The following is a 1153433-nucleotide window of genomic DNA, read 5'->3' on the forward strand; positions in this document are numbered from 1 at the left end:
TGAAGGGGAGAGAGATCTGAATTGCTATCCCATTAATCATAGCAATTTTTCTACTTCAGCTTCATCTATCAATAAAATGAAGCTTAAGACTAAACTCTACATTCCTTTCAGAAAACTAAATAACCCTCAAGGGGAGATGGGAAGCAAACTCATTTCATAACTGGGGAGGCTGAGTTACCCTTCAGCCAAGAAGCTATGTAGAATATATTAATAGTTTCCATCTCTTTTTTTAGGGAGAAATTAACAGGCCTGGCTCTTTAGAGCATGAATAACTAAGAAGGTTTTGAATTTCTGGGCTTTTTGGAGGATTGGGTCTGATAAGTTAAATATTGACTAAATAAAGGCCAAAAGTTAAGGAGTTACTAACAGGCTAATTTAAGACTTCATGGTTTACTAAAGAAGTTTCATTTTGCCCAGTGAAATTTAGACATATATTTTAAAATATGAGAAGTATCTAATACTAGTACTTTAACTTTTTTTTCTCTCTCTCTTTTTTAATTTAAAAGATGTAATTACAAAAGTCATCCAGAATATATTCACACTGTGAAAAAAATCTAAAGATAAAGATTGGGACTTCCCTGGCAATCCAGAGGCTAAGACTGTACTCCCAGTGCAAGGGGGCCTGGGTTTGGTACCACATGCAGCAACTAAGAGTTCGCATTCTTCAACTAAAGATCCTGTATGGCAGAAACAAGACTGAAGATCCCATGCACCACAACTAAGACCTGGTGCAGTCATATAAATAAAGATTATTTATTTATTTATTTATTTATTTATTTTATTAGTTGGAAGCTAATTACTTTACAATATTGTAGTGGTTTTTGTCATACATTGACATGAATCAGCCATGGATATACATGTATTCCCCATCCCGATCCCCCCTCCCACCTCCCTTTCCACCGATCCCTCTGGGTCTTCCCAGTGCACCAGGCCTGAGCACTTGTCTCATGCATCCAACCTGGGCTGGTGATCTGTTTCACCCTAGATAATATACATGTTTCGATGCTGTTCTCTTGAAACATCCCACCCTCGCCTTCTCCCACAGAGTCCAAAAGTCTGTTCTATACGTCTGAGTCTCTTTTTCTGTTTTGCATATAGGGTTATCATTACCATCTTTCTAAATTCCATATATATGTGTTAGTATACTGTAATGGTCTTTATCTTTCTGGCTTACTTCACTCTGTATAATGGGCTCCAGTTTCATCCATCTCATTAAAACTGATTCAAATGAATTCTTTCTAATGGCTGAGTAATATTCCATGGTGTATATGTACCACAGCTTCCTATCCATTCGTCTGCTGATGGGCATCTAGGTTGCTTCCATGTCCTGGCTATTATAAACAGTGCTGCGATGAACATTGGGGTGCATGTGTCTCTTTCAGATCTGGTTTCCTCGGTGTGTATGCCCAGAAGTGGGATTGCTGGGTCATATGGCAGTTCTATTTCCAGTTTTCTAAGAAACCTCCACACTGTTTTCCATAGTGGCTGTACTAATTTGCATTCCCACCAACAGTGTAAGAGGGTTCCCTTTTCTCCACACCTCTCCAGCATTTATTGCTTGTAGACTTTTGGATAGCAGCCATCCTGACTGGCACCAGGATGAGGTGATGGCACCTCATTGTGGTTTTGATTTGCATTTCTCTGATAATGAGTGATGTTGAGCATCTTTTCATGTGTTTTTTAGCCATATGTATGTCTTCCTTGGAGAAATGATTGGGTCATTTATTTTTCTGGAATTGAGCTGCAGGAATTGCTTGCATATTTTTGAGATTAATCCTTTGTCTGTTGCTTCATTTGCTATTATTTTCTCCCAATCTGAGGGCTGTCTTTTCACCTTGCTTATAGTTTCCTTTGTTGTGCAAAAGCTTTTAAGTTTCATTAGGTCCCATTTGTTTATTTTTGCTTTTATTTCCAATATTCTGGGAGGTGGGTCATAGAGGATCCTGCTGTGATTTATGTCGGAGAGTGTTTTGCCTATGTTCTCCTCTAGGAGTTTTATAGTTTCTGGTCTTACGTTTAGGTCTTTAATTCATTTGAGTTTATTTTTGTGTATGGTGTTAGAAAGTGTTCTAGTTTCATTCTTTTATAAGTGGTTGACCAGTTTTCCCAGCACCACTTGTTAAAGAGGTTGTCTTTTTTCCATTGTATATCCTTGCCTCCTTTGTCGAAGATTTGGTGACCATAGGTTCGTGGATTTATCTATGGGCTTTCTATTCTGTTCCATTGATCTATATTTCTGTCTTTGTGCCAATACCATACTGTCTTGATGACTGTGGCTTTGTAGTATAGTCTGAAGTCAGGCAGGTTGATTCCTCCAGTTCCATTCTTCTTTCTCAGGATTACTTTGGCTATTCGAGGTTTTTTGTATTTCCATACAAATTGTGAAATTATTTGTTCTAGTTCTGTGAAAAATACTGTTGGTAGCTTGATAGGGATTGCATTGAATCTATAGATTGCTTTGGGTAGTATAGCCATTTTGACAATATTGATTCTTCCAATCCATGAACACGGTATATTTCTCCATCTGTTTGTGTCCTCTTTGATTTCTTTAATCAGTGATTTATAGTTTTCTATGTATAAGTCTTTTGTTTCTTTAGGTAGATATACTCCTAAGTATTTTATTCTTTTTGTTGCAATGGTGAATGGTATTGTTTCCTTAATTTCTGTTTCTTTTTTCTCATTGTTAGTGTATAGGAATGCAAGAGATTTCTGTGTGTTAATTTTATATCCTGCAACTTTACTATATTCATTGATTAGCTCTAGTAATTTTCTGGTAGAGTCTTTAGGGTTTTCTATGTAGAGGATCATGTCATCTGCAAACAGCAAGAGTTTCACTTCTTCTTTTCCTATCTGGATTCCTTTTACTTCTTTTTCTGCCCTGATTGCTGTGGCCAACACTTCCAAGACTATGTTGAATAGGAGTGGTGAGAGTGGGCACCCTTGTCTTGTTCCTGATTTCAGGGGAAATGCTTTCAATTTTTCCCCATTGAGGGTAATGTTTGCTGTGGGTTTGTCATATATAGCTTTTATTATGTTGAGGTATGTTCCTTCTATTCCTGCTTTCTGGAGAGTTTTAATCATAAATGGATGTTGAATTTTGTCAAAGGCTTTTTCTGCATCTATTGAGATAATCATATGGTTTTTATCTTTCAATTTGTTAATGTGGTATATCACATTGATTGATTTGTGGATATTAAAGAATCCTTGCATTCCTGGGATAAAGCCCACTTGGTCATGGTGTATGATTTTTTTAATATGTTGTTGGATTCTGTTTGCTAGAATTTTGTTAAGGATTTTTGCATCTATGTTCATCAGTGATATTGGCCTGCAGTTTTCCTTTTTTGTGGCATCTTTATCTGGTTTTGGAATTAGGGTGATGGTGGCCTCATAGAATGAGTTTGGGAGTTTACCTTCTTCTGCAATTTTCTGGAAGAGTTTGAGTAAGATAGGTGTTAGCTCTTCTCTAAATTTTTGGTAGAATTCAGCTGTGAAGCCATCTGGTAAAGATGTAGAGGTCATCTTCTCAACCTCACTTCAACAATTGAGTCAGGTTTGTAGAGGCTAACACTGTTGCCATTCTAGATTGCCTGATGCATTTTGAAATATGTTTGTAATTATGAGTGCATTGTTTATATTTATACAATTTTACTTAAATTTATACATCTATACAAATATATACCTAAGTCTGTTTTGTTTAGTCTCAGTATTGATGATATTGAACTGGATGCACTGTTATCCAACACACTTGCAACCTTTGACAATGTACTGTGAATTTATTTTTGTCCCTGTACATAGATTTCTCCAATTCCTTTAAACTATGTATAGTTTTTTATAATGTGGTTATATTATAGTTTTTATTTATGTTACTAGTTTTATCTGAAAAATAAGTATATGAACATGATACAATAAATTCAAACAGTACAAAAAGTAAGTTGCAGAAAATGAGTCTTCCTGTCACTCAAGACCCCAATTGCTTTAGTCTTCATATCATATTTCTGTATAGACATTCAAAGGCATCCTATGAATATATAATAATATAAATACACACACATAAACATATATATATATAAATGTAGGGAAATGACATGCTTATATATAGCATTTATCCATGTATACCTCCTTTTGTGTTAAAAATATTTGTGTGTGTATATGTATGTATAGTGTGTAGGGTATCATTTATATTATATATAATATATAGTTTACTGTGTAACTATAGCAAAGATTATATATAATCCTTCTGAAAACCAGAGTATACACTATTTCTCTGAACTTTGCCTTCACTAGCAATGTGTCTTGCAATTTGTTCAATATTAGCACACATGGCTACTTCTTTCATTCATTCTTCATTCAATGAATGAAGAATGAATGAATTCAAATTTTTTCATACAACTATATAATATTTTCATACAGAGATATCAACATTTATTCTCTTCCAATGAATGGACATATATGGTATTTCCCATATTCTAGAACATGTAATGTTCCAGTGATTTTTTTAAAATAAAAATTCCTGAAGGGGCCATAATTCATGCACCAATTCTCCTACTGACATTTAGTTAATTCCAATATTTTATTATTAAAGTGCTCCAACACTTCTCCCTCCACATAGTTCTTAGTGCACTATTGGATGAGATTGCCAGGAGAAACACCAATAACCTCAGATATGCAGATGACACCACCCTTATGGCAGAAAACAAAGACGAACTAAAGAGCTTCTTGTTGAAGGTGAAAGAAGAGAGTGGAAAAGCTGGCTTAAAGCTCAACATTCAAAAACCTAAGATCATGGCATCTGGTCCCATCACTTCATGGCAAATAGATGGGGAAACAATGGAAACAGTGACAGACCTTATTTTCTTGGACTCCAGAAACCACTGCAGATGGTGACTGCAGCCATGAAATTAAAAGACTCTTGTTCCCTGGAAGAAAAGCTATGACCAACCTAGATGGCATATTAAAAGCAGAAACAGTACTTTGCCAACAAAGGGCCATCTAATCAAAGCTATGGTTTTTCCAGTAGTCATGTATGGATGTGAGAGTTGGACCATAAAGAAAGCTAAGCGCTGAAGAGTTGATGCTTTTGAACTGTGGAGTTGGAGAAAGCTCTTGAGAGTCCCTTGGACTGCAAGAAGATCAAACCAGTCAATCCTAAAGGAAATCAGTCCTGAATATTCACTGGAATGACTGATGCTAAAGCTGAAGCTATAATACTTTGGCCACCTGATGCAAAGAACTGACTCATTAGAAAAGACCCTGATTCTGGGAAAGCTTGAAGGCAGGAGGAGAAGGGGACAAGAAAGGATGAAATGGTTGGATGGCATCACTGACTTGATGGACATGAATTTGAGCAAGTTCTGGGAGTTGGTGATAGACAGGGAAGCCTGGCATGCTGCAGTCCACGGGGTCACAAATAGTCAGACATGACTGAGTGACTGAACTGAACTGATGACTATTGCTTTAGGGAAAATATCAGAGTTGGAGTTGTGGAAGGTTTATTAACATTTAACTTAAATAGATACTTTCAACTTGTCTCCAAAAAAAACCTCTATTGTTTCCACCAATAGGAAATGGACAGATTTATCCATACACTTACCATCACATAAATATTTTGTTAGCAACTTGGTGAATGGAAAAAAATGGTTTTTAATGATAGTTTCATATAATCTTCCTGACTCCTGATGAGTTTGAACATGTTTTCATGTGGTTATGTTATTTAAAATTTTATTTTCTGTAAGTCATTTGTTCCTGTACTTAGACTAAGTTTTACTGAATTGTTTGCTTTTTATTGTTTCATAGAAATCCTTCACATATTTCACTCTGTATTCTATATACATTGCAAATTTATTCTCCAAGCCTTGCTATGATTTCTTTTAAAACAGAGGTTTTAAAATTTTGATTTAGTTAAATTCACTCATTTTTCCTCTATAGATTTTATATTTTATGTCTTGTTTAAGAATGTCTTCTGTGCATACTCCTCTTTTATTTATTTCTAACACTTTTTAACCATTACACTTTAATGCATCTATAACTTATTTTTGTGGGTCATGTGAAGTTGTGATTTAACTTTTTATTTTTAAAATGGATAGTTAATCTTCCAACTCACTTTCCACATTGACCTAAAATCCTACCACTGTTACATATTTCCATACATACATGTGTCTGTTTCTCAATTCTCTCTGCTATCTCATTGATCTACATTTTCCTGAACCAATACCATGTTTTGGTTTTAATTACTTGTTTTAATTACTAAGCTTTAAAAAAAATTCTTAAATAGGCTGCATTTCTTTACACTAATGAGATATCAGAAAGGGAATATTAAAAAAAAAACCCAATACCTTTAAAAGTATACCTCTCAAAATAAAATACTTAGGAATAAACCTGACCAAGGAGGTGAAAGATTTCTATACTGAGAATTATAATATGTTAATAAAAGAAATTGATGATTCAAAGAACGGGAAAGATATCCCATGCTTTTAGATTGGAAGAATTAATATTATTAAAATGGTCATACTAACCAAAGCAATCTACAGATTTAGTGTGATCCCTATCAAATTACCCATGACATTTTTCACAGAACTAGAACAGATAATCCTATAATTTATATGGAACCATAAAGGACCCAGCACTGCCAAAGCAATCCAGAGGAAAAAGACCAAAGCAGGAGGAATAACCCTCTCATACTTCAGACAATATTACAAAGCTACAGTAATCAAAATGGCATGGTATTTGCAAAAGAAAAAAAGAAAGAAAACAGACAAATAGATCAATGGAAAAGAATAGAAATCCCAGAAATAAACCCATACAACTATGGTCAATTAATTTTGAGGCAAGAATATACAATGGGAAAAGAGTCTCTTCAGCAAGTGGTGTTGGGAAAGTTGGACAGTCACATGTAAATCAACGTCATTAGAACACAACCTCTCACAGTACACAAAAAATAAACTCAAAATGGTTTGAAGACTTTAAACATAAGACATGACTCCTAGAAGAGATCATAGGCAAAACATTCTCGGACATAAATCATATGGTTTTCTTAGGTCAGTCTCTCAAGACAATAGAAATAAAAACAAAGATTAACAAATAGGACCTATCAAACTTACAAGCTTTTACACAGAAAAGGAAACCCTAAACAAAATGAAAAGACAACCTACAGAATTGGAGAAAATATTTGCAAACAATGTGACTGACAAGGGCTTAATTTTCAAAATATACAAACAGCTCATACAATTCAACAACAACAAAAACCAAACAACCCAATTGAAAAATGGGCAAAATATCTAAACAGACATTTCTGCAAAGAGGAAATACAGATGGCCAAGAAGCACATGAAAATATAATCAGGTCTAAACCTCTATTCTTCATTTGTACTCCATCTTTCAACACAGATCTATGTGTTTCTCAGCCATGGTATCTGCTGAGTAGGAATCAATTATACTGCAACTTTACCTTCAATCAGAAATGAGTCCAGGAAAACAGGTATTTGTAACTATCAGTTCAACACTGGTTTACTTTTCCTTGTTGCACCAATGCTTAACAAAATACCTGCATTACCAGTTTACTGGGAGTTGAACTCATAGCCATGTTTTCCCAGCCTTGTATGGGAAAAACAAATTAATCTAGACTTCACTGTTTTAGGACTTGGTGGTAATTCAGCTGCAGCTGGACAAAGGATTCACTTTTGCCCTACTTAAGAAGAAATGTTTACTTAGCAAATTAATAGTATAAATAGGCATTGAGCATGTTTAAGCTACTTTGAACACTATTTTTAAGGGCTTTAGCAAATTAATTTTATGCAAATTGTGTTGCTAATGCTATTGCTGCTAATCTGTTCATTAAAGCCAGAGGGAGCCAACTTTATTTTGGTAATTAGTTGAAGTTACTCTATGTATTAAAAAGCACTAAACTGCATTTCTTTTAAAGTGTACTATAAATTTAGACCCTTCACGATTTTAGACCTTCTCCCATGACATAGTATGAAATGATGAGCTCAGAGTTTTGTCTTTGGTGGCTGGGGGGAGGTTGCATGGCTGGGAACTGTTAACATGAAATATTACAAGTCCTTTGACTTCAGGAAAAATGCATTTGGTCAGCTCATATCTGTAATTCAAAGACTCACCTGGTGGGATGAGTATTTCTGTCCCTCTGACTGAGAGAAGCAGGGAGACTACACTGGTCTTTCAAAGACAGAGAAGAATTGCCACGACTTAATCGGACAATGATGTGCCCTGATCCATTATCAAATGTCAGACGGTTGCAGTCAACTTCTTTCCGTGCTCCAGAAACGCCATGTTGTCTGATAGTGTTTGGAACGAGAGACATAGCAGGTGGCAAATATCGATGTGACCTTTCGGGTTATCTACAGGACACTGAGTGCATTTAAAGGGATAAAGTTGACATTTGTGGTTATGATCATTCATAGTCTCGTCATCTGTCCATTGATCTAAGACACTGGTCACATCAATGTCTAGAAGCCCAGTGACAAATGTGACATCTGACTGATCGGCCAAAGCTCCAGTGAATTTTGCCATTTATTATTATAATTATTGTTGAGTCAATTTTCCTTTCCCCAATTACGGGGGTGTAGTGAGCTGTCAAAAGGAAGGATACAGCTGCTTAAAGTTACGGTAAGCTATGGGCAATATTTTGACATAGATAAAGGTTGTTTCTCAATACCCATATCTGCTTCTTTTCCTCTTTCCTCCATAACATAATATTTCAAATGATTAAACTTATGATAATTTTGGTGGGAAGGTCATATTGTGCCAGATGCTTTATATATATAACACCATATGGAAACACCCAAACAGACTTTTTGGCCAACCCTGTAATTCATCTTTTTAGTAACTGTTACCTATTGCCATGTGACAAATTAGCCCAGTTTAGTGGCTTGCAATACAAGAGACACAGGAAACTTGAGTTTGATCCCTGGGTCAGGAAGATCCCCTGGAGAAGGAAATGGCAACTCACTCCAATATACTTGCTGGAAAAATCCCATGGACAAAGGAGCCTAGAGGGCTACAGTCCAAAGGGTTGCAAAGAGTCAGATACTACCAAGCAACTGAACACAGCACAGCACACAGAGAGGCCTTAAACAACAAACACTTATTATTAACCAGGGTCTGTGGTCAGGGATCCCGATGCAGCTTACTGGGCACTACTGCCCTGGACTGCTGAAAAGAGTGCCATCGAGATGTCAGCCCAGAAGTTCTCACAAGGCTCTACTCCAGGAGACAGATTGGGGCAGATCTGCTTCCAAGCTCACCCGTGCAGCTGCTGGCAGCCTCAGCTCCTTCCTGGCTGCTCCTGGAGACACTGGCTCCTCACTGCATGGGCCTCTCCACAGGGCAGCTCACAACGTGACAGCTGGTTTCCTCCAGAACAGTGAGCTAGCGAGAGGCTGAGAGTTCAAGCTGGGAGGGCAACCACAGTCTCCATCACCTAATCTCAGAAGTGACAATCCCTAGCTTTGCTAGAAGTGGATCACTAGGTCTGGTCCACACGTAAGAGGAGGGATCGTGTGAAGCTGAATACCATGAGGCAAGGATCATTTGGGACCATTTTAGAGGCTGCCTTCAGTGCTAGGGTACATGGATAAGGTAGGGATCACATGGGTTTCCCAGGTGGCATTGGTGGTAAAGAATCTGCCTGTCGATGCAGGAGACGCAGGTTCCATCCCTGGGTCAGGAAGATCCCCAGGAGAAGGAAATGGTAACCCACTCCAGTATTCGTGCCTGGAGAAGCCCATGGATGGAGGAGCCTGGCGGGCTACAGTCACATGGGGACACAACTGAGTGGCTAAGCACAGCACAGCTCACAAATCACATACTATATTTAAAAGATAGGGCAACTGAGATTTACAGCCACTTGTGTAAGAACACACAGCTAATATTCTGGAACAGAGACTTGAATCAGACTGTTCTGCTGCTCTCCATGCCTTTAGCCTCTCCATAACACCGTCTTTGCAGACTAGGGCATACCACTTAGCTTTAGGTGTGGCAGAAAACACGTCCTGCTTGTCTCAGGAAAAGGTAGAGTAAACATATTCTGGCTGCTAAGACTTACTCCCAGGACCAAAGTACTACAGCTTTTAAATCAAGCCTTTGGGAGTTTGGGATTAACACATACACACTACTATACATAAAATAAATAAAAAGGACCTACTATATAGCACAAGGAACTCTACTCAATACTCAATAACCTATATGGGTAAAGCTGGAGAAGGAAATGGCAACCCACTCCAGTATTCTTGCCTGGAAAATTCCGTGGACAGAGGAGCCTGGCAGGCCATGGTCTATAAGGTCACAGAGAGTCGGACACGACTGAAGAGACTAAGCAAGCATACGGGTAAAGAATCTGAAAAAAGAATATATATGTATAAATGAATCACCTTACTGTTTACCTGAAACTAACAAAACATTGTAAATCAACTATAATCTAATCTAAAATAAAAATTAAAATTAAAAATTAAAAAGCAAACCATCACAGTCTGACTTAACTGACTTTGCTCCACTACTGTCTTTAGCACTTACTAGCTCTGTGATTTTATTCAAGATTCTAAATATCGCTCATCTTCATTTTTTTCTAATTTATCACACTAAAGTAAAATCACCTAATTCTTAGAACTCTGTAAGATCAAAGGAGATAATATGTGTAATGATACCTAACCTAAAATGTATGGGCTTCCCAGGTGGCACTGGTGGTAAAGAAACTGCCTGCAAATGCAGGAAACATAAGGGACAAGGGCTTGATCCCCAGGTCAGGAAGATCTCCTGAAGGAGGATGTGGCAACCACCCCAAGATTCTTGCCTGGAGAACGCCCGTGGACAGAGAAGCCTGGCAGGCTACAGTCCATGAGGTCGCAAAGAGTTGGACACAGCTAAAGCAAATGAGCATACCTAATGTATGGAAGTGAAAGTCGCTCGGCTGTGTCTGACTCTGTGACCCCATGGACTACACCATCCATGGAATTCTCCAGGCCAGAATACTGGAGTGAGTAGCCGTTCCCTTCTCCAGGGGATCTTCTCAACCGAGGGATTGAACCCAGGTCTCCTGCATTGCAGGTGGATTCTTTACCAGCTGAGCTACCAGTACAATGTTGCTCAAGTCGTTTCCTTGTTCGCCATACTGCACCCAACTATAATCATTCAGCAGACAGAAACAGTATTTTCTCTAAGAAAAGGAGCTTTTCTTGAGCTATAAAAACTGCTTAGGCGGCTACCACTGTCTATCAAATCTTACCATCAAATCTTCAAAGATATTCACTTCCCCTGGTGAGAATTTTAAACTTCTTTACCAAAACTTTCACTCACAGAGATATATGCTAAAGTAATTAGCCTCCAATTAATAAAAATAAATGGAAAAAAAAAGAGATACATGCTAAGGTATCAGGTTGAGAGAGGGTTGAAGACTATACTAGAATCAGCTGAGTCATATGTAAGGGCTGATGCCAGTGCAGGAAAAAAACACTTTGGACAAGGAATTAATTTTAGTGTAGCTTTTGTCTCCCTCTCCCCCAGGTATATTTTTTAATTGAATACCATGAACCGAATACCCCTGCCATTAAGACAGAAACACATGTCCCATCCTATCCCATACTTTTCTCATCTGTACTTTGAAAGTGAGTTAGTTTCTCAGTTGTGTCTGACTCTTGTTCGGCTCCATAGATGTAGCCCACTAGGCTCCTCTGTCCATGGGATTTCCCAGGCAAGAATATGGGAGTGGGTTGCCACTTCCTTCTCCAGGGGATCTTCCCGACCCAGGGATCGAACCCAGGTTTCCTGCATTAAAGTCAGATTCTTTACCATCTGAGCCACCAGGGAAGCCCTTAGTCTATCTTAGCCTACTGTTATCCTGAATTCTGCTGATTCTGACTGAACCCATAAAATCCAGCTTTTTCTAATACAATTTTGCTGTTACCAATGTCGCAAATCATTCCAAAGGCCATACTCACAAAACACCGAAAAGAGTGGAAGTGAATGGATATAAGAGGGGCAATTTCTGTATCCTCTCTGTGTATAGCTTTTTTATGACCACAGACATTTCTTGGAGATATTTCCTTACAGAAGAATTTCAGCTGAACATTTGATAAAATGTGTTTCATTCTGCAGCTTATCTAAAAATGAGAATGTTGTTGGTGCTGGATGGTTTCACACACCTAAGTGTTAAGAGATTAGCTACAATGTATCCTTGGGCAGCTTATGATCATTGATTTTTTTCTTAAGCTGGTTTCTCAGGAGACATGGTGGTTGGCTCCATTGTGCCCACAGACTTATGGACAACGGACATCCTGTACGTTTTAAAATGGGACTTGAGTATTAACTCGTGTCTTCTTCAAACTGTCATGAATGCAACACTAATTCAATCAGATTAACTGATATTTATAGAGCAACTACTATGTGAAAAACACCAGGCTAAATGTTTTCATCTGCATTGTTTAACATGCATATCAACCCTACAACTTATTATTATTATCCTTTTTTAAATTCAGAGCATAAGTTTAAGGAGATTACATGATTTTTCCAAGGTTACACGGATAGTAGTTTACAGAGCCAATATTAGAACTTAAAAATCTTCTGACTCCAAGTAAAAAATGTAAAATGTTCTTTCTATTCTATGTCAAACTTGGAAAGTGTGGCCACATTTTTTATTAAGTTTCCTGCTAAGTACATAAGATAAATTGTATGACACTAATTCATCACACATATTCCAAGGAAGTCCTTTCAGGGGTCTTAGTATTCTTCAGGGAGCAATAGGAACTTCTATTTTAAATTTCTAATACTCTGACAATTTCCTTACCCAAATTGCCTGCCATTAGAACCACAAGATTAGCATTCAAGGATGAGGTGTTCTCTAGGATTGGAACCAGTCATGACTGGGAAAAAGAAAACACAGCCAACTCTTGACTAAGATAATGGAAGATAGGAATTATGTGTATAACTGAGGTCTGTAGTGAATTGTAATCTTTTTAAATTTTAGTTACTAGTTTCAAGCATTTTTTTAAAAAAATCATTTTAATTGTTTTCTCAGTTCTACTAAGTAGAAGCAAAATTAAATACTGTATCAGTTAAAATAAGGTTGGTATAGTGAAGAGTACTCCCGAAGAAGTGAGAGTTCATTTCTCTCTTATATAAAATCCATCTGGAGAGGGCCAGCCCAACATCAAGGCGGTGGCGCCAGGTCCCCAGGACTCAGGCTTCCTTTAGAAGCTGTGTTGCAGCATCCCTAGGTGTGGCCTTTGTACTCTTGTCTAAGACGGCTGTGGGCAGCAGCCATGACAGACAAGTGTCAAGCAGCAGGATGGAAGACAGGAGGGATAGAAGGTGGCCTTCCTTTTAAAGAGTCTTCCCAGAAATCTCACAGAACACTGCCCCCTATAGCAAGGTGAGCAGCATTAACCCCATGGGAAGCTGCCAAATGTAGTTTTAAGTAAAGGTGCCAGTATGTCGGATTGAAAATTAAAGTCCCATTCATTTGAGACAGAGACTCAGAATATCTCATTGGTCATTGGCAATGCAGAAAATCTACCTTAAGAATTCAACTACTTTTAATTTCTAGAGATACACAAAAATAATGATGTCTGATGAAGTGATCAAAAAGCTGGCAATTAGAAAGGGAGGTCTCAAACACAATGTGTGCATCATTTCTTGAATAACCAAAAACAGAATGCAAGCTCTTCATATTTAATAATAGCTTTCATATTTAATAGCTCTCTTGGAAAGTATGGAGACAACATTTTGCACAGAATAAGAACAGCAAAACAGCCAAACCTAAGATCTGCTAGACTTTAACTATGGCAATAAGAGATCTACGTAAATGAGAGGGGTTATTTCTCTGATGAAAACCTCAAGTCTGTCCCCAGACATCTCAGCTTTCAGTACAAGCCTATATGGCCCACACATGCACTAACTTATTGAAGCTAGGTTTGAATCTACTCAATCTTCAATCTATCTTTTGGTGTAATGAAATTTTTTTATCTGCTGTATAAATTAGTACTTGCTTTAGTTGTCCAAAATTTATCTCTAGTCATCTTGGGGCCCTAAATTTACTATATTCTCTACACTGCTCAAGAAGGAAAAGAAATTATTCCATGGTTGGACTTGTACATAGTCAATTCTCAAAGAGCTAAACCAGGAAAGTATAATGGCGTGGATAAATATGAAATGTTGTTGTTTAGTTATTGGCTCTTTTGCACCCCGTAGACTGTAGCCTGCTAGGTTCCTCTGTCCATGGGATTTCCCAGGCAAGAATATCGGAGTGAGTTGACAATTGCTGCTCCAGGGGATCTTTCTGACCCAGGGATTGAACCTGCATCTCCTGCACTGGCAGGCAGATATTTTACCACTGAGCCACCAGAGAACCCCAAAAACAGAATACAGTGACTTAAAAATCACTCATATTTAAATTCAGTAGCATTTTGCACTTTGTAGAGCATCTATTTCTGCATAATTCTGTATTCTTCTGTCCAAAAATTACACATCTGCATATTCTGATGCATCCAGAAAAGAAGCCAAGGTGGAAGAAACCAACCAAGAAATGGTGTTGTTAATTATCATGTGGATAATTGAGAATGTAATTTTATCTACCATATTCTATCAGAAAGGACTCAAAGCAGTTGACAAAACTATGTATGACACCATGTATTAGAGAACTTATCTTATCCTGTTCAAACAAAACCTCATGCCAGGGCAAGTGGCACTTTCAGTGAGGTGTATTTCTTTGGGAAGTCTGCAACTAGTCAAGATGGACTCTGGGCATGTACAAAACTTTTAGAAATAAGGATAATAACAGCTCCCCTGCTGTACCAATAAATCACCACGGTTCCTATGTGAGGGACTGACAGCAGCTGTCAGATCAGAGTTTCTTTGAAATGCCTTATAAATACGATCTAAAGAGCCAGATTGTTCTTTAACAGCCTTGTTATCCTAATGAAATCACTCTGCTTCCTAATCTTTGCTCCAGACACCACCAAGGTTGGGCCAAGGAAGCCCCATCTCCCCAAATGACTCTAAACACCAAGTTTGGATGACAGATTCATGATTGGATCTGCCTCCCCATTAATTTATTTGCAGGAGACACCTGTGCCAGTAACCTCGTTAGGGCTTGGAGCTTGTCCCTAGAAAGGCATGCCTTTCCTCTCACTGAACCCGCTTCCCATAATTCTTAATTATTCTCTATTGCCTGGTGGGGAAAAGGCACATGACATGGAAAATTTTATAGGGTCTAATCATTAACCAGCTCTGTTCTTGAGTGGAGTTTGAGTATTAGAGAAAATCGCCTGTCTCAATCCCCCTAGCTACTTTCAAAATCATTGGCCAAAGGAATTTTCCACGTGTATTTTCTGCTTGAGAGCCGTTCCCTCAAAGATAAGAGCAGATGCTTTCAGAGCACTTAACTTTGTGTCAGGTGCTACTCTAAGCCCCGTTAAGGAGAATTCATTTGATTCCTCACCACCTGCAGGCAATTATTGCTATTATTCTAATTTTACAGATAAGAAAATCGAGTCACAGGCACATGGCATTTACCTAGGTGGTACAGAGAGGATGCAAAGATTCAAGGTGTCTGACTCTTATAATCACGCCCTTCTTCCTCTAGAAAAGGGACTTGATGAAAGAGAAAAACAACTCGTGAACTTAACCTTTTTGGTTTTTGAATATTTCTCCAAACTGTGATGAGGGTAAATGGAGCTCTGAAATATCCCTCCAGCAGCACAAAAGGAAGTTGATCAACAGCAGAGTAAATATTCCAACTGAATTCTAGGAGCTGGAAGTCCCTTTTAGGTATTGAGTTGGCCAAAAAGTTCATTCAAGTTTTTCTATTAGATGTTACTGAAAAACCTGAAAAAACTTTTTGACCAACTGTATTTAGCTCTTGGGCTTCCAAGGTGGCAAAGAATCTGCCTGCCAATACAGGAGATGCAGGAGACTCAGGTTCAATTCCTGCGTTGGGAAGATCCCCAGGAGGAAGAAATGGAAACCCACTCCAGTATTCTTGCCTGGGAAATCCCATGGACAGAGGAGCCTGGTGGACTACAGTTCATGGGGTCAGAAAGAGTCAGACACAACTGAGCAAGCGTGTGTGCGCACACACACACACACACACATACACATTAGCTTTTGCCTTCCAGTCCTGTGATTCCCAACCTTGGTTGCACAGTGGAATCACCTGGAAAGCTTTAAAAAATCCTGAATCCTAGCTCCACTCTTCCACCCTCCCTTCTATCTGTTCTTATCTCTATTTTTCTCTCTCTATCACCTATCTGTAGCTCTGTGTCTATTATCCATCTATCTCTATGCATCATTCATCTATCTGTCCACCTATCTATTATCTATCATAACACACCACCAAACCATGGTAATGCTATGAACAAAGCTAGAAACAGGAATAAAAATAGGGGTTGATGGAGGGAGGTGTTATGTTAGTTAAAGAGGATGTCACTTCTGAGGGGATGACATTTGAGCAGAACATTGACTGAAGTGAAGGAGCAAGCCTTATGTCTGGAAGAGTTACTGTTCCAGGCAGAAGAGAGTGCACGTGCAAAGACCTTGAGATGGGATGCTACAAGCATATACCAAGGAAAGCAAGGAGCTCAGGGAGCCTGGAGGGTGCTTGAGCGAGGTGGAGATGGATGCTTGATGGGACTGAAGATGTAGCCGGGCACCAGATCATGGTGAGGAGCCTGGCTTTCATTCTGAGTGTAGAGGAACCCTGGGCAGAGGAGCCTGGCAGGGTACAGTTCATGGGGTCACAAAGAGTCAGACGTGACTTAGTGACTTAACAACAAAGAGGAACACTTGGAGCAGGAGAATAGTATGACCTTACTTACATTTTAGAGAGATCGCTCTGGCCACACATATGGAAAATGAACTGGGAGGAGCAGACAGAGAAGATGGTGACTAGTGAGGTGGTGGTCCAGAAGAAAGAGATGGATGACTTAGGCAGGGGAGGGGGCATGGGCTATGGAGGAAGGAGAAAGGATACAGGACTTATTGATAGACTAGATGTGAGGTGAAAGGGAAGATGGGAAGTTACAGATAGTTCCTAGGGCTTATGCCTGGAAAACTGGATAATGTTATTTACAGAGGTTTAAAAAAAAAAAAAAAAAAAAGACCAGAGAGTAGAATGATTATGGAGTGGGACCAGGAATCAAGAGTTCTGTTTAAGACATACTAAGTTTGTTTTTCCTTTTAAACATCCAAGTGGGACTGTCAAGTGGAGAGTTTGATAATCAAGTCTGGAGCTCATAAAAGAAGTCACACATGGAGACAGAAATCTAGAATTCATCAGCATACAAATAGGTGATTTCTGCATGCTTTACAAGCCTCCTAAATCACATTTAAAAAAATATTTTCACTGCTGAACTATTTTACTAATGTATGTGTCTAGGTGCTTTAATCAAACGTCAGTTCAGTTCAGTTCAGTCGTTCGGTCGTGTCCAACTCTTTGTGACCCCATGAATCGCAACACACCAGGCCTCCCTGCCCATCACCAACTCCTGGAGTTTACTCAAACTCATGTCAATCGAGTCAGTGATGCCATCCAGCCATCTCATCCTCTATCAACTTATATGTGACCCAAAACACAACGAATCATTTGTAGGCACTTAGATTCTCCCAGTTCCATCCCAACTTTGAGGTAAATATATTTCCCATTCAAGTTCCAACGTGTCTTTTCTACATCAACATAAATTCTTTCCTTATCTCCTCTTATCTTCACTAGATCATTCCCACCCCTTCCAAGTGGGTGGAATGATTTCAGAAGGGGACTTTCTTTTACAAAGACACTAAAATCCTTCAGTGTGAGTTGAGCTATGAATGCTTAGGGATCAGGGTGGTTCAGCGAACTAATAACTGCCTTCTCACCTCTGGGATCCACGTTCTAATACAGCCTTTGATTCAAGTGGCTGTAAATCATCTGGATTATCATTGCCCTTATTACAAAGTGTACACCACTCTAATTTGTGTCGAGATACTTTAAGAAGTTTTTTATCATTCATGCAACTGCCCGCTCATGAAACACTCGTTACATTTGCTCCCTTACATCTTCTCTGTCTGAGTGCATACGTGTGAACGGTCTGATGAGAGAGAGGGATTTGGCCGACATTTGTGTAACATAAGGCCCGCAAATGGAAATGCGCCTGCTCCTCAAAATAGTCAAGGACAATCTCATGCTATCTTGCACCCTCCCTCTCTGCAGTATGTCTTTTCCTTTTCCTCCACATTGGCACAATGGAAAATTCCAATATATTGACCCAATGTCAAAATCAGCTAGAAGATAGTATAAGTGGTATCATGACTTTGGAACATGACAATGTAACATGAAAGCAGTTTTCCAGGACAGAAAATAAAGCACAAAGTAATATAGACAATTGGTACCATTTTGTAGCAGTTTCTATGCCTAAAATACCCCTATACCCTAGATTCCCAGATAACCTCAACTTCCACACTCTAAGCTTCTCTTTCAAGCCAAACTCCAGCTTTAATTTCTCTATTTGCCCACTTTTTTGAATTTCCAAGCTTCCTGGTATCTGTTCCCTTCAGAAAAGAATCCTATTCAGTTCAGTTCAGTCGCTCAGTTGTGTCTGACTGTGACCTCACGGACTGCAGCACACCAGGCCTCCCTGTCCATCACTAACTCCCGGAGTTTGCTCAAACTCATGTCCGTTGAGTCAGTGATGCCATCCAACCATCTCATCCTCTGCTGCCCCCCTTCTCTTCCTGCCTTCAATCTTTCCCAGCATCAGGGTCTTTTCCAATGAGTCAGTTCTTCGCATTCTGTAGGGTTTATCATTGTTTTAGCTCAAGATTCCTTGATCCAGGAGGAAGTGCACAGCACTTTTCAGAATCAGAAAGATTTCCTCACCATCCACCATACCCACCATGTTTATTTCCGCTTCTGTACTCTGTAATTTTCTCCTTTCTGCAAATCCAAATGTCACCCATATTTTATGATTCAACTCAAACTACATTTTCCTCATGGGATTCTCCTGGACATCTCCAGAATGTGCTAATCTCTCCTGTCTCTGAACTATAATATTTATATTCTATTCCTGCCATCAACTCAATGGACCTGAGTTTGAGCAAACTCCGGGAGGTAGTGAAGGACAGGGAAGCCTGGCATACTGCAGTCTATGGGGTCGCAAAGAGTTGAACATGACTGAGCAACTGAATAACAGTAACAATTTGTAGCTTCATCCAACTCCTTTTTTAAATATTATCTAAAAGAGTTGGCCTCTGAAAACATAGGCTATATTATATTGGCATTTTCCAGTGTTTTGACCTGGATTGCACACAGCGTATTTCCTCAGGAAATGCATGCTTGTTGATTTCATGTAAGATTAAGTGCATCAATCTCGTTATGCTGAAAAAGCATCTTGACATTTAGATTTTTCTTTTGATAATTTCTACATGAAGAGAACAAAAATCCAACTTCCTGAATTACACACTACCTCAGAGAGCTCTGTGTGTGTGTGTGTGACTGTGTGTGCGTGTTTGTGTTTATATGTGCTGTGGCTATGCCCAGACTCCCCTGCCTTCCAGAAAGTTCTATGTCCAATTCTGACTCATCTCCCTTCTCACCACAGGGCTCACTCTCACCCAGGGGTGCAGAAGATGATGAAGTCCAGCTTGTCAGGATTTGTTATTTGCTAGCTAAATATTCACACCTTTGACAGAGCTGTCAGATTACTGTCTCCAAACCAAATGAGCACACAAACTGATTTTCCTCTCTCCAGACTGGAGGGCAGTCCACTAAGTCAACTCTCAGAAATAGCTCAAGTAAGTGGCTACGTACCAACCAAAGCCAAAAGAGGGTAGCTCTTCATCTAGTGTTCATCAGACTCCTGACAAAGGTTGCACCACATTTTTCTTCTTTAAATTTTTGACCATGCTTCAAGCATGTGAGACTTTAGTTCCTTGACTAGGGATCAGACCAGCAACCTCTGCATTGGAAGGCAGAGTCTTAACCACTGGACCAAAGGGGAAGTGCCCTTACATAAAAAAAAAAAAAAAAAATTCATGTCCTTCCCTAGAAGGGGGCAATGCAAGTGGTAAAGGGAGGCCGGAGGTCAGACCATGTGAATGCTTAATGCCTTGACAAATGACATGGAATCAGTCAAGTCTGTGTTTCTACAATGAATGAAGAAGCTAGGTTAAAGATACCCTCGGCGGGGGGGCAGAAAAAATACCCTCAGAGACTTAGAGAGACCAATTTGTAAAAGAACAAATAAGAAAATATTGCTAGTAATTAATATTTTAAAGTTAAAATATACTCTAAATAGGAAAATGTGAGTTGGAAATACAAACAGTACAAGATCTACCAAAGTAAGGCAGACAAAAGTGGATTTCCAAGTAAATGCAGGCTCAGATCATTTTTTAACATTAGATTTAAAAGTCAGATAATTTTTAAAACATCATATAAAACATTACTTGTAATGATTTTTATTTCTAATAGCTACAAGGTAAATATTAACAGGAAAAATTTATTTAAGAAAAACTTTTATACAGTACTGTTCTCCAGGAGTCTGTTGTAGCTTGCCATTTAGATTGATGGTAGAATATTTGCTGTTACATTTTCAGGAGCCAGGGGGCAACGTACCATAGACTATTTTATATAAATGTTAAAAGTCAAAATTCAAGCTGACGTGTTGCTAAGAGGTGGGTATTCTCTTTCTCTCTCTGAATTGAAGTGCATAAATATTTGAGTTTAAATATTTTACAGGTCTTTAAATTTTGCTTCCACTCAGAGTATTTTTTTAATAAATAATTTTATAAAATAAAAATATCCAACGAGTAAACTATTAAAAAAGAAAGATTTTAGGTGGATAATTCTGGGAATAAACAGAAGCCTCAATATGTCGGCCCTCTGGAGCCACCTTCAAGCGAAAAAGACATCACTCTTGAGCTGGAAGCTCTTGGTGTTCCTAGACCAGTAGGGCCTGGAGGTTAGAGACAGCAGGTGTAAGACTTTTCTCCTGGTTAACGTTCGGCCTGTAGAACATGAATTGGAGAGAAAAGCAATGCTGAGCTGCAAGAGCTTTCTTATAAGAGACACTGAGGACTTCTGAACAAGTAGACTGAGTCCTATTAACTCTCACAGCTTGGACAACACACACTTGAAACTGAAGAACGGGAAAACTATGTCTTAACAAATACAGGAGTATGTATTTGATTACATTGGTTAGGATTGAAAAGTGGAATTATAAAACCTGAAAATAATAGAACTTCTAAATTTAAAAAGGTGGAAAGAGGAATGAATAGCAATTTGGTCAAACCAGAGAAAAAGGAAGATAAAGGGATAAAAGAAACAACGAACTGAATAAATATCAAATAGAAATATGATAGTATGAGTGATATCAAGACTATCAGTTGTAAAACTAAAGATAAATCAGTTGAATTATTCTAGTGAGAGAATGTTGAGCCATGATGTGTTAAAAAGAAAAACTTAGTCATATCATTTATAAGAAACACCTTTTCAAAAAGTGATTTTAAAAATCTCAAAGGCAACAGGATAGACAATGAACTATCTAGTACATATAAAAGAAGAAGGAGGAGAAGAAGAAGAGAGAGAGGAGAGGGAGAAAGTAGAAGTGATGTGAAAGTCAGACAAGGAGAAAAATAAAATCCAAAGAACTAAGCAGAATAAAGAGAGAGAGTACCTACAATAATAATAAAAGGCAACTTGCAAAGAAGATATAAAAGTAATAAACATGTGTGTATCAAACAGTAGAGCAGCTAAATATAGAGTGAAATATCTAAAAAAATAACAGCTAAACATATTCATTGTGAGTAATTTAAATATGCATCTTTTATAATTGGATAACTATAGACAAAAATAACTAAGGACATACATCAAAGAACTTGAAATTACAACCAATAAATTTAATATACTATGAATAAAGAACATATTTTGCTTTTATATTTCCATAAAGTGTTAACAAAAACTGGTGTGTCTTTGAGCAAAAAGTGACTTTAAAGTTCACATCCTCTAATTATAGCCCAACACAACTGTAAATAAATAATAAAAAGATGATCCCCCCCAATACTCACTTTACAAAATACTCTTTAGGTTTGAAGAAGAATATTTAGAAAGCAATGAAAAGATGTATTTCACAGAGGACAACTGTAAATCTAGGACAGTTTATGACTTTAATAACATTTATTATAAAAATTCAAAGAGTGGAAATCAATTGACTTAGTCATTTTAAGAGATATTTTTAAAAATCTGTCAAAGTAAAACAGCAGCAACAAAGAGGGAGAAGATAAAAGTTGCAAGAAATGAAATAGAAAATAATTAGTAGAATTAAAAAAATTTAAATCCTGACTATTTTAAAAAATTAAAAAGAGAACTGATCAAATATATAAATGCCTGGGAACTCAAGGAAAAAGAGAAAAAGCAAAAATAATCAAAATTAGTACAAGAAAGGAGTCATAACCACAGAAACAGAAGAGACTGGACATAAAGTTTAACACTAGATTAAATCTATTGAGAATAAAGACAAAAGAAAATGTAGAAAAATAAATGGTTTCTTAGCAAAAAATAAATAAATAATAAAAATGATTCCAAGGAGTAGAAAGTCTGAAGTAGCAAAGAAAATGTTAAAAGGTTATTATTAATGATTTACCCTCAAGGAAGGCACCAGATTTTTTTTAAAGATGCAAATATAAACATTTCATATTTTTATATGAAAAAACTTAACATTAAACAGATTCTAATTTTTCCAAAACTAATCTGTAAATTTATCACAATCTTAATTAAAATTAAAGTGCAAAAGAAAGTTATATTTTTGAGGAACTCAAAAAATGCATTCTAAATTTGAATCAATAATTTAAAAATTATAGAAGGAAAAAGTAAACTTTAAAAATTAACTAAGCTCTGAAAGATATGAGTGAAAAGGGGAGACAAATTACAGGAAATAAAGATTTGCTAAAACAAAAAAAAACCATGGTACAACTCAATAATGGACAAACAGTTCAATGGGCAGAATAGAATTTTTCAGTCCAAACCCATAAAAGCTTAGTTTTTGATAAAACGGTACCACAAATTTGTGTTGAAAGAGCAGACAATATAGAGATGGAGTTGACTCACTCTACAGAGAAAAATAAAATATGATCTCTATTTAACCTCAAATACAATGACAGACTCAAAATGAATCAGAGAAATAAATGTAGAAGATAAGATTATCAAGTTAACAGAAGACAATGTAACAGAAAAATTTTTGTTATTTAGAGGTAAACCTTAAATAAATCGGGAACAACAGAGGGTGTATGCCACTGCCATTCTTATTCACCATTGCTTTTAAGGTTTCACTGTATACAAAAAGAAATAAAATGATCAGTATAAATTTTTGAAAAGAAAAAACATATTTTCTTTCATCATTACACAACCCAAGCTGCTGCAGAGACACACCCTGAAATTTCAGAAAACTTGAGAGATTCAAAATTTTTAAAAAGCTGCTAGAGTTAATATTGGAATTCTAGGTAAGGTGGCTTGGTGAAAGAAAAATACTTTTAAAGTCAGTAATTTTTCTTTATTCTAGAAATGACTAGATAAAAATAAAAGTGAGAAAAAAATGTTTCACTTGTTAATTGACAGACAATTAACAAATAATTAAAATTATTAAGAAAGCTACAAAACATCTACTAGAAAAACAAATTTATTCGAAGGACATAAAAGAAGATTGAAACAATAGAAAGCTATAGTATTAGTTTGGGTAGTGCTATAGACTGTTTGGGGCTCCCCTGGTGTCTCAGATGGCAAAGAATCTGCCTGCAGTGCAGGAGACCTGGGTTTGATCCCTGGGTGGGGAAGATCCCCTGGAGCAGGGAATGGCAGCCCACTCCAGTACTCTTGCCTGGAGCATTCCATGGACAGAGGAGCCTGGAGCGCTACAGTCCATGGACTCACAAAGAATTGGACACTACTGAGCAACTCACACACACACGTACACAGACTGTTTGTGTCCCTTCAAAATTCACATCTTGAAACCTAACCCCCAGTGTGATGATACTTGGAGGCAGAGCCTTTGGGAGGTGATAGGGTCATGACAGTGTATCCCTCATGAATGGGATCAATACTCTTATGAAAGAGACACAGAAGGCTCCCTTGCCTCTTCCTGCGTGTGAGGAAATACTTAAAGGATGGCCATCTGTGAGCCAGAAGGCAAGTCCTCACCAGATTGACTGCTGTCACCTTGGTACTGGGCATCCCAGTCTATAAGAACTCTGAAAATCAATTTCAGTTGTTTGTAAGCCACTCAGTTTATATTTCATTATAGTAATTGTAACAGACTAAGACAGGTAGGAAGACATAAAATATTAAAATATCAACTTAAAAATCTAATATAGATGTAATTAATGAAGATCTACTTAGAATCCCAACAGAAACTTTCCTTGGTTGTCTTTTAAACCAGCAATATTCCAAAGACAAAAAATTAGGCTAGAAGAGCCAAGACAAATACGAGAGAAAAGTGGCAATGAAAAATTGTTATAATTTTTTAATCAAAACAATATGAATTGGAAGAGGATTAGCCAAATGGACCAGTGGACAAAATATAAAGTTCAGAAATAATTCCTGGGAAATAATGAAATTTATTTACAATCAATTTTGATTCATCCTGATTTTTAAAAAGGAAAACAAATTTTCAAGTAAATTTAGGAGACTACATAAATAACCTGGAGAACGTAGGCAGAAAGAAAACTGAGAAGTTAGAAACATTTATGACATAAATACTTATTTAATTTAGTATGGCAAAATATATCATAAAGGAAGTAACGCTAATGTCATCCAATCTGTTCTTGAGTATTTGACATGACAAGCACTGTTCAAATGTTGCTGATTCATATCATATTAATGATAGTTATCACAGGATTGTGAAATTTCAGGTGATTTTGACTTTCTTTTATTGATTGGTTGGCTTTAAATTTTTTTTTTAATGAACAGGTGTTGTTTATATAAATCAGAAAGAAGTGAAACTAGTTGTATTGTGGAGAAAAGATAAATTTCCTTCATGGTATAAGTTTCCTTGCTCCCATCCTTCATTTTGGGGTCTTGCTGATAAAATAGCTAAGGATACTGACAGAGTTCATGTCAAATTGCCAATCAACAAAAACTCTAACCCTGCCATGGATTATTTAATTTTCAGTACATAAACTTATTTCTAGTTTTCTGTTCTGTAATATGTGCTTGGAGCTGGGAGTTAATACTATTCATTGAATATTTACTGTACGTCAGATCTCTTAGGCCCATGATCTCAACTCTTTCTCAGGTACGAATAATTATCTTCATTGTTTAAGATGAGAAAATTAACACACAAGTTAAAATAAATTAAAATGAAAAGAAAATGAACACAGAAGTAAACAGCTAGTTAGTATCACAGTCTTCAATCTAGTCCTGACTAATTTCAGAGGTTGTACCCTTAATCACTGTGCTCTGTCACTAAGTTTACAAAAATAAATAGATACAAATCCTTGCCCTTGCATGCCTGCAGTCTGTCTATTTATCTGCAGAGGAAGCTCATAAGTAGACATCAGCTCATTTAATCCTCAGAGCATCCCCATGAGGTAGAAATGTCTATTTTTAGAGATGAAGCAATTAAAACCCAGAGAGAAGTTAAGCTCTTCCCAACACTTCATGGGCAGAAGACAAGTGATGGACCTTCGGTGGAAAATTGTTCCTATGCATCATTTTATCCTGCCTGGAACTTATGTGTTTTGAGGTTTCTTTTACAGATTTATGCCTTAAAACAATTTCTCCAGGGGTCTACAACTCTAGAGAACTTTGCAACTCATCCCACACTAAAAATGAATAATTAGGCTGCAAAAGGACTGATGAATTCCTTCCAAATTATCAGTGCCACTCTAGACTTCATAAACCATCTTTTTTCTCAAGTGCTTGGGGGCTTTCCTTGTCATCGGAATAAACAAAAACACGATTTTGCCTCTTGTGCAGACAGAAAGAAATTTAAAAGTACTGAGTCGACCATAAATGTGCTTTGCTGTTCGAGTGCAGTTGACATTTCTCCATCCAGAGTCAAGCCCGTGCTGAAATAGAATGGACCAAACAGGAGAGTCCCACGTGGCCAGTGGATATACCTCGGGTCACAGATGTCCTACCCATCTGAATAGGGTGTCCTAGATTTATTTTCGCTCAAGGAAAACAAATCTACGGGATACTTGGGGAAAGGAAGTAAGGATGGAAGCTGGTTACCACGTTTTTATTTCTAACGACCTCTGTTTAGCTGTGGGTTATTTGCGTAGGGGCCACTCTGTGTCCATGAGGAGTTGCTCCAGCCCTCACCAGCCCCCAGCCCCCAGCCCCTCCACCAGCTCTGGCCCAGGCCCCTCTTGCAGGGTCTGAGGACTGTGTTCATCACCTGGAGTGAAGGCTGACAGCAATGAGTGCAGGCAGGGAGCAGCCAGACCCGCACGCATTGTCATGCATGACTGGCCAGCAGCCATCAACCGCAATTAAGCACGGATGGCGCGGGATCTTTTTCGACAGGTTCAAGTTCCCTGGCACTGCTGTGATTAGATGTTCTGCACTGTTTCCCTGTAGTCAGGATGTGACATATCCCCTCCCTCTTGCTCTTTTTTCATCTCTTTTGTGTTGTCCTGGTGCGGCCCCATCACCCAACACAGACATTTCGATAACTTCATTTCCACGGGAGTAGGGTTGAAGCAGATAGAAGAATAAACACGTCAGAAGTGGTTCTTATTTCAGGGAAATCAGTTTTTTTTTTTTTATGTTATATTATTTTCCAGATGCGTGAATTTTAGCTTAGTGGGTATCACCTGGCAAGGGAGAATTCCGGCCGCTATTTCCTTTTCTTTGTGGTAATTTGCATCCTGAATTGGATTCTGCAATTTGGCGTCTATAGAACGCTGCTGTTTTTAAGGGAACTGAGAGAATTGCTAAGTTGTGCTTTTTAAGTGTCTTTGGTCACTTAATTCTCAGATTGAAATAGTCAGGTTGCTATGGTTCTTAAGATGACTGTGTTACCCACCATGACTCTTCACCTCCTTAATCAATGGAAACTGGTCAGGGGCCAGGTGAGAAATTCAGACAGGGCTTTGCTGGGACTCCAGCTGCAGCATGAGGGAGCAGAAGCAGGGAACAGGTTCTGTTGCTTGTTCCTGGCAGGGTCAAGACAGGGTGAGCTGGTCCCTTAAACAGGGTCCGAGTAGGGGGTCAGGTCCAGGGCTCAGGCCAAAGAGGGGCAGTCTGTGGGGAGGGGTCATGCTCAGTCCCCTGCTTTTGCTCCAGACACCTCAGAAGTGGCAGTTGCTTTTGGTCTTTTTTGTACCTTGTTCATAATTTGCTCCAACTATTCATATACACAGTTATTTTTAGTCCCTTATAGTTTCTTTGTGTTCTATTGCTCAAGAAGACTTTTGTCCAGGTGCAAGCCTGCACCAAAGGGTCCCAGGTCCCACATGCCAGCTTCCCAGCCTGTTTCAGCTGATATGTAAGTTAGCAGACTTACATTTATGAAGTCGGAAAAAGAAACTGGCTTATTTTAACAAGGTTGTGTGTATGTGCATGCACTCAGTTGTGTCCAACTCTATGCAACCCATAGACTGTAGCCTGCCAGGCTCCTCTTTCTGTGGGATTTTCCAGGCAAGAATACTAGAGTGGGGTGCCATGCCCTCCTCCAAGGGATCTTCCTGACCCAGGAATCGAACCTGCATCTCTGTCTCTCCTTTAGTGGCAGGTGAATTCTTTACCAACTGTGCCACCTGGAAAGCATCAACTTTGGAATATTAGGGCAAAAAAATTGATGAAAGAAAGGAACCCTGCCTCTACAAAGATAAATAAAAATAGAGGAAGGGAACTGTCATTGGTCTCCTGCCTTTAAGAGCCGCTTGCAGTCATGATGAACCTTCCTTACCTTGATCATTACCATTGTTCCTCTATTAATTCATTCACATTATTTAGAGAATGTCTGTATGTGTAAAGTAGAAAGTGTGTGGAGTAGGGATACAAAAAGGTATAATACAGTGTGACACTGTAAGCCCCCGCATGTGTCAAGAACTGCCTTAGCCACTGGGATACAATGAAAACTAAAGTCAAGTGCCAGTGGAGGAGGGGACTCCAGAAGATCTACACGTGAGTGCAAACACGAGGACCTGGGAAGTGGGGCTCCAGGAAGTGAGATGATAAAATCACAAAATCATAAAGGCCCCTGGCGCAGTGGGTAAGAATCCTTCTACCAATGCAGGGGGCACGGGTTCAATCCCTGGTCTGGGGAGAGTCCAGATGCCGTGGAGCAACTAAGCCACAACTACTGAGCCTGTGTGCCTAGAGCCTGTGCTCCACAAGAAGAGAAGCGACCACAAGGAGAAGCCCCAATTCCACAACGAGGAGCAGCCCCCACTTGCTGCAACTAGAGAAAGCCCACGAGCAGCAACAAAGACCCAGTGCAACCAAAAAAAAAAAAAAAAAACCTTAAAGGTCTCTGGATATGGAGCAGATAGAGAACAAATATTTGGTTGGCCAAAAAGTTCATTCGAAGTTTTCTGTAAGATGGCATGCAAAAACCCAAACAAACTTTTTGGCCAACTCCAGTATCTGTCAGATGCAATGAAGTGAACTGAGTTTATAAGGCCATAACTGAGGGGGAAGGGCGATACTACATGGAACTAGCGGGTATGAGATGATCAATTAAGTAAAATTAAAAGCACAGTGTTCAGTTTTACTACTTTTGAGAAGTGTGAAATGTCACTAACAGAGATACATGTCCTGTGTATTGGTCTCTTATTGGGAGCATAAAATGTATTTATAAAAGCTGTTTCTAGCTTCAAGGCTAACCTCTCTAAGTTTCTAAATACTGAGCCCTCCTTTGAGGATTTTTTAAAGGCATTTAATTCAGAAATTGGGGAAGGTCCTATTGTATTTTATCTGGCTCTGTGTTAGAAAAAAAAAATGCATCCGGTTCATGGCTTAACGTATTCCCTTCTGCCTCCTCAAAACTCAGGTTGAAAACCAAATGCTGCAGACAAATAGGAGGCTTTTCTAGGGGTATTCCAAGGATAACAGACTCAAGCTGTTTGAAAGTGAAATCGCTTACATGTTGATACATGACAGAGACTGCTTTCGTGCTAAGGAACAGTCCCCGCAGGTATTCTTGGATGTGGGGTTCATGATCTGCATCCTTAATATGTGGAAGGAAACAGGAATTGCGTTGCAGTCGATCCAAGGGAGAAAAACGCTAGATGAGAAAGCTCGTCAGCTCACCCTGGCTCGAATTTCAGTTCTCTGCCTGAGTAGCTATGTGGGTTAGGACTAGTTTCTTAACTTCTCCAGGCGTTAGTCACTCAGTCGCAGCCAACTCTTTGTGAGCCCATGGATTGTGGCCTCTGTCCATGAAATTCTCCAGGCAAGAATACTGGAGAATACTGAACCCTTCTCCAGGTTATCTTTTCAACCCAGGGATCAAACCCAGACCTCCCACATTGCCGGCAGATGTTTAGTTTCTGAGCCACCAGAGAAGCTCTGCTTTATTAGGTAAGTATACCTGTTAGTAGAGTTATGGCAGCAGCAGAGATATGGATGTGAATAATGCCTAACATTTAGAGATGATCAATAAATACTATCAATAACTATTGTGATGATTATTGTGTGGTAGTTCTAATAACTGCAGTCTTGTAACAGTCTACATTTTTTTGGTGTAAGTTGATAGCTGCTGGTTAGAAAATATGAGGGAAACGAATGAAATTGGAATCTGGCTTTATTAATTTTGTAAGCCCTATTTAAGCTCAGGCTTACAGCTTTGAAGTCCAGCTTTCAGGAACTGTCTGCACATCCTTAGCTTCCTAATTCCTTCCTAAACATTTTTAGTGGTTGTTCCCTTGAAAAATGTCTACGGAGGATTGATCTCTAATGCATGGGATCTAAAGAATTAAGCCTGTCAGGGCATCAATACTAGAAAAGCCTGTTGGCATTGATCTTTCCTCTCTGTGAAATGGGGATAAATGGGTCATCCACTAATGAAGTGCATCTGTGAAGCAGCAAATACGCCTAGAAAGCAACGTAGGAAGCATCGTGAGTATGTAAGGTGGGTTTTTGCTGTGAAACAAAACATCCCAGAACTTAGTGATTTAAAACAACAGTCATGACATTCCCTGGTGGTCCAGGGGTAAAGACGCCACCTTCCAATGGAGGGGCTTCCAGTTCCATCCCTGGTCAGGGAGCTAAGTCCCACATGTCTTAGAGCCAAAAACCCCAAACATAAAACAAACAGAAGCAATACTGTAACAAATGCAATAAAGATTTAAACTAAAACATCACAAATGTGTTTAAAAATCTTTAAAAAAAAAATAGAGCAGTCATTTGTTAGCTCACAATTCTGTGGGTGGGCAATTTGGGCCAGGTTTATTTGGGCAATTCTTTTAAAGTTCTCACCTGAGCTCACTCATAGGTCTGCAGTTATTTGGCAGACAGACTGAGAGCTGGGGGCTTAGGGTGGCTCCACTCACGTGTCTGGCAGTTGGGAGGCAACCAGTTAAGGTGCTCAGGTTTTTCTTTAGGTAGCCTTTCCAGAAGGCTAGAGTATGCCTTTCATATGGTGGTCTCAGGATTTCAACTGCAACAAGAGAAAGCAAGCCATAACACCACCAGTAATTTTTGAGCCTCTGTTTGAAAAATGTTTGTCAGTATCCCATTGGCCAAAGCAAGTCAGATGGCTAAGCCCAGATTTAAGAAACAGACGTATATGTATGGCTGAGTCCATTTGCTGTCCATCTGAAACTATCACAACATTGTTTAACTGGCTATACTCTAATATAAAATAAAAAATTTTAAAAAAGAAATAGAATCCAATGGCGAACTGGATTCTACCTCTTTATGGAAGGAGCTGCAAAATACTATGGCCCTATTTACCAATCAACCTCAGTTAGGAAATGTCAATGAAAAAATTAGCGCCAGATTTATCAACCAGGCAGGAAAGCAGAAGTAGAAAGAGCGTGACAATTAACAGAGAGCTTGATAAGACTAGAGTTGATTGGGATTACAAAAGTAAAACTTGACAAAGAAAAGATTTTTTGAGCAGAACTTCGCTGGATGGGGTGAATGAGGAGAGAGTCTGCTTTGTAGAGACAGCGAGGATTTGCTATTGCTGTTGTCAACAAACAAGCTGTGTGTTGTTGGTTTGGTTTGCTGGAGTGGAGCATTCAAACACAATTATGGGGAAGCTGGACAACCAAGTTTATAAGTGCCAGTGGGAACAGGCTCACTGATTGATGCTTACTCCTCTGGAAGTCAAAAGGCTTAACTTCTACTCCTGGCTTTACCAATCATTAAAAAATGAAACCTTGTACAAACTATGTCACTTCTTTGAACACTTACCTACAAAATGAAAATTATGGAACAAATAATCTCAATTTTATTTGTGCTCTGAGAATGGATTTTCCCTTTCATACAAGTTCACTCAGTTAATGTATTTAGACTCTGCCTCTTAGAGCATACAGAATAATATAGAAATAGTCCATTCATTCCTCCAGTGCATATTTATTGCATGGACCCTGTGCTAGGAACTGGGAAACATCAGTGAACAAGATGGACAAGATCCAAGGTGTAGTGGGTAGATGTGGGACTGCAGAGGGGGGGTTCAGAAGGAGAAAGAACATATGGGGAAGCAAACCAGTCAACAGGTCAAGTACCAACCATGCTAAGTACCATGAGAGTAATAAATAGCATGATGAGATCAAGTGTGTGAGTAGGTGGATGGGCACATATATATCAAAGGCTACGTTAATTATTATAACCACGAAGGTCCTTTCTGAGGATATAGTATTAAAACAAAGACACAGACATGAGAAAGAGCCTGATATGTAAAGAATAGATATAAAAGAAAGTTCTAGGCAGGGAGATCAGAAAGTTTAAAAGTCTTAAGTGATAAGCAAGTAGTAAAAAACAGGGAATTATGGTGGGGGAAGTTCAGTACACTCCTATGAACTTTTGTAATATCAAAGAAGCACACCTCAAGCATAGAAAGAGATTTTCTCCGTGAGCCAAGCTCTTAAGCACCTAATAGTCCTGTGAACAAAGACTAAAAGAAATCCTAAAAGACACTCAAGGCAGTTGAGAGCCAGTATGAGATTAAATTCTACCTTAATTACATGCAATGCCAATTACCAAAAGATATTGGGAGATTAGATTACAGAAACCAATATAACTGACTAGATAAAACTCTGATGAACTCAAATATAAAACTGCAAAAAGATAGGCCTAGAAAGACTGAGCCCAACAGTGGGTCAATTATGACCCAGTCATGAAACTGGAGAGAACAATAAAAGAAAAATCTAACTATATTTGGAGCCAGCAGGACAAAGAAAAAAGATGCATATTTGAGGATGTTTGGCGTAATATTTAGTGGGTAGTTATAGAAAGCAACCCAAGTTATTCAACTCCCATTTGAGTTCTATCTTTTACATCAAGTAGAATGATACTCAAAAACTAAACCTGTAGAACAAGAGTGTTGAAAAAGACATTGAGGGACCTCCCTGGTGGCCAATGGTTAAGAATCTGCCTTCTAACATAAGGGAGTCAGGTTTGATGCCTGGCCAGAGAACTAAGATCCCACATGCCACAACTAAGAGTTTAAGTGCTACAACTAAAAATCTCACATGCTGCAAGGAAAATGGAAGACCAGATCCCGCTCACTGAAACTAAGCCCTGGCACAAATACATAAATAAATAATCTATCCATTTCTACCACCATTTATCACAAAGTTTAGTCATTTTCTTTCAAGACGGACTAAGGTACTTGCTTTGAGCTAATAACTTATCATCATCACCATCATCACCACCACCATCTTAAAATTCCATGGATGGTATACTGCTCTGGCATATTTTATGTGAGCTTTACATCTATTGTACGAGGCAGGCAGGGTGGGTATGATTCTACCCCCTTTTGCAGGTAAGAAAGAAAAGGCTCAAGAAGTGTGAGCAATACATCCTGATAGCAGAGCTCGTGTAAACTCACATAAATTCAAAATTAAATGTTCACATTCCATGTCCAGTGATCTTTCTACTTTCCCATTTTATGTTAATTAACATAAATGCATCTCACTCCTCCCTCCAAAAATGTGGAATAAAGAATTCACAAGTTTTAACTTATGAATGCATTATCTGTGTTCAGAGGATTGGTCTAGGTTACGTGTGAATTGCAACGTAAAGAAACTAATGTCCCTGATTTTTCTCATTCTCGTGCTCTGAACCTATATGCGGCTCCTCTGATGAAGATATTAATATTTCTCAGGTCTGGTTTTGCCTCAAAGATGAAAGGTTCACTGGGATCCAACCCAGAGTTATTAAGATCCTGCGACCATGTGCTTTGCGATGCTATGTGGTTGGGAGAATTGATGCAGTCAGTGTCTATGGGCGCCTGCTCACAGGGCTAGAGCTAGGAAGATAAGCATCTTAATAGAACAGGTCTGTCAGATCTCTGTTATCACTCCAGGGGACCCAATTCCTGGGTAATCCTCTGCTTTTGCCTCATCTCACCAAATCTCTCTCTAAAACACAACACTGTTCTCATACGACCAGATAATCTGTAGGGGGAAACGTAAAATTGAAAAGGGAAATGGAGGAGAGCCTGGCATTTCTTGTTAATTTGCTAGTTCTGTCTTAAACAAACAACTCACAAGCAGTTGAAATGAGTTATTTATTTTGTCTCACAACAAAAGCAAATGTACTATTAATTCTCATTTGCAACACTAGTTTGCTTCTGATTTCCATCTCAATTTACTTTTATGCTTTGTGGTGGAGTGGATGTGTATTTAGGATCAGGAGATGTTACCATACAAAGATTGGATTGTATGAAAACAAAAGTTTTAGGAGGCTTTTTGCTTTGTTTTTATATTCTACCTGTCTTTTGGTAAGTTTCCCACAATCTATAATATATCACTAATTTGGTGATACCCTTTGAAAAGTAACTCCCCCCTCAACTCTTCTCTTTTTTTTAAAGAACCTCTGAGTATTCCATTAACTGCTAGATTGGTTCCACAATGTCTTTGTAATGGCTTTTTGCCTCTTGGGAGATTTCTCTCTATCTTATATCCTTAATTAATAAGTTCTTTACCAATTGCCACACAATAATAGAGTATTCTTTTAAGTTTAGCAAATGTGTTGGTGCTTGTTAACTCATTCTAGGTCTCTATCCTGGAAAGACTATGTTGATACCGTGGATGGAATTTCTGTGCACACAATAGTCAGTGTTCTGATCCTAAGAGAAAAGGATGACACAATTGATTCCCCAGCCTCCAGATGAGCTTGGGAAGGTAACCACTTACGGAGGAGAAAGGCCAAGAAGCAAATGACGGCCGTAGCTGTAGGAGAACAAAGGTTTAGAAAAACATTTCGCTTAAGAGTTCTCAAGGAAAGAAAAACACAAAGGATGCTGTTAACCAGTTTCTTGTCATAAAGCCTCTGACCAGAACTTCCCAATGGCCAAAAAGCTACAGTCCAAGGGATGTCTCCCCATCCTCAAAGCATTTACTCATTCATTCATTTGTCCCTCATAGTTGTGTGAGCTATGTCAAGCTTGCATTGGCAAGAGGAGTAAGACACAATTCTTACTCATAAGGAAAAAAAAAATCTATGTCAGGGGTCTCCCTAGAAGACCCAATGAATAAGAGAAAAGTAGAGGGAAGACATCGCCAGTTGAATATCTTCAGATGGCATAAGGAACACGACTCCACCCTGTACCCTAAGGGATCTATACACTAAACCTGAATGAATGTTAGCCTGAAATTCTCCAAAGAATTAAGGGAGTCCAAAGTAGGAAACTGAAGTGTCACTACCAACTGAGGGGGAGGAGGAGTGGGGAAATGACGGAGAGAGACCTTTCTCATGTAGTGAGAATTTGCTAAGATTAGAGAATCCTAAAATACTAGGAATGAATGGCACTGAAAGGATAGTTAAGGTCATTTATTCTGTAGAGGTGGAAACAGATGGAGAGGTTAAGTACTCTGGGCTTCCCTGGTAGCTCAGATGGTAAATAATCTGCCTGCAATGCAGGAGACCTGGGTTCGATCCTTGGGTCAGGAAGATCCCTTGGAGAAGGGAATGGCAACCCACTCCAGTATTCTTGCCTGGAGAAACCCATGGACAGAGGACCCTGGTGCACTACAGTCCATGGGGTTGCAAAGAGTTGGACACAACTGAGCAACTAACACTTTCTCCACTAAGGTGGAATAGCTCATCAGTAATGACATGCTTGCCTTGCCTTTTTCAACTCACTCCAGCAATGTTCTATCAAATATTTCTTCATGTCTTTTCTTAACATTCCCCTTCCTATTGGGTTGGCCAAAAAGTTCATTTGTATTTGAACATTCTTGCCAACCCAGTATTTCAATCCCTCACTGTCTGCCATCCTGACAGTACAGAGAGTCACCTTTTTTATTTTCTTCTCCTAGTATTTTTCTCTGTCCTTTACACAGCCCCCACCCAGAACTGTCTTTCTTATTAAGAGCTTCCAATCCAAAACAATCCATGCCCTAGTGAATAAAGACCAATTTGGGACAGCATTCAAAAGCATCCTAGATTTACCTCCAGCCTTTCTTGATTCTTTCTACGTTTTCTTATGAATCCTGCACCCAGTGGCCCCAGTCACGCCTTTTATAGACCAGCTCTAAGTGTTTCCCTTTTGCTGCTATTCAGCTAATATCTGCAAAGTACCATCCTAGGTGTTGGGGGTATAAAGCTGACCACATTAGCCAAAGTCTCTGTTCTCTTGGGGAGCATGTTCTTACATAGAACCTTTGACCAATGTCCTGTGTAAATATCATTATTTTCTTCATGTCCTATGATCCAATAAAAATTGGGAAATACTGAAACATTGTTTCAGTAAGTGATTTTAAGGGCCTTTCACTTCTTTCCTGATCTATCAAGATCATATCCATTCCTAAGACTGAATTCAATCATTGAATTCAACCAGAGAATTCAAAGATCAGATGCAAACCTCTGTATGAAGCTGTCCTCAGTTCTCCTCATTGGCTATTTACCTTCCATACGTTTGTGCTTAAGTCCTTTATACATTCAATAATCCTAATAACAAGCATTTATTGGCCTCCCACTGTAAATGCCAGGCGTGGATCTAGGTATTAGGACGACAGCATTGAAGAAGAACATATGGCTCTGGGACTTCCCTGGCGGCCCAGTATAAGAATCCATCTTGCAGTGCAGAGGATGTGGATTCAATCTCTGGTCAGGGAACCAAGATCCCACAGGCCATGGAGCGACTAAACCCATGTGCCGGGACTACCGAGCCTGAGCACAGCTAGAGAGTCCTTGCACCACAATGAAAGGTCCACCATGATGCAACTAAGACCTCACCTGGCCAAATAAATTAATTTGAAAAAAACTACGTTAAAAAATTAAGAGAAAAGGACATTTGACTCCTTCATAGTCACAAGTGTACTGAGGGCAGGACCATTGCTTAGTTACCTTGGTATCCTCATTTTATTTGAGAGAGATTTTGAGTATTTCATTACCTTCTTAGAAGATCAATTCCATAATATATATGTTTGCTTATTATTTAGTGTTTTATAATAAAATAATAACTTGTAATAACAGTAGTAGTAGTGACTTTCCATGCACTCCCAATAAATCATCAAAACAATCTTATGAAGTAGCTATTCTTATAATCCTCAAGCTACAAATAAGAAAACCAAACCACGAAACTGTTAGCTAACTTCCTCAAGGTGACTTAGATGAAAGGGAAGGGGACACAGTCATTCAATAAATGCTTCATGGGTTGGAGTGTATCACATAATTGATCACAGTTTGATGATCTGGTGATATTTAAAATATAATTACTGAGAAATTGCTGGCATGTTTAAGAGATTTTTGGATCCAAATAACCAAAAACGTCTACAGTGCCTTCGTCCCAAAGCAAAATCCAGATCATAGCTCTGGGAAACCAAAAACAGACTGTCAATCAAACACAAGCAACAGGCTGGGCCGGCAACACCCAAGCCGTAGGGATCCCATTTAAGGATACATTTGAATCATTTGCCCAAAGAGTAATAAAACCGGCTGTTTCACTGCAGAGGGTCATGGAGACTTTATACCAAGAAGTCAGAGGTTTGATCACACACCTCCCTGAGGGAGGGGGTCTCATGAGGGCATCTCCAGAGGCCTCTCGTTCTCCAGGGTTCTGCTCTGCTCAGCATGGCTCCATCACCTTTATTTCACCCCTGCAATTCTTCTGAAGATAATACACAGAGCCAGTGGGCCCACCCTCTCTGCCCTCTTGCGGAAAGGCAAAATCTCTTCAGAAAACTGCCACATCAAGAGCAAAACACCACAAAAACTAAAAAAAAAAGAAAAAAGTTAAAAAAAATAAAAATCACAAGAAGACCTATGAAAGGACTAAATTTGCCAGGGGGATTTGGGTAAGGGAGAATGTAATTACCTGAGTTGGAATTTAGCCAGCATACAAAGGATTAATGCAGAGACAGGAAAGCTTCCATTTGTGAGACAGTCCAAGCAAGCTTTTGGGACCAGAGGTGGTCAGGGCCTGTGTTTTCTGTTTCACGTGATTTCTGCCGTCTCTGGGAGCGCATCTCTGGCCCTTTGCTGAAACATTCCTTCCACACTGACTGGAGGAATAGCAGTGCTCACTGAAGCACCAGCATTCTCAATTACTCGGGACAGTCTAGGCAGCAAAAGGGATTTAAGTGTTGGCAGGATTATGAAAGGCAGCCCAGGGTGTGAGAAGGAGAGAGGACAGATTGTGCTTAGAAACTCCCTAGTGGCGCTCCAATCTTCCTTTCCCTTCCCAAATCCACCAACAGTTTGAGCTTTTTGCCTGGTATTTTTGCCTGGATTGTGGCTACACAAGCACTGAACTCCAGGGGGAGCTCACGCTTCCCCCGTGGGTCCTGCGCTCTAGGCTGGGAGGAGAAACGTGTTTGTTTGTTATTTATATTGGAGTATAGTTGATTTGGGCTTCCCTGGGGGCTCAGATGGTAAAGAATCTGCCTGCAATGTGGGAGACCTCGGTTAGATCCCTGGGTTGGGAAGCTCCCCTGGAGGACGTGGCAACCCACTCCAGAATTCTTGCCTGGAGAATCCCCACAGACAGAGGAGCCAGGTGGGCTACGGTCCACGGGGTCACAGAGTCGGACACGACTGAGCGACTAAGCACAGCACACAGTTGACTGTTGCTGCCCTGGTGGCTCAGATGGTAAAGAATCTGCCCACAGTGCAGGAGACCCAGGTTCAAACCTCGGTTCGGGAAGATCCCCTGGAGAAGGGAATGGCTGTCCACGCCAGGATTTTTGCATGAGAATCCCATAGAGAGAGGAGTCTGGAGGCCTACAGTCCATGGGGTCGCAGAGTTGGACACGACTGAGGGACTAAGCGTGCATGGTTTAAGTGTTGTGTTAGTTTCAGGTAGGTGTACAGAAAAGTGAATCAGTTATACATATATCCATTATTATTATTATTTTAGATTCTGTTCCCATACAGACCATTACAGAGTATTAAGGAGCGTTCCCTGTGCTATATAGTAGGTTCTCACTAGTTACTTATTCTATGTGTAGAGTGTATACATCAGTCCCAATCTCCTAACTATTTCACCCACCCCATCTCCTGGTAACTATAAGTTTGTTTTCAATACCTGTGACTCTACTTCTGTTTTGTAAATAGGTTCATTTGTATCCTTTTATTTTAGATTCCACAGATAAGTGATATCATGTATTTGTCTCTCTGTGTCTGACTTACTTGGCTCAGTATGACAAACTTGAGGTCCATCCATGTCCCTGCAAACAGCATTACATCATCCTTTCTTGTGGCTGAGTAGTATTCCATTGTCTAAATGTACCACGCCTTCTCTATATCCATTCCTCTGTTGATGGACATTGACATGGCTTCCAAGTCTTTGCTATTGTAAATAGTGCTGCAGTGAACATCGGGGTGCATGAGACTTTTTGAATTATGAATTATAAGTCTCATTAACTTTGCATTTTGAAGTCACATCTGAGAGAAATGAGCCTCATGGCAAGAACGAAAAAACTGATGGCTGTCCCTCTGTCCGGAGTTGTCTGTTGGATAGTCTATTGCATGCTGTTGGAAAATCAGCCTGAGGCTTATACATGAAAGGCAAAAACAATTCAATGACCTCAAACAAACAAAGGCAGGTGATCAGGGGTGGGGGCAGAAGTTACTGTTTCATGGGCTCAGAGTTACAGGCTGGGTTGATGGCTGAGATTTGGAGATGGACAGTGGTGAAGGTTGCACGACAATGAAAATGTACTTGATGCCATTAAGGGTACTCTCAGACACAGTTAAGATAGTAAGTTTTAGGTTATGTGTATTTTACCGCAATTAAAACTGCATTTTGTCATAGGTTCGGTTGAATTCAAAGATTTCAAGTTCTGGTGTACTGTCCTGTTGGCCCATTTAAATAAAGCTTTAAATAAAGCTAAGATCTCACTCTTTAAAACAAATAGACAGATGCATTGGAAGCATACGTAGCTTTTCAAGTGAAGCACCCTCCAAACTCATCCTCTTCATGGGATACATGCATGGAATACACTGAGACTGGAGACCACCCTCTCGTCTTGCAGAGGAGGAAACCGGGACTAAGCAATTGCTCTAAACCTCAGTCTTCTATCCCAGAGTCCTGAAATCTTCATCCACATGCAGATGCTCTTCTCCATCTCCATACTTGGCTGAGGATGCTCTCTAGACTCTCACCTCCTAGTGCCCTGTGTGGCTACTTTATCCCTTCAAGGCTCAACTCGGGTGTCACCTTTCCTAACAAGATGCAGTGGACACCTCTTCTCCATGCTTACCTGTGATACTGCCTTTCTCACTAAATTAAACAGTAAGCATCTACAGTGTAAGGGCTGTCCTTATATCCCCAGTACATAAGGCAGTATATGACACATAGTAGACACCCTCAAATATCTGTCAAGTTCATATCAAATGAATCCCCTAAACAAACCTCATTTCCCAGTCCCCACAAAGACATCAGAATGACTGAGCTTAGAGGATGACCCACCCTATACAAGGAGAACTCAGATTCCTGCAAGGAGATCTCTGGAGAAACACACAGGCGAGAGAACCAGGGTGTGGGGTGGAACCAAACACCGAATCCTAAGGATAACTCTGAACAGGAAGCCTGCTTCACAGAAAGGCAATCCTTTACCACGGACTAGTTCATGTGACTGTTTCATTTACTCCTTCATCCACTTGATGTCACTCTCACTGTCCTGTAGAACTCTGTCAAAAGCCTTGGTTCACAGGGTTTTTCCATTAGTAACCTTTGTAGGAGCATGGCTGAACCAGGTTTGGGAGCAGGCGGGGTTCCCCGATGACAGGGAACTTCCTGCAATGCATCATCCTGCCTGGACTCTCTCCTCTTTCTCCAAGATCTCCTCTCCCCGTTTGGTTTCCAGGTTCTTTGTCCTGAAGACAATCCAGACAGAGATCCAGTACTCTTGGGGCTTGGCACTGAGCCAGGCAAGTCAGGGCAAATGCCACTGCTTGTCTGAGCCAGTAATGTGGGTTAGGGACTGAATTCAGGAGCTTTTTCTTTCTGTTTTCTATAGGGACTTCTTTTACTGCTGCAAACTCTCCAGTTTATGAATTGACCAAGTCAGTCTTTCCCCGAGAGAGAAGTTTACTGCAGGCTAATTTGTTATTTTTCAAAAATGCAAAAGTAAAATAAGAAACCTAGCCTGGTCCATTACGGAAGGTAAAAGAGTTGGACTGTCCGGGTTCTCTTCCTGGCCCTGGTACTCACTTGCTAGGTGACCTTGAATGTGTCACTTAAGCAGGCTGTGTTTTTTAAACCAGATAGCTACGTGGATCATCCCAGGGTCACAGTGAGCAAAATGTGACAATCCTTCTAGAGAACGCTAAGGAACACGCACAGTAGAAAGCCTGGCTGGAATTCCATTCTGAACCTGATCAGTAATTTATAACTTTGGAAATTCACAGCCATACGTGGGTGGGAGCTGAAATCACCAATGAAACTTCCCTTCTCTCTTTCACCGTGTGTGTGTATGTGTGTCTGTGTGTGTGCGCGCATGCGTGCACTCAGCCGTGTCCAGCGCTTTGCGATCTCAGGGACTGTAGCCCTCTTGGCTCCTCTGTCTATGGAATTTTCCAGGCAAGAATACTGGAGTGGGGTGCCATCTCCTCCTCCAGGGCTTTCATCCTGTCTCATCAAAGCCACGAGACCGAGGATGATGCCCTTAGCTTCTTTAAGCCTGGATGCAAACAACCGCTCACAGCGAAACCCAGCTCTCCCTGGTGAGCCATTCGTTGCCACCCCACCAGCGAGGATGGAGTACTCTGGGGACAGCTGTCCACCGCTCTGAGCTGTGACCCTCTCGCTGCTGCCTGCTTGTAGCCGGAACAGCTAACACTGGCCTGTTCACAGTTATCTCTCCATGTCGGGGTCCAATCAGATCTGACACTGCTGCAGAATCGTGTTTCTTGTTCCCCTCCAGCCTAGGGGCGACTGCGTTCTTTTTCTTCGCTGCTCCTTCCTGATCATCAGGGCTGTTGGGCTCTCAGATGCCTCAGAAGAGGGTCTAAGAAGCCCTAGGATAAACAGCTGGATGACTCAGCAATGCCTGCTGTTCTCTTGGGCCAGTGGCTCTCCAAGATACCCAGACAGCTGTTATCCAGACATGCTCAGCTGAAAAGACGCAGTTTCCAGGGAACTGTATTCAACTGCCCCGTGATAAACCATAATGGAAAAGAATATGAAGAAGAAAATATATGTAGACTTCCCAGGTAAAGAACCCACCTGTCAATGCAGGAGAAATGAGGGACGCAGGTTCACTCCCTACATAGGGATAATCCCTTGGAGGTGGGCATGGCAACCCACTCCAGTATTCTTGCCTGGAGAATCCCATGGACAGAGGAGCCTGGTGGGCTACAGTTCGTAGGGTCACAAAGAGTTGGACACAACTGAAGTGACTTAGCATGCATATACATGCACAAGTGAATCACTTTGCGTACAGCAGAAATTAACACAATGTTGTAAATCAACTATATTTCAATAAAATAAATGTAAACAAAAAGGAGCCTGGTGGGCTACAGTCCATGGGGTCACCAAGAGTTGGACATACTAAGTGACTAACACAGATGTTTCAAAAAATAAATAAATAAAACACTTTTTAAAAGATGCAGTTTTGTTAACCACAATGGTAAATCAAGAGAATCACAGACAAGTTCAAGCTGCTTGAGAAATGAAAAGTTCTCCAAAAACTTTTCCTTCAAAAGCAGTTACCCTCGGTAATCTGTAATTATGTATTTTGTTTGTTTAAAACTGTTTCCCAGGCAGCTGATGAATTCCACAAGAACAAGGACCACACATATTTCGTCCTCCTCTAACTCCAGGGCCAAGGATGTTCATGGGCTGCTATCACAGGGGAAAAAAAAAATCAAGAAATCTTCAAAAATCTTTCTTCTTTTACCTTGTAAAGGAGTCAAAACTGGCAAGAAAGCTTTATTGATTACCTTCTTCAACTTCCCTCTTTCACAGACCAAGAAATTGAGTCCAAAAGAGTGAAGTGACTTACCTAAGATCGCAAAATACGTTGATAGCAGAGGAATCTGATTCTGGAAGTTCATTGCCTTGGAATCTGTTGTATTCCCTCTGCCTCTCCAGGGCTCAGATAGTCCCTAGTCTGTGGTAGGTGTCCAGATGTGGTCCCAGGGAATGCAGTTTGAGATCTGCCAGTCTCACACCATCGCACTTCTTGTGTTTAGCTGAGACGTCATATATTTCCCCAAAACATCTGGGGCTTGCTCTGCCTTCATCCTTCCACGCCATTTCTGGTCTCAGGATCACCAATGTATACTTGTAGTAGCAGTAGTGTTGGTTGCTCAGTCGTGTCCGCCTCTTTGCAACCCCACGAACTGTAGCCTGCCAGTTCTTCTGTCCATGGGATTGCCATTCCCTTCTCCAGAGGATCTTCCTGACCCAGGGGTTGAACCCAGGTCTCTTGCATTGCAGGCAGATTCTTTACCATCAGAGCTGCAGGGTATACACATACATGGCAGCATTTATCATATTAGAATGAGACCCACTCTGCTTGCCAGTCTGCTCCAGCTCACTCCTTTCTGCAAGCTCCTCCAGGAAAGTCACCTTAGTCCTGACCCCACGGTCAGCATAGCCCCATCCCTGGGACCTAACACCTAAGGGGAGCTCCACTGATATGCATCAGAGGGAAAAGAACTGGAGACAGTCGTGACCAATCATGGAGAAGGCAATGGCACCCCACTCCAGTACTCTTGCCTGGAAAATCCCATGGATGGAGGAGCCTGGTAGGCTGCAGTCCATGGGGTCGCGAAGAGTCGGCCATGACTGAGGGACTTCACTTTCACTTTTCACTTTTATGCATTGGAGAAGGAAATGGCAACCCACTCCAGTGTTCTTGCCTGGAAAATCCCAGGGATGGGGTCGCACAGAGTCGGACACGACTGAAGTGACTTAGCAGCAGCAGTGACCAATCACTGCACACATTCATTCAGACACCTGTACCAAAGGTGTAGCTTCTCCCCCTGGTCTTTCCAACGCCGCAGACACCAGAGAACAGTCTAAGATCATTAACACTTCGGGGAACATCTGCCAAGGCACTTGTACCCTGACACCCAAAACACACATCCTGTGTGTTCAACGAGGGAAGGAATAGGGTGTGAAAGTGCCGGAGGAACAGGAGATGCGTGTGCGAAGGAGAAAGGATTAAGATAAATGAGGTGATTTCCTGGCCTGGAGACCTACTCTCCTGCGTGCTGTTGGTGTTGTTTACTGTGAATAGTGAATCCTTCAGGCCCATTAGCCAACTTTCAAAATAAGTAATTTACAATGGTGATTCCACTCTGGCTTAAACTGCAGCACCGAAATCCTGGCAAACAGGTAGAGGAATCATACCCCAGCCTCTGGGGTGGGGCTGGTGCGTGCCTAACCTCTGAACAAGACTGTGAATATTCCAGACATCAGGAGTGCTGGCCAGGGCAGGGATTTGATGTCAGAGCCCACTTCAAATCACACCCACCTCTGCTATTTTCGGACTATGTGACCACAGCAAGTTGCTTACCCTTTGAGCTTTAGTTCCTTCATCAGTGAAATGGAGCTAAAATCGTGGCCAGAGGATCAGGTGAAGTAATGGAGACAAAGAGCCCCACACTGGGCAAGACAGGTGGTAGATACTGAATAAATGGCAGTTACTCTTATTCCACAGATAATTCCAGAATCCTCTGTATAATTATATAATCACAGGGATTTTTTTACATACATTAAATGGATTGTCTTAATATATATACATATATATAATTTATTTTTAATTGAAGGATAATTGCTTTACAGTATTGTATTGGCTTCTGCCAAACATCAGCATGAATCATCCACAGGTCGACCCATGTCCCCTCTCTTATCCTGATGTTTTTAACAAAAAAAAATTAGAAGGACCTCAATCAAATAATGAAAACACAATGCTAGGCCTAGCTGGGAGGGGAGTTTGGAGGAGAATAGATACACATGTATATGTATGACTGAGTCCCTTCCCTGGTCACCTGAAACTACCACAGCACTGTTTGTTAATCTGCTATACACCCCAATACAAAATAAAAAGTTAAAAAAAAATCCACACTGCCACCTTCCCATGGTGGGAACACCACCATCAATCCTCAAGGAAAGCTCCAGTACATTTATTTGGATGACGTCATTATTTTGTCAATATGAGAGTGAAAATTGTCCCTCAAGATAAATCCAAAGTTGAAGTAGAAAATGACCATGTTATTATTAACAACTCTCACTCAATGAGTGCCTAATAGGTAGCAAACACTGAGCTAAGAGCTGTTTAATCATAATATCCATGAGCTTTTCCTGAGAATTATGAGGGACTTACTCTTATTATGAGGTTGGTTCTTTGAAGTAGGTATTGTTAGTATTCTATGCAGTAGGAATCATGACCTCCCTCCCTTTAGAGATGAAGAAGGTGAGACTTGGAGACAAGAAGTTCAGATGAACCCAGAGATGAACACATGTGACAACAGCAACTCACCAAGGTCACTGGCAAAGAGTGCCTGGGGCCAGGACTCAATCCCCGGTAAGCCTGACTCATAAACTCACAGCCTTCCGCGGCAGCAATCCCCAACCATTTTTGCACTGGGGACCAGTTTTACAGAAGACAATTTTTTCACAGACATGGGGGTTGTGGTATGCTTTGGGGATGATTCAAATGCATTACATGTATTATGCCGCTGCTGATCTGACAGGAGGTGAAGCTGAGGTTGTACCGTGAGTGACTGTGGGGGGCGGGGGTTGCTGTAAATACAGAGGAAGCTTTGCTTGCTCACCACCGCTCACCCCCTGCTGTGCGGCCCAGTTCCTAACAGGCCCTTGGCCCGGGGTTGGGGACCCCAGTTACGGCTTCCCCATGGAGTGGAATAATTCCATTATACCTAAAGTCATTAGTCCTAAGTTTCTTAAGTCCCTTAGCTTTGCTGATTTCATTTCAGGAACACTGAATGGAATGGTACTTTGTCTAAAGCTCTGTGCTTGCTGCAGTGGAGAACTTAATGATGGCAGGTCCTAATTTCATCTTCAAAGCAATTGACAAATGACAAAACATATAATAAGAAAGCAAAATCCGGTACAAAGTTAGGTGTGGGCAAGGAGCAGACGTGCTGTGTAAGGGGCGTCCCTGGTGGCTCAGTGGTAAAGAATCTGCCTGCCAATGCCGGAGACTCCGGTTGGATCCCTGGGTCGGGGAGCTGCCTTGGAGCAGCTAAGCCCGTGTGCACAACTACTGTGCCTGCGCGCGAGAGCCCAGGGACCACGACGACTGAAGCCCACTCGCCCTACAGACTGTGCTCCACAAGTGAAGCCACTGCGATGACAAGCCCAAGCACTGCAACTAGACCTGATCGCCACAGCTAGAGAAAAGCCCGTGTGCAGCAGTGAAGACCCAGCGCAGCCATAAATAAACAAATAATAAATCCTAAAAAAAAAAAGTAAGTGCTGAGTAAGAAGGAGCAGCTTCTAGCTTCCAAATTGGAAATTTTGCTCTAGCCTGGGCTTCTTTTAACTCCCCATCTGAGTGGCACAGTTCAAGACAGGCTTTTACTGAAGTCTGGGGGAAGACGGGCTGGAGGGACTGCTTTTAAATCCACAAACTCCCCCACGTCTAGCCCATCAATCCAGAATGTTGTTTCTTCCCAAGATAACTCAGGCACAGCTATCTTGGCAACGATGCTGCATATCTGAGTTGAAATCATAGGTTCAACTCTGGCGCTATCTTCCTGGTAAGTTGGTTTCTCACCTTTCCCCCTCTCTGTCTTTTAAAAATGTCAGCCTCTCATCTTGACTGTTAACAGAGTGTCTTAGGAAACTCTTCTCACACTGTGTACACTTCCTCGGGGTTTCTGACTTCAAGGCACCCGGGCTAAGGCTGGCTGGTTAGAAGTGAGCCTAGATACGGCTGATTTGCAAAGTTCCTTCAATGCATTAACACACCTGCTGTGTATGTAAGGACTGAACTCACTAATTTTATGTGGCTGCTCTCATAAATGCAGAGAAGGCAATGGCACCCCACTCCAGTACTCTTGCCTGGAAAATCCCATGGACAGAGGAACCTGGTGGGCTGCAGTCCACGGGGTCGCTAAGAGTCGGACACGACTGAGCGACTTCACTTTCACTTTTCACTTTCATGCATTGGGGAAGGAAATGGCAACCCACTCCAGTGTTCTTGCCTGGAGAATCCCAGGGACGGGGGAGCCTGGTGGGCTGCCGTCTATGGGGTCGCACAGAGTCGGACACGACTGAAGCGACTTAGCAGCAGCAGCTCTCAGAAATGAGTGTGTGATTGACTTCTTTGTGTCTGGCTTTATTTTTATTCAAACACTGGTTTCGGTTAGAAGTGAAGGCAAAAACTTCACTTCAGTGAAATGAATAAAGGTAATGATACATATATATGGGCTTCCCAGGTGGGCCAGTGTTAAGAAACCTGCCTGCCCATACAGGAGACATAAGAGATGTGAGTTCATTCCCTGGGTTGGAAAGATCCCCTGGAGGAGGGAATGACAACCCACTCCAGTATTCTTGACAGGAGGGTCCCCATGGACAGAGGAGGCTGGAGGGCTACGTCCACAGGGTTGCAAAGAGTTGGACACGACTGAAGTGTCTTAGCATGTATGCAAACGGTAATGTATGTATCACAAGGTCTTGATATAAATATGCAGAGAATATCACAGCATATCTTTTGCCCAATAACTGGGGTCCATGAGTGTGGAACAGTGGGAAATACAGGAAGCAAACCTACAAGGATAAGAAACTTGCAAGGGAAGTTTCTGTGTTCTTGAGGGGACCTGGACAATATCAAGACAAGATGGTAATAAGACTGCTTTTGGAGGCCAGTGAAATAACACTGGAAGCAAAGGAGTGAAAAAGAAACAGACCCACCTGGACAGGAGAGGGAAATAATGCTTGGGAGCAGGAGGATGTAAGGGACAAATTCCTGTTTTCTTAGGTAAAGAGGTATTATAGTAGCAACAACAGCCACACACCACCAGCATCATCATAATCACCACAACCACCACCAATATCATAATTACCATCAGTATCATCACCATCATAATTACCACCACTAAACTACTGGAGGTGATGGAATTCCAGTTGGGTTATTTCAAATCCTAAAAGATGACGCTGTGAAAGTGCCGCACTCAATATGTCAGCAAATTTGGAAAACTCAGCAGTGGTCACAGGACTGGAAAAGGTCAGTTTTCATTTCAATCCCAAAGAAAGGCAATGCCAAAGAATGCTCAAACTACCACACAGTTGCACTCATCTCACACGCTAGTAAAGTAATGCTCAAAATTCTCTAAGCCAGGCTTCAGCAAGACGTGAATCGTGAACTTCCAGATGTTCAAGCTGGTTTTAGAAAAGGCAGAGGAACCAGAGATCAAATTGCCAACATCCGCTGGGTCATCAAAAAAGCAAGAGAGTTCCAGAAAAACATCTATTTCTGCTTTATTGACTATGCCAAAGCCTTTGACTGTGTGGATCACAATAAACTGTAGAAAATTCTGAAACAGATGGGAATACCAGACCACCTGATCTGCCTCTTGGGAAACCTGTATGCAGGTCAGGAAGCAACAGTTAGAACTGCACATGAAACAACAGACTGGTTCCAAATAGGAAAAGGAGTACATCAAGGCTGTATATTGTCACCCTGCTTATTTAACTTATATGCAGAGTACATCATGAGAAATGCTGGGCTGGAGAAAGCAAAAGCTAGAATCAAGACTGCCAGGAGAAATATCAGCAGATGACCCCACCTTTATGGCAGAAAGTGAAGAAGAACTAAAGAGCTTCTTGATGAAAGTGAAAGAGGAGAGTGAAAAAGTTGGCTTAAAGCTCAACATTCAGAAAACTGAGATCATGGCCTTCGGTCCCATCACTTCATGGCAAATAGGTGGGGAAATAGTGGAAACAGTGTCAGACTTTATTTTGGGGGGCTCCAAAATCACTGCAGGTGATGATTGCAGCCAAGAAATTAAAAGACACTTAATCCTTGGAAGGAAAGTTATGATCAACCCAGACAGCATATTAAAAAGCAGAGACATTACTTTGCCAACAAAGGTCTGTCAAGTCAAGGCTATGGTTTTTCCAATAGTCATGTATGGATGTGAGAGTTGGACTATAAAGAAAACTGAGTGCAGAATTGATGCTTTTGAACTGTGGTGTTGGAGAAGACTCTTGAGAGTCCCTTGCAAGAGTTGCAAGGAGATCCAACGAGTCCATCCTAAAGGAGATTAGTCCCGGGTGTTCATTGGAAGGACTGATGTTGAAGCTGAAACTCCAATACTCTGGCCACCTGATGCAAAGAGCTGACTCATTGGAAAAGACCCTGATGCTGGGAAAGATTGAGGGCAGGAGGAGAAGGGAATGACAGAGGATGAGATGGCTGGATGGCATCACTGACTCAATGGACATGGGTTTGGGTGGACTCCAGGAGTTGGTGATGGACAGGGAGGCCTGGCATGCTGTGGTCCATGGGGTTGCAAAGAATCTGACACGACTGAGTGACTGAATTGAAATGAACCATCCTCATCACCATCATCATAGTCACCACCGTAATCAGCACTTCCTTGATTCCTTATAACCACCCTACACTGTAAATAAAAACTATATTCCCCTGCAGAAACTGAGGCCCAGAGCCAAAATTCAAACCCAACTCTCTATGAACTCAACATACTCACGAGACACTTTGAGAGCCAGGGGAGGGAGTAGGCAGCATCTGGTGTGCAGCTGGTGGTGAGGTGGTGAGGGCAGGGACCATCGCCCCTTTAGACCCACTCACCATGCAATACACAGAGCCCAGCACAGAGGACCATGGCGCTGGAAGGGGCTGTGAGGGTCTGCTGGTCCTCCAGTTTCATCCTTGTTGACTCAGAGAGATGAAGGACTCAGGTTTCCAGACTGCTGGTCCCAAGCTTTTATTTATTAATACTTCTCTAGAATTGTTTTCCTCTCCAATAGTTACAGTTTATTGAGCATTTATTAATCCACTAAGTTATACAATTTATTTCACTGAATCTTCACAACATTTATTAGTATTCATATTTTACCAACTAAGAAACTGAGGCTTGGGGGAAACCTCCTCTTTGATGATAAAAAAGAATCAAAATAAAAACTTAAAAAATTCTCTATAAAATCTTCAGAATTTTCTTGCCTCCTCCAACAAAACTCAGTCCTTGATTATAATCCTCTTTGGCGTGCAGGCCTCTACTATTTTATGCTATGTGGGTCCTGTTGCCATTTTTTCATTTATTGCCTTTGTTTTACTTAATTTTGCATGAATGGCCCTTACTTATCACTGACTATATGCTTCTTTAGCCTATACCACATCACATGGTGCATGAAGTTACAAAGGCAGTAAGTGTTCAATAAATATTTTAATTTAGTGTTTACTATGAACCTACTATGTACCAAACTTTATATACAGGGACCCTGCCCCTTCTAGACCCTACTCACAATGTACTACACAGTACACAGTTTGGCACCTTACTTATGCTGTTTCACTTACTTCTCACAGCAATATTATGAGACAATGTTATTTCCATTTGGTAAATAAGGAAATCCAGATTCAGAATGGTGAAATAGCCAGCCAAAGCTTGTCTGATGCGAGTCAGGTCTGAAAAAAGAGAGGACTGGTAAATGAGACTGCCAGTAAAAACCAAGAACCCCACAAAAGAAATCTGTGTCTCTCACGTTAGATAAGGGCCTTCTGTCATCCTAGTGTTTAAATCAATCAGAAATCTTCATTGGCTAGGAAAATACAGATTCTTCTTCAACCCAGAGATCAAACCCAGGTCTCCCGCATTGCAGGTGGATTCTTTACCAGCTGAGCCACAAGGGAAGCCCAAGAATACTGGAGTGGGTAGCCTATCCCTTCTCCAGGGGATCTTCCCCACCCAGGAATCAAATAAGGGTCTCCTGTATTGCAGGCGTATTCTTTACCAACTGAGCTATCAGGGAAGCCCTAGTTAAATGTAAAACAATGGCCAAATATTATAAAACAATTATCAAAAATTCAGATCACATCTAGAGTAAAGATTACAATACATGCTTCAATATACTCTCAGGCCAGGCTGTTACACCCTGTTCTCGCTAGAAGGGACATTCATTAAGGTTATTATATTCTCAGTTGTGTGATTACCATCCCTTTTGTACTGGTCAGCCAAAATGAAAGAAAAACTTAATTTATGCTATCTAAAATGAGATCAGTGGGTACTCTCTGCATCTTTAAGGGAAGAACTTGGGTAAGAGAATAAAAACTAGATACCCTAGGTGTCCATGAACCAAAGTTTCAGATCTATCCACACTGGAGTACTGACTTTCAGAGGATAAAAAGCTCCTGTTTCTGCCTCTACTGGGCATGTTGAACTTTATACAGTTTTTAAACAAATGAGTGTGTAGGTCCCAGAGGAAGTCTTGGGGGTTAACTTGGTCAGTCTGTCACCACGACTGAGAAAAGTTCTTGCCAGTAATTTAGTTGGCACTGCTGCTTTGTAGATGAAGGACAGAACAGATGCAAAGCCAAACCTCACTCATTTGAATTTCATTTGAGCATCAGACACTGTTGAGAAAAACTACTCGGTCTTAGACAATGAGCCAGGAAGTCCCTGGATGGATGAAGATGAATGAGCAAGGTTCTAGACTTCAAACAGCTCAAGGTCTAGTCAGAGAGGACTACTCTGCATCGGTGAAAAACTATGAATTAAAAATTAGTTTTTAAAGTCTTGATTTCCTTTCAGAAAAGGAAAAGCAGCCAACCTGAATGGCTCAGTTAGAGACGTACATTCTTGAGTCCCACCAACTGAATCAGAAATTCTGCAGGGCCCAGAAATCTGCTTTTTTACCAGCTCTCCGGATATTTCTGGTGCAGCTAAAGTTTGAGAACTGTCTTCAGAACACATGACACAAGGGCTGCAGAAGATAAGCAGATGTCGCCAGGTGGCATAGCCTGGAGACACTTGGGTGACATGTAAGGAAATCTGGCAAAGAGATGACACCGAGAAGTCTTTAAGCTAGAGTAGCATGGTCCTGTTTGTGTGTTAGAGACGGCAAGGAAAGAAATGCACTGATGTTTTCCCCACTTTAGTGATACCCACTTGTGGATATTCCCTTTATGGCTGGCCTGGCAGAAGCTCAGAAGGAACCCAAGCAAAGCTGAAAGGCAACAATGGGGACTTCTTTGGGCTCTAGGGTAATCCCCCAGGTGTAATTTAGAAGTTTAGCCATTTAGAGACTCAGAAGATTACTTGTTATTTCATCAATGCAGCAACCGTCTCAGAGCATGTTTAAGTCAAGTGGTGGCCGAACCCCTTCTAAAGTGTCTGCAAGATATTCCACTACAGATGTCATCCCGGAAGCCCTTTATGTATATTTGACTCATCTATTTCTCACAATGACCTTATGAAGTGCTTTTATCATTTAATGATAGGGAAACTGAGGAACAGAGGGATCAAGTAACTTGCTCAGACACACAGCACAGAAGGATGAAATGACTTGCTCTGAGGTCACACAGCCACTTTACAACAGAGCTGGGGTTTGAACCCAGACCAGAGCCTAACTTTTCACCATTGCACCAAACATACCTTTCTGGTTTCTACTCTTTGTGCATGAGAATCAGTATGCTTATGTCTTGTGTTGGGGCAGGGACGGGGGAAGAACAGGAATCCTGGAGGCACCTAGGCGTTTGCTAGAAGGTGAGTGTGATTTATTCACACTATGTTTGAAAGCTTGCTGAGGCCCACAGAGAGCAGGCAGGGACAACATCTCTAAGAAATGTTGTCCAATGGCTCATGATCTTAGCTTATTCACCTACACTGGGAATCCCTACCAGCCTGTGACAGGTGCCTCACTAAAGGTGCCAGAGAACTGAATTCCTTCTGCTCTGAATAATTTCTAACATGCCCCAGGTAAGAGCCACAGTTTCTTTTTTAAATTTGGGGGTTCTTGCCTGGAGAACACCCTTCCCTGACAGAGAAGCTTGGCAGGCCACAGTCTACAAGGTCACAGAGTCGGACACAACTGAAGTGACCCTGCGCACATAGGCGCAAGACTCTTTACCTGCGGCAGCTCTGTCCCAGAGAGAGTTGAGCGTGAAGGTGGCGCAGCTGCTTGGCTTGTGGGGACCCTGGCGGCACCAACTGTGCGGGAATACGGACTGCCTCCGCAGCAGGAGTCGTGGCCCTGGTAGAGTCTTTTCCCAGGCCCCTTTGGCTAGTCTTTCTCCGTAGCTTGGCCCATTCAGGCACTTCGAGGGCTCCCTTGTCTGGGGTCCTTGTCTGTTGTTTGGCACGTCAGGCACATAGAGGGGGGCCCCTGACTGGGGTCCTTCTCTGTAGATGGGCGCATCAGGCACTTAAAGGGGCAGCCTGGGTGGGGTCCTACTCTGTAGATGGGCACGTCAGGCACTTAAAGGGGGTAGGACCCTGGCCGGGGTCCTACTCTGTAGATGGGCACGTCAGGCACTTAAAAGGGGCAGCCTGGGTGGGGTCGTACTCTGTATTTCAGTGTATCAGGCATTCGATGGGCCAGCCTCCCTATTGTTCAGCCGCCAATGCTGGCTGTGGAGGGAGAGAGGCTACGGTGATGGCTCCACCCCCTCGCGTGACTCAGCAGTATCTCGCCTTGCTTCCATGGCTGCCTGGCTTTCCTCCACAGGCATTTCCCACCACAGTCTCTTCCCTCACATCCCCTCGATAGGTCTCTCCGCAGTCAACAGCAGTCCTCGCCCCAGGATCATTCCATAATCCCTAAACTCCAGCTCCCAGCCACCGCACCTTCCAGCAGATTTGCATCCCTGTCCAGGGAATGTGTGGCTGCAGCAAGGACTGTCTGATCCTCATTCCATTTAGGCTGCCACAGATCAGCTGTTTCACTCTCAGCCTTAAATGTTTCTCCTCTGACTCAGACAATTGCCGATGTGGGAATTGGACCCCGGCTTCAGTTCCCCCACCCTCTGAGGGCAGATCCAGTCCTACTAACACTCATTTTTTTCCCCCTCTAGTTCCTTCATCCTACCGAGTTTTGTGTGAGTCTATATATTCTTTTCCACTGGTCAGGTACTCCTGTCCACTCTCAGCTGGTGTTCTGCACGCACTTCTGGGTCTGAAGGTGTATTCCTGATGAGAGAGGAACTCCACATCCACCTACTCCTCCACCATCTTGTTCTCCACAGCCTCTTCTGCACAGAGTTTCCTCTGCATAAATAGACCATGGGGCCTATGAAAGGGGCCCAGTATCCCTAAGGACTTATTATTACCCATTCCTTATGCTAAGCATTTTAAACAACATTTTATGCAATAATCACAACAATCAGATAGAGATAAAAATCACTCTCTCTATATTACCTGAGAACCTGAGGCTAGCTGACTTGCAGCAGATAATAAATAATAGACTGAGATTTGGAATTTAATCCCATCTAAAATAAACTAAGGGTTGCAAAGAGTCTAACACAGTGGAGCAGCTGAGCATGCAAGAGCACACAAAATAGACTACTTGGGATTTCCCGGTGGTTCAGTAGTTGGAACTTCACTTTCTATGCAGGGGTTGAGGGTTCAATCCCTGGTCGGGGAACTAAGATCCCACATGCTTTGTGGCCAAAGGGTCAAAACATAAAACAGAAGCAATACTGTAACGGGTTCATTAAAGACTTTGAAGATGATCCACATTTAAAAAAAATCTTTTTAAAAAAGCATAAAATAGACTGTTTGCTCATTCAAGTTACTGTATTTGACAGACACATTTACTTGTCTACCCAGAGCACTCCTATCCCCCATCCCTGCTGACAGAATCTAGTTATGTTCAGGGTCAGCAAAACTCTGGGTTAATTTGATCACAGTCAATCATGATGACCCTAATCCTGGATTTCACAGCCTCCCTTGCAGCTGGAGGTGGTCATGTGATGCATCCTGAAGTCTGCTGGGAAATATTTCTGGGAAAGTTTTTGTTTCCTGCATAAAAGGAGATAGATGTGACTGACATGGATCCTTCTTCCTAGCTGCCTTCCTCCTACCTTGGATGGTGATACATAGCTGGGTGCAAAGAAGCCATCCTAGAATATCAGGGAAAAGCCAAGGGAACTGGAGCCATGCGAGCGCCAACATGGTTGAACTGCTGAATGGGTACCAGAAATCATTTACTTTTTGACCTTCCTTTTAAAAATTTCCTTTTTAAAAAATTGAGATATAATTGATTTACAATGTCTTGTTAATTTCAAGTGTATAGCAATCTTCTAGTTTTATATATATATATATATATTTTTTTCAGATCCTTTCCTATTATAGGTTATTACAAGATAACGCATATTTATGCTATACAATAGGTCCTTGTTTTTTTATCTATATTATATGCAGCAGTGTGTATCTGTAGATTTCTTTTTATTGGAGTCTAACTGTCATACAGGGCTTTCCAGGTGGCTCGGTGGTAGAGAATCCACCTGCTAATGCAGGGGACAAGGGTTCAATCCCAGGGTCTGGAATATGCCAGATACTAGAGTGGGTTGCCACTCGGCAACCCACTCTAGTATCCTTGCCTGGGAAATCCCATGGACAGAGGAGGTTGGTGGGCTACAGATCATGGGGTCAAAAAGAGTCAGACATGACTTAACAACTAAAAACAAAATTGCCATACAACAATTGCCATAAAATGTTGTAAGATGTATAACATGTTGATTTGGTACATACATATTGCAATATGATTACCATCATAGTTAGCTTTTCTATCACCTTACATAATTACAATTTCTTTTTTTGTGGTGGAAATAACTTAAGATCTAGTCTCTTAGTAACTTTGAAGCTTGTAATACAGTATTGTTGGCTACAAGCAGGATGCAGTGAATAATCTTCAGGACTTAGGACTTATCAACTTGGTTTCGAGTTAATACCCTTAAGCAACATCTCCCCAATTTCTTCTGCCCCAGCCCCTGGTAACCATCATTCGACTCAGTTTTTACAAGTTTGGTTTCCTTTTGATTTCACACGTAAGTGACATCATTCAGTATTTTTCTTTCACTTACTTTTTATTCCAGAAAAATATACTACCATAAATCAGGGTTTCAGGGTTTCTTTGCTTCCAGTCAAACACAATTTGCACATACTAAGCACTATTCTACCACTGAGATCTCTCTCCCCAAAATCACATGTTCACTGAACTGTGATCACATATGACTCCTTTGGTCCCCAACATAAAGAAGAAGTATTATCTATGGACAGGACAACACTATGCCTCACAGACAATGAAGAGGTAAAGACCTTGCCCTTTTGGGCCCAAATCTGGCTCCACAAAGATACTGTGGTTTATCAAAAGCCTAGCTTTTCATTCTGTAAAACATAAGGAAATGCCAGGCATCCACTTTACCATTAGAATCTCCTTTTTCCCCTTAATTCTAGATAGAATGTGCTTCAGTGCAACCAAGTAAAATCAAGTTTTTGAAAGCAGAAGCAACTGGATGATATGCAGAGGTATTTGGACTCGCAGCTCTACTCCCCTGCTGCCATTTATGAGGGACTGGTGGGGCCTTCCATTATGCTCCATCTAGATCTGTGCTCTGTGGTCCTAAACTCAAGGCAGGCCAGTACATCCCCAGTTCTCACATTAAGGGTGGTGTCTTCACAGAAAAAAGAAAACTCCTTTTTCAGTTTGTAGAATTCTTTATAAAGGACATTTTCTTTCTTAAAAATTGTAAAATGTGGATTTGAGAACAGGCTTGGGAGTCATTTGGTTCAATCTCTGATATCAGATAAATCAAAATGAAAATCAGATTATAAAAAAAGTTCCTTAAGGAGACAGATAACACAGTCATCTTTGGCAGTAAAGGTATTTCTTCCTTTGGCTTAATTGCATGTTTTTTCTTCAATTAAAAATGAAAAAAAAAGAGAGAGAGAGAGAGAAACCAGAATGTTATTTATTCTCAAAATAGTATTTTATAGATTGCAAATAAGTAATAATGTGCCTGTCCTTCTTTCTTTACCTGGATGGAATAAGTCCAAAAGAATCCTATTAGAATCTTTCCATTTCCTCCACTATTAAAAAGAATCACATAGGAGGAGAACAAGATGGCAGAGCAGTAGGTGGACGTGGAGTACATCTCTCCCCACGGATGCATCAGGAATGCACCTTCAGACACAGAAGTGCATGCAGAACACCAGCTGAGCGCAGACAGGAGTACCTGACCAGCAGAAAAGAATATGGAGACCCACACAAAACTCGGTAGGACGAAGGAACTAGGGGGGGAAATGGGAGTGTTAGTAGGACTGGACCTGCCCTCAGAGGGTGGGGGAACTGAAGCGGGGGTCCGATCCCCACATAGGGGCAATTGCCTGAGTCAGAGGAGAAACATTTAAGGCTGAGAGTGAAACAGCTGATCTGTGGCAGCCTAAATGGAATGAGGATCAGACAGTCCTTGCTGCAGCCACACATTCCCTGGACAGGGATGCAAGTCTGCTGGAAGGTGCAGTGGCTGGGAGCTGGAGTTTAGGGATTGTGGAATGATCCTGGGGCGAGGGCTGCTGTTGACTCGAGAGAGATGAATCTGGGAGATGTGAGGGAGGAGATTGTGATAGGAAATGCCTGTGGAGGAAAGCCAGGCAGCCATGGAAACAAGGCGATACTGCTGAGTCACACGAGGCGGGTGGAGCCATCACCATAGCCTCTCTTCCCCACCACACGCCAGCATCAGGCAACTGAACAATAGAGAGGCTGGCCCGTCAAATGCCTGACGCACTGAACTGCAGGGTAGGACCCCACCCAAGGGTGGGTGCCCGTTTAAGTGCCTGACATGCAGATCCACAGAGTAGGACCCCACGCAGGCTGCCCCTTTAAGTGCCTGACACGCAGATCCACAGAGTAGGACCCCAGGCAGGGGGGCCCTCTATGTGCCTGAGGGGGCAAACAACATAGAAGGACCCCAGGCAAGAAAGCCCTCTAAGTGCCTGCGTGGGAGCAGCTACGGAGAAGAACTGGCCAAAGAGGCCTCCTGATGGCCAGCTACAAGAGGCTCGAAAAAAGACTGTGATCGAGTCAACTTCTGCTACGGAGGCAGCCCGTGTCCCTGCATACTTGGCGCAGCCAAGGTCTGTGCAAGCCAAGCAGCTGCACCACCTTCATGCTTCACTCTCTCTGGGGCAGAGTTGCTACAGGCAAATAAAAGCCTTGCGTCTATGCACACAGGGTCACGTTGGTCCTGTCCAACTCTTTGCAACCCTGTAGACTGTGGCCTGCCAAGCTTCTCTGTCGGGGTGGAGGTGGGGGTTCTCCAGGCAAGGATACTTGAGCGTATTGGCCAATACTGGTTGCTATACCCTTCTAGAGCACTGTATTTCCTGCTGCCCTAGACCCCAACTCCCCTGAGTACCTGGTGCTGCCAGAACCCCTGCGACCCAAGCAGCTGCACCACCTCCACACCTGGCCTCACAGGGGCAAACCCGAGTCCTCCAGGGCAGCCTCAGGAGCAAACCCCAGTGGATGACCCACATGCAGAGGTAGAAATAAAAACCCAGTTGAAACCCAGGGGCAGTGTGTGTAAGGAAGAAGACCCAAAAACCATCCCACCAGCTGCACAAGCTGCAGATTAAATCCACACGATCAACTAGGCAGACTCTGTGTCTGTGGAATATATAAAAGGACATTGAGAGCTCCCACAAAAGAAAAGGCGCTAGTTCTGATAGCTATGGACGCTGGAGGCAAGAACACACAAGAGTAGGACCAGGTTAGAGTCTGATCTGCCCCCACAGCAGGTCCAGAGACCAGCACAGTGTTGGAGGGCGTCCTAGGGAGGTGAGGTGGACTGTGACTCCCAGCGAGGGAAAGGACTCTGACAGCAGCGACTCAAGAAAAACATTTATTGTTCTTATGTCTTGACTTGTTCTGTAGATTCTTTTGGATTTTTTTATTTTTTCCCCCATTTTCCCCCCTCTGTTTTAGTTGTCGATTTTATTGGCACTATGGAATCTAATTAAGATTTTGAGCTTGTTTTTTCCAGTCACATTTTTTACTGTTGTCATAAACTTCTGCCTCTACACTGGGCTTTTGCAGTTCTGTGGAGTTTTCCTTTTTTTCCTCTTTTTTTAATTTTAATTTTTAATATTTTAAACTTACTATTTTTTCTACATTTATTCTTTTGTTTGCTTTTCCTACCGTTCTTTTCACCTTTCAGTTAATTTTTAATGTATATAAATCTCATCTACCTCTATTTAATTCTGCATATCTATTTTCTTTCTTTCCTTTTCCCTCAACATATTTGTTAGTTTTATTTTCATTGCCTTATTCCCTAATTGGCATCCTGCTTTAGTTTTGTTTTCCAGTTTGTGCTTTACTTAGTTTTGTTCTTAACTGGTAGATATAATTTTTTGTTTTGTTTGCCAGGTAAATCTATTTTTTTTCCCATTTATTTTTATTAGTTGGAGGCTAATTACTTTACATCATTGCAGTGGTTTTTGTCATACATTGAAATGAATTAGCCATGGGAATCTATTGTATTTTATTTTTGTCAAACTGTTTTGATTTTGCTGATGAGTGTATATGTATATGTGTATTTTCAGTCACACTTTTTATTGTTGTTGTAAACTTCTGCCTCTACATTGGGGTTTTGCAGTTCTGTGGAGTTTTCCTTTTCTCCCCCCTTTTTTCTCTCTTCTTCTTTTTTTTTTTCACCTTTTTTTATAATTTCCATTTTTAATTTTTTTCTACATTTATTCCTTTGCTTTCCTTCCCTATTGTTTTTTTTCCCTGAGCAGCTAATCTTTAAAGTATATAAATCTTCTTCACCTACCTCTATTTAACTTTGTATATCTATTCTTTCTTCTTTTCTTTCCTCTCAACATATTTGTTAGTTTCATTTTCATTGCTTTTTTGCCAGTTGGCACCTTGCTCTAGTTTTGTTTTCCAGTTTGGGCTTTAGTTAGTTTTGTTCTTAACTGGTAAATATAATTTCTGTTTTCCTTTGTTCACCAGGTAAATCTACTGTACTTTAACTTTTCTTGGAATGTTTTGACTTTGCCCACTAGTATTATATGTATATGTGTATATTCCATTATTTTAATTATTATTTGCCTGATTTTGTAATTGCCATTTGTCTGAAGCTCATCTTTGGTTTCTCATTTTTGGATTTTTTAAAAAAAAATCTCACTCAATGCTCTAACAAACCACTTGTGAAATCTTTGTTCCTATCACAGATCAAGCCCTGAGCCTTTAGAATGGGAGCACTGACTCCAAGACCCTAGGCTACCAAAGAACTAACCCTAGGGAGTATTAAATAGTGAGAACTCACACAAAGGGAACCACTTGAATATGAGACCGGGCATCACCTAACCACCAGTGGCACCCTATGCAGGATGCCTCATCTAAACAACAAACAAAACAAAAATACAAATCCTATCATCAGCAGACAGGATTACCACCTCACTCAGCCTTGCCCATCAGAGGAAAAACAAACTAACAAACAAAAACTCAGCACTAATCTCACCCTATAGGAAGCTTACACAAACCACTGGATCAACCTTAGGAGGGCAGGAACCAAAAGGAAGAAAGAATTCAACCTTGAAGCCTGGGAAAAGGAGACCTCAAACACAATAAGTTAAAATAAAAAAATAATGAAAAGACAGAGAAATATTACACAAATGAAGGAACAAACTAGAAACACAGAAGTCCAAATAAATGAAGAGGAAAAAGGCAAACTACCTGAAAAAGAATTCAGAATAATGATACTAAAGATTATCAAAAACCTTGAAAACAAAATGGAGAAAATGCAAGAATCAATTAACAAAGAACTAGAAGACTTAATAAACAGACAGATACAAACAACACAGTTACTGAAATTAAAAATACTCTAGATGGAATCAATCACAGAATATCTGAAGCAGAAGAACAAATCAGTGAGCTGGAAGATAAAATGGTGAGAATAACTTCTGAAGAGCAGAATAAAGTAAAAAGAATGAAAAGAACTGAGGATAGTCTCAGAGACCACTGGGGCAATATCAAGTGCACCAACACTGAATTATAGGGGTCCCAGAAGAAGAGAAAAAGAAAGGGTATGAGAAAATTTTTGAAGAGATTATAGTTGAAAATTTCCCCAACATGGAAAAGGAAATAGTCAAGCAAGTCCAAGAGGCACAAAGAGTCCCAAACAGGATAAACCCAAGGAGAAACACACCAAGACACATACTAATAAACTAACAAAGATGAAACACAAAGAAAGAATATTAAAAGCAGCAAGGGAGAAGTAACAAGTAAGATACAAGGAAAACCCCATACACTTAACAGCTGATCTTTCAGCAGAAACTCTGCAGGCCAGAAGCGAAAGGCAGGATATATTTAAAGTACTGAAATGGAAAAATCTACAACCAAGATTACTGTACCCAGCAAGGATCTCATTAAAAATTGATGGAAAAATATAAAGCTTTCCAGACAAGCAAAAGTTAAGAGAATTCAGTACCACCAAACCAGCTTTACAACAAATGTTAAACGGACTTAAACAGTCAAGAAATACAAGAAAAAAGATCTACAAAATCAACCCCAAATAATTAAGAAAATGGCAATAGGAACATATATATCAATAATCACTGTAAATGTAAATGGACTAAATACTCCAACCAAAAGATACAGACTGGCTTAATTGAAACAAAAACAAGACCCATAAATATGCTGTCTACAAGAAACCCACTTCAGACCTAAAGACACATATAGACTGAAAGTGAGAGTATAGAAAAATATATTCCATACCAATGGGAAGCAAAAGAAGGCTGGAGTAGCAATCCTCATATCAGACAAAATAGACCTTAAAATAAAGATGATTACAAGAGATAAGGAAGGACACTACATAATGATCAAGGGATCAATCCAATAGGAAGATATAACAGTTGTAAATATCTATGCACCCAACATAGGAACACCTCAATACATAAGACAAACACTAACACATAAAAGGATAAATGGACAGTAACACAATCATAGCAAGATACTTTAACACCCCACTCATACCAATGGAAAGATCATCAAAACAGAAAATTAATAAAGAAACACAAGTCTTAAATGATACATTAGATGAGATGGATCTCATTGATATCTTCAGAACATTCCATCCAAATGCAGAAGAATACACCTTCTTCTCAAGTGCACATGGAACATTCTTCAGGATAGACCACATTTTAGGTCACAAATCAAACCTCAGTAAATTTAAGAATATTGAAATCATATCAAGGATCTTTTCTGACCACAACGCTATGAGACTAGCTATCAATTACAAGAAAAAAACTCTAAGAAACACAAACACATGGAGATTAAACAACATGTTTCTAAATAACCAACAGGTTACTGAAGAAATCAAAAGGGAAATCAAAACATTTCTAGAAACAAATGACAATGAAAACAGGACAACTTAAAACCTGTGGGATACAGCAAAAGCAGTCCTAATAGGGAAGTTTATAGCAATACAAACCAACATCAAGAAACAAGAAAAACACTGAACAGACAAACTAACTTTACACCTAAAACAACTGGAAAAAGAACAAAAACCCAAAAAATTAGTAGAAGGAAAGAAATCATAAACATCCGAGCAGAAATAAATGAAAAAGAAATGAGAGAAACAATAGTAAAGATTAATAAAACTAAAAGCTGGTTCTTTGAGAAGATAAAATTGACAAACCTTTAGCCAGACTCGTCAAGAAAAAAAGAGAGAAGCATCAAATCAACAGAATTAGAAATGAAAAAAGAAGAGATTACAACACACAATGCAGAAATACAAAGGATTATAAGACTATTATGAGCAACTATATGGCAATAAAATGGATAACCTGGAAGAAATAGACAGATTCTTAGAAAAGTTCAATCTTCCAAGACTGAACCAGGAAGAAATAGAAAATTATGACTAACCCAATTACAAGCACTGAAATTGAAGCTGTGATCAAAAATCTCCCAAAAAACAAAAGCCCAGGACAAGATGACTTCACAGGAGAATTCTATCAAACATTTAGAGAAGAGCTAATGCCTATCCTTCTAAAACTCTTTCAAAAAATTGCAGATGAAGGAATACTTTGAAACTCATTCTATTAGGCCATCACCCTGATACCAAAACCAGACAAAGACAACACAAAAAAGGAAAACTACAGGCCAATATCACTGATGAACATAGATGCAAAAATCCTCAACAAAATTTTAGCAAACAGAATTCAGCAACACATTAAAAAGTTCATTCACTTAATCAAGTTGGATTTATTCCAGGAATGCAAGGATTCTTCAATATATGCAAATCAGTCAATGTGATATGCCATATTAACAAATTGAAAGATTAAAACCATATGATCATCTCAATAGATGCAGAAAAAGCCTTTGACAAAATTCAGCACCCATTTATGATGAAAAGTCTTCAAAAATTGGGCATGGTAAGAACCAACCTCAACATAGTAAAGGCCAGAAATGATAAGCCTACAGCAAACATTATTCTCAATGATGAAAAACTGAAAGCATTCCCCCTAAGATCAGGAACAAGACAAGAGGGTCCACTTTCACCACTATTATTCAACATAGTTCTGGAAGTCCTAGCTACAGCAATCAGAGAAGAAACAGAAATAAAAGGAATCCAGATTGGAAAAGAAGAAGTAAAGCTTTCACTGTTTGCAGATGACATGATACTGTACATAGAAAACCCTAAAGATAGTGTCAGAAAATTACTAGAGCTAATCAGTGAATTTAGCAAACTGCAGGATACAAAATCATTACACAGAAATCACTTGCATTTTTATATGCTAACAATGAAACATCAGAAAGAGAAATTAAGGAATCAATCCCACTCACCACTGCAACAAAAAGAATTAAATATCTAGGAATAAACTTACCTAAGGAGACAAAAGAACTGTACACTGAAAATTATAAGACACTGATGAAAGAAATCAAAGATGACATAAACAGATGGAGAGATATTCCATGTTCCTGGGCAGGAAGAATCCATATTGTGAAAATGACTATACTACCAAATGTGGTCTGCAGATTCAAGGTGATCCCTATCAAATTACCAACAGCATTTTTCGTAGAACTAGAACAAAAAATTTCACAGTTCATATGGAAACACAAAAGACCCCGAATAGCCAAAGCAGTCTTGAGAAAGAAGAATGGAGCTGGAGGAATCAACCTTCCTGACTTCAGATTATACTACAAAGCTACAGTCATCAACACAGTATGGTGCTGGCACAAAAGCAGAAATATAGACCAATGGAACAAGATAGAAAGCCAGAAATAAACCCACTCACCTATGGGTACCTTATTTTTTACAAAGTAGGCAAGAATGTACAATGGGGCAAAGACAGCCTCTCCAAAAAATGGTGCTGGGAAAACTGGACAGCTACATGAAAAAGAATGAAGTTAGAACACTTCCTAACCCCACACACAAAGATAAACTCAAAATGGAGCAAAGACCTAAATGTAAGACCAGTTACAATAAAACTCTTAGAGGAAAACATAGGCAGAACATTTGATGACATAAATCAAGGCAAGATCTCTATGACCCTCTTCCTAGAGTAACAGAGATAAAAACAAAATAAAAAAGTGGGACCTGATTAAACCCAAAAGCTTTTGCACAGCAAAGGAAACTATAAGCAAGGTGAAAAGACAACCCTCAGAATGGGAGAAAATAACAGCAAATGAAACAACTGACAAAAGATTAATTTCCAAAATATACAAGCAGCTCATACAACTCAATGCCAGAAAAACAAACAACCCTATCAAAAAGTGGGGAAAAGACCTAAACAGACATTTCTCCAAAGAAGACATACAGATGGCTAATAAACGTATGAAAGATGCTCAACATCACTCATAATTAGAGAAATGCAAATCAAAACCACAATGAGACATCACCTCACACTGGTCAGAATGGCCATCATCAAAAAGTCTACAAACAGTAAATGCTGGCGAGGGTGTGGAGAAAAGGGAATGCTCTTGCACTGTTGGTGCAAGATACAGCCACTATGGAATATGGTATGGAGATTCCTTAGAAACTAGGAATAAAACCACCATATGACCCAGCAATCCCAATCCTAGACATACACCCTGAGGAAACCAAAATTGAAAAAGACACATGTATGCCATTGTTCACTGCAGCACTATTTACAATAGCTAGAATATGGAAGCCACCTAGATGTCCATTGACAGATGAATGGGTAAAAGGTGTGGTACATATACACAATGGAATATTACTCAGCCAAAAAAGGAACACATTTGAGTCAGTTCTGATGAGGTGGATGAACCTAGAACCTATTATAGAGTGAAGTGAGTCAGAAAGAGAAAGATAAACATTATATTGTAATGCACATATATGGAATCTAGAAAAATGGTACTGAAGGATATATTTACAGGGCAGCAATGGAGAAATAGACATAGAGAATAGACTTATGGACATGGGGAGAGGGGAGCAGAGGGTGAGATGTATGGAAAGAGTAACAGGGAAACTTACATTACCATATGTAAAATAGATAGCCAACGGGAATTAGCTGTATGGCTCAGGAAACTCAAACTGGGACTCTGTATCAACCTAGAGGGGTGGGATGGGGAGGGAGATAGGAGGGAGTTTCTAAAGGGAGGAGATATATGTGTACCTATGGCTGATTCATGCTGAGATTTGACAGAAAACAACAAAATCCTCTAAAGCAATTATCCTTCAATAAAAAATTTAATTTAATTTTAAAAAAAGAATGAAATAATGCCATTTGCAGCAAATGGATGGACGGAGAGATTACCATACTAAGTGAAGTAAGTTAGAAACAGACAAAAACTATATGATATCACTTACAGGTTGAACTCAAAATATGACATAAATGAATGTATCTACGGAAAGGAAACAGGCTCACAGACATGGAGAACAGATTTGTGATGGCCAAGGAGGAGAAGGGGTGGAGGATAGATAGAGCAGGAGTTTGGGATGTGAACTATTATACACAGAGTGCATCAACAAGGTCCTACTGTATAGCACAGTGAACTATAATCAATATCTTGTGATAAACCATACTAGAAAAAATATGAAAAAGAACATGTATGTGTGTGTTAAGTCACGTCAGTCGTGTCCGACTCTTTGCGACCCTAGCCCGTGAGGCTCCTCTGTCAATGCGATTCTCCAGGCAAGAATACTGGAGTGGATTGCCGTGCCCTCCTCCAGGGGATCTTCCCCACCAAGGGCCCAAACCTGTATTTCCTGCAGTTCTTGCATGGCAGGTGGATACTTTGCCGCTGAGTATGTATGTACTCAGGGATGTGTGTAACTGAGTCACTTTGCTATACAGCAGAAACTGACACAACGTTGTAAATCAACTCTACTTTGATAATTTTGTAAAAAAAATAAATAATCCTTCTATTTCCCTCTTTCAGAATTAGGTTCAGGTAATGTAAAATCGGGGTGGGAGGTCCACACAGCCATACTCCACTCACCTCCCAACTCACTTTCCACACCTCTGTCTCCTGTTTTGCAGCCCTCATCCTTCCTTCACCCTGAGCACACACAGACACACATCTCCCATGTTCTGGGGGATCCCCGGCTCCCTGTGTATCTGAATAGAAAGTGAACGTGCTTCCCTGAGACCCTCCAAATATTCCCCACAGGCCTCCGCACACTCAGCCTTCAACTAGTTTGGCTGTTTTCCTTTGACACTTTCCTTTGCTCATCTGCTCATGGCCTCCATGATAACCAGAAAGATCGCTATTTTATTTTATTTTTTAACATAGCCATTCAAACCAGACAGGTTTGAAGCCAAAGGACATCTATCCAAAGGATAGAAGCCTGGTAACTTCCTGCCTTTCCCCTGCTGGTCTCTATCCCCTTTTTCAGTATGAGAAAATGCATTTGACCACTGACCCAGGTGGCCCCATCCATCAGGCTCAGTACTGTCAGGGAAGGAGAAAGAGTCTACACATAGGGCTCATGTCAGAACTAAGAGCAGGCTGAGTCAGTATTATCGACAGCAACTCTCTCCCTCATAATTGGTCTGCAGACACCCTCAGAGACTTAGAAGGCCTCAGGCTTTCAAGAGGAGCCACGAGGTAAGGCCGTGTCCTGGCCCAGCTAGCTGTCACTCTGAGCAGTGGGTGGGCCTTGACAGTCGTCTGTCAGCACTGTCATTGCTGCCACCCCCAGAGACCAAAGCAAGTACAAAAGCTAAGTAAATCAAGAACTCATTGTATGGCAGAAACTAACATAGCAGTGTAAATCAATTATACTCCAATTAAAAAAAAGAAGAGAAAATTATTTTTAATTAAAAATAAGCAAATGGACATTATCAGACATGTTCAGGGTGGTGTGCGTGTGTGTATGTGTGTGCGTGCTCAGTTGTATCTGACTCTTTGTGACCCCCATGGACTGTAGCCCGCCAGGCTCCTCTGTCCATGGGATTTCCCCAGCTAGAATACTGGAATGGGTTGACATTTCCTTCTCCGGGGGATCTTCCCAACCCAGGGATCAAACCCATGTCTCTTTCATCTCCAACATTGGCAGGTGGATTCTTTACCGCTGAGCCGCCTGGGAAGCCTCAAGGTGATATGGTCACAGGCAAATACTCATATGTGGAATTTAACTTGTTTTTAAAAATGAAACAAGTGAACTTATTTTGGGGACAGACTTACAGATATTGAAAACAAAGGGGAAACATAGAGGAGGATAAATCAGGAGCCTGGAATGAATATACATACACTACTCTACATAAGATGGGCTTCCCTGGCGGCTCAGATCTTAAAGAATTCGCCTGCAATGCGGGAGACCTGGGTTCTATCCCTGGATTGGGAAGATCCCTCGGAGGAGGGCATAGCAACCCACTCCAGTATTCTTGCCTGGAGAACTGCCATGGACAGAGGAGCCTGGTGGGCTACAGTCCATGGGGTCACAAAGAGTCAGACATGACTGAGCGAATAAGCAGAACATAGCTCTATGCATAAGATAACCAACAAGGACCTACTATGGAGCACAGGGAACTCTACTTAATATTCTAGGATAACCTGTATGGAAAAAGAATCTAAAAAAGAATGAATATATGAATAACTGTATCACTTGGCTATACACCTGAAATTAACACAACACTGTAAATCAACTCTACACCAATACAAAAAAAAAAAAGGCAAATGTATTCACTCTCAAGGTGTCGTAGTACATTCCTTCTTGGAATGTGGCTGATTTTCCTTTGCATCTCAGCCTACAAGAGAAGGGCCCAACAGTCTGTCTCTGAAGACAGAGTGTTTCTAATGTTACACACTCCCAAACCTGTCTTTTCCCTGGGGTAAACATTTCTCTTCTCTTTATTTACCTTTTCCCCAAGCAGAAAACTTACAGGGAACTGCAGTAAAGACCACGACATACATCTCTGCTTTTTATTGTCTGTGTCTTTCCCCCTTCTCTGGTGCTACTTTATCACAGTATCCGTGAGTATTCTCACAATCTTATTAATATTTAACATTTATTGTTAGTCTCTTGAGCCACCACAGAGACATATATTATCTCTTTGCAAGATTTAATGTCACCCTTTGTGATTCATATTCTCCATGGTATGCTTTCTACTTAGGGGGAAAAAAATCTTCTTCGTCTCCAAATTAAAGCATTCTGTGCCCAGCCGCAGTTCCAACGCTTGGGCAGAAGGAACGGGTGATAGGAAATTAGGTTATTTATACTTTGTCCACCAGGGATCAAAAGTTTTTTTACAGAAACTTTTGGGATTATTCAGCTCACATCCTGTATTTGTATATCCTTTGAAGTACCTTAAAATATAGACTTTAATTAAATTAAAAACTTAAAGAAGACAGACTTATTTAACTTTGCACTGTCTTACAGGCAAAGTTTGCTCAGCAAGCAAATGCATGCTATAAACTCAGTGTCATGGGACTCATTTACCTATCAATGGGAACAAATTATTTTTAATATTTTAGCAGAAGAATGTACCATAGCATATAATTAGAAGGAACATTGACAATACATTCATGAGAAGTTTTGAAGAATGAGTTTATATTGGTGTTTTTCTACCTTCTGAATTTGCTTCCTTTTTTTAAAGATTTTTTTTTTGTTTTTTATGTGGACCATTTTTAAAGTCATGATTGAATTTGTTACAGTACCGCTTCTGTTTTTGTTTTGTTTTTTTTTTTTTGTCCATGAGGCATGTGGGATCTTAGCTTCCTGGCCAGGGATCAAAACAACACCCCCTGAATTGGAAGATGAAGTTTTAACCACTGGACTGCCATGGAAGTTCCCTGAATTTGGTTCTTAAATAAGCAACATATGAGAAAATTAAATGTATAAGGTCTCCTAATTATGAGCCCTGCATGAGAATTGAAAAGTACATGTAAACAAAATAGGTAAAAAATCAGTATGTTCTGTGTTTTTACATGTCAAAGTTTATGCAGAGTTACTTTGGTTATAACATAGTGATCATAAATGATGAAATTTAATAAACATTTTCTCCAACATTACAAAAACACTATATACCAACAATTAATATGCTTAAATGAAAATGATTCTTCTTTGTTGACAGATCTCATTTGGAAATCAGTTGTTGGCTTACTTTGAGTAATGGGAATTCCAAAGACATAAGTCTGCCTTTTTTGTGTGCTTTTTTTTTTTGTTTTGCCAACACCATTCGGCATGTGGAACCTTAGTTCCCTGACCAGGGCTCAAACTTCCATCGCTTGCATTGGAAGCTCAGCGTCTTAACCACTGGACTGCCAGGGAAGTCCAATCTGACTTTTTTTAAAAAATATTTTCTAGTGCTGATTCCTATATTCCAAATTAGTCAAATTTCCTATATTTCCATAGGAATATAGGAATTAGTCACAATTCCTATATTCCAAATTTGCTTCACTAGTGTTTTTGGCTTCAACCCCACAATAAGAATGTGAATTTACTCTATAGTATATGCAATTCGAAACGTCCAGATTTAGATGGCAGGCAGGGCTTGTTCTAATAGTGACATAATATTTTACTTGTTGTATGACCTATATAACAAACATTTAATCTTTTAAAAATATTAATTAGCATAATTCCAAGATAACAACTGGCCTTATAGAGTTATAACTATGTTTTAGTAACTTTCAGTGGTGTGTCAGTCAGTCACTCCTGAGGGATGGGGAATGAGTCAGGAAACCTTGGCCACATCCCTGAGGCCTTCACAAAGCCACACTCTGACCCCACACTGCAGCAGTCTCCCCCGCCTCTTGAAGACCAGATGCAAAGCTTGATGTATTTAATAAAGGACTGATGTTTCTCGTGATCCAAGGTAAGTGTTTTGTTGCTTTAGGTAGTAAAGTCATTTTCACTGGTTTTCAAGAGAACTATAATGAGATATCACCTCACACATTCAGAATGGCCACGGTTAAAGTCTACAAGTAATAAATACTGGAGAGGGTGTAGACAAAAGGGCATCCTCTTACACTGTTGGCAGGAATGTAAATTGATGCTGTGTTACTATGGAAAACAATATAGAGGTTCCTTAAAAAAAATACAGGTAACATATGACCCTGCAATCCTACTCCTGGGCATATATCTGGAGAAAACTCTATTTCTAGAAGGTACATGCATCCCAATGTTCATAGCAGCACTATTTATAATAGCCAAGACATGAAAGCAAACTAAATGTCCATCAACACATGAATGGCTAAAGAAGATATGGTACACACACACAATGGAATATTACTCAGCCATAAAAAAGAATGCCATAATGCAATTTGCAGCAACATGGATGGCCCTAGAGATTCTCATACTAAGTCAGAGAAAGACAAATATGGTATCACTTATTTGTGGAATCTAAAAAAATGATACAAACAAGAGGGATAGTTGAGGGTCAGCAGGGAGAGATAAATTAGGAATTTCAAATTTATATATATCACTATTATATATAAAATAGGTTAAAAAAATGATCTACTGTATGACACAGTAAACTATACTCAAATATCTTACAGAAACCTATAATGAAAAATAATCTGGAAAATAATATATGTAAATGCATAACTGAATCACTGCTGTATACTTGAAACTAACACAACATTGCAAATTAACTATGGAAGTGAAAGTGAAAGTCACTCCAACTCTTTGCGACCCCATGGACCAAACAGTCCGTGGAATTCTCCAGGCCAGAATACTGGAGTGGGTAGCCTTTCCTTTCTCCAGGGGATCTTACCAACCTATGGATAGAACCCAGGTCTCATGCATTGCAGGTGGATTCTGTACCAGCTGAACCACCAGGGAAGTCCAAGAATACTTAAGTGGGTAGCCTAACCCTTCTCCAGCAGATCTTCCTGACCCAGGAATGGAACTGGGATCTCCTAAATTGCAGATGGATTCTTTACCGACTGAGCTATCAGGGAAACCCAAAATTAAGAAGCATCTTCTCTTTATGCAGATGATCTTAAAGAGGGAGAGCATTTCACCTCCAGCTATTCAGCCTGTGATTTAGGAGTATCTCTGTTATGTCTTCCTCTCCAGTCACTTAGGATTCCCCTTTCATCTGGTAGAATTGGCTGTGGCATTTGTTTTTCTTTCAGATCTTTAAGATAAACTGCCCTAACCCCGAGAATTAGCCAGACAGATATCAGGAGTTTGAACAGAAAGAAAGGGGGCATAAGAGAACAATCTACTTTTCTGGATGTTCTCTTTCTTTTCATAGAGATTGAATTATTTGTCCAAGCTTACAGAGCTTACAAGGGACAGAGCCAAGATTCACCCAGGACACATTACCTCTTGAGCTGGAGTTTGTAAATTTTAGCCCATCTTGCCTCCTTCTCTAATTAAGAAAAACCTCACTTTAGCTCCTTTTGTTTTATTTTCTCACTTGAGATTCTATATCCTCCTCTCCGGTATACCCCATGGGGACAAATTAGCATGTTCCTACCAGTCTTTCCCACTTTTTTTTCTTGATAAGCATTAGTTAGGGTTTTCTCAGTATAGGTTACTCATAAATCGCCAGGGAACTGTACTTCCTCCAAACAGCTCCTTCATGGAATCATCCAAACTCTGGGTTTGTGGGGGAGGACTACATAAATAACACACTTCTTGCTTTTCCAAGTTCATAACCAATTGTGATATGGATACAGGAGACAGACAGACATGTATGCTAGTTGAGGTGTTTGTTTTTCTTGTTGAGATTTATGAGCACTTTGTAATTTGGGATACCAGTTATTTATCAGATGTTCATTTTACAAGTATTTTCTCCCAGTCTGTGGCTTGTCGTCTCATTTTTTTAAATAGCCTTTTTTTTTTTTTTTTTTGGCAGGGCAGCAATTTTTAATTTTAATGAAGCCAAATTTGTCAGTATTTTTCTTTCATGGATCATGTTTTTGATGTTGTACCAAAAAAGTCATTACCAAATCCCAGGTCACCTAGATTTTCTCCTGTGTTATCTTCTAGGAGTTCCATAGTTTTGCATTTTACATTTAGGTCTATGATCCAGTTTGAGCTAATTTTTGTGAAAAGTGTAAGGTCTGGGTCTAGATTCTATTCTTTTCTTTGCATGTGGAGGATCAATTCAGTGGTTCCAGCAACATTTGTTGGAGTCACTGTCTGTGCTCTGTTTTTCTGCCTTTGCTCCTCTGCCAGAGATTCATTGACTGTATTTAAGTAGGTATATTTCTGGGCTCCCTGTTCTATTCAATTGATCTGTTTGTCTATTCCTTCTCCAATATCACAATCTTTTGATGACTAACTTTATAGTCAGTTTTGAAGTCAGGTAGTGTCAGTTCTCTGACTTTGTTCTTCTCCTTCAATATCGTGCTGACTATTCTGGGTCTTTTGCCTTTCTGTATAAACTTTAAAATCAGTTTGTCAATATCCACAAAATAACTTGCTGAGAATTTGATTGGGATTGTAGTGAATCTATAGATCAAGTTGGGAAGGACTGACATCTTGACAATACTGAGTCTTCTTATATACATAGGTGGCATATCTCTCCATTTATTCAGATCTTCTTTATTTTTTTTATCAGAATTTTATATTCCTTTTCATATAGATCTCATCCATATTTTATTACATTTACACCTAATGCATATTTTTGTCTTTCGTGAACATACTAATGATGTGTTTTTAATTTCGAATTCCAATTGTTTACTGGTGGCATATAAAAAGAAATGACTATTGTATATTAGAAATATATGCTAAAGATCAGCTTTGTTGCTCAGCAAAGCTGGATAGGGCTTCCCAGGTGGTGCTAGTGGTAAGGAACCCACCTGTTTCAATGCAGGAGGCATAAGAGATGCAGGTTTAATCCCTGGGTTGGCATGGCAGGAGGGTATGCAACCCCTGGAGGAGGGCATGGCAACCCACTCCAGTATCCTTGTCTGGAGACTCCCGTGGACAGAGAAGCCTGGCAGGTTACAATCCATAGGATTGCAGAGAGTCAGACACAACTGAAGTGACTTAGCATGCAAGCACACACACAAAGCTGGATATGATGATACGGACACAACTGAGACTTTAAACCTGTGTAGTGGATTAGATCATCCTGTCTCTCCACTTTGGACACAGTTCAACAGCCCCAGGTAATCACCAGATTGGCCCAGGTAACCACCAGGGAGATGCCTACAGGGAGGAGATGAGAATGCATCCCAGCGACAGGCCTTGGCGTGAAGAGAGAGGAAACAGGAGGGGCAGAGTCAGCCTTACTATCAGATAAGTCTCAGAGTCAGGAGTGGACTAGGGATTAAGAGAACCAAGAGCAAGACTTTATTTATTTACTTTTGGCCACGCTGGGTCTTCGTTGCTGTGCAGGTTTTCCCCAAGTTGCAACCAGAGGGGGCTGCTCTCTAGTTGGGATGCACACACTTTTCATTGAGGTGGTTTCTCTTGTTGCAGAATGGGCTCTAGGGCGTGCGGGCTTCAGTGGTTGTAGCTTCCGGGCTCTAGAGCACAGGCTCAATAGTTCGGGCGCATGGGCTTAGTTGTCCTGCAGCATGCAAGATCTTCCCGGACCAGGGATCAGACCTGTATCTCCTGCACCAGAAGGCAGGATTATTTGCCACTGAGCCACCAGCAAGCCCAGGAACATGACTTTAGTAGGAGCTGCCCATCAAGGGAACATGAGACTGCAGACTAGAAATTCCTCCAAAATTCCACACGAGCCCCTCCCATTTGAAAAGGTTTTTAAAAATCAAGACAGAGACCCAAAGCTAAGTCACCTCAAAATGTAATTTGCTGTGTGTTTCTGTGTGTGCTTGTATGTGTGTACATCCCGTATATCATGTACATCAAACATCCGTAGAAGGAATCCTATTTAAAATACAGTCTCCAAAGATATGAGCTTCCACATACATGGTATCTCACTAGAAGTTCTGCTTTTTTTCTCTTTTTAAGCAATGTGCTACTTAATAATATATTATTAACCTCAACATGTAGACCCAAAGCACAAATACAAATTAAAAAACTACTTGTATTACCTGCCACTCAGAGTTCAAAATTTTCTTCTATGCAGATATATATATAACATATATATATATATATAATATATTTTTAAAAGAAGATTGTAATAGATGAAGGTGAAAGTCCCTCAGTTGTGTCTGACTCTTTGCAACCCCAAGGACTATACAGTCCAGTCCATGGAATTCTCTAGGCCAGAATACTGGAGTGGGTAGCCTTTTCCTTCTCCAGGGGATCTTCCCAACCCAGGGATTGAACCCAGGTCTTCCGCATTACAGGTGAATTCTTTACCAGCTGAGCCACAAGGAAAACCCTATTGTAATAGATATGTATTCTTAAAACCTGCTTTTTAAACCTCATATATTTTGAAAATACCTACATCATTAAACAGTCTTCTACAAGATGACTTTAGTGCCTGGGTAGTTTTCTTTTATATGGATATGGGAATGTACTATAATTTATTGTCAGCTCTACTGCTAGGCTATTAGATTGTTTATAGGTTTTTCTCTGTCTTAAACAATCCAAGATGACCATCTACATCCATAAATCTCTGCACAGTCGTCTAATTATTTCCTGAAGTTACAGTCCTAAAAATGAACTTCCTGTATCACTAGCCATGTCCATTTCTCAGTCTTTCAAAACATACTATCCAATTTTGCTCTCACCACTCTTCTCTCATTCTCTCAGTTCCCCAGTTCCTCAATTTGTAAATTTGCCATGTTTGGAAACTTTTTAGTCATTTGGGTCCTGTTTAGACCATGGAAACAAGGATTTATTCAAATCATGCTAGAAAAGTAATCGAATTACTGTAGATTCTAAATTTATTAAGGAGTTAAGATACAGAGCTAGCATGCTGAATACCATGGTGCATGCAAGTCTGTGCTTTTCTCCAACTTTCTAAACTTCTCAGAGGAATTGAGACTGCTTCTTTGGATAAAATGCTGTATGGAGAGAAACTCCTTAAGCTCTGAAATATCCTTTTACCTAGATCCTGATAGACAGCAAAATCTGTGGTGTGACAAATGGCATCTGACATCCAGGAAGGAACATATCCTGAAAAATAAATCCATATCTCTCATCCATCTCTAATTTCAGGGGACAGGCTCTCGTGCAAGATCCATATCTACCTCTGCCTTCCACAAACACTGCATTTTCCTTTCCTGGCCCTGTAATCAACTTGGCTGAAACACAGCTACCACCCAATCTGAGTTACACTTTGCTCCTGTGAGAGCCAAGATATAGTGCTTGTTGAAAACTGATTTCTAAAGAGAAAAATATAAGTAAGTCTTCATTTACAGAACACATATTTTTGCTGGGTTTTTAAAAAGGAGTTTAAAGAATCTTTATTTTTTTCTTTCATGTATATAGCCAATATTTATAAAAGACATTGGGTACCCAGGACTGCTCTTGTGAGCAATTCAAAGCACAGTTCTGTTAAAAAATAAATATATATTCATTCCATTTATAAAAATTATTGCCTTTCTATTGTGTGGGCTTCCTTGGTGGTTCGGATGGTAAAGAATCTGCACGCAATATGAGATACCCAGGTTCAATCCCTGGGTTGGAAAGATACCCTGGAAAAAGAAATGGCAACCCACTCCAGTATTCTTGCCTGGAGAATTCCATGGACAGTGGAGCCTGGCAGGCTACAGTCCATGGGGTTGCAGAGTCAGACACGACTGAGCGACCAACATTTTCACTTTCTAGTATGTGTCAGTGTGTATTGGATACTGGAGATAGTAAAATAAATAACATTTTTGGCCCAAACTTTAGAATCCCCTCCATCTAGGTGAAATAATGCTCAACATCATTAGTCATGAGGGACTCATGATGAGTTGGGGGACTCTTCATTAGGGAAAGCAGATCAAAATCACAGTAAGATAGCACTTCATCTTCACTAGGATTAGTATGGTAAAAAAGGATGGACCTTAGCAAGTGTTGCCAAGGGTGTAGTGAAATTAGAACCATCATGGTTTGTTGGTGGAATTTTAAAGTGGTACAACCACTTGGGACAACAGTTTGGCAGTTCCTCAAAATGTTAAGCACAGATTTATCATGTGACCGGGGTATATACTCAAGAGAACTGAAAACATATGTCTATACCAAATTTGTACATGACTGCTCATGGCAGTATCATTCATAATAGCCCCAAAGCAGAAAAAACCCAAATTATCATCAATTGATGAGTGAATAAAAAATGTGGGGGAATCTGTTCAGTGGAATATCATTTGGCAATGGAAAGGAATGATATACTATAATATGTTGTTGTTGTTTAGTTGCTAAGTCAAGTCTGACTCTTTGCAACACCATGGGCTGCAGCATGCCAGGCTTTCCTGTACTTCACTGTCTCCTGGAGTTTGCTCAAACACATGCTATCCATCTCATCCTCTGTCATCCCCTTCTCCTCCTGCCCTATGCTATAACATGGAGGAGCCTTAAAAACTTTATGCTTAAGTGAAAGAAGCCAGCAGCAAAAGACCACATATCATGATTCCATTGTATGAAATGTACAGAATAGGTACATCCACAGAGACAGAAAGGGATTTGGTGGTTGCCAGGAGTTGAGGAAAGGGGGAAGAGTGAGTGATAAAGGTTTGGAACTTGTTTTGGGGGGAAGTGGTGAAAATGGTCTGGAATTAGTGGTGATCAGTGCACAACCTTGTAAGTATATGAAATGCACAGAACTTTAACCCTACAAAGGATGAAATTTATGATATTGGATAGTATCTCAATAAAGATGTTATTAAAAAAAAATTCCAGGATAATGTGATTCATCCTACTACTGAGGTAGATTAAAAATAGGGTGGGGAGAGGCTTCATGAAGAAACTAATATCTGCCCTAACTATTCAAGGATGAGTAGGAATCAAGTTGATGGGGAACAGAAAAGGACATCTATAAAAAGGGATTATACAAGCACCTGTTCATGCGTCCTCAGTCCTGTCCAACTCTTTGCAACCTAACTCATGGACTGTAGCCTGCCAGTTTCCTCTGTCTATGGGATTTCACAGGCAGGAATATTGCTGTGGGTTGTCACCTTCTCCTCCAGGAGATCTTCCCCACCCAGGACCGAAACCACATCTCCTGTGTCTTCTGCATTGGCAGGTGGATTCTTTACCACTGCACCATCTTGGAAGACCGTACAAGAACCTAGTAGATACTAAATAAATGTGCTTTGAATGAATTCATGATTTAGAAGAATGACTTGATTTAAAAACGTCATGAAAGCCACCTCTCCAGCTGGCACAATATGAGGACATGCCAAACCACACAACCAAACACCATTCTTTGGCAGATTACACAATGACAAAGTTATGATCTTACTAGTTTCCTTTGATACAAAACACCTTTAAATTTTCCTCTGTGTCTCTTAATGGATGGACCATTGATGAGCTCTTAGGAGAGATTATTGCTATTGCTTTTTATTCTAGAGTGTGTCTATTGGTAGGACTTCCCAGGTGACTCAGTGATAAAGAATTCAGCTGCCAAACAGGAGATGAAGGTTCAATCCCTGGGTCAGGAAGGTCCCCTGGAGGAGGAAATGGCGATCCATTCCAGTGTTCTTGGTGGGAATATCCCCAAGACAGGGTGGTCTGGCAGGCCACAGTCCATGGGGTCAGAAAGAGTCAGACACAACTTAGCAGCTAAATAACAATAACAGCAGTGTCTGTCAGTATAAAGTCAGATGAAACATTAAGCAAAAGCTAATCATCTCACATCATATACACAGGCAGAAGTAAATTTAATATTTTCTAACTTCCAACCAGCTTCTCTTGAATAGACAACTGTAAACTCATGTCTATAAATTCTATGCATCTTCTTAATTTTGAGTAATGTTATAGACTCTACCACTAATCTCTTCTATTCCTAGATCTCAAGAACATTTAAATAAGTGAAATGTTTAAAATATATGAAAATGAAATTCAAAAAACACAATTTAAATATCAGAAAGTTTTCAGCTATGGAAAAAATAAAAAAAAAAGAAAAGAAACAGTGATGGTAGGAGATGGCAATTAAATGAAGTTGGGTGCTATATAATTTAAGAAAAATGTAATTAACCTGCATATCATTCTACACAATTGGTTATTTTTTAAGGAAGATTTGGGGCTGGGATGATAAGAAGAACCAACCTAGGTAAAGACATTTTACCTAGAAGAAACTGTCAGAGGTTTGCAAACATGAAGAGAAGAGAATAGATGTCTGAAAGGTGGGTTCGAAGGTAATAGGATTTTGCCCTACTATGGAAACTTAAGCTTCAGATTGGAAAGCTTTTATATGATATCGCCTTTTGAGTGACAACTGTCGATAGAAGTTGAACAGTGGTGAGGTCAGTATGGATTTTTTTTCCCAGGTCTCTCAGCTGCCATTACCTGTCATGACACATTGCATGCCATTTTCAAATCACTTACATACATTCAGCTATTTTCCTCTACCAGTATGTAGCAAAAACATTAGGGTAGTGATAACTATTTCAAACTTTTTTCATCTCAATGCATGTCAGGTTAGGAAATTCTCTGAATGCCAGTTAAAACCTCTTGCCTTAAAAATAGGTTAATAACCTGCAAGTAATTGTTTTTCAAAGATTTAGATAATTCAGCCTTAGAGTGTACTTGTGTTTCATTTAATGAACAGAAAATTACTTTTGTTTAAAAGACTTCCACTTACTCTATTGCATATTTTTCATCTGATGAAGAGAAAAATCAATTATTTTAAGAATTAAGTCCTTTCTGGCAGTTCATTTAAGTAAATCCTACTAAGTTAAACGACCATCAGTATTTTCCCCTTATTTATCAACTCCAAGAAAAGTGCTATAATGTACAGAAGTGGAATATAATTTGCTGTTGAGGAAATAGCATTGATTTTCCTGTCAGTTAAAGATTGCTAGTTGGAATGCAAGAATAATATGTTAACTTCTACTTGACAAAATTTACTTGATAAGAATTATTCTAGAATTGGAAAATGAGGTGGCTATTCCTAGATCTTGAATAACCAGCTTATGCATGATATAATAAATGCTCAGGTGAGAAGATGTGAGAATAAATGAACAGAGAAAGGATGTCAAGTTTGGAATGTGCTATGACCAAAATAATAGCTTACAATTTATATGTACATAATGATTTGAAATATTTAAAACATGTTTACATGCATGACATAATTACTAACACAGGAATTTTTTGTAGTCAGGTAACTGGAGGGCTAAAGGGAAAGACTACTTTCATACTGTAAATTAAATTACATAATACATTTTAGGGTTTATCTGCATTTGATCAAAACACATAGTAAACCTCTACCTGCGTCATTTCATGAGGTAAAAACATTTGATCAGATGTCCACAAAACTGTCAAAATATATAAACTATCAAAATATAAAAGCTAGCCAAACATTTAAACTTCTCAAGAGTGGAGAGCTTATCTTTTCATTTGCTGATTTTTCTTTACTCGTCCAGATATTGAAGTGACATGATCAGTACCTATTCTGTGTGCTACCCTTCTCCCCCTCCCAAAGGCATTCAGTCATGAGGACATATTTGTTGGAACTGTAGGGGGTTCCCGAAGAGCTGCCCTCTCTTCCAGCTGGATTCAGAGTCCATAGAAGGAGTTCTGGGAGAATGTGGTCAGTTGCGCGAGAACAATGGGCTTCCTGACTCCCTCACCCAGCCTCTGGGAAACCAAAGGCCTCGGGTCTGCTGAGGTAAAAACTGGCGCGGGAGCAGAGGTGAAAGACATTCGTAGTGGAATGAGTCAGGCTTTAAGTCCCGTTTTTCCTTCCAAACTCAGCAATTTGATGTTTCAGAGGTGTGAGCAAAGTGGCAGAGAGAAGCCCAAGGAACTCAAGTGGGCGTCCCACCACATCAAAGTCCCACCATTTGCAAGACTGAGGCAAGCACACTGTGGAAAATAGGATGGAGGGGCCTTAGAAAACTAAAAATACAGCTACCATGCTATCCAGCAATCACACCCCTGGGCATATATTCAGACAAAGCTATAGTTCAAAAAGATGCGTGCCCTCCTAGTTTATAACAGCACTATTCACAACAGCCAATAGACGCAAACAGCCTAAATATCCATTAACAGGGGAACGGGTAAAGATGTGGTGCATACATACAATGGACTATTATTCAGGCATAACAATAAGGATGAAATAATGCCATTTGCAGCAACATATATGGACCTAGAGAGTATCATACTAAGTGAAGTCAGTCAGAAAAAGACAAATACCACATGACATCACTTATGTGCGGAATCTGAACCATGACACAAATGAACTTACCTATGAAACAGAAACAGACTCACACAGAGAACAGACATAGAGGCTTGTGATTGCCAAGGAGGAGAGGAGTGGGGGAGGGGTGACTGGGAGTTTATGATTAGCAGATGCAAACGATCATACACGCAAGGTCCTACTGTAGAGTACTTTGCCACCTGATGTGAAGAACTGACTCATTAGAAAAGACCCTGATGCTGGGAAAGATCTGAGGCAGGAGGAGAAGGGGACGACAGAGGATGAGATGGTTGGATGGCAACACAGACTCGATGGACATGAGTTTGAGCAAGCTCCGGGAGTTGGTGATGGACAGAGAAGCCTGGCATGCTGCAGTCCATGGGGTCACAAAGAATCAGACATGACTGAGTGACTGAAATGAACTGAACTGTATAGTACAGTGAACTATAGTCAATATCTTATGATAAGCAGTAATGGAAAGGAATATGAAAAAGAATGTGTATATATATATATATATTATAGCTGAATTACTTTGCTATACACCTGATACTAAAAAAATATTGTAAATCAACTATACTTCAATAAAATAAATTTTAAAAAACCCTGAGGCATGCATATGAGAAAGTTAGTTAAGTCACTCAGTCGTGTCCGACTCTTTGCAACCCCATGGACTGTAGCCCACCAGGCTCCTCCGTCCATGGGATTCTCTAGGCAAGAATACTGGAGTGGGTTGCCATTTCCTTCTCCAATGCATATAAGAGGGCACCCCTAATTACTATCATTAATGTTGTTGTTGCTATTTAGTTGCTAAGTCATGTTAGACTCTTTCGCAACCCAACTGATTGTAACCCTCTAGGCTCCTCTGTCCATGGGATTTCCCAGGCAAGAATACTGCAGTGGGTTGCAATTTCCTTCTCCAGGGGATCTTCCCAACCCAGGGATCAAACCCATGTCTCCTGCACTGACTGGCGGATTCTTTACCACTAAACCTACAGAGAAGCCCAGCTAACTAAAATATACGTGTTAAATAAAGGCCATGACATTGAGATCCTTAAAGACATGAGACTTTGGAGTTTATTTCTGTAATGTCTTCTGAGATATGCTTTAGATCAAGCTTTCCTGGAACCAGTTCCTACCCCTTAAGGTAGTCTTTGAATTTTATTTGGAAATGAAACCAGAAACTCACACTGATCACTGGTGACTGCCATCTGAAGACCAGACATGAATTAGAACCAACTCCCATCAAGCCACTGGTAATGTGTGGCCACGGTGTCTATCCTTTATCCTCTTTGGATAGTTAAGTGCTGGAGTTGAAGGGACCCTAGAGATTAGATAGCTCAGAGATTCCCCTTCACCATCAGAATATCAGAACCTCTTGAGAGATTTTTAAACACACATGTCCTTGGCCCTAGAACAGATGAACCAGTGGGAGAAGCAGATACTAATTTCTAGACTTGAAATTCTGGAAGAGAGTTGGGTGACTGATTATACTGCATAAAAAACAAATCCTGTGCAGAAATTTTTAGCCTGTTTATACTCGCTAGTGGGCTTGAAAAATTCTTCCATTAGGGTTGGGTATGCTGGTTTTCCCTGCTCTTTCTAGGATGTTCCATCTCCTCCTCCCCAATATTAATGCTCCTCTAACTCACTTCATTGTAGCAAGATGAATCTCAGTGCCCAAGTGTGCAAAAAAGACAGGTGACTTTCTCTACAACTGAATTTAATCTTTATTTCAAGCTACCATTCCATCAGGGCATGGAAATCCAGTCTCAGGCAACTAAGAAATTCTAAGTGCTTCAGGGGCCTTTTGACATCAAAAGGGGGTGAGACATCATAGTAGGGGTGAGAAAAGTATCCTGACTTCACAGCATCTACCCTGTTGGCCTTCTTTATTCCTGTGGTCTATGGGTACCCCCACTTCTGCTCGCCACTGGCCATTTTTCAGCTTTTGGTTAAGGTCATCAATGCCCTCCTTATTACTAAATTCAAGAGACATTTTTTCAGTCTCATCATACTTAGACACTCATCAGCTTTTGACTAGTTGGCCATTTCTCCTTAAACCACTTCTTTCCCTTGGCTTGCACACACCATTGCCACCTTGTTTTCCTCTGATCTTTCTTGCCATATTTTTAAAAGCCTATCTCCATATCCTTCAGGAGTGCTTCTGTTCTGCAAGTCTCCTCTCTCTCCATTCTCTCCCTAGATGATGTTTTTTATTTCCATTGCTTCAAATACAAATTAATTCTGATGACTTGGAATTTACATCTTCAGGCCAACGAGAGCATCTCAACTTTAGCCCTGTATATTCAATGACCAACATTACATCTGTGCTTAGATGTCACAAAGACATTTCTGGAAACAAATCAAAAAGTAAACTCAGGGTCACTGAATCCATAAAACATGTTCCTCTTCCAGTTTTTCCAAGCAAATATTTTTTTGACATCTGCCCATTTCACTCCTTCCTCTAGACATGAAGTCCTATGCCTTCTTTCCCTCAAATGTATCTTAAATCCATTCACACCTCTAACTCCACTACCATGATCTTGACTCTAGGACACCCTATTTCTTTTCTGAACCACTGCAGTGGCCTTCTACATGATGACCAACACTCATTCTTACCTTCCTTCAACTCCTTGTCTACAGAACAACTAGACTAATCTTTTAAAAATGACTTGAATCACAAGACAAGTCAATCACAATACAATCCCAATCACAATACAACACCCTTTTAAAAATTCTTCACAACACTTGTGATTGCACTTAGAATAATGTCTGATATTTGACAAAAACCTACAAGGACCTGTATGATGTCATCCCTGACTGCATCTCCAGGATTACCTTGTGTCACTGATTGACCTTTGGTCGATCTGGGTCGATCCCTGACCCAGACACACTTTCCCAACCAAGCTCCTCTATATCTCAGAGTGCTGAAATTTTCCTTAAAGTTTTTGGCTTTCTTCTATTGCAATGGTCTTCATTACCTTCCCTATTTACCTGGACAACTGCACATAGCTGACTACCCTACCCATTGCTTGCTTCATTTGTGGCTAAGTCTTTCTCAAACCCTCAAGCTACACCACTTAGCTTATACTTTCACAGCATTATAAGTACTGCTTTTGTTTAATGTCTCTCTTATGTATTATGATTTACCTAGTAATGGGCTAGGTATTACTAGGGACATACCTAGCATGGGTTTCCCAGGTAACTCAGCAGTAATGAATCCGCCTGCCAGTGCAGGAGAAGCAGGTTTGATCTCTGGGTTGGGAAGCTCTCCTAGAGAAGGGAATGGCAACCCACTCCAATATTCTTGCCTGGGAAATCTCATGGACCAAAGGAGCCTGGTGGGCTACAGTCCATGGGGTCACAAAACAGTTGGACACAACTTAGCCACTAAACAACAAAAACAAGTATCTATCATAGTACTCGGCAAATAGGGAGCAACTAGTAAATAATTATTTGGATACACAAATATGCAACCTGTAGAGTCTCTTGTGGGTGTCATAATAAATGACCAGAAATTTGGTAGCTTAAAACAGAAGAAATGTATCCTCTTGATTCTGGAAGCTAGAAGTTTGAAATCACAGGGTCAGCAAGAACATGCTCCCTTTGAAGTCTCTAAGGAAGAACCCTTTCAGGCCTCTTCCAATTCTGGTGACCCCAGACATCCTTGGCTTGTGGCTGCATCACTCCAATCTCTGCCTCTCTCACATGGCTGTCTTCTCCTGTGTCTCTCTGTGTCTTCTCTTCTTCTCCATTAAAAAAAAAATTATTTATTTGGCTGTACTAGGTCTTAGCTGCAGCACATAGGATCTTTGATTTTCATTGCAGCATGTGGAAGCATTAATTGTGGCATGCATATGCTTAGTTGCAGTGTGGGGGATCTTATTCCCTGACCAGGGATTGAAACCTGGGCCCCTGCATTGGAGCATGGAGTCTTAGCCACTAGACCCCTGAGAAGTGTCCTTTCCTCTTCTTCGAAGGTATCAGTTACTGGATTTAAGTGTTGTTGTTTAGTCGCTAAGTCCTCTCCAACTCTTTTGCCACCCTCTGAACTGTGGACTGCCAGGCTTCTTTGTCCACTGGATTTCCCAGGCAACAATAGAGGAGTGGGTTGCCCTTTCCTCCCCCAGGGGATCTTCCTGATCCAGGAACCAAACCTGTGTCTCTTGCACTGCAGGTGTCTTCTTTACCGCTGAGCCATCAGTTAGTCCCATTGATTTTAGGTCCCAGAGTAAATCCAGATAATTTCATCCTTGATTAATTACACCTAAAAAGGCCTTATTTCTAAATAAGCTTATATTCTAAGGGTCCAGATAAGCATGAACTTGGAGGTCACTATTCTTGGAGGTCACTAATTGCTCAGTCCACCCCCAACATGTCTTGCTGTTCTTCTCTTTCTCCTGGCCCCTCATCAGCTGGAATTCATTAGAAAAGCTGGCTCCATCATTAACATTTACAGCAAGATCTTTCTCAGCTGCTCAATTAGAGCTTAATTCCTGAAATCAAAATAACACCTTAGGGGGGAAAAGTCCCCTGTGATTATTCTCATTGGTGAAACAGGGAATATCTTTAGAAAATAGATATACTCTGGAGAAGGGAGAGAATTACTTAGCTTTCTAAGAGGCTGAGCATGCAAATGCCACATGATACTCTGATTTTATGTATCTCATTTCCAAGCAAGAAGTGAACTTAAATATAGTACGGATTTCGGTTGCATGTGTGAATGTGAAAGAAGTGTACACTTTTTGAAATCCATAGCCATGTAATCAGCTGTGAATAATGAAGGGAAGAAAAACTCTCAGTCCAAAACCAAGTAATAGTACAGCTAATTTTCCACTTTGCGAATGTGTCTTGGGATAAACACTCTATGACAAAGATCTTCCCATTCATAAAGATATCTCGTCAGAAGCACTCAGGGTACCAAATTCATTAAGGACCCCTAACTCTCTCTCCCCAAAGGTGCCATTGATGGTCCACCATTCCACCATTGATGGTCATGTGTAACTATCACAAGATACTAATGACCAAGGCAGGCAAGCAGACGGTGAAGTTCTTCCATTCTTTTGTTTCGCTGGCAGTAAAAATCATTTTTAAAGTGATTTCAGGATATATCTTTTAAAAAAATAAAATTAATGGTTTATCCTTCCAAACTGAAGAGATTTAGAAACATTTAGACAGTATATTAAGAAGCAGAGACATTAATTTGCCAACAATGGTCCATCTGGTCAAGGTTATGGTTTTTCCAATAGTCATGTATGGACGTGAGAGTTGGACTATAAGGAAAGCTGAGTGCTGAAGAATTGATGCTTTTGAACTGTGGAGTTGGAGAAGACTCTTGAGAGTCCCTTGGACTGCAAGGAGATCCAACCAGTCCATGCTAAAGGAAATCAGTCCTGAATATTCATTGGAAGGACTGATGCTGAAGCTGAAACTCCAATACTTTGGCCACCTGATGTGAAGAGCTGACTCATTGGAAAAGACCCTGATGCTGGGAAAGATTGAAGGTGGGAGGAGAAGGGGACGACAGAGGATGAGATGGTTGGATGGCATCACCAGTTCGATGGACATGAGTTTGAATAGGCTCAAGAAGTTGGGATGGACAGGGAGGCCTGGCATGCTGCAGTCCATGGGGTCGCAAAGAGTTGGACACAACTGAACTGAACTGAGAAACATTTACTGCATATGAACCAGGCTTGGTGGTAGGCAGGAGGTGGACAGAGGTTAATGAGGACTGGCTTCTGACTTCAAGGAGCTCCAGTTCCATAGGGGCGACAGACATGTAAGTAATTATAACAGAGAAGTGAAGTGAAAGTTGCTCAGTCATGTCCAGCTCTTTGCAACCCCCATGGACTATACAGTCCATGGAATTCTCCAGGCCAGAATACTGGAGTGGGTAACCTTTCCCTTCTCCAGGGGATCCTCCCAAGTATCAAATCTAGGTCTCCCACATTGCAGGCAGATTCTTTACCAGCTGAACCACAAGGGAAGCCTTTATAACACAGAGGAAAAGGTTAAATAATATAACTCTGCCCTGGCTCAGAGATGCTACCAAATACAACAACAGCAACTCAAAACAACAAAGAAGGAATATGCTGAATCTGTGTGCAAAGCAGAGAAAGCTTCTCAGGGGAGGTATCTGAACAGTTTTAAAGGATGAATGATTTTTCCAGACAGGTAATCTGGCAGAGGAAAAGGAAAGAAAGCAGTGATTTGGGGAAAGGGTATTCCATTTGCAAAAGCAGGAAATGGAACTAACAGGAATTGTCCTGGGAACTGTGAATAACCTGATAATCCTGGGACATAAACTTGAATTTGGTGATAAGGATTGTCGTCAGAAGTAGACAAGGCTGGGTATGAAGTCTTGCGCATCATGCAAGGACCATGGACTTGGACCAATGAGGATTTATTGATGAGATTTAAGGGTGTGTGTGTGTGTTTGGTTTGTGTGTGGTGGTGATGGTGATCGGTGGTTAGAGAGTGAGATGGTCATATTTATAACTCATTAATATCATTCCTGTACTACCAAAAAATCTCTAAAAAGGTAAAAAGTTCTTTATTCATAATAATATAATGGTAGTCCAAAACAAAAAGAGAGTATTAAATTCTTACAAATCAAACTAAGGAAATACTATGTTACAGTTGAAACATAAGATTTTATAGCTAAATGGCAAAAATTACATATTCTCAAGCATGTCTTATTATAAATAAAATGAGCTGCAGTACTCACAAACTGTGAAGTTATTCTTTCATCTAATTCCTTGATTTTCTATTGAATTTCAGATCTGTATATAAATGTCTTAGTAAACAAAAAATGTTTTATAGACGATGTTCATGGATACCATTTGTTAATAGCATTTTTTTTAAATATAAAATTCACTTTTTAAAAGAAAATTCTCAACTGTTATCATATTCTCATCTATCCCAAACATATTCAAATGTCTCTCGCTGTTGGTTCCAATGAATGATTATTGTCTGCTAAGTAACTGACTACACATATACGCCCCAGAGAAATAAGTGAATGTAAATCACAATGTTCAATTCCTTTCATTTGTATATTGCTTTGAAATTTGTAAAAAAAAAAAAAAAAAAAAAAAAGCTTTAACATACTTTTTTTTTTTTTTGCCTTGCTATGCAGATTTAGAATCATGGTTCCCTGATTAGGGATCGAATCCCTGAAAGCATGGAGTCTAACCACTGGACTACCAGGAGATTCCCAACACATTACATTATTAAAGCATGTGTCTAAGGCACAAGTATTTACATGAGTGAACTGCTTATTAAACAAGTTTAGTCCTTGCCTGGGAAATTAAGACTGTTTGATTATTCAAGAACAGAACTGAGTTTGTCTGGGTTCCACCTTCAAACCAGTCTGAGTGCTGAGGCTACTGCTCCTTCAGCCCTTCTCAAAGGAATATGCAGTGTCTGAATTCTCCACGAAAGAACCACTATATATCCCACCCTCCTGTATGGCTGAAATGAAGCAGGACCCAGTGGGTCTCCTGGGCACTAAAGCTTTTCTATGTTCCCCATTTCTTGATTACAGGAAGTAGGCTCCATACAGCCTCCAAGACCTTCCCTGGGACCCAAAGGGCAGGTTCAAACAGTTGCTAATCAGTGAAGGGAGGGGATGCAGAGACAAGGGAGGAGCAGTAAGAAACGATAGTACAGCCTTGGGACCGGGTTCTGGTTTCCCTTCAAGTGATACACATAACAATATCTTTGGGTTATTTTGCAGATACTGAACCCCCCCCGCCCAGTTGGAAGAAGTTAACTGCATGCTGTCTACAAGCACATGGACCCCAAGCCATTTGGAGCCAGAAGGTTGATGATCCTGACTCCAGATTACCTCACCACCAACGAATCAGAAAAATGTCCTTGAGCTGATCTCACTCTCCACTTTGAACTATTACTATAAAACTCCTCACTACTTTTTTCAGGTCAGGACACACAGTTTTGAGGGCATTAGCCCAGGTGGCTTAGATGGTAAAGTATCTCCTTGCAATGAAGGAGACCCAGGTTCTATCCCAGCAGCAACCTGGTCCAGTTTTCTTGCCCAGAGAATTCCATGAACAGAGCAACGAACAGTCGGACACTACTGAGTGACTAATACACAGCCCTCTCTAGTCCCTTCTGCCTGGCAAAGCAAAAAGACTATTCTTTTCTATTTCATCCAAAACTCTTTCTCTGAGATTTAATTTGGTACCACGGTGCCGAGACTGAATTTCGCTACATAGCCTCTCAGGAGAGCGGATACTCACACTGCCAGGAAAAGTCTCACATTGTGATGGACTTGGGTTTTGAATAGCAGTTCAAGTGAGTCAACTATAATGAGAAGGTCTACTAAGGTATTTAAATATCTATGATTAGCTTATTCATTCTTTCTGGGAATTTATTGGCTACCTAGTAACACCCAGCATCATGTCTGGAGCTAGATGGAAATCAAAAGAGATGTATAAAATTTCATAAATTTACCAAAATTTTCAAATGGTACACATACCATAGGTGAATTTCATGGGATGTAAATTACAATTCAATAGAGCTATTGAAGAAGGAGAGGAAGGGAAGGGCAGAGGGTGGGAGACAGGTGACTCCAATTACCCAGTTGTTGCAGAGGGCATTCCAAAAGGAAGAGAGAAGTGTGGAATACAGTCATTTTAACCAAATTTTAATCATTCATTGGTAACTTTCTAATATTCACCTTATCATTTAATATCTGTATTTTAATTTATTGAATAGTTCTCTATTTGGGGCTATTATCTTTTAAAAATATATACCATCTTTATTGTTAGTATTTCTTTCTAAGCCAGATTATCTTTTTCTTACCTAAACTGGTTAATTTTAGAAGGAAAAGGAAAAAGAGATGATTTTGCCCTCTAAGAGCTGACAATGTAGCTAGTGGAGATAACATATGTAAATATGCATCCAGGTAAAGTAAATTGTATAACAAATCAATGGTTTCCCTGGTGGTTCAGCAGTGATAAATCCACCTGCCAGTGCAGGAGATGCAGTTTTGATCCCTGGGTCAGGAAGATCCCTAGGAGAAGGAAATGGCAACCCACTCCAGTATTCTTGCCAGGGAAATCTCATGGACAGAGGAATCTTGTGAGCTCACATCCATGGGGTCGCAAAAAATTTGGACACAACTTAGCGACTAAGCAACAACAATTTAGGTTCTTCCTAATTGTTGCTGTTAAAACTCTGAGATTTAAAAAACAACAACAACAACAACAACTCTGAGATACATATCTTCAATTTGAAATGGTTTTGCACATCTTTGTTTCCTTAGGGGAAAACTCCTGGATATGTAATCTCTGGGTTAAAGAAAATGAAATATTTCTAAGACTCTCCATTCATATTTCAGAAGTAAGCCTGGAAAAGATTGTATTAGTTTAAACCCCAACTGTCTTTGAGTGCTACTTTTTCACATCAATTCTAAACCATATTTCTCACAAACCATGGATACCATCATTTATGTGTGTATACATACTTGTCAACTTCTTATACAAAGAAATGGTATTTCATTCATTTCATTGAAATCAGGTTGACATTTTATATTTCTTGATCACTTATATTTCCTCTTTTATAAATTACTTTTAAAAATAACTTTTACAAATTGGTAATAACACTTCCTATTGGGATATTTGCTATTTTTCTCATTGACTTATTAGAATTCTCCCTTTGTAGTGATAAAAAATTCCATCATATATGTTGTGAATATTTTCCTTAATTTTCATGGATACTTTAATATGTTTCAAGATTTTGCCATAATGTAATCTATAAACTTTTATCATATTGCCTCTTATATTTATGTTAGAAATGCCCATCAAAGCAGATAATTTTTATATTTAAAGGTTTATTATTTTATTTTGATATATGATATGAGACAAACAAATGATTTTTTAAATTCATTTATTTTAATTGGAGGCTAATTACAATATTGTGGAGGTTTTGGCCATACATCAACATGAATCATCCATGGGTGTACATGTGTCCCCCATCCTGAAACCCCCTCCCACTCCCTCCCCATCCCATCCCTCTGGGTTGTCCCAGAGTACTGACTTTGAGTGCCCTGCTGCATGCATTGAACTTGCACTGGTTATCTATTTTACATATGGTAATATACATGTTTCAATGCTATTCTCTCAAATTATCCCACCCTTGCCTTCTCCCACAGAATCTTAAAAGTCTGTTCTTTACATCTGTGTCTCTTTTGCTATCTTGCATATAGGGTCGTCGTTACCATCTTTCTAAACTCTGCATATATGCATTAATATACTGCATTGGTGTTTCTCTTTCTGACTTACTTCATTCTGTGTAATAGGCTCCAGTTTCACCCACCTCATTAGAACTGATGTAAATGCATTCTTTTTTTTTTATAGCTGAGTAATATTCCTTTGTGTATATGTACCACAACTTCCTTATCCATTCATCTGCCAGTGTACATCTAGGTTGCTTCCATGTCCTAGATTTTGTAAACAGTGCTGCAATGAACATTGAGGTACACGTGTCTCTTTCAGATCTGGTTTCCTCAGTGTGTATGCCCAGCAGTGGGATTGCTGGGTCATATGGCAATTCTATTCCCAGTTTTTTAAGGAATCTCCACACTGTTTTCCATAGCAGCTGTACTAGTTTGCATTCCCATCAACAGTGTAAGAGGGTTCCCTTTTCTCAACACCCTCTCCAGCATTTATTGTTTGTAGATTTTTGATGGCAGGCATTCTGACCAGCATGAGATAGTACCTCCTTGTGGTTTTGATTTGCATATCTCTGACAATGATACAAATGATTTTATAAGTTAAATTGCCCAAGTTGAAGTAGTAAGTGGCAAAGCTACTATCAAACCTGAGGAAGAGTGATTATGGAGCACAGTCTCTTAAACCCTTAATGTTTCATCATAAATATCATTTTGACACTTAGTTTGAGATAGATACTTCCATTAAAGGAAACAACTTTCTATTTCTAATCTAAGTCACTTTTAAAAATTGTAAATTTATAGTGAATTTTATTTAATCTCCTTTTATCATCAATTAAGCTATCTTTTTGTCATCTATTGAGCCATCCTTGCATTCCTAGAATAAATTTGTCTGACCATAACATATTATTTTTTTAATATACTGATGATATGATTCACCTAAATTATTTTACAAATAGGCTATATCTTCCTTATTTTTTTCTGCTTCTCCTATAAAAGTAAGAGAGAGATGTTGAAATTTCTTAAATGTAATGAAGATTTAAAAAACGTATACCTCAATTTCTATCAATATTTGCCTTTTACATTTTTAGGCTATTTTAATGGGGATGAAGTGAAAGTGAAGTTAAGTGTTAGTTTACTCAGTCGAGTCTGACTCTTTGTTACCCCCATGGGCTGACTGTAGCCTGCCAAGCCACTCTGTCCATGGGATTTCCCAGGTAAGAATACTGGAGTGGGTAGCCTTTCCCTTCTCTAGGGCATCTTCACAACCCAGCAACTGAACCCACGTCTCTTGTGTCTCTGGCATTGGCGGGCAGATTCTTTACCACCTGAGCCACCAAGGAAGCCGATTTTAATGGGGATGCACAAATTTAAAACTCTTGTCTCCCTGGCAAATTAAGCCTTTTGTAATTAAGTACTAGACCTTTAATAATACTTTTTGTCTCAAAGTCGGTTTTGTCTGGCAATGATATAGTTAAATTAGCTTTTATTTTTTGAAAGATAAATTTCTCCTTTCTTTTTCTTTCTATACTTTTTAAATGTTCTTTTATTTTTGGTGTGTCCATTGTAAATGTAATATACAGGATATTTTTGTCTACCATGATAATATATTTTAATGAGCTTGATCTCTTTAAGTGTATTAAGAGTAATCATATAGCTGAATATTGTTAAAATTTTTCTCCCATCTATTCTCTGATTTCTATTTTACCTTTGTTTTTGTTTCTTCATTTTGTCCTCCATTCTTGTTATTGATTTATTTGTTACTTTTGTTTATTGTTTTCTCTTAACCATTATTTTCCTATGTTAGTTTAGAAACTTTATACTTTGTCTTTTTTTTAATGTTTATTCTACAAAATATATCTTCATACTATCTTGCTTCATACAACCTTAGCTCCATCCTCTCCCTTTGAATTATGACTTTTGTAGTACAGTATTTTGATTCTGCTCTTAATTCTTCTAAATATTAAGCTTATTATCGTATGCAGATGATGTTTTTTCAGTTACATGTTTTGATTACTATTTTATATACTCATTGTTTCCTTTTGTATGTCAGATGACATTTTTGTAAATAATTACTTAATTCTCAAAGTGTATTCTTAAAAGCTCCAGCAGCACAGGCTTAGTGGTGGGAAATATTTTCATTATAAAATTGTAAAGTAAAATCCTTTCATTATAAAATAAAATGTCTTTATTTTACTCTTGTTTTTGAAGGGTCATTTTTCTGAATACTCAATTATAATCTGATAGTCATTTTCTATCAGCACCCTGAAATTATTATTCCCCAAATTTTGGCTTCTTTGTTGCTGCTGAGAGGTCTGTTGTCACTGTAATTGTCATTTTTTTCTAGGTGACCTTACTTTTCTCTGCAATTACTTTTAAAAAAGCAATCTTTGTCTTTGGTGTTCTGCAGAGTCACTATGCTGTGTCTAGGTATGGATTTCTTTTTATTTATTCTGCTTGAGAAGTGTTAAATTTCCTGAATGTATATTTATGTTTATATTAGTTATGGAAAAATCCTCAGTAATTATGACTTCAAATTATTTTTATGACCTTCTTTTGGAACTCAGATTGCTTATATATTAGAATTCATTATCTCTCTTAATTTCTATTCCATGTTTTATACCTTCCTGTTAGTTTGTGCTGCATTCTTATTTTTTCAGATGTATCTTTTGGGGAACTATTTGTCTCTTTAATTGTATTTAATCTTCTGTTTAATCCATTTGTTGAGGGATTTGTTTGACAATTATATTCTCACTTCTGAACCTCCATTTTTTTTCCTTTTTAGATCTATGTAGTCATTTGGAGATCACTGATAGCTTGCTTATTTTTTTGTGATTCCACCCTTCAGTTCTTCATGCATTTCATACATGACTGCTCAATATGCCGTTTATGATGATTCAAGTATACGAAGACGAGGTAATCTAAATCTGTTGTTTTTAAATCCCCCTGCCTCTATTTTTTCCCCAATGGAATCTTATTCTCTTTTGTGATCAATGATCTTTGTGAACTCCAAATTGTCCAATCTTTATCTGTGGAGATTTTATAGGGTTAAATTAGAGATATTTTCTTTCAGGTAAAATATGTATTTATCTCTGCTATGAGCAGATGTTGCCATCAATCAGTCCACCCTGTAGCTCCTTTCCAGGGTTCTGTCTTCATGAAAAGGTGTCCAGTTCCACTCCTACACTTTGCTATTGACTCAAAGCACTGCATCTTATTTGTAGGGTTGTAGGACTGTCATTGGTATTGCTGTCAGTATAGCACTGATCCTCTGCCCACTCACTGTACCTAGCAGTGAGTCCAGGGTTTGGCTCTGATTCATTCCCCCTCTTCTAAAGTAGCATTGTGGGAAGAGACTTGGAAATTGTTCCTTTTTCCTCTAAGCCCAGCAATCACAAGTATGTTTTGCAGTAGGAAGTTCCCTCAGAATTTCTGATGTGCCAAACTTCTTTTTTTTTTTTTTTTTGTGCCAAACTTCTGAATGTGGAAAATGCTCATTTGATTTTCAGTAGGGAAATTATATACCTTGAATATAAAAATAAGAATAAAAGTTATCATTGGTATTGTATGAAATACAAATAAGGTCCTGTTGTAACATAGTTTGAAATACAGTACAAATAATTTGACTCTGCCTGAATTATAAAACTTACTTGGTGTGATTAAAAAGCACCTCTACTTATAAACAGTTTAGATGTTGAAAGGCTTGTCCTAATTCCGTTTGTTGGCAATCGAATGTGACACATTTCAATTGGCTGGAGCATGCATGCCTGCCAAGTCGCTTCAGTCATGTCTGACTCTTTGTGACCCCATGGACTGTTGCCTGCCAGGCCTCGCTGTCCATGGGATTCTCCAGGCAAGAATACTGGAGTGGGTTGTCATGCTTTTCTGCAGGGGATCTTCCTGACCCAGGGTTTGAACCCATATCTCTTATGTCTCCTTACCTCTAGCACCACCTGGGAAGTCCTGATTGGAGCATCGTACCTTGCTGTTTCACTTCTATTTCTATCATGATTGCTTATGTCTTCCAATCCTTTCACATTTTTTAACATTTCTGTTTGTCTCAATAACTCCCCAATATGTACAAAGGCAGTGGATATGCTGTAGACCAACACCTGGCTCAATGGCTAAAACTATACAGTGTCTCCTTGACAATCCTTTGTGAGGACAGAGAAGGCAGTGCTCTGGCCATAGCTTTGTTCCAGCTACAACCCTCTTCACTTCTCATAGCCTCAAAACCAGACTTTTTAATTCTTAATGTACAAATAGATGGAGACATAATAGCCACTGGAGAAGGAAGGTGGGTACAAGCCAAGCTGAGTTTGGTCAGAGCACATGTACTGATACACCCTTTAATTACATGTAATACATGCTAAATACTATACTACATAATTACACTGACAATCTCTTTGGAAACAGGAAGTATGCAATATAAATCAGAATATACGAAGTATGTATAAGAACTACAAAGAAAAGATTAAAATATTAATTTTTTCCAGAATAAGGTATTTATAACCCCTACAGACTAACAGTGTATGAATTTTGGAAGCACACAGGAGGCGATATTCATTTTGGGAAGAAAATCAAGGTCTAGAATGGAAATCTAAACTGAGCTGGGTTGACAAGAAATTATCAGTAGTTTTGTACCAGTTCATACTGTGAAAAAGGGAACATTTTCCACTCAATGTTTCCATCACTGCCAGTGAAACAAGATACTATAACTCCTGGTTCTTCTTCAAACCTCTACTCACTTTTAGGGAGGTGGAGTAACCACCAATAAAATTCGTTTCCCATAGACAGAAGATGCTCCACTAGGCCCCTCCTTTATCGTGGGAGCAAGCTGCTCACAGGGAATGTGCGTTCTCTTGGGCTCCAGCAGAGTGGTTCTTCTCTCATCATGTGAAGGTTGGTGGCAAGACATGAGGTCGTCATCATTCAGCCCTGCCTGAGATCTGGCAAGTAAGAGTACCTGTTTCATTGGTTCAGTCAACAGGGCAGTTTGGCTCAAAACACTGTATGTTCTGCATTGCCAAACAACCTTTTTCAGTAAGAGAAGTGATATTTTTTGCTTCGATCTGTGGTCTCTTGTCTTCTTCTTCAACTGGCTCAGAGTTATAGATGCAAGAGGAGTGCTTTTCTTTTTTTCATCAGTAGCAGAACATAGCCATTTTTTTTTGGTATTGTTTTGCTTTTTTACTTTTCTCCTGTGCAATCATAACCAAAGTGCCATTTGTAAAATACTCTAAGAAATGTGCTGCGGGATCACAATGTCAGCAGGACTCACTTGCACAGTCGGCCCTTAGTCTCCGATAGCCAGCATGTGCTTCTTAGTTCAGTTCATTGTCTACGCACTTCCAGCACTGTCCACGTGGTTGCTTTTGTGCGGCCTATTTGACGCATTCTATCACTCCAGGACAGATCCAAGTTTGCTTTCCACATTCACTCTGCAACAAGAGCTCTTCTTGTTGCATCTCTAACTGTAATGACTGTCAGAACATTTAGAGAGAGGCTGCACTGATCATTTTTCTTATCATAATTTGTGATAGTCTGCTAAATATATTCCCTCTTGAGACAGGGTTTAGAGAAAAGCAAAGAAAACAACTGAATTTTACAGTAATAAATATAGGAAAAAATCTATAAATATTCAGACCCCGAGAACATTTCTTCACTGCTCAGGATTTGCTGTTGGTGGTGTTAGTTGCTAAGTTGTGTCCAACTCTTTGTGACCCCATGGACTGTAGGCTTCCCTGTCCTTCACTGTCTCCCAGAGTTTGCTCAAATTCATATCCATTGAGTCAGTGATGCTATCTAATCATCTCATCCTCTGTCACTCCCTTCTTTTGCCTTCAATTTTTCCAAGCATCAGGGTCTTTTCCAATGAGTCAGTTCTTCACATCTGGTGGCCAAAGTATTGGAGCTTCAGCTTTAGCATTAGTCCTTCCAATGAATATTCAGGACTGTTCTCCTTTAGGATTGACTGGTTTGATCTCCTTGCAATCCAAGGGACTCTCAGAGTCTTCTCCAACATCAAAGTTTGAAAGCACAAATTCTTCAGCATTCAGCCTTCTTTATGGACTCTCACATCCATACATGACTACTGGAAAAACCACAGCTTTGACTATACAGACCTTTGTCAGCAAAGTGATGTCTCTACTTTTTAATATGCTGTCTAGGTTTGTCACAGCTTTTCTTCCAAGGAGCAAGCATCTTTTAATTTCATGACTGCAGTCAGGGGCCTGTGTAACTCATTGAAGCTATGAGCCATGCCGTGCTGGTCCACCCAAGATGGATGGGTCATAGTGAAGAGTTCTGACAAAAATGTGGTACACTGGAGAAGGGAATGGAACCCACTCCAGTATTCTTGACTGGAGAGCCCATGGACAATAAAGCAAGGGAATTCCAGGAAAATACCTACTGCTCAGGATAGTCTGTCTAGTTTTATGGCTGCAAATAACTACTTGAGAAAGAGAAATATTTTTCCCATGGCTAAAAATTCTGACTTTTTCTGATACTATTCAAATCAGGACTGTGAAACTCTTTCCATGTTTAGAAGCTGATTTCACCTTCAGCTGCATTTTGCTCTCTACTTCTTTTTCCAGTTCACTGGAATGTGATGCAGTGTTTCTGTTGTCTGTGGCAGAGAAGCTTCCTTTGGCTTGTTAATTATCATAAGTGGGGTCTAATGGATGCTTCATACAAGATATTAATTCAACTAGTTGATTTTAAAGTGGGATTACTGTAAAATTGACCCTATTTTGCAGGGTCAAATGAGTAAATAGCCACCATATTGCTGATGTTAAAGCTGACTCACCTTGACTCTATACACTTAGCTTAATAGTTCAGTTCCATAGACACTCACTGAGTTTTTATTACATGCCATACACAGTGCGAGGGCAGAAACAAATGTGCATCCCCCTCAGTGTCAATCAAGTAAACAGTTACTTTTAAGTCAGTTTGATTTGTTGGCATTCTAAAAAAATATATTTTTATCTGTTTAGAGATTTTCTTTTCTATTTCATGCAAACTGCAGCTAATTGCTCCTTGTTGTTTATCTGAAAGTTTTCCTATTATGCACTGGGTCAAGGTCAGTTCCTAGGGTTGCCAAGAGGGCTATGGATGGGCAATTCGGGGATTAAAATTTTTAGTTAGAAAACAATTTTTATTTTTTTGGCTGTACTGTGTAGCTTATGGAATCTTAATTCCCCAAGAGGGACTGAACCCAGTACCACTGTGGTGAAAGCAAGGAATCCTAACCGCTGGACCGCCAGAGAATTCCTTAGATGAAATTTACACTTTCTTTATTTCAAGCAAATTTGTGTGTGTTGTGTTAGTTTGTGTGTGTTTTAGTCGCTCAGTCACATCTGACTCTTTTTGACCCTGTGGATTGTAGCTTGCCAAGCTCCACTGTCCGTGGAATTCTTTAGGCAAGAATACTGGAGTAGGCTGTCATTTCCTTCTCCAGGGAATCTTCCTGACCCAGGTATCAAACCCAGGTCTTTTGCACTGTGGGCAGATTATTTGCAGTCTGAACTACTAGGGAAGACCTAGTTTAGCTTAAAATATAGGTTTCTCTGATTGTGTTTTATTTTCCATTGTGTTTCCAATCTGTGAAGTATATCTATACACAAGTGCAGCAAGAAGTGTGTATATACATACAAGTCTCAGTTAGAAACCCTGTCTAATGCAGTTGTATAGTGACCCAAGAAACCCTCCTGCTTTTGTGTTTTACAGACAAACACATACACACACACGGCCCCCCCAGAATAAGTATGAAGAAACTAAAGTATAATAAAGCTAAGAAACAAAAAACTAGTATTATAAGGGAAAAGATCAATAAATATTACTTTTTAAATAACCTTTTATGAGTCCAAAGACCACATAAACTTTCTCAAATGCCAGTGTTCAAATACAATACAATGATCTAATAAGAAATTCAAACCATATTACTCATCAGGTAATGAGCACTATTACTTTTTAACTGTTTTCTAGAAGAGGTGGAAATAATTTACCCATTCATTTACTTTTTCAACTTTTATTTAATATTTACTGTGTGCAAGATTTCATGAGAAATGTTGCAAATAGAAAGTAAAATCAGCTTCCTAGCTGCAGGGGTAGGGCCACTCAAGACGGGCAGGTCATGGTGGAGAGTTCTGACAAACGTGGTCCACTGGAGAAGGGAATTGCAAACCACTTCAGGATTCTTGCCTTGAGAACCCCATGAACAGAATGAAAAGGCAAAAAGATATGGCACTGAAAGATGAACTCCCCAGGTTGGTAGGTACCCAATATGCTCCTGGAGTAGAGAAATAACTCCAGAAAGAATGAAGAGACAGGACCAAAGAGAAAACAAAGCCCAGCTGTGGATGTGACTGGTGATGGAAGTAAAGTCCAATGCTGCAAAGAACAATATTGCATAGGAACCTGGAATGCTAGGTCCATGAATCAAGGCAAATTAAAAGTGGTCAAATGGGAGAAGGCAGGAGTGAACATCAACATTCTAAACTAAAATGGACTGGATGGGCAAATTTAATTCAGATGACCATTATATCTACTACTGTGGGCAAGAATCCCTTAGAAGAAATAGAGTAGCCCTCATAGTCAACAAAGGAGTCCGAAATGCTGTAGTTGGGTGCAATCTCAAAAAATGACAGAATCATCTCTGTTCATTTCCAAGGCAAACCACTCAATATCATGATAATCCAAGTCTATGCTCTGACCAGTAATGCTAAAGAAGCTGAAGTTGAACAGTTCTTTGAAGACCTACAAGACCTTCAACTAACACCCAAAAAAGATGTCTTTTTCATTATAGGGGACTGGAATGCAAAAGTAGGAAGTCAAGAAACACCTGGAGTAACAGGCAAATTTGGCTTTGGAGTACAAAATTAATCAGGGCAAAGGATAACAGAGTTTTGCCAAGAGAACACACTGCTGATAGCAAACACCCTCTTCCAACAACACAAGAGAAGACTCTACACATGGACATCACCAGCTGGTCAATAATGAAATCTGATTGATTATATCTTCTGCAGACAAAGATGGAGAAGCTCTATACAGTCAGCAAAAATAAGACTGGGAGCTGACTGTGGCTCAGATCATGAACTCCTTATTGCCAAATTCAGACTTAAATTGAAGAGGGAAAACCACTAGACCATTCAGGTATGACCTAAATCAAATCCCTTATGATTATACAGTGGAAGTGACAAATAGATTCAAAGGATTAGATCTGACAGACAGAGTGCCTAAAGAACTGTGGACAGAGGTTCGTGACATTGTACAGGAGGCAGTGATCAAGACCATCCCTAAGAAAAAGAAATGCAAAAAGGCAAAATGGTTGTCTGAAGAGGCCTTACAAATAGCTGAGAAAAGAAGAGAAGATAAAGGCAAAGGAGAAAAGGAAAGATGCACCCATTTGAATGTCCAATTCCAAAGAATAGCAAAGAGAGATGAGAAAGCCTTCCTCAGTGATCAGTGCAAAGAAATAGAGGGAAACAATTGAATGGGAAAGACTAGAGATCTCTTCAAGAAAATTAGAGATACCAAGGGAATATTTCATGCAAATATGGGCACAATAAAAGACAGAAATGGTATGGACCTAACAAAAGCAGAAGATATTAAGAAGAGGTGGCATAAATACACAGAAGAACTATACAAAAAAAGATCTTCATGACCCAGATAACCACAATGGTGTGATCACTCACCTAGAGCCAGACATCCTGGAATGTGAAGTCAAGGGGGCCTTAGGAAATGTCACTACAAACAAAGCTAGTGGAGGTGATGAAATCCCAGTTGAGCTATTTCAAATCCTAAAAGATGATGCTGTTAAAGTGCTGCACTCAATATGCCAGCAAATTTGGAAAACTCAGCAGTGGCCACAGGACTGGAAAAGATCAGTTTTCATTCCAATCCCAAAGAAAGGCAATGCCAAAGAATGTTCAAACTACCACACAAGTGCACTCACCTCACATGCTAGCAAAGAAATGCTGAAAATCTGCAAGCCAGGCTTCAGTAGTACATGAACCATGAACTTCCAGATGTTCAAGCTGGATTTACAAAAGGCAGAGGAGCCAGAGATCAAATTGCCAACATCTACTGGGTCATCGAAAAAGTAAGAGAGTTCCAGAAAAACATCTACTTCTGCTTTATTGACTACACCAAAGCCTTTGACTGTGTGGATCACAACAAACTGTGGAAAATTCTTCAAGAGATGGGAATACCAGACCCCCTGACCTGCCTCCTGAGAAATCTGTATTCAGGTCAAGAAGCAACACTTAAAACCAGACATGGAACAATGAACTGGCTTCAAATTGAGAAAGGAGTTGGTCAAGGCTGTATATTGTCACCCTGCTTATTTAACTTATATGCAGAGTATATCACGCAAAATGCTGAAGCACAAGCTGGAATCAAGATTGCTGGAAGAAATATCAATAGCCTCAGATACGCCACCCTTATGGCAGAAAGCGAAGACAAACTAAAGAGCCTCTTGATGAAAGTGAAAGAGGAGAGTGAAAAAGTTGGCTTAAAACTCAACATTCAGAAAACTAAGAACATGGCATCTGGTCTCATCACTTCATGGGCAAATAGATGGGAAAACAATGGAAACAGTGACAGATTTTATTTCCTTGGGCTCCAAAATCACTGCAGATGGTGACTGTAGCCATGAAATTAAAAGACACTTGCTCCTTAGAAGAAAAGCTATGACCAACCTAGACAACATATTAAAAAGCAGAGACTTTACTTTGCCAACAAAGTTCCATCCAGTCAAAGCTTTGGTTTCTCCAGTAGTCATGTATGGATGTGAGAGGGGGACTACAAAGAAAGCTGAGGGCCAAAGAATTGACGCTTTTGAATTGTGTTGGAGAAGACTCTTGATAGTCCCTTGGACTGCAAAGAGATCAAACCAGTCCATCCTAAAAGAGATCAGTCCTGAATATTCATCAGAAGGACTGATGTTGAAGCTGAAACTCCAATACTTTGGCCACCTGATGCGAAGAACTGACTCATTAGAAAAGACCCTGATGCTAGGAAAGATTGAAAGCAGGAGAAGAGGATGACAGGAGATGAGATGGTGCATGACATCACTGACTCGATGGACAGGAGTTTGAGCAAGCTCCGGGAGTTGGTGATGGACAGGGAAGCCTGCTGTGCTGCAGTCCATGGGCTCTCAAAGAGTCGGACACGACTGAGCAACTGAACTGCATTGAAAGGTCTGTTAGGAAGGATGTATGTGTTAGTTGCTCAGTTGTGTTTGACTGTTTGCAACCGCATGCACTGTAGGCCGCCAGGCCCCCCCGACCATGGCCTTCTCCTGGCAAGAATACCGGAGTGGGCAGTCATTCCCTTCTCCAGGGGAAATTTGTGACCCAGGGATTACACCCAGGTCTCCGGCACTGCAGGAAGATTCTTTACCATCTGTGCCACAAGGGAAGCCCCCATTTTGAAGGATAGACATCTAAGTTCACAAAAACAATTGTATGTAATTTGAGCGATAAATATGGCTACTGATTTGTAAGTCGCTCAGTCATGTCTAACTTTTTTCGACCCCATGGACTGTATCCCATCAGGCTCCTCTGTCCATGGGATTCTCTAGCCAAGAATACTGGAGTGGGTTGCCATTTCACTGATGATGGTTTAAATTTAATACATTGTATGCTTTGCTTTAAAATCATTGAAAACTCTGACTCAAAATAACCAGTCAGGAATGGAGAAACAGACATAGAGAATAGACCTATGGACATGGGGGAGGGGAAGAGGGTGAAGGTGAGATGGAAAAAAAAAACAGTCAGGAAAAGCTGATCATTACACACTTCCTTAATTCTAGGGGACTATGGAATTTTAATGGGGAGATTATTCTTCTTTAATTTTATAATCCCCCAAGGCTCCCTAAAATGATCAAAAATGTACAAATATCTTATTTATACCCCTGTATATGAGATCTTTGGGGAGCTGTGGCTTTCTAGAAAATTTCGAAGTTTATTTTGCACTTTCAACTACTACAACTAGCATATATTTATTGAGCAATTATTATGTGCAAGCTTCTATACACATAGAAGCTTAAATAAGATAGGCTTATTTAAACCTTATAACAACTCTATAAAGTAGGATTTTTACAGATGAGATGCCTGAAGCTTGAAGAGTTTGAGTAACTTTCCCAGGCTTCCACAACTAATAAATGCTGTCCTTAGTTGCTCTGTCATGGCCAACTCCTTGTTACCTTATGAACTGTAGCCCACAAGGCTCCTCTATCCATGGGGATTTGCCAGGCAAGAATACTGGAGTGGGTTACCATGTCCTTCTCCAGGGGATTTTCCCAACCCAGGGATAACACCCAGGTCTCCTGCATTGCAGGTGGGTTTTTTACCATCTGAGCTACTAGCAAATGGTGAAGCAAATAATTGAAACAATGCTTGCCTTAGTCTAAAGTCTGCTCTTAATCATTAGATTTATTTCCTCCCATTTTGTACAGTAGTTTCCATCAGCTTCTCTGCAGTTTTGAGAAATGAGTGGAAAAATGTAAATGAAAGGAATGAAGTACACAAGTTCCGTTGGTAATTTAATAAGTTAGAAGCTGTTTAAATTGCTGGGAACTACAAAAAGTACAAGTAAAGGGCTTCCATTCATATGTATCTTCATGGTAATTGATTGTTGTTTTATGGAAACACACATCTTTCTTCAGCCCAGTAAAGCAAGAATTAGACTAGTGTTTCCTCTTGACCTTTTAGAAATGTCTCTGCACCCTTGTTTTGAGGAATGTAGTGGGTGTGAAGGTTTTAAATAATGTTCATCCAGAGTGAGATGTCTGATGGGAGACTTCAGTTCTCTGGAACAGATTGTTTCTTGTAATATCCAAGACAGGGCACAGGATGCCCTTGGAGTGCTGCTTTAAGACCTGAGAATGAGTGTGGCTGGAGAGCCTATTTATAAAGTAAAGCTTTTGATAAAAATGTATCTTGCAGCACATCTGGTTTGATTTAGCAAAATCCACAGAAACACTGTATTTTCCTTAGAAGCCTGATCTCTAGAAGTTTTGGCATACTGAATTATCTATGAATGTTATCTGGACATGAATAATACAATATTCTTGCCTTTATTAGCTGCCTAAATCACTAGTCATGAGCATTTTTGTCAATGTTAGTCATAACATTTTGCTGCATCATGTTACTTTTCTGATGAGTCACATAACTTTATGGTGCTCTTTGGCAGGGAAGAATCATGTCATTTTGCTGAAATGAGTTACAGCTGGACACTGAAATATTCCATAAAATACAGAACCTATAATAGTTAGAAAACTCACTTGATCAATAGACCTAAAATATCAAACTGCAATGAAAAGTACAGGATGTTTACATTGTGAGAAAACAAATAGCCCTCATCCAGCACACTGTTCCCTCTGCAGTCCTTTCAAGGCCTGAAAAGGATGCCAAGTTTTCAGATTCTAATACTCCCTTTTAATAATTCACTCTATTTTTAAAATATTTTTTAATTGAGGTATAGTTAATTTTCAGTGATTCAAGTGTACAGCAAAGTGATTCAGTTACACATATATTCTTTTTCATATTCTTTTCCACTATAGGTTATTACCAGACCCTGAGTATAGTTCCCTGTGCTATATAGCGGGTCCTTGTTTATTTTATTTGTAGTAGTGTGAATCTGTTAATTCCAAATTCCCAATTTATTCTCCCCCCTTTCCCCTTTGGAAACTATAACTTTGTTTTCTACGTCTGCATCTCCCTGTACATAACTTTGTTTTCTACATCTGCATCTCCCTGTACTTTAAAACAATAAATTACCTCCCATTTCCCAAATGCCAAACAACATCTTAGATTAAAAAGAACCTAGTCTGGGGGCTTTCCTGGTGTCTCGGTGGTAAAAAAAAAAAAAAAAAAATCCACTTGCCAATGCAGGAGACAGGTTGGATCCCTGATTCAGGAGGATTCCACAGGGCATGGAGCAAATAAGCCCGTGGGCCACAACTATTGAGCCTGTGCTCTAGAGTCCAGGAGCCTCAACTACTGAAGCCCATGTGCCCTGGAGTCCGCACTGCACCATGGGAAGCCCCAGCACTGCGACCAGAGAGGAGCCCCTGCTCGCTGAGACTGGAGATGAGCCCGTGCAGTTAACAAGACCCAGCACAGCCAAAAACAGATAAGTTTTAAAATTATTTTAACAAACAAACTAATTTGGAGTAAAAAAAAACGAGGCTTCCAAATTCAGACAGGCCGTTTACTAGTTCTGATTTCAGCTTCTACATCCTTCTCTGTAAAACTCTGCAGAGCTATCCAAGTGTTTTGGAAGAGAGACTAGATGTAAAATGCCTAACACAATGTCTGGGGTGGTGATGAATAAGTGGGAGTGACTTTATACTTTCATAGATCGATAAGCAGGTATCTCTCGCCACGCTTTATATTTAGTCAATTCAATCAACATTTTATTTCTCTTTTTAGACTATCAATCACGAAATTGTGGGGAAAAGGGACGCAGGCCAAAAGCCATGAGTCAGAACTCCTCCTAATCATGTGTGTCCATGAATGAGTCATCTGCTCATCTGGAATTCCATTTTCTCTACAATATGTGGGAATTGGAGATTAAGTCTGAAAGTTCCTTCTAGCTCTGACTGGCTATAACTTTGTGATTTGAACTCTCGAAAGACTTAAAACCAGATCAAGGAACAGTTGGGTCCTGGTTACTCCTTAAAAACTAATATCAGCTGGTTAGTGTTCGGTTCGTGAAACAAGCCTATTTGATGAAAGATTCCCGTAGTCAGAGAAACTTATCAGATGGCACAGGGGCCAGGCCACAGCAAGGCTATAAGTGAGTGGGCAGAGACAAAGAAAACTATTCCAGATCTGTGACTTCTTGTCAGTACGGAAAATCTACGGGCATGTTGAAAAGGAAGATAAGATCTTTGGTGGACAAATTGAAGTCGTCTACAATGATGGTTCCCCTGGTGACTCAGAGGTAAAGAACCCACGTGCAATGCAGAAGATACAGCCGGAGCTGAGGGCTTGATCCCTGGGTTAGGAACATCCCCTGGAAAAGGAAATGACAACCTGCTCCAGTCTTCTTGCCTGGGAAATGCCATGGACAGTTCATGGGGTCGAAAGAGAGCTGGACATGACTTAGTGACTAAACAACAATAATGATGGCTAATTGATACTCATAACAAAAACTTGATATAATTGACAGGGAGTGCTAAAAATGAAGACTGATAATTAGGTTCTATTTTGAGGCTCTATTCTTTCATCATTAGAATCAACAATAATGCTAGGGACTTCCACTGGACCCTTCCACTGCTAGGGGCATGGGTTCAATCCCTGGTCAAGGAACTAAGATCCCACATGCCACATGGCATGGCCAAAAAAAAAAAAAGTGAATGTTATTATTTAAGAAATATCAGCAGTCTTCAACACTGAGCACATTTTCTAACTGGCATGTTCACCAAACAGTGTTTATTCTTTAAGATAGAGCATTTCACAGGGAAAGTGAACATGGGTACCCACTGGATGAAGACGGTATCTTTAAGAAGAATCACATTCTGAAACATTAATCTACACAGGACTGAGACCCATGAGGGAAAATATTACACTATTTTCCATCTGGGTGTAGGACTCTGAAATTCTGGAGAACTTTCTTCAGTGTCAACATTCCAGAGACATGACTCGCTAATGGGTAGTTACAGTCTTGGTAATAATGTACTTAGCAGCACATTGGAAGCCTACTTTTATCTGTAAAATAAGGGATAGTAAGAGGATCTACTTTACAGGATTGCTATGAGAATTAAATAAGATACAGCTTTACCCATAGGAAGCACTCAAGAAGTATAAGCTATTATTAGTAGTAAGATCATGTACTACTAAGGAGTACTTGGGAAATTTTCTAGAAATCAAAGTTTCCCAAAGATCTCATATTCAAGAATCTAAACAATATATTTTTAAGATTTGTAATTCCTCAATCACATTAGAATTTTGGGAGGTAGATCTTATAACAGCGGTCCCCAACCTTTTTGGCACTGGGGACCAGTTTTGTGGAAGACAATTTTTCCATGGACTGGAGGTGGGGGAGGATGGTTTCAGGATGATTCTTATTAGGAACAAACACAACCTAGCTCCCCGCCAGACACAGTTCACAGTAGGGGTCGTAGTTTATGAGAATCTATTGTCAGCACCACTGATCTGACAAGAGGGAGAATTCAGGCAGTAATTCCAGTGATGGGAAGCGGCTGTAAATACAGGTGAAGCTTCTTCACTTGTTTGCCTGGTGATCACCTCCTGCTCTATAGCCCAGTTCCTAACAGCCCATGGACAGGTTCTGGTGTTGGGGACCCCTGTCCAACCCTAAGGATATAGAGCAATAGGCCTCTTGAGCAGGTTCTGTGTGTACTCTAGAATTAAGAATACTCTTAATAAGTATAAATTCTGACAATTTTTTTTTGAGAATCTATAATTTGGAAAAGGGTGGAGTAAGGACAGAGTGTGGCACTTGAGCTTGTTGGAGAAGTAAATAACAGTAACATACAAAGTCTCTTAGGATCCTGTATAAATTGTAATGTAGGGAAGACCAGTCCTGGCTTCTGATTGGCCTTCTTAAATTTAGAGCACAAAGTTGAACCAAACTTTAAGGAAGCAGTTACCTAAAGCAGGGTAATCCCTAGCTTGTTTCTGTAATTCAGCTAAGGAAATAGCCCTACTAAGGAAAGGGGTATCCCTTTATGTTGCAGAAATGTCACTGACTGTGGGAGAGATCTGTATAATGAAAGCACTTTTTCCCTATATAAGTTTTCTGAACAGTTAATTTACTACACTGAATTTGCTTCTGGAAATTCAGGTAAAACTAATAATCTGTTAGGAAAATTTCAAGATGCATAATAAAAAGGTTGACTTACATCTGTCTTGAGAGCTGGGAAAACACAAGTGTAGGATGTCTGCTTCTTAAACAATTGCTTATAAAATTTCATATCATTTGATGATAACAGAGAGAAAACCATTACCACAGTTTGAATCAGAGATGATGAAACAGCAGAAAAGCACTAATATTTCCCTTGAGTGTCCATACATAGTGATGATTGAAGAAATAACTCCGTTTGAATCAACTCAAACAGGATTTGAATATAAGAGAGTAGTTTATTGAAGTGACCTTTTTTGTTTTTTGAAACACAAATTATATGGTTTCCTTATGTGCTCATTTTGTACTTGTAGAATTCTGGTTTTATTTTTTCTCATTTTTCTCCAGGATTGAATGAGAGATCTACAAGAGATTGGTAAAGGCACCCCAGAACACTTCACTGCTTTGCCTTACCTGGCTCTTTTTCTAGATCATCATCCTGATTGGTTCTTTTATGACTCCTCTGGGGCTTCCCTGATGCCTCAGACAGTAAAGAATCTGCTTGCAATGCAGGAGACCCTGATTCAATCCCTGTGCCAGAAAGACTCCCTGGAGAAGGGAATGGCTACCCACTCCAGTATTTTTCCCTGGAGAATTCCAAGGACAGAGGAGCCTAGTGGGCCAAAGTCCATGGTGTTGCAAAGAGTCGGACATGACTGGGTGACTAACACTTCACACCATGGCTCCTCTGAATATTACAAAACTTGGATTCACAGAAGCAAAGATAGTGTCCCCATTGCCCTTGCAGAGAGAGGGAGAAGTCCCTCTCTTCTTTCCAGGGCCCACCCAAACACCAGTTTCCACCAAGTGCCACGTGGAGACATATACTCTTTGAACCCTTTAAACATCAACAGACAAATGGATGTGTGCTATTAAATTTCACATGAGATTGGGACATTATCTTTTATAAACTCCGAATCTATCATAAGTATTATATCTTCGTGGAGTACAAGCTGGGGCCCTAGCAGTCAGTCACTGGGATTTTTAGGGATTGTTTTTCACTCTTTTGAAATGATTCAGTCATTTTCTAGGGAGTCAGAAACCCTAGACCAGAGCCTGTTGTTTCCCTGATAAGATCCTTAAGTAGAAAAAATAATCCTAAAAAACTACCTGATGTCTTTTTCAATTTCTGGTTGCTCTTAAAGTTTTCTCATTGGCCTATGCAGAGCTTTCCACCCACTAAATTATTATTATTCATAGCTTCAAAGAGGAGGCAGGGTTTCTGAGTTTTTCAAAGCCCATAACAGAGAGAATGGTCTGAAAGCTCAAAGCTTTGGTTTGAAAGTGTCAAGTTTATGAGAGAGATATGGAGACAAGTTTGTGTGGAGTCTAAAAACATGGTTTCCCTCATTTTATCTTAAAACTGAGTCTAGGAATCTTTGGCCTATGGGTTCTATGTTTTCTTTGTACTCATTAATTATTGAAGTGTATGGGCTGGGAAAGCCGGTGGCAGGAGGCAGAGGAGTGGTGTGTTGTTTCCTTTAGTGCGAAGCAGTAGACCATGAATATGGGTGAATGGAGGCCTTTAAAAGAAGATGAGGCTAAATAGGGAGGCAGAGGTCAGATGATGAAGTGTCCTTCATGCCATCCTAGGGAATTTGGATTTGATTCCAAAGAGTGATAGGAATCCATTGAAAGATTTAAAGCTAAAGAGTAACATGAGATTTTCTTTTAGCAGGACTTCTCTGGCAACAGTGAGGGTTAATTCACGGAGGGACGTGGGTGTTACTCAAGGCATTAGGAAGTGCAGTCATCCAGAGGGGGATGATTGGGGCCCAAATGAAGGCAATGGAACTGGAGGAGGAAGATGGTAAGACAGACTCTTTAGGCATAAAATCTGTGGGCCCCCATGACTGAGAATGTAGAGGGGGAAAAGGGAAAAGAATGACTGACTCCAGTATTTCCATCTCAACAACTGATTGTCCCATTCGTGGAACCATGGAATGGAGGGCAAAGAAGTTGGTGGGTGGTAGTTGGTTGAAGATGGCATGAATTTTGGACATCTTAGGTCTGAGCAGGCAGTTGAAAGGAGCTAAGAATTTAGATTTGGGAATCTAAATTTTGTGCCAGACAGCCAACCAGCTGGGTGAGATTTTTGACTATATACCCTCTCCTGCTCTGAGTCAATACTGCTTCTCTTTTTTCAGATAGGAAATCACCTTAATGTTTTCATCCAGTGTAGAGTGGCACACATTTGGTAAACTGCTTTGAATTTCCTCAGGACATAGGAATCAAGTAAATATCCCCATTATTTTCCAAAACAGTCTTTTTTATTATTATATCTGATTCATTCCAAGTCCTCCTAAGGTAGAAAAAAATGCATCTTCAGATATTTCAAGCACACAAACTATTTTTGCGTGCCCAAACTTCATTTCTATGTTCATTTTTTGGGTGGTTTTTTATTTGCTTGTTTGTTTCCTGGCCTTCATTTATTTATTTATTTATTTTAGTTTCTAAGAATGAGTTTTGAACTGGACCCAAAATCTTCTTAAATTCACTTTATAGGAGAGGAAATTCAGCCTTTACCTCAGTTCCCCTCAAGAAGGTCATCCTTCAGCCAGGACGTCTTATTTTCTCTTCTCTGCTCATCTATAGCTGAGCTATTTCCACTTACAGTTCTTAAAACATTACGCATCTTTTTAATCTATTTCTTTTTCTTCTCCCTCAATGCTTCTTCAAGCATTTTCTAGAACAAACTGTCCATCAATGAAAAATTAGATGATGATAATATGTGTCAATAATATTTGACATCTTTACAATGAAATGATGTTTCCTCTTCAAGTTATAATAAGTAAATACCTTACCTGCTATCCTTTAAAAATAAAAAAGAGCATTTTGAACCTACTATTTGTTATGACATAGCTCGATTTATGAATTCGTGTACATTGAAAGAGTCTGATGGGTGTTTTTATATCTACAACATGGTGTTGAAGTTGGGTCTGGATGATGTATAGTGGTACTGATATATTTTTTTATGCTTCATGTACTAAATTTTTTAGAAGTTACACCTGCAGATTTTTATCTGTGTTCCATCAGCATAAACGCTCCAGGATCAGCACTTTTCAGTCCTCCCATGAAAAGTGATGAGGTCTCGCCAGGGCTGGGGTCATATGATCTGTCTCAGTGCTGTCTTAAATGGTGCCAGAAGCTAGGGCATAAAGTGAATGCTATTTTGGCCACACTTTATTGAATTCCCTCTCCAGATGCTTCACATATTTCACAGCAGAATTAGCAACAGCAATCATTGTAGAAGATCATAAATGTCCCATCTTCTCTCTCAATCCCCAAACCAGTTCACAGCTATGACTAGCTGAAGATGATGACAAACTTATTCTATCTACCTGACGGTGCAAAAAAAACCATGTGCTGGAGGGCCGTGGGCTTCTAAGGGCGATAAGAGGAAGGTTACAGGGAATGTCATGGGAATGCAAGAAGTTTGGCTTTGAAGCCTGAGACTTTTCCTTGCTTGACATTCTATAGGTTTTATAGGGCCTAAGAGGGCAGCCAGTAACCCTCAACCAAGGTTCCTACTTGAGCCTCAAGCTGGACTTGTCATTTTCATCACAAATTCACATAATCCTCCCAGAAACCATTGCAACAAAATCCATTGTAGCAGGTAATTTGCATAGCCAAACATTTCTTGAAAACTCTCTCTGGGGTGAGCTTACCTGGGAATCTCTACGGTGTCATCAGAAATAAAGTGACCAGGATTTTAGATTTCATTTAAAACTGCAATCTAGCTCAGCAGTTCCGTCAAAGTGATGTTAATGCAGAGTAATATTCATAAGAACCTGCTGTCTTGTGGGAAGGTATATTTAGACGTTTTGCTTTCTGTGCAGCTATTTCAGTCTCCTTAGCATGGCATCCCCTCAAATATAGTAAAGGACTGTCAGCAAATACACACCAAAGTCAAACTAAATTTTCATTTTCATGCTATAAGATGGAAGCAAAGCGCACCTGCACTTCAGGACTCTGCAGCGGTCTTTATCATTGGTTGTCTGTGTGGCCAACACGACCTGCTGTGAGCCTTCAGATATGTTTCTCCAATATTTAATTTCCTGATCAAACTCTATGAAAACTCTGAGCACTTTCCATCTCCATGTCCATCAATAATTTTATGCCTTCAGAACCTAACTTGTCTCTAACATCTGCCCTCTGAAGAATCAGAAGTTCCAGAAGATTCACTGATAAGTATTTTAAAAACATCCTTTGTCTCTCTAATTAGTAGCATCTTGGTGTTAGACTTTTGGAGTCAGACTATAATTTTTGGCCAAAAAAAAGTCAGGTTCTCTCATTATTTTAAGAGGCATCCACTAATTTCCCCTAGCTATTTAGACTATTGACTATAGTGACCATCAAATCTTGGGTTATAACCCAGATGAAATTTGTCATGTGGAAAAAGTTTTGAGTTTAAACAAATTCAGATTACTGCCTGCTTGATTCAGTGGATTGAATCATTTAAGGTGCTGGAAGAAATGAATTGATGGAAAAATAGTCACTACAGTGGCATCGAGTCACATTGCTTTCCATCTGATTTTAATTTATTTGTTTACAAGTTCAAGTCATAGGTTTTATTAATTACAGAAGAAATATGTTTTCCGCCACCCTTAAATCTCTATGAGAGGACTTCCCTGGTGGTCCACTGGTTCAGAGTCTGCCTGCCAACGCAGGGGACATGGGTTTGCTCTCTGGTCCAGGAAGATCCCACGAGCCTTGGGGCAGCCACAGCTACTGAGGTGGCGTGTGCAACTGTTGACGCCCACGTGCCTAGAGGCGGTGCTCCAAAGCAAGAGAAGCCGCCCAAGAAGACCCCGCACCCCGATGGAGAGTAGCCCCGCGGGCCCCAACTAGGGAAAGCTCGCACACAGCAATGAAGACCCAGCACAGCCAAAAATGACTGACTAATTTTAAAAATAAGAACGTCATAGACTCTTTGATTTAGAAGTTATCTAAATGCTCAGCCCATAAACTGCCTCCATTAGAAACACATTTATATCAGATATGTATCTACCTGCTTTTATTTTAAGCCTCAAGAAAGGGCAGTTTCATAGCAGCATCCAATGCCCATTCCAAGCTTCCTTTTCTACATCCAGAAGGGCATATCTTCTTTACTTTAAGGCTTGTGCTTCCCATCACGTAAACACACACACACACACACACACACACACACACACACATACTCTGCTCCACACAGTTGTAGCCAATTTCCTGCATTTTCATCCTTTACAGAAACCTTTGTATATAACACTGAGTTTACAGCGGTTGAAAATACATCCTAGGTTTTGATACAGCCTTCTCCTTTGGCTGGGGTGGTGAGGATGTCAATAGTGAAAGCTGGGGGTGGAGTGAGGCCCCTGTTATCATGCAAGCAATTGCTAACCGCGGACCTCTGACTTTGTAATTTGTTCTTTATGGACTCGCCTGCAGCCAATAAGCAAAATCAATAGTCTTCACTGAAAAGTAAGCAAGTGCCAGCACGCTCTATGGCAGGTGAAGATACATGTGCTTACCAGGGGTCAGGGGGCCACATCAAATTTCTCTCTGACTTCTTTTTCAAAAAGCTCAATCCATTTAGGGAGTATTCGTCACTGGAAAATGTTGCAGCAGGGAATCAGAAAGGCGGCTGCTTTTCTTTTCTCATTTAACGATGTTTGTTTTCAACAGCCTGTTCAATAATGTCACTGAGAAGAAATTATGTGAGAAGAATAAAGTGCTTAGAGTCTATTTATTTATTCATTCATTCATTTCTGTAGAATAACACTAGCTGTTGCTTTCTCATGTATATTAATACGGCAGCAGTTGTCCAAACATTTGTTTGTTCTATTCCTTCTCAAGAAATAGGTAAGTCTCTTTCTATTGCCTTGCAATTGATTACCTGTACTTTAAGTCAGAGGGAAGGTTATATGAGCTTGATGGGAGACATACATATCTCTAAGCCAACATTATAGGAGAATGTAAATCTACTCAATAATTTGGCTTCTGATCAGATGCCAAGAACCTTTTCTGCTGTCTCCTCAGAACCATCAGACATCAGGCAATTTTGGAGAAGGATATAAAATAAAAGACTAATGAGATAAAGTGGATTCAAAAGAACGAAAATAAAATGGGCTTTTAATCTTGGATATTTTATCACTGCATTTCTCCATTTGGCTTCTCCCACTCCAACGTGTTCGAATGATCAGCTCAAAAAACAGGGTTTCACTCTGAGGCAGAATTTCTTTACCTGGTGTTAAACTGAGCCAAGTAATTGAACAGGGAACTTTCTCTTCTTTCTTATTCAGGAAATTTTTGCAGAAGTTACAAACAACCATAAACCTACAAATCTAGCAGTAACCAGGGACTTCCCCAGTAGTCCACTGGTTAAGACTTTACCTCCTGATGCAGGAGGTGCAGGTTCAACTCCTGATTGCTACATGCCAAAATCAAAATGTAAAACATAAGCAATGCTGTAACAAATTCAATAAAGACTTTAAAAATGGTCCACATTAAAAAAAAAATCTTAAAAGAAAAATCTAGCAGTAACCAGGTGAGGTTATAAAAGGAGAGAGAACTATGCAAAGGCCCTGTGGCCACCTGCTGGCAGGGTATGATAATATAGTTTGATGGGCATGTAGTCTGCTACTGTGACTCGGAAATTCTTCTAGAGGAAAAATTAAATTTAGGACATGTTTGTGTTCAAATATAGCTTGATTTTAGTGGCTTCTGTGGTTCATAGTAGTTAATTTGATTTTTTTCTTGTTTAATCATCATAATCTGTATTTTTGCAGTTGTGTCATTCCAAGGGCTAATGTATACGCTTTGTTAAGAATTGACATAAAACTAAGATAACAACCAGCAAGAACTGTTTTAGTGGTGTCATGAACTGCTTTGAAATCCTTTGAAAAATCAAAAACATCTATGGCATCAGAATTGGCACTCAATAAGAATACAAGTCATCTCATTACCTGAACTCGTTACAAGGAAAATTCTTACTGACCAACAGGACATGCAAAACCCAGCTAGTATCCTGCCTATTTCATGTTATATTTATGTTAGCAAAATTCCAGTGGGCCCAAGTATTTTGGGCAGTATCTTAGAGCTCACTGGGGCCCCATGCATTTCTCCCTAAGTTAACAGTGTAAATTCCTAGAGGAAAGGGATCATGTGTCTTCCATTTCTTTGTATCCCCTATATTTCAGCTACCAATTCAGTCTCACATGAGCAAAACCGGAATCTGAATTTGAGACTGACATTTGAATTTGAGACACACAAATGTGTCTGCTATACATAAAATATGTATATGAGATACTTAAAGCTATGTCAAAGTAAGATATTTTGTTTCTGAATTAGGTAAAGCTATATATACCAGCTTAACTTCCACTGACACATAATCATTCTTACTTTGTATGTATACTGATAATAACCATAATATTTGGAAATGGAAGAGAAATCTTAAGGGCATTCAGCACCCATTCCAGGAGGTTTACTCCTGGAATTACAAAGAAATAATGGAGGAATTATAGAGGAATAGATTCTCTTCTAATATAGAGATACATAAACTGCCAGAGAGACTATAAAGCTAGATTATCCAATGTAGCAGCCATATGTGGTCACTGAGCATTAGGAATGCGGTCAGTTAAAACTGACTGGAGTGGGAAAAACACACTTGAATTTGAAGACAGTATGAAAAACACAATGTTAAATAACTCATTCATTATTACTTTATTGTTTAGATGTTGACTTGACAGTATTTGGAATATGTTCCACTAAATATACTTTAACATTAATTTCACCTGTTTCTTTTAACTTTTTGAAATATGGCTGCTAGAAAATTCAAAGTAGACTATGTGACTTCACATTTCTACTGGACAGAACTGATAAAGAATGACTACCCAACTGAACACGGGTTGTCAAAACCAAATTGGGACAGCAGACCCACTTGACCGTTTATATAGATATCATTTCCTGTTCTTACAGACTCTAATTATAAGACTGTCACATTTTTGTACATAGTTTCCCTTCAAAAAAAGACATCAAAATGAACAACAACATGTGGTTAAGTATTTCATTCTTACGTATTTTCAATTTCATTAAGCTTTTCATTAAACTTGAATTTGTAAATCAAACCAAGAGTGTTACTTGGTGTTTGAGCTTCAAAGTACAAAAGTATAGATTCACCCTGGTTGTTCACAAACTTATTCACTGACAGCCAGAAATCATCTGTGGGTTTCCTAGGTGGCTCCATGGTAAAGAGTATGCCTGTCAATGTAGGAGACAGAGGTTCAATCCCTGGGTCTGGAAGATACCCTGGAGGAGGGCAACCCACTCCAGCATTCTTGCCTGGGAAATCCCAGGGACAGATGACCCTGGCAGACTACAATCCACGGGGTCACAAACAGTCGGACGAGTTAGCGACTACAACAACAGAAATCATCCGCAGGTTTTTCTCGTATCAATGGTATATTTTTACCCTCCTCTCCTCCTCTGACCTTCAAGTTGTTGCTTCATGGTTACCACTAACAACAATATACCCTCAGAATCACTCCAAATGCCCAAAAACAATGTTTCATGTTTGTACATTTTTACAACTCTAAAATCTGGTTGCAGTTTCTGATCTGTGCCTTCATAAGTACTACACACAGTACTTGTATACTATAGCATAGATTAATTGACAATCTCTCTTTCTTTCCTAGAGACAGGCAAATAATGTTCCTTTCTACAACTGACAGTGTTTTAGATTAGATCCAGTGTGGTAAGTCAAGCAGGGAAACTACTTGTGCTTGTAATCGGTCGCTAAGTCATGTCCGACTCTTTATGACCCCATGGGCTATAGCCCACCAGGCTCTTCTGTCCATGGAATTTCCAAGGTAAGAATACTGGAGTGGTCGCCATTTCCTTCTCCAGGGGATCTTCCAGATCCAGGGATCGAACCCACATCTCCTGTGTCTCCTGCATTGGCAGGTGGATTCTTCCACCTGGGAAGCCCCTACCTTATACACAAGGAGCCATAATATTTGTGGAGTGCAGCTTGGTAACCTGCTCTCATTAAATACTCTCTCTAGCACCAGCATCTCAGGGAACAACTATCAGTTCTTGTTTATCACAGTGTAGGCACCCTCACAGACAATGTCCATTTAATCCATCTGCAAAATAACCAGTTAACCAATAATTTTTACTTAGTCAAATAATTGTTAGGCACTGTGCAGGCCATAAGAAGGAGGTAAGACAGTCTTTTTTTTCAAGGAATTTATAATTTGCCTTTCACAGTGCAGTGGAGTTTTCCAGCATTTTCCTGAAGGTCAAATACTACATACCTCTGTCCATCTTGACTATCAAACAGAAACATTGTTCAGTGAAGAGTTGACTTCTGCCTTCATGATGGGACAAGACTGTCTGCTGATCAGTCAGGAGAGCAAAGCGCCTTTTGGTTAGAAGTGGAGACTGTAGGCCCAGGCATGTAGCAGTGATGTAATTTGAAAGCTAGAGCACAAGCTACGCAGGAGGTAATGAGTTCCCATTTTTTACTTAATTAAGGTTTTAATGGTTATAAGGACCAAAGTTTCTCCTTAATTCCATACCAACTGAGGACAGCAATTTCAGTCACTTTTATGATGTTGACCCAAGATAAAAAAACAGGGAAACAAGCCTGAAGTACTAAGGATCCCGCGATATCCAGGTCACTTTGAGCCCTTGGCCAGGAGAACACTGCTATCCCATTGCTTAACTGATCGCCTCACTCAACCCAGTGGCTGGATAGTGGACCCATCAAGCTGCCGAGGCCCTAGAGGGGCCATTTGGAAGGAGATGAGAGCTCACATTCACAGAAATGGAGCTGGAATCTGAAGCACTCTGGTAACGCAGGCAGCTACCATAGATATTCTTTTGAAAGTATTAGAAGGCCTGTTATGTGGCCTCCATTGAAGAATGTAAGTAAGGAACTTTACCTCCTTCCGAGGAGAAGTTTTCTCTTTGTCCCATCACAGATAGTTGACACTGTCCACTGGAGATTGCTTTGGGCTAAGATATTTTCTCCTCTGGCCTTCAAATGCACTCAGTATTAGACTATCATGTCACCTGTACCTTGAAGTGACATGCATTTGAATGAATACTTACTTATTCATTCAACCATTATTTATTGAGCCACAAGTACAGGTCACATTTGTGCTAAACATTGGGTAGATAATGTAAAGCAAAATCCAATTTGTTGTTGTTGTTCAATTGCTACGTTGTGTCCAACTTTTTGCAACCCCATGAACTGCAGAACTCCAGGCTTCCCCATCCTTCACCATCTCCCGGAATCTGTTCAAACACATGTCCACTGAGTGAGTGATGCCATCCAACCATCTTGTCCTCTGTCGTCCCCTTCTCCTCCTGTCTTCAATCTTTCCCGGCCTCAGAGTCTTTTCCATTGAGTTATCTTTTCACATCAGGTGGCCAAATTATAGCTCCTGATCTCACAAAGTCTATAGTCTAGTAGTAGGAGCAGATAGTAATAGAAAAAAATTGCTTCAATGAATGCAGAGGACAGGTAAACAAAAGAGAGCAACATCATCGTATGCACTAGTCACTAGTAAGTAGTAAAGGACTTGAAACCAGGAGGTCAAGAATGGAAAGCTTCTTTGAGAAAGGGTCCCCTGAACTCTATCTGAAATAAGAACAAAGATGTAGGAATCACCTAGGTAAAGAAAAACAGCAGTGTCTGAGCCTAACTAGAAGGGATTTCAGCCCTCTTAAAGACAGACTTTGTTTGATAGGATTTCTTACTGAAAAACCAAGGAGGATAGTATATGAAACATGAAAATATTTTTGTTGGAGAGATTATTTCTGGTGTTTTTGTGAATGAAACTCGGCATATATAGAAAACCTGAAAATTTAATTGTAGTTAATGAAAAGAATTTATTTAAGAGAGTAGAGACTAGATAAAGCCTAGACAACAGAAATCTACAGGCATTACATAATATTTATTTAAGAAAACACTTCATTCTCTGAACCAAAATTTTTTGGGAGCATATAAACATACTGTGTGTGTGCATGTGTGTGTATGTTTCATTTCTAGAACACAGCCTGCCGAAATAGGAAATGCCTGGTCAGGGAAGATACATCAGAGGATAAAAGCATGTAAGGATTTAGACCATCATTCTCAATGGTGGTGGAAGAAGTCAAAATTGAGAGAATAAGGGAAAATAGAAGTCCAAGTCACTACTGGTTGGATAGTATAAGACTTTCCAAATGATGGAAACTGATACTATTGAGTCATTAGTGCTCTGTACATCTTTCAAATAAGGTAGCATGCAGAAACTTGTTTTTTTTTTCCTGAATTGATCTGAATTATGTATAGCCAGTATGTTTCATCTTATATGCCAAGTCCTATAGATCAAAAGCATATGTATGGATGTGAGAGTTGGACTATAAAGAAAGCTGAGCGCTGAGTAATTGATGATTTTAAACTGTGGTGGAGAAGACTCTTGAGAGTCCCTTGGACTACAAGGAGATCCAACCAGTCCATCCAAAAGGAGATCAGTCCTGGGTGTTCATTAGAAGGACTGAGGCTAAAGCTGAAACTCCAATACTTTGGCCACCTGATGCGAAGAACTGACTCATTGTAAAAGACCCTGATGATGGGAAAGATTGAAGGCGGGAGGAGAAAGGGATGACAGAGGATGAGATGGTTGGATGGCATCACTGACTCGATGGACATGAGTTTGAGCAAGCTCCGAGAGTTGGTGATGGACAGGGAAGCCTGGTGTGCTGCAGTCCATGGGGTCACAGAGAGTCAGACATGACTAAGCGACTGAACTGAAGAAGTGAATTTTGGCTATAGAAACCATATCTGGGCTTAGCAGAAAAAAGCACCCAAACTGACTAGCAAAGCCTGTCATAGACAAGGGAATTTGCTATTCTTGCTCTAAATAAAATCATTCACCTGCATTTTACATGCTTTTCTCTTTCTTTGAGCCACCTAGAGAGATCCAAGTGATGAGGAAAAGGAAAACATTTTTTAGATTTTTAAAAATTTTTATTATTAAAGAACCAATATTAGCTCATCAGGATGGTTTTTCTTTTAATGGTTCTACGAAAGAAATAAAATCAGCAAACAACAAAGGCATTTTCCATAACAAAAAGTTGAAAGTTCTAAAGGAATTTGCATTTTCAGTGGTGGGAAGTGTCAGGTCCTTTTTGGACTCAAATCTCTTTATGTCACACCAGGGCATGAAGGGTAATGTTTATAACATCTGAATCTCTGAACCAGTGAATAAAAGATATCAGTGTTACTTAGTTGAGACGTGAATAAATATTCATAACAATGGCACATGCATAGCTAATTGAATGACTTTTGTTAATATTAAACTAGATATTCATGGACATGTGCCTTTTTCTATAATGAAAATACTGCCTTGGGCTACTTTTGTTTTTCTTGTCTAGAACAATTTATGGGCTTTCAGTGAAATGAATATAAACTCCTATTCTCATGACAAAAGAATTCACCATTAATTTGAGGAAAGAATTTCTTTATTCCCTTTGTGTATACTTTACTGAAAAAGCAAGCCCTAAATCTATCTTGCAATTTTTGTTCATGCATTATGTTTAATTTCAACAGCACATTTGATGTCTATAAATAGAGATTTCTAGAATTATTAGGACCAGATGTATTGTTATCAAGTACATAAGAGATTTCCTTATGATTAACTTAAAAAATAATAAAAACAAAGAGAAACAAAATAAAATTCATATGTGGCTCTTTATATGATGCTTAAACCTAGTATTTTCCCTGCTTCCTCAGTCTTGTTTCCCCACCTTTTTCGCTTTCTCCCCTTTATTTCCTTAGGTGTACGGCAATGGATATTTGTCATTCATCAGCTGCTTAGCTTTCATTCTCTCTCTGTAACAGGACTCTTCTGTTTTCTGCTTCCTTTGCCTCCAAGCTTCCTTCCTTGACCAGGCAGCCCTTTCTTATACCTCCAGCCCACTTGGTGAGCTCCCCAGTATCCTCCCCACAAACTCCTTTTTATCATAAAGTAGCCAATCTAAGAAACACTGATACATATTCATCCATTTCCTGCTCTGCTCCATTTCTATTACTTGATAGCATTCAGAGCTCAGCGTCAAGGTTATATAGTAGGTTCCTGAGAGATCCCATCCCTAATATTTGCCTGACATGGCCTGATGAAAAACTTCCATGACCTGACTAATGCACTGAACACAGAGGTGTATAAAATTCACAGTATGAACCAAGGGTTCCTCGAATTCAGTCACTCTGTAGTGATGGTAATTGAATTGAATTGAATTGAACTTGAAGCAGTTGAAGGAACTAGACATATCATGCCAGAGCCTCAATGTCACTCCTTTGTTGTTTTCAGGGCTTAGAACACCAAGAGATAATCTATAAAGGCCTGAAAATATACACAGGGATTGGTTGCCATATAACCTGCAGTTTGGGGCTTGCTCACAGGACTTATTCTAGGACAGTGATTTCCAAAATTGGCTGGTGATCAAAATTACCTAAGAGCTACTGTAAAAACTCAAATGGAAAATCCTGACTTGATTCGGGATATCCTGAGCCACTAGGTCAAAGGTGGAAGCACTATGAGCAAATGTGTGCAATCTAAAGAGAGGACTAGAGTAAGGGACCCAAGATGAGATGATTTTAGTATTTCAGAGGTGAAATTTTAAAGTTCCAAATGAAGGCAATAATAATAGGAGAGGAATAAAAGGGAATGAAGTATTTTTAAGAGGTAAAATAAGCCAGCTATGCATATGATTAATGTTGGAATAAACAGGGTCACGCATGAAGACTTTGGCTTATATAACTGGATAAATAGTGTCTAATTTTAAGACAGAAAATACTGGAGGGAGAGAAATTTAGAAAGAGGTATGTTTGGACTTGGTGGAAGTTTTTGTGTGATGTCCAGGGAAAATGTTTAGCATGGAAGCATGGCCTGAAGCTCAGGTAAAAGACAAGTTCTAGAGAAACAAATCTGAGCACCAACTGGATACAGGTGATGGTTATAATTTTAGGAAGGATAAGATCATTCCAGGAAGGTTTGGAAGAGGCAGAGTGCTGAGTCAGGATTAATCTTCAAGGAACACTCATATTTAAAGAGCATTAAGAGAAGAAACCTGGCAAGAGACCTGAGATGAAATGTCCAGAAGAAGTGAGAAAAAAGAAGCAAAACACAGACAAAAGGGAAGAGAAGGCTATGAAAGAGGAAGCAGTCACCAGTGTCAGCTACAGTGAAGGTCCATGAATATAATGACTGACAAATGCAGGTTGAATTGGCAGAAGAGCTCAGTATATTTTCGACTGAGATTTTCCAGTGAAATTTTGGGAATAAACTTTGGGTAGAAGAATCCCAGAGAAAGAGACTATACATGTAGGCAAGACCTTCAAGAATCATCATATATTTCATTCAGTTTAGAACTTCCATCCCATGTATCAGTTCAGTTGTTCAGTCGTGTCCGACTATTTGCGACCCCATGAATTGCAGCACACCAGGCCTCCCTGTCCATCACCAACTCCTGGAGTTTACTCAAACTCATGTCCATCAGGTCGGTGATGCCATCTAGCCATCTCATCCTCTGTCGTCCCCTTCTCCTCCTGCCCCCAATCCCTCCCAGCATCAGGGTCTTTTCCAATGAGTCAACTCTTCGCATGAGGTAGCCAAAGTATTGGAGTTTCAGCTTCAGCATCAGTCCTTCCAATGAATACCCAGGACTGATCTCCTTGAAGATGGACTGGTTGGATCTCCTTGCAGTCCAAGGGACTCTCAAGAGTCTTCTCCAACACCACAGTTCAAAAGCATTAATTTTTCAGCTTTCTTCACAGTCCAACTCTCACATTCATACATGACCACTGGAAAAACCATAGCCTTGACCAGACGGACCTTTGTTGGCAAAGTAATGTCTCTGCTTTTTAATATGCTATCTAGGTTGGTCATAACTTTCCTTCCCAGGAGTAAGCGTCTTTTAATTTCATCGCTGCAGTCACCATCTGCAGTGATTTTGGACCCCCCAAAAATAAAGTCTGACACTGTTTCCACTGTTTCCCCATCTATTTCCCATGAAGTGATGAGACCAGATGCTATGATCTTAGTTTTCTGAATGTTGAGCTTTAAGCCAACTTTTTCACTTTCCTCTTTCACTTTCATCAAGAGGCTTTTTAGTTTCTCTTCACTTTCTGCTATAAGGGTGGTGTCATCTGCATATCTGAGATTATTGATATTTCTCCCAGCAATCTTGATTCCAGCTTGTGCTTCTTCCAGCCCAGTGTTTCTCATGATGTACTCTGCATGTAAGTTAAATAAGCAGGGTGACAATATACAGCCTTGACATACTCCTTTTCCTATTTGGAACCAGTCTGTTGGTCCAATCCTGGGTTCACAAAATGTCAAATACCTAAATTCAAAGTTATTATTCAGTCAGATACTGTCCTACAGGGTTCAACTCTGCGGTGGAGATATTTAGCTGTTTACCCAAAATTCATACTCCCCCTTTCATGCTGTATCACTGTTCCTGGTTGGCAGCTGTGGCACTACAAACATATCCAGCAGCCTTTATATTTCAGTGTGGTCATAAGACTAGAATTCACCAATGTAATGTGAGTAGAAGTGATAGATGTCACTGTCTGAGGCTTTTAAGAGGCAGGATTCTCCACTTTCTTTTCTTTTCTGTCAGGTATATGCAGAGGATTCCAAGACCCAAGGTCATGGCAGACAGCAAGATGGAAAGAGTCTGTATCCAGATCATTCAAGGAGAAAGCCATGAGCTTCTCTGATGGCTCAGTGGTAAATAATCCACCTGCCAATGCAGGAGATATGGGTTCAATACCTGGCCCAGGAAGATCCCATATGCCACAGAGCAACGAAGCCCATGTGCCACAGCTATGAAGCCGGTGCCCTAGAGCCTGTGCTCCACAGCAAGAGAAGCCACCACAATGGGGACCCCATGAACCACAAAGGAGAGCAGCCCCTGCTTGCCACAACTACACAAAAGCCTGTGCAGCGTTGGAGACCCGGCATAGCCAAAAATAAACAACTCATTAAAAATTTATGTGTGTGTGTGTGTGTATGTGTGGTGGCTTCCCTGGCGGCTCAGACGGTAAAGAGTCTACCTGCACTGCGGGAGACCCAGCTTTGATCCCTGGGTTGGGAAGACCCCCCCCCCTTGGAGAAGGAAATGGCAACCCACTACAATATTCTTGCCTAGAAAATCCCATGGATGGAGGAACCTGGGAGGTTACAGTCCATGGAGTCAGAAAGCCATCAACCAACCAGAAACATCTGCACTGGGTTATTATGTGTTAAGTTCTGAAATGTTGGTGTATATTTGTTTTAATAACTCTAAACAAACTGTATCTGAGTATAATATGGACCAAACTTGTAGATAATTGATTCTGTCTCTAAATATACAAATAGATAGAAAGCTTATACCATTTATATTTATTAATATGAAATATCTATCGAGAGGTATCATAGAAACATAGACTACAACATTTATTTGATACAAATCTGAGATCCATCATCCAATTCATTGTTTACAAACTTTACTAATTTAAACTTTAGTGATTCTATTCAGAGGTAACAAATGGTGTTAATCATTAAATTAACTAATCAATTAATTCAATTCAGAAAGCAAATTAAGATTGCCTGGTAAATAAGATGCTACTCTTTCCATTAGATGCTTACATCTTAATGATCCACCAATTATTATTTTCCTTGTTACAATAAGATATCTTCAACTCATTATTTATATTGTTTGATAGTATGCTTATGTACTAAAAGAATAGAAATGAAGATGTGATGTTCTTTTTCCTTAAATGTTATATTAAAAAGTAATGCAAGTTTTTGCTCTCGAGTCAGGGCACCCATGTATAACTCTTCTCCATACAAGTGTGTGGTTGAGAGATGCATGCAGGCTAAAGTTCTCTCCTGCTCCACTTACAAAAGGACCCAGGCAGAGACTGCATCCTTGCAGGAAAGGGAATATCTTTTTCTAATTTGTACAAAAGCAATATGTGGGCTTGCAATGACCTTTGATAGAGACACTTTCTTTCCCCCTTAATCTTGGAACTCATTTTGCACAAATACATTGAAAGCCACAGTTTCATTCTTAATGGCTTCAATAAATTTGATTAATGGATATATTGAACTACTTTCAAATATTTGCTCTTATAGATAATATGCATTGAATAGCCTTGTACATATGTGTGAGGACTGCTCTAGAATAAATTCATTAAACTGGAATTGCTGCATCATAGAGTCAGTGCATTTGTACATCAAGTTACATTCTATGAATGCTGGGCTAATTTACAGTCCTTCCAGAAATACATAAAAGTGCCCGTATAGTCTCATCTCCAACAACTAATGTGCTACCTGACTTTTGATCTTTGCTAATTTTATGAGTGGACAGGCTCTGGTAGAGTAGTTTTATTTTGAATTACATTTATTATCAGGTTAGGGTCTCTTCATATGTTTGAAAATTAGCGTATCTCTTTTTCAGTGACTTTTTAACTTTGTGTGATAAGTTTTTGTTCATTCTTTCATTTTCAACCTTTCTAAGTCAGTGTGTTTTATGTGTAGGTTATTCTATATATCATATGTTTGGATTTTATATTTTGATACAATTTGAGAGTCTTTATCTTTCTACAGAAAAGGTTATATAATTTATAGCTGTTGATATAACTTTCAGTTCCATGTTACCTTTCTATTCTTCTTATTTTTGTTTTTTCCAATCTTTCATTGCGCTATTTCTTAATAATTTTACTTGCTATTGTTAAAGTTTCCTTCTGCATATGTGTATTTTATGTTCAATCCAGTGATAAAATTTATAATTAAAATTTATAAAAGATAATAAACACTGTTTCTTCAGACAGTATCTACTGTCTTCCTACTTCAACCAATGGTAAAACTAGTACATTTGTATTTCTTCCCACTGTTCATCCCTCCCCCCTTTACTTTTACCTAATCATATCATTGTTACTAGGTTTTCTAGAACCTTCTTGGGCTTCTGTAAATATGTTTAAATATATATTACTTAATTGGTCAGACTTTGATCTTTTGACATCCATTTCCCCTTCCTCTACTATAAAAGGTGAAAATATCAGTTTATATATATTGCCTTCCTCCTTCTTGTTGCTTTCTCAACTCACTATTATTCATTGTACTATATTGTTTTTGCTGGAGGGATTTGAAAGAGAAGAGAGAAAAGATATCTTTTTTCTCCTGTTTTATATATGGGGGTCTCAATTCATCTTTGTCTACTCCATTGTACGAGATGCATTGGTCTGCATGTAATAGTGACTCACTATATCTAAAAGATTGAGCTTGACTTATTCATGGTTGAATTGGCCTGGAAGAATGATTTAATCCATTTGAACATATACAGTCAATTACAGGCAACAATTAGAGTCCTTCCCCTACAAGGCAGAGAATTTACCCTGAGCTTATCATGTGGCCAAAGGCAGACCAGTACTGATACTCCCCACAGGCAGACAGATCCCAAATGTCACCCTCAACAGGGGCTGATCCCTGCAGTCCCAGTTCCTCCTCCAAAGTCATCGGCCACATAAAGGTAGGAGAAATGAGGCAGTATATTGGAGAGACCAAAAGTTTCTTCTGCTAGAGAAGAAGAAGGTAACATCAGGAGAAGCAAATGTGCCACATACACACTCCCCCCCCACCTTCCCTATCTTAGTATCTCACCTGCTTCCTATGGTTTTTGTAATACTTCCTAGCTAAACCAGGAAATAGCTAATGATTAATCACAATAAACAATTCTAGAAGGAAGGCAACATCCCTGTGTCTCCCGCATTGGCAGGGGGTTCTACACCACTGAGCCAGCAGGGAAGCCATATGAGGATGTAGTATCCCATAACGACTCCTCTTCTGGTCTTTGAGATTGCAATAGGCAGAATAATGACCCCCAAAGATTTCCACACTATGTCTTAATCCCTCAAACCTTGGACTATGTTACAGGAAAAGGGTCTTTGCAGATGTGATTGAGGTTACAGACCTTAAAACAGGAGATTATCCTGGACTATCTGGTGGGCTCAATCTAATCACTTGAGCTTTTAGAAGAGGAAGGCAGAATGGTCAGTGAGAGATGTGGCAGAAGGAGAGGTCACAGAAGAGAAGCAATTGTGTGGGAAAGGTTCAGTGCATTATTGCTGGCCCTGAGACACAGGGAACAACCTGTAGGAATTGCAGACAGGAAACCAGATGCTAAGGGCAGCCACTAGCAGATAGCCAGTATGGAGATTAGGCATCAGTCCTACAACCACATGGAGCTGAATTTTGCCGACAACCAGAAGGAGACCCACAGCCTTCAAAGAGAAACACAACACTACCCACACCTTCATTCCTGCTCCGTGATACCCTAAGGAAATCAGCCTGCTGTCCTCGGACTTCTGCCCTACTGAACTTTGAGATAATGAGGGTATGCTGTTTCAAATCAAGTTTGCAGCCATTTGTTACAGCAACAATAGAAAACTATTACAGGGATAATTCAGGCAAAATAACGATTCACTTTGGGTGAATCTACAAATGGTGGCCTACAATGGTTGTTCTCAAGATCCATGTAACTCAGCCTGTGATATGTAGGCACTTGATGGACAGAGAATTGCATAAAGAAACATGCAAGCAGGACTATACTCGAGGATCAGGAGCTTTAAAGTATCTCTGTACTCTTAGGAAACAACATAAATCAAACCAAGTGATAATTTCATCCACTCATTCAATTTCTTCAAACATCTTTTTTTTTAATTGTAGTAAAAGTCACATAATATAAAACATACTATTTAACCATGTTTAACCATACAGTTCAGCAGCATTCACATTGTTGTGCAATTCTCACCAGCATCCATCTCTGAATTTCTCACTTTCCTAAACTAGAACTCTGTCCCCATTAAATACTAAGTCTCCATCCCAAACCCATCCAAACCCACCCCCCACAGCCTCTGGCATCTACCAAGATACTTTCTGACTCTGAATTGGACAATTCTAGGTACCTTGTATAAGTGGAATCAAACAGTATTTGTCTGCAGTCAGTTGCAGGCTTGGTTTTCCTCGTTTATATGCAGATTTTAATTTCATAATATATAACTTTTGACAAGTCCCTCCTTCCCAAGCATCCCAACTGAGTCCTGAAAGTAAGCTCTGTGCATCAGAAGGAAGTTAAGGACCAGGAGCTGACCACATCATTTGTCCTCAGTTGATATCCTGCATTCCCCCAATAGTACTGCTAGCAGTGAAACTATACCTTTCTATCTGTAGGGTGAGTTGACTTGGTCTTGGAGAATAAACTAAATAGTAGATACTTTGTTCAGATGGCTAAATAATAGTGGCAATCTAAAAATAAGTAAGGAGGAAAAATCTTGCCTGCCAGCCTAATCTCTCATGCTAGTATTATTATTAATTATATTGCTGCATATAAAATTACCCAGATGCTTTGCTTTGAAGATACTGATTTCATTTCCATCTCCACAGTATTCCTGAATGAAGAGTACAGGTGAGTATGAAAGCTCAGAGAGGTTAAGAGCATTAACCAAAATACAGCAAGTTCCCAGCAACACTGGAACGGTATGTAGGTTTTCTTAATTCCACCTAGTGTTCTTTCCACTTTGACAGTATTTTTCCCCCAAATAAGTAAAACCCTTGGTATTCTTTAAAGGTTCAGTCAGATGGATGGCCCTAAAACCCATCCATTGCCTTTCATTATCATCCAATATTTTACCAGCCCATACTATAACAATTTCTCTATTTCTCACAGTATAACAACAACAACAACAAAATTTGTCTCAAAATTTGTTAATTGGTAGATGTTTTCCCTTAAACTGATAAATATTATTAATATTATTGCCTCCTTAAAGGGCTTCTCTGGTGGCTCAGTGGTAAAAAATTTGCCGGCCAATACAGGAGTCTCAGGTTCGATCCCTGGGTCGGGAAGATCCCCTGGAGATGGAAATGGCAACCCACTCCAGTACTCTTGCCTGGAGAATCCCATGGACAGAGCAGCCTGACAGACTACAGTCCATGGGGTCACGGAGGTGGACACGATTGGTCGACCGAATGGAAACAAACTGCTTCCATGAACAATGATGATTTGTCAAGAATATTCATTGGAAGGACTGATGCTGAAGCTGAAATGCCAATATTTTGGCCACCTGATGCGAAGAACTGACTCACTGGAAAAGACCCTGATGCTGGGAAAGATTAAAGGCGGGAGGAGAAGGGGGTGACAGAGGGTGAGATGGTTGGACAGCATCACCGACTCAATGGACATGAGTTTGAGTAAACTCCAGGAGTTGGTGATGGACAGGGAAGCCTGGTATGCTGCAGTCCACGGGGTCGCAAAGAGTCGGACATGACTGAGTGACTGAAATGAACTGAACTGATGTGGGGAATAAGGCCTCATTGTTAGTTTCCTTCCAGCATATTATGTAGCACTCAACAACTCCATAACTTTTAGTTTCTTTTTTGCTGATGGGATACCATCTTTGTCCTGGACTCCCATGCAGAAAAGAGTTGATTCCTTTAAATAAAAAGACAGAAGTGTAAAGAAGAATTCCATGTACACGAAACAGAAGATGTTTAGTGATTTTTGTACCACGTAAAATCTGTTCTCAGAGGATATTTCTGAAAGCATAAACATGAAGATGTTTCCTGTATACCTTCTGGAAAATTTGAATTTTGTACTATATGCAAACTATCACCCACTCTGCAAGTAAATGAAACTTGAAACTTTAAGAAGAAAAAATGAATAAAGATAAAACAAGTTATGCAAACAAACAGAAAGACAGTAAACGAACAAAAAGAGGAATATAACTCTAGCAGATACAGTGGTCTGCCCAGATTCCCGGGATCCCTTTCTATTTCTTCTGTGCCTCCCCCACCACATCCATGTTCTTCACACTTGCTCTTCCATGGACCAGTACCTGCAGCTCCGGCCTCCTGGCCCTTGGGCTGCTGGAGCCACTTTGTCCACACTGTACAGAGAAATGAAAGCATTGAGGGGTTTACATTCCAGCTGGACTTTGTCCAGAGACAAATGGGTGAACAAGTACCGTAGTCTAGCTCCTATCAGACTGGGATAGTGCTGAGCTGTCACTCAGAGTCCAGAGTTCCCCTCAAAGATCTGCCTTCTGAGAGCCTTCTGCCTGAGACCACACCAGTGCTGGGCTTTTTCCCTTTTCCTATTCTATTCACCACTCTATTACTGGTCTTCCTGGGATTATTTTTTTGGAAATTATTTGCAAATGAACCCTCATCTCAGGACCTGCTTCTTTAGAACCTCCTAAGGTAGCTGGTACCCTCAGTGGTCTTAGGAAGCTGACTCTAGGAACCAGATTTGGAGTTAGCTATTCAATGGCTATCTGAAAACGAAGGCCCCTTTATTGGTGCTGGGTGGGCTGCTGACTCTTCCTGGCATCAGCCCACAGTTACTAAGACTTTCACCTGTGCTAAGGTGGCATATGGATAGAAAGGATGCTGACACACAGAACACTGCGTGCATTTGAAAGATATGGGGCAAGCTGTAATTACAAAAGCTATGAACTGGTGAGTTGTTTCTGAGTGCTATTAGTGCATTAAATCGAGGAAAATACAAGCTTAGGTCAGTCAATTATCAACTTAAGGCACAGTAGGAAAGCCAGCAGGGCTTGAAGAGAGTCGGAGGAGACCCTCATAATATTGAGGCAGTGAAAGGCTATACTGAAGACCAGAGTTGGCTGTAAGGGTAACAGAACCTCAGAGAAGACCTAACCACAGCAAATCCCCTGTGCCCAAGTCAGGGCTCTACTAAGGAAGGAGGGGGACCCTGAGACTCAAGATAGATAATCTGAGCAGGTGGGCTGTAGACTATTGAATTCCTCGACTCAGCTGAATACTCTGAACCTGCTGGATTGACAAACTTTTTTTCCAAACAAAAGCAGTCCCCTATGTGCTTGGAGACTTTTCAGAAGCCTCTCCTAAGACAGACACATTAAAAGGCAGTATTTGCTCTCCTTATGATCGCCCCCTCCCACCTTTCTTTTTGACTTCTAGATGGAAAACTAGGGTCAAGCTTCAGCATGACTTAACTGGGGAAATTTTGGCCTTATTAAAGGATAAAGAAATTATTTGCCAAAAGATCCATAGGACTTGGGGAATGTGTACTTTCTGGTCCTGGGAGAGCAGGCCTGGAATTAAGTATTGAGGATGCCAAACCAGAGTGGTTGATAAGGGATATTTTATTAATATAAGGGCCACTGTCCTATGACTCAGTATTTAACACTCTGGCAAGAGCCCCTGGAGCTGGTCCTAATAAGACACTGGAATTGCTCCTGGAAACTTGTAACAAATAATGACCTGGCAGAGTATTGAGAAAAGAATCAAAAGATTTAGGGTTATAAGCATGCCTCTGTTCCTTATGAAGGCCCAGTGAAAGGTCCTTTATTAGGGCAATGAAGATAGTATCACTGTTATATTCAAGATGGTTGAGAGGGGACTTACCTGATGGTCCAGTGGCTAAGACTCCAAGATCGCAATGCCCGGGGCCTGGGTTCGATCCCCGGTCAAGGAACTAGATGTTCACATGCTCTAACCAAAATCCTGCATGAGGCAACGAAGATCCTGTTTGATGCAACTAAGACATGGTGCAGCTAAATAAATAAATAATAATAAGACTTTTATAAACAAATAACTTTTTAAAAAAGAAGAACAGTCGAGAGGAATCTAGAATGCGTGGCAGAAGAGGGAGATGAGGAAATGTAATCCCTTTAGGGCCAGGTGCAGCAGGAGAGACTGTAGGCTGTTCAATGACTCTCACATTTAATATACAATTTTTATAATACAATTTGCCCCAGAAATTTTGAGCAACCTTCAAGAAATTTTCAAAGAATGGAGTAAACCTGAAATGAAATGTGAGAGGGCCTGACCAACAGCAAAGGGTGGACTGTACCAGAAAATATTGGTGCTTTTTCCAGGTCCTCTCAGATTTCTTGTAATAGCTTCTGTATACCATCTATACTGCCTCTACCACTGACTTCTGTATATTAAAATCTGGAACGTGAGATTCTGCTTTGGAGCACTGCCCTCAGGCTATCAGAGCTGCTTTACTATACACTGGGAATCAAAACATGCATGCCTGGGGTTTGCCTCTTCCCTGGGCTGGCTCTTGAGAAATGACCATCAGACATCAGAATGTGAAAGCTCAGCTCCCTTGCCTCTGTTTGAAACAATTCTGAGGTTTATTTACTCTCTAGATTTCTCCTGAGGGACAAGGCTGAAACTTCAGCTCTGCAGTGTGAAAGCAGAGACATCACTTTGCAGACAAAAGTTAGTATAGTCAAAGCTATGGTTTTTCCAGTAGTCATGGACAGATGTGACAGTTGGACCATAAAGAAGGCTGAGTACCAAAGAATTGATGCTTTTGAATTGTGGTGCTGGAGAAGACTCTTGAGAGTCCCTTAGACTGCAAGGAGATCAAACCAGTCAATTCTAAAGGAAATCAACCCTGAATATTCATTGGAAGGACTGATGTTGAAGCTGAGGCTCCAATACTTTGGCTACCTAATGCCAAGAGCTGATTCATTGGAAAAGACCCTGATGATGGGAAAGATTGAGGGCAGGAGGACAAGGGGGTGACAGAGGATGAGATGGTTGGATGGCATCACTGACTCAATAGATATGAGTTTGAACAAACTCCAGGAATAGTGAAGGACAGGGAAGCCTGGTGTGCTATATATAGTCCATGGGGTCACAAAGAGTCAGGCATGATTGAGCAACTGATCAAGAACAACACTCTGCTTGGCTTCCTTCCTTTCCCTGTCCTGGTTCTCCAGTCCTTACCGGTCTCCCCAGGAAACACTTCCTGAATAAATCCCTTACACAGGATCTTCATATCAAGGTTTGCTTCTGGAGAACCCAATCTAGAACCTCAAACTTCAGTCTCATATATTCTTTTTTTTAGGCTCACATATTCTTTAAAATTTTTTTCAATAATTTATTTTTTAATCAATATGCAGTTGATTTACAATGCTGTGTTAATTTCTGCTATACAGCGAAGTGATTCTGTTACACATATATCTACATTCTTTGTTTTTATATTCTTTTCCATCATGGTTTATCATACAATATCAAATATACTTCCCTGTGCTATACAGTAGGACCTTGTTGTCTATCCATTCTATACATAAAAGCTTGCATCTGCTAATCACAAACTCCCACTCCATCCCTCTCCCAACTCACTCTACTTGGCACCCAGCAGTCTATTCTCTATGTCCATGATTCTGTTTCAGTTTCATAGATTGGTTCATATATGTCATATTTTAGATTCCATATAGTCTCATATATTCTTGACAAAAGTAAATTTCAGGTCATCTTTTTGGACAGTACTTTCACTTTGGCAATACTTCCAAAGACAGTCAACAGATTTTAAAAGATGTATCCAACTGTTCAACTATCCACCCCATAAAAATACATATGTAGTTAATTTTAATGTGATATGGTTTATAACAGCAAGGGAATAGAATGAAAACAATATAAATATATTTGTTGTTGTTGTTCAGTCAGTCATGTCCAACTCTTTGAGACCCCGTGAACTGCAGAACACCAGGCTTCCCTGTCTTTTACTATTTCCCAGAGTTTGCTCAACTCATGTCCATTGAGTTGGTGATGCTATCCAGTCATCTCATCCTCTGTTGTCCCCTTCTTCTGCCATCAATCCTTCCTAGCATCAAGGTCTTTTACAATGAGTCGGCTCTTCCCATCAGGTGGCCAAAGTATTGGAGCTTCAGCTTCAGCATAAGTCCTTCCAATGACTATTCAGGGTTGCTTTCCTTTAGGACTGACTAGTTTGATCTCCTTGCTGTCCAAGAGACTCTCAAGTCTTCTCCAGCACCACAATTCAAAAGCATCAATTCTCTGGTGCTCATAGTAATCAGCAATTTAGTAAGCCATGATACATTCATATTATGAAATATCAATGATTGAAAGTTGAATTCTTTAAGAAACAAGAAACAGATGAAATGCAAAACTTTTTCCTATTTGTTCAGGGTGGTCTTCACCATTCAACTTGCCTACCTTGTATGTTCAGTTATGTGTAAACTAGTTCATTTGTAAATCTCATGGCATATAAGGAGGCACTTTTAAATCATCTGGTTGTTAAGTGGGAACAAAACTGCACTTGATTGCCAAAATCTTCACTCATATCCCAGTAATTCTATTTACTGACTATATGAAGCCTTAAGCAAATCACTTTACCTCCATGGCTGTGAGAAAAATTAGTGTTTCTTCCATTATGTGGGTAATAAACAACTGGGGTTTATTATTTATCCATAAAAGGGTAGGCTGTCTTCATTGCAACAGGAGTTGGTAACCAAGGTGTATAGAAAATATTATCTTTGACTAACCAAATACTTTAAAAACATTATTTATTCAGGATGGCTTCCCCGGTGGCTGAGTAGTAAAGAATATGCCTGGCAATGAAAGAGATGCAGGTTTGAGCCCTGGGTTGGGAAGATCCCCTGCAGAACGAAATGGCAACCCGCTCTGTATCCTGGCCTGGGAAATCCCATGGACAGAGGAGCCTGGTGGGCTACAGTCCATGGGATCTCAAAGAATCAGACACATCTTAGTGACTAAACAACAAAGCAAGAACAATTCTATTTAGGAACATCCAAGACCATTTGAAGGTGTGGGTGTAGGAGACTGACTTTTTTCCCTTAATGGGCATTCTTTCTTCCTTGATAGTAATAGAACCTCTGATTTGGACAGAATTAAAAATAAAGACTACATTTCTCAGCTTCCTTTGTAGTTAAGGGTAGCTATGTGATTAAAGTCTTTCAATAGGATGCCGACAAACAGAATGTGTAATTTCTGGGTGATGTCTTAAAAGGAAGGGATGGTCCCTCTTCTTTTCTCCTCTTGTGGTTGCAATGTGGACACTGTTGTAAGCTATCTTGAACTATACAGGAGAAGATAATTTCTTATAAATATTTTTATTTATAAGTATCCAAAAATACTAGCTGTTAACACAAAGATTCTGGTGCCTGGCACGTGCTCAACAAATATTAGTTTATTTTTGTCTTTGTCTTCTTGGGTTGCCTTTACAGACTATAACAAGCTGGTGGCTTAACCAACAGAAATTTATTTTCTTACAGTTCTAGGAGCCAGAAGTCTCGGCCAGTTTGGTTCCTGGTGAGAGTGCTCTTCCCAGCTTATAGACAGCCGCCTTCTCCCTTTGTCCTCACATGGCCTTTCCTCTGTGCACAGAGAGAGAGAGCATCGTGTCTCTTCCTCTTTTCATAAGTATCCAGTTTTACCAAATTAGGATCCCACCTTATAACCTCACGTAACCTGAATTACCTCCTTACAGACCTTAACTCCAAATACACACACACACACACACACTTCCTGGACCCCACAGGTCCATCTGGTCCCATCCTCCATCTTTCTCCTTCCCTTGTAGTTACCTGTCTGATACCACAAGTGGTAAAGAATCCACCTGCAATGCAAGAGACTGGGGTTTGATTCCTGGGTCAGGAAGATTCCCCTGGAGAAGGAAACGGCAACCTACCCCAGTATTCTTGCCAAGAGAATCCCCATGGACAGAGGAGCCTGATGTGCTACAGTCCACGGGGGCACGAAGTGTCAGACACAACTGAGCATCTGAGCACCACCACGACAAGTTGGCATCTCCTTGACCTTCAATTTCAGCTCAGTTGTTGCGGGGGAATCTCTGACCTCCCATCAGTCAGATCCCCCTCCTCTGTGCTCTCATACCCTCACGCACCTCTTCTTTTTCAAGCTGAGACACAAGTGCAATTTCACATATTTGGCTGTGAAAATTTGATTAATATCTGTGACTCTACCAGACTGTGAGCTTCATTAAGGAAAAAGAGTATCTGCTTATTATTATTACTATTTTATTATTTTTACTATGTACAGAATGCTTGTGTCTCCCAAAACTTAAATGTCAAAGCCCTAGGGCCCATTGGAATGGCATTTGGAAGCAGGAAGAATGAGATTTAGATGAGGTCATGAGGGTGGAGCCTCCATGATGAAATTAGTGTCCTTATAAGAAGAGGAAGAGACCAGAACCCTCTCTCTGTCCATCAGTTGGGGATGCAGCAAGAAGGTGGCTGTCTACAAGCCAGAAAGCAATGCTTCACCAAGAACCACATCTGTCCACACCTTAATCTTGGACTTCTCAACCTCCAGAACTGTGAGAAAGAAATGTCTGTTGTTTAAGCCGCTTGGCCTATGGTATTTCATTGTGACAGCATAAGTTATAGCCACTTGACTAAAATAATTGCTATTAGCATTATTTCTAGCCCCTGGTACTTAAAAAGGGGGAAAACATGACATTAGGGGTAAGGAACTGTGAAAATATAGATAGTCTCCATACCTGAACGTCTCTGGAATGTTACATGAAAGCTATTATTTCAAATAATTAGACTTTTCAGTGTCTTGGCCTTCTCTGGCACTTTTTGAGGTGGGCACCCAAAATGACCCTAGCTTTCTCTTATTATAGTCCTGTAGCTCTTAGATTTGCCCCATGCCTGACTTGCTGTGAGCATGTCTCTATGCTGAATGTTGCCTGAGACAGCTTATTTTTCTCAATCATCAGATGAACTTTGTTCACTGCAGATGGACTTGAGTCTTACTGCTTTCCTCCACACAAGCTAGTCTGGATGCTCCTTCCATTTCTGGTTGAGAAGTCATTGTAGATCTGCTTAAGGCTGAACCTGGGCATTCTTTTGTATCATGAATCTCTTTTCTAGAGCTTGCTTAGCTGAACTGATTATGTATTTCTGGGTTTCTTACGAGCAAGTTGCCAGCCAGGCCAGGCTGCCTGCTGGGGGATTGGAGAAAAATGTTAACTGGGACTGAGTCTGAGCTTGCCAAGTTCACTAAACGCACCCTGACATTTAGCGGAGACATTCAGTGCCCTTATACGTCTCTGAGTGCCCCTGCTTCAGGGAGTATGATGATGAATTCCCTCCTTGCAGGGTACAGTTCACTGAACCAAAGTACAAGCTCACAGCCTACATCTGGCCAGGGGACAGATTTCCTCTGGACATATTTTCTAGAACCTGGGTGGTTGGTCTCATGGGACCTGAGACCTTCTTGAAGGTCAGATGTCTGAACTATCTGCCACAATATCTTTGCATGTTATCAATCCTCCTTTCAGAAAAATGCAGGGGCGCTTTGGAGTTTGCCATTAGGTGCCATGCCGCTCTGGTCTGCACTGTGGCTCAGTGCATATATAACCTCTGGTGAGAACAATTTAAATGCACCATTAATCCCTGGATGGTCACGAGTAGCTGTACCCTCTGGGGTTTCAGTGGCAGAGCAACTGGCACCCACTTTCTCATGATTTAGCAATGAAGTCAACAAGCTCTGGCTCTGCATCTTCTACACAGATTTATTCTTGATTCACTTTGTTTTTTTTCTTCCATGAGAACTTTCTTTGGCTTCACCTACTTGAGTGACAGTGCTTGGGCACACAGATAATATTGTTGCCTCCTCTAGATGGTGGGCATGTAAAAGGCCAGGGTCTTACGTTCCTCTATATTCCTTTCGTACACCACTTGGAAAATTGTAGATGATCAGTACCTATGTAGATTTGAACAAAATCCTTTCATGTCTTCTAAAATTAAGGCTATTCCCTACACTATTATATGGATTCCTTTAAGTAATCCAATCTTCTTCATTTCACAAAGGAGGAGACTGCTACCCAGACAAAATGACTGAAAATGTGGAATGACTTGTTTGAGGTTACACAGCTAGCTGGTGATAGAGCTATGCACAGAATACAGATTTCAGAAATTCAAAAGTTAATACAGTAAATCCTCTTCATATGCATGAGCTCCAGTTCAAGAGCAAGTTCATAAGTCCAACTTGTTCATAAGTCCAACAAAGTTAGCCTAGGTACCCAACTAACACAATTGGGTACATAGTACTATACGGTAATAGGCTTAAAATACTTTTCACATATTTAATACATAAAAGACAAACACAAAACATAAAGATAATATTTTTAAGCTTACAGTATAGTAGGAGCCTGGCAGGCTACAGTCCGTGGGGGTCACAAAGAGTTGGACACAACTGAGCACCCACGCATGCAACAGTACTTTGAAAACTACAGCAGTGCAGTCCAGCAGCCAGCATACAAGGGCTGGCATTGAGTGAGGAGGCAAGAAGAGTTACAGACTGGAGGCGGGAGAGGAGGGGAGAGATGGTAGAGCTGCAGGATTGTCTGCAATGGGAGACAGAGGGCAAGCGGCAGCTTCCCTCACACCTGATGTTGATGGAACACACATTCACATTTTTGAAAGTTCACAGCTTGAAGGTTCATCTGTAGGGCACATCCTATATGAGGAAAGTACCTAGAGGAGAACCGGACACAAGGAACATGTGGGCCTGGTGGTCCACATCCAAAATATGGGCCAAAATAATGGTCCACATCCACATTCCTAAAACCTGTAAATGTTACCTTTCGGACAAAGGGTCTTTGAAGTGCAATTAAGTTCAGGATCTTAACTGAGATGAGATCATCCCAGACTACCTGGGTGGGGCCTAAATCTAACAAGTATCTTCTAAGAGACAGATGAGAAGATACAGATGACAAGGGGGAGATCAGATGGACGCAACCACAAGGATGCCAAGAAGCACAGTAGCTGGAAGAGCCAAAGGACAGGCTCTTTCCATAAGCCTCCAGAGGAGGGGGGCCCTACTGACACCTTGATTTCAGACTTCTGGATTTCAGAATCAGGGACAATAATTTCTGATGTTTTGGGCCACCAAGTTTATGGTACTTTGTTATGATAACTACAAGAAATGGATACAGTGGTGTTACAGAAATAAGTCCTATTTGAAAATTCTGTTGCCCACTTCTTCGCTCTGTGCCAGGATGTTCACAGATCAGTTGTTATTTTAAGTAAAAGGCAGTTAGAGCTCCCGGACCCCTGCTCAGCACTATGGCCTCCCTGGGACCCAGGGTAATGTAGTGAAGCGAGAGACCAGTTTGGCTCATTGAATCTTAGGAAATTTTTATCGATCTCATGATGCTTACTGGCATCTTGGGAGCAGGCAACAAACTATCACAAGTCCAGTTTCCAAGAAGAAATTTTCATAATGATTTACATTATTTCTGCCCCTGTTCATGTCATATAATTTTCCCAATTCATCCCACCCCATAATAACAAGGCATACCCCCACGCTAGTTTGCAGATGATTTATCAGAAGATCTAGAAAAAATAAACGTGCAATTGTGATCTATGCTTCCAATTCAGAGAAGATTCGGAATTGAGATTCCATTCCTTGTTGATGCTTATGGGCACTTGGAATCAAGTGAAAAATGAACTAGTTCCCAAATAATGGAAAAGACACCAGGTAGCCGTGGGTACTCTCCATATGTGGACACACAGATACACATATCCTTCCCAGAGCCCAGCATCATCAACGGATAAGACAGGTACTCAAACGCAGAAATCATATGTGCCAAATAAGGGAGAAGAAAAGAGCACTATTTCTATGACAGAAGTTCTAAGACAAAAAGTAATACCAGTTACCACCAACATGGAGTTGTCAAATTGTAGAGAACACTATTATTCTGGGAGGACAGAGTGCAGAATAGTCCAAGGCAGGCTGACTGCAAAGTTTTTTTCCCTCATCTAGGCAGGGACAGCTCAATGGTTCTGAAAGCATGCATTCCCTTCCTTACTAATACCAACAATGATGGCAAGTGAAAGGGAGGGCTTCAGAAAAAATAGACAGGGATGCTGATGTCTGAGAGGTATGGAGGGCTGTCTGAATAATGACCTTGACACAGCTCTTGACCAAGGCTCACTTAGTGAGCCCCATGGGTGCCAATTCCATGAAACCAAGATATTCCTGAAAATAATGGTTGTTTTATATTTTCTTGGTGTTGCCTTGTAAGTGCAATTCTCTGTAAAACGACCCTAAGAAAGGACAGTCAAGCATTTCCAGTATTTCAGGAATGAATGAATAAATCTCATATTGTTCCTTTTTTGATCGTGCAATATTATTCTTTGTAGGGAGTATGTCCTAAGGTGAACTTAAGATACAAAGGCACAAGTAATGTGTCTGAGAGCAAGGCAAGTAATATATAGATGACTATTTCTGGTTCCCTCAACATTTAGGGGATATATTGGATAACAGACCCAGTTTTGAGAGAACTCTTGAATCTTTTGGTAAAGTATTCCAGGCACTTAAATTCCTCCCTAAATAAAAAGCTACCTAATAAATTGGCACAATTCAGTTTCAGGCTTTCCCAAAAGACTCTCATTCCCTGGTGGGCTCAACAAACTGCCGATGTTCATTAAATTAGGCTTACTATTTGGCTCTGGCAGACAAATGTGTTTCCTGGAGCAATGTTGCTTGTATTCAGAGTGTTATATTGCTTTGTTTTAAAAGACATGAGACTGTTTCTTGGTGTGTTACCAAGAGAGCAACATTAATCCTCATGGCCTCAAGTAAGAATGCTTTTCAGTAAATATAGCAGTGGGATTACATCATTCAGGGATATAGATCTACACATAATCCTGCCATAAATCTACATTTTCACAAGTTTTTATGCTTTAACCAACAAGTAACAAAATTCTCTAAGATTTGCTGCTTCATTCATTCATTTATTCAGATAAACTTTTTTTTTTAAACCCTCAGCACACAGTCCCTTCTTCTGAATGTCTTTTCTTCTTTCTTTAGTTCTGAGTACAAGTCCCCTGAAAATTTGATAGTAATAACCTGATTGGCTTCTCTTACATGAGTAACCTAAGTTTACCATGATTTTACCTTCTAGTCTTACTTGACTCATTACTTCTCTTAGAATTGCTCTTCTCATCATCAAACTTCTGAATATTGCTTGTTGAAGATGTTTAAAACAGTCTTCTAAGCCAAAATGAGAATGTTTCATTTTCCTCTCAGAATGCCTCACAGCTCAATAATTTCCAGAGTGGCCTTGATAAATATTTGTAGCAGCTGAATTTCTCTTCCTTTAATTTTTTTAAAGTAAGACTTTCAGTTTACTTACTTATTTTATGGCCACATGGCATGTGGGATCTTAGTTCCCCCTCCAGGGATTGAAGCTGTGCCGCTTGTATTGGAAGTGCAGAGTCTTAACCACTGGGCCATCAGAGAATTTGCTCTCTCCCTTTTCTTTAAGAAAAGGAAATGGGCATAAATTTCCTGCTGTGTGAGTTGATATTGTGCTAATGCCCTGCTCAGAGATACTAGTGCGTCAAATATTTATGGGCCAAGAAAAACTAGCTTTAGAAATAACGGGCCCTTCTAGTTTCTCCTGTTCTAAAGTCACTAAGAAAAATAATGTTCTTTCAGGAGCCACTGCTGAGGACTGATTCTGAAAGGAGGAAAGCAACTGCTGGCCTTACTCACATCAGTGAATCAGCTCAAGGGGAAAATAGACTGCATACCAGATGCCATCTATGAACTAAATCCTCCTTAAATCCTCAGGAACAGGCAGGCAAAGCTTTGGGGATAGGATGGTTAGATTTTTTGTTATTAGTTTTAAAAACCAAGATAAATAATTTTAGGGTGTATGAAATTTTTGGATTCAAAAAATTAAATTTAAAGTAAGAAAAATTTTTACCATCACTGAGAAGATAAGACAACACAAGGAAGAGATGAAACCAGGATATGTGTGTGTGTGTGTGTGTGCACGTGTGTGCATGCCTGTGCCCTCTCAGTCATGTCCAACTGTTTGCGACCCCATGGATTGCAGCCCGCCAGGCACCTCCATGGAATTTTCCAGGCAAGAATACTGAAGTGGGTTGACATTTCCTACTCCATGAAACCAGAATAAAAGAGTACAATTGATGAGGGCAATTTAAATGGGTTTTTATCAAATAGTCACATTGAAAAAATACTCGAATAAATCAACCAGCTTCATTTTTATGAGACGCTGACACTAAATGAGGACATTCGACTGGACATCAGTCAGTCCTTGACAAACAGAATCCATCTTGTTTTTTCCTTCCTAAAGTGGTACACAGACAAGGTTCAGCACATGAATTCAGTGTTCCTGAATTCACTTAAACCAATCAATATTTATTCGTCTCATTGCAACAGAGGTCAAAACATAACAGAGAGCTGTTTAAGTATTAAACTTGTATCTTACCCTTATACAGTCACCTGTAGAGATGACTTTTTTGCCTGCACTTGTGTCATGTTGACAAAGTAATTGGAAAAATGACCATTGAGGGGTTTTTAACGGGTTGTATGCTTGGATACCAACAAATTCAGCACTGGTAAGGCCATGGGAGGGGTACCAAAACAGTCCTCTCTTTATCCTTTACCCCCACATCCAACCCACACTCATGAGCACCATGAAAACCTACTTCTTCTGCAAATCTCCGGCTGCTCCAGTGCACTGTGCCCTGTACTCCCCTAACATGTGTCGAATGGAAGACTCCTCATCGATCTCACATGCATCACCTGCTACACTGCACTGGTTCAGGTGTTCTGTGTGCATTTGCCTTATCACTGCTGGCTGCCCAAAAGCTAGAATCAGGTCTTCCAGTTCCTGGTCTTCTCACCTGACACAGGGACAGACACACACGAGGTCATTCATTAATTAATTATCATCAATTCTTAAATATCCAATTATTTACTTATGTGTTGTGTTAGTCATTCAGTTTTGTCTGACTCTTTGCAATACCATGGACTGCGACCCACCAGGCTCCTCTGTCCATGGAATTCTCCAGGCAAGAATACTGGAGTGGGGTGCCATTTCCTTCTTCGGGGAATCTTCCTGACCCAGGGGTTGAATCTAAGTCTCCTGCATTACAGGCAGATTCTTTACCATCTTAGCTATCAGGGAAGCCCAAATAAGGATGTACCAGAACTGGGATTCAAACCCACACCTCCATTATTTAGAGACCAGAAGCCCCAGTGGGGGAAAGCAGAAGCTTGAGTTTGGTGCCTTAGACCACTCTGCCACCCTGACACATCTATAAACAATTAACGGTTAATGATAAGTGTTCATTTATTCTATAAATATTCATAAAGGATCTATGATGTGATTGACACTATTAATAAAAGTGCTGGAGTCTTATAACTGATACATCTCTGCTTCCATGGGGCCTGTATTCTAGTGAGGAAGACAAAAATGAAGCAAGTAGATAAAACAAAGCCAGATTGTAATAAGGTTTATGAAGAGGAATAAAGTGGGGTAAGTTAAGGGAGAGAAATGCACTCTTTTAGCTAAGAAAATCTCAGACAGCCTCTCTGAGAAGGTGACATTTGAGCTGCAACCTAATTGGAAAAGCCAAATGAATATCTGGGCAAAGAGAATCTACCAGGCACTAGGCAAAATGAGCTTGGCTTATTTAAAAGACAGGAAGAAAATCCTGGCTAGAGTAGAAAAGTGTAAAAGAAAATGGTGGGTTAATGTATATGGAATTATATATATATATATACACATAAATAAACATTACAGATACATACATTATATATATTATATATGTATTTATAATATATACTTATTCTATTTAAATTATATACATATATGTTTTGATATATTGGAAGAAAAATTCAGAAAACTGTTTTTCAAGGAGTTTCTCACAACTTCATTGTTTATGAAATATGCTTTTGCCCTCATCAATACTTTTTTTCCTCTCTTTTTTGGGGGGAGAGGGGCATGCCATGCAGCAATGAGGAACTTAAATCCCCTCACCAGGGATTGAACTCACACCCCCTGCAGTGGAAGCATGGAGTCTTAACCAACGGGCCATCGTGGAGTCCCATGCCCTCATCCATACCTCTGAGGTGTGATGGTTCTGATCTCCCAGCCCTTTGCCTCCTCCTACATTTAACTCTGTAGGCATTCTTAAACGCAGGCCAACCACCTCAACTAGAGAAAGAGAGAAGCCCAGAATCTCTGTCCTGCTGGACCATCTCTCAACTTATCCAAACCTGAATAAGCACCATCAATCATTTTCTTCACTCTTTTTCCCAAGTTGGCATAAAGTTGCTAGAGAAAGTCTCCATAGTGTGTACATGGATTCTACACCAACCTGTGAACAAAGATCTAGAATCCTTTCACTCAACTCCCTTTAACTCCTGTCCTAGTCTGAGGTTCCTAGTGAACAGAGCCTGAAACAAAGATTGCATGCTAATGATTTATTTGGGAAGTGATACACAAGGGCGATAGTAAAAGTACAGCGAAGCAGAGAAAGGTGAATAGAAATGTGAGGGATGCATTAGTTACGGTCACTGCCTCATGAAGGGACATAGAGAAACAGTGTTGGGAATGTCCATTTGGCTCAGCAGGGGTGAGTAAATATTTAACAACCAGCTCTCTAGGGAGGGGCTTCTCTCATAGTTCAGTTGGTAAAGAATCCACCTGCAATGCACAAGACCCCAGTTCGATTCCTGGGTCGGGAAGATCCGCTGGAGAAGGGATAAGATACCCACTCAAGTATTCTTGGACTTCCCTTGTGGCTCAGCTGGTAAAGAATCCACCTGCAATGCAGAAGATCTGGGTTTGATCCCTGGGTTGGGAAGGGAGAAGGGAAAAGCTATCCACTCCAGTATTCTGGCCTGGAGAATGCCATGGATTGTATAGTCCATGGGGCCACAAAGAGTTGGACACAACTGAGTGACTTTCACTTTCTTTCTCTGGGGAAGAAGAGGTCTGATTTCTAGCATCTGCCAGTTTCCCTAGTGTAAATACTCCTAACACAGTTGATTTTAAGCTACCAAGTGACATCATTGAATGCAGAGTTGGGAAGAGATGCATACAAACAGTTCTTACAAAACTGTAAGTCAGAGAAAGACAGATATCATATGAAATTACTCCTAGGTGGAATCTAAAAAAGCAATACAAAGAAGCTTATTTACAAAACAGAAATACTTTCGCAGATATATAAAACAAAGTTAAGATTACCAAAGAGGAAAGTGGGAAGAAGGGGCAAATTAGGTATTTGAGATTAACATATACACACTACTATATATAAAATAAATAACCAACGAAGGCCTACTATTTAGCATAGGGAACTTTACTCAATATTCTGTAATAACCTATATGGGAAAAGAATCTAGAAATGAGTGGATATATGTATATGTATAAATGAATCACTTTGCTGTACACACGAAACCAACACAACATTGTAAATCAACTATCCATGCCTGTGATTTCCCAGGCAAGAATATTGCAATGGGTTGCCATTTCCTCCTTCAGGGGATCTTGCCAACCCAGGGATCGAAACTTCAGCTCTTGCATTGTAGGCAGGTTCTTTACTGCTGAGCCATGGGCTGTTCCAATATAAAATGAAAAGCTAAAAAAACCCACAAAAAACTGTATGAGGTAGTGTCATTATACCACTGAGGAGGCTGCAGAGACTGGATTCCAATAGGCCATGGAGAAACTATGCTTACAGTAAATTCCTTATCTACTTGATGCCTTTTCATGTCCTTCTGCCATTGGTCAAATTTCACCCCATAAGGAGATAACCACCTTCCACTTCTGAGCAGAAAACTGGGCCCCTTTGGTAGCTGGAGAATCCAGATTCCCCATTCTGCGAGGCTGGCTGACATCCCTAGAACAGGTTATTCTGTCCACCTGATAGGGTAGTGAGAATCTTGATGAAAAAAGAAAGGTTTTCTGAATGAACATCAAACTGAGATACAAAAATCCTAACATTTGAAGACCACCTTCCTGGGTCCCATCACCCAGCTCTTTCATAGCCCTCCTTCTTACTGATTTCCAGTATTCCTCTGCACAGATCCCTGACCAACCAGGTAAACCATTTGCTCCTGCTTAGGAATCAATATGGCAAATCAGTTCAGTTCAGTCACTCAGTCATGTCTGATTCTTTGTGACCCTAAGAACTGCAGTACACCAGGCTTCCCTGTCTATCACCAACTCTCGGAGCTTGCTCAAACTCATGTCCATCAAGTCGGTAATGCTATCCAACCATCTCATCCTCTGTCACCCTCTTCTCATTCCACCTTCAATCATTCCCATTATCAGGGTCTTTTCAAATGAGTCAGTTCTTCACATCAGGTGGCCAAAGTATTGGAATTTCAGCTTCAGCATCAGACCTTCCAATGAATATTCAGGACTGATTTCCTTTAGGATGGACTGGTTGGATCTCCTTGCTGTCCAAGGGACTCTCAAGAGTTATCTCCAACACCACAATTCAAAAGCATCAATTCTTCGGCATTCAGCTTTCTTCCCAGTCCAACTCTCACATTCATACATGACCACTGGAAAAACCATAGCTTTGACTTGACAGACCTTCATTGGCAAAGTAATGCCTCTGCTTTTTAATATGCTGTCTAGATTGGTCATAGCTTTTCTTTCAAGGAGCAAGCGTCTTCTAATTTCATGACTGCAGTCACCATCTGCAGTGATTTTGGAGCCCCCCAAAATAAAGCCTGTCATTGTTTCTATTGTTTCCCCATCTATTTGCCATGAAGTGATGGGGCTAGATGCCATGATCTTAGTTTTCTGAATGTTGAGTTTTAAGCCAACTTTTTCACTCTCCTCTTTCACTTCCATCAAGAGGCTCTTTAGGTCCTCTTTGCTTTCTGCCATAAGGGTGGTGTCATCTGCATATCTGAGGTTATTTATATTTCTCCCAGGAATCTTGATTCCAGCTTGTGCTTCATCCAGTACAGCATTTCTCATGATGCACTCTGCATATGGCAAATAGAAGGGGAAAAACTGGAAGTGGTGACAGATTTTATTTTCTTGGGCTCCAAAACTACTGTGGATGGTGACTGCAGCCATGAAATTAAAAGACGCTTACTCCTTAGAAGGAAAATTATGACCAACCTAGTCAACATATTAAAAAGCAGAGACATCACTTTGCCGACAAAGGTATAGTCAAAGCTGTGGTTTTTCCAGTAGTCATGTACAGATGTGAGAGCTGGACCATAAAGAAGGCTGAGTGCCAAAGAATTGACGCTTTTGAATTGTGTTGCTAGAGGCTGGAGAAGACTCTTGAGAGTCTGTTAGACTGCAAGGAAATCAAATTAGTTGATCCTAAAGGAAATCAACCCTGAATATTCACTGGAAGGATGGATGCTGAAGCTCAAAGACCCTGATCTGGGGAAGACTGAAGGCAAAATGAGAAGAAGGCAGCAGATGATGAGATGGTTAGATAGCATCACTGACTCAACGGACATGAGTTTGAACAAACTCTGGGAGATGGTGAAGGACAGGCGTGCTGTAGTCCATGGGGTTGCAGAGTCATGCATGACTCAGTGACTGAACAGCAACAGGAATCAATACACATTTTGTATTTTGGAATTCAGACCACTTCTCTTCATACAAAGGGTACAACTAAGTGAACATCTCCAAGCTCCACCTACGAGGAAGATTCCCCTTGCCTGCTGCTCTCCAGGGCTCAATGCAAACCACTGGGGCTGTAATGCAAACCATGTCAATCACAGCCAACATTTTTTCAAGCCTATTAACTAGCCCTATGTCTTTTTTCTCTTCTGTTGGTTGATCATAAGTGAATCACCCTTCACTGCCCAACACACACACACATATCAGCAATGAGGGCATGGTATGGGTTGAAGGAAGCTCCATTGTGGAAAAGCACAGGTGGGTTATGAGGGAGTCTGGACGGTCTCTGCATGTAATTCATCTGTGCTTTCTGGATCTGCTTGAGCTGGTTCTGGATGCATCACTTCCATACCATAATGACCAGCTGCTGGGTCCATCCCAGTGTATAATTCAGTGAATCGAATAATGCTTAATTCATAATGGGTGGCTCCAAAGAGTCACTTGAGCCCAGGGGTCAGATGCTCTGTGTCCTTGATGACCAAGTAGTTAATCGGGAGCTGTTTTAAAAACACAGAATGGTACTTCACCACATGCAGTACAGCCTTATCCCAGTACCCTAGGGTTCTAACTTTGACTCTCCTCCAGGAGCTTGCTAGAAATGCCACAGAGCAATCTTATCTGTTACAGACAACTGGAACACCATAGGATTTGCTAGGATCAGGATTTGCCAGGCATCAGAGAAGGACACCCCACTGAACCACACAGAACTCCCTCTTGCTCTGTGCTTCATTCAAAACCAGAAAAAAAAATTGTAAATGGATCACAGCAGTATTCCCAAATTCAGTGTAATCTTGCTTCCAGAATTCAAAGGGATCTAACAATTACTTGGCTTGTTTCTTAATTGTACAGGTGGAAAGTAAAGTAGAAGTCACTCAGTTGTGTCTGACTCTTTGAGACCCCATGGACCATACAGTCCATGGAATTCTCCAGGCCAGAATACTGGGGTGGGTAGCCTATCCCTTCTCCAGCAGATCTTCCTGAACCAGGAATTGAACCAGGGTCTCCTGCATTGAAGGTGGATTTACCAACTGAGCTATCAGGGAAGCCCTCCTTATTGGCATAAGGAACAAAGTACTACAATCTTAGAGAGGATATGCCAGCATGCCCAGGGCCACTAAACTCCTAAAATTTTCCCCAGTTTGGTAGGTCCATGGATCTTCATGGTTTTCTCATATTCTGTGGCAGGCAGATGTCTTACCAAGACTATAACTATTTCCTACTTTCTCAAGGCCAGTTAGCATGATATCATCTACAGAGTTCTCTTTGTGATATTATATACAATGTAAAGATGATTAAGGTCCCCATGGATTATATTATGTTAAAAAAGCAGGATAAGTTAGATCAGGACAAAGATAATAAAGGTATACTCCTGTCCTTGTCATGTAAATGCAAACTGCTTTTAATTCTATTAGAGTTCTGAGAGAAAATAATTTGTCAGTTAATACATATGTACCAAGTACAAGGGGCTGTGTGGTTCATGTTCTTCAGTGATGATACCATATCCAGATAATGGTTGCAACTGAGTCTATCAACTAGTTTACAGAAGTTCACTATAATCTGCTAAGATCCATTAGGTTTTGCTGAGACCAAACAAGTGAACTAAACAGATAGATGAAATACCACCGTGGCTCTATCTTTCTAGTTTTTAATGAGATTACTCATCTCTGTTACTGCATCAGGAATATGATCTACTTCTGATTTACTATCTTGATTTGGGTGGGGAGTAGAGAGAGGCACTTTCAAGGAAGTGGTCATTTCTTGGTCATTTTCCTATACTTACAACCCTTATTTGCAGGTTAGGGAACAAATGGGTTATAGAACTCACTATATTGCTTTGCTAGAGCTACCATTGGAGAAGGAAATGGCAACCCACTCCAGCGTTCTTGCCTGGAGAATCCCAGGGACGGGGGATCCTGGTGGGCTGCCGTCTATGGGGTCGCACAGAGTTGGACACGACTGAAGCGACTTAGCAGCAGCAGCAGCAGAACTACCATAACCAAATACCATAGATGTAGTGGCTTAAACAAGGTAAATGGATTTTCTGGCAATTCTGGAGGCTAGAAGTCCAAAAGCAAGGTGTCAGCGGGTTTGATTTCCTTGGAGGCCTTTCCCCTTGACTTGAAGAAGGCTGCCTTCTTGTTGTGTTCCCTGTGCTGCATGCATCTGTGTCCAAACCTCTTCTTATAAGGACACCAGTCACTGAATTAGGGCCCACACTAATGAATTGGGGCCCACACTAATGAATTGGGCTCTGATGGCTTAGGTGGTTAAGAGTCTGCCTGCAATGCAGGAGACCCACGTTCAATCCCTGGGTTGGGAAGAACCCCTGGAGAAGGGAAAGGCCACCTATTCCAGTATTCTGGCCTGGAGAATTCTATGGACAGAGGAGCCTGGCGGGCTACAGTCCATGCGATTGCAAAGAGTCAAACACGACTGAGTGACTAACACGCTAACACTGGTGACCTTACTTAACTTAATTCCCACTTTAAAGACTTTAGTGCCAAATATGATTACTTTGTGAAATACTGAGGGGTTAGAGCTTCAAGAAATGAATTTTTTGCAGGGAGGACACAATTCAACTCATGCAAAGTCTTGGGTTGTCTTCTAAAATCCCATTATTATGAAATCACACTTTAAAATTCAATTTCAAAGAAAATTTTGAGCTAGTTCATTTATTTATTTTAGGGTTAGGTTGCTCCTGTTTCATTCAAAATCAGCTCATTCATAAATAGCCTAAGAATAAATTCTTAATTGGGCTCATGGCATGTATTTTTAAAAACACCAGATGGTGTACGCTGCCTAGTTCTCCCTCATACTCCCTGGCATTCTCTGGGTGTAGATTTATTAAAATGCAGCGAGCCTGGGTCAGTGTGTACAAATGGTTTTTCTAACATCTGGGTGCTGGAAAATTATTACTGAGGGAGCCAGCACATGATGGTCCCCAGGTGTTCCTGAAGAATGGAGTCTCGCGCAGTTCCCAGGAGAGCTAAGTCTCACTGCTGGTGTCCACACATTGAAAGCAAAGAGGAGCATTGAGTCTGAATAATTACAGCTTGAATGAGCCCATCTTTTCCTTATCTAAGGATTTTAGCAGAGTCTGAGGGCAGGGACTTAATATGAGAAGTCTGGGAAGCTGTCCCACTTCTTCATTTTGCTTCCGGTATTCACACAGTCTTGACAACAATGGTTCTTAACAGGGATGTTTCCTGCCCTCCCCTCCCACCCCCAGCCGGGGACATTTGGCAGGATCTGGAGACATTGTTGATTGTCACAACTTGAGAGAACTACTGGAATCCAGCAAATAGAAGCAATGAAGGCTGAAAACCAGCATACATACAATGCACAGGACAGTCTCCCACGATAAAAGAGTTCCAGTGCAAGACGTCCATACTGTCAACCATGTACTGTCTACAAATCTAGCTACAGTTCTGCTTTGTGACACCCAAACAGTTGAGTGGGAGCCCTAGGGGCAATTAATAGGGTTAGTTTGCTCTTTGCTGATATTTGCTGAAATTATAAAACACATGTACTCAATAAACAATGAAAAGAAAGGCAATCTTAATGTACTCCATCCATCCCAACTTACTTCAGTCGTGTCTGATTCTTCGCAACCCTATGGATAGTAGCCCACCAGGTTCCTTTGTCCATGGGATTTTCCAGGCAAGAACACTGGAGTGGGTTGTCATTTCCTTCTCCAGGGGATGGTCCCGATCCAGGATATACTGTATCTCACTAATTTGGACTAGAACAAGAGTCCCAGAATACATATAGGAAACTCCTTCAAAAATTGCAATTGTAAGTTTATTTTTAAGAAATGAATCACACATTTGAAATCGGAACATAATGCTATAGATATGAGCCATTTCTTGGGTCAAGTTTGGACAGATTTAAGTGTTTCTGCCCTATGCCTCGTTTGATATTATGTATCAGAATTCTATATTTTAAAAAATCTTAATCTCATAAAGCAACTATCATTTTAAAAAAACTACACGTTGTGTAGAAAAACAGTTAAGGGGACTGCATCCTTCAAACCAAGTGGGAAGTCCAGAAATTTTTCTGGGACATTAATTTTTCCTTAATGAAATGGGGGAAGTGACTTTACCTGTTGTTGTCATTCCTACCATAAGAAATTCAGCCATGTATTTATGAGAAACACAATAGCCAGTCCTAAGATTGTGTAGCCTCATGAAAGCGGAGAAATCCTACATCAAATAGTGTGGTTTGTGGGACTCACCTAGTGGACCAATGGTTAAGATTCTCTGCTTCCACTGCAGGTGGTGGGGTTAGATCCCTCGTCAGGAAACTGAGATCATACTTGCCTCACAGAGTGGCCTAAGAAACAAAGAAATATGATTTGTGATTCTTGCATCACATTCTCATTTCACATGTCATAGGAGAAAGCATCCCCTGGTACACAGGAAACCACAGGTTTGATTCATGTCTCTAGGGCTTCTAAATTTGTCAGATTATAAGGAACAATGGAGGTGCTTAGTCAAAACACATTTTCACAGAGACATGGTTATTGTAAAACAAGCTTTCCAGGTGATGCTTATGTTGCAACAATGTTGGGACTTACTGTCCTAGCACCAATGTTCGTAAATAAAATTTTATTGGGCCACATCACGTACACTAATTTACTTATTGTCTACCACTGCTTTCACATCATCAAAATACAGCTGAGTAGTTGCATATGCCCCGATAAACCCAAACTCTTTACTTTATGGCCCTTTACAGAAACTGTTTACTGATACCTGCTTTCCACAAGGGGTAAAGCAGGAAGTGACCGGAATGGGAAAAACTGACTCCTCTCTCCTAAGACTGCAAAAAAGTACTTGCTCTGAAAGAGTCATTTATTTAATTTCCTTGGGAGTTAAGCAACTTGAAGGGACTAAATTGCTACTTCAATTCATCAAGACTTCTTCTGAGTCCAGAAATGCATTCAGAAATATTTTATTTTATTTTTTTTTTTATTTATTTTTATTAGTTGGAGGCTAATTACTTTACAGAAATATTTTAAAATAGGAAGATCTCTGCCTTTGGAGAAATTGGCCAAATATCACAGAGAGAAGTTCCTTAAAGAAAAATTATGTGCTCAACTGTGTGCTATTTACTCGAAAAATCATGTAAAGAAGATAAGATTAGGTAAGGAAGGTATTGTGGTTAGATTTGAGATTATCCTGGGCATGGAAGGGGTAAGTAGTAAATACATGCTCAGTTGGTTGACTGCTTGATTAATTTATTGGTCAACACATGTCATGAGGGGCTTCCCTCGTGACTCATTGGTAAAGAATCTGCCTGCCAATGCAGGAGACGCAGGTTTGATCCCTGGTTTGGGAAGATCCCCTGAAGAAAGAAATGGCAACCCACTACAGTACTCTTGTCTGGGAAATTCCAGGGACAGAGGAGCCTGGAGGGCTACGGTCTATGGGGCTGCAAAAGAGCAGGACATGACTTAGTGACTGAACAACACATGTCAGGAGAGTTTGTATCTTGATGAGCAACAGGGAATAAGATTCCCAAACATAACCCCCAGTGAATCCTGCAAGTGGCTTAAAGCAACAAATGTTTATTATCTCACACATTTTCTAAAGGTAATGATTGGGAAAGTTTAGCCAACTGGTTCTAGTTCAGGGTCTTTCATGAGACTGAGGTCAAGATATGGCCAGAAGTTTCAGCTGAATGAAAGGGGGCTAAAGGGCCCACTTCCAAGATGACTCACTCACATGGCTCTAGGTGGGGAACCTCTCTCTCTACCTGGCAGTGTTGTAGCCATGCTTCCGGGAAACAAACTCACTCAAAAGGACAATGCAGATAGTGGAGTGCCATTGATTACACCAGCAGGCCCAAGGCAGAGTCTCCTCGTAGTCAAGCATCCCGACCAGTTTTTGTGAAAACCTTATATACCCTAAGTGTATGTGCCCAAACCCACCCCCCAAATTCCCTGAAACTAGTCTGAACAAAGGAAGAGAAACATACAGTCAAAGTTAACTTGTGATTCATATGCCTTAAGCCTAGGTAGTTAACAGTAGACAATTATCAATAGGCCTGTGATCATACCCCAATAAGCATAATAGAATTTATGATTCTATTCGGTTGCACAGATAATTAGGGCATTCTTTTAGGTGACAGAGAGTCTAGGTACAAGCCCTGGGGCTCTTAGGTCTGGGGGGGCTGGTTTTCCAGTTGATACGTCACTTCCACAGATACTAGCATATAGCTCAAATTCCACAGTCCGGCCCAAGACTGTGGAGTCCTGCTTTCAAGATGAAGCCTGTTCTGTCTGTTTCCTCCTTCAGCAGTAGGCAGAGGGCCTTTGTTTCTTAGCACAGGACCTCGTCACAGGGCTTCTGACGTGTTGTTATCAAATGGCCACTGGCTTCCAGCACGAGGTAGAAAGAGAAAGGAGAAAGAGAAATCAAGGAGGAAACTGGTATACCTTTAATGACCTAAAGTAGGTATACTATCATGTTTGTCATCTTCTATTTGTTAGAAGTAAGGCCAAGCCATATGCAAGAGGATGGGAATTGGGCTCCAACATTTAGAGGGACAGGCTTCCCTGGTGGCTGAGCAGTAAAGAATCTGCCTGCCAATGCAGGAGATGCAGGTTTGATCCCTGGGTTGGGAAGATGCCCTGGAGAAGGGAATGGCAACCCACTCCAGTATTCTTGCTGGAAAGTCCCATGGACAGAGAAGCCTGGTGGGCTACAGTACGTGGGGTTACAAAAGATTTGGACATTACCTAGCAACTAAACAACAACAAAAACATTTAGAAGGAGGTGTTGATGAACTTATGACCATATTGCAAAACCACCACACATACTGCCAGTAGACATGAGTCAAAAGCAAGAACCTGGGACTAGAATAAAGAATTGAAAATCTTATCAGCAGGGTCAGGAAGACGTGGTTTGTTTCCATTTGTAAATTCCAAAACTGCCAGCCATCATTAATCAACAGATTATCTTACTTGTGGATTTTTCAACTGGCCTCTTGTCATAAACCAGCACAAGGATGTTGTCTCTGGATTTAACAAGATAAAGAAAGGTCAGTCTTATGACTTTCTCTTTCTACATGTTCCTTCTCTGTTGCCAGAGAAAAATGGGAGGTGAGGAGGGAAATGCAATGTTTTTTCCCTATCATGGCTCCAGTGTGTATATTGTTAAATCATGCAGGAAAATTAGAAACTTAATGATAAAATATTATGAAGACAAAGGATAAAGTCTTGGAAGTCATTTACAGTAAGAGGTATGAAATCCTTATTTTTCACAGGCATTTCATAATAGACTTTACAAGTAAGTAATTAGTTGCATTTACGGTATTGAATTGGTATTTATACAGTCATATCTTTATTCTTAAAACTTTCAAAAGTGTCATCATCCATTAACATATATGTTTAATATTATAAGTCACTGGTGATGAATTACAGTCACAGCCCAACTTATTACCACATTTTAAAAGATGTTTCTAATAGTACCATTAACTAATTAATTTATTCAACAATTTCTCAAATCTGTTTTCCTGTCCTCTATCTGTGGTCTTGATCACACAGTACTTTCTCACCACTCTTTTGGGGAACTATTTCCTCAAATTCTTTCAGAAAAATCACTTCTGGCCAACACTTGAAGACTTGCTTGGGGTTGTTACCATCCTTAATTCAAGGGGTGAACTCAGATAGCCTTCAGTCAATCAGTGTATCCTACCCCTCCTGCTGCAGAGATAACAGTGAGCTCGGGACCCTAATCAGGTCAGTGAGAAACAGGATCTAGGCTCTTTTTCAATTATTGTGGGGGGGAAAAAAACTTAGCTCATTACCTTGGGAGGCATTTTGGTGTCATGTGGGAGTGCCTTGCTCTGAAATGAAGAATAAGGCTGAAGTTAACACACAATTATGGGCTTCCCTGGTAGCTCAGAAGGTAAAGCATCTGCCTGCAACGTGGGAGACCTGGGTTCGATCCCTGGGTCAGGAAGATCCCCTGGAAAAGGAAATGGCAACCCACTCCAGTACTCTTCCCTGGAGAATTCCATGGATGGAGGAGCCTGGTAGGCTACAGTCCATGGGATCGCAGAGTCGGACACAACTGAATGACTTCACGGCTTAACACACAGAAGAAGGAACAGAGGGACACAAAGAAGTGGATCGTAGTAACACCAGATGAGCCCCTGCATCAAGACTTAACTAAGGCCAGAGTTGAATCTCCTTCCACTTAAAAGATAACAAAATCCTAACTGATAAAATATTTGTTTCATTTAATTGGGCTCTTTTTTGTTTGTCCATATATTTGCTTTCAAAATCTTCATGTGAAGACAACACACATAATATGACTGGGCATTCCCTGGGCCATGTCTCAAAACTGGTTCAAGTAAATATTACTACAGTTGAGTTGTCTCATTTTTATGTGGACTTGGGATGGGAGAGTATGAATTTTTTTTAAGCATTGTCTCCCTGTGAGGCATGCTGTTTGAGGTTTGTGTTTGTCATGCTTATAGTGCATTCAAAAACACTCACTAAATTCAATCTTTGAATTAAGCTGTAACCAAGCTTGTATATTCATTAGAGAAGAAAAATTCTCCTTGAAGAAGTTCAAATTGTTTATTGATTTTCATTTCTGTGTTCAAAGGAAGCCAGGGTAAGTCTGTCTCAGCACAGTCCCCATGGGACTAAAGAGCCAACAAGTGCATCACATTGAAACCCAACTGAGCAGCTACCAACCAAAATGGGAGGATTCTTCTAAAACTATATTAATAAATAGTAAAAGGATGAGATTTCCAGTTCAATAAAGTTTATTCTTAACAAGGAATAACACATTTGACACCATTGGCAGTAAATGACAATTTAAGAGAAAGCTTAGGGGGAAAAAATGAAAATGAGAGAAGTAGAAACCATCTGGACAGCTTCCTTTGCCTATGACTAGCAGAAAAAAGAGGAATTTTAAATAAATCACTTCTTTCTTGACTTTAATGATTTACCTACTGGTCATTACCTACTGGAGTTACCTACAGTAACTCCACTGCATCACCCATTGGGAAGGGGTATGAAGTGGTTCACAAAGGCAAGAATGTGACTGTCCCACTTGGTAACGATCACACATTTCTAAATGAATACCATCTAGGCATCTCTAAACATGAGATTTACTAGTGTATGAAAAAGAGTAGAAATATTTTTGGTATCTTAAGCAAACTCCAAAAATTAGCTTTTAAAACTGAACATGAAGGTTGTTGAATTTTTATGACTCCTTGATAGATGTTTACTATCAAAAAAAAAGTCAGCACACCCTGATACACAGATGATGCAAAATATTCTCCTTTTGCCTTAATTTCTTTTTAAAAATAAAATTAAACATGTCTCATTTTACTAAGTATAAAACTATGCCTAGAGAGATACATCTTCTCTACCAGATTCAAGATTGTAGCTAACAAGGTTTTGAAAAAAAAATATACATTTTGGTTTTTTCTTGATTCTGAAAGATTCAAGAAGATAATGGGCCAAAATTAGTTCTAAAAGCAAGCACATTTTGTATTAGAAAATTATATAAACCAAATGCTTGCCTCTGATATATAAAATAAGACAGGACCCTTACCTGTTCTATTTCTTGAAAAGTCAGTTTTTGAAGTCCGAGGTTTTTAGGCACGAGCTACCCATTTTTCTTCTTGGCCCTGCAACAAATTTTTCTCTTCTCCAAACAAATAAAAAAGGAAATAAAAAACAGAAATCTCAATTTTTAGCCCAGTTCTGCCAATACTACCTATAAGACTTGGAGAAAAACATTTCATCTCTGTAACTGTTTCCTCATCTGTAAACCAAGGGGAAAAGCACTATTTATGGCTCAAAGGGATGTTCTGATGATGAACTATGACAATGTTGGCAAAAATATTTTGTAAAAATAAAGGCATGCAGAACTATAAATTTCACTAGCAGGAAACAGGCCAGTGTTATACTGTTGTTGTTCAGTTGCTAAATTGTTTCTGACTCTTTATGACCCAATGGACTGCAGCACACCAGGCTTCCCCATTCTTCACCAGTTTCTGGAGATTGCTCAAACTCGTGTCAATTGAGTTGGTGAGGTCATCCAACCATCTTGTCCTCTGTCGTCCCCTTGTTCTCCTGCCTTCAATCTTTCCAAACATCAGGATATTTTCTAATGAGTCAGTTCTTTGCATCAGGTGGCCAAACTATTGGAATTTCAGCTTCAGCATCAGTCCTTCCAATGAATATTCAGCACTGATTTCCTTTAGGATTGACTGGTTTGATCTCTTTGCTGTCCAAGGGACTCTCAAGAGTCTTCTCCAACACCACAGTCCAAATTTGTGAATTCTTTGAAGCTCAGCCTTCTTTATGGTCCAACTCTCACATCCATACATGACTACTAGAAAAACCATGGCTTTGACTATAAAGAACTTTGTCAGCAAAATAACGTCTCTGCTTTTTAATATGTTGTCTAGGTTGGTCATAGCTTTTCTTCCAAGGAGCAAACATCATTTAATTTCATGGCTGCAGTCACCATCTGCAGTGATTTTGGATTCCAAGAAAATAAAGTCTGTCACTGTTTCCATTTTTTCCCCATCTATTTGCCATGAAGTGATGTGACTGCGTGCCATGACCTTAGTTTTATTAATGTTGAGTTTTAAGCCAGCTTTTTCAATCTCCTCTTTCACCTTCATCAAGAGGTTCTTTAGTTCCTCTTCACTTTCTACAGTAAGGGTGGTGTCATCTGCATATCAGAAGTTACTGATATAATCAGATTGATTATACTTTTCGCAGTCAAACATGGAGAAGCTCTATACAGTCAGCAAAAATAAGACCAGGAGCTGACATATTGCAAAATTCAGACTTAAGTTGAAGAAAGGAAGGAAAACCACTAGGCCATTCAGGTATGACCTAAATCAAATCCCTTACAGTGGAAGTGACAAATAGATTCAAGGGTTTAGATCTGATAGACAGAGTACCTGAAGAATGATGGAGGGATATCTGTAACATTGTACAGGAGGCAATGGGCAAAACCATCCCAAGAAAAAGAAATGCAAAAAGGCCAAATGGTTGTCTGAGGAGTCTTTACCAATAGCTGAGAAAAGAAAAGAAGTGTTTTATAGTTTTCTATGTATAGGTCTTTTGTTTCTTTAGGTATATTATCTAGGGTGAAACAGATCACCAGCCCAGGCTGAATGCATGAGACAAGTGCTCAGGCCTGGTGCACTGGGAAGACCCAGAGGGATCGGGTGGAGAGGGAGGTGGGAGAGGGGATCGGGATGGGGAATACATGTAAATCCAAGGCTGATTCATGTCAATGTATGACAAAAACCACTACAATATTATAAAGTAATTAGCCTCCAACTAATAAAAATAAATGGGGGAAAAAAAAAGAAGAGAAGTGAAAAGCAAAGGAGAAAAGGAAAGATATACCCATTTGAATGCAGAGTTCCAAAGAATAGCAAGGAGAGGTAAGAAAGTCTTCCTAAGTGAACAATGCAAAGAAATAAAGGAACACAATAGAATGGGAAAGACTAGAGATCTCTTCAAGAAAATTAGAGATGCCAAGGGAACGTTTCATGCAAAGATGGGCTCAATAAAGGACAGAAATGGTATGGCCCTAACAGAAGAAGAAGATAGTAAGAAGAGGCAGCAAGAATACATAGAAGAACTGTACAAAAAAGATCTTCATGACCCAGATAATCACGATGGTGTGATCACTCCCCTAGAGTCAAACATCCTGGAATGTGAAGTCAAGTGGGCCTTAGGAAGCATCACACAAACAAAGCTAGAGGAGGTGATAGAATTCCAGCTGACCTATTTCAAATCCTAAAAGATGATACTCTGAAAGTGCTACACTCAATATGCCAGCAAATTTGGCAGTGGCCACAGGACTGGGAAAGGTCAGTTTTCATTCCAATCCCAAAGAAAGGCAATGTCAAAGAATGTTCAAACTACTGCACAGTTGCAGTCATGTCACATGCTAGCAAAGTAATGCTCAAAATCCTTCAAGCTAGGCTTCACCAGTACATGAACTGAGAACTCCCAGATGTTCAAGGGGATTTAGAAAAAGCAGAGGAATCAAATTGCCAACATCCTCTGGATCATAGAGAAAGCAAGAGGATTTCAGAAAAACATCTACTTCTGCTTCATTGATTATGCTAAAGCCTTTGATTCTGTGGATCACAACAAACTGTGGAAAATTCTTAAAGAGATGGGAATACCAGACCACCTTGCCTGCCTCTTGCGAAACCTGTACGCAGGTCAAGAAGCAACAGTTAGAACCAGATATGGAACAGTGGACTGGTTCCAAATTGGAAAAGGAGTACATCAAGACTACATTTTCACCCTGTTTATTTAACTTATATGCCGAATACATCACGAGAAATGCCGGGCTGGATTAAGTTCAAGCTGGAATCAAGATTGCCGGGAGAAACATATGTGTATGTATATATATATATATATATAATTTTTTTCATATCCTTTTCCATTATGGTCTGTCACAGGACACTGACTGTGTTCCCTGTGCTATCCAGTACAGTCTATTTTCTTACTGGTACCAACCACCAAGAAGCTCTGTGATCTCTTCACTACTCCACCAGCCTCATCACCAGACACTGCTTTCCTCATCCTTCACGCTGGAGAGTATCAACTAGTTTACAGTTTTCTGCAGGCATCACACAAGGTACTTTAAGGTCTTTGAGCCTGGCTATGCTGTCTGAAGGCTTGGCCCAGGGATCCTCTTACCTAGTTTTCATCCCCCTGACACTTCTCCCCAGGCCCTTCCCAGACTGAGCTAAGGACCTCTGGCCCTGCACACACTGCTCTCCAGGCCATCAGAGTACTGACCACATGCTAGTGACAATACCTGCCAGCACTTCTTTCTCAGAAAGCTAAAAGTGCTCTTAAAAGAGAGAGACTGTTTTTTGATCCTTGATTCTCCAACAACTAACAGGATGGCTGGGATATTATAGATATTCAATAAATACTTCTTGCAATGAAATGAACTGAACTCCTGCCCTTCCTCCACCTTTAACTCTTGAAATTCTCCAATCTGAAGCCACTAAGCAAGCAGTCTTCTTTAAACCACAGAAACTCTTTATTCCCCCAGGAGGCAAACTCCATGAGGACTTGGCTGAATCCCCAGTGCCTAGAACATCCAAGCATATATTAAGTGTTTAAATATTTATGGAATTTCAATACTGCATCTAAATTTATGGTTTTCCAATATTAGGTGGGCTCAAGACATATCAAAAAAGTTTGTTTGGCACTTGAACAAGCTTTTCTCTTTCTTCTATCAGAGATTCTCCAAAACGTTCTCCATCCCTCAAGCTTTCTAACACACCTCCAACTGACACCCTGCTCTCCCCTTTCTTAGATAAAATGGAATGAGTATGTATTTCTCTAGTCTCCCCTAACATAATTTATTAGTGGTTCTACATCTATGTTGTTGTTGTTCAGTTGCTAAGCTGTGTCTGACTCTTTGCGACCCCATAGACTGCAGCACATCATGCTCCTCTGTCCTTCACTATCTCCCGGAGTTTGCTCAAACTCGTGTCCATTGAGTCAGTGATGCTATCTGGCCATCTCATTCTCTGTGACTGTAAAGCACTATGTGGTCAGAGGTACTCTACATCTCCATAAGATATGGTAAATTCATTTCATAAGAAAAACTTACTCTGCTAAGTACCAGTGTTTTCATCAATTTACTTATTGACTACCACTAGTATTTTAACTTCATGCCTTCAAACAAGTAATATAATTTTGTCTATTGAAAAGTTCATTTGCATTATTAAGAATTATTTCTTACTAACTCATAGTAATCAACAATCTCTATTTTACCATTGTTATCTGTTAATAACTCATATAATCTGCACACAAGGATGTCTGATCAAGTGACTTAATATAAAAAAATCTTGGGTGATCCCAAGGTGTGGAATTAGTATTTTCTATCAGGTGAGTCACTCTTAATCTATAAAAGAAGAAGCCTAGAGATTTCTAATCATTCAAGATTCTTCTCACTAAAGATCAGAAATTTTCCTTTAGGGTTAGGTTCCTGCTTCCCCGGTAGATTAGATGGTAAAAAAATCTGCAATTCAGGAGACCTGTGTTTGATCCCTGGGTTGGGACCCTAGAGAAGGGAATGTCAACCCACTCCAGTATTCTAGACTAGAAAATCTCACAGAGGAGCCAAGCGGACTACAGTCCATGGGTTGCAAAGAGTTGCACATGACTGAGGGACTAACACTTTCAGACACTGTATTAGGATGCCATGGGAGACAGCTGTGGTGTCAGCTAACTTTGGGGTTTCTCTGGTGGCTAAAATGCTAGAGTCTGCCTACAACGTGGGAGACTGGGGTTCAGTCCCTGGGTTGGGAAGATCCCCTGGAGAAGGGCATGGCAACTCGCTCCAGGATTCTCGCTTGGACAATCCCCATGGACAGAGGAGCCTGGCAGGCTGCAGTCCATGGGGTCGCAAAGAGTTGGACACGACTGAGCGACTAAGCACACTGACATTCATTAGGGTCCTAGAATCAGACTTATAACTCAAGATAATGATAGATCTCAAGAACAGTAATCAATCTAAAACATGTCCGGCATGCCTATCCACAAAACAAAATCTCAATAAAAGAAAGATTAAAGAGGCATTTAATCTACATAAATCACAAGTTCAATTATTTTATGTTTTAGATATTTGGTTTTACTCTATTATTTTCTAAATATGCACTATTCTTTTATCGCAAGAAGCATTCTTATTATAGCTCTCAGAAAAACTATAAATAAATACAGGCAAGCTACTTTTTCAAAATTCTTAAGGGATCAGTCAAACTTACCTTGTATTTGGATTCTGTTGCATTAAATATTATTTGGAATAAGGGAAAATTAGAATTAAAAGTCTCTGACTCAAGAGGGAGATTTCACTATAATGCATTGTGGTTTGTCGCAATGTAATTTAACTTGGATATAAGCCATAATCAAAAGAAAATGACTCATTTGTAAATTAAGAGACATGACCTATCAAAGTACAGAAGCTTTATTTATTGCTTAAAAACATAGAAGTTTTATTTATGACTTAAGAATGATGAAGTTAATTTTCCAAAAGTATTGCATTCAGAAATAATGAGTTTAAAAACAATTAAATTAATATCATTGATTTGAAACTAAATAAAAGCTTTTCTATTATTGTCATTATTTTTTAACTCACTATGTCAACTCAGTAAGTGTTTGTTAATTAAGTTAATTGTTTTGACTGAGGAAAAATAGACTTTTACATTAATGTCATCATTTATTTCAATCCCTGGATCAGATTTTTTTCTATACTTGGAAAGTTTTCTGCTGGTTTGCAAACTACTTGTCCAATTTTCAAACAAGCTGATTTCATTACAAGAACCATTACATACACTCAAGATCTAGAAGACTCTCAGAACAAACGGAAAAATCAAATGTGATTTATGCTGACAAATATGTACTTCCGAGACCAGAATATTTTTACTACCAGATATGAATATGGAGTAGAATTTTTAAAAGAATGTGAACTAGAATGTATTTCTGAAGGAGAAATAATATCCATAAAGTATAGGAACAGAAGCAAGAAAGGGGGAAAGGACTAGAAAATATGCTTGCCTGGGGTTAATAGACCTTACTGTAATCTTTCCTAAGAGAAAAGCATACTGGTAAGAACGCATTGTTAAAATTTTCATTTTTTATATTCAATTCCGTTCAGTTCAGTCACTCAGTTGTGTCTGACTCTTTGCAACCCCATGAATCGCAGCACGCTAGGCCTCCCTGTCCATCACTAACTCCCAGAGTTTACTCAAACTCATGTCCATCGAGTCGGTGATGCCATCCAACCATCTCATCCTCTGTCATCCCCTTCTCCTCCTGCCCCCAATCCCTCCCAGAATCAGGGTCTTTTCCAATGAGTCAACTCTTCGCATGAGGTGGCCAAAGTACTGGAGTTTCAGCTTCAGCATCAGTCCTTCCAATGAACACCCAGGACTGATCTCCTTGAGGATGGACTGGTTGGATCTCCTTGCAGTCCAAGGGACTCTCAAGAGTCTCCTCCAACACCACAGTTCAAAAGCATCAATTTTTCAGCACTCAGCTTTCTTCACAGTCCAACTCTCACATTCACATGACCACTGGAAAAACCATAGCCTTGACTAGATGTATTACGACCCTTTAAAAGACATCATTTAAAAAAAAAAAAAGACATCATTTCCTATCAGAAAAACCATCTCAGATAACCAGGTGACTATTTCAACATTTGTTTGTATTTCAACATTTATTCAAGTTAGGTTTCTAGGGGAAAATCATCCTTGAAAATATTCATAAAGTGATCATGGCTAGCCTGGTTTTGTATTGCCACCATACTGCTCTGAATCCTTGGGAATTTGCCAGATTTGGTCTGTGTCATTTGCTTATATTAATACAAAGGATAAGACTTGGTTGTCCTGGCTTCAGGACAAAGTGCTATTTCAGACATGACTTACAGTGATGCCAAACTACTCACAGAGAGCTACATATGTGGCCAAAGAAAAGGAAAAGAGTCTTTGGAGGAGAGCTATTGGTCTGTATCACACTAAGTGTGGGCCACTGTACCATCAAGTGAAAACACAAAGTTAGTTCCTGAAGAGTTTCATGGTCTGGGGCTCATTAGACCCAATTAGGGAGACAGACACATAAATAGGTAATTATAAAACAATATAAAAGGGCAAAGGTAGAGATGTGCCTTGATAATCCATATTCCACTGGGTCTTCTACTGCAGTTCAGTATAAAAAGCATTTATCACTTTTCAATTACAGCCTATCAAACAAACAGATTTAATAATCTTATGAACTTGGCCCAGTCATCTTGGCCACAGTTTTTATGGCCACTTTAGTGTATCTTTTTATATCTGTGGGACATGTTGGATCATGGGCAACCCAAGAGTTGATAGTTAAAAATGAGTCTGGTTTCTAGATGCCTGAGAAAATGAGTTCTTCTCTTTCAGGATCCTGTGCTGTTCAGAAACTCTCCCCAGAGTTCCTTGGTGTGTGCCCTGGTAACCGAATCACTTGCTACAAACTATGTAATTAAAATTTGAATTCCATTTTGGAACAATCTCAGAGTTTACAAGACAAAGCTTCTTCCCAAAGGCTCCGTTACAATAGCTGTTAGAAGATAGCCACTGTTGGTCCTTCCCTGGAGTCCTATGAAGACAAGCATTTGACTACTGCCTTTTAAGAATGGTGTTCGACGTGACCGGGTGACCCCTGGGTGTTCACATGCCAATAAACTACAGCCACTGTGCCCAACTCTGACTCTGGATCCCTGGGTCACTTGATGGAGTTTCTATACCAGTTTCGGGGCTGTGTTTCAGCTTCTTAATACTCCTCAGCAGATGGGTCTGGAGACCTGGTCCCCTGTCCAATTTCTGCTCCATTCTTCTCAATTGGAAAGTAGACCAATTGAGATCTGTCTTCTTTGAAATCTGTTTCCGTTTAATAAAAACTTCTTAGACCCATGCTTAGGGAGTTGCATTCTTCAGAGAATCCTGATGCTAACCCTTCTACCAGACTGGACTCTTCGGGTCGTGACCCTCTGAAAGAACTGTGTTTGCTATATTCTTTTGGAGGTGACCACAGCAGTGCTAGCCACCTCCTTAAGTTGACTCCTGAGGTCCAAGTTCTCCACTATCCCCATAAGAATGCACTCTTTCTATTGACTTGCATTAAGTTCTGAGATACTCTTGACATGAAGACCGTGATAAACATCTCTACTGAAACTGGAGCAAATTGTATTAATACTGCTCCCGGTCTTCTAAGACTAGTATAGAAAATAAAGAAAGGGAAGAAACTTCGTTACAGATGTCTGAAGTGACAGAAGTGGTTCAAATATTTCTGAGCCCCAAGAATGTTGCAAGCATGGTACCAGGCAGAAGGGGATCTCACAGCAAACCAGACAGAGAAATGGTCACAAAAGTATGTTTGGAAATTAGACAAATAAAATGGTAATGATGTTACAATGTGTATAAACTATCTTGAGTGCAAGAATAGGGTATTACGGGGACATAAGAGGGATTCCTAACCCAGTCTTAGGAGTTCAAGAAGATTCTTCATTGTAAATGACAACTACACTTTGATATTATTACGTATTAAAGCAATTACTGAGTAAGGTTGGAAGAAACAGAGAAAAGCTAAATGTTAGGGGAAAGGGAGATACAGACAACAAAGCACACAAAAGAAGGGGTGAGAGAAAATATGAAAATTTATAGAGTACCACAAATATTTCATTCTTACAGGATTATAATCATTAGACTCTAAAATCAATTGATAATACCCATCATCCATAAAATTCACCTCTAATTTCTCCATTGTAAGGCTGCTTGAAATATTTGTTCAGTTCAGTTCAGTCACTCAGATGTGTCCAACTCTTTGAGATCCCATGGACTGCGGCACGCCAGGCTTCCCCGTCCATCACCTACTCTCGGAGATTGCTCAAACTCATGTCCATTGAGTCAGTGATGCCATCCAACCATCTCATCCTCTGCTATTCCCTTCTCCTCCTGCCTTCAATCTTTCCCATCATAATGGTATTTTCAAGTGAGCCAGTTCTTTGTATTAGGTGGCCAAAGTATTGGAGTTTCAGCTTCAGCTTCAGTCCTTCCAATGAATATTCAGGACTGATTTCCTTTAGGATGGACTGGTTGGATCTCCTTGCAGTCCAAGGGACTCTCAAGAGTCTTCTCCAACACCACAGCTCAAGATCATCAATTCTTTGGCACTCAGCTTTCTTCATAGTCTAACTCTTACATCCATACATACATAACTACTGGAAAAACCATAGCTTTGACTAGATGGACCTTTGTGGGCAAAGTGATGTCTCTACTTTTTAATATACTGTCTAGGTTGATCATAGCTTTTCTTTCAAGGAGCAAGTGTCTTTTAATTTCATGGCTGTAGTCGCCACATGCAGTGATTTTGGAGCCCAAGAAAATAAAGTCTGTCACTGTTGCCACTATTTCCCCATCTATTTGCCATGAAGTGATGGGACCAGATGCCATGATCTTAGTTTTTTGAATGTTGAGTTTTAAGCCAACTTTTTCACTCTCCTCTTTTACTTTCATCAAGAGGCTCTTTAGTTCTTCTTCACTTTCTTCCATAAGGGTGGTATCACCTGCATATCTGAAAATACTGCTATTTCTCCCAGCAATCTTGATTCTAGCTTGTTCTTCATCTAGCCTGATATTTTGCATGATGTATTCGACTTATAGGTTAAATAAGCAGGGTGACAATATGCAGCCCTGCCATACTTCTTTCCCGATTTGGAACATCCATTGTTCCATATCCAGTTCTAACTGTTGCTTCTTGACCTCCATACAGATTTCTCAGAAGGCAGGTAAGTTGGTCTGGTATTCCCATCTCTTTAAGAATTTTCCACAGTTTGTTGTGATCCACACAGGCAAAGGCTTTGGCATATTCAATAAAGTAGAAGTAGATGTTTTTCTGGAACTCTCTCGCTTTTTCTATGATCCAGTGGACGTTGGCAATTTGATCTCTGGTTCCTCGGCCTTTTTGAAATCCAGCGTGAACATCTGGAAGTTCTCGGTTCACATACTGTTGAAGCCTGGCTTGGAGAATTTTGAGCATTACTTTGCTAATGTGTGAGACAAAGGCAACTGTGCGGTAGTTTGAACATTCTTTGGCATTGCCTTTTTTGGGGACTGGAATGAAAACTGATTTTTCCAGTCCTGTGGCCACTGCTGAGTTTTCCAAATTTGCTGGCATACTGAGTGCAGCACTTTCACAGCATCATCTTTTAGAAATATTTGTTACTCGATAAATATACCTAAACTCTTTTTCTTTCTTTCTTTTTTCTTTCATTTATTTTTATTAGTCAGAGGCTAATTACTTTACAATATTGTAGTGGTTTTTGCCATACATTGACATGAATCAGCCATGGATACATAAACTCTTTGACTTCTCTTTATCATTTGTCTTCATGTTCCAGTCTACCATCTGAAAAATCCATCCTGTCTTAGACTCAGCCATTTAGGTGGCCAAGAGCTCTGATGAAAGCATAAATGGAAATACAAAATGAAACAATGAAGCACAGCTTGGGTTGCTACAACACAACCCAACAGCCCTGATGGGTGTTTAATAAGTATAAACATGGGAGGGAGAAAAGGATGTGGGGTGGGATAACAGTGGTGGATGGTCGGCTGAGAAAGACCTGGGAATAATGCTTTCAGAATGACTGACAGATGAAGAGTAGAGGATTTACCATCATCTAGAACATTGTATGAGACTACAAGTATAGAATGCAGGGCTCGATCTTTGGCTAGGTTGCTTGGATGTCTCTGGCCAATTGCTACAGTCAGATCGCCTAGAATATTCAGAGCCAAAAAGGTGAAGTCATCTTCTGGGCTTTTAAAATTTCCACCATGAAACTGACATTAGGAAACCAATAATGGTTTTTTTCCTCTTCCTCTCTCCTCTACAGAAATTTCTCTCTCATATCCCTTAATCCCACTAAGGAACAAAGGCCTGATGTAAACTAATGCTGCCACGGGAATGAATGCTTGGCTCCTGAATTTATAGGCATTCATTGTCAGGTCAGAAATATTTCAGAGAGACACTGGTACTGTTCTGCTGCCCAGATGCCACATCAGTGGGTATACACCTACTCTGCCCCAATATGTATGCCTCTGAGAAAGCATTTATATTTTCCTTCAACAGGAAGACGACTGTATCTAAAGAGTATTATGTGGACACAGATGACAAGTCCTGGTCCAGGAAAACACCTAACCTAGGGAGAGTAAGACAGATAAAAGAGATCATCAGAAGGAGCAGGCTGAACTAAGGAAAGCAGAAAGGAAGATGGTAGCAGGGAAATCACTGGCAGTCAGTTCTCAGACACCAAACTGAATCTGAGGGGTAGGACTGAAGTCAGGAATAACCAGGTGCCCAATTATCTAATTAGCAGACAAAACGTCAGAGCCAGACTTGGCAGCAAGATTGATGATAGTGAATCTCAGACACTGTCTTTCTTGATCTTATAGTCCACCAAACATATCATCTGCCATGTGTCCATGGAAGTGATGAGGCAGCAGTTTAAAACCTCCTCAAGTCTTCTTGACATGCAAGCCCCACCAATGTCTATCTCCTGTATCTACACTTTATTTTCTGATAGCATTCCTCCCTATCTGCATTTCCATCCCCTATCCAAGGCTAGAGTTCCTTCACTGACTCTCTTTGTTTCTTTTCCACCTTGAATAGTGTTGCCATGGCCTGGCCACCATGAGCCAACCCCTGGTTTCTGCACAAGATCTAGAACACTACCTGACCTTTCCCACCTTTAGGGATGGGACACGGATTTTCCCAAGAGCTTGAGACAGGAATAAGCTTACAGGAGAAGGAATCCAACAGTCCATGCTCTAGGAAAAGGCTGGTGGCTCAGATGGTAAAGAATCTGCCTGTAGTGCGGGAGACCCGAGTTCAAAACCTGGCTTTAGAAGATGCCCTGGAGAAGGGCATAGCTACTCACTCCAGTATTCTTGCCTGGAGAATTCCATGGACAGAGGAATCTGGCGGGCTACATTCCTTGGGGTCTTAAAGAGTTGAACACAGCTGAGCTACTAACACTTTGACTTTTTCACTTCGTGACCAGTCTGGCAACTACTGTTGCTGTTGTTCAGTCGCTTAGTCATGTCCGACTCTTTGCGACCCCATGGACTGTAGGAAGCCAGGCTTCCCTGTCCTTCACCATCTCCTGGAGCTTGCTCAAACTCATGCCCATAGACTCAGTGATGCCATCCAACCATCTCATCCTCTGTTGTTCCCTTCTCCTCCCACCTTCAGTCTTTCCCAACATCAGGGTCTTTTCTAATGAGTCAGCTCTTGGAATTAGGGTGCCAAAGTATCTTAGAAAACATGCAGTGTTTAACAGTAAAAATAAAATATTTTAAATAAATTTATAAACACGGGTTTATACTCTGATGTGATCATCATAAAAAGTCATCAGCTCATTAGAAGTGACTGTAGTCCTTCTCTTTCCAGCCTGTATGGATAGTTTCCTCTCTGTGTGCTACCATTGTGCATGCATGGTGTGCTGTCACTAAGTCACATCTGACATTTGCAACCCTGTGGACCGTAGCCCACCAGGCTCCACTGCCCATGGGATTCTCTAGGCAAGAGCCCTGGAGTGGGTTGCCAGGCCTTCCTCATGCTGTCATTGTACTTGGCCTTAATTTTATGATTCTGAGATCTCAGTTCTCATACTATACTTGTCCATGATAATTGAATTGACTAGGATATATATGTGTGTGTGTGTGTGTGTGTGTGTGTATACATTTATATATAAATATACATATATATAGTTCAGGTCTCTTTCAGAATAAACTTAATATGATTAACCATACTGCAATCTAATTCAGACACCCTGAATTTTCAACTGCTACTTTTAACTATGTGTTAAGAACCTGTGTATTTTAAATTTTAATTGCTTTTCCATAATATCCAGGAGCATACTCCGTTCTCCAAGTCAATGATAAAAATCTTTAAAAGAGAAACAATGAGCCTGAAGCTCACTCCTCAAGCAGACCTCTTCTCCCTTACTCAGAGAGTCAGCTCACATTTGTATATTTCCATTAGTGAGAAATATCTCCACTGCATGAAGATTCTAATCAGAAAAGCTGTTTTTATAGTATGTCATTGGCAAGTCGACTTGCTGAAGAGCATTCTAATCAGTAACGTTGAAAGCCTTCCATAAACGAGATGACTGTCACCAATGTTCTTTTTTTCTTCTGTCCTGGGTGGCAATAAAAAAGAACAAATAAAAAGGGAAAGTATAATTGGTCTGATAATTGAGCCATGAAAATGTACTATAAAGAATGGAAACTGAAAGGAAAACCACAAAAATGGTGGCATTCCAAATAATTCAACTAGCATTTCAAATAAGTCACTGGTTGGTATACCTGAAAATAGGGTTTTTTTTTTTTACCTTTTTGACATTAAAATATTGTCGGCTACATTTTGGAAAGAAACAGGATTCACTTCAGGATTTCCTCACTTCACTAGTGGCATGTGAAGACATACCTGAAAGCGCTGTCATCTGATTCAGAGCTTCATTAATTTCACCCTTTGTCCTCACATCAGGAACATAAAGAAAAACTTTTTTATTAGAGCTGATGGAAATACGATAATCCAAAAATGTCCTTACATCTTTTGCCCCCCAATCTTTGGTTTCTACCTAATCCCTTATAAAATAAGATTTATTAACAATGTACACTATGGTATCATTCAGAAGTGATGACATATTCACATGTGTTTGTCTGTGCTCAGTTGTATCCGACTCTTTGTGACACCGTGGACTGTATGCTGCCAGGCTCCTCTGTCCGTGGGATTTTCAAGGCAAGAATACCAGAATGGGTTGCCATTTCCTGCTACAGGGCATCTTCCCAACCCAGGGATTGAATCTGCGTCTCTTGTGTCTCCTGCATTGGCAGATGGATTCTTTACCACTGTGCCACCTGGGAAGCCTGAAATATCCACATATAAACAGAATTTCTCTGCTGTACACTGCCAAAAAATAAAAAATGACAAAGTTCAGTTCAGTTCAGTCGCTCAGTTGTGTCCGACTCTTTGCAACCCCATGAATCGCAGCACGCCAGGCCTCCCTGTCATTCACCAACTCCCGGAGTTTACTCAAACTCATGTCCATCAAGTCAGTGATGCCATCCAACCATCTCATCCTCTGTCGTCCCCTTCTCCTCCTGCCCCCAATCCCTCCCAGCATCAGGGTCTTTTCCAATGAGTCAACTCTTCACATGAGGTGGCCAAAGTATTGGAGTTTCAGCTTCAACATCAGTCCTTCCAATGAACACCCAGGACTGATCTCCTTTAGGATGGACTGGTTGGATCTTCTTGCAGTCCAAGGGACTCTCAAGAGTTTTCTCCAACACCACAGTTGAAAGCATCAATTCTTCGGTGCTCAGCTTTCTTCACAGTCCAACTCTCACATCCATACATGACCACTGGAAAAACCATAGCCTTGACTAGATGGACCTTTGTTGACAAAGTAATGTCTCTACTTTTTAATATGCTATTTGGATTGGTCATAACTTCCCTTTCAAGGAATAAGTGTCTTTTAATTTCATGGCTGCAATCTCCATTTGCAGTGATTTTGGAGCCCAAAAATATAAAGTCTGTCACAGTTTCCACTGTTTCCCCATTGATTTCCCAAGAAGTGATGGTACCAGATACCATGATCTTAGTTTTCTGAATGTCAAGCTTTAAGCCAGCTTTTTCACTCTCCTCTTTCCCCTTCATCAAGAGGCTCTTTAGTTCCCCTTGGCTTTCTGCCATGAGGGTGGTGTCATCTGCATATCTGAGGTTATTGCTATTTCTCCCGGCAATCTTGATTCCAGCTTGTGCTTCTTCCAGCCCAGCATTTCTCATGATGTACTCTGCATATAAGTTAAATAAGCAGGGTGACAATATACAGCCTTGACATACCCCTTTCCCTATTTGGAACCAGTCTGTTGTTCCATGTCCAGTTCTAACTGTTGCTTCCTGACCTTCATACAGGTTTCTCAAGAGACAGGTCAGATGGTCTGGTATTCCCATCTCTTTAAGAATTTTCCACAGTTTATTGTGATCCACATAGTCAAAGGCTTTGGCATAGTCAATAAAGCAGAAACATGTTTTTCTGGAACTCTCTTGCTTTTTCGATGATCCAGCAGATGTTGGCAATTTGGTCTCTGGTTCCTCTGCCTTTTCTAAAACCAGCTTGAACATCCGGCAGTTCACGGTTCATGTACTGTTGAAGCCTGGCTTGGAGAATTTTGAGCATTACTTTACTAGTGTGTGAGATGAGTGCAATTGTGTGGTAGTTCGAGCTTTCTTTAGCATTACCTTTCTTTGGGATTGGAATGAAAACTGACCTTTTTCAGTCCTGTGGTTACTGTTGAGTTTTCCAAATTTGCTGGCATATTGAGTGCAACACTTTCACAGCACCATCTTTCAGGATTTGAAATAGCTCAACTGGAATTCCATCACCTCCACTAGCTTTGTTTGTAGAGATGCTTTCGAAGGCCCACTTGACTTCACATTCCAGGATGTTTGGCTCTAGGTGAGTGATCACACAATTGTGGTTATCTGAGTCCTAAAGATCTTTTTTGTACAGTTCTTCTGTGTATTCTTGCTACCTCTTCTTAATATCTTCTGTTAGGTCCATACCATTTCTGTTCTTTATTGAGCCCATCTTTGCATGAAATGTTCCCTTGGTATCTCTAAGTTTCTTGAAGAGATCTCTAGTCTTTCCCATTCTGTTGTTTTCCTCTATTTCTTCGCATTGATCGCTGAGGAAGGCATTCTTATCTCTCCCTGCTATTCTTTGGAACTCTTCATTCAGATGGGGATATCTTTCCTTTTCTCCTTTGCTTTTTGCTTCTCTTCTTTTCACAGCTATTTGTAAGCCCTCCTCAGACAGCCATTTTGCTTTTTTGCATTTCTTTTCCATGGTGATGGTCTTAATCCCTGTCTCCTGTACAATGTCACGAACCTCTGTCCATAGTTCATCAGGCTCTCTATCAGATCTAGTCCCTTAAATCTATTTCTCACTTCCACTGTGTAATCATAAGGGATTTGATTTATGTCATACCTGAGTGGTCTAGTGGTTTTCCCTACTTTCTTCAATTTAAGTCTGAATTTGGCAATAAGGAGTTCATGGTCTGAGCCACAGTCAGCTCCTGGTCTTGTTTTTGCTGACTGTATAGAGCTTCTCCATCTTTGGCTGCAAAGAATATAATTAATCTGATTTCGGTTTGACCATCTGGTGATGTCCATGTGTAGAATCTTCTCTTGTGTTGCTGGAAGAGGGTGTTTGCTATGACCAGTGCCTTCTCTTGGCAAAACTCTATTAGCCTTTGCCCTGCTTCATTCTGTACTCCAAGGCCAAATTTGCCTGTTACTCCAGGTGTTTCTTGACTTCCTACTTTTGCATTCAACTCCCCTATAATGAAAAGGAAATCTTTTTTGGTTGTTAGTTCTAAAAGGTCTTGTAGGTCTTCAAAGAACCGTTCAACTTCGGCTTCTTCAATGTTACTGGTTGGGGCATAGGCTTGGATTACCGTGATAGTGAAAACAAAACCAAAAAACCACACCAACCTGGATCATTGATACAGCACAGTTTTGAGAGCACTGGGCAGAAATGAGGACTACAATAGTTGGTAAAAGAAAATAATCTGGTTTCATTTCAAAACCTAAGCTGTCCTGGGGAAGGGTAATTTCTGAGCACAGTAAGTCATTATGGTTAGTAGAATTTCTTAATTCAACGTCTCTACCACTGTGCATCTCCTTCTGAATTAAAAGCTGTGGGTGTAAGCACACCGTCAAGACCTATCCCATGGGACACTCTAGCACCCAGGTGGAAAGGGGTAATCGTGCTGAAGGTTAACACTCAAGTGAATCTTCTTGTCTTGCTCCTGTTACTTCCTTCCCCTACCCCCACACAAGTGGAGGTGCTCGTGCTACAGAGCTGAGATATTATAACAAAAGTGCAAGGGGATGACCTAGCACAGTGGGAAACCACTCATTTTCAGTAAGCATACATATAGAAGCGACCACAGATTTTCCACTTTTCCCCTCCACCTTCTTATGGGTGCTGGGAAGTCAGGACTGGGTCTTTGTGTGAAGTGTTAGTTATAATGCTTGCAGTGGTGGTGAGGAGTATTATTCATGGCAAAAGTAAGTAAAGTTACTCAGTCGTGTCCGACTCTTTGTGACCCCATGGACGGTAGCCCACCAGGCTCCTCTGTCCATGAGATTCATGGCAAATCAGTCCACAAAACCAGTGAAAATGTTTACTGAGCACTACGGGACTGACTTCTAAGTTTTAAATATGGGCTTTCATATATTGTTTTCCCAAAATTCTTATGTTGGGTTTCCCAGGTGGTTCAGTGGTAAAGAAGCCGCTTCCCAATGCAGGAGACTCAGGTTCGATCCCTGGGTCAGGGAGATCTCTTGTGGGAGGAAAAGGCAACCCACTCCAGTGTTCTTGCCTGGAAAATCTCATGGACAGAGCAGCCTGGCGGACTATAGTCCATGGGGTTGCAAAGTTAGACACGACTGGGTGACTGAGCATGCATGCACACATTCCCCCAAGATTCATATGTTGAAGTGGGAACCTTGAGTACATTAGCATGTGATGATATTTGGAGGCAGGTTCTTTGAAGAGATAATAAGGTTAAATGAGGCCATGTGAGTAGAACCTAATCCAATGCTACAAGCAGAGGGAGAGACACTGGTGATGCCCATGCACAGAGAAAGGGTCATATGAGGGCAAAACAGGAAGGCAGCCATCTGAAAGTCAAAGAGAAAGGCCTCCAGAGCAGCCAAACCTGCCAACCTCTTGATCTTAGACCTCTAACCTCCAGAAGTATAAGAGAAGACATTTCTATTGTTTAAGCCTCTTTGTGTGTGGTATTTTGTCATGGCAGTCTTAATAAAGTGATACATACTTGTAACATTAATACAAGGATTTTTATGGCTGAGCTGTTCAAAGATAACTCAAAATTTATTATAATTTAATGCACAGCTATTGAGAATTGGTTATACAAAATCCAGTATTATTATGTAGTAGGATATTATGTAGCCGTCAACTATAAAATGTGACTATATGACTAAATGTATATGAAGAACATTTATGATATAACAGATGAAAAAATTTGAGGTAGGTTTTATAAGAAAAAATTATATATGTACATTTGACTCAAAGCTTATAGCAAATAAGGCCATATTTCTTTTAATAGTTAAGTTAAAGTTAAACCATATACCATTTTCTAGATTCTGTGTATATGCATTAATAAACGATATTTGTTTTTCTCTTTCTGACTTACTTCACTCTGTAAGACAGACTCTAGGTTATCCACATCACTACAAATAGCCCAATTTTGTTCCTTTTTACAGCTGAGTAATGTTCCATTGTGTATATGTATCATATCTGGTACTGATGAACCTATTTGCAGGGCAGAAATAGAGACACAGAGGTAGAGAACAGAGCTGTGGACAACAGGAGCAGGTAAGAAAAGGGTGGGATGAATTAAGAGGGTGGAACTAATATATACACACTATAGTGTGTGAAGCAGATTGCAGTGGGAGCCTGCTGTATAGTGCAGGGAGCTCAGCTTGGTGCTCTGTGATGAATCACTTCTTTGCTTTTAAACTTTACCAATGAAATGATAAAAAACTGATATTAGTTTAACTACAATCTTGTCACCAAATAATGTGCTAAACTTCTCCCTGGTCACTGAGGCTGGGGTAACCCTATCCGTGCAGAGTATTATATATAATTCAGTCACACTAGCTCACTGAAAAACACCTGCTCTAACAAACCATAAAATCCATTATTATGGGATCAAAAGGATAGCACAGAACAGAATATAACCATTTTAAAGAAAGATGACACTATCCACTCTATACAATGTATTATTTACTCTGTCCAGCAAATAATAATAATTACTATATTTTCAAAGAAGCAGGAAAAGGTGACCCATATTTAAGGAAAAAAAAAAAACAACAACACTGAAATTAAGCAGGTATTAGAATTAGCAGAAAAGATATATACAGAAAACCTTATAGGGAATTCCTTGGCAGTTCAGTGGTTAGGACTATACACTTCCACTGCAGGGGGCATGGATCTGATTTCTGGTCAGGGAACAAAATCCTGTGGTCTTCAGGTTGTGGTCAAAAAAACAAGAAAACATTATAATCAAGGACATAAAGGGAAGGGTCATAATAAGTAACAGATAAAAATCTAGGTAAAAAAAAAAAAGGAAACTACATAAAGAACCAAAGGGAAATTCTAGAATTGAAAGGAATAATAAAATTAAAGAAAACTATTGCATGGACCAAAAAACAAATTGAAAATTACAATATAAAGGATTACTGAAGTTGATGGTAGACCTAATCCAAAGAAAACAGTAAAAAGAGATTGAAAATGAGTTATCAATTATCAAACTTGATAAGTCATGAAGTATAAGAATGAGTTCTCCTCCATGTTCAGGGACCTATGGTCTCGTCACTCAGGCCATCATTTGGACATGGTGTATACACAGAATGGAATAGTGTGTGGGTTAGTTGCTTAGTTGGGTCCACCTCTTTGCACCTCATGGACTATAGCCTGCCAGGCTGCTCTGTCCATGGAAGTCTCCAGGCGAGAATACTGTAATGGGTTGTCATTCCCTTCTCCAGGGGATCTTCCCAACCCAGGGACCGAACAAAGGTCTCCCACATTGCAGGCAGTTTCTTTACCACTTGAGCCACCAGTGGAATATTATTCAGCCTTAAAAAGGAAGAAAATTTTGATGTATGCTATGACATGAATGAACCTTAAGAACATCATGCTAAGTGAAATGTCAGTCACAAAAAGTTAAACGCTGTATGATTCCACTTATGTGAGGTTCCCAGAGTAGTTAAATATATAGAGATGGAAAGTAGAATGATGGTTGCTAGACACTGAAGGAAACGGGGAAGGGGGAATTGTCCAATGAGTATAAAGTTTCAGTTTTGCAAGATGAAAAGAGTTTCAGTGATTGTCACACAAACATTCGGATATGCTTAACACTATGGAACTGCATACTTAAGAATGGTTGAGATAATCAATTTTACGTTACATGCATTTTACCACAATTTTTAAAACTAAAAATTAAGAGGATTCAGCTAAAAGAGTGATTTGAAGAAAATTTACAGCTTTCAATGCTTCTCATATAAAAGAAGAAAAATTTATAATTAATAAACTAACCTCCCACATTACAAAAGTAGGCCAAAAAAGAATAAATTAAAGCCATGGGAAATAAAGGAGATAAATAATAACCTTAATACAGGAAAAGATGAAATACTAAACAACCAAAGAAATCTAAAAAATTGGTTCATAAAAGACAATTAAAATTATAAACCCTTAGCAAGACTGATCAAGAATAAAAAATACAAATTTCAGTATGAGAAAAGAAATGATATATACATTTACAGATATTAAAATCATAAGAAGGCAAATACTATCAATAATTTAATGCCCATAAAATTTTACAACTTATATAAAATAGAAAAATTACTTGAAAAAACTATTAAAATTACTTGAAAAAGTCTATCCAAACTCTGAATAGAATACCAATGAAAGAAACTGAATCTGTGATAAATACTCTTCCGACAAATAAACAATCTAAGCTCAGATTGTTTCACTTGTGAATTCTATCTAACATTTAAGAAAAAAAAATAATACATTCTTACACAGATGTTTTGGGGAAACAGAGAAGGGAACATTTCCCAACACATTTTACCAGGTCAGGACAACCCTGGGATACAATTTGCCAGAGACATTATAAGAAAAGAAAATTACAGGCCAGTATCTCTCATGAAAATAAATAAAAAAGTCCTTAGCACATTACTAGCAAACTGAAACCAGAATTACATGAAAAAATTATACATAATAAGCAGCGGGGGTTTATTCCAGAAATTTAAAAACTTGGTTTAACATTTGGAAATCAGCTAGTGTAATTTAGACCATCAATAAGAAAGGGGATAACATGATTAATACAATAATCTCAACAGATGTAGAAAGAAACTGACAAAATTATACACCTATTCATGATTTAAGACAGGCCAAAAAAAAAAAAAAATCTTAGCAAGTTTAAAAATAGGAAGGAATTTTCTGTCTGATGAAGGGCATCAGTGAAAAATCCTTTGCAAACAATGTGCAATAGTGAAATATCAAACACTGTCCCCATAAAAACAGACACAAGGAAAGTATGTCATCACTGCTTTTCATCATCATATTGAAGTTCTAGCCAGTGCAACAAAGCAAGGAGGGAAAAAAAAGGAGGGACACATAAACTAAAACTGAAAAAGTAAAACTATCTTTATTCGCAAACAACATAATCACATCCATAGAAAGTCCTGAGGATTTGCCTTAAAAATCACATCTTATGAAACTAACAATGAATTCAGCAAGGTTGTAGTATACAAAATCAATATACAAAAAAAAAATGGTATTTTTATACACTAGCAGCAAATAACTAGAAAATGAAATTTAAAATTTCCATCTTTAGTAACATTAAAAAATGTATTTATTATGACAAAAACTACTGTAATGATGTAAAGTAATTAGCCTCCAACTAATAAAAATAAATGGAAAAAAAATGTATTTATAAATAATCTTTGAAAAGATACATGTAGTACTTCTCCAATTGAAGCTACACAACAAAACTGAGACAAATTAAGGCATTAGGAAGGCCTTAATAAGTAGAGCAACATACCATGTTCATAACTTGGAAGAATCAATATTATTGAAATATTAATTCTTGGCAAATTGATGTATGGATTCCATGCAATACCAATCAAAATCCCATCAGGCATTGGTTTTTTTTTTTTAGTAGAAATTGACAAGTTGATTCTAAAAGTTTAATGAGAATGCAAAGACTTGGAATTGTCAAATAATCTTGAAAAAGAACAAATTTGAAAGTTTCACTCTACCTATTTTCAAAATTTACTATAAAGTAACAGTAAACAAAATAGCACACACACACACACCTCTACATATATATGTATATATATACATAAAAAGTACATATACATTTACATGGGCTTTGCTAGTAGTTCAGCTGGTAAAGAATCTGCCTATAATGCAGGACACCTCGATTTGAGTCCTGGGTCTGGAAGATCCCCTGGAGAAGGGATAAGCTACCCACTCCAGTATTCATGGGCCTTCTGGTAGCTCAGACAATAAAGAATCTGCCTGCAGTGCACAAGACCTGAGTTTGATCCCTGGGTTGGGAAGATCCCCTGGAGAAGGGCATGGCAACCCACTCCAGTATTCTTGCCTGGAGAATCCCCATGGACAGAGGAGTCTGGCAGGCTACAGTCCCTGGAGTTGCAAAGAGATATAGATATAAAGATAAATGTAAAGGTATAAAGCTCTGGGCTTCCCTGGTGGCTCAGATAGCAAAGAATCTGCCTGCAATGAGGGAGACCCAGGAAGATCTGGAAAAGGGAACAGCTAACTACTCCAGTATTCTTGCCTGGAGAATTCTACAGACAGAGGAGCCTGGTGGACTATAGTCCACTGGGTCTCTAAAAGTCAGATTGAGTGACTAACACTTTCATTACTTTCAAAAAGCTTAACCTATACCATTTCTATTCCTTGATATATATTACTCAGAATTTCTGCTCTCTCTGTATATATACTAAAGGTAAATATGAACATATATCCACAAAAAGACTTCTACAAGAATATACATAGTAGCTTTCTACAACCACTATAAAGAAAGCAGTAATAGCACAAAGAATAAATAAACTGTATTATAGTCATATAATGCAATCCAATTTAGTCACAAGAAAGTATGAACTACGGATACACTCAATGAGGTAAATAAGTCTCTAAAGCACTGTGTTGAGCAAAAAGCGTCAGAAGCAAGAGCATATACTGTGAGGTAACATTTACATGAAGGTCAAGAACAGGCGAAAGCAATCTTAGTGTTAGAAACTATGAGTGGTTGCTGATGGTGCGGAAGAGTGGAAAGGAACACAAGGTGACTTTCTGGATTGATGGAAATGTTCTATATCTTGATCTGGCTACTGGTTACACAAGTCCAGGTCTTCCTGTGGGGTGCTAGTGGTAAGGAACCCACCTACTAATGCAGAAGATGTAAGAGACTCAGGTTCAGTCCCTGGGTTGGGAAGATTCCCTGGAGGAGAGCATAACAACCCACTCCAGTACTCTTGCCTAGAGATTCCCAAGGACAGAGGAGCCTGTGCGTTACCGTCCATAGGGTCACAAAGAGTTAGGCACGACTGAAGGGACCTAGCATGTATACAAGAGCATACATCTGTCATAAGTCATTGAGAGGTATTCTACACTTAAGATCTACACACTTCACATTTACGAATTTTATCTCAATTACTAAAAAGTTCCCTGACAGTCCAGTGGCTGGGACTCCATGCTTCCACTGCAGGGAGTACAGGTTCTATCCCTGGTCAGAGAACTAAGATCCTGTGTGCCCCTGGGCCAAAAAAAAAAAGAAGTTCAAGTATTAAAAGATAAACAAATACATTCATGATCAAATATTCCATGCAAATAACTCCTGTGGTGACTGTCAGTGCCAGAAAAAGGAGAGTGCATTAGGTAGGGTATATGCCCAAGTTCAGCCTGTTTTAAAATACATTAAACTAGAGAGGCTCTCTTTAGGACTCAGAATCTGATCTCATGCCTTCTAAGACAACAGTATAGTTAAACATTGAAGGTAAGAGGGCTGAAAATAGAATCTTCTAAATTTCCCTAGAAATAGACCTGCCTGTGAGGCGGCTGCAGCTGCCAGAGCCCGGAATGGATCTTTGTTCTCGTGGCCCCTCTGCCTGGCTTTGAAGACAGAAGTGGGTCATCTGGTCTCCATGGCTTTCACGGAGGCTGCCAATATGAGGGTTCGCCAGGTCACTGGCTTTCTGAGAAACATCCCTCAAGAAACACACTCGTATTGTCTGCTTCCTAACTGAAGCTGATGGAATGTGATTGTAAACATGAGGGGCTGATGTACCCCAAATTCAGCTGATAAATCACAACCAGGATGGTGGACCTTTGATCTCTGACCCCACAAGCCCAGTTCCCCAGCAGACTAACCGGAAATTGTGTGATGATTTGATGTGGAACTTAATGTAAGGATGTTTCCTCCCTGCTTTATGCCTTTGGCATCCAGTATATAGTAAGCAAGTTCTCTAGAAGTGGAATAAATTCCAGACTTGCCAAAATAAAAGTAGGGATTGGCTGGAATAGTTACAAGCTGTAGGTCTTTCCTTCCCCTATGTAAGGGCACAGTAGAAAACACATCCTTATATTATCCAGCTGTCACCCTAGATTCCACAGCATCTTAAATGATAGCCATTTGCACAAACAGGAGCCAAATGTACCCTAAATTTTAGTTTCATTATGAACCGTGAAAACAGACACATCAGATGGTCCTGGCAACACTGTCCTGTACCAGAGAGATAACTACTCTTGATGAGTGTCAGAAAATTTGATTATTTTCCTTTGACTGTGTCTTGTTCAGCTGCTAAGTTTTTTCCGACTCTTTGTGACCACGTGGACTGTAGCCTGGCAGGCTCCTCTGTCCATGGGATTCTCCAGACAAGAATACTGGAGTGGGTGGTCATTTCCTTGTCCAGGGGATCATCCCAACCCAGGGATCGAACCTGAGTCTGCTGCACTGGCAGACAGATTCTTTCCCACTGAGCCATCAGGTCTACAATGATAAAAATTTTGCAGAGTGAACTAATATCTGAGCATTTGTTTACCTGAATTCCACAATGTAAACTGCTCTTAGATGGCTATTTGGCCAGAAGGTGATCAGTTAAAGTACTAGATCCTAGATATATTTTAGTGACATTCATGGATGCGGTAAATGAAATCATTTGCAAATACTGGTACAGAGAATACGCCATTTTTTACTGATGTCATGAGTCCTGTTTATCACCTATTTTGTTACTTAGTCCACCTGTCACCCCAAAGCAAACTTGCCAAACCTACTGCCTGGTTTGTGAAAGGACACTTCGTGGAGACAGTTCACTGAGAGGGAGTTCCCCTTCAAACACACACATGCCATCATCCAACAAGATCCTCCGTCATGTCTTCACTATCCTATAAAAGGGACAAAGGGGAAGACAAACATTTATGGAGAGGAAGACTTTTCTCATAATGGCCCCAATAAATATGTTGGTTGTAGAGAAATAAATGTGGAGGGAAGACATGCAAGCCTGATGTTGAAGAAAGGCTTGTTCATGCTTAATACATTGGAGAAATTTCCAGGAGCTGTTCAACCATGTTAAAAAATATTACCCCTGTAATGGTGCCAAGGACAGGGAGACCTATGGTGACCAGTGAGTAAGTGTTGGCCGTTCAAGTTAAAGTGCCTGAGGGCAGAAATAATTTACGTACCCAATTTTTCCAGCATGTCAACAACTGAAATTTCAAGGAGGAACACATGTATCATGCGTATATGGGCTTCTTGTTTATATACACACACACGTGCACACACCTGTATATACAAACACAGCAGAGTCCCTAAAATTTGTCTTTTTTTCAGAAAGACAAAAACAGAGCAGAAGAAAATGTGTTGTCCACTTCCTATGACAAGAGCACCACAACTTTCCCCATATTCCAGGGTTATCCATGGGCTATGAAAATGATGCAAAAAACAATCCAAGGATGCAGCAGAACTCCAGGATAGGGGGTGAAAGGCAGTGTGCTTCAGCCCCAAATAAGAAAGAAAAGCCACATATCTCAAGCTGCTTCAAACTTGATCTTCCAAAGCAAATTACTGCAATTATTAAAGCCAGAAGACAGTCGTGTTTTTTTCTTCCAAATGATAACTATTCACCAGTAATAAGATAGTTAAAAAATCTGATTTCACAGTGGAATTGGGTTGGTACAAAATTCCTCTCTGCCTGTGGCAAAATTTATTGCAACTCTGAAAGCTCTCTGCCAATCACAATTATCATCACGAAACTGAACTAGTATTGCAGGTCATATAACCCAGTCTTCAAGGAGAGGATGACAAGATGGATAGGAATTTAATGGATTTATGGTATCAGACAATGAAGAAAAATACCTGTCTGGACTAATCATAAACTTTTCTTTAGCTGCAATTAACCTCATGTTGAAATACTATGTAGAGGCTATGTAAGTGATAGCACTTAAGGAAAGCGATGAACGTGTAATTGTCTGGAGCTTTTTAGAAAAAAAAAAAAAAGCTCTCGAAATGAACATTTTCACTAAATAATACAGCAAACTGCTTGTATTCAGAATGTGCTTATAAGACTATTTTAGAGCTTTAGTTTACAATGAAAAGTGCTTTAGCCCTAGCACCAAAGACAATGACCAAAACATATCTGTTGCTCCCAAAATTTTCACTAAAAATTAAATTGTTAAGAAGGGTACCGAGGCTATCCAATTAACGTAGCAGTGCTTGAAACGAATATAGCAACAGAAGGAAACCGAAAATGAAGAGCTAGGCTACAAACCTCTTAAGAGTAGTGATTGGACTTTTATTGTCACAATTATATTTTTTCCTCTTTTCCTCTCCATTTTACATCCAACACAATGCCTGGAACATAAAGGGTGTTCTAGCATTTGGTGAAAGTATACTTGATAAGAGAAAATTAATCCCAGATGCTCCCTCTGGTAAAAACAGTGTCTGGTCCCTGACCATACACTCCAAACCATGTCATCTGTCTTCACTTACATCCTCCAATATGTGGTTAGTCCTCTAACAACCAGGAACAGTCTTCTCCTAGGGTGGGAGGGACATAGTCAGTTAAACTTGAGCAGAATGCTTTTGTTCCTAGATTTTCCTTGATTTCCATGGAATTTCTACATTCTTGGTTCCTGAGTTTTATTGGATTGCTGACTTTGAGTGACCTGCTCATGCTGATGTGTTAAAGGTATCACCTCTTACCTGTGCCCCAGCCTTAGACCCATAATCTTTGAGCTGGGTATGTACCTTTGCTTTGACCCAGATAAGCATATGAATTTACTTCATCACTGCTCTCATTTTCTCTCTCTCTCTCAATCTTATTTTGATACCTAAGTATCTTTAGAACCCCAGATCACAGTGTAGCATTTCTGGTCTTGTACAACACAACAGGAGTTTAAGAATGGGTCTCCATTAATATTTATTTGCTGAGACACTCTCTGATTTCAAAATACATTACTTGATGATCTTAAATTGGGTTCACAGAAATACTCATTAGTAGTAGGCTTGTAATTTTTTATTTAAAAAAAAAACTGTATGGTTAAGTATGAGTAAAACTCACAGAATACATATGGAAGATGTATGGAATGGCCATTGAATCATCACTAGATAATTTGAATTGTTGCAACACACACTGGGTTTGAACTTACTAACAAATACCCTAAGTTGCTACATTGATGGGTGTGTTTGTCTGTGTGTGTGTGTGTGAACCTCTGTGTGTGTGTGTGTGTGTGTTAAGTTCTGCTGCAACTTGGAAAGTATTCTGCAATACATCCTAGAATGATCGTACTATTTATTGTAAAATCTGAAACACTTTTGAGAGTGAAAAGGTACATAATGAATTATTATACCAGAGATAAAAGGCATAAACTGAGACTTTCTAAAGAAAAATGGGATTTATGTTCATCCCCAAAGATGTGATGGGGACTACTTTTAATAAAACTGACAGATACCTGAAGGTAATCTGCATGGGACCCCTCAGCTAAGAAACTCCGGTCAGCAGGTGCCCACATGCAGCCAGACTGTGAGTCATCATTCTGGAAGAAACTGGGTTTCAGTTTGGACTTCAGTAGTGTTTTGTAATCTGCTTACTAGAGACTTGCCAAGTTCTGAGCTGAACACACGGACTCTCAGAAATCATCCATTTTGAATTGCGCGGGGCAAAAATAGATTTCAGAATTCTAGGGAAAATATTACAAGATTCTGATGAAGCAGATGCGAGGAATAGGAATATATACATACAGGAGTGGTAGGGTAAGGGGCAAATGGACGTGAGAAATACTGGCAAACAGGGGGAAAGATTTTTGAGAAGTAGTTAATAGCTTTAGATATGTCAATATGATATATAGATTAAATTGGAAAATATCATTTTTATCCTAGTCATTATCACATTTACAAACCACTGTTTAGTAGCTGAAACATGGATGCAACTATAGGCCATTATACTAATTGAAGTAAGTGAGAAAGAGAAAGACCAATAACATATGATATCACTTATATGTGGAACCTAAAATATGACGCAACCGAACCTATCTATGAAACAGAAATAGGACCACGGACATCTCAGACTGATGGGTGCCAAGACGGAGGGGCCTGGGGAAGGATGGAATGGGAGGCCGAGGTTAGCAGATGTAAGCCATTATATATGCAATGGATAAACAACAAGGTCCTACTGAATAGCACAGGGAACTATATTCAATAGCCTATGATAAATAATAATGGAAAAGAATATTTCAAAAATGCATTAATGTAGATGTATGTGTGACAATCACTTCGCTATACAGCAGAGATTAACAGAACAGTGTAAATCAGCTATGAAAGTGAGCCTTTCTGTTGTTTCCGACCCTTTGAGACCCCATGGACTGTAGCCCGCCAGGCTCCTCTGTCCATGGGATTCTCCAGGCAAGAACACTGGAGTAGGAAGCCATGCCCTTCTCCAGGGAATCTTCCCGACCCAGGGATCAAACCTGGATCTCCCACAACTTCAGGCAGATTCTTTAGCATCTGAGCCATAGGGATGCACAACTATACTTCAGTTACAAAATGAAAAAAGTAAAGTAAAACTTAGTGGCTGAAAATAACAACCATTTATCACTTCTCATGCTTCTGAGGGTTGACTGGGCTCAGCAGAGTAGTTCGTCTGAAGGCTTGACTAGGCTGGAACCCAAGAAAGCTGATTCATCTGGCTGGTTCTGCCTGTCTGGCAGATCATCTGGGGTTACCTTGATTCTCCTCCATCTGACTTGAACGTCTTATTATTCAGCATTTACAAGAGTAACATTTCAAGCTTAAGAAAGAAAAAGCTGTAGATCTCTTAGACCCAGCTTTATAAAAAATGACACAGTATTACTTCTACAGCATTCCAGTGGGCAAAAACAATTCACAGAACCAAAGGCTGGAGAAATAAACTGTCTCTTGATGGTTGGAGTGGTAAAGAATTTGCAGCCATCCTGAGCGACTAACATTCTAACCCAATGCAACCTGTGGGGAAGAAAATTTGACTGCACCTATAAAGACTATAAATGCACATATACTTTGACTCAGAAATTTACTCATTGTAGTATTTTTTTATAAAATATTGGGAAAAAGCTAAATGACCATCAATAAGTGAACCATTAAACATATTATGGTACATCCATAAAATGAAGTGAGGTTTCTCAGGTGGCTCAGTGGTAAAGAATCTGCCTGCCAATACAGGAAACACAGGAGACATGGGTTGGATCCCTAGGTCAAAAGGATCCCCTGGAGTAGGAACTGGTAGCCCACTCCAATATTCTTGCATGGAGAGCTGCATGGGCCAAGGAGCCTGGCAGGCTACATAATATACACATCAGTGTAAACACAGTTACTTAATTATTTGCTTCAATATGAAAAAAAATATCTTTCAAAGGACATATAAAAAAAATGATACTACTGGTTGATCCCTGGGAGGGAACTATGTGACTAGATAACAGACAGTGGAAGGTAAATAGCACTTTTCAGCATCTGGATTGTATACTGTAAGCTTGTATTTTTATTAAAAAACAATTGAATAAAATTTCTTTTTCCAAGTCCAGGTAGTATGACACAGCAATTACACTTCTCAGCATCTACTCCCAGAGAAATATAGATCCATGAATACAAAGAGACGTGTATAAGGGTGTTATTGAAGCACAAAAATGGAAATAACCTAACTATTCATCAGTAGTAGAATGGTTAATAAATCACAATATAGCTATATAATGGAATACTATGCAAAATTTTAAAACAAAATTAAGACATGGAAAGATCTTTAAGACAAATAGCTGAATATTAAAAGCTCAGCACTCGAGAAAAGAATATAAATCAGTAAAAAAACATTATTAAATACATATAAGTATATATATATACTTTTCCACGGGGATGGTCTTGATCCCTGTCTCCTGTACAATGTCACAAACCTCCGTCCATAGTCATCATAGTTCATCATAGTTCCCTCTTTAACACTCTGTCTATCAGATCTAGTCCCTTAAATCTATTTCTCACTTCCACTGTATAGTCATAAGGAATCTGATCTAGGTCATATACCTGAATGGTCTAGTGGTTTTCCCTACTCTCTTCAGTTTAAGTATGACGTTGGCAATAAGGAGTTGATGATCTGAGCCACAGTCAGCTCCCGGTCTTGTTTTTGCTGACTGTATAGAGCTTCTCCATCTTTGGCTGCAAAGAATATAATCAATCTGATTTCAGTGTTGACCATCTGGTGATGTCCATGCATAGAGTCTTCTCTTGTGTTGTTAGAAGAGGATGTTTGCTATGACAATTGTGTTCTCTTGGCAAAATTCTATTAGCCTTTGCCCTGCTTCATTCTGTACTCCAAGGCCAAATTTGCCTGTTACTCCAGGTGTTTCTTGACTTCCTAATTTTGCATTCCAGTCCCCTATAATGAAAAGGACATCTTTTTTGGGTGTTAGTTCTAAAAGGTCTTGTAGGTCTTCATGGAACCGTTCAACTTCGGCCTCTTCAGCGTTACTGGTTGGGGCATAGGCTTGGATTACTGTGATACTGAATGGTTTGCCTTGGAAACGAACAGAGATCATTCTGTCATTTTTGAGATTGCATCCAAGTACTGCATTTCGGACTCTTTTGTTGACTATGATGGCTACTCCATTTCTTCTAAGGGATTCCTGCCCACAGTAGTAGATATAGTGGTCACCTGAGTTAAATTCACCCATTCCAGTCCATTTTAGTTCACTGATTCCTAGAATGTCGACATTCACTCTTGCCATCTCCTATTTGACCACTTCCAATTTGCCTTGATTCATGGACCTAACATTCCAGGTTCCTATGCAATATTGCTCTTTACAGCACACACACAAAAATGCTAAAATATAGCACAGGAAAGGCTCTGGGAGATTTAGGGAGCTTTAGTCTCTGGCTGCTTTTATACAATGAACATTATTTTTTATTATTTGTAAAATTATATACTGATGAAATAAAAAAATCTCAAGATGGTGGATTAGGCACTTTCAAACAGTGGCTACTGTGTGTGTCTTCTCAGGATCACTTTCACCTTCTCCTTTCAGACCTCATCCCCCTTGACTAAAACACAAGACAGAAAGATACAAGAACAGCTAAAGCGAACAGGTGATAAGTAGAAAGAAGTAATAGTAACTGAAGGGAAGATTAGAGAATATGATTAAAAACCACACCATCACTGCCACAGCCAAGACACCACATAATTTGCTAAAAAAAATGCTGCAAAATAATTATTTTCTAGAATGTAAGATATGTAATTCAAATAAATGAAACATGAGCTCATTAGCTGTCCTTCATATATTCTTGGGAAAAAAATTAAAGCCCATTTTCCAATAAAAGTGAGATTGATAATGTGCTATAAACTGTCATATGGAATCCTTCCTGAGTTGAAATGGGTGTGAAAAAAAATGTATCTTATTCTACATTTACAGGAGCAGTAGAGTGAAGGTTTTCAATTTCCTCATTAATTCTATCAAAGGCAGGTCCTGATCCTTTCATGTGGGGTACACAGACTTTGCAGAGCCTGGTAGCAGACACGTACATTTAAACAAATTACAGCCAGAGAGGTATGGGAATATGGCTGCCAGACTACTCATATGGACTTGCTGGAAACATGAAGAACAATTAAAAGTTACTCCCAGCAATACTGTTGTTCACTGAGTCCAAGCTCTGACTGCTTGCCGCACGACAGGCCAATAATCTGGAGAGCAGGCAGCGGGTAGCGACCTTATAGGAAAGCCAAACCTCCAAGAAGATGGCAGACTAGAGTCCGAGAGTGCCATTTTATCAGGGTCTGGATGCCAGATTTTTTTTTTTTTTTTTTAGAACAGAGAAGGGGAGGAGATGAGGAAGTAAAGTAAAAAGGCCATAAGCCTTCCATAATTCTCCTGGCTTGGCCAGCAAAAGGGAAGGGATGTGTTAATTTCTCTTTCCTGTGGTCATTCACAGGTGGGCAGGGTCAGGATGCTGCCCTGTGAGCTGAATAAAGGCACCTTAGTTTAAGATTCAGGCAGAGGGGCAGGGTTCCCCAGGCTGGCTGTTAGGTAATGCACTGTGTGGCAAGCTTGACACATGTTTGCTCTTTAATTCCTTCTATATCCCTGTGACATAGATATCATTGTCATCCTGTTCTTTCTGGTGAGGATTCTGGTTAGAGACTTCAGTACTTCTTTGAGAGTCATATACCCAGTGAAATCATGGAGCCTGGATTCTAGCCCGTATCCATCTGGCCCACATGCTCTTAGCTTTTTTCAGGAATGATACAACATCACTGGCCTCAGATGTAAGCCTTTCGCTGATTTTTCATGGATTGGTAGACTGACATTATGCCAGTTTGGGGGAGGCATAAACAAAAGTAGTATTTTTGAAGATCTACAGTTGACTGAACTTGGCTGGAATTTGGAGTTGGTGAAGGAAAGTGGTGGGATGTGAGGCTGAACCAGAAATGGACTATATGCCAATAAAGGAACTTGAATTTTATCATACAACTATAGGGAGCTATTGAAATGTGAAGACATATAGGTTTATAATTTTAGCAGCACAGAAGGCAAGGTAGTCTAACAGTATTCCTGGAGTAAATACATCAGTTAGGAAGGTGTCTGAAGAGTCCAACCAAGACATAGCAATGGCTTGAACCAGTGGGAGTAGAGACAGTGTCCCTGTGAGAACTATTTAACCACTCAGACTCATTTGTTACTCTCATTCTGAGAGAAAAGTAATAGGCTTGTGCTGAATAAAACTTACATATCACGGCATCAAATGTACTGTTTTATTAACATTCATGATCCAACACTGTGGCTATAACTATGGTATCTTGCTATTTCCTACCTGGTTTGAATTCTTGGAGCATTGACCTCAGTTCCTGAGCAATTCCTTTATTAACCTAGGGCTGAGAGAATGTCAATTTGAGTTGTTAGGATTTCATAGCTCAGAAGAAGATGGAAAGATACAGTGCAAAGTTACCAGAGTTACCAGCGACTTACTGAAAGCAATTCATGGTCTTTCCTAAATATCATTCTGTTTGCTGATTTGCAAGGCCTTTGTGTTTCATATTTCCCAGAGTCTCAGGGTGAAATAAATTCTCAATAGTTCTTGAAGCAGGAAAAAGATAAAACTCAAGCAGGTTTATTTTGCTATTTGTCCACAGCCCTGGCAAAAGGGCTGATACACAAGGAGGTTGAAAATATTAGTGAAAATGAGATTTGGGATTTTTTTTTTCAATTATCCGATCACTGAGGAAAATCAAGAGTCATTTTTACTGTCAAGAATCCTGAAAAAAAAAAAAAAAAAGAATCCTGAGACTTCCCTGGCAGTTCAGTGGTTCAGACTCTGTGCTCCCAATACAGAGGGGGTGCAGGTTCAATTCTTGGTCGGGAAACTAACATCTTACATGCCACATGGCGTGGGCAAAAAAAAAAAAAAAAAAAAAAAAGAATCCTCCTGTGAATGAATCACATCTCGCTGAAATGAGTGCCATCATGGATTAATTTGGGCTACTTTTTCAAGTTGAAGGGTGTTGATACTGTCAATGGTCTGCTTTTAAACAGTACTGTAGCTACTACTTGGTATTCACTATTCATGTGAATACTTAGGAGCTTAAACAAATTTCAAAGGCTAATTATTTCTCTAAGGAAAACCATAGACTATAAATCAGTATGCCATCAGAGAAGAGAATGTAAATATTCTAAAATTCTTGAATGCTAATAACAACACATTGAAAAAAATTGCTTTAAGTCCCTCTATCACAAAGGAGGCAGGCTGCGCAAGGAACAACAGACTGGTTCCACATAGGAAAGGGAGTATGTCAAGGCTGTATATTGTCACCCTGCTTATTTAACTTATATGCAGAGTACATCATGAGAAACGCTGGGCTGGAAGAAGCACAAGCTGGAATCAAAATTGCCAAGAGAAACAACAATAATCTCAGATATGCAGATGATACCACCCTTATGGCAGAAAGTGAAGAGGAACTAAAGAGCCTCTGGATGAAAGTGAAAGAGGAGAGTGAAAAAGTTGACTTAAAACTCAACATTCAGAAAACTAAGATCATGGCATCTGGTTCCATCAATTCATGGCAAATAGATGGGGAAACAGTGGAAACAGTGACTGACTTTTTTTGGGGGGCTCCAAAATCACTGCAGATGATGACTGCACCCATGAAATTAAAAGATGTTTACTCCTTGGAAGCAAAGTTATGACCAACCTAGATAGCATATTAAAAAGCAGTGACATTACTTTGTCAACAAAGGTCTGTCTAGTCAAGGCTATGGTTTTTCCAATAGCTAGTATGGATCTGAGAGTTGAACTACAAAGAAAGCTGAGTATCAAAGAATTGATGCTTTTGAAATGTGGTGTTGGAGAAGACTCTTGAGAGTCCCTTGGACTGCAAAGAGATCCAACCAGTCCATCCTAAAGGAGATCAGTCCTGGGTGTTCATTGGAAGGACTGATATTGAAGCTGAAACTCCAATACTTTGGCCACCTGATGAAGAGAGCTGACTCATTTGAAAAGACCCTGATGCTTGGAAAGATTGCGGGCAGGAGGAGAAGGGGATGACAGAGGATGAGATGGTTGGATGGCATCACCGACTCAATGGACATGAGTTTGAGTAAACTCCGGGAGTTGGTGATGGACAGGGAGGCCTGGCGTACTGCGGTTCATGGGGTTTCAGAGAGTCAGACATGACTGAACTGAACTGTGCAAGGAATAACCATGTGGACTAGGAGCTGGGAGAGCAGGCTTCTTTCTCTGCGTGCATCCACCTGTTGTATCACCTAGTATTTAGGACTTCTATTTCTCCAGCTACACAGGGGAGGTAAAAATGACTTTCTTTATCCCTGACTGACTCCTGGGGAAGGTAAGCAACAGGGAAGCCCAAGCCAAGCACTTGCTGAAAAATTTCAGTTTATCAACTTTTTTAGTTTTTTGAGACCACAGTAACAAAGCAAGTATCTAACAGATTTTTCCATAGGACCTTTTGGCTAAGATCAAGGGTAGTGTGGGGACTTCCCAGAAAGCACAGTAGTAAAGAATCCACCTGCCAATACAGGAGATGCAAGAGACGCAGATTTGATCCCTGGGTCAGGAAGATCCCCTGGAAAAGGAAATGGCTACCCACTCCAGCATTCTTACCTGAAAAATTCCATGGACAGAGGAGCCTGGCGGGCTACGGTTGATGGGGTCACAAAGAGTTGGACATGACTGAGCGACTGAGTACAACTGACTTTTAGTTTTCACGGAATTGATGGAGTTGGTCAGCACTTTGGTCCAGACTGTCCCTTCTTCTTAGACTGATCCCCCATCCAATCAAGCCCACGACCTGCTGGTTTCACCTTCCAAACATTTCTCATGCCTGCCTCCTCTTTTCAGCACCCAGGCCATTTCTCCAGTTCAGGGACAGTCATCTTTCAGCAAATGTTGCGTAATTGCTCTAGTTTCTTAATTGACCTCCCCACCTCTGTTTTTGCTCTGTTGAGATCTCCCCCCAACCCCTTATTGTAGCCAGGCTGATGTTTTTTTTTTTCTAAATCTCTATCCAACCTGTCTGCAGCTTTATGCTTCCTGTAGGATAAAGTCCAGGCTTCTGAGCCCAACTTGAATGAATTGTTATGAATTGGGTTTCCTTTATGTCTAATTTTTGTTCCTCTTACTAACACCCTTGTGCTTCATGCGCTAGTCATAGCAAACCTCCTGCAGTGCCTTGCATCCAGGCTATTTCACCCCTCTGAGGCTTCCCTCCACCTGGAACACTGCTCCTTCCTTGTTTCACCCAGGTCTTATTTGTCACTATTTAAGGTTTCACTAGTCACTGTCTTCCCTAAAAGCCTTCCCTCAACTTTTCATTTGGGATGCACTGTCTTGTCTGATACCACAGCCCTCTGCTTGCTACCACCAGTATATGTTTTCTCAGGCTAACATGGCATTCATTCTCTCATGGGACTGTGAGTTTTTTAATATCAGGGACTGTGCTTTGGTCATCCGTCTCCAGATCCCAGGACCATAGATGGTTCATAGTAAACTTCAATAATGTCCTTTCCTCTGATTCTCTTCCTCTCGTCTTCGCTCATTCTTTTATTTCTTGTATAGAAATTTAACGCCGCAATTTGAAAGCCTGTGGTCCCATTCTTATAGGCTCCCCCTGGGTGGCTGAGTGGTAAAGAATCTGCTTTTCAATGCAGGAGATGTAAGAGACACAGGTTTGATTTCTGGGTTGTGAAGCTCCCCTGGAGAAGGAAATGGTAACCCACTCCCGGATTTTTGCCGGAAGACAGAGGAGCTTGGTGGGCTACAGTCCATGGGGTTGCAAATAGTCAGACCCATTCTTTACTCTGTCAATCCACACACAGAAGAGAAAACTGAGATCAGAGCTATGACCCTAAGATCACACAACCAAATAGTGGCAAAGACTGAGAGAACATCCAGTTCTCCAGAGAATAAGGGCAAGATATGACATAGAAGCAATGGTAAAGTTTTTGGTGGAATGCCTAGCACATAGTGGGCATTTCATAAGAGACAGACCAAGTTTCTTTTCAACCCAGTTGTCTTTCTATATTCTATTGCCTTTCTGCACGAGCAACTCTTTCAACTGCTTTGCTTTTATAACAGACCCTTGGGTAGATACAGTCACAGAGATCACAGTTTTGAAAGTACTCGAGAGGAACGGCATTTTATAAATCCAACACTGCTGACTGCTGATGGTATGCCATTAAAAATGTTAACTCGCCGGGACCAGAAACACCCCAATGAGGGTGCAGGGTTTTCCTGTTACATTTAATTAAAAGATCATTTTTATGACAACATCGTATTAGGGGGTGATAAAAGGATTGTAAATTGCTTCATGAGGTCACCAAGAAAGTTCCAATGCCCCATTAGTTTTCATCTTCCAGTCCCTAGATATCAACACTCACTTTTATCACAAAGTACATAAAACATATGACCTTTCTGGTTGCAGTACACAAACGTTCCCCAAAATCATATCAAGCTTGTTTCACATCTTATACTTATTACAGCCGAGGGCAGATATAAAATGTGACTAATAATATACATGTTGTAAAGTGAGGAAGTTCTGGAAAATTACAGATGAAAGTGCTTCGGTCTCTGAAACTTAACATGTCATTCTGGAATATCACAACTCTGATCTGTTTTTGATCATAGCATTGCAATCTAAAATATACAGTGGAAAATGGCATGTAAGCAAAAATAGTGGTAATCAGGGATGATAACGTTTAACTATTAAGCATGTAAATTTGTTGTTTAGAATGAATGGGGAAATTGTTTTAATTTTGTTACTTATAGGTGTGCGTGTATGCTCAGTTCCTCAGTTGTGTCCAACTCTTTGCGACCCCATGGACTGTAGCCCACCAGGCTTCTCTGTCCATGGAATTTCTCAGGCAAGAATACTGGAGTGGGTAGTCATTTGCTTCTCCAGGGGATCTTCCCTATCCATGGACTTAACCTGTGTCTCCTGTGTTTCGTGCACTGGCAGACAGATTCTTTACCACTGAGCCACCTGGAAAGCCTGTTTAGATGTTATTCTGCAAAGATGCATTTCATCATAGGCATTAAGAAGTGTTTTGATAAGTGTCAAAAACCGCTAAACCATTAACTATGATTTTATGTAGATGCCATCAATTTCCGCAGAAATGACTGAATCTTCTGTGTTACTTTGGTTGGACATGGCTGCTTAATAATATTTAAATAATCATAGTGTAAAGGAATTTCCAGAAGTTAGGTTCTCCAAAGTGGCTTTACAAAGCACTAATTTCTAAAGCCTTTATTATTTTATTAAGACATTCACTGAAAACCTTGATTATTTTTTGTCACCTGGTTTTCTCCTCTTTCCAAAGAAAGTGACCAGCCAAAACTGTCTGTATGCAACGAAAAGATAAAAATTTCAATTAGGCTCAGTACTGTCATCAGCAGCCCACATGAGAAAGTTTGAGATAATCCACATTACATATTGATGTCTATCAGCACCGAGACCACAGCCGTGTTTCATTCCAGGCCTCTTTTGTAGGTTTGGCAGCCACTGCACCCAATAAAGGCCTAATCATATTAATTTATGCCCCTATCAATTATACATTCAGATTCCCCAGATAGCTTGTCAGTTTTTATTCACTATTTTCTGAAAAATACGCCTGTTACAGTTACCGTGCAAATAGTAGGACTGTCAGAGATGGAGATTTAAAGAATATTACTTAAAAGAGGTGGGCTTCCTTAATTTATAAATGTTGTATTATATGTCATACATGTGCTAGTTTTAAAATCAGGTGTGGTGCGGAGATGGAAGTCACATGAAGGACTTTCGGGCTGGGAGAGGAACCTAACCTTCTCAATCCCTTTGATGGGCTTTATTAGTTCTCTAAGCTAAATGATCTTTGGCCTATCTCTGTAAAATATCTCAGAAATTCTTTTTTTTAAAAATTGGGATATAGTTGCCTTACAATGTTGTGCTACTTTCTGCTGTACAATGAAGCAAATCATCCCATGTATATGTTACATTCCCTCCCTCTTGGACGGCCCTCCCACTCCCCCCATCCTACCCCTCTAGGTTATCACGGAGCACGGATCTCAGCTCCCTGTGTTATACGGCAGCTTCCCACTAGCCATCTATCTCTCACACGGTAGTGTGTACACATCAATCCTAATCTCCCCATTCATCCCACACTCACCGTCCCCCTGGAGAAGGGAATGGCAACCCACTCCACGATTCTTGCTTGGAATAGCCCATCAACAGAGGATCCTGGCAGGTTACAGTCCATGGGGGTGGCCAAGAGTCAGACATGACTTAATGACTGAGCACTCCTTCTCCTACCTTGTCCACGTGTCTGTTTTCTATGTCTGCCTCTATGCAAATAGGTTTATCTGTATCACTTTTCTCGGTGCCACATCTATGTGTTACAGCATATTTATTTTTGTCTCTCCAACAAAAAGCATCAGGAAGACTCTGAAGGCACTATCTTCACACCCTCTTTCACTGTGTGGTGACAGTGATCTTCCACATACAGCGCATCCGAAATGAACACATGTGGGTCTGTGTCACCAGGAGCTACTGTGCATCATATGGATGTCTCCTAAATTGTACTCTCATAGCACAAAGGGGAGAATCTACTTTACTGCCCTTCAGCCAGACACCTATTCTTTTTTATTAGAATATAATTGCTTTACAATGTTCTGTTACTTTTTTCCATATAGTGAAGTGAATCAGCTGTATGTATACATATATCCTCTCCCTCTAAGAACTCCTTCCCACTCACCCCCATCCCTCTAGGTCATCACAGAGCAGCGAGCTCAGCTTCCTGTAAATTTAAGCAGGTTCCCACTAGTTAACCTATTTTACACATAGTAGTGTATATACAACAACGTTACTCTCTGAATTCATCCTCCCCTTCCTTCCCCCACCATGTCCACGTGTTCGTTCTCTACATCTGTGTCTCTATTCCCTGCCCTGAAAATAGGTTCATCTGTACCATTTTTCTAGATTCCACATACATGCGTTAATAGACAATTATGTGTTTTTCTCAGTGCTTTCATCTTGATGGATCACCCTGAGAGAATTCTGCTTCTCAATTGTATCAGCCTCTTTCCACCTTCTCCCACCCCCACTTTGGCCTCAAGCCTAAAAGTAGCCTTGAACAGAACTAGTCATCCTAGTAGTATGACCCCACTCAGACGCAAAGGAGGCAAGGGGAAGAAGGCTTCCTACTGCCCAGGAGGAAAACAAGAATAACAAGTAAACACAAGGCCTTGGCTCTGCACAGTGACCCTGGGCAATGGACAATTACGGTATTCCTGAATCCCAGGAATACTATTCTTCCACCACCTACCCCCACCCCATTTGACTTGCACTCATCTCTATTTGCTGGCTTCCCTGTGGGTTCAGACAGTAAAGAATATACGTGCAATGTAGGAAACCTGGGTTCAATTTCTGGGTTGCGAAGCTCCTCTATAGAAAGGAATGGCTACCCAGTCTAGCATTCTTGCCTAGAAAATCACATGGACAGAGGAGCCTGGCAGGGTACAGTTTACGGGGTCGCAAAGAGTTGGACATGACTGAGCAACTAACACATCTCTATTTGCACACTGACTTTCTGGGACCAGATCGAAACGACCCAGGGCAGTGCCTAAGAAGTGCTCTGCCTATTGCCAAGAGAATGGAATTTCCCTGGGGTGTATGGAGATGAAATTGATGGATTCTGGAGTAGAATAGAGGAGACAAGAGTTGTTTCAATTAAGCCAGGTGAAGGAAGCTGCAGCAGATAAATGAAACTGTTACAAGGAACTAATCAGGAAGCACAAATGAAACAAGCTACAAACAAGCTATATCCCCTGGAAAGTGGAATCACTAAATCTGGTTGATCCAGAAAAGGACTCAGTGAGAGTGAGAGAAAAAAAAAAAAAAAAAAAGGCATAAGAAAAGGAAAGGAGATGGCTTAGTTAACTGGGGCTGCCATAATACAACATCATTTAAACAACAGACATTTATTTCGCATAGTTCTGGAGTTTGGAAGTCCAAAATCAGGGTACTAGCATAGTTGGATCTTGATGAGAATTTTCTTCCTGGTTTAAACACAGTGGCCTTTTACCGTGTCCTTACCTGAAGTGAAGAAAAGCAGCTCTAGGGTCTCTTCATTTTTTCCCCTTCCTCTTCTTAAAAGAGCACTAATTCTATCAGGCGGGCTCCACCCTCATGACCTCATATAAACCTAACCTTCCAAAGGCCCCCATTTTCTAATACACCTTAGGGTATGTCTTAAGGGTTAGGGCTTGAGAGGCTTCCCTGGAGGTCCAGTGGTTAAGACTCCATGCTTTCACTGCAAGGGGCATGGGTTCAATCTCTGATCAGAGTAAGAGCTTGCATGCTGGGCAGTGGGGTCAAAATAAAAGCGGGGTGGGGGTGGGGGGTGCTAGGGCTTCAACATATGAAATTGGAACAGAAGGGGAGACACCAACATTCAGTACACTGACAAGGAGTCAGTTGAGAAATGAAATTGATTAATGAGTATCTCTCTGGAAAACAGGTCAGAAAATACAGGAAAAGTGTGCATTAAGGACTTCCCTGTTTATTATAGGATACCTGATTACTTGTTATTAACTAGAACAGAGAATTTCAGGATGAACAGCTGGCAGGACACTAATCCAGGGATCTAGGTACTACTTGTTACATCATACATCCCTGAGAAGTAAATCCTTTAAAAAGGAATTTGACATCCTAAGAGCCTTAAAAAGACAATACATATGACCCAAGCATCTAAAAGATAATTTATCTCATTTAAAAAAAATTTTATATTGCACTATCAGTTTAAATTATACACATTCCATTTTTATAAACGTTAGCTGAATAAGGGTCATTTTATTGTAGTCAGTTCTCTATTTTCCACTGCAGGAGAACATTCTTCATTTGGCCTTTGAGAACTTTCTTTAACCATTATATAAATATCCATCATATGCAAAATGCTGCTCTTGAAGTGAACAAAATAAAGTCCTTGCTTTCACAGAGCTTACATTCTTTGATGGGCAGGGATGTGTATGAGCAAGTAAATGAACTAGAAAAAGACCAGATGGTAATAACCCATGTGAATGGAACTAAACCAGAGAGTAAGACAGAGGGTGCTCTGGAAGTTGGAGGGAAGCCTCTCTCAGAAGAACACATTGAAATTGAGGTCGCAATGAAAGGAAGAGCCCTCCATGCCAAGATCATGGGAAAGAATATTTCAGACAGAGGGAGCAGTAGATTCTCTGAACCAAGAATAGGTTTGTTAAATCACATTACAGAAAAGGAACATTTTGGTTCAAGAGTTGATGTAAAAAAAGGAGCAGATGGCAGGGTATGTTGATAATGGGGAAGACTGTTCAAGTTTTGGGGGCAGAGGATATATGGGAAATCTTTGTATTTTCTGCTCAATTTTGCTGTAAATTGCTCTAAAAAGATGATGTCTACTCAAGAAGATAGAAAAAGAGAGAAAACTGAATGAGATAGTGTTGAAGAGGAGACAGGGGTCAGATCATGCAGAACTTCGTTTTTTTCTAATTAATTTTATTGGAGTATAGTTCTTTTCTAAGGGTTTTTTGAAAGTCGCTCAGTCGTGTTCGACTCTTTGCGACCCCATGGACTATACAGCCCATGGAATTCTCCAGGCCAGAATACTGGAGTGGGTAGTCTTTCCCTTCTCCAGGGGATCTTCCCAACCCAGGGATCGAACCCAGGTCTCCCGCATTGCAGGTGGATTCTTTATCAGCTGAGCCATGTTTTTCTACAATGTTGTGTTAGCTTCTTCTGTACAGTAAAGTGAATTAGCTATCTGTATACATATATGACCCTTTTTCTTGATTTCCTTCCCATTTAGGACATCACAAAGGACTGAGTACAGTTCCCTGTGCTCTCCAGTAGGTTTTCATAATTATCTATTTAATGCATAGTATCAATAGTGTATCCATGTAAATCTCAATTTCCCAATTCAGTCCACTCCTCCCCTCCTCAGTATCCATAGTGTGTTCTCTACATCTATGTCTCTATTTCTGCTTTGCAAATTAGTTCATCTGTATCATTTTTCTAGATTCCACATGTAAGTGTTAATATACAGTGTTCGATTTCTCTTTCTGACTTACTTCACATTGTATGAGTCTCTAGGCCTATCCACTTCTCTGCAAATGGCTCCTTGAAGTGAAAGAAGGTGAAAGTCGCTCAGTCGTGTCTGACTCTTTGCGACCCCATGGACTATACAGTCCATGGAATTCTACAGGCCAGAATACTGGAGTGGGTAGCCTTTCCCTTCTCCAGAGGGTCTTCCCAACCCAGGGATCGAACCCAGGTCTCCCACATTGCACCCGGATTCTTTACCAGCTGAACTACAAGGGAAGCCCAAATGGCTCCTTATTGGTCCTTAAATGTGCCAAGCATGCTCCTTTCTCAGGGTCTCTGCACTTGTTATTGCCTCCACCTGAAGAACACTCCCTCCAGACATTGGCATACCTCTCTTATCTAAAAACTAATAGATTCTACTGATCCAACTAGACAGGTATTCAATCAATATTTTCAATACTTCTGAGTCACATCCTCTCTCCTGGACCTCATTTCATTTTTCTTTAACCTACTGAGTGAGTTTGCCTTCTCCAAGAAACAGATGCCAAAATGGATTGTAATGGGCAAGAGATTAATTGGTGGAAATTCCTCAGAAGGATAAAGGGAAGAAGGAGGAGGAACAGGCAGGCACAGCCTTCAGGCTGCATTGCAGGTCTGACACTTGTGAAAGGAAAGAGGCAAGTGAGGAAGGCTAGGGAAGATGAGCAGGTGGTGAGGGCCTCAGACCACAGTGCTGCTCTGAGAAAGTCCTGGCCAGGCTGACGGGAGGCCCTGGAGGAAGGATGGCCTGTTAGAAGTTCAGAGATGACCGGGCTCTGGCACCTCTGCTTAGCCTCGGTTTGGATCAGCCTGGGAGAAAAGGCCTGAGTGTGGACACTGGAGGGAGCTGGGAGGTAGAACAGGTGGAGGCCTTCAGTTCCCTGTGCTCCCCATGGCTGGTTCTCTTAAGGAAAGGTCAGATGTGGTACATACATACAATGGAATACTACTCACCCATCAAAAATAACGAAATCATGCCATTTGCTGCGACATGCATGGACCAAGAGATTATCACACTAAGCCTAGTAAGTCACTAATAGAAAGACAAATGTCATGATACAGTTTATATGTAGAATCTAAAATATGACACAAATGAACATATCTATGAAACACAAACTGACTCACAGACGGAGAGAACAGACTTAGGGTGGCCAGGGGGGAAGGGTGTGGGAGGGGAGGATTGGGAGTCTGGGATTAGCAGATGCAAACGATATATATAGGATGGATAAACAGCAAGGTCCTACTGTATAGCAAAGAGAACTATCAATATCCTGTGATAAACTACAATGGAAAAGAATATGAAAAAGGATATATTATGTATAATGAGTCACTTTGCTTATAGTAGAAATTAACACAACACTGTATATCAACGGTATGTCAAAAAATTTACAAAATAAAGGAACTTCTGGGAACTAACATCCCACATGCTGTGCAGTGCAGCCAAAAAAAAACTAAGTTAAAAATAAAAAAAATTAAAAAAAAAAAACTATGCTTTTAAGGAATAACTATGTGACAAAACAATACTTATTTTTTTAAAAAAGAAAGATGGAAACTACTCACTTGCATAGTAACCACAGTAAGGTATGTGTCCTCATTTCTATCCCTCACCCCCTACCCGATTACAGTGCAGGCTTCCTCAGGCCGAGATCTCAGATCTGTTTACTGCTGTATCTCCAATACCCATTACATAGTAGCCAATCTGTAACATTTGTGAACAAATGATGAATAAAGGCTAATATGTTCTAGTGTTTGAGTGTTTACTATGCACTGGGGATTGTTCAAAGTCTTTATATTTGAACTTGATTAATTATCACAATTTCATGACAGAGGTGCTATATCCATTCACCCTATAGTCACTGAGAGAACTCGGGTAAGAGGACCCCTAAGCAAGGGCTAAGGGAAGCGGAGGCAGGGTTTGACCCCAGATCCAGGCTTTCAACCTCTGCTCCATACTCTTTCCTAGAGAGCATGAATGCACTCATACTTGGAAGTCTTGCATTTGTGCTTTGCAAATAGGTTCCTCTACCATTTTTCTAGATTAATGCATATTAATTACATAATATGCATTAATACATGATGTTGGGAAATTGAGACTGACACGTACACTCCTGATATTGTGTATAAAACAGATAACTAATGAGAACCCACCGTATAGCACAGGGGACTCTACTCAGGGCTCTGCGGTGACCTAAAGTGAAAGTGAAAGTCGCTCAGTCGGGTCCGACTCTTTGTGACCCCATGGACTTAGTCCATGGAATTCTCCAGGTCAGGATACTGGAGTGGGTAGCCTTTCCCTTCTCCAGGGGATCTTCCCAACCTAGGGATCAAACCTGATGTCATTTATGGTGACATAAATGGAAAGAAAATCCAGAAATGAGGGGATATATGTATACATGTAGCTGATTCATTATCTATGCAATTGAAACTAACACAATATTGTAAAGTAACTAGACTCCAATAAAATTTAAAAAGGAGACCTCAGGATTTGGCTATAAGTGGAATCAACAGAATTACCAATGAATTAATAAAAAAAGAAAAAGAAACAGACAAATCAAAGAGTTCCTCAATACTTGTCTTGAGCAATTTGGCAAGTAGTAGGTACTAAAATGAAAAAGCTTGGATTTTCTCTGATCGTCTGTCAGTTTGGAGGAAAAACTGTTTCAGCCAGCGTCATTTTGAGAAATGTATTAGACATCCATGAAGTCATAAAGTGGGATCTGAATTTTCAAAACTAGATCCTCAGGAGCTTGGAAATAAAGAGTCATCATTATGGAGTTGATTTTGAAAGCATAGGACCAGAGGAAATCACTTGGAGAAGTTATGGAGAGAAAGACATGAAGGGGACACAGGGCAGAACCTGGGATGGATCTTAAGGGCATTATATTGAGTGGGGAAAAAAAAAAAGCCAATCACAAAATGTAACATACTGTGTAATCCCATTTATGTACTATTCTTACAGTGACCAAATTATAGAGAACAGGTCAAAGGTTTCCAGAGGTTATTCTTGGGGAAGGGGGGAAGTGATGAGGTATGATCATAAAGTGATAACAGCTTCTTTGTGGTCATGGAAGAGCTCTGTGTTCAGACTGATGGTTGTACAAAACTAGACATGAGATAAAATTTCTAAGAACTATAAACAAACAGGTAAAGTGCTTGTAAAAACGGGTGAATCCCAAATAAGAATTGATCCGTAGTTGAGTTATTAGTATTGCAGGAAAGTCCATTTCGGAGTTTGGACAAATTCACCATGATAACATCTATTATGTCAGACATTATCTGGGGTGGGTGCAGAGTGAAGGGTACCCAGGACTCCTGTACCATTTTGATAACTTTTTGTGAGTCTTACACTCTTATAAAAAGTATTAAACAATATAAAGAGATTCTTTCTATAAAAGTAATATTGGGACACTTAGATTTATTTTATAATATTTTCTACAGCCAAAAAAAAAAAAAAAAGAAAGAAACAGATCCTGATTAAATTCTTTATGCTCCTAGAATGAAAGATTTTAATAAAAGAAACAGATTCGGGGGAAGAATAATTTAGAATACAGAGGACCACTTAACTCATTCAATTATTCAACTAAGGACTTCCCTGGAAATCCTGTGGTTAAGACTGTATGCTCCCAATGCAGCGGGCCAAGGTTTGATCCCTGGTTGGGAAACAGGATCCCACATGCCACAACTAAGACCTGGCACAGACAAATAAACAAATAAATATTTTAAAAAGTTATTCAGCTAAACCTGAGTATTCATGATGTGTTATGCAAAATGCTAACAGAAGGAGATGCACAGGTGAATGAATAGGGCATAGCCCCGGCCTCAGAGAGATCACATTCTAGGGTGAGACAAGCAACTAAACTAATAACTATGATGTGATACTTTACAGGTGATTTAAAGTCCTCATTGTGATCATCATGTTAAAGGAGACATGGAAAGGAAAGCAAGCACCAGTTTAAAACACTATAAATACTTACTTCTTTAAAAAAGGCAGAGACATTAACCTTGTATTAGTCTTCAAGGTCTGAGGACAAGATTATTTGGGTTTCCAATTTTACCAGACTTCAGCTCCTAATACTATTAAATCGTTTCCTAAGCAAGAAAAATGACTTGGGTCAATAATAATTAGGCTACGCTTCTACCGCTCAGACATTAGAAGTAAATAAACCAGTGGAAAGCCTGCCCAGTTTTGATGTACACTTATTTAAGTGGGAATAGTCAGGATGGAATCCCTGCTTCTGGTGGTCGGAGGAGAAGGGAAATGATAGAAGGGCTGACCCGTGATCCCAGGGAGGTGCTGCTGGATTGGTTTATTCTTATTGAGACTCAACTCCTTCCATTTTCTTCTAGAGGAATCCTTTGTAAGGACCCTGCAGAACCAAACTGTGATTCCAAAGGGAAAACCTTAGATAGTGAGTTGACCTGTCTTGGTACCAGGGGCAGAAAACTAGGGGTGACTGAAGATTAGGGTCACTTCCTCTTTTTGTCCACTATACCTGGTGAACTGTTTATGTTACCTTTTAAAAAATGGTTAGAATTTAACAGTGTGGAGGTTCCTTTAAAAAAAAAAAAGAAAGCTCCCATATGACCCAGCTGTCCCATTCCTGGGCATTTACTGGGAGAAAATCACAATTCCAAAAGACGCACACACTCTAATGTTTACTGCAGCACTATTCATAATAGTTGGCACATGGAAGTAACCTAAATATTCATCAACAGAGGAATGGATAAAGAAGATGTGGTACATATATACAATGGACTATTAGCCAGAAAAAAGGGATGCAATTGTGCCATTTGCAAAGATGTGGATGGACCTAGAGACTGTCATACATTGTGAATTAAGTCAGAAAAAGAAAAACAAATATCATATATTAACACACATATGTGCAATCTGGAAAAACAGTACAGATGAACATATTTGCAGAGCAGAAATAGAGACACAGATGTAGAGAACAAATATATGGACACAAAAGGGGGGAGTGGGAATGGGATGCATTGGGAGATTGGGATTGACATATATACATTATTGACACTATGTATAAAATAGACAACTAATGAGAACCTATTGGGTAGCTCAGGAAACCACTCAGTTCTTTGTGGTGACCTAAACGGGAAGGAAATCCAAGGAAGAGGGAATATACGTACATGTGCAGTTGGCCAACTGCTGTACAGAGAAACTAAGACAACACTGAAAAGCAACTATACTCCAAAAAAAAAAGGTTGGAATTGGATGAAGAACGGGCTATTCACTAAGTCTCAAAGCATATTCTACCAGTTATTTATAAATTTAAAGTAATACTTTTTAATAATAAAGATACTCAGCAGACACACCTTCTTGATAACCAGAGTTAACATCACCAATATCAGGGCAGGCTGACACCACTCAATGAGTCATTGAGAAGGACACAACATCACAGGTATTCCTGCCAAAAATGAAGACGCTAAATCTAATCAAACGGAAACATCAGATAAAGCCATATTACAGGGCATTCTATGAAATTACTGTCCCATACTCTTCAAAAAATGTCAAGGTCAAGACACAGAAAGATGGAGGAAGTGTTCCAGATTAAAGAAGGCTAAAGATATATAATAACCAATTGCAATGCATAATCTTGTATTGTCTTCTGTTCGGGGGAGGGGAGTGGGAAGAGCTATTAAGAATATGACTGATGCCATTGACAAAATATGAAAATGAACTGTGAACTAGGTGATAGTATTGTATCAGTGTTCAATTTTGATTATTGTGTTATAAGTATATAAGAGAATGTCCTTGTTCTTAGGAAATATACACTAAAGTATCTAGGGGCAAAAGGATAATCGTTCCAACTTGCAAGTAACAAAGGGAAAATTTTATATCTAGATTACATATAGATGTCAAATATACATTTTTATACGCTATATATGTATGTATGTATATACAGAGAGAGAGAGAGAATGATGATGCAAAATGGCAAAATGTTAACTGGTGAACCCGGGCCAAAAAAGGGAACATGGGAATTACTTATGTCATTCTGGCAAATTTTCTCTAAGTTTAAAATTAAGTCAAAACTAAAAAGCTAGGAAATATGTTTAGCACAGAGAGCTCAAGCTGATCAGCCCCCTTGTGTGCATTTGGTTGAATCATAGCGATTTTCCTCAGACCCAGTGCCCCTGGCTCACTCGGGGTCCATTCCAAGAGCAAGGCAGGGGCAAGAACAAAGGTATGCACAGAGGCTGTAAAAACACTTGACCCAGGCGGTGGGTAGCACCCTAGTACTGGTGACCCTTGAACTAAGTCTTAAAGGAAGAAGAGGGGTTACCCCGACAATGGGGGGCCTTCTGGGTGGCAGCAGTGTTTGCAAAGCTCTCGGATCTCAATTTGTCCCTACAGACTAGTCCCTACCCTTTTCCCCTCTGTGTCTGCGAGGCTGGCCTCCGTGGACTGTAACACTCGGGCTCCGCTGACCTGTCTTCCAGGGCTTTGACCCATTGGTCATTTGACCCATTTGACCCATTGACCCCAGTAGGTAGGCAGGCAGAGAGGCTATGGAGTGTGTTCTCTCTGTGGTTTTGAGGGTGCGGATGCAAAACCACGGCTGCTGTTACCTCACCCTTCATGGTTTCAGCACTCTCCAGCCTCCAATATCTCCACTTCTGCTCTTGTCTCTTCAGTCTGGGAGTAGTATTGGCTTCCAGTTACCACCGACTGCACCCCCCACCCCCCAGCCTTTGCTGATTCTTCGAACTGTCAACTTCTGTGAAAATAATTCCTCACTATATTGTTTTCAGTTAAATTCTTTGAAGCACACCATGTATTCCTGCTAGGTCCCTTCTTAACACATAAAGTGTGGCTGAAGCAGAGGGCATGTGGGAAAATGGTGGATGACGAGACGTACACAGGGCAGAGTCTAGGCCAGAACTTGGGCTTTTATCCCATGATCGTAACAACCCAGACATTACAGAAAAAGTGCGGTGTGGAGGAGAGACCCCTGCCGTCAGCTAGGCCTCAACTGAGTGACCTTGATGAGTGACTTAGTCTGCCTGAGCTGTTTCCTCATTTATGAAAAGAGATTAACCTTCCAGGGTTAATGTGAGGCATAGATGGGGAATACAGAGTTCATCTCACAGCCTGACTCCAGCGCCATCTCCTTCAGAAGACTTCTCCGGCTGTATCAGTCCCTAGCGACATTTTCCCTCTCAGAATGTCGGTTATCGCCATGACCCAGAATGTGTGCAACATCCTTTGTAATTCTTTCATATATATATATCTTTGTTTGCTGTAATTCTACAACTAGAGTTTAAGCTGTTGAAGCAGACAAAGGGCCATGTCTGACATGTCTGATTCTCCTAGCATTGGGCACAATGAGAGTTAGTAACTCTTGTGGCTGATAAATGGAGAGAAATGATTTTGAGGGTCATAGCATTTAAGAGAACGTTCCTAATCCTCTTTCATTGTTTCTGATCTCTCTACCTCAAAGCATAATACCATTCTAAAATCAGAATGAATGGAAGCTTTTCCTTCCTCCCTCCTTCTCTCCTTCCCTCCATCCTTTCCTCCTTTCCATACCTCCTTCCTTCCCCCCCCTTTCTTTTTCCAAGCATATCATTTAGCACCTACTCTATGTAAATAGCCACAGAAATTCTAGATCTGTTTCACTAACTATAATCATTTAGGAGAGGGGAATTTGAAATAGACACACAGTTCCAAAATTAAGTTATATTATAGTCATGTTCCCCAAAATATACAGAGAAGGTGGTATTAATACTTTAGCAGTGGGCATAATAGGGTCCCCTCTATGGTTATGTTGCTTTGCTATTACTTTTATTAAAGCGGTTTCAGTAACTGATTTTTCCCTCCATTCTCTATAGTACTAGGTGTTTCCATTTAACAATTTTTTCTTCACTTTGAGATAAAAGAGACTCTTAAAATAAGTAAAACTAGGGCTAACATGAAGCACTTGGTAATTTTCTCACATTGTCTCATTCACGCTCAGGGCACCTGCGAGGTCACTAAATCTGGTGATTATCACTTTTGGCCAAATTAAAATGCCGAGAAACAGAGAAGCTAGTTGGGCTCCCCACTCCCTCCAAACAAAGTTATTGTGGAAGCTTGTAAATGGAACTCATCTTAAGATGGTCTGGATTTTTGTTGTTTCTTACGTCTTGTTAAATGCCTTCTCTACAAAAAAATAAAGTGGACGGGATCCTAGATCAGAGACAACTCGAGTTGCTTTTTCTAGGTCTGAAGAATGTTCCTCCTTAGGTGATGAGGGAGAAATGACTCCTGCCTCCCACAGGAGGCAGCCTAAGAGAGCTCTGGCCTGCATCAGAAGACCGTCACCAATGGTGCTGGTCGCCAGGGTGGGCCCGGGGTCAGGCCAGTGGGGCTTTCACCGGTCTTCCCTCTCTTGTACTTCTTCCCAGGGACTCTGTGGGGTTCCCCACTGGTCCTACAGCCCTGGCCAGGAATGAGGGGGGAAAGAAGCTTCTGGGCTTTCTTTACATCAGTGCCGAGAATGCAACAGCGGCTCACCATCACCTACCAGGATCCTGGGCTGCCTCTGTGCCCTAATTCCCCCACATCCATGAGTGACAAAGCCCACGAGCTCAATGTCCATTGCTGCACCAACCTCAACGGGAGCCAGGCAGGTTGTAAATGAGAGGAAGGAGAGGAAGGAGCAAGGGGTAGGCGAATGTATGTCTGCATTCCTGAAGTGAGTGGGCAGGCCTGGAGTGCAGAGGCCTCTAAAGAGACCAGTCACCCCTCAGCACCAGTGGAGCCCCATGGGGGTAAACACAGCAACTTTTAAAGAGAAGGTGGAAATCTAGATTTATGTGGTCATATAATTTATGAATGTTAGTTAAAGTTTGCAAAAATTATTGTGCAAATAAAATGTGCTATTAAAGATGATCAGTTTATGGCCCTTTTGCTAAGCAGAGATAAGGTCTTCACGAATATGGGATTCAACTTAGATCAGGGACCCCAAAGCAGAACCTGAGACAGGCCTTGAGTGCAGGCAGTTTATTTGGAAGGTGATCCCAGGAATCACATATGAACAGGAGAAGGGAAAAATGTCAATTGCATGAACATGAAAGAGCAAGTTACTTCCATGGACCCCTGGGGCTCCACCCTCCTGTTCAAGATCAGGAGAACAGGAACTGTGGGCCGTGCATGCCTGAACTCCCATCCTGGACTTCCACGCCTGGGGCAGAGAAGAGAGATCAGGGGCAGGTGGGAAGCTTATGGTGTGGTGAGAACTGTGTCCTGTGCCTGCAGGGAAACCCGGGAGGGCTGACATGGGGCAAGGCAGCCGCAGCCTGCTCTGAACTTCCCTTGTAGGAAAGGAGCTTCCTTTCAGTTGCATGAGATTTGGTAACAGGCTAATGATCCAAGTGGGGAAAACAGGATTACACAACACTACCAGGACTGATCCCTTCCTGAGAGTGATTCTAGCTAGGAGATAGGAGGGCACTCTATAAATATTTGGGCTTTCCTGGTGGCTCAGATGGTAAAGAAACCTCCTGTAATGTGGGAGACCTGGGTTTGATCCCTGGGTTGGGAAGATCCCCTGGAGAAGAGCATGGCAACCCACTCCAGTATTCTTGCCTGGAGAATCCCCATGGACAGAGGTAGCCTGGCGGGCTACAGTCCATGGGGTCACAAAGAGTCGGAGACGACTGAGTGCCTAAGACAAGCCCATGTAAATATTCTGGTGCCAGTTAGAACTGAGATGGAAGATGTTGGAAGATAAGGAAAGGGTGCTAAGGAAGCAGCATTTTAAAAAATGTTATTAAGATAGGTAATTTCTGCAATAGTGAAAGGGTTAAACTTGTATGTTGCCCAGCCTGACATGAGACGCCTGAAGTTGTGTTCCAGTGTGGGAAGGTTAGTTTGTGGAATAGGAAAATAATGGACTTGCTCCTCAAAGATGATCAGCTTTGAAGTTAATTACAAAACAAATAAACTCATGGACATAGATATAGAAAACAAATATGGTTACAGAAGGGAATAGTAGAGGTGGGGGAGAGACATAAATTAGGAGTTTAGGATTAAAATATGCATACCACTATATATAAAATGGGTAAACCACAAAGGCCTTCTGTAGAGCACAGAGAACTATACTCAAATATTGAAATAATCTATAACATGGAAAAGAATCTGAAAAACCATACATACATACATACATATATATATGTATATGTATACACACGCACAAAGCTGAATCATTTTGCTATACATCTGAAACTGACACATTGTAAGTTAACTCTACTTCAATAAAAAAGCCAGGAGGAATTATTAAATGAAACATTACTTTGCGCTACACACCACACTGTTGTGTATGTGTGCGCTCAGTCGTGTCCAACTCTTTGGGACCCCATGGACTGTAGCTCACCAGGCTCCTCTGTCCATGGGCTTTCCCAGGCAAGAATACTGGAGTGGGTTGCCATTTCCTTCTCCAACACTGTTACTGAATCAGAATAAATAAAATGTCACGTGATTAGGGGGAAAAGACGATCCGTTTCATAGACACAAAAAGGCCCTGAGAGATCATCAATTCAGTTCAATAGGCTTTTATTGATCCTCAACATTAGCCCACTCCTCTGCTTCCTGCTGTGGCAGACAGATAAGTCTGTCAATGTTTTAAATAGTGCTTTTGAACTTCAGTGTGTTCAAGGATCAACTGGGGGGCTTTTAAAATGTAGATTTTGGAGGTTTGGGATCTTCATTGTAACAAGAGGTCTGCCCTATCCTGGTGTGTTGGTTTACATAACACTTTGGGCAACTGAGAATTTCACACCCAGTTCCCTATTGTATCTTCCTCTTAACATCTTACATCATTTTGCTGTCACTGAAGCCTGATTTCCTGTGAACTTGGAAAATTGATATGAATGAGTATTGGTTACAGCTGGGGAGAAATTAGCACATGTGTACTATAAAGTTTTCAAAATAAGGACAGCTGTTGAAATATCCTGAGTTTGGGGAGGCAAATCCTATAGGAGTGTGTGTGTGTGTGTGTGTGCGTGTGTGTGCACAATTCTGGAGCCTGGAAGTCTACAATCAAGGTGCTGCCAGGGCTGGTTTAAGGTGAAGCCTCCCTCTCTGGCTTGTAGACGGCCACCTCCTTACCACTATGTTTTCAGACAGCCTCTTCCCTCTGTGCTCACGGAGAGACAGTTCTCTGGCGTCTCTTCCTCTTCTTACAAGGACACTGGTCCTACGGGATTAAGGCCGAACCCTCATGACCTTGTTTAAACTTCATTACCTCTGGGCTTCCTTTGTGGCTCAGCTGGTAAAGAATCCACCTGCAATGCAGGAGACCTGGGTTCGATCTCTGGGTTGGGAAGATCCTCTGGAGAAGGAAAAGGCTACCCACTCCAGTATTCTGGCCTGGAGAATTTCATGGATTGTATAGTCCATGGGGTCACAAAGAGTTGGACACGACTGAGTGACTTGCACTTTCACTTTCACCTCTGGCTGCAGTCCATGGGGTCACAAAGATTTGGATACAACCTAGCGACTGAACACCTCCCTACAGATCATTTTCAAATATAGTCACAGTGGGCACTAGGGCTTCAACATACGGCTTTTGTAGGGACACAACTCAGTCCATAACAGTTACTATCAGAATTTCGATGTATAAATATTAATCAAAACAATTTTATATACATAGGAAAACAATTTCTCTAACAAAAATTATCTTCAATAGATGTAATCTGTTCTTATTTCTCTCTTATATGGCAATCCTCTATAATGTTTTTGCTAGTATTTTACATATAAATATCAGTAAGCAATGTGTATATCTATCTGATTATACATATACATCTATATGCATTATATAGATATATGCAGAGATTCATTAATATATGTTGTGTGTATCTAAATCTATTTTTACAGTACCTCTATAGTTGGATATATATACAATATATCTTTATATATCTACATATACAATGTGTATATCTATCTCTAGATCAACAGATTAATAAGTTATATAGAATGTACTTTATACTGAAACTTCAAGTTTCTTTTCCCATCATCCATCAAATTAAATATAAAGTATCAATATGTATTTTAAGGTGTCCCATCCTCAAACTATCAAATAACAGTCATTTTCTGAGACTTACTCTCTATCCTCACTAAATTTACTGGCTCATCATTTGCGTTCATTTGTTTTTCACTTGACAACCTTCCTCCTTTTGTGGATAAATAAAGCATGCTGCCTTTTCAACCTTCCATTAAGTCTTGTCCTCACTTTTCTCCTAAAGTCTAACCAAAAAATATTCTGTAAAAAGGAAAGAAAGAAAACGAAGAAATTTCCTTACAATGCCTGCTTCTCCCAGGAATGTCTCCCTTCAATTTGGCACCTGTGAACACCATTAATTTGTATTACTTGGATTTGTCCCTTAAATATGTGTTTGTATTTCCTCAAAACATACAGACTAAGACAGAAGTTAGAAAATACCAAACAACTCACCAACAAAACAAAAGTCTTTACTTAGCTGAATCAACTGTCTACTAGACAGAATGACTTCTGCTTCTGCCATTTCATTTGGATTTTCCTACAAGACAGTCTGTATTTGTTAGGTGCCCTAAAAGAATGCTGATGTAGGCTCTGTCTGTGCTGCAGAAAACTGGTTGAAAAGTGAAATTTGAAGTCTATAAAATTGTCCAAAAAAAAAAAAAAACAACAACATTTACTTAAAAAAAAAGAAACTTTAGCAAGTCATGTTTTGATATGAATTTTTAGACTTGATTGAATTACTGTTATGACATGACCATCTGATTATTTGGGGAGAGAGAATAGAGAAAATATTTTATCTCAAAATAGTTTATATATGTGTGTCTATATACACACACACACACACATATATGAGAAAATATAGGAAATATTATATTGGTCTAGCGAAATAACAGAATTTCTTCAGTACAGAGTATTTTTCTGTAATCAGCATATCTCAAATAGTATTATTGCCAAAGATCAACTCATATGGATATACACACACAAGCTAAAAGCCCCATATTCACTGATAGTAAACAAAATTTAAAGAAGATAAGATGCTGTGCTAACTAGTCCTCATATAAAATTCTGAAGTGACAAAGCCCTGAAAATCCATACTATAATATTTATCTTCTTTTTCTGCTTGAAAAAAAGTTAAAACTTTGAAAATTTCACAACTTTATATGAGTACTAGTTACCACAGCAATTTTGTTTTTACAAAAGAAGGCTAACTGCCTTTTTTGAACCCCCTAAATTGTGTTCCCATTTGGGTGTGTAGGTTTGGTCAGGATGATTTATACCCTCTGTAAAAATCAAACCAAACCAAACAACTGGTCAGCCAGGTCCTTTCACTGTGCAGAAAACAAAAAGAAAAAAGGAACACTCAGTGTGGTCCCTGCCTCCAGTCACCTGGAGCCAGGCAGCAAGAGGGATCAATGGACCTGGCTTTAATGATGCTTCTGCTGAAACCACTTGAAGCAATGTTTTATTCAAGTGTGGTCTGGGAAACACTTGCCAAGAGAGATGCTCCACAAGAAATGGATTCTATGGTCAAGCAGGTTTTGGAAATATGTTTCCCTGTAGGATATTCTTTAAAAAAAAAACAACTTTTTTAAAATAAAAAATTTATTGAAGTATAGTTGATTTACAATGACTCAGGTGTAAACAGCAAAGTGATTCAGTTTTATATATACACATAAATAAATATATTTATAGATGTTCTTTATCACATTTTTTCCATTATAGTTTATTAGAAGATACTGAATATAGTTCCCTGGGAACTATATTATAGTTCTGTGTGTTATAGAGCACATCCTTCTCATCTATTTCAAAAATAGTACTGTGTGTCTGTTAATCTCAAAGCTATTCTTAATGTACTTTTGCCTATCATAAATGCTGTAAACCCCCAGAAAAAAGCAGCCTATTTAACTTTATTGACAAGCGGCCTGTTTAACTTTATTTGTAAATAAAGTAAATAGGCTGTTTTACTCTGGGGGTTTGCAGCACTTAATATAATTATTTAATATAATTTTAATAAAATATAAGCACCACTTCTTATAATAAGAAGAGGTGACAAGAACAAACTGAACTATACAAAAAAGATCTTGACCTGGATAACCACGATGGTGTGATCACTCACCTAGAGCCAGACATCCTGGAATGTGAAGTCAAGTGGGCCTTAGGAGGCATCACTATGAACAAAGCTAGTGAAGGGTGATGAAATTCCAGTTGAGCTACTTCAAATCCTAAAAGATGATGCTATTGAAGTGCTATACTCAATATGTCAGCAAATTTGGAAAACTCAGCAGTGGCCACAGGACTGGAAAAAGTTGGTTTTCATTCCAATCCCAAAGAAAGGCAACACCAAAGAATGTTCAAACTACCACACAAATGCACTCATTTCACATGCTAGCAAAATCATGCTCAAAATCCTTCAAACTAGGCTTCAACAGTATGTGAACAGAGAACTTCCAGATGTACAACCTGGATCTAGAAATGGCACAGGAACCAGAGATCAAATTGCCAACATCCATCGGATCATAGAAAAAGCTAGAGATTTCCAGAAAAACATCTACTTCTGTTTCATTGACTATGCTAAAGCCTTTGACTGTATAGATCTCAACAAACTGTGGAAAATTCTTAAAGAGATGGGAATACCAGACCACCTGAACTTCCTCCTGAGAAATCTGTATGCAGGTCAAGAAGCAACAGTTAGAACTGAATATGGAACAACAGACCGGTTCCAAATTGGGAAAGGAGTATGTTAAGGCCATATATTGTCACCTTGCTTATTTAGCTTATATGTAGAGCACATCATGCAAAATGCTGGACTGGATGAAGCACAAGCTGGAATCAACACGGTGGGGAAAAATATCAGTAACCTCAAATACGCAGATGACACCACCCTTATGGCAGAAAATGAAGAAGAATTAGTGTCTCTTGATGAATGTGAAAGAGAAGAGTGAAAAAGCTGGCTTAAAACTCGACATTCAGAAAACTAAGATCATGGCATCTGGTCTCATCACTTCATGGAATATAGAAACAATGGAAACAGTGAGAGACTTCATCTTTTGGGGCTCCAAAATCACTACAGATGGTGACTGCAGCTATGAAATTAAAAGACGCTTGCTTCTTGGAAGAAAAGCGATCACAAACCGAGACAAATTACTAAAAAGAAGAGACATTACTTTGCCTACAAAGGTCCATATAGTCAAAGCTATAGTTTTTCCAGTAGTCATGTATGGATGTGAGAGTTGGGCAGTAAAAAAGGCTGAGTGCTGAAGAATTGATGCCTTCTAACTGTGGTGCTGGAGAAGACCCTTGAGAGTCCCTTGGACAGCAAGGAGATCAAACCAGTCAATCCTAAATGAAATCAACCCTGAATATTATTTAAAAGGACTGATGCTGAAGATCCAATACTTTTGCCATCTGATGTGAAGAGCCAACTCATCAGCTGGGAAAGATTGGAAACAGGAGGAGAAGGGGATGACAGAGGATGAGATGGTTGGACGGCATGACCGACTCCATAGATACGAGTTTGAGCAGGCTCTGGGAGATGGTGAGGGACAGGGAAGCCTGGCGTGCTGCAGTCCATGGGGTTGCAGAGTGGGACACGACTGAGCGACTGAACAACATTCCTACACAATGGTAAAGCATTAAATTGTCTTTTGTAGCATTCCTTTGGGCAATGTTAGTGTACAGAATTTTAGTGTGGTTTGGAACTGCTCTAACTTTTCAGTGATAGGAAAATATACAGGGTACTTTCCTTTGCATGATTAATATATAAGGTAAGGTAAGGAGTGTGGTTAGTCGTGTTCGACTCTTTGTGAACCCATGGACTGTAGCTCACCAGGTTCCTCTCTCCATGGAATTTCCCATGCAAAGAATACTAGAGTAGGTAGCCATTTCCTCCTCTAGCGGATCTTCCCAACCCAGGGATCAAACCCACGTCTCTTGCATCTCTGCTTTAGCAGGTGGATTCCTCACCATTAGTGCCACATAATTGTGAAGCCCATAATTAACATAAGGGAAAGCACAAAACTCTTCAAAAATCCCAAGGGAAAGTGATCATAACAAAGAACCCACTTTATTGCTCAAAACCATGCAATAAGTGACACAATACCACATATCTAGTATTACCTTATTTCTTCCCCCACTGCCATTAAACTGGAAGAAGGCAAAGGCACCCCACTCCAGTACTCTTGCCTGGAAAATCCCATGGACGAGGGAGCCTGGTGGGCTGCAGTCCATGGGGTTGCTAAGAGTCGGACACGACTGAGCGACTTCACTTCCACTTTTCACTTTCATGCATTGGAGAAGGAAATGGCAACCCACTCCAGTGTTCTTGCCTGGAGAATCCCAGGGACGGGGGAGCCTGGTGGGCTGCCGTCTATGGAGTGGCACAGAGTCGGACACGACTGAAGCGACTTAGCAGCAGCAGCAGCCATTAAACGGGTTTTTCAGCTAATTCAAACCTTGTGCGGTACCAGCTGACCCAGTGGGATCACCACAAGCAATTTCATATGAATTTATTAGATTAAAGTAGTGGAAAGTTTCCATTGTATACATTTACATACCAAGATTCTACACTGAGGACACATGTGTGCTATAGTATATCTAAGTAATAACCCTTTAGATGCTCTTATTTTGTGCCTTTTGGCTTTGGGGGTTGTGCTTATTGACAATACATCTTTGAGAAGATATTTGCCTGTGAAAATGGTGTGTATGTGTAAATATCTGATAGGAATACCATCTGACAAATATATGAAAAGCTAATGCATCAGGCCAGTGGTTCTTTCCAATTCTGTATTTTACCTGTACTTTGCTGTACTGAGACACAGTCGGATGAGTGTTTGTCCTGTCCTTTGCTTCCTTCTAGGTAGTATGTTTTCTTGGCTTAACTGTCACCCTGAGCCTTGTTTTGGAGGGCAGAAGAATGCTTAGGTCATGGTTAGTTTTTATAGCCTCATTTAATGGAAATGGATCCTCTGGGCCCAGTCTATGCCCATTGCCTAAATTTAAAGTTCCTTTTCTTGCAGGTGGCTTAATTTATATTTGTGGATGGCACAGTGAATGCAAATAACCACACAGGTGACCTTTAGGAGGCTCTGAGAGCCAAACCAGTTGTCTGAGTGACTTGAATTCAGAAACAGAAGTTGATGTATTTTTAGCATTTCTACAAATAAATTTTCTTGAGGAAGGAAAATGTTTAATTATCTAGTAGGCATTTTAGAAAGACACAGAGAGCTCATCTTGGAAAATGATCAGGTATTTCAATCCCATACTACCGCATGAGTGATATGGTAAAAGGAGAGGTGAATAGGATTATAGAAGCACTGGGCTGAGCTAGCTGTTCTATCCATTTTATCTCATTCCTGTATACCCTGCCAGGTCTACACCTATACCTAAAATGAGAGTATAATTAAGACTGAGTCATGACCTAATGTGAAGTAATATATGAAAGGAAGAAATTGTGTTTTCATGATATGAGAGCTCTTGTTCGAGAGATTCTGCCCAAAAATCTCTCCAAAACAACGCTTTGGCTGAGCTACTCAAGAAATCAGGTAAATAAAATACTTGCCTTTTGACCACAGATGAGCTCTCTGTGTGCTTCCAAAATACTTCCTAGGTGATCAAGCAGTTTCCTTGTTTAGGAAAAGGGTATTTGTTGAAATGGTAATAATGCAAGAGACCCCTTATCTAGAAGAAACAATGCAGAAGCTACTCAATCCTAAAATTTTACTGTATTTGATCAACAGAGTTAATCCCATACACCAATGTATTTGAAACTAATGAAACTTATTTAAACATCAACAATTTTGAAATGAGAAGAAAATGACTCTGATGAGGGAAAAGGACAAGTGAGGATGACTGAAACTTGGCACCCATGTTTTGTTCAGTCAAAATCTGTGACATTCATATCCTATTTACCCCCTGCTCCCCATAACAGAAGTCCCTTACCCAACCCACCACCAAGTCTACTATTTGAGGGACAGTCTTGACTCTAATCAAGAGCTTCATCCAATACCTTGCAGTCCCAAATTGACACTGGAGTCATGCTGATCACTGGCACCCCAGTCCTGAAGACACATATTCCTACTTATTCTACTGTACCCAATTTTCCATCTCAGAGTTTAAAGAACTTTGCCCAGTCTTAAAGAATGGGTGCTTTTTGCTTTTTGATCGGTTGTAGGTTAGAAGCTATCTTCCGGGGTTCAGCCTAGTTATCCAGCTATTGGACTGCCACATAGACTTGCTCTGCACATCTTAATACCTGTCACTTTGGAGGATCTGATCATCTTTGAATGATGATACTTTCGTCATACTCTGCATTGCGTGCAAAGCAATCTAATTAATTTAACCACGACAACAGTTTTAGATGTTCAACTCTGGTGCCTGATTGGTTGGAAACCAAAACAGAAAACTTTATTAAAGGAGAATAAGTAAAATTCCATATGATGAAGCCTATAAGAAATATCTTTGAAACCTATGAGATCAGAAAGTATACATTATATTGACCCAAAAACGAATGAACATTGAAACTTGGCTGGAGTTCCTGGAAGTCCTTATTTATACACTAGAACAAGGAAAAGAAATAAAAAGACATACATACTGGAAACAAAGTAATGAAATTATTTTCAGAAGCATGGTTGTCTCTGTAGAAAAATCCCAAGGAATCTATTTTTAAAATCTAGAACTTAGAAGCAAAGTTGGAGGACACAAAGTGAATGCTCATAAACATATTTCTATATACTAGTAATGAACAACAAGAAACTGAAAACAAAAATACTTAAAATAGTTTCCCAAAATGCTCAGGTATAAGTCTAATAAAACATATGAAGGCTCACTACGATAAAAACTACAAAAAGGTAATAAAAGAAATCAAAGAAAAATAAATGAAAAGATATATCATGTTCATGGATTTGAAGACTCAACATAGGAAAGATGTCAACTCCCTCCAAATAGATCTATAAATTTAATATACTTCCTATCAAAATACTAGCAAGCTTCTTTGTAGATACAATTTGTTTCTAAAAGTGTTTGGAAAGGAAAAGGTGCAGACCAGAGCAAGACCTTTGAAAAAAAACAAAGCTGAAACAATCACATCTCCTAATTTTTAAACTTATGATATAGCTACGGTAAACAAGACAGAGGGGTTCTGACAGAGACACAGGTACACAGATGAATGAAAGAGAACAGAAAATCCTGAAACAGACCCACTGAAAGAGGGCCAGCTGATTTTGACAACGATGCAAAGACAATTCAATGGAGGAAACACAGACCTTTCAACCAATGGCATTAGAACAACTGGATATCTACAGGCAGAAAAATGAGCCTCAGTCTAGATCTCATAACAAAGAGAAATTAACTCAACATGGATCATAGGTCTAAATGCATTTTTTTTAACTTTTAAAAATTGAGATATAGTTGATGTATGAAATTATATGTTACAGGTATACAACACAATGATTCATACTTTTTAATGGTTTTACTCCATTTATAGTTATTGTTAAAAAAAATTGGCTATATTCCTTGTGTTGTAGAGTATATCTTTGTACCTCATTTATTTTATACACAATAGTTTGTGCCCCTAAAATGTAAAAATAAAAAGCTTTTAGGAGAAAATCTTGGTGACCTGAGTTTCGACAAACTGTTCAAAACTGAATTAAACAAACACAAACAATCCAGTTAAAAAAACAGGTAAAAGATTTGAACAGATCTTTCATCAAAGAAGATATATATAAGCACATGAAAAAATGTTAACATCACTAGCCACCAGAGAAAAGCAAACCCACAATGAGATACCACTGCACATCTATTAGAATGGATAAAATAAAAGTATTGTTAAAACACCATTTGCTGGTGAGGATGTGGAGCAACTAGAATCCTCGCACTCTGAAGGTGAAAGTGTAGAGCCATTCTGGAAAACACTTTGGTAGTTCCTTATAAAGTTAGATATATACTATGTATTTGCTCTAATAATTCCACTCCTATGTATTTACCTTAGAGAAATGAAAACATGTGCACCCAAAAGCCCACATGTGGATGCTTACAGCAACTTTATTCCTAATTGCAAAAATATGGGAACTAACCCAACTATCCTGTAACAAATGAATGCATAAACAAATTGTGTATACCTGTTCAATGGAATATTGCTTAGCAATAAAAAGGAACAAACTACTTATACCTGCAAAAACTCAGATGAATCTCAAAGAATGAAAGAAGCTGACCTCTAAAAAGCTATAATGCTGTATGATTTTTGTGACATTCTCAAAAAGAAGAAGCTATAATGACAGGGACTAGATCAGTGACTATTTGACATTATAGATTGGGGTGGAGGGATATGTGGTTATGAAAAGGTAGCACATGGAAGTCTGGTGAGGTGACAGAACTGTTCTGTAACGAAAATGATAAACTCTTTCTCCCCAAAATGCACTGCGAATTACAAGATCACATCCAGACGGAAACTACAGAAATGTCTGTGTTAACATGTAGAGATGAGTTGTAGGTGACTCTGCCTTTAGAAACATATGGACTGGATTTTTTAATTCCTTATTCTGAAATAATTATAGACCCCAAATAAACTGCAAAAAAAAAAAATAACACAGTACAGAGTGGTCACATATACCCATCCTTCAGTTTCCCCTTAGGTAACCTCTGACATAACTGCAGTATATTATTAAAACCAAGTAATCTACATTGGCATATTTAACCAGACTACAGAAAGAAGCCCAAGGATAAACATTTGAGGAATGTCAGGATACAGTCATACAGAGAATTAAGGGGAACTTTTAGGGAATGAAAGGTAACTTTTGCTGCCTTATGTCCTGATTGTATTGGTGGTTACACAAATCAATATATTATGTAAAACTTCAAGGAGGCACCAGATAAACGGCATTTTTACTGTTTACCATAAAAAACTTAAAAAGCCATAGCACTGGAATTTCATGTTAAAAGAGGTATGTACATATTTGCCATTTAATATGCAGCAAATCCCTCCTACTGGAGGGGGAGTTTTCTAACTCCTATTTAAAATGTGAAATTGAGTAATCAATTTAGACTTGTGAATACAAAGTCATAACTTACCAATGTATTATTTTTGGAATATCTAAGAAAAATCTTAGTTCCCATACACATACACATCTCTTGGATGTGTAAAAGTTATTTAATCCTTGGGAAGGTTTTGTTTATTAGTTCAGATACAAATATATGAATGATTTTAAAATAAAACTCTAATAAGCACATTAATAATCTGTTTAATTGTTGAGGGTATTCAACTAAGTTTATAAAAAGGAGTAAACATTTTAAAAAAACTTCTAAGTTGTCAAAATCTGCAGATTTAAAAATGACAACAAAATATGTATAAGCTGATCTAATGAGCTCAAGAAAAAACTGGAATTTTGACTTAGTAATTTTGATATATTGAATATAAATTTTAAGACCCCAAATAAACTTTCTGGGAAAAAGGAAACTTCATTGATCAGGGAAATTGTTGAAAGACCATAGAGTCAGGACCAAAAGACAAACTAACAAGACTAAAAAGGGCCACTTAGGAAAAATCAGTGACTTGGTTTAAAAAAAAGGGAGGGGGGGAATTGAAAAAAATTCTCAAGATTCTCTTTGTAAACTAAGAAGTGTGGCTATAAAATTCTATCGAATAATTAAATAAAATATAGAAACACTTGATCTCTCAGTTAAACGGAGGTGAAGAATACCCGAGGTGGAGAAGATAGTCATGTTACCAGAAAGAGAGAACTGGAGAGACGGACCCAGAGAGCTTCACTTACAGAAAGAAAGTCAGAGTGATACATGAAGGAAAAAAGTTCATTAAGTATCATTCATGGGTCTGTCATTTTTCAGGACATTGTTATTATTTAAAGCACAGTTGACCCTTGAACGACCGGAACTTGAACTGCATGGGTCCACTTACACTTGAGTTTTTTCAATTAACACGTGGATTACTACACAATCCTCAGTTGAGTGAATCTGTGGATCCAAATTCTTGGATCTGAGGACCGACTATGGGACTCGAGGATCCCTGGATTTTGATACCCATGGAATCAAATCCTTGCAGACAGTGGATGGGGCAAGGTGGGGCTTTTTTTTTTTCCCCCAAACAATGATTAAAGCAAAGTAAAGAACTTTCATGGTTTTTGCTCTATAACCAGAGATAAATAAAGTCCAAACTAGATATTCTAATAATATCTAGTGAGTTAGAAAGATCACCTGACTAGGAACTTGAAAATACAGGTTCCAGGCTTAACCACTCCTAAAAAAAGTACACAGTCTTCTCAGATCTGCAGCCAGATTTAAATGGGAATAATAATCGCTCCTTTGTCTGTGTCACAGAATTTTATGAAGATCAAAGAGATAATAAATGTGAATTTTGAAGTGTAAATCACTATATACACAAGGTATTATTATCATATTTAACTGATGCAAATGAAGAGCTCCAAAGGAGTATTAAATCTATTTGAATACATTGCATTGTGAAAAGACAGGACTTTATATTTTCTGTGAGCATTCAAAGTATTTGTGCTTTTGATTATCTCCTTCCAGTCTAGCTCAAAAGCAAGCATTTTCTTATTCTTCTGCTTAACGTCTTTTTCTCTTCCATCCTCTCATGCTCTATCACCCTGTCCCCAAAAGCTTCTCTCCAAACGCAGTTAAAACTGCAAAAGTGAAGGTAACTCTCCCCCACCACCCTTTTCTGCCAAGTATCTAGTTGTGAGTTAGGGAGTTATGTCCAGACAGTGCAGAAATATTTGTATTAAATGGAAGTATGAGCTGCTAGCATTTTGGCTTGAATTTTTTAAGATCTGATTTAATTTAGAAACAATTATAGGCTCACAAGAAGTTGCAAGACCATAGAGAGAGGGCTCACATCCTGTCACCTAGCTTCCCCTCAAGTCACATTTTACATAATCATAGCCCACTCTCAAAACCAGGAACTTGACAGTGGAACAATTAACCAGACTACAGAGGAAAGTGAAAGTCACAAGTTGGAGGAATGTCACAATTAAAGGGAACTTTTAGAAAAAGAATGATAAAGACCAAGTCAATGGGTTTCAAAGTGCCCAGGTCAAGTGGAAGGAGTGGGAACATGGTTTGTTAGGAGAGACAAGTCAGAGTTCACAGACCAAGTGTGTAAAGAAGAACCCATGAGGTTGAGAAAGACACATCTCCTCCAAATTCTCAGGGTCTTAAGATGATATAAGAACCATCATTCATTAGCCTTACAGTAGAGGTTTTAAAGAAGAGTGAAGAAGAAAGAACAGTTAAGATGTAAGGGTTTCAACTGAACTGAACCCTACTGAGATGTTTCACCCATAACTTAGCAAATCTTCACAAGGTTGATTCTCCCAGGGGTGTCTACCCACCAGCTGAAGTGTCTGGACAATCATACCAGGAGCAAACACCCTGGTGGGCAGGGAATAGCATGACTGAAGAGGCAGGGGAAGAACCCTGACACAAAGGGCTTGGCCTTCAGAGGTGTGAATGGGCTTAATTCAGAGGTGTGAATGTGCTTAATTGCTAAGTCGTGGAGCAACTAAGTCACGGACCGGTCAGGCTCCTCTGTCCATGGGATTCTCCTGGCAAGAAGACAGGAGAGGGTTGCCGTTTTCTCCTCCAGGAGATCTTCCCAACCCAGGGATAGAACCTGTGTCTCCTGCATTGGCAGGCAGATTCTTTACCACTGAGCCACCAGGGAAGCCTCTATCCTTGATAGGAGAAAATCCTGATGCTTTTGGCAGGTGATGAAGTAAAGCCCATTTTCCCAAGTGTAACATTTTCTGTTTGCCAACAGCCAGGGGCGCATTTTCCTTATAACTCCAAATTCTTGAAGCAGCCTAGGTCACATTTTATTGCAAGAAGTCACTCACACCAAGATGTATGAAAAGCAAAAACACTTTCAGGGCTTCAGTACAATGAAGTGATTTAATTTTTATTTCTGTTATTCTCTCTGCTCTAGACAGAATCACTCATTCACTTGATAAATAACTTCAAAGTTCCTCTGCTGTCCTCAGAATCATTCTCCACGAGAGTTGTACAGAGTTGGAGAAAGCCTAACATATGTCTTTGATGCTCTTTATGTGATCTTTATATTTTGACCTTGTTTATATTTTCAGAAGCCATGCGTGGAATTGTGGAGTTAGTCAATAATATAATCCAATCATCAATATGATACAGACTTCTTGTTTATTAATACATGATTAAAAATGTATATGATAAAAAGATATCGACTGGAGCCGAGTGTGTGGATGACAAGAACAATTATGGTTCCGACTCCTAATCACTCTGTGAGCGGTGCACCCCTGCAAAAGTCAATAGACTGTTTAAAAGTCACAACACATCCTGTTCTTCTTCTTGTTTTTAAATGGAAAGTCCAGCAATGGGATTTGCTATCTTTTATTTTATATCTGGGTTTACATTTGTAACTTTAATTCACTGAAGAAATATTTATTATACAACCACCCTGGCTCTGGCCCAATAGTCGGCTCTGATGATACAGAAAAAATTCCTGCCCACAAGGGACCATGATAACTGGAGAGCATGTGAATCTCCAAACTAAAACAACATGTGTGAGACTAAGTGTATCTGTGTTTTACTGGTCTCATATGAAGATCAGTCAGCAGTAAGCATGAAGCCTGAGTTGTTTTACCAATGTGATATTGTTTTAATGATAGCAGCAACTCTTCTCTGATTTTTTTCTCCTGATAGACACATTTTCCAGAGGATGTGGAGATTAGGGGTTAGCTCTGTGGCCAGGGAACCCAATAGTAAGGGCTAACCATATGGGCACCACAGCTGAACCTCTGGCTCTATCAACCAATCAAGCTTCCCAGACAATGTGATTATGCTTTTTTAAATAAAGGTGTAAAGTTGGCTTAAAACTCAACATTTAAGAAACCAAGATCATGGCATCCAGTCCAATCACTTAATGGCAATTAGATGGGGAAACAATGGAAACAGCGACAGACTTGATTTTCTTGGGCTCCAAAACCACTGCAGACAGTGACTGCAGCGATGAAATGAAAAATTCCTGTCCATCACCAACTCCAGAAGCTTGTTCAAACTCATATCCATCAAAGCTCCAATACTTTGGCCACCTGATGTGAAGAACCGACTCATTGGAAAAGACCCTGATGCTGGGAAAGATTGAAGACAGGAGGAGAAGGGGATGACAGAGGATGAGATGGTTGAATGGCATCACCAACTCCATGGACATGAGTTTGAGTAAGCTTTGGGAGTTAGTGATGGACAGGAAGCCTGGCGTGCTGCAGTCCATGGGGTCACAAAGAGTTGGACATGACTGAGTGACTGAACTGAACTGAAATCATTCCTGTCTCTGTCATAAATCCTAAATCCAGTCATTTTCAAATAATCCTTTCATAGTCATGCTGAAGTTCTTTCTTGGTTTGAATAAAAGTATACAGAGAGATGCAGACTTCACTAGATAAGGTCAGGCAAATGCCCACTAAGAAACCTCCCTGTATCAGTCCTTCCAATGAATATTCAGGACTGATCTCCTTTAGGATTGACTGGTTTTATCTCCTTGCAGTCCAAAGGACTCTCAATAGACTTCTCCAATACCACATTTCAAAAGCATCAATTGGATTAAAGATTTACTGAGTATGGCCTCTCCTATCTTAATAAGACCCAGTTTCCCTCACAGTCAGTCTCCTATAAACATGGGCAGTGTTTATAGCCCATGGAGAATGCACCAGGTCCAGAATATGGTCCTTAAATTGAGAAACTTGATTTTGATATTATGTCAAGATTGTGTTTACTTCGGAGGGTTAGACTCATGTTACCACAACTAACAAAAGACTGATGTATAAAACCAAGATAATGCTTAAGAGTGTGGGCTTAGAGTTTGAATCCTGGATCTGCCAAATACTTAGCTGTATAATCTATGTAAGCTTTCCTTTCCTCACCCCACCTCCTGCAAAGTAGAGATAATAACTTGCTTTAAAGGCTTTTTGAAAAGATTTGGGAAATATATGTAAACTGCCTGTCATGCAGTAAGCACTTAATAAAGGATGACAGCAGAATCATGGCTTTACAATGAAGGACGCTTTGACTGTTCTAGGATCCAGGTCTTCTGTATAGATGTCCAGTTTCTGAACTACTAGCCCATGTTTACATCCCCTCATCCCCATGCAGCCCTTTGTTCAGAAGGCATCTTCTCAGAAAAAATATAACCTAATTAGACCTGTACATACTAAATGAAAAAGCACATTCAAGTCTTATATTTCCGGGATTATACTCATGTCATTTTGTCTGTGGCTGACCCCTAAATAGGCATATTTGCCAGCATCTCCTTAGTAGATGCTAACCACGCTTGATCACATTGTTACATTTTAGTCTCTAGCCAAAACTGTTTACTTTATTTCCAGATTGCTTAGGAAAATTTCACTCTGACCCTCAAGCCCTGTGGGTAGGACCCAGCTAACGACTCTTCCAGCTATGCTTGCAGATAGATACCTGGCTTAGATGGCCCAACCTGAGTGACACTTACTTTTGTTATAAACAGAGGGACAGACCAGAAGAACAGTCCAGATGGCTGCAATATATAAAGGCTCTTCCTTACCTAGTGTTCCAGATACATTTTTAGAAAATGAGAGGTATTATTCTCCTCTGCACACACACACACATCTGTTCTAAAACATCAAACTAAATGGTAACCACTTCTTAATGTAGACTGGCAGGTGTCCAAGAATAAGAACTTCCCAGTATCTCAGTTTCCCCACCAGTAAAACAGGGCTAACAGAGCCTACGTCAAAAGCTGTGTGGGAATTGACACGGGAGGTGTGTACAAAGCCCGAGTACAGTGTCTGGCACAGAGTGAGCACTTAGTGAATGACAGGGATGGTGGGTGGCAGTGAAGGAGACCATGATGATGGAGAAAAGCTAAACATTATCACTTTTCATTAAGGCCATCTATGCTTCATATCATTGCTTCCCTTGATGTAATCCTAAAATACTCCAGACTGTGTGTGTTGTCTGTTTTAGAAGCATTTCTTAGGATTGACTTTCTTGTACTTATTCATGCTATTTACAAGGTAATTTTTACATTTAGGGCCATATACACATTCTCACATTGTTAATGGATAGAAACACAAATATTTATGGAAAGATTCTGCAAAGCACCAAAACCTGGAGCTTAAGATCTGAGATATGCTACAAATAACATTAATAATATAGAAAATAATTTTATATTAATAAACTTTATTTTTATAGGGCAGTCTTAGGCTCACAGTAAAATCTACAAGCAGGAAGTATCGAGTTTATATGCCCCACCCCTCCTCCTGCATTCAGCCTCCTCCACTATCAACATCCCACCCCAGAGTGGTTTCTTTGTTACAACTAAAGAACCTACACATTATTATCACCAAAAGTCCATAGTCTACATTATGGTTTACTCTTGGTGTTGCATATTCTATGGGTTTTGACAAATGTATAACAGCATATATCCATGGTTGTGGTACCATATACAATATTTTCCCTGCTCTAAAAAATCCTCAGGGCTCCACCTATGCGGTTCTCCCTTTCCTCTAATTCCTGGCAACCACTGATCCTTCTACTGTACTGCCTTTTCCAGAATGTCATATAGTTGGAGTCATACAATATATAGACTTTTCAGATGGGCTTCTTTCACTTAATAATATGCATCTAAGATTCCTCTTACCTTTTTTTATAGCTTGAGCTCATTTCTTTTTAGTGTTGAACAGTATTCCATTGCCTGAATGTGCCACAGTTTATTTCTCCATGAATGATCTCTTGGTTGCTTCCAAATTTTAAGAATTATGAATGAAACCGCTATAAACATACACATGCAGGTATTTGTGTGGACAGAAGCTTTCAATTCATTTGAGTAAGTACCAAGGAGTGTAATTATTGGGTTGAGTGGAAGAATACACTTGGTTTTGTATCCAAGACAGTATTCCAAAGTGCCTGTACTATTTATGCCCACCAACAATGAATGGGGGCTCTTGCGGCTCCACATTCTCACCAGCATGTGTTGTCGTCAGCGCTTTGGATTTTTGGTCATTCTAGTAAATGTGTAGTTTTATTTCACTTTAACTAGTGATTCACTAATAATATGGTATTGAACATTTTTTCATGAGCTTACTTGTCATCTGTATTTCTTCTCTGTTGAGGTATCTGTTCACGTCTTTTACCCATTTTTAATTGGGCTGTTAATTTTCTTATTATTAAGATTTAAGTCTTCTTTGTATATTTTTCTAACAAACAGTCCTTTATCAGATGTGTGGTCTGTCTTCTCATACTCTTGGTATTGTCTTTCACAGACTAGAAATGTTAAAAATCAAGAACTCATGAATCATGGCTTTGGTGTCGTATGTAAATGACCACCACAGAGGTCATTTAGGTCTTTCTATGTTATCTTATAGGAGAATTCAGTGTTTTATATGTAGGTATATGATCCAGTTTGAGTTCCTTTGTGAGGAGTGTAAGGTCTGTGCTTAGATTCACCTTTTGTATGTGTATATTCATCTTTTGCATTCTTCTTGAACTGCTGTTCCAGTACCATTGGTTGGAAAGACAATTTTTGCTCCATTGCATTTTTTAAATCTTTTGTCAAAGATCAGCTGAGTGTATTTATGTGGGTTTATTTTTGAGCTCTCTATTTTGTTCCATTGGTCTGTTTGTCTGTTTTTTCACCAATACCACACTGACTTTATTACTGTGGCTATAATAAGTCATCACATCAGGTAGTGTCAATTCATTAACTTTATTCTTCTGCTTTAATATTCAGTTGGTTACTTCTGGGTCTTAGCCCTTTTCATATGAACTTAGAATCAGTTTGTTGATATCCACAAGATGACTTACTGAGATTTTGACTGGAATTGCATCAAATCTATAGGATCAAGTTGGGAAAATCTGACATCATCAGATTAAAAGAAAGATACAGTACTGAGCCTTTCTATCCATGAACACGGAATATCTCTTCAATTATTTTGTTTTTCTTTGATTATCAGTTTTATCTCATATAGATCTTGTACAAATATTCTCCTAGATTTATACCCAGTATTTCTCTTTTGTGCTGCTAGTGTAAATGTTACTGTTTTTTAATTTAACATTTGTTCTGTTCCCTGTTGATATATAGGAAATTTACTTTTGAATGTTAATCTGTATCCTACAACCTTGCTACAATCATTTAAGAGCTCCAGGACTTTTTAGTTGATTCTTTCAGACTTTCTACATAAATGATCATGCACAGAAATGATCATGAACAGAAATTTTATTTCCTCCTTTTCAATCAGTATCAGTTCAGTTCAGTCATTCAGCTGGGTCCTACTCTTTGTGACCCCATGGACTGCAGCATGCCAGGCTTCCTGTCCATCACTAACTCCCGGAGCATGCTCAAACTCATGTCCATCGAGTCAGTGATGCCATCCAACCATCTCATCCTCTGTTGTCCCCTTCTCCTCCTGCCTTCAATCTTTCCCAGCATCAGGATCTTTTCCAATGAGTCAGTTCTCAGTACTTTGAGACCAAAGTACTAGAGCTCCAGCTTCAGCCTCATTCCTTCCAATGAACATTCAGGACTGATTTCCTTTAGGATGGACTGGTTGGATCTCCTTGCAGTCCAAGGGACTCTCCAGAGTCTTCTCCAACACCACAGTTCAAAAGCATCAATTCCTTGGCACTCAGCTTTCTTTACAGTCCAACTCTCACATCCATACATGACTACTGGAAAAAACATAGCTTTGACTAGACGGACCTTTGTCCGCAAAGTAACATCTCTGCTTTTTAATATGCTATCTAGGTTGGTCATAGATTTTCTTCCAAGGAGCAAGTGTCTTTTAAAGTCATGGCTGCAGTCACCACCTGCAGAGATTTTGGAGACCAAAAAAATCAAGTCTGTCACTGTTTCCATTGTTTGGCCATCTATTTGCTGTGAAGTGATGGGACTGGGTGCCATGATATTAATTTTTTGAATGTTGAATTTTAAGCTTTTTTGTTGAATCCATACATATTAAGGATTGTTATATATTCTTAGAGTGTTGACCCATTTGTTATTAGGTAATGACCTTCTGGGGCTTCCCTGGTGACTCAGTGGTAAGGAATTCACCTGCCAAGCAGGAGACACGTGTTTGATCCCTTCAGGGTTGGGAAGATCCCATGGAGAAGGAAATGGCAACCCACTCCAGTATTCTTGCCTGGAAAAGCCCATGGACAGAGGAGCCTGGACAGCTGCAGTCCATGGGGTCACAGAAGAGCCAGACGATGACTTAGCCACTAAACAGTAACAAGAATGCCAATCTTATCCCTACAAAAAAGAACAGAATATCCAAGGACTGTGGAACAATTATGAAAGATGTAACATGCACAATGGAAATACCAGAAGAGGAAGAAAGAAAGGAACAGAGGCAATATTTGAAGTAACAATGATGTCAGACACCACAGATTCAGGAAGTATGAGAGTATTTTTTCTCTGACATTTGCAGCAAGGAACTAGTAGAGCTCCTAGAAATAAAACTCAATGGAGGTAGAAAGCCTTGACTATGACTGGCTCTTACTGGAGTTTTTAACTCTGATGTGTCCACACTGAGCCTCCAGGAATTTGTTAATTTCAGTTCAGTTTCCCCCAGAACTGGTTCCTGAGAAGGTTTCAGCTCTTGAACCCTCATAAGTTGTGATTGTCTGTATCTGTCTGTCTCTCTAATTTCAGACACAGCCGTTAGCCCTCCAATCTCATTTCTCTGATGAATCTACAGAGAACTGATTTTTCAGTTTGTTCATCCTTTTACTTGTTAGGATAAGGTGGTGACTTCTGAGCTTCATCCATGCTGGACTGTAATCACTGACTTTTGACTATCCATGTTACCTACCTCATACTTCTTGGAAATAAATCTGAATAAACGGCTATAGATTTAAGGACTGATGTAATAAAATTTCCTTCTGCTTTTTACCTTGGATCTGCTGAATCAAGGGTGACCACTGGAATGGTCTGTTTTATCTTTGTTCACCATTATGTTTCAAAAACCCTATGATAGTGTGACCTGTGCCAAAAGAGCCTTTGAGGGAAAAATGGAATTATTTTGTAAATAAACTGAGAGACAAATGGATAAGCAAATAAGTAATTTCTTCACATCCCTTTTTCCAAAATCTATTGACCATTTAAAACATTCAGAAATGTTTAATATAAAAAGCCAATCAAAAAGCATACAAACAAATTCTCTATTTTAAAGGTAAAGAGAATACATATTAAGCAGTAGCAAGCAAAAGCTGATTTGAAAATGTTTTAAATGATCTATCAAAACCCAGGCAGGTACAGTAGTTTTCTTTCAAGTCTAAGCTCCCCTTCAAGCCTCAGTGAGGTGTTTTTGCTCCCTTTCTCTGTTCTCTACTAAATCTTGCCAGAGAGATTTTGTTTGAAATGCAGACATTTATACCACGTCTTATGTACTTAATGCTCCAAGTGCGATGTGTGCTTTTAAAAGCAAATCTTTTTATTTCTTTGGTTTGTGCGAGTTTATCCACATTTTCCCTTGTTCTTCTTGTCACATCTGGCACAGAATTGTCCCGGGCTGCCCAGGGTTGAGGGGTATAATATGGAGCTCTTGAGCCAGGACACAATCACAAGATCAATTCTGGGCCATGTTCTGAACTAAACAACTAAGCTAACCTGTGGCTGTTCTAGTTATTCCAAAAATAATTAATTGAATAAAATAATGCAGCTGGATTTTTCATCATATACTATCCCACAAGGCAGCTGTTTTTACCTTTATCCATACTGTATTGAATGAGTACTTTAAAGTTATATAATTAAAAAGAAATTCAACTTCTGTGCAATGGAGGACAGGAGAAATTTGTTCTGTGATGCCTAAAACATCTAGGATTCAACTGAATGGCAGAGATCTTAGCTACCTTTTGGTTAGGTCAAACCAATGCACTGGTGGTATTTGCAAACATCTGGAAACAAGACATAAAAGTAGATTATTACATAGACTCATGCATATTTATGTGTCATTGTGCATGCACATTTGTGCAATAGTACATATTAGTTCCATGTATTTTAGAAGAAAAGTGAATGACACTCACTAATTACTGTCATTTTCATTTCTTTCTTTTAAATATCTTTTCTGGAGACCAAAAAAGTTACAAAGACTGAAAGAAAAGCTATAATATCTCTAGCAGGATATCTTCATTGGTCAAAACATTTCCTGATAAGAGTAATTATCTCTTTGTTTGCTTGTTTGTATATGTGTGAGATTTTTGTTTCACTTTGTGATACACCTGTACTGTGATGGATCTGAGCATGACCGTTCTCCAGCAATACCATCAAACACTTAATGTTGAGAAGAAATGAGATGCAAAGTTTTAAAGATATGCTTATGTTAACCTCTTGACTTGGGGTCAATATACTTCCAAGTCAACCTGATTTGATGACCACAACTTAAATGTACAGTTTTCTTTCTAACAACGAATAGCCTGAGTAACTGGACAGAATCAGATCCAGTTTCCTTCCAATTTCAGTTTGACATTGTGGTTCCTGCTGTTTACAGACCACTGGGATTCAGGGAGAATCACAAGTGAAATACAATTTAGGATGAATTAGTTGCAGAAAACTCACTGTGGATATTAGAAGGTAGCTTTTGTACTGCTCAGAGAACATCTGGAGACGCACACATCTTTCAAACTGCTCTCTGACACCATCTCTCCATGTCAGTATGGTATGGTCTTAGTTTTCTTGATTCAAAAGTATTGTCTCCATCATATACCAAGAAGTGAAGTCTGAGGACACAAAGGTACTTTATCTAATTAAACATTTCTCTTTTAAGTCACTAAACAAATGATTAGAAGAATGTGGATTATAACAACTTTTTCTTTGGAAAAAGGGAGTTGAAGCTTCAAAAGGCTACTTTCTCTGAAAACTTCTGTCATTAAATTTTATACACTGTTAATACATTATTATCATTTAAAAAAGTGTAACCAGGAAGGCTAGCTACTTTAAATTTTCCATAATTGTCAAAAGACACAGGTTGTTGCAGGCCAACTAGGTTAGAGGGCCTGAAGGACATAGAAAGAGTCATATATCTTTAAAGTCTATATGGTACTCCTATATATGCCTATACTCCTATATGCCACTCACCCACTTCCTTTGAGAAAGACAGAAGGGGGGAAAAAGATAAATGCTCACAGGAACTGATGATGTCACACCGTGCAGCTGCTAATGCATATGGATGTGTCATGCAAATGTCCCCAGCAGAAACACATTCTTTAGTTTAAACCTGCAACCATATTCAGCAATAAAAGAGTTTCCAAATCAAACTGCTGACTCCTTTTTTTCCCCCTTATCAAAACACCCCAGCATACATCTTACCAGGCAGAGTAAATCAAAAGAACCAGCTGGAGTTACGAACCCTTGTTTTTCCCTGGATATCAGGTGTGTGCTGCAATTTTGCAGAACAATTTGTGAGCTGAAATAAGGAGCCGTGGTCCACTCAACTCAAAATGAAGCCATTTGGGCAATGATTGTGCTACCTTTCCAAAGGCCTTATCTTTGCAAAGGGATATTGTAATTTACCAACTGATTGGTTTTTTCCTGAGGGAAGATAGGTGTTGATTATACCTTTATCTGAATTAAAAAAAAAAAAAAGATCTAGAGGAACTCAGAGGCATACTGAGCAATAGAACATTGTCTTTATCTTTTCTATTCTTCTAGTTTTAAATTTTGCAGATCCTCTGATAAGTTGATAGCAGAAGTAGATTAAAGGGAAGGACAGGAAAAAAAGAAAAGGAGAATACGGAAAAAAAGAAAAGAGGTGGAAGGAATTTGGGGAGCAATCTTGTCACATTAAATTTTCTAAAGCATCGCCATAGTTAGAAGATATAGCTGTGAATTTATTGCCACATATACTTCTCCTCATGTTGCGACTAGGTATTTATGGAAAAGTTCTGTATTGGGAAATGAAAAATGTCAAACAAGAAACTTCAACTGTTACCTGGAGGGGATGTTAAAAGGTAACTTGGGAGTGATTCACTCCAACTTTTTTTTATGGCTGGGAGAAGGAACACCACTTTGACATTTTTTTATAGGGATGTACGCTGAAGCTAAGCACTTAGAAGAGCGAGGCAGTTGAGATTAGATGAGAAAAGAGAAAATGAGTACGTATCTGGGAATTAACCCGCATTGGTGCTCTACGGGGAGGCAGGCTAGGCACTCACTTCGAAGGCACCACTCTGGTGAAACGCCATCAATTCTGAATGAAATTACTTAGGGTGAAATTGTGTATCTGCAGGTGGCATCTTCTGCTCTGCGCTCTTGGTTTCTTGCTCCCGGAGGCCGGGGATGTGACTGACCTGGCTGGAAGGTCGCCCCCTGGTCTCCAGAGAAAGGGCCTAGGGTCCTAAAAATAGCCAGTAGTTTCCTGCGCCCTAGCCTTCTGAGTTCCAAGAACCCGGGGGCGGGGGAGTGGGGTGGGGAGCCCATTCCTATTTCTCAGACCGGGGGCCCTGGAGTTTGTGATTTCTCCACGGAGAGCCTCGGAGGACGGGGAGAAGGCGAGGAGGCCCGCTAGAATCGGGAAAGCAGCGGTGGCTGGTTCTCTCCACGCGGATGTTCGGCCACCGCTTTCGCTAACCCAGAAGTCGGCCCATTCAAAAAGCCCCGGCTCGAGCCTGCAGCTCAAGCCCAAGGCAGGCTGGGTAGCAATGGCCTTGGGGGGAGAAGGGGGGGGTCTTCCTTCCCGGTTCCCCCAACTGCCCCGCCCACGGTCAAGTCACATTAAAGGATGCAAGAAGCCTGCTCCAGGAGCCGGTCCTTCACTCTCAGTCTTTGTTGATTTCCTATACACCTATAGGCGAGGAAAAAAACGTTCACCGGGAGAGAGCCTACGATGGCGCTGTGCCCCCGCTCCCGCCCCGGGACGCAGGCGATTCCTCGCTGGCATCTGGCGGCGCGCGGCTCATATACATATTTCGAGGGGGAGGCCGGGCGGCTGCTCCATCGCCGGGTCAATGTGTTAATTAAAAGTTGGTCCGAGTTGGTCAGCGCGCAGTCCCAGATGTGCTTAACAGCATGCAATTAACACACGAGGCAAATCTTTTTGAAGATACCGGCATTGACACCCCCCCACCCCCGCCCAGGAAACTCCACCCTGCTCCTGCCCAGAACTTGAAATCGCGACGGCATATAAGGGAAAAGTCATTAAAAGACGTAATTCAATATGGGCCGCTGTTTCTTGAAGGGGGCCGGGCTGGGGGGTGAAAAAAAATCCTAAATCTATATATTTCAAAAATAAATAGCAAATTGATTTTTTTTTCCTGCAGGACGTGCCGGCACAAGATCCTTTTTCCCTGCGTTCCCACCCTATGTATATTAAACAGCGGGCGAGCTGCGGCCGCGCGGCGCCGTGACCTAGCGAGCGCTGGCAGTCCCCGGCCTCCGCGCAGGTCCCCGCGCCGCCGCCTCGGGCGATCGCAGACGGGCCTCTCGCAGCCAGATTGGTTTCTCCATCGAGGGATAATTACTGCACGTTCGCTTGCCTGGCGTCCTTTATATTTTCAAAAGTACCAGGAGCGCGTGCGTGTGTGTTGATAGAGTCATCCTACATAAAATATATTGATAAGAAAAGTTAAAGTGTTGGTAGAGACACTTAATATGATCATAAACCCCAGAGGAGAAGCCGATCCAGATTCCTATTGCCCGAGGCTGCTTCTGCCGTCTCGCGTCTGCCCGGTTTTTAGCCCTTTGCACACAGTTCTCCTGCCTCCAGGAATGTTAGCTTCTATTAGTCTTTTAATCAGGGTTGACTCATTCAATGTGTCCCCCCCCCCCCCCATCTCTCAGAGCCAAACAAAGACTCCGCTCTGTCTCCCCATTCTCCTAAAGGGCACACACACGGGCACGCGCGTGTACACACACACACACACACACACTTTCACTCACTCACTCCACTCTGCAACTTTCTCACTTCCCGGAACTCGCGGAAGCCCGCTGAGGGCTTGTTGCTCCATTGCCCACCATGATGCCACAAATAAACTACTTGGTTATCATCCTAACCTTGTGTCTTAGGATGGTTTGGCTTTACAGATGACATGTGACTCTGTCACCACCACCCAAAAGGGGACAGGGGTAGCCATTCTAATCAATTTTATATGTCGTATCTAAAGGGCGTGCCTTATTGATGACACCTAATGAAACAAACAATGGATCTGCAGTGTTTTGGTTATTCATCTGGTCCTTCTAGAAACGTAGGAAAGAGAGAGAGTGACGGACGGAGAGAGGGAGAGAAAGGGGAGGGGAGGGGGAAAGAGAGGAGGTCGACTACAGATCTTCGGAAACGGATCAGATTTGTTGAGTGTCAACTTGAAGAAGGCAGCCTGAGCCGTGATTTAAACACGGGCGGTGTCACTGTGAACTGGTGTCCCGCGGTCGTCCCCCTACCCCCACTCTGCCTTCCTGCTGCTCCCTTCTTTTCTCCCTTTTGTAGGATACAGAAGGTGAATAATGAAACCATTTTGCTAATAGTTTATGAGCCATGAGATTGGAAATGTATATGGATAGACCGGAGCACCAGACTAAAATCATTTGAAAGAAGCGTGAGGCTGGGCAGAGAAAGAAACCCGCCGTGTCCTGTTCCCCAGCCCGGAGCGGAATGTGACGGGTGAGGTGGCCTTGTGCCTCTCCGCTCCATCCGAGGGCAACGGCTGGGCCCATCCTCCCTCCAGCCTCTCACCCTCTCCATCTCCCGGAGAGCGAGATGAATCGGGGCGATGGCAAGATAGCGCGAGCGGGAGATAATCGTTATCACCAGGATTTTTCTTCCAGTGATGGGATCTAAACAGATCTATCACACTGGGCAGCTTTTCCAGAGGCAGAAAACAATAGACGTGAACTTCGCGCTGAAAACAGCCACCGGGATGCTGTCTGTACGTCTATCTTTTCTGTCCCCACAGGGCCCGTTCCCCTGGTACGAACACCCAGAACCTTCGAGAAACGCCGCAAACACTCATTTGACTTTCATGCTCGACCCGCAAGGAGGTTCTCACCCGCTTTCTTTGCGGAGTCACTACCGTTTCAAAGCCTTGGGCTCCAGGGGACGGATGCAGGGGAACTTGAGGGATGCGGGAGTGGTGGGTGGGGTCAAAGGTGAGTCGCTGGCCTGGCCCCTCTCTCGCCGGTCCACAAAGGGGGCCCCCAAAGCCTGGGGGAATCCTCAAAGCCGGGTCGGAACAGCGGCCCAAGCCAATGGCCCGCGAGAGACCGCCCCACGTCTGGCCCAGCGTACGGGGGAGAGAGGGTGCGCGGGAGAGGGCGGGGGCGGGCCCGCTGGAGGCGCAGGCTCCCGGGCCGGGCTCCGCAGCGGGGTCAGCCCTTCGAGCGGGAAGGCCGGGACAGGTACGTAGCCAGGGAAACGCAAACCAGGCGCCAGTGGCCCGGGCCGTCCGGGCCCCGTCCAACTCCCGTCTGGGAACACCCGTAAGCTGGCTCTGGACCGGGGCAGAGGGGCCACCCTCACCCCGCGGGCTCGTGACCCTCGGGGCAGCGAGGGAAGCGCAACCCTCCGGCAGGCGCCAAGGCAGCGCGCGCTTCGGGTGGCTCCGAACGCCGCGCTCACCCGCCTGCGTGGAGTCGGGGAGGGCGGTGGGGGCAACCCGCGGAGAGAGCGGCCGCCGGAACCCTCTTAGCACCTCTTCCTTGCCCCTCTCCTTCCAGACTCGTCTGGATTCTGGGATACGGCGAAGTAACTTTTCCGTGCACGCGGGAGGTAACCTGCAGGAAGTGGTATTAGGAGAAGCGGGAACCGGGTAATAACGCCCCCCTCCCCCAATCGCGTGGGGGACCCCATTCGGTTTTCCCCAGGGTGTCGGGGAAGAGGTGAGACATTCTGTTTACAGGGACGGACGGTGGTACTGGGCGGGGATAAGGAGCGAAAAGAAAGATCACCGCCGCTCTCCTGATCCCCTTTCCCTCCGCCCCACCCCCCGCGACCCCCAGCCCTGAGGCCACTTTTAGGCCCTTCGGATGGGCTTGGCCCCCTCCTCTGCAGGCCTTGTGTTGAACGTGGAGCCTCCAAAGAGAATCCTTTCCACCTACAGACCCTCCCCTTTGGTGTCCTCAATTTCTCCACCCCCCGCACCCAGCCCTATTAGATTATCCTATGGGCTGTGGTTGGTGTTGAGACCTCCAGGATAAATTCAGCTAGGCAACCTCTTGAACTGGCGAGTTTGGAGTGGAGAGCTAATGTCTGTCGTCCCCGGAGGGGTTTATATTTGAGAAAACACCTGGAATAAAAATGAAAATCGTACTAACCCAAATCACCGTTCGCATTCTGGCCCTGGCTCAAGGAAAGGGGGCGGGTGGGCGGCGATTGGCGGTCAGGACGCACAGTCACTGGGGGTCTCTTCGGTCCACCGGTGTGCGCGAGCTGGACGAAAGGCGGTCGGCCCCCGGGGAGCTAACAAGGACCACCCCCGGGCGCCAGCGGACCGGGCGCGCTTCCCCGGAGCTTGCGGCCCTCGGCGAGTCAGGACGTGACCCCGGGGCAACGCCTGCTTAACCCCGGCGGCTCAAGATCGAGGGGGTCGTGAAATTGCGGGGGGGAGGGGGTCTTGTTATCCCTGGAGAGTTACTGTGGCCTTCGGGGATGGAAACCTACAGGCTGGGAGCTCCTTTGTGCCTTCTGCACTCACCCTGTCGCCGTTCCCTCCAAACACAGGGTTACCTAAATTCTCGTCCTGGGTCTCAAGAAAACCCCCAACCCTGCCAGTTTCCCGCCTTCCTTCCGTCGCTCCCGTGATCCCAGGGGAAACCCGGCTCCGCGCTCTCTTCCCCGTCTCGCTTCTCCAGCCAACTCCTAGGATCCTTGCTCTTCGGGCCCTAGCCCTTCCCAGCTGGTGCCTCTAGTGCCTCGCTGGGGTGCGGGGGGAGGCAAAGAGGCGGAGTACCCTCCTCCTGGCAAAAACAACAAAACTACTGGAAATCGGAGTAAAACTACATTTCACCCCCAGCGCCCGAATCTGTCCCCCTCCCAAATCCCGCCAGCAGAGAGGCTGGGGGGTGGGGAGGGAGGGAGGGTCATCCCGGGGAAGGGGAATCGGCGCAAATTTCCGCGCCCTACTCTTCATTTGTCAGTTGATTCCGTCTAAAAGTTCGCTATTTATAGGCTACACCCGGCAGCCCGAATCCCCGCGCCCGCTTCCTTTGCAAAGTGAGAGAGGTCCTCGCGGCGCCGGGCGGCCCGTCTCGACCGCGTCCCGTGATCGGCTTGGTTTTGTTTCTGCCCTCACACCGCGGGCAGCCCCGGAGCCGGACGCCGGGAGCAGCCCCGAAACCACCCACTCGCAGTAGTTGAGAGAGCGGCTCTGCAGTCCCACCATGTGAGTCCGCGCCTGACCCGGCTCGGCGCGCGCGGGCTGGCGGGCGGCCGCGGGGGCGGCGCGGCCGCGGGGGCCTCCGCGCCCGAGCCCCCGGGGGGCTGGCCTCCGCCTCTGCCGGTGCGACCTCCAGCTGCTTTCTTCTTCCTCCTCCCCCTCCCCCCCGCCACCTTTGATTTCTCGCTTCTCTTTCTTTTATTTCCGCGCTTCTCCGACTCCCCTGTGTTCAACTTCCAGCTGAGTTTGGGCACACACAAAAAAATAGAGGCGACTGGCCTTTACGTGGGAGGCGGGGTGGGTTGGGCGCGTGTGTTTCCTACCGAAGAAAACTGTGGGTCTGGGGGAGGGAGGCGCGTGCCGGAGCGCGCCCGGTAGCTGGGGCGGGGGGCGGGGGAAAGGGAGTGGGCGAGGCGCGTTGATCGCGAGACCTTTCCTCTCGTCTTCGCACCGACCGACCGCAGGGTGGGAATGCAGTGCTCGTGAAGCTTCTCGGTGGGGAACCATCCCTCTGCGATAGTGGGGGACAAGATGTCTTAAAATCTAGGAACCGCGCCAGGCGGAAAGGAGGGAGGAATGTGAGCGCTGGCAGAGGGTAGTCGGGAAACAGCGTCAAATCCCTAATTTAAGATAGAATTGGGGTCTGCGACACCCTTCCCCTCCTCGGCTGTGGACAAGACTCGCTTGCGGAGACAAGGGCGCAAGCGTGGGGATCGCGGAGGTCCGCGGGCCTTGACCTTGTCTCCTCTTTCTACCTGCCAACGCCTTAGACGATGCTTCTGTGTTTTAGAACCTAGAAGTCGAGGGGGGCGGGGAGCAGGGAGCAGGGCAGACTGGAGGTGCCCCGAGCCCCGGGCGAGAGGAGCGCCAGACGCGCGCGTGGTTCGGGGAAGGGCTGTGCGCTCGGGGCCGCGACCAGGCCGGCTCTGCCGCAGGCGCGCGGCGGCGGCCATGAGACTTGCGCAGGGCAGTTCAAACCGCCCTTTCCCCCTCAGAGCCCAGGCGCGGCATTTGGGGGGGTGGAGAAGGTTAAGACTGAAAATAACCCGAGGCTCGGATCCGTTTGGCTGGAGATCTGAGCGCCAGCGCGGAGGTGGGGAGGGGTTAAGAATCAGCGAGGGAAGAGCTTGCGGCCTCGCCTGTGGCGCGCTCAGGGCTCTGGCCCCCGCTGATGAATTTCTTCCCCATCACCGATTTCTCCTCTCACGGTGGAGGTCCCTGAATCCCCCTGTGGCCGCTTTCTCAGGGCGCTCAGTCTGTCTGTGGACAAGCGTGGTGGGGAGCGAAGACCCACCCCGGTCTATGGCAGTGCCACAGGGGGAACCCGACTTTCCAAAGTGTGCGCACTCAGGGTTCCCGGAAAGAAACGGGGGTGAGGTCTGTTTCCGGCTCCAGTCGGTCCCTCCTTCACTCCTGGGCTCACTCCGCAAGCATGATCTGGTTCAGACGGGACGGGGTCACCCCCAACTGGCCCGGAGCTACCCGGAGCTTTAAGAAATTCGACCGCTAAGTTAAAATCAGAGGCAGTTTTCTTCTGCTATCTCTGGGCTGCATTTGGGGTTGTGGGTAGATGGCAAATTTATTACAACTTTATAGCCGGACACTAAGCGGCGGGAACCTGTAAATGTCGGGATTCAGGGGCTGGGGGTGCGATGTCTCATTCTCTCTTTCTCTGCCCGATTAGCCAACAGTAAGTGCCACTCAGCTCCCCTGGCACAAGTTCGGGGAAGCTTTTCTTAAGTTCTAAAAGGAGGGAAAGGCGATCAAAAGTAAGAAAGATGGAAATTAAAAGGAAATGAGAAAAGACGATATAAAAGGGAAGGTGTGGTCTCTAGTTAGCTGCATTCCTCCTTATCTCCTTGGAAAAGAGCGCGCTGTTTCAAGAGCCTTGGCGTTAGCCCAAGAGCATCCACCTCCAGACCCCCACCCAAGTTCTCTGACCTTGGCCGGCTAGTGGAGGCGCGTCAGCCTGCTCTTTGACGCGCTTCTCAGCTTCCTCAGCGCCCAACCCTTAACCACATGCAAATTCCCTGTCCCCAGCGCTGGACGACACGACACGGTTTGCTCGGAAACTGGTCAAAGACGGAGAAGGCCCAGCGCGCCCTCTCCACGAGTCTACTTTGGCCCAGCATCTGAGTCCCCCGCAGGGGCGCGCAAAGTGCCGCGCTCTGGTGGGAGAGGAGTGCTTGCCCGGATAATTTCGTCTCTAGGAATTTCGAGAATTAGTTGGGCTTCCCACCCCCCACCCCCACCCCCCATCTCTAAAGGAATATTAGAACTTGGGAGCTTTGGGGAGCTCAAGGAAGTAAAATAAACTTGTCCTGAGCTCTGCCTTAGTTCTCTGCGCTGCGATTCTCCCGGATCATTCTAGTTCTCCCTTCTGGCTGCAGATTCTTTCCCATCCCTGACCTTCCGCACTCTACCTCTGTTTCGGGGCCTCCAGGCTCCGGGGGATTTACCCTCAGGTGGAAACTCTAGATAGGGAAGACCCAGTTCTCTTTCTCAGTTGAGTGAAAATGACCTTCCAGACAAAAGAAGAGAATAAACTGTGTGTGTATGGAAAGAGGTGAGGGCAGAGAACGGGGAGGCCTGTTAGTGCCCAAATGAGCTTAGCTGCACGGAGGAAGAAATTCCACTCTCTCCAAACAGCTCAGAATTTCAAGGAACCCTGGAAAGAGGGAGGACGGGAGTTTCCTCTTAAAAATTCTTCAGGTCAGTGATCTATAACCCTTGAGAAGTGATGAGAGAGAAACCGCGGGGGAGAGGGGGTGGCAGAGAAGGCCACCTGTGCCTACCTGCAAACAGGCTTTGCCCTTCTTGGATGACCTTAGATCATGGTTGTAAACGGTGGTAACCGTTTTATGGATAATCAGAGCATAAATACCTGACAGTCCTTTTCATGGTTCCCTGAGATGCTCTACTGGGTCATCTGGGGCCTAAAACTGGAGGTTGGGAGGAACTTCATCACCCACAGACCCACCCCACCCCTCCCCTGCCAGCTCCCACCACCCCACCCCTTCCTCAGGTAGACCTGTGACTCTGCTGGGTGTGTGTGGAAGGTTGTAGGCAGTGGTCACCTTTCCTGAAAACTGGAGCTATTCCTCTCCCTATGCTCATCTCCTATCTTTCCTGGGTCAGTTATCCCAGGACTCCAGCCGTTCCTAAGCTATGTTAGGAATTCCTAGCTTATGTGTTCTCCTTTATAGAGACTGCTCTTATGAAGAAGTGAACACTAAGAAGAGCTGAGTTGTGTTCTCTCAAGGTTTCAGTACATTATACATATGCACGTCTCTAAGCACAAAATCGAGGTCTGTAATGTCAGTGGAAAGAGGGCTTAAGGAGAATCCAGAGAAGAGCTAAGTGACTGGCAAGAAAGTTCCTTTTAACTCCTTGTTTTCCTCTTAGGTTTCACCAATTTAACTTCCTTTTTCTCTCTTAAGTGAGGAAATAGGATTCTCCACTTCTGTGACTTTTGTGGCCACGTGTTCAGATGGATATTCTGGTCAAGGATTTTCAGAATTTGACCACTGAATACATGTGCTACCTGTAAAGTCTTCTGTGTACTCGTCCATCTCACTTGATTTTGACATGAAATACAAGCCTTTCTTTTCATCAAGTTCTTGTTCACCTTCAACAGTTGGTTTCAGTTTCTGTTATTTCTCAAATTTCCTTACAATAACAGTCCACGAACCAGATATGTTTAGCTTCTATGAGACAGGATTATTCCTTCTGCATTTCTCCAGGCAGTTCTGGCTAAAACCGCCTTTGCTTTCACCTGAAAGAGATACTTACCTGAAGATGAAAGTGAGGGGCTTTTTTAAAACCCAAATTAGCCAAATGCTTGCTTTTATTTTTTTCTTCTGCCTGTTTGGAATAAACCCAGTCATGTTATCATTTAAATAGACATGTTGCAAATGACAAACATAGCTTTTTATGTAGAAATTTTCTTCGAGATTTAAAGTCATGGCTCAGGTATTTAACATGATTTCAGGAAATTGTATCTTTGAAATTAATTGACAGCTAGATTTATTTGCAGAACTTTCCATGCAACTTGAGTCATGCTTGTTTACAGCTATATTCTCTGATCTAAGGGCATCTACCATCAACTGCATCACAAGTATTGAGTCAAAGGAGATTTTTTTTTTCCAACTTCAAAATTCTTTCCACGTTTCCCCTTGTATAAAGTAGTTGACCTGAAAGTTTGCAGCTCAGAAAAATTAAGTTTGGAGCATATAATATATTCAACTGACCCATTTGTAATAATCTCTGTTTAATTGTTAACATTTTGATAGTGAAAAAGATTTCTTTTGGGGAGCAAATAAATGTATTATTATATACATAGATTTACAAAATAAATATATATCTTTTTTTTTTTCAGGGAAGCCTACTGAATGATTAGTTTTTCTCCAGATTCTTTTTTTTTTCTATCAGATATGTCATTGTTTTCTATTTATCTTGTGTAAATTAAGGAAAGATTCAAATTAGTGACATGATAAATCATATCACTCCTCTTACCAGAATCATCAATATTCTGTTATTTCAAATTAAACATTTTAATGTAATTTTGAAGACAGAAGGTCCCCACATATGTTCATTAATAGGTGCTGGCTAAATTAGCTAAACTATTGACAGGAAACATTTGGAAGTGGAAGTGTAGCATTGGGAAAGTTGATGTTTTAATGGTAAACTGATGAACCAAGAATACCGTTCAAGAACAAAAGCATTAACAACAAATGGCCCAGTGAAATAAAGGAAATAGAACTTGTTAGCCACTGATCTTCTAGATATTTATGGCTGAGTAAAACCTGATTTTGTGGATATACCGCACTGTGTTGGGGGACATTTGGGTTGTTTTGGCCATTTGGCTGTTATGAACAATGCTGCTGTGCACATTCATTACAAAATTCGTTTGAACCCATTCAGTCTTTTTTTTTCCTTTTAATTGTCATGATCAAATTCATCTACCAGGAAATTTCAAATAGTCTTTTCTGTTTAAATAATATTCAGAATCTTCCTTTAACCTATGTTTTCAGATCTTTGCTGGTCATATCCTAACTCTGTGTTGAACTTTCTGAGGAATCACCATATTGCTTTCCACAGTGGCTATACAATTTTACAGTCCTATTAAAAATGTCTGAGAATTCCAACTTCTCCACACCTTTGTCAACTTTATTTTATTTTCCATTTGAAAAAATCATAGCCATCCTAGTGAGTGTAAGTGGTATCTCACTGGGATTTTGATTTGCATTTCCCTAATGACTAACGCTGAGTATCTTTGCATGTGGCCATTATACTTTGCATGGCCAGTATCTTATTGGCCATTTGAATATCTTCTTTGAATAAATATCTGTTCATTGTCTTTGCTTCCTTTTAAATTGCTTCCCTGTTTGTTTTTTTGTTGTTGAACTGTAAGAGTTTTTATGTATCTTGAGTATTAGATCCTTAGCACACATATGACTTAAAATATTCATCTTTCCTCCCATTCTCTGGATTGTTTTTCACCTTTTTGGTATTACCCTGCAGTTCATAAGAGTTTTTAGTTTTGATAAAGTCCAATTTAGTAGAAGTTATTTTAAACAATAGGTACATTCTTCATTCAGAGGGAAACAGATTGGACACAGGACCAAAAAAAATTAAATGCTAAATCCTAAAAAAAAAAAAAACAAAGAAAATTCTCCTGTAATGTGAGAGAGCAACTTTACCAAATGTAGATTATCAAGAAGTGTGTAAAGTTACCACCGTACAAGTAAAGGAAACAGGTGTGGCTCCATTGACCTTTTTCTTTGAAGAAGTCCTGGGTTATTCAAGGCCTGATGAATGAGATCTTTTATCTTTAGATGACAGTAGTTTTTTTTTTTTTAGTTATCATTATCAAATTCATCTACCAAGAAATTTCAAATAGTCTCCTCTGTTTAAATAACATTCAGGATCTGCCTTAAACCAACAACAACCAGGATGATCAAAGAAAATGTTGCCAGGATATTTCTAACCCAATGATTTCTAACATAGAGCCACACGCAGGCTGTGTAGTCGGGTAATATAACGTTCCCAGGGGAAAAGTCTTGGAGTCATAGATGAGAGAAACTAAATTATTGCAAAGCACCGTAACACAAATTAACAAAAGAGAAAGAGTATAAATGGACATTGTTAAGTGTACAGGTTTTGACTGTTCTCTCAAATTGGCTGTTTTGAGATAATTAATTGTCTTGAACCAGCTCTCCATTTAATTTCATTCTTAGTTACGAAGGAAGCAGGCTTGTGGTGAACACTGATAGACACATCTCTGATTCTGTCTCTCGAAAGTCTTGGACTGGATTCTGACATCTGCCGTTTTATGGAATAACATATTGGGCAAACCACTGGACTCTTTCTAAGTGTCCGCGCAGAATTCTTGCATGATTCACATGTGTTGCTGTATCCTGAACAGCCATGAAGGATTCTGAGGGACATTCAGATTCCTCCTCTGCAGGGTAACATCTTCGCCCCCCAGGTAAAGTGGGGAAAAACAGAATAATACATATTAAAATGATAAAGCATTTTGAAGTTCTAGTGTGTTGCCTTGTTTGTGTAGCACGTAAAATATACCAGGTATCATCCGAAGACAACGCATATTAAAAAAATTAAGTCCTCAAACAACCCCGTGAGGTAGGTACTATTTCTCCTCATTTTATAAGTGAGAAAAGTGAAGCATGGAAATTTTATATAACTTGCCCAAGATCATACAGTTGATAAGTAGCAGAGTTAAGTTTTTGAACCCAGGTAGTCTGGCTCCAGAGTCTGTGTTCTTTAGGCTGTATTATGTTGCTTACATTTAAAACTTTGAGATTCCAAATGAAAATTGGAGTCTCCATTTATTGATTTACACAGTATTTATTGAATACCTATACTTTGTCAGACTTCTCTTGAGACATTGGAAGGTCTAGGAATGCTGGGGCTGCAATATTGCATTCTGTCCTGGCAACAGTCAGCAGGAGTTCAGATAGCCTGCTATCTTTTGATGGGTTCACCCAACTTGTCTTGATTCATTCACTTGTTTGCCTGCGTGAGTCCTGTAATCATTCACACTTGTTCCCGCTAACATGAGCCCCATGCAAGGAAAATAGATCAGAACCAAAATAGTAAACAGGAAGGCAATAATAAATATAGCAGAAAAACATTTTGGCATGGATTTAATTTTGCAAAGTTCTCTTGCTACTGTCATTAACTACAAATCCCATGAGCGAAAGAGATTGGTTGGGCACCCCCTGAGTACTCAAGTGGAGGAACAAGCCCTTTTAAAATTGAGAAGTTTAAAATCAGAAGAAAATCAAACGTGTGCAGAGAATAATATAAATTAACATGTGTGTCTGTGTGCTAAGTAGTTTCAGTCATGTCTGACTCTTTGAGACCCTATGGATTGTAGCCCACCAGGCTCCTCTGTCCAAGGGATTTTCCAGACAAGAATACTGGAGTGGTTTGCCATTCCCTTCTCCAGGGGATCTTCCTGACCCAGGGATCAAACCCAAGTCTCCTGTGTCTCTTGCATAGAAAGTGGATTCTTTACCAGTGAGCCACCATGTAGGAAATTTTTAAAAAATTCCGCCAATTAGAAATCTTTAATGATTAGTCTTTTAGGCAGAGATCTTTCAGTTATGACAGAATTTGTTTCATTATTTTATACACAAAAGGTAAATAACAAACAATATCAGATCTACTCCAAAAAGTAGGCTTCAGAATATGCCACAAAGTTGGGAAACAATCAACCCTATTTCCTGTGTTTTCAACAGATTGCCTCATACAGACTCAGTACAGTTGAGTACTGAGTACTGAGTACTCATACAGTTGAGCAGTATTCATAGCAATAGCCCTGAGTGCTGCAGGCTCCAAAAGAATCTTCTAAATGGAGAGAGAATTAAAGATGCCAAGTACTATGTTAATTGCATATATTCCATTGCATCCTAATTTTTGAGCAATGGATAGTTATTATTAATGAGGACACTTGATAAGCAAGAACATTTCTCTTCTAAACATGTAGATACTAACCAAAGAGTTTTATTCTAGCCATTTGCCAACTTAAGAGTGAAGAGGCCATTTTTCGGAGGTCTGGTACCAAGCAGAGGAGGTCTTTTAGCATTCATTGCACTGTGGTCAGTGTCATACAGCTGAGCTTTCACCATGATTTAACCCATGTTGGGTGCACAAGTGTGAGTCAAATGTTCTATGGAAGTTTGCCAGGTGGGCTGACATGGAGGCATACAGCACTATTGGTTTAGCCCTGTTTTATTTGCTTTTAGATCATCAGCAGAAAGCCTTTCTGTGTTGAAAACTTGCTGTGATTAGTTTATTGAATCCCATAGAATGATGGTGAACTTGCTAATTCAGTGCGCAGTGTATGCTGAGTACCTGCTGGCTTTCAATGTTATGAGCTGGGCGGGATGGTAAGAGACATACTGTGAGTTACGTAGGGAGGACAGTGAGGCTTTGAGATGACTGCCCATGACCACACAAGTAGTAGGGCTGCAGATTTGGGCCTCAAACCCAGGCTTGTGATGCCAAATCAAGGGTTCCTCTTCCCTGCCTCTTGATCAGCATTTCTGAAAGCGTGTTTCACTTGAACCCCTTCACGATGACCTAGGACATTTGTATAAAATGTAGAATCCTAGGCCTTGCTCTAGAAATACTGAATTCCCAGGACCCGGAATTGTTAATGGTCCCTTCAATATATTTATATACAGTTAACATTAGGCTTAACCGGTCTGTATACTAAAAATGTTGAAATATTTGGTTAGGTCAAATTAAAAAAAAAATTTTTTTTTTTTGTTTATTTAATGAGGCCTGTTTCCGAAGTCTTCATTGAATTTGTTACAATATTGCTTCTGTTGTTTATGTTGTTTTTTGGCCCATGAGGCTTATGGGATCCCCAACCAGGGATGGAACCGGCACCCCCTGCATTGGAAGGCAAACTTAACCAGTGGGCCACCAGTGAAGTCCCGGGTGAGGTCAGTGTGACACTAAGAGAGTTGGAGGAGAAAAAAAAAAGAAATCTGACCACAGACAGTGAGTGCTAGTGTGCTCTTGATAGTTGCCCCACAAATTGGGTTTTAAATAAGAGATTCAAAGAGATCTTCCCGACTGGGGAGGTTGTTCTTATTGGAAGTAGTCTATGTGGGCTTCCCAGGTAACTCTAGTGGTAAAGAACCTGCCTGCCAGTACAGGAGACCCAAGAGACAGAGGTTTGATCCCTGGGAAGATCTCCTGGAGTAGGAAATGGCAACCCCCTCCAGTATTCTTGCATGGAGAATCCCATGATTTAAATAAGAGCGTCAAAGAGATCTTCCCATTTGGGGAGGTTGTTCTTATTAGAAGTATTCCATAGAAGTGTGATTTTTTTTTTAATCGCTTTGTTTTATAAAATGTGTTCTGTAGGACCCTACTTCTACAGGATAGTCATTCATTCAGCAAATATTTACTAAAATGTCAAGTGCTATGTGAAGTGCTATGTCAACAGTGAAGGAACCCTGACCTCATGGAACCCCATCTATTAGGAAATATGGTAGAGATGCTTTGCCCCCAAAGTTTTCTTAGTAGACAGATCTGTAAAAGAATGGATGTCACAGATTATTTCAGAAGCAGGTACATTTCAGAGTCTTCTATGTACCTCATATGTCCTGTGAATATCTAAGACAGGATTGTTGAATGTGGCATTTTCCAGACTTACTACACGTCCTTCGGGTAAAGGTTGCCTCCTAGGTTTAGTGCTCCATGGAACACCTTCTGGGTCACACTCTTCCTACACATTTGTGTCCTTGGAAGGCTCAGATCTATGGCACTGGTAGAGACACGGAGTGTATTGTAGAAGTGGAATCCCACTGCACCTCTGGTCCCCAGAGTAGTAATGTTCTGATAGCCTAGTGAGCACTGGGATAAGCCATGAGCCGACTTTGGCCAAAGAACTAGCATCCAGGGATTCAGATCAGCTCTGGGCCATCTTCATAGGTGCCTGGGGTGTGGATTTGAACATGGGGTGATCCCTGGATGTGTCCCTGGTCTCTCAGCTGGGGAATGGTGAAGGCAGAAGAAGAGATCCTAGTGTTTCTAAGGCCATTTTGGAGCATGGGTGTGGGAAGAGTCGCGTTAATGGAGACCACGTGCCGCTGTCTTCCCTAGACGGAAGGCTGGATATTACTGGAGGGCCACCCAGCCTTTGACTCACTGCATATAGTCAGATTAATTTGCTGGAAAAGACCTCCTTTCTATGCATTGCCCACTTTTATCAAGATAGTTGTTGGGAAAAGGACAACATAGGCCTTTTCAGTGGACTGCCTAAGTCCAATGACTCCTGGCTTTGGTTTTTTGTTCTTTCTTGTTCTTCTTTTTCTCAGACAGTTGCTCTATCTAAAAAGAACAAAGTGGCTTGGCTCAGATAACTCCCAGGGGTGAGTTCACCTGATGGATGGATTTAAATAGTTTGGATGTTGACATTTATCAGATTACCCAGAGAACTGCCACATCACCACCTCGATTCATGCATGTGGAGTGTCCTTAAAGAAACCTCTTCAGAATTGTTTGTTTTTCTTAGTTATCATAATATTGAAAGATATGTTGCTTTATTGTTCGTTAAGTACGTGCTTTATTCCATATTACCACACATACTTCCTCACAGATATACAAAATAAAATAAAATAAAGAAATGAAACAATTTCTCAATAATTCAGATAGTCATCACCTGAGTATATAAATACTTAAGACAGACTCCTCTATGCCCCATTTTCCAGAGTTGTCTGGTTTTCATTCTTTGTGAGGGGATATCAGATCTCTTAAGTGTTGGTGTCTTGAACTTAAAGTCTAAATTTAGTTTACTCTTTTAATCACTTTGAGTAAGAGGAGTTAAATGCAATTGCTGTCTTCAGGGAGGTCACAGCTTAGGCTGGGAGGTAGTCAGGAATGGTAAAAACAGACATTGCTATGATATCATACAGCTGTCTGGTAGGTGCTCCACGAAGAGTTTTAAGCACGGTGATGGTGGTTCAAAGGCATTTAATCTGGCCTTGAAGAATTAGGAAGAGCTGACTCCAGGAAAATTGCTGTGAGGTTGATCTTTGAAAAGTTGATCTTTAGAAGTTGATTTGGCGGAGCAGTAAAGATAAGAAGAGTTTTGTATATAAGGCAAGAATGTGAATAAAGACACAGAAATGGGAATATATAAGACATATTTGGGACACCAAAGAAGTGTATTTAGGATGGAGGAAGAGGGGAAAGCAACAGAGAAAAATATAAGATTTGGGGACTTTGCTGGTCCAGTGGCTGAGACTCTGTACTCCCTATTTAGGGACCCTGGTTCAGTCCCTGGTCAGGGAACTAGATCCACATGCTCCAACTAAGAATTCACATGCCACAGCTAAGACGTGGTGCAGCCAAATAAATTAGAATAAATATTAAAAAAAGAACAAGAGAGACTTAACATTATTGAGTGTCTCTTAGCTGTGATACACTGTTAGGTGTATCATCCATCCAATTTCACTTTTCATCCTTGCAGCAAGCAGGACAGATCACTTTTGAGGCTGTTGTTCGCCAAGATTCCTGTACTATTTCCGTTGTATAGCGTTTCTGCTGGGAAGTGACTGCCAAGGTGGGTACCATGTTTCCTAGGTCCCTTTGCATTTGTTGGGGCCAAATGATTGTTCTCCACATTGAGATGTGTATATAACTTCCAGGCTGACATGGTTAGGAACACACATGCCCTTTCCATCATGGACTATGGAAAGAAAAAAGCTGTAAACAAAGGACTTCTAGATCTTAGGGAAGGAAGAGCCAGTGCCTGGAAGAGCCTGCGTCCTACTCAACATGCAACCAGACTTCACATAAATGGGAAAGAAATGTCTTTGAATAAGTCAGCTACTGAGATGTAGAGATTTATTTTTTATAGAAGCTACGGTTACCTTCATTAATACATGTGTTATAATAGGCTTATGTAACACAGGCTTGTAGATGTAAGTTACTCTAAATCCCTTCAAAATAACAAGTGGGGCCAGGATTACAATCCCAAGTGTGTCTTCAAGAGTGTTCTCTTATTCTATTCCCATGTCGCTGTTTAAATATTCATTTATTTTGATTATTTTTTTAACTTGGCTGCAGCACATGGGATCTTCCTTGCATCGTGTGGAATCTTCCATTGTGGTGTGTGGGCTTCTCTCTAGCTGTGGCCCCGCGGGCTCAGTAGTTGGGGCGTGTGGGCTCAGCCCCACAGCATGAGGTCTTAGTTCCCTGACCAGGGGTGAACCCTCGTCCCCTGCATTGTAAGGCAGATTCTTAACCACTGGACCACCAGAGGAGTCCTTATTCCCATGGTTTTAACTACTGTCTCTACGCTATCAGTTCTCAATTGTTGACCCAGACCTCCTTTTTTTTTAGGTCCAGATTGGTGTAGGTAGCTGCTTACTGCCTATGTTATTTGGGCCATAAATAAGGCTCCAGTATACTATAGATTAAGTAAGTATGTTTCCCTCTAGAATATGGATTAAGTAACTTTTTTCCCCCTAGAGTAAGGTTTTTTTTCCCTTTCTAATGGAATGCTTGTCAGGCCTGTCTGCTTTACTGATCATTTGCTTCTTTACCTAGTGTCGTCTTGCCCTCCTTTGAGGGGTTGTCTCATTGGCATGGTTAAAGTTAACCCAGTTTCTGGTTTTCTGAAAAGAAATGTGACATAGGCAATTTTTTAATAGCAAATGACAGAGGTTGCGCACTTCGGCTCCTCTTCCATCATCAAGAGCTTGGCCACAGGGATGCAGGACCGCTGGGCGGTGTGGTCACTGCTAGCTGGTTTTGTGCTCAGCTCAAACAGTACCGGATGAAAGAGGAGGAGGACTTTGCAGGACACCAGCCATCCTGGCACAAGACTCTCAAGATATGAAATCCACTGGGCCTGGACTTCCTCGGTGGTCCGGTGGTTAAGAATCTACCTGCCAATGTAGGGGACACAGGTTCAGTTCCTGGTCTGGTAGGATCCCCCGTGCTGTGGAGCAGCGAAGCCCCTGCTTCAGCCACTGAGCAATGCTCTAGCCCCTGAGAGCCACAACTACTGAAACCCATGTGCTCTAGGACCCATGCTCCCCAAGAGAAGCCCCCAAACCGTAACTAGGGAAAGCCTCTGTGCGGCAGTGAAGCCCCAGTGCAGCCAAAAATAAATAAAATCTTAAGAAATGTGAAAAAAGTAAAAATCCTACTGAGTTCGGAAACACACTCAGCCATCTACCCAAATTGATTTTGTCTCTTGTTTTCTCTTACCTGGTTAATGATCACGCTACCTTCCCAGAGACCAGGGTGTGATATATACTCCGACTTGTTCTTTTACCTTACTCTCCATTGCGAGTCGTTCTCGTCTCTCAGGTGTCTTTTAAAACTGCCCACTCCACTTAATCCTTTTCTAGCGCCTTGCTGTGAGCCTTCGGCATCTCTGACGGAGACTTGTAGAATGGCCTCCTCGTTGGTCACCCTGTCTCCAACAGCCACCTAGCAAGGACATCCTTCACACTACCATGAGAGTGATTTTTCGGAAATGCAAATCTGATGATCATTTTACTCCCCTTTTACAACCCTTCAGTGATTTCCCATGGCAAAAGTCCAAATTGCTTTGCAGGGCACAAAAGGGCCTCTGTGGCTTCGGCCCTGAGTCTCTCCACCCTCATTTCTGACACTTGACTGTTCTCCTCCCCCAAACAGATCACCCCCACAGCTTCACTTCAGTTATACTGAACTCTGCCTATTTGTTTCATTTCTTTGTCTCTCTGTTCATGTGTTCCTTCTGCCTAATAAATGATTATATATTTTTCAGGACCCAACACAGCTGACACCTTTTCTGTGACATTATACTGACACTTCTCCACTCTTTCCTTATTGTTTCACTTATTCTGTGAATAAATGTTCTGTTTATTGACGATCTGTCCCTTTCAGACTCATTGTGTTAAACATTGGATGTGAGAAGCAGAAGTAGGTATAATTCCTGCCCTTGTGAAGCTTACAGTCTAATGGCAGAGTTGGACATCAGTCACATATTCCCACAAACAAACATAAGGAAATTACAGCTGTGACAAATGCTGTGAAGAAGGAAAATGAATATATTGATCAGCCCATTATAGGAGAATTTAACCTTAGTAAGGGAAGATAGGGGGCTACCTTCGTGGCTCAGAGGTAAAGAATCTGCCTGCCAATGCAGGAGACACAGCTTTGATCCCTGGATTAGGAAGATCCCTTGGAGGAGGATAGGGCAACCCCCTCCAGTATCCATGCCTGAAGAATTCCATGGACAGAGAATCCTGGTGGGCTACAGTCCTGGGGTTACAAAGAGTCAGGCATGACTTAGTGACTAAACAACAATAGCAAAAGGTGAATTAGCCAGGTAAGAAAAATCACTTCAAGACTTTAGGTTATAGGTTAGGAGGAAATTTGGGATTGTAGGAGAGAAAAAAAGCTTCCCTTGACACTATTATCCTTGGATGGATCTGAAAATTAAAGACACAGTAACAGGAGAAAAGCATACACCCTTATTTAATGTAGGTTTTATGTGACATGGGAACCTCCCTAAGGAAATGAAGACCCAAGAGTGCGAACTGACCTGAATGGTTTTGTACTGGGCTTGCTGAAGAGTGGAAAGCCATGGGAAGGAGAAGGCAAAGAGTGTGAGATAAGTGAGCAAACCAGAAGAACTTAGCAAGGGGTGTTCTTTTGGATTCTTCTTGGTATCCCTCCATCTCGCAGACAAGGATGCTCCTTCCCTCTGGGCGTAGGGAGGGTGCCACTCACATGAGGAAGACCTACTTCAGGGGAGAGGATGATGAAGGGAGGTCAGCGGACCTTTCTGCTTCTGCCATTTCCTCAAACTCCTTCAGCTTAAAATATTCATCGTGCCAAGACACCATGTCTTGGGGCAGCACATCCTGAATCCCATCAGGTTATATGAAAGGACTGAATAAAGACCAGGTGCGTTGGAGGCGTTAGTTTAGGAAATGCTGTACAGGGTGAGGCAGGAGAAGAAAGTACAGACAAGAAGTGAAGACCTTCATAAGCCTGCTAAGGAGGTTTCTCATTTTTAGTGGAATGGAAAGTCATAAGTCATTTAATGTGAGATAGAGAAGATGTAGTCTGTTCTTTTTTTTTTTTTTTTTAAGAATTCGTTCTGGCCACTGTAAGAAGAGTGAGTTTGATGGTCAGCTGAGTGGATGATGCTAGAGTTGTTAGTTCAGGCTAGAGATACTGATATATTGAATTAAGTTTGTGATAGTGGTGATGAAGTAATTCATATTTAGGATTAGAGATGGTAGATGAGGGAGAAGGAGGTGTGAAGAATGATCCCATGTTCCTGGATGGAGGATAAAGCTAGTCATGGAGAAAAGGAACACTAGGAGAAAACTAGCTCAGAGAGAGGCTGAATGTGAGCTGCCTTGGAGATATCTGGAAGAAATCATTTCCCTGGATGTTCAGCATATTTTGGTTGCTACGTGTGTGTGTGTGCGTGTACATGTGCACACACGTGTTAATTCACTTCAGTCATGTCCGACTCGTTGTGACCCTATGGACTGTAGCTCTCTAGGCTCCTCTGTCCATGGGATTCTCCAGGCAAGAATACTCGAGTGGGTTGCCATGCCCTTCTCCAGGGGATCTTCCCAATCTAGGGATTGAACCCGTGTCTCCTGTGTCTCCTGCATTGCACGTTGATTCTTTACCAACTGGGAAGCCCTGTGGCTTCACATATACTACATTATAATTACCTTTGTGCCTCTCTTTGATAGCTCAGTTGGTAAAGAATCCTCCTGCAATTCAGGAGACCCCAGTTCAATTCCTGGATCGGGAAGGTACCCTGGAGAAGGGATAGGCTACCCACTCCAATATTCTTGGGCTTCCCTTGTGGCTCAGCTGGTAAAGAATCCACCTGCAAGTCAGAGACCTGGGTTCAGTCCCTGGATTGGGAAGATCCCCTGAAGAAGGGAAAGGCTACCTATTCCAGTATTCTGGCCTGGAGAATTCCATGGACTGTATATGTATAGTCCATGAGGTCACAAAGAGTTGGACACGACTGAGTGACATTCACTTATTAGGTTCTCAAAGGGATGGAACAGCATTTATTTTTTTCTTCTCCTCTCCTCTGCCTTCTTCCTCTTCTTTTTCTTTAAATTAATTTTTATTGGAATATAGTTGCTTTAAAATGTTGTGTTAGTTTCTGCTGCATAGCAAAATGAATCAGCCATGTACACACACATATCCCTCCCTTTCGGACTTCCTTCCAGTTCAGGTCACCACACTGCACTGAGTAGAGTTCCTTGTGCTCTGCAGTATGTGCTGGTTAGTTACCTATTTCATCCATAGTATCAGTAGTGTACATGTGCAAATCCCAGTCTCCCAGTTCCTCCCATACTCCCGTCCCCCTGGGTATCCACGTATTTGTTGTCTACATCTGTGTCTTCGTTTCTGCTTTGCAAGTACAATCACCTGTTCCATTTGTAGATTCCATTACATGTGTTAATATACACTATTTGTTGTTCTAACTACTTCACTCTGTGTAATATTCTCTAGGTCCACCCATGTCTCTGCAAATGACCCAAGTTTGTTCCTTTTTATGGCTGAGTAATACTCCACTGTGGGCTTCCCTGGTGGCTCAGATGGTTAAGCATCTGCCCACAATGCAGGAGACCCAGGTTCGATCCCCGGACCGGGAAGATCCCCTGGAAAAAGAAATGGCAACCCAGTCCAGTACTCTTGCCTGGAAAATGTACTACATCTTCTTTATCCATTCCTTTGTTAATGGACCTTTAGATTGCTTTCATGTCTTTGCTATTGTAAGTAGTGCTTCTATGAACATTGGGATATAGGTATTATTTTGGAATTATGCTTTTCATCTTATTCCTTCTTATATCCTCAGTACCAATTATTGTAAATTGCACATAATATTTTCCCAGTATATATTTGTGAATAAATGATCTAACTGACTCCAAAGCTCACACAGTTCCTCCCATGCCAGTAACAGGGGCAAGAAAATACTAGAAAGATAAGTTGAGGCTCAGTTATAGTAACTTAAATCCCTGGCTAATAAGTTACATTATGACACAAAATATAATTAAACCTTAAGTTTACAGCTGGTTTCCAACCCAACCTTTGTTTCAAATACTGCTTCTGTTATTTTAAAAGCCATATAATGTTTACTCAAGGGACATTCTCTCCTGAGTAAATCAAAGTCAGTCAAGCTATAAGAACAACACAGAGATCATGCTCCAGAAATGAACTATGTCTTTATGTGGCAAGACTAAAAGAAATTAGAATGAATCTACAGAAGGAGGGTTGGCAGAGACAAAAGAAATGTAACCAGGCCTATTTACTTTTTCACTTTCTTTTTATTTTATTTTGGAGGTTAGCATTCAGTCATTAGGGCAGATCTAGAGAGAGATTCAGACATTTACATGGTCCATTAATGGGCTGTTTTCACAGCATGGATCTGAAGCATATTCACTGTTTGTTGGAGTCAGAATGACAGAACAATATTTTGAATCTTCTGAATTTAATCCTAACCACACAAGCAGCCTCTGTGGTGAAACAAAGCTAAGTCTTTATGTTCCCTGTGAAGTGTCTGGGGGTGTGGGCCCTTAAAACTGACTCCTGCAAGACCTTGTTTGAACTCAGTCTGTACACGATAATGAATGGTGCGTTTAGTTTCATTGACCCAGACCAGGGTGAGATTTTTCTACTGTAATCCAGAAATTGGAGAAATCATCCCTGACTGTTTTATTGGAAATCTACACTTCTAAGATGCCATGCCTGTCTTACCCCATGACATAATGTAAATAATTGAGGCCAAAATGTGTTTTTTTCCTACTTTGTATGCTTTTTTGGTGTGATTCTTTCTTTTTCTTTGGAAGATGGTACCATCGTTATCTAATGTGAGGGAAGGGGAGAGTAGTTGGCTTGAATGAACTTAGAGTTTCTTCTTCCCCACTTAGTGATGAGAATCGGAATTGAGTATCATGAGACTGATGCCCCAACCATATTGCTTTTAATGACTGGCCATGGCAAACTTGACTACATATAGCTGCAGACTCTGAGGCTGGATCTCTCTAGTACAAAGGGTAGACCTGGCAGTCACCCAGTATCTTCAGGCCACAGAGATGGTCAAGCTAAACGTAGTTGTTAGAACTGTCAGTGTTCACATTAAGAATTTTAGTAGAGTGATTTGGAGTCCAGGATCCAGAATCAGACTTCCTGGGTTCATTTCCTCCTTCAGCCATTTACCAGTGGTATAAACTTGTGCTTCGTGCTAAGTCACTTCAGTTGTGTCCTATTCTGTGTGACCCTATGGGCTGTAGCCTGCCAGGCTCCTCTGTCTATGGGATTCTCTAGATAAGAATATCGAATTGGATTGCCATGTCCTCCTCCACAGGGTCTTCCTTACCCAGGGATTGAACCCACGTCTCGGGTCTTCTGCATTAGCAGTCACATTCTTTACCAGTATCGCTACCTGGGAAGCCTGGCATAAAGTTAGTCCAGTAATATAACTTTGTTTCTTAGTCTCCCAATGTTTAAGATGATGTTAGTAAAATACTTATTGCAGCGGGTAATTGGAAGAATTAAAAGCACTAACATAGATGAAATGCTTTGAATAGGATCTGGCACATAGTAAGTGCTAAATAATTTCTTGTTTGCTTCATTAGGAAGATGCTAAAGATGTGGGCTTTATAGAGACAAAGGTAGATTTGTGAAAGTAAGGTCAGCTCAACTTTTGGTGAAATGAAAATAATTTTGAACTTTTTGGTGAAATATTAAATGTAAATCATCTACTTGACCTTTTAAGCTGAGTTATTTTAGAGGTTGATTTCTATGAATATGCCTAAAAGTATTATAAATATAAAAAAATAATCCAGAGGAGTTGAAGACATAGGTGTCATTAAATGAAGGTGAATGACCTCAAGATGATTTAGTTTGGTGAAGACAAAGAAAAATGACCAGACTGGACCTAGAAATAAATTTATTAACAAGTTAATAAAGCCAGCTATTTATTGAGTGCTTTCTACATCACAGGAACTGAATATTTAATTTCATTTAATTTTTTATCATTTAACTTCTGTTAATTCTCACAAAATTCCAGGAAGTTGTTATCTCTATCTTACATATAACTCACCTGAGACTCAGAGAAGTGATGTAGCTTTTTGAGGTTCCAATGCTGTTTTGTACCAGAATCCGGATTGGAACCCACTTATGACAAACTGCAAAGCCAGTATTTTTAACCTCTGTGATGAATTTCTCTCTATCTCTCTATTATTATTTATATTATAACTATCATCAACATAGCATTTAAAGTCCTTTAAATGCTCTTTGAGCTAAGCATTCTTGACATCTCAATTTTACAGATAAGAAAATGGAAACTTAAATGGATTGATTTGCCCAAGATTATCCAGTAACTGCATATCCCATTTGTAAGACTGCAGATTTTCTAATTTATCTACAGCTATCCAAGACTAGAGATTCTTTAAAAAAAAAGAAACTTTTTATTTTATATTGGAGTATATAGCTGATTAACAATATTGTGGTAGTTTCAGGTGCTCAGCAAAGGGACTTAGCCATACATATATACATGTATCCATTCTCCCCCCAGCTCCCTGCTCATGCAGGCTGCCACATTCCATTAAGCAGAGTACCCTGTGCTTTATAGTAGGTCCTTGTTGATTATCCATTTTTTCTTTAATGGTAATCATTCTTTTATCTGGTCCCTTCTGCTCTTTTATTTATTTGGCTGCAGTTGGTCTTAGCTGTAGCACACTGGATCTTTGACCTTTGTCGCAGCCCTCAGGATCTTTAGTTGGCAGTATGTGGGATCTAGTTCCCTGACCAGGGATTGAACCCGGGCCCCCTGCATTGGAAGCCCAGAGTCTTAGCCACTGGACCACCAAGAAAGTCCCTGATTATCCATTTTAAATATAGCAGAGTGTGCATGTCCATCCCAAACTCCCTAAGTGTCCCTTCCCCTCATTCTTTCCCCCTGGTAACCATAAGCTCATTCTCTAAGTAAGACTAGAGATTCTTGTCAATTGCATACTTACCACCAACCCAGGGGGCTGATGTCAGTAGGGAGAGGAGAGTCAGCAGAAATAGCAACAGAAAAGCGATTCAGAGTGAAGGTAAAGCAGCAAGGATTGGCACCCCAATCTGTGGCACCCCCCCCCCCCAAGGGGGGAAATGCAGAACCGTAACTATCCTTCACTGTCTCTGCAAATTAGGAAAATCTCTATCTTGCTTGTCACATTCTCAGTGACACTATGACCAACTCCTTTTATTTTCTGTGTTTCATTAACGATGCCAAAATTATAACAAAATATCTTTGTTAGACTTTAATAAGAACATTCTGACACTTTGGCTGTTAAAATACTAAGGGCTTATGGGGAATTGCTTTCCCCCTTAGTTGGTAAAATATGATATTCATTTTCTCTATTACCATGTCATATTTCAAGTAAGCATCATTAGGGTCAAAACATTTAGCTTTTTGATTAAATATTGTCAGTAAGTTTAATAGATCCTATAGAAGCCATCTCACTTCTTTAAACACATCAGGCAAATCATGGATTGTTATTAGTTTGGTTTGAATTAGTAGCAAATCATTATACTCTATTTGGGAACTTGCCAATGAGATGACAGCCAGAGTTAGGACCTGCCAGCGATCACTGTTATCCATGGTGATGGCTTTATACATTCCTCTCAAGATAATTAAGATATTTATATCCATAAAATGGAAGAGTGCCTATCTTAATCTATTTTATCTATAGCACCTACATAGAATCTAGACATTTTAACAGGCTAAGCAGGGATCAGGATCTTGGAAAAAATACACATTAATAAATTTTTCGTTCAGTCTTCCCTCCCCTTTCTACCCACTTACACCAAAAACTACCATTAAGAAATTGTCCATGTACTGGAAGTCAGCCTGCTTATAAGTTCATTTATTCATCAAATTTATGTTGAGATGCTATCAAATATCAGAGACTGTTTGGGGGTGGTGCTGGGTAGTGAATGAAACAGACCAAAACTCTGGGCTCATGGAGCTTAAATTCTAGTGGAGAGAAAATGAACGGTATAAGTAGATAAATATAAAGGATATAAAATCATGTTAGCGGGAGTGAAGCAAAGAAGGAAGAGAAGGAAATATGAAATGTTTGGGAGGGTGAAACAAACATGTTTCGGATCAGGCAATACTGTTTGGAGCAGGCGAAGAAGGAAGGTATCCATGAGAAAGCGTCTTTTGAGTGCAGACCTGAAGGAAATGAGGAAGCCAACTTTACCAGACTCTGGGCAAAGAGCATTTCAGGCAGAGGGAAGAGCAAACACAGAGCCCTCGTGGGAGGGGCGTGCGCCCCATGTGAGAGCGAATAGGACAGTGGGGCTGGAGCACAGTGAACAGGAACACGAGTGTAGGAGATGCGAGAGAGGTTATGGGGCTTATAGATGCTCTAAGTGGGAGTTCATAGAATCTGACTTCCTTTGATGCCACAACCAGGTGGGTGGAGGCGGATAGGGAGGAGCTGTTCTGGAATACTCATGGATGTAATTTTTTTCCCTTTCCACTGACATTTCTTGAAATCCAGCTACCTGGCATGCACTGTTCTCTACCCTGGAGGCCCAAGGAAGAAAGATAAATATATTTCCCTCAAGTGATTCAGTCTGGTAGAGGAGATAGAAATGTAAACACTCAAACATGCCACACTCTAAACTTTCTTTTCCCAAGTGGGAAGTTTTACATAAGTAGGAACAATGCCCATCTCTGTCCGTATTTACTCTAAAAGCTACAGGAAGGCTGTGTGAACAATGCCCAGCCATATTTCCCCTAAAAGCTAAGGAAAAGATCACAATGACACACAAAGGGACCCCTCTCATCCAGCAGAATGGAGTGACTACCTTCTTCCTCACTTCCCCACATTGCGACACTTCTCCCCAGAGACAGTTAATTGTAAAACTTTTTAGATCTCCATGCATGAGGGACAGTGTACCCCATTCTATGGGATAAGGGTGTTCTTGAGAAGTTGTATATAAATTGAATTTGGGTCCACTGAGTTCTATTCAGAATGAATTCTAAGACATTAGTCATGCCAGCAAGTCTATTAGAACACATACCATCTTGTGAAATGAAAAGCGCCTCGTGTTTCATTAAGGCTAAATTTTCTCACCCTGACAAAGTAAGAGGATAGCTGTACTTAGACACCTCAATCTGGGACTGCTTCTTTTTCTTCAGTCTTGCTCAAGTTACTGTGTAGCAAGAGTATGAGATCTTTTTTGCTGACGAGTTAGAACTGTCTTCTGCATCCCAGTCAGGGGCATATTGGTTATTTTCTTCCAGGTTCTTCTTGGTTATTTTCTTCTACCTAGGACTTAATTGCACTTTCATATATCCACCTAGCAAGAAACTTCCAACTTTTAACAGTCTTTACTTTTTGTGGTGTGACATAAGAAAAGATCCCTTCCTGATGTGTGTGGTAGGTTTTACCTTTAATTAGTGTTAGAAGTTCAGCTCTCTCTCTCAGTCCAAATTCTTTTTTTTTTAAATTTATTGTAAATTTTTAAAAATTGGAGTATAATTGCTATCCAGTGTTGTGTTAGGTTCTGCTGTTCAACAACATAAATCAGCTGTTAGTATACATTTATGCCCTCCTCTTGAACCTCCCCCCACATTACCCCTCTGCGTCATCACAGAACTCCGAGCTGAGCTCCTTGTACTATGCAGCAGGTTCCCACTAGCTAGCTGTTTTACACGTGGTAGTTTATATATGTCAATGCTACTCTCTCAATTTATCCCACCCTCTCCTTCCTCTGCTCTATCTACAGATCCATTCTCCCCCTCTGCATTTCTATTCCTACCCTGCATATAGGTTCATCAGTATATCATTTCTCTAGATTCCACATATATGCATTAATATATGATATCCTGGTGGCTCAGCTGGTAAAGAATCTGCCTGCAATGCAGGAGACCCAGGTTCAATCCCTGGGTCGGGAAGATCCCCTGGAGAAAGGAAGGGCTACCCACTCTAGTATTCTTGCTTGGGAAATCCCATGGACGGAGGAGCCTGGTAGGCTACAAAGAGTCAGACATGACTGAGTGACTAACACTTTCACTTTTGATGTCTTGGTTCCACTTTTGAATCATTAAAAAAAAAAAAAAAAAAAAGGCCCATGCTTGCATGTGAGTAGCTTTCTCAACCCGTTGCCTACTTGTGAAAGGTTGGGAGTCTAAAGACCTCTTCATTTTGTCTTGTCTCTGACCCTTTTCATCTCATCTGGCAGCCCTTCTACCAATGCAATTCTCTTGAAATATATGGGTTTCTCGTGACTTACTGGCATTTAGTCTATTAGTCAAAAACCTTACAGATGTAACTCTTCAAGGTATCTCTTCCTCTGTCTTGAGTCCTGGGTGAAACTACTATAGAAGAACACATAAGATGCTTAGAAGTTCTGTTGTTTAACAGAGAGGGTCTGTGACACTTGCTTGTGGAAACTTAGAAAGCTCTTTATGTAGCTGAATGTTTCTGTGGAGCCCCATGTCAAATCTTTCTGAGGCCTTAACAGAGACTCTATGTTTGATCTTTCTCTTGAGGCAATGAAAGGTTTCTTACCATGAGAATCCTTTGGAGAGCAACTAGAGATGAGAAACAGGTTTCTTTTGAAACACAGCAAATCCTGGATCTCAATTCTGCTAAAAAAGTATTGAATACTTTCCCCCTGAACCCATCCTTCTCTTCTTGAGTTTTATTAAAGTCCCCTACATATGAACCTTCAAGTTGTGAGCTTTCAGAGATGTGAACATATTATAAACCTGTTACAGTTCAGTACTATTTAGCTATAACTGATTGTGTTAGTTGGGTACCTAGGCTACTTTTGTTGGAATTAGGAACAAGTCGAATGTAAACCAACGCGTTCTCGGAACAGAACTTGTTCACCTGTAGGGGACTCATTGTATACAAATCTAGAAAAAGCCAAATAGTGCTTTCAAACAGGGCCTGGAAATCTTACTCACATCCTCAAGATTATTAGGCTCTCTCTTTTCTATTTTCTGTATTATTGTAGGCAATTATTTGCTCACCGTTCTGCCTATATTTAATCCAGGTGACCTTTTTCCCTCTCTGTCCTTCAAGTTCTCATGTCCTTGAGGCCCTTCCAGCTTTCACTAACCATCTCCTCAAGGCCCTAACAACCAGTGTCTGCCATGTGGTTCCAAAGTCAATGTCACAGGTTTTAGATTTTTTTAGATAGAGTCTCACTTTTGGAAATATTCTACTCCAGTTATACATGACTATGTGAAAACTCACTTTAGTCCTTAGTGGCTTAGAACAACTACTTTCCAAATAAATCTAAATATTGATTTGTTTATAGTTGATTTACAATGCTGCATTAATTTTTGCCATATAGTATAGCACAGTGATTCAGTTATACATATATATATATATATATATATATATATACACACACACACATTCTTTTTCATATTCTTTTCCATTATAGTTTATCACAGTATATTGAATATAGTTCCCTATGCTATACATTTGGACCTTGTTTTTTATCCATTCCATATATACTAGTTTGCATCTGCTAATCCCAAGTTCCCAATCCCATCTCCCCTCCACACTTTCACAACTACTGTATTTTGCTCATCAGTTTGTGGAACTGGAATTTGGAAAGAGCTCAGACAGCTGGTGCTTGGGGTCTCTTCTGCAGCTGCCATCAGATATAGCCTAGGACTGTGTTTACCTGAAGTGATCCAGGTGGGTCCCTCTCAGGACTGACCATTGATGCTGGCTGTTGTCTAGCAGCTGAGGTGGGGCTATCAGCCTGAGTGTGTATGTATGGCTTTATCTTGTGGCGTGGGCTTCCTGTAAGCATGGGGACTGGATTCTCAGAGGGAATGTCTGGGAAGAGAATGTTTTAAGAGACCTAGACAGAAACTGCAAACATTCTTATGACTCAGCTTTGGTAGTTCCAGAAGGTCATTGTTGTTGAATTTTAATAGCCCTTATTCAATGGGTGGAGCTATTTTCTCTCAATGAGAAAAGAACAAATGTTTTGTGGCCATCTTTAATCTTCCACACTGATGATCAGAGCCCTCCCAAACTATCCCCCTTTGGGGGAAAATATTGGCAGCATGGATGTGTGCTAATTAGAACCAGCAGCCAGCTAAAAAGTGGGGAAGTTTTTCAGGGGACTCGGTGGCCTGGGGTGGTACCTAAGGAATTCTGATTCAGAGAAATCTTCTTGCTAGAAGCTTTTTGCTCTGAAAAAGTTTGGAAGTGTATGACATGTTGCAAACCTTTAGAAGATGCCTTTCTTTTTCTTCTTTGACTTAGTCATGCTATTCCAGTCATTTTGAACGCCATGGGCTAATCTGTATATAAATTTTGAAATGGTGTGAATCCCTGTCTGGATGGCCCATTTTTTAAGTTCAGCTGGACAGTCCACCCTATTTTACAGTCTCCAGCAGGACTCAGTGACCTTTTAACAGTAGTGTATCAAAACCTTGACCTTTTGTTTTGGAGAGCTGGGTATTAAGAAGGCTGGCACAGTCATACCCCACGTGGGAGGCGGTGTGGCAGGCTCCTGAGGTGGTGCCATCCATACAGGCTTAATGGTTCTCCAGCTGTGTGCTGGAGGGGGAGAAAGAAGAGGATCACAGACAATTTACTCGAGCCTGTCTTTGTGTCTTCTTGGTGTCCTGGCCTCCAGTGATAGACTTCCATCTTACTTTTTAAATAGGAACCTCACCCTAGGATACTTTATTGGATGGCTGCACACTTGGACAAAAATCAAGACTATTCTGGAAGAACTTGGGCATTTCCCTCAAGCCTCATTGGCACTCATGAAAAGATGGGAGTGGATGTAGGGTTGAGTCATGGGGAAGACATTATAGCCAGGAGTTCCTTGGTTAAATTCAAGATCAGAAGCTTGCAATAGTCCGGAAGCTGAAAATTCACAGGAAAAAGTCAGTGAGTTCCTGGAGTCAACAAGAGGCTAGGCTTGAAAGCTGAGATCGAGAGAAAGGCAAACAGGCAAATGTTTGCTGTGGTTTTGAGCAAGCTGAAGCTCTGTGAATCAGGAGCCCGAAGTGGTAAAGGCAGTCATGTGTTGGAAGACAAGTGGAGGTGGTTTGAAGGGATTTCCTTAACACAGAGGTGGTGGAGTGGTTTCCACTCACTGATCACTGGTGGTTGCAGTTCAGAGCACTACGTTGAAAACAAATCTGAGATCCAGTTTGGTGTGTGCATGAAAGGGTGCCATGATTAATTCACTGTGTCTGCCACGGATGCCTCGGCCGGGTGGGGTTGGCAGCCTGTGTGCCATGTGGCTGCCATCTGTGGCCGAGCTGATGAAGAGGAGGCTGACACACGGGCTCCAGGATGTGGCTGGGCGGCACAGTTCTCTAGGGAGCAACAAAGTAGGCTAGGCGAAGTGGCTTGGACGTGGATGAGTTACCCTTTAAAAAGGTCAGAGTTCACCCACCTCAACTTGAAGACCCTTTAGGGATGTGATATGTTCTGAAGCCAGAAATTAAAATTTCTTAGAATTCACCAACACCAGAGCTATGATTCATGCACTATGGCTGTTTTGCAGCTAGCCTGTTTGATTCCCCACCCCACCCTTTTCTTTCCCCACTCATGTGTTTTAACTTTGCTGACTTCACCTAACTCAGTCCCCGATTTTTTTTTTTCCCTTGAACATCAGATGACTTTAGACTTCCTACCACTTAGAGTACTGGGTTCCCTTGGCTATGAAGGCAGGTGGAAGAAATGAAAGCCACCTCCCTAGACCCCAGAGCAAGGGTGTGTCTGGTGATCTGGAGAAACGTGTAGTTTCGGAAAGCGCTTAAGTAGGTTTTGATATGGTACCTGGCAACACACACCACCATTAAAACTGGTACCTTCACCATTAAAGGTACCACCATTAAAAATTAAGTTTTTGCTATTTCTCAAACTCCTTTGCTGAGAAATACAGAAATACTGGGCACTTCATCTTTCATAGTTCAGTCTAGAACATAAGCAAGCAAACATATCTGAATGTATCTGATTGTAAGGAAAAGGACCTTGGCTTCATACTTCTTGCCTGGGCTTGAGATGGTCTCTGAATTTGGATGTGTACGTGTTGAAAGGAGTATTTGGAACAGAGTGTAGTGTTTATAGCCAAGTTCCTTTGTGGTTTTGCTCATTGTTCATGTCAAGCAGCCTTGCATAGCATCTAAGTGGAAGGAAACTCTTCTGTCTTGGAATAGTCTCTTCCCTGGTTTATACACGTTCATTCCTGAGCATCTTGGTGGGAAAATCAAGCTCATGCTTTCCTGTAGTGCTCGTTCTCCTGTCCAAAGTCTGCCTGATGGATAAAAGCCTTAGCTTTCAGACTCTCCCAGTACATTTTTGGGTGGCCGTTGTTCAGTCGGTCAGTCATGTCCGGCTCTTTGTGACCCCATGGACTGCAGCTTACCAGGCTTCCCTGTCCTCCATTATCTCCCAGAGATGCTCAAATTCATGTTCACTGAGTTGGTGATGCTATCCAACCATCTCATCCTCTGCCGCCCTCTTCTCCTTTTGTCTTCAATCTTCCCCCAGCATCAGCATCTTTTTCCAGTGAGTCTACTCTTCACATCAGATGGCCAAAGTGTTGGGGCTTCACCTTCAGATATTGTAATTTAACATGTGTGTTTAGGCACTCTATTGTAAGTAGGTTATTGTAATAACTTTTTGAAAGACCCATGTGATTTATTTACAGAATTCTGAAAAATACCATCATAAAGCTATAATGACCTGTGAATGTCCCAATGTGGAGAAATTATGCATGTAGGAGGAGATGAGCAGCTGACTACAAGGCGGGAGTAGTCAACTTAGGAAGAGGAACCTACTTAGGACAGATTTGAAGGGTGTCTGGGATTTTGATGATTGGGAATATGGTAGCGCTTGAGAGAGAGTCCAAGGCCTGGACATGGTGGCAATTATATCTGGTTTTTGAATAGGTTAAGAGTTTGTATGGTAAAGAACTAGGAGAAAACCAAGGAAAGATTTTTAAACATTGTGTAAAGACTTGAACTCCAGTTTAGGGTATTTGTGTTTAATTCGCTAAGTTATGGGGAAGTACTGAATTTTTTAAAGCACAGAGGTAATGTTATCAGAGTCAGGAACGACATGCTTTAAATAGAGTTCATCTCAAATGGGCCACTCTGTTTATGAAGATTTTTATCTATATAAGCACATAAATATGTACATATAAATTTCCACAGCCAAAGGAAAAGGTTGTATTTTATGGCATAAAATTATATTTTTTGGCTCTGACTCAGCAGTCATAAAATCTAACTATTTCCAAGCATAAGAAAGATGGAAAACACTCTTTATAACACCTTAAATAATTGTATGGAGGCCAATCCCATGGCCCTTGTGCATAAGTAGCTCACATTGAATTTTAGGGGAGTTTTTAAAAAATACATTTCAGCATTAAGTTTGGGTGTAGAAACAGACCATATATCTAATAAGTAACTTCTCTGTGAACTTTCAGTCCCACTAGCTACAATGAAATGCTTATATATGCATTTAAATGAAACTATTTAGAGGAACTTGAACCTTTTCCTATGTCAGTGGCCTAATAAAACAAACTTTACAAACTAAGCCAAAAGGGAAAAAAGTATAATATCTATGTATAAGTTTCAGCTTCTGAGTATAAGGAGGTGACTAGAAATCACATAGGACTTTCTCTCAAGGTACTATTGGCATTTGCTTGTCATGAATAAGTTATGGTTGTAGTCTGAATGCTGGATAATGTCATGACTAATAAATTAATGTGACCTAAGCTATGATCCAGGGCAGAAAAGTGGGAAACACACAGGATCTGGTAAACATGAATAAGGGGTCTTATCAAGTGTTTTTAGGAAGAAAAGAATTGTGGTTGTTTACTCATCTTTAGTTTTTCTGATGGAACGTAACAGAGCTTTTTTCTTCCACGTTCTCAATAAGCCAGACTATTAACATCAGCCAGAGGATATTGAAATTATTAATGTTTGAGTTCTGATGAAATATCTGTTTAGCTTTCAAAAGAAATTAAGGTGTGGAAAATGATCCGTCTGATCAGTACACCCAGATCTTTGAAAACTGTATTAATTGTGGGCTTTCCTGGTGGCTCAGTGGTAAAGAATCCGCCTGCCAGTGCAGGAGACACAGGTTTGATCCCTGATCCGGGAAGATCCTATTGGCCGGGGAGCAGCTAAGCCTGTGCACCATAACTGCTGACCCTACGCTCTAGAGCCGGGGAACCACTACTGCTGAGGCCACATGCTGCAGCTCCTGAAGCCCTTGGGCCCTGGGGCCCGTGCTCTGCAACTGGAAGCTGCTACCACGAGAAGCCCACTCACCACGCCTGGAGAGTAGCCCCTGTTCACCTCAACTAGGGCAAAGCCTGCACAGCAACGAAGGCCTAGCGCAGACAAAAACAAAAAATAATAAATACATTTTTAAAAAAGAAAAGGTAAAAAGAAAAAACCCTATTAATTGTTTCAGTTTCTAAAACTTCTCTGTTCCAGATAGGTGGTCCCTGGAGGGGAGGGGAGGCCCATGTTTAAATCATGACAGGCGCATAGAACATGGCAAAAGTATAACATTAGGAGACATTTACTGTTGGCCTAAAAGAAGTTTTGCATCATTTTCCACTTCAGAGTCATAGGAGTGAGCTTGGCACAATTCAAAGTCAGGCGAAGGAGCTTGTCAAGGTCAAGATAGTAAGGCTGGAGGCTGGGTTGTGGAGGGGTGCGGGTGGGGAGGGTGGCAAAATTCAAAGCCAAGTGTCTCATGTCAGTGAACTTTAGGCTGGCTGAGCAGCTGGGAACAGGAGAGTTGACGTGACCGAGAAGAATGCTCAAGGAAGTTTTTTGTTTCCAAAACTCCTCTCCTGATAAATGAGGCTCTTTATCCTAGATAATTCAGAGCTTTTCTTTTTCTGTTATTACCTATACCTAAACCAAACCATCAGTGACTTTTGCAACCCTGTCATCTTGATCAACACTACCTAAACACTTTCTGGAGCTCATCATAGAGCCACTCAAAAACAACTCCAAAAGCAATGAGACTGGGTGATGTGAGTGTGTCTGTGCATGAGGTGTAAGCCTGGGGGGCTTTCTCACCTGTGATGATTCAGAGAGGGTCTACCCAGAACAAGTTTGGCCTTCAGACTGTCAAAGAAGTCCCTCTTTGATCTCTTATGCATTGAGATTCCAAGTACTATTTTACTTTCAAAAAAAAGTGAGTTTCCTGCTTGAAAATTATTTTGAAATCTCTTGCTCAGAATCTGTTTCATTTAAAGACTTTTATCTAAACTCAGAGTGTTTCTTTTGTTGTTGTTATTTATTTATTTATTTATTGGTCTTTGGAAGAAAGCCTAGTTTTTGTATTCCTTAGCAATCAAGTCTGTCCATTTGGGTATATTTAATATTTAATTTCTATGTAGGCAAATGAATTCACCGTAATCTAATTTGGTCACTGGTTTAGTTCTTAAAATGATAAATGCCTGGTCTCAAGGTTTATTATATTTATCTAGAACGTGAAATAAGATGAAAGTGAGTATTTTTATTAGTTTCTACTTCATGAAACCTCTAGCCTTTACCCCTAGGAGACTTCAAGGTCATGCAGCCAAGCAAAATAATGGGGCAGAAAAACTGAGATTTAAGACTAGAGGTGGGCCTCTGAGGATGGGGCAGGTGCTGGGCTGATGGTGGTCCGTGGGCAGGTTGGGGGAGGAAGTCTGAGCAGGAGACTATTGCGCAGAATCTGTTACCATGGAGACAGACCAGCGCTCCTGCACATCAGAGGAGCTCAGAGTGGTGGGTGGTTGGTGACTATTGCAGCCATCCAGGAAGTCCAAGGAAGCCCAATCAGCAGCAACCAGAACCCATGCACAAGGCCAGCATTCAGAAGCCAGGTTCAAGTACCCAGACTCAGTCCTGGCTCTACCACTTACTAACTCATGGCCCTGACCAGGTTATTTAGTCTCTGTAAACCCCAGCTCCTGTACAGTTATGAAAATGAGATAGCACCTATCTTGTTGGGGTATTGTGGTGTTAAAAATAACAAGGTCCTTAACACGTGACTGACTCACACCAAGTGTAACAAATGATAGCTTTTTGAAAAATTGGTTATTAGGGTTATGCCTAGAGCAAAGTGAAGATTTGATTATAGGAATGAGAAGTTCAGTTATTGGAATTAGAATACCCAGTGAGAATAAGACCAGGAAAAATGATTGTTATGATGATACTGAGTCCTCTTGGACTGCCCCTGACTAGAGGTCAGGATGGATATCATGCTTAGAAAGGGTCTGAGTTTGCATGTGGTTCTGATGGGGTCTCTTTGGCAATGAGAGGGTCACAAAAACAAGGAGCTAGATGGGATAGTGCACTTTAATTATCCAACTGAATTCACACAGAACCGCGCTTAACCTGTGACCCTTCCAAAGTGCTTTTCTAGAGACTAACCCATCATGTGAGCATTTCCCAAGATACGTTCTTCTCCAAGAAACCTCATCTGTAAGGAAGAGTTTTACGATGAATCTCAAATCACAGAATTGGTCAAATTGTATTCTTTTTGCAAAATTCAAAATATTACATGTGAAAAGTATGATCCAACTCCTTTGTAACCCCATGGACTCCAGCCCTCCCGGCTCCTCTGTCCTTGGAATTTCCCAGGCGAGAATACTGGAGTGGGTTGCCATTTCCCCCTCCAGGGGATCTTCCTGACCCAGGGATTGAACCCATGCCTCCTGCATCGGCAGGCAGATTCTTTACTGCTGAGCCACCAAGGAAGCCCTCCTTTTCATCACATGATCCTGTCACTGTTTTCTTCCTTATACTGAAGCCTGGTGCCCTGGGCCACCCAGCACTTTCCTACCTTCGTCTCCACTTCAAGATGCTCCAGTTTTCTGGCTTCAAGACTCTGCTGGGGGACTAATCAGCTGAGAAAATGAAGGGATCTCACTGTCATCTAATCCATTATCATTTACAGAGCCCTTTGCCCCTTTGTTCTCATTTATCTCCCCTTAGCTGGCAAGGCAGGAATCACCTCCTTTGAGGACGTGAGGCTCAGGCAGTCGAATTGCCCAAGGCCACTTAGCTGGTAAGTGACAGAGCCACAGTTAGAAGCCAGATTTCAGAATACAAGCTCCGTGACTTTTTTCCACTTTATTATGTTGACCACAAGCTGATGATGGTTTACTGTGTGCTCCTCTCCCATATCATTGTATGTGTGTTTTTAATTGACTTACAATAATGTATTAATTTCAGGTGTCCAGTAAAGTGATTCAGCTATACATGCATATACATCTTTTTTTTTTAGATTCTTTTCCCTTATAGATTATTACAAAATATTGAGTAGAGTTCCCCGTGCTATACACTAGGAGCTTGCTGGTTACCTGTTTTACATACAGTGGTGTGTACATCACTGTGTTAAACAGTGGCTTCCAGAGCTTTCACCAGCTTACGAGGTACCAGCCCTCTGGGCTCAGCTCTCAAAATGTTCTGTCCACATTGGTGCTATTCACCGGAGCTCCAGGGGATGAAAGAGGCCATCCTGTCTTTGATTTCATTTTCCTCTTGAGTTAAAGATAAGTATGTGATAGATGTCAGAATTTGTAAAGCTTGAAAAAGAATGGGCACCTAGGGAAGAGCAGCATCCCAGAATGTTTTGGGTGCAGAGCTCCGTTCTACAAACAATCACTGTGTATTACGTGTGATCATATCCAGGATCAGAGCAGAGGGATTTTTTTTTTTTTTAATAAGTACAGATCAAGTTTCTCCTCTGCTCAGAACCTCCTCAGCTCGGAACTGTCATCTCTCTGATCTCATCCCCCTTGCCCAGTGTCCTACCCTGTCCTACCTCTGATTTTCCTTCAGCCACTTGAGTCTGCTTCCTGTTTTTTCAACAGAGCAAATATGCTGCTATCTCCAGGCCTTTATGCTTAGGGTTTCTTCCTGGAGGGCAGAAGAGTTTACACTTCCTTTTTCAATGACGGGGAAGCCATGAGGAAGATTTTGAGGCAAGGAGTGGCATTAGTCATGCGTGTAATCATTGTTTGAAATAAATGTTGGTTTGGCCAAAAAGTTCATTCGGGTCTTGCCATCGCATGGCACAGGAAACCCGAACAAACTTTTTGGCCAGCCCAACACAGTCGTGTCGTAGTCCCCTTGAAAATCCTTCGATTGCTGCCCATGACAGCATGACATCCAGATTCCATGAACAGGCCAAGAGGAGTCTCTCCTCATTCTCTGCTCCACCTTTCAGGTTCCAGCAGTGCTAGCAGAGCGGCAGACGGGTGCTTTAGCCTGTTCTTCCTATCAGCAAGCCCGAGAAAACCTACACAGTAGGAAACTTATCAAAACTGTGTGCTTATACATGGAAGCTTGGTATGCACCAAGCTTCAAAACACATCTCCAGCCCACACCTTCCAGATTGGGTCCTTAAATCCTTCAACATAGAGTGACAGAAGAAGTCTTAATAGCCCGGTGTGTCTGACTCTGTGACCCCATGGACTGTAGCTCACCAGGCGCCTCTGTCCATGAAATTCTCCAGGCAAGGATACTGGAGTGGGTAGCCATTCTGTTCTCTAGGGGATCCTCCTGATCCAGAGATGGAATCTGGGTCTTCTGCACTGCAGGCAGTTTCCTTCCCATCTGAGCCGCCAGGGAAGCCCATAGCCACATTGAACAGCACAGAATTACTTGGAATCTCTACTCACAGCATATTTTCCCATCTGCCAAGAAAGCCCTCTATTATTTGATATTTTATTTTTGAAATGTCCCCAACTTTATTGAGATATAATTGACATGATGTTGTGAAAGTTTAAGGTGTACAATGTAATGATTTGATATGTGTATTTATTGTAAAATAATTGCTAGTGTGTCTGTTAGTCACTCAGTTGTGTCAGACTCTTTGGGACCCCATGGACTGTAGCCCGCCAGGCTCCTCTGTCCAAGGGATTCTCCAGGCAATAATTCTGGAGTGGCTTGCCATGCCCTCCTGTAGGGGATCTTCCCCACCCAGGGACCGAACTCAGGTGTCCTGCATTGTAGGCAGATTCTTTACCATCTGAGCTGTCAGGGAAGCCCAATCACCACAATAGGGTTAGTTAATACTGTCCATTACCTATGGTGGCAGATGGCCAATAATCTGCCTGCAATGTGGGAGACCTGGGTTCAGTCCCTGGGTCGGAAGATCCTGTGAATGGCATGTTTTCATATTCCACATATAAGTGGAATTTCTCTGTCCTTGTCTGACTTATTTCTTGTAGCATATTGCTGTCATGTTTTATCCTTGTTGTTGCCAATACACATAAGTTAAACACAAATTGTCTCCATGTCTTGGCTATTTCAATGAATGTAGAGGTACAGATATCTCTTCAAGATTGTAATTACATTTCCTTCAGATGCATACCTCAAAATTGGGATTGCTGAATCTTAAGGTAGCTCTGTTTTTACTTTTTTTTTAGAAATGCCCATACTGTTTTCCATATGGCTGCACCACTTTACATTTCTACCAAATATACAAGGGTTCTCTTTACTCCACATCCTCACCAACTTTTGTTGCCTTTTATCTTTTAGGTAATAGCCATTGTAAGAGGTGTAAGGTGATATCTCATAGTAGTGTTAGTTTGCATTCCCCTCATGATTAGTGACATTGATTGAGCACCTTTTCATGTACCTGTTGACCTTTAGAATATCTTCTTTAGAAAAACGTCTATGCAGGTTCTTTGCCCATTTTTAAATTGGAGTATTTGGGTTTGTTTGTTTTTTTTTCCCAGTAGAGTTGTATGAGTTCTTTATATATTTTGGAAAATGACTTTTATTAGATAGGTGATCTACAAATGTTTTCTCCCATTCCATAGGTTGCCCTTTGATTTTGTTGATTTTTCTCTCTGCAGAAGCTGCTTAGTTTGATGTGGTTCTAGTTGTTTATTTTTGCTTTTGTGGCTTGTGCTCTGTCATGTCCATAAATTCATTGCCAAGACCAATGTCAAAGGGCTTTTCCCCTATGTTTTCTTCATAGGAGTTTTATGGTTTTGGATCTTACATTTAAGTCTTTTACTCATTTCAGGTTAATTCTGTGAGTAGTGTAACATGGGTCCAGTTTCATTCTTATAAATGTGAATATCCAATTCTCCCAGCAACATTTGAGAGAATGTCTTTTCCCTGTTGAATATTCTTGGCTACCTGTCCAATGTTAGTTGACTGTTTATGTGTGGTTTTATTTCTTGGTTCCTTGTTCTGTTCCATTGGTCTATGTGTCTGTTTTTATACCAGTACCATACAGTTTATGGGCTTCCCTCATAACTCAGTTGGTAAAGAATCTGCCTGCAATGCAGAAGACCCAGATTCCATCTCTGAATCAGGAAGACTCCCTGGAGAAGGGAATGGCAACCCACTCTAGTAGTCTTGCCTAAAAAATCCCATAGACAGAGGAGCCTGGCAAGCTACAGTCAATGGGAGTCACAAGAGTTGGACATGACTTAGCAACTAAACCAGCACCACCACCATCATACTGTTTGATTACTATAGCTTTGTAATATGGCTTGAAACTAGGAAGTGTGATGCCTCCAGCTTTTCCTTCCTTGGATTCTTTGGCTATTAGGGGTCTTTTATAGTTCCATATGAATCTTAGGATTTTTTTTTTTCTGTTTCTGTAAAAAGTGCTATTGGAATCTTGATAGAAACTGTGTTGGATTTATAGATTACTTTGAATAATATGGAAATTTTATTATTAATCCTTCTACTCCATGAACATGGATATTTTTCTATTTATCTATGTTTTCTTCAATTACATTCATCAAGGCCCTCTCTTCTTTCTTCTCCTTTTCTCTACCTTATCAGCTTCCCAGCAGATTCTACCACTCCTCCAAGCTCTAACTTGGCCTTCTTTGAACTCATCCCACGCCCTGCCGTTAGGCACCATTTTCCATGCATGTGTATAGTGCCCCTACTACACATTGAAGAAGTTGTCTGTTTATGTGCTCACCCAGAGACCGAGAGCTTCTTGTGGACAGTCCCATGTCAGATTCACCTTGGATGCATGAATGTTCGGTTAGAGAAACACTGCTTAGAATGCAGTTGGTTTTTAATAAATGACTTTAAAAGAATAAATGATAAGAAGTCAGCTTTGGGAAGAGTATTCTGAGATCTGAGTTTAAAGTAATTGGCAAAATTTCAATTGGGAGATGCACAGAAGGGACAGAGGAGGTAATTTCATTAGCTCAGGCAATACCCAAGGGAAACCTGAACTTGAGAAGTGGCAGTTTATACTCTGGGGCTGCCAGTTTCCTCATCTACAGAAGAGTGGTGTTGAATAGCATCTGTGTCATAGGATGGTCATACTGTGCTGAGAACACCACATATGATTATTTTTAAATATTAGCATTGGTCTTGGATAGTGGTGAAGAACACAGCTCTGGGCTCTGTTGCCAGGACTGACTGTCAATTTCCAGAGTTCCTTGCTGGTTGAATCCTAGTAAATTTCCCAATCACTCATGCCTCAGTTTTTACATTTTTACAGTGGAAATAATAATAGCATTTAATTTGTAAGTTGCTATAAGATTTGTAAGAATTGATGCTTATACAGTGTGATTAGACCTGGCATGTAGTAACATCTTATTAAACATTAATTTAAAACACATAGGCAAGAGTGGAAAGGAAAATTGTGGAAACAGAATCGACACAAACTTATAGCTAAGAGAAATGTGTGTGGATGGATGTGTGCTTGTTGGCTTGGGAGATGGATGCAGTGGGAGAAAGCATCTGAGGTACATTTGGTTTGGGGACTGAGTGATCCTACAGATAAATGATACCATGAATCAAGATTGGGAGCAGAATAGAATAAATTGTTTTTCTTAATCATTGATTTTATTACTTTTTAAATTACAAAAGCTGTACAAATTAGTTGGAAATAAATATACAAAAGCAGTAAGAAAGTAAAAACAGAAATTCTCTCCACCTGCTCTTGGGGTAATCTCTTTTTACCTTTCTTCCAGTTTTACTGAGATATAATTGATGTACAGTACTATATAAGTTTAAGGTATACAATAAAATAATTTGATTTATGTACATCATAATGATCACAATAACTTGAGTATCCATTATCTCATGTAGATACAAAGTTAAATAAATAGTAAAAAATTTTCCTTGTGATAAAAACTCTTTAAGAATTTACTCTCTTAACAACATTCATATATAACATATTGTCATTGTTGTTTAGTTGCTTAGTCGCGTCTGACTCTTTTCCAATCCCATGGACTGTATAGCTCACCAGGCTCCTCTGTTCATGGGAATTCCAAGGCAAGAATACTGGAGCAGGTTGCCATTTCCTTCTCCAGAGCAGAATAGAATAACTTTGAGAAGTTGGGCCAATATTTAATTCAAGTTTGCATCTGGTCAGTTTAAAATGGTGATGGATATCTATGCATAAGGAAGTTGGGATTTCAGATGTAGAATTTATGATTTAAGAATTATTAGCATCTAAGTATTAAAAATAATAGTACTCAATATTTACTGAAAACGGTGAACTCCATGCTAAATATTTTATATGCCTTTTCTTACTTACTGGTCTCAGCATCCCTAAGAGGAAGGTACTATGATCAGCTTCCTTTCAGAGATGGGGAAATAAGGCCTAGAACTGAGGGGTAACTTGCCCCAGTCACCTGATTAAGTGATGAGCAAGGATTTGACTCCAGGCAGTTTTATTCTGGAGTCTTCACATGTTAATTCTTTTTTGGACCATCTCCAAGGCGAAGGCAGAAGCTCGGAGATTGAGCAGGAGATTATGATGAGAAACGGGATGTGTCCAGTAGGAATATTTTTGATCTAACCATACACTTTTATTCCACTTCTTATTGCCAGTAGTTCTCTCTTTGTAGAATAAAATATTAATAGTAAGAACTCAATAGATATTGAGTGAGTGAATGAATAATTGGAGGTTAGAGGTTCAGGCTTTGCAACCATACAGAAGAGGAAGACTCACTGGATGAGGCTGTCCAACTTTGAGGTACTCAAACCCCCATCCCACAAAAGAAAACCGGCTGCCTCAGAATCACCTGGGGTGGTTTCTTAAAAACAGACTCTCAGTTCTCAGCCCTGACCCACTGCAAAGTGAATGGTCAGCGTGGCATGCTGTGTCCTTCATCAATGCCTGGGAGATTCAGATGGACAGCCAGTTTGCTACGCAGTACATTGACCAACCAAATTTGCCTGGGATTGAAATGTGATATTTGTGTTACGTAAAGTGCAGCCATAAAGAAATGAGATTGGTTTTCTTGTGTGAATCCTCAAGTAGCTCTGAAGGTGATTTTAAAAGAGGAATTCCCCAAATGTTTAGAGCAGTCACAGGATCGCTGAGGTAATTACATCGTCTCCCCAAGTGACTATTTTGTAGGGAAATGCTCATTTGGATTTGCAGTTTCTGGTGTGCTTAATAAATACCAATTTCATTACTAAAAGAGCATCCCTTCATAGATGTGGATAAAAGGGAAAACATAGAGGAACAGAGCATTCATCCGGCATTATTACTATGTATTCTTCACTTCATCATTGCTCTCTGTGTTTGGAGAGGAATCGGTCAACTGGGTCATTTTCTGAGCTCCATGGACCAGCATCGTCCCTGCTTATATTTGAATTGTTCATGGCACTTTGACCTTTACCCGAGAGCAGCTCTACATCGATGCCAAGCATTGTTATTTTATAGTAGAGCCTTTGTGAAATGGTCAGGGAGGGGACCCACTACACCTGTGCAATAGGCCGACTGCCATTAGAATTCTATAGAACATTCCTCAGAATATCATGTGAGCTGTGGTGACACTGAATCCAGGCAGTGATTAACATTGTTATATCAGGGGTCTCCTGAATTTTTATATCTTAGCTTGGTCTGGTTTGGAAGATGGAAAAGAATTTCCTGTCCTGATATTGAATACATTAGACCTCTGTGCCATTAATTCATGGCTATCCACACATCTAGTAGATTTCACAGATATAGCTGGAAACAGCCGCCATATATAATTTATCTCACAATAGTTACGCAGAAAATGAAAAAGAATCAATTCCAGTTTAACAATCTTTCAGCTTAACTATTTTTTTTTTTTTTTTGCCCTGCGTACAGGTCTAATTGCTTTAATTCTTGTTTTATCTTTCTATAAGGTAGGGATCATATCCACTTCATTAGATCATTGTAAGTGATAACTAGAATTAGAATTGATTTCCTTAAAGGGGCAATACCTGTGGAGAAGCTTCCTTCATTTGAGTTCTTCCAGGCATTTTTTTCTTTTTGGGCCTTCATTCATTCCTTTAATACATATTTATTGAACATCTACTGTGGGCCAATGATGCTTCTAGGTGCTGGGGATTTCACTGGGAACAATTAGCCAGAAAATGCCATGGTCCCAAACAGAGGGCAAGGCAAACAGTCAAGGAAATAAATGTCAATTACAAAGTATATTAGAAGGCATTAAGGGGTTCAGGAAAAGCAGGTGAGGATGGGGAGCAGGCGTTGATTCCGTTTTTAAAAAATTTTAATTTTATTAGGGGACAGTAGATTTACAATGTTGTGTTAGTTTCAGGTGTATGGCAAAGTGATACAGTTATGCATATACATATATTCATTCATTTTAGATACCTTTATCATATAGGCTATCCCAGAGTATTGAGCAGAGTTCCCTGGGCTGTACAGTAGGTCCTTGTTGGTTATCTCTCTTATATATAGTAGCCTGTGTATGTTCATCTCAAGCTCCTGATTTATCCCTCCTCCCTACATTTCTTCTTTGGTAACCATAACTTTGTTTTTGATATCGATCAGTCTCTATTTTGCAAACGAGTTCATTTGTTTCACCTTTTCTAAAAATTAGATTCCACATGTGAGTGATAGCATATGATGTTTGTCTTTCTCCATCTGACTTAGAGGAGAGGCTGACACTTCAACAAAATCTTGAGCGAAGTGAGGAAAGCCCAGGCAGCTTTTATGGAATCGCTTTCCATGGGACATTAGTCCTGAGAAAGGCTGAGCTTAAAAAGGGTTTTGCTCTTTCATAAGTTTGGAAATAAATTTTAGAGATTTATAATGCTTGTTAACACATTAAATAATTTGAAAAGGCCTGCTGGGAAGAAATCTGTTTAACTCAAACATCCGCGTGTGCTGAGTCGCTTCAATCATGTCTGACTCTTTGCGACTCTCTGGACTGTGGCCCGCCAGGCTCCGCTGTCCTTGGGGATCCTCTAGGCAAGGATACTGGAGTGGGTTGCCATGCCCTCCTCCAGGGGATCTTCCTGACCCAGGCTTCAAACTCCTCTGTATCCTGCACTGGAAGGTGGGTCCTTTACCACTAGTGCCACCTGGGAAGCCATAACAAACATATTTAAGAGTATTTTTCTTTCTCCCTCCTTCCCTTCCTCTATCTCTCCTTCCCCTTCTCTTCCCCTTCCTCCCTCACCTATCCTGATAAGCCAGAGCAACTACACTAGGTCTGAACCAACTTCAAACGTGCAGGAAGCCCTGCATGATCAGTGCTGATGATCAGCCCTGATGGCCGGTGGAGCTTCTGAGGCAGAGGAGTCCAGGACAAGCGCCTCCATTCTGGAAACCTGGGCCTAAATAGGAGACCTCCGTCTGCCGCTCTGTCTCTGAGCAGATGACCTTTCCTCATGTCGCATTTCATCATCTCGAAATTGGGCATCGTAAGCATGCCAAGTGGGCAGGGTGGTTGTGAAGAGGAAATGAAATAGTGCTAAAGCACTTGCTAAATTGTTAAGTCCTACAAATATGAGCGTCCTAGGGGCTTTTTTGTTCACTTTGTTGAAACCTGGGCTGAGTCAGTCCCCAGTCACTACCCTGTCTGCGGTTCATGTATACGGAGCTTGCCAAAGGAGTATTGTAGGACTGAGAATTCTGGGTCTGTGAGAGAGTGAAGAATGGCACTCCTGGACCAGAATTCAAACCTTGGGCCTGATTAGCATCAGGCTCCAATTAGCTAAATTAACTGGTCACAGGCCCATTTCTCCACATGAGCCAGGGCTCCCGAATTTGTGTACACATTGGAATCACTTGGGGATTTTAAAAACATACTATCACCTGGCTCCTACCCTTGCACATCCTGCATCCTGACTTCTTTACTGCGGGGTGTGTCTTGAAAGTGAAAATGTTAGTTGCTAAGTCGTGTCTGACTCTTTGCAGCCCCATGGACTGGAGCCCACGAGGCTCCTTTGTCCATGGGTTTCTCCAGGCAAGAATACTAGAGTGGGTTGCTATTTTCCTCCTCTAGGGGATCTTCCCAACCCAGGGATCGAACCCCGGTCTCCATCATTGCAGGCTGATTCTTTACTATCTGAGCCCCTAAAGAAGCCTGAGCATTGAGAAAACTTTTAAAAGCTTTTCAAGTGGTTCCAGTATATGGTAAAGTCTGGAGCTCACTGATTTAAGCTAATCCTTGTGATCTGCTTTTTTTTTTTTTTTTTTTTTTTAGCAGCCTGGCCAAGAGAAAAGCCTCCAAGTAGATTGTTGTTACAAATCAATGAATTAGATTCTTTTTTTCTTCTGGGAGGGTAAAGAAGTAGGAAGGAAGAAAGGCAGCAGGTGGAGGGGGTGTGCGGGGACAGAGGAGAATTTGCTTTTATCAGCTGCCTATTTGGACAAGGCATATGCCTTCATATGCATTTCATCTTCCTAATAATTCTGATACTTAAATAGTATCCCATTTTAAAGATGCAATCAGTGATCATAAAGAGTTTAAGATATTTCCTAAGGACTTTGAAATAGGACATCAGTCCTGTTTTTCTTGGTCCTTTCCACCACCCTCTGACAGCCACTCAACTTTCCTTGAGACTCCCAATGCCTTCTCCCGCCCTCTTTTTCCTCTCCTTAGCTTTCTGGTAAAATCTGGTTTGCAGCATTTATTTTCTTTTTTGGTATTTAAAATGCCTTATTTTCTTATTTAAAAAAAAAAAAACACCCTAAAGAAAATACAACATATTTAGGCTTACTAGATCTGGGTATCTGACATGTGAGGGCTCATTCTTCAATTTCTTTATATTTGAAATGTCCCATTAAAAATAAAATTTTAACAAAGAATATCTAGAAGTACATAAATGGCAGATGAAATCAGCGTTACATGTTTTGGATTTTATACGTTTTGTATTGTAGGCTTTCATGTGATAGCAAGTGACATACTTTATTCCCTTATACTAACTGTACAGTAAGGTAGCTTAATAAACAGTAAACGGAGGAGTTTTCTGAGAGAGACAGCTTCAGGCAAGAGTACTGGGTGGGCTGCCGTTTCCTACTCCAGGGGATCTTCCTGACTCAGGGATCAAACCTGCGTCTCTTGCGCCTCCTGCTTTGGCAGGCAGACTCCTGACCACTCGCTCAGCCAGGGAAGCCCCTCTGGGCACCGCGCCTGTGCTCTATAGCTTAGGGCCTCTCAGGGAGGCTGGCCCTGCGGTTTCTATTTCCCAGATAAGCTCAAGACTTCGTGGAATGGGAACAGATGCAGGCAAATGCTCTCCCTTGATACCCGTTTATTCATTGAACATTTATGGAGCACCTATTGTGTGTGAGGCACTAGAAATTAAAAAGAGAGCTAAGACACCTGTGACACTAAAGGCGGTCACAGTTGAGCAGCAAAGGCAGACATAGTAACAATAATTAAAGTATGATAAACACGGTCAGAGGAGTGTGTTGATGGAGGTAGAGAGGAAGGCATGATGGACCACGCTAGACTGTCACTGGAGGGTAGGGGGCTTACATTTTGGCATTCAGGTGACTTTTTAAAATTTATTTACTTTTAATTGAAGGATAATTGCTTTACCATATTGGCCTGATTTCTGCCACCCATCAACATGAATTAGCCATATGTGTACACATGTCCCCTCCCTCTTGAACCTCTTTCCCACCTCCCACCCTTGCCCACCGCTCTGGGATGTTAGAGAGCCCCAGTTTGAGTTCCCTGAGTCACAGCGCAAATTCCCATTCATTCTTTACATACGGTAGTGTATATGCTTCCATGCTCTTCTCTCCAATCATCTCACCCTCTCCTTCCTCCACCCCCTGCCTTTGTCCATAAATCTGCTCTTCAAGGTGACTTTTAAAGAGTGTGGTTAGGTTCACTCATGCACCTCTTTGGAGATTACCTAACCACCAATGCTCAAGAAATTCTTCCCTGAGGATGACAGGGAAGTTACTAAAGAGGAAATCCAAGTTGAAAGAAGTTGAATGACTTGCCCAGGGTCGCAAAAGCCATATGAGGTAGAAATCTGACTCCCACTAGCGTGTTCTGACTCCAAGTTTAGTGTTCTTTCCATGACACTGAGTTTCCTCTGCTGGGTCAGCATCTGGCAGGGCCGCAGAGCTGACAGCATAGTCGGTGACTCGTAGCATCAGGTGACACCTTGATCATTTTTTCCAGCTGAACCTGGTTGCCAAGGAAAAGTTTCTCCCTTCTGAACCTGGGCAGCAAATATCTCAGATGAAAATACAGCCTTAAAATGAAAGACCTCCAGAAAACCGCAGATGTAAAATTAAAATCTTGAAAGTTATTGCCCTATTCAGAAATATATGGTACAAATACAGGTGTCCACAGATATTTAAAATCCCCAGCAGTCTTTTGCCTTGAGTGCTACATAATTTCATATTTTACAAATTAGGTTTTATCCAAACAAATGCAACTTTATGTCAGAAGCTTCTAAGTCCTTTACATTGATAACCACTACCCCTCCCCCCATCTTTATTACCAGCTTAAGTCACTGCCAATTTACTGATGATTCCAAAATAAATTCTCTGGCCACAGATTTTTGTTTAAATCTCTCCTGAGGCTGGTGGAATCCGGCTGTTGCACAGGCCTGTAAGCTTAGTATATCCCAAACCAAATTCATTATTTTCTCAACATCACCTTTATTTGTATCTCTTTAACATCCTATCACTAATTCAGTTGCCCAAGTCAGACAGTAAAGTCTGTTGATTCCAGCTTTCCTGCCAAGTTCCCTCCCATTTCTCTTCCCCACCTCACTGCCACAGTTCCGCCTGCAGCACCCATTCCTTGGCACCTAACGGATGCCTTGGATCTTAACTGTACTCCCTGAAACAATGAGTATTTCTCCAAACTAATCCATCGTTCTTAGTACCCAGAGCAGTGTCCAGCCAGCTTAAGTCAAACCAGAGGGCCCTTCTTACTTTAATTCAGTATTCAGATCTTTTTAAAAGGGTGGCCTGTTTTCTCCATATTCAGTAAAATACCTTGATAATAAATTTCTTTGATGATAGAAGCTTTCATTGTGTCTCAAGGCCATCATTCTGAATATTGGTGATTACTATACACTCTCCGTGTTGTAGTCAGCATGACATTTGGCTGAAATGGATGTGTTATTCTAAGTTCAGTTTTTAAAATAAACTACTCTTACATCAGTGGTTCTTAACCTTTCTGGAGTCATGAACCCTTTTGAGAATGTGATGAAACTTTTGGGTCTTCTTTTGAGAGCAGTGCATAGGCACACACACATGTTTTGCCTGCAACTTTAAGACTTCCTTATTCATTCATGGATCATGAAATCTGGGTTGAGGACCTCTGCCTTATATGATACTGTGGTCTTTCATAACAAAAGGCATGGAATGCATTGCTATTTTAAAGAAATGGTCTTATGAACTTGGTCTTAGTTGATTAGTTGCAGTTCTTACCATTTGGATGCTGTCTTTCAAGTATGGACTGGATAGGGTCATTGATCTGTGTTGTCATTCTGATTATACCCCTAACTATCTGTAGGACTTTGTGATGTCCTGTAACTAGCAAGATGTAGTAGAAATCAATTTAGATCCTCAGCCAGAGGACCTACACTCTTGTCTTTCTATGCTCTACTAAGTTTGTAAAACATTTTTACAGACACAACTCTAGTGTAAAATGAGGCACATCTGCCATGACTGTATTTCATTGTATTGGAAGAGTGCTTTCTTTCCTGCCATTTCATTTTATCCTAACAAAGACCTGAAGAGACAGTCGGTGAGTTATACTTTTTCAACGCATAGGAATAAATAAGGAAAGGAACACAGAGAGAAGCATCTTCCAAATGAGTTACATCAGGAAATATACAAGAGGTCCCATTCTGGTTCTAGCTCCCTCCTGTCTTCACCGTATGCCTGTGCTCTTCAACTAGCTTCATGATTTAATTCAGGCTACACCAGAATCTTAAGTCATCCAGGCATAAATGGCTGAACCCATTTTCCTCAAAAGAGGTTGTACAACACTCTGACTGTGGTAGAAAGAAAAGTTGTAGGCAAGTATGAATAATGACTAGTAACATTTTGGCTGATATGGTCAGTTACTGGTATACACAGTTATTAATCATTTTATCTCATATAAAAGGGGCCATCTTGGAAAAGGTTCTAAGTTTGAACATATTTCTGTGTATTTTTTTCTGAGCTACCCTTAAGTATACTCAGGAATTAGAAATACAGTTTTTGTTAATTTTACCTGAACTCCCCAGCATATTTTTGTATTTTCCAAAAATCCAGCCCTACGAGACTGCTTACTTTTCTCTTTGTGCAGGAAGGAAACTGAGGTTGGGAATGATTTAGTCTTTTGCCAGATATCACCTACAGCTGATCAATAGTGGACCCAAGAGAAGATCACAAGAAAAGAGTGGGGGACTATGATTCCCCACTTATTTTCCTATCTTTTAAAGCAGGAAAATGAGTATCTTGACACTTAGAAAATTAAAAATCCAGCAGAGAAAGGTTCATAAAAGCAAAAAAGTCATAATTAAGTGTATAATTGCCTTACAAATATTACAATTATATATGTGTCCACTCTTTTTCCTCACTCTCATTGAGTTCTACCCCATCAGAATATGTTTCCCCAGGGACTTCCCTGGTGGTCCAATGGCTAAGACAATGTGCTCCCAATTCTGGGGGCCCAGGTTCAATCCCTGGTCAGGAAACTAGATCCCGCATGCTCCAACTAAAGATCCCGAGTGCCACAATGAGGACCAGGTACAACCAAAAAACAAAGTATGTATTTTAAAAAACATATATTTAAGAATATGCTTCTCCAATTAAATAGTTTTACCTATGATCTTACCTGGGCTACCCTCATAGCTCAGTTGGTAAAGAATCTGCCTGCAATGCAGGAGACTCTGGTTCAATTCCTGGGTTGGGAAGATCCCCTGGATAAGGGAAGGTCTACCCACTCCAGTATTCAGGCCTGGAGAATTCCACAGAGTTGGACACAACTAAGTGACTTTCACTTCACATGATCTTACTTGGTTTTTTCAGGACCTGTCTGAAATGTGGAGAAATAAGCTTGCCTTTTCTCCAGTTAAAAGGATAAAACATTTGCTATGTTAAATGTTCGATGTCTCAAATTAAACATGGGCATCCGAGCTCTCCAAAGGGCACTTTTGTGTCAATGAGTGATCAGAAACTGTTTAATGAGAACCAATTGTTGTACTTGGCACTTTGTTATGCAAGCCAGAAAAGACAGGGAAAAAAACACCCAAAAAACTATAGTCCTGTTACAAAGAAACTGGGAGTGGAGAGTTAAAAGCAAACCCCTGAGATGGTTAAATAACAGTGATGTCATATGTAGGAGTGAGCACTGTTGAACAGAGAGAGATGATGATCAGTACACTCAAAAATGGTAAATAATGGTTTCGTGGGCAAAATAAAATTTTGACTTGGACTTGACCAATCACTTTGACTGCTTGGTCAATGACATTAGAGCAGGAGTTAACAGGAGGTGTGTGATGGGCAGTGGGTGACCACTGTGACTGCAGGACTCCACAGCTGGGATGCAAAGTGAATAAGTGGGTGAGTAGGTAGGCGGAGAGCTTGATAATGGCAGCTCAAGGCAGATTCAATGAATTTGAATCCCAATTGTGTAACTTTGGGCAAATTACTTAACTTCTCTGTCCCTCTGTTTCCTTGGGGAATACAATGAGAATACCAATAACCCTTCTCTCACATTGTGGTTGAGAAGATTTAATTAGATTTATTACTTCTAAACACACAGTTAGAACAGTGCCTTGCATATGTTCCATCTACCTTCGTAAGCTCTTTTATGCCCTTTGGTTTGATTGGGAAGTTACAAACAATTGTACAACTTATAATCAGTTGTAAACTGAACATGTTACAACAATATCAACTATTATATTTAGGGTAAAGCCAGAAAATAAAGACTTGAAAGTAGTCTGAGAAGTTTGAACTTGAGTAAATAAGAGAGACCAGTTCCCAGCCAGAACTGGATTTAGACAAGCTGGGCTTACAAGGGATCTACTCAAACCTCCAGAGAACTTGAGTATGTCGCTGCGATACCGGTTGCTCAAATAGCTCAGCTCTGTGGGAGGAAACTGCTTGGTGACCTGCACGGACGAGCATGTAGACTGGTGACAAAACAGCACAGAAGGCATTTGTCTGAACAAAAAAATGGAATTTCAAGGGATTAAAGTTAGTCAAATTTTGATAGTTCTTTCTCTTGGCAGTGGGTCTTTAAGGGTCTAGTTCTGAGGTTAATAAGTAAACAAACTGGAGAACCAGGTTGGTAGATGGAATAGTAATGAGCCCCTCTTGGATAGTTACTGAACAGTCACCAGGAACGTGGAGAGAGGATGTCTCCTCAAGAGTTCTGAACAGACTCCGCCTTCTTTAGAATCATCTTTGACCCTGATAACCTCTAAACTCGGGACAAAACTACACTGATTCATCCTTTGGGCATTCCAAAAAGACTGATAAGCAAAGCTATACAACTCTGTCCGATTATTAAGGGTGATGAGATAGAATTCACTTCTGGAATGTACTAATCAGGAGTCCTGAGACCCTCCCTAGGTTTACTTTAGTGAGGTTCTGCTCCAATGTAAATGGCCTGGTCTTTGCATAATTACAATGACTTCCTTCTGGAATTTGCTAGTCATTCTTGATCTGTGAGTTGAAATGGAAAAGCCCTAAAACTTGACTTGCTCTTTTCATTAAATGGAGCCAAGCTCACAAATAGGTAAACTGTTTTTAAACCTACAGCAGCTGAAGATTTATTTGGGATGAGTTCAAAAGTTTTTCTCAGATTGGGGAGAAAAACTTCTGAACTCATCCAGATTTGATACTCTCCTCCACGCTTAATATTTTGCAAACTTGGCTTCTGCTGTCATCTTTTAAGAATTTGAATCAGTGACTTCACTTATTCATGATGGTGACCAAGGTCAACAAGGGGCTTGGGGGAAAAAAAAATCGGAAGCCCATTCTACTACCCCAAATGGGGAATTAGTGAAAAGAAGGGCAAAGCATTTGCCAAACCTCATGCTAGATTTTTATTTTTCAGCAATTCATAGTACTGTAGTGATGAACCTATACAATACTGTGATTAATAGAAGCTACGTAAATCATATCAATGTACAAGTGGCGTAAACTACAGATTACAAAAAGACATGCTCTCAGTTTTACCTGTCATGTAGCCACACCATCTAAAATACATCCTTATGTTTGCAGAAACAAACACTAAGGAATATTTTTTGAGACATTCCCTACTGATTCCAGAGAACATAATGAGAGCAGTAACACATACAGTGAATGATCAACAATACTACCTCACTATTAAAAAAAATAAAAAAAAAAGTTTTCTTGTTGCTGTAGACGAATTCAAATAAAAGCTAGTTCTCCTTTCTGCCCTTTTAAACTCCCCTTGTGGGTCAGATGCCCAGGAGCACCCCCAAATTTCCGGATGTGTCCAGAGAGCCCCTCAAATAGGAAGTTGGCCCTTTTCTGTCTTTCTGTCTCTTTTTCTTCCCTGCCCCCTCTACCCCCCCCCCCCCCCCCCCATTTTTAAAGGGCTTTAAGGAACATCTCTGGGAGACAAAAATAGCTCCAGTTGTGAGAGGCCTACACACTGGGAATGCAACAGAGATGCAAGTCAGCAGCTGCCAGCCGAGAACAGGAATGTCTGGCCCTGGGTGGATGCTCCTCGCTGTCTGGGTGCCGCTTCTCTGCCTGGGCCCGGTGGGTAGAAGGGAAAATGGTTTTTCCGCGGTGGGCGGTGGGTCGGGATGGTTTGGAGTCTGGCCTTGGAAGGAACGGAGACCCCAGCGTTCGGGAAGAGGGGCGCTTCTTTCCCCTCCCCCCAAGTTTCCCCAAACGTATTTTGCCCAGCCGGGGATTGGCGACGGTCAAAAGGGAGCCGTTGGCACTGAATGTCACCCTGAAGGTAAAATGAAAGACAAAAGATGAACGCATGCCTGCTTTCCGCTCGGCAGCGGCGGCTGCGGCGGCAGTAACAGCAGCAGGATTTAAAGGGGAAAAAAAACCCACACACACACAAAAAACCCACACGCACAGACACATAAATACACACCCAGAGGCGTCAATTATGCCAACGCAATAATGCAATCAAATCATGACAGTGCCGGGATTTTTTTTTTTTTTTTGAGAAATCTAGATATTTATTTTGCAAAAGGGAGAGAGAGAAAGGCATGCAAAGAGAAACGTGCACATACCACGTAACCACCCGCGGAGAACCTGGCAGCCTCTCTCTTCTTCTGCCAAGTTATCATTGAGAAAACAGACAGGCATCATGACGTCCTGGGTCACAGGGAGTGCGGACCGACGCTACCAAGAGCAAAGGGAGGCGCCCGGGCGCTCCGGCTAGCGGCGGGCGCCCCTCGGCCCCCGGCCGCCCGGCTCGGTGAGTGCACAGCCGCGCGGGACGCGGACCCCGGGGCCCAGGCCGGCCCCGCACCCGCGGGGGCCCAGCGGGGGGCCGTGCCCTTGGCCCCGGCGCGCCGGCCGGCACCCCCTCGCCCGCCCGAGGTCGCGGGAGCCCAGTTAAAGGAGGCGTGTGTAAGATGTGCAGTGTTTCTGCATGGGGGTTTTGTAGACTTTCCCAGCCAAAGCGACCGGCTTCGGCTTCTTTAAAATCCCCGACGACTCACCTGCTTAACCTGCTGCAGTTCTGACCCTGCCAAGGTAACTGGTCCAAACCTTTATCATCAACATCTGGAGACAGACATTTGCATCGGGGGCATCCTTGATTTGCAGTCCTGGTGGAAATCTCTATTGCTCCCCCCCTTCCCCCCTTCACTTGTTTAGAGTCTCTCGGAGGAAAAAAAAAAAAAAAGCAACCCCTCCCTCCATAACACAACCATGAGTACTGTCCCCTGTCGTAGACTCGCCTTATCATGACTGCAAAACTGTCAGCGCGTGTGTGCTAGAGACACTGATCAATTCTCATTTCCATGAGATTTGTTCTTTAAAACACCTCTCCCATCCCCCTTCCTGGATGAGACTTCAGGGCTTGGGAAAGTGGCAAAGAGTCAGGGCAGAGTTAGGGCGCCGGGACCGCGGTGGGGGATGAGTAGGGGTGGGGGTCCTGGGGGCGAGGGGAGCGGGGCAGGGGGCTGTTGGGGAGAGGGTGGTGTCCGGAGTTGAGGACCGCTGTCGTGGGCTGGAAAAATCCTTCTGGTGCTTGCTGCTGCCGTAGTCCTAAGGTGTCTCCTTCCTGTCCTCTACGCCTCACCCTCTCTGTCTCTCCAACGCGTTCACCTTCCCGTGGGACTCTCTGAAGTTACACGGAGGTCACCCGACCGTCATTTTAAGTATTTCAAACCACCCACCCCCTTCTAGCCCTCAAGTCTCTCCGACGATCTGCAGGCTAGACCCCCTCCCCCTCACCCCCCAATGTTTGGTGGTGAGAGAGTCAGAGAGACAGAGGGCCAGGCTCGCCTCCTCCGGTTCCCCTCCCTGATCCCCGCCCCCGCCCCCCCTTTCCAGAATCTTGATGCACATTTCTGGAAAAGTCCGGAAGGGCCTGGAGAAGTCCCTCGCGGAGCCTCGATGTTGTGAAGCGACTCTGTCTGTGTTTATCTCTCGTGCTTGCTCGGGTGATGTTGTGAATTGCCACACGGGGCGGTTTCAACTACGGAGGCTTGCTTGCTGGGGGTTGGTGGTGGACGGCCAAGCACCAGTGGCCTCCCAAGAAGACACGGGCAGACGCTGAAAGCACGTGATTTTTGCTACTCTAAACCAGAGGGCAATGTTGAAAATAACACCTTTTCTCTCTCTTTAAAAATAAAAGAAAAAAGAGGAAGAAAGAAAGAAATGCTCAGCATGTGAGTTAAGTGCAGCTGTTAGGGCCACGTACGACTTCCTACTCTTTTCAGAACACTCCTGCTTAATACTTGAAGTCAAGAAGCAGGAGACCTGGGGATGTTTTGAAGGGGTGCGGAGCAGTTGAATGACTTAGTCTAGTTTTGAAGAGAGACTCTCTTTTGTTTCTCACGCTGCCCAAAGACCAAATAGGGGAGTGTGTTTGGAAGAGGCCCAAATTCAGAGGCAGCAGGCAAGGAAAAAGGGGAAGAAAAGTTCTCCAGGGGAAGGCAGGGGATGGGATTGAGGAATGGGAAAGGGGCGTCTGGATTCTTTTTTATTTTTTCCTGTCCGGTAGCTTGGATGTTACCAAAATGAGTTAACCAACCTGAGAATCAGTTTTCTGTCCTTGTAGGCAAGAGAGGGAAATTCGAACAGTTCTCAAATCTGAGCTGAGGAATAGCTGACAGAAGGCATTTGAAAATATGGATGGAGATAAAGTCACGTGATGGGGCTTCTTTTCCTTCAAGTACGAAATGAATCGAGTATATCATGAAACAGGCCTAGATGATTTCTCAAATATAGATCTGTCTGTTAAGCATGGCTTTGTTATTTTTTATTAAAACAGTTCTCATAACTCTTTCCACTCATGTTATGGAGAATTAGAAGCATTTCTGTGGAGGATGGTATCATATAACACAGAGAGCTGTCCATTGACTGGGAGATGAATGTCAATAAAAGATCATTTCTTCAGCAAATCAAAATAGCATTTAAATCTTAGTGCCTGGTGTCTACTGAAACCCGCCGATCTTCATTAAGAGGGGATTGCCAAGAGAGTCAAGGGAACTGCCAGTGGGTGGTGCTTTAACAAAATAGAGCAGGTCAGTCCATTTAGTTATGATGTCTGTGCCACTCAATTTACTCTGTACAATTTTTTCAGAAATTAAAAGGTTACCAAGAGAGTTCCATGTTCCCATCTCCAACTGAGCACCACTTATTACTGCGACAGGATTTCAATATTAAGTGATCTGGAAGATATTTCATCTTTCACTTTGAGTTCTGAATTTGAATCAGCATGAGATGGTAGGACAGCCAGATAAGGTGTAACCAACCTCATAGGCAGGTAGCCGAAGGGCTGGGAGGGAAAGTGTTGCTTCTTTTCAGAAACCTTGTTTACAGGGACATTTCAGTTGCAGCTAGAATTTTCTCAAGAGCCTTCCAGAGGTAATGGGCTTATGTTTGAAATTGATCCCAAGTGTCTCTCTCCTGTTTTTTTTTTGTTTTCTTCTTCATGAACTTGCTACGTACCTTAGCTGAACAGTCAAGGCGAAACTTTCCTGATGCCCTGTGACATTTGATAATATAGACAAATCCCTGGTTTAATGTTTCCCAGGAAAGTAGGTTATTTAGGAGATTCTTTTTTGTTTACAGATGTGTCCATGCAAGTAGCTTTAGCCCTGTTTTCTTTCTTTTTTAATATTGTGCCTGCTTGATTGTGTTCAATGTAAAACAAATCACATCCAAGGAAGTTAAAGGCTGCCTTACAAGTTGACCTGTGAAATTGGTTTCAATTAGACACTGGAGATCTCATTATCCCAGTGAGGGAAATTTGTAACATAGAAAGTAGGAATTTTGTATTTGTTTCAAAATTGTTGGAAAACGCTGGGAACAGAAAGATTTTGAGGGAAATGCCAAAAGCCACATTAATGAAGAAAAACAATGTTGAGATACTTTTGAATAATAGATAGGATATGTAATGGTCAACCACAAGATAAAATTTTTACACAGTATCTTTATGGCTTTAAATGGGCTGCATTGTAAACTAAGCTTACTCCTCTATTAAGTCATTATACTTTTCAATTATTTAACATTTCTGGCCAACCTATCTTCTGTGGTCTTTTTCTGTACACATCAGAAATGATGTGTACACTAGTAATTGCTGGTTGCTAGTGTGGGGAGTTTGCAGTGGAGAAAGGTTTAATTTTAACTTCTTGGGATAAATACTACAAAGAATGCACAAAGGAAAAAGGAAAGTTATGGAAACAGACGGAGCGCTATGCAATGAAGAGGCTACAGCCTCGAAGTGTACCTAAAACCATTTGAGTTACTCTCTCTTACTAAGAAACCTTGACAGTATCTGCCTTCTAGGTACTGTGCATTTGGAAATACTATATCTCTATTTAAATGCAGATCTTCTGTTTTCTCCAGGGAGCAGTTGGAAAATCTTTCCATTGAACCACTGGTATTAAAAAACCAACTGAAAATTTCTCTGTGAACAATAGAGTCTGCCGTTTTGAAGTCATGATTACCTAGTTTCAGAATATTGTGATTTTTGAAATTCTCTTACAGTATCTTGATAAAGTCAAAATATGTACCTCATGTGCAAACAAAGAAATTTTCTCTTGTCACTTTGTTGTCAGATTTTAAAAGCTGTGAAATAATTCTGCTTTGCAATTTAGTTTTTGAGGTTAGCAGTGTCGTTCCAGTAGAGTAAGTGGGCCTTAGGAATCAGAGTAGGGAATTATATGGGAGTCCTGTATCCTCCTTATGCTCTCAAGGGAGCTGATGGCATAGGGCGCTGCAGGAAAGTTTAAGTATCTTCCTCTGGAACCATCTTCTTTACATTACTTTCAACTGAGTTTGTAATAGTGTTTTGTATTGGAATCAGTGGTAAGTGGTGGCCAACAAGAAGTACCTTCTTTTGAGAGATGATGGCAGAAAATAATTCAGTCTTTTGGCATAGAATGTGGACGCACAACCTTATGGTTTTGAATCTTCAGATTGAGGTCACTGGAAATATCTTTGGAAATCATCAAATAAAAATTCCCTAAGTACATATGGTAGTGATGCTAAGACTGTTTTTCACATAGCTAGGGCAGTTTCCTTTCCCTTGGAAATTAGATGCCATTCATTCAAGTGCCTAAATGATTTCCAATTATGAAGGCTCACTCCCCCCTTAGCTGACTTGCTCCATCGTATGGGGTGTTAATTCTTCCTCCCTTTCTCCTTCTGATATGTACACCTTTAACTATTTTATAATGTGTTTATACCATTATGCTCAATAATACCTGTGATTGTGAAGAAGAATCATTGGTAGTTTTAAGTCAGGCCTCTGTTTATATTTCTATTGTGAAAGATACTTGGTTTGTGTAAACAAGGGAATGATCATAGTTACCATAAAATGGGGTTAAATACGTTTAGAATTCCTGTGGTCACATGCAAGACCCTGGAGAATCAAAGCTATCTTATTTACTTATGGACACTTACAGCTGTTTCAGATGGCACATCTGGTAAAATAAATAACTTGGATAGGGCCCTATAAAGGATGCTAACTAATGAATGTGCTGATTTGACTTTCCTTACACAAATGACTTCTTGTTTTTAACGTGGCAAGTATGCATAGCTGTCACAGTGATCTTTGACTGTTTGGAAGATTCAAATTTAGGATGCTAACTTTATATGAAGCATAGAAAAACTTTTGTACTCCTATTCTGATACTTATGTGGTAGGATAAACTGTGTTTTCCTGTATCTGTGTTACCAGAGTGACCCATTTAAATCCAATCTCACTCTAAGATATATTAGATTAATAAGGCTGATTTTATGACCATTATAATTTATATTCACAAATACTTGTTTTAATTAGCACAATTATAGATTGTGAGGTAAATTTCCATATATGTTAAACACTGATAACAGAAAGTAACATTTGTATAGCGTGTTATGGTTTGTAACCATACATTATCTGTAAGCTGTTCTTTAGAAGAATATCTATTGCATTTTCTTATGCAAGAAGGCAATCAGTTTTTATAATATAAACATCATATGAATAGAGATGCTTTTATCACCACCTCCTTCCTCTCCCCCTTCCTCTTTCCATCCTCATCCTTCCTTCTTTTTTTAAAAATTTTCTTAATCAGGAAAAAAAATCTAATGATGGATTTTTTTTGAGGAGCACATATAATTACCTATCACACATTTCTATTAAAAAAGAGGCTGCAACAAGCAATCCAGCATTATTTTTGGAACCTGTCTTCTGCCTACCAGTGTTCTTGAGGAAAAGGTAAGGTTGCAGAAATCATTTCATGCCCTGTATGTTTTCAAACATAAATCAGGAAAATTGTTAGCAAGTTATAGCTCTTCTTAGAGACTGTGGCTATAGCGCTCTAGTAAACACAGGCTATATATTTTTCCAAGTTATTATGTGTGGAGAGAAATCCAAAGTTGGCTATTTAGATGAACCGTTTAATTCAGTTATTAGAAATTCATGTTCTACTTAGGATGAACATTTATTTTCCAAAGGTTACAGAAATGGGACATAATACCTTAGGACCCTTTGGATCCATCAGAGTTAGAAATTTGTGCTTTTTAGCTAATGGGTATATTACTGAACATTGATCTTCAGCTCAGGGACAGTCAAAATGGTCCTGAGCAGAGTCCATAATGTGATCTGCCTGTCTTCTTCATCTGAGAACTATGTCCCTTTGTCCCTTCATTGCTAAAATGAAGGGATGTGACTTGATGGTCTCCAGTGATTCTGAATTAAGTGATTGATTAATAATGAATAAACCAATTAATCATACTTTGGGTTATTTCTGTTCTATAAGCTAATTATTTACAGAAGTGTAGCCTTATGCCATGACTGGAGATGTTAATGTGTAGAGTAGTAAGTAAGCTCAGGTTCAGGGCTTTGCAATGAAAGTCTTATGGAACTTAGACACTCAAGTCTACACTGAAATTTTTCATTTGTAGATAATTATTAGTTACATGCTTTTTTTCCCCACAGAAAATAATCTTAAATGCAGATGACTTTACTAGGCTAAGCCATAAGATCATGCATTACTTACTAGAGTAAATTATTATACATCAGTGATGAAAAAAACTGCAAAAAACAATGCTGTTATGAGACAAGTGATGAGTGTAACATAAAGGCAATAAAACTGACTGATAGTTTATCATTTATCTAGATTCTAGAGGGTTGATGTTTAAAAGAATACACATATAAATGGAAGTTAAAACGATAGATGGAAACTATTGCAGAGTATCTGAAAGGGATTTTTTAAAACAAAAATTTATGAATGAAACTTTTAGTAACTTTCAGGATTTTTAGAGACAGGGTTGCAAAATATTTTTTTCCCTGGGAATAGTGTAAATTAGCAGTACACCTAAGTTTATCACCTATAATACGATTGGTTTTTGACAGCCAATTATTGAAAAGTGGGAAAGTGAAAAAGATGTAGAGAAACAATTCTGTTTGAAGTAATTGGCCAAGATGTGAGAGAAGAAAAGATAGACGGCAGCTGAAGGTAGAAAAGAGGCATATGGGTGGGTGTGTGTGTATGTGCATGCATGCGTGTGTGTGTGTGTGTGTGTGTGTGTGTGTGTGTGTGTGTATTTGAATGAGAGAGAGAGAGAGAGAGAGCTTGGTCTGCATTTAACTGATCTGTACTATGAGGAACCAAAAGGAAAAAGAGGGAAGCTAATGTATGCACATTCTTCCTGAAGAGAATATGGTATGTGAATTACGTGGAAAAGCATTGGAATTAGAGTTTGAGCATGCATTTTGAAATTTTTCCTGGGCCATTCATGCCTGTCTGACCTTGGGAAATTATTAAGTTCTCTAAATTTGTCGTATCGGTAAACATGTAAATAAGAAAAGCATTTGATTTCAAGATGGTTGTGGGAGTTGAGTGAGACTCATGGCTGTAAAAGTGCTTGAACATTCTATGTATTTTTAAATGGTGAGGAAAAGTCACTGCGTCAAGCAATCATCCATGCTGAACAGGTCTGCCCAAGGCTGAGGTCAATTTGTTTAGCTCCAGAGTGGTCTTTGGGAAGCATGTTTCTTGTCCACTGTGGTCCAAGAACTGTGGACCAAGTATGTGGTGGGTAGTTTACATAATATTTTATTTAAGGAGGAAGCAGGAAATAGTATGCAGCTGGCCCGTTGAATGGAGCAAGCCTGGTAATTCTAATGTATGCAATGCCAGTGCAAAAGGAACATATTTACCCACCCTTACAGATGGCCACAGCTTGTCTAAATACACGTGTGAATTTGGAAACAAATGACTTTGGAATGACTTTGGAAACAAAAATAATGAATCCAGTCATTGTTTTCTTTGTCTCAAACACTGCCTGTCATTCCACTTTTTACTTGACATTGATGTTAATCTAGATTTCCCTGGGTTTTTGTTAAGGCCAAAGGAATCATTGTTTGGCAGTAAGTACTAATTAATAATGATATAAATTTCATTCAAGGAAAAATTTCCAAGATATAACAGAGCTAATTAATGTAATGCATCAGTTGAACTCCAAATTCTAGATTCTTTACAGATCTCCTTCAAAAATATTTTTATGTAGGATTCACTGATAAGTGTCTAGCCAATTCTTCCATCAGAAATGGACTACATTTCAAAACCTAAGGTGAAGCAGTAGATCAAGAATTATTGAAGAAATCTGGACTGTTTGTGCAGACAGTATATTTATTTAAAAAATTCAGAAATCTGCTTGGGTTTAACCTGAGGTTGGTTGGCAGTGTGTTCTGCTCTAATTCACAAGATAATGATCAATGTAATTCTATACTCTGTGACTTGTCAAACCTCGAAACTAGAGGGAACTTAGGAATCTTGAGATAGCTAAGGGTCAAGTTTGAATTTAAAAGTAAATATTCAATGTTTCCTATCAAAATTCATTGGGTCTTAATGTATAGAATATATGTTAAACCAATGAAGAAAACAATTTTGGGGTGGTTTAATTATGAGGCAATGTTAAAAACTTTGACATGTGTATAATTATTTGAAAGTAACTGAAGACATAGCACGGGCTTCCCAGGTGGCGCTAGTGGTAAAGAACTCACCTGCCAATGCAGATAAAATAAGAGATGTGGGTTCCATCCCCAGATTGGGAAGACCCCCTGGAGGAGCGCATGGCATCCCACTCTTGCCTGGAGAATCCCATGGACAGAGGAGCCTGGTGGGCTGCAGTCCATAGCATCACACACAGACACGACTAAAGCACCTTAGCTCTCACAAAGATATAGCACAGACACTGGAAGGTGACAGAGAACCTCCCAACCATTATTTGTTGAGAAGCTATGGCTTCCTGTGAGAGTGATCACAGGGAGTAAATGAACCCAGCTTGAGTTTCTTTTACATTTAGGAAAATATATTAAACACATAGTATGTTTAGCATCAGGCTAGGTCTGTTAAGAGAATAGAAAATAATTTTAAGTCTCTCTTTAAAGACTTAGACTATCTTGCTCAGTCGCTCAATAGTGTCCAACTCTTTGTGACCCCATGAACTGTAGCCTGTCAGGCTCCTCTATCCATGGAATTTTCCAGGCAAGAATACTGGAGTGGCTTGCCATTCTCTTCTCCAACAGTATCTTTAGGGAAGTACAATAATGCACATAAAACTATTAAGATAACAATACAGTATAAATTTGTGCAGAAAATAAATGCTATGTGACAAATTCATATGTATGGTGACAGAATTAGAACTTGGATTGAAGTTTGGGCTACAGGTTTTGTTTAGTTTTGTCTTCTGGTTGGGCTGGGTCTTTGTTGCAGTGTGCAGTGTTCTCTAGTTCTGACACTTGGAATTAGTTGCCCTGAAGAATGTGGGATCTTAGTTCCCTGACCAGGGAGTGAACCTGTGTCCCCTGAATTGAAAGGTAAATTCTTAACCACTGTATCACCAGGGAAGTCCCCAGCTATTATCTACTAGCTCTGTGACTCTCACCTCTATAAGCCATGGTTTTCCCACTTGCAAAATGGGCATAGTTTCTTCTGTCTTATAGGATTATCATAGAATCAAATGGGACCGAGTATTTGAAAATTTTTTTTGGTGTATGATGGAGACTACACACATTGTGAGAAGAAAGGAGGAAAGATACTGGAAGCATTGTGCTTGATAATAGGGGCTGTGTCTCAGCTGACCTGTACCCCTGATTCTGGCCCTGTGCCTTTTTCTGAGGGGGCTCAGTAAATGTTGATAAATACATGCATTCCAGGCACCTAGGGTCAGCCCTTGACCTATATTATTCTTTAAATCTTCCCAGTAATCTTGTGTGGTAGACACTGTCTCCATTTCATAGGTGAAGAATCAGAAGTTCAAGATTTTAAACAACTCAATCACCAGTAGGTAGAAAGTAGTCGTGTCAGGATAGGAAGCTGTCATTACATTATAGGGTAGGGAAATGACCATTACATGTGAACTGTAGTGTGGGCAAAATGAAAAGCGAAAGATTTGGGTAATTGACCAGGTGCCCAGGCAGCTTATGGGCCAGCGTTCAGAGAAGCAGGTAAACACGTCCCTGTGCTGCCTGACACATTGAACACGGCCTTTGGTTAAACCGTCAGCCCTGATTTCTACCCTTTGAAGTAAGATGTGCAGTTGTGAGAAAATACCATATAATATACCATAGCCTAGTCTTGTCATCCGGAGAAGGCAGTGGCACCCCACTCCAGTACTCTTGCCTGGAGAGTCCCAGGGACGGCGGAGCCCGGTGGGCTGCCGTCTATGGGGTCGCACAGAGTTGGACACGACTGAAGTGACTTAGCAGCAGCAGCAGACTTGTCATCAGGACAGGAGGAGGAGGAAGCGCCCTGAGGCACACACAGATACTGAAGTGGTTAACCAGTGATTTGGACCAAGTTTGCCCAGCAGCCAGCACCCCGCCCCTAAACCCCCTCTATCTCTTACACTCTCTTCACTTTCCTCTTGGAGCTGGCAAGGTCTAGAATCTCCATTCTCCTCCATCATAGGGTGAAAGAAGGTGATATGCACAGCATATTCATACTCTGCTTGCCTGATCCTGAAATCCCAAGAGCCTATTCTATTAGTAGGTTCGCCTGGAGTGAAGTTTTACAGTTGTGGCCAGTTTAGAATCAACAGTAAAAAAGATGGCCCCCAACCAAACAGGAATTTGATAGCTCCGACTTCTGAACTCGGAATTAGGTACCCAGGTCTCCAGTCCTGATTTATTTTCCCTCGGTTTATTTGTGAGGAATGTCCAGGGAGCCTGAAATACTCAGTACGGAATTAGTAACCCACCGTGGATCTGACGTTTTGTATAATAGAGAACCGTGCCTTTTAAAAATTAAGGTTCATTTTTAAAAATTCTATAAAAATACAATCCATGGTAGGTCAGGACAGCAGGGATTGGGGACTATATTTATAAAAGTCCAGGAAATACCTTGTACTGTTGGCAGAGTCTAGCCGGTAACAGTGTTTAGATTCCCGGGGAACTGCGCTAACCTCTTCGAGGTGAAACCTGGGATGGGGTGGGAGGGGAGAGATGCCTTGTACGCGCCTCTGTGACCTGTGGTAAGTCTGCTGGGTTGAATTGTGTGAAGTTGTCAAAGGTGGCTCTGCTCTCCAGCCCTTGGCACCAGCTCCGCTGAAATGTGATACCATTGGTTTTCAGTAAAGGTTCCTTTCTGCAGGGCTGCAAACACAGATCAGCTGCTACTGTGTATACACAACCAGGGAGCAGATCACCCAGCACATTCAAAGCAGCCTTTTTAACCCCGAGACTTTCCAAGATCTCCTCTCCACGCAGGAAGTTTCCTTCTCTGTTGTCAGATTTAGCACCGCGCTCTTGTCATCAGATCCGCGCTAGACTCCCTGCTGCACGGTAGAGAGGCTTCCTTAAGACATTTGTCCTTGAAACTGCACCAAACTCTTGGAAGAGCCCAGAACGTGTAAGTATGTACGATTTAGGCAGCAAGCAGACGGGGCAGAGCTGCAATCAACCATTATACAATATCCGATTAGCAGTGCAGGAGGGATTTTTCTGACGTTTTGTTACATTCATTTTCCATTCGTTCTGAGGAAACAAATCAATTCTAGCTTCTGATACAGTGACTTTGCAGTAGATGGGGTTGTAATATGTTAGCTTTAACTATTTGCTGTTCTCATTTAGCGTGGAGATGTGACTTGTGGGACGATGGTGGTGGGCATTAAACTAGAAAACTTGTAAATTTTGATTAGGAATGATAATTGCTGAGCATGTCCATCTTGAGAAACAAGTTTGCTTTGGGGAATGTTTTTAGAAGAATTAACCACCTAAGTTCATGGACAGTAGAATGGATTTGGACCGTCCTTGCTCTCAATGAAACATATTAGTTTGCAGTTTTAATTTACCCGTAAAGAGCATTCCACTGGGGTTTTTGTCTTAATTGAATCCTACCCAAGGCTGTCGGTGTGACGTTTTACTGGCTTGTGTGTATCTGGTTAAGTTACTTTGCTGGTTTGCAGTCTGGTTGAACTGTTGTTCAGGCACGCTTTGGATCCTAAGAGCAACCAGGTGAAGGAAATGCTCACAAAATTGGGTGGGGGTGGGGGGAGGGAGGATTTATTTACAAGGGTGGTCGTGTTCCTCTTGAAAGCTGTTTAGCTGCACAATGTGTGCGTCTGTCAGATGGAGACCACAGACCGAATACTCTGAAGCTCTAAGTCGAATGTCAGCTTGGCCACTTTCGTAACTCCAACCAATAAAAAGCCCGTGCCCCTTCGCCATCAATTTTTAATATGTACCAATACTTGGGTTTATAAGATTAATTTCTCTCCGATTAGGCTGATTGATAGCTGGATTGTGGTTTCTTAAGAGCTGGTTCCCTGAAACCCACAGCAGGGCTGCATTCCATTTAACTAGTGAATGTAAAAACGGGTAACCATGGATTCAGCCCCCACTCCCTGCCAGTGCAATGACTTGTTGTAAACAATACAAATGAGCCAGGAGAGCAGAGGCAACCAGACATGAAATGATTTTAATAGAAATTACGGTAAAAGGTCATGTGATTTGGGATCAGCTTCTGTTCAGTTTTAAAGGGAAAGTCCGTCTTTTCTCCCCCACCTTGCCCACCCTGCTCCCCTCTCCCCCCTCACCTATTCCCAAGCAACCCAAGTAGACAGCTCCACAAACTTGGTGGGTCCCAGGCTCTGCTTCCGTGGAGAAGGGTGGCCACTGTCATGCTGGGCAAAGCGTGGTGACTGGTGGGTTTTCACGGTAAGTACCTTCCTTTTAGAAACCCAAAGGACATCTGTGTCTTCCTGGGCTTCCTCCATGGAAGGTCATGCTAAAAGTGTGCTTTAGAAGTCCTCAAGCTTTGATGTAGGAGGAATAGGTCATTTTGTTCCTTGGCTTTTACGTGATGCCACTGTCTTTTCTCTGCCTTCCTAAATTTCTGGATTATTTGAGAACCTTGGCCTTTCTGAAAACTGTTCTTGGCTTTAGAAGCCACTCCTGCAATATGGTAATGAGCACAGGCAGATTCTGGGAGAAGCGCCGTGTCTAACCTCTAGGTTGGAGTCCAGGCAGACCTTTGCTGAGTTCTACAAGGACGCGCCTTTGCAATGTGATTTGCATTTCTCTGCTAGAAATGGTTTCTGGACATGAGCGTGGCTGTAGATTCATACATTTGCCTTCAACCAGGAATCATTAACACACTGTATGTGTGTCAAGCGCTACCCTTGTGGTTTTTTTGGGACTGATCTCAGCTGTGCTTGTTAAAGGAAATGAAAGAAGAAACTCTAGTCTTTAGAGTTGGGGGGAAAGGGGACACTTAGAAGCCAGATTTGGAGGGTGGTCCTGGCGAATGAAGGGGTTCAGAGTCACTGTGTTGGACAATCCCGGGCACCCTGGGGAAAGGTCTCTCTCTACGTGTGTTGTGTCTCAAGGTGAAATAGACTCGAACTGGTCTATGCACAGATGGTAGAAATCATCGTTTCATCTTGGAACAAAAGATCATGCTGTGTGTATATCTTACCTACTTTTATCATATGGATACTTCCGAATAGATGCATCATTGTACATATAGAGATGTCATATTGAATAATAGAATTTGGGTTGTTTATTTTTCTATTAATGCCTTCATTACAATAGACCCCATCAGCATGTGGAAAAACGCTTGGGGGTTGTAATTTAGAAGTTCAGTAAGATAACAGAGCATCAGTCTTTTCTGTGTCCACTCAGGAGTTTTATCTAGCAGACTCTTTGTTTAGACCTATGAGTGTTAACACAGTACTTATATTTAAACTTTTTTTTTAATGAGCTTCTATGAGTGTTAACACAGTACTTATATTTAAACTTTTTTTTTAATGAGCTTTTTAAGATATTGGAGTGCCTCGTCCCATGCTTAGACTGAAGAATTTGGAATGTTCTGGTTGTCTATAGCTTCATGGTTTGTTAGCTCTTCTGATACTAGGTTTGCTTATCTAAAAGGAAAGAAGAAACCGTAGTCATTCATGTTGTGAGGAAAAGGAGCAATTTGCAGCTGGCAGGGGAACACCAAGTCTTGGTGAGGTGATAAATGATAATGAAATACAGTATTTTTACTTTTCCTGGTTTTGATTCCCTACACTGAAGAGCAGGAGTAAAGTGTCAGCTACAAGGTGGTTAGAAGCACAGCCCGTGGAGTGAGACCTGGCTTGGAGATTTTGTTCCGGACTTGATCACTGTGCTTAAGAATTGGAGCAAAGTGATTTCACCTCTCTGTCGGACACATTGTCCTCTGTAGACTGAGGAGGGTCAGGCCTGCTCATGGGCAGGTGAAAGGGTTAACTTCACCTGCATAGAAGGTATTTTCAAGGTATTTTCCACCATGTCTGGCATAAGCTGTTCCTAGTTTCATTGTTATTTTTGATCGAGGAAGCATTTGGTGAAGTAGAATCCTGCTCTAAGTGTTGGGTCAGAGATCGATAGTCACATCATGGGCCGGTCCTGCTCTAGTGACAGTTGTACATGCAGTAACTGGTCATCACTTGGGAGATGGTGATTTAGTTTTGTAACCTGGTGTAGTTTTGTTAACATAACATTTGCCGTAGGCCCAAAGTAATATCTTTTTGCCATGTAGTTTTTCATTTCCATGCAGATTATTTAGAAAATTATTTAAGTTTTTTTTTGGTGTGTGTATTTTTGATTTCTGATGCTGTGGGTATTTGAGGCAACGTGAGCATTTTCTCTGTGATCCTGTTGCCAGAGCTGAGAGTGGAAAAACACCTAGAGGTATAAGACCTTCATCATTACATCAATCCTAAAAGCTTAAAGCTAGTGGTAACTAGTTCTTGAAGATAATCACATCTACTAAAGAGCAGTAGTAATTCACAGGGTAGTAAGCATGAAAGTTACATGCTACCAAAGAGGTATTTCTTAAAAAAATAAAAATTTATTGAAGTATGCTTATTTACTGTGTTGTGTTAATTTCTGCTGTAAAGCAAAAGGATTCAGTTATACATATATATATTTTTTACATATTCTTTTCCATTGTGGTTTATCTTGAGAAGATTGTCTACATGTTTGCTCTGTCCTTTGACCTTCCTGAACTCTAAGCTTCTGATTCTCTGCTTCTTGTCTGTCTCCCCACCTCTTTCCTTCCTTCCTTGCCTCCTGCTGTCCCTCCTTCCTCCCTTCCTTCCTTTTATCTCTTATTATTCTCTCAACTCCATAGCGTTTTCTTTTTCTTTGTGAATCAGAAGGGTTCAAGGGAAGAGACAAAGAGGGAGAAGAGACCCGCAGTCTTTTCATGTTAGTCCTGGTTTTATAAATGGAAACTTTAAGAAGAGTCAGAAAAATCTGTTTTTCTTTCTCCTGCTATTGAACTGGAGAGGCACATCTGAAGTGACCTGCAGACTCCAGGGAAGCCTCGTTGGGTAACTATTTGTTGATTCATTGATTAAACGGCCTGGAGGGAAGGGGCATGAGGTACGGAGATCCCCTTAGTAGTGAGAGCTTTGAAACTCCAGGCTGCAGTGTGCAGTAGGTTGGCTTCTCTGTGACCTTCCAACCACTAATCTCCTTTAAGAACTGAATCAAAGCAGTTAAGGGATTTTTGTCAGATGGATTTTGCCTACAGTTGGGTTTTTGGCAGTTGTGTGTCGAAGGCAATACATTCTTCGCAGGGATATGAATTTTTTTTTTTTTTTTTCCAGAAAGGAATGAAGACAAGATGCCAGCAGGATTCTCTAGAGAGGGACTCTTGTTTATCCATGGTCATGTTCAGGCCAGGCCAGCTGTCAGGTGGATGACTTTCTCACACTTCCCAGCCAACCTCCCCCTTAACCACCCTTGTCTGGTGGTCTGGTCAACAAATGCTCCTGTGCCAGCGGGTCCCTCTCCATCATCTTCTTTTCCAAGGGCAGAGAGAAAGCCTGCCATTAGAACTGATATCATGTGAGTGATGATGGTGTCTGGTGTCTACTTTCAGGCAGTTGTAGTGTGTAGTATTAGAGCTGGAGATGGTTCATTTTAAATGGATAAATGACTGCTCCAGAATCACACAACCCGTGAGCTGTACAGCCAGGGCTACAAGCTGAAATTTCTGATTCCCAGGCTGGCACTCTTTTGAGGACTCCTGCCTTCCACTGAACAGACCAAAAAAGAGAGAGTTTATGTTACATTGGAAGAAAACAAGCCAGTTTAGTAAATGGTAAGGCTGTTTTAAAGAGATTGCTCAAAAGAGACATATACATTTAGTTCTAATCCTCAAGCAGTAATTTAGAAGCTCAGTGAGCCTTGAGAAAGATACCAAGTCATTCTGAGCTGTAATTTTCTTCATTGTACATCTGAGATTAAAACAATAAAAAATCAGTGACAACAACTAAGCAATAAATATAATGCTTATATTTTAGGTTTGTGGTGAGGATTAAATAAGATTATGTATGGAAAGTCCCTAATCTCATGCTTGACACAAGATAGATATCAGTAAATATTATTGTCATTCCTCTTTTCTTTTCAAGGTTGGTGGTGGAGTCCTGTAGGGTAGAATTATGAGGAAAATCTTCAGAAGGCATCTGGAATTGTGTAGCTCAATGATTTTCAACATTTTTTTTTTCCTGCTTTAACACATGCAGAAAAATATATGTGAAGAATGCTTGTTGGTGGTGTTGTTTAGTTGCTGAGCTGTGTCTGACTCTTTGTGACCCTATGCACTGTAGCCTGTCATGCTCCTCTGTCCATGGGATTTCCCAGGAAAGGATACTGGAGTGGGTTGCTATTTCTTTCTCCAGGGGATCTTCCTAACCCAGAGGTCAAACTCACATCTCCTGCACTGGCAAGCGGATTCTTTAACACTGAGCCATCAGGGAAAGCCCATGCTTGGCACAGAATGATCAATAAATAGTAACACGGTGGTGATGATGGTCATGGTGGTGGTGGTGATGAAAAGATGCAAATGCTGATGCACCTGAGGTCCTCATACCACGGATGAACCCAGGGCTCTAAGCAAGTCCTAAAGTTTTAGTTTGGATAACTGCTTCCTTTCCAACAGTAGAGAGGAAGTCACAATGTTGGTGAGCAAGAGCTATGCCTTTATATCTACACTCATTTAAATTAAAAAGAAAATCAATGGATACATTTATACGTATGGCTGAGACCCTTTGCTAGCCACCTGAAACTATCACAAAATTGTTAATTGGCTATACTCCAATATAAATGAACAAGTTTAGAAAGAAAATCATAAGTAGGCTTCAGTACTTTGTCGTTGTTGTTGTTCAGTTGCTAAGTTTTGTCCGACTCTTTGCAAGCTCGCGGACTGTAGCCTGCCAGATTGCTCTGTCCTTAGACTACCCACTGGACACTGGGGGTAGTTACCAGTTACCATTGTTCTTGTCTTGTCTCCAGACAAGAACACTGGAATGGGTTACTCTTTGCTTCTCCAAGGGATCTTCCCGACCCAGGGACTAAACCCATGTCTCCTGCATTGCTGGCAAATACTTTACTACTTCACCACCAGAAAAGCCCTCTGTACTTTGTTGCTGCTGCTGCTAAGTCGCTTCAGTCGTGTCCGACTCTGTGTGACCCCATGGACTGCAGCCCGCCAGGCTCCTCTGTCCATGGGATTTTCCAGCTAAGAGTACTGGAGTGGGGTGCCATTGCCTTCTCCGCAGTACTTTGTTACTGATAACAAATTACTAGCAGTTTGGTTGGTCTAGAAGATGCTCTCTTTCCTAGCATTTTGAAAGGTGCTTTATATCCCAGTCCTGAACTCACAGGCTTGAGCCTTGGATCAACCCCTCATGAGCTATGATGACCTAGGAAATAACTGAGTTAATACCTGGAAAGTATTAATAGTAAGAAAAATGTCTAGTACACAGTAATTGTTAGCAATTCTTAGAAGTTTTTGTCTCTAAGCTATTTGATAGGGCAGTGTCCTACCTTCAAGATTCCCTCTGAAAAATCACCATTATTAATGTTAACCATGGTATCATTAATAATAAAACTGTTTGAGTTTTAACATAATAAAAGCTGCTCTTTATTGTGTACTTACCATTTAAAAAGGCATTATGCCATGTGTTTTAAATGGTATCATAATTGATTTAATTCTCCCATTATTCTTTTGAAATAGATAGTGTTACTTGCATCTTATAAATGAGAAAATGGAGCCTACAAGAGGTAATAGAGCTTGCCCAGCTAGTGAGTGACAGACAAAGCCTCCAATTTATAATCTTCTATACATATCTCCCCTACACTGTTCACTAAGTTGGAAACAGTTTGCAGAGTTGGTGGAAAAGGTGTATTTTCTGGAATGAAAGAGACCCAATAATCATGAAATATATTTCTTCTAGGACATTTAGGGACTCAGACAGTAAAGAATCTGCCCACAGTTCAGGAGACCTGGGTTCGATCCCTGGGTTGGGAAGATCCCCTGGAGAAGGGAATGGCAACCCACTCCAGTATTCTTGCTTGGAGAATCCCATGGAGAGAGGAGCCTGGCAGGCTACAGTCCATGGGATCACAAAGAGCTGGACACGACTGACCGACTAACACACACACACAAGATGTTCAGGAGACTCAGACCAGAAACAGGGAAGATGATCACAGTAAAAAGCAATTTATTTTATTTACTTGATAATAAGAAAAATCTAGAAATATACTTTAACTTGATCTTAAGGACAGGAAGAGATAAGAGACAGTGGTGGAAAAGGATAATGAATAATGAGGAGGAAGAAAAGGAGGAAGAGGAGAGAGAGAGAGAGAGTGGCATAGAACATGGCTATCATTTAACACTCAAGCAATCGTGGAGGCAGATGATCCAGAATCATCATCCTCATTTTAGATATTATTTTGTCCAATGCAGCACAACTAGAAATAATGGACCTGGGATTTACTCTGTGTATTCTATCTTTACATCCAGGGCACTCTCCTGCTACATTATTCTGTTTTTTGAGACATAAAGATTCATACAAAGATATAGACACATGAAGAGAAAGAAACATACGTACACTGACATGCAGACAAATAATATTAGAACCATCTGTTAGCTTTTACAGATGTGAACATGAAGACTTTCCAAAGCCCCTTTGTGCTTTTGCAGCTATAGGCATAAGTTAGATTAATTCATATGCAGAAGGCAAGATGTTTAAAAATATTATTAAATATTTAATGCTTTTTATTTAAAATTAAGTTTTTACTTCCTTACTGAGTTGATTTAAAAAAAAAAAAAAATCTCGTGGGTTGTCAGTGACACTTTCTTCCTAATTTACAGATGAAGAAAAGGAGTTATACAGAAGTTAAATTATTTCCCTGAGATCATAGAAGTTGATAGCAGATATGAATGTCCTCTGGTTTTTGACCCTCCAGAAAAAGACTTTTCTCTTTCCTGTGACGATCTCTTCTAATTGGTACGGTTATCACTTAATCAGCTTCTAAGAACTTGGAGACACATGGATGAAAGAGTCACACCTGTGTACGTAATGAGGTTCTTTCTTCAAAGTGGAAAGAGAGGTTGACCCTTCCCTGAAGGTTTTCTTCTTGCCTTCAAGTTTGGAAGACCATCTCCTGATCTTTAAGGAATGACATAAGGGCTATAGTTTACAACGTTCTTTTTCCCCGTAGAATCCAGGCTGGGCACTGGAGAGAATCCTGTGCCTTCTTGTGCTTTAGCCTCCTGGGGTCCACCAGATGCTCTGGTGTCTTCCCCAGACAGTTGCCTGCTGCTCCCACGATATGTCCGACTGGCACTCTGCTTGTAAGGCAGATGGAGTTCCCTTTCAAGAAGTACGTCTGCTCTGCATGCTTGTTTTGAAGATGTGGGTTTTCGTTAAGTACAGGGGGTCAGGAAAAGAGGGAGGTCCCAAAGTGTTGTGTGAGAAATGAGAGGCAGTCCATGTACAGTGGAAACAGGCAAATGTGGAAAGCTTTGTAGTTTCCAAGGTTAATGGCAAGGTCAGACCACCTTCTCAATCAGTTTAAGCAGCATCCCTAAAGTTAGGCCACTGGGAAAACTTTTTTTGTTCTTGGGGAAAATCTGGTAACTGTCCAGTAACCCTTTTTCTGTGTTTAAATGATGAAGGTAGAAAAGGAAGATTAAAAGGAGGTAAATGTGATGGCTTTTCACCTTTTCCCTTAGACAGTCATGGAACCATCTGGCCAGCTTTGAGGAAAGCTGCTTGAGAATAACTGTGCTTATCGATAAATAATTGTTTTCTTACCAGGTCCACTGAAATAACATACAGAATGACCCCCTCTAGGTTTAAGTATTTCTTCTAATAACACATGATATTTGTGTAGTGGAAGTTTATGAAGTCACAAATTATCATTTCCCTTTTATAGCTAAGTTAACTTAGCAAGATTAAGTGGCTTGTTCAGAGGGACACTGTTAAAAAGAGAGCAGAAGGCTCAGAATTGAGTCTTCGGGCACCTAGATCTGGGTTGCTTCTACCTCTTAGCAATTCCAGTCTTAAAAGAGGGTTGGTGTGAGGTAGGACTGAAGACCGGGTGGGAAGGGCATTAGAAAGGGGAAAATAGATGGGGAAAACAAACAGCCCTGAGAATATTAGAAGAAATAACTTGTGATGTCTGTTTTTGTGGTGGGTGCGGTACCTGTGGCTACAGGATGGTGCAAAGATTCTGGTTTTTGTCCTCAACTAAAGATGAAGGCTGGGATTTCCCAGGCAGCTCAGCAGTAATGAATCCACCAGCAGTTTGGGAGCCTGGGTCAGGAAGATCCCCTGGAGGAGGAAATGGCAGCCCACTCCAGTATTCTTGCCTGGGAAATCTCATGGACAGAGGAGCCTGGCAGGTTACAGCCCATGGGGCCGCAAAGTGTGAGACACGACTTAGTAACTAAACAACAAAGATGAAGGCCAGGGGACAGGGGAAGGGGAGTCCCCCAGGGATGGCTCATAGGGATGCAGGTGACTTCTCCCTGCCTCAGTCCCCTAACTTTCCTCTCTTAGGTCAGGCACTGGAGCGAAGATATACTCTCAGCTTCTCAGCAGATGGAATCGAGGCAGCTCTAAGCAAAAGAGAAATGACCTTGTACATGCACACTTAGTTCCTGGTCATTCAATGCCCCGCCCGCTTCACCCCGTCATAGGAGCATAATCCAGGACAGTAATAGCATCTGAAACATGAAGGAACAACTAAATGAGATCCAGTGTGTGAGTGGGCGGTGCAACATTCCTTCATCAGAGCAATTAATACCCTTCGGATAAAACTGTCTTGGCCTGATACTTAGTTAAAATATGGGTGCCATTTTTTTTTCCCCCTTTGGAATGAAACCTTATAAGTCATGTGGATATTAGAAAGTGGAAAGAATGTGTGTTCTCTCTCATTTGAGCTCTATTTTTCTAATCCCTGGTCAGTAAGATCCTAACCCAATTTTGGTCATAGCGTGAATTTCTTGGTTGTCTTCGTTCTGACTATGTCAGAGTGCTTACATGTTTCATAATGGCTCTGAAATCTTCAAGTTGATCTGGCATTAGTCAGCATTTGACCGCAGATTCCTGGTAGGAAGTCCATTCAAGCTATTGCTAATGCTTCAAAAGTACTGTATGTGACTGGCAGAGTGAACACACTGGTGTCCCAGAGATGTCAGCTTTTTGGCCTCAAACCATCTTTAACCGGCAGCTACCGGCTAATATTTCAGCATTACTTTTAGAATGTCAAACTATTATTATCATATGGACAAAAAAAATCTTTCAGCTGAAAGATGCATGCTTAAAATCAAAATGGTTGTACACTAGAGGTTTACTCTCTCTCTCCACTGGATTATTTAATAATTTAATTTTGGTAAGTTTCACTTTCCTACTTCGAGAAATTAGAGGACAACATTGCTTTCACTCATCTGCTATGTTACACAGACACAGTACACGGCGGAGGTAAACGATAAAAGATCAATTCTTATGGATCTCAGAGTTTCAAGCTTTTGAGGCTGGGTTATAGAAACTTTGTAATTATTGTGGGTAATCTTGCAGAAAATTAAATGTTGAGTTTGCATAAGTGAAGAAGTTTGGACTGTTTTGCTCACCATAGCTTGTTAGTGGGTGAGCATCTCACCATCCCTCTCAGGCTTTGGGTTTCACTTCACTGCTAGTAAAATGCTATTTGTAGCATGAGTGAAATCCCCAGTAGGGACACACCATCTTACGTTTGAGGCATATTTTAGAGAACCTGTGTCTGTAGTTTATTTGTCTGTTTCAGAATGACTCTAGACCAGTGGTTCTCAGCCAAGGGCAATTTTGAACCCTAAGGGAAAATGTTTGAAGACATTTTTGATTGCTGCAACTGGGAAGAGAGTGCTTTGGGCATCTGATGAGGAGACACCACAGATGCTGCTAAACACCATGCAATGCACAGGGCAGCTCTATACAACAGGAAATTATTCAACCTCAAATGTCAACAGTATTGAGATCGAAAAGCCTTGCTTTTCCAGAATTTAAAAGGTAAGGGAGAAAGTAGGTCACTTTAAGCAGATTTTATTTATAAATGGATGATTTCATAATTAGAATATCCCCCATGGGATATAGAATAAATATGAAAAATACAAACAAGTCATTTTGTCGTTCAGTCACTAAGTTCGGTTCACTGAATTCAGTGTTTGCGACCCCTGAAGTGCAGCATGCCAGGCTTCCTTGTCCTTCACTATCTCCTGGAGTTTGCTCAAACTCATGTCCATTGACTCAGTGATGCCATCTAACCTTCTCATCCTCTGTCACCCCCATCTTCTCTTGCCCTCAGTCTTTCCCAGCATCAGAGTCTTTTCCAAGGAGTTGGCTCCTTGCATCAGGTAGCCAAAGCTTCAGCTTCAGCTCCAGTGCTTCCAATGAATATTCAGCATTGATTTCCTTTAGGATTAACTGGTTTGACCTCCTTGCTGTCCAAGAGATTCTCAAGAGTCTTCTCCAGCACCACATTTCAAAAGCATCAATTCTTCAGTGCTCAGCCTTCTTTATAGTCCAATTCTCACATGTGTACATGACTACTTGAAAAACCATAGCTTTGACTATAAGGACCTTTGTCAGCAAAGTGATGTCTCTGCTTTTTAATACACTATCTAGGTTTGTCATAGTTATTTTTTTCAAGGAGCAAGCGTCTTTTAAAATTTTGTGGATATAGTCACTGTCCACAGTGATTTTGGATGTCATATATTTGCTTTAAAAAAGCAAGTCAAATATTTACTTTAAAAATATTTGGGATATAGTATGTGCATTGGTGGCTATTGAACTGTCAATACATGTAACAGTCACCACCCCACAATGTCATAGCTACGGCTCATGGAGAGGTTGCTGTGTACCAGGCACTGGCCAGAGCATCTTCCCATATCCTGATTCAGCTGATCCTCAAGGCAACTCCACCGAGGAGGTACCATGAACATGCCCTTCGGTACTCAGACACTCCCATGTTTGACTCTACAAATAAGGTGAGCTCCTGGCAGGAACTGTATGGAACAGAGCCACGGCAGCGCTGACAACAATATGTGTGGGAAGAAGAAGGCTTTATTGCTCTAAATGCCCCTGGTTACTCAAGCTTTTATTCTCTGGGGCTGTTATTGCCAAAGCACTTCTCTGGGAAACTAGGATTGGCATCATAAAGCAAGTTTATATTTGCTTCTGGAGGGAGGAAAAAGAAAAAGGTTTTATAACTCTCAGCTTGCCAGGCCTGCACCTGGTTCAGTGCCTGTCGGTCTTTTCCTCTCTAATAACCGTTCTCAACGGAACTGATCTTCTGGTTGTGTGTAACTGATGGAGAGTGAATATCCATTGTCAGTTATGAAGCGGTTGCTCACACTTGAGGTCGTAACCTTCCCTCTGACTGTTCCCTGTCTCATCTCTCTCCCTTTAAAATTTGAACATCAAGGTGAGTTTGATACACTAAAATCTCACATGTCCAAAAAAAAAAAAAAAAAAAACCGAGGTAGAATCTCTCTGGGCAAGTCTCATGGGAGAGTCTCCAAGAACACATTTAACATGGAATTTTCCCTGGAAGTGCCATGTGAGAATGTCAGAAGTCATATTCCCAGTGGGGGCTTCTGGGAGAATTGGGAAGTTATTTAGATTTGCTGCTTTCACACCTTCTGAGGGTTCTGAGCCCAGGGAATTAAGTTGGTCATAGCTACACAGCTCACCTTTGCCAAACTGGCCTGGTGTATTAAATTTCAGTTGTCATAAAAAAACGGAAAGGAAAACATCACAAATAACTGGAAATATATCAGTATTCTGAGCAGCAGTATTTATGGGGCACTAATAGATATCCTGGGCTATTTATCTTTCTAGTAGCAGTTGAAACACCTCTGCTTTTCTCTTACTGTAAAAGGCCTGGTACTAGAATTGGGGAAAAGTGGCAGTTCAGTGGTTGACTTCTTTAAATTCTTGCTTTCCTCTCCTTTCCTTCCTCGTTGAAAACCCCAAATAGAACACAGTAAGGATATAGTCAACTTTGGGAAGTCTGTAGAGAGACTGGCATAACTGGGGTACAGTCGAGACTTGGCTAGAAAGAGGCCCAATTCACATGTCTGTACCTGGCTGCATCGGGTCTTAGTTGCAGCACACAGACTCTCTAGTTGCCGTATATGAGTTTATTTCCCCTGCAGCATGTGAGATTTTAGTTTCCCGACCAGGGTTGGAACCTCTGTCCCCTGCATTGCAAGGTGCATTCTTAACCATTTACTCACTAGCTTGTGACCTTGAATCAAATTACCATTGCCAAGTTTCCATGACTGTAAAATGGATCAAATTATAATATATATATAGTGAGGATTAGATGATGTGAAATATACAAAGCACAAAGTGTAATGGGTAAAGGGTTTGGTGGTTTCTGGGGTAACACTGCTATTACTGGGTCATTAATCTATGTATTGCTGTACATATAATCCTGGAATCTTGAGAAACTGGACTCACTCAGTACTTAGGTTTCTAAAAACTGTGGTCCGAGGACTACACATTTAGATTCACCTCTGTACTCATTAAAATGCAGATTCCGGGCCTCCACTCGGGCCTCTAGCTGGAGTGTTAAATAGGAATCTCTAGTGTTAAATGTGGGCTCCAGTAACTTGTATTTTTAGAAACACCTGGTGGGATTCCCATACAATTCAGCGTCTGTGGAGCACTGGGTTAGTGGGCATCCTTTCCTGCTCTGTGATGCCCTTCCCTTCCTTTCCGCAGCAGCAGAGAGAGTTCTAGAGAATCTCAGCTCCTCTAAGCTGAAGGTTCTTCTCACCCAGGCGGAGCCTGTCTTTGAAGGTAGGAATTCACCACTCTCCAGTTTATAAACTTATTTTTATGGTCGGCCCCACGGGGTTAGGTAACCTCAATGATGTGATAATGAGGGGGTACCAAAGGTCACAAGATTGTGAACATCTGTGAGGAGATTGTAGGCTTAGCCTCTCAGGTGAGGGAAAGGTGAGCGCATCAACTGTGCCCACACTTCAAAGCCTGGAGCTGGTTTGCTGCAGCTAACTTAATTATCTGCGCTATTGATATCTTCGACAAACATATCTATACCCCAGATCCGGTTACTTGCCACACGGTCCGAGAGAGCAGGAGATGGTTGTTCTGCTGCCAACTTCCTAAAATGCTTTTGAGAGTCAGCTGGGTCGCCTAGTCCTCTTCTCGCTCTTGGATTAAATATAAAAATAACTATGTAAAGCGTCGCAACCCTCTTTTCCCTGTCTGCTGAAACGGCACTCTCCTAGGCTTTTTCTAGAACCCATTAGAGTAGGAGGAGGCGAAGCAGGGTAACGATATGTCAGACCCCAAAGCCTTACAACAGATGTTCTTCCAAGACGGATCCCGCTGTTAGGTCTCAGCTGAGGGAGCGAAGAGCTGGTGGCGCAGGTACCTGCCTGGTGAAGGGTTGATCAAGCGGCGGGAGTCTGCTCGGATGTCACCGCCCTTCTTCCCTTCTCTCCATAGCCTTGTTAGTTTCACCGACCTCTCCATCAGAAGCACGGCAGGGAAAGAAATGCAACCCAATCCAGGCAACCTTCTCGCTACTAAGCCATCAAAGTCTTGAATATCGAGCAACATTTGAGACTATAGACCAAAGGGAGGGATTTGTCTCTCCCAGGTTTTTGCTGCTCCAAACCAGCCTCCTCTCTTGTTATCTCCCAAACACTAGCAACCGCTTGTAAACAGCATCTCAAAAAGAAGGAGTTCAATCCCTTCCACCCATGGCACTCTTCCTTTAAAAAAAAAAAAAAGTATTTATTTTTGGCTGTGTTGGGTCTTCCCCTTGCTTTTCTCTGGTTGTGGAGAGCTGGGGCTGCCCTCCCTTACAGTGTGAGAGCTTCTCATCGTGGTGGCCCCTGGTTGTGGAGCGCAGGCTTGAGGGCGCACTGGCTTCAGTAGTTGCCGTGGGTGGGCCCAAGAGTTGTGGTTCTGGGACTCCAGACCATGGGCTTGGTAGGTGTGGCTCAGGGCTTAGTTGATCCATGGCATGTGGGATCTTCCTGGACCAGGGATTGAACCTGTGTCTCCGGGCGTTGGCAGGTGGATACCTTACCAGTGAGCCACCAGGATGTCCCTCCCCCGCTACCCCACGCTTCCTTTAGACTGTAGCTCTTGAGAACAGATTTCTCTGCCAGATGTTGCTTTCATTTTTTTTACCTCCTTACGAGGAATATTTTTGGGTCTGCATCCAGAGTGATGGGCGTTATGGTGGATCTGTTGACTTTTCTGCCAGGGATGTGATCTGGGATGGAAAGAAACCAAAATGACTCAACCCCCTCTCATGGCCCTGAAATGGAATACAGTGTCCTGTACTTTGCCACCCAAATGCAGCCTTGCTGTTGAAAGCTGGGATGTTGCCTAGGCAGAGACCAGAGTAGAGATGTTCCACTTTTTGCCTTATTTTCTTTCACGCTTGTAAAAGTCTCGTACATGTGCTGCCTCAGCTATACATGGTCATTAAAAAAAAAAAAGATTTAATTAATTAATTAAATTTCTTTTTGACTGTGCTGGGTCTTTTCTGCTTTTCTCTAGTTGCGGAGAGTGGGGGCTACTCCCTAGTCACCGTGTGCGGGCTTCTCATTGCAGTGGCTTCTCTTGTTGCCGAGCAGAGGTTCTAGGCACATGGGTTTCAGTAGTTGTGTCTCACAGGCTTAGTTGTTCCCCTACATGTGGGATCTTCCCGGATCAAGGATCAAACCCCATGTCCCTTGCATTGGCAGGCAGATTCTTTGCCACTGAGCCCCCAGGGAAGCCCAGAACACAATCATTTTAATGATAAAAATGCTGCGGAGGGAGTGCTGGAGCATCCTGTAAAGTGAATTGTGTCATTCTGTCTCACATTCCAAACATTAATACAAAGAGAATTAATTCACACGCCAGGGGTGTCTCAGGAATCCATTTTAAGTTGACACTGAACTTGGGCTTGAGATTTTCCCCCGTGACCGCCCATGTTGAAAAATGTTTGCTAAACAGGACAGTGCTGGGCCACGCTCGATTGGTAAATTCACTCAAGCTAATTCATTGAACTAACCCTTGATTTTAACTAGTAGCGAGCAGAGGTGAAAAAGTAAATGACTGTTTCACATTCTTGTTTAGTGGCGAGGTGGTCCCCCATGTCGTACCTGGCGCATCAGTCTTATTTTATTTGGAGGAAAGAGCAAAGATGATGTAGTTATCATTCATGGGTTCTTTAATGATATGATTCCTCAGTTCATTAAGGATTACCTTTTAAAATATATCTGATTTGTAGATTCAGTGAAGAGAATGCCGGTTCCTCTTTATCTTGCATTAAATTTAGTTTGTGGCTTAACTAACACTTCCTGTGTCTTTCTAGTTCTCCCAGCCTTGTCTTTCTATTCCTGCACAGTGAATTTAATAAAGAAACTATCTTGGAGTAATAATTCCGACAAGCCCTGGACATTCCTTTGGGGGAAGAGGACTGACCTTTTCCTGTTTTTAATAAAACCTCTGTGAATTTGGGTTTGGCTCTTGTGCAGTCCTGTGCGACTGTCTTTTTATTCTAGAGTTAAGGGTGGGATGAGTCCATTTATTTCCTCTGAATTGGGAGCATGAATGCAGTTCTGGGCTCTTGTGAAGTTTGTAACATATATGGCCTATTACATTTGGCTCTTACACACATTTAGCTACTTTGAGTTATATTATTTCCTATTTTGGTTGTTGTTAGATTTTGTGTGTGTGTGTGTGTGTGTGTGTGATTCAGTGCCCCATCTATTTCTAAAAGAACTAGGAAGGAGTCATTTTGTAATACGAGATTGAATTCTGCTCTGGTGATTGGCAGGGCATTTTATCCTAACGGTGACGCTGGCGATTTTAAAAGCTTCATTTTTGTCTTTGTCTTGAGCAAGGAGCATTTTCCACCTTATTAACTCCTGAAAATCCCACTGGATGAATAATTTGGAATGGAAGAACTTAAGACCTTTTAGGGTGAAAGAAAAGAACAAATCTACAAAATTTCTTATGATTTTTCTTTATGGTCACTAAAAATATTTGGCATGCTAAATAAAATAGCCTATCTATGAAGGTTGGATATTTTAAAACAGAAGAATGTGTGTAAAATAATAATTTCCAAGAGACACCTTCTCCACAGTCTCAAGAAGATATCTGTATGTTTGTTTGGATTGTTTAGGCTCACTCAGAGGCGTTAATTCCCTTGTGTCTTTCTATGTCATTTTCAAAGTTGTTTTGATTTCATAACTCAAAGTTGACTCTTTTCTCCTGAATCATAGCATATTCCCTGAGAAGTAGAGGAATTTAGTTGCTTAAAAAGGTAAAGATGTTTGAATAAAGTTAATTTAGTATAATATGATACAGCAAGCTGATTTTTATTAAATCCCAATAAAGACACTGAGTGTTACTTTACCCATGATAACGGCAATGGTCCAGCCCTCTTCAACCATGTAAGAATACAGTTTTCTGGCCAGGGTTTATTTGGCATCGTCTTTCTTTAGCTCGCTTAGCTTAATTATACAAATATGAGAATCCAGTAAATGCTGGAGGCATTAAGAAGTTCAGAGGAAAGGGGAAATCACTGGACTCATAAAACCTTTAAGTGGATCTACATTATCTTTGAATTAAATATAACTCGGCAAAGACTTTTGTTGACCTTCACAATATGACCTCAATCATCATTTCCTCACATTCTTTTCCACTTCACCAACGTGCTTTGCATTGCCTTCTCAGTGGGGGATTGGATGACAGCAAGAAACTCCTAGTCTTTTTTTAAGAAGAATATTTTTATTGAAAATGCAACATGAATACAGAAGACAACAGGAATCAAATGCATGTCCTAATGCTCTGTATATTTATATATTGTATGAAATATGTGTACATATATGTGTATGTATACTGTATATGTATTGTACACCAGCTGGGACAGGAAATAGAGTTTTGCTACCCCACAATCCCTTCCCTGTGCCTCACCCAATCACAACCCTTTGTACCCACCATAAGTAACCATTATCCATTATAATAGTCACTTCATTATATTTTTAGAAACACATTTATCACCCAGTGGGTATCCACAAACACCGTGTTTAGTCTTGGCCATTAAAAAAAAATCGATATACCTTTAAGTCTTTTTTAATCTGTAAAGTTCCCTTTTAATCCCTTTCATTTCCTTACAATTTATCTATTGAGGAACTTGGGCTCTTTGACCTATAGAGTTTCCCTGAGCCGACTGTACACTCATAGTCCATTAGACAAGTTATTCAGCCCTGGCTATCCTGCAAATTGGCTGCTGGATCCAGAGACTGGGTCAGACTCTGGTCTGATCCTTTTGGCTCCACTATAGGTGGTGTTTGACAAGGCTGCAATCATAATTGAAGCTCAGATTGTTTCAGTCGAGCCAGTAGGGACCCCTTTGAGTTGGGTCTTGAGTCCTTTGGTCATTGTCTTAAAAGCCTTTAACTTTCCTGCTCTCTGGTGATACAAGATGGTCCAGGTTCATCTTGTATGTCTCCTGCCCTAGATCTGGAATCAGCCATTTTCTCTAAGAAGCTCTGGTTTCTTTAGGTGAGAAATGTTACAGTCTGAGTGCTAAGGATACTCCCTACTGCTGGGTTTGTCATTGTTTCCTGACCCTTTGTAAAGGACAGGATTGGGAATCTATCAAAAACTCATAAAATGATAGAGATAGTTTGTCATTTATCTTACTATATATTTTATTAGCTTATGAATTCATATTGATACTCTAGTTCAAATGTGAGATTATAGAATTTTATTTTTATTTTACCTCTTCTGCGTTACATTTGTATATCCTTCCTTCCACAAGAATGTTGGTTCTCAAGGGCAGAGGGGAATAACAGAATTAGAATATCACATAATTAACTCATTTGTTTTACCCCAAATTATGTGCACAATAGTCTCAGGAAAATAGTGCTAAAACTAGGACCATTGTAGCTATTGTACATTAAAACTTTTCTTTTTTGCATATGGTACCCTTCATCCTTCCCTCATGTTGAAATAATTGTGCTATATCCACATTGTCAGAGCATAGTCAGTAGATACTCTTGCTGTCTGCTGCTTAGCCTCCTTCCAGGCTAAATTCTGCAGCCAACTACATATTTTGATATTCAACACTAGTCCTTATGTTGTTGGCCTAATTATTTTAATTGCCTGAAGCTCATTTTCTAGCATGTTCTTTTGAAAGGACTCAGGGGGACAATATTCTTTGGTTCTTGCCTATATCCATGCCAGTTTGCTTGAACCTTTAATACTTGTAAGTCAGTTTTGCTGGATATAAAATTACTTTCTTTTATTTAATATATCAAACAGACAACTCTGTTTTCTAGTGGCCTAAAGCATTACTTGTGTGCACGTGTGCTAAGTCACTCCAGTCGTGTCTGACTCTGTGAGACCCTATGGACTGTAGCCTTCCAGGCTCTTCTGTCCATAGGATTGTCCAGGAGACAATACTGGAGTGGGTTGCCATGCCCTTCTCCAGGGGATCTTCCTTGAATGATAATTTAATTTTCTTAACACTGTATGTCATGTACTCCTTTTGCCTAAAATTCCAAAGGATTTTATTAGACATGTCTTAATATTGTTCTGGGGGCCAATATTGGCAGGTACATGTTATAAATTTTAATGTCATTTCAAGTTCTTTATATTTTGGAAATTTTCTTGAGTTGTAATTCCTAATATTTGTTATGTTTCCTTTGGTTCATCTTCAGACTCTTGTTACATGTATGTTCGATTTCCTTTGCTTTTCTTTACTATTTGTCTCTTACTGTTCAGACTGTTGTATCACTTTCTTTTTTAGCTTTCCTCCTTTTTACCTTTTATATTCATTAAGGGATTATTTGTTGTGTTTGTTTTTAGTTTAGTCGGCATTTATAATTTTTTTTCTTTCATTTCAGTTCTTTTCTGAGTCCTGTCACCATATTTATGAGTTCTTTAAACCTGATTGTGATGTTCTTTGTGTTTTATATTCTTTCTTAATGTCTTCAAGCTTCTTTTGAAATGATAGGTTATAGTTTTGATCTGTTTTGTGAGAATGTCTTTCCAGCATGCTGTTGTTGTGTTTACAGATTTTTTTTATGCTTCTTATTCTTTATTGTAATTATAATAACTTTGAGATTTGACCTTGATACTTTTCCATTGTTTATTTTTATGTGAAATTAATTTTCCTGTCTGTTTAGAATGAAGTAGGTTCAAGAAGTCTCACTACCTTCATAGAGCTTTCTCTTCTGTGTGTGTGTGTGTGTGTGTGTGTGTGTGTGTGTGTGTACTGTTAGGGTTTTAAGAATATGGTAGATCACTTCTTAGGATTCCCTCCTGCTTTCCCCTCCTCCACTTTGATCTAGACCTTCTCTTTCTTGCAGGTCTCTTATTCCACACTGCTCCAGTTTATTGTCATATACGGTAGTGTCTCATCAATGGGGACTTACTTACTCTGGAAGGGGGACAGTTCATGGTTGACAGCTCGTGGGAATTGACTTGCTTGGTTCCTATCAGTCCTACTTACTATAGGACCGTTGCACTTGGGTTTAAAAAAGGACAAAACATTGGTCCATTGAACTTTCCAGTGAGTAGTGTTTGGTGTTTGTGGGATTCTGTTCTCAGTCCCATTAATTATCATGCCCATTTCTTCCTTCTTCCTGTCATCCACATGCTGATTCCATGTAGGATCTGTGACTCTTGGTAGTTTGCCCCATTGAATTGTTTGGAATTCATGAGGAAATTACATCTCCTGGCTTTGTTGTCCATGGATTTAGGGTTTGTGTGTGTGTGTGTGTGTGTGTGTGTTGTGTGTGCAGTTGTTCTATGTTTATAGCATTCAAAGGATTGAAAAACTGTGTTGCCATTGCTGCCAACATCTTTCTGGAATTCTCTCCCGAGCTTAATTCAAATAGTGCCCCATACAATTAGTGGCATGTATATGAGAAATAGCAGCCCAGGAAAAGGGATATGGCCAGCTCCCCCAGAAGAATCTACTTCTGTCCAAGCTAATGCACCTTGATAGGGTGGAACCCATAAATGCAATATCAATGGCATCATGTTCTAGGAAATGAAATTGCATTATGGGTTCCACTCTACTGGACTTAGTTAGCTTCCCTTGTGGCTCAGATGGTAAAGAATCTGCCTGCAATGCGGGAGACCCAAGTTCCATCCCTAGGTCAGGAAGATCCCCTGCAGAAGGAAATGGCAGTCCACTCTAGTATTCTTGCCTAGAGAATCCCATGGACAGAGAAGCCTGATGGGCTATAGTCCATGGGGTTGCAAAGAGCCTGACATGAGTGACTGTCTAACACAAAAACAAAACAGATGGTATGGGAAACTTAGCTAGTCAGCCCAGAAATGGATAGAAGTCTTGCATAATTTTGGTTTTGTTTTGGTATACATGCAGCTTTTCTTTCCTTCAGGAAGCATGAGTTTCTCTTTATACCTTGACTTCTTCCAGAATAAACCTGGTGACTTATAAGCACAATAGCAAAAGATAAAATACTATGTGGTTGAGCACGTTAGTTAAAGTAGACTAACTGCAGAAACAAACATTCTGCACATCTTGGTGTCTTAAAGTACTTCTCACTAATGCCACCGTCTCACTTGGATGGGAGGCTGGGATGAGTTGGATGGTCTGTTCCATATAGTTCAGGGGCCCAGACCACCTTCAAGGGACTCAGAGTCTGAAACCTTGGAGGAGAGAGAATATAGAAAATCTCACAGGAGGATGTTAGGGACCAGTGGTGTCATACATCATTTCTGCCCATATACCATAGGGCAGAGTTTATTCATGTGCCTATATGCCAGGCAGGGAAGCTGGAAAAGGTAGTATAACTGTGTGGAAGAAAAAAGAAATGGGGTTTTGTGAGCCCAGGATCTTTCGTGATGAGGAAAGAGGAGAAGAAGGAATAATTTGTCAGGGTAGAGCGGCCTTTAAGCCAGAAAAGAATTGTATAAAGACCTGCATGGGGGGAAGAGAAGCTTGGCTTAAGAAACCTGAAAGGATTCTGGTAAACTTGGAGCATCAGACGAAGTCAGAAAAGGATACTGCATTGGCCTCTTAAGAAGGGCTTGCCTGTTGCCTAAGGATTCTAAACCTTACCCTGCACGAGAAACGGAGCTGTTGGTGATTTCTAAGCAAGGAAGTGCCATAATTGAGTTTGTGTTTTTGAAAGAGAATTCTGACCCCCAGCTATTACCAGACATGTCTCTGAAATGGAAGAGGAAACTGATTCTGAACCTTTCTCGATCATGGGCCTAGTGCTATAACCCAGGGAAAACTGAATTCACCTCTGCCTGAGCCCGTCTAAATCATGCTTACTTGGTAGGCTTCCATTAACGTGCTACAGTCACAACCAGGGCCCGCAGTGAGTTCTATAAATTCAGATTGGAAATGTAATTTCAGATCTCACTGGGCCTGTGTTGTTCCAGTGATATTATAATCAATGGCGGTAGCTCTCTTTGAAGCTCATAAAGTGACCTCTTTTCACATTGATTTCTCATGTGTTTTTTTTTCGCTGACCTTTCCTCACCTCCTATGTCTCTTGATTTGCTAAGGCATCGTATTTTATTGCCAGGCACCCTTATAATAACCACCATGGCCATACATTTCGCTTTGTTCAGATCATTACTACCTAAATAGACACTGCTGTGGCGAGATCTAGTCCTGGGAACTGGTGTTGCAATGCTGTTAGAAGGGGGTGGTTTTTCTTCTTTTAGAAGATACCAAAGTGAGCTGCTGAGTAGTTCTCTTTGCTTTGAGTGGAGTCTAGGAAGATTACTATATGAATTTTGTCCTTTCTTGTGGGTAGAGCACCAAATGGAGAAAAGCAGACAAAATGACTATGAATATATGGTATCAAACCTCACATGGACATTTCCACAGCATTACCACATCTTGCTTGAAGTCCGTAGGAGTTTAAATAGGAAGGCAAATAAAATCGGCATCTTCCTTAGAGAAGTGCACAGTGTGTCTGGCATTTCTGCTCCCCCAGCATGACCTTTAGAAGAGAATGTGATCAATCACCTATGGAATCGTCTCTAGTCTGGCTGTCAAGGTCCTGGAGGTGGAAATGGAGGGATTTCAAGGCAAGCACCTGAAATGGCTGAGTGCAGACTTAATAGAGAAACACTCATGTTTTTTTCAGTAGCTTCCAGAACGTTCCCAAGCACCTGATGTATGATGGACTTTCTCATTTTGGGCATCTGCTATCTTTGCCAAGCTCAACATTCCAGGGAGGTTACTTTTTTTTTTTTCTCCCCCGAGTTCAAAACTGAACATGTCAGCTGCAAGCAGCCACCCAGCTTTGTAAGGAATGCCACGGCTGACAACTTCCCAGATGCTGAGGAATCGGCTGAGCCTTTCCTCTAAGAAGCACTGTCCACAGGAGCCTTTGTGCCACTGGGACCCACCTTGGAGTTACCATATACCCTTGCTCCTGGAAAAACGTGCCAACCCCTCCTTCCCATGTTGCCCAGTGTCTGGTGCTAACAACCATGACACGGGGACTTGGGTAGCTCTTGAAAGAATCCAAAGGGCCTCTTCTTCAGTACTGTCAGCGTGAAAAAACAAAACCAAACGAGCACCATATTTTAGGAGAAAGGCCATTCATTTGCTGATCATGCCAGTCAAATTGTTAGGAATGAAAGAAATGATTTGGGGAGTACATATCAAAGTTTTAATATTTATCCTCAAATAAGTCTATTGAGGTCTAATGCCTAGAATAAGAATCACATATACTATTTCATTTGATGGGTATTTTGGGGCAACTGTTTTAAAATATGTAATTTTAATATGATTAAAGAAGAAGGAAGAAAGATGAAAGAAAAGTACCTTTTGATTTCCATGTTCACCTCCAGGGGGGCCTATTCATTTTCATCAGAACTTCTGTAATTTGTGAGAGCTCTCTTAGTGATTAAGAACGGTCAGTCCATGGACTCTGGCTAGAAAATACAAGATTCCTTAACCAACTGCCCTAGATTGCCTCCAAGAAACCATTTAAGGAATGCCCTGCTGTGGTTAACTATCCTGTCAACCAGATCACAGTCCTCATTACCCCCACCCCAATGAGAAAGTAGAGACTGTTCTCTTCAGAAAAGTGTGTTTTTGGTCACAGACTTGCACTCGCCACATAATCTAGAAATGTCTGGAAATGTTCTGTCAGGTCAAGGGGAGCTTCCGGTTTGTTTGAAGCACTCTTGGATCTATTGCTAGAAATGTTATTAAACACCTGGTTCTGACCATCTCGATCTCTCAGATTATTTTAGAAAGATGGGCAGTGGGACCTAATACCATTATAACATGAATGTAATATACGGTTATTACTCAAGATAGAACCAGGAATTCATTTGGAATAATTTACAGAGGGCGATGGCTTTGATGCTGATGGATTCAGTCACTGTGAAATTTGCCCCAGCATCCGCTTCAGGGTTACCCCACATGCCTCTGGATACTAGCAGATTATCATCTATACCAAATCTTAAAGTCCGTCTCTCTCGAGTCATCTGCAGTTCCTTGTGTGGCACTTCCTCCAAAGTGACATTAACACTTTGCTCAGAGTTGCAGAATTCAGCCTCAAAATCTAAGGTCTGTTTACATTTGGCATCCTTTGTCTTCCTGGGCAGCTTGAGATAAGTCTGATGGGAAAGTAGATTCAAAAATGGTCTCGCTGCTCTTGCTGTTGTGTTTCCACAGTACTTTTGAGCACTTTAATAATGGGAAACAAGACTCCTGACGGGTCCAGTTGCTTCTTAATAGGACCTCTCGGCTGTTTAAAAGCGTAGTCGATGTGTAACCCAGTTATCTTGCCTCTCAGGGCAACTCCTATCCCATATGACTCTTTGCTGTCGTGTGCCTCTTAATAGAGAAAATGGCCCAGTGACTGGTCCAGAAACATAAGGATGGCCCAGGCCAGTGGGCACACATTCACTCATGATCACTGCCCTTTTAATTTGAGGCTCTGGCAGATGGAAAATTATTTGGATGTTGCAGTAACAGCAAAAATAATGTTGGCGTCCTCTCAGCATTTGCCTGGAGAAGCCCAAGAAGCCTGTTTCTTATAATTAGAAGGTGCGTGTGAACTTGAGACGTAGCAGAATTAGCCATTGTAAGTATGAACTGATTCACCTTTTCCAAGTGACAAGTGAAGAATAAGCCTAAGGTTGCCCGGAGCTTTCTTCAGGATAATACCCAAAGGGAAACCCTTGTAGGTTCAAGCCCAGAATTATCAAATGACCCAGTCTTTGCCATCCACCACCCCCCTCCTTATCCACTCTTTTCTGTCTTGTCTCAGAACCACCTAAGGACATAGAAACTGCTGACATCAGCTTCTTGGCCAGTGCATAGGTTTTAGATCCTGGATGTGAAATGAGGAGGAAAAAGTCTTTCACAAAACCTTTCTTCCAGGATTTCATTTTTTTCCTTTGTCAGCCTGTGTGCACACCTGAAAATTTTTTTTTTTCTCTTTGTATCTTGAAGTCTGCTCTGTTCACTGATTCTTCCTCACACCTGGCTATTTCTAAACCTGACGGCCAAAGCAATGTTCCATGGCCTGAGTAGTCATTTTAAATGGCACTATTTTTACCCTTTGGAGCCCTAGAAAGATCTTCTAAAAGCAGACACAGACACTCAAGTCCTAGTGACATAGCAAGTGAGCTATTGTTACCGACTAGGCTTCTTGGCCTCCTTAATCAATAGAAATTGATAAGAGACCAGAAAAGAAGGTCAGGGAAGGTTTTACTGGGGCACTCGTATAACAGTGGGGAGCAAAATCAAGTAAGAGGTTCCCTTGCTAGATCCCCAAGGTGGGGGTTAGGGATGAGCTGGTTCTTTCCACAGGGTAAGGGTAGGGGGTGTTCAGGAGGTGGGCTGAGGGGTGGCTTAGGTGCTTTGCCCACCCCTTTGGTGGTGTTGAGTGCAGGCATGCTCAGCCCCCTGCATTAGCTCCCAGTGCAGTGTTTCTGCTCCCAGCTCTTCAGAAGTGGCAGTTGGGTTTTTGGTCTTTTTGTATCTTGTTGATAATTTGCAGCAATTCCATAGATACGCAATTATTCTTAGTTCTTTACAGTTTCTTCGTATTTTGTTGCTGGAGGAGACATTTGCTCAGGTGCGCGCACTGCAGCGAAGGGTCCCAGATGCCGGCCTGTCTCCCTATGACTTTCCCCGGCTTCTGGATTATTAGTTTAATGACTCATTTATTTTGGTGGGGGTCCCATCAGCTGGGGCCATTTATTATCAAGCAGATTGAGGCAAAGGCAGTGGCTAAAAAAAGAGGGGAGAAGTGGCTAATGGACCCACATTTAGGTTTAGACCCACATCTCCTTCTGCCCTGGAGATGCCACTTTTCCACACATGAGGCCAGTCTGACACCTCTGGTTTTAGGAGCCTGGCATTTTCTCCTTTGATTGGCCATCACCGCCTCTCTGTGGAGTTTCCCTGAGCAAGAGGAGCTGCTTGGCTTTCCTAGAGATGAGGAGCCATTCACATGTGGAATGTCTGTCCCCCTCTGTTATTCCCACTTGACTGGTCCCCAGATGACCTGTGACACCGGATGATAACGTTGCCCAGGGTATGTGGTCTATCCCATCTAATAGAAAATAACGTAGTCTTGCTGGGGAAGGGTTATGTTTGAGCATGAACTTTCCCATGTGTAACCGAGTTTTTGTCGGATCACATCTAGTTTTACTACTTCAGCAACTTCTCTGGGCCAGAGAATCCACTTATCAAGCTGTGTTGCCAGAAGTTCTTCACACCGTGCCTCCTCTCCTCCCGATTGAGATAACTTGGCAAATCACTGCAGGTGATCCTTGGGGTCCAGGTCAGAGGAGCACATAGGTATCATAGTCTCCTAATAAGCTTCTTTGACATCTCAGTTATTAACGTCCCTTAAATGGAGTTGAAGCACATCCGACTTAATGGTGAAGTTTGTTCCATGTAGGAGATATCACAAATCTTCTGATGGGAAGTTTTCACATATTTCTGTTGTTCTTTGTAGATTTCCTTACTTGTTCAAAATGATGCAATCTCTTTCCTGGAACATACAGTCTTTCCAAATGGGAGCAGAGAGGACCTTTTCCTTTCCATGGAGACTTCCCAAATGGGAGCACAGAAGACCAGCTTTCACTTTCTTTTCTACTCTATTCTGGCTCAGTTTCTTTTCTTGTGGCCTCTTTCTTCTGGTTCCCAGAATAGCTTCTGTTGAATTCTCATCAGCGGCACTGGCTTGTCCCCCTGGACTGGAACCAGCTCTGGTGCAGCCTGTGGCAGAAGAGGGTGCTTGGAGCTCAGGCTGTGTCTATGGGCTTAAGAACCGGGGGGAGGGCGCAGGGCAGCAGGAAGATCATGAGTGCCCACCATGGGGCAGACTCCTTAATGTACCCCCTATCTTCTTGGAGGGGCCAATGGATGCATCTGTTATTATTTATTTTTTTCTCCTCTGCTGTCTTACTGTTTTATCACCTCCTCAGAAGATATTCAGGTTTCTTCCCATGACCGGAATCGTTATTTCTCCTCTTCTCCAAGAAGCCTTACTCACTTCCTTCTTTGGTCTCCATAGAGACATGTTTCTTGTTCTGTGAATCCCATGCTTTAATGCTTTCTTGCAGGTACTCAATTCTATGAGATGAAAAATGCCTGGTTATGGAGGACTTATTGGCCACATGAAGAATTTTGGTCACTGTCGAATGGGCAAGGAAAGCTTATGGTCTAATTAGATATGCATTGTCAAAAAAAAAAAAGAAAAAAAGCAAAACACGAAACACTCTGGCTTCAGGTTGGAAGCACATAAGAGGATGGCCAGAGGATGTTGTAGGGAGGAAAATGTACTCACACTTAAGTTCCTACTCCAGTGTGTAGCACAAAATACATGATGTCCCAGTCTCTTCCAGTTTTCATTTTCTTTCCTTTGAGACGGTCCCTTTTGGGTCACTGCTCAGAGTTACCCACCCAGTCTCCTTCTCCCCAAGGCAGTGGAGCCACAGGGGGGCTTGCCGGAGCCTTGGACCCTGGTGCAGTGGTGTCTGCGTGGAGGTTTGAGGGCAGCTCTCTGGGTGCTCACTACTGCCCTCTGCCGGAAAGGTGGCTCACCACCTGTCTGGTCCCTTCTGCCCTGCCTCCATTGGCTGCTGAACTCGGCCTGATGAACTCGCTCTGTGTTCTGTTTTCAGCTTGGTTTGGGTTTGAGGAGCCTCTTCTCTGCCTCTTTTGCACCTGAGCTCGCTTGTTGCTTCTTGACTGTTTGAAGTCTGGCTCTGTGTCACACCTGGATGCTAGTGTGATGCCCATCCCTCCCAGCCCTGGTCCAGCACTGTCAGTGCTCGTTTATGTCCCTGCCCAGAGAACACAGGACCTCCTGCGTCCTTCTGAACTACACTAAAGACAGGGGGCTGCGAGGGAGCTCGACTCAGGCTTTCTCTCTGCTCACCCCTGTCCTCTACCCCCGACCTTTATTCTGCTGAGTATGCTCCAGGTTGGGAGCTGGGGAGCACCTAGTAAGATGTTTCTGGACAGGAAGTGGAGGAGAAGACCTCTTTACATGTCCACCTCCTTGAGCACCACAACCCAGAGAGGTGGGTCAGGATCCCTTTCACGGTCTGCTCCTGCTGCCTCTGCATGTCTTCTTTCTCCTCTACACCCGGGGCTGGAAGGGTGGGCTTAGTTTATTTCTCAGACCCCGTTTCGTTGTCTTTCTCTCTCTCAGCCTATTGTCAAATACTAAAATTCAGTGTCAAAGCAAAAAATCTTATTAGTAAATTGATAATTTCTTTCTTGCTCTCTATAAAATTCAGCTTAGAGGCATCTGTCAAGGTACAGAGGTCAAGGAAGTCCGCTTCGACACTCAAAACTGAACAGTGTGTTTTTGGTCATTCTCATCGAGTTGCCCCCACTGGAAAAATAATCCTTATGGTTCAGCTGTAGAAACAGATAAGTTCAAAAGATTGTGATTAACTGTATCAACTGAGTATTTTTAAAATGTCCTTCTTGTTAAAACTAAGGCAGTGGTCTGCTAAGAGAGATATTTATAACTTGGACTTGGATGATGACAATGGGAATGGAGAGAAATTAATGGTTAAGAAAATATCTAGATAGTAGGGTCAACAGTACTTACTGTTTGATGAAATAAGGTGAATTGATCAAATGTGAGGCTCTCAGGTTTCTGGTTTGCATGGATGGATAGTGATGCTATTTACAAGATATAGAACACTGGAAAAATGTTTGTGGGGGGGCTAGTCCACTTTTGGACATGTTGAATCTGAAGTTCCAGTGAGACTCCCAAGTGAAGCTATGTAGTTATCAGATGCTCAAAAATGGATATTTTCTAGGAAGTCATATCCTCATTATAAGATTGGTTGATATGTCTGACATTTGAAGAGTGATGACTAACTTAATCAGGCTTCCCAGGTGGCACTAGTGGTAAAGAACCCACCTGCCAATGCAGGAGACACAGGAGACATGGGTTGGACGCTTGGGTCAGGAAGATCCCCTGGAGGAGGGAATGGAAACCCACTCCAGTGTTTTTGCCTGAAGAATCCAATGGACAGAGGAGCCTGGTGGACTACAGTCGATAGGGTCGCAAAGAATTGGACATGACTGAAGTGACTTAACATGCACGCACGCACGAATAGCTTGATCAAATGATAGTCTGATGCAACCATCTCACTATAAGCAGAGGTTTACCAGAGAGATCAGATGAGAAATAAGTCTGTTGGTTAATATTCTCTCTCCCATGGTGTAGCCCATGGTTCATCACTCTGCCTCCTTTTCTGAAAGACATTTACATGTTAATATATTCAATCCGTTTACAGTAAGTCTTCCCAACTAAAGAATAATTTTGCCTCTTTCCATTGATCTTGGTTCTGATAGCATTCTATGTTGCTCTCAAGATTTTACTCTCAAAAGTCAATTTTATTTCTATTATTGCCATATTCCCAAATTAGTTGCAAAAGTGTTGATAAATGATGAAGCTAGAAATGTGGGAGGAGCTAATAACTAGATGTTTGGACTTTATCCTAAAGTAGGTAATGGAGATCTGTTGAGGGCTGTAAGACATGGAGCGAGTGATATAATTTGGGTGGGCTTGGCTTAGAATGACTTCCTTTATCTAATGCCAGCAAGTTGATTCGTTTGTTTACTTCAGCACCTACTTTTAAAGTTAATTTTTATTGGAGTGTAGTTGATTTACAATGTTTTGTTAGTTTCTGTTTCACAGCAAAGTGAATCCACTATGCGAATACATACAGGCACTCTTTTTTAGGTTCTTTTCCTGTATAATTCATCACAGAATATTGAATAGAGCTCCCTGTGCCATACAGTAGCTTCTTATTAGTTATCTGTTTTATATATAGCAGTGTGTATGTCAGTCCCCATCTCCCAGTTTATTCCTCCCACCTTGGTAGCCATAGGTTTATCTTCTACATCAACACCTCTATTTCTGTTTTGTGGATATGTCCATTTGTACCATTTTTTTAGATTCCACACATAAGTGATATCATATGATATTTACCTTTCTCTGTCTGAGTTGCTCTGCTCAGTATAATACCAATTTTTTATCATCTGTTTGTATAAGGTACCGTGCTGAGTGATATGTGGATATAAAATTATAAGGTAAAAATAAAATGTCTTCAGTTATGAGGCTAGTTTCCATTTTGGATATAGGTAGAAGAAGTTAGCACTAATTTTAAGTTTGATTTATAAAGGAAAGCACAGCAAAAGATGTCAGTGGTTCCTGACATAGATCCTTTCATTAAAGACGTGACTTAACCCTTTTAGGTCACACCAAGCTCTGTAGATGCTACCTTTTTCAATTCTGGAAGTAACAGCCTACTTGCTTTTGCGTTCATCTTGTCATTTAGCAGAATTATTTTAGTTTTCTTCAGGTCCCTAATGGAATATAATAATTGTGTATTTTGATTTTATTTTTAAATACAAAATAAATTGGAGAAGCAAACCTATCAGAGACCTTTGTGTGATAATGACATATTTTACAAGAAACCCAACAGTGCAGGAGAGTGCATCTCTGTGGGAAAGTGGCAAAGGGATTTTTTTAGGGTTGTATTTTAACATCTCTGACCAGTTGGGTGAAAACTGTTTTGAAGATGTATTACATTTCCTGATCAAATGGAAAAAAATGACACCTGCCATCGTATCTAGGAAACGCCCGGCTAACATGGCCGAGAGCCACACTTCTTCCCACATGGCCTTGCTGAGAAAACCTTCCAACAGGCCATCCTTGGCAACTGGGACAGCCTCGTGTCTCCTTGTGGAGACAGGCCATCTCAGAAGATTAGGGCAAGCTCTAGATGTGTCATTATTTTCCCTTGGAACTTCCCCAGTGTAGTTAATGGGTGATCTTTTCTTTGTAATATTTAACCTAGCAGTTCCCTCTTTTCTGCTACTTTTGATGCCTGAGTCAACTTTGTAGATACTTATACTTTCAATATATGAGTCAGAAGGTTTTGTTGAAACAGGGTTACACTAATTTCTGTAGAAGGAACTTTAGGGGTCGTGTCCATAGTTTCCTGGGTTTTGGATTTCCTATAACCCGGTATTATTTTTTGTCGTTTTTCCAGTTCTGCAAGGGTTAATTTTATTTGCCACTGTTCATGTTTGATGTGAATCCTCCTATATTAATGTGGTTTTTGAAATGAAAAATCCCTCCGTGCACAAAGAGTGCCTTGGATAGTTTTGCATTTGCAAATAAAGCCCTAACAAATGCTCATTTAAAAAAATATATTTTCCCAGCTGAGCACATTAAGGCTATATGCTGCATCTTTGTATTCACTTCAATAAACCAGGTGTGCTTCTGGAGATTAGCTATTTTTTATAAAGAATGATTTTGAAATAAATGACAATGGGCTCATTTCTCTTTATGCTGGGGATAACATTAAAGGAAAACTGCCGTGATTAGTTTTAATATCTCATAGCTTAATGAGTACTTACTAAAAATATGAGTGTGTGTGTGTGTGTGTGAGAGCACACAAACCCAGAAGGTAGATGTATGTGTACACATGTGCCTGAATAATTTTCTAACATCTTAAGTAATACCTGTCAGGGATTTTAATAACCCAGTGCTGATGAATTATTCTAGTGGCTGTTTTTGCTGAGGGTTTCAGCAAGAAGTCCATTTTCCCATGGAGTTGCTTTTTTTTTCTTTAAGTACCAGTCAGAAAATATGAAAATGGAATAGGATTTTATGTGTCAGTTACAGTCCATGATTGTGTGCCTCTTCATAAGTTACCCGGAGCTCTTTTACATCTTACGTCTCACCTGTAACCTGAGTTAGAGGTCAGAATAAGGATGTGAGATGTTAGGCTTAGGTTTGGAATACTTAGTGTGTGCCCAATAAGAGACAGATTGAGGGCATCGCAGGTGGCTCAGTGGTAGAGAATTTGCCTGCCAATGCTGGACACATGGGTTTGATCCCCAAATCAGGAAGATCCCCTGGAGTAGGAAATAGCACCCCACTCCAGTAGTTTTGCGTGGAGACAGTCCCATGGACAGAGGAGCCTGGAGGGCTGCAGTCCCTGAGGTTATTTCCAGGAAGGGGCCACATTAATGTATGCAGAATGAACTTGGAAGGGAATGATACTGTGATATTTCTCATCCAGTCCTCTCGTTATTGAATAGAGTATGTGCTTGCAGATGGTACAAGAGCCCCATACTTAATCAAGTTTGAAAAGCAAGAGAACCTAGGTTATTAGTAGGGCTTATCAAGTGTCGCAGAAGCCAGCCTGGGTAGGGAATGCCATGTAGCCAAAAGGGGCAGGGAGTGGGGTGGTCAACAGACAGCATAATATCAGTGTCATCTGTGGACAGGGGGGAACTGCCTTGAGTATCTGCATTTCTAGATCTGCTACCTGGTTCAGTAGGATTTAAGAGATGATTATTGCTTTATTAGAGAATTGATCGTCTTGATTGTTTGAAGACAGATTCTTCATAGTGCTGTAGTCAAATGATCCGTAATCATTTTTTCCCCTTTGTCTTTTTGCCTTTGGCTATTTTAGTGGTAGTGGCATCTTTTCTATAAATTGGAGAGAGAAAGGTAAAATTAAAATTTGGCAGTTTTTCCTTTTATTCAGAGCTCTGGGTGATGGTCTGGAGAGGTGAGGAGATGAGACTGAAGCTGTTACAGGTATGCAGGGGGTGAATGTCCAGAAGAAGGCAGAGCTGAAGATGAGTTAGCTGGGGTTATAGCTTCAGCTCTGCATTTTGAATTGTTAGTTCCGTTTTGTTCCTGTATGGGTATAATCTATATAAAGAGCATTAGCGCTTTGTCTTTAGATATATGACTTAATTTTCTGTCCATATGTGTCTTTAGAGCCAGGATGTGGGTGCAAGTAACTGTTATTTGTTTGCCTCTTATTCCAAGAAGCTGGCTCAGAGAGAGAGTCATGAAAATGAGAATAAAAATAGCTAAAGTTAAAACTCTGGGTTAAGGTAATGGCTCTTTAATGAAAGTGTTGAAGCCCACTATTGTCTTGAGCTTCTTTTTTTGGCTATTGTAAGACTGAAAGAGTCAACAAAGATGCGCTTCATTTCAGGAAGTGTGACTGAGGATTTTGGTCAACTGGGGCTGAATTGTGCAGTATTCATTTATTATTGATGGGTTTTAAAAATGACACAAACTTCTCAGGTTGAAGCTGGTGATTTTATATTACTTGTGTAAATGGGAGAGAGCAGCTTCCTCCCTGTAACTGAACCCAGCTTCTTTCTTTCCATTTATGGAAAGCATCTTTGTGGTCCAATTGCTCTGCAAAGGGTGAGGGTGCTCACTTTGCTGTGTCTAGGATAGGAATGTGATATGATGGCCCCTCTGATGTATCAAGTTTGTCTTCTCTGCTGAGTTTCCTAATGGGTGTTCGGTCTTGAGCATCTATATGCAGGTTATTGTGGAGTGTTATTTTTTGTGAATTGGAGCTGGGAGTGAAAGAAGAAACAGGAAGTGATTAGAGTGTATCTTTGAGGGTACGGAGGGAGACATGAGGCTGATGGGGAATGGAGTGATTGATATCTTCATCCAGAGAAGGCAGTATCATTCCATGACAATGGATGAAAACTGTGCCTGTTTTCACTGGGACCTGGGGAGCGCCCCTCCTGGTACAGTGAAGAAGCTGACGCCCGGCTGTGTCACCAGAGCAGCGTCAGGCTGCCAAATCAAAAGCTTGCTGGCTGCTCTCATTTAAATAAACTCTTTTGGAAAGCATTTTTTTTTTTCTTAAATAAAGTGAGCAGATCGGGTTTCTAATTTTAGCTGTGACAGCTTATAAATAGAAACCTCTCCAAACTTACTTGTTTACAAACACCTGCACCAATACTGCCTGTCTGGATGGGGTCTCTGTTTGTGTGTTCTCTTACTGTTGCTGGATGGCTGCAGTGTGCCTGAGTGTGTGTGTGCATGCACGTGTGTGTGTGAGCGTGTGAATTGTTTTCCTTTATTTCCCCCCCCTCCCCGGGTGAATGCCTCCAGCCCGTACAGCGAATGCTCTGGCCTGCGTCACACTGCAGAGTTCTCCTTTCTTGGGAATCAAAGAAACCGGTGGTCAGTTGTTATCTGGGACAAGGTTAGACTTCAAACGACACCCTGGAGGGAGATTTTAGCGACTCATTTGAGCAACTCAGGATCTGCACTGGAGAAAATGCTTTCTTGATTTCCATAATTTCTATCCTTATATGTCATTCAGCATAGGGTATAGCCGAGTGATTCAAGAAAAACAAACAGGAGAAACACTCCATAAGATAAACAGTTCTACATTTTATCAAAGCAGAAATATATATCTATGATTAGAATGAGCCCCCACCTTTTGAAGTGATGGTTTCTTTCAAACTGAAATGAGATGCTATCAGGGAACATCAAAAGATGACAGCAGCATGGTCCTGTTGTAAAGTCTAATCTGGGCTCGTGGATTCCAGGCCATAAAGTGTCAGTGGAGAACCTTCTGGGTGCATGGCTTTGAATATAACCGTGAGATCCCTTAGGGCAAGCATAGGTATTTGTTTCCAAGAAGGTAAACAAGATGTTGCATGCCAAAGCAAGGTTTCAAGTAAGAAGTAAAATTAGAACACATGCTCACAGACTAATATCTAATTCTAATTAAAGTGGAGATTCTGTAGGAAACTAAGCGGGTCTGGGCTTTAGCTATGACGCTTCAGTCTGCCAGCTGGTAGGGTGACAGTCAGATGGCTGTTTGTTTTCTAATATCCAAGACCACTTAATGTTCCAGGGAGGAAGCAAACTAGAAACAATAAACAAAACCATCTCTACAAGGCTTGTTGTGGAAACTTGTGTTTTCCACGGAAGCGAAAGATGGAGGTTTTACTTCTCAAGTCTAATCTAGACACAGCTAACTTCTTCCCTGTTACACATGGGATCAGTTAGATTAAGTGATTCTTTTAAATGTTACTAAGCCAATTTTTTAAAAAACTGTGTGCAATGTTTTATATATGAATGGATGTGTCCGTGTGTACATGAGTTTGTATATAGATTTTTTTTCAGCTCTTAAAATGTACTACCTTTATACCAACTTGCAATGAATGTTTAAAGGATTTCATGCATTTGCTGTCTTGTGTCAGAGAATGATGGGGAGATTAGATGAGGAAAAAGAACTTTTGGCACAGCTTGTAGGCTGTTATTTTCACCAACTGTGGTGTCAGCTATGATCTTTTTTCAGTGTTTCTGACGATGGGGCCTCTTAGCTAGAGATCCCTGGGTCTCTGTGATTTCATTTTTTTTTTTTTTTTAATAAAAAAGGATGAGAAAATTTTTCAGGCTTTTACTAAGCACACACTCTGTACAGAGTGTCAAGCCAAGATTGAGGGGGCGGGTGTGGACTAAATAGGCAGTTAGCCTAGTTATTGAGGGTGCCTGTTGTAGAAGCAAGTAACTGAATAAACTGGTGGGCAGCGAGGATGTATTGCCAGAAGCTACAAATAAAACTCAGTGGGCTCTGTATTGACATAATTGATCTGGTCTGTGTTTCCTTGAAGCCTACCAAATTTCCAAGCGTCCGTTTGGGTTGAGTGGATGGGGGCCAATAGCATCTATTGAGTACCACTGTGTACCTAGTGGAAATGGCAATCCACTCCAGTATTCTTGCCAGGGAAATCCCATGGACAGAGGAGCCTGGCAGGCTATAGTCCAGGGAACTGCAGAGTCAGACATAACTTAGCAACTGAGCATGCACCCTCACGCATGTACCTAGCATAGGTACAGGGTGTAGGATTTGGTGTCAACTTAGGTTGGTTTGTTTTTTTGTGTGTGTTTGTTTTGTTTTTGATGTGGACTTTTTTTTTTTTTTAGAAGTTTTTATTGAATTTGGTACAATATTGCTTCTGTTTTATTTCTGTTTTATGTTTTGGTTTCTTGTCCAAGAGATAAATAGGATCTTAGCTTGCCAAGCAAGGATCAAACCCATACCTCCTGCATTGGAAGGCAAAGTCTCAATGATTGGACTGCTGGGAAAGTCCCCAAATCAGGTTGCTTTGAATATGCCTTGGACAAATCATTTCAGATCCCTGATTTACAGTTTCCTCATAATCAAAACAAACCATCTTGCAGGATTCTTTCAAAGGTCAGAGCTATACTGGCTTTGGGAAGATATCAGGCTGGCCAAAAGAAAAACATCTTAAGGAAAAACCCAAATGAAGCTTTTGGCCAACACAGTACTTCATGCAAAGAGAAATATTTGTTGATAGAAAAATCTTGACATATTCCAAACCTGAAACTCTCATCAGCCAGAAAAGGAAAAAAAAAAAAAAGTGATTGCTAACTTGCTGACATAAAAGTTTAACTAAAGGAACAGCTTTACTTATTAAATCCCAATGGAATAAGATAAATCACTTGAAAAGAATAAAAGAATTCCAGTCCAAGGGCAGGTGAATGTGGGAAGAAAGTAAAAGGGGATCTTTTCTTCTCTGAGGTGGATGAGTGTTGACATGACCCAGGCAGCCCCTTGGGTCCCTTCTTCAGGGGATGGTGACTGTGTAGATGGGAAAGAGCGCTGTGACTTTAGAGTGTGCTCAGCCAAGCCCCTGAAGAGACAGAGTTTGAACTCACCAACCGAGGGCCTTTTCCCTTCAATGACCAGTCTTAAATCTCTTCAGTTGTCACAAACGCCATTTTGACACCACGAGTCTGAAATTTTTTAAAAAATAGAGTGTCGCAGTTCTTATCAAACAAAGCTGAGAATACAAGGGCAGTTAAGTCTGCTGAGGGAGATCTCATCACAGTCAAATTAAGTCAGTATTTTTGCCAGCCTCATCTTTCTCTGTCCCCTTTCCCTTCTTCCATGTTTTGTGTGTGTGTGTGTGTAGTGTTTATTTCTATATGTTCCCATGGAGCACAGATTGCCAAGAGTAAGGCAGAGTTGATGGGATCCTTTGATCACCTGGTGACTGAATTCTGTACAGAATACTACTGTTCAGGAAACATTGAGATGGGGTTAAAAAAAGACACCATCATTAACAGATAAATGGATAAGGAAGATGTGAAATATATGTGTGTGTGTGTATGTGTGTATCACACACACACACACACATATATATATAAAACAGATGAATGGATAAAGATGTGATATATATACATATATGTTGTTCAGTTACTCAGTCATGTCCGACTCTTTGTGACCTCATGGACTGCAGCATGCCAAGCTTCACTGTCCTTCACCATCTCCTGGAACTTGCTCAAACTCTTGTCTATTGAGTCAGTGATGCTATCCAACCAGCTTATCCTCTGTCTTCCCCTTCTCCTCCTGCCTTCAGTCTTTCCCAGCATCAGGGTCTTTTCTAATGAGTTGGCTCTTTGCATCATGTGGCCAAAGTATTGGAGCTTCAGCTTCAGCATCGGTCCTTCCAATGAGTATCCAGGATTGATGTCCTTTAGGATTGACTGGTTTGATCTCCTTGTATATATACATATACATATATATACACACACACACACATATGTGATATAAATATATATAGACATATATATATATATATATAACATGAATGGATAAAGAAGATGTGATACATATCCATATGGACATGTATATATATGGATATATATATACACACACACATACACATACAGTGGAATGTATATATCTACTCAGCTGCAAAAAAGAATGAAATAATGTCATTTGCAGTCACATGGATAGACCTAGAAATTATCATACTAAGTGAACTAAGGCAGAGGAAGATAAATGTCATATGATATCACTTATATGTGGAATCTAAAAAAATGATAGAAATGAACTTATATATACAAAGCAGAGACTCACAGACATAGAAAACAAACTTGTGGCTACCAAAGGGGAAAGATGTGGGGAGGGATAAATTGGGAGCCTGAGAGTAACAGATATACACTGCTATATATAAATTAGATAAACAACAAGGTCCTATTGTATAGCACAGGGAACTATATTCAATGTCTTGTAATAATCTATAATGGAAAAAAATCTGAAAAAGAATACATATACTATATCTATATATATCTCCAATTCTCCTGGCTGTGTACCAGAAAGTAACACAACATTGTCAGTCAATTGTATTCAGTTTTAAAAAAGAAACTATTCAGATTGCAGGAGCTTGCATTAATGGTGGAGGAACAGAATACACTAAGGTATAAACAATTTAAGGAGACTTCAAAAGTTTGTGAAAATAAGTACAAAAGTTATGGGATGAAGCTCATGTGTGTGTGAGTGCTTCAAAAGGGAACTTAGTTAAATTTAGTTAAATCAGAAAAAATACACAGTTTTTGGAGTGGAGAAAACAGTTTTTTAAAAAAAATGTTGGAGGGGGAGATGCAAAATATTGACCCTATCTGGGCATGAGACAGGAATCTCAGGATACCACATGGGAAAGGGAAAGCAGAATATATGTCCTTGGGAAGCAGAGTCAGGCTCCTTGAGACATTTGTCAATACATTACCCAGTTTCTAAAGAACAGGCTCAGCCCATGGTCCACAGGCAAGATGCCTCGACCTCGTTCCTTTGGCCTTGGAGGAGAGTTACTGCTTTTATAGTCTGTTTTCTCCAGCTGGGATTCAAAGAAAGGATGCTTCTTGGCTAAAAACCCCAGCATGACTGAGGAGGGCTAAAACAGAACAAGGTGGGGACCAAATGGGAAAAGGCAGTGCTGTGATGTTACTCGATGGGATGGTTCCTTATCGTGTCTGATGTTCTTAGTAATGGGGGGCAGACTTTGACAGACATGACTAGGACCCATATGTCAGTCCTAGGTCTTCCTTACCCTCTAGGAAGTAGAGGGTAAATACACACTTTAGTATTTCTTTGGAAAAGCTCTGCCTTCAGCTAATAATTTTTTCACAGAATCACTAGAGCTCTTACTTCAGTCAAGTTTTCTGGCTTTTGTATCGAACCCAAACATCCTGTTAAATATTTCAGGCCCTAGTGATTTTTTTCTATATATATATCTCTCTGCTTTTGCCAGAGATATTTGGGCGGGGTTGGCCTTGTGGAAGAACTGTCTGTAATTTACCAAGAACACAGTCCTGCTTCTGGCTCAGCAAACTGAGTGATCTTGTCCTCATTCCTCAACTTGCAATTTCCTGTATGCCTACTAGGACCAGTGATAACAATAGCTAGTCATTATTTTAAAAGTATATTAGCAGTATGGTGGTTTCTTAAAAAAATTAAAAGTGGGAGTTACCATATGATCCTGCAATCCTACTCCTGGGCACATATCCAGAGAAAATCATAATTTGAAAAGATACATGCATCCCAGTGTTCACTGCAGCACTATTTCTAATAACCAAGACATGAAAGCAACCTAAATGTGTATTGTCAGATGAATGGATAAAGAAGATGTGGTACATATATACAATGGAATATTACTTAGCCATAAAAAATGAAATTATGTCATTTGCAGAAACATGGATTGACCTAGGGATTATAATACTAAGTGAAGTAAATCAGACAAGTATCATATGCCATCCCTTATATGTGGACTCTAAAAGGAAGAAAAAGGCACTAATGAACTTATTTCCAGAACAGAGAGTCACATAGAAAAGAAACTTATGGTTACCAAAGGGGAAAGGTGGGTGGAGGGATAAATTAAGAGGCTAGAATTAACATATACATACTACCGTGTATAAATGGATAGCCAGCAAAGACCTACTATATAGCACAGGGACCTATACTCGATTTTTTGTAATAACTTGTAAGGGAAAATAATCTGATTCAGCACACTGAATCACTATGCTATAGACCTGAAACTTACAATATTGTAAATCAATAATACTTCAATAAAAAAATTTGAAAGTAAAGAAATAAAAGGTACATCAGCCCTTTGCTAAACACTTTTTAGACATCATCTATTTGATTCTTTGGAGAAGGGAATGGCAGTCCACTCCAGTATTCTTGCCTGGAGAATCCTATGGACAGAGAAGCCTGGTGGGCTACAGTCTATGGGGTCACAAAGAGTCGGACACAACTGAGCGACTAACACAACAACAACATTTGATTCTTATGGCTTCATAGCTGAATCAGTGGTAAAGAATCTGCATGCAACGTAGGAGACACAGGTTTGATCCCTTGGTCAGGAAGAGCCCCTAAAGAAGGAAATGGCAACTGACTCCAGTATTCTTGCCTGGAGAATCCCTTGGACAGAGGAGCCTGGTAGGTTTCACTTAACGACTGAGCATACACATTTGATTCCCACAGCAATGCTAGTAAGATAGATTTTATTTGTCCTACTTCAACAGTTATGAAATGGAGACCAAGGCACAGTTCAGAAACTGGCCAAAGTCAGAAAGGTGAGACTTGAACTCAGGACCAGTCTACTGTATCTTCCTGTCCTTCATCAACCAGGAGATCTTTTCATTTAGAGGACCTTTTAAAATACTCTGGACATGTTAAAAATAATTCATAGACAGAAGATGTTGTTTTCCTTTTTTTTTTCATACAGCATATGAACTCCTAGTTCTTGCCCCTCTCATTTACAGTGTAATGTTCCATGGTAGATTGCTTGCCGACAACTTCATGTTATTAAAAGTCCCATTAAGCACTCTGCAGCTTGGGTCCAGTTCTGACTTCACAGATCCTCTGAGCAGGATTCACAAGGGAAGGAATTGGGGACTGAGGCTGATTCTCCTTGCTTCCATGCCTTTGGTCTGCTCCCAACTTTGTCGACCTGTGTTACAAAGGGTTTGTGGAAGAAAGTTGGCTTTCATCCCAGGGGAAGCAGCAATTGTCCCGGTGGTTCAGATGTCAGCACCCTGGAAGACAGAACAATGCATTGCGTTGTCTGGTGGCCTGTGTGATACTTACTAGAGAGCCCCAGATCCCCTAGTGGTTCCTAGGACGGAGCTGAAGTTCAGAGGAAGGTCCCTCCAGGCATCTCTGAACTTCACAGAGTTTTAGTAGGGGCAGGGTTTGAGACAGAGCAAGGGGAACAAAGAAATTTCAAAGACTTGTGTCGAAACAATAATGGGAAAAAAATCCAAAATCTGTCTTTGACATGAAAGGATTTCAGAATTGAAAAGGGGAAATTTCAGTAATGTGTGGGGGGAAATGAGACTGTCTTCCGGATTCAGAGCCATCTCAGCTGATCATAGCTGGGATGCTGTGATCATTTAGGTGAGAGATGGCCTCTGGGACTTCGGGGTTTTGAATGGGTGATGTTAGAAGCAAGGGTCCCAGGTGGAAAGGAGGACAGGTGTTTCCGCGGGGAGAAGAGCAAGGACCAGCAGGATTTTGTCTCTCTTTCCCTCTCTTCTGGGCAAGGACCACTTCCTCTCCTTTAGCAGGGCTCTACTCTAGGCAGAATTTTTGCCAGGGGCTTGCCACGGCACATGGCCATTGCAAATGAGGTTTTTGGGGTGCTTTTCTAATATAAATAAAGGATTATAGGTGCACCCCCTTTTCATCTATCCCTCCATCCCATAAGCCTTAGTCTTGGCTTGCTGCAGGCACGTGGCCACAGGGGACCTTCGATGCCTAAGGCTATCAGTGGAGATAGCTATTTAAGAGGCTCTACTTTTACGTCTGAGCTGCCAAATTGTGCATGTAACAATAGGGACCAATTATTGCACAACAGAGCATCCCCCATGAAACATAAGACAGTGTGTGTTTAATATGCAATGAATGACATGCTTCTCTTAAACAATGAGAACGTTTCCATGCCCTTGGGGAGAACGGGAATTCCATTGTCAAGTGTCAGCTGTTTGTGGAAGTGGATATCCTATCATCTACGAATTTCAAAACAATCACCCCAAGATAATGACACAAGTAATAATAAAATATCACCATCTAGGTTCCTATATATGGGATATATAACTTTTCTGGATTTGATGTATCATTTTCCTTCCTCTTTGGAAGTCGATTCTTGCTGAGTTCCTTTTTATCTTTGGTTTAAGTGATTATATGGTCACACAGTTGAAACACTTTTAAGAATCCATCCTATTGACAACTGTTGCCCGGTTATCCAGAATTGGGCATGAATCCTGAATTGAGAATTCTCTTCTCCCTCCACGGCTACTGTTTCATCCCCCAAAAGAAGTCCCTGGCAAGACTGCACTATCTCCTCAGGATCTTTATAGAGTAAGAAGTGAGGCCCAGAGAGGTCAGGGGGTTTGATTCCAGGATCCTAAAATGATATGAATGGTCCAGGGAGAACTTACTTTCTGAAAATTTTAATTTTAATTAGGCAATGAAAGTAGAAGAAGCGAAACTTCAACATTCTGCTTTTTTTTTTAAAAGGTATTTCTGTTAGGAAAATGTGATTAGCACTGCAATCTTTATGTTAATATAGTATCACAGTTTCCTTTTTTCGGCCAACTCACGCCATGTGAAGGATCTTACTTCCCTGACCAGGGATTGAACCTGTGCCCTGCCTAACTGGGAGCATGGAGTCCTAACCACTGGACCGTCAGGCAAGTCCCAATAGCATAGTTTTCATTGGTCCAGTTTAAAGTGACCAGCTCATCCTGGGTTGCCCAGGACTGTCCGGACTGGTGCTTTAGCATGCAGACAGTCTCAAAGTTCCAGGAAATTTCTCAGTCCTGGGCAAGTAGAGTGGTTGATTGCACTGAATTCTGCCCCACCCCCCAAAGCTACACTGTTAGCTTTGGGGCAGGGATGAGGTTAAATTGGTTACAATTAGGTTAAAACTGTCATAGTATTCCCCTTAGGCTAAGTTTTTTCATACTCAGCTACTTTTCTCTTAAGAGGGAAACAGAAATCTGAGGTTAGCAGAGTCTGGAAGCTTCCCTGCTACTATAGGTTAGACAAGAGGAAAAGGAAAATCATCAGGGAGTCTGGATTATCCTTTCCTTCTCCTTCTGGAATGCTCTTCGCATCTTCCCCACGTTTAGGACAATGGTGGGAATATGGAGATTGATGGGGAAATTCCAAGCATGATTTTTCTGGTAGTGCGTTCAAGACTGGAGTATTACTATAGCACCAAACCCCATAAGGAGAGGACTAAGGGTGGGTAGGCAAACTTTCTCTATAAAAGGCAAGATAGTAAATACTTTAACCTTTACTGGCCACACATAGTCTCTATAACATGATCTTAAAAAAAACCCTTTGAAAATGTAAAAACTCTTCTGAGCTTTCAGGATATATAAAAATAGGCTATGGACCAGATCTGGACTCCATGCCAAGTCTCCTGTGGAACACTGCTGTTCAACAGAAATATAACGTGAGTCACATTTTCAATTTCAATTTTTCTAGTAGCCACATTAAAAACAGTAAAAAATATAAATTTAATTTTCATAATATATTTTAAAATATATGCCAAATACTACATTTTTTCAATATGTAACCAATATAAAGATTATTAATGAGATGTTTGCATTTTTTTTAATTCTAAGTCTTTAAAATTAGGACTCACTCTTGGTTTCAAGTATTCAGTTTCTGCATGTGGCCAGCGGCTGCTTACTGGACAGTGCAGCGCTGGAGTAACTTTGACAAATATTCATCCAATCTCCTGTAGTCCATGAGCTGTCAATGAGCACAGAAAAAAAAAGAAAAGATCTTAAAACTGGAAGTTTGCTTAGAGGTTAACTGCTCTAACACTTCATTTTGTAAATGAGGAAGCCAAGGATCAGAAAGGCTGAGCGGTTTGCCCAAGTTCACAGAGCTAGTTTAGCAGCAGACCTAATACTGGAACTCTGATCCACACACCAGCCAGTGGCCTTCCCACTCTACTGTTCTGTAAGGTCGGGATGAAAAGCAGTTGATTCCTTGGTCATAGTGATGTGTTTATTACTCTTTGCGTATAGTTCGTTATAAAGTCTTACGATCTGTGGCGAACATGTGAGACGTCAGTTGGGAAAAGGGATGCTGTCCGTAGCCAGAGGGAAAAGTGAAGGGGAGGAAAGACTTGTGCTTTGACCACCTGGATGAGGGACTTGTGATAAGAACAAGTGCGTGTGCTTTTGTGTGTCACGCACGTGCGTCTTTGCGGGTCACTGTTTCTGGAGTCTCTTAGTGTCTCGTTCACCTAGGCAGCATCCTAGATAAAAGGTAGAATCTGGGGGTTGGAGTCTAGCCTGTTGGCGAGGACATTGAGGCTTGGTTGTCCTCTTTTCTTTGCCTAGAAAATGCCTGTCCCTTGTGCTAAAGGGAGGACTAAGCTGAGTAAATATTAGCTGTGTAATCGCAGTAAATGGAAGAAAGAGAAGTCTCATTGCTTTATAAGTAGCCTAAACGCATGCCTTTCCTTGGGCATTTCTTTTCTTTTTTGGTCACTGCGTTTTTCTTTTTTGGATCAGACTCCTTTTCTCCTCACTTAAGGGAGTTGCAGACCAGCTCAAGAATTTTATGAATAGAAGAGTCCTGCAGTACATTTAGCTTGGGAAAATGTCGCTTAGAATAGATTGTTTCTGAGTCAAGTGTATAAATATACTGGCTCAAGACTATCCCCTTTTTTCTTAATGAATTGGCCTGGCAGGAGTTAAAGCCAAGTGTGGTCTAGGAGAGTGCTCCAGAGAGAAAATTGAATGGACACAAAGCCCAGTCATAGTTTTCAACTTTATGTAATGTGTTTCACAATATATTAGAAAATTAACTTTATGACAGCTGGCAGGACCTGTTGTGTAAGCCGATCAGTTTGGAGGCAGTTTGGTGGCTGTTTTTCTTCTACCTGAGCCTTCCTATTTAGTGAATTTTGAATACTCCAACAGCTGCATGGGGCCTGCCCAGCGTCCTGGTAAGTCATTCAAGTTTATTGTCCCTGGCAGTCAGTTTCCAAGCTAGTGAATACAAAAAAAGGATTTTTTTCATGGACGACTTTAAAAGAGGGCTGCTAATCAATTTTTCTTATTATTTTTATGCCCTCTGCTTTTTACACTCCCCCCCACCAGCTGGTTAATCATGCAAAAGTTGAACACTTCATTAGTCAGTACATGTTCGCCCATGGGCATTTCTGTAGTAATTTAGTTCTTTCTATTTATACAGGTAAGTCATGGCCAAAAGTCTTTTAAGGTGCCAAAGGTAAGGGTTAGAATTAATTTCTCCTTTTTGCTTCCTGAGTTTTTAAAAGAACTCGTTTTAAACTCTGAAGTCTACTGGTGCACAATTACTTTTGAATCAAAGGGGAAATGGAGAGGGGATATCTTTCTGGAGTCCAGAGTTTTAGTATAAGGATGGCTAATGTGGTTGGTGGTGCAACCCTTGATTTTCAGAAGGCAGAGGCATAGGGTGCCAATGCTTAATAGTTTTGCAAGGCAAGGCCAAGAAAACTATTGTGAAGAGGCCCTTTTAATTCAAGCAAAAGGCAAAATAGAGACTAGATAGTATCATCAACAAACTCTACGTGAGCATTGGTACCATATACTCAGTAGATGGGTATATAACCTACATGTATGTATAAACCCATTAAATTATATATATGTAGTGGTAAAGAACCCACCTGTTCTTTCTTTATCTGCTAGTGGTAAAGAACCCGCCTGCCAATGTAGGAGATATAAGAATGCGTGTTTGATTCCTGTATCAGGAAGATCCCCTGGAGGAGGGCATGGCAGCCCACTCCAGTATTCTTGCCTGGAGAATTCCATGGACAGAGGAGCCTGGAAGGATACAGTCCATGGGGTCGCAGAGAATCAGACCTGACTGAAGCAACTTGGCGTACACGCTCACGCGCACACACACACACACACATATATAAAACTATTTTGTGCTAATTTCCAGGAATTGGAAAATATTCTTCACCAGTTTTATTTTGTCAGATGATCAACTTGTGTATTTGAGGGGCAAATTTGCTGTTTCTAAAAATGCAGGATTGAATCCAGAAGTTTTTCTCACCGCTCTCTTGGGAGGAGTTATTTCCACTATAGGTTCTACACTTTTTCACATTCAGCTAAACAGACGAAACTCAGGCCTCTTTGAACTGGGCATCAAATCTAAATAAGTCTGTCCTCAGAAGGGGTGTTGGGCTTGTGTCCACTGGCCACAGTTCTTGAGCGTATAGATAAAGTTTCTGCCTCCAGTGTGTGTTCTCTTAGCCTTGCTGTTTTTGGCAAACTCCTACAGAAGAGTCTTCTGGCAACATCTCTAGTTGTTTCCTCCATGGATATTTCAAGATCATCCAGACCTCTCTGTGGAGTGTTAATAGTGATAGAGGCTGAATTCATTCTGTTCAAAAAGCTGAAATAAGAATCTATTCTGTAAAATTTGTATCCCCTTGTAGATTATCAGAAAAGATAAATGCACTGATGGAGGTTACAGGGATGTAGAGGTTGTTATAAAAATTCTAGGAATAGGATTCAGAGAGACATGCAAGGCTAAATCTGCTCATCCTTTGAATTTTTGTGATTCTTATAATAATTTCTAGGAAGCGGGAATAAATATCCATTGATTGTTGATTGTTCTGTTTCCCAACCCTGATAGTAAGGCATGAGTTTAGAAAATCTTGGTAGGCAGGAAGATTAGAGAAAGGCTAAATTGACACAACAATTTTGCTTGAATGACATTGTTGATAGATACGGTTTCTGTCATTCCTTTAACTCTTAAAGGGCCAGTGTTATGCAATATTGTTTTCTGCTTTATCCTTTCATATATTCATGCCTGGGGTTTTCACAAAATCCCAGCCTAACTTGGAAACCCAAGCTTTGCCTCACATGTTCTGCCTTCCTTCTGATTTGCAGGCAGCTTTTTGCATGTTGGCTGTGATGGGTGGGAGTGAAACTTTTTCTTTTCATGTGGAGCTTTAATTCCAGTGTAATGGTGTGGTTTGCGGTTCTCTGCTTGCAATTTCAGTTCTTGTTTAAATACTAAAATCTATTGTTTGTCTCCATTTCTAGACAACATAATTGTGTTGCTAACTGACAGGAGCAATAAGAGTATAGCATTATGAAAAGATAAAGGTTCCAGGCCTCAAGATTTAACTTGATTTCTAATTACACTGCATTCTCTCTGTAAGGGTGACTTGTAAGGACTCAAGAATACGTGTAACAAAGAACTAGAGTGTAAGGAGAGGGAGTACTCTTTGAGTGCGGGTTCTGGTGAGCTGATCATCCCTAGGGTAGTGTCCGCCATTGGGCAGAAGGTGAGTGACTGTTTCTTCTATTTATCAGATAGATTCAAACTGTATTCATTCATTTTTGTGTACTAGGAATAGTAGTTGAATTCTCTGTGCTTTTCCTGAAAGTCTTATGGTTGATAGGAAGTTGTTCTTGGGGACCTTCTATTTTGGGAACAGGATGAACACTTGGCCTTTGTATTGATTGTTTTAAAAGTTACGTAGAACATTCAACATTCTCATCTTGGAAAGTGCATCTTTTCAAGTAATCCTCAGGAACTTGGTCCATAGTAAGACCTAGAGAAGAAGGCAGTGCTGCCTGGTCCGGGGCATTCTGGCCAGTGAATTAAACCAAGTGAATACCCTAGACTGGGCACTTTCTGTTGGATCTTGGCCAAGGCTGGTTGTGGGTGGGCACCCCTTTGGATGGAACACAGTTTTCCAGCAATGGGGCTCTGCTTGGAATGATTTTTGTGAAGCAAGCCATCCATAAGCACTATGGGCTATTTGTGTGTAACAGGACGTTGCAGGCTGCAAAGTTAATGCAGTTAATATTCAACTGAACTTTGTAGGCGGTGGGGGGCGGAGTAGTGGTTACTAATTCCTTTGGCGGATTCACTAGGAAAGGCTACACATTAATTGCCCTCCAAATCAGAACACCCCCCAGTGGATAGCCACATGTGTTATCACATGTGAAACATTTTAGCAGTTCAGCCAAACTCAGGGCAGAGGTGATGTTTAATAACCCTTTTGCTGGAGCCCTGGCCTTTTCTGAACCCAAAACTTTGGGAAGAAGGAACTAGCCTTGAGTGAGTGTTCATTGTTCATACTCTTTAATTAACCATGAGTGATGTCTTAAACACTCTTTCCATTTGCAGGGTCTTCCAGTAAGGATGACGGATTTGGTTCTGATTCTCTGCTGGGTTTCATTGAAATGAAGCATGCCTGGCATCTCTTCCTTCGCCTTAAAGGGAAAGATGTTGTGTTGCTTCCTTGGGCTGAAGGACTGGATTGGAGGGGATCTAGGCAGTGGGTAGAGTTGTGGCTCTCCCATAGGTCTTAGGTCATAGGTTATGGCTCTTTTCATGCCTTCAGCTCAGGTAGGAATGAAATCATGAGTTGCAGCCAGTTCCATGGGGCTCAGCAGGCCAGAAGAGAGGTCAGGAAACTGAAGGCAAGGTGTTAGGTCACCATGCTCAGCTGACCTTGGTGAGGAATGGCGGGGCAGAGGTTGTTCTCTGCTGGGGCGCATGGGCTTAGCTTTTATCCTTTTACAAGAATTTTCCTTATTCAGCTATTTCTTCTCTCAGGCTGTGTATTATTCCAGATAGAAATAATATGTAAAAGGGAGAGTAGAAAATCAGAATGAAAATGACCTACCATGATTTTGGTAATTTATTGGTACTGTATCATATAACCTCATATTAGTGATTTTCCAGGGCAGGAATCTTCTAAGACATGGGCATGCCCTCCCTCTTTGAAATGATCTAATAGCATAATAAACATTCCTCCAATATTTTTTCAATGTCTTGATCCCTTATCTTGGGTTTCTATGTAAAATAACTATGAACTGCATTTGGACTTTCCTAGGTTAAGGGTGTGGACAGGGATAAGAGATCAGGCTTGTAGAGATTATTGTTTTATTGGGGAACATCCTTAGTAGAAGGTGGCAAAGCCTTAAAGTTTGAAAATGACTAGGATAGAACCTCCAATTCTTTGTGGACATCTTTGCTTTCTCTACTGTTTTTGACCATAAACACTTCACTTAATTTTTTTTGTGCATATGCTTTTCCTACTCTATGTACTGATTTACCCTGAAAGTTAGACCCAAAACCTGTGGTTGATGTTACCTAGAATTTTCAAAAAAGAGAGATTTATTTTTGGCCACAGTTATTTAAAATAAACATCACCCTATTGAACTTATACTTTTTCGTAACTGAAACTGATGAAAATCATTCCTCAGGAATGCGTGCTAGGTAATTTTTTCTTGTTTTTACAAAACAAAAGCACTCTCTAGATGCTCTTTTCCCTATTTCCTAGGTTTCTAAAGACTTTTTTGAACCTGATGACACGACAGACTTCAGGACCCACTTGGCATAGCTCCTTGCTCTCAGCATTGATCCTGGTTCCTCCAGGTCTTCTGGGCTCTGGGTGTCGGTGGGATGAAGAGGAAGATAGGAGCCTGTTTAGAAGGACAGATTCCATAGTCAGATGATCTGTATCAACCTGGTGTACTTCCTTCTAGATTATTACTTTGGACATGTTTCTGAAACTCTTCAAGTCTCAATTGTCTCACATAAAGTGGGAGGGAGGTTATTAAATACCTCATTTATTGATTTTGAGAAATGCATGAAACAATGCCTATAAAATCCTTAGCATAATGGCTGTTGTTGTTCAGTCGCTAAGTCATGTCCAACTCTGTGACCCTATGAACTACCTAATGGCTGGCCCATTATTAATATGCAGTAACATTTAGTAGTGGAGGCAGTTTATATAATGGTTAAAAGCAAGGTCTCTGGAGCCTACCTGCCTGTTTTAAAATATATCATGGTTGTTTATCAGTTGAGTATCCTTGAGCTAGTTACCTAGTCTTTCTTCACCTCAATTTCCTGGCCTATAATAAAATGGAATCACGACAGTACCTACCTCCTAGGGCTCGTGGAAAGAACAAATGACGTGGTGAATGTCAAAGCACTCGGAACAGTTCCTAGCACCATAAGTGCTGTATAAATCTTTGGTCTGTAAAATTATTCTTACAGCTGCTGGGGAGGAAGATCTAAGTCACATTTAGGGAGAAGGAAAAGATGTTAAATATTTAAGTGAGTGTGTGGAAACAGAGAAGAATAGAAAGAATGATGAAGCAGAGAGGAAAAGAGATTAACAATAAAAAATAATTGCATTTGATGATGAGTGATAGAATGATACTCATGTCTCCAGGCCTCTGTGTCTTTATCTCTTTTTGGTGGCAGCTGGAGGGGGTATCATCATGGGTGGGTATAGAGGGCATGGTGGCTAAGGTCCCTCTTGATTCTAGTCTCTGGTGATGCCGTGAAGCAGCCGTGACAAAGACAACCCATCTGTGTGAGCCTGAAGTACACCCAGCCCCCAAATTCCCTTGACACTCACATTCTGTTACATCCTCACCATTAGTCACCAAACTGTGTTCTTTCCTGAATGCGTCTTTTAGATTTACAATGTCTTTCACATGTTTCTCCTAACTACCATTTCTATTTAAAAGATGGCCCATCTACTTATCTTCCACATGTTAATCATGTGAGCTGCATCATTCGATCAAAATGTTCACATGTATTAATTTTTCACAGATGAAACTAGAACTAGTTAGTCCTGATGGGCACTCAGGAGACCTGGTGTGTGACATAGATGGTTTTCACTTCTAGGTTGTCAGTTACCAGTAGGTAAGCACTCCCTTTCCCACCTCCATCTTTTAGTTTGGGGGCTGGTGGGCGCTGAGATGAGTGGACAGGGGAGCAAGTCCTATCACAAGCAGAACACACCAAGGAAGTCCCCACTCCTGTAATAGTTCCCAGAAGACATCACAAAGAAGGGGATTTCCAGAGTTGCTTGAAGATGACTTTTAAAATTGTAATTGATATTACATAAAGTCAGTTCTAGTAGCGATTTTACTTTCCTTCCAAGTAGAGCCAAGAAATACTAAAAACTCACCCTTGCTCTGACTGGTGATTTCAGTGTCTGCAGGCTTTGCCCCTGCCTTGAAACTGGCTGCGGGAGGGATCAAACTGGTTTTACCAGGAGTGGGAGTAACTTGCAGTTCTTGGAGCCTCGCCCCACAAGCACTGTGGACACAGGCAGCAAGGTGATTCCCGGAGCGTCTCTGTGGGCTTTCCTTTTGGTTCTTGAGCTTCTGCTTTCCCTCCTGTACCCTCCAGGTCAGCCTTATTGGTCGACCTGAAATTCATCTACAACTGCAGCCAGTTCCATTTTTTAAACTATTATTGAGAGGTAAACTGCAAGAAAATCTTAGACGATCTTTCAGAGACGCTCTGGTTTTTGTTCAGGGCTTCCCTGGTGGCTCAGATGGTAAAGAATCTGCCTGCAACACAGAAGACCTGGGTTCTATCCCTGTGTGGGGAAAATCCCCAGGAGAAGAAAAGGACAACCCACTCCAGTTTTCTTGCCTTGAGAATTCCATGGACAGAGGAGCCTGGTGGGCTCATGGCCATGGGGTCGCAAAGGGTCAAACACGACTGACTAACACACACACACACACACACACACACACACACACACACGCTGGTTTTTGTTCAGGCCTGCTGTACATATTGATAGAATAATGCATTTGATTAAAACATTGCATTTGCTACTTTACTCCATTGGGAGTGAATCTTGGCCAGAGTAGGAAGAAGTGATGGTTGGATAAAAGATGACAGATTTGGAGGTTTTCTGTGCCTCCACCCTAGGTTAGCATTTCATCCTAGGACACAAAAAGAATATTTATTTAGAAGGTACAACAGACTTAACACTTTGGTTGCCCCTGACTCTCCACACACCTGCCTCCTCTCCTTTCTTTCTTCCAACAGGTGTTTGTTGAATGCCTGCAAAGGGCAGATATTGCCCCAGAGACTGGGGATGCCACACTGAACAAGAAGAGTTCAGGTTGCTTGCTAAGGCCTTTTTGGGGCTTCCACTGCTTTCTAAAGCCATGTTACTCAGTTGTGAAATTCTCCAGTCGTTAGACACACCTTTCAAGGCACCGGCAAGCACAGGGTCAATGCCCGCACTAAGCCTGGATAACTGCTGCAGCTTCCCAGCCCTGAGGACCACTGGGAAGAACTCATTTGCCATAAAGCATTCAAAGAAATGGCCATCAGTAAATTGGGGAAGTCTTCATTTTAATTTCCTCGCCTCACTGTATGCATATGAGCAGTCCTGCCGTTTGCATATGGGAATCCTGTTGTGATAGTTTCAGGAAGTGATTTGTTAATAATCAAGTTCTCTGAATGGCCCTAAATCTGCAGTTGATGTGGGTCTGGATAAAGCCACTCTTCTACCCGCCTATTTTGGGGACCATTTTTTTGGCAGGGTCTGAGCCAGAATGAAAACTAGCCATCAGAACAAAATTTAGGACAGCTGGGATGCTTTGCAGCAAAGACTTTTGGCTCCCCAGTTCAAATAATCACAATAGTGGCTCAATTTAGCCTTTGGCTGAATGGTTTTGGCAGGGCACAATGAAAAATAATTATTTCATGGCCTGCTTATTTTTCCCTTAACCAATAAACTCTCAGACCTCTTCAGGCTTATGTAAATATTCTGCTATGGATGTGGCTGAGCACACCATCAGATCCCTATTTAGGAAATGGTCTATTTCACCCTTGTGGGGCGGAAAGCAAAACTCAACATCTTTTTGAGATATCTATTTAGAGTAGGGTAGGGGAGAAGAATAAAGATGGGAAGAAATCTAGTGACTGAAAATTGAGCCCATAGTCATAGCTGCAGGGAAAACAAAGGTTGAGTCCCAGGCTGTGACTTAGAATGGGGGTGTCCAACCTCCGAGCCTCAGACTGGTACCTCCTGTCAGATCAGCAGTAGCGTTAGATTAGAAATAAAGTGCAATGGACAGGTATTTGGGATTCAGTGTCTGGTTGCCTATTTCAGGGCAAGGGGAGTCTGGTCACTGTAATCCTCTTTCCCTTCCAACCCAGCTTTGGGAACCCAAAGAAGACCTAGTCCCCCCTCTGTTCCTGCTCCCCTCCTCAAGAGCCCTGCTCATAGACTGCATTCCATGCTCAGTGGTCACGACTATCCACTGGGAAGCAACATTCATGGCTTTCCTGTGAATGATCCTGTTATCTACCTGGTAGATATCTGTTCCCACCACCTCCATGCCACAGCATTGCACTGGGTTTAGGGCAGCCACGAGTGGAGAAGAGACTTGTGTGATACTGTATGATATCTCTTATGTGAAATTTAAAGACAGTACAAATGAATACCCATGCAAAACAGAAACAAACTCAGGTTTAGGGGCTTCCCTGGCGGCTCACTGATAAAGATCCTGCCAGCCAATGCAGGAGATGTGGGTTTGATCCTGGGTCAGGATGATCTCCTGGAGGAAGAAATGGCAACCCACTCCAGTATTCTTGCCTGGAGAATCCCATGGACCGGGGAGCCTGGCAGGCTACAGTCCACGGGGTCGCAAAGAGTCGGACACGACTTAGCAGCTACACAAAGTGCCTAATAAATGTAACACGCATGAAGCATCCCCAAATGTCACCTCCCCTCCCCACCCCACCTCCAGTCTGTGTAAAAACTGTCTTCCAAAAAATTGGCCCCTGGTACCCCCAAAATTGGAGACCTCTGACTTAGAAGGCAGGGAGCCGGGAGGAATGATTGTCTCTGATGTGGAGGGAAGGGTATGCACGGAATTAGCTGGATCATACTATGTGTAGTGCCATAACTGCAAGGAACTCCAGTCTCGTCTTCTCTAGCTGTAGCTTCTTAGGCTACATGTAATGATTCTCAAAACATTTTGGCGAGGGCTTGCCTGATTTGTTCTCATTACCCCATTTCCTAAGTCCTTGCTGTGGCCCTGGATTATTTGATGGAGTCGTGGAGAGGTGGATGGGATAAATTGAGCATGGCAGCAAGCCAAACGTCCACCCTAGACCCAAAGCCCTTCAAGGTTTTTGCTTAGATCCCATCAATCTGCTGCACTTTGTATCTGCCTTTTCAGGTCAGCGGCGTCACAGCGTAGGGCATCTGTGCCTGGTTGACCAATTCCTAGTCAGTGAGATTCCCTGGTTTTGCAGCTCAGTTGTTCAAAGCAGAGTACTAACGAGCTCGGTCATGGGTTTGATCCCTCCAGGAGCCAGTTAAGTCCAATCTGTCCCGTTAACCCCATCTAGCAGCCTTAGGTCATGGGTGTATTTGGGTGAGGGAGTGTGAATGGCGGACTACTACTGGGTGACCAGCTAGTCCCACTGACTGTGGTGAGAGGTGTTCTCTTGAATGGCAGCAGAACGGGCATGACGAACAGTAACCACCACGAGCTTGAAGCTGTTTCTCCTCCCCTGTGTTGAGGGTGGGGGTGGGGGTAGGAATAGCCGTTTCTACTGTTACGAAAGGGTAAGTGTTCCTTGTTTTGAAAAGTCTGCACCAGATCAAACTCCTGCCATGATCCTCATGATCTGGGTTTAATGAGTGGCATTTCTTCTCAAAGTATCTTTAAAAAAATCGGCAGTCGTGTCATGCATCAGGATGAATTTCTAAATGTAAATGAGATTCTCCCAGTAATTTATTTACATTTGTTTTCAGCACAACAAATGAGACATCACGTAGCTTCATAATTTTCCATGACCGAGTCACCAGCATGCAGCGTGTAATTTACCGTGATTTCAGATGCTTATCTGTAGATTTTTCAACAGGACTTTATAAGGCCTGAGCAAGAGAAAGAGATCCACTGTGCCATCTTACTTCTTGCTTTCCTGGCCCTTGCTCTCCTACCCGTGCTCTGGGGCTCACTATAATCTATTATGTTGTTCACATCTTTGAAGAATTATATGTAGAAGAGAGAAAAATATTGGTCCTTTATCCCTTTCAAGTGGGGCTTGTTATCAGTGACACAACTCTGGTATAAAAGAAGAGGTAGCAATATTTCCCTTTGGGTATTAGAATGTATGAACTTGCATAAGTAACTGTTTAAGGCTTGCTTTCCTCATTGTAAAATGCTGCAGGAGAGAATCTTGACAGCTTAGCAATAGCTTTCTAGGTCAAGATGGAAGATAGACTGTATTCAATGGGTTAGTGCACACTTTTCAAACCTTTACAGAAGTTTTTGAGCATTTGTTGTATTTTTGTTGTTGTTGCAATTTTGTATTTATTATTTTTATTTTTACTTTTTTCCTTGTCACTTTTTCTTTTTCCTTTTTTTTTTCTTTTTGTTTTTATTGAAATATCGTTGATTTGCAATGTTACATTTCAGGTCTACAGCAAAGTGATTTGTTTACATACGTGTACATGTGTGTGTGTGTGTGTGTATGTATATATATATTCTTTTCCTGGTTCCTTCCTTTGTAGTTTATTACAAGATATTGAATACAGTTCCTTGTGCTATACAGTAAATCCTTGTTGTTTGTTTATTTTATATATGTGTGTGAATATATGTGTGTGTTTATATATGTGTGTGTATATACATGTGTGTTTATATGTGTGTGTGTGTGTGTGTGTGTGTGTGTGTGTGTATTCTTTTCCTGGTTCCTTCCTTTGTAGTTTATTACAAGATATTGAATACAGTTCCCTGTGCTATACAGTGAATCCTTGTTGTTTGTTTATTTTGTATATATTTTATATGTGGTAGTGTCCATCTGTTAATCCCCTGTTAATTACTAGAGCTTCTCTGGTGGCTGAGACGGTAAAGAATCTGCCTGCCATGCAGAAGACATGGGTTCAATCCTTGTGTTGGGAAGATCCTCTGGAGAAGGGAATGACTACCCCCTCCAGGCAAGCATCCTTTCCACCAACAGAGGAGCCTGGCCGGCTATAGTCCATGGCATCGCAAAGAATCAGGCATGACTAAGTGACTAACACGTTCACTTTTAGTGTGCGTTTGTTAATTCCCTACTCCTGATTTATCCCTCCCCCCATCCCCTTTGGTAACCAAAAGTTTTTCTATGCCTGTGAGTCTGTTTTGTAAATAAGTTCATTTGTAATAGTTTTTAGATTCCATATATAAATGATATTCTATAATATTTTTTTCTCTGTCTGACTTATTTTACCTTAGTATGATTATTCCAGATCCAGCAATTTCATATTTATTTTTAAAATATGGTCCTATGATATTAGTCTTCCTTACTGGTTATTACCCAGGTTCAAAGTAAAGAGGAAAAGATTCCCTAAAATTCAACATGAGCTACTTAGGTATTATTTTCTCCCGAGGACTTCCCCTCCCCCCTCTCACTTCTTTATTCATTTGAGCAAAACAATGTAGGAGTGTCCTAGGAACTCTGAGACTTAGGGAAAGGCAGGTAAGATGTCATATAGTTATTCTGTGACCTTGAGTGAGCCTATGACCAAAGGTCCATGAAGAGTGATATTAGGTATCAGAGTTCTGGCCATTTCATCCAGGTACCTGAACATGAACTATTCACAGCTTGGCCTTGCCCTACTCCAAGCAACCATAGAAGTCAGTAAGTTAGAAATATTTTAGTTAGAGCTATGATGTAGAGAGGGAGTTTCTCAAGTATGCTCTCTAAATGAAAGTTTCTGGTTTTGTTCAGTACACACATACCAAGAGCTTTCTCTGAGACAGCCACCATAGCCACCAAGGATGGAAAAAGATATAGACAGCCTCACTAGCACTTGCCCTGGTCCTCTTAATATAAAAGAAAACCAAAAAAATAAAAATTTAAAAGAAAACCTAATTTCTTAAAAGATGAGTAAAAGGCTCAGTATTTCTTAATATATAAGTCATCTCCTTTAATTATTTGTCCCAAATTTGCTTGAAATGTACGAGTTAGTAGTTTTATTGAATCATATTTGAATAGCTCAGACATTGGGCTTCCCACCCAGGTGGTTCTAGTGGTAAAGAATCTACTTGCCATAGCAAGAGACGTACGAGACACAGTTTCGATCCCTGGGTTGGGAAGATTCCCTGGAGTAGGAAATGGCAACCTGCTCCAGTACTCTTGTGAGGAAAATCCCATGGACAGAGGAGCCTGCCAGGCTACAGTCCATGGGGTCACAAAGAGTCAGACACGACCGAGTGTCGGAGCCGCCTCAGACATAGGTGTTGGTCCTGGCAGACTGTTCTTTCAATAGTAACCTTGCACAGCCTAAAGCATTGTTCTGCTTGGAACATTTTTCTTCTTACCACAGATATGCTTGTAAGATATTTGTCAGGAGTTCTCAGTGTTGGCGTGTAAGCACCTTTTATCTCCACAGACAGAAACTCCTTTGCAGGTGATGGGAAGGTCATGCATTTGTGGACATTTTTGTGAACTTATGTCCCCCTCTGAATCTTTCTCTGCTGGAAACACTTTCCAACTTGAAAGCAAAATCTCATTGGCCACGTTCTAATGTTTGTTTGGTGCTGGTGATACCTGTTTGAATGCTGTGTATGTCTAATTTGTTTAATAGAGCACAGTCGAAAAGATCCTTTTTTTCAACCTAGGCACTAAGCTGTGTAGAGTTCTTCCACAAGAACCACAGATAAAGAACAAACTGACATGTTATCTTCTAAACCAAAGATCCAGAAACTTTGTAGGTGGTTGCTTTCTATATGCCTTTAATATCTAGTTTTGTAGAAAACTATACGAAACACTTATTCATAAACAAAATATTTACTCAGCATGCACTTTGCACAGTGACTGTCGTCATTGCCATACTGAGGATGTCTATGTGAAGAGTCAGGGAAAATGAGTGGATGCGTAATTAGAGCGGGTCATTGTGCTTTAATGTAGGCCCTGTGACAATGTGAGAAGTGCACCATAGCAACATATTTCAGATATGGCCAGCGATCAAAGGAACTGCGAAGAAGTCATGGTCAGCTTCACAGATGAGGTTGTGCTTGGGAGGATGTGCCCAGGGTGAGGAATGGCCACCTGGCAGATACCCCTGGGGAGGGAAGTCGTGGCAAAAAGGACAGGGTGAGCAAAAGGCAGAGGTAAGATATTACTACATATTCCAAGAACTGTGAATCATCTCGCTGGACAAGGACATGGGCTTTGTGGATTAGGAGGAAGTAAGCCCAGGAGGAGGATGAGGCTGGAAAGAGAGGCCGAAACTAGATCATAAAGGGCTTTGTACACGATGTTGAGAAGTCTGATCTCTGTTGAGTAGTCTGATCTCTGTTGAGTAGAATCTTGAAAGGGCATTGAAAGATGTTTGCAAAAGGGCGACATGTGTAACTTTTCCTTTTAGAAGGATCAGTCACTCCTGGAGGGAGGACGGATTGGACGGAAGCAGGAAAGTCCATTTCAGGAGGCTGTCAGGGTAGGGTATGTCTGTCCATCTTATTTTTGAGCATCTGTCTTCCTGTTATACTGCAGAACCTGGTCAAACAACGTGGAGACTTTGGTGAGTTTTAATGGAAGAGCAGTGTGGGGCTTCCCAGGGGCTCAGTGATAAAGAATCCATCTGCCTATGCAGGCGTCACAGGAGATGTGGGTTCTATCCCTGGCTCAGAAAGATCCCCTGTAGAAGGAAATGGCAACCCACTCCAATATTCTTGCCTGGAAAATCCCATGGACAGAGGAGCCTGGCAGGCTATAGTCCATGGGGTCTCAAAGAGTTGGATGTGACTTAGTGACTGGGCATGTGAGCGTGCACACACACACACACACACACACACACACAGTGGAAGAGCAGCGGGGTGATGAAGATCAGGGGGTATCAGATCAGGAAGGAAATTGAAATGAGAATAATTTAGTTAAAATGCAGAAAGGCAAAGGCTAGGGGTAAATTAATAACTATTTCCATGGTAAAGTTTGGCTCCTATATATTATTAGTTCAAATTTAAAATCTGTTATACACAGTCCTGAAATCCAAAAGAAGTCAGCTGTTAGCTTTTATGTTTAAATTTATTTTTATAAATTGGCCTCAAAACATTTTGGCAGCAAAATTTGACCTCAGTGATGTCAGGCTAATTATATTCTTTTGTTTATTCCACAGTGTGAAGGGTTGTATCTTTTGCTATAGAAATAGTAGGGTGTCTGTCTGTGGCCCCGCTGAATGAAGGGTCATGTAATTGGTGGGATAGGCCTTTTGTTGGTGTAGCTCTTATTGCTACCACTATTAGCCATCACTGTCAACTAAAACATTACTGTCAACTATATAGCATCATACAGGTTTTAGGATATTTAGTATCTTTCAATTTCTATTGATTTAAAAACAACTTATAGGATAGATTCTATCATTGTTGTTGTTGTTGTTCAGTCACCCAATTGTGTCTGACTCTTTGTGACCCCATGGACTGCAGCACACCAGGCCTCCCTGTCCCTCACCATCTCCCAGAGTTTCCCCAAGTTCATGTTCATTGCATCGGTGATGCTGTCCAGCCATCTCATCCCCTGATGCCCTCTTTTCCTCCTGCCCTCAATCTTTCCCAGCATCAGGGACTTTTCCAATGAGTCGGCTGTTCACATCAGATAACCAAAATACTGGAGCTTCAGCTTCAGCATCAGTCCTTCCAATGAGTATTCAGGGTTGATCTTCCTTATGACTGACTGGTCTGATCTCCTTGCTGTCCAAGGGACATTTCAGGAGTCTTCTCCAGCACCACATTTCAAAAGCATCAGTTCTTTGGCATTCTGTCTCCTTTATGGTCCAACTCTCACAACTGTACGTGACCGCTGGGAAGACCATAGCCCTGACTATACAGACCTTTGTCAGCAGAGTAATGTCTCTGCTTTTCAACACACTGTCTAGGTTTGTCATTGCTTTCCTGCCAAGAAGCAATCGTCTTCTGATTTCATGGCTACAGTCACCGTCTGCAGTGATTTTGGAGCCCAAGAAGAGGAAATCTTTCACTATTTGCACCTTTCTCTTCTCTATTTGCTATGAAGTAATAGGGCCAGATACCATGGTCTTATTTTTTTTTTTAATATTTAGTCTTAGATACTATCATTACTTCATTCTAAATACACGAAAAGAGTTGAAGCACAAAAACATTAAGTGATTTGATTAAAATAACATGTTTGGGGAAGGGTCAACTTGAAAATTAAATTCCATTTTTTTTTCTTTTTTTCTAGATCTTTAAACAAAATAAGCAAGACTGTCCTGACAGTGGACATTGTGATTTGTGGGATAGGTTTCCCTGTCTTTTTTTTTTTTTTTTGAGTTCTGTAGATTCTTTGCTCTGGGTATTTTGTAAAAAAAAAAACTAGATTAAGTTGTGTCTGATGTGACTCAGATGTGATCCTGTCTGACAGCAGCATGAATAATAACACTTCCGTTTATTCTCAATGTGAATGAGGCTGAGAAGAGTTGTTTTTATTATTTTTATGCTCTTCTCCATTTGTGTATTGGCAGTTTCCATTAAAATGTACCATGTTTTCCCCCTCCCTGGGTAGACACTGTAGTGGAAAATCTAGCACAGTGGCCATAGATTATGCACTACTCAGTACTCCGAAAGATAGTACAAGTATAGAGCTGGTTGTTGGATAAGATAACTGATGTCTACGGTTCTAAAAAAAGAAGCTTTTTACTTGTATATCACTGCAAAACATTCTGTTCCAACTTCTGATCTATAGCCTGCTTATTGCTGAAGTCAACATCCTAATGTTACCAAAGAATAAAACCCTACATCACTTATTGATTTGCAGTCTGTTAAAAAGTGACAACAGGCTTTTTTGGTTATGTCTCTCAGTGAAAGAGTTCACTTATTGGATTTTCAGCTTTCCTGTTTTATATGAGGATAAACTACATAGGCATATTCCTCAATATAGGCATCAGGCATCTGAGTGGATAATTAGGGTTTGCAAATGAATTCTGTAAATATGAAAAATTATGTAAATAATTTACTCAGATTATGAATTTCTTAATTAGGTCGGCCAAACAGGTTCCGTTGATAGCAGAATTTAACAGAGTATCTAGCTTTGGGGACATGATCAGTAGAATCAAAGAGAGGGGATAAAAGGGTAATATCTTTTGAGGGTATCTTTCTGCAGGGAACAAATACTGAAATGTGATTTCCAGCCCAGATGTTGACCCCAAGTAATCATAAAAACAGTGATGATGATGATGAAGATAATGATGGAGAAGAGAGGAGGGAGAAGAAGTGGGGAAAGGGTGAAAATAACAGCAATAAAAGTGTTACCTGCATGAGGTCACTTATCTAATGACTTGGGAAGTCAAATGCTAGCTCATCTAGTTCAGTAATTTTTCCATTACACGATCTTCAAGAAAAACAAAAGAAATGGTACCTATCTTTAAAAAATGTGTGAGTGATGCTATACTTATGATAAGCAAGTTGATAGCATCTCAGTCTATATTATGATAGTCCATATCTCTGTCCTGTGTAGCATTTTGTTAGATTGAATGTTATTCTCCTGTCATCACTCTTTCCCTTTCCTAACCTCTTTCATCTTCCTGCCATCTTTGTCTATGTTCTAAGCTTTGTAATTCACTGGACTTACTGGATCTGTTAGTAAGGTCAGAGAGAGAGATTTCCTTTCCAGTCTACTCCCCAAATCAGCTGTTTCAGCCATAGAAAGAAGATCAACCATCCTCTTCCTCAATACATTTCTTCCCATTCTTACTCTCAATCTGGCCATTAAACCATGAGGTTCCTAGGACTCTGGTAGTCCAGTGGTTAAGAATCTGCCTTCCAGTGCAGAGGATGTGGGTTCCACCCCTGGTTGGAAAATTATGACTCCACCTGCCAAAGGGCAACTAAGCCCACGTGCCACGACTAAGACTTGACAACAGCCCAAAACACTGAGGCTCCTGAGATATTAAACCTTCTTTGTCATGCATTATTAAGATCCTCACTAATATCTTGTATCTTAAATGTATTTTTTATTTAGTGAGAAAATATGATTTAGTGAGAGTATATGAGTTTAGTCTATTAAGCAAATTTTCATACATACACTAAGATGACAAACATTTAGCATTACTGCATAGGAAAAAAAAAATCCTTTGGTAAATCCCCATCCAACAGAATGATTAAAGAAACTTTGTGTGAACCATATTTCAAGAAAACAAGTCAGTATTTGTATATATTTTACTCCTCCAAACTATGGTTTTAATTCATATTTAGATAGTATAAATCTCAAGCATTACCAAGAGAAAAAATTTGCTTTCCCAGTAGGGGTCTGGAGGATGGCCCTTAACAAATGCAAAATTTGACATTCATATAAAAGGGAGATAAGTAAGACCAATAAAGAGATGGTAGAATTGACTGCAGCCAGAAAAATATAAAGTAATGCCAACACATACCCTGCACTATTTTCAGAAATCCAGGAGCTGACCTGGGCTATGTTAATATGTAGAATAGTGTAGCGAGGTACCCGTTACAAAGAAAACAGATGATTAGATTCAGGTTCCTAGGAAGCTGAGTTTGGAAGAGGGTCACTCTTCATTATTTGTAGAGCATATTCCTCCAGGGGGTTTCTGCTTTTTCTAAGTGATGTTTGGAAAGTATTCAGAATTCAGTTGCTTTTTGGACTGTAATGAACGCCTGAGGAGTGAGGGTCCTAAAAATAATAGAAGATTTGAGTCTAATCAGGACTGGATGTGAAAGTCCTGCATTTCCCAACTGGCCAAAAAGCTAGTAAAGATGAAGAATAAATAAATGAATGGAATTAAGAATAATTGAACCCAACTTAAATCTAAGGTAGCTAATGCATTTCTCTTTAAACCTCATATATTCATTTTCTCATCTCTGGAATTTCTTCTTTAAAAGCCTGGAATGAACTTGCCCAGTAAAAAGCCCCAGGATTGAGTTGGCAGGCACTCCATGATTGTACTAGTTGGGAATTTCTTTGGGAAGACTGTTCAGCGTTCTTTATTACTTCAGTTTCCTTACCTATGTAATTTCATAGGGGGCCAGTAACATAGGGGCAATGCAAATAACAACTGACCAATGGGAGAAAACAATATTGGAAAGCACTTGTTATGAAGCAAAGTTACAAATACACATGCAGAACAGAGCAGTACAGAATGAAAAACAATTGCAGGTTTTGATAGGTATGTTAGGAAAGAGTCACTGAACGATTTCCTATTAATTCTGGGGCACTTATACTATTTTTAAAATATCCCACAAACCTTTGCCTGACAAAGGAAGAGTGCAAAATAAAGCCCTAGTCTCTGCGGTGACAGCTATTTCCATAGCAACCTGCCTGTCAATCAACACCCACTTCATTGAGCTTCAGAAAACACCCCCAGAAATAAATGTCAAAAGTCTTATGCAGTTTCCAAATTTAAATCAAACTTTAAAATAAATTAAAATAAGAACCCAAACACCCACAGCAGTCACAAAAGTAAATTTTTGGAAGGAGAGAAAACAGGAGTAAAAACACAAAGGCCAAAGGAATCCTCCAAGCAGATGCAAAGTAGGAAAAGAAGGGAAGCTAGGTGCCCTTCACCCTTTCTTAACATTACTTGATCGAGTGTGATTGGAAGAGCATCACTGGTAACCCATCCATATCTCTTTTCTCTGGCTTTGAAGGTTGGCTTTCATTTTCATGACCATCTTATCATGTTCACTGTTTCCATCCCTCTGGTGTGCTAATGATTCAGCCCCCCACCCCTTTTGATGATATGATGGTGAGACAAGTGGCTAACTGCCATGTGGAAGGATGTACTTGGTCACTCTTTTAGGGGGATTAAAGTAACACTGACTGGGCCTCCTGACAATGAAAATCACCCACATGACATTTTAAGTCCTTCTGTTGTTAAACCATCCTCCGAGAATTTAGCATGAAGCAATTGCCACCTCTCTTATCTGGAGATAAACTCTATATAAAGCTTAACACCACACTTGTGGAGTATGCCATGTGACTTGACTTACTGCTCCTAGGAGTCTGAAGTTACCTAGAAGTGGAGCATTTTAAGGAACTCTGTTTTGTTAGAGACTATGGAATGATTGTTTGGAACTCTGCATTCAAATGGATATTGTTACAAAGAATAGCAAGGAGAGATAAGAAAGCCTTCCTCAGTGATCAGTGCAAAGAAATAGAAGAAAATAATAGAATGGGGAAGACTAGAGATCTCTTCAAGAAAATCGGAGATACCAAGGGAACATTTCATGCAAAGATGAGCACAATGAAGGACAGAAATGGTATGGACCTAACAGAAGCAGAAGATACTAAGAAGATGTGGCAAGAATACACAGAAGAACTGTACAAAAAAGATCTTCATGACCCAGATAATCGAGATGGTGTGATCACTCACCTAGAGCCAGACATCCTGGAATGCGAAGTCAAGTGGGCCTTAGGAAGCATCACTATGAACAAAGCTAGTGGAGGGGATGGAATTCCAGTTGAGCTATTTCAAACCCTAAAGGATGATGCTGTGAAAGTGCTGCACTCAATATGCCAGCAAATTTGGAAAACTCAGCAGTGGCCACAGGACTGGAAAAGAACAGTTTTCATTCCAATCCCAAAGAAAGGCAATGCCAAAGAATGCTCAAACTGCCGCATAATTGCACTCATCTCACACGCTAGTAACAGAGAAGACAATAGCACCCCACTCCAGTACTCTTGCCTGGAAAATCCTATGGACGGAGGAGCCTGGTGGGCTGCAGTTCATGGCGTCGCTAAGAGTCAGACACGACTTAGCGACTTTACTTTTCACTTTCATGCACTGGAGAAGGAAATGACAACCCACTCCAGTGTTCTTGCCTGGAGAAACCTCATGGACGGGGGAGCCTGGTGGGCTGCCGTCTGTGGGGTCGCACAGAGTTGGACATGACTGAAGCGACTTAGCAGCAGCAGCAGCACACATTAGTAAAGGAATGCTCAAAATTCTCCAAGCCAGGCTTCAACAATACATGAACCGTTAACTTCCAGATGTTCAAGCTGGTTTTAGAAAAGGCAGAGGAACCAGAGATCAAATTGCCAACACCTGCTGGATCATCAAAAAAGCAGGCGAGTTCCAGAAAAATACCTATTTCTGCTTTATTAACTATGCCAAAGCCTTTGACTGTGTGGATCACAAAAAAACTGTGTAAAATTCTGAAAGAGATGGGAATACAAGACCACCTGACCTGCCTCTTGAGAAATTTGTATGCAGGTCAGGAAGCAACAGTTAGAACTGGACATGGCACAACAGACTGCTTCCAAATAGGAACAGAAGTACATCAAGGCTGTATACTGTCACCCTGCTTATTTAACTTATATGCAGAGTACATCATGAGAAACGCTGGGCTGGAGGAAGCACAAGCTGGAATCAAGACTGCCAGGAGAAATATCAGTAGCCTCAGATATGCAGATAACACCTCTCTTATGGCAGAAAGTGAAGAAGGACTAAAATGCCTCTTGATGAAAGTGAAGGAGGAGAGTGAAAAAGTTGGCTTAAAGTTCAACATTTAGAAAACTAACATAATGGCATCTGGTCCCATCACTTCATGGCAAATAGATGGGGAAACAGTGGAAACAGGGGCTGACTTTATTTTCTTGGGCTCCAAAATCACTGCAGATGGTGACTGCAGCCATGAAATTAAAAGACACTTGCTCCTTTGAAGAAAAGGACCAACCTAGACAGCATATTAAAAAACAGAGACATTACATTGCCAACAAAGGTCCGTCTAGTCAAGGCTGTAGTTTTTCCAGTAGTCATGTATGGGTGTGAGAGTTGGACTATAAAGAAAGCTGAGAGCCGAAGAATTGATGCTTTTGAACTGTGTTGTTGGAAGACTCTTGAGAGTCCCTTGGACAGCAAGGAGATCCAACCAGTCCTCAAATTCATTTGAAGGACTGATGCTGAAGCTAAAACTCCAACACTTTGACCACCTGATGCGAACAGTTATTCATTTGAAAAGACCCTGATTCTGGGAAAGATTTAAGGCAGGAGAAGGGGACGACAGAGGATGAGATGGTTGGATGGCATCCCCAACTCGATGGACATGAGTTTGAGTAAACTCTGGGAGTTGGTGATGGACAGGGAGGCCTGGCGTGCTGCAGTGCAAGGGGTTGCAAAGAGTTGGACATGACTGAGCAAGTGAACTGAACTGAGTAATTTTCTGGTGGTGTCTTCAGGATTTTCTAAGTATAGTATCATGTCATCTGTAAACAGTGACCGTTTTACTTTTTCCTTTCCAATTTATATCCCTTTTATTTCTTTTTCTTCTCTGATTGCTGTGGCTAAAACTTCCAAAACTGTGTTGAAGAAAAGTTGTGAGAGTGGGCACCCTTGTCTTGTTCCTGATCTTAGATGGAATGCTTTCAGCTTTTCACCGCTAAGTATGATGTGAGCTGTGGGTTTTCCATGTCTGTCATATATACTTGAGGTATGTTCTCTGTGCTCACTTTCTGGAGAGTTTTCATCTGAAATCATTTTTGAATTTTATCAAAAACTTTTTCTGCATCGACTGAGATGATCAGTTTATTTTTCAATTTGTTAATGTAGCATATCCTATTGATTGATTTGTGGATACTGAAAAATCCTTGCATTGCTGAGATAAGTCCTCAGGGATACAATAGAAATTTCAACAGTCTAATTCAGTGGTGTTCAAAGAACCGAGACTTAAGGAAGCAGTGAGCCTGGCCCACTGACCCAGGCCTGGAGGGGGCTGGAGAGCTTCCTGGCAAGGGGTCGTTACTGAGGGCAGGTGTAGGAGGCCCTGGGTAGCTTGAGGAAACGAGAGGAAGGAGAGAACTGCACTCATGCTCTCCAGGATCCTTTTGCCTAAATTGGGTCTGTGAGTTTGTCTTTTCTGCAGGGCCAGTGTCAGTGTCAACTTCTTAACTACTCATAACTCAAAAGAAGAGTTTTCTAGCACTCGCAGAGTAGGAACTGTTTCAAGCGCCGTCGCATTAGGTGTGTATCCGTAGCTTTCCATATAATCAGTTGAGTTCATGAACTTCATTTTTTCTTACAAGAAGGCTGAGTTGGGCAAAAGAGTGAGAGGTGTGGAAACCAAGGTTGGGTCTGAAGCTGAGCAGTCAGGGACCGCAGAGGAGAATTCCCTGGTGAATTCAGATTAAGAACAAGAGCACTTAGAAGTGTGGGATTAACATAGACACACTACTGTATATGGGTCTTCCTGGTTGCTCAGGGGTAAAGAATCTGCCTGCCACACAGGAGATGCAGTTTTGATCCCTGGGTCAGGAAGATCCTCTGGAGAAGGAAATGGAAACTCACTCTAGTATTCTTGCCTGGGAAATCCCATGGACAGAGGAGCCTGGCGGGCTACCGTCCTTGGGGTCACAAAAGATTCGGATATGATTTAGCAGCTAAATAACAACAACAGCTCCTATATTTAAAACAGATAACCAACAAGGACCTACCGTACAGCACAGGAAACTGTACTCAATATTCTGTGATAACTCATATGGGAAAAGAATCTAAAAGAGAATGGATACATATGTATGCATAACTAAGTCACTTTGCTATACACCTGAAACTAGCACAATACTGTAAATGACTATACTCCAATACAAAATAAAAATTAAACTAAGAACTAGATATGAGGTGTCCTCAAGTGAGGGGCTTGTGATGGATGTGCTGGGGAATGGTGTGTGTTTATAAGAAAGTCTCTTGTATGCTTTCCAGCACAAAAGCCAATCCCAAAGCAAGGAGAGAAGAAGGTAAACTCAACTAAAATGAGGGGTGAGGATTTTAGAGCCCTTAGAGAATATCCAGCAGAGTGCTTTGCATACAGGCACTCAAGCAATTGGCTCATGCAGAGAGGAAGCAGAGTAGTACACGAGAATTTAGCTACTCAGAGTTCTGTTCCCACTACAGTCAGTGAAAAGATCCAGCTCATGTCACAGTTTTTCAAATCACCACTGAGGGTCTGAGAGGCCACCACTCAACCTTGCTTCCTGGCATTGGAATACCCACCTGTAAATCTGTTTGCTCAATGCCAGAGAATTCTGATTGCAGTTGGGACTGCCTTTTATGTTCCAACTAAAACCTAAAATTGGGAGAAACCAGTTTGGAGACCAGCATTTTCCATCACTTTCACTTGGCTTCTTTTAGTGCTAGTCAGGCGATGTGTCATTTTCTCTGTTGAGTATGTGTGCAGCTGGGAGATGAGTTATTTATAATAATAAGACTTTGCACGTATGTAGATACTTGCATAGTAAGCAGATCATATGCAGTTGGTGGCGGCTGGTGGGTAACCTTAGAATCATCAGTAGATCTGATTATTGAGTGTGACTTGTTGGAATCTGCAGGCCGTTGCCCATAAATATTTTAACCTATTGGTGCTGAAACCTGTCTACCAGGGATCAAAGACATTTTCAGGTCTAATCTGTCTTGAAGGCAGGATAAGGAGGTAAGGGGCTGCTGTCTAGAGGAAAGAACTGAATTTCTGCATCTTCCCGTCTTCTACCTCGGTGTCTTAGTCTCTACCACACACCTTGTTGAATCTTATTTCCCATAATTTTGCATTCAAGATTACTGTTGCCCTGGTCTTTGGATATTTTATTAAAACTCTCCTGGCCTCTTTGGACAGTCATTTAATGATTTCTATTCGCAGGACAAAATTTGGTATGAAGTTCTATCTCCCTCTCATGAGGTACCTTTGAATGGAAAGATAACCTTTGACAATGCTCAGTTCTTTATGATGATTGCTGTTAGCACATAGCCTGACGGGTGGCGTGGATGTGGGAGAACTCATTTGAACAGACTTTCTATCGAAGGCTAAATACACCCCAAATCACACGGGTAATCAGAGCCAGCCGCCTCATTTCTGATGATTTTACAAATCAGCCGGGCTTCAGAGATGCGTCCACATGACACTGTGCCCATACTGAGTTGTTTTGGCTGCAGGGGTGGTTGGTTTTCTCTCTTTCTTTTTTGCTTTCCAGCTGCATTTGTGAATGTTTTCGTCCTTTGCTAAAATATGTTTTTCAAAAATGTGATTAACAGTCATTTTCGGATACAGATATTGGCTCTCCTTTGCCAGAGAGACACAGCATGTGAGAACAGGCTGACATCAAAATAATACAAAAGGGGATGTTTATTCATCAGAAACTGTGTTAATCACTACATCTGCCCCCCTCATTTGGGGCTGACTGGGTTCATCTCCCTCTTCTCTTTTGCTCATGTTCCCCACCCCCCATCGTGAAATCTCTTCATTTTGTACCCCATAAATAAAAAAAATCCCCATGGTTGGTCTGATGTTTATGCTATGAGTGTAAGTTAGAGCAATTTGAAATTTGAAAGCTGTACTCAATGGGGTAGACTTGCGAGATGCATGAATGGAGAGGACTGGCACTCTGAATGTTCCTTAAACAACTTTCCCATCTAAAGAATTCAGGCCAGATGTCGTTAACAATAGACAATGGACAGACAGCAGAGCGGCATAAAGCAATAGGAAGTTTACATTCGTTTTATGACCTGTCATTTTTATTTGTTTATTTTTCAAATAAAATCGTTTGCTTGTTTGAACTGCTTGCGGCTGTATCTTTGGATATTTTGAACTTGAGAGCTTTGAAAACCCCAAAGCCAATGTCTGGAACATCACTTGACTTAAATCTACTGTTAGCCAGTTTCACTGTGCATTATGTACCATCCCAGAGAAGGAGTTTTATTTATTTATTTTAATCAGAGGATAATTGCTTTGCAATGTTGTGTTAGTTTCTGTTGTACAACAATGTGAATCAGCTATATGTAGACATATATCCCCTCCTTCTTCAGCGTCCCTCCTTCTCCCCCTTCCCATCCATCTAGGTCATCACAGAGCATCAAGCTGAGCACCCTACATTATACAGCAGGCTCCCACTAGCTCTGTTTTACACGTGGTGGTGTATATATGGCAATGCTACTCTTTCAGTTCATCCCACCCTCCCCTTCCCCCCTGGGTCCCCAAGCCTGTTCTCTATGTTTGCATCTCTGTTTGGAAGGAATTTTAGAGAGCAAGGGCTTCCCTGGTGACTCAGCTGGTAAAGAATCTGCCTGCGATGCGGGAGACCTGGGTTTGATCCCTGGGTTGGAAAGATCCCCTGGAGCAGGGAATGGCTACCCACTGCAGTATTCTGGTCTGGAGAATCCATGGAGTGCATAGTCCATGGGGTGACAAAGAGTTGGACACGACTGAGTGACTTTCACTTCACTTTCACTTAGAGAGCAAACTTCCTTAAAGGAATGTCAGCCCATACATAGCATCCCCCTGTGAGCCTTGCATTCTGCTAGGTTCTCTCAGAGAGAGCTAGGAGTGAGTAATGCCTAGTCTGAAACATGCAGAATTTATATCAGATTGACTTGAGCAGGAAACATCTAGCAACCAGGAAGCAGGATGAAATTTTAGGGATGGAAATGAATGTGACATAAAATATTTCTCTTATCATGAAGAATGAAGGTGTTTGAACTGCTCTCAAACAGGACATATGCAAGATAATCCTTCCAATCATCCTCCTGAATATGCTTGTATCAGGTGACAGAGTAACTTGGCCACTAATGACTCTGGTCAACGTTTTAGAAGCATGTTTCTTGAGCTTCTAAATCCTGCAAAAATATTCTTGGTGTCTGGTGGGAAGATACTCCTTAAGCCAGCAGCTCACTGCAGGGACACTGGTCTATTTCAGTAATTCTCTTGACCACAGTAGGCAGTAGGGGTTGGTTTCAACTCAGCCACAGTGCAGAACCTTGGAAGGGGTGGACTTAAGTGATAAATCAAGGGCCATTGTCCCTGGTTAATGAAATGAGGCTGATAAAAATTTCTGGAGGTAGAAGTTGAGTTGCTTATGACAACTTGTCTTAGACATCTAGGCTGACTTTGGGGTTGAATTCTTTATCAGTACTTGTCTTCCCTACCTTCCTACCTTCCCTACCTTCCTTACCTTCCCTACCTTCATCGGTACTTGTCTTCCCAATCCAAGAGCTTTGATGGTCCCTGGTAGTGCCTGTCTAGAGATTGCACATAATCTAAGGACATCTAGTGTGTTCCCCATGCTACTTAAAGGCAGTCTTCTTTTCCTATCCGTTGCCATTGACTGCATCACTGTGTGAATATTCTAGAGCAGTTGCTGGAGGCAAAGGTTTGGATTCACCTAGCCTGTCCTTCCACTGAGGAGACGGTCTGATGGTGGAGAAATCGTATGGTGTATGGAAAAAGCTCTTTACTGGAATCAGAAGTCCATGTTTTGACATTAGCTCTGTTATTTAGCTTTGTGACCCTGAACAACCCCATTGTTATTGTTCAGTTGCAAAGTCATGTCGGCTCTCTGTGACCCCACGGACTGCAGCATGCCAGGCTTCCCTGTAATTCACCACCTCCCGGAGTTTGCTCAGACTCATGTCCAGTGAGTCAGTGATGGTATCTACCCAGCTCAAACTCTGCCAGCTTGCTAAATTCAGAGACAATAAAATTGACCTTGCTCTTGTTACCACATTCTGGGTTTCAGGCTCAAAGGAATTAAAAAAGCGTGAGTGATTGATAGTGGTGAAGATTTTAATGTCTGCTGATCTGGGTTTGTGGTTCTGGTGTTGTAGTTGATTTGACTAAGTTTCTAGTTCCTATAGGATATGTTTGAGTGCAGTGGGGTAAAGATGAGGTTGTGATGTGGGACTGGTTGTGACGGGGCAGAAAATCTGAGGTTCTTTATTCCCTTTGGTAGATCATTCTTCTTATATCACAGTTTGTCTCTTGGCTGTAAGCTCAATTGCTTCAGCCGTGTCCAACTCTTTGCGACTCTATGGACCGTAGCCCACCAGGCTCCTCTGTCCATGGGATTTTCCAAAAAAGAATGCTGGAATGTGTTGCCATTTCTTCTTCTAGGCTATCTTCCCGACCCAGGGATCAAACCCGCTTCTCCTGTATTGCCGGCAGATTCTTTTACCACTGAGCCATCATGGAAGCCTGCTGTGGATCATTTCACATCCTTTTCTTCCTCTATCTGCTCCCACTTGAATACTGTGATTGGGCTGTGGCGTTATTATTATTTACTGTTGACTACCCAGCACCTAGAACAGTGCTTGAAAGTGAAAGTGCAAGTTGCTCAGTCATGTCTGACTCTATGCCACCCCATCACTATATAATCCATCGAATTCTCCAGGCCAGAATACTGGAGTGGGTAGCCTTTCCCTTCTCCAGGGGATCTTCCAACCCTGGGATCGAATCCAGGTCTGCCACATTGCAGGCGGATTCTTTACCAGCTGAGCCACAAGGGAAGCCCAAGAATACTGGTGTGGGTAGCCTATCCCTTCTCCAGTGGATCTTCCCGACGCAGGAATCGAACCGGGGTCTCCTGCATTGCAGGCGGATTCTTTACCAGCTAAGCTATCCGGGAAGCATGTGCTTGGCATGAACAGTGCTTGGCTTGTAGCAAATTCTCGGTATGTATGCATTGATTGAACACACCTTGAAGGAAGGAAGGAGAAGGGAAGATGGGAAGAAGGAAGGAAAGCAGAAGAGAGAAGAGGAGGGAAGGAAGGAAGGGAGGAAGGAAGTCCAAGTAAAACCTCTTTGATAGGCTTAGAAAATTTGGTTTCATCAAAGAAAATTGCCTAAGAATAGAATAGGAAGAGTAAGAGTTTTGTGGAGACTGACTTGATAAAGATATTTACAAGGCTGAAGTTTTTTCACTCTAATCCTCCAAAATCATAAATGGTTTTTGACAATAATCCTTAGAAGTACTGATATATTTCAGGCATTGGGCTAAAGATAAGGATAATATCCTTGAATTATCCAGTAGCACAATTACAGTGTTTCAGAGTTTGTTATGAAAATGCCATTGGCTTAGTGTTTCTTTCCTGTCCCGTCTTACCCCTTTGGCGGGAGAGACCAAAGTTATTGAATTAGTCGTTACATGGTATCATGGGAAAATATCTTGAAAATTTTAGACTGAAACTATATGACCACAAAATGATGGCTTGCTCTCTGTCTGTCTGTCTCAACCAACCTTTCACCTTTATCACCTCCACCCACCTCACCCCCAACAATTAAGAAGTCACATTTAAGTCTTAATGTTTTGGCACGGTGAGGCATTCTTCTATATTTAAATGCTATATGTATATATATATATATATATATATATATAAGGAATGATTAAATATCCCTTTGCTCTTTCTGTGAGTATACTATGAATTTAATCTTTATCTTCTTTGAACTCATTATAGTCCTTTTAAAGATCTAGAAAAAAATCTTGATAGATTATTCAAAGCATTTAATCACATAGCATTATAATAGTTATTAGAAGCCTTAATGATTTGTTGCTGTTTCGTCACTAAGTCATGTCTGACTCTTTTGAAACCCAGTGGACTGTAGCCCACCGCTCCTCTGTCCATGGTATTCTCCAGGCAAGAATACTGGGGTGAGTTACCGTTTCCTTCTCTGGGGGACCTTCCTGACCCAGGGATCAAGTCTGAGTCTCCTGGTTGGCAAGTGGATTCTTTAGCACTGAATGGCTTCTTTTCCTCACTGAGGTGAGGAAGTTAGCCTTTATCACTGATAATAAATAATAAGTAAAGTAACACACAGTTTAAGAAATTAATTTGGCATTACTTGTTTACTAAATAGCTAAAATCAACCAGTTATTAATATTAAGCCATTTTTATTAATTACAGTGAAATATTGGTTACACATATCCTGTGAGTCTGTGTGATATTATATATATATTATAATCTTAAAATGAATAAACTAAATTATCAATGCTGTTATTAATAGAATAAATTTAAATTGTATTTATCAACTACTCAGGTTAGTATGTCACCAATAATATTTAATAAACTTTACACTTTCTTTACACTACCAAATTAATTTTATATGCTTCAGTTATATTTTACTTTTAAATATACCTTAAAATGATTTACAGATTTATGCTTAGTACAATAAATTATGTTAATTACTGAGCATGTGTTTATTTTTCTGCACCACATCATAGTATATAACAAAAAAGTCTGATTATAATCCAAAAGTGAACTCCTTGGCTTCAGAGCCACTCTAATTCAAACTGGATTCAGCTCTGTGAGTTAAACAGTAGTCTCTGAGTTTTAATAGGGAATCAGTTTGATCACTAATTATTAGTTGTTGCTCTATCAAAAAGAAGTTATTTATAACATCCTTTGGATAAAATATATCCATCAGTGAAGACCCCTGTAATTTACATGGTGATGAATTTACTGGTTCTGAAGCTGACAAGGTAAAAGTAAGCAAAAGAAATGTTTTTCCTATCTACTTGCATAGACTACTTAGAAAGGGAGCAAGATGTAAGTTTCTCTTCTTAGAAAAAAGAAGAGAGAATATTGATATAGAAAAATTGTGGATTTGACCTTTTATTAAAATAGTTTTCTTTTTAATAGTCAGAAGAGCCATTTAAAAACCAACTCTAATGTTACCATATAATACATTGAATGGGAATGTAGGACACTGTAGCTATCAGATTATCTTCCAAGTTCGTTATAACAGACAGCAGAACCTTCTGTTTGATTGACATTGACTCTTTGAGAAGGAAAACATTACACAGTCTTTCAGTATGTTGAGGCCCATCGTTTTGGAGTTGCTTAAGTTCTCAGAGTTTCCTATTACTCTTAAGGGCTTAGCTGTGAATGCCAAACAGAAATCATGATAGAAATTTTTACTGATTTGACTGATTGAGCTGGTTGTCATCGTGTGCAAACTAACAGTGATTTTAGCATAGAGCATAGAGGGGTAAGGTCACCAGTCTTGTGTTTAAGACTTAATTTCCAGTCCTGCATATGCCATTTTAAACTGTCTGTCTTTGGACTAATCATAGAACGTTTCTGGTCCAGGTCTTTCAAAGAAGGCAGTTGGGTCTAAATAGTTCTCAACTTAGGATCCTTAGAGGAAGTGATGAAAGAATGATTCATTTTCAGGATTTTTAAAAGTGTAATGAAAAGACTTTGGAAAAGACCCTAATGCTGGGAAAGATTTAGGGCAGGAAGAGAAGGGGATGACAGAAGATTGATGGTTGGATGGCATCACTGACTCAATGGACATGAGTTTGAACAAACTCTGGGAAATAGTGAAGGACAGGGAAGCCTGGTGTGCTGCAGCCCATGGGGTCACAAAGAGTTGGACACAACTCAGCGACTGAACAACAGCAACAATAATGAAAATAAGCTGTAAGATCACAGTGTGCACAAACTAACTAAAATGTCTCTTTGTTTTTGCTTTTGGGGTTACATTATCCAAAAGGATTCAACTCCAAAAGGACCCTCTCCCTCTCACCTGCCTGTCTTTATTTTTTTTTGCAAAACTGAGTTTTACAAATTACAAATTCTGGCCAGCAATAATATAGCTTTTTATTAATAAAAAATATAACAGTTATTATTAACTAAATGCTGATTGACTGTCCAATATAAACCAATAGGATTCATGGGGGAAAACTTTAAAAGGTGTCAGGTGGTTCTTGGTAATAAAAAGTCCAGAGTCTGTTCTGCTATTTTTAGCTCAGTAATTTCAAAGTGGTGCACCCTTTATGATGGCAGCTAGAAGTAACAAAATACTATCCTCCCTTCACAGGCACTATATCTAAATTGTCAGACAGCATCATTCATGAGAATAAACAAGTATTTTTGGAATAAGTCAATTGGGTGATACAGTATACAGATTAATTTCTTAACCAACACAATCTCCCCCCCCACCCCCAGGACTTTAGATTATATGCCCATGTTACTCTATTTGAAGAAATGGTAGGAAAATCTTGAATTGGGTACCATTTGCCTTATTGTGAATTTGGTCGGTAATTCATTCTGCTTTATTTTTAAATTCTCTCTAAAACGTGTTCTAACAGACATGATAAATAAACGGGGTAAAACATACCTTGTCTGTCAGTTCTACTTTGTAGAAATTACTAAGAATAGAGCACTAGGTATTAAGCTCTCTTCTGATATGATTCTGTATCTAGCCATTTCCCTCTCCAAAATTTAAATGACATTGCAATGCCAATAACAAATGAATTACTGATTAAAAGTGCTCGGAGTTTTGGTTAGATTGAAACTAGACACAAAACAAGCCTAATAGTAGTTATAACATTAGCCATGAGACAAGAAGGTAAAACTTATACACACATATTAATTTAGTGTTTTTAGAAGTTTTTTGCCTTTTCAAAACAAACCTGACCCAGATTCATTTTAACAGAAGAGAAACTTTTGTTTGCTGAATAAAATTATTTGTACTTATTGTCTTGTTTATTCTTCTGAACAGTGTAAACTAAGCATTGTTTTCCCATTTTGCAGATTGAGAAACTAAGACTTGATCAGTCCAAGCTAGTAATTGGTGGAGCCACTGGAAGAGCCAAATCCATTTTTTTTTTTTTTTTTTTACTGACTCCAAGGTCTGTCCTTCCTCAAAGCAGTCTATATAACTCAAAATCAGTATTTTTTAGTTTTGGTATTTCAGTCAAGTGAAGGTTTTCAGCATATGTTTTTGTAATTTCCTAATAGAGTTTTTAAAAGAACATTTATTGGAATGTAGTTACTTTACAGTTCAGTTTATGCTCTATGGCAGAGTGAATCAGCTATGCCTGTATACATGTGTCCTTCTTTTTTGGATTTCCCTCACATTTAGGTCACACAGAGCACTGAATAGAGTTCCCTGAGCTGGACACGAGGTTCTCATTAATTATCTACCTTATACATAGTACCAGCAGTGTCAGTCCCAGTCTCCCGACTCATCCCATCCCCTCTTCTCCCCTTGGTGTGCATAGGTTTGTTCTCTCCATTTATGTCTCTATTTCTGCTTTGCAAATAGATCCATCTCCCAGTATAGTTTTATCTAGCCTGGTCATGATCTTAATACTAATTTAGGGGTCAAGTTCAGATAAAAATGAATGTTGTAAACAGTTGCTAACTGCTGATCACTGGAGTATCTGGATGTTAGAAAGTATAACAGTTATCTGTCACTGAATAATGACTAACCCCAAAAGTTAGTGACTCCAGAAAATGACATGCTCATTCTCGTGCTTTCTGTAGATTGGAAATTTAGGAAGAGCTTGGTTGGGAAATTCTGGATTGGGGTTACTCACAAGGTTGTCTATTACTAGGAAGTTGCAATGGGTTGTTGGGGAGAATTAACAGCCACAGGACAGCTTGAAGAGGGCCGAAGGAACCACTTCCAAGGTTGCTACTTGCAGAGCGGGCAAGTCAGCGCTTCTCCCTGCGGTCCTCTCCCCATAGCGTGGTGGCTGGCATCTCTCTAGAGCACGTGATTCTTGGAGCAAGGCAGAAGCTGCGAAGTCTTTAATGACCTCACCTTGGGAGTCACACATTATCACTCCAGCCTTAATGAAGTGGTCACGCTGTCCAGCCCTAATTCTGCTGTTATTTACTACTCACAAAAAGATGTGAATATCAAGAGACAAGGGTCATCACAGCCCATCATGGAGGCTGGCTACCAGACATATGAATACTGTACATATGTAATTTTATAATAATTTTATATTGGTACTGACCTCTTAATTATAAAGAGTGGGAAACAAAATCCAGATTTATTTAAGCTATTGTAACTTTAGGGAAGACTCTGTCTTAAATGCATATTATGCAATGTGTTTAACTTGTCTCTTTCTGGGAAAAAAACCAACATGTGTATACACACACACACACACACACACACACACACACTGGTGCTGATTTGGAGGTTTGAGCTTGGCCTGTTTCTAGTAGAGATTCATTGTGAAGGGACATTTGTGTGTGTTAAGTTGCTCAACCGTGTCCAACTCTTTGCAGCCCCATGAACTTTAGCCCACCAGGCTTCTCCATTGAGTTTTCCAGGCAAGAATACTGGAGTGGGTTGCCATTTCCTATTTCACGGGAATCTTCCTGACCCAGCGAGCAAACTCATGTCTCTTTCATCTCCTGCATCAGCAGGCAGATTCTTTACGACTAGTGCCAGCCTGAGAAGTCCCACAAAGTAACAAAAATTTTTTTTTCTTGTGGTGAAAGCTTTTAAGGTTTATTCTTGTGGCACTTTTCAAATATGCAGTACAGTATTACTGACTCTGGTCACTATGCTGTATGCTGCATCCCCATGACTTACCCGTTTCGTAACTGGAAGCTTGTTCCTCTTGACCCCCTGTACCCATTTTGCTCCCCTGCCCCACCACCTCCCTTCAGGTAACCATCATTCTATTCTGTGTCTATTAGTTTTGTTTTGCTTACTTGTTTATTTTATTTGTAGATTCCACATACAAGTCAGATCATATGATATTTGTCTTTCTCTGTTTTTATTTTACTTCGCTTAATGCCCTCCACTACCATCCATGTTGTTGCAAATGGCAAGATTTCATTATTTACAATTGCTGAAAAGTATTCCATTTTATATGTAAGTTTCTGCTCTAACCACCTGGCATCCTTGCTATTCCTCAAGCTCTCCAGCCTTGCTCCTATCATAGGGCCTTGGCCCTACCGGAAATGCTCTTTTATATATCCTTGTGATGTACGCCTTCCATGATTCAAGTCTTCCTCAACTGTTACTTTTCCAATGAGGTCTGCCCTGACCATCCTATTTTAAATTACTGTCCTCTACCTAGAACATGGAGGATGGGTTCAGTTAGTGGGTCCAGTTCAGCATAATGGATGCTCAGTTGTTTTTTTTTTTATTATTATTGAATAAAAAAATTATTGGTGAAGCTATAAGGAGATGCCAACACTGCTTTTTCTGCCCCAGGCAGTTTGGTACCTTCCCTTTGGTTCTTTCCAGATACTGATGCTTGGTCTTTTACAGTTTGAGAGAGTCTCTAACCACAGTAATCAAGTGTGGGTGTGCTTTATTTCTGTGGGAGATTTCCTGTCATTCAGAAACCAGCTCTGTTTCCATCCTCGTATCTTTAGAGTTCCAAAATAAAAGAGAACAGAAGAAAAGGAAAACACTTCTACTAAACATATTATGGGGACAGGTTGATATTATCTAAGGGAGGGAAATTAACTGAACCATTTCTGTAGACATTGGGGAAATGGTTTCTCTCAGAGTTAAAAAGCAACTTGGGAGTATTAAAGTATAGGGTGCCTGCATGCGCTTTATGATGGCCTTAGCTTATGACCTTATATTTCTTTTATTTCTCTATTAAATCAAGATATATCTCATTGGGGCCACCATCTTACATGACACAGCATGGTTCATTTTGCTTCCTATGAACAGAATTGTCTCTGATTGCATGGGAAGATTTATCTTTGATGTGTGTTTCGCGTGAACGATCTTTAGACTGGAGTTTCCATCCGCGTGGATCTCCATGGAATGGGAACAAAGTGTGTGGACCCTTGCCATGTGGGCTGAGTGCTTTGCTGAGCCCTGTCTTCCCAAACCCCAAACTCGTGTCTTGCCTTCTCTATGAGTTTCCAGTGAAATGTCCCTACGTAGTCCTTCACTTGGAATTAGTGCCGCAGGAGACAACTGAGCTTTCACATTGTATGAAACATCTAAAGAAATAGAAACTTTATGAATGATTCACGGTCATGGTTTGGATTGTGTTCCCCCTAAAGATGTTGAAGTTCTAACCCCTAGTTCTTCAGAATGTCATCTTAATTGGAGATAAAGTCTTTGCAGATGCTTAAGTTGAGATGAGCTCTGTAGGGTGGATCTTAATCCAGTGTGACTGGTGTCCCTACCAAAGAGGGAAATTTAGGCAGAGAGTGAAACATAGGTAGAATGCCAAGTGAAGATGAGTTTATATGGTCATAGGCCAAGGAACTCCAAAGATTACCGGCAAATCAGAGGCTTTGGAGAGAGGAACAAAACAGATTAACCCACATGGTTTTCCAAAGGAACCAGCCCTGATGACATCCTTGATCTTGGCCTTCTTGCCTCCAGAACCGTGAGACAATAAATTTCTGTTGTTTATGCCACCAGTCTGTGGTACTTTGTCACAGCAGGCGTAGCAAACTAATACAGTAATTATTCACTTCTGTATCATAAAGCAAGCATTAAGCAGCACTCAGATGACACTACAACAATCCACTTAGCACATTTTCATGTGAAAAAACTTGGGTATAAGCAAAGATGTATGAGATAGATTATGCTCGTATAATGAGGTAATTACTAAACCCACATTTCCATGCAATGCTCTTCTTTAGTTACAATGGCTTGATATTGACATACCTGCTATGAAATGACTAGTTATTATTTGAAGGCATGAAGACGTATTACCCCCTTTAGAAGCAAACACGGAAATGATCTTGTCTCATCTCTTCATGTTACAGAAGATCCTAGCGTCTCTGGTCCTACGAAGGGAAGCTACTCAGTTCTCTTCCCAGGCTCTTCCCTTCCCTGGCAAGGGCCTGGGCTTACCTTGCATCCCAGTGTACCCACACTTTCTTGTGTGGAGTTAGGCAAATTAACCCTTTCAGCCTTAGTCATATCATCTTCAAATGCTGTGTACACTTTGCAAGAGGTGAGATGAGATAAGAATACCTGGGAAGGTTACTGTTAAGTGTAAGATAATGTAAAATGTAAAGAGCTCCTCACACATAAGTGTTTAATAGTAGCTCTTTTGACTTAAGCATCTTTAATATCTTCACATACCTCAACTATGTGGTCGATATGGCAAATGCATTTGATCCAGCTTTCTTTTAATAATGATGAGGTGTGAACCCCATTCTAGCTCTAAATCTCCTTTCATCATTTTTAAATTTTTTTTTTATAGTTGCTTTACAATGTTGCATTAGTCTCTGCTGTAGCCACTTTGGAGAACAATATAGAGGTTCAAAAACTAAAAATAGAACTTCCATTTGTGTTCAGTTGTGTCTGACTCCTTTCCCACCCCATGGACTATAGCATACCAGGCTCCTCTGTCCATGGAATTTTCTGGGCAATAATACTGGAGTGCATTCCCATTTCTGCTCCCAGGGATCTTCCCAACCCAGGGATTGAACCCAGGTCTCTCGCATTGGGTTCTGCATTAGCAGGCAGATTCTTTACCACGAGCACAATCTGGGAAGCTCAGAACTACCATGCTTTACTATGCTAAGTCACTTCGATCCTATCTGACTCTTTGCGACCTTATGGACTTTAGCCCACTAGGCTCCTCTGCCCTTGGGATTCTCCAGGCAAGAATACTGGAGTAGGTTGCTGTGACCTCCTCCAGGTAATCTCCCTGACCCAGGGATCCAACCCATATCTCCTGCATTGGCAGGCAGGTTCTTTACCACTAGCACCACCTGGGAAGCCCCAGAACTACCACATGACCCAGCAATCCCACTCCGGGACATATACCATGAGAAAACCGTAATTCAAAAAGATACATGCACCCTAGTGTTCGTGGCAGCCTTCATCTTTTCTTTATCCAAGATCTGGATGTGCTAATATAGATAATTGGGCTTCCTGGATGGAGTAGTGGGTGAAGAATTCACCTGCAATGTAGGAGACACAGGAGATGCGAGTTCGATCCCTGGGTCAGGAAGATCCCCTGGAGGAGGGCTTGACAACCCACTCCAGTATCTTGCCTGGAGAATCCCATGGACAGAGGAGCCTGGTGGGCTAGAGTCCATGGGATTGCAGAGAGTGGGATGTGGCTGAGCATGCATGCACATGCAGGTAATTGGGGCTGTGTGGTCCCTAGAGAGTGAACCTGAGTGGTTCACACGAGAGTCCTATTCACAGTTTTCTCTTTTCTCATGCATTGATGTGTCCTCCCACAAGAAAGGGTCATAGATAATCACAGGTAATAGTGTGTGACAATTTGAGTAGCCCGCAGCAAAGAAAAGGTACACTGGCTCCAGTCCATGGTTCTTGGATTGCGTGAACCAAATCAACATGAATGTCCATGTTTGGTAACGTTTCCTGAAATAGGCTTCAAAGGCTGAAGCACCCAGGTTCTCTTAGTGGTTACTTACCATTTTCTCATGTATTTTTCATAAATCATATACATTTACCAGAACTTATTCTAAAATCATTTATATTTTTCTTATTTGTCCAATAACTTGGGGTTTATGAGCTCTCAGGGTTCATTTCATGCTGTAGGAAGGAATATTTCTATTTATGCTTATAAATAGAGTGATTAGGAGTAGACTCATCTATGTGCACTGCTGAGACTGAAATCACTGAAAACTGATTCTTAATTGTGATAATATAAATAATAAAATGTGAACAAAATGCTAAATTATGTAGGGATAATGGGACAATAGAAATTATTGTAAGTGGCTTTACAGTTGCAAAATGAAGTAATGTCTAGATAAAATATGCCATTTTCAAACCTAATTTTAGACCAGTATCGCTCAGTGAAATGAGGTTAGTATAGTAAAATAATAAGAATATAATTGTCCCACATCCAAACAAGAATGGCAAAGGTGTAAGAAAAGCATGTTAACATTTGAAAGTTCATTTTTAGTTTCTTTTGTTTTTCCCCTTTGTCCTAACTTTTTCCTGCAGCTTTAAGAAGTAGAGAGTCACAGACAATGTTAGTATCAATTCTTCAGATAAATCATCTCTTTTACATTTTAGATATTTAGCTTTTCTTGCATTTTATTATAAGAAACAATTGCTTGAAAATAGGGTCTTTGTTTCATAAGAGGTTAGCTGCTTCCACTTGCAATCACGATCCTTTGTGATATTAAAATTAGCTCTTTAGCAGGAACTCTGATGTCACCAAGGTGGAGATGCGGCAGCAGTAAGTAGCAAGGGGATCAATCCTTAGGAAACAAAGATCCTGTTTTCATGCAAATACCTTCAGTGATTAGAAAAGGGAAAAAAAAAAATGAGCATGGGTGGAAGAGCTCTTGGTTTTACGTTTCTAGAGAAATTGCTGCATGCTATTTAGCCCTGCAAACCAATGACCTTTACAATTCTCTCAAGGTTAATGGTGTCCAGGAAAATGGTAGTGTAATAATTTGGGTTTCTGGGATGTCCCACTGACTTAGAGTGTGTGTCCCTCAAATTTGCCAGCATTTTGTTCGGTGGAGGAGGGTGGTATTGATTATAAAATGTATCTGAAATCCCTCTGTCCTTATTGGAAACTCCTATTTCAAATCATGCAAAGTTCATGAGCAAAGATGACCTCAGTGGGGAAATTGTATACATTCTCTCTTTTATTCAAATTAAATAGGAGAGCTAAAACTTGTAGCCCAAATATAAAATAGCAAGGGATATTTTTTTTTCCAGGAAATCTCTAATGTAATATCAGAACTCTTCAAGCCTAAGATATTTATAGCCAGCAAATGTCAAAAGTTGGGGATTCAGGGACTTCCTTGGTGGTCCAGTGGTTAAGACTCTGCACTCCCACTGCAGGGGAATACAGGTTCCATCTCTGGTTGGGGAACTTAAGATCCCGCAGGCTATGTGGTGTGGTCAAAAACAAAACAGCAGCAACAACAAAGTTGGGAGTTCCCTAGGACCTTGTTACTGAAATATGCATCTAAAAGGTCTGGTCTCTGTCTCCTGGTGGACAGCAAAGTGATGGTGTTCACTCCTGTGCTGAGGGTCTGGGGAGGAAGGGCAGGATGTGGGTGTGTGTTTCTGCCCACGGGGCTCCACATGAAGTGTCTGCTACCTTCCTGCATGGCTATCCTCCTGGTGGTCGACTCCGCAGGGCCACTTCCAGGAGCTCTTGTGAGGCCACGTGTTTTGGTGTTATCAGGAGGGGCTCATTATACCCAGGGAATCAATTTAGAATGACTTTAATGGGATTGGGAGTCAAACTGCAGTCTAGCCCTATGACAAAGAGAATTTAAAGTACCCTGTATTTATTATGCCTTTCTCTCTTTAATTACATCTGTCTTTAATATTCTACTGTTAGCTCCTTTAATGTTTTTCTTCTCCACGTTTTTGGCATTTTTATGATTTGCAGTTCCATTCTAAATGGGCACATGTCATAATGTCATCTAATTCTATTGAGAAAGATGCCCCCGTTTCCTGTGGCTTTTGTCCAAGCCACACTATTACTTTTGATTCTGATTTTTTTTTTTTTCACAGATTATGTAGGCTGTGCAGTATAAAGCAGAAGATTCTTTCCAATTTTAAGAAGATTTAGTGCTTTCTTTTGCAGTCTCCTTGGGGGCATTGGTGACGTGTTTGACAGTCAGGTCCTTCACACCTAATGCGGGGTCTGGCCACTGAGAGTACTTAGTGATTGTTAGTCGAATACATGAGCAAATGAATGATATCAACATTCTAATCACATACTATTCTTAATATTAATATAAAATCGAGTTTTGCTCTCAGTTGACTGGGCTGGGGAAGGGCCCAGCCCTTTTGGAGTGTAATGAATACATAACATGTTAGACTGGAGATCCAATCCAGGTATCTTTTTAAAACTTTTCACCTTATATTGGAGTATAGCTCATTAACAGCGTTGTGTTAGTTTTAGGTAGACAGCAAAGGGACTGAGTCATACATATACATGTATCCATTCTGTTCGAAACTCCCATCCCATCTCATCTGCCACAGACATTGAGCAGAGTTTCCTGTGCTATACAGTACGATCTTGTTGATTATGTATTTTAAATATAGGAGTTCATACATGTCGATCCCAAACTCCCTTACTGTCCCTTCCCCCAACCTTAACCCTTCAACCATAAGTCTGCTCTCTAAGTCTGTGAGTCAGTTTTTGTTTTGTAAATAAGTTCATGTGTATCATTTATTTTTAGATTCTGCATATAAGGGATATCATGTGATATTTCTCTTTCTCTGACTTACTTCACCCTGATGCTAGGAAAAATTGAAGGCAGGAAGAGAAGGGGACAACAGAGGATGAGATGGTTGGATGGCATCACCAACTCAATGGACATGAGTTTGAGTAAACTCCAAGTTGGTGAAGGGCAGGGAGGCCTGGTATGCTACAGTCCATGGGGTCGCAAAGAGTTGGACACAACTGAGCGACTGAACTGAACTGAACTGAACTGACTTACTTCACCCAGTATGACCATTTAAAAATATTTTAACCTTTTTGGATATTCCTTGTTTTTTCCTCACTCATTCATTCACTGATCTATTCAACTGTCAAAATAAGACCCCTACTGAGGGCAAATTACCTTATCACACTGTCCTCTCTTTCCTTTTCCTTACCTATTCTTTTGTACTTGTCCTCTGATTTGTCCACATATTTCTTTTGATGTTCACTCTTCTTTTTCCCTGTGTCTTACCTTTCTTTCAGTGATCCAATGAATTCCATTATCTTCAGATAAGATCTTGCCTAAAACTCTTCAAGCACAGGATAAATTGCTCTTTTAAAAAAGTAAATAAAAGCCCTCCCCAAAAGACTGGTATTTGATTTTCCTTAGTAACCTACCTCTCGAATCCTGGCTTGCCCAGGTAGTCCTCTCTCCATTTCTGTTGTTCTTTGCTTTATATGCAGAGAGGTCTATACCAAGATGAAAAAATAAATAGGATGTGACTAGGACACAAGGTTGGTTTATAATAGAACAAAAAAGGTAGCAGGAATACAGTCATGAAAGAGAAAATGCTATAAGCCATTTAAAAAATTTCTGAACTCATTTATTTATTCATTAAAATAAACCACAGGTACCATATTAGTGTGGGGAAGGAAATGGCAACCGACTCCAGTATTCCTGCCAGGATAATCTCATGGACAGAGGGGTCTGGTGGGCTAAAGTCCATGGGGTTGCAAAGGAGTAGACACAACTTAGCAGCTGAACAACAATATTAATGACTAGGGATTCAACAGTGAACAAGGATAAGCCCCTCCTAAAGGGGATAATATTCTGCTATAGTGTAGTGCATTATGTGATAGGGCTATATAGGGCTATATGAATGACACCCAACCCAGAACTTGGAAGGGTGAGGTTACACCTTTGAAAGAAATGACAGTTACACTGAGTCAAGAAGATGCTTTCATAGTAATGAGGAAACATGGTGGAAGGCAGAAATACAGACCTGGCAGTTGGAAGCATCACAAGAATGAACATCATTGGGGTCTGTGGTTTCTGTGATGTGAACACAGAGAAGGAGGCCACGATGGTGAAATCGTCGAGGTCTTATTGGCTGTTCTAGAAATATAGACCCTGTCTGGAAGCAGTGGGGAGCTGCGGAGTGGTTTTAAGCAGGACAGTGGTGATCTGGAGAGTTCACAGAGGACTAGCCTGCAAATCTCAGACAAGGACATAGGGGAAGGTTGCAGTATTCAAGGGGAGTGATGGTGGTCCCTCTTCCTAAGAAGGTGATGATGTCAATGGAAATAAGTGATGAATTCAGGGTATATGAAGAGTAGAGATGGATAAGCTATGCTGATATATGGGAGGCAAAAGATGGAGGAGGAGCAGGGGTGAAGGGTGGCATTCAGTCTCTTGGGTTCTCAGGAAAGGTATGATTTCTGAGGAGTCATCTCAGTTGTCTTTGATCTTTAAGTGCAGGCTCGTGTTCCTGAAAGCCTCCAGATTGACATCCCTGAAGACTGGTGTCATCTTCTGTTTCGTCACAGTGCTGTTCATCACAGTGAACAGCCTGGCTGGCTTCTGAAGGTGCTCTCGTCTGCTTGCAGAAATCCGGCACAGCGAGAGCCGGGCCACGGAGGGGTGTAGGCACATTCTTAAGTTGTTGAACAGTTTTGATTGAATTGAGTGTTGTGAGATCAATGGTTACAATATCTGTCTTATTGTCCCTTATGGATGAATTTGATCAAAATAGTTGTACCAGGATATATGTATGTGTGTGTTGATGTGTGTATGTGCATGCGTATGTTTATATATGTGCATCCACCGTGTGCACGTGAGTGTGTTTGGAGTGTATCTATATACAGATGTGTCTCTTCTGGTTCCCCTATCACTGGGAGGATTTCAGTGCCTCTGAGATGGTGGTGGTCCTTTGTGATGTGGGGAACTAGAAACTGGGAACCAGAGAGGAACCATTGATCAATTTCCCCAAAAGAACACCAAGCAGTTCTCAGTTATAATGATTTTTGTTCAATGCTAAAAGTCCAGACTAAATTTGAACTGGTGACTCCATAGCCCATTACCAGTCCCCTGAGATGTGTAATCCACTTTAAAGATACATTTTAAATAGCCTACTATGGGAAATGTAGTTAGCAGGCTCAGAGATATGCTTCTATTTCAGAACTCTCAGACATGCACTCACAGATTTAAGAAAGAAATCTTTGCAAGAAGTAAAATGCGCATGAAAAGAGATGATTCATTTTATTAGAGCAATTAAAACATTGGCTCCTGTTTGCATCCATCGCCCTCCTGGAATAAAAATATATTAGAGAAAAGGCTATATTTACCTGGAGATAAAATTTAAAATATAAGGAAGATAAAAGTCCATTTTTTTTTTTTCTGAAAGAAGTAACTGAAAAAAATCTGCTGTAGGTTATAATTCAGGCAGAACCTCATCATTATGGACCAGGAGCCTGAGTGAGGTCATTTTGGAACTGGAGCCAGAGTGAGCGCAATCTCTACCCAATACTTTTTGAGGCACAAGTGTAGCCAGGAGTGAGTCATTCAACAGGGTACCTCGGAGGTGGAGGGTCTTGGATATAAATGGGCAAGACTGCGGTACAGGAAAATCTGTCACCTTCACCTTGGATGTGCCATCGCCGTCTCGGTGAGTTCACGGGAATCAGCCTCCCCGGTTCCAGTCCCCGCCTCAGGCCAGGTCCACGCTGCACTGATGCTTCAGGTGACTCAGAGGGGGCTCGTAAATCTCCAGATCTCTGCTCCCAAACTCCAAGTGATGTGACCTTTCCTTCTTGGGTGGCAGACATGCTATACAAAAATAACACGGGAAGTGGTTCCTCGGTGTTGACTTTGCTCATTGTCTTCCGCTGAGAACGTGCCAGGGAGGAGAAAGCTGGAGACTCTGGTCCTCTCAAGGAAAGGTAGGGGTGGGCAGGGGAGGGCGAGGGGGGGAGGACTTGCCCTCATCATGTTTGTTTTCTCAACATGTGTCAGTTTGGGGTGCCAGAAGAGAGTGGGACTTAGGGAGATACAGGTGCAGTCTCTTGGGGCTAAACAGACTAATTTGCAGAGCTGCTTTAAAGGGTGAATGAAATCATTCATTCATTCATTCATCAGCTGTTTATTCAGTTTTTACTAAACTGCTCAAGAACCAAAAGTGAATAGTATAAAGTCACTGCTCTCATGGAACTCACTTTCTAGATTGGACAAATAAATGTAAATGTAAAAAGTAAATGATTGGACAAGTAAATATACAAAATATCAGCAGGTGGGTGATAAACCAAGGTAAGGAGTGAGAGGAACTCAAGAGTGATGTTACTTTATTTTTTTTTTATTTATTTTTTGAAGTATAGTTGATTTACATTGTTATATTATTTGCTATTATACAGGAAAACAATTCAATTTATATATATATACATATATATTCTTTCAAATATTTCTTTTCATTTTAGTTTATCTCTGTGCTATATAGTAGGGCCTTGTTGTTCATCTGTTTTTAGTATAATCTGCTAATCCCAAATTCCTAATTTATCCTTTCCCTCTTTTCCCCTTTGATAAGCATAAGTTTGTTTCCTATGTCTGTGAGTCTGTTTTTGTTATGTAAGTAAGTTCATTTGTGTCATTTTTTAAAACTCTCTGTATAAGTGATATGGTGTTTGTATCTGTCCCTCGACTTACTTCACTTAGTATGATAATCTCTGGGTCCATCCATGTTGTTGCAAGTGGCATTATTTTGTCCTTTGTTATGGCTGAATAATATTCCACTGGATATTTGTACCACATCTCCTTTATCTTTTTGTCTGTTGATGGATATTTAGGTTGCATTCATGTCTTGGCTGTTATAAAAGTGCTGCAGTGACCATTGGCTGCTGCCGCTGCTGCTAAGTCGCTTCAGTCATGTCTGACTCTGTGCGACCCCATAGACGGCAGCCCACCAGGCTCCGCCGTCCCTGGGAGTCTCCAGGGAAGAACACTGGAGTGGATCGCCATTTCCTTCTCCAATGCATGCATGCTTGCTAAGTTGCTTCAGTAGCGTTCGACTCTGTACCACCTTCTAGACAGCAGCCCTCCAGGTTCCTCTGTCCACAGGATTCTCCAGGCAAGAATACTGGAGTGGGTTGCCATTTCCTTCTCCCTGTGAGCATTGAGGTACATGTATATTTTCCAATGAGAGTTTTTACCAGATGTATACCCAGGAGTGGGATTGTTGGATCATATGGTAACTCTCTTTTTTAGTTTTTAAGGGAACTTCCATACCGTTCTCCATAGAGACTGTACCAGTTTGCATTCCAGTGGTGCAACTTTGCATGCATGTGTGCTCAGTCGCTCAGTCGTGTCTGACTCTTTGCGACCCCATGGATTGCAGCCCGCCTGGCTCCTCTGCCAGTGGGGTTTTTCAGGCAAGAATATTGGAGTGGGTTGCTGTTTCCTCTTTCAGGGGATCTTCCCAACACAGGGATCCAACCTGTGTCCCTTAATGTCGCTTGCATTGGCAAGCGGGTTCTTTACCACTAGTGCCAGCCCTGGTGCTACTTTAGACGTGGTGATTAAAGGAAGTCTGGGTGCAGGAGGTGACATGATGCTGTGATCTCCTGTGTTAAGTGGAGAGTACAAGGAAGTGTCTAGCACCATGCTTGGCACCTGATTAGCAATTAATCAGTGGTCACTATTGTTCTAATCCCCATCATCATAATCCTTGGTCATAATGTTACTTGTGTGCATCTTTGAAATTTTGGGAGCCTGTAAAGTCTTATAGGAAGCTCTGTTTAGGGTGTATTTAGAACTCTGTATCTGTATATATAAATATGCTTTGTTATTTTCAATTACATTTTAACTTTGGAGATAGCTAATAATATTTAAAGGAAAATCAGCAAAAGCTGATTGTTATATGTGGTTAAATATTTTGCAATTTCCTCCCCCCACTTCAGTACAGTTAAACATTACTTGTCCACCTACTTTGTGTCAGACATGCTAGGCACTGGGAAGCAAAAATGTAAAATTGAGTCTTGGCCCTCAAGAAGCTTGGAATCTTTTTTTTTTTCCTTCCCTAAAAATTCATCACTCATGTACTCTTTGTTTGACTCAAACCTGCAAGAGACTTTATATGCTGACAAGGCTTTAGAGAGTTTAGAAAAAAACAAGTTGCATTTGAGTGTTAACTTTGATGTTTGTTTAGTTCTATAAAATATGTAAGAGGTCTGTCCATTAGTGAGTAAGACTTTCAAAAAGCTTTCAGAATCTCATGTCACAAGTCGTCCTTAAGTATTGCTACAGGGGAGTCACAGAGACTGACAGCTTGGAAACTTAAGCACAGTATGTGGTTTAGGATGTGTGGCCAAAGTGAAGCCCCCATTCCTATCTTAATTGAGGTCGTGCAGGGCCAGCTGATTCATTCGGTCTGAAAAGTCCAGGCTGCATGGGAATCTGCAATCCACTTGGCGACACTCTATTATCCTTTGGCCTTTATAAGCAGCATATCACACCCTGTCTGGGGAAAGTTGGGGATGAAAATCTCAGCCTAGGTATAGTTCAGTGATGGAATGAAGTGGGATTTATACCAGAGAGACACATACGGGGTGCATGAAGTGGCACAAATAAAATACACCTGGAAATTGCTTTCCAGAGTCTATTTTTTCTTGTTTGTTAGTCTATAAGTTTACTTTGGTAGCAAGTGTGGCACCTACTCAGAGAAGTCTGTATTGATTCTGTTGCTGAGCCAGACTTCTGTCCACCTCCTGCTCACAGCAAAGCCAGTCTGCTGACACCAATCTATTGCGTTGAAGGAAAGTGCAATGTTTATTGAAGACACCAAGCAAGAAGTCCAGGTCGCTAGTGCTCAGAAGGCCTGGACTTCTCGATGGCTTTCAGGGAAAGGTTTTTAAAGACAGGATAAGGGAGTGCCTTTCAGGGATTGTGATCAGCTCATGGACATTCTTCTGATTGGTTGGTGGTGAAGTAAGTGGGAGTCAGCATCATCAACCTTCTGATTCCAACTGGTCTGAGGTTCTCCATGCTTGTGGGCAGCATGCAATGAATAGAATGTCTTCCACTTGGTGGGGGTTTCAATATCTGCAAAACAGTTCAGACTATATGGCTCAGAATATTTCTATAGTCCTTGAGGAGGCACTAAAGGACTTTGCTTAATGGATTAACTATTATTTTGTCTTGTTTGACTGTGTTCCGTTGCTTCTGCATTTTCTCACTTCTCTAATTAACTTTATTCTTTGGGACTCAGGGAAGGCTTGGGAGGCTAAAGGTTTTCTACAGACCAGAGGCAGGCAGAGGCCATAGGGAGGGGATGGGAGGATCTGTCCCGGGAAGGCCCCATAGGGTCCTGCTCACTTACAATTCTTAACCATGGCTTTTCACACTTTGCCTCCTTTCTCTGCTTTTTGCTCTTCAGAGGAACATTCCTTTCTATCCACCTACCCTATCCTATTCTGTAGTTCTCTGTCAGGAATACATTTACATATTCCTTGGATGTCTCCCCCATTTGATGTGTAAGACTTGCGAGGGAAAGAACATTGTCTTATTCATATTTTTTAAATTGGGTATATAGTTACTTTGCAATGTTGTATTGGTTTCTGCTATACAATGAAATGAATCAGATATATACATATGTCTATATACACACACATACACATATATATACATATATATATCTATATGTGATATACACATATACGTATCTGATATATACATACAGATAGCCCCTCCTTCTTGAACCTACCTCCACACCCACCCCTCGAGTTCATCACAGAGCACCAGGCTGAGCTCCCTGCACTATGCAGCAGGTTCCCACAGCTATCTGTTTTACGCACGTTTGTGCTTAGTCGCTCAGTCGTGTCAGACTCTTTGCTCCCCCAAGGACTGAAGCCCGCCAGGCTCCACCGTCCATGGGGATTCTCCAGGCAAGAATACTGGAGTGGGTTGCCGTGCTCTCCTCCAGGGGATCTTCCCTACCCAGGGATTGAACCCAGGTCTCCCACACTGCAGGCAGATTCTTTACCATCTGAGCCTCCAGGGAAACCTGTTTGACACATGGTAGTGTATATGTGTCAATGCTGATCTCCCAGTTCGTCCCCCTCTCTCTTTCCCCTCTCCCCATGTCCACACATCCATTCGCTACATCTGTGTCTCTATTTCTGCCCTGCCAATAGGTTCATCTGTACCATTTTTCTAGATTCCACATATATGTGTTAACAGATGGTATTTGTTTTTCACTTTCTTACTTTATATAAGAGACTCTAGGTCCATCAACATCTCTCCAAATGACCCAATTTCATTTCTTTTTATGGCTGAGTAATATTTCATTTTAAAAGACCCTGATGCTGGGAAAGACTGAAGGCAGGAAGAGAAGGGAACAACAGAGGATGAGATGGTTGGATGGCATCACTGACTCAATAGACATGAGTTTGGGTAAACTCTGGGAGTTGGTGATAGCCAGGGAGGCCCGGCATGCTGCAGTCCATGGGTCGCAAAGAGCTGGACACGACTGAGCAACTGAACTGAACTGAATATTCCATGAGATATATGTGCCACGTCGTCTTTATCCTTTCCTTTGTTGATGGACATTTAGGTTGTTGCCATATCCAGGCCATTGTAAATAGTGCTTCAGTGAACATTGGGGTGCATGTGTCCTTGTATGCTCAATGCTTGGTGCAGAGTAGACTCTCGAATATTTGCTGAATTTATGAGTTGTAGTTATGATGGCTAATGGCACAACAGTAACAGCAACAACAACAAAAAAACACCCCTTAGAGTTCAGGAGAGTTTGGTCGAGAACAGTCAAAACTCTGTAAAATCAAAGTGTTCTAATATTTGTTTAGATGGCAGAGAACTCGATGCTCTGTGTGGGAACACATGATATAGTGATACATGAAGTTAACTCTTTCTAAACTTTATGATATCAAAATGGTACTATGGCCAAACATCAAAGGAATTATAGGGATGAGGTTAGTAAATTGTTTGCAGTGATTGTTTTAAAATATGTATGCTTTTGTTATTTTTTTAATTTTTGCAATTTAGATAAGGAGTATTATTATTCAGCTCTAATAATAAGGCTTATTGATTAAGATTACAAAGCATCAGTGTTCTGGGGTGAGGGGTGCACAATGAAAAACACATGTTAATCTGTTCCAGAAAGTGTTACGCTCTTTTGGAAACATCATCTTTGCCTTTCATGCTATCCTTTAGGTTATGGATAGTTTGACCTAAGAGTAGACCCATGTAGGAACAATCTCTGATGACATTTCTTGGTGAGTTCAGATAATCTTAAGACAATTGTAAGATATAAGAGATTTTCATAATGTTGCTGTAGATTATTTACATAGTTTGTTAATCATCCAGCTATTTTAATGACTGTTTCAACTCAGAGTCATTCTAAAGAGCTCAGGATCTCTCCTCTCCCCCTAAACTTCACTCCTACACACACCATTCATCTAGATTAAAGACACACCACCCTTCTCGGAAAGTAAATTTTAGGAAACCGTTCAAACATCTCAGCCATGACTGATATAGAAGAACTTCCACCTCACTAACTCTTTCCAGTGGAGAATGTCCTATAAACTCCCATTATTGAAGCACAGGTGAAAACCCATGAAAATCAAGACAGCCTTCCTGGAAGCAGAAAGCTGCAGAAGCACCCTTTATCTTAGAATATAAAGGAAAAAGTGTGAGCTATCGCTGAGATACTGGGTCTAAGTAAATAATAACTGGGAATGGGACATTGTATGAAGGAAAGAAATCTGGTGCTGCATTTAGACGCACACTCATATATACATGTTATCAAAGAGTTGAGTTGCATTTTTTGATTGGTGTTATCTTAGAAATCGTATTTTTACCTACCTGATGAAAGATTTTGACATGAGAAAGGGTGATACCTTACCTAAATCTAGAAATCTCTTTTTGAGTAAGATACTCATGTCTGATATTTAGTTTCGTCTCCTTGACAAGAATTACCCACTCCGCCCTTTACAGACAAATAATTAAATACAAACATTAGGCACTTGGGCACACAAGGAAGCCTCCATCTGCAACCTCTGGCTTTCATGGCTCATGGCAGAAGTGGGTTGTTGTCCTTCCAGTTAAAAGGCTGTGATTGAGGGGCCTTCCCTCTAGTAGGAAAAAAAAAAAAAAACCTTGAAGCACTCCAAAAACACATAAAAGGTGTTTTTGTTGTTGTTCTTTATGCACGTTTATCTTCTAATTCACTTTTGTCGGAATAAGTATCCATAGTAAATTTTTTCCTTGAGCATGTGGTAATTTGCTAGGGACAAACAGCAGGGCTGGCCAGAAGTGTCTGAAAGGCACAGGCAGCGGGGAAGGTCCCACGAGCAGCAAGTGTGTAGAGACCAGAATCCGAGCCAGAGAAAGGTACGAACGTGAGGTTATCAAACCCAAAGAGTTACCCAAGAGGTGGAGCCAGGTGTGAACTGAACAGTCAGGCCATCAATTCAGAACCCATTAGATCCGGGGGATGTGGTTCTCAGACCAAAAAGTGGCAGCTAAAATGAGGCCAGAGCCCAGTGCTGCACAGATGGGGAAGGTGGGGAAGGAGCCCCTTAAAGCAGGCAGGAGGTGGGGGACAGTGGGCTTGTTACCTGGTTCCTGTAGGAACACTCACAGCCTGAGCTTCAGAAACTACAGTGAGGAAAGCAGAGGGCAAGTATGAGAGATCATGGGCAGAATCCACGGTGAGACTGAAAATCAGTCTTTTACAGATAGTCAAAAAGTCTTTGCGGTTTTTATGGAACCCCTAAATCCTTATGGTAAGTCATTTCCTCCCCCTAAGTTTCTTATTCAAACAGAGATGATGACGGACGTGTATAGCCCTGGAGTTAACTATAATAGGTCACATAGTAGTAATTATGCAACTCTGGGTGTGTCTTTCTTTTCTTCCAAATGTGTTTTTTTTCTCTGTTGAGGCTTAAATATCTCAGAGCCTTAGTTTGAATTCCAGCTGAAACAGACCCCAAGGCACGGATTCAAGGGCAAGTAATTTATTTGGGAAGCAATCTTAGTAGAAGAGGGAGGAAGGAAGATGCAGAAGGGAAGGCAGCCAGTAAAGATTTTCATCATTAAGGAAGTTATAAGTGGAACTTAGTCCTGCTGGGAAACTCTGGGAAGCCTCAGAGTGGGCCCTCCAATAGGTGATGAGGATGAAATATTTGTTCCCCAATTCTGTCACTCATTGGTCAGGGCTGTTGTTGGACGTTGATTCCTGATACCCCAGGACTGCCATGTGGTTGTTGTTCAGTTGCTAGGTCATGTTTGACTCTTTTTAACCCCAGAGACCGCAGCATGCCAGACTCCTTTGTCCTCCACTATCTCCTGGAGTTTGCTCAAACCCATGTCCATTGACTCAGGGATGCTATCTAACCACCTCATCTTCTGCCACGCCTTTTTCTTTTTGCCTTCAATATTTCCCAGCCTCCGGGTCTTTTCCAATGAATTGGCTCTTTGCATTAGGTGACCAAAGTATTGGAGCTTCAGCTTCAGCATTAGTCCTTCCAGTGAATATTCAGGGTTTATTTCCTTTAGGATTGATCGGTTTGATCACCTTGCAATCCACGGGACTCTCAGAAGTCTTCTCCGGCACCACAATTCGAAAGCATCAGTTCTTCAGTGCTCAGCCTTCTTTATGGTCCACTTTATGGTACAACTCTCACATCCATACATGACTATTGGAAAAAACATAGCTTTGACTATACGGACTGCCATGTAGGCAAGCAGGTGAAAACAATCATGGTGGCCACAGAATACCTCTTGGCAAAAATAAAATAAAATACAGATGATGACAGTTAAGTCAGCCTGTGTTGAATTAGTAAGGGAAGGAATATGGGCAAGATGGCCTTTGCTATGATAGATTGGAAAGGAGTATCTTCATCAGACTCTTGACCTGGACTCATCTTGGGGTTGGATGGGAAGCTAAGAAGAAAGCTTCAAGATTCTTTCACATGCTTTTCTCCCTTGAAATTAGATTTTCCCTTTAATGAAGATGTAGGCTTATAGTGGAGTCACATATTTTATTAAAGCATGCACACTCTCAAGAGTTCCAAACCTTTAGCACTGGAAAGGTATCTCCAAGCAGGAAGGGGAAATTGGACCAGATAGCTTGGAATTTAGTCATCAAGGGAACAACTTTGCCTTTGCAATGTTTGGAGAAATTTGAACCACTGCCTGCTTCTCTAGCCTGGGCCTGGGCATGAGGTTTCCAGCATATTCTTCGGAGTCTTACTGAACAGCCTCTTCCAGTGCATGGAGGTTCTTCTGGGAGGCATATCTGTGAGCTTTAGAATCTCTTTACCAGGGACCCATCCCTGGGCTTCTCAGGTGGCGCTAGTGGTAAAGAACCCACCTACAATGCAGGAGACATGGGAGATGCAGGTTCAATCCCTGGGTCGGGAAGATCCCCTGGAGGGGGACACAGCGATGCACTCCAGTATCCTTGCCTGGAGAATCCCATGGACAGAGGATCCTGGGGGCTACAGTCCATGGGTTCGCATAGTCAGACACCACTGAAGGACTTAGCATGCATCCCTGTGTGGGTGGGAAAAGCCGGATAAATTGTAAAGTTGTCCAAAAGAACTTATTGCCCTCTGATTCTAATAAATATATTTTAAAGTTCAAAGTTTTTTCCTGATCTCTCCAACTGACCTGTCAGAGATCTGGTTTTGCAAAAGTAGCCTGCTGATCTGGCCCTGCCATCCAAGGGAGCCAAATCTGCCATGGTTCTGAAATTAGACTCTCACTTCAGCCCACAAGGAAGCCATTGTAATAATAAGGAATAATAGTTATGGACACCAGTGATTTGTATGAAATTTTTCTTGAGTTTATTATTTAATAAAGAGCATTCAGAAATAGATGAGTAAAAAAATGTCATTTATGTCACAGGTGAAAAAGCCACATATATGTATTAATGGAATTCATTCAGTGGTTTATGGACCCAAACTCCTCCTGGGACTTTACAAATCCACAGGCATATAGACCCCATCCATTTGACAGGAATGCAGATTAGTCACCAAATATTCCATGTGACTAGCCTAAAATTATGCAGAATTCTCCAGTGGGCTCACTTGGGGAGTCACTTGGGGACTCTTAGGTAGCATAGAGCTTAGAAACGTTTTGAAGGGAGACAGTTCAAATGGTTTCAACAATGTTGGTTGTGCTTTTTTCTGACCAGATGATTTTAGAGACACCTGGGTCTTACTCTCTGCACACAGAATCTTTGTAAACCCTTCATCTAGTCTGCACTTTCCCATTAGAGGAATGGTGAAAATGATCAGGTATTGTCCCCCAAACAGATGTTTGTTTCTGCCAAAACATTGTAAAGAGCAACCATCTTGAAGATGTTAGAGGGGCAAATATTTGCAGCTGAAATATGTACTCTGCTTGTTAAGACTTGGCCAGGTGAACCTTTTATGTTTAGGGAATTATTATTTTGCATGAAGCCAGTGCCAACCAGTATGAACGGGTCATCCTAACTAGTGAGTATGGATGCAGCTTGGGATGAGATGGTCTTAATGCAATGGTAAAAATTTATCTTGAGCTTGCAGTTCTTCAAAAGAAAAAAATATATATATACACAGAAGAGTATATTCCTGCCAGAGGTTCAGAGAAACCTGGACATAGCTCTTGTTTCTTTTGTTTCAGGAAACAAAGTGGGAAATTGGTTGGAGTCCTGCACATGGGCAGCTCTAAATGTAGTCTTGCTCATTGGTTATTTATAGCCCATGAGCCTCTGCCCACCCCTGTTCTTATTATCTCCAGCCCCCCACCCCCACCACATCCCTATATTTAGATCTGAAGCATCATCTTCGGAGGCTGTGTGACCACAGCAAGATTGTGCCTCTGAGAAGCATGGCAGGATATGGGTTTTTTTGTTTTGTTTTGTTTTGTTTATTTTTGCCTAATGGAGAAGATAACCATTTGGGATATTTTCACCTTCTGGGGGATAAGGCTTTGCTGTGGGTAAGAAACCCATAGCAGGTGGGATCTTTTTGACATTATTTTATAGCAAGAAGCATTTTTGTCACAATCTGGTATTTGTTGTAAAAAAAAAAAAAATCAACAAAACAGTGCTATTGTATGTTACCAACTTTTGGGGAGTAGATTCTTTTTTAAAAATGTATGTCTGTCTGCAAGAAGGGTATCATTTTGTTCCTACTTGGGTAAAATGAAAATTTTAGTTAACAGCAAGATTTATCATCCAGAAAATCTGTGATACCTGCAAAAGGAAATATTGGAAGATGTATCAGGAAATTACAATAATCAGAGAAAAAATAATGCCACTGTTTGAGACTGATTTTCATAGTACTTTAATGAGTGGTAAGCATATTTCACGTATTATTTTATCACCAGGTTATGTATCAGGTGTTTAGTACCATTCCCATTTTAGAGGTAAGGAAGCTGAAGTTTAGAGAATTAAACAACCCATTCAGGGTCCCTGAGCTGGTCAGGTTTCAAACTCAGGTGGCCAGACGCCTGGGCCAGTGCTTTGAACTATTCTCCTAATGCCCTTAGATGCAGTTCACTGATGGCTCGTGTCATTTTGTGTGTGTGAAGGTAAAATCAAAGATGATTGTGACCTTGGCATCCACTGGTCACCAGAAAGGCCAGTGCATGTGACGTCATCCATTACACGGGCAGAGTCCTTGTCGCTCATTAAACTCGAGGTCTTGATTCAGAAATGTCGGCAAAGCCTATGTTGTTTTGGTGGAGTGGAGTTCTCTCCTACATTCTTTTGCTACTGAAAGCCAGTCATATGGCTGAAAAGAAGAAGTTTGCAAGCCACAGATCAGTTTTAAGTAAAGTATTCTTCTGCCATGTACAATTTTATTCCATTAGGATAATTTCTTTCCCTTTTCTCTGAAAGTGCTTTCTAAAATGACAGATCAACAGAAACGGCCCTTGTCACCCTCTGACCATATCCCCGTCCGTGAGCATGTGTGTTGAGATGATCTGACATTCTTTATATGGGGGAGAGGGAAAGCATACATTCCAGGAATGGGGGTGGGCTTTGTTTATGGGGGACAAGAAAAGCAAACCGTGGGAGATAAGCTCTCAGGTCTTCAGCTTAGACCAGCATATCCTTGTCCATCTAGGACAAATGACTTCAGCCTCGTCCCTTTTCAGAGCTGAAAAAGAGTACTCTTTTTTCTTTTTCGAAAAATGCCCAACTGATACCTGCATGTTTTCTCTCCAGTGAAAGGAGATGCTGTGGCGGTTGTATTAAAGAACTTGACATTTCACTCTCTTCTTCTTCAACTGGCCCAGGGTGCAGCTAAGCTGTTGCAGACTCGCTGTCCAAGTTGCATGTTTACCAAAAAACAAAACAAAACAAAAACCCAAACAAACCCATTTTCTTAAAACCGGGGCAAAAATCCTGGCATTTTAGGAAAAGGTTTTCTCTGAAGGAGGGAGGAGGAAAAATATGGAGAATAATGAATTCATCAAGCTGAAAATGCACGAGGCAGCGAAGCGCTCAGGCTTCAATACACGGCAAATGGAAAGAGAGCTCCCATTACTGTTGAGATGCACAGACACAGTCCCGCTAATCGCTTGGTCATGCTTGGGAGACACTAAGTCATCACAGGCCATGACATGGTGAGAACAGGGTGCCAGGGGTTTGTTGTAAGAAAAAATTGTTGATTTAACATCCATAACCAGCAGCACTGGCTTCCCCGACCCTCATCCTCAGATGACAGGCCTTGGTGGGAAGAATGCTCGTGCGTATGCCTATTTAACCCTTTAGGTTCAACACACTTGGAAACCTTAGGGGAAGTGAAAAGTGTGTGGACTAATTGATTTCTTGAACCAAGCCATTAATTCCTATTTATTTCTACCATTTGTTGTCTCCTATAGAGTGATGAGTAGTATTCAGGGTAAAATTATAGCTAACATTTATTGAAGAGTTGCTTCACGCAGGATGCCATCTTGATTTATTTACCTGTGTTTCCCTGTTGCATCATCATAGCAGCCCTGTGAAATTGGATACCAGAGTTGTCTCCATTTTATAGAACTAAGTAGCCTGTCCAAGGCCTCATAGCTAAAGAGGAGTGCTACCAAATTTGGAACTGAGGTTGTCTTACTGCAAAGCCTGTACTGTTGACCACGGTGCCTTGAATGTGATTATGCCCTTTGAGAAGTTCAGAGAAACCAGAGAAACCAGAGGACAAATTAGTTGAGGAGACAGAGTGTGCTTTTTCATTCTTTTAACATACTTATTGCTGAATACTGCGTTGAAGGTACAGGCTTCCCTGGTGGTTCAGTGGTAAAGAGCCCGCCTGCCAATGCAGGAGACTTGGGTTCAATCCCTGGGTCGGGAAGATCCCCAGGAGAAGGAAATGGCAACCCATTCCAGTTTTCTTGCCTGGGAAATCCCATGGACAGAGGAGCCTGGTGGGATGCAGTCCATGGGGTCGACACAGCTGAGGGACTAACACTTTCACTTTCACTTTCTCCTTAGCAACGAGCATCATGCACGTGCTTAAGGTAGAGTGGAAAGACTGACACACAAGTATCTCCAACTTAGCGCCCTTCCTACTGTAATGGAAAGATGCATCAGTTCCAGGGTTGGCATGGAGGAAAAGTCAACTCATCTCTGGGGATTGCTTTCATGGGCATGACTATATCATCAGTGGCTCGCATGTTATCTGGTTATTTTAGCAGGTACTCAATCCTTACTATAGTCAGGAAAGGGAGCAAATGCATAACATTTGATCTGAGACTTTATGGAAAAAAGTAGTTTTCCTATGGAGCAGGTGGGAAAAGGCATTACACAATGAGAGAAGAGGAGATGTAAAGGCAGGAGACCACCTGGAATGTTTTGGAAACACTATTGACTCTATGTAGCTGGAGTGCAAAATGAAAGATGGTTGAAGGGAGGCAAAAGAGGAAGCCAGGTTTGTTCAGTTAATAAGAGTTATCACTGACACCGTGTACCATGCAGCAAGCTGTGGATGTACCTGGAGGATTGAGGATACCTTTGAAACCATGTGAGACTGTGGAGGGGTGGTCCAGTTGAGGTTGGGGAAGCAGTACCTTGGATGATGTATTGAAGGGTGTGAGAGTTACTAAACTGGAGCCTCTTGCAGTAGTCTTGGACAAGATTATCTGAATGTGAACTGGCACGGTGCCTGCAGAATTGGAGTAGTAGGATATACTTAAGCAGTGTTCAAAGAGACCAGGCATTTGTTAAATATGAGAAAAGAGGAGATAGATGGGAGGAACTGGGGATCTATTTCTGGTTTGAAAAAAAAATTAGTAAGTCATTAAGTTTTTAATTGAAATATAGTTGATTTACAATATTAGTTCCAGGTGTCTAGCAGAGTGATTCAGTTATATATATATATGTATTCAGTTATACATATACACATATATTTTCAGATGCTTTTCCATTATAGGTTATTAGAGGATATTAAATGCCATTCTCTGTGCTATATGGTAAATTCTTGTTTATTTTTTATACAGTAGTGTATATCTGTTAATCCCATACTCCTAATTTATTCCCCCTTTTCCTCCTTAGTAATCTTGTTTATCTTCTATATCTGTGAGTCTGTTTCGTGTATTATATCACAATTAAACATTTTTTTTTTCTGAAATTGGACAGCTAACTATACCTAATGTAGTGTAAATGATTTTATTTGTGTCATATTTTAGATTCCACGTATAAGTGATATCACATGGTATTTTCTTTCTCTGTCTGACTTACTTCACTTAGTATGATAATGTATCAGTCCATCCTTGTTGCTGCAGATGGCATTGTTTCATTTTTTATGACGGAGTAGTATCCAGTTTTATACACACACACACACACACACACACACCCCTCACCTCCTTTTTTCACATTCATCTGCTGATAAACACTTTGGTTGCTTCCATGTCTTGGCGACTGTAAATAGCACTGTAGTAAGCCATTTATTTTATGAGAAATATAAGATTTGGTACAGACTTGGGTTAAAAATTGTGTGTTTAATTTGGTTAGATTTGCACTTCCATGAGACATGTATCTGGGGGTATCTGTAAGACAGATGAACACGCATGACTCAAAGTTAGGCACCATGGCTGTGTTTGAACAAGAGCCATCAACAGACCTGGGGCTTATTCCTAGTAAATTTTTCTAAACAAGGTTTTCATTCCATGCATGGTGGTGTAACGTGGCAGGCAAGTGTTAGTACTACACAAATAGGCAAGACAGAATAGGGTTAGGAGCCAATAGATGGGGCTATTAAAAGAAATTAATGAAAAAAGAGATTTGGGACTAAAGAGAAAGTTAGACTTTAAGTTGGGTGGAAAGAAAAGGAGGGAAACAATAGTTTTATATGGAAAAATCCTCAGGTTTAGCAATGCGATGTTTTAGAAGCTTCCTTTGGGAGATACTCATTTCAAATATTGGATTGTTTGGTTCTAGAGGGCGCTTTAGGAATTACTTTAAAAAGAAGTAGGGCCTCCATGAAACATGTGCATTTGTATTAAATCACTATTAAACCTTTTTCTGAAATTGGACAACTGACTATGCCTAATGTAAAATAAAATTTAAATTTTAACCCCAATTATGAAACATTTATTATAGTCCCTATAATGGTGCCAGTCATAGTTCTCAATACTTTGCACCTATTACTATTTAGTTTTCGCAACACTACTGTGACGTAGGGACTGTTATTGTCCCCATTTTCCAGATGAGGAAACATGCACAGAATTTGAGTGATTTGCCAAGTCGCTGATAAGTGACTGATCCCAGCTTTTGAATCTAGAAGTTCTGGTTCCACTACTGTATGCTACATTGTCTCTCTAATATCACGACCAGAAGACTCAAGAATCTAAGACTCTGGCTGTGACCAATCGTTCTGTCTCTTGCAAACCCCAAGTAATACTTATGCCTGGCACAGTGGTAAAGAATCCGTCTGCAATGCAAGAGATGCAGATTCAATCCCTGGGTTGGGAAGATCCCCTGGAGAAGGGAATGGCCACCCCCTCCAGTATTCTTGCCTGGAGAATCCCAGGCGGGCTACAGTCCATGGGGTCACAAAGGGTCAGACATGACTGAGCCCCTGAGCGCAGATCACAGGATAGGGTCGGGGTAAGTCACCCTGTACTGGGATGTGTGTGCAGTGCCAAATTCCAAAGCCACATCGGTAAGTTCAGAGGCTGATTGTCCCAGAAGGCCCCTCCTGAATCACACATTTATAAGCTTCAAGGAAAAGCCCATGTGGCACATCCCCACCATAATCTGAGGAGCTGGAGGAGATAGTGCCAGAGAACGGGGAGTGTTAGAGCTGTCAAAATCTCGCCAGTCTAAGCCCTCTGGGTTGGCCAGCCAAAATGTTCGGAATTTTCCATAACATCATATGGAGAAGCCCATGAACTTTTGGGCCAACCCAAGACATCTCTGTGTACACCTGGCTAGCTCCTAGGAGAAAAGGGAGAGGGCAGGGTGGGAAGGGGGGAGGGAGAGAGAGAGCAGGAAAGGGACTTCTCTAAGGTGGGCTGGCTCTTCAGACCTAACCAGTGAAGGAAAAGAGGCCCCAGCCCCTGTGTACTTGGTCACATCAGCTTTTACCCCCCTGAGTATTTCATCTCTTTAAGGACATGGCCTAATCAGCTCCAGGAAAAGAGGCAAGAGAGGAGAAAATATAGGAAAAAGAACTTGGACTTCTTCAAGGAGCCCAAATGGCCCACAGTTCCACTGGATGCACAGAAAAACCTTTCTTCTCAAGACAAGGTACCCGTCCGTTAGGGAAGCAGGATGGGGTTTGTGCACGGGGGTGGTTCTTTTTGCTGTGACAGTCACTGAGGGGGTTGGCAATCAGTAGCCTTGCACACAGCATTGGGGAGCAGAGCCCAGCATCAGTGCCTGCAACGGTATATAGCGACTGAAGGGCAGATACTGGATGTGCCTTGGCAGCTCTGAGCCCACAATGTCCAGGAGAGCTTTCTTGATTCTAGCAAAATTTTGCTGTGCTTAGTCGTTCAGTCGTGTCTGACTTTCTGTGACCCCATGGACTGGAGCTCTCCAGGCTCCTCTGTCCATGGGAATCCTCCAGGCAAGAATACTGGAGTGGGTTGCCATGCCCTCCTCCAGGGGATCGTCCCAACCCAGGGAATGAACGCAGGTCTCCCATATTGCAGGCGGATTCTTTACCGTCTGAGCCACCAAGGAAGCCCCTGGTAAAATTAGGGTGGCGTATTTGAATAGAAGCTTTTTTATTCCCTGTGTGTGTGGGTTTTAATACCAACTCTGTGTACCAGGTGGCACAGTGGTAAAGAATTCGCCTGCCAATGCAGGAGATTCAAGACACATGAGTTTGATCCCTGGGTCAGTTGGGGAGATCCCCTGGAGGTTAAAATGGCCACCCACTCCAGTATTCCTGCCCTGGAAAATTCCACGGACAAAGGAGCCTGGTGGGCTACAGTCCATGGGGTCACAAAAGACTTGGACACGACCGAGCACTCACGGCTTCACACAGCCATAACTGTGTACTGTAGGCAGGGAACTAGCACACTTGTTCTGTGAAGGCCAGATAATAAATATTTTCTGTTTCTATTCAAGTCCCCCATTGTAGTTCAGAAGCAGCCTTAGTTATGTAAATGAATGAGCTTGGTTATGTCTCAGTAGACCTTTACTTTAAAAAGCAGGCGGAGGTGGAAGATGGAAGGGGCAGATTTGACTTTACAGTCATTTGCCATCCCTCGTTTTGGGCAAATAACCCGACTTCCCTAGTGTCTCAGTCCCCTCCTTCCTCCATTTGGTTAATTACTCTTACCCAGAAAGGCAGAAAATCGCAAATACCTGACTTAATAAATATTTCATAGAAGAAGGAAGGTTGGATGTAGAAGCCCCTGCCAGCTGTGGGACCTTGGCCTTGTACTTAATTCTCAGTTTTTAAAGAGTTTTTCAGCTCTCACATTCTTTGCAGAAGAGTTTGAGAAAGTGCTCTCCAAATACCAGACAAAATTAAGCCTGTCAGTGTCATGAAAAGTTTCTTTCCAAACCTATTCCACCTCATTTTTATCTTAAAAACAAAATTACAGGTCCTCACTGAAAACTTAGTTTGTGTACTCTCTAATTTGTAAGAATTTTTCCTCCTAATATTGTTCGGTTGCGGTAGAACTTGACTTCTATGAGCTTGACAGGTAAGGTTCAGTGCCCTAGCTTGAGGCGGAGGAAATGCCGTGGCCCAGAGGGTTGCAAAGAAAATGTCTCCTAAAAAAATTTTAAGCCAATAATGCATACTTGCGTCAATACTATTCCTAGAATTACTCTATAAACAGTACAAGAAACCGACATAAAAGAAAAAGAGATGGCATTCCACTGCCTTTAACCCTGTTATGAATAGAAATGTAAAATGTGCTGAGCCTAGTATAGGAAAGAAAATGATTCCATCTTCGCTGTAGATTCTCCATCCTCTGGAGTCCACTGTGATTAATCTAATAGAGCAGGGAGTCTCCAGATTTACTTATTTCCCCTCAAGTGCACTTGCTTTAAGGCAGGATACAGAATGGGACGTGCCTAAACCCTCTCCTTCCTCATGAAAGTCATAAGAGTAATAAGGAGGAAAGACAGATTCATTGGAGTCCAATCCATCGTTTAAGCGCAAAACAAAACACAAACCTCATTATTGAAGAGTAATAAAAATGAGTCTTAAGTGGCAGTTAGGTTCCTACAAATAAAAATTGCCACCACCACTGCCGTTGCCTGTCTATGTGAAACGAAGAGATGAATGCTACCTTTGTTCAATGAGCCCATAATTAAGAGGTGTTTAACATTGACGGCTATTGCTTTAAAAAGATATTGCTGTGTAAATGTCAGTCCAATGGAGACACTGGGTTATGAAGGTTACACCTGCCAAAGGTGAGTTTAATGAAACAGCCAATGGCGCTGACATGGTTTAGAGATTCAGCCAGTAGCTTAAGCATTTACAGCCTTGTGGAATAGCATTGTAGTTTAATTCTTTCCAACTTCTTTTTATTCTAAGCTGGGAGTGCTAGAGTGAATGGGGGAAGGGAGTGATATGTGTATGGTATACATGAACACACATATACATGCCCTTTTAGGAGCATTTTTCTCCTTGGACATACTGAGTGACCCTTATATAGTTTAATGTGTGTGTGTGCGCTCAGACGCTCAGTCATGTCTGACTCTTTGCAATCCTGTGGGCTGTAACCCACCAAGTGCCTCTGTCCATGGGATTCTCCCAGTAAGAATACTGCAGTAGGGTACCATTTCCTCCTCCAGAGGGGTCTTCCTGACCTAGGGATTGAACCCTTGTCTCTTATGTCTCCTGCATTGGCAGGCAGATTATTTATCACTAGTGCCACCTGGGAAACCCAGCTTGAAGTGAATGTTATTTTATATTTTTTAAATGATCTCTAGTTTGCACGTGTTTACACCTTTAGTACCTAACGCTTCTTTTCATTCTTCTTCTGTTAGCACTAGCAATGTTGTTGGATACACCTTTCCAAGTAACTTGAATTGGATGTTTATGTTAGTTGGTGTTAGACAGACTGCAACACATGCTATGAAGTAGATTTCAGCCCTGGGATAACTGCAGAGCCAATGAACTTCCAGTAGATGGTTGGATAGCTCATGGAAAGCAATATTTGTTATAGGGTAAGACAGTTTGATGTTGAGCTTTTGGGGTCAGGGTTTAAGGTGGTCCATCCCAGGAATCTGCTTCTCAAAATGGAATAAGTAAAGAAACCTACAGGGACCTGGCATACAGTTGGTGCTCAACAGACCTGGCACTTTCACACCCATGTAAGAGGTATCCTGGTTATTCCATCAGTTACCTGGTTTCGAATCTCTTTGATTAAGGATGGTTTTTTGCAGTCAAAGAGGTTAGATCCCAGACGTCTGTGTCTCTGGTATCTCCCCTCAAGCCTTAAATGTGAAACAGCAGCATACGGAAAGGTTGAGGATCGAAGTGAATAGTTTCAGATGTGATGTGCCTTTTAAGTGAGCTGTGGTGTGTTTCTAATGTGTTTGCAAGTCATTTATTTCTCTGAATAAACAGAGACCGGAGACCAAATAAAGGAAGGCCCCCTCCTAAGGTCCTCCACCCAATCGGCAGGACAAGCATATCACCATAGAAGAATTTATGGCTTCCACATGAGTTCATCCTTACTCCTAGCTTTCTGGTTGGACTCTTTTTGGATACTGGCTCTACTAAAAATTAAACAGAATTTTCCCCTTTGTCTCCTCCTTTCCATATCTACCGTTGAGCTGACTATATTATTGTATTAAAAAGGTGGTAAAATGATAATGGAAAGAAGGATATAGGGACTGGTGGTCCAGTGGTTAAGATTCTGCCTCCAGTGCAGAGGGCGTGAGTTCGATCCCTGATTGGGAGCTAAGATCCTGCATATGGCATGACCAAAAAGTAGGAAAAAAAAATAAATAAAAGAAAAGCAAAATGTGGAACAATGGTTGTTCCTTGGGTGACAAAGTAATCAGATCTCATTTCTAAGTTCCCACTCGGTGTTTGTTTTTATTAAATACGTCTGTAAGGGCAACTGTTCTGTGTATATTATCCAAGATTCCAAGATGATAATTAACTAGCTTTGCTGCAGAATTGGAAGGAGTAACAAAAATATGTATCTGCTAAGAATGACACGAATTTGTTAGCTAAAATGAATAGTTTTGATAGTTTGAGTGTATGTCATATGGTGTCTAAATCCTGTCTGTGGTTCTTATCTTTTTGGAAAAAGAGCTGTAAATTACTCTTTAAAATATGTTGGTAGCCTGCTGCGAAAATTCTGGGAAAAAAAAGAAAGGGTAACCCAGAAACTGCCCACCCTGTCCTCAGAGGGGAAAGAAAAGGGGAGAATGGTGGAGGGTAGGAAGGGAAAGAGACCTGTATACTTCATCCAAGGAAAGTAATTGAAAATGCTAATTCTGTGCCCACAGACTAAAACTTTGAAGGACAGGTCCTTGTCATTGGACTCCTCGAGAAACAGCAGAGCAGAAATAAAAATAGATCATTGACCAAAAATATCCCTTTCCAACTGAGAAGTTTTAAAGTGCTGCTGCTCATTTTTCTGTTTAAAAAATTATATACCAGCCCTTTTATTCTTTACCTTGAGAACTTTGGAGCCTCATGCCTATGTGGTTTAGGAATACAAATATTATGAATCTCAGTTTACAAAGTGTTGAAATATTTTTTCGGCTGCTGCTTTTTCTCTTTGGAAAAATGAATTATCTGCAGGGGTCAAATTCAGGTTCCTGTTAAATCAGAAATTTCAGAGGCTGAAGTCAATTAGCAATTTTTGGAAAGATGAACGTAGATGGAAGTTACCTGTTTTTTTCTTTAAATACACAGAAATGTAAATGATAAAGATTACAATTGTAATAATAATTCCTTTCTACTTTAAGAGTTACACTGGAATTTGTGACTGATTTGCAGTGTTGTAACCAGTTGGGTAGGAACAATCCTGCAAACAGGGTTTTGGATAATGCCCTAATCATATAGTGTATTAGAGACCAAACATATACTGGTTATTTCTTTCATACGCTTACTGGTTTATAACAATCAGGAATGTTATTAGAAACTTATGGTTAATAAAGGAGAAAGGGGGTGGGGAAGGGATAAATTAGGAATTAGCAGATACAAACTACTATATATAAAGTAACAAAGCCCTACTGTATAGCACGGGGCACTGGATTCAGTATCCTGTAATAAACCATAATGAAGTGGATATGAAAAAAAAAGTATGTATAACTGAATCACTTTGCTATATAGCAGGAACTAGCAAAACATTGTAAATAACTCTACTTCAATTAAAGGAAAAGCATGTTGTTAGAATGCAGAGTTGGACAATTTGGAATCCGTTCCTTTGTTTTTCTTTCTTCTCTTTTGTTCTTTAACATGTATTTATTGATCCAGCACTGTTCTGGGTACAGAACAGTGAATAAGAGAGACAGAGCCCCTGCTGGCATAGAGCTTACATTCTAGTAAGAAAGTAAAGAACTAAAGAAAGATAAAAGACAGTGTGTTCTATGGGAAAAAATAGAGCAAGGGGAGGTGGGTTGGGGTTTGCTTTTATATCGGGTTGGTCAGGGAAGACTCCATTGAGGTGATACTGCAGAAAGAACTGAAGTCAGTGAAGGAGTGATTATGTGAATGGCTGAGAAGGGTGATTTCAGGTGGTGGGAACAGCGGATGCAAACATTCTGAGGAAGAGCAGCGTCTGGTGTGTTCCAGGTAAGTGAGGACAGCGAGGAGACCGGAAGGAAGTATGCTCAGGAGGGAACAGTGAAGGGGGAGGGTGTCAAGGGAGAAACAGGGCCGAGCTGAGTGGATGTTTAGGTCACTGTCGTGGCTGTGGCTTGTACTCTGATTGAGATGAAACCAATTGCAGGATTTTGAGGAGGGGAATGACATGATCTGACTTTTATAAAGGATCCTCCCAGCAGCTTTTTAGAGAAACAAGGGCAAAAACAGAGGAACTCTCTACGAGGCCATGGTTATAACCCAGGGAGAGATGAGAGTGGCTCAAAGCCTCAAGGTCTACATGGAGGCAGTGAAAAATGGTTGAGGGGCTTTAGATATGCTTTGTTGGCCAAAAAGTTTGCTTGGGTTTTTCTGTAAGATGTTATGGGGAAATCCGATTGAACTTTTTGGCCAGCCCAATACTGTATATTGTCACCCTGCTTATTTAACTTATATGCAGAGTACATCATGAGAAACGCTGGGCTGGAGGAAGCACAAGCTGGAATCCAGATTGCTGGGAGAAATGTCAATAACCTCAGATATGCAGATGACAGCACCCTTATGGCAGAAAGTGAAGAAGAACTAAAGAGTCTCTTGATGAAAGTGAAAAAGGAGAGTGAAAAAGTTGACTTAAAGCTCAACATTCAGAAAACTAAGATCATGGCATCCGGTCCCATCACTTCATGGCAAATAGATGGGGAAACAGTGGAAACAGTGTCAGACTTTATTTTTCTGGGCTCCAAAATCACTGCAGATGGTGATTGCAGCATTGAAATTAAAAGAGGCTTACTCCTTGGAAGGAAAGTTATGACCAACCTAGACAGCATATTAAAAAGCAGAGACATTACTTTGCCAACAAAGGTCCATCTAGTCAAGGCTATGGTTTTTCCAGTAGTCGTGTATGGATGTGAGAGTTGGACTATAAAGAAAGCTGAGTGCCAAATAATTGATGCTTTTGAACTGTGGTGTTGGAGAAGACTCTTGAGAGTCCCTTGGACTGCAAAGAGATCCAACCAGTCCATCCTAAAGGAGATTAGTCCTGGGTGTTCGTTGGAAGGACTGATGTTGGAGCTGAAACTCCAATCCTTTGGCCACCTGATGCAAAGAGCTGACTCATTGGAAAAGACCCTGATGCTGGGAAAGATTGAGGGCAGGAAGAGAAGGGGACGGCAGAGGATGAGATGGTTGGATGGCATCATTGACTCGATGGACATGGGTTTGGGTGGACTCTGGAACTTGGTGATGGACAGGGAGGCCTGGCGTGCTGTGGTTCACGGGGTTGCAAAGAGTTGGACACGACTGAGCGACTGAACTGAACTGAATATTTTGAAGGTAGTGCCAACAGGATGTGGTAATGGTTTGGATGTGAGGTCAGAGAGAAAGAAAACCTTTGAACTGCAGACCTTCATTCTACAATCTTCAACGTGCATGTGTTTTAAGCCGCTTCAGTTGTATCCAACTGTTTGTGGCCTCATGAACTGTAGCCTACCAGGCTCTTATGTCCATGGGATTCTCCAGGCGAGAATACTGGAGTGGGTTGCCATGCCCTCCTTCAGGGGATCTTCCCGACCAAGGGATCAAACCCACACCTCTTACATCTCCTTCCTTGGTAGGCACGTTCGTTACCAGTAGCACCACCTGGGAAGCCACCTACAACCTTCAAAACCTTAGACAGTTTCTTACTCTGATATCAACTATAACAACAAAAATGTATATATGCACTGGACTGTAGTTTAAAAATTAAAATGCTTTTATTTATATTGTCAGAGTTGAACTTATGCAGTAGGTATTCATTCATCTTTCAGACCATTGGAGGTCCTGTGATGTTAAATACTCTGACCAAGTTTACATAGCTTGTCTGGGACCGAATAGACACTTAAATTCATCTCCTGCAGAATTACTCTCATAAAGATCATCTTTCCTATTAAGTGCTGGGACTGTAGCTTATGGGATTCCAGCATTTCAGTTATCCAAAGGGTCCTTGAAGAGCTGAGGCAAAGAAGAATATCTCAAATACAGTTGTTAAGCATTATTATAATATTGATCTTTTGTATATGAAGAGAGAGGTGCTAAAGAACTTTTGGCTATGAACTTGATGTTTTTCTTTCTTTTTTTTTTCTGGTAACTAGCAATTAATTTACCCAGTTTGGGCCACTTCACTCTCATCCATTGACTCTTGGGTAACCCACTGGCCATTATTTGAGTTTTAGTGAGGTCTTCTGAATTACTCGAAGAGAGCAAGATGAATTAGCCTAACCAACAATTCAAACTATGACTTCAACCCCAGTTACGATGCTAAGCAGCTCACTAACCTATCACAGTTACAGTCTTTTACAATATTTTATGGGTAGCTGGCATTGTTTTAGTGTATCAAGTGCTTTGGCAGTTGCAAAAGCCAACTGGCCACATTTATTGGTCTGATGGATGAATCCAAGGCTGACAAGCAAGTTGGACTGTGTATTAATAGAATATAATATAAATAGAAGAAAAGCTCTACCAATTGAGTTCATCAGAGGTAATAATACCTAAATACCTTAACCTCAAATCATTAGTCTAGAATATCTCAATCAATATGGATTCTCTAAAAAATCAATTGGCTGCTACAAATATGATTGTTTAATAATTTGCAATTTATGAGCCTTCAGGCAAGACAAGGTGAGGATAGCTGAAGGAAAAGAGGTAATCTCCACCTCAGCTAAGATTTCGATTTAAAGCAGAGAAAGCCTACAAAATATAGTTTAAAGTTTTTAGTTTAGATGGGATGGTCTTTTATGTGTATATGTTCTGAGCTGGGTATCCTACTGGGGAGATATCAATTTAGTTCATTTTCATTGTTCACTTTCATATCAGAGCTGTTTTAGCTATTTTCCTCAAGTTCATAAATATTTTATTAAAATAAACCATCGCAAGTTTCTGTTTTACTTAGTAGATTAAAAACAATAATTTTGAATGGCTAATGACTGGTGCCAAATCATACAGACATTCTTCTCTGCAGCATTGGAGAGAAAGGACATATGAATCTTATAAGGCATTTTGGTAACTGTTTTGAGCCTTTTCTGTTTTATATGCGAGAAGGCGGTAGCGTTTTGTGAATTTCACTTTTGGAATGGCCCTTGCCCAATCGCATGAATTCCCAGGCTTGTAATTCTTTCTGACATGTCACTTTCAAGATAAATCTGTTGTCTCAAAAGATGCTTTGAAGCCTGATTTCAGGAGAGCTGGGCTTCCTTGGTAGCTCAGACACTAAAGAATCAGCCTACAATGCATAAGACCTGGGTTCAGTTCCTGGGTCGGGAAGATCACCTGGAGAAGGGAATGGCTACCCACTCCAGTATTCTTGCCTGGAGAATCCCATGATCAGAGGAGCCTGGTGGGCTACAGTCCATGGGATTGCAGAGAGTTGGACATGACTGAGCAACTAACTTTTTCATGAGAGCCCTCCCCTCTCCTGCAAGTTTATAGTGTGGACTAACGACAATGGCTAGTGGGTCACACAAGAGTCAGTGGATAAGAGTGTATTACTAATAATTTCTATAGGTCCCATTTTGCTCTTCTTCACTCCATTCTCCATCAAGAATCTTCTGGCCCAAGAATCTCTTTTAAGATGTTATGTGGAGAGTGTTTTGAATTTTTGTTGTGGTTGGTGGTTTTTTTCCCCTCGAACAGCAGTTTTTGCAGCCACTGACAAAATGTTCTTCTACATTATTTTTAATGGAATAGATAACTATTGGAGTGGGGGTTGCCAGGGTCACTGCCGAACACCCAGGAGAATGTCCTGTCACCTGAATGACTTGGTTCTGCCCCCACCCTGGGCCACACCCCCATGTAGGGCTGGGTGACCTTTCTGTGTATTTGCATAATCTTCCTTCCTTGGGCTTATTCTCCATGCCTGGGTCAAAAATTGGGGCTCATTAATAAACATTTATTGAGCACCAACAGGGTATTATGTTCCAAATATATTCCCTTCCCTGTGGCCTTGGAATCCACAATTTTGGCTCCCAGCAGTCACCTCTGCCCTGATTTTGAGACGAGTAAGTTATCTAAGCAATTGAAAGGACATTCAAATATTTGTGAACTTCAAAGGGAGATAGTCCTTCATCTAAAGCGTCCTTTTTGGTGGTCAAAATTTCCAAGTATTCTACTCCTCTAGTAAAACCCAGTGAACTGTCAGGAGGCAGATCAGCCCCGATAAGGTTAAAAATATTAACACTTATAGATAATAATTAGGTTATCAAGTTAAAAGCATCTGTGCAGTTAGATGTGAGGACTGTAGAGAGCAAGGGAAAAAAGAACCTCATAAAAATTAAAGAACACCGTCAAGGTCATTGGCATATAATTTTTAAAGTCATCTGAGCTAGGTGCCGTTGTGCTAAAAATTCGATCAGTAGGCAAAGTTGAAGACACTGTGTCGTTAGGATGTGTGAAGCTTTTTACTGAAGCATGATAAATAATTGAAAATGCCTTTAGCAAATTCCTGTTTTAATGGGAAAATACTTTGTCATGCCGTTTTTCAATTAGAATTCACTAATTCAAATTGGTTTATCATTTAGCCAACTGCACATTAGATTTCTAGAGATGCATTTTCTCATCTTCATTTTTATTTGTGGATTTTCCAGTTGATAGTAAAACTTTCAGTAGCTTCAATAATGTTTCTACTAGTGGTTCCCAGCCTGTTTGCGATGAAGACAACACCCAAAGGATTAAAATAAAAGCCACCATTGGTGGTGATTTTTGAACCTGATCAGTTGAACCTGATTTGGGTGAAGGGCTGTGGATTGTGGCTGTTTGAATTAGAATCTGGGGTAGGGAAAGGGACACATGTTAATTTGAAATAAAGTTGGTGGTGATTCTTTTGTGTGTGCCTGCTCCTTCGATTCAAAGGAATCCTTATGTATCTGTTGTGAAAGGCATTCTCCGTTTCAGATTTAACATTCCTGTTTACAAATTTCTATAGAAGAGTCTATAGTCCAAACTGTGCTTCCTGAAACATCAATCAGCTGTTTTAAGTATTTCTTAAGCAGTGAATGTGCACTCATGATTGAATTAGTTCAGGGGCCTCAGTCAATAGAAACATAAAATAGATTCTCTATCTATTTTTTCTTTCATTTTGTTTAAGGAAGAAGCTAACCAGAAATAAATTTCCATGGTCTTCCTAAAGGAATTCAACATGCCTTCATTCATTGTTTAATAAGTACCCACACAATTAGGTTACTGTTATCAGAAAGGTTTTTTTATGTTTACTTTTATTTTTTGCCCCTCCCCATTTGAATATGTTCTGTGAGGATAGAGAACTTTTTATTTCTAACTTATCCCCAGAGTTAGAATAACACCTGGCACATAGTAGAAATTTTAAATAGATTTGTTAAATGAATGTATGAGAAGTTGAGTGAATGATTAAATATGTGTCTAAGAAAGATTTCTCAAAATGACAGATAGTCTGAGATCTGAAGATTCATTAAGGGTTGGCCTAAGAAGAGGACTTGATTGAAGAGTAAAAGAGGAAGAAACAAATTCCTTGTAGAAGAGAAAGTGGACGGCAATACCACTTACTGTAACATCCCCCAAATGAAACACCTGAGGATAAATCTAACAAACTGTGTTCAAGATCTATACAAGGAAAACTACAAAACTCTGATAAAAAGAAATCAAATAACTAAATGAAAAGAGAGACATCTCATGCTCATTCCTGGGGACTCAGGAAGATGCTAGAATGAGGAAACAGCATCTGGAGCCCAGTGAGACAGGACAGGCAAGGAAGGAGACTGTATCTCAGATCAGCCAGGTGTCTAAGTACAGGTGAGTCTGCACCCAAGAAGGCGTGCATCTTCCCAGGCAGGAGAGGTAACTATCTGACCTGGTTCCCCTGGTTTCTATTTGCAAAATGACTACTACAAAGTAGAGATGGAGCCAGGGGCTTGGGAATAGTGAAGATAGCCACGGACAGAGGAATCCTCACATTGTTCACAGGATCAGAATTGGAATCTGTGGACAGCCTGGGCACCTCACTGGTGGAATATCTGAAGCAGAATTAATAGAAGCGGTTAATCTTTTGTTGAGACTTTTTGTGCTTCGAGCCTACTCTCCCCCACTCTGGTGGGTCCCTGGTATGAAAGAAGAAAGGCAGGCACGTCTCTAAAATGTTTTCTGGGCTAGGTCAATAATAGTACAAATGGAGGCCCCTTTGTGAAGGCCCCTTCACAATTGCTGAAAAGCTACACACCAAACAAATTGTTGAATAAAACATCTTCTATCATTCTGTCTTGAAAAAAAAATTATACCTTCATGATCCTTTGTACTCAAAGTATGGTTCATCTGCCAGCAGCCTCAGTATCATCTCAGAGCTTATTAGAAACACAGACTTGCAGACTGGACTTCAGCTTTACTGAATCTGAATCAGCATTGAGCAAGAATGTTACCTTGTTAGCACATCAAACTTTGAGAAACACTGTTCAGAATGACTGGAAAGGCCAAGTTCTAGTATAGAATCAGGCAGACTTCTTAGAGTGCTGCCTTAGAACAAGGCAACAGGACAAAAACTGTGTTTCAGCCCCCGACCTCTATCCTGATCTTCTCCTTTTTCCACCCCCAGCTTCTTCATCTTCTTTTAAAAAAAAAAAATTATTTATTTTATCTAACTGTGCCAGGTCTTAGTTATGGCATGCAGGATCTTCAGTTGCAGCATGTGGGAACTAGTTCCCTGACCAGGGTTTGAACCCCAGCCCCTCGGATTGGGAACAGGGAGTTTTAGCCACCAGACTACCAGGGACTACCCCAGCCTCAACTTCTTTCAGCATCTCAAGGTGCCTTATCTTCAAATGAATGCTTACCCCAGTTGACGCAATCATATTCCTTTATAATAGCTGCTCTTGGGTCTCCCCTCTGGTCAGAAATATACCTTTGGCAGAATAGTCAGGCATCCTGAGGATGGATTCCAACCTAAAGTAAGCTTAGGAGCTTGAAAGTAGGGGATTCGAGAATCCCAACACTTCCAGGGTCTAGAAGTGGTGCATGAACTCAAGGTGGACACAGCCTACTGCCCTATAGACTTCTCACAGTAGAGAAGGACACAGCCAGAGAAGGGGCCACTAAAGTGTGGGGCCCAGGTAGGAGCCCATTTTGCTCGGGTCTGAGACTAGTAATGAATAGACATATCTCTTTTTCTGAGTCTAAGATTATTGTGGTAATGGCATTCAGACTGGACTGTCTTCATCTGCATCAGGTAATATATAGATGGAAATTTGCAGTAGAAAACATGCAACTGTTGAAGGGCATCGGGATCACAGAACACCTGATGAGTTGACAACTCTAATTGAGGTCTGAGTTTCCTGCTGTTGGGCATGGTTTAGAGGAAAGATGTATCCTGAGAGACACAGGAGACAGACCATGATACAATGAATCTCAGGAGTGGTGGAAGGTGGGGGGGTGGGAGGAAGCTTATGTACAACTTTTCAGTTGCATAATATCAGATGTGTCCATAGCAAATCTGACTGGCATTTTGATGGTCAGTCAAAAACTAACTTCCTAAAAGGTCTTTTGTACCCTCTTTCAAAATCTGACTCTCCATCAAATGAAATTTCTTTAAAAAAAAAAATGTAATGAAATGTGATTAGTGCAAATGTCTGTGAAATTTATTGTACTATTAAAATCCTATTGGGTCTTTGTTTATGAAATGTATTTTTCTGTATTTGAGGTTTAAGGAGGCTTGATAATGAGGCTTTGAAGATTCATGGCCTCTTTTCTATGGCTTAATTTAGGCTCTATATCAAATATGTAAAATAACATTATATCTCCCCACCACCTCTGTGGATCATACATTTTGTTATTATTTCCCTGCCAGAGTTTTTTCTTCTCTCCTCCTTTTATAAATACTGAACTACTAATAGTAGGGACATTTTTAATAGAGAGAGCTGTTATGTAGAGCAGAAAGAAGGAGAAAGTTTGGATGATGATTTTTCCTTCCAGGTCTACCTCCAGGGTTGTGAAATTGTTAGCTGCAAAGTCGGTCTGACTCTTTGCAACCCCATAGACTGTAGCCTGCCAGGCTCCTCTTCCATGGGATTTCCTAGTCAAGAATACTGGAGTGGGTTGCCATTCCCTTTTCCAGGGAATCTTCCTGACCCAGGAATCGAACCGTGGTCTTCTACATTGCAGGCAGATTCTTTATGGTCTGAACTACCAGAGTTAGGTAGACACGTACTGACTCACATTCACTGTCAGCTGCCACCCTCATCCCTCTGCGGCCTCATTCATCCCACAGGTATATTTCATCAGGTACTGCCAGCACCTCAACTCCCCAGGGTGCATTGTTCAGTTTTTGTCGGAAGGCCAATGACTTGCTCAGCAGAGATACCCAATGGGGTGCAAAAATTGAGATGATCAGGCTATATGGTCCAATTTGGGGGGAGATAATGCTGGTGACCTAAGGAACCACCCAGTAATTTTTTAAAATTAATTTTTATCAGAGTATAGTTGTTTTACAATGTCTTGTTAGTTTCTGCAGGACAGCCAAGTGAGTCAGCTATACGTGTACTTATATCCCCCCTTTTTTGGATTTCACTCCCATTTAGGTCACCACAGATCGTTGAGTAGAGTTCCCTGAGCCATAGAGCAGGTTCTGATTAATTGTCTATTTTATACATAGTAGTATATGTAATATATGCCAGTCCCAGTCTCCCAGTTCATCCCACCCCTCTCCCCATCCCTCAAATGTCCATACATTTGAGGAACTATCCAGTGATTTTTTTAAAAAATAATTTTTTAAATTTATTTTTGGCTATGCTAGGTCTTTGTTGCTGCGAGAGCTTTTCTGTAGTCTCGGTGAGTGGGGGCAACTCTGTTGTGATGCACGGGCTTATTGCGGTGACTTCTTTTATTGTGGAACATGGGCGCTAGGGCATGCGGGCTTCAGTAGTTGCGGCTCCTGGCCTCTAGGGGACCGGCTCAATAGTTGTGGTGCACAGGCTTAGTTCCCCCGAGACATGTGGGATCTTTCCATATCAGGGATCGAACGTGGATCCCCTGCATCGAAAGATTTACCCGGTGGCTCCCCTTAGGCAGTAAAGAATCTGCCTACCAATGCAAGAGAACTCAGGTTTGATCCCTGGTTTGGGAAGATCCCCTGGAGAAGGAAATGGCAACCCACTCCAGTTTTCTTGCCTGGGAAATTCCATGAACGGAAGAGTCTGGTGGGCTTCGGTCCATGGGGCTGCAAAGAGTAGGACAAGACTTAGTGACTAAACAATAACAACTCCTGTATTGACAGGAGGGATACTTTACCACTGAGCCTCCAGGGAAGACCAATCCAGTGATTTTTGATCCTCTCTCTATTTCATCACTAGCAGTTATTGAACTGTAATACACTGGGCTTTTCTGTCCATGAGATTTTTCAGGCAAGAATACTGGAGTAGGTTGCCATTTCCTTCTGCAAGCGATTTCCCAACCCAGGGATCAAACCCATATCTTCTGTGGCTCCTGCATTGCAGGCAGATTCTTTACCTGCTGAGCTATGAGGGAAGCCCAGCACAGTTAAGGCCATTCCTTACCTCTTCCACAAGGAATTCTTAACTCCTGTGATTTATTTTTCTCTTAACTTTCATTGCATCAGCTGCTTCACCTTGCTCTAAGGATTAAGGCCAAAATCCTAAACATGGCCTAAGAATCCTGGTCTGGCCTGGCTCCACCTGCTTCTCTCACCTCATTTCATCCCATGCTTCTTGCTTGCCCTGTGTATGCACCCAGCTGCTTCTTTTAGATCCTTGACTTGTTATGCTACTTCTGCCCCAGGACCTTTGCACCTGCTTCTCTCTATGCTTAGAAATCTCAAAAGTCCTATGTTTGCCTAGTTAATACTTACTGTGTCCTCAAGTATCTTCTAATTCTTCTCACCCTTAGGTAACCCTTACTTGGATGCTCTGTGTTGATCAGTCCCTTTATTGAAGACTTTCAAGGCATTAATTTTCGAGAATGTGGCTTTGAGTAATGTCTGCCTCTCCTACTAGACTGAGACTTTTTGAGAGCAGAGACTGCCTGCATTAGCTTCTTCTCTGTCTTCCTAGCACTTACCACAGAACCCTGTCCAGAGTGGGCCGTTAATGTCCTTTGTGGGAAGGATCAGAGAGCAGGGTGATTCTCCTCTTCCCTGGATTGCCCTAGGGATAGCCCTGCATGTTTAATATTTGGCAAAATTCAATCAAATTACATTTATAAGTTGGTGGCTCATTTAAAAATGCTTCATTTGGGAAATGTCCATCAACAGAAGAACAGATAAAGATGTGGTGTATAGATACAATGGAATATTACTCAGCCATAAAAAAGAATGAAATAGAGTAACGTGAAAACTTACATTACCATATGTAAAATAGATAGCCAACGGGAATTTGCTGTATGTTTCAGGAAACTCAAACAGGGGCTTTGTATCAACCTAGAGGCATGGGATGGGGAGGGAGACGGGAGAGAGGTTCCAGAGGAAGGGGATGTATGTATACCTATGGCTGATTCTTGTTGTGGTTTGACAGAAAACAACAAAATTCTGTAAAGCAATTATCCTTCAATTAAAAAATAAAAAAAAAGAAGAAGAAAAAAGAATAAAATAATTCAAGTAGGGATTGAATGGACCTGCAACTTCCCCAGTGGCTCAGTGGTGAAGAATCAGCCTGCAATGCAGGAGACCCAGGTTCCATCCCTGGGTTGGGAAAATCCCCTGGAGGAGGGCATGGTAACCCACTGCAGTATTCTTGCCTGGAGAATCCCATGGACAGAGGAGCCTAGTAGGCTATAGTCCATAGGGTCGCAAAGAGTCAGGCATGACTGAAGCAACTGAACGCGCACACATGGATGGACCTAGAGATTATCATTTTAAGTGAAGTAAGTCAGACAGAGAAAAACAAGTATGATATTGCTTATATATAAACAATTATAAATGAACTTATTTACAAAACAGAAACAGACTCAGAGAATGAACTTATGTTTACCAGGGGAGTGGCGTTAGGGCAGGATAGATTGAGTTTGGGATTGATATGTACACACTGCTATATTTAAAATAGATAACCAACAAAAACCTACTGTAAAAATAGATAAAGTAAAAGAGCTTCATTTGGGGATAATGGAGGGGGATAGACAAATGTTGATTAAACTTTTATAAGAGAGAGCCAGCAAATACTTTAGAATTACACAGTTTGATATCGTTAGGTTCCTTGGGGCCCCAAGAGACATAGTAGAAGGCTGTCTTTAGAAGACTGAACAAGGTAGGGACCTTTGTCAACTTTGAACTCAATTTTTATCCTGAGTGGCACCAGGATAGTGTTACATACTCTATGCTTTTCTCTCCAAGAAAGTTTGTTTTAATTCTGCATCAAGCACTGGTGGTTGTACTTCAGAAAGTAACTCTGTCCCCTCCCTCACAATCATTGTCACAGTCAGGATGCTTTCCCCGCTGCTGTGTCATAGAAATTCCTTTTTCTATAATTTAGTAAGCCCGATTCCTTTGTTCTTTCCTCAGGGAGAGTCTATTTTGATAATTATGCTTTAAATAGATGAATCACATTTATGTAGTGCTTCACAGTTTGCGAAGTGTTTTAAGTACGTCATCTCATCGAATCTTCTGATCGCTTGGGGGTTGGATAGCATTTCCTGTCTTCTCAGTAAACAGCCCAGAGAGAGGACAGAACTTACTCGGGGTCACATGGCTTGTCCATGACGCAGATGGACAGATGGATGTTAAACTCAGGTGTTTGTGTTTTCAAAGCGCAAGTTGTTGTCACAGTATCAGAAACCACCATCTGTTTGTGAGAAGATGGAATCTACCTAGTTCTTCCTTTGGCTTGTCACCATCTTGTCATATTAACGTGTATATTTTCTCGGTTGCTCTTTTCCACACCTGTATTTATTTTCACTGTTGTTTTCTGAGCTCTGGTTTCCATGTATCATATTGTTTATGTAGCCCTGAAACACAGTGTTTTTATTTTTTTTTATTTTATCTTATTTTTTTTTAGAACAAAATATATGGCATTTATTAAACATATGTGACATAGGTTATAATATCAAAGTAGAGCATGCATGAACAAATTATTCATTCTTTTAATGAAAACACTAATTGATACTGAAAATATTAAGTGATTAAATTTCTACAACATCCAAAATTCTCTTTCATTTAAAGTGAGAAAGAAAAAGTAAATCACAGGTTGAAGAAATACAGTGATTTCAGCTGGCCCCATAAAGGCATAAGGCACAAATTAAACCAAGGGATTAGCACATCAGAATGAAGCGTGTCTGCCCTCACAAGGACTAGCTCCAGCCGAGGCTCCCACGCCCCTGCACGGGTCCTCGGCACCTGCCCCTTCCTTCCTGGGGTCACATTTCCCCAGGTGCCCATGCTCCTACAGACAGGCAGTGTTTTTAAAAAGCACGTTTGAAATGAAAAGGTTTCAGTGATTCTTTAAATAATGTACTCTTACTTGTACATTCTGGTATTGTACTGGCTTCTTTATTTATTTTGTAATTGAAATATAGTTGATTTATAGTGCCGTGTTTTGGATGTACAGCAAAATGATTGAATTATACATATCTATGTTATTTTTCATAATTGTTTATTACAAGACATTGAATATAGTTCTCCATCATATACAATGGAACCTGTTCTTTATCTATTGTATATATAGTAGTTTGTATCTGCTAACCCCAAACTCCCTGTTCCCCCCTTTGCTTTTGGTAACCATAAATTTGTTTTCTATGTCTGTGAGTCTGTTTCAGTCTTATAAGTAAGTTCATTTGTATCATTTTTTTTACCTTCCACATCTAAGTGATGCCATATGATGTTTTTCTGCCTGTGATTTAATTCACTTAGCAGGATGATCTCTAAGTCTACCTGTGTTGTAGCATGGCTTCGTTTTTTTTTTTTAACAAGAGAACGTGTTAGCCTCACGATGACTTTTTCATATTTAGCAAAAACAAAAAACCCAAACAAACAAAACAGAAGGTTCCTAGTTGTGGGAACTCAGGATTCAGTTAATGAGATGACAGATGCCGGACTTGACAGATTAAATATCTAGTCTGAGAATTTCATTCACACCCTGCTCTCTGCCATACTTTTTGAGTGGGAGTACTTTTTTAAACATTTATAGAGAAGGGGAATTTTAGACACTTAAGCTATACTAAGCCCTGGCTTTCCCAGGTGGCTCAGCGGTAAAGAATCCACCTGCCAATGCAGGAGATAGCAGAGTCCTGAGTTCAATCCCTGGGTCAGGAAGATCCCCTGGAGGAGGACATGGCGAGCCACTCCAGTATTCTTGCCTGGGCAATCCCACGGACAGAGGAGGAGCCTGGCGGGCTCCATTCTTTGGGGTTGCAGAGTCAGACACGACTGAGTGACTGAGCAATATTAACCCTGTCTTCTTGGAATGGAAACAGAGAGGAAATCCGGAAAGGCCAAAGACTTTCCCAGACCTCTCTGATCGGGAGGGAACAGCCTGGTCATCCACACGCAGAGGCCCTTGGAGGGCACAGGGCCTCGTGTTGTGTGCTGCCCATCTATAGCAAGAGGGCTGCTCCCCCAGCTTCTTGCAAACCACTTCCTCTCTTGTTCTTTTCATCCCTTTGTATTTATTCCATAGTTTAGAACTAGAACACAGCTTAAAAACTGGGCTTTCTGTTTGTGGTCCAAAAAAGAAAAAAAGCACTGCCAATTTTTCTTTAGTTGGGTTGTATAAATTATGTCACGTTTGACCATTGTTTCAGAATCATTAAGAAATTTATTAGGTAAAATAATTGCAATAATGATCTTGTAACAAGAACTAGACAATCCATTTAAAATGAATAATCTGTAGTACAGATTATGTCACAATTTATTTTGTGTGTATCTATGTGTGTGTTTTTCTCTTTTAGCCAAATGGTTTTCAATAGCAATTACTGAAGTGTCAATGACCTTCTGGTTCAATTGAATTAAAAAACTTAAATGAAGTTTTACTAGTATCAGTCTTTGCTGTCATACAGGTAATTGAGAACATGATCTATGCTACAACAATGCCACCTATAGTTAGTAGCCTTTGTTTAAAGCAAGGTAAAATTTTACATGTACTGCAGCAGAAAACAGCCTAAAATAAAAATCTGTTAGTCAGCAGTGTTTATGGCGTCCCTAATTTTCAAAGCACTAGCAAGGAACAAAGAACCTCTAAAAGGAAGGCATTTAAGTAGTGACTATTTCAGAGAAGGCTGGAGTATAATTAAAAAAGAAATCCTTAATAAGAAATAGATAAATGTATCCTAAATATCTTCTGAGAATCATGACTTCTCCATTTATTTTCTTTATGGTATCCTTTGATGAAAAGATCTTTTCACTTTCAGTTAGATAGAATTTATCAGTCTTTCTTGATGGTTGACACTTTTTGTGTTGTCAAAAATATATTTTTTTCTACCTGAAAGTCATGAAGATATTCTCTTGTACTGTCTACTTGACGTTTTAGAGGTTTGCTTTTCACAATTGTAACTCATCTGAAATTTACAATTGTGTATAGACAGTTTAAGGTAGGATTCCTTTTAAAGGCAGTCACTGATCTCAGCACCATTTACTGTAGTTCATCTTTTCCCTGCTGATCTGCAATTTACTTTTGTTAGATATCAGGTTTCTATCTGGTGTGATCCTGTTTCTAAGCTATTTATTTGGCTTTATTGATTAATTTGTCTGTCCTCATATAAAGAACACATTATCTCATGGTAGGTAGCTTTATAATATGTTTTGATGTCTACAGAAGAAGTTAGCAGAAGGCTGGACAAGTAAATTTGGTATATTCATAAACTGGAATATGATAAAGCAATGGAATCAATGAACCACAAGCTATGTGCATCAACACAGACAAATCATAGAAAGATACTAGTAATATTTAATGAGAAAGCAACAAACAACCAGAAAGGACTATATGCCACATGACACCATCTTGAAATATCAGACAGAAGTAAATTATGTTATTTAAGGACAGATTCTTGTGGTAAAATATCCAGGGAAAACAAAAAGAAGGATATGCACACAATTCAAGATAGTGTTTATTCTTGGTAAGCAATGGAGCTGTGTGTAATTTAAAAAGGTCCCTGGATAACTTTACCAGTTTTGGCAGTGTTTATTATTTAAGCTGGATAGGGGATTCATGAAGGTTCATTTTATTATTATGTTTCATAATTTACATATATGATACATATTTTATATTAACTATCACAAAAATAAAATTTAAGAACTATAAACATACATACATTGTGATAATTTTATAAAAACATATGCATATTAAAAATGTTAAGCCTCCAAGAGACTAGAATTGTTAACATTTTCTCTTCTTTGTATTCCAGGCTTCTTTCTGTAGTGTTCTGTTTCTAATTCACATTAAATTTATACCCACACCATGTGTATGTATATTTAGGCAAACCGATATAATATAATACAGTTTAAATCCTGACTTTGGGATTAGCTACATAAATGTTGCAAGTTGATCAAACACTTAATTTCCTAATCTGTAAAGTGGGAATTTTCCCTCATGGGGCTGTTGCTAGGATTAACATTTTCTAACCCATGGTTAGCAGTCAGCAAAGATTCATTTATCCATTTTATCATTACTCTGCTTAATAGAATCTATCTATCTCTATATATAATTTTTCACTTTGTTCTAGAATGTCTATTTGGTTTATGTATTATTCAGCCTCATTAAAAAAAAAAGCATGTCATGCATCTTAGGTTCTGTTTGGAATCCTAGTTTTAAGTTTCTTTTTTCTTTTTAAATATAAAATTGTAGTTTTTTTAAGGAAACACAGTAGAAGACTAAAAATTCTCATGTTTAAATTTGCAAACAGTCCAAATGTATAGTCATCTCAATACTTTTGACAGTTAAAAATTTGTTCTAGGATCTAGGAATATGATAGTGGACAGCACACTAGTGGAATGAATGGACATATAGCAGTGAACAGAGGTTCTCTGTTTTGATGGAGCTTACATTTTGGTATAGGGAGATAAATAATGAAAGAAAGGAAGGAAGGAAGAGGAAGGGGAGGAAGGAAAAAACAAATGGAAACAGAGACAGAAATAAAGAAGGAAAGGTGAAAAGAAAACAGGACAAAAGGAAGGAAGGAAAGGAAGCAAAGTGAGTAAAAAGTAAGTTTACATATGTTTACACACACAATGAAATACTACTTACCCATGCAAAAGAATGAAACAATGCCATTTGCAGCGACATGGCTGAACCTAGAGATCGTAATACTAAGTGAAGTAAGTCAGAGAAAGACAAATATTATATGATATCACTTATGTGTGGAATTTAAAAGTTGGTACAAGGAACTTATTTACAAGACAGAAATACACTCTCAAACATCGAAAATAAGCTTATTACCAAAGGGGGAAGATGGGGAGTAGGGATAAATTAGAAGTTTGGGATTAGCAGATACAAACTACTATATATAAAATAGATAAATAACAAAGACCTACTGTATAGCACAGGAAACTATATTCAGTGTCTTGTAATTGAAATATAATGGAAAAGAATATGAAAAATAATATATATATACACATATATATAACTGAATCATTTTGCTCTATAAGGAAGCATAAAACATTGTAAGTTAACTATACTTCAATTAAAAATATCACATCTTAATGCTAAATATTATGGAAAAAATAAAACAGGATAAGTAGAATAGAGAATGGGGAAGATGTGGTTGCTTCTTTAGTCAGAATATTCCAGAAGTTACTAAAAAAGTGAGGAAACGGGTAGGCAGATATGGGGAACAAGAAACTTCCCACAGAGGGAACAGCAGGGATGCTCAAAGATGGTGCTCGGTCATTCGAGGACACGGGATAATCAGTACTCATTTTGGAAATATTACTTTTGAGATGCATAATAGACATCCAAATGAATTGTTTAGGAAGGAGAAAATGGATCGATGAGGCTGAAGTTCAGAGGAAACATTTTGGCTAAAGTTATGCATTTGATTTGTCAGCATTTGTATGGTATTTAAAATCACAGAGGCTAGCTGTGACCACCTAGGGAGTGAATGTAGAATAGAAAGGAGGTCCAAGGTTTTAGCTTCTTTAACAATTCAGGGATGAGGAAATGAAGAATAATCAACAGAGGAGACTCGGAGGAAGTATTTAATTACGAGTGAGGAAGAGAGCAAAATTAAAGAGGTATTTCCAAAGCCCTAGCAAAGATATACAAATCTAATAGAGCCTTTTCCACTTCTAGAGTTTTTGGAATGACTTTTATCCATTGCTCATCTGGCATCACAGTGATACAGTGCTTTTCATAATTTGTCTTCATCATCTTGAATTCTTTATCACCTTTACGGTTAGAAGTATAATTTTAAGATTATTGCAGAATACTAGGCTTCCACCTGTTTTTTTTTTTTTTTATGTTTTCTTTTCTACTTTAAAGTTTGGTTTTGTTTATTCCTTGATTTAATGCTTTTGATAGATAAGTGATTGGCACATGAGTGACACAGGAATTGTTCACACCCACCTTTGGTAGCTTTCAAAATTGTATGATTTCTTCTGAAAGATTTGGCCCTTTCTATTTTCTGTGACTGCATTGTCAAGCATGTGACAGGTTAGCTTCTAGGTACATAATGGCTTCATTTCCAGAGTAGCACCACTGGGCAGGCTTTTTTTGAAGGCATTTTAATAGATGCACATTTAAGGTAGAAACCAACTCCATGTCCTGCTGCCAATGCAAATCGTTCCAGTGAGGTGACAATCAGAGGAACAGCTAACTTCACACATACTCAGGTTGGGATCACTACTGAGATGTCATAACTTATTCCTCTGCCTGTCAGCTGGCAAGTACCTTAATTGAGGAAACACCTCATATTTTAACACGAACTATACCCTCTTATAGATGATACATTATCTGCACATATTTAGAACCGGATTAGATAATCAGAACTTTGTTCAACCGGTGGAATGCTCAAGCCATGATCATAAGCTCCTTTTATATATAGTCCCCTTGTTTCCACATGACTTGATCAAGTAATTAGGAACTTTTTAGGGCATTATATTGGAAATTGCACAATACATTCAGCCCTTGTTTACTAAGAACAGGCCAAGATTCATTGTGTTAAATTAAGCAGTGAGAAGTAGGGATAACAATTGTATTTCCAGAGCATTGGACAAAACAAACAGATTGGTTTTGATGGTCTCGATGCAGAGGTAAGAATTTTTTTGTCAGGTATCTCCATAGAACTTTCTCAAACATGGCCATCTGCAATGTATGACTACTTCTTTGATGGAGAGGGACTGTATGAAGTTTTTTTTTAAAAAATGTTATTATACTGAGTTATTGCTTATGGCATTATTTATCCATGCTGTCTTACAATTTAAAAAAAATTAGTGGTGGACTTGCATTAAAAGGTCCATTATCTTGTAATTTTAGACAAATGTCCAGAGTTGAGATAATATGATGCCCTTTTATGAGCTAAAGAACCAAGGTGACAATTAATTGATATTTAGAGATAATTTCTTGTCACTTGAATGATTAAAAAATAGGATTGAGCAGAATCTATACATAGAGAGTCCAAAGTAATGGTAGTAAAATCTAGCATCTTGGTCGTTTTTTATTTTGTGGAGGCTTTATAATGTGTTCTTTCTTACTAGTCGAATGATTATTTTCCCCCATTGCCCCTCAAATTGATAAATCATTAATTCTGGACCATATTATTGCTTTTAGTATTTATAGCTTTATCTATTAAAGGGCATGGCTTTATTCATTATTCTAAACATTTTTATATAAGACATGAAAGAATATTTGAGCCATGTTTTGTATTATTTCAAAGTAACTCTGGCCATCTTTCTACTTTATGAGTAGAGTCTTTGCTGGACAGCTCCTAGATTTATGATGACATCATGTTCTCTCAGAGACATCATTATTATTATGTCACTGAACCTGAAGTGGGGTGGTCAGAAGTTCATGTGGAGTAACTATGGGCCAGGAAGATGGAGGGGTCAGGGCAGAGGGGGAAGCGAAGAGGAGAGTGAAGAGCAGACCCTGAAGTATGATCAGTGGCATGAGCAGAAACCTCACCCTCAGCGTTTTCATATTATGCTTAGGGAAATGAAAAAAAAAAAAATTACTGAAGAAAAAAAACAGTCAGCCAGCCTTTAAAACTTTACCCTATTTCATTATTAAGAATAGCTTTGGAAAGCAGAGGGGCTCCATAAATGAGAGCAGGTGCGGTCGTGCGAGGTAACTATTCAGCATATGTAAGTGCAGTTGGAAAATCATGGTCTTGCAGAGAATCCTCAAAATTGGTCCCTAATGGCCTTGGTTTTTTGTCATATGGTCTTGATTATAAGGCTAAAATTGCATTGCCATGCCTTTAGTGTGAACGAGATGGATGGATAATTATTACGTGCGCTGAATACCTTTCTGCAAGGAGAAGCCAGGACATCCCTGGTCACTGGAGCTACCATTTCGTCCGGCTGTCAGAAAAGCTCTAAGCGGGAAATGCATCACCAGATTGATGTGGAAGAGGAATGAAAATGTGCCCCTCCGGTTGGGTGTGCACCCGCCCACATACATTTACATACACAGATGGTACACTAAACCAGAGGGGGCAATGTGTGTGATTGTGAGACGTGTTCAGCGAAGCGGTAGCATTTGTGCAAGCAAGGGATACGGAAACAGAATGGTGAGTGCTGTTGAAATATGATGACTCTTGGTGGTGGCCACGTGCTAGAAGCTGGCACCAAAGCTGTGTCAGGAACGAGCTGGGGACTCAGTTTGAAATGATGCAGGCAGCCTAACATTATTGACGTTAGGAGCTGTCCAGTGAGCAAGAAATATTTATGGAAGAGTTTTAATGATTTTAAATACACTAAAAGAAAAGCCTTCCCTTCTCTCATCTGTACTTTTTAAATGAATTTGGCTATTTTGCAAGAACCTCAAGGTTCTCTCAGAAGCTAGATATGGCGATAGTAACTAAAATTCCAGCTGTTCTTGCCTCTGAGAATAAACTTCATGGCTGTTTTTTTTTTTTTTCCCAAAGCCACTGATAAAACCTATATTTTGATGATCATTATAGGTGGGTGGTGGGTCCATGGGGGTCACTGTACTTTCATATATATTTGAACATTTGTATGTTTACATATGTCTGAGCATAAGAAAAAGTGAAAAATTTTGAGTTCTTATACACAAATATAGGACAATGTGGCTCATACCATTATGATTTGTATATAATCCACGTTACAAGCAAAACTACTTAATGTTGCCTTAAAATATTACAATAAGGAGAAAAATGCAAACGGATGAATTCTAAAAAATTCCACACATCTGCTAGTAGCTACAATTTTCAAATTCAAGTTAAAAGGCAAACATTTTAAAAGGAGGGCATTGAAAACATACGTTTTGCAAGGGATCACCTACAAGGTTAAGAATTCCAAGTTTTCAGCATTCTCAGAACTCAAGTCTCAAAAATCCTGCTGATCACTCCATTTTCCACATACTTTTCTATGACCTCATTACTCATATATTCAACAGACTGAGTATCTACTAAGTGCTTGACTCCATGTATACAATGGTGAAGACACAGCCTTGCCTTTCTGCACTGGATATTCCAGATGTGGTAAAAGGCCATTACAGAAAAATGACTTGTTTCTAAGGATGGCTGTGTGTATAAACTTGAATTCTAAAGATAAGTTCAAAGAATTGGGGTCATCATGAGACAGTAGATACCTTTGATGCTACTGTTCTAAATTTTTAATGCTTGGAAATGCCACCATTTTAAAACTCCAGATAAGGAAATAGAATTGACAGAGGAGCTACGGGCTACCCCTGACGTTTTGACCAGAAGTAAACAAAAGTTCAAAGCTTTAAATCCTTTCTATTAAACACCCAAGAGCTTCTTCCCTCTTACACCTAAAGTCACTTATTTTACCATCAATAAACCTTTGGAAACAGCCATGGAATACATTACCCTGTGTGGTGGAAAACATCCCTAGATAATATCTGAATGCCTTTAAATGATTCACTAAGTCTGACCATCCTAAATGTTATCAGCTGCTTGGTTTCCCCAAAGGCCTTCCCACCAAACACAGCTTCAGCTCATCGTATGTCACTTTAGGACAAGGTCATTCCATATTCGGATTTTTCAACTATCGCACACTAAGAGTAGTTCTCTTTCTGTAATCTCAAATCTACTAAAATAGAAAGTAGACACCACAATTGCAAAATCCTTCATGCTTAAAGGCTAGTGTATTCAGTTCCTTTCCATGCAAAACTTAATGAGGTATCTTATATGCTTGTGATGTCTTTTCCAAATCAAGTGTGGGGCAACCCTTGAAGATCCACTTGGCGTTGTCATCTTGTCCTATGTTCTGCTAAGTATCTTACACAGAAAGGAATGTACTTGCTGACCTACAGATTAGTCCCGGGGGAGTGTGCTAGGTAAGTGCTAACGTCTACGGTCTCTTCCATTGCCGTCAAGCTCACAGAGGGGCCGTTCCCAATTTGAATCACCAGATGCCTACAGAAGCCACTCAGATACGCCATGGCAGGGAGGAGGAAGAGGAGGAGGAGTCTGCTGTCCTAGTGTGGAGGGAAGAGGCTGCTGGTTGGCAAAAAGCTAGGATTAATGGTGGTGAAGTCATCCCCTCTAGGACGCCATGCCCAGCAGAAAGCCTCCGAAAAAGCCACCAGTCACTAGAATGTTCTTCTTCACAAACAACACCACCTCCTCTGCTTTGCTCTTGACCTCTGTAGGTATCTGGTTGCTCTTGCGGATCTTCAGCTGTTCTTTGGCCTTCCTCATGTCTTTCTCTACACGCTGCCAGTCCACTTTGATGTAGCCAGTATGGTTTGCAAGCTGAAGCAGAAAAAATCCACCTCCCACAGCCGTTGCAGCCAGTTTTCCAACCTTCTGGAATATGAAACCCGTGCACCATCCAGTGACACCTCCAATTAACAGCTGGGTTGCCACATTATACTTTTCGGCTGAAGGCCCAGATTCTTGCCCAAACAGCGTGCGCCACCATGACTGCTTTTTAGCAAGTTCTGCAAGGTCCAGTGACTCAAACTTTCCCTCAAAGTTTCCTTGACTGGCGGCGGCCATTTCGGCGAGCTCGTCTCGCGATGACACCCGCGGGGCTTCGCCGCGGGAGGACGCGGAGTGGCGCGCCGCCGTCTGCGCGAGCTGGCTTCCGGTACGTGGGGTAGATGTTTCCATTCCCACGGCGGCGGCGGAAGAGGCCAGGCGGGGCGCGAGCTGTCCCCTCCCCTTCTCGGCGCACCGGAGTGTCACAAAACCCCGGGGGGTGGGGCGGTGGGTGCTACAAGCGCCGTCAACTTCATGGCTGTTAATAGTTGCTACTGTCATTCCTTCTGGAGAGGACGTTGGGGGAAGGTGTGATGGGATTTGCACTGTGAGCAAATCCAGTGCTTTGTCCTATCTGAGTGGGTGAGATTCAGGGCTGTACTCAGAGCCCCAACCATGACCACACGGTACACTGGTCACGGGGATATTTATGATGGATCGGGCCTTGGGGGGCTGTGGCTTCCGCATTCCATGCAGCTGTTTGCAAAATAGCGGCAATTAGCTATGAGGACCACTCTTTCTTCCATAGTGAGCCTTGAACTTTGGGGCTAGCAGTGAGGGGAGACACAAACCACAATTCGCTGAAGAGTTCAGAGACAGTATCCTTTGAGAGCAGACACAGGTCTGAGAGGTCAAGGTTCTGATCCAAAATCAGCCTTGAGAAGTTTTCTGACTGTGGTTAATAGTTTGCTCCTCCAAACTGAAGAGCATGCGCGGTGTGGAGGGGATGATGCAAGTTGGCTGACCAGGTAACTAGCTAATCAGCTCTGCTGTTCTGCTGATGATATTTTGGTTGTTTTGATGCCAGATGTGTTGGGTTGGCCAAGAAGATCATTTGGGTTTTTCCATAAGATCTCATGGAAAAACCTGAATGAACTTTTTGGCCAATACAGTATATTGTAAGGTAAGGAATAGCAAAAACCTTAAGAATGTAGCTTTCTTTGTAAATGAACAAAAAGGAAAGGAAATAATTGCACAGAATCTATTCTATATGCAACAACAATAAAAAACCTATATAGAAACACACCTATAATTCATTCATGTGCAAAAATATTTAATTGAAAGGATCGGGAAACCTGGAGCAACTATTTTGGCATATTTAATACAAGTTTTATTTTCAGTGTGTTTATAGTGATACATAGCATCACTATCCCCTTCATTATACTATACCACATGGTAATTAAATCTGGGATTCTAGGGCAATAAGACATGAGAATCACACTATTTTTGTGCTGTTTGTAACTTCCATCTCTATTGAAAAATGCTAAATTAGTAGCACTTTATGATTCCTGATTTAGCTCTTATTAAAAAGAAGCGGAAGCTAAAAACAGCTCAACCAAGCAGTTATCACAAGCCGGTAAGATCAATAAGCTAAAAAAAGGATGAAAAGTTTTTGAGTGACAGCTTAAAAATGGAAATTTTAAATATATATCGCTGCCTTCTGCTCCATTGTGTAATGCATAAAGCCCATTTTGGCAGTACATTTTTAAGCAGTCAAGAAAGTGATTTATTAGTGTCACTGGATTTGTGTTTATGTTCCGTGCTGTAAACTATGCTTATAGCAATATATCTATATTAAGGCATTAGTAGTTTGAGTGCTACCTAAGCTTAATGTTACTAATATTGTTCAAAGGATAGTTTATTGGGCTATAAATAGTAGCATCAGTATTGACACTTGCTGCATCATCCAAGTGCCTGGATAACTGTGTCTGATGCTAAATGACCATGTTGCTGCTGACAGTATATAAAACATAAATAGTGACCACCAGTGATATTTCATAGCTACTGCTGGTGTTTCTGCTCCCCTTCAGTCTGCAGAGGAGTGGTTCTATGTGTGCAGAAGCCTAGCTAGATTTTCTTAGGGCTTTTTAGAGGAATATGATGAAAGGAAAATCACATCTTTTTTTTTTTTAATGTGAGAGGGCATTTTATTTTGTTAATTTAATTTATTTACATTTTAATCCATCATTTCTGAAGACAAGACAGTAAACCAAACAATAAATCAAATCCTGAACTGTAGAGTTTGCCAATTTCTGTGGTGTAAAATGTCTTACCTAGATACTTTCATGTTGTAGTCAGAGTAGCATGCTGTTATGTAGTATTTCTGATACTCGGATACAATAGACATAATCTTTTTGAAAAACATAGATAAGACAAATATATAGTAGCATAATTAGGAAGTGATGCATTTTGAAAAATCCCATCTTGATTTTAAACATTCTTATTTCAAGTGCCCATTCATTTTATGTCACAAATAGGAATAAATAATCATTGTCCACAGTAGGGAAGGATTTTCAGCAAATCAGAAGTTGAGTTTGGATTTAACTTTCTATACCCAAGCCTCATCTTCACCTTGATACAGAATTGGCTGCTATATACATTTATTCACTTAACAAGTTTTAATTAAAAGTTGAGTACTGTTTTAGTCTGGGCTGCTATCAGACAATAACCCTAAATTAGGTGGCTTTTAAATGACAGAAATTCAGCTCTCACAGTTTTGAAGGCTGGGGAGTCCACAGTCCTGGCTGCAGTAGATCTGGTGTCCAGTGAGGTCCTCATCTCACATGGTGTCTTTTGCAGCAACTTCACATGGGAGAAGGGAGGAGGGAGAGCTCAGGCCTCTTTTGTAAAGGTATTAATCCCACCACCGGATGGGTGTCACTCTCATAATCTCATCACCCCCAAAGGCCACATTCCATCACACTGGGCATTAGGATCCAACGTATAATTTTCAGGGCGACATAAACATTCAGTCCATAGCAAATACTATATGGTGGACACTGTTGCCATAGAAAGTATATGTGCTAAGTTTGATTTCCTTTGTTAAAAGTCAAGACAAATAGTTCTCTGAAGGTCCAGTAGTTAGGACTCCACACGGTCCCTGCTGAGGGCCTGGGTTCAATCCCTGGTTGGGGAACTAAGATCTCACAGGCCACTTGGCACAGTCAAAAAAAATCAAGAAAATATTTCAAGTCTGTTTGAACTTGACTATACACATTCTCCTTATTGAAGGCTATAAACAATGAAAACACTCTTTATTTCCCCCTAATTTCACAGCTATGCTAGTAGATAGCTAATAGATATGCTAATAGATAGTACATTAAAAAGCAGAGACATTACTTTGCCAACAAAGGTCTGTCTGGTCAAGGCTATGGTTTTTCCAGTGGTCATGTATGGATGTGAGAGTTGGACTGTGAAGAAAGCTGAGCGCTGAAGAATTGATGCTTTTGAACTGTGGTGTTGGAGAAGACTCTTGAGAGTCCCTTGGACTGCAAGGAGATCCAACCAGTCCATCCTAAAGGAGATCAGTCCTGGGTGTTCATTGGAAGAGTTGATGCTGAAGCTGAAACTCCAGTAGTTTGGCCACCTCATGCAAAGAGTTGACTCACTGGAAAAGACCCTGATGTTGGGAGGGATTGGGGGCAGGAGGAGAAGGGGACAACAGAGAATGAGATGGCTGGATGGCATCACTGACTCAATGGACATGAGTTTGAGTAAGCTCCGGGAGTTGGTGATGGACAGGGAGGCCTGGCATGCTACGATTCATGGGGTCGCAAAGAGTCGGACACAACTGAGTGACTGAACTGAACTGAATTTCACAGCTTATTGACAGGCTTTTGTTTGGGCTCCAGAGTCAGGATACATACGTGGAAGAATCTGGAACATATTTGTTTGATTCATGCTGTCATGTTATAGGGACAGGTGATCCTATTTCTGAGACCAGTTAGACATCCCTGATTCAATGTGTGTCTTTTTTGTTAGTTTTATAAGCAAATGATTATCAAGTGTTGAAAGAAAAATCATACTTCATATTCTCTTCTAAATATCAGTTGGTTCTTTTTGTTTGTTTGGGGAAAATCCTCTTTCTTGAGAGTTGTCTTCAGAAGGCAAAACAGTCACATGTCATAAATATGCTCATTTATCTAGGTATTCCTGACTTTACTTTGCCAAGGCTAATGACATGTATTAAAGTAAACTTTGCATTCATTAAGATTGGAAGAGAATAATCAATGCTAGTAATTTATTCCTTCATTCATTCAGCATCATTTTCTGGAACACCAGCTATGTGCAAAATACTGTGTGGCTCTTTGGAGAATGAATAATAAATGGTGTGCATTCCTTATCCTAAAATGAAAGTATTAGTCACTCAGTTGTGTCCAACTCTGTGACCCCATGGACTGTAGCCCACCAGGCTCCTCTGTCCATGGAATTCTCCAGGCAAGAATACTGGAGTGGGTTGCCATTCTCTTCTCAAGCCTTATCCTAAAGACACAGTTAAATGATGTCACATTCTGCTGAGTTAGTCCAAAGAAGTTATGGAAAAGATCTATACTCCAAACTAATAATAAAGAGGAATCAAATGCCTGAAATGATAATGATCAAACCCATTGTTGTTAGGATGTAATATCTTGCTAGTTTGTTGTGCAATAGGATAGAAGTTCACTGAAATGCCAAGATATCCATGTACGTCTCTTACCCCTTTTGCTCTAATATCTTATCTCTTGGAACTGATTGGGTGGTCACAGGAAGGATACCAGTTTGGGAAACCCATGAAGGACAGATAGCTCATGTTGTAAGATATTAATTCTAGGTGGGCTAACTGTGCCGAACACCATTAATCTTATTAAGAATGAAAATAAGCAAGTATTGACTGCCTTCTTTCTATTGAAAGAAGGTGAGCCCCAGAGCAGACAGTGAACTATAAGGGGATTTTCTCATCCAGAAAACAAGACGTATATGTTCATCTTTTGAAAGCCATTAAAGTTTGTTCCTTGATGAAACTTTTCATTCTCCTTTAAGGAACATTTAATGTTATTGGACTTATTTTGCGGTAAATAAACCTGCATCCTTTGCACGTTTGCCAGTGTTGGCTGTGTGGTTAGTGCAGAGGAAACCGAGAATGGGGCAGCCACGAAGAAGTTGTCTTTCTCTCCTTTCATCCATGTCAGGAATGAGAAAGCTGGAGGAGGATGAGACTGGTCAAACAACTCAGTTCTCAAAGCCAGTTAAAACAGGAAACATCTTAAATTCTAGAGCTTCAAGGTAGTTAAAGATGATAGGAAGGCAGAGTGCTCTGTTCTTCTCTGGTTGGTCCACTGCCAGCGGCCAGCAGTGCTGAGCCCAGGGTATGCCTTCTTCCTCTAGAGCCTGTCCGAGTTCCATGAAGAACTCAGAGCGTGGCATACAAATGTTATTGTTTCTTAGGCCCCACACCCTTCCTTGTACAGGTGGGCAGGACGATGGTGGAGTGAAGTCTAATAGTCCAGGGATCTGTGAAATCCAGTGGCTGCTCATTCCTCATTGCCTTCTTGGTTAGTTAAAATATCCAGCTTTGGACTAAAAAGCAGCTACAAAACCTTATACAAAGAGCTTGTAAACAAACACCCACTTGAACCATCTGGTCTTGTAACACATACAAGTGATTAAGCTTCAGAGCTATGATTGTTAAATTTTTTAAAACACAACAATTCCAAACACTCCCAAATAGACTCTTTATGCAGGCTTGCAAGGAGGAAAATGTGTGATGCTTTATATAGTAAATAATATGGAAAGATTAAAACAATTTTTTTTGTTTCTCTATTCTTCTCTCCCTCCCTCCTTTTTTTTTTCTTTACCTTGAGTGTTATAGAAAGAGAAAACCTTAAAATACATAAATATGGACTAAAAATATATTTAAAGTTCCACTAAGCCTACACGGTTGACAACTTAGAATGGTTCCTTATCCAGAAACATACACGTTTGAGTACATGGATGTGTACTCTTAGTTCCTTCTAGAATATATTAAGCAATCCAGACTATTTGCAAATAATGAATTCATACTTTTTGTTCACCATGAGTGAAGAAAGTCAGGTCGGGGGAAATTAAATATGTTAAGAGCCCTCATTTTAATTGTATAATATGAATACTGCCTTTATAGTTAATTTCCTTGAAAAAGACATAGGGTATATGGGTTGAATTCCTCATACATTTCTGATGTGGAAATGATTATAAATTGTAACATTTTATTTAGATGACACACTAAAGGGAGAAAGAATGAGCTACACACGGTACCTTAAGCCTATGTAAATAACATGGGTTTCTGGCTATTGACTATTGACATGAACAACACAGAGAACTCAAAACTCTTAAGTGAAATAAAAACTCTACGTGAGCAGTCAGTATTGTATATTAGGACTCCTATTTCAGTTCTCCTCAGTCTTGATCCATCCTCATCCCTGGGCTTATCACATCAGCTGGGGGAGGAAAGAGTGGTTGAAAGAAAAGGAGAAAGAGTGCTCAGTTATAGTTATGGTGACTGGTGAATCAAACAAACTCTCAAGTAGTAAACTGTTCAAACAAAAAAACTTTATTGTTTTCTCACATTTGAAGTTCACAATGGGTGTTCCTGATTGGGGTAAGTCTCTTTCCAGAAGGGATTTGAAGGTTGACTTCTTCTTGTCCTATTGCTCGCTCTCTTTGATGAGTGGCATCCAGGGTTGCCCATATCATCTACAGAAGCCCGTGAAAAGGGAAAAACTATGGAATGTACTTGTGGGGGTGGCTTACAGCCCAAGTATGGATAGGCTTTTTTCACTTTTAGTCTCTTTCCATGGAGGGAAACTCAATCACCTGACCACACCTACCTGCAAGAGTGGCTGGGAAAGATGGTCAAGCTTGGTGCCAAGGAATAGAGGTGGTGAACTTCTGACTAGCCTCCCCCAAAAGAGGGAAAGAGAAGAAAAAGGATGAGTGTCGATGCAAAACACTCTATGAGGTGAAATGAAGTGATGTCGCTCAGTCATGTCCAACTCTTTGCAACTCTATGGACTGTTGCCTACCAGGCTCCTCTGTCCATGGATTCTCCAGGCAAGAATACCGGAGTGGGTTGCCATTTCCTTCTCTAGAGGATCTTCCCAACCCAGGGATCGAACCCGGGTCTCCCGCATTGTAGGCAGATGCTTTACCATCTGAGCCACAAGGGACCTCCTAAAACACTTTATAGGACCTTTTATTTGCAAAGAAGCAAACAGTGACTTAAAGCCTTTTCCAGTGATGTGCTGGTGAACTGTAAGGGAAGAGGATGAAAAAACACCTGATTTTAAAAAAATTTATATTGGAGTATAATTGATGTACAATATTGTGTTAGTTTCAGGTGTATAGCAAAGTGACTCAGTTGTACATAAACCCATTTTTTTTTTCAGATTCTTTTCTCCAGTATAGGTTATTACAGAGTACTGAGTAGATTTCCCTGTGCTATACAGTAGGTCCTTGTTGATTATCTATTTTATATACTGTTGTTTAGTCGCTCAATTGTGTCTGACTCTGCGACCCCATGGACTGTAGCCCAGCAGGCTCCTCTGTCCATGGGGTTTCCCAGGCGAGAATACTGGAGTGGGTTGCCAGTCCCTTCTCCAGAGGGTCTTCCCAACCCAGGGATTGAATCCGCATCTTCTGTGTGGACAAGCAGATTCTTTACCACTGAGCCACCTGGGAAGCCCATTTTATATACAGTAGTGTGTATATGTTAATCCCAGACTCCTAATTTATCCCTCCCCTCACATTTTCCCTTTGGTCACCATAGTGGAAAAACACCTGAGTCGTGACATTTGGTGATTTCCTTGATGTAAATACTCCTGCTGGGTGTGATTTCAAGCTACCAACGTGAAGTCACTCAGTGTGGATTTGGGAAGAGAGGCGCAGGCTCTGCTCTAGCAAGCTGGAGCAAGACAGTCTAGCAAGGCATTTTACTAATGAATTCTGAGAAAACACATCAGAGGCAGCCTGTTTGTGGGAAGGAAGTGAGTGTGCATTTTCCCTTTTGCATTTGACACAAGAAAAAGTTTATTTCCGAATGGATTTATCATCAAATATATATATATATATATATATATATATATATATATATATATATAATATGTTCCTATCAAGAACAGATGGGGGATGTACAATTTTTAAGTCAGAGAAAAATAGCACCAAGGGTACAAGAAGTCCAGGCTGAGTGTCTGTACTCAATCCTGGGTCACTCTCAGGTAAAGTCAAAAGCTTCTAGAACAGCTTTCCAAGGAATGGACCAGGAAGTCAGATTCCACTTCTGGAATATCAGATGACTGTTCCCGTAATTGTTTTCCAGAAAGAGGGAAAGATTTGGATATGGAATAGATAATGGTGGTGACACAGAAGGGATGCCAAGGATGGCTCTTTTGGTTTCTATCACAAGTTGGATAGGGATGTCTTTTCCTGTGAGAGAAGGAAAGAACTGGTATGACCTGGTTTGTGTTTTAAGAAAACAACTTTGAAAATGAAATAGATGCTCAGGTCTCAATTGGCTAGTTAATTAGGATTGTTATTAACAGACCAATGGCTATATGTCCATCTGAAATTTCCATTTTTGCTTGTCTGCTTTTGCTGTCCAAAGAATCAGGCCATATAATGATGAGTTAGGTTGTGTCTTGCCATTCGACCTGATCCATGCAGATGTGCCCTTGAATCAAAGGCCAACGGTTCAGGTAGATGATCAAGATGTGTAATGTACCAGGCTTCAGCTCAGTGGCTTTTGCCAAGTGTGTATCTGTTTTCAAGTGTTAAATTCTTACAGGTGCTAAAGATACAGCACCTCTTGAACTGATGGTGTAATCTGAATGTTCAGTGTAAAGGCTCAGGGTTTCCTGTTTGATGCTTATTTCTTTGTTTAATTGGGAAGACAATTGGCTTCCCTGATGGCCCAGTGGTAAAGAATCTGCCTGTCAATGCAGGGCACGTGGGTTCAATCCCTGGCTAAGGAAGATCCCCTGGAGAAGGAAATGGCAACCCACTCCAGGATTCTTGCCTAGAAAAATCCCATGAACAGAGGAACATGGTGGGCTACCATCCATGCGGGCACAAAGAGTTGGATACTACTTAACGACTGAACATGAACAAGATTAACATAAAGACATCACTAAGAGTCCAGTGTTTGTACTTTTTCTTTGAAATACAAGCTCAGGCAGATCCAAACCTAAAAACAGATTAAATCTATGATTTATTGATTCTAGTTGATTACTGGTTTATTTTAGGTCAGTTGCTGGTTTTGGAAAGACTAACACTGATAATGACGGACTTAGGTATTGAGGTTTTTCAAGAGTTAATCACTTGATTAGTAAATAATAAAACCCTTCTAGGGAACAGCTCTCTTCCTCCCATATTTTTTTAATGATGGTGAGAAGTGAGTTCCTCTGAAACTAACTTTCCCCATGCCAATCTACCCTATTGAGTTTTTCTTTTAACTGTGGTCTGCCAGAAAACAGAACTAGGGCTTGGCACACCAGTTTTGATCAGACCAACCATCAGAATCATAATGTCCTAAGTACAAAGCTCACTAATTGAATTTCATTAGCTGGACTGAAATATAGCAGCCAAGACAGAGAACACTGTCGGCTGTTTTTTATGAGGTCCGGAGTCTAAAGTCATTTTTAAAATGTGAGTGATGCAATTTCTTGTATCTTTCATTTAAAATGCTGCTTGGTAAACAGTGTTTCAGATTAGTGTATTTGTAATTTAAATGAAGACAATACATCAAGCTGAATCTGAAAAGAAAGGAGAAGTTTAGGAAATGATTCATGCCCCCTTTTGTGTGATCTACTGTAGAAAATAATAAATAAATAGGTAAGGAGAGGGAGAAAAAAGGTCTGTGAATTTTGGAGACAAAATTGAACTGTTTCTAAAAAGAGTGAGTCCCAATAGCTAAATCTTTGTTTTCTTCAAGCAGACTAATACATTCTGCCTAATTCATTTTTTATTTTCTCTCGGGGTCTGCTTGCAGATTTGCCTCAACAAAGGAAGCATCATGTTACATCCTTTAAATAATTGATGACTCTCAGTCCGAGCCAGCTTGAAGGAAATTCTGAAAATAGGTACTGATTGAGCAAATGCCTGCCTTCTCCCGCCACCTCCGTCTTCAGCACACCCCACTCATCTTTTCCATAGCCTTTTGCTTCTTCCCCTCCATCCTGATGGCAGAGGAGGGTGATATCATCTGGGCTTAGGGTTTACCTATCGCTTGGTCTGCCTTGTTTATTTTATATCATGCTATCTATTTTATTAAAGACAGGGGGAGCTGTTAATTACAAGCCAAGTGATGTAATGAACGTCTCTTAATTAATCATCAGATATGTTACGGCATAATCACCACCAGAGACAGTTTGTTGGGAAGGTAAGAAATTGGACTTGGAGCTTTCTAAATTCAGAGTGTGCTGTCTCCAAGGGTCAGATTACCCCCGAAGCTGGGTCAGTTGTGGCCTTGCCCAATTCCAGCTCTTCCTGTGTATTTAAATACTGTGAGCTGATCTGTGTTTTCCCCCCAGAGAGAGAAGGGCATCTCCATCTTACTTCACTCCTGGGATCATTAGTGATTGTCTGTGATTCAGAAAGGGCTTCCCAGGTGGTAAAAAATCCACCTGCAATGCAGGAGACACAAGAGAAGCGGGTTTGATTCCTGGGTCAGGAAGATCTCCTGGAAGAGGAAATGGCAACCCACTCCAATATTCTTGCCTGGGAAATTCTATGGACAGAGAAGCCCAACGGGCGATAGTCCATGGGGTCTAAAATAGTCAAACTTGACTGAGCAACAGCGTGCATGCATGACTCGGAAGAGCCTTTATTGCTTTCAGGTGGCTGTGGTTGGTAGCCCCCTTAGACTGGTCCACAGTGAACCTGGCTTCCCGCCCTGACTTTGAAGTTACTTTCCCTTCCAGGGCTTCATTTTCCTCACTGGTGACATGAGGGCTTTGGAGTAGACCATCTCTAGGATCTCTGCCAGCAGTGGCATTCTTGCATTCTTCAGGGAGAGGGGTGATAAACCAAGGGGAAGTTGCCCTCTATTTGAATTTGACTGCGCTGAGTACTCAAGTTGGAGTGAATGAACTGTGTGCTCACTCACGTTTAACCTTCCTCTTTCCTTCCATTATTTTTCTTTCCTCTTAGTTTTTCAGCTTTACTCTCTCCTGCTGCTTGTCCTTATTCTTCTCCCTTTCTGACTTCTCATGTTTCCAGGGTTAAAGTGGAAGAAAAATGGTTGGAAATGTGCTAGAATCGAGGATCTTGGCCACTTATTTTTATTTCTTTTTTCTTTTTTTTCCCCATTTATTTTTATTAGTTGGAGGCTAATTACTTTACAACATTGCAGTGGTTTTTGTCATACATTGAAATGAATTAGCCTTGGATTTACATGTGTTCCCCATCCCGATCCCCCCTCCCACCTCCCTCTCCACCCGATCCCTCTGGGTCTTCCCAGTGCACCAGGCCCGAGCACTTGTCTCATGCATCCAACCTGGGCTCGTGATCTGTTTCACCCTAGATAATATACATGTTTTGATGCTGTTCTCTCAAAACATCCCACCCTCGCCTTCTCCCAGAGTCCACAAGTCTGTTCTGTACATCTGTGTCTCTTTTTCTGTTTTGCATATAGGGTTATCGTTACCATCTTTCTAAATTCCATATATATGTGTTAGTATACTGTAATGGTCTTTATCTTTCTGGCTTACTTCACTCTGTATAATGGGCTCCAGTTTCATCCATCTCACTAGAACTGATTCAAATGAATTCTTTTTAATGGCTGGGTAATATTCCATGGTGTATATGTACCACAGCTTCCTTATCCATTTGTCTGCTGATGGGCATCTAGGTTGCTTCCATGTCCTGGCTATTACAAACAGTGCTGTGATGAACATTGGGAATTTTTAAAATACCATGTCCTTCTTATAGAGAAGCTTTTCTGAATGAGAAACTTGAGAAATGACATCAGAAGATCGCCAGTATTATTGGATTTAGGAAGACTAACTATACAGTGGCAACTACTGGGAGATCTAAATCAGGACTCTAAAGTTGGGAGTTGAGCTTTACTGAAGGAAACCCTTACATTGTATCCATCAGTGAAAAAGCTATATCTACATTGATAGGCTATTATCCATTTTGAAAACCATACCAGTCTCTGACCTACTCTTCCTTTCAAGGGTCATTTTAAAATACCATGTTGACTATATTGTTCCCTGTTTCTCTTTTTATTATACCAAACTTGATGGGAGGGATTCGGGGGGCTGAAGTCATCTTTGTCCCCAAAGATGAACATCCTACGCCTTCCCAGGATAATCTTTTCTCTTTTTTTAAATGTTTATTTATTTATTTGACTGTACTGGGTCTTAGCTGTGGCATGTGGTGTCTAGTTCCCTGACCAAGAATCAAACCCAGGTTCCCTACATTGGGAGCGTGGAGTCTTCCCGCTGGACCACCAGGGAAGTCCTATGGATAATCTTTTCTGATTGCCTTTTTTGAAATCTTGAAACAAATCTTCAAATAATCACACTTATTTATAACCATGTGAACAACATATGGCAGGGAGTCTAGAAAGCTTTGGGATTTTTTCTGCTTATCGTCTACTACCAACAGTGTACTAAAGTCATATTCAGTTGAGGTAAAGGAACTATTATTGTTCTCCCTTTTAAAAAACTTCTGCCATTCATTTACATTTTGAGAGTGTATGATGCACAGGCTTTGGTATCTGTAAGTGTGTTACAGGTGTTGTTCAGTTGCTCAGTTGTGGCCAACTCTGTGACCCCATGGACTGCAGCATGCCAGACTTCCCTGTCCTTCACTGTATCCCAAAGTTTGCTCAAATTCATGTCCGTTGAGTTGGTGGTACCATCCAACCATCTCATCCTCTGTCGTCCCCTTCTCCTCCTGCTCTCAATCCCTCCCAGCATCAGGGTTTTTCCAGTTAGTCAAGTCTTCCCATTAGGTGGCCAAACTACTGGAGCATCAGCTTCAGTATCAGTCCTTCCAATGAATATTCAAGGTTGATTTCCTTCAGGATTGACTGGTTTGATCTCCTTGCTGTTCAAGGGACTCTGAGGAGTCTTCTCCAGCACCACATTTCATTTTTTTTTTCCATTTATTTTTATTAGTTGGAGGCTAATTACTTTACAACATTGCAGTGGTTTTTGTCATACATTGAAATGAATTAGCCATGGATTTACATGTATTCCCCATCCCAGTCCCCCCTCCCACCTCCCTCTCCACCCGATCCCTCTGGGTCTTCCCAGTGCACCAGGCCCGAGCACTTGTCTCATGCACCCAACCTGGGCTGGTGATCTGTTTCACCATAGATAATATACATGTTTCGATGCTGTTCTCTTGAAACATCCCACCCTCGCCTTCTCCCACAGAGTCCACAAGTCTGTTCTATACATCTGAGTCTCTTTTTCTGTTTCAGCACCACATTTCAAAGGAATCAATTCTTCGGCGCTCAGCCTTCTTTACGGTCCAATCCTCACATCCGTACATGACTACTGGAAAACCCATAGTTTGACTATACAGAACTTTGTCAGCAAAGTGGTATCTCTGCTTTTTTATATGCTGTCTAGGTTTGTCATAGCTTTTCTACAGGTGAGTCCTAGTAAGACCTATTACTTAGGCTTTGGAACTGAAAATGTGCTTTTCCCCAAGGATAGCCATTATTGGGTTCCACTGTAGTGCCACCATGATTTATGAACATTATGTGCTTAATATCTTCTTTTTGTATTGGAATATCTATTAGAAGGCAGAAAGGTAATTCTCCATCTTCCTAAGGAGGTTACTACTCAGAGGCTGCTGGTGGTGGGGATTGAGGTGGTGCAAGTTCTTTTGCCATGGGGTCAGTGACTGCGAGTGATGGGAAACTGGTAACTTGATTCTCTGGCTTTGCTTTAAAAATAAACTCTGGGTTGGGGGGAAAAGTTCAGATGCTTTCTCCTCCAACCCCACTTTGTGAAGTCATGGTGGTGTGGTACCATCACATTGTAATCTTTGTGAAAGAATGTCCAGCGAAGTTGTGCAAAGCAGAAGTCTATGTGCATGTAGCTGGTAGTTTTTCATCCTGGAATGAATTTATTTTTTTGTGACTTTATATGTCTCAGTAATGAATTGAGGATAGGCAATCCCCAGTTTATAACATAGCATTGTCCATTTTACATTGTCCCATTGTCCATTGTAAAACTGGTTGGTTGTAATTCAGACTGTCTGCAGATGAGGAAAAAGATGAGGTACATGGTAGAGAGTTTCTAGGTTACCCGCAAAAATCTTAGTCAAGCTGCGACACAAGTTCTTCAGGTCTACAACAGTGTTGTCTTCTGTTCTTCAGGACATTATTTGCAATCCTGAAGAGGAAGTCTTCTACCTGGGTTGGTTGTCACCATTTAGAATGAAATTGATTTGGGGATATGTATATTGCATTTTGTAGTAAGAGGAGACCATTGAGGTGATATGAATAAATTCTACATACCCTTCCAGTGCCCATCCATCTTCCTTCATTACCAATCCCTGAATGGGACAAAGTCTGAAGGGGGGCATGAGAGATTTATGGCAAAAGTGTGCAAAAACTGGGGGAGGGGGAAAAGGGATCAAAGAGCTAGGTTCTAATTCCTCCTTCACCCCTACCTTTCAAGAACTCCCAAATAACAAGACCTCAATTGGCCATGGACAATTAGCTCATGTCCCATTGGGTTCAGAAGACTCCAAATTCTTCTATCAGGAATTCTAGAAGCACTAGGCATCCATCTTTCCTTTGCTTGCAACAACTCCTAAGGTCTTATGCATGTCTGAAAGGGAGTTTAGTGACTAAAGCAGTAACTCTTCCTCCCCAAGATTCTGAGACCAGCGTCCCACTGCCCACTGACCTGGGCTGCCCCTGCAAGTGGGGGTGGTCACAGTAAGAAGATCCTAAGTTGAATGCCTCTGCTCACAGATAAATGCTGCATGTGAGGTCAAAAGGAGACGCTGTTCCCAAGACTATAACTACAGTGTAAATGTTAGTTTGAATTTTCATTGATTTCAGACATAGGCTTTGACCAGTTATGTATTTTAAATGTGAACTTGAAATCACAACCACATTGATCATGACCATTGGCATGATTACCTGGACAGTAACATATTATCTGATGAACTCAGCGCCGGAAGGATTTTTGTCCCTTCAAATCCTTCTTTCGTACTTCTGGAATCCTAGGCTTTCTTTATTATAATAATAATAAACAACCTAAATTAGATTCCCAAGGGCATCTTACCCTGTAGTGTCACTTGAGTGGACTCTCTCTTAGTGCTTCATTGTATTCATACAAATTGCAGATTTTTAACAGGCTTCCTATGTTCACAGTCCTAGAATATAAATAGGGATAGATTCTCACATGCAACTCATTTAGCCTTTCTCATTAGTAGGTATATCAAATATACCCTCCTATTTTTATTTGCAGAGCATCTTTTTTTTTCCTTTATTTGGAGGGAGGGTTCTTTTTTTGTTGAAATGTAGCTAATTCCTAATGTCATGTTACTTTTAAGCATACAGAAAAGTGATTCAGTTATATATACATACAAAACTGAATTTTTTCAGATTCTTTTCCATTATTAGAAGATGTTGAGTACAGTTCCCTGTTCTATACACTAGGACCTTGTTGTTTTCCTAATTTATGTAGAGTAGTGTTTCTCTGTTAATCCCAAACTCCTAAATTAACAACACCCCCTCCCCTACCCCACTCTCCCCTTTGGTAACCATGGCATTTGTTTTCTATGTCTGTGTATCTATTTCTGTTTTGGAAATAAGTTCATTTGTATCATATTTTTTAGATTCCACACATAGGTGATATCATATGATATTTGTCTTTCTCTGTTAGTTAGTATCTCCCTTTCTTGATTCTACACCCTGTCAAATTCCATTCTGTACCAGAAGCCTCCTTGGTCTCCCGGTTCGTTGATCATCAGCCCTCCCTCACGCAAAAACTTTTAAAATGATCCCTTTGTTTCTCGAGTGCCCTAATAGTTCCTCTTCAGCGTGGAAGCAAATGATCAAAGTTTGGTTCCAATTGCTTCTTGTAGTCTTGGGGTATTAAGGCAAAGTTGAAATTGAAACCTCAATCTTGTTTAATTGTCAAGCATTTTACTTTTAACTTCTTTCTTTAAAGAAAAGGCAAAAAGCTGTGGGTTTGAAGGGTGTCTTGAGTGAATATGATTTAGAGCCCCTCTGAGAATCTTCTAATCACAGCACAGGCATCTCTTTGAAGTATTCACTCCCCGAAGTCTACAGTTACCACATTCATGCCTCAAGGGGTGTGATGGGAATGGCCTGGTGCCATAGAATTAATGAGTTTTCCCACATCTTTTACTGAACAAACTGTATGAAAGCCTGCACCAAACAAATTGTTAGGACCCTTCAGTTATCTGTTGGTCGCAACCTTTCTTCCTTCCCCCTTCTCCCTCCCCTGGGTCCCAAGTCCAGCACAGAATCCCCCTGGATATTCCAGTGATCCATGTATTGCTCAGAACAGTTTTCTTTACGAGGATATAGATATGAGGTCTGTTAAGTTAGATCGTATGGAATTGCCATTTTTGTAGGTCAAGATTGGTAAAACATTGGCAGTTTACGAGATTAGTTTCAATCTTTAGATTAGTTTCAATCTAATCATTTCCTCTGATAAACACTGTATGAAAAAACAGGATTTTGAAAAAGAGCATGTTTGGTAAATGCACAGTGGGCTTAGTTAAAACCGAGGCTTCGGGATCCCTGGTGGGACTGTGGGTGGGACTCCATGCCTCCAAAGCACGGAGGGTGGGTTTGACCCCTGGTCGGGATTCTAAGATCCCACATGCTACAAGGTGCCACCAAATTTAAAACAAACAGAAACAAAAAAAGTACCCGTAGCTTTGAGTTTTTTCATCAGGAATCGTGTCCTTCTCAACCTGCTTCCTTTTGTCTCATTTTGAGAATGGGAGAAATAAGAACCACCCCCCACCCACACCATTTGGAGAAACTTGTTTATTTTGAGACCAACGTGAAATAAGTAGAAAGTCCCTTGAGCCCCGTGATAGAAGAATTTTTTTTTTTCTGAAAGTTATAAATGGGTGTTACAATGGAAAATGCTTTCAAACCTTAACCAGAGCATGCACTATAAATAAGAGAGAAGCGGAAGGTTAATAAATCTGATAAAGCTGAGAAGGAAGAAAACTTAAAACAAGCCATGAGGACTGTCCCTTAGTGCTAGTGTTAATTCAGCCCTGAGTATATATAGGAAAATCAAAGACTTGCAGAAGGCGGCTAAGTCATAGCTATTAATGTATGCTTAACTCTCTTGCCTGGAAGATTTTATTAAATGCACCAGCCAAGGAAATTGACCTCACTTTTTTTTTTTTCTTTTTTTTTTTGGGTTGGATCCTTGCTCGCGCCACATAAATGAATAGAGCTGACAATTTACTGGTTCATCAATGAAACAATATTACATTATGAAGATGTAAGGAAAAAATTCTACGCTAACATTGTTGCAGTTTGAAAGGTAAGCTGTTCCCTAAAAAATTAGGAGACGTGAACGATCCTTTAAAGTCGCAGAACATAATGCCACATGTTACACGCTAAAGAGTTAAGTGGTCTCTTCACATCTTTGTCTCTGTGGTCCTGGCAAGGATGTCATTAGTATGTGAAGAGTCACCCATGTTTCCCTTATTCTGTCTTTTAAAATGCAAGAACATTGTTTTCAAGCGTTTCACAGGTTTTATTTTATGGGATATTCCAACAAATGGGACTTGAAGGAGCGCATGTTGCAATGATATCATGGTTCTTTTTGAAAAGTTTTGCTGTGTTTCTACTGATTGCCTGTGTTGGCCATTAGGCTGCAGCTATCAGGTCAGATTATTTCTTACTTTTTCTGTTTTGGCAGTGAGCAAGAAATTCAGGTATTATTGTTCTCTTGGTCTTGTCCTGTATTTAAGATAGGAAGCCTTCTGTGAACTCAGTAAAAGTACTTGCATCTGTCAGGTCCCAGTTGGATGCCTAGTTCTTTCCAAATATATCTAGATGTTAAGTCTTCTTCACTGTGTTTTTGAACGAAAAGCATGTAATGCCTACTTTTCTAGACTTTCATCAGTTACTCAATTGGTCCGGGATCCATGAACCCTGTGGTAATGACTTATGAGGATCATAGTGTGGAGGGGTTCTTAAATTGGAAAGGGTCTGTGTTTCCATCAGACGCTCAAACAGGTTCACAACTCAGGAAAGGAGGCACTGCTCTGAGTGGTTCTCCAAGGGGGTGCTCAGTGAGGCATCCGGTACCCATCCCCGCAACCCCACACTCACCCCCCCCCCCCCCCCCCCCGGCAGAGCAAGGATGCTGGAAACCGTGCTCTCCATCCTGCCTGGTATGGAACCCTCTAGAGTCACTGGATTATCTGAACAGTGTTCAACAAATTCCTGCTTCCATGTGGAAAATGGCCTTCAGAGCTGAATTACCTTTTCCATCGCACCCGAGTTGCTTCATTTGCAGCATGATTTAGGCAATGGGAGAATACACTCCATGTGTGAAGTGGTTTGAAATGAATCTGATGTTCTCTGTGTTCCTTCAACTCCAACAATCTTGAATTGGAGTTCTGGCCCAGATCATTCAGTTACATGATTCTGGTTGTTATCTGTTGTTTTGGGTAAAGCAATTTAGTTTTAATTATTGGTGATACTTCAACCTGTGTTTCTTCAAAACTGTAGGTATGCCCTGCTTTAGGAAAACTGGATATGGCCTCAAATGCATGCTGACAGTGTCTTTGCATGAAGGGGCGAGTACCTGTACCCTCAAGATAGCTTAGCTTTATAAAATAATTTATCATGAGATTCCTTTAAATAACTAACTCTCTTAGAGCATTTAAAATATGATTTGATTTGAAAAAAAATCAATGTCCACTCACTCAACTTTTCAAGAATGCACCTGCTTTGTAATGCGAGGCAGGAGAAGGGGAAAAATCAAGCAACAGGGAATGAGGGTCTTAAGTGAGCTGAGGAGGAATTAATTTTAATTTAGAGAAGAATTTGCTTTTCTAGAGTTTCCCAGGGAAAACACCTTCACCTTTATCACCTCCAAAGTACATAAGGGGAAAAAAAAGCAGGTCAATTTGAGTTTGGAAAAGATAAATCTATTTCTTCGCTGGGTCGCGTTCTGCATTATGCATGTGCGTAAAAGTGAGGTTTGCTTTGATCCTGACTATTAAAAGTTTATTTTTAAACTCAGACTGGGCAGGAATCCAGCGATGCTCTTACCCCCTGCAGTACATCCTGGTTTCAGGTCCTCAGCCTGGCGGAATGCAACTAAGCAGCAGGAAATAGTTGAAAAGTGTGGATACTTGATGGGTGCTGAGGGTTTTTTTTTTCCCCCTTCTTCCCCTCCATTTTTGAAATTCAAATTGAATGCAATTTTCAGCTCATTTGAGCCAGAATATACTGTGGCTGAGCTTCAGTGGCTCTTAAATTCAAACTCACAGGAGAAAACAGATATCATCTGTCACAGAGGGCGGGAGAGAGGACACTCCTGCGTTTTATTCATGGAAGACGCAGCTCTGGTAACTAATTCAAACCCTTCTGACTAATCGACTCATCATTCACCAGCAAACTTATCAACTAATCAATGAAACCTTGAAGACACCGATCTTATGAGGTCTGGGAGCAGTTTCCCCCTCCCTGTGAAGAAGATAATTGTCCAAGTCTATTTTTGTATCGTTGGTATTTCAATACCTTTTTTTTTTTTGCAAACTGAGACAGACCATCACGGCAATCTTCTTTGCTGCTTTCCTGACTATTTTTATTGTTTCCATCTTTAATGTCTTTGTCAATGCTCTTTATTTATGACAGAATTAGCAGAAAGCTTACTGCTGGCAAAGTGGGGTCCAAATTTTGAGTTGCTTTTTTTTTTTTTTTTTACTAAACAGACTGTCTTGGGGCAAATATAAGTGCCAATGAAAGAGAAAGATTTACTTATTTACAGGGGTAACTGTTTCAGGATGGCTTGAGAATGCCTTTCCTAAAGTTTCCCTGGGTATCTGCCCAAGGAATCCATGTAGACTTGGACGCAGGATAATCTGAGATCTCTCCTTCAGAAAATGATGTGATAGGGCAATTCTCATTCTCAAAAGTAGCTTTTTTGCTTTATTGCTGGTGCTCATCTCGGACTATTTTAGTGTTAGCCAAAATTTCCATGCAAACATGGTGGCCACTAGCTTTCTCTTGCTTTTGTTGTGATTGTTGAAGTTCGTGAGAGACAAGTTAATTATGATGTTATTTCAAAATAGGTAGGAATAAAACAATTTGATCTTTCAATACGATCATTTCTAATGGAGTTAGTTCGTAGCCATCACAGCTGGTGTTTAAAAATGCTCTTGCAGTAAGTGTATGATTATGCCACATATGTTTATGCACATATCTGTGTGTGTGCATTTACAGGTCTCCAAGGTTTCCAAGAATGTAACAACAGGAATTTCCAGTCATTTTTACCTTAATAAAGGCATCCACCTCTTTACCTTGTTAGTAGTAATGGGCTTATGCTTCAGGTTTCTGTTGGAAGAAGTTTCACTGCCTTCATAAGAAAGAATATCCTGAGTTGTAACCTGTTTTCTCACTATTATATCCAAATATAACTACCAGGACTGTTATTTCTTTCTATAAGAAACCAAAACCCTACCTTGACAGATAGCTGACTTTTAAATTCATCAATAGGATTTATTTTTTTCTTCTGGAATATCTGATCTCTTCAATCTACAAGTAATTGCTGAGTGCTTACTATGTGCCAGGCATTTGTTGGGCTAAGATTTGTAAATATGAAATAGTGGTTCTCTAACCTAAGTGAGATAGACATTGGAGGTGAAATTTCAGCATCCTTTGGCTGGGAGAAGGAGAGGCTTGTAAAGGTACCTAGGTTCTCAAGTGATTCTCAAAGATGCAGACCCCTCCTTTTCTGTAGTTGATAATCACTGGTGTAAAACAAATATGCTCTGATTTGGAGGTGGGAGAAAGGATGGTATGCAAAATAGTAAAAAAGGTAATAAAATATGCATGCTGGGATGCTAAATATAATTAATATCCCTTAAAAATGCTTAATGGCATTGGGCAAAGGAGGACCAGTGGGATGCTGTCATCCTGTACTCTAGGATGGGTAGCCCAGGGGTCAGTGGAGGAGGCAAGGAGAACCAGTTCAGGAAGACAAAGCTGGAGTCAATGGGAGGATGCTTGGGGTGGGGGAGCGGGGTGTTTCATGGTGTTCTGGAGCCTTCTCAACCCAAGAGAGCCAAGCATTAAATTTCTAGGAATTCTGTAAGCCAGCTTTCATGAAATATTATAAAGAATTAAATTATATAAACTTAAAGTAAGTCAGTGATCTTAAAAACAAAAGTAATAAATAGAATTTATTGCTTCCTAATAATTTCCCCCCATAGATTGCTATTTTCTGTGCTCTTGAGGTCTGCCTGTTGTATTTGAATGATGGAAATACTATCTAATGGTGCCCATTTCTTCCTAACTACATACTCCATGATGCCATGTTGGTGGCTTGAAATCAGCCAGGATGGGAATATTTATATTGGTGAATGATAAAAATTGGGGCTTTTTTACTCATTTGAGAACCAGTTCTTAAAATTCCCTGGGCAGACACTGGATTTGGGGATGGAGCTAAAGAACTGGGAAGTGTTGAATGGAAAAAAAGTCAGAAGATTGAGTCACATAAGGAAAATAGTCTCATTTTCCTGGAGAGCAGGGCATTAAGGTAGGCAAAGGGTTTACAGTTGATTTAGAAATCTTTGGGAGCTATTGAATATCTGTAATACTTTTTATTATTATCATGGGCTTCCGTGGTGGCTCAGATGGTAAAGAATCTGCCTGCAGTGCAGGAGACCCAGGTTCAGTCCTTGAGTTGGGATGATCTCCTGGAGAAGGGAATGACTCCCTACTCCAGTATTATTGCCTGGAGAATTCCATGCACAGAGGAGCTTGGTGGATGTTCACTATGGAAAGTTTGGAAAATAGAATAATAACTTGTATTTCTATAATGCTTTCTAGAGCACTTTTGAGTGCTTTAAATAGAATAAATCATGAAATCTTATTTACAGCCTCATAAAATAGTTGGTATTATCCCATTTTAAAGATAGGGAAATTGAAGTACAGAGACATTGAGAAGTTTGATTGAGTAGAGATTTGACTTGAGGGCAGACAGTCCCACTCTGGGGCTTCCCCAGTGGCTAAGTGATAAAGAACCCGCCGGCTATTGCAGGAGACACAGGATTGATCCCTGTGTTGGGAAGATCCCCTAGAGAAGGAAATGGAAACCCACTCCAGTATTCTCGCCTGGGAAATCCCATGTACAGAGGAGCCTGGCGGGCTACAGTCCACGGGGTCTCAAAGGAATTGGACCCGACTGAGTGAATCAACAAGTCCTGCTTCAGAGTTCGCTGCTATTCTGACACTCGGTGGGAAAAATGACAACCAGCTTAACTCCGCCACCTGGAGAATCTTCGAGACACTGGACCAAGAGTGGGATCATTTAGGAAGGAGATGGAGACTCTTTCAGTTGCAGACAGGATTTGAGTTGTAGGGAATCAAAAACACGAGGATCCCATAGCAAATCAGCCTGGAAAATTATTGGTGCCCGATTCAGAGACAGACAACACTTGGATGTGGTCTTGAGGGAAGGTTCATCATCACAGGAATGAAGCAGAGAGAGAAGAGTCTTAGGGAGAACTAAACTTTAGAAGAAAAACATGCAAACGAAAAAAGGGACAGTGAATGAGAGAATGAGCAAGCAGAAAGAGATGGGGAGGACAGGAGGCATAAAAGCCAGTGTCAGGAAGATAAGGAGAGTTTGGAGGGGAAGCAGCTGATTCACAATGCCAAGGGCTTCAGTGAGACTTTATAACGGTAATGGAATAATTTGTTGTCAAAATTGAAATGCTTTGTGTGTGAAGGGGGTGGGGGCTATTAATTTTGGGTTGCCCCAAAAGTTTGTTTGGGTTTCCCATAAGATGTGTGGTCAAGTGATGCCTTCAGATGCACAAAACTGGCAGATTTCTAAGAGTTCATGATAATGGGGAAAGGAATCGCTTTAACCAGCATTTACTGAGCATCTTCCATGAAGACTGCTAAGGGCTGAGGATAAACAGACATATAGCAAAGTTAGAACGTGTTTTGTGAAGGGAAAAAAGACAGAAGCATGATCATCTTTTGCCCTGCACAGCCAGCAGTCACTCTTCACAGTTTTTTAATAGCTTTTTCTACAAATTCTAATGTTTATTGAAATTCTGATCTAACTAGTTTCATTTTCAACTCAACCATGTGACATATAGGTCTGAAGTTTACTTAACGTATCTTCTCTTTAACGAGTATGTATTTATTAAAGGTACCCCCTTAGATGGACATATCATAACATATATAACCATTCTCTTAGTGATACACAGTCAACCCTTTTACCTTTTTTAGTTTTCAGTATTGCTATGTAATTTGTTTTTTATTCTTGTGCTCTTATTCCTATAGGATAGATATCTAGAATAGGATTGCTGAGGCATAGTGTATCTGCATTTTAAGTTTGATAAGAAACTGTCAGTGGATCGTTAAAAAGTTACATAAATTATACATATAAAACTTATGTGTTATAAACCAATATAAACATTGTATAAGTTAACACATCTACCAACGTTGTACGACTATCAATTTCCCAGCTAGCCACGGTTCTATCAGACTTTCAATGTTTTTGCCAATTTACTGTTGAGCAGTGTGTTTTAGAGTCATTTCAATTTACATTTTAAAAATTGTGAGTGAAGCTAAGCATCTGTTGTGATGTTTATTGGTCATGTATATCTTTTTTAGTGAATTTGCGCTTTCATGTTCTCTTGGCAATTATTTATATTGAAATCATCATCATTTTCCTTATTTGTTATCACTCTTTTCACGCTAAGAATATTAACCCCCTTTTCTCTTAGATGTGTTGCAGAAATCTCTGTCATATTTTACCTTGTTATTTTGCTTCTGGCTGCCACATATCATTGACCAGAGTTCCCTGTGCTATGCAGTAGGACCTTGTTGGTTATCCATTTTAAACATAGCAGTGTGTTTGTGCCCATTCCCAACTCCCTAACTATCCCTTCCCCCTATCCTTCCCTTGAGCCCTGTGTTCAAGACTAGCTAGGAAGACAGCTGCAGAAAATGGGTATTTCCATGTTATCCGCTTGGTGTTCTGAGGGCTAACTGACTGCCATGGGTCCCCAGAGGTGGCTTCTTAGAACACTGGCAGGGGAGAGGGAGGGGTGTGTCTGGCTTCCCAAGGGGTTGACATCTGAGCTGAACCCTTAAGGCTGAGGCCAGGGAGGGAGGGAGGGCTTCCAGCTGAGGGAAATGGCAAGTCAAAGAGACTTGAAAGCTTTGAAAAGTGAGGAGACTTTGCAGAACAGGGTAAGAGAAGCCCCCGTGGTTTCTCAAGGTGGATCAAGGGAGAGCGTTTTTAATATGAGGGGAGAATGATTTTTCTTAATTCTTTAAAATTTCCACACACACACACACACAAATGATTGTTACTTTTATGAGAAATAAGGAATTTTAAGCTGAAGGAAGCTCTAAGAATGGGATTAAACAAAGTAAATAATAATAAAGATAAGAAGCCCCTCCCCACAAAAGTATTAGGGATTGGAATCTGTGTGCCTTTCTTTGGGACTGGCTGGTGACACGTTCCTCCTAGCTGAATTTGTCCTTCAGCCTCTCAACTTTCCAGTCTCACTGAGGGCCACTCTAGGATAGAAAGTGAAGTCGCTCAGTCGTGTCCAACTCTTAGCGACCCCATGGACTGTTGCCTATCAGGTTCCTCTGTCCTTGGGATTTTCCAGGCAAGAATACTGGAGTGGGTTGCCATTTCGTGCTCCAGAATACCATCCTGTCATCTGTAACAGGGTCCTTCCTGCCTAACTGGGCAGATGAAACCTCCACAGCATTATTGCGCCACACACTTCTAGTTCCATTGCACTGTTGTGTTCTTCTGATCTTCACATTAAAAGGTGTAACCACATTTCACAATATACACAACAATCAAGTCATTATGTTGTGTACCTGGAACTAATGCAATGTTCCATCATCCAGGATATCTCAAAGAAAAAGAAAAGAAAAGTGTAACTGTTTGTATGCTCCACCCGCATGTTTCACACTTACAATTCCTTCTCCTTGGGATGCCCCCTCACTCTGTCAGGCTTACCAGGATCCCACTTATCCTTAAAGGCTCAGCCTAAATTTCATCTCCTTCCTGCAGCCTTCCCTGATCTCTTCGGCTAGAAGAGCCCTGGATGTGGAAATGTACACTGGTACCATTTAAGACTCATCCTAAAACAACAAAGTGTTTCAGTTGTGTCCGACTATTTGTGACCCCACGGACTGCAGCCCGCCAGGCTCCTCTGTCCATGGGGATTCTCCAGGCAAGAGTACTGGAGTGGGTTGCCATGCCCTCCTCCAGGGGATCTCCTGACCCAGGGATCAAACCCGTGTCTCCTGCATTGGCAGGCAGGTTCTTTACCACTGAGCTACCTGGGAAGCCCCAGGTAAATGTAGTTGTACATGTTCCCAATAGATAGAACTTTCAGAAGGGCAAGAACCATGTGTTACCCTTCTTGGCAGTTCTCAGGCCTCTAACATAGTGAAGTTCCATCCTCCTTTAAAAAAGGCTAGAAGATCAGGCCCGTCTGTACAAACAGACCTGTGGACCACAAAGGCAAGGACAGACGAGGGGTAAGAGTGCCCATGAAACAGTCAGAATGGAAAGTCATTTCCTGAAGATAGGGGTTAGGAACTTGAGGAGAGAGTAATTTTAAAGAAACCTCAGAAGGAAGTGAGGCCAGGAATGCACAGAGGATCAGTAAATGAATCACCTCGTATTCTTGGTGGACGGCCAAGTTCAATTTAGACGGAATGAATGGATAATGAGCCACGTTCACATCTTCCTTCACCTCTGGTGACCAAAGAGTGATGTGGATAACAGAAGAGACCTGAGAATATCTAAAGCATAAAGAAAAGGGGGAGCACAGAGTTTCAAGATGCAGGCAAAAAAGAAGGATGCTTACTCCATGGGAGAAGTGAGTCAGAGAGGTTCTTCAGAAGGGATGTGAGTCAGAAAGGAAGATTACATAATAAACTTGGCAGTGAGTCTATGACTGAGGACAGTGGTGAGAATGTCAACCCTGGTCTTTGAGAGGAAAGATGTCCAAGGAAACCATGTGGTGCCTAATAATTTGAGTGAGGTCAGGGTGATATGTGTGGGCAGGGAAGTGTTGAGGAGGGTTCTACGTGCAGGGAGTCAGACACGGTTTCTCTGAGGACAGTGGGAGGATGAAGGCATCACAGATGAGGCTTGGAAAGAGATCACAGATTTAACACCTTCACAGTTGAATAGCATCTTCAGTTGGGAAGGGAGGTCTGTTGTAATCTTCTCATTTAGTCTTTAGGGAAAAAAACGCCTAAAATGCTTCATGTCATCTCCCAGACCGACTCCCCATCTCTGCCACCCCGCCTCCATGGTCAACTCTCTGCGTATCTCTCTGTTCTCTCTCTAAACTCCAACCAAGCCAATCTCCGAAGGCTTATGTTGTTTCTCATTCATGTCTACAGCTCTCGGCCTGGAATAGCCTTTGCTTCTTTGCCTAACTCCTTTAAAACCGTGGGTCTCAGCTTAAAAACATTCTTAAAGCATCCTCTGTCCCCCGACCCCCACACACTAGTTTGAAAGGCCTTCCTGACACACTTCCAAGCATTTCTCTCCTATTTTTAATGTTTGTGGGACAAGTTGTTCCTTCTTGACTGTCCCTTTGCTCTTCTAGATTGTGAGTTCAACTCAGTCCCATCTTGTAGGACTGTACCAGCCACAGAGAAGTTGCCTGGTAAACATCTCCTACGTGAGTGAAGGAAGGAAGAAATGTACCTTTAAGTGATATTTTTTCACCATCATTTGTTGACTGAGCCCTTCATGCTTCTTCTGAAACTAAGTCAAACTTGACTCCAGTGTGACTTGAACATTCCCATGCAGGTTTGGGAAAAGAGGGTTAAAGTTTTCCTAGTGTCTTAACCACTTCTAGTGTATATTTCAATGATATCAAGTCCATTCATGTTGTTGTGTAGTCATCATCACTACCACCCATCCCTAGAACTTTTCATCACTTCAAACTCTGTATCCATTAAACATTAATTCCCCATACCCACCTCCCCCCAGCCCCTAGCATTTACCACTCTACTTTCCAACCCTATGAATTCAGTTGCTCTAAATACTTTGTGTAAGTGGAATTCTATAATGTTGTCTAATATATTTCATTCAGCATAATGTTTTCAGAGTTTATCCATGCTGTAGCATATATCAGAATCCTACACCTTTTAAAACTGAATAATATTTCATTGTGTGTCTGTACCATATTTTGTTTTCCCATTCATTCGTTGATGGACCTTTGGGTTGTTTTCACAGGAGCACGGTGATACACCCTCCATCATGTCATCTGGTAGCCTGTGGGATGGTCAGTGGCACAGAGTATAGTGGATACAAGCAGGGGAAGAAGGATAGATGAAGGAAATCATAATGTGCACGGCATAACCTACAGAAATATCTAAGAACATGGAGATTTAGACTGGAGGAAGAAGAAATGTTTCAGTTGGACCATAGCAGCCTTGATAGGAAGAGGGCGATGGAGATGGATACCACAGGTTTCAAATGATAGTGAAGTTTGAGAAGTAGGTTTGAGAGAGACTCATTTTTCTGTTTTCATTGTTATCAAGATGAAAGAACAGAATGAATGCAAAGGGGCGAAAAAGTAGGAGGTTTCTTTTGAAAGGAAAAACTGGGAGAAAGAGGTGAAAGAGAAGGATGGACGAAAAAGGGGAATTTGGGCTCAGCGTAATGCCTTTCCACTGGGCACAGGGGTAAGGTGTAATGGTGGAGGAGAGCAAATCATGTATTAATTCAAAGCCATCCCACTATCTTCATGAAGGAAGGAGATCAATGAATATGATCTATAGTTAATGAACAATCTGAAGACAGTGACCCCACAGCCACCATCAGGCACCAGTCCCTCGTGTTCAACCCAACAAGTTCAGAAATCTTTTCTTGACTTCTCAGTCACTGGAGAAAAATTATTCATACTCATTCCATCAAAATCCCTCACATGCCTAAATTCTTTCTCAGTTCAAGATCAGAACAGGATTAAACTCTTTTCCCTTAACAACTTCTTAGTTACAGTTTTCTAAGCCTTTAATGCCCTTTGAATTGTCTGCTCTGAGTTCTCTTGGGTTAAAGTACAGTCAGCCCTCTGTATCCACGGGTCTTGCATCTGCAGATTCAGCCAACTGCAGATAAAAATGTTTCCCCGAATTCCAGGAAGTTCCAAAAAGCAAAACTTGAACTTGCTGCACAAAGGCAACTATTTAAGTAGCATTTACTGTGTGTTTCTGTGTATTTGCAATTGTTTGCAGAGCATTTACATTGTATTAGGTAGTATAAGTACTCTAGAGATGATTTAAAGTATATGGGAGGATCTGTGTAGGTCTTATGCAAATATTGGGTTGCTCAAAAAGTTTGTTTGGGTTTTTCCATAAAGTGTTATGGAAAAACCCAAACAAACTTTCTGGCTAATCAATAATATGCATGCCTCTCTTTCTCTTTATAAATACACACACACACACACACACACACACATATGTCATGTCCAACTCTTTTGAGACCCTGTGGGCTGTAACCCACCTGTCCATGGGATTTCCCAGACAAGAATACTGCAGTGGGGTTGCCATTTCTTTCTGTAGGTGATCTTCCTGACTCAGGGATCGAACTCACGTCTCTTGCATTGTAGGCAGATTCTTTACCACTGAGCCACCAGGGAAGACCATACATATATATGTGTGTGTGTATACACACACACACGCACAAACACACACATACACACGCCTGGCCCTGGAGCCAATCCTCTGCAAATACTGAGGGGCCACTGTACCCTGGGGGGGAAAGCTGGATTTTTCTTGCATCCTGTTTGAAACTAGTGTTCTCCTTAATTATCTTGTGGGTCCATGTGATGTTGCCGGTACCCAGTGTAACACTGGCCTCACCGTGGAGCGAGAGGGTGCCATGTTTCTGAAAGCAGCCTGGTGAGAAGGGCCCATTATGTGCCATGCCCATCAGACTCAACCTCTCAGCCCAGAGGCAGAGCAAGGAACTCTCCAAGATGCTGCCGGCTCTGAGACTGTGTTACCTTTCTGGAAGTGTTATTTTTTTCTTTCTGCTTCAGAAGTCGCTTCGTTGGTCCATTTCAAGTTGCCTCTGATCTTGAACGGTGCCTTCTCAGCCCCTTGAATCCATCCTCGGGGAGGTTCTCACTGGTCACTTTGCGGAGGCCCCCTTAGGCCAAGAAAACCTCCCTCACTTTATTTCTAGTTAACCCTTGCCCTTCAAGGGGGTGAGGGGCCGCCTCCCTTGTAGTCTGTTATTACTTGCAGGTGATTAGCAGGTGGCTTCTAAGTGGAAAGAAACATTGCCGCAGGCACTGCGCTCCCATAGGCGCTTGCCATTTTGCTACAAAAGAGAAAACTCGAGTCTTTGAAGAGTATATATACACTATTCATGTCCTTAGAAAGAGAAGAATGTCTATAAAATTTCAGGAACAGTATTAGATTTTACTCAGTTATCAGAGGGCAGAACTATTGGGTTATGGCTCAGGCTGCTTTCGGAATTAAAAAGAAGCACTTGCCATAGCTGGTTGTCCAGTCTTTTAGTAAAAGCTTATTTGAGACTTTCTCTCTAGACACTAATCCCCCCAACAAGTCCTACTCTAGTGAGACAGAGTGTCTGTGAAATACAGTAATGGGGGCTGTGTTGAGCTGTTCCCTTAGCAGAGGGACCTAGCTTAGTGATAGTGTACTGGATCTACAACTCATTTGAGCAGATGAAAGCCCTCGTCGCTACCTCAGTCCTCCAGGCTTTTTTGTCACCCACGCTGCTACCTTCAGATCCCCTAGGGGACATATTATATGCTTCTTTCAACATCTCAAGCTACTGTCCCCAGCCTTAAGTGAAACATTATACGTTTTTTCCACCCGGATTTCTAAACTATCGCTACCAGTGCAGTGTCCCATCAGAGCCGCCCCCCACCCCCAACTCCATCAGTAGATAAGTAACCAGTTCGTTTTCCTGAATCTGAAATGGCTAACTTCTCTCCTATTATATTTCATTGAAAAATCAAATCAAAAGCCCAGCAGAACTCTGCCCCCCACTTTTTCTGCCACATTAACATGACCATGCCATTCGATATTGGGATTCTACCTGCAATGCAGGAGACACATTCAGTCCCTGGGTCATGAAGATCCCCTGGAGGAGGTCATGGCAGTGCACTGCAGTATTCTTGCTGGGAAAATCCCATGTACCGAGGAGCCTGGCAGACTACAGTCCACGGGGTCACAAAGAGTCGGACAGGACTGAGAGCACACACACACATACTCAGTCTTCCTGGGAGGGAAGCTGCTTGTGTTGAAGTAGCTGGTTGCGTAGCAGAATGGGCCAGAGAACAAATCCTCTGCCTCCTCAGGGTCTTTCCCTATGGATTTGAGTCTCTGCTATTTAGTTGCTCAGTCACATCTGACTCTTTTTCGACCCATGTGTGTGCTACAGCCCTTCAAGCTTCTGTCCATGGGATTCTCCAGGCAAGAATACTGGCGTCGCTTGCCATTTCCTTCTCCAGGGGATCTTCCTGACCCAGGGATCGAACCTGCGTCTCCTGCTTGGCAGGCAGATTCTTTGCCACTGAGCCACCTGGGAAGCCCTTTGATTCAGTTCTGAATGTGGAATGTGTCCCGCAGAGCATCTGGCCAAGTCCATCTGTACCGGCGTGGCCCCAATATGCCCAGACCTGCTAAAGCAGAGTCTCCAGGCCAAGAGGCTGGCATTCTGTGCTTTAACAAGTGCTCTAGATGCTTCTTTGGGTCTTGCCAGGCTGGAAAACACTGGCCCATTCATTCCTGTTTATAGCTGGCAGAGGTGTGCCGGATCTTGGGGTTGTCTAGGGGAGTGGGCAGTGGTTTGCGTGGCTTTTGGCTTTGGCTTGACTCAGGTTGTTTTGTCCTGAGGAGATCGTGAAAGCTGAACAGCAGGCTCATTTTGAAGGAACCAGGAAGAGAAGAGAGCCTGTTTAAAAAAAAAAAAAAAAACACCCCAAACAAAAACTGGAGGGTGTGTGCTATTTTATTTGAGAATAACCTTAGGAGGTATAAAGTTGAAATACTCCCCAGGGCGACTGCCACTGTATTGCTTGTCTCAACATGTTTTATATGACAACAGTGATAAAGGCTGTTTTGCCATCCTGTTTAAGTCACAAAACCAAGTGGATTCTTTGTTTTTCTGCATGAGAACTGCATGTGGTTCCTATTCCCTGATAAGGTGGCTTAGAAAAGTGACCTGTTGTGATGACCTGGAAATCTTCTTGAGCATAATCCTCTAGATAGTGGTAGATGATAAGAGAAGAAAATCAGGAAGCTTTGGGGTGTGCTGTGAAAAGCAGCTGGTTGTAAATATACATAAGGAAGACAGTGTGCTTTTATTACCTAGTGAATAAGGCAGGCCAGGGGCCAAGGAACAATTGAAAACAGTATCTTGGATACTTAATTGAGTTTTAGATTTTCTTACCTCGCCGGATGTTGCTCTGCCGATTGTCTAACTCGCATTTCTGCCCTGCCATCAATATACCCAAGCTGGGGCTGCAAACTGTATCCACAGCCCCCAGAAAGCCATGATACTAGCCTTTCTTGTATTTACAACACTGTTTGGATTACCATGGCAGCCATAGTTTTAATTATGGAAAGCCCAAATGATAACTTGTCTATCAGAGGTGGCTCCCTTTTCCCTATGGACAGAACTCTGATTGTAGAGAAGCTTTGTGTGTAGATTTTCCTTCTAGGCTGGATGTTATAATCTGCTCTAACAGAGAGCTCTTTGGCTCATGGAAGGAACTGGAGGAAGCTGAAGTCCTGACCGAAGGGGCAGCTGGACAGAGGCTCTCGTGGAGTTGAACTAGACCTTCTGGTCCCAAAGCGCTCATCCCTTGTGAACTGAAGACCAAAATGAGCCATTGCTCTCAAGGCCTGCTTTTGGCTTCCCCATCATACCGGCAGAAATCCACGTTAGAACAGAGACTTGCTTGAAGTATCATCTGGTATTCGTCCTTGACAACATTCAGGATTATGCTGGGAGGGCAAACAAGTCATTCCATTGCAGCAGCGGTCATGGCAGTATACGAACCACAGCAGCTTTCCAGTCAGAATCATGGAGGGGAAAATCGCAGGAGAGAGCAGCTCAACCTCGGCAAAGGGCAAAGTCCTCTTGCCCTTTGTTTTTGGATCTGCTTCTTGTCCCTTGAATTTCTCTCCAGGATTGGAGGGCTACCACACCATCTCTAAATATTTCTGGGCTTCCTGATTCTGAAAGCTCTTGCAAAGCTAAATAATCTACCCCTTAGGTAAACATAAATCATTGTCTACCTTCTTTGCTCCTTGAGTAGACCTTTTGATATATTCATTAATTATGGCTGCTGCCTTGTGGCACAGCGATGGCTGAGTCACCGCCGTGAGCATCTTTCCTGGAACGCCCCCATCTCTGACACTGAGCCTTAAAATCCATTTCAGCATTCAGGGGACTCTTTCTCTGTGATGGACAGCCAGATGGTACCAAGGAAAAGAAACGCACCTGGAAGAAGCAGCAGTGTGTTCACAGGAGGGAAGGCAGGAGAGGCAAGATGCATAGAACATTGTTGCAATGATGCTGACTTAAACAAGATGCAACTGTTTCTAACCTCTGGCAAACCCCTGAAATAGGACCTTGATCCTCTCCTCCCTGGATTTGTCGCCTCCATCAACAGTCCAGTTAATCACCACCCCAGCTTTTGAAGGCCAGAATGCCCATGCAGAACTGTTTAGAAATAGGCACCATGGTTCTGATTTCTAATCCTTTCCCATATTATTAAAAAAAAAAAAAAAGTCCCAATTTTTGGTAAGTCTTGCTTAACTAATGATACAGTCTCTTTGTGTTTGTTTTGCTCCCACATTCAGGGAGCTTTGCGGCTATGATTTTGATTTTGGAGTTTAGGCATGTTAATTAAGCCTTTGTATGAAAGCAGAAGGGTTCTGTTTCTTGTTTGTGAGTTTAATAAGATTTCGTGTTAAGAATGGCACTGAGAATCTGTCAGAATTAGTGTGGCTGCATATGTGTAGCTCAGCGCTTTGAGACCCTTGAAATGTCTGTTTTTAGGACATCAGCAGGGGGCTAATGAAAAGGCTTTGTTGATTTTAACGAATTGCAAGCCACTGTAGCCAAAATAAATATAATCTGCTTTTTGGATTAGTTGTCACAGATGATTTTACCTACTAACAGTGATTAAAGAACCCGAGTGGACCAGAAGCATAGCTGCTCTCCGGTGGCTCTTGCTAAAATACCAATAAACAGAAGTAAATAAAGACTTAGGGCATTAGTTATCTTTAATAAACAGTGACACCAAATATGCTGCGTGCGGGCATGAAGGGGTAGGAGTGGGGGCTTAGGGAAGATCGGGCGTCATATACCTGTGTGGCGCCGGATGGTTCCAGAAACTAGAGCGCTGGCTGCCAGTGCTCCCCTGTGGCAGCTGTGTCTCATCAGGAAGTCGTGAGAAACCCAGAGAAAGCACCCTGGCCTCCCAGGCCCTCTCTCCAAAGCCAGTCCCATTCCATCCCATTCTGCTCGCATCTTCCGTGGACTCTGGGACCAGAGCTGAAATCCTGCACCTAGAGGATTGGCGTATGAAAGTCAAGGAAGCGTTAATTACTTGGGTAATTGTTAACTTTCTTGCTGCAGTAATTCTACCCAGTTAATGAGCAGGAGACGAGTATCTATCCTTCCCTGTATTTTCCTACCCTGGTGAAAAGAATGACCTGTCCCAACTGGCAAACCTAATCCTCAGATATCCCCAGGAACATCTGACTGCGTTTCCCTCATCACTGCTTAATTTTAACCAGAAGGAAAAAAAAGACTGTGGCTGAAACCCTCTTAGGTGCAATGTGTGAGTTCTGGCTGAAAGATGCCTCTTTTTTTAGCAGAAAAATCATCAGATGTAAGAAGCTATGGGTTTTCCTATTTTTGTTCTTATCGAATATTTTAAATAATGCCACGGACACTTCATCACAGATGGCAAAGCAATTGACAAATAGGGGTTTTTTTTGTTTTTTGTTTTTAACCTTCTTTCTCCCCTGGAAGGTAGATATTATTGTGTTTCTTTTACAGATGCAGAAACTGGTGTGCCCAGGACCCACAGATGAGTCATGACAAGGCCCAACAATAGCGCCGTGGCCTTCCAGTACCCTGGGGTAACCAGGTGTTAGTTGAACTATCCACTGGCCAAGAAACGCATGCCCCCTCACAATCCCAACGATTACATCTTACCCACAGTTAGACACCCTCAAGAACCAACAGTTATCATTTATCAAGTTCTTACTGCATGCCAGGCACTGTACTTCGAGCTTTAGAGATAACACGCAATCTGATGTGCTAAGTCGCTTCAGTTGTGTCTGACTCTTTGTTACCCTGTAGACTATATATAGCCCACCAGGCTCCTCTGTCCATGGATTTCTCACGGCAAGAATACTAGAGTGGGTTGTCATGCCCTCCTCCAGGGGATCTTCCCAACCAGGCATTGAACCCATCCATGTCTCTGCTGTCTCCTGCATTGGCAGGTGGAGTTCTTTACCTCTAGTGCCACCTGGGAACCCCCACACTATCTGATACCTTACAACAAATCTATTTATCCATAAATATTTATGGAGCATCCCTAGTACCAAGCTCAGCGGTAGAGATACAGCTGGGAATAAAATCGATACAAATTCCTGCCCAAGTGAAATTTTTATTCCTGTGAAAGGAGTTAAGACAGTAAACACAATACATCTTTTTAAAAAAAGCGATGATCTAAGAGGATGGTCAGGGCTCTAGGGAGAGAGCAGGGTAGCTGTGAGGTATATGGCAGCCCCTCCTAAGGCCTTTGCCTCTTACCTGGCAGAAAATGGGAAGCCCCAGGGTGGGGGGAGTTTAGACAGAGGAGTGAGAATCTGTCTTACATTTTCAAACCCTGAGAGATGGGAATATTTCCTCATTTCACTGATGGAACGCAGACTGCAGAGTAAAATTCAGTTAAGTAGTTGCAAGAACTTAACAGCATGACTAAGATGCAGAGAGTGTGTGCTGTGTCCAAGAGCCTACTGCAATCCACCTCCAGATGGTAGACGTTCCTGGTGTCTATGCAGTGCCTTTCTTTTAAAAAAAAAAAAATTTTTTTTGTTGCACTGGGTCTTTGTTGCTTCACACGGGCTTGACCTAGTTGTGGAGAGCTGGGGCTTCTCCACGTGGCGGCACGTGGACTTCAGTGATTGCAGCACACAGACTCAGCAGTCACGGCTCATGGGTCCTAAAGCATACGAGCTTCAGCCTGTGGTGTGCAGGCTTAGTTGCTCCACAGCACGTGGAATCTTCTGGGACCAAGGATCAAACCCATGTCCCCTGCATTAGCAGGCAGATTCTTAACCACTGGACCATCAGAGAAATCTCCAAATGCCTTTCTTATTATCAGAAGTAAAAATCTTGTCAACATTGTTATACATATAAAATCTGGATTCAAAATCATCATTCAAAACCACTTCGGATCCCATTTGCAGCACTAAATTCAGTTTCCAGACAAGACAGCAGAACATAGCAAAATCTGTAAACTGCTCAACAGCACAGAAGAAGCAAGAAGGGTCAGGTCTGGAATTTGAATCTAGTCCTGTGGGCCTGACTTGGAATCTCATGCCCTGCTCAGGGCATCCTGCTGCCTCTTGGGCATTTGTAACTCCAGACACAAAGTTGCATTCAGTCAACATATACAGGGAATGAGACATTGTATGCTGCTGACCCCCAGTAGATGCCTGTGATCCTAACCTTTCTGTGAGGCTTCCTCTTTGAACCTCTTCCTCTGCGCTCCAGACGGATCTTTTGGGGTAGATTTCCAATTACCAAATGGGCGGGTATGGAAAGCCTGTAGTTGCTGAAGGCAGCAGCGCAATAAATGACACAAGGTTGCATAAAAGTCTTCACATGGGAACTGTCCTTAGATTTCATTTGTCTTCAGGAACTTCTTTTCCAAGTCCCATAAACCACCTGAAAGTAATATTGATCTCATTGGATATCAGTAAAGGTCTCTTCTTTCTTGGTGAATTTGAAAGGTGAATGACATCATTAAATATCCTAAATGAATCCTTATGACAAATGTGAAAGGTCATGGCCAGACAGAGGCAGGCACAGAGCTGTACCTATAGATGAACATACACACACATCCACACTCAAGAACAACCAGAGTTCTTTGTTTCCTAGGTCTTCTGTGCAATTTTGGTCTAAGTTATCTTGATCAAATCTATTTGTAAGAAATAACTAACTAATCATGCTCTTTCATGTGAGGAGCTGTGACTTGCCGGCTGCTGCTGCTGCTAAGTCACTTCAGTTGTGTCTGACTCTGTGCAACCGCATAGACGGCAGCCCACCAGGCTCCCCCGTCCCATGAGGCCAAATTCTAGACCTGCCTTTTTTGTATGAGTTACATATGTTGTTTTATTTTTATTTAATATTGGAGTGTAGTTGATTTACAGTGTTGTGTTAGTTTCAAGTGTATAGCAAAGTGATTCAGTTATACATATACATACTATCTATTTTCTTTTGGAGATTCTTTTCCAGTTTAGGTTATTAGAGAATGTTAAGTAACATTCCTTATATAATAACAATAGGTCCTTGTTGTTGATCTATTTTATATATAGCAGCATGTATAGAAAGTGTTATCTGCTCAGTCATGTCCGACTATTTGAGAGTCCATGGACTGTAGCCCACCAAACTCCTCTGTCCATGGAGTTCTTCAGGCAAGAGTACTGAAGTGGGCAGCCATTCCCGTCTTCAGGGGATCTTCCTGACCCAGGGATCGAACCAGCATCTCCTGCATTGCTGGTGGATTCTTTACCTTCTGAGCCATCAGGGAAGCCCAACATATATATATATATATGTTAATCCCAAACTCCTAATTTATCCCTCCCCCCACTTCTCCTCTTTGGTAACCTGGACATGCCTTTTTACCTCTAAGATCTTTAGAATTTTGATGGACTAAATAGCAATAATTGTATAACACAAGCACATCATTGCTGTTTTCCTTCCCTAAATTACCTTGAATTTGACCTTATATTTTTTCTTACCCAGAATGCATAGCTGTGTAAATGAATGATACACAACTTCATCTTGCTTCCTGCCAAACTTTTCCCTGAATATATTTCTGAAGTTCTCACGCACTCTGGTTCTTCTGCTTTGTAGGGTGTATGTGGCATCTGCCACCATTTCTGTGAATAACATAACAAGATGCCAGTGAGGCTCAGCCTTATACTTATTAGAATAAAATTTAATACAAGCACTGTCTTCATTTGCCATGGAAGTCTTCTTTGGGTACCTGGCATTTTGAAATAAGAGAAAGTAATTATCTTGGTTTACAACCATATGCTGACAGGTGGGACGGACCCACGGAAAAGCTCGATACTGCTTAAAATTCAAATTAACACCCGGGTCAGCTCTGGGGTGGTATAAAAACATGATATTTCTCGTCCATGCAGGACGAGTTCAGGTGTGCAGCGGGAATTACTCTTGTCTGATTTCTAGAAAAGAGGCCAAGCTATGAGACAGCCTGGTTGTTTTCTCTCCTTGCATTTTAAAGAGAGGAATAAAAAGAGTGTATTCTGGTGTGTAAGTTATTGAGGAAGCAGACTTTGTTTACTAGAAAACATTGCTAACCTAGCAACAGATTTACTGTGGTTAGTGTTCAGATTTCCAAGCTGCTTTTCAACCTGAGCAGAGCGGTCTAGCTGTGTGGCTGGTCTCCTAGCCAAAGGCTGGGAACCAGGCTGCTTTTCAGTTCAAAGTCAGAAATGCTGTTCCTGGATTGATTGACGTTGTAACAAACTGAAGGCAAAATGTCAGTGTCCCGTGGATGACGTTTACTCCACGGAGGCTGAGGATACCATCCTGTGCTTAACAGGTGACTTGGAATCAGCACACCCTTGGCGCTGGGACAAGTAAGCACACTGCCCTGTCACTTGGGCTCTTCAGAGCTGTGTCAGGCTAATTCCCCATTGTTTCTTCAGTCGTTCAATATAAATGTTTTCCTCTGACATGGAAATGTTAGAGAAGACAGTGAATTTGCACCAGTTTCCATTTGAAACGGAGACAAAAATATGCCTCCGCTCATGCTGCTGCACTTAGGTGCTTCGTTATGTCCAACTCTTTGCAACCCCATGGACTGCAAACCGCCAGGCTCCTCCGTCCATGAGGATTCTCTAGGCAATACTGGGGTGGGCTGCCTTGCCCTCCTCCAAGGGATCTTCCCAACCCAGGGGTCGATGCAGGCGGATTCTTTACCATCTGAGCCACCGGGGAAGCCCAAGAATACTGGAGTGGGTAGCATGTCTCTTCTCCAGGGTATCTTTCCGACCCAGGAATTGAATGAAGCTCTCCTGCATTGCAGCTGGGTTCTTTACCGTCTGTAAGCCCACCACAGCTCATACTTGGTATTTATTATTATCATTACATATTTTAGTGGTTTATGAAATGTTATATACTTGCTATTCATAATAAGTCTGTGATGGGAGGAATACAGCCTTCTTTATCTTCATGCTACAGATTTGTAAGTTAAATTAGAGTTAGGAAGGTCACAGACCTTCCCCTGGTTTTCAGATTCCCTTTTCTTTTTCCCCCAGGTTGTCTTTTTTAAAATATAGGACTTTATATAACATTGGGTTTTACTGATTTCTTTTAGCCAACACTCAGCTTTATGGTATATATTTATTTTATTTTAATTCAGGTTACAATTGGCTTATCATAGAAATTTGAGTTAATGGAGAGGTCCCTTTAGTTGCTGTCATTTTTTAAACAATCTCCTAGTGAAAAATTTAAACACTAATAGAGACAAGAGGACAGGAAGAGGGTTAGATGAAGTTTGAATGTCAGAAGTAAGATGAGCGTATAATGTGTCTGTGTAGGGAAGGGGGCACAGTTTAGAACTGTGGGGACGAAAATGGGGATGCTGTTTTACCCTTACAAATAGGTGGCAATGGCAGTCTCACTTTTTTATTCATCACGATATGAAATTGAAGTAGAATGAGATGACAGAGACAGTAAGGTTTTCCTTTGAAGGGACAATAGATCGCATACTGCTTTTCCAAACTTTCTGTGTACACATAGTTGATTGCATTCATTAGTGCATTTAAAATTAGTCTACTTTAAATGAAGTCCATGAACTTTAAAATTCTGTATCTGAAAATACGAATTTTTCCAAGAGTAAACAAAATGAACTCTCCCAGAAACTGATATTTGGAACACAATTACAAATGCCTTTGTAGATTTTAAATTTGGCAAACCATGTTCTACCCTCATTTAAAAATAACAACTTTCAAGGGCTCATAAATAAAGTCATAAAAGGCATTTTGACATTTAAAACAAAAACAACATTTTGATGAACTGGGTAAAAATGAATCATAGACATATGGATTATATAGTTCTTATAGTGTGCCTGAGTTCTAAAATGGAGGCAGTGAAAAATCTGGCAAAATATTTTTGGGAAATTTGCTATATATACTATATTTAAAAAGAGGTGAAGATGAACTCCAGACTGCTATGATTGCTCATGACATTGAATTTGATAACTTTCCCTTTGCATATAAGAAATTCTTGAGAAATAGCTCAATCTGTCCTTGTGTTGTGGAAGTGAGTTTGGGAGACAGTGTATAGCAATTCATTTGATGGCAGAGTTAATCAGCAAACACTTAGTACTAGTACTTGATGAATGCCCAGCTCTCTTCTAGGAACCAACATTACTTCTCGGAAGGCCGGTGTGAACTGTGGACTCTACTCTTGAGGGAGGGGTACTCAGTGGTAGGTCTGGGCCCTCAAATCTATGGGTATTCCAAGTACTTTGGGATTCACCAAAGAGGCTTTTTACTAGGTGTCAGTCACTGTGCTTACCTCTTTACATTCATTGTCTTGTTTAACTGTTAGATCTCCATAAACATAGTGATATTATTGTGCGCGTCTGTGTGCTCACTCAGTTGTGTCCAACTCTTTGTGACCTCATGGACTGTAGCCCACCAGGCTCCTCAGTCCATGGGATTATTCTTGCAAGATACTGGAGTGGGTCGCCATTTCCTGCTCCAGGAGATCTTCCGGACCCAGGGATCAAATCTGTGTCTCTTGGGTCTCCTGCATTGGTGGGTGGATTCTTTACCACTGTGCCACCTGGGAAGTCCATTGGGATATTATTATTCCCTTTTAATGGACAGGGAAACTGATGATACAGTATGACGCAGCAAAATGAAGAGAGGAAGTGCCTTGTTAGGTGACTGTGGGAGTTGGCTACTGTAGTCGGCTACGTGGGTGTCTCCCAGTGACTCCCACTTTCTGTATTCACTCTGTGTAGTTTCTTTCCCTGTGGACCCCCCCGCACCCCTGCCATCTGGACTGGCCAGATGGTTCCAGTTCCAGACTTAAGCCTTAAGCAGGCCTGGCAGCTGCCCACAAAAATGGGCCTGAAAGTCTTGGGTCACCAATTTTAAAAGTCCAGCTACCCTGTTGGAGAGAGCTTGTGCTGAGATGATGAGAAGAGACACATGGAAAGGGAGAGACCCTAAGACGACAGGGAGAAAGAGAGAGAAACAGAGACAGTGGGAGAGACTGAGATACAGCTAGCGCATCACCCCGGCTGAGTCCAGCCCCAGCCAGTAGGCCAGCCGAACACATCCACGTGAATGACCACCAGCGGGAGCAACGGAAGAATGGCCCCGCTGAGCCCCATCAGACTGTGGAGTTGTGAGAATACACTGGTAGTTGTTTGCAGTCTTGGAATTTTGAGTCGTTAGTTACATGGCAAAGGCAGATCAAAGCAGTGGCGGAGTAGGATTCAAATCCGTCACTCTGGCTTTAATGGATATTTATTTCTCACCATTAGCTCACAAGTTGCTGGGGAAGGGGTAATAGAAGGAATCTAGTGACATTTGAGCACCTCTCAAAGTGGTTCTGCATCTGACACTCATGTATTGTGAAAAAGGAAAAAGTTAGAAGACTTTTGAATTGTGTTTTAGAGAAAAAGAGAAACATATCAGTGGCATCAGACCCATCCCTAGGGCTATTTTTGCTGTGGGTACCTTTTAGTGCATGTATCAGAAAGAACATGAGCAGATGGCCCCAAATTCTTGCTCCTGATACTCTTCCTGGGCAAATGCCATGTAACTGTTTGTATTGACTTTATTGAGAATTATCAAACTAATAACAGATGCTAATGAATTCCTCTCTTTCACTTGGGAGTTTGTAAAGTGAACACGGACAGGAGCTTTAAAAATTACACAGGTGCAACACACACATATACTCACGGGGGATGTTATGAACGGTGACATAAAACAAATGGTGATCAAAAGGTATGAAACAGGGGCAGCATGCAGCGGGTCAGGGAGAGTTGAGGGTCCCTGGCTGGTCACACAGGGGAGCGCTTAAAAGGATCCTTTTCTGGCAAGTCCACGTTTGAAGTGATGTCATCTTTTTTATTCTCTCAACTCAATTGCTTCTCTGAAGCTCATCCTTTCCATTCTGATGAGGAGCAAAAATGTTACATCAAAGGTTAATGTTTGAATTGAGCCTGAAAGGAAGAGAGGTGGGTGGGCGCCGCGTGTGCATGCACGCGCACACACACACACACACGCACACACAGTTAGAGAACCACAGATGACTAAAAGTTCTGAAAAGTATGATATAAAGGAAAATAGCCATCTTCTGCCCCTGATGAATAGTTCACAAGATCGCCTGGAGTTTGGGTATGAACCAGCACCGTGCGTACCCCTGGCTGCTTCCTTCCGAAACTCGTGATGGTGAAGGGAGTCGAGATGGGCACCGTCAGCACTTCAGTCTACACGGCAAGTTCCTGCTTTGCCAAAATAGCCATTACTAGGTCTTTTCTCAGCACTGCCACGATGTGCTAGCGTGGTTAGTGTGGTTTTTTTCCAATCCTCCTTTGGAAATGATCTTAAGTAGACTACCCGGGCATCCTATGTGTATAGTACAATCACGGTAGTTCAGGTTCTCTTTGTAGTCAAGTACACACTTTCACTTTTTTTTTTTGTAAAGCTATATTGGCTGTTTGGGACTAAATAGTGGTTGAGTTGATTTCCGTTCCTATGCAATCTGTGTGTTGAAAAGCACGTTCCCCCTTTCTTCTTCTCCATCTCATCCACCTCCTTGAGGAGAGTAGCATGTGGTTTAGTCCAACGTGCAACATCCTACATGTAACATCCTATGGTGACCTCTGCATGCCAAGATAAGAGGGCAGGAAGCAGCCTGTTCCTGGCATTCTTCCCGAAGTGGAGCCTAGGGGATCCTGTTGCTTTGTGTTGCCTGGCTTTTCAAGCCACCCCATGACATGGTGAACCAGAAGCTTCCTGGGTCACTAGCGACCCTAGGCTCCCATTGTAGGTCTGTGAGGAGTGGTGGCTGCCTCCAGCAGCCAGACTAAGCTAGACCCAGCAAGTGGAGCAAACTCAGTGTACAATTCAGCAAGTGTACAATTCAGTTTTCTCTGAAGACCCTTCCCGTGTTTCCTGACGGAAATTTGAAATCCACCTAGTTTATCACATGTGAGCGGTTATCCTCTTCTGCCTCCAGTTTGTTCAACTTCTGTTTGGATCCTTGAATAAAGGTCTAAGAAACAGTGTGTGCGCGCATGCCCAATCACTTTACTGTGACCCCCATGGACTGTAGCCCACCAGGCTCCTCTGTCCATGGGATTCTCCAGGCAAGAATACAGGAGTGGGTTGCCATGCCCTTCTCCAGGGGGATCTTCCCGACACAGGGATCTAACCCATGTCTTCTGAGTCTCCTGTATTGCAGACAGATTCTTTTTGGTGGATATAAATCGCTCCTGTTCTTTGGACATTATTTTAGGACTAGGGTTTCTGGGTGGGAAAGGGGAAAGGGTAAATGGTATGTTCCCTGTCTCTTATTTATCTGTTGAATTTGTGGGTCCTCCCGCCAGGCAGTGCTGATGTGACTGGTGCCTTAGGGTGACTTCCTACGTGGGGTCAACCCTGCCATACCGTTAACCTGAGCACCAAGAATGCTGGCATTGAACATCCTTCTGGTTTTGCAGAGGAAGTGTTTAGGGTTAATGTGCCCCCAATCAAGCCTTTCTCACTGCTAGTTAAGTGAGCCCTTCTGTAAATTGTACAATTCAGTTTTCTCATGATTTCAGCTGACAGTTAGATGTGTTTACATGGTCAAAGCCCTTTCTCTTACTGAGACATTCTCTGGAAGCGTTCGCTTCTGAGAAAAGCTGAAAGTTTTAGAAAATTGCAGGACCGCTAATGGTTAGAGAAATGACCTCTCAGCCTTGTGTTTAAATTATTGTGGGGGGACGAGTGAGCATTTTTACAAGTAACATTTTATTTCATTTGTGCAACGAAGCTCGTATAATAATCAATATTAAACAGGCGATGCAATGCTAGGCCCAAGTACACATAGGGATATGCCACTAATACTAACAAAAAACCCGAGAATTTTCCTCTTCAGAAAACATTACAAATATTTGTTTATTAATCCCCTGTGTCAGAGCTGAGATTAGAACTCAAGCTTTCAACCTGACAACAGACTCATTTTATCCTCTGATGATAGCAGAACTCGTGGCAATAGCAGTATGGGAAGATAGAGGAGTTTTTAAAAATGGCAGGGAGAGTTATGATTTTTAAGGACTTGAAATTGATTTTTCTTGATCAAGACCTACAGAATGAACTTTCTTCCTGTTGTCATTTTCTGTTTGAAGATGTAGCCTTGTAGTTGGCCGTTATTAGAATATAGTGACTTGTGTCTTTATTTTTTACTTCTCCTCGTCCCTGGTGGCTCAGATGGCAAAGAATCTGCCTGCAACGCAGGAGGCCTGGGTTCAATCCCTGGGTTGGGAAGATCCCCTGGAAAAGGCCGCTACCCACTCCAGTATATTTGCCTGGAGAACCCCATGGAAAGAGGAGCCTGGTGGGCTGTGGCCCATAGTGTCGCAGAGAGTCGGACGGACACGACTGAGCCACTGCCACTTTGACTTTCCTCATTCCTCCGGATATAACTGTCGTCCTTTTGAAGTCACAACAGGGCAAAACCCATGCAACTAATGCTTGTATTAAAGCCTCCTCGAGGTTTATAATTTTGGAATACATTGTAAAGTGCTTATCACCCGCACTGTATTATTTGATAGTCACAATTGCTCTTTAAAGTTGACAGAGAGTTGTTTTTATTTCCATCTGGAAAATAGTTAACAGTGCTTCCCTGGTGCCTCAGTGGTAAAGGATCTGCCTGCCAATGCAGGAGACACAGGTTCAATCCCTGGTCTGGGAAGATCCCGCATGCCGCGGAGCGACTGAGCCGGTGCACCGCAGCTATTGAGCTGCGCTCTGAAGCTGAGAAGCCGCAGCTACTGAAGTCCACGCGCCCCGGAGCACGTGCTCCGCAAGAGCGGCCAGAGCAGGGAGAAGCCCACACGCTGCAACTAGACAGTAGCCCCCACTCGCCGCAGCTAGAGGAAAGCCACACGGCAGCAGGGACCACGCACAGCCAAAAGTACATCAGTCAGATTTTAAAAACAGAGAAGAGAAAAGTTAACAGACTCAGCATGCTTGAGTGATTCTCATGGCTCCAGAATGAGTAAGCTTGAAATACAGTCAGTGCTTGAACCCTGGTCTCCTGACTCCAAAGGCACAATCTCCTGACCAAGTGGAGCGGTCATGGTACATTAAAAAAAAAAAAAACCAAAACCTAAATACTGAATATAGTACTCTATATACTTTCCTTTGATCTGAGTAAAAATATATATATATATAAATATGAAACTACATATATAGAGAAATACCATACCAGTATTTTCTGTGGGCATACCTTGTGGTTTTTAATAATTATTAAAGAAGATGTAGCACATATATACAATGGAATACCACCCAGCCATAAAAGATAATGAAACAATGCCACTAGTAGCAATACAGATGGACCTACAGGTTGTCATACAGAGTAATATAAGCCAGACAGAGAAAGACAGATATCATATGATGTCACTTATATGTGGGGAAAAAAAAGGATACAAATGAACTTATTTGCAAAACAGAAAGAGACTCATAGATATTAAAAAAACAAACTTATGGTTATTAGGAGGTTGGGTTAACAGATACACACTACTATATATAAAATAGATAAACAGCACAGGTCTACTGTATAGCACAGGAACTATACTCAATATTTTGTAATAACCTATAAGGAAAAAGAAACTATATATATGTGTGTGTGTATATATATTTGAATCACTGTGCTATACACCTGAAACTAACATGACATCATAAATGAACTTTATAGTTTATACTTCTATAGTTATATTATAATTTAAAAAAATTATTATAGTAGCATCAGTAATATAGAACTGAACATGTAGCAGGTGCTTATTTAATAGAATTTTGTTTTATATTAAGGGCTTTCTTAGTGGCTCAGTTGGTGAAGATAGACCGCCTGCAATGTAGGAGACACAGGTTTGATCCCTGAGTCAGGAAGATCCCCTGGAGAAGGAAATGGCAGCACACTCTAGTATTCTTGCCTGGAAAATTCCATGGACAGAGGAGCCTGGTGGGCTACCGTCCATGGGGTCACAAAAGAGTAGGACGCAACTTAGTGACTAAACCACCATTGTATATTATTTACCAGGATGAATATAATTACAGTTATATTTCAGGGAGACAGATATAAGAGAGGTTGACTTGGATTTGTGTGTATTCTCCATGTATTTTTAAAATATAAACATGTACAGAAATGGCATAGGCCTTGAACTTGTTCAGGGCTAGGTTTGTATCCCACTTGTGCCACATGTAAGACTCTGGGTCTATGAGTATTATTTTTTCTAGGTTTTTTTCCTACCTGTAAAATGATGATTAAGGAACTTACTAGATAAGATCATTTATATTGGTTAGTGAATGTTGAGTATATAATAAGTGCATTGTTCGTAAAGAGCATTCAATAAATGATGATTACTAATAAATAAAAGCAACAGATGTATGGAGCTACCACTTATGTCAAAGGTTATAGTTAAGGGTGCTTTGGTACGTGCTTCTTTTTGTAAATTATTTCTTTCTTTACTTTTGGCTGTGCTGGGGCTTCCGTGTTCCACATGGTCTTTATTTAGTTGCATTGAGTGGAGGCTGCTCTCTAGTTGCAGCGTATGAACTTCTCATTGCCGTGGCTTCTCTTGTTACAGAGCACCAGCTCAGGGTGCAGGCCTCAGTAGGTACAGTGCATGGCCTTACTTGCCCCAAGGCGTGTGGAATCCTCCCAGACCAGGGATCGAACCCATATCCCCTGCATTGGCAGGTAGATTCTTAACCACTGGACTGCCAGGGTAGTCCTTGATATATCCTTCTTCATGCGGATGTGCCTTCAGTCTCATAATTGTCTTAGTAAATATCTTTGTAGCGTAGCTTTTTTTTTCCAGGGCTCCATTTTTTATAATATGCATACATCAGTTTTTAACAAAGTTACAGTCCTGTGGAGGAGTGTCTCAGTTCATACATTGGGTTTGCTCCAGGTCAGAGCCTCTGTGCAGTCAGTGATGTATAATATACCTCACCGTAACAAGCAATGCATTGTCTGCCTGGATTCCTGACTTCAGGAGTAGAATAGTGTTCTGTCAAACTTACTCGTCAGTACCCTATGTATTAGGAATGCCAAAATTTCATCTTCTGTTCAGTTCTGTGACTTGTGCTGAATGAATGTGGATTGTTTTTGTAAGGGCACGGCCTTTGTGACAAGACCATAAAAGTTTCAAGGAAGGTGGTAATGATGGATTTTCTTTTTATTCATTGGAGTGCTTGTAATAAAACTAATGAATGGAAAGGACTGAGCATTTTCAATTAGCTGCATATAGTAAAATCCTAAAAATAATTAGTGGTTGAGATGGTGTGTAGTTATTTTAAAATACTGTTTCTAGTTTGTAAAATCTTGGTTTAGTTTGCTTTGGAATCAAGCCATTTAGGAGAGAGAAAAACCTACAATGGGTGTGTGTGCGTGTGTGTGTCAGACAGGCTTTTTATTTCTATGTGCTAGTGTAATAATAGGTAGTAACTAATACTTTTTAGTGCTTTATACTTTCACAAAATTTTCTCTAATTCATGTTAACTCATTCCTCACAACAACAGTTTGATTTTATTAATATAAATAATATTATTAATTATTAATAAAAGTGGTGTGTGCAGTCGTATCTGACTCTCAGCAGACCCAGAGACTGTAGCCCGCCAGGCTCCTCTGATCATGGGATTCTCCAGGCAAGAATACTGGAGTGGGTTGCCATGCCCTTCTCCAGGGATTTTCCCAACCCATGGATCAAACCTGCATCTCTGGTGTTTCCTGCATTGGCAGGAGGATTATTTACCATTGGTGCCACCTGGGAAACCCCAATAATAGTGCTATTTAGTAATGATAGTGTTATTATTCTGTTTTAAAGAGGACGAAACAGGAAGGACATAGGCTGCATGTGGTGGGGATTGTCCCTCTAAGTCTGCACAGCTAAAAAGAATCAGAGAGTTGAAGCCAGGTCTTATGACTCAAAATCCAGTGGTGTTTGTGTTGTACCACATTTATGTTCTGGTTCGTTCTTGTTTCTGTTCGTACGTTTGGATTGCCGTCGATGGGGCTAGTCTGCTTTCGGTTTTGAAGTAAACCTGCAACATTTAGGCGCTTTTAGTCTAATGGTATGTGTCTATTCCAAAACCTCTTTTCAACCAATAGTTGTTCTAGCAACACTTGAAAGCGTTTCTCGCTCAGTTGTGTCCGACTCTCTGCAACCCCGGGGAAGCGGGGTCTCCTGCGTTACAGGCAGGTACTTTACCATCTGAGCCCCAGGGAAGCCTCCTCCTATATTGAATGCCTGGGGAGGCATTATGTTTGGTTCTGGGAATTCGAAAATAACTGGGTAAATTCCTTATCCTCCAGGAGTGGAGAGTATGGTGTTAGATCTTTCCAGTCTAGTTTCACCCTCTGGGAACTGAGTGTTCCCCATGGTTGGGTAATTCAAGCACCTGATGACTCTGTGTGCTTCCTCTCTTAGACCTGGGTAAGTCATAGAGTTGGCTTCCCTGATGGCTCAGAGGGTAAAGCATCTGCCTGCAATGCAGGAAACCCAGGTTCAATCCCTGGGTCAGGAAGATCCCCTGGAGAAGGTAATGGCAACCCACTCCACTATTCCTGCTGGAGAATCCCATGGACAGAGGAGCATGGCGGGCTACAGTCCATGGGGTCGCAAAGAATCGGACACAACTGAGTGACTAACACAGAAACACAGAAGGGGCAGAGTTATTGGTCAAAACTGGATTTTTGTGAATCTGGATCACGTGTGTTCTTGGTTGAGACTTCATAGCTTCCCGTGCTTTATAGATTATGATATTCTTCACTTATGTTCTATCATTGGATCTCCATGGTAGTCAGTGAAATATTTATTAATATCCTCATTTTAGAGATGATGAGCCTAAGGCTGTGCAGAGTCAAGGGACTGGGTCTCATTTTCCTTATCTCTAATGTGATCCAACTGAAAGTTTCTGAAAATTTCTACCCATGGACTTTGAAAGCAGAGGTGCAGAAACATGTGTGGTTTCTGAGTATCTTAGTCACTTTGGACTGCTGTCACAGAAGACCATAGACTGACTGGCTTAAAAAAAAACTAACATTTATTGCTCACACTTATTTAAATACATTTAATTTAGTCAATTTAAATTTATTTATTTATCAAGGCCAGGGAATCCAAGACCAAGGCTCTGGTAGATACGGTGTCTGGTGAAGGCGCACTTCCTGGTCCACAGATGACCATCCTCTTTCTGTGTCCACTCCTGGTGGAAAGGGGTGAGAGACCTCTCTGGATTCTCCTTTGTAAGGACACTAATCCCTTTGAGGGCTCCACCCCCGTGACCTAATTACCTCTCAAACGCCCCACCTCTGAATACCCTTACATTAGGGTGAGGATTTCAACATAGGACTTTGCCAGGGACATACATATTCATCACATAACAGCAGAGATCTAGTTTGAAATGGCCAGTAGCAACCAAAATATTTGTGTTTTTTTTTTTTGTTTTTTAGTCTTTACCTTATCTTTCCTGTGCATGTGAAATTTGCATTTTGCTCCATGATCTATGCTTCAATATCAAAATTTGTTCCTCAAAACTCAAATCAAAGTAAACTTTATGCCATAGGGATTTCATGGATTTCTGTGGGGCTAATTCTATGGCACACTGCCTTGCCCTGGGCTTGGGGGGTACCCAATCAGGTCATGTAAATCCACAACCCTTCCAGCTTATTCTAACATTATACTTAGTGATACTACACGTTTAGCCAAAGTTTTTACAGCCTGTGTTTCTTTTACTTTCTCTCTTTTTGTTGACAAAATTTGTTACCTACTATTTTATTACAAAAATGATTTAAGGGCATTCTCCTAAGGACATACAATAAAATCTAAAAGTGTATGAAAGTCAGAGTGAAAGAAAAACCAGGCTGTCGTAGCAGGATTAAATTGGAATGTGTGTTGTGGGTAGATGCCTGTGTTATGTTCCTGCAAATTTGCTAGAAATAGACCATTGATTTGGCTCTAAGCTTCCTTCCAGCCCAGACGCTCTCAGTCTGAAGTTTTGCCTCAGCTGTATAAGCCACATGTAGAAGGAATCCAGGTTATCCTGGCCCGGAAGCCTGAGGGAAATATCCCTTTTGGGTCCACATAAGGTGAATACTCTTGCATCTTGGATTGCCAGATGCAAACAGGGCATTTTGACATTCTTATGGCAAACTTCACTAGGTGTGTTGTTTGGCAGCAAATTATAGCATCCCATGGGAAAAGCTTGAGAAGATAATACCAAAACCCAGTGTGACTATGGCAGGTCTCAACCCAGGGTTTCTTCCTGCAAGCCCATTGTGATTTCTGACGAGGATGGATTAAACCCTTGTTTCTATTCCATCCAAATTGCTTTCTGGATGGAGTTAAGAGAAATGTATAACAATATTTTCAGGGTAGTGTTCTTCTCATTAAGAGAGAAAATGAATCCACTGGAATTTTAATGGTGAGCCTTTTTAATAGCAATCCTTATGATTTATTATTCTCCCTGGGATTTTACTCACAGTCTTAAAGTCTTAATAAAAATACGTATAAAAAAGAGGAGTTGGCTTGTCCCCATGGAACAAGTTTTAACATGAGAGAAGAAGGATAAATGTACACAGGAGACTCAGAAAGGGTGCTCTTGATTCTCTGTACCTTCCTGCATGAGATGCATATGAATGAGAGCCAGCAAGAACAAGAAATATGTCTGCTAGCATGGTTCTGATTAAATACTTATTTGAAAGTTTTGACTTGGGGAGCTCTCAGATTATGCACTCTTTTAAAAGATGTATGCCCAGAGTTTATGGTTTATTCTGGTTTGTATACATAGTAGGGAAGTCCATGCAATTCCAAGTCTGTGAGATGTCCCAGTGCAGAGACGTCTTCTCCTGGGCGTGGGGTTGGGAGGATGGCTGGTCCTCGGCGCAGCAGGGTGGCCAACAGTAGCGATGAAAAATGAGACTGGACCGCTTGCCCTGGACTTGCTCATTTTGAAAGAAGCTCACAAATGGCTGCAACGCCCTCACTATGCCTTTCCAGCCGTTGCCTGGTTCCAGACGTTTGATCACCAATGCAGCGTTTCCCTGATGCTGTGTGGGTTGATAAAACAGTTGCCGAGCCGGAATCCCTAAAGAAATTATTAATTATCTGGTTAATGGGCATCAGGCTGAGGGAGTGTGAGATTAATCACCAGCCGTGGGATGAGTTGCTGAAGTGGATTTTGGTTTTTCGTCTCCTGTCACTCGGTAATGGCTTTTCCTTCCTTCACCATCAGGCGAGCAGGTGCAGAGATGCTGTCTTTTCATTTTCCCAGAGTCAGTAACAGCCGGTGGCCAGGCGATGCCTCTTTCTTGGTCCTGCTGCACGAGCAGTTTACAACATGGAGTATTAGCTACTCAGAATGTCCTGACTCTCTGAGTCTCTCCTGATGTGACAGGTCCCATCTCCACTTTTTCCGAGTTCCCCAGTGGCCCACATGGACATGCACAGTTTCCCGCCAACATACATGCTTTCACATACACACAGGCATATACATATGCACACAGTTACAAATGTGAGCAAAGAACATTTGGAGTATTTCCAGATGCAGTGCTTCTGCATGAACTTCTGTTTTATCTCGTTTCTTTATTTGGGAAAACACTCCTTATCTCTTAATGTTAAAAAAAAAAAGAAGGAAACACTCTATGTGTCCTAGCTACTTCTTCCAGAGTGATGTTCCACATGAGTTCTTTGGTAGTTGGTGATACAACAAAGATATGGCAAGAATTCTCTGGATCTTTCCTTTCTGTCTTCTGGGTCCAGCCCCCTGTCCTGGACCTTCGTTCAGGTCCATCACCCATTTGTGATAGCGTGTCTTCATTTTGAGAAGCATGTTTTCAGCAATTGGATCTTTCACTTCCGGGATGTTAATGTGTCTTGGAGTTTGTGGAGTTGTTGAGGAAAGTTGGCTAGTGTTCCAACTGGTAGAAGGCAGGGACCTTCCTCCACGCTGGTTGCAGGAGAGCTCTGCTGTTTCATTAAGGTCATACTTCCAAATCCTGTGTGCAGTGCCAGAGGCCCAGGTCGACCATGGATGCTGGAGGTTCCTGTGGACCGAGAGAGCCTATGCCAAATTTAACCTTTCTGTCTTCACTTCACCTTAGACTGGGGGCTGAGACTTTGCAAGAGAATATTCTGCTGCTTCACAACAATGCTAAGGATATAAAACTATTAGCAGCACTGTTGATTTTAGCTTGCCATCTTTACCATGTTTATCTAGAGTTTGACAATTTTTCTCTTTCAGGTTGAATAAATAAAAGGGAATGAAATTGGGGCACACATATACTGTAAAGTAGAGAGAGGTACCCACTGAAACCAGAAAGAGTTTTAAGTGTAAAATGTATAAAAGTATTGGGTTGGCCACAAAGTCCATTCAGGATTTTCTGTACCATCCTATGGAAAAGTTGCGGGAAAACCCAAATGAACTTATTGGCCGGCCTAGTATAATGTTTTATTGCGCTCTAATACATACTGTACTGCTTCTCAGTTGTTTTTAAGGAGAAATCTTTCTGAATCTTTTAAAACGAATAGATATTTTGTAGCTAATTTTCCACTAATAAATACATGTTTACTGGGAGCCCCAGATTCTGAGGCTATGGTGGAGAGAAGACAAAGGTCAAGCGTTCACTGACCTACAAGTCTGCTGTCCCATTATTAAATACGTGTACAAAGAGAATGATGTAGAACTCAGATGGTGACAAGTGTTAGGAAGGAAATAAAATGAAGGTGTAATGGAGAATGATTAGACAGTCAATGAAGGGTTGAACTTTAAGGAGTAACCTTTGATCTGAGAGCACTGTGATGAGAAGGAACCCATCCTGTAAAGATTCAAGGCCAGAATGTTCTCTGCAGACAGGAGCAAGGGCCGTCAGGTGGGCATGAGCTGGGCTGGTTCAAGGAACAGAAAAAAGACTGAAATAGCCAGAGCCTAGTGAGTGAAGAAGTATTTGACCTTGTTGTTGACTCTTTGTGACCCCATGGACTATATAGTCCATGAAATTCTCCAGACCAGAATACTGGAGTGGGTAGCCTTTCCCTTCTCAAGGGTATCTTCCCAACCCAGGGATCAAACCCAGGCCTCCCGTTTTGCAGGCAGATTCTTTATCAGCTGAGCCACAAGGGAAGCCCAAGAATACTGGAGTGGGTAGCCTATCTCTTCTCCAGCGGATCTGCCTGACCCAGGAATTGAACCAAGGTCTCCTGCATTGCAGGCGGATTCTTTACCAACTGAGCTATGAGCCCCCCTTGGAAAGACTGCAGCTTATCCCGTGCACGATGAATTGCCTGTTTGCATACGATATGTTGAAAACTGTAAAGTTCATTTAACTACACTCCTCGCCATGGCCTTTGCATGTTTAATTTGCTTGGCTAATCTTTCTTTATGCATAATATGAAGGGAAAAAAATCAGCGTATATTGGATTTTCATAAGAATTCTAAAATGATTCCAGTTTGAATGACATAAAATGCCCATTTTGTGCGAGACAGCATTGAAATGGATGTCACAGACAGTTATCTGTGCCGAGCTCTTAATCTCATTTGGGGTGAGGAATTTTCCTCCAGCAGTTCAGAAGAGGGTAGCTTTCTGTTATGTGTATTCTCTTTATATCTCCGCTCAGTGCTAAGATCCCAGAAACCGCTTAGAGTCCCAGAATGTCTGCCTTGTCATAAACTCCCAGGCAGTGGCTGGGGTTTGCAGCCACAGAAAATGCAGATGACCCATTTCTGTTCCTAAAATCTAAGCCTGCCTAGTAGTTGTGGAGCCGTTGGCCTTGAAGGATCTTCTGGACTTTAAACTGTCTTCTGGGCTTCTTGTAGAGCGTACCATCTCTGGTGTTTGGGTCACTCCTTCTCTTAGGGATTCCTGAGCTCGTTCTGATAAGTAAAGCCAAATTTGCTCTGTTGAGCTCAGCAGTTCCCAGTAGTAAGGAGATAAAAAAAGAGGGGGGGGAATCTTTGGGAGAGTAAAAGCCATTTCTGTTTATAATAGGCACTAAATACACTTTTTTAAAATGACTTGGTTTAATTTCTGCAATCTCACCGTGCATCTACCAGGGAATCTGGACTATCCCATAGAACAAAGTTGAACAGAAGGTTTGACTTAGCTTCTTGCCTCTGATAGTACCATTTTATCTATAGGTAGCATCCTCTGAGGGCTTCCCAGATAGCGCTAGTGGTAAAGAACCCACCTGCCAATGCAGGAGATGTAAGAAGTGCAGGTTCAATCCCTGGGTGGCAAGATCCCCTAGAGGAGGTCATGGTAACCCACTCCAGTATTCTTGCCTGGAGAATTGTATGAACAGAAGAGCCAGGTGGGCTACGGTCCATAGGGTCGCAAAGAGTCGGACACAACTGAAACGACTTGGCGCGCATGCCTGCATAGCATCCTCTGAGTTGTTTTAGGAATGTAAATTGCAAAATTTCATCTGTGAGGACGGTGGTTGTTGTTTTATCTCTCTTAGAGACTTGAGAAATAAATGTAATTGTCGGTCCAGGAGTGATTGCATTTGCAATCAATACTCTGGGACTCTTGCCCTCTCTTGAGTTTTCCAAAGAGTTACTACTTCCTGAGACCTGCCAGCTTTTTCCTAGGTGTTTTATTGAAATCATCTTTAATATTCACAGTGACCCCTCAAGGTAGACATAAATACTCTCCTTCCTTGTTTTGCAGATAAGAAACTGGGTCACCAAGGGGTTTGTAATCCACCCAAGCAGAGGGTTGCAGCCAGGCTCTGCACCAGCCTGTGGGCTCTTTCCTTGTTCTCCGGGCTTCATGCCGCTGTCTCTGAAGGAAATGTGCAAGCGTCCAAGCGAGGACTTAAATGCATCTTGTGCAGTTACCCCTTGTCTTAGTAATAAAGTAGCAGCCAGTACCTGGGAGCATCATCTGAATGTGGAGGGTGGAAGGGGTCGATGGCATGTCATTTCAGTTGAGTCACTTAGTAGTGTCCAACTCTTTGCAACGCCATGGACTGCAGCTAGCCAAGCTTTCCTGTCCATCACCAACTCCTGGAGCTTGCTCAAACTCATGTACGTCGAGTCTGTGATGCCATTCTGAACCCCATGAACAGTATGAAAAAACAAAAAGATGGCACGTCAGTGGCATTAAATTTAACCCAGCCATCTACTGTGCTCATGCCCAAGGCACATCTCACTCTCTTGGATGAATTTGTCTCGTCTGCATCTCTGGATAGTTCTCCACTGGAGGTTCAGTCTCTCTCCTGAGTATCCAGGCCAGCAGGGACCAGCTGTGTGGGACTTCTGCCACTCTGGGTCACTTTCACACCCTCCATTCCTTACAGCTGGGGAATCAAAGACTAAGCCCATCCTTCCAAACCTGTAATCTTGGTATTTCCGTTCTTTCCTGTACAGCCCTGCCACATGCGCACACGCACACAGAATCGTATTGGCCACAAACACACACCCATGTGCACACACACACATCTCTTTGCCTAAGTGCCTCTTAGCTTAAAAAAGAGGTAGACCCTAGTGCTAGTTAAGTCATAGTCTTTCAAAACAATTGTTTCGTAGGACTTCGCTGGTGGTCCAGTGGAGAAGAAGCCGCTTTGCAGTACAGGGAATGGGGGTTCCCTCCTTGCTGAGGAACTTAGACCCCATCTGCCACAGGGCACCTGAGCCCACGTGCGCTGCAGCTGCTGAACCTGTTTGTCATAACTACCGCACCCGTATGCCACAATGAAAGGGCTCACATGCTACAATGCAGGATCCCACGTGCCGCAACTAAGACCTGGTGCAGCCAAATGAATAAATAATTCTTTTTTTTTATTTTTAAAAAAGATGCTTCACGAAGAATTCCATGCTGTGGACATTGCCCAAGGCAGAGATGTGTCAAATACAGCATCCTTTATATTGGCAAGGCATGCTGGCTGACATGGGCCTTGAATACACAGCAAGAAAATGAGTAACACAATTCTAGGTACATTTTGCTGAGCTCAGAGACACGTGAGTACACATACACACAAATAGGCACACACACACATACATACAATTATACCCAGGGCTTTCCCTTCAGATTGGGCTATGAAAGCCATGGATATGATGCTCTTCACACAAAGGCTGTTTATAAACACTTGATGAGACAATGACAGCCTTGTCCTGTGTGGACAAGTGGGAACATGAAAACAGAATGAAGTTCCATTGGCCAATGATCACTGGGGACCTCAGGTCAAATGAGATGATAATAGAGAATAGTCACCACAAAGGCTGGAGGATCCCACACTCCCTGTGCAGCCGTGTAATATTTCAGCACGTCCTGGGAGGAGGAATGCTCTCTGTCTTGAGTGCTGTTTCAGCCAGTAGCATTGTTTGCAATGCATGCGTGTGTGCTAAGTTGCTTCAGTTGTGTCCAACTCTTTGTGACCCTATGGACTGTAGCCCACCAGGCTCCTCTGTCTATGGGACTCTCCAGGCAAGAATACCGGAGTTGGTTGCCTGGCCCTCCCCCAGGGGGAATCTTCCCAACCCAGGGTTCAAACCCATGTCTCCTACATCTCCTACATTGGCAGGTGATTTCTTTATCACTAAGCACCATCTGTTTGTGATATGGAGCCGCAAAACCATTTCAAAAACTCATGTTTTCTCAGCTGCTGAAGTCTTGGAAGAGATGGAAACCGTCACCGACTTACCTCTGAGCTCTAGGAGTTGGAATTGGGTCTGATACTAAGGTGTTTATAGATGGTTATAGTGGAGGAGGCACAGAGCAGGCTCATGTTCCCCCCCTCCCCCATCACTTTTCATGGAGGCAAAAATGATCACCCTTATTTTCAAGGTCAGAACAACCCTGGATCATAAAATAAGATGATATTGACATGGTTCCAAACATAGAAGCTTAGGAAATAGCAGCTGGGAGAAGAACCTTGTGAAAATCATGCCCATGGACTTCAGCTATAGAAACTGTATCGGTAGGCACCTTACCACTGGCTGGTTCATGAGAATTCTGCTGCTAACTAAAGAGGATGCATTCAAATCTTAGTCAGAAGAGGGATGGATTCTATATCAAATTCTGTATTGAAAAGACCCTCTCGGAACCAGGCAGAGAATCCTCTGAGCCAGGAAGTGGAGGAAGGGGGATTCACGATTCCACGTGGGTGACTAGCTTTGCTTGGAGCACTGCATCAGTCCACAAGGGTCCTCCTAGCTCCTGACACTGTTTCTGCTCCTCTACTGATGCACAACAAGGTGGCTACCTTTCTTGCCTCTCCCAGCCCAATCCCATGTGCTCTTTCAATTCCGATCATGTTTTGCTAACAAAGGCACAGGATTAGGAAGCAAAACACCGCAGCAGTGGGTCTGGGAGGGCTTCTCAGCCTCAGCTCAGCTGCTTCCTGTTTGACAGCGAGAAATAAGGAAGTGAGAAATCTGGACTCCCTGCATGAATACTCTGGAAGCTTGTTTCACTTGGCAATGTGACACTCTGAGTGCACCTCTAACTTCTGCTGTTTCTCTCCATTGTCATTATCTCAGATTCACGGGAACTGGGTATGGTTACATATCCCCAAGTTCTCTCCAGTGTACACTTTGCAATTTAAAGATACAGACATAGTCAATGTATTATGATTACCTGTGAGCCCTTAGTGTAACTAAAGGGGATCAAGCTGATGTGATTTAAAATTTTATTACATAAAACTACCCTTGGTCCACTCCTTAAAGTGTCAAGGTCCTTATGATTTGGGACCAAGAGATAAAACATGAAGCTAAGTTTTTATGTAAAGGTTTGAAATAATATGGTGTGTATATTAGGATACAACTTGAACAGTCGGTCACAGTTCTTTCCCCTCAAACTAGACTGAAAGTATCAGACTACAGAGTGCAACACACACACCACTCATGCACCCACAACCCGGATATAATTTTGCTCATTCTCTTACTGCTTCTGGGAGCACTGACCTCATTATTGGTTCTCTCTGGGAGCTTTCCTGAATGCCCACAACATGAACATCAAGCTAACTGGGTGATACCTTCTTTTCTCCTCTGGGGAAACAGTAAGCATGCTATAGTAGTAGTGTTGGTCACTCAGTTGTGTCCAACTCTTTGCGACCCCATGTACTATAGCCCGCCAGGCTCCTCTGTCCATGGGATTCTCCAGGAAGGAATAGTGGAGTGGGTTGCCATGCCATTCTCCAGAGGATCTTACCTACCCAGGGATCGAACCTGGGTCACCTGCATTGCAGGCAAATTCTTTAGTGTCTGAGCTACAGGGAAGCTGTAAGCATGCTGTACTAAACCTGAATAGTTAGACTGTTTCGTTTGTCTTTGGCAAAGCTCTAAGTATTCCAGATTCGAGGATCACCACCCTGGAAGAGTGGGTTCATTGTTGGAAGTAACTTAGTTCATCTCTGTGGACCGTACTGTGAAGCTCCTGACCGTTGAGGTCCATGTTAAGGGTAACAAATGCTTATTTATGGGCTATTCCAAGCCTTGTTATTGAAATCTTTTATAAAGAGGTGATCAAAGCTCTTGATTCTGAAGGGTGGGAAAAAAAAAAACGACTAATATGGATTTCTTTAGCAGCTTCATGATACCATAGAGAGAGGACAAAATTGTTCAACTTATAAAAGCAAAGAGGTGAAGGGAAAACCCCCACTGGGCCTACTGGAATGGGCAGTTCTGATGTACAAGTCGTAGGCATGAAGCATCACTGGGCCGAGGTGTGGCTGCACATTCAGAGACCTAGTGGGTTCTCCAGCCATCCTCTGGGCTGCTGTGGCTGCCACTGCCTCCCACACTCACCATCTAGACGGACTGATTGGCTTCGGCTAAGTTACCACTTACCTTTTGTTTGGGCTTCGGTCAGACTTTTCCTGTCTTTCTCCGTAAGCATCTCAGTGTTAGCATCACCTGAGTGTTTTCTGCCAGCCGTCTGTATGTGCTATGGGGTCAGTGAGGACGGGGAGCAGACACCCCAGAAGAGACCATAAACAGAGCCCCTAAAACTTCCATCGTGGCTGGCAAGTCCCTTCAGGTGTTCGTACGTTCAAGTCAGAGAGGAATGTCAAAAGACAGTCCATTCCCGTGGAGTTTCCAAAATTGTAGCATTGTGAAGTATAAATGGAGCATCTCTTTTCCTCACCTTCAGTGCCCCTGAGCAGATAAGGCATTGCCTTTGAGCCTGTCCCAAAGTCTTTGTTTTCATGGATAAAATTTGTGGCTGAAGGAATGGAAATAAGAGCATAGACTCATACCTTTTAAAGCACAGCTCAGTGATATGGACAGACCTGGACACTGTCTTAAAATGTGGTGCTTTTGAGAATATTTATTCAAAGAACACATTCCAAATGTCCCAGAAAATACTATTAATGAAAGTGCTTAAGTACTTACAGAGAAAGAAAGTCTAGGTTATAGTTCTTGTGTCTTTGGTTCTTAGCCCTGGAGCTTTCTTGTCGTTACCTGTAACATTTCCTAACTATTCATCGCCTAAAAGTGTCCCCAGTGTATATAAGAGGATTAGTAACATATCTACCAATCACCAATCTGCAGCGCCCTCCTACTTTCCCTGAGACCCTCAGAAATCCTTTCCAGCCCTGCCTGTGACCCAGGATCCTGCCAGAGAAGAGCATGGGCCCTTCCACTCCTTGAGAAGGAGAGGAGGTATGAAATGGTAGAGCTGAAGGACCATCTGTAATAGGAGACAGAGAGCAAGCTGCAGTTTCACTCAGGCCTGACACTGATGGAACACACATTCCATCAAGTTTGCAACTTGAAGGTTCGCATGTAGGGGACCTACTGTAGTCCTCCCAGCTGAATTAGTAATAATACATGAAACGAACCTCATCTCCCATGAAATGAACCTCATCTCCAGCTTCCCAATCTGAAGGATTCTCTACGTAGCTTAAAATGAATGACAACTCTCATCAGTTGAGTCAGGAAATTAGTGCCCCAAACTGAGTCACTAAGATTTAAGTTCTGATGCTTGGTTTGACCAACTTATTTCTCCATTTTATTTGGTCTGCATGTCTCATGTTTTGGGCTCTGTACTAAAGAACACCGCTTTCTCTCTCATTTTACTCTCATCATTTGTGAAGAGGTTGTTTTATATTTATGGTGCCTACAATGTATATTCATTGTGCAGATGCGGGATGAGCCAGGAAATGAGCACGGCCCTGCCCAAGGTTGCACCAGCGGAAAGAGACAGAATGGGGTGAACTTGGACCCAGCTCTTTCCCTGTCTGCCCCACTACTGCACGGGTACCATAAATCAGTGATGATGACTGCTCTGTCAATAGAGGGGAGATCTCACTTTTTAAAATGACTGCGTTCCTCAGAAATTGTGCCTCCCACAAAAGGCAGTGATTACCACTTTTCCTAAAACTGAACTGAGGCAGTTGAGCCCTAGGATCACAGAACAATACCATCCTATATTTTGGATGAACAAGGTATTTTCTTATATTTGAGCCATTTATTGATTGTTCTTCTAATCTCTTGCTCCTCTTTGTTCGCTGGCTAATCATACTCCTGAAGGCTTGCTTACAAGTGTCTGCTTTGCAGGAAAAGCCTATGTGAATGGGAGGGAAGTCTTTTTGAAATGGCAGTGCCATCTGAAAAAATATGTGTGCTCTTAACATCATAGAGCCATTTTCTCAGTGTAATCCACAAATACCCTGGCAGTGCTAGTTAAAAATGCAGATCACTGTTACTCAGCCATAAAAAAGAATGAAATAATGCCATTTGCAGCCACATGGATGAACCTAGAGATTACCATACTAAGGGAAGTAAGTCATACAGAGAAAGACAAATATCATGATATCACTTATAAGTAGAATCTAAAATATAATACAGATGAACTTATTTGCAAAACAGAAGCAGGCTCACAGACATAGAAAATAGACCTATGCTTACCAAAGGAGAAAGGGAAGGGGATAAATTTGGAATTTGGGTATAACAGATACTAATACATATAACATAGATAAGCAATAGGACCTATTGTATAGCACAGAGAACTATATTCAATATACTGTAGTAATCTACAATGGAAAGCAGTCCAAAAAAGAATATATGTAACAGAATCACTTTGTCATACTCTTGAAACAAGCACTGTACTAACTGAAGCAACTATACTTCAGTTTTTTAAAAACACACAGATTCCTGAGCTCCTTCATTGAGCTATTTAATCCACATTTCTCAGGGTGGCCTGGAACTCTGCATTTTAAACAGTGCACAAGGTTATCCTCAGGGACGCTGAGGTTTAAGAACCGTCGATGCCAAAAAAAAAAAAAAAAGAAAACGTGATTGAAAGCAAAACATAGTCAGGGGCGTCAAACAGGCTCCCCCTCCAAGAGTTAATTTAGAGGTTTAACTCCGAAGAGCTTTCTTTGTATGGCAAATCCAGAGGGTCCTTCTCATTTGTACATTTCCTTCCCTCCCTCATTCATTTCTTCCCAGAGTTACTTTTTTTCAAACTTCCGTGCTCTTCACAACGACTGATCAATGAACTTACACATGAAAGACAAACTTAAACTCTTCTCATCTTCTTTCATCCCTTCCACGGCAAATGCCCTTTCATCTTCTCAGACATTCCAAAATGTGGCAAAAAAGATGGCTCTTGCAACAGACGCAATTCTTTCTAGGTCTCTAGGTAACATTTTAACCTGTGTAATGTTCACTGCACAGCATCTTAAGTAATATTCCAGGAAATACGCTGCTGCTTGTTAAAAAGGATAGGGCCCCAGAGATGTCTTTAAATATGCCTGTAAAGTGAGAGGTACCAAGAGAAAGCTAATATGGCTGATTATAGTTATTTACCTTACATTTTCATTCGCTTTTAACTGGGTGTAATTTAGGGGCATGAAATCTCTTATTGGAAGTGTATTTGCATTAAACAGCTCTAAGCAACCATGAAAATGCAGGAACTGAAAAATTGACAGACTGGGTTCCTAGAATCCCAAAGTAGCATTTTTGTAATAGGCATACAAACAAATCGAATAAACATGTTTTGCTTCAGCGATTTAAAGAATATGGTCTTTGGAGTAATTTGTCTTTTTTTAACTATCATTTCTAACCTTTTCATTGCCTATCTCTAGTTTGCAGGTCCCCCTAACAATCTACGGCAATTTCCCAACCAGCTGTTGGCGTTCTAGGGCCCGGTGCTTTGTTTCCATTTTCTTGAGCTATCAAATCATCCTATAAAGGGGATTACCTGAGGGCTGTTGTTTCCCAGGTTTGTATTTAGCGGTCGGTTTGTTGTTTTGTTTTTTGTTTTTGTTTTCTCAAGATGCTTCGTTGGATGGAAGATGTGCTTAAAAAATTGCAGTGGCCCTGAACAATGAGGCTCAGGCCAAGTGTCAGAAGATGCTTCCAGTAATGGGTGCTCCCCTTTCTTCCCAATTAATAGCCTCAAACCTAAGTCTGGATCTGTTGAAATAGAGCTTGATTTTTTCCAGGTGTTTGTGAAGGTTTGCATAGAGTCTCTTTGGAAGAGGATGACAGATTGTGTATTCATTTCACTAGACTTGGCATGATGTTAAAAAAAAAAAATTATTTGTATACTCTTACCCGTTGGAAACTATAAGGGATCAACACAGTCACTGTTGTCACTTGACCTTGGAAGAATGGGTAAAATGAGAAGCTCCACCGCTTACTTAGGGTTTTGAAACTCTAGTTAAACAGAAGGAAAGGAGGCCTAATAGGCCTTTAGAGTTAAGCCCTGATTTCCACATGGACATATTTTGCAAGCTGTAATTTTCCTGTATCATGGGGGGTACTACTTCTTGTCAAATTACTAGATAGAAGAAAAAGAGGGAGAAAAAAGAAGGGGAAAAAGAGGCATGGCAGAGGAGCTCTTTTGGTTCCTTTTTTCCCTTTTCCTTCCCCCAACCATCCTCCCACGAAATGATATTTTAATTCAAGTCTGTCTGGCTAGAGTCAGTGTTTGGACTTTTAGTAATATCTCCATCATTAGGAGGAAAGTGGACTCTTAAGTTTGTTCCCAGAATGGTGAATAAGATTTTCTCATTTGATAAGTCCCTTTTGTTTGTTTGGAACTTGCCAATGTAAGAAGAACATTTTTGTCCTTCAGAGGAAAATTTTATCTTTCAATTAGAGCTAGGGAAGAAATTCTCAAAGAGAGAATTACTCTGTTTAAACTGACTACTCTGTTTTCTCACCGTCCTGATAAAATGATAAAAATTCCCCCTCCTAATTGTCCTTCTAGTTTTTGATCCCCATATATATCATGATGTACTTCTATCAAAAACCTCCAGTAGATCTTAATTATTAGATTTTGTGGCCTTGCTCATAGGTAGATGCCAGTCATATTTTTTAAAAGTGGAAAACAGGCAAAAATATTTTCTAAGTGATTTCCCTCACCTTTCAAAGAAATGAGAGAAGAGTCCTATTTCCTGTTAATAGCGTTTTTTTTTCCATAATCCACTTACACAAAAATTGCAGCAGTTTTACATCTCCAGGAAGATGGCGTGTGTTTTTTGTTGTTGTTGTTTGTTTTTTTTACAAATCAAAATGAGTATGAATACCTATGTTAAGAAGATTTTTTAAAGTGTATTTCTGATATGGTAAGGTGTTTTATACTCATCTAATTTTTTGGTTTGTCTTATTAATTGAAAGAAATAATAGGATTTATACTATAAATACATAAATCAGAGCTATACCTGGCTTTGAAAAAATATACTTTAGCAAGTTTTTATTTTTCTATTACTTGGGAGCAGTGGTGAAGAATCCACCTACCAAAGCAGAAGATGTAAGAGATGTGAGTTCGATCCCTGGCTCAGGAAGATCACGTGGAGAAGGAAATAGCAACCCACTCCAGCATTCTTGCCTGGGAAATCCCGTGGACAGAGAAGCCTGGCGGAGTCCATGGGGTCACAAACAGTTGGACATGACTTAGCCACTAAACAACAACAAACAACACAGAATAGGATTTATACTATAAATACCTAAATCAGAGCTGTACCCTGGCTTTGAAAAAATATAGCAAGATTTTTTTCCTAATAAATACTGGAGATTTCTCTCTCTCTCTCTTTTTTTTTTTTTTTTGGTCTGGATAAACTGGCTAAAAATAAACAGCTGTATACTACTTCATTAAGCTGCTGCTTGGAGTGATTTTCCCATTGATTAGTCTCAGGGCTAATGCTGGTTCATTCCTCATTTCATTGCTAATTAACATCACTGCTGCTTCTGACCACTTGACCGTGTTCTCGGGTGCACATGTGCAGATTTGGCAAGTAATAGCTCTCTCCTCCCTCCCCCCGCCTCTTTCCCCAGTCTCCAGCTCACTCATCTTTTCTTCCTCCTAAAAATAAGATTTTAAGCTAGGGGGGAAAGAGATAGCGGCTTTAAGTGATAGCCTGTGAGTTTCTTTGTAAAGACAGCAAACTTAATAAAGAGATCATAGGCAAGCAAGGGAAATAAACACAGCTACTCTACTCAAGCATCTGATTGCAGCTCTGTGTAAATATAGGTGATTCACTCAGGCTACTACATGGACTGGCTGGCTTGGTTCATTTTGCATGTGTCTCACTGATTCAGGCTTTCTCAGAATATTTACAGGACAGATGACCTGACTCAGGGAGTTAAGACCTTTAAAAGAGAAATTGACCACTGGCTTTAAGGTGTCTGTACCCTGTGGTTCCTGAGTCTGTGAAATGAAATTCACTGCCAGGTCTGAGTTTCCTGATCTGACCCTTAGTTACAGCTTTTGCAAGATGATCCACAGTCAGGCAGAACATAGGTAATAATCAATCAGAGCAGAATACTCAATTCGGCAACTCAGGGTTAGGGATGGGCAAAATCCACAGTGTAAACGTCATGAAAATCCTGGCTTCTGTTCCAGGTCTGGAGGTCAGTATTTCCAGAAACTCAAGCCAACATGCATTTTAGAAAAGCTTTTCCAGAATCATTGAATAATGTGTTGTATGGACTCAGATCCAAATCACAGCATCTCTTTTAATTGAATTGAACATTACTTTGCATTTAGAAGATAATTTCAAATTAGTTTTGATTCTTTCAATTAGATGCATTGTATTCCCTAAGTAATCACAAAGCAGGCTTCCTTCCTATCCTTTGAGGAGCAGTCACTAAAACAGACAAAGTTTACATTTATTCTCCTTTACAGAAATCAGCTTTCCTTGCCATCATCATTTTTCCGATAGTTCATTCTATATTTCTTTTTTTTCTTTTTAAATTTATTTATTTTAATTAGAGGCTAATTACTTTATAACATTGTGGTGGTTTTTGCCGTACATTGACATGAATCAGCCTCGGGTATACATGTGTTCCCCCGGTCCTGAGCCCCACTCCCACCTCCCTCATTCCATATTTCTTGCCTCTTTTGATCATCTCTATGGTGATTGTAAGCTCCTTGAGGAAAGTAACTCTGCCCTATTCACATTCACTTATAGCTCAGTTGATAAAGAATCTGCCTGCAATGCTGGAGACCTGGGTTCAATCCCTGGGTCAGGAAGATCCCCTGGAGAAGGCATAGGCTACCCACTTCAGTACTCTTGGGCTTTCTTGTGACTCAGCTGGTAGAGAATCTGCCTGCAATGTGGGAGACCTGGGTTGGGAAGATCCCCTAGAGAAGGGAAAGGCTATCAACTTCAATATTCTGTCCTAGAGAATTCCATGGACTGTATAGTCCATGGGTTCGCAAAGAGTTGGACACAACTGAGTGACTTTCACTTTCATTTCATTCACATTCACAATTAAATAAGGGTTGTTACTGGCTTTCTACTTGCCAGAACTGGTGCTTTGGACAAATGATTCACTTTGGACAAATGATTCACTCAGTTGGGGAAAAAAAAAAAAACAGAGTTGAATGTTTCTTAATTGTAACATCATCCCTTCAAGGTTTATCTTGAAAGTTCATTGTATGTCAGGCCCTGGCACTCCATTGGCCACTGTGGAATTTTAGTCTGATTTGATGGAGAGAATGGGGGTAGTTACTACTTGCTAGCTGAAGCATCAGGAAGACATTGGGAAATTATTGCTGAGCCTCGGGGTTGGTTTAGATATGGAGTAGATTTTAAGCGTCCTGAATTCAGGAGCTGTTTCTGCTTGTTTGCCGATATGTTTCTGTTATCTGTGACATTGCTTGGCAAATTGATTACTCAATCAGTGCTGAAAGAAGGAAAATGGATGGGAAGAAATATTCCAGGAGGGAACAGTCAAAGGAACACAGACTTGGAAGCTAGATGTGTATTTGTTTTTACAAGAAAGAGCAAATAGTTTGTTGAACGTGGTGTGTTTGTGTGTATAATATCAGAATTGGAAAGTGTAGTCTTGTAGTCTTGTGCATGCCCAGTCGTGTCTGACTCTTTGTGACCCCATGGACTGTAACCCACCAGGCTCCACTGTCCATGGGGTTTCCCAGGCAAGAATACAGGAGTGAGTTGCAATTTCCCCCTCCAGGGGATATTCCCAACCCAGGGATCAAACCCGAGTCTCCTCGGTCTCCTGCACTGCAGGTGTATTCTTTACCTCTGAGCCACCAGGAGGAGTAGCTTGAGCCCAACATGTGAACAGTCGTCAATGCCCAGCTAAGGAATTTGGGCAGGATTCTCAAAGGCAGACACTGCGTGTGGTTAACAACAGACAGTTGTGACCTTTTGTTAAAAGAAAATTACCTTAAAACATAGTGTAATGTGACCATAAAGAGTTGGCTTTTTTTCTGGTTCTAGATACACCAAGCAAGCAGGTAGTAGAGAGGACGATTTAATGATTCAGATGTGCTGGCCGTAATTGCTGTAGTAGCTGAATACCGTAAAAGTGTCGTGAGGACTGGGCTGTGTTGATTGCAATAGATCAGCTTGCCCCTGCTTCACTCTTTACTGAATTTAATTTTCGTTTCTCCTTATTTTCTTTGCCTTTGGTACCAGTGGCAAAAGTGGATTCAGAGGGAATCCAACAGACAGACTCAAGTTTGGATAATCTGAAGCCCTTTAAAGCCTATCTACTTTTGCCTCCTTAAAGAGACTGGAAAGAACTTAAATAGTACCTTATAACTTTAAATACTGCAGATCCACTCCCTCATGATATTCTTTCTGTGGGATAAGAGCTAGCTGTAATTCCCCTGTTGGACGTGATGTATAAGCCTCTTTAGGAACCTTCAGGATAGAAGGTGATGCTCTTGAAGCCTAGAGCTCCAGGGACCCCAAATCAGAAAGTATGCCCCTCCCTTGTGAAGCTGCAACACAGCCAGACCTGCAGTCAGAGGGGCTCTTGGTGGGCGCGTCCTGTCCGATAAGATCCTTGCCCCAGAAGTATCCTAAATCTAGAACTTAAATGTCTGTCCTAGTTATCTGCATGCCAAAAGAGGCACACTGACCGTTCCTCGCAAACGAATGTTTTCTTTTGTAAACTATGTGATACTTCAGATTTAAATATCTGCTCGCAGAGAATCCAGTGACTTAAAGGTACCACATTAAAGGACATGTTTTCTCAAAAGTCTGCAGTTTTCTCTTGATGCCTCTGTTTCCTCTATCCCTTAAAAGAAGAAAGTTCTCCATGAATACAATTTAAGAGATAAAGATGTAAACTTTCTTAAGAGTTCATCTCTTATCAGCAATCCCCAACTTTTTCGGCACCAGGGACTGATTTCGGGGAAGACAGTTTTTCCATGGATGGAGGTGGAGGGGATGGTTTCAGGATGATTCAAGAGCATTACATTTATTGTGTACTTTATTTCTAATCTAATGCCTTCGCTGATCTGACAAGAGGTAACTGTCTGTGGCCTAGAGGTTGGGGACCCTGTCTTAATTGACCATGTTTTGTCCTTTCTATGGGGTATGACTCTCCAGAATAGAACCTATAAATGTCTGATGCCAACTGTCTGACGGCTACCCAAAACAGAGCAGGATCATAAGGGCACCACCTATTGTGTGTGTGTGCATGCATGAGCATACATGTGTGTGTGTGTGAAGGGAAGGGTTTTCTTTATTGAGGTTTTGAAGAAAAATAAGTTTCATTAGTTAAGCATCAAGAAAAGATTCAGTCCCAGGATCGATTGTAATAAGCCTCACCGTTTTACTAAAAATCCATTACTTGTTGAGCTAGTAAGTGATGAAAGGATTAAGAGAAAAAAAAAAATCTAATAAAATTGATAACAGTGGAGCATTTTGTGAAATTTGTGTGTGAATTTATAACATTCGAATCTGTCGGCAGACAGTGTTATTCGGCAGAAGGCAAAAAAAAAAAAGAAAAAAAAAAAACCCACACATATAGGCATAAAAAATGCAACAGCAGAGTTTCCGGCCAGGAAACCTTTTTTTCCATATGGGCATCCATATGTTTTCTCTTGAAATCCATATTTTTGGCCTTGATACCCATATGTTAGCTTTTTGCCCAAATAAGGTTGTGTAATCATTCTTTATTATTTCTTCTTTCCTAGAAGTTATTACTCTAAGATTTGGAAATGGGTGGAAAAGCAAATGATCTGTTTATGTACTGAGAATACAGACATGCAACAGAAGCGTGCTGTAAGAGGGACAGACACACTCTGTGTGTGTGTGCACACGTGTGCACACATGTGACTGTGTATTCCTTAAAAAGCTGGTTCACGTGTATTTCATCAAGGCGAGACTCCTGTAGGTTGGGTCTTGATATCAGAGACTGTCTTATCTCAGGTTGATGCATCCATGTGTCCAACTGAAAAATGAAGGACACTTTCAGCGTGAAGGCAGAGAGAGTTGTATTTGGCTAAGTATATTCATCTGTCCATTGGAATTGCCCAGGAAATACCCACTGTAGAGCTCTGATTTTGTTCTTTCCAGCCCAAGAGGAGCAGTGATGGGGGTACATCATTTATTATATCATAAATATCCAATTATGTGTAAGATTGCCCCTCATGAACTCCTGTAGATTAAAGCTGGGATTATACTTTTACTCTGTTTTATATCTCCAACTCATTGCTTATAGTCGGATATCAATAAAAGATTTTAGACCCATTAATCTGTAAAAGTTTATTTTCAAGTGGAAAGTGCTATAGGCCTGTATAAGAAAAAGTCTCCAAGTCAGTAAATCCTCAAGTAAGTAAACTCACTTTATCACATGAATCTCATGCAGAGATAAAATTAATTTTATTCTGTCTACATGCTGGGCTGTCTCCATGTTAGAGTCTATCTGATATGCTTCCTTGGCTCAGACAGTAAGGAATCTGCCTGCAATGCAGGAGACTCGGGTTCAATCCCTGGGTCAGGAAGATCACCTGGGGAAGGAAATGGCAACCCACTCCAGTATTTTTGCCTGGAGAATCCCATGGACAGAGGAGCCTGGTGGGCTACAGTCCGTGGGGTTGCAAAGAGTCAAGACATAGCTGAGCAACTAAGCACAATTTTGTCAAGTCTAGCCTCAAAAAGAGAACTTGTTGTCTTTTTCTTCCACTTTCTAAGCACAATAAAATAATTATTAGACTTAAATAACCTCACATAAACTCACCTAGAATTAACTCTTAATGTATTGAGAATTGGTTTACCAAGAAAGCAAAGTCAATGGATATATGAGATGCCCTACCCAAAGAGAAATACTGTTGGGAAACCAACATAAAACTATAAACAAAACTATGAATGCCTGCTTCTAAAAGGAGTGGCCCAAGAGTTGTCTTTTTCTTTGTGACAGCATCTCATTGGCCGTCGGGAGATTGAGGTAAATGCGTGGAAAGGTGTTACCGTGGATTTGCAGAGGAGGCCAGAGGAGAGGAGTTCCTTTTAATGATCATTTGATGTCATTCTACTTCACGGAGAAAACTTTCTGCTGCCAGCCAGTTTCTTTCCCCCTTGTCCTGGTGGCCCAGCAAGGTCAGGAGTGGGTGTCTGTGGTCTGTCCGCCTCTGGACCTTTGATTGACAGACTTGCTGAAATGCTGTCTACCTGAAAAGGCTGCTAGAGTGTGCCTCGCATGTGCGAAATCCCTCTGCGTTGACTGTTTCCCAGGCATTTGGGCTCAAAATCTGTGCTTCAGCAATCTTCTCGGAGGTGTCCAGTTAGAGCATGTGTCAGGGCCACCTCCAGTGGATATCTCTCTGTGTGGAGAGTCAGCACTTTGACCCCCTCCTCCCACCTTCCACAATAGAAAGATGTCAGCAGTCTTTCCCTCACTGTATTCCTAGGAAAGCACGCTGTGCTGCCTCTCAGAATACTGTGTGTAACTTCCATGGATAAGCAGAGGAAGTAAAAGTTGACTCCCCTCTTGTCCAAAGGTTTGAAACTCTGCAATTCTGCCATGTGGCTTTCCTCACTCTTCTGAGGGTCGGGATGCAAGTATGAGCTAATTTTGCGATTCCTCGGGGCCGCACTTCCTTCCCTGACTCTATTCTTGCTTCATTACCTCACCTCATTAGGACCCGCATCTCCCTCTGATGGCATCGAGTTTCCGTTCCATTCACGGTGGCTGGGGATCATATCTCTCATCCACTTAGAAACACAGTGAGCTCTACCCCTGAGAATGCAAACGCTTTCTCAGCCACATCTATTGATCTCCAGGGCTCTATTTCTGGATTCCCATTCACCCGTGAGTGTGGCATTTGAGATACCAGCTGTGCTTTTGAGGGGCCAGTGTTAAAGTTGGGTGCTAGGAGCTAGATCAAGAATATTTCTTTGATGATGTAGAAGCAGGTTTCTATATAGCTATCTATGAGGGTCCATATGAATCCCATGCTCTTGTAAGTAAATCAGAGAAAGGTAAAATGTAGTAAATTCATCCTGCTTGGTGATGCTGTAGGAAAAGAACCCTTAAAATTTTAATGATCTAGTCATTTTATTAAAGTTTGATTCTCTTGGAGAGCTAAGTGTGAAATAAGTGAATAAGCAAAACAAAGAAAAGAAGGGCTAGCCACGGAAATTGAGTGGATTATTCCTAGATTGAAATTCCTGTTTCTAAAGAACAAGAGAGCATATTCCTTGGGAGAGGGACTTGCTCCAATTTGGAGATAATTCATTTTATGACATTGTAGGAAATAGGAAATGAGAAAAAGGAAGCCCAGAATTGGGTTACCAAAAAAAATCCTTCAGCTGTAATAATGAATTGTTGCCATGAGAAAAATACCTAAATTAGAGGAGAGTGACTGTCTGTCTTAATAAGAGCCATAGTGGAAAGCCCTTCTTGAAATAGAAGCAAAATAAGGGAAAAATTGCATTGTTGCAGGGCTAATTTGATGAAAGGACCTCAGTAAATTGTGATTGCACAGTTAATAAACCCTAGAGCTTTTTTTGGAAGACAAAATTAGTTGTTCAGTGGTAAGAAGAATCAATTACAAATTGTGTTGTCTTCTTTAACCAATCAAGCAGAGAAGCCACCATAATAATGACTACTCAACGTGAATAGAACTTCACCGCATCCAAGATTTAACTCCATTTTTCAGCAGGAGACTGAAAACTAACATTTCTAAATGGGGAAAATATTCCTTCTTGTGGCATTGAAAGAGTGTTTCCTATGCTTTTCATGTAAAAGTTCTATGGCGTGATAGGAATGTGGTTAGGTATATCCTTTTAATACAATTCAAAGAGGATAAATATATTATTACGTATTCAGAGAGGAAAAATCAGCCATTCAAAGGAAGGGGGTGGGCGTTTCTGTATATAACAGAAAATTGAAAGACACTTAGAAACAGGTCAGTTATGTTAGCAGATAGAAAAATACAGGGTTCCATAAGCAGAACCATAGTATTGTGTGTATATATATCTTATTTAAAAAAGCATTTTCTCTTTTGTAAAACAATTTCAAGTACATGCTAGGAGGTATTAAATCATACAGTATCTTTTAATAAAAGCCACAGCTTATTTGAGAAAGAAGAGTAAGTCTTCCCCTTTTTTTTCTGACCTAAGTTAGACCTGAATTAGGATAGCAAATCTCAGAGTTAAATGTGATTCCATTATGATAGTTCAAATTTAAAAATTGAACTCAGCTCCTGGAAACTTAGAAGATACTTTTTTCCATAGTAAGAATGTAATATATAGCAATTGGACTATTTCAGGGAAGCTTACTTAACTGAAAGGTAGCTGAAATACTGTATATATGAAACATTGGATTCAGTTGGTCAGAGCGGCCCTGTGGGAATACTGGGCTTTGAAGTGAGCCGAAACCAAGTTCAAGTCTTTCTGAGCACTCAAGTGACTACAGGCGTGGACCCTCAGTTTTCTAATCTGGACCCTCAGTTTTCTAATCTGAAAAATGGAGAAAATGGTACCTTCTTAAAGGGTTGTGGGTAGATAGTAACAAAAAGAACCCCTGGTTTTTACACCCATAGATCCTGATGATCTAGTAATTAAGTAGAAAAGCAAAACACGCTTTTTAAATTGAATAATAGTTTTTAGCTGTTAAATGGATTCTTCTGATAATACAGATTTATTGAGGAGGTGGTGGTGAAGAGGCTTTTAAAGACTTATTCACAGCACTTATTCATGGATGATGTAGGTGTTGCCCATTCTTGATTACATTTTTTTGTATCCAAATATGGCCTAACTTTTATTTTTTACATCTTTTGCCATTCAGTGGTCTTCCTGTATGACTATGTTTTACACTGAATTTAAAATATGAGATTGTACCCATCAGTTTATGTGACTGTCTTCCAACTGTGACGACTAAAGTATTCTTACGTTAGCCAGCCGAGAGGATTGGGAGACCTGAGACTGTCTTAGCCCTGACCAGTGAGGTATAAAGAGGGACAGTTCTTTGTTGTGGCTGCAGGAGACCCTGTGAGCAGGGGACAGCACCTGCCTTGAGTGAGATGTAAAATGGAGTGGGTCAAGGGTCAGGCTCAGGTTAACTGAAATGGGGAGAGGAAAACAGATTCGATGTGCATTCTGCCCCGTTGTTCATACCTAAGGGACAGTCACATTCCGAGATCATCATTACTGACTTTGGTCCGTCAATTCAAAACTGAAGATGAGTTGGAAGAATTGGAGCATTATCAATAGTGTTAATTCAAAGGTTGAATAGAGGAAAAGGAATTAAGGAAAGGGAGGAAGGTAGTTACAAACTGGAGTTTCTAGGAGGAGGTTGACGTGGGAGGTGGGGCCTGACTTTGACTTTAAAGAGTGAGTAGAAGTTGGTTGGGCGGAAAGCAATAGAATTGGGAATAAACATAGTTTGTTTTATCAGAGGAGGGAGGAGGGCCAGATGAAGATCAAGGTATGAAGCAAAGGTAGCATGTACCTGTGGGGAACAAGGACAGATGAGACTGGAAAGGTACTGAGGACGTAGCAGACCCCTCCCCAACACAATCTAACTTGGAACCTTGGGACCTCAATTTACAGAATAGATAAGGCATAGCCCCTCGGGTCAGCGGTTTCTTGGGCTCTCACTTCCCTTCAGCATCCCCCGCCGTGGCCCTCGCCCTGGACAGCCTCAGAAGCAGTCTGAGCAGCTCTGACTCAGAAATCCTCTGCACATGCATCTTTATAGACCTAATGCTTAATGTATCCTGTGTATGTGTTATATATATTCAGATAGTCTTGTATATAGCTACTAACAATATGTACATTATGTATTTTCTTTACATGATTAGATGAACACATGTTAAATGAACACACACACATTATGTATTCACTTTTGTATTTAAATGGGTCAGACTCTTTCTGTCATGTCTCCTGCTGCCTTCTGGAAATCTGCACTGAACACAAGCCATCTAGCCACTTTTCTCCTTCCGTTTGAACTCCTCGGACTTTAGAATGTAGTGGCTAATTTTCCCTTTGTTCCAGGGACTCATTAAGAACTGAGGGGAGGGGATTCGGTGAACCCAGCATCATTTAATGTCATCCTATGCCCCACACCTCAAAAGCAAAAAGACAAACAAAAAGAACAAGGCATAAAAATAACTGGAATTTTTAGCTAGCCTGTTTGTGAACTGCGGTACTGCATATTGTCACCCAAAGTGTAGCTAATTTATTAGAAAATACTTTATAAACCGAAATAAAGTAACTGTGAACCTCACTACAATGAGATCAGAGTCTCTAAGATATGTTCTGAGATGTAATGTCCATTTCTCTCCAAATCCTTGATGGGAAATTCCAGAGAGAGACGTGCTGTTCTAGACTGGAGAAAACCGAGAGGAGCTCCAGATGTTGCTGGGCCCTCAGAGCAGGGATTTTGACAGCCAGTGAGAGGTTTTACCTGCCTCTAAGAAGCTTTCTTAGTGTCTGTGTGGTTGCTATAGGCCTTGAATCCAAGGGAAGCCTCAGGAAGATTCAGGCAGCCACTGTATACACAGACTAGGATAAAGAAATTGATTTTATGTTAATTTTTTTTTTTTTTTTTTGGACCTGGAGAATGTCATGCAGAATGAAGTAAGTCAGAAAGAAAAACAAATATTATGTATTAACACATATATGTGGAATCTAGAAAAGTGGTATAGATGACCTTATCTGCAAAGCAGATATAGAGACACAAATGTAGAGAACAGATGTATGGACCCCAAGGGGGAAAAGGGAGTGGGAAGAGTTAGGAGATTGGGATTGACAAATATATAGCACAGATACTGTGTATAAAGTAGACAACTGATGGGAACATACTGTACAGTACAGGGAACTCTGCTTAATGCACTAGGGTGTCCTAAATGGGAGGGAAGTCCAAAAGGGAGGGGATGTATGTATAGCCGATTCATTTTGCTATACGGAAGATGCTAACACTTCATTGTAAAGCAACTATACTTCATTAAAGAATCAATGAATAAAAGAAGAACCTTCAAAAATGTAAAACAAAGAAGATAGTTGATTTTAAAACAAAGATAAAGTTACCACTAGTGGGGGCAATACATTGGACATAGTAGGCTGTCAATGAAACATTTTGTGAATTGTTCTGGAATCGTATGTATATCAAAGAGTGAATTTTATTTTGTTCATTTTTGAACACTGCATTTGCCCTACTAAGGTAGTCCTCTTTGCAAATATATCATAAATCAGCAAGCTGGATACTTACTTTATATTCATAAAGCAACAGATGTAGGTTTCAGTCTAAAACCAAATTGGCAAACCTAGTTTCCTGAAGCAGAGCATTAAGTGACTTGTGAATGGGATTCGGAATTATTTCTCACCAACCAGAAGGGGAGCCAAGGAAAGGTAAAACTTTAGGAGAGCATAGTCAACAAGGTAAGAAGTTTGGTAATGCTGATTTAGAAAGACACTGTCACTTTTAAATGTGTGCTTTCGAGCTGAAGGGCTGCAGTGGGGATTTAAAATAGGACTATTTAATTTTTTAAAATTACATAAATTAAGTGAACAGCCCATTAGCAGGACGCCGTCAGGACCACATGGCCAATTGAGATCGAGTTATATTGTCCTGCCTGCTGGATTTGAATGAGAATTAAGAAATTACTATTCCAGAGAGGTGTGGGACATCTATTCTCATTTGCAGTGATATTCTTCATGGTAACTGTCTGCAGTGGAGTGCTCTGACAAGCCAACCCCAGAATCCTCATGGTGCTACCATTGGGCGGGGAGAGGGGCATATATTTGTAGCAGAGAAGCAGCTCATTGTTCTTCCTGCTTTTGATGAAGCCTCATACTGTAGGAATCTCAGGCTGGAGCCGGAAGCCATGACAAAGCCTGAAGAATCCACATGGGTGAGCCGTCAAGCTTCAACTTTCCATCCACTTGGCTGGATTAAGTCTAAGCTTCATGAACATTTGGAAGCAGTGGAATCTCTCTGTCTAGTCACTGCTAACACCTTTCTGTAACCTGCCTTTTTGAACTTTTTGTTAGAAATAAGGGTGCCATGAAAATCACATTGAACAGTGCATCTTAGAAACAAATTGAGCTTAAGGAAATTGGGCATGCTTCTGGGTCAGCCATGGTCTTAGCATATTGACAGTCATCTGTGTAGAGTTTAATTTAGGGAAGAGGTAGATCTTAGTCAATATAGACATCCGCGTTCAAATATCTTTAGTTTTATCTAGACAATGGTTTCAAAATTGTGACTCTCTAAAAAAATTAGTAAAAAGTAATACATATTTTCCCTCTGGGACTCTTCAGCATCTGACAGAGTATGAGAGTTATTAAATTTCTTATTATGTCATCTTAGAAATTACAGTTAAAGGAAATATATTCTCAATTTTGGGTTTCCCAGGTGGTGCTAAAGGTGGTTAAGAACCCACCTGTCAATGCAGGATACATAAGAGACACAGGTTCAATCCCTGGGTTGGGAAGATCCCCTGGAGGAGGGCATGGCTAACTACTCCAGTATTCTTGCCTGGAGAACCCATGGACAGAGGAGCCTGGCAGGCTGCAGTCCATAGGGTTGCAAAGAGTTGAACATGACTGAAGTGACTTAGCACAACACGCACAATTTCAGCTTAACCAGTGTCATGTCATTTTTAATGCTATTTGTTAAAGCTCTCTTATTTTGCTTTGGCTTTATTAATATTTTTGTCTATACAAAGGCCATTTTTGTTCCCCTTCCTATTTTCTCTACCATTAATAGCTTGATTATTTCCAAGTAAACTGAAACCCTTACTTTTTCTGAGCCCTAGTCCTTATGCTTGGCATGGAACAGTTTAGTTCTGATAACTTGGACCGTGTGCTTTCCATTTTGTTTGTCTTATTGAGACAAAAATCTATATTTCCTTATTCCAGCATCTATCATGTTACTGAGTATTTTCTAGATATTAGGAATTGCTTGACATACCTTTCTCTTTTTTTTTTTGAATTATAGCTAATTTACAATGTTGTGTTAGTCTCAAGTGTACAGAAGGTGAGTCAGTTGTGTATGCATATATTACACACACACACACAAGATATTGACTATAGTTCACTGTGCTATACAGTAGGTCCTTGTTGTTTACGTATTTTATATATAATAGTATGTGTATGCTAATCCCAAACTCCTAATTTATCCTCCCCCATACTCTTTGGTAACCATAAGTTTATTCTCTACAACTGTGAGTCTTATCTCTTTTTGCAAATAAGTTCATTTGTATCATTTTTAAGATTCCATATTTAAGTGATACTTTAAGATATTTGTTTTTCTCTTTTTGACTTACTTCACTTAGTTTGATAATCTCTAGGTTCATCCATATTGCTGCAAATGGCATTATTTCATGCTTTTTTCATGACTGATTAGTGTTCCATTCCATACATCTATACCACATCTGCTTTATTCTTTCTTAATTTATGCATTCAACAAGCATTCACTGTTCTCCTCCCAGGAGAGGCACAGTGTGTGCCGGGCCCTGGGATTCCTCATCCCTTCTGTTCAATGAGCTGATGACACTAGTTCATGAGCAGTCTGGTGAACAAAAAGAAAGTGGACACCTCTCACAGCCAATAAGCCTCATATTCTGATTCAAAGCCTAAAAATAGTCAAAGGAAGTAAAGAGTTCTAGGAATTTGCAATCCGGACTCTGCACCCATCTCATCACCCAGGTAATATTGTGAAAGTCACTGAAACTCTCTGAATCTCAGTTATGTCATCTGTAAAATGGCTGTTATCATCATAATGCCCCCCTGCCCTCCCATAAGGTGGATGTAAGGGCTGAATCAGGGTATGACAGAGACATTGCTTATATTAACCTCGAAAACGTCATTCAGAATTTCATTTAAAAGTCAAGTGCAAGCCTTTTCTTTAGGACTTTTTGTTTTTTTTTTAATCCCTTCCTGCAAGCTCACTGCATTCAAAAGGCTTCAGCACAGTTTTGAAATTCTGTACTTTGAAAACATGACAACAGTTGCTAATGTATGGGGCTATATAAGTCAGTTACCAGATGGTTCACAAACATCTTTCCTATTAGATTTATGCAGTAAATCTTCATTCCCCTTGAAACGTTTGCTTGAATGTGTCCGTAACTTTTTATTCTCCTTTCATATGTTTGTGTAGTGCACATCTGGCTTCCTTAACATTAGATTATAATTAGGGTCAGGTATTCTCTTGCTTAAACCTATGTGGCAGATTTAATCTCTGACTTGTTGTTGTGTTTTTTTTTTTGTAGAGGGGAAGATGGTGGTCGCTTTTGCCATAATAATGGGAAACCTAGATACATAGGGAGATTTTTTTTTTGGTCTTGATTTTTTAACATCTCTTTTGATGTGGTTATGACTCCTCTCTCCCCTCAAACCCCTAGTTCCACTTCCATTTCCCCCGTCACTTCCATACAGTATTGGAAGGGGACCCAGAGAAGTTCTGTGGCAATTCATGGACAGAGGAAATGTGATTTACATCTATTACTATCTTTGAAAAATGACTTTCCAGTGCTAATGATACTCATTAATTACAATTAATTTTTTCAGAGGAGAATTCCATATTTGATAAGCTACCAAGCTTTGAAATTGTTTTGAGAATGACCTGCATCTGCTTTTTATATCTTCATATATCTGGGGAATATTATTCTTTAATAAAAAAATAATATATATGTGTGAAAAAAATGAGTTTATTTAGGAACTGGTTCACTCCAGATAATTTTTGCTAAGATTTTCTTAAGTAACTTTTCTCATGCTCATCTTAAGAAGCATTTAATAGACATAAAGGTAGAAGCATTTGAACTTTGCCAGTTTAATTTATGCTTGTTTTTTCTTTTATGTTGTGTTTTAGGGAATTTCCCTGTGGCTCAGCTTCAATTAATATTTATTTTTTATCTGTAGGTTCAGTTGCTTTAAGGTAGAAAGAGAGTATATTAAAAGGCAATAATTATCCTAGTGTATGTTCAGTAATAATGGATCAGCAATGCTTTTTATCTTTGCAAAATAGTCCTTCCATTGAATACATTTAATATAAATGAGAATATATTTGAGAATTCTAATTTTCTCTTAATGATGAATTCATGTCTCATACTCCTTAATAATCTACTTTCCCATTTTAGTTTTTTACTGTCACATAATTATAAATTAGTATGTTAAATATTTCCTCAACTAAATAAAAAGTAGAGAGTAAATGATATTGGTGTTACAAATGGGATGCTGAAGTTAGAAGGATTTGTCTGATTAAAGTCAAGTAAAACATTAATAAATATGTTAGAAAAATGTGAATGCATTTCACATTTGAAAGTATATTTGGATGAAGCTAATGGAAACTTGCTTAGCAAAAATCTTTAGGTGGCTTTTTAAATGATTACAGGAAGTCTCTCGCCCTTTTTCTGAGTTTTAGGTTCCTTCTCTGCAAGATAAATAATAGATAAAATGGTTTCTTCTGGCTCTAATGTATCAGCCTTCAAAATATTAATGGCTGCACCTGAAGTAATTAAGATGCATGAAAAAAGTTTTTTGATAGTAGTTTAATATTATTTACAATAATGTATAAGCAAACACACACACTGTTGGTACAGATTAATTTCAGATAAATAACTATATTGGTCACAAATTCAGAATTCATAGAATCCTAATTAAGATTGGGTTACTTGATTTCATTTTGCTTGTTGAAACGTGATATAAATGTACCTTATTTGGAAAGGGTACAGGGAGATGGAGATGAATTTAGGGACAGAAAGAATGCTGCAAAATGGTCCTTCTTTGGAAGGAGGATGCATTGAGTTTGAAATAATTAGGGAGAGTAACCATTTTGTTGTTCAGAAAATTCCATGACAGTGCTTCCATTAAATCTCTAGTGATATTGTCACTAAAGGAGTAAGGAGAAAAAAAGAGAAGCAAAACAGCAAAACAGACATCCTGCCTTCACTCTGCTGTGTCTGCATTAATGCCGCATCGTAGCAGCTGCTGTCTTTTTTAAACAGCCTTTTTTTTTTCCTGGTGGCCTTTTTTCCCCCTGTAGAGTAAGCTGACCAGATTTTCACTTTATAAAACTGGGACAGCCTAGCAGGGGATGAGAATTTCCATGAACCATCTTCTGGGGATAATAATATCAGTAATCAGAGACTGTCATGGCAATTGTAGAGAGAGATGAATTGCAGTGGACAGGAAATCAACACTGTTTTGTTTGTTTCTTTTGGAGTGTGGGTTCAGTGCCCGGTAACCATTTACCAAAAAGTTGAGCTTGAGTGCAACCCCCTGTAAACTCTTGAACTCTAAGTTATTTAGAGACTAAGACAGATGGCAAAGCAGATTTGCTAGAGAATTATATAAGTGGACTCTATTCCAGTGGCTATATGTTCACCTATTTGCCTTTAGAACTGAATTCTTTGTGCTTAAGCCAGAATTGGTTCAAATCCAGTTTCATCTCCCATTTGGTCTTTCTCTTCTGTGCTCACTTAGCACATTTTTATATTCCTATATAAAGCAAAGAGTCAGACACGACTGAGCAACTGAACTGAACTGAACTGAACTGATAGTTGTAATTTGATAATATCTTTGTATTAAAATGTATCTTTTGACCGATTTTGTCCCAGATATGATGTTCCATAATAGGAAATATAAGGATAAATAAGATAAGCAAATCTAAAACATATATGCAGGAATAAGGATCTCCTAGAACTCTTAATATCTTTATAAAATTACCATTAAAATACCCATACTTTGGTAAAATTATAATTCATACTTTTATAAAGTCCATACTTCCATAAAATTATTTATAATTTTGTGAAATAAAAATATTTATTCAACAACTTATTTTGAGTATTTCAAACAGATGAGAGACTAATAGTACAGAATAAAAGCATAGAGAACTTAAATTATAAAAACTTAATACTTATTAAAGCAGCCTCAAAAAATTAATGGAGAAAGGACAGATTGCAATTTATGTGACTTTTAGAAAATGCTTACTACATGGAAGAATATAAAACTGGATCCCTTCCTAAACCATTTACATAGATAATCTCTAGGTGTATTACAGAGATAAATGTGGAAGATAAAACTATAAAAATAGTAGAAGAAAACATAGGAGAATATCTTTGTGACCTAGAGATAGAAAATATTTTTTCAAACCTCAAAAGGATAATTTAAGACAAAATAGATTAATTTACATATTGAAAATTCATGCAAGAGACATGAGTTTGATCTCTAGGTGGAGAAGACTCCCTGGAATAGGAAATGGCATCCTGCTCCAATATTCTTGCCTGGAGAATACCATGGACAGAAGAACCTTGTGGGCTACAGTCCACAGGGTCACAAAGGGTCAGACACAACTGAGCATCCACGCATGTGACATTAAACATTCAAACATCTATGTTCAGCAACAAAAATAAATAAAATTAATGCTTAATTAATACAATAAAATGATCAATGGTGTTTAACAAGATGAGAGATTAGTATCTAGGCTATAAGAATAACTCATGAGAGTTACAAAGAAAAAGATAGCAATTCCAATTGTAAAGATAGGTGGTTATGATCAGGCAATTTATAGAGGAGGATACCCAAAGAGTTAGCAAGCATAGTTAGAAGTGTTCAAGCTCATTAACAATAATAGAAATGCAGATTCTAACAGCATGAATTAGGTAGAAACTAGAAATTGGAATTATAGAATGCCAGGTATTGGCAAAAACTGAGATTTGAGACTCCTCACATATGGTTGGTGGAACTATAGGCTGGTGTAACCTATGCAGGCACCCTACACTGCGTAGCACATTTTTCCTCTACTCCTTGATGACTTTGCACATCGTCCGTAATGACGTGTGTGCAAGAATGTTTATTACAGCGTGAATGTTGGTGGTGGTGACAAGGAGCTGGAGATATAATTAAGTTGCACATGATCTGTGTAGTTTTCTCTATATACTTTATATACTTTTCTGTGCATACTTTTGTATATACATTAAAAGTTTTATTAAGATATAAAAAAGCTAAATAGTATATTGTTCAGGGTTATATATTTAAGTGACAAAATCATGAAAGGATGTAAAAGAATGATTCCTCCAAGGTCGAGGTACTGGTCACCTCTATGAAAGAGAAGTATAAATATAGGACAGACGCACAGTGAGATTCTCAGGGACTAGTTAGTATCCTCAAGTTCTTCTCATAGGTGAGGGTACACTGGTATTTATTATATTATTCTTTAAACTTTACATGTATTTTCTGTATTTTTCAGTGTGTTTGATTCAGTCATTTCACAATTTTAAAAAAAATTTAGCAGCATTTTGGTTCCAGATAAAATGGAATAGGCACACTACACCTTGTGTCTCCCACTGAATTCAGCTATAAAACATGGACAGAATTCATGGAGCCACTATGTGAGGATACTGAAAAGCAAACAGTAGCAGGTGGATTAGGAAAGTAGATAAGAATTGAAAGAACTCTTAAACTGATGGTGAGTTTACCATTATTCCCCTTCCAGTATCTCCTGTCCTAACCTTATTGGAGTTGAAACCCAGACATGGGCACCAGAGCTCAGAGAGAACTCCAGGAGAAGGCCTCTAGTTCTGGTTACAGAGTGGCAAAAATAAAGGGGAGGATTTTTTTTCTTTTCTTCATTTCCTTGTATTCAGGCCCAAAGCAGTTCCATCATCAACAGTGATGGTGGCAGGAGCCAAACATCTGAAAGAGGGGAGCCTTCTCACTTCAGTGGTCCCAAGATGGTGGAGCACATACACATTATTTTTTCTCTCTCTGTTCTAGCACCTGAATAACATAACTAAAGCCCAAAAATTTACAGAAAATGGGGGCCCAAGGAAATAAAAATATCAGAGATCATGCTGTAAACTGAGGACTTGGGAAAAATGACCCCATAAAGATGTTTATGTCCTCCTGGGTTCATCCTTGAGCTGCTATACACATATCTAATTTATTGTATCAAAACTTTGGTGAATTAAATGGATAAACCACTGCCCATTATGTCTACTGGCCATGCCGTGGCACATGCATAGGAAAAATCTGAATAGCACTGCAAGGCTTTGAAAATTGACCTAACACTGGAACCCTAGCCCACAAAGACAATTTGGAATTTATGAACCGAACCTCACCTGGTTTGATTGCCTGCTAACCAAAATATTACATAATCTATAGGATATAAACAAGATACATAGTATCATAATATAACATCAAAACTGTCCAAGATATGATCCTAAATTACTTGGCATATAAAGAACCCCACCTTCCATTGAAAAGACAATCAATAGATGCCAGTGATGGGAATATATACATATGTTGAAATTAATCTGACAGAGACTTATAGAAGCTATTTCTTAAAAAATACTCAAGCAGTCACAAACACTCTTGAAACACATGCTAGAATGGAAAGTCTTAACAAAGAAATTGGAAATATAAAGAAAAATTCAATGCAAATTTTAGAACTAAAAAGTACAAAACTCATAATAAAAATCTTACTGGATCAACTCAATAACAAAATGGAAATGAAAGACTGAATGTCAGTGAGCTTGATAGTAGGCCAATAGAAATTATCTTACTGGTTAACAATGAAGAAAAATGTTTGGGGGCAGGGAATAGAGATTCATGGGACAGGGAATAAAGAGTGCTTCACAAACCTGTGAGATGAAAAAAGCAAAAAGTCTAGCATTTGTGTCCTTGAAGTTCTAGAAGGAAGAAAAAATAATGTATTACAAACAATTTTTGGAAGAAGTAATGGCCCCAAACTTCCCTTGGTGGGGAAAGAAAATAGTCTATATATTCAAGAAGTTTTGTGAAAACCAAACAGAATAAACTTAAACATATCTGTGTTCAGACACATCATCATCAAAATGCTACAAAAATAAGTGCACAAAAAATTGTGCAATTGAAATTGGCCAGAGTTAAAATATTCAGTTTTATTGGGAAAAAATAATTTGAACAACTATGGATTTCTACAGAGGGCAGAAGGAAATGACACAACATGTAAAAATTACTGAAAACACCTCCAATCCAGAATTCTATATCCAGCAAAAATATTGCATAGAAATGAAGGAGAAATAAAGACATCTTCAGATGAAGGAGAACGAATAATTTGCTGCCTTCAAGCCAGTCTTAAAATAACTTCTGTGGAAATTTCTTCAGATAGGAGGCAGATAATACTAGAAGGAAGCTTGAAGCATAAAGGTTGAAAGAAGAGCAAAAGAAATAGTAGATGTTGGATGTACATCATAGACTACTCTTCTCCCCTTGAGTTCTTTAAAATATGTTTGACAGTTGAAAGCAAAACTTTAACACTGAATGATGAAATTTTCAATGTACATATAAGGTAACCACAACATAATGGCGAATGATAAAGGGAATTATAAGATGGTAAGGTTTCTGTGTTCCACTTGAAGTGGTAAATATGATTCTGAGTAGACTATGAGAGGTGAAGAGCAACCGCGACAAAACTATGCAAGAGATGATAAAAAATGCAATAGATAAATTAAAATAGAATGCTTAAAAGGTGCTCAAGTAATTCAAGTTTCTCCTTAGAAACTGATACCTGAATTAAAAAAGAGAGCAAATAGAAACCGAATAGCAGATTGGTAGATATAAATCCAAACTCATCAATAAATATATTAGACATAAGTGATCTAAATGCAATAAATAAAATACATGATCAAAAAGAAGTCAAAGAAAACACAACTCTGTATTTTCCATAAGAAACTCCTTCTAATTCAGTGATATATGTAGATTAAAAGTAAATGGATAGAAAAAGATGTTCTATATAAACATTAGTCATTAAAAGAAAGCTGAAGCAGCTATCTTAACAAGATAAAAGAAACTTTAAAATGCTCCCCCAAAACTGAAAAGTAAAATATCAGGAATAAAGAGGTACATAACAATAAAGAGATGAAGTCACCAATAAGATGTAACAATTCTAAATTTGTATGAACTCAAAAACTAACCTTCAAAATACATGAAGCAAAAACTAACTGAACTGAGAAGAGAAATGGACAAATCCACAATTATGGGTGGAGATGTAAACACTTTCTATAATAGATAAAACTGATAGAAAATCATCTCCCCAATTTGATCAATAGATTTATTGAAGTTTCAGTAACATTTTCTGAAGGATTTTTTTGTAAATATAAGCAAACTGATTCTCAAAATTTTGTGGAAAGGCAAAAGAATTACCATAGCTAACATAATGTGTGAAAAGAAGGAAAAAGCTCATATGAATTATACTTCATGATTTTAAGACTTCTTATATCACTACAGTAATCAAGACAGTACAGTATGGGCAAAAGAGCAAACTATTGTCAGGGAACCAAAACAGAGCATCTACAGCAGATGGATTTTGACAGTGGTACAGAAACAAATTGATCTTTTTAGCAAATGATATTAGAGCAAGTAAGACCATCAATAAGCCAAAAAAAAAAAAACAATTAAAAGGAATCTTGACCTAAACTTCATGCTTGATTAAAAAATAACTCAAAATTGACCAAATACCAAGTAAAATACAAAGCTATAAATCTTTTAAAAGATGACATATGAAAACATCTCTATGATATGAAGTTAGGCAAAAAGTTCTCAAGCATGACACCATTTGTATAAGTATATAATCCACAAAAGAAAGAGTTGATAAATCAGCCTTTATCAAAATTTAAAACTTTTGGTCTCCCAGTGTTAAGAACATGAAAAGTCAAACTCCGTTCTGAGGAGGGAAATTACAAAGCCCATATCTGACAAAGCTCTTGTATCAAGAGTAAACTAAAAAAAGAAAATTCTCAAAATTGAGTAGTGTGAAAAACAACCTAATTTTTAAAATAGGACAAAGACTTGAGCAGACATTTCACTTAAGATAACATACAGACTGGATATAAGCACACAACAAGATGTTTACCATCATTAGTCATTAGAGATGTGCATATTAAAACCTTATTAAGATCTGCACATCTATTAGAATGGATAATTTTAAAAATTCTGACACTACTAAGTGCAGATGAAGCTATGGAGCCCTTGGAACTTGCATTCGTCACTGATAGAAATGCAAAATGACAGAGCCACTCTCAAAAGCAATTTGGCCTCTTTTTATAAAATTAAGCATATACCTGTCATATGCAGAAATCCCGCTTCTGGGTTTTTAACTTAGAGAAATGTAGACATATGTTCACACAAAAACCTGTACCGGACTGTTTACGGAAGGTATTCAAAACTGGAAACAATGTCTTTAAGGGCAAATGGTTTAACAAACTATGTTACATCCATACAATGGAACACTGCACAGTATTATAAAGGAAGAAACCATTGATTCATACAACAATTTGGATGAGTCTCTATGCTGAATGAAGGAAGCCTGATTCCAAATGTTACATTCTATATGGAACCATTTACAGTTGACCTTTGGACAACACAGGTTTGAACTGCACTGGTCCACATATACATGTATTTTTCACTAAATATTTGCTGCATGATCCACAGTTGGCTGAATTGAGGAGCAGACCATGAATATGAAAGGGTAACCATAAAGCTATAAATGAATTTTCAGTTGGGTAGGGGATTGGTGCCCCTAACTGCTGTGTGTTCAAGGATCAAGTGTATATGACATTCACAAAAAGATAAAACTGTAATGTTGGAGACTGCTCAGTGGTTGCCAGAAGTAGTATAATTTAGAAAACAAAATTTCAAATGTTTTTATACTGAAAAGGAAAATAATTTTTTGGGCCATCATAGCAATTACAGTATAGTAGGGAAAAGTGGGGAGATAGCAAGAAATAAAATTAACTCAAACATACAGAACTAGGGTTAAGTTTACAAAACATTCTGGTAGAGGTAGATAGGACAATTTAAAAAAATAAACTTTAAATTATTTGCTTATTAATTTGTTTGTAATGAAATGGTTGTTTCTAAATCAGCAACAGCCCATAAAGCTATTTTATCATGTGTAGTTAAACATCCTCAAAACATGCAGATTTGTTTTGCTGTTAATTTACTTACAGACTTTTTTCTTCATAGATATATGAAGGTAAAATTCTGCCCAAGCTATAAAAATTATTGTAAATTTAAGATAATGATATTTGAATTGATGTTCCATTTTTGGCAGAGAATTCAGCTGTGTATAAAAATGAAAGGTTAGAAAAATATTACTAAAATAAAAGGAGAGTTATTTTGAGAAATGATTTGTATTAAATTATTTGGCTCCCTCTCAATCAGTTTGTGCTTCTAGATACAGCCTTTCTGAGCTGTTGGACAGGCAGTTTAGTTCTGTGCCTTAATTTCCCCATACACATAATGTGAAGATAGCTATTCTGGCATCTGATGTTTTTCCTGAGACTCTATCAGAATACATATGGCATCCATATTTCAGCACGAGACTTGAAGGCCATTGATATTTACAAAGTTTCATCATTTTATTTCTTAAAACCAAATATATCTTCTCATTTCACAGTTTGAACATGGATGAAGGAAATGACAGAAACTTGTAGTTAAGGATATAAAAAATATTTAAGTTAGAAAAATGTCTATTTGGCAGGAAGAAAAGGAAGAGAGATTGCTTTATACTCTCTTTTTTAAGTTTGAAAACCCACATCAAAGAATGAAATTTAATAATAGATGTCAGAATTTAAAGCTGTGAAAACCATGTGGAAAAAGAAATATGGACATACCTCCAGCCCCTTTAGAAGATAAAGATATCATGAAATATGTATATTTACTACATTGGAAAGCTGGTATATGTGATTTTAATATGGTTTTCCTAGGAAAGCTTAAAGCAGACATTCAGTAGAAATTAAGATGCATGCTTGTTCCTTTCCCCTAAAAAACACTCATTTCAATATTGGTAAAGACCGTGTATGCGTGTGTAAGTCTCTTCAGTCGTGTCTGACTCTTTATGACCCTATGGCCTATAGCCCACCAGGCTCCTCTGTTCACAGGATTCTCTGGGCAAGAATACTGGAGTGGGTTGCAATACCCTCTTCCAGGGGATCTTCCAGACTCAGGCATTGTACCTGAGTCTCTTATGTCTTATGCATTGGCAGGCAGGTTCTTTTACGACTAGCACCCCAGAAAGCCCCAAGAACTGTACATTTAACAATATATATTTAAGTAAGAACATCCTTTAAATGTCATTGTGTTTTATAGTTGCACAATTTAAAGGTGATGTGAATGCATGTCATACTGTATATGAATACATAGGCTATGGACTCTTAACAGTCTGTCCAATAAAATGGGTGTTTGTACGTATATATACCTAACTTGAATGGATATCTGTTTAATAAATATGCTTATTACTTACAAGCATGTTTTACATTATTACTGTCATAAAAGTGGCAGATATGACATTCCCTGTGGTTGAACAGTGTTCACAACATTTGCATTTACTGAGCAAGAACTAATGGTAACAGAATTTCTGTGTTAACACAAGTGTCTGGGCAGCTTGATTCAAGCATCGTTTATAATTACACTTTCTAAAGATAAACTGAAGGCTTTGCAAAATGTCATGTCTTCTTTTGGATGATCTTTCCTTAAACATTTTTGTTGGCATTACTATAGGTGTAAGACGAGCTTCCACAAAGTAAAAAAAAAAAACAAATATATATATATATATATATATATATATATGTTATATGAAGTATGGAAGTAAAAACTGCAAACGGTATCTTACATCAGGACTCAGTGTCTGAAAGTGAAGTGAAAGCGTTAACCACTCAGTAGTGTCTGACTCATTGTGACCCCATGGACTATAGCCCATCAGGCTCCTCTGTCCATGGAACTCTCCAGGCAAGCATACTGGAGTGGGTTGCCATTCCCTTCTCCAGGGGATCTTCCCAACCCAGGGATCAAACCTGGCAGGCAGATTCTTTACCGTCTGAGCCACCTGGGAAATCTTACAGAGGGAGCCAATGCATAGGAAATGCAACGGTGACTTTAGCTGTCCTTTGGTATGCTTGCCTTGCTGTTGTGTCATCCACTGCCCGCCTCAACAACAAAAAAATCAATGTAGGTAAGCTTCCAGTGTCACTGGAGAAATGTAGCCCTTTATTTTCCTTTTTAACACTATTAGTCAAGTAGTAAGAGTAAAATCTTAAAAAACAAGTGTTCTATTAGGTTATATATTTAATATGCATTGGAATTTTGCATTGTTCCAACAGCTTAAAGCAACTGCAGCGTGTTTGCTTTTTAAGTTTACTCTGGTTATTTTTTTTTCCCCTTTTAATTGTAACATAAAGTTTTCAAAGACAAAAATGAACAAAGGCCAGAAGCCCCATTGAGCTGTGAAGCAGGGAGGAAGCTTAGTCCCCTCCCACGACAACCTACTTGAAAATGTGCTTCTGAAACCCTTAAGGTAAGACTTTAAAAAAAGAGAATTGGACAGTTGTCAAGGATGGTTGGTTTTTAAGGCTTAACTACCTGAGCAATGTTCATTTAAAATAACATATGAGTCTCAATCAAAATGATCTAAGCTGAGCAAACGGCTGCTTTGTCCTTCCCTTTCAAGGAAGTTCAGAGGTGCTGCAAATTTGGGAGAGAGAAATTTCTTTGGTTAGTGCTCTTTATTCCTTTTTGGTAATCTTTTTTTTTTTTTTTCTTCTGCAGAGCATAAAAAAAGTCAAGATTATGGGAAACCTTATGAGAAACTTTCTAGTTAGAGTCCAACCTTTTTTTTTTTTTTCTTCATTCATCATGTAGGTCCACCAGAAAGAGTGTGAAGTCAAAGTACTCTGCTTTTGGGAATCAGATTTTTTTCTTTGGCAGGGGAATAAAGGTTTTTCTACGTCGGTTCCTGTTGTGCAAGAGGCTGGGGGTTGTCATACTCAGTGGGGTGTTGCGCCCAACTGTTGGCTATTGCAGTGGTAGAATCTGGAAGTCAGTTTCCCAGGTTAGCGTCTTTGCTGGGCTGTGCTTGTTTAGTACCATCCTACCTTCCAAATGTTGGCGTACCTTCCCAGAGAACTGGGGTTGTTCTAAGACTGGACCTCTAGGCAGCATCTCAGAGTAGACAGACGCTCCCTGCTGAAGTCAGACTGTATAGTCCACCCTGACTATGTCTGTGTTTTAGTTCCTCAGTTGCAACCAACTCTTTGTGACCCCACTGGAGCCCTCCAGGCTCCTCTGTCCATGGGATTCTCCAGGCAAGAATACTGAGCGGAGGGTCATTTCTTTCTCCAGGGGGTCTTCCCGGCCCAGAGGTCACATCTGGGTCTCCCACATTGTAGGCAGACTCTTTACCATCTGAGCCACAGGGAAGCCACCCTGACTATCAACCCTGAAAGTGTGACATGACAACTGCCCTTCCTGAGACAGATGCCCAGGCATCCTTGACTTTGCTTTTTGTCCTCAGAACTCCCATCCCTCTGGTTGAAACAAAAATTTTCAGAGAAGATTTTTTTTTTTTCCTGGATCACTTTTATTCTTTTTCTTCAACCCTTGTTTTGGGCTGCTGTAACCAAAGTCTAGAGTCATGGAAAAATACAGTCAGGATGCTTAATGTAACCTGGTTTCATAAACAGACATTTTTCAGCGGCTCTCATAAATGTTTTAAATGTGTTCCAAAACAGTGCTAACCTCCTCATAGGTGGTTCTGTTAACAGGACTGGAACTTTGGTTGCTTTTTACTGACTTGCTGATTTAGGGACCAGCTGCCTCTTAGAAATTGTGATAGAAAACCATAGAAGCAGACCATAAATATATCAAATGCATGAGTATGAACTGGGAAGCTTGATTTGTCCTGTGATCCAATCTGGGTTAAAGATTGGTACCACTTGAAATTACTACCCTTAGAGTAATAATCATCAGCGTCCCCCACATAGTTTGTATGTGTGTGTGCATGTGATGTTGTGGATTTACAATTTCATCCCCTGTCCTTCCTATCCCACTTTATGATTCTAGATTTTTGTTACCCCTCTCTTCTTCTTTCTCTCTCCCTGACTGGCTTGGTAACTCAGAGAGAATCAGGAATGCTGGAATGTCCCAAATGCTACTGCAGTCAACTAAAGAGAAATAAATTAGCTTTTTGAGAAGCAGAAAGAAATGGGATGAGCATGGTAAACTGATTTAGAAGATGAACTCAAGGGTCAACCTCAGGGAGTGCTAGGTAGAGGCATGAAATAGAGACTAAAGGAGCAGAAAGTTTGCCTGAGCAGAAGGCTGGGTATAGGAGTATGCCAGAGAAAGTTCTTCAAAGACTGATGTATGTCTAGGCTCATCCCTAAAGGATGAGTTAGAATTAGCCAGATAAAAGTAAGCATGAGGGATAAAAGGTGTTACACTCAAAGGAAATAGTGAGCACCAAAGCCCATGATCGAGAAAGAGATACTAAATACGTGAGGGACGTGAGCATCCGTGGATTTTGGTATCTGCAGGTACTAGAAGCAACCCCTCATGGATACTAAGAGATGATTGCATCTTCATCATTTCTGGTCTACCACAGTAATTATTTCTCAAAAGACTGTAAGAGAAAAGCTAAAATAGAGCAGAAACTGGAGTCTGACTAGTCCTTGTCTGACTCTTAATTTACTCATAAGTTTGAGATTTAATAGACTTCCCTGGTGGCTCAGATGGTAAAGCCTATAACGCGGAGGTCCAGGTTCAGTCCCTGGGTTGGGAAGATCCTCTGGAGAAGGAAATGGCAACCCACTTCCACACTCTTGCCTGGAAAATCCCATGGATGGTGCATGGTAGGCTACAGTTCATGGGGTCACAAAGAGTCGGACACGACTGAGCGACTTCACTCGCTTTGAGATTTAATTGTTTTCTGAAAGATTAGTGGTTGTCTCTAAGCCAATGCAGCTTGTATGAAAGACCAGAGAGCTAGTTTAAAATACAAATTGTTAAGTCCCATCCCAGACCTACTGAATTAGAAACTCTGGATCTTGGATCCAGCAAGCCCATGTTTTAATACCCCCTCCAGTTGACTGGGATACACATGAACATGTAAAGAGCACTGTTGGGTACTATTCATGTTTTCTGTGGGAAACACTGTCTTTCTAGTTCATTACATTATTTTTATGTATGCTTTATTTCAATAAACAGATTTTTAATTCCTGTGGACAATGATCCTCTCTGTTTTCAGCAGCTCTATTGAGATATAGCAGTTTTGACATCCGTATATACTCTTGAAACCAGCACTGTTACCAAGGTAATGACCAGATATATCGCCCTGAAAGTTGTCTCGTCCCTCTTTGCACTCCTTCCCTCTGACCTCTTATAGACCTAATCTCCCCAACCTGGGGCAACCATTTATCCGCTGTCTCTAGAGATAAATTCACTTTTTCCAGAGTTTTAAATAAGTGGAATCTTAGAGTATGTATTCTTTTTGGTCTAGTTTCCTTCACTCTGCATCATTATTTTAACATTTATCCATGTCATTGCAATGACAGCTCCATTTTATTACTGCATATACTATATGACTATATGGATATAATACATTCTGTTTATCCAGTAATCTATTGATGAGCCTTCTTGTTGTTTCCAGTTTGGAATGTTGACAAATAAACTTCTGTGAACATTTGGAGGGAAATCTTTGTATGGACATAGGCTTTCATTTCTCTTTGGGTGAATTTAGGAATGGATTGTACATCACATGTATATTTGACTTTATAAGAAACTGCCAAACTGTTTTCCAAAGCAGTTGTACCATTTTGCATTTTCAGTGACAGTGCACGAGAGTTCCATTTGTTCTAAATAAATTCTCGATATATTCAGGCTTTTTCATTGCATTCCTTCTAGTAGGTGTGTATTAGTATATAATTGTGGCTTTATTTTGCATTTCTCTAGTGGTTAATAATGGTGGCTATTTTTCATGTGCTTATTTGTCATTTGTGTATCTTTGTTGCTGGAGTGTCTACTCAAATCTCTGGCCACTTTTATAGTAGGTTTTTTGTTGACTTTTGGCAGTTCTTAATATATTATAGATGTAAGTCCTTAACTGGATTTTATGTTGTGCAATATATTCTGCCAGGGTTGGCTTGTCTTTTCATTTTCTGGACAGTGTGTTTCAAAGGGCATGCATTTTTAATTTTTATGAAGTTAGCTTATCAATTTAATCATTTATGTATTATTATTTTAATTTTGTAACTAAAAGAAAATATTCTGACTAACCAAGTCACAGAAATTTTCTCCTATGTATGTTTCTTGTGAGCATCATATTGTTGGATTTTGCTTTTTTTTAATAGAATCTGACAATATCTTTTAATTGGGATATGTAGAACACATATTTAATGTGGTGATTCACATGGTTACGTTTAAATGTAGTGTCTTGCTATTTCTTTCCTATTTATTCCATTTTTTCTTTGTTTCCTTTCTCCTTTTTTGCCATCTTATGGATTAATTGAATACTTTATGATTCTATTTTATTACCTCTGTTGGTTATTAGCTATAACTCTTTGTTGTTATATGATTGTTTTAGGATTTATAGTTTACATCTTTTACTTATCATAGGCTATGCTCAAGTAATATTATGCCACTTTATAGTTTGAGACAGACTATAGTACTTTCATTTTTTTCCTCTTGACCTTTGTGCTATTGTCATATATTTTGCTTTTATAAATATTATAACCCCCACACTATACTGTTATTATTACTCTTTGTTTAAACAGTAAATTATCATTTAAAGAAATGAAAATAATTTTTTTAAAAACCCGTATTTACCCATGTATTTATCGTTTTTGGTGCTTTTCATTCCTTTGTGCAAATCTATATTTCTATCTGTTATAATTTTTTTCTGCCTGGAGAATTTCTTTTAATATTTTTGTAGTGCCAGTCTGCTAGTAATGAGTTGTTTCAGCCTTTGTATGCCTGTAAAAGTATTTGTTTTTGCAAGTTATTTTTATTTCAGCAATTTAAATATGCTGATCCACTGTTTTCTTACTTGCAGTGTTTCCAGTGACAAATTTGCTGTCATACTTACCATCTTGTCTCTCTCCTAATGTGTTTTATCTCTGGTTGCTTTTAAGATTTTCTCTTTATAGACAATTTTGAGCAACTTGATTATGACACATCTTGGTGTAGAATTTTTATGCTGCTTCTGTTGGAGTTTGTGGAGATTCATTGATCTGTAGACTTATAAATCTCCCTTGCCTCTGCTTTTGAACATATAAATTATTAGTTACTATAACTGTTTTAATATCTTTGTCTGCTAATTGTAACTCCAAATCAATTTTGCATCTATCTCAATTAATTGATTTTTTTTCTCCTCAATTGGAGTTTTATGTTGGAGCTTTTTAAAAATTTTTAAAAATCGGCATTTTCAATTGAAGCTTTTTAAAAATGTTTGGTAACTTCTGATTGGATCCCAGACAGTGAGAATTTACCTTGCTGTGTACTGTATATTTTGTGTTTCAGTTAATATTCTTGAAACTTGTTTTGAGATGCAGTTCAGGTACTTGGAAAAAGTTTGATACTTTAGGATCTCATTTCTAACTTAAGTGAAACAAAACTCAGACTAGAGCTAATTATTTCCTGCTGTTGAGTCAAGGCCTTTCTGTATGTCTTATAATGCCTCATGAATCATGAGACTTTTCCAGTCTGACTGATGGGAACAGGTATAATTCCTGGCCTTGTGTGAGCACTGGGCACTGTTACTGCTAATCTTTTTGAATGGGCCTTTCCTGGCCGTTGGTAGTTTCTTTAAGTACCTGTGCTTAAGTATCAATCATGATATTCAGCTGAATATTTGAAGGGCACCATCTGCAGATTTGTCTGTGCAGCACTGTCTTCTCCAGTGATCCATCCTACAAACTCTAGCTGCCCTGACCTCCCCAGATTTTCATCTTAGTCCTCTTTTTTTAAAAGTTTATTTATTTCTTTATGTATGGCTGTGCTGGGTCTTTGCTGCTGCTGGTGGGCCTTCTCTAGTTGCGGTGAGTCGGGGCTACTCCCTAGCCGTGGTGTGGCCTTCTCATTGCAGCGGCTTTTCTTGTTATGGAGCACGGGCTCTAGGGGACACGGGCTTTGGTATTTGAGGTACACACGTTTAAGCTCCCCCGTGGCATGTGGAATCTTCCTGGACCAGGGATCGAACTCTTGTCCCCTGCGTTGTCAGTCAGATTCTTAACCACTGGACCACCAAGAAAGTACTAACCTTCGTCTTCTTAATTGAAGGAATCTGCTGGACTTCATGTTTTTGCATATGGCCTGGACCCTCTCTCAGGGCAGTAAGCTGAAATGAGTAGTAAATGTGGTCCCTTACCTGCCTCCTGAGAAATCTGTATGCAGGTCAAGAAGCACCAGTTAGAACCGGAGATGGAACAACGGACTGGTTCCAAATTGGGAAATGTCAAGGCTGTATATTGTCATCCTGCTTATATAATTTATATGCAGAGTACATCATGCAAAATGCTGGGCTGGATGAAGCACAAACTGGAATCAAGATTGCTGGGAGAAATATCAATAACCTCAGATATGCAGAGGACACCACCCTTATGGCAAAAAACGAAGAGTAACTAAAGAGCCTTTTGATGAAAGTGAAAACAAGCTGGCTTAAAACTATACATTCAAAAAACAAAGATCATGGCACCCAGTCCCATCACTTCATGGCAAATAGATAGGAAAACAATGGAAACAGTGAGAGACTATTTTCTTGGGCTCCAAAATCACTGCAGATGGTGACTACAGCCATGAAATTAAAAGATGCTTGCTCCTTGGAAAAAAGCTATGACCAACCTGGACAGCATTATTAAAAAAACAGAAACATTACTTTGCTGACAAAAGACTGTCTAGTCAAAGCAATGGTTTTTCCAGTAGTCATATATGGATGTGAGAGTTGGACCATAAGGAAAGCTGAGCACCAAAGAATTGATGCTTTCAAACTGTGGTGCTAGAGAAGACTCTTGAGAGTCCCTTGGACTGCAAGGAGATCAAACAAGTGAATCCTAAAGGAAATCAGTCCTGAATATTAATTGGAAGGACTGATGCTGAAATTGAAGCTCCAATAGTTTGGCCACCTGATGCAAAGAACTGACTCATTAGAAAATATCCTGATGCTTGGAAAGATTGATGGTAGGAGGAGAAGGGGAAGACAGAGGATGAACTGATTGGGTGGCATCATCAGCTTGATGAATATGAGTTTGAGCAAGCTCCAGGAGTCTGTGATGGACAGGGAAGCCTGGTGTGCTGCAGTCCATGGGGTTGCAAAGAGTTGGACACAACTGAGTGACTGAACTGAACTGAAATGTGGTCTCTGCTTCTCCACCTTGACTAAATGTAGAAGTTACTGATCCTTGTTTAATTCTTATTTTATATGTTATATTTTATTACACAGTACTGGAGAATATTGGCAATAACATTTGTTCACATTAATTGTGTGAACATATGTTAGTTGCCCACCACTCTTCTGTCCACAGAATTCTCCTGGCAAGAATAGTAAAGTGGGTAGCCATTCCCTTCTCCAGGAGATCTTTGCAACCCAGGGATCTAACCCGGGTCTCCCCCATTGCAGGTGGATTCTTTACTGTCTGAACCAATAGGAAATCCCTCACATTAATTAAGTACTTGCTATTACTAGGAACATTGTGTTAGCTTATTTGATCCTCACAACCACCCCTGGGCAGAAATGTTATCTGCATTTTACAGATACAAAAACTGAGAGCTGAAGGGCTGCTCCAAGGTTTCAGAGACAATGGTGTCAGAGCTGATATTACAGCACAGTTTTTTTCGCTGACCCTTGCTTCACAGACCTTCTCTCCCACAGGGGAAGCTTCCCAAGGTGTGTGTCTTAAGTCGGGTCACAGATTGTGCTGAGACTTCAATCTCAGCTCTGCCACTTAGGCAAATCATTCAGCCTTTGTGGGCCTCAGTTTCTTCATTTGTAAGTATGGAATATCACACCTACCATGGAGAGTTCCTGTAAAAATGAAATGTAATCCCAAACGTGCAGGTCCTAGCATAGTGCCTGGCCCCTTTACTGAAAACCTGTGGATTGGATATAAGATGTGGTCATGCTCAGCTTTTGAGAATCGCTCACTACTAATCGGATAATAAAGCTTTCAGTGCAACTCTGGTCAGGACGTACAGCACCTCCGTTTAATTATTTACTTTTCAATACAATACACAGTGGTTTCGTTTTCAGAGAGCTTTCATAGCCGTCTTCTCGTTTCATCTTTATGAGATGAAGAAGGAGTTTTTTTTTTTCTTTCCTGTTTGGTTTACAAAGGGAGAAACTGAGACTCAGAGAGGTTAGCAGATTTGGTAAGAGCTGCAAGCTGAGCAGGTGGCCAAAGCAAGACTCACTCCAGCTGCAAGTTGAATCCAGTTCTCTTTATGCTGTGACAAAGCCTCAGTCAGTGTGTGGAAAATACTTGGGAAAGCCAGTGAACTTTTAAGTGGTTGCATTTATGTTCTGAATGTTATAATTAAAACCCAGATCGTGGGTATTTTTCCAGTAAATGAGCATGTGTTTTGGTGAAGAAATCCTTATGTTGCTAAGAAGGAAGGGAGTTGGTTTTCGACTCTGGCTTTGTGGAAACTTGGCGCCTGGACTAGACGAGTTTTCCAAATACCCACGTGACTCTAGCAGAATCCCCAGAGATGAGGAGTTGCACAGAGTTGCGGAATTAGATTTTTCTTTCTCCTTCTACACTTTTGTATTGCATGAATTTTTGAAGAACCTTTAGTGTTTATTTTTAAATGGGATACTATGTAGGTGATATTGGTGCCTTTCTTTTTATGTGTCCGGAATTTCAACCTACAGGCAATAAGAAGGCTGTAGTGAAATTGGCCTTAGACCGTTAATAAATTCTACGCAGAGATGCATAAATCAGCAAAGGTTATTTTTTTTTTTTACTCCTCCCCCACCCACAAAGGGTGGTTAAGGGAGAACAGGAAAGGAAGGTCTTCAGAGAATTGTTTTTTCTAGGAGTTCAGAAAATAAAGGAAAGCATTGAGCAATGCCCAGTGCTGGTTAGCAGATTGTCATTTTTAGGTTTGATGTTCCAGGGTTTAATTGTCTTTCATGTGAACAATAGCAGACACTCTCTGGTGTGCTATGCTCGCATGATAAAAGGGGGTCGTTCTTGCATAGCAATGCCTTTTTTTTATTATTAGCGTAAAAAATTAGCAAGCTGGAAGTCGTTAGAAGGAGTTCCACCAGCATTAATTGTAATGCAGCTTGAATTTGTTTGCGGACCAGAGCAGCAAGACAATAGCAAGGAGAAGAAAAAAAGAGCAATATTAATAGCCTTCTACTTATTGTATCATTTTAGTGGGCCTTAATAAGGTGTCTGCTGTCAACCAGAATTTATTTTTTTTTAAAAAGACATCGTAATTGATGTATTGCAGTAAGTATGGATGAGGGTTCGACTTGATTAATGTATGAGCTGGCTTTTTAAGGCATTTTAAAAAGGCTTCTTAACCCCGTCTTAAGAGACTGGCACAAACCCACTGTAAACTACCTCTTTGCAATTGGAAAGCAGCCTGACAGCTGCTGATGTCTCTTGTGGGCTTTGCTCTTTTTTTTTTTTTCCTCTTCCTGATCGGAGAAAGCTGAAGCAATATACCCCTTGTCAATAATTGCAGTGCTTAAAAATCTTATAAAGGGATTTTGACTTTTCCCTCCTGAGATAACTTTCCAAAGGTTAAATTAGTTTTACTTGTATGTGCTTCAAATATCACCACTTTCAGTAAGGGCTGAATTTGGTTTTTAAATAAGCTGCTATTTTGTGGGTTGCTTGTCCTCAGACCCTATGTGACAGAAACTGTTTTGATGTCAGAGATGAACATGGTCCAAAAGGAGTTTCAGGTCAAGTTCAAGATATGTTCCTTCATGCTCAAATGACTTGTGTTGTTTCCAAAGTGTGTGTGTGTGTGCGCGTGTGTGTGTGAGAGAGAGAGAAAAAGCCAGAGACAGATATGGATGAAGAGAAAGACAGAGACAGGCTGATTAAGCACCTGGTCATATCTATATAGGAAAATAAAACACAAGCGTCCCAGAAACTTTCTCTTTATATCAGTTTGAGATCCATTCACCCATTTCTCTATTTGTTCAGCTACTGCGTATCAACTCAATGCGATATTTTCCTTGCATCAAAAGTGTTTTATAAGAAACAAAGCAACTGAGTGACAATCCCAGGAGAGATAGGAAACAGTAAGAAAAAAAAAAGGAAATCACAACCCTTGGCTTCCTTTGGTATCTCTAGGTGTCCACACAATGCCCCAGGTATATTAGGGCATCTCTTTTTGATAACAATAAGAAGATATTTGAAGAATTCCAAGCTGGCTGAAACTCTCTAGCTATCCCCAAGCAGGGTTGAGGTAAGCATCTCGTCATTATTCAGCACGACTGTGTTCACTTGGATTGAGAGCAAGTCCATAAACACGAGAGGAAGAAATGAGAGTGGGAAGCCAGGCAGGGAGGGCACATGCCTAGTACAGCCTTCACGGAGGGAGGGGTGGGGAGAGGGAACTCTTGCTCAACTGGATTTGTGCGTTGACAACTGTTCTAAGAATCATTCTGCAGGCACCCCAGGTCGACTCACCTTTGCATCTGGGCTTACCTAGTTGGCTCATAGGTGTTGCTTTTATTTGTGAGCAGATGAGTGGGTGGTAGGGCGGCTGATTGGTGGGTAAAGAACAGATGTGTAGCAGGGTGAGCGCTTCCCTCCACCGGTCCTGTATTCCGATTTGTCTCACCTTGGCTTATGATCTCCACCCTGCGTTATTGCTAAAAAAAAAAAAAAAGCATTTAATTTCCCACTTTAGTTGACCACAGGGCCTACCTCTCCTTTTGGTTTCATATCGTATTTTTTTTTTCTATTTTAAATTGGAGTAGAGTTGATTAACAGTGTTGCGTTAGTTTCAGATGTACAGCAAAGTGATTCAGTTATATATAGCTCAGATGGTAAAGATGCCGCCTGCAATACAGGAGATGTGGGTTCAATCCCTGGGTCAGGGAGATCCCCTGGAGAAGAGAGTGGCTACCCACTCCAGTATTCTTGCCTGGGAAACTCCATGGACAGAGGAACCTGGTGGGCTACAGTTCATGGGATCGCAGAGTCAGACATGACTGAGAGACTAATGCCTTCACTTTTTTTCACTTCTTTTTCAAATTCCTTTCCCGTTTAGGTGATTACATCCATCTTTTTAAATTGTTCAGTTTGAATTTTCTCATCTGTCACATGGAGAAATAATTATTCCCACAGAGATTTTTTCTAAGATGTAAATGAGAGAATTCACCAAAAGAACATATCTGAGTCTCTGGCACCAAATAAGATTCAAATCAACTGTCGTCTCATCCACAGGGACTTTAGACTGAAGGCGGGACTACTGTTATTTCTTAGGTACTGTTGCCAGGAACTTCACTTTGTCCCTGAGTCCTGTGATGATTCAAGCCAGCTTTAACAGGAATGTTGTTTTTATTCCAGAATATTGAATCCAAGTATCATATCAGTTCAGCTCCTCGGGTGGCTCAGCGGTAAAGAATCCACTCGCCAGCGTGGGAGACGTGGGTTTGATCCCTGGGCTGGGAAGATCCCCTGGAGGAGGAAATGGCAACCCACTCCAGTATTCTTGTGTGGGAAATTCTGTGGCCAGAGGAACCCGGCAGGCTACAGTCAGTGGGGACTCAAAGAGTCAGACACGACGGAGCACATAGACACACACAGTCATAACAGATGCCCTAGAGATTTTGAAAAAATTTTAAAAAGTTACTTTTTTCCTTCAGAATGAAAATACATGGAGGATAATTCTCCCCAGATGGAGCCTGACATTGAGAGTGAATTTGGTAGACTCTTCAGCCAGGGCCTTTCTGATAGTCCACAGGTACTGTCAGAGGGTGAGGTCTTTCTCGTGCGTTAGACCATGTGACTTGCCGTCACCGGGATCCATTGGCTGAGACGGTCAATCATACGTAGCAACCCCCAGCTCCATACAAGTATCACCGTATTCGCTGTGTGCACCCCTTTTTCTGCCTCCTGCTCTGAGACATGAAAGTGGGAAGGATGAGTAGAATAAATTTCAGCACCATCTATTGAGTACCCACTTATGTTTGGGTTTTATACACATTTGTGTACCTGATTAAGATAGATAAAGATGGAGAAGACAGCCCTCTGATGTTAAAGGAGCTTACAGTCTAATAAGAAAGGTGGGGGCAACTGCAGAAGCAACCAACTGGGTCAAACCCCTAGTTACTTCACAGAGTAATTAATGGACTGATGTCCAGGTTTATCCTCTGTAGCAGGATTATCACAATATTTCATACATGTCCTAGATGTGTGAATATCATATTTATCACATATCATACATATCATATCACATACTGTACATATCGCAATAAAGCATACATGTCCTAGAAGGTATAAACACTTATAAAAATAAGCAGTTGAATCTTTTGAATCATTTCATCAAGGAAATATCATGAAGTGGTTGAAATGGGGGAAAAAGGGAATAAAAACATGAAAACTAGGGATAGATATCCAAACAACACACTATGGACTTTTGTGGGAAAAGAAGTTTCATTGGAACTCAGGGTCTCGGGAGCAACGTCTGCGAGGATCAACCAGCTTGGTCTTTGAAAGGGAAGTAAGATGTGTGGGTGAACAAAGGAGGTGAGGGCAAGATGAGTGCGTGTGCAGGTGGGGCTGATGTGTATTCACAGGTGTTTAGCTTTCTGGGATCAAGTGGATAAAGAAAGCAAAGTGTGAGAAAGAGAAAAATGAGCACAATCCAGTGGAGGTGTTTGTAGAAACTGAGTGGGATTGCTAAGTAGACACAAAATGGTCAAAACAGAAAGATCTCAAATATCATACAAAAGTTTGGGCTTTATTATTTAGTAGGTAAGAACATGCACCATTGAACATTTTTGAGGTTGGGTGTGACGTCATTCATGCTGGGTATTCAGAAGCCCACTGGCAGCACACACTGGGGGCTCTGATAAGGGCGTAAAGTCAGCTCTGATGTTAAGCTTGGATTTGGAGAGCTTCTCATTTCACTTTGATACTAGTCAGCCAGCTCTCCTGTAGACACTGCTCTACAAAAGAAGTCAGGCTATTTTCCACCTTTAACTTGATTCATTTCTTTAGCATAATATATACCTGTCAGGGTTAAACATTTTTGACATGTGGTTGTGTGCTTGGCAAAAGTGTGAAGTGTTACCAGTTTTGGAATCAGGCTTCAAAGGGTAGGAGTCCTAATGGGTTTAGTTATTCAAGGTTAAAGATATTTCTATGAAGTCCCACTTTAGAAAATATGTGGAATGGATGTCTAGTGAATACCATGTCCTGAAATTGTGAGTAGGAACATTGTTCGAAGGACCTAACCGTGTTTCCATCAAGTGGACAAAATAAATCTTAATCTGGAAAGAACTCTTATGGGAAATCAGAAGACAGATGAAGGCGAATGAGTTCCATCTTTGGAGCTGGATTTCCTGACCTTGGATTTGATTCTTAGCTATTTATGGTCTTAATTTCTTAATTTGAAAAAAAAATCATATTAGTCAACTAAATATTTTTTCTCTACAATTCTATGATTTTTAAGAAACTCATAAGTCTCAAATTCAGTATAGTTATAGTATATAAGTGCCCATTTTCCTGTGTTAAATTTTGAATGTTATTATTGATAAACAAGGGCCTCCCTGGTGTCTCAGTGGTAAAGAATCTGCCTGTAATGCAGGAGCTCCTGGTTCGATCCCGGGGTCAGGAAGATCCCCTGGAGAAGGAAATGGCAGCCCACTCCAGTGTTCTTGCCTGGGAAATCCCATGGACAGAGGAGCCTGGCGCGCTATCGTCCATGGGGTCACAAAGTGTCGGACATGACTTAGCAACTAAACAACAACAATTAATAAACAGAGTAGCAAAAAAATACTTTCTTGGCTTCCAGGAGTCAAACATCTCATTGTAGAAATAAACCGCAATATGTGTTAAATTGCCAACATATATATGTGCTGTGTGCTATGCTTAGTCACTCCGTCATGTCCGACTCTTTGTGACCCTATGGACTGTAGCCTGCCAGGCTACTCTGTCCATGGGGGTTTTCCACGCAAGAATACTGGAGGGGGTTGCCATGCCCTCCTCCAGGGGATCTTCCCAACCCAGGGATCAAACCCAGGTCTCCCACATTGCAGGCAGATTCTTTACCATTTGAACCACCACCAGCAAAGCCCAAAATATATATAATAAGCAGTAATATTCTAGGAAATAGATCTGCCTGTAATGCAGATTTATTTGTGTTAAACTACCAATGCAAAAAAAATTTAGTTGACTTCTGATTTTTTTTCAAATTAAAAAATTGAGACGATAAATAGCTATATTCACAATTGTATCAAAACTCTCTGATCTTTTGTCTTTGATTGCTAATTGGTGTACCACAGTTTCTACACCAAGGAATTTCCTTTATAGTGTCCTGCTTACCACTGTTGTGTTCATTATCTTGATTAGCTAATATTGGTTCTTTATTAACATCTTTATAAGAGAGAGTGTCAAGAAGCCAGCATGTAGCTGTAGTGTCTGTGAAGAAGCCAGTGTTTACCACCAACGTCTTTAAAGCTGGTAACTAATGAATTTCAAAAGTGAAGGACTCAGACTGAAAAATATTTAAAAGGAACATCGCTTAAATCTCAAGTAGACCAAGTAAAAAGCACCCTTTTTGAAACATTTCTCTTCTCTTTGAATCTTTATTGATTTATCTGGTAAACTTCTCAGCAACAATGCATTCATCTAGTTCTTTCTTGATTGCTTCTCTTTCTTACTGACCACTCTAAAGCCCATGTGTCAAGGTTTTGGCTGAGTCATTTAGCGATTCTTAATTTCTTTATTAAATAAAATTAAAATCAGTGTGCTCTGCTGTGTTGTGCTGAGTTGCTCAGCTATGTCCAATTCTTTGTGACCCCGTGGACTGTAGCCCACCAGGCACCTCTGTCCATGGGGATTCTCCAGGCAAGAACACTAGAATGGGTTGCCATGCCCTCCTCCAGGAGATCTTCCCAACCCAGGGATCAAACCCAGGGCTCCAGCATTTCAGGCCGATTGTTTACTGTCTGAGCCAATGTAGCCCAACTTTTTCCCTCTTTAGATGCCAGTTTCTTAATATTTGTGTCTTATTTGCTTCTATAATATTCAGGAAAAAATAAAAGGAACCTTAGTATGGGCAGAGGGAGATGTACACTTCTGCCTATTGGTAGACAACAATTCTCTGCTATATTTCAGAACTGATTTTGATGCCAAACCAGAAGACTAGAAAATGTATCTTGTTGGCTTAAGGGGTCATACTGACTCAGAGCAGGCAGCTTTGGGGAGTGAGTGGGCTCTCTGGAAAGTGCATTTATTCATTCTTTACAAGGAAGTTATCATTCTAATTAGGCACGGGTCTTTAACCTTTCTTGCTTTGTCCTGCGAGGACTCCCAAGAAGAGTCTAGAAAAAGTATGATTACATCACAATATTTGATCAAGTATAAATTGCATTCAGTAAAAGCAAAATATCACATTGGTGGAGAGAGTTTTACACACACACACACACACACACATTTTTGGATGTGCTGGGTCTTCTTGCTGCATGGGTTTTTCTCTAGTTGCACCGAGCAGGGACTACTGTCTCGGTGTGGCAGGCGGGCTTCTGGCTTCTCTTGTTGTGGAGCACGGGCTCTAGGACGCGCAGTCTTTAGTAGTTACGGCTCCCAGGCTTAGTTGCTCTGTGTCATGTAGATCTTCCCAGAACAGGGATCAAACCTGTGTCTCCTGCAATGGCAGGCTGATTCTTTGCCATTCAGCCACCAGGGAAGCCCTACACATATTATTTAAGTAAACTATGCCTCTGAATACATGTACATTACCACTGCGATATTTTTTTATGTTCATATACAGATTTCTAGAAGGTCACTTTTCAAGACGAGATGAAACATCCGTCAACATTTCCTGTTTTAGTCTTGATAAAGTACAGTGATATCCAAGCCCTTAGATATTATGTGTTCAGTTGCTCAATCCTGTCTGACTGTTTGAAACCATATGGACGGTAGCCCACCAGGCTCCTCTGTCCATGGAATTCTCCAGGCAAGAAAACTGGACTGGGTTACCATTTCCTTCTCCAGGGAATCTTCCCAACCTTGGGATCAAACCTGGGTCTCCTGCAGTACCAGTTGATTCTTTATCGATGAGCCACTGGAAAGGCCCTCCTACATATTAACAAAGTGATAAAGTGATGTTTCCATAGATCTTTTTGACCCTTTTTAAAATGATCTTATTTTTTTTTAACATATGAATAGGGCTCACTCATTATAATTGCAGATTTTTTAGAAGTTTTATTTTATATTGGAACATAGTTGATTAACAATGTGTTAATTTCAGGTGTATAGCAAAGTGATTCAGTCTTTCATAGACATCTATCTATCCTGTTTCATATTTTTCTCCCATTTGGGTTATTACAGAATATTAAGCAGAATCCTGCGGGTATACAGTAGGTCCTTTTTGGTTATCTGTTTTATTTATTCATTTATTTTAAATTTTTATTAGTGTGTAGTTGATTGACAATGTTGTATTAGTTTCAGGTGTACAATCAAGTAAATCAGTTTTGCATATACATATACCCACTCTTTTTTTAGATTCTGACTCTTTCTTGGTAAACTCTTCATCAGTAGAATCAGTGAGAAGTACAAAACCTATAATCAATACCATCAGTTTTTCTCATTCCCAATTTGGAAAATAGCAGGCTATTTATTACAGATTATAGGAAGAGTGTAATCTAGGGAAAATGATACATATTATATTCTTTTCATATTTCCGCTACCTTTCATTTTGTGTGTATTGAAATGTCACAAAAATGTACCTTCAATGATTGATAGAAGGGAGATATGAACCCAGTAAATTATATAATTATCAGACCAAAGTTACACACACATATGTCTGATCACCAAATCTTATTGTCAGCCTGTTTCCAGACCTAACGCAATTTGATATGAGGTCTTTATTTTGAAACTACGTATGATAATTGAGTAGCAACTATATCTCTTTTAAGAATGCAGATATTAATGAACTTACCCCACTCTCACCAGAAGTAATATGGTCTTAATGTTAAGAATTCTTAAAATAACTAATGAGTTAATATTTTCTCCTGAAAAGGTGGAAAAGTAATTAGGTAGTATTTATTGAAATGTATATTCGAGTTTACAATGTAGGTAAAAAGTTAAAACGCAGCTGTCAAATAGTTTCACAATTCATTTAATTTGGAAAAAAATTCCAAAAGGGTGATTTTAAAGAAAATATTTACTTTGAAGATGCTAATTATTTACAATTTAAACATACATTTTTAAACATATTTTTTTTGAAATCTCAGTAAAATATATTTAGTTCATTATAGACATAGTAAAATGTTCTGTAACCTAAGTACATCTTGTAGAAAGAGGCAAAAACAAGTATATTACACCTCTTAGAGCCTCAATTCATTTAGAGTAAAAATTCTGAAGGTATAATTAGAAAGATTCATAATAAATCGTCTGTCCCAAAAGAAACTAAATAAGCTTCTTGCCACTCTTGAAGAAGATACCTTCAATGTGGTACAGTTAAGAGTCACATCCTATTTTTAACTCAGGACATGATCTGGGAAAACCGTAGTGTGTCTGGCGTAACGTTGCTGTTTGTGTAAGCCTCTACTGAAGGAATCCAGACAGCCTCCTAATGGGGAAGACACTGAAAATTCAGCTAAAGCCGTTGGCATTTCTGAATGGTTAAAGAACACGGGCCTTTTTATTTCCTTTTTAATCAGTTTCCCAAATAATCGGTATCAAAGCTAGGTTTTCAAGCAGATTGTTCCTGATAGCCAGTGCTGAAATGAAGCAGGAAGAATCCTTTTGATCTCCTGGGAGTAAATACTGCTTGCAGATAACACCCAACAAGAGCGTTTCTGTTCACGTGCTATCCAATTTAATATGAACAAGTGGAATTTGGGTTCGGCAGAGGATAAATAAATTTATAAATGAAAGTCTCCTATAGGCTTTTGAACGCATGCCTTTAAATATCAAAAGATAACAATTTGTATGGCGTGGTTATATAATATATTTCTTGTCTTCTCTTGGGTTCATGTGACGAATTCCAGTTGATAAGCCCCAGACTCTGGAGTCACTTGTCTGGCTAGTTATTAAGATTAAGATAAGTGCTCAGAACGAACGATACAGGGCTTTGTACTACCTTCGTGGGACTGGGCCACCTAGGATTTTGAGTGTAAACAATGAATTAGTTCACTCTGACCCTCTTTCAAACTTGAACACTGTAAATACTGGTGACATATGATTGAAGCAGAGTATGAAGATTATTTTTAACAGAAAGTATGCTTTAAATTACCAAAAGTCATGGACTTCCATGATGATCTAGTGGTTAAGACTCCACCTTCCAATGCAGGGGCACAGGTTCTATTCCTGGTTGGAAAACTAAGGGCCCACATGCTGCGGGGGCAGCCAAAAATGTTTTTTTAATTACCAAAAACCCTAAAATGAGTATAAAGGTCAGAATAAGTTTATAGAGAAGAGATTTACTGTCTAATTTGTCTTATTATACTGGTATTCAGAAATAAAGAGATAATGAGTGGGTCATAGGTACCATATCAGAAAGGCATTTTTCTCCCTGTAAAAACATACCAAGAGGGGGAAAAAATAAACACAAGATATTTAAGCACATTTAGGAGGCTTTAAGATGAAAGATATATGAGGGAAAAATACATTCCTAATACATATTCAAAGCTAATATTGTCTATTAAATGCTTCTCACTCGTTTTTCCAAGGCTGCAAAAAGTGCACGCACTGTGCTTTAAAGCTGATGGAATGTTCCAGAGGCACACCAAACAGAGACAAATATTTTCTGAAGTTCAGTCAATGATTCACACTAAATATAGTAAATATGAGCTTTGCTGTAAATTGGTAGGCAACATTTCCAGCGCAGCAAAGTTTAACTGTCTCTGAGATCGCTGGCGGAGTGATAGAAAGGGGTAATTTAGCCAGCTTCCCATAGCAACCTGCTGCGCGATGGAGAGCACTGCATAGCTATTAATTTTTGTTAATGAATTTAAAACTAGATGTATGGAAATGGTTTTATGAAATGTATACACTGCTAAACAGTTAACTAGTCCTTGGGGCTTAAGTTTAATTATCTGTGTGTAAATCATTTTGAGCAGGGCGATCTAATGAGTCAAAAAAAAAAAATTCAGAGGAAACTCCTCCTATCTAGCTTGGTATGAACTACTGAACCCAGCAAGCCAACTACTCTAGCCCACAGGTAGGGAAACAGTTCACCTGTTCATGGAGGCCTGGGTCCTCAAGGTAGCCGTTTTTACGGCTCTGTGTTGCTGCTGCTTTTTTTTTTAATCCCAGAATCATATTTGGCAGAAAAGTGGACATGTTAGTCACTTGGTCCTGTCCGACTCTTTGCAAACATATTGACTATAGCCCGCCAGGCTCCTCTATCAATGGGATTCTCCAGGCAAGAATATTGGAGTGGGTTGCCATGCCCTCCTACAAGGGATCTTCCCGACCCAGGGACTGAACCCAGGTCTCCTGCATTGCAGGCAGATTCTTTACCATCTGAGCCCCCAAGGAGGCCCATATTTGGCAGAGGAGATGACAAAGTGCAGGGTATGCTTCTGGTTGCTAGGTCCCTCTCATCCGGTGTTTCTCAGTCGGGGGTGATTTTGCCTCCCGGGGAGATATTTGGCAATTTCTGGAGACATTTTTGGTTGTCCCAGCTGGGTAGCTACTGCTGGTATCTATTGGGTAGAGGCTGAGGGTGGTGCTAAACTTTCCACAACTCACAAGGAAGCTCCTGCAGCACAAAATGACCTGGCCCCAAATCTCAGTGGTGCTGAGGTTGAGAAATGCTGTCTCCTATTTCAACACTTTGGAACAGCATTTATTTATGATATTTAAAAATATCTAAGAGCTACAGATGGCGCTCGTGGTAAAGAACCCGCCTGCCAGTACAGGAGACTAAGAGATGCAGGTTTGCTCGCTGGGTCAGGAAGATGCCCTGGAGCCTTAAGGGCATGGCTGCTCACTCCAGAATTCATGCCTGGAGAATCCCATGGACAGAGGAACCTGGCAGGCTACCGCCCATGGGGTCACACAGAGTCAGACACAACAGAAGCGACTCACGCTCACACACGCAAGAGCTAAAGGAGGGGGCAAGAAGGGAGCTGTCATCCTTTCACTCCCCAAACATATTGCTGTCTTCTGGAGCTTTGGTGGGCAGAGCGTGTCTCCTGCCAACCAGATGCCCAGTGTCTGTATGTGGACCCTTCAGCCCTACAGTTATGGGGCTATGAATGAAGGCTCTGAAAGAAAGGCTACGAATGAAGGACCACCACTTCGTCACATACTAGAGTCATAGACCTTGACACGCCCAGCTTAGAGAGAAAGATGCTATGCTGAAGAATAATGAAAACTGCTCTGCTGACAAAGCAGCCTGGACTGAAGTGACTTGTGAGATTCATTCCAGTCGTATCATCTCCTGATGGGCTTGGGGGGGAGGTAGGGAAAGAATGTGTTTGTGCAGTTAGGAAGGAAACATGACAAAATTAAAAAAAAAAAAAAAAAAACCGCAAAAACCCAAAACTGTTTCTCGTTACTATCCTCTGTGTTCTTAAAGAGGTTCATCTGGCTGGAAGGAAAGAGAAGAAGAAGGATTCTTTCACTCCCTTTTCCCTTCCCCTCATTCCCTTGTTAAGAAAAGAATTGTATTTTCATCTGCTAAGCACTGCCTGTTAAGATAACAAGCCAAGGGAGAAAGCACCCAAACAGTGCATGAGGTAAAATTAGGACAATACTTGGCTTCCTGAGGGCTGTAATTAAAGCTATCTGGATTTAAAAAAAAAGGGTTATTTCAATTCGGATTTATGGTCCAAGGAAACAGAAAAAGGAAGAAAGAATGGGATAGTGACATACCACTGAAAGAACTCTTAATTCCAATGTATTCAACTCACCCATCAGAAGAAATGGCATTAATTCAAGGTACCCAATTACAGTAATGTGGTTCAGAGCACCTCAATAGGTGTTTCAATCTCGAGCCAGGACTAACATTTGTAATCCTTTAAATGCACTTAAGAAATTGATGTTACAGCCCCACAATCTGTTAGGGGCCTTGCTTGCTAGATGATTGCAAAGTATCCGACCATTAATTGGATCATCAGAATGTGATCCGCGTCCTGGTCCCTGGATTATGGAAGACTGACTCTGCTCTGACATGTTGAACCAGAAGCTCCTTTTGCTGGAGATTTTGACCCTTAATGTAGATAAGTGGTATTTTTCATCAATCTTAGCTTGCATTTAAAAAGGGGGAAATGTCAATTCAATGTGGGGCATTTAACTTAATTCAACATCTTTTAATTTAATACCTTGGAAAAGTTAGTCTCTCCGACCTGCCTCACACTTCGGCTGATGGAATATTTTGTAAAGCCCTGTTGAGAAAGGTGATCTTCCATTCGTTAATAAAACCACAATTTCGAAACTCCCTGCTTTTCATGTTAGTGTTGAAAAAAAAAATTTCCTATAACTCAGGAAAAACAGGACAAAGGAACAAAACACGGCAATATGTCTTAATAGGTCCTTTTGTTAGAACAGTGTTGAAAAGATGCATGGAAACAAACTTTTTTAAAAAAGAAAAGAATTTTTTTTTTCTTTCTTGTTTGTTTTGCATCCTTGTCTAAGCTGTGAAGTAACTAAGATGGTCTGTTTGACTGCCTGGTCATCATGAATTGAGGACCAGGTAATTTTATTTCCTTCAAGGCAAAAAGAAAGAAGGATGAATCATTCCTAGTGTTTGTTCACGAGCAAGGCTTTTGATAATGCATATTTCACAGCTATAAACCCTGGATTCCAGTTTAGTTCATGACCTTTTATGACATTCCACCATGTCTTAGAAGAATAATCGCACCGCCCCCCCCCCCCCCCACACACACACACACAATGTGTGTATGTTAGCTAACATCTGGCACATGAGGCGATAAAACAAGTCTTCAGCCAGGGTTTACGTCTTCCAAGTTTTCTGGATATATACACTGTCAAGTCCATAGAACTTTTGCTTCTCAGATTAATAGTGCTTTCTTGTCAATGGATAGATGAAGATGCAAGTCTTCCCATGAATAACCCATTTACAACTGGTAAAATGGCCAGGTTGGTCTCTCCAGCTGGGTTATTTTCTAAGTGCATCACATACCACTTAACTGGAGTCCTGGGTGACAGTTGGGTGGACGTCTTATCTCCAGGCAGGAAGTCCATCTGCCTCCTGCTTTAAAGATACTGTGGGTTGGAGAGAGAAGTGTTGTTTGTGACAGAGGACTTTGCTGGCCTCTGATGCTCTGAGGACAGATATTGATAGCATCTCAGCCGTAGCTGCCCTGGTGTCTCTTTGTGACGGCTTTCAGTTCAGACATCACGTGGCCCTTTTTCCTAATGGGGTCTCTGGGCAGTGAGCACCTTGCTAGCACAGAATGGATGGGTACCCGCAGACCTGTGCCCGACTTCCCTTGTAAGCCATGCCTTAACCAAATCATGAAAATCAGGGTTCTCTTGAGCTGCAGTGAAAGTGAGAGTCGCTCAGTCGTGTCCGACTCTTTGTGACCCCATGGAATTATACCGACCATGGAATTCTCTAGGCCAGAATACTGGAGTGGTTATCTGTTCCCTTCTCCGGGAGATCTTCCCAACCCAGGGATTGAACCCAGGTCTCCCACATTGCAGGGGGATTCTTTACCAGCTGAGCCACCAGGGAAGCCCAGTATGAGGTTATAAATTCAATTTTGAGGAAGAAAAACAAAGAGAAGTTAAGAATCTTGTCTAATACTGAACCCCATGAGTTGACTTATGGTGTAGATTTTCCTAATTGAGACTGTCCTGCGTCAAGAATGATCTTCGCTTGCTAGGTATTCTGTTTTAGTCTCCCTTGCCAGTGTGAATAGTGGAGAGACATCTCTTCCAGCTTTACTTTGTTCAGTCTGGCAGTGAGCTTCTAGACAAATTAATTTTATTCTCTTTAATGGCCAAAAATCTATTTTATATTAAGAGGGTTTCTTAATTTAAGTTTGAGGAATGAACACTAGATATAAAAACTGGACCTCATTATGAGATATTTGTTCCTTTTGTAAAAACTCATCTAGGCCATCCTAACCCCAGATATTTTCTTGTTTTCCATTTGAAAAGACAAAGATTTATTTTTGAAAACTTAGATTTGCATCATTCACTGGATCTGGGTGAAGAAGCATTAGCATGTACATTTCCCAAAGGTTTTACGTTAGAACCAGACACTTGCCTTTTTGTTTTTTATTCCAAACTATGAGCACATGTGCCCCTGCAGGGTGGTGGAGAGGGGGTATGTTTAAGAGGTGTTAGTTAGCATGATAAAGTGAACCTGCCCTAAGCTAGCTGTCTCATTGGTTAGATTTCCACCTGGCCTGCCCCTGTCCAGAGGAGACATTATTCCTAACGCTCTCCCAAGTGGGCAACGAAATGCTCCCAGACCTTGTTCCTTTCTGTTAACGTTCCATCCTAAGTGAAGTTGGCAGCTGTTGTTGCCCCGTGTTCATGAACGTCTACTGTTTCCTTCCTGATTGAATTCCTCTAGAATCCCCCAGGGCAAGGAGAATGTGAAACCAGGGTTGACCAGGCTGTGAGCCCCGAGTTACAGACTGAGAGGTGCGCCCCGGAGACCGAGCTGCTCCTGTGCGCTAAGACTCCGGAGAAGGGGAAAGGGCTGCTGGAAGGCACTGCTGGGAGTCTGCCCCGAGTGTCTGCTTCTCGCTCTCTCCCTCTGCTTCTGTCTCTGTCTCCATCTCATCTCTTCCCCCTCTCCCTAATTCTCCTCCTATTGCTCCCTCTCCAGAAATTGGCGGGGGGAGGGGGGGGGAATCGTATTTAAATATCGTCAAGTACCCTTTTTGTTGATTTGTTTGTTTGAATTTATTTATTTTAATTGGAGGCTAATTACTTTAAAATAGTGTAGTGGTTTTTGCCATACATTGACATGAATCAGCCATGGGTGTACATGTGTTCCCCATCCTGAACCCCCCTCCCACCTCTCTCCCCATCCCATCCCTCTGGGTCATGCCAGTGCACCAGCCCTGAGCGCCTTGTCTCATGCATCAAACCTGGACTGGTGATCTCTTTCACATGTAATAATATACATGATTCAATGCTATTCTCTCAAATCATCCCACCCTCGCCTTCTCCCACAGAGTCCAAAAGTCTGTTCTTTACGTCTGTGTCTCTTGCTGTCTTACATATAGTGTCATCATTACCATTTTTCTAAATTCCATATATATGTGTTAATATACTGTATTGGTGCTTTTCTTTCTGACTTACTTCACTCTGTATAATAGGCTCCGGTTTCATCCACCTCATTAGAACTGATTCAAATGCATTCTTTTTAATAGCTGAGTAATATTCCATTGTGTATATGCACCACAGCTTTCTTATCCATTCATCTGCCGATGGACATCTAGGTTGCTTCCATGTCCTGCGTCAAGTACCCTTTAACGAAGAGGTTACCCAGGCAAGTTTGGATCAGTTAATAATAGCTATCCATTGTTAACCAATTATTTCAACCTTAGGAATTACCATTTATAGTAAACTTATAGGTAGTTAGTTAGAACGTGCGGAATTGAGGCCAAAGTCATGTATTCAATTCCTGTCTAGGCCAGTCGTTCTTTTTTAATAATGTCACAGTGTATACTCCTAAAATGCATCAAGTATCTTAACAACAATGTGTGCCTCTAGTCACTGTGTTACCAGAAAAAGAGTGTCAAGGTTTCAAAGTCATTATATCAATATGGGAGAAAGTGACAAAGGACATGTGTCCTCATTGTCAGCCCTGTGATCTTCATCTACTAAAGACAGCACTTCTGTAGACTGAAAAACAAACCAGTGGTTAATGTCACACCATTGCTGATTTCCTTTGTTGCCAGAATCAGAACCAAGTTTCATGTGATGACAGTGAAAAATGATAGGAGTAGATGGGAAACCATCCCATTCTTCCTTCTGCATATCTGGTTTCAGAGGCTCTGCTAGGAGTCAGGTCTAAGGCAGGAGAAAGTTGTTTCAACTTTCTTTTTTGTGCTATGGAAAGAACACAAAAGCTTTGGTCATGCTTTCTCAGGCCCAGTTCAATAACTGAAGAGGTAATTTTGGGGAAACAGAATTTTAAAAAAACTTATCCTCCCAGTCTGGGTTATAGTAGGGCTTTTAGCCACATACCACCCTAAGTCTACTCTCCCTATAAAAAAAATCCCAACAATGTAAAGCTTCTGAAAGCTGGCTGACCTTGTAACCTACTTTCTAAGAAGTCTGCACCCACAACTGTTAGACAGAATTAATCTTTTAAAATTGTGAGTCTTACAAAGGATAGCTCCCGGCCCATCTCACAGAAAGGCCATCTTTCCACTGGCTGGTACCCAGCGTGCTAGATGCTGTGGTCAAGACACCATCAGTCTGCTTTTCAGCTCCCTATTGCCTTTCAAGACGATTCCCCATCTTCTCCAGCCCACCTTGAATCCTCTTGACCACCTGTTGAATTGAGGGAACCTTTGGTCCAAGGCACACACCATCATTGGCTTACCCTGGGATTTTCTGGTCCTCTATCACTGATTCGCCCAGCAATGATGATTAGATATCAGCACATTAATTCATGCAGGAGATGATACTTCTGGATTCTAAAAACCAGACATGTCTATGGAAAGGGTTACCATTTTCAAAGTTAAGTGTATATTTACTTGGGAGTGGAATGATGCTTTGTCATTGAGTAGTTTATTTGGTATTTCTTATTATGAGGTGGTCTCATGTGTTGGGAGGATCCCTTGGAAGGGGAAATGGCAACCCACTCCAGTGTTCCCACCTGGACAATTCCATGGACAGAGGAACCTGGTGGGCTACAGCCCCAGTGGGTTGCGAAGAGTCGGACACGACTGAGAGAGCACTTATGCACATGCTTGATCTGCCCAGTACTAAAGTTTGGAAGCTTTTGCCTTTTCTTCTCTGCGTGAATGTGTGTGTGTGTGTGTGTGTGTGTGTGTGTGTGTGTCTGTGTGTGTCTGTGTATCTAGCAGTCTCTGTTATCTGGGATTATCATTCTTAGCTATTTACCTTCTCTCCCCATCTTTTCTGACTGTCACCCAAACCAGTTCCAGCCATCCACCAGTCTCTCCTTTTGCAATTGTCTTGTCACGTTTGCTGCACAAGGATTTCAGATTAGCCAAAATGTTTGCCTGCTGGGCTAACTCTCCTGCCACAGTGTGTTAGGGAACCACCGCACCCCTTGATGCCTTTTTGATACTGAGTATGGCTCAGGAAAAAGTAAGAAATGGTTGGTGGCCATTGTCAGATGCACTCATGCCAAGCCCTTTTTATACAACAAAGAGGGCTAGCAGGGAGATTGCCTGCCTTCCTGCTGCTGGGCTGGTCGTGCCATTGTGCTGATGCCAGGCTCCTGCTGGGAGATTATGGTCTTGCTTGGCCTGTGATTGTAGAAAGAAAAACAGTTTTGAAAAAAAAAACATAAAATAATAAGGGATGTGCAGTTAAATTCCATGACTCACTGCTGATGGATTTTAACTCCTTGGGGAGAGAGTTACCTAATTTTCTCATTTCATTTTATTCTCCCTGTCCTCAAGTTCACATATTGGAAAGACTAAAAGAGCTGGGTTTTTCCTTGCAAAGCTCACACGTGTAGTCAAAATAAAGGAAACTAAAGGACAAGGAAGTTTTGTTTTTTAAATAATTTACTGTTAGTATGTCTAAGTTGGGACTTCACGGTATCACAAACTTAGCGGTTACCTTCATTATTTTTGTTAGGTTTGAAAATCAGTCTGGTGATAAAAATTTATTTCTAATTTTTCCAATCCAGATTTTTGTTACAACAGCAGCATTGGCTGCTTCCTTTACTCTGTATAAGCAGGACCTAGAGCTCCCAGATGGAGAGGGAAATGGCAACCCACTCCAGTGTTCTTGCCTGGAGAATCCCAGAGACCGGGGGGCCTGGTGGGCTGCCGTCTACGGGGCTGCACAGAGTCGTGCACCACTGAAGCGACTTAGCAGCAGCAGAGCTCCCAGAATATTACTTGTGTGGGAGGCAAAGTTATAACTGAGCATGCATTTTCCCCCCTCCCAAACTCTGAAACAATGTGACTCTATTGAGCTAAATGCACATGATTCTAGAACAGTAGGATAAACAGTAGCAACTTTAATAAATCTAGCAGTTATTTTGTTTGTAAGACATCAAAGAATGCCTTTAGCTACATTCTCATTAAATGTTGTAATGGAAGTATTACCGCCTTATATTTTTTGAACTTTGCTCTTTTACATGATTCCTGTTGCTGGTAGCTTATAATTCTTTACAAAGCCCAGAAGTGTGCCACACTTCATCTTGCCACTCTTTTCCTTTGTCAAGTTAAACAGAGCTCTAGGCATCTCCTCTCCCATCTCCGGTGAGATGCATCTTTCTGCCTAAGCTGAACCCGGGTCTTCCTATGTTTTCTAAGATTCAACTCCATCCCTTAGTCTCTCCAAAGTGCTGGACTCTTCCAATTCCAAGGATGCCTTTCCAACATAGAAAAAAAAAAAAAAAAAAAGCAAAGAAACAAACAAAAACTTTCCCACATCATGATCTCTGCTCGGATAGCTGCCTGTCTTTTCTCATTTTTTCATCATCAACATTCTTATAAAAACATTTCATGCACCTGATCTCCATGGAGTCTTGGCAACCTGCTCCTTGACTCCTTGTGACCTGGTGCTGCCTCAACCTTCCCTTCCGTTGATGACCCTGTGGTCCACTTCCAGTCATGCAATCCATTGATCTTTTCTCAGTCCTCACATCCCCCTTTTTTTTTTGTTAAAGTACAGTTGATTTACAGTATTGTGTTGGTTTCAGGTGTATAGGAAAGTGGTTAGGTGATATGCATGTATGTCTATGTGTGTGTGTGTATATATATATATATATATATATATAGGCTTCCCACATGACACTGGTGAAGAATCTGCCTGCCAGTGGAGGGGATGCAAGTGACTTGGGTTTGATCCCTGGGTTGGGAAGATCCCCTAGAGGAGGAAATGAAAACCCACTCCAGTATTCTTGCCTGGAGAATTCCATGGACCAAAGAGGCTGGCAGGCTACAGTCCATGGGGTTGCAAAGAGTCAGACATGACTGAGCACAGCACAGAAACTGCATACATATGTATATAACTATATTATTATTCTTTTTCATTGTAGTTTATTATAAAATATTAAATATAGTTCCCTGTGCTATACAGTAAATTTTTATTGTTATCTGTTTTATACATGGTAGTACTCATCTGTTAATCCCATATTCCTAATTTATCCCTCTCTGGTAACTAATGTTTATTTTCTATGTCTGTGAGTCTGTCTGGTGGTGAGTCTGTTTCTGTTTTGTAAGTAAGTTCATTTGTACTATTTTTTAGATTCCACATATAAGTGATATCTCTGTCTGATTTATTTCACATAGTATGATAATCTCTAGATCCCTTCATTTGTTGCAAATGGTATTATTTCCATTTTTTTAATGGCTGAATAGTATTCCATTGTGTATACAAGAGAAAAACGATTATCAGTTACAAGGGAACTTTTGTAAGTCTATCAGCTAACTTTTCCCCCAGAAACTTTGCAGGCCAGAAGGGAGTGGTAGGATACATTCAAAGTCCTGGAAATGAAAAACCTACAACCTAGTGATAGGATGATGTACCCCACAAGATAATCATTTAGAATCAAAAGAGAGAAAAATAATTTCTCAGACAAGCAAAAATGAATAGAATATAGTGATTCTAAATCTATCTTAAAAAAGAAATGTTGACAAGTGAGAAGAAGCAAGAATCTACAAAAAGGGGGAAATTATAATAGGAAAAGTCAATATTAAAGGATTGAAAGGACTTCCTTGATGTCCAGTGGTTAAGACTTTGCCTAAACAGTAGTATAACAAATTCAATAAAGACTTTAAAAATAGTCCACATTTAAAAAAAAACTTGAAAGAAAGGATTGATGATCACTTAAATAAGCCAGCATATAGATTAAAAAACAACCTGAAAAATTCTGTGAAAAAAATTATACCTACAAAGAACGGCAAAAGGATGAACAAGAAGATGATTTTAGGACATCAGAATCACAAAGTGTTGGGGAGGGGAGTAAGAAAAAGTAGATTATTCAAAACGTGTTTGAGCTTATATCACTATCAGTCTTTATATTCAGAAACTCTCTGCTGTATCTAATGGCCATTTCCTTACTGACAGGTTCATGTGACCTTGTACACACCTAAATTTCTCCATGTTTCTTTGCTAACGTTTTATATCCACTAAACCACTAGCATCTGTCATCATCTTTCGTCCATGAATAGGGCTTCAGAACTTATGTCCACACATGTAGTACATTCCGGTCTCACCCTCTCTTCTGATTCTTAGTAACATGTCAAAATGCTGGTCAAAGCCACTTGGATGTGCTGCCTGAAGTTCAGCATACCCAGTCCTCAAACAATTTTCTTTTCCTTTCCAAGTGATCACCTCTGACTCCGATTTTCTCAATGACCAGACTCCAATATCCACACGCAAAAAACCTCCCAAGTCATCTTTGTCTCTACTGCTTTCTCACTCCGTGTTCCAGCTTGCAAAATGCATCAGCTGTGCCATGTATTACGTCATGCCTATTGCAGTGCTGGTAGTTGGACAGTGCTATCCCCCCTCTTGATTGTACGGTTGGCGAGCTGGAGACTCTTGGTCTCATCTCAGCCTTGACATTCAACGCCCCGTACCTCCCATGGCACCGAGAATAGCTCCATAACTGGCAGCTGGGGCTCTCTTCAAGCCTCAACGCATACTATGTTGTTGACACTTGTTCCGTAGAGCTATGAATGAGAAGCACCTCTTGGCAGGTTTTCACAGAAGAACAGGTTTTAGATGAACAGTGATGCACAGTACCCAGGTGGCAACTGTGCTGAGAGAATTTAGTAATTGAATTAACCACCTTGATTTAGGCCGAAAACCTTTCTTTCCCTCAAATTTAGCCTTAAGCAGTGTCTGTATCTATTGTCCATTCCTATAGAAGAGGGGTTAAAAAAATGGTTATTGTCCAGCTCTTTGTGACCCCATGGACTGCAGCATGCCAGGCTTCCTTGACCTTTACTATTTCCTAGAGACTTCTTAAACTCACATCCACTGAGTCGGTGAAGCCATCCAACCATCTCATCCTCTGTTGCCCCCTTCTCCTGCCTTTAATCTGTCCCAGCATCGGGGTCTTTTCCCATGAGTTGGCTCCAGGCATGAGATGGCCAAAGTATTAGAGCTTTAGCTTCAGTGTCAGTCCTTCCAGTGAATATTCAGGATTGGTTTCCTTAAGGAATGACTGGTTTGATCTCCTTGCTGTCCAAATAAGGATACTAATTGGCCAGGTTTGTGTGCATCAAATTTTTCACAGAAATAATGCATCTGGATTTTGAAAAATGACCAAACTACCCAGAAGCAGTCAGGTGTCTAAATACCATAAGGCCTACAAGTCTACAAATGAAAATGAAAGTCGTTCAGTCGTGTCCAACTCTGTGACCCCATGGACTATACAGTCCATGGAATTCTCCAGGCCAGAATACCTGAGTTTGTAGCCTTTCCCTTCTCTGGGGGATCTTCCCAACCCAGGGATCAAACCCAGGTCTCGTGCATTGCAGGTGTGGATTCTTTACCAACTGAGCCAACAGGTCCAAGAATACTGGAGTGTGTAGCCTGTCCCTTCTCCAGTGGATCTTCTTGACCCAGGAATCAAACCGGGGTCTCCTGCATTGCACACAGATTCCTTACCAGCTGAGCTACCAAGGAAGCCCTACAGATCTACAAGGAGATACCTTATAATTATTATTAGAACAAATAGCTTAGGAAATTATAGCTAAGGCTGGTAATGATCCCTGCAGTTTTGGAACAGATGTCAAGTGCTGTGGATCTTATCACTGAATCCTTATGACTAAATGGATTTCCCACCTGATGTGTTTTTTCTAAATTATATATTTTGAAAGTAATATGTGATTGAATGGTCTTTTTATAAAATTCGAAGTGTAACACTTTCAGGAAATGTATGCAACTTTATCTACAAAAGGCCAATTCACAGGTGACTTTTAAATTTATTTTTAATGGAGGATAATTATAATATTGTGTTAGCTTCTGCCATACAACAACACATGTCAGCCATAAGTATATATATGTACCCTCCCTCTTAAACTCCCTCCCAACACCCACTCCATCCCACCGCTCTAGGTTGTCACAGAGCACTGCGTTGAGCTCCCTGTGTTATCCAGCAATTTCCCACTGGCTGTCTGTTTTACATACAGTAATATGTATGTTTCAATGCTGCTCTCTCAATTCATCCCACCCTTTCCTTCCAGAGTTTTTGATCACTTACTCTAGCACAGCATCACGTGAAGTTAGTGGAGAGGTCTAGGGACTCGGAGCAAAGTGGTGAAGAATTAGGAATACATGAACCCTCTATTGTCACTGTGTTAGGGCGGTGATGGTCTCTCAACCACTCAGCACTGACCTTTCCTCTCATCAATCATGGTGGATGACCTATGGGAAAAAGTGAAATAAGTTAGAAAGTGAAGATGGTGGTAAAGGAAGTAGAGAAAACCATAATGACCTGAAGTGGACTTATCTGCCCCAGATTTTGGTACGTTGGTACGTTGGGGTATACCATCAGATGGAATAATTTATTCGTTTATCTGATCATTTTACCACATCAGCTTGCAAGCTCTCATTTCTAGAGTTGTCAATTGCTCCTTGGGCCCAGCTGCTTATGAAAAGTGTTCTATCTGTGGCTCTGAAGCAGGATGACATTTCAGTAGGAAACTTGTCTCTCTCCTGGATTAAGAGAATAATGCTCATGTTTTCCACCTATGGCAGGACCCTGGCCAAAACTAATAGTCAAAAGGAACTTCTATTCAGCTTAGGAGTTTCAGTGTTGAGCAAGAAGGAATTCCCCACAATTGTCCTTTTTCCATAGAGTGTTTTCGTTTTTGCTAAAGGCACTCCTCTTCTTAAGTGGAGAAGATGGTAGCTTTATAACTAAGAAGGGAATGGAATTAAAGGAAAAAAATTAATCAAAATGATATTAAATACACAATGGTATCAGAAGAGTGATTTTGCGGTGCTTGCTTGTAAAAACAAATGCACCGTCTTGTTTTGCGTTAGTTAATTGCCACTCGTGCATCATGAGAGAGCCTGCATGAAGGGCCCTGTGGACGCCTTGACATCTCTGTGTAACAAAATTAAGTATGAAAAACCATTTACAGACACTGGCAGCTCTTGGTCACCCACCCAGGTGAAGAAATTTGGGGAAAAAAGAATAATGGATCATGGTCTTCTTTTTTAAAAATGTGTATATGTATATTGTTGGTAAGTGCCCAGTGAACAGTAAATATCTTTTTCATTGTTCCTGGGCTTATTTTTATCCCATTCTGTCCAGGCTCTACATTTAAAGACCAAGAAAGTCTTAGCAATAATAATGAGTCCTGGTTTTCCTGAATTCATTGCCTGGAAAATTGTATGTGCGTGACCCAGAATTAATTATATCCAAATGTATATTATGTGTGTACTGTGTGAGAATGATCTAAATTTGTTATCTAATAGTTTATCTTAGGTAATTTCAAATGTCTTTACTATTTCTGTGAATATTTAAGTAGCAACATCTAAGGCTTTTTTTCTCTCCTCTCTTGCCTTATTGAACGAGAGGCAGAGAAACCCTTGTTTTCCCCGGAGTTCTGTCTCCTCAGGCTTCATTTGGTAAAAGCGAGTTTAGATAATTTTAGTTCTTTGTGTGGTGCTATTTTTAAATGTAATTTTTGCTAATAATGCAATTAGTTGTGTCTTTTGCATAATTTGCAATATGGTGTTGAAGTTTAAGAAGCTTCATTTTATTTTAATTAACAACTGATCGGTAATAATAACCAAGCAGCTGCTAACATTACCAGCCTTAACTCTTGGAAAAAAAAAAAAAAGGCAGCAAACACATAACTCCTCCTCCTTCTCCCCCTCCCTCCTTTGAAATATTTAATAAGAATGCCATGTATAAAATTACCCCGTTGGAGGGAACAGGGGTCGCATTCCAATATAGATGGCAGTGGAAAATCACTCAAAATTGCATGATATGTCCCCTCCCCCAGCCTCCCCTCCATCCCCTTTCTTTGATTTCCTCCCCCTACTCTTTTCTAATTGTTGGTCTCGTAGTTTCGTTTTTTTGAAGAGGAGAGCACGCACTGGGGTATTGTGACATTTCAGTGTATGTTCCTAACAATTCCTCTGCACATTCCATTAGCACATTATTTATAGCGTCATCGAAGGGTCCTTTCTTCCCCCTTCTAAGGATGTCCTTGTATCTCTGATGACGATGCTATCTGAAGATTGACCTGTTATTTTTAAAGAATCTATTCCGTTAAGTCGACCGTTCATTGGCTCACGCTCTTCAGCTTCCCTCCTGATCACACTTGAAAAAGTCTGCCCACAGAGCCTCTCCAGAGATGTGGCTCAAATCAAGCAGTTTGCAAAGAGTCAGCGAGAGGCTAGAAGCCAGGATCCTGTATCTCACAACCTGCAGCTCTGAGGTGTCGGGAGCCCTGAGCTCTGGATGCATAGATAAACAAGACTTCCCAGAAGCCATTACCCCGGAACTCCTCATAAACTTCCACCTGACAAGCCTCTCCAAGCGAGAGGGCTGTGTTCTCCCTAATCAATTCCTTTTTGAACCCACTTGTTAGTCAAGCGTTGTGCACAGTAACTACAGAAAGGATCCTATGTCTGGGGCATAAATTACTCTTCTGCGCCACTGTCTGCGCGCACCCCCCAGTTATGGATTACTTCGTTCTCAACTTGACAGGGACATAATTAGAACTGTTGATGAAATCTACCAAATTGTCCCTCCGTGGCCTCGGTGGTCAGGAAATTTGGCTGAGTCGTATTTGTCACCGATGGGGAGGCTCTAAAGACTTCATATTAGCTATGTTATTAATGTGCCCAGGAATTGGTAACACTTGAAGGGAGCAGGGCCCTGGGCGCCTGCCCATGCTGCGTTCAGAGTGTCAGCGGGGAGAAAACACTAAGAAAATTCCCGCGCGCCTGTGTGGGGGTGTGTTCGCTCTTGGCACATGGAGGCTTTCATTTCAAAACATGGCCTTTGCGAGGCCTTTCCTGACCCCACGGGCTGCGCCGTTATGGACCCCACAGGGTGTGCGTTATGGAGTTGGCTGTTTTAGCCACCGTTTCATTTCCATAAATCCTGTCCGAGCTGAGAAGCCTGTGAGGTGGAAGGGTTAGGAGACAGGCTTCTTGGCCTGAGGCGGCTCTCTGTTAGAATCCTGACTCCCTTGCTTATTAGCTCCCAGCTTCTTAAATTGGTTACTTGACCTCCTTTTGTCCATTTTCCTCATCAGCAAAATGGGATAGTGTCTCTGTAAGTATACTGTCAAGGGTGGAACAGACCACCAGCCCAGGTTGGATGCATGAGACAAGTGCTCGGGGCTGGTGCACTGGGAAGACCCAGAGGGATGGGATGGGGAGGGAGGCGGGAGGGGGGATCGGGATGGGGAACACATGTAAATCCATGGCTGATTCATGTCAGTGTATGGCAGAAACCACTACAATATTGTAAAGTAATTAGCCTCCAACTAATAAAAATAAATGAAAAAAAAAAGAACTAAGTGAAAACGTCTCTGAGAGAATTTAGCCCAGTGTCTGGTTCCTGGCCAGTAAATGGTCCTGGGATGATGATAAGGATGCTGCTGCTGCTGGTGGTCAATGAATGGTCCTGTGATACCGATGCTGATCAGTGCATGGTCTTGCTATGATATGATGCTGGTGGTGATGGTGATGATGGTGATGTGATAATGGACAGCAGCCTAACCCTTCCATCCTCAGCTGTGTCCCTCAGGGTTGCATATATGTTCACAGACACTCTTCAGTGTAGCAGGAGCTCTGGAGTTCTTTGAGAAATGGTTGTAGTATTGGAGAAAGCATAAATTTTGCAGGTTAATGATACCAAGAGGCTGTTGATTATTCCTTGACTTCCACAGCCATTCTGTCAGTGCAGATCACTTTTACTGAAACAGCTTTATCCCCTAAAATGAAAGAGTGAAGCATTTAGGGAACTTCCCTGGTGGTCTAGTGGTTAAGACTCCATGCTCCCAGAGCAGGGGGTGTGGGTTCAGCCCCTGGTCAGGGAATTAAGATCACACATGCCACGTGGTGCAACCAAAAATTACAACAAAAACAAACAAAAAGTTTCATTGTGTCCCTATATCCCATTGTTTTCCCTATATCTAATAGGATCTGAGCTCCTTCTCTAGTCATATTGCCCAAGACAGTCCTTGACACGGCATTTGTATGCCTAACTGTGAGTGTTGAGATATTAGCAAATTGACAAATGTTAACTGAACTATGTACCATGATCAACTGTTATCAGAAACAATGTAGATTAATATGATAGGCTAATAAAATAAAAAGGATAAAAGATGTACCACTGGTGAGAGGGCATCATTCTTTACACACAGGCTCCAGCATCGCTGAAAACGCAGTCATGAAGTTACTGATCATTGAATTACAGCCTTTGGTTTCATCTGTTAATTAGACATGAAAAAAATTCAGTAACTTTTTTTTTAATGACCGATTGCCTTTGGGGGGTTAATATATTGTACCTATAGGTTTTCTACTCATAGAAAATACAAATTCCAAGACATGTAGAGACAGTAAGCCAGCTCTAAAATATTAAGGAAAAGAACTTGATGCATATGTATGTGTTCAAGTGTGTGCCCCCCAAGAATAATTAGATAACTTTATTAAGAGTGTGTGATTTTTATGTTCCTTTGTTTAAAACATGTATACAGCTTTTACTATTGCTCTGCACTTGGAATGATAACCGTCTGATGCAGGAACTATTAGCATCCCCACCTGGCAAACCTGGAAGCATAGGTGAGATAATAAGCGTGGTCTCTGTTTGCTTCTGCAAACCATCCTTCAAAACAACAAAAACAAACAAACACAGTTGCTTTCAATCCTTAAGTTGCAGACTATGTATAAAAAGTTGGCGCTATAAGAGTATTACTGTCATATGTCCCAGGATTCTGTTCATAACTAAGAGGACTATGAGGGCTTCCCAGTTGGCCCAGTGATAAAGAATCCTCCTGCCAATGCAAGAGACACAGGAGATGCAGATTCAGGCTGGGAAGATCCCCTGGAGAAGGAAATAGCAACCCACTCCAGTATCTTGTCTGGAGAATCCCATGGACAGAGGAGCCTGGCAGGCTACAGTCCGTGGGATCGCCGAGTTGGACACAATCCAGTGACTGAACCCAAGCACACAAAAGGACTATAAAGGTGTCATTTGCTAGACCAGCTCTCCTCTCTCTGGGAAATAGCTCCCCAATTTAAGCTCTAATATTCAGTCAATGCTAATTTCAACCAGGAAAGTGTTGTGTTTTAATCAGAGAACAATGAACCATGAAAGAGTGGAAAATGATCTGTGTAAGCACAATACTAAAAGTCAGAGATGTAAAGAGAGTTTGAAAGTTCTTAATTTTTCATCATGTCCCCAGTTTCCAGCTTGTGAGAGTCTGCTCATCTTTCAAGATTCTCCTCAAATACAACTTTATAACTGAAGTTATTCTTGCTTCCATTTGTTTATTTTTTTAAATTAACTTTCCCTTCCACTGGGCTTGCCTGGTATCACTAATGGTAAAGAACCCACCTGCCAATGCAGGAGGCATAAGAGGCGCAGGTTCCATCCCTGGATCAGGAAGGTCCCCTGGAGGAGGGCATGGCAACCCACTCCAGTATTCTTGCCTGGAGAATCCCATGAACAGAGGAGCCTAGTCAGCTACAGTCCATAGGGTTGCAAAGAGCCAGGCATGACTGAAGTGACTTTGCATGCATGCACATACCCTCCACCAATGGCCCTTAGCATTGAACTTGTACTGTGGTTGTTTATATGGAACTATTAGGACCTACTTAATAATGAGTGTCCAGGTCTTTTATCTTTTGTATTCGTCATACATCCAATCCTGGATGGGTTACACAGATTTACACAGTCTCATTCTTTTATTCATTTGGTCAATTGGTGAAGTAGGATCATACACACAAAGTCAATTTAAGAAAGTCTAAGTGCCAAATGACATGTGAAATCAGTTCTGTATTTATCAAGAAGGAAGAAAAATCATGAAAGCCTAGAGAATTTTAAGAAACATCATCCCAAAGCAAGGAGATAGGTGTTATTATTCCTGTCTCATGGGTGAGGAAATTGAGAAGTTATATTACTCCAGGTCATGAAGGTAGTGAGGAACAGAGCTAGGGTTTTATCAGAGCTTTTCTCAGTTCTCAGATGCTAGAAGGGAATCCAGAGGGGATGGAATGAATTCACATAGTCCCCAACTTACAGTGGTTTGACTTATGGTTTCTCAACTTGACCATGGAATAAAATGATGTGCATTCAGTAGAAACTGTGCTTCAAATTTTGACTTTTGACTTTTTCCAAAGAGTCAAATGTGTGGTAGTGATGTGTGGGTGGTGCTCTCTGCCCGTGCTGTGCTTTCCAGCTCCTAGGTGGCCACGCGACCACACAGGTAAACAAGTGATATCCCTTCTGGACCCAGACCCCATTTCCACTTTCTGCACAGTTTTCAGTAAATTGCATGAGCTATTCAACATTGTATTATGAAATAATCTGTGTTAGATGATTTTGCCCAGCTGCAGGCTAATGAAAGTACATTTAAGGTAGGCTAGGCTAAGCTGTGGCTTCCCAGGTGGCTCAGTGGTAAAGAATCTACCTGCCAATACGGGAGATATGGTTTTGATTCCTGGGTTGGGAAGATTCCGCCAGAGAAGGATATGGCAGCCCACTCCAGTATTCTTGCCTGGGAAATCCCATGGACAGAGAAACCTGGCCAGCCACAGTCCATGGGGTCACGAAAGAGTCAGACATGACTCAGCAACTAAATAACAACAGACTAAGCTGTGATGTTCTGTAGCTTCTTGTTATTCAGTTGCTAAGTCGTGTCCAGCTCTTCGTGAATCCTTGGACTGCAGCACACAGACTTCCCTGTCCATCACAACTCCCAGAGCTTGCTTAAACTGGTGACCCTCAAGTCAGTGATGCCATCCAACCATCTCATCCTCTGTCGTCCCCTTCTCCTCCTGCCCTCAATCCTTCCCAGCTTCAGGGTCTTTGCAGTGAATTGACTCTTTGCTTCAGGTGGCCAAAGTATTGGAGCTTCAGCATCAGTCCTTCCAATAAATATCAAGTTTAATTTCCTTTAGGGTTGGCTGGTTAGATCTTCTTGCAGTCCAAGGCAACTCTCAAGAATCTTCTCCAGCAACACAGTTTTAAATCATCAGTTCTTCAGCACTCAGCCTTTTTTATGGCCCAACTCTCTTATCCGTTCCATAGGTTAGGTGTATTAAATGTGTTTTCAATATAGCAATAGTTTAGCTTGTTTATTGGGACATAACCCCATTGCAGTCATTTAGACATAAACCCACTGCAAATTTCTGTGCAGTATAACTACTGATCACATTAGAATAAGTTTTAAAATCCAGAACAGAATAAGATGACTGTACAATGAGAAAGAACACTTCAGAGGCACCATTTTAAATAAAATCATTAGACCAGTATATCCTCATATTATTTTCAACATATTTTTCAATAACAAAACAATGCATGGCTGTCTGTAAAATATTGTAAGAATAGAGACAAATCTAAACCAGAGAATGAAAATCACAACCATTCCATTATATTCGTAGACCATAGACTCAGTTACCATTTAAGATAAATAATCCTTCCAGATTTTTTCAGTGATCATGATCTATAAATCTGAGATCTGTTTTTCAGTTTTGAAGCAGTCAGTACTTCACTGTCAGTATCCATGCGAGGCTGAGCCAGGATCACCTTTTTTGATACAGCTAGGAGCAAGAGAGGAACTTAGAGTGTGCTTGTGAAAATTCTGCCCTGTGTGGATCCTGAAGTATCTACTTGGTCAGCTGATGATAGTAGAACTTTGCGAGTCCTTGTAGAACCAAGGTATGGAAAACTTTGGAGGAACAATTTCAAGTTCCTTTTGGATAGTCAGAAGCAATGACCGTCTACTGAAGACTCTGGGATGAAATTAGAACTTAAAAGTGTGGCCTAAAATTAAGAGCAAAGCCTTTGGATTTAGAAGGATAGGCACCTTACCTTCAGTTTCCTTATCTGTAAAATGGGATCAGTAATATCGAAACCAAAGACATTAGTATAAGAAGGAAATTAAATCAAGAAATGTTTTTTTTAATTTTTATTTATTATTGGCTGTACTGGTTCTTCATTGCTATATGCAGGTTTTTTCTAGTTGTGGTGAGTAGGTGCTACTTTCTAGCTGTGGAGCACAGACCTCAGAGTGCAGACTCAGTAATCGTGGCACATGGTATAGTTATCCAAGGCATGTGGGATCTTTCTGGCCCAGGGATCAAGCCCATGTCCCCTGCATCAGCAGGCAGATTCCTTATCACTGGACTGCCAGGAAAGTCCCAAGAGAGAAGTGTTTATAAAACAATTTTCACATGATATGCAATAATATTCTAATAGCATTATTATCACTAACCTCTGCTTATCATCTCTCTTGACTTCTGGGCCAAGAAGTAAACTGTACCTAGTGTTATTGGTGAGCCCAGATCATGCAGCTAATACTTAAAACTCAAGGTCAGTTGATTTGCCAGCATGTATTAATCCACACTGTACTTTTGATTCTGGTACATTTCACCGTACTGTTTGTGTACCAGTCCAGATAAATGTGTTTTATTAGAATTGTGCCTTTCGCCAGTGTGAGTGGACTTACTGATTGCATGTCGTCTGTCTGTCTCTAGATGGAGGGTGCGTTTGTGTTTCACCTTTCCTTGGATCATGGTGATTGAGCACTTTGTCATTAGAACTGAGGTTAAATGCACAGTAACTCCAACTGTCCTCCCTTCACATCTCAGCATGTGAGACTATTTAGGCAAACCTTGTCTCCTAGTTTTGTTAGCAAAGGAAATGTAAGAAACTTGAGTGGCAATTTATACTGTCAACTACATGTTACAGAATCAACACTGCTGGACACTTCAACTCAGACAATGGGTTGGCTTCCTTTGTTGGAAAGGTTTGGTCCCTGAAGAGCTAATGGATCCAGCTTAAATCTGAGGGCTTAGGAAGTAATTGGGAGACCCATCTGCCTGGACTATGTACCCTTTCAATACTGGGCTGATGCGATACCATATCATTATGTTTCCAGAGAGTCCTTCTTAAGATGCTAATGCCAAGGGGTCCTGTTATCTTACTTGTCTTGCATTAAATGTAACTTAAGGATTCTCCGGTGGCTCAGACAGTAAAGAATCTGCCTGCAATGCAGAAGACCCTGGTTTGATCCCTGGGTTGGGAATATCCCCTGGAGAAGGGCATGGAAACCCACTCCAGTATTCTTGTCTGAAGAATTCCATGGACAGAGGAGCCTGATGGGCTACAGGGCATGGGGTTGCAAAGAGTCAGACACAACTGAGCAACTAACACTTTCACACTTTTAAATATAACTTAGGGTCCACCATCTCACACTGTCATGCTGTCCTTTCCTTCTCTGAGTCTCTGAAATGTCACTAACAAATTCAGAGGTCTGATTTCCCTCTGAAAAGCGTTAGAGGGAATTTGTAAAGCTCTTTATATCTTTGCCTGCAGTATCCTGTTGGATGCTGACAACAACCCAATAATTCAAATGTGGTATTATTGTCCACATTTTTACCATTTTCTTTGTGCAAGGAGAACGTCTAAGCCATCCTGAGCGATAGAACCAGTAGTGATGCCACTTTCTCCCTCAAACTGTTGTGAGGATCAAGCCAAAGATTTCTCCATCCGAACCTTGCCAGAATGGGCAAGAAGAATGTATGGGAAGGACTGGCCTCTGGGCCCAGTGCTTTTAAAACTGACATGGAGAGATAATGATGCCCACATTTTCTGCCCACCGTTGCTGTCATGATTGAGTGGGGTCAGAACTTGACACCAAAGAGAGCCAGATGGATCCAGTTGTCAGGGACAGACTACTGTCGCTCACTGTGACAAATCCTGCTGGCTGCTGACTTCCTGGTTTGTGCAGAACCCCATGCAGACAGATATTGATTCTATGTTTCTAAGACATTATGCTTCATTTCATAAGGTGGGGCAGGTACGGTTTCTTACTTCCCCATCTTCACAGAGGATGAGATGGTTGGATGGCATCATCAACTCAATGGACACGTGTGTGAGCAAACTCTGGGAGATAGTGAAGGACAGGGAAGCCTGGAGAGCAGTCCATGGGGTCGCAAAGGTGTTGGCACAACTGAGCAACTGAACAACAACAGCAGCATCCTCACAAAAATGCGCTGCAGGCACATGAGACACTAGTTCAGTAAATTGGTTTGTGTCTTCAGCGAGCCTTCTCTGGAGCATATGCTACAAGATGCTCGTGTCTGAAAGGAGGTTAGTCATTGTAAGAAATAGGCTTAGCACTTCATAAACTCTAGGAAAGACTGTTTTCTTTTCTAAACATTTAAATTACTCAGCCATTTTATGTGTTAAAACCCAATTATGACTTAGTATGTTGGAGAATTTCAAAAGCTATTCCCTATAGAATCTGTGACTAAGATTTTCTTATTCAGTAGTTCGTATGCTCTCTAATCCAGGCTTTGTGAAAAAATAACACTCATAAATGTAAAAGGAGAAGAAGCTTAAAACAGAGAGAGGCACTTGACAAGACATTGGGCCTTGCTCCCTGATATGGCAGTTCTTGAGGAATGTAGGGGCTTGAAGGGGGTGGGGAAAATAGTTTTCCAGCTTTTCTGGACTCTGTTCTCTTGCTAGATGTGCATGTAGTTTTATCCAAAAAATAAATAAATAAATAAATAAATAAATAAAGATAAAGAAGAGAAACATCTTAGAGTCAGTAACTTATCTCCAAGCCCTATAAGGGCTCCAGCTAGGTGTGTGTTATAAAGGGCACATATGGAACAGACTTGTCTTTCATTGTAACAGAAGGTAGTTGGACACTTGATCAGAAGCAAAATTTATGAATATTATTCTAATGCTTTTTGCACTATATATAAAGATCATAGGCCAGTAGAAGTTTTGGATTTCCCTGAAAAATTTCTTTTAGCCTAATGCCTTGAATCCTTTAAAGACAACTTACATTCCCGCCAGAAAGCTGGTGGCTCTAGCACTCTACAAGAGAAGGTAAGTCTGTTGAATTAGGAACCCTAACAGTTGGGAAGAACTGGAATTCAAGTTGTTGGTCAGTCTAGAAAGGCAAATGGAAATAAGGTTAAGTTATTTAAATTTCTTGAAAATAATGTGTTTTCTTTTGTGGTTTTCCTCCTGTCACTAAAGCAAAGCTAAATTCAAGCAATAACTAAAGTAAGATTAGGAAATTCCGAAGGGGAATACATAGAACAACTCTCTAGCATCTAAAATGCCATCTCAATATTAACATTTCTAAAAATCACCGGAGAAATGTGCAGTTTATTTCCAGACATAAAGGAAGCAACACAATAAATCTATTGTCACTGTATGGGAAGATTTTCATAACCTTACATGCAATGGTGAGCTCCCTGGTGGTTCAGAGGTAAAGAACCTCCCTGCCGATGCAGGAGATGTGGGTTCAATCCCTGCACTGGGAAGATCCCCTAGAAAAGACAGTGGCAACCCACTCCAGTATTCTTGCCTGGGAAATCCCATGGACAGAGGAGCCTGGTGGGCTACAGTCCATGAGATCACAAGAGTCAGACACAATTTAGTGACTAAACAACAACAGCAACATGCAGTGGTACTATGGCACTCTTTCTCTAGCCACCAATATGAATAGATCAATTGATTTCATCATTGTGAATTCCTTAAATGGTAGAATAATTGACTCTTAGAGCTGGAAGGGGTCTTTACGTCCAGCTCAGAGACATGGTTCTCTAAACTGGGAGGATTTATGACTTAGGCACAGTTTTTCAGATGATAGGGATGCTGGAATGGAAATTCAGATACCCTGATGTTAATCTGAGGTTCTCCTTGCAGGAGTTCTTTCAGAAATATCTTTGAGTTTAGGGAGTGCAGAATGGGAGGGAATCAAAAAACTAGAAAGCTAAGATAGAAGCTAAAGACCCTCTTTCCTTTCTCTAAGTGGGTAGCCTCATCTTTTAATCCCAAGGACAATTAAGGAACCAAGGGATGAACATTGGAGTACATGTATCTTTTTGAATTATAATTTCCCCAGGTGTGGAATAGCTGGGTCACATGGTCATTCTGGGCGTCCCAGGTGGTGCTAGCAGTAAAGAACCTGCCTGCCAATGCAGGAGACAAAAGAGACACGGGTTCAACCCCTGGGTCAGGAAGATCCCCTGGAGGAGAGCATGGCAACCCACTCTAGTTTTCTTGCCTGGCGAATCCCATGGACAGAGGAGCCTGGCGGGCCACAGTTCATGAGGTCACAAATAGTTGGACATGGCTGAAGTGACTTAGCACACACATGGTAGTTCTATGTTTAGTTTTTTAAGGAACTGCCATAGTATTCTCCAAAGTAGCTATGTTAACTTATATTCCCACCAACAGCGGAAGAGGGTTATACTGCAATTAAAAAAAAAAAAAATGAACCAAATGAAACTGCTCAGTGTCAGTATTATTTTTAAATCTTGTCTCAACTCAGGATGGTGTCTTCTATGTGGAGCCAGAGTTAAGATAAGCGTCGGGGTTGTGTGCCTTCTTTGTAAATCTGGAAGATTGTAGTAAGGTTCCAAATGATACTGAGATTTGCTAAGTCAAGTCCTACTTGTCAATAGCTCCTCTTGTTGGATATTTAAAGTTCAAGAGCTGTGTTTGCCTTAGTTAAGTGCTCTGAAGTGTTTCAACAGCCATTGGCCCGTTTATATAAACAAATGAAGGAACACACACTGATAATCCATGATACCCAGAAGCAGCCCTAGCCTAAGGAGTGGCAGAAATCCTCGATGACTTGAAGATAAGCCTTCCACACACCTGCTTAATTCATGCTGGACAACAATAGGTGTTTGCCAGAAGGTTCAAATGGCTTAAGGCGGGAATACTGAGGGAAAGTGTTCTCTGCTTTAAGAACACGCTTTTTAAAAATTTATCAATTTGCAAGCGCTTTTCTAAGTGTACTTGCAACCTTGAAACCATTATTTATTTCTGAGAGATATATTTTCATTTTTTGCTGGTCATCCTTTTTACACTCGGGATGATTTTAGTTGGGTTTGTTAAAAAATTGGTTTCCTCCAACTGTTAGTTATTTCATATAATTTTTCATCCATTCAGACTTGCAAAGAATATCAAAACTCCATTTTCCAACAGTGACTTATTTTCTTAGCTAACATCTATCACCACCACACGGTTAGAATTTTTTTCTTGTGATAACTTTCAAGTTTACTTTCTTAGCAATTTTCACGTATGCCAGATAGCAGTGTTAACTCTGGTCATCATGCTATACATTGCATCCCCATGACGTATTTGTTATATAACTGAAAGTTTGTACGTTTTGTTCCCCTTCAACAATTTTTTCCCAGCTTCCCTGGTGCGTCAGGTGGTAAAGAATCTTGACTGCAAATGCAGGAGGCCTGGTTTCAATCCCTGGGTCAAGAAGATCTCCTGGAGAAGGGAATGGCTACCCGCTCCAGTATTCTTGCCTGGAGACTTCCAGGGACAGAGGAGCCTCGTGGGCTATAGTCCATGGGGTCACAAAGAGTTGGACATGACTGAGTAATTAACGCATCCGTTCCATCAATTTTGCCCACTCACCACTTCTGGAAGGCACCAGTCTGTAGATCAGTGACTTTTAAGGTTACAGGATATACCTTAACCTGGGTACAGGATATACCTATATCTGAGTTGAAATTCAGTATCAACTAATGTCATTGTCAAATAATTCTAAAAATACACGTCTATCTTGATTGGAAGAGTGAGTTGGTCCAATTTTGAGATCCTGAGATTTATCATGCCAGCCTTTCTAAAAGGTCGGGGTATGATTGTGCCAGAGTTCTGATTCCCACCCTGCTGAGCCAGGTGGAAAGTGAAAGTGTTAGTCACTCAGTCGTGTCTGACTCTCTGTGACCCCATGGACTGTAGCTCACCAGGCTCCTCTATTCACGGAATTTTCCAGGTAAGACTATTGGAGTGGGCAGCCATTCCCTTCTCCAGGAGATCTTCCTGACCCAGAGATTGAACCAGGGTCTCCTGCACTGCAGTTGGATTCTCTACCATCTGAGCCTCTAGGGAAACCAGGTGGAGGAGATGGTGACTCCACTGGGAGGTTAGCAGCCTGAGCTTTGAGTCCATACAAACTCAGATTTAAAGCCCAGCTTTTGGAAGCAAGTAGTCACATGACACTACACGATAACAGTAAAATGGAAACCATAGTATCTGCCGCAACATTTCATTGTGGGACTCAGATGAGGCAACATATAAGGTTGAATCATATGGAAATTTGGCAACAAGTAAGGTTGAATGATATGGAAAGGATATGGATGATATGACCATCATTAACCCCACAAGACCCCAACAGTTTTAATGGTTTAGTTGAATGGGTCAAACCCAGAGTACTTTCCAACAAGTTGAAACTCGTACTAAATAGCAACTTCCAGAAAAGACAGTTTGGGCTGGAAGCAGGGAAATCTGTATTTTACTCATTTAAGTAAGCACACATCTGTCCTGGAAGGAGGGAGCAGACAAGGTAAAAGTGATGACTGCGGTCGTTACCAGTGGCTCTGCCTTCCAAGTATCCGTGACAGTTGGCTTAACCTTGGAACATTCCTGTTAGTTCAGACTTCTATAAGAATTAACACATATAAAACAGAATCTGTAAAATCAAGTCAGGCTCTCTAGAAAATTCGTAAGGTAGTTTATTCGTGTTTTAGAAATATTTTCCAAAAAAAAAAAAAAAAGAACTGATCGAATATTAGCAACCTATGAAGGCAGGGCAAGCAAAGTTCATGAAACCAAAAAGAGAGACCTGGGTTGATAAGGGGAGGAGTCCTTCTATAGGAAGGGAAGCTTTTGTGAATGGAGTTGGCACTTGGTATAGAATTTAAAAGTACCGTATTACCACTCTCTCTGCCACATCATATGTGACACCTTGATCTGTTGTCATCAGTTATAAATATCAGGGAGTTTATTGACCCCAGCAGATCTGGGTGGCTAATTGCAAGCAGTGCATGCATTGTTTGTAAGAGGCTTAAGCCGCGTGCTGAATGTACTCAGTGAAGAAATCTTGGAGCAGCTGAACCACTTGCTTGGAGTTGACACATCTTGGTTCACACAAGAACTTGAGAACACTTCTGAATTCTTGAATGATTGCCTGGAGCCGAGAGGCTTAGTGGCGTGAGAACTTGAGCTGAAAAAAAGATGATATCATGTCGTAGATAGGATCATCCTGTTATTAATTAGGACCAAAGGCAATTCGTTCTGACATAAGACAGAGAGGGTATACAAAGACATGAGGTTTGATTTTTCCTACAGTTTATATCAGTTCCATAAGTTGTTCTCCTCTCTTTTCCTCTTGCCATTCATCATGCCATATTTTGAATATTTTTCTCCCCTCGAGTGTCTTGTTCTTCTTGTTCAGTCTAAGTCATGTCCAACTCTATGAGACCCCATGGACATGCCAGGCTTCCCTGTCTTTCACCCTCAGGTGTCTTAATGTCATTAAAGCGGAATGAAGAAATAAGCTTAAAAGCTTCAAGAAGGAATTGGATTCAAATTGGATGGATTCTCAGCTTTCCTTGACTCTGGAATGCATTGTGAGGGTTGGAGAGGAATGGAGACATATCACAGCCAGGCAAATGCAAAGAGGTCTTAGCAAAGGATTCTGTGAGCTGTGGTCTGGAATGTGGGAAGTTCCTTAAGGCGGCCCGGCCCACTGAAATTTTGAGCAAGCTTTGCTTTAAAGTGTACTAAGTTTGGGTGTGGTAGTCTGTCTTTCCCGGAAGAAGTTCCTATTTTTCTCTAAGGAGGGCGAAGAACTCTTTTCTTCTCTCTGCCATATACGCTCTTCATTTCCTATACATTTTTCTTTGCTTGATGTGAATGGGAAACTTTTCTTTCCAACACTGCATTGTTGGTCTCTGCTCCACTTTCTGTAAGTGCGTTTGTCACGCTACAGAGCTACACACCCTCTTTTCTGTTAGGGGCATTGTTGAGATGGCAGGATGTGCAGATCCTGTCCAATTCATTTGCTGAAAGGTGTTCCACCTCTGGGTTTAGTGCCATTCATGGTAACTGACCTCACTGACAACTGGGAGGATTGTCTAATTGGAATAGTGAGCTGAAAAACAGAGTATCACACAAATGAAGACAATTAATAAAACTAATTTTAGTTCAGTCAGTAACAATGAGAAATTACTAAATACCCACTAGGTACAAGGAGCTATGATCAGTACTATAAGAGAGAAGATAATAGGCAAGAAGACCCGCCGTACCACAAGGCAGAATATGATTTAGGCCAGAAGACATTCGCTAGCAACATTAGCTCAAAGGATGGACCAAGGGTGTTGGGTGAGTGCAAGAAAGCCTCATAAGGAAGGAGAGATGTTAAGAATGAGAGATTGTTGTTCAGTTGCTAAGTTGTGTCCGACTCTTTTCCACTCCATGAACTGCAGCACACCAGGCTTCCCTGTCCTTCCCTGTCTCCTGGAGCTTGCTCAAACTCATGTCCATTGAGTTGGTGATGCCATCCAACCAACTCATCCTCTTATCACCCCCTTCTCCTCTTGCTCTCAATCTTTCCCAGCATCAGGGTCTTTCCCAGTGAGTCAGCTCTTTGTATCAGGTGACCAAAGGATTGGAACTTCAGTTTCTGCATCCATCCTTCCAAGGAATATTCAGGGTTGATGTCCTTTAGGATTGACTGGTTTGAGAGATGTATGAGATTTTTAAAAATAGGTAGCATATTCAGTAGTTTCTGTTACGTTGGTTTTTCTCCTTGTTACAAGGCGGTATTTCTCCAGTGGCTCAGTAGGTGAAGAATCCCCCTGCAATGCAAGAGACACAGGATACATGGGTCGGATCCCTGGGTCAAGAAGATCCCTAGGAGAAGGAAATGGCAACCCAGTCTAGTATTCTTGCCTGAGAAATCACGTGGATGCAGGAGCCTGGCGGGCCACAGTCCAGTGGGTCGCGAAGAGTAGGAGAGAGAACTGAGCCACTAAGCAGGCATGCAGGCACAAGGCAATAAATTCTTAAAGAAAACAGTATATACAAAGAAACCTAAAGAAGGTAATGTAAAAACACTTTCTTGCTGGAAGGCACTTTCTGTTAACACGGGGCAGTTAGAACATGGGCTGCGAGGATGATGATGCAGCCACCAGGTGCCTGACAGTTGAACTGACAGCTGGTTATCTGATGGCCAGCGTGTCCTTCCACTTGCCCAGACTTCCAAGTGCTCTCACGGAAAAGTTCATCCCAAACTCGGTGATGCTGGCTTCTTCCCCTGTCATTTTCTATTCTTTGTTGCAATATTTCTTAATAGGCAATAGACAGACAGTCTCATCTGTCTGCAGGGGAAGGTGAATAAAGCAGAGATGAAATGCCAGCTTTTTGCTTTCCTGGTCGATATTTAAATGGAATATTATATCAGTTCATTAATTGGTAATTAAATGACCAGAAAACATCACTTCCTTTCCCCTATGAGTGATGTCAACTTTCCTTCTTCCCAAAAATCTGGTTCAGGAGGTTTTGGTGGGATGAATACATTGTATTTCTTTTCACACTTTTGTTGTTTAAAGATGCTATTGTTTCATTTGAGGTATGAGGAAATGTGCTAACCTTGTCTTCCATGGTGCAGCAATGCAGAAATGATAACTATATATACTTTTTTTTATATAAAAACAGAGAGGAGCAGGAAGGAGAGAGACAACTTATTTAAATCCTGAATACAGTCAGACCTCATATGCATTGTTAAAAAAAAAAAAGCCCTAAAGAATTGCATATGGATTAGAGGGATGAATATTCTATTATTTCAGTCTGTTCTGCTGATCTTCTTATTGTGACTTTGTGCTTCAGAAATCTGCTAGGAATTTGGCTTTGCCGTAGTCGGCAGTAATTTTAAATGTGTATCAAGCACTTGATAGTGTATGATTTGCGTGCTGTTGCATTCCTATTCCCTAAATTTTCCACCAATTTATTACTTTTTTCATACTGTTTTAATATTTCAGGATGATGAATATATACAGCATCATTAAAGGTAAATAAAAAATGCATGAAATTAAAAAATGGAATATTAGATGTTTCTTTGCAGTAATCCCTCAACCCAATAGGAATGAAATGTCTCTGTTCTATCAAGTAATCCCTAAACATGATTAGGAAGCTGGGAGTGTCCACACAGCCCACATAATATTTGTATCATCTAAGCCTATTTATGTAAGGTTTGAGTAAAAGTTGTTATTAGAAGACCTATAAACCCATTTTACAATTCTGAAAGATATGCTTGCCTCTTAATCTTTTCTACCTTTATTATTTTTGCTGGAGTTGATGACAATGTGTTCTTAATTCATTTTTCAGAATGCTATTACTGTACATCTTTTTTTCATACTGAGATGGTACATTGGCTATTCTACTGAAATACATTTTAAAGACCAAGAATTGAGTTCAGTAGTTCATTTGCATCTTGTAGCTGTTCTTTTTCAATATTTATAGGAAGAAAAGTTTGTTTCCCAGAGTATTTCACAACTTCCAGACATTATTTGATGTTTGCAAGTTTTACCAAAGTATTTCCTCTTGTAAAAAAGTCTAAGTATTGATTCTGTATTGATTGACTGAGCTCCTGTTGTTTTGTTTATTTTCCTAATATTAACAGCGTGCACTCTGTGGTGCTTTACTGCAAAGTTGTTTAAGCTTAGTTTTGGTTTTTTGAACCAAAGAAAGCAAGATTTTGTGAAGAGATGATCTGAATATAAAAGATCACAAAATGTTTTCTCTGAACCACGAATAAGATAAGGAAGTCTTGATATAAGCTCCACATTGTTTAAATGACTTATTTGGAAAGATTTTCTTTCTTCATTGGCAAATCTTCAGTGTTTGCTATCTTTGAAAAGCCTCTTTATAAGGAGAAGCTTTTCAAATATCTTAAAAGTCATATGTATGATTCCTTTTTCTTTTTTTTCCTGTTCCCTCCAGTTAGATTTTAGTAAATACAGGCTTCTCTTAAGCCAGTTTAGTTCTTTTAAATGCGCAAATATTAATCTAGCAATTGCATGTAAACACCCTTGAATTTTGGAGAAGTTCGGTACATACCATTTGCAACCTTATTCCAGACACATTGAAGAACTAGGACTTTTCCATAAGTTTGGTTTTTACTGTAACATTCCTTATTTTTGGCTTAAATACAGAAAGCATCATTTTACTATTCACTGCTTCATCGGAGTCATGAAATATGAAGATCAACAGCTTCTTTTGAATTCGCAATCATAATTCATGTTAAATGACCACAGTTCCTAATGGACACCCACCAACATGGGATATTTTAAAACCATGTTTCATACAGCACCCCGAAGATATGACGTGGTGAGACCTTTTAAACCTTTGCTCTGTTTCTGGGAAGTTTGCTCCGATATAGACAATGAATCCTAGTAGTGAAAGGGGCATTTCTTTAGCCTCTGTGGAGGTCAAGGTTAAGTTGGCTGTCCCTGCCAATGCGGGTTCAAAAAGAGGAGCCTCACGTTTGCCCTGCACACTCTGCAAATGTGCCATTCGGGACCCACGCTGTCAGCAACAGTGCTGTGAAAGCCAGTTTCTGTGTTGTGTTTGGTCTTCATTTTGCAAAGAAGCTAGTGACACCAGATAACATCTGGCCAATAGTCCCCTGGCTGAACTTTACCCGTAGGAAGGCATGGAAGAGCTGGGGAGGCGGGGAGCTGGGGCTGGGGGAGCGGTGAGGGGGAGGAGAAGTTTTAAATAGTTCATGCACTTCTGCGTGAAAGACGAGCAGCCAGCATGTGCGTTCGTCACTTAGATCATGTGACGGTGCTGCTCCATTGTGCTCAGTGCGTCGGAAATCTGAGCCTCCCTCCACCAGCTGCACTTGACCGTGCCCAGAGGGCTTGCTCGGGTTCAGTTGGCAGATGAAGCTCTGCTGTGTGGCAACTGCCGCGAGTGGGGGCTGCCAGGGGCAGCACCGCCAGGGAGGCCTGAGTCCGGGTGGTCCTCCCCCCAAGGCAGGTGGATTTGGGAGAATACCCACAGAGGCCCAAGGGGACAGGGACAATCTGGGCCCCTATTCTGACACTTTTCTGGACTGGATCCACGGTCTATTCCCTTCCTTGAGGCCAAGGATGTAGAGAACAGTGTGGCCTAAGGGTTAGAGCTCAGCCTTTGCGGTGGGCTCCCAGCTGTGTGACCTTGGGCCAGTTCCTTGACATCTCTGTGCCTCAGTTTCTTCCCAGGTAGCACTAGTGGTGAAGGACCCATCTACCAATGCAGGAAACGTAAGAGACACGGATTCCATCTCTGGGTTGGAAAGATCCCCTGGAGGAAGGCATGACAACCCACTCCAGTGTTCTTGCCTGGAGAATCCCATGGACAGAGGAGCCTGGTGGGCTGCAATGCATGGCGTTGCAAAGAGTCAGACATGAATGAAGTGACTTCGTACGCCTGCACACCTCAGTTACCTGTTCTGTAAAGTTAGGATAATAATAATATCTACATCGAAGGATGAAAGAAAATAATCCTTTTAAAGTGCTTAGCCCTCTTTTGTGGTAAAGTGTAACACTTTCTGTTTCTAGATGGAGAAACTGAGGCTGTAAATCATGAGCTCACATAAGACCACTTGGCCAAGAATAGAATTCACGTTTCCTGGCTTTCCGGCTATTATGCTAACCACTAATCTATGCTTCTTCCCTACATCAAGCCCATAACATTCCTGTTCTTGATTAAAGTGAGGGAAGGATTTAAGAAAATAATGGTAAGAAATAACCTCATAGAGATTAATTTAATCTACAGCATCTCATCCTTGAAGCTGATCATATTTGAAAGGAAAAAAACACTATGTTTTCAGTCAGTGTCTCCCCACAGCTAAAATGATCGGGTTTTAAAAATATAAATTTTACATTGCTGGGAAAATTGGCAAGTTTTAAAAAAAATAATCATTTTTCATGACTCTGTGGAGTCTTGTAAGCTTCTGAAACTATACACAGACATTTTAAACTGGCTCTGAGCCTTGGGCAGAATAAGGTAGAAAAATGTTTACAGTTCATAGCTGTGAACGTACGCTGGAGTATTTTGCCTTAAGCAATACAGAAACTCCTGGGATAAAGCAAAAAGCACATTTTCAAAGTGAAACAGACTGAAGAAAGTAGCCAGAACTATTACATGTTAAGGTTAAAAACCATTTATAAGGCTGGATTTAAAAAACAGACGAGAAATCTTTATGCTTCTATTAATAATGAGTTGTGTCTACATTCACAAATTAGTTTTGCCAATTAATATTCGAAGTTGTCTAAATAACTGATTATGAACATTTTGAGAAGGGAAAAAAAGTTGATTTCACCAGTTATTTGAGTGCTTTTGACATCCAGTTCCCCCAGCAAGCAAACAAAATTGTTTGTGTATTAATGTATAGGCAGAGTATAATTCAGCTCCCTCTAGCTTGTGAATTTCATTCTACAGATGGAATTCCCTTCCACCCAAAAATAAATACTCAATAAGCACAGGGCTGTGGCTCGCGTCCACAGTGCAATAAGGCTGCTAACTTGGTTTGATTACTAGCTGTAGCCCAGTGGTTCTGGGGTGTTTCTGTTCTCCCAATGACAACAGTATTGAGATGGCTAGAGCAGGAGCGGTTTCATTTTTGTTGTTTTTTTTTAGGAGCAGTTTTTCTTGGTTTTATTTTGGTTTTTTTTTTTTTTTCTAACACCAAGAAGCAAAGCCTTTTGGGCACATTAGCACTATTTTCAGCAAGTAATGCAAAATGGGAAATAATTGGGTTGATGAGCTCCTGGGATATTAGTGGTGCTTCGGGCAGGAAAGCAGGCATTGGAAAATAAATGACAAATTAGTCTGCTTAATCTTTTTATTGTGAATCAGATGCCACGGCAGAGGTTCATAATACATTAATAAACACCAGTTAATGCAACTCAGACATTATTCCTCAAATTCACAAGAGTGGTAAGAATCCTCGCCCCAGGGAGTGAGCATGTTCAATGAGTGATTTTCATCCTGTGCAAGCAGGATGTCCTGGTATAAACCCAGGTGAACAGCCATAACAACGATTTATGTAGAGTGTTTCAGCGTCAATGGGCAGTTTCGTGCATATCCACCTGTGTGAGCTTCACTATGACATCCCTGAGAGGCGCAAGCCTTCCTAATTCCCCATTTTACAGACAAGGTGGCTGGGAACTTAAATGATCTATCAAGTGTTGCTTAATGTTGGTCAAGCGAAGATTTTGACCTTGATTTTCTGGTTTCAAAGTAATATTCAATGTCTTCTTTTGGTGGTGTTTTGTTTTGTTTGGTTTTTAATTGTTTATTTTGTGAGTTAAAATTGGATGACATTTATTTATTTATTTATTTTTCATACCACTTAAGTGATTTCTTTGTTTTAATTGTATTTTATATTGCTGTATGTGTGATTAACAATGTTATGTTAGATTCAGTTTATATATATATATATATATATATACACACATGCATATATTATATATATATGCTTCCCTCATAGCTCAGTTGGTAAAGAATTCTCCTGCAATGCAGGAGACCCTGGTTCGATTCCTGGGTTGGGAAGATCTGCTGGAGAAGGGAAAGGCTACCCACTTCAATATTCTGGCCTGGAGAATTTCCTGGACTATACCATCCATGGGGTCACAAAGAGTTGGACACAATTGAAGCAGCTTAGCACACGTGCACACACACACACACACACACACACACACACATATACACACACACATATATGTATGTTCTCTTTCAAATTCTTTTCCCATTTAGGTTGTTATAATCTATAATGGGAAAGAGTTTGAAAAAACAGATATATAGAAAGATATGTAGAGATAGATATATATGTATTACAGTCACTTTTCTGTACGCCTGAAACTAACACAGCATTGTAAATCAACTATACTTGAATAAAAATTTATTTTTGTAAGGAGAAAAAAGAAACTCATGTCCCTGCTGCCCCAGATGTGTAGAATTAAAATTGATAGTATAACTTTAGTGTTAGTTGCTCAGTTGTGTCCAGCTCTTTGCAATCCCACTGACTGTAGCCCACCAGGCTCCTCTGTCCATGGAGTTTTCCAGGCAAGAATACCAGAGTGAGTTGCCATTCCCTTCCCCAGAGGATCTTTCTGACCCAGGGATCGAACCCAAGCCTCCTGCATTGCAGGCAGACTCTTTACTTCCTGAGCCACCAGGGACGCCCTCGTATAACATCGCATAATGTAAGTTCCAGTGTCCTCTGAGTAGTTGTGTTCCCACATCCATTTTAACAAAAGTTTTATAATATTGCAAGTATAACTAGATTCCAAAATATTACCAAGTTCATGATATTACTAAGGCTGCGTTTACATGTCCCTCAGCACCGATGACATAAAGGAGTCTCATGACATTTTTCCTGTGGAAACTCTGAGACATGATCACAGCTGAGCCAGTGTGTGTCCCCAAGTATCACTCACCCGGCTTGTCAAGATCACTTGTCTAGGTGCTCTGACTTGCAGCTGATCATATCATGTGTTTAACAAATAGCAGCTTCTGAGTCCTGGGATTTCCACTTTAGCATCTCCAGAACATGAGTCAGCTGTTGCAGCTCACGGGATGTGTTAGTGACTGGGCATCACTACAATAAACCTCTCCAGGTTCACCTGGCTTCCCCTGACCCTCATACTTCACAATGCTTAGACTTAACTGTTCAGATGTACGGCGCTCTTTCATCCTAGTTAACATGACGTATTGTCATTATTCTAATACCTGTTGTGAGAGGGATATTTTTGTCTGCTGAGTCCCTTCTGTCCTCATCTATATCAACCCTGTCCTCAGTGCTAGATGCATGGCAAAGAGGCACAAAATTTGTGTTTGTCAATTGACCAGAGAGGCATTGGCTAACCATGTCCTTGGCCATGCCGTCAATGGATATGATCAAAAGAGTTAGAAAAGAGGATATCCAGCCAATGTAATGGAAGAGAAGGGAGCAAAATTTCTAAAAATGTTCAAGGGATCCAAACTTTTGGAATTCGACTTCTATTTGAACCAGAATTATCGCTATGTATTTCTAAAAAAGAAAAGCTGATTGCTAATGAGAAGAGAAATCATTACATAGTGAAAAATGCCTGAAGCAAACATCTCTCTCTATGTCTAATAGCATCTCTGAATGCTCTAGTTACATGGTCAGACATGGGCAGCTATCGCTTTTGCTTTATTTGTTATGTGGTCTACTGTGTGAACAAACAGCTCTGCAGAAATTGGAGGCCAATGCCTCCCCCTTCAAATAAGTGAAACAGAAACATTATCCATTCAGGAATTCTGCCAACATCAACTTTTCTTTATAATTTGGTTTCTGCAGAGTGCTTCAATGTGTCAAATATGTTCCCATTCTTTATAAATGAACTTTAAAGAAATGTGTCAAAACATAGGTAGGTATGATAAAGCACCTAGGTTTCACATATGAGTCATCAGTTTGACTGTTTCTTTCAGTCTCTTCTCCTGAGAGTGGACCTCAGAGACTTCCAGGGTAATTATGCCACCTACCTTTCTAAGGACAGTCTGTGACTGTTTTCACTGAATAACCTGTGATCATGTAATGGATAAACAGCATTACCTCTGTTTTAATGACCCCCTGATTTTATAGTGGCCGGCAGTGTGCCAGAGTCAGCTCCTTGGAATCTGTTTTTTGTTCTACCTTCCTCAGTACTACGACAAAAACTATTTACGTTTTGCTCGAATAGCTTAAACACCATTTCAGAAGACTTTAGATTGCTTTTGAACATATTTGAATGCATCTTTAGCCATCACTGGGCTTAAAATGGAAACCCTTTTTTCAGCTTATCTGTATTAAACACCTGTAAAAATCAATGGTACTGTATTTTTTTTCCTTATAATGCTCTGTTCCTTTAACTAATGCCAGAAATAATGCACAATTTATTCTAGCGTGTTCTCTTCCCTTGCCTGATGTTCTCCGGGAGTAAGTGGCATACTGTACGGGGACTCACTTCTGCTGACTTAATAGTAAAATTGCCAGGTTGATGTTGAAATGCAACCAATTGGAGCCTAATCCTCAAGAAGAAATTTGCTGTCTCTCCTACTGATTATCATCCATCTTCTTCATAATGAATATGCAGAAAGTTTATTTTATTTTTTGCAAGTGCACATACTTACAGAAATGACCAATAGGAGAGGTTAGAGTTAACCAGTGATGGGTTTTTCTTGAGCATTGTTATTTTTTCCTAAAATCAGAAGTCATTACATTTATATTGAAAATATTGAGTGGTTTGTATGAGCTTTATGCCAAACTAAGATTAGTGTGCTCTAGCCCATTACAAATGTGGAAGATTGACCATTTTTTATGAGTTAGAATAAAAAATATGATAATAATGTCTTCTCATCATCATAAAAAGAGATGATAACAACTAAATGAAATATTTATATTATCTTATTTTGTTTGATAGGTTTCGTCTCCTCCCATACCAAACCCTTTCCAAAGAGCCACTATAGCTTCTTGTTTAAAAAAAACCCTTTGTAGAATTCACATTCTCCATATATGTGTGAACACATACAGTTGTCCAATATTTGATGCATCTTTAAAAAAAATTTTTGTTTACTTTGTTTATGATTATTTTTGACTATGCTGGGTCTTCGATGCTGCAAAGACTTTTCTCTGGTTGCAGCAACCAGCGGCTACTCTCTAGTTGTGGTGTGCAGGCTTCGCATTGTGGCGGCTTCTCATGCTGCCAGGCACGAGCTCTGGGGTGCATGGGCTTCAGTAGTTGCAGCTCCTGGGCTCTAGAACACAGGCCCAATAGTTGTGATGCCCGAACTTAGCTGCTCCGTGGCATGTGGGATTTTCCCCACCCAGGAATCGAACCTGTGTCTCCTGCATTGACAGGCAGATTCTTTACCATCAAAGAAGCCCTATTTGATGCATCTTACCTCTCTTTAGTTTCTGAAATTTGCTTTGCTTCTCAACACAAAGCTCAGTGATCTACTATGTTTTGATCAGGGCTGTGCATAAAGGCCGGAGAAGGCAATGGCACCCCACTCCAGCACTCTTGCCTGGAAAATCCCATGGATGGAGGAGCCTGGTAGGCTGCAGTCCATGGGATCGCTAAGAGTCAGACATGACTGAGCGACTTCACTTTCAGGCTTTGGAGAAGGAAATGGCAACCCACCCCAGTGTTCTTGCCTGGAGAATCCCAGGGACGGGGGAGCCTGGTGGGCTGCCGTCTATGGGATCACACAAACACAACTGAAGTGACTTAGCAGCAGCAGCAGTGCATAAAGGCAGGTTACATTTTAGTTTCATTGTGCCTCTCCTGTTTGTTTCCAAGCATTGCTTTTTGGAAAGTGGGCTAATTCTTAAGCAAAAATGCTTACATATGTACAGGTATATATGTGATCTATTACATCTACCACTGACCTATATTGTGTATGGCACCTTGTCGCTAATCAACCACATTTTGAGGCTTTCCCAAACCTGTGTCTCTAAGGTTCTGTCTCTTCCCTCAAGCTCTGTCTTGTCTTCTTCCCAAACTTTACTTTTCCTTTGAGGCTTAACATATAGGAACATTGACATGTATGCCACCACAACATCATGTAAGGATTGTTTTATGTTATTTAATTTTTTTACTGTGATACTCACTTTATTGTGATGATCTTGAACTGAACTTGCTACATCTCTGAGGTCTGCTTGTTCTTTAAGGCCTGTTGCTATTTTCACGCTCTGAGAGAACTAGAGAAAGGCCAAGCACACTGTCTTAGGCTCCAGTTGAAACTTTAAAAAAAAACTTTGTATTTATTAAGCTGTTGTTAGGTTTACAATATTGAGGATTGTTCCGTAATGCTCATGTTCTGAACATAGGTGAGCAGATTGTAGCCAGGAGTAAGAACGGGTAAAAATGGCAGAGGGAAAGCAAATGAGGTGTCTCTGCGTGTGCACCAGGGCATCAAGGCAGGTCTTGAAGCGTCCTTGCAAGTGTGAAGAAGGGGCACCAGCTCTGATGCTCTGCATGAAGGGGGCGGGTGACTGGGCTCTCTGCTCTGTCATCACAGCCATCAATCAGTCTGAAAAAAGGTTCTAAGAGTCTGCAGGAACAACGTTCAGACATGTAACGGGTCCCATGCTTTCGTGTGAACAGAACTGGTCCTCTCTTTTTCTCCATCCCTCTCTCTCTCCTTCATTTCTACCACTCATAGGACTCAAGTTAGAGAAGACAGATTTGAGGCTTTTCCAATGTGTCTGGACATAAAGAGATGTTTAGCTCTGTGAAGGGTGATGGAGGCAAGCCGAGTGCTTGGCCGACATGTCAACTGCACTTCAGTGGGAGCTGCTTGCTCCACACCCCCACTCAGTCAAGGCGCTGCCTCCAGCCTCCAGAGTTCTGGTCTACCTTCCAGAGTGGCCTCACAATCCCTTGGACTTTGATGCTCCATTCCTTGTTGAATCTGCTGCCCGAAACACTGTTTTTGGTTTGGCACTTGTTTTCTGCAGGGGGTGATCAGGTTTGTTGAAAGCCCAAAGGAAACATTTCTGAAGAATTTTAGCTTTTAATGATAAAAGAAAAAAAAATGCCCTATTTTTCTGAAAACATTCAGTTCAGTTCAGTTGCTCAGTCGTGTCCGACTCTTCGCGACCCCATGGACCACAGCACGCCAGGCCTCCCTGTCCAACACCAACTCCCGGAGTCCACCCAAACCCATGTCCATTGTGTCGGTGATGCCATCCAACCATCTCATCCTCTGTCATCCCCATTTGCTTTAAACTTGTCTTAAATTTCAAGAAAACATTTTGGGTGCAGCACAAAAATGTTGCTATTGCCCTGCTTTCCTTAAATCCCTCGTTTTCAAGACTTCAAATGATAGAAAGATAACTCATCCTACGACTTTGCAGCGGATGGTTGTTACTGACCCTAACCCACGGTGTTCTGTCTTCTGCATGTTTATTTTTTACTGAGGTATAGTTGCTGTGCAACGTATGTAAGTTTGTTGTTGTTCTGTCGCTCAGTGCTGTTCAACGCTTTGTGACCCCGTAGACTATAGTCCCCCAGTCCTCTGTCCATGGGATTTCCCAGGTAAGAATACTGCAGTGGGTTGCTATTTCCTTCTCTAGGGGATCTTCCTGACCCCAGTCTCATGCTTGGCAGGCAGATTCTTTATCACTGAGCCACCCAGGAAGCCCATATGTACTTATGGCTGTACAATATAGTGATTCACAGTGTTTAAAGGTTATACTCCATTTAGCTACTCTGAAATATTGGCTATATTTCCCATGCTGTACAATATATCCATGTGGCTTATTTTTTACCTAATAGTTTGCAACTTTTATTCCCCCATCCCCATACTGCGCCCTCTTCCCTCTCCCCAGTGGTAATCACTCGTTTATTTTCTATATCAGTGAATCTGGTTTTCTGTTGTTGTTGTTATATTCACTAGTTTGTTGTATTTTTTCAGATTCCACATATGAGTGTTATCATACAGTATTTGTCTTCCTCTTTCTGACTGGTTTCATCTTAGCATGATACCCTCCAAATCAACCCATGTTGCTGTAAATGGCAAAATTTCATCCATCTTTATGGCTGAGTAGTATTCCATTATATATATATACATATATATATATGTATATATACATGGTGCTCTGTTTTTAATGATAATAACTGGAGGTCTTTTTTTTTCTTTTACATTTATTAAAAAAAACAGACCCTTATTCCATTGAGATACTGCATTAAAATTTTAAACTACCACAGAAGTACCAAGCAGCCTGTGTAGTGAGGATTAGAATTTTAGAGTCAGTGTTAGTTCCAAAGCCTTGGCTTAGTTAATGGTCTTTTCTAAGTCTTCTTATCATTAACATTTAGAAAACGATATGTTTTTAAAAAGTAGTGCTCACCCTGCAGGGTCCTTGTGAGAACTTAGTAAGGTGATACATAGATTTAGCACAGCACCCTGTAAGTATGCATGTCAGCCAGCACAACACAGCAACTATCGGCCACTTAGCAGTTTCTTCTCTTGCCCCTCTTCCTCCCTATTTTTAACTACTTTCCTTCCCATTTGAGGGAAGACAATAGGAAAAAAAATCCTTTGGCAAAGTCAGATGAGATGTAACTTGGTGTTGTAATAAAGAGTCACTGAGGAATGATTAAGTTGGGACCAGAGCTGAGAATAAATATTACAAGTAAACTGTTGGGCTTATTACAAAACCTGATGCTTAGTCTCCAAATTGTCCACCTTGGATTCACAGATGATCTATAATCAAGACTCTAGGTTTCTGAACTCATCTAGGTTCAGAAGGGACCTGTTTTCAGACCTCACTTTATAGGGACTTTGGGTCATCCTCTTAAATGACCGGAGCCCAGATGTTGTGACCTCTCACATCATCTGTGAGCCATGCATTCACTTTAGAGCATCAGGAATTCTGTTTTCTTTTCCGCAGGAGTCCAGGAGCTTTTTGAGGATGTTTGCTCATTTCTCTCAATTCTCCCAAAGAGGCTCATCCCTGAAGGGAATCACATTTCAGTGGTCAGAGCCAGTGTATGGAAAATTCCACTTGGAGGGATGTTAGGAGAGGGTGTTTCTATAAGATTTCATTCAACTCTAGGGCATTGTAACCTTTTTTTTAATTGGCATATAGTTACTTTACAAGGGGGCTTCCCTAGTTGCTCAAATGGTAAAGAATCTGCCTGCAATGCAGGAGACCTGGGCTCGGTCCCTGGATCAGGAAGATCCTTTGGAGAAGGGAATGGCAACCCACTCCAGTATTTTTGCCTGCAGAATCCCATGGACGGAGGAGCCTGGCGGGCTACAGTCCATGGGTCACGAGGAGTCGGACACAACCGAGCGACTAACACTTTCATTACTTTACAGTGTTGCATTAGTTCCTGCTATTCGGTGTCCTGAATCAGCTATGTGTTTACATTTATCCCCTCTTTTCTAGTGTCCTTCCCACTTAAGTCACCACAGAGCATCGAGTGGAGTTCCTTATGCTCTACAACAGGTTCTCATTAGTTATCTATTTTATTATGTGGCAGGTTCTCATTAGTTATCTATTTTATACAGAGCAGTGTGTATATAGCTGGAGGAGAGCATGGCAACCCACTCTAGTATTCTTGCCTGGAGACTCCCACAAACAGAGGAGCCTGATGGGCTACAGTCCATGGGGTTGCAACGAGTTGAACACAACAGACTGAGCATGCACACACTCATGGTGTGTATGTCAATCCCAATCTCCCACTTCATCCGCTCCTCTCCTTCCCGTTTGGCATCCATACGTTTGTTCTCTGCATCTGTGTCTCTCTTTCCGCTTTGCAGATTCACTCATCTGTACCATTTTTCTAGATTCCACATGCATTTTTAATATACAGTATCTGTTTTTCTCTCTCTGACTTACTTCGCTCTGTACGACAGACTCTGATACATTATTGTAATAATGGATGACATTATTACAATGCCAAATCTCTCAGTCTAACATGTATCTTCAGTAGGGTTTTGTAACCTCTTGAGTCCAGAGAAGGAATTTGGGAAGCACTCCAGAAACTCCATGCCTAGCTATGAAATTAGTCAAAATTAGTTAATTTCTTTTCATGTCCATACTGGGGTTAGTACCACCGCTCTCATATCTCAGAAGCGTTTAGTGATGTGTGTGTGTTCAGTTGCTCAGTAATCTCCAACTCTTTGCGACCCCATGGTCTGTAGCCCACCGGGCTCCTCTGTCCATGGGGTTTTTCAGGCAAGAATACTGGAGTGGGTTTTCATTTCCCCCTCCAGATTAGTGATGGTTAGTTATTGTTAATGAGTCAGATTTCTCAGGTAGCATCCTCATGTTGATTCTGTCTCCCCCATCCAACATTTTGAAAACTAGAATCACAATTCAGAATAAACCTTTAAACTGGCAGAAAGAAGAGAAGCTGTCAGAGAGGGGTGAAGAATTGATCAGCAGCTCACTTTCTCCTCCAGTTTAGCTGATTCATGGGTCCTTTCTCTCCACTGTGTGCACCCCAAGGTTCCTGACTCTACATTGCAAAAATGAGAAACCCACACCCCAGAAGAAAAAGCACTACATCCCATCCATTGAATGTTTTTTTAATATTACATTTAAATAGTATTTTAATGATGTTAGAAACAGGAAAAAAAAAAGTTGTCAAAAAATGGAAACTAATTAGTATGGAGAATCCAATTTGCGAAGCAAACTTAATGTTTCTAATAGCAAGGTGTTGTATTTTGTGGGGTTTTTGGGGGGTGGGGGCGCTGAGCCTTTTTGCCGCGCACGTGCTTTCTTTAGTTGCGGAGAACAGGAGCTGCTCTTCGTCCTCTCCGTTGTGGGGTGCGGGCCTCTCCTTTGGGGGCTTCTTTCGTTGTGGAGCACAGGCTCCAGGCACTTGGGCTTCAGCAGTTGCAGCTCCCAGACTCCAGAACTCGGGCCCAGTGGTTGACTCATAGGCCTAGTTGCTCCGCAACACGTGGGATCCTCCTGGCCCAAGGACGCTACCTGTGTCCCCTGCATCGGCAGGTGGCTTCTTATCCACTGTGCCACCAGGGGAGTCTTGTATTTTGTTTTGTTTTGCCCTCTGGGGATGCTTCTAATAGGACTGTAAGATTAGAGCCAAATCCCAAGGAAAAGCAGAGGGAAGAGTTGGCAGACCCTTACATGATGGCAGCACATTTCCCATCGAAACCTGTGGGATCTCCAAGAGAGGACCCGCTGCTTTTGCGTGTCACACAATGCCATCTTTCGGCAGTGGGACAATTGTATTTGAATTCTGGGAACTTGAACTTGATCTCCATACCAGAAGCTAGTTGACCCACGTGCCTATCAAACCATGATGCCTCGGGGCTGCCGTGAGCTTGATTGTTCATTGTCAGTTACTGATTATAGCTACCTCCAGAATGCATTTGGGCTCGAGAAGTACCGAATCAGTTCCTTAATCAAGAAGATGGAATTGCCAGGCTCCCCCGGACGAGAGGAAGCTGCAGCTGAGTTTTGGAGTCCTCGCTCATGGACAGGATGCCTTTACAAACCCACAGGTGCCCATTATACATCCTCTCTCTGTCACAGTGTGGTAAAGGCAATAGCATCATTTGATGACGGGTTTATTCTCTCCAGATTTCAAGATTGAAATAGAAAGACGACACCTGAGTGGAATTCCCAGGGCAGCCAAGCGCTATCCAGTCCTCATAAGATGCGCAAACGCAAGCAAAGCTCCGAAGAAGTCTGTTAGGGGATTTATTTCGTGGAACTTGATATTTCTTACATTTGAGTTTTACCCGATAGCTAATTAAAATCCAGGAGTAATATAATAACGCTGGGGCAGGACTGGAGCGAGGTGAATGGCATTGCAGTTCGCACGTGACCCTGACCTTGCAAGCTGAGTATTCATCTGAAGTAGGGGAATTCAAATTTTCTATTCTTTTGCATTGTCATGCCTCACGTTGATAAGCGCAGAGAAATGTAAATAAAAAAGACCTATTTCAGAACCTTCCGTACAACCTTTTTGTTTTATGACAAAAGACAGTTAATTAACATACTAGCAGTAAGCAGCCTTCCCAAACTCATGCTAATTATGTATTCTGTTGACCGTGACTCTAGTCATAAGGTAATTGGCTCCCAGCAACATGACATTTCAAATCATCTCTTGAAATTACATCAAAAAGCCAGCCTGTTTTGTTTTGATAGGGGAACAATCAATTTGATAAGTGGTAACACAGCTCATTGTTTCACATTAATTAGACTAATTGCTGCATGTTAGCCTCTGAAATAGACAGAACTTGGAGAAGACAAAGGCTGCGGCCTTTAGCATGCAGTGCATGTGATGGTTCCACTTGCTTGCACAGACTGTAGGCAGAAAGCAGAGCTGTTAGGAGGCTGCCTTGCGGGGGGCTGGGTGTTAACAGTGGTTTGATGTGTTATGCTTAATACACTGGCTTTCAATTATAGCATCCAGGTTCCAAGTCCCACAGAGGAATGAAGAGCTGTTTCTCAGCTAACCGGGTTTGGGTTAGATGGAATGTCACAGCCTTCTCTCCTACAAGGCTCAGGCATTCTTCTGTCCCATCCCTGCCAGGGAGGTCCAGCCAGCCCCACTTTGTAGTAGTCTGGGCATCCATGCCTTTAAAAATCAGACTGAAATGAAACAAAGCCAAAACAAAACCAAAGACCCAAAGAAAAAGATTTTCTTTTTTCCCGATTACAAAACAGTATTTTAACCTGCAGAGATTCAGCTAACTGTTATTGTGGAAACCTGACACTCCAGCCTGCAAATGCCTTTCAGCTTGACAAACTGTACCTTGGTTTCTCGTGGAGATCACCCACTTGGCCAAGTCGGACCATGTGATCTTTAGGACAACAGCACACGTCAATCTCAATTGGCAACAGAAAGAATTTGACTTGTGACCCGCCCGGACCTCTGATGGTCTCATAGGTTGATGAGATCATATTACTGGGCGTCTGATGCAATGGAACAGGACTCCTTTCCAAGGGAAAAGGCATCCAGCACTTGAACAACCCAGATGCACTGCCTCTGTCACGCTGACACTATCTGCTTATCCACACACAACTTCCAAAAATTGCTAGCTAACTAAACATATGTGCACATTGACTGCCTGTTGTTTGTGTACCTATGCGTGTCTCTACGGTTTTTATAGGTGAAGTGGGGAATTCATATAAATATTTCATCCGGCAGTTGCATATCATCAGATTCAAAGCGGTGAGATGGTAAATCATCTTGTTGGCTTTGGGCTGCATTTGACCTAAGAGACAAAGTCTCAAACAACAGCAGACTCTGCTAACAGCTCCCACGGCTCCATGCAAAGAGTAGTTTTCACAGGTTCAAGGTGTGGAAAGGACTTTTCTGTTTCTCACTAATTTTTTCAGCTTTACCAAGAGTGGTGTTGTCTTTGAACAGGAAGGACAGCCTATAAACATAACAGGTTTTTTTTTTTTTTCCATAAGATACACGGCTGCATCACACATCCCCAAATTGTAAGTACAACATTCCTCCATTTGTAAATGCTTACGGGTTTTCATTGAAATGACAGAGGGAATTATGACAGTGACATTCGAACCTGGCTTGGAAAATGAATTTGAAACATTTAAACGCCAATGATTTGCTTCTTTGTCTGAAGACTTCAGGGACAGGGAAGGTGGGGGGTCGGGGGGTGGAAGGAAGCTGCGGACATTGGTACCCAAGGAGAGCGTTTCAGTTCTTTTTCTCACGCCCTAAAAGGAATGATCCTTTGGCAGAAACTTCAAAGCACAAATTTGTGAGGCAGGTTTAATTTGGTCATTTAAAAAAAAAAAAAAAGTGTGTGGGGTAGCAGAGGCAAGCAATTAAATGACTGCTCCTACAAGTTAATACGTCTTCAACAGTCTTTTAAAAAGGTACAAGGATTTGCGATTTAAGTGCCCTAATGTGCTGTTTTCCCTGTAAAATCCCAGGGTTTATTCTGACGGTAAATGATGGAGAAAAAAAAAAAACCACCACCAAGATTGCAGCCCCTTAACATTCAGTTTAAGTGCTGGTTCCGCTCGCCTGAGCACACGTTGGAAGCAGCTTTGTTAGGATTCCAGCCGGCACCCTGGCTGTCACCACTGGTCCTTGTACAGTCAAGCCCCACTCCACGCAGAGCAAATCTTTGCTCAGTTAAGCGAGCGTCAGTCACCGGTGAGCTTGGCTGCCGGCCCAGGGCTGTTAGACCTGTCCCTGCTACACCTGAGTGAGATATTGACAGGACATTGCTACCCAAACAACAGAGTTGAGGCACAGGATAAAAAAATAAATTAATTAAATTGTCATGGGGCTGACAGAATAATTTTGAAAATGCCACTTACACATCCACTGTACAAGCTGAACAGAGAAACCACTGCTTCGTTTGCCGCGAAGTAGTGCCTCCTTTGGTGGGTTGCTTTTTTTCTTTCTTTCCTTCTCAGGATGTGGATTTGGAATCAAGAGGCGGAGGGGGATAGGGGCAGGGGGCGTGAGGAGAAAAGTACCAGTTGATGGTTTCCCTTGTTGAACCTTTTGGCCAGTTATACTCATAAGTTTGCATAAGGCCTGCTGTCTACTGAACAAAGCTCCCCCAACCCAAGACACTGTGGAGTAAAGTGACAAGGCTTGGGAAAGTAGGGAGAAAACTCTGACTGTGTGTAATTCTGCTGAGGAGAAAAATAAGGATCAGAGAAAATCAGGGACAGAGGTGGGGGAAAAAAAAAAGATGTAACGTAGGAATAGTTTTTAAATAGGAATGGCTGGCAGAGCTATTAATCACACACAACTCTAAGCTACAGGGCTTGTGGAGGCCTCCCAAGACCACAGGACAGAGGCTCCACAGAAAGCCCTGAATGCACCATCAAAAGCCCCCCACTTGCCCCAATGTGTAAGAGACAACCTGTTCAAATAAGCTAAAAAGTCGATACAAAAATCTAAGGAGTTTTAGCAAATATTTAGTCTTTGGTTTTCACTGTTGAGTTAATGGTCTGTTGTGGTCGTGGCAGTTCTTACTCTCATCCTAAGTAGAAAAAGTGAATTTCATTGACGGCGGTAAATGATTCAGGTCCTTCTGAAGCTTTGGAGGGAGGGGGAGGAAGGGGGAGGGGTGAGCACGCTGATGAACCTGAGCCCGCTAGCAAGGCTTTGTTTCAAGAAACTCTTAACTGGAGGCTTGCTGGGAGAAATCAGAAATTACTGTAGGTTCTGAAGATTTAATAACTTCTTTTAAAATAGAGTCAGGGTGAGACGAATTGAGAAAGTAGCATTGACATATATACACTGCCCGCCTGCCTGCCTGCTCAGTCACTTCAGTCGTGTCCGACTCTTTGCGACCCTATGAACCGTAGCCTGGCAGGCTCCTCTGTCCATGGGATTCTCCAGGCAAGAATCCTGGAGTGGGTTGCCATGCCGTCCGTTAGGTATATATACACACCATGTGTGAAGTAGATAGCTAGTGGGAAGCTGCTATATGACACAGGGAGCCCAAACTGGTTCTCTGTGACAACCTAGAAAGGTGGGATTGCACTGAGCAGGGGGGAGGGCTCAGAGAGGAAGGGGATATATATAAATATATATATGTAGTTACATAGTTGTGACTGATTCAAGTTGTACCGCAGAAACCATCACAACATTGTAGCAATTATCCTTCATTTAAATAATAAATAAAATAGATCCGTATTCTTATAATGTGTATGTGCTATCTGAATGCATAATTTCTCCTGGAAGTTATGGGATTTCTGCTCAGAGCTGTGTCTGTGTTTAAAAAAGAAAGGACAGCTCTGAGAGTGCTGGCATTTTGCTCCCCTCACATTCCCTTCTCGCATTCCTGCTAGAGGTAGATGTTTTGAGACTCCACGGACTGGTGTAACTGGAATGGTGAAAGGCAGTCCTTTCTATTTCTGTCTTTCACTCACAGCTATAAACACAGCCCCTGTGGCTGACTTTAGAGAGCCTGGACTTTCATGGCTCAGCCAAAGATGAACTCAGAGCAAAGAAATAAAATCACTTCGTTCCAAGTCAGTATTGAGTGCTCACTATAACACAGCATGGCTCAAGGCACTGAGGGAATATCTTTAAGATATATATAAGATCACTTTTTCCTCTTTTGTTCTTTTATCTTCTAGTATCTATCTGTGCCTCATAGAATTGCTGAGAAAATGAAGTGACTCTAAGGCTCCCAGCCTGGTGTTCTAGTCGCCATTTTTGGAACTGTGAGTTGTTTATCCATGGTAATAACGAATCATGGTGAACGTTTGAAATTTCCTTCTAATATAATCAGGGCCAGATTCAGGGACGTACAGCCTGTGTAGTCGCATAGGGTCCAATGCTCAGAAGGGCCGTATATTTGGCTTAATATTCTCCTATCACCATCTTGAAATTATTCATAATTTTGAACAAAGAGCCAGCCCCACATTTTTATTTTGCATTGGGCTCCCCAGATTAGGCTGCTGGTTCTCATAATTTGCTCAAAATTTCTATTTCTTTTCCAACTACAATTTTGTCTTTTTTTCTGTAAGTGCTATTTGTATTTTTTTTAATTAGTTTTTATTTGGGTATAGATGCTTTGCGGTGTTTTGTTAGTTTCTGCAATACAGCAGAATGAATCAGTTATGTGTTCACATACATGCCCTCTCCTTTGGATTTCCTTCTCATCTAGGTCACCACAGAGCAGTGAGTGGGGTTCCCTGAGCTGTATACTAGGTTCTCGTTAATTATCCATTTTATCCACAGTATCAATGGTGTATACATGTCAGTCCCAAGCTCCCAACTCGTCCCACCCACCCCCTCTCCCCCGTTGGTATTAATACGTTTGTCCATGTTAATGCACATATATGGAATCTAGAAAAATAATATGGAAGATCTTACTTGCAAAACAGAAATAGAGATCAACTACAACTCTGATTGGATGTTTTAAACTAGCTTTTGGCATTATCACCACCAAGTAACAATTCACTTAATTCTTCTCCCCCCCCCCACCCCCCCCCCACCCCGCCTTTATGTTTTCACTTTCTTGCCGCTGCCGCATTCCTTCCATTAATGCGCAGTGTGTCCCAACCATGCTGCAATTCCCAACCTCCCATGCCTCCGCACCCCATTCCTGAGAGGAGATGTGCATTAAGTTTTTCTTTGTGTCTCAGTGTCCTTCCTGTTCTTCCTGAATACAGCTTCTTTAACCTCCATTCAGCTCAATTTTTCCATGTCCCCAAACAGAAAACACCCTGCCTCGAGAGTGTCCTCTTATCCTCCCGGCACCTTGTTATATACCCACCTACTCTAACCGTAACCACTTCTCCAGCCGCTGCTCTGGACACTAAACTATTTGGGGGAATGCTGGGGAGGGGGCAGCTTTCTCTTTTTCAAGCCGGCTGCCTCCCTCCCTACTGATAAACAGTCGTTGCTCAAGCTGTTGACTGAATAAATAAACAACGAAACCAATGACCAGGGCTGCTAAGAGCACAAGTGACTGATTTTCCTCTCACCGTTGAAGCATTTTTTCTCCGCTTTCTTCCTGCAAAGTAGTTTTGAGCAACAGAATGCTGAAAATGCATGGACTGGAAACCAAAAGGGAAAAACAAACGGGGAGAAATGAGTTCCAAGAATTGGTGATGACCAAGAATTGTAAGAAATTAAATGGAAAGCATTGTATACCACACAATCAGTAAAATGAAATGCCTTTTGGAAGGTGTATTCTATTCAATAATATGTTTTTTTTCAATTTTTAATTTAATTTTATTTTGGAGTGTAGTTGATTTTAGTGGGGAGAGATAAGAAGGCCTTTTTAAGTGAACAGTGCAAATAGAAGAAAACAATAGGGTGGGAAAGACTAGAGATCTCCTCAAGAAAATTGGAGATATCAAGGAACCATTTCATGCAAAGATGGACACAACAGAGGACAGAAACGAAAAGGATCTAACAGAAGCAGAAGAGATTAAAAGGAGGTGGCAAGAATATACAGAAGAGCTATCCAAAAAAAAGAAGTCTAATGACCTGCATAACCACAATGGTATGGTCACTCACCTAGGACCAGATATTTTGGAGTGTGAAGTCAAGTGGGTCTTAGGAAGCATTGCTACAAACAAAGCTAGTGGAGATGATGGCATTCCAGCTGAGCTATTTCCAGTCCTAAAAGATGATGCTGTTCAAGTGCTGCACTCAATATGTCAGCAAATATGGAAAACTCAGCAGTGGCCACAGAACTAGAGAAAGTCAGTTTTCATTCCAATCCCAAAAAAGGGCAATGCCAAAGAATGCTCAAACTACCATACAATTATGCTTATTTCACATCCTAGCAAGATTATGCTCCAAATCCTTCAAGCTAGACTTCAACAATATGTTATCAAGAATTTCCAAATGTACAAGTTGGATTTAGAAAAGGGCGGAGGAACCAGAGATCAAATTGCATCTAGAGAAACATGGGAATAAAGAAACATCATGTAGAAAGCATGGGAATTCCAGAAAAATATCTAGTTTGACTTTGTTGACTATACTAAAACCTTTGACTGTGCAGATCACAACAAACTGTGGGAAATTCTTAAAGAGATTCAATATCAGACCACCTTACCTGTCTCCTGAGAAATCTGTGTGCAAGTCAAGAAACAAGTTAGAACTGGACGTGGAACAATAGACTGGTTCAGAATTGGGAAAGGAGTATATTGAGGCTTTATATTGTCACCCTGCATACTTAACTTCTATGCAGGGTGCATAATGCAAAATGCCAGACTGGATGAATCCCAAGCTGGGATCAAGATTGCCAGGAGAAATATCAACAACTTCCGATATGCAGATGATACCACTCTGATGGCTGAAAGCGAAGAGGAACTAAAGAGCCTCTGGGTGAAGGTCAAAGAGGAGAATGAAAAAACTGGCTTAAAACTAAATATTCAAAAAACAAAGATCATGACATCTGGTTCCATCACCTCACGGCAAATAGAAGGGGAAAATGTGGAAACAGTGGCAGATATTCTTTTCTTTGGCTCCAAAATTGCTGCAGACAGTGACTACAGCCACGAAATTAAAAGAAGTTTACTCCTGGGAAGGAAAGCTATGACAAACCTAGACAGTATATTAAAAAGCAGAGACATCACTTTGCTGACAAAAGTCCATATAGTCAAAGCAATGGTCTTTCAAGTAGTCATATAGAAATATGAGAATTGGACTAGAAGGAAGGCTGAATGCCGAAGAGTTGATGCTTTCGAATTGTGGTGCTTGAGAAGACTCTTGAGAATCCCTTGGACAGCAAGGAGATAAAATCAGTCCATCCTAAAGGAAATCAACCCTGAATATTCATTGGAAGGACTGGTGCTGAAGCTGAAGCTCCAATACTTAAGCTACCTGAGGCAAAGAGATGACTCATGGGAAAAGACCCTGATGCTGAGAAAGATTGAGGGCAGGAGACAACAGAGAATGAGATGGTTGGATGGCATCACAAACTCAACGCACATCAGTTTGAGCAGACTCCAGAAGATAGTGAAGGACAGGGAAGCTTGGCATGCTGTAGTCCATGGGGTTGCAAAGAGTCAGATATGACTTAGTGGCTGAACAACAACAATAGTTGATTTATAATGATGTATTAGTTTCAGATGTAAAGATGTAAAGTAATTCAGTTAGGCATACACATAGTCTTGTTCCAAGGTCTTAAGCGTGTTTCACTAGCACAATAGTTTATAAAATCGGAGGTTTATAAGCCTTTAACACGTGAGCCTACAAGACAATGGGGAACCCATAGAGGGATGAATTTGATGTTGGACAGAGATGTGAGTCCATAAATTATGTTGAAATTTGAATGCTAAATTTGCGAGAGCATGTAGTTTTCAGAGGAAAATGTCTGACTTTCATCAGATCCTCAAAGGAGCCTCTGGCCCAAAAGTAATTAAAGACCCCTGCTTTGTTGTTTTAATTTGAGAAAACGATGTTTCTTATTAAAATAGAACACTGTATATAATGACTTATCATTCATTGTTAAAGGAATACTTCCCCCCAAAATAAAATAAAATAAAGGGATACTTCCCTGAGTTTTAACAACTCCCCCCACATATACCCCAGTTTATCAATTATAAGTTTGAAAAGATGTTTCTTAAATGTCTCCAAGTTGTTTGAAATATTTCTTGCTTGCCTTTCAAAATTATCTGCATCGTTTCCCTGCTTTTCTCAACAACCTGTGTTCTTCGTGCTATTTGCGAATTCCTCAATGTTAGAAATGAGCCAGGAAAGGGCAGTTGAGAAAAATGTGTGAGCTGATAGCTAAGGTCGTACACTGCTTTTGTTGTTTTGGGATGTTTTTAGAATCTGTGTCATTGATGTGCTTGGAGCATGGCTGACAAGATGTTATTGGTTTCCTGACCACTGGTCAGACACCTGTGTTGAGAGGTGTTAAATTTTCAGTAAAATCATCTGTTTTATTACCTTAAATTTACCTGTGATGTTAGCTCATTTACAACTGAAATTTGGTGTATTTTTCTCACCTTTAGAAACTTCTGTTTCCTGTCTTTGTTTTATATATATCTTTTATATATGTGTTTTATGTTTTATAAATGTGTTTTATATACATATAATATATTTTACATACATGTAATTTTATTTGAAAGGTACTGAGATTCCTCCTCCCTGTGAGTAATAGATTACAGTAGTTTTATTTACAAATAAATGTGGGTTTGGGAGGATATCACATGGTTCTCAAGAATATCACATGGTTCTCAGGCTATGTAAGTGACAATTCTAAATTGACAACTGGGGTATTTGCAGTTATCATTACAGATAAATTTACCCAGTTTAGTAGAAAAATCTGGAATGCTTTTGTATTCTTTTTTCTAGTTTGTATGAAGGATGTAAGCTTTGACAAGAGTTCATAGGATACATTTTATCCTTTTGGTTGAGATTTTCCCAAGTTTTTGAAGTTAAAACTTCACTGTGATAATATATCTCAATGTTCTTGACTCTTTTTGATCATTACATAGCTTTCATTCCCTCTCCTCTGAATTCTTTCCACTGTCTAGAGTCTGAATTGAGAAGCCATTCATAATTTCTATAATCTCATGTTGTATATGGATTATGCAACATATAATTGTATAATCTTTCCCCTGAGATAAACTGTAAGCTCCTTGAAGACAGGGACCTGTGTTCTTTGTACTGACAATAAATCCTAGCAAGATGACAGACCCATTTAGTGCTTTCCATTCCTCACTGATTCACTGATTATAATGACCCCCCCTCCCACCCTGAGGAATCAGATCTAACATTTAAGTTGTGCTTCCACAGGCGTTGGTGGCATCTCTGGGTGTTTAAAGTTTGCTGGGGTAGATTTACTCCTGAAATACTTTCTAGACCTGAAATACTTTCTTAATACTTTCTAGAAATAACAAGATAGTGTGATGGTATAATGGGTAGAAATGCACGACCAATTCTACAGAATGTGAAATGTTTGCGAATGAAAAATCAGTTACATATTTACCAGAATGACTTAGGAGAATACCTTTTGCCCATTGTCAGTTCTTTGAAAAGGCTCTGATGGTACTGCAGTGCTTTAGGGTAACTAAGTGAAGGTAGCATTGACTGAGTCAGCTCTTGGGGAACAGCACACATAAGAGCTGATGGTCCTCTTAAACTAGCGAAGAATAATGGCTAAGAATATTAACCCTTTAGGGTTAGAGAAGATCTTGGACATTATATAGCCAAGCCTCTTCATTTTGTTGGTGAGGAGGTTGATTCCCATTTAGATGTCTATTCAAGATCATATAAGCAGTATTATTATTAGCAGTTAGTATAAGGCAGGCAGTTGCTTAAATGCTTTGTGTTTATTAACTCATGACCTCACAAAACTCCATGAGGCAGGTGTATGTGTATCCCCCTTGCCCCTCCCCACACTGTCCCAGCCTTAGGCCAAGCTCCCATCACCTCCTCTTAAGACTCAGGTAAAGGCCTCCTAACTGACTGTCTTGCATCCATTCCTTCTGCCCAGGAAGATGCTGCCTTTGGCAGGCTTAATAATTGTTTGAAAACATCTCTCTTCCCAAGGCACAGTCCTGCCCTTAGTGACCGTGTGTTGCTTGTGGATTCTCAGGAGACAGCCCCTCCTGGTTCCCCAGGTGCCCCCTTCCCCTTTCTCCCTTGCTCGTGGTTCTGCAGAACTCACCCCCACACTGCCTCCCCATCAGAGCTTTTGCTCATGCCGTCCCTCCATCAGGAATGTTCTCTCCTTTCCCTCTCTTTTTTCTATTTGTTTTTATTGGAGTATAGCTCCGTTACAATGTCGTGTTAGTTTCTGCTGTATAGCAAAGTGAATCAGTTCTATGTATAATATATCCCTTCTTTTTTAGTTCCCTTCCCATTTAGGTCACCACAGAGGATTGAGGAGAGTTCCCTGTGCTGTATCGTAGGGTTTCATCAGTCATCTATTATAAACTTGAGGTGTGTATATGTCAATTCCAATCTCCCAATTCATTGCATCTCCTCTTCCCCCATAAGTTTATTCTCTAGACCTATGTGTCTATTTCTGCTTTGTGAATATGGTCTTCTGTTCCATTTTTTCTAGATTACACATATAAGCAGTTTTACTCTTCCTGACTTACTTCATTCTGTATGACAGTCTCTGGGTCCATCCACATCTCTGAAAATGCCACAGCTTTGTTCTTTTTTGGATGAGTGATATTCCATTGTGTATATGTACCACATCCTCTTTATCCATTCCTCTGTTGATGGGCATCTAGGTTGCTTCCATGTGCTGGCTACTGTAAATAGTGCTACAATCAACACTGAGATGCATGTATCTTTTTGAATTATGGCTTTCTCTGGATATATTCTGGGTCATGTGGTAATTCTATTTTTAGTTTTGTTGAGTAACCTCCGTACTGTTCTCCATAGTGGCTGCATCAATTTATCTGTACATTCCCACCAACAGTGTAGGAAGTTTCCCTTTTCTTCACATTTTCTCCAGGATTTATTGTTTGTAGATTTTTTGATGATGACCTATCTGTCTGGTGTTAGATGATACCTCATTGTGGTTTTGATTTACATTTCTCTTAATTAGTGGCTTTAAGTGCTCAAAAAAAAAAAAAAAAAGAAAAGAAAAGAAAAAGAGAAAAATGGGTGGAAGACCTAAGTAGACTTTTCTCTTCTCTTACATCTCCTTTTCACGGACATATATCTCCCCACCAGATCTTAACTCAGAAGTCATGGCCTCCAAGAAGCCTTCTGTGACTCGTTAGCTAAATTAGAGGCCACTGTTAATAAGCTTTGAGCCCCTATATCCCTGGAACTCAGCACTGTTCCTAAAGTTAATGCAAGGCCTAATGTATAGCAGACACCACAAATTTGTTGAAGGAGGGAAAGAAAGAAGGAAGCTCTAAGACACCAGGAATAATTCAGTCTGTTTCCATCAAAAGAGTCAGGGTTTGTAGTAGCCATATCTGAACTGAATCCTCCTGTACTGCTTACTTATTGAGAAAATGCCTGGAATGGAGATCAAAGGCAAAAGACTAGTCAAAAGTGATGCTGAGAAAAATTCAAAATAATCTCTATGGATACTTTGCTCTGAAGCAGGAAGAACATAGCTGCCCACGTCTTAAGTATGGGCCCTGCATAGTGACTGCCTTCCCAGAAGTACCCTATGGAAAGAGGGATGGGGAAGAGGAACTGCACACTGGAGGTGGGGACAACTTGATAGATAAGACCTCTTCAAGGTGATCAAGGCCAGCCCCAACTGTGATAAATCATGTCAATAGTATGTACCATTGAGATGGTAGGACAGCACTTTACCTCTGTGGTCTTCTGGCCCCAAACCCATCACCCCAGTCTAAATACGCAACAAACCTCAAGCAAATCTCAGTGGAGATTCTGTTGAGTCCTTAACCAGAGCTCGATACTGTCAAGATCTTGAAAACAAGGCGTCCGAGGAATGTTAGAGAAACCTGAAGCCTTATGATAACTAAATATGATGTGACATCGTAGATGGGTCCTGGAGCAGAAGAACAATAGGTACAAGTTAAGAACATTTGAGTAAATAAGAAATTTAGTTAATAATAATGCATCAACAGTGGTTTATTAGATGTGACAAATGTACTCTTACTAATGTAACACGTGGAACGTTAGAGACTGGATACCAGATGTATGGAAGGGAGCTCTCTGGTACTATCTTCACAACTTTTCTGCAAATTTATATCTTTACTTACTTGGCTAGCACCAGGTCTTAGTTGCAGCACACGTGATCTTCGATATTCACTGTGGCATGTGGGATCTAGGATCTAGTTCCCTGACCAGGGATTGAACCCAGGCCCCTGTATTGAGAGCCTGGGGAGTCTTAACCGCTGGACCACTAGGAAGTCTCTGCAAATTTAAAACTATCCTAAAATTATAACTTTATTTTTTTTTAAAAGAAACCCTAAGCTGCTTCGGTTTTCAGGTTGAATGACTGGAGGAGAGTTAGTAGTGTCAAAAGACAGCCAAGAAGTCACTCAGTTCAGTCGCTCAGACATGTCCAACTCTTTGCAACCTCATGGACTGCAGCACTCCAGGCTTCCCTGTCCATCACCAACTCCTGGAGCTCGCTCAAACTCATGTCCCATCGAGTCAGTGATGCCATCCAGCCATCTCATCTTCTGTCGTCCTCTTCCCCTCCTGCTTTCAATCTTTCCCAGCGTCAGGGTCTTTTCGAATGAGTCAGCTCTTCGCATCAGGTGGCTTGGAGCATTAGGAAGCATGGAAGGGATTGGTGGTGACCTCAAGGTTAAGGGGATGCTAGGGCCTGAGGAAAAGGAGGTGCCAAAGAGAGTCAGGCAGGGAAAGGAAGGAATGGAACTGGATCGGAGCTAGGATAGACCACAGATGCCAGGGAAAGATTGTTTCAAGATTTGGAAACAATAACATCCGTAACATCTCAATGGACATGAATTCAAGCAAATTCCTGGAGACAGTGGAGGACAGAGGAGCCTGGGGTGCTGCAGTCCATGGGGTCATAAAGAGTCAGACACAACAATCCATAACTTAGGAGAAGAAATTGCTCAAATGCTTGTTCTATTCGCATTTAAAAGTGAGGCCCTAAAAAAGTGATGGTGAGTTGATGGCTTCGTGAATAGAGATCCTGAACGGGTTGCCTTTATTCTAGGGTGATTTTGTAGATCAGTTTTGTTGTTGTTCTTGAGAGAATCCCAAAGTGCTGGTGTTTGTTGGTCTTTTCTTTGGATCCTTCTGTTCTCTCCAAGTCCTCCAATGTCTTGCCTTGCGGATACACAATTGCCTGAGAATATTCTGGGCTCCTAGGGGTGGCGGGGGAGGGGGTGGTGAGGGTAATGCAGTCTTTCCTGAAATGCCCTTCTTTTCAGCAAAGGATGCTAGGTATACCCAATGCCCTTGACTCCTGAGCTTTCAGAGTGCAGAGTCCTGCTTCTTGTTGGCATCCCATTTTGTCTGTGTTTGCAGTTCACTTCCTGTGTCTCTCTTGAACATTTATTCCTCTGAACTCTGCTTTTCAGCTTCATGTACCATGGTTCAGTCTCAAGTATGTCTATTTTTATCGATGATGGAGAATGTGTTTCTGTTTGTATTGTTGTATTGCAGATAATTTCTAAGATGAAGGGGACAGAAAGGTCTTTACCTTCTTAAAATCAAAATTCCAGGATCCTACATTTAAAATCACCTTTGCTTTCTTATATATGTGATTGTGTTTTTTAAAAAGATGTTAAAAGTTAATTACACACTCTGATTATTTGTCTGTTTATTTTAGTGGAAAAACAGTTGTAATTAAGGAACAGAGCTGTCCTTTTATTTTTCCAAGTCTGTTGCTTTTAAAGTTTAGTCCTCAGAGCATATTACTTTATGCCTTTGGGGCAGTCCTCTCATTTTTGAGAGTAAGCAGTCTTTTGTCAAGTGATGCAGGAATCCAAGCTTGTTATCTGGAATGGAAATGAACTGAACCTTAGGCCCTTTCTTGTACCACCCTAGCTGGTTCTTTCCTCTTTTAATATTTTAGTGAATTTTTTAAAATGACAAAAAAATGATTCTGGCTCTTGGTTTCTTGAGCTATATTTGTTTGTCAGCTAGTTGAGGGTGAAGGAAAGGAAAAGACAGCTTTTCCTGAATCTTTTCTTTCCCAAAAGAAGGCTAGAGATTACCCAAGTTCGTGGTCCCTAAAGATAAAATTCATTCAATCCATGGAAATGATTTCCCAGTGAAATCCCATTTTGTTTTGTTTTTTCATTCATGCACCTTGAGCTTTTCTTTGGTAAAACTTCAAGTGTGCTGAGCAAAACCTTTGCTTTTCTTCTTGTACTCAGTACAAAGTAATGATAATGCTTACTAATATACATAAGTAATAACTACAGCAACTCTCTCCCAGAAGAGCTCACTGTCTAGGAAAGGGGTTTGTTATTGTTTAGTCTCTTAAGTCATGTTCAGCTCTTTGCAATCCCATGGACTATACCCCGCCAGGCTCCTCTGTCCACGAGATTGCCCAGGCAAGAATATTAGAGTAGGTTACCACTTCCTCCTCCAGGGGATCTTCTCAACCCAGGGATCAAACCCGTGTTTCCTGTATTGGCAGGTAGATTCTTTACCACTGAGCCACCTGGGAAGCCCTAGGAAAGGGGTTTAGTCAGTGGGAAAAAAAAATATGTTGCCCTGTTAGTAAATGTCACTCATGTCTCCTATGAGGCTTCCTAATGGGTGCAAGGAGATTAAACCAGTCAATCCTAAAGGAGATCTGTCCTGAATATTCATTGGGCAGACTGATGCTAATGCTGAAACTCCAATACTTTGGCCACCTGATGCAAAGAACTGACTCATTGGAAAAGACCCTGATGCTGGGAAAGATTAAAGGCAGAAGAAGGGAGTGACAGAGGATGAGATGGTTGGATGGCATCACCGACGTAATGGACATGAGTTAGAGCAAGCTCCAGGAGTTGGTGATGGACAGGGAAGCCTGGCATGCTGTAGTCCATGGGGTCGCAAAGAGTCAGACACGACTGAGCAATTGAACTGAACTGAACTAAATGGGTGCATCTTCATTTCTCAGTGTGGTAATGGGTTCTTGTACCTACTCTTTAAGCTGTGTTTTCCCAATAGGAATACATTAGAATTTGGGGGTTGGTGGATCTGGAGGGATGGATATGTCATGAATTATTTACAGTTCCCACCTACAGTCAAAACTGGGAAGGCGCTGATCCCTGCTTCTCCCCAAGCTGTCAAGTTACCAAGGGACACTTAACCTTTAGGAGTGGTTTCCTCAGGTTATCTTGAGAATTATTCTACTGTCCCGAGACCCAAGAGTTCCAGGAGCTTATTTTTTTCACACTTACGTCAGCCTTTAGTCTTTCCCATCCTGCTGTCATGTCTTAGCTGGCAAGGCCAAGTTTTAGTTTGTAATCATGAATGCTTATAAGGCAGGAGGCCAAGGCTTCCTAAATTGCTCACTGAGCCTTATTGCAAATTTATATTGAACTCTTAATGGTGGGAGCATTAAAAAAAAAATTGGACCTTTTGAAAGGTGATCTCATTTCAGATTTTTTTTCCCTCTTCTATATTCTCTGGGTTAAACCACATTATTAAAAAAAAAAAAAATCTTCAGTTAAGCCAGAAGTCTGGAAGTGTAATTGTCATTGAATTTACTTTAATGATAAAAACAGGAAGGAGATGATCATTCATTCAGAAAATGGTTATTGGATCTGCTGTGTCCTAAGGCATGCTACTCAACCTGAAGATGAATAAGACATGGCTCCTATCCTCAAGTCACTTAAAGATTAGAAGCAAACAAAAACAACAGCCCTACAGTGCCTGTTGGCATGCATTAAAGCTGCAGAACAAATTACTAGAAAATGTAATGGCTTAAGACAGGAGCTGTCTGTTACCTCACGGAGCTTCTGAGAGTCCAGAGTCTGGGAGCATCGTAGGTGTCTACTTCTGGTTCCGGGTCTCCCACGCGGTTTCAGTCAAGCTGGTGGCCAGCACTTAGGCTCTCTGCAGTCATGACTGGGCAGGAGGGGCTCCTTCCAGGTTCCCTCCTCTAGTCCCAGCTGGAGGGCCTCAGATCCTCACCACATGGGGCTGCTCGCGGTGAGGCAGCTGGCTTCCCCCAAAGCTCACAATTAGAGAGAGAGAAAAGGAGGCCAAAAGAGCAGCCACAGTTGTCTTTTAGAGTCCAGCCTCAGAAGTGACATGCCGTAATTTCGGTGGTGTTCTGTCGGTCACACAGACTGGTCCTGGTATAGTGTGGGAGGGGCCCATACAAAGATGGGGCTTCCCAGGTAGCTCAGTAGTAAAGAATCCACCTGCCAATGCAGGAGGCGCAAGAGATCCCTGGGTCAGGAAGAGTCCCTGGAATAGGAAATGGCAACCCACGCCAGTATTCTTGCCTGGAGAATCCCGTGGACAGAGGAGCCTGGAGGGCCACAGTCCGGTGAGTCATAAAGAGTCAGACATGACTGAGCGACTGAGCAGGGTACCCAGATACAAACATAGACGGGGGGTTTGAGGAAGGGGCCTCTAGGACACTTACCATCACAGTCTTCCGTCCAAACACGAACCTGCTCCAAAATTCCCTGGTGGCCTAGTGATCAGGATTCCAGGCTTTCACTTTCCATGGCCAGGGTTCAGTCCCTGGTCAGGAAACTGAGATTCCACAAGCCATGGGCCATGGCCAAAAAAAAAAAAAGTACTGATCTGCTCACTCTCCAAGATTAGCAGTGAACAAGTATGATAAAAAATATCCAGATGTTAACAACCACGCTAGAAAGAAAAGGGTTGTATTTGGAGATCGGGTGGTCAACATGAAAGATAAAGCTTGGCCAGCCAAAAGGGACAGCAGCTGAAAAATCTGTCTGGAAAATTTGTTAGACAGAAATTCTGAATTTTGTATGACATGACTTTGGTTTTGCAAAGGAAAGGATTTAAGGTCACTGATCATATTCCCATCAGCAGCAGACTACAAGCGATTCTTTTTCACTAAGGGATCACTGTGCCTTATGAAAATTGAAATGGGAACCTCAGGAGAGGCTGTACTTGAATGAGTCCCTTCCGTGGTTCCTGTGATACGGCATCAGAATCAACCACAGCCGACCAGTTTCTCTTTATGAAGCACTCTATTTAACAAACCAGTGAAGAGTTTGTTGTACGATCATCCGAGAAAAAATTTCGTCACCACATTTATAAAACTACTTCTGATTTGGGCTAAAGCATCAAATTCTGCTCCTTAGTTCTCCTCTCAAAGACTGAATTATTTTACATAAAGACACCTATTAAATAGCATTTATTCAAGCTGAGGAAATACACCAAGAGTACTCTATGCATTTTTCCTGTGGGCCTCCACCCCAAGTTTACTTCATGGATGTAAAAGATCTGATTTGTATCTCCCCCTTTCTTCTGAATATTTGTTTCTGAAGCAGTGGTTGAGGATTTTAAATATCAAAAACAGCTTTTCTCATGCAAATCAAAATCACAATGAAGTACCACTACACACCAGTCAGAATGGCTGCTATCCAAAAGTCTACAAGCAATAAATGCTGGAGAGGGTGTGGAGAAAAGGGGGGACCCTCTTACACTGTTGGTGGGAATGCAAACTAGTACAGCCGCTATGGAGAACAGTGTGAAGATTCCTTAAAAAACTGGAAATAGAACTGCCATATGACCCAGCAATCCCACTCCTTGGCATACACACTGAGGCGACCAGATCTGAAAGAGACACATGTACCCCAATGTTCATCGCAGCACTGTTTATAATAGCCAGGACATGGAAGCAATCTAGATGCCCATCAGCCGACGAATGGATAAGGAAGCTGTGGTACATATACACCATGGAATATTACTCAGCCATTAAAAAGAATTCATTTGAATCAGTTCTAATGAGATGGATGAAACTGGAGCCCATTATACAGAGTGAAGTAAGCCAGAAAGATAAAGACCAATACAGTATACTAATGCATATATATGGAATTCAGAAAGACAGTAATGATAACTCTGTATGTAAGACAGAAAAAGAGACACAGATGTACAGAACAGACTTTTGGACTCTGTGGGAGAAGGCGAGGGTGGGATGTTCTGAGAGAATAGCATTGAAACATGTATATTATCAAGTGTGAAACAGATCACCAGCCCAGGTTGGATGCATGAGACGAGTGCTCAGGGCTGGTGCACTGGGAAGACCCAGAGGGATGGGATGGGGAGGGATGTGGGAGGGGGGATTGGGATGGGGAAGACATGTAAATCCATGGCTGATTCATGTCAATATATGGCAAAAACCACTACAATATTGTAAAGTAATTAGCCTCCAACTAATAAAAATAAATGGAAAAAAAAAAACAAAAGAAAACAAAACAAAAAAAACAACAGCTTTTCTCTCCTGGTCTTGCCCTGCTTTAACCTGGCAAAAACCTAGGGAGTCATGGAGCAGAGAAGCTAAAGAGAGAGGAAGAATAAATGACATTGGTATTATTTTCTAGTACTGTACTTATGCTCAGAGTGACTTCCAATTCTTGCTTAATTTAGGACTAGATCTAGGGAAAGGGCCAGATAGAGGACATGATACGAAATGAGGTATTTAGCAAGCTGTGCATGGGTGTCATGGAGATAATGAAGAATTCTGACAACATGCTTCTGCTCTATGCATATGTGCTTGGATAGGTCCTGTTGGTCAAAATATTACTCAAATATTCCATTTCAAATTTAGATTCATATGCTCCTGGTAAAGTGCATAGTAGTTATAGGTAATGCCAAGTAACCTGACCTTCCCTCTTTGATCTTTAAAATATATTTTTCCTGTATTTCTTATACTAGGAACAAAAAGAAAATCTAGTTGACTGCAGTGCAACTAAATTATGATATTTTGCGGGAGAAAAAAATAGTAAAGGCTGGGTGTTCTAGTCATGCGTTTTAGCAAGGCATGTAATATGATACCGGGGCCTGAATTTTCTCCTCTGTAAAGTTATGAAGAAGATAAAGTTGATTTATCTGGGTTTTCTTAGGTCCAAAGTTTTCTAAAAAATAATTTTATACAGGCTGACTTTCTTCTGGATATTTGTAATTTTTATGCACTTTGCAAACAAAAAGTGCTATGCTTGTAAGTAAAACTTAGTGACAAAAAGTTTCTTTCTTATAAAGTCCGTTTCTAGATTGCTTCTGTAAATGTATCTCAGAATGTTTTTGTGACAGTGGTGAGGGACAGGCAAGCCTGGGGTGCTGCGGTCCACGAGTCTCAGAGTCGGACATGACTTGGTGGCCTAACAACAACAAAAATAGCTCCAGTGTATTGATCATGAAGGGTGTATGTCTGAGAAATTAAAGCAATGGTTTTGCCAATAATCTTTTTAGAGATCAAATATTTTTACCAGGTGTTAATTCATTGTTCACCATGGTTCTAAGTGAACCACCTACACTGCTTACTCTGTAAAAATGCTTTTTGGGACTTCCCTAGCAGTCCAGTGGTTAAGACTTCGCCTTCCAGTGCAAGGGGTGTGGGTTTCATGCCTGGTCTGGCAGCTAAGGTCCCACATGCTTCATGGACAAAAGACCAAAGAAAAACAAAGCAGAAGCAATATTGTAACAAATTCAATAAAGACTCTTAAAAAAAATAAAAACGTTTCAGCTGCAAGTAACAGACATGCCAATTAGTGTTGGATGAAAAATAAGCATTTAGTTATCCCATATCACAGGAAGTTAGAGATAAGTGCTTCCAGGTTTGTTCAGTGGCTCCACAGGGCTAAGACTCCAGATTGGCATCTCGGATTCTCTCGGTCTTTCCAATCACGTTGCAAGCTAACTCTCCCAGATCCCAGCACTGCATCTCTATAGAACAGTGTCTTAAGCCCGTGATTGTCCTCAACCACGCACAGGTAAAGAGAATGAGATTACCCCCACTACCAGGATCGATTGAACTCACTATTCTAGCGTTCAAGGCTCTCTTACCCTTCTACAGTCCAGCTCTCAAACTTACCTTCTAGCCTTATTTCCTATTACCCTTCTACTAGATTCCTTAACTGTAGTCAAACTTCCTGCTACCTTACTCTGAAAAATGCAGTCTTTATTTCAAATTTTGTCTTCTGCTTTTTCTCCAGCCTTGTACATCCTGCTTGCAAGTTAAAATTCTATCCAGTGTTACTAAGATTTCGTTCAACTTCTCTCTTTTGGAAGTTTTTTTTTTTTTTTAATTTGTTTGTTTCTCTATAAAGTACATGAGGGAAGAATCTACATATTTTTAAAATTTATTTATCTTTAATTGGAAGGTAATTGCTTTACAATAGTGTGTTGGCTTCTGCCATACATCAATATGAATCAGCCATAGGTATACACACAATCCCCTTCCTCTTGAATCTCCCTCCTGCCTCCTACCCCTTAACTTCTCTTTGATCTCCTGTGATCACTCCAGCTAGGAGGAATTGCTTTTTCCTTCAAATTCCTATGTTAGCTTCTATTTTATATTTGTATAACAGCATTTTACAAATTACTTATATCCATAGTCCTTTAGGTTAAAAAAGGGCAAGTGGTGGTGGTCCAGTGGTTTAGAATCTGCCTTTCAATGCAGGGGACATGGGTTTGATCCCTGGTTGGGGAAGTAAGATCCCACATGCCACGAAACCCATTCACTGCATCTAGAGAAAGCCCATGCGTGGCAACAAAAACCCAGCGCAGTCAAAATAAAAACATTAAATCAATAAGGGCAAATATGAACTGTGCCTATTGTACAGGTGGAAAAGAGGCTTTTGAGTTCAAGTGACTTTTTCAAGGCATCAAACTGTCCAGTGTTAGATTCAGGACCTGAATGAGTCGTGGGTGATAAACTTCTGTAACAAACACTCCACAATAGTGCAGAGTAAAGAATATAAATGTTGGTTTCTAGACTCACAGAGAATGAACTTACGTTTACCGGGGGGAAGAGTGGAGGGAGGGATAGTTAGGGAGTTTGGGGTTGACATGCACACACTGCTATTTTTTAAAATGGATAACCAACAAGGACCTACTGTATGGCACAGGGAACACTGCTCAATATTCTGTAACAACCTAACGGGAAAGAATTTGAAAAAGAACACATGACTGAATTACTTTGTTGTACACCTGAAACTAACACAACATTGTTAATTAACAATACGGCAGTATAGAATAAAAAGTTAAAAAAAGAGGGCAATAGTACCCAATGCACTCCTCAGGACTGTTAAAAACCTGCTTTCTGAATTGTCATGCCTTGAATCTATCTCCATAAGCAATGCAAACCATTATATCCAGAAGCAGAATAATAAATACTACGTAGTCTTACAAAACTCTGGGAAATAGTGAAGGACAGGGAGGCCTGGCCTGCTTGCAGCCATAGGGTCAAAGTCAGACACGACTTAGGGACTGAACAGCAGTCTTATAAAAATACTTAATATAGAAATAAACTTTCTTAAATTAAAAAAAAGTTTGTTTCTCTCTCCTGTGAAAGACTAAAGCAAATGCTGGAGGTGGGTAGGTGGCCCTGCCCCCCAGGTGTTTAGCAAGCCCAGTTGCCAATCGTTTTGCCATCCCCAATACACAACCTCTAAGGTGGCCCTGACCTTGGTGATGTCAGCCAAGGAAAGGCGACAGGTCAAAGTCCAGGTCAGATCTTTTTCTCCCAAGTACATGAGGCAGAAGTTGCATTGTTGCTCATCAGCCATTGGCTAAAGGTGGCCATGTGGCTTGTCAGCTCCTGGCCTGGGGAATGCAGTCTCCTTCTGGGTCCAGGAAACAGAGGTGAGCAGATTGGGCTGGACAAGTAGCCTTGTCCATCCCAGAGCAGGCATACAGATCTGAGGCCCCCAAGTCTGGTGCTAGCTGATCATTACTCAGTGTTGCCCCTTTTTTCCCTTGTGATAAAGCCAAAAAGGAGGAGGTCATTCTGACAGGGCTTGGATCTCTATGTTAATTGCAGATATTACGGTAAAGAATCTGCCTGCACTGTGGGAGACCCTGGTTCGATCCCTGGGTCAGGAAGATCCCCTGGAGAAGGAAATGGCAACACACTCCAGTTATTCTTGCCTGGAGAATTCCATGGACAGAGGAGCCTGGTGGGCTACAGTCCACGGGGTCGCAAAGAGTCAGACATGACTGAGTGATACACAGCAAACAAGCAAGACAGAGGAGGGATTCCCCTTAGTACTCCTGGGCTACAGGCTTCCCTCTTTAAAATCTCTCTCTGAACAGCAGTTTTCTTTCAGAGACACAGAGAGATGGCGCATCAGGCACTGTCCTCGTCCCTGGTGGCTGACCTTTAGGGACTAGCAGATCAGACTTGTTCTGTTCTGTCCCACTGATTGCCTGGTCCCTAAACTCCCCCCACCCAACTATGATCAAGGCATGCTATGTGCTCTGCCTGCTTCAAGCATGCAGCAAAACATGCAAAATGTTATGATTTGTTGCCATGCTGACAGCATCAACTTAACTACGGCTGACAAACAGTTTTTAAATAGAACATGTCAGTTCATGACAGTATTTTCCATCTGTGTGGTGTTTTGTTTTTTCCTTTTTCCATGCTGCACACTGAACATTTCAAGAATGTTGCCACAAAGGTTCAGTTTACACTTCTAGTTCCTTGCATTAATGACCTGCTAAAGATGATATTTTGGAAATGAACAAAACAGTAAACAGGGATTTTGAAAAAGGAGACTGTGCTCTTGCTAGACAAGGCTATGCTCATCACTATTTTGAGTTGTCTGGTTTGCCCTGCCTGGCATGGTTCTTCACTGTCTCTTCTTGCTCCGTTCAGCTCTGTCTGATGTTGCCCCTAAGACTGGCCTTTCCCTCCAACTCTGAGCAAGATTCTGGTAAAGTTCAGAGAGCCTGCTTTGTAAGATAGGCCTGCACAACCTGTGCCCTAATACATTGTTGTTGTTGTTATTGGCCAAGTGGTGTCCGACTCTTTGCATCCCTGTGGACTGCAGCATACCAGGCACCTAACATTGCGGTGTATAAAATATTGGCCATCTTACATACGTATGTGTGGCTGTTTACCTGAACATAGCATTGTTGATGGGCTATGGTGTGAGCTAAGTCAACTCAGTCCTGTCCGACTCTAGTATAGCCCACCAGGCTCCTCTGTCTGAGGGATTCTCCGGGCAGGAATACTAGAGTGGGTTGCCATTTCCTCCTCCAGGGGATCTTCCCGATCCAGGGATCAAACCTACGCCTCCTGAGTCTCCTGCATTGGCAGGCAGACTCTTTACCTTTTTACCTCCCGCTTGGGAGGTCAAAAAGATGGTAGTTTCTCGGTGTTTCTGATACCCCAATACAAAATAAAAGGTTTTAAAAAATAATTAAGAAGATAAAATATTGGCCATCATAGGGGACTTCCCTGGCCGCCCAGTGGTTGCGACTTCACCGTCTAGTGCAGAGGGTGCCAGTTCGATCCCTGGTTGGGGAGCTAAGATCGCCAAAAAACCAAAACATAAAACACGGAAGCAACATTATAACAGATTCACTAGAGACTTTCAAAAATACTGGCCGTCATAAAGACTCATCTTGCCGGCTCTTGCTATTTTGCTGCAGGTACAAGCTGCTTCCCAATCTTATATCTTCCCAACACTTACTTGTTCAGATGCACTCTTTCTCTTCCTCCTGCTGCTTACCAAACAGGGAGACTGACATTGCCCATTAAAACTCTTAATGGCAAAAGCACATTAAGTGCCTTAATTGTGTTTCTGTGATGTCTTGGGTCTGTGTGTCTTCATGATGAAAACATCGAGTGACAATGGCCGTCTCAAAGGCCTATTCCTGCGATGGTTCCATTTCTAGCTTTTGTGCCACCCCAGATTTTGAAATTCTAAAGAAATTTGATTTTAAAAAACAGTCTTGTTAAGACTCTACTTTTCATTCTGGGCACTGAGGGTATTCCTTGCTGTTTTTCATAGTTTAGGCTTTGGCTGTAAATGTTTGGACATCAGCTCAGAACATCGTCTCCGAGGGAACATTTCGCAAGTGTTATCTCCTTGTTCACAGGAATCCAAGGTGGACCTAGCGGAGAATTGTTTAGTGATAGAAACTGAAATAGCAATAAAAAGAGGGATGGCCAAATTATGTAAAATCAGAGTGCATGAATAATTCAGGACTCGCTTGAGTGCGATTTTTATTTTTATAGTTAAATAATACTTGCATTTCCATGGACTAATAACAGAGAGACTAACCAACTGGTAAGCTTTTTGGTGGGGGTTTAGGCTACAGGGAGGAGGAAGGAAGAAAGGAAACTGGGGCCAAACAGTCATCTTTGAGAGATGGAGTGTATTCAGTAAGACATTGATGTGATCATCTGTTTGATAATTCCTTAACTACTTTGAAGCTAGGGAAATCAAATCACAGAAAAATTCATTATACCTTTTAATTTTTTTATTTTATATTGGAGTATAGTTGATTAACAATGTTATGTTAGTTTCAGGTGTATAGCAAAGGGATTCAGTTACACATACGCATATACCTATGATTTTTCTAGTTTACCTTTGTTTTTAGATCATCTGGAATAATTGTAGTGTTTTAGGAACTCTCTTCTCTGTTGGACCTCAGAATTTTAATCTAGTGTTTTATATATGTATTTTCCAAAAATTCTAGGATAAGTGTGTGTGTTTCTCTGTTCACAGGAATAAAGTATGTAAGGGTTTCTTTAATTATGACTCATGAGATGTAACTTAGATTTAGAGCTATTGTGGAATAGAATGAAAGCCTCTGCAAGGAACTTATTTTTAAACTCTAGCAAAAGCTATTCTTAGCCAAAAAGGGAAAATCCTTGACTACAATTAGCTATAACATCACAGATGTTTTAACAGGTTAGGAGAGGCATGGCAAATGGACAAAAATGGTAAATTATTGAGAAAACACTCAACATTGGAAAGAGAAAAAGAATAAGATGTAAATTATGAAAAAGAAGCTCTCTGAAGAATATGATGGGGTGACAGGAACTTCTGGCTAGTGTCATGAATGGACAAACGCTGCTTTTAAGGACCTCACTTAATCTAATGAAATTGTAATTAGCTCAGAAAGAACTGTATTAACGAAGAGATCAAGAAATGAAAGCAAAAGGCAGGGTGCAAAACAAACCAACAGCAGTAATTTCCAGATGATGGTGGCATCACCCAGTATTGGAAAAGAAGGCAAGATAAGATGATTTTGAATTTAAAAATCAAATATATTCTTTTTTTATTGTAATTCTTTGAGAGACTGCAAAAGATTTTACAAGTCAACAGTGGGAAGTGGAATACAGACTAAAAATATGTGAAGAGTCAGGGCAAAAGCTCAGGCAGGAGTCCCATGGGAACATGGTCTTGGGATGGCCCCTTCGAATGAAGTTTTGTCACCCTAGATATCATCACAGTATTGTCCAGGGATATGGGAGGATTTGAATCCCAGTAGGAATTTGTGGCAAACTGAAGAGGGAGGAGATTAGTTGAGGTTGGAAAACTATGAACACATACGCCACTAGTCTTGTAGCAGGAGGAGATATATTTACAAGTGCACAACAGAAACTAAAGCTAAAATCAGGAAATGATATTTCCTGGGAGGTAAAATAATTAAATTATTTTCATTAAAAATGAATGAATTGGACCTTTAAAAGATCATTTCTGATGGAGCTAGGTGTTACAAGGCAGTTGTGCTCTTGTTAAGTACATTCATTTTAGAAATAATTCAGCTAATGAAGTTGCATAGCTTTTACAAACATCCCCATGTGTGTGTGTGTGTGTGTGTGTGTGTGTGTGTGTATCTTGTGTGATGAAATTTCAGGATTAAGAGGAGTTTTAATCTTTTGTTTTGCTTATGTGATTTAGCATGAAGAATATTTTTAAACCTTTCCCTTTCCCTTTAGCAATTTTTGTATTAATAGGTAAAATTTCACCCTTATTTGGTTCTTAAAATTCCAGTCTTTGCTTTTATTTGAGGTTTCATGATCTGCGTGCATACCCTCTCCAAGAAAGGAATTGCACCAATAGTTGTTCCTGTTAACTAGCAACTTTTAGTCTTCTCTTGTTTTGTATTAATGTCAATATATATCAGTATCACTCAAAAAACAGACAAACACGCACACACGTGAGGATATTTGTAAAAGCTAAGGTACTTTGTAAGCATAGCTGCAAAAGTACTAATAATATCACACACACACACACACACACACACACAGTAGTTAATTAGCCCTATTTCCTTGGATACAATCAGTGCGGAGACCCTCTCCTAGAGGATGTATTATTCTAAGAGAATAGAGATTGGATCCATTCATAATATAATTGAGACATATGATCAGGCAAACCCAGGTAATAAAGTCTAAATTCTCAACCCAAAGCTATATTAGAATCACCTGAAAAGCATTTTCGAACTACACAGGCCCATCCCCCAACTCCCTCAAACCCCAGCTCCCTGGGAGATTCTAAGATGTCTTCTATTCTTAAGAAAAATGTAAGATTGGAGTTATTTCATTTCTTCTTTATTCCACTTTTTGATATCTCTACATGAGATCATTTATAATGAACAGGGGACAACTGAGTAGATTTTTTTTAAAAGAGGATAAGAAACAAAGGAGAAAATATTTTCCCTAAATTTCTCATTGGTCCAAAAGATGGAATACCTGTTAAAACTGACAAGGGATATTTTTTATTTTGCCCCATACATTTCCTGTCACCTTCTCTGGCATGTTGGTTTTATTTATTTGTGAGGTAGAGAATGATTCCTGTAAAGCTTTTTGTTTTTTGCCTAGGATCCCATACTTTGATAAAAGGAATCAAATGGAGATCTCAGACTCACACTGGGCTTTCATTAATGAGGGTCATTACCCCTGTTCTGAACTATTGACAAAACGTTATAGCATTCTTGAGAGCAGAATTTGTATTCTTTTAAATAAAGAACTAGTTAATTAGAAGCTCTTTCTAATGAAAATTACCTAATTCTGCTGCTAAGTGCGGAACTTAAAAAAAAAAAAAAGACAGTTTGCAAAAATGCATATTGATTCACATAAATCAATAAGTTAGAACATGATTGAGGCTTGAATTTCTCCAGAGTTCCTATAATGTCCTCTGCCTTCCCGGTGCAATAGCAGAAAATGTTTGCCTGCATTTTGATCTCCAACATGGAAATTAGATATTAATATATACAGGGAAAGACAGAGACGGAGAGAAAATACTTAACACCCCAAGAAGGAAGGAATCGTGCCATTACTCACAAGTGGCAATGCCATGAGTGACTTACTCAGTCATCCTGTAACAAGTGCAAATCTGTCTCTCTGATCAAAAAGAAAAGGGATTTAAAAGGCATCTACCAGCCCTATTATATTTAAGTGCTCTTGTGTTTGGCTTGAAAACCCAGGCCTTTGTAATCCGGACTGTAACTATTTACTCACAGGAGACTTGCTCTGAACAGAAAGAAATGTGAAGTCAGTTTCTTTTTTTAAGCCTGAAGACCTGGAGTGTCATAATTATTTTGGAAATGGAGGCCAAGCTGTTCAAAGCTTATTGGGGTTTATTTTCTAAAAATTTCCTCTTTGTCAGCTGAGGTGACAGCTAGGCCAGGTGACCCCAAATGAGACTTATCGACCTCCAGACTTTTCAATCAGAGGCTTGTCACCTTGAAATGGCCAGCATTTGCACACGGCATGTCTGTATACCCCTGTGTAGGACATAAATATGAATCTGCTCAGTCTGGCTCTTACTTTGCACGTTAATGATTCCCAGGAATTGTCTGGAATTGAGCTACAAAGGTGGTTTCGCACTCCCCTGTGATTCCTGTCTTACCTGGTTGCATACCTGGCTTTCTGAGACAGCCACGCAGAGGCAGAAGTGAAGAGAGGGATATTTGCACCTGCAAAGGTGGTCTCTCCTGCATTAGGGCACCGGGCGTGGTATGTATGTAGGCTGATTCATTATGCTTTCACTGATTTGCCCGCTAAAATATAAGCTCTTTGGAACTGTGACAATGTTTCATTTAGCGTTTGGGATACAGATGATATTAAATAAGCATTAACTCATTTGTTGATGGACTTCTGCATATGTTCCTGTGGTTAAACCTCTCATTGGACATAAGAGAAATAAAAAACGTTTGAAGGCTATATAAAGAAGCTTGCAAATATATTTATTATCTGCTGTTTTCATTACAGCTCTTTAAAAAAAAGTAGCAACAGCTAAATAAATCTACCTTGATTTCTCTATGGTCTTACTCTCCAGCAGAGATTGAAGCTTGAAGCAAGAGTTGCTTTTTTTTTTTTTTAACGGTTCAGGGATGTATTTCTAGTGTTGAACACAGTGTCTGTCACACAATAGGTGCTCAATAAATATTTGCTTAATGAAAGAATGAATATGTTAGGCAAGTAGTGCAGAAGTTAAAATAGTAATAATGTATTGTCCTTTCCTATAGACATATTACCTACAAACCAGGTATATTTCTTATTTGCTCTCTTTTTTCAATTCTTTTTTTTTTATTGGAATATAGTTGATTTACAATGTCATGTTAGTTTCGGGTGTACAGCAAAGTGATTCAGTATATTATTTTTAAGATTTTTTCCCTTATAGGTTATTAGAAAATATTGAGTGTAGTTCCCTGTGCTATACAGTGGGTCTTTGTCAGTTATCTATTTTCTATGTAGTAGTGTGTCTCTGTTAATCCCAAACTCCCATTTATATTTCCCTTTCCACTTTGGTAACCATAAGTTTGTTTTCTGTGTTCCTGAGTCTTCTGTTTTGCAAATAAGTTTATTTGTATCTCTCTTTAAATTCCACCTATAAGCAATGTCGTATGATAACTGTCTTTGTCTATCTGACTTCATTTAGCAGGATAATCTCTAGGTCCATCCATGTTGCTGCAAAGGGCACTATTTTGTTCTTTTTATAGCTAAGAATATTTCATTGTATACATATCACATCTTCTTTAACCATTCATCTGTTGATGGACACTTAGGTTATTTCCATGTCTTGGTTATTGAAAATAGTGCCTACTATGAACACTGGGGTGCATATATCTTTTTGAATTAGAGTTTTCTCCAGATGTATGCACAGGAGTGGGATTGTAGTATCATATGGTAACTCTTGATAAGACAATAATATTGCTTATTATTTTGAATTTGATTAAAATAATAAGTGTATAGCTAGCACTTTGAGACCACCTCACAAAATTATTTATTTTGACAATTACTAGTTAAATTTAGTACTGAAGTAGAAACAGATGGCATCATTGAATCGATGGACATGAGTTTGAGTAAGCTCTGGAAGTTGGTGATGGACAGGGAAGCCTGGCGTGCTGCAGTCCATGGGGTTGCAAAGAGTCAGACATGACTGAGCGACTCAACTGAACTGAGAAGGATACGGGACCTACATATGTTGTTGATAAATCTATGAGTCACAGTACTCGTGGAACTTAGTTCTCTGTCATGAACATAAAGCTTTGTTTTGCTGGTTTCTCCAAACCAATGAATAACAACGTAAAAAACGTCTGGGCATTCCCAGGTCCATCCTGATACCTTCTGTCAGGGAGAGAGAATTGTGTGGTGTACCATTTCAAGTCTTATACATGGAGCATTTTCAATTTTGCAAGTGTCAGGGCTTTGACAGTACTCCTTTAAAAGTAGCTTTGTTGTTTTTAAATTACATTTGTTAAGCTTGAAATCCATAATGTGAATGATTGGCCCTGGTGGTATTTATATAAAAATAAAACTGTCAAGTTATGTTAAAGTTTAATCACTGGCTATAGCACATTCCCCACAATTTCTTTGCACTCTTGATGCTTTTTTCTTTTTTGCCATAGATCTGAGCTATGGAAACATCCTACATGTTTTTTTTAAAAAAAATTGAAAACTCAGGTCCTTAGAAATGCCTTAGAAAATGCCTCAACAAAAAAATGCCTCATGATAGAGAAGGAGATGAAGCAGAAGAAACTATCATTGTTCTATACACAGTGCATATATTATATTGGGTGCTTGTGACTTTGTATATGGCATTTGACCCTTAACATCAATAACTGTGCATATTGCACCCTTTGTACAGGTGAGACACTGAGTCTCAGGAAGGATAACACAGTAGATCAAGGTCATTCCGCAAATACTGGATTCTGACCTCTTATTATGGGCTTCCTTGGTGGATCAGTGGTAAAGAATCCGCCTGCCAATGCAGGAGATACGGGTTCAATCCCTGGTCTAGGAAGATCCCCTGGAGAAGGAAATGGCAACTGACTCCAGTATTCTTGCCTAGAGAATCCCATGGACAGAGGAGCCTGGCAGGCTACAGTCTGTGGTGTCGCAGAGAGTCAGACACGACTGAGTGACTGAACAACACCCTTTTATTACAGTGTTCTTCTAAACATCTGACTAGATGAACCTTACCTCCCCTTTTCTGATCTCAAAGATCCTTCTAATTCCTTAATGTTTGTGACTAGATTGTTAGAAAGATGTGTTAAGATAATTTTTAATCCACTATGTTTCAAAAAGTAAGAGTTATAACCATTAGTGCCTTAAAGCTAGTTGAAGGCCTTTTTTTTTGGCCTCTCCTCAAAATGTGTGGGATCCTAGTTCCAGACCAGGGATTGAACTGGGGCACCCTGCAATGGAAGCCCAGAGCCCTAACCACTGGACCACCAAGGAAGCCCTATAATGAAAGTCTTTTGAAGGTGAATTGAATAAATGTTTTGCCCTAGAAGTTTATGCATGCATAAATTTTGAGCCTCCTCGTAATAACAATTACAAGTAACATTTGAATAACTACTGAAAAAGATATTTCCTCACAGTTCAGGTTTGTATTCTGGCATTGTTTTGTCGTGTCAGAGTTGAGTGGGGTGGTGACCTTGAGGAGAGGCCCGGGGATCACCGATTAGTATCACCGCTTCGCTCTGTCCTTCTGAGGACCTATTGCCATGGATAGATTTCTATTAAAAAGTTTGGGTCTTCTCTTTTTTAATTAGATTTTTTAGTTTTGTTTTTCTTTTTGGGGGGGGGGTGGGGTGGGGGTGAGGATGGGGGTCCTCTTTTAACTCCAGTGTGTTTATCATCATAATGAGCCTCTGTTGGTGGTATTTCCTCCTCTTAGAACAATGAAGTTGGCTTTTTCTTGCTTAAGGGTTTAATGCCGTCTAGATGCCCTTCATTTATTGCAATAAGTGTGCCGAACGTCTCAGCCAAAGGCAAACTCCTCTTGTGTGTCTGCAACCTGTTGGGACCTGGTGAGCACGTCAGGAACTGCTTCCGGGTGACTAGGCGTGCAGCCTCTGACCTCTGGGGTGCGCTGGAACGGTACGTGGAGACGGGTGTTTTACTGCAGGCGACCCCGGACTCGACTGACTGGATAGCCAGGGTACGACTCACATCTCTGGAGGGGGTGCTGTGGTGTAGGGTCCAGGTCCCTGTTCTAGGACCAGGAAATTCATGCCCACAGCTGCCAGAAGTGAGGCATCACAGTACAGTCCTGCCCCGGAAGTAGTTTCTGCCAAAGCAAGCTGTCTCATTGAGGGCTCCATGACTCACCCGTGCAGAGTTCCAAAGACCTTGCTCCCTCACCTGGAAGAGAGACAACTCCAAAGGGCCATGTGAGCCCTGAGTTCCTGGTGTGATCGTGGTCTCCCACTTTCTTTCCTCTCTCTGCCAACCCTGCTTCCCGCCTCTCCAGGTCCTAAGAATCACCACCTCCAGCCCTCTGGTGCAGACCCCAAAATCTGTTTCTCAAGGAGCCAAGCACTGACCACCTTCAGCAAGTTCCTCTATTGGGTCAGTTTTATAATTTCCACAGGTCTGTGGCCAGAATATCCTGAATGGCTCTTGAATTCTTTACTGGTTAATATGAGTCCCAGCGTGTCGCTTTTCTGAGAAGTAGTTTGCAGTGACAGATTCCAGGTGGCTAAAGGTGGTTATTGTTTGAATTTAAAGCAGCAGGCAACTCTGTTGAAAGCATCCCGGGCTGGGTTCCTAAGTCAGCATGGAAGGGATCATGGAATAAAAGTCCCATGTATCAGAGGAAGGGGGAGGGATAAATTAGGGGTTTGGGATTAGGGGACACACACTCTGATGTATAAAGTCAGCAACCAGTAAGGGCCTACTGTATAGCATGAGGAGCTACAATCAACATTTTGTAATAACCTATAAAAGACAAGGGGGCTTCTCAGGTGGTGGAGTGATCAAGAATCCACCTGCCAATGCGGGAGATGCAGGTTCGATGCCTGGGTCCGTGAGATTCCCTGGAGTGGGAAATGGCAACCCACTCCAGTATTCTTGCTTGGAAAATTCCATGGACAGAGGAGCCTGGTGGGCTACAGTCCATGGGGTTGCCAAGAGTTGGACACTGACTGAGCAAGCATGAAGCATAAGGGAAAAGAATCTGAAAAAAAAAAATTATGTGTGTGTGTGTGTGTGTGTGTGTGTACAACTGAACCACTTTTCTGTACACTTGAAATTTACACAACCTTGCAAATACTATACTTTAATATTACTACTAATGATATTGAAAGTCCATGTATCATTTCATAGTTACAGATCTCAGGGAAAATTTCTGTCTGGGTTTCACAAGAGCAAAGGTGTGTGTATGTGTGTCTGAAACAGCAAGAGAAGGAGAGAAGGGGAAGAATGTAAATTATTTGCAACAGGTCTATTGCATGGAGTCAGATGTTGAGACTTTAGAAATGAAGACAACAAAATCCTTAAAGATTAAGAAGCTGTCTCTATCAATATTCAGTAGTAACGTGAATGTTCAGTTGCAGGGTCAGAATTCAGACTTCAGCTTGACTCCGGTGCTGTTGGCCTTTACAGAAGACCTGGCCGACTCCTCTCAATTGTGTTTTCTCTGTGTGCTCTGCTTAGTTGCCCAGTCACATTCGATCGTTTGTCACCTCGTGGACTGTGGCCCCCCCAGGCTCCTCTGTCCTTGGAGATTCTCCAGGCAAGACTACTAGAGTGGGTTGCCATGCCCTCCTCCAGGGAATCTTCCCAACCCAGGGATTGAATCTGCATTGCAGGTGGATTCTTTACCATCTGAGCTACCAGGGAAGCCCATGTTTCTCTGTAACATATTATAAAGAAAAGCCTCTGTGACAAAGTGCATCACATGAAAACTAAAATTGCACTCAGGATGCTTGATTTGAGGTCATAAAAGTGTGTGAAAGTTCCGTGTTGCCCCTTGTTGAAAAGGTCTTCGTGTGGGACTGAGTGATAGCTGGACTTTTTGGAAGCCACTGAGTGACGGGATGAGCTGCCAGGTAGAATTTTAACTTCCCCTTGGAACGCCGTCTCTCACAGACTTAAATCCTGGATCCTTGCTGCCAGGCAAGTATATCTGTGGTGCTTTATATTCTATTACCCCATAATATACAATGCGTTTTATTTATGTTAGTCATCTTTTATACAGAACTGTCACAAAACACGTCACTGTTGATTACAGCCCACGTGGGCAAGCCACACTGGTGAATTACGCCCCTTCCCATCCATCATGCCAGTGGTACCTGGCTGGGAAGAGAAGGGGATAAATCCAAAACAGTGATGGATGCACTTCAAGAGGTTAAAAGATGACTGGGTAGGGAGACAAACCTACATTAAAAATACCTACAGCCACCGTCTTTTATCTTCTAACTTTTTATCTCCATCTTCATCTCTTTAGAACATGTTCTGTCCAACTGGTGTGAACCTGACGTGTGGACATGACCCTCCTCATCTCCAGTAATTCTCCTTGTCTTCAAGTCTTCTTTGTCTGAGTCAGTAGAACTACCCTAGCTTTCTTAGGATTAGTGTTTCATGGATATCTTTTTCTATATTTTTACTTCCAATCTGTCTGTATATTTATATTTAAAGTGAATCTCTTGGGACTTCCTTGGCAGTCCAGTGGTTCGGACTTGGTGCTTTCATTGCATGGGCCCAAGTTCAGTCCCTGGTCAGGGAACTAAGATCCCACAAGCTGCATGGTAAACTGAAATCTCTTATAAACAGTATTAATCAGATTTTGCTTTAAAAAAAAAACAACAGTATAATAATTTGCCCCCCTTTCGCATGACATCTTTTGGAAGTCTTGGAATGTTCCTTTATCTCCTAAACTCTATAAAATCTCTCACTGTTACCATTTTTTAAAGTGGCCCTATATTATATATATCTGAAAGTGTTGTGAAAGTGTTAGTCGCTCAGCTGTGTCCGACTCTTTGCGACCCATGGACTGTAGCCCATCAGGCTTCTCTATCCATGGAATTCTCCAGGCAGGAATACTGTAGTGGGCAGCCGTTCCCTTCTCCAGGGGATCATCCCAACCCAGGGATCGAACCTGTGTCTACTGCATTGCAGACAGATTCTTTACTCTCTGAGCCACCAGGGAAGCCCTAGTATAAATGATGCTACTGCTACTGCTAAGTCCCTTCAGTCGTGTCCAACTCTGTGTGACCCCATCCCTGGGATTCTCCAGGCAAGAACACTGGAGTGGGTTGCCATTTCCTTCTCCAATGCATAAAAGTAAAAAGTGAAAGTGAAGTCGCTCAGTCATGTCCGACTCTTCGAGACCCCATGGACTGCAGCCTACCAGGTTCCTCCATCCATGGGATTTTCCAGGCAAGAGTACTGGAGTGGGTGCCATTGCCTTCTCCGATAAATAATATAAATGTGTCTAAATACTGTCTTATTTCCCAGGTGGTGCTAGTGGTAAAGAACCCACCTGCTAGTACAGGAGATATAAGAGATGCATGTTGGATTGCTGGATTGGGAAGATCCCCTGGAGCAGGACACGGCAATCCACTCCAGTATTTGTGCCTGGGAGAATATCATAGACAGAGGAGCCTGGTGGGCTACAGTCCAAAGGGATGCACAGAGTCAGACACAACTGAAGCAACTTAGTACGCAAATACTGTCTCTGCTAATCCAGCAAATGCTTAAATAGAACTTGACCTTTAGCATTTATTTATGCTACAGTAACTGTATGGGGAACTGTACCAGGGATACAACAATGAATAAGACACAGCCCGAACCCTCAAAGAGTCTGAAGTCCAATAAGGGATTGCAGACTCAGAATAAGGCAATTATAACCACGTGTGGTAAGTGCTAGGATGCAGACAGGCCCAGGGTCCTGAGACCGGCTGAGGTGCATTTAAGTCAGCCTTTGGAGAGCCTTTGAAACAGCCATAATGGAGAGACACTGGGGTTAGACAGGGGACATTTGTGCTGGGGTGGGGCAGGGAGGGGTTGCCATGTTGCACAAAGGAGAACTGTTACCCAGTGTGTGTATGCTCAGTCACTTCAGTCGTGTCCAACTCTTTGCAACTATATGGACTGTAGCCCACCAGGCTTCTCTGTCCATGCGATTCTCCAGGCAAGAATACTGGAGTGGGTTGCCATTTCCTCCTCCAGGGGATCTTCCCAACCAAGGGATCGAACCTGAGTCTTTTATGTCTCCCACATCGGCAGGTGGGTTTTTTGCCACTGGCGCCACCTGGGAAGCCCATAACCCAGTGATGGTGGTTATAGGGTTTGTTGAAAGATTAGGGAGAAATGATAGCAGGAAGAACACAGTCTGAATGTTGGCTTAGGCCAAGTCAAAGAGAACCTTATCAAACATGTTAAGCAGTTTGACCTTAATCCTGGGAGTAACAGGGGGCTGTTACAGGGATTTACATAGAGGAGTGGCAAGGGGGATCCTTAGTCTAAAATGATCACTCTGCCTTCTTTGGAGAGAAATGAAGGTTAGGTTGGATCTTTTGAGTGGAGTACGCCGAGAGTAACCTCGTTTCTGACAGTGTTGATGGGAAGAGAGATGAGTGACAGAATGGGGATGGTATTATTTTTAAAGAGAGATGATATTTTATGTATATAGGAAAGGCTCCATGGTGTCAGGTTTGGGCAGTCAGAGGAGTGTAGAGAGGTTCGCAGCGTGAGGATGCAGGAAAAGGGGCAGGTGTGGACAGGGGATGATAACATTTGCAAGTGAGGTGCTCATGAGACTTTCGAGTCATGTTAGCCCCTAAGGCCACTGGTTACAGGGTTGCAGGGCTCAAGATCTAGAAACAAAAACCATTACTATTTTACAAAGTAATTAAAGGGATGAGGTGGATGGATTCACACAGGAAGAGTGGGAAAACAAGAGAGGCAACTGATCTTAGGACCTAGAAATCATGCTTGTTACACAATAAATAAATGAGCAACAGGTGGCAGAGGGCAAACTGAAAATAGGGCAATATTTTGGGCTTCACATCTTTACTACAGTATAAATAACATTTTCAACAGCAATTTAAAAAAAATAGAAAAATCACTCACTGTCCCATGATCTTAATTGTTTCCGCATTCATTTGCAGATCCCATTCATATGTATTCATGGTTTTCACATACTTTTAATCGGAGTGTGGATGTAGTGCCTCATTCTAGTCCTTTTCATTAATCTATTATCAGCATTTTTCACATCACTTTGGAGGTTTCATTTATGAACAGTGGCTTTGAACCATGACAGTGCCTTTAGGAGAGTGCAAGCTACTCCACGTGGAGGATAAAAAAAAAAAAGGGAGGGATTTGGAAGGTTTTGCAACTACGATTTTCATTCATAAAGCGAGAGAGTAATAGGATGATGGCGCAGCATGACTGATGTACAGAGGAGACTCGCATTTAGAATTTCATGTTGCTTTTGCAATTCATAACCTCCGACCACACTGTGGAGTGGGACATTGTGTGCCGTCACACCCGTGACATGAGCCATGTTCTCCTGCAGCCTAAACCATGGCCCCTGCCACAGATGTGTGACGGGGGTAAATTGCCACCTCCAGAAGAACCAGTGTCCCCTAGTACTTCCCTGCGTGGTCTGCTTCCAAAGTCCAAAGAAGTGGGACCCTGGGAGAGCAGCAAGATGCCAGGTCTGTTTTCTTTGGGAGCAGAGTCTGACCAAGGTCTTTCAAGAAACCTGGGTCCAAGTGCACAGATCCTTATGCCAGGAAGCCTGGGGTTTGGGCTGAGGTTTGGCTCTACCACTCCTAAACGGTCCAGTCTTCATGGATATGAATGCACGCATCTTTAACCTGTGGCGAAATTCCCTATTATAGGATTGCTATGAAGACTAAATGAAATAACATATAAACAGTGTCATGCTTCAACATTAGTTACTGTCATTACTTTTATTATTATCATCATTTAGTACTTACTTTGTAAGTAGCAAATCCCTTTAGTACTCTGGCATATTATGACTGAAACAATATCCGTGCGGAGGAAGCTGTCAGGGTCTCCTGGGGCTGGGTTACAAGACTTCTCATGAGCCTAGTCCCAGCCTTTACCCTGCATTGTTCATTTTATCCTTTTTAGCCTCCATCTGCAGCTGCTTACTCAGAAAGATCTAAGTCTGACTCTTTCCCCATCAATGGATCTCTCTCTTTTCTTCAGGAAAGAACTTAGAGGCTGACTTTGGAGATTTATTAATTTCTTTTTTAAACATTTTGGATATTTAGTAAAATCCTAATACCCTCTTTTTGTCTTTTTTTTTTTTTTTTACTCCTGATTAAGTTTATCAAATACTGCTTATACAAAAGCATTTTCATAGTTAATTGCAGTTGACAATTTCATCAAGAGTGGGAAGATGCCTAAGGTTTCTGGTGTGCTTCAGGGTCTTCACCGGTGACTCAGTGGTAAAAGAATCTGCCTGCAATGCAGGAGATGCAGGTTGGATCCCTGGGTCAGGAAGATCCCCCTAGAGAAGGAAATGACAACCTACCTCAGTATTCTAGCCTGGGAAATCTCCTGGACAGAGAGAAGCCTGGCTGTCTACCAACTATGGGGTCGCAAAGAGTCAAACAGAACTTAATAACTAAGCAACCACCATCAGGGGGATCAGAAAGGCAGAAATAAATTCCCTAAGTAGGGTATACCATATCTACATCAAGAACAGTCTGTGGTGTAAAGAAAGCTATTTGTTGCTTAAATTATATCATTGCCTTTGTGGTGGAAGTTTTAAATCGAAAGCAAGCTATAACTGTGTAAAAAATCCATGAATTTATTAATGAATCTTATCTGCTTGGTAAACCATCCAAATTTCTAATCAAATCTCTTAAAAACAAAATCAGTTTACACTCTTTTACTGTGACTATTTAAGAAAGCATATGTAGTTTAAGTCTAAACATTCTTTACTTGAGATCACAATGTCCCTGATTGAGATTTTTTTTTTTTCCCCGTAACTTCTGCTTATTTGACTTCTCTCTTCATCCTGGTAGTCAGATCAAGGACAGATTAAAACCTTTAGAAAACCCTGCTGGGCATTAAAGAGGATGCCCATTTCTTCATCTCCTACCTAAAGGTAATTAGAAGCAAAAACAATATCAAGCTGCGTGATAGTGTTAGAAACCAACAAAGTTCTGATTTTATCTGACAGAGTACCTCATTTTTTTTTTTTTATTTCAAAACATCAAATATCAGCTTCTTTTAAAAACAAAAAAAGTTTCAGAGTTTCTGCTTTGCTGCTGCCCAAGCACATTTCTTAGTCTCTCTTTGGGTAATCTGACACTGGGTCAGATCCACTAAGCTATTTGGAAATCTAGTTCCAAAGCTAGAAGATGTTGGTAAGCGAAAAATAACTCAGTATGTTATTTATTTTATAAAACTAACGTTCTCTGGGGTCATTGGCACAGACTTTTCAAACTAAAGATTTTGCTTTTAGATGTTGAGTAATGACAAATAATATGTTTTAATAGTTGAAAAATTATGTTGGAGAGAGAAAGGTTAGGTATTTCAGAGGTTATATTTTGAAAGTGAAAGTTGCTCGGTCGTGTCTGACTCTTTGGTACCCCATGACTCTACAGTCCATGGAATTCTCCAGGCCAGAACACTGGAGTGGGTAGCCTTTCCCTTCTCCAGGAAATCTTCCCAAACCAGGAATTGAACCCAGGTCTCCTGCATTGCAGGTGGATTCTTTACCAGCTGAGCCACAAGAGATGCCCAAGAATACTGGAGTAGGTAGCCTATCTCTTCTCCAGGGGATCTTCCCAACCCAGGAATTGCAGGTGGATTCTTTACCAACTGAACTATGAGGTTTATATCTTAGTGTCAGAATTATTGCCTTTCTCACGTTGTGTTCTAGCTGTTGGATAAAGGTAGAACTGCATAACTCTATATGTTTTTGAAGTGCTGTGAAGTTGAAGAACCTCTAGAACTTGTCATATGTAGCTTCTGCTAGAGCTGCTGAATTCTTGTAGGATATTAAGAGAGAGCAGTGAGGACTTGAAGAGTGAAGAATTCTTTGGGGACTTCGACATCATAGGCTCCCCCATTTTGAACTGAAGCCTGCCCTTACAATCATCCAATGCAGATTTTGCTGATTGACTGTGTGTCGGCTGCGCATATACTTTGTATCTTTCCTTGTCTGTTGGTCTCATACTAGAACTTGAATGAATTTAGATGTCACCTCTTTCCTCCAGTTCACTCTGAATCTCACTGCTACTCCATTTGCTTAAACTTCCCTGGCAGACACCTAGCCCTCCCCATCAGAGTTTGAGTTTATGGAACTCCCACCTTTATGGAATGGCCTTTAGTTTATTCTAATGTCATCTCCTTTAAAATAAATAAATAAATAAAACTTTTGAAGTACATGTAGTTGATTTACAATACTGTGTTAATTTCAAATACACAACAAAGTGATTCGGTTATACGTCTCTCTCTTTGTACATATACACACACGTAATATATTCTTTTTCAGATCCTTTTCTATTATAGGTGGTTATAAGATATTGAATATAGTTCCCTGTGCTATACAGTAGGTCTGTGCTTTTTTTAATCAATTTAATATACAATAATGTGTATCTGTTGATCCTAAATTCATCATTTCCTTTTTTTTTTTTAATTTTGTTGGGGTATAGTTGATTTATAATGTTGTGTTAGTTTCACATGTACAGCAAAGTGACTCTGTTATACATATACATATATCCACATAGATTCTTTTCCTGTGTAGGACATTACAGAGTAATAAGTAGAGAGTTTCTTGTGCTATACAGTAGTCCTTACTAGTTATCTATGTTATATATAGTAGTGTGTATATGTCAATACGAATCTTCCAATTTATCCCTACTCCTCTCTACCCGCTGGTAACCATAAGTTTTTTCTACATATGCAACTCTATTTCTGTTTTGTACATAAGTTCATTTGTAGCCTTATTTTTAGATTCCACATGTAAGTGATGTCGTATGATGTCTTTGACTTACTTCACTCAGTATGACGGTCTCTAGGTCCATCTGTGTTGCTGGTCATCTCCTTTTTATAAAGGGATGGTCTCAGAGGCTAAGAGAGATTGTGTTCACCTCTGGTCTGTAGAGCTAAAACCAGGACTGGGGCCCCTGAAAGTTAGGGCAATGTCACTTTCACCACAGAATTTGGGCTCTGAAATTTATAAATTTACTTCATTAGCTATGTCTTTCAAAAAAAAAAAAAAGCATGCAACTTTAAAAATATATGCTATAAATAAATTTACCACCTGCATATCTAATGATGTCACAGGAGGAAAAAAAACATAGTGCAGTAAATAAACTCAACAATGCTCTCCCACATTATTTTCTCAAAATATGTCTAGGTGTGTTAATTATTTTTCTAGTAGTACAGAAGCTTTTAAATACAGAATAAGACATATTTTCTCCTTTGGCAGGAATATTTTAGACGCATACTTGGACATAGTTATCAGTGTCTCCCAGTTACGAAATTTTGACAAATTCTGACTTTAGATGTATATTTCACACACCATTAGAATACATTAGAATGTATTATAAATTCCCCTAGGGCAGAGCCCATCTTCCTTGTTCTCCATATTTTACTTATTAGATAACTGTCTGCTCGTGCTATGGCAAAGATAATAAGGCATTAAATTAGAAATGTGCCTAATTTAAATTTTTCAATTGAATTTTTTTCATACTGCTATAAGCATATGTATATTTATGTTAAAGAACTGTGGAGCATCTTTATTAGATGAGTAATATTAATATAAGAGGCAAGTATCATTTTCTTCTCCTATTTATTTGGACTTTTAAAAATTCCCATTAGTTGAAATCTGGTGTTGATTTATTTGACAAAGAACTATATCTTTGAAGTTATCTGTAACAAAATGGGATGAGGGAACAAGACTGATTATCTTATCCAGTATGTGGCATAGAATAGACATATTTGATGAATGAATGAATGAACAGGTAGATGAAGGGATGGATGAATAAATAGATGCACAGGTGTTTATAGCGGGGTCCTGACAGTTGATCTATTATCAGCTTTTTCAGAAAAGGTAGAAATTTTTAATAATTATGACCTACAATGATGCCCATACCTTTTAGTCATGTTTGATTCTTTGCGACCCTGTGGACTGTAGCCTGCCAGGCTCCTCTGTCCATGGAATTCTCCAAGCAAGAATACTGGAGTGGGTAGCCATTTCCTTCTCCAGGGGATCTTCCTGACCCAAGGATTGAACCCGGGTCTCCTGCATTGCAGGCCCATTCTTTACCATCTTGGCCACCAGTGAATGTGTGTTAAATGCCAATTACATCAGGGGTCACTTTCAATAATAAACCCAGCCAACAATTTGAGTAGGTGCAAGGCTCTATTGACTTCTGACCTTGGGTTTCTAAATTTTGTTTTATGCAATAAGCTCAGTTGTAACAACCCCAATAGCTTACAGTCCTCTTATGGAAATATTGTTTTGCCAACAAAGTCAACTGATAATTGAATTAGTTCTTCTCTTGCCTATCTTGTCCCCAGATCTTGTCAAAATGCATACCTAAATGTTGAAGCCCAGAATAAATATAAAATGTCATAATGAAAAAATCATTTGAAGAGGAAAACCATGAAAAGGCTCTCGATGCCCTTTAGACATTCACACAGCCATGTGCATGTGACTGCTGTCTACTGACTCAGCTATTTGCCTGGCATGGTGTGAGTTATGTATTAATATCTATCTAAGTAAACTGTACTAGCTGAAATCAAAGGCTTAATGATTGCTTATATTTTTCCACCATGAGATATATTGAAAATTGCAGACATCATGGAGCTAGAGCTGACAAAATCCCAGTATCTTGTTATTCATATAGCTTTAAACTCACTGTTACCATAATGCAGGATAAACATTGCAAGTGATTAGATTACAGTTAACCTATCTGGATGGCATTTTAGGCAGTAGGCTCAAAAATTCTCCCCTTCTTTTCTTATGCCCTGTTTTTTCAGAAATTATGTCTTTGAAATTTTGACCAGTACACTCCTTTGTGTGTTTTTTCGTCCCCCACTCCTTTTTTTTTTTTCTTTAAAGAAGCCAGTGTGACTTTAAAAATATAAGGAACAAGGAAAGAAAGGAAAATCTTGTTAACGGGGACAGTTTGCTGAGTCAGTGTGCTGAGCAGAATGAAACACAACAATTTGAGTCAGGTTTACTGCTTCTCATGACCTTGGACAAGTATCTTTCCCTTTGCTGTGGCCTCAGCTATCTGTTAGAACAAGGAGTTGAATTATATGATCAGAAGATCCTTTCTAGTTTTTAAGTTCAGTGATTATAAGTGATTGAGCGTCATCAAGTTTTATTTGTAGAAGAAGAGAAATTGGTTTAGATTTGAAGAGAAGTTATGCAATAACCACAATCAAATATGTGACAGCTACATTACCTGAATAATGGATAAAGAACCCTGGATCTCTGGCCAGAGGTATATTGGTCTGAGTCATGGCTGACCCAAGAGGGCAGAATCATGGCGATCAGAAAGAAGGTGGAGGCTTCTAAGCAGACTCTGCCTTTCTTTTCCTTTTAATTTTATCTAAGTATGGTTGATTTACAGTGTTGTGTTAATTTCTGCCGTGAAATTAATTTTACTGTACAGCAAAGTGATGCCCATAAATGTATTCTTTTTCATAATCTTTTCCACGATGGTTTATCACAGGATATTGGGTATAGCTCCCTGTGCTATAAAGTAGGACCTTGTTGTTTATCCATCCTGCATATAATAGTTTATGTCTGCTAACCCCAACACCCACTCCATCCCTCTCTCACTCCCTTCCCCCTTAGAAATCACAAATCTGTTCTCTGTGTCTGTGAACTTGTTTCTGTTTCACAGATAAGTTCATTTGTGTCATTTTAGATTCCACGTGTAAGTGATGTCATTCATATGATATTTGTCTTTCTCTAACTTCACTTAGTATGACCATCTCTAGGTTCATCCGTGTTGCCGCCTGACTCTCTTTTTCTGTAAATATTGACAGTAGGTCAGTGTCTGGGGTGTAACTTCTGATATCAGTAAATAAACTTCTGGAGGTTTAATCCTGGAGAAGGGAAAGGCTACCCACTCTAGTATTCTGGCCTGGAGAATTCCATGGACTGTGTAGTCCGTGGGGTTGATGCCGTACCCATTGTCATCTCATCAGATATCACACTGCTTTTCTGTCTACATCAGATAAAGATTTTCAAAGTGACAACAGGTTGTAACACTGGAAGCATGGGACGGGATGCTATCCCAGGGCAGTTCCCATAGGGGGTTGGGGAAGTTCCAGGGAATGAATCAACAGCCCTCTCATTTCTTTTTCCATTTTGCGCTCCTGCTCAATCATGTCGACTCTCTGGGACCCCATGGACTGTATCCCACCGGGCTCCTCTATCCATGGGATTCTCGAGGCAAGAATACTGGAGTGGGTTGCCATTTTCTCCTCCAGGGGAATCTTCCCAACCCAGGGATTGAAATCTTGTCTCTTAGGTCTCCTGCATTGGTAGGCAGGTTCTTTCCCACCGAGCCACCAGGGAAGCCCCTGTTCATCTCAGTGATCCCCAAATTTGGAGTGAGTAGGAGCACTGATGAATCAAATGGCTAAGAATAACACGTCTGGATTGTTTTCTGTTCTGCTCCTGTAATCCTTTCCTCTGTCTTTCTCCTCTGCATGTAATTCTCTACACACACACACACACACACACACACACACACACGCATGTCTTCTTTGCATAATTGTACCTCCTGGGCCCCCCAAACAGGAGCAGCTGTAAACTCGCATATCCTGGGGGAGGAGTTATCGTCATCCTCGTGGTGGGCTGAGAATTGATGGAGCAAAAGAAAGAGAGAGTGAGACATAATACGCACAGAATAGTCAGGATCGGGTTCTTCTGTCACAGTTTTACATCTGAGTGCACCTCTGTGAGGACAAGTGTGCTGAATGAAGAGATCAAAACCCGACAGGCTCTCTGTACAAGATTTGTTTCGAAGATTGCTGGGCTTTACTCTTACATTCTATTTTTACCTCTGCTGCCTTGAGATATTTTGAGTTTGTGTTTCTGTGGCTCCTGTTATAAAAAGTTATATCAGAAGCAAGCCATGAAAGGTGAAAGTGAGCCAGGGATCCGTAATACTCCATTTGTGAGGAACAATAAAGCTGTCTTCCACCTCAGCACACACAGCTCAGCGAAAGCCCAGGGCTTAGTCAGTGCCCAGGTTGTAGGAACAGCATGTTGAAAAGCTTTGTAGGTGTGTGGAACTCCCCACTGCCAGGGTGAAGCTAAGCAGCATCAAGGGATGAAGTTCAAGGCTTTCTGCTGCCTCAACAGGTCCCCGAGCGTCTGGCCACACTGCAGTCCCCCTAGTTTTTTCACACGCCAGGCTGCGCACCTTTCTCTCTCTTATTTACTTGTTCTTCCCATAGCTTGGAACCTATTTTCCCTCAGAGACACCTCTTTCTTCTTATTTTTACTTAAAAAAGAATTATGAAGTGTAGCTGATTCACCATGTTGTGTTAATCGTTTCCGTAAAGCAAAGTGACTCAGTTATATACCATATTACACATATATACTATTACATGTAGGCGAGTGTGCAGACTTGCCTTAGTCATGGCTGACTCTTTGCGGCCCCATGGACTCTAGCCCATGGGGCTCCTCTGTCCATGGGATTCTCCAGTCAAGAACACTCGAATGGGTTGCCATTCTCTTCTCCAGGGGATCTTCCCGACCCAGGGATCAAACCCACATCTCTTGAGTCTCCTGCCTTGGCAGGCGGAGAGACAGTTATTCTTTATTGTTTTTCATACTCCTTTTCCACTATGGTTTGTCGCAGAATACTGACTAAAGTTCCCTCCGCTGTGCAGTGGGAGCTTGTTGCTTATCCATCCTGTATGTAATCGTTTGCCCGAGAAACTTCTTTCGGGACAGTGGCACAGTGGAGCTCTCAGCTCATCCCCAGGGGGCAGCTGGCCAACCTTTACCCCTGCTTTCTCCTAACTAGCCGTGACCTTAGGCTGGTAAGTTAACCTCTGCTTGTCTCAGCATCCTGATCTGTGATGGGGCCAGACATGTAAGGCTGTAGTGAGTATTAACTGAATACACGTGAAGTCCTTCGAAAAGTAATGCACATGGAAAACTCCATTGATATAGCTATTATGATCTTCATCATTATTATTGATCTTTTAGTCATCCTCAAACTCAAAGGCTGTTTCATCTGTGAAGTATTCCCATCCCTGTCAGCAGTCTTCCACTCAAGGTTAACCTCCAACCTTTCCACTGGCTTGTGCTCCAAGAGGTGACCTCCAGAGACCCTATCCATGAGGCTCCTTGCCCTCTGGGTTCCAGTAGGTTCTGGCTATTGCAGAGACCCCACTGGAGCCTGGAGAGAGGAAGAAAAGTAAGAACAATGTATTTTCCAAAGGACCGCTCCCTGCCAGCCTTGTTCCAGCTGCTTTCCTCCACCAAGGTCATTGCTTCTCTTAAAGGAAGTTTCCTCCCCACAAATCTCTCTTCCTGGGTCTGTGTCCATCCTTGGGGTGGTAATGGTTTCACTGCTGCTCACCCTGGGTTTCTGCATGATCTCTTGTGGTTCCCCTACTTAGTGTCATTAGTTCCCTTGTATTTGGTCCCTCTGCCAGTAAAGCCTTCTGGAATCAATCAGGTTGAGAGTGCCATCTGTGTCCTTTCATCCTCTTACCAACATATTTACTCTGTCTACCTAGAAGAAATTCTCAGACTTGAGTGAATAAAAGAATGAGTGAGTGGGTTTTGAAGATGCAGATTTATAGATTCCAGATTCTAAATCCTAGAGGCTCCCTTCTGCCGGTCTGATGTGGAACCCAGATATTTGCATAATTAATAAGAACCTCAGGGGATGCTGATAGCTGATAGCTGTAGAAGACTACCTGTTGTTGCTGTTGTTTCGTTGCTAAGTCGTGTCTGACTCTTTTGTGACCCCAGGGATTGTAGCCGGCCAGGCTCTTCTGTCCATGGGATTTTCCAGACAGGAATACTGACGTGGGTTGCTGTTTCTTCTCCAGAGGAATCTTTCTAACCCAGGGATCAAATCTACATCTCTTGCATTAGCAGGCAGATTGTTTACAACTGAGCGACCAGGGAAGCCCAAGAAGACTGCTTATAAGACAGTACTTTTAGCCATCCTAGCATTTATTTCAACCTGTGTTCACTTTTATTTAATTTTTTTTATGCATTTGTCTTCTCTAACAAGACTGTAACTCATTGAATGCCTACTATATTCTAGTTTTTAGGCTTGTTATGGTTGATAGTCACAAACCTAAACATATTCTTCCTTATTTTGTAGATGACAAAACTAAGGATCCCTTGAGTCCTGTACTCAGAGCTGGTAGTTTTCTGAGATCAGTTCACTTCCACATCTGTTGGGATCCAAAAGCTTTGTTCTTCTTATGGGCGTGCTACTACCCATGCATGGTGAAAACTTTGCCAACTTAATATTTGAGTGAATTTAAGCACTAGAAAATCGTATATATAAAATTGAACTCAGCCTTACAGTACTCAGGGAAGAAATCATTCATTTTAAGCAGCCAAAAACCCTAGGTGTACATTCATTTAGTAACCGCTTTTCTCCCTGGTGATTTATTTTCAGATTCTTCTCTCATTTTCCTCCCCCCTCCCGCTCCTTCACTTTCCCTTTGTATTCCTTATCCTCCACTGTATCTTACTGATCAATAATCTGAACTAAAATGTGATGTGTAGAGAGAAAGTACTCAAAATAAGCATATGCATTGCAATTAAGCAAAAGCTCTTTTTCAAGTCATAAAGCTTCTATTTTTCTTAGTGATTTATTTGAAAATTGTAGTACTTTCTGAAGAGGCCCCATGACCAATGAGAGCATGTTATAGCCTGAAGGTATTCATACTGTAGCCATTTTTTTAATGAAGTATTATATGAAAGTGTGTTCAGTGTAGTTAGAAAAGAAACCAAAATGAAGATGTGTAGAAAATGAGATAACTGATTTTCTCACATGAATGCCATACCCCTGTGTAAATGGTCCCTGATATTCAGTCAGCCCCCTACATACAAACCTTCAAGTTGTGAACTTTCAAGGATGCAAACGTGCATTTGCATGTCCAATCACATAAGTTGATGTGTGATTAACTAACATAAGTTAGTCCGTGTGTGTGTCTGTAAGATTAAAAGTGGTTTCTTTATATTTTGTGTGTTTGTCTCTATGTATTGTTTTTGTGAAAAGCGTTATAAACCTATTAACAGTACAGTACTATATAGCCAATTGTGTTAGTTGGGTACCTAGGCTAACTTTACTGAACTTAATGAACAAATTGGACTTATGAACACGCTCTCAGAATGGAACTTGTTCATATGTGAGGGACTTGCTGTAATTGTTGCCCCTTGTTGCCGCCACTAATGTATGTTTAATTGCTTTTGTAACCTGTAAATTAGAATGGAGCAGAAAAAAAATTCTGGAAGAGTTGGTGCTCTTAAGTAACTTGTGAGATTAACACAAAAAGCATGTATTAAAAGCCTACCTACCACACAGGCTGTCAAAGATTTACAGTTTGGGGAATTTCACTGGAATAATAATCCAAGATTCCGCTTGTAAGAAGGGACTTCTGTACTATATACTGTCCTTCAGGACCATACCTCTGGAAAAGCATCTTGAGCTCAAGAATTATGTCAGATTTGTAAACTAAGAATTTGTTGTAGAAAAAATCCTCCCTTACCTGATTAGCTCCTGTAGGCACTAGTTCTTGCTTACTCATGGCTCTGGGCAATTACGCAGCCCTGCACACTTCATTTTCCTTATCTGTAGGAGAAAGAGGCATTGAGTAACAACCAATTCTAGAACTAGTGTTATTATGGGGATTGCTAAAACAATGGATCTGTGACACTTGGCAGACTGCTGGTGTTATTATTTTGTTAGCAGCCACTACCAAGGGGCATTATCTAGTACTTCACAGTCAGGCTGCTGGAGAACTGGATATACACACCCTTGGACTGTAAGCCACAAAAGTGATTTTATGAAAGTCGAGCAATGCATTTAAGAGCTGGACAGCTGCAAGTTGTAAACCTCAAGTCATGAACCAGCTTGCACACTAGTTCAAAGATGGGATTTGTAAATGAGTGCCATTGTTTTTCTTCCTTTATTTCACACGTATTAAAGTGTTTCAAATGGTGGTCGTACTTAAGCCTACTACAGAAAGCCTGGGCTTTTCAGGGCTTGAAAATACAGGTAAAAAAATTAATGTTGCTTCTTTTCAAAGTATTTTATTTTTACTGTTCTTGTTTCTAAGTGTTGTTTTCTCTAGATACTAGATATTGGCCAGGGTAGGGAGAATACAAAGAATCCAAGTCAGTGCGTTTGGGTATTTGCAGCCATCCTGATTTAAAGATTTGTAGACATTTGCAGTGAATATGAAATTGTAGGTCATTCATTCACTCAATGAACATTTCAGTCAGGAATTATGATTATTCATAAGATCCCTCCCCTACTTTCCATTAGTGAAGTTTGCCACTATAAAATATTGTTTGATTCTAGAGTGTATTCTTTGCATGGACTAAATAAATTAATAATCATTTTACTCAGACCTGATCCCAAAAGATCCAGACTTTGCAAAAGGGGAATGCCAGGTATTGATAGAAAAGAAAGCGTATGGTGAAGTGGGGGAACTTACTTTCCAAATCTAATTCTTTCCCCTCTGTTAGACGTCATGGTCTCTCCCTAGTGGGAGGTTGTGCTGTGCTGTGGTAAGTCACTTCAGTCATGTCTAGCTCTCTGCAACCCTGACAGGCTCCTCTGTCCATGGGATTCTCCAGGCAAGAAAACTGGAGTGGGTGGGTAGCCATTCCCTTCTCCAGGGGACCTTCTCGACCCAGGGATCAAACCCAGGTCTCCTTATTGCATGTGGATTCTTTACATCTGAGCCACCAGGGAAGCCTAGTAAGGAGTTAAAATGAGCTTTGGAACTGGAACAGTGGATTGGAGCTGTTAGACTATGGAAAAAGAGATTGAACCAATGACATCTTTGTACTCCTTCAAAGGAAATTGTATGTATTTTTTTCTCTCTCTGCTCATACATTTTAAAAAATTGAAGTATAGTTAACTTACAATGTTATGTTAGTTTCATGTGTACAACAAACTGATTCAGTTATATGTATGTATGTGCATCATGCATGCTAAGTCACTTCGGTCATCTCCAACTCTTTGCAACCCTGTGGACTATAGCCCACCAGGCTCCTCTGTCTATGGGATTCTCCACGTGAGAATACTGGAGTGGGTTGCCACTTCCTCCTCCAGGGGATCAAACCCATGTCTCCTGGGGCTTCTACATTGCAGGTGAATTCTTTACTTCTGAGTGACTGGGAAAGCCCATGTATGTGTGTGTGTATGTGTGTATTCTTTTCTAGATTCTTTTCCAATAAAGGTTATTACAATATGCTGTGTATAGTTCTCTATGCTATGCTGTAGGTCTTTGTTGTTTACCTGTTTTATATGTAGTATTGTGTATATGTTAATCCCAAACCCCTAATTTATCTCTCCCCTTGCCTCCTGCATCCTCTTTGATAACCATAAGTTTGTTTTCTATGTTTGTGAGCCTGTTTCATTTTTATAAATAAGTTCATTTGTATCCTTTTTCTAGATTCCACATATAAGTGATATTATATGATAGTTGTCTTTGTCTGATTTACTTGACTTAGTGTGATAATCTCTAGGTCTATCCATGTTGCTACAAACAGCATTATTTCATTCTTTTTTACAGCTGAGTAGTATTCCATTGTATATACATACCACATCTTCTTTATCCATTCTTCTGTTGATGGACATTTAGGTTTCTTTTATGTCTTAACTGTTGAGAATAGTGCTGCTGTGAACATTGGGGCACATATATATTTTCTAATTAGTTTTCTCCTAGGAATGGGGTTGCAGGATCATATGATAGTTCTTTCTTTAGTTCCTTCATACTGTTTTCCATAGTGGCTGTGCGAATTAACATTTCCACTAACAGTGTGGGAGGGTTTCCTTTCCTCCACACCCTCTTGAGCATTCATTATTTGTAGACTTTTTAATGGCCATTCTCACTGGTGTGAGATGATATCTTATTATACTTTTCATTTGCATTTATCTAATAATTAGTGATATTGTTTGCTCATACATTCTTAGAGTTAGAATATTTTAATCATCTCTGCTCACCTCATAATGCCCACTAGTGTGCTTGTCCTGTCAGCTGAGGCCTAATGATGATTTGTCAAATAAATGTACACATCTTTATAAAATATCAATTTCCTTGGTCAAGACTGCAAAATCCAAGGAGTGTTCATGGTTTTTGTCTTCTGATCCCTGTATCCCTCTGCTGAAGTCTTCCCTTACCCTCTCTGGAATTTTGAAACTCCATTTACAATGTCCTTTATTTGCTATTAATTCTAATTTTGAAACAACAAAATCCCAGGGATATCAATTAACTGCCATGCTTCAGATGATATATATTTTAATGTTTTAAGATTTGAGATATTTCTGATTGGTTATAAAAATAAAATAATATACTCTTAGACACCCTTCCATCCATCTATCTATCCATTTATCTATCCATTCATCTATTCACCCATGCAGGCAAAAAGTTCTCAGCACCACCTCCATACCAAGCATCATTCTTCATGTTGGGTGGGGGCACCAGTGAACAAGACAGACCAGCTTCCTCTCTCTCAGGGCTTACAATTTCCTGGGGGCTGTGCATAGGATCTAAATGCTATGACACGGGAAAACCCTGGATGCAGTGGAAGCCATGGACACCCACCCCATTCAGGAATGCAGTGAATGGGGACATAGCCCTGAAGAAGTGACATGTGACCTAAGGTCTGAAGGTGGAGCAGGAATTATCCAAGTGAGGAGGAGGAGGGTAAAGTACTAGACTGAAGACAGTGTAGGTGTGAATGTTTAGATGTAAAAGTACTTGTCCCCTCTGAGAAGCTGAAAGTAATTCCCAAAGGTTAGAACAGAAGAATATGAATGAGGATGACCTTCCAGTTCTCTTTAATAAATTAGTACAGCAGGAGAAAATTGTTACCATTAGTATAGAAGGTGTTGTTATTGTTGCTTAGTCACTAAGTCATGTCCACCTCTTTTTTGATCCCGTGGACTGTAGCCCACCAGGCTCCTCCGTCCATGGGATTCTCCAGACGAGAATACTGGAGTGGGTTGCCATTTCCTTCTCCAGAGGATCTTCGCAACCCAAGAATCCAACCCAGGTCTCCTGCATTGCAGGTGGATTGTTTACCACTCAGCCACCTGAGTAGACCATAGTAGGTGTATTAGGCAGCAATATTGGGATGCTTGTTCCCCACCTAGTGCTTGGGACATGAAAGGTACTTAGTAATCATTTTCTGGCTGATTGGCCATGAGAATGACTGTTCAGTACCATGTAAAAAGCTTCACACTTTGATTTCTGCCTTTCAGTATCTTTTCATCTTATTGTGGGGCTAGAGGGGAAAAAAATTTTAAGAACAAAAAGGTTTTAAAAATCATGTAAGAAGCAACGAAGTTTGGTTTTAATGGGTTTAAATTCCTGAGTGGGTGGATGGTCAAGTGGTGAGTGGAGGAGACATATGGGGATGGGGGGCAGGGCAGGTGTTGGTGTGATGAACAGGGCTGTAATTGGGACCCAATTTCCCACCTATGGAGATTAAGTCAGCTTGGTCATGGACCCCTCTCCCTCTGTTAAGTAAGCTTTGGTGAGGAGACTAGGTGGTGATTTGTTACAACTTGAAAGTAACCTTTATTCTCTGAGCCCAAAGTACCAACAGACAGCCTTCTACTCCTGAAATCTCTAGCCTAGAACCCCAGTAATATTGCCACTAAAAATCTCAGGCACAATGTTGGGCAGAGGTACAGAAATTTCTAAGTTAGAACCCTCCTGGGAACTCCAGAATATATGATCATTATAGGCATGGATTTTCAAATTGATGTGGTGACCAGTTTTAATGGTACCTTAGGTCTGGGAATATAGACTTTAAACCAGTGTGCCCTTGTTTTAAATAATGAGTTTGCCTGGTACCAGCAGTGTGATTTTTGGCAAATGTCTTCACCTCTTACCAAAGCCTTAGTTACTCTATCTGAAAATGGGGATAATAATGCCTTCTTAAGAGTTATTTGGCTGAGTCAATGAAAAAAATGAACATTCCATGAGTCTTGGGACCATGCCTGTGACAAAATATATATTAAATAATAATAGTGTTATCTGAAAATGGGCATAATAATACCTTATTGAGGGTTATTTGACTGAGTCAATGAAAAAATAAAAGATCATCCAGTGAATTTTGGGATCATACCTGTGGCAATATATATACTCAATAAAAATATTGTTAATTGATAATAAATTAGCCTAGCGTACGGAGCTAATCAAACCCTTCCATGAGTATATAACCACTTGAAGTCTTTGACTTTCCAAGTACCCATCATTCCAAAGTCAATAAATGTGTTTTTCTCAGTTTAGCCTTTTATCAGGATTCACAAAGTCACTGATTAGACTGGCACTTAGACGCCAACCTGCGAAAGCATTTGACTTTGTCAGTATTGGGAAAATATTTGTAAAATAGCACCGTCAATAAATAAATATACTGTAGACTTTGAGTCGCTTAAAAAAAAAAAAAATGCCCAGGGGATAAAAAAAAAAAAAAAAATTCTGGACGCCCAGTGCTCCCTGGGTTTGGTTTAGTATTTGGAGAAAAAAAAAAAATCCCTGAACTGAGCAGAGAGATAAGCGCCTTGACTTGCAGTAGATTAAGAGACCTGCATTGGTGAGAACAAACCAGTCCCGAGTGCCGCCACGTTTAGATTTAAGATTAACTGCAGCCGAACGGTGGAGCGGCTGTTTGTTTTATGAAACAATCGCTAATGACATTAAACAGACGGGGCCCCTTCCAACATGATTGTTCATTTGCGATAAACTGAGAAGGCGCTCACAGATTGAAAAAGAAGACTCAGAAGTGCTTCATTTTGAGGCTCTCGTGGTATTCTATGGGAGGTGACAGCAAATGGAAGTGAGTGGAGCCTGATTCAGAGCCCAGAGAGGGAAGGAAGGAGACTTCGGAGCATCAGTGTAAAATGGCTGGCTTTTATATTTATCTTAAGGAATTAAGTAATCATCATTTCCTGACAAGTGTTCCAAGGAGATTTCTATCTGTCTTTCTTTTTTTAATGTTATTTATTTGTTCATTTCTCCTACTCCCCCACCTCCTGGCAGCCTGAAGCTGGTGCTAAGCATTAGCTGTATTAAAAAGAGTGCTGTCTATGAGTTCAATTAGACATTTGCTTTTCGATCGACTTGGAGCCCAATTTGATTGAGGTCCAGCCATTTAAAATGAAGCGAGCAGAACTGTGCACAGATATCTGCTGCTCTGTAGTCTTAATTGCAAATTCAGATAAGGATTAGACAGGACTGTATCTCTTTCCACCAAAGGTATTTGTTAATACCTGAGATACGGAGGTGGTAGATTCTCCACTTACCAATTCAGGCTTGCACTTTCAGATTTCTGTTGAACTTCCAATATTTTGGTTGAAAACAACACAGTTTGCCCCAGCATTAAGAGGATGTATGTGGATAACATCTCAAGCCTCACTTGCATTTCCATTATTTGGATCCAGCTAAAAATTGAAATAGTGTTTATTAAAAAAAAAAAAAAATTGTCAAAGGCCTCGTTGCGGCGTTAAGCTTTTGTTTTATCCACAAAGAAATATATTAATGAAAAGGGTTTTAAGTGCTTATTATAGAGATGGTTTGTTTTGAAACATGGGCTTTTTCACAGCAGTTTTTCACTTCATTGTGTATCATGAAAGACATTCTAAGTAGCGGTTGTCAGTCTCCCATCAGAAGTAAAGTACTGCTGGGGAATGGAGCCATTTAGGATGCCACTCAAGCAGGACTAATCTAGAGTAGATATCTTATAAATAACCAGTAACGAAAAAACAAATCATTCCTCTCCCCACCAGAGCAGAGAGAATTACTGCTTAGGAGAAGGAAATCTTTATAATAAAGATTTACAGTTTGAATTAGTGAATTGTCTGGAGCCATGCATGGCACAAAGTTGCAATGACAACCTTTAGATGGGAGTTCAGGAAGCTGGTGCAATGCCTTTATGAGGAGCGGGGAGGGCCCCTGAATACCTGCCTCTCTCTGCTCTTAGGGAGGTGGAGGTGGATACCCCAGAAGCTCACCAGTTTGGAGATATAGGTTTATGATAGTATTTTTCAACCTCTGCACTCCGACCTCTCTTCCTCTTGCTCCCTATGTATGTTTTCAGAATTAAGAAGAATGACTATTTTTTGGTGTAGAAAATTGCATACATTTAAAGTGATGATAGGGACCTCCCAGATAGTCCAGTGGTTAAGACTCCACAGTTCCAATGCAGGGATCCCCAGGTTCAATCCGTGGTTGGGGACCTAAGATCCCACAGGCTGCACAGCAAGGAAAAAAAAATTTTAAATTTCAAAAAGTACAGTGAGTATTCTCTTGTGACTTTTGTCATGTCCACTGTCATTATTTCACTCTTGAATTTCTAGAAATAAATACTGGCGTCTATGTTTATTGGTAGATATTGGTAGATACTTGCAGGTTCCCTGCTTTTGGAAATCTGACCCATCTCCCCTCTCTTGCCTTACCTTCTGCTTTTTAGATAATTTTATTTGGTTACTTATTTTGGGTGTGCTGAGTTTTCATTGCTGCTTGTGGGCACATCCCGGCTGTGGTGCAGTAGCTCCTTTTGTGGTGGAGCAGGGGTTCAGGGCATGAAGACCACAGTAGTTGGGGCATGATGCTCGGTGATTTCAGGCCCCGGGCTCTAGCGCACAGGCTCAGCAGTTATGGCACACAGGCTTAGTTGCTCCGCAGCCTATGGGATCTTTCTGGATCAGAGATGGAGCCCATGTCTCCTGCCTTGGTAGGCGAATTCTTTACCACTGAGCCATCAGGGAAGCCCTTGCTTGCCCTCTTTTAAAGTACCACAAAGGAGCTATCTCTCAATTCCCAAGGTGGGAAAGAGGCTTTATCAAGACCTGAGAGCTTTCTCTGTCAAAGAGGGAGAATCTGATTTTCTTGATTTGGATAAGTACACCTTCCTCTCGTTGAAGCTCCTGTTGTATCCAAGCTGTGGTGACATGCAGAGGGATGAGGGAGTTTGTTCTGCTGGTTCACATCCTCTCAAGACCCCGACTCCAAATCATTCTCTGATTCCAAGACCAAGAAAGTGCTATTTCCGGGGTCTTTGCTATGTCTTCTATAACATACTACTCTGATAGCCTAGAATACAGAGAAAAAGAGGGAAGAACCTTAAATGATACATCACTTTTTGTTAGTCATTCAATTCTGATGGCGTTGGGGGGTTGTAAAATGGATTGTATTGAATGCCAGAGATTTCCATCTGATGGCGTCTATTCCTACACATGACTTTAAGTTAGAGCGGAGGCTCTCTGCATTGTTCAGGTGAGAAAATGAAAGGACATGGGCTGCCTTGAGGTCTGGCTAGAGTTATCTGGGGAAAATGAGATTCGGGGAGGCTTCTTACTCACAGACCCCAAGCCCTTTGGGTTTCTGGAGCAAGTTAGTCTTCTTAGTTCCCTGTAACCTGCAGTGGCCCAGGCTCAAGAGGAAGCGTCTCTGGATTGCTACTCAAAGGAGCTCAGCATCCAGAGGGGAATTTAACTAGAATTCTTGAAGTGTTGTTGTTGTTCAGTTGCTAAGTTGTGTCCAAATCTTTGTGACCCGATGGACTGCAGCAAACCAGGCTTCCCTGTCCTTCCCCATCTCCTGGAGTTTGTTCAGATAAATTTCCATAGAATTGATGATGCTATCCAACCACCTCATCCTCTGCTACCCTCAGTAGCTCCCAGCATCAGGAGGTGATGCTTTTGAAGTGAGTCGGCTCTTCACATCAGGTGGCCAAAGCATTGGTGCTTCAGCCTCAGCATCAGTCCTTCCAATGAATGTTCAGAGTTGATTTCCTTTAGGATTGACTGGTTTGATCTCCTTGCTGTCCAAGGGATGCTCAAGAGTCTTCTCCAGCACCACAGTTGGAAAGCATCAATTCTTCAGTGCTCAGCCTTCTTTATAGTCCAACTCTCCTTGAAGTTAGCGTATGCAAATAGCCCTTGCCTCAGAAATCCCAAAGCTTTTTAACACATGACATGATTTTTTTTTAGCTGTACCCCCACACATTTTAAACATGGTATTTATTGCTATTCAGGTCAGTTTTGTTTTTCTCTAAATTTTGGGGGGAGTATAGTTGGTTTACAATGTTGTGTTAGTTTCAGGAATATAGCAAAGTAATCAGTTATCCATGTATATATAACCCCTCTTTTTTAGATTCTTTCTCTATTTAGGTCATTACAGAGTACTGAATAGAGTTCCCTGTGCTATGCAGTAGGTCCTTATTAGTTATTTATTATATATAGTATTATATACATTATATATATATTTGACAGTTTATTTAGTCATTTATTTAACTATATATATATATATATATATATATATCAGTCTCAATCTCTTGTTTTATCCCTATCCCCTGCCTTCCCCCACTGGTAGCCATAGGTTTGTTTTCTATATCTGTGACTCTTTCTATTTTGTAAATGAGTTCATTTGTACCATTTTATTTATAGATTCCACATATAAGCAATATCATATATTTGTTTTTCATATGATGTCTTGCAAAGTAAATCCTTAAGGTAAGTTGCACACTGCTTCTTGCTATCTTAGCCCATTGATCACTTTACCCTACAGAGAGAAGAGTTAGCTCGGTAAACACCTACTGAGGGTGTGCTCGGATAGAGTCACAGAGGACCTACTGACTTGGAGACTGGGTTTGTGAGGACTGACCCAGAGGCTGAGTTCAAGGTCATTCTTCCATGATATGTGGGTATCACATGAGGCAAATATAAGTAAATTGATTAAAAATGAATTTGATTTTCACACAGTAGTGTAATACACTGTCATGTATCGTTGTTGTTTAGTCACTAAGTCCTGTCTGACTCTTTGTGACCCCACGGACTGTAGCCCACCAGGCTCCTCCGTCCACGGGATCTCCCAGGCAGGAATATTGGAGCGGGTTGCCATTTCCTCCTCCAGTGGATCTTCCCCACCCTGGGATTGGCCCCACATCTCCTGCATGGCCGGCGGATTCTTTAACACTGAGCCACCTGGGAAGCCTGTTCTATATAATAAATAAATAAATAAATTGGGTTGGCCAGAAACTTTGTTCAGGTTTTTCAGTACAATGTTACTATATGAATAGAACCAAAAATTCAAGAGAAAAAAACACTGTATAAAAGATGCATGATGCAGTGACTTTGACAGTTTATTTAGTCATTTATTTAACCAAATGCTCCCTTTTCCTAACATAAGATGTAGTACCTGATTTTGGGGAGACTCTAAGATTTAGCATTCTCGTCTAGGTAGAATGAAGAAAAATCATGACTTGAAATTCCCAAATTAATTTCTCCTTTGAAGACAAGTCATGAATTTCCTACTACTCTAAGTGAGATCTTAATGTAAAACCATCATTTAAGAAGTTACAAAACATCAAAAATTCACCAGTTCACTGCTTTCAAAAAAGTAAAGTTTACTTTTAAAATATGCTACCTCATTAAAAAATAGTAGGAAATATAAAGACATGAATGGCTTTGGAACACATAAAAATATCCTTAACTCATCCCTTTCCTTTTTTTGTTCTTTGTAACTGTGTGTGTGTAGTACCAGAAATACACAAATGAAAAAAGATGTATTGTCTGTCTTCCATATTCTCTTATAATCTGCCTCTTTTAAGGAGGCCTTGTTACATGTTGGCAAATTTGATGTCCCTGTCATCATCTTGAAATATTTGTTGAATGAATGGATGGATGCATTCCCCATCTGTATAGTCAGTTCTCAATTATCCATTATAATAGAGTCGAAATAGAAAAGGAACATTGGAGAGTGAAATCCACAAATCATAGAGAGAAAGTTCCCGTGAGCCATTACTTTCAAAGTTTCCCACCAAATCTTTTACCCAACTTGATAAAAATGTGGGAAAAAATGGCTACATGTGAGTTCTTTCTCTTTTTTCCTGGGTCTGCTGCCTTAGATACTAAGAGATAAAATTCTAAGTTAGGGACTCAAACAAATATCCAGACACAACCCAGAAGCTGAAAGATTATCTCTGAATAATCAGAGTAATAGATGAGGCCTTGTCCATTGTCCCTACATAGAGTTCAGGGGAGGATTTGTTAAGAGTTGTTGGTAAACTTGAACTCAGGGACCAAAAGGAAGGATGCCCCCAAGAGGATCTTGAACAAGAAAAGTTGACTCTCCCCTTTGCAAGGGGATAGAGAAGGGAAAACACAATTTCAGTGATCCAGGGAGTACTTCCAGATACTGGCCTCTGGGGTAAAGTGAGAGATATTTCTGTGCATCTCTCAAAACAGTAAATCCCAAGATACGATTCTGTGTGTGAATGTGGATGTGTGCCCCAGAGGGAAGGCTTAAAATTCCCTAGAGGCCTCGACCCCTTGGAGAAATGACTCTGTTGTGTCAAGGTCACATTCATTCTTGGTCTTGGGTTTCAGACCATTTGGGAGGAAGGATTTTTTTTTCCTTCTGTTTTAAAATGTCTAGCTGTTTCCCATTAAGTTACTTTCGAAAGCTCTTATGGTTTGGGAAGAAAAAAATGGCAGTAAAATCAGCATGGTTTCTGACTCAAGGCCTGTGAGTGACAATGGTAGGATAACCAAATGCCACGTGGAGTGGATAACACGGAAAAGAGTTGTGGCTGAGCGAGTGCAGGCCCTGGAAACCCAGCTTTATGTTGCGTGCAAGATCAGTGGTGACTGATTTTATTCCTGCTCTCAAGAAAATGGAGACAGTACATGCATACCTAGCCATCTTTCCTGCCACTCCCCACCCCCATCCCCATCCTCCAGTGATGTCTGAAACCCGGGTTTCTTACATACTGGCTTGAGTCATAATGCATAATCTTTAATATCTCCAAATAGTCTTTGCTTTTTGACTAGGAAATTTTGTATGCTTTAAGTTAATTTAGGCTATACCTCTAGACTTTGTTAAAGGGCTACAGTATATGAATATATTTACTGTATTTGCACAACTATTATAAAATATGTAGAAAGCCCAACATACATCTGAGATTAATTTTTTTAATAGAACTGAGACTTAAGATAAAAAGAAACCTGTAAACAGTAGTAATTTGTTGAACTCCTTTCATGATATTCTCTTTTATTTTTGTTTTTTTTTTCGAAGGCAGGCAATGATAATAGTTAATATGGAATTTTAAAATATCCTTTGATGAATTTCTTTGGCCATATCTCATAGATCTCCTTTGAACATGAGAAAAGTATGATATTATACACCAGGCAAACATCTGAGTATTAATTGAAAGCATCCAATTGAATTGATGTGTTTAATCGCTCAGTCGTGTCTGAATCTTTTCTACCTTGTAGGCTGTAGCCTACTATGCTACTCTGTCCATGGGGTTTTTCAGGCAAGAAACTGGAGTGGGTTGCCATTTCCTCCTGCAAGGGATCTTTCTGACCCAGGGATCGAATCCACATTTCCTGCATCTCCAGCATTGGAGGTGGATTCTTGACTTGCTAAGCCATCAGGGAAGCTCATTGAACTGATAGCTCTTTCCTAAGAAGGAAGCATATCTATGCTTCCCTGGTGGCTCAGTGGTAAAGAACCCACCTACCAATGCAGGAGATGCTGGTTCAATACTTGGGTCAGAAAGATCCCCTGGAAAAGGAAATGGCAACCCACCCCAGTATTCTTGCCTGGGAAATCCCACGGACAGAGGAGCTTGGTGGGTTACAGTCAATGGGGTCACAAAGAGTTGGACACAACTTAGCGACTAAACAATAATAGCAGCAAGCATATCTATGGGCACTGGTGTGCAGTTTTAAACTCTTTATACAAGAAACACATGCATAGGAACTTTTGATGATATTTGGTGGGGGGTGTCCCTTTGCCTTCAGTTGTTTGCCTGTGTTACTTAGTAATGCGCTCAGGTTATGAGACCAAAGACGAATACATAATTTCCAGTAATGGAAGTAAGACATCATCTTGGTATAAACTTACCTCTAGTTCTTAAGCTTGCCTTTCTTTTCAGTCTTTATGTAAAAACACGATTGATCAGGATTGACATGCATACACTGCTAATTTGTTGTTGATGTTGTTTAGTCGCTAAGTTGTGTTTGACTCTTTTGTGACCCCATGGACTGTAGCCCACCAGGCTCCTCTGTCCATGGGATTTCCCAGGCAAGAATACTGGAGTGGGTTGCCTTTTCCTTCTCCAGGGGATCTTCCTGACCCAGGGATCAAACTTGCATCTCCTGCATTGGCAGGTGGATCCTTTACCACTGAGCCACCAGGGAAGCCCAGACTATGATACTGTGTATAAATAGATATCTAATGAGAACCTACTGCGTAGCACATGGATCTCTACTCAGGGCTCCGTGGTGACCTAAACGAGAATGAAATCTGGAAAAGAGGGAGTATATGTATATATATAGGGCTTCCCTAGTAGCTCAGATGGTAAAGCATCTGCCAGCAATGAAGGAGACCTGGGTTCAATCTCTGGGTTGGGAAGATCCCCTGGAGAAGGAAATGGCAACCCACTCCAGTATTCTTGCCTGGAGAATCCCATGGACAGAGGAGCCTAACGGACTGCAGTCCATGGGGTACAAAGAGTCAGACATGACTGAGTGACTAACACACGCACATATACATATAACTGATTCACTTTGCTATAAGCAGAAATGAACACAACATTGTAAAGCAGCTATACTCCAATACAAATTTAAAAAACAAACACACCACAATTGAGTGAACAGATCACAAGAGATCGTCATTGGACAGTTTTATTCTAAGCATCATAACAATTTCATTTGTAATTCTCCCAGCAATCCAGTGAAGTTAGTACTGTTATAAACTCATTTTATAGAGGGAGAAACTGAAGTGCAGAAATCTTAAATCACTGGCCCAAGGCCAGACAATGAATAAGAGGCATCAGTGGACTCAGAAACTGGTTCAGAATCCATGCTCTTGAGCATGATGCTACATTGCTTCTAACATACTCTAATACAGGGAAGCTATAGATAAATGAAGATACGTGAAAGCCTTAATTAGTAATCCCCATCATACCGAATCCACGCAGGGCTAAATCATTCTTTGACTTGGCTGGTTTTAGTTTGAATGCCCAGTGGTTCTTTCTGAAGAGAATAGGACCTCTGGCAGTGTATTCTGAACTGCTTGCCAGAGGTAAAGAGGGGTGTGTTTCTCCTGTTTGCTTCAGGAAAGAAGCATACATAAAAGTAAAGAATTAGTTCCTGTCTGGCATTTTATCAACTTCACTAAAAACTTTTATTTTTTTTCCCCTAGAGGCAACTGGGATGAATTGTTGCAAAGTGTCTACCTGTTTAATAAGAAATCTATTCTCTCCTGTCACATGCACCTGTAACTTGCATTGATAGAACCTTTCAGAAAATGGAAATGAAATAGATGTGAAATTTCTTGTATGGAGAGAAAACAGGAAAAAAAAAAAAAAGAGAGAACTTACTCTCTTTCTGTTGAAACAAAGAGCAAATCCTGCTTTCTTTTTCTTTGGACTTGATTTGTAAAGGCTGCTTACAGATAAAACATTGACCTCACTTTTCTCAGTTTTCTCATCGGTTCAGTGGAAATCATAGGCTTTCCAAGTGCCTGGATTTTCCAGGGTTAGAAGGCCAAGTGAGTGTGGAATGAAAATACATCTCTTTTCTTTGGCTGTGACTGAGGGCTCCTTGAAGTAACCAAGCCACAGAGCAGAGATTATGGCCTTTCTCATGTAGAGAGTGGACGACCAGATGGCAGAGCCCATTCTACATAACGACTCTCACTCTGGTGGTTTGTAATTTATGAAGTCGCCTTCTAATCAGAGGGGCTGTTGGCTGCCACAGAGCTTGGAAACCACTTCCTCCAAAAAGAAAAAAAAATAAAATAAAATCATTAACCCAATTGTCTTCTTCTTCATGTAAATAGTCTAAAACAAGATTAACAAAGACATTTTTATTTTATTTCATCAACTTTGAGAAAATAGGATATGGGCTAGGCTGTGACTATCTGGGAGAACTTTTGCCCTGACTTTCTAAAAGGAGAGGCAGCAGCCATTTTAGCCACACTTGTAACTTGTGTCTCCGAGGTCTTGATGCCTAAGTAGAGAGGGAAAAGCAAGGAAACGATAGAAGTTGGTTGAGAGAAACAGGAGAGAAACAATAAGAAGGGTTTGCACAGCTGAACTGAGGCAAAATACCCCCATCAGATGTTAGGAGCTGTCTTTTCCACTGTAAATGATAAACATCAAAAAGAAGTTGGGGGAAAAAAATGGTATATACAATCTTATTTACCAAGAAGAAATAGAGACACAGACTTAGAGAACAAACATGTGGATACCAGGGGAAAGTTGGGATTGGGATGAATTGGGAGATTGGATTGATATATATATATATATATATATATACACACACACACACTATTGATACTATGTATAAAATAGATAACTAATGAGAACCGGGTGTATAAGACAGGGAACTCTACTAAGTGCTCTATGGTGAACTAAATGTGAAGGAAATCCCCCCAAAAGGGAGGATATATGTATACATATAGCCAATTCACTTTGCAGTAGAACAGAAACTACAGTGACATTGTAAAGCAACTGTGTGTGTGTGTGTGTGTGTGTGTGTGTATACACACTCAGTCGTTCATTTGTGTCCAACTCTTTGTGACCCTATGGACTGTAACCCACAAGGCTCCTCTGTCCATGGGATTCTACTCCCATAAAATTTTTAAAAATACATTGGAGAAATTTTTCTCATTTCCATAACCAAAACTTAAAAAAAAAAATCAGATGTACAGTGAATATGGTGATAATTCTGCCACCTTGGCTCAAAATCTCCTTGACTCTGCCCTTTCTCCTCTCTCCATAGAGCTAAAATGCCTATCGTTCACAATTCCAGCTCTTTTTCTAATACAACAAGGGCCTCACTAGAATGTAGATCTAGTTGAAGTCAGAGTTTCCAAAGAACTTTGATTTAGAGACATACCCTGCCCCATTTTCTCTTAAGCGTGTAAGGAGACTAAGAATAACCCATCCACTACTTGCGTTGGGTACATTTTCAATCTGGCATGCCAAAATTCCCAACTCCAGGGTGAGAAATAAATCTGTTTCTTTGAATAGCAATGAGAAAGATGGGTAAGCATTTTAAAAGGGTAGATGATGAGAGCGAGTAGTGGCGCTAAATGGAGTTTTATGTTCTTATGAACCATTCAGTGTAAAATGATAGAGTGTTTTCTGATTAGGTGATTTGAGCTTTTATGGGGAGAAAATGGTTAAACACAGAGCACTCTCCGAAGGTATTTTATACGAATGCTTTCCCTCTTTACTGAAAGCACATCAGGGAAATGGATGATGCATCTCATTTGATTCAAGTGAAACAGTTTAAATTGTTATGGCTCTGAGCTTTTTTAAAAAAAGTAAATAGCTCTCTTTGGTAAAGAACTGTATCTCCAATTGTTCTTCCGCGGGGTGGGGTGGGGTGGGGGGTAACCTGGTGTCTATCAATTTATCAGTCTGTGACCTTCAGTAGCTATTCTGTCACTGAACACTAGGCTTTTGGACAGAGACTCAAGGGTCATAGCTTCTAGAGCCTTCATTTTTTTTTTTTTTTTCCCTTTAAGCCGAGATGCCAGCAGTAGTATCTTTTCTGAATGAATTGCATTTAGATGGGGTTAGGAGAAGAACAGTAAGGTAAGAAGAAATGCTTTGAGAACAGCTATTCATAATCAGAAAATCCAAGATATATTAAAAAAAAAAAGTCACAAGCTATTACGGAATAACAGCTTTTTAAAGCAGTGCTTTGAAAAGGAGAACGCAGAATATAGACTAATAGAGGAAGAATAAAGGCAGCTTTCTTGGGAGAGAGAGAACGTCTACAGCAAAGGCACTATGGTTCCAGGGAAGAGGTAGGCAAGCTGGAAGGCAAGCCACGGGCAGAGGCGCAATTCTGTTCTTGCGGAGACGCTGCCTCTGCCAGACCAGAAGCATCAGCGCCCTCTATTGTCCTCGAGAGAATTGCAGCTCGTGGGAGAGGCCAGGCTTTTTTGCCTTGTAAACCGGCTTCTCTGCAACCCGTGGTTGATGATAATCGGTCGTGTTAGGAAGGTAAGAAGGGAGAAAGGAAGGAAAGAAAGGGGGCGGGGATTAATTTGTGTTCACCTTTGTATTATGTGAGCACTCCGCTATTTTCCAGTGTTTAAAACGTGAGCTGTGTTAAACGTTGTTTCTGCCCTAGCTCTTTGAGTTTAACATAGAAAGTCCTCCCCAACAGAAAAGTGCATAAATTATGCAACGAGGAAGACAGGTTAACAATAGAAAAAGTTTTCTGTTAATTTCATTCTACTTTTTGTTTGCTTGTTTTGGCACACTTCTATTTGTACATCAGCATTTTTTTTTTTTTTTTTAACTTTTGATTTGGTACTGGGGTAGAGCTGATTAACAATGTTGGGTTAGTTTCAGTTACATATACCTGTATCTGTTCTTTCTCAAATCCTTTTCCATTTAGGTTGTTACACTGCGTTGAGCAGAGTTCCCTGTACTATACAGTATATCCTTGTTGGTTATGTTTTAAACATAGCAGTGTGTACATGTCTACCCCGAACTACACATCACCATCTAACTGACTTTGATTAAACAATACTGATGTTATCTTGTGTTCTCCTTTGCACAACGTCTATTTCTCAGTAATGATTTTTACCTGGTGTCGACATGGAAAATACAGACATTGGAAACTTTTTGGGAACTCAAATAACATTCAAATTAACATTGCTCAGCTATGTGTTTTACTAAATTAAAGATTACGGCAAGAATGACAACTTCATCCAAGTGGATCATTTGGAATTACATGAAGCAGCTGCTGTGAAACAGCTGACAGCAACGGAGAGCGTCCTGATCCCCCAGTGAGGTCTCTAGCAGGGCGCTCCCTGCCCTGAGCTCTGAAAAACACATCCTGCTCCTTTAGACCCACCTGAAGCGTCCTCCCTGTCCTGCTTGTTGCCAAACACTGGGCTTTCGAATCACTTTGTGTTCAGCCAGAGAGCCAGGAAGTCCAAATCCAACCAGACAAATGCAGAACAGCTTAGCAGAAGCAGCTTTAACAGGTGCCATTGGTATGGGTCTTAGGGAATCTGAGAAACAAACAATGGGGGGCATTGGGTGGCACCATCTCTTTGCCCCAGTGCTCAGGGTTGGCGTCAGTCGCCGAACAGTAGTTTGCTCCAGGGGGCAGTTGATTGATCCTTAAGTGACGGAATCACAGTGCAAAGCATATTTAGACACCTTAGCTGTGCAAGTCCCCTGCAAATAGACTGTGGTTGAATGGCTGTTGCCTGCTCCCCTGTTCTGTAGAGTGCTGGGAACAAAAAAGCCTGGAGTAAAAAGTGTGGACCTGTTCAGAATACAAAAGGCTGGATGGCACATTTGATTTAAGCAGAGCCTTCCTACTTTGAACACAGGCAACTGAAGATTGCCACCACATAAGCATAGACATAATTGGGTGTGTCACTGTCCAGGTCTGTCCTTGTGTGCAAGAATGTGGGTACACCCTAGCCGGCGATGCTCGTGAGTTACATCTTGTGATTATTTCTAGTTTGCGAGTCACACTTTGTCCTCTCGTGGGCTTGCTCTCCTTGCCAAACGGGATCACCCCTCCCCACCATAACAACACTTGGTTAAACTGAGTTTGAAAAAGTTGGGTGATCCTACAGAATCCTCCCAAATCTTATCTATCAATCCAGGGACAACTTCTGTTCCTCCTAAGGAAGAGGAAGTTGTGAATTTGCCAAAAGTTCATGAACTTACCTGTGTACCCTAAGCACGCACTACAGAAAAACTTAGAGGGGCCTGTGTGTTTTGATAGAGCACAATGTGGAAGTAATTTGAAATATCTGCATTAAGGTGGAAAACAGCCTATATAAATTGTTCTATTAATATTCAGACTCTTGGTTTGGTACTGATAGTGAAAAAATAAAAGAGCTAGAGAAGCAAGACCACATTTTAAATTACTTGAAATTACTAGGAAAAGTGTTTGCTTCTGCAGTTGGAAAAACGTTTGACTGTTTTCTATATTTTTCATATTCTGCTAATTCTGAATAAAAGTAAAAATAAAAAATAAGGCCAGTCAACTTAGAGTACTTTGGCATTTTGGTATCACAGAATGGCCATTTCTTTCCTGTCCAGGTAATATGGACTAAAAAGCATGATACCAGTAACCTGTTTGGAGCAGGCCTTGATCAAGGATACACATTTACAGGGAAATTGAGGGTCCATTATGTATGATAAATTTCAGCTTCACCTTCTGCCTCAAAAAAGTCTCTTCATTTCTAAACTATAGTTATAAATCAATAATTAATCCCAGTCCTCTTCGAATTCACAAACTTAAGTTTTTCTTATTTTTAAGTCATTACTCTGTCTTAGTAGTATTTATTATTCAAAGTGTGAGTTACCAACATCATAGATATAATCTTTATCCAACCCCCTTTCTAGTTCAGCTGCAGGAAATTGAAGCAAAATGGGGTTGATAGATTAAGCAACACTGTACACAAAATAAGGGTAAATATTTACTGGACTCTTCTCCTTAATTGTGTTTTTTGGCCCCCTGAACACTCGTGTTCCTTGACTTTTAACAAATATACTTTCAAAGACTAATAATATCCGGGCGGGGGGGTGGGGGGCGGGTTGCTGAATAGACTCTTTGCCTCAAGTGATCCATTTCTCTCACTGTAAAAATCAGTAAACGGAGGCTTAAAAAGATTGACTAATTTGCCCGAAGTCACCCGGATTGCTCAGAGTAGAACCAGAATCAAAAAGAGGCTACTCATATTTGAGTATTAAGCATCTATAAAATGTTTGACAAAATCATAATATCTAGTTTAGAAAAAAGTGCAATGGTTGCACCCAAAGGTCCAGTTCCTCTGCATTCCTGTATCAGGCATATCTGGAGAAATCAAAGAGAAACTGCGATGCTGGGGTGGGGTGGGGTGGGGGGAGGGGAAAGGGAGTGGGCCTTGCAGGTTACCCATGTAATGGTATAAAGCATCCTGCAGAGGAACGACCCAGAGATGATCTCATGAGGAACCAGCACTGTGACCGAGAGGTATACTTCACCGCTGTTATTTTATTTTATCACATAGTCTTGAGAGTTGGGTAGAAGCATGAAGGGGCCGCTGAGACAGATGGGGGATCTCTGATGGGATTGGGGTCATTATCTTGGAGTTCCTCTCTGCCACTTACAGGTTGCTATGTTGCAAGACAATGTAAATAACCTCTCAGAATGTCTAGTGCCAAATCTAGAAAACTGACATTGTGGATCTCACAGATAGGTAAGAGGACTAAATGAGATTATGTGTGAACTAGGATTTGGGAAGCTTTAAAGTGATATGTTTGTGCTAGAAATGAATGAAATGAGGTCGCAGGACTATAAAATGTATCAATTCCATGAAACTTGTTTTATGGGTTCTTAGACTTGGTTTCCTTTGCCAGGTCATATTGATTATTACTAATAATCTAAAGCCTTCTGTTGAAGGAAAATGTTCAGAATTTTATATACACAGGTATGCCATGAAAGAAGGCAGAATTGTGTTTGTGTGTGTGTGCCTATTTTGTTTTTTGGATAAGTATACAATTTTTGGAATTAGGACAGTGTTTGTCTGCTGATTAGCATTTGATGGCTCTCAAAGATCTCCAAAGTAGTGGGTAAAGACTGGGTGTTTTTATTTCATCAAAAGTGTACTATATACCTCTTCATACAGCCTGGTTGTCAGCTAAAAAGGTAAATAAATGGTGTAATGTTCCAAGTGATACTTCTACAATTAATAAGTCTATCAGATTTGATCCAATTCTTGCTCTACTATCAGGCAAAAGAGAACACGATGAGATTTAAGAACTTTAAACAAGGAATTATTTTAAAAGTTGGCTTTGATATTCTGCAATTTGCATTTGCACAAATACCAGACTCTTTGGGATAGAATGAGCTTCTCTTGTGGCTCAGACAGTAAAGAATCTGCCTGCAAATGCAGGGGACCTAGGTTTGATCCCTGGGTTGGGAAGATCTCCTGGAGGAGGAAATGGCAACCCACTCCAGTATTCTTGCCTGGGAAATCCCATGGACAGAGGAGTCTGGCGAGCTACAGTCAATGGGGTCACAAAGAGTCCCATCCAACTGTGCAACTAACGCTTTCACTTTTGAGACAGAAAACACCATATACATGACATTAGTCTCTTTGCCAGTTAGAACATTTTGCCTGTCAGGATCAATGTTTTGCCAAGGTTGGTATTTTCTTTTATTCAGCCTAATCTGGCCTACCTTATTTTCCTTTCCCATTCAGGAGAAGTATGTCTTGTAGCAGGAAGAGTTACAGTCTCTGGCAGCGGAGGTCCTGGGGTCATACTCCGGTTCTGTCACTCACCGGGTGGGTTTTCTTGGCTGAGTGAATGCCTGAGCTTCATCTCCTTTTCATTTCGTCACAGAATGGAATCGTCATAAAAATCTACATATATATGAAATATTACATGCATGTAGAGGTTATGGGAAAACCTGAACAAACTTTTCGGCCAACTCAGTGTTATTAAATAATCCCACAATAAAGAAAGCTGTTGTTACTTTGATCTCACTGGACGTTTTTGAGGTTAACCAAAATATATATGGAAAGAATGCAGCAGTGTTTGACACACAGTAGGTGCTGGACACGTGTTTCCCATTTCTCTGTAATACAAACTCCACGTTAAACCCTGTGTCAAACCCTGTGTTTCTTTTTCGCCCCCTTTGGCTGTGCGGGGTCCTCTTTGCCCTGCAGGCCCTCCTCTGGCGGCAGCGAGCGGGGGCTATCCTGTGGGTGCTTCTCATTGTGGCGGCTTCTCTTGCTGTGACTCCAGGCCTCCAGAGTACAGGTTGTATAGTTGCGGTGCACAGGCCTGGTTGCTACGAGGCACGTGGGATCTTCGCCAATCAGGGATGGAGCCCGCGTCTCCTGCGTTGGCAGGTGGATTCTTTCCCACTGAGCCACCAGGGAAGCCCCAGATCCTGTGTTAGATGGTAATGTGCGTGCTGTGCTGAGTCACTCAGTTGTGTCCGACTCTTTGCAACCCTAGGGACTGTGGCCCGCCAGGCTCCTCTGTCCATGGGAGTCTCCAGGCAAGAAGGCTGGAGTGGGTTGCCATGCCCTCCTCCAGGGGATCTTCCTGACCCAGGGATCAAACCCACGGCCCTTATGTCTCTTGCATTGACAAGCAGCTTCTTTACCGCTAGCGCCACCTAGGAAGCCCTATTAGATAGAAAGGCTACCCACTCCAGTATTCTGGCCTGGAGAATTCCATGGACTGCATAGTCCGTGGGGTCGCAAAGAGTCAGACACAACTGAGCGACTTTCACTCACTCACACCACCTTCTTCTTTACTTACTTCTTTTGTTTACTTTATAATTTTACTGAATGAGTTTAATACACTTCCTAGGTGGCGCTGTGGTAAAGATTCTGCCTGCCAGTGCAAGAGACACAGGAGACGCAGGTTCCATCCCTGGGTGGGGAAGATCCCCTGGAGAAGGAAATGGCAACCCACTCCAGTATTCTTGCCTGGGAAATCCCATGGACAGAGGAGCCTGGTGGGCTACGGTCCATAGGGTCGCAAAGAGTTGGACAGGACGGAGCATGCATGCACAACACACAACTGGCCTACTGGGAAGATGGAAATAGAAATAGAAGTCACCATAATACAGTTAAGAAATAATAGGCACCCTGTGTTGGGTATGTCCTTCAGAGATAAGAGAACTAGTGAGAGGTTAAGTAACTTTCCCAAGGACAAACCCTTAGCAAGGAACAGAGCTGACTGGAAACTTAGCACCCTCTGAACCAGTGGGCTGGGCAGCGTGAACAACTACTTACAGTGAGATCGCTGAAGAGGGAAGGTTGGGGGGAACCCAGCTTTCAGCTCAAGGGGGCGAGAGACCCATGGGTCTAGCACAGTGTCTGAAACAGAGCAGGTACTGGATCAGTTATTTCTTAAAGAAATGAAAGAAGAGAAAGCAGAATTCAGAAAAAATATGAGACCACTCAGGGAGAAGTATCTTTAGTAGACACACCTCTAAATGCTATTTGGTTATAAAAGGAAACTTCAGGCCCTGTGCTGAATCCTCTGATGGCTCAACCAGCGATTTCTTGAGGAACTTTAGATTCTCTGTTTGACCCAAGCTAAGTAGGCTGCAAACTTTGGTAAACAGAGCAGAAACATAAATGTTTGCTAATATGGAACCACAATTACAACCTGGTCAAAAAAGCGACAGAAAAGTATACTTGCCTGATCTCGCCTGGAGAGTAAAACAAATGGGGACCAGAGAAAACCTAGTCAAGTGACATCATGAAGGCTGATGCCGCTCCAGTGGCAGGAGGCCAGCAGTATTGCTAGAAGAACAGATGGAAGATGGGACACACTTGTAGCCAAAAAGAGACTATTCATAGGTAACACAGCATGCATTGCCAGGAATGAAGATGGTGAGATGTGGGAATAACCTCTATAAGTCCTATATGTATGCATTTCTTAAAGTCGGTTGTTGTATTTTTTTTTTATTGTTTCATGTATTTTTGAAAAGTCTTTTGACTAATAAAATTTGTGGATTCCTGGCATTCTTGGACCTTTGTTTTCAGAACTGTTGAGAGGGGTAGGTGAAGTGTGTACATCCCCAAGTGTTCAGGACTAGACTCAGATGAGATTCAAAGATTTGATTTAAACATCCAATGAGTTACTCTATGAATATTGCAGGGTGGATGTTTACTTTCCAAGGAAGGGATGTGGGCTTGCATTTCTCTGGTGTGTAAATGTTTTGTTTAGCACCTAGTGCGGTGCTAACAACAATGTGACAAATGCTTGCCAGATATAGTATAAGTAAATTGATTTGACACCCTGAAGTTTGGTATTCTTTATTTTGTTGCCATTTGTTCAGAGACAAAGTAAAAGAGACTTGCTAGCAGACAATGTATTTCTTACTTCCTCCTGGCTCCTTGTCCACCCAAGATTGATCTCTTTGGCTTGGTTCCCTTAAAGCACTTAACCCTTTCGAGCCTTCCTATCAGCACAGTTAGCTAGAAGGAAGGATGCAGCAAATAAATGAATAGAGCTACATTCCACGTGGCACCGTCTTCAGAGCCATGGCCATTAAAGGAAGGGCTGGTACCTAATGGTAGTAAATAGAACGGTTAATAGCACAGGTTAAGTCATATGAGCAGGGTTAGAATTGCTTCTTCCTCAGCTCATACAGAAGTTGCAGAAAGTTATGAAGCCTCAGTTTCCTGATCAGTAAAACAGACATAAAGATTATTACGAGGTTCAGATGAGCTGAATTATGAATTATGTCGGCTGAGCACAGTGCTAGCATATCATAAATGTGTGATACTTAGCAACACTGATGATGGTGACAATGCTGGTACTCATGGTGGTGACTGTAAGACTGCTGATGACAAGGAAGATGGTAAGGATGGTTAGAGTACTTTGTGGCAATCAGCTTACAAACTTAAAAGCAATCATGCTAAGATCTGTTTCTAGTTTGTGTTTCTGGGTCTAAGACTTCTCCAAATTACCTCCTAGTTTTGAGAAACCTTAAATAAGCTCTCTAATTTAAATTACTAAATTACTCTGAAGACCAATAGCTTTATATTTTTAATATGAGGGATATACAGAATTCTATGCCATAGCCCCCCAAAATGGTTTCATTACTTCTGAGAAATTTATTCAAGGGTTCTCTTCATAACACCAAGAGTCACTTTGCGGATGGTGTTTTTATTTCAGCCACCTTGGCCACCTCTTCTTCAACTAATAGCAGATCCACAGACTGTGCTGTGTTGTAATTTTTGTTCTCTGCTTGACAACTTTTCTGATACATGACAAAATTTGGCAAAGAGATAAACTTTCATCGTAAGCTACTGGTGCAAAGTCTTATCTTGGTGGGGTTTTAAAGCACAGCTTTTACACAAAGCCTTGTAGTTTCACTGGTACCACTAGCAGCCTCATTCTGTTGGTCTCTAACGACTCTCATGGTAAGATTATAGCTTAGACAAATACTTAGCAAAAATATTGGAGGCTCCATACCTTGTTGGGGTTAAGAATTCAATCCTTAACAACTGGAACAAAGTTGAAAGGTACTACTCTTCTCTATCAGCGCTATAGGTTGCGTTCATCATGAAAAGTAGGGCCTTTTGTTTTTTGGGTTTTTTTGAGGTAAATTCGCCCCAAACTAAAATTTTGAAGTTTTTTTGATGTCTGGGAGAGTCCGACACCAGAGGGCGATGTGAACACAAGATTTTAACTAGTTTTTAAATACATTATTTTTGGTGTGTAAACATAATAAATATACTTTGTGTTCCTAACCATTAATGTTTCTTCTTAAGAATTTTTTTCTAGCTACTGAAATTTTATTCACTTCATCCATTTCCCCACGTTTGCATTTTTCGAAGAACTGAAAGACTATGAAATCATTCATTCATTTACCTGGTTATTTATTGAGTACCTACTATATGCAAGATACCATATTAAAGGTTTGAAGGAAGTTAGTGCAGGAGTGGGTAAAGACTCATTAAAGAAATGTGTGCTGGTCAACTTCTGCATGCAAGATACTCTGATGGGTACTATTGGGATTATTAAGATGAACCAGGCAACTCCTGCCCTCAGGGAACTTCCAGTCTACTGAAAAACTATGACTCTGTGCTTCTCTTCTGTCTTTGAAGATTGTTTTCATTTATCATGAATCCTTCCTTCTCCAACTCTTTAAAGACTTAGCTCAGAAAACCTGCTACCTTCTCTCCCCTCTCCCAAGCAGAATGGTCCATGTCCTTTCCTCAGACTCTAACCTACCTTATAAAGACATAGCACGTCTTTGAAGAGCGTTATACAGGGGCGGGGTGGACAATACCCCTGGAAAGGGGAAAGCTTATTCAGTACTTCCGGGTTAAGCTGAGATGACTGTCCCTAGGTTTCTAGAAGCAGAATTGTGAGAAATATGCAAGAAAAGAGGATTTAGGTCAGATTGTGAACAGACTTGAATTTCAGGTTACAGAAATCTAGATTTTGTTCTGTAGCAATGGATATCATGGGGTAGTGGGGAACAGTGGTGCTTGAGAAGACCACATGAGTTGGTTTAGAAAGGTTCAGGTAGATGGAGGGAGAAAAGTTAAGCCAGTAGTTTGGAGATTCAGGAAGAAAGCTTTGGGAACACAGAGATGATTTGAGGTTAGAACCACTAGGTCTTAGAAACTTACAAATTTATTCCAAGCACTTCTATGCAAAAGCATGGCATTTTTTTGGTGACTAAAAGGGTTGTATAAATTACTCTTCCTTGTAACAGTCACAATTCAAAGTTCAAAGTGCAAGAGCCCCAATATGTTTGTGTTTACTCCTTTATTCCATAAACAGCTGTTGAATATTTATTGTCTGTCAGACCCTGAGCTGTGTTCCAAGCATTGTGGAGACGATTAAGACAGGGTTCCTACCCTCAAGGAACTCACAGTTTAACAGAAGAAACACAATTATGTACAAACTGATATGAAAACCCAAAAGGATGGCACAGTAAGGGATGCCTTCAGGGAAGAGGAAATCTTTCTGAGTTTTCAGATGAAGAAGGATGTGTAGGTGTGTGGGCCAGGGCTGTGGAAATCCATGTGCATAGTGACAGAGGATTATGACCAGGCATAAGGAAATAATTGTACATTACACTGACCCCTGGTGTCTTGGACAGTAAAGCGTCTGCCTGCAATGCAGGAGACCTGGGTTCAGTCCCTGGGTTGGGAAGATTCCCTGGAGAAGGGAAGGGCTACCTGCTCCAGTATTCTTATGTAGAGAATTCCATGGACAGAAGAGCCTGGTGGGCTACAGTCCATGAGGTCACAAAGAGTCTGACGCGACTGACAGGACTGAGTGATTAACACTTTTTCACAATGACCACAAAGAGTGTTCAACTCTCTGGAATGGCTGCCCTGTGTGGACAATGTTCTGTTTTTACATTCCATGTGATTCTATTTTGTTGGGACAGCCTTCCTGTAGGGGGACAGGGTTGTGAGAGAAGACAGTAGGCTAGAAACTGTGATGACTCCATGCCAGTTCTATTGGAGAATTAGTTTTTTATATGATTCAGATGTTTTCCAACTGCATATTAACACATGAAATTCTGCCCCAGAAATAGTTGCATTCAGAAGGTAGAAAAACTAAAGAATGTCAATCTATATTAAATCCCATATTGATAAGTGTGACATGGTAAGTTCAAAACCACTCCAATAAATGTCAAGTTTAATACAGAACACCTCTGCCTGCAAATAAGCTCCAGGAGTGAAGAAAATAGCTACAAATAAAAAATGTGAACCCTTTTTAAAGTTCTCAGTCATTTTGTAGTTCCTCTGTTGGGTATATAGAAAGGTGTGTGGAAAGCATTATTTTTCTACAGGCATCTAAGACGGGATTACTATTTCTTTCTTTCTTTCTTCTTCTTCTTTTTTTTTTTTTTTTTTTTAATGTTGAGCATGTTCCTTTGTAGGGCTTAGAAATTTCTCTAGTCCAAAATTGAACAGAAAAGGCCTCCCCTTGTGCTTTTTTTTTTTTTGTCAAGCTGATGAAGCTGTATAGAAATGTAAATGTAATATAAGGATGTATGTGGTAAGCTAGCCTTGCTCTCGTTTTTTTTTTAACTCAAGCTCCCTTGTAAGAAAATTCTCTGATTCTGCTGTGTGTGTACATCTCTTGTGTGAGGGCATTTAATTAGCTACAAGTTACAACAAAGGCTTTTGAAAGGAAAATATATCTGTGGTGCAAATGCCTTTATTTTCATTCGGCGAATAGCAACGTTTTTAACTCCCTTATCAAGAACTGCATGAACAGCCCAGACTAAATTGGGAACATCTCCACACTGTTTGACAAATAGATTTTTTGTAAACTGATTTAGCCTTTTCATTGTTTGCATTTCATTATATAGCAGACTTCATGTCACAAAATCGGTATTCATTCAAAACAGAGAATTTAGAGATAGGACTATAGCCAGATAAAAAATATTGCACAGGTCAGGCCTATTAAGCCTAGCATAATACAGCAAGTCAGTGATCCAAGGGGTGTTTTTCAGCCCGGAAGGAGGTAACATTCCCGAGGTCAGGAGTCAGAGTTAGGACTTAAGATGTGGCCACATTTACAAGGCAATCTCCAGGGAAAATTGTGAAGGATGAAGGCAGCTGGTTGGATAGACTATAGAAAAGAGACAGGTTTGTTATCTGCATCTTAAAGCTCATTCTCCTAAGGAGCCAGAGGTGGGAATTTTAAGTTTAGCTGTGTCTTTGTTCGGAAGCACTTGCTCACCTGAGTTTGGGACTCCCTGGTCCATATAGAAACTGACTTTGAAAATAAGTTCATTCTTTTTCATTTTTCTTCTAAATCCTTTTGTTTGGACCATACTTCTGCTCAGTCGCTAAGTCATATCTGACTCTTTTGCAACCCCATGGACTGTAGCCCGCTAGGCTCCTCTGTCCATGGGATTTTTCAGGCAAGAACACGGGAATGGGTAGCCATTTCCTTCTCCAGGGCATCTTCCCAACCCAGGGATTGAACCTGCATCTCCTGCATTGGCAGGCAGATTCTTTACCACTGAGCTCCAACATGGGGCTCAAACTTGAACTTGCATTAAAATCACCTGGAAGATTTGATAAGATACAGATTGCTGGGCCCCGCCCTCAGGATTTCTCCAGGTAGGGTCTGAAATTGACATGGTCAGTTTCCAAGAAACACTGATGGTTCACTTTGAGAACCACTGGTGTAAACCCCATAGGCCAGTCCCTAGAGAATCAAGCCTTAGCATCTCAAAGAACCTACTGGTTAAATCCACTGAGCAAGCGTCCTTGGCAGCTCTGCTGCTTAACCTCAAGAATAAAGCCTGAAAGAGCACTGAAGACAGTTTATGTATAGGAAGCTTATTTGCTAAGAAAAAAAAAGTTAAACATTTAATTTAATAATTGAAAATTTAAAAAAAATTAAAGCTATAATTGTCTGACATCTTGCACACGTGCGTGATCGCTTCAGTTGTGTCCAACTCTCTGCGACCCTATGGACCATGGCCTGCCAGGCTCCTCTGTCCATGGGATTCTCTAGGCAAGAATATTGGAGCTTATTCTTTCCTTATTAGGAATTCCTTCTTGTTCCCCACAGCCAGAGGCTTTTTAATTCAGTTTAATGTGTCCTTGGAGATCACCTTTTGTGCACTTGTCCTAAGAAGCTGAGATTATTTATAAAGATGAACAGGATACAAGTTTTATTCTCAAAAAGCTTATATTCATGGGAAAAATCAGGCAAACAGAAGGAAAAAGTCAACAGCATTTGGTTAGTGGAGGTTTAGAAGGATGACGGGCTTCTCCAGTGGCTGGTGGTAAAGAATCTACCTGCCCGTGCAGGAGACGTGGGTTCCATCCCTGGGTCAGGAAGATCCCCTGCAGGAGGAAATGGCCACTCACTCCAGTATTCTTGCCTGGAAAAGCCCATGGACAGAGGAGCCTGGGGGGCTATAGTCTATGGGTCACAAAAGAGTTGGACACGACTTAATAGCCAAACAGCAGCAGCAGAAGGATGCTGGGGTCTCTGTCCTGTAAGAAGCCTCCTCTGAACTCCCTAGAGAGAACTACGTATTGGGTTGGCCAGAAAGCTTTTTCCATGAGATGTTACAAAGTTTTCCATATTAAGGATAAGTAGGATTTTGCTAAACAGAAGGACTGGGGGAAAGCAGAGAGAAGGGAGATATGAGGATGTATACTTCGGAATCTGCCAGGAGTTTCAAAGTTCTAGAACTTTCTCTGTATAAGGGAACTGTTTTTTTACCTCTCAGATCTGGTGTCTAGTTACCTCCCTTTTGTACTTTGCCCCATTCTTTCTACTTTTTTTTTTTTTCCTCCCACATTAAATTCTATTTGACCATTAATATCTGTGAGGGAAATAGCCACATTGGCTGTAAAACCATTCAAACGATACATAAGAATTTAAGGAAGAAATGAAGAGTAAACTTTATTGTTTATGATCCCACATTCATATTTTAACTATTTCACATCTGTTTTTAGTCTAAAGCACTGTGTTAAGACAGACTTTTAAGTTCTGCTCAGCACCTCCGTGACAAAACACGTGCTTCCCTGCTTTCTCCTGGGTGCTTGGCGGTATTGCTCTCACTTTAAATTTCATAAATGGATGGATCTGTGAAACTCTGGTTCCTCAGCATGATGTCACCTAAAAGCGAAGCCCACAAATGCTTTTCAGCTTACCTGAAGTCACTTTCCTATTGCTTCATGTCACCTTTTTTTTCTGCCTTTCTCTGTGTTGGTTGCAGTTTGGAATCACCAGTAGATTCTTCCCCAAAATACTACTGTGTGGATCTCAGAGAGTCTGAGTCAGGGAGTTTGGGTGAGATCCAAGCATCTGTAGCTTTCAAAGCTCCAGGTAATTCCACTGTGGATCCAAATGATCTCATTCTTTGATTACCCTTGGACTTTGGGATGTTATCAAGGCCTACACAACAAAAAAGGTGATGTCCCTTCAGCAGGACTAGTGATGATGTAGAAGTTTCTTGCATTTAATGACTTGACATGTAGCTACTGAGATTTCTGCATGTTAGAAAGTGTTTGTAGGCTACATATAAGAATAATCTTTCCTGACAGGTGAATAGTTCACAGTGCTCTTGGATTTACACAATCTCACTTGTTTTTACAGCAGTCATATGAAGTAAGCAGGGCAGGTATTTTTTATCCTCTCTCCCCTCTTGTTAATTGTTCTTGCCGGTGATAACACTAAGAAGAAACAATTCAGGTACTTGTCAGCTAGCTCAAGAGCCAGGATTGAACATAAGCCATCCAATATCTAAGTGTATGCTTCTACTTACAGTTCCTTTATATGGTTCAATAATAGTAAAATAATGCTTCCAGGTCCTGTGCTAAGCAATTTACCAGTGGTTCTCAAGTCTCAACTTTGGCAGCATATTGAATTCACCAGGAGATTTAAAAACTCCTGATGCCAAAGATTATAAATTAATTGGCTGAGGTGTAGCCTAGGGATCAAGATTTTTCAAACCACTGATATATATAGACTTTTTCATTGAATCCTCTGAACATGAGGTTAGAGTCACCATTTTAAACTTGAGGAAACTGAGGCAGAGAAGAACTTAACCTCCCAGCCCACCATCCACCAGACAAAGTATGGCAAAAGCCAGACCCAAAGCAAGGGAAGAACCACTGCCTGCAGCTCTCAGAGTTGCCATATTGTCCTCTTACAAATTTAAGATCTTTTATTTCAGATCTTGCAACATAAATAGCTGAGTTTAAAAAGTTTACATACACAAGTGAAGCAAAAGAACCAAATTTAGAGTATTCTGAAAGTTCAAGTGTCTGGGCATTAGTCTTAGTCAGCATTGGTGTATGTATTTATTTTGGCATTTGTTATTGTGTGACTTTATTCATCAGGCTCAATGTATCCCATCAGTTTAGTTCAGTCGCTCAGTCGTGTTTCGCTCTTTGTGACCCCAGGGACTGCAGCACACCAGGCCTTCCTATCCATCACCAACTCCCGGAGCTTGGTCAAACTCACGTCCATCGAGTCGGTGATGCCATCCAACCATCTCATCCTCTGTCGTCCCCTTCTCCTCCTGCCTTCAATCTTTCCCAGCATCAGGGTCTTTTTCAGTGAGTCAGTTCTTCACATCAGGTGGCCAAAGTAATGAAGTTTCAACTTCAGTATAGGTCCTTCCAATGAATATTCAGGACTGATTTCCTCTAGGATGGACTAGTTTGATCTCCTTGCAGTCCAAGGAGATGCACTATGGTGCATCCCACAGTGTTCCTCTAGCCCCGCGGTCCTCAGATTTAGGTATCAGAATCACATCGAGGGTCTGTTAAAACACGGATTTTTCAGGTCCAGTCTCCCTTGGTAGGTCCAGGCCAGGGCCTGAGAGTCTGCATTTCTAGCTGGCTTGCAGTTGATGTGGGCTCTGCTAGTCTGGGATCTGCACTTTGAGAACCACTGCACTGGCCCTATCCCATTATTCATGCAAACCGAATGAGATGAAAGACCAACCCCAAGGTCGCAGATTACAGAGAAGAATACTTGCTCCTTAGTTGCCCCTCAGTGTTCTTTCTACCCTGTCTCACTCCTCTGGGCAAAATGCAGGAACGTCAGAGCTTTTCTTTTCTACTCTACTCTTACCCTAAAATCCAGCTTGATTTTAACTTGAGGGGATAAATGTTCACATTAATATTTAACACTTTAGAAGCATCTGATTTGGGGTATATTATATTGTCTAGAAAGGTTATTCATTAGCACACCAGGAACTGCCCCTTCAGAATTTTCTTCCTGTTGTCTTTCTCAAGACAAGGTAAGCACCATGATGCAGAGAATCAAGCTCTTGGGTAAATCATTCACTTAGCTGAGACCACTCAGGTCACCTAAGGATGTAGATTGATTTGTCATGATAATTTTGAGGATGCAAAACTTGTAAACAGTTGTTCTAGAGGCTCTCTCGTGGATGACAAGGGTGAGGAGGAGGCACCATTGTACAACCTTGTCTTAAGAAAAAAAGGAATACTGAAAAATACGGTCAGCTTTCCCTTCTAATTCATTGGGTGGGGTAAGGGGGACGGAATTCTGCAATAACAATCCTCCTTCCCTCGTAAGTCAAAATACAGTCTCATTTAGTTAGTAGTTCATTGTGGAAGAATAAATATATTAGCCCCATTAAAATAGTGACAGGGTTTCTTCAGAGAAACATTGAAACTCATTTACCAAAAAAATCAATCAGCATGAATGTGACAGTTTTTGCCCAAATCAGCTGTCTCTTGGGATAATATTTATGGAGAGCCTAAAATGTCCAGATTACAAGGCAGAGCCCAGATGATTAAAAGAAGAAAGTTACTAAATGGCACAGAGACATAGGACAGCCTAGCTTGATAAAGCCAGTTAGACCCCTGAGTGCAAAGCATTGTGGGCCACAGAGGAGAGAGCCATTGACTCTGCCTGGGGACCCATGAAGGATGCTTGGAGAGGAAGAGGCATCTCAGGGAGCCCCAGAAGGCTGGAGTGGTGCTGTGTCTATCCTGTGGATTAAACTTTGTTCAATGCTGTAGCTGACCAAATGAGAGCCAGAATTATAAGCAAGGGAACACTTTCTTTGCAATGCTACAGAGTTTATTTGTGAATGTGTAAGTTTCTCTCCCCAGTAAGAGTTCATGAATTCAGTCTGGTAAAAAATAAACAGAATGTTTACGTTCACATTCTGTACATCTCAAAATATCTATTGGGATTGTATAATTGAATAGGACTAACTGCTCAATCGATGGAATGAGGCCAATGGTGGGGCCAGATTGGAAAGCTCTCACCACAGAAAGAGCCCATTAAAGCTAATATTGTCTCATCTAATCATCTTTGCTAATAGAGAAAACAAAATGTGGCCATGTTTCCTTCTAAGATCTTCTTAGCAATAATAATCGTAGACCCAAGAGCACCCGGCAGTATGCAGTGCAGTCCCCTTCTGCGGTCTTCTGGAAAGATTTGAGAGATGAAATCAAGTAACTCAGAAAACTATGCTGATGCTGATAAGGTTATTGCGTTATATAGATTGATCACAGTTCTTTTTTTACTAATGAGGAAATCTTAGAAACATTCCAGGCAAATAAGGTGATTTTTAAATTTCATTTAAATCTTTACAAATTGCGGTTGCTTCATTTTTAACGAGGGATAGTTTTGCTCCTTCTTAGGTCTCTGTTCCCTGGCTTAGACCTTCTAGAGCTGGAGCTTAGACTGGAGCTGTATTACCGTGAAACTTGGGGAAGAGAAACTAATCAATGGAGAGCTAGACCAAAGCTTTCTGAGTGAAGTCAGTGAGAGAGAAGGGAAGGGAGACTTCAGGTTTCCTTTTGTACTTTAAATTCTCATTAGTGTTGTATGTGTTCATCCCAGGAAACTTACACAGGGCCTGAGACAGATCAGGAATCCCAAAGGTGTGTTTCCTCAGTAAGAAAAGAAGAATAAGGTGTATCATTGGTAGGAGCAAGTTTATTCTACTTTCCTGAAACAAAACTGTTTGTTTGTGGGTAAAAATGCATGCTAGTGAACGCTTTTCTGTATTTCTTGGGTATCTTCTTTAAGAGGATGAAACAAGATTTACAAGAAATAGCATGAAATTAGGAGCACAAGAGATATAGAAATTAAAAAAAACAAGAAATTCAGGTCCTCATAACTGCAGCCTAACAACCAAATATCTTTAGGCCATCAAATAAATTCTTCAAACATCAGTTTTGTCATCTGTAAAATGAGGATAATAAAAATAGAGTTTCTCCCTGCTTCACAGAGTTGCTGTGAGGAATGTGTGAAACAGCTTTTAATATAAAACTATAGCAAAAATATTAGATATCCCACTTATTATAATCAGAAATTTTTCCTAAACAGCTTAACTTTTCTACCTGGCTATATTTTAAAACTATAAAGATTGAAAAACATTCTTCCTTTGTTAAATGTTTCTCCTTTGTTTGGAGTTCCAATTTAATGAAGGGTGAATTAATCTGTTTCTTTTCTCACTAATGAAAATTGTCTTTGATTTGTTTAGTTTTTTAATTCAAGTAGTAACTGAACTCCAGGGGGAAAAAAAGGGGAAAATGGGGTCTTTAATTATGTTACTTGCTTTTCTGCAACACAAAGTTTGATTGGATAAAGCTTGTGGTATAGAGCTGTGGACTTGGGGACAAACTACAGGTGAGATACGTGCCCCCAGGGTCTTAATATATTGTCCTCATGTCCCCGTCTCTGTCACCACCTCTGTATTATAATCTACTAGGAGATGGGAATGGAATTCTTTGCCTCACTCTCTTTTGCATCTTGAGTGTGGTTTTCTAGAAAATTCTTTCTGGCTCTCCTTGACAGGATGCAAAGTTGTATGTCCTCATCTGTGTCTTCCTCTTGGAGTGAAACCACCGAAAACACACAGGCCTAAAGGCAAGATCTTGCTTTTTTCTGTTGATTAATTAAGTCCCTTCTTCCTGTCTTGTAAGAAGAGAAATCCGCCACCTTTCTGAAAGGATTCAGTGCTGTGTGCTGCTCTGGCATTAAGACTGCGTAGAAATAGTTGTGTGCCATTCATAGGATCTTGGCAGCATTTGACTACAGAAACACTAGACTCCTAAAAGGATTCCTAAAAAGAAACCCTAAAATTCTTTTATATATATATGTATATATATATATATAAAACTGTCTCTGTACCAGAGACAGTTTTGAATGCTTTTATTTAAAAAGTAGTCATTTTTCAGGACATACCTGGGATATCATGATTTTCTAAAAGCATTTCTGTCGGGTTAAGTAAGAGAATGTTTTCATGTTACCCTGATAGGGGTCATGGTTTTAGGTACTAATATAGCAGCTTTGTTTGCTTGCTTTTGTTTTGGTAATAAATCTTTTCTTTCCATTATCTGATATTTGTTGTTGTTGTTTTAGTCGCTCACTTGTTTCCCACTCTTTGTGACCCCAGGGACTATAGTTTGCCAGGCTCATCCCTCCCTGGGATGTCCCAGGCAGGGATACTGAGTGGGTTGCCATTTCCTCCTCCGATCTGATATTTAGTCAATATGAATATTTGGAAAAGAGAAAGATGAGAAAGAGAGTGATCATTCCATGTTGCCTGTTTTTACCTTTCCAAAGGATAAGTGGTGAGGAAAGCTGGAATATCCTGATAGAGCAGACCTGGACCTCTCATCCTTTCTTTCTTTTTGTCTTTTTCTACCTCCCTTTTCTCCACTTACTTTTTAAAAATCACTTTCTCTTTGTAAATTTCCTTACATTACTCTAATAATCCAACTGAACTAAGACACCCAAGTAGTACAGAAAAGCATTTTTGCCCACCAGTCTTTCCAATTGCCAACCTCCCTTAAACTGAATAACAATAAACAGAGTAATAACACTTGTCATCGGTTCATTCATTCACTCATCCAGAACATATTCATTGTGTTCCTGTGGCATCGACAGAAATACTGAGTTCCATTACTGGACACCTAATTACCTGGGGAGAAGAAAGAGAATTTTTCTCTGCTAATTCATCCCCACTTCGTTTTTTAATACGTGGCTCTTTTTGACTTTCTAAGCTTTTGGAGGAACCAGAGGACAGTTTGGACATCCACTTGGGTATTTATCTCTTGTGACTAGATGTCCCTTGACTCTTCCTTGGGACCATTGTCCTTACGGGACTCGGGTTCTCAGCCAGAGTTCTTTGCACTGCTAATCTAGTCAGTAATTGTGAGAGTGACATTAATAGCTTGTTACTGTGGTTTCCCAGGTGGCACTAGTGGTAAAGAACCCGCCTGCCAATTTAGGAGACTGAAGAGACATGGGTTCAATCCCTGGGTCAGGAAGATCCCCTGGAGAAGGAAATGGCAATCCACTCCAATATTCTTGCCTGGAGAATCCCCAACGACAGAGGGGCCTGGCAGGCTACAGTTCATGGGGTCACAAAGAGAGGGACATGACTGAAGTGACTGAGCATGCATGCATGTAAGCACAAGAAATGGGAGAAAATATAATTTTTTAATTGGAGTATAGTTGCTTTACAATGTCGTTAGTTTCTGCCGTACAACCAGTGGATCAGCTATATGTATACACATGTCCCCTCCCTCTCAGACCTCCCTCCCACCACCCCATCCCACTTATCTATATCAACACAGAGCACCGAGCTAAGTGCTCTCTGCTATCCGGCAGCTTCCCACTGGCTGTTTTACACATGGTAGTGTGTACACCGCCAATGCTACTGTCTCAGCTCATCCACTCTCCCCTTCCTCTCCTGCGTCCACGTGTCCATTCTCTACATCTGAGTCAATTCTACCCTGGAAATAGGTTCATCTGCACTTCACTCTGTGATAGACTCTAGGTCCACTTACATCTCTGCAAATAGAGCTTTTCTACTCCCTGAGTAAGTAACCTGAGTTAAGGCTCTTACCTCTCTGGAGCCTTATTTTCCTCACCTGTAAGGTAACCAGGTTGAACTCAAAATCCCCACGGGGTCCCTCGGCCTGTAATTCCTCATGGCCTAGCCCTTCTGTTCTGCCATAGATTAGCAGCCATTCAATGTAACAAGAGCAAAGCCTTGTGAAGAAATTGAGTTCTTGGGGTATCTGATCAAAAGCACTCCAGGGTAAATGAGCATGTGCTTGGGATAGTAATAAAATCAACAGCGTTATTGACGGACCTGCCAGGGTGAAGGGATGTGGAAGAAGAGTCTTAAAGGAAGAAAAAAGAAGTAGGAGTAATTTCTCTCTCCCCTTCTTGCTGGTAAACAATGTACAATTGAACGCTCTGGAGGTTCCGCAGAATCACTAACTTTCCAAGTCTGTCTTCTTCATAACCTTAATTTTTCCCATTCATTACATCAAAACTATAATTATATATATATGGCAATAGTAGAGGAAGCAGTTTATATCATCTTATGGTAAAAGTTATTGATAGTTTCACTGGGGGGACATTTGCACTTCATTTCCCTTTCTATAAATAGCTTGAACCAGTCAAAGATGGAAGCCAAATGAATTGTCAGTGTCATCCTCTTCTATCTCATGGTTAGTGAGATTTAAAAATAATCCGGTTAACATTTATGGAGGGCTCACTGTGTGAAGGATGACTGTAAAATGTATGATCTGTGCTGAGGCACTTGCGAGAGTGTAAGCAGTGAGTACTATAAATGTTTAAGCCAGGAGGAAAGCTGGCACAGCCAGAATGTCCTTGGCCCGCGGGACCATATGGTTCCCCCAACTAGGACCAGATACCCTGCTAAGTCAGTTTAACTCATGTAATCCCCATAATAATTTTTACACGGTTGCTATTATTGTTCTTCCCATTTGCTAACTGAAGAAACAGGTTTATATGGGTGATGTGGCTCTAGGCCCAAAGCCTCAGCCTTCCTAGTTGCCATCTGAACCTGAGGCATGACCCCAGGGTAGGTATCACCACCTAGCTAGAGGCTTTCCACAGCCACCTGACGGCTGCCAGGCATGACAAACACACACATCCCTGATTCTTTTGCCATGGCAGGGGGAAACAGACTTTTGTGAAACATGTTCATTTGTGAGAAGGAACATCCTAAGTGTGTTGGAGAGTTCTAAGATCCAAAAACAGCGTGATCGCCTCTTTAGGCCTGTTTATATGGACACGAGATGCTGAATATCTCACTTTTTTAAAAAGATTGTTGTTCCTTGGAAAATTTGGACAAAAAAGTTCATGGAAGCAGTAGGAGAAGAGAACTTTCAAACAGTGTTGTTGTTCGTATACATCAGGAAAAAAAAATACTTTTGTGCTTTTATTCATGTGTCATGAATCGATCCATTTTTTTAACTTCAAATATACTGTGTGTTGAATGGAATGATTAAGATGGATAAATTGATCGTTTTACAGGTATCAAAGCAAGTATTGCTTCCTCTGAAATCTGTCATATTTGTTTCACGTCTGTTCCTGTTCTCGCTCCATTCCCACCCCCTGCCCTCCTCACAGAGTGAAGCTACACTTTATTTTGGACAACACTATCACACACATGATTGAGTCAACAATTTATGGCTTTTAAAAATAGGGATTTCGTCCTCTCTTAGGTTTATTGTTTATCATAATCATCTTTCAAGTGAAAAGGCTAATTTACTCTTTCTATAGGAATATTTTAAGCTTGATTATCATAATATTACAGCTGCCTGAAAAGGTCTAAAACGGGACATTGACCTTGAATGTTTTCTGCATTTAGCTCATGGTGCTTAACATTCAGGAAAGAATATAACTGCAACTCATTTATTAACATGTAATCTCAAAATGTTAACTATTGCTCTGGAAATACATGCCATGCAGATTGTTGAAAGCTTGTAGAATACGAGAAAATGCACTTGGTATTTTATGGGGGTTAAGTATGTCAGAAATACAACACAACTAGAGCCAGTTTTCCCATTGGAACTACTGTAGTTTATAATTTAATTTTTACTGACATTTCACCATGTATATGATTAGCTTGACAAAATGAAAGTGAAGTAATCCTGAATTAATTAAATAGAAACCGAATTGCCTCTGTTAGTTTCTCTGTCTTCCTTTGATTCTTTATTTTTTTCTCCCCACTTTCACGAACACACTGGGAAAAGAGTTTTGTATATTCTGGAAGTGAGGTAATCAGTCCCCAGAGAATGGGCTTTGTTTTACATGGACTTGGTAATCTGGGAATGGGATGGGTATATAGGACAAGAGGTTTGTCAAAAGGAAAGGTTTTTATTAGTGCCTCTGTGGAAGTGATCACTTTCAGTAGAAATGATTGCTTCTTGCCAATCGAGACAATAATTTAAATATCAAAGTCTGTGCCCTAGAAATGAAAAGCAACAGAAAATGAGGTTTGATGAATGGATAGAGGTTTGGTGGTGATATAAAGTAGTCGTACTGACTTCGAAAGAAGTCTTCATGTTCTCACTGGGAAGGTGTCTTCTTAAGCAGGATTATAGCATAAAAGAAATCTCAAAGCACAAATGAAGAAGCAAGAGACACAGAGACACACAGCTCATGAGGTGGCAGAGGGGACCCTGGGGCCCAGGCCTCTGCTTGTCCTTCAGACTTCTTTTTCCAGGGATGTTCCTTGTGGATTTTCTTTTGGAGTTAAAGATGGTAGTTTGTATAAGTCTCAGTTTGCTTTTTGTAGTATATTATACTACACACAATATATCACAGACAGTAGGGAAGGTGGTTCCAAAAGTTAAACAGATTTTCGAAGGTTTTATGATCTTGAGAAAGATCTGCAAAAGTAGATTGCAGGGCAATTTGAAAATCTAAATTTGCAATGCCTTGTTTAGTTTGAAATATTTAACAAATGGCAAATGCGCGATATAGAATCAAGATTTGCTGCAGAAAGAGTGTGGCAGCTGTAAACATTTTCATACAGATGAATTCTGTTAATTTTCAGAAAAGGAAGGTGGGGATGAAAAACAGCTATTAGCATGCAGTGATAGCAGGACTAAGCATTCTCCTCAGTTTCTAACATCATAAGAATTCAGTTTCATAAAATGATTCCGACTCAATACAGTAAAATGTCTGTTACAGACAACAGGAATCTACCTTTTGTTTCCACTGAGTTTTGTTTGTTGCTATTTCGCTCTTTCAAGCGGAAATGAAGGATATTTTCTGCTTAGCATCTGTGCTTTCGTTGGGGCCTAAGAATGAAGTGGTTTGGATATTAAACTGCATTGTTTAAAGAAGAAGAGACTGAAACTCTGTGTGGATCCAGGTTCTGATGCCTAATAGACTGATGTTAACTAATTTGTTAATATTCTTTGCAAAACACTCATGGGGACCTTTTGTCTGCTTCCATTTATCCTGCTTTGGGTAGACTCCTTGTGGTAAGATTGTGAAGTGTATAGACTGGTGAGCAAATATATTTATTTATTCTGGGCTGGTGATCTGTCCATTTGTTTCATTTTCCCCCCAAATCCTTTGTAGTTGAGATTCTTTAAAGCTTATGCTCAATATTGCACATGGTATGTTTATTTCCTGTAATTATCCTCCTTCCTCCTTCAAGGTGAAAAAAGACTCTGTGACTAGGGAAGATTCTAGAGATGACTAAGCTGTGTGTTTATAAAACATTCTGGAAGCTGTCTCACAAGTTTAGGGCAGTAGATATTATTTTAAATTTTAAATTGGTTAAGCTCGATTCAAGACAGTAGGTGTAATCTTAGGCCCTTGACTTGTAGAGGTAACACAGTGATCCCTAGGGGAAATAAACCAGCTTTGCAAACCTAGTCGTTCAGAAAGCAGCTAGTCCAGTGGACAGTGCACCTTGCATAGATGAAATATAGCTAGTGAAAGATCTGTGGGGATCACACCGTGCATGTTTGTACATGGACCTCTGCGAGCACAGAAAAAAGACTTATATATGAATACGAGTCTAAATATGTTTAAAAACAGATACCAGCAAAATCGAATGGTTCAGAATGGGTCAAATAAGTACCCTAGGAAAAATAAAGACATTCTAGGAAATAAAAGATAACTCTCAGGAAACATGGTGACTTAATGTCCATCGGTAAATTACTGACTACAAATCTTGTCTTTAAAAAGCCATTTCAAAGGAGTAATAAACAGGTTCTGTCACAGTATGATAATGCAAAGAAACTGAATAGAATATAGTATTCTGCACAGGTGCAAGAGCTGAATGTGCTGAGTACATTAAGATCCACTGAATACGTTAAATGATTTTTATTTTTTTAAATGTCCCGGGACAAAATAAGAAGGAAAATATTATTTGCTGTATCTTTTCTTTTAAAAATGTGTACAACGGGATTAATTACCCTGAGAATTTTAGTTTATTCACAGATTAAGACAGGAATCCTTGAACCATAGATATTTTTTTTTCCCTGTCTTTCTAAAGCAATATTAGTTTCCATATTTCTTTTATTGTATTTTTAAAAAAAAATCATGTTTCTTTTTCAAATGCCTTATTTATTTTTTAAATTATAAAATGATTACATGTCTCATTTTCAATTGAACAGACAAATCTCTTTTTTCTTTTTCCTCGGGTGTCTGCAGATTTCCTACATCTCAAAGCTCTTTTAATTCACTGCTCACCACCAAATTTACATCTTAATTGCAGAGTTCACATTTAACAATATAGACAGCATAATGCTACTGGTAATTAAGCTTTTACTACCTGCTTTTCTACAGTATTCTTAGGCGTAGTTTTTGCTATGTGAGTTCTCTACTACAAACTTGTATGCATTTAGACCACAAACAAAAGGCATCAGGCCCATATCTTTAGATATGGTTAAATACATGGCAAGGAAATTGCTTTCTTCTGTGGGGGAAACCAAATCATGTCTGTCATTTTTATATTCTGAATGTTAATGTGGCTGTTCTATTTTAAAGGCCTAGAAAATTTGAGAGGGTGGAAGAAAGAGTTGAATTCTGATCGAGTGAATTGAACACAAACTGGATATATGAACTAATTTATTTTGATCTCAAAGATTAGACTATTTATATCATGTCAGACTTAATACGAAAAGGGTTGGTAAGCAGTAGAGCTGAATTATATCAAAATTTCGGGTCATAAGTTAGCAGTTATCTCTTTGCCATAAATAGCTGGTAGCTATTCCCATGTACATTTGCTAGTATAAAAAAATCCTGTATTTAAAAATAGGACTTAAGCAAACTCTTTGTTATATGGAAACTGAAATCAGACTTACACACTATTAGAGAAAAAACACCCTTCTCTTCTTATATTCTGTCTTCTTTAAAAAGCACTTCTGAAACTCCTGTTTATAATGACCAAACTGTGTGATGATTTACGAAATGTTTCTGAGTTGATTTTTTAAAGCATTCAGGGTATATTATGTGTAACTGACAAATACGTAAACTACATTTTATTTGAAAGCTGACGTTTGGGGTAAAAATCTTATGTATTTGTATATGTTTCCCAGTTTGGAAGCTTGTATTGAAATAAATGTATGACTAAGAACACTTTTAGTGCGCTGGTTAGCACTGCTTTCCCTACAGGGGGAAAAAAAAAAAACCGCAGTCTTTATTTTGTCAAAATGTACTGAGACGTTTTCATTGCACTAGCTACCCAGCTGCCCCGTCTCCCACTCCTGAAACTGGAGAAGCCAATTTGTCCCACAGTTGTTTATCTTTGTTTTGGAAAGCTATGCATTGTATATTTATAGGTAGAAAGAGGGGGAGCAGGTAAAGAAATATTTACACATAGAATTTACATAGGCATTCTCGAAAACTGCATTGAGGCACTCTCCTCTTCTGTAGTGGTGTAAAACTGCAATCCTCCTCAGAGGACGATTCCCACTTCGCATGCCCGAACAATTTAGAAGTCATATCTTGGATTTTTTTTTTTTTTTTTTCAATGCCCAGTCTAGCTCAGAGAAACAGGCGACAACACGAATACGGATCAATGAGAAAGTACAGCTCTCGATAAGCAGGAGCCCCCTCCCCGGTGGAATCACACACAGACACCGGCAGGACAAACTTCATTCTCTACCTTCCGCAGAATCCTTTCCCAGATTAACTGCGAGTCTGCGTGAGTTCTTCTGGGCAAGGCAAAAAGAGATCTTGGGTGAGAAACCCAAGACAGATCCCTCCGGGGCCTGGAGGGTTAAATTAGTTGGGCTTCTTTTCTAGCTGCCCACGGGAGGAGAGAAAAGAGAAAAAGAAGAGGGCAAGCAAGCGCGGGCCTAGCGCAGTATCGGCTGGGAGCGTCCGGATCTCTGGTCCCCGCTCCCCTTTCTCTCGCTTAGTTTGCAGCCGGTCGCGTCTCTGCACCCTTCGTACCTGCCTGGTTCCGCGGCTCCTCGCAGCCTCCCGTCGCCTCCCTCCTGATTGGGCAGCCGCCCCCCAATCGGCTGCGCGCCTGGGCCGGTGGGACTGCATATGTTAAGCTCTACTTCATATTAATAAGCTCCAATCGGGGCTTTAAGTCCTTGATTAGGAGAGTGTGAGAGCTCTGGTCCCAACTGGCTGTGCCTATAGGCTTGTCACTAGGAGAACATTTGTGTTAATTGCACTGTGCTCTGTCAAGGAAACTTTGATTTATAGCGGGGGTACACAAATAATGGTTGCCGGTCGCACATGGATTCGGTAGAACTTTGCCTTCCTGAATCTTTTTCCCTGCACTACGAGGAAGAGTAGGTACCTTTTTCTTTCCTTTTTAAAACTCGTCGTGGGGGTGCGTGCGTGTGTGTGTGTGTGTGTGTGTGTGTGTGTGTGGCGGGGGGTGTGGGGGTGGACGGGATGGATCTTGGCGCCCTGATTCAGGTAATGCCCTGGGTATTTCATGTGCACGAGTGCTTGTTTGTGTCTGTCTTCTGCCTTTTGTGTTGAGGGTGATCTCCTAATTCAGGAAGTCGAGAATTGTTCTCTGACTACAATGTTACCTTTGAGGCAAAGCTCAGTGACTGTCAGTAAAACAGCTGTGTGACAGTCACTTCTTATTCAGGTGCTAAGAATAGGCACTTGGCACAAATGCTTAGTGAACTGTTAAAATGCATCTTTTACTAGGACCCATTTTCCCAAGGAAAGATGTTTTAAAATACAATATTCAAAATGATTTATACTATTGAGTGCCTCTTATGTATTTGCAGCTTGACAGATATTTTCAGCTCCCTGTCATTTCTTACCGCGCAGAGTTAGAGGCAAAATTGCACATTTACTAATTCTCCTTCAGAGAACAATTTAAAACTAGCCCTATGCAAGCCGGGGCTAGAATAATGTTATTTGCATGGTTAGCATTAAGTCAGCACTTAACTGACAAATCAGTCCATTAAGTAACATGAGATTTTTCACACGCTATAAATATTTAAAGGGAGAAAAAAAAAAAACTAAAGAAGAAACAGTAGTGACTTTTTAAATTTCTCCTTGAACAGACGATGCTGAGATTGTGGATTTGTTTCATGTATCATGTCCAGAAAATACAGAAAAGTACTTTTGTCCTTAGATGCAGTTTCATTTGTATTTATGAATATCTTTATGCCCATGGAAATATGCATATTTGTATTGCTCAGGGTGGGGGAGAAGTGAGTAGGGGGTAAAAGGAGTAAATTAGGCATTCCTGGGTAAATGAGTAGGTCATAAACTTAATTTCAACCCACTGTTAAGATAAAATACTAGCTTATCACAGTAACTGTCACTGGTTCCTCTTTCTGTTGAGTCAGTTATATGGCTTTGCTTTCCCATTACAGTAATACCAACTGTTATAATTCTGAAAAGAGTGCTCTTGGCAAACAGTTCTCTCTAGATTGTGAAGAAAACATAAAACCCTCGAGAGGAGGAGGTCATGCATTATAGGTAGATGTCCACTAGCGGTCCTTAGCTACTGAGTATTGCCTTGCTTTGTAATTAAGCAAGAGATGAAAGTGACTTGCAGTCTCAGTGGCTCCTCATGTGTTTTGAGTGTGAGTGTGTATGTGTGTCTGTAGACGTGCTTGCACGCATACACACTCACACCAGGGATGTTAGCCCAGAGATGGACTTAGGAAGAACAGAAAGATTGGAAGGCAGTGCTTGCGTCAGTTGCAAACCTCCGAGGAAGAAACCTTAAATTGTGTGAAAATAAAAATGAAAAATAAACAAAGGTAGGACTGCCCACTCAAGTGGAGTTTGAAGGTTAGTACACCTGAGGCTGTAGCACTGGAGAATTTAATACACCTTCATGTCAGGAAGAATGCATTATCCAAGCTCACTCAGTTCGGAACTTTCTCTCATAAATAAATAAACAAAACAAACTTTAAAAATCTGCCTCCCCCCACCCAGCCTTCTTTGTAAAATAGTTTCCTTGAATTTAACTTCTTATAGCTAATTTGAATAATTAGTTTAGATAAGCCTCTTAAAGCAGATGCATTTAAATGAAATCAGGACACATGTCCTTCTGGCTTTGGCGCAAGATTCAAACTAGCTTTCCTTTTTGGCTCAATTAAAAGTCATCTTTAAAAAATACGGATTTATTGTTTGGATGCAGCTCTGATGGTTACGTGGTTCACTGGACAGACAGAAAGATCTAATGCTTAGTAACGCATCTGCCTCTCTGTCTCAATTAATAAACCACAGAATTTATACATGCTATTAATATTCATAGTAATTGTGCTGGGTTAAACCCCATCACGTGTGCGTATACACAGAAATGAAACCAGAGTTATGCAGTTTCCGAGGAGAATATTGGACAATTTCTGCTGTGGAGGCTGTTGAAAAGATTCCTGCAATTTATTGACCACCATTAGGAGAGCCTAAAATGTTAACCTATAACTCTGTATTTTTTTTTTTTTTAATTTTGGGAAATGTGCCTGTGCATTAAAGAGCATAATACTTGAAAGCTTGTTTCACATTTAATAGCAGTAATAACTGATAGCATAAATAGATGAAAATAATATATCTGTTCATTTTGACATATGTGTCAGTCTAATCATTCTAAATGAGTGTGCTCATCACGGTTCTCTTTCAACCTCTGATTAAAATGTAACATTGACTACAGGATTATAGAGCGGACTTAATTTTACTGACTGTTTTAGCAGTTGTCACAGCTGTTGGAAGAAGGAAAGGCAATTGAAACACTCCAAACAGGCAAGGCTAGGAGGGAACAGTTTAGTATTTGAATTTCAGCCCGATCATGAAAATCCAGACCTCAAAAATTAAACAGATTTGTGTTTGTTTTTTTTTTTAATTCCTGTTTGGAGCTATGCAAGTTTTATTTTGTAAGGTTTACTCTTTCTGCTTCAGGGTTTTGATTCTTTTCTCTGCCTCATCGCTCCTTGTTAAAAGCTAAAGTAAATTGAAATACAACTATCCAAAAGTAATATTATAATGTCAAAATACATGGGATAAACATAGGCTGGAAGGAAAAATGTATACAATAACAACAACAAAAAAAACCCTAAATCAGAGTGGAGGCAATTTTCTAAAAAAGATAGGAGCTTGCCGAAGTCACTTTAGATGTGATATTATTTGAGAACTATGAACAGACTCTTTAAGTTTATTTTTCAAAGAAAGAATAGTTAAACTGCAGACATGGAGCTCATGTTACTTTTCTTCCTGTTTCTTCTCTATAAATCTGTTGAAAACACCTGCAGCCTTAAAGGTAGGGGATTTCAGATGATTTCTTTGTAAATTGCTGGAAGTGGCAACTGGCTGCACTTAGGGGTGAATGTTCCTGAGCTGTAGAGTCTCATAACCTTGCCCATCACATCCCTAAAGTGGACAGATTAATTCTGTTTCTCTAAAAATTAAATAACCACATATCCCAAACTACGTGTAGTCGAAATATCTGGACAGTGTGAATTATGTAACATATGATTTTCTCCTTGGAGTAAGCAAAAAAAGTGTTCTGAGTTAAGAGAATCAGTGTTGAATGGGAGTGGTGAGTAAGTGCTGGACACCCCGTGTCTCATAGCCCTTTGTGTCTGTGTATTTATGTATTACCCTGTACACATTAGGTGGTAAGTTTAGAAATCCTCCTTTTGCAGAAAGGGCTGGGAATCAGCTTCCCATTTCCTGGTCAGAGGCAAGGGTGATGGTGTTGGCTGGTTCTTACAGTGATGGTTTCTCATCTTAATGTGTTTATGGCACTGCTGCTTTATTTACTGAGCCTAGAGTGTTGCAGTGGTAATTAACCCATGTTATTAGCAAAGCCCTTGTGGATATCCATTAATTCTCTTGCATGGATGATCATTTTTGTAGTGTTTTCCCCCTAATACGGCATCATTGTTCTTTTTTTTTTTTATTCTAAATTGACGGCCTTTGATATATTTCTTTGATTTAATCTGACCTGTGATATATATTGGTCATCTTATAAAGAATGGTATTGTAATTCAGCTTTAAAAAATGCTAATAGAAGTCAGAGAAAAGATTGTGTTTTTTTTTGCTGCTGTCCTTCTTTTCAAAGCAAAAAAGAAAAGATTTAGAAAGAAAATAATACATGAAATTAGTTTTCATTCCGAATTTTCTAGATCTTAGAATTTGTGTTATTTTGTGTCTTTGAGGTCTTTGAATAATATTTTTACTGAGTTAAGAATACTTTAGGCATTTTTGTAAAATATTGAGCCAGTAGAAAAATACTTGTGCTTCCTGTGCTAAAAAAAGATAAGGACCATCTCATTAGCCAGGCCATACTTTTGCAATTAATTTTAGGTCCATGGTGCTATTCATCAAAGGGGGCAGGTAACTTCTCTATGACTCTGTTTAACAATACTTTCACAATACCTCACTCCTGCAAGAAGTACAGACAAAGAAGAAGCCGTTCTTTGGGAAGGTAGGCATAATGCCTAATCTCAAGTCCGTATCACTTGTGAAAAATTCCTCAACATTTGTCTTAGCCTAGTGACTAAACAAAATATTTCTTTGTTTGACTTCCTAAGTGCTGTTCAGCACCGAATGCTTTGCTTATGTTATTTCATAAAAATAAATCAAAATCTGTGCTTGTGGTTGATACTTTGTCATACAAGTGGCAGTTGATAGCCATGATTTCTGTGACAGCAATTAATATCAAATAAACTTTTCAGAATCACCTACCAAGCATTTGGAAATAAGAGGAGAGCGTTGCGGTATCTCAGTAGAAGTTTCAAGTCGTTGCAGCAGATAAGCTCTGCTCTGAATTTTGCTTCATAGCAAATTCATGGCAGAGAGAAACAATACAATGTTGATCTGGTGTAAGTGCATATGAGCTCCGGCCCTAGCCAGCTCTCTGGAGAAAATCTTTGATTGCCCTGGCCCAGTTTGTTCAGTTTTTATCTCTTTTACATCCACTGGCCTTGTATTAAATTGTCATTGTCCTAAAGCACATGAGATAGAAATGAATTGCTGTTTTCTACATTTTCTGACAGTGAAATATTTAGGTTCTCTTTCTCCAATCATACTTATGTGTGTATTTGAGAGTCCGGGGATGACACCCAGCATCTCTGCCTCTTGACATTTTCTCTTACTGCATTTTGTATATTTTGCTGTTGATTATTATTTTCATAGCCATGTGTATTGGATGTCCATGGTCTATCCCATTGTAAATAAATAGCTATGCATACGCTCCTTTAAAATCCAAAGCAGTGTGTAGAATATACTACACACATGTGTGTGCATTTATGTGCATGTATAGTATGCAGGTGAAATACATATATAGACATGGGAAGAAGTATGTATGTAGAATATAGGGGTGCTGCTGAGAGTGTCCTTGTGTATTTATATAATAAAGTGGATCTCAAGTGTTTTTCTAATCAGCTAGTGTCTAGTTAAATTTCCTAGGCATCATTTTAACCTTGAATTAGTATTTCAGGTATTTCCCAAGTCTGATTTTAAAATAAATTGATTTAGCTGCTATATAAATGACAGGTAGCAGGTAACCGAATATATTAATTTGTTTCTGATTTTATACATTTTTAATTATTATCATTTTGAAATTCAGTATATAGAAATCATAAATAATTTGTAAAATAGGAAATAAGCCACTAGTATTAAGTACATAATTTAATGGTTTGGGCCCATATCCAAGAACCAGTTTTGAATTAGCTGTTAGCTACATTGCTTTCTTATATAGTTGAGCCTGATAAATATATCTTAATGAAAACATGATAGCTTTTAAATAAATGCAAAATAAAAATTTCCCTTATTTGCACTATATAAATATGTCATTTTCTTTTTTGCCAAAAGCAAATATAGAAAATTAATTATCATTATATGCATATGAAATACATCATAGATTTGTGAATTTTTGAATTTTATTCTCAGAGGTAAGTTTAAAGGTCTGTGGTTTTGCTCAGTAAATCTGAGTGAGTGTTGAGAGAAAACATTTATCCAAATGATCTTTCTATTCAAACTCTGTTCTAATGCATATTTTGTTTGAATTCCTAGATTCATTTCCTACCTTTATATGTTTGTATAATACTTAAACAGATTTGATGTTTCTTGTTTAAAAAAATCTTGCTGTTTCTTTATGCCAATCCATCTGCTGAAAGTTAGCTCCTTTATTATCTGAGAGTGTTAAGTGACAGCCTTCTGCCTTTTGAAGGATTTACCTGGCATCTTATTCTTGTTTCAAGTTCATTTTAGATTTCTACTGTCAAAGTCTGGGAAACCTAGCTAATAAAAATAATTTCCATTTAGTTATAGCAAACATCCTTTCTCTTTACTTTTTCTTTACAGAAGTGCCAGATGTTTCTTTTTCTTTGATTTGGACACTATTTCTCCGTATTTTCCAAATGTATTTTCTAATCAACTATGCAAAACCATCAAATTGAGCAGATATAGGTTGTATATGTGTTGTGTATGTATACCTTCATGCAGTTCCTTTTTTAATTTATCAAAAATATTTTTCAATGTCTGGAAGAAGCTTGCTTTTTTATGTTTTGATTTTTCAAATGTTTTGTCATTTTAATTGATGGCAATGCATGTATATTTGGAAGGTAACTCACTGAGGCAAAGCAATAAAAGAAAAAGTACAGTTTTAAATGAATTGGCTTCTCACTGGCCAATTAAAGTCTTATTTCAATATACTGACATAGATATGTATGTACATTTGAATATAAATATATAACATGCAACACTAGCCATTAGAAATGCTGCCTCTGGCTATTTGGAATTCTTTCACACAGTCTAATAAATGAAAACACTGGTTTTTGGCATTTAAAATCTATTAAAGAGTTATTTAAAGTGTTAAACTCATGGAGAGCCTATCGAAGATCAGATTGCATTGTGAAAAGAGAAGTTGAAAGTAGATTTATATTTTGATTATTAAAGGCAGTCTCTGTCATATACATGCCTGTGTGCCTTCTCTCCTTGCTCTGAGTGAAACAAAATTGCATATATACGTTTCATCATTTTGATTGGAAGTACACATTATATATAATATGCTTTGGCAGCACTTACCTAGCCAAAGAAAGCAAATTAATATTAGGCATACGAAGGGCTGTCAGGCATATCACAGACGTGTCAATTTAACTTTCCTTCCTCATACACCTTCGCAAACAGTTGCTTAAGATGGTACTAAATAAAAGGGAAGCAACCAATAAATTCTCATATTGTATCCGAGATTGATGGCTAGTAGAAGTGCAGTGAAAACCAGATTGTTTGCTTGCTTCTCTTTAAAACTCTGTGGGACTACAGAAAGCATAGATAATAATGAGTTTTGTTCAAAAAAAAGAAAAAAGAGTGTAACTGAAGCTTGTTCAAATCTTTTTACTATCTTGGAAATAAAGAGGTAATGATGGGGTTCATTGTTTTAAAAAAGGTCCAAAGTGGTGAATCTTAGTTGCTCTTACGTGTGATGTATATAAAGACTTTAAGAAGTGGAGAATCAAAAGCCTTGTCAGTCCACTTTAAACAAGGGACATTTCTTTTTTTGTTGCATGTTGCATACATTAGGGAAAAAAAAAGATATCTTGTGCTTTCATGTTTGTCTTGCTTAATTCAATAGGTAAAAAAATGAAATTTAAAAAAGCAAATCAAGAACTTATGCACAGAAAATAGGCAGAAGAGCACTGAATTCTTTTTTTCTCCTCTATGATCAGAATTGTTTTTTTGTATGTGAGAATTCCTTTTTCATCTGCTCTAAGAAGATTTTATTCATTTACAGTGGCTTCTGAGAATTTAAACAGAGGACTCATTAAATAAATACATTTAGTTTCTTAATAGGAGCTAAAATGTTTGAAAAGATGCCCTTTTCAAGGCAGTTAGTAGGTTATTACAGTCTGTAGTTATAAAAATTTATTTTGCTTTGAAAAGAATATCTAAAATTGTATTCAGAGTGAGCAAAAATAGTGAGTCAGATGAAAAATTAAGAGAAAAATTCAAATGTGAGGTTGTTCAATCAATAGCTTTTTGCCCTCCATAATTCCAAATTATTGTGGCACTTTAATTTCTCCAAAAAATGTAAGATGCCTTGTTACATTGTGTTCATTTTTCCCTAAATGAAAAAATACTCTATCAATGCTTTCTTTACAGCCATTGATCTGTTAAAACAGATTAGATATTTTGAGGAGGACTGTTGGGCCCGTAACCAACAGTTCATGGCCAAAGAAAGAAAAAGATATATGTGAGAAAGTGACTGTATACAGTTGGTGCTGGGCCCTAAGAAATGACAGAACACCCCTTTTAACCACAGACTTAAATGAGACCTGCCTCACCAGTCTTGGGATCATAGTGTCACAGATGGAAAGGCAACCATCAGCTGAATTGTACTGAACTGCACACTTGGCTAATTCATCTTATTGCTCTCCCCATCTGAGGAAAGGCTCATTCTGTTCTTGGAGTCTAGACAGAATCAGGAGTCGGGCTCAGGTGGGAGCATGTGGCTGCCTTTTTCTGTTCTCTCCTAGCCATTCAGCAAAAGGAGGTGAGGAACAAATGGACCATTTATGCACCGAAGCCCAGGCAGAGATTCTGTCATGGGCTTAGGAATTTATTATTCAGTTGTTCAAATAAGTTTCATATTTCTCTTCTGTTCTAGAAATATCATTGGTGTCTTTCATGCTCCGAAGAGCTACCCAGAAATGATTAGGGATGTCTCTCAATTTGTATGAACCATGAACTCTTGAAAGCGTTTTTTAACCAGGTAGAAATGGAGAGTGGATCAGCTCCTTAGGTTAGTCTCTTAGGGTGGTTCTTTTTTTGTACCTTTATATGAGACTGTTCAGTTGGTTAAGTCTGAAGAATGAGAAAAATGATGAGGTTAAACACTCAAATTGTATTTTTTGTATTTTTCTATTTCCTTATAGTGAACAAAACTTTAATGTCTAGAGCATTTATGAGGGTTTTAATGATTGGAAAATCTGTCCTGAGAATGTGGTCACCATATGTGACAGCCTTGCTTTCTATCTTGTCTTCGGTTTATGGGGTAAGTTCGGTGATACTGTCTATTGTCTTACTTTGCTTACATTATAGAACCTCTCTACCCCACACTGATATAAACTGAAATGTGGGGGGAATACATGCTCAGTTCTTAGAAACTTTCCTGAACCCCTCCATGTCAGCAGTATTTTCTTTTAAAATTGCTGTTTGTCTATTGATCTGTTTTGCTAAAAGATCCTTTACTTTGGTCAAAGGTAAGTGCATGATTTTCATCCCGCTTTGCATACACGGTACACTTTATTCCCCACCCCCCTCAAATTCCAAAGAGATTGCCTTCCACTATTCTTATTTGTTTTGCTTTCGTCTCTGTTTGTCGTGCATTCTAGTTGAGTGCTTTTATAGTGTTTTCTTGATTGTTGTCAGTTTGGGGTACTCACTACTGACATTTTTGTTAAGTTAATGTCACAGCAGAAAAACCTATGGCAAACTGGAATGTGGCGACCGCGCGCGGAAGATACAATTTCTGTTTGATTGTGGGTAAATACAGTTAGTTAGTTGGGGGTTTATCAGATAGCTTGGCAGAAAGAGAGAGGAGCCGTACAAACTGTTTTCAGTAACTGTGCAGTTCATACACCTGATAAGATGGAGAGAGCTTTTCGAAATGCTGATAGGCTTTGAATAAGAAAAGAATAATCACTTCCACTGGCACCAGCTTATCGCGAGTGAAGTAAAATGCCAACACTCTTACATTAGCGAAAGTAAATGTTTTAGACACTCTGGGCCTTTTTTCATTCACGTTAAATAGTAGGAGTGCTTTTGAGTGTGTGCTGTAGTGAATAGAAGGATTTATTACCTGGACTAAATTACAGGTGAATATGTTGATAAAAGAACCCTCAGCGCCAACAGCAGCTTCTTTGATAAGCAGGTGCATCTAGGTGTACATTCTCCGGAGAAATTAACTCTTCCTTTTTCCACTCTGATTCCATTAACCATCATTTCTGATCCTCAGAGATGGCAGTTTTGTCTTTTCCCAGTCCAGTTTCCTTATTTACCAGCAGATGGATGACAGGCATTTGAAACGTAGCTACTCAGACTTGGAAAATGCTGGTGTGATCTCTGCAAGTTGGGGCATCTTTAAGTTTCTAAAGATTGTGCTGAACCAGCTCACTCCTATACAAGAAGTCTTATTCTTTCCCAAGAATGGAATGAGATTCATTATAAATTTAGGATACGTTAATGAGAAGATAAATGCATTTGGCCAAGTAGTCGTCCATTTTAAAGAAGAAAAAAAAGACATTGGTTTTGCTCTTCAGTATAAACCGTTACCTTCCCCGGTTTTCCCCTTTTCTCTTCTTTGTAATTTGACGCCTACAAATAATTTGGCGTATTCAGATTTGATAAATGATAGTGCAAGAGCCAGATTGATTGATTTTGGATTACTATTGATTACTCTCAATGAGATCACTGTGACACGCTCGAATCAATAGTATTCGATTAAGCAAGGCACCACCGTTCCATACATCCAGGAGAGTGGGGAATTCAGGAACAGAATGTTCACCAGCTGATAAATTGACAAAGCATTCAGCTTTAACTAGCCCTTTGTTCAGCACTAGTTCCTTAAAATATATTTCATTGGAAAGTTGGTTTCTTTTTTGTAACCCTGGGCCTTTCTGTGCAAGAAAGGTCATCTGTTTAAGGTTTATTAAATTTTAACTCAAAACAACTGGGCTCCGTTTAGGTGTAAAATAATTTAAGTACTTAACTGCAGGCCACCTTCATGCTTTTGAGCCAGTGCTCAGAGGTTTCATTCTTTGACGAAGATGTCAATTGTAAACATAAAAATGCACCACTGGCAATGTAATGGTGTAAGATTCAAACTGAAATAAAAATTTGTGCCCGAGGAAAGCGCTATCCTCCAACGAAGGTGGTCTCACTTTCTTCAGAAGTGGGCCAACTTAGGAGCAGCACTGGAGGCGGAGGCAGGTGGAACACCATGATCAATTGCACGTGGCAGCTCCTTTTCCCCTTCTTATCTGAGGGTATTCATCACATCGCCAATACTACATGCAAAACGCTAAATATCACCTGATCTGAGAGCCGCTACTGCCGCTGAGATCCACTGAAGTCTTTCTGTCTTGAGCAAACTTACAAAGTCACTGGGGGAAAAAAAATTCACCTGTAATTCAAGTCCTTTAGCTCAGAATGTCAAAGCTGAGACTTGTCCATCTTTTTCCATCGCTGTGTCCTCTTGGCCCTTGGGATGAAGCATTTGCTCTTTTTTATGGGGTTGCCAAGTTGCTTCTCACAAGGCCAAGCCTTAGAGGAAACACTCTATGGAATGAGTCGGTGGACTAATGAGCAAAACTTGATTTCTAGTGAAATTTTGATGGCTATGGCTTATGTACCCCAAATCTTAATAGGCTCAAGTCTTGAAATATACTTTGATAAAATCTCTCATTTTGATAGTGATTAAAAAACAAACAAACAAACAAACATAGAGGTGGCTTTCTGAGGGAAAACAAGAAGGAAAGTTATGAAATTTCCCAATCAAACTTAAGGCTTTTTTTGCATGAAAGTGAGATAATAGGATTCTAATTAAATTAGGTTGAGCCACATGAAATGGCCATTTTTCTAGGTCAAGAAATGGTCAAATATCAGCAGTTTTGTGTGATTCCACATAATAATTGAATTTACTCCTATGCTGTTCACATCCCATAAACAAATTGAAAGTGACAACTATGTTTTCAGTGTTCGAATGGGCTGTGTCCAGTGATGAAAAACACATGAATTCTGTCTGCAGTTAAGACAAGTAGGGTATCGGTTTTTTTGACAACTTTTTTCTTTTCTTTAATACCAGTAGAGAGTTCCTAAGAACACTGTCTTACACACACTGAAGCAGTGTGCCTTTAGCTGGCTTCTCACCTGTGGTAGCGTCTCTGCTTCTGAGCATCCCTGGACGCTTCTCACCTGCCGAGGAAGAGTATGCGCCAAGCTGGGAGCTAGGCTCGAGGACTGAGCGCCCCCAAGGAGCACGTTGCCCGGGACAGATAGTTGGAAAGCAAACTGGGAACAAGATGCCAGCATCTCTTAAGTATGGCGTCCGGACATCCATTCATTAACAGAACCTTAGTTTGCTAGTTAGCGCTTTGCATGCGTCCCCCCCAGAGAAGCATTAAAACTGTGCTCCATTAAATCTATGCACTGCTGTGGGTTAGGCAGACATGCGGCTCCCTGAGTGCTTGCAGTGGTGCCCATGGGGCTTTATGGGCTGTGGCAGGCAGGAAAGGTGCTTCGGGAGATGTAATAAAATGATCCCAGAGTCTTTATTTGACACCACTCCGCCCCCGCCACCCCCAGATGCGCTGTGCTGGCCGGTGGGAGCTTTCCGTGCCCACCTGCGGGCAGAATCCGACTCCCAGATAGGAAGGAAATTGACTCTGTCTTTCGGTGGATGGGAGGGGCTCTGGGACCACCGCTGGAAATGTCAGCAGAAAGTGCATCTTGACTTAGGGTCACGTCAGGACTGGGTAAGTTTTTTCTCGCTCTGGGTAAGCGCATGACAGCTTACATCTTGTTTCCGGAGAGAGGGAGGGTGGGCATCGTTTACTGAAACTTGATTGAGCGAATGCCTCCGACTGGTCCCATGTCAGTCTTGGAGTTTTCCTTTAGTAGTGCATTTCCCCCCTGTCTGTGGCACTGAATTTGATTTATCGCTGGTACTAAGATCAAAAAAGAAGTCATTCCTTTTGATGTTTGCTATTAGGCACATGCAGTGCAGGCTGGGGTCTGGAGAGAACCGTCTTAGTATACAAGTCACCGTCCTGGTCAGCCGGTGGCCACGGATGGCAGAATATGTATTTACTATCTGTTCATTTTGGGATATAAAATTCCATGAATAGAGAGGTGAGCAATAGGATATTTTAAGTGAATAATGAGGTTTGTTTCAGATACAGATTCTTTTGGTAAGGACACAGAGGGTGGCTGTCACGTACACCTGATTCTTGCAAGCTTTTGTTTTTTGGCATATATTGGCATTCATTTTACCGAAAGACATGAAAAAAACTGAGGAATATAGACAAGCCAGTGGGGTTTAGGCTTTCAAAAAAAAAAAAAAAAAGAGCATTTGGTTGCGTTTACTGTTGGGTGGCAAATTTGGGACCTCGGAGACTTTATTTGCAAATGAGAGGAGAGATTTTGTGGGGTCTGCTTTTCCTGTATTCAGGACCCTGGTCAAGCTTTGTTTCCAGCTCCATCCAGTAGCTTTTGTCCGGCTCCTCAGTTTAGTGGGATTTCTCTGAGCAGCGTGAGCCTCAGCCCATCAGCAGGCTGCTAGTCAGCAGCAGGTGTGAACAACATAAAACAGGATTAACGCTGAACCAAAGTGTGTACTAAAAACAGAACCCCTGCCTTGCTTTGAAAAAGGACAGCAGGACTAGAAGATAGAAGCCACTCTGGTCCTGTCCACTCCTTGTTTACTAAACAGTGTTCAAGGGCTATGCAAATAATTCTGTGGAGGTTCCCAGAAGGCATGCTAGAGATCATTTGCTCATTCTCTCTTTTTTAAACTCGAAACTCAAAACTTGAAAATTCTTCTCAGACGTTCAGCAAGAGGAAAAACCAAGCAGCAAAAGTGGTCTGGGTAAATCTTGAACCAGGATTACAGGTGAATATTGCAAAGATACTGTCCTTACCTCAAATTTAAAGTTGATAGTTATTTGATCGTTGTATTTCCTGCCTCTTATGAATATGGTTGGTTGGTTTCTTCTAAGATTCTTTTTATGTTTAATTACATGACTCAGTGTCTGTTTTCCCCTAGGCAGGTAAACCACAAATAAATAAGTAATTTCATTAGAGATCATAACCACTCTCCCTTCATTTTTTTTCCAATCAGTGCTACCTGCCTAGGAACAATAAAACTGGCCAAAAAAGGTCATAGTTAAAAAAAAAAAAAAGAAGTCATAGTTAATATAGGGAACTGCATGAGTTTAACAAATTGGGCATTGCACTGAATTTATGTCATCTGAGAGACTTTATCCATATTTTGTTTGGGAAAGAGAAAGGTGGCATATAAATATATGTTTCTCTTTAAATTATGTTAATTCTTGTATATACTGTATATTAGGATAAAATTTGGATATCTATTTTTCTGTTAGGTTTCAACTAACTTGTACTTTGAAACTCTAAGACTTATTCACATCTAGAAAGGCATCTAAAATAAGGAAATAAATCAGAGAAATTGTGTTACATACACACACACACACATACAGACACATGTGTACTAACTTTTTAAACACGGGCAAAGCAAATGCAGAAATTTTTTCACGTGTATATAATAGCATGACACTGATTTCTGAGACTCCAAAAGTATGTTCAAATATAGGTGGTTGTATAAGGTGCATCTGTTTTAGAATATCATATAGACTTTACTAAAAGAATAATTTTGCAATGTCAAAAATCAAATTTTAGTTATCAGGCACTTTCAGGAGCATCTTATACCATACATTACCTGTATTTTCTTTTACATCCAATGCTTAAATTGTAATGACCCACTCATTTTATCACCCTTTGCTTATACTTACTGCTTTTTAATTTTTTTTAATAGCAGTTATTTTTTAGCTGAGACTTTGCTACTACTCTTATTTTAGAAATAATCTGGCCTGCCAGTTTAATTGTGGAAGTCTGAACAGGCATTCAAATCACTATAAAATGTATAATTCTAAAAATTAATTTTACAATTTTATTTAAATTTTAGTTTGCCATCTGCCTTTTAATGTCTTTCTAAGAAATGTCCATTTCCTTCTGTTTAGTATTATTAAGTACCTTTGGTTATGTACATTAATTAGGTTATGGACAAATAGCTTAAGGAGAGTTAATGAAATCAAGTTTAGAAAATACCAGTTTAAAATTGATTTTTGAAGTGTATTTTTTATAGCCAACTCTCTGGTGTCCAATTGATTGCTTACAGTAGCTTCTCTTATTGCATCAGAAAAGATTACATTCATTCCTTTGCAATTTTTACAATCACTAATCAATTTAGTGCATTAAACTGCATTTTCTTGATCATTCATTCCAAAATATTTGACTGTGTATAGGTCCTATCTTGGGCACAAAGATCCTGAAATAAATGATAAAAATATAAAGTCATCTTGAGTACATTAAAAAAAAAACACAAACATTTCAACTTATACTTGAGTCAATCTTCAGAAATGATTTCAGGAATTTAGGTAGCAGGGGTTTTACATAAAACCTAAGCAAATTGAAGTATCCATTCTGATTTTCTGATTTGGGCCCTTTAAAGCCGATAGGAAGTTAGCCCTCACAAACACAAATCAGAAATGGTACATTTCAGTCCTAAATATTACACAAGTGTGATTGGGGTCTTGGAGCAGTCAAGTCTGGTCCAGACTGCTTCCTTGTGAAGCCTTTGAGGCTTCGATCAGCAAAGCTGCCATTCTGTCTTTAAATACTCTAAATGACTTGTGTGTGGTTTGTTTCTTAGACTGGAAATGAGGGGGGGATAAAGTCTTTAAAAGATCAGGTAAGAAAAAACATTTACCTGATCAAAGGAAAAGCAAGGAGGATGCATTTGAATGCTAGATTTGTGTAGTTTGACTGTGAGGGCAAAGTCTGAGTAAATTCATTCTAATCAAAGTAAATGACTATTGAAAGGTAATTTTTTATAAGGAAACCTTGCCCTTAATCTTGAGATAATCTCACAGCTACTGTCTTTGTCCAGCAGTCCTGCAAAACTGCCCATCGCTGTTCCCCAAAGCCTGGGATTTCAATTTGCCCGAGGACTCAAAGATGGAATTCAAAGCAGTTTTCTGCCTTTGCAGTCTCCCTTCAGTGAATGCATTTTATTAAAGTGTTTTATTTATTTATTTTTGGGAAGACACAGCTTGGTTTGCTTCAGGTCATTAAAATGATTCTCTTTCACATTTTTAGATGTTAATAATTAGATGATTAGTGAAGTTAGGTAATAAGATTTATATTGGCATCAGTTAAGTTTATAGAAGGATTAAAATCATGGTGTCATGGTACCATTGCCAATCTGAATATGCCAGAAATATCTCGGGAGAATTTTTGTCAAGTGTTTATGCTCAATTAAAATTTACACTCCATGTTACTGAGTGATTGTCTCATGATAGCTTGGCACCATGAGATTGCAAATTTCCAATTTCAAGTGATAGGCATTGCGGTTTTTGTCTTATAGGACTATAGAATTACAAACTTTGAAAGGGAAATAACTGCACTTTTTGGAAATGACACTTAAAGAAATATGAGACACAGAACTGTCTCAACTCGGGCACAGCTAATATTTTCTGCAACACTGAAAAGCTATAAAGATACAGTTTTGATCTCCACTGGATAGATGCAAAGGGCAGCTTACCTTTATACAAAGGCATGACAGACAGGAGCTGAGTCATCTCACCTACCTTTTCCCTTCATTTGTGTTTTTTTTGGCAAAGTATCTATGAGAATACATTTCTCCCTTATAGTTTCCCTGACTTTTCCGGTGTCCATCCCCTTGAATCCTCTCTTCTTCACTTGTTATGAAGCCGAGGTGGAATTTTGAAACGCAGGCGTCCTTCTTTATGCCTAGTGCCAAAGTCCATCACGAAACCTTCACCATAGTCTTAACAGACCCACTCACAAAGCAACAGCATAAAATATCCAGGGTTGCTGGAGGTGGGGGGCAGGGAGGAAGAGGGCAGCTGGTAATTGATGATTCCTCTAGGAATGCATGTCAGAGATTTGCCAGCGCCCCACTTCCACCCCACCCCCAAACTACACACCACTCAGTGTTCGGATGATGATAATGTACCTGGAAAGAAAGGCAGCCCATGCCGAAGCAAGCAGCATCAGACAGGGCGCCTTGCCATCTGCCCCACCTGCTGCATTCACGAGTCCATCTGCTGACTGCAGTCGCTCATTGTAGGCCTCTTATGAGGCACATTCGGGCTGAAAAGCAGGCAGTGTGAATTATTTAGGGAGCTAGTATAAATAAATAGAGGGAAGGAGAAGAAGGGCCGGGGAAGAATCTATAAGAACCTCCTCCTGCTCCCCAGCTCTGGGTGCTTTGGAATGCTCACGGGAACGCCAGGAAGCATTTGATTTGCATAGAGATTTAGATGTATAGATCTTTGTGCAGATTACAAACCTAGGAGTTTTATCTAGATTTAGATAGCAGGGCTTAGCCTATTTTGCTCTGAAAATATGACCAGCTTCAGGTAGGGAACCTTTGGGGACTTTTCAAGATAAGTGAAACTGATGAAATGTAATATTTTTAGGCACAGCTTCAGCAGAAATAAAACAACTCTGTGTCCTTTCTGAAACTGATGATTTTTGCCTGTGGTGGGGGAGGGGGAGTGGGAAATAAAGCATTTGACTTTTCAGTGAATCGTGATTTATACATTTTTTTTTTCTACTAGGTAAAAACAGTTAGAGAAAGATTGATGTTAATTTTATTTGTATAGGTGGCCAGTCAAAAATCTTTTGGGTAATTACTAGTACAAAACCCTGTAACTGAATTCAGCATGTCCATTAATATATACTAAATATGAAATGAAAGCTTTAATCATAGAAATCTGTATAGGACTGTGTGTTTGGGGTCTCGATAAACTACCTAGACTGGTATGTTGTAAGAATTACCTGATGAGTGCAGAAATAAAATACTTAAAGAAATGGTAAACTGAAGTTAATGAAACCATTTATACTAAAATAAGGAAAGTTTAAACATAATGGTTTTAAAAAACTTCCTGGTATCCCACAAAATAGGCTCTACAGACCTGACATTGTCATTGAAATCTAGGAAGATCTAGTCTGAATGAAAATGATTTCTAAATGGATGTCTAGAACTATGAATGGCATCGGTAGTATCCAGGCTTGAAACAAACCCTTCCTTTTTTCTTTCCTGAAAATCATAAAATATAATTTTGGGGTGAGGGTAGGTGCTTCATTTAAATTTATGATTTTTTATGCATCCCCCTTATTTTTACTGTATAGGTTCTTACAGATATATGGATAGTGTTATGTATTACATCTAACCTTTTTTATGCTTTAATGGACAAACTTATGATAGAGCCATTAAAAAGAGAATGTGTTTGTGAAATGTTCCCCCAGTTCTATCTGTCCAGAAAAGCGTTTGGTGCTTATGTTCTAGAATAGACTAGATTCTTTATTGTTTCTTTACTCTATCACACTTGACTTAGATCAGTTGCAAAGTAAATTTAATGCACTTGCTTTTTTGAGCCAGTCAAGCTCTAGCCTTCACTTAAATAAGCAACATCTATCTGGAGCAAAACAGGCATGAAAAGGAGCCATTCTACTAATTTAAAATATAAGCAGCAACCTGCTTCATAGTTGCTCAAATAAAATACTTTTTATTTCGAGGAAATATCTTTCTAACCAGTCACTTTCTAAAAAAATATTTGAGATGATTCCTTTTTTTCTGCCTTTGAAACCATTTTCCAGTGCCAAATAAAATGAGCTGTTTGTCATAAGCCAAGTAACTCCATCAAATTTAAAGGCATTAAGTTAAAATTCAGGAGCACTAGACCACACCTGGTTTGGCCTCACTCCTGATCTTCCTCCTTCCTCTGACATCCCAGCTCTCTCTCCCCACCACCCCCAGGCCTCACACTAAACAACACAGCCCCACCCCCAGCTTTGCTGCATAGCATTGCAAAAATAAAGATCCCCCAAAAGATTATATTTTCTCAGTATTAGTGACTTTTCATATATTATCTTTTCCTGGAAAACAAATCTATTCTTCCTGAAGGCACTTGGATACTGTTGGCTGATGATTGAATGCTTACTCTTTTGACAGGCAAAGGACAATGTTGAGAGACATGAATTAATTAGAAGTAACATGTGCATGGTAATAGTGGTGGTTTGACTACAAGAGCAGGAGTTGACTCAGTGTCTAATTGACAGCTTTAGAGAAGGCTTTATAGGTATTTTAGGCTCCATCAATGTACAAAGTCAGGGGCTTCCCAGGTGGCTCAGTGGTAGAGAATCTGCCTGCCAATGCAGGAGGTGCAAGACACACGAGTTTGATTTCTAGGTCAGGAAGATCCCCTGGAGAAGGAAATGGCAACCCACTCTAGTATTCTTGCCTGGAAAATCCCATGGACAGAGGAGCCTGGTGGGCTCCATGGGGTTGCCAAGAGTTGGACCCGACTCAGTGGCTGAGCGCACATACAATATACAAAGTCATGAAATATTTTAGAGAGAGTTTTAAATATATCTATACAAGAACACAAGCATTGCCTTAATTAACTTTTATTCACCTTGACTGGCTTTTGTTTTTAAACTTTGTTCTTATTGAAGATGGGTCTTCCTGAATGTTGTTTTATCATCCCCTTTTGTTTTCTGAGGTTAAGGTGTTAGAACATCTCTGATCTAATAGGAACAGGGCCAGTTTTATAGAATCTTCAAGTAATTTACATGCATATGATTTCATCAGATCATGTGCTTGTGTCAACTTTGCCTGGGTTATGTCATAACTTACTTTATCTTAAAGTGAAGTTAGTCAGTTGTGTCCGACTCTTTTCGACCCCATGGATGGAATAGCCTACCAGGCTCCTCTGTCCATGGGATTCTCCAGGCAAGAATATTGGGATGGGTTGCCATTTCCTTCTCCAGGGGATCTTCCTGACCCAGGGATTGAACCCAGTGTCTCAGGCATTGCTGGCAGACTCTTTACTGCCTGAGGGATCATGATAAAAAGTGTATTTGTTTTGACAGGCAGAGTTTAGAGTGTAGTTGTTCAGTCAGTCATGTCCAACTCTTTGCAACCCCATGGACTGCAGCACACCAGGCTTCCCTGGCCTTCACTGTCTCCCAGAGCTTGCTCAATCTCATTTGTTTTGACAGGAAGAGTTTAGAGTTTAAGGTATGTTTATTTCCACGAAATGGCAATGGAAGCCTAGTAAATGAACATGTACTTGCTATAACCATCTCTTTTTAGCATTTTACAGATGTATTCTTTCATCTTCTCTCATTGGACCAGAAAATCCATAATCTAGATGTCAATTTTATTTTTATTTGATTGGCATTTTCATTGAAGGGTGTTACTCAAAGACATGAACATCAACTGTTAAAGAAAGCTATGTGCCCAAGTATTTGTCAGGAAATGTGAAAGAGAAATTTCATAATTTATCAAGGAACAACCCAGAAAGAAATGAATTCGTTTCACTACTTTCTTTTTAAGAATGCTGACTTTATAATTATGTAGTCAACTGATGGGTATAATGATTTAATTAGAACCAAAAGAAGTAAATGTTACCAGATGCCTTTGTGTAACACATTTGTTTCAGAAGTAAACCTCATTTTAATGATGATTCCTGAAATTTGCTATTGAGAGTTTAGTCAGATCAGTTGTGTTTATGGAAGGCAGTGTTCTGTGCGGTCAGTCAGGTCTGGTTCTTTGTGACTCCATGGACTGTAGCCCACCAGGTTCCTCTGCCTGTGCGGTTTTCCAGGCAAGAGTGCTAGAGTGGGGTGACATTTCCTACTCCAGTGACAGACCCAGAGATCAAACCTGCATCTTTTGTTTCTCCTTCAATGGCAGGTGGGTTCTTTACCCCTGATGCCACGTGAGAAGCCCAGCTGCTTTAAACAGTGCCCTCTAATAGCAGTTATGATATTATTAATTATATGAGATAAGTAGCAAATAGTAGCATCCAAGTTGCTTCTTCATAGCCTCGCATAAAGAACTTCATTACATAATTCATAGGGAAGAAGAATGATGTAACATAAATTACCAGTATTTTTATGGACTCCTAAGTAGGGAGGTAAGGTGACCATTTAGGGTTTCCCCAAACAGGGCTCATTAATAGAATGGAATTAATATTTACATAAGCCCTGAAGATGGTCAGCATGGCCTGGTCATCTTTCATTTTGGTGTCTCACACCTGGCCCAGGCATGATGCCAGATTTCTCTAGATTAAACTTGGTTGTATTTGTTGCAAGAGAACCCGTGGCAAGAAAGGAGACAGGTCTTCTGATGAGTGCAAACAGAAGGAGCAGCATGCGTGCATATAGAGCGACGAAACAGCTAAGAGAAATCTGCCAGGGCATTTCTGCTACTATTTCCTGCCAAGATCTGCTGAGTGTCCTACTGTTCATCTCAGGATCAGAGTTTGAGAGTCGTATTGGGTAGAGGTTTTAAAATAGTGCATTTTATTTTTCCGATATAAGATATACAATGGTACAGACTGTGGGTTTGGAAGCCAGAGAAATTTATGCTCTTACTTAAAGTATGTTAAGTTTAATGATCTAATAAAATAGCATGCAAAAAAAAAAAAAAATGCTTGGTGAGAGTGGGCACTCAATAAATATTTCATGCCCCCGCCTACTCTGCTCTTAATAATGGGTTGTTAGAAGCACTGGAAGGAAAGTACAAAACTGAGATTTCACTTCTCAAAGCCAAATTAGCTTCTTACCTCAACCGACAAATTCTGAAGTCGAAATGAGTCATAATAAGGATTAGTCAGGGAAGCTTGAATTGAAGCTATTTCTCCTGCGTGTGTGAACTCCTTATCAATCCCCTACTTCTTATAATTGCTGGATTCACTTTCTGAAATTAGCAGAGGGGAAAGCGAAGTAAAGACAGAAACCTAGCGCCTTGCATTTTTTCTTCCCTGCCTAGAATGGTAGGGTAAGAATAGGACTACAAAAACATAGTATTTAATGATGATTATTTAGGGGAAATGTTGAAATAAAACTATGAAAAAGAAAAGATAAATTATAGCATAGTAGAGATCCTTTTGTCTTCAGTTTCTCCTATCTTTTAAAAAGCAGGGGAGGGGAGTGAACTTCCATAGGTTAAGGGGGTCTAGTAGTTAAGACTCAGGGCTTGCGATGCAGGGATGCAGGAGGCGTGGGTCCAATCCTGGTTGGGGAACTAAAGATGTCACATGCTGTGCGGTGCAGTCAAAAAAAAAAATTTAAAGCAGAGGTGTAAGTATCTCTCTTTTAAACATTGCCACCTGGCTTCTCAAGTTCCAAGTCCCTGAAAGCCTTGTTATGAGTAGTCTGATTGCCGCACTCATGGTTTTAAGAGCAAGTGAAGGACTGTGTGTTTGTGCCTATGTGTTTCGGAGGTAGTCCTTAATCTATTTCAGGCCAGTTTCCTAAGGAAGGGTTAAACCAACTGGTTGAGCTGATGATTTTACTCTCCTGTGGTGATATTTTATTTATATGATAAAATGCTTGGAAACTGATTAATTTGTCAGGGGAACATCTTGTTCCTGTAAATTTGCTGAAGATGTAATAAAATTGCCATCACATGAATGGGAGAAATGAAGATTTTTAAAAACCGATTTAGCCGAAGGGTCTTCCTGTATTTCCATCAGTTTATATTTACTTGGATTTCTCCCTTTAAAAACAACAGCTTTGAAAGTTTCCTTGCTTGAAGTTATGGGAGACATCTGAACTGGGAGGTTAAAAAAGAAAAAAAGGAGGGGGAGGTAATGTAAGAAGAGAGATGGGATGGTGGATGCTGATGCCTGCTCTCTCCCTGGACCAACAATGACTGATACATCCATTAAATTTCAGCCCAGGCTGATTGACTGAGTGGATTTATATAAATTAAAAAATACAGGTCATATACCTTTTCTGATAGCCTGTAAATGAGAAATAGGAATTCCTCTAAACCTCAGAGGAGGAAATCCATAGGCGAGGCTTTCGAGTCAATAAAGCTCTCCAGCATCAACTCTTCTTGCTGTGTTTGTACAATAAGTTTTAGTTAATAGACAAATATTATCCCAGCCTGCCCCCCGACTTTCTCCAGCAAGAGGTAATTTGTAAATGAATCCACACCATGTTGAAGATTTTCCAGCTTTTGTTGCAGTTTGAACTTGTGCTTTCCAGGAAGGAAGGAGGCAGACACCATCCTTTGCGCCGTTTTCTTGGTGTAACAAGTGAAAATGGCATTAGTTCAGGAACAATGATTTTATTCACGCTCATTCTCTCGGCACCGTGTCCATTTGTCCATTGGAATGAGCCACTTATCATACTTCCAGGTTTTTCCTCTCTCAACATCAAGAGTTATGAAAGGAAAATTCCATTTTTTCCTGGCCCTCCATGACAGGCAGACTGAAGATTGTGGTCATTTGGATTAAAAACATATCCATCACCACCAGCCGGCAGGTTATTATGATGTCTCCTTTGAATATATGAATTTCATACGCTGCATGTTGGAAGTCTAAGAATGCCAACTTTTTAGATAAATAATTATCCCATTGGTGATGTACAGCATACTGTTGCCATATTTTCTCACTTTTACAGCATTCTTGCCCTCATCACCCATAACATAAATCTTTGACTTTCATATTTAATAAAAGGACTAGGGTAACAACCACCCTGTGCTCGGTATAGTCAGCCAATCACACGCCATCATTCAGCCATCATTATTTGGGTTTTTTGCAGCTGATATTTTAGTAGACAGTCTAGCTTAAATTTGACAGCATATTTGATACAGCGGTGCAGGTAAATAAGCAGATAACCTTACTTATGTGCTGGCTGTGACCTCAGCATGCAGCCTTCAGCTTTGTGAGGTTCTGTGGATAGAAAGATGGATGAATGAATAAAGTTCTCAACATCAGTCAGTGTTATTATCTGAGCTTGATAATCTGTCAGCTGAATTTTGGAGACTGGGGAGAAATATGGACACGTTGAGGCAGGCTAGGACAGGAATGACCATTTCTCAAGAGATCCATTTTATCTAAGCGTCAATTCCCTCTGTCACAGAATCTTTGGTCCCTTAGGAATGGGAGAGAGGTATTATATGTCATTGCTCCTATAGAAGTTCTGAAGTGATAACACCGAGCTCCTTACTCCATTTCCTCTTTCTTTGATCTCCCTGCCATACAATTTTATTTCTCACTGTGGATCCTAGTTCCCTTGTCTGTAAAATTCATGCCTGAAACTCACCATCACTTACTGTAAGTAAGTAAACCTGCTCATTTCCATTAGATATGACTGTGGAGTTCACAAGTGGATGTAGACGCTCCAGGAGGAGACTTGAAATCATGTATATCTAACTAGTTAGCTACTAGGTGGTTGTGTTTAGCCGCTAAGTCACGTCTCACTCTTTTGCGACCCCCTGACATAGCCTGTCAGGCTCCTCCATTCATGGGATTTCCCAGGCAAGGATACTGGAGTGGTTGTCGTTGCTTCCTCCAGGGAATCTTTCCAACCCAGGGATTGAACCTGTGTCTCCTGCATGGGCAGGTGATATATTTTTTTTTAATCACTGAACCACCAGGGAAGCCCAGCTACTAGATCAGTTCAGTCGCTCAGTTGTGTCTGACTCTTTGCGACTCCATGGACTGCACTATGCCAGGCTTCCCCTTCTGGCAACAACCCTTGGAGCCTGCTCAAACTCATGTCCATCAAGTCAGTGATGCCATCCAACCATCTCATCCTCTGTCGTCCCCTTCTCCTCCTGCCTTCAAGCTTTCCCAGCATCAGGGTCTTTTCCAGTGAGTCAGTTCTTCACATCAGATGGCCAAAGTATTGGAGCTTCAGCTTCAGCATCGGTCCTTCCAATGAATAGTCAGGACTGATTTCCTTTAGGATGGACAAGTTGGATCTCCTTGCAGTCCAAGGAACTCTCAAGAGTCTTCTCCCAACACCACAGTTCAAAAGCATCAATTCTTTGGCGCTCAGCTTTCTTTATAGTCCAACTGTCACATCCACATATGACTACTGGAAAAACATAGCTTTGAACTAGATGGACCTTTGTTGGCAAAGTGATGTCTCTGCTTTTTAATATGCTGTCTAGGTTGGTTATAGCTTTCCTTCCAAGGAGTAAGCGTTTTTAAATTTTATGGCTGCAGTCACCATCTGCAGTGATTTTGGAGCCCAGGAAAGTAAATTCTTTCACTGTTTCCATTGTTTCCATATCTATTTGCCATGAAGTGATGGGACCGGATGCCATGATTTTCTTTGTTTTGAATGTTGAGTTTTAAGTCAGCTTTTTCTCTCCTCTTTCACTTTCATCAAGAGTCTCTTTAGTTCTTCTTCACTTTCTACCATAAGCGTGGTGTCATCTCCATATCTGAGGTTATTGATATTTCTCCTGGCAATCTTGATTCCAACTTGTGCTTCATCCCAGCCCAGCATTTCATCTGATGTACTCTGCATATAAGTTAAATAAACAGGATGACCATATACAGCCTTGACTTACTCCTTTCCCAATTTGGAACCAGTCTGTTGTTCCATGTCTGGTTCTCGCTGTTGCTTCTTGATCTGCATACAGATTTCTTAGGAGGCAGGTCAAGGGATCTGGTATTCCCTTCTCTTGAAGAATTTTCCACAATTTATTGTGATCCATGCAGTTAAACGCTTTGGCGTAGTCAATAAAGCAGAAGGAGATATTTTTCTGGAACTCTCTTGCTTTTTCGATGATCCATTGGATGTTGGCAATTTGATCTGTGGTTTCTCTGCCTTTTCTAAATCCAGCTTGAACATCAGGAAGTTCTCAGTACACGTACTGTTGAAGCCTCACTTGGAGAATTTTGAGCATTACTTTGCCAGCGTGTGAGATGAGTGCAATTGTGTGGTAGTTTGAACATTCTTTGGCAGTGCCTTTCTTTGGGATTGGAATGAAAACTGACATTTTTCCAGTCCTGTGGCCACTGCTGAGTGTTCCAAATTTGCTGGCACGTTGAGGGCAGCCACATCACCCCCAGGGCCCATCCCCTCGTGGCTGGGCTCCGCCAGGCCTGCTTTCCACGGCCATAGCTGCTGTCACACATGCGCACACGGGTGCACACCAATGGCACCACTGCGTTCCAAAGCCCCTGCGCAGCCCGTTCAGCTACTTGCTAACAGTGGTCAAGTCTTTTATGAGCCGAACAGCACTAATTTTCACCCTTTCCCGTTTTCCCTCCATATTCCTTCCTGGACTTTGGGTAAGAACAAGGAACGTCCCTGCCTTGTCTGCCTGCCTCCTGGAAAGTGGTCAGATGCAGTGCCGTAGGAGAGCCACACCTTAGCAGCAAACAGAGGAGACAGGAGCTTGGGTCTTTAAGAGGGTGACTCAGAGGCTGCTGAGGTTGACAACCATTGGGACTGATACCGTGCGTTGTTGAAGTCACTCCAGAGAGACATTCCCCATGGTTCTTGCATGGAGACTATGCCTCTAGTGGTAGGTGTCACTATTTTTCTCCCCCAAAGTGATCACTGTAGCTTTATCCACACTTTCTTGCTTTATTCTTGTGGTTAATAGCTAAGATGGCCTAGTGTAGTTAAGCAGTTTCAGAATTTATCTCTAACCTGAGTTTTTCTCCTGACCTGTGTTAGATTAGGTGTCATCCACATGGAATCTGATGGTAGGTGGAGGGGCTGGGGGAGGTTGGTGTTCTAAACCTCAGTATTTTCTTGCGTAACTTTCATGCAGCTTGCATTCTTAGCATGAATATGTTGACCTCTGAAACACATCACATTTTCCTTTGGAAAAAGGCTTCATTATTCTTCAGTGTCCACATCATTCTTGGCACATAACAGATACTAAAGATTTGTAAACTGGTTCCTTTAAAGCTTTCCTGTAAACACCTAGCATCCCCCCTTCATCTCAAGTACTGAGAAGTTAAGGAGATCATTTTGGGTGATAATGGGAGCTAATGTTGGTGAAAAGTCAGTACAAGTTAGAATGTGTTATCAAAGTGTTTAAGCAAATGTAACTTAAAACAAATCGCAAAGGCTGACTAGTTTTCTTGTGACAACCCCAGGTAGGTATGGATTTATATTTCAAAAGTAGGTACAGCTTAATGTTCTGATTTGATTATTGCAAAGATTAAAATATTTTGTCTCACAGATTTGTAGTAACACTTTGGATTTGCATAACATTTAAACTCCTCAAAGGTTTTCATATCTATTTTCTTTCTGTGTCTCAACACTTCTGCATTAGATAGTGTGAGCATTAATTAATACCTGCATTTTAATTAATAGATAGCTGAGACACAGAAAATTAGTTAATGTATATTAATTATATGTTTTGATATTAAGGGCAAAAGCTAATTGGCCTGGAAGTTCTACCTAGTATCTAGCTCTGGCTTTTCATGCTGTGAAATAATTTAATTTCTCCTTATTAGAAGGCTCTGAATCTGTTTCAATTAAATAATAGTCATCTTTTAGCTTTTCCTTTCTATGGTGTAAATAATCTAGTATTTTCTAAGTTGCCAAGTGATTTTGACTTTTCAAAATTATTATCCTTTGCTGTTAGACGTTTAAGGAGATAAGCTACTTTTTTACTTTTTGTTTTATTTTGGTCCCATTTTTGTTACTGTGTATTCGTATAGTCATCACAGATACATCATAGAACTTAACTGAGTATGCAGTTGTTTAATAAAAAGTATTGAAAACTAAAGTCTTTAGAAGATAGTAGTTATATGTGTGACTACAGTTGACATGTTGTAATTGGCTGCTATAAAGTTTTGTTATTAAATCTTTGTGGTTCAGCATTTTGTAGCTCAGAGGACAAAATTTAGACATAGAAATTTCAAGTTCCAGTTCTGTCACAATACTGTTTCCTCATCTGTAAAACAGAGAACATGCTTGTCATACAAGTTTGTTTTGAGAATCATTGTGTGATTATAACTTCTTTTCTCACTGTTAAAAATGAAAAAAAATCCTGACATCTTATTGGGATATGTGAAATAATATTAATATTTCTTAAGACCATTATCGTTAGAGCTCACCATACTCTCTGAGAAGTGGTAGAATGGAGGACTATCTATGCCATCAGCTTCATGACCTCGACTAACTGATATTTAGTGTCGGAAGTTTGGTATTTCAAGTAACGTCAGATAAATATAAGCCAGACATAGAACTTATATGATGAGGTTTATAACAACATTTATAAAGAATAATGATGCCTTTAACATTGTTAACATCGTGCTTTGCAGTTCATTTATTTATTCAACAAACATATTAAGTGACATATTCATTAAGTAGTTAATATGAGTTCAGCATCATACAAAGTGCCAAGGATACAAAGTCAAATGCACTATAATCCACGTCTTCAAGAAAGATGTTAATTTAAAAAAAAACAACCTTTTTACTTTGATATATTTGTAGACTCACATGCAATTGTAAGAAATAATAGAGAAATACTATACATTCACCCAGATTTTTTCCGTGGTAACCTCCTTCAGTTATAGTACAAGATCACAACCAGGAGGCTGATCCTGAAAGAGTTTACTGACTTTAGATCTCATCATGCACACTCATTTGTGCTTGTGTGTGTGAGTGCATGTGTTTAGTTCTGTGTAGTTTTATTGTAAATGTAGGTTCCTCTGACCATCACCACAGTCAAGATAAAGAACAGTTCCATCACAAGATGTGCATTTGTCTTTACGCTGTTGTTCAGTCGCTAAGTCATGTCTACCCATGAACTGCAGCACACCAGGCTTCCCTGTCCTTTTCTGTCTCCCAGAGTTTACTCAAAGTCATGTCTACTGGTTAGTGATGCCATCCAACCATTTCATCCTCTGTCACCTCTTCCTCCTCCTGCCCTCAGTCTTTCTCAGCATCAGGGTCTTTTCCAGTGAGTCAGCTCTTCTCATCAGGTGGCCAAATTATTGGAGCTTACTTTATTAAAAAAAAAAATATATATATATACATATATATGTATGTATGTATGTATACTTTGTTAAAATCATTTTAGCTTGATCAATTCTCATGTATTATGGAGAAAACTCTTTTCATGATGCTCATAATGTCTGCCTCCTCTTTTTTTCATTGTCTTTGCTACCACTTCACTTCAGGTTCTTCTCATCCTTTATCTGGCCAGATAGAATAGCTTCCAAAGTTGGCCTTTAAACACTGTGAATTCAGAGATCTGGTCTGTTTGTTTTATCTGGTGATATGCCTGAAACAATAGGGATGAATGACATGGACTTTGCTGCTGTCAAAACTGTGTTTAATAAAAACACAAAATTGGTTATGTCTTTTCTTCTTGGAAATCTTTAGCAGCTTCCCATCACCTATAAAATAGCATCTAATGTGCATACCATAGTATTTCAAACCTTCCACAGTCCGGCCAACCTACTTTCTGAATCTGAAGCAGATTCCAGATCCCCTATCTCGTTCTGCAGAACCACTCCCTCCTTCATTCTCTTAGCCTCCCTTGCACTTCTGCATCATCCTCCTCCATCCTAAAATGGCCTTTCTCTTCTTACTCATTGATATCCTTCTGAATTCAATACTGCCTTTGCAAACAATTATTTACACTTCCTGTACTATGAGATATAGCTCCCATTTAACAGATTCAGCAACTGAGGTTTGTAGATAACATCTCAGCGCCCACAGTTAGTTTGGCACTAAGGAATGACAATGTTGGTGAACTTGAAGCCAAGGTATCTAATTAAAAATCTTATAATCATTTACTAGTTCATCCTGCAGGTTGTTCCATTTCCATCAGATCTCTTAAGGGGTTTACTTTGACCTAAGGAGATAGAAAAATAGATTTTCTATATTTAATGTTTATCTCACAGATTCTTGAGATTGTATGAACAACACTCTAAGTAAAAAAAAAGAAAAAATTGTAACCCAACATTTAAAGTCCACTACTTTTTGCAGATGTGAATTCACATTTTGTACATTCATTCACTAGCCCAGGCACAGTGTTAAATTTAAGAAGAGAAATCAGTGTACAGTCCTCCTCAAGTGGAGGGATGGAAACATAAGTATCCACAGGAAAGACAATGTGTTAAGTGCGGTTGTAGAAACAGGCTGGTGGAATTATGGGAATATCTAGGGAAAGTGGTGCTGGGAAGACTTCCTGGAAATGTGATAACTCAGTAGAAGTTTTATTAATGAATCGAAGCTGACCAGATATTGGAGCAAAGGAAAGGAGAAATGCATTCCAGGGAAAAGGGAAAGCTGGTTGGTAGGAAGAATTACAAATCAATAAGCATTGCATAGGGGATCCGTGGTGACTCAGTGGTAAAGAATCTGTCTGCAGTATAGGAGGTACCAGTTTGATCCCTGGTTTGGGAAGATCCCCTGGAGAAGGAAATGGCAACCCATTCCAGTATTCTTATCTGGGAAATTCTATAGACAGAGGGGCCTGGCAGGCTGCAGTCCATGGGGTCACAAAGAGTCAGACAGGACTTAGCAACTAAATAAAAACAACAAAGCATTTTGTGTAAGAGGTACAAGGTGGGGAGAAGTGAGATTTAGGGTGGAAGAGGATTGTTGACCTGTAGGGTGTGTCTGGAGCCATTGACAGAGATAAACATGGCTGAATTCATTTTTAGGAATGAACAGTTTTATTTATTTCACACAGTTTTATTATTTTGCAGAAACCTCTTTTCAGGAAAACATGAATTAGCTGTACAATCATGTCATCTCTCCTTGGCTAAGTACTGAATGCTGTAACCTTCATGTGTATGTAAGTTAAAGAAGGGAAGAAATGTGTTCTGTGATTTATTTTCCTTCCCGTTAAGGAACATCATCCCCCGTCTTCCTACTTGAGGAGCATCTGGTAAATTGGTGTTGAAATCATTTTTAAATTGATTTAAGTCACTATGCAAGTTTTCTTTCCTGAAAGCGCCATAGAATTAGACATTTCTTTTGAAATACATGATTTTAACTACTCTGGTTTTATATATTGCACTTTTCCCCCCGACTCTTTTATTTTTTTTTTTTTACCATGTTTATACTGATAATCTAAAAGATATTTTAAAAAATCAGATGACTCCCCCTCTTTTTCTGATTTCCATGTTTTAAATCTTTAATGTTTCCTTACTTCCATAATCTTCCTTGTTGCAAAAACACATCAGGGGGACTTCTCTAGTGTGGTTAAGACTGTGCACTCCCAGTGCCAAGGTCCTGGTCAGAGGACTAGGTCCCACATGCTGTAACTGAAAGTCGTGCAGGCCACAGTGAAGATTGCAGATCCCATTTGCTGCAACCAAGACCCAGTGCAGCCAAATAAATAAATAAATATTTGAAATTTAAGTAAAATGTCAAAAAAATCAAACCAAAAATGTTCAAAAGCCCATCATGAGTTACTTACAATGGCACATGACCGTATCACGGCTCCAATTTTGCCTATTTGCATAGGCACAGTTTGTCGTGAGCCCTGTTTTGGAGGAAGACGATGAGGAGTGAACTCAGGTTAGCTTTCTTTACTTCCCAAATGTGCACGTGGATGCACGGAATTATTTGGTGTTTACTGTGAAAAATATTTCATAAGTGTTTAAAAAATAAAATATGAAGAGGTGTTTATCGTTCAGATGAATAGAATCTTATTTATTATAGGCCTAATTTTTTTTGAGTTAGACACGACTGTGGTCCTGTGATCAGATTGGCTAGTTTTCTGTGATTATGGTTTTAAGGTGTCTGCCCTCCGATGCCCTCTCGCAACACCTACCGTCTTACTTGGGTTTCTCTCACCTTGGACAAGGGGTATCTTCTCACGGCCGCCCCTCCTGACCTTGAACCGACTCGATGGGCATGAGTTTGAGTAAACTCCGGGAGTTTGTGATGGACAGGGAGGCCTGGCGTGTTGAGATTTGTGGGATCGCAAAGAGTCGGACACAACTGAGCAACTGAACTGAACTGAATTCTTTTTTGGATTTTTTTTTTTCAAGTTGGAGGAAGGATAGTCACTTTACAGTACTGTGTTAGTTTCTCTACAGAAACATAAATCAGCTGTGTATGTGCTTGGTCACTCAGCCGTGTCCAACTCTCTGCGACCCCGTGGACTGTAGCCCCCAGGCCCCTCTGACCATGAGCTTCTCCAGGCAACAATACTGGAGTGGGTTGCCATTTCCTCCTCCAGGGGATCTTCCTGACCCAAGGATGGAGCCTGTGTCTCCTGCATCGCAGGCAGATTCTTTATCCATTGACCCCTTGAGGAAGCCGGTAGTATATACACATCAATACTACTGTCTCAGTTTGTCCCATCCTTTTCTTCCCCCTCTTTGTCCACGAGTTATGGGCCTAATCTTGATTTCATCCTTTGTCCTGTTCATAGGTTAGAAAAAGATCTGACCTCAGAGCTGGAAACCTGGAATTTGGACTAAATTCTACCTCTTAATTCTTAATGTCCTTAAATCAGTCATCTGTCTCACTTCCCTGACTCACTGGGTTCTTATGTGTCAATCAAAAGTACAGGTAGGTGTTGATGAAGAATTTTCTAAGTCTGCCTGTTTAAGACTTGGGGCTTCCCAGGTAGCTCAGTAGTAAAGAATTCCCCTGCCCGTGCAGGAGACACAGGTTTGAGCCCTAAGTTGGGAAGATCCTCTGGAAATGGAAATGGCAACCCAGTACAGTATTCTTGCCTGGGAAATCCCATGGACAGAGGAACCTGGCAGGCTACGGTCTATGGGGTTGCAAAAGGGTTGGCTACAACTTAGTGGCTAAATAACAACAACAAGGCATAGGAATCAATAGATACTTCTATTGATAAATAGATAACTTCTATTGAGACTAGATAGTAAGTACCTAAGAGTGAATTCTTGTGCTGTGGTAAGTGTATGTTTAACTTCATTAGAAAGTTCCAAACTATTTTTCCAGAACTGCTGTACCATTTTGTACCCTGCCAGCAATGTATGAGAGTTCCAGTTGCTTCACATCCTCACCAGCATTTAGTATTGTTGGTCTTGTGAATTCCTATGAATGTGAAGAAAACAAAAATTTCTTTTTCAGTTGTAATAGAAACTCTAAAACTTATACAATACAAATTACTCTGTATAATTTAGGGATGTCAGGATTAGCATATTCCTTAATGAATATTGAAAATACTAAGTGTTATTTTCTATTATACCATTTTTAGAATCTCTAATCACTTATATGTATGTATGACATCCATTGATGTTTCTATAGGAGATATATATGTGTGTGTGTGTGTGCACGTGCTTATGCATATATAAGCATATTTATTCTCATCTCCACTTTTCTTGTTCCTTACAATGTCATGAATGATTTATCTTCTTTCATAGTCTACCACATTTCTTAAAAAGCAGGCTCTTATTGCTAGTAGTTGAAAATATCTACCTAGTTAATCAGAAGGTGTTATCATAAAGTGAGAGAATCTTTCCTAAAAAATGCATCTTTATGTAACAGATTTAGGATATCTTTTAAATCAAGTATGAAGATACTACCAGTTCAGTGATCAATTTTACATGTTAAGGTGTTTTTTTTTATAAAACATGTATTTATTGGTTTACAGTTATGTTTCTCATGAAAATATTTTGATCATAACCTTGCCAGTGATTTACTGAGTGGTTGATATGACATAGACCAGCTATTCTTCTGAGTGACTGGATTAGAGAACAAAAGAATGATTCTTCTAATGTTCGTAGAAGAATGAAGTAGTGAGCCAGTTGACTTAATGTGTAATCAAAACTTCTCACCCCAGGATTCAGACAGTGTCTCTTCTCGTTTTGTGAAGTTTGCCTGTGGATCTTCATGTACTATTGCCTTTAGAGATAACAAATTTTCACAGAGTTAGAAAGCAGTAAAATACATTTAGCACTAAGTCTTTACTGAGGATAGTTTAATCTTTCTCTGATGCAGAAAGCACTTTATAATTTTATAGCTCCACAGCTTTCATTATTGTGAATGCCAGTTATTATATTCGCTAAGAGCAGAAGTGATGTTGGATCTAAAGTCTGTGCTAACCGAACTTCGGATTGGGGGAGATGGACATGTGTTTACCGACATACATCTCTTTATTTTAAATTATATATAAATTTTTTCCATTTTCATTTCCTTAGGTTTCCCTTCAGGTTCTCCCCCACCCCCAGCCCAGCCTTCTCTACTTTTTCTGAATATATACATCATTCTCAGTTTCCTTAACAAAAGTACAATTTCAGGCTTTCTCTGTGTGAAAACCATGACAAAGTGATTTTATAGCCAGTTCTGAAAGTGACTAAACTTGACAACAATTGTATTTTATGACAACCTCTCCTTTCATGTCCCCGGCCTACTTTTATATCAGCATTTTTTTTTTTTTTACCCCAAATGTGAACAATTTCATATCTCTGCATTGGCTGAAAACAAATCCCTTTACCAGGAAGACATTTTAATGGGGAAGAGCATGATTCACTTAAGCTGCCGAGCCTTTACACCTTAACTCTATAATATTCAATTTCTCACTCACCAAGAACCAAAGCCATTTTTTTTTTTTTTTTTTTTTTTTGTGGTTTGTGTTCCTAGGGGTTGGAAAAGAATTAGTATTATGGAACTAAACCAGATTAAGGGGGAATGTGAATTAGATTTGGTAACAGATGGTGCTGTGGAAATTAAAGGTTCTTTGCGAATGGAAGCGACAGCAGCTTGTTCCTCTTCTCTCTGTCTCTCCGTTCGGGCACTTGATAGACGGGTATAAATCACAACAATCCTGTCTTGACAGCCAATTTCGAGAATTTGATCTGGTTAAAGACATGGCTTTCCTGCTCCACTCCCCGAAACCTGCCTCTATTTTATTTTAACACAGCCCCTTGTCATATTCAGAAAAGCGGACTCACCTGCCTCCCTGTAATGAAATTTTTCTTAATTACAGTTTTAGCTCTTCCGTGTTAATTACTTTTCCATTCAGCCTGAATTTTCATCGTATCTCTAAGGAATTTTTCCTTTTCTTTCTTTCCCCCATCATTTTTACTCATCATATGCTTTTGTTGTTTCGAAAGATGCTTTTCACTGTCAGAAGTTCTTGTCAGAGGTACTGTTTAAGAATCCTAATTATCAGAATCATTATTTGAGCAGAGAGATGCTTTCATGGGAGGTAGTAAAGTTATCAGATCAGAAAAATTGTAGAGGTGTCGGAAGCAGTCACCAAAATAGCAGATAGTTGAACAAAATTGCAGGAAAAGGTGAGTGACAAGGCTTTTTTTTTCTTTTTGGTTGATAAGAGCTGCAGAAATGTCTGCTCCATCAACTAAAATAAACCCCGCCAAGTAAAAACATGTGTCCACAATGTGGCCAGACCAGTTTGTGTTGGCCTTATGATGATCTAGGAAATCTGAATTAAAGTGCAGAGAATCTAAATGAGAGACACAAAATTCTGAACATACTGGCTGGACTCTTTACAACCAGACCCTCAGGTCTGACCAGCTTTGGAGACAAGAACTAAAGTTGCCTGTGTCCACATGCAAGTTTGGACTCATGACCTATCAAGGAAAAGAAAATAGAAAAAGGGGGGAAAAAATCACTCCTGAAATGAAGAGAAGATTCTTTGAGCGAGCAACTAACAGTTGGTAGAAATGAAGCTTCCTACTGGCAGTCAAATCAAATGTAGTAACAACTCACGGACTCCCCGCTGCTTGCTGACAGCGTGGTGTCACACACTGGGACAAACATTCACTTAAACACTGATTGCAGGGAATTGCCCTTTCCGCCAACGCCTCCTACCAAAAACGTAATGAGCAAAAAGAGAACCATTTCTAGGGGAGAAAAAAAAAAAACAAGATTCCTGCTCCCCGGATTCCCGCAAATGATCATGGATCTGTTTGTCCCTTTGTCACCCACTGGGAAGGATTACTCAGTTGAATGTCGCTGCTGTAGTTGAGTTGTTATGTGGCAAGTTGTTGGAGTGCTTTTTCTTTCTCCTACACACACACGCAGCACATGCATGCCCTGCCCTGATCCTCAACGGTGGCTGAGTGCAGCAGCAGTCAGGGAAACCAACAGAAGTTTGGGAAATGCACGTTCATGCAGTATCTCTTGCTCTCAGGTCTCATCTGAGTCACAAGCCATGTGGGTTTTATTTGAGTAAAATGTATATGTATATATATATATATTTTAAAGGGCAGGAATTATTTTAGAAAGCACTTCAGCACATCCTCCCATCTGACAAGTAAGAAGGAAGAAGGAGGATCAGAGTGCCTTAGCGGCCTGCCTTAGATCTCTCAGCCCCAGACTCCCACCTGGAAGCACACTCCCCCTCCCTCCAGCCCTGCAAGAAGGCAGGGTTTCCTGAGAAATGAGAGAAACAGCCAAAGTGTGGGAACTCTGGTGTCCTACATGTTTGAATCAGTTTTCCAGAGCTGAGAAGATTTTAGAAATTTTTCTCTGCATGTTTGTCTTTGGATCTTTGACTGACAAACCACACGTGGGTCCTTCCGGATCTGAAATCCTGGCCCTTCGGTGGCTTCCATTGGCTTCGCTGGATGGTGTCTCCCTGCTGCATAATCCCTTTTACAAAATCCATTCTGCTACAGAACAAATCCTTCGTCACTTCTATGGCTTGAATTAAATGTATGTGTGTATCTATGTTATTATTCCTTGCCTGCAAATAGTGACTTGGGTCTTTAAGCTTCACCTTCTCTTCAGGCGGCTAGCTCAATGACATGCTTTTTTAAAAGAAAGAATACAGAGGAAGGAATCTTAGGATTAATAATTAGCTGTTCCTTCTCCCATCCCTCCCCCTACTCTCCTACTTCAGCTGAACAACACCTGACACCAACAGAACATCATGGTAACCCCTGCTCTCATACATCACCCCAGACAGCTGCTTTTGCATCCAGATGTTAACTACTGCAGACTAAGCTATTAAGTTAAAAGTATAAATATAGTTTAACTGCTGTCCAACAGGAAAAGATGTGGTTTATTATCTGCGGTAGTACGGTGACTCTCCTTCTAAGACAGAAATGTCCTTATAAATACGAAGCAACGTTTATTTCAACAAGGATTCCTTCTCAGCATCTAGGCTTTCTTGCTACTGTGATTCACCTGGTTTCCGTTGATGTTGCCGAGTTCCACTCCAAAGGAACTGGCCTATCTCTATGGAGGCAGCTGGTTTATTGGTCATTGTAATCGCTTTTACAAAACATTTTCTTAATGAGTAAAGGGTGACATCAATACTATGATCTCAGTATCCTTACATCAACTCCAGATAGCATTCTTATTTCCTGTTCCAGTAGCAAAGAGAATAAGAAAGGAAGATTCAGACAGCCTGAGCTCTCTCATTGACCTGGATTTGATTTGTGAACTCCATCACTGCAGTGTGTGTGTAAAGCATCTATATTCGATTGTAATTTGTAAAGATCAGTGCATAGACTTTCTATGAGTTCAATGTCTGTTTATGTCTCCTCTAGCAAGATGCTGTGAGGAGGTCTTCATTTAGCTGTCAGTCCCCCCCACTGCTGTGTCCGCTTTTTCTCTTTGGTGTACTCCTTGACTGCTTGAAAACGGAATTGTCTGAACACAAGCAAACTTTATTGATCCATATTTCTGTTTGAAAGACCAGAGATTTGTAGGAGGAGGAGACGATTTCCTTTCTCTAGAAAGCTGACTGCAGAGGACGTCTGCTGATGGCGTAGTAAATCTCTAAGACCGAATAAATGTTACATTCAGCATATATCCTAAGCTTCATTTTGATGATTTATCTTAGTTTTGTTTTTGTTTTTGTTTTTCTTTCTTTTCTGGTAGTGGTCCCCACCTTGTGCCCAGGGCTGTTTCACTGTAGCCTGGGGATAACTCTGGTCAACACTTGGACATTTCCTACATCAAGACATAGGGTACACAATTCTAAAGCCCTCCTGGCCTCTGACTTTGGGTCCCAGGAGAGTAACGTGTGTAAAGAAAGAAGTCTTCTTTGAGACTGGAGATAAAAATGCTTGTTTTGCCCTTCTTGTGCATCTGGGTTTCTAACTAGACATTTCTTATCTTCTGACGTCTATAGGTGACCAGGACTTGGGCAGTGGTGAGGATAGAGTTAATTAAGCTGCATTAGGGCAAATATACACACTTGTTAAGACACTTAATTTGCCTCAATAATATTGATTACATGGCAGAAGTTTGTTTAAACTAAGTGGTATTTTCCCCCTACTGTTCAGTCCTTGAAGGCAATCTGTATAATAGCTAATAGCCATCATCAGTTAAATATCATGTTAGTTATAAAGTAATGTCATAAGAATTGATTTGGACTTGGCAGTGGAGAAGTCTTCCTTCAAAGCCGATGTAGGTGATTAGCCAGAGTTTTAAGCAGAATCACGGTTCGTATAAACTGTGTATATTTTATAGACTTATAGCTGCTCTATATTACATGAGTGCCCATTATATTAAAGAAAAGCTCAGACAGTTAATAATGCAAAGCATCATGTATGCAATTACCCTGCATTATTATGCATTTAACAGTTTTATTGATTTGCCAGTAGCTCACTTACTGTATTTAGAGCTATAAACGAGGGATGCTCACCCCCAGATTGAAATAGGTCCAGGAAAACAAGCTAAGGATGAATTACACTACTAAACACCTCTGCATCAGATCGAATCCTTAAATACAGAAACTGTCAACAACATAATGAGCAACATACTGTGATATCACAGAACCGTTTCTTTTCCCATTAATAAAGTTTATCAACCAGGAAGCATCAGAAATCACCTGGCAATACAAATGGAAGCAGTTGGGATTTCCTATGTCCAAAATAGTACGTGGCGATGGGCAGTGACCTCTGGCTGGTATGGCACAGTAAGATAAGGATGCTGGCACTTCCTGACCCATACACTTAGAACACCCCTGGTGGTATAACTGCATTTCTCTTTACCGAAAAGGAATATAATCCATTTCCCTTCCTTTGTTTTAGGTACAACAGCAGAAGAAGAGGCACAGGGTTTTATAGGTATTTCTCTACATCCAATTGCATGGCCAACTATCCTGGTTTGTCTGGGATGGAGAGAGTCCTAGGACGTGGCATTTCAGTGACTATACCAGGATAGTTGACAGACCTAGTTTCAGAGGAAAATTGAATAAGAAAAGATCAGTGAACTCTAAAAGCAGAGTTTCAACGAAGTCCTTCCTGGTCATGGTTCAGCCCTAGGTGTGAAGCTATATATAAGGGCTTCTCTGATGGCTCAGCAATACAGAATCCACCTGCAAGGCAGGAGATTCAGGAGACGTGGGTCGGATCCCTGGGTCGGGAAGATCCCCTGGAGGAGGAAATGGCAACCCCCTCCAGTATTCTGGCCTGAGAAATTCCATGGGCAGAGGAGCCGGGTGGGCTGCAGTCCAAGGGGTCTCAAAGAGTCGGACATGAGGGAATTCCCTGGTGGTCCAGTGGCTAAGACTCTGTGCTCCTGATACAGGGGGGGCTGGGTTCGATCCCTGGTCAGGGAACTAGATCCCACATGCCACAACTAAGACTCTATGCAGCCAAATGAATAAAAATAAATGTTAAAAAAGAGTTCATTCCTTTAAAAAAAAAAAAAGAGTTGGACATGACTGAGTGACTGAACACCCACATACACATTCACACACAGAGTTATATTCTTGGGTGTGTTCCTTTCAGCAGCTCACCAGAAATGAGTTGCAGGTCTCCTTTTTTGTCCTAAATTTCTTTGCTTGGTAAAGCCTTTGATAGAACTGGCAAAGGGTTTGGCTTAGATAGATGCTCTGATGTGTTGTTTGAAGGAGCTAGCCCCTGGTTCTCATAGAGCTTAGCTACATCTGTCAGCGACTCAAACACCAGCGTTGTGAGGAGCTCTTGGCTTACTGTTGTCCTTGACAGAGTAAATTGCAAAGAGCCTTTTATTTATTTAACCGTTGTAAAATTTAATTTCAGTAACCAGCTGAATAGGAGAAAAACAAAATAGCACTGGAGCGAAGTCAAAATAGGACAGTTGGAGAGTGATGTGACTTTGCTGTTTTGGAACTTGAAAAGGTTTTTACCTTGGCCATTTCCTGCTGGTTTTACTTGCACAGAGTCTTTTAGACTAAATGCACAAGTTACTTGTTCAAACAATCAAGAACCGGCCACTACATCCTTGTGATTCTGTTAGGCAGACGTTTCTTGCGTTAGACGGACCCGAGTGTTTATTAAAGAAGACCTAAAATGATATCTGTGTGTATGTGCGTGCATAACATGCGCACATGTTTTAATCTTTCTGAGCGTGTGAATCATGATGTACAGTTCTTTCTTTACAATTAATGATCTCCTTCTGTTGGGTTAACCAGGCAGACCTGGAGATATTTCTTATTAAAAGAAAAAATCCTCTGTCTTCTTTCCCCAACTAAGCCAGTGTACCTTAATGCAATGATGATATGTTAGACCCAGCAGTTGTCAAAGCAGCGTATTACTGTGATGCCATAATGACACCCTGTCTCTGTAAAGTAGTCATGTTTTCTCAAATCACACGTTGCACCGTTGATTTCTGACATGACACTTCATTCCGTTGCTTTCTCTTTCTTCAGCATCATCATTCTCTGACAATAGCAGCTGGTGCCCATTTTGTTACTAAGTGATTCACATTTTGCCACTTTACGAGAGTGCAATTAATTGAAGCAGGGAGGGAAAAAAAAAAAAGCTCATTGTAAAGTGGCGTGCTTGAAGTTGTAACTCAGACTCTGCCAGGGGAGCTGCTGGGGTTACGGGCTTTGAAGCCTGGGCCTCTGGGGTCTGCAGCCTTAGTCTTGGAGGTTTTCTTCTGAAAGCATAAAAGCAAAACCCCAAACCTATAGGCTAATAAATGCTTCTTATTTTTTGAAAGAAAAATACTGAAATATTCATAATTTGGTGATTTCAGCTGGTAGAAAATTGACCAGTTCCTAGAGATTTGTTCCCATTTTGAATAGATAAGTGATAAGTGATAGGACTTGAGCACCTTGCGTTTCAACCCTGAAATTCTCTGGCTCAGTGAGAGAATTAAGGATTTTTTTTGGGCCACCCCACACAGCAGGTAGGTTCTTAGGTCCCCGATCAGGGTCGAACCCACGCCCACTGCATTGGAAGTGGATTCTTTAACCACTGAACCACCAGGAAAGTCACAGGTTCTGTCTTCTTCTCTCTCCTTATTTGTTAACTTGCAGGTTTGCTGGCTTCATTGTTAATACATAAAGATTTGGGAAATATGTTGATAAAATGTTTGGAATCTGTAGTGATGATGGATATTTTGGGGCCCTGAAGGAAGAAAAGAAAATAGTTGTTGTCATCTATTTAGCTGTTAAGGTGTCTGGCACTGAAATAGGTCTGATAAAAGTTTTAAAAAATCTTGCCTTCATTTTACAATCAGGAAAGGTCGAAGTAGACCTGTACACATGTGTTGCATTGATTCACCATATTTGAGGAGGGAAATAAAATAGCAAAGAACTTGAGTTTGGTATAAAATTCAAAAGGCGAGAGGCAGCTGCTTGTTAAGAACTTATATTTTGGTGAAAGCGTTAATAACATATAATTATATATAAGCCTGGGGAACATAGGCTTAAGTCCCTTCTGGGAAATCCAGACTGCACTCGACACTTACATATTGCCCAGAAAGTCACGGCAGTTACTCACAATCACACATTTACCTGGATCTAGGTAGCATCTCTCAAATCAACCTTGATAATTATATATGGGATATTAATTACAGATTATCTGGTTTTCCCCTACAGCAGCAACTTTAACTGATCCTTATTTTTTTTTTTCAACCACTTTCTCCTTTTACATGCACATCTATACACACAACTAATTAACTTTCTAAAAATTACATTTTTATATAATCCAGCAACCAGGAAGCTTTATTTGCTTGATGACTAGTATCTAGCACCAAAGACAAATTTTACTCTTGCTGCCCCTTAGGCAAGGCTGGGCACGAAGTTCCTATGTTATTTACAAAACAGATTCACTGATCTAGTGAACTTACTGTTGCCAGGGGGGAAGGATGGTGGGGAGAGATCGTTTGGGAGTTTGGGACAGACAGGTACACTCATTTAAAATGGATAACCAACAAGGACCTACTATATAAAACAGGCAACTCCACTCAGTGTTATGTGGCAGTCTGGATGGGAGGGATGTATCCATATATATATATGTATCCATTCTCTTCTGGCCATGTATATATGTATGTATGTATGGCTGAGTCCCTTTTCTATCCATCTGAAACTATCACAACATTGTTAATTGGCTATACTCCAATATAAAATAAAAAGTTAAAAAGAAGTTCCTATGTGGAAGCATGATCATCAGACTTTATATATAAATATATATGCTACATAATAGAACATATATAGAATATAAGGTCTTTCCTGGTGGCTCAGTGGTAAAGAATCTGCCTGCCAATGCAGGAGACTTGATTTCAATCCCTGATCTGGGAAGATCCCCTGGAGAAGGACATGGCAACCTATTCCAGTATTCTTGGCCTGGGAAATCTCATGGACAGAGGAGCCTAGTGGGCTACAGTCCATGGGGTCACAGAAGAGTCAGACACGACTTAACAACTAAACAACAACAATATAGGCTATATGAAAGAACATATGTAGGATTGGCATAGAATACTGAAGACTGTAATCTCACACTGTGTTGAAAATGCTTTCTAAAGCGCTAAAATGTCCCTGGCTTCTAGAAGGCTGTCACAGCCCTCAAATTTTGTTTCCTATACAGAAACTAAATGTTATTCTTGACATGGTTATTTCTCTCTCTGGTTTATTCTCAGGGTGTACACTCAGAGAAGATTTTGAGAAAGTTACTCCTCGTTTTCCCTTGTGTCTCCCATCACTTCCCTTGAAATAATAAAAGCAACTCTATGTAGGCTTTAAAATAAATATTTCCCACATTTTTCCAACACATGTTATTTCTATTCATAATTCTTAACTAAATTTAGATTTTTATTAATCCAATGTGACCTAAAATTTCTGCGTTAACAGCACAATGTGGAACCGGGCTTATTCTCTTTGGCTCCAGATAAAGCCATCATCTTGAAAATGGTTCTTTCTGACAAAAAGGTGTTCTTTTGAAATAAAGTCTTATTCACTACATTCCTCTTAGAGTTAATGTGAATTTTAGTGCCTCTAATTTTAGATTGAAGTGAAGTCTAGAATAAAACCCACCAGCTGACAATTGAATTTATAGATAGTTGTGAATATTTCAGGCTTGAATAATAGAGCTGTAGAATTTCAGAGACAGAGAGGGAGAGAATTAAGACCCGCTGTAGTTTTAGGGTATAATGTAATGGTGTCTAGGAAATGTTCAGTGTAATGAGCTAAGTAGTAATTAGGAGACAACTGTGTTCTTTCAGCTTCAGTTTTGGTGTCACTCCAAGCTCTGGGGAGGGTGACTCAACAGGGCAGCCCTGTCGCCAAGGTGCTGGCGGCTCCTTCAGCCACCTTTGCACTCGGGGGTGAGTGTGAAGGTCATAGAGCCTCTGTGTGTGCCATCTCTACCTTTTCCTGCTTGGCCGTTTTTTAAAAAGTCAGCGAACACCTTGAAAGACTCTTTGCTGGCTTGAAGACATTTCTTGCACTGGACTTTGGAGCCAGCCCTGAGTTCAAATCTCGATTTTTCCACTTCCAAACTGTATGACATTCAGGAAACTGTATAATGTCTGAGGGTGTGTGTCCTAAAGAGTCATATCTCCCTCACAAGACCGTCTTGGGGATTAAATGAGGAAATATTTGTAAAGTACTCAGGTCAGTGCCTGGTGCCTAGTAAGCACTTGGTGAATGGCAGCTCTATTATTATTTCCACTGGGCAGAAAGTGTTCATGAAGGAAGCGGTTCGCATCTGAGAAGAAATCTGTAAAACCTACAGCACAAATCCAGCTTGTTCACTTTCATTTACAGCTGCAGTGGCCAGACTTGTGTAGGAAGAGAGAGTGCCACTGACCCAAGCCTTCCCTGACTGCATGAACTTTGTGAATTTTCTTGCTTCCATCCAGATAATTGCAAAGTTAGGGTCTGAGGTTTTCCAGGAAACGGCTGGCTGGAGATACCCAATTTTTCAAAGACCTTATTAACAACATGCATTTGACGCATAAACATTTGGTGACTTTGCAAATAACACTTCCATGAATAGGAGGGTGATTCCTGCCCTTGTTCCTCAATGAAGAGTTCTGCTCATTTTAGAAGTCCATGAGGAAAAAGCTCAAAGGAAAGAAAGTTGGTATAAAATTGAACACAGACAATCAAAAAAAGAGATAGAGAAGAGGACCTGGAGAAAGCATAATCTGTTTTATGATTAAGCAGCCCAAAGCAACTGTCTTCAGAAAAAAAGAAAAGAAAAAAAAAAAGATTAAAAAATGGTGCCTCATAGGCAGATGTTGAAAGAGTTAATTGTCATCACTATGAGAAATTCAGTGCTGGAGAGAGGAAAGGGGAGCAAGCGTGTTTTAGTACCCTAATAACTTCTAACTGTAGTCTAAGATCATAATGTATGTGCGAGCAGTCCAGTAATTATAAGGTAATAAGTGAAGTGGTGGGGTAAGTGCTTTAAATTAAAAGGAATTCGCAGGGCTGCTGTAAGTCAGTGCCGACCCGCTTTCTTTCAAACGTTGACTTGAGGAAAAGTGCTTAGCCCAGGGTGCAAGCCTGGAGACAAGGAGAGCGATCTATTAATTACAACGCTCATTAACAGTGACGGGGACGAGGCAGCCGAGGTGGGAGGGAGCGGAAGCCTGGTTCAGGCTGCCAAGGGGGATATTTTTTCCTTTCGTTCCTTCTCCAGGAAAGGACAACATGAGTGGGTGGGCGAAAGCAAGAAGGTATTTTTGTGGATTTCTCCCGCCTGTTTGTTTTCTTCACATCCTGAGCTTGCTTTCCTTGAGAAAGCAGCACAGAACTTCCAGTGGGAAATCTACTAGGTAGGAGGCGTATTCTGGCTCTAGAGGCACTTGAGACCCCTTCTTGGAACCATTCCGTGAACGTTCCCTGATAGGAAATAACTGTATTTTTCTTCGTTTGAAAGTAACAGAACAGTGGGGGAATTTGGGGAGGGGGGTGCCCAGAGGAGAGCATGAAATTTGTGCAGTGATAAAATATCATTAGATTTATAGGGAAAGCGGTAATTGCATCCTTTTGGTTATCCTGTGACATACTCCCCCAAATTCCAGTGAATGACCATTACCCTGTGGGATTCCCATAAATCAGCTTTCCACTGGGAAGCAATTATCTTAGTCTTTTTCTCAACTGTCACCTCTTCTTCCTCTAGTGGGCTCTCAGAAGGTTCTTAGAGACTTTGCTAAAAGGGGTTTTGCACTGTGGCTAACTGGAAAGAAAATAGGACCAATTACATCTTTTCATCTAATTACCTGTTCAGAAATTTAATCACTTATGGGTCTGACGAAGTAAGAGGGATGGACTGTTTCTTCTACATAAGAGAGAGAGAGAGTTCGTCAGATTAGATGCTTCATCATATTTCCTTTTAGGAGGTATGATGTTAAAAGAGCAAAGGAAGGGGAGAAAAAGAGACCACTGCAAGTCTTATTTTTTCCGGACAAAATCTGATACATCCTCACTTTCCTGAGTATAGAATATCAGATTTATTCTGATAGACTGAAGATAGATAGATTTATTCTGGTAGACTGAAGGCTCAAATGGCTTTTAGTGATTCCTGTCGTTGACGGTGGTGGATCACACACATGAACACATACACACGTAAACACATGTACATACTTATCAATCGATGCCTGTAATCATTTCCCTGTTTTGTGGGCTCGAGGAAATAATCCTTAAACATTGGCCAGAATTTTATCCTTGAAATCTTTCTATATCGCTAAATGGCTAGGAAATAGAGCAATTTTAATAAAGAGGCAAAGTGAGTGAGGATATATTCCCTATGTGTCTTAGATCAATAAAAGACACGGTTATGCTTATGGAAGCATGCTGACAAACAGTAATTACAGAGCTGAGGAATCATCTGTTCAGTCTTGACAATAAAAGTTGGGTTCTGCTCGTAATGCAATGATTGCAACATCAGAAAATGGAAGAGAAAAGTAGAGTGAGGATAAATGTAATTTTAGAAATGATACAGACCTTGCAAATTACTCTTCTTCCATGGATAAATTTAGAATCTAGAGAGTTGATTTAGATATTGACAGTGCTTCTCCAAGAGAAAGGTATTAAAATGAAAGGAAATGGATCCCTTAGCGCTTTTGTTTATGGTCTGTCTGGGCACTTTGATGTGACCCTGTCACGCCCTTATGCTGATTACCTTGTAGAACAAGAGATATTGACTAGCGAATGATGTGTAGTCCCCAGCTCTTAGGCAGCACTCTCCAGGAGCCAAGTCTTTAACATATGAATTCTTGTTTTTTTTTTTTTTTCTTCCTTCAATCTTCCCTTCCATTTCCTCCTGTTGTTTCACCTACTCTTTATTTCTATCTCTTTTTGGTCTCCGTGTTTGACACTCTCTCCTTCTCTTTCTCCTTCTGTTTGTGTCTCCCTCCACCTCAGGCTTCTCTGCAGAATGTCAAACAAAGATCGGCACATTGATTCCAGCTGTTCGTCCTTCATCAAGACGGAACCCTCCAGCCCGGCCTCCCTGACGGACAGCGTCAACCACCACAGCCCAGGTGGTTCTTCAGACGCCAGCGGGAGCTACAGTTCAACCATGAATGGCCATCAGAACGGACTTGACTCGCCGCCTCTCTACCCTTCGGCTCCTATCCTCGGAGGTAGCGGGCCTGTCCGGAAACTGTATGATGACTGCTCCAGCACCATCGTCGAAGATCCCCAGACCAAGTGTGAATACATGCTCAACTCGATGCCCAAGAGACTGTGTTTAGTGTGTGGCGACATCGCGTCTGGGTACCACTATGGAGTAGCATCCTGTGAAGCCTGCAAGGCATTCTTCAAAAGGACGATTCAAGGTGAGTGAGGGTTGCGCCTGGATACCCACCCTCCTCCCGCTCACAGGATGGTTGGTTAGTTGGTTTTCCTAGGTCTTGTCCTAGCTGATCTAGTTTGCCATCTTAATTCTGTCTTGCATACAAAATAGAAATAGATTAAAATTGATAGTGGAGGATTTGTGGAATAGACTCCGCCCCTCCATTTGCTCCCTATCAATTCCATCTTTACTGCTCCAGGGATGGAATGGTAATAAGCTTTGGGTGGAGTTTTAAAAGAGCACAGCTCTTAATAGAGCAGTGGGGGTCTAGATAGCAACTGAACTGATGTGTACAGGATGGTAGTGGTGGGAGTTTAGTCACAGAGTTGTGTCCAATGCTTGCAACCCCATCTATCCATGGGATTACCCAGGCAAGAATACGGGAGTGAATTGCCATTTGCTTCTCCAGAGGTTCTTTCTGACCCAGGGATGGAACCCGTATCACAGGCATTGCAGGCTATCTCCTGCCTTGGAGGCGAATTCTTTACTGCCGACCCACTGGGGAAGCCCTATCTATGCCCTGGATAAACTGTGTTTTTACCTCTTCTGTTCTTCTTAGAGCTGAAATAATAAATATTTCAGACCAGTTATTTTCAAACTAGAGTATGCATCACACTCACCTGGAGGTCTTGTGAAAATGCAGATCACCCACTCCCAGAGCTTCTGATTCATTAGCTCTGTCTTGGGTAGGAATGTGAGAATTTATATTTCTTTTTTTTTTTAAAAAACATGTTTTTAATATTTAATTTTATTGATTTATTTGGCTGTGCTGGGTCTTAGTTGCAGCATGTGGGATCTAGTTCCCCAACCAGGGGTTGAACCAAGGTCCCCCGCATCGGGAGTGTGGTGTCTTAGCCACTAGGCCACCAAGGGAGTCCCTAGAATTTATATTTCTAACAGATTTTCAGATGCTGCTGCTATTGCTGGTCTAGGGACTACACTTTGAGAATCACCTCTCGAGACAAATTTAATTTTCTATGGCCTTCCTTCTTTTCCTGTGGTTAGACACACTTTCCCCACCTTTTTAATGAATTCATATAAAAAACTTCCAAGCTATATCTAATTATAAAATATGCCTCCAACATATATGACATACCAAAACTTCATAGGTCTCCAGATTTACAAATGGCAGTGTTATTTCCCACAAAAAAATGTAGAAACTATGGTTGAAATTTGTTTGTGACCTTTAAACTAGGAATCCACAAGTACAAAACTCAACTCCTTTTCAAAGCTATAGATACATATCCTTACAGAAAATGACATTTCACCTATCTGTATCCTTTGTGGTACACTTTCAAGAAAATACAGGAAGGAAAGAATCTTTGTTTATTGAGGGCCTCTAGCACACCAGTGATTCTATTCTGCTCAGTGATTTAGGAAATGTATCTTCTGGGCATTCCCTGGTGTCCAGTGGTTAAGGCCTCCACGCTCTCACTGCTGAGGGCTCAGGTTCAACCCTGGTGGGGAAACCAAGAGCCCACAAGCCTTGTGGTGTGGCCAAAACAAAACCAAACCCAAAATGTTATCTTCTTAATCAGTTATGGATACAAGTGTGTCTTCCCAAGTATCAGTGGTTCTCAACCTTGCAGGCTCACTGGAGTCACCTGGAGATGTAAAATAATATTGATATCTGGGCTCTTACCCCCAAATTCAGAATTAATTGGCCTTGGGTGCAGCCAGGGCCAGTGGGGATTTTGAAAGCTTCCTAGTTAATGCTTCAGGTAAAACTGAGGTTAAGAACCACTGCACTGTACTGTGCTTTGTTCTGTAACAGTGTTTCTCAAAGTGTGAGCTCTGATTCAGGAAATCAGCATCGTTGGGGGATTTGTTAGAAAGGCAGAGTATTCCCATCCTGCATCCCAGATTGCCTCCATCAGCATCCCTGGGGGTGGATCCAGTACTATGTGCTTTGCCAAGCCCTCCAGGTGACTGATGCTCAGAGTTTGGGAACCACAGCCCTGTTACCATGTTGCTACTGATTTAGTGCTGGCAACTCTGCTTTGTCATCTACTGGTCTCTTGTTGGACATAACTAGAATCAGTTTAATAACTGTGACATGCTTCCTGGTTTTTAAAGCACAAAAGAGATGATGTTTGTTAAACTCTAATCTTTCTGAATGTTCCAACAAAAGGTGATTCTGAAGCCCTTTATGGGCACAGAGTTATCTTCTACCCTTTCTTTTAAGAGCATGTCTCACCCAGGTACAATGAAGACTATAGTGAGTGTCCTTATTGGAACAGGTGGTTCCATCTCCCACTTGCTTTTCTGTTGTCCATTACATGATTGTTTCCTTGATGTATGGCCGATGAATACACAGTTAAAGAGTTAAACTGCTCAGTTGGTCAAGAAATTGTAACTTATATAATAGAATGGATCTTTCAGCTTCATCTTTTCATAGCCTTTTGTAGATTTAACTGAAGAACACAACCCAAGTTAGTGTGAGTACGTATGAGTTACCTGAATATTTTCCTAGCTGTATCTTCATGTTTAATGGATCATCATTGCCATATTTTATTAGCATTTCTTACAAAAATCCTTCATCCACTGGATCTTTATTTCCTCTATTCTCATCTGTAAACTGAAGGCATTAAGACCTACCTCAAGGAATGCATCTGGATAAAATGAAATACAAAATCACATGTAAAGTGAGTAAGTAAAAACATGATGGTCTGTATGCAAAGCTTCCTCTCACTTTGGCGCATTTGAATGTATTTCTTCAGCCTTCTTGCTTTTGTTGGTAAGTAGTGTCTGCCTCTTTTGCAACCCCACGGGCTGTAGCTTGCCAGGCTCTTCTGTCCCTGGGTTCCCAGGCGAGAAGACTGGTGTGGGTTGCCATCTCCTCCTCCAGGAGATTTTCCTGACCCAGGGAGCGAACCTGCATCTCCTACACTGGCAGGCAAGTTCTTTACCACTGAGCCGCCAGGGAGGCCCTTCAGCCTACTCGTGTGCTCAAATGCTCAGTCATGTCTGACTCTTTGCAACGCTTTGGACTGCAGCCTGACAGGCTCCTCTGTCCATGGGATTCTCCTGGCAAGAATGCTGGAGTGGGGTGCCGTTTACTCCTGCAGGAGGTCTTCCTGACCTGGGGATCGAACCCGCCTCTTTTATGTTTCTTGCATTGGCAGTAGATTCTTCACCACTGGTACCCCCTCTGCCTACTTACTAGATTGCAAAACTTGAGAAGGAAAACACTTCAAATTTGGGGGTTGTTAGCAGCCATTGCCCCACAATATTAGAATATGGATGCTCCAGAGCATCTCAAATTTAAACTGTTAGTAATTTGATTTTGTTAATTCCATTTACACAACTCGGGGTCTAACTATTGACTTGGGGTCAACAAATATTGACTCAGAATCTACTGTGGGCCTGGCAGTGTATTGGTTTGAGATTCAGTTTAGCCACATTTTCTGAAAGCTTGGTTCCCAGAAGTGTGTGGATTGAGGTAAATTCCTCCTATAAATGTCTCCAGCCTTGAGGGAATACCAAAGTATTTGGTTGGGGAGCAGTATTAAACAACTTGGTCCTCAGTTTGTTTTCCAGTATGTCCTAAAGACAGGACCACTGACTATGTGCAAACGTGTCCTGACAGTTGTTTAAAAAAAAGAAAGAAAGAAATTCTGTTGCCGAACTATTAATAGCCATGCGGTAGTTGCTTACCAGAGATCCCTGGAATAGAGCAATTAGAATTCTGTTGCTGCTTCTTCCTTAGATGCTGAAATGCTACCAAAAGCTTCCCAGGGCGAAGCACAGGGTGGTTCTTGGCATTGATGTTAGTGCTCAGTTCTACTCCATATTGGAGAGAGCAACTTCCAAGGATTTTGAGCAGGAGACAGACATGTCACTGTCCAGATTAGACTCTGGACTCGCCCACCTGGCTGTGCTTGTAGCTGGCAGCTGGAAGGCACTCCGGCTACCCTGCCATCCTGCTAGCTACATCAGCGGGCGTCCTGCCGTGGTGCTTACTTAGCCCCAAAAAGGCAGTGAGGCAAATAAAGGGATTAAATTGTGAAAGTGTAATGTAATAATTAGGGTGGTAATTGTAAGGGAGATTGGAACAGCCCCTCCTTCCTGCGGCCAACGATTGATAGTGATGCAACTGGGAAGATGTTGAAAGTGGCCCGAATCTGTTGCATCATCAGAGATGCTCATTCTGATGTGGAAAGGACTGTAACATCCATTCTCATGTCTTGAGGCAGCATTGCAGCCAAACTACCCTTGACAGATAGTAGTCTCTGCTTTCCCCTCCCTTGAAGCTCTCCTGGAGAATAAGAAATGATTATGCAACTTCCCTTAAGAGCAAGTCTTTCTGCAATCTCACAACCCATAGGAGCAAGGCATTGTGTAAGGGTGGCTTCCTGGTTCAGCATGCTGTCACTGATTTGACTAAGGGACATATATATTCAAAGCCATAGTCACAGGGAATATTGCCACTTTAGAATTTTTATTTCTTGTTATAATAATTTAAGATTGGTTATCCAATATGTAATATATTTTAAAAGTTGAGCAACATGCTTAAATTTAGAGCCAAAAGAACAAATATCTGGAGCACATCTTAAGAAAAGTAATGAGACTTGTTCTTGTCAAAGCTGAATGTGGTTATCCTGGTTGTGAGAGGCCATTAATCATAGATTTCAGTGAAAGTCAACGAGAAATGAATATTTTCCACCAGAAAGGCATATTTTATTTATTGGCTGTTTTCAAGTTATCATTGGAAAACTATTGAATTAGGTCAGCACTTAGGTAAAAGTCAGAAGTTTTGGAAGGTTTTAGTTGGTTTTATCTTTTTCCTTTTCTGCTGAATAAAAAACTTTTCAGAGGCTTTTGACAGTTCTTTTATCACACAGCATTACAACTGCAGCAATGATTTCATTGTCATTTTCTAAGCTTATTCATTTTTGTGTGTGATATCATTTTTCTGATTATTTTCTAATTCTACCTTTGGCCTCGATGCATAAATGAGTGAAAATTTTTGTGTATGTGTGGGGTTTTTTTGTTTTTGTATCATTAAGAGTTTTCCCTGGACTCTTATTAAGGAGATAAGAGAAGGAAAATATCTTTATATCCCAAAACTCAAGGTATATTTCATTATTTAATTTATAAAACACTAATCCCCAGAAGATTTTATTTCTATATAAAAATATATATTATATTACATATATTATGTTTACTAGATATATGGTTAATATAACCATTATCAACCATTTATTCTTGTGCTAGAAATATGACATCCACCCTTTTAAAAAGAAATTTTATATTTAAAAAGTAGGGGATAATTTTTTTAAAGATATTCATTCTCAAATGTGTTTTGAATTCATGTACAACCAGGTTCAAGTCTTAGCCATTTAACTGCTGAGAGGCAGTAACTTCTCTATGCCTCCCTTTCACAGGTTCAGTTCAGTTCAGTCGCTCAGTCATGTCCGACTCTTTGCGCCCCCACGAATCGCAGCACGCCAGGCTTCCCTGTCCATTACCAACTCCTGGAGTTTACTCAAACCCATGTCCATCGAGTCGGTGACGCCATCCAGCCATCTCATCCTCTGTCGTCCCCTTCTCCTCCTGCCCCCAATCCCTCGTAGCATCAGGGTCTTTTCCAATGAGTCAGCTGTTCGCATGAGGTGGTCAAAGTACTGGAGGTTCAGCCTCCGCATAAGTCCTTCCAATGAACACCCAGGACTGATCTCCTTTAGGATGGACTGGTTGGATCTCCTTGCAGTCCAAGGAACTCTCAAGAGTTTTCTCCAACATCACAGTTCAAAAGCATCAATTTTTCAGTGCTCAGCTCTCTTTATAGTCCAACTCTCACATCCATACATGACCACTGGAAAAACCATAGCCTTGACTAGATGGACCTTTGTTGGCAAAGTAATGTCTTTGCTTTTTAATATGCTATCTAGGTTGGTCATAACTTTCCTTCCAAGGAGTAAGCATCTTTTAATTTCATGGCTGCAGTCACCATCCGCAGTGATTTTGGAGCCCAGAAAAATAAAGTCTGACACTGTTTCCACTGTTTCCCCAACTATTTCCCATGAAGTGATGGGACCAGATGCCATGATCTTAGTTTTCTGAATGTTGAGCTTTAAGCCAACTTTTTCACTCTCCTCTTTCACTTTTATCAAGAGGCTTTTTAGTTCCTCTTCACTTTCTGCCATAAGGGTGGTGTCATCTGCATATCTGAGGTTATTGATATTTCTCCTGGCAATCTTGATTCCAGCTTGTGCTTCTTCCAGCCCAGTGTTTCTCATGATGTACTCTGCATATAAGTTAAATAAGCAGGATGACAATATACAGCCTTGACTTACTCCTTTCCCTATTTGGAACCAGTCTGCTGTTCCATGTCCAGTTCTAACTGTTGCTTCCTGACCTGCATACAGGTTTCTCAAGAGGCAAGTAAGGTGGTCTGGTATTCCCATCTCTTTCAGAATTTTCCAGTTTATTGTGATCCACACAGGTGATAAGGGCTAAATGAGGGACTGTCAAAGTGCCTGACCCATAGTAAGTGCTCAGTAAATGATGGGCTCTGGTTGATATTGACAGTGTGACTAGGATACTAAAGCACTGGGCAGGCCGATACTCTAGGACGAAGAGCTGTCTTTGATGATAAGCTAGAAGGACCTGCACCCTTCTCAGCTCACAGCTCCCCACCCTTTTGTTCTGATAATAAACCCTCTCTTCCTGTAACCATTCCTCACAATAGACTAGGAGGCATTTTGGTGGGCTGATTGGAAATTTGATTGGTTTTATATAGTTTTATGGTGATCAATCCCCCCCCCCCCACCCTGCCCCATGGATGGAAAACTAGGTAAATCAGAAAGAGAGCCTGAGTCTTGTAACTTAAAGTATCCCAGTTAAGCTTTAAATGTGAGATTTAGGAAATAAAAAAAAAAAACAACAGTATCTTTGCAGCATGAGGTACAGGAGTGACTGTCATGGAAACCAAGTCCACTGCAGATATCCATGGGCTCTGAGATGGGGGGACAGTGGGCACCCATATACTGTGTATGTAAATATCTAATGTTTATAAAGCAAGATAATAAACTGGTAAGGGGGTTCTTTTGTGGCTCAGTCAGTAAAGAATCCGCCTGCAATGCAGGAGACCACCTGTATCCCTGAGTCAGGAAGATCCCCTGGAGAAGGAAATGGCAACCCACTCCAGTATCCTTGCCTGGGAAATCCCATGGACACAGGAGCCTGGGGGGGCTACAGTCCACAGGGTTTCAAGGGTCGGACGCGACTGAAGCAACTAAACCACCGCCACCAAGTCAAATATGTTCTGTTCTCCTATTAGCAAATATGCCTTCATCATGGCCTGAGCGGCCAGCTTGGCATTTTTAATTCTTAGATGCGTGTGTTTTGTGTCAGGAAGAAGCCGTAGAAGGAGAGCCAGCGTCTCCTGCAGCAGGCCCATGTCTCTCCCTTCACCCCTGCCTCGCATCCTGTCTGGTACATCAGCATGCCCCTGCCCCCATGTCCCAGGCCCACCCACCCCTTCCTGACAGCTGCACCTTGATCATGCATGGACTATGTAATGTGCACACCAGAACTGAGGTCCAGGCCAAGCCTCCTTCCAGGGGAGGGACCCAGGGGAGAAATTCCCTGGAATGGGCCTTGTGGAGGTCTATCCCAGGAATTCGGGAGTCCCAGGTATACAAGTATACAAGGGGTGGATCTGGGAGTGGTTTTCTTCTTAGGCTGTGGAAGGGCTCCCACCTTGAAGCTTTCTAAAGCCTGGGGCCTTCAGGTGGGGGCCCTCCTAGTCTGAGTCTAAAGGTGATACTGATAAGAGCCTTAAATCCCACCTTAAACAGGCTTTAAAGAGGAGGAATTTGCCTGCAAGGCATCTGCTAAAGGTGTCTGGGCCCAGCCTATGCAAATGCTATTCTTTTCCATCCTGAATTGCTGACTCCTTCCTGAAGCCGGCTGCCTAGTTCTAGAGGCTCTTTCCTGGAGGTAGCATTTTCTTTGCCTTCCTGTGCTATTTTAGTCTTAGAATAGAATATTTGCAGCACTGGAGGAAATAACTTACAAATTGAGTGTCTGTACATCATATGAACCTTCCCGTGGAAAATAATCGGGTATTATCTGTTTAACTCAAACAGCATTTAGAGAAAAGAATTTCCTCAGTTTGTAAATGGCAGCTTTAAAACTGGTATGTTTTAAAATTAAAATCCAAAGTAATATAAAAATATCTAAACCATCCTGATGAACCTCAGTGATTATTAGTTTGTTTGCACTGTTAAATATGGAGGTAATATTTTCAAAAGAAATATTTTTTAAACCTCAATTTGCTTTAACTCAGAGCTTGCTCTTGTTATGTTTAATTGCTTTTTTCCACTTTTCCTTGCCTGTGATTCCAGTGTTGTCTGATTTTTTGAAATGTATGAATGTGTCCAAGTTATCAATGACACATCTTACTCCTGTTATTTTAATTGTTAGCTTCAGTGTTTTTAATAGTAAAACTCAATTTCAGAGACTTTCTCCATAGGTAGAGAATGTTATGTAAATAGATGTTTTAGGAAACAGTGGGCCCACTTCTCAGGGTAAGTGAGTGGTGATTCTTTTTTCATGGGTTGTTCTGACTTTTAGGAATTGGCCTAAATGGTCATAATTTCTGAGTTTGGTGAAGAGCTAAGGGCAACAAAATTCTTCTATAAAGGACCAGATAATAAAACAGATAGTAAATATCTTAGGTTCTGTAGGTCATTAGGGCTTCCCTGGTGGCTTAGAGGGTAGGGCGTCCACCTGCAATGTGGGAGACCCGAGTTCAATCCCTGAGTTGGGAAGATCCCCTGGAGAAGGCACTGGCACCCCACTCCAGTACTCTTGCCTGGAAAATCCCATGGACGGAGGAGCCTGGGAGGCTGCAGTTCCTGGGGTCGCAGAGAGTCGGACACGACTGAGCGACTTCACTTTCCTTTCACTTTGTAGGTCATTATACTTTCCCTTTCACTTATTCAGGTTTTGCTTTGTTTTACTTTTTAAGCTGTTTAAGAATATAAAAACCAATCTGAGCTTGGAGTCAGTCACACAAAAACAGACCTAGGGCTATATTTGAAAGCTGGCCAGAATTTAGGTAAATACCCTCATTTCATCTTCCATGTGGGCAACATTGATTACCAAAATTTTCATTTCAGAGGCCTTTTGCTTGCCTGTTATTTATTTAAATTGAAATCAAGTTCTCTACCATGATCTTTTTAGTCTTTTACTTCAGTTTTCAGAATTTTTTTTTTCCAGGAATCAGAATTTTCTAGCCTCTTTTCACTGCTCCCGATGACATATACATGAATCAATGTAAATGAAAATAAAGTAGCATTTAGAGTAACTGACAAAAAGTTGGATCTTGGTTGTATAAAATAAGAGTGTTTATTTTCAGAGAATAAATTGTATAGTTGGTCTTTGATCAGGGAAAGGAAAAGAGAAGAAAATGTAATGAACCTCACTGTTTTTTTTGTCCTTCAGATGTTAGGAGCAACACCAGCATCTCTGGTGTCATTTACATGTTTATTAAGCACATTGCATTATGTTACTGTATTTTGGAAGTCATTTAAAATCAACATATTATTTTAACCTCCTGAAAGGGTGTATTTTCCATTTGGGTGACGGTAGATAAGAACCCATCTCACGTAAGGAGTATGTGCCAGTGGCATTCAAGGAGAAAAACAGTTTGTTAATGAAACTTTTTAATGCCATGATAAAAAGTCCAGCTGTAGTTAACTGTCAAATTAGTGGGATTGGATAATTAGTCAACTTAGGCTGACAAAATTCATTTTCCTAGGCAGTATATCTGCAAAATGAGTGACCCCCCCCCTTTTACTGTGTTATTTCACAGTTGTTGAGAAACTACATGTATTTTATGACCCTCTGGTAAATTACGTTTTATTTTTATTCATTAAGAAATACACTTTGTAGTAGTAATATCACTAATCTTAAAAGTGCAACAGTTATGATGAAAGTACAAACTTGTTAGTAACTTTTTAAACTTATTTCTATTTTTGTACTTTAAATTCCTAATGTATCTGTAATATTAATATAGTCTTCATTGATTCTACTGTGATATGGCCTTCATGATAGAATCAGAAAAATAAGAATGTTATTCTGAATTATCTTTACATATGCATTTGAGAAGCTGTGCTCTCTTTCTTGAATTTTCATAAACTTTATTTTCTTGAATAAAACCCTGTGTACTCAGAAAATAAAATCCATTTCCCCTGGTTCGCCTGAGCTAGCATCCTCAGAAGTAATAGGAGCAGCCAGGAAGTAGAGGAGCTCCTTGGTGCTGGATGTGGGTGGAGCTGGCGTGACCCCAGTACCCTCTGAGATTCCAGTGTCCTGATCCACCTGGGCCATCCATTTTTACCTGTCCCTGACCCAGTTACTTTCTTATGGAAGAGGAAGCACGTGCATTCCCATTTCTTCCAGGGAATTTGTTGTTGAGTAATTCTCTTCCCCTGGGCTTCCTTAGTGGCTCAGTGGTAAATAACTCACCTGCCAATGCAGGAGACCTGGGTTTGATCCCTGGGTCAGGAAGATCCCCTGGAGAAGGAAATAGCAACCCGCTCCAGTACTCTAGGCTGAAAAATCCCATGGACAGAGGAGCCTGGCAGGCGACAATCCATGGGGCGGCAGAGTTGGATACCAGCGACTAAACAACAACGAACAGTCCTGCCCTGTCCCAGCCTACCATGGGCAAATCCCCAACATCTGCCAGCACTCCACACCAGTTTTCCTGGCAAGTCACTGGTGAGAAGGAAGTTTGTGTTGTTTACAAGAAGTCTAAAGGACTTCATGGATATGTTCCAATTAATTCTTTAAAAAAAATCTCCCTTTCCTGTTTGTTAGCCAGGTGGATTTTTGCATCTGTGATGGGCCTCCTTAGGTAATGGGGTGTGGCTGATACTTTGCAGATCACTGGATTTGCACTCAAGTCTAGTACTATCTGATGACTGTTTTGATGAGGAGGCTAGAGGCTGTTCTTTGATGACAAGATAAACTCTCAAGCAAAGATATCAATACCTGTCTTAACATAGCTTTCATTCTTTCCTCCAGGTTTTCTCTTACTCAGAACCAAACCCTGACAAATAGGGCTGTTTCCCTCACAGAACAACTGGCCCTCGTCTACAGAGCATTCTATTAAATGCCTGAGGACAAATAATAGGAATGGTACATTGTACTTTATATTTTTCAAAATGCACGTTTTAGCATATATTAAAGTAATTACATGATAAGACCCTTTTCCCCATAAATTCAGAATTGGTTCTGACTAGACCCTGATGCTGGGAATGATTGAGGGCAGGAGAAGGGGATGACAGGATGAGATGGTTGGATGGCATCACCGACTCAATGGACATAGGTTTGGGTAAACTCTGGGAGTTGGCCTGGCGTGCTGCAGGTCATGGGATTGCAAAGAGTCAGACACGATTGAGCACCTGAACTGAACTGAAATCCAGTTGTTGTTTAATTGCTAAGTTACGTCCAAGTCTCTTGTGACTCCATGGACTATAGCCCAACAGGCTCCTCTGTCCACGGGATTTCCCAGGTAAGGAATACTAGAGTGGGTTGCCATTTCCTCCTCCAGGGGATCTTCCCAACCCAGGGCTTGAACCTGAGTCGCTTGCATTAACAGGCAGATTCTTTACCACTGAACCCCCGGGGAAGCCCTAAATCTAGTTAGTGTTAGTCTCTCAGCCGTGGCTGACCCTTTTGCCAGCCCACAGACTGTGGCCCCCCCACCCCAAGCTTCTCTGTCCATGGGGTTTCCCAGACAAGAAGACTGGAGTGAGTAGCCATTCCCTTCTTCAGGGGAATCTTCCTGACCCAGAGATCAAACCCGGATCTCCCTCATTGCAGGCAGATTCTTTACCATCTGAGCTATCAGGGAAAATCCAGTTAGGGTATGTCAAAATGTTCATCCTTAGGATAGGAAAGGAAACAGCAACAAAAAAAATGTGATGAGAGTTCTGTTGTCTGAAATTCCTATTGATGCAAATGTGCGTCACTCTTTTGGTATTTAGTTGCAGCAGTCTATGTCTCAATATGATTTGAATCTGATGATTTGTTACTTGTGAAAATTCAGGTTCTGGTAACAGTGAGGCAGGTTGTGAGGAATGACAGGGTCAGTGACTTGGGTCGGAATTTTTTTTTTCTTTACTGGTAAAGCCCAAGGCAGTTGTTCATTTTTCTGATATATTACTTGATAAATTTAGATAACATCTTAGAAGTGATAAAGTATACACAGGGCATTAATTAGCTTTCTCTTTGAAGTTGCTTGAAGTTGTTAGAATTCAACAGTGTTAAAGCCTGGTAACTGGTCTCCTCTTAGACCATTTCAGTATTTTACATGAAATTAAAATTAGGTAATGGATGTTGGTAAAGTATTCTGATGTATACCAAAAGTAAATATAAGTTTATATTTAAAATGAATGCTGTTCCAATATATTTTTAATTTACTTCTTTTTGTGGTAAAAAGCATAACATAAGGTGTACATAACATAGTATCAAACTTAAAGTTTTCCCTCTTAACCATTTTTAAGGATACTTTAGTTACTTTAGCACGAACTGTATGTACCTTGTTGTACAACAACTAGCCAACAAGATCTCATCTTGCAGAAATGAAACTCTATACCAATTAAGTAGCAACTCCCCATTTTTCCCTCCCCCCAACCCCTGGTGATCACCATTCTACTTTCTGTTTCTATGAGTTTAACTACCTTAGTACCCCCTATAGGCAGAATCATGTCATATTTATCTTTTTGTGACTGGTCTGTTTTAGTTAGCATACTACCCTCAGTTTATCCTTGCTGTAGGATTTCCTTTTTAAATTTTATTTATTTATTTTTTTAATATTGATTTATTTGGCTACATCGGGTCTTATGCAGCAGGCAGGATATTCACTGAGGCGTGAGGGATGTTTCCTTGCATTTCCGTGTGGGCTTGTGACTCTGAGCACACGGACTCAGTATTGTGCAGGCTTAGTCTCCCCTCCCCACCCCCACCTCCACATGTGGGGTCTTAGTTCCCTGACCAGGGACTGAACCCACATCCCCTACATTGAAAGGCGGATTCTTAACCCCTGGACTGCCAGGGAAGTCCCGTTGTTGTTCAGAAGCTGAATAATATTCTGTTAAATTTACATACCACATTTTCTTCTTCCATTCATTCATCAGTGGACCTTAGGTTATTTCTGCCTCTTGGTTATTGCCAAGAATGATGTAATAAACATGGTTGTACAAATATTTCTTCAAGATCCTGCTTTCAGTTTTTTTAGATAAAATGCCCAGAGGCAGGATAGCTTGATCATATGGTGGCTCTATTTATAATTTTGGGGGGAGCCTCTATATTGTTTCAATAGATGCTGCACCATTTTGCACTCCCACCAACAGTGCACAAGTGTTCTAATTTCTCTGTATCCTCTACAACACTTGTTCTTTTCTTTCTTTTTTTTTTTTTTTTTGTATCATCCTCATGAGTGTAAGGTGCATGTTTAAACATTTTGAGGTGTTTCAGATGCTTCCCAAATTTAAAGTTCTTTTTTGTAGCTTCTCTATGTTTTAGCTACCAAAGCCTAACCATAAATAATTGTCCATATGTGGACAATGTAAACAGCTGGTTTCACCCTCTCAAATTTGAGTGCAATGCCTTTATATCAGTAATGTATGAAATTTTTGTTAATTTTTCATAATAATATATTTCTAAAATTTGTCACACATTATTCTAAGTGTTTTACATTAATTATCTTATTTCATCCTTTCATCATTCCATTAGGGTAGATACTACCATTGTAATATCACTGTATTATTTATAGATGTGGAGCATCTATAAACTTCACTACCAGGGACAGAGAAGGAATTATCCAAACACACTTGGGTCCCAGTCTGAACCTCAGAGCCTGAGCTGTTAACCCCCTTATTAATCTGCCTTGTATATTTTAAAATCTTTTCAAGCATGGAATAATTCTAGACTGAATTTTTCTTAAGAGATTTTAGTTCATGGGCAAAATTTTCCATTAAGTTGTTAAAATACAATAAAAATGGGTAATTAAGAATATTTTCAGCTATGATTAGATGTTAAATGTTTGTAAAAAAAGACAGAAGTAAGTCTTAAAAATATCGAATTTTTTATCATTCATTTTCCCAAATCCCCTAAAGGTGTAGTTTGAGAGTCCAAGTCTTCAGATCCACTGAATCAGTTTTCTGTGTCCATTCCCTGGACTTTATCTGCTGACAATCGTTTTGCCACTAGATTTTTAGTTGCTGGTCTTAGATGGATCCTAAAAATGTACACTTACCACTGATAACACTTCCCAGACTCTTTCTTTCTTGAGTTCAGGAGAAAAGAGGCTTATTTCCCCTCCTATATTGATGTAAGGATAACTGTTCATTTACTAAACTTTGTGCCCACAACAGAGGGCAGGTCAGAATCCATTTTTTTTTTCTTATGATGAGTGCTAGTCAGAAGGGAGTTTTTTAAAACGTGATTATATGAATGCATCTGTATGTTTATAAGAAGTAGTTATATTCTTTGGAATTAACTCTTGTTTAATTTTGATTTGAAAAAATTTTAAAAAACACTCATATTTTTATGTGCCTTTTTTTTAAAGAAGGGCATCCCTGAGTAATTCTACAAAGAACAGAATTTAGTACAAGAAAATATGGATTAATTTAGAATTTAGAGCCTAAGTTCTGAATGCTTTAGAATGAATCTGAAAGCATATCCCAAATCTATATTCTGACATTTATTTTTTCCTCATTGCATACTATTATCATAGTTTCCATTTGGGGAAGATCAGAGGCAAGCACAAGAATCTTCAAAGGAACAAATACAGACCAAGATTTTGTCCTTGATTACACCTTTTCATTTTTTCTTTTGCTTCCAGAGCATCTTCACTGCTTCTTTGCATCTGGAATACCCTCTCTGTCTCCAGAGTCCTCAGACTATGTTTTAGTGGATAACAATGTCAAATTTTGTAAATCTTTAAAGTAAAAGCCCTCCAACTCATCCTGCCACCTGTTCATCTCAGATATTATCAATTTATTGAGACCAGTTTGTTAATATCTGAACTTAACTTGTAAGAAGTTATTTTACAAGGTCTAAGCCCCCTGCACCTCCCCCCACCACCACCAAAAAAAAAAAAAAGGAAATAATGGATAATAGATTGTAAAGTATTTCTTATCTTTGCAGCCTTCTGTCCGTCTGTTTTGGACCCCAGATCTGCAAACCAAGGCCCTGGGGCCCAAATCCCCTTTGTTAAAGAAAAGTCTGTGGGAACAGAGCCGCGCCCATTCTTGCGCTGTCTGTGTCTGCCCTCCTGCTGCTAAAGGAGCCACACCCGACACTGAAAGACCTGCAAAGCGGAGCTTTTTACGATGTGACCCTTTAAGAAAAAGCTTGCAGACCCCAGCGGTTTTATAAAGGAGTGGGAATTGAGTGTTCCCTGAAAGAGGCATGGGACCGTCCCTCCCCTGCGTCATCATCCAACAGGAAGCCCCCCACTCTGCCCTGTCAGTTTTCCTCTGTCCTCCTCTGTGTGTGTGTGTTAGTCGGTCAGTTGTGTCTGAATGTTTGTGACCCCTTGGATGATAGCCCACTAGGCTCCTCTGTCCCTAGAATTCTGCAGGCAAGAATATTGGAGTGAGTTGCCATTTCCTTCTCCAGGGGATCTTCCTGACCCAGGTATCCAACTTGGGTCTCCTGCATCACAGGCAGATTCTTTACTGTCTGAGCTACCAGGGAAGAAATGTCAAGCCCTTTGCTGCGGACCCTGTCCGAGCAGACAGTCTTAACTGCCCAGGTTTTCATTCCCAAAGGAAAGTCTTCAGGCGCAAACACTGCACAGTCCCAGCTCTCCTGGTTCTCCTTTCGGCTTCTCTGTTTGACTGTGCATCCATCTGGCAGCCTTGTCTACACCCCCGACCCCTAGGACGATGTCATTACTTCCTTTTGGACATTGCCTTATGCATCTCCTAATGTGCCAGTTGGTTCAACAGACCTTCTATGCTCCTATCTTTTGGTTTCCTAGCACCATCCAGGAGGAATTCTCTGCCCAGCATCTCCTCAGTTCAGTTCAGTTGCTCAGTTGTGTTCAACTCTGCGACCCCATGAATCACAGCACACCAGGCTTCCCTGTCCATCACCAACTCCCGGAGCTGGCTCAAACTCATGTCCATTGAGTCGGTGATGCCATCCACCCATCTCATCCTCTGTCATCCCCTTCTCCTCCTGTCTTCAATCTTTCCCAGCATCAGGGACTTTTCTAATAAGCCAGTTCTTCACATCAGGTGGCCAAAGTACTGGGGCTTCAGCTTCATCATTGGTCCTTCCAATGAATGTTCAGGACTGATCTCCTTTAGGGTAGACTGGTTTGATCACCTTGCAGTCCAAGGGACTCTCCAGAGTTTTATCCAGCATCACAGTTCAAAAGCATCTGTTCTTTGGTGCTCAGCTTTCTTTATAATCCAACTCTCACATCCATACATGACTACTGGAAAAACCATAGCTTTGACTATACGGGCCTTTGTTGGCACAGGAATGTCTACTTTTTCATAAGGTGTCTAGGTTGGTAATCGCTTTTATTCCAGGGAGCAAGTGTCTTTTAATTTCATAGCTTCAGTCACCATCTGCAGTGATTTTGGAGCCCAAGAAAATCAAGTCTGTCACTGTTTCCATTGTTTCGCCATCTATTTGCCATGAAGTGATGGGATCTCCTCACTTCTGTGCTAAGGACCAGCACCTGGGTTCTTCTCCAGTCCCTCTTAGCCCTTCTCCTGCATCCTAGTCTGTCTCCTGAGCATCATTACACTGTTGTTATGATGGCTGATAATTGAGGTTTACTCTGTGTCAGGTCCTCTGCTTGGTCCATTCAAAATACATGATCTCATTTGATTTTCACAGCAACCCCTTAAGGTATCGGTTGCTGGGTCCCATGATGACTTCATTTACAAGAAAGTAACTTCAGATTGAAAAGTTTTCCCCAACTCAGATAGGAAATGATAGAATTGGAATTTGAACCCATTTGACTCTAGTGTCTTAGCTTGGAATCACTATTATACCACCTTCTACAGTTTAAATTTAGATCAGTTACCATCACTTGTGTCAAGCAGGACGTCCCCAAATCCGTAGCAGCTCTGGAGAAATAGGTATATACTTGCTGAATATGTGAACATGATCTGGGAGGAAGAATCTAATGCCAGTGTCTCTTTTGAGTTCTGGGCACCCTGATAGCATTTGAGAACAAAGCCTTTAGGGACAGTATTAGGAAATGATATGCTTGTTTTGGGAAGTGCCCTGGGAGCTCAGATGGTAAAGAATCTGCCTGCAATGCAGGAGACCCAGTTTCAATTCCTGGGTGAGGAAGATCTCCTGGAGAAGGAAATGGCTACCCACTCCAGTGGTTTTGCCTGGCGGGCTACATTCCAAGGGTTGGCATAGAGTTGGATACTATTGAGTGACTAGCACACACATGCTTGCTTTTACTTGTTTAAGGCAGAAGGAAGATCTTGAGATTGGTATGAAGTCAAATTCCTCTTTGAGTCATTTGTTTTTGTCACATAGGATACGGTCCTAATGCCTTCCACGCTTGACACATGGACTTTCTGTACCATTAGGTAATCGCTGCTGCAAAGTGTGCACACGGAAACTATCCAAATAGAGTGGATGCATTAGACTTAATTAGCATTTCTTCCGTCCACCAAGAGTATTTTGTTAGCAAACCGTTGTTTTGCTTTTTGTTTGTTTTTAGTTGTGTGTTTTAAAGGAGACACAGGCAGACTCATATCAAGGTTGTTTAAAATTTGTAGGTGGGTGGAGAAAGATCACATAAAAGTTGGGGTTGGATACTGAATGCAGCCAGTTTGGGGAATTATGCTTAACTCAGATGTAACACCTTTCTGGTGACAGTGGTAGTATTTGAGCTCTTTTATGAAGACTCTGTGACATGATCCCTGTACCACAGGGCCGTAAAGACAGAGGTGCATTGACTGCACACATCTCATAGGGACTGTTCTCTACACTGCCAAAGAACATTTGCCCTTTCCAAGGCAATGTCATATCAAAGCTAAAAACATTAAATTTCTGCATACCTTTGACGAGAGATATTTGTCTTCTCCATCCTTTTTGTCAGTCAGTGTTTTTGATTCTATACTGGTATTCCCCTTTAGATGCTTTTCAGAGCACACCCTACTGATTATGGAGGGCAGTTTCTTTCCTATCATGAGCAATCCCCATGATGTGGGGATCTTTAAAATGCGTGTTTGCAATCTGACACCTGTTGCTTTGGTGACATGGTTTGTTTGGTTTCTGTAGACTTAAACTGGTCACAAACCATAGTGGTACAGAGACGAGTTGAGGGATTTCTTTCTGAGGTGTTGAGAGATTCCATTCTCCAAAAGCAACCGTATCCTCTCCACAGCTGCCCACGTACCACAAGTCTGACAATAGCAAGATAATGCCAAGATCCACCCTATCCTACTGCTCCCAGGCATCCAAATTTCCTTTCCCACCAGCGACAATAGCAACAACAACAGCCACACTAAACACTCTCTTAGAAGATAAGAATTTTGTTTTTCATTTCTGTTCTAAGCAACACTCAATTATGACACTCAGTTCATGTCTTTGAAGGATTAAAGTCAGGCAACATTGCATCACAGTGAAGAGGAGAGGTGTTTTATCCAGAGTGCCCGAGTTTTAATTATGGCTCTGGCCCTTGGTAGCTATGTGTTTCTGGCCATGTTAGCTCTTCTCTCTGTCTTAATTCTCTCATTTGAAAAATGGGGGTTCATAGGTGTAACATAAAGAACATGGAAGAGTTCTCAGCACCCTTAGCATTTGTTTGTATGTAAGTTTTAACAGGTGCATTGAAAGAACCTTGGACTGGATATCGGGAATTTGAGTTTTGGTCTCTCTCCCGCAATTAACTAGCCCTTTCCCTGGTAGCTCAGCTATAAAGCATCTGCCTGCAGTGCAGGAGACCCTGGTTCGATCCCTGGGTTGGAAAGATCCTCTGGCGAAGGGATAGGCTACCCACTCCAGTATTCTTGGGCTTCCCTGGTGGTAAAGAATCTTCCTGCAGTGTGGGAGACCTGGGTTCAATCCCTGGATTGGGACGATCCCCTGGAGAAGGGAAAGGCTACCCACTCCAGTATTCTGGCCTGGAGAATTCCATGGACTGTGTAGTTCCTGGCTCACAAAGAGTCGGACACAACTGTGCGATTTTCACTATCTTTGTAGAGAGGGTTGAGTGATCAGAAACAAGTCAGTACACATTTACCTTTCTCTGGTTTACATAAAGCCAAGAGCCTGAACCCACTGGAATTTAAGATTTGTACAAAATCTAATAGCCTAGAAATCTGTGTTGCTTTATGCCAAATGATATATTACTGGTGGGTTGTTATCAGTTATATTCTGTCTGACTGTACTTGGTTTATTTTTATGAATAATTTGGAGCTAAGCATTAGCATGAAGGAATGAGAGGTAGCATCAGTAAAAATCAAGTTGATAGATAATAAAACATTCCACTGGGCACCCAGAGGAGCAAATCTCTGCCCTCAAAGAATGGACAGCTGTATGGTTGGGACAGGAGGTGGACAGTTCACTAGACACTTGTAGTAAAGTGTATTGAATACTAAGAGAAAAGTTTGCTTGAAGATAAGTGGGAGATGAACTATTCACATGCATAACGACTGCTGGACACCAGTCTTGTGGGCCCTTGGGAGAGCTTCATTGAAGAAATGATAACAAGGAGCACATCTGGAACCAGCAGGAAAGACAATGCTGCTTTCTAGTAACTGGAAGGAATTCAGCCTAGGTGTCCGACAAGGGGGTGGGCTTGGGATAAGGGGTAGGGATTGGTCTGAGACTGTGGCCAGAAATAAGGCTGGGTGAGATTTTGAAGAGCTTTGCAAATGTTTTGCCCTGAATTATAATCAGATTACGTCCAGTGATGGGTATTTTATGAGCTCCAGGGAAGTGACAGGAAATGTTCAGAAGAAGTGGTAGTTGTCATCTTGGAAATTCACTTCATAGACAATTTGATTCTTTAAGAAATGACTTGAATTATTGCGCTCTTCCTCTCCTCCTGGTATCTGTAAAATAAAGCTATGTACACAGCAGTCGTTGGCAAGACAAAACCCTCTTTCCAGCTCTGTGGGCGAATGGTGTATTCATTCTCCCAGTCTTGCATAAATCTGCGGAAGGTTGTTTTTACACTGTTCCCAAATTCCAGACTTAGGTCTCTGAGTGAGAATAGTTCAGAATCCGTGGAACCTTCTTAACAGTGTCCCTTCCCATTCTTCCCAGAAGCGAGAACAGAATCTATGATTTTTGTATGTGTATTTCATGTAATGCTTAGGATGTTATAAAGCAGATATGATTATTCCTCTTTTGTACTTTATAGCAAACTGAGAGTAATGAAGGTGAAGTGATCAGTTCAAGTTCACACAGCTCAAAAACGGCAGAGCTGGAATTTGAACGAAGACCCACCTTTCCTTTCTCCTTCTTCCCTCACTTATTCATCCTCAGACACTTTCCTGCCCCATAAGCAAGGCAGTGTGCAGAGGATGGATCTTCAGTGGGCATATAAGAACTTCCCCATCTTCTCTTTGAGATGAGCATGCACATTGCTCGGTGTTAACAGTTGTACAATTAGAGCAATAAAGGAACGAGCATGTTTACAAGTTTGGGGGAAACTGAGGCTGGGTATATCTTGTTTAAATTGAAAAAAAAGCAAGGCTAAATCATCTTCCCAATTTAACAGCATCGTTTTCCCACTAAACCATTTTTCATTGAAAGCAATGAGAATTGTAATCTTGTGGTTATATACATGTACAGGGAGGCATTCATTTCTGGCACCCATTGTTTAACAGGCTCAGTGGTCTTCCCAGCACGAATCGCTGGAGGATGAAACCAGTCTGTGGTTTAGTCTCCAGTATCTGAGGTTCATAAACCTTTGTGCTTGGGGAATTCCCTGGTAGTCCAGTGGTTAGGACTCCAAGCTTTCACTGTGGGGGCCCAGGTTCAATCCTGGTCAGGGCACTAAGACCCCACAAGTTGTGTGTCATGACCAGAAGATAAGATACACCTGTCTGCTTGTGGGTTTTTCTTGATCTTTTCCCTTAAAGGCAAAGCATCATCTACTCCCATTTGGGGCCTGAGCTTCCCTGTGAAAAGGAAGTCGTTTGTGCCCACATACTATTATGGTTCTGGTAAATTACATTTGTGATGATCAGAATTTAATCCTCTAGAACCTTAAAGCATCACATATCAAATACCGTTTCTAGACCTGCCCATCTCCCAGCTCACTTTGTAGAGGCTTAGGAGGGCAGCAGGGAGGCAGAGGATACGGGACTCTGGCATAATGTATATGGAACTGCTTTGCTAAGGGCTGGGTGTGACTGTTCACCAGGTGTGATCCTCCCCCCTCCCCCCTCTGTCTGCTACATCTTATACTTGCAGATAGGTGGGGTCCCCTCGGTAGGCTGGCGCTGACACTCCTTGTCTTTGTCTGAGGTGGGCATCCTCATTGAGACTTGAGGCGGATTCTTGAAATATCTTCCGTGATGACAGGTCTTTGACTTTCGAGGGGAGATTTAACAGTTAGTAGTGGACATCCATCATTTAGCGTCATGTCTTGTGATAAAGAGGCCAGTCAAATGTTTTGGGTGGATATGAGCAAAGTACCATTTGATTGCTCCCTCGTCTCCAGTTTAAAGCTTTGAAGTGACTCTTGTGGCAGTTTTAAAGGAAGTTTTGAAAAGTATTCAGAGCAGCCTTCTGGGAACAGATAGAGCATCTCTAAGCAACTTATTTTGAAGTCTAACTTTGGGTACATTCTTTGAAAATAAAATAATACCCTTTATTTAATATACATTGATGGAATTATTACTTTTTTTTGCCACAAGTATGTAATGAGTTATTATCCCACATTATACAATCCAAGTTATAGCTGTAATAATAATATTTTCTATTTCAAGTAGAATGAGGAGAAAGGAGTTAGGAACAAAGGAGCTTTAAACACAAGAAAGAGAAAAAAGGGAAGCTGTATGAAAAACCTTTACTACCATAGACTAGAGAGGATTTTCTTTCTTTTTTTCTGCTTTTGGTCACTTAAAACAAAAATACTACAGATTATTGCCTGCATGTTTTTAATGCTCTGTAATTGTGTACTGAGGCAAATCCCATTATTTTTAAATCACTTAATGTTGGAAAACAATTGGATAAACCCTACTTGGAGTGCCCTGTGGGTCATCTCAAGCCATTTGGTTCTGTTAATAAAATTAAAACAATTGGAGGAAATATACAGATGCTTTCAAATTGGCTTTACAATGATGATGTCTGTACATATGAAAAAGAGGACAGCTCTTGGCAACTCCATGAAGCCCAGTGGTTCATTACTGTGTGTGAGAGATGTAAGTCGGAAGTAAAGATTTGACATATATTTTTATTTTGAGATGCCATGCTAATTCACATCATTCAGCCCTTTCACTGCCAAACTGTAAAAGTCCATTAAGTGACTGAAAGGAATATACAAATTATCCACTGGCACTCCAGGCTGGAGTTTTACATACACCCTGTTATTCTATCCGCCAGCTTGCTGCAAGATTCTATTAAGCAGTAAGTGAGAAGATTATATTGCCTGCAAACTAATTGTACAAAAGACTCTGAAATAAGTCATCAGAGCCCAGGACCTTCTGAAAAGCCGCCAGGAGATATTATAAATTGCTCTATCATTCCTGTCAGCCTGGTTTCAAAACCCAGAGCTTCCACATGGATCTGGTTGGCTCTGAAGCTGAGTTCAGTTCCCCAGCTATCGACAAAACTGGGAGAATTCCAATCGTGTCATCCGTGGCTGCCCAGTTTGGTCCCTAGTGGTACCATGGAACAAGTGTGGCCTGGAAAATGGCAAGCTCTAATCCAGGAAACCTCCGTGTTTGAAAGGAGAATTTTAGAATGTGAGCAGTAACTTATGCACCCCCCTGAATCACTGTCTCGTGTTAACGTTCCAGGGGCCTGCAGTTATTACTGGAAATACTTTTGTCTCATTTCTGCTCTTCGTGAATCGAAGGAAAACAAGTACCCCATTGAGATCGTAGGGTCTCTTGGGAGTAGTATGTTTGAGCCGTTACCAAAATAGATGTAAAACAGTGTTGCCCAGGTGCTTGGGCCGGGGGGGTGGAGCACATTTTTAGCATAAAATGCTTTCTTCATCGTTGAGTACAAAAGCTACCAGGGAAGGTTTTTCAAGGGCAGAATCTTTGTAGACTGTGACATGGATCAAAGACTGTTGGGTGGGTGATCACAGCCAACAATAATGAACTAAGGGACTCAATGGGAGGGCTTGGAAATTAGAGAAGTTTTCCTCCAGCAAAGAAGTTCTTTAGAACGATGTTGATTTGTTTTTCAAGACATAAACCAGTGTTACTTAGTGAAATCAAGGTTATCATCCATATATGTCAAGACAAATATATCAAAACAGAACATGTGGCCAAAGGATACCGGATTCACCGTAAACCATGTCTATATGCTTAGCTGGGAGTCTGTCATTTATGAAAACACTTGTGACCCATGTATTTTCTTCCCATTCACAGTGCAATTTTTATAAGAATGCCACCTTTTCCTGTAGCTTTGGGAAGATTTCTTTACCCCCATGTTGTCATTTATTCGTTTGTCACAGCACATTTCAATCATTTGGTCCCATGTGAAGAATTCATTGAGTCTCTGAAGCATGATCTCTGCCTCTAGGGATATTTGTGTGTACATGAGCATCTGGGGCTGACTTGAAGCTAGAACCATCACACTTAGTTGTGTTGTGATTTGTTGACACACGAATCTTTGTCTTTGTCTTCTTTGTAAGGTCCTAGATTCCACAAGAGGTAGGAACTAGCACAGGTTCAAGGTGGTTGGCTCATTCATATGCAGTGAGGATTCAGCCATAAATGAACTTTCCCCTTAAGAACTCATCCTAAGGCCCTATGAAAAATTCGCCTGCCTTTAAAATGTTTCTCTTTGTCACTGAAGAATTATAGAATGTAGTAGTTGGGAAGGAAACTGGAATTCTTCCTTGTATGTGATCTAAACTCTGATATGGAGAATTTGACAATTCCCCTTCTGTTTCTGAAGAAATCTTAAAAATCTTTAGACAGTCATTCAGAGAAGGGTTATCCATAAATTTGGTTGCTATTATTGAATCATCCTTGAATGTTTTCTGTAATGTAACTCCAGTTCTTAGGGCACTCATTTTGTAAATAATTGTGTTATAATAAGATAAGCATTGGATAACTCATTTGTGTATGTGCTCCATTGCTCAGTGCTGCCTGACTCTTTGCAGTCCTATGGACTGTAGCCCACCAGGCTCCTCTGTCCATGGAAATCTCTAGGCAAGAATACTGGAGTGGGTTGCCACCTCCTACTCCAGGGGATCTTCCAGATCCAGGGATTGAACCCACATCTCTTGGGTCTCCCGCATTGGCAGGCAGATTCTTTACCACTGTGCCAGCTGGGAAGCCCCAGTAACTCATTTAGTGCCATCTATCTGTATTTTTATACTGCTTTTATTCTTATTTATATCAAGACACACTTTTATTTCCTTTAAAACTTCTTACAGGTTTTTTTTTTCTTCTTTTTTCACAATTAACTTTCCAGAAGCCTTTGCATTTTTCTTATTTTCCCCTTGATAGCAGCTCCCGTGGTTTTGCCGTGGATTTCCATTTTTGTCAAAGGTATTTCTTTAAGGTTTTGAAAAATTAACTAGATTTTTACTTTTTTTTTAATTTGTGGAATGATTTTCCTAGTTTCTTCATATTGTTTCTTAATGGGCGATCCAGCTCACTTGGCCTAGTGAACCCATGTAGCAGCATCATATTTAATGTTCATCAAAATAACCCTGAGGTACAAAAAAATAATTTGAAATGTATTATTTTACTTACATGCTACTTTTTGGTGGAGTATTTCTATTCTGCATAAGTAATACTCTCCAGGATCTTACGATCTAATGGGTAATATGCACATGAAAAAGTCGAAAAAAATATCTGGGACATTATGTGATGAGAGTATCCACAAAGGTAGGAGAACCTGGCAGTCATTTTCTGCTAGGGTGGTCTGAGAAGATTCCATGAAAGATTGGAATGGACTGTGAGTTGAATGCTGAGCCTTGGAAGTAATTTTAAGAAGGAAAGAGGGGCAAAGATAGCTCATCCTCGGAGGAAAGCCTGAAGGACACAGCAAAAACGGAATAAATCAAATTGGTGCATCAGGAAGTTCATGTAAGGTAATCATTGTAATGTTGCTGGAAAAGTAGATGAGAGGGAGATGGGAGCAGAGATTTTGTTGGCTAGATGAATATTTTATATTTATTCCGGAGGCCATAGGAACCTATTGATTTTTTTTTTTTAAGTTGGGTTAATGACATGATCAAAGGCATCATAGGCAGAGGAATATGACTGTGGTATGCAGTGTGGATTAGAGGGGGACAGGACAGAGGCAAAACGCCCGGTGAGAAGATAACTGCCATCATCCAGGTGCGAGCTCACACAGGCCTGGCTTAGGGGCCTGCCAGAAGGGCCTTGTTGCAAAGGATGAGAATATAATTCTCAAAGAGGAAGAGGAACTAATTTGAAAGGAAATATGATTATTGTGTGTGTGTGTGTGTGTGTGTGTGTGTGTGTGATGAGTCGTTTCAGTAGAAGTTAACAATAGTGGGTTAAAAGCGGGGGTGTGGTTGTGTGGTCATGCCTTGATGCTGGAAAGTGAACAAATTATGAAGTGAACAGAAATTCATACTGACTTCTCCGGAACAAAAAAGGGAAGAAATGCTGTTTGGAAAACCTTTCCCCCCCCTTTCTAACTAGTTATTATTGTTTGGCTCTTCCTAAGAAAGCAGAGGCTTGGGTTTCTTTTTAAGTAAGTATAAGGAGCGCCATGTAGAATGGGCTTCCCAGGTGGCGCTAGTGGTAAAGAAGCTGCCTGCCAATGGAGAGGATCCTCTGGAGGAGGAAATGGCAACCCACTCCTGTATTCTTGCCTGGAATATTCCATGGACAGAGGAGCCTGGTGGGCTGCAGTCCATGGGGATGCAAAAAGTTGGACACTACTGAGCGCATGCGCACAAATACACACGCAAGGAGAGCCATGTAGATTGCAAAGATCTGGTAGTAGAATACTAATTAACCCCTAGAAAATGACTAGCAACACTCCCTTGATGCAAAATAAATTTTCAGCAAACATCACAGTGAAAAATGATTCATTTTAAGTTCAGATTCTAAATCCTTTTATTCTCAGCCATGACCCAGTCAATCTGGCTCCTTTGACTTATCCTTGGTTTTCTGTGAGTGTAATAATACAATGACACTGTAGTGTGCTTCTGTTGATACAATTAATATTGCTCTTAATATTTAACCTATTATGTTAAAAAGTAGTTGCTTTTATTATTATAAATGCCCTGAATTAGAATGCTAATTTCGTCAGTTTTGATAGGCTCATCTCAAGTTACAATATACAGGCTTTTTTTCTTTTTTTGAAGTCATGCATCCTTAACCAGGTTTCTGTACTTATAAGTGGTTAGGTATTACTTCCTGTTGAATTAGCAGTTGCTGAATAGTTGAGTCTTTCTACAATCCTGCAATTCACTAATGTGATATTTAATGAGGAGACATCAGTCTGGAGAAAGGTAGTCAATATAAATCAGTGTTTACAAAGTGTGATTAACTCTGAAATATTTCATCAATGCTGTGGTCCCAGGCAGACTCTATGCTAATTACTAGAATCTGTGCATGTTTCAGGGGACTTGGATGGACCCTGAGTATTGCAAACATGGAGCAGCAAAATTGCAATTATGCTCGGACTGTCTCTGATGACAATTTATGCATTTGGTGTGATGACCTCCCCCTTCCCAAGAGGGCAATAAACAGAATGCATTTTCATTAAGATACTAATGCACTTAATCACAAGGGGAAAGGGTTAGGAAGTAACGAAAGACCTTCAAGCACTATGTGACAGAGTTGATAGGGGAGAGAGGCTTTATTTTAAAGGCAGCTTCTCTACAAAGCTGTAGGCAGCCCCAGAGCACTTCCCACACAGTATCATTGGCCCTAATTGAAAAATTTCAAGTTAGAGTTTGGATCTTCTTCTGATGACATCCTTATCATTTCACATGTGTTGTTACTAATGTAAATGATGTAGACCATAACATTAAAAGTATAATGTCATAGCTGTTTATTTTTATATCTAACACTTCCATGCAGTTTGAGTTTGGGATTAATTATGCAAGTAGTGTATTAAACATGATGATGATGGTGATGGTGATAACGGTAATGATGATGGTGATGATGGTGATCATCCATCATCAGTAGACATTTTCCAAGAGTAAAATTGTATTGTAACGCTCTGGTAAGTGATGAAGTGAGAACCATATAACTTTAGTCCCTACCCTCAAGGAGGTTCCTGCGCAGTTCCAAATTAGCCTGCTGATCATTTTTCACAGTGGGATTTATACTGTTCAACGTCAGAAGGACAGGAAGCCTGATGCATCAGACGATTAGCAACCAAAAGAAATCCAGGATGGATGATGTAGTTGTACGGTTTTGATGTTTGTGTTTTTTTATGGAAATAATCTGCTGGGAAATTTCTTTTCGATCCCAAGACTTTGGGGGACTGCTACTTTGCCTGAATGGAAGGAGCGTAATGTTTTAAAGGCTAATTTCAAGCCCAGTTTTCTGAAGACCTTCACTGTATATCTCCTCTGTAGCTGCTCATCATTCAGTGCCTCTCCAGTGGTTGTAGCTGAGCATTCGGCTTCATGATATTTGCGACACCCTCATGACTCCTGTTGACGTTTATTCGAGGGAAGAGGGCAGGAGTAGCAGAGTTGGCGTTATCAGGGGGATGCTAGGATTGCCTGGGTCTTGCAAACCTAACAGCTTCTTTTCTTCACACTCTGTGTTTTAGGTAATATAGAATATAGCTGCCCTGCCACGAATGAATGTGAAATCACGAAGCGCAGACGTAAATCCTGCCAGGCTTGCCGCTTCATGAAGTGTTTAAAAGTGGGCATGCTGAAAGAAGGTAAGGCTGGGTGATAGTGGCCACGTGCTTTAGGTTGGGGATGGGAGAAGGGGATGGACAGGGAATTTCAAAAATGTTGGAGAAACCAGGACATGCTGCGGTCACAGTAAGTACCCTGAATCTGGTGGCAGAATGCTCCTTCTTTCCACCTGAGCTCTTGATCCCTCGTGCCTGCTTGACAGCGACAGGAAGGGACAAGGCAGGAAACATCTGATGTGCAGCTAAAACCACAGGTATGCTTGGCAGTGTGGGTTCTTTTCGTCTTTGCAATTTGCAGAAAGCAGAGGGTGAAGAGCAGCTAAGAGGCTACTATCACTGTCTTTTTGCTTTTTTCTCAGTACTACATATACAGAGAGATCCCCTCATCTTTACGGAGGTATAATTCATAAAAGTCGTATTTATTTAAAGTATATGATCTGTATTTCATTTTATATATATATATATATGTATTGTGATCTAATCAGCATAATCAAGCTAATTAACATATCCATCACTTCATTTCATATGTTTATCTTTGTCTTTCTTTCTTAAAAATTAATCTCAGATGTAAAGCATTTGCTTTTCTTTTCTAATCTTTGGGACTTATTTTCTACTAGAAAGACTTTATAACAGTGCTATTTAAATTGTTGCTTTCAGTTGGGGATAGTAGCAACAAACACAAAATAGTAACAGTGAACATGTATTTTGTGCTAAACAAATTGCCTAAGTACACACACCAAACAAGTCATAGAGACAGGAGCTGGACCCAAATAAATTCTAGAATTCATTCAAGTCCCTCACTGATAACTAAAGGCCCTGAAATCTTTGTATGTTTCAAGTATGTCTAGTGAAGCTTGGAGACAGAGAAAAATTGTTCTTTTCTGTGGGAAACCTCAGTTTAATTTTTGGTTTATTCTGAATATATTTGCATATATGTATGTGCTTCTGTAGATGTGAATTTTACATACTTCATTTAGATTTTACTGTTTCCTCTTCAGAAAATTTGCCAATGTTTAAAATAACTGAAAAAAAAAAATAAAATAACTGATAATTTTATACAGTAACAAAATGAAAATACGGTCATTGAAGTTTGAAAGAAATTGAGGTAAATTAAATATTTAAATGTGTTGTTTTTATTGAGTCATAGACTATGTCTTATTCCTGGGGCCAGCCTTATGAGTTTGTATAATTTGTTGTTACTGAAGATCACCTATTGTTTTCACTTTTAAATCCGAGGAGATCCAAGTGTTTATTTCCCATGAATGAACCAGAGCTTCAGTTAGCTATGGCATCAACAGATCTCATAATTTTTCCTGGCTCTTTCTTATTCCAGCTTTTTTTCTGTGAACAATATCGTTGGAAGATGAGTAGATCAGACAATATTTGGGTACATGGAATTCACTCTATTTTTCTCTTGTTCACTAAGAAATAACTTCTCCCTTAACTAAGAACAACTTGAAGAAAAACTGTAAACAAACAAGTGTGTAACTTTATCCTTAAAGCCTTATGGAAAAAGAACCAAGATATTTTGCCAAGAATAAAATAGAAAGCAAATTGCCTACAGCCACATGGATGGACCTAGAGATTATTATCATACTAAGTGAAGTATATCAGAGAAAGACAAATATCATATGATATCACGTATATGTGGAATCTAGAAAAAAATGATACAAATAAACTTAATGTACAAAACAGAAACAGATTCACAAGCATAGAAATCTATGATTACCAAAGGGAAAATCAAGGTAGTGTGGGATAAATTAAGAGTTTGGGATTAATGGATATATACTACTATTTATAAAATAGATAAACAACAAGGACAGGGAACTGTAGCACAGGGAACTATATTCATATCTTATAATAGCATATAATGGAAAAGAATCTGAAAAATATATGTATATATATAGATATATATAATGGGATCACTGTGTTGTACATCTGAAACTAATACAACGTTGTAAATCGAATATTCAGTAATAAAAGAAGAAAACAAATTACCTATTAGAATGATTAAATTTATATATATTTTATATAAACAATGCCTTTTTAAATTTGTATGACAAAATTTTATAGAAATTTATATTTTAATAATTTATATTAATACACACACACTGATGGTATGTGTATGGAAAAATGGAAGAAAGGATAAAGATTGGTAACAGTGTTATACTGGTGAATAAAAATAAGGGTGAGAAATGCTTTTGTTTTTTGCTCTATAGCCTTTGGCACTGTTCAGAGTTTTCCACAGTGAACATGTCTTACATTTATAATCCATTTCCTAAATATTTAGTAAGTTGCTCTCATATGCCAGGCACTATTCTAGGCTCCAGAGATGCCACAGTGAGAATGATGGATATTGTTGTTAGAGGAAGCTTATGTGAAAAATGCCAAAAGAACAGCAATTTTAACACAGGTAAACATACCCTAACAGTAACAACCCAACTCATAGGACAGAGTTTTCCTCTGAGTTAGAACGGTGGTGATAGCTGACATTATTGTGGTGGAAAACCTTATCTTAGTGACTGCCTTAAACCCAGTAACAGAGTACCAGACAAAACATATTTCAGAGTGTCACAAGTGATTGATTGATAGTCATTTTTGGTCTTTGTTATCTTTATGTTGCCACTTAATTGAGCTGTGCATGCATTCATGTCAGTTGTGTCTGACTCTTTGCACCCTTACAGACCGTAGCCAGCCAGGCTCCTCTGTCCATGGGATTCTCCAGGCAAGAATACTGGAGTGGGTTGCCATGCCCCCCTCCAGGGGATCTTCCCAACCCAGGGATCAAGCCCATGTCTCTTATGTCTCCTGCCTTGGGAGACAGGTTCTTTATGATCTGGAAAGCCCCTAGTTGAGCTGTAGAGACTAATGCTTATTTAAAAAGGCTTAACTTTGAGTTTGGAATTGAGGAACCTCTATTTTTCAAAAGCAAGTCAATGTTTTAAAACTGTTATAAAAGTAATGTATCGATTAGCACTTAAAAATTTTTTTTTGGCCATATCACGTGGCATGTGGGACCTTAGTTTCCCAACCAGGAATTAAACCCACACCCCTCATGCTGAATGGGTGTGTCCTGGATTAGGACTGTTTCTTCAAAAACTAAAGTACCTGATATGCCTCTATGTCCAGGTAGATAGAATTTTTTTTTCATTAGTTTGATTTTACTGCTACCGTGTACTCACCTATTTGTCCTTCCAGGTTTAAGGAGGAAGTAGAAAACATATTTTCCCTTAAGTAATTTTCCCCATGGTGTTTTCAGGCAGGCGCAACCTTGAAGGGTGGTTAGAGTGACTGAAGAGGTGTGAACTGTGTTTAATTAAACATTGTTGGTGAAAGTAAATGGGATGGGTGCTTATCTATAATTCACACCTCTTCAGTTGCCGTTATCAAGCCTTTAGAGGGACTGTTTTCAAGGGAATTGCTGCTATTGCTGATATACTCAAAAAATAATTTATTTTCCTTTACTTCCTTGTGTGCACTTTGGTGGAAAAATATCTCTAAGCCCCCTCCCCAAAGAGAAAAAAGGGGATGGTTATGAGTAAATATGGAATACTCTTTTTTCTTTTGTCCTTAAAAAATACAGTGAAATATTGTATTACACCCTGCATATAAATGCACAATTATATTGGGCCATCTCCTTGGCTCAAGACTTACCTTCTCAGCCTGGAGAGAATGATACTGTCTTAAATATATCTTTATGGATGGAGAGGGATTTCAGTCCCATGCAGTATGTCAGAGATCATGATGTAGTAAATCTATTCAAATGTAAACCTGTTCAATTCAATTACCAGTCCATAATAAAATTTGCCTCTACAACCCCCGTGTTGACCACAGCAGTCCATACAGTCTGATGGCACAGCGGGTCTGGAAATTGACAGACAAAATCTATTTAAACAAAAAACAACATTAGTTCTAGAATCTGAAATGAAATCAGATTTCAACAGCTTTGATGGGAACCTTCTTTCCTTTAACAGGTATTTTTATTCAACTAGCCAAGTGCATCTTAGATAAAATGCTGCCTGAGGGAAATGAAGACATTTTCATTAAAAAAGCGGGTTTATAGAAAAATGAAACATCCATTCTTTTAAAAATAATAAGCCTTGGTTTTATTGACTGGCATTTCTACTAATGATGTGGGATACAAACTCGAAGGAGTGGCTTAGTCAGTCAGTAAACAAGTTCAGTTACTTCACACTGGGATTAAATTCCTGTAAGACGTGGCTTCTCATTAGTAGCCGAATCCTATCCAAATGAACTATGTTTGTCTTTTTGTTTTTTAGGGTTTTTTTTTTTGAGATTTGTTTTTGGATGTGGGCCATTTTAAAATTCTTCATTGAATCTGTTACAGTATTGTTTTGTTTGGATATTTTTGGCTATGAAGCATATGGAGTGGGATCTTACCTCCCCAGCCAGGGATGGAACCCGCACCCCATGCATTGGAAGGTGAAATCTTAACCACTGGGCCGCCAGGGATGTCCCACATGTTTTGTTTTAAGATTAGAATTTCTGAATCAAAAAATTGTTACCAATGGAAGCAAAGAAACAGTTATGTGAGGAAAATGACAAAATTCAACAATAAAGCAAAACTGTGAGAAGTACAGTTAAAAAAACAAAAAGTAGCTTGTTTGAATCCAAATAGTTGCACCATTTCCACATCCTGAAAAATCCCCTTCTCTTTTCTGGGTTCTACGTTCCGCTAAGGAATGATGGGCCAGCATTATTTTTTTTCAGCATTATACCATACTGTATGTCAGGGAAAACCCATCTATTACAAGATATCTGGTCTCAACATTCCCTTTTCATTTTTTTCAGGTATTGTTTATTTGAAGGAGAAAACAAGAACTAATCAAGGTGCACCTATAAATCTGGTCAAGATTTATTTTTATTTTGATCTCTCCCCCTTAGTTATTTAAAAGGTATTGCAGGACATACAGGTTCAGTTTTCCCTCCGTCAGTGGCAAACAGAGACATTTTATGAAAGCAATAATTATTTTATTTAGGTATAGAATTCACTGATCAAAGATTGAAGAAGGGCTTTTTGTTCATTATTGGCGTGATGGGTTTCACCTTGGCAACTCAAGTATTTTTCTTTGACTCTTGTAGGTGAAAATTTAAGAGATGCACATTGTGTACAGTGTTATATTCCTCAGCTAAGCAAGCCTGTATGCCACAGTACAGATGAAGCCAGGCAACATGGCAGACTGGTTTAGTTATTTCATGACAAGAGAGTATGCTTTTTGCTTTTCCCTCAAAAAAAAGAAAAAAAGAGTTTACGTAACATTTCTAATCATCACTTTTGTCATCTGAAAAATGGTAGTGCCAATAATGATATTTGCAAATAAAAAGTTTATTATTGCAAATAAAAGTTGTTGTGAATATCCAGTAAGATACTGCAGGTTAGGTGCTCAGACTAGCAAGTGGCCCAGAAGCAGGAGCAGTTCAATGTTAGCTATTGTTGCTGGTCAGACTTTATGGTCAGGTGAACGTAGATTCAGGTCCCGGGTCTGTATACTCTTGGACCTGGGGCAAGGTATATGACCTCTAGGGCTCACTTTCAGCCTATTTATTTATAAATATGGAACTTAATCCTTTGTCTACCAAAGAAAATGGACAGAACACACATATTTAAAAATGTGTGCAAGAAGACATATGAGAAGTCTACTAACCTCTTAGGTACATTAAATTTTACTGAGGTAATTTTGATATCAGAACATCATGGAAAAAACTCAGAGGAGAGAAATAAGTTTTAGCACAACTCCATAAGTATTACCCAAGTTCCCCTCATGTGTCTGGCAAAACACTGTGTTTTAGCTTTTGATTCTGATTTTTCCACTACCTTGCATTGTTATTTTCAGTCCATTCAATTCTGTCTTCATTTCCCTACATGCCAGGGAGCAGTTAAGCTAGTTTCTTTCTCATATCTTCTATTCCAAACTTCTGCAAGTTTTGTTAAAAATAATATAATGTCAGAACTTTCCTAGTAGTTCAGGGCTTAAAACTCCATGTTTCCATTGCAGGGGTCATGGATTTGATACCTGCTCAAGGATAACTAAGAACCTGCATACTACGTGGTATGGACAAGAAAAATGATATAATGTCTACAGGAACATAATACTGATATATGACACAAAGATGCTTATGCTGCTGCTGCTGCTGAATTATAGGTCTGAAATATATATGGTCTGAAAATATAGTAAGAAGTGTTATTTGATAGACATGGCTAGTGAATGGTACTTTGCAAATTTTGTACATAATTCTTTGGATGCTTTTTTTCTGGAAAACCAAGATGTACATTATCTTTGTCAGAGTTAATAGAAATGAGAGCTGAGGGAATAGTAATAGATATTTAAATACTCAGGACCTGAAGTCTTGCTCATTATTTCCTTACAGCCCCTACCATTTCTTGTTAGTCAATTGCAGTGCAGTCAGTAGACTTTTACTTGTGTGGGTCTCTATAAAGTCTCATCGCACATGGCTCTGTTGCTATTGGTCAGATATATATGAAGTTTTGTTTTTAGATTTTTTTTTTTTGCATTGAAGTTTTTTTGTTTTAATTTTTATTGAAGTGTAGCTACTTCACAATGTTGTGTTAGTTTCTGCTGTATAGCAGAGTGACTCAGTTGTACGTATAGACTTATCCCTTCTTTTATGGATTTCCTTCCCCATTAGGCCACCACAGAACATTGAATAGAGTTTCCTGTGCTATAGAGTAGCTTCTCACTAGTTACCTATTTGATACATGTTCAGTTGCTCAGTGGTCTCTGACTCTCTGTGACCCCATCCGTAGACTGTAGCATGCCAGACTCCGTGGAGTTCTCTAGGCAAGAATATTGGAATGGGTTGCCATTTCCGTCTCCAGGGGATCTTCCTGAGCCAGGGATCAAACTCGCATCTCCGGCATCGGCAGGTGGATTTTTTTTTTTTTTTACCACTGAGCCACCAGGGAAGCCCTATTTTATATGTAGTTTTATATATATAAAATATGTCAATCCCAATTTCCCAATTCATCCCACCCTCCCTTCCCCCTTGGTGTCCATGAATTTATTCTCTGCATCTGTTTCTATTTCCATTTTGCAAATAAGTTCACCTGTACCATTTTCCTATGTTCCACATGTAAGGGATATAACATTTTTTTTTTTCTTTCTGACTTACTTCACTCTGTATGACAGTCTCTGTTAGATTTTTAAACTAAAACATTGCCATAAGTTGGAAAGGAGAAGAGTGAGTTTATATAACTTTAAGTGCCTGCTAAATACTTCCTCTGGAGAAAAAGACATAACATTAGTCATTAAAACATAACAAATGATACAGTTATGTGTTTAATTGATAACTGTATTTGCCTTTATAAAGTAAGCTTCTGTTATAGAGGTACTCCATATAATCCCCTACTTTTTAAAAGTCTGTAGTACCATGAAGATGCCTGGTAGACAATTTACATGATATGGTAGAACTGAGTCTTCTTGTTCAGGATCAAGTCAAATCTGTGGCTGGGAGTCAGCATCTGAAATGTTATTCAGTGTGGAAGGGGCATGGGATATTACAGTTTCATTATCACCTTAAAACCTCATTGAGAAAAGTGGGACCCTCCATGTCAGATTCTCATTAATCAGATGAGGAGCTCAAGGTTCAGAGAGTTTTAGTAACTTACCGAAGGTCCCATTGCAGATCAGTGGGTGTGAGATGAAAGTCCTATTCCCAGGCCCCTCCTGTAGCTGTGTCAAAGCATGTTGCAGCCTTGGCCAAACAAGGGGTCTTTCATTCTCCAGCTGTGGGTCAGTTGCCCAGCATCTCAGCATAGCAGGCCAGTTGTGACCTGAAAGATTCATTTAAGGGCAGAGAAAATGGGAAATGGTGCTGGCACTCCCAGGAAACAGCAGAACTTATGGATTTAACAAGGGATTTGTGCCCAAGATACTGGTATTAATGGCATTCATAAGGAAGGGACTTTTCCTTAGGATTCTGAATGGGGAAACCAGGTTTTTCATCTGGAGTTTATTAAAGAGGTCATTGAAAAATGCAGATGACTGGGGATCAGTCTAGGAAATGTCTTTACAGGATAACTCAGCAGTTTGAATATTGGGCATATAGTGAGTTAAAGAGGTCACTGAAAATACAGATGACTGGGGATCGGTCTAGGAAATGTCTTCACAGGATAACTCAGCAGCTTGAATATTGGGCGTATAGTGAGTTGAGTTGGAGAAGGTGTTGTGTATCAGGAGTTGTGGAGGGAAGAATGACAAGGTTAATGTATTGTATGGAACAACACATTTGGTCCATTCATTTTGGTCAAGATGAATTAGTGTCTGTATCTAGATAGGTCCCTGGGAAAGAAATTACCCTGAAAAAGTTTGAAAATCTAGAATGAAATCTTTTGTTTTCATTTCTTGGTTCTCTAGTATTGGGTGGGCCAAAAAGTTCATGTGGGTTTCTCCATAAGATGGTACAAAAAACCCGAACGAACTTTTGGGCCAACCCATACATTAAAAGGGTCATGCCGTCCATGCCCTGCCTAAATCCTTTGGCGTTCCAAATCATTTAAAACCCATCAAGAGTTGCCAGTCTCTGTAGAGTGGAATGCCCTCATATTTTGCTCTGTGTCATAGATTAGTAAGACTAACCTTGTGTTTAGGAAATGTTTGGGTAGAGGAAAAAAAGATAGAGGATTCCTCCACAGTAGAGGATGCGTTGTCTAGAGACCCTATTTATTCTGAGCTATCTCATCATAATCCATAGGGTATATTTCCTATTTCTACTTTTTAGTTTAGAGAAGGCATCATGTGTGTGTTCATATATACATAGATATGAGATAGAGCTCAGATTATATGTTTATTCATTTAGCTGCCATTATATCTCTCTGATCAGTTGTCTGGAACCCCCAGGATATAAAGAAAAATTATCCCAGAACTATTTTCCTGCAACCACAGCTTGTGTCTTGATTTATATATGACAGTGGGAACTCTGAGAGTCTTCTGGGTTTACCCTACCAGCAGGAGCAGCAAAGAGCAACTAACTTGTCTAATTACCCTTCTGTTTCATATCTTCCATTTTAATAAAATGTTCTTTAAAGACTGTAGCATTTTCCAGGTAGATTCTCTTTAAAAAATACAAAAGCTACTCAGGCCATTTATTAACAAGCAGATTTGTTTTTGCTTACTTAAAGAACCAGCTTAGTGCAATTTATCCTAGTGAAATATCTTTTGTAAAAACCTCTGAAGAAGACATTGCCAAGGTGAATTTTTTTTTTCCCCCAAGTCTAACATCATTATGCTGCCAAGTCGAAAACAGAAATTATTGGTAGGGAAGTTTGGGTTCCTACTGCCTTCAAAAAGCAGAACAAAGAAAAAGAGAAAGCTTTAATGGTATTCAAGGAAAATATTTCTGTGTTAGATGACAGTTAATAGAACTGCATTGACCTCACTGGTATTTCTTGCACTCTCTGTTGTAATATTATCCTAAGAAGCTCCCTCATTAATGCAGAGTATTAAACAAAACTCCCAAGTTATAATATAAGCAATAGCAAAGAGCACCTTTTTCGTGAGCTTTGTCTTGACATTAAGCCGTTGGGAATATACTTAAGGTGCCGTGAAAACTTATTTCATGTACAGTTACTGCACTGCCAGATGGTGACTTTCTTTTTTCTTTTCCTTGTTGTGCTTTGTTGGTATGAAACCTGGATAGTCTTGAAATGAATAGCAAGATTTGGAGGGTAAGAGTAGTAACGCTTACTGGTGAGAGCTTAATATGCCTTAGGCTATGTACTGTGTGCTTTAGTTGGATTTTTTTGTTGTTAATCCTTACAGTGACTTCCAGAGTTGGGTATTTCCCCATTTCACAGAGGAAAGAAAAACACAGAGATTATGTTGCTTGCCAGAGTTCTCATAAGGCATGATGGAGTCCAGCATTTTAGCTCTTCTGCCTATGCGCTGTATTTGTTTAATACAGTAAGAATATTCAAGTGTATATTTAGTTTGGGATTCTTCAGAAGCTATGGGTATTATGAGATACTGAGCTCTTAAAAGATTACTTAAATAAACTTTTTTTTTTTTTTAAACTAGGGCTCACTCCATTGCTTTGAGTTCTTCACTTACTTTCCAGAAATAGAATGAACTGTGTCAAAAGGCAGTGAGTTTCCCATCAGTATGAGAGCTGATGCAGAGAACAGTTTCAAGGATCATGTAGGGATTAGACGAGAAGAACTTTTCATGTGACTTCCCACTCTGAGATTCTTGAGATCGCAACATAAACTTTAGAATAACTTGTCAGTTATAAACTGTGTGAATAAAACACCAGCTACACTCAAGCTGTTCAGTTCCTGGGAACCTGATTTGAGAGGTCTCTGTTTCTGTCAGTGTGTGACATCTTATTTAAATCCCAATTAGAGCAGAGGGGAACATTTTATTCTGTGGCATAGTTTTACTCTCTGGCTCCAATTTTTAGAAAGCGAAGTTCAGAACCAACTTCCTTTTAAGTTTTGCTTTTGTAAAGAGGAGTGAATCTGATTCACTGACTTTGAGTGTCAGTCACTTCAGTTGTTTTGAGGATGTGGCCAGAGTGGACCTCTGGGATATTACAATCTTATCTGTCTTATAAATGAGAAAAATGGAAGTACTAATGTTTTAAAGATTTGTCTACGATTCTGTATATAATCTATGTGAGTTTTGGACTATCGCATATTCCCTGTGGATCTCTGGTTCTCTGGAACCGTTTTATATTTATATATTTGTCGAAAATGACAATTACATTAGAAATGAAGCGGATAGATTCTCTCCTGTGGACTTAGCAAAAGGCAGCACTGAGAATTATTTGAACTGAATAAATCTGCCCTCGCTCGTCGTATTTGTGTGAGAGAGGACAGAAAGATTGAAATTATAAGGAACGGTTCTTTTAGCTCCCTTCCTGTGTTTTAATGGGAATACTATTAAAAGTTAATCATCTATTTGATTGTCCTCATTTGTCATTTCCATTTGTGAATTTGAAATAGGGAGCCAGCATTTATCTACTATGCTACCAATTTTTATTCCTCTTGGATTATTAAAAATCCCCAATGGATTTTGCCCCAAGGGGGGAAAAACCTGCTTCAACATTTGCTCTTGCACTAGAAGTCTAGTGACAGCATGTAAGTGGTGAGGGAGTGGGGAGGGGAGGGCCCTGCCATTTAGGACTCTGTGGGATGTGGAATTTTTCCCCATCAGCCTCCAAACAACAGATTTTTATTCCTTTTCACCAGCGCCCACATATATCCACATGGCCCTGTTGTTTATGGCATTGTGGTTAAATTTAATGTAAGGGAATTCTGATGCACGTTTGAAGAAGGCCTGCTGAATGAAGAGCTTCACGTTTTCATTTCCCTTGGGCGCCATTCCTAACTTGTCAGTTACCTTTCTGGTCACCTCAGTGTTATCCGAGGGGGCATCAGACAGTGCTTTTGTACACTTTGAAGTCTCCCTCCAGTGAAGGCGAGCGCTGGCTATTTCTTGAGAGCTCGTTCTGGAGTTTTGCGTCTCTCTCGCTTAGTAGGTTGTCGGGCCACCAACCAGCTTCCCTAAGGCAAGCTGTCTGCAAAGGAGCGAGCCAGCTGGCTCGGCCAAGGTTGATCAATGATGAGCGGCAGGCCGGAGTCCAGGTTCACAAAAGCCACTCAGCGGAGAGTAGGTCAGCGGCTTCCCCAAAGCCAATGAGCTGGCAGAAGTCGGAGGTGCCTGGTGCTCGCCAAATTCCCTGAGCCTGATGGTACTGGTGGGGAGTCCATCCTTGGGCTTCCTGGCAAACCAGACTTCAGTGAATGGCAGATTGTGCTGTTTGAGAGCCAGGGTGGCTTTGCGGCTGGGAGAACAGATACCCAAGACCCCGCCACTCCCACCCAGCCTTCCCCTGCCGACCGCGCAGCCCCGGCGCCCTGGAAACTGCTGCTCCCCAGGTGCGATGGAGTTCAGCTGATTATCCACATCCTCAGTTGGTTTTCACCTGACCTCGGCTTTAATTGCTTTTTAACGTTGACGTGAGGATGAATCCTGCTATTCAAAGGGAATGTCCTGGAAGTGATTTTGGAAGCAGGAAGCTTGACAGAGACCTCTGACAGAAGTGTTAGGATTTCTGCTCTTTGCAAACCCCAGTTGGAAGAGCCCTTTCTTTTACATGATGGTTGGGATGCAACAGGGGTGTGAGGGCAGAACCCAAATGGAGGGTTTCTTAACGATCGCCCTTGGGTTAACCTGTTTCTCCAAGGATAATGCGTGTCTAACATTGTAATTGTTGTTTAGTTGCTAAATCAGGTCTGACTCTTTTGTGACCCCATGGACTGCAGCCCACCAGAGGCTCCTCTGTCCATAGAATTTCTCAGGCAAGAAAACTGGAGTGGCTTGCCATTTTCTTTTCCAAGGGATCTTCCTGACCCAGGAATCGAGCCCCAGTCTCCTGCATTGCAGGCGGATCCTTTACCACTGAGCCACCAGGGGACTCATAATCCCTTCCCTATTTTTCTCAATGATCATACATTTTCAGCTGTGAAGCCTTTTCTATGTAGGCTGCATAATTCTAGTTTTACACTCCTGGACTACTTTACTAGCTTTTTTTTGGACTGGAGTATAATTGCTTTACAATGTTGTGTTAGATTATGCTGTACAGTGAATGAACTGTATGTGTCCATGTATCCCCCACCCCCATCCCACCTCTCCAGGTTGCAGAACCAAGCTGAGCTCCCTATGTTTACAGAACGCAGGTTCCCACTGGCAAGCTGTTCCACACGTGATAGTGTATATATGTCAGTCCTAATCTCCCAGTTCATCTCACCTTCTCCTTCCCCGTTCTGTGTCCACATCTCTATGTCTCTATTCCTGCCTTGGAAATGAGTTCATCTGTACCATGGTTTTTTGGTTTCGTTTTTAGATTGCACTTATATGCATTAATACACAATATTTGTTTTTCCGACTTACTTCAGTGTATGACAAACTCTAGGCCCTTCAGGCCGTTGGGGATGAGGGGAATTGAAGGAATAGACTCCAGGTAAGAATGAAATCATTTGCATTACCTTGTTTCACTTAGCATATGTTTCTGCTTAACTCTGTAGTAATTTTCAGTTCTGTTCAACTCCATTTTGTCCAACCTGCCTCTCGGATCTCAGCTCCAAGAGTTTTCCTTGTGGACCCTTGAGCCCTTATTTAGTGGTTTCTCTCGTCCAGGTAATTTCCCCCAATTAAAACTCTTCTCTAAGACCTAACTTTTTTGGAGCACATAACTTCCTCTCCTTCTTTCTGCCACCCCGTTTTTTTAAACTTTTTTGTCGTTGTTCCAAAATTTCTTCTAACCAAAGGTGACGCTGCTTCACCCGTGTAGGGAGTTGTCGTTGGGTGGTTCTGAAGCTTATGACCCCTGTCATTATCTGCCCCACCCCCGTCTCACCCCACCTGGATTCACCCCTCTGCTCTCTTAGACATTTATCTCTAGGCCTATTAAGTCTCTCCAGTATCAACATTATCATAATCATTAGTGTATTTGAAGCCAATTAAATGGCAATTACTCTGACCTTAGCCACTCTTAGGTTATTATCAATTCATGTATAATTTGGAAATATTTGGATAGAATGTGGATTCTGACCGTATGGTCTAATTGATGTAAATATTTCTGTGTGCTGTCCAAAAAATATACCCTGATCATTGTAACACATAGAATTGGGGTGGGGTTGTTCCTCCAAGAGCTTCTTTCTAACAACTTATGGACCCCAATCATATGTATTCATCAACCCCATCTTCAAATGTTTACTCATCTACTTTTTATTCACGCCTTCAATGAATATTTTTGAGGCATGGCTTCATACCACTCACTTTATTAATGCCAGGGATAAAAAGTGAACATGACAGACAAGTTTCTGTCCTCATGGGGTTTATTATCTATCATCACTAATCATATGCCTGCTTATTTACAGTTATATAGATTTTCTCCCTTTCTGAATTTTACTAGCCTTTATATTCTATTTTGTACAATTTAGTATTTTGATTTCATGTTTTCTGTTTAGGGAAGTAAAGATAAAAAGTTTGATGTCTCAGATCAGATGAAGTCTGTGACTCTGAATTGAGCCCTTGGAATGTGTCTAATGCAAATAAATTGTTGAATTTTTAATCTTATTTAATTTTATTTAAATGAAATAGTCCCATGGGGCCAGTGAGTAACATAGTAGACAGTGCTGAAATAGAATCTGAGTTCAGTCCAGGCTTTCTTACTTACTTGTGTTATCTCAAACAAGTTGCTTGACCTTTTATCTGTAAAATGGGGGTTGTAATTCTAACTGCATCAGATTTAAATGAGGTAATCAATGTAAAGTTCTTTGGCATAGTGCCTAGTAAGCAAATAATCTATAAGAAATTATTGTGTTAGTAATATTCTGTTTTCTATTAGTCACTTTAGCATTTACCATACAGCAAGCATAAAGATCTTCAGAACAGACTGTATCTGTTTATATTTTAATATACCATGACACCCAATAGTGATCACTTAATAGGTGCTCAGTAAAATATAACTGATTAATTTTTTCTTTTTTTTTTAGCCTAGTTTAGTAGGCTTTGAATTATGTTATTAAAACTTGAAAAAAAAAAACTTGAATGTAGGGATAATTTTTTCAGAATGATTTTTAGAAATAATTCTTATACTATCATCATACACCAGTCACTTCTACATTTTCCTTTATATGTGTGTGACCATGACAGAATTATATTTCAAAAGTCATGTTGTGTTGAATTCTTATTGCATACCCTGATGATACAGCAATATATATATATCCTGAATTGCAAGAAAAAGATGTTTTTCATTTATTTTGCCCATAGACATTTGATATGTTAATGAATATAAATGAGAAAACTAAGACCTATTTTTTTAAATTGAAATTTAGTTGATTTATAATGTTGTATTAATTTCAGGGATACAACAAAGTATTAAGTTATACGTGTGTGTGTGTGTGTGTGTGTGTATAATTTTTCAGATTCTTTTCTGTTAGAGCTTATTACAAGATACTGAATATAATTCCCTGTGCTGTATAGTAGGTCCTTGTTGTTTATCTATTTTAAAGTGGTAATGTGTATCTATTAATCCCAAACTCCTAATGTATCCCTCATCTCCTTTGGTAACCGTACATTTGTTTTCTATATAAGATGTATTTTAAATATAAATAACTCATATAAATAACTTGCCTGAGATCATAAAACTAGTAAATGGCAAACCAGAATTCATTCCTAATTTCTCAGACTCTGAAGCCCATATGCTCTACTGATATTCATAATGAAGTCTTTTGGTTTTTCTCTTAATTAGTTAATCTTTCCACAGTGTCAAGACTTGAAATATTATTTCCGGCACATAGAAGCCACTGCTCTCTGCTATTACCTCCTTTTATGAGCAAGGAGACCTTGATTTCAGGGAATAGTTTTGGTGCCAGAACTATCTGAATTCCAGAATTGTTCCTTGTGATAGATATGCTAAAATAAGAGGGCTATGCAATCACAGGACTGTTTTCTGATTTCTGTAAATGTTGCTGTAGGACCACAAGATTATTTCTTAAAATTTCTACGTAGACTGTTTCTACTTTTTCTTAGAAGTGGTTTGAATCATGTTGGAGTTGCTGGTATATCTGAACTTCACCCTTTCCAGGTAGGCTATTATGGGCTGTTGTTTAGCAGAAGAGACTGCCACTGCATAGCATCTGCACCCAAGAGGCAGTCCAGGGCATCGTCTGATGATTTCATTTTTCTGTTTGTAGAATCACTTTCATATTCTGCAGTCAACAGGTCCAAATGTATTTCTCAACGATTTCGTATATGTCTGTGGGTCTCCCCAGAAGTCATTAATTAGAATATGAAGGGGACAGTGTAGAAAAATAAAGCTCCACTAATGGTGACAAAGTAAAAGGAACGCAGTTCAATTCAGTCGCTGTGTGCCTAGGAAATATTAGATAGAGAATCTCCTGGTTATCTCACAAATCTTTAACTATTTGGTTATGTGCTCCAGCAGAGAAAATCTATCAAAACTTTTGTTAAGGTAGAAAAGAACAAAATCCCCCAGCTTTTACAAGTAATTCTACTTCTATTTTAATGCCACTGGGGAACTGGCCTCTTTGAAAATTCCTAAGCTTATAAAGCTGGGAATTCTTCCCTTCCTCACCTTTCTTACTCAACTTGCAGTTACAGAATCCAACTAGCAGCTGCAGTTAATGCATTGATTTTAACTGGAAACCCAGAAGGAGTGAATGCTGGAGTCAGCTGAACTCTTAAATGGTCCTAGGAGACCAGAGTCATTTGCACATTGGAAAACAGCTAATGGGCCAGGGAAGCAGAGGTTAGTTGCAGGGTCTTTCCTCTGCCTCCCTTCCATCACAGTGAGAGAGATCACTGATAAAAAGTCTTCTCCTGTGATGTGCAGACACACATATACCTGATTCTTTTGCTTTCTTTGCACTTTCTTTTTTCTTCATGGCTGGATATTTTAAAGAAATTCAGGGCTGAGGGAAGTAGAGGGAAAAATGATGAATCTTTAGTTTCTTTTCACATTGCAAAATTCCAGTAGGTAGTATGGTACCTTACAAAGGCACGGGTGGCATATATTGGCAAAATAAAGAGAATATGTTTGGAAATGTCTTTTAAACATGTTGTTTGATATAGTGTATTAAGATCATAGAATTTGCTGGTAGACAGCCCCAAGTAACTATTAGGTGGCCAGTTACTAACAAGTTGGTTTTTTTTTTTTTAATATTTATTTGGCTGTGCTGGGTCTTAGTTGCAGCAAACAAGCTTAATTACAGCAAGTGGCGTCTAGTTCCCTGACCAGGGATTGAACCCTGGCTCTTTGCATTGCGAGCTCAGAGTCTTAGCCACTGGACCACCAGGGAAGACCCTCTGAAAACAAGTTTCTTAATGTCGCCAACCTCAGTTTTTTTCATCTATAAAATAGTGATCATCATAATAATGCATGCCCTACAGAGTTTGCTGTGAGGATTAAAGAAGATAAATTTAAAATATTTAGCACACTGTGACAGTTATCAGTCCTTGTGGTAAATGTTAATTGTTATTAGTACCATTAGCGTCAGTATTATTTTCTTGTCTTAAGTGTTTGGGGTACTGCCTAGCTAAACCTGAACAGATATGTTCTGCTTGGTCTCCAATGTCATCTTTTTGGACTTTTTTTCTCCCTTCAGAATGACCAAGTGCTGTGTTCACAGCAGGTTTGGGTTGTCTTCACACTGCTGCTCTCTGAGACTTACTGAGGTCAGAGGTCCCCAGTAATGCTCTGTGTGACTCCAGCCCAAGACCCTTTACTGTGGGCCTGAGATCTGAAGGTGACAGGCAGGGTCAGCAGAACCTGCCAGAATTACAGAGACCCCTCTGTGGATCATGGGGGGACAGCAGGCAAGTCTGTCATGGACCAGAAACAAATGACCTTGCAGCCATGGAATCACTTCGCATCCAGATCATGGCTAACTTTTTCCAAAGTGTAATTTATGGCATCTGCAGTTACTCTTGGACATGCTAATGTATGCGTTCACTTCTAGCTTTTCAGGATAAACGATAGATGAGTCTTTGGTGAAGACTTTCACCTCCTCCTTGGACTTTAACAAGCATGCCATCCCTTAAAAACTGTGCTGTTCTACGTGGAAAGACAAAGAGAGGCAAGCAGAGTTTTTAAAGGATGGGGTGGTTGTTGAAAGTTCTCGTAGAATGGATATTTGAAAGGGCAGACAATAGCTAAAGGTGAAATGTACAGCTTGTTTCTATGTTGTTTGGGGAGCTTTTACCTCCGGTGGGAAGTGGAACCGTGGATTCCACTGGCCAGAGTGGTACACTCTCCCTTCACCCTCCCCTCCAGTTTAGTACCTGTTGTTTCTGCCTTCACATGTGCGATTGTGCTAGCTCTTGCCATATGAAAGAATTCTCCCTATTTAAATTTTAAAAAGGAAAAAATCCAGTGAAACTGAAAAATAAAGAACAACAACAGCAACAACAAAACTGTGCCGTTTGAGGTTTCTTGATTTTGTGGTTTCTGTCTCTTAAGTATCCTGGGTTTAAGGTTGCAGGTCACTGGAAGCCTGCAAGTTTTTTACTTGTCTTCCCAAACCCTGCCTCAGAGCTGTTATTCCAGCAGGAAAAGTATTCTTGCATTACTTCTGCAGAGGAATGTTCTCTCTTCCCCACCCCTTCCTCTTTCCACCCTTGATTGACTTCAGAACATCAGATCAATGGTAGCAACTCAGAGTTCTCTACGGCGCCCATTGCTTTAATGCTGGTTTGTATCCATCCTGTGAATCTTGTGGCGATGGTTTTGGTCCCAGAGTATGGGGGTTGGAAGGTCTGATGTGGAGAGAGAGGGAAAACAAAGAGGAAAGAAGGGAGGAGAGAGAAAGAAAGGGAAGCAAAAACAGAAAAATTGCTTACAAAGTACAGAGGATTCAGTCCTCTGCTTCTCTTAACATTTGCTTTCTTGAACACATTTCCATTCTTTCTCTGTGTATACAGTGGTAACCTGGCAGAATACTGATGGGGCCGGGAGGACACTGGAATCTCTTTATCTCTAGCCCACCCACCCACATCCCCAGTTGGCTTTGGGGGACTGGGGAGGAAAGGTACCAGCCCCTGATTAGTCCCTTACCCAGCTCTCAGGGTTGAGTAAGAGACTCTTCGTCCCCCGCTCCCCCCCAGCCTCCTCCGGGTAGGGTAGTCTGGTTACCTGCACTGGTTCCTCTCTAATGTATCTAATTAAAGTACTTGCTATGAACGATTTTTAAGCACTGGAGCTTAATGAAGTTAGAAAAAAGATTTGGATGCGGTTTGTGAAGACTTCAAATTGTTTGAGTTTTTTCTCTCGGGAGAACTGTAAAGTCTGGAGGCATTTTGAATTACTTACAATGTATTCCATTTTGTTCTTTTAAAAATTTCTCTTTTAGCTGGTGCAGAGCTGAGAGAAGCCCACCGCCCCGCCCCCCGCCCCCCCCACCCGCCAGGAGAACACTGTAACTCTTGCTCTGCAAAGTGGCTTCTTGGGAATTGACCGTCTTTGAATACTCTTATCTAATTAAAGGGATGGCTGTGTCTTTAATTCCCATTGGCAGTTCTACCTTTGACCCTACAGTAAGTATCTAGGATTTTAAAGTAAAGTTGAATTCATCCAAGATAACCTGAAGCCTGTACGTTTGGATATTTAGCCTTTTCACTGTTGCCTGGAATTGTGTGCCTTGAAGATGCTAGGCTGAGCAGGTAATAGTGATCTAAATAGTTCCATATGGATCTGTGGAGTGAATTTCTCCATCCAGTGGGTGGGTTACTGCTGACCAGTCAAATGCTGGCTAATACCTTCTGTTAGAGATCGGAGTAGCTGTAATTTGTCGTCGATAGCTGTAATTAGGTTTATCTACCCTTTTAACCAATACCATAATCTTTAACAGATTGTTATTGTTTGGGGCTATTGAGAGAAATTCTGGGGGAAAAAAAACTATGTTAAAGATTGATTTCAAAGAAGTTCAGTCCTTTAGGGATCCTTCCTTTTATCCACCCCTGATTCATTTTCCTCTCAAATATTCAAATGCCTTCTCAGAAGGAAATGTCATGAAGGCATGTCATGTATCTGAAAAATAATTAATATAATTGACAGGAATGTCGGTTTTCTGCTGAGGTGTGTTTCTCCTAATCCCTCTGTGCAATCTTTAATATTGATCTAATTGTTAGGAAATCTTGTCACTCTCCGCTTACCCTACCTGGGCGAAAAATCTTCAGGACTGAAGATCCTTGCACTTCATAACGTGTACATCTGTACTGGAAGAATCATTTGACAACAACAACAGAAAAAAAGGGGGGGGTTCCTTCTTTTATGTGCTGGGGCACGTGTCCATAACATCTATGCTCGGAAGGGGTACGTGCGTGTATACAGTGCTTGCCTGCAGTTGACAGTTTATTCACAGTGTACATTGCGTATCGTATTGCAAATGGCACATCAGAGTGTTGGAATCTAGGCAATAGGAGTTCAGCACTTAAAGTGTCCAGGTTGCACCTGAACTAGCTGGAGCCTGCCAGCCCCCGCAAGCCCGCTGAGAGCATCTGTCTCGCCACCGCCCAGCCCATGCTGTCTCCTCTGCAGGCCCTCCGATTCTTCTGACTATGAGCATAAATCATCCACCTGTCAGGAGCTCTTGCTGCCTGGATTATGCAATGTGCCTGCCTTCATTTGGAGGTGGTGTGAGCAGGAGATTGCTGCAAATGGTCTGCATTCATTTTAATGCCATCTCGGCCTTTCTTTAGCTTTAATGAGGGGATTAGGGTGGTGACAATGACTTTCAGAGACAATGAAAGTCTTCAAGATTCTGGAATTTGCTTTGTGTGTTGGGGATAGCTGAGTTTGAGATTTTTTTTTTTTTTTTTAAATCCCAAGTAAATCAATGGTTTAAACATTTAGGCAAAGGGGCAGGGTATTACGCATGGCCAGCTGTCTACAGCTCTATTTATTGGCGTTATAATAGTTCCCTCCAGCTGACGAACTTAAAATCAGTCAAATTTATGACTGATCCTTCATGAGTTACTTTTATCTTCTTTTAGGAGTTAAATTTACATATATTGCGAAGGTACCATCCCCCACCCCACCCACATTTCCCCTTTGCTTCTTTTTCTTACTCTGGGTTTTAAAAACTAGAAACTTCAATGATTTCAGCTTCACTATCTGTTGATTAGTAAAAGTGAACCATATCTTTTTTTTTTTAACTTCATATTTGTATTTTTAATTTTGATCATCCTGGTGTATTTAGAATAATCTCTATTGCAAAGATTAAGATTCTACCCACCCTCCCCATCACACATCAAAATGTATGACTTTTGATTGGGAAGCTCTCTGGTCATATCAGCTTTGTGTATATGACACGTACAAAAACATGAAATTATCAGTGTCCTTAATTAATAGGCCTCTTTGGCATATTCAGATCTCAACCAAATTGAGACATAACTAGGACTGTATTTGCTTGAAATTGAGAGAGTGAGAATTCCAGTGAGTCCAGTGCTTTTGAATAGCAAAAGGGCTTCACAGATGCTCTCATCACATCTAGATATATAAGTTGCCAAGAGGTCAGAGGATGGAAAGGAAACATTGCTTTACAAATGTTTAAAAATCCCTTTAAAAATGGGACTTGTATCAGTGAATTATAAGCTAAAATCAGACTCGTGAAACATGTGGTTATGTATGTATCATAGTATCTCTTCTACATGTTTGAATGTAGTTCAGTATAGGAATAGCAGAGAATTAAATCTCATGGTAGTTTACTGGGTGGAGTATGTGTATTTTCTGTAAGGTTTCTTTACTGTCACAGAGCCTGAGCTAAAGTAGGTGTCGGATTTAAATTCCGACCTGGGTTTTCTTTCTTCCAAGACTTCAGGACCTCCTGCCTGTGTTTATTTGCTAAAGGTGGTATTCAGGGCACCTCGGAGTGAGAGGATGACAGTTCTCTGCCGGCTTCTTGTCCCCCGGCTTCGTTCCTGATCCTCTTCCACTATCAAAGCCAGAGTGCTGCTCTGTTTTTCTTGGGTACACGTGTGTGAATTTTATTAAAATAAATTTTATTAAAACCTGAGACACTAGCATTCACGAAGAGTAAGACCTTGACATTCTATTTCCTGTGCATATATGTGTGCATGTGTACCTATGTGCATTATATATGTGTATGTGATACATGTAATATTATAATGCATATGTGTATGTACAGTATGCATGTATGGTGTGTGTATTTTATGCACATGTAATACATACATATATATGTGTTATATATGTACACAGTATATATGTAGAGACATGTATTTTATATACATATTAATATACATATACGTGTCTTCCCTGATGGTTCAGATGGTAAAGAATCTGTCTGTAATGCAGGAGACCTGGGTTCAGTCCCTGGTTCGGAAGAATCCCCTGGAGAAGGGAATAGCAGCCCCCTCCAGTATTCTTGCCTGGAGAATTTCATGAACAGAGGAGCCTGGCGGGCTATAATCCATGGGGTCACAGAGAATCAGACATAACTGAGGACTACCACTTTCACTTTCATACATATACACAAACAAGTACATACCCCTTCTGAGAAAATACCTAAATTAGAGTTTTGCCTTGACACTGGAAACACTTAGATTTGATCTAGTTTGAAGAGTTAGGCAGTGCTCTAGAGAATTCGGGCTCTTTGTAAAATCATTCTTCATAACTGAAGTAAAATGAATGTTTTCTTCAACAGTAGTACCTTTTTAACATCTTTGTTGCACACCAGATTCTTTCATGTGTTCAAGTGTGATGAACACACATTTTCCCAGATTTTAGCCAATCTGCACAATGTACTTAGATACAATGTACTTGGGTACTTAGGTAACCTAACCCTCAAATCTTGAGGTAGGAGCTTTTTCTTTGTTGTGAAGTCATAGAGTCTCTCACTGAGAAAGTGACTATAGGGAGACAGAGTTTGAACAGTGCAATTTCCTGGGGGTTTTTCTAAGGGAAGCAATTGGCCTCAGTGAGTAAAGCCTCAGAATTTGAAAGTTTATTAGGCAACTGGTAACAAGTTAGTCTCTTACTCTTCTTGCCAATTGTTAATGTTTTAGAAAAGGCATCAGTTTTTTTCCTTCTTTCCCCCTTTTTCCCTCTGTGGTAACCTGATGGACTTAGCTTCCTAGAACCAAAGTGGTGTGTCATCATCATTTTCTTCCCCATCACTGACAAATCTAAATTTATGTATATTAAAAAAAGAGAAAACAGGAACATTTGAAGAGATAAATGCAACACAACATAACACTGACAAAATCTGATGAAAAATCTCACTCTTTTATCTATGGAGAAATTAGGTTTATCATCAGGAAAGCATTCTCTTTTCATTTTCTGAAAGGTGCTTTTTGACAGACCCTTTGCAGTGGACGTCACACTCACAAAACTTGCTGTCACAGGGCTATTTGAATATGGTGACAGGCTCATTATCATGTTGAAGACTCCTGACAACGCTGCAGAGGGGGAATGGACAGGGCTGCCAATCAGCTGTTGAAAAGGCTGTGGTTGAAATAGGGGTTTTTGTTCTGAGAACAGTAGTACAAATTGACTGCATTAATTCTTTTTATTATAGCCGTGCACACTATAGTTAAAGGCTCGGGAGGGTTTTCATTATCCACCCCTCTTTTCAGCAGGTTTATTAGCTGGCCATAAAAATTTGTTCCCAGCTGAAATTTGGCAGAGGTCGAAGACTTTTCCTCTAAGATTTGTGTGTATGTGTGTGTGTGTGTTAGTTTTACTAATGGTTTAAAAAAATTGCCAAAATGAAGTTTGATGAGCAGGTACACAGGACTTCTGAAGTCTTCCTGTGATTCAGTAATTGTTCTGTGTTGGAAGAATAATTCAGGCTGCTAATCTATGATTGTGACTTGGCTCATCTAAGGCTCTCTGATCACAGAGAATGAAACACGGTGATGATTTACAGAGCAAAATTCAGAAGCCTTGGCTGTCATGAAGCAAGTAGTTTTTCATAGCACTCTTGTTTGTCCCCTGCTTCTGACTTCACGATCAAAAAACAGTATGTGCTTAAAAGTCAAGTTATTTCCCCAGTATTTCCAGTGACTTCACCGTTCACCATTTCACTAGGGTTTTGCTTATCACAGTGAGTGTGAGAGTCTTCATTTTGGTGGGTATGCGTAGCCATTTTCTTTTTTTTTAAGCAAGGGAAAAATGAACTCACTAGAGTATCTAAGATGATAATATTCACAAAGCATTTGAATGCAACAATAGACAACCAAAGGAATTTTAAACTGACTTTTTTTTTCTTACCTTGAGGCCTGTGAATGTGGATATGACTTGATATTTTACTAAGCCTACTCCAAGGGCATCAAACGGAAAGAGAGAGATGATCAAAATCTTCCGTTCTCGTAAAGCAAGACTATTCCTCTTCATAAGTTTTGCGTGACTATTTCTAATGATCACTGTTTCTGTTCAGTGCCTGTATTACTTCCTGGTGGTAAGACACTTCTGGAACCCACAAGAGGAACATTAATTCTCTTCTGCCATTTGGTGTATTGCAGCATTTACACACTTGATTAGACTCTGCTCTGGTGAAAAAAAAGTTAGCATTCTTGTAGAAGAGCCAAATTCTCCCCAGGGAGTGACTTAGCTATTGGAGATAATAAGTCCAATAGGGGAATTTTACTTACCTTCCAGAGTTATTCCATTCTGACTTAACTCACTAACTATGTCTTAAATTTACTTCTCACAGTGCTGTCTTAATCCACATATATCTAATGAGCAAAATTATCTGACCTCCAAACATGTTTGGGAAAAAGATATCTTGTATTTTCTATGTTTATGTTTAATGAACTGAACCCTGACATGTCCACTGTCAACTTGTTGGTTTGTGTCAATGCTTCCCTAGTGTCTCAGTTTCATTCCTTAGTTTATTGGTTGACCCACTTAACAATGGTGCGTTGACTCCGCCTTTGTTTCAAGCAGGATGCTAGGGGATGGGGATCAACAGTGAATGGGAGGTTGAGGAGTTTATTGTCTAGCTGGTGGGAAGGAGGGGTGGCAGCAGCAAGGGGGTGTTGGGGGCACATGAGTGGAGCATCTGATCCAGTCTTTCCAGTCCAAGGGCACCAAAAAGAAGTGGTGTATAAAGTGAGACCAGGCGTCTGTGCAGCTAGTGAAAAACAGGGGACAGGAGAACAGAGATGTCCAAGCAGAGAGTCAGTTGATGTAAGCTCTCAGAGACCTTGGGAGAGTTTTGTTCTTTTGAGGAAGTGAAAGTTGCCAAGTATTGCTAACGGTTCATGGCCTGTATAGAGATAGGCTAGTCATGCTGGAAGATGGGGTCAAGGTGGTTTTTTTTTAAATATTTGTTCATTTATTTGTTTTTGCCTGTGCTGGGTCTTCACTCCTACACATATGCTTTCTCTAGTTACCAAGAGAGGGGGCTACTCTCCAGTTGTGCTTTGCGGGCTTCTCATTGCCGTGGCCTCTCTTGTTTCAGAGCACAGGCTCTAGGACATTTGGGCTCAGTAGTTGTGGCGCATGGACTTAGTTGCCTGGTAGCATGTGGAGTCTTCCTGGACCAAGGATCGAACTGTTGTTCCCTGCATTGCAAGGCAGATTCTTAACCCCTGGACTACTAAGGAAGCCCAGAATATTTATTCATTTGGCTGTGCTGGTCTTAGTTGCAGCACGTGGGTTCTTTTTTTAGTAGGGGTGTGTGAGATCTAACCGGAGCCCCCTGTATTGGGAGTGCGGAGTCTTAGTCACTGGATCTCAAGGAAGGTCCCTGGTCAAGGTATTGAAGGATCTTAAAACCTCATTAATGATTTTAGACTTTGCCTGAGGTTAGTGAGTTTTTGAAGGTTTGGTTCTTGTTTTGCATAGGATTTACATATATGTTTCAGAAAGAACATGGTGGCTACAGCTTAAGGAATGAATGAATGAGCCAGTGGTGTTGACTAGACTTGCTGTCATTTTTCAGGATGGATTTATTAATTTTCTGTTAAGTTTATTTCTGTGATCTTGCTCTCCCCAATCTAATTAAAAAAATAGGAACTTTTATTCATATGATGGTATTACAGAGGTTTGTGCTCATTCATGTGCTTCTCAACTGCAAAAGTAAGACCATATCTGAGCATATTCCAAATTGGCTTGTAGCTTGAGTCCTTAAGATTTGATCCCATCAGACTCAATGGATTATTTGTATTTACAAACACAGTGCTCACTCTGAATGTAGAAAGGGCACGGATTACCATTTGTGGCTCTAGATCCTACAATCCTTTCCAACACTAAAAGACCATTATTCTAATCAAAAGGATATTGAATGCAGATTTATCAGTTTATCTGAAGAAAGTAAACTATCAGGCTCTGGGTTTGTAATAAAGTTCATATTCTATGGACATTGTAAAATAATTATTCTCTTTATAGGAATATATAATATGTTTTCCCCTAACATTTTAAACTTTATCACCCAGTATAAGAAAAAAATTTCTTGATCCCTCAGGCATATTTCACAATTATCAAATAATAATTTATATTGAACAAGGCTGTACTAATGAAGTTTCTGTAATAGAGAAAATGATCATTTGCCCGTCTTTTATTTCTTGACAGAATAATCTTATTGAGCATAATGTTATGCTGTTACTCTACTGAATATTTCCACTTTCTTGAAATAAACATGTCATCAGAATTCTAGGTTTTTGTCCAGGGATTTGGGGAAACATACATTATCTAACCAAGATAAAAGTTTTCATGCCTTTCTATAGATAATGGTTTCCTACATTTATTTCTTAACCTTTCACAGCAAACTAGTTAGTTTTTCTTCATGCTGTCAGGAAAAGCCTTCCACTTGATGGAGCAGGGTAGAAGGAGAGCTAAGCAGGAGCGGGATGTGTAGACAAGCTGAGGCGGCCTCTGAGAAAGCAAGGACCAGCTGCAGTGTAACCAACGTGAAAAGGAAGGGAATTGGGGGTGAAAATGCATAGGGAGCTAGAGGTAGAGGAAGTAGTGAAAGAGAAAGGATTATGAGTAGTCAGGATGTTTGTGAATAAAAAAGAATGGCACCTGGGAATGAAGGGACTTTCCAATTTGAAGATAATATTTTAAAATTCATAGTCTCTAGTTATTTTTGTATGGATTAGAAACACTTTAGTTATTAGTGGCATCCACGAGGAGTGTCCTTCTATATGAAATCATGTCATCAAAACCAAATGAGTTATCTATCCCAGTTTTGAGAACCAGTGCCTTGGAAATGGGTTAAAAAGTCAAATCTACTCTTGAGGATTTCCTTAACCTTCAATGTAGATTAATGGCCACACACTCCAGTTTATGAGTTTATGTGCTCAGTCATGTCCAACTCTTTGAGACCCCATGGACTATAACCCACCAGTCTCCTCTCTCTGTGGGGTGTTCCTGGCGAAAATATTGGAGTGGATTGCCATTTTCTTCTCCAGAGTATCTTACTGAGCTAGGGATTGAACCTGTGTCTCCTGCATTGCAGGCGGATTCTTAACTCACTGAACCACTGGGGAAACTCCAGAGCAACTGCTTTCCTCATGCTCTAAATGTTTTAGGCTCTAGTATAGAGTCACCGGGTGCAAAGATACAAAAGAGGAACTAGCTCCATGGAATAAACATACGGCACAGCATTGCTGCTTATACTGCAACCTATTTGTCTTCACTTGCCCTGACTCTGTCTCAGTATTAATGGTTCTTCTGCTGTGTCTGTTGAGCATTGACTGATTATCACTGCTTTTGTTTTGTAGGACCGTACAGAAGTTTATACTTTCATGCATGTAAAGAGGCCTTAAAAATCAGAAATTGGATGTCCCGAATAGTCCAGTGGTTAAGACTCTGTGCTCCCAATACAGGGGGGATGGGTTCAATCCCTGGTTGGCCACGTGGAGTGTCCAACAAAGAAACAAAGAAATAAAAAACTGCTTACTTTTCTTTCCTTCACACTCTTCCAGGCCAAGTATCTTTAATTCTTCTCTAAAATAATTTTTAGGCTCTTATCATTCTGGTTGCCTTTTTTTCATTACTTTTTTTAAACTTAATAAGTGTCCTTCTTCAAAGTATGGTTCTCAGGCCTGCACACGATAGTACCGATGTTTTGTGATTAAACACTGCCCACCAGATCTGCTGACTCCCTTGATATTATAGATGCTCTTCCTAGATTGTTGGTCTTATTAACCTTCTCCTCAGCTCTGATCCTCAGTGTTTTTAAAGGGATCATTGTCTAGTTTTCACTCCCTTAGCCTTTTCTTACCTAACGGAGTTTTAAGCCTAATCTTGAATTTTATTTTTAGCATTATTAGCATTTTTTTAATTGTCTCAGATCTGTGATAGAATCACTTTGCCATCCTATATGTTATACACATCTTCTTTGGCTTCTCTGTAAATACTGTAATACGTTTGCAATCTTGTCTTCAAGTGATTGTAACTAACATCGAGCGGAAATCACTATAAAAATTTCCAGTCCACGTCTGGCATTCCCCTTCCTTGGAAATTGACCTCAATTCATTAATACACATAATTTGAGTATGGCAGTACACCCAACTGTGGGTTCACCTTAACTCTGTGTCATTCAGCTCAAATTCTTCAAAGTTTTCTATCGCCCACTCTACATGTTTCTGTCTCGTCCAGGGGATTTTCATGGAGATTTTGTAAAGTACCTTGCTGAAAGCATTAACAAGGTGTCTGTGGTTTTCCTGCCATCTACCAGGAGAATAGGGCTTCCCCGGTGGTGCTAGTGGTAAAGAGTATGCCTGCCAATGCAGGAGATGCAAGAGACACAGGTTTGATGCCTCAGAGATCCTCAGAGATCCCCTCAGAGAAGCCTAAAGGGCTAGGGCTACAGTGCATGGGTGGTCACGGATTTGGACACGACCTAGCAACTGAGTGCACACACACATGCGCGCGCACACACACACACACACACTAGGAGAATAACTCCATCAAGGAAGAGTGTGAGGTTTTTCATGGCAGGACATGATTTGACCTTTAAATTTTTCTTCTTCCATTTCAAACGCTTCAACTATTCATTATAGAAAATGAGTGCAGAAATGCAGAATAGGAGGAAGAAGAAAAATTTACCACCCAAAGGCAACTAATGTTTATATTATGTGCTTGAGTGTAATGTGGTTTCTTATAGAGCCCTGAACCTATTTCTCTCTAAAAGTTGGTAAGAGATGCACATCAGGATCTGTAGTTTATAATATCCTTTGTTTTTCTTTTCCGGAGAGTCTAGATAGGTTCACATCTATAGATGGGATGCATCTAGTTCCATAGTTTCTCAAAAATTAAAGAAACTACATCTTTAGTTTCATAGAGGACCTTATCCTGATAGTCTGGATATGATCTCCTTGGGTCAAGCAATTTGACTTTTATTAAAGTATGTAAATGCTGTCTTATTTTTTGTTTTACTTTGTGGTACATTCAGTTTTACCCTTTTGTAGTTAGAGGATCATTCTGTTTAATGGTGGAAAGCGGCAAACACAAAGAGCAGGAATATAGTTTATCATCACTCCGTCATCTGTCCCTATTGCATTAGTTTACCAGTCAAGGCTTTTGGATGCAATCAACAGAAATTGACTTTAGTGAACTTAGAGCAAAAAGGAATTTACACACGCAGGGGAATTGGTAGCTCGACAGTCAGTGGGCATGCTGGAGAAATAGGCTCGGGAAATGGACCGGGGCTACAGAAAGTGGAGTGACTGGACCTCAGCCAAGTTCAGGCCCAGGATCATCCCCTATGGGACACTGCTGTGGCCAGCACAGGTGCTGCTCCTCCTGGCCTCTGGATGCTGCTGCATTGGCCCTGGAGCGAGTTCTCAGCAGTCACTTCTTTGAATCATATTCCCTATTGGGAGATCAGGCAGGTGTTCTGATTGAATGAGCATGTACCCACCCCCTGCCGTTGGGGTTCAGGTTAGCAAATTGTCTGGCATTTTAGTTTTCCCATGGTGGGAGGTGGAGTGCTTCTCTTCCCCAAGATTCACACAGTAGTGGATGCTTGAAATATAGGAGGCTGGTGCTAGCTGTCAGTAAGTAAGTGCATACTTCCTATAATTCATAAGTGAATGGAAAGCAAGACAATTAAAACAAACTGAGAGGGATTTGGTGCTTGGACATCTTCTGTCACCTACTCCAGTGTTCTTGCTTGGAGAATCCCAGGGACGGTGGAGCCTGGTGGGCTGCCTTCTATGGGGTCTCACGGTCAGACATGACTGAAGCGACTTAGCAGCAGCAGCAGCATCTTCTATCAGCCTTGACTAGTTTGGGAGTGTGTATTTATAATTTGTCTTCTTTTTGAATGTTTTCATTTTTCTCTTCTTCTCTTTTGTTTATTAGAATTTAAATCTGTGAAATGGCCTGCAGTGGAAATGGTGTGTTTAAAAGCTTCTGAGCCAGAACTGAGGTGTACTTGGGTTTGACTTTTGACTGTACCACTCAGTAGCTTTGAGCCTTGAATAAGCCACTTGGCCTTTCTGAGACTCAAATTCCTCATTTAGGTAAGACGGGAATAACAGTACCTACTTTGTAAGGTAGTAGTTAAGAACTAAAGAGAAAACATTTAAAGGACCTAGTGTATAGTAGATTCAGTAAATGATAACTTTACATTACTGTTAGCCTCATTAGATTCTGAAGATATCACATTCTTCTCTTCCTTTTTGAAATTGTTCAGTTCAATCGCTCAGTTGTGTCCAACTCTTTGTGACCCTGTGGACTGAAGTACACCAGGCCTCCCTGTCCATCACCAACTCCTGCAGCTTGCTCAAACTCAAGTCCATCAAATCGGTGTTGCCATCCAATCATCTCATCTTCTGTCATCCCCTTCTTCTAACTGCTTTCAATCTTTCCCAGAATCAGGGTCTTTTCCAGTGAGTCAGTTCTTCGCATCAGGTGGCCAAAGTATTTGAGTTTCAGCTTCAGTATCAGTCCTTCCAATGAATATTCAGGACTGATTTCCTTTAGGATGTACTGGCTGGATCTCCTTGCAGTCCAAGGGACTCTCAAGAGTCTTCTCCAACACCACAGTTCAAAAGCATCAATTCTTTGGTGCTCAGCTTCCTTTATAGTCCAACTCTCACATCTATACATGACTAATGGAAAAACCATAGCTTTGACTAGATGGACTTTTGTTGGCCAAGTAATGTCTGCTTTTTAATATGCTGTCTAGGTTGATCATAACTTTTCTTCCAAGGAGCAAGCGTCTTTTAATTTCATGACTGCAATCACCATCTGCAATGATTTTGGGGCCCCCCCCAAAAATAAAGTCTATCACTGTTTTCATTGTTTCCCCATCTATTTGCCATGAAGTGATGGGACCAGATGCCATTCTTAGTTTTCTGAATGTTGAGTTTTAAGCCAACTTTTTCATTTTCCTCTTTCACTTTCATCAAGAGGCTTTTTAGTTCTTCGCTTTCTGCCATAAAGGTGGTGTCATTTGCGTATCTGAGGTTATTGATATTTCTCATGGCAATCTTGAGTCCAGCTTTTGCTTCATCCAGCCTGGCATTTCTCATGATGTACTCTGCATATAAGTTAAATAAGCAGGGTGACAATATACAGCCTTGATGTACTTCTTTCCCAATTTGGAACCAGTCTGTTGTTCCATGTCCAGTTCTAACTGTTGCTGCTTGACCTGCATACAGGTTCCTCAGGAGGCAGGTAAGGTGGTCTGGTATTCCTATTTCTTTAAGAATTTTCTATAGTTTGTTGTTATCCACACAGTCAAAGGCTTTGGCATAGTCAATAAAACAGAAGTAGATGTTTTTCTGAAACTCTCATGCTTCTTCTGTGATCCAGCGGATATTGGCAGTTTGATCTCTGGTTCCTTTGGCATTTCTAAATCCAGCTTGAATGTTTGGAAGTTCACAGTTCATGTACTGTTGAAGCCTGGCTTGGAGAATTTTGAGCATTTCTTTGCTAGCATGTGAAATGAGTGCAATTGTGTGGTAGTTTGAGCATTCTTTGGCATTGCCTTTCTTTGTGATTGGAATGAAAACTGACCTTTTCCAGTTCTGTGGCCACTGCTGAGTTTTTCAGGTTTGCTGGCATATTGAGTGCAGCACTTTCACAGCATCATCTCTTAGGATTAGAAATAGTGCAACTGGAATTCCATCACCTCCACTAGCTTTGTTCGTAGTGATGCTTCCTAAGGCCCACTTGACTTCACATTCCAGGATGAAATTGTTAGCAATTTAATAATTAGAATTTAAAGGCTAATTCGTTATCTCAAAACTGATATCCTTATTGGAGTCAGGCTCTCTTTTTAATCTTGTGGTGTTTCCATTTTGAAAGAAACTTGAGAGCTAGTATAATCTTCATTTATATTTATCTATGATCCCTTTATTCACTCCCATTTCATATCTATAATCGTAGTATATACATTATTTCTTACATATGCTTCTGTAGTGTTCTTAAGTGCCATGTCATTAAAAATTAATGGTATTGTGCACCTAATTATTTGCTTCTTGGGAATCATTTTTTATTTTACCCCCATTGTGCATATGATCGTCTTACATAACTTTATAGCATTTTCCTTCTTTTAAATCATTTCTTGTGAGATGATTCCATGAGGGAGGGAAAACTGGATCCATTTGTATGTGCAGTTTTGTAGTTCTTGATATGACATAGTTAATCATTCTCAATTTTTTTGCATCTGAATCTGTATATACATATCTTAGAGTCTAAGGTACATGGCTCTGTATTGCCTCTTTCACTATTGTAAACTGCAAGATTGTATGGTTATTTACTCGTGAGATTTCTTTCACTTCCAACAAAGAGGTCAAAACTGCATTTGGCAAGAGCAGTTTTATTAGAATGGTGTGGACAGGAATCAGGCAGTGGCACTGTGAACACTGCTTGGGAGGGATGAAGCAGAAGCAGTGTGCTTGGGTTCCTATAAAAGGAACAAAGCTGTTATTTTTATGAATTCTAATCCTGTAGAAGTAGTCAGGTCAGTTGAAAGGGGAAAGAGGCAGATGATAATTTTGCTAAGCTAGGCTGCAGCTCCATTGGTCCAGTAGAAGGTGATCAGCATCTGGTTGAGGGTTGAAGTATTCTAAGAGGTAATTCTGTCTGAGTTTATGAAGAAAGGATGGAGGGATTTGGTGAGTGTTCGGATGAGCGTTATGGGGGGTAGTGTGAGGAGCAACTCAGTAAGACTCAAGTATTTCCTTGAAGCGAAGTAGGAAACCAGTGATCCTAAAGAAATAGGACTGGAGGATGTGGAATGGTAACTGGTATGAGAAGAAATGACTCATTGAACATGTATTTTTTGGGTGCTTTCTCTGACCTGTGAGCCAAGCCTTCTGATAAGTACCGAACAGGGATTGAGCAGGAGTTTAGTTCAGATGTGCTGGGTTTCAGGTCATATCGGAGTATCCGAATCAAAATGATTCACAACACTTAAAACCATGAGGCCGAGTCTGGGTAAGAATTTCAGGGACTGAGATGAGATGTTAATTTGAGAACAGTAGCATAAAGATGAGGGTTGAGTCTTGTATGGATTCAAGGAGAGCCTTGAAAAAGGAATGTCATTTTTTTTCTTGTGTCTCTCTGTGAATTTCCATGTGGTATTGAAGACAAGTATGCTGAATATTCATTTGAGTGTATTATCTGGTCCAGGTAGGGTGTAAAATGATGTCTTGATCACCTGTCATCAGATATCTCATGGCACTTTTTTAGAGTTAGCACTTAGACCCCAGGGTCATGGCCACAGTCTACTGTAGGTCATTGTTTCTTACCTCTGAGAAATTTTGACAGGTTTCTTAGAAGTCTGGAATTATTTCTGTTCTAAACTGTCTCCTATTATTAGACACTGTTAAGTATCTGAATGCTTTTTCATCTTTGCAATGATATGTGAACACAGGAACAGAAACTCACAGTATTGCCAGAAATGAGCAAAGGCAAGTTTCTATTCACGGTTCTAGAAATTTATTCCACTTCAGATTTTTAGTGCTCAGCACCCTACTGTCTGTGATTTATGGGAGAAGGAGACCAAGGCTGGCGTTTGATGGTCGCTCATGGGGTTTTTGTGTCTCTCTGGACTTTTTTTCTAGGTCTTAGTGGAAGTGATATTGGCTGAGCACATTTTGGGGAAAAGGAGAGTGTTTCAGATCTTTTCCAAATAGTAGTGGTCTGGGGATATGGACTTGGCTGGAAGAGTTTGATGTATAAATGATGATCCTGCTGGAATAGTACATTTGATCCACATGGATATACACCCTGAAGCACATACTCTCTATGTAGACCTGCCTTTATTACATATTTGTTTGTATTTCTGTGCATTTTGCTGCACATGCACACATAAGCTATTTATGACCAACCCAGGGTGTAGAGAGGAGCTTCCCAGCTAGGGTAGTAGTGAAAGAATCCGCCTGACAATGCAGAGGGTGCAAGAGATGCGGGCTCCATCCCCGGGTTGGGACGATCCCATGGAGCAGGAAATGGCAACCTACTCTAGTATTCTTCAAAATTCCATGCACAGAGGACCTGGTGGGCCACAGTCCATGGTGTTGCAAAGAGTCGGACATGACTGAGTGACTGAGAACAGTGTGTAGAGCGCACTTGAAATTCCCAATCTATTTATCATAGTGAGTTACTATTTATTTTAGCATCTTTCTGTCTGTAAATGTGACATGGGTACATTTCAGAGCTATATGGTCTAGTGGCCCTTGCAAGGATATCCTTGTAAAGATTTGTAAGCATCGACTAGTTTCCAGATGTCTTGCTTCCTTCCTGGGACCTTCTAAAGCTGATAAAGGACATCTGCCGTTTCCTTAACCATGCAATGGCAGAGCTTTGTCTCTTCCACCTTTCCTGCTTGGTCAGAAGAGTGTGCATGTGTCTGACTTTGTGCGACCCTGTGGTCTCTAGCCCACCAGGCTCCTTTGTCCTTCGGATTCTCCAGCCAAGATTACTGGAGTGGGTTGCCATTTTCTTTTCCAGGGGATCTTCCTGACCCAGGGACTGAACCCATGTCTCTTACATTGGCAGGTGGATTCTTTACCACTGAGCCACCAGGGAAATCCTGTCACAAGAACAGGGGCAGGGAATATTTTACATTAGTCCATTCTGGTCTCAGTGAATGGATGCATCGTTTATATGATGGAGGAATTTACTTGATAATAATATCACCTATGGGAGTAATGCTAATCTATATAATGCTGCAAACAGAGTCTTTTCCCGTGTTCTTAAAAGGTAGAGTTTAATGACTTCGATGGATGCCAAGTTTAGTCATAAGTTGCATTGAACTGTGACTATAGAAGTTAATGTTTTGAACTCCTAGGAAAAAAAGAATGAAATGATTAAAGTGCTCTTTTTTACAGGAAGGGTTTAGATTTGTTTACATGACTATATCCTCCTTCTTTCTTTATTCCTGTATCTTTAAAAGAGCCAATCTCATCTAGAAATATGGACATTCCTTTCAAATACACTAGTAATTTCTTTATTTTGAGACTTCAGATGGCTCAAATCAATGTAGAGTATATTGAAAGAAAGCAACCTGTTATCAGAGTGATTGATATGCATCTAAATTTCTTCTTCAGGAAAAGTCTGACCTTATGAATTGAGCTTATAAGAAGCAAAACACCCATAAAGAACATGGCTTACTAAGCAAATAATTGTGTATATTACATAATTTATTATATCTATGTATGTTTATATATTATAAAATATATATGCCTTTTCTTTGTGTTCCATTGGAGCTACTTAACAGAAGGGAGAAACACATATTTTTCTTACTATCATAATGAACAAATTTTCTGTTATGTGTAGGTCACTTTCATGTGTCCAGGGGATTTCAAGTATAGGGTCTGTGCCCCTAAAAGATTGTTGATCTAGTTGAGAAGACTCAAAGAACACCTAAAAGAAGTCAACCATTCTCACAAGCACAGAAGAGATCCCATATAAATAAGTCAGACACTAGTATCAGAGATCAGTTCCTACCTGATTAAAGGTGCCACCAGGGTGTTTTAAGAAGGGGATTTCTATTCTTAAAGTAATGTTAGTTCTTAGAACTGCGGAGATTGAGAAGAAGGACCTTCCTCAGAAGAGTAATTGTGGCCAGTTAGGCGTGGGTGTCACTCGAGTCGTAAGTCTTCAGTGATTTTTCAGGCCCATTAAGTATCATTCTGGCTCAAATCAAGTTTTGTGAAAGGCAGAATCTTGAGGTGAGGATGAAGTTGATAAGACCAAGGTCATGGAGAGTGTTGCTAGAATTCCAGGTCAAATATGTGCTCTGAATCCTATAGACAGTAGATATCCAGTTAAGGCTTCTATACTTTAAGAGAAGGGAAGTGATGGGTACCTGTGTGTGAATATGGAAGCATGGAGGAAGGCGAGGCATGCAGTCTAATGAGCACATCACTGTGGTTATTTCAAGTGTCAAATAGTATGGGTCCACTTGAGGACTGGAAAGAGATGGACTTGAGTAGCATTTCAAGGGGGAATTCACCTGACTCGGCGCCTGACCAGCGTTGGTGATATTGTTGGAAGAAGTCCTTCGTGGTAAAACCAGTGGAGCCCACTGCTGCAATTGATTACTCCTGGCGTGCCTTCAGTCTCTGATTCCGATGAACCTATGGCAAGGCAGCAATAGAGACACAGACATAGGGAACAGCCTTGTGGACACACAGCGGGGAAAGGAGAGGGTGGGATGAATTGAAAGAGTAGCATTGAAACATACATATTGTCATATTTAAATAGATAGCCAGTGGGAATTTCCTGTATGACAGAGGAAGCTCAAGCTGATGTTCCATGACAACCCTAGATGGGTGGGCTGGGGTGGGGAGGGGAAGGGATGTTCAAGAGGGAGGGGACATATGTATCCTGTAGGCTGATTCTTGCTCATACATGGCAGAAACCAGTACAACTTTGTAAAGCAGTTATCTTTCCATTAAAAGTAAATAAATAACCAGAAAGTGCTAATTAAAAAGAGAATTTCTAGTTTGAAAGATCAAAGCCAAGGTGACTTGGGAAAGTGGAATTTTGTCTGCTGTGGCTGCTGACCGGTCCCCAAATGGCTTGATTATAGAACATTCCACGAGGAGATGGCCTTGTTGAGGACTTAAGGTGTTGGCTAGAGATATCTGAACGAGGCCCTTTTTTCTAAGGAAGGTGGCTTTATCATCATATAACCTTAACATATACTTCCCTGGCAGCTCAGCTGATAAAGAATCCACCTGCAATACAGGAGACCCTGGTTCGATTCCTGGGTCGGGAAGATACCCTGGAGAAGGGATAGGCTACCCACTCCAGTATTCTTGGGTTTCCCTGATGACTCAGACGGTAAAGAATCTGCCTACAATGCGGGAGACATGGTTTGGAAAAATCCCCTGGAGGAGGGCATGGCAACCCACTCCAGTATTCTTGCCTGGAGACTCCTCATGGACAGAGTAGCCTGGCGGGCTACAGTCCTTGGGGTTACAAAGAGTTGGAGATGACCGAGTACTAAGCATGACCTGAACATGTCGGGTAACCTCCTTCTACATCTCCTTTCCCCTCTCTTGGCAACAAAACACAAGGTGGTATCTTTTGATTGGACGCATGGAATAATTATTGTGTGTGACCCTCGATAAGGTACCTCTTTGTCAGGTCTTTTAAGCACATATCACCAGGGTGTTTCTTTTAGTACTATATGAGGTAGAAAGGCATCCTTTTTCCAATAAAACATAAAGAAAATTCTTGAAACTGAGTAATAAATTGGATTTTTGCCCAACTGGATAGGGTAGGTCAAGGTCAGAGCTTTGAGTGCTTTAGCCTAGAATAAATAAGCAAAATTTTATACACAAATATCACTTATATGCCACCTATATGGAGTTTCTGCTGTGGATACATATCCAGGGCTGCTTCCAGAGTCTTATCAATATTCATTGGCTGATGTAAAAGCAAAGTAAGATGGGAGTCTTCTTTGGAAAACACCCTGCATCTTGATGTCTGGTGTCCAAACTTGACGTCAGTATTGATATTATCTCACGGAGGAGCAGATTTCAGATTGGTGAGCCAAGCATGTTTAAAGATCAGTCTCCTTTTTTTTGCATCATTCAAAATACTACTCTGCCTTGAGCTATTTTCTAAAAACAGAGGATATTTAAGTGGATCCTCCAAATGCTAACTATAGTTACAGATCAAAGGACCATGGATGAAAGGAGATTACCATCATATAAAAGTATACCTTCTTGTAAATATTTATATTTTTTTGTCCTTGAGGTCAAATAAAGTATGTCATCAACATTTTCCTTGGTCACATATAAGTGATTAAATCTCTCATTCATTTTGTGCCTAGAGTATAATGTGAATGAACTACAATTAGTGAAGGAAGGTTTGGCTTATATAATTTAAGTAATTACTTCACACCACCAAAGTGCATGCTTATTGTCAAGAGTAGGCCTCATTAATTCTCTTTCTTGGTTAGCTACTAGCTTGGTGACATTTCCTCCTCCAAATTCTTTAAGAATAGGAGCAATTGAATGAATGAATATAAAAGACTGAATAGAACTCTGGGGACAGCATAGCATTCAAACTGGCAAGTTGGCTCTGTGATGGGATGATCTAAAATGTATTAAATAATGATGGTTTCCAAGTAGAGCTTTATGTGTATTAAGTCATTTCATCCTCAAAGTTATGCTAAGGATTGGTAAAGGTGCTATTTTTAACCCATTTTGTAGATGAGAAAATTGGGGAACAAAGGTATTGAGTAACTTGTTTCAGAATCACACAGATAACTTTACAGGGATGGACTTCAAACCTAGAAATTGACTTCTGAACCCAGGCTTTTATAGACTACAGTCTACCATCTGTTACTGTAGAGTGGAGGGCTTCTAATTATATGAAAAAAAATTTCTACATGTATTGAGAGCTTTTTTAATGTCAAAAGGGCTTATTCTTTAATTTTTAAAACATTGGGAAGGACCATGAGATGGAGAATTTTGTGGATTTTGGATGTTTTTGAATCCATATTGTATATTCAGGATTTTTTTCCTAATTCACCCTGAATGAACTTTTCAGTTTAAAAACCTTTTAAGATATTTTACTGACTAGATATTTCTAATCAAATTTGACTCTCTGCTAGCCACTTGTATTGAATGTTCTTTGTGGATTATTTGGTTATCAAGGTGTTTGGGGTATCTTTTAACTCTTCAACTAAACAAACCTCTATGTCATGAAAAATATAATTAAAAAATTTTTAAATTTTATATTGGAATAGAATTAACAGTGTTGTGCTAGTTTCAGGGGTATAGCAGAGTGGTTCAGTTATACATATACATGTATCTATTCTTTTTCGAATTCTTTTCCCATTTAAGTTGTTACAGAGTGGCAGAGTTCCCTGTGCTGTATAGTTGGTTATTTGTTTTAAATACAGCAGTGTGTACATGTCAGTCCCAAACTCCCAATATGTTCTCCCCTCAACTCTCCCCTGATAACCGTAAGTTCATTCTCTGAGTCTGTGAGTCTGTTGCTGTTTTGTAAATAAGTTTGTTTGCATCATTTTTTTTTTTTTTTTTTTTTTCAGATTTTGACATATAAACAGTATCATGTATTTGTCTTTCTCTGCCTGGCCTACTTCACTTAGTATTGATATTAACCTAAAAAAGAAAAAAAAGAGATGACTGGAAAGATGAAAATGCTTCAGTAGCTGGGCACAGATACATTGCAAATTAGTGTTTCTGGTCTTTTGTTACTAGTGTATGCCTTTCAGAATACAGAACTGCTTAATGTTAGCTAGAGTTTTGAAAGAAAAAAGTTAATGTCCTAACTGGAAAGCTCATATAACTGCCATATAAGTGTTGCTGAAAGTTACTTATATGACAGCCAGGGAAAGTGAGAAACCTTAACTCCTATTTCTTTGAAGAAGGAAAGTGGAAACAGTGGCAATCATGGGCTTTGAATGAAGTTGCTCCCAAATATTTCTGATATTTTTTCTTTGTTTATTTATATAATACTTCAGAAAGCATCACTTGACATAGTTCATCTTTTCTATAAATTTCTGATTCCAAGAATCTGTCAGTTCTGTAATTATCGCCCTCTCTCATACATGTGAGCGTGTATATACCCCCCCCCCCCCACACACACATATACAATCAGGACAGTATGATATTAGGACGCTTCCTCTGTTCTGATTTCCTAGTGTTGCTTATTTTGTAAATGCACTAAACAAGGAAGATAGCTAAGGACTCATATATGGTATGGCTTATTTATTCCTCATTGGATTCTGTGATGCTGCCTGTCTTGCCAAATGAATTGGCCACCCATGAGCCTCAAATTCTGATGGAGCCTAATGGGTTCTACCGGATGTGTTTTCCAGTAAATCAGTCATCCCGAGGAAACTGAAGTGACCTGGTCAATGGCACGATCACTCTCCACAGACTTGGTTGTTGACCCCAGACCACCCATCTTCCCTGAGTACCTACATATATCTCTGCTTGAGAATTTCTTTTGGTCTGCTGTTTACTCAAGTGCATTGAATTTACAGTGATCACTCTTAACCTTACACATATAGGGTAAAGAAGACAAATCCCACCCATTTTTTTAGTTTTATGCTCTTCACTGGATTTAGTTGCAGAGTGTGAGGGCCCTTAGTTTTGAAAATGATTGTCATCAGCATTCTAAAATGCTGAGAAAAGTCAACTTCTTATTTTATATATCAAAATGCCTAACTTGTATAAATATCCTAAAATGTTTTAAATGAAATGAAGCCACCTATGTATACACATATATATGTGGAAGTAGTTACATACATAGTCTTTACTTATATCTATGTAAAATCGAGTGATGTCCATGTGTTGGTGTTTAGTAGAGAAAAATAGGACTTGGTGCTGGAGGCGAAGATTGCAGACTCAATTCCTCTATAGCCTGTATAGTTAATTCTGTTCTTAATCCCTAGATGGAACCCCTGACCCTCGGTCATATCTTTTATAATGTCACAGCTGATCTGAAAAGGCAAAACGAATAAATCCATGCAACTCACCCCACTGTTGGGAAAACAAGCAAATTTATCAGAGTAGATCATAATGTATCTGTTCTTTTAAGGGCAAGTTTAATTTTACTCTCAAATTCAATGTGATTTTGATATTACTATGTAAGTCTTGTTAAAATATGTAAATAGGGCATTTGCTAAACTGTCTTTATTTAGTGTTCTTTTAAGTGATCATAAAATTTTAATGACTATTATTACTGATACTCTAATAAGTACTTCAGTGAATTTTTTTGATGGTTAAATATAATTTGCATGTTACCCAGAATCTCAATATAGGGATTTTAATATTGAAACATTACTGTAAAATATTCATGCTATCAGCCTTCCATATTGCTGTACCATAGAATAAATGCATGTTGATTTGAGCTTAAATCTTTCTGACAGTCAATGGTTTGGATATCACAAAATCTTGTTATGCATTAGTCATTCAGCTGAGGGAAAGGGACTTGCATTTTCAGAGTACTTATAAATTGACGTTAAAAACCATTTTATTCTAGCCAAGAAGGCTCTCACTTTACAGTCTAATTTTGGACATAAACGTGGGTTACTTACACAGAGAGATAACCTTAATCTTTCAGTAGCAACAAGTGCCGGGTGAGGTTGAGGCTAAGAGTTGAATGTTCTTGTTAACAAAATGTTATTGGTCTAAACCTAAGTACCATGATATATAATCATTCCTGAATTTTTAGTAATTGGGATTCTTTTGAACTCTGCTTTGTGCTATTCTGTTCGCTCACTTTGTAAGTCTTCAACACCCCAGAAGTTGTTGGTTGTTGTTGTTGTTGTTGTTGTTGTTAAGGCAGACCAGCAATTTGTAGGGAAAGTTTCCTGTGTTGTGCCTGTGATGAGCTTGAGACCAAACAAAGCAGCTCATGAGACTACGTTCATGCTGCTATTTATGTAGACATTAGACATGGGGACAGGTCTTTAACAATATGACTGCTTGGGCTTTATGTTTCACTTCATGAAGCATTTTGTTGATGCTTTATAAATAGTGTCACCTATTTATAACCTTCAGCCACTGTTCTTTTAGTGGCATTCTCAAGTGGCCTCCGGTTTGGTTAACATCAGCCACTCATATGCACTTCTGTTGCTGGGAAAGTTATTCAGGAAGATGTGAGCTACCAATCTAAGGAAAGTTGGGGAAATGTTTAGTGGTAGGGAAGTTCAGATGTAATTACCATCATATAGCAAACATTGAAAATGTTGAAAAGAAACACAAATCGGATGGGTTTTATCTTACGAAGATATCCTTTGACAAATGCAGAGCAGTTGTCTTATTTGGAAAGATCTCTGCATATACTGGGGCTTCCCTTGAGGCTCAGATGGTAAAGAATCCACCTGCAGTGCAAGAGACCTGAGTTCGATCCCTGGGTCGGGAAGATCCCGTGGAGAAGGGAAAGGCTACCCACTCCAGCGTTCTGGCCTGGAGAATTGCAAGGTTGCAAGGAGACACTACTGAGTGACTTTCACTTTCACTTTGGGCATGCACTGAGAGTCATACTCCATTAAAAGAAGGCAAAAGGAAAACAGACAATCAAACAAACAACCTCTGAGGTGCCGGGAGAATCCTTTGAGGGAGGAGCTGTCTGTACATGGGTCTCAGGTAATCCTTGGGGGACATTTATCCTCATCTCGGAGGCAGACAAAAGATTTTCAAGTTCTGAATATTTCTGCCACCTTCCTTTTTGCTCCCCTTGTGCTTCCTTCCAGGCAAAGGTGAAAACCTGCTTTATGTCCCCTGTGTCTAATAGAGAATCTACATCAAAAGCAGGAAAGGGAAAGAAGAGAGAGGAAAGTGAGGAATAGAGATCAGCTCATCACTTTGTGGCAGGTTATAAAATCAGCAAAAGCCTTTGGAGCCAGACAGAACTCACACAAGGTGAAGTAATCTGTTAACAAATGCAGCCAGCTGGCAACCCCAGTGGCTGCTGTTTGTCAGTCACAATAGGTACAGATCGACACACAATTCTAACCTATTTACATTTATAAACAATGTGGAGAAAGAACAAGATGGCATGAAGTGGAAAGTAAAAGTCAATCTTGTTAAAATTTTTCAAGTCATGTTTTAACTTGAGAAGGATTGCTGTGAAGAGAACATTTGCCTAACCTGCATTTTCTGTTCTATATGCCCATTTCTAACTGGTTCAGGGTAGAACATGCATTCTTTAAAATTGAAGTATAGCATACCAGACCACCTGACCTTGCCTTCTGAGAAATCTGTCTGCAGGTCAAGAAGCAACAGTTAGAATTAGACATGGAACAACAGACTGGTTCCGAGTAGGGAAAGGAACATCAAGGCTGTATATTGTCACCCTGCTTATTTAACTTATATGCAGAGTACATCATGAGAAACGCTGGACTGGATGAAGCACAAGCTGGAATCAAGATTGCCAGGAGAAATATCAATAACCTCAGATACGCAGATGACACCACCATTATGGCAGAAAGTGAAGAAGAACTAAAGAGCCTCGATGAAAGTGAAAGAGGAGAATGAAAAAGTTGGCTTAAAACTCAACATTCAGAAGATTAAGATCGTGGCATCTGGTCCCATCACTTCATGACAAATAGATGGGAAACAATGAAAATAGTGACAGACTTATTTTGGGGGGCTCCCAAATCACTGCAGATGGTGATTGCAGCCTTGAAATTAAAAGATGCTTGCTCCTTGGAAGGAAAGTTATGACCAACCTAGACAGCATATTTGGAGAAGGCAATGGCACCCCACTCCAGTACTCTTGCCTGAAAAATCCCACGGATGGAGGAGCCTAGTAGGCTGCAGTCCATGGGGCTGCTAAGAGTCGGACACGACTGAGCGACTTCACTTTCACTTTTCACTTTCATGCATTGGAGAAGGAAATGGCAACCCACTCCAGTATTCTTGCCTGGAGAATCCCAGGGATGGGGGAGCCTGGTGGGCTGCCGTCTATGGGGTTGTACAGTTAGACACAACTGAAGCGACTTAGCAGCAGCAGAGACATTACTTTGCCAACAAAGATCCATCTAGTCAAGGCTGTGGTTTATCCAGTAGTTATGTATGGATGTGAGAGTTGGACTATAAAGAAAGCTGAGCACCAAAGAATTGATGCTTTTGAACTGTGGTGTTGAGAGTCCCTTGAACTGCAGGGACCAGTCCATCCTAAAGGAAATCAGTCCTGAATATTCATTGGAAGGACTGATGCTGAAGCTGAAACTCTAATACTTTGGCCACCTGATGCAAAGAACTGACTCACTGGAAAAGACCCTGACACTGGAAAAGATTGAAGGTGGGAGGGGAAGGGGACAACAGAGGATAAGATGGTTGGATGGTATCACTGACTTGATGGACATGAGTTTGAGTAAGCTCTGGGTGTTGGTGATGGTCAGGGAAGCCTGGTGTGCTGCAGTCCATGGGGTCACAAAGAGTTGGACATGACTGAGTTAACTGAACTGAACTGATAGTTGATTTACAATGTTGTATTATTAAGTTTCAGGTGTACAACATAGTGATACTTTTTTTTTTTTTTTACATATTATAAACAGTTATAATTCCCTGTGCTACAATGTACCCTTGTCACTTAATTATATATAGTAGTGTGTATCTCTTAATCCCATACCCCAAATTTCCCCTCCCTCTTCCCTCTCCTCTTTCATAACCACTAGATTATGTGTGTCTGTTTCTATTTTGCATATACATTCACTTGTATTTTTAAATTCCACATGTAAGTGCTATCATGCAGTGTTTGTCTTTCTCTGTCTGACTTATTTCACTCATATATTTATTCCCCAATGCTGGTAGGTTTTCAGTGATAACAAACTACTCATACCACAGGTTAGGTAACTATGATAGTTACATTCTAGAAATGCACAGACCCACAGTAGTGGAGCCAAACACCAATACAGTTAAGTCCCCTACATAGGAACCTTCATGTTGGGAACTTTCAAAGATGCAGACGTGCATTCTCACATGCAGTCATTTCAGACACGAATGAAATTGCAGCTCACCCCCCATCTCCTGTTGCTGATGAGCCTTCAGCTGTGCCATCTCCCATGTCTTGTCAGTAACTCTTTCTGCCTGTTCACTGAATGCCAACCCCTGTGTGCCAGCTGTTGTACCCTATTACCGGACTTTTCAACACACTGTACTGTAGGATTAAAAACGTTTTCTTTATTTTTTGTGTTTACTTGTCTTTTATGTATTATTTGTGTGAAAAAGTATTATAAACCTATTACGGTGCAATACTATTCGTATATAGCCGACTGTATTAGTTGGGTACCTAAAACATGGGCAAACCAGCCATTGTTGGACGTACGAACAAGTTGGACTTACAAATGTGTTTTCAGAATGGAACCCATTTGTGTGTCAAGGACTTAATGTAGACTTTCTTCTGTGATCCTCCACTGGAACACCCCTCTGGTAACTCCTGACACAATAGAGCTGCTGGCCGTAGACCCTGGATTCCTTTTTTGGAGGGTGAATTCCTTTTCCTGGCTGTAGAAAGCAAATGCATGGCTCCTCGGATGTGTTCAGACTGACTTGGACTCTGCCTTTAATAGGCAGGGTCTGTAGGTCTTATGGCTCATGCCCTCCCCTCCTTGTCTGGGTAGCAATGAGATGACAGACATTCAAGCCTGGAGAGAATATAAAGGTGCACCATAATAAGGGTAGATTAGTGCGTATCTCAGTGCCATGTGCCAAAAATGGAGGTGAATTGACTGTCTCTGCTGATTGCTGTGAAGTGCTGCAATCCAGGGTCTGCTCTTTAGCCAACTGGGTTCCTGAGGCCAAGTCATTAACAGGGATTTTAGTCAAGCTGGACAGTTACTTTAAAATGTGGGCAAACAAGCCCAGAGGTGAACCAGGAGGAGCAGGATAACTTGAGCGCGCCCATTTTGGTAGATCACCGAATGAGCTGCACAGAAGGAAAACATTTTATACCCATGAACCTTGAAGTATAACCCTAAAAAAAAGTACTCAAAGAGCCAAGATATACTTTTATTCTTTGTAAACAAAGTTATTTCAGAGTGATTTCCCAGAAGGTTGATATTGCTCTGCCTAAAGGTTTGTGGTCAACAGAAATCTTTTGGGAAAGATCTTTAGCCACTTTGAAGTAGAAAGTTAATGACTTTTCTGAAATGTGACAGGCTCATAAACCCCAAACAGGTCTGAATGGAGTGGAAGCGTGAGAGAATCAATTCTCCCTGTCATTCGAGTAGTTAAAAATATTTGAAACTATCCTCAATCAGTCCCTTGAATCTTTTTTTTTCTTTCTTGACAATTAAGCCACCTACAGTAATCCTGCAGATTATACAATGAAAGCCCACGAAGAAGCCCGTTCAATCTGGGCTGTGGCTTTTATTAAGCATTCCTCAATTATTTCCCATAGTCAATTTTTTTTTCTTTTTTTTCAAACCTGGCAACGATGTCAACTTCAGTAAGTTAAGATGCTATGCTCCCTTTGCTGTTTATGCCTCAGTGCCTTATTAAATGCACCAGCCAAACAGAAAATGCGGTATAAATATGTTTCATGAGTCATTTAAGGATTCAGCCAAGAGACATTGCAATTGACTTTTGAGTCCATTTTTAGAACAAACTCTTTCAAGACTCTCCTCAACGGGAATCCTTCCCTCTGCAGTAGAACTGACAAGGCTGTATGCATTACTTTATTTTGATACTGACATTTAAACAATAAAATAAAGCCATTTAAAACAAATAGTAGTGCTTTAAGTGTCTGGGCTGTCAAGATATCAAATTATATAACTTGGAAAAAATCAGAACTCATTGTTAATGGTATGCACTTAACACATAGGGTCACTGGAGTACTCAGCAGATATATATTCAGCTACCATGTTGGAGCTAACAGGCTGTATTCCTTTAGATAGAATTGACTATATTCACTTAAATGGACTTGACTCTAGTACAATCACTGTATTCAAATGTCAAAAAAAAAAAAGAGAGAGAGAGAGAAAGAGGATGTCACAGAGGGTCACAAATTATGTTGGATTTTGACAGATTGTAGCCTTGCTTTACAAGAGCAGTAACATCTCATTTGTCACCGTTTGATCTGTAAGTGCGGGAATGGGAGCGGAAGGCCCTCCATCTCCGCCACAATTTAATCGCTCTGAGGCCGACCGTGGTGGTGGGAGCCACCTGCCCGTGCGCCGCACTGCTGATCTGTTTTAATTTAATCGTCCGTCAGCTGGATGAAAGCATAAATCGTCTCTCTTTGATCTGCAAATGGTGTGTTTTTGTAAAGCAGGGTGTGGAATCAGGGAGAAAGGACTTCAAATTTAGTATAGCCTGGACAGTGTGGCCCCGTAGAGACGCCAGGGTGATGTTTTACTCGACGGGAGTTGCAAACCAAGAAAAGACTTGCTTGGGAAACTTGTGACAGAGCAGGGAGAATAGCAAAAGGAAACCTATTTGGGTTAAGAGGCTAATAATGAATAAATGCTGAAGAGCATAAGAAGATACTGTTCTCCGAAAACTAAAAGCAATTTTCTCATTCATATCTCTCACCTTTTATCACAATGTATGTTTTTATTGAGATGTAGTTGATTTACAACGTCATGTTAGATTTAGGTGTACAGCCAAGTGATTCAGTTATTCATATATATGTATATACATATATGCATTATTTTTCAGAGTCTTTTCTCATATAGGTTATTACAAAGTATGAAGTATAGTTCCCTATATCGATTTTTTAAAAACTGAAGTATAGTTGATTTACAGTGTGTTAACTACTGCTGTACAGTCAAGTGTGATTCAGTTATACATACATATATACATACATTCTTTTTTAATATGGTTTTCCATTATGGTTTATCATAAGATGTAGTTTTCTGTGCTACAGAGTAGCGTAGAACCTGTTGTTTATCCATTCTATAAATAAAAGCTTACATCTGCTAACCCCAACCTCCCACTCCACCCCTCTCCCAGCTCCGCCCCCCGCTCTTGGCAGCCTCCCGTCTGTTCCCTGTGTCCACGATTCTGTTTCTGTTTCATAGCTAGGTTCATTTGTGTCATATTTTAGATGCCACATATAAGTGATATCATATGATATTTGTCTTTTAAACCAAAATTTGTTGTTAGTGTTGGAATGTTGGCCGCAAGAGAAACAACTGAGAAGAAAGTTAGAGGAGTTTTTTATATCCCCCCTGTGAATGGGCAGCATTATTATATTTCATTATTTTTATTAAATCATAGTTAATTTCCAATATTGTGTTAGATTCAGGTGTGAATGGGTGGCATTATTAATGCCACCTGAAGTTTGCTGAGGAGGATATGAACAGTAATAGATGATTTTGTTAAAACTGGGATATGGAGAGAGGCATGCAGTTTTAAATATAATGAATGATGCGATGATTGAACACAATACACATTACATCAAACAGTTGTTATGAGGCTTTAAGTGCTTTTGCAGACAAACATTTTAAGGTGCTTTCCATGTCATTTCATTGTCTTTTTCCCCAGAATCACAAATAATATATATTTTATAAATAAAAAGGAAACACTTTATAGCACTCTGCCAAAAATAAATTGGGTAATGAGGGATTGTCAAAAACACATTCAGTGTTTTGTTTTTAAAACAATGACTTCTTACTGCGGAGATTAAAGCAGTAACACAGGATTTTGTAATCGTGAGCTGAAAACATTTCCACCATGATAAGATGTTACCATTACAAGAGTGTTTTTTATGAATCCTGTAAACTTGAATTTGGGGGTGCATGCTGTGCATTTTTATACAAAAAATTCCAATGTATTTTTAAGATTAATAACTTCTAAAGAAGAATCTATTTCAGGAAAAGTCCCCAAGAGTAACCCAGAAATTTCCAAAAGACTTCCCCCAGTCCATAGGGAACCACTCCACAAAGCAAAGAAAAATTCCCCCTGAAATTCCTTTAGGATCCCATAGAAAGCAGAAACAATTTACGATTCAAATCGAAAAGCTCCAGATTTCTTCACTGGTAATGGTTCTAATAAAATTACGAGCAGAGGAGAAGGCCCCTGAAGGCCAGTTGAGTCATCCATCCCTGCTTATTCTGGCCTATGTATTTAGTTGGCTTTCTCCTTCCATAATTCCCATTAATGGCTTTTCTAAGCAGTATTTGCATAGGAAACATAAAGGTGTCTCCGCCACGTCCATTTATTAAGTTATTCCACTGCAGGGCTGCAGGCTCAGAGGTAAACATCACTGAGCTTTTAGGTTAAATAAGTCCCACAAAGCAGTTTTGGAAGAACTTGAATTTCTATAATGGGATTCTGAGGCGTGTCGAGTAAATTGTGGTTGTGACACTAATGTTAGTGTGAGGGAAGTCAGAGGGCAGGGTGTTTTGCATTCTTCCTGACTTGTAAAGCTAAGCTCTGCTGATGTAGGGCCTTGGACAGACTACGGAGAAGAGGAAGGGAAAGAAGAAAGGAGAAAGAAGAAGGTAGGAGAAGGAGGAATGGAGAAAGGAATATAAAGTGTATGTTGTGTATGTATCTTGTAAGGGGATATAGAGCCCTCAGCAAGTACCCTTGGATGCTCTTTACTGCAACCCGAGATGTCCACTCTTCTCCTTCAGTTTTGCAGCACCTTAGAATTAAAACAATTATTATTATTATTTTTGCTTTTTCCTCAAAGACAAGTCCTGCCTTCTTTCTTCCTTTTCTTTTCATGCAAGAGTAAATCTTAAAGAGCATCAAGTATTGGGTTGGCCAAAATGTTCATTTGGGTTTTTCCATGCAATATTAACAGAAAAGCTCGAATGAACTTTTTGGCTAACCCAGTATATAAACTTACTGTCATCAGACACATCCTGGCATTTGTCTTTTCCTAAATCCCTACATCTCATCTGTTATTAAGGATTAATTTGATTGCATCTCCTTCCATTCATCCCCCTTGCCACTTCTTTCTTTATTTTATATTTTTAACTGAATGAGAGGGCATCATGAGGGATCTTAGTTCCTCAAGCAGGGATCAAACCCGTGGCCCATGCAATGGGAGTGCGGAGTTGTAACCACTGGACCACCAGGGAAATTTCCCCTGGCCATTACTTCAGCATAGATTGTTTTCTTCATCACCCAGGCTATGAAGTCATCTCCACTGGTCTCTCCATCTATGTTGTCCTCTTCTAGGCATGTTCCACACTGCGCAGGGCAAATTCCAACACCCTCCCAGTTTTCCCAGCAGCCATTCACACTTAAAACCTCATCCATCTCCCGGGCCTTCGTCGGTCCTGTGTGTTTTAGCCACTTTGTTCTTCTCTCGACCCCTGGCACGTAGCAGGCTCTCCACGCCTCCATGTCACTGCTTGTTCATTCTCTCAACCTGGAATACCCTTCTTAGCCACATCATTGCCTGGAGAAGTCCAACATGTCTAAAAGAATTGTGAAGACTTCCTGAATACTTTGGCAGAATTAATTGTCTCTTGTTCTACATTCCCATAGGGTTTGCTTTTTTTTTACTATATACCTCTAACATAGAGCAAAATATATCACACCGAGTTATTGAAAAGTGTACCTGAGTGGATTCTGGGCCCTTGAGGGCAGGCAATAAGTTTTATTCTTGTCTGACCTCCTGCCCCTAAACCCAACAGTGTTTGTGACCTGAGTCCATTTTCCATCAGTATTGATGATAAACTCATTGGCTGTGGCTATTCCAGGAACTTTCTTTGGAGGCTTACTTGAATTGTTGTGTGTGTGTGTGTGTGTGTGTGTGTGTGTGTGTAGGTGCACTGGATTTGTTAGTAGATTAATATTTATATATACTGATAAGATTTTTTAACATTTTATTTATATTGGAGTATAGCTGATTAACAGTGCTGTGATAGTTTCAGGTGGACAGCCAAGGGACTCCGCCATAAATATACATGTATCCAACTCCCCTCCCATCCAGACTGCCACATAACATTGAGCACAGTTCCCTGTGCTTTACGTAGGACTTTGTTGCTTATCCGTTTTAAACATAGCAGTGTGTCCATGTGGGTCCTAACCTCCCTAATATTCCTTTCCCCCAATTCATCCACCCTGGCAACTATAAGTTTGTTCACTAAGTCTATGTATACTCATAAAATTTTATCTTTGATGATTCCCTGCTAAGTTCTTTCTACCAGTTGAATTGGTCCTTCAGGCTAGTCCAAGAGAATCTGGCTGTCGATTTCTGTGAAAAGGAAATGCAAGGAAAAGAGAGACAGAGAAAGAAGAAACTACCATTTATATTGAGGAACTCCTGTGTGTCAGACTCTATCCTACATGCTTTTCGTAATCTTAGTTATATCCCTCAAAGGCAGTAAAAACAGGTACATCCTGGTTCTTCCACTTTTGTTGTGTAAACTTGGGCATTTACTTAGCGATTAGGTACTCTGTTTCCTTTGCTTTATATTATGAGTGTGTGTGTGTGTGTGTGTGTGTGTGTGTACACACATACATGCGTACACACATATATATAGGGCTCAGGGGTGCAGAATCTGCCTGCCAATGCAGGAGACAGTTCGATCCCTGGGTTGGGAAGATCCCCTGGCAAAGGTAATGGCAGCCCACTCTAGAACTCTTGCCTGGGAAACCCCATGGACAGAGGAGCCTGGCAGGCTACAGTCCATGGGGTTGTAAAAGAGTTGGACATGACTGAGTGACTTAACCACAACAATAAATAAATGTGTGTGTGTGTGTGTGTGTGCGCGCGCACGCAGTCAAGTGCTTCAGTCGTGTCTGACTCTTTGCAACCCCATGGACTGCAGCCTGCCAGCCTTCTCTGTCCATGGGATTCTCCAGGCAAGAAGACTGGAATGGGTTACATTCGCTTTTCCCGGGGACCTTCCTGACCCAGGGATCGAACCTAGGTCTCCTGTGTCTTCTACATCGCAGGTGCATTCTTTACCGCTGAGCCGCAGGGGAAGCTGTGTGTGTGTGTGTGTGTGTGTGTGTGCGTGCGTGTGTGTGTGTGTGTGCGTGCGTGTGTGTGTGTGTGTGTATACTAGGGCTGGCCAAAAAGTTCATTTGGGTTTTCTGTAAGATCGTATGAAAAACTCGAATGAACTTTTTTGGCTATCCCCGTGTGTGTGTGTGTGTGTGTGTGTGTGTGTGTATTTCAGTAGCACTCACTACCCTCATATCCTTACAGATAGAGTGTTTGGGTATCCTGCCCAAAGTCACATAGTTAGTAAGTGGCAGAGCCGGGGCAGGGGTGGGGTGAATCATGTTCACTGCTTTAGGCCCTTATATTTTTCTCCCCTGCCGCCCACCTCCCTTTCCCACATTCATGCTGAGAGCCTGTACTAATCAACAGTAAAGAGATTCAGAAGAAAAACAAATTAAGATGGGCTTATCATGCTGAAGCTAATGGAGAAAAAAAAATCACTCCTCTAAATATCTTTTAGATGCCTTCCAGCCCCGTACACTGTGTTGACTTCTTACAGAGATAGAGAAATGCAGTAAGGATAAAGTTGGTTGATGGGGATACTGTCAGCCTGTCTTTCTCTAAACTCAATGTTAAATCCTGCCAACAGTCAGAACTCTGGTGTGGGAAATGGCAGCATCTTTAGGATCATTTTGGAACCTGGAGCAAAAGAAAGTACACACTGAATTTTGTACAATTATCTAGACTTTACTCTAAGGGCACTTTATGTCTTTAAAGATTACAAGTCTGTTTGAGTAACTTATATTTCTATTAAGTGTGTGACCTTTTATAGGAGACACATCTGCTATTGGACATTCTGCTATGTACCAAATACTGTATGGGGAAATAAATGAGGGCTAGGCCCTGCTGTGACAGTGAGCTTCACTTTCGTGGAGACTGATCACTCTTGAGAGGTGATAAATGCCAGTGGAAAGGTACAGGGAGCCATCATATATTAAATATGGAAAAGTACTTTTAAATAATACTGAAATGTCCGAAATACAAGCTGACAGCCACCACCGGTAGAATTGTGGGTCCAGATTTTGTTTGACATAATTAACCACTAATGAAGATTTTTTGACAGGAAATGCCAGCATACACAGCATAGGCTTTAACTACTGTATCAACAATAAGGTTATTTTTGTATCTGTGTTTCCTTTTTCATGGTTGATTATTTTAAGAAAAAGGTTTTGTTATTTCTAAAGTGGGATTTTAGTGAAGTTTATTTTGTGAATCCCAGAGTATTCTGTTTTATTGAATCTGAGTAAGAGGGTTAGGGCTCCTACTTGGTGTGTTTTTAAAAATTTTTTAACAAAATACATCTTATCAAAACATGAAATGTCAATTGTTGCTTTTATTTTATTTTCAGTGGTTGCTTTTATTGTTTGTTGGTAGCAGTAAGAATGTAGGAGTATCCAAGTTTGCACCCATCGGGATGTTAGGACTCTTATGGCGGGAGATATGTCAAGGATGAGAGGAGGGCTCCCAGGTAGATAAAGGTGTGACTCTATCAAAGGCTCTCTAGAGACAAGCACGGAATAAGTTTTGGCTTCTTTGATAAAAGGTCTATATTCTCCTCGTTTGATGTTTATGTGCCAGGCATTATGTTGGACTTTGAGTATACAATAGCAAGCATAAGCCAGTATGACCCAGGTTCTGAAAAAAGTCTGTAATCTTATGTGCAGTAATCTCAGGAGTGCAGGTATCTGTGTAATTTCTAGGTAGCAGAAATAGGTGATGCTACTAAGTACGTGTAATAGATTAGCAAGCACAGCTTGTTTGAACATCTGATATTCTATATATTACAAACACCCGTTTGTGATGGATTTGTCACAAATAGGTGACTTTCATTGGAGATTCTAGAGTGCAAAAGAAAAGGTGAAAGAAAATTCAAAACCAGCAACTAGGAAAGATATTCCAGTACTGGAAACTCCTCTGAGCAATACAGAGGACATTTATGTTATTTATTTGTGTAACTGCCAGAAGATACAGTTCTTCCCTAGTTTGCTTTTTTTTTTTTCCCTAGATTATTCCAGATACACTAATTTCAGAGGTATTTTATGGGCTAGAGGCAATTGGTAAAGGCATTCTTGTTACGAGATTCATTCTGATTGCTTCATTTGATTTTAAGCATATTCTTGGTGATTTCTGGTACTTTAAATGAATTCTGATCCCTGTTGAAGCATCTGACTGGAGAACTATGTAACTGTGTCTGTGGTTGGGACACAGGTTAAGCTAATGGTGGCCGTTCATCAGTTGTAGAACCAAAAATAGAACACCAACGTCGGAGTTCAGAGTCTGGACTCTAGAATATCCCATACGTTCCATGCACAAAGGCTCAGTAGGGCTGTCCAGTCCCACTGTTTCTGCGAATTGGAGGATTAAGTATGATTTGGTGAATCTGTGATTCCCTAAGAAGGTCTTAGGATGTCTAAAAATATCTTCCTTTTCTCTCTTGACACTTAGAGGAATTCTACCTCATGATCCCCTCAGGAGAAGGACTGAAATGAATTTATGACCTGGATGCCTATATTAAATATTTGCCCTAAAAGCAATGAGACCAGGGCAACTGTGCGTATGTGAAAGACGCATTGTTTCAGGAGAACATTTTCAGAATCTGCAGTCATGACAAAAGCAATAAAGGAGGATAATATTTAAGTTGATAAAAGATGCAAACATAGCTTTATTGGGTTTCTAAATTCAAATTAAAAGAATAAATATTTCATCAGTGATACTAATTAAAGATTGGTCAAAGATTTGTCTGTGTCTCCTATGGCAAATACCAATCAGAACTGATTAAGAGAAGTAACATTTGTTGGACTGCTCAGTTGTAGAAAGAAACGATTACTGTGAAGTCCGTTTGACTGAGTAATGGTTATTTGATTATAACTTGATTTTCAAATGACATTAGTCCTCCATGCCATTTTGTACTTTCCTCAGAGTAAAGTTTGAATCTGGGCATTAGGGGAGTAGTGCTTTGGGATGATTCATTCTGTAAGCTTGGTTTATAGTGGTTTTGTGTGGTTATATGTGCTTTTAGTGTTTTCATTTGGTGCTATCCCTGCTTTTCAAAAAGCCAATATAAGAGTCGATTGGAGGGACTCTGATATTCAGGCGCTTAGCGTTTGGTCATCATCGTCACATGTTTCTTTTCCACTTTCTGTTTTGTTTAAGTATTTATATGTCTCATTAGATGGAAGATCCTGGTAAAATAGTTTGTGTAGTCAGTATTAAGGGCTAATGAAGACATGGAGAAGAGAGAAGATGATGGCAGATCAAGGCCATGGTCACGAGTTTGGGTCTCCTGTGCCTCAGAATGAGCTGTCCTGTGGCGGGGTCCAGGGACTGGTCTCTCAGAAGTAGATGTGAATACATACACACTGTACCTTCTTTCTGTTCAGGGTCATTTTTTAGGTTCCGAACCATGGAAATGGCCGTGAAATCATCCATTTTGTTCACTTTTCCAGACCATTGTCTTTGCTCTAGGTTTCCTTATGTTTCGTTTTGTAAGTGAGGCTGATGTAGAAACGTTTTTGCTTGTCCATATAATAGATGTCAACAAGTGAATCAGAGGTCCACCATCATCTAGCCCAATGTCAACCTTAGCTGTCAGTTTTTTCAGCATATAACTCCATCCACTTTTCTCAAGACCAGGGTCATGAGAGGGTAGGGATGTGGGGCTATCTTTAACCCTCTCCGGAGTCTGAACGTGATCAGCATAAACTAGAGATTTCCTTTATACTCTGCAGGTAACACAGTTTCATGAATGTAGAAATTCTTTCTAGTTTCCTGAGGACAACAGACCTATTATGCATTCAGTGGCTATTGTATAATGAGAGGGTTCTCTGAACAACCTCTTTCAAAGAAGATCTGCAGATCCATCTGTGGGTCTATCTAACAATAAATTACCTTTCTCTGTTAACCAGATGGAAAGTACGAGAGCATTGTGACAACTCTTTCTTCCTCCTCAACAGTTGGGCTGCGCCTGGACGTAGACATACATCTACTTGCAGTTATTTTTGTGAGCAAATCTATGAAACAGTGAAGAGTTAAAATAATTCTCAGAATGGCCTGTGCATGCTGCTCTCACTCTGTATGTATGTGTTACATACCAGGTACATTAAAATTCACATTTAAATTTCAAATGAGTTAAATACACCATTGCTTTCAAATAAGTGACTGATTTTTGTTCCTCTCATGTTATATTAATATTAATATTATGGAATCCTGTAGCCTGGCATTCCTTGCTGACTATCTGATAATTGGGTTGGGGGGGAACTGAGGGTCATCTTGTTTAGCTTATCTCTGCAAGAGAAAGAGGGGCCCATAATAATGGAAAGCGGCAATAAAATGGTAACAAAAAAATTGAAAAGAAGATTTAATCTCTGGCCAATTTGAAACATATCCCAGGGAATCCATAGAGAAAAAGATAAAGTGTGACTATGAGTAAGTTAACTAAACACATTACACTGTGAGAGCAAATGGAGTTAGTCCATTGTACATGTTTAATTTCCTATTAGTCTCTGGCGTTTACTACCACGCCTGAGTTGGGGCATCTGTAAATTCAGTTAAATACAGTGCATTGTCTAAACATATCACAGCTCCAATCAGTCACCCCAGCTGCTGATAAGAAGCCTCTTGTATTATTGAATCTACAATGGGGAGGCTCTGCAAGCACCAAGATAACAGCTAGGTATTTCACTTTTAAGTATGGAAAGAAAGAAAAAAAAATTTTTTTTAAAAAAGGAACCTAGCTGCTTGCCTTTGCTTGTATAGCTCTGACATTTATTACCACTCTCAGATTTGCTGTATATCGTGATGTGATTTTGGTTTCAGTTGTCTTGTCTTTCTTTGGTTTTAACTTAAACTCTGTGAATCAAAGAGAAAGAAGGCGAGCGAGGGCAGGAAAGTAGTGCAAACAAAAACAAGCAAAAACCAGCTTTTCTCTTATTATGAAGATAGCAACAGCTTCTGCAGAAGATGTTTTTGTGTTTTGTTTTGCTTTTTTTAATTTAAGCTCTCTTTATTGATTTTTGCTTTTCTTCTAGACTGGGCACGTAAGGCTGGAACCCAGTCTTTTCCCTGACTTTTCTTTTCCATGGTTTCATTGAAATTTTTATTAGAGGTCTTCTGATGATTGATCTCAGAAAGCAAATCGCTTAGACTCTGATGAGCTACAGGGCCAGGTCTATGCATAATCTACTTAATGCCCTTCCCAAGTTACACACACAATTTTTTGTTCCAATCATTATTATTACTTTATTCAGTCTTTATATTACATTGCTTATATTACACCAATCTTTCCACTTTGCGTGATAGTATAGAGACATAGAAATATATTTGGATACAATGATGTTTTTCATTTTAAACATTTCTTTTGCAAGGGAGTTCTCATTCCTGAGAAATATTCATATACTATTTTCTAAAATCTTATTCAGATACTGGATATTATACTGTGTAACAATCATAATAATACCTGTTTTGCAATTTGTTTTTTTAATAGAATGATTAATAATCGTTTGCAGACCGCACCATATGTCCAATGTTCACATATTCGTGAAAGTACAAGTCGCATTGCCTTCATTTGATTTTATGAGTTTATATTTTCTCTTTCCCAAACAGATGTTTTACTCCAGCTGCTATTTGTTTAGTAAATTGGCTCACAGGCAATAGTTCTGTTTTCATATAACATTAAGGATCTGACCAAAAACATTAATGCAAAAAAAGAAAAGAACAAGTAACTTCTTTATTAAGTTTGGTTTGAGCTCTGCTTCTTGATTATGTTTTTGGCCTAGTTTTGTGCTGTGCTTCTCTTTACAATAGCGGCCTCATTGTACACACATATCCATCCACCCCTTACATACAGGCACCCCCCTCCCACCTCCATCCACCTGTCCACCTGGTCACGGGCCAGCACAGCCCTAAGGCCACAGGGCTAGGGTTTCAATATATTCCAAAGACATGTTCACCCTGCACAGAAATACTGCTGTGCCTTTGGTGACCAATGGTGATATAATCCACCTTTTTAAAGTGAAAAGGTCAAGAGGTAGTGTTTAGATTAAGGAGCAACAGCTAAATATTTTGGTGATACAGGCCATGGAAAAGAATGTAAATGTGGGAGTTAGCGGGTGAACATTGAGTATTAGCAACAGATTATTGGCTCATGAAAGTGACCCGATGCCTTTTTAATGCCCTAGGATGCACTTTTATAGAAAGGTTACTGTTTCTTAGAGATGAGGTTGTTGATCCAGTTATGAAAACCCTCTTAAGCTTAGAGCCCTTTATGGAGCTATTGTGTCTCAGCTCTCAGAGCGCTCACCCACCCTTTTCTGCTGTGATGCAAGGGCTGGGATTCAAGACAGGAGGAGAGAGAAGAAATTGGATCTTTATGTTTGCTTCCTGTTGACTTATTCCTGCCAGTGCCATTCTCTCAAAGACCCTTTGCCCTGGCATTGACAGTTGGCTCTGTTTCTAGCTCTTCCTGGCACACCCGCTCAAGCCCCATAGCACAGCTCAGAGATCTGAGTCGCAGCCTTTTTGCTGGGCTTCCAGACGCTGGTAGCACTGAATCTTCCATTTGCTCTCTCGATTTCCAGAAGCTTCCTGTAGTTAGGATCCCTGCTCCAGTTTTGCTCTTGCCACTCTCCAACACCCTTTGAACCAATTTCTCATATTAAATTCTCCCTGTGGAAATGCCTAGTATGATTTTAGTCTTCCCATCTGGACTTCAATAAATGTAGAACAATTTCCTAATTTTATATGCATTATTTCTCTTAATCTCACAGCCTTATTTTCTCACTGGGTGCTAGAATACATGACTAGAATGTGATGGTATAAAAAAGAATTTTCTGTTTTCCTTATTGGGAATCTCAAAGTTTTATAGACGAGTTTGAAAATGACTGAGAGCCGTGAATCATGGTACATACTTGCTTGCTCAGTTGCTTCAGCGCTGTCTGACTATTTGCGACCCTATGGTGTAAACTCACGAGGCTCTTCTGTTCATGGGATTTCTCAGGTAAGAATACTGGAGCAGGTTGCCATTTCCTCCTCTAGGGGATCTCCCCAACTCGGGGATCGAACCCCCATTCCCTGCATCTACTGCATTGCAGGGGAACTGTTTGCTTCTAAGCCACCAGGGAAGTCCCTGAATCACTGTGCTTGGCGTTTTGTTTTTTGATGTTTGTAACTTAAACTGATTTGCAGCCAGTGATCTTTTTTGGAGTGTTCACAGGCTCCTTAGCATTCAATAGTGTCTTTTTATGGTGAGGATTAAATAGAAATCTATCTTCATCCAGCTAGTAGTCAAACCAGATAAAGCAGATAGGTAAATAAAGTTATAGCAAATATTTGCAAACTACTTCAATGAAAATTAGGGTCGATTCATGGATTGTGTCAGTCTTTTGGAGAATGGATGAATAAGATACATTTTGAAAAAGTTTGTGTAGATTGTGGGTTTCGAATTACTTGTCAAAGTAAGCAGAGGAGTTTAGTGTTAAAAATGAACCAAAGTAACTATTAATGAAAATTAAATGATATTTAGGAGCTATATAATTTCCTTTAAAATGACATTCAGTATACATAATGATTAAAATGATATTTTAAATAATATCAAATATAAAAGCAAGACATTAGCATGGTTATTCTGACTAGTATAGATAGCGGCTAAATTCAGTAATTCAAATAAAAAGATGGTGCTTTGAAATCTTTATTATCAGATCTATAGAAACCAAATTGAACATTATCTCCACCTATTGTTTTCTTTCCTGCTAATAGATGTGGTTTAACACCAGGTTATAATACAGCTTAAATATTATTTTGTCTTCGTTTTCTTCATGTAGGCAATGAAAACAAATGTCAGATTCAGTTCAGTCGCTCATTTGTGTCTGACTCTTTGTGACCCCGTGGACTGCAGTACGCCAGGCTTCCCTGTCCATCACCAACTCCGGGAGCTTGCTCAAACTCATGTCCATCAAATCAATGATGCCATCCAACCATCTCATCCTCTGTCGTCCCCTTCTCCTTTCCCAGCATCAGGGTCTTTTCCAGTGAGTCAGTTCTTCACATCAGGTGGCCAAAGTATTGGAGTTTCAGCTTCAGCATCAGTCCTTCCAATGAATATTCAGGACTGATTTCCTTTAGAATTGACTGGTTGGATCTGCTTGTCATCCAAGGGACTCTCAAGAGTCTTCTCCAACACCACAGTTCAAAAGCATCAATTCTTTGGCGCTCAGCTTTCTTTATAGTCCAACTCTCACATCCATACATGACTACTGGAAAAACCATAGCTTTGACTAGACGGACCTTTGTTAGCAAAGTTGCTTTTTAATATGCTGTCTAGGTTGGTTGTAGCTTTTTGATCAGTTACTAAAGACTGATTTAAATTTACAGCAAGTTTACATTTATTTCCTGAACCTTGAACTCGAGAAAATAATTTCAGTGTCCAGCTATGCTGGGAAGATGTTAGTGGCCTAGGTAGTTAATTAGACCATCATTTTGAAAACTTGATTCATCTAGACGGTCAGAGAAATTCTTGTGCAATTTTAAAATAATCTCTGCAAAACTTCTCTCCTCTCCATTGCATTGAATCAACAATCCACTTGGGAGCATTTAACCTGGAATAGATAGTCAAGAGAAGCCTGGCATTAAAATGGCCAAAGTGTTCTAGCTCAGAGTAGGGATTATAGTGACACAGTGGTTCATGGAAAAATTTTATTAGCACCTGTTATAGTTGGCCCTTGTTCTGATTTTCTTATCCCAGGCTTCTTGTCTGAAATGGCAAAGATTATATTTGGTGTTGAACAATTTTTGCTTTCATAAGCAAATTTTATTTTCTGTATTATGTTTCTTCACAAAAGCAAGTGTGTACCTAGACAAGTCACAAACCTTGGCAGGCTCATGACAAGCTAGGCAGAGTCTATGAGCATTTAGATTCCTCGGGAAAATGTAATGGAAGAGAAATCCCATATATGGCTTAGCCAGGCCCTCTTGGTCCTCTCCACTGATCATTAACAAAATCCCTGCCAATGTCAAAGGCTCATTCAAGCCAGCACTTTATCTGCTAATGTAGATCATAGCTTCCACTGTGGGTTAAAAGAATTACTATATTTGAAAGCAGCAGGAATTTAAGCAGAACACAAAATGACTGTACTGATTCAGACATTTTCATACATTTTTATCCTGTGTTTATTTACTAGCCCTGTGACCTTAGACAAGTCATTCAACCATTTTGAGCCTTCATTTATTTATTTGTTACGAAGGCATTTTAATAATCTCCCAAGGGCTCATTTCAGTTGTAAGGGCTTTGTTTGAATAGGTTTCTGTTTTTAAAGTTATGCAGAGTACTTAAAATTTTTTTCTAGAATTTTGTGACGTCTACTATAGAAAGTTTGACAGGTTAATAAAAGTTGAGGAGCCATATAAATTGATAGTTTTTTTTTTTTTTGGTCATGGTGCAAGTCGCTTCTTCCTGTGTCTTTATTTTCCTGGTGAATTGTAGGTAATATTATCTGCTGCCTGTTGTAGTGATTAATGAAATAATTTTCCATCCTGGAGGTAAGGGACATGAGGGCACAACAGCTCTGAGAAAGGAGCCACTCAAAAGGAAGCAGCTGAGGGTTGTTGCTGTAACTTGCAGTAAACGCAATCGTCTCCAAACCCAACACATTCTTGCCGTAAATAGAGGTCCATCCTTGCTTATTGCCTTTGAAGTCGTGTTTCTCTGTGAGAACCCAAACAGCTCATGAGGATGAACACTGTTTGGTAAATGTTTTCGATCACAGACGCCCTTGTTTTCTCGTAACACTCGCGATGTTCTGGTCTCGAGTTTTCTGGGACAGCCCCCTCTCCCTTGCGTCTCAGGTTCTGCGTTTCTGTTTTGCCTCTGAGGTTGGCTCCCGCGCGGCGGCTCGGAGGCAGCACCGGAGAGACGCGAGCGTGCAGCGGGGAGCCCCAGGGCGGCGCCGGGTGAGCGGGCTGCAGGCCAGGGCTCCCTCCCCGGGCGTCCCCTCCACCTAGCAGAGCTCCTGGCCCGGCGCCCATCGAGGGCGGGCGGGCCGCTTGCGGGTGGCCGGGGACCCGAGCTGGCAGTTTGAGCCGAGTCTCCCCAGGGCCTCCCCGCAGCATCCCCCGCCTGGAGCTGCCGCCGCCGCCGCCGCCGCCGCCGCGGCCCGCATCCCGCATCCCGCCTCCCTCCTCCCTCTTCCTGCCTTCCTCCTCCGCTGGCGGGCTTGGTTGGCCTCTGCGAAGCCCCTAACGACCTCTGTGAGCCAAATCCCAGCGGAGAACTGGGGAGGAATGCAGAAGCAGCTTTTTTTTTTTTTTTTGCTCCCTCATCATTTGAGATAGTATTTTATCTTGAACAATCTGAACTCGGGAGGGAAAGCTTTGGGGCTGAATATATATGTCAGAGAAACAGGATGCAGCCTGTGTACAACCACAACGCCTCCTCCGTTCCGCTGACTTGAGATCCGCTGGAAGGCCAGTCGTTCGCGTTGGGTACTCTTCATGTGCGATGGTTCCTCTTGATATGCGTACATTTATTAAAGAACGAAGTCTAGCTGAAAGTAACATCCTTTATTCTTAAAGTCTCTAAAAGCAGTAATCCCATAGACTCCTAAAGTAGTCTTCTGGTGGAGAGGATTCTTTTTTTTTTCCCCTACATAAACATTGCTCTTTAGTTTTAGGTTCATAGCCAGATTGCGTGGGAAGCACAGAGTGCCCTTGTCCCCTCTCCTCCCAGCACCGAGCACAGAATGATACTTCCTCCAGTGAAACCTACACCAACACGTGAGGCTCACCCAAAGTTCTTGTTGACATCAGGGTTCCCCTTCCTGTTCTCTGGGTGTGTCTACCTTTGTAGTATCACAGAATAGTTTCACTGCCCTAAAACCCTCTGTGCCTCGCCCATTCACTGCCTCCTCCTTAATCCCTGGCCCAGAATAAATCTTTTTAAAACACCGTATCAGACAAGAAGTTTCTCCCTAATTAGTTGCTTGTTTTCCTTATGGGCAGGCTTCTCCCTCCTAGCAGAGAGAGCATAGCATGGGGCGTTCTTTCATGGGTCGGGTTTTGTTAACACGGGCTATTAGTGTGTATGTGGCTTCCTAATCCCCCATGGGCTTGAGGGGCATCTCCAACCCAACCAGTTTTAATTAAGAGGGAAATGCTCATATTATTTTGGTACACTGATTACAGGCAAAGCTTAAGTAGAAGTCAGTTTGGACTCCCAAGGGATTTCAGTGTTAAAAAATGCATAGGGTACCTTTTTCTTTGCTTTTTTCTCTTTTCCTTTATTTCTCCTCCTTCATGAACTCCAGATAAGCAGCAGGCCTGAGCCAGATTTCATTACTATCACACACTCTTCATGGTCATCTTTTAATATTTGAAAGGATCATTTGTTAACTGGAAATGGTCAATTTTTTTTTCTTTGGCTTTTGAAATATAATTTTCAATTTTTAATTTGATTCATTTAGATGAAATCATTAATCAGGGTTGAAACTGAGTTAATTTTCTGGAAAATAAATGAGGTTGTTAGAGTGAACATTATTAAGTGGGCTCTTTGTAAGAAAGGGATAATAGCTGAAAATATGGAATAGTTGGAGAACTGTAGCATGTGGGTAAAAATCGAAAGGATTTTTTTTTCTTTCCTTGTTAAGTGGAATAATTCATTTTAAAAATTAGCTCAATCGGAGGATTTTCAGCATTAAGCATTATAAACATTCCATTAATTATATTAGAAATTGTAAATAGTGAGTTTTTAAGAAATTGTAAGGAAAGTACACCATGTAAAGTTCTCTTTCTTGTTGTGAGATAAGACTATGTAATTTCTAATGTGCTTTTTTCTACTCTTTCTTTAAAAATGGCTGATGAGCCAATACTAACTTTCATATGCTTTCTCTTTTAATTTCTCTTTTCAGATTTTAAGAACCTTTGATTGCAGTTTTATTGTAAAACAAATCAGAAAGAATTCACCGGGAACCATTTTGATAAACATACTGGGTCAGCCAAAAAAATTCATTTGGGTTTTCCCACAAGATGTTATGGAAAAACTATGAACTTTTTTGGGGAACCCAATGATATATATAGCTTATTTCTTGACCTGATTTAGAATCAGTCTTCTTCGAATTGTCTTCCTTTCTTAGCCTTGTATCACTAGATTCATCTCTCTCTCCTAAATCCTAAATCTCATAGCACTCAAGGATTTAGCTTATAACAAATTGTTTTCAATATTTATGTGTTGCTTTTTAATTGTTGTCATGTTATTTCCTCTCTATATACTTTATCTCTTTTAAAATCTTTATTCTAGAAGTATGTTTCTTTACATGCCATAAGTTCTTTGCACACAGTGGGCATTGAATTAGTTCTTTTTGACTGATTCACTCAGTGAATTATAGGATACTGAGAGGGGCTTTAAGAGTCTAGCTTGGAAGGAGATCCAGACTCAGACTATATGAGGCTTCTTCTCTTCCCCTGGAACCTGGGTCAGATTTTGGCCATTAAAGAAGAAAACTTAGTTCACTAGCTTACTGTGGGGCACAGCCTGACTTTAAGTGATTAGGATGGTGAGCAAAGTACCCTACCCAAGGAAGTGAAGAAAGGCAAGATTTGGCCAGACATTCAGCCACCTCAATTCACCATGTGAGTGAGATGCTGGTCACTGGAGAATTCACTGCTCATGGTTGCTTCTAATTGTTGCCTCCTTGTCTTCAAGTTTTATACTGTGGGTTTTCAGGCTTTTAGTTGGATGTTCTATGTAGAGAAGTTCCCACTCATGCGACACAGGAGATTTTTATTGGCACCTCCGTAAATGCCATATGACATATTTGTGGACGAGTGTAGCAGGCATGATCAGCTCAGCCCCCAGGTTCCAGGATAACCTGATGAAGGCTTAAGTTCAGTTGGCAGGATGAATTACACCATCGATTCAACTGTCCATGTGTTTTTCTGTAGTTATTTCTACTCAGAGTTCTGTATGTCTAGTCCCATGAAACAATAAAAGTGAAGGATTAAATAGAAGTATTGGCCTGTAGATGTCAACATGTTTCTCTAAGGAATGTGTTCACCTCTTGAACCGCATGAGTTAATATGTGCAGAATATTTGAGGCAGTGCCTGGTCCAGAGTAAGCAACCTGCAATGTTAGCCTTCATTATTATTGCTGTTATTCATTAAAAAACAAAGGAAGTAAAAAGCATGTATGGTTAGTGTATATGTATGTGGAATATTTGTGTATGATTGTGTGTGTGCACATGTGACTGTATGCCACACTCCACACTTTAGCTTGAATGAACTTTTTTCTAAAACACCAGTCTGATCAGATCATCCATTTTCTTTTCTCCTCATTTGCCCACAGTACTTACTCCGTTACTTAAATTCAGCTGTGGGTCTTCAAATATGGTGAGTTAAAGTGTCTATTTCTTTGAGTCATCTTTCAGGATCTATAGGTTCCTTCCTGTATTTCAAACATCCATAGCTTGTCACTCCTCAAATGTCTGTTTTCCCAAATCAGTAATTTCTACAGTGATGGAAATACTCTGTAAGTACAGTGTCCAATATGGTAGCCACTAGCTGCATGTAACTACAGAATATTTGAAATACAGCAAGTTTAAAAGAAAGAAAGAAAGAAATACAGCAAGTTTAACTAAGATACTGAAGTTTAGATTTCATTTTAATGAGTTTACATTGAAGTGGAAATAGCCAAATATTGGACAACACAGTTTCAGATCCTGTTTTTCTTATTTCTCTGCCTCAACTGGGCTTCCCTGCTGGGTCGGTGCTAAAGAATCTACCTGCAATGTAGAAGATACAGGTTTGACCCCTGGGTCAGGAAGATCCCCTGGAAAAGGGAATGGCAACCCACTCCAGTATTCTTGCCTGGGAAATCCCATGGACAGAGGATCCTGGCGAGCTACAGTCCATGGGGTCGCAAAAGAGTCTAACAGGACTTAAGCAAGTAAGCAACAAACAAACAATTGCCACAGCTCGCCTCTGTGACTAAAACATGCTTGTCTTCCTCGTTTACATGTATAGGTTGGCTGTTCAACTCAACAATGCTTGAAGACCTTCCTTGACTTCCCCAGAGAACTTTTCTTCCTTATGTTCCTTCTAGGGTCCAACCTGTGCTTTTATTAGAAAACGACAGCCCACAGTAATTATTTATCTGTAATGATTTACCTGCCTCCACCAGACTGGGAGCCCTGGAAGAAAAGTAACCCCAGGCCTACTACAGAGCCTGGCACATAAGAAGCACTTTTTACATATTTGAATAAATTGATTTGGGTGGATATAATGAACAGTTCAGTTCAGTCGTTCAGTTGTGTCCGACTCTTTGCGACCCCATGGACTGCAGTACGCCAGGTCTCCCTATCCATCACCAACTCCCAGAGTTTACTCAAACTCATATCCATTGAGTCAGTGATGCCATCCAGCCATCTCATCCTCTGTTGTCCCCTTCTCCTCCTGCCTTCACTCTTTCTCAGCATCAGGGTCTTTTCAAAGGAGTCAGTACTTCACATCAGGTGGCCAAAGTATTGGAGTTTCAGCTTCAGCATCAGTCTTTCCAATGAATATTTAGGACTAATTTCCTTTAGGATGTACTGGCTGGATCTCCTTGCAATCCAAGGGACTCTCAAGAGTCTTCTCCAACTCCACAGTTCAAAAGCATCAATTCTTTGGTGCTCAGCTTTCTTTATAGTCCAACTCTCACGTCCATACATGACCACTGGAAAAACCATAGCTTTGACTAGATGGACCTTTGTTGGCAAAGGAATGTCTCTGCTTTTTAATATGCTGTCTAGGTTGGTCGTAACTTTTCTTTCAAAGAGCAAGCATCTTTTAATGTCATGGCTGCAGTCACCATCTGCAGTGATTTTGGAGCCCCCAAAAATAAAGTCTCTTACTGTTTCCACTATTTCCTCATCTATTTGCCATGAAGTGATGGAAGCAGATGGCATGATCTTAGTTTTCTGAATGTTGATTTTTAAGCCAACTTTTTCACTCTCCTCTTTTACTTTCATCAAGAGGCTCTTTAGTTCTTCTTCACTTTCTGCCATAAGGGTGGTGTCGTCTGCATATCTGAGGTTATTGATATTTCTCCTGGCAATCTTGATTCCAACTTGTGCTTCATCCAGACCAGCGTTTCTCATGATGTACTCTGCATGTAAGTTAAATAAGTGGGGTGACAATATACAGCCTTGATGTACTTCTTTCCCAATTTGGAACCAGTCTGTTGTTCCATGTCCAGTTCTAACTGTTGCTGCTTGACCTGCATCCAGATCTCTTAGGAGGCAGGTCAGGTAGTCTGGTATCCGCATCTCTTTAAAAATTTTCCACAGTTTGTTGTGATCCACACAGTCAAAGGCTTTGGCATAGTCAATAAAGCAGAAGTAGATGTTTTTCTGGAACTCTCTTGCTTTTTCAGTGATCCAGCGGATGTTGACAATTTGACATCTGGTTCCTTTGCCTTTTCTAAATCCAGCTTGAGCATCTGGAAGTTCATGGTTCATGTACTATTGAAGCCTGGCTTGGAGACTTTCAAGCAATACTTTGCTAGCGTGTGAGATAAGTGCAACTGCACAGTAGTTTGAGCATTCTTTGGCATTGCCTTTCTTTGGGATTGGAATGAAAACTGACCTTTTCTAGTCCTGTGGCCACTGCTGAGTTTTCCAAATTTCCTGGCATGTTAAGTGCAGCACTTTCACAGCATCATCTTTTAGGATTTGAAATAGCTCAACTGGCATTCCATCACCTTCATTAGCTTTGTGGAGGTAGATATAATGATGATTAATGATTAATGATTAATGATATAATGATTGTGGATATAATGATGTGGACAGATAAAGCCAAACTCTGTTAGATGCTATAGGAAGTTAAGTGTACTCCATGTGTTATTATTTGATGGGGCAAGTTTAAGCATTTTAGAAATACAACAGAGAAGATCCTCTGGCTGGTCAGTCTCTCTTACTTTGCCCAACCATGGTAGATATCCAAGGGGCCAGAAAAGCAATGTATATTCTTAATTAGTTAGCCTGTCCCCCTCTGGTATTTGCAATACGTTTAACCTAGGAATTATATGGCCTTAGTACTCAGGACATCGTGGCCAGATCAGATTTGGCCCAAGTCATATTGTACACAGATGCAAACATATGCCACTGATTGCAAAAAAATTAAATTTACTTACTGTTTGGACGAGGACACCTAAGCTGCGATTCACTTATTTCAGAATTGACAGCATTGTGATGGTTTAGCCATCTGTCCCACATGTGACATGTTCAGCTCACATACACTTGTGATGGCATGGGTATTGGCTAGTGGTGGTGTCCAAAGTGAATACAAACATCTAATGTTCACACACAGAAAATCGGTTTAAAGGTAGCTGCTCTGTTCTCTTCCCTCCCCCCCCCCCACCCTTACTTCATTGTAAAATAGAAGTAAGACTAGTGGAGGAATAGAATGTCTCAGCCTTAACTTCCTTATTCCAAGAGAGGCTCCCTAGGTCAGCTTCAATCCCTTTCAAACATCTCCGGCTACTTTGAAGACAGAGCACCACCCCCTCCATCTCTGAAGCTGGGCAGTCGCCCTTTTTGTTTTCACGTGCTGAAAATAAAGTGTTCACACGAGCTCATTTACAGAGAGTGGAGTTGGCAGTCTTATCAGGAGAAGAGAAAGGAGCTCTGAAGATGAAAAGCTCTTGTGGTGACAGAAGTCTTTATTACTTTGGGCAGTAATGGAATGCGGTGTATACAGGGCAAAGTGACGGCTACCTAGAGCATTTAGGGAAAACCAGAGCAGTAATCGTGTTTTATGTTGTTCCTCATCTGACTTTCTCAGTGAGCCAGTTGACCCCAGGGATAGGGCTTGTATGGGTTGGAAGCAATGTAAGGATGTGCGTTCTTTTCCAGAGGAAACGGAGCTGCAGGTAATCTCTGATTGCTCCCTGAATTGGCTTTGGGGCAGCGTGCAGTCAAAATAATGCATAGGAAACATAGCAATAAACCTTTGTCTTTGCCCTGTGCTACTAAAATATGTAACTTGTTACAGTTTTTTTTTTTTTTTTTTTTTTCTTTTAATGTTCTCCCATGTTCCTACCAAAATTCTGTGGAGAAGAGATGCCATTGATGCTTTGTATAATTGTTTTCATAATCTGGCACTGTAGAAAATAAAATCGCCCCTTGCATCCCAAGGGTTTTGAGGCAGTGTAAGCACAAATTCAGCATTCTCAGAAATCAGAAGTTGGGGAAAAACAGTCAGGAATGCCCTCAGCTTTTTCACTGAGTTGCACCTGAATAGACAGCTAATTAGGCTCTCTCAAAATTTATTTGTCTCCAGAAATAGAGGAAAGGTACAAAAAGCATAATAGAAATGAAATCTGTGCTGCACCCTTCCCAAGAAATTGACATTTTATGCAGTTGACGTTTGATAGTAGCAGTTTATCTTTTAAGTGATTTGAAACTTAGTTTTCTGAAATAATTTAAACAGGTTTTTACTGTACATACTTCTCCACAATTTCCAGGATATATTTTTATCAAGTGGAAAGATAAAATAAGTCCAATTATGATTGGTTATGTTGGAATTTAGCAGTTGTACCTAATTGAGGTTTCCTGTTTCTATGTGTATCATGGCCCTGTCATTTTTGAGCTAACATGAGTTCCTAAAGTAATGAGAGCCGAGTGCCGTGTGAATTTCAGACATCAAGTGGGCCTTCCCGTGTAATAGTATCAGCTTTGAAAAATAAAAATGTTTTCTATCATTAGACATGGTTTAACGTGCTCTGTGCTGGTTTGTTCTAATCATACTAGCTGTTCATTTCAAACATTTGCCTAGAGAACAGTGTCCCTCTCGTCTTTCTTAGAAAGAGAGAAGATAGATTTCTCACTCTCACACAAGCACTTGCACAGTTTTACCTTGAGGAGTTTATGGAAACATCACTGCTAGCCATAGCCTACTCTCTGCAGCGCCGATCAAGTGGTTGCCTATTATGCTGTGACAGATGCTAAAAATGCTTCAGGTCTCAAAATAGCTGCTCTACCAAGATATTACTGAGTCCTGAAATTCCACCAATAATGACTAATTTTTTTTTTTTTGGCCTGCTTTGCAAGGGTTTCCTTTACATGCTATGTTCTTCTTTCCTGGGAAAGACGTAGATGAAGGCCATAGACAATGAATATTTACTGAGTGTCTGATGTGTGCCCTGTACTATGTAAGGCCTTTGAAAGATGCTGTTTTCCTAATTCCTCGGTCTAGCTATGCAGGCGAGGAAACAAAAGATCCTCAAAGGTGTTCATGAATTGTGCAAAGATCACACAGCGAAAAAGTGGCAGTGCTGTGATTCAAGCTAAAAGCAGTCATTTTTTCCACTCCACTTTCTTGTGAAATGAGTGATTAGCTTTCATTAGTTGGTTCCAGGATGCTGAACACTCTGGTCAGATGGTGGGATGGAGGGAGAGGACCAGTCTTGACAGGTGCGAGTGATGGAAGACAGTTTGCCAAGTCTTCCTCTCGATTGGATGTTTGACCACATAACAGGACTGATGGAACCTTTGAGCACATAGATTTTCGAGGACATTTTGCTATTCTCAAAATATTCTCAAAATATTCCTACTTAAAAGAGTACTCAAAAGGGTGTGAGTAATATTGTTGTCCCCAAAAGACATTAATTTCTAGACAGAAAATTGAAAACCTAAACATTTAAAGGATAGTAAAGTGTATTTGTAATGCACATGTGAATACTAACAATGGCTGGCATTTCTTGTACCAGAGACTCATCTCATTTTGTCACCATGTGTCTGCGAGGTATATACTGGCTTAATACCCATTCTACTCGTGAGCAAGCCGAGTCCCCAAAGAGATGAAGATCACACATCTGGGAAGTGATGCAGCTGGGGCTTGATCCAGTTTCCTAACTTTAAAGTCACAATGCCACCACCATGAATTGCTTCCTCAGGGCTTCCCTGGTGACTGAGTGGTAAAGAATCTGCCTGCCTATGCAGGAGATGCAAGAGACACAGGTTCAATCCCTCAGTCAGGAAGATCCCCTGGAAAAGGAAATGCTAAGCCACTCTGGTCTTCTTGCCTGGAAAATTGCGTGGACAGAGGAGCCGGGCAGGCTACAGTCCATGGGGATATAAAGACTTGGACAGAACTTGGCGACGAAGCGTGCACGCACACACACACACCAGTTTTAAGAAATTTTCCTTGTATTTCAGGATGTAAACTCCTGGTAAGATTCAGTCACTGTGAATAGAATAAATCTTAGAATTACTCACTGGGAATTTATTCAAACTTATCCAGAGATACTTTTGATTTCAACTCTGTGAACTGTGTTGAATGACTTTAGATAATTTACTTACTTTATTGAAATGTACCAGGTGGTTGACTTATAGTTAGTTGGCTTTTTAGAGGAATAATTAAAATGCAGATAGTTATTTACAGTTGGTCATTATCAGCATTCAGTCGTCCAGGCAGGGCTTGGCCTGGTTATCCTAGGTGTTCCCCTTTAAAAAGACAAGGTTGGGGCTTGGGGGAGGGCCAGTGTCAGTGTTGGAATTGTCTTTTAATGTTTTTCGAACAATGGGCCTATATTTCCATTTAATTAAAACAGTAAAGTTGGGCCTCAGATATATGAAATTCACCAACAACCATAATTGATTTTGTTCATTTTCTTTTTTTTTTCTTTCCACTTCTTAAAAAAAAAATCACAATTAACAATAAAGGACCGTCCATTTTAGTTAAAAAGCTAAGCAACAATGGAAAAGAAGATAAATGACTATAGCCTTCCCTACGTTAATTGAGATGGCATAGTGACTGTTATTCATTTGGATTGAGCAATCTGAACAATACCAGCTTATTTCAGTGGCAGCTCTTTGTTTAAATGACTTCTTTTTTTTTTTATAATGCTGGATGCAGACAGTTCCTTGTATGTAAGGAAGGCAGCCATGTGGTACTCATGTAAGTGTGCTAACTGTGATCCACCACCTTGTAATGGATTGAATCTGCCTCAGTTTCCTCATTTGTAAAATGGGAAAGCACAATACTAGTGGATATGAGAATCCAGTGAGGTAGGTCAATGGAGTACTTCATGAGCCAGAAAGCAGCACACAGATTCCCATGGTCTCAATGACCCTCCTCAGGTTAGATAATTTCCTGGAATGGCACATGGAACTCAGGAAGGAACGGCACTTACTATTTTGGGGTTCTTACAACAAATATACTCAAAGAACAACAAATAGGAAATAGGCATAGAGTGAGGGGTGGGCAGGGTTTCAGAGCTTCTACGCCCTCTCTGAATGCTCTGTCCTCCCAGCACCATGATATGTACCAGCTTGGAAGCTCTCCAAACTGAGTCCCATTTTTAGGATATTTAATGGAGGTTTCCATGAAATAATCATGATTGATTGAATTATTGACCACTGGCAACTAATTCAATCTCTAGCTACTATCTGCTCCCTGGAAGTTGTGTGTAGGGGTATGGGGTTGAAAGTTCTAAATTTCTAATCAAGGTTTGGCCTTCCTGACCAAGAGCCCCCATCCTGAAGCTGTCAAGGGGCTCACAAAGAGTTGTCTCATGAGCACCGAAGTGACTCCTATCATGCTTATTTGTCACTCAGACAGTTCTGATGATTTTAGGAGCTGCATGGGGGAAATGGGGACAAAGGGGAATAGGGACAGAGATGCAATTTCTTTCTATGATACCACAGTTGTTGTTTGAGTGTTTGTATAAAAGGAGCATCACCATACCACGTGGTCATGATCATGTGTCAATAAAGCTGAAGCTTTAGAAAGTCAGTTGTCAATAAAGCACCATTGACTTAAGGGACAAAAAAGGGACATGTCCTGTCATCCCACCCCTAGTGACTGAATATGAGTCTGATGGAGATGCTGTCTGTGGCCTGTACTCTCTTAGGTAAAATGAAGTTGGGTTTTTAGTTCTCCTGTTACTCATCCATGCTCCCCAATGAGGGATCAGACAATACTGTTTCTATTTAAAGGCTTAAAATCACAGGGTAATATTGTCTTGGATTTTCATCATTAGAACCACTTCTACTGCCCTCTGCTTTCATTTTCGCCAAAAATCTATAACAGGATCTTTAGCCCAGAAAACATACTGATGAACTTTGTAAGTGAAGCACAGTTTTACCTAGTGTAAGATTGCAGGAGTCTCTACTTCCTTACTCCAGAGAGGAGAGTAGCTAGTTTCAGCTCCTTTTTATGGGTTTATCCAAACTCTTTTGCCCCTCCTTAACATAAACAACGTCCAAATCAGTGTGGATTGTATAGTTCTTTAAGTTCATAACCTTCAGAGTACTCTAGAGTGATATTTCATCTGAGATTGGGGTTTGGAAGGATTTAATTTAAAAAAATAACAAATAGAAAAATTAATCCAGTCCCTTGGACCTTAGAACCGTTGGTAGCATAGAGCTTTGTGGTTTTTCTAAAAGATGTAAGATTGTTAAAATTCTTACAGTTTGTGTTGATATTTACTCCTTTGACTCTGGTCTGCTTTTTTTTTTTTTTTAAACAGTGTATTAAAGAAAGTGCAAAGATATATTACAACTCAGACACTAAACACATCCACACCCATCTACACAGACACAAATAGAGCAGTAGGATAGGATATAGCAATTTCCCTTCCCTTGGATATGATGCATTATATTAGTCATGCTATTAATAATGACTGCCTTTAGGAGACTTTTGGTTTAGATAAGCATATATTTTCATCTGCTGTGTGTGCTGTGCCCGTTTGCTTCAGGCATGTCTGACTCTTTGCGACCTATGGACTGTAGCCCTCCTCTGTCCGTGAGATTCTTCAGGCAAGAATACTGGAGTGGGTTGCCGTACCCTCCTCCAGGGGATCTTCCCCACCCAAGAATCAAACTCACATCTCCGGCATCTCCTGCATTGCAGGCAGGTTCTCTACCTTACTGAGCAATCTGGGAAGCCCATATTTTCATCGAGGTTGATTTAAAAATATCTTGAAGACTATACATTCACACTTTGTTTAAGATACTCAGTTTTATCATAACTTACTGTAATATTGACATGTGTTCCTTAAGTTGATATTATGTAATTTCTTCAATTTTACTATCCCCATTCATTTTGCGAAGCTTGTAGGAATCCCACCTCTTAATGGTTTGTTCTCCCTCAATTAATGTAGTACAATAGTCAGCAATTTTCCCCCTCCTACTTTTGAAATCACCATTCCTAGTTTCCTGCATCTCATTTCACTTATTGCTTCTTCACTGTGTTTATGAGAAGTTTCCAAGATTGGTACTAGCCCTTCCATTCTACTTTCTTTTTTTTCATTTATTTTTATTAGTTGGAGGCTAATTACAATATTGTAGTGGGTTTTGTCATACATTGACATGAATCAGCCATGGAGTTACATGTATTCCCCATCCCGATCCCCCCTCCCATTCTACTTTCTGAAAAGCAAATCTGCATTTATATTTTCACATGTCTGCCCTGGGGCTCAAGTTTACAACACCAGTTCTGAGTTCCGACTTGAATTTCAGTTTTGAGTTCTGTGTGCTATACCTTGGATTTCCCCCAAATCATCTCAAGCTTGACAGACACACCATACTTCTTATCTGTTTTGAAACCGATTCCCTCTTCTGGTTCCCCCATTTTGGCCAAGAGCACTGTTTTTTCCTTTGGGATCCAGATTTTGGCTCTTCTTTGACCCTGCCTTCTCTTCCCCTGCCGCATTGTCAGTCATGAACTTGCCCTTCTCTTTGCTTCCATTGCCTTTAAGGTCTCAGAAAAGGACCCAGGAGATACTCAAAGTGTCTGTTTGCGGAGAAGGGGCTGGGGAGAGCAATGGGTATATTATCTGCTATTCTTTATTTTTTTCTTTTTCTACTTTTTAAAAATTTTTATAAATTTATTAAGAGTTTTGGAAAATGAAGATTATATATAATACACACACACACACACTCTCATAGTAGTTTAAGGAGCACTTGGAATTAGAAAAATAAGTCCAAGATCTTGAACACAAGTTGCTTATCTCCTCTGACTCTACAAATTGGAAATATCAATCCTGTGTTTATAGCACTGTTAGGAATTAAATGAGATGATATCCATGAAAGTGCTTTGTAGACAATAATAATTCACTTGGTGGGTGTTTTTGCTTACTGTATTCCAGAGTCTTTGAGGTAGAGTTGATTGATATATTTGAAATGTCTGGAATATAAAGGGGTGTTAAATTTATTTAATTTAAAAATGAAAATTATAGTATTTCAATTTTATATAAGGCAATGCCAAAGTTAAATCGTAATAATTAATTTATTGCCTAATGAACCACATTGCCTCGATTTGTTTGTTGTTTGATGTGTGAGTTCCTCACTTTCAGGTCTTCATATATTAAAAGGTTATAGAAGAAATAGTAGCCTAGGAAGATGAGAGAGATAACAGCAGTATAATTTTGCATGTCTGCTGAACTCAAGTGGTACTGATTTTACATTCTAAAATCCCTAATCATGAGTAAACATCAATCAAATTAAACCATTAGTGCGTGTGAAGTCGCTTCAGTAGTCTACAGCCCTTTGCAACCCTGTGGACTGAAGCCTGCCAGGCCCCTCTGTCCATGGAATTCTCTAGGCAAGAATGCTGGAGTGGATTGCCATGCCCTCCGCCAGGGGGTCTTCCCGACCCAGGGATTGAACCCATGTCTCTTACGTCTCTTACATTGGCAGATGGGTTCTTTCCCACTAGCGCCATCTGGGAAGACCCCATTAGACTGAAAGTAAAGACAAATCACAGATATGATCCACTTATGTGTTGATATTGGTTCGGATGAATTGATGATTGAGCATTTGCCAGGAAGAAGACATGTAAACATAGCATGCCCACAAAGATGGGGAAGAATTTGTACAACTATCTGTGATACATTGCATATTCATTTCATATTTGTACTGTTGCTGCTAAAATGGGATTTTACTCTTTTCAGAATTCATGCAGTTTCAGATGTTTAATGTAGAATTTGAATTAATGACTCAGTGTAACCTTTCTAAATAGAGTCATGCTTAGGAAGTGGACACACCTCGGCAATAGCATACTACTTGCATGCACACTAATTATCATGTACAGTGTTCATTGCAAGCCTGCAGGCTATCCCTGCTTTAAACAGGTTGATTACTAAGGGGGAGACACTGTGCTTGCTTCTTACTCCATAATGGTTTCCTCTCATATTCCTTTTCTTTTGTCTCTTTCCAAGTAGTTTTATTCAAAATGATGAGTTCTTTTTTGAAACTCTAAACATAGATGCTTTTGTAAGAGCAGGAAGGGAAGCAAGCCTTCTCTGGTGACAATTATTGTCCTTATTTTTTTTATTTATTCATTTTTGGGTTAATTTAGTCTGGCTAAAATTGCATACATATTCATGTTTCTTAATAAGAACAAAGCTTTTCCTCTTGGTTATTTTCCATAAATTTGTCCTCATGAGCAATTTGATAGACATGTACTTTAACTATTAGAATGAAAGTCCGTAGTGAATCCAAGGAACTTGGTTTCAGATCTATAATTCATTAACTCCTTCCCCAAAGGTTTAAATGCTTCTTCATCAGATTACAGTAAAATTGGTACTGTTTTCTTTTAAAATTTTGGAGGGGGCACATTTCAATCGAGGTATAGATTGTCATTAGAATTTCTGGATATAATTTCATTTTGGTCCAAAACATTGATTTGAAGCATAATTATAGATTGAGGAATTAGATATAATTTTTCAAAAATGATTTTCTTGCTTAGAATTCCATAGAATGTCTATCTAAATTTTTATAGTAGATATATAGTTATTTTATTTCCATTGCCAGTATACTATTTGTATGAGATTTATAATACGTCATCTATATTGAAGTGTCAATAAATAATATGATAGTATTTTTTTAAAACATGGATAATCATATATGTATTGTTTGGACAGCATATATAGAAATTATAAGTAGGATGAAATGTCTCAAGTGTTGCAGCAGTGCTAATAAAGGAAACTTTGGAAATCCCAAAGTTACTTCGGCTATTAGATTCCTTGGACAAGTAGAAGTTGGCACAGAGATTTTTATGGTTTCACTTAAAAGTTGTATCATTATTAGGTGTTGTACTTTAAAAATAGCACATTCCTCTAATGGCCAAAGTTAATGTACCTCTTAACTTTACCATTAATTGTCTTTAAAAGAAAACACTGATTATTGGTTTTCAAAACCACAGCTATTTCATCTGTGACAAAAATATCTTTTGAAGTTCTTCTTTTCAAAATGTTTTAAAAGCAGTCTTTATTGCAGAATCTTGAAAGATTGTGCTGAAATTTGTTTTGATTAAGAAGCTGAAACCCAGGTAGCTTCAGAAATTATACTTATGCCAGATAGGAAAGTAGAAAAGTTGGACAGATTTCAATTTTCAGTTTTAGGAATTGTTAATGTGGTTCTGAATTATCCTTTGTATATGAAAAGTGGAATACTGTTACTGGGATTTCTTGAAAAAGGTAAAAACTTTTAAAATGTAAAATAGCTTTATTTTTATGTATGTTCATTGAATTCAGACATTGGATTGATAAAATGTATGTAATTGATTCTATATTTCTATTTATGTTGCGTTATCTAATAGCAATGTGTTATGGTGATACTGTTAAAATTGTGCACAACTGTTCACAGACATCTATTTTGATATTATTTGAAGTGATTAACATCCCACTTGTGAAATATGTATTGTTTTCCTCAAAAATCAGATTCCCTCCCTCATTTTTTTTCAGGGACTATTTTAGAATTTATTCCTCCTTTGTTTTGTACTTAATTAACTCCTTGATTTCAAGAAAAATTTTACAGCATTGTATTCCAAATCCAGATCTGTCCACCTTGTTTTGTTAAATAGGCAACACATGATTCAAATATGGAGATAGTACAGTGTTTGGTGTAATCCTATGTTAGCGACTTCACAAAAATTCGTTTACTAAATGCATCAGTATAGATTTACAAGAGTCCATGCCACATTTTTAATTTTCCCATTTTCTCTATGTGTACCTCAGTCTTGAATAAGAAAATCTATACTAAATATCAGGGAAACAAAAAACCAAGCATTCTTTTCTGTAGATGGTTTCTTTTTACCTTCATACTTAAGGTCTCGTCTGTATCTTATTTAACTTTTAAAATTTATCTCAATTTGGGACTGAATACATGTTGATAGATAAATGAACTGTTATTTTATTAGAACCAATAACTAAAATAATTCCTGTTATATTTCTTTTCATTCTTGTTACCAGTGAACATTTATTGAGTGTGTTTGATACCATGAGATCTTTCAAGTATTCAGCATACAGCTTGTCTTAAAACAACTCCATGATATGCAGGCATTCTTGAATTATATGCCCAGTAGTAAAAACTACATCATATTATGGACAGATATGCAGAGAATTACTGAGTTGAGCTCTGTTTTTTTGTATTTTAATACTAAACAGTACTTTTGCTATTACTTTTGCAAATAGCAAGCAAACACATGAAATGATGTAAACATTTTTAAGATATACCAGTTTTTATCAGAGCTGGAAAACTGTTTGAAATTTGGGAAATCATTTCAGTAATAGCCAAGCAAGGAATGCTCAGAAAAGCTTGTGTTTTTTCTGTTTATAACATGTTTTTAACAACAAGGTATGTTGATTTACAGAACATATCAATTAATTTTAAAAAGATCTGACCAGTCCTAAATATACATACATACGTGTGTGTGCATGTGTGTGTATGGGCTTCCCTGATGGCTCAGTGATAAAGAATCTCCTGGCTAATGCATAAGACACGGGTTCAATCCCTGGGTCGGGAAGATCCCCTGGCGATGGAAATGACAACCCACTCCAGAATCCTTGCCTAGAGAATCCCATGAACAGAGGAACCCAGCAGGCTGCAGTCCATGGGGTCACAAAAGAGTCAGACATGACTGAGCAACTGGGCATTCATGTTTTTGTATATGAATATAATACGTATAAAATTAAATCAGGTAGCCAGATGAGAGAAGTAGGAAGAATGACAAGAATGACTTTGCTGTGGTTCCCCACCCCCACCCAAAATCACATAAAGTCTTTGTCTATATTGACTATCTCCTTAGGATTTGGTTAAAAGCATGCGTAAACCAACATATATGGCTATCTAAAAATTGTTTTGGAGTCTAAGTGGCGTAGTTTTTTCCAGTCTCAACATGCTGATGGAAATGTTATTATGACATTTAAGTGTGTTCTTGGGCTTCTCTGGTGGTGCAGTGCTACACTTTCTTGACCTGCTGTGTCTTGACTTGAGTTCAGTTTCAAGGTCTTCCATTTCCTTGGCCATTAAGGACCCTGTGTGCTGAAGAGGGAAGCCAGGAAGCCCTTGTGGATATGGGCAGGAGGTGGTGGTGGTGGTCATGCTCCCCAGTAACAGCCTTCTTGATTATTAGGGCACTTGGATGACAACTTCCAGGGATTCCTATCCTATTCTCTTGATGGCAGCAAAGATGAGACGCTTGTTAAAGTGAGTTTCTGAAATAGGAAGAGTTAGGGGAAGCCCTTACCTCTCTGTCAGAGGCTCATGTTGCATGAGTGGTTTGGTATTGGTGAGAATCATAACCATTTTGTTCAGCAGGTGTACGGATTTGACTTCCCTCTGTTATGAATAAGTTTATATTTTAATTGATCCTGGCTTCAGTGCTGGTTGTCCAGTGTGTGTCGTGATCTGTTTAAAGACTCACTTCTTCCCCCCATGTATTTTTAAAGAGTTAATGATTAAGTGATTTTTAGTACCTTCTTTTAATCATAGAGGTTTTATATTTTAGATTCTCGAGTCTTTTGAAATTTAGTTTCTTTCCTTTCGTTTCTCTTACAACATCTTTGATTGTAACACCATCTTGGCCATCTCCCACTGACACCCACCCCCTCCAGCTGTCAGTAGCATCTTCTAGTCCATTGTGTTTGGTGATCTACCAAACCAGAGAAATCATTATTAAAACCAGATTCCTACTAGGACAGTTCCAAAAGGTGTTCAGCATATTTTATTCTTTTTCACATCGAAGACCCTCTCTTCCATATTACACAAAAGTTGGGGGAGGAAGGGTCTAGGCCAACAGAAGAGCAGTTCTTTGTCAGCTAATTCCCAATAATGATTAATTTGGTGTCATCTTAGTGACAGTCATGACACACCAATTGTATTATAAGAGTTGACTTTGCAGGTTCCAACAGATTTTGCTACGCAGAAAGATATTCCTTCCTAAAGTCAAGATATTTTGTAAACATGATGAATGAATTTAAGGAAAGCCTTCACTGCCATTTACTATAAACAGCCATGGAGACTTGTGCTTATTTAAGCAAGATTCTTTAAGAGGGCTTATGTGGATCAAAACATGTCAACATTCTTAACTGACAGGTGCTGTGTGTGGGCATAGATGATTCCATTTTTACTCTTGTTTGAAATGATTTCTAATGAGAATCCTGATATTTTATACATTATTATACCTAAAACCCTACTAGATAGCATTTTTTTAATTTGTTTTTTTATTGAAGTATAATTGATTTACAGTGTTGTGTTAGTTTCAGGCATACAGAAAGGTGATTCAGTTATGCACATAAGTGTATATTTGCATGTATATATATATATTCTTTTTCAGATTATCTTCCCTTATAGATTATAAAATATTGAGTAGAGTTCCCTGTGTTACACAGTAGGTCGTTGTTAGTTCTGTATTTTATGTACAGTAGTGTGTGTATGCTAATCCCAAACTCCTAATTTATTCCTCTACTTCCTTTCCAAAAACTTTGGTTTTCTGTACCTGTGGAAAATAGCATTTTTCAATTAGAATTTCAAAAGATAGCCTATCAAACAACTTAAGCAGTTGAGTTATGCTCATATATAGGGAAGGCCTAAATAAAATTTCTAAATAGCTACCAACTTATAGTATGATCAGTTTAATCAGCCAGCTGTCAGAGTTGACTTCTGTCAGGGAACTTGTAACAAACAGCCCCTGTGTTAAAGAATATAAACCAAAGACTATAATTTGGCATCCTGAGGGCCATTGATTAGCTAAAAATTGGTGTGAACATGTAATCATTGGGTAATTTTGTGTAAAGATCCAGATTGCTGGCCTCTTTTGGAATTGGAAACTGATAATGCTGGCCTTCCATTCGGATGTGCCTACCCCCCCACAAGCCAACATCATGGGGCGCTGGGAGGGCCTGTGTACACAGTGGGACCAGTGGTCTCTGGGTCACCACAGTGCGTCCTCCTTATTTGTTTTAAACACACAGTCCATTTCACTTCTTAAATTTACATCGAGAGTCCCTGTATTTGTTTGAATTTGCAACTCCTGATATCAACATCAATATAAACTCATGTAACATGGGTTTTCTTTGAATGGAAAAATCTTGCAAATAAATAATTGCCACAGAATCATTAGACCTGCCAGATCATTATCAAGAAGGTAAAGAAATTGAACTATATATTATTGATTTAGAATTTGTGTGCATTTATCTATTGCTATGTAGAGATTCCCAGGTGGCTCAGTGGTAAAGAATCTGCCTGCAATGCAGGAGATGCAAGAGACGCAGGTTTGATCCCTGCGTTTGATCTTGTTGGGAAGATCCCCTGAAGAAGGAAATGGCTACTGATTCCATATTCTTGCCTGGGAAATCCCATAGAGAGAGGAGCCTGGTGGGCTACATTCTATGAAGTCGCAAAGAATCAGATTCCACTGAGCATGCACGCACACATCTATTTTTATATGTGTTTATGGGTATATATATATACATGATATATAACTATAATTTCTGTGTATATATATACGTGTGTATGTGTATATGTTAGTTGTTCAGTTGTGTCCAGCTCTTTGCAACCACACTGACTGTATGTAGCCCACCAGGCTCCTCTGTCCATGGAATTTTCCAGACAAGAATACTGGAGTGGAATGCCATTCCCTTCTCCAAGGGATCTTCTCAACCCAGGAATCAAACTTGGGTCTCCTGCATTGCAGGCAAACTCTTTACTGACTGGGCCACCAGGGAAGGCCTAAAAGGATGACTGTAGATATTTAGATGGAGCATTACTCATTGTAGCATATTTACTGAAACCTGAGCCCATTTAGCCAAATGCCTTTTTATTTTGAAACTCCAGATGAAATTCACTTAAGTACTAGAATAGGTATTAGCTGCTCATTGGTCGTTTTCTTAATCTCCTTTATTAGGTCATATTGTCCTCTCCTTAGCATAATCTAGCCTCTGTGTGGTACAGTGCTCACAAATCTGAAGCTGTTTCTAATTTTCCATCCCTCAGTCTGCACAGGCATATGCAACAGGCATTGATCTTCTCCTAATGCAGTAATGAGCTAGAAGCGCTTTTCAAACATGGGCACTTTATTTGCTGTATTATTGTGAAGAACAAAAGGAAATGCATTTGGCCAAGGTCAGTGAAAGGGGAAGGCTGAGGCCTGTGCCAGAAAACCTTCTGCTCTTCTGGTTCATTAATGCTATCCATTTGGCTCTGGTTTTCTGATTTAAGATATGAAGTATGTTGATGTTTCCCACTGCCAAGGCAGTTTTTGTACTCTGAATCTGTGGGTCAATTCCATCTTTTTAAGTATACCATTTCATTCATAGAGTCTTAGAACTGGGAGAGAGCTTAACACGTGATCACATTCATTCATCTGCTTCCAGACTAGAGAGCAATAAAAATGTCTCGGAAAGAGAATGGTTTTCTTCATTTATCAAATTTCCCAAGTATAGGGACCTTGGCCTTTCTTGCTCAATATCTAGAATCTAAATATAATTCTTATGAGTTAATTTTTCTTAATATTTATCTGAGGTTTTCCCAGTAAATCAAATGCTGTTTTCTCTTATATTACAAGGATGAATATGGAAAAATTCAATTTAGATGTCCTCCCTTTCAACAGAAGGCTTCCCAGATGGCACTAGTGGTAAAGAACCCACCTCTGGATGCAGGAGACATAAGAGGAATGGGTTCAGTCCCTGGGTCAGGCAGATCCCCTGGAGGAGGGCATGACAACCCCCTCCAGTGTTCTTGCCTGGAGAATCCCATAGACAGAGGAGCCTGGCAATCCATAGGGTCAAAAAGAGTTGGGCATGACTGAAGTGACTCAAAATGCACGCACACATCTTTCAACAACTCTCTTTTTTTAATTGCTTCATGCTATTTTACCACTGTCAAGCTTTCTGTACCTTTCTAAAGTTACAATATATTAGTTAAGAAAGACATGATAAATAAGAATTACTGAGAGAAATGGCAAGAGGTCCATATCTTTCTGTGTTTACATTCCAGGTTTAGAAATATCAAAAGAAAAAAAAATACCCTAATTAGTCCATGGCTATAAATCATGTTGTAAATTTTATTCACTTAGTCAGTATTTTTGAGTGTCTTCTGTGTGACATATACTATAAGAGCAATGACAGAGCAGCATGCTATTAAAATGTACATCAAAATCATCTGGCTGTATTTGGGTCCTTTGAAGCTGTTTCAATTAGAGTGTTATTTCTCACCATGACCTCACCCTCAACTCTTTGATGAAATTATGAGCATACACAATAAATAAAATATTTATAAGTTCGAGTTTAATCTAGATTGTGTTTTTAAAATTATAGAAAAATGGGATTTCCCTGGTGGCCCAGTGGTTAAGACTCCAAATTCCCAATGCAGGGGGCCCAGGTTCAATCCCTGGTCAGGGAACTAGATCCCACATGCCACAACTAAAGGGCTTCCCCAATGGGTCAGCAGGTAAAGAATCTGCCTGCAATGCAGGAGACACAAGAGATGCAGGTTCTATCCCTGGGTCAGGAAGAACCCCCCGGAGAAGGAAATGGCAACCCGCTCCAGTATTCTTGCCTGGAGAACCCCATGGACAGAGAGGAGCCTGGCAGGCTACAGTCCATGGGGTTGCAAAGACTCGGACACAACTGAGCAACTAAACGTGCACACTGCAGCTAAAGATACAGCATGCTGCAAATAAGACCCAGCACAGCCAAATAAATTTAAAGAAATAAAATAATATAAAAATTTAGAGTGAACCTGTTGACAGGAAAGAGTGAAAATGTGTTTTGGAATACTGCAAGGAGATTTTCATGGGAAATGCTACTGCGTTCCATGTGAGGCAGTGACGCTTAGATGCTTAACTCCCAACATCTAGCCTTGAGCTGCCTGTGCCTAGAAAAGCCTGTTCTTCATTTCTTGGCATCTTTAGGATTTCAAGATTCTTCCTGGCCTTGTGGGCCATTCTGGGTATTCTGGCAGTACCTGCAGCTCGCCCCTCCTATAACAACTACACACAGGAAAGTTTTTCAGGAAATTTATGATCTGATATATGGATACAGGCTTTCCTCAGCCAAGACCCACTGTATTTGGCATCTGGAAGTATCATTGGTGTTTTCTTTTTTTTTTTTTTACACACTCTTCACACGTCCTGATATAAGAACGAAAGTACAGCCCATGGACCTCACCCTGCCAACTGCACTTTTAAATGTACAAGTTTCTTACTGGCCTCAGAGTAAGCATTTTCTTCATTGTTTTTTTCCTTGACTGAAAGTCTTGATATGTTTATATTTATATTTGCTTATGCATCACTCTCCCCCAAATCTTTAACATTCATTAAGCATGAATCTGGAATAGCACCTGCTTAAAACTTCAGTTCCCAAAATGGGAACATAAGGGTGTCAGTGAACATTTGGTTTAAAAAACAGATTTTTTTTTAAAATGTCTTTTCATACACGTATCATCTACAGCAATTCAAACTGAATTTATAGTTATCTTGCTAAAACTAGGTAGAAGGAAGATACTAAAAATATTCCAGAGATCAAAGCATGATAAATGAAAATTAATTGTACAGGAAATACGACTTATTTGGTGTGTCTGTTATTAAGAGTCTTTTCATATTTGTCTCTATTTAATTTTAGTGAATATATCACTTATGTATAAGTGCTTTTTTATTATCACTGCCACTCATGATTATTCTACCCTAGTTTTTCTCATGAGATCTTAAATTCCTCTATAGTCTAATTTGTCAACTTTAGGGGAGGAAAACTGAATTCTAATCGGCTTGAAAATATGCTCATAGAAGCCATGTGCCCTTGTGGACCCAGGCAGCTGGAAGTGTACTCTAAATCCACCATGCCGTCTTCTCCATGTCTGTACTTCTGCAAGACTTAGACCATTCTCTCATACTCTCTGTTGGTTTTCTTTTCTTTTTCTTCATTAATTTTCCTCACAAATTAACAGCATAGTTGGCAGATGAATGGGGGTTAGTAATGGTACATAGATTTGGATGAGAAGCATATGGGAAACTATTGTATTTTTAAATTTCATATTAGATGTTGAATCAATCCATTGTAGAATATCTCTCTATCTCCCTCCTTTTGAAAAATTTTATTGAAGTATAGTTGATTTCCAGTGTTATATTACTTTCTCTTATACAGCAAAATTACAGTTACATATATATGTTATATATATTGTTGTTTTATATATGTGTATGTATGTTATGTTCCCTGGTGGCTCAATCAGTAAAAAATCCACCAGAGATGCAGGAGGCCACTTGCAATGCAGGCAATCTGGGTTTAATCCCTGAGTCGGGAAGATCCCCTGGAGAAGGAAATGGCAACCCACGCCAGTATTCTTGCCTGGGAAATCCCATGGACAGAGGAGTCTCATAGGCTATTCTGATAGTCATGGGGTTGCAAGAGACAAACGTGACTTATTGACTAAACTACCATTATGTATGTTATGTGTGTGTATGTGTGTGTGTGTGTGTGTGTATGTGTATATATATATAGTTCCCTGTGCTATACAATAGGACCTTGTTGTTTATCTATTCTATATGTACTAGTTTACATCTGCTGCCCCTAAACTCCCATTCCTTCTCTCCTACACTCCCCATGCCCTTTGGAAGCCACAATTCTGTTCTTTATGTCTATGAGTCTTTTCTGTTTCATATATAAATTCATTTGTGTCATATTTTAGATTCCACATAAAAGTGATATCATATGGTATTTGTCTTTCTCTTTCTGACTTATTTCATGTAGTAGGCCAGTCTCTAGACCCATCCATATTGCTGCAAGTGGCATTATTTCATTCTTTCTTATGGCCGAGTCTTTTAAAAATTTTTTTCTTTATTTCTTCTTGTTTTAATCCATTTGGGGTGCCATACCGGGATACCATAGACTGGGTGGCTTATAAAGAAGAGAAACTTATTTCTTTCATTTCCAGAGGCGGAGAAGTCCAAGATCAAGACCCTGGCAGATTCAGCGTTCAGTGAGGTTTTCCTGAGAGCTCTCTGGGCATGCGGGACGTTAGGGACTAGGGATCTAACCCTCACCCATTGAAAGGCGGAGTCTTACCACTAGACTGCCAGGAATGTCCCCTGAAACCTTTTTAATAAGGGCACTAGGCCCATCATGAGGGCTGCACCTTCATGATCTAATCCCCCCAAAGGCCTCACTTCTGGATACTATCACTTGGGGGGTTCAGTTTCAACGTATGAATTTGGGGGGAAAACAAACATTCAGCCCATGGCACTTCTTGTTTACGCCACTAAAAACCTACGGTGAAGCCATTGAACTCCACTGTGTACCTCTCTATTTGAACATGATGCAGTGAGTGTGGTTCTCATTCCAGCTACTTGAATACCAGCTTAATTTCATATCTAATTCTTTTTTACACGGTACTGAATTTTGCATAAATTTTCTTTGTGCTTTTGTTTGCACACAGAATCCCCATGGAGTCCTGTGTATTGTTATTACTATTATTACTCCATTAAACTTATTGCTGCCAATATCATAAGAAATGTCACATGGTCGCAAGAAAATGTCTCACTGACACAAAATTTGGGTGTGTAAACATTAAATTATATTAACATTTGATCTCTACTGATTTTTTTCCTATGTATTTTATGTTTTAGGTATCATTCTTTTTCACACGACCCAGACATATGTTCTTTCTGCTAGCTTTACTTTATATCCAATCTCCATTTTGCCAGATCATAGCAGTGGAAAAATATTAAGCATCATGCGTCACTTTGGTATCTTATAGTTGGCTCTTGGAATTTCTGTTCGAGCCTGGGTCAGGAAGATCCTCTGGAGGAGGAAATGGCAACCCACTCCAGAGTTCTTGCCGGGAGAATCCTCTGAACAGAAGAGCCTGGCAGGCTACAGTCCATGGGGTCTCAAAGAGTCAGACATAGCTGAAGCAATTTAACTTGCAGCCTGCCCTGGTAAAGCATTTTTATTATTTTTGCTGAGTGCCTAACAAACGGGCCAGGGCTTCAAGTTCTCCCCACTAAAGTCACCAAGTGAAAAGGGAAAATGTCGGTCACTCAGTCCTATCCAACTCTTTGAGACCCCATGGACTGCAGCCCACCAGCTCGTCTGTCCATGGGATTCTCCAGGCAAGGATACTGGAGTGGGTAGTCATTCCCTTCTCTAGAGAATCTTCCCAACCCAGGGATCTGCATTGCAGGCAGATTCATTACAGTCAGCTTCTCTTTTGAGCTTCATAAACTCTATCTTGGTTGCCCATGTGATCTAGAATCACACATACAAAAACCAAATGACCTCCCTACTTACCACCGTCTTTCCCTGTCACTCATTTATTTTTTTCTCCCACAGCCTATATTCTCTTTGAAATCCATGTCTGGTTTTTTGGTCTCCACTGACTTCCTCTCCATTGAATGAAACACAGTGACTGTGGCTCTCAACCTGCAACTTATAAACCAGCTTGGTTGATTTCATATTTAATTCATTTTTACAGGGCATTGAATTTTGCATAAATAATATTTGTGCTTCTGTTTACAGAGCATCCCCATGGGGTACTGTGCACTGTTATTACTGTTATTATTGTGTTAAACTTATTGCTGCCAGTGTCAAATTTAATTGTGAATTAGTAGAATCACTTTTCTTGATGGTGATGTGCAACCACATTTCATGTCTTTACCCGCTAATTCACAATTTTATTCACAGGAGAAGGCAATTTTGAAAAGGATAAAAGGAATAGTCACCAGTATTAAATAGTAACCAGACAACATAGAGTTTAGATAGGTTTAAGCCACAGTAATATCTCTTTGAATAGTTTATGAAATTTTTAACAGGCCACAAAGAAAGAAAGAGAAGATTTTCTTTTTTTTTTTTTTCCTTAAAGGCAGTCTCTATGTTTAAGCAAATGCAAGGCAAGCATGCTCTCTCTCTTCCTCTCTGACATCAAGCAAAGTAAGAAATAGTGCCTTTTGAATAGGAGATTTCCTTTAATTACATTGGGGAAGTAATAATGGTAGGTATTGCATGTTTAATGTAATGTTCTAGATGCCCCTTTTTCTTTCCCTTTTTTTTTTTTCCTTCTCTGCACACCACCTCATCTTGAGCAGAAATAAAAGGTTCAAGGCTTGTCAGCATCAGTTTATAGATAGCTGTTTAAAAATAATGAGATATTGGGTTTTGTAAGGCTCAGGGCCGTTCTTGCCAGACTCATTTATTTCCATTCACCTTTTGTCAGAATTGCAGACAGAAGACATTCAATTAAAACTTGTCACCTGTTGCAGATGACCTAATTTGTACTTGTATGTGTCATAGATTAGGGCTCCATGCTTCAGATGAAGCAACTTGGGTCCCTTGGTGGAATCATATTTTCCCTGCAAAGTATTTTGTAAACTATGACTATTTCAGCTTTCTGTGATTTTTATTTCGGCTATCACCCAGATTATAAATTTAGCACAGATGCCTCAGAACCAGCTAAGAGCAGTGAATCGCACCCTGGAAAAAAAAAAAAGGAGGGACTTCTTTGTGGCTGTGTCCTAGGTGCAGAAATCTACAAATGTATTTTGGTTGCAGCTTGAATCTGCAACAGAGGGAAGCCTCTGTAATTTCTTATGCAAGGCTCACATGTTTAATAGTCCAGATAGCTATCAGGAGACCAAAACGAAAGACTTCCCCTTGCTAATTGTTAATTCATCTGTAGAGCAAGGAAGCTTTAATGTGAGTCATGGCTTTTATCTCTTTTAGTGACTGAGGACTCAGTTAAAAAGAAAAAAAAGCCCGCTTAATGGATATGCATTTTCTCTCCTTGTGTGATTTCCCCCTTTTATTTCAGCAGATCTTACAGTGTTTTCACACTGTTGTTCAGACACTAAGTCATGTCCCACTCTTTGCGACCCCGTGGACTGCAGCACACCAGACTTCCCTTTCACTGTCTCCCAGAGTTGGCTCAAATTCATGTCCGTTGATTTGGTGATGCCAGTCAACCATCTCATCCTCTGTCGCCCCTTCTCCTCCTGTCCTCACTCTTTCCCGGCATCAGGGTCTTTCCAGGGAGTCGGCTCTTCTCATCAGGTGGCCGAAGTACTGGACATGCACCCAAGCAGTTTCCAAAGTTGCTGAATTATTGCAGTGGTGTTCCAGCAGAAGTAAATGTAAATGTAACCATTGGTCAGTGGGTCTAGCTGAGAAGCCACCATCTGGGTCTCCTTCTAAACTGCAAAACTCAGCCAGACTGTTGCTTTTGCTCCATGGCCCTGACCAAACAGTCCTTGTCTTATTTCACTGATGTTTTAAAGAGGAACAGGGAGCAAGGAAATAAATATCTCTGGGTCCCTACTTAAATAGAAAAGCAGAGTGACTGAATCTGTTTATCATTTTTGGTTTACAGTCGCATAGCTGTAAACTTCTATGTGAAGATGCTTTATAGAGTCATAGATGCAAAATGCCTAGCCCTTTTGTATGTGCATATATGCTAAAGTCACTTCAGTTGTGTCTGACTCATGGACTATAGCCCACCAGGCTCCTCTGTCCATGAGATTCTCCAGGCAAGAAACACTGGAGTGGGTTGCCTTGCCCTCTTCCAGGGAATCTTCCCAACCTGGGAATCAAACTTGTGTCTCTTCCATCTCCTGCATTGCAGGCGGGTTCTTTACTACTGGGACCACCTGAGAAGCCCCAGTCCTTCAGTGGGGTAAAGGTGTTCATCTCTCCTCCTGCTTACTCATCATTCTGCCCCACTGTTTACACACACTCCCATCAGGAGGCAAGTGTTGTTGACCACAATTGGGCTTTATCTGCCTGTGCTTCTGCTTTTGGAGTATATATTAATACCACATGCTCTTTTCCAAGGGCTTCCCATGTGGCACTAGTGGTAAAGAACCTGCCTGCCAATGCAGGAGATAGAAGAGATGTGGATTCCTGAGTTGGGAAGATCCCCTAGAGGAGGGCATGGCAACCCACTCCAGAATTCCTGCCTAGAGAATCCCATGAATAAAGGACTTGCTGGGGCACAGTCCATATGGCTGCAAAGAGTCTCATACAGCTGAAGGGACTGAGCACACACACTCTTTTCCAAAAATAGGATTTGATGACAGAGAAGCAGTATAAACAGAATGCTTGAGAACGTGAGTTCTGCAGCCACGGTCTGCAGCTGCCACTCCTGACTCAGCCTCTTCCAGTTCCAGTTTTCTCATTTGTAAAATGGGATGATAATAGCACCTGCCTCATAGGGTTGCTGTAAGTATCTAGTATGTCCGTGTACATAAAACAGTTAACCCATTGCCTGGAATGGAAGAAGCTCCCATAACCCGTGGATGTTCCGGTTGATTCCAAGACATTTCATACAGAGACTGAGTCATTCCATTAGAAATGAAGACACTGCTTGGTAGGGAGATGCGGGTATCAGGAGTCAAAAAACTACTGAAGTAGGAAGAAAGGAGCTACATCATGCAGCCATGTTGAGCAACATTGCTGTCTATTTAGAGAAGGGGCAATAATAGTCAGCAGATAACTAAGGCTTGGCATATCTTATTGTCTCTCATGATCCTCAGTACTTTAAGATGATGAGATGCTTGCTGGAGTGTGTGTGTCAATATACAAATAAGTCCCACTCACCTTTTACTGTGGTGCCTATAAATACACCCAGCTACTTTACGTGAAACTGGTACTGTCTCTGAGGATGCTCTTCTGAAGGAGAACCCCGTCAGAGGCTGCCACTAAAATTCTCTCTGCTGTGTTTTGATGCTGCTGACTTGCCTTTTCTTCTTTCCTGCAGTCCTGCAAAGGGATTTTCCCTACCCTCTGTCCACGATGGTTCCCTCACAGAAATCTCAGGCAAATTCCAGGGCACATCTAGGTATTTCCTTTTCTGACTGGAAGGAACCACGTTTCCTTCCGCAGCAAAGGGCACTGCAGTATCAGGAGACATAGTGGAAGAGAAAGTTTCCACTCTCTTCACCTTATTGCTTCGTAAGTTTTATCAGTACTTTCCCATCTGTTTCCCATCCTCGATTACAAGTCCTGTTCGGTAACATTTAAATAATCCAGCTATTTATTTAGGAGTCATTAAAATCAGTAATCTTGTAAAAAATGATTTCACTTTCTTTTTAAAGATTACCATCACTTTAATATGACTATGTATCTTAAGTATTCCACGGGTCTGTGTAATTAATATTTTGTTTTGTTTTTTTAAGCCAACGTTTGTTAGAGAACAGTATTATGAAAACCTTGTCTTTGACTTGGCCAAAATAGGCTGGGGTTGCCTTGTAGGATTATCTAAAGAGAACTTTTATTGTCCTACAAAATGCCTCTGACTTTGTGCTATTAAAAAATATGGAAAATGCTTTTGACTTTTGACTATATAATATTGTAAAAATTTGCATTTGGGCAGAAAATGTAGACTTAAAATGAGCTGACCTAAGAAGGCCTTGTGCTGAACTGTTTTACTTCTTTTGGCGTTTATTTGCCTCACAGCATGTTTTTTTTCCTTCTTGCCCTATTCTCGCTTTCTCAATTTTGTAAATTCTGACAGTGTATGAGATTTGTGATTCCCTTGTGGCAATGCAGGCACATGCAGTATTTGAAAGAAGCAGCAATGTGAAGCGTTCTGTTTAGTCAGTAATGCCAACTATTAAAATCTTTTATTTTTAAAAAGGTAATGGCAGTCTCCACATGAATAGGAAGTCCAATTGCCTTAATTAACTTCACATCCTGTCAAACATTGAACATTGTGGGTATCTTATTTTCTGAGAGAAATCTTTTTTTTAAACTTTTTAAAAAATGGTTTACAAGTAAAGTCCCAACAGAAATTGTTTGTATTTAAGATTGTAAAGATGTAGAAGGGCAGGCTTTGCCATTGGCAGTGGAAATATTTGGATTAGATTGATGTTTGTTTATGGCAAATCAGGATCTTCCTGGTCCGGATCGTAAATATGGTTGTTTTTCTTTGTTTCTGCTGAAATAGTTTAAGACTTTTAAGTGAAATGCATTAGGTTAATTGAATAATTATCAGTTCTCTTCTTAACTTTGTATTATGTATTTATAGCTAAATTCAAAGAAAGCATTTTTCTTTTTGATAGAATTTGGGTTAGTTTCTATACCTATTCTAAATTAATCTCTAAGAGATATTATTAGTAACAGGGATGAGCAGTAAATAGAATGAGATACCATATTTCTGTACTTACTTATACATCAAATAATATCATTATTGGGCTTTTATCTTTTGTATTATCTTACCGTTCAATCATATATCAAATCTGTTGACCTATAGAACTGAGACATGGTAGACGGTCAAACTCCATCAGGGTAGATTTTCAGTAAATGATCATGATGCAGCATATACTTCAATAAAGTAACATAGCAATAATTCAACAAAATTTTGATATAATGTCAATATCCTTGGCATTGTAATATTTATAAAATATTTAAATAATGCATTTGTGTAATATCCAAATATATTATTATATTAATATCATATTGAATCGTTGCAGCAAAACATCTGGGAGAATATTGTCTTAATATTCATATATTTGGAAAGCAAAAAGTTAAGGAGTTCATCAAAATTCAAGAGCTTGTTAATGAAATAGCCAGAAAGAAAGCATTCTGATTTGTAAACTATGCTTTATTTTTTTTTTAACATAGTCTTCATATAGTATTTAGGAATAAATTATTATATTATGACAGAAACATTTTTCTGGAAGAACTTAAAAACTATAAATATGTTGATAATAGACTTCATGATATCTGTATAGCGTTGTTTTATCAGACCCTTTAAAATAACTTTTACAGTTTTAGTGCATGCATTATTATGACTCAGCTGAAGAAACCTGTTTATTTTCAAAGATGCACCAATAAAGAGTCTGGGTCCACGAGTTTTAAGACATAGTTTAAGCTTATTTAACATTTACAGCTATGCCACTTGTGTATTTGTGTGTTCTGTGATTGTCCTGGTCGGGGGGCTGGGGGGATTGGTTTTACTGAGTATGTTTTTCTTCGAGCAGAACTGAGTAAATAGATGAGTAATTTTAGTATGATGTAGTAGTTGCAGGTATGTTACTAGGATTTGAGTTCAAACATTTCACTGAGTATGAAGTCAGCTAAACTAAATCATCATCAGCATCATCATCATCATCATCATCATTTTACTGCAGGCAGCATAAAAAGATTTCCCAGATTTTGAAGAGGTTAAAAGTGGTATTAATATTTTTTTGTTGAAACTACTGATATTTGCCTACTTTTTAATGAAATTTTCACATTTAAATTATTATGGTCTTTTAAAATACATTGATTCTATAAATTTTTACAATTAATTGTTATCTGAACTTGACAGGAACACTTTTTCTGTTGACTGTCCATCAATTTTCACTACATAACTGTATTAATTATTAATCAAGTAGCATTAATATCTAATTTTTCCCTCTTTAATAATCTACTGAATATCATTTACCTAAAGTTACAAATCATAGAAGAATCCTTTGTCCAAATGATCTTTATTTTAGGAAATAAAGAAACCATGGCTATGTAAAAAGTGCTTGCGTATTTATATTTAGAAACTGGAGAGCTATATACAGTGGGATGGCTGGCTGGTTGGATGGATGTGTGGATAAATGGGAAGGATGAGATAGATGTATGGACAGATGTATGGATAGACAGTATCTACCCACACACTGCAGTGAGGTGGGGCGGGGTGGAGGTAATAAGAAAAAGAGGATAAAGGAGAAAAAGAATAAATGTAAGAGGGAGAACACACTTTTAAATTTGGAGGGAGCATGCAGGGAGTAATATGAGTATGTCTGTAATTCATTGTTCAAAGATGAAAGGAAATGCACAGTAATAAAATTATTTCATAATACTTAAAGGATCTGTTCCTACAAATACAAAAATAATGCACAATACATAATAAAAGTTGTGTCAGTAAAGAGTATTCATTTTTTCTTCATGATGTTTAATTACTTGTTTTCGGTGTTGCAGTTTCCCCATGAACTTGGGCCAGTTGGCTCGGCTGGTTGGTGGCTCTCTGTGTGGCATGTATGACTATGTCAGGACTGTTTGCAGCTGGGACCTTGAATCCAGTCTTTCAGCCATAGTTTTCTTCCATGTGCCTTCATGACAGACAAAATCCATTGTCAGAAACTCACCAGCTCTGACTCCTGTATTAGAAAATATGTAGTATATTGTTCAGCATTTGGCAGTGTGAGGCTATACTGTGCATAGTGAATGCATGTCCTGACAAACACCAGAAGCAAATTTTGGAGTCTAAAACCTAACTGAGATGTATTCTATGAGCTTTGTTCTTTTTTTTTTTTAATTAAAAAAAAATTTATTGGAGTATAGTTGATTTATAGTGTGTTATTTTCTGCTGTGCAGCAAGCTGAATCAGTTACACATATACATATATCCACTCTTTGAGACTCTTTCCCCATATAGACCATTATAGACTTGAGTAAATTTCCCTATGCTAAAAATAGGTCCTTGTTGATTATCTATTTTATATATAGAGTAGTGTCAAGCATATATGTAGTACGTCAGGCTTTATGGGTTCTAACAATTTTGGTTATTTTTAAATGTTTTCTCCTTTTCTTAGCTTCATTCTGCCATGTCTTTCTTTCTCTGTTTGTTTCATCCTGCCTTCTCTTTACACCTTTAATCATATCACATTAATGACCGCGTTGTGTTGGATTTAGTTGCCAAACGTGCTATAATACCACTCTTAATTATGTATGCTTTGAATTTCCTAAACTCTTTTGTTTTCCTAAACACATTTGAATGGATCTCAGATGAACAAGTAAAATGTGGACACATTGTGTAAATTGGAAAACTATCTTGGAGAAAGAAAGAAATGAAAAACACAAAACATGAATTAAAAAGGGAAAAAGGGAGAAAGTGTCAAACTTCAGTAAATATAGACACAATAAAAATAGAACATTAAAAATTAGATAATCAAAGGGGTAAAACTCTACTATAGGCTCAAAAGTACTTTAAAAGCAACAGTCAAGAAATACAGTTTCAAAAAAAAAAAAAGAAATACAGTTTCTTTGTGACTCACTAGCACTACTGTTTTCATTAGATACTCCTCTGTCCATGGAATTCTCCAGGCAAGAATACTGGAGTGGGGTTGGGTTGCCATTTCCTTCTCTAGGGAATCTTCCTGACTCGGGGATCGAACCCTGGTTTCCTGTATTGTAAGCATATTCTTTACTGTCTGAGCCACTGGAGAAGCCCCTAAATACTTAGATACCATACCTAATTTCTTTGATTTTTGGTATTTATTTATCTGAATCTACTCTCCTGGCTCTTGAAGTTTTCTCTTGATTTCATTTAAACTCTGCTCAGAAGTTTCAATTTGACATTTCAGGCTTTATCTAGAACCAAGTGTGTGTGTGTGTGTATCTCTAAAAGGAAATCAACTCTTAAAGTGGTATTATTAAGATAATATGAAAAGTTGTATTTTTCTTTAGCTCATGATTTGATAATCACCTTTAACATTTGAGTGCACATATTCACCTTCAGGATTCACAAAGAAATACATCAACCTTTCCCAAACTGCTTCATGTAACTCAGTTACCCTACAATGCACATGTGCCACATGATATTGATAAATGTTTCAAAAACAGGATCTTTGTGATATTGGCTCGCAAGACATTGCATAGTCTGTATCTCTCTCTGAGAGTTTTATAGAGTTTATCTGTGTGTTAAAAGCTCTGAGAGGTCCTTCAGTAAAATAATAATACTGAGGATGCTATTAAACTATCTCCTAAACAGTTTGTGTGTATGTGAGAAATATCAAAATAAATGAACTGTTTGGCTGAACTTATTAATGGAGAGTGTTAATACTGTTTTTTTTTTGTTTTTTTTTTTTTAAATCAGCTAAGGTACAACCTAAGACCACAGAAAGAATCTCTGACCCTTCTCTTTACTCCCAAGTTATTGTCTCTTTATTTGGTAAAGATTTATATGGTTCTACCCTAAACTTTGTAATTATAGACTGGAAACCAGGTTATTAGCAAGCTCTTCCTCACCACTCCCCCATGTAAATGAGACATTTCTTTCTTTTTAATTCCTTTCTTTTCCTTTTGTTCCTTTCCTTAATCTTGCTGATCCACTGCCAGCAAAACCTCCCTGAATCTTGACCCTATCCATCACTCTTGGGGAAAAAGTTTTACTGTCAGTCTCCTTTTGTCAACTTTCTAGCTTCATGCTTCATCTCTGCCCTCTTAACAAATCCCTTCTTAACCATCCCAGCCTCCTGTATTCTTTCAGAACTCTCCTCTTTCAATCCTGTGTTCTGTCCAAACCTGCTCTCTGTAGTCTGTCAATTAAAGCAAAATACAGATGTGCGCCAAGATGTAAATAACACACTCCTGAGACATGTTCACGTTAGAACATGGATCAGCCCTTGGATCTCATCCCGTGTGTGGGATTCCTGCTCTCCACGGCACGGGGAAGTTTTCAACTCAGTTGAGTTCTACAGGTCCACGTGCAGTCAGACTGGGGTGGATCAGGCAGCTTTGGATCTACCCATCTACTCAAGCCCACGCACTGAGCTCTCAGAGGTGACTGATGAAGAGGACTGTTGTTTAGTCGCCAGGTTGTGTCTGACCCTTTATTGCAACCCCATGGACTGCAGCCCACCAGGCTCCTCTGTCCATGGGATTCTCCAGGCAAGAATACTGGAGTGGGTTGCCATTTCCTCCTCCAGGGGATCTTCCCGACCCAAGCATAGAACCTGAGTCTTCTGCATTGGCAGATGAATTCTTTACCACTGAGCCTCCAGGGAAGCCCATGATGCGGAGAATACACATTGCTAATGGAGGAGACAACATTAGCATCAATTTCCAGTTTCTTTGTATTAATTCTCAAAGAAAGGTGCCTTTTCTTTGGTGTGTAGGTGATTTTGATGGCCTTGGATACATGTCTTTCAGGTTGGACGTCTCTTCCAGATTTGGTTTCCAATTTCTGGCAATCTTGGCTTAACCATCACTTTTTTTTTTTAAACATTCCTCTAATCCACCTGGACTGTTCAGCATTCTATTCTCTGTTTACCTCTATGTATTTGACTGGTCCCTAAGATAGTTACCTCAGCAGTAAGTTAGTGCCTGTCTTTGCCCACAGGAGTGCGTCTTGACAGAGTACGTGGAGGTCGGCAGAAGTACAAGCGCAGAATAGATGCGGAGAACAGCCCATACCTGAACCCTCAGCTGGTTCAGCCAGCCAAAAAGCCATGTAAGTACAGCAGACACGTCTGGCTTTCCAGCACACGACTTCCTCCCAGCTGGCTGCTCTGGATACATCAGTTTTGGCATGCCCATTCCTACTGACTCCAGTGAGGCTTCTCTTCCCTAAGCGGGGTAGAGGGGTCTGTGGCTTTATTCCCAGGGACTGCCTCTGAAGAGCTGATTATCTTTCTCCCCCTGTGGCTTTCTTGTCCCCTCCTGCCCCTCCCCCCCTTTTTTAACCTAGTCATTTTGTAGAAACATAAGCATACTAAGGCATAGCTTATATGGTGTGACTTTTACATTTACACATTAACTTTATTTTCAGAGATACATAAAACTGATCATACTATGATCATTAGTTCATTGGAGCTGTTAGTTTCAGATTTCACAAGAAAGTGATTTTTGTAGTTTTCACTAACGAAATGAGTTTGACTGTTCAACCTCCCAATGAAAATACATTAGGAGCCTCATTAATTTGGAGCTATGGAAGGTTAACACACCAACCAGCAATAGATTAAAACAAAATTGAGTCCTACTAATAACAAGCATAGGTTGGTGGTTCCATTTCAGATGTCCTTATGGGCTTTATGAATTATTTTTTAAAAGCCCGTAGTTTGATAATATCCAGTTGCAGTTTAAAATGGTGATGGGTACATAGCTGAAATGCAAGCCCTGTCCTCTTCATCATTAACTAGAATATAGATACGTCTTTTTAAAGAGGTAGAATATAGATGAAGGCGGTTAACTGTGTTCCAGTTTCTGAAAAATCAGTTCATGGCTGTACAGTAAGCCCCTTACAGACCAATCAGTTCCATTCCAAGAGTCCATTTGTAAGTCCAGTTTGTTCATAAGTCCAACAAAATTAGCCTGGGTGCCCTACTAACACAGCTATGCAGGCCTATACTGTAGTAGGTTTATAGTACTTTTCATACAAATAACACATCAGACACAGACACAAAAAATAAAGAAAACATGTTTAATCTTACACTATGTTGAAAAAGGCAGAAGTACAGTACAACAGCTTGCATACAGAGGCTGGCATCAAGTGAAGAGGCAAGAAAAGTTGCTGACTGGAGGAGGGAGAGGCGGTGGGAGATGGCAGAGCTGCAGGGTCATCAGTGATAGGAGACAGAGGGCAAGCTGCAGCTTCACCCAGGCCAGACGTTGAAAGTTTGCAACGTGAAGGTTCGCATATCTGGGGCTTCTTGTAATGCATAAGAGCTAACCTTTTAGGATGTTTGTGCATAGAGTTTATTGCGAGGCATTGAAAAGTGCAGTGATGGAAACAGTTCTCCTATGTAGCTGTTTCTGGTTCAGAAGACACAACCGGCCCTCACCAGAGGAAGTTGCAGCTAGAGCAGTTTTAGAAAAGACACAGGTCATTTTTGATCAGCTTTCAGGGGAAGAGAAAAAAAAAAAAAGTCCTCTTTCAGACTCTCCAGGAGGGGGCGCTGCTGTGTGTCAGCCATGTGAGCATATGGGCATCTGTTAAATAAATAAAACAGACCCTGAACTGTAAATGAAAGGACATTTTAGCTATGTCAAAGGAAAAACAACCAGTTTTACATAAAATTAAAGCTTAAGTGAACATATGGCATAGTTTCCTTTTGCCTTTCCAAAAAACATTATGTTGATTATACCTTCAATTGTCCAATCTGGCATCTTCTCCTCAGCCTGCATAAGCTGTTTGGCATTCTGCAAATACGATCTAGGACTGCATTAAGCAGATTTTGCACATTAGAATAAAAAACTTTCTGATAATACAATAAAATGCAATAAACACTAATGCTTAATTTCATTAGAGGTTTCGTTTTCCTGGATTCAGTAAATGTCCAGACTGGCCATTTCTCATTCATTTTCTATGAATATTGACTGACACCATTGATGATTTCCTCTACTGAGAGAAAAATGAGCACCAGCCCATTCGTAAGTCCACAGGGTAGAGAAACATCTATGGTTTTCAGCGCAAACCTGGGAAATGGGGAGGAGGCTTGTCAAGTACCTTGAAGGAGATTACAGCAATTTCAGTGAGCTCCACTGGTCTGAGATAAAAGAGGACTCCTAATAAATCATTACTCATTATCTTAAGGCCTCTGTGTTAATTTTCCTTAGTCCATCCAATTAGTGTGTTTTGGTAACAAACATTTATAAAACTTAATTTTCAGATCCTGTCAGATAAGTGTCAGGAGACTGGGCACCGGCATTGCTGAGGAAGTGGCTGGGGGAGATTTCTGGAGCCTGACTGATTGTCTGTGTTCTACAAAAGCCCAAGAATGAAAATTGGGTTCTATTGATTCTAATTAGGGAAACATTAAATAAGCTTCACCTCGAAACAGTGCTGCCAGCTATTCCATTTTCTGAATGATAGGAATTTCTAAGCCTCCACCAAGTTTTTCTGGCCCCTCTGGTCAAGTATCCATTGACTTGGCTAAAAACAGGTAACGTTTTCCTGGTACTAAAAAAACCTCGAATCACTATTTCCTTCAGTTACATTTTTGCACCCTTTATTATTGCATTTCCTCTAGTCCTGAGAATCTAGTAGTTGCTAACAGGTTTTGTTGCAATGTCAGATCAATGAAAGCAGAAACTTTTCCAAGCATAACTAAAAAACAGGATGTTGTTTCTATAGCATATACAAGAAACAAATGTCATTCTCTGCAGATACTGCAAATTAAAAAAAAAAAAAAAAAGAATCTCTATTTGATCTTAATTTTTTTCTACAAAATATGATATTTGGGAATATTTCCTCCCAAATCTGTATTTTTAATTTGATAGTAATCAAATATTACTGCCAGGGAATATTGATGTTGATAATTTGCAATAAAAAAAATTCATGTGGCAGTAATAGTAATAAAAATTTAAACTATATCAGAAAAATTACAGCTTGGATAAGGATTCTTGTTGTTAAAGGAGACAAAAAGAAAGCTTTGTTTTCAATTCTAAGATATATGAAGTCTTTTCATTTTGAGTTTACAAAGTTAAAAATTTAGAGGAAAAGGCAAACAGTGAACAGAGAAGACTCTTTGGCTTGACTCATAAGATCCCATTTAAGACCTTAGTTTTCTAAATTAATAAGATGTAGAATATTGAAATATCTGGGTTTATTCTTACCTATTTGTATCTCCTCACTTAGAAGAAAGTATCAAATCTAAAACTACGTGTAAAAATTGGAAATAGGGCCAACAAGAAAATTCATTCTGTTAGCAAGGCTTTATAACCCCTTCCATAAACTCTCACATGGCCCTGAGCGATAAAACACATTTGATGTGATGCTTTCCATTTGTCTCTAGTGTTTACTTTATGAAGGATTTTAAAAACATATCACAAATTTCAGACAGATAAATCTGAACCAGAGTGAACGAAAGACAACAGATGAAAAAAGAGAACTGAAGAATTAGATGCTCAGAAGAGAAAACACTGTCACATTTAAGTAGGAGTGTTTTTCTGGAAACTGACATTGGCTCTATTTGGAAGATGGCCTGGGTGTGTGGAGAGAGGGAGACAGGAAAGATATTCCTATTGAAGGCATCCCACAGAGATAGAGTTATACAGTCAGTAATTCACCCAGGCAGAAGGGCTCTGACCTTTGCTCTTTTTTAAAGGAATTAGGACAATTAATGACTTTCATGCCCATTAGGTCTACAGGCACTAGATCTTTGCCTCCCATATTGCCTTCTACATTTCAGTGGTTTACGTGGAGTTTTATTTTAAAACTGCTGTATACTATTTAATCTGCTTCCCCAAATCCCACTTAAGAATCAGAGTAAACCCAGAAAGCGTCTAACTCCTCTTATCTGTTTGCTATAAAAAATTTCATTACAGGACAGATGCTTCATTCCAGCAAAGGCAGGTAAAGCCAAGGAGAAGCAGAGAAGTATCATGACTGCAGCGGCTTATTTCTTACTATGGGTTTTCCGAAACACTTTAATATACATATGTTGAACCATAAATGGAATATTTGGGGTTGATTATAGGCTATTCGAGGCTTTGTTTTTTTTTCCTTTCAAAACACCACCTAGTTTAGCATGTGTGAAAGAGAAATGATGCTACTAGTGATCCTGGAGTGCTCTGGTCTGATCCTGCAGATAACAAGATTGTCTCACATTTGTTGGTGGCTGAACCGGAGAAGATCTATGCCATGCCTGACCCTACCGTCCCCGACAGTGACATCAAAGCCCTCACTACACTGTGTGACTTGGCTGATCGAGAGTTGGTGGTTATCATTGGATGGGCGAAGCATATTCCAGGTACATTTTCTGAAATGAAAAAGAAAAGTTTGCAATCAATCCCCTAGGGTGTATATGTTGATTTATGCCAATTCACAGTTTTCTCATTAGGAGTTAAAAAAAATTTTTTTTTAATTTATATATTTAAAAAATTTTTATATTATTTGTTTTGGCCACCCAGCAAGGCATACAGAATCTTAGCTGTCCAACTAGGGATTGAACTCACATCCTCAGCAGTGAAAGCTCACAGTCCTAACCACTGGCCTTCCAGGGAAATCCTGTTCATTAGGATTTTTTTTAAACCTTTACATTTGTCTTTGTCATACTTAATTTAGAGCTTTCCTATCCTAATAGAATCATAAATCTTTTTATAGCTATACCATCTTGAATGATTGTTCATTATTTTTTCACACCTGAAGGTACTGTTATTGCCAACCTCAGATAAATAGAATGTAACTTGTTAAAATATTTTTTATTCCTTTTAAAGTCTGTTTTAGCCCAAGAAAATACTTGATAAAAAATGTTTTTTTATCACGGGTAGTCTAGATCCCATTTTTCCTTTTAAAAATCACTTATTTTGTCATTTGTAGTAGCAATCTATACTGAATTGCTTTTCATATTTGCTTATTGCTTTGGTTTACAATGAGATATTTACCATGATTTTATACATAAATTACAAAAATAAATGTTAAACTAACATCATAAATTTTCTGTTCTGTTAACTTAAGAGTAGTGTTTTAAAATACCCAGTGACTTTTCTTTCCAGACCCATCCTTAGATCAGTGAACATATTACCTGATCACAAGGTTTAAGAATTTTAGTTGTCTACTTGAATTATTGTCTGTTTGAACTCTGATCTTCAAATAGTTTACACACAAATTTTTGGATGATGAGCCATGTTTCTTTGGTAGAGTGAACTTATTTCTGTCTCCTTAAACTAGTTTGTCTTTATGCTTTGAATGCTACAGTAATTTCTTTAATCAAATTGATGGAAGTCCCTTTCCCAGCCCACACTGAAACCAATTTATTGGTCATGATACGCCAGCTATGTTGCTAACAGTCGTAACGAACTGTCAGGCGATATCGCAGTGAAGCTAATTTGAAGTCATTAGGTGTGCAGCGTTCAGGCGACAATTTGTTACAGTGCTTGGGAACACAGCTGACATTTCTGAATGGCTTTGTTCGCTGCAGTTCTAGATGAGGCCAAGCAAATTGTAAACTAATTTAAACATCACTCTGTATTATACCAGCTACTTTGTCTTACACTGTTTGCTAATAAAGCACCCCAAATTAGGTCAAAACTAGTTAAATAGGTGAGCTGGAGTGTGGTCTGTAGCAGATACGTCCACAAGGGTCACTACATCTAAAAGAAAGATGAGAATTTGATCGTGTGGATGGTTGGTTTGCATTTGGATTATGATCACAGCTGACAGATTTTTCAGGAAAAGCAAAAAAAGAAAAAATAGAATATGCTAAAAGATGGTAAGACATTGGGAATGGTAGCAGGGGAAAAAGCTGGAATTTGCCTAAACAATTATATGAAAACTTATTTTGAAAGAAAGTGTTAATAAAGGGATTTAGAGAGAAACACAACTAAGATTTGTTGAAGAGTCCACACATGCTTTTAAAAATAACCAATATATAGTATATCATTTATATTTACATATGCTGTTACTGCTGCTAAGTCACTTCAGTTGTGTCCGACTCTGCGCGACCCCATGGACTGTAGCCCACCAGGCTCCTCTGTCCATGGGACTCTCCAGGCAAGAATACTGGAGTGGGTTGCCATTTCCTCCCCCAGTATTTATATATGCACACACGTATATTGTCACAGATTTAAAATAGCATTATTCTAAACCAGGGTTTCTCAGTCTTGACACAATTGTTGTTTGGAGGCAGGTAACCCTTTGTTGTGGGGGCTGTCCTGTTCCTTGTAGGGAATTTAGCAACATCCTCGGTCTGTGCCCTCTACCATCCTCTGGTACCCTTGAGTTATGACAAACAAAAATGTCTTCAGACGTTGCCAGATGTCCTCTTGAGGGGGCAAAATCACCCGCTTCTTCCCCAATTAAGAACCGTTGTTCTAACCCAGGAATCAGATATTATTATCCATAATTCAAAGATAGGGAGATCTGGGGCAGGAGGAGGTATTAATAAAAGCACTTCCACAAGTTCACAAATGTGTCCAGAGCCTTCAAAGCCCATATTCATCATTGCTTCCTGGAGTAGAATCTGTGTATTTTAGTTCCTCAGTTGATCACCTTTGAGAGAATAAGTTCAAAATAATAGCGATAATGTTACCATTATTCATAGCAACAGCGTCAAAGGCTATGTCACTGTGACTCCACACCGCCCATTCTTTCAGAGAATTTTGCCCCAGTTCTTCTCGAATTAAGAAATTTACTAAGCCCGTATTTTGATACTGTGCAGACATTCCATAAAGACGACCAAGAAGTCAACAATGCCTGCTGATGCTCTCCGGTCAGGATAAGTCGGTGATAAATTTGTGGGTCCAGTTGTGTATCTAAGTAGAAATGTCAGCTCACAGAGGAACTTGTCACGGTAAAGGGGCTCTGGTGACTTCTGTGAAGACAGTAACTTTAAATAACTATGAGTAACAGCATTTCCAGTGGTGGAAACAATTGCTGTCCGATTATGTGTTCAGTCTTAAGCGGAGGCTTAGAATTGGTGGGGGCTGACGTGAGTCTCTCTGCCCAGCAAATGCCAGAGGAGGTTGCTGTGCGCTGATGATTCACAGCTCTGGTTTTCGTGATACCCGGAGGGTGTTTTAAATGATTGCAAGGAGTCTCTTGGCTTTCCAGAGAGGGATTAGCAAACCATGCATTCGCTGAAATGCTAACAGTAAGTATGCCAGGCAGTGTTTTGAGGTGGAAGAGAAAGATGCTGCTCTATGTGCAACCCGGGTTCAGGATGCCTGGGCACGGCGGCAGCGTGCCATGTAGGATGGGAGGGTAACGCCTAAGAGAATAGAAAGATTGAGGTCCCATCTCTGCCTCGATAAAAGTAAAAATGGGTTTTTGATACCATGACCTAGTCCTGATCACTGGGGTCAGAGCTGGAATTAAAGCCAAATCAGAACTGAAATTTCAACTTCAAAACTGTTGTGCTTTTAATGCTTATGGGAAAATTAAGTGAAATCTTTTGAAAAAATATACTAACATCCAAGCCTTTGCTCTCTGTATGCTGCTCTCAGATTGTGGAATCACACACACATGTAGACCCACGCGCTTTTTCAAAATCAAGTTTAGCATCTCAGATAACATAGCCTTTCTGCACTGCTGGGAAAGTATTTTCATATACTTGTTTTACTCCGTAAAAAAGTGACAAATTCAACAAAAGCAAATATTGAAGAAAAATACATAAGGAGTGGGTTTCTTTTTTTTTTAAATCAGTAAATAGAGTTAGTTGACTTACTTTAATAAATCACATAAATGGAAAGTGTGTTGTTCTGAAACATGACCATACTTTATCTCTAGAAGCAAAAAGATCACAAGGGCTTTAGAAAATGCTTGACTTTAGTTGAAGGAGCATAAGGGCACCAGAACAGATGATGGTGCCCTAATAGCCCTTTTTAAGAATGACAGGGCCCCGCCATTAGCATCCTTTTATATCCTTGGAAATTGCTCAGGCCTCGCTTTTCTGGTTCCTATCTGCCTGACTCTTTTTTATTTCTCTTTCAATTTCGTCCGCGCTCGGATAAGCGCATGCTAACACAATATGATTGAGCTGTAAAATGGAACGCTGTCGCCTCTAATCTCTTTTATGTAGATACGGAGGTCTTGCACACTCCACTTCATTCTCTCTCCATTGTTGGCCTTTTTTAGAATGGGCTGCCAAGTAATGGAGGCTCCGTCAAATATTAGAGCTAGGTTTCACACGGTGTGATAAGACGATTATCAGCCCAGCAGTCAGATCTGTTATTGTTCTTTGGGCTTGATTAAAATATTATTTTGTACTGTAACTTTGTTAGCAGAATGCAGAATGTGCTTTGTCAGATGGTGCTTAAAAAAGCATCACCCATATTAGCTGACCTATATAAGTGGCTTAAATATATTTATGGATCTTGCCAGATGGATTACTTTAAAAGAAGAGAAAGGTATTTGAACAATTAAGTGAATGAATGTATCTTAGAAGGGTCTTTTTTGGTCCCTTTATCAAGTATGGCAAATTGTCAGGTGGGCTTGTTTAATTTTAACATGACAGGTTAAACAATTACTTGCTAAAGAAGGAGGACTCTGTTTAAGTTTGGGGCCTCTTAGTCACATTTTTAAAATAGTGTCTATATAATGGCATTAAACAGAAAAGGAAAAAACCTGTAATTTTTCTTCATACCAAACGAAGGCAGGAAATATTAAGCCTGAGAAGCAAACCACACTAAGAAGGTATGTGATAGAACACTCTTTACATGTAGTTGTTTATTCATGAAGAAACAGAAATTAACATATAGAAACCAGTATTCCCCATTTACTCTGAAACCTTTTTTATAAAGACATTTATTTACTTAGGAAAATGTGTTAAAATTGCTCATTGAGTTTTTTTTAATAGTTTTCCCAATAAAAGTATTTAGAGTTTTCTGTAAATGAAAGAAATCTCTAAAGAAAATAAACGAACTGTTTCTACACTAGGATATAAATCTTGTGAGAGAATACACAAGAGCATTTTGAACATTTGTGGTCAATGATACTTTTAAAGAAATGTTTACTGTCCTGGTGCATTTTATGTAGAGACAAATTTTTAAATTATATCATCCCCCAGACAAAGTTGTGAAGGTTTTGTTTTTCAAATGCCCATTATTTATTTTACACTGCTTAGCACCACCTCATGCTTTTGATATGTGAAAAAGCACATAGCATTGTGATGGAAATAATTACTGTATGCTCATGTTTCCATCTGTAACAACAGTATGTTTCATGTACATGTGTATGTGATCATGGTTTCATATGCAAGAAATGGCATAGTTGACTAAGAGAGTTACATTATATATTGTTGTTGTTTTAGTCATTAAGTCGTGTCTGACTCTTCTGTGAGCCCATAGACCATAAAGATGCTCACAGAGACCTCTCCCCACCATTCACTGCCTTTGTTTGTGACCAAATGGACCCTCCAGGCTCCTCTGTCCATGGGATTTCCCAGGAAAAAGCTGGAATGGGTTGCCGTTTTCTTCTCCAGGGGATCTTCCTGACCCAGGGATCGAACCTGAGTCTCCTGCATTGGCAGGTGGATTGTTTACCACTGAGGCCCCTAGGAGTTGTGTTGTGTGTCAGTCGTTCAGTCGTCTCTTACTCTTTGTGACCACGTGGACTGTAGCCTGCCAGGCTCCTCCGTCCATGGCATTCTCCAGGTAAGAATACTGGAGTGGGTTGCTATTTTCTTTTCCAGGGGATCTTCCTGACCCAGGGATCGAAGCCGGGTCTCCTGCAGTGCAAGCAGACTCCTTACCATCTGAGCCACCAGGGAATCCCCTATGTTATATATAAAAAGGACCTAATATTCTGTTTTGGATCTATATCATTGGCACTTGAAAAATATATTATTGATTAAAAATATTCATAGCATGAAACTGTTAATTGGCTCTGAGGCTCCACCCTCCACTCCATTCTATAACTGAATTTGCATGTAGTTGTGATTTCTGCTTTGCTATGAGTGAACTAAAGTGATTACAGCTCTTTTCTTAGGGTTAATATTTCTTATATGCATGTAACAGTGATTATAAAACTATGAAGTCATTGAGTCTTTTAGTTAAGTGGAAAAATTTTAAATTGAAGATCCACTGTTCTGGCACTTAAAAGACAAATTATAGCTAAATTCAGTTATCAGATGATCAGAAGTTACATTTAATGCACCTGGTACTTGTATACCTGTGTACCTGTAGTTGTGGTTTATAAAAGGTAGAATAATTCTGAAAGTAAAATCAGAAAACCTGAGCTGTGTATAGTTGAGTACTATTTTGTAAGTTGCATAACTGGTCCAACCATTAGTTATTTTGTGAAAATCAAATGAGGAAAAGAATACACATGCAAATTACATACATATGCATAATTAATTTGTACCTTATAAAGCATGATCTAATTGTAAAATATTCAGTGTTCATTTTATTATCTAAGAGACTGTACATAGATTGTCATTTTATTGTAATTAAAGGCAAGTGATCCAAAAACTTAGTATTCATAAGAGCTGTTTCAAAAAATATTCAGGGCAAACATCCATTATAGTAGAAAGGGAGGGAAAGGTTATTTAACCAAGAGGATCATTGTATGGATATTGTCATCATTCTATCCTAGGTGAGCAGGACCATTAGCTTCTAAATAATCTAGTTTGTCCTCCTCAGCCAAACCTAAAATAACTGTGTTTATCAGTTCCTGAAGTCACAGTTGTGATAAGGAGACAGGAACAAGTTAAAAACTGTTGTGAATAAAATAATCTGCAATGTCCCCTAGAGATATGTTCATTTTCTGCAGCTCCCCTTGCTATAACGGAGAAAGACCAACAAAGACGTTTTGAGGTTTCCCAGACAGAGACTCAGTTCCTGAGACACCAAATGTTGTTGAAGATGCTCACGGAGACCTCTCCTCCACGTTCAGTGCCTTTGTTTGTGACCAAATGTACAGTGCAGTGACCATGCTTAATTGCCTCTGCTCACATGACCTCTCTTCCAGCATTACTTCTGCTGCATTACTAGGTGTCCCCCAAAGAGATTTGCATTTCCACTCATAGTCATGCCACCGTGTACCTCGGATCAAAGAAGGATCATAATTTCATAGCAATCATGAATGCAGTGTAAGCATTTGAGTGTCTGCTATGGACTTAGTATTATGCTAGGTACTGTGAGGGTTATTAAAGACACAAGTGACCTGATCTCTACCCTGGATCATGGCTCTGTGTCTACAGAAATCTCTGTGTATACACGTGTGCACTGAAATGTGGTCATCTTTTTTCTTGTGAGGTTAAGCTTTCAAAGGTCTTCCCTGGTGGCTCAGAGGGTAAAGCATCTGCCTGCAGTGCAGGCGACCCGGGTTCAATCCCTGGATCAGGAAGATCCCCTAGAGAAGGGAATGGCAACCCCCTCCAGTATTCTTGCCTGGAGAATTCCATGGACAGAGGAGCATGGTGGGCTGTAGTCCTTGGGGTCACAAAGATTTGGATGTGACTGAGTGACTAAAGTACAAGGATAAGCTTTCAACACAAAAATAACTAATATCTATATAGTTTATTATTATTTACAAAGCATGTGCATGAACTTTTATTTGATGTCTACAACAGTTTGGCAGTTTAATTCTTTTTTAAATTATTTATCTTTAATTGGAGGATAATTACGATATTATGTTAGTTTCTACCATATATCAACATGAATCAGGCATAGATATACATGTGTCCCCTCCCTTTTGAACCTCCCTCCCACATCCCATCCCATCCCATCCCACCGCTCTAGGTTGTCACAGAACACCAAATTTGAGCTCCCTGCATCATACAGCAAATTCCCACTGGCTATCTAATTTTGCATATCATAATGTAATTCTTATTACCTTCACTTTATAGATGAGCAAACTCTTAAGTCAGGAGGTTTGATTCACACTGTTAGTACTGTTACTAGAACCCATAGACTATTTAGCTTAAATCACTTTTTACCAATAGCTTCATTAGGCCTTTCTCACCCCTCTTCATCTACTTTCCCATACTGTTTTTTTTTTGTTGTTGTTATTTGTTCCAGATTATCTACCTGCCTTTCATAGCAAGTTTAGGCAAATGTAACCTGTTGACCCTATCTTTAAATTTTGTCTGTTAATTTATAAAATGAAAAGAAAATGAAAATGATTGAAGAGGAAATGTATGACACACTTTTAAAATCAGTAAAAATCAAGGTGTTTGATTGATAGTGTGTCCTCTATATCCCTGATCACAAATTTTAATGAAACAAAGTGATCACTGAGTAGCTACTCAGTGGAATAGTTGGAAAAGTTTTTAAGTGATTGGTTGCTAGAATGCAGGCTCTCCCTCCTTGCCTCTGTTCAGATTCACTAGGTTGAAGATTTCTTTAGGCATCATATCCTAGAATATGCTATCATTTTCAGGCAAGTAATTGTAATTGTGAAGCTCTTTTGAATGATAAGGTGACAGGATGAGTCCTGTCCTTCATTTTATTGTGCATCAGAAGCCTGAGGGTTATCACAATATTGACATCCGATAGACCTGACCCGACTCATTTCTATTCTGGAATTCTGTTTGTTTATAAAGCTGTTGCTTCTGACTTTTAGGTTCTTCTCAAGGCTGCTTGAAGAGTTCTAGAGAAAAAGACTTTTGTGTCTTGTGAAAAAATTGTTGCATGGAAGCTAGTGTAGTGAGCATAACCCATATATGCTTAAATGCATCATTAGAATCTTTCTCCACTTCTAAAAGAAGAATTGAAGGGAGAAGTCTGAACACCATGCCAGCTTCTCCCTCTGCTCCTCTGTGACCCCTCTCCCCATCCCTAATCCCACCTCCCTCCTGGGGGCTGGTCACACGTTTTCCCCTGCGTCCCCCTTGGTCTGCCTCAGCCAATCTCCAAATGAATGCATGTCTATAGTGGCCTTGGCTTTGGCACTCTGGATATATTGATTAATAGTTGCCCTAAGCTCCTTTTAGCAAATCAAATTTTCACTTTTAGCAAGGATTTCGCCTCTGATTTATTCAGCAAAGTGAAATGCACTAAATTGACTTTGACATTCAGGGAAAATGGCTGAAAAACAAAGAGGAGAGAAAAGAGATATAAATTGTGAGGCAGCTGGAGACTTCAAGCATCAGAGAAACAGTTTTCTGTAGAATGCCGAGTAATGTGAAAGCACTTTTTTAAACTCACAGAGAAGAGGTTTCTTAAAAAAAAAAAAATTTAACTGCTGAGTTTTCTTTTTGAAAGAGGGTGTATGTATTACTCAGCTAAACTCAGAATTTCTGGTACAGTGTGTTATATTTAGTAGATAAAAATAGCTATGTAATCCAAGATTGCCTACACCTAATGAGTTTATGAAAGCTAGGACACAGCCTAATTACTTTGGAAGAAGGAATAGTCAAATTATCCACATAAAGTGGAATCATTAAAGTGTGAATGCTATATAGTAGTGTGTGTGTGTGTGTGTGTGTGTGTGTGTGCACACGCGTGTGCACGCACACCAGGGGTTGGGGTAAGGAATGGAGCTTTTGCATCACCCTGAAATTCCAATACTTTGGCCACCTCATGCGAAGAACTGACTCATGTGAAAAGACCCTAATGTTGGGAAAGATTGAAGGCGGGAGGAGAAGGGGACGACAGAGGATGAGGTGGTTGGATGGCATCACTGACTCAATGGATATGCGTTTGAGTAAGTTCCGGGAGTTGGTGATGGACAGGGAAGCCTGGCGTGCTGCAGTTCATGGGTTCGCAAAGAGTCAGACAGGACTGAACGACTGAACTGAGCTGACCTGAACTGAAAGAGAATTAAAAATAATTTTGGTTCACAAGCCACAGAAAATCTAGGTAACTGTGGTCTTCTGTTTATCTTTTTCCCAAGAATGCCCACCTTGGCTGTGTTTTTTAAGTGACTAAGTCAGCCTGCTTCCTTGTTAGGCCAAGCTCTGGTGAGTAAGTAATTCAGGATCAAGATACAAAGTGTGGTTTTGATGTGTAAAAGGAAATGGTGTTGATGTGGGTGAAGCAAAGAGGGTTGAACTGAACTCACTGCGGATATTTGGGGAAGAATGAAAGGTGTAAGGAGTATCAGGGTGTATTCTTTCCTTTGGCCTCCACGGGACATGCCAAATCTCAGTTCCTGACTGGAGTGGAACCCACGCCCCTTGCAGTGGAAGTGTGGAGTCTTAACCACTGGACCACGAGGGAAGGCCCAGGAGTACTTTTGATGTTGTGATCTCCTAGACTGTTGGATAGCCTTTGCCGAGGGATTATCAGAGAGGTGGGAAGAAGGGGGAGGGGAAGTCTGCAGCTAGTATTTGCTGTTCATTTACCTTTTCCTCTTCCAGATGAATCTTCCTTATTAACCAAAGTCAGGGTCCACACGGTCAAGGCACTGTCCTCCCTTTAACTATACTTTTTCATTGTTCTCTTTTCTCTAATTTTCAACCCATGTATGTCCAAAGTGGGACTTTCTGGGTGTCTCAGTGGCAAAGAATCTGCCCCCCGTTGTAGGAGCCGCAGGAGACATGGGTTCGATTCCCTAAGTCGGAAAGATTCCCAGGAGAAGGAAATGGCAACCCACTCTAGTATTCTTGCCTAGGAGATCCCATGGACAGAGGAGCCTGGTGGGCCACAGTCCACGGGGTTGCAGAGTTGGACACGCCTGAGCAACTGAGTGCACGCATGCACACATGCATGTACGAAGTCACGCACACTACCCCTGTCAGTGGTGTTTTACCAGTCAGATGATACCAGACATGACCGTAAGCTTATGATTTCCCTAAAATTAAGCTGAAAAGTGAAAATGTTAGTCACTCAGTTGTGTCTGACTCTTTGTGACCCTATGGACTGTAGCCCACCAAGCTCCTCTGTCCATGGGATTCTCAAGGCAAGAATACTGGAATGGGTAGCTATTCCTTTCTTCCTGACCTATTGCTCCCTCCCCAATTCAGGCCACTTTTCAGCCATCATAAATGAGTCTTCATTACAAGAATCCAGCTAGAAGAATGTATTTAACCAGCCAAAATTGCTGTGAAAGTGAAAGTCACTCAGTCGTGTCCAACTCTTTGTGACCCCATGGAATGTATAGTGCTTGGAATTCTCCAGGCTAGAATACTGGAACGGGTAGCCATTCCCTTCTCTAGGGGATCTTCCCAGCCTAGGGACTGAATCCAGGTCTCCCGCATTGCAGGCAAATTCTTTACCAGCTGAGCCACTAGGAAAGTCCCAAAATCACTTTAATTGACCAAATTTTGTAATAAGTTTATGGTATATGACAAACAGACATTGTGTGTCCATTTGTTTGTAAACACCTTAATATTTCTCTTAAGAAGAAAAATGTTCTGTTTTGCCATGAAAAAAAAATATTATGGTTTTCTCTGAAACAATCAACCACTTTTACTTTTGTCAGGTTATATATTTTTTTCCCTCCAGCAAGAATCAGGAATGATGTACAGAGTGTACAAGCCCCAAGTCAAAGGGGTATTCACCATTCATTTTATACTTGGATCTCTTAATGTGCAGTTCAGTGTTATCATTATATGACTTAAAGGTACTAATGCATTGTAATTTAGTTGAAGAGAAAAATATAATGGATAAATACCACCTCTTGTTAATTCTAAGCGCTGGAGTCAATGCAACTTAGTTCATCCTGCAATTTTATGTGTCTCCATTAATCACATAACTTTGCTTCCAATAAGAAAATTATATTTCTGTTGCCTGAATGGGCAATTAAGTCCTCACTGCATATAGTTAATATTACAAAATCAAGAAGGGAAAAGGACCAGCTTCTTCCACTGGATTCAGATCAAGCCAGTGGATGACTGGGCATCCAGGTCAGCAGCATGGCCCGTATGAATTGAGAGTCGTCGGAACCCAATTAAGCACCGTACCTCAGGGGTGTCTCTGAAGAGTAGCCCCCTCCTCTCTGTACGAAGGGGGCTTCACACCTGCTTAACCTACATTAGGGAAGGATTAATTACCTGACGTGTGGGGCCCCCGCCGCCAGTCAGCATGTTTGTGGCAGGACGCATGGTGGCCGGGGCTGAGGAGGGAGCAAGGGAGAAGGAGCCGCTGGGGCTTCATGGAAGGACTGACTCCTCCTGATGTGGTCAGCACTTCAGGGGGAAAAAATAGTCCAGCTGTACTTATTCTTGTGATTTTAAAAACTTTTATTTTGCATTGGGGTATAGCCGGTTAATCTGGAGAAGGGAATAGCAACCCACTCCAGTATTCTTGCCTGGAGAATTCCACGGACAGAGAAGCCTGGCGGGCTACAGTTCATGGGGTCACAAAGAGTCGGACGCGGCTGACTACCGCACACACATAGCCAGCTAACAGTGTTGTGATGGTTTCAGGTGAGCAATGAAGGGACCCAGTCAAACACATACAGGTATCCTTTCTCCCCCAAACGCCCCTCCCAACCAGAGTGCCTCCTGGTCATTTTCTGTGTCATGGCAGAACCCAGTGGCGGGGTGCCCGCAATGCAGATTTATAAATGTGAGAGAGAAATACCCTTCCAAAGGTCCTTCCAACTGTGCACATTAGTCACATTAACCTTTTGTGGAAAAACACGGAGTCTGTACTCAAACACTTCAGATTTATATCTGTGAACAGCTATGATGCTGAAGCAAAGTGGTGTATGATAGACTTTTCCAAAATTTAAAAAAGTGTGTTTGCTTATTCAGAAAAATGCCTAGAGGAAGTTTTGTGACACTCTTTTAAAAAAAAAAAAGGAATGATATCAAAGAGAGATCTCTTAAAAAATTAGTTCTTGGTTGGTAGAATTGGAATAAACCTTAGAGATCATTTGCTAGAACTTTCCATCTTAAGAGGAAATACTGTATTGTGATGGGCAGTTTGGAGTTAAATATAAAATATCTGTATTTTCTACCTGCCAGGAACTGTTTGCTTATGTATAAGATGGGGATGATAATGATATAGCAACCAACTTTATAGGTTGCTAGGGCAAATCAATGTATTAATGTATTGTGAAGTGCCCAATCCAATATCTTAATTGTTAAGTGTTCAGTAAATGTTAAATGCCTTTACTTGCACATTCACTTACAGATAAAAATGTTTAGACCAGGAAAACTGAATGACTTACAAGCTACTCAGGGCATAGTTGAGACTGAAACTCAGTCTTTTAACTCCCAGTTGAACACTGTTGAAATTTATCATTGTCACCACCAGTTTTTTGGAAAAGAGTATATAAACACTCTTATGCATGGTATTAAATACTAGCAAGTTATCCTCAATGTTTTTTCTAATCTATATATATAGCACATTATATATAAACAGGAGTTTCCCTGGTGGCTCACATGATAAAGAATCTACCTGCAATGCAGGAGACACAAGTTTGATTCCTGGGTCGGGAAGATCCCCTGGAGAAGGGAATGGCAACCCACTCCAGTATTCTTGCCTGGAGAATCCACATGGACAGGGGAGTCTGGTGAGCTGCAGTCCATGGGGTCGCAAAGAGTCGGACATGACTGAATGACTAACACATACACACACATATATATAAGCATACATATATTTACATGGACAACATAGACTTGAAGATAGATCAGTAATGAAAATATTATAGAAAAGTTATTTCTGTGTATTTTTTAAACTGTGGACCCCACATTATAAACAGTAAGCCCATCTTTCTTTTGTTATTCTTTGATATAGCCTGGATATAATATCTGGATATATCAGATCATCTGAAAGATTATCAATCTAAAGGTTTAGCTTAGAATCTTTCTGTTTCACACAGGGGTATATAGTAGAGAGAAATCATTGCTGAAGCTTGAGGTTGGTAAACATGGCCAACAGCTTAAGGTGACCAAGCATTTCTCAATGGAAGTTCTTGAGGCAGAGCTAAGGGTCTGGATAACATAAGGATAAAATAACATGAATATACAAGGTGCACCTTACTTATAGACCATCCCTGAGTATACTTGCTATGCAAACACTGATGCTATCTTTGAAAACAATGTCTCTTGCAGATGAGTATATAACGTTTGATTAAAATAAGCTTGTAGATAATCCATGGATTCTAATTAGCCTGGTCAGTGATCCAACCCATTATTCCCAGTGAGGATTTTAGATTTTAACATCTCTGTGTGTGCCATGTATGTTTAATTCAGATTTCCAAGACAACTTTATATAGTTACTATAGAATTATTTATTATTTAATTTGAATCTGACCATGCTGTGTTCTTGTGGTTTAATAAATTTCCTATGGGCTGAGGATGGGTGATGTGGTTATCTCTGAAACATCAACTATGATAGTTTTGGAGATCTGAATATGGTAATAAGTTCGATAAATTTAATTTGACTTATTTGCACACTTTGTAATATTCAACACCCCAGCAAAAATATTGTTTGTAATATATTTTTGTAGCAACCTAATGCCTATTCACTCATGCACTGAACAAAAATGTATATTGAAAGCCTACTCTATGGTCGCCCTTATACTAAAGTTCTGTTCTAGGGAGACTGTCTCTGGCATTAGTAAATGACTATGAGGCATAGTTGATTTTTATCAAAACTCTTTTTGAATTTTCATCTTAAGAATGTTTGCTTTGCAGCTCACTGAGGATGATGGTTTTTATTCTTCTGTCCTACATGTACTCAAGAGGCTTGAAGAAAGGCTTTGAGAATGATCGAAGTCAGGTGTCAGCCGCATCTCCTGGTCCTTATTTCAGTTTCCCACTCGGTAGCACCCCTTCCTGTATTCTGGATATCAGTGATCTTCTAGGGTCTCAACTGAGGGTCAGTGACTGCCTGACAGGGCTTATATGCTGTTCTCAAACCACGTACGTGTGGTGGTTCTAAACCCACTTGGATGTTACGTGGTTAAACTCTCTCAGAAACAGTCTCTTTATGAATAGAGGCCTGCTTTACTGCATGAGGGAAGATGACAGTATTTTTCACTTTAAGAAAAGCTTCTTCATTTACTTTGAAGAGGTAGAAGAATTTGGGCTGATGAGAGTTTTTCTCCAGATTGTTAAGGTCGTGTGGCATCTCCTGCTGTTAACTTTTGTTCTCGCCTGCAGCAGCACAGTTCAGGGCTGTGGGTTCCAGGCTGCATCCATACTTGGCTTGTTATCCTCTTATCAAGCTCTTAGCATCCCTTTGTTTATTTGAGGCGACAGGAAGACTGTGTAAAGGCTGCTTAGTCAGGGATATCAGCCTTGTTGGCAGGGGAGTGATTGCCAGTTGAAAAACAAGGCATTATTGCTCATTTTTTCCCTCTTATTAGTTTGATTACATTTGCAAATCAAATCAATCCATCAGACATGATCAGGCCTCGTCCGCATTTTAAGGAATAGTAATCTCCGTCTAATAAGATGCAAATGTGTCACATCGGTAAGTAACCAATAAATCATCGTCTTGTCTTTGGCAATCATTAAATATCAGAACCAACAGTCAATTTTTAGTATTTTCAATTTGCGATATGCCGCTGGAATATAAAGATAGATGGACGTAATTACACAAACCAAACACTATTTCAGTTCATTCCAGACAGCAAATTTAGTGGAAGGTATAACTGGCTTGTCATCACACTACATTATTCCTAGCGGTTCATGCAAAGTTCACAGACGAGCTTCAAATGGACATTGCTTTTTTTCAACTTCTAACAACGTCCGTACAATGGCAAGCAAACTTTGATGTAAGGACTAGCACTGACTTCCGCTCGGCTGTTGCACTCAGATGCCAGCATGACAGGAAACATATGCTCTCTCCTATCAGACTCTGATGGCCGTGCCAGCTCCAATCTTCTCGATTTTTGATTAAAAAAAAAATGAACCCACAAATGTAAAAATAAAAGAAAACAGAAAACAACCAAGAACTCTTCAGATGACTTATACCATCTCTTTGAAGAGTTTCCCTCGGGGGGAAAAAGTGAACAAAAACTTTATTTTTCTTAATTTCACGTTTTTAGAACCTCTCTGTTTGGGCAAGGTATTCTTTTCACCTAAGCCATTCTTTGTGAAGATGTGCGTCTTTGCAGCGCCCTGATAAGAGTGTTGATTTGGGGGCACCGTAGAGAAATGCTGGTTATTTATATGTGCTGCGCTGTGCTAAGTCACTTCAGTCTTGTCTGACTCTTTGCAACCCTATGTCCATGGGATTCTCCAGGCAGGAATACTGGAGTGGGTTGCCATGCCCTCCTCCAAGGGATCTTCTTGACCCAGGTTTTGAACCTATATCTCCTGTGTCTCCTGCATTGGCAGGTGGATTCTTTACTACTAGCATCGCCTGGGAAGCCTGATTTCATATATATACTCGCACACACATACACACACACACACACACACACACACACACACACACACACACACACATATATACCTCATGTTATAATGCACAGTATAGCAAATGAAATTGTTTGGATGGAGTATCTGATCTGAATGTCTTTTCCCTAATTATACTTGCATAGCAGCTCAGTAACTTCAGCTGTGACAGTTCCCCATTCATTCATTCATTCACAGAAATGGTCTTCTTGTGCATATAGGATCCCTCTATCCCTCTCAATCTCTCTTGGCTCTATTTATCCCAGTGTAGGCAATGGTCATACATTTCCCTCCTTTCCCAATATTTTTCTCTTGTCTAAATCTCTTTTTATGAGTGCTCATATAAAAAGCTCCTTTAAATCATTGATCTTTGTAGAATTTAAAACTTTCAGCACTTCCTCTTTGGTTTGTGTTTGTCGTTAACCTCATCCAGTTACTGACATTGCTTCGATTCTTTCTCTTCTCTGCAGAAGTCATTTGCCTTCTTAGTGGAAGCTGCTAAATAAGATATGAAAAACATATCTGCATGACCTTGGTTCACCTGCTACTTATTTTGGTGGCATTTTCAATCATCAGTGGCTGATTCCAGTTTATCTTGGCAGATTTGTCATAGACTTTATAATTGAAACTTAGAGCTTAAGATTTGGCGAGGCCAACCCTTTGGCCTACTAGACCCCCTTATTTGCCAGGAGAAGAGCAACCTCTTTGGAATATTATTTATTTATTTTGACCAGGCTATGTGTCATGTGGGATCCTAGTTCCCAGACCAGGGATCAAACCCTTCCCCCCACCCCGCAGTGGAAGCATAGAGTCTTACTCACTGAACTACCACAGAAGTCCCTGGAATATTATTTAATAAGATCTCTTATTTAAAAAGTCAACAAAATTGAATTTTGTCTGTGTGACATGTTTATTGTAAAACTGTTGAGTACCTTTATGCTAATCACTCTGCTTGGTGGTGGAATACACAAGTAAACAGCAGAGATGATCACACAGTTGTCAAAAGTTGGATCTGTTGAAGGTCACAAACAAAGAGGCAATTATAGCGTGGTGTTCTGAGTGCGTTGATGGAGCAGCACAGCATACCAGGGATACACCGTGGTAGCAGCTCTAACATTGGGAATCAGGGAAGGCTCCTAGAAGCCTTGAAACCTTCTTGTATAGAAATCTAGAGAAGATACATGTTTATGGAGGTATCGAGAAGTTTGAGATGAGCATTAGCTTCCTTGTGTTAGTAAAACCAATAGAGTAGGGACTTGCTGGCAGTCCAGTGGTTAAGACTCTGTGCTCCACTGCAGGGAACACAGGTTCCATCCCTGGTCGGGGAACTAATCTCACATGTTGTGCAGTGCTGCCAAAAATAAATGAATAAATAAAATAAAAATGAAAGGTTTGAATTAAAAGCAACCAATAGAGTAGGTTAAACAGGGTCATTTTTAGGACTGTTGTCCCATTTGTTAGCAGGACTGGAGAACATCATTCACTGACCAACGAAGAACATTCTTTCAAATTATAAGAAATTATAGGAGCTGGATTAAACTCTGATCATAGACAGGCTAGGATCTTTCAACTTTAGACAAGGAAAACATGCAGTAGCTTGAGGTGTAGCGGTCAGGACAATGTTTTGAATCAGCAAAATCAAATTTCTGAACTGTCTCATGCATATGCCTGCCGGATGCACTCTCGATGGCCATATACATCTGAGCAAAATGGACCATCAGTTAATGAAAACAGTTTTATGCTGCTTCTGTAACCTTCCTATCTCCATATTCTTTCAAAGTTAGTTGATTTCTAGCATCCCTCTTCCTTTCTGCAAAACTTGTTGTGTAAGAAATTTTTGAAACACAGCTCTGCTCCTCCAGGTGGTTGTCTAGCCAGCCAGCCCATGCAGCGCCAGGAACCCCGTACATGAGCGTGTGTGCTTAATCGCTGAGTCAGGTCTGACTCTGCGCAACGTCATGGACTGTAGCCTACCAGGCTTCCCTGTCCATGGGATTCCGCAGGCAAGAATACTGGAGTGGGTAACCATTCCCTTCTCTAGGGGATCTTCCAGACCCAGGGATCAAACCCGGGTCTCCTGCCTTTGAGGCGAATTCTTCACTATCTGAGCCCCCAAGGAAGCCACAAGGAACCCCATACAGGACAGCAATTGCCAAGAACCCCTTCCGAGCTACAGCTGAGGAAAGCCGTGCAGCTCATGCCTTCTTTGTACCAGAACCTTATGCTCTCTCTAACCGATTTACATACCACCATGGTATGTTTAATTTGCTTTTTCATCAAATCAATAATGGGTCTAATTGAAAAAATTGGCAGTGCTACGTGCAGCCTAAGCACTGATCTCAATGTTTGCCGGCTAACGGCAACACTGCAGAGCTCTGCGTCAGACACCTGTGTTATTGGTATGCTCCCTCTCCTAATGCATACAAAAACAAACATTAATACAGGTGGAGCATCTGCACCAATTGATCACTATGCTATGAGAATTAATCACCTGGCTTTCAGCTTGAAGAATAAAATTTACATCTCTAATGTATGAAATGTATTAACACGCACGCTTGCACCATCGACTTCGGCTGATATCAGCAGCCAAGCACGCACAGCCCAGCTCAGGTGTGTTCCCCTGGACCTTTGGACCCGCAGGTGCAAATTCAGGGCCAGGTTTTAAACACTTAGTAGGCATTTTTGAAATTTAGATTTGAGACTTTGGGGTGAATAATGATTGGAAATGATTGGGCAAGTAGGAGTCCATATAGTGGATTGATGCTTTGCACTCTGGAAATGTGCCTTCACAAACAGTATGATGACCCTTTTCAGGTTGAGATTTTATTTTCTCATCCCAATCTTGGATGAATCTCGGCAACATCACCGTCATGGAGCTACATTCACTGAGCACTTACTAGGTGTCAGGCTAATTGTTTTGTATAAATTACCTCAGTTACTCTTCAAAGAGACCCTGTAACTAAGTATCACTCTGATGCTATTTATTGAAACATAGGTAATTTACAACATTGTGTTAGTTTCAGATGTACAGCACAGTGACTCAGCACTTGTACAGATTATATTCCATTATGTTTTTGTGAAGTTGTTCAGTCGTGTCCGACTCTTTGCAACGCCATGGACTGTAGCCTACCAGGCCCCTCCACCCATGGAACTACCAGACTCCTCCATCCATGGAATTTTCCAGGCAAGAGTACTGGAGTGGGTTGCCATTTCCTTCTCCAGGGGGGTCTTCCCCATCCAGGGATGGAACCCAGGTCTCCAGCACTGCAGGCAGACGCTTTACCGTCTGAGCTACCATAGGTTATTATAAGATAGTGGGTATAGTTCCCTGTGCTACACAGTAAATCTTTGTTGCTTACCTCTTTTACTTATAGTAGTTTGTATATGTTAATCCTGTACCCCCAATTTGTTCCAGGCCCCCATCCCCTTTGGTAGCCACAAGTTTGTTTTCCTATGACTATTTCTGTTTTGTATATAGATACACTTATATAACTTTGCAGATTCCACATGTAAGTGATATCATATATTTGTCTTTATTTCACTAAGCATAATATTCTCTTGTTCCATCTGTGTTGTTGCAAATACCAGTATTTCACTTTTAATGGCTGAGTAATATTCCATTATATATACATATACATATATATATATATATCCCCTTGCCAATTGGACACCATTTTATAATTGAGAAAATTGAAATTAGAGAGGCCAACTTGACCTGAGATTCTGAAGCTAGTAAAATAGAGACAGTGAGATTGCAATTCAGGTTTATTGCATTCAAAATCCCTGATTTTTGCCTACTATGCTAATACAAATTATAAACTAATTCTTTTTTAAAAAAAAATTCCAAACTGATTTTTTTGTTTTGCACAGTGGGATCTCAGAAACTTCTGCGGGCAAAACAGATTTCATTGGTGCATCCCAATAATGTTGGTCTGATAGTTATGGAACTGGCTACATAATTGATGGGGTTCCATGCAAAGGGAAATACAGAACCCATGGTGGTTTAAAAATTATTAAGAATTTCACGGTGGCAACAGCAGAGGATTCAACCTCGTGCCGCTCCCTACACAGGGCAGCTAGCCATGAAGCAGGCCTAGTGTTCCTTTGAGAGATGCAAATTTTGCTTGGGGACAAGTTTGGCAAATAGAGGAGCCTCTCTTATTCAAGTCTCTGATGGGTTAGGGCTGGGAAAATGCTACATGGGCCGAGAAAACTTATTTTTGTTACCATGATTCTCAACTTCTGGTAGCTCATTTAGGGAGGGAAAGATGTTTTTTCATCATCTTTAACCAGTGGTCCCCACCCAGGGAGAATTTTGCCTCACAGGGAATATTTGGCAGTGACTAGAGACACTTTGGGGAGAAGGCAATGGCACCCCACTCCAGTACTCTTGCCTGGAAAATCCCATGGACGGAGGAGCCTGGTAGGCTGCAGTCCATGGGGTCGAGTTGGACATGACTGAGCGACTTCACTTTCAATTTTCACTTTCATGCATTGGAGAAGGAAATGGCAACCCACTCCAGTATTCTTGCCTGGAGAATCCCAGGGACAGGGGAGCCTGGTGGGCTGCCGTCTAGGGGGTCACACAGAGTCGGACACGACTGAAGTGACTTAGCAGCAGCAGCAGTAGCCGCAGAGACACTGTCAGAATTAGGGAAGCAACAGACAAGGAGGAACATCTAGTGGAGAGAGGCCAGGAATGCTGTTTCACCTTCTATAGTTCACAGATCAGCCGCCCACCCCTTACTCCTCAATGAAGAATTTGGCGCCCAAAGATGTCAGTAGTTTTGGGGTTGAAAAATCTATCGTAAACCATCATATTCATAAGGTTTTTGAGTTTAGTGTTCAGTTTTGCATATCTTTTAAATGGATACATAAATAAATATGGTAGCTTTATTACCAGAGAGAAGGCTTCACTTCCCAAGAAGCCACCTTTATCCACAAGATCAATAAAGATTTATTGGACTGCCAAGGTGCATTTGCACTGGCATTTTTGTGACCAAGTCATAATTTTATCTTCGGTGTTCAAAAAAATAAAACAGAAAGGTTCGTGGTCTCTGAAAAGTGATCATGACACATTTGAATTAAGAGCTTTCTTGGAAATTTCATTGGAGATATTTATTATGTGGCTAATTACATATTCACATGTAATGATGAAAAAGGGGCCATTATAGCACATTCCAGTAAGCAATATGCATCTTAACAAATATATAAGTATGTATTTATTCATTGAACAGAAATGTTTTCAGAGTTATTTGGATGTAAATAACATTTATAAATTTTTATAAAAATTTATAAATCTTCAGTGATAAATGTTCTAAGCACGCAGTTAAATGCTTTGTGTATTTGAAGACATTTGAATTTTTGACAGATATCTTTTATATGAACTTATACAGATAACTTTAGAATAACACTAAAGATGTTAATATTAACCTGGACATTCTTAAAATTGCTGAGTTGGGGTGGCTATGTCATAAGCTTGTCAATGAGTTGTGTAAAGTCTACGTAAAGCTGCTATATGTAAATGTATTGCTTTATTGCATAAACACTTTGGCAGTTACTCGTAAAAATTCATGAGGCTATAGAATTCAACTCTTACTGACATTTTTTAATTCTTAAACTGTTTTTCTAATCATTTAAGAGGAAAAACAATGAACCATAATAACCATCTTTTTACATAGAAATTTCTATATAAGTGAACTTTATATCACTATCTTTCAACTCAGTTTCTCTCCTTCTAGGGATATTATGTCAAATTTTGAACAGCCCAATTCCCTATAGCATAACTGAAAACAAACATGAAAAAATGTTTGGATAATATCCGAAACGGTTGCCGTTGTCAAGTCTCTCAGCCCCTCATTCATAGACTAGTCAGTTGTTTCTGTGAACCATTCTAAATACCTTAGCTTTTCTTCTCAAACATAGCAAATTTTAGGAGGGATAATGCCAAAAGGAATCTGTGAATGGCAATAGGAAGCAAGAGTCTGCAGGTAAAAATGTAAAATGCAAATCAAGTCCTAAGAAGCCCAGCACTGGAGGCTGAGTAACACGGGTTGGGGCAGCCTTGCATCCTTCAGCTACCTCGGAGGGTAACTCAGGGCAGCTTGGATCTCCTGATGGGTCCTGGCATGCTGATCCTGGTCATCAGGAAAATTAAAGATGTATTCAGTAGACTTACTTTAAGAAGACTGAGAAATATGTAATTATTTTAAAGAAATCTACCAAAGATGGCTAAAATCTTTTTAAAAAGTGCTTGGAAGTTTTTGAAATTCACCTAGGTGAGATGAGTCTGAACTGTTGTGACTATTAGTGAAACAGTAATAATGAAAATGATCATCATTTGCATAGTGAGGCTCAGCTTACAAAGTGAATCCAAATAAATCTGATGCCCATCTGCATTTGTTACATACAGCATTACTGTGAGGTTGTTGTTTTCACCTTTTATTTTGTCCAGATGAGGAAACCAAGACAAAAAGATTAAGTGATTATCTCTAAACTAACACGCTTGATTCTGTATGCACATCTGTCTTCTGACAACTGTCACTCAGGTAATTGCTATGCAGTTTTACAAGATGATTCAGGTGATCAAGTTGCTGCCATTTTGATATTTAGAACAATTTTCTAATTTTTTTCATTTTTATTGTGTATTGGTCATAAACATAATAATGATGAGCTTCTATAATCTTCCTTCTACTTTTCAAATGAGTTAGTCTCTTAAAAAGTATTTAAGTAACTTTACTTATCACTATGATCTCAAGTATAGATGGAATCCTGTAGTTTAGAATGTGTTAAAGTACTGTATAGATGATGGTGAACATTGTATTTTTATTCAATAGACTGAGAAAATACACTGCAAATGTAATCATAGTTTTGATAGTGAATCAATAGAAATAAATGAAATAATGTTAATACATGTTGCAGTGTATTTCCAATTCAAATTTTATTAGTAAGTCTTCAGAAGGCAGCAGTTAGACATTGAGATAATGAAGCAAAATTAGAAGCTTGCTGGAATCTAAATGTGATATATACCTATGCTACCAGAAAGGACTTCCCGCCTTGGGGCTCAAGGAAGTCAGTTCTTTATTCTTTTAGATCTATGAGGAATTCATAGAAGCATAGAAGAGATTTCCTGAATGTCTGTGCCAAAGAAAGAAACATATTTTAATCCCAAAACTTTTTAAAAATGGTGATAGGGAACTTCATAAAATTCCAAATAAAAGGATGTGTAATGAGATTCTTGAAGGCAGATTTGGAAACAATGCTACAACCTAAAATATTGTGTATTTTTACATGGATTTGGGATAGATATCAGTGTCCCATGGAAAATTTTGGAGCATCCAATTCCTTGTCAATGATTTGAAGGTGGTCTCCTGCATCTTTGCACATGGCAGCAGTGTAGTCAATTTCAGTTTTATTTGTCTAGTGGACTGAACTCATAGCCTTTTTCAGTGAGGATGCTATTGTTATTTTGAATGGGAACTTATTTATCTTGAAGAACTTTTAGCATCCTTTGATTCTCAAAAGTCTTGGCTCAAAAATACCATATTTCAAAAAAAAAAAAAAAAAACAACCATATTTCTGGGGACCTCCCTGGTAGTCCAGCAAGTAAGATGCCATACTCCCAGTGCAGGGGGCCTGAGTTCAATCCCTGGTCAGGGAACTAGATCCCACAGGACTCAGCTAAGACCTGGGACAGCCAAATAAATAAATAAATATTAGAAAAAACAATACCATATTTCCAAATCCTATTTGGTGAGGGGAGTGGGTCAGAGTGGCTGTTACCTTTAGCTGAGAATAATTTGAGTGGAAATGAATACTAAATTCAGGTCAGTACAAATTCAAATGGGCTTTTTCCTGCGTGGCACATGCAAGGATAGATGAACCATGAGAAAGTGTGGACCTAGAACTCAGCAAAAAATAAGTAAATAGAAAAAATTTAATCCTACAACATTATTGAGGGTTTTTTGGGGGGGGAGTATGAAGTATACTGTTCTTAAAGCCATCCCAGTCATCAAAATCTATTTGGGAAAACAGTGCAAAAATTTGAATAAAAACAAAATTGTCCAGAACAATCAGGATACGTGGTGGAATAAATGCCACAGTGTGTCCTAACTAAGGGGAAAACAGTAGCTTCCTAGGTAACATTGAGTGTAAGTTTCTGAATGGCAGTGTATCTCTGCACTCTCCCAGTTCATTTGTGGCTGGTGGAGAATTTTAAGGATCTACATGCTGCATTGTCCATCCTTGCTTGGATGTGCTTCTTTTTGCATAGCTCCATGTTGATATCTCCTTTACATGGGTATGTTAGAGCTATCGGTGATTTTTAAAGATTACTTCATAAGGAATTTTAAAAGGTGCATCCTTCTGTTCTTACAGGCTAGCAAAAAGATTGAAGCTTGCTGAAGTGATTAAATGAGAATTCCCACCTCTGGGAGGGAGATAGAAAATAGTGCAAGAAAAATTAAAAAAATGAGTATCAGCAGGATGTAAGTGCTGGAAAGGGGTTTCCTTTGCAAGTAGCATAGAAATAAAAGTGAAAATATCTCAGTTGTGTCCAGCTCTTTGCGACCCCATGGAATTCTCCAGGCCCAAATACTGGAGTGGGTAGCCTTTCCCTTCTCCAGGGAATCTTCCCAACCCAGGGATTGAACCCAGGCTTGCCACATTTCAAGCAGATTCTTTCCCAGCTTAGCCACCGGGGAAGCCCAAGAATACTGGAGTGGGCAGCCTATCCCTTCTCCAGCAGGTCTTCCTGACCCAGGAATCGAACCCGGATCTCCTGCATTGCAGGCGGATTCTTTACCAGCTGATCTTCCAGAGAAGCCCAGGTGGCACAGAAGAGGTAGGAACTGATCAACCAGGATTAGTAGTAGAATCAGAAAATTCTCTGCCCCTCTTCCACCTCCCAAAATGCAAAGAATACAGTCACTGAATGTAGTGTGTCCAGTTCTGAAAAGTCACCAAAGAGAACATTTCATGTCAATTTATTATAGCAAAATTGGCCTTGGTTTATGATCCTGAAGCTGTGGACAAGATTAAAAACTCAAATCCTTGGTGGTTGACGCTCGCAGGAACCTGCTCCGTAATCACACTCAGGCATCACAAGAAGGTTTGAGGTGAGGGTTTTAGGATAAAAGTAAATGGACTAATTGAGAAAACCAAAAGTTTGGCTGAGATTAATTCTAGCAGGATTTTGGTTGAAAAACAATTACATACGTAGAATAAAATGCAAGTTAAAAAGCATATTTAGAATCCATATGCTGACTTTGTTTAAGAGACAGAAAGACTTGGGTCTTTTCTTATCATCATTCATCTTAGGCTCATGGCCGAGATACATAAAAGAGCTGATGACAAAAATAACTGACAGGGTCTTCCCTGGTGGTCTAACGGTTAAGACTTTGCCTTCCAATGCAGGAGACGTTCAGTCCCTGGGCCGGGAGCTTGGATCCCACAAACCTCATGGCCAAAAACCAAAACATAAGACAGAAGCAGCATTGTAACACATTCAAGAAAAACTTTTAAAATGTTCCACATTAAAAAAAAAAAAAATCTTGGAAAAACCCCAAAAACCAACAGACTCAAATATCAGAGCAAACTCCTTTACTTCAATATCCTTATTTCCTAAACTTATTATGAAACAGAGGTTCACACTCCATAATGTGTAACAACATACGGGCATGATAATGCTGTTGGCTAAGAGATAACATTTAGCTCTCAATCCTTCTGTGATCCTATTGAATATGCCTGTTAAATTCTTGGTGTAATTAAAGCAGATAGGAGCATTCATACATTTTGTTGCAAATTGATATGATCTCCTTTTGTCTGTGATCTAAGTGAGATTGCCCTGTAGTTTTTAATTTAGCAGGTTAAGAAGCACAATTAAAATATCATGAAAAAGATCATAATCAGAAACCGTCTTTTGGATTGTCCCTGCCAAGTTGATAAAGGGATCGGTGTATTTAATAATTACCTCCTTTGCTGTACATTTGTTCTATTTGTGGGGCTGAAGTGTTAATAAATACCTTGACTATTCCAGGGGGAAAGGCTTTCCGCCTAATTAATAAAACTTGGAAGAATACCTAGGACATTGAACCATATCTTTCTTATTAGTGCTGCAGCCTCCAAAGAGAGTCCGTGTCTCCTTACCACAGTAGTAAATGTCATCTTCCCAGGTTATAAAGAAACCTCTTGAAAAACTGCCAGTTTTCAATAGGAATAAAAAAGCAAGTTCTTTGATGCTTTTTTTTTTTTAAGAATAACTCAACCATTAAATTTTAAGTAGTGAGAAATCCTAATCAAGCACAACAGGAATTATTCTGCCTAAAGAACATATCTTAGTAAAAGCAGGAGAATAAAGTAAGGTTCGTATTGGGATGTAATTGGCTTTGAATTAGTCTTTATTTCTAGCTATTGTTTCCTCTCTAGTTCATTTGCTCACATACTTCCCAGGCCCTGATCCTGGAGGAACTGAAGCAGAATTGAGCATGTCACACTGTTACATTGATACCTTTACTGCTAATTTTTAAATGCCAAGTTCCTTGCAAAAAAATTTTTTTTGAAGTATAGTCAATTTCAATATTATGTTAGTTTCTGGTGTACAGCGAAGTGGTTCAGTTGCATATATATTTTTTCAGGTTGTTTTGTTTATAGGTTATTATAAGATATTAAATATAGTTCCCTGTGCTATGCAGAAGATCCTTACTGCATATCTGTTTTATAACATAGTAGTTTGTATCTGTGAATCTCATACTCCTAATTTATCCCTCCCGCCTACTTTCCCCTGTTGTAACCAGGAGTTTGTTTGCTATGTCTGTGAATCTGTTTCTGTTTTATATATAGATTCATTTGTATTATTCTTCAGATATCAGATGTAAGTGATATCTTATAATATTTTTCTTTGTCTGACTTACCTCACCAAGTGTAGTATTCTCTAGGTCCATCCATGTTGCTGCAAATCACAACTTTATTTATACTAAAATTAAATTTAGAAATGAAACAATTGAAAACACATCATTATTTCAAATGTGATATTGACTGATTTACACCACCTACTCTTGTGAGTTTGTGCATTTAATGAACATTTGAGCACCTACCTTGTGGTGTAATAAACCAGTCAAAATATAAATAGAGTCCTTTGTGTGTGGCCACAGCAGTCTTCATTTAGAGCTTAAATATATGAGTCTATGATACCTTCTATTTAAAAATATGTGATAAGTGAAAACTATGTATAACAAAGCTAGAAAGTTTTTCTCTGCGTAGAATGTGGAACTTTACAGCCGTTTCATTCTATAGGAATTTCTGAGCCCACTGACTCTGCTGAGGTTCTTCAGAACATGAGAATAGAATATCAAAAGTCTACAGGAAATGTTAATAAGGGAGAAGTCTTGCAAGACTACCTCTGTCTTAGGGATATGAGGCAGTAGAAATATTAAAATACATAAACTGTATGCACAGTGTGGCCAGACTCTATATCCTAGAATGATTAGGGAGGGGGCTGGTGGCTCAGATGGTAAAGAATCTGCCTGCAATGTGGGAGACCTGGGTTCCATCCCTGGGTTGGGAAGATCCCCTGGAGGAGAGGGCCTGGCAACCCGCTCCAGTATTCTTACCTGGAGAATCCCCATGGACAGATGAGCCGGGCGGGCTACAGTCCGTGGGGTCACAAAGAGTCGGACATGACCAAGCAACTAAGCCCAGCCCACATGTCTAATATAATGATGGAATTTGTTTTTCTAAGGGCTTTCAGTGTCATCATCTTTTAAACGAGGATTTTCGATAAGATAATTTTTAAGACTGTTTCTAGGACTTTGTATCCTGTGGTCTCATGTGCTTTGTTCAGTGAACACCTGGTTGCATTGTACTACTGTGGTGTTTAGCTTTTCAAAGTTATCTTGAAACAGTTTTCCTGTTAATGGGGTGCCTGGCAGGCTGGAGACTTAAACCCAGGCGTGTGGAACAGCAACTTGGTGTTAAGCTGGGGAATAGGATGATGCTTTAGGGTCCTTTTAGGAGGTTTTTAGCATCTTCTTTTGGGGTGACGGGATGCATTTGCTGCTTTTTCGCTCTCAAAACTCTTCCAGCTTTTCAAGCTTACCCTTGAGGAATTCCTCAGCTATCTGAGTCACCTCTAGCTGGCCACAGCAGAGGCAAGCCTTCACTGTGTTCTGATTTCCAGCCTTTGGGAGGGAGCGTGGGATAAGGAATGGATGGGGCAGAGGTGTCAGGAAGCTCTTTTGCTTTCAGCTCTCCTCACACCCTGAGCCAAGCTGTGACCCTGTCTCCCTTCCCATCAGTCATTTCTTTGGTTATTCCCCAAACATGAGTTAAAACCATTTAGGTCCTGAGACCATGCAACATCTGGCATACACACACATGCAAATATTTCAGTTAAAAAAACAAAACTGCTGTGTACCCAGCCCTGGGGATACCATGATGAATAAGTGATTTGATATCATAGAAAAGATAGTAACTTCAGTAGAGTCAACACAAGGTAATATGATGGACTAGGTAGTGGAGGAGAAGGATGCCTCACTCTCTCTCCAGGGTCGTGAGAGAAATAGTTCGAGGAAAATATTTCAGAGAGGTTTGGATGGTTGAAGAGGCATCTGCCCTGCAGTTGTTGTTCAGTCACTCAGGCGTGTCTGACTCTTTGTGACCCTATGAACTGGAGCACGCCAGGCTTCCCTGTCCTCCACTGTCTCCCAGAGTTTACCAAAACTCTTCTCCGGTGAGTTGGTGATGCCATCCAACCATCTCATCCTCTGTTGCCCCCTTCTCCTCCTGCCCTCAATCTTTCCCAGCATCAGCGTCTTTTCCCATGAGTTGCCTCTTCAGAGAGGAAGGGAAAAGGCAGTCTACACCGAGGTCAGGAAATAGCAGGAGTTCCTGGGTGGCCTGTTGGTTAGGATTCCAGGTCTTCACTGCCCTGGTGCGGGCTCAGTCCCTGATCAAGGAACTGAGATCCTGCGAACACAATGTGGCCAAAAGAAGGAAGAAAAAAAGAAAGAAAGAATGTGCAGAAGTCAGTATGACTTGTTTGGGAAAGAATAAGTGATGGTGGGAACATAGGAAGAGAACCATACTGCATCGTGGTTCAGTTACAGGTTCTGGACTCAAGTGGCACATGTGCAAATCGTAGCTCTAGTACTTTTTTTTTTTAATATTTTATTGAAGTTTAGTTGATTTACAATGTTGTATTCATTTCTGGTGTACAGCAAAGGGATTCAGTTATGCATCTATATAATAGTTTGCATCAACTAATCCCGAACCCCCAATCCATCCCTCCCCCACGGCAGCCACCAGTCTATTCTCTATGTCTGTGAGTTCGTTTTGTAGTGAAGCTCATGTGTGTCATATTTTAGATTCCACATGTAAATGATACCATATGGTATTTGTTTTCCTCTTTCTGACTGACTTAGTATGATCGTCTCAAGATCCATTCATATATTGCTGCAAATGGCATCATTTCATTCATTTTCATGGCTGTAACTCTAATACTTTTCACTGTGTGACCTGGAGTGGGTTTCATGCCTCGGATGCCTCACATGGAAAGTGGGAAGGAGAATAGTAGATGCTCCGTAACATTAGAATGAAATGCTTGGAGCTGCCTCATTCATCTCTTGCACCTGGTCATCTTTTTAAAGGGGTTGCATCTCCTCTTTGCTCAAAGTGCCCAGTAACTTTTCTTCTCTCACTCAAAAAAAAAAAAAAACCCAAAAAACCTGCAAGAGTTTGTAAAAAGTTGCAAAAGCCTCTGTGACATGCCTGTCCTCATGACCCCACCAACACCATCGGCTCCTCGTCTTCCTCCCCAGCCACACTGGCCTCTCTGCAATTCTCTGAACCACAAGAAGAAGCCTCCTGCTCTAGTGAGTGTGTCTTTTCCTTTCTGTCCTCCTGGGATGCTCCTCCACAGAGAGATGCATGGCTGCTCTTTCAGCTCGTCAGGGCTCTGCTCAGAGAGCCTGTATCAGCAACGCTTCCCTTGACAGCCCTGTTTAACATGACTGCTTCCCTTTGCCCCTTTTTGGTGCCTGTTTATTCCCTTAGTTTGTCCCTCCGTTGCACTAGTATTTTACCGCCTGCTGTGGTCTTATTTATTCTCTCCCCACTGCCCTCCTGAACGTGTCTATGAGTGCTCAGTTGCTTAGTCATGTCTGACTCTTTGCAACTCTTTGGACTGTAGCCCACCAGGCTCCTCTGTCCTTGGAATTTCCCAGGCAGGAGTACTGGAGTGGGTTGCCATTTCCTACTGCAGGGAATCTTCCCAACCCAGGGATGGAACCTGCATCTCTTGTATCTCCTGCACTGGCAGGCGAATTCTTTACCACCTGGCCCCATCGTCCTAAATGTAAACCCCCAAAGGGCAAGTACTTTGTCTTTTGTTGAATCCTTAATACCGGGTTCATGACAGGCTCTTTATAAATGGAAGTCTTTAACACAATTCCTGGCACATAATAAAGCCAGAATAAGTTTTACAGATTTCTATCATCACCATCATTCTTACCAAGAAATAAAGAATGGTACGATGAGCCTAGAGTATGCGGGACTCGATGAACCTCACAAACAGAAACCATAAGAGCAGGGGAGAGGTGGTCCCTACTTAATGTCGATGTAGAGGGGTGAGATTTGAGTCAGGGAAACCATGAGTTCGGTTCAGGTGGAAGATAATGGAGGATGTGATTAGGCAGTAAGAGTGGAAGGAACAGGTGGGACTGAGACGTTTCGTGGAAACTGCTGGACTTGGAAGAAGAGTCAAAGATCACTCCAAAAATTTTGATTCTATCTTGTTAAGTATTTGATGAGGATGCTCTAGGGGATTCACTGGGCTCAGTTAGAGGGGCAGGGGATGAGTTCACCTGTAGATATTTTAAGGTGAGTTGCCCGTGGTACATTTCCACAAAGATGACTGCAGGGAGTGGGAGATAGAAAAGTCTTAACTCTTTGGGGAGCCGTGTGTGCTGGTATCATAGGCTTGTTACACCCATGGAAATTGAGAGCAGATAGAGAACAGCCAACCAGAATTACGGAAAATGTCACATGGAAAGGACTGCACAAAAGAAGGCAGGATGACCAGGAGAAAGCTGTGTGACAGGTACCAGAGGGCATGGGGGATGTTTCAGGGAGGAGGAGGGGCAGAATGGGCTAAATATCCGTCCTTGGGAGGAGGGAGCAGTCCCTTTTCTTTAGAGAAAAGCAAGAATGTGTTAGGAATCGGTCCTCATACAGATGACAGGGGGAAGTAGGTCAAGGGCATTTGTACTCAGTGTTCTCTGTTTCTCAGAGAAAAGGCGGGAAGAGGTGGGGTCACATTAGCAAAGTAAAATATAGTCAAGCCTAGAAAGGGATTCAGGCAGGGAGACCATCCATTTGTATACAGAAGGGATGTTTTGGGTCCACACTTTTTTCTGCCCCCCAAAACAAAGGACGTCAAAGATAATGGAATGTCCAGGCTGGAGTGTACGGTAGACCAGACATCCAGTCAATCAACTTTGTCTGGGATAAGAAGGCTGAGCGATTCGGTGACGAGCTCAAGGTTACACAACTAGTCAGTAGAGAAGATTGTACAGAAACCAGTTTTCTCACTCTTTACCCATGCTTCCCATGAACAGTTTCAAGCTGTGCTTTCTAGAGACCATATGCCACTTAAACCCATATTATATCTGTTTTTATGTTCACCAGTCCCCTTACATACACACACATCCTATCTCACTGCCCATCTTCAATCTCAAAATCACCCTAGGTACGTCCTGCTATTTTTCTTTCTTGCCAGGCATAGTCCACCCTTGGAGCTTGCACCTTGAATTGGATTAACCTCTGATAGCCTTTTTTTTTCCCCTGGATAAACCAAGTTAAGACTGGCTGTCCGGTCATGTTCGTGAAATGAGCCAGCCATCGTAAGGACTGAAGGCATTTGCTCTGTGAAGTTGCTGCCGCATCCCAGAGGCAGAGTTGAGCTCAATGCTCCTTGGAGTGTGTAGCAGTTAACGTTGTCAAATGAACCTCCTCGGTGGCCCTTTTCCATTTATCTTGATGATTAAAAGGAGCTCCATAAATATTTAATTCACACAGAGAGATGTTGGAAACATATTAAGCAGACCATAGTTACTGTCCTTTTAAATTTTTTTCAGACCATAGTTTTATCACTTCTCAGGCTATATGAATTCTTATATGCCAAAATGAAAAATACTTTGAGCTACAAAAGTTTTAGTTAGAACATGTGAACGTCGCTCAGTTGTGTCCGACTCTTTGAGACCCCATGGACTGTACAGACCATGGAATTCTCCAGACCAGCATACTGGAGTGGGTTGCCATTCCCTTCTCCAGCGGAACTTCCCAACCCAGGGGTCAAACCCAGGTCTCCCGATTTGCACGCGGATTCTTTACTGTCTGAGCTACCAGGGAAGCCCTTAGTTATAATATTTATATATGAATATAATTATATTTTTCTCTCTCTGCATTTCAGTGTGGCTTTTTGTTGTTCTTGAATTATTTTTTAAGTGTTCATATCTCTAAAAAAGATACTCATGAGATGTACTCTAATTTGCCACAGTGTGCTTATTTTGAATTGCCATGTTAGTGCTAGGTTTGGGGAAGAAAAATTATAAATAGCTAGACACTTTTTTTCTTTCACCTTTGAAACAGATGTTAGAATATCTGACTAGTTTCTCCTCTTTAAATAATGCACTAAGTACAATGCTCATGGACATACTCTCACACCCCTGCCTTTTCTCATTTGATTTTGAGATACAGAGAATAAATGAGACGTTCACTTGGGTTTCACTGTCTTTTATAAAATCCAAGCCATTCCGGAGTGAAATGAAGGGAAGACGCAGGAGGTCGCCTTCGTGGGAGCGCCTGCCTTTCCCAAATGTCTCATCCTCTCTCTGTCATCCCCAGGCGATGTGCCTGCATTTGTGTGTGTAGATTTATAGTTTATCTTTATCTATGGCTTCATCTGTAGGTAGCTATTATAGCTGCCTCGCCTGGATATTGTTTGGGCCTGATAGATCTGTCTGTAGTTCATCAAAGGGGAGCCGAGTGCCTAAAAGCCGTCGGGTCCAGCTGAGGATGAAATACGAGGCATCAGCCTTGGTAATAGCTGTAAAATTTCATAATTACACGGCCTTTATTACATTGCATAATGATCCTGAAGCAGTATGGAACAATTAATTAAGATTTTCAACCGTGGCTCTTTCAGAAATTAAAAGGTGCTGGTAGCTGAGAAATGGGGATCTGTCTTGTCCTAAAAGCATTAAGGATGCTTAAGACATACTTGCCTAGGCACTTGCTTTTTTTTGTTGTTCAGAGGAACATCTCCTCAAGAATCAACATTAGTCTCCCATGCCTATTATCAAGTTTTTATTCCAACTTCAAAACTGGCATTTTAAAAGGAATGGGAGTAGAAGAGGGCTAAGAGACTGTATCACTCCCCAACTTCCCTTTTCTCTTCTTTGAAAAATTCTATTCAGCCTCCTGCTATAGCCATTCATCATGTTTATGATTGTTCATCTCTACACATTAAATAAATGCAGGCTCTGAGATAGGGGGTCAGTTAACTGCCTACTATAGTGACCAAGGAGTTTCTCTTATACACTCTCTCATATCTTGAGGCATTAAAATTCTTTCAAGATCTCTATAGTTTTGACAGTCATCCCCAAAGGAAGACTTTACCATTTTCATTTATTATCCCGTGAATGTGGCATGTCACGTTTCATATATACCTTTTATTTTTTCCATGATCTCATCTTCACACCCCATAAAGAGTAATTAAATTTGAGGAGGGCCTCTAAGAGCCACAAGGAATTTGCTACTTTTAAATAATAACAGAAGCCAAAGAAAAATCTATAGTATATTTGCACATGGATATGCTTTTTACACAGACAAATTGTTACCCATTTTTTAACTTTATTTTCCATGTCAAGGAAATTATGATTGAGATGATTGCATACAATAAAAATATTAATGAAAGACTGGGGCAAACAAGTCCAGCATTTTTGCTATGATGATTCTAAGCCACATTCCAAGCTTTCATCCATGCATTTGATAGGAAATAGATATGTTTCAAGGAAACATGATCAATGGTATTGTCAATTTCAATGACAGAAATTTTTAAAAGGAAACCCCTAACTTCTTTGTGATTTACACAGAACTCCTGGATATTTGTTCACATCAAGTATTATTGTTTTTAGATTGGCGATCATCATATAACATTTTACCAATCTAAATATTTCATGGGAGACTAAAACTTCCCTTGGGCATCCCCAATAATAAACTTTCAGCAGAAAATTTGGAAAGGATTATGTGCTTCAAGGAAGAGCTGCTGCTCAGAGTCAATTCTCTTGTTGAGGCATTTAGTCCCTTAATAGGAATTTTCTGATCTGCTGTCATTCTTGTTCACACACCGAGTGTCACTGCCTCTAAAACACTTGTCATTCTTTAATGGAAACAAAATAGTCATTGCAGCCAGAGCTGCAATGTCATTTCACTACCCCTTGCTGCGTCGGCAATAGTGAAAATGACAGAGCGGCTCTCAGTAGGGGTAATTAAAATGTAAATATTGATATTTTATTATTTGAAATTACTTTCCAGTGCGGCATTTAATATCTCTCCATCTGTGCGGCTCTGTTTAGCGGTCATTTTAAGCACAGCTCTGGGATACCAAGCAGCGGCTTGATCCCCGTTATGTCAAAATGCTTGTTGCTGCTTAATTTTGATATCTAATTAAGTGGAAAAGTACAGTCCACACTGTAATCCATGGCATCTTAACCAGCTGCTTGGGTATATTTAGAATTAATCTCCACTATGGAATCATCCTAATGTATGCAATTAAGAGTCTGCCGATGGCTAATTAGGTGTATTAGAATCAGGCAGCTTTTTTTTTTTTTCCCTTCTTCTTTTTTTCCCTTCCTCTTTCATTTTGGACTGTTGCAGACGTTTAAGAGTTTCTGCCTGCAGAGGTGCCTTCATGCTACTCAAATGGAGTTAGGATGCAGTGCAACTTCCAGCTAGATTCATGCCTGAATGGTAACTCTTATTTAATAACCTCTTGCTTGTTTTCTTGAATCAGCCTCATCTAGAAATTTCTAGGATTTCCTGGATCTATTTGCAGGATCTCAGTGACATGAAAGGGCTTGGTCACAGCATAGAGGAGAGGTGAGATGCAGAGATAAATTTCCTTCCCCAAAAGATCAAAGCAGGGAGACCGGAGGCGGTGCAGTGGGTGTTCTTGTTCATTTCAGGAGAGCCATGACAATGTGAGAGCTTTACACCGCGGCCCCATCTCCCTCCTCCATTCTACTTTTGAATGGAAGAGTGTCTCGAAAGAGTTATTCTAAGAGGCGCAGGTTTGCAGGTTTGGTTTGTATATTATGTATCTGTGGTAAATAGGACAGGCAGCATTTCAAGACTGATAACGATTCTGCATTCATGTGGTTGAGAAATTCCAAGAGCTGTGTTGTTTCTCAGTTTTTTTGTTTCCTTTTAACTTGGCCAGTTATCCAAATCAGGGCAGTGTAGAGAAGAAGGAGGGGAGGCAGAGAGGAATCGGAGGGGTCGCCTCTGTTGTCGGTGAGAAGGTAACTGGTAGCCTCCCCGGTGGATCGTGTGCCAAGCCGTAATGACTTAGCTCTGCTTGAGCCAGCAAACACCAGCCGTGAACTTGGGAGTAAATATTCGTAAACAGATCTTCATTAGCCCCAGAGAAAAATCGTGTGAGAGCCTGACTTTAAACCGAACTCTCAAGGCTAGAAATTCAGAGTTGCTGTTTTTCCTTGCTGTCCAGAGAACAAATTATGCCAGGGTTTTTAAGCATAGATAGTGAGAATTTCTAATATTATTTGAATGTGGAGTTTCAGGGTCAGGGTGCTATAATTTCACATCTGTGACATGCATCTCATGGATAACATATTTCTTCTACGTTCTTTCATGAATACATATGACACTTTGTTTTTAATGGCCTGTGCTATAAATCCTTTAACTTGCATTTATGCAGAAGACCTCTTAGTTTTTTGCTTTTTTTTTTCCCTGCCTCTCCTCTTTCTAGGGCATATGTTGGAGACACTGAATTATAGTATCTTTCTACTTAGGGAAAAATCAAGAAAAGCACACTTGAAGATTTTCTTTTTTTTTCCTGCTTTATGTGTAAGAAGTAAGTGAGAAAAGAAAAGAAATAAATTTTAATTCCATAAACAACAAGCCTCTCATAATTAGCGCTCTTGTTGAGATTTGTGTTTCTACATCAAGGGACTTAATTTGATATGTTAAAAAAGATTTGAAGGTATATTATATAAAATTAATAAAGAAATTAGAAGTGACTTTCTCTTAGAGATCCCAGAGAGAATCAATTCTTGGTCCTTTAAGTGAAAGCAAGCAAGATGATCACAATGTTCTGTTCTTTGGTATTTGGTAGTGGGAATAAAATTTGCACATTTTTGGGTGAGCTCAGTGAATTAACTCAGTCTTTCATAATGCCAACATCATTCTGTGGCTTCAAGTGTGTGGATGTGGCCTTCACAAATGGAAAAATGGTATTAAAAAAAAAAAAGACTCTTTTGACTTAATACCCTGAGCCATAAGCCAGCAACTGTGCCTTCGTTAATGCAAGCAGGTGCATTGGGAGAAAGTTTGAACACTTATCTTCCTTGTATTGGCAGCATTTAATCCAAAATCAAATTAGGGTAGATAGATCATTTCTTCTTTCCTTCTAATTTTTCATTATGTTAACTCATTTAGATATATGTAAACTATATATATGTAGTTATATATATATATATACCTATGTAGTTATATATATATATAATATATAACCAATTTATCTAATATGTATAAATATATGTATATGCTACAGCAGCTTCTTTCTATTTTATCCAATATGTGGAATGTGTTTTTAGATTCTTCAATATCAGAATATTATGTTGTGTCACATATAACAAGACAAAGCAGCCATGGCTAACTTGCTATTTATAGATTTCCTTTAATGATTGAATGTTCCCATGAGAAATGGTTCATCTTTTTAAAAAGTTATCACGTTTCATGTGTGGGTAAAAGACAAACTCACAAAAATTTATTTTTAATTTAAAGTATATTTGGGGATCAAAAGCACAGTTTAAAAATCAAATATTAGGAATTAAAAAGGAAGGTAAAAAATGCCAATAATGTGCTGTTGTTTTAAAAAACAATTAACCCAAAATTAGAGTTGGGATTGTTTCTCCAGCAATTCTAAAGAGGATTAGAGGCACATGTCTCTCTTGCTAAACTCTTGACAGATGATATGCTTTATTAATAATATTGTTTAGTTTATTAAAATTTTGAATTGTAAAAAAAAAGTATTTGATCTGAAAATTTGTGTTAGCAAAATTCATCTTCTTGTGTTTCTCATCATGTCCCTACTTTAAATGAAAATTTATGGTTTCCAAGAGACCTAATAGGTGTGTCCATAAACACAAACTCTCAGCTGAGTGCGTACAAAAAAATGGAAAAGCAGAGTTCATAAAAAGTAATGTGAACCAACTACCTGACTTATTAAAGGTATTTTTTGACCTCCTCCTTGATTTCCTCAAGGTCCAACCTGACTTTTTCTTAAGTTAAATGAATCCTCCTTCACTTGCCCAGAATATTTGCCTAGGGCTGTTTCTAGCTATGCTTGTTCCTACAGCAGGTGGAAATAGCTCCCCTTCAAAATGATTGCATAAGAATGGATGTACAAACCAGTTTGATAAACCTGAAACATGTCTAAGTGGCATTTAAATTACATTAACACCTACTTGTGCAGTCACAGTGAAAGGTCGTAACCAACAAGTACCATCTTCACTGTTGTAAATGCCTAATTTGCTGCTTTCAAGTGGGAAGCCACCTCACTCCCTCCTGCTGCCATGCTGCAAATACTTCTGACAAGTGAGTATCAGAATCCATTGTTCTAGAATGGACCGAGAGGGAGTTGCCTTATCTGAACGTGTTTTTATTGCATTGCCTTTTCTTTGCTATTTTTGACTCAAGGAAAGGAAACTCATAATAAATAAAGAAAATACAGGATTGCTCAATCTGCTTGCCTTTATTTTTAAAGTGTAGAAAGTGCCTTTATCAGTGACTTTGGCTTTATCAAAGCTAGATTTGGAGTCTCCTAAGAATTTATGTAAAAATGGTAGACATACAAATTTTTATTCCAGCAAGTAGAAAGAGGCAGTGAGCTTTTTCTTTCATTCGTGACCTAAGTCAGGCTTTCAGAGAATTAAAATACTAGCTCCAGATAATAAATTTACACATTGTCAAAATAATTACACAACTAGGGTAAAGTAGAGAAATTAATTACAGATACTTGTAAATAATAAAAAAGTCGTGACATGATCATGGAATCTGTTGTGAATGGTTATTTGTAAATATAGGAGAACATAGTTAGGCAGTATGATTAAAATGTCAACTTTAATTACAAATTCAGGAAGAACTGGCTGAGGTTGTGAAATTTAGGCAGAACTTTATAAGAGTTTAAGTGGCTCCAGAGAAAATCCTATATACTAGATAGGCACTTATAAGCAAAGAGCTTTACGGATAATCAGTGCCATAATAAACACTTGTTGAATTATGAAAGAACATTGGGCATTTTTTTGGTGAAATGTTCAAATATTTGGGGGGTTGGAGCTGGTATCTGGAATATTTATTTCTCTAGCCTCCCATTCTTGTTGAAAGCCAGTCCATGAGTTGGTAAGGAATTTTCTATCCATTCATTCATTTGGCACGTATTTATTGAGCACATGCTATGTGGCAGGCAGTGCTGGAGGTGCTATGGATATAGCAAGGAGCAAAGAAGAGAAGGTCTCCACTGGTAAGAGCTCAGAGATGGTGGAAATGCACAAGCAGGATATAGATACACCTGTTGGGCAACATGTCATCATCCCCACTCCCTCATTTGCTTATGTCTTTACCTTGAGCTCCGCTCGCCCCACAACTGTCACTGCTGCTGGATGCTACGCAGGAACAGTGATAAGGACAGTAAGGATGGAAAGAAATATATGCACTTGACATTAGGAATGAAAGAGAACACTTGTTGATAGATCCCTGAGAGGCTAGCGGGGAGGCAGCTGGTAGGTGGTGTTGCTGTTAATCTGGAAAGTTGTGAGGGTGTGAGGTTTGACATTGGGATTGGGAAAATGGTCTCAGTTTTCAAGGTGTTAAGCCATCCACAGATCACTTCCCAGGTGAGAAGTTTTCAGGAACTATGGAAGGAAGGGATGAGAAAGGCCACAGAGTGAAACAGATTTCATCTTTAAAAAAAAAAAGGAAATTTCATCTTGTGCCAGAGAGTTTCAGTTTTGTCCTTCAGGAGATGTAGAAGCCAAGAAAACATTTGTATCAGTGAATAGCAGAGTTAGATTTCATATTCAATAGAATGTTTGAATAACCACAGGTAGAAGTGGGAAACACTAGAAAGGATTTGTGTATGCTTTATCCCAAAAGAGAAGGTGGAGACCCAAACCAATACCAGAGAGGAAGAAAAGGAGACAAAGTGATGGGTCCATTTGGGAGGATGTGTCCAACCAAACACCCATCTTTCTTCCTCTGCATTTATTGGGTTGACCAAAAAGTTCATTAGGGTTTTTCTGTGAGATGGTATGGAAAAAACCGAGTGAACTTTTTGGCCAGCCCAGTGCATTCAATGTGATCCTAATTTATGGTGCCTACCTGCTTCACCTCACTGTGTGCTTCTCTTCACTTACTAAAGGGTAAAGTCTGAGAGGGCAGGAATTGTATCATCTTGTGTAATATGAGTATCATGGTTATGAGCACAGTGTTTCATTCATCACAGATGCACTAAGTATCAATTGATTTGAATTGTGTTAGGGTGGAACCCCTGAAAACCTGAATGATGTAGGACTGGACCCAAGCTTTGGGAAGATTGTTCCCACCTTCCATTTTACGGGTGAGAAAGCAGGAATCCCCGGAGCTGAGTCCCATGGCTAGGTGGTGGCAGAGTTGGCACCCCAGGCTAGGTTGATTTACTCCCAATCCAGTGATCTTCATCAGAGGTGCTCACTACTACCTACACAGGCTTGTGTTTCATGTAAGCGGCTCTGTTTGTTATTTGGAGTCAGACGGCATTGGGGCTGGAAGATCCTTCAGAGATGTTTGGTCCTCATTTCACATTGACAGGTGAAGCATCAGCTATGGGTCTGTATTGGTTTGCTCTGCGTGTGCATGCATGCGTTCAGTCATGTCCAACTCTTTGAGATCCCATGGACTGTCACCCACCAAGCTCCTCTGTCCATGGAATTCCCCAGGCAAGAATACTGGAATGGGTTCCCATTTCCTTTTCCAGGGGATCTTCCCGACCCAGGGATCAAACTCGGGTACCTTGCACTGGCAGGCAAATTCTTTACCACTGAGCCACCAGGGAAGCCAGCAGTTTGTTTGGGCTGCTATAATTAAGTACCTCAAACTGGATGACTTAAGCATTTGTCTTACAGTTCTGGAGCCTAGAAGTCTGACATCAAGGGTGTCTGGAGGGTATGTTCCTTCTGAGAATCTGTCCCATGCCTGCCACCACCTCCAGCATCCCATGGTTTGTGGATGATGATATTCTCTGTGTATCTTCACACTGTTTTCTTCCTATTTGTGTCTGAGTCTGAATTTCCCCCTTTCAATGAAGTTACAATCAGATTAGATGAGGACCCACCCTAATGAACTCATCTTAACCTGATCATCTACACAGACCCTATTTCCAAATAAGGTCACATTCACAGTCCTGGGATTTAGGATTCCAACAGCTGTTGAAGGGCAGTGATTCAACCTAACAGCTGGGGCCAAGTTAACACCCTTGGTCATGGGGAGAGATGGAACCAGAACCGAGATCCCCAGACCTCAAGCTCACTGCTCCCCACACCATAACCTCTTCCTCCTCTGTCACCCATAGCAGTAAACCCTTAGCTTTTGAATATTTGACATTAAAAGTTTCCTACATACTCTTTAAAAGTTTGTGGAAATGTCTACCAGCCTTAAAGATCCCCAAAGTTCAAGATAGAGTTGACCTGTGTTTATTTTGAAGGTTTGACTTTTACATCAAGTATTAGACCAAAACCAATGCACACTACTTGGGGATTTCCTAAAGAGGATAATGCCTGCATATCTGGTCGCCAGGCTGGGCCGATTCTTCTTGGACAAACGTTCTGGACCCTGTAACACACAAGGTATTTCTTAACCAGTCCTACTGGGGAGTGCAAGATTCCAGGAGTTTCTTTTTTTTCCAAATCAGAAACGTAGCTTCAGAATGATATTTTCCCTCCTTAGTATCTATCTAATTCCAAAGTAAAACTGGCAATACCCTTTTATCAGGTTTTTTTTTTGAAGAGTCCTATTTTATATATGGTGCAGCCTTTTTTTTTTTCTTTCTTCATGGCCAAACAGATTTTAGTTACATCAAAAAGGAGAGTTTTCCAGGCAGAACTTTCTTGTCTTCAACTAGTACCACACACACAAAAAAAAAATGTTGTGAAGAAAAGAAAGCTATTAGAGTTTCCTCCTTGAAAGCAGCTTCTCTATCCTTGCCTCCATGACCCCAAACAATTTGTCTTTCTTCTTGGCTTAGATGAAAGGAGAGAAGTACAGATGAGGCCAGCTCAGAGGGGGGTTGGGAAAGACTAAGGGAATTATTTCGGCTCTGGAGCATTCAGAGATGGTAGGTAAGTGGGATCTACCAAGAGAAGCTGTACCCTCCCTGTAGACGTTCTCTGGATTCTTATTTTGCATTCATCTGCCTTCTGTCATTGGAGAAGGCAATGGCACCCCACTCCAGTGCTCTTGCCTGGAAAATCCCATGGACAGAGGAGCCTGGTGGGCTGCAGTCCATGGGGTTGTGAAGAGTCGGACACGACTGAGCGACTTCACTTTCACTTTTCACTTTCCTGCATTGGAGAAGGAAATGGCAACCCACTCCAGCGTTCTTGCCTGGAGAATCGCAGGGACGGTGGAGCCTGGTGGGCTGCTGTCTGTGGGGTCACACAGAGTCGGACACGACTGAAGCGACTTAGCAGCAGCAGCGGCAGCGGCCCTCTGTCAGGTCCTTTTCAAAGTAGGTCGGCAAGTGTTTAAAACTGCCCACTCACAGAAACAAACCAACCAACGAAAAAGCTCCTACCATCATTTCGAGGCTTTCCTGGGAATGTTTTTCCTTAGCCGCTATTACACTTTTAATTTTTCTAGCAAGCTGGACTGGGAAACAAGAAACAATTGCTGGGACTTCCCTGGCAGTCCAGTGGTTAAAAATTTCCACCTGCATTGCAGGGGGCACAGGTTGCATCTCTGATCAGGGAACTAAGATCCTTGTGGTGTGGCCACAAAAAAAAAAACACGAAACAACTGCTGAAGAAAGCATTTCACCAGTGCCATGTGGGCATAGGGGCATGTTGTTGATTGCAGCGCCCAGGAGTGGGCTGATGGCTAACATATTTGGCTGTTCACATAACCAGCATGAGTGGTCAGTGAGTGGCCAGTCGAACCGGTAAGCTTGGTGAATAGTGGTAATGGTGCCTTGGACTGGTGAATACCACCCGTTCAACTCTCTTCTCTCCTCCTTTAGTTTATCCCAGCTGTCCAGATCATTGTATACACACAGTGGTCAGTTCTGCCATGCAAATATAAAGTGATTTTTGAATCTGAGTCCTATCTTTCAAATTTTCACATTTGTCCCATGAAACCACTATTTTAAGATAATGGCTCTGTGAAATATCCAGGAACCTTACTTGGAGTATAGAAACAGAACTAAAGAAACAGATTTCTTGTGTTCCACATATGTTGAAATGAGTGATCAAATTGGCAAGAAAGGGAGCGATCCCATTTTTGTCAGTTATTCTTACGTTTCACCCAAACCAACTGTGATTGAATTTAAATGCCTGAAATCTGGGTTTCAGTCAGGCTAAAAGAATAAAGGTTCAAAGGGTAGCATTGTATGTATCTAATTCTTAGGTACTAATGTAACAAAGAGATAATATAATATGGTAGAGAGATAATAATAGAGTGATAATTATCTTTCATAAAGATAATGTTTAAATAAAATGCTGCCGGTAGCACCAAAAGGATATTCCAGCTTTTCAGTTTAGCACGGGACTATTGGTAGCTGTTTGCCTTGAGCCCCAACTGAGTTCTAGTCCATGAAGTCCATCTCTATGGGAAATAAAGAGAGAAAAGGTCATGTGTGTGTGTGTGTGTGTGTGTGTGTGTGTACGCATGCATGCACACACACATAAACCTGAGACCTGTGTTTTGTGAATCATAGAAGAAATGATATGTCTGCTCCTATTTGAGAAGAGCAAGTGACTGAAAAAGAGAGTATCACTGACAAGGTTTATGGATCTGCATTTACTAATAACTAAGGCCAAATCTTCGTGCCATTGTTAAGTTTTTTTCCTCTAGCTTTATTTCAATACTAGCTTCATTTCTATGAGAGATGAAGAATCTAGGTGATGCCGTGTTGCTCAGTCAGCTTCTCTCAATGAACTCCACTTGTGATCTCAGCGAGTTGTTATGTCATGATGATATACCTGTAATTGTAGCATGCTATGCTCTTCATTGAAATGTGTCCATTTTTGGTGGGACAGAGACACTACAGTTCAAAAACTGTGAGCAGAGAAATCAATGCCATGATTAAGTGATATTAACAGACACCCCAAAGATGTAAAAGGCTTGCTCTGTTTCGAGGAAACAGCCAAGAAGAAAATGCCTAGCAGGGGTTAAACCCAAACGCCTTCACGGCAGCCTATTTCTGTCAACACTCTGTTCAGGAAATAAACATTTATGCTTTCTGAAATGAAAGTGTATTTTTGAAGACTAGCCGTCAGATATTTTTTGCCCTTCACACTTTCAAATGCTTGGCCTTTTTGGTAAGTTGACTGCAAAGTGCATCAGTTTGCCAGGCTAAAAATAAATAAATAAAAGTGCTTGACAAGGGCCCACAGCGCCACTGTCAACCTCCGAAGTTTCCAGTAGAAGAAAGCAAGAGGCTTGGCACAAAACATGCTTTCTTCAGGCCTGTTACTTCAAGGGTACCTGCCTCTCGAGAAGCTTTTCAATCGTTCGAAATGATGTTATTCCCAGGTGTCATCTGGTTTATTTGGCGCACGCTGTAGTGCAGATAAACACGCTGCTTAACTGTGGGTTAAGGTGGAGAGTCATTCTGCCTGCAGAATGCCTCAGATACATTAAGTTGCCCTGACTCTAGGATGGAGATGATGAGAGATCGGAGTTGTCAGCAATATGCATGGGATGGACTGGAGCTGGGGAAGAAAAAATGTGCCACGGTATCAGTGTATTTTAAAAAGCTGTAATACAGCTGAACATTTAAAACTATAACCTGTCACACAGTGAAGATTAAGATGCTGGAATGGAGAAAACATGAAGTGCCCATGACACCACGGCAAAGCATATTTTATTTCACTTGGCAAAGAGGTTTCTCGCCAAAGATAGCTAAAGGTTATAGATACTAAGGACCTCTACCTTGTAGTCCAATAGCTATAAAACACCACTAAAGGCCCAGTAAAAGCAAAAACAAATAATTATTATTTGGAGGCAAGCCTATGTGCACCAATGGAGCAGTTGTGTTTTGAGAAAATTCTGTAGACTCAGTTCATTAAAATACGCATTTTCATTTAGCTCTTGGTCACTTAGTTTTTCTACTTTGCTCAGGACTACTGATAAAATTATCACCCCTGCATCATTATGAGTGTAAAATAGAACTAGCACTCCTAAAGGCCAGGAAGGAAATTTTTGAGGAATTGAAATATCGTCTCTGTTTTGGCTTCAGCCGTCTTAGTGCCCAGGTGAGCACAGCCAGCTTATAACTAGGCTGTTTAACTGTTATTCAAGCATTTGGGCAGGACAGTTCTTTGTGACAGCTTCCAGATTGCAGAGGTTTGGGAGGAAAGGGTTAAAATGTTGGGATCCAGCTATTTCTGGACCAAGAAGAGATAAAAGCCCAGACTTTATTTATATTGTATAGAGCATAGGTTGTCCTTTCCCCTTTGGTTTGGCAAAATTACACCTCCTCTGTCTGATCAACTTGAAATAGACTTGAGGCTCTTAAGCAGACCTTTTGTATTATATCTATCTTTATGTGCTCCCTGACCACCCCCTTCCCCCGCCAAAAAGGAGAACCTTTTCTTTACCCTTTTCCTTGTTTTTATTTCATTAAGAAGTAAAAGGCCAAGTTCGGTTCACATGCACACACACACACACACACACACACCTAGAAGGATCAAGTCGCAGGATCAACCTAAGAAAATGAAGTTTTATTGTTTTTGACTTAATTAAACCCCCCAAGAATTGTGTGAAACATTGTCATGGAGGAAAAAAATTGTTCATTTGTAAATCACAGGGACAAAGGGGCCCCCGTGCAACTTTAAAGTTTCCGTGCACGTAAATGTCGATAGCGTGCCTGCTCCATCATCAGCACTAAATTCACATTGATGCCTCTTTTCTTCTCCGTATTGATCCTTCCATGAGAACGTAGATTTGTATCTGTTAATTAATGCGTCCTGAAACAGCGTTTGTATTAATCAGGCAGATAAGAAAAATTGGATGCCTGCATCCTCCTGACAACCGTAAAAGTGCTGGCCCTGATAAAATCGTGGATGGACCTCAATAAAAAAGTTCCTCCTTCCACTCAATAAACTAATCATCCTGCTTTTAATTATTCGGCAGAAAGATGTGTGGAGATTGGAGAATGTGTAAATCTATTTACTAACAGCAGTGTCTGGGCTGGAGAATAGGGCTGTCACAGGAAGGTGCTGCAGGCTATGCGCTCTGTCCATCTGCTGCTGCAGAAAAACTGCTTGGGAGCGTGAAAAGGAAAAAGGAAACGAAGCCGAATGGAAAATACCCATCTCCTTTTGCTCAGAACTTCCTAGACGACTATTTTTGCATCTGTTTTATTTACAAAAGAAATTCCTACTTAGTCTCTCTTCTTAACTTAGGTATTTGAATTTGCAGGACATCTTTTCCTTGCAGTGGGAGATTGGAAAAAAGATCAATATTTGTTTGTTTGGTTTTTGGTTTATTTGTTGTAAAACATTCTCAACATGAAAAGGAAATGGAGACACATCTACTCAGATTCGATCATTATTTTTCTCTTTGCAATCCCTGTTAAAAGTTGTTACATCTCTAATTCTAAGCGGACGTTTATTCATGTAACTCCATATTTCAGTGACAAAGAATAGAGAAAAAGGAAAAAGAGACATAGTCAGTCCAAAAGAAGACTAGTTAAGTAATATGTAAGCAACTTGATTTTAAAAAAAATGAAATAAATGCTTTTTACATGGGCCTTAAGACCCCTGAAGAAAAGCTGGACTAATCCCTCTTGGTGATTTTATTAAACACTTGAAGTGAATGGTACCAAATGGCCACCTCTAGTTTTCTCCAATGGGCCTGGAAATCATTTCCTTTTCTTTATCATGCTATAGTTGCTACTATCACAAGAAGTATGAATAATTCGTGATGAGTAAAAATGATTAAGAACAACAGCCAAAGGTAGGAGCCTAAGAAAGCTGAACAGCAGTGGGTATTTATGCTTTGGGTAATAGGATCTAGAAAGGGAGTAATAACAGCTTTTATAAGTTGCATTATTAATACTTTCTTCCTTCTGTGGAATTATTGGTGGCAGAATCTTAAATCATGGTACATTGTCCTCAAAAATCATAGATATGGTTTGTCACCCTTGGAATTCCTGGGCATAACCTTGGAAATGAAGGTGAAGTTTTAAGAAACTTTTTTTCTTAAGGCAAAAGTAAGCAACTGATCATCAGGTTATCTCCACTGAATTCCTTTTAGAGTCTGGATCTAATCCCTCTGAAATTTACATAGATATCTTTACTCCTAAGTAGGTTTAATTGTCCTACTTCATCTTTCCCTCTTAAACCACATTTTCTTTTTAATTTTTTTTTAAATTTGTGTTTTCTCAAGTTCAGAAGGGACTTTAAACATGTATGCAGGCCAGGTTTAGGATCGAAACAGTCATCCAGGTATTTCAGATAAAAATAGTACATCATATAGCTACACTTATAGAATACATATTTTAAAGTCGTGTTCTGCTGGGTTTTATTTTATATTTCTGCAAAACAGAAATTAAGGTAGAAGGAAATCATCTTGCTCAAGGTGAAACAGCCAGTCGTTCAGTGGAGCTGATACTGAAGTTGCGGATCTGTCTCTGCTCATACTTTGTCCATTGCACCTCGAGGCCCCCATGTTTAAAATGAGTGGATCCTAATATCAAGAATAAATTGTGGCTTCTCTGTTTAGTGAGGGGACCAGGCTGCAAAGTATTCATCCTCTTTGAGACCAATAACCACCATTTTAAAAAGGACTTCATGCTAAATGTCAGTGGGGACAAAATATCCAATTAAGAAAGCTCTTTTGGGTGTAATCGAATTCAACACTCACTGTGCTTGTGACTATTACAGAGAAATGGTTCCAAATTGCACTCTGTTGTGTGGCCTGAATTGTTGTCCTTTATTTGGGGCTTCTGTACTTTGGGGTTTTGTTTTTCTCTTTCATGTGTTTATCAGAAGCAGTTTTTGGAGATGAGGTAGTTGATAGTTTGACTTCCCATCAAACTGTCAAGTCTAGGAAGAGTGGCTCAGATGGTAAAAAATCTACCTGCAATGAAGGAGACCCAGGTTCGATCCCTGGGTGGGGAAGTTTCCCTGGAGAAGGGAATGGCTACCCACCCCAGTATTCTTGCCTGGAGAATTCCATGGACAGAGGAGCCTGGTGGGCTACAGTCCATGGGGTCACAAAGAGCCCATGTGACTAACACTTCCTTCCATTTTACACATTCATAAAGACTACCACTAGAAATCGATTGTATTTCATGATTGCATGGTATTTTCAAGTGAAAGAAACAAAACTACCTCTTATCTATTATATTCCTGTCAGCTGTGTCTATAAAACATGGAGAAAACACCAACACGTCGAAGCTGGTTGGTGCCTTTTACTTTGCCATTGGCAAATGGGCAGGGGAAAGTTTAAGAGCAGCTAATCAGAGTCAGCGTAATTTTGAGCATCTATGCAGAAGCTGACTACCATATGAAACTAATGTTACATTATGATATGATAGCTTTAAAGTAACTTGATCTGCCTATATTCCCCTGCAGGCTTCTCCACGCTGTCCCTGGCAGACCAGATGAGCCTTCTGCAAAGCGCTTGGATGGAAATCTTGATCCTTGGTGTCGTGTACCGATCTCTCTCCTTTGAAGATGAACTTGTCTATGCAGACGATTATATAATGGATGAAGACCAGTCCAAATTAGCAGGCCTTCTTGACCTAAATAATGCTATCCTGCAGCTGGTAAAAAAATACAAGAGCATGAAGCTGGAGAAAGAAGAATTTGTCACCCTCAAAGCGATAGCTCTCGCTAATTCAGGTTGGCATATTGACATGGTTCGTTGTTATATTTCCTAATATGTCAGTTCTCCCCCTTCACTTACCTTCTTCTTCAGGGATTTACTAGACCCAGCTATAAATTCTGAATCAGCCAAATTATAGTCCTTGTAGCTTCCTAGGGAAAAGTTAGAAGAAAAGAAAAACCAACTTAAAGGGAATTATCTTTATTTTATTTGCTTATTAAAGGCTGTGTCCCTTTTACCACCAAATTGTTCATTGACACAAATCATGGCAAAGCAGAAGCAAAAGTGGCAGTGGTGTAAATGGACGCTCAGGACAAAGTTAGGTCCTTTGTCTTATTTACACAAGTGAAAATAAGTGTGAGTTACAAATGCAAATCTTTCCCCTACCGTAGAATGCAAATTTTGTAATTGGAATAATATATGTTGTATTGCTTTTCATTCTGCTTATCAGAGAATACTGTTTTCTTCCCTTCTGGAATTCTCTAGCAGTCGGATTCTGCAAAGGAGTATTTCCCTTAAAGGTATTACCTATGTAGTAAGGGTTAAGAATTATGAGAATAAATGGTCTTTACATGAGAACTGAAATGTGCTAAAATAGAGCGCAAACCCTGATAAGTAAAAATCGTTGGTGCTTTGTTGTTTTTGCCTTTGTGCCTCTCCGGATGCTTGATTGTGGTCTTAAGTCTCTCTTAGCATTTGCATAAAGTCCAGGATAGATCCCTCCTTAATGGCGTGCCGATCTTTAGATACCTGCGTCAATAACACGCTCTGATGCTATGTACCATTGACAGTCACATCGTGCCCCTCCATCTGCTTTTGTTTTGACCCTATCTTTGAACTTTATCTTGGTTGCCGGCCAGTAGTTTTCCCTTTAATTACAAGAAGGAAACTGTCAATAAAATCTGTTAAATGGGATGCAATGAGTGGCTTGAATGGGCGGATGGCTATTTGTTCAAATTCTGCAGCATTCAAGGTATTGACAGTTTGTTTTCTGGGGCCATATGTGACGATCAATCTCAGGCTGGGCTCAGCCGCGCTGAAAAATGAAAAACCAGATTGCTTTTGCTTACTTGTGGATGACGACTTTGTGATTTGGCGCGGTCCTAGTGAGATGAGACCTTCTGCCCAAATTGCCCCCATGAGAGCCAGGGACGCGTGACTGTTTTTAGGAATAATTTTTAATTGATTTTGTAATTAACAGTTCATCTACAATATTGATGCATGAATCCTTGGACTGATAGGAGGGAAATTGTTTTCAACAATGAAGTTGTACTTTGCTGTTTGTCTTCATAATGGAGTTTAGCATTTCACACTTTTAATTGCGAATGGACCCCTCTTCCTTAAAATACCATTCACTTCTCTCCTCCTACCCTTGTGAAACTGTAAAATATGACTCTTTATGACACATCACATCATCATCACAAACCCTGAAGAAACCCCTGCTATCTGGAAGACCAAAGTGGGAGATGGGATAGAAATTTTCTAAGAATTTATTAGTTGGTATGGACTTCCCATTAGAACATCTCTCATAATTGGATGAAAGATCCAGTGATGGTTTGAGAAGAATTTTTATTTGGAAATTGTATCGTGGTTCTAATTTAAAACATTTACTTGGTTAATTATTTTTTAAATGCAGCCCAGTGTGTTGTATATCTTTTGTGTCTCAAATTGCTTTTTGTGAATTATTAACTAATCATGAATGCTGTGCAATGCTAAAACTTTATCATCAAAATTGCTAAAATTTTGTAATTTTAGATATTAGTTGTATACTTTATGGCTATGGGTTATAATTTAAAATACCTGAATTAATTAGTAGCAGCATTTGTCACTGTTGTTTAGAAGTATAATCATTAATATTTTGATATATAGATGTTCGAATCCCACATTCTCTTCTGTGGGGGGAAGGAAGTGACCTACTTTTAAGCAATGAGTGGTGATTAGAAACTCTTTAAAGAACTAGTCAGTTTATTTTTCATGTTTTAAGCCAGAAGTAGTCAACAAACCCTCTCTTCTAGAATAACATTTAGTAAGTAGTATGCTACTTCTCCACATCACAAAAGTCTCCTGTAAGTAATTCTAATATTTTTCAGCTTCTGAATACCAAGCAAAATTAATAGAATCAGAGTCTGTGATGAAGGAGTAGTGATTAAGCACTATAAGGACTTTTTAATGTCTCCATTGTGCCACCTCTCCTTCGTTGTGTAAATATAGCTTTCTCTCATCCATCCAACCTATAAGCCCTACTGTTTTAGCTTGGGATAAACCACTCAGAAAGTCATTTTGTTTGAGACTGCCAATATGATGCTATTTTATTCCATTTTTTAACCATTATTTGAAGAACAGCTATAAAGTTGTAGATTCGATCTTGCTAGGAACTGGTGTTTCTTAAGCTGCCAAATACATCAATGTGAATATATTTTAATACTTCTTATAAACATACCAGAAAGCTTGTAAATTTTTCTTTTCATATTTAGATTAATATGATTTGATTTGATTAAGATTAATCAAAATTTAGATTAATGTAAGAGACTTTTTGTGGAGGAAAAAAAAATCTACTTTATTGTTATAGTATCTCAGCATTCTCCTTCAGGCTGTCGGTGTTAACAACCATTGTCTCATTAATCTAAATTTCAGCTTATTTTAAACACCTGTCTTTATTCAATAATTATAAATGTTGTGCTTATGCTTGGGAAACAGGGAATTGGCTTCCTGATAATGGCTGTCATATTTTTTGTAGCTATGTTTCTGTCACATATGAGTTCAGGAATATTTATAACACCAGAAAGCCATTGAAAGTATATTCCCTGTCTTTAGGGACATAGCCAAAAATCCCAATGTATCGTGAGCTAATAACTGTGAATAGAGCTTCCCTGGTGTCTCAGTAGTAAAGAATCTTGCTACCAATGCAGGAAGCACTGGTTCAGTCCCTGGGTTGGAAGATCCCCTGGAGAAGGAAATGACAATCTACTCCAGTATTCTTGCCTGGGAAATCCCATGAACAGAGGAGCCTGGCGGGCTACAGTCCATGGGGTCGCAAAAAGTCGGACACGACTGAGCAACTAAACGGCAGCAACAATGCTGTGATTATGATATTCTAATATTTGAAAACCCTAAATAATTATTCCACTTATATTTGAAGGTAAGAAACGTAATAGGCTCATTTCAACTACATATTCTCTATTTTGGATAGAGAACAACAATCTCTTGAGAAATATTGCATCCCTGATACATCTTGTGAGACTGAATTTTAAAAGGAGAATCTGGGTCACAATTTCAACATTGGCATTGTAAGGCCTCAGCTCTCTGACACATTAACCGAGAGGTTTTGACTAATCTCTAGAATTCTTTCCATTTGGGGAATTCTATGATTCTAGAATTCATTTTATGTCTTCATGAGACATAAAGCGAGTAATATGGTAAGATAGTACTGTAAGCATTTTAGGTAAGATTATAGCATATGATTCTATTCTCTCAATTGGTTCTTTTGATTCTTTTGTCTAAGATTTATTGAAAACTATTATCACTAGCCCCAAGGTAATATACTCACTTTTATGCAGTGCAAGATTAAAAGCAGTTTAAGATTAAGAGTTACTTTTAGTCCGATCATTCTCTTTGCTTAAGTCACAAGGGCTTCAAATTCCATAGCCACCCCTCACATCCCAACTGTTGCCACTCCAGATGCACCCCCAACATTGAGCAATTTTAACCCTGGGCTATTTGAGAATAAACAGAATCTACATGTTCAAGTTGAGTTTTCTTTTTACTTACACACAGTACTTCAAGAGTGTGTGTGTATGCAAGGTCAGTTGTGTCTGAGTCTGCAACACCCATGACTGTAGCTTGCCAGGCTCTTCTGTCCATGCGATTTTCCCAGCAAGACTATTGTAGTGGGTTACCATTGCCTTCTCCAGGGGATCTTCCTGACCCAGGGATCAAACCTGCATCTCCTGTATTGCAGGCAAATTCTCTACCACTGTGCCATCTGGGAATCCCATTTTGGATTAATAACATCAAATTGATATCAAGCTGCAAATGATATTTTGGTCATCAGTTTTAAATCATAAGTGATTATCCTCATCTCGTGACAATATTTTGTTCTCAAATACAAATGGTGTATGTACAGAATGTGATGTAATTTCAGGGATTAAAAAGTTGATGATTTCTATTGGAGACTGGAATGGGGGCCATATTTAATCAGTGTTTTTGGAACCTCATACAAGTTTAGTGTTTCTCAATCTTATTTTCGATGATCACTCTTCTCGTTCAGTCGCTCAGTCATGTCTGACTCTTTGCGAACCATGGACTACAGCATGCCAGGCTTCCCTGTCCTTCACTATCTCCCGGAGTTTGTTCAATCTCATGTCCATTGAGTCAGTGATGCCATCCAACCATCTCATCCTTTGTTGCCCCCTTCTCCTGCCCTCAATCTTTCCCAGCATCATGGTCTTTTCCATGCCTTTTCTGAGTTGGCTCTTTGCATCAGGTGGCCAAAGTATTGGAGTTTCAGCTTTAGCATCAGTCCTTCCAATGAATATTCAGGATTGATTTCCTTTAGGGTTGACTGGTTTGATGTCCTTACTGCTCAAGGGACTCTCAGGAGTCTTCTCTAGCACCACACACTCTTCTTAGGGTAGGCTGTTTAGATATGTTTTTCGTAATAGGTCCCCAGTGAAGTATTATTACAAATACTCTATGTAATCTATTTAAGTACTATGTATGTATGCATTTTACCTAAAAGGAGAGATTTTCTTCCCCCTACTCTCCAATTTCAGATTTTACCTCCTTTAAGAATGCATGGCTTCTTCTCTGTAAAATCAGGCAGATGAATTCAATAGCATCTTATTTCTCCTAACTGGTCTAAAATTTTAACTCTCAGTTACTTTTAAAAGAGGATAATGACTTTAGTCTTAGATTTCATGTGTGGTGTGTATATTTGTGTTGGAGTTTGTAATAGAGAAACATTAACATCTTCACAAATCAGAACAACTAGTAAAGGAGTAAAAACAGCTCTTCAACTCTTTTGTATCTACTGGGTCCTCAAACAGTTTTACTGAAATTTTAATGGCGTTTGCTGATTTGATACACAGGAGACAGTTTTAGCTAATGGACAAGAGATTATCCATTTTTAGTATCTTTCTGTAGACATTTCTATTTTAGTTTTGAGCCCCTGCCAGGAAATCTTTTTAGATTTCCATAATTTGCCTGTTTGGGTAGACATCTCCAGTGTTGTTTTATGGATAACAGAAGCAAGCTGATAAAAGATGTGAGACTACTTGAGGACAGAGGGTTGGACCCTGTGTCCCTTGCTATCAGTAAGCTGTTTGTTTCACAAGTAAGTCTATCCCACGTCTTTAAAATGGTCAGTAAGCAAGACACTACCAGTGCAGTTTCAGATCTGCCAGCCTAAATTGATATTTTAAGTTTCATTTTGAATTTTGTCCCCAGTTCCTTTATCTTGGACTTCCCAGGTGGCTCAGTGGTTAAAAAAAAAAAAAAAAAAATCCGCCTGTAATGCAAGAGATGTAGGTTTAATCCCTGGGTTGAGAAGATCCCCTGGAGGAAGTAATAGCAACCCTACTGCAGTATTCTTGCCTGGGAAATCCCGTGGACAGAGGAGCTTGGCAGGCTATTGTACATGAGGTCACAAAGAGTTGGACTCTACTGAGCACATGTGTTTGCTTACGCTTCCTTTATCTTCTTACTGTCTTTGTGGAGTTATAGTATAAAACCACTCAGAAAAGTTACAAAGGTAATTGGCGCCAAAATGTTTACCAGATTTTGTAAGAAATTAATATGGGTAGGCCTTTTGTGGCACATAGAAATTCATTCTCAACTCTTACCGTGACAAAACCATAATTAATATTATCACACAAATAAAAAATCAAACTTATGCCTTTCTATCTCTTCTACTTCTTTTTAGCTTTTACTCAAATCTGCCATCATTCTTTGGATTATTTTATTTCTGAAGACATATTAGGAAAGTAGATTATTTTTTAATTTAATGCAACCCTTATTTGCATATTGTGATCTTTCAAAATCCTATGTAAAAAAGTAAAGCTGGTTCTTGAATGTTTCTTATCATGCTCAATGATCACTGCTGTGTGTTCAGTCATGCCCAAATCTTTGCGACCCTATGGACGGTAGCACTCCAGGCTCCTCTGTCCATGGGATTTTCCCAGCAAGAATACTGGAGTGGGTTGCCATATCCTCCTTCAGGGGATCTTCTCCACCCAGGGATCAAACCTAGATCTTCTGCATCTCTAGTTCGATTGGAGTTGGCATTGGCTGTTGGATTCTTGACCACTGACCCTCATTATTAGTAATCTGCTTTATGTACAGTAGTGTGTATGTGTCAACCCCAATCTCCTCAGAGTTATTTTTATGTCCAGTGCTAGAATTACAACCTCTCTGGGTTAGAAAAGATCTACAGGGTGTTATGACCCAACCCCCTACTTGATATGTGTGCAGCTTCCTTGGTGTTTCTGCCAACTGTTTCTGTAGTCTTGATGGGAATTCTGCTCAACTCACTACTTTCTAGAAAGGACATTTTCATCAAGTTTCTCTCTCCCTCTCTCTAGGTCTCTCACCATTTTAATTTAAAGCACAAACTAACACACACATACACATACAAAACCAAATATGTGACTTAAAAGTGTATCCAAAGTGTAAATCACTCAGTCGTGTCCAACTCTTTTGGACTCTATAGATTGAAGCCTGCCAGGCTGCTCTGTCTGTGGGATTTTCCAAGTCAGAATACGGGAGTGGGCTGTTGTTCCCTACTCCAGGGGATCTTCCCGACGTGGGGCTTGAACCCCTGTCTCCATCATCTGCTCGGCAGGAGGTTTCTTTACCACTGAGCCACCAAGGAAGCCCCGGTGGCTTTAAACCACACGTATTTATTTTCCTACAGTTTTGGAGGTCAGAAGTCCTGATCAACTTCACCAGGTTAACAGCAAGGTGTGGACAGGGCCACATTGCCTCTGGAAACTCTACAGGACAATTTGGTTCCTGGCCTTCTACAGCTTCTACTGAGGTGTTCCTCACAGTCCTTGGCTCGTGGTTCCTTCCATCTTCAGAGCCCTTCTTGTACCATTTTGCTTCATTGGTGACATTGCCTTTTCTTTTCCCCCTCCCTCTTAAAAGGACACTTGATTTCATTGAATGCCCATGGATAATCTAGGATACTGTCCTATATCAAAGTCCCTTTTTCCATACGGGGTAGCATTCAGGTTGTAGAGATGGACTGTCTGGGTATCTTTGGGACCATTTTGCTACCTACCACAATGAACAAGGTCAAGTCGTGTCTGTCCCAATCTCAATCCCCTCCCTTTCCATGAAAGTAACCACTCTCCTCCCAATTTTTATAGTCCTCACTTCCTAATGTATTATAATGGCTTTGTTGCTGAATGTATATCCCCAGACTTGATAGTTTAGTCTTGCCCTTTAAAAAACATTATCTTCTCCTTATGGATCTGTGAAGTCTCTTTCCATGTAAAATTTATTCTTTCATTTTCACATTCTTAGAGTTTGTCTCTTGCAAAAACCAAGACATTTGCCCTGCAGAGTTCCCCACAGTGCGAACTTCGCAGTTTACACCCTATAGGGGCAGCTCAGCGTGTTTCTCTGTGACAGGATCCAAAAAGCATAATCAGATTCAGTTTCTAGACCTATAGGTGGCATGCTGTTCTTGGGCAGACACATGACATTTGGCTGTTTCACTTTTTTTGTGTGATGTTAGCAGCCTTTGGTGAAGCAAGGGAAAGTGTTAGACCCTCAGTCGCACCCAACTCTTTATGACCCCATGGACTGTAGCCCGCCAGGCTCCTCTGTCCATGGGATTCTCCAGGCAGGAATACTGGAGTGGGGAGCCCTTCCCTTCTCCAGGGGACTGCTCAACCCAGGGGCCAAACCTGGGTCTCCTGCATGCAGGCGGATTGTTTATCATCTGAGCCACAAGGGAACCCCAGCAGTCGTGGGAACTCATTCCCTAAATCCATGTTGATTTGTATTGTAACCTTTCTTTTTTCATTCTGTAGCAGGGATACTTTTACAGAGAGTTTCTTTCTCTTGCCTGGTTACCAGTGTCACAGAGTGAATGTGGAAAAAAAGGATAAATGCTTGATTATTTCTACTTAAAATTTTCAAGTTTTCAAGATATAAGGAATCAGCACTCATCTTTTTTAAATGTCATTATAAAAACATGTATTTAAACAGATTCAGTGGATTTCAATCAGTTGCAATTATAATTCTTTTCAAATTGTCCCACTAAGGTCAGTGGGAACCTCTTCAGGTCAGTGTAGGGAATCTTTTTTGAATGACTTAGTAGTTGTAGATACTCTCCTTCCTAGTTGTCATGACAAGGTGTTCTATATGTGTGTGTGTGCTAAGTTGCCTCAGTCGTGTCCGACTCTTTGCAACCTTATGGACTGCAGCCCTCCAGGCTCCTCTGTCCGTGGGATTCTCCAGGCAAGAATACTGGAGTGGGTTGCCATGCCCGCCTCCAGGCAATCTTCCCGACCCAGGGATCAAACTCACGTCTCTTACGTCTCCTGCATTGGCAGGTGGGTTCTTTACTACTTGCACCACCTGGGAAGCCCAAGGTGTTCCATATTCATCCCTAATATTTCCTGTCTGGGACTTGGAATCTGATTACAGCTTGGGTGCCAGTTGGTACCCATTACTACATTCCTAGGTTGGCCATCCTTCCTGAATCTTTTTGGTGGACAGAGCTAGGACAGAGACACACACACACACACACACACACACACACACACACACACACACACACACACACACTATAATTCTGATTGTGTGTGTGTGTGTGTATTGTCACTTCGTGTTTTTGGTAAGTGTTGTCTGTGGTTTTTAGTTTTGCCATCTAGTTGCTCTGTTCTGTTATGTGCAGATTTGGAGAGACTGAAAGTGTTTGGTGCCACAACTACCAACTTCCTGGGATGCAGTTTACTGATTTTTAATCAAACCTTTTTGAAAACTTTTAAGTCTAACTGGGTTAATCACGAGTCATTTTGCCATGGTGGGCAACACAGTTTCTTCAATATCTCAGCTGGTTGACTGAGATCACTTCATTAGACTCCTTACAATCGTATGTAAAAATTTGGAGACACAAATTTGCTTTTAGAAAGTAGGCTTTTGCTCACTTCTCTTTTTCATCATACTACATTTCATTGCTTCGGTGATTAGAGAGAGAATCACATTGGCTGAGCCCTTACTGCCCCTCTTTATTTGGCAGCTTACAAACTAAAGAAAATCAACACCTGTGTTCCACGGAAAAGGTGGCTGAGTATCGGTTTCTAGTGTGTATCAGGCATGACTCTGAATATGCTTCGTCTGTGTCTAATATTCAGTTCCATCCTCAATATAAGATTTGGCATCATTGAGAAAATATTGCCGAAAATGAGCTACAAATCCTGAAGACAGTTTCCAAATAGAACGTGGGCATTTGGCTGTACCTAAATGCCACAGTAATGGATAATTTTGCCATTGAGAAGGGCAGTGTTCTGTTCCAGATAAGATGTAAAAATAAAAATCTTCTTTTGTCATAGCTCTAAGTCTCAATGGATTTTGCAGCTATTAGTATAAGGATATTTAGCTGTCTTCCCAAGGTAAATGATCTGAGTTAGATATGTCCCTTTACAGTCCCCCTTCATGAGGGAAAATACTGGAATTTAACAAAAGGTTTCTATTTTATTATTAGATGTTGGAACTTAAAATATGGGTGAGGCTATATGTATCATTTGAACTCTGGTTGTCTTTTGGAATCTTGATTATTTTAGAATACCATTTGTCTGATTCTCAACTCTGACTTGACCATAGAATCACCTAGATTTTTAAAAATACTAATGTCCTGCATGCTGCTCCAGTCTTCTTATTTAATGGGTCTGGGTTTGAACCCAGAAATCCTTCCTACGTTTATTTCTTCTTAGCAGCTCACTCTGTGCTTTTAATGCTCAGCTTTGCCCTGTCTGATTAGTTCAAAAACCTATGGTTTCCATTATTAAGTTTAGTTGGTCCCCATTAGCACAAATACTGGTTCAATTTCCTTTAAAACATAAAGTTTAAAAAAAAAAAAGTACCAACAACCAAATTAAATAATTACATAAAGTAATGCCAGTTCTATTGAGCTTGGCATAAATGTATAAATTTAGCCCCAAGAATAAAACAGAGATTAAAGCCACGGAGCCAGAACTTGAACTAGGATCCCTAATGGAGATTAATATTTTCTTCAGCAGTCTGCCAGCTGAATCATGGTCTAATTAAATAGTTCAGATTTAGTGAGTTTGCATTTAAAATATTAGCAGATCCGAGAATGGGTTAAGCTAAAATGAGTTAGAATCTTTTCTGTAAATGGGAAGTTAAATTATCATAGTAATTTGATTAAATCATTTTTAAATCTCTCAAGCTAAATCACCGCCTTTAAAGAATAGTTTGAAGTCTTAATTGCTGTTTGTGAGCATATCTCTCTGCTATTTGTCCTCGCCTCATTTCCTGTGACATTCTATAATATATCTCCTGCTGAGCAAGAGCAGTAGGGAAGGCAAGACTTGGGGTGGAGGCCGAGGTGACCGTACAGCTGACTTCAAGCATTTAAAGATCGGCCATGTCGAAGACGACAATGTATCCTGTATGGTCTCAGTAGTTAGAACCAGGGCCAAAGGATGAAAGCTAGAGACAGATTTGGGAAAATATGAAGAAGACATTTCTAACAATTAGCTCTGTTCCTTGTTAAGTAGAAAGCTGTCCATGCAACTGGCAATGTCATCGTTAGATATGTTGTAGACAAGACTTTTGATGAAGATGGAAAGTTGAGTGAGATGAGCTCAGAGGACAATTTCAACTCTTTTATTTTCTTTTAAAGGAAATGTCATGTCCCATGTTATAAATTCTGGCAATATACTTTGATTCAAAGACACCTGAGTTTAATCCTACTCTGACACTTACTAGCCCTGCCACCTGCCTCACAGGGCTGTTGGGAGATGAATGAATTAAAGTTCATAAAGTGCTTATCAGAGGCCACACCCAAAAGCAAATATTTAAGAAATGGTTTAGTTATTATATTTTTCTGCTTTTTTTCATTTTTTCAAGTTTTTAAATTTTTTGGCTGCGTCTTGCAGCATGTGGGATCTTAGTTCCCTGATTGAGGATCAAATCCTTGTCCCCTGCATTGGGAGAATGGAGTCTTAATCACTAGACCGTGAGGGAGGTCCCCTAAAACTGTTTTAAAGAAATCTGTTGTTAACAGTAGTCAGTGCATCAATGATGTGATGAAACAATTTTAAAATGGCAATGTAAAAATCAAAACAAAACAGTAAAGAAAATACCTAGAAGTTTTTAAAGCATTTACTGGTTATAGCCATCAATCTTTTAATTACCTTGCCGTAATTCATTTTCATCATATGTTTAGCTACTTGATTTTAAATTACATTTCCTCTCTCTTTTTGGGCATGTGATCTGATATTTGAATTATATGAAAGATTAGGCTAACTACATATATCTCAGAGCTCTGCATTCTCAGAGAACTAGAATTATTAAACATGAAGAACCCCCCAAAGACTCCATTATGTGTAATTAACAGATAAACTGTCATCAGAATCAATAAAACGTGCTAAATGATTCAAACTTGTATATAATTAAGTGTCTGTTTTAGAGCTAGAGCTGTAACTTTTATTTTTTCCTTCACATCTCACATTTCTCGCAAGAGTAATTGTGGCAACCCTGTTAACCCTTTGCTTGCTTGATTGAATTAGATTTTTAAATTAGTCACTTACGGGCAAAGTTCACCTTCACAAATGTGAAAAGTTATTTCAGAATTCATTAAAGACTTCATGTGTTTTTTTGTAGAGAAGTAACCTAGGTAAGGATGCTTTAATGAACTATTAAGAGAACACTAAAAATTCTGGAAAGATGAGCAGTTTATTATGATTTGTGTACAGTCTACAATGGAACATAGTATTAGGTTCAATGTATTTTCATGAATTTCTTACAGTTTTGGTTATTGACTTCTTTTTTTCCCTTTTGGGAAATATGGGCTTTTTGAGCACAAGATCTGATTTTAGACAACATTACCTCCATGGCACTTAGGATAATTTTTTAACAGATGCCCTTTTATAATTGTTGAATGAATGAGTAAATATATGAATGAAATAATGAATAAAACAGCCAAGACTATATTCTATGAAAGTCTTCTCTTGCTTCGTTTCCAGAAGGAAAAACCCACATGTTTGAAATAAATGGATTTTTGTAGTAATTCCCACCTCCTAAGTCAGCATTGGAAATTATCTATTGCAGTGAAATTTAGAAAAATAAAATGGAGATTTTGGAAGCCCCCGAGCAATTCACAGCATAGAGAAATTCAAGAATAAGACAAGCTTCACAATTCGAATTGCCATGTTTTTTTATTATTGTTAACATTGTTTATCTTCTTGGCTTGTAGACTCCATGCACATAGAAGATGTCGAAGCTGTTCAGAAGCTTCAGGATGTCTTACATGAGGCCCTGCAGGATTATGAGGCCGGCCAGCACATGGAAGACCCTCGCAGGGCTGGCAAGATGCTGATGACGCTGCCGCTTCTGAGGCAGACCTCCACCAAGGCCGTGCAGCATTTCTACAACATCAAACTGGAAGGCAAAGTCCCCATGCACAAACTTTTTTTGGAAATGCTGGAGGCCAAGGTCTGACTAAAGGCTTCCCAGGGCCATCCTATCCTGCACGCTGAAAAAGGGAAAATAAACCCAAGAGTGATGTCAAAGAAACTTAAGAGTTTAGTTCACAACGTCAAAAATCAACAAAGACTGCACTGATGATTTAGCAGCAAGACTATGAAGCAGCTTTCAGATTTCTCCGTATCTTCCTGATGAGTTTCTTCCTACCTTGATCTCATCTTTTCTCCATATCTTTTCTCACTTTCTTTTCCTCGTTATTTTTTCCCTCCCTCCCTAGTCTTCCTCTCCTTCCTTCCTTCCTACTTTCCTTCCCTCCTTCCTTCTCCTGTATCCCTTGTCCATCCTGTCTTATTCTTCCACTTTCTTTTAAACTTTAATATCTCTAGTCGTAAGAACATTTTCCTTCCTTTCTCTTTCCCTCCCTCCCTTCTTCGGTCTTTCTTTTCTCCCTTCCTTCCTTTTTTCCTCCCTTTTTTCCTTCTTTCCTTCCTTCCTTCTGCTGCTGAACTTTTAAAAGAGGTCTCTAATTGGAGAGCTATGGAAGCCAGCCCTGCCAAAGGATGGAGATCCATAATATGGATACCAGTGAACTTCTTGTGAACCGTAACGTCCCCAATGACTAAGGAATCAAAGAGAACCACCGTACCTAAAAGTACAGTGCGACACACACGAATTGACTGAGTGCAGTATTAGATTCCACGGGAGCAGCCTCTAATTAGATGACTTAAGCAACGTTACATCGGCTGCTTCTTATCATTGCTTTTCCATCTAAATCAGTTACAGCCATTTGATTCCTTAATTGTTTTTTCAAGTCTTCCAGGTATTTGTTAGTTTAGCTACTATGTAACTTTTTCAGGGAATAGTTTAAGCTTTATTCATTCATGCAATACTAAAGAGAAATAAGAATACTGCAATTTTGTGCTGGCTTTGAACAATTATGAACAATAATGAAGGACAAATGAATCCTGAAGGAAGATTTTTAAAAAAATGTTTCATTTTCTTCTTACAAATGGAGATTTTTTTGTACCAGCTTTACCACTTTTCAGCCATTTGTTAATATGGGAATTTAACTTACTCAAGCAATAGTTGAAAGGAAGGTGCATACTATCACGGATGCAATTTATGTTGTGTGCCAGTCTGGTCCCAAACATCAGTTTCTTAACATGAGCTCCAGTTTACCTAAATGTTCACTTGACACAAAGGATTAGATTACACCTGCAGTGACTCCGAGTGGTCACTGCACATGGAATACAGATCCGTAGAGTGATCAGGAGCGCACCTCTCTCCCTGGGAGGTCCAGTTGCCATAGGATTTCTAGCTGCCACGGTGGTTAGGAATGAAATACTGCCTGTTTGCAAAGTTACAGACTTTATCCCTGAAGGAGCTGTGAGCCAGTATTCACTTAAGAGGCAATAAGGCAAATGCCAGGATTTGAAAAAAAAAAAAAAATCATCAAAGACAGCAGACGCCTGACCAAATTCTAAAACCCAATCTCTATGAGTTGATTCATTTAGGAATCTTTGTTAAAATTAATCTGCAGTTTTTACCAAGAGCTAAGCCAGTCTATGTGCTTTTCAACCAGTATTGTCACAGCAAGAAAGTCAGTCAGGTTCCAGACTGTTAAGAGGTGTAATCTAATGAAGAAATCAATTAGATGCCCCCGAAATCTACAATCGCTGAATAACCAATAAACAGTAACCTCCATCAAATGCTATACCAATGGACCAGTGTTAGTAGCTGCTCCCTGTATTATGTGAACAGTCTTATTCTATGTACACAGATGTAATTAAAATTGTAATCCTAACAAACAAAAGAAAAGTAGTTCAGCTTTTCAATGTTTCATGTTTGCTGTGCTTTTCTGAATTTTATGTTGCATTCAAAGACTGTTGTCTTGTTCTTGTGGTGTTTGGATTCTTGTGGTGTGTGCTTTTAGACACAGGGTAGAATTAGAGACAATATTGGATGTACAATTCCTCAGGAGACTACAGTAGTATATTCTATTCCTTACCATTAATAAGGTTCTTCCTAATAATAATTAAGAGATTGAAACTCCAAACAAGTATTCATTACAAACAGATACACGTCAGAATCATAATAATATTTTCAAAACAAGGAATAATTTCTCTAATGGTTTATTATAGAATACCAATGTATAGCTTAGAAATAAAACTTTGAATATTTCAAGAATATAGATAAGTCTAATTTTTAAACGCTGTATATATGGCTTTCACTCAATCATCTCTCAGATGTTGTTATTAACTCGCTCTGTGTTGTTGCAAAACTTTTTTGGTGCGGACACGTTTCCAAAACTATTGCTACTTTGTGTGCTTTAAACAAAAATACCTTGGGTTGATGTTTCATCAGCCTAGTGCTAGAAATACTGTGTATCTATCATTAGCTATATGGGACTATATCGTAGATTGTGGTTTCTCAGTAGAGAAGTGACTGTAGTGTGATTCTAGATAAATCATCATTAGCAATTCATTCAGATGGTCAATAACTTGAAATTTATAGCTGTGATAGGAGTTCAGAAATTGGCACATCCCTTGAAAAAATAACAATGGAAAATACAACTCCTGGGAAAAAAGGTGCTGATTCTATAAGACTATTTATATATGTAAGTGTTTAAAAAGATTATTTTCCAGAAAGTTTGTGCAGGGTTTAAGTTACTCCTATTCAACCACACTATCTATATAAATAAAATATATACAATATATACATTGTTTTCACTGTATCACATTAAAGTACTTGGGCTTCAGAAGTAAAAGCCAACTGACTGAAAACATGAGAGGGAGAAATGTAAAAAGAATGAAGGACAATTTTTAGTTTTCAGTTCAATTGACTCTCCGCATTACAAAAGAACAAGTATCTCACAAATAGGAAACACAACTAAAATTTAGATCTAAAAGAATTGCACGGGCTTTAGGGTAAACGCTTCATCTTAAACCTCGCTGGAGGTAAGTTTTTTCAAGTTTCAAGCAAGACCATTTACTTAATGTGAAGTACTGGAAAGTTCTCAAGGTGTATGTTTTAGCCATATAATTTTAATTTTCCTTTCGCTTCTTTTAGGTTGGTTCTTATTTAAGCAATATGATTGTGTGACTACCTGTAGTTACACTTGTGTTTCAATCAGATCAGATTGTTGTATTTATTCCACTATTTTGCATTTAAATGATAACATAAAAGATATAAAAAATTTAAAACTGCTATTTTTCTTATAGAAGAGAAAATGAGTGTTGGTGATTGTATTTTAATTATTTAAGCGTCTCTGTTTACCTGCCTAGGAAAACATTTTATGGCAGTCTTATGTGCAAAGATCGTAAAAGGACAAAAAAAATTTAAACTGCTTATAATAATCCAGGAGTTGCATTATAGCCAGTAGTAAAAAGAATAATAATAATAATAAAACCTTGTCTATAGCTGTAGATGGGCTTCACATCTGTAAAGCAATCAATTGTATATTTTTGTGATGTGTACCATACTGTGTGCTCCAGCAAATGTCCATTTGTGTAAATGTATTTATTTTATATTGTATATATTGTTAAATGCAAAAAGGAGATATGATTCTGTAACTCCAATCAGTTCAGATGTGTAACTCAAATTATTATGCCTTTCAGGATGATGGTAGAGCAATATTAAACATGCTTCCACTTTTGATTGCTCTTTCGTATGGTGTTTTCTTTTTTTCCCCTCCCCCCACTTAAGAACCAAATCAATAAAACATTGCCCTTTGTGGCTTTCCTTCAGAGAACATCTCTGAGAGTTACCTGTTCCCTAAAAATAAGGTACGAGGTTAAAGAAGAGCTATATAAAGGCTTGTCAGAATGAATTCTAGGGTGCCAAGAGACATTTTGCATATTTAAGAGTATGCAAAGTGTCTCAAGCACATTAGAATTCATTCTGACAAGCCTTTATATAGCTCTTATTTAATCTTAAAGCGTCTCACATCATCCTACTTTACTCCAAATCATCGCCTCTATGTCAATGTCATAACAGAAAACTTTCCCCCTATTTTAAGATCCTATTAAAACCTGCTAGAGATAACCTATTATTTCCCTCCACCCACAATTAAATCAGGTGCCGGCTCTGAGCTTGGCAGCCAGCAAGCTGCTGGGTCCGTGGAGCAGCGCCAGGCAGAGGGGCCAGCAGGATTTCCCGAGGGGGCACCAGTTCCAGAGCTTCTAGAACGGTGAGGCTGAGGTTGGGGAGCTGTCTTGGAATTCAGGAGGGTCAAGGACTGCAGTGGGTCCTGCTTAGCTCTTTCTTCCAGAAAGGCGAGGGCCCTTGCTGCTCAGCGTCCGCTGTTCATCCACCAGCCCCTCCTGGCACCCTCTCCGAGGTGCTAATCCCTGCTTCCTTGGCTTCTCGGCTTATCTGGATGGCCTCCTGTCACTATTTGCCCACCGTGTTTCTCACCTTTCCGAGGTGGCCGGTGCTCTAGAGAAATAAGCTGATAACACCGCATCCGATTTAGGGGCGCACGACGGCCTAAATCACTGAGGTACACGAGCTGGCCACAGGATTCAGACTTGTCTTTTCCTGTTTGAATGTCTTTTGAGTGGCGACAGCCCAGGGTTGTGTGTGACATGTTCTACTCTGGACAATTTCAAAATATTTGGGTAAAACTGAGACCCTGCAAGAAGGGAAATTATGCCTATAATTCTTTCCAGTAGGTCCTCATTTCAAAGTATATGTTTTCCACATACACACACACACACATGCATGCTTTTGAAAACTTTTACATCAGAATTCTCTTGTTGGTTTTTATAATTTAGAATTATTACAGAGTGACTTTGCTGGTACTGATGTGTTTATCATGGTTGCTTCAGGTGTAAAAGAAAAAAACAATAGGATTTTGATGTCTGTTTCTCAATATATAAATGAGGAGCTTTGACAAATGGGCTGTATTTATGTTGAGATATCACTTTTATTTTACCTATTGTGTATAAAGGAGTTTATTTTTTGTAAATGGCGGTTATGGAACTTGGCAGAACATTGGAATCACGTGAAGAGCGTTAAAAATGCCTGGTGCTCATGCTGAAGTTTGGGGTTTAATTGGCCTGGGCTTTGGAATCGTTTTGAAAAAAACATCTCCAGGTGATCCTAATGCAAAGATGAGGCAACCACTGCTTTCAAGTTTTATACTTTTCTCAAGTCAGGAATGTCCTAAAAAATAAAAAGCCTTTTCAGACATTGCCTCTGAGTTTTTATGAGGTTTTAGACTATCTTCTTCTAAAATATCAAGACGAAAGGACTTAACCTTTTTATTTTTTAATTCACAAAGCCAATGAAATGTATTTGCATGGTTTTCAACTCCACTTTCCCCCACCCCCTCACATCCACCCCTCACACCTTCATGCTTCTGCAGCATAGCACAAGTGTGGAGAACACATTTTCTTTGATAATTCCCAAGCCACATTTTCTGGTTATGCCCCAGATAATGGAGATAGAATGGAAATTCCTGCTAGACACTTGTGCAGAATTGCAGAATATCACCCAATCTTTTTTTTTTTTTTAATCCTGCTCATTTGGCCCTATCCTGAGCTTTAAAATTAATTTAGATTTGGTTGAAAAATACCTTTTTCTTTCTTACTGAAAAACGAAAAACCAACACAAAACAAAATTGATTTATTGGAATGATTCCCGTTACCTCTATTTTTGCAAGTTGCTGATGTAGATAAGAGGTAGAAATGAAATAGAACTGAAATAGAACATTTCGTTCTTGGGCCTGTGCAAAAACTTTAGGTATACTTTGTTACTGTGAAATTTACTTTGTGATTAAACTGTCAAAAGAGAGCAATGCTTAAGGTTTTCGTTTCGTCCACAGTGATGTAGACATGAAATGGAAAGTTCCAGAGTCCAATAGACATAGAGTGTTTAAGTCATTGTTTCTGGCCCTTTGAAATCTCTTAAGTCTAGCTTCTGGTGCCCCTCGGTAGTGTGGAAAAAACAAAATGAAACAAGTGGCAGTAGATTGATTGTACACTGCATCTTATTATGAAACAAAATAGAAAAGAAAGGGATTTCAAAATATAATCCTCCTTTCCCAGGAGTATTTGTCTTGTTCTCCATGAAGTTAAAGGTCTGAAATAATGTGCCCATCAGGGGCTCAATGTTGCATGTCCATGCCAGTTGGTCCAAGGGCTTGTTATGATGGTAATGACCTACTGAAACGTGAGCTTGTATTGCAACAATACAATTGCTACCAGCTCACCCGCTGGGAGAAATATTTTATTATTGTCAAATGTCCTCCACAGAGATTTGTTTTGCCTGTTCCTGTTTAAATTAAATTCAAAGCAGGACTGCATTACGATTTCTCTGGAGTATATTTGAGATAAACAACGAGTCTCAAAATTTAGGATTCCTGGCTAGTTCAAATTTGTTTATTAGCAGAAAAATTACAATAGGTGACACCAGAGCTGCAGGAATATTATGATTGCAGCCACACGAGAGATTTACATACTGCTCTATGGCCTAAAAGCAAGAGCACTCACTTTTTCATTACAGATGCCAGTCAGATTAATAATTAACTATTCCATCAATTGTACAACCTCAAAAAAAAAAAGATGTCCCAATGTACTAATGGTGTTGCCTTAACATGCCACGAATTTTGGCCGTGAGAAAATTTGCTTCAAGTCAGAAGTGTTTTTAAACTTAAGATTATAAACCAAATGTGTGTGTGTGTGTGTGTGTGTGTAAAAATATTTTTAAACAGAGGGTAGCAGATGTAACACAGAAGCCCTGAGCATGAATGAAAATGCTCTTAGAGTATATAATATACCTTTTCCAATATTCTTTTTTTAAAAAATTGAAAAGAATGTCATAGAATATATGGAATTATTTGGATGATTTTGCCAGAAGTGTTAGAATGCAGCCCTGACAAAGGATTTTGAAACACTGAAGCTTTTAATCAATACGAATTTTGTTACAGATGGTCAAAGTAGAACTGGATCTTATTCTACAAAAAAAAAATGCCTATTTTCTTTATGAAAATCATAGTAACCTGTGTGTTTCAAATATACTGAACTTGGGGGAGTAGGTTTTGAAAACACAAACACACTGTTGGGCGGGGTCACTAAGAGGGACCACAGGAAAAGATTTCAGACTAGCAGGAGCATTAAATCACACTGTTCACACTCCAATTCAATCTGCCATGCTCAGTCAAATTTCACAGTTTTGTTGGGAAGTGAAGAACTGGCTGCTATTTAAAAAAAAAAAACAGCCCAGAAAACTGAAGTCATGAGAGCAATTTCCAAAATGAGATCTAGAGCTATGCAAGTGTTGGCTTTTTCCCCCCTAAATTATGAGATTTCCAATTATTGCAAATGAAAAATACTAAACATTAATGTAAGAAAATCCCACAGAGAGTTCTATGTTACTGTCTTTGAGATTCTTCTCCCTTAGACTTTTATTTTGTCTTGGTTTTCCTTTAGTGAACAAAATGATTGACTAGCCCTAGGGTATCGACTTTATGCTTCTAGATCAAAATAAATATGTAGTCTATATTTTCAAGGGTATGCATTGAAAAAAGAAATCCTTTCCTCCACACACGCGCACGCGCACACACACACACACACACAAAATGTAGTTGAGAGTTATTTCTGGGCTGGGTCGTAAGTAAACTGATGTTTAGATATAAAGATGTTTTTAAGATGTTTTTATTAATACATGCAAGGATTCAATGGCATGTGACTTCCTTGCTGTTCCCGATAAGGTTGTTTTCAAATTCTTAATACAATCAATAATGCGAAGAACACCTTTGGATGACTTTCCTATGTACCAATATAATTTGAATTAGGTAGGTTTGAACTCCCACCAGCAGTTCATTTTTGTTTCATTTTCCCTCAGCATATAATTTTATTTTTCTCTTAAATTCTACTAACATTATTTTTAAAACAGCAATTAATTATTTTGACTTACACTTCTTTGAACATCTTTTCCTATTCTTCTACCAGCTTAGGCTCTTCTTTCTGTGAATTGCCTATTCATAACCTTTGCTCTTTTTTCTATTGGATTTCCTACTGCTTGCTTGTTCATCTTCAGGAGTTCTTTATATATTCTAGATATTGATCCTTTTCAGTTTTAGATTTTTCCCAACTGTCTTCTCCTAGTCTGTCATTCATCTAGTAACTTTGACCTTTGTCTGTGTTCACTAGAAATTATTTGTGATAGAGTGCTTCATCTATTTGATCCTCATGTTTTCAAACTTAAAAATATGTTTCTAAAGTTTTGAAACTTTTTATGATTTAAATTTTGTATTGAAGCCTTTTAAAATCTCATTTGGATAAGCTGTGATATAAGGTTCTCTACCAAAGTATGATGTCAAATCTATATTATACCAAATGACCATGTATAACGATCTTCTTGATTTTTCCTTATGATTTTTTGACAGTCTATATGTTACTGCCACAGTATTATATTTTTTTATTAGTATAAATTTTTAACTTGTCTTAATATCTCCTAGAGTGTATCCTCTACTCATCTGCCACACACTTTGTTTTATTTTTCAAATTCTTGGTTTTTTGGAAAAATTTTTTTCTTTCTCATAAACTTCAAGGTGTTTTTTCAGTTCTCAGTATGAATGTCTTATAAATTTTATTAAAATTTATAGTTGACAAATTAATTTGGAGAAAGTTAACATTTTCATCAATCAGATTCAGTGAACACATATCTCTCCATTAATTCATATCTTCTTTCTTTAAGAATTCTTTTTTGAAGTATAGTTTTCTTCATTTCTGCTATACAGTGAAGTGTTTCAGGTATACAAGTATATGTATAAATACATATACATACATATCCTTTTTAATATGGTTTATCAAGAGTATGTTGAATATAGTTCCCTGCACGATATAGTAGTACTTGTTGTTCATCCATTTTATATATAATAATTTGCATCTGCTAACCCCAAACTCTCATTCCATCTCTCCCCCATGCACCCTTGCCCTTGGCAACCACAAATCTTCTCTATGTGAGTCTGTCTCTTCAATAAATTCATCTGTGTCATATTTTAGATTTCACAAGTAAGTGATAGCATATGGTATTTTTCTTTTTCTGAGTTAGTTCACTTAGTATGATAATCTCTAGTGGCATCTGTGTTGCTGCAAATGGCATTATTTTGTTCTTTTTTTATGACTGAGTAGTATTCCATTGTGTATATGTATACGTGTGTGTGTGTGTGTGTGTGTGTGTATAGTGGGGATTCCCAGATGGTGCTAGTGGTAAAGAAACCACCTGCCAAGGCAGGAAATATAAGAGACCCGGGATCAATCCCTGAGTCAGGAAGATCCCTTGGGGGAGGGCACAGCAACCCACTCCAGTATTGTTGCCTGGAGAATCCCATGGACAGTGGAGCCTGGCAGGCCCTAGTTCATAGAGTTACAAAGAGTTGGACATGACTGAAGCGACTTAGCATGCATGTATGTATTGTGTATATGTATACATGCATATGTGTATGTATGTGCCTATGTATGTGTACATATATATTCACACACATACCACGTCTTTTTTCATTCATCTGTTGATGGACATTAGCTTGTTTTCAAGTCTTGGCCATTGTGAATAGTTCTGATGTGAACAGAGAAGTGCATGTATCTTTTTGAATTTGAGTTTTATTTGGATATATGGGTAGAAGGGGATTGCTGGATCATATGGTGGTTCTATTTTTAGTGTTTTGAGGAAATTTCATACTGTTTTCCATAGTGGCTGCGCCAATGTATATTTCCACCAACACTGTAGGACAGTTCTCTTTTCTCCACATTTGTAGACTCCAAATAAATTTTGGAGAGAGTGTGGAGAAAAGGGAACCTTCCTACACTGTTGGTGGAAATGTACATGACCATTCTGACTAGTGTGAAGTGGTACCTCACTGAAGTTTTGATTTGCATTTCTCTAAAACAGTAGTTAGAGATGTTGAGCATCTTTTCATGGGCCTGCTGTTCACCTCTATATCTTCTTTTGAGAAATATTTATTTAGGTCTTCTGTCTATTTTTCAATGGGATTGTTTGTTATTTTGTTGTTGAGTTCTATGAGCTGTTTGTATATTTAGGAAATTAATCTCTGTCAGTTGCATCATTTGCAAATCTTTTATTCTGTATGTTGTCTTTTCATTTTACTAGTGGCTTCCTTTGCTGTAAAAAAGTTTGTAAGTTTGATTAGATCTCATTTGTTTATTTTTGTTTTTATTTTTACTGCCTTAGGAGGTTGACCTAAGAAAGCATGTATTTAAATTACCTCCATGAAGTCTCATTCTTTCTCTGAGTCAAATCCTAGGAAACTTGCAGATTTGTGGCTATTGCAAATTGTAACTTACTATCTATTTTATTAGTGACTTTTTAAATAAATAATACGATTTCATTTTACATATTGATCTTATATTTGGGTATTTCCCGAGTTTCTTTATTAGTTCTAATTATTTATATACAGTCCTGGATTCCCTCTAAATTCAGATTGCAAACTGATCAGCTTATTTCTGAGTTCATCTCTTTCTCATTGTACCTTATTATAAGCAGTTAAGAGGAATCAACCCATGCTTTTAGCATTCTAACTATAAACCATCTTTCCCAAGTCCATAAATTTGTTAGATTTGTTTACTTTCTTCCAAGTTACTGAAGGCAAAACTTTTGTGAATGGGTTTCTAGTATATAACATGAATTGGCCATTTTTCTAGGCTTCAGTAGCATTTTTCCAGTTTTCTATAAAAGTTTCCCACTGCTGGTGTTCCAAAACCACTTCCACATATTTTAGGTTTACATTACAATAGAAACTCCATTTCTGGGTACTGATTTTTCTATCAGTTTTTGGTGCATAATAATACAAAACCTCACCGTGGAATAAAATAGGTACTCATTTGAAGTTGGTTGGACCATCTAGAGAGAGGGCTCAGTTCAGCATCTCACGTCTCCCTTGGGGGGCCAGGCTAGAGGGGCAGCAGCTACTCAGAAGATCCTCTTATCGTGATGATAATAGAGGGCACTGGAAAGCAAGTCCCAGGAGCATTTTAGGATCTTATTTATCTCCTGCCTCCTCCCGTTGGGCTTTCCTGGTGGCTCAGGTGCTATAGAATCCGCCTGCAATGCAGGAGACCTGCTTTCATCCCCTGGGTGGGGAAGATTTCCTGGAGAAGGGAATGGCAACCTGCTCCACTATTCTTGCTTGGAGAATTCCATGAACAGAGGAGCCTGATGACCTACAGTCCATGGGGTCACAAAGAGCCAGGACTGAGCGACTAAGCATGCACTCATCCTATTGGCCAAAGCAACTCATGTAGCAAGATCCAAAGTCAAAGAACAAGGCAGAAACAATTATGTGGGAGAAACTTCAAATTTACATGACAGAGTGTAGAAACAAAAAGAAAGAAAGACAATAATCCAGTACATCACAAGTGCCTTAATAATTTCTACTCACTTTTTCATTTTTTTAATGACTATTTAAAGCCACAAATTTCCCTCGTAGTAATTTTCCACAAAACTTGACATGTAGTATTTTTGCAATGTTCTGTACTTCTTCTTATGATTTACTTTTGCATCAAGGACTTTTTACCAGTATGTTGTATATGTGTATATTTGTATAGGTATAGGTTTTCAAATATTTGTTTTAAATACTTGCTACTATTGATTTCTAATGATGTTTTGTAACATAGTCTGTATGAATTTGAACCATAAAATTTAGAAAAGCCTTCTTTGTTGTTAAGCTAGGATCAACTTTTTGAGAATATTCAACTTGCGCTCAAAAAGAATGTGAATACTCTGAATGAGGGGTGAAATGTTCATTTTAGCACACTATTAATGTTATTTAAATATATCATTGCTGCTTTTTTTGTCTGCTTGATATTAGAATTTCTTACAGAGATGTGTTAGAATCTCCACTTATAATTATGTATTGATTTATTTGTATGTTAGTTATTCCTTTATATATTTTGAGTCTCTATCATAAATTACATAATGTTCATTATCTTCATGGCATCTTAATTGATCATTCTCTTTACCAGTAAGTAATTTCCTTTTAAAAACATTTTTAAACATAGAAATATACCTAAAATATAAGTACTCCTTAATGAAAGATCATAAAACAAACATCTATGAAAGCATCCACCAAGTCAAGAACACTGTTTCACAAACATCACACTTATGCTTCTTCTCCAAAACAAAGATAATCATGATTCACTTTTCCTTCTACTCATGTATATCTAAACAACATGGTACAAATTTGTCTACATTTGACATTTATAAAAACTGAATTATACAATACATAATATTTTGTGATTGGCTTCTTTCAGTCAATATCACTTTTGAGACATTCATCCATGTTATAACTAATAGTAGTTTCTCTGTATAATACTGTTTATTTTTCCAAATGATGGACGTATGGGTTATATACAGTTTTTGCTAGTATGCATAATGCTGCTACAAGCTAACTGGTTTGCCCCACCACCTACTTACATTACATGCGTTTGTTGAGATGGAAGTAGAAAATGAAAGTTATTGAAAATTGCTCAAAAAAAGGCTCTTGTGACAGTTAAGACAGTGATGCTGAAAATGCATGTGAAGAAGTTGAATAAAACTGTTCAATGAAATGTGGGTATGGAAATTAGCAGTATTTCTAACTAATATATTTTTTTATGTAGTGCGGTTATAAACATGGATGTATAAGAAAATCAGTGTTAAGCAAGAGGAGCCTGGCAGGCCATAGTCCATGGGGTCACAAGAATCAGACACGACTGAGCAACTAAACACCACCACTAAAAAAATTAAAAAAAAATAAAACATAGCATGACTCTCATGAAGTTCAACTTCAGTAGTTACTTCTAAACTCTTTCCATATGGTTATGTCAGTATCTTTTACTGCTCACAGTGTGAGAGAAAGTTCTAAAGGTTTGAATGTTACTGCATACTTTTAAATTTTAGTCATTCTGATGACTATGTATTAATATATATTTTGTAATGTTTCTCATCTCCCTGATTAAAAATATTGAGCTCCTTTTCATATTTTTATTAGCACTTTAGTTATTTTTTATGAAGTTTCTGTTTAGGCAGTTGCTTCATTCACATTTCTGGTGGCTTGTATTTACTGATTTGTTGGTTTTTGTAATATATTCTCAGTATGTATCATTTGTCACTTTCAATTCAGTTCAGTTCAGTCACTCAGTCATGTCCGACTCTATGCGACCCCATAAATCGCAGCACACCAGGCCTCCCTGTCCATCACCAGCCCCCGGAGTTTATTCAAACTCATGCCCATCGAGTCGGTGATGCCATCCAGCCATCTCATCCTCTGTCATTCCCTTCTCCTCCTGTCCCCAATCCCTCCCAGCATCAGGGTCTTTTCCAATGAGTCAGCTCTTCACATGAGGTGGCCAAAGTATTGGAGTTTCAGCTTCAGCATCAGTCCTTCCAATGAACACCCAGGACTGATTTCCTTTAGGATGGACTGGTTGGATCTCCTTGCAGTCCAAGGGTCTCTCAAGAGTCTTCTCCAACACCGCAGTTCAAAAGCATCAATTCTTCGGCGCTCAGCTTTCTTTATAGTCCAACTCTCACATCCATACATGACCACTGGAAAAACCATAGCCTTGACTAGATGGACGTTTGTTGGCAAAGTAATGTCTCTGCTTTTTAATGTGTAGCAAATAACTTCTCTAACACTGTGGCTTAGATTTTCACTCTCAATGCTATATTTTGAGAAAGTAGTGTTTAATTTTGATATCCAAGTTATTAATCCTATTCTACAGTTTGTGCTTTTACTACCCAATTTTAAAATTCTTCCCTTCTTTGAGGTTATGAAGAGGCTTTCAAATATTTTGAATGTTTTATTGTTTTACCTTTCTCTTTTGTATGTTTGAATTCGTTGGAATTGACTTTTTTGTATGATGTGAAGTGGAGGCACGGTTTATTTCCTTTGGTTTTTCTGTATGAACCTCCAGGTGTGGAAACACTCAGTGGGAAAGACTGACCTTTCTCCGCAACTCCAGTATCACCTTTGCTGTTTCTGGGCCCACTCTTCTGTTCATTCATTCGTCGATCTTTGTGCCAGTCTTGCACAATCTTAATCACTTCCTAAAGTACTATAAGGCTAAATTGCTGACTGAGCAATTCCTCTTCATGCTGTCTTTTATCTAAGTATCTTGGCATTTAGCATTTCTATATAAGGTACAAAATCCTTTTGTTAACTGCACATACCTCGTAATGTTTTAATTGGAGTGGCATTAATTCTCTAGATAAATTTGTAGAAAGTAAATATTTATGTTACATTGAGACTTCCAACTCATGAGTATGTTATAACCCTCAATTTTATTTTTCTTGCACTTCGTTTTCTCACAAAGCAGCATCTTAAAAAAAAACAAAACTTGTGTTCTTATAGTGTAAGTATTACAAATATTTTGCTGCTATTATAAAGTTATGTCTAGAGTTCATTTTTATTTAACTTTGTGTTCTGTCTTTTGCTGACATCTAAAATTAAAATTGTTTGGTATATTTAGTTTGCATCCACCAACCTGTGTAAACTTACATATTCATTCAAATTAGCTGTCTGTGAGTTCTTTTGAATTTTTTACATACTCAAACTTATCTTTCACATATGCTTTATTTCTTTCCTCTAAACCCTTTGTCTTCTTTCATTTTGTCTTACTGGACTGGCAAAGACCTTCATCCCATGTTAATAAAACTAGTGAGACAAGAACCCTTACCTTATTCCTTGTCTCAAAGTAAATGCTTTTGGCTTTCTCCATTAATTTTGATAGATTAATTTTGATGTAGGTTCCATACAGACATTCTTTAATAGATAAAGGATGTTTCCTTTTTTTCCACCAATTGCCAAGAATTTTTATACTCCATGGACTTTGAATGTTATACCTTTTCTTGCATCTACTAAGATATTATGTGATTTTTCTTCTCTGCTCTGGTAATGTGGCAACTTATTGATTGCTATTTTAATATAGCATTCCTGAAATAAACTTAACTTGATCATAGTATGGTAATCTCTTTATATTATGCTGAATTTGATTTGCTTATGTTTTATTTAAGAATTTTTCCATCTCTATTTATGAATAAGAAAATCCTTTAATTTTTTTCCATGATATAATTTTCATGTTATGATATAAAGGTTGTCATAAAACAAGATGGAAGAAATGTGCCTCCTTTAGATTTCTTTTTCTTGAAGAACTTGAATTAGAACCAAATGTATTTATTGTGCTAATCTTATTTATTACATTATTTCTTTGGTAAATGCATCATAGAATTTGATGCAGAAACAAGGAACGCCTGATATTTTCTCTAAGAATTAAGAATCCAGCTGCACACTAGACTTCTTGGTGTCTAAAAGGTATCTCCAACTGTAATGTGTGAAGGGAGGTTACAGTCAGTTCAGTCATGTCTGACTCTTTGCAACCCCATGGACTGCCGCACGTCAGGCTTCCCTGTCCATCACCAACTCTCAGAGCTTGCTCAAACTCATGTCCATTGAGTCGGTGATGCCATCCAACCATCACATCCTCTGTCATCCTTGTCTCCTCCTTCCTTCAATCTTTCCCAGCATCAGGGTCTTTTCTAATGAGTCAGTTATTTCCATCAGGTGGCAAGTACTGCAGTTTCAGCTTCACCTTTAGTCCTTCCAATGAATATTCAGGACTGATTTCCTTTAAGATTGACTGGTTTGATCTCTTTGCAGTCCAAGGGACTCTTAAGATTCTTCTCTAACACCACAGTTTCAAAGCATCAATTCTTCGGCACTCACCTTTCTTTATCGTCCAACTCTAGATATTTTCTCTAGATAAAGTTATTTCCTTAGGACTATATAACAAGTATATACATCATTTCAACTTTTTATAGCATCATTCAAATTTTTAAATCTCTTCTTGTATCACGTTTGTGTTTTTGTGGAAATTTGTGCCTTTATTTGTTTTCAAATTTATTTGCATAACATTGTTCATAGTTTTCTGTTATTAATATTTTAGTGACTTCAAAGTCTGTAGTGGAGCAGTTATGTTAATTTCTTGTGACTGCTGTAACAAATTACCACAAACCTACTGGCTTAACAACTGACATTTATCCTCAGGCAGAAGTCTGAAATAAATTTCACCAGTCCAAAATCAAGATGTTCCCTCCAAAGACTCAAGAGGAGCGTCCATTCCTTGCCTTCTACAACTACTGGGGGCTGCTGACATTCCTTGCTATATAACTAGATTGTCTTCCCTGATACCCCAGTTGGTAAAGAATCCACCTGCAACGCAGGAGACACTGGTTCAATTCCTGGGTCAGGAAGATCTGTTGGAGAAGGGATAGGCTACCCACTCCAATATTCTTGGGCTTCCCTTGTTCCTCAGCAGGTGAAGAATCTGCCTGCAGTGTGGGAGACCTGGGTTCGATCCCTGGGTTGGGAAGATCCCCTGGAAAAGGGAAAGGCAACCCACTGCAGTATTCTGGCCTGGAGAATCCCATTGGCTGTATAGTCCATGGGGTCAGACAAAGAGTCGGACATGACTGAGTGTCTTTCATATAACTAGATTAGTCCCATCTTCAGAACTCTCTCTGCTCTATCAGTGTATGACCCTCTCTTCAGTTTATGTCTTGTCTCTGCCTCTTATAAAGATATTTGTAATGGCATTTAGAATGCCCCAGATCATCTAGTAAGTATCATTTACCAGTCTCGAGATCCTTAATCACACCTGTATAAGCTCTTTTTTTCCAAATAAGGTAATATTTACAAATTCTGAGGATTAGGACCTGATATCTTTGTGGGACATTCTGTAGTCTGTAGCAATGGTGTTTCCATTTTCATTGAAACTTCTTTTATATGGAGTATTTGTATACTCTTTCTTCATTTCCTTTCTTTGAAAATTGAAGTATAGTTGATTTACAATATTGTGTTAGTTTCAGGTGTATGGTATAGTGATTCAGGTATATATGTCTCTATTCAGCTTATTTTCCATTACAGTTTATTATAAGATATTGAGGATAGCTCCCTGGGCTATATAGTAATCTTTGTTGCTTATCTATCTTATATAGTAGTTTATATCTGTTAATCTTATACTCCTAATTTATCCTTCCTGCCACCTTTCCTTTTTGGTAGCCAGAAGTTTGTTTTCTATGTCTGTGAGTCTTTTTATGTTTTGTATATAGATTCATTTGTATTTTTTTTTAGATTCCACTTACAAGTGATATCATATAATATTTGTCTTTCTTTGTCTGACTTACTTTACTAGCATAATATTCACTAGGTTCATCCACATTGCTGCAAATGGTATTATTTTATATTTTTCTATGTCTGAGTAATATTCCATTATATATTTGTATCTCATCTTCTTCAGCCAATCATCTGTTGATGGGCGCTTGGATTGTTTCCATGTCTTGGTAAATAATGTTGCTATGAGCCTTAAGGTACATGTACCTTTATGAATTCCAGTTTTTGCCTTTTTTAGATATATACCCAGGAGTGGGATTGCTGGATCACATGGTAGTTCTATTTTCAGTTTTTTTAAGGAACCTCAATATTGTTCTGCTTAGTGGCTGTACCAGATTACATTCCCTCCAACAGCATAGGAGGGCTCCCTTTTCTCCACACCCTCTCCAGCATTTATTATTTGTAGACATTTCAATAACAGCCTGTTGCTTCCTGGTGGCTCAGCAGTAAAGAATCCATCTGCTAGTACAGGAGATGCAGGCTCCAACCCTGGGTCAGGAAGATCCCCTGGAGAAGGAAAGGGCAACCCCCTCCAGGATTCTTGACTGGGAAATCCCATGGACAGAGAAGCCTGGTGGGCTACGGTCCAAGTGGTCACAAAGAGCCAGATACAACTAAGCAAATGCACAACAATTCCTACCCATCCCTTCATTCATTCCTTAACTAGTCTTTCCAAAGTTCATGAATTTTAAAAGTGTTTGTTTTCAAAGAACAAACTGAGAATTTGTTTGTTCCTTTTCTATTATATGATTGTTGATATACTAATTCCTATTCTTATTCTATTTATCACTCACGTAGATTCATTTACTTTATGTTTTTATCTTCTTGAGATAGATGCTTACTCACTAGTTTTCATCTTTCCTTTATTTCTAATACATTTTATGAAATTTCCTTTTAGACAGATTTTGCTCATCCACATATTTTAGCACTTAATGTTTTGTTAACATTAAATTAAAAAAATCTTAATATCCCAAGCTATTTATTCTGTGATCATAGCTTATTTAAAAGTATATTTCTTGATTTCTTTTGGTTATTAGCTTCTATATTCATTGCACTATAGTCAGACAATGTACTTTTTATAATTCAATCCTCTGAAATTTCTGAAGACTTTGAGGCTCATTCATGGCCAGTTTTCGTAAATGTTCACATTTGCTTGAAACGAATGAATATTCTTCAGTTGCTAAGTCCAGTTATATATATATATGTGTGTGTGTGTGTGTGTATACACACACACACACACACTATGTCAACTTTATTGATCAAATCTATAATTTTTTTTTAAATTCTAAAATTCTAATGATATTAGCTGCTTGTCCTTACCAGTTACTAAGAGAGGTATATCTAAGTATCCCAATAATATTTTGAATTTGTCTGTGTCTCATTGTAGATTTTTCAATAAAGGCTTTGAATTTTTTGTTTGAATTTTTCGTCAATACAGGCTATGAATTTCTAAATTCATATATTTAGACCTGTTACGTGGTATTAGCAAATGATCGTTGCTAAATCAAGTCTGACTCTTTGAGACCCCATTAACTGCAGCACATCAGGCTTTCCTATCCATTATTAACTCCCAGAGTTTACTCAAACTCATGCCCATTGATTTGGTGATGCCATCCAGCCATCTCATCCTCTGTCATCCCCTTCTCCTCCTGCCCCCAATCCCTCCCAGCATCAGGGTCTTTTCCAATGAGTCAGCTCTTTGAATCAGGTGGCCAAAGTATTGGAGTTTCAGCTTCAGCATCAGTCCTTCCAATGAACACTCAAGACTGATCTCCTTTAGGATGGACTGGTTGGATCTCCTTGCAGTCCAAGGGTCTCTCAAGAGTCTGCTCCAGCACCACAGCTCAAAAGCATCAATTCTTCAGCACTCAGCTTTCTTTATGGTCCAACTCTCACATCTGTACATGACTACTGGAAAAACCATCAGCTCAGTTTAGTTGCTCAGTTGTGTCTCACTCTTTGTTACCCCATGGACTGCATCATGCCAGGCTTCCCTGTCCATCACCAACTTCCGGGGCTTGCTCAAACTCATGTTCATTGAGTCGGTGATGCCATCCAATCATCTCATCCTTTGTCATCCCCTTCTCCTCCTGCCTTCAATCTTTCCAATATCAGGGTCTTTTCTAATGAGTCAGTTCTTCGCATCAGGTGGCCAAAGTATTGGAGCTTCAGCTTCAGCATCAGTCCTTCCAATGGATGTTCAGGACTGATTTCCTTTAGGATTGACTGGTTTGATCTCCTTTCAGTCCAAGGGACTCTCAACAGTCTGCTCCAACACCACAGTTCAAAAACATCAATTTTTTGGTCCTTAGCTTTCTTTATTTTCCAACTCTCACATCTATACCTGAATACTGGGAAAAACCATAGCTTATTGACTATACAGACCTTTGTTGGCAAAGTAATGTCTCTGGTTTTTAATATGCTGTCTAGGTTTGTCATAGCTTTTCTTCCAAGGAGCAAACAGCTTTTAATTTCATGGCTGCAGTCACCATCTGCAGTGATTTTGGAGCCCCCCAAAATAAAGTCTCTCACTGTTTCCTTTGTTTCCCCATCTATTGACCATGAAGTGATGGGACCAGATGCCATGACCTTCATTTTTTTGAATGTTGAATTTTAAGCCGTCTCTTTCACTCTCCTCTTTCATTTTCATCAAGAGGGTCTTTAGTTCCTCTTTGCTTTCTGCCATAAGGGTGGTGTCATCTGCATATCTGAGATTTTTGATATTTCTCCTGGAAATCTTGATTCCAGCTTGCGCTTCATCTAGCCTGGCATTTTGCATGATATACTCAACATATAAGTTAAATAAACAAGGTGACAATATATACCATCGACATACTCCTTTCCCAGTTTGGAAACAGTTTGTTGTTCCATGTCCAGTTCTAACTGTTGCTCTTACCTGCATACAGATTTCTCAGAAGGCAAGTAAAGTGGTCTGATGTTCCCATCTCTTTAAGAATTTCCTACAGTTTGTTGTGATCTACACAAAGGCTTTAGTATAATCAATGAAGCAGAAGTAGATGCTTTTCTGGAATCCTCATGCTTTTTCTGTGATCCAGCAGATGTTGGCAATTTGGTCTCTGGTTCCTCTGACTTCTCTAAATCCAGCTTGAATATCTGGAAGTTCTCAGTTCACATACTGTTGAATATAGCCTGGATATTTTGAGCATTACTTTGCTAACTTGAGAGATGAGTGCAATTGTAGGGTAGTTTGAGCACTCTTTGGCACTGTCTTTCTTTGGGGTTGGAATGAAAACTGATCTTTTCCAGTCCTGTGGCCACTGCTGAGTCTTCCTAATTTGCTGGCATATTGAGCATAGCTTTTTCACAGCATCATCTTTTAGGATTTGAAATAGGTCAGCTGGAATTCTATCACCTCCACCAGCTTTGTTCATAGTGATGCTTCCTAAGGCCCACTTGAGCTCGCATTCTAGAATGTCTGGCTCTAGGTGAGTGATCACACCATCATGGTTATCTGGGTCATGAAGATCTTTTTTGTATAGTTCTTCTGTGTATTCTTGCCACCTCTGCTTAATATCTTCTTCTTCTGTTAGGTTCATAACATTTCTCTTCTTTATTGTGCCCATCTTTGCATGACTTCCCCGGCGGCTCAGATGGTAAAATGTCTGCCTACAATGTGGGAGACTGGGTTCAATCCCTGGGTCAGAAAGATCTCTTGGAGAAGGAAATGGCAACCCACTCCAGTATTCTTGCCTGGAAAATCCCATGGACGGAGGAACCTTGTAGGCTACAGTCCATGGGGTCGCAGAGAGTTGGACACAACTGAGCGACTTCACTTTTTGCATGAAATGTTGACTATACAGACCTTTGCTGGCAAAGTGATGTCTCTTGCTTTTTAATACCCAGCCTAGATTTCTCATAGCTTTTTTTCTAAGGAGCAAGCATCTTTTGATTTCGTGGCTGCAGTCACTGTCTGGAGTGATTTCGGAGACCAAGGAAATGAAATCCAACACTGTTACCAGATTTTCCCTTTTCATTTGCCTCTTTATTTGAAATGATAGGACCACATGCCAAGATCCTTGTTTTTTTAAATGTTGAGTTTTAAGATAGCCTTTCCACCCTCCCCTTTCACCTCCATCAAGAGGCTCTTCGTTCCTCTTCACTTTCTGCCATTAAATTGGTTTCACTGGCAAATGATACCCTTATCATAAAGAACTTTCCTTCTTTAGCTGTATGATCTGCTTTTTCCTTAAGTATACTTTTTTTTCTCATAATATAGATCCACTACTGTTATTTGTCATTTCATAATAAATGCTTTTCCATCCTTCTTTTTTCCTCCTGCTCCATATTGACAAATTGGATGGGGAGGGGAAGAGGCATGGGAGAAAGAAGATCCAGTGACCAAGCCCTTCCCCACTTCCTCAGCCTCTCTCCTCCTTTGTATTGTCTACTCCTCATCACACTCTCAGTGCATTTTCCCTCTACACAGTACCCCAAGAATTTATCATAGGGTTTTTAGCGCCTCATTTGACTTTTGTGGCATCTCCGATTTTGAACTTAGGGGAATATAGAAGCAGCTCATGTTAGTTAATAATTTTGATGCTTTTCAAGGAATAAAAAGTTCATAGATCTCCAAGATTTACTTAATTATCTTTATTTTTATAAGGTCTCTACTTAGTCAATCAGTCACGTCTGACTCTTATGCAATGCTATGGACTGCAGCCCACCAAACTCCCCGTCCATGGGATTTCCCAGGCAAGGATACTGGCATGGGTCGCCATTTCCTTCTCCAGGGGATATTGCCCATCCAGGGGTTGAACCTGTGCCTCCTGCTTTGCAGGCAGATTCTTTACCTGCTGAGCCATCACAAGCCCTGTTTTTATAATAACAATACTTAAATAATTACAAGGGCAAAATTAGGGACATTTCTTATACAATAATGTAACAAAAAATCTACAAAGTAAATACAAAACAAATGAATAAAACAAAGTATGTGACAGATGATACCTTTTCTTGAAACTGGATTATTTATTATAACGTCAGTATGGTGTCACTGAAACACAGACCCTATGGCCTTTGACTTTGAAGTGCTGTTATGAAGACTAGTGTAGGGAGGGTTATGGTTATGTGTTCATCATGTGATCTGAATCCTTAGTGTGTGTGAGGGTCTGCAGTTTTCTGGCCAGTATCCCTACATTCCAGGGACTAAGACATTAAGTAACTGATAAAAATACAGTAACAGGTCAAGTGAGAGTCTGGGGGGGAGGGTTAGAAGTGCTTTTTTCTTTTTCTTTTTGAACAAAATGCTTTATATTTTCATGATCCACTAAGTTTTGCAATTTATGTACGTGCATACTAAGTTACTCAGTTGTGTCCCACTCTTTGCAACCCCATAGACTATAGCCTGCCAGACTCCTCTTGTCTGTGGGACTTTCCAGGCAAGAATATTGGAGTGGATTACCATTTCCTTCTCCAGGGGATGTACTCAGTCCTAATTGTAAAATTGATTCTATCATTTTTTTCCTCCATATAAACCACTAAAACCCTCTATTCTAAAGCACATTGTGTTATATCACTCACCCTGCATTTGGTGCCCAGACATTGTTATATATTAAATATACCTCTAGACTTTTCTCATGTTTCTGCGACAATTTGATTCCAAAGTAACTGTGGACACACACATAGCTAGGCACTGAAATTATGGCAGAAGTCAGTGGACATCCAGATGTACTAAAGTGATGGGCCTGCTAAGTCCTTTCAGTCTTGTCTGACTCTTTGTGACCCTATGAACTGTAGGCATCCCTCTGTCCATGAGATTCTCCAGACTAGAAAACTGGAGTGGATTGTCATGCACACCTCCAGAGGATCTTCCTGACCCAGGGATCGAACCTGTGTCTCTAGTGTCTCCTGCATTGGGAGGAAGGTTCCTTGCCACTAGCACCACCTGGGAAGCCTGTACTAAAGTGGGTTTAGCCTCAAAAGTGTTTGGGTTTTTACTAAAATAAAATCACAAAATTAATTTTGAAATTTCTTAGGAAGGGTTCTTTCATCCCACAAAGTGAGAACACTGAAACAGAACCAAACTATCAATTTAGCATATGAATTCATAATAATCTATGAAAGGTTGAACTGAGTTAAAGGTAGTCACAAAAAATAAAGTCTTCATAAATTTCACTTTACTTGTATATGTAAAATGTTTGCCTGAGATTTCTTTATGCTGTAGAAATCTTTGTCAATCCTCTCACCAAATTCTCTTTAAGTCCTGCCCAACATGACTTAGATTAAAATCAGTGTAGCTGAAGACAAGGAAGATGGGGAATTCCTGACTCCAAGGGATGGGGTTGTTTGTGTGCTGCTGTCTTTTAAATGATCTACGGATCTTCCAATTAGTATCTGCCTCATTTTGTGGTTTCATATGTGGTTAAGGGTTGGTCTTAAATATATGCCTGTGGTGTAGTACTCTCTTTCTGTATACCTTTTTGGTTACTTCCTCATGATGCTCATAGAATAAAATAAATTATTTCCAAAGTCTGCAGTATTTCACACACGTGATTTTTGTGTTTTTCAAAGTGATTTGAATGTGACTTTTACAAGAATCAGGCTTACCTGGTGGCTCAGATGGTAAAGAATCTGCCTGCACTGCAGGAGACCCAGGTTCGTTCCCTCGGTTGGGAAGATCCCCTGGAAAAGGAAATGGCAACCCACTCCAGTATTCTTGTCTGGGAAATCCCATGGACAGAGGAGCCTGGCAAGCTACAGTTCATGGAGTCACAAGAGTTGGACACATGAGCAACTAACACTAGAGGAATCCTAGAGATCTTTTTTTTTTAATTGACATATAACTGATTCACAAGTTTCAGGTGTACAGCAAAGAGATTCAGATATCTGAATCTGATACACACACACACACACACACATCTTTTTTCAGATACTTTTCCATTATGGGTTATTAAAAGATACTGAATACAGTTCTCTGTGCTATACAGTAGGTCCTTGTTTTTTTATCTATTTTATATATATAGCAGTATATATATATTAATCCCAAATTTCTCATTTATCCCCTTACTTTCCCCTTTGGTTTGTTTTCTGCATCTGAGTTAATTTTTTATAATAAGTTTCCTTTGTAATGATTGCTTTATAATAAGTTTATCATTTTTTTAGATTCCACATATAAGTAGTATTATATTTATCTTTCTGACTTAACTTCACTCATTATGACATTCTTTAGGCTCACTCATGTTGCTACAAATGTCATTATTTCATTCTTTTTTTTTTGGCTGAGTAATTTTCCTTTATATATATATATACCACATCTTCTTTATCCATTCCTCTGTCAATAGTCAATGTCTTGACTATTAAAAATAATGCTGCTATGAACATTGTGGTGCATGTATCTTTGGGGTCATAATTTTCATCTTTTCCAGATAGTTGCCCAGATGTGGGATTGCTGGATCATATGGTGGCTCTTTTTTTAGTCTTTCGAGGAATCAGACTTTCTAAGTGAAATTTCCAACTAAATGCTTTGGCATGCGGCTCTAGGGACATCCACAACAGTTAACAGTGTGACAGGGTGCAGCCTGCACACCCCTTAGCACATGGCCACTGGCGTACTCTACTACCGGCTTCCGTTACCAGGCAACGGTTACCACGAGACCACTAACGGTCACACTACAACGCGCCCCTCCCCCACAAGCATACAACTCTCAATGAGTGACCGTTGGCGCTCTTGCTCTGCCATTGGCTGGGGCCACGGTAAGCCCCTCCCTCAAGTGACCAACTGTCACTGAGCAGCATTTAGTGGGCACGCTGAGCAGACAGTTGGCTGGGCGGTGGTCCTCAGGCAGAGAGTGAGGTAAGAGGTGGGACCCTGGCCTCCTCCCTGGGGCCCTCTGTCCCAGGGCCAGCAGGGGAGCTGGGGTGGGGTGTGGGGCTCAGGGGGCCGGCAGGATCTGTGTCCTGGAAGGCTCCAGAGCCCTGGCCAAGGCTGCCCACTGACCAGGCTCAGGCCTTGAGGGGGCGGTGAGCCTCTCCCCAGTCCCTGCCTCTGAGACCTAATGGCAGTGACCGCCTGCCTGGGACATAGTCTGTGAGCCCTGCCCCCGCCATGTGGCTGGCCTGAGGAGCCTGAGCTCCTGACCCAACTGACCTTTGGGTCCTGGGCGCCTGGCCTCCTCCGTGATGCAGCCAGATAGGGTCTGGGGTCTGGGGCCCTGAGGGAGCCTGCTGCTGAGCCTCTCAGCCAGTCCTGGATCTCAGAGGTTGAATGTTGAGCCGCAGGACCTGCTCTTGTCAGAACAGAGAATAAAGTTCGTTTGGTGGAAATTTACGGGAACATGGTTACCTGACCATGACTCAATTCTCAAGAACAAAGGGTCTGACACCGAGACGTTGGCATAAACTCACCATGCCCCTCCCTCAGCTTTCTTAGAAAAGGGTTCTGCTGGGAGCTTTCAGGGAGTCTGGGATTTTTAAAGTATAAACCACTCATACCGTTGCAGGGCCCTCAATAAACATTTCTCTCCTGCAAACTCCGACATTTCGGTATCATTCAGCCTCGGGTACGCAGAGTTGCATTTCAGAAACAACAGTAGAACCATGGGAAGAGGTAATATTCAATCCAGAAAGGAGATGTCTTTCTTTATACTATCCCTTTATAATATAAACAAAGTCAGAACCGATTAGAGCTGGAAGTCACTACAGGGATTATCTGGCCCAGTTTCTGTTCCAGATGAAAGCAGGCTGACAGGTTGTGAGCCTCTCTCCATGTCCTGCAGTTAGTGATGCCCTTTTCCCCCCTTTATCTCATCTCTCTCTTATTGGCACCACACCTGCCCCATTCCACTCTTGCACTAATAGAGTTCCATCTCCTCTCCTTGGCCATCAGTCTCAGGTCTCGATTAGGCTTCATAAAGCCCACTGGTTACAACTGTCTGTGACATCAGACACAAAATTTCTTTCTTTAGTGCCAACGGCTCTCTCTCTGGCCTGCCTTTCAAGCCAGCATCCTCTCCAAATGGTCCAGAAGTCAGTTTCTCCCCTGGGTCTCCCATGACACCAAGGCACCGGATTCCTTTCTTCTTTTCCGCCTCTGCTCACGCTGGTCCTCACCTACTCTTCTCTAGAAAGTCCACCGTTGGCTAATCATTCTTACTTTCCTTGATTTCTGCAACCTATCAACTAGTTTTTGTTTTCTGTTATGTAATTCAAATTAGAAAGAAAATAACTCCACCCCAGAGCTGCTTCCTTGGGTTTTTATGTAGATCTTTTTTAACCTCGCAGAGTGCTCCTGAGGCTGGAACCACACAGATGAGGAAACCCTAGACCAGTGACTGCACTCTTCTTTACCTTGTCCTTTCATTTACTAGCTCACTCAACATTTAAACACCTTTGTGTTGCCTGCCTTTGCTCCCTCGCCTTCTTTAGATCTTCCTCAAGTTCTCAGTGAGGCTTTTCCGATCACTTTATTTAGAACTGAGAACCCCCTCTCCTATCCCACTCTCCCCTTCTCTCTTTGCCTCCTGGATTTTCCTCCAGAGCTGTCAGCACCATCAAACATTTCTCTCTTGAGAGCCTTGCTAATTTATTTCACGCTTGTTGCTTGTCTCCCTTCATAGAAACGAACTGCATGAAACAGGGGTTTTGTCTGTTTTGTTCATCACTGTATGGGTGCTTAGAACAGTGTCTGTTACACAGACGGAAGACGTGAAGATGCAGAGTCAGCCATGAGCTGGCTAAATGTGGAAAATGGTTGTATTCCCAGCATTTGTGTAGTTCAGGCTTAGAGGAAGACCCTGCTTTGAGCCAATGACCACAGCTGTGGTGAGTTCTCACAGAAGGCCCTGGCTGCTAAGGAGGGTGCAATGGGAGCCCTAAACCAGACTCTCTCAGCTGAAGAAGCCTCCCTGAATGAGAAATATTTAAACTGAGAATAACTAACCTCTAGCTCAGGGAGAGAGTGAAGCGAGTAGGGCTCAATTGCTTCAGAGATCTTTTTTCTTAAGCTTTGTTTTATTTTACTGAAGTATAGTTGATTTATAATGTGTTGTTAGTTTCAGTTGTATAGCACAGTGCTCTTTTCCCTTATAGGTTATTACAGGATAGTGCATATAGTTCCCTCTGCTATGTTAATAGGTCCTCATTGGTTATCTATTTTATAAATAGTGTATATCTGTTCATCGCAACTTCCTCATTTATCCCCCCACCATTTCCCCTTTGATTACCATAAGTTGTTTTCTATGTCCAGTTCAGCTGATCTTAGCAGAGCTGTGCACCAAATGCATGCTGAAGACAACAGGAAGAGGCCAGTTGCTGACCTGAGACCATGTTAGACGGCATGCCCACCGACTGGGTGCCATGCATGTTCGCCTTTCCAATTGGTTTTTTCAATACTGGGCAGCGTTTGCCCCCTCCCAGTGTGACTGCCCAGTGTAAAACTGCCATGTGCCTTATAGTACATTTTAAAGGAGAGGTGTAGACATAAAGTAATAAGAAAAGGTTTTACAAAGTAGTCATTGTTAGAATATTGACTAAGCTCTCGTTCTCTCCCCCTACCCAGCCGTGAAGGTTTCCGGTTTTAATTCTGTAAGACTGTATTTTGTGCTTCCTCACACACACAATCTATATGGCGTCTCTGTCCATAGAGCATTCCCTGGCTTGTGTCAGAGCTGGGTACCATCTGGACTTGCTACTGTTTTCCTTGTGACAGATGTTTTTTATGGATGGGGAATTTGTGCTCATCCCTTTGCCTGCCACCTCCCCCCTCCAGCTTAAGGTTTATATTTATTTAACCCAGGTTAGAAATTAGAAATATCTTTTCTTAAAAATAATTCTGTAATCATCTAACCTTCCATACACACCCCGCTAACCCACCGAGTGGTATTGGAGGGGGAGTAAATTACTACTTCAAACTAGTTTTAATCATTATGTAGAAAGCAGTTCTCAAAATTTAGCATCCTTGTTTTCAAGAATGTGTAACTGATGTATGAAAAATTTCATACCAAATCCATGCCTCTTTGGCTCCGTCAAAAGAAGGTAGAATTAAAGTTTTAATAAAAGGGGTCTGGAATTTAAATAAGAACGTCAGTGGAATCTTTATACCAAATTATGTACTTGAATATGTATCCATGGGATATGAAGACACATCTACTGAGAAAAGTTGACAGTGAAAAATAAGAAAAACAACAGGGCAGTCTGATACATTCATTTAAAACCAGTTAGGGGTTAGACATGAGGAAGAAACTCAACTCAAGTTCTGCCTTTTGCTTTATTTTCCAGAAGTCAGAGGCAGCCACTGTTGTGCCTTGATCTACATCCGTGAGTTGCATTGGCACAGGCAAAGAAAGAAGAAACTGTTCTGTCCTTCTTACACAGAGATCTGTTGGGTGATCGATGCAGGGAACTAGAATTCCTCTGTCCAGGGACTCAAGAGTCCAGGAAAGAGGAGCAAATATACACATGTATCTGGACCTACGAGAAGTTGAAAGAAAGCATGACCTTACCAGGTATGCTCAGAGAAGATTCTTCCAGGGGCAGTACCAAAAACCAGGGGTCAGGGAAGAATCCTTTGGAACCCTTGTCTGTAATTAGACAACAATAGGGTGATGCATTCAGCTTGCAGTCTTCAAATAGCAAAAAAAGAGAGAGAGAGAACCAGGAACATGCTAGAAAAAAAAGTATCATAAAAAGGATAGAATGACAATAAGAGGTGGTTGGGAGAACTCATGTCAGGGATCAAGGACTGGAGAGTGTGAAAATTAGCTTCAAATTCAGACTTTTACTTGAAGGAGCTTTGGGAGAGGCCGGTAATAGCTGGAGTCTTGTTGAAGATGATACCTGTGAATTTGTGCAAGTCCTGTCATCTTTTTAACACTTTGTTCCATCATCTAGAAAACAAGGGAGTTGCATTAAATTATATATGAAGGCTTTCACAGCTGTAAAATCATGATTCTAGATCTGTGAAGGGTGTGTTTATAAGACAGGTGTTGAGAAATCATTCATTTTATTCAAAGAAAACAATCAGGAAAAGCAGGGGATTTAAATGAATGAAAGAGAAAGTAAGCAATTGAAAATATTCTTATTTCTTCAAATTATACACTAGGTCCCCTTTATATATTATAAAATGACAGACAACTAGTTGCTAGAAACACTTTTGGCATAATAGCTACGAATTGTTTGGTGTGCTCCCAATGGGTCAAGTGCTATATTTAACTCTTTACATATTTTACTTCATTTAATATTATTATTTCATTTAATAGCACCTATAAAGTAGGTGCTATTATAGGTGCTATTATTGTCCCCACTTCAACAATTAGGAAAGTGAAATTTGCAGTGCAAAAATAAATTTTTCCAGGTCCCCTAGGTACCAAGAGGCAGAGCTGGAATTTTTGAACGCCAGTCTGTCCCGCTGCAAACACTTGCTTATAACCTTAACAACATCCCGTCTTGGACCAAGAATGGCCAGATCCATTTGTGAGATCCCTTCTTTGATTTTGTGATTCTGCAACAGCTGATATAATTTTAAGCACAACTTTCCCCCCAATGTTACCTATCAAGAATGAATATCTAGTGTTTACAGAAATAAAAGTTCTATTACATTTCCTCATGTCAGAGTATACAGAGGGTTTATGTGCTTCTCTGGAAAGAAAAGGAAATACAGCTGTTTTGCAGGTAATAACAGTTTATTTTATGTCCTATTTTCTTTAACAGTGATTGCTCTTACTTGGAAACTCTCCTGGCATTTTGTAGGCAATAAAAACGTAAAAAGAATACTCTTTGCAGAGACTTTCACAAGCCTGGCCCCCAGTTCATAATCTGTAGCACAAGACATCTTCAATCTGATACCAGAGCTGTTTATCAATATGTCCAATGGCAACATAGGGACCAGGGCTGCTCTTATGAGAAGCTCTGGGTCAGTTCTCCTATCATTGCAACCCCCAACATCATTGTGAGAAAAAAAGAACCATGCCAATTTGAGAAAATGCTGAGGAAAATGTTTCTCTGAGAAAGACATAGAAATGAAAATGTGACACCTGCAAAGTAAAAATCATGATTTGATGTTAATAACAGTTAATTGCTCTCTGATTAAATATCCTTATCCGGACTCAGGGCTAGTCCAGAGCAGAACTGTAACAGAAACTCTTTGATCCATTGGAAAACTCCCTTTGAACATCTTCAATGCTTCCCCATTGTATTCTCCTGCTCTACTGATCTCTGTAGGGTTCTCTCCTTGAGTGGCCCCCAGGGAATGAATTTTGTTCTCGGAACCTTCTCTGCTCTCCATTAGAGTCTCATTGGACCTTCCTTGATACTAATAAATTAAATCTGGATGAATGGACATGGGTAGCACTGAATTATTTGCCTTTTTTAATTTAATATTTGAAAAATAATGTATCTATTTAAAAATCACTACTCTAATCCTAACGCCACTAGGTGTCTTGTGTTGATGAGTTATAAGTCTTCCAAGAGCCCTGTGAGATGGATATTTATGGGAGAGGAATGGGGGGCCATGATGTGAAGGGTTTTGCTCAAGGCCTCATAAAGCTTTAGCCAGAGATGATGGTAGAATACCTATGCTCTCTTCACTTTTCTGTATTTCCCCCCCCATGACCTTATAATGAAGACTGCTGAAGATGATGCTAAAATTGTAGGCTTCTCTGGCAATATTAATAACTTCAGATATGCAGATGATACCACCCTTTAGGCAGAAAGTGAAGAAGACCTAAAAAGCCTCTTGATGAAAGTGAAAGAGGAGAGTGAAAAAGGTGGCTTAAAGCTCAATATTCAGAAAACTAAGATCATGGAATCTGGTCCCATCACTTCATGGGAAATAGATGGGGAAACAGTGGAAATAGTGGCATACTTTAATTTTTTGGGCTCCAAAATCACTGCAGATGGTGACTGCAGCCATGAAATTAAAAGATGCTTACTACTTGGAAGGAACATTATGAGACCAACCTAGATAGCATATTAAAAAGCAGAGACATCACTTTGTCAACAAAGGTCCATCTAGTCAAGGCTATAGTTTTCCCAGTAGTCATGTATGGATGTGAGAGTTGGACTATAAAGAAAGCTGAGCGCCGAAGAATTAATGCTTTTGAACTGCGGTGTTGGAGAAGACTTGAGAGTCCCTTGGACTGCAAGGAGATCCAACCAGTCCATCCTAAAGGAAATCAATCCTAAATAATCATTGGAAGGACTGATGCTGAAGTTGAAACTCCAATACTTTGGCCACCTGATGTGAAGAGCTGACTCATTGGAAAAGACCCTGATGCTGGGAAAGATTGAAGGTGGGAGGAGAAGGGGACGACAGAGGATGAGATGGTTGGATGGCATCACAGACTCAATGGACATGAGTGTGAGCAAGCTCCGGGAGTTGGTGATGGACAGGGAGGCCTGGCGTGCCGCAGTCATGGGGTTGCAAAGAGTCAGACCCAACTGAGCGACTGAACTGACTGACTGACTGGCATGGGCAGCCACATATACTAAGTGAGACAGGATGAAGGGACACTTAGCAGGTCTTTCTTCAACCAAATCTATTCTGCAATGTTCTTTCTCATTGATTCTCTTGCTGTCTCCAAACATCTAATAGAACTTCCATTACTACTACTATTTCCGTTACTAATCTTACTACTACTTACTGCTATCCTCTCCTACAGTTTTATAACGCCTTGTCATATTGCTTCAACTCTATGAAGAATAAAATCTTAACTCCAATGATGTTTCTTTCTTTTAACTGCTCCTTGAAGTTTTGGCAAAGTAGTAACAGTACTATTTTTGAATTTTTAGAGCTTGACTGAGAGGCACAGTGGAAATTTAGGATGATTTTGTATTTGTTATTACTCTATCCCGCAGCTAGGGACTTTCAGGGGACTTTTTGAGTGTTCAAGTGTTTGATGTTGTCTTCATGGCCATAGCTGTTTCAGAGAAAGGAATTAAGGAAATCTCATCACCTACTGCAATTTATTGACATTGAGGTCAGTGTGTCCATGGGGACGCAGTTGAACAACACATTTTGCCATTTATAATGACACTGGATTAATTCATGACTTAAAGGGTAGTTGTGGCTCATGGTTCAGAGAATAGGACCTCCTTGAAGGTGAAAGTGTTAGTCGCTCAGTCATGTCCAGTTCTTTGCAACCCCATGAACTATAGCCTGCCAGGCTCCTCTGTCCCTAGAATTTTCCAGGCCAGAACACTGGAGTGGGCTGCCATTCCCTTCTCCAGGGGATCTTCCCGACCCAGGGAATTGAACCCAGGTCTTTTGTATTATGGGCTTCCCTGGTGGCTTAGACAGTAAAGAATCTGCCTGCAATGCAGGAGACCTGGGTTTGATCCCCAGGGCAAGAAGATCCCTGGAGAAGGGAATGGCAGCCCACTCCAATATTCTTGCCTGGGAAATCCCCATGGACAGAGGAGCCTGGTGGGCTACCGTCCATGGGGTTGCAAAGAGTCAGGTATGACTGAGCAACTTTCACACCCCCTTGCATTGCAGGTAGATTTTTTTTTTTTTTTTTTTTTTTACCATTTGAGCCACCAGGACCTCCTTAGTGACCCTTGAAACATACCTATTTCAGCATTGTAAAGATGGTTGGGCAGAGCAGTTTCCCCAAGGCAGCATCTAGGAACTCAGTCAGTCCACCAGCATCAGTAGTAGGTAGATGGTGTAAGAACTGTCCACTGATTGAAATAGGTGCTGCAGAAAATGCCCCCAGTAGCAGAGCACAGGGGTGCCCAACCACCTCCACGTGGGGAGCTGCCCTCTGTCACCAGTGAGAAACCTGAGGGCCAGCTGTAGAATCAGAAGCCCAGTCCCCAGCTCCCCCAAGACCAATCCAATAGCATTTAAGCATTAGAGGCTCTTATAGACTGCCGGAAACACATTGCCCTTTCTGTGTACTTTCTCACCGATGGGGAAAAAATGGGATTGCAAGAGAATCTAAAGACATGGACAGCCATGTTCAGTGGCAAAGCTGGAAATCTGGCATCTCATGTAGGAATTTCAGAATGGGTTTCATTCCCATACACTGTATGGATTTTTGACTTTTGGAATATAGTAAATGTTAACAATTTTTCATCTAGTAAAGAAAGCTTTTCTCCCTTGCTCATAGAACCTTTTGCATTTTCTTCATCTAGAAGGCTTGTAAGATGAACCCTTAAGGAGTTAAATAACCAATCCATAAAAAAGGAAAAGGTCTCTGAAGTACCAGCAACATTACTAGAATTTCAGTGGGTTTTTTCTGTTTTTGTTTTTGTTTTTTAGCTTTTGAAGTTCTTGAGATTATTCTGCAAATATAGCCTTTATTACATTATCTTACTTATGTTAGTAAATAGAACTTTATCTCATGCTGGCAAATGACTTTTTCTGACAATTTCAGCTTCCAAGTTTCCAAGTCTTACCAATGTTGCTTGGATAATAATCGACATATTTATAATACTAAGTTAAATGTGACTGTGAAAAGACTCTAAGAAAAACCCTTTCTATTATGACAGCACATATTAAATAGCTATATAATTTTTTGTGATTAGCATCATTTAATGTTTAAAACCACTTCACATAATCCCTAGGACATAGTTGGGCTTAATTGTTCTATACGTAAACTGCTGTGCATGAAGTTGATAACACTGACATACTGAAAGAAAAATCAGATACTACTTATTAGTTTTAGCAAGTAGGTTTATGTCCCTGGTTGCTCAAAAAAACATTGAGGGCTTAGATATTGAAGGTTTAAAATGGAATAAAACCACTAAACTACTATAAAGTGTACTTATTTAGTTTTATCAGTATGTGTCTATGCCAGATACTACATGTGGAGCTGAAAACTATAGCTAAAAAAGACCCAGTCTTATTTTAAAAAGGTTTGTGGGCACTCAGATACACAAGTAGAGAATTTATATATCACATATAGTTATACTGCATATACATGTATTTAAAATTTTTATTTTGGTGAATAGTTGATTTTCAATTTTGTGTTGGTCACAACAAAGTGATTCAGTTATACATTTACCTATATCCATTGCTTTTCAGCTTTTTTCCCATATAGGTCATTACAGAATATTTAGTAGAGTTCCTATCTAACTGTGCTATACAGTAAGTCCTTGTTGACTATTTTGTAGTAAGGTGCATGTTAATCTCAACATCTTGATTTATTCTCTCCTCTACCTTCTCCTTTTGTAACTATAAGTTTGTTTTCTAAATCTGAGTCTGTTTCTGTTTTATAAATAAGTTCACTTGAATCATTTTTAGATTCCACGTATGACTGGTACCATTTTTCTGATACCATATATATTTGCATTGTCTTTCTCCATCTGACTTTCTTAGTATGATCTTCTCTAGATTCGTCCATGTTGCTGCAAATGGCATTATTTCATCATCCTTTTTAATGACTGAGCAATATTTCGTTGTATATATGCACCACATCCTCTTTATTCATCCATCTGCTGATGGACATTTAGGTTGCTTCCATGTGTTAACCACTATAAATACTGCTGCTGTGAATATTGGAGTGCATGTATCTTTGAAATATGGTTTTCCAGATATATGCCCAGGAGTGGGATTGCTGGATCATACAAATTTTGTGTGAATTTGTCTATTGACCACCTAAATACATCAGAGAATGGCATGAGAATAGACAAGTAGCATTTGGAAAGTGCTATGATATGTACATAGAACATTTATTTACCATGATTTTGATGATCTGCTCTCTAACCCTACTGAGGTTGAGAAAGAAAGAGCAATTTGTCTAAGCCATGTTTCTTAGAAGCAGAAGAGTCAAGTATTGAATAAAACAAATGTGACTACAAAGCTATTATTACCAAGTTCCACCTCCTTCTCTCTCTCCTATCTCCATTGTACCAAATGGCATCCAATACCACCCATTTTTATTGTTTTTTTTTTTTTTGCCTAGATGGTACATTTCAAATGTACTATCTTGCCCTACTGTGCTTGTTTTTGCTGAATGTGTAGGGGCAAACGAAGATGAGACTTAGCCCAGAAGGTTAGTGTCTTATTGCTCAAAACTGATTGGCTACTAAAAAATGGATAATTGCCAAGTGGATCTATAATTATGATCTATTCAAACTATAAAATGTAGGAACTAGAAAGGGCCTTCAAGGCTTCCTCCTTCATTTTATGAATGAAGAAACGGAACCTCACAGTGGTAGAGCTAGTTAGAATCCATTAACCAATCACTTACCAAATGTAGCACAGAGGATTTTATTTGAGCATTATTCAAGCAATGATTTGCAAGAAAAGGCCTTTTTTTGTCACTTGGATTCTTGGCACCATTTTTCAAGCCATGTATGCTAAGATAAATGTATATCTTTATAACAAATGGATTACTGGCATGTACTTCTTGCCTGGGATTATGAGTTTCCAAAGGGTTGCATGGAATCAACCTATAAGAAAAAAAAAACAAACCAAAAACCTAGGGGAAACTAATCTTTTCAGATTAATTTAGTTCTCCCATCCCAGTTTATGAGGCAGCAATCTTGCCATGCTTATTGATTATCAGACAAGACTACTAATCCCCTTAAGGTCATTAACTGTACTTAATTAAAGAGCAGTTAGCTAGCTTCTCTTTACTAAAGTAATGTGGCTGTTAAAAGTGATTTGTACTTTACCAATATGGCAGCCATTAATCTGAAGATCAATTTGTCATTTATATTTTCCCAAACAAATATATTTGGTAGGTCAAGTGAGCACTGATATTTCTCACATGCCCTCTTGATGCACTCACTGTATCTGTAATTGTCAAAAGAAGGAAAGCTTCCAACTGCCCTGCCTATATGAGGGAACAGCCATTCCTATCTTTCTGAGCTTTGCACCTAGTTATTGTTTGCTTAACAATCTGATGCTTTTCCCCATTGGCCAAAGATGGTGTAGAGGATAGTGGTGATTTGAAAAATAAAATTGTTTCTTTGTAACTGGCTGTGTTCCAAAAATAACAAAAATGAAGGAAACATGAATTCACATTATAGAGTAGTTCCAGAGACATATTAGAGAAATCAAAACAGTGTTTACAAAATATACAGTTGAAAATCATATGATGCTGCATTTATTGTATATAATTTCACAGCATAGTTGTAGGACCATAAAGATGATAGGATTTATGAAGTGGCCTTTATAGTGTTCTGTATTTCATCCTATGTGCTTTATTTCAGGATTGTACCTACAAAAGTAAAAGTTCAGTAACACTGTACCTGCTAACAAACACCTGTGTGGATGGTTAGGTGTTAAGGGGTTCTTAAGGAAAAAAAAAAGAGTAAGTACATCAAACAGGTTCTAATAAATGTCACAGGTCACTGCTGGATGTGACCTACAGTGCAACTGGGGTTCTTGCAGGAAATACTGGAGAAGTAACAGTACTCCGGGAGGTGATAATAAACGTGAGCACTTGGGTTACTTTCTAGACTGTCTGAATTCCTTTATTTTTCTTCTAGGGTTCATTTCTATTTGCTATTTGGAAAAATAGATTCCTAAAAATGGCTCTCTCATTTGGGAACACGTAGGTAAACATCAAGCTCCCTGAAGAAACAAAACAAACCAAGAAGATTTCATTAACAGAGATAATCTTTTGTCTGTTTCTCCAAATTACAGTTCAAAAGATTAGACCATGATAAACAAGAGAAAAAACTGCTGTTTCTGTGAGGTGAGTCCAAGTCTCATGTCACCAAATGATATAGGTAGAGAGATGCTTGGTCCTTTCTGACTCCGGATCCTTTTATAATCACAAACCATTTTGGCTTTCAGAGCTGACCAAATGTGCAAAACCTAACAACACAGGTGCTGGTACTGCTGGTGCAGCCTCCCTAATCTCAGCCAGACTTCCCTTCTGACTCGGGCGTATCATCACTATCCCGCTGAAAATATCTTGTGATTCTAATTTTGCTCTTGGGATGGAGACCAATGTTTTGGGGTAATTACTTGACTTTTTGGAACTATCTGTGACAAATTCTCTTTTGTATTTCCAACCACAATTTAACATACATACTTCAGATATGCTGTTGTAGTGCCAGAAGAACAATGTGATGAACCATGGCCCGGATGAGGAGGTTCCTAGATAATCATCAGTAGGAAGGTAAGTCTTGGGGTTGGAGCCAATGAGTAGAGCACAGTAACTAGGGCTATGGTGTAAGGAGCATAACATTCAGTAGTGCTCACTGAGCTTATTGCTCCACCAGGCACATTGTTTACCTCTCTGATTATGCAATCACTTGTGAGATTTTGCTATTACCTTCAGTTTTCAAGTTAGGGAATTGAGGCCTGGAAGACCCCACACTTAGATGACTTTGGGGTGAGGTCAAGTCCTTTTCATTATACTAACATTTAAGGAGAGAGAGAGAGAGAGATGAACGAACACTTGGAAGGGGCAGCCAGAACCATCCCAGGCCACGCTCTGCTGCTGCTGCGTCTCTTCAGCTGTGTCTGACTCTTTGTGAGCCTCTGGACCGGGGCCCGCCAGGCTCCTCTGTGCATGAGGTTCTCCAGGCAAGAATGCTGGAGTGGGTTGCCGTACCCTCCTCCAGGGGATCTTCCTGACCCGGGGATTGAACCCGAATCTCTATGTCTCCTGCACTGGCAGACAGGTTTTTACCACTAGTGCCACCTGGAAAGCCCAAGTCAAGCCCACCCATACTCAGATACTGAAGCACTAGAGAGAATCATTTTTTAGTCACCACGACTCTATGTCAAAGTGAGTAGTGGGGAAATGGTGATAGCTTCAAGTTTCGTGGTTTTACAAATGTTTTGCTTAAGCTCTGTCCGGTGTCCTGAAATGGCTGATTCCTAACATAAAATAATCAAATTAAAAAATACATCAAAAAGTAAAATCACAGATGAAAATTTTTAAAATGTAAAATATGAATAGAAATTAATACAATAATCCCCATATATTAGCATCTAGCTTAACCAAATATTAACATTAAGTACTGCTTTATTATAGCTCATGATTTTCACAAATAATATTTTAATTATTATTAATTTCTAAATATTACATATTTCTCAAAATGTACGTGTTGTTTATGTTTGTGTTCTTTCTATATACAATTTTTATTGTTGATTTCTAGGCTAAATTTCATTATAGTAAACAAACAAATAACCAAATTCCAGAGAAAAGCGCTTGGCCATGTTTGTTGTATTAGGTTGGTATAGTTATGCATTAAAGTATACTGTATTACTCAACATTTTTATTACTCGAGGATTAATGCATCTGGAGTAGCAGAAACCAAGCCTTAAGTAAATTAACCAAATTCATAATTTTCAATCTGTGATATGTTTTCTTAGTTGTTATTCTGTGCTTTCCTTTTACTTTCTTTATACATGCTTGTGTTTGCCAATGTCATAGCCATATCCAGGACATCTCTTTAATATTCCTTTGGTGACTATTAAATTTGATTTAAAAATACTTTCATTTGGATATTTTCAAGCTGCTTACCAGTTAGCAGTATTTTTAATGTCCTATTTATCTAATACAGTGCCTTGTGCTGTTTTCATAATCAGATAAGGGTCATTAAACCATTTTTGAGATTAAACAGCACAAAACCATTTTTTTTCCCTGTTTATGTGCCCCATTAATATTGGAGCTTATGCTTACCATGGCTTAATGTTTCAATTTTAAAATATCATTTTTGTTAATATGGAAAGGCTCTGCTATCTAATTGTAAGGATTATTTCCATTACCTTCCACCTTTGAGTGTAATCTCTGCAAATATTGGCCTCCATATTTCTTTGAACAGACAGATTTTTAACCTTGGACATTTTTCAGGACATCATTCAAAATATAGTTATGTATCCTTACTTATTTAGTTTTTAAAAAATTTTTGGGAGCAGTTTTAGGTTTGCAGCAAAATTAGAAGGAGGTAGAGATTTCCCATGTGCCTTCTGCCCCACCCTCCAATGTGCATAGAAAGCACCAGAATATACCAGAATGCTACATTTTTTTTTAAACTAAGGATAAGCCTAGATTGATACATCATAGTCAACCAAAGTCTGTAAGTTTGCATTTTGGTTCATTCTTGGTGTTGTACATGCTATAGGTATAAACAAAGTATAATGACATCCATTGTTATAATAGCAAAAACAGTATTTTCACTCTGTGCTCAGCTTATTCATGTCTCTCCCACCTATGCCCGCCAACCTTGGCAACCACTGATCTTTTTACTGTCTCCATAGTTTTTCTTTTCCCATATCACGTAGTTAGAATCACAAAGTATGCAGCACTTTCAGATTGGCTTCCTTCACTTAGCAATATGTATATCTCTTAGCAATCCATGTCTTTTTGTATCTTGATAGCTCATTTCTTTTTAGCAAGAGTAATTTTCCATTTCTGGAGGTACCACTGTTCATATATCCATTCACTTACTGAAGGGTGTCTTAGGATGCTTCCAAGTTTGGCAATTGTAAGTAAAGCTACAGTAAACATCTGTGTGTAGGTTTGTGTGAAGACATAAGTTTCCAACTGTTTTGCATAGGAGTGTGCTTGCTTAGTGTTTTAAGAAGCCACTGAGCTGTTTTCCAAAGTGGCTGTGCCATTTTCATCCCCTCAAGTCAGAAGAGTTCCTGTAGCTCCACATCGCTTCACCAGCATTTGATGCTGTCAGTGTTCTGGAGTTTGGCCCTTCTATTAAGTAGATGAAAGTGAAGTTGCTCAATCGTGTCCAATTCTTTGCAATCCCATGGACTGTAGTCTACCAGGCTTCTCCGTCCATGGGATTTTCCAGGTAGGAATACTGGAGTGGGTTGCCATTTCCTTCTTCAGGAGATCTTCCCGACCCAGGGTTTGAACCCGGGTCTCCCACATTATAGGCAGATGCTTTACTGTCTGAGCCACCAGGGAAGTAGATAGTGGTATCTTATTGTTTTAATTTGCATTTCCCTGATGATGTACAGTGCGGAGCATCTTTTTATGTGCTTATTTGCCATCTGTATATCTTCTTTATGACCAACCTAGACAGCATATTAAAAAGCAAGAGACATTACTTTGTCGACAAAGGTCCATCTAGTCAAAGCTATGGTGTTTCCAGTAGTCACGTATGGATGTGAGAGTTGGACTATAAAGAAAGCTGATTGACTCTTTTTTATTTCTTCTAGGTCCTTGTTAAACATTTCTTGCATCTTCTCAATCATTGTCTCCAGGTTATTTATCTGTAACTCCATTTTGTTTTTAAGATTTTGGATCATTTTTAAAATCAATGAATACAGTAATGTTGCAGGATATAAAATTAACACACAGAAATTCCTTGCATTCCTATACACTAACAATGAGAAAACAGAAAGAGAAATTAAGGAAACAATACTATTCACCATTGCAACAAAAAGAATAAAATACTTAGGAGTATATCTACTTAAAGAAACAAAAGACCTATATATAGAAAACTATAAAACACTGATGAAAGAAATCAAAGAGGATACAAATAGATGGAGAAATATACCATGTTCATGGATTGGAAGACTCAATACTGTGAAAATGGCTATACTACCCAAAGCAATCTATAGATTCAATGCAATCCCTATCAAGCTACCAACGGTATTTTTCACAGAACTAGAACAAATAATTTCACAATTTATATGGAAATACAAAAAACCTTGAATAGCCAAAGTAATCTTGAGAAAGAAGAATGGAACTGGAGGAATCAACCTGCCTGACTTCAGGCTCTACTACAAAGCCACAGTCATCAAGACAGTATGGTACTGGCACAAAGACAGAAATATAGATCAATGGAACAGAATTGAAAGCCCAGAGATAAATCCACATACCTATGGACACCTTATCTTTGACAAAGGAGGCAAGAATATACAGTGGAAAAAAGACAACCTCTTTAACAAGTGGTGCTGGGAACACTGGTCAACCACTTGTAAAAGAATTAAACTAGAACACCTTCTAACACCATACACAAAAATAAACTCAAAATGGATTAAAGATCTAAATGTGAGACCAGAAACTATAAAACTACTAGAGGAGAACATAGGCAAAACACTCTCCGACGTAAATCACAGCAGGATCCTCTATGACCCACCTCCCAGCATATTGGAAATAAAAGCAAAAATAAACAAATGGGACCTAATGAAACTTAAAAGCTTTTGCACAACGAAGGAAACTATAAGCAAGGTGAAAAGACGGCCCTCAGAATGGGAGAAAATAATAGCAAACGAAGCAACAAAGGATTAATCTTAAAAATATACAAGCAGCTCCTGCAGCTCAATTCCAGAAAAATAAATGACCCAATCAAAAAATGGGCCGAGGAACTAAACAGACATTTCTCCAAAGAAGACATACAGATGGCTAACAAACACATAAAAAGATGCTCAACATCACTCATTATCAGAGAAATGCAAATCAAAACCACAACAAGGTACCATTACACACCAGTCAGGATGGCTGCTATCCGAAAGTCTACAAGCAATAAATGCTGGAGAGGGTGTGGAGAAAAGGTAACCCTCTTACACTGTTGGTGGGAATGCAAACTAGTACAGCTGCTATGAAGAACAGTGTGGAGATTTCTTAAAAAACTGGAAATATAACTGCTATATGACCCAGCAATCCCACTTCTGGGCATACACACCGAGAAAGCTAGGTCTGAAAGAGACACATGCACCCCAATGTTCATCGCAGCACTGTTTATAATAGCCAGGACATGGAAGCAACCTAGATGCCCATCAGCAGATGAATGAATAAGGAAGCTATGGTACATATACACAATGGAATATTACTCAGCCATTAAGAAGAATTCATTTGAATCAGTTCTAATGAGATGGATGAAACTGGAGCCCATTATAAAGAGTGAAGTAAGCCAGAAAGATAAAGACCAATACAGTATACTAACGCATATATATGGAATTTTAAAAGATGGTAACGATAACCCAATATGCAAAGCAGAAAAAGAGACACAGATGTACAGAACAGACTTTTGGACTCTGTGGGAGAAGGCAAGGGTGGGATGTTCTGAGAGAATAGCACTGAAACAAGTATACTATCAAAGGTGAAACAGACCACCAGCCCAGATTGGATGCATGAGACAAGTGCTCGGGGCTGGTGCACTGGGAAGACCCAGAGGAATGGGATGGGGAGGGAGGCGGGAGGGGGGATCGGGATGGGGAGCACATGTAAATCTATGGCTGATCCATGTCAATATATGGCAAAAACTACAACAATATTGTAAAGTAATTAGCCTCCAACTAAAAAAAATAAATGGAAAAAAAAAAAAAAAAAGCTGAGCATTGAAGAATTAATGCTTTTGAACCATGGTGTTGGAGAAGACTCTTGGAGAGTCCCTTGGACTGCAAGGAGATCCAACCAGTCAATCCTAAAGGAAATCAGTCCTGAACATTCATTGGAAGGACTGATGCTGAAGTTGAAACTCCAATACTTTGGCAATTTGATGCAAAGAACAGACTCGTTGGAAAAGACCCCAATGCTGGGAAAGATTGAAGGTGGGAGGAGAAGGGGATGACAGAGGAATAAATGGTTGGATGGCATCACTGACTCAATGGACATGAGTTTGAGCAATCTAGGGGAGTAGTTGATGGACAGGGAAGCCTGGTGTGCTGTAGTCCATGGGGTCGCAAAGAGTCAGACACAACTGAGCAACTGAACTGATATCTTCTTTGGTGAAGTATTCTTAAGGTCCTGTAATAGCTGAAACATAAGGTCATTGTAAATTTTATCCTGTAGCATAGTGATTGGAGATATCTTTCCATGCCCAGGTGTTAACTTTCTGCAGCCTTTCAATTCCTAGAAGTGGGGTTGCTTTTTGCATAATATACCTCCTCACACAGGTGGCCTCCACAGGGGGCTCTGCTGCCTTGGGATGATCTCAGGCCCCTAAACTGGCCTTTCCCATCAATGAACCAGGGCCTCCACAACTTCCTCCTGTGCTCTATATAGTGATCAGGCTCTATATGTTAGATGTCTCTGGATAAAGTAGTACCCATTCCTCTTACCTTTATGTTTTCCTTAAAGGAGAATGAATCATGTTGTATAGCTGAGGATGCAAATGTTTTGACAACAGGTTTAGATTTGGATTCAGGAGACTGGGGTTCACATTGCCCTTATTCTCTCCAAATTTTAGTATTCTCTCTCTCTCTCTTTTTTTTAGGCAAGGCTTTATTGGGGGCCCAGCTACATGCACGCAGCTACATCAGAGGAGGAGAGAGAATAAACATGTTCACTTGGTTGCTCTCTGCCTGATGGGATGGGGGCAAGCTTAATCCTTATATGGGTTGAGAGTAGGGTGTATCCAGGGGTAGGGTCCAAGGGACAGCTTAGGTGGTGTTATGTGCAGGGAGCATGCTCAGTACCTTGCTTTGCTCCCCACACCCTGTTTTTGCTCCTGGCTCTTCAGAAATGGCAGTAGGGGTTCTTTGATCTTTTTATATCTTTTGTTCAGAATTTGCCCCACCTGCACAGGCCTGCAGTTAGATTTAGTCCCACATAGTTTCTTTGTAATTTGTTGCTGATAGAGAGGTATATGCAGGCGCAAGTATTGCAGTACTGCAGCAAAAGGTCCAGGTCCCAGCCTGTCTCATTGTTCCTACACTCATTCTCAAGGGTTAAGTGGCTAAAGGTCTCATTTTCTGAAATTTCTTCCTGCTAGACAGGGGCTGCAGACTCTAGCCTACTCTAAAGGTGTAGAGCCCCTTATTCTGGATATCACTGTTACCTCCTTCTCAGGGTTTTTATGAAAGCTAAAATAGATCATTGTACATCAATATTGTTTTTAAATTGTGAAATACCATTTTAAGTTTAGATGTCACCATGCTCACTACCAGTAATAACCTCTGTAAATGTCAACATCTGAATAGCATCTAATATGTGCCAGATTCTGTCCCAAGTTCTTTGTTCTGTTAAACTCCCTTCAGCCTGTCTAACAGCCCTGAGAGGTGGGGACAGTGAAATCTCCGTTTTACAGGTGGGTAAACTAAGACGTTAAGCAACTTACTGGAGTGACACATAGCTAGTAAACGAATGAGCTGAGATTTGACTCTGTACTCTATGTCCATAACCAGTATATTACACGCTTTTTTAATGACCATAATGCTAATGAAGAGAATGATACTAATTATTACATCCAAGTACTATAATGTACCAGTCTTCTTTACAGATCAGTAAGTTTGACTTCTTTCTAATCGTCCTACAGTCCTTAATCATTGACCCAGCTCCTGAATAAATATTTTTGGAAAAGTAAGGGAATGACACAGTGTGCAGAAATTTAAAATACATGTCCTAATACAGTGGGTCAACATCTCATTTCCACTCTTGGTGACAGTGTTGTTAGGAACAGCTAAATTTAAATAGTAATATAATCTTTTCTTTTGTTATAAAATATTAATCATGATTTTCAACTGTATTTTCAAGGAAATTATTGGTCACATCTGTGTCTACAATGTATTCTGCCATCTCCTTTATTTTAGCTGTCCTCAGTTTAGATAAAATGCATTAAACTTGTATTTATTTCTTCTCAGGTATTCATGACACTTTAAAGAGATTGTTTAGTTACACTTATGCTTGTCATCCCCAGCATGTAGCTTGCCAAATAGAGTTACAATATATGCTAAGGGACGTGAATGCTTCTGAACTGTGCTGTGAAACTTTGTCCCTAACGCTACCAATCTCTTTGTTGAGTCCTCATTCCCCCTAATGCGGGAATGTGTTGTAGTCAGTTCTGGGTTTTCTCAGCCATTCTAGATTTTAGTTCAGTTAATTAAATTTGTCCTTTCTTCCTTTTACCCCCTAGGGTCCTTTTACCCCTAGCATCCACTTCCTGGGGCTCACATGGCATCAGGGAGAAGGGTCTGTCCATGATGCCGTCAGGTGAGGTCAGCACAGTTCTGCATGGTCTCTGGTCTTCAGTCATGTACTTGGTGGCTTCACTGTTCTGAACCCAAGGCTCCCTTTCTTTTCACTGACCAAACCTCAACACTTACATAAGACTTTGAGGGATATGGGGAAATAGGGGAGATGATTTTGTGTACTCAGGGCTTCTGGAGATTTACAGGAGTTGAGGGGGAGAGTTGGGGGGAATATTGTATGGTATCTCCTCAACCTGCCCCTGTTTAACACCCTGATTTCTGCTCCTGCTGCTCAGGACCTCATTCACCTTCTTGGGCTCTACCTAATGAATTCAGGGCCTTCCTATCCTTCTGTAGTCAAACTTATCTGCAGTTTCTTTGTCTCTTTTCCATTCTGCTCCCTCTGCCCTCCAATGAGGATCATGTTCTTTCCCATTTTGATGTGAGAGTGGGGGCCTGGAGGTGGGAGAAATAACAGTACAAAACTGGTTCTCTATCATGGCAAATCCTTGCAAATCTTCCCTTATAGAAAGGGGATTTTTTTACCAGGAATAAGCTCTTGGAATGAAAGTCAAGATGATGATTTTTTTTTTCAAGGATCCCAGTATCTATGTTTCCCTGGCTTTGAGTGCTCCTGAAATGAGAGGGGGGTGAGGCGAGACAGAGGGTAGGACTAGGCAGGAGACGTGTTGACATCCTCTCACCACAGATATTTAATAAAACTTCCCAAATCTAAGTCACTGCCATCAACAGTGGAGCATTTGTCCATTTTCTCCTGCTGGTTCCCTTTGATTTTCAAGATGAGTGTGAGAAGTGGAGCAGCTTGCATTGTTGAAGAAGGAATGGCTGATTCATGTCAGTGTATGACAAAACCCACTGAAATGTTGTGAAGTAATTAGCCTCCAACTAATAAAAAAAAAAAAAAGAATGGCTGTGCTTCTGCTCCTCTGTTCTGATTGTTTCTTTTCAAGTAATTTTTCAAATATTTATTGATGTGCCCATGTAATTCTTTGTGCCATTCTTGTTCTAGACATTGGAGGAGTTCTTGCATGGAAATATTGGACATAGCAATGAACTAGCAGACACAAACTACTTTTTGGGATTTTTAGCCTCTTCTGGAAGATTAACATACCAACAATAAAAGATGGTGCATGCCATGAAAGTGGAGTAAAAGAGACTGACTTCGTTATGGCTGTAGTTTTGCAAAATTTTTATGTGTTATAAAAATAAAAGAAAAGAGAATCATCTTATGGTGCTGAGACAAAACTGAAGTTCAATCATCCTGTGACCTTTTCTCATTACTTACAAGTAGGTATGAGGGTGAAAATGTTAAGACAGATTCACCATTACTTATAAAGTACTACCACTTGGTATAAATTTAACGCTTCAGTGGATGTTAAAGAGATTAACATCGATTAAGGAAAAACATATGATGATAATACAGTTTCTTTAATTATATAAGAAATATAAAATGTATATAAATAAATACATTTTATTATTTTATTTTAACATTAAGCATGCATGGTATACTGATGAGTCTGACAAAATGATTCTGGAATGACACTCAGCATAGTCATCCACAAAAATAGTTCTGACTACATCAGAATTCATTGTTAAAAATAAACTTGCATGGAAATATGACTCATAATCAACTGAAAGGTTTTTGTTAGGGAAACTGCACCAATACAGCAAACAGAAACATTTAGGAATTAAATCAATGTATGGTATGTTATGCCACCATAACATTTGTATTAATATTACTAAAATGATTATGAGAAATTTGGTTGGCTTTGTACTAGACAACCAGAAATGAGATCCATACCTTGGAAGTCCTGGTCCCAAACTGTATTTGCTTTTACAGAACTTGTTTCTTTTTACCTCCAGTACTTTTTTTTTTTAAACAAAGATTTCCTTTCATCAGAATTGTTCCTATAATGTGTAATCCTATCTCCATAAACAGTGCTTGCCCTATGTCTAGCCAGATGAATATGCAATTTGCATGTTGCTGATTAAAGGGAAAGTGTATATGAATGTCTGGTCATATTTAAAAAGGAAATCTCAAAAGCTGACAAAATATCTTCCCCTTTTCTATACAGTCCAACAGCTTGAGTACTTGTACATCCACTAAGCCTTATGCCACATCTTTTTAACAAAGAATGTGTGAAAAGCAGCCAGGAAGACTTTGGCTTCATGGATCTGCATGAAATGAATGCCCCATGAGAGCTTCTTCCTGCTCCTCCACTCCTCTTTCAGAATCCCTGGCTGCTGGTATTTGAATGATGTAGCAATAGGAGCTCGTGGGATTTCCATGCAGCAGTGAGAAGAAGCCTAGTTTCAGATCATAATAGACCAGCTACTGGTGAGAATGTTATCAGTCAGCTTTTACATTGGTGCCTTGGAAAGGGATTGAGGATTGGGGGTAGGGAGCAAAGGAGAAACTGGGTAGGAGAAGATACTGTACCTTGTCAGTTTCCTGAGTTACACGGGGAGCCATAGAGATATTTATTCTGAACTATGTGAATAGGAGCCATTGGTAAAAAGGAATGTTCTTTCAAGAATGGCAGGTTGAGACTAAGACAGCTACTGCTGATGTGGTCAAAAGAGGTCATTTGGCATACTTACATCTTAAAGTGTGCTTAGAGATGTGTTCACAAAATCTTTAATTTCTGGAAGTAAATTTTGTGGAAGCACATTGTTTTCCCAGAACATCTCAAAATTGCACATGTGAATAAAACACTGTCTTCTAGTTCTGAAACCAGTGAATGCATTCATCTATATTAGGTTTTTCATCTAGGTCATGTATTTAGCAGAGTTCAAAATAATAGTTTAAATGGTCAAAAGGCAACATTTCTTCCTTCCTCAGATGGACATTTATCTGAAATTAACTCATTTTTCTTCCACCAATAGAATTAGACAATTCATTTGACCAAGCTACTTTACTTTTTATGTTTATTTTACATTTGTTACCGGGAAATTGGTTTTCTTGCCCAACACACAGATGTTTGCATTGTGTAGTATCAGAAAATGACAGTCAATCATCTAGGTTATAACCATTGGTTAGGTTGTAGATGTCCCAGTCTGGGACAGCCAGGAACATTCTTAGGAAAGGTGGCACTTGACTTTGGTCTTTAAATGTTATTATGAAGTCATGATTTGAAATAGAGAGCCTAGTTTGTGAAATATGTGAAGGTCAAAATGCAGAACACATTTAGGAAACTGAAATATTTTGTGTGAATTTAGTATGGAGGGTTTGAGTAGGGGAGGGATAGAAGACAGGGATGAGGCTGGAAGGTGGAGGTCAGGGTTCACAGAGGGCATAGAGGTGTGTTTTACTTCACATGGCATAATACCAACAGTGCCTGTTTTTTTTTAATAGGAGTCCAGTAAGTATTTCTTTTTTTTTAATGCTTATAACTTATATGGTTTCTTTTTTAAAAATGTATTTATTTTAATTGGAAGCTAATTGCTTTACAATATTGTGGTGGTTTTTGCCATACATTGACATGAATCAGCCATGGGTGTGCATGTGTCCCCATCCTGAACCCCCTCCCACCTCCCTCCCCATCCCATCCCTCTGGGTTGTCCCAGAGCACCTGGCTTTGAGTGCCCTGTTTCATGCATCAAACTTGGACTGGTGATCTATTTCACATATGGTAATACACATGTTTCAATGCTATTCTCAGTATTTCTCGAGTAAATGAATGTAGAGACAAATGGATAGATAGATGGAATGAATATTATTATATTTTAAAAATATTTTAAAACTTTTAAATTGAAGTATAGTTGATTTACGGTGTGTTGATTACTCACTGTACTGTGAAGTGACTCAGTTATACATCTGTATACATTCTTTTTTGAATATATTCTTTTCCGTTATGGTTTGTGATAAGATATTGAATATATCTGTGTGCTGTATGGTGGGACCTTATTAATCCATTCTGTATGTAAAGGCTTACACCCACTAACCCCAATCTTCCACTCCATCCTTCTCACATGCATCCTACCCCTCCCATGCATCCTCCCTCTTGGCAACCATCCATCTGTTCTCTGTGTCCATGATTCTGTTTGTGTTTCATAGGTTTCATTTGTGTCTTTTTCTGATTTACTTTACTTAGTATGATAATCTCTAGTTTCATCCAGGTTGCTGCACTTAGAATTATTTTGTTCTTTTTTATGATTGAGTAGTATTCAATTGTGTGTATGTACCATATCTTCTGGAGAGGGAAATGGCAACCCACTCCAGTACTCTTGCCTGGAAAATCCCATGGATAGAGGAGCCTGGTGGGCTGCAGTCCATGGGGTCGCACAGAGTTGGACACGACTGAGCAACTTCACTTTCACTCACTATATCTTCTTTAAATCATCTGTCAATAGGCATTTAGGCTGTTTCCGTGTCTTGGCTATTACAAATATTCCAATCCCAAAGAAAGGTAGTGCCACGGTGCACTGGGACAACCCAAAGGGATGGGATGGGGAGGGAGGTGGAAGGGGGCATTTGGGATGGGGGACACATGAAACCCATGGCTGGTTCATGTCAATGTTTGACAAAAACCACCACAATGTTGTAAAGTAATTAACCTCCAATTAAATTAAATAAACTAATTTAAAAAAGAAAGGCAATGCCAAATATTGTGAATATTCCAATCCCAAAGAATGGCAATGTCAGAGTGTTCAAACTACTGTACAGTTGCACTCATCTCACATGATAGCAATGTAATGCTCAAAATTCTCCAAGCCAGGCTTAAACAGTACATGAACGGTGAACTTCCAGTGTTCAAAATGGATTTAGTAAAGGCAGAGGAACCAGAAATCAAATTGCCAACATCCGTTGGATCATAGAAAGAGCAAGAAAATTCCAGAAAACCATCTACTTCTGCTTTATTTACCCCAAAGCCTTTGACTGTGTGGATCACAACAAACTGTGGAAAATTCTTAACGAGATGGGAATACCAGACCACCTGACCTGCTTCCTGAGAAATCTGTATGCAGATCAAGATGCAACAATTAGAGCTGGACATAGAACAACAGATTGATTCCAAATCAGGAAAGGAGTATGTCAAGGCTATATACTGTCACCCTGCTCATGCAACTTATAAGCAGAATACATCATGGGAAATGCCAGGCTGGATGAAGCACAAGCTGAAATCAAGATTGCTGGGAGAAATAGCAACAACCTCAGATATGCAGATGACACCACCCTTATGGCAGAAGATGAAGAACTAAAGAGCCTCTTGATGAAAGTGAAAGAAGAGAGTGAAAAAGTTGGCTTAAAACTCAACATTCAGAAAACTAAGATCATGGCATCTGGTCCTATCACTTCACGGCACATAGATGGGGAAACAGTGGAAACAGTGAGAGGATTTATTTATTTATTGGCTCAAGAATTACTGCAGATGGTGACGTCAGCAATGAAACTAAAAGACACTTGCTCCTTGGAAGAAAAGCTATGACTAACATAGCATAATAAAAGGCAGAGACGTTACTTTGCCAACAAAGGCCCATCTAGTCAAAGCTATGTTTTTTCCAGTAGTCATATATGGATGTGAGAGTTGGACCATAAAGAAATCTGAGTGCCGAAGAACTGATGCTTTTGAACTGTGGTGTTAGAGAAGACTCTTGAGAATATCTTGGACTGCAGGGAGATCCAACCAGTTAATCCTAAAGGAAATCAGTCCTGAATATTCATTGGAAGTTCCAGTGCTGAAGCTGAAACTCCAATACTTTGGCCACTTGATCCAAAGAACAGACTCACTGGAAAAGACCCTGATGATGGGAAAGATTGAAGGCGGGAGGAGAAGGGGATGACAGAGGATGAGATGGTTGGATGGTATTGTTGACTCAATGGATATGTGTTTGAATATACTCTGAGAGTTGGTGATGGACAGGGAAGCCTGGCTTGCTGCAGGCCATGGGGTTGCAGAGAGTCATAGATGACTGAGTTAACAGAACTGATTGACCAGGCCTTCTTTAAGTCATTTGTCGGTGGACATTTAGGTTGCTTCCATGTCTTGGTTATTGTGAATTAGTGCTGCTATGAACATAGGGGTACCTGTTACCTCTTTGAACTCTCATTTTTGTCTGGATATATGCCAGACAAAAAATTTTATTTTTAGTTTTCTGAGGAACCTACATACTCTTTTTCACAGTGGGTGCAACAACTTACATGTAATAAACATGATGAGGATATTAATTTCTCTTATAGGCAAGGAGAGGTCATTGCAAACCTTTAAACAGGATAAGAATATCAGATGTATGGCTCTGATGGAAAAATTTGAGGGTTGGATGATTGAGGGATTAACTAGGGTCAGGGAGGTCACTGAAGTTGCAGCATACTAGGCTGCTGAGAAGTTCTAAGGAAAATTTTGTCTAAGATGGAAGAGCCCTGCGAGAAAGAGCTAGATATGAAGCAGAAGCATTGGATAATGCTGACTTTTGGCTTTCGGGAGTGGAGAGTTAAGGATGATTGGCTGAGCAACTGATTCAGACCAGCCTTTGAAGCAGTTGTGTCAGATTTAGGTAGAGACATTCTGTAAGTCATAAGAGACATAGGTCTCAAAGTCATATGTAAAAGTTGAGTGTTTGGGACATGGCAGTGGGAATTATTAGGCTATAAGTGACATTTGAGAAGGAAGAAACATGGGAATGGAATTTTGAGGGTCATTAAGTGTATAGGCATGTCCAAAAAGAAGCTAAAATTACAATAAGAGGGAGACTCAAAATAGCAACCAATTAAGAGAGGGCCAGGAAGAAGTGCAACTGCCTATTCCTTATTCATTGAGACTTTTTGAGTAATGTCATCTTTTGGAGTTACTGAATGTAATTTTTTTCAGTCTGTTTGGAATTTTCACTGATTATGATACTCAAATACAATTGGTGGCTGATTTAATCTGATTGTGCTGTTTCACTTGGCTTAATGGCCTGGTTAACCATGATGGTGTGGTCACTCTCCTAGAGAGGGATATCCTGGAGTGTGAAGTCAAGTGGACCTTAGGAAGAATTACTATGAACAAAGCTAGTGCAGATGATGGAATTCCAGCTGAGCTATTCAAAATCCTAAAAGATGATGTTGTCAATGCACTGCATTCAGCATGTCAGCAAATTTAGAAAACGCAGCAGTGGCCACAGGACTGGAAAAGGTCAGATTTCATTCCAATACCAAAGAAGGGAAATGCCAAAGAATGTTCAGACTACTGAACAATTGAGCTCATTTTACATGCCAGCAAGGTAATGCTCAAAATCCTGCAAGCTAGGCTTTAGCAGTAAGTGAACTGAAAACTTCTAGATGTACAGGCTGGGTTTCAAAGAGGCAGAGATACTGAAGATCAGATTTCCAACATTCGTTGGATCATGGATAGAGCAAGGGAGTTCAGAAGAACATCTACTTCTGTTTCACTGAATACACTAAAGCCTTTGACTATGTAGATCACACACAACAAACTGTGGAAAATTCTTAAAGAGGTGGGAGTACCAGACCACCTTACCTATCTTCTGAGAAACCTGTATGTGGATCAAGAAATAGCAGAAATGGACATGAAACAACTGACTAGTTCAAAATTGGGAAAAGAGTATGACAAGGCTGTATATTGTCACTCTGCTTATTTAACTTCTCTGCAGAGAACATGATGTGAAATGCTAGGCTGGATGAATCCCAAGCCAGAATCAAGATTGGCCTGGAGAAATATTAACAGCCTCAGATATGCAGATGATACCACTGTAATGGCCGAAAGTGAAGAGGAACTAAAAGAGTCTCTTGATGAGGGTGAAAGGGGAGACTGAAAAAGCTGGTTTGAAACTCAGCTTTCAAAAACCTAAGTGCATGGCGTCTGGTCCCATCACTTCATGGTAAATAGGCGAAAAGTGGAAGCAGTGACAGATTTTATTTTCTTGGGCTCCAGAATTCACTATGGATGGTGACTGAAGGCATGAAATTAAACACAGCTTCTTGGAAGGAAAGTTATGACAAACCTAGACACCATATTAGAAAGGTGAGAGATACTTTGCCAACAAAGATCCGTATAGTCAAAGCTATGGTTTTCCTCGTATGGATGTGAGAGTAGGCCTGCAAAGAAGGCTGAGTACTGCTTTTAAACTGTGGTGTTGAAGAAGATGCTTGAGAGACCCTTGGACAGCAAGGAGATCAAACCAGTCAATCATAAAGGAAATCAACCCTGAATGTTCATTGGAAGGACTGTTGCTGAAGCTCTAGTACTTTGATCACCTGATATGAAGAGCCGACCCATTAGAAAAGACCTTGATGCTGGGAAAGATTGAAGGCAGGAAGAGAAGGGGGTGGAAGAGGATGAGATGGTCAGATAGCATTCATGAGTGGGTGCTAAGTCACATCACCAACTAATTGAACATAGATTTGAGCAAACTCTGGGATATAGTGGAGGACTGAGGAGCTTGGTATGCTGCAGTTCATGGGGTTGCAGAGTCGGACATGACTTTGTGGACTGAACAACGACAAGTGGATATCTCTGACCGTGGTTTGTGATATTTTTCAGAGGCTTCATTGTCCCTTTATGTTAATATTATCTTTATCTTATTGATACTAGGTGAATAGTTTCCCTCATATTCTAACTTTCAAATAATACGAATGACACCGGTTTTCAGTTAAGATCAGACACAAAACTAGAAAAAACTGGACAAACTTAAGTGAAAATGTAAGACATTTTCCAAGAAGAAGAAAGAGTAGTAAGATAGGGGGTCATCCACACAAATCCCAAGAGATGAGAAAATTGTCTTTTCCCTTCCTGTTTTTTTGAAGACTGATTTCTCTCTTGGGGGTTATCTTCTACTCAGAGAGACCAGGTGAGTCAAACTTAGTCCCACTGGGCATTTGTCTAGATCCCCAAATTTGATTCTATTTAGCACAAATTGTCATCCTGCGCTGAACAGCAGGGTCTGCTATTCTCCGGGTCATTTTGTCAGGGCTTTGTGGGGGAATTCTCAGGACTTGAGGGCATTAAGTCATTTGTCTGCATTTCAGTCATCACCCGCCCACTCTTTCAGGACTGAGAAAGCCCCCCCTGCCCCTTCTAGAAAATCAGGGAAAGTGTGGCATGAAAGGAAAGAAATCAATTTTACAAATAATAACAAATAGTAATAAAGTAAATGGGATCATAGGAACAAATTAAGAAATGAATTGGACTTTTTTTTTTTGCTTTACCTCACAAATTGGTTTTTATAAATAAGACATTAATGAATATATAAATCTGGTTTCCACTTATACCATTAATTTATTATCTCTTCCAGAGACATATTATATAGCTATTTAGATTCTATTAAAAGCCTTAGTTGAATTTTGAGCTTATTTATGAAATGAGGACTAGGTGTCCAAGTTTTCTCCAACATCATGACCCACTGCCTATTTTTATTATTTACTTACTGAGACTGATTAAAAAGACGATGTTACTGTTTTCTTTAAATTTAGGGTATATACTGGGGACTTCCCCAGTGGTCCAGTATCTAAGACTGTGTTCCCAAAGTAGGGGGCCCAGGATCAATCCCTGGTCAGGGAGCTAGATTGCACACAACCCAACTAAGAGCTCATATGCCACACAACAAATATCAAAGATCCCACATGCAGCAGCTAAGACCCAGCACAGCCAAAAAATAAATATTAAAAAAAATCAGAATGTACATTACTCTGTCTATAAACTTAAGAGTTAAGATACTGAAATATGGAGGGAAAGATCATTACGTGGTCAGGGTACAGAGTAATAATCCTGACTGTGCTTTACTGTGGACCCTGTGAGGTCCTGGTTTATTTAACCCTGAATTAAGCTTAATGTGAAGACTGTAGGGTTTCATAATTTTTAGGTACATTTCATGAGATTTTTCTCATCCTTTTCTCAAATGTGAGCAGGTTCCTTACTGGTCAAGGCAAGGTAATACACAATACAGTGAGATATACTTTCATTTAATAGTCATGGGATTTCTTCTGTGTTTCAGGAACTGTCATTGGTATAATGAAAGCAATAGGGAGTAAGATGTGTCCCTTTAGGAGTTTGGATTCCTTGTCACAGTCTACTCTGGAGACAATGCAAACCAACTATGATATCATTAGATAATCATTTACACCAGACAGAATCTTAAAAATGGATTTATTTATTCAGTTGCATACATATACTCATTTATTCCACAAAAGATTTGATAGAATATACACACACACTTAGAATATATACACACAAACACAGTTGAAGAGAAAGAGAAATATGGGTAGTAAGAGAATAAAGTTACAGTTACCAAGGGGAAGAGTGTGGGGGAGGATAGGCAGTTTGGGATCAACATGTACACACTACTATCCTTAACAAGTGCAGGGAACTCTGCTCAATATTATGTAACAACCTAAATGGGAAAAGATTTTGAAAAAGAATAGATACATGTATATGTGCAACAGAATCACTTTTCTGTACAACTGAAACTAACATAGCATTGTTGACCAACTATACTCAAATATAAAATAAATTCAAAAAACCCCCAAAACCAAGATAAAATTTCACCTAGAAACGTAGATCATTTGGGTCCATCCAGTGTGGTTACTATGGATGGTTAGAAAATTTGTTCTGTTAGCTTCCCAGGGGCCAAGACAAAGAGAAAAACAGAGTTATTTACAAAGTCAAGTGTCCAGAAGGTAATAGCACCTTTTCAATGATGTCACCCGTGGTTTACTGGTCACTTACATTTCTCAGTTGATTCTCCCAACTGTGAAAAAAAAAAGGAAGAATGAAAAGGTTAAGTAACTTGCTCAAGGATCCACATATAGTAAACAGCACAGCCAAGATTGGAAGTCGTGGTTGTTGGACTTCCAAGCCTGACCCCCACATCACCTATTCTACTGTCCTCTCCTCTAACGCCCATTGTCTCACAAGACTCTGGGAGTAACTATGCCTGGAATCCCTCTAAGGTGATATGTAAGAGGCTTTTCCAAAATGCCGTGGTGACAGAGGAAATATTTCTGCCTGTATACGTGAGAGGAGTCAGTGAATTCTTAGAAACACTGTCATGTATGTACTCTTAATATTTAATTTGTATGGTTTTGAAAAACAGTTTTTACAGTCACCTGGATTTATTCCTGGTGGTTTTCTCCTAGACATGCAATCACACTGCCCTACATGTCAACTTTTTGTTTCTTTCTATATAGCTTAACAATTCTAGAAACTATAACATTGGTTATGGAGATTGTCTCACAAAGCTCATATTTTAAAAAATTATCTATAATGCTCATAAAATATTTAGAAACATGCCAAAATTTGGTTGCAACAAGTCATATTTCTTTAATCAATAGGCCAAGGATAAATGTACTATTTTAGACCTGTGTTTGAAGGCTGGGAATCAGTAAAATGGTATATTTTTCTTTTGATTGCATAAATGCTTTGTGGTGTTGCTGAAATATCTTAATTGCTTTTATGAATGTATTTAATGAGTTCCATTTAAAACGCGATGTTATTTACCTTATGGGATTACATGACTCATTCCATCCAGACACTCCACAAACCCAAAGGAACATTGCTTTTTGCCTGCGGTGCAGGGTGAACCAGAAATCTCTAACCAACTGTTAGTCGCTTGCCTCTGTCTGTGTGAGCTGTGTGCTGTGCCCACAGGAGATCTGGTCTGGGGACTCTGTCCAGGAGCCTCTGGTCTGGAATCGAGGCTTAATTGAATAACAGCAGGGGCTTCAGCTAGAAGAGATGAGATGGCCAGTCAAGATGGCCACAAGGTCAAGAAACTGCCTCAGAGGAAGCAATGTTTATGTCACTGAGTTGGTGGAAGATCAATTTCCAACAGTTAGCGAGTTGCTGAGAAGAGTTTTGCTTTATTATGGAGTGAGAGAAAGTGAAGCTTGGGGGAACCCCTACTATGCTAGAACCCTTCTAATCACTTTAACTCATAGCCAGAGCTTTCATTTTTCTTTGAAATACTTTTTTGCCATGATTTTATACTCTATTCATAATACTTGGGATTAAGTAATAATAAGAGCTGATTCTAAAGAACACCTGCTATATGCCAGGCCCAGGACTAACACATTTACGTCAAGGATCTCATTTTGTCTTCCCAGCTACTCTATGCAGTAGGTATTATTAATATTACTATTACAGTTTCACAAATGAAGAAACAAAGGTTTGCTGACTTTGCTCAAGGTTATACAAGTATTGACTACAAGCAGGAGAATTTCATTGAGTTATCTTGTCATTTATATATTCATTGTTTTGAATCTACTTTATTGTTTTCATTTACATATAGTAAAATTTGCTTTTTTGTTTACTGGTTTTTATTTTGCTGTTTTTATTTTATTTTATTTTATTGTTTGTTTTTTGGCCACACCGCAAGGCATGTGGGATCTTTGTTCCCGGACCAGAGACCAAACATGCATACCCTGCATTGGAAGCATGGAGTCTTAATCACAGGACCACCAGGAAAGTCCCCAAATTTGCTCTTTTGAAATGTTTATTTTGAGTTTTAACAAATCTTTACCATCATGTAAACTTTACTCCAATCACCATGTAGATGGGGATATTTCCACAACCTCAGTAACTGCCTGCCTGCCCCTTCCAGTACATCCTTTTCCCTACCTCATAGTCAGTGGTCATCAGATTGAATTCTGTCCCTTTAGCTTGGCCTTTTCTAGAATATTGTAATAATGCAATAGTCTGGTTTTGGTCTTAGGTTCTTGGATTCTTTCACTTAGTGCAGTGTTTTTTTTAAAGATTTATCCATGTTGTAGGTATTAGTAGTTTGTATTTTTCCATTGCTGATACTATTCCATTGTATGGAGGTGCCACCATTTATTCCTTCATTTACCACTTGATGGATACTTTGGTTGTTGCCAGTTCTGGGTTACTATGAATAAAGCTGCTATTAACATTTGTGTAAAGGTCATCATATGGACATATGTTTCACGTCTTTAGAGTGAGATTGCTAAATCCTGTGGTATGTATTTAACTTTATTAGAAGCTGCCAGTTTTCCAAAGGGGCTGCACCATTTTCTGTAAGAGTTTCCATTGTTCCACATCATTATCATTTACTAATGTCTATCTTTTAAATTTTAACCATTCTTATAGAGGTGAAGCAATGTCTTATTGTGATTTTACATTGTATTTTTCCTAATGACTAATGATGCAACATCTGTTCTGAAAATGCTACACACTGAGTGAGTCCAACTGTAGGACATTCTGGAAAAGGCATAACAATGGAGGCAATAAAAAGATCAATGGGTGCCAGGGTTGAGGGGTGAGGGAGGGATGAATAGCCCAGACACAGAAGACTTTTAGGCCAATGAAAATACTCTGTATGATATTATAATAATGTATGTATATTATTACACATCTGTCCAAATCCATAGAATGTACAACATCAAGAGTGAATTCTAGTAAACAACATATGTACTTTGGTTGATTATGGTGAGTCAGTGTAGGTTTTTTTCTCCTGTTAAAAATGTAGCATTCTGGGGACTTCCCTGATCTTCCAAAGAAGGGGGCATAGGTTTGATCCCTGGTCAGGGAATTAAGATCCCACATGCCACACTGTGTGGCCAAAAAAAACAGAAACAAAAACAAAAACAAAAACAAACCCATTCTGGTGAGTGACATTGATGATAGGAAAGGATATTTATAATATGGAATATTATTCATGTGTAGGGGCAGAGGGTATAGGAGAAATCCCTAGGCCACCCTCTTAATTTTGTTGTAAAGCTAAAACTGCTTTTAAAAATAAGACATTAAAAAAGTAAAATGAGTTAAAAATTTGGAGTGTCTTATTATTGAGAATTCTTTATATAGTCTTGATATAACCTCTGTCATTTATTTGTCATTCATTCATTCTACTTCCTACCAAACAATAAGCATTTATTGCTTCTTTCTTATTTAACACTTTACTAGGTTAAATAGTTTTCCTCAAAAATTTAAGTCTAGCTAGAACCTCAGAATGTGACAGTATCTGGAAATAGGTTCTTTGCAGAGGTAATTCATAAGGATCTCAAGATGAAGTCGTTCTTCAGATAACATGGGCTCTAAATCCAATGACTAATGTTCTTCTGAGGAGAGGACACAGAAACAGAATAGACCATGTGAAGAGGAAGGCAGAGGTTGGAGTTATGCACCACAAACCAATAACAACAAAATCTGGAGAAGGCAAAGAAAAATTCTCTCCAGAACTTTCTAGGGGGCATATCCCTGCTGACATCTTAATTTCACACTCCTGGTTCCCCAAACTATAAGAGAATGTATTTCTAGTGTTTTAAACCCCCAAGTTGGTGTTGATTTGTTGTAATAGCTCTAGATGAATACAGATCCTATTTCAGGAAATTTTAGCTAAAATAATACGCATTGTCTATAAAAAGTTCAAAGAATGATGATACAAAATAAGCCAAGAGCTATTTACTGAAAGCATCTGCAGCATTTTTACAGAATCAGTAATATTTGAAATTATTTTTGAAAGGATGAGTCAGCATTGCCTGGTCAGATGGAGGGTAGGAATAAGTTGCAGAGAGGCAAGATAAGCAGAGCAGATGGAGCAGAGTTGTTGAGCCTGAGAGGACGCGGTGGGGATGAAAATAGTGCAGATCTCACAGAACAAAGAAGGGGGTGGTGATGTATGGTCAGGCCATTTAGATGGCTCTTCTCTTGCTCTCTGTGCATGCTCTGCTCAGCCAGGCCCTGCTTTACTCACCGGACTCTCCATTCTTAATTGTAGGGCTTTAGTAACCATCTAGGTGCTTGCCCCCCACCCCCCTCTTCCCCACCGCAGTCCATGGTTCCCCTGGTAACTATGAGCCAATTGGAAGTCAAATCCCCCTATCAATGGTAGACTCCTCCCCCTCAATAGCGTCAGCCGTCATCAGTGTTGTTGCTGGGCCCTTTGGTTTCAGCCCTGTAAGATTCCCCATCGGATCAACCACTGGTGTGTCTCCGTGTTTTCTGGCTCTTTGGACTCGGCTGGACAACCACAACATTAGCAGGCCTGTAAGGTGCAGCATAGCAGGTAGTAAATAAGATGGAGAGGCAGGCAGGTGGAAATAATCTGAAACGACTTGTATGCCATGCTCAAGAGTCTTTGTTTTTGTAGGCAATCTAGAAGAAGCCAAGGCCTTCAAATGGAAAACAACGTAACCAGACTACAGTACACTGAAATGATGACGAACTCCAGTGCCCGGACCTGAATCCAAGCTCTGCTGTTTTTTAGATATGTAAACTTAGGCAAGTTTCTTCTCATTTGCCTCTCGTCTATAAAACAGAGATAATACAGGCAAAGCGCTAATGTGAGACGTAAATAAATTAAGCAAACATAATTCTTAGAATGGTGTCTGGCCTAGTCTTGGCCCTTAATCAAATGTTACTTTATTTTCTAGTACAAGAGTTAAGTATTAGTTACTCTAATGTGCGACCCCATGAACTGTGGTCTACCAGGCTCCACTTTCCATGGATTACTCCAGGCAAGATTACTGGAGTGGGTTGCCATTTCCTTTTCCAAGGGATCTTCCTCACCCAGGGTTGGAATCCAGGTTGCCTGCATTGCAGGCAGATTCTTTACCATCCCAGTCACCAGGGAAGTCCATTTTCTAGTAGGCATTTTGTGAATAAAAAGCTCACTCTGGCAACAATGTTCAAATACTGAGTTACAAACAGTCATAAAGTGGTAACATTCAAGAAAAGTCTGAATAATGAAGTGAGGAGGAAGGAGAGATTTTTGGAGACATTTCTTAGGTAGAATCAAAGGGCTGTATTGATCAATGTGATGTGAAGAATGAGGAAAAATGGAAAGCTGTTGGCTCAAAGATTTCTTTTACACAGGAGGTACTTAGGTTGTTTAGCAGGAATATGGGGGTTGAGAGCTATATGGGGGGGTGGAGGATACATTTTATTTTAGCCATGGTAAGTTAAAAGTGACTGCAACAGGCAAGAAGTTTAGAAAACAGTTTGGAAGGCATGCTAAAATAAAGAGAATAGGTGAAAATCTTAAAATGATTCTTAAGCCCTCTTGATGAGAATCATCTGGTGTTCTTGTTAAACATGTGAATTTGTCAGTTCAGTTCAGTCGTTCAGCCATGTCTGACTCTTTGAGACCCCATGGACCACAGTATGCCAGGCTTCCCTGTCCATCACCAACTCCCAGAGTTTACTCAAACTCATGTCCATTGAGTTGGTGACGCCATCCACCATCTCATCTGTCGTCCCCTTCTCCTCCTGTCTGTGTGAATCCATAGTTCCCTGTCAAATCCCACTGAAAATAACTAGCTAGCAGGACTTAAGGAACTGCATTTTAAGAATTCTTCCTAGGTGATACTTGTGCATATAAGAATCTTTGGTTTCTGGAAAGCCTGTAAGTCTCCAATTCTGGCTGTGCACTAGAATCATCTTGGGAACTTTAAAAAATGGTGATGCCTAGGCTTCACCCCCAAGAAATTTTACCTTCATTGGTCTCAGGTAGGGCTCCAGCTTCAGCCTGTTTAAAAATGACCCCTCAGGTGATTCTAATTTGCAGCCTAGTGCTAATAAACTTGCCCCAGGTGATTCTTATTTGGAACTACAAACAGAAAGGGAAAATAATACTTGAAGGCTGTAGGAAGAACCTGAAAATCTACAAAGGATTTCTGTAAAAGACAGAAATGAAGTTATCTGGAAGTCAGGTAAGGAATGGTTTTTTAAAAACTAGGAATAGGTAACATTAACAAGCTTGGTAGATAGTGACAGAAACAGGACTGAAAAGAAGCTAGTGCACTTGACCGAAAGGAGAGAAGTGATTTAGGGAGGGTGTCTTCAGTGGGGTGGCACAGGTACAAGAACAAGAGAAAGGTTGTGGCCACGGAGACAAAGAACAGGTTCTGCTTGAAGGGACATAACATCTTACAGCAAGAACAAAATTACTCTTCTCTTTATAAATATTAAATATAAATGAATGAATAAAAAATGTACATATGAATGAAAAGTGTTTAGAATCCTTTAGTTCAAAAAAAGCACCAGGGGAGATGTTGAAGCCCTAATCTTAAAGTATGTTTCAAGGAGCAACATCTGGAAGGAGAAGAAATTGAGAGTTTTAGATGTAGAGTTAAGAGACAGTGCTCTTCTTGGGGAAGAGTGGTAAGGATGAGAGGGATCATCTGCAGGGATAGGAGCATGTTTATCATGTGCTGTGAAAGGGGGATTTTGGAGGGCTTGAGGGAGTGTGGATTGTTATCTTGGGGAGGGGAATGCATGATGAATGTAAACACTATAAACTGAATTGAAGTTTAGTTAAGAAAAATAAATACATTTCTTACACACCTCAACTACAGAGTTTGAAGGTACTAGAATGCACTTCCTATATTTCTGCTTGATGGGCTCTCAGACCCTGATTAGCACAAGAATAAGGGGAGCTGGGCAGAAACTCATTCCCAAACTACCGGACAGTGTTCAAGAGTGCCATTGAACTAGTGATAGTGCCAGCAAACCGTATAGCCAGGTGTTTTCTGCAGCAACAGTTAGCAGTTTATACATGGGAAATAGAAGGCTACATCTGAATGAGGACAGGCAGGATAGGGCGGAAAAACAAGTAAGGAAGTTGGAGCATTATTAAGGTGTTTGAGGTAATGAGTCTGAGATGTAGGCAGGATTATGTGGTGGAGTGACCAGCCTGGGATAGTGAAGGATGACAATACAGGGATTAATAGTCTTCGTGAGCTCTTGCTGTTGGCTTAATAGAAGTGAAGGAATGAGAAAGAAAGGAATGGAGGTTACAAACAGTGAGTCGAATTTCTTAGATTTCAGAAGGGGGAGGATGTTGGTGACCACAGTGCCCTGGTGTAGTCTATTGCAGTTTGGAGCAGATTCATAGCAAAGTGGGATGAAAAATAAGAGACCGCATGCCTGGATTCTTGGTGAACTTGTACAGTGATTGAGGGTTGTGAGACAGCATGATGAATTTGATTAAGTCTGGGTTGAAGCCCAGGTTTGTAGCCTCTAAAGAGAAGCTGACTTGGACTGGAATCCTAACTCAGTTACCACCTGAGTAATTTTGGGCAGGTTATTTCTGTGAGCCTCAACTTTTTCCTTTATAAAAATATAGATAAGTTCTCTCCTAGTGGTTTTATTTCTAGGATAAAGTGCTTAGTAAAGGTTCTAGTACTTAAAAATGCCTGGGAGACATTAATTCTTTAGTTTCCGCCCAGCTCCCCTTATTCTTGTGCTAATAAGGGTCTGAGAACCCATCAAGCAGAAACATAGGAAGTGCATTCTAGTACCTTCAAACTCTGTAGTTGAGCTGTGTAAAAAATGTATTTGTTTTTTCTTAAGTAAACTTAATTCAGCTCATAGTTTTCTTCAAAACTGTAACTAAGTTTTTGTAGAGCATCCCTAGAAAGGAGACAATGATCTGAAGCATCTGGCCCACTGAGAAGGCCAGCACTGTTTCTTCCTTGCTCTTGATTCAAGCCTGTTGTCATGGAGACATCATCTTTCCCCTCACTCAGCGCAATACTGTGGGCTTATGGGAGACAGCCATTGCAGGGCACGGGTTGTATCTGTGAGGTCGTTGCTGGTCCTGCCCTGCCTAAACTCACTGTTGCCTTTCCTTCTTGGGGAAAGAAGGTATCACCACTTTGTGATACCTCTCCCCAGCAACAAGACATGTAATTATGCGCTCAAATTCCATAAAATGATCTTAGGAAGTTCTGACTTGGCAAAGGACCTGCCCTGCTGTTCAGTTTTCTGATATTTAAACAATTGTGGCTTTTCCCCCTTCCTTTCCCAGGTACCTGCACCCCTCCATAGCCTGTGTGCAAAGTTGCATGGGTTGGGGAGTGTTCTAGAACGGCTGATGGGAACCATGCTATTTACAGTTCTCAGTGTCTCTGCCCATAAGCATCTTCTGACTCTTCGCTCTCTTACAGGCTTTTTGTGGTTGTTCAGTTGCCAGGTCATGCCTGACTCGGTGATCCCGTGGACTGTATCCTGCCAGGCTTCTCTGTCCATGGAATCCTCCAGGCGAGAATCCTGGAGCGGGTTGCCATTCCCTGTGTCTCCTGCATTACAGGTGGAGTCGTTACTGCTGAGCCGTCAGGAAGCCACTGAGGGCTTCCGGTGCTGTGTGCTAAGTCGCTTGTAGTTTGTTGGTTCAGTTGCTTGGTTGTGTCCTACTAAGTCCCTGTGTCCAGACCCCATGGACTGCGGCATACCAGGCCTTGCTGTCTATCACCAACTCCCGTAGCTTGCTCAAACTCATGTCCATCAAGTCAGTGATGCCATCCAACCATCTCATCCTCTGTCGTCCCCTTCTCCTCCCGCCTTCATCTTTCCCAGCATCAGGGTCTAAGTCGCTTTAGTCATGTCCAAGTCTTTGGAAGCCTATAGACTGTAGCCTGCCAGGCTCCTCTGTCCATGGGCTTCTCCAGGCAAGAATACTGGAGTTGTTGCCATTTCTTCTTAAGAACTTTAGGCATTTTCAAATCAAAATCATGAAGAGAGCTCTCTTACCCTTGCCCATTTTTTCTACCCTATCTTAACCAACCTCTTCTGCCACCCAAGACAATAAGCAAACAGGTTGGCTACTTGGGAAGGAGGGAATGTGAGGCAAAGTGTTATTCTACAGAATTCAATCAATATTTTGGAAGGGTCAATCCTGTGCTTATGTCCTGTAAACTGTTCTTCTGATGTCCATGTACTCAAATCTCTTATCTAACCCAAGCCAGAAAAAAATTAGGGATAAATTCCAGACCAGGTCAGTGTGTCGTTTTGTAACTATGTAGAAATTGAATTGTAACTCCCAAAGAGAGAAAAAACCCTGGAATTAGTTTAAATAGCAGTATATTTTGCATTGTTTCCACACTGAACAGAAGACTTGTATATCTTGAATAATGAATACACATTTGGAGAAATTGTATAATATGGCAGAGTGTATGATGTAGATACTTGTCTCAATAAGCTTGCTCATTGTTCATTGGAAGAGTTCTTTATTCTTGTTTACCTTACAGTAGATGTTTCTCATTTTTATCAGTAAATAGCCTGATAAAGTATAATTGGCACAGATTGCTTAAGAACAGATGATACAATTCTTTTAAAATGTTCACAACTTTGTTAGCTTAATTACCCAGAAGGTGTTTATTATTGATCTCTTTTATATATACTTGTCTATAGCCTGGTGTGCTGCGATTCATGGGGTCGCAGAGTCGGACACAACTGAGCGACTGAACTGAACTGATATTTGTCAATCCCAGTCTCCCAGTTTATCACTCCCTACTTACCCAGGAGTAATTGTAAGTTTGTTTTCTATTTTTCTGCTTCTGTTTTGTAAACAAGTTAATTTATGCCATTTTTTAAGGTTTCACATAATAATCGTATGATACTTGTTTTTCTCTGTCTGACTTAATTCACTCAGTATGACAGTCCCTAAGTCCATTTGGGTTGCTGCAGATGACGTTGCGTGTTTCCATGGTCGAGTGACATTCTGCTGTGTAAATGTACCACATCTGTATTCATTCCTCCGTTGATGGACATGCGGGTTGTTTCCATGACCTGCCTATTGTAAATAGTGCTGCAGTGAACACTGGGGTGCATGTGTCTGTTTGAATTATATTTTTCTCTGGGTATGTGCCTAGTAGTGTGTTTGCTGGGTCTTATGGTAGTTCTATTTTTAGTTTTTTTAAGGCACCTCCATGCTGCTATCCATAGTGGCTTGGACCAGTTTACATTCCCACCAACAATCCTCTTTTCTCTACACCCTCTCCAGCATTTATTGTTTGTAATTTTTTTTTTTTATGCTGGCCATTTTGACTGGTGTAATATGATACTTCACTGTGGTTTTGATTTGTGTTTCTCTAATAATTAGTGATGTTGAGCATCTTTTGACATGCTTTTTAGCCATCTATATGTCATCATTGGAGAAATGTCTATTTAGATCTTCTGCCCACTTTTTGATTGGGCTGGCTTTTTTTTCTTTTATATTGAGCTGCATGAGCTGTTCATATATTTTGGAGGTTATTCTCTTGTTGGTTTCACTTTGATAGCAAATATTTTCTCCCATTCTAAGGGTTGTCTTTTTGTTTATGCTTTCCGTTGCTATACATAAAGCTTTTAAGTTTAAGTAGATTCCGTGTGTTTATTTTTATTTTCATTACTCTAGGAGGTGGATCAAAAAATATCTTGCTGCAATTTATGTCAAACAGTGTTCTGTCTGTGTTTTTCTTGAAGAGTTTTATAGCGTGCAGTCTTGCATTTAGGTCTTTAATCCATTTTTAGTTTATTTTTGTGTATGGTGTTAGGGAGTGTTCTCATTTCACTCTTTTACATGGAGCTGTCCAGTTTTCCCAGCACCACTTATTGAAGAAACTGTCTTTTTTTTCCATTGTATATTCTTGCCTCCGTTGTCATAGATTAATTAACCATAGGTGCATGGATTTCTGTCATCGCTTTCTATCCTGTTGTTCAGTCTCTGAGTCATGTCTGACTTTTTGACCCCATGGACTGTAGCATAACAGGCTTCCCTGCCCCTCACTATCCCTTGGAGTTTGCTCAATCTCATGTCCATTGAGTTGGTGATGCCATTCAACCATCTCCTCTCCTGTCAGCCCCTTGTATTCCTGCCCTCAATCTTTCCTAGTATCAGAATCTTTTCCAGTGAGTCAGCTCTTTGCATCAGGAGGTACCCTTGATCTAAATTTCTGTTTTGACAATACCATCCTGTCTTGATTACTTTAGCTTTGTAATATAGTCTCAAGTCAGCCCAATTCCTCCAGCTCTGTTTTTCTTAAGACAGTTTGCCCAAATAGAAACTGTAGAGAGAGAGTTTAAAATAGACAATTTCTGTCTAATGTACAATTTCTGCTATAAAAAACTGCATATTTAGAACTCACCAAACATCTGAAGAAAACTCAGCACTTAAAAGAGTAAAAAGTTTCTAACAGTTTGTACTAAAAAAATATGACTTCAGAGTAAATACAAGTAATATCCACGAGTAAGACTCAGGAAATTTGAACAGATTAAAGTCAGCAAAATTAAACTTTTGAAATATAAAGCTTAAAATCTTACTGGATTAGCCGAATAGCCATAGCCAAAAAGACCATTCATAAACTAGAAGATGAGCAAAGAATTACCCAGATATAGCATAATAGATGAAGAGAAATATGTATAAAATATGTGAGATAAATACATTAGGTTTAATTTATCTAATAAAATGGAGAGATTATAGAAGAGAAAATATCCAAAATACAAACATAAGGTAATTTCTAAAATGAATTGAGTTTTCAAAGTGAAATGGTTAACTATATCAGGCAACAAAAATTCTAAAGATGATACCACATCGAGAGTCAACACAGGGAATCTGCAGAGAAAAAATTGTAAAATTCCAAAGGTGGGAATGAGGGAAACCTTATTATCTACATGAGCATGATAATTACTTTGATATTAGTTTGACACTAGATTTGATATCCAGTAAAACTGGATGCAAGAGGGCAGTAGATCAAGATCTAAGTTCTTTGGACCGATAACTTGAAATCTAAGATCTATACCAAATCAGAAGTATAATTCAAATATGAGAATGAGAAAGTAACTTTCAACTATGTAAGAATCAAACATTTGACCTTTATAGACACTCTAGTAAAAATAAAGTGTTTCTTCAGCAAGAAGAAAATAGATGTAGGAGGTAGAAGTGGAATCCAAGAAGAAACATTCGGTGATGATAGTGAAATTCATGGATACATCCAGGTAAATGTTGATTCTTAATTTAAAATAAAATTTGGAACTAAAATTCCAAATGGTATCAAAACGACAGATGATAGAGAGTGAAGTGGAAGTAAAACTGTACTGAAATTCTTGATGTCTTTAGGGAAAACTTAGAAATTCTGACTACATGTTTAAAGAACAGTAGTGTGGAGGTAAAATATTGGATGATGATCATAAGAATATGAACAAAATATGTAATTTTTCACTAGCAAGGTAAGGAAAGCAGATTAGGAAACTTGTTCAAACCATATAAAGGCAGAAGCAGGGAAAAAGAATAGTATAAATAAATCTTAATGTATCAAGAATAACAAATATCCATGGATTAAGCTCACTTATTAAAACAGATACTGATTTCTTCCTTTTATTAATTTTTTTTTGAATGACAACATTTACAGAATGGAACAATCACATTTTACACAAATTGAACATACGTTTTCATAAGTTGAACACACTGAATAAATAGCATCAAAATCATGAAATCGACAGGCCTTCAAAAACGTTGTCTTCCTATCATCCCTCTTAACTCTGCTTCCATTTAGACATTACCTCTTCTAAGGGAAAACACTACATTGACTTCTGTTATGATAGATTAGTCTTACCTGATTTTGAATTTTAAGTACAGTCTGCATCATGTCCTCTTTCAGGGATAACTCTGGGCTTCCCTGATAGCTCAGTTGGTAAAGAATCCACCTGCAATGCAGGGGACCCCAGTTTGATCCCTGGGTTGGGAAGATCCCCTGGAGAAGGGAAAGACTACCCACTCTAGTATTCTGGCCTGGAGAAATCCATGGACTATATAGTCCATGGGGTTGCAAAGAGTCAGACATGACTGAGTGACTTTCACTTTCACTGCGCTTCAGTGGTGGTTCGGCTGATAAAGAATCTGCCTGTAATGCAGGAGACCCAGGTTTGATCCCTGGGTTGGGAAGATCCAGATCCTGGAGAAGGAAATGGCAAGCCACTCCAGTATACTTGCCTGGAAAATCCAATGGGCAGAGGAGCCTGGCAGGCTACAGTCCAGGGGGTCATAAAGAGTCAGGCACAACTGAGCGACTTCACTTTCTTTTCTTTCTGTCACTCAAAGGCATGTGTGTGAGATTCAAACAGGTCATTGCGTATAATGTAGATTTTTCATTCTCACTGCTGCATAGTTTTATTGTATGAATATTAAAACAATCTATTGTTTTTCCATTCCACTGATGATGAACATTTGACTCTCTTTATCTTTTATATTTTGTCCTACCTCCTTTCGAAGATGATGGGCTGCTTTTCTGGGCGCCTGATGTCTTCTGCTGGCGGTCAGAAGTTGTTTTGTGAAGTTTGCTCAGCGTTCAAATGTTCTTTCGATGAATTTGTAGGGGGAAAGTGGTCTCCCCATCCTGTTCCTCCGCCGTCTTGGCTCCGATAATGAACATTTGATAGTTTCCATTTTTTAGTTCTTATGAAGTTGCTGCTGTGAAAATTCGAATGCTTATTAGTATTTGTTTTTTTTTTCCACTTATTTTTATTAGTTGGAGGCTAATTACTTTACATCATTGCAGTGGTTTTTGTCATACATTGAAATGAATCAGCCATGGATTTACATGTATTCCCCATCCCACCTCTCTCTCTGCCCTATCCTTCTAGGTCTTGGTAAACATATACACATTTTTGTTGAGTGTAAACCTTAGGATGGAATTGCAATATCTAAGATTTCCAATTGCATCACATATTTGTGCATACTTGATATTTCTTGCCTTAAATTTTATCCATTTTTGTAGAGGTGCCTTGTTATTGCTTTTAATTCTCTGATCATGGAGGGGCTAAGCATGAATTTATGTTTTTTTATAAGTCTGTTGACTTAAAGAATCTTGTTCAAGTAGTTTGCCCATTTTTTTCTTGAGTCTCTCTCATTAATTTGGAGGTGTTTCTATATACTTTGGATAACAATTGTTTATCAACTATTGCAAATGTTTTGTCCCGGTCTGTAACTTATCTTTCTAATCTCTTAGTGATATATTAACATTAGAAATTTTTGTTTATGTAAAGATATTCTCTTTCATATTATAATAAGTTGGCCCAGAACTTTCAAGAAAAAACACAAACCAAAATATAACAGCAAATCTTTGCTTCTCTAAAGTAAGTTTTCTCATAAATGAAATATCTATATTTGACTGTGTTTCCAGGTGCTGTTCTGTTTCCTTTGGTGTATTTGCTTATTTTCATCCACACCACACTATCTTATTACAGATTCATTATACCTTAGTGTCTAGCAGTGTTCTCTTCTTTGCCTTCTCTGACTTGTTACTTTAACTGTTCTTTTTCATAATTGTCTTGATTATTCTTTGTCCTTTCAGTTTCATATACATTTTATACTTACATCAATTTATAATTAACTCTGCTAGGATTTTGATCAATGGCCACCCCACTCCAGTACTCTTGCCTGGAAAATCCCATGGACCAGGGAGCCTGGTAGGCTGCAGTCCATGGGGTCGCGAAGAGTCGGACATGACTGAGCGACTTCACTTTCACTTTTCACTTTCATGCATTGGAGAATGAAATGGCAACCCACTCCAGTGTTCTTGCCTGGAGAATCCCAGGGACGAGGGAGCCTGGTGGGCTGCCATCTATGGGGTTGCACAGAGTCGGACACGACTGAAGCGACTTAGCAGCAGCAGCAGCAGCAGCAGGATTTTGATAGCGATTATCTTTGGATTTGTTCTTCAATTTGTAGAGAATTGCTATCTGTGTAATATTGAGTTTTTCAGTTTGTGAATTTGGTATAGCTCTCAATTTATTTGACTTATTTTGCTTATTAAAACAAAATTTCATGCACTTCTTTGTCTTTCATTAAATTTGTTTAAGCTACTCTAATGATAATTTTTGAATTTTAATTTCATGATGTTATATAAACTATAATTGATTTTATGTTTTATATCCAGTCAATTTGCTAAATTAACTCATTTAATAATTTGTAGATTCTTTTGAATTTTCCACATACTCATTAATATCTGTGAGCACTGATATTTCTCAGTTTCTCATATTTATACCATTTATTTCTTTCATTACTTTATTGCACTGGCCTAGAGTTTGATTTTAATGATGAATAGAAATGGCAACAATGAAAGTTTATATGTTATTAAGTAGATATCTGCTGTAGTGCTTTCTGGAGGAGTTGATATGCTTAATGCATACAGAAATTCTCTTCTAGCTGAGTTTTTCTTTTAAAAAAATTAAGAATTAATATTAAAATTTTAATCAAGTGATTTTTCTGTGTCTATGATCACATGGGGTTTCTCTTTTATAAAGTTAGTGTAGCAAATTATATTGATTACTTAGCAAATTATATTGATTACTTATCAGAATGGTAAATTAAATTTGCACTTTAGAAATAAATTCAACTTGATTTTGATGTTTTGTACCTTATATGTACTTTACAGTATGTGCATGCATGCATGTACTTTATAGTATGTACGCTAACAGTTTTTCAGTTTTCTGCACATCAGGGGAGAGATTGGTAAGCAGAATTCCATTTTTTTTTTTTTGTATCCTTGCAGCTTTTAGCCTCATAAAAACTATTTGGAAAATGTTCTTTCTTTATCTAGCCTCTGGAAGAATTTATGTAATAACTATAATATATCTTAAATATTTAGAAGAATTTCCTGGTAAAATCATCTGTGTATGGAAAGTTATTTGTGGAAATATTTCCAACTATAGATTCTTTAATATATGCAAAAGTATCCGCTTTTTGATAAAATTTCTTTTTCTAAGAATTCTCTCAGGTTACTTCCCAAATTTACTGGCTTAAAGTTATTAATAATGTCACTTTACTTTCCTTTTGGTATCTGTAGTTTTGACAGGTTATCTACTTGATGTTGGTAAATTCTGCATCTTTCATTTTTCTTTTGATCCATTAATTATCAATTTTATTGATCTTTTCCAAGAAATGATTTGGTTTTTCTCTGTTCTGCAGTATTCTTTGTGTAGATTTATACCCACTGATTATTTCTTTTACTTTTGGGGGGGGTGGGGATTCAATTTATTTTCTTCCTTTGCTTGAGATTAATTAGTTGACTTTCAATCTTATCATATATGCATTTAGGCTCTTCATTTCCCTTTAAGGAGATTTCTGTGTTTTCTTGCCATTATTGTTAAGCTCAAGGTGTTTTGTAATATCCATGTTGTGATTGATCTTTGATATATGAATTATATAGAAACATGTTATTTCATTTCAGAACACTTAGGGATTTTCTGAATATCTTTGTTGATTTATATGTTAATTTTGCTGTGGTCTGTTAAATATGAATTTACTTGAATTTCTAGAAACTTGAGAATAGCTTCATGGCCAAACACATGAAAAATTTTGGTAAATATTCTATGTGTATTTGAAAATATTTAACACAACTGACCACATTGTTCTCTAAATGTTGAAGAGGTCAAGTTTATTCATTTTGCTAAAAATGTCTTTTTAATTGTTATTGATATATTTATTAATTACTAAGACAGGTGGGGTAAAGTCCTTTGTTTATGATTATGCATTTACCTATTTCCCCCGTTTAATTCTGTCATATATATATATATATATATATATAGTTGGAAATTGAACTACAAATGTGTACATTTATGATTTATTGTGTTCTTGTTAATTGACCTTGTTAGTATCATATATGTACCTCTTTATTTCTAAAAATGCCTCTTAAAGTGTACATTTTCTGAAATTTTATTATAACTACCATAAATTGTTTTAGTCAATGTTTGCTGGTGTATCTTTGTCCATCTTTTTATCGTTTTACCAAAATATCCTATAAGCAGCACATAAGCTTATAATCATAGTCTTTTCATATCACTATATAATCTGTTAAATGTTTATGTACTTAAAGATACTTCTTGCAGTTTGTTTTATATTTCCCTACTTGTTTTATGTTCTTTTTTTCTGTCTTGCCCTCTTTGGGTTGTTTTAAATTTTTTCATTATTCCATTTTTCTCTCTGCTAACAGATAGTAATACTTTTTTCTATTCTTTTTGTAGTCACACAACAAATGATAATATGAATCCTTGATTTCACAGTTAAATGTAAATTAGTATTTAGTTAGACAGTGATAAACTCTTTAACTTCATTTATTCCAGGCAAATTTTTGTTTTATTTTTGTTATTAAGTTAACTTTATTCAGTTTAAATGTAATAAAATATTACTTCTGTTTTATACACTAGGTATGTAAATATTTATATTTACACATACATATGATGTTATGTTTCTTTACATTCTGTCTTGTGTTTCCCACCTACCCCCACCTCCCAAGTTCATCTTCCTTCTAAATAAAGGATTTCGGATTTCTTTAATTCTCCTTTAAGTGAAGATTTACTGTAAAAAAATTATCTCAATTTTTGTTCATTAGGAAATACGTTGATTTCATCCTTGATCTGAAGATTATTTTTGATGGCTATAGAATTCTACACTGTCATTTGTATTCCTTCAAAGATGACATTGAGTTGTCATCTAGCTTCCATTGTTTCTGTTGAGAGGTTGGCTTTCACTTTTACTTTTGTTTTTCCAAAATAATTTAAAAGATGGATTTAAAGATAATATAAGAGCATAGACTTAAGACAGGAGTGTCCAAACTCACTGAGGCCATGAAGGACCAACTACAGAAAAGGTGCTGCTCGTGTATCATCTCTCCACTCCCAGAGGCAAATGCCATAGGCTTTATTTTTCAAGATTCTGTCCTGACAAGAACAATCTAAGCTTACTTGTTAACAAAGATATCATACAATGTTGACTTTCTGAAAAGTTCATTTTTAATTTCTGAGCCTGTTTCAAATTCATCTTATGTTTTTTCCTCTTGACTCTTTTGGTTTGTCTTTTTCCTTCTGCTTGCCAGTCTTCTACATCCCATGTCCCTTACATTGGCATTTTTAGAAGCTCCCAAGGCTACTGAGTTTCATTATAGTACTGGTTGCTGTATGTTCTTCCAGAATCTGAAGCTGCAGCGTGTAGTGTGCCTATCCAGCATAATGGTTGACTGTCCAATTATGAGCTGCATTATAGATTTGGCTTGTTTGTTTACTCACTCATTTAACAGATCATTAATTACTAGGTATGTAATTGGAGAAGATGTAAGCATGCATAGTGTCCCTCTTCTTTGAGATGCTGAGGAGCTAGTCTCAGAGTCAATCTTCAAGTGACTCTCCTATAGTCACTGCCTTTCCCCCAGTAGTAAATGTCTTGCTGGGCATTTGCCCATGTGACTCATTTCTCTAGAATTCTACCCTGCTTCTGATGGATCATTTGTAGACTATATTCTAGTTCTATTTCAGTTCTGTTGGCCAGTTCTGTAGCTGCCTGACAAAGAGCCCCTTCTTTGTGGTCAGAGTCTTGTCAAGTTAGGTTACTCTTTATTATATTCTCATTGCAAGTTGCAATTCAAATAGACATATTTATCCAAGTAGAAAGAATTTTAATACTCCTATAGTGGTACTTTGTTGGCAAAGTAATGTCTCTGCTTTTTAATATGCTATCTAGGTTGGTCATAACTTTCCTTCCATGGAGTAAGCATCTTTTAATTTCATGGCTGCAGTCACCATCTGCAGTGATTTTGGAGCCCCCAAAATAAAGTCAGTCACTGTTTCCACTGTCTCCCCATCTATTTGCCATGAAGTGATGGGACCAGATACCATGATCTTAGTTTTCTCAATGTTGAGCTTTAAGCCAACATTTTCACTCTCCTCTTTCACTTTCATCAAGAGACTTTTTAGTTCTTCTTCACTTTGTGCCATAAGGGTGGTGTCATCTGCATATCTGAGGTTATTGATATTTCTCCTGGCAATCTTGAATCCAGCTTGTGCTTCTTCCAGCCCTGTGTTTCTCATGATGTATTCTGCATATAAGTTAAATAAGCAGGGTGATAATATACAGCCTTGACGTACTCCTTTTCCTATTTGGAACCAGTCTGTTGTTCCATGTCCAGTTCTAATTGTTGCTTCCTGACCTGCATACAGGTTTCTCAAGAGGCAGGTCAGGTGGTCTGATATGCCCATCTCTTTCAGAATTTTCCACAGTTTATTGTGATCCACACAGTCAAAGGCTTTGGCATAGTCAATAAAGCAGAAATAGATGTTTTTTGGAACTCTCTTGCTTTTTCGATAATCCAGCAGATGTTGGCAATTTGATCTCTGGTTCCTCTGCCTTTTCTAAAACCAGCTTGAACATCTGGAAGTTCACAGTTCACATATTGCTGAAGCCTGGCTTTTAGAATTTTGAGCATTACTAGTGTGTGAGATGAGTACAATTATGCAGTAGTTTGAGCACTCTTTGGCATTGCCTTTATTTGGGATTGGAATGAAAACTGACCTTTTCCAGTCCTGTGGCCCCTGCTGAGTTTTCCAAATTTGCTGGCATATTGAGTGCAGCACTTTCACAGCATCATCTTTCAGGATTTGAAATAGCTCAACTGGAATTCCATCACCTCCACTAGCTTTGTTCGTAGTGATGCTTTTTAAGGCTACTTGACTTCACATTCCAAGATGTCTGGATCTAGGTGAGTGATCACACCATCATGATTATCTGGGTCGTGAAGATCTTTTTTGTCCAGTTCTTCTGTGCATTCTTGCCACCTCTTCTTAATATCTTCTGCTTCTGTTAGGTCCATACCATTTCTGTCCTTTATGGAACCCATCTTTGCATGAAATGTTCCCTTGGTATCTCTAATTTTCTTGAAGAGATCTCTAGTCTTTCCCATTCTGTTGTTTTCCATTATTTCTTTGCATTGATCCCTGAGGAAGGCATTCTTATCTCTCCTTGCTATTCTTTGGAACTCTGCATTCAGATGGGAATATCTTTCCTTTTCTCCTTTGCTTTTTGCTACTCTTCTTTTCACAGCTATTTGTAAGCCCTCCTCAGACAGCCATTTTGCTTTTTTGCATTTCTTTTCCATGGGGATGGTCTTAGTCCCTGTCTCCTGTACAGTGTCATGAACCTCCGTCCATAGTTCATCAGGCACTCTATCAGATCTAGTCCCTTAAATCTATTTCTCACTTCCACTGTATAATCATAAGGGATTTGATTTAGGTCATACGTGAATGGTCTAGTAGTTTTCCCTATTTTCTTCAATTTAAGTTTGAATTTGGCAATAAGGAATTCATGATCTGAGCCACAGACATTACTTTGCCAACAAAGGTCCGTCTAGTCAAGGCTATGGTTTTTCCAGTGGCCATGTGTGGATGTGAGAGTTGGACTGTGAAGAAAGCTGAGCACCGAAGAATTGATCCTTTTGAACTGTGGTGTTGGAGAAGACTCTTGAGAGTCCCTTGGACTGCAAGGAGATCCAACCAGTCCATCCTAAAGGAGATCAGTCCTGGGTGTTCATTCTTCAGCTGAAGCTGAAGCTCCAGTACTTTGGCCATCTCATGTGAAGAGTTGACTCATTGGAAAAGACCCTGATGCTGGCAGGGATTGGGGGCAGGAAGGGAAGGGGAAGACAGAGGATAAGATGGCTGGATGGCATCACCGACTCGATGGATGTGAGTTTGAGTAAACTCCAGGAGTTGGTGATGGATAGGGAGGCCTGGCGTGCTGCGGTTCATGGGGTTGCAAAGAGTTGGACATGACTGAGTGACTAAACTGAACTGAGCTGATAATGGTACTTTAGGTTAAAATCGTAGTTGATTTATTTGCTCCTACACAAAGTGACTCCCTTATTGCCAGAAACTTCAATCTTATCAATTACTTATTCAAAACTATGCTTTACTTCTCATTTTTTCCCCCATCTTCAAGGATTTTTCTCTGATGATCTTTCTGAATGTGCTTTGTTAACATGGTTCTAGAACAATAGAATTGATGGCATTTGAACATACTGTTGCCAAAAGGGGCTGCTTCTGTCAGTCTCAAACTAAGGACTTTATATTGTCACCTAAAATAAGATCTTTAATTTTTTTTAAAAGCAAAAGGCCAATTCTTAATTTTAAGAATTTTCTTAAAATTGATATCTGTACATCAGTTAGCGTAGCACAGCCCCTGGTAGACTGAAGATGCTCAGCATCACCCAAATTGCTTTCATGGTGGTGGTTTAGTCCTTAAGTCATGTTCAACTCTTGTAACCCTATGAACTATTGCCTGCCAGGCTCCTCTGTCCATGAGATTTCCCAGGCAAGCCTACTGGAGTGGGCTGCCGTTTCCTTCTCCAGGCAGTCTTCCTGACCCAGGGATCAAACTCATGTTTCCTGGTCTCCTAAATTGCAGGTGTGTGTGTGTGTGTGTATATATATATATATATATATATATATATATATGTATATATATATATTTTTTTTTTTTCACCAATGAGCCACCAGTGCTTCCCAAATTGCCCTAAGGATACATTTTAAAAATGTAAGAAAAAGTTTAATACTAAAATGTTCTGATATCATTGCTTTAAATGACAGTGTGGCATTTGGTAAAAGTTAAATGGAGGTATATTTGAGTCTCGTATTTCTTTCTAAATATTGTTGGTCTGTAATAAATTACTTAGTATCCATATCTCAGCATCCTGATATCTGAAATAATATTCATTATTACTGGTGGGTTTTGTGTGGGCTAGATGAGATAGTATTTTACAACATGATGATGAATACAATGTAAATTCAGTTAGCATTTGTAGTATTGTTAGTATTGTTACTATTACAGACAGATTGCTCACATACTCATGCTCCTTAATTCCTTTCTTCATGGACCATTTGATTTTGCATATGTGTGAAAGTACATATTTTACATATATGTACAATATGTAATTTTACATATGCAAAATAAAATGTAATCAAATGTGTTCATGGGTATAGAATGAGGTAGATATCATGCTGGTCTGGTCATCAGGAGATCTGGGTTTTGATTTAAGCCCTAATAATATTGAGTCCCATCAGAGTTGAGTCTCACATTGCCTCCTTCAAAGGCAATTTCCTTTTCAGTAAAATGTCTTGTTTCTCAAACTATCCATTTTAGTTTTACTGATAATGATGGTTTTGGATATGTTTTAGAAACCGTTTTGAAAATGTATTTTGCTAAAATTTTATCATCCTCTTCATTTTTCAAACTCTTGCTCTTCTCCTTTTTAAGGTCTTTGGCTTTTGAACCTAAGCATTATATTAATAAACCATATAAGTAAATTACATGGAGAGTTACAGAGACCTTTTAGAAAAGTTTACTGATCCAGCAGATTCCCTTTTATTTCCCCTAAATTAAGACAAAATAGCCTTCAACCATATATTGTTGGCTTTTTCTCCTAAGCAAAATGATTTTTCTTCCCATCATCATCTTTTACATCCTCCATTTCACTCTAAATGTAGTGCACATTCTTTTCCCCCATTCTTGGGAATATTTTAGGGGTTGTTCAGCTGGGTTGAGTTTCTAAGACCAGATATACCACCCTCTCTGCTGAGTACACTGTTTCCTGAATCCTGCAGTGTCTTCATGTTTCCTCCCTCAATACAATGACACTTTCTCAAAAGCATATTGAAACTCCACACCCGTGGGTTTCAGGCAATCTAGGGTTTTCCCACATGGTTAGAGGGGGGCCCACATCATCCTGAGGAGCGTGGCTCTTTGCAGAAACTTGAGCCTTAATTGTTGCTGATCGCCTGCTTGGCTGGAGCTCCATCCTGTGCTCCATTGCTTGCCGTCCTTCCCCACGCTGTGTCATTTTCAGACCCACACCCACCCGTTTGTCCTGCTCACCAGCCATTAAGCGGCCTGCTGCTGCCTGTCCCATACAGCCTGGCAGCTGTTACATCCCTGCCAGACTCGGCTCTCGAAAGCCACTCTTAAATTCACCTGCCAGGCTCAGTCTGGGCCCTTGCCCAGCCTGAGAAGAAAGAATGGACAGCAGTTAGATGGCCTGCCACACGCTATCAGTGGTATCAAGTTCCCTGCATGTCTTGGTGCAACCTGAAATACCCACACAAAGCTTTTATGCCTTAAACAAATGTGATTCTTGGGCCATCTGAGGGTTTGCATAATTTAAGAAGTGTAAGAACATGTGTTCAACAATTTTGATCAAGGCAATAGATTGAGAACAGCTAGGACCTAGATACAGAATAAAAAACTACGGCTCCTGAAGTTATTTATAATATCCTTGTTAATGCTTTGAACATTCTCAGAAAAATCTGGAAATCCGATACAATCTACTTTAGAGCTCTGAATTGTATTTATACATTTCTACAGGAAATACGTGTCTCATAAATGTAGGACAATCTTATTCTAAACTAGATGTCCTCACTTATGCTGTTCCTGTCACTTAAAAGGCTCATTGTGTTCTCCTCTGTGTATAAAACTGTCAACTCTCAAGGCACAATTGAATACCCCAGCCTTTCACAAAAGCTCTGAGTCCAATCTTTGTAAAAAAATAAAAAATGATGGTTCCTGGATCTAATCCAGATAGTCTGGGTTTTGCCATTTGTCCATCAAGTGACTTAAACCTGGATTCTCATTTGTTCACTTTTATTTTAGAAGTAGTATTTTCTCTGTACAATTTGTAGGTTTGTTAATAAAGATCAAAAGATAATCTTAAAAAAGTGATAAACTAATGACAGGAAAAATTGTGGTAGTATTTTCTAAAAATGTGCTTATTCTCTGTCTTTGGATGTGCAATTACAGAAGAACTCAGTAGGTATAAATTGGAAAAAAAATATAAGGAGAGCTGACAGTGAAAACCCAGTCTATTGTTTCTACATTTAGTGTTTACCTGATGGCTCAGCTGGTAAAGAATCCACCTTCATTGTGGAGACCTGGGTTCGATCCCTGGGTTGGGAAGATCCCCTAGAGAAGGGAATGACAATCCACTCCAGTATTCTGGCCTGGAGAATTCCATGGACCATATAGTCCATGGAGCTGCAAAGAGTGGGACACAACTGAGTGACTTCAACTTTCACTTTTTCTCTACATTTAATTTGCCAACAATGCTAGGAGGTAGAAGACAGATAAGGAAGTTGAAGCCAAAAGAGGTCAAATAACCTGTCCAAGAACACACAGTGAATATAGGTGGTGGAGCCCGGGGTCCAAACCAGGCTGTCTCTGCTGCTTGCATTCTTACTCACTAACTGGTCCTACCTGTCCCAATGCTTCAGGTGATGATGGGTGTATGGTTCATTCATTTAACCTTATCTTTTTTTTTTAAATCTTCCTAATATATACTGTGTCCCACCACAGCTTCTCTGCATCTTGTGGGGATAGGGCTGAACATCACCAGTAAGGCGTAGTTCTTTGCTCATCTTCTCAGTGACTGCTTCTTCTGATTATGAAACATCTTCCACTGTGGTCTCCCAAGTCCAGGGCTCACATCCCTCAGGGCAGATCTCTGGCTACTTGGACATGTAATGCTGTCACGTGACTTATCTCCTCATGGCTTGTTTTATTCTTGACACTGAGAGGCTCTGACATTCTATCATTCTCTAGGAAGCAAATACTCCATTATAAGGATTCTAGGTCTGGCCTTGAAGATCAAACCATTCCAAGAAGTCAACTTCCACTGAGCCCCTGGGTGAAACTCTTAACTCACTCCAAGGAAGGACGGTTCCCTTATATGGTTTATTGGCATTGTCCTAGAATTAATATGTGACTTAGTCCTATTTGGGGAAAAAAGGCGATTTAATTGACTCTGAATTTTAAGCATTGCAAGGGACTGTATTTGTTCTGAAAATTGCAAAAGAAAGTAGGTGGGAATTTTCAAGAGTAGGAAACACTTTGCTGAACTTTTTCTCAATGTTGAATCTGGTTGGTGTAGAGCATACATACTTCATGCTTGTAGAAAATGGTCCAAATTTTAACAGTAGAGGCATAATGACGAGTTGATGGTGGGATGCGGATTAAGTCTTCAATTTTGTCTCTCCATATTGCTTAAAAAATGTTAAAAAAAATTTTTTTTTAGCAGTGTTCATATAGTACTTGTGTGATTTTAAAAGAGAAAATGTGTGGGGTGGAGGAGAGGGAAAAAGTCAGTTTTTCCTCTCCTCATTAAATGTGCTTCAAACATATGTCAGGGCATATCCATCTGATTGGTCCACTTGACATGCCTGGCCATGTCTAATTCCAGATTGGCTATTGACTCAACCTGTTCTCTGTTTCAGGCGCAATCTGCTAATGATTGCAGCCATGGTCTTCTCTATCCTTCTTCTTGTACCAACTTACCAGCTTGGTCATTTACTTTTCAAACTTTTTTTTTTGGAGTATAGTTGCTTTCCAGTGTTTTGGAAAAACTAATGCTTTCCATTAGTTTCTACTGTACAACAAAGTGAACCAGCTCTACGCATAATGTATCTCCTCTTTGTTGAATTTCCTTCCCACTTGGGTCACCACAGAGCATTGAGTAGAGCTCCCTGTGCTGTTCAGGAGGTCTCACTAGCTATCCATTTTATACATGTGTCAATAGTATATATTAATATGTGTCAATCCCAATTTCCATTTCATCCCACCTTTCTCCCCTTGGTGTCCATACGTTTGTTCTCTATGTCTGCATCTCTATTTCTGCTTTGCAAATAAGATCATTTGTGCCACTTGCTAGATTCCACATATGTGTGTTAATATATAATATTTGTTTTTCTCTTTGTGATGATTTCTAGGTCCATCCACGTCTTTGCAAATGGCACAATTTTGTTCCTTTTTCTGGCTGAGTGATACTCCATTGTTTATGTTGCTTCTATGTCCTGGCTGTTGTAAATAGAGCTGCAGTAAGCATTGGGATGCATGGCTCTTTTGGAATTATGGTCCAACTCAATTCTTTACTTTCAGCATCTCCTTGATCTCTTGGCCTCTCTACCACATACCTTCCTTATGTGTACCTTTTCTGAATTTTAAATTTGCCAGCCACACCCTAGCCTGGCCCGCCACCCTATTTGATTTATAATCTTGGTTCAGTCCTTAAGGTTGACAGGACCACAGCCCAGGCTACAGCCTGCGGTTGATACCCCTGTGTCCTCGTCACACTTGGCACTGGTGCCACCTTTACACACCTGGAAGGACTGATGCTGAAGCTGAAACTCAATACTCTGGCCACCTGATGCAAAGAGCTGACTCATTTAAAAAGATCCTGATGCTGGGAAAGACTGAAGGTGGGAGGAGAAGAGCAGACAGAAGATGAGATGGTTGGATGCCATCACTCACTCAATGGACATGAGTTTAAGCAAGCTCTAGGAGTTGGTGATGGACAGGGAGGCCTGGTGTGCTGCAGTCCATGGGGTTGCAAAGAGTTGGACACAACTGAGTGAGTGAACTGAACTTACACACTACGTAGGACACACTGGTCAAAAACACTGTACTTACAGATTCATATTTGACATTTACTCTTTATAATTTGAAAGCACAAATTGTTTCTATATTGACAAAACTAATTCAGTCTTTATAAAATAGCTAGTGTTTTCTATTATGACAGGAAAAATATGATAAAAATAAAGAACATGAAATAAAAAGAAAACCAACATTGTTTGAATGCTTCTCCTGTTGGACATGTTAATTTTTCAAGAGGCAAAAACAAACAGCATGAGGTCTTCCACACTTCAATTTCCATATTTGTGAAATGAAGTAAGAACACTTACCTCCTAGAGTCATAGTAAAGATATGACTGCTGTGTGTGTGTGTGTATAAATGCACAGTTGTGTATAAATCATGTGCATGGTCCCTGCTATATATGAGACATTCACATATGGCACCTACTGTGATGACTATTATGACTTTAAATAATCTTAATTATCTAAGAACTAGCCATCTGAATTTTCAAATATGAAAAAGGGCACGGATGTAATTGAGAAAAAAAAAATGACAGATGCTAGGAGCTCTCATCTACCATGAACTGTTGAAAAGATAAAAAAGCCAGAATTAGAATATTATGCTCAATGCATTGGGCTTGCCCATTGTAACCTTTGGTTGGACAGTCAGTTAGATAACTGTGTCAACAGTCAACTTGTATCACAGAAAGCCACAAAGCATGGGAAACAAAAAGGCAGAAGAAATAAAACTATGAAAAAGATCAACAAATAGCAGAATTTGTTGTCATAGGAAAATGTCAGTGACATTGCTTTTTTTTATAAACATCTTTTTATAACATTGAATGGTTTTCAGGCATTACCAGAAATATCTACCGTGAACACACAGAATAAGCTCCCTGGTGCATGGTGCTAAGGCCTTCTAATGAATGTATGTAAGTGTGAATATGCTGTTTCCTAGGATATACATAGTTTCAACTTTTTAAAATATGCATCAATTTGAAATATTTAGAGTTCCTTTTGATACGTGTCCTCCATAACAATTGGCATTGTCCTACTCATGCAAAGAGTTGATTCATTGTAAAAGACCCTGATGCTGGGAGGGACTGGGGGCAGGAGAAGAAGGGGATGGCAGAGGATGAAGATGGTTGGATGTCATCACTGACTTGATGGACATAAGTTTGAGTGGACTCCGGGAGTTGGTGATGGACAGGGAGGCCTGGCGTGCTGCGATTCATGGGGTCGCAAAGAGTCGGACATGACTGAGAGGCTGAACTGAACTGAATTTAAAATTTGTGCGATCTAGTATGTGTAAAATGAAATCTCATTGTGGTTTTAATTTTCTTTTCCCTAATACTGATATAGTCCAACACTTTCTGTAAGTTTATTGTTCCCTCATGTTTACAATTCTGTGAAATCCTTGTTTATATCATCTGTGTTTTTTTTTTCTATAAAGAAGTGGAATATTTGTCTCTGGATTCACGGAAATCACTTAAGCATTCTTTGTGTTAATTCTTTCCCCCTTATTTGTGTGACACATCTCTCATGTTGTGGCTTAGGTTTTCACTTTGTGGGGATGTTTGATGAACCAGAAGTTCTTGATTTTAATGTAATCCCATTTATTTATCTTTTGTCTTTTATACTTGTGTCCAGCTCAAGAAATATGTTCCCATCTTCAGGTGGTTAAAGCATCTTCTTTAATTTCAAATGATTTTCAAGTTTTGCTCCTTAACATTTAAGTCTCAATCTATCTGGAAGTAACTTTTGTATATAGTGAGAAGTAGGGATCCAGTCTCATTTTATCAATATTTTCCAATACAGGGAATTAATTTTCCTTGCAAAATTTACTAACTAGTTCATCCTTTTCTTAGTGACGTGTTAGTCACACAGTCATGTCTGACTGTTTGTGAACCCATAGACTATAACCCGCCAGGCTCCATCCATGGAGCTCTTCAGGCAAGAATACTGGATTGGGTGGCCATTCCCTTCTCCAGGGGATCTTCCTGACCCAGGGATTGAACCTGAGTCTCCTGTAGCAAGTATTGCAGGCAGATTCTTTACTATCTGAGCCACAAAAGAAGCCCTTTTAGTGATATACAGGAACAAAATAAGTGTATACTTATGTCTATACACATGTGTGAATCATTTCCTGTGATTTTGGATGTTTCTGTTGAACTCCCCCACCCCCCACTGATCTCTGCACTAATGTTGCACACTTCTAATTTACGTGCCCCTAAATACATCTTGGTGTCTGTTAGCAAAGTCCCTCCCTCGCCGCCTTCTATGTCTGTAGTGCCTTGAATACTGTCAGTTATTTGCTCTTTTTCAATGTGCTTTGAAATAAGCTTGTCAAGTTCCATGAATAACTCTGTTGTGATTTTCATAAGAATTGCATTGGATTCATAGATGACTATATGAAAACTTCATCCTTGTGTTAGTCTTTGAATCCAAAAACATAATATCTCTATTTTCACTTTCTTAAATGTTACCAATAAACTTGATTTTTTCATAGCAGTAATGCATTTTTAAAATTTGTTCCCAAGTACTCTACAATATGGATAGCATCTTTTAGTTATATTTTTTAATTTGTTTATTTCATTCTCTACCTGGTATAGAAAAGTGCAATTGATTTTTGCTTATTGATTTTGCATCACTTGTATTAAACTAAATTATCCTCTAGTAACAACTCTAAAATTTCAAAAAGTTCCTTTAAACAATAAAGGTTTATTTTTTACACATGCTTTGTGTTCAGTGGGGTTGCAAGCAAACTCTGATCTATGTCTTCCCAGCCAGGGCGAGAGGTTGACCGAGCAGCCACTATCTGGATGTGGCAAAGTGGAAGGGAGAGAGCACAAGAAATTGCTTACTGGTCCTTATAGCTTCCTCCTGGCAGCGGCTCTTACTTCTCAGCAAAAGCAAGTTATTTGACCATTCTCAAGGAGTTAAAGTAGTATGTGCCTAGAGAGAAGAGTTCCAAAGTTGATGAATAGCATTAATCATATTTACATCTTCTCTCTAGAATCTTGGGCAAAACTTGTCATTAGGTTTTGTTATCTAGTGAAATCTATGACATTTGATAATCATTTGCAGTGTTTATCCTTTAGTTTATATTTTACCTATTTTAATGCACTGGCTAGTTGAATGTTGACTAGCAGCAGTAATAGTAGATGTTCCTTCTCTACTGATCTTAGCAAGTGCTAATTAGCATACTTATTATTTGATGTCTTTGTACATGAACTGTCAAATTATAGAAGTTTTCTTCTTTAGTTTATGAAGAATTTTGGTCCTAAAGAAATAAATTCATACAGGATTTTGATCCTCAATAAATCACATGAATTTTTAAACTATTTTAATGGTGAATTAATATATATTTAACTTTCAAACCAATTTTACAATTCTGGGATAAACCCAACTTTTCAGATTTATTCTTTTTAAATATTTCTGAATTCAGTTTGCTTATGCTGTATTCAGAATTTTTTTGCATTATGTATATGAGTGTGACTGGTCTTTAATTTTTCTTTCTGATATTCTCCTGTCTGTTTTATATTCTCTGTCCTTCTCCCACTCCCCATCTTCTGTCTTTCTCACACACATTCTCCTTTGGTTATTACTACCTCATACAATAAATTGGGAAATACTCTTATTCCAATGGTAAGAATGTTTGTAAAAACTGGAATTACGGTTTCCAATATGTGTGGCATAACTGATTTGCACAACTGTCTGAGCCTACTGTTTTCCTTATGGGAAGAAATTTAACTATAGACCGTAATAGAACTATTCATTCAACTATTCATTCAACTATTATCATTCAACTATTCACTAAAAAAAGCAAAACTTTATTCTTTCTTATTGAAGCATAATTTGCACAAAGAACACAAATTTTAACTGTAATACTTGATAAACTTCAAAAACTGTATCCCTCTGTGTAACCACCACCTGTATTAAGATGAAGACATTTCCAGCCCTCCTGCTGGCTTCCTTGAATGCTTTCCCATTTCTTCCTCTGTTTTAAAGAGAGCATTATGTTGACTTCTTTCACCGCAGATTAGCTTTGAGTCTCTTTGACTTCATAGGAATGGAATCATTCTAGTACATTCTTGGGGTGTTGACCTTATTTCACTCATGATCAAGTCTGTGAGATTTTCCATGTTGTTTCTTGTAGTAGTAGTTCAGTTTTCTTTCATTGTGCTTTCACCTTCCAGTGTATGAACATATACCATAATCTGTCTGTTCTGCAGTTGATGGAATGTGTTGTTTCCAACTGTTTCTTATTGACTGTTCTAAGTTGGAAATATTTTAAGGAACTTATTCAATTTTCCTAAGAACTCAGGTTTAATTCTTGTAAAATTGTCTACAACATTTTCTTATTTTGTAATTACATTGGACCCTCTGTTTCATATCTAATATTACTTAGCACATCCACCATTTTTCTTTTTCCAGATTAGTTATGCCATAAGTTAGTTAATTTTAATAGAAAATCCATGAATGCTAAAAAAAAACCCAAGGATACCCCTTGATTTTGCCCATCGACAAGACCTAAGTCTCAAGGGCTTGAAAAACCAAGTTTATTATAGTGAACTTTTCCATAATAATAAGTATGAATTTGCTAATAGTTGACTAACTAATACATCATTTTTTGAACTATTTTTTCAAAAGAAGGAAATGTTGATTCTAAGATGTCTTGACCATTAGGAAAAGAAGTTACTTTCAACTCTCTGTGGTAAATTACAGTGTTCTCAAGTTCTTTCCATTCTGTTATGTGTGCCCCCTTGCAATGTGACTGTTCTTTGAAGAATGGAGTCAGTTTCATAGCCCTTGAATCTGGGCTTGGTCATGTGACTTCCTCTGTCAGTGGAACATCAACAAATGTGATACGAGCAAATGCCTGAATAGTACTTGTACATTAGGGTCTCCCATCTTATGTTGAACTGGGCATTTTTCTGCTACTATCAGGATGAGCTTAGGGTAGACTCTCATGGGTGTCAAACCAACTGCTAGATGACAGAGTAAGGCCAAATCAGAGTATCCAGCCCCAGCCACGCTAGTTCAGAGCAGAACTATAGCAAATCCACAAAACTATGAGGAAATAATAGCACATAGTTCTTTGTTTTTAACTAAACTTTCCTTCTGACACTCTTACTTTTTTCCTATATTTCTAAGTCCCGTCTAGTGGTGGTAGGACTGCTGGTGCCCAAATCATTTACCAGATATGTCTTCAGATTGATAGTACTGAGTTGCAAAAATTGAGGGATATGTCAACCCACTGTCTGTCTTTGCAAATCACAGGCAAGAGCTTCTGAATGTGGAGCAGAGTCACTAATCTTAGATTGTCTAAATTGAGTCATGACTTCCTACTACAAAACATCAGTTGTTATGTGGTAGATGATTTCTCATTCCCTGAACAGTGACCCAAAAAATGCACCAAAGTACCACAATTAAAAATTAGTTAATCCTTGGATTCATAAGGCATAAAGAGAAACTAGCCATTGAATGACATGTTCTAAGACAGACATTGGCTGCATGTTTTGTTGAGGTGTGAAAAATCCATTTGTCTACATCACTGTGTCCTTTATTTCCAAACATTTTTTCCAGGTTTTCAGAAGTTCTTACATGTTAGCTGATTTTACAGTAACATTTGTTTTTTGATTCAAAACAATTGCCCTTGAAAGATTATACTAATCAACAAGACAGAGAATAGGATAATTTGACAAAAGGTAAAGATTTCCTCTGGAAGCACCTAGTTCTGATTGGTAAAGCTGATATTTAAATGAATTGTGTTTAAGTCTCTTGGAAGGTAAATTTGAGAGATGGTACTTTGAATTTGTCTCTTGCTGCCTTACTAACAAGGAATGCCATACAACCATTTCTTTAATTTTTAAACATTTCTCTAAATATGATAGCTTATAGAAAATAAAAGTGCAATTGGCTAGTTGTTTCCCAAATGAGCTTTCCATTTTTAAGACAACGGAGGGGTAGTAGTTGCTTTAGGCTATTTCTCATTTAGGATGAGATACCTCAGATGGTTGAAGAGAGTTTTGGATGTAATAAAACTACATAGAATTGACATCAACCATGCATTCATAAATACACACATATTCATATCTAATCAAGCAGCTAAAAAGTCAGCAGTCCTATTGCTTCTGTAGTTTAATTAAAATTTCTGATCCTTCAAATGCACCATTTAGAAATCACATCAGATGCTGTTCATACATTTAGAAGAGGGTGTTGTGGGGGTGAAGAACACAGTGATCATTGAATGGGCAACAGAAACTTTATGAATGCAACAAGCTTTTAGAGCTTCAGTACATTTGTTGCTCAAAAAAAAAAAAAGAGCACTAGGAATTCTTATGTTACTGTCTGGTAGTAGCAGATCATTTTGATGACATGGCTAAAAGGATTGAGGTGCATAAAAGTGGGGGAAAGGGGAGGGGCAAAAAAGGGATTAGAGGATAAGGTGCGCTGCTGCTTTAAAATTATGCATGCCTGGCTGCATCCTTGTCCCTCCCACCGCTTGAGGCACTTGCTGAAGGCTTGGGGAGTTCAGTTCCAGGCGGGCCAGCCAGCAGTCTGCGCTCTGAGTTTCAGGTAACCAAGTGTTTGCTGTGCAGAATCCCTGACTTGGGCACCCAAATCTTCCTTGCAGTCGTCCTTCTGCTGTGGCCTATTTGCTGAGACTTTCTGGGGGTTACCGTAATGTTGCCAGGCAACCAGGGACAGTGGTCCTGGGAAGAGCCATTTGTCACACCGAGGGGCCTGGTTGCAATGCAGTAAAGAAATGGTAACTCAGCTTATTTATCAATACAATTACTTACACAGTATTAGGGGTCCATATGTAACCTACAAATAGTCATATGAGGAAACACACAAACGTTTGCTAAATACTAAGGCACAGGACGGACAGATGGTGTTGGGTTTCTAATCAGCTTTACCGTGAGCTTAAAGTTGCCGCACATGCTGGGATGAGGGGGGAAGGCCCAAAGTGCTTTGCCAGCTTTATTCGGGACATCTGCAGGTTGGCTCTGCGTTAACCGCATCCCGTGTGTGGGTAAAGGAAATCTATACAGTTCTTTATCTTGTGAAGGAGAGTGGATGCTGCTAATTCCCTGAGGTGGAGTAGCAATCTGAAATTGCTGTGTGGGGAAATATATTAATAAAATAAACGTGCATATGTGTGTATCAAACCGGCTGTCCTGTGGACTTTTTCCAGTGCTTGATTCGCCCAGTGAAGATAGGTACCAATGAGTATTTTGCTATAAACAGTGTACTAAAGAATGTTTTTAAGAAGTTTAATAATGTTTCTTAGGGACTCAGAATCCTCATGCTTAGACTGCACCTAAAGTTTTAAAGACACAGCAGATTTTCCTTGACACTCTACTTTTGATTCCCAGATACCAGCTGCTACTCATGTCTTCGCCATCACCACGGAAGCCTCCGGTGTTTCCTCCGTGTGAAACCACGTCTGCAGTTTCCCGAAAATGGATTTATCTCAACGTTACTTAAAGCACCCCTCAGGAAAGTGCTGCTGGCCAGTGCCCTCGGCCTTCCGACTTATTTAGGAACACTTGAATCAGAGGAGAATGCTTATGAGTCAACATGAATTGGCTAGCTCTTTCTCTGGGCTTCGGCCTCTTGTTTCCAGTCCCTGAAACATGGCTCTTTGCCTACTTTGCTTCCATCTCGTGGGCTGACTCTCAGGGCCTGTTCCCAAGGCTGGAGAACGTTGCAGCTTTCAAGAAGGTTTCGGTGGTGCCAACCCAAGTGACGTGCGGAATCCCAGCCCAAAGCACTTTCTGTCAGAGCTCTGCCACAGCTGAGGGCCTTCGGGTCTGTCCTCAGCGCCTCTGCATTCAGGATTGTCCTTTCCGATCATCGCCCCCCACCTACACCAACCTCTTCTCAGCAGGCCTCAGGGGTTGCATCACCAGAGACCAGCGTGACCTGAGTCCCAACTCCCATAACCATTCTGCAAGTTTCATTTTTGGAAATCACCTGAGTTGCTTTGCCTCTCCTCCTGCTCCCAGGCTGGCGGCATCATTTACTCTAGCTGTGTGGTTGAAACTTGAGCAAGGAGGTGTAATGTAAGTAGCAGAGGGAGTGTAAGCTTTCCTAAGTGAAGTTGCTCAGTCATGTCCAACTCTTTGCTACTGCCCTATGGACTGTAGCCTACCAGGCTCCCCCGTCCATGGAATTTTCCAGGCAAGAATACTGGAGTGGGTTGCCATTTCCTTCTCCAGGGGATCTTCCCAACCCAGGGATTGAACCCAGGTCTCCTCCATTGCAGGCAGAAGCTTTCCTAGGGTCCTGCAAAATCAGTTAGAGTCAAGGATATTGCAACTTGAATTCCAACCTAGAAATGAAGGCACTTTGGAATTTAGGCTAACTGAAGACCAGCTCCTACATGAGGCTTTTCTGGTCAACTTCATTTGACCAAATATGTTTTTCCCTAAATTCAACGTGCTTTCCCCTTTCCATGAATGAAGTGAACCCTCAAGAGTATGTTAAAATAATTTCATGGCAGGCAGACATGTTTATACCTGGCTCATTTTATTTCCCCCCCAACCAAGTAGTTTAGCTAAATCTTTAGGCTTAGTTTTCAGAGGCTCAGCCAGACTCACTGTGAGTTGTAAGGCATGGGGACTAGTAATACAAATAATGTGTACTTTCAAGGTCTTGGTCGAGGTTTGTATAAGCAACCTGTCTTTGCTAGAGTATACAGTTGTCGTTAGACAGTGAACTCTCTGAGTGCTGGGGACTGTTCTGCGTCCTTGTTTTCCTAGGAAGAGATGTTTGTTTAACTCATTGTGAAAGATGTTCAATAATGAGTTGAACAAATGAATGACACCTTGTGTCTGAAAAGATATTGCTTTCATCTATTAGGAAATATATAGAAAAGCATAAAAGATTCTCAAAAGTTCATGCCATTGACCCCATCAGAAATGCCTTAGGTGAGTTTGGTGTGGGGCTTTGTTAACGATTTTTATTTTTAATAATCACCTGATTTCATTCTGTAATAGTTTCTGAAACTGATATCCAATGTTTTCCTTAAGTGTTTAGAGCCAATCTAGAAATGAGAATAAATAGGACAGTTTTGAGACTTTTTTTTTTTGCTTATCTTTCTTCTTCCCATAGTACTTCTGGCTTTTCCCCTTGTAATGTTTTCTTTGTATGAGTATGTTGGCCAAGTACCTAAAAACTCATGAAACAAACCAGAAAAGTCTTATAATCTCATAAGCAAATAAGACTTAAATATCTAGGATGTTTAGTTTTAATTTGCCAAGTGAAAGTTGGCATTTTTTCATTTTGTTTTATTTGGAGTGAAAATCATCTCAAACCATTACCTCTGTATCTGTATGTACCCTAAAAGAAAACCCTGTTTTCTTACTGTTTGAAATGTCAGTAAATCCAACTTACTTAGTTTATGTAACTAATGTCCAAAGAGTCTTAAAATATTGTCTCTTGACAAATATGGCTAGGATGAAGTTATTTTTTCTGAATTTTTCCAGGGGATATGTCTCTACAAAATTCATCTTCTATTGGTATCATTTTGTATAAATAAGACAGAGGAATATTTATAGAGGCAGTAGCACATGGTTTATGGTTTTGAGAGTTCCAAGCATCAAGGTCGTTTCCATTCTCAAAACTAAAATACCTGTGGGAATTAGGGAATTTCGCGGTGTTTGTACTAGATAAGTAAAACAAACAAAACATGGATTATCCAATTATTGTTTATCCAGGAGCAAAATAAATCCAGTTCCTAAATATTTTGCTACCTGCCTTCCTCTCACATTCATTATCTACCAAAGCAAGTATGTTTACAAGCAAACAAAATAGCAAGGAAGATAATCAATAACATATTAAGAAATGCATTTTCAGTAAGCTTGGGGAAATAAGCCTGCATTTGGCAAATACATTCTTGAGTAATGGTCAAATTCTAACTTGTAGATTTAAACTCAAGGAAAACGAATGGAGGCAATCTCTTCTTGGATTGTTTAAGACATAGAAGTGAGGAATAGAGAGAAACTTTAATTCCAGTGACTGAGAAATATCCACCTACTGAAGAGTTGAATCACAATAGAATTTTCATAAAATCATATCTCCACTTTATATAAAATCTTTATGTCAACTAAACCTATTTGCCTTATGTAAAATATATTTTTTATAACTTTATCACCAAATTTATGTGCAAAATAGAGTAAAAAGGTGAGAGTGAAATTGTAACTGTTAAGTATTCTCTGATCATATCATCACCTTTCAACTCTCAGAAAGAATGCCAATGAGGAGGAATGATTTGTGAGAAAAATGTGCCCTTTAAGGAAAGTTTTAAAAACAAGTTTAGCAATAGTTCTGGGTTGGCCCAATCTTACCTTTGCCTCTTTGATTCTTCATACTCAGATCACTAACTCATCATTTTTTTGGGGGGTGGGGGGATCTACTATATACCAGGCTATGCTGCTATTGTCAGACAACTCATGATTGAATAGGAAGACAGATGGATGGGTATTATTTCCAAAACAGCACAATAAGAGAGCAGCAAGGAAGGCCTCTTAAGAACCTTGAGAAGGTTGGGTTCCAAGATCAGACATAATCTTAGAGTATCTGAGCTGAGTAAGAGGCAACTGGGTGAAGGAATGAGCCCAGACTCCTCTGGGACTTGATGATCTTCTCCACTTTGGGATATACCACCTCCTTGAGCTCCTGGCTGTGAGATGCAGGCTGATGAGCATCTTTAATAGCTAGTAACTTGGAAGAGATATTTGTGCTTAATGTTCATGATGTTTCTCTTTGAATAGTGGATTTGGGGGACTAATCTCCTTAGGAGATTCTTCTTTCTTAAAAAGTTGAACTGCTAGATTGAAATGTAATTGGAAATGGGCTCAAGTTCATATCTGTTTCTTCTCAGTGGGTACAGAGTGGCTAGGCACATGCAATGATATAATTAGTATAAAATAAAATCCCTTATACTAAACATAAATCAGGGCTTCCCTGGTGACTCAGATGGTAAAGCGTCTGTCTGCAATGCAGGAGACCTGGGTTCGATCCCTGAGTTGGGAAGATCCCCTGGAGAAGGAAATGGCAACCCACTCCAGTACTCTTGCCTGGAAAATCCCATGAATGGAGGAGCCTGATAGGCTATAGTCCATGGGGTCACAAAGAGTCAGACACGACTGAGCAACTTCACTTTCAAACAAACATCAGTAGAGAATATAGAAAATATAAAACATGTCTTTTTAAAGGGATGAGAAAATAGTCCTGTTGTCATCAGGATATAAGTGATTTTTAAAAATAACATGATTTGATAACTGGCGTGACAGTTAATTTTCTGAAAATTCTTCTATTTTATCAAATATTTCACTGTATTTTTAGAAGATTTCATGACCTTTCGTCCCAGACCATTACCATGATCTCAGTGCCCCAGTTGGGCTTTGTGGTCATGGCGAGCTGGGCAGTTGTCTTACAGACACTGGCTTTGGCTTCTGGCCAGTTGATGATGAGCTAAATAAAGACTATAGTTGTCCATTCTCCATTTCATCATGGGAATTAAATAGAGCGATTCTGACTTCAGGGCTAGTAGTTTAGAGCCTTCTATGGACACTAAACTATCTTTACAATAAAAAAAAAAAGGAGAAAATGATTTGCTCTGGTGGCTCAATAGCCAAGCAGAATGTGGTGTATTGTGCCACTGCCTATAAAAGAAATGGCAGAGGAACTAATGAGCCAATAGGCTAAATATTGGTTTTGCAGGATGATTCAGCCACTTGAGTTGCCACCATGAATCTCTAATAAAGGGAGTGAAGGTTCTAGCAGATGTACTGTAAATAAGGATTCTATCTTTATTGAAATTAAAGGGCCTCTTAATTGAAAGAAAGCTTGCCCTGTATATGATGACCTTCAGGTACTTGTTCATTGTGACCTTTGATTAGAGTTTGGGATCTATTGCACCACCATCGCTGGACAATGTCATAGTCTGTCTTTTGGTTGGAAACTGACCTTTTTTCTCTTTTCTGGTTGCTTCCCAAGGTGTGTTATAGAAAAGACAGCGGATGGGCAGATTGTATTCAAACTTACAATATCTGAGAAAGAGACCATGTTTTATTACCGCACAGTAAATGGTTTGCAGCCTCCAATAAAAGTAATGACACTGGGGAGAATTCTTGTGAAGAAATGGATTCATCTTAGTGTGCAGGTGAGTAAAATAAAAAATATTTAACATTTGGTTAAGCACAAGGATCCATCTTCCTTTTTTTCCCTTTAAATGGCATCTTCCCATAAGATGTGAAGCACTACCTTTAAGATCTTAAGTATTTGTAAGTGACAACTAAAGAAAAACAATATTTAAATGACCTAATGATGTATCTTTTGAAATACCAGTATTTCCCTCTTAAAATTGCAGTGAAAATGTCTGCAGATGCTTAGGACAGTCCCATTTGGAGTAATATCCTCAGGAAAGTTTTGTTTTATTTGCTTAGTATATTTTATTTTGTTTAAAAATGTGTAACGGCTCTTTTGCTGTCTAGTACTAATTTTAATAGTCATGCAGTGTTAAGACCTTGGCCTGGATTTTACAGCTGTCTTTTCTAGGTAGTCTCTTATAATATGAGTACAATTTGACTGTTGCATTTAAAATGCTGACCTTAGAAGTAATTAACTTTACACATCAGGCACTCAAAAGGTGTTATATGATTACTTTAGTTGTCAACAACAGTTTGTATTTGCCTTAGAAGTTGCTAAAGGCTGAGATAACTGTGAGATGGCTGCTATTTTATAGTTCTCGGGAGTAGACAGTTTATTCTTTGGTTTCTTTAGGGCTCTGGAAGGGTCCAGTGCAGTCTAAAGTCACCCTTGCCTTTTACACCAGAGGTACTGTGTACCATAGTTCCCAGTGTATGCTCTCAATGTTGTTCAGTCCGACTCTGAACCTCCTGAACTTCAGCCCACCACACTCCTCTGTTCTCCACTATCTCCTGGAGTTTGCTCCAATTCATGTCCATTGAGCTGGTGATGCTGTCTAACCATCTCATCCTCTGCTGTTCCCTTCTCCTTTTGCCTTCAATCTCTCCCAGCATCAGGGTCTTTTCCAATGAGTCAGTTCTTTGCATCAGGTGGCAAAAGTGTTGGAGCATCAGCATGAGTATGCTCTCATAGGTGTACCCCAGTGTGGTCCATGCAAACCCTATTTGCACTAGAGGACATTTGTAGCCTTGTGTACTTTATGAAAATCTTTGATTTATCACATTCCCCTCAACTCTGAAGCAGGTAGACTTCCTGATGTTATTACCATGGTTCTTGGCTTCCTTGATAGAAATTGATTAGAGGCCAGACAAATAATTCAGGCAAGCCTTTACTGGGTCCCCTGCTGTAGCAGGGGGGATCAAAAACAAGTAACAGTTTCCCTTGCTCTCTCTTTGAGGTGAGGTGAAAGCTGATTCCTTATATGTGGTGAGAATAGGAGCAGGTCTAGGGTCAGACCAGAAGGGTGGCTTAGGTGGTCTGTTACCTCTTTGGTGATGCTATGTGCATGTGACATGTGCAATACCCTGCTTTTGGTCTCAGCTCTTCAGAAGTGACACTTGGATTTTTTTTGTCTTCTCTTATTGTCCATAATTTGCCCCAACTGAACATGTACACAGTTATTTTTAGTCTTTTATAGTTTCTTTGCAATTTGTTGCTCCAGAGGACATTTGTCCAGGGTTCAATCCCTGGGTTGAGAAGATCCCCTGGAGAAGGGAAAAGCTACCCACTTCAGTATTCTGGCCTGGAGAATTCCATGGACTGTATAGTCCACGGGGTCACAAAGAGTCAGATACGACTGAGTGACTTTCACTCGTTCACACAAACACTGCTGCAAGGGGTCCCAGGTTCCACTTAAAGTGTCTTGAGAATTGTTATTTGGATTTTAAAGTCTATTTCAGTGTAGATACTATTATTGAGGATTAAATACACTTTAAACATATCTTTGTTTGGTCTGATAGTAACTGTGAAGTTCTGCTATGCATGTGCACTGCATTGCATTAAAAGCCTTAAAAAGGACATTTAAAATAGGAACTGCAGGGAGATGATTGAACGGAGAGAGGAAATGATTTGTTTCCATAGGAGGGTATTGACAAAGTGATCTTCAATCAGTACGTTAGGCTTATCTACTCTGCTTTTTGGTAGGATATGAGTTTAGCAAATTCAGTTGGCAGGGAGCAGGGTTTCCATGCCACCAGGGTTGAAAGGACCTGCAAAAAGGTGGGTCACATCTGATATCTATCACAATGATGGATTCAGTCTGTTTATGCTTGCCTCTCATTTATTCAGTAGTTAGCAGATACAGGACTTATATATCTTGTCCATTCTGCCTGCTGCCAGTGTACCAGAACCAGAATTGGGCTATAAAAATATTGAACTAGAAACCACTGAATAAGTGGACTCTACAAAAGATATCGAATGAGTATATTTATTTGTTGCATAGTTTTGTATCAGTAATGATGAACAAATGCTTTTCACTTGCCTTTATTTTGCCTTACCTGTGAAACTGTGCCATGTTTTGGCAGGCAGTAGTACATTAAAAGCTTTACAAAGAAAGTTTAAAAATCTAAAAGTGAAGAAGTAACCATGACTGAATTGCTCCCCTAGGAGTCAGCTGCTCTTAGACTGCCTATTGAAATCAGCATTATCATTTCAATACATGTCAAATACGAGTCACTTCCTAGTTTAGGCAACATTTCTTTATAAATCTTTAAATCCTCGCCTTCTTTCAAGAAAGGCTAAAGTACTTATGATTTAATGAGACACCTTTATTTCATAACTATTTGATTATCAAGAGAAAACTTGTCCTTTCCAATTAGTGCTCCTCTTTTATTTATTTTTTACATAAGTTTTTAAAAAAAATCCCTATTCTATGTTTTACATTAAAACTACAGAACAAAACAGTCATAAAGCAGAAAAATCATGCAGGTTGGGTTTTATTCATCTGGTATTTATTGATAGATATGGGGATATCCAGCATTTTGGAGATCTGTATTCATTCAAATAAAAATTAAAGAGCAGTTATTTTAACTGGAGATCTGCATAAGGTTCCTTTAAATTGGACACAAGTCTGAATAGATTTGAGCTTTCCTGGTGGCTCAGACAGTAAAGAATCTGCCTGTAATGTGGGAGGCCTGAGTTTGATCCCTGGATCAGAAAGATCCCCTGGAGAATGGAATGGCTACCCACTCCAGTATTCTTGCTTAGAGAATTCCATGGACAGAGGAGCCTGGCAGGTTTGCAAAGAGTTGGACATGCCTGATCGATAAACACCTTCACTTCTCACTTCTGATACATTTAAGATACTTATAAAGTTATAGATGCTTAATAAAGAAGGTACTCATTCCTAAAAAGTGATACAAAAAGAAGTGGGAAGAATAACAGGTAAGGAGAAGAGAAATCTGACTCAGGTAATGCTACTCAGTAGTCTTAACAAATATACTTAGCTCAGTTTTCTTATGTGGTAAGAGGATTGGACTCAATGTGCAAAACAAGGCTTCCTGGAATTCTTTGTTGAAAAGAAGTGTGGGAAGCTGTTAATTTGTGTAGGTTTGTCTGGACAGACATGGTTAAGGGACACAGCCAGCTCCTCAACTGATGCTCGGGTTTATGCTTTTCCCCCTGCGTCCCTCTGCGATCTGGAATTTACACAGCAATGCTTTTGGTAGACTTCTTGGCAAGTGCAACTTGTAACTCTTTCACTATTTAACTGCAAATAATATATTTTAAATGTGAAATGTAACTTATTCTCTGTTGCATTATTATCTAGTGCATCCAAATTCTGTTTGATTTGGGGATCAGGGCCTTCATTGTCCTGGGCATAGGATAGAACAATACTTGATAATCTGGCTTAGTCAAGTTTAAAATTGCAAGTCTATAGTTAATGTGTATATGTATGTCTTTACTCATCCTCCAATATGGCCACAATCAATGAATTTACATGGTATGTGCATGCATCTGTGTGGGTGTCTATAAAACTAAAATACCTTTACTCATGGATTTGGCTCAGAACCAGAATTTAACTTACATAGACATAGTGACATAAAATTAATTAACCGATCTGGCCTTACACCTTACCTCAGAGAGTTCACTTAGTGTCAGCTTTCCATCAGTAAAATCAGAATTCTTATTTCCCAGATCTAAAAAAAGAAATGAGTTTTAAATAATTAAATCCCTGGGCAAAAAAAAAAATGGTGCTAGGAAGAATCAGACATTCCAGATTTTGGAGGTCTATTTTTCTAAACAAAAAAATGCCTGATATTACTATAATGGATCTAACAGCTTTTATTCAAGAACTAGCATTTTGAAGCTTCAACCTGTTGGAAAATGATTAGTTTTTAAATTAATATTCATTCAGGGACTTGAATCTGACATGATTGCCAATTTAAATTTTACTTTGGGGTTTAATATATTGGCTATTTCAAATTATATCAAGCTGAAATTCGTTATGTCATATTTTTTGTACTAAAACTGGAAAAAAATCAATTCAGACTTTTTATTATCAAATGGGGAACACTGATAACATTAGCAGATTTTTTAAAGCTTCGTTTTCATATTGTATCAGCATGTTATGGTTATTTTAAGAGATCTCTTTGGATTTTCTTTTTTTTTTAAGTTTTAAAATATGTAAAAGGATTTTACTTCAGCAGTTTGTTAGGGCTTGGTGAGAAAAGCAGCTTGGAAGGATATTGGCTTTCTGTTGTGTATCATTTAAAAGTAAAACCTTAAAGTTTCCTATGAAAACAGTTTTCCCTTAACTAGTTCTACATATTTGATAAGACTAATAGCATCAAAGAATCATTAGTAACCCTGTAGTAATTATGCTGAAATGTAGTAGTATTCTATAATTAGAAGCTGATGAAGTATTGCAAGTGTGGAAGCAAGAATTGGTTTAGCAATGAGTTTTTCACATCTATGCTATTTTGAGGACTCCTTGAAACACTGACAAGTCAAGAGCCACAGATGGTCCTAGCTACAATAATGTGAAAAAGAGCAGTTCTAATCTAATACAGAGAAGGGAAAAAAATGCTTGGGTAAATAAAGTTTCAGGGATCAATAGATGAAGAATAGGAGTTTCATAATCATAGTTTGTTCATGAAATATGTTCTTTTGATTTATGTATTCAATCTGAAAAAGGGAAACTATTGATGGTTCTGAATAAAAATAAAATGCAATTTAACCAACATTTGTTAGAATAGATAAACCAACTCTCTCAATTAATCTCTGGAGTGTATGCCCATGTGCACACTTTATAAAGGTATTTCCATGTCTCTATTGATTGAGGGAACATAAACTGTTCTTGCAACCTCATGGAAGCTTCTTCATTCATTTCAGGAAGCTCTGTGTGCTGGGATTCTCCTGGGAGCACCACCTCAACTCTTACACAAGAGAATCTCAATCCATATGGTTCCTTTAATACTTTTTATTGCTTTAAGCTGTAATTATTTACATGTATAGGAAAGCCTTCTGTTTGTGTCTAGTCAGTCGAATATCACCCAAGTTAGGGGAATAGTTTGTCATTTGAAACAAAGATCAATAGAATTTAACAAAGCTTTTTAGAAGAATCAGTTAAAAATGATATTAAAAGCTGTGATTATTGAGCACAAGTTAGTTGTACCGGATTAAAAAAGGAGCCTTGCCAAGATTAAATTTTCTGCCTGAATTTAAAATCTCAAGTTTCTCTGACCTTTACATAAAAAATAATAAATTGCTATGAACCTAGATCACTGTAAAGATACAAGGAGTACTTGTGTCAGAAGTATGAAGAGTATCAGAATTCTCTAAACATCCACTTGCAAAAACTAAGAACTGAAAAGACATATTTGCAAAGTAAATATAAATTAATTTTCATACATGTTTGTACATATTTGTAATGTCAATATTTATAATGCTTCACATATTTACATGATTTGTACAAATAATTAAGATCAATATATTTTTATGATTATACTCTCAGTGATACAGGTAGCTTAATGCATAACATAATGTAATTTTATGTTATGTTCTCAATATCTCTATGGTTTATAACAGTCAGGAAAGACCATGGTGTACTAAAGAAAGAATATTCTACTTAACCTTCCCTGGTCACCTGATCCATGACATACAGAACCAAGCCCTGTAACAGTACAGTAAAAATAAGAAGGCGGAATTTTTACCACTTGATTAGAAAAAGGTAAAACCATCCAAGTAAAAATTAATTTTTCTCTTTGCATGGGACTTTAAAATATCATATTTAGTAAAAAGGCAAAGTTCAATTCTTGATATCTTACTTAAAAATTGTGCAACCCTAGGAAAATGATGTAACTCCTTGAAACGTTAGATACCCATGACAATTGGGAACAGAGATAAACCCAGCCTATTTAACTTCTACCATAAATGTGACATGTAAAGAAAGAAATGCCTGATGAAGTAGTGATACTTTACAGTCTGCTGTGATAGAGCTTACAGTTTATTAGAAAGAAAAGACAAATAATCACACCAATGAAAGCCAAATTATGACTGTGATAAGTTCTATGGGATCATCTGAAGGACAATTTGATCAAATCTCTGAAGTCAAGACAGGCTTACTTTGAGGAAATTGTGTTAGATGTGTGTATTAGTTTTCTGGGCTCTCCCTAAAAATCACACATTGAGTAGCTTACAACAACAAAAGTGTATCCTTTTCCAGTTGGAGTTTGCAATCAAGGTATCTGCAATGCTCTTTCTGAAATCCAAAGTTTTTAGATGCATTGCTCTCATCTCTGTCTCCAACAATCACGTGATTGTGTATCAGTGTCTTCTCTTTTTATAAGAACACCTGTCATGCTGGGTTAGCATCCATCCTAATTCAGTATGACTTCATTTTAACTGGATTATATCCACAAAAACTCTTCCAAAATAAGGTCATATTAACAGGCACAGGGATTAGGACTTCAATCTGTCTTTCTGGGATTGTCGCCATTTAACTGATAGTATGTATTCACAAGAACACATGGACCTGAACTAGGCAACCGGAGTAGAGAAGAACATTCCCTACATGGGGAGCGCACAGTGCACATGCCCTTTGGTGAAAGGGACTCTGTTGCATCTGAGGCACTAAAAGGCCGGCGGGGGGTGGAGTGCAGCAGCCTGAGCAGAGCAGCCTGCGGAGTGAAGCCAGAGCCGCTGGGAGACACTGTGTTTTTAAGATCGTTGTGGTCACGTTAGAGTTTTTTCAAGAGGACTCTATTGAAATACTTTATATAGGGAACAGGGGGTGAGGGGAAGAAGTTGGGGAAGGAGGGAAAATATATGGCCTGGACAGATGTTGGTTGCAGTGAAGAAGAAAAATTTGTATGAGGACAAGAAAAAAAGATTGTTAAATTACCGTTAGAGTCCAGGTGAGATATACCTTGAACCATGTTGGCAATAACAGATACACAGAGAAGTGGTCAGCTTTACAATCTATTTAGGAATTAAAATCAAAGGACTTGTTGATTGAAAGAGAGTACAGGTTAAGGTAAAGGGAGATGTTTATAAATCCCAGATTATTGGCCTTTGGATGATTGTATGAATAATAGTTTCATTTGCCCAAAGAGATACAATGGAAGAGACTTCGATTTTTGATATTCAGTACTTACAAGCTAGACTGCAGCTCAGAGCAGTAATTCTCAACCCTAGAAATCATTAGCATCACTGAGAAACTTTCAAAAATATTCAGATGGCCACAGTCCAGCGTGTCTTCGTTGCTCTGAGGTGGGGCCCAAGTATTATTTCTTCCTTTTCTTCCTTCCTTGATGGATTGCAAAATGTATAATAAAATCATCAGAATTTAGGATAGGAAAAGGCCTACTGCAATTCAGGTTTGTCAGGAAGGATGCATAAAGAACATAGGATCTGAGTTAACTCTTAAAGGGAAGTAGGCTTTTATCTAGGTAGAGAAGAGGAGGAAGGAAGTCTGTATACCAGGAATAGGTGAGCAATTCCTGGGATATGTGAATAGCATAAGAAGTTTGTAAGGGTAAGAGGGGTCTGAGTTTCTTAGAAATATATCATGTATTAAATAAAGAAGGCTGGAAAAAGTGGCTTAGAGGTTTACATAGAGCTATGAATATTTTATTTTTATTTTGTTTCTCCCTGACAGGCAACCCATGTTTTGTCACCTGCTTCTAATCCATTGTGTTTCATAACTGTTATTTACCTTAGTATATACACAATATAATGTATATATCAAAAGAAAATATTTGTCTAGTTAATATGTGCAAAAAGATCATCACGCCTCTCATTGCAGTGTTTAGACTTTACAAGTCTGAATGTTATCAGTCTAATATTTCATAGCAAAAATTTAAGTTCAGTAAGATCTTTCCTCTGAAAACACCTCTAATCAAAATCTAAAGCAAACCATGGATAAGTTAACATTTAAACTTAGAAACTGCTATTTGAAAAATTTAGCAATTTTTCTTGCCAGAAAATGGTTGACTCTCACCCAGTAGCTATAAAATGCATGATATATACAAAAGGAAAATACATACAAATATTATAGTGCACATTATTCCATATACTAGTAAAATCGAAAATTGCAACAAAAAGTATTTTCTAGCGTCTACTTATCTGTTTGAACAATCTCTGGTCTTGCAAATGCCACTATGGTAATTCTGTCAAATTTTTAATGGTTAAAATTTGATGGTAGTGCTTTTTAAAACCTATATTATCTAATGGAATTGTCATTTATATTATATCACTTTCATCTAAAAGCCAAATATAGTAAGACAGATAATTTTTGCTTCTTTTGAGGGTAGGCATTTCTGTGCCCACAGGGCTAACTGAAGCCTTCAGTTATACATGAACAATTCCCACTAAAGTCAGAAAGAGCAGCGTGCATATAACCTAGGGCAGAATTTGGCCTATGGTATGTATCGCTTGGTAATGGAATAGAGAATATGACTTTATTTAAACATGGCCTTGAATAGTTTTATTTTCCCATACAATTTCCCCTGGTATTTCTCTCTCTAAAATGCAACCTTCAAAAATATTCCAAGCAGCTGTATTGTTCTGGATACATAATAAGAGCATATGTTCAAGATACCAGTTTAGAGATCTCTGAGCCAAAGAAAGAATAGTCAAATTATAAAAACTTTCCCAAGAATGGAAAGGCTTTAATGGATATGCTAGTCTTCCCATTGTCTAACTACAACAAAGAAAAGTATTTAAAAATTACATATACATAATAAATATGTATATAATTGTATGCTTAGTTGCTCAGTCATGTTTGTGTATTTATATGTGTGTGTGTATTTATATGTGTGTGTGTATTTATATATATAGTAGGCATATTAGGAAAAGCAGCTTCATTTTACGTTCTAAAGATTACATGAAATAATCTCAGAAAAAATTGTTTATTCTAGAAGTAGAAAAAATAGTTGGATTCTTTGGTTTATGGTTAGTTTTCATGGTTCTCAGTTTAAGGAGAGAAAGGGAAAAGAAAAGAAGGGAAAAGGTCAGAAGGTGGTCAAGTTGAGGGTGGGGGGAGGGGAGGAGAGCCAGAGCTCAGTGCTCAGTGCTCAGAAGAGGAGACTCAGTCCATGCCCATTTCACTGTGGTGGGGTTGACTAAGAAAACCTAGATTATGGATATGTAGTATGCAATTTTAAGATGTTTTCTGGGATGCAAATCCCTTGTGGTGTTGTAATTATTTGCCCCAAGTCAATTATACCTAGCTATTTGTGGGGAGGGGTTGGCACTTTAGGGAATCTATAGAAAAGAGTTGGGTTCAATGTTTGGGTTGAATGAGAGGTAGCTAGAAGAAAAAAACAAGTGAGCTAGAAATAAGATGAGTTCTGTGGGAATATGCATTGGGACAAATGGTGGCCATTATTATTTAATCCCCGAAAACACTTCTAACAATTTCAGGCAGAATATCTCGAAGTTCGTGGGAAAAGGCTTTTATAAATATCAAAGAGAAGTGAGACCCCAGAAATTCTGAAAACTAAGGCGCACTAAACTCAGAGAGATTCCTTATTTGGAGATAATTGTATATTTGTAAGCATTCATGAGAAATAATACTGAAAGATCCCAAGTATCCCTTATCCCCGTAATATCTTTCAAAACTATAGTATAATATCAGAGCCAGGTTACTGACATTGATCCAATCCACCCATTTTATTTAGATTTCCCATTTTTCTTGTACTTGTTTGTGTGTGTGTTGTGTAGTCACTAGGTCATGTCTGACTCCTTTGTGACCCCATGGACTCTAGCCCACCAGGTTCCTCTGTCCATGGAATTTCTCAGGCAAGAATACTGTAGCGGATTGTCATTTCCTTAATCTTCCCAACCCAGGGACTGAACCTGCATCTTTTGCATTGGCAGGTGGATTCTTTGCCACTGAGCCTCCTGAGAAGCCCTTGTATGTATTAGTTCCATACAATATTATCACATATGTAGATTTGTGGCTCCATCATAATTAAGATAAAGAACAGTTCCATTACCATAAGACTACCCTGAGCTCCCCTTTTATAAACATACCCACCTGTGTCTTACTTCACCACAGATTTAATTTTTTAACATATTTTTAGGGCTTGTGCCCTCTCATATAAATTTTAGAGTAAGTTTACCTGTGTCTACAAAAGGTCATATTGGGATTTTGTGTAGGAATTTCATTACCTCTATAGATCAACTTGAGGAGAATTACAATCTTTTATGATGCTGAATATTCTACCTATTTAAATCTTTTATTTTTTATAGGCATTTTGTAATTTTGAGCATACAGACCCTGTGTATGTTTTGCTAAGTTGATTCGTAAGTGTTTAATTTTCTTTGAAGTGTTTGAAATTGATCAGGTTTAAAATTTTAGTTTCCACATATTTTTGTTTGTATATAGAAACCTTATTTATTTAGGGGGCTTAATTCTGTATTTAAACACTTAACTTATTAGTTCTGAAAATTATTTTGTAATTTGTTGGGATTTTCTACATAGACAATCATGTTGTCTGCAATTAGGAGTAGTTTCTTTCCAATCTGTATGATTTTTTTTCTTTGTTGCAATAGCTAGAATTTCAAGTATTATGTTGTGTAAAAGTGATAATGCCAAACATCTTTGCTTTGTTCCTAATCTTAGAGAGAAAGGATTCAGTTTTTCACAGTAAGTATAACATTCGCTATCATGTTGAGAGAATTTCCCTTTATTGCTGATTTACTAAAAAATTTCATCATAATGAGTGTTGGGTTTTGTTGAAGACCTTGTCTACATCAATTGATATTTTTCTTCTTTAGCCTATTAAAGTGGTTGATCACTGGCTGATTTTCAAATGTTGAACCAACTTTATGTATCTGAAATAAATTCAACTAGGTCATGATGATTCTTTATATATGCTGCTTGATTTGATTTACTAGTGTACTTAAGATTTTTCCATCTATGTTTGTGAGCTGTATTGATCCATAATTTTCCTTTCTTGTCCTATCTTTTACTATTAGGTTAAAGATATCCTCATAAAATGAGTTGGGAAGTGTTCCCTCCTACTCTGTTTTCAGAAATAGATTTTGTAAAATTAGTGTCAGTTCTTTCTTAAATGTTTGGTAGACATCTCCAGGTCTAGTGAAGCTGTTTGGAGATCTTATTGTTGAAGCTTTTTATTTAAGTTGAATTTCTTTAATTTGGATTGTATATTTTTATCTTGGCTGATTTTAGGTAGTTTATGGTTTCAGAGAACTAGTCTATTTTAAGTGAATTGAATTTGTGACTTTAATATTATTTATATTATTTTTCACTATCACATTGTTTAACTGGTTATGGGATCTAAAGTGATATCACTTATTTCATTCTTGACATTATTTGTATCTTCTCTCTTTTTATAATTGTCAGTCTTGCTGGAAGTTTATCAGTTTAATGGATATTTTTGAAAAACCAAATTATTGTTTCCTTGATTTTTCTCTAATGTTTACTTATCCCCATTTTCATTGATTTCTGCTTTTATATTTATTATTTCTTTTCATTTGCTTGGTTTTGTTGGGGGAGTGTGTAATTTCCTTGGTTCTGTCTCATCACAACAAAATTTGAAGCAATGGATGGACCAGTGTTACAGCCCTATGTAATTTCCTCATATGGACCAGTGTTACAACTCCGTGTTACAGCTCCGTTTTATTTAGCAAGCAAAGGAAAATACATCCTTGAGGCATGAGGCGAGCCAACCCAAAAGAAGAGAAGCCCCGGGGCCCAATTTTGGCTCCTCTTTTTATATGTTTTTTCTCCTCCCCCTGAGCCTCCCCTTTGAAAATTGGGCTAGCTAGGAGGACTGTTTGTTTGACCTGAGGATCTCACTCCGGTCCTGGGACCTTCCTTTGTTCTATTTCCTCGGCTTTTCCAACTTATTTGCCTTTTAGCCACCACCATTCTGGACTCCTTTTTCCTATTCTAACTACCTAATGGTTTGTTTGCACTTATTTGCTCTTTTTCTGGGGTTTCTTGAGGTAGAAACTCAGATTAATATTTCTAGACCTTTTCTCTTCTTAAATGTAAGCAGTAGGTTTTCTGCTGTGATTTAATGTGTAATTCAGTGCTGTAAATATTCACTTCTGTACCATTTTAGCTGTGTCACAGATATTTTAGTATGTTCATTTTTATTCAGTTCTATTTTTATTTCTGTTGAGACTTCCTCTTTGATGCATGCATTAATTCCAGGTTTGTTGTCTAATTTTTGAGTTTTTGAAGATTTAACGAAATTATGTTTCTGGTATTGATTTCCACTTTGAATACATTGTAGTAAAAAAAAGCACTATTAAATTTCAGTTCTTTAAAATTTCTTGAATTTTTAAAAAATGGCCCAATATTCTTGGTGAATGTTCTGTGAGCCCTTAAAATTAATGTATATTCTACTGTTGTGTAGCATGTATATTGTGTGTGTGTGTGTGTATAATATATAATGTGTGTGTATTTATATATTCTACATATATATTGATATCTATGTATTATCTTTTAATCCACTCTACCAATCTTTGCCATTTATTTGGTGTATTTACATCTAGGCTTAATCATATGATAGAGTTATATCTGCAATTTTGTCATTTGTTTCTTGTTTCTTTCGATTTTTCTCATTCACTTTTCTTACTTGACTAGGTTACTTGAGCACCTTCTAGAATTTATTTTTATTTATGACATTTTTGATGTATCTTTTTTATAGTGCTTTTAGGGTCTTAGGTATTACAGGATACATAGTTAACTTATCACACTACTGGCATTGATGTTTTGTCACTTCTATTGAAGTATAGAAGTTTCACTTCCATTTAGGTCCCTTTAGCTACCCCGATTTTAAGTATAATTACCTTGAATGTTTCCTATGCATACATTGAGCACCACAACAAATGGTGTTACAGTCTCTCCTTCAGCCATCAAATGTTATTTAATAAACTCATGATAAGGACAGCTTATATATTTACCCTTAGTATTACTCACCCTGATGTTTTTATTTTCTTTCTTGAGCTCTAAACCTTCTATTATCATTTTGTTTCTAAGTAACTTTCTTTAGTCCTTCTTTAAGACTAGGATCGATTAAAACAAGATTTCTTAGTTTTTATTCAACTGAGAATGTGTTGATTTTCCATTTATTTCTAAAGGATATTTTTTGCTGGATGTAAAATTTGTGATTGAGAATTAATTTCTGTCATTACTTGTTAAATGTGCCCCTCCTTCAGGCCTCCATTGTTCAGATGAGAAACCTGTTTTAATTGGAGTTAACATTCCCTAATAAGTTTCACACCATTTTCCTGTGGCTACTTTCAGTTTTTCTTTGTGTTTTCAGAAGTTTAGTACTGAATTCCTTGGTGTGAATGTCTTCGGTATTATCCTGCACTCTATCCTGAGTTTGCGCAGCCTCTTGACTCTGTATGTTTATGTCTTTGCTGTTTCTCAGTGTTTTCAGACCATATTTCTTTGAACACATTCTCAATCCACTCTCCTCCAAGGTTCTAATTATCCAAATCTTAGCTCTTCCGTTATTGTCCCTCCGATCCATGAGGCTCTCTTCAGTTTATTTCTTTAATCTCTTTTTTCCTCTTGTATTTAGCCTATATGAATACTGCTGAGCTGCCTTCAAGTTTACAGTTTCCATCCTGTAATCTTAACTTTACTCTTGAGTTCATATAGCAAATTTTTTTCATTGTTGTTGTTTCAGTGTTTTTTTAATGCTTTAATTTCAATTTTAATCTTTTATTATAACTCTGTTTCTTTGCTGAGAACTTCTTTTTCTTCATTCACTTTGAGAGAGTTCACAACTTCTTCCAGAGGCACTTTTATGCTTTTAAATCTTATCAGATAATTCCACTATCTGATTCATCTCAGTGTTGTATTGGTAGATTTTCTGTTCTCATTCTAAGTCATAGTTTCTCTGGTTCTTGCTATGACAAATAATTTTATTTTCCCCTGGACATTTTAGATACTGTGCTATGAGACTCTGGCTCCATTTTACTCCTCTTTTTATTATTAGGTTGACCCCCTGTTGAGATAAGGTACAATGGCCAGGTGAATGTATACATTTAGCTTCCCTCTTGTTCCTGTCACCACCACCTCACTGACCCACACTGCTTTATTACAGATGATGGGTTGGAAGTTTAGCACTTCAAACACCTCCTCAGTGAAACTGGGCCACCTACTGGTACCACCTTGTTGTGTCTGAGTGATGTATTTTTCTATTTTTTATTTTATATTGGAGCATAGTTGATTTACAATCAACTGTTCCAGGTATACAACAAAGTGAGTCAGTTGTACATATACATATATCCATTTTTTTTCAGATTCTTTTCCCATTCAGGTTATTACAGAATATTGAGTAGAGTTTCCTGTGTTATAAGTAGGTCCTTGTTTACCTGTTTTTTTTACATTGTAGTGTGTATATGTTAATACCTGAATTCCTAACGTTTGTCTCCCCCTAACCCACATTTCACCTTGGTAACCATAAGTTTGTATTTGAAGTCTGTGAGTATGTTTCTATTTTGTAAATAAGTTCATTTGTATTATTCTTTAAAGATTCCACATACACCTTGTATCATATGATATTTGTCTTTCTCTGTCTGACTTCACTTAGTATGACAATATCTAGGTCCATCCATGTCACTGCAAATGGCATTATTTCATTCTTTTTTATGGCTAAGCAATATATATATTACATGTATTATATATAATTACATTATATACTTCTATGTGTTAAGTGTATACACACACAGAATGGACTATTACACACCGTACCTTCTTTATCTGTTCATCTGTGATGGACTCAGGCTGTTTGCATGTCTTGGCTATTGTAAATAGTGCTACTATGAACATAGGGGTGCAGGTATCTTTTTGAATTATGGTTTTCTCCGGAATTGAGCCTAACTGCTCCCAGGGTGGGGAAAGCACATTGCTAACTCACACCACTTTGTAGCTTTGGAATGGTGGAAACTCAGCTTCCTGCTGGTCTCTACTGACCCCAGGGAAGAGGGTAGTGTGATGTCAAGAACCCTTCCCCTATCACCTTATTCTGCCTCACAGATGCCAGGTGTAAGAGGAGGCTCAGCTTCCCACTGGGTTCACTTCCCAAGGAAGTGAAGAGGGTGGTGGAATACTGACCAGTCCTACCTCACACCACATCCTTCAGTCCAACACCAATTGGGATGGGGGCTCAGGTCACCTTCCCACTAGGCCCTGCTCATTTGGTGGGAGAGGGATGGGAACTTGGGTACAGACCAGCATGGATTCACAACACTGCATTTGGTCATGCCGGGAAGAAGGTGTAGATGTACAGTTCTCAGCTGGGCTTCCCTGACACCAAGGGCTGGGGGGGAGAAAGTGCTGAGGGGCCCTGACGCACACTTCACTTTCAGTCATACTGATGCTGGGTGAATGTGAAGGGGTCAGCTCCTGCCAGGCCCTGACGTGGGTGGAGGAAGTGAAACGCTGATTTACCCTTCTTTGCACCACCTCATCATGTCTCCTTGTTGTCAGATGGGAGGGTAGAGTTGGAGTCTCAGTCCTTGCTGGGCTGGGGTGAAGAAGTCCCCTGGTGAAGAAGGTGGGGGTGGCAGATCAGCTCCCTGCGTACCCTGCTAATACTCTTTTGGAAGGGGGTTAGAGTATTACCTCCTTCCATGGAGCAGAGGATGGAAAATAAGTTCCTTACTCTTTCCCATCAATACCACCTCTACCTTTAAATTGGAGAGTTGCTCGCTTTTCTGAAGTGGAGAAGGGCAGAGCAGCTGCTTGCCGGGTTTCCAGCACCGCCCGGCAGGAGGGCCCTGCCTGCTTCGCCACGGGCAAAGGAAGGTGAGCTCTCTGAACGGCTCTGTCAGTTCTACCGCACAGGGGATTCCTGCAGCAGGCTTCTGCTGGGTTGGGAGGGTAGGTGGAATATTAGCCCTCTGATGGGCTTTGTTCAAACCATGAGAGAGTGTGTATTTATGTGCCTGTAATTTTTTTTCATTGGTGTTTGGCGGAAGTAGGGCAGACATTGCCTAAAAGCCCTTTTATTTTAGGCCACCACTTCCTGGTCCTTTATGTAGGAGAACTAGACTCTTCTTGGAACTTATGTTACCTGTGCCTGTTGGCAGTTCTCGGATAGATGCTTCTGGAATGCTCTGTCTAGGGTATATGAGTACTAATAAGAAAACTTAGCGGGTTTACTGCAATGTTGTTTCTCAGATCCTGAGGTCCCAAAGTTTTTTTGCCTTCTTCCCACCTGGGAGAGTCCTCCCACACTTGTTTGTCATGCTGTGCCCAGGGTTTTAAATTGTAGAGAGAGGACCTGGGAGGAATGGGATTATTCTGGTTCTTTATCCGAAGCAAAAGTCACAGTCTTTTACAGGGGACTTTGTCCACCATTTAAAAATGCTTGTTATTTATTATAAACTCTTCATTGCACTTATTCTTTTTTCAAAAATTAGGGTGTAGTTGCTTTACAATGTTGCATTAGTGTCTGCTGCACAATGAGTGAATCAGCTATATGTATACATATATCCACTCCCTCTGGGACCTCCCCGCCCCCAATCCCATCCAGCTGTGTCACCACAGAGCAGTTGGCTAAAATGGTGGGAAGAAAGAAAGAATCCTCTGTGAAGTGAGTTGGATATTGGAAAAAGATACACTGGTCAAATACTGCAAAGGCAGTTCTGACAACGCTAGACATAGTCTTGTTTACAAATAAATATTTGACCTAAGTTGCAGCAGTGTTCGGGTGTACTGGTGAATTATAAAATGCTTTATGAGAAACCTATGGGTGAGCATTTGTAGATTCTCTTAACATTCTTCAGGAACTCTTTTGTCAAAATTGAAGTTAAAAGGTTGAAGTGGTTTTTGAACCAAATGTTCCAGATAAGTGTAAAATAAGTACATAAGTCAACAAGGTGTGTCCTTTATTGGACACATAACCACTGCTGATTATCACAACTACTGTGATTATCACAACTACTGCTGCTGGCAGAGATTCATCCCTTTCCTGTGGGCAAATCCAAGATTCATTCACAGTTAGAAATAGAGACTTTATTCAAGAGCAGCTTTTAACTTGGCATCAGTGTGGCAACATTTCAGCCAATTGACATGACCATGAACATTATAGGGGAAAGAGAAATTGCTATTTCATATTAAACACAAAGTGGAGTTCAGGGAGATAATGCAGTCTGTACTTTTTAACATTTTGTTTCAATTAGTTTTGGCAGATATGCCTTTTTTGAAGCAACTTCAAATGTTGAGGAGAATGGAATAGCAACCCACTCTAGTGTTCTTGCCTGGAGAATCTCATGGATAGAGGAGCCTGGTGGGCTACAGTCCATAGGGTCACAAAGAGTCAGACATGACTGAGTGACTAACACACTTTTAGATGTGAAAGTGGTGCCTGTGACCCTTCAAGACTTTTTCCATGTTAAAATGACTGTAACTGGTTTATATGATTTCTGAATGGGGACATAGAGTTATCATAATGAAAAAACAATTGTTATTATTTGCAGATCTCATGACTGGGAGTTTCTTGTGTTAATATATGTAGTTTGATGTTCATTTGTACCATGTGTAACGGGTTCATGTAGTGATTAAAATAATAAGCAATGCTTGACTGCAGTTAAAATAAATACCAAGGATAAATTCTTCTATTAATTAGTGAGAGCTTATCCAAATTAGCATCTATAATTATTAGCTGTTGTTAATTTCTGTTGCGACCTATTAAACATCCTGTCCTAAATCATTAGCTCTAGTGTAACTGAGCATTAATGATAGGTGACTTGCTTTTTAAATATATAGTGGAAGCTCTCATGTAAAACTTAAACTAACAAATACATGTTTTTTACTGTTTCAAACAGAATCATAGAAAATTCATGTGGAGTTTTAGATTTAGCATAATTAAAAATGTACTAGGTTTGCTTATTGAGTTATTCCTTAAAAACTTGAACTGTGTTTGCATGCAGGAAGTTGTTGCTTCAATATTTCCTGGCACTCTGACTCATTTTCTTACGACTTTCTGTTTCTTTAAATCACATGACATTTATTTTTATTGAAAACTTAGTGGATTTCTTAAAATGGTATAGTCTTTCATGTTTGTATTATGGGTGATAGAGAAAGTACTGTTACTGCTTCTTGATATTGAAAAATCTACTATGCATGTATGTAGCTATAGAGTCATTAGAGAATAAGTGAAACGCCTAGAAATTACCCCAATTTTTGATTTTGTGCTCATGTTTTTATTAGCATATGTCATATTCTTGAATATGTTGACTGCTTTGGGGCAGGGTTTCTCAATCTCAGAGGCTTTTTTTGTTTTCAAATTGAAAACAAATTTCAAATTTTCAAATTACATATTATGTAATATTATATAAATTACAGGCATACAATATAGTGTTCACAATTGATAAAAGTTATAGTACATGTATAGTTATTGTAAGATATTGAACTATATTTCCTATGTTGTACAAAATATCCATGGAATTTATTTTATATAAAATAGTTGAAAGTGAAAGTGTTAGCCACTCAGTCATGTCCGACTCTTTGCTACCCAATGGACTGTAGCCTGCCAGGCTCTTCTGTCCATGGAATTCTTCAGGCAGGAATAATGGAGTGGGTAGCCATTTCCTTCTCTAGGGGATCTTCCAGACCCAGGGATCAAACCTGGGTCTCCTGCATTGCAGTCAGATTCTTTACTGTCTGAGCCACCAGGGGAGCCTGTATCTGATAGTTTGGATCTCTTAAATCTCTTCCCCCATATTGTTCCTTTCCTGTGTCCTCTCCCCACTGGTAACCACTAGATTATTTTGTGCATCAGTACTTTTGATGTTTTGGACAGCATAAATCTCTGTTGTAGGGGCTGTCCTGTAGGTTGTAGGATGTTTATTGTCAATCCTGGCCTTTACCTACTGTCAATAGATATCACTAGCAAATCTCCCACCCATCTAACTCCCTCTAGCCCAGTGACAATCAGAAGTGTCTTCAGACATGGCTAAGTGACTCCTCAAAGATGAAACCATTTTTCTTGGTTTTAGATTTTCATTCTTAGCTATTTCCTTTTAGTTTGCAAGGTGATTTTTGTCTTTTTTTTGAGAGACATGAAGTATGATATTAAGCCTATACAGAAAAGACTTGGACTTAAGGTTAACCATACATAATTGAGAGATGTTTATCAAAGCAAAAAAAAAAAAATAAGTAAAATAGTAACAGAAAGGAATTCTAAAAATTGGCTTTTGCAGTTTCTAAGAATAAGCTGATAAGAACTCTGAATTAGCAACATACTATATTTTGACTCAAACGTTGATCCAAGTTTAAGCTGATTGTTAAAAATTTCTGTTTAAATAAAGTGCACAGAATTGTTAGCATTGGAAATGTTTAAAAGAGGAGTTTCATTTATAGGAAAATAATAGGATTTCAGGAAATAGTAGATTCAAAAGGGAAACAACCTCACAAGTCTGAGTGTTTTGAGGGTGACATAGAGTTAAGGTGTGAGATCAGATAGAATTTTAAATGTCTGGATCAGTTGCTGGGTTTCCCAGGTGGTTCTCGTGGTAAAAACCTGCCTGTCAATGCTGGTGAGAGGTAAGAGAGGAAGGTTCAATCCCCCGGAGGAGGGCACGGCAACCCACTCGAGTATTCTTGTGTGGAGAATCACATGACCAGAGGAGCCTGGCACGCTGTAGTCCGTGAGGTCGCGGAGTTGGATACGACTGAAATGACTTAGCATACACTCACGCTGGATCAGGTATAGTACCTCAAGTTGATGATCAGAACCATTGGCCAAATTGACAATCGGGAGACATTTGCAGGTGATATTTGACATTTCTATAAAAAGGCTGTTAGTTATCTATTCTAGTGAAGGTTTTTGAAAAGGTTTGTTTGTTACCACATATTTGTAAGGTGCTTTTTTTTTTTTACATCCCCCCCCCCCCCCCCCCCTGGTGGCTCAGTGGTAAAGAATCAGCCTGCCAAGCAAGAGACCTGGGTTTGACCCCTGAGTCAGGAAGATTCTCTAGAGAAAGAAATGGCAACTTACTCCAATATTCTTGCCTGGGAAATCCCAGAGGACCTGGTGGGTTATAGTCCATGGGGTTGCAAAGAGTCAGATATGACTTAGAGTCTCAACAACAACAGTTCAAAATATATTTATATACAGCAAATTTGCTCCCTTTTTGGTGTAGAGTTCTATTCCTTTGGGCAAATGCATTAACTATCATAGGATCGTAATAGTTATGTAACCACCAGCCAGTCAACATAGGAAAGAGATCTGGAACCTCCAAATATTCCTCTGTGCTGCCCTTTTATAGTCTCTGCCCTTTTTCCACCCCCAACCCCCATCAACCTTTGATCTGTTATCTGAGTAAATATCTAGCAGTAGAATGCCTGGCTCCTATGGTAGGTATATGCTTAAGTTTTTTAGAAATTGAAAAAACCTTTCTCCAAAGTGGCTATCTCATTTTGTATTCCCAACAACAAAATGTGAGATTAGTTGCTTTGTGTCCTTGCCAGAACTTGATATGGTTGGTCTCTCTACCTACCCATCTACCAACCTACCTGTACTTGGCCAGCCATTCTTCTGATAGACACTTGTTATCTCATTGTGGTTTTGGTCTGCATTTCCCCGGAGGTTGCTGACATCAAGCAGCTTCTGTGTATCCTCCATGTATTTTCTTTGGTGAAGTATTCAGATCTTCCCATTTAAAAAAAATGTGTTCTTTGTTTGCTTATTAGGTACTTTCAGTGGCTTTTTATGTATTCTGCATATGAGCTTTTTCGACAGTTGTGAGTTTTCCAAATATTCTTCTGGTCTGTAGTTTGTCTTCCCATTCTTTCAACAGTGTCTTTTACAAGTGAGACGTTTTCAGTTCTTTAGGTTATGCCTCGTTTCCACAATCTGTTTGCTTTGGTTCCTTTTTCAGAATCTTCAGGTCATTGCTTTTCGTATTTTGTTCAGGGTTTTTGGTGGTAATTGCAAGGATATAGAGGTTGAAGTGGGCTTACTCTGTCTTGGTCAGGATCAGAAGACTTGTATGATGCTTTCTAGTTTTTAATATTTTATAAAAATTATTTTCAGTCCATTAATAACATTTATGATATCTTCCATATGAGACAATAAAAACATCAAAAGCCATAACATTTTTTAACTCTAGAAATAAATAAAAAGCCACATGGAAACTAACTAGTAGTCTAAAACACTCAAAATAACTAAACCTGAAAATGCTAAGTCCGATTTAGTGTGTTCTCCCTGCAAGCCCTTAACATGCAAATTGTTTTACTTAGGAACTTATCTTTGTTTAATATATGTGATTTTATAATTTTTGGAACTTCTTTGGTTAAATTTTCATTTTAAATATTTGCTGGAAAGTAAGAAACTTGTAAAAAAAAAAAATACCTAGAAAGCTATGTAAATAAAGATTGTTGAGAAACTTTGTGTTTTACCTATAGGCAGAAGGGACTTTTTTGTCTCTTGTGACACAAGAGCAGGTGACTCAAGCAAGGCCACAGAGTGCTTGATGAAAGAGCAGGTGTAAAAGTCAGGATTGGTGGATGTTTTCCATTTTCACATGTAATACTTGAAAAGAACCTCTGTGGCCATGGTCCTAGTAAACAAGTCAAGTGTGACGATCTACAGGGGTGGGATGGTGGAGGTGGGATGGAGGTCCAAGAGGGAGATGATATGTATGTATACATATAGCTGATTCACATAGTTGTACATCAGAAATCAACACATTATAAAGCAATTATACTTCAATTAAAAAATAAAAAATAGTTTTGCCCAGAACACATTTTTTTTTTTTTGAGTGTAAAATAAACTAGATACTTGCTGTACCTACAACACTTTGTGAGTGGTTTTGAGGTGAGCACAGATGGTAAATCCCTTGCCCCTGTCCCTAAGAAGCTATACAGAGGAGAAAATAAACAGTGTGGGAAGGTTGGGTAGAGATTGTTCGAAAATAATTTTTGGTTAACAATGAGATTTTTTAAAAAAATCACCAAAGTTAGAGAATCAATATTCTTTAATTTTTATTTTGACTGAAGTATAGTTGACTTAAAATATTCTGTTAATTGCTGCTATACAGTATATTTATATATACATTTTCTTAATATTCTTTTTCATTGTGTTTTATCATAGGGTATTGAATATATTTCCCTGTACTATTCAGTAGGACCTTGTTGTTCAGCCATTCTGTATATAATAGCTTACATCTGCTAACTCCGACCTCCCACGCTGTCCTTCCCCCAACCTGCTCCCCTTTGAAAACCACCGGTTTGTTCTCTGTATCTGTGATGACATCAACATTTTAGAATACTTAGAAAATAAATAAGAAAAATGATGAACCCAACCAATCCCCTCCAATACTTCTGTCATAAAACTAATGTAATTCCCTACGGTCTCATGTGCATATTTTAGATAGTTCTAACCACAGCAGATCCTTAGTGAATATATACTTTTGTCTACCCCTCCTTCCCCTTTTTAAGTTAACATTGCATCACAATTATTTCCATGTAGCTTCAAAGTTCAAGGTAGGTCTTGAGGAAGTAATATGTTCCCTGAAAAAGGCAAAGACTGTTGCTAATAAAGGGACTAGTGTGAGAGTTCAGGAAGCTACTCTACTGTTGTTTTTTTTTTTTTTAAGATAATGTGGTAAGTCATATACTTTCCTTATGTCCTGTAAAGATTTGTTCTCAACAGTGCAATTTCCCTTAAACTCTTAGAGGAACAGGAAAGTATTTACTTAGTACTTTAGATATTAAAATATCAATTTACCCACCTATGTCTGTTGGTTTCCTATGGAGTCAAGGGTTTTACATGTCATTTTATGAACTACCCTATGAAGAAGGTACAGATGAAATAACCAAGGTACAGAGCGATTGATGGTATTTAGCAGAGGTGAGCAGAGCATCACAACTTGTTTGTAACTCAACACATTTTTCTTGGTTGGAAATATGCCCAGACAGGAAAGAAATGGAAAGTTTGTTCAATATAAGATTAAGACCTGGAACAAAAGCATATGGGCCCCGGCAGAATCTGCTTGAGAGGTCACAGTGCCCAAGGGGAAACAACTCTAAGCAAGTCATTTAACCTCACTCACCTTAGTTCTCTTGTTGGTATAATGCAGTGCTTATGCAAACTCAATACATGTCAAAAAATATCTGCAAGGCATTGTCTAAAATTGACCCTCTGGATTTCTTCCTGCATGCCAGGTTATTATTTATTAAGATGTATTGGGGGCAAGTCTCAAATGGTAGAAAAGATAAAAGGCAGACCTGCAAAGCAAAGAAGTGGGGTTAAGCACAATGCAACAGGAACGCTCCTACTAATCCAGGAGGACTTTACCTGTCAATCAAATCTATATTCATTATTTTTTTCAAGATTAATAATGGTTTGTTAACTGAGCCAGCTGGCAGATGTTAGGGCAACGAGATGGGATCTTGGGGCTTCTATGACCAGCTGATGACTGCCTGACCAATTTCAAAAGATGCTTTGAAGGATCATAAAGTTTAGTTCCATGTGTATTTTGATGATAGTTGCATCTATATTTAAAGCTTTCTGTCACTGGAAGCACTCCTGGTGTTGTCAGACTGTCTATTGGACGGGATGAGCTGCAACTTCTTGCAATTGAATGTCAATAAGACCAAAGCAATTTTGGTTGATTCATAGCACCAGCTTAAGCATATTCACTTGCACAGATTACATTTGACAGATAGTTACCTTCAGCTGAACTCTGTGGTTAGAAGCTTGGGCGTACTCTTGACAGTGAGCTTAGAGTTGATGCCTAATGTTTATTTCATAGCCTGTTTTTACCTTCCCTAATACTGCATGTGTAAATCTATATTTAAATATATTCACAGCTGATGTTCTCGTCCATCGTCCACTTGTTATCTCTGGACAGAATGCTGTAATGATTCAATTTCATTATTTTAATAAAAATAATGTGCCCAGATTTAATTTCATTAAATTAGATGAATGATGATTAAATTTAAAGAGTCTCCTTGATCGTCAATTTCACCACCAAAGCAGGAAAGTGTCCAAGTGATGGGAGATTTCTTACATCTCTAGTAAACTTAAAATCTTCAAAGTTTGTTGTGGTTATAAATACCAAGAAAATAGGTACACATTTATTTGCCATATCATTATTTCTTTATCTTCTGTTATTTATTTAGGTCCATGAATTCTCTTAAAAGCTTAGGTATAGAATTCTCCATTTCAAGAATATTTAGCCTTTGAAAATGAATATAATTTAGATTACATGTCCTAAAATATTTTCATTGAATTAAAAAAAATACATATAACCCAATACATTATAAGAGAACAAACTGTGCTGCAATTTCTGGATGTTTAGATTGAGAAATAATTAAGACTTGGGGTTTTATGTTCTGGAAAAGGTGCAGTTATGGTGTGAATTCTTTCTTCATTATTATTATATGCTCAACTTTTTAGTTATGGTAAATTCATTAATAATTTGATTGGAAAATTTAAGGGATGCATAGATCTAATAATCTGAGCCTAAGTCTCCTGTTATATAAATAACGCTGCAAAGCTCCAGAATTCCTTTATTTGACTAGGTGAATGGCAGTCTTGTTTACATCTGCCTCAACCTAGTTTGGAAATAGTGATTTCAAAGTAAACATGTTTTACCCATGCATTTCCATCTTCTCTAGAATCTACGATTTTAAGACATCAAACAATTCAAATTGCATAGTTATACATTTCACATTGGTGAAAGACACCTGAAATGGGTAAAATATTTTTCAAAATTATTTTCTCCACATTTGCTGGTATATTTTCTCTTTCTTACCCTTTTTTAAAACTGACAGTCAATTTTTAAATTTTTCTCTTTTACTGACAGCCAGTAAATGTACTGACAGTTGAGAAGCAAGATGTAAATGTAAGTCACTATTATTTTGTCCACCTGATACCTGAGTGTTAAGGGAAGTGTTTGGCTATATTTTAAAATAAAAACTAAATTATTTCCAGTGGTTCTAAAGGGAAAATATATAGAAAAACTGTTCTCTTTAAATAAAAATGTGTTTGAGGCAAGATTTGAATGTATTTAGAAATACTATACTTTTCTCATTAGGGATGTGATGAGTATTTGTATTGAAGAAAATAGGCCAATTATTTAAGGTGTGTGTTTACTTTCTGTTCCATTAGGTATAAATCTTTCAGCATGTAAATCTCTTTTTAGAAATGATTGGGGAGCATATAAACGGAGAAAAGAAAGGTTAAGAAGTTAATGTCGGATTCAGAATTTTCCCCTGTTTAAATATAAGAGTTAATATTTCAAATTGTTCTTTTATAATTAGAAAAATCCTACTTAGTAAATATATCCCTGGAAGAAATGCTATATAAGTGAATTGGTAGAAGTATGTTGAGCCAGCCTTGACCAACACTTTCATAATAGAAGGAATGATTCCTTACATCCTTTCATAAGCGAGCTGTCATTTCTCTGGGCTTTCCAGGTGGTTCAGTGGTAAACAATCTGCTTGCCAGTGCAGGATACGCAGGAGACTTGGGTTCAGTCCCTGGGTCAGGATGATCCCCTTGAGGAGGAAATGGTAACCCACTCTAGTGTTCTTGCTTGGGAGAGTCCATGGACAGAGGAGATCAACAGGCTGCAGTCCACGGGGTAGCAAGTTAGACAAGACAGCATGCACGCACATTGTCATTTCTCTACATTGTAAATAACAGCTGAGTTTCCAAATACAGGGAGATAAATAGTAGTGTTCATCTATTTATAATTTAGATGATGCTTATCCTTTTTTTGGGTCCCTTATGTCTGTGACGGAGAAGGCAATGGCACCCCACTCCACTACTCTTGCCTGGAAAATCCCATGGACGGAGGAGCCTGGTAGGCTGCAGTCCATGGGGTCGCGAAGAGTCAGACACGACTGAGCGACTTCACTTTCACTTTTCACTTTTATGTGTTGGAGAGGGAAATGGCAACCCACTCCAGTGTTCTTGCCTGGAGAATCCTAGGGATGGGGTCGCACAGAGTCGGACACGACTGAAGTGACTTAGCAGCAGTAGCAGTATGTCTGTGAGAATTGGTAGAGTAGGAAGACTTGGGATGTAGAAGTTTTCAAATTAAAGCTTACAATTAAATTGGTTAGTTTCATCCAAAAACCTTTTCCTTTTTTCATCTACACTGGACACTCAAGAAATGAACCCTTAGCTCATTTTAATCGTTTTATTCTGCTCCATCACTGCTTTTTATATCTTTACCTTTTCCCTGCAATTATAAATAGCTTTGTGAAAATTTGTCATATAAAATTAAAACTGATTTGCCTTTAAATAAAGGAGTTCCAATACCTCTTTGATTGTTTGAAGAATACCTAGGGGGAGGCAAGGAAAGACCTGCATAATAAGTTAGGAAAGGAGAAAGGTGGGAATTTCCTCACAAAAGAGCAGCAGGAGTTTCCTTGGCAGGAACCTCAGCCAGGGGTGTCAGCAGCTTAGGAGTTGCCACCGGACTGCAGAGTGTTATGCAGATAAATTGTGATTCTGTCTTGTCCTCCAGCGTCATTCTTTGATTCCTCCCTCTGTTAACCTGGCATTTGCATTTTGGTCAGACTGAGAACAAGACCCTGTGCAAACGCCTCATGACATGTGTAAAAAACTGCTTTTATGTACAAAGTGAGCTGTTTTTCTGTTCACTGTGCCCAACAAAAACACTCATCTTCTGAATCTTAAATCACCTGGCGTACCTTTGCATTTGCAGTTTCCATTTTAAGTCAAAGTATCAAAATACAAAGAATGGAAAATACTTTTCTCCCCCTAAAACTACAAAACAATAAAGTTGATTACTGGCAGCAATAGCCAAAAGGCAGCATAAGGTTAGCCAAACACAGAAGGTTAGTGGATTGCCAGACAAAGATAAAATCCTTGAGGAGATCCTTAAAGGTTCTCTTTAAAATGATCTCTGAAGAAAGAATGTTGAAACCATCTCCTTTATGGAAAAAGCATTATTTCTCACCAGACACTTGTTTTCACTGACTTCCCAAATTGAAGTCACCTTTGCCTTGAAAGCCAAATTTTTCTTTTTTGAGAAAATAATGGTTATAGTTAAACTCACTAAATTAAATTTATAGGAATTTGTTGATTTTTTACTTTAAACAGCTATGTCACTGGATCTTGGCAAAATGTACTCAGTCCCCAGCAAGGAATATTCCCGCTTCCAATAACGCTCTTCCAGGGGAAACTCGTCACATTTTGACATCTACCTGATTCTCAGGAGGTTCAGACAAAGGGAAGGTTGGGAGGTCAGGAGAGCGTGATGCTCTTCAACGAGATATCTGAGTTGAATTCCCACACCAGAATTTTGCCTCATACTGAATTCAGACAGTGTCACAGTGGGAGGAGGAGGGAGGGCAGGTAAAGATGTCCTTGCAGGTTAAATGTTAAAATAAGGTCCTTTATTTCTATCTTTGGTGGCACAGAGCATTAAAGACCCAGTGACACTTTGGAAGTGTTGCTTTAAGATAGATTTTTACATTTGAGGATCTGTAAGGGGTATTATTGAGTTCTTAATAGATTCTGTGTTTGTCTACTGAAGTTACCACATAGCCAGTAGCTACCTCATTAATTTGTAAAGCACTTTGGCCCACCTGGGGAGTATGCAATGTATTAAAACCATTTTTGTACCCGGATTCTTCCTGTCTAATAATATAAAATGCTCAGCATCTGAAGAAAATTGTCTGAATCCAGAATATTAATCTTGGATAGTAAAGTAACTTGCATGGAATAACCCACACAGAAAAATTTGATCTCTATTGAAGACTTTTTTTGGTCAGGTCAGCTACACCAGACTCAAATGTGAAAATGGAAACTAAATTGTTAACAATGGATTCCTTAGTGTGACTGCCAGAGTGTTATTGTCATTGAAGTTTACTACTCTGTGGCTTAGGAAAACCAGGTTTGGGTATTCTAAGTGATGTCTTCAACCATTTTCCTTGTAACCATTTTCTTTATCCAGTTGATATTAGTTTTATAAGTATTTCTCATATTCAGATTATTTTTGTCTTTTCCAAATTACATCTTATATTTATAGAAGTACAAAGTCTGGGTCCTTCATACCCTGGATTTTCTCCTGTTTACAATGTAATTAAATTATTATTATTATTATTTTTAAGTAATTCCTCCTGCTGTACTTCGAAACCCCTTTACAACCCGTGAGATTTTCAAGCTGTTCTATGTCAAAATTCTCAGTCTGAGAGGCTAAATGGTGGGTGGAGTTGGTATTTAAGCTCTGCCCACAAAGCTAAAGCATGAACAAAGTCAGGAGTTTTTATTCTTTTTGATGACTCCTAATCTGTTGTGATTGCTGTTCACTTTAATTTATTTTTCAAATTAAATACTGTGTAAGAGACACTGTGGGCTTCCCAGGTGGTGCTAGTGGTAAAGAACCCACCTCCCAACACAGTAGACATGAGACACTGATTCATTCCCTAGGCTGGAAAGATCCTCTGTAGAAGGAAATGGATACCCACTCTAGTATTCTTGCCTGGAGAATCGCATGCACTGAGGAGCCTGGCAGGCGATGGTCCACTAGGTCGGAAAGAGTTGGAGATGACTGAAGCGACTTAGCACACATGCACAAAAGACACTGTATAGAGGTTTTGGGAGTGACAGAATCAACTAAATAGAATCTTGGTAAAAGGAACTGAAGAGCCTCTTGATGAAGGTGAAAGAGGAGAATGAAAAAGCTGGCTTAAAACTCAACATTCAAAAACCTAAGATCATGGCATCTGGTCTCATCACTTCATGGCAAATGGATGGGGAATCAATGGAAACAGTGACAGACTTTATTTTCTTGGGCTCCAAAATCATTGCAGCTGGTAATTGCAGCCATGAATTTAAAAGATGCTTCCTCCTTGTAAGAAAAGCTATGACAGTCCTAGACAGCATACTAAAAAGCAGAGACATTACTTTGCCAGCAAAGGTCCATATAGTCAAAGCTATGGTTTTCCCAGTAATCATGTATGAGTGTGAGAGTTGAAGCATAAAGAAGGCTGAGCATCAAAGAATTGATGCTTTCAAACTGTGATGTTGAGGAAGACTCTTGAGAGTCCCTTGTATACAAGGAGATCAAACCAGTCAATCCTAAAGGAAATCAACCCTGAATATTCATTGAAAGGACTGATGCTGAAGCTGAAACTCCAACACTTTGGCCACCTGATGAGAAGAGCTGACTCACTGGAAAAGACCCTGGTGCTGGGAAAGATTGAAGGCAGGAGGAGAAGGGGACGACAGAGGATAAGATGGTTGGAGGGCATCACCGACTCAATGGACATGAGTTTGAGCAAGCTCTGAGAGATGGTGAAGGACAGAGAAGCCTGGCGTGCTGCAGTCCATGGGGTCACAGAGAGTCAGACATGACTGAACGCTGAACAGCAACAGGAACTTAGTAGAAGAGATAAAATGTAAACACTGGTGACTAAACACTGACAGAGTAATAAATACAAGTGGTTATAGTTGTCAGAGTTGTGTTTTCTCCTGAAGTTTCATAGATCATAATGAATTTAACCTGGACCTTGAGGACTGAAAAGTTTTCAAGAGGTAGAAATGGGAAGAGAATTCTGAATTTTGGACAGGGACATGGAAAAAGCACAGAGTTCAGTGTATTCATGTAATGTTTAGACTGGTCAAGTTTGTCTTGAGTAGGTTTTGTGTAAGACACAATAAGATGAAATTCTGAAGGATATTGAGTGTCAGACAATGGAAACTTCAAAGAAGTTGGGAAAAGCATTCAATAGTTAAGTGGAAACAAAAGGCAATCTTGAACAAAGGGATTGGTTTAAAACAGCCTTTTATTTTACGTATTGAAATATAGTTGATTTACAGTGATGTGTTAACTTCTGTACAGCAAAGTAAAGTGATTCAGTTTTACATATATATGTGTGTGTATATATATATACACACACACATTCTTTTTGAAATATTCTTTCCATTATGGTTTATCATGGGACATTGAATATAGATCTCTGTGCCATACAGTAGGACCTTGTTGTTTATACATTCTATATGTAATAGCCTATATTTTCTAATTTCAATCTCTCACTCTCTCCCTTCCCCAACCTGCCAGCACAGCCGCCTTCACCCCAGAATTCCAGCAGAATGTGGAGTAGTTAAGTCCACAGGGTTTAAGAGCCCAGTCATCTTTTGTTATTACCATGCACATCAATTATGTGTCTTCTCCCATGTTCTCATGCCGTTATTTCTCTGTCCTTCCTTTCTTTATTTTCATCTTCAACATTTAGGCGACATTTTCATTTTACAGTAGCTTGTAGCCAAGCTACATTATCTACACTTTCAGCCTCTTATCAACAGCTCCTCAAAATCCTGTCCTTATGAACACTAATTCCCCCCCCCTGGAGGACCCCTTTCTTGTGCCTTTCAATGGGAGGGTGCTCATTCACCTGCTTTTCATCCATCTCAGTGCTGGGCCAGGTATAAAGATATATATATAAAGATTGACATTATATTTTCTTAATCTCACATTGGTAAGAAACAGTACTTTTAAGTTCATGTTAACTAAGCACATAACTTTCTTCAATACCTGCCTCATTTTTTTCCTCATTTTTTTGCACAGCTGGAAATCTGGGACAACCCCCCTATCAACGCAATAAAATACCACCCCTAACTGTTAGGGTTTCTCAACATCAGCATCACCGTTTGCTCAGTGATCATGTAACCTCACTTCCTTTCCTCTTTACCACCCCCACTCACTCAATCAGGCTAATAGCCCTCTCTCTGATGTCCTATCTGTCCTGAATGATAACTTTTAACTACAAACCTAAGTTAAGCCTCTGGACCCTTTTTTTTGTCTGAGTCTATCAAGTCTCTTCTGGATTCACTTCCTCTACTTCTAGCCTAGGCCACAAACAACATGATTTCACTAGTCTCTTAATCATTTCTTTTTTTTCATGTCTCCTTTTCCTTCTCTTGCCTCCAAATACCCTATTCTTAAATTATTCATCAGACTGCCTTGTTACTGCCTGTGTATAGACTGATGGGTAATACTGAAGAAAAACAGGTGTGTAGACTGATTAAATGATTTCCAGCTGGAGGTGGTTTCTCAGTGCAACCTTAGGGTCAATTACAGAGGTGCAGTTTTTGACTCAAAGGGTGTACATAATTTTATTTTTGACACATATTGACAAATTGCCTTCAGAAAATGTTTGACTAATGCAGACTCCTACCAAAAGTGAATCAGAGTGCCTGTCCTTTAAATTCTTGTCAATACAGGGAATTACTTATTTCATTTTCCCCAATCTGATGGGCAAAACAAGATTAGTGCATCCTTGTTCCATTTTGCATTTCTTACCCTAACTTGTACATGTCTCACTTTCTGTGCAATGGCTGCTTATTGATCAATCACATGGTTTTTTTTCCCCCCTGAGTAATACCTATACATTGCTTTCTTGCTTTTTTTTTTTAATTAAGGGGTTTGCTTTTTTATTGACTGCTAAGAAATCTTAATGTATTAGTAATTGTTTGGTTCAGATGGTAAAGCATCTGCCTGCAATGTGAGAGACCTGGGTTTGATCCTCAGGTTGGGAAGATTCCCTGGAATAGGAACTGGCAACCCACTCCAGTATTCTTTCCTGGGAAATCCCATGGACAGAGGAGCCTAGTGGACTATAGTCCATGAGGTCACAAAGAGTTGGACACAACTGAGTGACTAATACTACAGTTTTAGTAATTTGGAAGGAATTAAATCTAATTTTGTTTATGCTAGTGATTATTTTAAAAATCCATGTGTAAAAATAATTTCAGGCTATATTTCTCAAGTCATGAATTTCAGGCATCAAACTATCAATTCCCATAGGAAAGTAAGAGAGTAATCATACCTCTGCTTTCACAACTCCTTTTTATTCCTCTTGCCACAGTCTAATTTTTCTTAGAATAAAGGTTCTTATCCCAATAAATTATAGCAAAATCGTTATAATTAGATGATGTTACTTTTATTTCAAGGATTATTCTAACATTTCATAGCTATTATATAAAAGTAATAGGTTTAAATGGATTCAATACTCATTGAACATCCTTTTGTAATTTACCTAATTTCTTCATTTGAATTGAGCTTTCTCTTTGGTGAGAGTATTTGTTTTCCGAAAGAGCACATGGCTGGTGTTGTGCCGTCAGAATCCTTGTAGAGTTGGGCATATCCAAGGCCTGTATTCATGAACAATGACTTGGGTGAGAATGAGCTTCTTTTCATATTCTTTCATTTCTGAGCCTTTGATATACTGCATCATGTTTCTGAAGGGAAATCTGAGAAAAGTTTGAGAATTATTTTTCACTGTGTCCTGTGTGTTTGGGGTGGGAATACTTACAGGTTTTGTTCTTTATCTTTAAAGTCCCTGTTCAAAAAACATGTACCATGGTATTAATTAATCTTTATTTTTCTGAAAAGCAAACTTCTTTTATCTGAATGTTCTTTATAGTCACTAAATGCTGGTCTCTCATATGTCTTTGGCTTTATATCTCATTTGTTTTTTCAGGCTTCCATCGCATAAGATTACTTTCTTTTATATATAAGTAAAATCAGTTCAGTTGGGTTGTTCAGTCGTGTCTGACTCTTTGTGACCCCATGGACTGCAGCTTGCCAGGCCTCCCTGTCTATCACCAACTCCTGGAGTTTACTCAAACTCATGTCCGTTGAATTGGTGATGCCATCCAACCATCTCATCCTCTGTTGTCCCCTTCTTCTCCTGCCTTCAATCTTTCCCAGCATTAGGGTCTTTTCCAATGAGTCCGTTCTTTGCATCAGGTGGCCAAAGTATTGGAGCTTCAGCTTCAGCATGTCCTTCCAATGAATATTGTGGACTGATTTTCTTTAGGATGAACTGGTTGAATCTCCTTGCAGTCCAAGTGACTCTCAAGAGTCTTCTCCAACACCACAGTTCAAAAGCAACAATTCTTTGGCACTCAGCTTTCTTTATGGTCCAAGTCTCACATCCATACATGACCACTGGAAAAAATACAGCTTTGACTAGATGGACCTTTGTTTGCAAAGTAATGTCTCTGCCTTTTAATGTGCTGTCTAGGTTGGTCATAGCTTTTCTTCCAAGGAGCAAGCATCTTTTAATTTCATGGCTGCAGTTACCAGCTGCAATGATTTTGGAGCCCAAGAATATAAAGTCTGTCACTGCTTCCATTGTTTCCCCCATTCATTTGCCATGAAGTGATGGGACCAGATGCCATGATCTTAGTTTTCTGAATGCTGAGTTTTAAGCCAACTTTTTCACTCTCCTCTCTCAATTTCATCAAGAGGCTCTTCAGTTCTTCGCTTTCTGCCATAAGGGTGGTGTCATCTGCATATATGAAGTTATTAATATTTCTCCCAGCAATCTTGATTACAGCTTGTGCTTCATGCAGTCCAGCATTTCTCATGATGTACTCTGCATATAAGTTAAATAAGCAGTAGACAAAATAAGTAAACAAGTAAAATAAGAGGATGGGTAGCCTTCCCCTTCTCTAGGGGATCTTCCCAACCCAGAGATCAAACCCAGGTCTCCCAAATTGCAGGTGGATTCTGCAGCGGAGCAACAGGGAAAGCCTGAAATACTGGAGTGGGTAGCTTATCCCTTCTCCAGCGGACCTACCCAACCTAGGAATCGAACTGGGGTCTCCTGCATTGCAGGCTCATTCTGTACCAACTGAGCTATCAGAGAAGCCCAAAGAAGAGGATGCATATACTCTAATGTTTGTTCATCTGTCAGTATATTCTGGTCACCTCAAGCCTCTTCTTCAAGAGCTCTTCTTCCACACAGGCTCTTTATTTTGTATTTCCATGGCTACTTGCTTAACTGTATTCATTTTTCATCTCACACACTCACACACTGGGAGACCTTATTCACAAGCGGGACTAACTCTGGAACTAGTTCTATACTCATGATTGTTGTTGTTTAGTTGCTAATTTGTGTCTGACTCTTTTGCAACCCATGGACTGGCCTGTCAGACTCCTCTGTCCATGGGATTTCCCAGGTAAGAATACTGGAGTCAGTAGTCATTTCCTCCATGTCAGGTGGGGAAATTTTCTTGTCCCTCCATGATCAAGAGAGAATTGTCTTGGTGCTATGAAAAAATTATTTCAGGTCTCAACATAATGAGGGTCTTTTTCTTTGAAATGTCACCTTTCCAAAATTATTGTTTTTTAAGTGTGCAGAGAGCATGTCTTAGGGGTCATTAACTTGCTGAGTTCCTGGGTAGAATGTGGGTGTCGTGCCACCATTATTGTATTGTTTTGGGGCATGTCTCATGATTCTGTTACATGGTTTTGTTGCTAAGCAAGCCTGCTTGGTTTTGTGGTTAAGCAAATCTGCTTTCTTAAGTAATCATTAACTTACAGGGGTCTTCCATACTTTTTTCTTTACTTAAAATCCCCTGGTGGGATTAACTATTTAATTACGTACTTTGTCCCTTTACTCTGTCTCTACCACTACTGTTTATTCAGATTAACCCTACTTCTCCTTTAACTCAGGTGGCTTCAGATTCTTTTGGAAATCTTTTCTTATCTCAAACCCTGAATGAGATATGCTTAGCACTTCTGTGAAATCCTCACAATTAACTTAATGCTTTGCATTTGTGTTCCCAACTAGACCAGGAAACTTTACATCAAAGATTGTACCATATTTACTGATACTTCCTTCAGGGCTTGGCATCATGTCTGAATGTAGCCAGTCCTCAAATATTTTATGAGTAAATGAATGGAGTGAGTGAATGAATGATGACATAATCCAGTGTTGGAGTGAAGAGATTTGGAAAACAGGACAATCAGTTTGGAACCTAGAGGAGAGTGAAAAAGGTGGCTTAAAACTCAACATTCAAAAAAAACACACAAAGATCATGGCATCTGGTCCCATCACTTCATGGCAAAGAGATGGGGAAACAGTGGAGACAATGACAGACTTTATTTTCTTGGGCTCTGAAATCACTGCAGATGGTGACTGCAGCCATGAAATTAAACCAAGACACTTGCTCTTTGGAAGAAAAGCTATGACCAACCTAGTCAGCATATTAAAAAGGAGAGACATTACTTCGCCAGCAAAGGTCTGTCTGATCAAAGCTATGGTTTTTCCGGTAGTCATGTATGGATGTGAGACTTGGCCTATAAAGAAAGCCGAGCACTGAAGAATTGATGCTTTTGAACTGTGGTGTTGGAGAAGACTCTTGAGAGTCCCTTGGACTGCAAGGAGATCCAACCAGTCCATCCTAAAGAAAATCAGTCCTGAATATTCGTTGGAAGGACTGATGCTGAAGCTGAAACTCCAAAACTTTGGCCACCTGATGCAAAGACAGACTCGTTGGAAAAGGCCTAGATGCTGGGAAAGGAGAAGGGGACAACAGAGGATGAGATGTTTGGGTGGCATCACCGACTCAATGGACATTAGTTTGAGTAAACTCCGGGAGTTGGTGATGGACAGGGAAGCCTGGTGTGCAGCAGTCCGTGGGGTCATAAAGAGTCAGACATGGCTGAGTGACTGAGCTGAACTGATGAAGGTATAGATGAGAGGTATTGATGGATTACTGAATATGTAGCAGGAAAAAAATGAAGGGCAAAAACAGGTTTATGAGGCAAATACAGAGAAAACTGGAAAGATTTCATTAATAATTGGGAAGTTTGGAAGAGCACTAAAGATGACCCTAAAGTTTTGAACAAAGTTCTTTACAACTTGCTTTGCAAGTAGGAGTTACAAAGAGGAGCCTTCCCTAACACTTGGGTTGTGTATTACAATTATCTTCTACTCCCCACTGTCCTGCTTCCCACCCCCTACCCCTAGTGTTTTCAGTCGCTCTGTCTTCAAAACAACCTCCATAGTGAAAACTGTTTTCTTCCTTTCTGTTTTCTTTTTGCATGTCTAAAGATACTCTATGCTCCACAAGTTCTTCTTTTAGCAACTCTGTCAAGACCCTTTAACAGTGTTTTAGATTGTGGTTCTGTAGCTTTATTGTCCTTCTAAGTATCTGCACCTTTAATTGCAGTGTTTCCCGAGTCTCTGAAAACTGTCTTTTCATCCATGTTCTTCCTGCTTGCCTTCACTCATAGTTGCTTCTGCCCTGCACCTTTCTTCCTCTGGAACTAACCTCTAGTTCCTTTGTACACATATTTTAGGGACCAGCACAAATGCAAATGCCTTTGTAAAAAGCATGCTAAATCTGTTTTCCCTTTTCTCCTCTGTGCTCCTATGGCATTTTTTCCTATTTGCTGTACAATATTTTTTATACAGGTAGATTTTATTAGACATTTATAGGTAGATTTTTATATTAAGTAGATTTTGAATTTGGTGAAGGCAAATACTTTCTTCACTTATGTGTGTCAAGAACATAGCAAAATATCTGCATAGTGGCTGTTTAATATAAGAAACTATGTAAACAAATGGAATTGAGTGAGTTTGGTAAAGAATGATGGTATTGAGAAAAACATATGTGATAGACTGAAAACCTCAATATATTTTTTAAATGATGAATGAACACAACTTTGCTAAATTCTACATAAATCTCCTCTTTATTTTTAACAAAATTCTTTTTCAGATGATTGTTGATCACTTTGTAGTCTTTTGCAATGATGGTGATTGTATCGCTCACTGCTGTCCTTTCTCTAATCAGTCAAAACAACAACAAAAAAAACAACACACAGTATGACTTAAACTAGTGGTTCTCTTTTTTGTCCCTCACAATTCATCTCATGCTGAATTCTACTGTATCCTTTGTTCTTCACAGATGTATTCACACTCAGCCTTTTGAGTTCTGTTATAGCCCAGAAGATAGCTAGAGTTTCTTTAAAAATTATATACATTTTCTTCACATTTCATGTCAAGGAAAAAGATACATAAAGAGTGTCTTTCTCTTGCATTTCTTGGGACTTCTTTCTTTTGCATTTGATATTTTTGAACTTCTTGATTTTTCACGATTCTGGCTCTATATCCTGTCTGTTGTCTGAAGCAGTGTTGCTGCCTAGTAAATATGAGGTAGTGAGTAGTACTCAAACATTTCAGCTACTTGGAAAAAGAAGTTATTTAAAGTGTGTGTTCTGATGACCTTCCCTTTAAATAGAGTAAATTTCCCACCCCATTCCTGCCCGATAATCTAACCTCTTGCATTTTCTTCTAGGTTGGTCTCTTAATGACTTTCACAGTACCTATCAATTGGGTGTTGTCTGCAGATTTCATTAATAGAGTAATTATTCTTGCCGATCACTAATGACAACCTGAAAACTGGAATTCTTTATCAATTCCACTCTTAGTCCATAAATATGTAATTTTAAGTGACAGGGCTTGAATTCAAGTTCATATAAAATGTTATTTAATAGTAACATTATTTTAAAGTAATATTGTACTTTTATGCTTATGTAGTTCCTCAGTTCCATTATATTTGAGTTTTATTCATTTTATTTTTTGCTGCTTTTCAGTAGTCTGTCCTAAGCCTATCCTTTAGAATAGATATTCCTTCGAAACTCTGATTTGAGCACAAGTGCTGTAGCCCCCTGGGGAGTTAAATGTAATTTGTTTGATTGGATACTCAAGCTTTTCAATTGTTTTATTTTCCTTAGAGAAACAGAACCTTTCTAGCTTTCAGGTCAATTGGTGTAATGCTTGGATTCAGATGGAGTGACACTTTCTCCCACTTGTAAGTCTCTAGTTCCTTGGAGAAATCCTTGAGAAATCTGTTGACAACTTGCTGTCATCTAGCTGGTCTAATGGTATAAATGACTTAGACACTGATTCCGAGTAGTGTGAAAGCCTAATGGTAAAGTGAAATTTTGAGAAGCTCTCAAGTGCATTTCGGGTAAGTTACTTAGGCAGTCCCCACATTTATTTTTTTCTTTTGTTTTTTCTTTTTTTTTCCCCCACATTTATTTCTTTCAGTAAGTGTTTCAGGTCTTCATTGGTTTTTCTCTTTTTTTTGGCTAGGGAAAGGAATTTACCATTTTAACTTGCTCAGATACAGCAGCAGCTGATCACAAATGCTACTATTTATTGGGAGGCATAGAAAAGAACACGATGATTAGAACGTGTCGTAGGAATCTGGGAAAGTAGAAAGCAGATGAGATCAGGTTGGCAGAGGAAACCACAGTCCAAAATACACACAGGAGAGAGAAGTTGTGGTGGAGGAGAGAACTGAGTCACGGGTGTCACAAGCCTAGAGCCGACAGACTCCGGGGGCAGGAGGACTCCGTGGGAGGAGGCAGAGCGGACTGCGTGACTGCCGGGGACAGGCATTGGCAAGCAGCACTGGGAGTGACAGTCTGGGTCAGATTCCCCCACTCTTCCCCACCAAGAGGCGTCAGGCAGTGGTGACAGCTGACCTCGGTTTGAGCATACAGAGTGGACTCTAGGCCAGAAGAAGGCAGGCTGATGAAACCCAGCAGGAAGGGGATCCACACCCTGAGAAAATGAGTTGTCCTGCTTACCCGCCGTTGCCCTGCAGTTATCAGATCTGATCTAGAGCAAATAGAGATGTGTCCACAGGCAGACCCAGCGTGCTTCTAAGAGGAATTTCAGAGATGGAAACAGAAAGAATGGATGCCGAAAAAAATCACAGATAGTAGAAACAGTTATGTTAAAGTTGTAGAAAGAAATCTATTAGAGGGATTTTGTGCTGGTGCTGGGACTAATGCAGTGACTGACTGGAGTTGATGTTATTGTGTGTGTGTGTGTGCACGTATGCACATGTGCATGCACATGTATGTGCATGATGAGGTATGGCTGGGGAAAGGAGAACAAGTGAAGTAAATCAGAAATATTTTAAGAGAAAATTTATACCTACAGAATTAAAATATGACAACATGGTAGAAAGTTATTGAGTAATTACTTAGGCCAGCTCAGACATTAAAGGGCTCTCTGAGGTGGTGATAGACAAGTGAGGTCTGAGTGACAATAAACCCTGCATCCCTTCATACCCATCACTTTTTTTCTACAAAAAAGTCTCATTAAGTCCTGAAGGCTCAGCCGAGTATTTAAACATTATAATTCAAATGTGAATTTGTAGAAGGTAAAAGTAAACTACTACCTAGTTATACTTAAGTGAACTGGAAGGTACACTAACTTAACAATGTCCATTGTTACACATATCAGGAGATAAAAAAGCTCTAGTGAAACAGAAAAGCTCTATCGGAAACAGTATTATGTGGGAGATATAGATAAGCTGATTTTTATATTAGCCATTATAACCATAGCAGTTCTCTCCCTTCCTTTTGTTTTAGCCTTTAATAGCCACCTTCACTCTTGATTTCCTCTTTCTAAAAATATACTGAAGTTAATTATTATAGCAGTTATTATAAAAATCATTGTTTTTCGCAAGTAAACACGTGACTATTTCTCCCACCCATTATTTTTATTCTGGGCCTCACGTTTCTGGAGCCTGTCAGCCTTTAGAGAAGTTTAATCTCTTTGCAAAAAGAGATTCCAAATACACCACCAAATGTAGGGATTTTTTTTTTTTGACAGCTTCTGCTTACGTTGGGAAAAATAGTTTGGGAAGAAATATGTAAGAATTGGACTGTATAAATGTGAATTGTAAAAAGACAAAATGAATATTATTTTCAAGAGCACCACTTGAATCTGGTTATCCAATTGCTAGTATAAATTTCTTCAGAGAATAATGAAAGCATTCATTTATTTTGCTCTAACTGATGACACAATCTTAGGTGTTTTCTTTGTTGTTTTTCAAAGGGGTGAAAGAAAGGCAACTTTGCTGAATGTTCTACATTTGACCCACAAATAGCTACTTTTGGTTTTAGGGCTGATATAATCCTTACCTTTAAAAAAAAAAAAAACAGCCTATTTGCTGCTGTCATTTTTCCTGTCAAAACCAAATTAAATGTGTGTGCTTCTCCATTACTGATTGAAGAAAAAACTGCTTAGACAATTACTATCTCACCAGCTTTAGGGCAAAGAGCACCACCTTTAAACAAGGGTCACCATGAAGACTTTATTCTCAGTTCTGAGTGTCTTTAAAGATAAAGCAATTCATATCAGATTTCATGATACAATTCTCTAAAGGAGGTTAAAGAGGTCCACATTTTTCCTTTGGCCTAAAATGGTTCTTCTTCATTTAGTTTATGAGACACATTTTCAATAAATTTTGCTCAGTACTCCTGGAGCTAGGGGAAAAAACAAAAAAAATAAAAACTAAGGACACAGAATGGCTGGAAGATAGGTACTTGTAGAAAAGCGTGTGTTTCTTTCAAGAATGTAAATTTAATAATCCATTAATTAATTAATGGGATTTTTTGCCTGTGTTGAAGGTTTTAGTAGGAATAACTCCTGCATAGCAGAAGGAGGTATTTTACCTGTTTTGTTTATAGAGCAGGACTCCATTTCAACTTACAAATTACTGCTCAGGATCTTTAAGATATTACCTGAATACTGGCACAGAGTTGAGTTTTTGGATTGTGTACAGAAATGACTTCCTACATATCTGTCTAGATGTTGAGGATTGAATGATGACCCTCTGCCTTTGGGTTAGGAGTGATTTCACATCTTTGTCTTACTCCCTGGACTTACAAACAGGAATCTGCTGTCCACTGTTTTCAGGCACAATTTGCCCTAGTTATATACAACTGTATCATTATAATTTAAATAGATTTTAAAAACTGGGAAAGATTTGGGGGGAAAGTAAGAAACGTGACTTTAAATTCAACACATTGAAGAGAAAAGAATGAGAATGGGTAGTATAAATAGAAGGCTTGGGATAAGTTTAAGGCTTCTTTCCATTTCCTTGTGTTTTTCTATGCCTGGTGGTGGTGGTTTAGTCTCTAAGTCACGTCTGACTCTTGCAACCCCATGGACTGTAGCCTGTCAGTCTCCTCTGTCCATGGGGTTCTCCAGGCAAGAATACTAGAGTGGGTTGCCATTTCCTACAACTCACTTATTTCCTATCTTGTACCACTTCTGCCTTTTGCTAATTTCTGTTAATCTTTCAAGTTAGTGTAGTTAATCTTTCAGTCCTTAGTTTAGATGAAGTGTCATTCATTCCGTGAATATTTAATAAGTTCCTAATAGTTGCTAGTTATCATTCTGGGGAATGAGGTAACAGCAGTAAACAAAACAGCAAAAGGAAACAAAGCTAAACTTCTCCTTATAGAGTTTAGATTCTAGGCAGGAAGAGACTAAAAAGCAGAAAAAATAAATAAAATATGCAGTATCTTTGGTGTTGACAGAGAGGATAGCTGAAAGGGAAGGGGGTTAGCAAGGATGGTACTACAGTTTTAGTAAGAGTGTTAGGAGGGATTTTGCTAAAATGACAATTAAAGAAATTAAGGAAACATCTGAAGGAGGTGTGGCAAATAGCCAGCAGGTGTCTGTAGGAGTAATGTCAAGGAGGAGGAACAGAAAATGTGAAGGCTTGGAGGAAAATGGGTGCCTGGAATGTTTGAGGGGGGTGTGTGCTCAGACACTCAGTCGTGTCCAACTCTTTGCAGCCCCATGGACTGTAGCCTGCCAGACTCCGCTTTCCATGGGATTCTCTAGGCAAGAATACTGGACTGGGTTTCCATTTCCTCCTCCAGGAGATCTTCCCAATTCAGAGACTGAATCCGTGTCTCTTGTGTCTCCTGCACCATTGGAAGGCAGATTGTTTACCACTAGCACCACTGGGAAGCCCACTGAGGTAGCTAGATGAGAGAGCACAGGGACACACTAATAAAGACAAGTCAGAGGTAGCAAGGAAACAGATTGAATGAGGATTCGTAGGACTTACTGAAAAAGACCCTGATGCTGGGAAAGATTGAGGGTGAGGGGAGAAGGGAACGACAGAGGATGAGATGGTTGGATGGCATCACTGACTCAGTGAACATGAATCTGAACTAAGGGAGATAGTGAAGGACATCTCAGCCTGGCGTGCTGCAGTTCATGGGCTCACAAAGAGTCAGACATGACTTAGCGACTGATCAACAACTTGGTGCAAGAACCAGTTGGTTTATATGCAATAAATCAATGAAGATTAATAGAATATATCTACACAAAAAAATACACAAAAATAAACACAAAATGGCTTAAAAGGCTTAAATGTAATACACAACATGACAAAACTCCTAGAAGAGAACATAGGCCAGGTATTCTCGGACAAATTTTACCATTGTTTTCTTAGATCAATCTCCCAAGGCAATGTAAATATTGATAAAAGCAAAAATAAGCAAATGGGACATAATCGAACTTAGAAGTTTTTACAGCAAAGGAAACCATAAACATAATGAAAAGATAACCTACAGACTGGGAGAAAATATTAACAAGTGATGCAACTGACAAAGGATTAATTTCCAAAATATACAAACAACGCATACAACTTAGTAACAAACAAACAAACCAATTGAAAAGCAGTAGAAGACCTAAATAGACATTTCTCCAGAGAAGACATACAGATGGCCAATAAGCACATGAAAAGATGCTCAGTATTGCTAATTAAGAGAAATGCAAATAAAAATTACAATGAGGTACTACTTCACACCAGTCATAGAATTTGTTATTCAGTCACTCAGTCACATCTGACTCTCTGACTGGATGGACTGCAGCACGCTTGGCTTCTTTGTCCTTCACCATCTCTCAGAAGCTTACTCAAACTCATGTCCATTGAGTTGGTGATGCCATCCAAGGATCTCATCCTTGACCCTTTTTGTATAGTTCTTCTGTGAATTCTTGCTACCGCTTCTTAAGATCTTCTGCTTCTGTTAGTTCCATATCATTTCTTTCCTTTATTGTGCCCATTTTGCATGAAATGTTTCCTTGGTTCTCTAATTTTCCTGAAGCAATATCTCATCTTTCCCATTTTATTGTTTTCCTCTATTTCTTTGCATTGATCAGTCAGGAAGACTTCTTATTTCTCCTTGCTGTTCTTTGGAACTCTGCATTCAGATGGGTATATCTTTCCTTCTCTTGTTTGCCTTCCCCTTCTCTTCTTTTCTCAGCTATTTGTAAGGACTTTTTAGACAACCGGTGTTGTCTTTTTTCATTTCTTTTTCTTGGGAAAGGTTTTGATCACCGCCTCCTGTACAATGTCACGAGCCTCTGTCCATAGATCTTCAGGCACTCTGTCTATCAGATCTAATTGATTAAAATAGTCCTGGGAGCCACAGTGTGCTGGCATAAGTCCTTTTGAAGGAGGTCACCATTGCTGTCATTACCCATACCATAAGGGTATTGTCATCTGCATATCTGAGGTTATTGATATTTCTCCCAGCAATCTTGATTCTAGTGGTGCTTACCCAGCTTAGCATTTCACATGATATACTCTGCATATAAGTTAAATAAGCAGGGTGACAGTCTATAGCCCTGACATGCTCCTTTCCTGATTTGAAACCAGTTGTTTCACGTCCAGTTCTAACTGTTGCTTCTTGACCTGCATACAGATTTCTTAGGAGCAGGTCAGGTGATCTGGTATTCCCATCTCTTGAAGAATTTTCCATAGTTTGTTGTGATCCACACAGTCAAAGGCTTTGGCATAGTCAATAAAGCAGAAGTAGATGTTTTTCTGGAACCCTCTTGCTTTTTTGATGATCCACCAGATGCTGGCAATTTGATCTCTGGTTCCTCTGCCGTTTCTAAATCCAGCTTGAACATCTGGAAGCTCACAGTTCACATAATGTTGAAGCCTGGCTTGGAGAATTTTGAGCATTACTTTGCTAATGTGTGAGATGAGTGCAATTGTGTGGTAGTTTGAGCAATCTTTGGCATTGACTTTCTTTGGGATTGGAATGAAAACTGACCTTTTCCAGTCCTGTGGCCACTGCTGAGTTTTTCAGATTTGCTGGCATATTGAGTGCAGCACTTTCACAGCATCATCTTTTAGGATTTGAAATAGCTCAATTGGAAATCCATCACCTCCACTAGCTTTGTTTGTAGTCATGCTTCCTAAGGCCCACTTGACTTCACATTCCAGGATGTCTGGCTCTAGGTGAGTGATCACACCATTGTGGTTATTTAGGTCATGAAGATCTTTAGTTCTTCTGTGTTCTTGCCACCTCTTCTTAATATCTTCTGCTTCTGTTAGGTCCACACCATTTCTGTCCTTTATTGTGCCCACCTTTGCATGAAATGTTCCCTTGGAATCTCTTATTTTCTTGAAGAGATCTCTAGTCTTTCACATTCTACTGTTTTCCTCTGTTTCTTTCATTGATCATTGAGGAAGATTTTCTTATCTCTCTTTGAATATTCTGCTGAATATTCATTGGAAGGACTGATGCTGAAGCTGAAACTCCAATACTATGGCCACCTGATGCCAAGAACTGACTCATTGGAAAAGACCCTGATGCTGGGAAAGATTGAAGGTGGGAGGAGAAGGGGATGACAGAGGATGAGATGGTTGGATGGCATCACTGAATCGATGGATGTGAGTTTGAGTAACCTCTGAGAGATGGTGAAGGACAGGGAAGCCTGGTGTGCTGCAGTCCATGGGATTGCAAAAAGTCAGACATGACTGAGTAACTAAACTGAACTGACTGAACTGACCCCTACCATAGTTTGGCTCCAGGCCAAGCTACAGAGAGGGAACATAGCTACACCCATCAGCAGAAAATTGGATTAAAGATTTAATGAGCCTGGCCTGTCCACCAGAGCAAGACCCAGTTTCCCCCACAGCCAGTCCATCCCACCAGGAAGCTTCCACAAACCTCTTATCCTCATCTTTCAGAGGCAGACAGAATGAAAGCCACAATTACAGGAAACAAACCAAACATCACATGGATCACAGCCTTGTCAAACTCATTGAAACTATGAGTCATGCCGTGTAGGGTCACCCAAGACGAATGGGTCATGGCAGAGAGTTCTGACAAAACGTGGTCCACTGGAGAAGGGAATGGCAAACCACTTCATTATTCTTGACTTGAGAACCCCATGAACAGTATGAAAAGGCAAAAAGATACGACACTGAAAGATGAACTCCTCAGGTCAGTAGGTGTTCAATATGTTACAGGAGAAAAGAGAAGAAATAGGTCCAGAAGGGATGAAGAGGCTGAGCCAAAGCATAAACAGTGCTCAGCTGTGGATGTGTCTGGTGGTGAAAGTAAAGTCCAATGTTCTAAAAGAACAATATTGCATAGGAACCTGGAATGTTAGGTCCATGAACCAAGGTAAATTGGAAGTGGTCAAACAGAGATGGCAAGAGTGAGCATTGACATTTTAGGAATCAGTGAACTAAAATGGACCTGAATGGGTGAATTTAATTCAGATGACCATTATAGCTGCTACTGTGGCCAAGAATCCCTTAGAAGAAATGGAGTAGCCCTCATAGTCAACAAAAGATTTCCAAAATGCAGTACTTGGGTGCAATCTCAAAAATGACAGAATGATCTCTGTTCGTTTTCAAGGCAAACCATTCAGTATTACAGTAATCCATGTCTATACCCCAACCACTGATGCCAAAGAAGCTGAAGTTGAATGGTTCTTTGAAGACATACAAGACCTTATAGAACTAACATCAAAGAAAAATGTCCTTTTCATCACAGGGGACTGGAATGCAAAAGTAGGAAGTCAAGAGATACCTGGAGTAACAGGCAAGTTTGGTCTTGGAGTACAAACTGAAGCAGGACAAAGGCTGAGAGAGTTTTGCCAAGAGAACACACTGGTCATAGCAAACATCTTCTTCCAACAATACAAGAGATAACTCTACACATGGACATTACTAGGTGGTCAATACCAAAATCAGATTGATTATATTCTTTGGAGCTCTATATCAGGAGCTGGCTATGGCTCAGATTATCAACTCCTTATTGCAAAATTCAGACATAAATTGAAGAAAGTAGAGAACATCACTAGGCCAATCAGAATGGCCATCACCAAAAGTAAAAAATCATAAAAGCTGATGAGCATGTGGAGGAAAAGGAATCCTTGTACATTGCTGGTAGGAATGTAAATTGGTGCAGACATTGTGGAAAACAGTACAATGTTCCTTAAACTAAAAATAGAGCTCCCATACGATCCAATGATCCTACATTTGTGCAAAAATCCAGAAAACTCTTATTCAAATAGATGCATGCAGGCCAATGTTCTTAGCAGCGCTATTCAAAATAGCCAAGATATGAAAGCAACCTTAATGTCCATTGACAGATGAATGAATAAAGATGTGGCATATATACACAATGGAGTACTATTCAGCCATAAAGAAGAATAAGTTAATGCCATTTGCAACAACATGAATTGACCTAGAAATTATCATACTAAGTGAAGTAAGTCAGAAAGAGAAAGACAAATAGCATATGATATCACTTACACGTGGCATCTAAAGCATGATGCAAATCTTACTTACAAAACATAAATAAACCCACAGACTTAGAAAAAGAAGTTATAGTTATCAGGGAAAGGATGGAGAAAGGCATAGATTGGGAGTTTGGAATTGACATGTAGACACAGCTATATTTAAAATAGATAACCAACAAAGACTTATTGTATAGCAGAAAGTTATGGTTTTATATGAAGGATATGATGAACAGTTTTCTTCCTAGACATGGAAGACATGATAAGAACTTGACTTTTCAAGGAAAGGAAATTGTAGGCATAAAAACAACTTCCAGATTTAGGGATAGGAAATGTTGAAAAAGTTACTAAAGTGGTTTTTAGCTAATTCTAATGATCTTTTAGATGTCATCTGTTCTGTATGGATAAAATAGGAAAAAGAACTAAAGATACATTGAGACAATTAAGAGTGGTGGATATTGTGATCATCTGTGTATCAAAAGCATTCTTTCTCAACCATTTTTATAAATTGAAGTATAGTTAACATGCAGTGTTTTGTTAATTTCAAGTGTATAGCAGTGATTCATATATATATGTATAGACACCTCTCTCTCCTCTCTCTCTCTCTCTATATATATATATACACACCTATGTCTATATGTATTTAGATTCTTTTCCATTGTAGGTTATTACAAGATGTTGAATATAGTTCCCTGTGCTATATACTAATAGTAGGTTCCTTATTATTTATTTTCTGCAACATGTGCACACTACCAAAAACATTCTTAAATGTGGAATTGTGCATAAAATGTTCCTAGATAGTATCTACAGACAATGGTCTGACTCTATCCCCATTCCCTATGAAATCAATAATAAATCAAACCATTGGCACATTTTTCCACTGTGTGTGTGTGTAAATTAATAGCTACTTTTTAAAGCAAATAGAGTAATAGTTTAGGAAGAAGTGGCCATGAGAGTTTTATATCCACTCAAGATAGGACAAAGAAAATTACTTACATTCCTATGTTAAATTTCTAGAGATTGATTAAGCTGGAGCTTTGTTCCTAGGAGATTGCAGTATATGGAGAGAGAGCTTTAATAGGTGTCATGGCGTGCATACATGTTTAGTTGCTCAATCATGTCTGACTCCCTGTGACCCCATGGTCTGTAGCTCATCAGGATCCTATGTCCGTGGGATTTTTCAGGCAAGAATACCAGAGTGGGTCGCCACTTCCTCCTCTAGAGGAACTTCACAACGCAGGGGTCAAACCTGTGTCTCCTCCATTGCAGGTGGATTCTTTACCCACTGAGCATTCAGGGAAGCCTGCTCGATGTCGTGGAGAGAGTGATAAACCCGAAGTGCCCTGCTTAGGGTGTGAATGTAGTCACTTAGGCATGAATCACTTCCAGGGTCTGGCTTGTCCGAGTTATTCATACAGAAAAACAGAAGTCTTTATGTCAGAGACCGAATTCTATTGGGGAGGGTGTTGCGGGTGAATGGAGCAGGGAGGAAGGGAGAAGGGACCAGGGAGAGGAATGTTGAAATGTGTGAGCTCATGAGAGATAATAAAGAGAAACAAAACTAGTCAGAAAATCTTGACGAATATAGCTGTGTCAGAAGTCATTTCCCTGCAGCATCTTTCATATGGTCAAAGAGAAGGAAGATTTAAGAGGTTATCAGTAAATCAAACCAATAGTGGGAACACATACACATTCCAAATACTTGTGTGCAACCCATGTGATTAATTTCTACAAACTTACTTTCCATAAATAATTACCTCAACTCTTTTTGTCATATTGTTTGGATAAATGTAGCACAGAAAATATTTAATTTGTGTATTTATTCATAATTATATGATTCTATAAAAAACCCATGTTAGTAAATAAGGTCACTCTGCAAAGGTGAAGAATTACTGTATGACACATTTTATCTGTTAAAAGTGATGCCTTTTCTTTATTGCTTAGAATTGCAACATTGTAGTTTGTGTTGGTGGTTTTATTTTTGGAGTATTTATTAGTCAATCAGTCAATTAGTATTTACTGAGCTTCTGCCCAGCATGTAGGGCATGCTCATCAAATTTGCAAATGACACAAATCTTGGAGGATGTTAAATACATTGGATGAGAGACATAGCATCCAAAAAGATTTTGACAGCCTGGAGCAATGGGCTGAATCTAACAAGATGAAATATATTGTGGATAAATATAAATTCCTGTCCTTGGATTCACAAAACTAACTGCATATGTACAGGATGGGGTAGATATGCTTTAACAGTCAGCTCAACTTAATTTATCAGTTTTAGCTATATGATGTCATTGCCAGAAATATAGCATGCAAGTTTGGATTACATTAAGGTGATAATCTTATTTCAATTTGGTGAGAGGCCACATGTAGAGATTGTAGTATTTCTGGAACCATATTTTAAAAGAGAGACCCAAAGCCATGTCATATTTAGAACACCACAGAAGCCAAACACATTTATCTTGAAGAAGACTTGGGAGAAAAATATGTGTGAACTCTTGTGTGGAAAAGGGATTGGATTTGTTTCATGTGGTCTCAGTAATTAGAGCTGGGACCTAAGAATTGAATTTATAAAGAGACATCTTCCAGTTCAGTCATTTATAATAGTAAAAGCTGTTCAAAGATGAAAGGTTTCCCAAAGTCTGCAGAATCAGAATAGTGGAGCAGGTGAATCTGAGTCCTCATTTGGGGGATAATACTAATAACATGGAAGAGGGGGATCTGAGAACCTGGTAAGATACTATAAGTAAAGCACTCAAAACACTGCCAGGAAAATGGCAAATGATTATATTACTCATTCAGGTTGTTACCCTTCTTATTATGGGAAGCATTGATATAAAACCTGAATCATCACTGTGTTGAGTTAAAGCAAAGTAACTCAATGGGTGGGTCTGATAAACCGGATGGTGGTTATTTCTAAATGCTAACTGGATGTAACTAATTAAAATTGGTTAAAACAGCCTCTAGAACCAGTCCCTCCTCTATGTGACTTAGAAAAATGTAACCTTTTTGTATTTAATTCTCTATGATTCCATTTCATTACTTGGAGATAATTCCAAATCTGTCTCATGTTGTAAAGATAAAACAAAACTTCAGAACAATGCTCAATATGCTAGCTTCCCAATAAATGTGAACACTTTGATAATGCTGAAGGAGTCAGTAAAGGATCCCTATAGGATTTAGGACTTGAGATATATATGTTTTGAAAATACTAAGAATTTAAGTAAATGAAAAGCAGTAGCAAGTTTATTACCATATAGAAATAGCTTAAGTAGAACATGGAAATAGAATTAAGCATTGTGTGATTAACAGACAGTGAGGTAATCTCACCATTTAGGTGAAGTTGACTCTTGGTGACCAGTTGGAAATAAAAGCAGATGAACGAGAGAGGGAAAACCTCAGAAGACCTTTAGTTTAGAATGGTAAGCAGAGTGGCATTCCACATGCTTTCAGGTAGAGGATGAAACATACATGTGATATTTTAAAATAACCTTATGAAGTTTTCAGAATAAACTGTCTTCCTTATGCTTAAAAATTATAGATGGAATAGTTGAATCTTTTATGCAAATCCTTCTTTAACCTAGAAATAGAAATTCTATTTCAGGATAATTTCTATTTCAGAAAGTCCAAACACTTTTTCCTTCATAAAGTTTTCCCTTCAGATTCTTATCTGTAGGGAAAAGTAGTTTTCTTTTTTTGTTTGAAATCTTTAGCATTCAAGATGATGTTCTTTATATTTGTATCTCCCATCCTCATCTTCTGAGAGTGAATCTGAATTTGAGATCTGTTGCCAAACCATTTGTATTAAATCTATGAGAGAGATGTTATTCAAAATGTTTAAAATGGTTTTGTTTTAAAATGAGGTCCATCAAATTAATGAAACTTATATTCTTGGGAGGCTCATAAGTCAGTTCTAGGAAGACAGGTCCCACAAAGAAGGTCCCAAAATAGGTTCTACACCACACATTTATGGATTAAGGCACAAATTTTTGAAGCAACTCCCTGAAAAAGACAATAAGCTTCAGTACTTAAGTGAAAAACAACTATCATCCTTTATAGTGATTCACATAGTTTTAGTATACTAAAAACACTCTATGCTTTCATACATACAAACTCCTAGAGGAAATGATTGTGATTTTATTTATTTTTTTGATGTAACTTACAGGGCCACTGTAGATTCTGGGTTTGTGCTGTGCTGAAGTAAATTAAAATTAGGAGGATATAGGCAACAGGAAAACTGCAAAATTATTTTTCTAATGAGGGAGTCAGTATAGGGACTCCACCTATTTTTTCCCAGGCTGAATCAGCATTATTTTGTTTTTGTGTTGCTGTTGGTGGTGGTGGTGGTAGCAGAAGCAGCCAGCCTCAGTAGAAAAGCAACAGAAATGTGGCATTTCAGTGAAACAAGAGTTTGTTGATAATTCCGGGGGTGGGGGGGGTGGTGCGGGGCTGGTTGTATTGTTTCCCTTGGTAGCCTCTCAACAGTTGTATGATTTTCTAGAATTTTGAATTGTGCTCCTCTCTAATCAGGCATGAGAATGGTGAGGAATTCTACCTTTTTTTTTTTTTTTTTTTAGAGTCTAATATACTCTGGAGCTCAAAGGAATGAGTACAGCCTATCACAGAGACACAAATTTGACCCCCCCTCCAATAAAAATCAATAAAGTAAAATTTGAAGGCCTGAGAGAATGAAGGCTTGAGAATGACATGCCCCCTTGCATCTTCTTTCTGAAATGTTTTTGGGCATCTTGTAAGGGCGTAAAGCTTTTCTACAGCTGCTACTAGTTTTGCCAATTCATTCCTTCAAGCCACACCAATAAACATGTCCAAACTCCTCTAATCCTCAGAGAGGTGGAGAAAGATAGAGAGGAAGTTCACTTGAGCAGAAGGCTTTCTTTTTACAGATCAGAAATTCCATCGTATATATTCCTATTCCCTTAAATAACTGGCAAGGGGATCATCAGGATGAGCTATGGCAAAGAGCCACCATCATGGTCACAGTTTCAGTGTGATGGGGCCCCAGACCTGAATTGCAAAGTAGTTTAGAGAATCTTGGAATATAAAACATGATACAGAACACCAAAGAGGATTTAATCTTATTTATAGAAAGGTAGCTGGTGGTGGTGGGTGGGGGAGAGGCAACAACAGGCAAGAGTGACTTGGGATCATCATTAATCATTTTTTAAGTACCAACAAAGTGAAAACATTCTTCTGGAATTCACTGCAAGTGACACTGAATCCTTCTACTAAGTAAATATGTGATGAGTTGATAAAAAAAGAAAAAAGAAAAGAAGGTCCTGAACTCTTGACTATAGATATAATACAGTGAACACAGAAAATCAAAAGCATGCTTTCTATCTGACTCAAAATAAAGGTGCACTTAAACTTGTAAAAGACAACATTTTTATTTGAATGATATGACAGAACTGTCACAGGAGTGTTACCTGCTATAAAGAAAGCCAAAGAATTATTACCTTTATTAGACCAGTGACACTGAGCTTTAGCCATACATTTCTAACTTCTGTCCCTCTACAGAGACAATTTTCTTTTCTTAAATAAACTGTCATGCTAGTGTTAATATATTGTTGGCTCTCTCATGCTCTGAGAATACTGCTGATATAAAACATGTATATGTTAGATTGGTAATAGTATCTTTAGTGGAGCTGACTAGAACAAATGTGTTTCCCTCATGGCTGCGCTAATGTGATAAAGGAAAATTGGCTGTTCATCAGCTTTTGGCTGGGTAAAGACAGTAGAGATGGAACCACATTCTTTTTTATGCATTAATACCTTCGAGAACTTTCCATGAGTTATATTTCATGTGCCTGCATGTTGCGCAGAGATGTTGTAAAACATGAGATAATGCTACAAATAACAAAGTAGAAAAGCCTGTATCTTTTATAATGATAACAGTCAAACACCACATGACAGTAACAGGCTGTAAAAAATGGCATGTAAAAAAAACACAGCAGAAGGGTGTATATCCAGGTCCATGAGAAGCTAGTGTGTGATTTTTGGTCTTTATGTTAAAGCTTTGTTTTATAATTGAGTCAAATGGAACGCAGGGTCGATGCATTTAGGAAAAAATATGGTTTTAACTGAGAGCAAGTTGGATAGAGAGGAAAAAAACCAAACTGAATAATTTTTGAAGAACTGATATGTTGATATTGCCAAGAAATTTTTATAATTGCCAAGTGTGTATGTGTGTGTGTAATTTTTTTTTTTTTTTAAGATGGGGACTTTGAAAAGAGTTCCTAAGGCAATTACTCACATGATTTAAAAATATTGAAGGGTGGTTGTTTATTTTCATTAATTTTTGCAAGGCTGTTTGAATATAATTTCCTTTTGAATGCTACAGTTGATACTTTTATTTAAGATGTTAGCATCTAACCTTCAACTATATGATATTACATTTCTCTCAATGAAGCAATCTGAGTAACTTTTTATTATATTATCCAGGGGTAGTAAAATTATAGCTCATGCTACAAACCTGGCTGGCCATCTAGTTTTGTAAAAGTTTTGCTGGAACACATTTGTGCCCATTCATATATGTATTGTTTGTGGCTGCTTTCCTATTAGAGCAGAGTTGAACAGTTGTGACCTGAACCATTTAGACCACAAAATCAAATCATTCGGGCTACAAATAAAAAATATTTATCTGTTTACAGAAGAAGTTTGTTGACCTCTGGTGTAGAGGGTTGTTAGGGTACCTGATTAATTAGCCTAGACTGTGATCAGCAGATTTTTGTTATTCTGTATGGAGAAGTGCAGGTGAAAATTACCAACTGGATACCAAGACCTAAGAAAATAAATGTTTATAAGGAATCTTTGTGTTAGCAACCTAAATTGAATTATATTCACATGTAATACATTTCTAGTGTATCTGGCTTTGAATATTTTTGCCTTTTGCATTCATTTCTGTTTATTTCCAAATATGACTGTAACAAATTTAACTAGTAGCTAAAGAAGCAGTGTCTCCAGAACAACTTTATGAAGGCATGGAAGACAGAACTGTGAAATATATGGGACAAACAGTTATGCATACCTGTGAATACCCTGGTATATATGATCCAGCACAGAATTATTATCTATAGGTTTATGTCTAGATATACAAACACAAGATATATCATTGGACCATTAAAATAAATTCCCAGTCTTTCCAACTGAAGGAAGTGGAAAGTGGGAAATTAACTTGAGAAAGCCTGCTAAAGGCAGTTATTATAAAATAAAAGGTTATGCAATTAAAATAATGTGATAATTTCTTACAGGTGCATCAGACAAAAATCAGTTTCTTCATCAATGGTTTGGAAAAGGATAATGCAGCTTTTGATGCAAGAACTCTAAGTGGTTCAATTACAGATTTTGCCTCTGGTACTCTGCAAATAGGACAGAGCTTAAATGGTAAGTTAAGATTTCAGAAAATTATTTGTTTTATTTAATTACATAATTCCTTGAAAAATGTGTCAAAAATATTTTAAAATACCCAGGTGTATTTGTTTCCTAGGGCTACTGTAATACATTAGCACCAATTGGGTGACAGTTTAATAAAGCAGATTTCATCCCCCCATGATTCTGGAGGGTAGAAGTCTGAAATCAAGGGCTCAGTGTTGGCTTCTTCTGGAAGTTCTAAGGTGGAGTTCATTCCATGCCTCTCTTTCTGGTGGCTTCTAGCAATACTTAGTGTTCCTTGGCTTGTAGCTATCAATACATAACTTCAGTCTTTGCCTCCATCTTCACCTGGCCTTCTCCCCTTCTTGTCTCTTTTAAAGACACTTGTGATCAGATTTAGGTCCCAGCCTAATCCAGTATTTTCTCGTCTTGACATCCTTAATTACATCTGCAAAGACTTTTTCCAAATAAAGTCACAATTGCAGGTAGTCTTATTTGTTGAAGGCCATTATTTAACCCACTATATCAGAGAATCTTTAAAATGTCTTTATCATTATTTTTTCAAAGTAAGAACAATATGTAATAAACTATATTTTTAAAATTTATTTTATCGAAGTAAAGTTGAGTTACAGTGTTGTATTAATTTCTGTTCTACAGCAGAGTGACTCGGTTACATATATTTATATATATATTCATTCTTTTTCATATTTTTTCCATTATGGTTATCATAGGATATTGAATATATTTCCCTTTGCTATACAGTAGAATCTTGTCCTTTATCCATTCTGTATACACCACTTTGCAGCTGCTAACCCTGGATTCCCCTGCTCCCCTCCCCCTTGGCAACTAGCCATCTGTTCTCTGTGTTTCTGACTTTGTTTCTGTTTCATAGATAGGTTCATTTGTGTTATATTTTAGATTCCACGTATAAGTGATATTTTATGGCATTTGTCTTTCTCTGACTTACTTCAGATAATCTAGTTGCATCGATGTTGCTGCAAGTGACATTATTTCATCCTTTTGTACGGTGGAGTAGTATTCCCTTGTATACATGTACCACATCTTCTTTAACCATTCATCTGCTGATGGACATTTAGTTTGTTTCTGTGCGTTGGCTGTTGTGAATAATACTGCTATGAACATAGGGGTGCATATATCTTTCTGAATTGTATTTTGTCTGGATATATGACCAGGAGTGGGATTGCTCAATCATATGGTAATTCTGGTTTTGATTTTCTGCTGCTGCTGCTAAGTTGCTTAGGTTGTGTTCAACTCTGTGCGACCCCATAGACAGCAGCCCACCAGGCTCCCCGGTCCCTGGGATTCTCCAGGCAAGAACACTGGAGTGGGTTTCCATTTCCTTTTCCAATGCATGAAAGTGAAAAGGGAAAGTGTTTCCACAGTGGCTGCACCGATTTCCACTCACAACAACAGTGTTGGAGGGTGCCCTTTTCTCCACACCCTCTTCAGCGTTTGCTATTTATAGATTTTTTAAAATTGGTGGCCATTCTGACTGGCATGAGGTGGTAACTCATTGTAGTTTTGATTTTCATTTCTCTAAAAATTAGAGATTTGAACACCTTTTCATGTGCCTATTGGCCATCTGTATTTCTTCTTAAGCTATATTTTCTTCCTCCTTTTTATGGTTTGGATTTTATTGTATGACTGTTGTTAAAGTAGAACTTAGAATGTTAAATAGAAACTGGAAAATAATAGTCAACATGGAATAAACTAGATTGATAGTGTTTGTATCTTTCCACCCTGAAAATAGGCCATATAGTTTTAAGAAGATAGTGTCATATCCTGAGAACAACAGAAGCTAAATTCAGAATTCTCTTGCAGTAACTAGCACATTGGTCTACAAAATTGCCTATACTTAAAAATGGGAATATTATTTGCTTTATATTATTAAACAGTATATGATCATTATAAGAAAAACTAAACAACATTGAATTCTACAAAATAGGAAGCCTTTTCCTTTCTTTGACCTTTATAGATAGAGATAGTTAACTTTGTTATAACCTTCCACCATTTTTGTACATATAGCTAGAGATATGGTTATAAATATATTAATTTTCCAAAAATGAAATTATCATACATATGCTTTCTCTGAGCCTTATAAAAGTAAGTACTTCCCCTCCAAATGTTATGAGAAACATGCCTTCTCATTTAAAATGACTGCATTGTGCACAGTTGTATAGCTGTAACCAAAACTTTTTAAACACAAGCCTATTAATGAACATTTAGATTAATTCTACTATTTCAAAATTATTAGCAGTTATCTGATCGAAAACACTAAATATATATATATATTTGTTTCTATATCTATTATGCATACACATATATATGCATTTAGCAATTATCTGTGAAGTTCCTTAAGGCCTTTTACTTCGGTGTCAATTATCAAGTCCCATCTCTCTGCTTACTAGCCATGTGACCTGAAATAACTTTTTATGTCTCTAAACTATAGTTATCTTGAATTTAAAATCATGATGGTGATGATATTACAGTTTCATGGTAAGGATCAAATGAGGCTATGTCAATAGAAAACACTACTGTTTTTCCAGCATCTGGTACTGAGTAGTTGTTCCATATTTGTTGAATGAATGAATGAATAACTGTGCCTTGTGTATACTAAACTATATTAGTATGCAGTGCTATTGTTAATTATAATTATTTTGCTAACCTAAATTGATAGAAGTTAGATAGGTTGAAATGGTCATTTTATATTTTAATACATATGGGAATGATGACCCTAAAGCATAACAACAGATTACCTCATTACCTCATAAGGTTGTGAAAATTTACAACCTTATTTAAAAATATAAGTATTTGTCTTAAACACTAACTAACCTGACAAATAATCCTTTTATTTTTTCACTTTTGCCATTCCTCGCACCGAAAAATATTTTTGGATCCTGCCTTAGAATTATTTTGCCATTAGTGAGATTAAGTAGCTTTCCACATATGCCTGGATAATTTGCATGTCATTTGTGAATTCCTTATTGATATTGTATATTCATATTTATACTCTGGAAAATACTATTTGTAAAGGCTCATTAATGTTAATAATATTATGTTACACATCTTTTTTCTAGCTTTTGAATAGTCATAACTTTGCATTATAGAAATTAAAAAATATTCTCTTATATTTTAGTAAAGGCAAAAACATTCATGCAACATAATACATAAATATTAAGGGATACATCTTTATGAATTTTTAATCTATATATATACTTGCATAATTCTCATCCAGAAAAAGTTATCAAACATTTCCTGGATTTCAAACACTCCTGGTGAATACCAACTCTAAAGAGAAACAAAGAATAGTGTCAGAAGAGACCTCTATCAGCATAAATTAGTGTTGGCTGTTCTTGAATGTTCTAGCACTTTAAATTATGCAAGTGAGTACTCTGGTGTATGATTTCTTTTCTAAGCACTATACCAATAAGACATATCTCTATAGTGTGCTGCTATTTCTTTAAGCTTTAGGAAATTTTTCAAAGTGGGTATTTTAACCAATGATGTTTGAGAATGTTGGTGTTCCATGTCCTTACCAACACTTAGTATTCTCATACATTATTGTTGTTTGCCATTCTGGTGGCTTTATGGTGCATTTCCTGAAATTGATGGTATTGAGAACATTTTCATGTACTTCTTGGCCATGGCTATGCTCTTTTGTGTACTACCTATGTAAGTTTCTGCTAATTCTTAATTGGATGGTTTGTCTTTTTTTTTTTTATGACTTATAGGAATTCAATATTTTGAATTTGAGTTCTTTGAGAGATAAATGGACTTCAAATATAGCCTTCTGAGTTACCTCTTATACTATCACTTTCCTTTGATCAACAGAAATTCTTAATTTCAGTGAGGTCCAATTTATGTTTATTTTAAACTTAATACTTTTTATGTAATGTTTAGAATATCTTTGCAAACCCTGAAAGTATAAAGTGTAGGAGAACACCAAAAATATCTAAAGATGTTCTCCTGTACTTTATTTTAAAAGTGATATTATTTTGCTTCTGAAATTTAGATTGATATTCTATCTGGGATTGATTTTTGGGTATGGTATGAAGTAGGAGTCAAGATTCTATTTTTTTCCCCACCTGAGATTTTAATTGACCCTGAAACATTTTCATCGCTTCTCCACTATGTTGCAATGGCAGCTTTGTCACAAATTACATCCCTGTTACATGAAGACAGTGAGTTCGTGAGCTCACTATTTTGTTTCAGTGATCTGTTTGCCCATACGTATAGTTAAAACATTTAATTTTCATTTTTGTAGCTTCATAAGAGTCTTACTGTCTAGGAGGATTTGATTTCTCCAAATTTTTTTTCAATCTTTCAAGATTGTCTTGGCTATTATATGAATTTTAGAAGCAGTTTTTCAATTTTCAGAAAAACTTTGTGGGACTTTAAATCCTTAACTCAATTTTGCAAGAACAGACTGTAGAGAATATCAAGTAGAATGTAGAGAATATCAAGTCCTCCAATCCATGAGCAGCATATATTCCTTAATTTCTCCCAGCAATGTTTTTCGTTTTCTGTATAGTGGTCTCATTCATATTTGTAGAACTTAGTCCTGTGTGTTTTTTTGTCCTTTTTTTTAAAGATTCAGTTTCACTTAATATTCTTTTGGAACTTTATTATATAATTTTGTTTCTATTATTTAAAATTAGCATCAATTTTTATGTTGACTTTAAGTTCAATGAACTTGCTAAATTTAAATTCTGATAGTTATACAGTCCTATCATTTATACATAGCAGGCACTCAAATCTTTTCAAATATTTGCAGTAAATTCCTAACTGGTCATGGAGTTGTCATATAGGTATTTATAGGTGTTGTTATTATTAACTTTGAAATAATGCAAAATGTTAATTTTTCCCCATGACCTGATTTATATAGTTATTTAATTTAAGGAAAAATGTGTGTGGGTGTATGTATAGATATTTAAATATTCAAAATACACCCTAAAACACTGGTTAAGTTTCCAAGCTGTGGTGCCAAACAACTTTAAGGTTGAATTCAATCCATTTGTTTACCTTTGATCTAAAGATATATCCCTTTAAGGTTTGTAATCTGTTAAATTATATTTTAATAAATATTTTATAGGGATATTATAAGAATTATGTATGTATAGAATATATTGCTTGTCATAGAGTAAATTTTAATAAGTGGTAGCTATTATTAACCTCCTTGAATATCTATTTTCTTATTGTGAAGTAGACATAGCAATTACTTTTCATAGAATTGTTGAGAGATTCAAAAGAAAATGTCTATAAATGACTCTATTATTTTAAGTTATATATTCTCTTAGATCAAGCTAAACTTCTGTGAAGTAACATTTTAAGGAACCTATATATTTAGAAACTTGGTTTGAGTAATTAGTATTATTGAGAAATTTTATAAAGTACTCTGCATGCGGAAATTCTTAATAACACATTAAATCTTGTGAGCCTTATTTCAATATTTAATTCCCATTAGCACTTCTAAAAGTGTTTTATTGCACCAAATGTTGCTCAAAGTATTCGATAGTGCCATAAATTTATCCACTCTGCACTGTGGGGTTGAAATGACTTGCTTCTATTCTATTTCAATATACTAAATGTTGAATTAATGATTCCAAAGGACAGTGTGGGCTGAATATGATATTTGTTTTTAAACTGCAAAAAAAAAAAAGAAATTTGACTTCTGATTAGAAAGCACGTGATTGGAAAAGCATTTATTTCCAGTGTTACTTAGTTTTTAATATAGTTTCTCTCCTTAAGTTCTGAGCATCAGAGAGCTACAGGAGGCAAAGATATTTAAAAATAATTTTTATCTTTTTTCCCATCAATTTCTAGGTATGGTTGTACCTACTGTATCTTTTCTCTAATTAGAGATGGCAGGTAGACTGGCTCATTACTTCTGCCTAATGAGCCAGGCTCCATGCCACCTCTCTAATCAGAAAAGAGATAGGTACAGAATGTTCCCATGGACTTATTATAAATCATTTTCCTTCTCTCCCTTGCTCTTTTTTTTAATCAAAAAATTAAGTCACTGTCCTCCATACTTTTGTCTACATCCAAGATGGTTTCATTCAGGAGAGGTAATTGTGCAAGAGATTACCGTAAGCTGAATTAAAGGTGCTCTCATGCAGGACTGGGCCGGCTGCCTCTGCTTTGGAACAGACACCGCCTCAATCACAGGCGTATCAAACGGAGGTCTACAGGAAATCAAGATGGCTTTTCTTTCTTTCTCTGATTAGACTTACCTTGCTTCCTTGTTTCTGTACTCAGGAAGTGACAGCTTCAAGTGAGTGTTGGCTGCCAGAAAACCTTTTCTTTGAGTCTCATCTCCAACTAGCGTAACTTTCTAGAAAAATATTGTAGGCTGCCAATGACACTTTCTGTTGCTGTAGGCCTTGTCTTTGCCTTCCCTAGGAAATTAGTCAATGGACCAGATGAATACTTTTTCCTGGGTGCTGTATCTGTATTAACAGGATGTGTGTGAGTGCGTGTGCTCAGTCATCTGATTTGCTCTGGCTGATTTTTAAATATACAAATACAGCTTAGACCATGTATATCAACCAGGGTGTCAGTTCATTTTTAAGTACAGTTTCTTCCAGTCATATATTTATTTTAATTCCTTCAGTTGGGCAGAAAACAAAGAGGAGTCGTGGTAACAGACATGTAATTATAAATAGTCTCTAATGTCACTGTGGTGATAAACTACAATAGCCCTGCAAACTTTGGATTTAAAAGTAAAAAAATCACATGAATCAAAGTTTTTCAGAGTAATTTCTGAGCTCCTATCAACAGAGTTCTAATTTCCTTTTAAATGTTGACATCTCTACATTATGCCATTAAAAGCATGTATACTTTCTTTTTTTTTTTTGTGTATACTTTCTTAAGATAACCAGTCATTAAGGAATCAGTGAACTTTTGTTGTATAGCTGTGAGAACAAATATACAAGGAAGAAAAAGATAATCACCTAATTGTAATGCCAACTTCCCTTCCATTCCATGTTTTCCACACGTTGTATCTTCATTCACCTGCTTAGTCTTTCTGGAGTTGGAATACTATTTTTATTTCTACTACTGTCCCAAAGGTTATCAATAACATTTCTAACCTCAGCTATGTATGGAAAGTCAGTTTTCCTTTTAGTTTAGCTGGAGATAATACTAAAATTTTTCTGAGCGAATTTTTGTTTTTAATTAGGTAAAAAGTAAAGAAATAGAAAAATATAGAAATTGATGAATTGAGAGGTAAATGGAATGGAAATAGACTATAGGAACAAGGTTTATAAAGGTATTAAACAAACAAACACGTTAGTTGCTCAGTCGTGTCTGACTCTTTGTGACTCCCATGGACTATATAGCCCGCCAGGCTCTTCTGTCCATGGAATTCTCCAGGCAAGAATACTGGAATGGATAGCCATTCCCTTCTCCAGGGGATCTTTCTAACCTAGGGATTGAACCTGAGCCTCCCACATTACAGGCAGACTCTTTGCCATATGAGCCACCAGGAAAGCCCATATAATGGTGTAGAGGAGTTTAAGGATGAAGGAGTTTCAGAGCATTGTAGAAGAGGTATCAGCAATGCTATTAGGACAAGTGGCCAACTATGTTATTACAAAAATAAAAAGATAATTTAAATGTGTACCTTACAATCATATTAAATAAAAACTGCAGATGAAATTTAAAAGTGAAATATGTAATCATGATTTAGTAGAGGACAGTGAAAGAAAATGTTTTCATAATCCTGGCATGTTGAAGATTTTTATTAGCGTGATATCATGGCCAGAAGCAGTAAAGGAAAAATATTGAAACATCTGACTGAGAATTTAAAATTCAAACAGTGCTTATCATTTTGTATATAGTTTGGCTGGGAATAAAAAAGAGAATACTAGTGTTGGAAAGAGTTTGCGATAACCTGGCAAGCTATGAAAAGTGAAAATATGAAAGCTATGTCATCCAAGTGTTCTCCTTCCAGGACATATCTCTCAAGAATATGATTAAATAAAGCTTTAAATATGTACATGAAATGTTAGTTGTAGAATTACTTAAAGTAGCAAATAATTGGAACCAGTTAGAAACTTCAAAAGAGAATTGATTAAAATAAATGATAATTTATGCCTCCAATGGAAAAGTGTGTATTATTAACAGAAATGAAGTGTCTGTTGGTCAAGACTTGGCAACACATTCATGATGTGTTATAATATGAAAATTGAATGAGCATAAAGTATAATATAATCTTACTTTAGCATGGCTTAAGGAAGTGCAAATTTGTACTGGATATTGAACTCACTGTACATAGAAATTATTATTGCTATAATAATTTGTGCCTGAGAAGCAAGATACTCATTTTTGGTTTGAATCTGGCTTTGCTTCTTAAAAATCAAGTGACTTTGGCAAAAAATTTAACTTCTCAGTCCAGTTTCCTAATTCGTTCATCTATAACATGTGTTTTAGATATAGTTTTCAAAGCAACTGTAAAACTTTTAAATAATATATACTTGATTTATGTTTGGTATCCAATGAAAGTTTTCTATTATAAATATTAATGTTATAATAATTTAAGTATTACTCTTATTGACTTTGTGAAATTTAAATATTTTAAAATAATGGTCCTGGCCTACATTCAATTTTTGGCTCAAAATAAAATTTTCCTACAGTGAGTAAGAAAAAAATGTTTAATTTAGGCGTGATGTACAATATGTTTAAAACAGCTATATTTTGCATAGGTAAGCTCCTCAAAATAATTTCTTTCTCTCTTCAAAGATGAGTCCTCTCTGGTATTCTTTATTGTTTTTTTTTTTTTTTTTTTGCAAATCCTGATGTCTACCTGGTGTTATTTCTTTTCAGCCTGAAGGACTTCCTACTTCATTATTTATAGTTTGGCCAGTGGGGAACAAATTCTCTCAGCTTTATGAAAAATGTCTTTAATTTGTCTTTACTTTTGAAAGATATTTTCACTGGATATAGAATTATACATTGTTAATTGTAATTTTTTTTAGCAGTTTAAAGACTGTTGTTTCACTGCCTTCCTAAATTCATTATTTTTTGATGAGAAATCAGCCATCATTCATATTAATATTCCTTTGTAGGGTATATGCCATTTTTTTCTTGTTGCTGAAAGTTTTCTCTTTGATGTTAATATTTTCGTTAAACTGCCTGGACGTAGTTTTCATAATACTCATCCTAGTTGAGATTTGCTCAACTCCTTGCATATGTAAGTTGATGTTTTCACTACTTTTGGAAGTTCCGATAGTTATCTCTTTAAACTTTTCTTTCTTTTTTTTTTTTCCATTCGACATTCTTTCTCCTCTTACTCTAGGACTTCAATTATGTTTTTGTCAGAGCATGGTTCAGTTCAGTTCAGTTCAGTCACTCAGTCGTGTCCGACTCTTTGCGACCCCATGAATCTCAGCACGCCAGGCCTCCCTGTCCATCACCAACTCCCGGAGTTTACTCAAACTCACGTCCATCGAGTCGGTGATGCCATCCAGCCATCTCATCCTCTGTCATCCCCTTCTCCTCCTGCCCCCAATCCCTCCCTGCATCAGGATCTATTCCAATGAGTCAACTCTTTGCATGAGGTGGCCAAAGTACTGGAGTTTCAGCTTCAGCATCAGTCCTTCCAATGAACACCCAGGACTGATCTCCTTTAGGATGGACTGATTGGATCGCCTTTCAGTCCAAGGGACTCCCAAGAGTCTTCTCCAACACCACAGTTCAAAAGCATCAATTTTTTGGTGCTCAACTTTCTTTATAGTCCAACTCTCCCATCCATACATGACCACTGGAAAAACCATAGCCTTGACTAGATGGACCTTTGTTGGCAAAGTAATGTCTATGCTTTTTAATATGCTATCTGGGTTGGTCATAACTTTCCTTCTAAGGAGCAACTGTCTTTTAATTTCATGGCTGCAATCACCATCTTCAGTGATTTTGGAGCCCCCCAAAATAAAGTCTGATACTGCTTCCACTGTTTCCCCATCTATTTGCCATGAAGTGATGGGACCAGATGCCATGATCTTAGTTTTCTGAATGTTGAGCTTTAAGCCAACTTTTTCACTCTCCTCTTTCACTTTCATCAACAAGGCTTTTTAGTTCCTCTTCACTTTTGACCATAAGGGTGGTGTCATCTGCATATCTGAGGTTATTGGTATTTTTCCCGGCAATCTTGATTCCAGCTTGTGCTTCTTCCAGCCCAGCGTTTCTCATGATGTACTCTACATATAAGTTAAATAAGCAAGGTGACAATATACAGCCTTGATGTACTCTTTTCCCAATTTAGAACCAGATCTTCATTTTTTAATAACAAACTTTTCATCTCTAGAATTTCCATTTGGTAAGTCGTTTGCAGGTTCCATCTGTCTGCTCATCATATTCCCTCAGCTTTTCACACATACTGTCACCATTTCCACTAGATCTTTTGGTATTTTTTGCCTTAGATATTTGGATCATTCCAACATCTGAGCCTTCCCTGTGGCTCAGCTGATAAAGAATCCGCCTGCAATGCAGAAGACCTGGGTTTGACCCCTGGGTTGGGAAGATCCCCTGGAGAAGGGAAAGTCTACCCACTCCAGTGTTCTGGCCTGGAGAATTCCATGGACTGTATAGTCCATGGGGTCACAAAGAGTCGGATACGACTGAACAACTAGAATATTATGGAACATCTGAGCCATGTCTTGACTGTTATTTTGTGTGTGTGTGTGATGCATTATGTTTTCTTGCTGTTTCATGTGTCTTGAAATATTTTTATTGTGTGCCAGGCATTTTGTGTAAGGGAATGGAAGAGATAAAAGTGTGTTTGTGTGTGTTAGTTGTTCAGTCATAGCTGACTCTTTGTGACCCCATAGACTGTAGCCCACCAGGCTCCTCTGTCTGTGGAATTCTCCGGATAAGAATCCTGGAGTGAGTTACCATTTTCTACTCCAGGGAATCATCCTGACCCAGGTATTGAACCCATATCTCCTACATTGCAGCCAGATTCTTTACCATCTGAGTCATCAGGAAAGCCAGGTAAATAATAGCTACCTCCAGAGAAACGAGCACTTCTCATTCTATTAGGCCTCTGGAGTGTGTGTGTTGGCGGTGGGTGGGAGGAGGAAAGGAGTAGAACAGCATCAAACTTATTTGAAGTTGATTTGGATTTGAGCTTTATTTTAGCTGTAATATAATTTAGTTCACCACTGGTTTCAGATGTTTGAAGACAGAATTAGGATGGATGCAGACTCCCTCTGGTGCTAGGAGGGCTGCTGTCTTCTTATTCTTTAACTGATTATGCTACCTCTCACTTTTCTGTTAGGGATGAGAACAGCTGTGGGTCTCAACTCTTCTGTGAAAGGCTTGTTACTTTTTAGAATTTATTCAAATTTCTCACTATTCTCTACTTTCTGGTGGTTTAAAAAATGATTCTATAGCTTATCTGGCTTACTTTGGTTGTTTGATAGCTAAAGTGATGGTTTCAACTTTCTATACCTGAAGCACAGGTGAAAATCCAACTCTTATTGCAACACTTGATAGAATATTTTCTTTCTTTAACCAACTCTTTGCTTAACTTTGCACCTCTCTTGGTTCTTAACCATGGCTGGTCTCTGGCATTCTGGTCAAGGGAGGTACCTATTACTTGGCCCCAAAGATTATTTTGGTAGCATTTGGGAATTGACCTTATTGTTACCTTTTCTAATTTTTCCTGGAGATTTTTGGCTTTTGTGGACTCTAACTTTAACTTTTACATAAGTTTTCTTTGGTCTTCCTGAAATCTATTCACTGTCAATATATAACACTGAAATTTTTTGAGGATTCTGAACCCTTGTTGTTAGATTATCTCAACTCACTAGTGGCCTTTTTCTTTTTCTTGATTTTGTGAAGCAGTTTCTATCTTACGACACTTGAACCATTGGTTATTTCTTCATTCAGCTCAAACTTTTACCTTCTAGAGGTTGATGATTAATTTGAATATTTTGTAGTCATCTGTTACTTGTTCAGGATAATACCTTGCCTTTCACTGATTTTAGCTACCAATTCTAGAGGTAAATTTTCAAATTTTCCTCAATCAATGAATTTTATTATAGTGTCTATATTGTGTAATTATATAAACACATATTTTAATCATATCTGACTCTATATTAAATGCTTGTTTTTTTGTTGTTGTTGTTTGCAATAATATTTTATTTAAATCTTTATTTTCTTTCTATGGTTCCATGACAGCTGGAGTATATTCTTATCTTTTTGCTACTACTACCTAAAGCAACATTAACAATAACAGAAACACAAAATTCATTCTAAATTCTCTGGCATAAAGCCCTTACCATTGTGACCATTAAAAAAATAAATGAACAAGCTTCTTTGACTCTCCATTCTAGAGCCATCATTTTTGAAGTTCTAGATATTTTCTGATTTGCTTTTATAAGTGGATTCAGAGTAAAATGTTTTCTTTTGTGTCACACTGAAGTAAATAGAAATTAGGTAATTAATATGACCCCCATTATGCATAATTTTAATTTCAATTAGAACTTTTGATAGAAATGAGGAAAGGAGTTTATCTAAGCCTTTATGGGATGGACACAGATTTTTTGTTGTTGTTGTTCTATTGCATTGGCAGGTTTTTTCTTACATATGTGAATCTATTAATGGTATTGTCAAAATGCTCAGTCTTTAAGCTTTGTTATTTTTAGAAAGGAAGATTCTCAGTATGATATCATACTAGGTTTTTTTTTTTAATAAAAATTCACAGTAATTATCTTTCTTTTAGCCTGTGGGTTGGTATCTCTATTTAAAGGCAACTGTGCCAATCATTATACTTCCAGTTCTAATTCTAAAATTGTTAAAAATAAATGAAAAAAAAAAAAACCAAAAAACAAAAAACAAAACCAAAAAAATAAAATTGTTTCAGTTCACAAGGACAGATCTAGTCTTAATAACTTGTTGCTATTTCCATTCATTTGACTTTAGCATTTTTATTGACATCTAACTTTCTAAAATAGAAATTTTTGTTATACCAGTGAGTTTTCTAGGTAATGGTCATTTATGGCCTTGAAATATCAAAAGGTTCTTAAACCCCTCTCCCATTCTGTATTCACATTTATTATTCTTGTGTCATTTTTATACCTTATGAGATTTTTTATACCTTGTAAAATTGCCAGTTTTATAGACTAAAGATTGTCAAATATTAACTATTTCAAACTTAAATAACATAATACATGCTATTATCTTATGTTAAAATTTATAAAAGTTGCTTCACCTTGGGCCTTCTGTAAAATTGGTTTTTGAGTATTTTTAACTTTGAAGTCTGATTCATTCATTTTACATGCTTTATTAATATTCCATTTTATGAATAAAGGCATATGTTATTTATTTGTTTCCATGTTGAGAATTTTCTTCTTATAATTTATGACATTTCATAGTTAGCATATGTTTATCCTGGTACACATTTGTTTTACTTCTTCCTTTATAATCTGGAAACCCTTTCTTTCCCCTGCTTAATTGCCCTGGTTAATTACCTACAGAACAATATTTACTACAAGTAGCAAATGTGGATATTGCACATGGCCGAAAAGTAGTCTTGTACCTTCAAATGTGATGTTAGCTATGGATTTTTCTAAATTCCCTTCCTTATATGAAGAATTTCTCTCTTTTTCAGTGTTTACTGAGTGTTTTTATAATGAAAGTGTTGGCATTTGACAAAGGCCTTTTTCTGCGTCTAAGGAGATAATCATTTGTGTTTCGTCCTTTATTCTACCAAGTTGTGTATTATTTAGTTTTCACATATAGAACGAGTCTTGAATCTCCAGGGTAAATCCCAGTTGCTTGTGGTGTATAATCCTGTATATATGATGTTGAATTTGGTTTACTAGTATTTTTTGAAGATATATATTTGTAAGACATTGATCTGTAACTTTCTTTACTTGTATAGTCTTTATTGGTTTTGGTATCAGAGTAAGATAACATCATAGAATTATTTGGGAAGTGTTTTTTTTTAATTTATTTATTTTTTGTCGAAGGATAATTGCTTTACAGGATTTTGTTGTTTTCTGTCAAACAGAAAACACGTGAAGTGTTTTTACCTTTTATATTTTTTGGAAGAGCTTGTGAAAGCTTGACATTTTTCTCTTTATTTTATTTATTTGACTGCACTGGGTCTTAGTTGTAACTTGGGGAATCTTTCAGTTACAGTAGCAAGGATCTAGTTCCTCAACTGGGGATCGAACCAGGACTTTTTACATTGGGAGTGTTGCACCTCAGTCACTGGACTACCAGGGAAGTCCCCATTGTTTCTCTTTTAAATGTTTATAAGAATTTAGTGAAAACATGGATCCTGGATTTTCTTTGTGGAAAATAACTTTTTTAAACTAAATAAATCTCCTCTTTTATTATAGCTGTATTAACAATCTCTTTCTTCCTTTTTCATTCACTATTATATTTGATTTTGTTTCTTCCAGTTTTACTAAGATATAGTAGATATACAGCACTGTTTAAGGTATACAGCACAATGATCTCATTTACATACATCATGAAGTGATTTCTTTACAATAGTTTTGGTGAACATCCATCAACGTATATAGGTATAAAACTAAAGAAATAGAAAAAAATGTTTTCTTATGATAGCTCTTGAGATTTACTCTCTTAACAGCCTCTGTATATGATATGCAGCAGTGTTAATTAAATTCATCATATTGTATATTATATCACTAGTACTTATACCTGGAGGTTCATACCTTTGAGTGTCTACATCTACTTCCCGCTCCCCTCTACCCTATTCCCTCTCTGTTAACCATAAATTTGATCTCTTTTCTATAAATTTGTTTTTAAAATATCATAGACCTATAATACTATGTTAGTTCCTGTTACTCAACTTAGTGATTCAGAAATTTTGTATTTTAAATGATCATGACAAAAAAAAAATAAATGATCATGACACTAAATCTAGTTACCATCTATCACCATGCAAAGATATTATGCAGTTATTCACTTTATTTCCCACACTGTACATTTCATACCTGTGACTCATTTACTTTGCAACTGAAAGTTTGTAGCTCTTAATCTCCCTCACCTATTTATTTCCTCTTCCCTCCCCTCCCCTTTTTCTGTATCTGTAACTCTGTTTATGTTTTATTATATTTGTTCATTTGTTTTGTTTTTTAGATTTCAAATTTAAGTAAAATCATATACCACTTGCCATGCTCTTTCTGGTTTATTTCATATCCTCTGAGTTCATCCTTGTTTTTGCAAATGACAGGATTTTATTTTTTATGACTAATACTCCATATTCTGTTTGTGTATGTGTGTATATATACCTCACCTTCTTTATCCATTCATCTACTGATACACATTTTGGTTGCTCCCATATTTGGCTATTATAAATAATGCTACAATGAAAATAGAGGCAGATATATCTATTCTAATTAGTGTTTGTACTTCTTAGGATAAATATTGAGAAATGATACTGCTAGGTCATACAGTAGTTCTATATTTAAATATTTTGGGAATAACCATACTCTACCATAGTGCCTGCACCAGTTTGCATTCCCATCACTGAGGGTTTTCTTTTTCTCCTTGCCAACATTTGTTATTTGTTGTGTTTTGATAATAGCTACTCTGACAAATATGATGTAATATCTTGCTGTGGTTTTGACTTGCATTTTCCTGATGATGTTGAGCATCTTCCATGTGGCTGTTGACCGTTTGTGTAACTTCCTTGTAAAAATGTCTACTTAGACCATTTTTCAACTGGGTTATTTACTCATCTGTGGAATTGTATGAGTTATTTATTTTTGATATTAAGCACATGTATCACTTGCAGATTTCTTCTCTCATTTACTAGGTGGCATTTTTCTTTTTTTTTCTTTTTAATTTATTTTTATATTGATGGATAATTACTTTACAGAATTTTGTTGTTTTGGCATTTTACTTTTAATGATGGTTTCCTTCCCTGTGCAAAAGCTTTTTAGTTTGATGTAGTCTTGTTTGCTTATTTTTGCTTTGTTTTCTCTACCCAAGGATGCATATAAAAAAAAATGAAGACCAACGTCAAAGAGAACATACCTATGCTTTCTTCTAGGTTTTATATGGTTTTAGGTCTTACATTAAAATTTTTAATCTATTTTGACTTTATTTTTGTGCATAATGTGATAGTAGTCCAGATTGATTCTTTTGCATGTAGTTGCCCACCTCTCCCAACACCATTTGTTAAAGAGGCTTTTCCCCATTTTATGCCGTCCCTCCTTTTTCATAGAGTAATTGCCTGTATTCACTACGTTCTTTATTCTAATCCATTGATCTATGTCTGTTTTTGTGCCAATATCATACTGCTTTGATTACTGTAGCTTTATAGTATGGTTTGAAATCAGGGAGCATGAGACCTCTGGGTCTTTCTCAATGTTTTAGCTATTTGAAGTCTTTTGTGTTTCCTTGCAAATTTTAGAATTATTTTGTTTCTATGAAAAAAAAATAGTCATTGGTATTGATTTGAGTCCATAGATTGTTTGGGATTGGGATTGCACTGAATCTGTAGTCGTGAAGATCTTTTGGGTTGTGGAGATCTTTTTTGTACACTTCTTCTGTGTATTCTTGCCACCTCTTTTTAATATCTTCTGCTTCTGTTAGTTCCATACCATTTCTGTCCTTTATTGAGCCCATCTTTGCATGAAATGTTCCCTTGGTATCTCTAATTTTTTTGAAGAGATCTCTAGTTTTTCCCATTCTGTTGTTTTCCTCTGTTTCTTGGCATTATTCACTTAGGAAGTCTTTCTTATCTCTCCACGCTGTTCTTTGGAACTCTGCATTCAGATGGGTATATCTTTCCTTTTCTCCTTTGCTTTCACTTCTCTTCTTTTCACAACTATTTGTAAGGCCTCCTCAGACAGCCATTTTACTTTTTTGCATTTCTTTTTCTTGGGAATGGTCTTGTTCCCTGTCTCCTGTACAATGTCACGAACCTCTGTCCATAGTTCATCAGGCACTCTGTCTGTGAGATCTAGTCACTTAAATCTATTTCTCACTTTAACTGTATAATTGTGAGGCATTTGATTTAGGTCATACCTGAATGGCCTAGTAGTTTTCCCCACTTTCTTCAATTTAAGTCTGAATTTGGCAATAAGGAGTTCATGATCTGAGCCACAGTCAGCTCCTGGTCTTATTTTTGCTGACTGTATAGAGCTTCTCCATCTTTGGCTGAAAGAATATAATCAGTCTGATTTTGGTGTTGACCATCTTGTGATGTCCATGTGTAGAGTCATCTCTTGTGTTGTTGGAAGAGGGTGTTTGCTATGACCAGTGCGTTCTCTTAGCAAAACTCTATTAGCCTTTGCCCTGCTTCATTCTGTACTCCAAGGCCAAATTTGCCTGTTACTCCAGGTGTTTCTTGACTTCCTACTTTTGCATTCCAGTCCCCTATAATGAAAAGAACATCTTTTTTGGGTGTTAATTCCAGAAGGTCTTGTAGGTCTTCATAGAACCGTTCAATTTCAGCATTACTGGTTGGTGCATAGACTTGGATTACCATGATATTGAATGGTTTGCCTTGGAAATGAACAGAGATCATTCTGTCATTTTTGAGACTGCATCCAATTACTGCATTTCAGACTCTTTTGTTGACTATGATGAACTATAAAGAAAGTTGAGCGCCAAAGAATTGATGCTTTTCAACTGTGGTGGTGTTGGAGAAGACTCCTGAGAGTCCCTTGGACTGCAAGGAGATCCAATCAGTCTATCCTAAAGGAAATCAGTCCTGAATGTTCATTGGAAGGAATGATGTTGAAGTTGAAACTCCAGTACTTTGGCCACTTGATGCTAAGAGCTGACTCATTTGAAAAAACCCTTATGCTGGGAAAAATTGAAGGCAGGTGGAGAAGGGGACGACAGAGGATGAGATGGTTGGATGGCATCACCAACTCAATGGACATGAGTTTGAGTCAACTCCGAGAGTTGGTCATGGACAGGGAAGCCTGGCGTACTGTGGTCCATGGGGACGTGAAGAGTCCGACACGACTGTGCAACTAAACTGAACTGAATCTGTATATTATTTGGGTAGTTTTGTCATTTTAAAATTGTTAGTGTATTCAACTGCAACAGATTTCAGTATATTAATTTTATAACCTGCAACATTATTGAATTCATTGATGAGCTCTGATAGTTTGTTGGTGATGATATCTATTTCTTGAGTCAGTTTCAGTAGTTTGTCTCTTTCTAGAAATTGGTCCATTTGATCTGGATTACCTAATTTTGGCATACACTTTTCAGGTATTCCCTTGTCATCTTTTCTTACCTGTAAGGTTGGTTGCAATGTCCCCTCTTTCATTCCTGATATTACTAATTTGATCTTGTCTCCTCTTTTCTTTGTGTGTGTAGCTGAAGACTTGCCAAAGATGCTGTTCGTTTAAAATAAAAGTTTTTTTGATCTTTCTGGTTTTCCTGTTTGTTTTAAATTCTATATTTCATTTGTGTCTAATCTTAATAATTGACTTCTTTCAGTATGCTTTGGATTGAGTTTCCTCTTTTTTTTTTTGTAGTTTTTTAAGGTAGATTAGGATGTTGATTGGAAAATTTTCTTTATTAATATAGGTGATTATAGTTATATATTTCACTTTAAGCATTCTTTTACCTGAAACTCATTCATTTTAATTTGTCTCAAGGATTTTCTGATTTTCTTGTGACTTCCTCTTTGACCTATTTATTGTCGGGAATATGTTTGGTTATAGTTTATGTGATATGTGTCTTTTTCTATTTTTTAACTTTCAAACTGTTTGTTTCCTTAAGCTTGTCCATTGTAGAAAACATATAGTTGAATCATATTTGTGTTGTGGTTTTCCATTCTGCAAATCTACTTTTTATTGTGTTTAAACCATTTACATTTAATGCAATTATGATAAGGTAGTTAAGTTTGTAATATTACTTTGCTCTTTGTTTTCTGTTGCTTATGCCTCTTTTGTTCATGTATTCTTTTGTGTTAAATAGATGTTTTTGAGTGTACCACTTTAATCCTCTTGTTTTTCTTTTTACTATATTTGTTATTTTATTAGTTTCCCAGGTTATCACAGTTGCATCTAAACTTTTAATAATCTAGCTTGAATTAATATCAACTTAATTTCAATAGTATACTCAAACTTTGTGCTTATTTTTTGTTTGTTTTTATCCCCCTTGTTATTGTCATTCAAATTATGTTGTTAATCAACACAGATTTATAGTTACTGTTTTATACATTTCTCTTTTTAATTAAGAAAAAGAATTATAAATAAAATATTTAAATAATATTTATGTTTGTATAATTACTTTTAAATGTAATTCTTAAAAAGTCTTTTAAAAGTAATTCTTTATTTCTCTACATGGACTAGAATTATTGTTTAGTGTCCTTTCATTTCAGTCTGAAGACTTCCTTTAGTACTTCTTATAAATTAGGTCTGTAAGTCATAAATTAGGTCTATGAATCATAGTCTAAATTTTTGTTTACTTTGGAATTTCTTCATTTGTCCTGCATTTTTTATGAATAGTTTTACTATTCATAAAAAGAGAATTTTTGGTTGATATTCTTTTCTTTTTTCTTTAGTGCTTTAAATATGTCATCTCACTATCATTTGGCCTATATGGTTTCTAATGAGAAATCTTGTTAATCTTATTGAAGATACATTGTATAGATGGATCATTTCTCTCTTGGTGCTTTCATAATTTTCTGTTTGTATTTCAGTAGTTTGATTGTGAAATATTGTGTACAGTTTTCTGAATTTATCCTTCTTGAAGTTAATTGAGTTTCTTGGATGTATACATTAATGTTTTTTATCAAATCTGAGGAGGTTTAGTGATTATTTCTTTAAATATTTTTCTTGCTCCTTTCATTCTCTCTTCCCATGGGACTAGTATTATGGTCATATTTGTATACTTGTTGGGGATCCCACAAGTCTCTGAAGTTCTGGTTAATTTTTGTATATTTTTTTCTTTCTATTTCTCAGACTAATCTCAGTTGACCTATTTTTAAGTTCACTGATTGTTTTTTTCTGCCCATTTGTATCTGCTGTTGAGTCCCTTTAGTGAATTTTTCTTTTTTGATAATTTCTTTCTCATATTATCATCTTTTCTATTTGCTCAGACATCATTCTGATACTTTGGTTCTTTATATATGGTTTCCTTCAGTTTTTTTTTAACATGTTTAAATAGTTGATTTAAAGTTTTTGTCTAGTAAGTTTAATGTATGGGCTTTTAATTGGCCCAGTTTATATGACCACCTCCCCTCAACTGTTTATCAGCTATACTTTCTTGTTCCTTTGCATGTGTCATATTTTTTGTTAAAACATGGGCATTTTAGATAGTGTAATGTAGCAGATACAAAAATACAAATCCTCCCCCAGGATTTGTTGTTGCTGCTGTTTGCCTGTTTAGTGACTTTCCTAAACAAATTATATAAAATACATATTTTTGTCATGTATGGTCATTGAACTCTCTGTTCAGCTAACACGTGTGAGTGTGCACTCTAGTGTATTAGTTGTTCAGTCATGTCTGACTCTTTGCAATCCCATGGACTGTAGCCCACAAGGCTCCTCTGTCCGTGGGATTCTCCAGGCAAGAACACTGGAGTGCACTGACATTCCCTTCTCCAGGGGGTCTTCCTGACCCAGGGATCAAACCTGTGTATCCTGCACTGCAGGGAGATTCTTTACCATATGAACCAATAATGGAACAGGTTTTCGTAAATTCTTAGAGCTAGTAATCTTTTTAGTTTCTTTTGAGGGCTCAATTAGTTGTTGCAATATACCTTTAACATTCAGTCAGACAGATTAGCACTCTTCTTTAGTCACCATTTACTTGTGTAGAATTACAAGGTCAAAGAGAGGTGAAAGTTTAGGTTCTTCTCAAATGTCTCTTGAGGATGCACATGTTCCTGGACATATACATAACCCTTTGTATGAGCATCGCTTTTAGATTCCCAGGAAATCTTTGCAAAGCCCCCTATGGATGTGTCATTTCTCAGCTTTTATCTCTTTTTTGTTTGTTTTTTGTTTTCCCAAGCTGTTATTGTTGCCTTAGGCAGCTATAATGTTAAGTAGTTATTGTAAACCACTGATTATTTTCAACAAACATCCCGGTTCAGTTCAGTTGCTCAGTTGTGTTGGACTCTATGTGACCTCAGGGACTGCAGCACGCCAGGCTTCCTTGTCCATCACCAAACTCCTGGAGTCTACTCAAACTCATGTCTATCGCGTTGGTGATGCCATCTAACCATCTTAACCTCTGTCATCCCCTTTTCCTCCAGCCTTCAATCTTTCCCAGCATCAGGGTCTTTTCCAAAGAGTTGGTTCTTTGCATCAGGTGGCCAAAGTATTAGAGTTTCAGCTTCAGCATCAGTTCTTCCAATGAATATTCAGGACTGATTTCCTTTAAGATTGATTGGTTGGATCTTCTTGCTGACCAAGGGACTCTCAGGAGTCTTCTCCACTACCACTGTTCAAAAGCATCAATTCTTCAGTGCTCAGCTTTCTTTATAGTCCAACTCTCACATCCATACATGACTACTGGAAAAACCATAGCGTTGATTAGACAGACCTGTGTCAGCAAAGTAATGTCTCTGCTTTTTATTATGCTGTCTAGGTTGGTCATAGTTTTTCTTCCAAGGAGCAAGTGTCTTTTAATTTCATTGCTACAGTCACCATCTGCAGTGGTGACTGCAAAGTAAAGTAAATTATGTCACTGTTTCCATTGTTTCTCCATCTATTTGCCATCAAGTGATGGGACCAGATGCCATGATCTTAGTTTTCTGAATGTTGAGTTTTACGTCAACTTTTTCACTCTCTTCTTTCACTTTCATTAAGAGGTTCTTTAGTTCCTCTTCGCTTTCTGCCATAAGGGTGGTGTCATGTGCGTATCTGAGGTTATTGTTATTTCTCCCAGCAATCTTGATTTCAGCTTATGCTTCATCCAGCCCAGCATTTCACCTGGTGTGCTCTGCATATAAGTTAAATAAGTAGGGTGACAATATACAGCCTTGATGTACTTCTTTCCCAATTTAGAACCAGTCCTTTGTTCCATGTCTGGTTCTAACTGTTGCTTCTTAACCTGCATACAGATTTCTCTGGAGGCAAGTTAGGTGGTCTAGTATTCCCATTTCTTGAAGAATTTTCCACAGTTTGTTGTGATCCACACTCAAAGGCTTTGGCATAGTCAATAAAGCAGAATTTTTAGATGTTTTAGATGTTTTTAGATTTTTTTTTTAGATTTTAGATGTTTTTCTGGAACTCTCTTGCTTTTTCGATGATCCAGTGAATGTTGGAAATTTGACCTCTGGTTTGTCTGCCATTTCTAAATCCAGCTTGAACATCTGGAAGTTCACAGTTCATGTACTGTTGAAGCCTGGCTTGGAGGATTTTGAGCATTACTTTTCTAGTGTGTGAGATGAATGCAACTGTGTGGTATTTTGAGCATTCTTTGGCATTGCCCTTCTTTGGGCTTGGAATGAAAACTGACCCCTTGCAGTCCTGTGGCCACTGCTGAGATTTCCAGATTTGCTTGCATATTGGGTGCACCACTTTCACAGCATCATCTTTTAGGATTTGAAATAGCTCAATTGGAATTCCATCACCTCCACTAGCTTTGTTCATAGTGATACTTCCTAAGGCCCACTTGACTTTGATTTCAGGATGTCTGGCTCTAGGTGAGTGATCACACCATTGTGGTTATCTGGGTCATGAAGATCGTTTTTGTACAGTTCTTCTGTGTATTCTCGCCACTTCTTCTTAATATCTTCTGCTTCTGTTAGGTCCATACCATTTCTGTCTTTTATTGTGCCCGCCTTTGGATGAAATGTTTCTTTGGTATCTCTGATTTTCTTGAAGGGATCTCTAGTCTTTCCCATTCTACTGTTTTCCTGTATTTCTTTTCATTGATAGATGAGAAGGACTTTCTTATCTCTCCTTGCTATTCTTTGGAACTCTGCATTCAAATGGGTATATCAGCCAGAACTGTGTCTGAATGTCTCCTGTGGAGGTACGGGTCAGCAGTGGCCTGCCACAGGGGCAGGGTCTCTGGTGCAGCAGACCTGGGTATGGCATAAGCCCTCTTGGAGGAGGTTGCCATTAACCCCACCATAGGACTGCCAGAACTTACACAGAACTTAAATAGACTCTTGGAGGGCACCAATAAAACCTTGTGCACACCAGGACCCAGGTGAAAGGAGCAGTGACCCCACAAGAGACTGACCCAGACGTGGCCATGAGTGTCCAGGAGCCTCTGGTGGAGGTGTGGGTTGGCAGTCGCCTGCTGCAGGGTCAGGGGCATTGAGTGCAGCAGTGTTTGTTCATGGGACTTTTGAAGGAGGTTGCCATTATCTTCATTACCTCCACCATAGTTTGGCCTCAGGTCAAGCAACAGGGAGGGAACACAGCCCTTCCCATCAACAGAAAATGGGATTAAATATTTACTGAATATGGTCCCACCCATCAGAACAAACCCAGTTTCCTCCTCAGTCAATCTCTCCCATGGAAGCCCCCATAAGCCTCTTATCCTTCTCTATCAGAGGGCAGACAGGCTGAAAACAATAATCACAGAAAACTAATGAAAATCACATGGACCACAGCCTTGTCTAGCTCAATGAAACTGTGAGCCATGCTGTGTAGGGCCACCAAGATGGATGGGTCATGGTGGAGAGTTCTGACAAAATGTGGTCCACTGGAGAAGGGAATGGCAAGCTATTTCAGTATTCTTGCCTTGAGAATCCCATGAACAGTATGAAAAGAAATGACCAAGCTCTGAGTAATTTCAATCCATACATGTGGTGTTTTTATAGTACTACTATCAGACTAATAATGACAATTTTCTGAGATTAAGCCTTTCAAGGAGCTCCAATGCCACTCTCATTCCTCCAGCGGATGCTAGGCTGCTATTTTTCACTGTGATCATAGAATATCCAACATTAAGATTAACCATTGAGTGATTGAGAGGAGGATGGCAATTGAGAAAGTTAAAATGCCACAAAATGTGCTATTCTTATTGTTATTCACCCATTAAAACACACACACACAGACACACACACGGATTTTTGCAAATCTTTGGTCAATTTCCATCATTTTAGAAAAGTTGATTTGACATTCTTTGCTAGTGTTATCATTGCTTTTATGGCAAAATCTTCAGTTGTTCTTACTTTGCCCTTCCTGATCACACTGTGTAATTTCTCTCATCATTATCTTACACTTTTATCAGCAGGCATAACCTTTGTTAGATTTATAACTAGTATTCATGTTTTGGGACTAATATAAATATTACTTGAAAAATTTTCTTTCCAGTAGTTCATCACTAGTGTATAGAAATTGAATTGATTTTTATATATTTAACTTGTTGGTAAATTCACTTATTGCTTCTAGTAGCTTTTGTATAAATTTATTTGGCTTTCCTAAGAGATAATTATATTACCCATGAGTAGAGGCAATTTTATTTCTTCCTTTCCAGTTGGTGTGACTTTTTAAAAATTTGGCTTATTGCAAAACTACTCTTTTTATCTTGATTTATATATTAGATTATTTACTCAGTTTTCCTATTGAAGTAATTTTACTGTGCCACCAATAATAATGTGGATGTACTGCTTCTTTCCAGTAATTATATATTTTCTAAATATACAACTATGAGGGCTTTCTGGTATGATTCATATCTGTTTACTTGATCAATTTATGTAATTTAACCGATATTTTCCATATGAATATTTTCCAAAGAAAAATCATTTTATTGTTTATTCCAATGAATATCTGTTGCTGTAAAGCTGGCACTGCCAAAGGAATTAGTAAAATTCACTCTTATGACTGTGTCCTTGATTTTATGATATTCTCCCCCAAAATAAAATCATAATTCTCCTGTTTGGAGTGGATTATTCACATTAACTCTAGGTCTTTAGTGAACATTTTTAACTTTAAAAATTCCCTTCAAATATGAATTCTGTGGTAGAAGATGTGATTGTTCTATGTTCAGATTCCAAATTTGAAACTAAAAGTGTTTTTAAGGGTTATAAAACCTAGTCCTTTATTTTAAAGGTGATAAAATAGATTTCACAATCCTGCTGCAGTGAAGTGTCCCTTTAACTAATGCTAAAATATCGGAAATGCATTCAGATTTATTAGTATTGAGGTGGACACCTTCACGTCTGTACTCTAGTTTGACTTCTGTTGACTTTCACTGGGATGACTGTAATAGCCTAACTGGTCTCACTGCTTCTATCCTTGTCTTCCTGTGTTCTGTTTTTAACACTTCGGAATAAACCTGAGTTCATATCACTTCTCTATGCTTTACAGTAGCTTCCTGTTTTACACAGAATAAAACCCAAAGTACTAACAGTGGGCTCTGTGACTTTTCACAGTTGGAACCCAATGACCCTGTCCCCCTGCCGACCGCTGCAGCAGCCAGCTACTTGTCTGGCTGACTTGTCTGACTTAATTTTCCAAGAGCCTCCCCTCTCTCACTCTGCTTCAGAGTCCTATCTTCTTGCAGTTCCTGTAGTATGCCAATCATAGTGACTTAGGGGTCTGTGCATTAATTGACTTCTGTCTGCAATATTGCCCCAAGATGTATACTTGATTCATTCTCTTTCTGCTCTCAATGAGACCTCTCTTTAACATACCATCCAAATTAAATTCTAGCTATGCTTTCTATGTAGCTCTAATTTTCCCCATTTTCATAGCATTTATCATATTTTAATATACTATATAAGTTACTCATTTACTATGTTCATATAACTGCTGGAATATAAGCTCCACAGTGGTTTTTTTTTTTTTTTTTTTTTTACTTTTTGTGCCTATTTTGTTAACTGATGTATCCCTGAAACCCATGAAAATTCCTAACATGTGAAAGGCTCCCAATAAATATTTGTTGAAGGAATGAATGAAGAAAGAATGAAAGCACTTTGATAATTTAAATCCATGATTCAAGCTTTGAGAAATTCACAATGATCATCAATTTTGCTTTCAGTGATACTAGGTCTTTCAAAAATCACAAGTGATTATCCCTTATTTGTTATGATCTGTATTTTCTGGTTACTATGAAATAAAACATTCCCTAGCAGCTCTATGTATAATGTTTTAGACTTTTTTTTAATATACTGAAAAAACAAATTGGATAATATGGAATACAGCTCATAACATTTTTTTTCTCTTTGATAACTCGTTATGTTAAATGTACGAAATGTTGACTAAGTCCATTACCTAGGCCTCCATAACAAAGTACCACAAACTGGGTGGCTTATAACAATAGAACTTTATTGTCTCACACATCTGGAGGCTATATGTCCAAAATCAAGGTGTTATTAGGTCCGTGTTCTCTTTGAAACCTCTAGTGGAGAATCCTTTGCCTTTAATTAACTTCTGGTGGTGGGCACCAATCCATGGTATTCCGTGACTTATATAGTTACATCACTCCAAACACCACCTTTGTTGTCACATGGCCTTCTCATCGTGTGAATATGTTTCTACCAGGGACTTTCCTCTTCTTTCAAGGGTACTAGTCAGGTTAGGGCCCACCCTAATAATATCACCTTAACTTGATTATATCTGCAAAGACTCTATTTCCATATAAAGGCATGTTCATAGGTACTGGGGGATGACTTCAATATGCAGTTTGGGAAGGGTACCATTCAGCCTGTAACAATAGCTTTTTAATTTGGGGAGGGTATTGCTTGATGGCCCAGCATGCTTTGAGGATGATGGGAAACTTCTTGTTGCTTCATTAGTAAATGCTGCCAATAGCAGAATCAGTGTTTATCTCTTTAGTATCCTTTGCCAACACTGAAGTGAATAATTATTTCAATTAGCTTACTTCCTGTATATCAATTGGAAACCTTTAGATTCATGAAGAAATATTCGTATGTGAAATGTTATTTTCTTAACTATAGCTGTTAGTATAATTATAAGAAGAAATATGAAATATGTACACACTAGCACAAACTCACACAAACTCATGTCCTTTATGTGCCCCTGAGTCTCATCCTTCTTTGCTCATTCATCTCCCCCTGCTTCTGAGATCAGCATCGAAACTATTTGGTGTGTTAATTCTACTTGGCATCTTTTATTCATCTGGCATAACCTCACTCTGTCCTAGGTTCCTCTGAGGCACCACCAAGGAACTGCAGCAAAGGTTGATCAAGCATTTAAAAAAACTCTATTATTAAGATAAAATTAAAAAATATAATTGTTAAAAAACACATTTGAGAAAATAGTCATTTGCTGATTGGCAATTGCTCTAAATTTAATTAAAAAACAGTTACTGAATTGGCATTATACTTTAGATCATATCCTTTTTTGTGTACCCATGATTTAAACTCTAGCAGAATTTTGCCATTTTCATTGTTTTTCTTATTATTAAAACAAAAACAAACAAACTTAAGCTTTTTTACATTTTTCTGTTCCTACTCTCCATGGGCTTATCTGTTAATACATTGTAAATAAATATTTGATGAATTGATAAAGTTGTGTGTGGTTTAAAGTTGATATCTACCCATATCTTACCTAATTAAAAGCAGATTGGATTCTGAACTTGACTTATTTTATAAAGATGTGGTGATGGAATTTGGAGACATGTGAGTAATTCAGATACATGTGAGTAACTCGGAACTCATAAATAGGAGGTTTACAATCTAGCCTCATTTATTGCAGGTTTTCAAATGAGGCATTAATCTTAATTTGGAAAGTACCCAAACTGATGCCCTGAAGCTTGGTGATTGAGCAAGTGGAATGGAAAAATGGGGAGTCTTCTTCTTAGTAATGTGAATGCTCTGAAAATCACATGGGAAACAGATGATAATCACATTTAGGGCTGATGAAATGATAGATTTATAGGTTTATAAACTACAGAGAAATTTGATTTGGGGAAGATATTCTGGATAGAGATTATAAGTTGTGTCAGTAAATAGGTTTGCCAAAATAATAACTCTGACTTAAAGCCTATAATGTTTATAGAAATAACTATGGTCATTACTGTTATTCATTTGTAATTAGTAAAAGATATACTGGTCAGTGATGAGGGCATGACAACCCTCTCCAGTATTCTTGCCAGGAAAATCCCATGGACAAGGCAGCCTGGCGGGTTATGGTCCATGGGGTCACGAAGAGTCAGACACAGCTGAAGTGACTTAGCACACATACTGGTCTATAAGAATTTGAAAAGGCTGTGATATAAAGCACTTCCACCTATTGACTAAATTACTAGTTAGGGGATTAAAACAGTTTAAAAAAAAGTCTCTCAACCAATAAACCCAGGACCAAATGACCTCACTGGTGAATTTTAGAAAGTATTCAAAGATTAAATACCTAGTCTTCTCAAACTCTTCTTTGATGAACATAGATCCAAAAATTCTGAACAAGATATTAGCAAACTGAATCCAACAAGACATTGAAAGGCTCATGCACTGTGATCAAGTGGGATTTATTCCAAAGATGTAAGGATGGTTTAGTACCCACAAATCAATCGAGGTGATAAGTCACATCAACAAAATGAAGGATAAAAGTCGTATAATCATCTCAATACATGTAGAAAAAGCATTTTACAAAATTCAACATTAGTTTATGACAAAGACTCTCAGCAAAGTGTTTATAGAGGGACTATATCTCATCATAAAATGGACATGTATGACAAACCCACAGCTAACAATGGTGGAAATATAAAGGCTTTTCCTACAAGATCAGGGATAACACAAGGATGCCCTCTCACTGCTTCTAGTCAACAATGTTTGGAATTCCTATTCACAGCAATTAGCAAGAAATCCCTGGTAGCTCAGCTGATAAAGAATCCACCTGCAGTGCAGGAGACCCTGGTTTGATTCCTGGGTCAGGAAGATCCCCTGGAGAAGGGATAGGCTACGCACTCCAGTATTCTTTGGTTTCCCTGGTGGCTCAGATGGTAAAGAATCTGCCTGCAGTTCAGGAGACCTGGGTTCGATCCCTGGGTTGGAAAGATCCTCTGGTGGAGGGCATGGCAACCCACTCCAGTATTCTTGCCTGGAGAATCCCCATGGACAGAGGAGCCTGGGGGGCTATAGTCCATGGGGTTTCAAAGAGTTGGACATGATTGAGTGACTAAGCACAGCACACAAAAAATAAAAGGAATCTAAATTGGAAAGAAAGAAAAGAAAAACTGTTGCTGTTTGCAGATAACATGTTATTGTTGTTGTTGTTCAATCAGTAAGTCATGTCCAACTCTTTGTGACCCCATGGACTGTAGCATGCAGGGAGAACTATCACTATTTGCAGATAACATGTTACGGAAAACCTAAAGCCTGCCCCCCAAAAGCTGTTAGAACTAATAAATAAGGCAAGTTGCAGTATATAAAATCAATACACATAAATATGTTGTATTTCTATACACAAATAATGAACTAGGAGAAAGAGAAATTAAGAAAACAATCACATTTACAATTGCTTCAAATTGGTAAAGAATCTGCCTGCAATGCAGGAGACCTAGGTTTGATCCCTGGGTTGGTAAGATACCCTGGAGAAGGAAATGGCAACCCACTCCAGTATTCCTGCCTGAAAAATCCCATGGACAGAGGAGCCTGGCAGGCTATAGTTCACGGGCTTGCAAAGAGTTGGACATGACTTAGTGACTAAACCACCACAAAAGCAAAATAGGAATAAATTTAACCAAGGAGGTAAAAGACCTATGCATTAAAAACTATAGGACACTCATGAATGAAACTGAAGAAACAAATTAGTAGAAATTTATTTCTTATTCATAGCTTGGAATAGTTAATATTCTTGAAATGTCCATCTTATCCAAAGAGTTAGTCTCTCAGTGGTGTCCAACTCTTTGAGACCCCATAGGCTGTAGCCCACAAGGCTCTTCTGTCCATGGAATTTCCTAGGCAAGAATACTGGAGTGGGTTGCTATTTCCTTCTCCAGGGGATCTTCCTTCTCCAGGGATCAAATCCAAGTCTTCTCATTACAGGTAGATTCTTTACCATATATGCCACCAGGGAAGCCCCCAAAATGAAGACTGCAGCCCAGGAGACAGCACCTCTGATAGCTCTGAGAGACTGCTCCATCTTATCCAAAACAATCTATAAATTCAGTGCAACTCCTTTCGAAATTCCAAGGGCATATTTCATAGAACTAGAACAAATAATTCTAAAAGTTGTAGCAAACCACAAAAAATCATGAATTATCAAAATGATCTTGAGCAAGAAGAACAAAGCTGGAAAAGCCATCCTCCCTGATTTCAAACTCTACTACAAAGCTATAGTAATCAACATTGTATGGTGTTGGCACAAAAACACACATGGGTCAATGGGACAGAATTGGGAACACAGGATTGTGCCAAAAAAAAAAAAAAAAAAAAAACCTCATCAATACAGAGGACAGTTTACTAGTAACTGTAGGGGAGTGTGGTTGAGAGGGGGTCAAAACTGATGAAGGGTGTCAACTTGTAATAGTGATGGGTGATAACTAGATTTGTGGTGACCACTTTGTACTATATACAGATGTTGAATTATAATGCTCTACAACTGAAAATAATATGAATAAAAAAGTTTCATAGCTTTAAAAGAATTTCACTTGAACATTTGTCAGACATTGCTTGGAAAACTGAGACTTCATATATATATATAACACATACACATATATATATATATATATGTATTACAGGTTCAGAGCAGTTTGTTGGCAGAATGCAAGATTTTCAATTATACCAAGTGGCGCTTACAAACAGGTAAGCTGATTGAAAATTTTACACCTGAAATGTAAGGATAAATTCATTTAAGTAAGAATATCATGAATATTTTAGCATTTTCCATCTTTACAGCATTTGGTGAACATCATCTAATTAATGTTTACATTGTTTGCTTTGGCTTAGTCTATGCTTTTTATTCACTAGCGCTACTCTGTGTGTAACTCATAACATAAAATTGATCAAACTCTGCACAAATGATTTATTCTAAGAAAACTAGACTTTTGAACAAGTAGAATAAGTATATAATTTAGGATGCTGTTGTTTTGTTGCTAAGTCATGTCTGACTCTCTTGAGACCCCATGAACTGTAGCCCACTAAGGTCCCCTCCATGGAATTTCCCAGGCAAGAATACTGAAGTGGGTTGCCATTTCCTTCTCCAGGGGATCTTTCTGACCCAGGGGCTCAACTTGCATACCAGTTCTTTACCAATAAACCACGAGGGAAACCTGTAACTTGGGATAAAAGTGAAGTGAAAGTTGCTTAGCTGTGTCTGACTCTTTGTGACCCCTTGGAATTCTCCAGGCCAGAATAATAGAGTGGGGGGAGTCTTCCCAACCCAGGGATTGAACCCAGATCTCCCGCACTGCAGGCAGATTCTATCCCTTCTCCAGGGGGTCTTCCCGACCCAGGAATTGAACAAGGGTCTCCTGCATTGCAGGCGGATTCTTTACCAACTGAGCTATCAGGGAAGCCCCTTATATATTTGTTTAAGTGTTCTGTTTGAAGTTGTTTCTGATACTTAAGAAACTGCTATATCTGCCTTTTAAAATTGCTTTGCTGAATTTGTAAGTACTAGAGAATGTAGAAAAAAGGAAATGAGTACTTATATTGATGTATAGAAAAATCTCAAGAGACTGGACTACTAGACTTCGAGACAAGGAGAGTAAGTAATTTGAAATATTGTTATATATTTCTATTTCCAGTGAACAAATCATTGTGTGGACTTGGCCTATATTTATTAAAGTATTTCTTCATCTTGAGAATAGGTAGGAAATCTTTCTTAGGTGTTTCTTAAGGCATGCATATTTCCATTCTCCTCAGAAAGTTCAAGAAAATTCGGCCTGAGATAGCCTCTGAAGTTTGTTTCCCGAGTTATGATTTGATGATATAATATTACATCATTGTATGAATATGTTGATCTTATTCACTTGCAAAAGAAGGATGTTTATTCATTTTTCTTCAAGGGAAATGTAGATTAGTATGGTGAATTTCCAATGACAGAACTAGTTCTTGTAAGTTTGAGAGGCATTGCTCTTGAGATGAAGTGATGATCTTATGTCCATTAAGAATATACACATTCTTTTAGTTAGTCTATATGATCCAGAGATGCCTGAATATAGGATGCTGTAACACTGAAACACTTTCTTGGGGAGATTTATGGCCACTAGTCTCACAATCATTTAGATCATTTTTGTCTAAAATTCTGAAGAGCAGCATTGCTAATAAAGATTTTCCTCAGATAAACATTTCACTGCATGGTCACTGTCGGCCCTATGCAACACATGATGTCAAGTGAAAAGTATGAATGAGATTTAAAGAAGAAGGTGAGCCATTCTGTGTTTTAAGTGAGTGAAAAAGGTGCCTGCCTCCTCCATTTGCCCTTAGTGGGGTCTGAGAGAAGTCTGATCTCTCAACTTAGACCAGGGTTGCTCTCTACTTAGACCTTGCTTGCTGGTGTTGGCCTATCTGAAATGTCTGGAAAGGTATTATGTGGGAGAATGCCTATAAAGAGAATGACTGATTTTTCTCTGTATTAGTATATTGCCCTTAATGGAAAAATTAAATATTTCTGCCTGAAATTGGCATTCTCCTTTGACTGTTGGCAGTGGTCATATGATCTGAAGCCATCGAAGCATTTTAGGGTGCCAGAATCTGTACCGATGACTCACAGGAAACCACTGACAAATGGATTTGGCCCCAGTCCCTTCTCCTAAAACAGTAGCAGATAAAATAATTTTCTTAATTCTTTCCATGGATGAAGGGGGGACCCTATCTATAACTCATTTTCAATACATTATTGTTCACTCATAGTGATAAGTCAGCTTAACAATCTTACTTAATATGCCTTTCTTTTAATCAAAATAGGCACAGTAAAATATTATATTTTAACAAATATCTTGATCAGTCAAGGACTTGTGCATGCTTCTTGATGTACAAAGTTAGCACTTAAGAATGTGCTGATTTTACACAGAGATTAGACTGTGGTTACTTGTGGTAACTTGTGGTTACCAAGGGCTCAGGGTTTAAGGCAGGATACAGTGGGAGTTTGGGATTAGCAGATGCAAACTAGTATATTTAGAACAGATAAATAACAAGGTCCTACTGTACAGCAGAGGGTACTATATTCAATATCCTGTTATAAACTATGAATGGGGAAGAATATAAAAGACAATGTATGTGTACATATAACTGAATCACTTTGCTATATAGCAGAAATTGACAACTTTGTAAATCAACTATATCTCATTTTAAAAAATTCACTGTTTTTGATATACAGTTTTTGAGATTGCATATGTTTGACTAGGAATGACTTTGATTCTATGTAGTGTTTAGAAAACTATTAAGGCTAAATGTCTGTAAATCAAGATACTGATAGTCATTGGTAACACCTCTTAGAAGTCCTGTCACTTTTGAGTTACTGGTCCTTACTATCTTCCTCTTGACTCCTACAGAGAGATTCAGGAAGTTTTCTCCGGAGATCTACCCAGATTGCATATCCAGTCACATTGCCGTTGCCCTGGCAGCCACCCTCGTGTCCATCATTTGGATCAGCGGTACTGCATTCCTAATGATGCAGAAGACACAACCAAAAACAGGGTGTTACGGCTGAATCCTGAAGCCCATCCTCTTTCTTTTGTTAATGATAACAATATTGGTACTTCATGGGTGTCACATGTGTTTACAAACATGACCCAGCTTAGTCAAGGAGTGACTATTTCCATCGATTTGGAAAATGGACAATATCAGGTAATTCATAACAGTGGGATGTGTGTTAGTTTCCTGTGCATATTTCAACAAGTTACCACACATTTAATAGTTTTGCAATCATAAATTTATTCTCTTATAATTCTGAATATCAGAAGTATGAAATCAGTGTTGACAGCGCCATGCTCCCTCTAAAGGCTGTAGGGAAGCATCCTTCTTCGCCTTCTCCAGATTCTTGTGGCTCCTGGCATTTCTTCATTTATGGCAGCATGACTCCAATCTCTGCCTCCATTTCATGGCCCTCTTCCTTGTACAACCAGGATTACTTCACCTTGAGACCCCTAATTATATCTGCAAAGACCATATTTTCAAATAAGGTTGCAGTCATAAGTATCAAGAGTTAAGACTTGAACACATCTATTTGGGGAAACAATTTAACCAGCTATAAAGTGAAAGCTGAATTAGGCAACTGAACATCACCTCATCAAAGTAGTGTATCATAACCTATAAAATAAAAATATTTCAAAGGAGATATACAGGCCCTAATTTTCTAGAGATTTGTATCAAAATCATATGAAATATGAAAACATTCTTTTCAATATTAAGTAGCACAAATTAATGAAAATCACAGTCCTTATTGTAACTAACTGTAAGAAAATATATAACAATTATTTTATAGAAGTAATGTTTTGTTCATGTCTTTATATAAAATGTATTAATTTCCACTTTAATTTTTAAAATCCTTGAGAAGAGGGACATATATGCTATTGTACAATGTGTTGTCTTTACTGTAAGACTATGGAATTTCTGATGTCTAACGAATATTTGGTAATTGTCATTATAAGGAAGTAAGCTATTATGTTTGAACATAACAATTCTTGTGGTTTGATTTGTACTGATGGGGTCAAACTTAAAACTTCAATGACAATTAACATTCATTTTCAGGTGTTTTACATTATCATTCAGTTTTCTAGTCCACAACCAATAGCAATAAGGATTCAGAGGAAAAAGGAGGACAGCCTAGACTGGGAGGATTGGCAGTATTTTGCTAGAAATTGCAGCACTTTCAGAATGAAAAACAATGGAGATTTGGAAAATTCTGATTCTGTCAACTGTCTTCAACTTCCCAAGTATGAATATTTTTAAAATTTTTATCTTTGAATGCATTTAGGAGTTAATTTGAATAGACTAATGTGCAGTAGTAAACTACATGCAAGCTAGCTAAGCTGGTAGAGACTTCCTCGATCACCAATTTTCTTGAAGATTTTTCTAAGACTGTTCCTTAAACTGAGTTTTAAACAATGTTTAAAATTCCTGTAAGATTTTATAGAGTAGCTCTTGCTTACAGACTCACTTGTGCTTTAAAATTGATTTTCAGATTATCTACCAAGTTTTATATATTAATAGGATTTTTATTATGTCCTCAGGGAAATGTTTTACTATATTTTCTGGGATGCTCTCATATTGCTTGTATATAAAGTATATGAAATGTTTGTTTCCAAGAATGAAGAATTTAAGCTATTACTAATACTGTGTTATAATGTCTGCTTTGTCAAAAATATGAATAGCTTCTCATGATTTCTAATTTCATCAACAGTTTTACTCCATATTCCTGTGGTAATGTCACCTTTAGCATCCTAACACCTGGACCAAATCCTCGTCCTGGATACAATAACTTCTATAATACCCCATCTCTTCAAGAGTTCGTTAAGGCCACACAAGTACGACTTCATTTCCATGGACAGTACCATACAACTGAGACTCCTGTCAGCCCCAGACACAGATACTATGGAGTCAATGAAATTACCGTCACTGGAAGGTAGTGTTCATGACCAAGGTTTTGAGTGTGCTTTTCATGATGAATCTTGTTTCTGACAAATTTTTGTCATGCTCATTTAAAAATACATTAGCCTTTTACAGCAAATCAGATTCCAGCTTCCATGTATTGAAATTGTTTCCTATTCTAAGATTTTGGGGGGAGATTTGTATGTGAGTCTTTGCTGTACATAATATCACATTGTTAGGAAATCAATTTTCAAAAGCTCTTGCGTTTAGAAATTATGATACCCTGAATCCAACTTAGAAAAGAATTGCCAAATATTTTGCTCATTTCTTCTGGAATATAATTTTCAAGTATTCTTGAAATCAAAGAGAAGAAGCTAGGTTTGAAGTCACAACTGTAGTAGCAGCTAGTTTGTAAGTACTGATCTTGATCTCTCTAAGTTCACAATTCACAGTTTTACGAGGAATATCTGTTTTCCTATAAAGGAATAAAGGAAAATTCTAGGACACTCTAAGTAATTTATAATTATCTGGCTCTAGTAGAGAACAAAGTTAAACAAATGAATAGTTGGAAAACTACAAGATAGCGTACTCCCTAGTATGGAAATGCAGCATATATAGGCTCTACTTAGAATTAGTTTGTGCTAGAAGAATGATATACCCTGTGAATAAAGCAAATATTTAAAAGCAGATTGGAATATCAACATATAAATGTTATTTATTAAGTCATAGCATAATGAAAAAATAGCTGTTAAATTTTCACCGTCTAATTTTGAGGAAAAAGACAGGTTGAAATGTGTTAACTTTATCCTTCAGTTTATTCTGAACTTTGTAGTCTCGATTGTGTTTTCTTCAGTAGTTACAGTAAATGCCTTTTCATGACAGGTTTGCCACATGGTTAATATTAGTATAAACAACTCAGAATGAGTTTGAAAATCAACTTCACAAACAGCGTGGTTTGGATATTGATGAAAATCCTTCCAATACTTCAGTGTTAATTTAAAACTGTTATGAATATTATCCATATGATTAAAGAGGAACTGAATTTTGTGTTGATTAATAAACTTGCCTCTTGTTAAATTCATATAGTGGTTACATACATAGATCTTTAAGTATACTCACACTTGAATTGGTGTTTCTAAGGAGTTGTCTGATGCTCATGTCCACAGATGTCAGTGCTATGGTCATGCCAATCACTGTGACACAACAAGCCAGCCCTATAGATGCCTCTGCTCTGAGGAAAGTTTCACTGAAGGAGTTCATGTGAGTTCTGTTTATTCACGGGAATCTCAGAAAAGTGGGTGGGATGTTAAATATAAATCCTTTAAACTTGACTTGGTCTAACTTCTCCTTATGAGTAAAAGTAAATTGATATGAACTTAAACTGTTAATTATTTCAGAAAACATTTTCATAGAGAAAAATGAAAGCTACGAGTAAAGTTGAAAACTTTATTTAAAAATACTCTGTGAGAAATAACAACTAATACTAAACCCAGAGGTTTTCTTTTTCCTTTTTTTTTTTTCTGTTTCGTCAGCATTATCATATTTTATAAAACAACTTCTAAGGCATATAAATAGATGGAACTAAGAAAGGGATCAGATTGCTACACCTAAAGAGTACATTTGTGCAGATGTATATAAAGAGATCTTTATGTGATTGCATCAATCAAGTTCAATTTATTGCTGATATCAATAATTTAAATTAGTAGTTAATTTGAAAATCTATAGTAAAATCACTTAGAAGTTACATTGCTTTAGTTTGTCTCTAATCATCAGGGTAAGTTTCATACTTGAAGTGGAAATTTAGCTTCATCTTTAGAAATAAGAAGTAAATGAAAAAAAAATTAAGAGAGATTTGTTAGAAGTAAGTATTCAGCATAAATATCAGTAACAGATGATATGAAAGAGGGTTATAGCAGCAGAAACAGGGTTACAGCAGAAATAAAAGAGTATGACATCTTCAATATGGTGTTTGAAGCAATTGGCTGCCAATTTGTAAGAAAATAAAGTTACCTACCTCATGACATGTATAAAAATCTAGGTGCTTAAAAAATTAAATGTAAAAACAACTGTAAATTTATGAAAATAAAGATTAGAACAATATTTCTAAATTTCAGGTGGGGTCTATATAAGCAAAACATGAAATACAAAAGAAAGAAGCATGTCAGGAGTCATAAAAAGTACTGACATTTTGTCCTATAAGTATTCTTTATAAGCGAAGGCTTCCCTGGTGGCTCAGATGGTAAAGAATCCATCTGCAATGTGGGAGACCTGGGTTCAATCCCTGGGTTAGGAAGATCTCCTGAAGGAGGGCATGACAGCCTACTCTAGTATTCTTGCCTAGAGAATCCCCATGGACAGAGGAGTCTCACGGGCTACAGTCCATGGGGTCGCAAAGAGTCAGACACGACTAAGCGACTAAGCACAGCAGTGAAAAGTGATGGGGCTGATTGAAAATATTTAACAGATAGAGATTTGAGATCCCTCTAAAAAGGAAACACACACTATTCTACCTACAACTACAGATCACACTTCTGACACCAGATATATGTTTTTTCCCTATACCAAGCAATTCAGTTCTCTATGGATACCAACTGGGTGTCCTACAATTTAATTCAGTTCTGACACTAACTGGAGTTAGCACAGACCTCATGGGTTTAGAGGTTAGTCCTAGAAGACATCACTCATTAGATGCCAACTGCAAGTAGTGCGTCCCCAGGTTAACTACAACTTCTATCCAACTTAGCTACAAATTAGGAGTTCCCCTAATGCACTCCTTGGGCTTGATAATTTGCTAGAAAAGCTCACAACACTCAAGTAAATAGTTTACTTATTAGGTAACCATTTATTGTAAAAAGATGCAACTCAAGCAAGCCCTTCCAGGATGGAAAGGATGCACAGAGAAGGTCAGGAGGAAGGGGAACAGAGTTTCCATGCCCTCTCTGAGTGTGCCACCTCTCAGCATCTCTATGGGTTTAGCAGTCTGCAGTCTCTCAGAACCTTTTCAGTTAGAATTTTTATGGATACTTCATTACACATGATTGATTTAATCATTGGCCATTGAACTTGACCTTGAGCCCTTCTCACTTCCCTGGAGATCTAGAGGTGAGGCGGAAAGTTCCACCCCTCTGACCACTTGGTTGTCTTCCCAGGCACCAGCCCTTATCCTTAAGGTGTTTCCAAAAATCATCTCATTAAAATAAACTCAGGTGGAAAGGCACTTGTTATGAATATAAACATATTTTTTACCTTTTTGTACTGGAACTATTTTAGGAACTGGGAATAAAAACCAAGTTTATAACAAAATATGCCCCTATCACTCTTACCAATTAGGAAATTACAAGTTTTAGGAGCTATGTGCCAGAGACCAAAAATATGCATTTTATTATGCCACAATCCCTAATACACAAAGAATGCTTAAAGAATACTAAGGAAAATAATTAATAATTTTGTTATTCAGTCACTCAGTCATGTCCGAATCTTTGCAACCCTATGGACTGCAGCACATAGGGTTCCCTGTCCTTCACTGTCTCCCAGAGTGTGCTCAAACTCAAGTCTGTTGAGTCAGTGATGCCATCTAAACATCTCATCCTCTGCCGCCCCTTCTCCTGCTCTCAGTCTTTCCCAGCATCAGGGTCTTTTCCAGTGAGTTGATTCTTTTAAACAGGTGGCCAAAGTATTGAAGCGTCAACTTCAGCATTAGTTCTTCCAATGAATATTCAGGATTGATTTCCATTAGAATTGACTGGTTTGATATCCTTGCTGTTGAAGGTAATAATATTAAGGGGCTAACATACTAACAAGCAATTCACAAAGAAGACAATTTTCAACAAATGCATCAAAGTTTACCAACTTCAGTTTTAATTAGGAAAGTGCAGATAATAATAAAATTTTGTTTTTAGCCTATCAGATTAGCAACAAATTTCAAAATTGATGACATTTAGATTTGCGAGAATTTGAATTTTTAATATAACATTGGTGGAACTCCCAACTGGTACAAAATTTTTGGAGGATTATATTGTCATGTGTATATTAAATTAAGGGCCTTCCCTGGTGGTTCAGGCAGTAAAGAATCTGCCTGCAGTGCAGGAGACCCATGTTCAATCCCTGGGTCGAGAAGAAGAAGGGAAGGGCAACCCACTCCAGTATTCTTGCTTAGGAAATCCTATGGACAGAAGAGCCTGGTGGGCCACAGTTCATGGGGTCACAAAGAGTCAGACATGACTGAGTGACTAACACATTCACACGTATTAAATTCAAGTTGTAAATACAATGGATTACTTTATGTAGTTGTTATTCTAAAAAGCAGTTAGTTCTTCATTGACAAGAATATGGAATGGTTATATTTGTATCTTTTGTTATATAAATATGAGATTAAACATTAGTTATTTTAGCTTTTAAAGTGGCAGCACTGTCTCTTGCCTCTCATATGACTTTCATGCTTTCCTGCCTTCTAGACTTTCCTGACTTGTGTTTTGTTAGTCACTTCACTTCTCTGTGTAGTTTGTTTTAGAGTTTCATGGAATATCTTGTTTTAAAAACCATCTGTAAAGGATTTGACAAACTCCATTTTTGTCTTCTGATAATCTAATTTGTTTTCAACTACAGCATTAGTGTGTATAGTTCAATGGCAAGAATATTTTCTGAGATGCAGCATTCCTCTGGCACATTTATTTATTCATTTTTTTTCCAAGAATTTTGATTCTCTTAAACTGTTAGCATTTTTTTTTTTGCAACTTGTTTGAGATAATTATTAAACCATGCAATTCATGCATTTAATGGGTATGGTTCAATGGTTCTTAGTATTTTCATCAGTTTAGTTGCTTAGTCCTGTCGGACTCTTTGTGACCCCATCCTCTGGCACATTTAGAATGTCTTGCTAATCTTCTGCTTCAACTTAGGATCTTTTATTTGATTACAGCCACCTTTCTTTCTATGTACTCAAACCCAAACCTCCACATTCTAATTCAGATGTTCATTTGAACCTGTTCTCCAGATCATGGATTTATATTGCTGAATTTTTTATTTATACATTTAGTCTTTGCCACTAGTTAATCGATTTGAAAGAAAGAATCTTCTATATTTTTCAGATATCTAACACTGAAGTCTTTGAGTGTGATTGTATTAGTATATCATGAAAAGATCTCTGAACATTGATTTTAATGTTTATATGGCTTACCATATTGTCAGAAGGGGAAATCATTTGAATTAACTTCATTGATTCACTCTTTATTCAGCTGTAATTGTGTATTTAAATTTTGGGCAATTTGATTTGCTCTTGATATTGAAGTGACATTTATACTGTTTTTCTTAGTGTTGTCTCCTTTTGATCATTTAAAATAGACACTCCTTTTTTTACAGTCAGTGATTTCTTTTATAATCTCACTCCTCCTCCCCAAGTCCACTAATAACTCAATTTAAAAATGCTCTGGGATGAATTGAGTAGGACACTTTGATACGAATAGGTCTAGTAAATTAAGACTGAGGACTGCCTAATACTTTCATTTGATACATTGTTTTTTGAGCTTCTCTTGCTTTATTTTGGCTGGTTGGTTCCTCTACCCTTTTCTCATCCCCATCTCCCTTCCTATTCATGCCCCATCCCAGATTTTTCCCTTTTCTCTCTCTAAATGCTCACAGTTCAGTGATTGATATCTTATGATTCTTGGGTGATTTCATGCTTCCTCTTAAAAATAGAGCCATTAAATGAGTCAAGGCTCTTGATTGGTTTCAGAAGTCAAGTTGGTATTTTCAGACTTGGTCTCAGGTGGTGACTGTTGAATTATGAACTAGTGAAATAATTAACTATAATTTATGTTGAGAATATGTTTTAATGCTTCTTATTTAGACATTAAGTGCCTTTTGAAAACAAAAATTTAAAAGTTGACTTTTCTGTTATCTTCCTTCTTGTAGTATTTTGATAATTCATGAATTGTACCATAAATAAAAGAGCAACAAATATCATTCACTTTCTTCCCAAATGCAACTGAAGGGGAAAAGTCAATAAACTGTTAAGCTGAATGATTTCTCAGTCCTATGATATTTTCAATAGTTTGTTGAAAATGAAGAATGATTTTATAAGGTATTCATGACATGACCTTTTCTTTTGTTATCATTCTAGATATTTTAATACATGTAGGACTTATATCTGAAAAAGTGGCCCTACAATAATTTGAAAATATACTTATTCAAGTGTTTTCACGTTGTTCCACTTTTTAAACAACAAGTTTTAATATAAGCCATTCATATCCTATTGAAAACAATGTTCTCTTTAAAGATCTGGACATAATCCAAAAGGAGTGTCTTCAATTTCACAGTATTATGCTAGCCATTAATAATATTACTCAATAAACAGGAATTTTGTGACTTATATTACAGCCATTTGGCAAACAGATGAAAACGTAAGCCTTGAGAATATGCCAGTTCTTAGCAAGTGTCAGTCCTATGAGAAAGTGTTTTTAGCAGAAGTGAAAATGAATGAAATTGGGGGAATGGAATGGTGAAATCAGAAATGTGTCCATATATATAGTAATTCTAGAGAATTTTCTGTAAAATATTCTTTGCTTGTAAAGTTGATGTTGCAAACTGATGGTCCTTAGGTGGGAACAGTGTTCAATTTTTTAATTTCCAAGAAGAGTTTTCACTTTCCTTCCTTCCATCTTTTTATTACATCTCTGAGTTCTCTTAATTACAAAGTAGTCCAACACTGCCCCCGTTCCCCATGGTAACAGCTGGCTAACTCATAGAAGCAGTTACCCTCTCTAGAGCATTATTATCACTCTTCACTTGCCACTGTGTTAACTGCTATTCTTAGCCTTATATCTTGGTGACCTCATTCATGTTAACTATCTGGTTTTCAGACACTTTAAAGCTTGCAAACCCTAAAAAATAAAACTTACTCTAATACTTGAGACTTATACTAGTAGTTAGAACACATTATTGATTATTCTGGGTATAGTAAGATCAGTAGTCTATTTCATTGCTCCTATTTATTTTGTCCATTCATAAAGTTAAAAAAAAAAAACTAACAAATAACCTAAAACAACTCAATATCTATAACCAAAGATACCATTGATTCTAAGATGAACTTAAAGTCATACTTACTTTTTCTTAAACATTCCACTGCTTTTTGTGAAACTTAAAATACTTATCTCAAGGAGGCTCACTTACTCTCCTCAGTGCTGTTGGACTAGGAACTCTGACATATTTTGGTATGGTATTGGCAATTTTAAGACTTTAAACACAATGTATTGTGTTTTGAGCATAATGTATTATGGTTGCCATAAATAATAATGGCATATTTCTTTAATTGAGAAAAATTTTGAGCATTTGTCACATTTCTTCCCTCCAAATGACTAAAGCAGTGAGTAATTAATTTGCTGGTCCATTTTAGGATTAATCTATGGCAAACAAATGCCAACAGACTAGGTACTATTCAATGACTTTTGAGCGGAGGTAAATGTTTTAAAGTAGATTTCAGGATTACACGGCATCAGGCTTCCATAGATCATATGATTGTTGATACTGTTTTAAAATGCTTAATTTTTTTTTTTTGCTTTTTAGTTTGATGTTTCCATTTGTTTATTTTTTTTTCCATTTATTTTTATTATTTGAGGCTAATTACTTTACAATATTGTAGTGGTTTTTGCCATACATTGACATGAATTAGCCATGGATTTACAAAAAAAAAAAATAAAATGTTTAATGTTATTTGACTAATAATTGTCACTTATACATGTATTTTTAATTTTTAAATGTTTTTTTGATATAATTATAAATTCATATACTGGCAAGTATTTATCATTTTTAATATGAGTTCATAGAGTAGTGTAAGGATTCATTCTATGGAGAAAAAACCTTGTGCACTCAAAAGACAGTTTTTTTTTTTTTTTTTTGCTTTTTGTTGTGTATGTGTGTGTGTTTGTGGGGCGAGTGCTAACCTAGCAAGCAATTCCTGAAGTCAGGACATCAGCTTCAACATCTGGAGGTAAAGCAGCATTGATTACAGTCTTTCCTTAAGTCCTAAGGTCAGCCTGAGTCCAGAGTGGCAGGGGTGGATGACTGTTGCCCCAGTGGCAAGTATTTTTACCCATCACTTTTCCTTTAATCTTCACAAAAGCAAAGTTTTTGTGCTTTCCTGCTATCGATACCAAAGGCAGGCCTTTGCGGAATATGTTCCTAATAAAGAGTAGGAGATCAAGGGTCAGAAAAAAAAAGAAGTAATACAAATATTTCTTGATCTCTTTACCAAATTTGACATATAGGAATATCTTGTTTTTTCTTTATAGAGTGACTTTCTTGAAGTATGATTTTATATAATAGAATATACCCATTTAAAAATGTATAGTTTGAGTTTTGGCAAATGGATAGCCTTGTTGTAATAACCACCCTGATCAACATATAGAACCTTTTCCTCTCTGCACGCTCTCTTTTGTGCTCCTTTGTAGTCAATATCTCCCCGCCAACCCTGTTTGAAGAAACCACCATTTTGTCATTGTAGATTAATTTGCCTGCTCTAAAATTTCACATCAAGGAGTTATTCAATAAATATTATTTTGATATATAGACTTCTAAATCCCACCCCACTCCAACTCCTTTTTACTTTTTAGATCATTTCCTAACTAGTCATATTATTAGCTTTATCGTCAAAAAGTACTTCTGGTCCACCTGCTCAGTAAGTCCATTATAAATTTCAAAAATATGTGTTAAGTTCACAAGTGCAGAATGCAACCTAGGAATTGGAAACTTGTGTATGGAACCAACTAGTATATGTCAGATAACATGGTGGCATAGCTACAATATAGGCATGACTTATTTTCTCCTCTGGAACTTTATTTACCTGTTCTAAGAGTTCAAGTATTGATAGAATCTAGCTTTAAGAAAAGTGTTGCCAGTTGAAACTTGCATCCTGAGAGTTTTTCATTTTCTTTTAATAGCCGTGTTCACCTCTCAAGGGCTCTGGTCCAAGAATGATGCAATGATCAGTGCCTCTGCCAAGCAATGGCACTTTGTTGGCTGCTTAACTATTCTTTCATCATTTTGTGACATCATTATCTGCAAGGGTGGCCAAGCATTCATGGAGCAATTTATTAGTAACCATGAATACTCCTTTATTCTTTGGCTCTGATTTGTGACCCTTTTATAACATTAATCTTGGATTTTATGAATTAACTAAGATCAAACTATCAGTATGCATTTTGTTGGTATCATAAATAGCAGAGCCAGCTTAAAACATTTTATATAATAACCCTTTCTACCATTCAACAATTTGAATGGTGCCATCATCACACTCTACATTGATTTTTATGTAAATCAGTATTTCTTGTTATTTTAGAGAGTATGTTCCTTTATGGAACTAAAGTCCAGAAGTATGAGTCATCATGACTAACTTGTGTCATACTTTTATTACACATTGAGCTTTACTACTTATGTTTTCTATTTACTTACAGAAATTTTTTACTCTAAATGTATTTCATTTTATATTATAGTTTTGTAACACTAATGAATTCATTTTCATGTAACTAGCATTCAGGCAGTTTATATTATAGAATCTACATTAGATGTTCACTTCATGAGTCAAAGTCAAGAATTTCATTTCCTGTCTGACACATGGACGATATTATTAATCTTTGAAAAACACTTATTCTTGTTTCCCTGAGATAGGTATATACATAAATGTAAGTTTAAAACATGAAAAAGATGTTAGGAGCAAGGGGATAGATTAAGACAGCTTTATAGAATAGAGATGATGAGCATATAAAAAATGAAGACATGTGGTATTTAAAGGGATAAGGGTAAAGAATTGGCAAAAGTTGAGTAATGACATGATCCTTCTGAATCCTAAATAGGCTATGAAAAATACATTGATTATATATAGTGATTCTGATGATTACCAAAGACCAAGAGTAAATCCTAAAAAGTAGCCAGAGAAAAAGATAAATTATTTGTAGATATGAATTTATAAGAAATTGAAACTTTGAATATCTCAATCCACGATAGAAGCCAAAAGACAGTGGGATAGTACCTCTGAAGTACAAAGACAAAGTAACCAACAAACCTAGAATTGTATTTGTAGTTAAACTATCATTTAAACACAAGGGAGAAAAACGACACTTATGTCTGACAAAAATTTATCAACGTTATCACTGGTGTAGATTCACTAAGAAAATTTTTAAGGATATATTTTATAAAGAAATAGAATTATTTCAGGAAAAAGGCCTGATAGGCAAAAATTAACTGTGAGCAAGTAAACTAGCCAATATATATAAGCTAGGTTAAATAATAATCTTATTTGATAATATATTAAATAATAAATGTAAACTCAGTAATAGTATGTGGTAGAGTTTATAAAAATAGCATGATACTATTAAAGTGGACATCAAAAATATAATTAAGGGGAAGGAAAATATCTTACTCCATCCCCTTCTAGTCATCCTGCTGCACCTAACAGGTCAGACTGAAGGACTGTCATACTCTCATTGAAAGACTGAGACCTATTTATAGGGCCATAGAACACTTCTTTGACCCCATATCTTACCACCACATTCACTAAAGGCCTTCTTTTCTGCAGTTTTCTTCAATCCAATCCATCATTATTTTTTTTAATTAGCATACTAAAAGGCAAAAATGCAGTTTAAAGAGACAGAGCAAATATCAGATTCAGATTCAAATATAGCAGAAATGTTGGAATTACCAGGTTGTGAATTTAAAGCAACTGAGATTAATATGCTACAGGTTCTAATGGGAAAATTATATGCAACAATAAATGGGTAATATAAGCAGAAAGATCTTAAAAAACAAATGTTAGAGATCAAAAACACTGCAATAGAAATGAAGAATATCTTCGATGGATTCATTAGTAGATTGGACAAAGCTGATGAAAGAATCTCTGATTTGAGGATGTGTGAATAGAAACTTCCAAAACTAAAAAGCAAAGAGGAAGAAAAGAGTTAAAAAAGGAAGAATATCCAAGAACTTTGAGATAATTACAAAAGATGTAATATGCATAATGGAAATATCAGAAAGAGAAAAAAGTGAAAAAGAAGAAATATTTGAAGTAATAATGATTGGGAATTTCCTACATTAAAGTCAGATAGCAACACACAAATCCAGGAAGCCTGAAAATAGCAAGCAAAATCAATTAAAAAAATTTACACCCTGACATATCATAGTCAGGGCTCTCGCATTTCAGGTGGAGGAGTCTTTACCATCTGAGTCACTAGGGAAGCCCCCATATCATAGTCAAACTACAGGAAATCAAAGATAAAGAAGAAAAGCCTGAGAAGAAACTACAAAGAAAAAAGCCCATCTGACCTACAGGTGAACAAAGATAAGAATTACTTCTGACATCTCAGATACCAGTAAGCAAGAAAAATTAAATATTTCAAGTTTTGAGAGACACAACACACCAACCTAGAATTCTGTAACCTGAAAAATTAATCCTTCAAAATTAGGGAGAAATGAAACAAAATTGAGGGAATTTGTTATCAGTAGACTTGTTTACAAGAAATGTTGAAAGTTCATTAGAGAGAAGAAAAGCTATATAAATCAGAAGCTTGGATCTATATAAATAAATGAGATGACTTACAGAAGAAAAGAGTGATGGTATAATGAAAACATTTTTAAAAATTTTAATCTAAAAGATAATAATTTGATCAAAATAATAATAGCATAATATGCTCATGTATTAGCAAATGAAATAGCAACAAGGAATTGAAGAGAGGACCTAGGAGTGCTATTTTATTTTAAGATATTTATCCTACCCATGAAGTGGTATAGTGTTATATGAAAGGGGGCTTAGAATAGTTGTAAATATTGTAAATTAGTTGTAAATGTATATTACAAACTCTAAGGACATCGTTTTTTTTAAAAGTAAAAAATAATTGATATTCTAAGAAAAGACTAAATAGAATCACATAAAATGCACAATCAAGACAACAAAAGCAGAAAAAGTGGAAGATAAAAATAGAATCATTATCTATAGTGAAACAGATCACCAGCCCAGGTGGGATGCATGAGACAAGTGCTCGGGCCTGGTGCACTGGGAAGACCCAGAGGAATCGGGTGGAGAGGGAGGTGGGAGGGGGGATAGGGATGGGGAATACATGTAACTCCATGGCTGATTCATGTCAATGTATGACAAAACCCACTGAAATGTTGTGAAGTAATTAGCCTCCAACTAATAAAAATAAATGAAAAAAAAAAATTTGCAGAAAAAAAAAATAGAATCAAAGAGTGAAAGTAATAGAAAATAGTAACAGATAACAATAGATATTACTCCAAATATGTCAGTAATTACTTTAAACATTAATGGTCTAAATATCAATTAAAAGGGTTTGGCAGAGAAGATAAAAAACATGACAAAACTATGTGTTGTCCTTAAGAAATCCATGTTAAATATAAAGACACATATAGATTAAAAGAATAAAGATTTATATGTTAACACTAATCAAAAGAACTCTATAGTAAACACTGAAATGTTACCTTTAGAGCACAGTTAACAGAAAGGAAAATTATCAGTGATAAAATGGGGTATTACATAATGGTAAAAGGGTCAATTGTGAGAAGACATAACAATCCTTAATGTATATGTATCTAACAACAGAACATCAAAATATGTAAGGCATAAATTGGTAGAAATGGTAAAAGAAATAGATGAAGTCGCTGTCATAGTTAGAGCCTTCCAAACCCCTCTCTCAGAAATGGACAGATCCAGTAGGCAGGAAATCAGGAAGGAAATTCAACAATACTTTCAATCAACTGGATTTAATTGAATACCTGTAGATTACTTTATCCAACAATTGTAGCATAGACGTTCTTCTCAAGCCCACATGAAACATTCACTAGATTAACCACATTCTGGGCCACAAAATTATACCTTAACAAACTTAAATCATGCAATGTGTGCTCTTAGGTCACTTGTTTCAAATTTGGGAGGATATTTTACCGCAAGAACTGTAGCCTGTAGGCTACTCTATCCATGGGATTTCTCCAGTCTAGAAACTGGAGTGGGTTGCCATTTCCTTCTTCAGGGGATCTGCCCTGGCCCAGGGATTGAACCTAGGTCTCCTGCAATGCAGGCAGATTCTTTACCAACTGAGCCACCAGGGGAGCTCATGGGATATACTGGAGTACATATGGTCTTCCCTGATATCTCAGCTGGTAAAGAATCTGCCTGCAATGCAGGAAACCCTGGTTGATTCCTGGGTCTGGAAGATCCCCTGGAGAAGGGATAAGCTACCTACCACTCCTGTATTCTTGGGCTTCTTTGGTGGCTCAGGTGGAAAAGAGTCTGCCTGCAATGCAGGAGACTTGGGTTCGACCCCTGAGTTGGGAAGATCCCCTGGAGGAGGGCATGGCAATCTACTTCAGTATTCTTCCATCCAAGGAGAATTCCATGGACAGAGGAGCCTGGCAGGCTACCGTCCATGGGGTCGCAAAGAGTCGGACAAGACCGAGCGACTAAGCACAGCACAGGCTTGAATACAGTTTAACATGATACTGATGTTGAGGTTGTGAGATATATACCTAAAACACAAGCACACACACAGTTTGAAAATGTAAGAAAACTCACTTAAACTATATTCATATTAGATAAAATAGACTTTAAAAATTTATTAGAGATAAAACATCCATTACATATAATGGATAAAAAAATACAATTCTAAATTTATACACATCTTCAAGATTCAAAAATATAGACAAGTTTTGACAGAACTGGAAGGTGAAATTGACAAATCTGCCATCAGTATAGATGACTTTAATTGATCAAACAGCCAGTTCAAACACAAATAGGAAAACCTTAGTAACTAAGTATTGAACTAATTTGAAGCCTGAACTAATAGGTTCCTGTATCCAGCTGTGAAAAATACACATTCTTGTCAAGATCACATAGAAAATTTAGAAACATTTATCTTGTATTAATCAATAAAGATGGTTTCAACATATTATATAGAATTTTTAATCAGAACACATTGTAGGCATTAAGTACATAGTTCTCAGTGAATGAATGCATTTAATCATTTCATTATTATATAAATTCATCAAGAAAATAGAATAAGAAAACATTGCCAACTAAAATTATGAATCTTTCATTAATCCAATAAAATTGTATTGGGTACTCATCTACTGAGAAATAGGTTTGTATCTCTGAGAAAACCACATTCTTATTCTTGAAGAGTTTCTTTACATTCTTTTAAATTGGTGGTGGGAATAGAAGAGTCAACAGCAATATAAAGTTAAATATATAGCATGCTAAGTTTTTATCTGAGGGCACATATCTTTTTTTGAATTCTGTCAATAGAAGTGAGGAGGCCAGGAAACAAAGTCAAAAAAGGACAGTACAAATAAATAAAACTTCTAGATCATTCTCACTAGGGAACATAAGCCTAAAAATTTTAAAATAACAGATCAAACTAGCTATTTATTAAAATAATAACTTATAGTAGCCAAATCAAGTTTCATCCACAAATGCAAATGAAACTTGGCATTAAAAATTAATTAATATAATTTACTACATTAACCTATGAAGGGAGGAGAAACATTCTCATTTCAGTGTATTTGGAGAAAACAGTTGATAGCATTTAGTATCCATCTAGATTAATATTTTCAGCATAGTTGAAGCAGACTCCCTTAATCTGATAAAAATAAAAGCCTACAGATTTCTTTAAACAACAGTACACATAATGGTGGTTCACTTTAGGTCAGGATTCATGTTGAGGTTTGACAGAAAACAACAAAATTATGTAAAGCAATTATTCTTCAACTAAAAAATAAATAAATAAAAAGACTGTCTGTTATCTGACATATTTTTGAAGGATCTAGCCAGCTCAGTATGATAAGAAAAAGAAATAATCACTTTAAGAATTGGAAAGAGAAAATTCCAACAGACAGATGAAAAGATGTTCAGCATAACTAATTACTAGAGAAATACAAATCAAAACTACATATGAGATATCACCTCACACCAGTCAAAATGACCATCATCAAAAAAGTCTGCAAATAACAAATGCTGGAGAGGGTATGGAGAAAAAGTTACCACCGTTGGTAGGGATGTAAATTGGTACAGCCATTATGGTGAAAAGTCTGGAGGTTCTTTAAAAATACTAAACTTATCATCAGTTCAGTTCAGTTCAGTTCAGTCACTCAGTTGTGTCTAACTCTTTGCGACCCCATGAATCGCAGCATGCCAGGCCTCCCTGTCCATCACAAACTCCCGGAGTTTACTCAAATTCATGCCCGTCGAGTCGGTGATGCCATCCAATCATCTCATCCTCTGTACCCTTCTCCTCCTGCCCCCAATCCCTCCCAGCATCAGGGTCTTTTCCAATGAGTCAACTCTTCCCATGAGGTGGCCCAAGTATTGGAGTTTCAGCTTCAGCATCAGTCCTTCCAATGAACACTCAGGGCAAATCTCTTTTAGGAGGGACTGGTTGGATCTCCTTGCAGTCCAAGGGACTCTCAAGAGTCTTCTCCAACACCACATTTCAAAAGCATCAATTTTTCGGTGCTCAGCTTTCTTCACAGTCCAACTCTCACATCCATACATGACTACTGGAAAAACCATAGCCTTGACTAGATGGACCTTTGTTAGCAAAGTAATGTCTATGCTTTTTAATATGCTGTCTAGGTTGATCATAGCAAGGAGCAAGTGTCTTTTAATTTCATGGCTGCAATCACCATCTGCAGTGATTTTGGAGCCCCCCAAAATAAAGTCAGTCACTGTTTCCACTGTTTCCCTATCTGTTTCCCATGAAGTTATCATATGATCCTGCAAATCCCACTTCTGGGCATATATACAGAGAAAACAATTCAAAAAGATATAGACATCTCAGTATTCATAGCAGCACAGTTTACTATAGCCAAGACATGAAAGCAACCTAAATGTCCACTGATGAATGGATAAGTAAGATGTGCTATGTATATACAATGGAATATTGCTCAACCATAAGAAGGAATGAAATAATGCCATTTAGAGCCACATAGATGGACCTAGATATTATCATCTTAAGTAAGTCAGAGAAAGACAGATATCATGTGATATCACATGTGAAATCTAAAAATGTGAAACATGTGAACTTATTTACAAAACAGAAATAGACTTATAGACATAGACAATAAAATTATGGTTAAAAGTGGATAGTGAGGGTGGGGGAGTAAAGTAGGAATTCAGGGTTACACACTACTATACATAAAGTAGAAAACCAACAAGGATCTACTGTATAGTGTAGGGAGTTATAATCAATATCTTGTAATAACCTATAAAGAAAAGTAATCTGAAAAAAAAATATATGTATGTGTGTATAACCCACTCCAGTATTCTTGCCTGGAGAATTCCATAGACAGAGGAGCATGTCAGGCTACAGTCCATGGGGCTGCAAAGAGTTGGACATGACTGACTAACAGTATACTGTTACTACTGTATACATATATACCCCTATGTAACTGAATCACTTTGCTGTATGCCTGAAATTCACACAACATTGTAAATTAATTATAATTCAATAAAAGTATTTATTAAATAAAAAATAATTGAACTGCTAATGTCTGAAGACAAGATGATTTTGTCATAAAATGCAAGAAAATCTACAAATTATTAAATATTAATGAGTTCAGTCTGATGCAAATAGCCAACTCATTGGAAAAGTCCCTGATGCTGGGAAAGATTGATGGCAGAAAGAGAAGAGGGCCTGAGAGGATGAGATGGCTGGATGACATCACCGATGCAATGGACATGAGCTTGGGCAAACTTTGGGAGATGGTGAGGGACAGGGAAGCTGGCGTGCTGCAGTCCATGGGGTCACAAAGGATCGGTCATGACTGGGTGACTGAACAGAAAAGAATCCTAGAAATAGAGTAGACTCATGGAAATCAATTGTCTTTTATATAACAAAAAGCAAATGAGAAGCTTAATTTAAACAGAGATACTAACTATAGTGATATCCAAAGGGAAATCTACCAAGTTATATAGGTGGTGGAAACATTATTGAAAAAAATTTATAAGATTTAAATTAATAGAGAACTACAACATGCTCATGTAGAGAAAGATTCCATACCAAAAGCATGTCAGTTCTCCCCAGTTATAAATTCAATCCAATTCTAATAATATTGGAGCAGTTTTTTTTTTTTTTCTGTGACTTGACAAACTTACTCTAATATACAGATTATTAGAGAAGTAAAATAGTGGAAATAAATTTAGGGGACATAGTAAGTGGCAGGGTCTTGTCTTTTCCAATATTATCTATTTATGAAGATAAACAACATTTTTCCCTTGGGAAACATAGGACCTCTTTATGACTTCTGGACACTTGAAGCACAAACTAATAAAAGAGGAAATTGGTAAAGGTGGCTATGTAAAATTAGAAACTTCTAATCATCAAAAGCTACCTTTAAAGAAAAACTACAGACTAGCCGATGATACTGGACAACACAATGAATATAACAAAGGAAACTTTTAAATCATACAAACTAATTGAAAAACATACCGAGATAATGAACAGATAACTCACAGAAGGAGCTTCCCTGGTGGCTCGATGGTAAAGAACCTGCCTGCCAATGCAGGAGATGTGGGTTTGATCCCTGGGTCGGGAAGATCCTCTGGAGAAGAAAATGGCAACCCACTCCAGTATTCTTGCCTGGTAAATCCCATGAATAGAGGAGCCTGGTGGGCTGCAGTCCATGGGGTTGCAAAGAGTTGAACACACTTAGCAAGTACAACAACAGCAATTCACAGAAAAGGCCAGAAATGGCAGCTTAACTGGTCGAATACACATGAAAAGAAATGAACTTTTACTAGTTAGCAGTGAAATAACCAAAACTATGAGACAATGTTTTATACCCATGAGGGTGGTAAAGATTAAAAATCTGAGTTTCAGATACTGACAAGGATGAGAGTTAGGTACTGAGGATGTACAAGCCACTGTAGGGGAGTTGCCCCCACTGTGGAAAAGCAATTTGCCAGTATTTAAATGAAATACAGCAGTGAATACGAATGAGTGTAGCTATTGCATCAACATTATTAGATTTCTCAAACAATGAAGTGCAAAAAGCTTGTTTTAGTAAAATACAGTATACAATTTATATAATATTTATAACCAAAATTAATAAAGTAAAAATCAAGAAGTACTTATGAATGAACATTACTAAATTCAGGTATTACTGGTAAGGTGGAATGTACATGGCATTTTATTTTGTTTTTGTCAGGTGGTGAATAAGGAGCACAATTTGCTGTTTTATCTATAAATTTTGCATGGCTTTATTTCAGCAAAATTTTCCTAAAATATAATGATTCATGAATCCATTAAGAACATATTACCTGTGTTAAGTATTCATGCTATTGGTAAAGACAGTGGAGGTGACTCTTCATCATGGAATAATCCTTATAAAATTAATAATTACTCTGTATGTTTACTGTTCTAATGTAAATTTTCATTATTTGCTCTCTTCATTTAAGAAATATTTATGAAATGCCTTCTATATGAGGAGTGTTAGGCTAGAGTATAACCATAATATCTTGATTACAGATGCAAGTATTTGAAAATATTGAAGGACTTTCATTTATGAAATTCAAAGAAGATTCCCTGGCAGACACTAATTACTATAATAAATGGAGATGACTTTAATACAAGTGATTGAGGCTGACAATTTGTAATTAACAAATAATATAAATATCAGTGATATTTTAGATCTTAAAAGGAAAAATTAAATGGGGGTATATGAATAAAAGGATTTTTAATTTATTAATCTACTACTCATGTCTAGCACTGGGTAAAATTTGTAATATAAAATGGCTATATATCCAAATAGTAACTCAAATACATTTTTATGCCCACTCATTAAACTAAAGGACAGAAATAATGGATTATGCTTCTTAATCTAGAGAATCCATATTTGTATTATATTATTTGAAACAGTTGCATGTAAAGAACATTTTAATAGAATCCATTTCTTTTTCATTGTTTCCTTACACAATATGCAGTTTATACTATGCAAATGTGTTCTCTACTCCGGGTCATATTTTCTGACATATCAATAGGTCTAAGTTATTATATTAAGCAGTGAAATTTCTTTGGCTTGATCACTGCCCACAAACTTGAACAATTCTTTAAATATTCCTTCTGGATTCTGAGGGGAATTTACATTTCTTGTGTCTTTTCTATTTAGTGCTCTGAAAAAGTCAAACAATAAAAAAAGGAAGAGGGGAAAAAAGCAGATAGCCAAGGGAAAAATCAAATATCAAATACCATCAGTATTCAAAAGTAATGAATAAGACTCCAGGATCCATCACCCAAGTGCTTCTTTTTCATTCAACAAACAGACATAGCTGGATGGTGAAAGAAAGTCAAAGTGTTCGTCTCTCAGCTGTATCCAACTCTGCGACCCCATGGACTGTAGCCAGCCAGGCTTCTCTGTCCATGGGATTTCCCAGGCAAGAATACTGGAGTGGGTTGCCATTCCCTTCTCCAGAGGATCATCCCAACCCAGGAATCAAACCTGGATCTCCTGCATTGCAGAGAGATTATTTACAGTCTGAGCTACCAGGGAATCCACTCCAGTATACTTGCCTGGAGAATTCTATGGACAGTTAGATGGTACATAGTCACAAACCACAGGGTCAGGAGCCCTGTGCTTAAAAGCACATAGACTATCAGTTATATTTATACAGAGGCGATGTGTAGGACTGAATCGATTGTCTGAATAACTCTGCCTAAATCATTTTTGCAAGTGTAGATTTTGTTTCACATGTTACTAAAATTTGTTTTATTGGATAGTTTTCTAATCCTCCATTCTCCTTTGCCTAAAGTGGTACAGACAAGGTACAGAAAAGGCATTGCATGAATTAAGAAAGTTTCTAAAAGTAGCCACCACATATTAATAGTTGAATGATAGAAAGGCTATGTATATTAAATAGTCACTATCATTGTATCATCACCAATGTCTGATCAGTACTGTCCAATAGTGTTAATAGTTATTCAATTTATGTTATTAACTTCAGCACCTAGAAAGCAGGTAAGTACAATTTTTCTGTGGGCTTTTTAATTATATGAAAATTTCTAACTAGGGGAAAGATAATTACTGAGAAAGTAATATATCATTAAAGGATAAATACATGAACATTTCTGTCTTCTCAATGGTGATGTGTGGTAATTGTTTTAAATTTGCTAGTTAAGATTACATAGTAATTCATAGGTAAAAATTCTGCAGGTAAAATATTACATTTATCTTTAAACCTTTTATGTTACTATTTAATTAAATACTGTATATACTAAGGTACCATCCTGCAGCATGTTATAAATATAAGCAAGCTATTAGGTCATTCACCCATACATTCATGCATTTATCAAACGTGTATTGATCACTTACTGTGTGTAAAGCATTCAGCCAGTTTCTGTCTGGATTCTTTCTGCAGTTGGAAGTATTATCTATGCTTCTATAACCCCTAACCCAATATATCATGATAAATAACTAACAAGTTTGTATAACAATATCTTTGTGATTAGAGCATTAGAGATACCCAGTGAGAATTCTATTGGGGAAAAAAAAAGAGTTACATGACTACACTGAAGTTTTTGTGTTCATTGTTTATAATGATGACTTCTTTATCTAATAAACAAAAGAAATTATACTGAAATTGCATCATTTGAATTACAATTCCCACTATATCTGAAAGAAAGAGGAAGCTGTGAATAGAGCCTGAGGACTGTTATTATTAGCAGAGATTTAGACTCTCAAAATTTCCAACACACTGGTTTGGCTTTTAGTGATGAGAAAAGAGCAATTCATAGCTTTTAATTCATTTAGGCTGCTTGGGAATAGTTTTAACAAATGAATTCTTTTAGCTCAGTGAGTAGTACTATGTGTGTGTTAGTCACTCAGTCATGTTCAACTCTTTGTGACCCCATGGAAAAGTGAGCAGTTTATATCTCTCACTTTGGAACAGATTCCTTCCTTTCCAGGAGCTGCCTGCATACCTATAAATTTTCTGGTTGAGGATAGGGTGATGGCTACTTTGGGTTTCTAGGGGTCAGTTCAGTTCAGTTCAGTTGCTCAGCCATGTGTGACTCTTTGCAACCTCATGGATTGCAGCATGCCAGGCTTCCCTGTCCATCACCAACTCCTGGAGCTTGTTCACACTCATGTCCATTGAGATGGTGATGCCATTCAGCCATCTCATTCTCTGTCATCCTCTTCTGCCTTCAATCTTTCCCAGCATCAGGGTCTTTTCAAATGAGTCAGTACTTCACATCAGGTGGCCTAAGTATTGGAGTTTCAGCTTCAGCATCAATCTTCAGGACTGATTTCCTTTCAGATGATTTCAGGTTTGATTTCCTTGCAGGCCAAGGAACTCTCAAGAGTCTTCTCCAACACCACAGTTCAAAAGCATCAATTCTTCTGTGCTCAGCTCTCTATATAGTCAAACTCTCACATCCATATGTGACTTCTGGAAAAAACAGTTTGACTAGATGGACCTTTGTTAGCAAAGTAATGTCTCTGCTTTTTAATATGCTGTCTAGGTTAGTCATAGCTTTTCTTCTAGGGAGCAAGTGTCTTTTAATTTCATGACTGCAATCACCATCTGCAATGATTTTGGAGCCCCCCAAATAAAGTCTGTCACTGTTGCCATTGTTTTCCCATCTATTTGCCATGAAGTGATGGGACCGGATGCCATAATCCTCATTTTTTTATGTTGAGTTTTAAGCCAGCTTTTTCACTCTCCTCTTTCACTTTCATCCAGGGCTCTGCCATCCCCTTTGAGCAGAAGGAGGTAGGTATGGACATTCTAGCCTTAGTAAACTACTCAACACCTCCCTCCCTCAGAGATCATTTCATATATCTTGGAACAGTTTAGCATAATGATTAGGAGTAAAGGCTGTCTATCTACCTATGTATGTCTGTATCTATCTATCTATCTATCTATCTATCTATCTATCTATCTATCTTCTATTTATCTAAATTGAATACCTGCTATGTGTTAGGGCTTCTTCTAGGCACTGAAAATATAGTCATGAATAAAAAATAACAAACTTTTCTGCCCTTAGAAGTTTTTACGTTCTAGTTTATATTAGTTGACATTCTACTTGATGATTTTAGAAATTTATTGAATTTCTTTCCTATTCCTCAGTTTTCTCAGCTATAATAAAACAGAGGAAATTGCAACTACTGCTTCCTAGGTAGTTGGAGAGATTCCGGCAGCTTATACATATGAAGCACTTAGGCCTGACACCATAAGGTTTAGCTGTTCTTAGTATACAGAGAGCATTGCCTAGATAACAACATCGTGGACATTTTACTGCTGAGGGTAGAAAGGGAACTAATTTTGTCTCACTTTTTAATTTTTTTTTTGCTAGAGCAAGGAGTGAATGAAAGGAATTTCCTGATAGAGACAAGCTTTTTGCATCAGCTATTCACAGATTTATTCACTCTTTCTTACATTAATTTGTTTATTCATTCTTTCACCTAAGATACATTTATTGAACAAAGTTTCAGACATTATGCTGAGATTCACTAGATAATCTGATTCCTGCTTAAGGAAGCTCAGAATCTAGCAAGGACAACAGAGAAGTATATGCACTATTGTAATATTTTATGATAATTGCAGTGATTTTAAAAGTATAGACAAGATGCTATTTTCTCTGCAAGTGCTTATCGAAATAAGGCTGTACCCATAGTTGTTCTTTGCACTTCTAAAACTTTAGCCTGCATGGTCTGTACTAGAGTACTTTTTTTTTTTTAAGAAAGGTTTGTTTCATTTATTTACCATAATTGGAGAATTAACTGCTTCATGTAAATTTTCCAGATGTGATCTTTTAAAATGAACATTAAAAGAAGTTTTAATCTGTTTTTTGAAGCCATTCTAAAATAAAACAAATCGCTTACTTTGTTCTGTCACTGAAGACAAGTTGATTTTGGTAACTTGTGGTCATCATAATGAACTTTAGCTTTCAAAGGGCATTGAATCTGTTGGACTTTTGGATCTATTGAACTCTTCCATGAGTAACTTCTGAGAAGATCTCATCCCAACTCCCGCCTTCCCATGCCCTTTATATATCTTTGATTAAGAGGACATTTTCTTCTTCCTTCCTTCAAAGATGCATGGTGGTCATTTGATATTGCTGGATAATTGGCTGAAGAAATATATAGTTTGTATAGTTAGATTTTTGAAAATGTGACTATATGTATATTTGTATTTTTTCTGTAAATTAGGATCAAATTTTAAATACTGGAAATAAGACATCAAACTTGAGCCTGACAACAGTAGAGTTGATAAAAGTGCCTTTGGACCTGTGGAAGATTTTTGAAAGATTGTCTTTGCTAGTCTATAATAGTAACAAAAGAACACTATTCTAGTTTAATGATCGAGAAGAGAGAAATGTCATTGTGTAATATTAATACATAATATAGTAAAATAAATTTCATCACTGTTTTCTATATTCAATGATTATTCTATGATTTGTCTATATGAATATGTCAATGAACTTGACTGCAACTTAGTGGAATTGACTAGTAGCCTTTAAGAAGCTATCAAATGAAAGCAGTTAAATGAATCAGTTGATAAAGGTCCTCACCCTGTCTCATTTTATAATTTGTGCATTCAGGGACATATCAGGGGGAATCCAGTTGTTACAGAACAAACTGAAACATAATTGAAAGTGACAAGTGATCAACTGCAGATTGGGACATTAAATAGAAAACCACTTGGTTCAGAACCTGCGTAAAATATGATATACACCTATTTCTAGATTTTAAATGAAACTTCAGAAGTCATTGATAGCAAAGATGGAAGTAATTGTAAGAATTCAAAAATTTATTCACAATGCACTTAATTAGTATTTCTTCCATTTTTTCTTGACTTTCTTTGTAATTTCAAACAGGAGTTGGGAGAAACAGAATTATAAGATGAAAAAATGTAACCGTTTTATGAAATTTGTAAACCATATAAAATCATAAAGTATAGCTTCATCCTTAAGATCAGAGGCCAAAATGTGTGCCAAGGTGACATTTAGTTGTGTATATTTTTCAATTAAATTTTAAAACGACATTTAGGATGTTATCTCTCAAAATCTTTGCTTCTTTATGTTGATCTCATTCTTTTGAAAATGTTTTTACCTTTTAAAAATTACATTGTTTGCTGGTAACTCATTACGTTATGCTCGAAAAAGAGAATCATTTTCTCTGCACCATCTTACTGATCTCTGTGTAATTTAAAACAAGTACATTTTAATTTTCTTAGCTTTCCTCAGTGAGTGTGGCACACAAGTGATGTAAATAATGTGTAATTTCCGTAAGTATTTGCCGCCGCTGCTGTTTAGTTGCTAAGTTGTGTCCGACTCTTCAGGACTCCTTGGACTGTAGCCCACCAAGCTCCTCTGTCCTTGGGATTTCCCAGGCAGGAATACTGGAGTGGGTTGCCATTTCCTTCTCCAGGGGATCTTCTGACCCAGGTATCAAACTCACGTCTCCTGCTTGGCAGGCAGATCCTTTACCGCTGAGCCACTTGGGAATCCCAGCCATCCATGCACTTGCATTTTATTTGCCCACAGTTTTTCATACATTAGCAATAAATGTACACTGTGGAAAGAAATCGTATTATAAAAAAGTAAAAGTCATCTGTAACCCTACCATCCATAGACAACCTTGGCCAATAACTTAGTTTATATCACTTCAGATTATTTTATTATTGTTATTTACAAGTCTGTGTCATCTGTTTCTATCTTCTTAAAGTTGTACCTTTATATTCATATTCATATATGAATCTACCTTTATTTAGAAGATAGGATTATACTCTACATATTACTTTTCACTTGTTTTTAAATTCAAATTGTATTATGTAATCTTATCTACATTTGTATCTATGAATGGTTGCAGTATGTTTCTTAAAAGATATATGATTTTTTTTTTTTTTTACCATTTCTTTACTTTTGGACATTCATATCCTGTTCTTTCTTATTATAAGGGCCACATTATAAAATATAGTTTTCAAATAGTTTAAAAAATGAACTTTTTTGAATTTCCAGTAAATTTGTTTGGTCCAGTGGAATGTACACATACTGTCCTGATAGGTGTGGACAACTTCCCCTCCTAGCACTAGTGTCTGTACTCACCCTTTCTACAAATTCTTGCACCCAAGTATTATAATATTTTTTTACATTGAGAGTTGAAAAAATGATAACTATGCTTGATTTCTCCAGAAAGGGATGAAATGTTACCAATATTTATGTAGACTTTTTTATTGTTCACGAAAAGGCTAGCCATTGTCACTAACAATTATTTGGTTGGACCAAACCATTACATTAGGTTAGTGGCAAATTCCTCTTTGTTTTTAAATGTTAAAGGGCCCAGGACTGTATCTTTGGAACATGGCTATAGTATTGAGCCCAGAATTATTTACTATAAGACTTTTTATAATGGCTTTTACATTGACAATAAGGATAAAATCTCCCATGAGTCTTTAGATCATAGCCTAAAAGCAGAAATGTGTTCGTAAGAATATCAAAAGAATGGTTTCGCTGAATTTGCTCCACTAACTTGTGGCAGCAGCATCCCAAGCTCCAACAGCTGGCAGTAGCTTTGTTAAAGACAAACTGCATCTGTAATCAGTGTGACAGGACCACAGGTCATCACTTCCACCAAGTTATGCAAAAAGCATAACTTGAATAATATTAAAACCATCATTGGGAGAGCAAAGTCATCAACAAGAATACTTTGAAATAAATTGAAAAAAATTAGACTTCAAATATTGCAGCAAAATTTTGCATTTGGCCAAAGTTTTGCAGTGAGATAGAGATTTTGAAATATTGAAAGTGAAAGAAAGTGAAGTCACTCAGTCGTGTCCGACTCTTTGCGACCCCGTGGACTGTAGCCCACCATCCTCCATCCATGGGTTTCTCTAGGCAAGAATACTGGAGTGGGTTGCCATTTCCTTCTCCAGGGGATCTTCCCGACCCAGGGATTGAACCCAGGTCTCCCACATTGCAGGCAGATGTTTTAATCTCTGAGCCACCAGGGAAGCTTGAAATGTTGGAAATGAGATTAATTGCATGGATGATTGACCTGGGGAGAAAAATTTAATAAGCACGTTTCTCTTCTCCCAAGCCAGAAGGTCTGAAAGTTAGTTTTCATCTATTCTGCCTATACGATGAGGATAGATCTCCCCTACATGAAGGACTCCTAGAATTGATAGTTATATGCTGGTGGTATCTCATGACTACTTGGAATGAAGTTTAGATAAGACCTCCTCAGTAGTTGTAGCTACAGATGATAAGACAGAAGTGCACTTTGGCTGTAAACTGCTCGTTGGTCCACTCTTTGGGCTACATCATCTAAATCAGATCATAGACCAGTACATTTGTGATCACAAAATCCCTTCCAGTGGTTGCAGACAATGTATTAAGTACACACTGTCTAGCATACTGCTGGTGTCATTTGAAGTAAAGATCAAAACTTCTGTTGGATTTTTACCTTGTTCATCCTTATTCCTCCTCCTTTATCTTGTAACTTCTAGATTTTGAATGTGTAATATGTGCTATTTCTGCTTTATTGACTATGCCAAAACCTTTAACTGTGTGGATCACAATAAACTGTGGAAAATTCTGAAGGAAATGGGAATACCAGACCACCTACCTGCCTCTTGAGAAATCTATATGCAGGTCAGGAAGCAACAGTTAGACTGGACATGGAACAACAGATTGGTTCCAAATAGGAAAAGGAGTATGTCAGGGCTGTATATTGTTACCCTACTTACTTAATTTATATGCAGAAAACATCATGAGAAACGCTGGGGTGGAAGAAGCACAAGCTGGATTCAAGATTGCCGGGGGAAATGTCAATAACCTCAGATATGCAGATGAGACCACACTTATGGCAGAAAGTGAAGAGGAACTAAAAAGCCTCTTGATGAAAGTGAAAGAGGAGAGTGAAAAAGTTGGCTTAAAGCTCAACATTCAGAAAACTAAGATCATGGTATCTGGTCCCACCACTTCATGGCAAATAGATGGGGATACAGTGGAAACAGTGTCTGACTTTATTTTTCTGGGCTCCAAAATCACTGCAGATGGTGACTGAAGCCATAAAATTAAAAGACACTTGCTCCTTGAAGAAAGTTATGACCAACTTAGACAGCATATTAAAAAGCAGAGACGGCAGAAATAAATGCAAAAGAAACTAAAGAGACCATAGCAAAAATCAACAAAGCTAAAAGCTGGTTTTTTGAAAAAATAAACAAAATTGACAAACCATTAGCAAGACTCATTAAGAAACAAAGGGAGAAGAACCAAATTAACAAAATTAGAAATGAAAATGCAGAGATCACAACAGACAACACTGAAATACAAAGGATCATAAGAGACTACTACCAGCAGCTCTATGCCAATAAAATGGACAACTTGGAAGAAATGGACAAGTTCTTAGAGAAGTATAACTTTCCAAAACTGAACCAGGAAGAAATAGAAGATCTTAACAAACCCATCACAAGCAAGGAAATCAAAACTGTAATCAGAAATCTTCCAGCAAACAAAAGCCCAGGACCAGATGGCTTCACAGCTGAATTCTACAAAAATTTAGAGAAGAGCTAACACCTATCTTACTCAAACTCTTCCAGAATATTTCATAAGAAGGTAAACTTCCAACTCATTCTATGAGGCCACCATCACCCTAATTCCAAAACCAGACAAAGATGCCACAAAAAAAGAAAACTACGGGCCAATATCACTGATGAACATAGATGCAAAAATCCTTAACAAAATTCTAGCAAACAGAATCCAACAACATATTAAAAAAATCATACACCATGACCAAGTGGGCTTTATCCCAGGAATGCAAGGATTCTTTAATATCTGCAAATCAATCAATGTAATAAACCACATTAACAAATTGAAAGATAAAAACCATATGATTATCTCAATAGATGCAGAAAAAGCCTTTGACAAAATTCAACATCCATTTATGATTAAAACTCTCCAGAAAGCAGGAATAGAAGGAACATACCTCAACATAATAAAAGCTATATATGACAAACCCACAGCAAGCATCACCCTCAATGGTGAAAAATTGAAAGCATTTCCCCTGAAATCAGGAACAAGACAAGGGTGCCCACTCTCACCACTCCTATTCAACATAGTTTTGGAAGTGTTGGCCACAGCAATCAGGGCAGAAAAAGAAGTAAAAGGAATCCAGATAGGAAAAGAAGAAGTGAAACTCTCTCTGTTTGCAGATGACATGATCCTCTACACAGAAAACCCTAAAGACTCTACCAGAAAATTACTAGAGCTAATCAACGAATACAGTAAAGTTGCAGGATATAAAATTAACACACAGAAATCTCTTGCATTCCTATACACTAACAATGAGAAAACAGAAAGAGAAATTAAGGAAACAATACCATTCACCATTGCAACAAAAAGAATAAAATACTTAGGAGTATATCTACCTAAAGAAACAAAAGACCTATACATAGAAAACTATAAAACACTGATGAAAGAAATCAAAGAGGACACAAACAGATGGAGAAATATACCATGTTCATGGATTGGAAGAATCAATATTGTCAAAATAGCTATACTACCCAAAGCAATCTATAGATTCAATGCAATCCCTATTAAACTATCAACAGTATTTTTCACAGAACTAGAACAAATAATTTCACAATTTGTACGGAAATACAAAAAACCTCGAATAGCTAAAGTAACCTTGAGAAAGAAGAATGGAACTGGAGGAATCAACCTGCCTGACTTCAGACTATACTACAAAGCCACAGTCATCAAGACAGTATGGTACTGGCACAAAGACAGAAATATAGATCAATGGAACAGAATAGAAAGCCCAGAGATAAATCCACGAACCTATGGTCACCTTATCTTCGACAAAGGAGGCAAGGATATACAATGGAAAAAAGACAACCTCTTTAACAAGTGGTGCTGGGAAAACTGGTCAACCACCTGTAAAAGAATGAAACTAGAACACTTTCTAACACCATACACAAAAATAAACTCAAAATGGATTAAAGATCTAAATGTAAGACCAGAAACTATCAAACTCCTAGAGGAGAACATAGGCAAAACACTCTCCGACATAAATCACAGCAGGATCCTCTATGACCCACCTCCCAGAATTTTAGAAACAAAAGCAAAGATAAACAAATGGGACCTAATGAAACTTAAAAGCTTTTGCACAACAAAGGAAACTATAAGCAAGGTGAAAAGACAACCCTCAGATTGGGAGAAAATAATAGCAAACGAAGCAACAGACAAAGGATTAATCTCAAAAATATACAAGCAACTCCTCCAGCTCAACTCCAGAAAAATAAATGACCCAATCCAAAAATGGGCCAAAGAACTAAACAGACATTTCTCCAAGGAAGACATACAGATGGCAAAAAAACACATGAAAAGATGCTCAACATCACTCATTATCAGAGAAATGCAAATCAAAACCACAATGAGGTACCATTACACGCCAGTCAGAATGGCTGCTATCCAAAAGTCTACAAGCAATAAATGCTGGAGAGGGTGTGGAGAAAAGGGAACCCTCTTACACTGTTGGTGGGAATGCAAATTAGTACAGCCACTATGGAAAACAGTGTGGAGATTTCTTAAAAAGCTGGAAATAGAACTGCCATATGACCCAGCAATCCCACTTCTGGGCATACACACCAAGGAAACCAGATCTGAAAGAGACACGTGCACCCCAATGTTCATCGCAGCACTGTTTATAATAGCCAGGACATGGAAGCAACCTAGATGCCCATCAGCAGACGAATGGATGAGGAAACTGTGGTACGTATACACCATGGAATATTACTCAGCCATTAAAAAGAATTCATTTGAATCAGTTCTAATGAGATGGATGAAACTGGAGCCCATTATACAGAGTGAAGTAAGCCAGAAAGATAAAGACCATTACAGTATACTAACACATATATATGGACTTTAGAAAGATGGTAACAATAACCCTATATGCAAAACAGAAAAAGAGACCCAGATGTATAGAAGAGACTTTTGGACTCTGTGGGAGAAGGCGAGGGTGGGATGTTTCAAGAGAACAGCATCGAAACATGTATATTATCTAGGGTGAAACAGATCACCAGCCCAGGTTGGATGCATGAGACAAGTGCTTGGGCCTGGTGCACTGGGAAGACCCAGAGGGATCGGGTGGAGAGGGAGGTGGGAGGGGGGACCGGGATGGGGAATACATGTAAATCCATGGCTAATTCATTTCAATGTATGACAAAAACCACTGCAATATTGTAAAGTAATTAGCCTCCAACTAATAAAAATAAATGGAAAAAAAATAAAATTAAAAAAAAATAAATAAAAAGCAGAGACATTACTTTGTCAACAAAGGTCCATCTAGTCAAGGATATGGTTTTTCCAGTGGTCATGTATGGATGTGAGAGTTGGACTATAAAGAAAACTGAGTGCTGAAGAATTGATGCTTTTGAACTGTGGTGCTGGAGAAAACCTTGAGAGTCCCTTGGACTGCAAGGAGATTCAACCAGTCCATCCTAAAGGAGATCAGTCCTGGGTGTTCATTGGAAGGACTGATGTTGAAGCTGAAACTCCAATACTTTGGCCACCTGATGCAAAGAGCTGACTCATTGGAAAAGACCCTGATGCTGGGAAAGATTGAGGGCAGGAGGAGAAGGGGACGACAGAGGATGAGATGGCTGGATGGCATCATTGACTCGATGGACATGGATTTGGGTGTACTCCGGGAGTTGGTGATGGACAGGAAGGCCTGGCGTGCTGCGGTTCATGGGGTTGCAAAGAGTTGGACATGACTGAGCGGCTGAACTGAACTGAATATAGGATATATATGTGTGTGCACATGTGCAGTCCCAATTTTGAAAAAGAAAAAATATATATGAAAAGTTTTGAAAAAATCATCTCATTTAAATATTTTGACTTATCACTTGACATTTGAATTGTCAATACATTTTATTTTCTACTTTATTTTATAAAATGGATATTACTACTTTTGTTAAGTACACATTTAGCCTAAAATTTTAGCTCAGTGCCTATGAATTGTTGCTTAATTGGCTTGGTCCATAAATTGTATTTTTATTAGATAAGCTAAATAATTAGTTTAAAAAAATTCTAGCTTTAATTGATCCAGTACGTAACAAGTTTCATGTGACTTAGAAAAGTTTTCTTCACTTATACATGCAATTGCATCTGCACACTTCCAATATGCATGAATTTTATTTACCATAGTTTAGTTAAGCATCAGTCCTCTAAAAAGTTTCATATATTAGTTATTATGGTATATTAACTGTAAATAATTATATAAAATGTAGATTTTATATAATTTTACTGCTGGCTCTTCAGTCCACAAATTACTAAATAAATAATCATTGCACATCATGATCAGTGACCAATCATGTCTCTTCTTTCAATCTGTGGTAACTGGTCTGTGCATATTCATTAATTATTTCATTCACAAAGAAGCTTGTAGTTATGTAACATCTTTGTCAGTGATAAACTCATTTGGCATTTATGAGTATGAATATTAAAAAAACAATGATTGTTGAAATGATGGAAAGAAAATGTTTTGGGAGTGGAATTTCAATTAAACATTTCTTCTTACAAACAAAATAGTTGATCAGTGCTACCATTTGCATATATATATGCAGGCAGAGCAACTTAAGGTGAATTTAGCACAAACGAGGACACTGGTTGTGATGAATAGGTAAAGATGTCCTAGCTTAAGTGATGTTGACAAAAACTTTACCTTAAAGAATTCTCAGATATATTTCATGCTGATGAAAGCACAAACATGTAAATGATGTAAGTAGGCTGATCCATGCTTAGAAAAAGAGTATGACAGTTCTCAACATGTAGAAAAGATGCTTGTTTTATATGGAAATTTATAGAATAAGAAGGTAAGCACTGTTTAAGATAATGCTTTTTAACAAAATAATTTAATTCTCAAGGTTTATAATATTAAATTATAATTTATTGTTTTAATATTTTCTATATATTTCCCTTTACATTTTTAACTGTTGAAAGTTTTAATAGTCTCATCTTTACTTCTTCTTTGATGCTCTTCCTTTCTTTATGTAGGTCCAAGTTTCTTGCCTATATTATTTTTCTCTTCTCTACAAAACTTTTAAAATGTCTTCCAAGTCAGGTTTACAGGCAACACATCTTTTCAATTTGTGTGTGTCTTACACATCTTTATTTCTCCCTCACTTTTGAGGGATGATTGTGCAGAGTATATAATTCTAGGTTGGTGGGTTTTTTCTCTCAACACTAAGTATTTCATGCAATTCTCTTCTTGTTTACATTTTTCTGAAGAGAAATTGGATGTCATTAGTTAGTAACTGTATGCTCAGTGTCTTTAATTTTGGTTTCTCTTTTGGAATTTTTTCTTTAGTTCTCTGTGGTTTGAAAAAGATATACCTCAGTGTAATGGATTTTGTTGTTTCCAATATTTCTTCTCCCTCTGATATTCCTATTATGTGTATTTTGCTACTTTTTTAGTTTTCTCACAGTCCTTGTGTTTTGTTTTTCTCTTCACATCCATACATGACTACTGGAACAATCATGGCTTTGACTAGACAGACCTTTGTTGGCCTCCTATAGCTGAGGCTCCCTGTATTTGCCTGCTTCTCCCATCTTAGGGACAGCTGCTTGCCTTGCGTCCCCCACTTAGGGATGCAGGGAAAGTCGTCGTTTTTTCATTCTGTTCCACATTTTATTTTTTGTTATGATGGAGTGCTGACTCCAAGCTTTTTACTTGGTAGAACCAGGACTTAAAAGTCAAGTTTTTAATGTTTTGAGAAAAAATTTCAGATTGTGAAACAATCATAACTTCCCCCACTGGTTATTAAGATCACTTTACATTGTTTCAGCTTGCATTTTCACTTTTATAAATCTGTGTGATCATGCCTGTAATATGCTGATTTCTGATGTATAAAACACTTAAAAAATACAGTAGTGTCTGGCTTTTAACTTTTTATTAGCTTTCTATCTGGTGAAAGTACCTGATAGGTAAATAAAAAGAGAAAATATAGCTTTAACCTGATATTACTTTATTCTAGTGTGATCGCTGCCTGCCTCTTTATAATGACAAGCCTTTCCGCCAAAGTGATCACGTTCATGCCTTTAACTGTAAACCCTGTGAGTGCAACAGCCATTCCAGAAGCTGCCACTACAACATCTCGGTGGATCCCTTTCCATCTGAGCACTACAGAGGAGGTGGAGGTGTCTGTGATGACTGTGAGCATAACACTGCAGGTAACTAGCAGATAACACGAATAACAAAGATAGACTTGACCTACATATAATGCATATTATTTTAAATTATATATTGCTATTTTATTTAAGAAAGTGCTTTCATACTATTAAGTTTGAAAACGACTCTGGTTTACCAAATCTTCATTATTCCAATTGCATAGCTTTCAAATACTGGAGACTTAAGCTATATAATTTCAGGAAAAAGGGTTTTTTAAAATAAATTCACACCATTTAATTAGATCATAAATATGTCTTGGATAAATCAAGAATTGCTGTATCATTCTGAATGTATTGTTGTTGCTGTTTAGTCACTAAGTTGTGTCCAACTCTTTTGAGATCTCATGGACTGTAGTCCACCAGGCTCCTCTATCCATGGGATTTCCCAGGCAAGAATGCTAGAGTGGGTCACCATTTCCTTCTCCAATTCTGAATGTATATATCCTAAAAACAAATTTTCTTGTATGACCCAGATCTTCTACTATTCCTGGATTCTCATGTAGAGATGTTTGCATTCAGATTTGACATGGACTCTGATAATCTGGGAATCCCCTTTTTAAAAATTGTCATTAAAAGCAGAAACTAACTATTAAAGTCTTGTTCCAAGAACCAACCAGCATTTTGACTAGTTATTGAAAAATTGCTATTTTCTGAAAGGCTGATATGTTAAAAGCAGAAATAGATAATATCAGAATTTGTAAAATATAATGGCCCAAGTCTGATGGGTTTGAAATTATGCTACTTTGAAGCATGATGAATTTGTTAGACAATTAATGGTAACCTAAAATGGTACAAGCTCTTGGCTAGGTTTTGGGAATATAAAAATTAATAAGATGATGAATTTTATTGTCTTTGTATGGATTATTACATGGTGGTGGTTTGTTGTTGTTTTTGTTTAGTCACTGAGTTGTGTCCATTTCTTTGTGACCCCATGAACTGTACCCTACAAGGGTCCTTTGTCCATGAGATTTTCCAGGCAAGAATATTAGAGTGGGTTGCCATTTCCTCCTTCAGAGGATCTTTTGATGTAGGGATTGTACCCGTGTTTCTATATTGGCAGGCAGATTTTTTTTTTTTAAACCGGTGAGCCACCTGGGAAGCCCACATGGTGGTAAAGACACCCTGTTAAAGGAACAATTAAAAGGTTTGATGAATGCCAGAGGGGAGAAGAGGAGTAGGAGTTAACCAGGTGAGCGAGTAAGGGTGATATTAGGGTGCAGACAAAGTTTTCCAGTAAGAGAAACAGTGGCACAATGGCCGAGAGGAAAGAGAAACATGGCGCATTCGCAGAAGTGCCAATGGTTGATTGTTAGAAAAGGAGCCAGGAAGAAAGGCAGAGCTCAGATGCTAGAGGACCATCTAAAATACGATAAAGAGGTTGACTTGTACCCTAAAGTTAATGAGATGCCACGTATGGGCACTTCGGGAAAGTATTGTGTTTTTGAAACATCCATCAGGTTATAGAGAATGGTTTGCAGAGGGTCAAAGTGGTTTGGGAAAACCAGTTATTCAGGTATTTCAAAAGTTCAGATGAAAAATAATGTGAGAAGACAATTAAGGTGGTGTGAATAGATATGAGTGGATCCAGTAGATATTTGGGGTAGAAAGCCATGGCATTTTCTGAGCAAGGTGCAGACTATAGATAAGGGAAGTAAGAAGAGTCAGAACTTAGGACTAACACTCTAATTTGAGCAGCAGTCAAAATTGGTACCAGCCATTTAGATAGAATACAGGAGGGTCAAACTTATGGAGAAAATGGCAAATTCTGTTTTGAACATGTTCCCTGTATGTTCCCAAGAAACAAAGAATAAACTCTCTTTGACGCTTACTCCTTGGAAGAAAAGTTATGACCAACCTAAACAGCATATTAAAAAGGCAAAGACTTTACTTTACCAACAAAGGTCCATCTAGTCAAGGATATGGTTTTTCCAGTAGTGATGTATGGATGTGAGAGTTGGACTATAAAGAAAGCTGAGTGCTGAAGAATTGATGCTTTTGAACTGTGGTGTTGGAGAAGACTCTTGAGAGTCCCTTGGACTGCAAGGAGATTCAACCAGTCCATCCTAAAGGAAATCAGCCCTGAATATTCATTGGAAGGACTGACGTAGAAGCTGAAACTCCAATACTTTGGCCACCTGATTCGAAGAACTGACTCATTGGAAAAGACCCTGATGCTGGGAAAGAATGAAGGCGGGAGGAGAAGGGGACTACAGAGGATGAGATGGTTGGATGGCATCACCAACTCAATGGACATGAGTTTGAGTAAGCTCTGAGAGTTGGTGATGGACAGGGAGGCCTGGCGTGCTGCAGTCCATGTGGTTGCAAGTAGTTGGACACGACTGAGTGACTAAACTGAACTGAACCAAGGCAGACAGACACACAGTTCTGAAACTCCTTTCTTAAAGAAAGCCTTCCATGATTCTTCAGAGAAGATGAGTATAATCTATATACTTGACTGGCATCTTATGCTTATCACAGCTTTTAAATGTATATTTATTCCCGTAATTATTTAATTAAGATTCTTCTTACCTACTAGACTATAAGATAGCCCTGTAAAAAGGGTGCATTGTGTATTTTCCTCAGCACTTAGCATAGTATTTGGAATGTGGTAATCACTCAATAAATATTCATTGGATGATTAATAAAGGAGAGATTTCAAGATTGAAGATATAAATTTGGGAGTCATCAGCATATATAAATGGAAATATCCTAGACATAAATCCATTTTATTTTTAATTAGCCCATAGTCAATATCCATTAGAATGTGATTTTTTCATTTGATTATGTTATTTTCATGTTGGTGGTTTAGTCACTAAGTTGTGTCTGACTCTTGTGACCCCATGGACTGTAGCCTGCCAGGCTCCTCTGTCCATGGGATTCTCCAGGCAAGAATACTGGAGTGGGTTGCCATTTCCTTCTCCAGGGGATCTTCCTGACCCAAGGGTTGAACCCGGGTCTCCTGCATTGCAGGCGGATTCTTTACCCACTGAGCTACGAGGGATGCCCAAGTTAGTTTCAGTCTTCTAACACTGGGCCAATTTCAGCAGTATTTGAGCAAAAGTGCAGCATGTTTAAAGAGGGAATTGACAGCCTTGAGTTTTATTTCAGTGATCTGATATGCTAATCATATTTACTTTAGAAATTTCCTCTAATTTAGATTATTTTGTAATATAAGATGGAAAAGAAAATTTTCTGAATAATAAATTGTAAGCAACAGGAATTAGCTCATATTTCTAAAGTGTCAAGATATCCTAACGTTTAATATGAAATTTATTTGGAGTAGCTAAATATAAAAATGTATTTTGATATTTGAAATGAAAAATAATGGCCATAGGCACCAATAGAAGCATTCACTTTTAATCACATTGACTATAGAATAATAAATTACATTAAGAGTAGTCTTCTATTTTATCAGATTTAGTTCCAGAAAAATATTTTAATACTATATGCTTATTTGCTTCCAACTGTATGTAGCAATTTTTCATATTTGATTTAGATTCAGTACCTGATCTGAAACTAAAGTTTTAAGTTTGGAAATAAACTATTTCAAAATGCATGGGCCCCTGCAAAGCACAGGTTTTTAGAAGTGTGGTATTATATAACAGATGGGAGTTTAATGAAGTAAAGCACAGTTTGTAACAGGTTCATTGTTTCATATGCTGTGGATCACTAAACTGGCAGGTAGAGATGAAAGGTACATTAAAATGGACATCCCGAAAATTATAGAATTCCCTCAAAGGAATACAGTCTTTAATTTTGAATTATGCAGCTGATCTTAATGAATTGGAAGTCATAATGCATAACCTTTCCCTGATGCAGGAAAGAACTGTGAGCTGTGTAAGGATTACTTTTTCCGACAAGTTGGTGCAGATCCTTCAGCCATAGATGTTTGCAGACCCTGTGATTGTGATAAAGTTGGCACAAGAAACAGTAGCTTCCTTTGTGATCAGGTGAGTTCTCACTATCAAAGATAAAGAACAGCTCTCTTTCAGAAACTAATTCAGGGTATGGTCCATCAGTGAAATTGAGGACTATATCAGGAAGTCCTCTCTTGTGTTTGCATTTCAAAGAGAGGTTGCTTTAAGGGTGTTTCTGTGCAACTTTTAATATAAACATGAAATATAAGGTTGCCTCAATGGTTCTTTGCACATAAGAAAGGTTCATTTTATTTTTAAGTTTCAGTTGTCAAAAAATTGGGAGGTAGGACATTCCATAAACAATGAAGGAAGTTAGCACATGCCTGGGAATTATTGGTGAATTAATAGTAATAAGTGATATTAAGTAAACAAGAACAGTTTTCCTCCCAATTTCACAGATGATAGTATAGCAACAATCACACATAGATCCAAATGGAAATTATGATAAATTTCTTGTAACCTTTCCTATAACAGTACAATGAGTTTTTATAATTTTACAAATTTTAATTACCAGCATCACAAATGATGTCTGATCTGTATTAACACAGATGCTAAACTGTATTACCAATCAGGAAAAGTAGCTCCATATTTAAATGTGCTGTCTTCAGCTGAAGCTTCTTCCCTCTTCTGATAGTACTACCACATAAACGTAGATAAAGGGCAAATTGACATTGAAGAATTAATTCAATGACTATTAATTTTTAATATATTTTTAAAAAAGATTTACTTATTTTAGTTTTTGACTGTGCTGGGACTTCATTCCTGTGCACAGGCTTTCTCTAATTGTGGCGAGTAGGGCCCCTCCCTGGTTGTGTTGCTCGGGCTCATAGGCAGTGGTTCCTCTCTTGTGTGGAGCACAGGCTCTAGGCACATGGGCTTGGTAGTTGTGGCCTCTAGAGTGCAGACTCAGTAGCTGCGGCTCATGGGTTTGGTTGCTTCACGGCATGTAGGATCCTCCCAGACCAGGGATTGAACCAGTGTCCCTTGCTTTGTCAGGTGGATTCTTAACTACCAGACCACCAAGGAAGCCCTGATTGTGTTAATTTTTAACAATTAAATTCTTTTGCAAATAGTTTAGAATGCAGTGGCCAAGAGCATAAACCACAATCTTGTTAAAGAAAAAAGAAATTTTAAGTTACAATGTAAATATAATAAGTTCAAGGCAAAATATATTTGTCATATAACTTGTAGCATGCATAAAAACTTTTTTAACAATTAAAAGCCAAATATAATGTGAACTAAAATTTTTATTTTTTGAAGACCATTATATTAACCATAGTGTGTTAATGAAAGAGCATTTTATGCTTCATTGGAATGCTAAACAGTAGAAAAATAATTAACAAAGGCAGTTTCTATGGTTTTTATATGGTGATATTAAGGCACTGTTTTCTGAGAGAATTACGTTATTTTTTATATATGTTGATTATTAAAATCTGTGTTTTTACACATCTCATCCTTACATGTTTGCCCTGAAATTTCAGCATATATGACTTTTGCTTATTATTCAAATCTCAACTCAAATACTGATATATCCTTTGAGATGTTTTCACTTACCACACAATTAAAGAACATTCTTAAACCACTGTATTTCTCATCATCCAATGGTATTTTCATTATGAAAGTGAAAGTGAAGGTTGTTCAGTTGTGTTGGACTCTTTGCGACTCCAGGCCAGAATACTGGAGTGGGTAGCCTTTCCTTTCTCCAGGGATCTTTCCAACCTAGGGATCCAATCCAGGCCTTTTGCGTTGCAGGCGGATTCTTTACCAACTGAGCTACAAGGGAAGCCCATTTTCATTATAGCCTTTATTTAATTAAGCAAATTTATTTATGTACTCTGTCTTCTCTCTGTTCAACACAAGCAATATAGTTTCAGTCATGTAATGGGTACTCTATATATTTGTTTACTAAATGTTGAGAAAATAAGAGATTCTGTCTGAGCACTAATGTCATAGTCAGATGGTCATTTAGAATGGTTATTATAATAATGTGAGCATTATATAAAATTTTCACTTAAATGTATTTTCTCCCTCAAGACCTAAAGTCCAGTAATTTTAGTGTACAGTATTAAAAACTTTTTTGCCTTTTCATACTGTTCATGGGGTTCTCAAGGCAAGAATACTGAAGTGGTTTGCCATTCCCTTCTCCAGTGGGCCATGTTGTGTCAGAACTCTCCACGAGGACCCGTCCGTCTTGGGTGGCCCTACGTGGCATGGCTAATAGTGTCATTGAGTTAGACAAGGCTGTGATCCATGTGGTCAGTTTGTTAGTTTTCTGTGATTGTGGTTTTCATTCTGTCTGCCCTGATGGAGAAGGATAAGAGGCTTTTAGAAGCTTCCTGATGGGAGAGACTGACTATGGGGAATCTGGGTCTTGTTCTGATGAGTGGGGCCATGCTCAGTAAATGTTTAATCCAACTCTCTGTCGATGGGCAGGACTGTGTTCCTTCCCTGTTGTTTGGATGAGGCGGAACTGTGGGTAGGGATCATGGAGGTAATGGTGACTTCCTGCAAAAGGACTCAGGCCCACACTATTGTATTCAGTGCCCCTGACCCCACAGCAGGCCAGTGTCGACCCATGCCTCTGCTAGAGACTGACTCCTGGATACTCACAGGCAAGTCTGGCTCAGTCTCTTGTGTGGACGCTGCCCCTTTCTCCTGGCTCCTGGTATGCACAAAGTTTTGTTTGTGCCCCCCAAGAGTCTGTTTCCCCAGTCCTGTGGAAGTTCTTCCCCACTGGCCTCCAAAGTCAAATTCCCTGGGGGTTCTCAGTCCTTTTGCTGGATCTTCAGGTTGGGAAATCTGTTGTGGGTCCTGGAACTTTCTTAACAATGCGAGAATTTCTTTGGTATAATTGTTCTGCAGTTTGTGGGTTGTATGCTTGGCAGCTTTATGGTGGGGCTAATGGCAACCTCCTCTAAAATAGCTTATGCCACATGCTGTGTGTCCCAGGTCTGCTACAGCCAGAGCCCTTATCCCTATGGCAGGCCACTGCTGACCCGTGCCTTCACAGGAGACACTCAAAGGCAGGTCTGGCTCAGTCTTGGTGGGGTCTCTGGGTCCTGGTGAGTACAGGTTTTGCTTGAGCCTTCCAAGGGCCTCTGGTGGGTATGGAGTTTGATTCTAAATATGATTTCACCCCTCCTACCATCTTATTGGGGCTTCTCCTTTGCCCTTTTACACTGGGTTTTTTTTTTTTTTTTTTTTTTTTTTTGGTGGGATGCAACATTCTCTGATCAATTATTGTTCAGCAGTGAGTTGCAATTTTGGAGTTCTCACAGAAGTTGAGTGCACATCCTTCTACTCTGCCATCTTGTGCTGGCTTAAAATTCATCATTCAAAAAACTAAGATATTGGCATCTGGTCCCATCACTTCATGGCAAGTATATGGGGAAACAATGGAAACAGTCACAGTCTATTTTCTTGGGCTCCAAAATCACTGAAGATGGTGACGGCAGCCATGAAATTAAAAGATACTTGCTCCTTGGAAGAAGAGCTATGACTAACCTAGACAGCGTATTAAAAAACAGAGACAATACTTTGCCAACAAAGGTCCATCTAGTCCAAGCTATAGTTTTTCCAGTAGTCATGTATGGACATAACAGTTGGACCATAAAGAAAGCTGAGTGCTGAGGAATTAGCATTTTTAAACTTACAGTGTTGAAGAAGACTCTTGAGAGTTCCTTGGACTGCAAGGAGATCAAACCAGTCCAACCTAAAGGAAATCAGTCCTGAATGTTCATTGGAAGGACTGATGTTGAAGCTGAAACTCCAATACTTTGGCCACCTGATGTGAAGAACTGATGCATTGGAAAAGACCTCAATGCTGGAAAAGATTGAAGGCAGAAGGAGAAGGGGATGACAGAGAATGAGATGGTTGGATGGCATCACCGACTTGATGGATGTGAGTTTGAGCAAGCTCTGGGAGTTGGTGATGGACAGGGAAGCCTAGCGTGCTTCAGTCCATGGGGTTGCAAAGATTTGGATACGACTGAGTGACTGAAGTGAACTGAACTGATTAAAAACTGTGAACCAAAGTTACAATTCTCAAAGTTTTGTTTATTTGACATAATTTGTGTGAACTAAAGAATAGCTTATTTTTCCCTCAGGTGTACAACTCAGACATGCAAGAAGTTAGAATCTAATTTTTCTCAAATTTCTATCTCAACTCCATTTCGCAGAAGTAGGAGGTAGCTTTGATGGTTCTTTGCTTGTAAATATTTAACAACTATATATCTGAGAAAAACAAAACCCACTGTGATCAATTTAAGCTACCAATGAGATGTCGCTGAATGTGAACTTGGGAAGAATGCTTTTATCATACAGTGGAAACTTTGTTCTTTTTCAGTCACTCAGTCATGACCAACTCTCTGTGATACCATGGACTGCAGCATGCCAGGCTTCCCTGTCCTTCACTATCTCCTGGAGTTGGCTCAAACTTATGTCCATTGAATTGATGATGCCATCCAACAATCTCATACTCTATCATCCCCTTCTCCTCCTGCCTTCAATCTTTCTTGGCATCAGGGTCTTTTCCAATGAGTCAGCTCTTTGCATCAGATGGCCAAAGTATTAGAGCTTCAGTATCAGCCCTTCCAATGAATAGTCTGGGTTGATATCCTTTAGGATTGGCTGGCTTGAACTCCTTGCTCTCAAGAGACTCTCAAGGGATTCTCAAGAGTCTTCCAGCACCACAGTTCAAAAGCATCAATTCTTCAGTGCTCAGCCTTCTTTATGGTCTAATGGTCACATCCATACATGATTACTTGAAAAACCATAGCTTTGACTGTATGGACCTTTGTCAGCAAAGTCATGTCTCTGCTTTTTAATATGCTGTCTAGGATGGAAAATGGAGAATGTTTCAGTACAACACTGTCTCTAGGTCTCTCTCCCCACCTCTCATGGGGTGAATTTAATTTTGGGGTGGAATTGTACACTAGGGCAATGATATTTCAGAAGGTATGACCTCTCTGACCATTAATGTCATCAATATAAATAGGCATCCTTTGAGATCTTTTGGAAATGGAGGTGTTTCTCCTCTCCCAGCTTCGGCAGTGTTTTTAGAGTCCTAGTGGAGAGCCAAAACTCCAAGTTCTGCCTGTGCTAACATGAAGGCTCACACCTGCTGGGTCAGTGGAGCCAGAGTGGAGAATCTTGATTTCTGTACCCACCTGGCAATATCGAGGCAACATCCCCTCTTTAACCACCACAGGAGTTTCATAGGAGGCCTGACTGTTAAAGCAATGGTTAAGTAAGATTCAGATTCTTACAACACCAAAATGTCCAGTTTCCAATATGATGATGACAATCAACAATATCAGTATCAAGGTACCTTATGTTAGAATTATCATATAAGGATTTAAAGCATCCATACATTTGTCTTCAGCATATACCTAAAATTTGGCTAAAGAAACTTCTCTGTACAGAAAGGAAATGACACATAAAGGAATCTTGAAACATGAGGAAGGCATAAAAAACAAGAGTTAAAATATGGCTAAATATATTTTCCCCCTTAGAGTTTTTAAAATTTTTTGAGGATCACTATCTAGTGTGGTTCTCAATATATTAGAGGAGATATGTAAAACAATTATTTTTAAAATGGAGAGGGTAAGACAATGCAGGTGGCAGTAATTTTTCTATCCTTAACTGGAATTGGTAAAATTAAAAAAAAAATAGCAGACTTTAATATATGCATATATAATGTAATATCTAGGCAACAACTAAAAAGGCTATAAAAATGTGATCTAAAACACAACAGATAATTAAAATAGAATTCTGAAAAAATGTTAGAAAGTAAAAAAATAAATAATAAAATATCTTTAAGTAACCTGCAGTAATACAGGGAGAAAGTAAATAGAGATTGAAAAGCAGATAGAATTAATTAAAGCCAAAAAAAATGGCATGTCTGTTAAGCCTTAATTTAACAATAATATCATTAAACGTAATTGGTCTAATATAGCAATTAAAAAAGAGTAACAGAACAGATTTAAAAATATCATTACCCACTGTCTGCTTTTATGAAAAAAAGTTCACTTTAAGTATTAATTTGTGTCCTTTAAGGCTGAACATAAAAGGGATAGAAAAATTTATACGATGCAAAATTTAATAAAAGAAAGTAAGAGTTTCAATAGTAATAGCAGATAATGTGGAATACAGAGCAAATAAAATTTGAGACAGAGATATTACATGATGATCAGAGATAGAAACTGAGATATTACATGAGACAAAGTTATATACATAATGATCAAAGAGCCAATCAATCAAGAAGACATAGAAATCCTAATGTGTTTGTACCAAACAGCAGCACTGCAAAATATATGAAGAAAAACTAAGACCTTAAAGGATAAATAAACAAAGGAAAATCCAACACATTTGATAGAACAATAGAAATTTTCATCAAGAATACAGAAGTAAAAAATATCTTCCAACCAAAAATCTATCTGACGTTTGACGAACAGTCCCCTCAATAGTACCAGAATACACATATCAATTACACAAGGCAGAAACTACCCTTGGACATACAGCAAACCTTAATGAATAAAAAGAACTAAAACCATACAAAAATATGAAATATGAGAACCCTGGGTGTGAATAAAGCAGGGACACAAGGGAAGATTATGACTCTAAGTGCTTACTTTAAGAAGAGGAAAAAAGTATCAAAACTATAATCTGAACTCCCAGTTCAAGAAATAAGAAAAGGAAAAGCAAAGTCGTTTCAAAGCAAGCAGAATAAATGAAATAATAAAACTAAGAGCAGAAATCAATACACATCAAAACAGAAAAACAATAGAAAAATTCAATGAAAGACATGGATCTCTGGAAAGGTAAATTAAGTTGACATGTATCTACCAAGACTGGCAAAGAAAAAATAAGCAAAAGTGAAGTATCACTTTATATCTTGCAGACATCAAAAGAATAATAAGAATACTACCAGTAACTCTCTATTCATACATATTACAACTTAGATGAAATGAAATATTTCCTCAATAAGTGCAAATTGCCAACTCACCCAACATGATATAATTTGAATAACTTACAACTATTAAGGTATTTGAATTCATAATTTAAAAATAAACTAAAGATGAAATCTCCATGCCTTAATGTCTCACTGGAGAATTCTACCAAACATTTTCAAAGTAATTCATGTGAGTTCTGCATCTCTGATGGAAAATAGAAAAGAAATATAGACATTCTAACTCATTTTGTGAATGTATTATCTTGATAGTGTTAGGTAGTTAGAAAAGGAAAAAGGAGTCTAGGAGGATGGTGGCTAAAAGACAAGGAAGGGAAAAGCTCTCAAAAACAGAACAAAGAAAGGTCCGAGGACTGAAGTGAGGACCTCAGGTGAACAAACAGCACTCCTGCTAGCCCAGTTTACATAGGGCAGGCCCAGGGGGAGGAGAAAAAGCATATAAAAAGAGGAGCCAAAATTGGGCCCGGGGCCTCTCTTCTCTTTGCGTCTTTTGGGTTGGCATGCCCTCATGCCTCGAGGATGTGTTTTCCTTTACTTTCTAAATAAAACTGAGCTGTAACACGGAGCTATAACACTGGTCTGTCTAGGGGCTGTAATGCTGGTCCATTGCTTCAAATTTTTGTTACTATGAGGCAGAACCAAGGAAATTACACACTCCCCTGACAATACAAACAACACAAAAGAGTGCATGAAAGAAAAACACAAACCAATATCAGAGCAATGATTTTAACAAATTTTTAGCACATGAATTATTCAGCAGGATTTTTAAATAGTTAAACACAAAGACCAAAGTGGTTGTGTTCTAGGAATGCATTATTTCAATATTTGAAAATAAAAAAATACAATCAACTTATTTTCTGCTAAGGAAAAAGTCACCTGATTATTAATAATGTTTTCAGAAAGAGTATTTGACAAAATTAACTCACATTCATGATAAATACTCTCAGAAAACTACAAATGGAGAATTTCTTCAATTTGAAAATAAATGTCTATATAATGCCCACCTACTGCTGACCTCCTACTTATAAATGAAAACACTCAGTGAAAAACAATGCTCTCCCCCTAAGGTCAGAAATGAGACAACAATGTTCTATTGAACACTGTATTGTACGTTCCAGAGAGGGAAATTAGGCAAGAAAATGAGAAAGAAAAATCATCCCTATTGAGAAAGAAGAAGTAAAACTTTCTTTGTATATAACATGATCTTGTAGGTAAAAAGAAAATCCCAAGATTCCAAGGAGTATATCAACATACTATCAGAATGGACAAGGTTCAACAAGTTTCAGAACACAAGATCAATTTACAGAGATCAGTGGTATTTTTATGTACTTGTAATGAACAATCTGAAAATGAAGTTAAAAATACTATGTAAATAGCACAAAAATAATACAATAATTAGGAATATATTTAATAAAATAAGTTTAAAACTTAAATAAAATAAAACTAAAAATAAAATAAGTCTGAACAGTACAAAATAATGTTGAAAGGAATTAAAGAAGATGTAAATAAATAGAAAAAATCCTGAGCTTATGTATCAGAGATTTAATATTGGTAAGATATCCCAATTGATCTAGAAAGTCAATACAGTCTTGTTAAAGGTTCAGCTTGCTTCTTTGTAGACATTTATGATGATCCTAAAATTCATATTAAAACTCAAGTCACTCAAAAAAGGCCAAAACAGTCTTGAAAAAGTACAGATTTAGAAGACTATACTTCTAATTTTTAAAATTTGTAATAATATTTTAGCAATCAAGATAATGTGATGTGGTTTGAGGAGAGATATACAGATATACTGTAATAGAATTGAGAGTCTAGAAATTAACCATTGCTTTTACAGTCAGTTGATTTTTGACGACTGCCATGACAAATAAATAATGTTCTTTTCAATAAATGATAGTGATATGCAAAAAAATGAAGTTTGATTTCCTGCTTCATATTATATACAAAAAATTAAAGTAGAGCAAAGAATGAAATGTAAGACCAAAAACTATAAAACTCAGAAGAAAACAGCTGTACATCTTCATATCCTTGGATTAGTCAGTGACTTTCTAGATATTACTCCTACAGCACAAGCAGACAAAAGAAAGGATTAATTGGACTTCATTAAAATTTAGAACATTTGTTTTACTAAGGACATCATTAGGAAAATAAAAAAAACAACCCAACAAATGGGAGAAGGTATTTATAAAGCGTGTAACTGATAAGAGCCTGTCTCCAGCATATGTTAAAAAAAAAAATAGCAAAAGACTTTACAATTCATTACAATGAGATATCACCTCACACCAGTCAGAATGGCCCTCATTAACAAGTCTACAAACAATAAATGCTGGAAAGGGTGTGGAGAAAAGGGAACACTCTTACACTGTTGGTGGGAATGTAAATTTGATACAGCCACTATGGAAGATGGTATGGAGATTCCTTAAAAAACTGGGAATAAAACCACCATATGACCCAGCAATCCCACTCCTAGGCATATATCCTGAGGAAACCAAAGTTGAAAGAGACACGTGTACCCCATTGTTCACTGAAGCACTATTTACAATAGTTAGAACATGAAGGGAACCTAGATGTTCATGGACCGAGAAGTGGATAAAGAAGTTGTGATATATATACACAATGGAATATTACTCAGCCATAAAAAGAAACACATTTGATTTGAGTCAGTTCTAATGAAGCGGATGAACCTAGAACCTATTATACAGAGTGAAGTGAGTCAGAAAGAGAAAGATAAACATTATATTCTAACACACATATATGGAATCTAGAAAAATGGTACTGAAGAATTTATTTACAGGGCAGCAATAGAGAAACAGACATAGAGAATAGATTTACAGATGTGGGGAGAGGGGAGGAGAGGGTGAGATGTAGGGAAAGAGTAACATGGAAACTTGCATTACCATATGTAAAATAGAGAGCCAATGGGAATTTGCTGTATGGCTCAGGAGACCCAAACAGGGGCTCTGTGTCAGCCTAGAGGGGTGGGATGGGGAGGGAGATGGGAGGGAGGTTCAAAAGGGAGGGGATATATCTATATCTATGACTGATTCATGTTGAGGTTTGACAGAAACCAACAAAATTCCATAAAGCAGTTCTCCTTAAGTAAACATAAACTAATTAAAGAAAAACTTTACAATTCAACAATTAGCAGACAATCTAATTTTAAAAATGAGTAAAAGACCTAAATAGACATTGCTCCAAGGAAGATATACAAATGGCAAATAAGCATATGAAGAAATGTGCTTGGCATTATCTGTCATAAGAGAAATGCACATCAAAAGCCCAGTGAGACATCACACTAATATAGCTATCATGAAAAGTACACATGTTGATGAGGCGGTGGGGCAAGTGGAATTCCCATAGACTGATAGTGGAAATGTAAAATGTGCACCCTCTTTGGAAGACAATTTCATGTTCCTCTAAATGCTAAATACAGGGTTATTATATGACCCAGAACTTTAACTCCTTGCTATATATCCAGACAAAAAGAAAAATACATCCTCATATAATCTTATTCATGAATGTTCACTGCTGCTTTATTCCTAATAGTCAAAATGTAAAAATGATCCAAATATTCATTAACTGATAAATGGATAAATAAAACATATTGTCTCAAGGGAATATTATTTAGTAGTAAGAAGAAAAAAGTACTGACATATTACAACATGTACTTTGGTCTCAGGAGTGAGGGTAGAGAAAAAAGAAGGACAAGAAGAGACTTTTTCAAAAGATACACCTGTGTATAGGTACAAAAATCTAATTTAAAAATGCATAAAAGGGAAGATATTTTAAAAACATTTTTTTGTTTTAATTTTTTCTTATTATTTTTCTTTGTCTAGTTAGCTTTGTTGATAATTTTTACACTCAGGAAAAAAATAGAATATTCATGAAAGATGATGTGCAACCAGAGAACTATGTTATAGGTGTCTGAAGGTACATAGTGATAGAATGCTTTAATGATTTAAAGGCTCCACATTGTCCATCTCTAAATCTCTTTCACATTTTACCTAATTTTTATTTTGTTTCCTCATGTTCCAAGTACAGACACAAAGTGTATGGATTATTATTACATGTGGAAATGCAATGTCAAGTACACCTTTGCCTAAATAATCTTATGAAAGATTTCTAAAAATGTTTACCATCATTTTCCATGGGATAAAAAAGAATACACACTAAAAAAAGCTGTCAACAATGTCAGAATTATAAAATGTAAAATTAAATTCAAGGACATTTTAAAAATATTCGTGCAATTTCAATCCTTAATAATATTAGGAAGTATACAAGGAAATTAGGCAGTAGTTCAAGTCTCATTTTATAACTTAGGAACCAAGCCAGCCCCAAATGGCCTGAGTGACTATGTTGTGTGCTTTGAGTTCTGGAAGGAAATTTTTTCCTTTGGCAGTTGTCATTTGAAACTCAATCCAATCTCATAAGATATGGCATATTTGCCTTATTCTTCCATAAGAAATGTTTTAATTCTTCCTCTTGTGGATGCCAAGATCTTGAAAATGGCATGAAGTAATGCTCTGAGTCACTAAATCCTAAAACTACTGATGCCGAAATTAAGACATATAGACCATCTAAACCACATTGATAATATTACCATTATGAGGAAAAAATGGAGGAGTCATTATAATTGAAGAATCCTTAGTATAGAGTCCTGGGATCCCTAAGGCTACCATAGATGATAGATGAGTTTTAGGGCACCCATATAAAGCTTTCAATTGTATATAGAAATGTGTCTGTATATTTTTGTTTATGTATCTTGAAGGGGAGACCTTTCAGTACCCAAAAAGTATATCTAAGCTAAAAAGAAAATAGAAAATGTACTCTACTGGGGAAATTCAGTCAGTTCAGTTCAGTTGCTCAGTTGTGTCCGACTCTTTGCGACCCCTTGAATCACAGCACGCCAGGCCTCCCTGTCCATCACCAACTCCTGGAGTTTACTCAAACTCATGCCCATCGAGTCAGTGATGCCATCCAGCCATCTCATCCTCTGTCGTCCCCTTCTCCTTCTGCCCCCAATCCCTCCCAGCATCAGGGTCTTTTCCAATGAGTCAACTCTTAGCATGAGGTGGCCAAAGTACTGGAGTTTCAGCTTCAGCATCAGTACTTCCAATGAACACCCAGGACTGATCTCCTTTAGGATGGACTGGTTGGGGAAATTAGATCCATTTAATTTCCATTACTTATGGCCTCAGTTAATGGTATGTATGCATGTATGTGTGCATGTCTAAGTGCATGTTTCAGTCATGTCTAACTCTTTGTGACCCCATGGACTGTAGCCCAATAGGCTCCTCTGTCCAGGGATTTCCGAGGCAAGAGTACTGAAGTGGGTTGCCATTTCCTTCTCCAGGGATCTTCCTGACCTGGGGCTCAAACCCAGGTCTCTTGTGCCCTTTGCATTGGCAGGCGAATTCTTTACCACTGCACCACCTGGGAAGCGACGGTATGTGTAGATACACATAATGTGTTTCCCAGGATGTCACTGTGCTTCCTTCTTGTTTCCTTTGAATTCAATGCCTGAGTGTTTGATATCTCTCCGAAGTTAGAGGTTGATAGTTCTTTCTCTTTTTCTCATTTAGTGAGACGTTAAGTCCAGAAGCACCAGATAGAGCTCCAGGCATGGATGATACTTTTAGAAAATATTCTGAGGTATTTGGAGGTCGTCATTAAAATACATGTATGTTGAAATCTCAAGCTTTTCCTGGCCCACGGTGGGAATAAACTCCATCCTGCCCCTTTGCTTACCCTGCCCATCATATGATTGCTGATGTTCCTGGACTGCCTGCCTCAGCCACGTGCATGGGTGATGCTGCTGAGGTGAGGAGGTTTGAGACAAAGTCCCTAGCACGTGGCTTGCCTCATGCAGAAGGCATTCAAGCAGTGCTGTCTGAGTGCTTTTTTGCTTGGGACTTTTTCCATATCTCTTACCTTCTTTCCCGCTTACTTTGCTGTGTTCTTGGATCTAGGAAACTATGAGAGTGATGCCACAACAGACGAGATGTAGGAGGTCAGCCAGCACAATGCTTCTCAAACTTTTAACGTTCATGTGAATATTTTGGAGGTCATTTTGAAAGACTCTGATTCAGAAAGTTTCGAGCAGGCACTGAGATTCTGTATTTGAAAATTTCCTGGTGATGCCTTGTTATTGTCTGAGGAACAGTCTTTAATAACCAAGTTTCTCTAACACTGTCTATCAAAGATATATAGAGAAAAGTATCTTGATGTGAATCTGTGTTGAGTGAGGGCTAAATGTGAGTGTGTCCTTCTGCTCACATGTACCCACTTCAACAGGAGTGAGTTCACGCTTTCCTATTCTCTGAATTCCATCTTAAAATCAAGTGGTGATCTAACTTTTCACACTACCAAGCCCCTCTTAAATTACACTTGAAGTGTAGCCTAAACTATGTCTTCAAAATTAGAGGATCTAGCTTAAGTCATTTTTTGAAAAATGGAAATAAAAAAACAGTGAATGGGGGAATCTAAAAATTGGCTGAAAACTGAAAATACAGTTGTAATTGCATAAAAAGAGAGAAGAATGATTGATTGTAAAACTCAATAAGACATCAATAGAGAGCTCTAATAGAGCCAGGAGAGATAAATGATTAAGAGATATTAAAAAAATAAATTAAGACAGGAGTCAAGTGGTTGAGATGAATTAGATGAAATGGAAAGGCTTCCATGAAGGAAGTATTTCTAGATCTGACTCAAGAAAGATGGAATCGTAAGGAATAAGTATCCTATATGTGAAAATTAATTGTTCTGCCTGGGTGGTAATTTTAAAGAAAGTACATTTAAAGATGGAGCAGAATAGACCTTCTCTGCATAATGATGAATTTCCAGCAGTTCATTAGTGCTTTCTCCTCTGCTCAGAGCTAAATATTTGTCATCAATTATCACAACATATCCAGAATCACTGTATGAATTTTCCAGAAATATATTGCCTTATATTTTGTGTTCAGTTGAGTTGCTCAGGAGTGTCTGACTCTTTGTGACCCCATGGACTGCAGCATGCCAGGCTTCCCTGTCCATTACCAACTCCTGGAACTTGCTCAAACTCATGTCCATCGAGTCAGTGATGCCATCCAACCATCTCATCCTCTGTCGTCCCCTTTTCCTCCCGCCTTCAATCCTTCCCAGCATCAGGGTCTTTTCCAATGAGTCAGTTCTTCACATCAGGTGGCCAAGGTATTAGAGTTTCAGCTTCAACATTAGTCCTTCCAATGAATATTCAGGACTGATTTCCTTTAGGATTAACTGGTTGGATCTCCTTGCAGGCCAAGGGACTCTCAAGAGTCTTCTCCAACACCACAATTCAAAAGTATCAATTCTTACATGCTCTGCCTTCTTTTTTTGTGTTACTCCAGTATTAAAGTGTACAAATAGAAGTGATGTATAAGTTTTCTTCAGCCTCTGAGGAGACTGACCCTGAATAGTATGATGTATGGTTATTGGCTATAAGCATTAGGATGGTGAAGGATATAAAAGGTGGGAAGTTTTGCCTAGAGCTTAAAGATGGTCATGAAGATTTGACCATAAGTCATATGGTATCTCAGTCAGAGACCTAAGGGAAGATGAGTGGTAACACTTTACTTGCAGTTGGTATGTTGAGCAATAACTGGTTAACCAGATAATATACAGTGCCAGACACAAAGATAGGAATAAAGGTGGGATAGGTGTGCAAGTGTGATAAGAAGAAGAATATGGATCTGAGAAAGATAAAAGATCTGTACTGAAGAATTTATCCAAGAACCAAGTTTGTGGCAAACTGAAGGTAAAATAGGTTAAATAGTAACTGTGCTGAGTTGCTGTTGCATCCTCAGTATGAGTTGAGTACCACATGTTTGGACACATCTGACATCTCCTCGGGGATGAACTCATCTCAAGGGTAAGGGTATACAAACTTGGCTGAGTAATGATACCTCAGTCATCTAAGATCAGATTCAACAGTGCTGATAGCTTCGACAGTGATGTTGGATAGTAACTGGTTGTTGATTTAACAAGTGTGAGGTAGTACAAGGTTCGTTACATTGCTACTGGTATTAGTTAGGATAAGCTAAACATATGTAACAGATGGACCCCAAGTCCATCTAGTGACACAAACAATATAGGAGTTTATTTCTTGTTCCTGTAACCCCTCCAAGGCAGCCATACCCGTTGCTTGGTGGCTCTTCTCCATATGATAATTCAGGGCATAGCCTCCTTCCAGTGCGTCACTCTGCCCTTCTCTAGGAAAGGAAAAGACAATATGGAGAAGCAAATCCCACTGTTTAAAAAGTCTTGGTCCAAAAGAGGCCCATATCTCTTCTTATACCAGCCTGTTGGGGAGAGAAAGTCACATGGTTACACTAGTCTATGGAGGGCCAGACAAATGCAGTCCCTGGATAGGAAGATACTTCCTAGCTACAGCTGTGTCCTGGGGACAAGGAGCATGGACCTGCATAGGGAACCAGTCATCTCTGCTCACGCCCATGTGACAGAAGGTAACCTAACAGTGAGAAGGATGCTTTCTTTTATATACACAACAGATTGGCTTATGTTTAATCAGAATCCTTTAGAATATAGTTTCATCAGAATCTTGGAGTTACCAGACCAATACCAATGATGGTACTTACTTGAGGGTGGACACTGTACAGTGGCAAAAGCCACAATGGGAGGTGGTGTGCTTCAAACATGTCAGTACATGTCAGCAGAGGAGGGCTGAAGGTGTATCCTCCATATTTCCAACTTGCTGGAAAGAACACTTCTGAGACAGATCCTGCAGGGACAAACAAGTGAGAAAACAGTCACTGACCCTCCTCTAGGTGCTCCCAGACAAGAGGACACGCATAAAGAGCAAACATGAATGGTGGCTGCTTAACAATCATAGATCTTAAAGACAATTTCAAAATAGGAGTATTTTAAGACTTTTAGCCAGAGTAGCTGCTGTACAAGACATATATGTGTGTGTGTGTGTATATGTAGGTATATATATATATATAGAAGTATATGAAAAAGTGAAAGTGAAAGTTGCTGAGTCGTGGCTGACTCTTTGTGGCCCCATGGAATGTAGCCTGCAAGGCTCCTCTGTCCATGGAATTCTTCAGGCAATTCTACTGGAGTGGGTAGCTGTTCCTTTCTTCAGGGGATCTTCTCAACTCAGGGATCGAACCCATGTCTTCCACATTACAGGCAGATTCTTTACCATCTGAGCCACCAGGAAAGCTCTTAGATGTGTATGTGTGTGTCTGTGTGTATGTATAGATAGATGCATATGTATCTTCTTAGGATTATGATTAAAAAGTAAAAACTCCTTCCTCCCCTTTCTCTTCTCTACTTTGTGAATCTTTCTGGGTGTCCTGGGCTGTGGAGAACACTTAGGGAACTGATTACTGGCTAGATTGCTCTCTCCCGTTTTGACTCCCCCTCTTCTCCTCCTGGTCACCCCTGTCTTCCTGCTCCCTCTCCTCTGTGTAACTCTGTGAATTTCTCTAGGTGCCCCTCTCTGTGGAGAATTGTTTCACCGTTAACCTAGATGTTTTATCCTCTGTGCTATATGGATGGAGAAGTCTTGAGTCTACCGTAAGAGAAGGACTGAAAGCCAGAGGCTGTAGGCTTAACTCCAAAACTTGAGAACATCAGAGAATTCCTGGTTCCAGGGAACATTAATAAACAACAACTTACCCAAAAGTCTCCATACCAACACTGAAACCAAGCTCTGCCCAAGAGCCAACAAGTTCCAGTGCAAGACATACCATGCTAATTCTCCAGCTAAGCAGGAACACAGCCCTGAGCATTAAAATACAGGCTGCCCAAAGCCATGCCAAACCTATAGACACCCTGAAACTCCCTATTTGACACTTCATTGCACTCCAGAGAGAGGAGAGAAGAGATCCAGCTTCAACCACCAGAATCTTGACAAACCACTAGTCCACCCACAGGGAGCATGCTCCACAATAAAGAGAAACCACAAACTTCCAGCCTACAGGAAGGGTACCCCAAACACAGCAATCTAAACAAAATGAAAAGGCAGAGAAATATTCAGCAGGCAAAGGAAGCATGATAAGTATCCACCAAACCAAACAAAAGAAGAGGAGATAGGGAGTCTACCTGAAAAGGAATTCAGAATAATGATAGTAAAGATGATCCAAAATCTTGAAAACAAAATGGAGTTACAGATAAACAGACTAGAGACAAGAAGATGCAAGAACAGTTTAACAAGGACCTAGAAGAAATAAAAAAGAGTCAATCAATAACGAATAATGTAATAACTGAGATCAAAAGCACTCTGGAGGGAAACAACAGTAAAATAGGCAGAGGGTAGGATAAGTGAGGTTGAAGATAGAATGGTGGAAATAGATGAAGCAGAGAGGAAAAAAGAAAAAAAAAATTAAAAGAAATGAGGACAATCTCAGAGACCTCTGGGACAGTGTTAAATGCCCCAACATTTGAATCATAGTTGTCCCAGAAGAAGACAAAAAGAAAGGGCATGAGAAAATACTTGAGGAGATAATTGAGAACTTCCCTAAAATGGGTAAGGAAATAGCCACCCAAGTCCAAGAAACCCAGAGAGTCCCAGACAGGATAAACCCAAGGCAAAACACCCTAAGACACATATTAATCAAACTAATGAAGGTCAAACACAAAGAGCAAATGTTAAAGCAGCAAGGGAAAAGCAACAAATAACACATAAGGGGCTCCCCATAAGGATAACAGCTGATCTTTCAACAGAAACTCTTCAGGCCAGAAGGGAATGGCAGGACACAGTTAAAGTGATGAATGAGAAAAACCTACAAGCCAGATTACCAGACCCAGCAAGGATCTCATTCAGATATGAAGAAGAAATCAAAAGCTTTACAGACAAGCAAAAGCTGAGAGAATTCAGGACCACCAAACCACCTCTTTAACACATGCTAAAGGATCTTCTCTAGGCAGGAAACATAGGAAAAGTTTATGAAATCAAACCCAAAACAACAAAGTAGATGGCAATGGGATCGTACTTATCAATAATCACATTAAATGTAAATGGGTTGAATGTCCTAACCAAAGACAAAAACTGGCTGAATGGATACAAAAAGAAGAACCCTTCATATGCTGTCTACAAGAGACCCACCTCAAGCCAAGGAACACATACAGACTGAAAGTGAAGGGCAGGAAAAAGATATTTCATGCAAATGGAGACCAAAAAAAAAAAAAAAAAAAAGCAGGAGACAATACTCATATCAGATAAAATGGAGTTTGAAATAAGGCTGTGAAAAGAGACGAAGAAGGGCACTACATAATGATCAAATGATCAATCCAAGAAGAAGATATAACAATTACATATGCACCCAACATAGGAGCACTTCAATACATAATGCAAAGGCTAACAAGTGTGAAAAGGGAAACTGACAGTAAGGCAACAATTGTGGGAGACTTTAATACCCCACTCACATATGGATAGATCAACGCAACAGAAAATTAGCAAAGAAACACAAGCTTTAAATGATACAATGAACCAGTTAGACCTAACTGATATCTAAAGGAAATTTTACCCCCAAACAATGAATTTCACCTTTTTATTAAGTGTACACGGAATATTCTCCAGGATAGATCACATCCTGGGCCATAAATCTAGCCTTGGTAAATTCAGAAAAACTGAAATCATTTCAAGCATCTTTTCTGATTAAAATGTGATAAGATTAGATGTCAACTACAGGAAAAGAACTGTTAAAAATAGAAACATATGGAGGCTAAACAACATGCTTCTGAATAACCAACCAATCATGGAGAAATCAAAAATGAAATAAAAATATGAATAGAAACAAATGAAAATGAAAACACAACAACCCAAAACCTATGGGATTCAGTAAAAACAGCACTAAGAGGAAGGTTCATAGCAGTAGAAGCTTACCTCAAGAAACAAGAGAAAAAATTAAATAAATAACCTAACTATATACCTAAAGCAACTAGAAAAAGAAGAAATGAAGAACCCCAAAGTTAGTAGAAGAAAGTAAATCATAAAAATCAGAGCAGAAATAAATGAAAAAGAAACAAAGGAGACTATAGAAAGCATCAACAAAACTAAAAGCCAATTCTTTGAGAAGATAAATAAAATAGACAAACCATTAGTTAGATTGATCAAGAAAAAAAGAGAGAGGGGAAGAATCAAATAAAATTAGGAATGAAAATGGAGAAATCACAACAGACAATACAGAAATACAAAGGATCATAAGAAACTACTATCAGTAACTATATGCCAATAAAATGGACAACTTGGAAGAACTGGCTGAATCCTTAGAAAAGTATAACCTTCCAAAACTGAATCAGGAAGAAATAGAAAATCTTAACAAACCCATCACAAACATGGAAATAGAAACTGTATTCAAAAATCTTCTAACAAACAAAAGCCCAGGACCAGATAGCTTCACAAGTGAATTCTACCAAAAATTTAGAGAAGAGCTAACACTTATCCTACTCAAACTCTTCCAGAAAATTGCAGAGGAAGGTAAACTCCCAAACTCATTCCATGAGGCCACCATCACCCTAATACCAAAACCAGACAAAGATGCCCCCCAAAAAGAAAACTACAGGCCAATATCACTGATGAACACAGATGCAAAAATCCTTAACAAAATTATAGCAAACAGAACCCAACAACATATTAAAAAGATCATACATCCTGACCAAGTGGGCTTTATCCCAGAGATGCAAGGATTCTTCAGTATTCTCAAATCAGTCAATGTGATACACCACGTTAACAATTTGAAAGATAAAAAACATATGATTATCTCAGTAGATGCAGAGAAAGCCTTTGACAAAATTCAACACCCATTCATGATAAAAACCTTCCAGAGAGCAGGCATATAAGGAACATACCTTAACATAATAAATTCCATATATGATAAACCCACAGCAAACATTATCCTCAGTGGTGAAAAATTGAAAGCATTTCCCCTAAAGTCAGGAACAAGACAAGGGTGTCCACTCTCACTACTACTATTCAACATAGTTTTGGAAGTTTTAGCCACAGCAATCAGAGCAGAAAAAGAAATAAAAGGAATCCAGATTGTAAAAAAAGAAGTAAAACTCTCACTGTTTGCAGATGACATGATACTTTACATAGAAAAGCCTAAAGACACCACCAGAAAATTACTAGAAAATTACACAGAAATTCCTTGCATTCCTATTCACTAACAATGAGAAAACAGGAAGAGAAATTAAGGAAACAATCCCATTCACCATTGCAATGAAAAGAATAAAATACTTAGGAATAAATATACCTAAACAAGCAAAAGACCTATATATAGAAAACTATAAAACACCGATGAAAGAAATCAAAGATGACAGAAATAGATGGAGAAATATACCATGTTCATGGATTGGAAGGATCAATATAGTGAAAATGATATACTACCCAAAACAATCTATAGACTCAATGCAATCCCTAGCAAACTTCCAGTGGTATTTTTCACAGAACTAGAACAAATAATTTCACAATTTGTATGGAAACACAAAAAACCTTGAGTAGCCAAAGCAATCTTGAGAAAGAAGAATGGAACTGGAGGAATCAACCTGCCTGATTTCAGACTATACTACAAAGCAACAGTCATCAAGACAATATGGTACTGGCACAAAGACAGAAATACAGATTAATGGAACAAAATAGAAAGCCCAGAGGTAAATCCACACACCTATTGACACCTTATCTTTGACAAAAGAGGCAAAAGTATACAATAGAGAAGAGAAAATCTCTTTAACATGCGGTGCTTGGAAAACTGGTCAACCACTTGTAAAAGAATGACACTAGAACACTTTATAACATCATATACAAAAATAAACTCAAAATGGATTAAAGATCTAAATGTAAGACCAGAAACTATAAAACTACTAGGGGAAAAAATAGGCAGAACACTCTCTGACATAAATCACAGCAAGATCCTCTATGACCCACCTCCCAGAGTAATGGAAATAAAAGCAAAAATAAACAAATGTGGCCTAATTAAACTTAAAATGTTTTGTACAATGAAGGAAAATATAAGCAAGGTGAAAAAACAGTCTTCAGAATGGGAGAAAACAATAGCAAATGAAGCAACTGACAATCTCCAAAATATACGAGTAGATCATGCAGCTCAAAACCAGAAAAATAAGTGAACCAGTCAAAAAATGGGACAAAAAACTAAACAGACATTTTTCCAAAGAAGGCATACAGATGGCTAACAAACACATGAAAAGATGATCAATATTACTCATTATCAGAGAAATGCAAATCAAAACCACAGTGAGGTACCCTCTCACACCGGTCAGAATGGCTGCTATCAAAAAGTCTACAAACAATAAATGTCGGAGTGGGTATGGTGAAAAGGGAACCCTCTTACTCTGTTGGCAGGAATGCAAATTAGTACAGCCACTTTGGAGAACAGTGTGGAGATTGCTTAAAAAACTGGAAATAGAATTGCCATATGACCCAACAATCCTACTGCTGGGCGTATACACTGAGGAAACCAGAATTGAAAGAGACACGTGTACCCCAGTGTTCATTGCAGCACTGTTTATAATAGCCAGGACATGGAAGCAACCTAGATGACCATCAGCAGACGAATGGATAAGAAAGCTGTGGTACATATACACAATGGAATATTACTGAGCTATTAAAAAGAACGCATTTGAATCAGTTCTAATGAGGTGGATGAAGTAAGTCAGAAAGAAAAACATCAATACAGTATATTAATGCATATATGTGGAATATAGGAAGATGGTAATGATGGCCCTATATGCAAGACAGCCAAAGAGACAGATGAAAAGAACTGACTTTTGGACCCTGTGGGAGAAGGCAAGGGTGGAATGATTTGAGAGAATACCATTGAAAATATATATTACCATGTGTGAAATAGATGACCAGTCCAAGTTCGATGGATGAAACAGGACACTCAAAGCTGGTGCACTGGGACATCCCTGAGGGATGCGATGGGGAGGGAGGTGGCGGGGGGTTTCAGGATTGGGGGACGCATGTACACCTGTGACTGATTCATGGCAATGCATGGCAAAAACCACCACAATATTATAAAGTAATTAGCTTACAATTTAAATAAATTAATTTTTAAAAAGTAAAAACTGTATTTATATATAGATATAGTATGTTTTAAATATTAGTACATTGTACTGACCTTTTCCATGTGTTTTTGATGATACTGATTTATTCAGAAAAAAAACATAGCCAGTCTTATTTCTTCTTGGCACATCAGACCACTGTGATGAACATTTCCAAAAGCAGGTGTGCTCCCTGATCAAAGGCAAATCCATAGCAAGGGTACTAGCCCTTCCAGTCTTCTGCAGAACTGGGGAGTGTTTCAGCTCCTGGTGGGCTGCAGAACCAGTCTGCACCTTGATCTACCCACACACAGTTTTGGTGCCATCCGTGGGAGTGAAGACAGGTTGGCAGATGGATGATGCACTGTTAAAAATGCATGAGGACAGAAACTAGTCTGTAAGAGTCTCATAGGCTCCATTTATTTTGCACTTGCCATATACAAAGGATTATGCCAAGTATGTTTAATCAATTAATTCAGTTCTGTTTTTAAATTCAATTTTTATTTTTTTTAACACCAAAAGCTTTTTGTATTGAGGTGTAGCTGATTAGCAATGTTGTGACAGTTTCAAGTGAACAGTGAAGGAACTCCTCGGCCATATATATAGAAATATCTATCCTCCTCCAATACCTTCCACCCATCCAGGCTGGCACATAACATTAAGCAGAGTTCTGTGTGCTATACAATTGGTTTTTGTTGGTCACCCATTTTAAGTATAGTGGTGTGTACATGACTTTCCCAACATCCCTAACTGTCCCGTCCCCCAGCAACCATGAATTCATTTTCTGAGTCTGTGAGTCTCTCTCTGTTTTGTAAGTCAGTTCATTTGTATCATTTATTTTTAGATTCCACAGGTAAGGTATGTCATATGATATTTCTCCTTAACTCTGACTTACTTCAATCAGTATAACACACTCAGGGTCCATCCATGTTGCTACGAATGGCCTTATTCCATTCTTTTTACTGGCTGAGTAATATTCCATTGTGTGTGTGTATGAGTGTGTCTTCTTTATCCATTCCTCTCTTAATACATTTAGGTTGTTTTCATGTCTTGTCTATTGTAAACACTGCTAAAATGAACATTGGGGTGCATATGTCTTTTCAGCCCATGTTTTTCTCTGGATATATGCCCAGGAGTGAAATTGCAGGATTATATGGTAGCTCTATTTTTAGTTTTTCAAGGAATCCCATACTGTTCTCCATAGTGGCTGTACCAATTTACATTCCCACCAACAATGTAGGATTCTCTTTTCTCCATACCGTCTCCAGCATTTATTGTTTGTAGGTTTTTTTTTTTTTTGTGATGATGGCCATTTTGACTGGTGTGAGATGATACCTCAATATAGTTTTGACTTGTACTTATCTAATAGTGATGTTGAGCATCTTTTTATGTGCTTTTTAGCCATCTGTAAGTTGTCTTTGGAGAAATGTCTATTTAAATCTTCTGCCCATGTTTTGGTAGGATTGCGTATTTTTTTGATATTGAGCTGCATGAGTTCAAATATTTTAGAGATTAGTCTCTTGTTGGCTTTTTTGGTAGCAAATATTTTCTCCCATTCTGAGAGTTGTCTGTTTGTTTATGGTTTCCTTTGTTGTACAAAAGATTTTATTTAGGTTCCATTTGTTTATTTTTGTTTTCATTTTCATTACTATAGGAGGCAGATCAAAAAATTTCTTGCTGCAATTTATGACTGGGTCTTACAAAGCATGGCACATAAAAGAAATCCACAGCAGGTTGCTAAACTGGATATTTATGTACACTATCGAAAAGTAGAAAGAAAACATCCATTTGTTTTGGGCTTATTATTCCAAATCCTACTAATCTAAACTATTAACAAATCCTAAATATTTAGGAAATAACAATGTATACATAATTCAGTGGCAAAATAATTTCTTAGGATCGATACAATTCTCAAACAGAAATTTGAGGAATATTGAAGGGTTAATGTGGCCCTTTTGTGCTTCATGTATACCAAGGACTGAGGTTATTATCTTACATATAAACTAATTTGAATATTTTACAGAAGTACTTTTAAAAAGTCGAATTTATTTATTTTTTAATCACCTCATAGAAGCACCTTCCTTTCTTAATATATTTGGAATTCACATTTTCACTGCTTCAAGAAACTAGCACTATAGTAGGCAAACATTCTATTGTGTAAGTGCACAGAAGCTTTGATCACGTTTACTGAAATAAAACAAAAAGATTATTAAATCAAAGGAGTTAACTTTCCTAAAAGCCTATTTCTATAAAACAAAATTAGCCACACATGGAGGATGCCTTTTTTCATTTTGGCAATATTTTTTTT

General features: G+C 39.7%; 2 protein-coding genes, 1 long non-coding RNA gene, 1 other non-coding gene and 1 pseudogene across 16 annotated transcripts in view; 4 read left to right on the plus strand and 1 right to left on the minus strand.

Annotated features, from left to right (window-relative positions):
- Positions 1-286993: 286993 nt before the first annotated feature.
- Positions 286994-912434, plus strand: ESRRG (estrogen related receptor gamma). 10 transcript variants are annotated; one of them, XM_020905047.2, is made up of 10 exons: positions 426845-427565; positions 439744-439834; positions 440028-440133; positions 447177-447268; positions 718301-718716; positions 746661-746777; positions 843434-843544; positions 847623-847784; positions 895844-896113; positions 908548-912434. In XM_020905047.2, the coding sequence occupies exons 5-10, from the start codon at positions 718314-718316 to the stop codon at positions 908790-908792; spliced, it is 1308 nt and encodes a 435-aa protein (XP_020760706.1). In that variant the 5' UTR covers positions 426845-427565; positions 439744-439834; positions 440028-440133; positions 447177-447268; positions 718301-718313; the 3' UTR covers positions 908793-912434. The 10 variants fall into 10 exon arrangements, with proteins under 10 accessions (XP_070330615.1, XP_070330613.1, XP_070330616.1 ...); XM_070474513.1 differs by lacking the exon at positions 440028-440133; XM_070474514.1 differs by lacking the exons at positions 426845-427565; positions 439744-439834; positions 440028-440133 and adding an exon at positions 286994-287145.
- On the minus strand, positions 428088-430158 carry LOC139037529 (FUN14 domain-containing protein 2 pseudogene; annotated as a pseudogene).
- Positions 531691-531762, plus strand: TRNAY-GUA (transfer RNA tyrosine (anticodon GUA)). The gene has a single exon. It is a non-coding gene; the product is annotated as a tRNA-Tyr (tRNA).
- Positions 912435-933617: 21183 nt separating the features above from the next.
- On the plus strand, positions 933618-954937 carry LOC110144948 (uncharacterized). 3 transcript variants are annotated; one of them, XR_002316019.2, is made up of 6 exons: positions 933618-933760; positions 937183-937409; positions 945503-945554; positions 945902-945983; positions 953638-953714; positions 954723-954937. It is a non-coding gene; the product is annotated as an uncharacterized lncRNA (long non-coding RNA). The 3 variants fall into 3 exon arrangements; XR_002316018.2 differs by lacking the exon at positions 953638-953714; XR_011490410.1 differs by lacking the exons at positions 953638-953714; positions 954723-954937 and adding an exon at positions 948995-950951.
- Positions 954938-997974: 43037 nt separating this feature from the next.
- USH2A (usherin) overlaps positions 997975-1153433 on the plus strand; it is a 903825-nt gene continuing 748366 nt past the window's right edge. For both annotated transcript variants that reach the window (XM_070474523.1, XM_070474522.1), the window contains exons 1-10: positions 997975-998660; positions 1002601-1002766; positions 1056466-1056598; positions 1087172-1087235; positions 1089929-1090223; positions 1091127-1091311; positions 1091779-1092000; positions 1093133-1093226; positions 1124998-1125193; positions 1129010-1129140. In XM_070474523.1, coding sequence (XP_070330624.1) covers positions 998176-998660; positions 1002601-1002766; positions 1056466-1056598; positions 1087172-1087235; positions 1089929-1090223; positions 1091127-1091311; positions 1091779-1092000; positions 1093133-1093226; positions 1124998-1125193; positions 1129010-1129140 — 1971 coding nt within the window. In that variant the 5' untranslated portion in view covers positions 997975-998175. The remainder of the gene's footprint in view (positions 998661-1002600; positions 1002767-1056465; positions 1056599-1087171; positions 1087236-1089928; positions 1090224-1091126; positions 1091312-1091778; positions 1092001-1093132; positions 1093227-1124997; positions 1125194-1129009; positions 1129141-1153433) is intronic.

Source organism: Odocoileus virginianus, chromosome 11 (assembly GCF_023699985.2).
Source record: "Odocoileus virginianus isolate 20LAN1187 ecotype Illinois chromosome 11, Ovbor_1.2, whole genome shotgun sequence".
Taxonomy (NCBI): Eukaryota; Metazoa; Chordata; class Mammalia; order Artiodactyla; family Cervidae; genus Odocoileus; species Odocoileus virginianus.

Excerpts from the sequence above, each read along its gene's own strand:
- ESRRG (XM_020905035.2), top strand. The coding sequence starts at position 672,499 with ATGGATTCGGTAGAACTTTGCCTTCCTGAATCTTTTTCCCTGCACTAC. Across the intron at positions 718,717-746,660 it reads CTTCAAAAGGACGATTCAAG|GTAATATAGAATATAGCTGC; the intron begins GTGAGTGAGGGT and ends TCTGTGTTTTAG. Across the intron at positions 746,778-843,433 it reads AGTGGGCATGCTGAAAGAAG|GAGTGCGTCTTGACAGAGTA; the intron begins GTAAGGCTGGGT and ends CTTTGCCCACAG.